Here is a 982500-nt window from a genome sequence, read left to right as displayed (position 1 = left end):
GATACGAAATCCAGCATGTCTATCTTGTTTGCTGTGTCATACAATGTCGTTGTGTCAATAATAATAATAATAATAATAATATCCCACTTTCGATGTGAAAATTTTATTACTTACTAACCTATATTCTTATTCTAACCTTAAATACAAAATTTTCAATAAAAATATTTCAAAAAATAATAATAATATAACTTTATTCTTGTATCCTGCCCCATCTCCCCAGGGGGACTCGGGGCGGCTTACATGGGGACCAAGCCCAACAATATACAATAAAATACAACAACATAAAATACATTCGGATTACAACAAATTAATACATCCGAACGATAAAATCACAACATCACACAGTAAAAGCGTGGCCAGTAGCCAAGGGCGACATAATGGCACTTCAATCTTGGGGCAGTGGAATAAAATTATAGTTGTGCAATACATTAGGAGTACTAATAACATAGGTTAGTGATAAAGTGCAGAGGCACACTGGACCAATAAATCCCTTTATATGTTTTTGAACGCGACACAAACCTTACCTGCAAGGCTTTAAGGGTTTTCAAGCATTTTAAGTGAGCTTCGTACTCTTCTGTCTTCTCAAGATTTCCTATCGTCCAAAAGAGGAGGAGGGAAAGAAGAGTGGTTATTGAACAGCTTACGGCAATGAAGCAAAAGAGTAACGGGAAAAAAAAAACACACAAGGTTTACCTTTCTGGTGACAAAGCAGGAACTTGAGGACGTCCACGAGGGTATTTTTTAAATATAGCTGCCTATTCCGCTAGAAAAGAGGAAGAGATAGGAAGAGAAAGAATGAGAAAAAATGTTAACGACAATACTCATATCAAGAGTAATGTTTTATTCCACGGCCAGAAGAGAAAGAGAGTTTAATCTATGCTGACAATCGTGCCATCACTGCCCAAGAAGGGAGCTTTGAAATGGTTGAACAGAAGATATCTGAAGCTTTAGGTGCTCTTACTGGCTATTACAGGGGAAACCAGCTGATTCCTAATCCATGTGCTTTTCACCTTAAGAACAGACAAGCATCTCGAGCTCTGAGGATGACCTGGGAAGGAATCCCATGGGCGCATTGCAGCACAAGAAACAGGTTTCTAAGATCTACAGAGATACTCGCAGAAAGACCTCAGCAAGCCAGAGTCCAAAAGTGGCAGTCTAAAATCCAGAACCTCAATCAGTGGCTGATAATGGATGAGAGACTCTCTCCTGGGCACACAGAAGACTGGGAGACTTGGAAAGCACTGAACAAACTGCGCTCTAGCACCACAAGATGCAGAGCCAATCTTAAGAAATGGGGCCACAAATGCGAGTGTGTAGACGAGCAAACCACAGACCAGTTACCACAATGGAATCTGAGCCCTGCCATATCCACAATGGAGGACCTTTTCACAGCCACACCAGAGGCACTTCAAGTGGCCAGATTCTGGTCAAAGGACATTTAGTATCATGCCAAATGTTTAACTTTGTTTTTTGAAATACATTGTAACTGTACCTCAATTCGCTTCTGACACGATACAATAAATAAAATGTTTCACTTTCAAAACTGAGAATCAAAACAAGGAGGAGGGATACTACACTGTTGCTACTTGTTTCAGAATGAAACACAATGGGTTTGATAGTTGTTACCTCTTCTTCACTGTCAAACATTTCTGCCTCCAGTTCCAGTTTTCCCCATGTCACCGTCCTTTCCGCAATCTCCACGGCTTCGGAGGGAGGAAGAGACTTCAGTAAGTCAATAACATCGTCACCCTGCAAGACATGGAAAGCAGTGTCACTCTGAATAGAGCCCATAATTTTTGGAATAAAGCCCCTGCATCCCATGCTAAAATGGGTGCCGGAGAGAGGTTTGGCTTTGCTTTGAACGACAAATAATATTATCTATCTATCTATATCCAGAATAAAAGTGAAAACCCATATGTGTGTATGTGGTACGGGTGTCTGCTCACACAGACAAGTCACTCCCTTCCACTGACATTTCGGTTACAGTGAGCTCCATGAACATGTAATTTTATTAGTATCTATTTTTATTTCTGAAATTTTCTGCTCTCGGTTTATACTTGAAAATTGGGTACCTCAGCTTATATTTGGGTCGGCTTATACTCAAGTATATACGGTAACAACTATTTCATGGGAAAATGCTTTTATAAGATTAATGGGTGTATGTATGTATGTATGTATGTATGTATGTATGTATGTATATATATATATATATATATATATATATATATATATATATATATTCTTCTTCCTGACTTGCAAGGGCTTATTTTCCTTTTCAAAACATTGTCTTGATCAAGAGCGAGGGAGGCTTTGGAAAATAAAACACACAGATAAGGGAGGGTAAGAGAGAAATATATCATATATTGCAAGCAATAGTATCTATTTTTAGTATAGTATCAATGTTTTCCCAGTTTTTTATGGTAAAATTGGGTGCCTCAGCTTATATTTGGGTCGGCTTATATTCGAGTATATACGATAACAAATATTTCATGGGGAAATGCTTTTATAAGATTAATGGGTATATGTGTGTGTGTGTGTGTGTGTGTGTGTGTATATATATTATTCTTCCTGACTTGCAAGGGCTTATTTTCCTTTTCAAAACATTCCCTTGGTTAAGAGAGAGGGAGGCTTTGGAAAATAAGACACACTGATAAGGGAGGGTAAGATGAGAGAGAAATATATCATATATTGCAAGCAATAGTATCTATTTTTATTTCTGATATTTGCCACTCTCGGCTTATACTTATTGATTCAAGTATAAGCCGTTTTCCCAGTTTTTTATGGTAAAATTGGGTGCCTCAGCTTATATTTGGGTCAGCTTATACTCGAGTCTATACGGTAACAACTATTTCATGGGAAAATGCTTTTATAAAATTAATGGGTATGTATATGTATATGTGTATGTGTGTGTATGTATGTATGTATGTATATATATATATATATATATATATATATTTTCTTCCTGACTTACAAGGGTTTATTTTCCTTTTCAAAACATTCCCTTGGTTAAGAGCGAGGTAGGCTTTGGCAAATAAAACACACTGATAAGGGAGGGTAAGAGAGAAATATATCATATATTGCAAGCAATAGAATCTATTTTTTCCTGAAATTTGCAGCTCTGGGCTTATACTTGAGTCAATGTTTTCCCAGTTTTTTATGGTAAAATTAGGTGCCTCGGCTTATATTTGGGTCAGCTTATACTCGAGTATATACGGTAACAACTATTTCATGGGGAAATGCTTTTATAAGATTAATGGGTATATGTGTATGTATGTATGTATGTATGTATGTATATATATATATATATATATATATATATATATATATTCTTCTACCTGACTTGCAAGAGTTTATTTTCCTTTTCAAAACATTCCCTTGGTTAAGAGAGAGGGAGGCTTTGGAAAATAAAACACACTGATAAGAGAGGGTAAGAGAGAAATATATCATATATTGCAAGAGTGGCCAATACTACTGAAGGCACAACCTTTCGATATTTCATCTGTAATGCACACCTTTTCTTTGTCGATGAGGTCAATAATCCTCCAAAGATAGACTTCTGAGGTGGTCAGCATGTAAGCGTTTGCAATTTTCAAAACATCCTCCAAACACGACGGACTATCTTGCTTCAGGATGTACTTTACTAGCATCTGGAAAACAGGACGGTGACTTAGATGAACACAATCAACATACAAGATAATTTGCCACCTGATATTTACAATCAGCAGAAATTAATAGGATTTTCTTTTTGTCACATAAAGGTCAATCGGGTCACTCACCCATATCATCTGCTTGTCATTTAAGAGATTGGTGTCTCGGATGCCATAGCTCCGCAAAAGTGTCTTCATTTCCATCAGTTGGTAGCCTTCCTGCACCAGCTTCACTCTGCAATACAGATGAATGGTTCAAGCAATACTTTTGGAAGTCATGCTGGTTGGGAGATTTGGGGAACTAGAGTCCAAGGAGTAATGTTTCTCAATTTTTGGTCTTCCAACTTCCAATTTAAATACAATATTTATTTATTTATGTATTTACTACATTTTGGACCTTTCATAGGCTCACTGATGATTGATTAGGATTGTTTTTATAATATTATGTTGTTTTAAACTACTGTTTGATTATTCTGTTTTATGTAATGATGTACGTGTTTCAAATTGATTATTTTATGATATTGATATAGGTTATGATATTGATTGGGCTCGTCCCCATGTAAGCCGCTCTGAGTCTCCTCGGGAAGATGGAGGCAGGATACTAAAATAAAGTTGTTAGTATTATTATTATTGTATATACTCAGGTATAAGCCGAGTTTTTCAGCCCTTTTTAGGACTGAAAAAGCCCCCCTCGGCTTATACTCAGGTGAGGGTCCTGGTTGGCTTATACTTGAGTATATATGGTACATTTATTATTTTTCTTTATTATTATTGGTATTACATTTATTATTTTACTCTATGGTTATTGTTACTATTACATTTATTTAACTCTATTTCTATTATTAATACATTTATTATTTCACTCCAAAATTATTAGTGTTATTACATTTATTATTTTAGTCTATTATTACATTTATTATTTTACTCTATGATTATTGTTACTATTACATTTATTTTACTCTATATCTATTATTATTAATACATTTATTATTTCACTCCAATATTATTAGTGTTATTGCATTTATTATTTGACTCTATTATTATTGTTACTATTACAATTATTTTGCTCTATTTTTATTATTATTAATACATTTATTATTTTACTCCAATATTATTATGGTTATTACATTTATTATTTTACTCTATTATTACATTTATTATTTTACTCTATGATTATTGTTACTATTACATTTATTTTACTCTATTATTAATAATAATACATTTATTATTTCACTCCAATATTATTGTTATTACATTTATTATTTTACTCTATTATTATTATTATTATTATTAAAGGGATACATGAGGGCATTTACATTGAAGAAGGTGAGAAGAATGATTTAATCAGAGTTGTCTTAAATTAGAGTTTTATGCAAATATTCAAAAACATTTAACCTACCGATGCCGCGATTAATGTAATTTTATTGGTATCTATTTTTATTTCAGAAATTTACCACTCTCGGCTTATACTGGAGTCAATGTTTTCCCTGTTTTCTTGTGGTGAAATTAGGTCGGCTTATACTCGAGTATATACGGTATATTTATTTTGCGCAAGTTGTCATTTAAATACAGATCTAGACACATTTCATTATTTCTGAATGTATATTTTCTGATTGTATATTAGACAGTTTGTGCCAAATAATTAATAAAAATAATTTCAAAAAAAATCCCTGGAGTCACCCAGTACAACTTAGGAACATGTCTCTGTCCTCTTACTTGGCATGATCCATGTGCAGGTATTTCTCCACCAGCAGTTTCATCCCGGAGCTCCAAGGAATCACGGCGCCATGCATGATGGCAAGCACGCCGTCAAAGATCAGCTACAAAGGAGAAGAAAAAAATGTGGCGCTAGCAAGGCTTCCGCTATTGTCGCAGATATTTCTCCTCTGGACTTTGAAGGGGATATTTGGAGGATGGAGTCCATCATACTCACGTCGATGTCCGACATGCAGCCCAAGACTGCGATGGCCTTTGCTTCCCACATCGTGTCAAAGAGAGAGGCTGACCATTTAGAGTAGCGCTGTAGCAGGTCCTAAACAGTGTTTTCAAATAAATGAATAGAAAGATTCCATAAATGAAAGTCAATCTTGAAACCGAGAACAAGAGCTTTTCTTCGGCTTTGCGATTGTCTATTATTGCATTAGTCATGTTGTACCTCGAGCGGCAAGGGGGGCGGGTAATAAAATCATCACCATCTCGCACTCAAACTTAAGATAAGACTGTCCAACTCTGATCAAATCATTATTCTCATCTTCTTCCATGTAAATGTGCTTATGTAGCCTTTTAATAATAATAGAGTAATATAATACATGTAATAATAATAAATACAGGAAAATAATACAAGTAATAAATAGAGTAAAATAATAAATGCAATAATAATAATAAGATCAGAGTGAAATAATAAATGTATTAATAATAATAATAAAAATAGAGTAAAATAAATGTAATCGTAGCAACAATAATAGAGAAAAATAATAAATGTAATAATACCAATAATAATAGAGAAAAATAATAAATGTATTGTTGTTGTATGTATTTCGGGCTGTGTGGCCATGTTCCAGAAGTATTCTCTCCTGACGTTTCGCCCACATCTATGGCAGGCATTCTCAGAGGTTGTGAGGTGTGGTGTGAGAATGCCTGCCATAGATGTGGGCGAAACGTCAAGAGAGAATACTTCTGGAACATGGCCACACAGCCCGAAAGACATACAACAACCCTGTGATCCCGGCCATGAAAGCCTTCGACAACACAATAAATGTATTAATAATAATAAAAATAGAATAAAATAAATGTAATAGTAGCAACAATAATAGAGAAAAATAAGAAATGTACCATATATTCTCGAATACAAGCTGACCCAAATACAGTAGTCTCACTTATCCAACATAAACGGGCCGGCAGAATGTTGGATAAGCGAATATGTTGGATAATAAGAAGGGATTAAGGAAAAGCCTATTAAACATCAAATTAGCTTATGAATTTACAAATTAAGCACCAAAACATCATGTTATACAACAAATTTGGCAGAAAAAGTAGTTCAATACGCAGTAATGCTATGTAGTAATTACTGTATTTACAAATTTAGCACCAAAATATCACGATGTATTGAAAACATTGACTACAAAAATTCGTTGGATAATCCAGAACGTTGGATAAGCGAGTGTTGGATAACTGAGACTCTACTGTATACTCGAGTATAAGCCAACCCGAATATAAGCCGAGGCATCTAATTTTACCACACAAAAAAACTGCGAAAACATTGACTCCAGTATAAGCCGAGATACCAATAAAATTGCATTAATTGAGGCATCGGTAGTTTAAATGTTTCTGACTCTTTACATCAAACTGTAAGTTAAGATATGACTGTTCAACTCTGATTAAATCATTATTTTCATCTTCTTCAATGTCAATGTGCTTATGTATCCTTTTAATAATAATAGAGTGAAATAATAAATGTAATAATAATAATAAACGTAGTAAAATAATAATAAAAATGGAGTAAAATAAATGTATAAGTAACAACAATAAGAGTAAAATAATAAATGTAATAATAATAATTAATAGGGTAAAATAATAAATGTAACAATACCAATAATAGAGAAAAATAATAAATATACCACATATACTTGAGTATAAGCCAACCTAAATATAAGCCCACCAGGACCTTCACCTGAGTATAAGCCGAGGAGGTTTTTTTTTCAGTCCTAAAAAAGGGCTGAAAAACTAGGCTTATACTCGAGTATATACAGTATATAATAATATATAATAATAACATATGATTGCTAACACGCCCTCTTTCCCCAGAGGGACTCAGGGAGGCTTACAAAAGACAAAAACAGAAATGTCAACCATACACTGACATCAACAATAAATATAAAACACACACATATTACAGGGTGTTGGCAAAGATAGAAATTATAATGATAAATACACACAAATGTCTATACTAGACAATGTCGAAGAGATAAACAAACACTATAAAGGTTCAAAACATAAAAAGAGTCTGGAAGATACTACTGTGGATTATAACAGTTAACTGTACTTATTATTTTCATTATTGTTGTTAACTCTCAGGTAATATTGTATGTATATGGTGCTCTGAATTACATAGTGCAACTTATGTTTTGAAACTTTATAGTATTCGCTTATCCTTTTTACATAGAAGGAAGATAGCTCTATACTCAGAAAGGCCTGACTATTTCTGTGGCCTTTGCAAGTTGCTCTAATATACACATCTCTTTTTATGTTTTGAACCTTTATAGTGTTTGTTTATCTCTTCGACAAAGATAGAAATTAATCAGGCATCACAGATGGTAACATGAATGGATCCAGATAATCAGTTCTATCCAAGAAACTTTGGAGCTGGAAAGCAACCACCTTCTCTAGAACTTCCCACTGAAGCATCCATTTGGGAGGCAGAAAGAGGAAGAAATTTATTATCCGCCTCTCTTTGTGGTTTAAGGAAGGGTGCAACGGATAAGACTATTAAAGTCTACATAACAAGATACACTTTGTTAGAATGCAGTTTTAAATTCACCAATAAAATGCAAGTTAAAATTCACAAGACATGATGACAACTGATTTAGTTAGATATTTCAAGACACAGTAAAGTTTGGCTTTGACTTGAGAAGGGGGAAAGGTACCTTTATGTACTGCAAGAGGATTTCGTCTTTTTGTAGGTGATGATGACAGATGTACGGTCCAATGTATTTCTCTAACGTGACTGGGATGAGTTCTGCTGCCGGAACTTTATCAAACATACGAAATACTATTGTATTTGCATCCCCCTAGGAGGCAGAAAACAAACAAAAAGCAATGGAAGAATGGTTGTTGCAAAAGGTAAGTCCACACAGCTTTTCCCATTCATGGAAGCCAGCATAGAGTTGGTAGTGCTTTCACACTGTGATTTCCCTCACCTTTTCAAAGTCGGAGAGGGCCAGCCGACAATTGTACTTCCGGTAGAGGTCCAGCAAGCCCTGCAGAGCAGCAACCAAGTCGGACAGGCTCTTGATCTCATCCTGTAATACAAACCAAGGAGGGCGTTTTCTTGAGCCAACAGTCTCATTCTGCACTTCGTGAACCAAGGAAAGCAAAGAGGGGAACAGGAGGGGAAGGCGAACTTCAAAGTCTGGGGATACTATAGACTTGTAACATTTCACACTCATGAAATGCGGGAAATACTAGAAATGGACAAGACATATTTTTTAGAATGGAAGCCCTTTGATCACTACATATTTGAGGGAAAGGGGAAGATTTTATGTACAGGTTTGGAACAACAACAACAACAACAGATAAAAAATCAGTACAAGAAAACCGCACTACAAACTAGAGCTGACAGCTGGCACAACAAAACATTGTATGGAAAGTTCCCTGACAAAATTGAAGGAAAAGCTGATAAGGAGAAGACCTGGCTCTGGCTCACAAATGGGACCCTGAAGAAGGAGACAGAAGGCCTGATCCTTGCAGCCCAGGAGCAAGACATCAGAACAAAGGCAATTCAGGCCAAGATCAAAAAATCAGCTGATGACCCAAAATGCAGACTGTGCAAGGAAACCGACGAAACCATTGATCATATCCTCAGCTGATGTAAGAAAATTGCACAGACAGACTACAAACAGAGGCACAACTATGTAGCCCAAATGATCCATTGGAACTTATGCCTCAAGTCCCACCTTCCAGCAGCAAAGAACTGGTGGGATCACAAACCTGCAAAAGTCTTGGAAAATGAGCTTGCAAAGATACTGTGGGACTTCCGAATCCAGACTGACAAAGTTCTGGAACACAACACACCAGACACCACAGTTGTGGAAAAGAATAAGGTTTGGATCATTGATGTCGCCATCCCAGGTGACAGTCGCATTGACGAAAAACAACAGGAAAAACTCAGCCGCTCTCAGGACCTCAAGATTGAACTTCAAAGACTCTGGCAGAAACCAGTGCAGGTGGTCCCGGTGGTGTTGGGCACACTGGGTGCTGCGCCAAAAGATCTCAGCCGGCATTTGGAAACAATAGGCATTGACAAAATCACGATCTGCCAACTGCAAAAGGCCACCCTACTGGGATCTGCACGCATCATCCGAAAATACATCCCACAGTCCTAGACACTTGGGAAGTGTTCGACTTGTGATTTTGTGATATGAAATCCAGCGTATCTATCTTGTTTGCTGTGTCATACAATAAAATAATAATAATAATAATAATAATAATAATAATAATAATAATAATAATAATAATAAAACATCACACAGTCCTAAAAGCGTGGGAAGTGTTCGACTTGTGATTTTGTGATACGAAATCCAGCATATCTATCTTGTTTGCTGTGTCATACAATAAAATAATACTGTAATAATAATAATAATAATAATAATAATAAATGTATTACCCGCCTCTCCTTGTGGCTGGAAATATGAACTGATGGGACATTTATCTGTTTATGTTGAAAAAAGCAGAAGTGTTTGTGGGACATCAGGTGGAAGAAAAAATACTAAATTATAGAGAAATCAAAAAACAAGGAAGCAAGAAATCCACGTACTTTTCTATGCCCCCGAGTGTAGCAAAATCCTTACCAAAGGGACTGAGTGCCAGGAAGATGCCAATCCAACTTCCCCTTGACTTTGGCTGGTAAAAAACACTTGTGCCACTTCAAGCCCGTTTTCTGGCCAGTTGGCCTGTTTGGGGGGGAAAAGGGACACACATATGATATTTCTGGAGAGAGAAAACTAAAAGGATATATTTTTTTCAAGAAAATGGCTCTTTTGTACCTTATCAGTTAATTCAAGGTTCCGTGCGCTTTGCTCCAGCCACTTTGCGATTCGTCTCTAGAAGGGAAGCATCAAATTAGTTTATATTTGAAACAACCATGATGCTCATTCCCAAACCAAATCACGGGAGGCAGCTGTTTGTGCTGCTGAGTCAGGAAAGTGGGCTTTGAATGTAGATACAAGGCTTGTGGGTATGATGTCTGACTCAAGGTGGCTTACCAATCTGGCAAAATTCAGTGCCAATAAACAACAATACAATCAAATAAAATATAGAGCAATTAAAACAATTAGGCATAAAACAATATAGGTAAAGGTAAAGGTTTCCCCTGACGTTAAGTCCAGTCATGTCCGATTCTGGGGGTTGGTGCTCATCTCCATTTCTAAGCCGAAGAGCCGGCGTTGTCCATAGACATCTCCAAGGTCATGTGGCCACTGGCATGACTGCATGGAGCGCCGTTACCTTCCTGCCAGAGCGATACCTATTGATCTACTCACATTTGCATGTTTTCGAATTGCTAGGTTGGCAGAAGCTGGAGCTAACAGTGGGCGCTCACTCCGCTCCCGGGATTTGAACCTGCAACCTTTCGGTCTGCAAGTTCAGCAGCTCAGTGCTTTAACACACTTTGCCACCGGGGCTCCTATGAAATAATATACAAAACGTAAAACATATAAAGTGCATAAATCAATTCATCCAAAAACCTTGCGCATAATCCATGAACCAGGCCATGTCGAAGCCGCGAAAAATTTATTTGTTGAACGCTTATGCGCATAACAAATAAATGCGCCACAGCCGGGCTGTGGTGCAGGCTGGTGAGCAGCCTGCTGCAATAAATCACTCTGACCATGAGATCATGAGTTCGAGGCCAGCCCATGGCGGGGTGAGCACCCGTCAATTAAAAAATAAAAAAGAGCCCCTGCTCGTTGCTGACCTAGCAATCTGAAAGATAGTTGCATCTATCAAGTAGGAAATAAGGTACCACTTATAAAGTGGGGAGGCAAATTTAACTAATTTACACCATTGGAATGAGGAAGTGCTGTCACAGCGGATGATGAAGCAGCTGCTCCCCCCTGTGGCCAGAATCGAACATCCCCTCAGGAGAAGGTTAAATTGCCTCTGCGTCTGTCTCGGTTCTATGTGTATATGGGCATTGAATGTTTGCCTTATATGTATATAATGTGATCCGCCCTGAGTCCCCTTCGGGGTGAGAAAGAAGGGCGGAATATAAATACTGTAAATAAATAAATAACCAGGTCTTTAGCTTCTTTCTAAAGCCAAGAAGGGATGGAGCCTGCCTGATGTCACTGGGGAGGGAGTTCCACAGCCGAGGAGCCACCACCGAGAAGGCCCCGTCTCTCGTCCCCACCAGTCACGCTTGTGAGGCAGGTGGGACCGAGAGCAGGGCCTCCCCAGACGTTCTTAAGGTTCTTGTAGGCTCATAGGAGGAGATATGTTGCCCTTCAATAACATCTGGGAACCCAAACTGGGTAAAAACTAAAGGGTACTGAGCACTATGTGAAAGAAATTACAGTTGGCCCTCTCTCTATATCCACGGATTCCCCGTCCATGGATTCAACGGCCCTTTGAAGGCACCCAGAAGACAGATGTGAACATCAATTGAAATGATTTCGACACATGTACAGACTATATCTGAATACACCTTAACATGAAAAAGAGATTCTCTCACACACATTAAGCACCCACGAGATTTTACCTCTCCTTCAGGCAAAAACCGCCTCACGAAAGGAATGACCACGTCCCCAAGCCACCGGCACAGCACTTTACGGGAAACCATAGCGGAGATGGTGCTCAGCAGTTGATCCAGCATTTTCACATCCAAGCTTTTCTCAAAGTCAGCCTGGAAAGGATGTATAAGGATGGGTAACAATAGGTGCACATGCCATCCCACTGGTTTTTGTACCCTTCCTTTCTCTCTCAAGCAACGGGAAAAAAAAGGTTTGAAAAAGAAGTGTCATGGATAAGCCAAATAGTGGGGGAATCAATAGACTTCATGGGAGCTCCATTAATGATTTCTGTATTCAAAAGCGAGAATAAGGATCTGATAAATAAAATTATTGTATTATTCATGACTCAAGACTCGAAACAAATGGTACCCAAGCTAGTTCAAAATATTTCAGAAGCAAGAAGCATCACAACAGCGCTGTTCATGGAGAAGATATCACAAAAGTGTGTTACCTGGTGTCGTAGCCAGATGTACTGCGCAGAGGAGAGGTTGCCTTCTTTTAGCTGCAGAAGGACATCCCTGAAGATGTCGTCGTTGTGCAGAAACTCCAGCCAAGCCGTTCCACTAAGAGCACAAGGGTTTGGGGTTGGGAGAAATACACCCCAGACATGAAAACAAGGCACAGAAAAGTGGGGGTCGCTTTGAAAAGCATCGACAACAAGGCTGACTTCCTGGCATTGAAATCTTTAGGTGAATCTTCACTGCTAATTGGTTAACGCATATTTATGAATCAAATGAATTTCAATGAATACAAAAGCCACATATATCCATATTGTTCTTTAAATAAACTTCACTGTCTGCACATTGATACATAGCCCAGAAAGCGCACACACCTGTCTGCAGTCGAGTACCTCCTCTAATAATAATAATAATAATAATAATAATAATAATAATAATAATAATCTCAGCCGGCATTTGGAAACAATAGACATTGACAAAATTACGATCTGCCAACTGCAAAAGGCCACCCGACTGGGATCCACGCGCATCATCCGAAAATACATCACACAGTTCTAGACACTTGGGAAGTGTTTGACTTGTGGTTTTGTGATACAAAATCCAGCATATCTATCTTGTTTGCTGTGTCATACTTATAATAATAATAATAATCATCATCATCTATATATATAAAAAGGTAATGAAATTTCAGCCTAGGAGAAAACAACAAAACTACACATCCGAGAAACATTAAACTTGGCAGCACAATCCCTCACCCATGCCTCTACGTTCATACAACAAAAAGGAAAGAAAAATAAAGTCCTAATTAGAGGGAGAGGAATAATTGTTTTTATCCAATTGCTGCCAGTTAGAAGGCTAAGCTCCGCCCACTTGGTCTCCTAGCAACCCACTCAGCCCAGGGGACAGGCTCACTTAGGCCTCTTCCACACTGCCTATAAAATACAGATTAGCTGATTTTAACTGGATTATATGGCAGTGTAGACCCAAGGCCCTTCCACACAGCTATATAACCCATTTATAATGGACTTAATGTCAGGGGAAAACCTTTACCCGTTACCTTAACTAGCACCAATTCCTCAATACTTTATTTCCCATACCACCAGACTTTGCCACAGCAACGCGTGGCCGGGCACAGCTAGTAATAATAATAATAATAATAATAATAATAATACACAGGGAACTCAGGGCGGTTTCCTACATAGGTAAATATTCAGTTACCAGCACATAAACATACAACACAACCATCATCGTCATCATCATCATCATCATCATCATCTTTTAATTACTTATTAATCGCCCTCAATCCACGATGCTCTGGGAGATTTACAAGATAAAATTGTAAAGGATAAAAATACATACATACAAATATTGATAATAAAACATCAACATAATTACTATGACACAACATACTCATAGAATTAAAGCCAGTTCAATGCTGATCCACTGGGTGAAATTCAACTACAATAGAGTCTCACTTATCCAAGCCTTGCTTATCCAAGTTTCTGGATTATCCAAGCCATTTTTGTAGTCAATGCTTTCAATATATCGTGATATTTTGGTGCTAAATTCGTAAATACAGTAATTACAACATAACATTACTGCGTATTGAACTACCTTTTCTGTCAAATTTGTTGTATAACATGATGTTTTGGTGCTTAATTTGTAAAATCATAACCTAATTTGATGTTGAATAGGCTTTTGCTTAATCTCTCCTTATTATCCAAGATATTCGCTTATCCAAGCTTCTGCCGGCCCGTTTAGCTTGGATAAGTGAGACTCTACTGTAATAACAATAAGCTAGAGTTTGAAAAAGTCATCATTTATGCATTAAAAAAGGGAAAAGGCCAACCTGAATTTCTCAGACCCAAACGCACCACAAAACGTCACCAGCTTTCTTTGTGCACGCAGTACCTACAGAAGGACATAAAAGACGTAATTTACAAGACAAATCTGTAAATGTTAAATCCAGATGAAAAGTAAATCAAGGGAAAGGCTAGACCTGAACTTTCCTTCCTCAGCCAAGTCCATAATATCAAGGTCAGCATCAGTTTAGTGTAGTTACCTCTGTGTCAAGCTGTGAATCCTTAGTCAAAAGCAGGGCAGGAGTTCCATCATCTCTCTTCAAGGTCTGAAAGGATGACATGAAATGCCACTTGAATTTGAACCCAGTTACAAAGGGGAAAAAAAGGAAAGTATCAACAGATACTATGGCAAATCCATCTATACACATAATAAATATATAAATCTATATATTAAAAATGTAATGAACCAAATCACACCAAATTTGGCCACAAAAGACATAGTCATCCAAAATAAGTCTTTCAAACAAAAAATCCAAACAAAAAAAACCAAATTAGAGGACAAGGAAAAGCCGTTTTTCCCCCTGGCTGCCAGTTAGAAGGGTAAGCTCCGCCCACTTCATCTCCTAGCAACCCAGTCAGCAACAATGGAGCTCAGAGTTTCTTCGCTCAGGTCTCTTCCACACTGGCTATAAAATACAGATTATCTGATTTGAACTGGATTATATGGCAGTGTCGACTCAAGGCCCTACCACACACACGTTTATAACCCAGAATGCCAAGGCAGGATAATCCACAGTATCTGCTTTGAACTGGATTATCTGGAGTCCACACTGCCATATAATCCAGTTCAGTGTGGATTTTATACAGCTGTGTAGATGGGGCCTCATACAATCCAGTTCTAAGCAGATAATATAATACAGTAGAGTCTCACTTATCCAATCTAAACGGGCCGGCAGAAGCTTGGATAAGCGAATATCTTGGATAATAAGGAAGGAGTAAGGAAAAGCCTATTAAACATCAAATTAGGTTATGATTTTACAAATTAAGCACCAAAACATCATGTTACACAACAAATTTGGCAAAAAAAGTAGTTCAATATGCAGTAATGCTATGTTGTTATTACTGTATTTACGAATTTAGCACCAAAATATCATGATATATTGAAAACATTGACTACAAAAATGGCTTGGATAATCCAGAAGCTTGGATAAGTGAGGCTTGGATAAGTGAGACTCTACTGTCTTATAAATCTATATATATATAAGGGTAATGGAATCACGGCACCGGACAAAACAACTAAACTAAACACCCCACAACCTCAAAAACTGACAGCACAACCTCTCTCATCCATGCCTCTACGTTCATACAACAAAAAGAAAAGAAAAATAAAGTCCTAGCCACAGCAACGCATGGCCGGGCACAGCTAGTATAATATATAAAGATTACTGTGGTATAAAACAGAACAATATAATCTCTAAAATCAGGACAGTAAATAAAGAGCAACACTCTGAAAACAGGGGAAATCCAGACAAGAAACAATCAGGCCAGCTAACACCTCCCAACAAAGAATTCCCTCAGGGAGTAAGCAGCCAGGCTTTGAAGCTGCAAGGCTATTGAATACTAATCATTCTGGCTAATTGCAGCATTCATACTTGCCTCCAACAAACAAAAAAAAAAGGAACAACCACAAATATTGTATATCCACAAGCTTTAGGGAATAACACATACTAACTACCACCAATTTCTCAATACTTTTATTTCCTATACCACCACACTTTGCCACAGTAACATGTGGCTGGGCATAGCTAGTTATATTATATAATTATAATTTATTGTGTGTATAGATAGATTTGCCATAGTATCTATTTTAATAATTATGTGATCATAATGTCTATGATCTCAAAGAATACAACATAAGCGTCTTCACTACCACGTTGTGTGAAAACTATAAACACAGATGTAGTCAAACTTGTTTAAGCTCCAAATCAGACTAAAACTTACCCTGCTTTGAGCGTAGTCCAACATTTCCTGAGCAATTTCATAGGTCGGCCACGGGGTACGGATACAGCATGCCACCACAAAGCTGCTATCCTATTCAGAGGAAAGGGAAAACGGGGGAAAATGAATGTTTAATCTTCCAAATAGGTTGGTCAGACACATAAGTCAAATAAATCCAGAGTAGATGCCTACCTTTATCTTACTAAGTGTTTCTTTAGCTTGAGCCACAAGCATCAAATAGGCCGATGCTTTGACATCCCCAGAAGATTCAATAGGTAAGCCCTCCAAAAGGGAGTTCAATTTCACTTGGTAGACAAGCTGGGTTTTTAAAAGAGACACAAAGTAATTATTTCTTATCTAAAACAAAAATTTTGCTCTAGAATAGACGGGGAGGTATCAGTGTCAATATATCAATATAATAATATATAATACTCATATCATGCTATTCTAATAATATATTGTATATACATATAATACTGATAATAATACTATAATGTAATACAATATAGTAATAATACACTATTATAATTGTATATTTATATTACATGTAATATTACTAATAATATTGCAATATAGTGGTCTAGTACAATATCGTAATATATAATGCTTATATTGTGCTATGCTAATAATATATTGTATATACATTTAATACTGATAATAACAATATAACGTAATACAACATCATAATAATACACTATTATAATTGTATATTACATGTAATATTACTAATAATATTGCAATATAGTGGTATAGTACAATATAGTTATATAGAATGCTTATATTGTGCTATGCTAACAATATAATATATTGTATATACGTATAATAATGATAATAACATTATAATGTAATACAATATAATAATAATACACTATGATAATTGTATATTTATATTACATGTAGTATTACTAATAATATTGCAATATAGGGGTATAGTACAATATAGTAATATATAATGTTTATATTGTGCTATGCGAATAATATATTGGATATACATTTAATACTAATAATATTATAATGTAATACAATATAATAATAATACACTATGATAATTGTATATTTATATTACATGTAATATTACTAATCATATTGCAGTATAGTTGTATAGTACAATATAGTAATATATAATGCATATATTGTGCTATGCTAATAATATAATATATTGTATGTAAACATAACTTGCAAGCCACCCTGAGTCCCCTGTTGCTAATAAATAAATAAATAAAATAAATAAATAATAGTCATCTTCAGAATGATGTCTGCAACATATGTGTATTTATCCCTGAACTATAGTTTAGGAGACCAAATTGGATGTCACAGAGTGGGCATAGCTATATCTGAACATTCGGTAAACTCAACCTTCTGGTCAATTTAAGATTTTGTATTTCCCCGAAAATTATCAAATTCTATTGATTTTGGCTCCAAAAGGGCTTATTTCCAGGGGATGCAGCGGGTTAAACTGCGGTTCAAATCCGCAGAAGCAAGGTGAGCTCCCATTGTCAGTCCCAGCTTCTGCCAACCTAGCAGTTCGAAAATATGCAAATATGAGTAGATCAATAGGTACTGCTCTGGTGGGAAATGTTTTAGAATTATCCATGAATGTGTTAGAATAAGCAGAGATGCAAGAAAAACACGATTGCAAACTTTGCAGTGATCTGCCAACAGAATACCTCTGTGTCCAATCCAAAATGAATGGCAAAACTTTCCGCTTCGGCAAACTTGCGCTTGTGAAGTAAACGGCTCAGTCTAAGGAAAAAGACAACAGGAAGCACAGTTACCTAATGATCTCCCATTTCGAATCTTTTCTGAATCGGTTTTAAGAGCTTTAACACTTTATTTTACAGACACACAGTACTATTGAATTGCTTTTTAATTTTTGTATTTGCTTTGTTTTAAATTGATCAAAATGTGTGGTTGGTAGTCACCTAGATTCCTCTCAGGGAGAAAGGCGGAGTTTAAATAAAGTAAATAAATAATAATAATAATGGGTTGCTGTGAGTTTTTTGGGCTGTCTGGCCGGGTTGTGGCGCAGCTGGTCAGTAGCCAGCTGCAATAAATCACCAAGAGGTCATGAGTTCGAAGCCAGCCCGTGTCGGAGTGAGCACCCGACCATTAAAAAATAGCCTTGCTCGTTGTTGACCTAAGCAACCTGAAAGACAGTTGCATCTATCAAGTAGGAAATTTAGGTACCGCTTATGTGGGGAGGCTAATTTAACTAATTTACGACACCATAAAAATCGTCCAGCAGCGTTTGGAATGAGGAAGTATCCATCAAGGACTCGGTGCCACAGTGGACGATGAAGCAACATCTCCCCTTGTGGCTGGAATCAGGCATAACCTCATGAAGCCGGAAGCTGGAAAATGTTAAATTGCCTCTGTGTCTCTATCTCTGTTCATTAAATGGCATTGAATGTTTGCAATGTATGTATACATTGTAATCCACCCTGAGTCCCCTTCGGCATGTGTGTGTGTGTGTGTGTGTGTGTGTGTGTGTATATATATATATATTGTAAATATATAAATAAATGTTACAGAAGCATTCTCTCCTGATGTTTCGCCCACATCTATGGCAGGCATCCTCAGAGGTTGTGAGCTCTCAGTATTAAAAAAACCTCTAGAATCAGGACAGTAAAAGAACAACACTCAGAAAACAAAGAATTCCAGACAGGAAACAATCAAGGACAGCTAACACCTCCCAACTAAGGATTCCCCCAGGCAGGAAGCAGCCAGGCTTTGAAGATGCAAGGCTATTCAATGCTAATGATGGTGGCCAATTTCAACATTGACACTTCTCTCCAACATACAAGATTTCTTTCTCCCACCCTGGACATCATTCCACAGGGATATTAACCCAACTTGCCTAGTATAATGATATATAATGATTATATAAATATATATAATACCATATAATGATACAGTAAAATATAGTAATTTAATGCTTATATTGTGCCATGCTAATAATATATTGTATGTTCATTTGATTTGTAAGCCGCTCTGAGTCCCCTTCGGGGTGAGAAGAGCGGGATATAAATGTAGTAAATATTTAAATAATAAATAATAATAGTTTCCAACAGACTTCACAACCTCCGAGGATGCCTGCCATAGATGTGGGCGAAACGTCAGGAGAGAATGCTTCTGGAACATGGCCAGTGTGTGTGTGGCAACCCAGTGAGATTCCAGCTACGAAAGCCTTCAACAACACAATAATAATAATAATAATAATAATAATAATAATAATAATAATAATAATAATTTTGTGATATGAAATCCAGCATGTCTATCTTGTCTGCTGTGTCATAATAAAATAATAATAATAAATATATCACACAGTCCTAAATGCTTGGGAAGTGTTCGACTTGTAGTTTTGTGATACGAAATCCAGCATATCTATCTTGTTTGCTGTGTCATAAAATAAAAATAATAATAATAATACACAAACACACTTACCTGTTCTCAGGTAAGGCTTCTGTTAAGCATCTCATCACCAGAAATGAAACGTCAGGAGACCTAAAAAGTAATTCTTGGTAAAAAAAACAGTCGGAACCACTGGAAAGAAAGCGATAAATGTTCCATTAATGTGAGTCTGAGCTTACTCTTGTTCATCTTCATGCGCTCCTTCCAAAAAATATATCGTATCCTGTAAGAGAGACAATATTTAGGGGTGGAAAGAAATCCCAAATACCGTATATACTCGAGTATAAGCCGACCCGAATATAAGCGGAGGCACCTAATTTTACCACAAAAAAACTTGGAAAACATTGACTCCAGTATAAGCCGAGGGTGGTAAATTTCAGAAATAAAAACAGATACCAATAAAATTACATTAATTGAGGCATCAGTAGATTAAATGTTGTTGAATATTTACATAAAGCTCAAATTGAAGATAAGACTGTCCAACTCTGATTAAATCATGATTCTCATCTTCTTCAATGTAAATGTGCTTATGTATCCTTTTAATAATAACAGAGTAAAATAATACATGTAATAATAATAATAATAATAAATACAGGAAAATAATACATGTAGTAATAAATAGAGTAAAATAATAAATATAATAATAAGATCAGAGTGAAATAATAAATGTATTATTAATAATAATATAAATAGAGTAAAATAAATGTATTAGTAGCAACAATAATAGAGAAAAATAATAAATGTAATAATACCAATAATAATAGAGAAAAATAATAAATGTACCATATATTCTTGAGTATAAGCTGACCCAAATATAAGCCAACCAGGACCCTCACCCGAGTATAAGCCGAGGGGGGCTTTTTCAGTCTTAAAAAAAGGGCTGAAAAACTAGGCTTATACTCGAGTATATACAGTAATTGCATCATATTTAGCTAGAAATGATGGAAGTATTACGGTTCGGGTCAGCATCACTAATAGGACTGACTCTTCCAAATACAGTAGAGTCTCACTTATCCAAGCTAAATGGGCTGGCAGAACGTTGGATAAGCGGATATGTTGGATAATAAGGAGGGATTAAGGAAAAGCCTATTAAACATCAAATTAGGTTATGGTTTTACAAATTAAGCACCAAAACATCATGTTATACAACAAATTTGACAGAAAAAGTAGTTCAATATGCAATAATGCTATGTAGTAATTACTGTATTTACAAATTTAGCACCAAAATATCACGATGTTTTGAAAACATTGACTACAAAAATGTGTTGGATAATCCAGAACGTTGGATAAGCGAGTGTTGGATAAGTGAGACTCTACTGTATTGTGTTTTGTGTCTTTTTTCTCCCCACCTTTCCTGTCTTCTCATCCCATTTACTTACAGTATTCATTCCAGTGTGAACCAGAGAAGACACATGTGACACGTTCAAAGAGTAGAGCTGGTGCAGAGTCGGCAGAGAAAAAATGACAACGCGCCTTGTCTGCAAGACAGATGTGTTTATTTATTAGTCCTCTAACCATCTCAACAGTAAAAGACAAAAGTATACAAAGACACAATAAAGACAAATCCCTGTCCTAACACTCCTGTAATAGTTAGCTAAAATACACCAGCGATGGACCTGGAACTAACTTGGCACACAGAACCCACATGACCAGCAAAAAATAATGGAGGGATTTAAAGGAGTTGTAGTTCACCTACATCGAGCTCACTATGAACCCAAACAATGGTGGATCTGGACCAAACCTGGCATGCATACCTGATATGCCCACATTTGAATACTGGTGAGTTTTGAGGGGAATTGGCCTAGACCAGTGATGGCCATCCTATGACACGCGTGTCAGCACTGATTATATTATTATATTATTATTGTAGTATATTATTATATTATTACTATTATATTATTATTATATTATTCATTATTCATGACTACATTGAAACTACAATAGAGAGAAATCAGCGTGGAAACTGCAAGAGTCGTTGTACATGGAAATAATGGTAGTAAATAGTTTTTGATTTATTAAATACAGTTATTACAATTATATATTTTTGTTATTTAAACTATATATATTGTGAAATTATGGTTTTTTTCTCAAAGTGACACATCACCCAAGTCATGCTAGGTTTTTTGGTGAATTTTGACACACCAAGTGCAAAAGGTTGCCCATCATTGGCCTAGACATTTGGGAGTTGTAGGTCCTGGGATGTATAGTTCACCTGCAATCAATGAGCACTCTGAACTCCACCAAAGATGGAATTGGACCAAACTTGGCACACAGAGCAACCAAGACCAGCAAAAAATATTGGAGGTCTTTGGGAGAAATTCACCTTGATTTGGAGGAGTTGTAGTTCACCTACATCCAGAGAGCACTGTGAATACAAACACCAATGGATCCGGACCAAACTTGGCACACAGACCTGATATGTTGAAATTTGATAACTGGAGGGGTTTGAGCGAGGGTTAGAGAACTGACCTTCCTTTCTGGGAGTTGTAGTTCACCCACAACCAGGGGAACTGTGACCCCCACCATTGACGGACCTGGTCCAAACTTGGCACACAGAACCGCCATGACTAACTTAACCTACTCGAGAAGTTGGAGGGAGCTAACTCACCATAGTGGGAGTTGTAGTTTACCTGACAGCCAGAGAGCACACTGAATTATTTTATTTATTTATTTTATTTACTACATTTATATCCCGCCCTTCTCACCCCAAAGTGGCTTACAAATAATATTGACATTTTTACGTACAATCTATATATATAAAAGAGTGATGGCATCAGGGCAGCGGACAAAACAACAAAACTACAGGCCCCCCAACCTCGAAATTTGACAACACAACCCATCATCCACGGCTCTAGGTTGATACAACAAAAAGAAAAGAAAAATAAAGTCCTAATTAGAGGGAGAGGAATAATTGTTTTTATCCAATTGCTACCAGTTAGAAGACTAAGCTCCGCCCACTTGGTCTCCTAGCAACCGACTCAGCCCAGGGGACAGGCAGAGTTAGGCTTCACTTAGGCCTCTTCCACAGATTATCTAATTTGCACTGGATTATATGGCAGTGTAGACTCAAGAATCCCACTCATAATGCATCCAGAGCAAACTTGCCCAACATAACAAACTAAGTACTGATGGAGTTTCTCGGGGGTTATGTGTAGATTTTGGGAGTGGGTGAGGGAGGGGAAGCAATTGTAAGTCCTGATGGAGTTTCAAGGGGTTAATGAAGTGAGTTGTAGTTCACCCACAACATTATGAATTTAAACAATTAAAATACTGACTTTTTTCAAATAACCCAAGCAACGCCGGGGACCCAAGCTAGTCATATAATAATATAAAGAAATTGGAGATTCTGGTAAAAGCAAAAAAGCAATACCTGTTTGACACCATCAGGTTTTGTCAATACAACCAGCTTGAGATCGGCAATCCCTTGTCTGAACAAAAAAAAGAACAATGCTGTCAACAGAAGTAGTAAGTGAGTTGTCAGAATTTAAAATGATCCCAGTGGTAGCATAATTACTGTCACTTTGAAAGATGTGCAGAGAAAAGGCCTGTATTTTCCAAAGAGCCCTGGAAGGCAGAGCTGAACTCCAACTCCTGTGTTTTGGCACCAAGGCCCTGAAATCCCGCAAGATACAGATACTTCCCCAGGGCACGCACTTGCATCGCTCTCAGAGGTTACCATTTCAATCATCCACGTTACCTCGCAACTGCTGAGACATCCGATTCTGAAGTCAGCAGGAATTCTTCAGTTTCCACCAAAAGGCCGTCCCAAATCATCGTCCAGCCAACATCCCACAATGACAGAATGTTCTACCAGGAAGAAAAAATGGAAATATCACGCTGCCCTGCATCTTAGGATAGCAAAGATCCACGAGAGGATAATCTCGTGGGTCTTTTCTATTGGTGAATCAAATAATCATTGATCAATCGCAAGTACATGTCAAACTGATTAAGGTGAGTAAGAGGAAATATTTGTCCAACTTTAAGAGAGATTGCTATATATATATATATATATATATATATATATATATATATATATATATATATACACACACACACACACACACACACACACACACACACACACACATACATATACATACACACATATATATACACACATACATACTAGCTGTGCCTGGCCACGTGTTGCTGTGGCGAAGTCTGGTGGTATGGGAAATAAAGTATTGAGGAATTGGTGGTAGTTAAGGTAAACGGTAAAGGTTTTCCCCTGACATTAAGTCCATCATAAATGGGTTATATAGCTGTGTGGAAGGGCCTTGAGTCTACACTGCCATATAATCCAGTTAAAATCAGATAATCTATTTTATAGGCAGTGTGGAAGAGGCCTAAGCGAGGCCTAACTCTGCCTGTCCCCTGGGTTGAGTGGGTTACTAGAAGACCAAGTGGGCGGAGCTTAGCCTTCTAACTGGCAGCAATTGGATAAAAACAATTATTCCTCTCCCTCTAATTAGGACTTTATTTTTCTTTTCTTTTTGTTTTATGAACGTAGAGGCATGGAGGAGGGTTAGTGTTTCTGGGATGTGTAGTTTTGTTGTTTTGTCCTAGGCCGAAATTTCATTACCCTTTTATATATATAGATATCTACCTTTTATTACCCTTTTATATATATAGATACTGCATTATATTATTATCAATATTATATGTATATGCAATGTATTATTTTAATAGTATAGCGTAATATTAGTGTTACAGTGGAATCTCACTTATCCAACACTCGCTTATCCAACGTTCTGGATTATCCAACGCATTTTTGTAGTCAATGTTTTCAATACATTGTGATATTTGGGTGCTAAATTCATAAATACAGTAATTACTACATAGAATTACTGCGTACTGAACTACTTTTTCTGTCAAATTTGTTGTATAACATGATGTTTTGGTGCTTAATTTGTAAAATCATAACCTAATTTGATGTGTAATAGGCTTTTCCTTAATCCCTTCTTATTATCCAACATATTCGCTTATCCAACGTTCTGCCGGCCCATTTATGTTGGATAAGTGAGACTCTACTGTATCAGTATTAAATGTATATACAATATATTAGCATAGCACAATATAAGCATTATATATTACTATATTGTACTATACCCCTATATTGCAATATTATTAGTAATATTACATGTAATATTAATATACAATTATAATAGTGTAATATTATTATATTGTATTACGTTATATTATTATCAGTATTATATGTATATACAATATATTATATTATTACTATAGCATTAGTAATATTACATGTAATATAAATATATAATTATAATACTGTATTATTATATTGTATTGCATTAGAATATTATTATCAATATTATATGTATATACAATGTATAGTATATTATTATTATACCGTATTGCATTATATTATCAATATTATATGTATATACAATGTATTATTTTATTAGTATAGCATAAAATTAGTGTTATATATTATTGTAATTTTATGTAAAATGAGTCTCTTCAGAACTTTATAAAGATGGCACAACAAGGAGATCGGTTTGTAGCTTTTTGGGGTTTCTAGTTGTAAATCACAGATTCCAGTTCCACACAAAATGGGGAAACGTGGTTACAAACACTGTGGATTGACCATGGCTTGTCACAAGGGGCTCTGTGCAAGTTGTACACAAAGATCTATTGAACCAATATGAGGTTAACTTTATGCCAAAGCTCTTTAGACAATTACGGTAACAAAATAAATACGGTCAAAACAGACTTGCCTCACTGTCCAAGACAAACAAGAAGCTGCCGACAACCTGTAGCCTTTTGACAGCTGCAAAACAACAATTGGTTCCAATTAAATAACATTTATTTCATTTCCTGACTAGAAAATAGCTGCTAGGAATGAAGGCTTAAGGCGCCAGGAATCTCCCATGAAGCAGGAGCAGTTCCAAGTTTCAAAACCATTTTTTTCTGGAAGTAAACACTATGAATCTCTCAAACTCAGAGGAAGGAACTGGAAACGTCACCTCAGAGCCTTCCTTGGCTAGGAAACATCCATGAAGTTCAAGGGGTCTTCATAAATGGATAGAAGAAGACCTCATGATTGGAATTATATACATTGGTTTTCAATAATAATAATAATAATAATTATTATTATTATTATTATTTGGAAGTGTCCGATGTGTGATCCAATACAACAGACAGAGTGTCTGCTGTGGACTTATCTTGTTGTGTTTCAAATTATTATTATTATTATTATTATTATTATTATTATTATTATTATTATTATTGGAAGTGTCTGACATGTGATCCAATACAACAGCCAGCAGAGTGTCTGCTATGGACTTATCTTGTTGTGTTTCAAATAATAATAACAATAATAATAATAATAATTATTATTATTATTATTATTGGGAAGTGTCCGACGTGTGATCCAATACAATAGCCAGCAGAGTGTCTGCTGTAGACTTATCATGTTGTGTTTCAAATAAATAATAATAATAATAATAATAATAATAATAATAATAATAATAACTTTATTTGTATTCCGCCCTATCTCCCCAAGGGGACTCAGGGCGGATTCCAACATACAATGGCAAACATTCAATGCCTCCGTAAACAAACAAATACTGACATAAAATCCCAGAAAAACCCTGCATATAAAAATAACATTAAAACCTAACATCAATTTAAAATCTAACATCGGTTGGATTTAACCTAACATCAATAAATTAAACTACATGTAGTCAAACAAATTATATAATAACATAAAATCTAAACATCCACATTAATTTACAACAGCTGACTAGAGTTCACTATGTGGGTTGGTTATTATTAGTATTAATAATAATAATCATAATAATTTTATTTATAACCTACACCTCTCTCTCTCTGAGGGGACTAAGGGTAGTTTCCAAATACGAAAACATAGCAAACAGGTCTTTGCAAATCCTATATACATATAGAGCCATGTACCTGTATATCTGTATCCATATATATACATTATTTAATCTATTGATGCCTCAATTAATGTAATTTTATTGGTATCTATTTTTATTTTGAAATTTACCAGTAGCTGCTTCATTTCCCACCCTCGGCTTATATTCGGGTCAATAAGTTATCCCAGTTTTTTGTGGTAAAATTAGGTGCCTCAGCTTATATTCGGATCAGCTTATACTCGAGTATATAAAGTAATAGAGTAGGGTGTCGCCTGCATAAATCTGACACTGAACTCCAAAACTCTGGATGATCTCTCCCAGCGGTTTCAAGTAAATGTTAAACAGCATGGGGGACAGAATTGAACCGCACAGGCCACAGAGTCAAACAGGAGTCCCCCCAGCACCACCTTCTTCAAAATAGGTCCCCCTCCTTTCCTGTTTTCTCCATCCTTTTTATCAAAATCAAACTCAATTCCAGGGAGTCATTCCTGTTGCATGCTTCCAGGAGAACATACCTTTAATCATGGCTGAATCGACAACATTTTCAAGGGATATCTGATTGTTTTTAGGATTCACTTCCCAGACAGACATCACATAGTCACCTGCGCCCTTTAAGAAACAAAGCGCATCAGAAACACAGAGTTGTTTCACAACAGTTACAAAGAAATCATAACTCGGACCATCTTTACAGTTCAGTGATGCTTAGGGCCTTTCCACACAGCTATATAATCCAGAATATCAAGGCAGAATAACTCACAATGTCTGCTTTGAACTGGAATCCGAGTCTACACTGCCATATATTTATTTATTTATTAGCGACATTTATATCCCGCCCTTCTCACCCCGAAGGGGATTCAGGGCTGCTTACAAGTTATATATACACACAATATATTATATTATTAGTATAGCACAATATAAGCACTATATAAGCATTATATATTATTATATTGTACTATTTATTTATTTATTAGCAACATTTATATCCTGCCCTTCTCACCCCGAAGGGGATTCAGGGCAGCTTACAAGTTATATATACATACAATATATTATATTATTAGTATAGCACAATATATAATATATATAGCAAATATATCCCAGTTCAAAGCAGATAATGTGGGATTTTATTCAGCTGAGTGGAAGGGGCCTTAGTCCCAAGTAAGTTACTCCTTGAAGTTATGATCCCCAGGATAATAAATAATAATAATAATAATAGTAATAATAATTAATATATTGCATATACATAAAATATTGTTTATAATATTATAATTTAATGCAATGAAATACTAATAATAAAACAATATAATAATATTAATTATATATTATTTATTACATGTAATATTACTGGTAATATTACAGTATAGTGGTATGGTATATAGTTTCCATCTTGTCTCCTTGCTCCATGCTTATATACATATATACAATATAATTTACAATAATATATATTATAATATATTGTATATGAATATATTAATATTATTTTGTAATACAATATAATACTAATAATACAATTCAATATTAATTATATATTATATATTATATATTACATGTAATATTATTAATAATATTACAATATATAGATATAGTACAATATGGTAATTTATTGCCAGTATTGTGCTATGCTAATAATATTGTATGTAAATTTAATTTGTAAGCCGCTCTGAGTCCCCTTCGGGGTGAGAAGGGCGGGATATAAATGTAGTAAATAAATAAATAAATTATAGTGCTAGTGTTGTGCTGTGCTAGTGATATAATACACTGTATGTAAATATTATTTGTAAGTCGCTCTGAGTCCCCTCCGGGGTGAGAAGGGCGGGATATAAAGGTAGTAAATAAATAAATAAATAAATAAAATAAGATGTTTATTTTGCTGCACTTATTGCAGTTATTACATTTCACTTTGTACATTTTCCTGGTAAGATAAAATGCAAAGCAGTATTAAAAGGAAGGTGTTTTAATAATAACAAGGCATTTCATAGTGATAAAAATGAACACGACTGCCCTCCAGTGGTGAAAACACATTTCAAATAATGGCAGATGGGTTGTTGTGAGTTTTCCGGACTGTATGGTCATGTTCCAGAAGCATTCTCTCCTGACGTTTTGCCCACATCTATGATGAGGAAGACTGGGAATCTACTACTATCAAAATCAATACTCAATACTATGACATGCGCATGGCACTGAGCAAGAATATTGATCCAAGGATTCCCTATCTACCTAGTGAAAGAAATGCAAACTCAAAAATCACATTAATTTTTTTCATTAAGTCTCATTATGGTGTTAATAATAATAATAATACTTTATTTGAACCCCGTCCTACATGCAGCGTACAAATAAAGTATTATTATAAAAATTATAAAAATATTATATGTATTATAAAAATAATGCATATAATAATACACAAGTGAACTTAAATAAACATGATATAATGAAAGAGTGATAAACATGAGCCAGCGAGAAAATTCAGAGAAGTCTCCACAAAAAAGTAAAAATAAATTTTATATCACAAATAAAAAAGTACAGTAGAGTCTCACTTATCCAAGACTCACTTATCCAAGGTTCTGGATTATCCAAGCCATTTTTGTAGTCAATGTTTTCAATATATCGTGATATTTTGGTGCTAAATTCGTAAATACAGTAATTACAACATAACATTACAGCGTATTGAACTACTTTTTCTGTCAAATTTGTTGTATAACATGATGTTTTGGTGCTTTATTTGTAAAATCATAACCTAATTTCATGTTTAATAGGCTTTTCCTTAATCCCTCCTTATTATCCAAGAAATTTGCTTATCCAAGGTTCTGCCGGCCCCTTTAGCTTGGATAAGTGAGACTCTACTGTATATCTGAATGTTATCATGATGATGAAGACATTCTAGTTATTTAAAAACTTTTTAAAATTTATTTTTGTCTCGGTGGTGGGGAGAGGGGTAGATGGATGTTGATGGTCCATGATGGATCCAATTTTTGTCTCAATGGTCCACGGTCTCTTAAAGGTTGGGAACCACTGGTCTAAGGGCAGCCATAAGTCAGAAAGGACTTGAAGGCACATAACAAAACCCTTTGGCAACACCTTAAAACCACCCTGATCAAAGGCATTCAAACGACACTCGTATTTACCCCGATTATCAGCGTGAATTTGTCCGCCACACGCATCGTCAGAGCAGTAAGGCAACCCATGGTATGATACGCTTCTGTCGGGATAAAACATGTCTCCACCTGGCCTTGGAGCTGCAAGAGAAGACATTCATTCATCCATTCATTCGTAAATTTGAGTTCTCTTTGCAGAATTTTCGGAAAAGGGGTAAAGACCAGATGATTTGCCTAGGTTTGCCTCAAGAGCAAGTGGGAAGATGGCTAATAACTTTCCTAGAGGCAGAATAATCTATATCTATATATATAAAAGGGTAATTAAATTTCGGCCTAGGACAAAACAACAAAACTACATATCTCAGAAACACTAAACTTGGCAGCACAACCCCTCACCCATGCCTCTACGTTCATACAAAAAGAAAAGAAAAATAAAGTCCTAATTAGAGGGAGAGGAATAATTGTTTTTATCCAATTGCTGCCAGTTAGAAGGCTAAGCTCTGCCCACTTGGTCTGCTAGCAACCTACTCAGCCCAGGGGACAGGCACAGTTAGGCCTCAGGCCTCTTCCACACTGCCTATAAGATACAGATTATCAGATTTTCACTGGATTATATGGCAGTGTAGACTCAAGGCCCTTCCACACAACATATAAATACTATACAATACTACACAGGGACATAGACACCCTCTACCCTCACCACTTTCACAGTACACAAACAACTAAATGCATACTAAACATAAAGACAACCATACAACAGACATTCAATACCATCACTACCTCAACAAGTTCTCACCAACACCACCAGACAACGGCACAGCAACGCGTGGCCGGGCACTGCTAGTATCTATATATAAATGTAATGTGTGTTTTTCCCATGGAGTAAACAACAAAACCACTGAACCAAATCACACCAAATTGGGCCACAAAAGACATAGTCATCCAATCTGTGTCCTTCAATTAAAAAAACCTAGAAAAATAGTCCAAATTACAGAAGACGAGGAAAAGCCTTTTCCCCCCTGGCTGCCAGTTAGAAAGGTAGGCCCTGCTGCCTTTAGGCCCCCTTCATATCCTAGCAACTCCCTCAGCCAAAATGGTACTTAGACCTCATCCACACTGTCTATAAAATACAGATTATCTGTATATAACCCAGAATGCCAAGGCACATAATCTACAGTATCTTTTTTGAACTGGATTATTGAACTGGATATTACAAAGGAAGTAGCCAGGCTTCAAAGCAGCTCTTTGATTGAGGGTGCTACTCCAGCTCGCCAAACAAGGATTCCCCTAGGTATAATACAGCCAGGCATTGAAGCTGCAAGGCTATTCAGTGCAGTTTAACCAGACCAACAAAGGATTAACCTTGGTAGAAGGCGGCCAGGCTTTGAAGCAGTGATACTACTCTGTACTATTGAAGCTGATCAACAAAAGATTCCCCTAGGTAGCAAGCAGCCAGGCTCTGAAGCAGCGAGGCTATTTATTGCAATTCTAGAACCCAAAAAACATTCCCCTAGAATGCAAGTACCCAGCCTTCCAAGCAGCAAGCCTATTCCTTTGTATTCCAGCTCACCAAAAAAAGAAAACGGCCAGGCTTTGAGGCTGCAAGGCTATTCACTGCTATTCCACCTGGTCAACAAAACAGTCCCATAAGCCACAGCAACATGTGGCCGGGCACAGCTAGTAAGATATAGATCTAGTAAATTAAAACCAGTAAAGTAGCAACAAAAAAGCACCAAAAGGATACAGGGACTCCATAGCAGACTGCATTCAAATCAAAGCGCAAACTTTAAGCCATGGAAAGAACTCGTGCTTACCTTCTTTGCCGCACTGATGTCCATCTTGCCAATTGCTGTGCAAAGTCAAAAAAAGTCATGAGAGTTTCATATCATTGTCACCAGTGTGATATTGAAAACCAATTGAACTATTAAGAGGTGGATGCAAAACAGTACAGAAAAAGTAACAGAAATTGCCTTCCCACAACGCACACAATGATCAGAGACTATGTTTTAGCTCAAAAACAATGTTATCTTACCTTCCTGGGTTTTGGCAAGTGGGAGGTGCATAACACAGAAGAACCCACTGTTTGTGAGAATAAACGCATGGTAAGTACCTATAAGAAAACAAAGCCGCAGATGTCAGCAGTCTTCCCAACAGAGGTGATTTATTATTATTATTATTATTATTATTATTATTATTATTATTATACTCTGCCTTTTCTCTGCCAATTAAGTCCTCATTTGGGCCACTCTAAAAATTAACATTGACCAATGGGAAAGAGCTTGGAAAGACATGGCGAGTTTTACGTATTCCAATGATCGCAAAGAAAATTGTTATAAAATCCGCTATCAATTATATTTGCTAATAATAATAATTTATTTCTTACCCGCCTCTCCCCATGGCTCAAGGCGGGTCATTTGACCCTACAGATACTAGCAAAAATATATAAAACCATGAAAGGCTTATGCAAGGAATGTGAGAAAGATACACTCTATCATATGTTATGGAACTGTAAAAGAGTAAAGAAATATTGGAAGAAGATACATAATGTTGTACTACAGCCCGAGACTGATGGGTTCACTGATGGTTTAGAGAGGATTGTGGGATTTCCTGTGAGATTTCGTTTACAGATTAAAGCAGAAAATTGGCAACTCCGATCAGAATGCTTACATGGGAAAAAGCTAAGGAGAGATTTCGTGGGAAAAGAAACGATTTCATGGCTGTCTATTAATTGGCAAGTTGTTGACCTAAGAGTTAGTTCAGGCAACATAGCATTCAAGGGAGAAGCTAGGCCTGAGTTCCCTGGTTCTTGTTTCAATTCAAGTCTTGGTTTTGGATTTAAGTATCCTGGAAGTTTTCTATGGTCTTGTTTTTATAGTCTTGCTCAAGAAAGAGAAGGAAGGTTCACCCTAGTCTCTGGCCAAATATACGTACTAAGGCAAAGTTCCAGGGCATTGAAACAGTCAGCAATGTCTAGCTTGTAAGACAAAAATACAGATTTGTTAGTTACTTGTAAAATAGCTCACCTCCATCAGAAACGTCTTCCTCCAGAATAAGATTGAAATAAGTCCTGCTATTTGAGGATCCTTGAACTAATACCTAAAAACAGAAGTTCACAGAAGGAGACAATAATGTTTACAAAAGAGAAATTCAATTTGAAGACATTGCACATTATTTTAACCCAAGGTTTTATAAATTCCAAGTATAAATTATATTACAGGTTGTAATATAATGTATATTATATTTATAAATTCAGCACAGCAGGTTAAACCACCAGCTGCACTAAATCGTGTCAGTTGAGAGGTGGACAGTTCGAAGCCCAAATCAGGGTGAGCTCCTGACCTTTCACCCAGCTTCCGCCTACCTAGCGGTTCGAAAGCAAAATGCGAGTAGGTAAATAGGGACCACTTAAAAGCGGGGAGGTATTTTAAGGCACCATAAGGAAATGCCGGTGATTCGATCAAAAGGAGGAAGTTACAAACAAAGCTCTTCAGCAGAGAGATGGAGCGACAGCATCCTCTCATGGCCAGAACCGAGCACTAGCCTCCAAGATGCCGAAGATGGAAAAAGCCTATATACCTCTATCTATGTCCAATTGTATGTCTTATCTGTTTATAAAAAATGGCATTGAATGTTTGCTGCATATGTATGTTCTGTGATCCGCCCTGAGTCCCGTTCGGGGTGAGAAGGGCAGAATATAAATTATAAATACCATAAAAATAAATATATACAGTATTGTTGTGTGTATGTGTCCTCAAGTCACATAAGCAAGTCAAAGGTTTTATTTAGGCAAAACATACTCAGAGGTGGTTCTGTCAGTCGCTTCCTCTGAAAGAGAACCTCCAGCCTGGTATTCACTGACAGTCTCCCATCCAAGTACTAACCAGAGCCGACCCTGCTTAGTTTCCAAGACTCAGTGGGATCTGATGCCTTTAGGAAATGTATTCTTTGTATCACTGATTCTCAACCTTCCCTTAATACAGTTCCTCATGTTGTGGTGACTCCCAACCATAACATTATTTCTGTTGCTACTTCATAACAGCAATTTTGCTACTGTTATGAGTCAGAATGTAAATATCTGACGTGAAGGATGATTTTCATTCACTGGACCAAATTTGGCGCAAATACCCGATACGCCCAAATTTGAATACTGGTGGGGTTGGGGAGATTGATTTTGTCATTTGGGAGTTGTAGTTGCTGGGATTTATAGTTCATCTAAAATCAAAGAGCATTCGGAACTCCACCAACAATGAAATTGAACCAAACTTGGCACACAGAACTCCCATGACCAACAGAAAATACTGGAAGAGTTTGATAGACAATGATCTTGAGTTTGGGAGCACTGAGTTTGGGAGCACTGTGGACTCAAACAGTGATGGATGTGGACCAAACTTGGCACGAATACTCAATATGCCCAAATGTGAACACTGGTGGAGTTTGGGAAAAATAGACCTTGACATTTGGGAGTTGTAGTTGCTGGGATTTATAATTCACCTACAATCACTCTGAAATATATGTTTTCTGATCCCCAGTTTGAGAAATGCTGCTCTATATTATATTGTATTGATTATAGTATAAAACTGACAGTAGACGTGCATTCACAAGCCATAGCTAAAGTTCAGTTCACATCTGGAGAAAAGTTACTTTCAGAGTCAAGCAACCAGAACCCCCATAAAATTGTAGTCCAAAAACAATTTTTTCTGGAATAAAAACATCAAATCCCTAAGTCCCTAAATTCAGTCCTGAGCAACAAGAAGAAAAACAGCATGAAACTCTACCAGGGAAGTTCAATTAAGCTTGATTAGTTCCCAGTCGTTTATATAACCAACCTAGTTGACATGTAACAGGAAACAATAAAGAACATCGCCATAAGGAGAGAGGAAACTGTACATTAATTGCAATTGCTTATTATCGCCCGATTCTGGACAAACCATAATTGATGTTATCAGTGTTATTGTCCACCTACAATCCCCATTTCCCTGTTATTTTTATTGGCAGTTTTAATAAAATTGAAGGCAAAAGGGAAGGGAGATGACAAAAAAAAAGTTGCCATGGCAGTTCAAGTGGCATGTTGCGCTCTAATTGTGTAACACGAAAGGTGCCCAAAGAGAACATTGTGTTTGGCTTCTAATCCCATATGGCTGCTGTTAGGACTCTGCTGGTTCCTGCATTAACAGCTGGTCATCTAATCAAAGATATTGTAAAATTCGAGCAAGATATCCTGGGTCTGGGATGCTTCCTTTATGGAAGTCCAATTGGTGCCAACACTGGTTTCATTTGGTCACCAACTCAAAACATGGCTTTCGATTGAAACTTTTGGACTCAAATCAGTTTCCCCGAAACACTGGGATGTCTGTGTGGAGGAAAAACAGAACAACTAGAATGAAATTGCCAATGATGGTGAAATTAACCCCTTATGAGAGATAGACACACACTGAAATTGTAATCATGAAATGTATTGAGGACACAACAGACCAAAATGCACTCAAGTTAGTCAAAAGAAATCAAATGATTTAAACTAACAAGGGTTCAAATAACGGACTAAAACAGGTGACTCGAAATGAAAATGGCAGTAGGATGGCAATGTCAAACTGGGAACCATCAGATCTAACCCCATATGGTATTATCCGGTATTTATTAGGTCCCTATTTTATTATCTATGCATTTTATCTCATCATTGTATTCTTGCATAGATGTTTCGGTTCCTCCACCTATGTATATGACATAATTGTATTTGATGGTTGACTGATATTATCAACTACAGTAGAGTCTCACTTATCCAAGCTAAACGGGCCGAATATCTTGGATAATAAGGAGGGATTATGGAAACGCCTATTAAACATCAAATTAGGTTACAATTTTATAAATTAAGCACCAAAACATCATGTTATACAACAAATTTGACAGAAAAAGTAGTTCAATACGCAGTAATGTTATGTTGTAACTACTGTATTTACGAATTTAGCACCAAAATATCACGATATATTGAAAACATTGACTACAAAAATGGCTTGGATAATCCAGAACCTTGGATAAGTGAGACTCTACTGTATTATAATACCTTTGTTTTATATTGTATTTTGTTTTTATCTTGTTATATTGTGAATTGTATGTATGTTGTTTTTATCTGATTATGCTGTCCGGGCTCTGCCCCATGTAAGCCGCCCCGAATCCCCTTGGGGAGATGGTGGTGGGGTATAAATAAAGTTTTATTATTATTATTATTATTATTATTATTGACACAAAGACATAGTATGACACAGCAAACAAGATAGATATGCTGGATTTCATATCACAAAATCAAAAGTCAGACACTTCCTAAGCGTCTAGGACTGTATGATGTATCTGCACGCATCATCCGAAAATACATCACACAGCCCTAGACACTTGGGAAGTGTTCAACTTGTGATTTTGTGATACGAAATCCAGCATCTAGATCTCATTTGCTGTGTCACACTATGTCTGTGTCAATAATAATAATAATAATAATAGGGTGCCGTGCCAAAAGATCTCAGCCAGCATTTGGAAACAATAGACATCGACAAAATTACGATCCGCCAACTGCAAAAGGCCACCCTACTGGGATCTGCACGCATCATCCGAAAATACATCACACAGCCCTAGACACTTGGGAAGTGTTCAACTTGTGATTTTGTGATACGAAATCCAGCATCTAGATCTCATTTGCTGTGTCACACTATGTCTGTGTCAATAATAATAATAATAATAATAGGGTGCCGTGCCAAAAGATCTCAGCCAGCATTTGGAAACAATAGACATCGACAAAATTACGATCCGCCAACTGCAAAAGGCCACCCTACTGGGATCTGCACGCATCATCTGAAAATACATCACACAGTCCTAGACACTTAGGAAGTGTTCGACTTGTGATTTTGTGATACGAAATCCAGCATCTAGATCTCATTTGCTGTGTCACACTATGTCTATGTCAATAATAATAATAATAATAATAATAATAATAATAATAATAATAATAATAATAATAGGGTGCCGTGCCAAAAGATCTCAGCCGGCATTTGGAAACAATAGACATTGACAAAATTACAATCTGCCAATTGCAAAAGGCCACCTGACTGGGATCTGAGCGCATCATCCGAAAATACATCACACAGTCCTAGACACTTGGGAAGTGTTCGACTTGTGATTTTGTGAAACGAAATCCAGCATGTCTATCTTGTTTGCTGTGTCATAAAATAAATAATAATAATAATAATAATAATAATAATAATAATAATAATAATGATAATACTTTATTCTTATATCACGCCCCATCTCCCCAAGGGGACTTGGGGTAGCTTACAAAGGGACCATGCCCAAACAATATAAAAATACAACAGTAAAAGCAAATCCAAACACAGTAATAAATACATCAAGAAAAAGTATACAACAACAATTTAAAAACAATTAAAACATGTTCAATGCCCTGGTGTTGGTACTTCTAAAGGTTGCTCCCATTGTGCTAAAACAGGCTTTACTCTTACATCCAAATGCAGCCACATTTCTGAAAAGTTCAATCTCACAAATGAGAAAAACTAAAAATTGGACATACGTTTGTTAACAGGGTTTGCTCTGATGATACGTGAATCAGATGCAGTTTGCCGCTTCTCTCCCCAATCACAAGAAACTGCCCTTCTTGACACAAGCCAACAACATCCACCTCACTCTCTGAAATGTCAAGAAAAGATAATGTAAGGACTTAAATACCACAGACTGTCTCAATGCAATGTGATGTGCATCACACTGACAGTTCTGAATTTGGGTATAATAAAGGAATCATTTAATTTTCATTTAAGTAACATGAAAAACAAACATGTAAACCAGGGACAGAGGCATCATAGTACTCCAGCTGGATTTGGACTCGCACCAGTCCCAGCCAGCATGATCAATGATACAATATATTATACTATACTAATATTATACTATATTGTATATACCGTATATACTCGAGTGTAAGCCGACCCGAATAGCCGAGGCACCTAATTTTACCACAAAAAACTGGGAAAACATTGACTCCAGTATAAGCCGAGGGTGGTAAATTTTAGAAATAAAAATAGATACCAATAAAATTACATTAATTGAGGCATCAGTAGGTTAAATGTTTTTGAATATTTACATAAAGCTCAAATTTAAGATAAGACTGTCCAACTCTGATCAAATCATTATTCTCATCTTCTTCAATGTAAATGTGCTTATGTATCCTTTTAATAATAATAGAGTAAAATAATACATGTAATAATAATAATAATAATAATAATAATAAATACAGGAAAATAATGCATGTAATAATAGAGTAAAATAATAAATGCAATAATAATAATAATAATAATAATAATAATAATAAGATCAGAGTGAAATAAATGTATTATTAATAATAATAAACATAGAGTAAAAAAATTTTTTCGTGTCAGTTGCTTCTGGAGTGAGAGAATTGGCCGCCTGCAAGGACGTTGCCCAAGAACGCCTGGATGTTTTGCTGTTTTACCATCCTTGTGGGAGGCTTCACTCATGTCCCCGCATGGAGCTGGAGCTGATAGAGGGAGCTCATCCGCGCTCTCCCTGGGTGGGATTCGAACCTGGCAGCCTTCAGGTCAGCAACCCAACCTTCAAGTCGCGAGGCTTTTATCCCCTAGGCCACCAGAGGCTCCAGTAAAATAAATGTAATAGTAGCAACAATAATAGAGAAAAATAATAAATGTAATAATACCAATAATAATAGAGAAAAATAATAAATGTACCATACATTCTCGAGTATAAGCTGACCGAAATATAAGCCAATCAGGACCCTCACCCGAGTATAAGCCGAGGGGGGTTTTTTCAGTCTTAAAAAAAGGGCTAAAAAACTAGGCTTATACTTGAGTATATACAGTACATATAATATTGATAATAGTATTATGATGTAATACAATGTAATAATAATAATACACTATTATAATTATATATTTATATTACATGTAATATTACTATAATATTGCAATATAGTCTTATAGTACAATATAATAATATATCATGCTTATATTGTGCTATACTAATAATATAATATATTGTATGTATTACTTATTTATTTATTTGCGACATTTATATACCGCCCTTCTCACCCCGAAGGGGACTCAGGGCGGTTTACAAGTATATATACATACAATATATTATATTATACAACTATATCGCAATATTTTTAGTAATATTGCATGTAATATAAATATACAATTATATTAGTGAATATATATAACTTGTAAGCCGCCCTGTGTCCCCTTCAGGGTGAGAAGGGCGGGATATAAATGTCGCTAATAAATAAATAAATAGAAATTACATTGACATCTGGAGGGCCCCAAGTCCCTTATCGCATCTGTAAACTCACCAAACTGAAGAAACAGCCGAAGAGACTGACATATATCATCAAGCAGAAGCACAGCTCTGTCGGCGACAACCAGGCAGCCATCCCTCAATTTGCAGGAATACAACTCTGGGTTAGACGAAACCTGACAAGCGACAAGACAAGGACTGGGCAACGTTCCTTTCCAAACACAATCACTAAAGAACTGATTAGAATTAAATTTGTCCTTTTTTAAATTAATTCATCAATCAAATGTATAAGTATACACTGTTTCCTCATTTTACAGTATCTTAGACATAACATATCGTATACACTCCGACAGTAAAGAAAATCAAGAACATCTTTAAGCATATTTCTTATCCGTTTTTAACTTTTCCATTACAACTTTACTACATATCTACTACACACCTTTTATCTACTTATACATGTTTTATTTTTATTATTATTGTTATTATTATTTAAATCATTAATTTATCAATCAAAATGTCTAAGTACAGTATACGTTCTTTTCTCATTTAACAATATCTTAGACATAACATATTGTATACAATACAACAGTAAATCAAAATCAAAAACATCTTTAAGCATATTTCTTATCAGTTTTTAACTTTTCCATTACAATTTTACTGCCTATCTCTCAGCTACACACTTTTCATCTACATACATCTATATACATGTTTTATTGTTACTGTTATTGTTGTTATTGTTTTATCTTTCCCCCCTTCCCCTTACTTAAAAATAGAATTAAATTTGTTTTGTAACTTACTCAACTGAGGGCCCTTCCACACAGCCATACAATCTAGAATATCAAGGCAGATAATTCACAATATCTGCTTTGAACTGGGTTATCTGAGTCCACACTACCATATAATCCAGTTCAAAACAGATAATATGGATTTTATACAGCAGTGTAGAAGGGGCCTCAATGCAACTTCTAGCAGATCTAGTTGACGGTCAGGTTCCACTTCCAAGTAACACCTTCTTGGGATGCATCTACACTGTAGATTTAATGCAATTTGACATCTCTTTAAGTATGACTGGATCTACACTGACACATAATCCAATTTCAGAATGTAGATTAACTGCATTGAACTGGATTACATGGGTCTGCACTGCCATATAATCCAGTTCAATACAGTTAATCTGCATTCTGAAACTAGATTATAAAGCAGTGTAGATCCAGCCTGCCATGGCTCAATGTTATGGAATTATTGTTGTAATTTTAATATCATTTTTCACTTCTATGCTCAAAAGTGCTCGTGCCTCACCAAACTACAATTTCCATAATTCCACAGCATTGCGCCATGGCAGTCAAAGTGGTGCCAAACTGCATTAAGTCTACAGTGTAGATCATGCATGGGCAAACTTCAGCCCTCCAGGTGTTTTGGACTTCAATTCCCAGAAATCCCAGCCATCTTACTGGCTGTTAGGAATTGTGAGAGTTGAAGTCCAAACACCTGGAGGGCTGAAGTTTGCCCATGCCTGGTGAAGATGCACCCAAGGTCTGCAAACGAAAACTCAGGTCTTTACATCCTGGGTTTTAGATAGCTTCTGAACATCTATTTTCCCCAACCCTTTGCTACAGTCAAACACAAATCCACAGTAATTTCATGCTGAAAATAGTCATGGCAGGAAAATACAGTTTACCTTCAAGAGCAGGCAACTGAACCATTCAAACGTCCTTTGATAAGAATTATTCAAAGTTAGAATAGTTGTTATATGGAACAGAACATTCTCCAATTGTTAAACTCTCACAGCACAAGCCAAGGACAATCTACCTTTTCAGATGAGGCTACTTTAAGGAGTGCATTCAGCTGATACAGACTTCCTTCTTTGGAATGAAGGTTGATTGTCCCACTTCTTGTCTCATCGCTTAGCAAAAACTCAGCTAGATCCCACATCTTGATGCCCTGGAAAAAAATCAGAAGGTGGCAAGTCAAGCAGTGTGCTGCAAAGGAATCTTTGAAATGTTGTCAAAGGCTTTCATGACCAGAATCACTAGGTTGCTGTGAGTTTTCCGGGTTGTATGGCCATGTTCCAGAAGCATTCTCTCCTGAACGTTTTGCCCACATCTATGACAAGCATCCTCAAAGGTTGTGAGGTCTGTTGGAAATTAGGCAAGTGGGGTTGGTATATCTGTGGAATGACGTCCAGGGTGGGAGAAAGAACTCTTGTCTGTTTGATGCAAGAGTGAATGTTGCAATTGGACAGCTCAATTAGCATTGAATATTCTTGCAGCTTCAAAGCCTGGCTGCTTCCTACCTGGGTGAACCCTTTGTTGGGAGGTGTTAGCAGTTACAGAATAGTCTCACTTATCCAAGCTAAACGGGCCAGCAGAACCTTGCATAAGCAAATATCTTGGATAATAAGGAGGGATTAAGGAAAAGCATATTAAATATCAAATTAGGTTATGGTTTTACAAATTAAGCACCAAAACATTATGTTATACAACAAATTTGACAGAAAAAGTAGTTCAATACGCAGTAATGTTATGTTGTAATTACTGTATTTACTAATTTAGCACCAAAATATCACGATATATTGAAAACATTGAATACAAAAATGTCTTGGATAATCCAGAACCTTGGATAAGCGAATAACACCTCCCAACAAAGGATTCCCCCAGGCAGGAAGCAGCCAGGCTCTGAAGCTGCAAGGCTATTCAATGCTAATCAAGGTGATTAGTTGCAACATTCGCACTTGTCTCAAACAGACAAGAGTTCTTTCTCCCTCCCTGGACATCATTCCACAGATATATAAACCCCACTTGCCTAGTTTTCAACAGACCTCACAAGCTCTGAGGGTGCCTGCCATAGATGTGGGCAAAATGTCAGGAGAGAATGCTTCTGGAACATGGTTAGACAGCCTGGGAAACTCGCAGCAATATAATATTTTAAGAGAATAACGCTATATACAGTAGAGTCTCACTTATCCAAGATAAATGGACCAGCAGAACATTGGATAAGCGAAAATCTTGAATAATAAGGAGGGATTAAGAAAAAACCTATTAAACATAAAATGACATTATGATTTTACAAATTAAGCACCAAAACATCATGTTTTACAAGAAATTGACAGAAAAAGCAGTTCAATACACAGTAATGTTATGTAGTAATTACTGTATTTATGAATTTAGCACCAAAACATGGCAACATTTACTACAAAAACAATGACTACTAAAAGGCAGACTGCCTTGGATAATACAGAACCTTGGATAAGTGAAGCTTGGATAGGTGAGACTTTATTTTTATTTATTTATTAGCGACATTTATATCCCGCCCTTCTCACCCCGAAGGGGACTCAGGGCGGTTTACAAGTATATATACATACAATATATTATATTATACAACTATATTGCAATATTACTAGTAATATTGCATGTAATATAAATATAAAATTATAATAGTGAATTATAATTATTATTACATTGTATTACATCATAATAATATTATTAATATTCTTAATATTAATTTATTTAATACATTTATATCCCGCCCTTCTCACCCCAAAGGGGACTCAGAGCGGTTTACAAATTAAATTTACATACAATATTATATGATTAGCATTGCACAATACTGGCAATAAATTACCATACTGTACTATATCTATATATTGTAATATTATTAATAATATTACATGTAATATATAATATATAATTAATTATATTATATTATTAGTATTATATTATATTACAACATAATATTATTAATATTATATGCATATACAATATATTCTATATTATTGTAAATTATATTGTATATATGTATATATGTTACTTTACTGTAACACAATTTGAGGGGGGGGGATCTGTTTTTGGTTTACAAAGTGTTCTTTCCTGTTTAATTCTGCAGTCCTTACATTGGAAATAGTGGTTTTACTTCAGAAACTTTGTTTTTGTGGTTGCCACAAACTGGAGGCCCTTCTAGACAGCCTTATATCCCAGAATATCAAGGCAGAAAATCCCACAAGATCTGCTTCGGACTGGGTTATCGGAGTCCACAGTGTCATATATCCCACTTCAAAGCCGATTTTGTGGGATTTTATTTATCACAAGAGCAACGTCCCCACATACAAACAACTCACCGCCTCAGAAGACAATTTTGACTAGGCGGGAACACTCTTCATCCTTTTTTAAAACGCCGGCTACGGGTCGCGATAAGGTCCCAACGTCCTCAGAGAAACAAAACGGGAAAGCACTGTACAAGGAAACGTCCCTAGAGATAGGAAAACTTAGAGCTTTTCATGTGCTATCGAAGGCTTTCATGGCTGTGAGCTTTCCGGTCTGTCTGGCCACGTTCCAGAAGCATTCTCTCCTGACGTTTCTCCCACATCTATGGCAGGCATCCTCGGAGGTTGTGAGGTCTGTTGGAAACTAGGCACGTGGGGTTTATATATGTATGGAATGATGTCCAGGGTGGGAGAAAGAACTCGTCTGTTGGAGGAAAGCGTGAATATTGCAATTGGGCACCTTGATTAGCATTGAATAGCCTTGCAGCTTGAAAGCCTGGCTGCTTCCTGCCTTTGTTGGGAGGTGTTAGCTGGCCCTGATTGTTTCCTGTCTGGAATTCCTCTGTTTTCTGAGTGTTGTTCTTTATTTATTTATTTATTTTTTAAAAAAAATACTGGTAACCAGATGTTGTTCATGGTCTCATGGTTTCTTCCTTTCTGTTGAAATTATCCACATGCATCTTGTGGATTTCAATGGCCTTTTTGATTGACATAGCAACGGCGGTTCGCAGCCTTGGCTTCCCAGGTGGACGCTCCAGCCGCACACATCCATACATATTTTCACTTTTGTTTTGTGTATAGAAGATTAGAATAATTATAATTATAAAATTATTATATTTTATTATTATTATTATTATTTTATTATTATTATTATTATTATTATTGGCGTCATATGCTCACTCCTAGATGTTACAAATGCCGTTAGCCGCTTTGAGCCCTTGAGTGGGTAAAGGCGGGATAAATAAATAAATGAATATATTGCGTTTCAGACATGCAAGTAGGAATTCGCCGGAATAAACTCGCATTTTCCGTCTAGTTGACATCCTTCTAAGTTTTTCACAGCTCTGTGTTCCGCAGTGCCTTTCGATCCCAACTGTAGCCCAAGGGCGGCGTTCAGCTCGCTCCCTCCCCCTCCCTCATCCGGGTCCTTGGTGGGCGGGGCCGAGCTGGGCGCTCGCCTCAGTGGGAGAGGGAGAGCGGCGGCGTTGCTTCTCAGTCGCTGACAAGAGCCGTAGCTGTGAGGACGCCACCGCCGCCGAAGCCTGTGCTGTTGGCGGAGGAAGGACCACGGCTCCGCCGCTCCCTTTCCCCGGCCTCGCAACTCCGACATGGCGGTGAGCGTCTCCAAAGCCTTTTAAAGCGGGAAAGGGGCGCTTTTGGGGGATTTTTTGTATCTGAAACGAACGGGGTTCGGCTGAAGGCGCGAGGCAAGATGGCGCCCGCCTCCCTTCGCCCCTCAGGCGCCATGTTGGTCCCGGCGAAGGGAAGCGGCGCCTTCTGGAAGTTTCGTAGCCCCTCTCCCGTCGATTTGCTTTTTAATTTTCTCCAAAGGGAACGTCGAGGAAAGGCTTCTGGGCCTAGTCAGCTCCCTCAGAGAAGGTGTTGTCGAGCCTTCGCAGCCCTTTTATGCCTTCCCTGGCCCCTTCCATACAACTGAAGAAAGTCTGCTTTGAACTGGAATATATGGCAGTGTGGACTCAGATAACCCAGTTCAAAGGAGATCTTGTGGGATTTTCTGCCTTGATATTATGGGTTATATATATGGCCATGTGGAAAAACCCTCAGATAACCCAGGGCCCATCCACACAGTCATATAACCCAGAATATCAAGGCAGAAATCCCACAAGATCTCCTTTGAACTGGGTTATATGGCAGTGTGTACTCGGATAACCCAATTCAAAGGAGATCTTGTGGGATTTTCTGCCTTGATATTATAGCTTATATGGCTATATGGAAGGGCCCTCAAATAACCCTGGACTCATCCACACTGCAATATAACCCAGTTCAAAGGAGATCTTGTGGGATTTTCCTCCTTGATAATTGTAGGTTATTTAAACTTTGAATATGGTAGCCCAGATCGTTGTCCTATATAGGACCTTTTAACGCCTTGGATGATTGTTTAATATTTTAATTATGTCTATTTTAAATCATGACTTGTTGATTTGTTTTTAAATGCATTCTTTGATGTCTTAACTACTGATTTTATGATATATTATTGTATGATATGTGAGCCGCTCCGAGTCCCCGTTGGGGAGTTGGAGGTGGCATACAAAAATATTATTATTATTATAGTGTGGGCTCAGAAAACCCAGTTCAAAGCAGATCTTGTGGGATTTTCTGCATTGATATTCTGGGTTATTTAAACTTTGAATATGGTAGCCCAGATTGTTGTCCTATATTGGACCTTTTAATTATGTCTATTTTACAGTTCAAAGCAGATATTGTGGGATTTTCTGCCTTGATATTCTGGGTTCTATTACTGCGTGGAAAGGCCCTCAGATAACCCAGTTCAAAGCAGATTTGGCTCCTTCCGCAAAGCTATATAAAACCCCACAATTTCTGCTTTGAGTGGACTCACACTGTCTTATACCCCAGTTCAAAGCAGATAATGTGAGATTTGGTTGATCTGTGTGGAGGGGGCCTCAGATAATCCAGTTCAAAGCAGATATTGTGGGATTTTCTGCCTTGAAAATCTGGGTTATATGGCTATGTGGAAGGGCCCCCTCTTCAGGCTGCCTTTTGAGGGGCTGATCATAGAATATCATAGCCATAGCGATACCCGCCTCTCACAACCGAACAAAGATTCAGCGGTGAAGTTCAGCAACATTTTGCAGAATTGTTCGCATGTCCTCCTTTTACTGCAAGTTTATTATTATGATGTGCTTTTCACAATGTTACGCCCCCGCCTCCAACCCTGAGGAGAGGCGGGTAAGAAATAAATTATTATTATACACGAGTGTTTTCCTCCCTTAGTTTTCCACCCCATTCTTCTCCTTTTTAAAAAAAGACTTCACTCTTGATTTTTCTACATTTTCTCAGCTCTGAATGGGGTTGGATCGAGCTTTCTTTTTCTTCAAATACCACCATGTAAACTTGGTCCCCTTCCGCACAGCTGTATAAAATTCCACATTATCTGCTTTGAGGTGGGTTATCTGAATCCACAGTGCCATATATTCCAGTTTAAAGCAGACAATGTGGAATTTTATTCAGTTGTGTGTAGGGGCCTCAGTTCAAAGTAGATACCGTGGATTATCAGCCTTGATATTCTGGGTTATATGGCTGTGTGGAAGGACTCTAGAAGGTATTTCCTCTTTGGCACCTTTTTTTCTCAATTGTAGGCCCTGAACAGTGGTTTTGAAATGGCTTTTAAAAAGCTCTTTGTCATGTAAACATGCGGTAGGTTTTCCCTCCATCCTATTTGTGATTCTTGCTAAAAATAAGTTCCCTTTTATATGTCTGTTTTTGTTTGTGAGGAATTCAACAGGGAATAGTGACTTAAAATAGTGGAATCTTCCATTGAGGTGCACGCCATGACTGTATTTAAATACTTTTTAAGTAAGGAAAAGGGAGAATCCCTTGAGGGATGGGATATAGAATATTGTGATGCTGCTGCTACTGTTTAATTCAGTCCTTCTTGCTAAGAATAAGATCCTTTTATTCGATGGGGCTTATTTGTGGGGAATTTAACTAGGGACCGTGACTTAAAATTGTGGAATCTTCCATAGACCTGCACTCCATGACTTTATTAACTAATCTAAATATGGAAAGAGGAGAGTACCTTGAGGGATCGATCTATAATATTGGGATGCCATTTAATTAAATTTAATGCCAGTGTAATTCAGTTCTTCATTCTAAGAATAATGTCCTTTTATTCACTGGGATTTCTTTGCGGGTAATTTAACGGAATTGTGTCTTTAAATTGTGGGATCTTTCCTTGATTGCATACCATAACTTTAATTAAATAATTTATAACTAAATAAGGAAAGCAGAGAATATGTTGAGGGATGGATATAGAATGTATACTGTATTTTGGAAAAATTGGAAGCCATGGGACGGAAGACCTTTTGGAAGCAGTAATGGGAATAGATGTAGCATTTGCTTCTGAGTGCTAGACTTTTGTCCTGACAAAAAACGCATGGCTTTATTTTCTATTTTAGTTTGTATAATCGTTGCCTTTGATATATTACTGTAGAGCAAGTGTCCTCATGTTGACACAAACCAGGGCTGGATAGCCTATGGGTGTTGTTGAACTGCAACTTGCAACTGCCCAAGCCACCGAAGGCAATGTTAAGGAAAGCTGAGAGGTGAAGCTCAACAACATTTTTGCACAAAAGCATAAATACCTTAAAAAGCAACCCAGTGTGATTATTAAATAGTAAACTATTTCAGTGGGGCAGTGGGTATTAACTTAAGCTTTTACAAGCAAGGGAGTATGTGCTTTTAAGAGCTCCACGGAATTTTTGTTATTATGTTTATTCATACCCCCTTTTTTTTCTATACAAGGAGACCCAAAGCAGCTAGCAGAAAATAAACCCTTTTATGCTTCTCTTGCTTCTGTCAATGCAAATGTGAGTAGATCAATAGGTACTGTTCTGGCGGGAAAGTAATGGCGCTCCATGCAGTCATGCAAGCCACATGACCTTGGAGGCGTCTATGGACAATGCCGGCTCTTCGGCTTTGAAATGGAGATGAGCACCAACCCCCAGAGTCAGACACGACTAGACTTAACGTCAGGGAAAAAAACATTTACCTTTATTTATGCTTCTTGTAGGATCACAGTGCAGGCATTTTGGATTTCTGTGATTTATAAACAACTGCAGAATTTACGGAGTTATTGTCTGATTTTGTCTTATGTAAACATTTGAATGCTGCATGCTTCTCTTGTTCTCTACAAGGGAAAATACTTCACAGGGCTTCTTTTTCAACATTCGCCTCTGAAAGAAAAGGATCTTCCTCCACTCCCATGAATGTTTCCAGTTTCAAGGGGTGGGATATTACAAATGATCATTCTAGTCTAAATTTGCATTTCTAGGTAGTTCTACGACTACTTTTCAGAAAGTCTTTTTTTTTAAATTAACTTTAGAGGAGAGGGATGAAGACAACTGTTTCAAAACATGAGAAATATACATTTCAGATCTGTATGGGTCTGATGGCGTAGTTAGTACATTCCAGTACATTCAGTGAAGTCTATTGCCAAGCTAAGCATTTGAATACTGTTACTCCATATGCTGTAAACACTCAAACTTGCTTCTGAGTAACTATTTCTGAAGTTAGCTTGTTTACAGTCAGCTTCAGAGGTGGGTCTTGAGCTGCTTCTCAAGCTTCAACCCTTCATACTAATAGTTGAGTATTGGTCTTTACAATCATGCACATTCCTTATTAGAATCATACAGTTGGAAGAGACCACAAGGGCCATCTAGTCCAACTCCTTATTCTTTGTGATTCTGTATGAAACCTTTGTTCATAACCTTACGATGGTGCATATACCATATCACTATGATACGGTTATTATATGAGTGTGGCCTCGTATGTTCAATTGATGAAGTAAATCTGGTTTCTGAAAATATTGTTAAGATAAGGTGGATGGGTGTGAATGAAGGCTAAACTGTTACTATGAATATATTACAATCCTTAATTCTCCAGTTTGAACTTTCTCACCTTGGCTGTTGTAAAAGGTGTATGATGTACTGGCAGCCTTACCAATCTGGTGTCCTCCAGATGTTTTGCCTAAAATTTTCATCATCTCCAGCAAACATGTAGTGTCTAATTGCCAGCCTGGTTGGGTATGGTAAGACCAGCACATCTGATCCCAAATTGTGGAAGGTTACATTGATACCTGCCTTTAACGGTACAGATATTTGTGTATGAAGTAAATTGGAATTTGTGGATGCAACAAGGTATTTTTCAGAATCTTGTAAGTAAAGGCACTACATCCAGACACTGAAATAGTTGCTAGTCCAACTGCTGCAGACATATTGAATCAGTTGCTGATTTAATATAAATTCCGTTGACTGAATAGATCTAGTATTGGTTAAGAGTAAAAACTGAGTTTTTATAAGTCCTCTCTTGCAATAGAAAAAGGTGTCGCAGTGTTGAAATAAGGTTATTATAGCACACTGTTTTTCTGTGGTTGTGGGCAGGGCTCACTGCTAGTGGAATAACCATTTGAATATCTGTTGTTATTGGAATATATAGTTTTAATGACCTATAAATGAACACATTTTGTTTGAAATAATTTTATAGGATATAATAATACAATACTCTCGGAATAATTGGAACACGGCAGCACTCAGAAAATCAGTAGCTGTTCTGTTACATAATGTTAAAACAGTTTTGTTTAATATAGGCTAGTGATTCGGAGCGAGAGACAGTAGCCCCTGAGAAATCATCCCCTGATAGAGAGAAGAAAAAAGAACGCTCAGATGCATCCAGTTCTCCTAGACCTTCAAAACATTATTCGAGGTCACGATCACGATCAAGAGAAAGAAAGCGGAAGTCAGGTATGGTGGTCTCTGATAGTGAATAGTTTCTTTTAAAGAGTACTGTCTTTACTGGATTGATGTTTTGTGAAGTTCAATTGTTCATGCTGTAGCCAGTTTACTTAGCAGTCAGTCTCACTATAAATCAGTATAGATCGAAATAAACAAGAGCCTTTGAATTAACTCGGAGACCTTCAGATTTGCATGTTCCAGATAACACAGCTTTTTCAAATGCAGAACCTCTCAGAAAATTAGATTTCAACATTAAGATTTGAGGAGGTGGATGGACAAATAATAGATAATGGGGAAAGATCTCAATCAGGGTGTTACAAATCATTCTTTAAGTTTAAATATAAAATTAAGTAGTTAAATAAGGAACTTATGTGAAGAAACACAAAAATAGTTTTTTGTGTAGCTCTTTCTCTGATGTTTCAATGTTTATCTCCTTAGATAACGATGGGAAAAAATACAGAAGCCGGAGCAGAAGCAAAGAGGTAATTAATACTTTGTAGTGCTTGGGTAATTGTGCAAGACATACTTTTAAATATGTCATAGCATGTATAAATCTTAATGTGTAATTATCTAAAGGGTAAGTACAAAAATTGTAAATTCAGGGGGAAAAATGTGCTTGGAGTGTGAAGCATGATTGAAGCCATCAGTATGACCAAAAGGTAATAATTGACAATTTCATTCAGAGATTAAATATGGAAACAGTCGCAGGAAACATTTCTTTGGAGAAATAGGATTGAGAGATTTGATTTTCACAGAGCTTCCGTTAACTTCTCAAGAGTTTACATACTTCCTTTTCCTATTTTACCTCAGCTTATTTAGGTGGCATTTTTCAGTTTTTTAAAAGTTTTCCTGTGGGGGATAGTGCAGGCTTCATAAGAGCGAAAGTGGTCTTAAAGCAAAGAAAGGGGAAGGAGATGAGGCGGCGGTAGTGGTAACATTGCTAGGTAAGTCAGTAGCCTTCAATATAATGGTTATGCCAGTGGACAAGCATCAGCAGAAGCCAGAAGGTCAGCCAAGTTCTGCTGGAAAGAATGCCTTAGATGAGAGAGAAATTTCTTAACTTGTGGCCAGGGTCTTTTCTTCCCCTTTCCTGATGGAAGCTCTGTTAAAAAAAATAGAGTATTTGTGAAATTGACTATATTGTTTAGATCACATGATAACATTTCTATAATAAATCATACTCAGCGTGCTAATGCGCGAAGAGACTGAACTGAAGACGCTCCAGACTCAGATAGCAAAATTATAAGCCTACTTCATGATAAGGTAACTATTAGTCCTTCAAACTCATATTTCCCTTAAAAACAAATCCGTTATGGGATGTAATGGTGGTTTTTATTACAAAGTGTATGTTTAGAAGACGTCTGCATTATTATGTTTACATAAGGGTGATTTCCACCTGAAATATAGAAGCAAGGTCTGCCTGTATATTTTAGAGTTTTAATTCACTGGGAATAACTGATGGTATTAAGTATAAATTATGGTGGAGGTTTGATCCAAAATCTTTAGTATGGATCTTTCCTATTATTAATCTGTAGCATTTAAAGAGTTTCTGTGTTTAAATGATGTATCAACTCTTGAACATTCTCCTAATTTTATAGTGCTTGAAAAGAAGAAGGGCAGGAGGATCTGGGCATTCCCCAAATGTGGAGATGGACCCACCGCAGCTATTTCATTCTTCATCTCTGCTTTGCGGGGGGTTCATTCCATGTTTGTGGATTTGTCCCATTTTGTATATGTAATGAGCAGACACTTTGCACTCTTTATTTTACAGTGTCAATCTAATAATCTTTCTCCAGTGGTTATTGAAGTGCTTGAAAAAAGTCAGAATGGATCTATTTGATGCTAGAATCTACTTGAAACTGAACTCATCCATCTAGTCTGTCTAGTGGCTCAACACTTGCTCATCTTAGTGTAGGAAAGGGACACTACCTTTGCATGCCCAGCTAGTCAGTTGTCAGGTTGTTAAATACATATAGTATTGACTTTTATTGGAAGAAATGAATAATTACATGAAACTCTGGTTTTACTTTATTTCTGCTATAGCTGGGCATTACTTTGGGATTTTGCTCCCAAGTGATTAAAGCTCCTTAAGGTTTCTAAAGTGAAATACAAGTGCTTAGTGAAGCTAGAGAAAATTTCTAATAATGTTTTCGTAAAAAAGGTAATGGCCAAAAGAAAAAAAAAAATCAAACTGCTACAGGATCCAACAAGATCTCATAAGGGATATCTGCAGTGCAAAGCTTTTGTCACTAAGCTTGAGTTAACCAAACATTAGAAAGGCCATTCTTCTCTCTAGTGCTGTAAAATTGCTTGTGGCATGAAATGTTATTACCTTGTACCAAAAAAAGTCAGCTGAATGGGGAGGGAATGGTGGGAGGAGGAATGATTGTGTGTCTCTGCAACATTGGGTAGATGGTGGTGTTAAAACCATCACAGCCGACTGGGCCACGTTTTTCTAAGGTTACTAATGTTGCATCACAACATATCATTCTTTATCTGCTGATGCCCATACTAACTCTCTTTGTTGCACTATTTTCCTGAAAGAACCAACTTCTTCTTAAAACAGGCAAGAAGACATGGGTCCAAAGAGAAGTCCAAGAAGCACAAATCAGAAGACCACGACAAAGAGCACTCTTCTGACAAAGGGCGAGAGAGCCTGAGCACTTCTGAAAATGGAGAGGATCGGCATAAGCGTAAGGAGAGGAAATCCTCAAGGGGACGGAGTCATTCAAGGTCTCGGTCTCGTGAGAGGTAGAGTATTGCAGTTTTGGAAAAAACAGTGCCACTTCCAAAAAACCATACCAATAAATAAACTCAGGATGCTCATAGTTGCTTATGCTGCTCATAAAGTATATGCACTGCAAATCTGCAAAATGTTAGAATTGGTTTTGTTTGGTACTCAGAAAATTTACTTCTTGAGTGTTTAATGCCATGCTCCTGAAAAAACTACATAAAGTTTATGGAGTTGTCATAAATGGATAGTCTTGATACACTTATTAATATTTGCTCCAGCATATCTGCTTGTAGCATCACTGCAGCAACAGAGAAATACCAACATGCTCTTCTGCATAGTTTGATGTAGCTATTCATACTTGTGAATGCTTTATCTTCTGTATTTCATCACATAATGGTCAAATGTTTTTTTTAATTGAAAAAGTGGGGTGTGACTATTACATAATGAAAAAAAATCTGCCTTTGAGTCTCCAGTTTCTGGTTTGTTTTTTAAATGAACAGCCTTACCTCTGAGATAGGAGAAGGAATGATTCAGCCCCCTTGTTTTTTGTAGACTGCCTTGCCTCCAAGAAAAGAGTAGGAAAGATCCTTCCTTCTTTCTCTGAAGGTAAGGCAGTCTACAAAATCTGATATGGAGCGAGGTACAGAAATATGCCAATTTTGCCACCCCAAAAATCAGATGTGACTATTATGCGGTGGCAACTATTATGCAATGAAATGTGGTATTTTATGTTAAATATGATCAGAGAGGCTGCACTACCATGGTACTATAACTCTCCTGTTAGACTCCTAAATTGAGAAATTGAAAATAGCGTGAAGGTTCATTCCGGAATAGCTGAAGGAGCAATCCACTATTATTGGATTTACTACCCCACATTCCAATTGGAATGGCAGGATACAAGATTCTTTTTCAGTTAAGTATTCAGCCCTGGCACCTTCTCCAACAGTCAGTGACATCTCATATGGCTCACAGGTTCTGCAGATTTCCCGTCTTCCCCAAAAAGGTCTTAGCCTTAGCTGTTCGTTGAGCAAAAGTAGGCAACTTCGGTGAGACTAGATGAAACTTCACTCCCTTGAACCTCCTATGGATGTGACTCCTTCTTTAGCTTTGTGAAAGAATATTTATTTATTTATTTATGGTGCTTTTATCCTGCTTTTCTCAACCCCGGAGGGGACTCAAGGCAGCTTCACAACATAGGCAATGCCTTTAAAAACAGAATGATAATAATAATAGTAATAATGATGATGGAGCCCTTGGTGGTGTAGTGGATTAAAGCCTTGTGACTTGAGGGTTGGGTTGCTGACTTGAAGGCTGCCAGGTTTGAATCCAACCCAGGGAGAGCGTGGATGAGCTCCCTCTGTCAGCTCCAGCTCCATGTGGGGACATGAGAGAAGCCTCCCACAAGGATGGTAAAAACATCAAAACATCCGGGTGTCCCGTGGGCAACGTCTTTGCAGACGGCCAATTCTCTCACTCCAGAAGCGACTTGGTGCAAGTCGCTCCTGACACGAATAATAATAACAGTTCTTAAATGACACAGATATAGAAAATAAAAGTAGGAATGATTTCTCAAATAGGTTGAACATGAATCCCCTGAACTCAACCTCTTGTTTTACACAACAACAGTGTTGCGTCGCATTCAGGCTGCTCATGTGTTTTCGATGAAGATAGGTTGTGTATAAGTTCAAAGCCGATCTTATAGATACTTTTACTTTCTTAAATAGTAAAAATGCATAGCTATCCTTGCATGTTACTTGATATTATATGGAGAAGCTAGGGAATAGTACCGGGAATTTGGGATGTGATTTCAGGCGTCATCGCAGCAGAAGCCGTGAGAGAAAAAAGTCTCGATCCCGGAGCAGGGAGAAAAAGCGACGCGTGAGATCGCGTTCTAGATCGAGATCTAGACACAGGCATAGAAGCCGCAGCAAGAGCAGAACACGGAGCAGAAGCAGGTATGTTCAAGCTCACTCTTTATATAAAGAATTAACAATAGGGTGAGTAAAAGCAGATAAAGTTATAAATCCTCAAGTGCATTTAAGGTCAGTTTATAATCCATAATATAATTATGTGAGAATTCTTTGGTCACTTGCAGGGAGAGGAAGAAGAGACCCGAGAAACCTCGAAGATTCAGCAGAAGTCACAGCCGAACCCCGAGCCCCCCACCTTTTAGGGGCCGAAATACAGCAATGGATGCACAGGAAGCATTGGCCAGAAGGTGCTAGACTTCTTTTTCAAGTATATAGAAGCTAAGAACTTTGAAATGCTGCATGTAGGCTTTAAAGGGAGCATAATAAATTTCCTCCCCCAACCAACTTTAATGTCTGTAAAACTTGTGAAGAGAAATTCTTGAATATAATACCTTATTGAAGTCATTCTTCTAGCAAATTGATTTGCTAGGATATGTTATTGAAATCATTCTTCTAGCAAATCCGTTTAAATTTGCACCCAGGAAGTCAAATGTACTTGTAATAATGAACACTGGAGACACCAGAAAACAAAACCCTTGGGAGGGATGCATTTTAAATCCTTCTGAGATTATGTTCTGGCTGTTTAAAATAAAAGAGGAGAAGTGAAAATCATTTTAACTCGCTCTTGTATCACTTCTAGGTTGGAAAGAGCCAAAAAACTACAAGAACAGAGAGAGAAAGAGCTGGTTGAAAAACAGAAACAACAAGAAATGGCTGCGGGTAATTCTATTTTCGTCAACTGCTGTGCCAGAATAAATAGTAACCAGAAGCTTTCATCGCTTTGAGTGTGAGACTTAAAAAAGAATATGCAAAAGCAGTGTCAGTTGTTTTCTTTTAGCTGCAACAAACTTTTAAACAGGAAAGTAGTAGAACCTTTTTTTTCTATTCTGGTTTCAAAACCTTTTTATACTGGATCCTAAAAATAGTTCCACCACCAGAGACAGGTCAATAGGGAAGAATGTAGAAGCTGTCTGATGAAATAGTTATTCCCACTGCTTAGATTTTACTCCTATTTGTGAAGAATATATTAAAGATTGTACTTGTTATGTTTATTTAGGACAGAAAAGGTCTCAACGTGTACATAATACTGGACTTTTTTTTTCAGCGGCAGCTGCCACTGGAGGCTCTGTCATCAATGTGCCGGCTCTTTTGGCCTCCGGAACCCAAGTCACTCCTCAGATCGCAATGGCAGCTCAAATGGCAGCTCTGCAAGCAAAGACCTTGGCCGAGACAGGAATAGCAGTACCCAGTTATTACAATCCGGCAGCTGTGAATCCCATGAAGTTTGCTGAACAGGAAAAGAAGCGGAAGATGCTGTGGCAAGGCAAAAAAGAAGGGGTATTTCACCATATTTGTCTCATACTTCTCTATAGATGATCTGCAAGTGCATAATTTTGAACATTAGAACTGTAAGAAGATGTGGGACTGGGTGAAGGGTTTTAACTGTTTGTTTTTAATATTAATATGCTTATTTATATCCTGCCTTTTCTCTCCACTCCAAGGAGACACTTACATTAAAAGCATTTCAATACAATGTAAAATATACAAACATTAAAAATTTTAAAAATTCAGTTAAAATCCATAAAAACACACAAAACTAAAAACCACTGACTTGCTAATTTTTATTTTATTTTAGTGTTTGTATATTCTTAGGTTTCACATTGTGTTACTGTATATACTTGAATATAAGCCCAATTTTTCAGCCCTTTTTTTAAGACTGAAAAAGCTCCCCTCGGTTTATACTCGTGAGGATCCTGGCCGGCTTATGTTCGGGTTGGCTTATACTTGAGAATATATAGTACATTTATTATTTTTCTCTATTATTGTTGCTACTATTACATTTATTTTACTCTATTTTATTATTACAGTAGAGTCTCACTTATCCAAGCTTCTGGATTATCCAAGCCATTTTTGTAGTCAATGTTTTCAATACATCGTGATATTTTGGTGCTAAATTCGTAAATACAGTAATTACTACATAGCATTAATGCATATTGAACTACTTTTCCTGTCAAATTTGTTGTATAACATGATGTTTTGGTGCTTAATTTGTAAAATCATAACCTATTTTGATGTTTAATTGGCTTTTCCTTAATCTCTCCTTATTATCCAACATATTCGCTTATCCAAGCTTCTACCGGCCCATTTAGCTTGGATTGGTGAGACTCTACTGTATTACTAATACATTTATTATTTCACTCTATTTATTATTACATGTATTATTTTCCTGTATTTATTATATAGGTAATCAGACTTAGTCTTATCTTATTAAAGTCTTATTATTATTATCATCATAAATTAATATTTTATGTAAACATTCAAAAACATATAACCTATTGATCCCTCAAATCATGTAATTTTATTAGTATCTATATTTTTATTTTTGAAATTTGCCAGTAGCTGCTGCATTTCCCACCCTCGTCTTATACTCGAGTCAATAGGTTTTCCCAGTTTTGTGATAAAATTAGGTGCCTCGGCTTATATTCAGGTTGGCTTATACTAAAGTATATACGGTATATTGGTTTTACTGCAAGCCATATTAATTAATTTATTATTTGTTTACAGTATTTATATTCATTAAGTCATATACGTTAAGTCTTTTCAGAGAGAAAAAGTGGGGTATACATAAACATAATAAAAAGTGAAATAAAGTAATAAAATTTTAGGAGAGCTGGAGCTAAATGAGCAAGATTTTGACGTCATAGAATGCATGTTTTGACATGGTTCCGCTTTTGCTGCATGCTGGTATGTTCTCTCTGTTGTCAGCAAACCTGTAGCTTGAATTTTATTATTTATGTGTTTGTATTTCTGTTTGCTTTTCATTTTCATAGGATAAATCCCAATCTGCAGAGATCTGGGAGAAGCTGAACTTTGGAAATAAGGACCAAAATGTCAAATTTAGAAAACTAATGGGGATAAAGGTATGTGAGTTTGAAGCATATATAAAGTCATGCAGAATTGGTGAATTCTGGTTAAGCAAGTTTGTAAAATAGGGGTTCAGCATGGTGGACAAGACATTGTTCACTGAGGTTGATTTCCCTGTAAATAGGACCAGGTCTTAATATTAATTTTTGCTCCAAAAGACGTGTTGGAGCTTATTTTCAGGGGATGTCTTAATTTTTTTTTTCATGTACTGTATAACAATATACATTTTTCAAATACAGTCATGTAGTTTTCTTCTAGAATGTTACAATATTACATAAATTATATATGTGTGTGTGTGTGTGGGGATATATATAATGGTAAATACTTGTCATTTCCTCCATCTGGCTGACGATCTTAACTGGGGCTTATTTTGGGGGTAGGACTTATATTTCAGGATTTTATATTCTGAAAAAGCATACTAGGGGTTATTTTCTGGTTCGATCTTTTTGGGGGGGAAACAGGTTAATGATGATTATTTTCATTTTTACATGAGAAATATTATGCCCACTTTTTCCAGTTGCTGGGTTGTGATGTTGATTGATGTTATTTTATGATGTTTTTACTTCGAGTTGAATTGTTTCAATTATATTGTTTATTTGTTATGTGTTTTTAGAATTTGTAACTTTGAATTCTCTGTTTACGCTGGGCTTGGTCCTCATGTAATCCGTCCTGAGTCCCTTTGGGGAGATGGCAGCGGGTTATAAGAATAAAGTTGTTGTTGTTGTTGTTATTATTATTATTTATTGTGTGTGTCAAGTGGCTGGCTCATGGAAATCTTGCAACTGGATTTTCCTATTCTTATGTGTGTGTTAAGTGGCTGGCTCATGGAAATCTTGGAGCTGGCTTTTTCCTATTATTATTATTATTATTATTATTATTATTATTATTATGTGTGTTAAGTGGCTGGCTCATGGAAATCTTGGAGCTGGCTTTTTCCTATTATGTGTGTTAAGTGGCTGGCTTTTTCCTATTATTATTATTATTATTATTATTATTATTATTATTATTATTATTATTATTATGGTTCTTCCTGGAACTTAATAAATGTTACACTTCATGCACCCTAATAGAGTATAAGGGAATTCTCTTTTAATTCTCTTTTTGTATGAAATGTTTTTATTCCAGAGTGAAGAGGAAGCTAGTGGCAGTAGTTCAGTTGATGAAGAAAGCTATAAGACTTTGAAGCAGCAGGAAGAAGTTTTCAGAAACCTAGATGCACAGTATGAAATGGCAAGGTCACAAACGCACACCCAAAGAGGCATGGGATTGGGCTTTACGTCTTCAATGAGAGGGATGGATGCTGTTTGAGCGATTGCGAGCTTAAATCCTGGGACTTTCTCAAACCTTCGACTCAGCTGTTGGATCCTTTGTCACCAAAAGCTAGCCGCCTAGCTTGCATGGGTGTTGCATCGACTTTAATTTATTGACATTACATTTTTTTCTTGTAAATATCAGATAAGTGATAACTGGTGTTCCGTGTTGTAATCGGGTTATACTCACGTCCATTATACTTGACAGAATTCTAGGACACGTGTCGTTCTCTGCTTTCGAGACAGAACAGGTAAGGGGTCAACTCATCCATGGATATTTTGTGTCCACCGTCTTGTGTACTTTTGTACTTTAATCCTGTACAGTTCTTTTCAACTTTTTGGAACATAAAAACACATTGTGTAAGTGTTAACTCCAGCAGACTGGGCCAAGTGAGTACATAATGCAGAGCAAACCTGGTTAATAAAAATGTTTTCTTTTCTCATAGTATCGTTTTATGTTCAGTGTCTGAAAGCATACTTTTGTAGGGCATATTAGCAAAGAATGAAATCATTCCCATCTCTGTGTTGGTGAGTTTCTGAAATTAATATCAAAGCTCCCCGCTTCTTAAATAGTCTTTTCCTCAACTCCAAAGATTCCTTTGGGAGACCTGTTTTCAGTCCTTTGAGAGAATTTGAGTTTTATAGAAATGCAGTGAGCTGAAAGGTGTCTTCTCTCTTAGCAATACTGCAATTGTGAATACTAAGCCATTAGGAGAGGTAGGTAATAATAATAATAATTATTATTTATTTACCCTATTTATACCCCGCCTTTCTCACCCCGAAAGGGACTCAAGGCGGCTTACATATGGCAACAATTCAATGCCTTAAAACACATAAAATATAAGCCTAAAATTTAAAGATGATTTTTTTAAAAAAACAGACATTTAAAACATTGCATTCAGTTAAAATAATAATAATAAATACTATAATAATAATTTGTGATTATGTGATACAAAACCCAGCATATCTAGTTTGCTGTGTCATACAATGTCATGTCAATAATAATAATAAAATTATTATTATTCGTGACATTTCTCACCCCAAAGGGGACTCCGGGCGACTTACAAGTTTTATGTACATGCAATAAATTATATTATTAGCATAGCACAATATAAGCATTATATATTACTATATTCTACTATACCACTATACAGGGTGTTTGAAAAAGAACTCTCTAGTTTTAATGTATTTACACTTAAAACTGGGAAGTTCTTTTTCAAACACCCTGTATTGCAGTATTATTAGTAATATTACATGTAATATATAATATACAATTATAATAGTGTATTACTATTATATTTTATTACATTATAATATTATATGTACAGTAGAGTCTCACTTATCCAACACTTGCTTATCCAAGCTTCTGGATTATCCAAGCCATTTTTGTAGTCAATGTTTTCAATATATCATGATATTTTGGTGCTGAATCCGTAAATACAGTAATTTCAACATAACATTACTGCGTATTGAACTACTTTTTCTGCCATTTTAGTTGTATAACATGATGTTTTGGCACTTAATTTGTAAAATCAAAAACTAATTTGATGTTTAATAGGCTTTTCCTTAATCACTCCTTATTATCCAAGATATTCACTTATCCAAGCTTCTGCCGGCCCGTTTAGCTTGGATAAGTGAGACTCTACTGTATCGTGATATTTTGGTGCTAAATCCATAAATACAGTAATTACAACATAACATTACTGTGTATTGAACTACGTTTCCTGTCAAATGTGTTGTATAACATGTTTTGGTGCTTAATTTGTAAAATCATAACTTAATTTGATGTTTAATAGGCTTTTCCTTAATCCCTCCTTATCCAAGATATTCGCTTATCCAAGGTTCTGCCGGCCCGTGTAGCTTGGATAAGTGAGACTCTACTGTATATAAAATACTAGTATAGCATAATATTATTCTAATGCTATTAGGAGCACTAGTCAAGGTTGTCACACCCAGAATTGTAGTAGGTTGCTGGGAATATGTTTATTTTAGCACCTATAGAAAGGGCTGACTGCATTTTTGCATTTAGTGTTATTTTTGAATTTTAAACAGCATTTAGAGTCTGAACCTGTTATGATTTCATTTTGGGACTGTTTCTTCCCTTAAGTTACATGCTTGAAACAGTCCATAAAATACGTTTTTCAAAACCCAATATAGAAATGTGAAAATTCTCACACAATGAAAAGCATCAGACCTAGAAATAAAGGTTTACGTTTTCAACTTTCATGTACAATTGGCCAATGGGAATGTGGAAAGGCAGGGTATGGGAAAAAAATGCAAAATGGAGAACTAAAGCCTTGATGCACCGACATTCGACATTAGCCTCTTTCCTTTCCTTGCCTCCTTTGGCTGAGGGGGGACTTTGGGCTTTCTGTGATTTGAACCCAGGTCTCTGCAAGTCCAACACTCAGACCCCGGCACCATGGATGCCTTGAGAGCAAAACGCCTCCAAAGCAAACGTCTTTATAGCTTAGATGAAGCATTCAAGTATTGGTCCTGATCAGAAATGATATAAAATATCATGTTTAATTCCTTATCTCCTTGTTTTAAGAAGATCGTGACCAATAACACCTCCCAACAAATGATTCCCCCAGGCAGGGAGCAGCCAGGCTTTGAAGCTTGCAAGGCTATTCAATGCTAATCAAAGTGGCCCAATGGCAACATTCACAGACAAAGAGTCCTTTCTCCCACCCTGGACATGATTCCACAGGGATATAAACCCCACTTGCCTAGTTTCCAACAGACCTCACAACCTCTGAGGATGCCTGCCATAAATGTGGGTGAAACATCAGGAGAGAATGCTTCTGGAACAATATTATTTATTTACTACATTTATATCCCACTCTTCTCACCCCGAAGGGGACTCAGAGCGGCTTACAATTCAAATGAACATACAATATATTATTAGCAGGACACAGTATATAAGCATTAAATTACTATATTGTACTATATCATTGTATGGCAATATTATAAGTAATATTACATTTAATATGTAATATTATATTGTATTAGTAGTATGATATTGTATTCCATTATAATATTATTATCAATATTATAAGTATATACAGTATATATTTATAAATTATATATGTATATAAAACTAGCATAGCATGTTGCTATGGCACAGGAGACAAGATGGAACTATCTTCCTGGCTCTCAGGTTGGTATGATGTTTTCTTGGCCATACAGCCCGGAAAACTCCGCGACCCAGTGATTCCGGCCATGAAAGCCTGAGTCCAATGAGAATTGGGAGTCCCCGCCTAAATGAAAGCTCTTGTTTTTTTTAAAATCTGCGCATGCGTCGGGAGAACTGAAAGCAAAGGCGCTTTGCCCCGTGGCTGCCTCTTCCGCTTCTTGGGCGGAAGGGCGGGCCTCCTCCCTCGGACTACAAGGCCCAGCTCGGAAAGGACCGCCGGCCTATGTGCGCCCGCTGAGAGCCGGCGCCGTTGCATGCTGGGAGTTGGAGTCTGTCGAAGCTGAGGGCGAGAAGGAGCGGGCGCCGCTGCCATGGCGGCCCGGGTGGACTTCGGCGACCGCGAACTCTTCCAGCAGCTTGACGCCGAGGCCGACGAGGCCGCGCTGGACACCCGCTTCGGGGAGAGCGACGGGGAGGACTGCGAAGAGCTCCGGCAGAGGCTGAGCGAGAGTCAGGAGGCGGTGCGGGCCCTGCAGGCCGAGAATATCCTCCGGGATTGAGGGAGGCCGGGAGGGCCTTTTCTCCACAGGTTCTGCGCCCACTCTCTTCTAATGGGGCCTTGTTGTGAGGCATTGGGTCCCTTGAGGCCTTGAACTGGAATGCATGGCAGTGTGGACTCAGATAACACAATTCAAAGCAGACATTGTGAGGTATTTGCCTTGATATTATATAAAGCTATGGGCCCTTCCACACAGCTCTATATCCCAGAATATCAGGACAGAAAATCCCACAATATCTGCTTTGGACTGGGATGTGTGGTAGTGTGGACTCTGATAACCCAGTTCAAAGCAGATATTGTGGGATTTTCTGGGCTATAAGGCTGTGTGGAAGCGCCCTGAGCCCACACTCCGAAAACAGAGGCTGGATGGCCATCTGTCGGGGGTGCTTTGAATGCAATTTCCTGCTTTTTGGCAGGGGGTTGGACTGGATGGCCCATGAGGTCTCTTCCAACTCTACGGTTCTAGGATTCTATGAAATGTGGGATTCTCTGCCTTAATAATCTGGGATATAAGGCTGCGCCCTGAGTCCACACTCAGAAAATGTGGGATTCTCTGCCTTAATATTCTGGGATATAAAGCTGTGCCCTGAGTCCACACTCAGAAAATGTGGGATTCTCTGCCTTAATATTCTGGGATATAAGGCTGCGCCCTGAGTCCACACTCAGAAAATGTGGGATTCTCTGCCTTAATAATCTGGGATATAAGGCTGCGCCCTGAGTCCACACTCAGAAAATGTGGGATTCTCTGCCTTAATAATCTGGGATATAAGGCTGCGCCCTGAGTCCACACTCAGAAAATGTGGGATTCTCTGCCTTAATAATCTGGGATATAAGGCTGCACCCGGAGTTATTTCCTGTTTAATTGTGCGGTCCTTACTTTGAAAGTTCTTGTTCTACTCCAGAAACCTGGTTTTTGTGGCTGCCACAAACTCTGTTGAATTGGTTGGGACTCTGAGATAATGACTGATACACTTCAATAAAAGGTGTTGCAGAATGTCCCACAAAAACAATTTTTTTTGCAGTTTCATAAACCTTTTTATTAAACCAGGACTTGAGGATAATGCAGAGCCTCTATTACTACCACTGAAGAAAGTTGCCTCATCTGCTTGCCTTATTATTATTATTATTATTATTATTATTATTGCTACCAAGGAAAACAATATGTGTGAATTTCATGCTTCCACACTGTGAGGTAGTTAGGTGCTGAGAACATGACCGACACAATTGTGGCCGAGGGCTGGTTTAGAAATGTACTTTCCTTTTGCAGTTATCCTTTCAGGGCTTGTTAACATGTGCATCTAGAACGGGTAGGAATTGTGTAGCCTTCCAGATCTTGTTGGGCTGCTGCAAATCCAAGCAATTCTAGATACATAGCCAATGGTGAGGAACTCTGGAAGTTGTAGTTTGATGACTTCTGGAGTGGCACACCCTGAAATTTAGAGCCTAGGATTAACGAAAAATAGTTACTGATTGTACACGCAGTTCAAAGCTGTGGCAATCATTCCAGGTTGATTGTTATGAATCTTTTTTATTTTTAAATTCCTTAACTAAATGATTCACATCGTGAACTTAGAAGAAAATTGAACATACTGACTCGGCCAAGGTAGGTGTGCATGGTTCCGTATATGTACATGATGATTCAGTTGCTATGATTCAGTAGCTGTGTTCCACAGGCCTATTTTTTTAAGTTTTGTTTTTCAAAAATGGTGTCTGATGTTATAAATGCATGGCATAATGGAGCTGATAGTTATACTTTGTTGCCCTTTTTACCATTCTTTAAAAAGGGGTTTGGCATGTTGCATGCACCAGAGTCCCCTTATGATGGTGAAACTTCTTGTACACGTTTGGGGATTTTGGCTGTAGCTTGGAAATTATTATTTTGTTGTCCGTTACTTAGATGGGTTGTGGTCCCAGAAGAAGACTAGCAAATCAGGTTTTCACAATTGTTACATTTCTCTTTGGGTATTAATTTGCTTTTTAGTTGTCCTTTGCATGCTGAACTGTGTTTCTATGATAGATAAAGTGGGCATAAAGCTCCCAAACCATCTCAGAGACATTCTGCAAGGTTGGCTAATTCCTACTGTAAAGACATCCTTGTGCTTCCTTCTTTAGTGGACTTACAATAGATGATGCTAAAGTTGATGGGCCTTTGCTGCAGATTTTATCCATGAACAATAATGTATCCAAGTAAGTATATTTCTCATATTGGTTTAAGTTCACTAGTCCGAATAGTTAGCTCTACAGTGCACAGTTTTAGCTGTTGGAAGCCGTTTTAGCGAAGACTGTGGGGGCGATGTTCTTTCAATGAGAACTGGAGACAGGAAGATAAAGCATACACAATTATTTTTATTTTTAAAAGTTACTGTATATACTTGAGTATAAGCCTAGTTTTTCAGCCTTTTTTAGGACTGAAAAAAACCCTCCTCGGCTTATACTTGGGTGAGGGTCCTGGTGGGCTTATATTCAGGTCGGCTTATACTCAAGTATATATATGGTATATTTATTATTTTTCTCTATTATTATTGGTATTGTTACTTTTATTATTTTGCTCTATTAATTATTATTATTACATATATTATTTTACTCTATTATTGTTATTACTTTTACATTTATTTTACTCTATTTTTATTATTAATACATTTATTATTTTACTGCATTTATTATTATTATTTCATTTATTTCGCTCTTAGTATTAAAAGGATACATAAGCACATTTACATTGAAGAATATGAAAATAATGATTTAATCAGAGCTGAACAGTTATATCTTAAATTACAGTTTGATGTAAAGATTCAAAAACATTTAAACTACTGATGCCTCAATTAATGTAATTTTATTGGTATCTCGGCTTATACTGGAGTCAATGTTTCCCCGTTTTTTTGTGGTAAAATTAGGTGCCTCGGCTTATATTCGGGTTGGCTTATAAAAAAGAGGACGAGTTTAGATGTTTAAGGAAAAAGTTGTTCAAAACTTCCCTTAGTAGCCTTGATTTCTTGAGGTTTACTAACTGTCCAAAAATTGCATGCAACATGAAAATGACTTGAATTTCTACAATGTGATCCCAGCCCTGCATAGGAACAAATGCTTCTGTGCTTTGGTTTCTTTTTTTTTTCCTCCCTAGTCCTCAATTAAGGGAACCTAGGCATGTGCTTTATCATCTTCTAAAACTGTAACACAGACAGGACAGTTTTATTTATTGTCTGTTCTGATGATCTTTTGTGTAGGCAATATCATCAAGAAATAGAGGATTTTATAGTGAGTTTGGTTCAGAGATATGAGGAGCAACAGAGGGCTGAACCTGACAAGACCTACTTCAGTCTTAAGCCACAGGTATTCATATATTACTCATATATTAATGCTCATAATACACTCATATATTAATGGAGTAAGTTTGGCATACGGGCATGTATTGGTATTGTGAGAAACCAGCTCTGGGGGCTTTTGTTGTTGAAGAAAGGCATATATGATTGATACCCCACTGAGTGGTGTCCCTTCTCTAGAGAATAATAATAAAAATAATAATAATAATAAACTTTTAAAATATTCCGCTCTATCTCCCCAGAGGGAGTCAGAGCAGATTACAGAACACCTATAAGGCAAACATTCAGTGCCTGTTACCTGTTCTCTGATCTGTCGCTGGCATGTTTTGCATATCTGTATGGGGCAACCTTTCACCTTCCCGCACGAGGCAGTACCTATTGATCTACTCGTATTGCGCACTTTCGAACTGCTATGTTGGCAGACCCTCCAATGCCAGCTTGGGGTTTTATATATAAAAGAGTTTCTCAATTCACATTTCTGGAAATGGAGGATGCAGTATCATGTTTGCAATTATTTATTATTTACTTATTACAGCATTTCTACCCCACCTTTCTCACCCAGTACGGGGACTCAGGGCGGCTTACAATATAAAACACATATACGAGGGTTATCCAAAAAGTTGCCGGTCACCCCTTTGCGCAGCTGTGCATCGTCGCCAAAACGCTGCGTTGAGGATGCAAGCGGCAGAGTTTAGTGGGGAAGGAGTTGCAAAGCTCATTCATCGCTATGATAAGTGCCTAGATTTGAATGGTTCCCCACCTTGATATGTATGTTCCAGGACTGTGTTCAAGGCCTAAAGGGTAGCTGAGGAGAATATATGGAAATCTATACTTCGCTGTTGGATGACAATAACCTTAGCCTTTTATAAACTATGTCTTGTTTTGTTTTGTTTTTGAAAAAAACACATTAGCCTTCTAGTTTTGTGTTGGAAGAAGACCCTAAAGTGACAAGCGCAAATATGTCCAAAAAAATCAAGGAAGCATTTAGCGTAAGTTACTTCTCTTAGTTTGCTTATTTGAATCCAGTACTTGCTGTTTTCCAACCATGGCACTAGGACAGAGTTGGTAAATAGCATAATTCTTATCGCCATTTATTATCTTTATTAGTAAATGTTATATCCCTTATCAATTGACTGGTTGTATGGAATATATGGTCTCATTTGCAGAGCTTAAACACGAGAGCCATTCTTTTAATGTACTTAATTATATCAGAATAGAATTTAAATGAAATATTTAAGTACATTTCTTTAAAAATGTTGTCTTATCACCTGATGAAATACTGACATTTCTGACTCTTTCTGCAGGTTATAGGAAGTGTTCTCTATTTTACCAATTTTTGTCTTGATAAACTGGGGCAACCTATATTAAATGAGAATCCTCAGCTGACAGACGGATGGGAAATACCCAAGTATCCTATTTAGTTCAACGTCATTCCCTTTTCGTGCTAACGTTGCTATTTAATACAATTAGTAGTCAAAGAGACTGAGTCGATCTGCATATTTTGAGTGGGTTAACTGTATAAAACTGGGGTCAAATGTTGGAAGGCACATTGGTTTGGTGAAGAAATAATCCCTGGCAGACAGATTCCTTTGTTGTCTCTTACTTTTGTATTTCCAGAAAGAAGAATATAAGTAGGCTTCGATTCTGCTTGAAAGAGAAGGCAAGTTTTCAACACTGACAGAACCACTCTTTCAAGCAGAATCTCACCATTTTATCAGGAATAATTCTGGTATTACTTTTAAAACAAAACAAAGTCTACAATAATATTTTGGGGTTGCAATTTGAATTACCACTGGAACAAAACAATCCATTCTGCTTCATACAATAGCAATTCCTTATTGACTTCTAAGATACCAGCAAGTTTTCACGCAGATCCTTTCACTAGATGGACAAGAGATACAAGTAAAGCCTAAAAGGTGTGTATTTCTCTGAGCCTATCGAGATTGAGCCAATTTTTGAATGATTTACTCCGGTCTGTAACTTGGTGTGCTTCTATGTGCATTAAACAAACATGTAAGGAGGTATCCCCCAAATATTTTGAATTGCAAAGCTCTGATGCTGTTGAAACATGGAAGTGTCTTTTTTGAACTGCATTAATGACCAGACCATGGTGGGATGCAATTTTATCAGAGTCCCTGCTCTTTTAGCTTGCACTGGTTTCTTCCCTCAAGTCATTGCATTCAGTCAATCATTTCCTTCCTGACTTAAACCGGAATGTGTGGTTCAAAACCGGGTTCCAATTCCAATTTTTAAAATTCTAGCAGTCACACCTGATTTTCCTCAATAGTCTTTCTTACTCCTGGACTATTACGAGCTGGATTTCATTACTGGCATTTCTTACATACAGTAGAGTCTCACTTATCCGTCATAAACTGGTGGGCAGAATGATGGATAAGCGAAACTGACGGATAACAGGGTGGGTGCTTGCTCGCCCTCCCTCCCTCACTCACTTACCAGGCCGGGTCCCTGGCGGCATTGGGGCCCAGCCTGGCGAAGGAGCGAGTGAGGGCCTTTGCCGCCCTCCTTCACTCGCCTGCTGTCCCTCAGCTCCTTCGCCACACTGGGTCCCGGCAGCACCGGGGCCCGGCCTGGCAAAGGAGTGAGCGAGCGAGGGCCTTTGCCTCCCTCCTTCACTCGCCTGCCGTCCCTCAGCTCCTTCACTAGGCCGGGCCCTGGTGCCGTCTGGGCCCGGCCTGGCGAAGGAGTGAGGGAGCGAGGGCCTTTGCCGCCATCCTTCACTCGCCCGCCTGCCGTCCCTCAGCTCCTTCACCAGGCCGGGCCCCGGTGCTGTCTGGGCCGGGCCTGGCGAAGGTGCGAGCAAGGGCCTTTGCCACCTTCTTCACTCACCCACCGCCTGTCATCCCTCAGCTCCTTTGCTATGCTGGGGCCCGGCAGCACCGGGGCCCGGCCTAGCAAAGAAGCGAGTGAGGGCCTTTGCCACCCTCCTTCACTCACCCGCCCACCATCCCTCGCTCACTCATCCGCCTGGGTTCCGGCAGCACCGGGACCCGGCGGGGTGAGTGAGTGAGAGAGAGAGAGAGCGGGGGGGACATTTGCCTCGAATAATACGGAGTGTCGGATAAGCGGAACTCGGATAAGTGGGACTCTGCTGTATTATCGAATTTTTGTTTCCAATATCTAGGTTGCTAGTACTGTAGTATTCTTAAAGTGCACGCTTTTAAATGCCATTATTCCATAGCTGTTAAGAGTGCTTCACTGCAAGCACTGCTATCACAGCTGAGTGTAGGTTTTGAATTGTAGTTAGACAAACAGATTTTCAAAAAGGCACTGTAAATGTAAGACAGGAGCGGGAATTATGACGCCCTTGAGATGTTGTTGGACTACACCTCCCAGTATTCCCAGCTTTGGCTAAGGCGGCTGGGATGTGCAGTTCTGTATCATCCAAAGGGTTGCATTATTCCTTCCCTAGTGTAAGGTGTTATTGCAATGTTGATTATTTCTATTGTAAAAATTTTACTTTTATAAAGCAGGCCCAAACCTCACTGCTTCAATTGTGGCTTGGAGGACCACCAAATGAAAGATTGTCCACAGGTAAAGATATTTCAAGCTTCTTCTACTCTGTCCCCAGAAGGATGGTGACATATTATCTGCAGTGGCATTTTAATAATTTATATAGGATTTTCATGGTGTATTTTATATTGTATTTAATAATCTGGTTTTATTATTATTGCATTTATTATTTTACTCTTATTATTACATGTATTACTTTACTGCATTTTTTATTATTATTACATTTATTATTTCACTCTATTATTATTAAAAGGATACATAAGCACATTTACATTGAAGAAGATGAAAATAAGGATTTAATCAGAGTTGGACACTCATATCTTAAATTACACTTTGATGTAAAGATTCAAAAACATTTAAACTACTGATGCCTCAATGTAATTTGATTGTTATCTCGGCTTATACTGGAGTCAATGTTTTCCCAGTTTTTTTGTGGTAAAATTAGGTGCCTCGGCTTGTTTTCGGGTCGGCTTATACTTGATTATATATGGTAATTTGCAATATATCATGTTATATAAATATAAGTTTTTACAGAAAAAGTGAATTTATTTTATATTTATGTACATTTAAATATACACACGTATATATGTTTATTTTTTCTGTAAAAATAACTCAGTAGTGCTTCATCAAAAGAGCAGAACACAGTTTATTAACAGCCTTTTCAATGCCCCTGGTAATTTGACTTTCTGGTTTTGTTTTGTTTTTCAATTGTGTTTCAGCCACGAAATGCTGCCCGTATCAGTGAAAAAAGAAAACAGTTTATGGATGCTTGTGGGGAAGCAAATAACCAAAACTTCCAGCAGCGGTACCACGCAGATGAAATCGATGAAAGATTTGGAAGGTTCAAGCCTGGCATAATTAGGTAATCCTTCCTTAGTTTTATTTATTTATCATGTCAGAAGCGAACTGAGGATACAGTTATAATGTATTTAAAAACACAAACAAAGTAAAAAACGTGGCATGATACTAAATTTCCTTTGACAAGAAGCTGGCCTCTTGGAGTGCCTCTGCTGTCACTGTGAGAAGGTCCTCCATTGTGCATGTGGCAGAGCTCAGGTTGCATTGTAGTCTGTAGTCTGTGGTTTGCTCTTCTCCATATTCGCATGTCGTGGACTCCACTTTGTGGCCCCAGAAACAGTCTGTTCAGCGCCTTCCAAGTCGACCAGTCTTCTGTGTGCCCAGTAGGGAGTTTCTCAGCCAGTCTCAGCCACTGAGTAAGGTTCTGGGTTTTAGCCTGCCACTTTTGGACTCTTGCTTGCTGATGTGTTCCTGCGAGTATCTGGATCTTAGGAAGCTGTTTCTTGATTTAAGGTGTTGGCATACCGGCTGATATCCGAACAGAGGATGGGCTGGAGATGTCACTGCCTTGGTTCTTTCATTATTGGCTTCTACTTCCCGACGGATATCAGATGGTGCAGTACTGGCTAAACAGTATAATTTCTCCAGCGGTGTAGTGTTTAGCCATCCTGTGATAATGCAGCATGTCTCATTAAGAGCCACATCCACTGTTTTAACGTAGTAATATGTATTCCACACTGAGAATGCGTATTCAGCAACAGAGTAGCCAAGCGTAAGGGTAGATGTCTTCACTGTGTCTGGTTGTGATCGTCAGCTTTCGTTTTTGTTTTGTTTTTTTAAAAAAATTATTCTTCATACAGATAACAAAACAATACACTGCATACCTTAGCCATCTAAAAGATAACATAAAAACTATTTACAATCTTTATGGCTGGGATACAGGTTCCAATTGTGATTCTCTTTACCGCATATCTTAATTTATTGCCCCTTTAAACCCCCCATCCCACCCACCCTTACCACCCTCTTCCCACCCCCAACTGGGTTGCTTGAATCAATACATTGATTTAATTGTCTGGAAGGCCTGATTTAAAGTTCTGTACCTATCTTTTCCTTCTGTTTTATCGATTAAACAAGACCATTTCCTATGCCAATCTTGTCTTAACTGAATATTCAAATATTTATTTTTCTTTTCATGAATGAAATCATTAATTAAATATTCAGAGAAATAGGACCACCAGGTTTTTAGGTCCCACCTTGTTTTATCTTTCCACCCTCTGGCAATTGTAGCATGTATAGCGGCTATCATAAATTTTAATATATCTGACCATTGGTTGTTCCCCTCCTTTACCTCTATGTTAAGAGACAAAAATCGAGCTTTATCCCAATATAGCTTTTGCTCTATTATTTCCTCTATTACTTCTCTAACTGTTATATAGTATTTTTGGATTTCAGGGCAGTCCCACCACATGTGGGAAAAAGTGCCAATCTCCCCACATTTATGCCAACATTTGTTAGAAACGTTTTTCATAATATGAGCCAGTTGATAAGGGGTCCTATACCATTTTGAAATTATTATCAGCTTTCATATAATACTATTTCTAGCGCCCACTTTTTGCTTGATATTCAAGCAGTGCTTCTTACAAGTCAGAGCGTGATCCAGAGTGACTCCCAGGTATTTTGATGTGCTGCAATGCTCCAGTGGGATTCCTTCCCAGGTCATCCTCAGAGCTCGGGTTATTTCTTCCTTAGCTAAATGGCTATGTTTTCTTGAAATCTGGCTGCTCAGTTGAAATGGCTCAAGTCGTGGTTTTCAGGTCCTTTGTATTTCTAATAAGGTTTTTTTCCCCTCTTCAAACAGTGAGGAACTTCAAGATGCCCTCGGTGTCACCGAGAAGAGTCTTCCCCCTTTCATCTATCGCATGCGGCAGCTGGGTTATCCCCCAGGTTGGCTGAAAGAGGCAGAAATGGAAAAGTCTGGACTGACATTATATGATGGAAAAGGTAAAGGAGTGCTGAGGAAGGGCTTGCCTTCTGCATTTCCCTGGCCAGAGAAAGAGAGACTGTTTGTCGATAGCCTTTTGAAAAACAAAACAAAACAGTAGTAGTAGTAGTATTTATACCCCGCATTTTCTTCGCTAAAGGAGACTCAAAGCCGCTAGCATTAAAAACTATAACAGTGTGTTTAACTGCACAGTTTCTGGTTCAATTCCACTGATTTCTAGTTAAAGTAGACAAGTTTACTATTTATTGAAAACAGTACAGATTTCAATCAGTGTATTCTGGCACTTGGTGGTTAGAAGCTACTTACTGTAAAATAGAAGGGAACAGGAAAAGAGGATCGTGGCATTATCTCATTCATTGAGTTGCCATTAGAGATGGCAAAAAAAGAAATCTTCCAGGTTTAAGACAGTGTTTTTATTACCAAAGTCCCACAGTCGACTAAATGGTAAATCCTACAATTGTATAAATAAGTATAAATGTAAACATATATACTGTATATACTCGAGTATAAGCCTAGTTTTTCAGCCATTTTTTAAGACTGAAAAAGCCCCTCTTGGCTTATTCTCGGGTGAGGGTCCTGGTTGGCTTATATTTGGGTCAGCTTATACTTGAGAATATATGGTACATTTATTATTTTTCTCTATTATTATTGGTATTATTACATTTATTATTTTCTCTGTTATTGTTGCTACTATTACATTTATTTTACTCTATTTTTATTATTATTATTAATGCATTTATTATTTCACTCTGAATTTATTTTTATTATTTATTTTACTCTATTTATTACATGTATTATTTTCCTGTATTTATTATTATTATTATTACATTTATTTTACTCTAATATTATTAAAAGGATACATAAGCACATTTACATTGAAGAAGATGAGAATAATGATTTTATCAGAGTTGGACAGTCTTTAAGATAATTTGAGCTTGATGTAAATATTCAAAAACATTTAACCTACTGATGCCTCAATTCATGTAATTTTATTGGTGTCTATTTTTATTTCTGAAATTGACCACCCTCGGCTTATACTGGAGTCAATGTTTTCCCAGTTTTTTTGTGGTAAAATTAGGTGCCTTGGCTTATATTTGGGTCTGCTTATACTCGAGTATAAGGGGCCGGGCTGTGGCGCAGCTGTTGAGCAGCTGCCTTAAATCACTCTGACCATGAGGTCATGAGTTCGAGGCCAGCCCGTGGCGGGGTGAGCACCCGTCAATTAAAAATAAAAAATAGCCCCTGCTCGTTGCTGACCTAGCAACCCGAAAGATAGTTGCATCTATCAAGTAGGAGATAAGGTACCACTAATAAAAGTGGGGAGGCAAGATTAACTAATTTACGACCTGGTATGAGGAAGTGCCGTCAGTGTGAATGATGAAGCAGCTGCTCCCCCCTGTGGCCAGAATCGAACATCCCCTCAGAAGAAAGTTAACTTGCCTCTGCGTGTGTGTCTCTCAGTCTCTGTTTGATGTGTTTATGGGCATTGAATGTTTGCCCTATGTGTGTTATAATGTGATCCGCCCTGAGTCCCCTTCGGGGTGAGAAGGGCGGAATATAAATACTGTAAATAAATAAATAAAAAATATATACGGTATATATTACTGATACATGTGCTAAGCCCTGTCTTGTTCGTGGCGTCAGTAATATGTTTGATGCTTCTATACAGCATCGCCTGGGGATGAAGCCGAGGAGGAAGATGATTACAATCTAAGTCGACGTGTCACATACGACATCTCCAAGCTGATAAATTATCCTGGTTTTAATATGTCCACTCCAAATGGAGTATCAGATGTAAGTAGCAGTGTTTACGCATTGCTTTTCTCCGTCCTCCAAGGGACTGAGGGTAGTAGACGTGGTTCTTGGGTGCATTGGCTCTCTGGGATTCCTTTGGAAGAGTGTTTTGAAGGGTTACCTGCACCCATATGCACCTGCCTGGACTTTATTTATTATTATTATTTATTTGCTACATTTATATGCCGCCCTTCTCACCCCGAAGGGGACTCAGAGCGGCTTACAAATTAAATTTACATACAATATTATATTAGCATAGTACAATACTGGTAATAAATTACTATATTGTCCTGTATCAATATATTGTAATATTATTAGTAATATTACATGTAAAATATAATATATAATTAATATTATTATATTGTATTATTAGTATTATGTCGTATTACAATATAATATTATGAATATTATATGTATATACAATATACATATAAAATATAAATACATATACATATAAAGACTTTGAGGCCAGTCTTGAAGACGCTGATCTCTGGTCTACCATTAAGAAAGATCAGATTGGCAGATACAAGGGGCAGGAGCTCTTTACCGATTGCTCCTCAACTTTTTAGAATCGCCCTCCTCTCATGGTACACGTGGCTGCATCAGTAGTTTCCAGAAGACATTTATCTCCTGCTTTGTCATTTTACTGCGGTTTCTCAAGTTGCTCCTGACATGAAAAAAAATTACTGGACCACCTGTTCTTTTAACATTCTTTAATTTATTATTTTATTTGTTTTTCTATACTGTTTCCTCATTTGTTGGGAGTTCCTCATGGGGTTTCTCTCACAACTCCACCAGATAACCATGTATTTAAAACAGTTCATTTCCCCTCTTTCTCAATTACCCCGCTCTTGCATCTTCTTAAATATCCCATTTTTCTCAATAGTCCCGTATTTCTTTTGCTGCAGGAATGGAGGTTGTTTGGTTCCGTGCCCCTTCAGCCGTCTCAGCAAAAGGACATCTTTGCTCACTATCTTTCGACATACCGCTCGGTGAATATATATTCAGTATGGGGATAAAATCCCTGCTTGGTGGCTTTCCTCTTTAACAAAAATGTTTGCCTTCTCCCGCCATCTCCCATATTGCTCCTGATTTCTCTCATTTCTTTTTGTGACCTGTCTCCAGGCTGGCTCAAAGTCCAACAGTAAAAGACTTTCGTCTCACCAGAGCTCCCATCGTTCAAAAAGACAGAAAGGAAACAATGCCGAAGTATCATCAGCGGACATGGAAATGGATTCAGGTATTCATTCCTGTATTATTAGTAGTAATAGTGTTGTTATCGTTATTATTGCAAATCATTGTAATCTTTTTTTATATTATTTTATTTATAATGTTACCTATACATAAAAAGCAAATCATTGTAATCTTTATTCATATCCTATCTTCATAAGATTCACAAGATATATCAGGGCTTCTTGAACTTTTTCTGTTCATGACCCCTTTTGGCCCAATAAAAGTTTTACATGATCCCAGGTATAAAAAGGTAAAGGTAAAGGTTTCCCCTGACGTTAAAGCCAGTCATGTCTGACTCTGGGGGTTGGTGCTCATCTCCATTTCTAAGCTGAAGAGCCGGCGTTATCTGTAGACACCTCCAAGGTCATGTGGCCACTGGCATGACTGCATGGAGCGCCGTTACCTTCCCGCCAGAGCGGTACATATTGATCTACTCACGTTGGCATGTTTTCGAACTGCTAGGTTGGCAGAAGCTGGAGCTAACAGCGGGCACTTACTCCACTCCCGGGATTTGAACCTGGGACCTTTCGGTCGGCAAGTTCAGCAGCTCAGTGTGTTAACACACTTCGCCACTGGGGTTCCGACCAGTTATATACCCCAGTCTATATACCCCAGGTATATAGACCTATAAAATATATATAATATATCTATATATATAAAAGGGTAATGAAATTTCGGCCTAGGACAAAACAACAAAACTACACATCCCAGAAACACTAAACTTGGCAGCACAACCCCTCATCCATGCCTCTACGTTCATACAACAAAAAGAAAAGAAAAATGAAGTCCTAATTAGAGGGAGAGGAATAATTGTTTTTATCCAATTGCTGCCAGTTAGAAGACTACGCTCCGCCCACTTGGTCTCCTACCAACCTACTCAGCCCAGGGGACAGGCAGAGTTAGGCCTCACTTAGGCCTCTTCCACACTCCCTATAAAATACAGATTATCTGATCTGAACTGGATTATATGTAGACTCAAGGCCCTTCCACACAGCTATATAACCCATTTATAATGGACTTAATGTCAGGGGAAAACCTTTACCCTTTACCTTAACTACCACCAATTCCTCAATACTTTATTTCCCATACCACCAGACTTCGCCACAGCAACGCGTGGCCGGGCACAGCTAGTATACATATAAAATAGGTATAAAAAGTAGACATTTGCTGATAATATATCAGTATTTACAAGGCTTGCTAAATAGGCGGTTTTTCTATTTTTGTGGAGTACAACTTTCTGCATTAGTATTGTTACTAATAGACTTGTGCAATTGATTGTATTCATTACACAATTACACATTTGTGGAGTACAACTTTCTGCATTAGTATTGTTACTAATAGACTTGTGCAATTGATTGCATTCAGAAACTTTTTACTGTTTCCAAATATTTCGTGACCACAACATAGAGCAATGGGAACCCTATTTGGGGTTTACGAAGCAGTGAAATATATAACTTATAAAAAATAAGTATATATACTCTTGTCTTCCATCCAAATCAATCTCTAGAGGGGTAGAAGACAGGGGTTTTCAAAATGTCAGTCCATCTTATTTAATAACAGCTTGATCTTAGCCCACATGTGTTAAACTCAATGCCTGCAGGCCAAATGCAACCCGCCATGTCATTTTATGTGCAACTCCTATACTCCTCATTGGACATGACTAGAGCTGATGGGAGTTGAATACAATAATATCTGGAAGACTGCAGCTTTTTCTGTGATTTTTGAATTGAGATATACAAGACTTGTGTCTAACCTTCCTCAACCTCAGAGCCACAAGAGCTGTTGGGTTGCAATTCCCATTATCCCCAGATAATAAAAAGGGATGGGAGATGTCATTCAATAACAACTGGAGACCCAAATTGGGTACTAAAGAATATTGACTGCTATGTAAAAATATATACCGTATATACTCAAGTATAAGCCGACTCAAATTTGGCAACAAAAGACATTAGTCATCCAATCAATCTGCATGCGGCAGCGTGTCAGCAAAAATGGCTAGGCGTGTCAGTGCTGACACGCGTGTCATAGGTTGGCCATCACTGGTCTATTGTTTCCAAATGCCAGCTGAGATTTTTTGGTACGACACCCAGTGTACCCATGTATCCATCACCACTGGGATTATTATTATTATTATTATGGAATTATTATTATTATTATTATGGAATGGCTCTGGAATGCACTGCCAAAAGAGATCAGGCAATCCCCTACATTATTCAATTTCCGTAAGGAACTGAAGACCTGGTGGTGTCGGCAGGTTTTTGAGTAATTACATTGGACTACCGCCGATTTCTGGGCCTGAATATATTGCACAAGATTTCCCTAGCCTAAAATGATGCATTTTAATATGTTGGGTTTATGGTTCCCGTCCCCTTGATCTGGTCATATAAGTGTTATTTATTGTTATAATTGTATTTTTTACTTTGTTTAATAATGTGTTATTATGTTGTTATGTAATGTTTGTGTTGCTTTTAAGACTGAGTCCCATCCGGGAGATAAGGCGGTATATAAATAAAGTTTTATTTTATTATTATTATTATTATTATTATTATTATTATTATATAGTTGGTCCTCCGGTATCCATGGATTCCGTGGCCCTTGAAGGCAATCATAAGGTTGATGTGGCTCTCGATGACACTGAGTTTGACAGCTCTGTCCTAACGATTGAACACGTAATAATCATAATTCAGAAATGCCCTTTCTCTTCATTCCAGACTTTGAAATGGTGCAGAATTCTCCCAATTACGATGGCTTCCAGTTCCAACCTCCCTTACCTCCAGGGTCTCCGTTGAATGCCATTCCTCCGCCCCTGCCACGAGGTACCCCTCCAGCCACGCCGCCCAACTTTACGCCTCCTCGTCCTCCAATGTCAGTATCTTCAGTGCTTCCCCGCAATGCTTCTGCTTTAGCGACTTCCAACAATTCTCCTGCCGTGCGAGCAGAGGGCTCTGCCATGGATGAAGACACTCTGACACTGGAGGAGCTGGAGGAGCAGCAGCGCCTCATTTGGGCTGCCTTGGAGCAGGCCGATGGGACCAACAGCGACTCCGATCTCCCGGGAGGGACACCTTTAACGGGCAACTCGGTGTCATCGTCCCCGTCGAGGGCTGAGCCTGAGGTTCTTTTGGAAGAAGTAACACACAAGAATGTGGAAGTGTTGGAGCCAGAGCTCTCGGACGACATGGAGCTGAAACCCAAAGTAGAAGAATCTGAGAATAAAGCAACGGTTATTGAGAAGTTGATTGATTTAACAGAAGAGCATGGCGATAACAAGCCAATCTCAGCTGAGGAACTGGTTGATTTAACCAAAGAGGAAGAGCTTGATGGCGTAGATTCTGAAAAGATGGCTGAAAACTGCCTCTCCACTTCCGTGAATGAAGTAAACCATGAGAAGGGCGGCGGTGATAATCCTGTTGCTCACGGTGCTGACATGGCCCTGAAAATCACCAGCCCCATCCCGGATATGAGCAAGTTTGCGGCAGGGATAACACCTTTTGAATTTGAGAACATGGCAGAGTCCACTGGGATTTATCTCCGAATAAGAAGTGTGCTAAAGAATTCCCCAAGGAACCAGCAAAAGAACAAGAAGTCTTCCCTTTAATCACGGGTTTACCCAAAAGAAGCCCAGCTCTCCATTGTCTTGGGACACTGTTTTGTAGATGCTTATATTTTAAGAAAACACAACACTGTTAAGGGCAGACAAGTCAAAAGCTGTTGCTTTGTTCTTCCTCAAACTGCGTGGTTTTATTTTTCAAAGTCCGACGTACAGGGCTTCCATTTTGACCTTCGAGTAACTGACAACATCAGGACAAACATTTCCACAAATATAAGAAATAGCAACTTACCGCATTTTCTTCCGTCTTCTGAAATGGTTCTCTCATTCGCAGTTGATCTTCCTGGCTGTGTTTTGATTTTGTGAATTTGCAGCGGCGGAAAACGGAATCCGTTGCTCTGTGAACGCAAAACCCTGTGCTTTCCATCTTGATCGGTTCTTCCCTTAGATAAGTTTGCCATTGGTGGTTTTTAAAAGGCTATTAACTTTTTAATGTTTTCCCTTCCTTCTGGAAAAAAAAGAGAAAATTCCAATGGGAATCATCAGGGATTATTTAGCATTTGTGGGTCCCCTTTTGAAGGGTTTTATAAGTAATTTATGTGGGTCCATCTTTTTAGTGCCACTTCTTTTTTTTTTCTTGGTAATGCTGTCAGATGTCCATTTGAACTTCCTGTACAGACGTCTTCATGCTTGTGTACAGTAGTTTAATAAACATGATTTTTGGGGAAACTTTCTTGCCTATGTAAGCTTTGGCGTCAGCACTAGAAACCCTGCTGTTAGAAAATCAAGTTTGGGAAGCCTTTTGTAGTTAAATATTATACTGTGTTGTGGGATTTTTTTCCCTTCCTGTTTTTTTAGTGAGTGTTAAAGGAAAATTTAATGTAGCTGTGGCTTTTCTTGTATGGCGGGGTTGGACTAGATGGCCCATGTGGTCTCTTCTTACTCTATGATTCTATGACCAGGAAAGTTTCCAGCATTGTCATTAGAAGACATATGCCTGTAAATAACGCAAACCAATGATACACCATCATCTTCTGCATATGTAAGGCAAGAAAGGGTAACTCAGTGCATTTATATACTCTATTTCTTTTAACAATAGAAATCAAATGGCATATTTATCTCTTATCAATTCACCAGACTTCCAGTCTTCTGCTTTCCACAAGGTATCTGCATTATTTTCTTCTAGCAAATGTCTCTCAGAGTTGGCTTCCAATTTTCATGATCTTCCCTCTACCCGTTATTCTGTTTCTCATACAAATGGGACATCTGGATGACACCTGGATGTGGTCCATGTTTTGAAAAATACTTTCACTGGTTGTTTCCATATATAGATCTTAAAGTGGGAAAACTCAACATTATTAGGACATTCCACTCAGTTATATGAATTTGTAAGGCTGTAATGTGTAGAGCTCTTAAAGGTCACTAGTCTTAGATATAGTGCATTAGATGTTGGGGACATTGGATGAGCATTTTAAGTTGAAAAAAAGTGTTAGAACTATCGGAGAAAACTAGTGTCAGGACAGATTATCATTCATGTGTCTTTGAAACAATCCTTCCCAGTGACACTCAACTAACACACAAAGCAATTAATTTGCTTTTTAATTGCTATAACAAGTGCCGAGTGTACATTGCTTGAAAATTAGTTCAAATTCTTCTGTTGATATCTTTGAACCCTCTCATGATTTAATAGGACAATAAATAAGAACATAACATGCTTCTTTGATAATCTAGCAATGTTAGGAATGAGGGAGCCTTGACTTGCCAGATGTTTGGAGAAGGCCCAACCAGTGTGGTTGAAAAAAAGTGTACAAGTAGTGGTTCAGAACATCTGAAGGGCCAAAGGTCTAGAGATCTTTGATGCGAACAGTGTGGTGTTTTGTTTCCAGCAAACAACTTTTTCGTTATACAGGGAATAATGGGAAAGACCAGTATATTCTTACTCTGGAATATCTTGTGGGGAAACTGTTGTACCGGCAGCTCTCTTAGCAGAATAAGAATGTTTGGAAATTCCTTGTCTTCCTCTTCGGGTGGGTTGCATTCAATCTATATGCCCATATTTGAGGTTCAGCAGTGGGGCTGAACCACGCAAGCCTACAGGATTGTGTGGCTTATTAGAGAAAGGGTGGAGCAGATAAACATTGTTGAAACGTGTCCACGCTCTTGATTGTTTTGGACGTCATCTGTGGAGAGCACATGCCGTACTGCCTCAACTGGGCTTGGTCTGGGTTCCTAAAATTTGGCCTAAATAGGAACTGCCAGGGCTCGGGAAATTGGATTGCAACAAAAAGGAAGTTGCCCTCCTTCTGCTGTGGGTTGCCGATACTGAGATGTGGGGCGTATTTTTTATTTTAATGTTGCATAGCTGCTGTTCTGTCATAGTGATGCTGAAGGCATCAAAGTCAACCTTGGAAACAAAGCAAAACTGTCATGATTAGAGTGTCATACCTCTTGTCTTATTTTGTGTGTCTTTGTGAGTAAGAGAGAGACTGGTGGCAGATATGGTCGGAAAATCTTAACCTGTTTAACTTTCCCATTTGCTGCTGTATTCTTTCAGGTTGGTTGCAACTTAGAGATGCCTTAAGTCAAAAGCAACCTGAAAGAATACAACAGCAAATGGGCTTTTCTTGTTTAGAAAGCCTCCTTTTGAGAGAGTGTGACTTGCTCGGTGTCCCCCTGTGAGTTTCCATTCCCAACTCTGTTCTCCAGAGCACTGGCTCTTTTAAATCTCCTTTACAGCAGTATTAAAGGTACAACATGGCCTGATTTCCCTTTTTGCCTCTTTCACCAGCATCTACTTTCCTAGGAGATTCTCTTTTCTTTTGAATGTTCATTAATGTAATCCAGATTTACAGGAAATACTGCTTTCGCTTGAAAATTAATTAAGATGTAAACTCTCAACTGATTGTGTTGGTTTTTTGTCCCAGTCTCCAGCTACACTTGATCTCTTTCAGACAGATTTCCCATTCCTGACTTCCTGACATTTTTAGCATGATTTTTGCAGGTTATTTCATTATTGATAGAAAACCGCTGAAATGTCGATGGAAGTCATGTGTGTCGCTCAATGAGATGTGTGTTAGTAAACCCTGTGTTTCTTCCAGGTCTACGCTGTTATATCTTCCAAAAGTCAGATTTGGGTTTCATGAGGTTAACCTTTTGCTGCCAATATCCAGATGTGAGTACAGTTGTTGCCTCTTGATTTGGCATACTTTCCCAATATGCTTCCCTGATATATTTCACAATTGTTCGGTTTCAGATCTTTTTAAGAGTCTTGATTTTAAAACACACTCTGTGGCAATTACCGCGGGAGTCTTTTTTTCATTGCCAGCTTCATTAAAATTATGATTTTCTTATCCTGGACTGTGTCTGTGGGTGTGTTCTGTGAGAACGGATGCGAGGTTATTAAAAGAAGTGAGCCACAATGCTTTATGTGAAAGAGAATGGGGTGAGCTGGCCTTGGTGACGTTTTCCCACTTGTCGACAGCAGTGCAATTCATTCCATGCTGCAAATGCAAGTTGGAAGTGTCTCCCGGTCATATCTAACAACACTTATTATTCCAGGATTTCAAACAGGCCCTCAATTGGGTTGCTGTGAGATTTCTAGGCTGTATGGCCATGTTCCAGAAGCATTCTCTCCTGACACTTTGCCCACATCTGTGGCAGGCATCTTCAGAGGTTGTGAGTATGCCTGACATAATAATTATAATAATGTGTCCATTTTGGCAAAAAGTTAAATAGGATCAAACAAAAAGTAGACCAGGAGATTCAAAAAAGAGTCACTGTACATTAAAAAAAATAAAACTGCAGACCTTTGGCCTTGTCCATTGGCTTTTTTGGAGGTCTTTAAAGTACTTAATGGTGTGCCAGGTAGACTTTGCTGAAGAAAACATTTCAGAGGCAGGGTGGCACCAACCAGAAAGGCTTCTCCGTTCCTAGTTTGCTTTCTCATGTCTGAAGTTAGGTTGCTTGCTGAACTGCAAAACTTGTATATCTTATTTGGCTAAGTGTATGTGTGTGATTTGTTCGAGCATTCTTCTTGGGGCCATGTTAATTGGTGTGAGGGAATCCTGGATAAAAAGACATTTCTAGCCTAAGCTCATCAGGTGAAGGTGTCCTTTAGTCCACTCGGAGCCTGTAAGTGTCTGTCCTTCCCAAACACATACACGCATTGTACAGATTCATGCGTTCTTCAGGCCATTTTGGTCTTGTTGCCACAAGAGACTTTGCCTATGCTGCATGTCGGGGAACAAAGAGCTTGCCTGTGTGGGGCTGTCAATGTAGCAGCACTTCTCACAAGTACTGCATTGACTGGGAGTGAAAGGAAACATCTGCTGAGGACCGCCGAGTGTCATTCTCTCCCCGTTGGGAAAGCTGGAGCACTGACAGCCTGGCGGATATAGCCCATCTTGAGCAAGAGAGAAAGAGTGAGATAAAAGTGCAATCCATCTTAACTGTGGTAGATGCTTAGGAGAGAAGCAAACAATTCCGTTTCTTTCTGATGCTGCTCATGAAGGTGAGCGGAGTGAGAATCTTGTGGTCCTCCAGATGTTATTGGCCTACAAGTCCTGGCCATCCTCCCAGCAGAACCAATGGGGTGAGGCATGTTGAGAGGTGCAGTTCATAAGGAGTAATGCTCATATCTAGCCAGTCTGTGTCACCCATGAGATCCTGGCCTCATTGTTGACTCCTTTCTTAGAGCAGGACACAGCATACAATTCCAGGATTATTCCTGATGGCTCCAGAAGGATGAAATGCTTTAAATGACTCCTTGAATGCCTCCCCATCTGGACAAAGCAGTCTACAAGACATTGCTCTCTACATTTGAAGACCGAGGCCAGTTATCAGTTGTGAGAGCCTCGGTTCAGTTTCCTTACTTGCTCCAGATGACATAAATGTTTCGTATTTCGAGGCAGCAAAATAGGTGGAGGTGAAGGGAAGGGCTTCCAAGTTTTCACCCTAGACTAGTGATTCCCAAAGGGGGTGCTACCGCCCCCTGGTGGGTGCTGCAGTGATCCAGGGGGGCAGTGATGGCACCTATTAGTACATGGGGTCGGGGCCAGGGGAGGGGTGGGGCTTCTTCCTGAGAGCCAGAGACAGGGCTGAGAATCTATACCTCTCCTGAGGCACTTGTTGGGACACAGAGGGCAGAGCTAGGGAAGGGGGCGGGGCCTCCTTCTAAGAGCCTGAGACAGGGCTGAGCCTCTATACCTCTCCTGAGAAGCCTTTTAGGACTAAAGGGCGGGGCTGGGGTGGGAGCGGGGCCTCTTCCCAAGAGCCCGAGACAGGGCTGAGCCTCTATACCTCTCCGGAGAGGCTTTTTAGGACTAAGAGGCTGAGGTGGGGCTAGGGCGGGGCCTCTTCCCAAGAGCGTGAGACAGGGCTGAGCCTCTATACCTCTCCTGAGAGGCCTTTTGGGACTAAAGGGCAGGGCTGGGGTGGGGGCGGGGCCTCCTTCCAAGAGCCCGAGACAGGGCTGAGCCTCTATATCTCTCCTGAAAGGCCTTTTAGGACTAAAGGGCGGGGCTGGGGCCTCTTCCAAAGAGCACGAGACAGGGCTGAGCCTCTGTAGACCTCCCCTGAGGCACTGGTTAGAACATGAGAGCGGGGTATAGAGATCCAGCCCCGTGAGGCACTTGGGAAGAGGCTCCGCCCCCTCCTCTAGCCCCGCCCCGTGTCCTGGACAGGGATAGATGCTCAGCCCTGCCTCAGAGCTCGTAACTCCACCCATCCCAGTCCTGGCTGCCCCTTTGTGGCCCTGCCCAAATCCCCATCCCAGCCCTGCATCTTGGACTAAGGGAGAGGCTCATCCCCGCCCTCTTGAGCAGGAGCCACGCCCACCCTCTCTAAGCCACGCCCCCTTTCCAGGGGCCGCTGAGTCATATTTTTTCTGGAAAGGGGGCGCAGGCCAAATAAGTTTGGGAACCACTGCTCTAGACCTAGTATTGTAACAACTACTGCTGCTGCTCCAGACTATTGGAAAAAGATGTTTGTGACCTGCATCAGAACAAAACTGAATTGGCCTGTCTTCATACCAGCTTCCATGGTGGACGCACTAGAACAGTGGTGGCCATGGGCTGTTTGAGCCAGTTTTTGACTTGCAATAGAAGGGTAAGAAAGAACAGTTGTTCCTAAGGGTTCACTTGTTGCTGACAAGTCTTCTCAACTGGAAGAGGTCTTTGCAGAGACATGCACATCCTCGCAGCCAGCTTTAACTAGGTCACAACTATGGTTGTAACGTGCAGTTGGCAGAGGCAGTATTTGGACTGGCCGTCATTACCAGCTTCTTTCAGAAAATGACAAGAGTTGGGGTGCTTGAGCAGGGAAGGATGCTTGCGCTCCTGTATAATAAACATTCTAAGTGGGATTCCACTTTCAAAGCTTCTATAGCATTTTTCTCCTGGGCCCTATAGAACTTTGACTTTGCTCTTGGTACCAGCCACAGTGCCACTTCCACAAGAGGGTGTTGTTGTCCCTCTGAATAATTTCTCTTGTGTTGCTTTGCCACTTGAGTCCTGTGCTGTGGGCAGGAAAAGTGAGTATAAACGGAATAAAATAAGCAAATACATGTGTTGGTGGTGTTGGTGGTGTTGGTGGGGGAACAGGGCGACAACAACTTTTTCCATGTACAGTAATAATCAGCCCCGGTGAACAGATGGAAAAGCAGTACATTGATTGGGGTGTTGTGTGGTCTCCAGGCTGTATGGCCAATGGGTTCTCCAGCATTTTCTCCTGATGTTTTGCCTGCATCTGTGGCTGCCATTTTCAGGTGAAGATCCTCTTTGGAAGATGCCAGCCAAAGATGCAGGCAAAACATCAGGAGGAAATGCTGCTAGAACACATTCAACCACACAACATCCCAGTGATTCTGGCCGTGAAAGCTTTCAACAATATGTACACTCGTCGTTTCTCCCAGCCACAAATGACTTCATGTTAAAGCAGATCCAAATAGTAGATTTTTCTGTCCTTTTGCAAGGTGGCTCTAAACTATTTAACTTTCCCAATTGTGAGCCAATGTCCATCCATAGTGAGTGATCTCAGACAGTCGAATGTGCTGCAGTTTTGTGTGGTTGAGGATGAACTGTTGGGACTATGGATTCAAATATATCCTTCCCCTGTTAGTAAGACATCATAGCGTTTTACTTATTATTTATTTTATTGATATAGTTGATGATTTATGGCCTGCCCAAAGCAGGACCAGGACTCAAGCTTTGTTGAGTTACAATACAGTTAAAACAATGGATGAGAAGATGACGCGCTCATATTAGAAACATGATTTAAAACAGTTTAAAAAGAGCTGTTGAAATATCATCACCATGACAGAAATATAACACTACTGATTGAAAGGCCTTCTGCAACACTCAGAGCTTGGTAAACAGAAACAAAATTTTTTGTCATGTGCCGTCAAGTTGACTTTGACTTATGGTAATCCTGTCATAGGGTTTTCTTGGCAATGTTTATCCAGAGTTGGCTTGTCATTGCCTTCTTCCGAATATAGCCTATGCCACCTGATATTCCCCAACAGTCTCCCTTCTAAATATTCACCAGGCCTGGCCCTGCTTAGCTTCTGGGATTGGCTGCCTTCAGAGTTTCAAAACTAACTGCACAGACTGTTAAATAAGTATAGTCAAAGCTGTTTTGCGGTCCTATTCAATATGTGTTTGGTGAAGATGGGACGATTCTCCCACCTTCTTCTGTAGTGAATGAACAAGTAAACATTATTTTCAAAGGAGGGTTTAGAATTGCCAGCAAACACCCTGGCTGTCACTTGAGTTTGCAGGCGGGCGACTGAATCCTCCTGACGGTTATTCATCGTGACATACCACCACTTATGTCATCATCAACCAGCTCAAGAGCCACTTTTCCCGTGGCGTTTTTTTTTCTGCAGTACTTCCTGCGCTAAGAATTCTCCCCAACAATCCTCCTGCTTCCTTCTTGAAAAATAAAAGTTTCACTCCGTAGCTGGCGGAGGCTCCCGTTTCTACAAATGTTTTCAAGCCTACCGCCCCACCCGTGTAAGCCGTGCCCTTCTCTGCCAAGAAATGTGTTTGCTTTCTGACGTGAGCTGGCGAGAGGCCGAGGGAGCAATTCCAAGGACACTGAGCCGGGGAATGTTTTGTTTTGAAGAGGGAGGAGGAACCAAGCAGAAACTGTAGCAGCCTGTTTTATTTTACTCTAATTTCATCTTTATTATTAATACATTTATTATTTCACTCTGATCTTATTATTATACATTTATTATTTTACTCTATTTATTATTACATGTATTATTTTCCTGTATTTATTATTATTATTATTACATGTATTATTTTACTCTATTATTATTAAAAAGATTCATAAGCTCATTTACATTTCTCTATTATTATTGGTATTACAGTACAGTCTCACTTATCCAAGCTAAACAGGCCGGCAGAAGCTTGGATAAGCGAATATCTTGGATAATAAGGAGGGATTAAGGAAAGGCCTGTTAAACATCAGATTAGGTTATGATTTTACAAATTAAGCACCAAAACATCATGTTATACAACAAATTTGACAGAAAACGTAGTTCAATACACAGTAATACTACGTAGTAATTACTGTATTTACGAATTTAGCACCAAAATATCACGATATATTGAAAACATTGACTACAAAAATGGCTTGGATAAGTGAGGCTTGTATAAGTGAGACTCTACTGTATTACATTTATTATTTTTCCCTATTATTGTTGCTACTATTACATTTATTTTACCCTATTTTTATTAATAATAATAATACATTTATTATTTCTCTCTGATCTTTTTATTATTATTGCATTTATTATTTTACTCCATTTATTGTTACAGTAGAGTCTCACTTATCCAGCACTCGCTTATCCAACGTTCTGGATTGTCCAATGCATTTCTGTAGTCAATGTTTTCAATTTATCACGATATTTTAGTGCGAAATTCATAAATACAGTAATTACTACGTAGTATTACTGTGTATTGAACTACTTTTTCTGCCAGATTTGTTGTCTAACATGATGTTTTGGTGCTTAATTTGTAAAATCATAACCTAATTTGATGTTTAATAGGCTTTTCCTTAATGCCTCCTTATTATCCAACATATTCGCTTATCCAACATTCTGCCAGCCCATTTATGTTGGATGAGACTCTACTGTATTACATTTATTTTACCCTATTTTTATTATTAATATTTTTTTTTTCGTGTCAGGAGCAACCGGAGTTGCTTCTGGAGTGAGAGAATTGGCCGTCTGCAAGGACGTTGCCCAGGGGACATTGCCCGGATGTTTTGATGTTTTACCATCCTTGTGGGAGGCTTCTCTCATGTCCCCGCATGGAGCTGGAGCTGATAGAGGGAGCTCATCCGCACTCTCCCCGGGTGGGATTCGAACCTGGCAGCTTTCAGGTCAGCAACCCAACCTTCAAGTTATGAGGCTTTTATCCCCTTGGCCACCGGGGGCTCCATTATTAATAATAATACATTTATTATTTCTCTCTGATCTTTTTATTATTATTGCATTTAGTATTTTACTCCATTTATTGTTACATGTATTATTTTCCTGTATTATTATTATTTATTATTATTATTATTATTATTATTATTATTATTATATGTATTACAGTAGTCTCACTTATCCAACACTCGGTTATCCAACGTTCTGGATTATCCAACACATTTTTGTAGTCAATGTTTTCAATACATCGTGATGTTTTGGTGCTAAATTCATAAATACAGTAATTACTACATAGCATTACTGCGTATTGAGCTACTTTTTCTGTCAAATTTGTTGTGTAACATGATGCTTTGATGCTTAATTTGTAAAATCATCGCCTAATTTGATGTTTAATAGGCTTTTCCTTAATCCCTCCTTATTATCCAAGATATTCACTTATCCAATGTTCTGCCGGCCCGTTAACTTGGATAAGTGAGACTCTAATGTACTGTATTTACGAATTTAGCACCAAAATATCACAATTTATTGACATTGACTACAAAAATGCGTTGGATAATCCAGAACGTTGGATAAGTAGTGTATTTACGAATTTAGCACCAAAATATCATGATATATTGAAAACATCGACTACAAAAATGCGTTGGATAATCCAGAACGTTGGATAAGCGAGACTCTACAGTACTGTATTTACGAATTTAGCACCAAAATATCACAATTTATTGACAACATTGACTACAAAAATGCGTTGGATGATCCAGAACATTGGATAAGTAGTGTATTTACGAATTTAGCACCAAAATATCATGATATATTGAAAACATCGACTACAAAAATGCGTTGGATAATCCAGAACGTTGGATAAGCGAGACTCTACAGTACTGTATTTACGAATTTAGCACCAAAATATCACAATTTATTGAAAACATCGACTACAAAAATGCGTTGGATAATCCAGAACGTTGGATAAGCGAGACTCTACAGTACTGTATTTACGAATTTAGCACCAAAATATTACAATTTATTGAAAACATTGACTATAAAAATGCCTTGGATAATCCAGAACGTTGGATAAGCGAGACTCTACTGTATGTTGTGTTGGTCATGAAGGTTTGGGCAAAAGTCCGCGACGACGGCGAGAGCCATCTTGGAAAATACAGAGATTTGTTATAACAATGAATATAAATTAGGACTAGGCCAACTTGGGCTCTCCGTGTGTTTTGGACTTCAACTCCCAGAATTCCTCACAGCCTCAGGCCCCTTCCTTTCCCCCCTCAGCCGCTTAAGCGGCTGAGGGGGGAAAGGAAAGGGCCTGAGGCTGTGAGGAATTCTGGGAGTTGAAGTCCAAAACACCTAGAGGGAGGACTAAAATTAACCCAGGCTAATAAATGTTTCCCGCCTTTTTTGTGTGACTGGAGGTGGCTATGAAGCCCTCTCTTGGGTCATGGCGACTCTCAAGGTGACTCTGTCTCAGCCTCAAGAGGCTCGAGTCTCACACTTGGAAGGACTAGGCCCAAGCCAGGCGCCTCAGAACGTTGCCCTGAGGCGATTCTGGGCGGGAAAGGACGCCTGAGGCGCGCGGCCTTTGTGACCCAAGGCGCGCGCGCGCGTCGTCGTCGTCAACGGCAGTCAAGTCAGTCAGTCAGCCAGAGAGCCAGCGGCCGGTTGGGCGGCCTAGAGGCCTCGCGCCTCTTTCCAACGGCCCCGGCTCGCCCTTTCGCCTCAGCCCCTCAGGTAGCCGGCACTTTCTAGGAGAGGACCGAGCCGGCTTCGAAGTAGGCGGGCGGGCCGCAGTCTCCGCCTCCTCGCTCGGCTTCGAGGGGCGGGGAAAGGAGGCGGAGGCTTCCGTGGAAGAAGGAAGGCGGCGCTGAGGGGAACCCGGCGGCGGTGAGGCGACTTAGGCCGCGGAGTGGGAGGAAGGAGGGAGGGAGGGAGGAGGCGATAGCGCTTCCCGGCTGAGGCGAGGGTCTTTGGCCTGTCAGTAGGCTACATTGGGTTCCATAGTGCTTTGACTGTCAAGGCTGGGCGTGAGGCGCGAGGCCAAGGCGTTGGAAAACCGTTGGAAGAAAAGGAAGGGGGGGGGGCCTCTGGCGCGAGAGCAGGAGGAGGAGGGAAGAACCGTTGGGCCACGCCCCTTGCCTCCCGCCTGTCGAGGGGGAGGAGCCTCTAAGAGGCCACGCCCCCGGCCTCCTGTAGAGCCGCTGAGGGGAGGAGCTGGGTTGCTGACTGGCCACGTCCCAGCAGCATTCTCTCCCGACGTTTCGCCCACATCTATGGCAGGCATTTTTATTTATTGGCTACACTTCTCACCCCGAAGGGGACTCAGAGCAGCTTACAAATTAAATTTACCTACAATATTATATTATTAGCATAGTGCAATACTGGCAAGAAATTACTATATTGGACTATATCTATCCATTGTAATATTATTAGTAATGTTACATGTAATATATAATATATAATTAATATCATTATATTGTATTAGTATTATTATTCATTTATTTATTTATTTAAAACTCTTATTTTTTTCATTTTTTTTTTGGGCGGTTGTTTTGCGCGGGCTCTGCTGGTTGGTCTCTCTCTTTTTTCTTTTCCCATTTATCCAGGCACCCCCCCCCTCTTACCCCCCCCTCTCTGTTTCCAATATTCAGCTGTTAATTTTATCTGAAATTCTAATAAAAATTTATTTAAAAAATAAAACAAATTAAATTTACCTACAATATTATATTATTAGCATAGTGCAATACTGGCAAGAAATTACTATATTGGACTATATCTATCCATTGTAATATTATTAGTAATGTTACATGTAATATATAATATATAATTAATATCATTATATTGTATTAGTATTATTATTTATTTATTTATTTATTTATTTGCGACATTTATATACCGCCCTTCTCCCCCCGAAGGGGACTCAGGGCGGTTTACAAGTATACAGTAGAGTCTCACTTATCCAACATAAACGGGCTGGCAGAATGTTGGATAAGCGAATATGTTGGATAATAAGGAGAGATTAAGGAGAAGCCTATTAAACATCAAATTAGGTTATGATTTTACAAATTAAGCACCAAAACATCATGTTATACAACAAATTTGACAGAAAAATTAGTTCAATATGTAGTAATGCTATGTAGTAATTACTGTATTTACGAATTTGGCACCAAAATATCACGATGTATTGAAAACATTGACTACAAAAATGCGTTGGATAATCCAGAACGTTGGATAAGCGAGTGTTGGATAAGTGAGACTCTACTGTATATACATACAATATATTATATTATACAACTATATCACAATATTATTAGTAATATTGCATGTAATATAAATATACAATTATAATAGTGAATTATAATTATTATTACATTGTATTACATCATAATATTATTAATATTACATGTATATACAATGTATTATAATATTACAATAGAGTCTCACTTACCCAACACTCGCTTATCTAATGTTCTGGATTATCCAAGCCATTTTTGTAGTCAATACAGTAGAGTCTCACTTATCCAAGCTAAACGGGCCAGCAGAAGCTTGGATAAGCGAATATCTTGGATAATAAGGAGGAGTTAAGGAAAAGCCTATTAAACATCAAATAAGTTTATGATTTTACAAATTAAGCACCAAAACATCATGTAATACAACAAATTTGACAGAAAAAGTAGTTCAATACGTAGTAATGTTATGTTGTAATTACTGTATTTATGTATTTAGCACCAAAATATCACGATATATTGAAAATATTGACTACAAAAACGGCTTGGATTATCCAGAGACTTGGATAAGCGAGGCTTGGATAAGTGAGACTCTACTGTATCATGATATTATGTTGCTAAATTCATAAATCCAGTAATTACAACATAACATTACTGAGTATTGAACTGCTTTTTCTGTCCAATTTGTTGTATAACATGATGTTTTGGTGCTTAATTTGTAAAATCATAACCTAATTTGATGTTTAATAGGCTTTTCCTTAATCCCTCCTTATTATCCAAGATATGTGCTTATCCAAGCTTCTGCCGGCCCGTTTAGCTTGGATTAGTGAGATTCTACTGTAATTTGGATGTCCGTCTACCACTCCATCGGTCTAGAAACATTTGCACTTTGCCCTTGACCCCAAAGCACTTTAGAACTATATTTTTCCACTTTAGTCAAGTGGCCCCTCCATGCTAGCCCCTCCACCAACCTGGTTGATCCATTATTCTATTTTATTTTGATTTGATTTTAATTGTTAATTGAGTTTTGATGGTCTATCGCATTGTTTGCTTAAGGTAACTGTTTGTATAATTGTTGATTTTACTGTATTTTATCATAACATGTTTTAACTGTTTTACCTACAGTAGAGTCTCACTTATCCAAGCCTCGCTTATCCAAGTTTCTGGATTATCCAAGCCATTTTTGAAGTCAATGTTTTCAATATATCGTGATATTTTGGTGCTAAATTCGTAAATGCAGTAATTACTACATAGCATTAATGTGTAATGAACTACTTTTTCTGTCAAATTTGTTGTATAACATGATGTTTTGGTGCTTAATTTGTAAAACCATAACCTATTTTAATAGGCTTTTTGTTAATCTCTCCTTATTATCCAACATATTCGCTTATCCAACGTTCTGCCGGCCCGTTTATGTTGGATAAGTGAGACTCTACTGTATTTGTATTTTTGGGCTTTTGTCCCGTGTTAGCTGCCGCGAGTCCCAGACAGGAGATGGTGGCGGGATAGACAAATAAAGTTACTTACTTCCATCGCCTGTGAGTCAGTTTTCTGGGCTGTGTGGCTATGTTCCAGAAATATTCTCTCCTGATGTTTCTCCCACATCTATAGCAGGCATCCTCAAAGGTTGTGAGATAGAGTGGAAATTAGTCAAGACGGGTTTATTTATTTATTTATTTATTTAATACATTTATATCCCGCCTTTCTCACTCCAAAGGGGACTCAAAGCGGCTTACAAATTAAATTTACATATAATATTATATTATTAGCATAGCACAATACTGGCAATATTACTATATTGTACTGTATTAATATATTGTAATATTATTAGTAATATTACATGTAATATATAATTAATATTATATTGTATTATATTATATTGTATTATATTATATTGTATTATATTATATTGTATTATTAATATTATATTGTATTACAAAATACTATTAATATGTACAATATATATATGCATGTGTGGCGAAGTGTGTTAAAGCACTGAGCTGCTGAACTTGCAGACCGAAAGGTCCCAGGTTCAAATCCCGGGAGCGGAGTGAGCGCCCGCTGTTAGCTCCAGCTTCTGCCAACCTAGCAGTTCGAAAACATGCAAATGTGAGTAGATCAATAGGTACCGCTCCGGCAGGAAGGTAACGGCGCTCCATGCAGTCATGCCCATAGCCACATGACTTTGGAGGAGTCTATGGACAACGCCGGCTCTTTGGCTTAGAAATGGAGATTAGCACCAACCCCCAGAGTCAAACATGACTGGACTTAACGTCAGGGGAAACCTTTTACTATACACGCACACACACACACACACATATATATATATACACACACATATATACATATATACTATGGAATAATGTCCAGGGTGGGAGAAAGAACTCTTGTATGAGGCAAGTGGGAATGTGCAACTAGGCAGCTTGATTATCATTGAATAGCCTTGCAGCTTCAAAGCCTGGCTGCTTCCTGCCTGGGGGAATCTTTGGTTGGGAGGTGTTCTCTGGCCCTGATTGTTTCCAGACTGGAATTCCCATTTTCTGAGCTAACGCCTCCCAACCAGGGATTTCTCTAGACCTTGAAGCTGCAAGGCTATTCAATGTTAATCAAGCTGGCCAGTGGCAACATTCACACTTGTCTCCAACAGACAAGAGTTCTTTCTCCCACCCTGGACATCATTCCACAGGTATATACAGAGTGTGTATATGTATGTATGTGTGTGTGTGTGTGTGTGTGTGTGTGTGTGTGTGTGTGTGTGTGTATATATATATATATATATATATATATATATACTTGCCTATATATATATATATATATATATATATATATATATATATATATATATGAACCCTACTTGCCTAGTTTCTAACAGACCTCACAACCTCTGAGGATGCCTGCCATAAAAGGTGGGCGAAATGTCAGGAGAGAATGCTTCTGGAACATGGCTATACAGCCCGGAAAACTCACAGCAAACCAGTGATTCTGGACATGAAAGCCTTCGACAACATAGGGGAGGAACTGTTGGGAGGCCACGCCCCTCAGCTTTCTGTCAGGCTGAGCTGGGAGGGGGAGGAGGAGCCGTTGGGAGGCTACGCCCTTCACTTCTGTCAGAAGGCTTAGCCGGGGGAGGAGCTTTTGAAGGCCCCGCCCCTTATCTCTTGTTGAGTGGCTGAGCCGAGGAGGGGGAGGAGCCATTGGGAGGCCACGTCCCTCAGTTCCTTTCTGTTGAGCTGGGGAGGGGAGGAGCCGTTGGGAGGCCACGCCCTCTTCCTGACTCCTGCGTGCCGAGAGGCAGAGCCAAGGAGGGGGAGGAGCCGTTGGGTGGCCACGCCCCCGCTTGGGTGGGAGCAGAGCGGGTGGCTGAGCCGGAGGGAGCCCAGGCCCGAGGAGGCGGGGCCCCAGCGGCGGCGCCTCTGCCTTGGGCCACGTGAACCCGGGACCCTGCCTGCCCTTTTCTTCCTCATCCGTGACGACCGGGAGGCCGTTTTACAGGTGAAGTGGGCCTGTCCCGCTTTGTCAAGGGGGATCAAGCGCTGCGTGTGAAGGGGGGGGGGGGTTGTACCGGCGTGTTCTTTTGTCAGGCAGAACCGCGATCTGTGTGTCTGAGAGGGGGAGGGGGCTTTTTTGCTTCTGCTTTTTGTGATTCAAGCTTCTCCACTCAACATTTCCTGGCTTAGAAAATTCATAGGGTCACCCTATGCCTTCAAGTCCACTTGAAGGCATACAGACACCCATCTGAGCTCCTCCAGCCCCCGTTGGAGTGGCTATCATATTCATTCCTTTATATGTGTATATATGTATAATTTTTATTTCGTTATGTTCATTATTTATGTATGCCTTGTATAATTTCCCTTGCCCTGCCTCAGTGAACAGGACCCTCTCCTGCCCAAGTGACAGCTCAAGGCTTTGGGGAAGGGCCCATGGGGCAGCTGTGTTTCCCTGACAGGCGAGATCTGGTAGACTTTGTTTAGGGGAGTCTCTCTTTCTGGGTGTGTACTTTGAACAGATTGGGGGACCTTTAAAAATACATTATTGGATGAATTTTTGTAGTGTTTTGCGCAGGCGTGGAGAAGGGGTTCTACGGGATCCAGGCGAATACGATCTCAACCTGAGTCAGGAGATGAGGTTCTCCTGGGGTCATTTGGAGTAGCCATTCCCAAGTCACCAGCCTTAATTTCGTCCCCCCCCCCCCCCCGACTTGAAGGCATGCCTCTGGGGGAGGGACACAATGGGTCTCCTCTCAAGTTCCCTCTCTCAGATTGTCATCTTGCGAGAATGAAGCGTGTGGTTGCTTTGAGTTTTCTGGGCTGTATGGCCATGTTCCAGAAGCATTATCTCCTGACGTTTCGCCCACATCTATGGCAGGCATCCTCAAAGGTTGTGAGACTTGTTGGAAACTAGACGAGCAAGGTTTATATATCTGTGCAAGGTCCAGGGTGGGAGAAAGAACTGTTGTCTGTTTGAGGCAAGTATGAATGTTGTACTGAATGGCCTTGATTAGCCTGGCTGCTTCCTAGCTGGGGGAATCCTTGTTGGGAGGGGTTAGCTGGCCATGATTGTTTCCTCTCTGGAATTCCCTTTTTTTCTCAGTATTGTTCTTTATTTACTGTCCTGAATGTAGAGTTTTAATACTGGTAACCAGATTTTGTTCATTTTCATGGTTTCCTCCTTTCTGTTGAAATTATGGATTTCAGTGGCTTCTCTGTGTAGTCTGACATAGTGGTTGTTAGAGTGGTCCAGCATTTTTGTGTTCTCCAATAATATGCTGTGTCCAGGTTGGTTCATTAAGTGCTGTGCTATGGCTGACTTCTCTCGTTGAGTTAACTTGTCTCGAAGGGATCGTTTTTGTCTTTTTCTAGAATGGTGATGTATCCGGTGGGGGGGCGGTGAATGGGAGAATCGGTCTGTTTGCTCATTGATGGGCACTCAGTCATCCAATCTGCTTTGCCTAGGGTGGCAGAGGCAGGTTTCCCTGGCAAGGTGGGCCAGGATCCCGCCTGAGAGAGAAAACAGATACCTTTGGCTTGAGGCTGCCTTGAAAAGATGTGGTCCAGGCCATGGTGTTGAGAGACAAAGGTGCTTGTGCCTAGACGGCCACCCGACACAAAAGCACTTGTGAGCGAACAGTCAGGCAGCGCCATTGGAACGGGGCGGAGAGACGCAGCAATCAACTGGTGTGCAATCTGCTGCATGACATCAGTGGTGGGGTGGGAGCACCATTGGCTACAGGGAGCCGGATCCAGGGCTACTTCCTGCCACGAGGGTTGAGAGAGTAGGGATGCCCTTGTAGAGCTGCTGAGAACCTCTGTGGTTTGATCAGGGACCTGATCCAGAGCGGCGTGTGTCTTGACTGCCACAAAGAGTCTCACTAGGCTGGTGAACGGCACCCAGGTTCTTACTCAGAGAATTCCGAGTTGTTATTAGTGACTGGTTTTTCAATGACTAGTTTCACTTTAGGCTTCTTTTGGGACATGTGTCACTCTCCATTTGCAAACATGTCACTGTCTGTTTACGGTGAAGGTGGGCAGCTGGATGGAACTGTGCGTTTTGTTTCTAGTATTTGGTCAAGTTAAATAATAATTATGCTACTTGTATATACGTACTGATATTGTATGATAGTGTCTAGAATGCTCCTTCCTCCCTCTCATGCATGCTGGAAGTAAGTTTCTTTGTGCTGTTATGCATGAGGGTGCAATGCCAAACATGTTCAGCCCAGCACAGGCTGTCATTTATGCTTTTGAGACATAGTGTTTAGATATCATTGCGCTATTTTGAAATATGGCCTCCATGTAAATCGAGCTTTTGGCAAGTAGTGAGAGAAGCCTATTAAATAGTACATGCCTAGCAAAACTATTGTGAACTGCCATTTTGTAGATGTATACAGTTTTTAGAAAGAGGTGAGTAGATTTTAAGGCTAGACAATGTGTGCGTGTGCCAGTAAGTGTGAGAACACTACGAGGACCATGTTTTGTTCCTGTTCCAGACTGAAAGGGATTTTAGATTATGTAGAACAGCAAATACATTGCATAGTGTCTGTATTATTTCCCTCTTCATAATGGAAATAGCTTAATATTTGGAACTAGGAAGTATGGAACTGCTGGCATGTCCCTTCCTGTGCAAATCTAGCAGAGCTGTGGCATGCCTGTCAGCAGAAAAGCAGGAGGGATACTTGGGGCTTCACTTTTCTAAAATGCCTCTCTTCTGGTACTGTAGGAAGGGCTTCCCTTGTTTATTAAGGGTGTACTTTACCTTCTAAAGTAATGTCAAAATGGCTGCTCATGCTGTTTATCAAAAGTGCTGTTGCCTCCCCTAGCAGCATCACATGTGTAATAGCTTTTCATTTAAAAAACAAAGAAGGATCACTTTTAGTCTCTATTGGGGTGGGAGTGGGGAGTTACTGGGTCTATTATCCAAAGCTAAAGTGTGGAAATAAGGGGATAAACGAGGTGTCAGTGAGACTATGGTGCTGGAGAATCAGGGACTAATGCCAGCCCTAGCTGGTCTCCTGATCAAGGGATGGTTTGTTTGGGCGTTGAACAGCTCAATGTCTTGCTTATAATTGGAAATGCTAGTTTATATTTTAATACTTTAGTTCAGTTCTTAAATTCCATGACTGGAAGAAATATCTATCTGAATAAAATAACTACACAGTCTTCTTATGTGTGCCGTTAATGTAGCCAATGGCACTGTAGGCTTTGTCTTTTGTATATAATTAATGTAACTAGCATTTGGGTGACTTCCCTATTGTTTTGTCTCTCAATCCACTTAGAGCAACATTGTGTTCAGAATCACTGCACAGGTCTGGTAATGACATCTTTATAAACGCCAGATTTCTAAATAAAATTAAGCCCCTGATATTACACTGAGGCAAGTTGGTTGAGGTTTGCATGGACAGAATGTTTAAAAAGTCCTTTCAAGCTGGGCATTAACACCCAGTCTAACATCTGAGCACCGCACACAGTCACAGTCCCCACCCTTCACTAATGTGGGTGAGAGACTGTTTCCCAATGAGTGGTAATGCCGGTCTTGTAATTCGTGTTGAAATCATTCTGGGGCAGGACAAGAAGGAGAGAATGGTCTTCCTGTTATATGATCCAGATTCTTGCCTTTATTGTAGTTATGCCTTGAAACAAGAAAAGTACTCGTATTACTCGAGTTTAATGTGTCATAAAATCTAATGCGCACCTCAATTTTCACAACTCTGAAACCAAAAAAAGTATTTGCTGTTGAATTTAATGTGCAGCAGCAAAAGGTGCACTCTTTGTAATATGCTCATTACAGTTGCTGCCTGCTTAGAATTCCCTCTTTAAAACAAAAGTGTTAGAGAACCAAAGCTTTCAGCAGTGGAAAAGAAAACCTTTGGGTGCATCTATGCTATAGAACAAATCCATTTTAACAGCCGTGGTTGAATGCTGTAGAGTTATGGGGGCTGTAGTTTTGCAAGGCCTTGAGCCTTCTCTGCCAGAGTGCAGATGCCTCACTAAACTACAGATCACAAGATTACATAGCATTGAGGTATGATAATTAAATGATAGATTACATTCCTCAAAAAGGAGCTCTGAGTGCTCCTGAAGCAGCTTCCCCTTTTGATTTGGCTCAGCATTAATCTAATGCACGCTGTAATTTTGGCAAGGTCATTTTGTCAAAAAAGGTGAGCGTTAGATTTGAGTAAATACTGTGTCACCTGAGTCATGTTGTTTCCTGATGTATTTGCACAAGGACAGGCTGGTTTAAGTTTTGTGGCATACTTTTTCCTGGAATTCCTGCAGCCAAGAAAATGTTCTACATTTACAGAGCAGTCGAGCCCAGGGGTCGAGACTCAGGATTATCTGCACAGTAAAAACATAGGAAGTATGTCCAGTAACTGGGTTTATGTTCTTGCAAAAATTAAAAAAAAATTCAGAAAGGCCTTGCTAGAAGATGCTAAGGCTCACCTGGTCCCACATTCTTTGCAGGAATCATGGCGACCAACAGGTGCTAGGTGCTCCATTTGTGGGCCATTGTCAGTGCTTCCACCCATCTTACTTTAGGAGGGAATTTTGGAAAAGATTTTGAATCCCTTGCCTAAACACAATTAAGTTGTTAAGAAATACAACCTTCCCGCTTTCCCATGAACAGGCACCAAAGACGCTGGGTGGGAGAAAGGTATTTGCTGGTGCAAACGTTTCTGATTCACTTGAGTTAAAGAGGGCTTGGTGTGTATGCCAAGAAATGTTTAAATGGCTAGTCTTTGGTTGAAGCATGCATGAGCTGAACACTTTGTGTCCTCTTCTGCTGCGCCTTGCTGTCCTATAAGGGAACGACTCCGGAGAATGCGTTCTCTGGGCTCCCTATCAGTAAGCATGTCAGGAGGAGTTGCACCTTCCTTTTCTCTCCTCTCTTTCTGTATACCGTTTAAAAGGCCAGGGTTAAATGTTCCTCTTTGTTGTCAGTTTCAAGATGTAAGTCTTCCAGTGCCTGGGAACTTGCTGAAGGGTGTGTGGAACTCATGAAAGCCACCTTTGTTTATACCCTTGATGTTCCTGGGGAGAATATTTGCCAAGTCTTTGAGAATGGCATGGCGTTAACATGTTTCCAGCTGCCTTAGCTGGAGGAGGGTTTTTCATATTTAAATGTACAGTGTTTATAGCATATTGATGATGATCTCTGCTACTGGGGGAATTAACCATGACTCACTTAACCAAACCACCTTGTTAACAGAAGCATAGGAACCAGTCTTCTTCTGCCTGCTGCTTCCGTATAAGTTTCAGCGCAAAGTACCTGGATGTAGATCAGGAGAAAACCTGTAGGTCAACAGAACCCTGGCTGTCTGCATTTTCCTCTTCTCCCCCCGCCCTTATTTTCTGCTTCCAGTTCTAATTAATGTAGGTGTTTGCTCTGCACTTTGAATGATTCCCAACATGTTCTGAATCTTCCATAACATTGTACAGGAATATTTAATTGGAAGCAGAAATTTGAGATACAAAGAAAGGCCTAAGAATTACAAGATGTCCCCTTTTAAGCTACATCAGTGATTCTTAAGGTATCTGATGTGGAGGGTGAGCATTTTCCTCCCCAGTCTGCCAAGAATTTGTACTATATTTGTATCCATTGCCTCATGGGTTTTTTTGGATATTTTTTAGGAGTAGCATAACCCGTTCATGAATTGAGTAGAATTGGTACGTACTGTGTTTTTATCCCACCTATCTCCTGATATGGGACCCAAGGCAGTTTACAATTAAAACCAAGTACTGCTGCAATCTTATTATATTAAAAATTAAAAACAATGAAGTAAACGAATCTTCATCGCCAATGTTGTCACTGGTCCACCTGTTCGCTGACGGTTCTGGTGCAAAAAGACAACCAAACCTTAATGGTTGATAGATACCATAAGACAGATATTTTATTAGTTTAAAATGTTGATGAAGCTGACAAATATCCTTTCACATTTTAAAATCTATTTACGTCAATGTACAAATGAATTTCTTGATTGTAATGTGCTGCCAAGGTCCATTTTTCTGCTTCCAGAAAAGGAAAGTTCTCTAAAGGCAAGCTGTATTTTGCAGGTTTGCCGTCAAGAGCAGGCTCCTGCTATATCTATCTATAGAAGCTGATGAATAAAGTTTAACTGCCCAGATACTTGTGCTGTTCTTGTGTTTGTGCGTGTGCATAGACTGTTTTGCTGCTGAAGTATGTGCGGTAGCCAGCTAGGTTTTGCCTGAAGGAAGAACTGTTATCATATTCTTGTTGCTGTGGATACAGTTGGAATAAATTTACATGCTGCTATACTTAGGGAAAGGACTAAAATGATAATGGACAGATTAGAAGGAGTTCTCGGTCAGGGGTTTTGTCCATTTATTCCAAACTTGTCTACCTTGACGGGCAGCAGCTCTCCAGGGACACAAGTGAGAGTCATTTTTCTCCTCACCTTCTACCTAATTCTTTTAACTGGAGATGCCAAGGATAACATCTTCTACATATAGAACAAGTCTCTTTCCCCCTCTCTTCCTCCTTGGGTAGTTTTGGGAAGTGCTACAACTTTATAACGTCTCCAGAATAAACAAGGCAATAATCATATGGGCCCTTCAAATAAGGGGGGCTTCCTACTCATTCCTCTCAGTGATAAATTGAGTTTGAGCAAAAACAAAGCTTTGGAATGAATGAGCCATTTGTTTCTTTAGGGTTTGCACGGGAGAAATTCTTGGTGGATTGTGCCCATACTTTACCTCTACTGTTCAGTAGTTTGCAGTGCTTATGAATGGGTGATTGTTCTACATGCAGCACTCTGAAAAACATAAGTGAATATGCTCTCTTATAGGACTTTGCATATGCTTTCCAGCATTGCATTTTCAGAGGTTTGACGTAGTCTATGCAGGGATTAAGTGTGTTGCTTTTTTACAGTAGTAGTTCTTTCCAAGGCAGGCCTGGTGTGGACTCTTTGTGGCTTTGTCTGCTCAGAAATTCCTTTGTAGGCATGGGTCATATTAAAGTAGAACTGTTTTCTTTTCCGCCTGCCCCCACTTACTATTTTTAAATATCCCATGTAAATTCTAAACTGTGGCTCAGCTTTCCTACTTCTGGATAATAGCAAAAGTTGTGCAGTAAATGGAAGCCATCTCTTCCTAGCTGACTTGCTAATTGTCTGTGATATGGCAGTGCTCCTCATCTGTCAACTTCTATCAAGGAAGGGTTCTTCAAATGTGTTGTCTTCTCTTCTACCTTGGCTTGTATTTTGGGCCCAGTGGTAGAATACATGCTCTGCATATAGAAAGTGTTAGGTGTTTAGCACCCTCCTGTTAAAGGGATCTTTGGTGGGAGGGCTAGGGAAATCATCTATCGAAGGCAGTGGTGTCAAACTTGTGGCCCTCCCAGTATTTTGGATTTTGGCTCCCAGAATTCCTGGCTATTGGACTAGCTGGCTGGGGCTTCTGGGGGCTGGAGGCCCAAACATCTGCAGGGCCACAAGTTTGACATCTCCGGTCTAAGGCCTTGTGAAGCTGCTGGTACATCAGGCGGTACTGAGTGAAGCGCATCATTGATCAGACTAGGCAGCTGCATTTATTCATATGTTAAGATGAGTGCAGTACGCAATGCAAGATCTAGCATGTTGTAACTATTTCATTTACTGTGATTGTTGCATATACTTCATGCAGATGGTTTTCATTTTTAGAAATTCTAGGAACAAAGGGTGGGAACCAACATGACAGGATTATTGGAATAAATTCTCAAAGGGATAGCGTCAATCTCTGGATCATCAGATAGCCCTTTGTTTTTAAGAAGACCTCTCTCCCAAGTTATCTTTTTAATGCTGGTTTTACTAACAATAGCAACAACAGTTTCCCACATCATGTCCAAATGAGCAGGCTGTCATGTAAAATTCACAGGAAATGTTAGTGTGTCCTAATTGTTAGCTAATGCAGGGTGCGAAATGTACTGCTTTTCTTCTTCCGGCCTGATGGTCTCCAAAAACTTCACAGTCTTTCCACATCAATTAGTCAGTCAAGAAGGTTCTGTATATTGGCCACAGAACTCCTATAACTTGCAGAGGATTTCAGGACACATCTTATGGAGGCAGCCTCATTTTCTAGGAGTGTGCTGGATTGGTCAGAACATCTTGCTTGTCCTTCCTAGAACACACTCATGGATTCATGCTGCCATGCAGTGCAGGACAGAGAAGGAGTAACGATGGAGTATTACTAGCCTCTACACCAGGGGTCCCCAAACTAAGGCCCGGGGGCCGGATGCGGCCCATCGAAGCCATTTATCCGGCCCCCACAAGGGCAGAAGGGGGTTGGGCTAAATTACCCAAGGGGCCTCTTACAACCATTATTATTATTATTATTATTATTATTACTATTAACATTGAGGCTGGGTGGACATCTGTCAGGGGCAATACTAATGGCTTTTGGTGCACAAAGGCAGAAGGGGATTGGACTAAATGGCCCAAGCAGTCTCTTCCAACCCTCTTTATTGTTGTTGTTGTTGTTGTTATTAACATTGAGGCTGGGTGGCCATCTGTCAGGGATGCTTTGCTTGTGCTTTCAGTGCACAAAGGCCGAAGGGGATTGGACTAAATGGCCCAAGGGGTTTCTTCCAACCCTCTTTATTATTATTATTATTATTATTATTATTATTATTATTATTAACATTGAGGCTGGGTGGTCATCTGTCAGGGGTGCTTTGCTTGTGCTTTAGGTGCACAAAGGCAGAAAGGGATTGAACTCTATGGCCCAAAGGGTCTCTTCCAACCCTCTTTTTATTATTATTGTTGATATTATTATTGTTGATATTATTATTATTACTACCACTATTATTAATTATTATTGCTCGGTGGTCAACTATAGTCCGGCCCTCCAACGGTCCGAAGGATCATGAACTGGCTCCCTGTTTAAAAAGTTTGGGGACCCCTGCTCTACACCATAGAATCCCAGGGCTCCTTGAAAACAGAAAGTGATACTGTTCTAGTTTAAGTATAGCCTTGGCAGAGCCATGTATCACTCACTGATAAGGTTACAGTTATGTTTGTAGCCATTGCTCTTATTACATTGTTTTTTCCTGAAGTATAAAATATGTATCAGTTAGTAATAGTTATTTGTTAGGTAACTTTTAAAATGGCTTGTTTTTGATTTCTTTCCTGTCAGCCTGGTTCCCTGGCTCTCACTCTCCCATATGTACATGTCTGGAAGTTTTTCTTCCCTGATATTAGATGTACTGAGGAATTTTTTGTGCTCTAAATGTTCTGGACTACACATATGCCCCCATGTTGGCTGAGTTGATGGGCATTGTAGACTGAAACATCTGAAGCATTAGATGTTTCCTGTCCCTGATCTTCATGTTTTTGCTTGATGAAGACGTTCTGTCTGCATTGAGTGAAAACGGAACAGAAAGGGAGAGGCATCAATTATGAAGGAAGGAAGCAAGCAAGCTGTTGTTTCATAATTTTAAGAATAAAATAGACTAGAAACATCCAAATCAGCCTGATATGCAGGAGAGACTACCATAAGTCTCAAGAACATTCCCAGATTTAATCTCTCATTTAAATCACACATTATTTTAAGAATCACAGATGTTGACAGTGTTAAATTGGGGCAATTATCCAGATCCCGAGGAGAAATCATTCCATACTAGGTGTGGGCCTACTATACTTTCTCTATTGAGCAAACTGTCTTGTCAGCAGGTAAGATGATAGTATTTTCCAAAGTTAGGATATGGACGTCAGTTGTGATGATATCTCTAAGGATGAGTTATTGAATGTTTCTTTAGTGGTCTAGTGAATGAAACTGTGGTGAAAGCATAGAGGTTGTGATGGAACAAGTTGCTTGTGGCTTGGCTTTGGGCCGCTTTTGAAGAAAAGAAATGACACAGCAGATAAATAATCTCTGATTGCAGAGAACAGTATTAATATATGAATGAGCGCCCAAAGCCAAGAAGTACAATATTAGAGCATCCGAGCTCCTTTTCTGAGGAAGCACTGTCAGCTTTTCTGCAGTTAGCTTTCAGAGCCTCTTGTGCCAAAGCCAAATATAACTGTATAGGGCTCACAGAAGTTGACTGCTTTGGACTGATGAGGAGGCAGTAGTTGGGCATTTTGATGAGCAAGGGAAAGAAGTAACTTAGCAAAGAGGGTGTCTTCTACCAGTTATCCAGTTGCCATCTTTGGGTGGCCAAAAGGGCTCCTTGCTCTAAGAAGTAGGGAGTGAGAGTCTTGCATGCCTTACCTCGAGTGAGCCCGGCTGCAGTGGCATCCCGAGAGGCACTCTTGCAGGCATTCCTGAATGCCTGCTTCTGAGGTCAGAGCCAGTGAAGTCATCCTGCAAAGGCGAGGTGGAGAGAGGCGGCCCCCACCCGGAGCGGCTTAGCGGCATTCCTCCGTGGCTAATTAAAGAGCGCAAGCTGGGGCAACCTCAGGCCACGGCACTTGAAGCTTTCCCAAGCCACTCAAGGATCTGATCCCCTGGAAGCCTCCTGAAGTATTAGCATTATGATTAACCGTTGGTGGAAAGACACGGCCTGACTCCCAGATTTGGGAGGTGGCTTTTCGGCAGCCAGATCCTCAGCTTTTCAGTTGACTTTTGGGGAGGGATTATTATTTAGTTGTACCATCGAGCAAGTATGGCATTCGCAAAATGTAGTTTTGTGGGTAGACAATCTTAGTGGCAATCCCTTTTTAGATGAATAAAAGGTGGCTGCTTATCTGTGATAAAATTGCCCGGGAGGCGAGTAGGGGGAGTAAAAAAAGAAATTATGATCAAAAGGGGCAAAAGTCAATATTTTTTTTACATTTTTTGCCTATATTTACCCATATTTTTTACATATGAAAATGTAGAAATAATTCATTAATTGCCATCAAGTTGACACTGACTTTTGGTGACCCTATGAAGAGAGACCTCCAAGTCACCCTGTCTTCAACAGCTCTGCTCAGGGCTTGCAGACTCAGGGCAGCCATGGCCTGATGCAGAACTCAATCTCTAATGTGGTCTCCTTTGTTTTTTACTTTACCAAGCATTATTGTATTTTCCAATGAGTTCTATCTTCTCTTGATATGTCCAAAATACAGCAGACTCGGTTTAGTCACCTTGGCTTCTAGGGAGCGTTCAGGGTTTATTTGCTCTATGAATAATTTGTAATTTAAATTAAAAATACAGTATTTTTAACTATAGTGGGGAAGAGGTCCTTTGTGCCTGTTAGGTCTCTTCTTAGATATCACTGTAGATCAGGAATGGATAAATATAGTTCTGTGGATGCATGTGGCTCTGAAGACTGTTTTGGTGGTCATGACCCCCTCCCACACTCTCCCAGACTACCATTTTTCTGACAAAAAGAGAGGAATTTGCCTCTCCTGGAAGTGTCCAGGAACAGCAGTTCCCTTTTTCAAAACCTAAAATAGATGTCCAGCCACTTCAAATTTATTTATATTTTTCTTTTTTTATCTTTACAAAATCATGTATGTAGTCCTTCAAACAGAAAACTGATCTGACACCCTAGCTCAGCGAGTTGTCTTTGCTCTGACGAGTTGTCTTTTAAGAACTCCCAGCAGTTCTTAAAATCAAAAACATACAGGCATTTGTTATGCTGTCATTTACAAATTTGGTGGCCTCTTGGGGAAAGCAAGACAACTTTTTCAAGATAGTGTGAGCTGGTATATTGAGTAAAGTGTTGGGATGCAGGAAGGGTGGGTGACAGGATTAGGGAAATCCTTAGTCCTGTGGTGAGGAAATTCCTTCAGAGGCCAAAGAGGCAGGAAAGACATTTCCTATCCCTGTGAAGAAAACAGCGTACTCTTGAATCTCTAAAAACAACAATTCTTCTTGTAGCCCTGATGATAGAGTGGCGTATAATGTTCAGAACCAGTATTCTAAGCAGCCCTTTTCTTTTACGTCAATTTGGGTAGACTTGTTTTTGTCATCAGAATTAAGATGTTCAAGAGTCTGGTGAAGCTGGAAGCCAAATTAAACATCAACCAACTAGAGCAGGTGGTCTGCTAATGGCACTTTAGGTTTATTTTGTTAGCTTTCCATGTTGTGGTGGAACCATAAAATGATTCAAGATCACGGAGTAGAGTCCTTTCAGAAGAGAAGTCTGAGATCAAGTTTTTGAATCAATTTATTTTATTACACTTGGCTTTCTTTGTGGAGAAAACTAGTGCTATAGGCAGATGACTGAAAGCTCCAGTGGAGTCAAGTATGATCGTGAAGAAGAGAAGGGAAGCATGGGGGAGGGGTGGTGGAAAATGAAATAGCAAGTAGACAATTTGTCTAATGATTCTCTAGGGGTTTTCAGTGTATTGCTTTGCATCTCTCTCACTTGCTTTGTCTGGCTTAACAAAACTAGTGTAAACATTGTACAGGCACCTCTGGCCTGTGGCACATGTTAACTTTTGTTTGTGCTTGTGACTTTGACATTTTGCAATCTTGATAATATGTGTTAATCTGCAAATGGTTTATGTAGGCAGGGAGAATGCAGGGCAATGCGTAGTGATTGATGTCTGAGGGCTGGCTGATAGCTGAGTCCTTTTGAAACTATTGATTCTATTATGGGTTAACAAGGATGTTCAACGTGTATTCAGAATGCCTGTAAACGTTGGTTTTCTACAAGGTGTAATCACAACATATGGACTTCTCTACCAATGCTGTTTGATTGTATCCGGAACTGGCTGTTAGGTAATAGATGAACTAGATGGGCCTTGTATTGTACATGACAATGGGGTGAAGGGTCTAAGAGTTTTCCCGACTGCCTTAGTGTCATTGCTGGGTTTTTGTAATGAGGTAACTTTTTAATGGCAAGTGGAGTAAATTGTGTTGTGTTCCCACTGAAGTGAAAGAGGAATGGGGGTTTGGAGAAAGAATTAACACTAGGAAGGGTAGGGGAGCCATAACCATCAAAGTTGATTTGAGAAAGAACATGAGTCTCTAAAGGTGTTTTCCTCTTGGTCTTGTCATTTCCTTGACAGCTGTATTCTGACATTTGTTAGCAGGTGTAATGCTACTTATATTCTTTAGTCAGCCTTGAGTACTGTAAATCTGGTTTGTTTCTTATTCCTAACTTATTCAGAGGCATGTGCCTATCCTTGTCCTCTCCAATGGTCTTTGGCCTATTTTTTAAATACTTTCAGCTTTGTTGCCCTTTCTTTATTTCCTAGTGAGCGAGCATTTAATGCTCTCCAGTCAGTCAGTGTCCTTTCACCGCATATCTTCTTCTTGTAGTTAATCAGTTGGAATAATTATTTGAAAAGTTTCAGGGGTGTTTCAGCAAAAGGATTTACACCATTGGCATTAGACTAAACGAACTGTGCCTTTTAGGTGCCTATGAAAGATCAGGGAACAGATCACACAGGAAGGTGAAGTGTCTGCATTTCCCTTCTCTTGGCACCATGACACCTGTCATTCTTTTAAAATCCTCACTGTTTGTCACCTTATGGCTCAGTTTCACCCATTTTTCTATTCCCCTCAATCCTCCTAACTTCCTACTCATCAGTATATAAGAGGTGTTCCCATATACCTCTTTATTTCTACTTCTCAAATGCCTATTTGTTATGCATAATCTTCTAAGGATTTTTGTTGCCCACCTATTTTTGAGTGCTTAAGATAATGTTTTAAATATGCATATTCAAAATATGTAGCAGACAAGGTTTCAGTTGAAGTGTTAGTTCTCACAGTTACTTCGTGATAATGACTGTGTCAGCGATGACATCTTTCCAGACTTTTTTGTGTGTGTAGGAGAGGGAGCACTGGCACTGCTATTAAGGTTTGCATAATTGGTTTCCATAATTAGTGAATGTGTACCAAGGATCATAGCATTTGGTAGAACTGTGATCATGCCACATCAGTTGTTATTGATGTGTCTTCTCCATTAATACTAAATCCCATCATCTATTTCTCCCTTGCTGAAGGAAGAAGATCTGTTGATTTCTTTCCCCATTAGTTGTACAGTAATGTCCATGTAGAAAGTATAACTTCTTTTGAAGGAGTGACTTGTTTCTTTCATAAATCATTATCAGTTCCAGAACCAAAGATAGATTGATGTTTTAGCCAGTAAGTAAGGCCTTTTTCATTAGTCTATAAGGCCACTTGAACTGTGAACTTGGGATTAGTTGTAAAGTGGATTACTTGGTGAATTGGAATCCAGTTCGATCTAGCAGGTTGAAGTTGTTTTCTGCACTGACTCCCTGATTTTGGGATCATGAGAAGACCTTTGGTCTGTAAGAACCAACCCTCTTCCATCGTTTGAACTGGGAATTCTTTGTCTTGCTAGAAAGAAAAAAGGGTATCGGATGTGATGATGAGCAAATTTTTTTTCTGTTATGTGCTCTGAGCATGTTGTGTAGCTTGTAAGGTGTTCTAAAAGGTATTATGGTTTAAAGGTTTCTTGAGAAAAAATAGCCAAGCACTTCTTTTCATCCTCCTGCACCTGAAGAGAGACATCCTGGCCTCCACCTGGCTGATGATCCTGATTCTCTGCTTTATTTGCCATAATGAGAGTGTGAAATTGGAAATCCCTCACCTCCACTACATGTTGCTTTGGTGTGGACTCTTGGTCTTTTCACATAATTGGTAAAGTTTTGCTGAACAAGCTGAGTCTCCCTCTGTTCAACAATACACTCAAAAGGAAATCCTTAGGAGATTGCCACTTTAGCCACTGCTGTTCAGCCCAGCCTTGGAAGAGTGAGGTGTGACTGATTACCTAACAGATGCACTTATATAGATGTTTGTAGTTTAGTGAAGTGACATTTTTGAAATGCTTAGGCATCTAGATCTTGACATACATCATAGCCCTGTACCTCAAAGCATTTTTAAAAGCTCCTCTGTATCATCCACATTTATGTTTATTCCTAAGATCTTGAACATACTCTGATTAATTACTAAACTTCTCTACTTTACTGAGCCAGTTTCGGTTAAATCTGAAATGTAAGTTATTATATTCTCATATTGAAAATATAAAGTAATACGCAATTGTAAGGGTGATGTCATTAGAAAAGAGATGACTGAGATTACACTCACCATGGGTTTGCATTCCTTAAATTGGGCGTCAACCCTGTTGCCCACACCCAGAACTTAGTTATCAAAACAAATAGGAGTGGCCTGCTTTGAGCCTTATTCTGATTGGATCTGAGTCATATGTACACATTCTTACAATGGCACGATTTGCTACATAAAAGTCTCAGAACAGTTTAGAGCAGAATTTCTCAGAAATTGGTCCTCTATCTGCTTTGGACTTCTGTTTCCTGAAACTCTGGCCAGTTTGGTCTTTGGTACTACTTATACCTACAGTGTTCCCTCACTTATCGCGAGGGTTAGGTTCCAGGACCACCCGCAATAAGTGAAAATCCGCAAAGTAGGGATGCTATATTTATTTTAATATTTATACATTATTTTAGTAGTTATACACTATTTTAAGTCTTTATCAACCCATCGTGTGTTGATAAATTGCCTCCTTCTCCTCCCGCTGCCGCTTGGGCTCCTTTTCTCTCCCTTTGGCTTCTCTTTCCTCCCTTCCTTAGGCTGTAAATTGTAATTTTTTATGATTTATAATAGTCTTTTAGCGTTTATTGAAAAACTGTGAAACAGCGAATCCACGAAAAGTGAACTGCGAAGTAGTGAGGGAACACTGTACTTTTATTGGTTTTAACTGTTACATTTGTTTTATTCTGGGCTTGGCCCCATATTAGCCGCCCCAAGTCCCTTTGGGGAGATGGTGGCGGGATAGAAAAATAAAATATTATTATTATTTGGTAAGGGATTCTGGGAGCTGAAGTCCAAAACATCTGGAGAACCAACGGTAGCAAAGTCCCAATTTGGAGTCTTTCTCATATCTCACACACAAACTTTAAACAGGGACATCTGTTGCAAGTTATCAGATGCTTTGGAAATGTCAGAAAGTATAGTCTGAGACTTCAGTTTTTCCTTGGAACTGTGATACATCACATTTAGTACTCTCTGGAGCTGACAGAGCTTTTTCTGTAGCTGTGCAAAGTTGTGGATCTCACATTCTATTCTGTTCTGTTTTATTTATAGGACCTAAGGTGGCTTGCAGTATAAGATCAAAACAAAATCCTGATCTGATCTCTTCTTAACTGTTGCCTTTCATAGTTGAATTGTTGTGGCATTGCAATGAAAAGGTGCTTGTTTGTTCATATGGCAGAGCATTGTGTTCTTCTTCAGAGCTTGTGTTCTGCATCAGGCCAGGCTACTGCTGGATGATCTAAATGCCACAAGTGCAGAGCCTTGCGCTGGTGCCAGGACACTGTGTAAACATAGGCCCCAAATCAACGTTCCATAATAGATGTGTCAAGTTCTAATAAAAGAGTAGAGACACAGGTTGGTTTTCTGTTACCTTTCAAAATTTTTGCAATTAAAGCAAGTCAGCCCTGATCACCAAGCAAGGGAGAGGAATAGTTGATTAAAATTGTTTAAGGCAAATGCATTGTGCTACATGGTTGCTTGGAAAGGCCAATCGTGGGCCTCTAAATCAAAGCTATTCTCTTTTCCTAGCAACTGAAGGGGAGGAGGGACTCCTTTCTGACTCTGTTTCTAAAGGAGCAGAGTTGGGGCACTGAGGGACTATATAATGGGCGAACAGTCTCGGAATCTCATGATCCTCAGCAAGGAATTCCAGAAGGGGAGAGGTGGGCGTCTGTGCATTAGCTGTCCAGGGATAAGGCTTTGCTAAATCGTCTTGAGAGGGTTTTTTGGTTCAATCTTAGAATTGCTGACCCTTCTCACCTCCCTTGCTATGCTATGTGTTTTGCTTAAAAATGTTACAGCATTTCACAAATATCTAGAATTGTCTGAATGCCTCAAATATTGAAACTTTTCTTGGTGTTTGTTGGTAATGCCGTAAAGAATTCTGTTTTCATTTCTTAAAATAGCCTTTCGTGGAAAGCTCAATGTGAAAACAGCAATCCACTTTTGTAATGCAGAAAGTATTCCATATATCCCTATTTTTTAAAGCTAGGATGTTTTTAATAGGGATTTGGTTTTTGTTTCAACTGTAGTTTAATTCAAAGAATATTCCTTTGTGTTCACAACCAGGGCTTGTGTACAGATGTTTCTTGACAAACCATCTAGGAGCCAAAACAAATATTTATGTATCTTTTCCTCTTTTGAATGTATACACAGGTTTAATCCAGAGGAAAGCAGTATAGAAACCCATATCGCATCCATGTTTAAGAAACGTTACTGCAGACAAGAACAATAAAAGAGCGAAACAGAAGATGAGTATGTTAAAACCGAGTGGGCTGAAGGCTCCAACCAAGATCAGCAAGCCTGGGAGTGTCTTATTGAAAACCGCTGCATCTACCTCCCCTGGTAAGGAAGAGTTGAACATCTTGGCAGGAGAAGCGCAATGTCCCACTCCCATTTCCCCAGTGCTGCAGACTTAATTTGTAATGGCAGAAAGGAAGAGGGGGTGTGGAGGGGGTCATTTAAATGTGTTCTTGCACTTCGTACTGTTATGGACTACCCAGAAATGCCCAGTCAACATGGCCAATGACCATACTCACTGGGGGATCCTAGAGTCATAATCCCAGGACTGGATCATTATATCTTCTGCATTCACAAATAGGGAGCCCCCTTCAGCCAATGTCATATTATAGTATCAAGTTACATAACCTGGCTTAGTTATACATGATGTTAAGAGGGCTCAAAGGGTATTTGTACGCAAGTTTAGTTCATTTGCTATTCGAAGTAAGAAAAGCAGGCAATGGCTGTCTTGTTTGACATGCAAAATGACTACAGAATAACTGTGCTTGCTTTTCTTTCTGATTTAGCTCCAGCTGCAACAGAAAAGGCAGCAGCTGCTGAGAAAGCATCTACGACCTCCCCCTCAGAAGCACAGGAAGAATTTGTGGATGACTTCAGAATTGGGGAGCGTGTTTGGGTGAATGGCAACAAGCCAGGCTTTATCCAGTTCCTAGGAGAAACCCAGTTTGCGCCAGGACAATGGGCCGGGATTGTTTTAGATGAAGCCATTGGCAAGAATGACGGCTCCGTGGCTGGAGTCCGCTACTTTCAATGTGAGGCTTTGCGGGGAATCTTCACCAGACCCTCCAAGCTGACCCGCAAAGTGGTGACAGAGGAGGAACCCAATGGTACACAGGCCGCTGCTGCTTCCCGGGCGACTTCGCCCACCTCCACATCGGCTGCTAGCCTTGCGTCTTTGCCTTCTGCAGCCGCAGCCGCTTCACCACTGCCCCCCACCAGCATTCCACACAAGACTTCCTCCCCTGTAGCAAAGGAGCACCCTGTGTCTCAAGTTAGCAATCTTTCCAGAACAGCAAGCGAATCGATATCAAATCTATCTGAAGCCGGCTCTTTAAAGAAAGGAGAAAGAGAACTCAAAATGGGGGATCGAGTTCTGGTAAGTTTCTGGCCCTTCTTTCCTCTAGCCAGTGTTTTGTACAGGCAGTCCCTGAATTACAAACATCCCACTTACAAACAACTCGTAGTTAAGAACAAGGGTGATACAACAGGAAGTGACAGAAATCTACTCCTGAAAGTTATCATGGTAGAAAGGTGTCTCCACTGAAGCTTTATCACCAGTCCTTGTTTCCACTAGCCAAAATTTTCAAAATCCAAGTATCACAGGGACAGAAAGTGAGATGAAATCTTCTGAACAGGGGCACAGGCAGCAAAACAAATACCACAGGGATGTTAACCCTTCCCTATGATATATATATATATGGCTGGAGTTACACTTTGAAATATGCCTGTTCCGACTTACAAACAAATTCAACGTAAGAACAAACAGAACCTATCTTGTTTGTAACTTCGGTATTGCCTGTACTAGTAACAGAAAATATTAATGGACTTTATTTCAGAATAGTATAGTAATATCCTTCCCCATGCCAGTCATGTTGGGTCATTTCAAAAACAAAAAAGCATTTGAAAAAGATAGAGCAGCAGGAGCAGGAACAGTTTTAGCAGATCAGAAGCTTCTTGAGCACAGCAGTGGAGCGAATGAGCTTCAGCAATTACAAGAGCAGAGTCAGGCTTTAAAAGTTACAAAAGACTTTGTTGAAAGAACTACATTTCTATGTAGGAGAGTTAGGACCTAGCTATCTAACTATCTGTCTCTGGGGACACCTTGTTGCCCTTTATGCTCACAGGAGAAGAAGAAAATTGAGGACTAACAAACAGAAATAGGAGAGAATAGAGAGACAGGCAGACACAGAGGGCAATAGGGGAAGGGCTTTTTATGTCAACTAACTCATCTGCCTATCTTTTTCCTTGATGAGGACTACAAACTTCTGCAAGGATAGGGTTGAATTCCAACATATGCCTTCCACATGCCCTTACCTTTGGATCCCAGCTTCATGTGCCACTTGCAGAGAGGGCCATTATGAAAGTTTCAGTCAGAATGGCCCAGTTCTGGGGTTCCTTCCCAGGGAGGTACACCTCGGAGATTTTTATCACTGCTAATTTTATCCGTTTTTATTGCAATGCTCTGTTTGATTGTGTTCTGTTACTAGCTACTATTAGAATATTTTATTTTATGCATTTATCGGATTAGGAATATTAATGTGTCCAGAGTGTCATCCCACTGCACTCCCCTCTCATGTTCATATATGTCAGAGATGAATTGAGTGAACTCTCATATTATAGTACATTTTAAAGAAATACTTCACAATGTTGTACTATGAAGTGGGGTGGGGTGTTATTCAGAAGAAATGGTAAACATACCTAAGTGGGAACATTATTAGTTGGAATTATTATTCAGTTTCTTTTCAGGAGTATAACTTCTGGGATGTATGAACAGAAGCAAATGAAACACATTGGGAAAACATTTCAGGAACAAGAATGCTCTTGGTACAGTAGAGTCTCACTTATCCAAGCTAAACCCGCCTGCAGAAGCTTGGATAAGTGAATATCTTGGATAATAAGGAGGGATTAAGGAAAAGCCTATTAAACATCAAATTAGGTTATGATTTTACAAATTACGCACCAAAACATCATGTTATACAACAAATTTGACAGAAAAAGTAGTTCAATATGCAGTAATATGTTGTAATTACTGTATTTACGAATTTAGCACCAAAATATCACGATATATTGAAAACATTGACTACAAAAATGGCTTGGATAATCCAGAAGCTTGGATAAGCGAGGCTTGGATAAGTGAGACTCTACTGTATTTAGTTAGGTACAATGACACCCAGCAAGGGTGGCCATCATCACATCTTGTGGCAAATTCCATCAACTGAGCAATTTTCGTAATGGAAACAGAGTTCAGAAGAAGGGGAAAACAGGTCAAAATGAAGCAGAAATAACATCACTAGACAGGTCCATCACAGGTGGTAAATAATTCCAATTTAGCTTGTGAATTTTAATGCAGTCTGCATTTATCAGTGAACTTTAACCTACTGTATCTTGTGTTTAATAGTATTTTTATCTCTTTGTTTTAACAATGTCATAGCCCACCTTGAGCCACAAGGCGAGGCAGGTCATCAATGTATTATTCTATTATATATTATTATCTTTGGTTTTAGAAACTGCTTTCTCTTAAGTTCATTTCACATTTTGCCATTAAGCAGGAAGAATCAAATGATTCTGTAGCAAAATTCTTACAAGATTTTAATCAGACTGGAAATATTAGAAAGGCTAACTCAAGAGAAAGGGACCAGCCTGGAAAACTGAGTCGCCCAGCCTCAGCCTCTTGGCTTATATAAGTATCCTTTCCTTTGCTCTCTCAGCTTTCATCCCATATCAAATGTCGCAGACCTTCTGGAAGTAGATTTGCTTGTTTGGGCTTGCGGACAGCTAAGGCCGATCAGCCCTGGCAGTTGCTAGGGAGGTCTGGTCTATCGCCTGCTGTTCTGAGCCTGAGCGCTCTTTTCTACGGCAGCCGAAATGCCTTCAGGCTGGTTTGGTTCAAAAAGAGATGCTCATTATCTTATGCATGCTGACAGCAGGAACATTACTAAAACTCTTTTTTGCTGTATGTATTGTTACTTGTTTGGACAAGTTAAGTGACTCCGTTTGGCCACTCTTCACAGCTCTGCAGGACTGGCAGTTTTCCCTGTTTCATGGGCACAGCTTAACCTCAAAGACCTGTTACAGGGAAGCTGATGTGCTCCCATTCGGATGGGGTTGATCACAATAGGAATGGCCTGGGCAGCCTCTCTAGGCCTGTCCTTTGTGAGTCACTTTTGTGATCAGAGTCATAATGGCCTTGCACTGCCAGAGACTGCAGGGAATCTATTCTGTCTGGAACTTTAGGAGACAAGCCTTTCTCTGCAGAGGTTATGGAGATGTGGCCAGATTTGAAATGGTTGGATGGGATCAAAATTAGCATTTCTGAAGTTTGCTATACCTCTAAACATAAACTGAGAAAGGAAAAAAAACCGATGGAAATAATTTTAACTCCAACCTTTTGAGCCGAGGGCTGGTTCACTTCACAGTCCCCCAGACTGCTTGGGCGGGGGGCAGGTATAGTTTGCTAAAAATATGAACAAATTGCAAAAAAGAAAAGAAAGAACAATGCAATATTTAAAATGAAGAACAATTTAACCAACATAAACTACCAGTATTTCAATTGGAAGTGTGGAACTGCTTCTGATTGATGAGAGAGTCAAGTTAATTAGGATTCTTACTGTTGTGTACCTTTAAATCGTTTTAGACTCAAGGCGACCCTAATGTCTAAAGTTTAGGGCGGGGGCCAAGTAAAGAACTTGGAGGGCTGCATCCAGACCGCGGGCCTTATTTTGGGTATCCCAGGCCTTAATCATTAACAGAAATATAAACCCTATACAGTTATGTGAGACTGCAGCTTTACGTGAAGTTTCCTCTTGCTGTTACCACTTTAGCAATTGTGTCACTCTGACCACTAAAGCTTCCTAAGTTTAAGCTACATGAGAATGTTGTTACAATATAGAGAAAGGGATTCCTTCTTTCCAAGTATAGTTCTCCAAGGCAAAAAGGAGAAAACCAGACACTGAAATAATGCCTAGAGGGAATTACATCAAAAGCAGGGGATTGCCACTCCCAAGGCGCCGTACTTGCATGCAGAACTGCTTTGCAGCATTTTGCAAACATCTGGCTGGACACTGAAGTGGCAGCTTTAGAACTCATCTGCAGAAAAGGAAAATTTTGTCAAGGATGTCAAAGCCATACAGAGCACAACCATAAACCTAGCAGGAATAAACTTGTTGACGAACAAAACCCAACAATTTCACCCACATCCAGCTAACTGTCAACAGACTGAGTTGTCCGCTTCCCCATCTAACCCCCTGCAACTGTGTTTTTTTGTCCATTTATCTCTATGAATGATTTTATTTTTCATCTTTCTCATTTTGTCTTATCTACACTTAAAGGAAGACTGGCAAAGCCCACAATAATCTTTAACAGAAAAGATAACTGGCAAGGAATTCTCATTTATGGTACTGTGCTTCAACTTGAGTATTCATGTGAGTGTGTATGCCATCTCCTTATACACACACATACTGCCCTCAGTTTTAGTAGGGTTTTTTTGCTTGAAACAGAATAGATTCTTATCTGTGAAATGTGCCATCCCCCACAACGGACCCATTTGTTTCTAAGATGTTAGCAGCACAGCCTTTTATTTTTTCCTTTCATTCAAGAATCCGTTAGGTGCAGATATATAGTGTGTGTCCTATTTTCATGAGTGGGATTATTTCCACCAGCCTTGAAACCTTCAGCAGATGTTTGTTTGCCCTGGGTGTCTGGGACTTTTCCATCCCTTTGCCTCATGGATGTAGTAACAGTACTACAACAGCTTTGCTAGGAGCCCCTGGTGGCGCAGTGGGTTAAAGCCTTGTGACTTAAAGGGTGGCTTGCTGACCTGACGGCTGCCAGGTTCGAATTCAACCCGGGGAAGGCGCGGATGAGCTCCCTCTATCAGCTCCAGCTCCATGCGGGGACATGGGAGAAGCCTCCCACAAGGATGGTAAAAACATCAAAAAAAATCTGGGCGTCCCCTGGGCAACGTCCTTGCAGACGGCCAATTCTCTCACAACAGAAGCGACTTGCAGTTTCTCAAGTTGCTCCTGACACGGGAAAAAAGAGCTTTGCTCTCACTAGGCAGTAGTCAAGAACATAAGACCCACCTTGCTGGATGAGACCAAAGACTTCTCTATTCCCGCATTCTGTTATCACAATGGCAAACTACTGTTTCTTGAAAAGTCCATAGGCAGGAGGTAAATGAAAGAAAATTCTCCTACCCATGTCCCCCAATAATTGGAATACATAGGCATTTTCTGTCTGATACGGAAGGTAACCTGGAGCCATCATGATTCATAGCAGTTGCTAGCATTATCCTTGTTGTGTCTATTATTTTATATGCCAGAAATCCACCATGTTGCCATAAATTGACAATGAATTCCTTACGTTAATTTAAAAGTATTAGTTTGCCAGTTAAGTTTAAACATTAATTAAGTCATATTTTTCTCCAAACGACATCATTTTGAAGATGTGTAGAAGTGACTTACTCCTGATGCCCTTGATTTTTAAACACGCATCCACACTCTTATCTCTTTGCACCCATCCTGTTCTTTGACAAGCCAAGGAAGTATTTGAAAATTTTCCATGGAGAGCAAGGAAACACATGCCTATTAGAAAGCATGGGGAGAGGGGAATAAATCCAAATGGAGACAGACTAATGAATGGCTGGAAGTTCAGTAAATTGTGGGCATGGATTTTTTTCCTTCTTTCCTTTTAGTCTTTGTGATTTGTTAATAATTAATCACACTGTCTCTGTTGAAATTAAAGCTTTTGTTCTCACCTTCATACAAATGCAGTTTGGTAGCCAAATGGAGATTATCCCATTTCTTTTTTTGCTAGGCGCAGGGTCAGCTCTGATTTGTATGCACTTGGATGGAAGACCAGCAACAAAGACCAGGTCCTGCAAATCATATCTCTGAGCGAGAGAAAACCACTCCAAGTCTCCCTTGCCTAAGAAAACCCTATGAAGTTTATGGGGTCACCATAAGTTGGCAGATGACTTGAAAGCACATAAACAAAGGCAGCTAGCCCAGGGTCACTCAACAAACCTTCTGTGGACTTGAGAGGGAAGGAAGGGCTGTCACCCAGGATTTTGATCCTAATGTTCACCTTTTTTGGCTAAATCCCCTCGCCCAAATTAGGATGCATATTAAATTTGTGTCATACGGTAATCTTAGTGCTGAGCCAAAGCAAAAGGAGAATCTGCTTCAGGAGCTGCACCTGGAGCTCCAATTTGAGGGGCATCATCTCTAATTTAATGGCCACGTCTCAGTGCAATGTGATCCTGAGATTTGTAGTTTGGTGAGGCATCAGCATTCTTTGGCAGAGAAGGCTCAAGATCTTGTAAAAGTACATCCCGCAGGATCCCATAGCATTGAGCCGGGTTAAAGTGGATTCATTCTACAGCATAGATGCATCTCAAGGTTTTCTTTTCCATTTCTGGAAGCTTTGATGTTCTAACACTTGTTTTTAAAGAAATAATTCTAAGCAGGCAGAAACTGTAACAACCAAATTACAAAGAGTGCACTTTTTCCTGTTCTACATTATATTTGGCAGCAAAGGCTTTTTTTGGGGGAGGGGGGGGGTTTCAGGGTTTTGAAAATTGAGATGCATGTTAGATTTGATGGTGAGTCAATACGAGTATTCCACATTGGAGTGGGGAAGGAATTGAGAGTTAGAGAGCTGCAAAGAATAAAGGACCACCTTAGCAGACAATCTATGGGGTGGTTTTTCATTCAAATTTGAAACATATTCATGGATTCCAAATGCTGCCTGTAGGTCTGTTGCCGATTTCCTTTTTGGAATGGAAGCGGTTGCTGCATCCCACACATTTGATGCTATGTTCTGCAGGACTAGAATTTGAAAGACAGCTATTTATTTGGCTGGGCTGGTTTGGGCCATCTGCTCTCATCAGGAAGCTTTTGAATGTGTGCGCTTGAGAAAAGGAAGATCAGCATCGCCCTTCACTCCACATTGTGAAAAATGTGCTTCTTTATTCAATTTCGACAACTGGCGTTTAATCAGTTGCGATTTTTAAAAACGCAGTGGAGCACCAGACTCAGCTCCCTCTCCTTTTCTCCCCACAATGTTCCACGTAAAGAAGACAAATCTCAGTGATCCCCTGACCAGCTGCTTTGGCTCTTTCCCACTTTGCATCATCCTTCCTGAATTATATGGGGTTGTCATGTTCTGCTAAAAAAAGATTTGGCAGATCTTCGCTGGACTCTTCCATTTTTTATCAGTCTGCTTCCTTCTAAGTGAAGGTCACTAGTGCAGCTATTTTAATCGTATTGTAACATTGCCCTGCTTTTGTGCAAACTTCTAAAAATTGATTTTTTAGAAAAAGGGTGGGAGACCATTCCAAACCATTGTGTTGAACTATGGGGCCTAGCGTTATGGTTTTTCCCCTTAGTACAGAGTGGCACAGCAACCAGCCATACTGGCACACTGGCAATGATATTTGGAAGCCATAGTACATTTTTCCTCAAAGTCTGCTGAGATTGACTTGTCTCTTTCTAGAATAGTTCCTATCACAATCATGGTCTTGACTATGGTGTGAGAACTGTTCAATTCTAGTAAACTTAATGGTACATACATAGTCCCTGTAGCTTTGGATGATTTTCTTCCTGGCATGCTTTGCTAGGAAATAGGAAATACTACCCTAAACTGTGTAGTTTCTGGGAGTTTTGGAGTATGAATTATCTCATTCTGTTTAGAGGAGAGAGAGAGAGAGACCAAGAGACACAACAAGAGGAGAAATAATTTAACGTATGAATAATTTGGCCCGTTTGGGCTTTTCTTTAGGCCAAAAACACAAATGCTGAAATTGAATGAAAGTTGTTTCACTTGATCATTTACAGAACGAAACAAAAAGTTGTAACTCCAGGAAAACGGGTTGTAAACCTTTGAGAAGCAACAGTTCCCACAGTAAATACACAAAGGGTTTTATAGTTCATGGTTGCCTTTTGTTTCAGAATAATGAGTTGTAGCTTAGTGACAGATGTCTTTCTCAAAAAGTTTAGATGGGCTATGGGTCCTAAGTATCCTGTAAAAATGCAGCTTGTTAGAAACCATGTGAGATATGCAAATAAATAAATATATCATAGGAAGCAGAGTAAACTGTTCTTTTGACAAGTCCAGCCTCTACTTTTGTGACTTTTTTCGTATTTTTATTCCAAAGATAAATCATGAATGCGTTAAATTGTTACTTCTTTGGAAATTAATGAAAATGTTCAATCTTTCTCACTTGTTTTCTGCTGTCCCCAAGGATCTTCATGGTTCTGAGTTACAAAATTGAATGTTAGAAGAGCCTTTATGACGACAAGGGTGGTTCAGCAGTGGGACTAGTTGCCTAGAGAAGTACTGGGGCCTCCTCCTTTGGATGTCTTCAAAAACAGTCTGGACAGCTCCTTAGTGCTGGAAATCCTGCATTGAGTAGAATGGAGTTAGACTTCATGGCCCATAGGGCCCCTCCCAACTCCACGATTCTCTGAAAAATCTTCACTTTTAAAATTTGCAGTGAAATCCCAATTGGTTGCAATGTTAAATGTAAGCCTCAACACCACATAAATTTGGGCAACGCCCTTTCAGTATTTCGGTTACTAATCTTGATCCAGGGGAAGTCAGATCCAGGGCTTCTCTGCACCAAGTCCACTTTTCATTGGTGTTATAAAAATGGTCCATTGAAATATGTCCCCTACTCCCTATGCCCATTCAGCCTGCCAGAATGGGAAAAAGGTGACCCATCTAACATCTTCTGCCAAATGGATCACAGTCAGAATTGTGGGCCATAGAATCACCACGGAGGACTTAGACATTCCTAGATAAGTGTCATCTTTAAGAATCTCTAGGTTTTCCAGTGCAACTCTGTGGTCACCTTGTGGCAGAAGTTGACCATAGATACCTCACAACCTCTGAGGATGCCTGCCATAGATGTGGACGAGACGTCAGGAGAGAATACTTCTGGAACATGGCCAAACATACAACAACCCTGTGACCATAGATCGCCTAGGAGGACCTGGAGATTCCTAGTTAGAATAATAATAATAATAATAATAATAATAATAATAATAATAATAATAATAATAACTTTATTCTTATACCCCGCCCCAATCTCCCTGGAGGGACTCGGGGCAGCTTACATGGGGCCTTGCCCAGCACAACAATGTAACAACAACAAGACAATAAAACAAATATCCCAACAATAAAACATCAGCATCAATAAAACAGTCATAAAAATCAACATACAGAATAAAATGTTAAAACATTAATGTATTAATCAAATCTGCACATCATCAAATCCACATATATTCACATCCACAAAAGTTAAACTTGCAAATGTGAAGGGCCGACTGTATTTTGAAAATATTATCTTCAAGAAAATGTTTGTATCTGTTTTAATATATATATTCAAATTAAAATGTTTATATGATATTAATATATATCCCTAGCCCACTTTCAAATACCACATATTCTCCTCTTCTTCTCTCTCTACCTCCTCCTTTTTATATCTGTATTTGAAGAATCCAATAATGTTTTGAAACATGTAAAATGTTCTACTTCTGTTTTCCTTGGCTCATAATTCAGAATCTCATCATAAATAAGTTTAATTGTTTTCTGGGTGGAGTGTGCTCTTTATATTTCTGCCGTTAAGGCAAGTGGTTTTCAGGCTTTTGGAATTAATGCTAGTAGATCAGGTTTGTCTAAAGAGCTTTTGGAGGCAGGAATAACTTTACTGGTCTGTTGAGTTGTGTGTATGTAATATTCTGAAAATGCCAATTCTGCATTTCCGTCATGTAGAAACTAGTTTCACCGCAATCTCTTAACCTTCCCAAGATTATAAATTGATAAACTGCTCCAGGTCTTATGAAGGCTCACTCCACACATTAAAAGGCTTGTACCTTTAACTAATTGATGCTCCAAAAAGAATATCTCCACAAAATGTGCTTTATTTTATTATCTGAGTTGCTATAGTTAGATGACATTTAGTGCAAATACTAGAGCACCTCCTTGGGATTTATAGTCTGAAGCACATTTAGTGAAAGATGTGTTTTCTCTTGTGGAAGATAAGTTTCAGATTACTTCACATCACGTTGTACACATTGCTGAAATTGTGAGCACAGACAACTCTTACCACCTGGACTTTAACATAAAGTAATTATTTTGGATCTTCGTATAAGAAGCTCTTCATATCACAAATATTCCCATTGCTTTGAGTAGTTTGCATTTCATGCTTCCTGTCTATGTGAAAAGAGCATGTTTCCAATCCAGTATATATTTTAGCAGTTACGACAAGGAATTTCCTTGTCTGGATAAAAAAAGAGAGAATAGAAGTTGCCCAAAATAGCTCAATGTACTAAATGCAAGGAGCCCCGGTGGCGAAGTGCGTTAAAGCGCTGAGCTGCTGAACTTGCAGACCGAAAGGTCCCAGGTTCAAATTCCGGAAGCGGCTTGAGCGCCCGCTGTTAGCTCCAGCTCCTGCCAACCTAGCAGTTCGAAAACATGCCAATGTGAGTAGATCAATAGGTACCGCTACGGCGGGAAGGTAATGGCACTCCATGCAGTCATGCCTATAGCCACATGACCTTGGCCAGCTACCTGTTTGGTTTCATTTTCCATGTACTCAGAAGTTTCATTGTTGTGATGCAGTGGCCTCTGGAGGCCAGATGATGACACTGGCTTACCAGTTAAAATATAATTACAGTTTAACTTCAGACCATAGCTTTCAAGCTCTGATCTCCTGTTCTAGCTTTTTGGCTAGTAGAAGTCCCTGTTTGGCTAGATTGGCCATCATGCCAAGTCACAATTAAGCTTTCTAGAACTTGGATTGTGTGCTGTTTTGAATTGAGCTGTTGACAGGCTTCAGAATGTGACTCAGATGCCAAAAAAAAACCCAGCAAGATGATGCAAATAAATACAGCTGAGTAACTAAGACTAAGTTACTCCCCTCCCCCTCTCACAGGGTAATATGTGGTTAAAGGTAATGATGTACTGAATGTTATATTAGATACTTGAAAAGCCAAGTTATAGTTATTTAACTATATTTATTTATTTACAGCATTTATATTCCGCCCTTCTCACCCCGAAGGGGACTCAGGGCGGATTACAATGAACACATATATGGCAAACATTCAATGCCAACAGACAAACAACATATATAGACAGACACAGAGGCATTTAACATTTTTTTCCAGCTTCACGATTCCGGCCACAGGGAGAGCTGTTGCTTCACTGTCCAGTAGTGGCTGTACTTCCTCATTCCATTCCTCGTGTTTTGCTGGCAGTTTTATGATGTTGTAAATTAGTTAAATTAGCCTCCCCGCATAAAGCGTACCTAAATTTCCCTAATTGACAGATGCAACTGTCTTTCGGGGCTGCATAGGTCAACAGCAAGCCGGGCTATTTAATGGTCTGGGGCTTAACCCAACCCGGGCTTCGAACTCATGACCACTCAGTCAGTAGTGATTTATTGCAGCTGGTTACTAGCCAGCTGCGCCACAGCCCGGCCCTATTATTTTAGTTGCAAAGGAGTTCTTCTCCTAATGTGGTACTGTATATTTTCTTTTTTATGGCAATGAAGTCTATATATATTTTTTCATTTCCTCTCTCCTTCTCTCTCTTCCATTCAGGTTGGCGGTACGAAAGCTGGCGTCGTCCGCTTCCTAGGGGAAACCGACTTTGCTAAGGGGGAATGGTGTGGAGTAGAATTAGACGAACCTTTAGGAAAGAATGATGGCGCAGTGGCTGGAACAAGGTGAGTTCATGTCCGGAAAAGCAGCACACTGCCTGAGAGTGATGCAGGTTTCATGTCTTTTCAGATAACAGTCTCTTGTACATTGTTGTGGGGATTCTATACAGCTTCTGAGTTCATTTTCTAATATAATCTCACATTCGAGCCAGGAAACTACATTGACTCTCCTCTGTGTCTTCCTTTATAGCAAGATGGGTTTGGGCTGGATGGCTCTTGTGATCTCTTCCAACTCATTGCTTCTATGATCCTCTCAGAAAGACATTAAAAAGTTTTTGTATCTGGAGTTCTGAAGAGAGTGTCTTTTGCTGAATTCTCTTCCAGTTGTGTTATTGAGACTCTTCAGCAGTGATTCTTCTTCTTTCTTTTTTTAAGTGGGGTTTTTTCTCTTTACTTGAACTTGACCATGCCGGTATTACAGCTCCCACTTCCTTTCAGTCGAGTGCTGCTGTGCTTATCTAGAAGTACAGGATGCATCCCTAAGAGGGAGGGAAAGCATTTCTCTCTCAGGGTTTTTTGTGCCTAGTTTGTGCTGCTTCTTCCGTGTTTTCTGTCAGCAGTATAGACTGATCAAGAATCAAAACTGGAATACTCTTGAGGGACCTAATACTGTAGAACTAGCCATATTTGTCCAAGCATAAGTCAAGTGATGGATTCTCCTTTGGCAGTCTTTAAACAGGGAATGAACAAATGTGCCTCATGCATACAGCTCTGAAGACACCAAAGAAAGTGTGTTCGAGTTAGTGGGAGTGAAAGAACAAGCTGGACAAACTGTTTAGGAAAATTCTGGGGAAATGCTGAGTATTTGGGTAGTAATAATTCAATAACTTTCCAGCAACATATTGCAATGTACAGTCATGAATATACATGAAAACTGTTTGATGGAATGGAAAGCATAGCCCCTGCAAACTGCTGGTATTGGCTCAAGTGTTTTGTATTGTTTTAAATCTGTATTTAACTGCTCATGTTTTTATTCTTTTGTATTGTTGTGTATTGGCATTGAACTCTGCCAGTTTTGTAAGCCACCCAGAGTCCCTTCGGGTGAGACTGGCGGGATAGAAATGATGGAAATAATAAATAATAATATTGACTTTTTGCCAGTTATGCTTGTGAAAGAGGGCATTTAAGGGCATTTGAAACAAATTATTGAATTCCTTTAATTCAAAGACTCACTTTTCCCCTAGATAAACATCTCTACAAATGGAGTGTGTCTTAGAATTGCAAGTGTATCGTGTATTTTTGTTGACCTCGGGCCATACATTATACAAAAGACACACTGGGATCCTTATATTAAAACTACATTTTTTTGGCTGGCCAGAATGCTAAAATAACATACAAAATGGCATCTATATATATAAAAGGGTAATGAAATTTCGGCCTAGGATAAAACAACAAAACTACACATCCCAGAAACACTAAACTTGACAGCACAACCCCTCATCCATGCCTCTACGTTCATACAACAAAAAGAAAAGAAAAATAAAGTCCTAATTAGAGGGAGAGGAATAATTGTTTTTATCCAATTGCTGCCAGAAGGCTAAGCTCCACCCACTTGGTCTGCTGTCAGTTAGAAGGCTAAGCTCCACCCACTTGGTCTTCTAGCAACCCACTCAGCCCAGGGCCACTTCAATCAGGCCTCTTCCACACTGCCTATAAAATACAGATTATCTGATTTCAACTGGATTATATGGCAGTGTAGACTCAAGATGAGCACCAACCCCCAGAGTCAGACACAACTGGACTTAATGTCAGGGGAAAACCTTGACCCTTTACCTTAACTACCACCAATTCCTCAATACTTTATTTCCCATACCACCATATTTCGCCACAGCAACGTGTGGCCGGGCACAGCTAGTCTTTTCTATATAAAGCAACTCAGCTGATAACTGCATATTTGGAGTTGATTGGTGTAAATTGTAGGGGTGATGCAGATATTTGATATGGTTTAGGATCTTGACCCCTTGTTGTTAACAGCTTGTTTATTTGAACTTTGGTTGTAATGTGGGTTGTATGTTGTATGTGTTAAATGTATTTGTCAAATGTTTTAATATGGCTGATAGGCTATTTATTAAAACATATTTGTATGTATTTTTGTTGATGGCCATGGTGGTACTGAAATTAGGGTGCATCTTACAATTGCAGAAATAGGGTATTTATGAATAGTGCTGAAGTGTGTATATCTGTTTAATCAATGTATCTACCTCTTGCGATATCTCAGTGATATTTTGGAGCAGGCAACATGTGCTCATAATTTTAGAATATGTGAACTGTCTAAAAGGAATATTTTTTTCTGATTTCACTTCTGGATTTGCCTGTCTCTTTCCCTGCAGGTACTTCCAGTGCCAGCCCAAATACGGTCTGTTTGCGCCAGTCCATAAAGTGACCAAGATTGGTTTCCCATCGACGACACCAGCCAAAGCCAAGACAACAGTGAGGAAGGCCATCCCAACACCCACCAGCTTGAAAAGAAGTCCAAGCGCCTCCTCCCTCAGCTCCCTTTCCTCTGTCGCCTCATCCGTTAGCAGCAAGCCAAGCCGCACAGGACTAGTAAGCCTCTTTTCTTACTCTCATCTTGTCTGCCTTTAGAGGAGAAATTGGTTTGCATTTGGCTCTTGTAAAGCAAGAGAATAGTACAGGTTTTAGGAGGTAGCATGATCCAGTTTCTTCTAATACAGGTTGACAAAGTGCAGTATGCAGGCCACAGGAGCCCACAGGAGTCTCTCATTTATCTGTCTGTTTGTCTATAATTTATCTATCTTTCTATCTATCTGTATCTTTTATCTATTTTCTACCATCTATCCTATCTATCATACCTCTTTATCTGTCTCTATCATGTATATCTGCTTATCTCCTCTATCTATCTATCTATCTATCTATCTATCTATCTATCTATCTATCTTCCTATATATATATATAGAAAACTGTCTATCATTTATCTATCTATATGCAACTTTATCTATCTATATGTAACTTTGTTTATCTTATCTATCTATACCTCTGTCTCACTATCATCTATATATCATGTATATCTATCTTTATTATCGATCATTTATCTATCTTCCTATCTATTGTCTATTTATATCATCTATCTACCTGTCTATCATTTATCTACCTTCCTATCTATATGTATCTTTTAACTTTCTACCACCTATCTATCTGTCCTATCTGTAATCTAGCTCTACCTCTCACTTATCTATGATTGATCAATCATGTATATCTATTTATCACTATCTATAATTAATCTCTCTTTCTATCTACTGTCTGCTTGCCTATCATTTACCTATCTTATCTATATGCAACTTTATGTGTCTTTCTATCATCTGCTATCTTATCTATCATTGATTGCTAACTATTTCTAACTTTTTATCATCTATCTATCCAATCATCTATCTAAATTTTTGTTGTAGATGTCCTCACATCTCTGGGGGTGTGAGGACAAATTCACTGCATGTTTGTCCTTCTCCTATTCCTTTTCGGTCAAGGCTATTTTTAAAATAGCAAGGGACTGCTTGTTTTAAACAAAACCTGTCTCAGATCTAAAATCACCCAAGGAGCCTTAAAAACGCAGTTAAAAATGCTCCATACCCCTGAAAGGCATTTGTGGGCAAAATATAATGTTTGCTTGGTAGGTCAGTCCCTCTATGCCTTTTCAGGGATTTTTGTGGCCCTCTAATCTCCAGAAATTGCCCACTCTTTTTCTAAAGTCCACTGAAAGCACACATAAACAAAATCTTCACAAATTCTATAGAATACAAGGATTGGTTTATTTTAAAACTGTTATATTTTTACACATTTAACTCAAAAATAACAATCAACACTTAAAACAAGCAGGCCCTTCGATTATAAAGTAAATTAGTTGCATGGAACACTATAACTTTTTCCCTTGCTGCTTTTGTTGTTGTTTTCGTTGTTAAAACTGGGCTGCAAGATTGAAGCTATTGATTTAAAGCAAAGTGTCATGGAAGCTTTTAAGTCACAGGCTTGGGCTGTAGTCCTGAGCACACTTGTTAGGGGATAAGCACAAATGAATACCATAAAAGTTAGTTCTAGATCAGGCCTGCACAGCATGTGGCCCGGGGGCCAGATACAGCCCTCACGAGACTTTGGTGAAGCTGTGAGAGGGCGGTCACACACAGCACTACAGCAGAGTAACAATTGGAACTTGCCATTTCCTTCAAGTATTTAATTTCCGCTTTGCTGCTTCCTCTAAAGGAAAGGCGCCGTCTCACAAACCTGGAAGGAGTCGCTAAAAACCTATCTGTCCCAAAGAGGTTTCGCCTATTCAATTTCAGCCTCTTACTACTACCAAGTTGTGCAGGCCTGTGCTAGTTAAATAAGCACGTGATTTTGTTTTTAGAACTCATTCATTTAAAGGGGAAATGAAAGGGGCTGGTATCTGGGCAATGTCAGTAAGTGTACTGTTTAAATCCAATGCGTGTGTGTGGCGAAAACCAAATCTTTCTTCAACTTGACGTCAACTTTAACGCTATCATTTTTTAGGAAGTGTGAAAATACAACATTCTTCCCTGTTGACTGGGCTAAACAACGGACCTTTCTAGTAATTTATAAGACTTTGCAGCACTAGCAGCCAGTGGTTGAGGATCAGCACCGGACCATGGACAAGCGATCTGTTCAGGGCACCCCTTAATCTCACCAGTGCCAGTTTAACCACATTTTAGGAAGACATGCATGCAGAATGACAGTGACATTAACTCACAGCTAAACAGGCAGTCAGCATATGTACTTTTGTACCTGCCAAATGGGAGCTAGGCTCTTTAAAATGAATATCTCATGCTTGAAGTTGACAGAAACATCATCACGGTATGCAAGGAAAATCTCGGGCACCACCGCTCTCCAGGAAGCCCTTAAAGAGAAGCAACAACACATAGAGCAACTTCTGGCCGAGAGGGACCTGGAGAGAGCGGAGGTTGCCAAGGCCACCAGCCATGTTGGGGAAATAGAACAGCAACTGGCACTGGCGCGAGATGGCCATGACCAGGTAGGCCTTGATGATTTTCCTGTTGAAATGCTGATTGCAGAAAGCCAATGCGCTGTCTCCTAGTGCTCAGCCCACCTTTTATCCTCCAGCTGCTTTGGATCATGCCCCCACAATTCCTTCCGGTCAGCCAGGCTGGCCAAGGGTTCTGGGAGTTGGCCCAAAACAGCTGGAGGACCACTGTGCTTGCTATTTTTTATGTATTTTATTTTTGTCCTGCTTTTCTCCTGAATGGGATTCAAAGCGGCTTGCAGCTAAAACTTAAACAGAGTAGTTAAAACAGGATAAAGTACAAAAGCTAACAAACATTAAATAGCACTTTTCATTAAAACACTATTTTTAAAACATGGACATTTAAAAACACTTAAAACACACAATGCATATTAGACATCACTCCATCCTAGTCAGCCAAGGCTGAAGGTCTGTTTAAACCCAAAAGCCTTTGCCTGTTGACCAAAAGACAAAAGAGCAGACTTCATTGCTAAGCAGATACAATAACCAGTAATTTCTTTTAAAAGTGTTCCATGTAACTAAATTATGTATAACTTACTGTCTAATCCATAGTATTTTCCTAGCTCTTAAGCTAAATGCGCCAGCTCTGTATCAGCTCAGTTCTCATAAAGCATGACGTTGCATCTGTGTTTACAGGTAAGTTTGGGGCCTTGGTGAAGAAAGCGAGACCACGCTGGTTGTCTTCGGAAGCCGAATGTCATATATGTCGCTAATTCCCTGTAGCGTGGTTTAAGTAAATGAGTGATGCATCTAATGTCCTTCTTTTAAAACTAGCGTATGCTTGAAATGGAAACTAAGATGGACCAGTTGCGAGCCTTGGTAGAAGCTGCGGACAGAGAGAAAGTTGAGCTGCTGAACCAGTTGGAGGAGGAGAGAAGGTAGACTAATTCTGCCCCAAATGAAAAAAAAGTTTTCCCCAGGCAAATTACAATTCTTTATAATTGTTTAACAGTGAAGAAAAATGAGATAAAAATGGCAATGGACTCATTTGTGGTGATGTCTGTGAGGAAGGGAAAAAAAGAATCTGATGCTTCTCCATTTTATAATGTATCAGCTTTGATACCCGGCGAGGCCCGGGTTAGGTCATTTGTAACAATATTTATTAGAAATAACCATTAGTTGGTTTTGGCTGTTATGGATGATCCCATTAAAAAAATGTATAAGGATGTGGGTAAATTACAACTCTCATCATCATCTGTCATTGCCCCCAAACTGTACCAATAGTTGAAGTTAGTCATGATGGGTATGTGTGCCAAGTTTGGTCCAGATTCATCCTTGGTTCACAGTGCTCTCTGGATGTGGGTGAGCTACAACTTTCAACATCCAGGGTCAATCTCCCCGAAACCCCACCAGTATATAATATTGGTCATGTTGGGTCTCTGTGCTAAGTGTGGTCCAAATCCATTGTTGGTGGGAGTCACAGGGCTTGTTGATTGTGGTGAGCAAAAACTCCAACATCCAGTGTTTAATTCCCCCCAAAGGCCTCCAGTATTTTCTGCTGGTCTTAGAGGGGTCTGTGTGCAAAGTTTGGTTCATACTAATTGTTGACGGGAGTCACAGTGCTCTCTGAATGTGGAGGCCATCTTGAAAATTCCATACAAACATAGGTATATCCATAGATAGGTAGGTAGGTAGGTATTTTGACTTTTATTTATATACATAGGTAGATTAAAAGAATGTAGCTGTGATGCTTGATTCCCCTTATTTAAAATGATGCATTTCGAAATGCAATCCGCCATATTTATTGTGTTTTCCCTTTTCTTCACAGGCGGGTTGAAGACCTCCAGTTCCGTGTGGAGGAGGAATCCATCACCAAAGGCGACTTAGAGGTAACATTCCTCCGGTGCTGTTAAAATGGCTCTATGGTAGGATGTTGGAAAGAAAACCATTCTAGCTTCTGCTCGTATTGCTGCTACTATCAGAATGAAAAGAAAAGGGTTTCATCCTATATAGAGGTAGTCGAGGAATATGCATAATGTGGAGATAGGATTGTCTTGTTTACTGGGATATATTCTAAAGTTTTGGAGACTTTCTTTCTAATTCTTTGTCCTGTGTGCAAACAAGTATCTTCTTTTCGTTTTGTTATAATTCCGCTCTTTTTGCTCTTAAATCCAACGTTTTGCCGACGCCGTTTCTTAAAATTCCCAACTAGAAATGCAAAACTGAAGTTATGAAACTTGCAGTGTGTTGCTTGGGCTTTCCTGAAGTAAATACTGAAGGCCAATAGAAATTATTTCTGTGGCCAGAAGTACAGTTGAGTACTGCTAATCTTAGGCTCTGTATCATCCTGTGCTTCTTACGAACAGTTTAACATTTTCAAGGATTAATTCCATTCAAGGTTTGGATCAAAAATATATACCAAGTGTTTTTCTTTATTTTATTTGCTAACATATAGGCCTTACCAGACTGTGTAGGCACATGTTATTTTGTAAATTAGAGCTAATACAAACACTGCCAGTTTTGTACACTTCACCCGTACGCTTCTTTAACATGGCCTTTTAATATGATCTCATTTAAACTCTTAAAAGCAATGTGCAGTAAATGTCTTTTCCCTTGCACCATGTGCAATGCTCAATTCCAAACTGACTTGCAGAGCTGCCAATAAGTGCTAGCCTTGTACTCAGTTCTCCATTTCACATTTAACATCTTCTTTAGTTATTCTTTTTCTTTAATCTGCCATCCATTTTATCTGGATTTGTCATGGAACACTCATTTGCCTTCTCAGCCTTTGGCCTGACATCTGTATGTGTGTGTGTGTGTGTTACCAATATGCAGGAAAACACAAATTCTTTATGATTTATTCCAACCTTTTCTTTGCTGTGAGTCTCAAAACAGCATCCCTTTGAAAAGAGTTTGTGTAATACAAGGAAGAATTGTAGGAGCTCTCCCTGTTGCTGCTCACCATCATCCCCATAGAATGATGCTCCTGAACTGCATTGTATGATGCCTTCAGCATGTTAATTTCATCTTAAAGAAGCCAGATGTCCCAGAAGGCATGTTTGCTATATGTCACTATTGACTTGGCCATTTTAGAAGACCACATCAGGCATTTAGCTGCTCTTTTGCTCTCAGAAACCCAACAAGCAGCAGAATGGTGCAGAAGTTTCCGTAGTAGAATTCCATGTATCAGTATTACAGTTTAGATAGGTTTGATTGAAGGCATTCCACATTTACATCTTAACACATCTTAACAGTGTGTTTTTGAAGCTTGAAAACTTATTGCTCTGGGCCAAAGTCTCCAGAGCCCACCAGCTAGTATAGACTCCTCTATTTCACATTAATCTTGCATTTTGGGGAGTGGGATCACTATCTAGAGTCTGGGAACGCTTGGGTATCACTACCCCATCACAGCAAAAATCCTCCTAGTTAGATTCAAATGGTAGTGGTGAGCTCTGTGTTTCAATATTTGCTAATAGCAGATGTCTGAAGACCCTGAGAATGTCAGAGGACACCTAAATGTGTGTCCCCTTCTTAACACCAATTTTTATAAATAAAACTCTTGTTGCTGAAGTCCAACAGGTGTGTAGCTTTGAGAACAATTGCAGTGCATTTTAAAGGGAGGGACTTGCCTAATGCAAATGCCCTTCCTCAAGAAACTACCAATCTTCTGTTGGGAAATCCAGGAGTGCCCACTAGTGTCCAATAGGCAGAAATTCAGAAAACTTTATTATTTCCGTCAGTGTCAAACTCATTTTCATGGAGGGCCACATCAGCTTTATGGTTACATTCAAAAGGCCGCTCAATCCATGGACAGGGAAGGGCCAACTATAATTTTTTTACATAGTAGTTGGTGCTCTAGTTTTTATCCGGTTTGTGTCCCCGGATGTTATTGAACGATGACTCCCGTCACTTTGGATTATCCGCCTTGCAGACTGGGGATAATGGCAATTGCAACCCAACAGTCTTTGTGACTCTGAGGTTGGGGAAAGGCTAATGGACATTTTGACATCAGGCATCATATCTACAAGCCTTGTATCCAAATTCAAACCCCACTCTCCTGACTCAACAGAACAAACTGCAGCCTTCCAGATGTGACTGTATCCCAACTCCCATCAACTCTAGTTATGATGTATAATGATGAGGAATAACAACCATTGTAGTCCAGCATCTGGAGAGCCACATAAAATGACATGGAGAGGCACATTTGGCTTGAATTTGACACATGTGGGAAAGGAAGAGAAATCTGTAAGAAAAGCTAATAATGCCCATCTGCTGTCTCACCTAACTGACCCAATAGCTTAGTGAAACATAGAAGGATTTTGCACACACAAAACCAAATTTTGACAAGAATGTATCTAAACAAGTAAGATTAGTTTGAATTCCTTTTTTGTTTTGTTTTTTTGGTTTCGAGAAGCTCTCGGAGACAGAGCTGGCTGCTCCCTCCTCAACTCAGATAGATGCTCTTTTTGAGCCCAATGCTTGCTTTCTACTGTATATATTTCAGTGTCCTATTGATGCAGCTGGCTGTAGTAGTTGTGATTCTCCATTCTTTCCAATCAAGCTGAGGAGGTCTTTCAGTGAAATCTGCATGTGGCCTGCCCTCCTCCCCGCTGTTAGTTTTATGAACCTGTATCTTTTCTATGCCAGGTCTCCCTGTCTTTCTTTTCCTCTAGCAGAGACTTTCCCCCTATAAAAATCACTTTCCTTTCTATATCATTGTTAAGGCATTCCTGATGATTGTTTCTGGAGCATTTACCAAACAGTTAAGTGCTGCACCCACTGCAGGTAACTCAGAATGCTCTTTTGGCCCATTAAACACAACCTGTCCCAGAAAGCAGAATATTGGATTGCCAGTTGTCTGCATGAAACCTGACTGGACCTATTTTTGTGAGCACCTTAAGAGGCCTTTTCAAGCCGTTGAAAAGGTTGCCAGCTGTATGGAAAAGCAACCATATATGTATTTTGTTTGTTTAATTGATTTATAGCCTGCCTTTCTCCCCACCTGGGACCCAAGAACAAGAAAGATAAAAATAAAGCACACATAGACACACCATAAAAAGACATGCAATTAATCACCAAATACCAATTTGAATAAAAATGTATTTGCCTGCCAGAGAGCAGAGAGGAGATCATCATAGCCTCCCATGGAAGGAAATTCCATAGTGAGATCTGTTGCAGAAGTGTGCGGTTGTTGGAAATGATTGCTGGAGGGAATTAAGCTTACTTCCACTTTAATACAATTTTGCAAATTTAATCAATGTACTCAGAATCTCAGTGTTGCCAATAGCCCTTATTAACTACCATGCCGTTCATCAGATTCTGGAGGAAAGGTGCCATTGATGTCAGAACAAACAAGAAACAAAGCAAACCATCCCATAAACCAGCTCTTTGAAAGTAAATAGAGCAGAACTATTCCACTTCCAGAACTTGTTATGCTGGAACATCTTGGGTCCAGCTTCTTATTTTCATCATGAGTAAAGCCAAAAACTTAATTGACCCAATGGCAGTTTTGGGACAGCGACACACCAAAAAGCCACCCTTTTCAGTCAGCAGAGTCAAAAAAGGGCTATGGCAGCTTATCTTTTATTGTCCTATCATTCATTCTTCAGATACATATATGGACATCTCATCATCCTCATCATCAGTCATCCTGGTCATCATCCTGCCTTCTCCGTAGCCAGGAATTCAAGGCAGCTTACAATAGTTAAAAGAAATGTAGCTAAAAAAATATGCCAAAGACCAAAGTTAAATGCATCATTAGACTAGTTCAGTGATGGGCAACCTTTTGCACTTGGTGTGTCAAAATTCACCAAAAAACCTAGCATGACTTGGGTGGTGTGTCACTTTGAGAAAAAAACCCATAATTTCATAATATATATAGTTTAAATAACAAAAATGTATAATTGTAATATGTAACTGTATTTAATAAATCAAAAACTATTTACTACCATTATTTCCATGTACAACAATCTGTGGTACCTCTTGCAATTTCCACGCTGATTTCTCTCTATTGTAGTTTCAATGTAGTCATGAATAATGAATAATAATATAATAATATACTACAATAATAATAGAATAATAATAGAATTATATATATACACACACAGTAGAGTCTCACTTATCCAAGCCTCGCTTATCCAAGCTTCTGGATTATCCAAGCCATTTTTGTAGTCAATGTTTTCAATATATCATGATATTTTGGTGCTAAATTCGTAAATACAGTAATTACAACATAATATTCCTGCGTATTGAACTACTTTTTCTGTCAAATTTGTTGTATAACATGAAGTTTTGGTGCTTAATTCGTAAAATCATAACCTAATTTGATGTTTAATAGGCTTTTCCTTAATCCCTCCTTATTATCCAACATATTCGCTTATCCAAGCTTCTGCCGACCCGCTTAGCTTGGATAAGTGAGACTCTACTGTATATATATAAATGTAATGTGCATAATTCCCATGGAGTAAACAACAAAACTACTGGACCAAATCACACCAAATTTGGCCACAAAAGACATTAGTCATCCAATCAATCTGCATGCGGCAGCGTGTCAGGAAAAATGACTAGGCGTGTCAGTGCTGACACGCGTGTCATAGGTTGGCCATCACTGGACTAGTTAGAGATTAAAACTAGTTTAAAACCATAGCTATTTCCTTACAGGAAGTAGAGCTTTCATTTGAGTGTGGGCTTGGTCTGTTGTTTTACTTCTGAATGACATGTGATTCTTAACTTTTGAGGATATAGTAGTAGAACTGTATAATAAAGTGAGATCAAGGGGGGGGGGAAGACTCACCAGCCTCTAAGGATGCTTTTAAGGCTGATGAATTGGTCCATGAGCCGAATCTAGGTGGACAGTTTACCTGCTACAGGTCAGTCAATATTTCAGGAGTCCTATATATATCAGTATTCCATTTTCACTGAAAATAAGTGAAAAATGCTAGAATTTCAGGCAGCTATTGAGGTTGTTGAGATCAACTCCTTGCTTGAAATACAGAGCTAAAGCCTCTCCAGCAGATGACTGTTGAACCAGTGTTGAAGATGTCAGGAAACACAAAGCCCACCAGCCCAAGTTAATAATCAGTTCAGTTGTTGAACTACCTTTAGTATTATGGAATCCATCCAACTAAAATCGACCCTCCTGCCCGTTAAGCTCGATAGATCTAGTCCTGCCCTTTTGGCTAGCTCAGAACCCGTCTTTGCTCTCTTCTGTGTGATAGCCCTTCGGGTATTTGAAGCCTATCTTGCAAAGCCTTAACTATTCTAATCTGTTCTGATAATTGCCACACTGATCAATAACTTTGGCTGCATGAGTTTACCTTGCCACTTTTTTTTTAATCCATGCTCCTTTGTCCGTCTCTGTGTGTGCACATCTTTTCTCTCAATGTGTCAGTCGTGTGAGACACCTCCACGTTAGTTTCTCATCTGCGGCATCCATTCCTCCTCCCTGCCTCGCCTTCTTTTGTGTTCCGTTTTGTCATCCACTCGCCTCATTTGTTGCTCATCGCCGGTCGGAGACAACTGGTGGCACATCCTGCATGTCGCTCCTCTTTCCTCTTGTGCTGGCATGTGATGGTGGCACTGTTGTGTTCTCTTCCTTTCCCTTTTTACTAACAGACGCAGACCAAACTGGAGCATGCCCGCATTAAGGAGCTTGAACAGAGCCTGCTCTTTGAAAAGACCAAAGCTGACAAACTCCAGAGGGAGTTAGAAGACACTAGGGTAATGGACTTCGCTATTTACATGAACACGGCCTTTTTATGTGTGTAAAGGGGAAGGTTCCTGGTGCTAGGCGTGAGGAGGCCTGCTGTGCCTTGGAAAAGGAAGTGCACAGCCCCCGTGTTCTGTTTCTTAAAAGGGCCTTCTTTAAGGAAATATGGGTAAGATGCTGGCAAGAAAACGATCAGGAATAATCAAAACAAGACACAACCAAGGAGACCAAGCACCTTCAAACGCCATCAGTTGACAACTACAGTTAAATCGTACTTCAGTGGATCATGAAATAATGGATTTTGATTATTCTTTTAGGTATTCTGGTTCAGCTTATTGATAGTGTTAAAGAAGAGCCTTTATGCTCCTTGGCATGTTCTGTGGTCCACCTTTTATAGAGGCATTGCAAAGAGCCTTTATGCATTTATTTCTGTCAGACTTCTACAATAGCAAAAGTCAAACATAAGCAAACCCTGGTCCTTTGAGTGGTTCTATCAAGTGTATCATTGAAGATGTTGACAAAGAAAGGCAACGTTGCTGTACTTCCCGATCATTCTTTGACTCTACAGTGTTTCAGCTGGATCTAGATTACTTCAGATATACTCACCGAAATATCTTTCCCATAAACACACATCCTTGTACTCTTGCGCAGACTGTACCACTTCTGTTGTAATATTTTGCATCAAGAAGAAGCAGTGAGTAGAACTTGAGGGATCCCTCCAATGTTGACCCGGTGCCAATTGAACATTTAGTTTCTAGTCATTAAACTTGAATGCTTTGCACCAGGCCTGGCCCGTTTATTATCTCAACTCTTAAGTTTTATTTTCCGGTGATTCAATTCACTCTCTTTTGTAGCTACAGACAATGCTTTAATTAAATAGATCCTTTTCTTCCCATTAGCTAATGTGTCAGCTTCTAATCATACGTACCTTTTTTGAGTATATGGTTGCATTTAGTACAGTTTAGAGACAGAGGGAACGTTTTATTATCTATGAGCAATACCTGTCTTTTTTAAAAAAAAACTCTTACTGGACGGCTGTAGTTTTACTTCAGTATCTCGGCAGGCACTACATGTGGAGCCCTTTATATAACAAAGTTCCTTGTAACAGATCTTTCCACTTTGGTAAAGGAAAAGTTGATTTCCTATGAAGTTAAACTTTGCTCTGTCGCCATGAATTTAACTAAAAGTCACGTGTCTCAGCAGCGATCTTGTAGTCAGCAGCCAAATTTCAGTACTGAATGATGAGGATCTACGCGATTTTCAACACTGATTTTTCCTTGAGTTGGTGTCCATTACTATTAATTTATTTATTTGAAGAAAACAGTTTAGCATCTTAACTTTCCTTGGCAAACAGTCCCAAATCTACAAGCTTAATTCTGTCCAATTCTTCTGCGCGTTTTCTTAAAAGCAGCGGATTCTGCTTGGCTAGAGAGATTCCTGTTAGTGGCCCCTATCATTTATTCAGGCCCTCGCTGTTCATACATCAGCTCTTTTCTCAATCTCAAAACAAAACCAAATTAAAGAAGTGTCTGTATTTTATGCTGAGTGTTGGTTTATGCATCTCTCCTCTCTGCTTTGTCCGACAGCACATTGATATTGTGGTTTTTAATCTTCTCTGAGAGGCCTGTGTCACACCAAATCCTTTTAAAGGTGTATGCATGAAATGTTTTACATATATTTCTTTAAAAAAAACAACAGAATAATGCTTGTCTTTTTAATATATTAGAGCCAAGGCTCACTCGGTTTACTTGGAGGCGCCGCTTTCTATTCTTCCTTCGGCCCCAGTCAAAGCACACATAGCCTTTATTGATATACAACAATAAAATCACAACACAGGTATATATACAACAAGAGGAAGTCACAGATAAAAAGAAAACATACTTAAGAGTTACTTATCTCAAGGATAAAATTTGCAATAGTCTCACAAAAGAATGCATCAGAGTTGTTCAGAAGATACGGAATTTTATAGCACTCTTGCCATTGAGAACGCTGCAAAAAATGGAATTCCTGTCAAAACAAGATCTGTGTCATGCATTGAAAAATTCTGATTAAAATAATGCAATGTGTGGGGTACTGGAGTTATAAACTTCAGTTTAAGCCTCATAAGATCTATGTCAAATACAGTTTGTCAGCTGGCATTTCCTCACAATACATCAAGCAGTGAATATTGTTAACATTCAAAATTCCTTCTGGCTGCTTTTTAAGCACTGACTTAACAGCCTGTTTGTCTCACCACTAACTTTAGTGTGATAAAAGCTTTATTTTGAGGACCATTTGCATTTGGTTTAAAGGGAAGCAAAGACACATTTTTATCATTTTTTTAAACTGATGTAGTAGTAATGTTGAAGTGAGGATTTTCAGGGTCCCTTTAGTAATTTCACCAAAGGAGAACTTCAGACTAGATCAGGGCTTCTTAAACTGTGGTTCCCAACCCCAAATGGGGGGTCCCTTTAGCTCAATGTTGGGGTCATGAAAAACTTGGCAACAGGAAGAGGTTTCTGAATGCCACCCATTCACACGGATTGGTTAGTAACAACATGTAGCGTTTATAGTGGAGTCTGCAGAAAATGCTTCAGATGTACTCCACAAAAAAGAAAACCAGCCTGTTCAGTGGGTCTTGCAAATAAAAGAATCATGGAATAATAGAGTTGGGAGAGACCCCGTGGGGCATCTAGTCCAACCCCCTGCCATGAAGGGAAAACACAATCAAAGTATCCCGGACAGATGGCCATCCAGCCTCTGTTTAAAAGCTTCCACCAGACTCAGAGGCAGAGAGTTCCATTGCTGAACAGCTCTTGCAGTCAGGAAGTTCTTCCTAATGTTCAGGTGGAATCTCCTTAGCTGATTTGTTATCAGTAAATTTGATTTTTATACCTATTTTATATACCTGCTATCTCAGGTACCTGGCGATTCCCAGGTTAGGTATTTTGTAAGGAAAATTTGAAATAATCATTGTTTGTTTTTGGATTTTATGAATGGTCCTATTAGACAATGCTTAAGGATGTGGGTAAACTACAATTCCCCCCGAGTACTTACAGTTGGTCATGATGGGTATGTGTGCCAAGTTTGGTCCAGATCCACGGTTGGGTTTGAGGTTCTCTTCACATATGGGTGAACTCTGTCATTGCCCATCAAACTGAGCCAGAATTGTAAGTTTTTCATTAGGGCGGGGGGTGGGTGTCCTGTGTGGCAAATTTGGTCCAGATCCATTGTCAGGTATGAGCCACAGGGCTCTCTGGAAGTGGCAGCCATCTTGAATAATTCATATAGACATAGGTACATACAGTAGAGTCTCACTTATCCAACACTCGCTTATCCAACGTTCTGGATTATCCAACACATTTTTGTAGTCAATGTTTTCAATATATCGTGATATTTTGGTGCTAAATTCATAAATACAGTAATTACTACATAGCATTACTGCGTATTGAACTACTTTTTTCTGCCAAATTTGTTGTCTAACATGATGCTTTGGTGCTTTATTTGTAAAATCATAACCTAATTTGATGTTTAATAGGCTTTTCCTTAATGCCTCCTTATTATCCAACATATTCGCTTATCCAACCTTCTGCCGGCCCGTTTATGTTGGATAAGTGAGACTCTACTGTACATACATACATACATACATACTTTGAGTTTTATTTATATAGATGTTATATAGTATATACCTGGGGTCATGTAAAAAACGTCTCTAGTGGAAAGGAGTTGTGAGTGGAAAACATTTAAGAAGCCCTGGACTACTTTACCAGTAGCTAGTTCCCCTTCCAGAATCCTTCCTTCGAAGCACTGGGGAAATGATATTTCTGTTCTGATCAGGCGATGAGAAAATGTCCCATAGTGACTCCAAAAGCAACCTGTTGTAATTTTTTTTTACAATGCTGTTCATTCCAGGTGGCCACTGTGTCAGAAAAATCTCGGATCATGGAACTAGAACAGGATCTACTCCTACGTGAGACAGAAGTGAAAGAGCTGCGCGCAAAACTGGAGTCCAGTAAGCCAGCAGGTGATGTTGACACGTCTCTCTCGTTGCTACAAGAAATCAGCACTTTGCAAGAGAAGATGGTGACAATGAGCAAAGAACACGAGGATGAGTTGAAGGCACTGAAGGAGAAGTTTGACACCAATGAAGAATCATTCCAGACCGAGATGAAAGCCTGGCTGGCGACCAAGGAGAATATGGCAAAAGAGAGTGAATCTCTTAAGATGAAACTGGTTGGCGCCCAGAAGGAGAATGCAGAGGTGACCAATCTATGGAAATTGAAGCTGGAATCTGCCATTGCGTCTCATCAGCAGGCAATGGAAGAACTGAAGACCTCCTTCAGCAAAGGTGCGGGAGCTCAGAGTGCCGAATACGCAGAGCTCAAGATCCAGATTGAGAAGATGAGAGCAGAGCACAAGAGTGAGATAAGCGACTTGAAAGCGCAGCAAGAAAATGAGAGATCACATTTGTCAAAAGAGGCCGATGCTCTCAAGGAAAAACTGAAGGAAGTGGCGGAAGAGAACGAGAAAAGCTTGGAGGCCTTGAAGACCAAGCTGGAGAAAGCCGAAGAGCAGCACCTTATAGAACTGGAAGACAATCTGAACAAGTTGCAGGAAGCTGAGATAAAGGTAAAGGAGCTGGAGGGGCTCCAGTCAAAGTGCACAGAACAAGCCGAGGCCATTGATAGCTTTAAAGCACAGCTCAAAGCCACCGAAGCAAAGCTCTTGGAACTCGATGCTCTTCAGATGGCCAGCTCTGAAGGTAAACTGCAGTTGGAGAGATATAGCAAGGAGCTTGAGGCAGCTGAGAAAAAGATACAGAGATTAGAGAACGAACGCAGTAGTGAAAGTAGCCAGGTTTGTACCAACATCCATCCATTTGTTTTAATTTTTCTCATTTAAAAAAATTAGTTTGTGCTGTTGTGGAGCAATCTGTGTCTGAGGCAAGCTGTCATGAAACGGTGTCTTTACATCATCTGGTGGGATTTTTAAAACACTGGTTCCGAAGTTTAAAATATTACCATTTGTCTACAAACAGGCAAATGGTAATATGACTTCATACAGTGCCAATAGTTAAAAAGCTATTACTTCATTGCTACTAGATGTGACGTTGGCCCACCAAATGGCTTCCAGAGAGTCTGTCCAGCTCTGGAGGATAAGATGGGGAAATCTTTACTTTGGACATTGTGGCAAATAAGATGCTGATGACCTCATCACACTAGAGTTTAGATCCACTTTAAAACCACTTAAAATCTACTTTAGGGAGGGGCCTTTAAACAGCTCAGCCAGACAGGTCCTGGGCCTCATCAAACTACAAATCCCAGAATTCTGCAGGAGGCAGAAACCAGATTTAAAGTGGATCTATGCTCTGCTGTTTATGAGGCAGTGAGACAGGTTTTCTATTTTGACTTGGAGAGCTGTTTAGGACTGTGTTTAGTGTTCCAGTTTGAACTATAGTGTTCTAGACTCTCTAGAGAGAAGGTCTGTTTGAACTGATTTTTAGCTTTTAGAAAGAATTGAAGAATGAGTAAGTGTAATCCATATGTCTTGCCATCCTTCTCATTGCAGGGAAGGTAATGGATACATTGGGAAATCCTTCCATTGCTATGACCCTGGGTTTATCCTGTTTTCCCAGAAGTCTGAAATGTAAAGTGTGTACAGTGGGTTTTGATTTGATCCCTCATCTGAGAAATGGATAGTAGCTATACCTGCCAGACTTCAGCATTGCTGCAGTGGCAAATATAATTAGATTTTTCATTAGGGATAAATAGTTAGATGGTTTCCTTTTTTAAAAAATATCTAAGCACTGTAATGATATCAGGAAGTGGTTTTTATTCCTAGTGTTATGAAGAGTGCATCTACACTGTTGAATTAATGCAATTTGACACCACTGTATGCTGTATACTGTATGCTGGTTTTATATCTGTAAGCCGCTCCGAGTCCCTCTGGGGAGATGGTGGCGGGGTACAAAAATAAAATTATTATAATATTATTATTATCACTGTAGCTGCCATGAGTCAATGCTATGGAAGTCTGGGAGTTGTAGTTTTGAAATTATTGCTGTGCGACAGGGCCCCAGGAGAGGATTGGACTATTTATTTATTTATCGTGTCAGTAGCAAATTGAGAATACAGCTATAATGTATTTTTTAAAAACCCACAAATGGTATTATGCTAGATTTCCTTTGAGCAGAAGCTGTCCACTTCAACTACAGTTGCTATGATTTCATCAGAATGAGCAACTGCAGTTAACGTGGTGTCAAACTGCATTAATTTGACAGTGTAGATGCACCTGAAATCTCTTCATATGATGTCTTAGATACCAGATTTCATGTAGCTACTTCAAGGCACCGATTGCATTTAAGGCTCCTGGAATATATACTTAATATAAGTAATGGAATATATTTAATATAAGTAAGGCCTTTGTTGCTAACCCAATATTCCTGACACGTTTCATAATTTCAGTTGGGAACATCAAAGTAATTAAAAGAAAGATTTGTCCATGAATTTCAATGGGATTTGCTCCCTAGTAAGAATATTTAGGATTGGAGTCTAAATTGATTATTTCTTCAATTTCACCAATTATAACAATATTCCTAAAAGGGCGTGTGATGCTGCAAATACAAATTCTGAGCACAATTTCAATTTATTTATCATCTCCCCTTCAGTGTATGTTCCATTTGTTTGTTTGTTTACCTTCTGTTTTGACATCTTTTTGTCATGTCATCAGAGTCCTTCATTTGTTCCTTTTGTAATTTTTCATTTCTGCACCACACCATCATCCTTGGCAGGCGGTTAGTCTAGTCAAAGAGCTGGAGGGGAAAGAGCAAAAACTCCTTGAACTTGAAAGTCACTTGGTTGCAGTAAATCAACATAAAGATGCTTTGGAAAAGGAACTAGAAGAGTTGGTGAGTAGATGCTGGGAAGCAAGCCGACCCAAGCCTGAGCTTTGCTTTGGGGCTTCTAGGAGGGGAAGTGTAAGAGCTCAAAATTCCCTGTGAAAATACATCTAGCTCAGATTTGGGAGTCCCCTACCCTCCGGTGGTTGTTGAACTATATCTCCCATTCTCCCTGAGCACTGACAATGGGACTGATGGATGTTGGAATCTAGCAAAATCTGGAGGTCTGCAAGTTTTTTGGCCCTATCTTAAACTGAAGATATACAGAGATGTACTGTATATACTTGAGTATAAGCCTAGTTTTTCAGCCCTTTTTTAAAGACTTATACTTGGGTGAGGATCCTGGTTGGCTTATATTTGGGTCAGCTTATACTTGAGGATATATGGTACATTTATTATTTTTCTCTATTATTATTGGTATTATTACATTTATTATTTTTCTCTATTATTGTTGCTACTATTACATTTATTTTACTCTATTTTTATCTTTATTATTAATACATTTATTATTTCACTCTGATCTTATTATTATTATTACATTTATTATTTTACTCTATTTATTATTACATGTATTATTTTCCTGTATTTATTACTATTTTTATTACATGTATTATTTTACTCTATTATTATTAAAAGGATTCATAAGCTCATTTACATTGAAGAAGATGAGAATAATGATTTAATCAGAGTTGGGCACTCTTATCTTAAATTAGAGCTTGATGTTAATATTCAAAAACATTTAACCTACTGATGCCTCAATTAATGTAATTTTATTGGTATCTGTTTTTATTTCTGAAATTTACCACTCTTGGCTTATACTGGAGTCAATGTTTTCCCAGTTTTTTGGTGGCAAAATTAGGTGCCTCGGCTTATATTCGGGTCGGCTTATACTTGAGTATATACGGTACTTGCTTCCTTCCTAGTCCTAAACTATTTAGGACATTTTAGGTAAGAAACCAGACTGTTTTTGCAGGAAATTCCCATATCAATGTGCCTATTTTAATACATTGCACATTATGGCGCTATAGTGTATATGCCATTGCCATGGGCAAACTTTGACCCTCCATGTGTTTTGGACTTCAACTCCACAATTTTTTTAAAATTAATTTTTATTAGAGTTTCGAGTGATATGTACAGCGAAAGTGTGGGAATAAAGGTGGTTATAGAAAAGAAAGGTGAGAATAATAAAAGAAAGAGAGAGAGAGAAGAAAAAAGAAATAATAGTAAAAATAATAACAAAAAATAATAATAAAATAAAATAGAATAAATATGTACATACATTGACTTCCATCTTTTACACAGTTACTTTAGTGGGTTTTTGATTGCCTTTTCTTATCTCTTTCTCTCTAGTGTCGGTATCTTCTTACACTCAATCTATAATAACTAATCTTATGCTTAAATTAACACCTTCATTTGCTCTTCTTTCAAGTAGTTTTTTATCAAGTCCCAGTTAGTTTGTTTTTTAGGTCTACCATAATAATTTTTAAATAAATACGTCAACTTGTCCATATTCATTATTTCCAACACCTTATTTATCCAGCAGCTTATCTCGGGAGTTTCTTTCTTTTTCCAATATTTGGCATATGTCATTCTTGCTGCTGTAACTCCACAATTTTTAATAGTATAAGTTGTAAGTCAGATGTTTGGAACTCGGGGACTTACAACAGGAAGTGAGAGAGATTTACTTCTCTGGAGGGAAATTCATTCCTGAAAGAGTAATCATGGGGAAAAGATGTCTCCACTGAAATTTTATCATCAGTCCTTATTTCCACAACAAGCCGTTTTTTTTTCAAAATCGAGTGATCACAGGGACAAAAAAAAAAAGTGACGTGAAACCTTCTGAAAAGGGAGGGGCACAGACAGCAAAACAAACACCATAGGGGTATTAACCTATGCTATCCAAAGCTTGAATAACTAGAATTACACTTTAAAATTGTACCTGTTCCAACTTCACTTTTTCACTTCACTTTATTTCTTAATTAGTCGCTCTCCACCAGAGTGCTCCGAGCAACTTACAATTTAAAATATCATTCCACAATATAAAAAAAACATTCAACATAAAAACATTCAACCTAAAAACATTCAACAGTGACTATTTGGCAAATTAGATCTGATTTACTTAAATGCACAACCAAACAGCCAACTGAAGAACAAATCTACACAACCTATCTTGTTTGTAACTTGGGGATTGCCTGTAATGCAGTTAATATTTAATTGTATTTTAAACAGTTAAAATCCTGTGTTGTCAAAGGCTTTCATTTCCGGGATCACAGGGTTGTTGTATGTCTTTCGGGCTGTGTGGCCATGTTCCAGAAGCATTCTCCCCTGACGTTTGGCCCACATCTATGGCAGGCATCCTCAGAGGTTGTGAGGTATATATGACCATGTTCCAGAAGCATTCTCCCCTGACGTTTGGCCCACATCTATCGCAGGCATCCTCAGAGGTTGTGAGGTATATATGACCATGTTCCAGAAGCATTCTCCCCTGACATTTTGCCCACATCTATGGCAGGCATCCTCAGAGGTTGTGAGGTATATATGACCATGTTCCAAAAGCACTCTCCCCTGACGTTTGGCCCACATCTATGGCAGGCATCCTCAGAGGTTGTGAGGTATATATGACCATGTTCCAGAAGCATTCTCCCCTGACGTTTCGCCCACATCTATGGCAGGCATCCTCAGAGGTTGTGAGGTATGGAAAAACTAAGCAAGGACTGTATAGCCTTTGTTTTAAATTGTATTGTATTGGTTTTGCTGTAAGCCACTTTGAGTCTCTTTTTTAGAGAGAAAAAGCGGGGTATAAATAACAACATCAAACAGTCCTTGCTTAGTTTTTCCATACCTCACAACCTCTGAGGATGCCTGCCATAGATGTGGGCGAAACGTCAGGAGAGAATACTTCTGGAACATGGCCACACAGCCCGAAAGACATACAACAACCCAGTTAAAATCCTTAAAATTGGTTAAAAATTGTAAAAATCCACAGTGATTGTTCTCAGTGCAAAGAAGGATGGAGCCCCGCTTCCCAATGCAAAACACACCAGGCCAGAGAATTTTTCTCCACCAAACTGTTTGTTCGCTTTGTAGATTGTCACTTGTGCATCTGTGTGCATGCACTATTCATGGGATGACTTTTTGCCTGGCTCTGCTGAGCCAGCGAGATCTGAAATCGTATCAGCGCTGGTTTTTTTCACTCTGCTTTACTGTATCTTAACACATTAAGCCGAATCATTCAATATGCTTTTCCCTTGTTTTCTTCTAGAAAGGAAAATTTTCTAAGGGTGCTGATGAGGCAGAAAGTGTACAAAAATCTATGCAAGGTAAGCTTCCTTAGATGGTCACTTAATCGTAGAATCGTAGAATAGAAAGATACCACAAATCCCCCTGCTATTTAAAATCTTGTGATTTTAAAAGGAAATAAAATGTGAGCGAGGGGAAGACAAGAATACTTTCTTGTATTTTGAATGTCTTACTGCGTAGAAGTTCTTTTTAGAAGCTGGACACACCTTTCACAGATGCTGCATTCTATTCCCGTAGAAACTGTCAAAAAACTAAGCCAAAAGGAACAGCAGTTTGCAAAAATGTCATCTGAACTCGATCTGCTGAGATCAAATTTGGCAGGTAAGAAAATGAGGGTTGCCAAGTTGAACTATTTCTTTGCATGTACAGTAGAGTTTCGCTTATCCAACGTAAATGGGCCGGCAGAACGTTGGATAAGCGAATATGTTGTATAATAAGGAGGGATTAAGGAAAAGCCTATTAAACATTAAATTAAGTTATGATTTTACAAATTAAGCACCAAACATCATGTTATACAACAAATTTGACAGAAAAAGTAGTTCAATACACAGTAATGCTATGTAGTAATTACTATATTTACAAATTTAGCACCAAAATATCACAATGTATTGAAAACATTGACTACAAAAATGTGTTGGATAATCCAGAACATTGGATAAGCGAGTGTTGGATAAGTGAGACTCTACTGTAATTTCAAAAAGGAAAAAAAAAAATTAAAATGTAAAACAGCAACAGCGGTTTTATCAGATCGGAAGCTTCTTGAGCTTTGCAGTAGGGCAAATGAGCTTCAGCAATTACAGGAACTGAGCCAAGACTTCAAAGTTATAAAAGACTTTATTGAAAGAAATAATAATAATAATAATAATAATTTTGTGATTTTGTGATACGAAATCCAGCATATCTATCTTGTTTGCTGTGTCATAATAATAATAATAATAATAATAATAATAATAATAATAATAATCTTTATTTATATCCCACCTCCTCTCCCCAAAGGGACTCAGGCAACTTACAACAAAAAAAATATACATAATAATACTCAATCAACCAAGACAACAAAATCAATCAACCAACAAATCAGCAAATCATGATACATAAACAAAAAACAGTAATAGACATATTAATTATACTACATTAGTATATAGGAAAGTCATGGCCTAGCTATCTAGCTATCCCTCTGTCTGGAGACATCTTGTCTCTTTCCATGCTCATAGGAGAAGAACAAAATAGAGGCTCAGGGGCTTGCCATGTGGCTGAGACTTTTAATAAGAGGTGTGTCCCTGAGACATATCAGAAATAGGAGAGAACAGAGAAAGAAGCAGATAAAGATGGCAATGAGGGTGCAGAATGGGTTTGAGTTCGAACAGGCCCTTCCCCTGATGTTTATACGATAGCGGAAAATCTAGCATCCTCAACGTGGCCATGATGAATAGTATGTGTGTGCATGTTCCTCTTCTGATATTTGTGCTGCTACATTTCTCCTTAAATTCTGCCTAAAAATGCAAAACAGTTTGCCTTTTAAAAAATGTACTCTTCTCTTGGCTTGCTCATCCTTATTGTCTTCCTGCAGACATGGAGAAGAAATTGAAAGACAGGGAAGACAAGGAGAAACAGCTGACTGAAGCAAAAGCCAAACTCGAAAGCGACCTTGCTGAAATAATGAAATCCTCCGGAGACAGTTCTTTGCAGCTGACGAAGATGAACGAAGACCTGCGGCAGAAAGAGAAGTAATTCCTGTCCCATATTGAATGTCTTCGGTGCACTTTCAGCTAGCTTTGCCTTACTTCCAACTGCATGTGGGCAATCTGGTTCCTTTTTTTAAAACATTTTTAATGTCGCTTTGTTTTGGAGAAATAAACCGAAGTTAATTCCACTGCATTCTGCTTAGCGGTTTCTACTAGATAGTGCTGTTATTTCCCTTGTGAGTGGCTTTGCTGCCTTTTCACCCAAGGAAGTGTGTGTCTGGGAATGTTTTGCTGCATGTCTATTTAGCTGTGTTATGATTGATTTTAGCAAAATCAAGGAGCTCCAGCTTCAGCTCAACAAGGCGACTGAGAGTGCTGCTCGGCTGAAGGAAACAGCTCGCAATGCGGAAGAGGCACAGCGGGAAGGCCAGAAGAAGCATCAGACTGAAGTGAAAGAAATGCAGGCCAAATTAGGCAACTTGGTAAGAGCAACTCTTCGCTGGTGTCCGAAGAAATGTCCCCAAAGAGGCAGCGTAGGCCAGCGTGAGCTTACACATTCTTGTTCTCATAGACTGAGAATAAATAGCCATGTTGGGAATGATAGGCAGTGTGACGTAATTTACACTTCTCACTCCATTCCTATCAATTTTTGAAAAGAAAATATAGGAAAGGAGGCTCTGTGGTGTGCTCTAGTCTTGATGTGATGATCCTTTCTGTTGACCAAGGTAACGGAGCCTTTTGCTCAGCCTTGTGACGGTTTCGTTTTTTCAGGAAAAGCAATTAACAGCCAGCCAAAATCAGTGTAAAGACCTACAGGTGACCCACGAAAAAGCCCTCTCTGGCTCGGCCACTAAGCACGACGCGGCCATCAAAAAGATTAAGCAAAAACTTCACGACACTGAGCAGCAATTGGCCAGTGCACAACAGAAGAACACCGACTTGGAAAAACAGACCAAGGAAATGAAAAAGGAAGCCAAGGACAGCAAGGTGTGTACAGACCTGAAGCATGTCTCCGCAGTGGCTTTTCTTCTGCTGGCTTGATTATCCGTCCTGTCCCCCAAATCTTCTGCTTCCTATTCAAGTCATGTAGGGGATTTTTTAAACCTTTGACACATGAGAAATCCATATCAGTTATACCTTTTTGATCAGCTAGAACAAACCTCCCTGTGCAGTTTGTTAGAGCTGCCATTAGAGGTGAACATGGAAGCTTCCGGGAAGATGTTCAAAACCCCTGTGCTGTTCAGATCAGCAGAAATGGTTTAAGTTACATTTGTTATCACAGTACAAATTACAGGTCAGAGCTGCTATTCCACAGTCTTTTGATGAGAGGGGGGAGTAAGATGCAAGTAAGAAACTTTATAACTTAATTAATGAAACAACTTTCTTAAAAGAAAGAATGTGCAAAGAAAGGAGCTTTTCTAAGACTGCCAGGAAGCTCAATATTATTGTGAAATTTTTTAGTCAAATTAGTCCTGGGAAATGTTTTTCATGTCGTCCCCAGTCCTGTGATTTCTGCCATTCAAAACTTTTATTGCTTTCTTTGCAATGCTGAGACATGCTTTTCTCCCATTTGGAGTGGCAGCACAGGTTAGAGGTGTCAGGGTTTTATGCTCCTTTCTTGCTGCTTTCTTGCAAAAGCTGTCCATGCCCTGCAATGCCCTTAGCTTGACTTGAGTGGCTTCCTTCTTTTTTTGTTGTTTTGCTCATTCCCTTGACATTGCTCCATTGCATTCGTCTCCCATTCCATGTGCTTAGAGCTTTACAGTTGATTATTCCTATAGCTGAGTAGTTGGTGTATACACTGACACACGGGCCAAAGGATGTGAACGGCAATCCACACATCATTAGGATATTTGTGTGCTTCTTTCTCAATTTTTGGGTGCTATGCAGTAAAATCAGTTACAACAATTTGAAGTATACAATAACTAAAAATTATAATAAAAGTAATATAACGTTGCGTAGTTTCAAAAGTTGATATTAAATGATTAATATAGGGTGAAATTTGTTTGACACAGAGGAGTTTAGTGTGTCAAGTGAAGGTTAGAGGGCTCTCCCCAAAAGGGGAAAAAAGCTTGAAGGCAGCTGTAAGTTCATCACATGCATCACAATGCATATGAAATTCAACTATTTTTGCTATACTGTTTCCACTTTGCTCTGCTGTGGGCGTGTTAGCATCTTCATTTATAGACTGGTGAAAATGTTTCCACAGACTTATTCTTTTGCCTAAAAGGCCAAAAGAAAAATATTTTACAATGCATTGCAAAAACTGTAAATGCAAAATACTTTTCAAGAAGACTAAGAAAGACCTATCACACTAAAAATAATGGGGGTGGGTCGGTTAAAGAGGTGCATATTAGCATTTTTGGTAAAAGCCAAGATTGTTGCTGGGCCAACTCTAGAGGGAGTGCATTACCCAATTTGGGAAATGCTCAGGAGATGGGCCCCTACAAACAATGGTTTCCTTAAAAAAAAAACCTCAATATCCAAACAGTTTCATAGCAAGTCAGATAGTTTCTTACACAGCCTAGATCTAGGGGCAAGAATTCTGAGTCCCTTCAGGGAGAGAGGGCAATCTATAAAGTTATTATTATTATTATTATTATTATTGTTGTTGTTGTTGTTGTATGACACAGCAAACAAGATAGATATGCTGGATATTATTATTATTATTATTATTATTATTATTATTATTATTATTATTATTAGTTCCTCTTATAGAAAGAGATAATTCATATTCATTGAGGAATATCCTCCAAAGCCTGCTTAGTTGACTAGATAAATGGCAACTATTGAGTTGTGAGGCCTGTGGAAAAGATATATGCAAAGCGTGCAAATGAGGTTCTCTCTTAGCATCTTTTCCATCCAGCCTGGCAACTGGGAGGGAGGAAGCTGAGTGTGCTAAGGTGGAGTCAGTCATCTTTTCCCCAATATTCCCAATGCTCCAGCCCTGTGTTTTGTTCACTCGCTGTCATGATTCGGTGTCCTGTTATTACAAGGAAGCTGAATCCTGGAGGGAGTTTCTTTAAGGGAAAAGGTTAATTCTTTGAGTAATCCAGTTAATCTGCCCCAATCCTTGGTGTCATATCTATATGTTCACAGGAACACATCTATTGACTTGGAGGTTCCTCAGCAGGCCTGTAGAAGTGTGTGTGCCAGTATATACACATTTATTCATTCATTCATTCATTTATTTAATAATAATGCTATTTGTCTTTAATCCACACTTTGTGCTAGTCTGCTTGACTTCATTTTTTTGTTTCTTGTTTCCCCCCCTTTTCCCTAATCTTTGTTTCTTTAGTCCTTAACAACTGAGGTAGAGGCAGCCAGAAAACAGATTGACGCAATGTCAGAAAAGATAAGGGCTTTGTTAGGAGACAAAGAATGCTTGGCAATGGAGGGGCATACCTTAAAATTAGAAAAAGAGTCCTTGTTCTCCAAACTTGTAGACTATGAGGCCAGGATTGATTTGTCGAATCAAGAGCGGGAAAAACTGTGGAACATGCACGAAGAGCTGAAAGGAGAGATCAGAAAAATTGCGAAACAGAAACAAAAAGCGGAAAGCAATACCCAGCAGGAAAAAGAAAGAAACGACGAGTTGATTACCGAGAAGGGAAAGCTCCTCTTGGAACTGGAGGAGGTCCAAAACGATTTTCAACGGGTAAACAAAGAGAATGAGGTCCTACGAGCCACAAAGGCCACTCTCCTCCGGCAGGTGGAGGAGCTCCAAAGCAGTAATGATTCCTTGGCCCAGGAATGCCAGAGGCACGTCCGGCAAAGGGAGGAATTTGAGGATTGTCAAAAGAAGCTTACTGATGAAAGTGCCTCTCTCCTGAGAGATAAGGATGACATTATCAAGAAGCTGCAGAGTTCCTACGAAGATATGGCTCGCGATCAAAAGGATCTTCTCCAGGAAGTCAGTGTTGTCGCTTCTGAGAGGGACTCGCTGCTGGGAAAGCACTTGGATCTTGAAAACAAGCATGAGGCTTTGAAAAGGGAGGTGGACACTCTGTTCCATACTGCCCAAGATCTAGAGTCAGACAAAGAAGCTCTCCTGAAAAGCCAGGAAGACCTGCGTAAAAACTTAGAACAGGCTCTCGAGGAAAAACAGAAGCTTGGCATGAAAAATGAAGGCCTGTTGGCTGATTTAGAAGCGGCACATAAAGAGCTTAAAAACGTCACGAAAGACAAGATGCAACTCGAGGCCTCTCATGGCAGTCTTTCCAAGCTCTTAGAAGAGGTTAAGGCTAGTAGGGAGTCAACAGAGGCTGAGCGTATTCAGTTGCTGCAAGAGAAGGAAATCTTGGCTTCATCCGAGAAGAGGCTTTTAGGAGAAAGAGAAGAACTCTGGAATGAAAACAAGGCCCTCTTGGAAAAACTGACCAAGATCACGGAAGAGACTGTCCATACTGAGAAAACATTGAACGAGACACTAAGCCAGGCCATTGCTGAAAAGGAGCAGGCCTCTCTGAAAGCCACACAGTTTAAGAAGCAGAATGACACTCTTCTCAGGGATAAAGCCGCTCTGGAAGCAAAGTGTACAGATCTCCTTGCCGAGAAGCAGAATGCAACCAAATCACTCTGCGACTTGAAGAAGAAGCACGAATTGGACATTTCTTCCAAGAGGTTGCTGTTACAAGATAAAACCAAGCTCCAGAGCAGTGTTGACTCTTTGAAGCGGGAGCTTGACCAGAAAACACAAGAAAACCAAGAGCTCACGGCCTGCAAATCTGAGCTGTCAAGATTGTTGAACGAGGCCCAGAGTGCCAAAGCAGTATTGGAGAATGAGTATTCGGCCTTGCTTCACGCCAAGCAATTGTTGGCAACTTCCTTTAAGTGCAGTTCTTCAGAAAAAGAGATCTTGAACCAAGAGAAGGCCCAGTTGCAGACTATGTGCCAGCAACTGAGCAAAGAGCTTGCAATACTCCAGGAGCAGCTCTCAGTAGAACAGGAAAGTAGGAAGATGGAGAAGGAGTCTTTTCAGACAGACAGCAAAACGTTTTATAACCACATTAGGCAGTTAGAGATGGAGAAAGAACAGTTAATGTCAGAAAATAAAGAGCTGTTGGCTGACAGCGATAAATTGAAACATGAGAAAGTCATATCTGATTCCAAACTAGAGGAAATTATGAAGGAAAAGGAGATTCTTAGTGTTGAGGCAGATGGACTTGCATCCAATATCGAAAAGCTAAAGAGAGAGTTTACAATCCTGAGTAAGTCCAAAGTGGAGCTCCAGGATCTGCACCGCGGGGTCTCCAAGATGCTAGAAGAGCTCCGTTCCCGACACGAGACATCCGAACAGGAGCGAGTTAAGCTGCTCCAGGAAAATGAGAGTCTTCTCTCTGAGCAGACGCACCTGATCACCATCAAGGAAGAAATCTTGCAGGAAAAAGAGAAGTTCTCGGAAGATTACTACAAACTCAATCAGGAGGTCTCGGTGTTAGCCAAGGCCAACACTGAGTTGTCAGCCAACCTCGCAGCCTCTCAAAGCAAAAGCCTGAACCTACAGAAAGAAAAGGAGGAGCTTGTCTTGAAATTGAAAGAAATTGAGAGTCTTCAGGCCAAGGCGGTAATGCAAAGATTTGAGGTATCAAAAAGCCGGTAAATCAGTTCAGTACAGTTACTAACACAAAGCACTAACTTCTGTTGTTTTGTTGTCTGCACTTTAATTTGCACGGTCAGGCACCGTTGCTCAGTTTGACCACCTTAATTTCCTTTCTGACCGCCAACTTACCCTATTCTCTTTGAAAAAAACTTTAACTCTTGTCATGATGTGGAGCGGGGTGGGAGAAAAGTCACATTCATCTGCAAGGGCCCAAGAGCTGTTGGACGTTGCAAGATAATTTTTTTTACATTGTGAATAAAAAGGCAGCTTTCCAGATCTGTAGGCACTGAAATGAGACAGATACATATCAGCAGAGATGTGGCCTGGTTTGAAATTGTTTAAAAGAATGCATTGAAATTGGTACGCAAAAGTGACCTAAGCCTCGGACCAAATTGTCTTTGAGCCCAGGATTGCTCGTGAAGTTAATGTTGCAAAGGATTTGGCAATGCCTGTTATCTTTTTATTCACAGCAGGAGTTGCATTCACCACCAACTGATTGGAATAATGAGCCATTGCTTCTTTGCTATCAAACACGGCGGAGGTTTTATATCAACAACCCTGTGGGTTTTGTCCCCAAACATTCAACTTCACCATACCAGAAAAATATATATTTTTGTGATTTTGCTTCATTGATTTCTAGCAAATCCAAATGCAGAGCTAATGTCCTGATTTCTGCGTATTGTAAAAGCACAGTCGGTTGGTTGTGAATACCTCTTGAATTAGCCCTTTTTTCCTTCGAAAAAGCAAAAATAGAATTTTTTCACTAGGACCACCTATCTCACTGCAAGAATGACACTGGCATGAGATTAGAAGTTAATTTCTGCATGAAGCAAGGTGGACCATAGCCTTAATTCGACTTCATGCAGTTTCAGAATGCACTCGGATCATCTGAAATGGCTTGTTTTCATGCACCATGAAGCAGCTTGCAATAAATCAAGAGATATCTATGTGCTGCTTCATCAAGGGGCCAACTATAGACTAGGTGTTTGATGGGTTTCCCAGCAAAATCCAGCACGGAGTTGACACCACTGTTTTTATCTCTCAGACGGCACAAACTGCAGAAGATGCGTTGCAAATAGTTGAGCAAGTGACCAAAGAGAAGGAAGCTCTTCAGAGAGAAAAAATGGAGACATTGGCCTCCCTTGAGGATTTGAAACGGGCCAATCAGAAGCTGCAGAAGGAAGTAAGCAAACTCGCCTTCCATATAAAATACATAATTGTAATATGCAATAGAGTCTCACTTATCCAACACTCGCTTATCCAACGTTCTGGATTATCCAACACATTTTTGTAGTCAATGTTTTCAATACATCATGATATTTTGGTGCTAAATTCGTAAATACAGTAATTACTACATAGCATTACTGCATATTGAACTACTTTTTCTGTCAAATTTATTGTTAGACATGATGTTCTGGTGCTTAATTTGTAAAATCAAGACCTAATTTGATGTTTAATAGGCTTCTCCTTAATCTCTCCTTATTATCCAACATATTCGCTTATCCAACGTTCTGCCGGCCGGTTTATGTTGGATAAGTGAGACTCTACTGTATAACTGTATTTAATAAATCAAAAACTATTTACTACCCTTATTTCCATGTACAACAATCTATGGTACCTCTTGCAATTTCCACACTGATTTCTCTCTATTGTAGTTTCAATGTAGTCATGAATAATGAATAATATAATAATAATATAATAGTAATAATAATAATAGAATGATTATATATATGTATGTATGTATGTATGTATGTAATGTGCATAATTCCCATGGAGTAAACAACAAAACCACTGGACCAAATCACACCAAATTTGGCCACAAAATACATAGTCACCCAATCAATCTGCATGCGGCAGCGTGTCAGCAAAAATGGCTAGGAGTGTCAGTGCTGACACGCGTGTCATAGGTTGGCCATCACTGTTCTAGAGCGAGATCTGTATAATGAGTGGCAAACGTTCCAAGATTTAAGTCGTCCAGATTTTTTTTAAGGAGCAGGTAGAAATGGTTAAATACTGCTTCTTGAGATGTTATAGCCACTGCCAGTCAGAACAAACCATCCTAGGTAAATGAACAAAAACTCTTGACACTTACCGTTTTCCTATTTATCAGAAGACAAATCATCAGTGCCTAAATTCTAACAGGCTTTGCTATTTACTTCCCTTATTCTTATTGCAGCTTGCCAAGCACTTTGTGTGACACCTACTAGTGGCTATACAGACTTTTTCAATCCTCCAAACATAGGAGTCTGTGAATCTCTTTTGTGCCTGAGCAGAAGATGGAGTTGTGTTTGCTCTGAGCAGCAGAGCAATTCCCTGAGTTTACAGAAAATGCCACTATAGCCAATCTCTCATGCTGTGACTCTTGCCAAAGACTAGATGATGGTTTTTGTGTCTCTTGTACTTCTACCACTGAGCAGAAATCTCTGCATAAAAACTGCCATTTTCAAAGGCAGCTACAACAGGTGTCCAGAGCACAGGCCATCTGTGACGCTGGAGGGAATTAAGGACCTAGATGTCGGTTAATGCTAGCCATTGGTTTCAAGATAGCTGGAAATCAAAACTAAAATCCAGTGTCCCTGTAATTCTTCAAGAGTGGCCAGAGATTATCCATTATGTAATAAAATACATCAGTGAGCGTTTAGGAACAGACGAGGCTTAGAAGCAGATGGGCAAAGGAAAGCATATAGTAAATAAAGAACCCTGTGTTCCATTTGGACCAGAACCATCAGACCCTTTGGAAGGATGGTATTTTTCCCAGCACCAAACTGGAACTTTGTTTTCTGCTTCTCAACGATTAAGGTATTGTTGGACCTCGTAGAGTTCTCGTCAGCTGTGAAAATGTGCATTTGTCTGTAAAATGGATTTTTTTTTCAATGGTGTGTGTATGAAAGGGGCAACGAAGAGCCTTCTGGACTTCCCTAGCAATTCTGGGTTGCTGCCAGTTGGCCTTCAGATGACATTTTATTTATTTATTTTATTTATTCGCTACATTTATATGCCACCCTTCTCACCCCGAAGGGGACTCAGAGCGGCTTACAAATTAAATTTACATACAATATTATATTAGCATAGTACAATACTGGTAATAAATTACTATATTGTACTGTATCAATATATTGTAATATTATTAGTAATATTGCATGTAAAATATAATATATAATTAATATTATTTTATTGTATTATTAGTATTATATCGTATTACAATATAATATTATGAATATTATATGTATATACAATATGTTATCATTATTATATATTATTGTAAATTTTGTTTAACTTTGACTATTAACTGTTAGGCTGTGTTCAACAACTGTACTAAAAGAAGATGTTGAAATCCATAACTGCATCTCTCTCTCTCTCTCTTTCTCGCTCTCTCGTCTTCTGCTGTCTTTTAAAATTAACCACAGGGCAAATCGTGGCAATTGTTGTTCTATTATATTTTGTTATATTGTATTGTTCTGGGCATGGCCCCATGCAAGCCGCCCCGAGTCCCCGTTGGGGAGATGGTAGCGGGGTATAAATAAAGTTTATTATTATTATTATTATTATTATTATTATTATTATTATCCCCTTTCCCCGCACCACGTTCTATGGTTGATTCCAAAATTAGCCATCCTTAGGAGAGACTGACCAAATCAATAGGACTTAAAAACGAAAAGTTTCCTGAGAATTTTTTTTTTGCATAAACAGAAGCATCAACCAATAGAGAAAATGTGTTAGTCTTATTTAAAGTGCCACAAACCTTTTTAAGTTCAGTTTGTTAATACTCGTGTCAGTTCCATTCATTTTGCTGAGTCTACTTTGTGATTGTAGGGGTTTTCATCTTTGGTAATACTGTTGGAGATCTGCTTTTTAAAAAGAAAGGGAAACAAGAGAATCTGATCACTATTCTCCTATGTCTTCAGTGTCTTATTTGGTCCTTAAGGTCACTGGAAATCTTGAGAAATCTCAAGGTAAACATGTTTTTTTCTCTTTCTCGTTCTTCTCACAAGCTGGAGAGCCTTAAAGAAAAGAACCTAAGGAGCCAAGAGGAGCTGGACACGTCTCTGAAGCTCCGCGATATGGAAAACCAAAAAATGGATGATATTAGACAAGAACTGTGAGTATTGTGCTACAAAGCTCTGCTCATGGGGGACTTGATGTTTATTCATGGGAGCCAATAAATCTTGTACAGAGCGTGTTTTCAGTTCATTAGAAAGTTAAGTCCTGGGGAATTTTGAAAACCCACAATCTCCCTTCTGTAACTGATACAGAGAAAAAGCGTCCATGGGTCACGGAAGGTTATTGTATTTTTGATATGTGGTAATTGACTTCCTAGTTCACAATATTTCCCTGATTTGAAACCAGTCGCAGACAGGGACATCCGTAACGTTTAAATACGGGCCATTCTTCTGCCGCCCTCCTCTTCCCTGGGTGCATACACACAAAGCTATTTTCTTTCTCTTTTCCATTGCTCCGCCTGTTACTAATCCCGATAATAGCATTACTGGTAAGGCCTTACAGGAGTAGCCACAGTAATTGCAGGGACACAGACACCAGAGAATATGGAATACATAATACTAATGCTAAAGAATTGACTTGCAAACGTCTTTATTTTTAATTGCTGTAGTTCGTTCATTTTAAATTTTATATTTGCTGAAAAAAATATAAAACGGATATAAAATATAAAGCAACAGGAAAAGTTTACAGGCACATCTACCCAAGGTTTGCAGATCTCTATGGAGTGAAAGATCTAAGCTTTGTTGTGTAACGGCCTGTACATTTTAAAATCAGTTCACTTAGAATGTTCCCTATTTTATCTTTATGAACAAACCCTTCCAATTCTAAGGACTTGCTTGGGGAAACCCTTCTGGTATTGTGCATACTTGTGTAGACATTTCCTTTATCGTTTCTTTATTCTCTATGCCAGTGTTACAGAGATGTTCTTTCGAGAGTGGGGTTGAACCTAGACAGTTTTTCTTCTGGGTTTTAGCATGGAAAAAAATTCATTGTAAATGTCAAGACCAACACTAAATGGAATTTGCTCTTCAAATGGTATTGAGAGGAGATGAAAGGTGGAAAATCACCGTCACTACCCTTGTGCTTTGCCCCAAAATAATATAATTTCAGAAAAGATACCAAACATATACCTTTATGACTCCTAATCCTTTTTGATATGGAACGGCTCCTTGGTTTCTGGTGATTTGAATTTCTTCTTCTTGGTAGCAAAGTGACTTGCAACGACTTTTAAAAGCCAGTTTGCATTCACTGTAGCGGAGGAGAAAGGCTGATGCTTGTTTTGAAGCTGTCCTTGATCTGTGTCCTATCTGTTCTACCTTGATCTCGCAAAGTGGACAGAAATCTGACTCAAAGGGAATATATTTTATGTGAGGGTAAATTCATGCCAACTCTTATATAAAAAGAGAAGCATTACATTATGCCATGGAGAATTGCAAGCTTTTAAAAAAATTCAGTCAGTAGAAGGCTTCTCTACAATATCCCATGCTGATTTCACTTGTAATTGAGGCATCTTCCCTTATTTGCGCATGTGGGTATTCATATGCCTCTCTTTCTTCAGACATATTGCTGCCACACAATTAAAAACTGAGCAACTAGAAATATAGGTTGGTCATAGAAGGATGAAATTTGTACAATTCAGTCAGGAAATGAACTCCAATTAGTCATTATCCTCTTTTCCCTTAAGTGCGCTATTCAAGACTCTGAAAGAGTTCTTTTGCGTCTCTTAAACCCTAATCACAATTTAATTTAGAGCACTGTAATACATACAGGAAAATTTGGATCCACGAAACAGACTGAGGGTGGCATCATGAGCCGTTTGTGAGTCATGATAATGAAGCACTTCTCCGATGGAGACTTGTTCTACTTCAGGGACCAAATTGGTGTGGTGATGAGAGGGGAAGGAAGTTGCCACTTTGGTCCAGACACAACCTGCCTTGTCTTGGGAGGCTTCGGCACAGGCCATTTCTATCAATAACAAAACTTTCCGTACATAAGGTTGACAACATCCACACAGTGTCCTGCACAAATCACTTTTGTATGGGTTGAAAACTGCAATCTCAGTGTGATGAGAAGCAGGAATTCAACAGCTTTCAGTTGCATTTTAAACCCAGCAGTTAGAGGTTATGAGAAACTTTGAAATAAGACTTTGAAAAGTGCCCATATGTGCAAAGAAAGCATGCGGTTGACTTTTTAACATCTAGTTGACTTTTGAACATCTGGCAGTTTCATCTGTGGCTCTTGCCAAATATCTGCCTCAGAAGAAGTATGCAAGCAGGACTACTTGGAAGAGGGAAATCCCTTTTCATTCGATTCAACAAATGGTTGAAATCAACTCTAAAATAGACATCCATGACATCACATTCCGGTAATCATTACTAATCTCAGTCATTCCTCCTTGCTTATTATTTTTGTTGGTTCGTTTTTGTGTTATTGTTCTTTTAGTTCCTGAGAATGGCTCCATTTCAGGAGGACAGTGGGGAAGAGAATGTGCCAATATCTGACCAGGCACACTTTCCACATAAACCATTCATCAGAGAAAGCTCTAAATATAGTTATGTGGAACCCTGCCCCTTTACAGCTCTATTTACAGTCTATTTTTTAATTGAAAAAAACAAATAAAAAAATAGAAAGGCGCAATGTCATGCCAACGTCTGCTGGTCTGCTTTCAACGATCAATATCAATGGGCAAGGAGGGCATTTGGGATATGGGCTGCCTCCTTATTAAAAATCTCATTACGCACGTGACAATTTTTTTTTGATAATCTGCAAAGCTGATTTCTCCCACCGTTTTTTCTCCCCCCTTGCCCTTCTTGTTCCTATGGAAACCATGTGTTCCTTGTCCTCCCAGGGAAGCGCTAAAGCTGGCAGAGGCTGAGAAGTCCCAGCAATTTGCAGCCTTGCAAGAGGAGAACGTTAAACTTGCCGAGGAGCTTGGCAAAGGGGAAGTCACGAGTCATCAGAAGGTACGTCCTTTCCCTTTGGTTCAACAGAGGTGGAGTTTCCACGGAGTGAGTTCTTTGGGGCCAAGATGGCAGGGAGTGGGGAGGAGAGACAGGCAGACAGATGGGGTGGCAGGAAGGAGAGGCATCACCACACATGCCTTTGGTTTAAGGGATTTCCCTTTCGGGATACACATGCTCAACAAGCAGTTAAGCTAGGAGCAAGGGGAACCACCTTGGAGTTGGATTAAGTTTTTTGGAGGCTGTCAACTTTCCTAAGTAACTGCATCTGGCCAAAGGCAACTCCTGCCACATTTAAGGCTCTTTGGTTTTGAAAGACTTGAATATCATTGACGAAGCAAGAGTTGTAAAATTTAGGGAAATCCTTGGCTAAAGAGAGTTTAGTGGAAAGAGACCTTCACTGATGTCAGTGGAAGGTCAACACATGACAGTTTAGAGAATGGTCACAGGTTTAATTCCCCCAATTTCTGACTCAGATTCCCATACAAAACTATTTGCACTTTTCTGGCCCACTACCCCTTTTAGGAGCCAACCCAGGTTTTTATCAACGTGTGCTTATTGTTTATTGGTATATGTGATTTTATTTGTTTATGATTTGTTTTTTATTGTTGAGCTTTATATTGCTTGTTGCCTGGGCTTGGCCCCATGTAAACCGCCCCGAGTCCCCTCGGGGAGATGGGGCGGGGTATAAAAATAAAATTATTATTATTATTTTATTATGGCACAGCAAACAAGATAGATATGCTGGATTTCATATCACAAAATCACAAGTCGAACACTTCCCAAGTGTCTAGGACTGTGTGATGTATTTTCGGATGATGCACGCAGATCCCAGCAGGGTGGTCTTTTGCAGTTGGCAGATCGTAATTTTGTCAATGTCTATTGTTTCCAAATGCCGGCTGAGATCTTTTGGCACGGCACTCAATGTGCCCATCACCACCGGGACCACCTGCACTGGTTTCTGCCAGAGTCTTTGAAGTTCAATCAATTATTATTATTATTATTATTATTATTATTATTATTAATAATAATATTAGAGAACAGTTCTGAAGCTACTTATTCAACATCCATACATCTAACACTCAGGTGTGTTATGCATATTTGAAAGACGGTACCGAGGAAAATTATATGTCTCAGCACTGGGGAATGATGAGAGAGATTTTGAATTGGAGTACCGTATGTCATTGTGCTTACGGTGAGGTTTATGAATTAGGAAGAGGTGTATAGTCTTTAGTAACTGAACAAAGTCTGCTGGATATTTTACAATGGTTTGAATCCAGCGTGTATTTTAAATCCCACCAAAATGATTGGGAGCTGCCCACATTCATACTTTGTGGTGACAAACTGTTAGATACGTATATCCTGGCTTAACAGTTGTGCAGATTATGGATATATTCTAAGTCTAAGGAAACTGTTTAAAACAGTTAAAATCAATGTTGTGGGCAATATTATGACTTTGATTGGTTGGCTTATACCCTGCCTTTCTCCGAATACGAGACCCGAGGCTGCTGACAATGTGAGCGAACACAAAATACAATTAAAGCGAGGGATAATATGAGGATTTTTAAAAAATCAACATATTAAAACAGTTTTGTAAAGCCCATTCAAATATAATGATGAAGACGATAGTGATAAAAGTACAATACCGGAAAAGGAAGGGAGCAGGGAAGGAATCAACCAAGTCTTATCATGGGGTTTTCTTAGCAAGATTTGTTCAGAAGGACTTTTTTGTTGACTTCCTCTGAGGCCAAGAGTGTGTACATTGCCCAAGGGTATCCAATGGGTTTCCAATGCCTGAATCCCAAGCATAGATTCAAATGCCGATCTCCAAAGCCATAATCCAAACTCAAGCCAGTACACCGTTCTGGCTCTCCAGCTTTGAGATACAGGACAGAATATAAATATTTTAGTAAAAAATGATTGTGACACCTGAGTTCGACAGCAGAGCAGCTCATGTGGAGAGGCTCTCCTGGCACTAGCAGGGTTCAAAGCTTTTGATCTGCAGGACATTTGAATCATAGGAAAATATTATTTTTGTCCAGAAAAAGTCCAGAAATGCTAAATGAAAGCTAGCCAGTCGTACCGTCCTTTTTCAGTCTTTGAGACTGAGTGCCTTTGAAGATGAGTGTGACAAGACCTCAGTTTACGTTGCAGGTATTTTTGAGCAGAATTGCCATGGTAACAATATAAATTCTGGCCAATGTGTGTTTGGGAATCTGGAGATAGGTGACACATTTTGCAAATGTCATGAGTATTGTTCCATCACTGACATTTTAAAGTTTAATGTATTTTGTGTGTGTGTGTGTGTGTGTGTGTGTGTGTGTGTGTGTGTAAACATTGCATACTTAGGAAGGGAAAGTGGCGCTTTTATCTGCATTAGCAACTTTGTAATTAATTAAGAGAATCCCAGACAATAGCTTGGGAAATTGTCTTCCTTATGGTACAGTAGAGTCTCACTTATCCAACGTTCTGGATTATCCAACGCAGTTTTGTAGTCAATGTTTTCAATACATTGTGATATTTTGGTGCTACATTCATAAATACAGTAATTACTACGTAGCATTACTGCATATTGAACTACTTTTTCTGTCAAATTTGTTGTATACATGATATTTTGGTGCTTAATTTGTAAAATCATAACCTAATGTGATGTTTAATAGGCTTCTCCTTAATTTCTCCTTGTTATCCAACGTATTCGCTTATCCAACATTCTGCCGGCCTGTTTATGTTGGATAAGTGAGACTCTACTGCAGAATTTAACTCTCATTGCAGAATTTAACTCTCTAACTTAAAAGTTCTGTTGCAATTGGGAAAAAACACCCATCCCAAAAGATTGAGTTGTTACTTTCATGTTTCCATTTCAAGCAGACAAAGAATCGGATAACAAGACTATAGAGCAGTGGTTCTCAACCTGTGGGTCCCCAGATGTTTTTGGCCTACAACTCCCAGAAATCCCAGCCAGTTTACCAGCTGTTAGGATTTCTGGGAGTTGAAGTCCAAAACATCTGGGGACCCACAGGTTGAGAACCATTGCTATAGAGTCACCGAACTTTGGAAAACATGACCCTGAAACTTTATATTTCTCCAATACATTTGAAGGTCCATGTGGCAAGACCAACACCATACCTTTCCACTGGACCATGATGGTAATTTAACAGGAATTAACTATGGTCCTGAGGGTTTCTTTTTCTTTTGGTTTTCTGTAATGCATTGCAAAGGGCGCCTTTGAACTTAGAGAGAAGGTAGCATTCAATCATGGAAAAAAAGGCAACACAGAAGCAAAAATGATTTATCAGGATGTAAATAAGAGGGCCAATCAAAATGTGCATCGAAGCGAGGTGGATCCCCTCTCTCAATGAATCAGAGCTGAAAACCCAACTGTTGCTTCCTTGCCCCTTAAGGACTTAAGGATGAATGTGTTTCCCCTCTACATTTTTTCCATTTTCGTTTCTCTGCCTGCATGGCAAACATTAAAATTGGGAACAAGAGCCAGTGCCACCATCTGTATGGGGGAGGCAGGCATGCAACTGGCCCTGTGCTCCATGCTGTCAGGGCAATAACTATTTTTGACTTCCAGCACATTTTCGGCACAATACGATGGCTGTTCTAGGCCAGACCTCCCCAGGGTTGTTTCTTGTCTCTCTATTTAATTGAATAGCAGCAGCTTCTTAGGAGCTGAATGATAGGAGCCAAGAGGAGACATGGAGGACAGGTTGGAGTGGGATCATATGAGGATACTATAATATGTACTCTGTAGCCAACCCAAATGAATTTATGGAAAGGATTGTGAGACCCACTGGTTTGCTTTTAATTATTCTAATTTTATCTGCTTGGATTTTAATGTATTTGTCCATTATTTTATTTTGTGTATTGTTGGAATGTTTTAAGTTTATGTCACAAATACGTTGTTGTTGTTTCAGGCTTGTCCCTGTTGTGAGCCGCCCCGAGTCCCTTCGGGGAGATGGGGCAGGATATAAAAATAAAGTTTATTTATTATTATTTTGGGGGGGGGGGGGGGGAGGTACAGAGGGCAGGATTCATCTGGTTCCTTTCTCAGAATATTCCTTGTTAAGAATAACCAACGTACCATATTTTAATGCTCACCTTTTTTTGGCTAAATTACATAGCCAAAAGTGAGGTGTGCATTAGATTTGATGGTGTATTCGAATCATGCATGGAAACCTGGCACATTAGAATCATGTACGGAAACCTGGCACATTAGAATCATGTATGGAAACCTGGCACATTAGAATCATACACGGAAACCTGCCTGCGCCCTTCCGTCATGGATGGAGGGGCACGGCTTTCCAGCTTAGAAGTGTGCATAACAATCGATTGTGTGTTGAATAAATACAGAAAATGAACACACTGAAAAAGTTGAAGGCTTTCTTTCCTTTTGCCTGCTGGAAAGAGGATATTTTGCCATGGTCCCTCTCCGAATTAGGCAAAAGGTTCCAATTGTAGCCGATCACTTCCATTTAAACATGGATTTCTTTTTTCTTTTTCTCTTTCAGCTGGACGAAGAAAGATCTGTCCTCAATAACCAGTTATTAGAGATGAAAAAGAGGTAAGTGTGTGTGCATGTGCGTAGTAGGGTGGGGCGTACAGGAAGATGGGGGGCAAGGAGATGAGAAAACACATCCCTGGGGACACGGTTTGGCCCCTGACACCCGCTGTCGTTGAAATAATGCTTAGGATTGCATACCTCTACCATCCAGAGTGTCTTTGCATGTGGAATACTAAATACATGCAAACGGTTGCATCTGTCTCATCACTAAACCGTGTGTGGAAATGCTTGCCCTTAAGAAGCATTGAACATTGCTGAGCCCAGCACGTGCCATCCTGTTACGCAGTTAGATGTTCCCCGCTCTTCTCCGCATTTCACACTCAGATAGCTTAGTGCCGTTTTTTTAGCTGACTCTGAAGTGTCCTCTTTGGGATCTGACAAATGCCCCCAGCCCTCCTGCAGATCCGAATGCTTCAAAATGTGGTGCTGTTAAACTTGTAAAGCTGAGGACAAGAAACATAATAATAATAATAATAATAATAATAATAATTATTATTATTATTATTATTATTATTATTTTATTTTTGTACCCCACCACCATCTCCCCAGAGGGACTCGAGGCGGCTTACAGATATAAAACCAGATATAAAAAATACTGCCTTCCCCAGTATTATAATGGCACTTTATAGCCACCATAGCTGAGTAACCTCCTTCCCTTGAGAACATGATTCATTTGCACTTTTAGCACTTTGGCCTAGATTCTTTGAACCTAATCCATGATTTTAACATTTTAACATTTTATCTTGTATGTGGTTTTTATGACTTGCTTTTATTGTTTGATTATTGGTTTTATTGTTTTGTTTTTATTGTTCTGTTCGGGCTTGGCCCCATGTAAGCCGCCCCGAGTCCCTTCGGGGAGATGGGGCGGGGTATAAGAATAAAATTATTATTATTATTATTATTATTATTATTATTATTATTATTATTATTATTATTATTATTATAAAAGCAGCATATAGTGATATCAAATATAAATATCAAATACAATATCTGTTTAACCTGTTGATGCCACCTTTTTATTCAGCCAGTCATGACATTTGTTGTATGGTAGCAAATCAGACAGTTATGCCAAACAGAGACTTGGACAAAAAGATTCCCGATGTTGTCATTCGAAGCCTAGCAAGACCTTTCCTTTTGGATCAAAAAAAGCAGGGTGGAGTGGCCAAGCTTTGAGCTGTCTTCCCTATCATTCGCCCGTAAGAACGCTTTTTATTCCTGCCCTCCCAACAGTCCTTATTACATAAAGAAGTAGGTATTAGAGAGATTCTAGTGAAAAAGGGGTCTCATTGATACTTCCGCTCATTAGACCCATTGTGGATTTGCTAACTGTCTGACTTGTCTCTGAGCCTGCGCTAATTTCTCAATACTCATTTCACTCCTCTCTCTTCCCTTTCCTACCCTTGCTTCCTTTGCTATATCTGTGTGTCTTTAATGGTAAGACTAAAGAAAGTCTATCCCCGTTACAATAAATAACTTTTTTTTTCTCCAACAAAGTGGTTGTACATATTTTTGGCTGCCTTTTGTTCCCTCCGTGTCTTGCTTTTCTTTTGGTTTCGGTTTCTTTGTTTTGTAAAATACTCAGCAGTATTTAATCTTATTTTTGACAACAACAACAGAATTCACTTCAGTGCAAATTCCGTTCTTCCTTTACTGTATTTCACCTTTCTCTTCCATGTTTCTAACATGTGGTTCTTGTTATCTTGCATTTTTAAAGCTTGCCCAGTATCACTTTAAGGTACTTGCTTCATTATTGGAATTTCTTGATTTTATTTTTGTGTGGCAAGGGAAGAATCTGGGTGGTCTTTCTAGCTGGGGACTATTGAGAGGAAGTGTTTTGATGATGACCTTTCAGTACCAGACAAGAGTACAGATCAACTCAATTTAATGGGATGTGTCCCATTCATTTCATTCTGGCTTGTGAGATAGGTTCCCAATATACTTGAGCCCCTTCCAGACTTAAATATCACATTGGATTACTATATAAAGTTCTTACAAGCAGTGTCTCACTAAAACCTATTAAAAACCACTGTTAAATAGGTTCTTTGATCCATGAAAGTCTATGTTTCAGTTTGAGAATCATGATGCGTGGTGAGATTTCCCAGTGTGACTGAGACTGAATTGCTGGAATATTGATAAAATGTATATATGCACGCATTAGTATGGTTTACCATTCTATTAACTAACTCCAGCACTAGCCTTCTCTTTTCAACCTTGAAATGGATACTGTCTGTGGTTGTTATCACAAGTGTTGTATCCCTACAGAAACTTGCAATACAGTAGAGTCTCACTTATCCAACCCTCGCTTATCCAACGTTCTGGATTATCCAATGCATTTTTGTAGTCAATGTTTTCAATATATCGTGATATATTGGTGCTAAATTTATAAATACAGTAATTACTACATAGCATTACTGCGTATTACAGTAGAATCTCACTTATCCAACATAAACAGGCCAGTAGAACGTTGGATAAGCGAATATGTTGGATAATAAGGAGGCATTAAGGAAAAGCCTATTAAACATCAAATTAGGTTATTTTTTTTTAATTTTATTTTTTTCGTGTCAGGAGCAACTGGAGTTGCTTCTGGAGTGAGAGAATTGGCCGTCTGCAAGGACGTTGCCCAGGGGACGCCTGGATGTTTTGATGTTTTACCATCCTTGTGGGAGGCTTCTCTCATGTCTCCGCATGGAGCTGGAGCTGATAGAGGGAGCTCATCCGCACTCTCCCCGGGTGGGATTCGAACCTGGCAGCTTTCAGGTCAGCAACCCAACCTTCAAGTTACGAGGCTTTTATCCCCTTGGCCACCGGGGGCTCCTAAATTAGGTTATGATTTTACAAATTAAGCACCAAAACATCATGTTATACAACAAATTTGACAGAAAAAGTAGTTCAATACGCAGTAATGCTATGTAGTAATTACTGTAATTACGAATTTAGCTCCAAAATATCATGATGTATTGAAAACATTGACTACAAAAATGTGTTGGATAATCCAGAACGTTGGATAAGTGAGACTCTACTGTACTTTTTCTGCCAAATTTGTTGTCTAACATGATGTTTTGGTGCTTAATTTGTAAAATCATAACCTAATTTGATGTTTAATAGGCTTTTCCTTAATCCCTCCTTATTATCCAAGATATTTGCTTATCCGAGGTTCTGCCGGCCCGTTTAGCTTGGATAAGTGACTTTACTGTATTAGAAAAATCTCTAGAAGCAGGACAGTAAATAAAGAACAACACTCTGAAAGCAGAGGAATTCCAGACAGGAAACAATCAGGGCCAGATAACACCTCCCAACAAAGGATTCCCCCAGGCAGGAAGCAGCGAGGCTCTGAAGCTGCAAGGCTATTCAATGCTAATTAAGGTGATTAGCTGCAACATTCTGCCGGCCCGTTTATGTTGGATAAGTGAGACTCTACTGTATTTATAAATGTAACTGGCTCATGAATGTTATTTCATTGTCTCTGCTGAGAAGAGCTGCCTCTCCATGCTTGAAGTTGGGAACGGGAGGATCATATGGGCCTGCAGATGTGATTTGGATTGCAGTTCCCAAAAAATTTCACCCTGAGCTGTTGGGAGTTGCAGTCCAAAAATACCTGGAGGGACATAGGATCCCAGCTGGTTTTGAGGAGGAGGGAGCAACTGATACCTATGGTAAAGGTTTTGTCCTGGCAGCTTTGTTTTGGAATCTTTGTGGAGCTGCGCAAGGAGAGACTTTGATGATAGAACAGGTGTGAAAGGTCTTGAAGAAAGGAGGCTGGAAATGAATATTGATCAAGGTGGCCACCCAATCAGAAACCGTGTATTTTCAAAACTCATGTTGATTAAATGTGTGCATATCAGAAATGCAGCCCTCCTTTCATTTTAGGAAGCTTCATGAAAAGTATCAGGTACCCACTTCCATCGACAGGCTTGTCCCCTTTGCTCCCAAAGAAAAAATGCCTAATTTATGAGAGCACTTGCCGTTTCTATAGCAAGATGCGGGAAATATAATCCTCTTTAGAGTAAAAACTTGTTGCTTGGCTTTAATCAGATCCGCTTTTTAAATCTGTCAGTGAGTTGTACATTTTAGCTCTAATTTTTCCTGGCCCACTAAGATCTCATCTACACTGCCACATAGTTCCGCTTCAGAATGCATTTTAACTGCATTGATTTACATTATATAATAAAATAAAATAATAATAATACTTTATTTATATACCGCCCTATCTCCCGGATGGGACTCAGGGTGGTTTACAGTCATAAAAGCAACACAAACATTACATAACAACATAATACACATTATTAAACAAAGTAAAATAATACAATTATAACAATAAATCACACTTACATGACAGTGTAAGGTAAAGGTAAAGGTTTCCCCTGACATTAAGTCCAGTCATGTCTGACTCTGGGGGTTGGTGCTCATCTCCATTTCTAAACCGAAGAGCTGGCATTGTCCATAGACACCTCCAAGGTCATGTGGCCACTGGCATGACTGCATGAAGCGCCAATGTTACCTTCCCGCCGGAGCAGTACCTATTGATCTACTCACACTCTGGGGTTTGGTGCTCATCTCCATTTCTAAGCCGAAGAGCCGGCGTTGTCCATAGACACCTCCAAGGTCATGTGGCCATTGGCATGACTGCATGGAGCGCCAATGTTACCTTCCCGACGGAGTGGTACCTATTGATCTACTCACATGGGCATATTTTCGAACTGCTAGGTTGGCAGAAGCTGGAGCTAACAGCGGGTGCTCACTCCGCTCCTGGGATTTGAACCTGGGACCTTTCAGTCTGCAAGTTCAGCAGCTCAGTGCTTTAACACACTTTGCCACCGGGGCTCCCATATGGCAGTGTAGATTCATATAATGCAGTTAAACTGCATTCTGAAATTGAATTATATGGCTGTGTAGATGGGACCCAAGTATGAGGTGTCAGAGGTGAAGGATTTTACTATAAACTGTGTATACCCCCAGAGTTGTGTGTGTGTTTTTTTCTTCTGGCATCCTAAGTACAGTATTAGCATAGCACAAGACTGGCATTAAATTACTATATTGTACTATATCGATATATTGTAATATTATTAGTAATATTACATTTAATATATAATTAATATTATTATATTGTATTAATTAGTATTATATCATATTGCAATATAATATAGGTAAAGGTAAAGGTTTCCCTTGATGTTAAGTCCAGTCGTGTCCGACTCTGGGGGTTGGTGCTCATCTCCATTTCTAAGCCAAAGAGCCGGCATTGTCTGTAGACACCTCCAAAGTCATGTGGCTGGCATGACTGCATGGAACGCCGTTACCTATTATTATATACACATTTACATATAATAATAATAAAATTAAATTTACATACAATATTACATTACAGTAGAGTCTCACTTATCCAAGCCTCGCTTATCCAAGTTTCTGGATAATCCAAGCCATTTTTGTAGTCAATGTTTTCAATATATCATGATATTTTGGGGCTAAATTTGTAAATACAGTAATTACTACGTAGCATTACTGCGTATTGAACTACTTTTTCTGTCAAATGTGTTGTATAACATGATGTTTTGGTGCTTAATTTGTAAAATCATAACCTAATTTGATGTTTAATAGGCTTTTCCTTAATCCCTCCTTATTATCCAAGATATTCACTTATCCAAGCTTCTGCCGGCCTGTTTAGCTTGGATAAGTGAGACTCTACTGTATCTCGGGTGTTTTGTTTCTTGGTAAACACGTCCCTAGTGATCCTGGTTTCTTGGAGAACTTTCTTTGCTTCTCCATGTCATCCAACATTTTCTTTCCAGAGCAAAAGGGATTCAAAACCAAATATATGAGGATACTCTCAGTCGGCGCAATTCACTTTTGTGTATGTGTGTGCCTACCCATGCTTCTCCCCTTGAGGTGACAACTCCCAGAATCCTCTAACCATATAAGGAATATTGTAGTTTTAAAAAGTTACTTCCGACAAGTTCTGCCCCTCTACTCACACAGTTATGGCGCATCTGTTAGGATCCCTGTCCTGATGTTTTCATACTCCCGTTCTTTGACCCAGTGAGGGGTTCTGTGGTTGCTTGAGCAGTTGGTGGCCAACCCTTGACACACAAGAGTCAAGTGTCAGGCTTCAATGCCATGGAGCTTTTCTGGAACCAAAAATCCTGATCTTTAGGAGAGCCACTCTAATCAACTCTCCAAAGGAGTGCCTTGATTTCCTCATGTCCTCCTCTGTCTCGGGGGGAAGAAACACATGGATCCTGTCGGAGTGTGTGCCGTGGTGGTGGTGTCCGTACATCCCAGATTCTCCACTTGCTGCTTCCATCACTAAGAACAAACATCTCCATACCTTTGCAACGTCTTCTGTGACGTCTTCCCGTTGTTGTTGTTGTTGTGTTACCATTTCTCCTGGGCTACTGCTAGGATCATCATGCTGTGCTTCACATGCTGGTTATCATGGTTCTCATTAACTCTAAATACATAACAATCTTTAGCTTGGGCCTGTTGGCAATCTCTTTCTCTGTTTTGCGTATTGCACTCTCTGGATCTGCATGACTTCTTTCTTCCCCTCCTTCCCTTCTTTTCTCTAGGTACCTTTCACTAGATTTTTGAATTCTTTGGATAACAATTGCTCTATTTGTTTCAAAGGGTCACCCACTTCCTTTGAGGCATACATACCTTTTGTCATTTGTTTTTAAAGCAAAAGAAGTTCATAGTACCACTTAGTTTTTTTTTCCAGCGATGCTCTTAGAGGATTTGTTCTTTGGAGACTGTGTCCCAAAAAACTATATTTACTGCTGCACTTGAACTATTGGTAGAGAACCACGAGCACTCTTAATGAAAACCACCACGCCTTTCTTCCACTAACGTCCCTTGTTGTTATTCTCATGAGGTTCATTGCATAGCTTCTTTAAGAGGTGGCTGTCAGGAAAACAAAGTGGGTTTTAATTATACTGGAAAGGTCCAGGCAGTGAAATACTTGTGTCAGCAGTGCTTTAAGAAACTTCAAGGGAATGTTTTAATTTTCTTGGATTTGGATAATTCTCCAGCCCTACACAGACCGCAGCACTCGTGCTGGTTTGTATATGGAGATGCGGTTTTTCAAGTAGTCTAGGCCTGAACCGTTTAGGGCTTTATAGGTAACTAGCTGTGCCCGGCCTAGCGTTGCTGTGGTGAAGTATGGTGGTATGGGAAATAAAGTATTGAGGAATTGGTGGTAGTTAAGGTAAAGGGTAAAGGTTTTCCCCTGACATTAAGTCTATTATAAACGGGTTATATAACTGTGTGGGAGGGCCTTGAGTCTACACTGCCATATAATCCAGTTAAGATCAGATAATCTGTATTTTATAGGCAGTGTGGAAGAGGCCTAAGTGAGGCCTAACTCTGCCTGTCCCCTGGGCTGAGTGGGTTGCTAGGAGACCACATGGGCGGAGCTTAGCCTTCTAACTGGCAGCAATTGGATAAAAACAATTATTCCTCTCCCTCTAATTAGGACTTTATTTTTCTTTTCTTTCTGTTGTATGAACATAGAGGCATGGATGAGGGGTTGTGCTGCCAAGTTTAGTGTTTCTGGAATGTGTAGTTTTGTTGTTTTGTCCTAGGCCGAAATTTCATTACCTTTTTATATATATAGATAACCAGCACTTTGTATTTAACCCAGAAGCAGATCGGCAGCCAGTGGAGCTGCCATAACATAGGAATTTTCATTATCAGTCTCTACAAATATGTTGCTTATTTTTTTCTAATTTTTACAAAATACTACATGGATGTTAACTTCCTTATAAAGCAAGCCTTAATCCCCAGTTGCCATGCCTTTCTTGAAGGTTGAGAGAGGTATCCGCTCCTTGTCTCCAGCACAAAATAGCCTTTTAAAATATATACAAATAGAGGTTCGATTCCAAATTTATTTATTTATTTATTTATTTCGGCATTTCTGTCCCGCCCTTCTCACCCGAAGGGACTCAGGGCGGCTTACAAAACTGGCAGAATTCGATGCCAATATACAACAATACAAAAGAATACAACATAAGCAATTAAAAACAGATTTAAAATAATACAAAATACTTGAGCCATTCATCCACAAAACCAAAAAAATCCAAAAAAATTTACAGTTGAGCAATGATGATCTGAAGATCTACTAATATGGTGTTGTCTTACAACCATCTCACTGTTTGAGAAAACAGTGGTCAGTGTTGTTGTCAAACAGTAGTAGTAGTAGTAGTAGTAGTAATACCGATTTCTCCTTTTGTCTGAATAATACTAGTGTCCAGTCTTCCCGGTTCTGTTTTTTCATATAATTCTGCTACAGACCAAGTGTTGCTCTGTTTAACTGCCCTCGGTTGCTTAATCTCAAAAATGCGCTTTCTGATGCAATGTTGACATTTGCAGACATTAGTGAGGACCACTTGATAATTCCAGCTCCATCTCTGCTTTGCATGACAGTTGTGTAACTCAGCTTTGCATGTACATTTTGTTGCTTGCTGATAACTCTTTCGAGAGGTAACAAAATCGAATGTTAGGCTCACTCTGTGCAATGCCCTTCACACACTTTTCAATTCTCTATCTCCCAGTCGTGTTAACATCTTTCCTTAAATTCAAATGGATACGATGATATGCAGATTCTGGCATGAATCCACCTAGGTAAAACTTTTCACTTTATTTCCTGTTTTGAAATCCCAAATAACTTTGGCAACAATACAAGTCTCAGTCAATCGAACTAGACCTGTTGCTTCCAGTAAGAACTATTTCTACTAATATAATCTTATTTAGCAATCAAACTCTCATTTTTAAAGTTGTGTGGTTGTAATGGATTAAATCTGCTGAAACTGTTTTGTCTCTCTCTCTCTCTTTTTTAGAGAATCTGACTTAAAAAGAGACATTGATGAAGAGAGAGCTTCCTTACAGAAATCCATCAGTATTACTAGTGCCTTGATTACAGAGAAGGATGAAGAACTGGAAAAACTCAGAAATGAGGTAAACATTTAGAGTCATATTAATTCTTCTGACTGTGTCCAATACAATACTTGCCAGGTGGCATGGAAGTGCATAGAGCAGTGATGGCCAACCTATGACACGCGTGTCAGCACTGACACGCCTAGCCATTTTTCCTGACACGCTGCCGCATGCAGATTGATTGGACTAATGCCTTTTGTGGCCAAATTTGGTGTGATTTGGTCCAGTGGTTTTGTTGTTTACTCCATGGGAATTATGCACATTACATTTATATATATATATAAACTGATCCATGAGGTCACGAAGAGTCGAAAACAACTGAACGAGTGAGACGACTCTCTCTCTCTCTCTCTCTCTCTCTCTCTCTCTCTCTCTCTCTCTCTATATATATATATATATAAAATAAGCTGTGCCCGGCCACACGTTGCTGTGGCAAAGTGATGGTGGTATTGGTTAAAAATTGTTGTGTAATTTTTATTTGACGTTATTTGTATTTTTTAAATTAATTTTATTGTAAGTTAGCTTTTTATTTATTATATTTTATTATTTTCTTGTATTATTTTTAGTTATTTTCTGTTATTATAGTATTTTATTGTATTAATTTTTTAGTGTTTTTAATTATTTTTAGTGTTTTTTTATTATTTTTTATTGGGTTGCTAGGAGACCAAGTTGGAGGAGCTTAGCCTTCTAACTGGCAGCAGTTGGATAAAAGCAATTATTCCTCTCTCTCTAATTAGGACTTTATTTTTCATTTCTTTTTGTTGTATCAACCTAGAGGCGTGGATGATGGGTTGTGTTGTCAAATTTCGAGGTTGGGGGGCCTGTAGTTTTGTTGTTTTGTGAGTCGCCGTGATGCCATCACTCATTTATTTATTTTTTTTTATATATATATATATATATATATATATATATATATATATATATACTATTATTATTGTAGTATATTGTTATATTATTACTATTATATTATTATTATATTATTCATTATTCATGACTACATTGAAACTACAATAGAGAGAAATCAGCGTGGAAACTGCAAGAGGTACCATAGATTGTCGTACATGGAAATAATTGTAGTAAATAGTCTGATTTATTAAATACAGTTATATATTACAATTATATATTTTTGTTATTTAAACTATATATATTGTGAAATTATGTTTTTTTTTCTTGAAGTGACACACCACCCAAGTTATGCTAGATTTTTTGGTGAATTTTGACACACCAAGCGCAAAAGGTTGCCCATCATTGGCATAGAGCATAATTTCTGGACTGTATGAAATGTTATGTGGTAGGCAACTTTAATATAGATGTGGGGAACATTTGGCCCTGTAGATGGTATAGATTTACACCCTGTAATCACTTCCTGTTGGACATGCAGGACAGGTCGGATGGGAATTGAAGTCCAAAATATCTGAAATACATGTGTCAAACTTCTGGTCTGGAGGCAGAATCAGGCCCGCTGTGTCATTGGCCGTCTGCAAGGATGTTGCCCAGGGGACGCCCGGATGTTTTGATGTTTTTTAATCATCCTTGTTGGGAGGCTTCTCTCATGTCTCCACATGGAGCTGGAGCTGACAGAGGGAGCTCATCCACGCTCTCGAACCTGGCAGCTTTCAGATCAGCAACCCAACCTTCAAGTCACAAGGCTTTAATCCACTATGACACTGGAGGCTCCACCAGAGGTTTTATTAAAACAAATAAAACCATGTGATCATTACAAAGGGGAAGTTTCAAGCCAAAGTCAGAGCCAGTCTGTGTTCGAATTCATATTAATCCATCAGGTCATAGCAGCTTACATCTTAGGATGGGCCAAATGCTTGATCCCACAGCCAGTCTTCAGCTGCTTCCGGAAAGACATGAGTGAGATGATTATTAGACATTAGACATTATCATGACTGGACTGGATGGGGATTGTGATACAGGAACATCTGGAAGGCTGCAGTTAGTTCTGTTTAGTCAAGAGAATGGAGTTTGGATTTAGAGACAAGGCTTGTGGATAGAATATCTGACTTTATGATGTACATTAGCCTTTCCCCAACCTCAGAGTCATAAGAGCTATTATGCTGCTATTCTCATCATCCCCAGTTCGCATGGGATGGGAGTTGTTGTTCAATAACATCCGGTGCTCCAAACTGGGTAGAAACTAAAGAGCACTGACCACTGTGTAAAAAAAATTAATTGGCTCTCTGTATCCATGGCTTCCCTGTTCATGGAGTCAACGGCCCCTTGAAGGCAACCATAAGGTTGATGTGGCCGTTGATGGAAATGAGTTTGACACCCTGGATCTAGAGAGCAAAAGGGTATTATCTGCTGCTTTAAAAATGATAGAGCAGAGTAGGACTTCTGTAGGTAAAGGTAAAGGTTTTCCCCTGACGTTAAGTCCAGTCGTGACCAACTCTGGGGGTTGGTGCTCATCTCCATTTCTAAGCCAAAGAGCCGGTGTTGTCCATAGACACCTCCAAGGTCATGTGGCCATAGGCATGACTGCATGGAGCGCCAATGTTACCTTCCCGCCGGAGCGGTACCTATTGATCTACTCACATTGGCATGTTTTCAAACTGCTAGGTTGGCAGGAGCTGGAGCTAACAGCGGGTGCTTACTCCACTCCCAGGATTTCAACCTGGGACCTTTCAGTCTGCAAGTTCAGCAGCTCAGTGTGTTAACACACTTCGCCACTGGGGCTCTGACCAGTTATATACCCCAATCTATATACCCCAGGTATATCTTCTATATATATAAAAGAGTGATGGCATCACGGCGACCCACAAAACAACAAAACTACAGGCCCCCCAACCTCGAAATTTGACAACACAACCCATCATCCACGCCTCTAGGTTGATACAACAAAAAGAAATGAAAAATAAAGTCCTAATTAGAGAGAGAGGAATAATTGCTTTTATCCAACTGCTGCCAGTTAGAAGGCTAAGCTCCTCCAACTTGGTCTCCTAGCAACCCAATAAAAAATAATAAAAAAACACTAAAAATAATTAAAAACACTAAAAAATTAATACAATAAAATACTATAATAACAGAAAATAACTAAAAATAATACAAGAAAATAATAAAGTATAATAAATAAAAAGATAACTTACAATAAAATTAATTTAAAAAATACAAATAACGTCAAATAAAAATTACACAACAATTTTTAACCAATACCACCACCACTTTGCCACAGCAACGCATGGCCGGGCACAGCTAGTAGACCTATAAAATATATATAATATATATACATATAAAATAGGTATAAAAATTAGACATTTGCTGATAATATATCAGTATTTACAAGGCTTGCTAACTAGGCGGTTTTTCTCTTTTTGTGGAGTACAACTTTCTGCATTAGTATTGTTACTAACAGACTTGTGCAATTGATTGCATTCAATTACACAATTACACATTTGTGGAGTACAACTTTCTTTATTAGTATTGTTACTAATAGACTTGTGTAATTGATTGCATTCAGAAACCTTTTACTGTTTCCAAATGTTTCATGACCACAACATAGAACAACTGTCTGTAGACACCTCCAAGGTCATGTGGCCATGGGCATGACTGCATGGAGTGCCAATGTTACCTTCCTGTCGGAGCAGTACCTATTGATCTACTCACATTGGCATGTTTTGGAACTGCTAGGTTGGCAGAAGCTGGAGCTAACAGTGGGCGCTCATTCCGCTCCCGGGAAGACTTCTGTAGCCTTCAATAAATTGTTGGATTGCAGTTCCCAATGTTCCTCATTGCTGGTTATGCCAAGCTGGAGTTGCCGGGCTGAGGTGTAGTTCAGCAACATGGTGAAAGCCACACAATTCCCAACATTTGGGTCTCCGGGTGTTTTGGGCTTCAACTCACAGAAATCCCAGCCAGTTTACCAGCTGTTAGGAAGTATGGGAGCTGAAGTCCAAAATACCTGGAGGCCCAAAGGGTGGGGAGTATATCTCTAAATACTAGATGCTGGGCATTATTAGATGAGGAGGCTTGCCATTACTTTCTCCCAAGGCTGGGAGGGAGTGGGACATGCCCAGTGTCACCCAAATCTGGGTTCTTCCAAGAGCAATAGCACACACCATGTGCAGTTAGGGCATCCCAGTGATGGAAGTGATGTGGCTGTTGGGCAGCAGAGTCCTCCCCTTTGCCTTTTAGAGGTTCTCATCCCAGACAAAGCTAGCGGAGAGGAAAGAATCCAGCTTGAAACCCTTCTGTGAGTCACAGTTGATCATACCGGAGCAGCATGGACACATGCTCTTTGGCTGTTTGTACCAAATGCTGCCGCATGAGGGCACATTGAGATCAAAAATCAACAAAGGCACAGGAGCACACAAAGCCACCTTCCAGGATCCTTCTAGCAAAGAAAAACCAAGAAGAAAGACAAACCGGGGAAACATGCACTAGAGCCCATGAGACACATCTCAAGAGACTGAAAATGAGGTTCTGTAATTAAAAGCCTGACACATGTTTGCCTGTGCCTATTTTAAGGCCCAAATCTGAGGGCTGTTAACAAACAAGATAAAAGACAAGTCTATGAATAAGTATATTAGAATGTCATAAAGTGTGAAATCATATTCAGATGTATACATTGCATATAGCCCAGGCATTCTTATTTAAAGGAGGGAAATCTAGCAGAAAGGACTCTGATATTATAGACATGGCTTTAAACTGTTTTAACTTATTTAATTATTGAATATGGTTTCCGAGTAGGGGTGGAAACGGTGTGACCCTTCAAATTATTATTGTGTTATCAAAGGCTTGGCCAGACCTCACAACCTCTGAGGAGGCCTGTCATAGATGTGGGCGAAACATCAGGAGAAAATGCTTCTGGAAGATAGCCATACAGCCCGGAAAACTCACAGCAACCTATTATTATTATTGTTACTTGTATCCTACTTTTTCCTCTCGTAAAAAGACAGTAAAAACTATACAATACAATTTAAAACCTAAATACTACTGGATCGGAACTGCTCTGGCCAACATAGTCAATGGTGAGGCATGATGGGTATTGCAGTCTAACGCCATCCAGAGGGCCACACCATTTCCACCAATTTTTAGGCTATTTAATGTATTCCTTACTCTTAAAAATATAATTCCTCTAACTTGTCTTAAATTGATTTGATTTAACAGTACTTAACACTCTAAAATCTTTTGATTACTCTATATGGACTTCATCACATTGAAGCAGGGTAGTGCTTGGGAGAGTAGGTTTATCATAGAGCTCAGTCATACTCTGAAATTAAACGAATTTCCCAACCGTCATCATACTGTTAAATCTATCAGTTGTACTCGGTATTCTTTCAGGTGATTTGCCATCACACTGTAGACACATGTTTTTCTGATAGAACCAATTAGGAAATGACATTTATAACCCAGGAATAAAAATTGTGTTACGTGGTATTATAGGATGGGATAAGACATGTGTTTCATGTTTAAAATTACCGTATATACTCGAGTATAAGCCGACCCGAATATAAGCCGAGGCACCTAATTTTACTACAAAAAAACCTAGAAAAACATTGACTCCAGTATAAGTCGAGAGCGGTAAATTTCAGAAACAAAAATAGATACCAATAAAATTATATTAATTGAGGCATCAGTAGGTTAAATGTTTTTGAATATTTACATAAAGCTCAAATTTAAGATAAGACTCTGATCAAATCATTCTCATCTTCTTCAATGTCAATGTGCTTATGTATCCTTTTAATAATAACTAGCTGTGCCCAGCCACGCGTTGCTGTGGCAAAGTGGTGGTGGTATTGGTTAAAAATTGTTGTGTAATTTTTATTTGACGTTATTTGTATTTTTTAATTAATTTTAATGTAAGTTATCTTTTTATTCATTATATTTTATTATTTTCTTGTATTATTTTTAGTTATTTTCTGTTATTATAGTATTTTATTGTATTAATTTTTTAGTGTTTTTAATTATTTTTTAGTGTTTTTTATTATTTTTGATTGGGTTGCTAGGAAACCAAGTTGGAGGAGCTTAGCCTTCTAACTGGCAGCAATTGGATAAAAGCAATTATTCCTCTCTAATTAGGACTTTATTTTTCTTTTCTTTTTGTTGTATCAACCTAGAGGCGTGGATGATGGGTTGTGTTGTCAAATTTCGAGGTTGGGGGGCCTGTAGTTTTGTAGTTTTGTCTGGTGCCGTGATTCCATCACTCTTTTATATATATAGATAGAGTAAAATAATACATGTAATAATAATTATAATAAATACAGGAAAATAATGCAAGTAATAATAAATAGAGTCAAATAATAAATGCAATAATAATAATAATCATAATAAGATCAGAGTGAAATAATAAATGTAATAATAATAATAATAATAAAGTAACCCTAATAACAGGAAAAACTCAGCCACTATCAGGATCTCAAGATTGAACTTCAGAGACTCTGGCAGAAACCAGTGCAGGTGGTCCCAGTGGTGATGGGCACACTGGGTGCCATGCCAAAAGATCTCAGCCGGCATTTGGAAACAATAGACATTGACAAAATTACGATCTGCCAACTGCAAAAGGCCACCCTACTGGGATCTGTACACATCATCCGAAAATACATCACACAGTCCTAGACACTTGGGAAGTGTTCGACTTGTGATTTTGTTATATGAAATCCAGCATGTCTATCTTGTTTGCTGTGTCATACAATAAAATAATAATAATAATAGAGTAAAATAAATGTAATAGTAGCAACAATAATGGAGAAAAATAATAAATGTAATACCAATAATAATAGAGAAAAATAATAAATGTACCATATATTCTCGAGTATAAGCTGACCCAAATATAAGCCAACCAGAACCCTCACCCGAGTATAAGCCAAGGGGGGCTTTTTCAGTCTTAAAAAAAGGGCTGAAAAAATAGGCTTATACTCAAGTATATACAGTAGTCTGCAATAGCGCTGGAGCAACAAGAAGGAGACATTGGGACAGAACGCTGTTGAATAGCCCACACTAAGTTTAATTTAAGGGGTAAATTTCTCTCACTTTCTGTTGTCTCACCCCATTCTTAACTATGAGTCGGATGTAAGTCGGATGGTTGTAACTCAGGGATTGCCTGTAGTTGGTCATTAGGTTGGATGAAATATAAGTATGGTATTGAACTTTAAAAGAAAAAGAGAAAAACTGCAGTTTCAGATGAGGATAGGAAAGGGAAGAGAAAAATAAAAAGTTCCTAGATGAGGAAACCAAATGAGCTCAATTACTGACAAGTGCGCTGTATACAGAGCCGGATATTATGAATAGAGATGGCTCAGCTGGCCCTTGAGTGATGTATCACCAAACAGGCATCTGAGCCTGTGCTGGATTTTTTCTTCTTCTTAACATTTAATGAGAGCGGTATGGCGGTACTCACATTCAAGAGCCATTGTGGTAAGACCTCAAATAATTATCTGGGAGAAGAATAAAAATGCTAGGAAAATTAAAATTCAGCAGAAAAGAAAAGCAATAGACGTATTTACCAGCCCTGTCTCCCCAGAGGGAGAAAGGGAGACTGAGTTATATAAGGGTCCATCTGAATTCCTGAAAGATATTTCTCTTTGTTGACCCTATATACTCATGTATAAGTCTGGAAATTTTAGTCAAAAACTCAACCAACAACAACAACAACAATTAATAATAATAATAATAATAATAATAATAATAATAATAATAATAATGTAATGTGCGTAATTAGGACTGAGTTAACAACAAAACCACTGGGCCAAATCACACCAAATTTGGCCACAATACTCATCACTTTCCAAGGAGTGACCATAAAAAAAAAACCCAGAAAGAAAACAGACAAGGCCAGAAAAATCCCCCAAAATAAAAAAAAACTCTCTCTGCGCATGCGCAATAAATCTCCCCTTCATACCTAGGGGACTCCATTGTTATCCAACTAGAATACCATTGAATACCCTTGCAGCTTCAAAGCCTGGTTGCTTCATACCTAGGGGACTCCATTGTTGGCCAACTTGAATACCATTGAGTAGCCTTGCACCTTCAAAGCCTGGCTGCTTCCTACCTAGAGGAATCCACAAAGAAACTCCACTTAGGACTACGCCACAGCAACGCGTGGCCGGGCACAGCTAATAAACTATAAAAATGGAGTTACTTATCCATGGATCAACGTGACTGCTGTACTTTAGCTCTTATCAAAAATATAGATTTCTTCTCTTGACTTAGCCATGGGTTCCATCAAGATCCATAATTTTGCCCCCCAAACCTGCTCTCGACTTATTTATTATTATTTATTTATTAGTGATATTTATATTCCGCCCTTTTCACCCCGAAGGGGACTCAGGGCGGTTTACAAGTATATATACATACAATATATTATATTATACGACTATATTGCAATATTATTAGTAATATTGCATGTAATATAAATATACAATTATAATAGTGACTTATAATTATTACATTGTATTGCATCATAATATTATTATTAATATTAGTATAGTATAATATTATATATTATTGTAATGAAGTATGAATTTTTGGTTTACAGATGTTATGTTTAATTGTGTGTTTGTGTTTTAAAAGGGTAAGTATTACAGTTATTGCCTCTCAGCACTCAGAGGCTGGTTGCCATGGAGAAGTAGGCGGAGCCAACTGCCGTTTTGTTGAAGAAGCGCAGAGTTTTAAAAAAAGAGAGTCAGTCTGTGCTCTGATGAGGCACAGGGAAGATTGATCCTAGGTCAATTGTTCTTTTTGAGTCGGTTTAAAATAAGTTTGGTAACTTATTTAATGTAGTCTGTGTCCTGGTAAGGAACAGAGAATCTGTGATCATGTATCACAGGGGTGACTGCGGTTTAAAAGTAGCAGAGAAAGAAGTTCTAACTACTTTAAGTAAAAGAAGTGACACCTTAGGGAGTTTGACTCATCTCATTCTAGCATTGTAACTGTTAATAAAAATACCTCCAAGTGAGAAACAACATTGTAACCACTATGCTTTGTGCCTGAATAAACTTGTTATTGTTCTTCCAACATCTAAGCCTCTGTCGCCGATCTTTTTGGTATCAGTCACTTCAGCCAGAAGAGTTTCAGAACTCTAGTCTTCATCTGTTAAACCCTGATGACATTGACTCTTATCTCTGGTTATAGTAATAAGCAGAAGTTGTTAGATTAGATAACTAAGGCAAGGCTAGAGAACAATATTGATGAGTGAGAGAAGGGAGCCAACAGAGTCACTAAAAATAATGTGGAATCCCTGGCTACCCAGCTGGCACTTGGGAATAGCCTATTATTTAGGGGATTGCTCTTCCTACCATGCAACGTGCTTGTTTCCGTCCACAAAATCACTGTGACATTCTTCTGAGATTCCTAGTACTAGAGAATATGATGCTAGTAATGAGAAAACCCCATATATCAAAGGAAATTGAGTGGATTTTAGAATGAGAAACCTTGGCATTTCAAGACTTAACAAAGCAATTTAATTTGCTCCACTCCTATTCATAGAACTAGATGCCTCCTTCTGCCTGGTTCTGTCTGCCCTGCCCTGGAATGGGATCAATTTGTTCCAACATGTACTCGCAACATACAAAGATGCCAGCCTTCTCATCTTAGGCTTTCCATCATTAGCAAATTACATTGAAATTTGTGGGATTGGAAATCTCCATAGATATTATCTAACTATAGGCTGTATACAATGTTCCAATAGAAATATTATTTCCTTATGCTTACATGTATGCTTGAGTTCTTTATAAAATTTGTATAGCCTTTCGAAGAAGACTATAAACTACTCTGCAGCTGAAGTGCATCAGCCAGGCTTTTTAATTATCAAAGCTCATTCTTCCTCATCTTGAGATGTGTCTTCTTCTTTTTCCAGAGCAGAGGAAATGAATCAACAAGACCCCCTTGTATAAATTGATGTCTGGGGGGAATTTGGGCAAGGCAATTAGATTTTCCCCACTTGTTTGTTCTCCAGCATCTGCACATTATGTTCAAACAGACATTTTTGGTTACTGTCATTAGTCTTCCTTTTATGTGTTTTACTAGGTGCCTTTTCTCCTGACATCCGTCTTTTTTTGTCTCCTCCAGGTCACAGTGCTCCGAGGAGAGAATGCCACTGCGAGGAATTTGCATTCACTAGTTCAGTCACTGGAGTCTGATAAGCTGAAACTTGAGCTAAAAGTAAAGAATTTGGAACAGAAACTCAAGGAGACCCAGAAAGCTTCTGGTTCTTCAGGTACTGTCCCGCCTGGTCTCTTCTGCTGATTGACACCAAGTAAATCACACATTGGATCCCTTCAGATGCCACACAGTGACATCAGAAATCCCAATCTGTTGCTAAAACCCTGCAACATTAGTAATTTAGTTGGGATTAGTTTGGGTACCCAGCGTCGCCTGGGTTATTTGAAAAAGTAAGTTTTTAATTGTACAAAATGCATAAGGTTGTGGACACCATGCCAGGTTAACCCCAAAAAACTCCAGCAGTACTTAAAGTTTGTTACGTTGGGCAAGTTTGCTCTGGATGCATCATTGGTGGTGTTCAGTGTGCTCTCTGGCTGCAGGGTAAACTACAACTCCCACTATGGTGAACCTGTCCCCTCAAACCTCTCCAGTAGGTTGAGTTAGTCATGTGGGTTCGGTGTGCCAAGTTTGGTCCACCAATCATCAGTGGAGGTCAGTTTCCCTGGTTGTGGGTGAACTACAACTCCCAGAAAGGAAGATCAGTTCCCCCCCCCCCCCCCCAAACCAGTAATCAAATTTCGGCATATCAGGTATGTGTGCCAAGTTTGATGCAGATCCATCGGTGTTTGGGTTCACAGTGCTCTCTGGATGTAGGTGAACTACAACTCCCACAAATCACGGTGAATTTCCCCCAAAGACCTCCAGTATTTTTTTTACTGGTCATGGAGTTTCTGTGTGCCAAGTTTGGTCCAATTCCATCTTTGGTGGAGTTCAGCGTGTTCATTGATTTCAGGTGAACTATGAATCCCAGTACCTACAACTCCAAAATGTCCTGGCCAATTCCCCTCAAAACAGACCAGTATTCAAATTTGGGCCTATTGGGTATGTATGCCAAGTGTGGTCCAGATCCATCATTGTTTGGGTTCATAGTGCGCTCTGGATGTAGGTGAACTACAACTCCTATAAAAACCCTCCAAAGACCTCCAGAAATCCCAGCCAGTTTACCAGGATTGCTGGGAGTTGAAGGCCAAAACTTCTAGGGACCCACAGATTGAGAACCACTGCAGTATAGTATATAATAATAATAATAATAATAATAATAATAATAATAATAATAATAATGCAGTGGTGATCGGCACACTGGGTGCTGTGCCAAAAGATCTCAGCCGGCATTTGGAAACAATAGACATTGACAAAATCACGATCTGCCATCTGCAAAAGGCCACCTTACTGGGATCTGCACGCATCATCTGAAAATACATCACACAGTCCTAGACACTTGGGAAGTGTTCGACTTGTGATTTTGTGATATGAAATCCAGCATGTCTATCTTGTTTGCTGTGTCATAATAAAATAATAATAGAAAAATACATCACACAGTCCTAAACGCTTGGGAAGTGTTTGACTTGTAATTTTGTGATCCAGCTTATCTATCTTGTTTGCTGTGTCATACTATGCTGTTGTGATAATAATAATAATAATAATAATAATAATAATAATAGAATAATAATAATAATAATAATAATAATAATATTGCAAGTGTGAACACACTATATGCAGTGTGAGCACACTTGTGATTTGTGGCCATTAATGCCCTGTCCTTGTACAGCTTGACCGCTTTCTGTCTCAAGTGTTACCAAAATATTCACATCAGAATAAGTTCTTGAATAAGCCGCCTGCATTTTGGACATAATTGTACCATACTTCCACAATGCCTCAGAAATTTCCCTTAGCTCCATGGAGCAATATTACAGATGACTGGCTCTCCAGGTGGATTTGCTGTTTCAAAATATAAAGCTAGGAGGAAGGATGGGCAGGTCAAAAAGCATCTTCGTGGTGCCAAAAGGACATCAGATAATCTTTTCTGACAAGAACATTCCATAGGACAAAGAAAGAGGCTCTCCTGGGTGTCTGCTGACCTGGACATGTCCAGGGTATCCTGTTAAAATCCAGATATATCGGCACATGCTTTTTGTGTTGCTCTGCAATTAGATGTCAGAGGTCTAAGCTCATGGAGAGCCGAGGCTTTCTGTTTTGGTGATGGAGACAATTTAACAACAGGGAGTCTTTTGTTTTCACACTGCATTTTTGTTTTCTTTTTCAAGATGAAGCATCTGGTGGTGCCACGCAGGATGAAACCACTCAGGAAAACCAGGTATTGCTTCTGCCCTCTTGGCTCCTCTCGCAAGAAATGACATGTTGTAAATAAATGTCCAGCATGTTAACTGCACAGACACTTAGGGGGTCCCTTCCTGGATATACCAGGAGAGTGTGTAATTGTAAGAATTGGAGTCAAGTATGTAAGCAAGGAAGAAATCAGAAGCAGAATGTCAGAGGTACCAGAGGGCGCAGAAAAAACACCTGGGAGTAGTAAGAGTGATGCTGGCGATCGAGCAAAAGGCATTTTAGAGTGTGTTTGTACATGAAATTGCATGCCAATGTTAATGTTTCATTTCTAACACTGCAGGATTGCTACCCTTGTAACTTGTAAGCTCTTTTTGGGGGCACCAGGACCCTCTAGAGAAAAAGAAAAAAAAACATTGTTTTGCTAAAAAGTCCCCTAGTCTCCGAGGAACAATTTTACTATGTTTCCAGGTCTCTGGCTATTTTAGCCCCCCAAGAAAGGCCTTTTAAAAACGTCCATTTGGCTTTCTGGTTTTGAAAAGGCCTCTCTGGGGCGTAAAATGTTTTCCAGATGTTATTTTTTCATTTCTATATATATAAAAGGGTAATGAAATTTCGGCCTAGGACAAAACAACAAAACTACACATCCCAGAAACACTAAACTTGGCAACACAACCCCTCATCCATGCCTCTACGTTCATACAACAAAAAGAAAAGAAAAATAAAGTCCTAATTAGAGGGAGAGGAATAATTGTTTTTATCCAATTGCTGCCAGTTACAAGGCTAAGCTCCGCCCACTAGGTCTCCTAACAACCCACTCAGCCCAGGGGACAGGCAGAGTTAGGCCTCACTTAGGCCTCTTCCACACTGCCTATAAAATACAGATTATCAGATTTGAACAGGATTATATGGCAGTGTAGACTCAAGGCCTTTCCACACAGCTGTATAACCCATTTATAATGGACTTGTTGGGGGAAAACCTTTACCCTTTACCTTAACTACCACCAATTCCTCAATACTTTATTTCCCATACCACCAGACTTTGCCACAGCAACGCGTAGCCAGGCACAGCTAGTGTATATATATATGTATATGTATATATATATGTATATATAATAGTTAAGTAACAACGAAAGAGTGAGAACAATGATTTTTGACAGAAAGTGAAGAAGAAAAAAGAATATATATATATATATATATATATATATATATATATATATATAGGGGGTATAATAAAAATGACTTCCATCTTCGCCTTTGCGTTTCCCAATCTATATAAACGAAAGAGGGTGATACAAAAAAAAACCAATATTGAATCAGCCTCTTTATCTGTAATAATGGGGACAAACCCTTAAAAAAAAGAGATATTGTCCTTTATTATTGGCTTAGTCATTGATTCTTTGCTTTACAAAAAACTTACGAAGAGAGGTACAAGAAGGTTTCATCCTTCTGTTCTTTATCGCTTATCCTTCAACTTTTTTTTCTTTCGAATTCTTCTACTTTAGTGTTATTTTTTCATTTTGTAAGTTTACAAAATGTTAGAGTCCTCCAAGGTCCCATGAAGGACCATTGCAGGCCCCAAACTCCAGCCATTGCCGGTCACTAAGCTTCAGGGCTAAGAAGGGAAGCGCAAGGGCAATCGTCTTCAGTCTGCTTCATGTTGCATAAAGGCTTAATAGCAAGTGGCATGCATTAATATACTAATGATTCTAATGCTTGGTTTCTTTCTGTCTCTTTCGGCTTCTCGCTGTCATCTGCTGCTGGGAAAAAAATTTCCTCCAAATCAGCATATGGTTTGTTTCCGCTTTCTCTGCTTTGTAGTTTTGTTAGCTTTCGTAAACTTTGTCTTCCTGCTCTATATTTACACCAATTTGTATAGAAACCGAGATTGATAATAGTGCTCATAGTATTCTGAAACGATGTTTTGCGTTGTATGAATTGACTCACACAAACCTGTAGGAAACTTGAGCTCCCATGAGAGCTTTTGGAGCAATGTAGGCCAGGACATAGGGCTGTTGTATTTTCAGATTGATAAGATGAAAATGGGGAGACTAACCAAAAGTATCGTGACGTTTTTCCCTTTAAAAAGAAGCTAAAACATTTGGGGCTTTCTACTTATGAGTTGATATATCACATTTATAATAAACCATAAATGCTGTGGACATATCAGACAAAGAGAGGGGTTGTTCTCCTTTATGCAGAACATTACAGTGCAGGGTCATAAATCAAATAAAAATAATTACCAGTAGATTTAGGACATTCAAAAGATACCGTATATACTCGAGTATAAGCCGACCCGAATATAAGCCGAGGCACCTAAATTTTACCACAAAAAAACTGGGAAAACATTGACTCAGAAATTTCAGAAATAAAAATCGATACCAATAAAATTACATTAATTGAGTCATCAGTAGGTTAAATGTTTTTGTATACAGTAGAGTCTCACTTATCCAAGCTAAACGGGCCAGCAGAAGCTTGGATAAGCGAAAATCTTGGATAATAAGGAGGGATTAAGGAAAAGCCTATTAAACATCAAATTAAGTTATGATTTTACAAATTAAGCACCAAAACATCATGTTATACAACAAATTTGACAGAAAAAGTAGTTCAATACGCAGTAATGTTATGTAGTAATTACTGTATTTACGAATTTAGCACCAAACTATCATGATATATTGAAAACATTGACTACAAAAATGACTTGGATAATCCAGAGGCTTGGATAAGCGAAGCTTGGATAAGTGAGACTCTACTGTATTTACATAAAGCTCAAATTTAAGATAAGACTGTCCAACTCTGATCAAATCATTCTTCTCATCTTCTTCAATGTCAATGTGCTTATGTGTCCTTTTAATAATAATAATAGAGTAAAATAAAATATGTAATAAGAATAATAAATACAGGAAAATAATACATGTAATAATAAATACAAGAAAATAATAAATGCAATAATAATAAGAAGAAGATCAGAGTTAAATAATAAATATTAATAATAATAAAAATAGAGTAAAATAAATGTAATAATAGCAACAATAATAGACAAAGACGACCCAGACTGTTATATGGATAAAGTAGGAGGATATTGGATGAACGGATTTTAAGCATATGTTTTATGTTTTATATTTTATACTATATTTAATTGGTTGTAATACATTTTTATATGTTGTTGTTTTTAATGATGTGTCGGCATCGAATTGTTGCCAATTGTACGCCGCCCTGAGTCCCTTCGGGTGAGAAGGGCAGGATAGAAATATTGGAAATAAATAAAATAAAATAATAGAGAAAAATAATAAATGTAATAATACCAATAATAATAGAGAAAAATAAGAAATGTACCATATATTCTCGAGTATAAGCTGACCCAACTATAAGCCAACCAGGACCCTCACCCGAGTATAAGCCAAGGGGGCTTTTTCAGTCTTAAAAAAAGGGCTGAAAAACCAGGCTTATACTTGAGTATATATAGTACTTAATTTTTGGGATTCACTTTCACAATATGTGGCGATGGCCACAGGATTGAGGTAAATATGCCATCCTCAGATTTGCCACCTGAGAGGAAGTTTTCAACCCCTCACATGACAAGCTATTTTGTGTGTTACTTTAGGAAGCGCTTGCATATCAAAATGAGCTTTACTAGCTTGCATGGCAATTTTCCCTGGTATAAAATGTTTACTCTTCCACATTGGTCTGTGAGATGGTGGGTTGAGGCAGTTTAGTAAGATGTTGCTGTTTAGGCATTTCATAAATAAGGTTATTTTTGTGCTATTTTTGCCCGACACCTTGCTTAGGCCGCAGGACCCATTTCTCTGCTAATGTTTTTGGCTGCTCTGAAATGTTCTGAGTTCCTAATCTTGTCTCTCTCTTTCTTCCCACTGGAAACCCTGCAGATTGATTTTCTGAATTCTGTCATTGTGGACCTTCAGAGGAAGAACGATGACCTGAAAGCAAAACTTGAAATGATGTCTGAGTCTGCTCTCAATGGCAATGAGGAAGAGGTTCCTCAATATGACAGGTGGGTTAGTGTTAGGATCAGTTGCAAATTGATACTAGCATCCATCGTGAACCTGTTGCTGAGCTGAATGAGAATGCTTTTTCCTAAAGAAAACATAGTTTGAAATGTTATGTTTGCTTGGATTGTGTTTTCCTGCATTAAAGGGGGTCGGGGGGGGGGGGGTTCCAACTATGATGCTATGCTTTCTTGCATTTGTTTTTAATTTGCATTTGCATTTTTTCAAATATTTATTTTTCTTTTCATGGATGAAATCATTAATTAAATATTCAGAGAGATATGACCACCATGTTTTTAGGTTCCACCTTGTTTTATCTTTCCACCCTCTGGCAATTGTAGCATGTATAGCGGCTATCATAAATTTTAATATATCTGACCATTGGTTGTTCCCCTCCTTTACCTCTATGTTAAGGGACAAAAATCAAGCTTTATCCCAAAATAGCTTTTGCTCTATTATTTCCTCTATTACTCCTCTAACCGTTGTATAGTATTTTTGGATTTCAGGGCAGTCCTACCACATGTGGGGAAAAGTGCCAATCTCCCCGCATTTGTGCCAACATTTGTTAGAAACATTTTTCATAATATGAGCCAGTTGATAAGGGGTCCTATACCATTTTGAAATTATTTTCTTTTGGGTTGCTAGGAGACCAAGTGGGCTGAGCTTAGCCTTCTAACTGGCAGCAATTGGATAAAAACAATTATTCCTCTCCCTCTAATTAGGACTTTATTTTTCTTTTCTTTTTGTTGTATGAACGTAGAGGCATGGAGGGGTTGTGCTGCCAAGTTTAGTGTTTCTGGGATGTGTAGTTTTGTTGTTTTGTCCTAGGCCGAAATTTCATTACCCTTTTATATATATATACTAGCTGTGCCTGGCCACGCGTTGCTGTGGCGAAGTATGGTGGTATGGGAAATAAAGTATTGAGGAACTGGTGGTAGTTAAGGTAACGGGTAAAGGTTTTACCTTACATTAAGTGCATTATAAATGGGTAATATAGCTGTGTGGAAGGGCCTTGAGTCTACACTGCCATATAATCCAGTTAAAATCTGATAATCTGTATTTTATAGGCAGTGTGGAAGAGGCCTAAGTGAGGCCTAACTCTGCCTGTCCCCTGGGCTGAGTGGGTTGCTAGGAGACCAAGTGGGCAGAGCTTAGCCTTCTAACTGGCAGCAATTGGGTCAGGCTGTGGCGCAGGCTGTTGAGTAACCAGCTGCAACAAATCACTCTGACCAAGAGGTCATGAGTTCGAGGCCACCTCGGAACCCCGCGTTTGTCTTGTCTCTGTTCTATGTTAAGGCATTGAATGTTTGCCTTATATGTGTAATGTGATCTGCCCTGAGTCCCCTTCGGGGTGAGAAGGGCGGAATATAAATACTGTAAATAAAATAAAATAAAATAAATTGGATAAAAACAATTATTCCTCTCCCTCTAATTAGGACTTTATTTTTCTTTTCTTTTTGTTGTATGAACGTAGAGGCATGGATGAGGGGTTGTGCTGCCAAGTTTAGTGTTTCTGGGATGTGTAGTTTTGTTGTTTTGTCCTAGGCCGAAATTTCATTACCCTTTTATATATATAGATAGATTATTATTATTTATTTATATTCTGGTTTTTTAAAATTTAATTACTGTTTTACCTTTTTCAATGCTTTTTCCTTTTTAAAATTGCCCAACATCCCCTCCCTGCTCATTTCTAACGACAGCTTCTAGTGCCAACATGATGACATTGGAATGTGTTTTTTTTTTGTCCCTCACAGTGAGGGAGAAAGCCAGGTCAAAAAGAAGCCCCGCCTTTTCTGTGACATTTGCGACTGTTTCGATCTCCACGACACCGAAGATTGTCCGACTCAAGAACAAGCGACGGACGAGCCTCCGCACTCGACGTACCACGGCAGCCGGAATGAAGAGCGCCCGTACTGCGACATCTGCGAGGTGTTTGGCCATTGGCCATCCAACTGCAACGACGACGAAACCTTCTGATGTCGGAGCGGACCGACCGGGGATTCAACACCTTGCTCTGTGCGTTTGCCAGGCCAAGAGCACCACCAGCATCCACCTGTGCCGAAATCTGGGGGGAAAGGGGGGTGGGAACGGGGGAAGGACTTCCGTCCTTTTGGGAAACAACCTTATTCTGCCCTTGGTCAGCTCCAACTTTTAAAAAAATACATAAATTATTGACTAGGAGTGTTGCTACCATTTTCATTTCCACCTCCTGGATTTCCATCACCTTTCACGAGAAAGGTTCCTTAATGTCAAGTTGTTTACCGACGGGAGGAAACACTAGTTCTAGTTTAGCTTCTTTCAATACTTTTGAAATTCTGCTGTTATTTTTCATATTTGCACTAAGCTCTTAAAGCTGCAGTTGTATGTTTTTAGATTTTTGTAAAGCTTTTCGACACTGGAATGGGTTAAGAGATGAGCTCCGTTATGAGTCTTTTTCGTATTCTTCCTCATCTTGGTTCTCTCTTGATCGAATACATGAGCTCTGGTGCGCTACCTAGAGATCAGTAGTGCCTTTCTTTTCAGCAGGATTTCTTAACCAGCTGCTGAGGGGCAGTTTATACCAAGGAACCTCCATGCTGCGCACGTTGAGAACATCCCTTGCCATGTTCTTTCCGCTTTCTGTAGAGTTGTACATAAGTACATATAAATATATTTAAGAAAAGATTTATATTTTGGAAAATTATCTTAACTGTTTTCAGTGTTTTTTCTTCATCTGAACTCCGCCGAGGAGCTTTGTGCACCGTGCAGTAACTTGATCAAATGACCACAACTAGCCTCGATCTTGGGAGATTTCTTTTTCAGACTAAGTTTTGTTTTTGTTTGTCCTGAAAAAAAATAATCTTCCAGCAGTTTTGTTTCCTGTAACAAGTTTTCTCTGAAGCCCTTTCGACAAAGCGAGACTTTTTTAAACAAATCAATAATTTATTTCCCTTTTGGTCTCAGTTTTGTTCCAGTTGAATGTACAACAGAAAATTCATTGTGGATTTTCTTAGAAGTAACATCTTTACAAGGAAGAACAAGGGGGTTGGGGAAGGAAAACCATCCGAACACACTGTTATAGGTGAAAACTGTCATGCTTCTTTTACTGCATGCAAAGTTCCTGATGACATGACTCTTGTCATGGAGTTGATGGTGAGTGTGCTACTTAACATAAGTCAAGGTGATAGATACCACATAAGCTGATTTTTGAATGTCTCAAACACAACATGTTTTTTTAAAAAACATCCCTGCTCTCTGTACATTATAGAGGAATTTAATTCTTGTACAAGTCTGTATATATACATATCTATATATCAGCACCTCTGATGTACTTTTCTCCAGATTACAGACAGTATTTGGCATATGAGTATGAAGTCAGTTTAATGTAATTGTTTGAAATTTGGAGTTATGAATGTATTATAGGGATAGTTGGACAACAGCAGGGAAGTCAGTATTAAACTTGAGTGTACTGTATCTTTAATAAAATGGTTATTCTCTTGTCACTCGTAGTCGCATTCCTTCATTGCCTTGAAATTGCTAAAACGATGTCGGAGAGCTGAAGCAGGAGATACAGTAGAGTCTCACTTATCCAACATAAACGGGCCGGCAGAACGTTGGATAAGCGAATGTTGGATAATAAGGAGGGATTAAGGAAAAGCCTATTACACATCAAATTAGGTTATGATTTTACAAATTAAGCACCAAAACATCATGTTATACAACACATTTGACAGAAAAAGTAGTTCAATACGCAGTAATGCTATGTAGTAATTACTGTATTTACGAATTTAGCACCAAAATATAACGAAGTATTGAAAATATTGACTACAAAAATGCGTTGGATAATCCAGAACATTGGATAAGCGAGTGTTGGATAGGTGAGACTCTACTGTATACCCTATATACTCGTGTACAAGTCTAGAGATTGTAGTCTAAAATTCAACCTCAAAATCTTGGATCCTTAGTAATGGGTCAGTGTGAGTAATGTATCATGTCACAATGTCTCATGGTGTATCCAAAGTACGATATTATACGAGGGCTAAATGAAAAGTAAGGCCTCCACCTTGGTAACTCTTCAACAGATGGCAGTCCTAGTATGGCTTGTTCAGTAGACTCTCCTCTACAGTTCCATTTGGCGGGAAGCCTTAGCATTGAACGGTTGTGTTGTTAAAGTGCGAAGTATGGGAAGTATTGATTTATTGACAGTAGAAGGTGTCACCCCAAAGGAGAGTTATCAGAGAATGCAAGCTGTTTGTAGTGATTGTGTTGATGTGAGTCCTGTGCGTCATTGGGTGAGTAAGTTTAAAGATGTTGAGGTGGGGACATCAGACTCGCGTATCAAACAAAGAAATAATAATAATAATAATAATAATAATAATAATAATAATAATACTCTTTAATACTCTTGCAGTCAAAGAAGAAGAACATGCCCTGGCAGAATATGTAAAGCAAAGTGAAGAACCTGCTTTGATTGAAGTCAAAAATCAGAAACTCCTCAAAGCACAGCAAACAAAACACCAGTACAAGAAAACCGCACTACAAACTAGAGCTGACAGCTGGCACAACAAAACACTGCATGGAAAGTTCCTTGACAAAATTGAAGGAAAAGCTGACAAGGAGAAGACCTGGCTCTGGCTCACGAATGGGACCTTGAAGAACAAAGGAGACAGAAGGCCTGGTCCTTGCAGCCCAGGAGCAAGCCATCAGAACAAATACAATTCAGGCCAAGATCGAAAAATCAGCTGATGACCCAAAATGCAGACTCTGCAAGGAAACCAACAAATACCATGGATCATATCCTCAGCTGCTGTAAGAAAATCTCACAGACAGACTACAAACAGAGGCACAACTATGTGGCCCAAATGAACTTATGCCTCAAGTACCACCTGCCAGTAGCAAAGAACTGGTGGGATCACAAACCTGCAAAAGTATTGGAAAATGCGCACACAAAGAGACTGTGGGACTTCCGAATCCAGACTGACAAAGTTCTAGAACACAACACAGCTAATTTTTTTTATCTTGGCCTGAATTGCATTTGTTCTGATGGCTTGCTCCTGGGCTACAAGGATGATGATGATGATGATGATTATTATCCTAGGTAAAGGTAAAGGTTTTCCCCTGACATTAAGTCCAGTCATGTCTGACTCTGGAGGTTGGTGCTCATCTCCATTTCTAAGCCGAAGAGCCGGCGTTCTCCATAGACACCTCCAAGGTCATGTGGCCACAGGCATGACTGCATGGAATGCCGTTACCTTCCTGCCGATGCAGTACCTATTGCTAGTTATTTGTGTGTGTATATATACACATATATATGTGTGTGCGTGTATAATTGGCATAGCATGTTACCTTCCTGCCGGAGCGGTACCTACTGATCTACTCACATTGGCATGTTTTCAAACTGCTAGGTTGGCAGGAGCTGGAGCTAACAGCGGCCGCTCACGCCACTCCCGGGGTTTGAACCTGGGACCTTTCGGTCTGCAAGTTCAGCAGCTCAGTGCTTTAACGCACTTCGCCACCGGGGCTTAATTATTATCCTACTCGGACGCAATTTTTTTTTTCCGTGTCAGGAGCAACTTGAGTTGCTTCTGGTGTGAGAGAATTGGCCGTCTGCAAGGACGTTGCCCAGGGGACATTGCCCAGATGTTTTGATGTTTTGACCATCCTTGTGGGAGGCTTCTCTCATGTCCCCGCATGGAGCTGGAGCTGAGAAAGGGAGCTCATCCGTGCTCTCCCTGGGTTGAATTCGAACCTGGCCGCCTTCAGGTCAGCCTTCAACCTTCAAGTCACTTAGGACACAATTTTTTTTTCGTGTCAGGAGCAACCAGAGTTAGGAGGCAAATGATTGCCAATGATGATGTTTTCCCTCAGAACTGCCTTTGAAGCAAGCTGAGGCTTAAGGCGGGAAGGAGGAACTAGGCCATTTGAGGCCCAGCTGGAAAAGTGGGAGGGCGGAGGAGTAATGGACGCGCGTCCTGGCCAATCAGGGCCTCGAGGTCCGCGTGAGGGAGGCAAGGGAAGGGGCTGTCCCGTCCTGGCACGTGAGGCGGGGCCCCGCCCCTCTCGCCGTCACGTGACCCGCTCGCTGAGGGAGCCGCAGTCATGGCGGCGCACCTGAGCGCGGGGCGCGTCAACTTCATGGCGCTGAGGGAGGCCGGGAGGAAGGAATTGCGCGAGTTCCTCGACAAATGCGCGGGCTCCAAGGTGAGCGCGGCGGGCCCTTTCCCCTCCTCCCTCGGGGCCTCTCCCCGCCCTGCTCCCCCTTCGTCTTCACACCACGCTTCTCCGGGCCTCACAGGCCCATAGGCCCACATTTGCCTTGACTAGTCGTCGAATTCGTTTTTTACCCGCCTCTTTTCGAGGCTTGTGTCTCAACAACATGGCCGCTGGGGGTCTCACACAGCTGTATGCCATCCCACATTATCTGCTTTGAACTGGGTCTTCTTTATTTATATATATACCACACGGTTCACAATCAAAAACTTTTACCTCACAACCTCATAGGTGTGGGCGAAACGTCAGGAGAGAATGCTTCTGGGACATGGCCAGACAGCCCGGAAAACTCACAGCAACCCAGTGAGATTCCAGCCATGAAAGCCTTCCACAACATAAAAACATTACAACTTCAAGCATGCAAATACGAGAAAAGTATGTCATTCTGTGTTATTGTATATTATCAGTCATGATAATAACAATAACTTTATTATTATCCCGCCCTATCTCCCCCAAAGAGACTCAGTGGGAATTATATTTAATATATTAGTGTTACAGTAGAGTCTCACTTATCCAACACTCACTTATCCAACGTTCTGGATTATCCAACACATTTTTGTAGTCAATGTTTTCAATACACCGTGATATTTTGGTGCTAAATTCGTAAATACAGTACAGTAGAGTCTCACTTATCCAACATAAACGGGCCGGCAGAACGTTGGATAAGCAAATATGTTGGATAATAAGGAGGGATTAAAGAAAACCTATTAAACATCAAATTAGATTATGATTTTACAAATTAAGCACCAAAACATCATTGAAAACATTGACTACAAAAATGCACTGGATAATCCAGAATGTTGGATAAGTGAGACTACTGTATACAATACTAGAATAGTATCACATGATGTTTTGGTACTTAATTTGTAAAACCATAACCTAATTTGATGTTTAATAGGCTTTTCCTTAATCCCTCCGTATTATCCAAGATATTCACTTATCCAAGCTTCTGCCGGCCCATTTAGCTTGGATAAGTGAGACTCTACTGTATTATTATTATTATTATTATTATTATTATTATTATTAGATATTGTATTGTAGTATGATATAATACTAATTTATATTATATTGTAATACGATATAATACTACAGTATGTATTTATTTATATATATATTACAAACTTTGTTGTAATATTATTATTATTATATGTAAATATGCATATAATAATAATAGGTAACGGCATTCCATTCAGTCATGCCAGCCACACGACTTTGGAGGTGTCTACGGACAACGCCGGCTCTTTGGCTTAGAAATGGAGATGAGCACCAACCCCCAGAGTCGGACACGTCTGGACTTAACGTCAGGGGAAACCTTTACCTTTACCTATATTATATTGTAATATGATATAATACTAATTAATACAATATTTATTTATTTATTTATTTGCGACATTTATATACCGCCCTTCTCAGGGCGGTTTACAAGTATATATACATACAATATATTATATTATACAACTATATCACAATATTATTAGTAATATTGCATGTAATATAAATATACAATTATAATAGTGAATTATAATAATTATTACATTAATAATATAATAATATTAATTATATATTACATGTAATATTACTAATAATAATAATAATAATAATGTAATATTATTACATTAATAATATAATAATATTAATTATATATTACATGTAATATTACTAACAATATTACAATATATCGATATAGTACAATATAGTAATTTAATGCCAGTCTTGTGCTATGCTAATAATGTAATATTGTATGTACATTTAATTTGTAAGCCGCTCTGAGTCCCCTTCGGGGTGAGAAGGGCAGGGTATAAATGCAGTAAGTAAGTAAGCAAATAAATAAATATTATGATGAGAATTATATTGTATTTCATTATAATATCAATATGATATGCCTATAAAATATATTAGGCCCGCAGTGGCGCAGTGGGTTAAACCGCTGAGCTGCTGAATTTGCTGACCGAAAGGTCGGCAGTTCAAATCTGGGAAGCAGGGTGAGCTCCCACTGTTAGCCCTAGTTTCTGCCAACCTAGCAGTTCGGAAACATGCAAATGTGAGTAGATCAATAGGTACCACTCTGGCGGGAAGGTAATGGCGCTCTATGCAGTCATGCCAATGGTCACATGACCTTGGAGGTGTCTACGGACAATGCCGGCTCTTTGGCCTAGAAATGGAGATTGGCACCAACCCCCAGAATCGGACACGACTTGACTTAATGTCAGGGGAAAACCTTTACCTTTACCTTATATAATATATTATATTATTAGCATAGCACAATATTAGAATCCTAGAGTTGGAAGAGACCTGGTGGGCCATCCAGTCCAACCCCATTCTGCCAAGAAGCAGGAGAATCGCATTCTAAGCACCCCCGACAGATGGCCATCCAGCCTCTGTTTGAAAGTCTCCAAAGAAGGAGCCTCCACAACTTGAGGCAAAGAGAGTGTTCCAATACTGAACAGCTCTCTCTCACAGTGAGAAAATTCTTCCTAATATTCATTGGAATCTCCTTTCCTGTCGTTTGAAGCCATTGCTCCATTGCGTCCTAGTCTCCAGGGCAGCAGAGAACAAGCTTGCTCCCTCTTCCTTATGACTTCCCCTCACATCTTGAGCCATGGCCCTCATCATGTCTCCTCTCAGCCTATTCTTCTGCAAGGTTAAACATGCCCAGCTCTTTAAGCCGCTCCTCATAGGGCTTGTTCTCTAGACCCTTGATCGTTTTAGTTGCCCTCTGGACACATACCAGCTTGGAGTCAATTGCGGTGCCCAGAATTGGACACAGTTGATTCCATGTGTGTTCTGACGAAGGCAGAATAAAGGGGTAGTATGACTTCCCTGGATCTAGTCACTAGGCTCCTGTTGATGCAGGCCAAAATCCCATTGGCTTTTTTAGCTGCCGCATCACATGATTGGCTCATGTTCACCTTCCTGTCCATTAGGACTCCCAAGATCTTTTTCACACGTACTGCTGTCAAGCCAGACGTCCCCTATTCTTTACCTTTGCATTTCGTTTTTTCTGCCTAAGTGGAGAATTAGTATTATATATTACTATATTGTACCATACTACTATATTGCAACATTATTAGTAACATTACATGTAATATATAATATACAATTATTATATTATATATTACACTATATTATTATAACACAATATATACTGTATATACTCGAGTATAAGCCTAGTTTTTCAGCCCTTTTTTTAGGACTAAAAAAGCCCCACTCGGCTTATACTCGGGTGAGGGTCCTGGTTGGCTTATATTTGGGTCAGCTTATACTCGAGAATATATGGTACATCTATTATTTTTCTCTATTATTATTGGTATTATTACATTTATTATTTTTCTCTATTATTGTTGCTACTATTACATTTATTTTACTCTATTTTTATTATTATTAATAATACATTTATTATTTCACTCTGATATTATTATTATTGCATTTATTATTTTACTCTATTATTATTAAAAGGATACATAAGCACATTGACATTGAAGAAGATGAGAATAATGATTTGATCAGAGTTGGACAGTCTTATCTTAAATTTGAGCTTTATGTAAATATTCAAAAACATTTAGCCTACTGATGCCTCAATTAATGTAATTGTATTGGTATCTATTTTTACTTCTGAAATTTGCCACCCTCGGCTTATACTGGAGTCAATGTTTAACCAGTTTTTTGTGGTAAAATTAGGTGCCTCAGCTTATATTCGGGTCGGCTTGTACTCGAGTATATACGGTGTGTGTATACACCACCAGTATATTCTTCTATTATTATATAATATATTGCACTATATCATAAGTTGTAGGATATATAATATATTATATTACAACATTATTAATATTATATGGCAGTTACATGGCAGTGTGGACTCATAACCCGGTTCAAAGCAGATATTGTGGGATTTTCTGCATTGATATTCTGGAGCCCTTTCTACACAGCTGTGTAAAATCCCCTTTGAACTGGATGATATGGCAGTGTGGACTCAGATATTCCAGTCCAAAGCAGCTATTGTAGATTGCTTCACTCTTAAATGGATGTGTGTCTTTGCCCTCAAAAGTACACTTAAGAAATTATTTGGTTTATTTGTAATTCTGGGGTTGGTGTTAACTCAGATACATCACTAAGGTGACACATTTTACAAATGTTACAAGCAATTAATTACAAAGTCGCCTTCTCAAAGTTACTTTATGCTCCTCTGAGGCCTCATCTGAACCTAGCATGATGATTGCCTTGATAGTTTGGCTCTAGTAGCCTTATGTGGAAAAGTTTCTTCTGGGTTATATGGCTGTGTGGAAGGGCCCATAGAGAAACACTTTGCAACACTATGGTTTGGGTTCCTGGGTGATCCATGTCATTTCCTAATTAATTCCATCATAAAAAGATGGGGAAAGTATCAAACTGCTCACGCTTAGTTTTTTTGCACGCATGTTGTGTTGGTTTTTCAAGAACTATCGATCTCAAAAGAGTATTGGCCAATTCCACATTGTTGTGGCCACAAAAACAATGTTTGTGGAGTGTGGCGACTACTTTCGAAGTCAGGACCGCACAATTAAACAGGAAATGCCACTTTCAAACCAGAAACGGAAGATTTTTCAAATGTTATATAGTGCAATAATAACAACAACATTAAAATACATAGATCAGCACAGCCCCCTTCCACACAGCTGAATAAAACCCCACATTATCTGAGTTGAAGTGGAATATATGGCAGTGTGGACTCAGGCCCCTTCCACACAGCTGTATAAAATTCATACTGAACTGGGTTATATGGCAGTGTGGACTCAGATAATCCAGTTCAAAACATTGTATTACTGTTTTTATGTTTTTATACTGTGAATTGTCTTTGTGTTGTTTTTTATTTTGTTCAATTATGTTGTTCGGGCTTTTGCTCCATGTAAGCTGCCCCGAGTCTCCATGGGGAGATGGTGGCGGGGTATAAATAAATTATTATTATTATTATTATTATTATTATTATTATTATTATTATTATTATTATTAAGCAGATAGGGATTTTCTGCCTTGATATTCTGAGTTATATGGCTTGCCTTCATTTGTTTTGGTATCACTATCCAGTCAATACAGAGTTTATGGTATAGTGAGGGGTATGGGATTAGGCCTGTTTTTCTTAGGAACTTTAAAGCAACCAAAAAATAATATTCATCAGGTATCTGCCATATAATTCAGTTTCTGAATACAGATGATTTGCTTGGATGATATGGCATCCAGTTCAAAGAACATGAAATGATATGACTCATATATTCCAGTTCAGAGCAGATTACACTCTGTTACACATTTTTGTTCCTGAGTTGTAAATGTCATTTTCTAATTAGTTCTATCGTAAAAACATGAAAAAAGTTTTATTAAACTGCAAAACTTTGCTCTAATTTTTCCATGAATATCTGACAAGCGTCTCAACCAATTCAACCTAGTTTGTGTCCACAAAAACAAAGTTTCTGGGGCATAACAACTACTTTTAAAGTGAGGACCACACAATTAAACAGGAAATAACAGAACAGAAAATATTTAAAATTTTGTTACATAGTGTAATCTGGAATAGGTACATTTTAAAAACATGCATGGGTTAGGTAATTTGGTAAGGAATCGTTGTTTTATTTTGGATTTTATGAATTGTCCCATTAGAAAATGCATACAGGTTTTAGTATTTTAACGTGGCCGGTTCCGTGTCTTCCTTGCTCGCCCTTACCTTTTTTCATGGACCTTACTCAGAGTTTTTGCACAAATTACCTTCTATACATAGCAATTAATGTCTTGGTTTTAAATCTTATCATGTTATGTCATTTTATAATTATGTTGCTATATTATGTTTTAATATCCCCCCCCCCCCGATGATTTCGACATATTTTGCACTTTTATTTACAGCATTTATATTCTGCCCTTCTCATCCCGAAGGGGACTCATTCTTTGAATTTAACCCATGATTTTATCATTTTATTTCTGTTTGTGATTTTTTATGACTGTTTTTATCGTTGCTTGATGTTTATTGTTGACTGATCTCCTTCTATTGTTCTGCTTTTATATTGTTGTGTCTGGGCTTGGCCCCATGTAAGCCGCCCCGAGTCCCTTGGCGGAGATGGGGCGGGGTATAAGAATAAAATAATAATAATAATAATAATAATAATTATTATTATTTTAAATTGTATGTTAATTTTTGTTGTGGTACTTTGTTTTGTCATGTAAGCTACCCTTCGGGGAGATGGAGGTGGGGTATAAGAATAAAGTTGTTGTTGTTATTATTATTAGGATAAGCGTGGGCTGCAAGTCCCATCATCATAATCTGTTATTGTTCCAACCATACTAGTAATCAGAGTTGGCCATTTTGGGTATGTATGCTAAGTTTGGTCCAGAACTGTCGTTGGCTGGGTTCACAGTGTTCTCTGGATGCGGGTGAACTACAACACCCAAAACTAAAGGTCAGTTCCCCCCAATCCCCACCAGTATTCAGTTGGCCATGTATGCCAAGTTTGGTCCAGATCCATTGTCAATTAGGTTCAGAGTGCTCTCTGGATGTTGGTGAACTATAATTCCCGGAATTCAGGGCCAGTCTCCCCAAAACCCTTCCAGTATGTTCTATTAGTCATGGAGGGTCTGTGTGTCAAGTGTGGTCTATATTCATTGTCGGTTGGGTTCATAGTGTTCTTTGATTGCAGGTGAACTGCAATTTCCAAAATCGTGGGTCAGTCACCTCCAAACCCCACCATTATTCATAGTTGGCCATGTTGAGTATGTCAGCCAAGTTTGGTCCACATCCATTGTCCGTTTGGTTCATGTTGTCCTCTGGATGTGGGTGAACTACAGCTCCTTAAATTCAAGTTCAGTTCCCTCCAATCCCTACGGGTATTCAAACTTGGCCATGTTGGGTTTGTGTACCAGGTTTGGTCCAGATCCATCACTACTTGGGTTCATAGTACTCTCTGGTTGTGGGTGAACTATAACTTCCAAAATTCAAGGTCAGTTGAATTGTCCCAGTGATAATATGATTTTGAAAAATGTGGCTTGTTGTGTAGACAAGGTTTGGTGATAAAGCTTCAGTTGAGACACCTTTTCCTCCTGAGGTTTTTGAACTGATGCTGGATTGCTGTCTGTTGGGAGGGTTTTGATTGTGCCTTCTTGCCTAGCTGAAAGGGGTTGGACTGGATGCCCTTTGGGTGTCTCTTTTAGTGGGGGCAGGGGAGTATGTTTCTTGAGACACACCTGTGGACTACAGGCAACATACTAGTGTGTCCCGACACACAGTGTGGAAAGCTCTGCTCTCGAGAATCCCTTCCCTGGAATTGTCCATGTAGGCTGCTTTGTGATGGTTCCATTTTCCCCCAAACCTCTTCAGTCATCAAATTCCAGCATATCAGGTCTGTGTGCCAAGTTTGGTCCAGATCCATCAGAGTTTGGGTTCACAGTGCTCTTTGGATGTAGGCAAACTACAGCTCCCGCAAATCAAGATGAATTTTCCCCAAAGACCTCCAGTATTTTTTGCTGGTCTTGGTTGCTCTGTGTGCCAAGTTTGGTCCAATTCCATCTTTGGTGGAGTTCAGAGTCCTCATTGATTGCAGGTGAACTATACATCCAAGTACCTACATCTCCAAAACGTCCAGGCCAATTCCCCTCAAAACAGACCAGTATTCAAATTTGGGCATATCGGGTATGCATGCCAAGTTTAGTCCAGATCCTTCATTGTTTTGATTCATAGTGCGCTCTGGATTTAGGTGAACTACAACTCCTATAAATCCCTCCAAAGACCTCAAGTATTTTTTGTTGGTCATGGGGATTCTTTGTGCCAAGTGGGTTCCAGATCCATTGTTGGTGGAGTTCAAAGTCCTCTTAGATTGCAGGTGTACTATACATTCCAGTCCGTATGAAAACTATAAATCATGGTGAATTCTCCCTAAACCTCTCTAGTATGTTCAGTTGCTGATCAATTCCTGTCTGCTGTATGTCATAGAAAAAAAGAGTTAAGGGAGAGGCAGTGGGTCATGCAAATTCCACAAAAATAGAGAGAGTAAGAGGCACTGGGGTGTCTGTGGTGGTGGAAAAACAAAATGTCCCTGTATTAAAGCCTTGGTATGGTATTTGTGGAAGACATTGGCAGGGCTCTTGGACATGTTTATGGCGCTCTTGATGTCATTGGACGGAGGGCCATTGGTGTCTCCAGAGTAGTGGTTGCTATAGCTGTTTGTGGAAGTTGGAGCCTGTCTAAGTGGACACCAATGGCCAGCCACACACATACATACATAATTTCACTTTTATTATGTGTATAGATTGATATAGTTTCCTTTGGGTTGTGTATAATAAGGTGTATATGAAACATCAGTGAATGCCATGTTTTGATTGGAGCCTCATCTCCCAAGATATCTCATTATGTATGTGCAAGTATTCCAAAATGCAAAATAATCCAAAATATGGGATGCTTCTGGTCCTAAAGATTTTGATTTAAAGGGCATTTAACCTGTGTATACTCATTCCCATATTCACCGATATAAGGATTTGTGTATATACCAACCCACACATATATAGTGGAGTGGTATTAACAACCTCTTTATAAATATATTAGCGACATATTTCAACTTCTGCCATTTTCTTTTCGCATAATAAGATTTTAATTTGAGTCACAGAAGAAGGCAGAAGCTGAAACATTTTTTTTGAGATACACCGTGTTCTTCTCCCCAAATGTATAAACCCTTTTACAGCCTGCTTTGATTATTATTTGAAGACTGAATAAGGGCATATCTGTTGAAGAATAAATGTCCTCGTGATGATTTAATCAGGCTTACAATTTCATCTTAAATTACAATGTTCTGTCAAGTGTTTTAAAGTGTAGTCTCAGCGCAACTTGCATCGTGAAACCTCACTTAAATTTTTCTCTTGTCACTTGGCCCTCATTTCTGTGATGGGACTCTTGTCATGTTAAAGATGTACAGTGTTCCCTCACTACTTCGCAGTTCACTTTTTGTGGATTCGCTGTTTCGTGGTTTTTCAGTAAACTCTAAAAGACTATTATAAATCATAAAAAATACAATTTACAGCCTAAGGAAGGGAGGAAGGAGAAGCCAAAGGGAGAGAAAAGGAGCCCAAGCAGCAACGGGAGGAGAAGGAGGCAATTTATCCACAGACAATTGGTTGATAAAGACTTAAAATAGCATATAACTACTAAAATAATGTATAAAAATTAAAATAAATATAGTGTCCCTACTTTGCGGATGTTCACTTATTGCGGGTGGTCATGGAACCTAATCCCTGCGATAAGTGAGTGAACACGGTATACATTTGGGGAGAAACGCTGTATACACATATACACGGTGCATTCACTATAAAGGTTTCTATGTATATAAACCCACACACATTAAAAAGGTAAAGGTAAAGGTTTCCCCTGACCTTAAGTCCAGTCGTGACCAACTCTGGGGTTGGTGCTCATCTCCATTTCTAAGCCGAAGAGCCGGCGTTTTCCATAGACATCTCCAAGGTCATGTGGCCGACATGACTGCATGAAGCACTGTTACCTTCCTGCCAGAGCAGTACCTATTGATCTACTCACATTGGCATGTTTTCGAACTGCTAGGTTGGCAGGAGCCGGGGCTAACAGCGGGCGCTCAATCCGCTCCCGGGATTTGAACCTGGGACCTTTCGGTCTGCAAGTTCAGCAGCCCAGCGCTTTAACACACTGTGCCACCAGTAAAAAAGTTAAATTTATTTAACACATTAGAGTGATTTAAAAAAAACAAAATATTTTCACTACATATTTTCTGCCCTCTTGATTGCTCAAACAAAGAGCGTTAATTAAAGCAGTTGAAAAACCACATGCATCCTGGACCCCTGCCCATCCTGGCTGATAAAGCAAGTCGGAAGGGGTTTGATGGAGTGGGTGAACGTGGTGGTTAGTGCCTCCTTACAAGAAGGCAAGATTCCAGCGGGCACTGTTGAAAAAAAACCCATCGCTGGACCCCACTTGATTAAACAACTTTCACCCAGTTTCCAATCTCCCCTTTTTGGGTAAAGTCTTGTAACGTGTGCCTCACAACTCCAGGTATTCTTGGAAGAAACAATCTGGGTCCCTTGGAGTCTGGCTTCAGATTGGATCATGGAACTGAAATAGTCTTGGTCTCCTTAGTGGATGATCTACGCAGGGAACTGGACGGGGGAGTGTGTCCCTGTTGGTTCTCTTGGACTTCTCAGTGGTCTTCGATACAGTAGTCCATGGTATCCTTCTGAGATGCCTTTCGGGAATGGGGCTTGGAGGCACTGTTCTACAGTGGCTCCAGTCCTTCTTGGAGGACCATTCCCAGAAGACGTTGAGAGACACTTGCACAATCCCACAGTGATTTGGGGGGGTCCTGTAGGGTTCAGTACTGTTCCCCATGTTGTTTAATATCTATATGAAGCTGCTGGAAGAGATCATCTGGAATTTTGGAGTTCAATGCCATCTGGTGCTTTGAATGGGATTTCCTGCTTCTTGGCAGGGGGTTGGACTGGATGGCCCATGAGGTCTCTTCCAATTCTACTATTCTGTGATTCTATGACGTTCAACTCTATTATTTATTTATTTATTTGCAGCATTTATACCCCGCCCTTCTCACCCGGGGGGACTCAGGGCGGCTTACAAAAATTGGCAAAATTTAATGCCCAAAATGCAATCATAAAAACAAAACAATATAAACAGATCCATTAATAACATTGTTAAAACACATTATAAAAACCTTTATAACCTTTCCACCTGGTACTAAGGGGCTGTTCAGGTCCTGAACTGGTGCTTGGCTTCTGTGACAGTCTAGATGAGGGTGAATAAATTGTAACTGCATCCAGACAAGACAGAGGCTCTCCTGGTCAGTCGTAAGGTCGAACACAGTATTGGGTTACAGCTGGTGTTTGGATGGGGTTACAGTCCCCCTGAAGACACAGGTTCATAGCTTGGGAGTTCTAGAATCATGGCTGAGCCTGGAACTCCAGGTGTTGGCGGTAACCAGGGGAGCATTCGCACAATTAAAACTTGTGTGTCAGTTGCACTTGTACCTTGGGAAGTCAGACTTGGCCACTGTAGTCCACGCTCTTGTTACATCTCAAATAGACTACTGCAGTGCAATTTCCTCCTGAAATATTTGTTAATCTCTCCTACAGATATATAGGCATTAACCCCCTGCATACATTTGCAGTCCCTATGTACTTCTATCTATCTATATACATTAATTTTATATATGAATTTTCCCCTCATATGTTTGCATGTCCTTGAAAATCCCATATATACATAGATCCATATACTTATATATTTGTATCTATATATATTTATACTAGCTGTGCCCAGCCACGCGTTGCTGTGGCGAGGTATGGTGGTATGGGAAATAAAGTATTGAGGAATTGGTGGTAGTTAAGGTAAAGGGTAAAGGTGTGGAGTCCAGATAATCCAGTTAAAGCAGATAATATAAGATTATATGGGTTATATAGCCGTGTGGAAGGGCCTTGAGTCTACACTGCCATCTAATTCAGTTAAAATCTGATAATTTGTATTTTATAGGCAGTGTGGAAGAGACCTAAGCGAGTCCTAACTCTGCCTGTCCCCTGGGTGAGTGGGTTGCTAGGAGATCAAGTGGGCGGAGCTTAGCCTTCTAACTGGCAGCAATTGGATAAAAACAATTATTCCTCTCCCTCTAATTAGGACTTTATTTTTTTCTTTTCTTTTTATTGTATCAACCTAGAGGCGTGGATGATGGGTTGTGTTGTCAATTTTTGAGGTTGTGGGGTGTTTAGCTTTGTTGTTTTGGTGGTCGCCAGGATTCCATCACTCATATATATATACACATATACACACACATTATTTAACGTACTGATGCCTCGATTAATGTAATTTTATTGGTATCTATTTTTATTTTGAAATTTACCAGTAGTTGCTTCATTTCCCACCCTCGGCTTATACTTGAGTCAATAAGTTATCCCAGTTTTTTGTGGTAAAATTAGGTGCCATGGCTTATATTTGGGTCGGCTAATATCGAGTATATACAGTATCTCCCTATGAACTTGTTAGAGAGTTACTGCAGGGGAGGCCCTGTTTCGGTCCCACCCCCATTGCAAGCACGACTGGTGGGGATGAGAGACGGGGCCTTTTCTGTGGTGGCCCCTTGGCCATGGAACTCCGTCCCCAGTGATATCAGACTGGCCTCTTCCCTCCTGGTGTTTAGAAAGAAAGTGAAGACCTGGCTTTGCAATCAGGCATTTGGCTAGTGCAATATAGAACCAGTGCAATGTAGCACGCAAATGATAACTTTAGGACTGGGTACTATGTTTTAATTACGTTTTTAATAGTTTGATGATATATATATGTTTTATTGTTTATTGTATTGATGTATTGCTTTTATGTTGTGGAATACGCGGCATTGAATATTGCCATTATATATGCCCCTCAGAGTCCACTGCAAGGGTGAGAAGAGCAGGATAGAAATAGAGGAAAATAAATAAAAGGCAAAGGGTGAAACATTTTTCAAGTAGATTTTTAAAGTCCTGTTAATCACACCAATACAAGTATAAATGATTCTCTGCATCCTTCTGAGATCCAGAGCAAACTTGTCCAAAGTGTAGGTTGTTTGCTTTTCAATCTGCATGTTGTTTCTGTGTGCTGTCGAGCCATTTCCAATTATGGCAACCGTAAGGCAAACAGATCATGAGTTTTCTTGGCTCAATTTGTTCAAAAAGGATTTATCCTTGCCTTCCTCTGAGACCATGTATTTTGATAATACTTGACAAATAACTTCAATGGACGGAGGTTATGGTTATCTTTAAATGGTGTTTGCTGTAAGTTTTTAAATTTGTTTTATTTGATTTGTTAATTGGGGTTTTTATATCGGGATATGATGTTTTAACTGATTATCTATTGCGGTCTGATATATTTGTTTGAATTTTATATGTTGTACGCTGCTTTGAATCCTACCCACAGGAGAAAAGCGGGATAGAAATGAATCAATAATAATAATAATAATACAGTCCTAGACATTTGGGAAGTGTTCGACTTGTGATTTTATGATACGAAATCCAGCATATCTATCTTGTTTGCTGTGTCATACAATAATAATAATAGTAATAATAATAATAATAATAATTTTTTCGTGTCAGGAGCGACTTGAGAAACGGCAAGTCGTTTCTGGTGTGAGAAAATTGGCCATCTGCAAGGACGTTGCCCAGGGGACACTGCCCAAATGTTTTGATGTTTTTACCATCCTTGTGGGAGGCTTCTTTCATGTCCTTGAATGGAGCTGGAGCTGATAGAGGGAGCTCATCCGTGCTCTCCCCGGGTTGGATTCGAACCTGGTCAGCAACCCAACCTTCAAGACACAGGCTTTAACCCACTATGCCACCGGGGGCTCCTAATAATAACAACAACAACAACAACAACTTGCCATGGCTGAACAGGGATTCAAACCCTGGTCTTCCGAGTTGTCATCCAAGGCTCAAAACCACTCTGTTTCTCAAATCACATCTACTGTAGATTGTTTTATTTTCCCTCAGCTTAGCTGTGACATACAACAGCCCTATAGATACAGATGAAGAAAAAATAAAATTGTATTTTTTTCTGTAGCCGTAAAATGAAAATTAGAGCCAACTTAGTGTAGTGAAAGGGCTCCAGGTGGTGTTTTCATCTTAATTGGGCGGCCAAAAGTGAGTGGGCTTATGTGCCGATACTGAAGCTTTCCCCTTAATTTGTTTGGGTGCGCATACATGCACATATATTGAAGGCTTTGAATTTCTTTCCCAAACTAAGAGGCTTGCGGGCCGTTATTTGTCAGAGTAAGAGCACAATGCTATGTCCACTTGCTCAGAAGTAAAATGCACTTTGTGTTGGCCAAGCTCGCTTCCAAAGAAGTGTTGTCGCTTGCCGCATACACCCTGCTACTTGGGAACATTCAAGACCTTAATCCCTTGGAGTTAAGAGGCATTCATACATACAGGTTGTGCTTTCAAAAAAATAAAGTTTGCTGAATGTGTATGGACTACAGAGTAGCATCTGTCTCTCGGGACCTTTCCACTCGGGACTTTGTCTACTTTGGTGCCGTTTTGCAAATTGTATGGCAGTGGTTATGGAGTTTTTAAGAGGCACTTTCTGAATCCACTCCTTGGCCAATTTTCTTTTATTATATCAAGTATTGTGCCCTTTGTGGTCTGGCAATGCATCCTCCAAAGCGTCTCCCCCCCTCTCTGTGCCCCCCAGTAGCCTGTGAATTAACCTCAGTGCATCATGCAACTGTTTTTTTTCTCTGCTTGTCCCTTTTGTAGGCCATTGTGTGGGATGAATACCTTACCGGGCCATTTGGATTAATTGCGCAGTACTCGCTTCTAAAGGTAAGGGAATGGACAGGGCTTTTTAATCAATTAAGGCTGTTTATTTTAAGCTGATGGCTTTTGTAAGCACTGTGTTTGACCCCGGCAAAAAAAGAAGCTATTCAGAGTGGCTTTTATGTCTCTCCTGACACAGGAGTGCTAACATGCTACCCCTTTGCCCCTTTTTTCCACTTTGCTTCGGTGTGTTGGCCAAAACGGACCTGTTGCCCAGAGTGATTGTTTTGTCTCCCACATTGTGGTTCTTCCCCTATCTACCGTGTTTCCCCGAAAATAAGACAGTGTCTTATATTATTTTTTACTCCCAAAGATGCGCTAGGTCTTATTTTCAGGGGATGTCTTATTTTTCCATGAAAAAGAATTCACATTTATTGTCGAACAAAAAAAAAAAAAAGAACATTTATTCTATACTGTACAGTAGTTGTCATCACAAATCAACATAACCAAACCAGACAAACTGTGACTTCTGTCAAGAATTTCTTGTTACTACCATTATTTCCATATACAACTGGTATGTACATTTACCAATCCTGCATGCTATGGTGTTTTGTTTGGTGGGCGCTGGGCATGCTTCCAAACAAAATCTTTGCTAGGTCTTACTTTCGAGGGAGGCCTTATATTTAGCAATTCAGCAAAACCTCTACTAGGTCTTATTTTCTGGGGATGTCTTATTTTAGGGGAAACAGGGTAGGTTTTGCCTACTGTTCAGCATATCCAATTGCTGAAAAAGCTCTTACCATCAGGAAGTTTGTTCTAAAGTTTAGGTGCCATCTCTTTTCTTGTACAGTAGAGTCTCACTTATCCAACATTCTGGATTACCCCCCCACACCCCCACCCCAATCCACAGCTGTTTCTTTAGGCCAGGGGTCCTCAAACTTCTAAAGCAGAGGGCCAGTCCACAATCCTTCAGACTGTGGAGGGGTCGAATTATCATTTGGAGGAAAAAAAACTAACAAATTCCTATGCACACTGCACATGTCTTCTTTGTAGTGCAAAACAACAACAACAATGAAAGAACAATACAATATTTAAAAATGAAAACAATTGTAACCAACATAAACCAATCAGGATTTCAATGGGAAGTGTGGGCCTGCTTCTGGCCAATGAGATAGTCAGGTTAATTAGGATTGTTGTTGTTGTTGTGTGCCTTCAAGTCATTTCAGACTTTGGGCGAGCCTAAGTCTAAAATTATTTATTTATTAATTTACTACATTTATTTATTACATTTATATCCCGCCCTTCTCACCCTGAAGGGGACTCAGAGCAGCTGTATGTACATACAATATATTATATTATTAGCATAGCACAATATTAGCATTATATATTACTATATTGAATTGAACTATACCACTATACTATAATATTATATGTAATATATAACATATAATTATTATTATTATATGGTATTGGTATTATATTGTATAACACTATAATATTATTATCAATATTATATGTATATACAATATATTCTATTATTAAAAATGATATAAAATATTATATTATAAAACTGAGGGCCAGGTAAATGACCTTAGAGGGCCGCATCCGGCCCCCGGGCCTTAGTTTGGGGATCCCTGCTCTAGGCAGCAAGGATTTAATTTTTTATGGATTTAATTTCCGACAGTGTAGCTACTGTGAGTTTATTTTATGCAATTCTGTCTTTATTTGTAGTCAATTTGATACTAGCCATTGTTTATTTCTTTATTTACATCACTTTTACCCCGCCTTTCTCCCCGAGGGGACTCAAGGCAGCTTACAGTAAATAGGCAAAAATTCAGTGCCTAAAAACAATGTACAAAACAACAATTCATATAAAAACAGATACCATTACAAAATAAAATCACATTATATAAAATTTTAAGCATGTCCAAAATTAGAATCCATTCATCCAGAATCCTCAATAAGTCTTCGTACAGGTCATGTAAAGTCCATGTTCTCATTCATTAAAAGTGTGCGTGCACAACCATGTCTTTAAGGCTTTCCTGAAGCCTAGGAGAGTTGGTATCTGCCATATGTTGCTGGGGAGGGTGTTCCATAGCCGAGGAGCCACCACCGAGAAGGCCCTGTCCCTTGTTCCCACCAGCCTTACCTGCGAGGCTTTTGTAGTCAATGTTTTTGACTATTTTTGTAGTCAATGTTTTCAATACATTGCGATGTTTTGGTTTTAATTCGTAAATACAGTAATTACTACATAACGTTACTGTGTATTGAACTGCTCTTTGTAAAACATGATGTTTTGATGCTTAATTTGTAAAATCATAACGTAATTTGACATTTAATAGGCTTTTCCTTAATTCTTCCTTATTATCCAACATTTTCGCTTATCCAACGTTCTGCTGGCTCGTTTACGTTGGATAAGTGAGACTCTACTGTAGTTTGAATCAATTTCTCCCTTGTGTCCTAGTCTTTAGATCAGCAGAAAACAACTTTCCTCTCTCCTCAATTGACGTCCTTTCAAATCTTTAAACATGGCTCTGACCCTCCTTATACCTCCACTGGGCTAAACATTTCCAGACTCCTTAAGCCTCTCGGCCATTGATCCCTTTAGTCGTCCTTCTCTGGACCTTCCATCTTGTTCATCTCCTCCTTGAATGGTGTTGCCCAGAACTGAACACAGGATTCTTCCAAGTGAGGTCTGACCAAAGCGGAAGAGAGGGAGGCTGTGAGACTGTGGCTAGATGCCAGCAGCTACCTGAAAAAGAAAGCAGGAGGATGCTCGTGGTGGTGGTGGTACTGACATTGGGGTGTGTCTTACAATCAATAGAGCTTCAGTAGAGTTTCATCCATGCTGACGATCATGCCATCACCGCTCAAGCAGGGAACTTTGAAATGGTTGAACAGGAGCTCTCTGAAACTTTAGGTGCTCTTACTGCCTATTACAGGGAGAACCATCTGATCCCTAATCCATCTAAAATGCAGATGTGTGCTTTTCATTTTAAGAGCAGACAAGCATCTTGAGCATATCACCACGATAAAACAGTGGATGTGGCTCTTAAAGAGACATGCCGCATTATCACAGGATGTCTACGCTGCTGGAGGAATTATACTGTCTAGCCGGTATTGCACCACCTGACATCCATCAGGAAGTAGCACACAGGACCAAGGCATTGACATTTCCAGCCCATCCTCTGTTCGGATATCAGCTAGCATGCCAATGCCTTAAATCAAGAAATAGCTTTTAAGATAGACAAAGATACTCGCAGGAACACTTCAGCAAACGAGAGTCCAAAAGTGGCAGGCTAGAACCCTGGGCACACAGAAAGCTGGGTGACTTGGAAGATGCCATTACACTACAGCACTTTATTATCTACCTCATCAGATTTTAATTATGCGCTCCTCATACTACCGCCCAGTCTTTTATTACAGTAGAGTCTCACTTATCCAACATAAACGGGCCGGCAGAACGTTGGATAAGTGAATATGTTGGATAATAAGGAGGGTTTAAGGAAAAGCCTATTAAACATCCAATTAGGTTATGATTTTACAAATTAAGCACCAAAACATCATGTTGTACAACAAATTTGACAGAAAAAAGTAGTTCAATACGCAGTAATGCTATGTAGTAATTACTGTGTTTACGAATTTATCACCAAAATATCACGATATATTGAAAACATCGACTACAAAAATGCGTTGGATAATCCAGAACGTTGGATAAGTGAGACTCTACTGTAATTTAAATTGTTATATGCTCTTATTTGATTGGTTTTACTTATTATTATACTGTTGTCCTAAATGGTGAAATTTTGCATAATTTTAATGTTGATGATGCCTGTTTTGCTTTGAATTACATTTTTTATCTAGTTGTATTGTGGAAATTTGGGCTTGGGCCCATGTGAGCTGCCCCAAATCCCTGTGGGGAGATGGAGGTGGGATACAAAAATAAAGTTGTTGTTATTATTATTATTATTATTATTATTATTATTATTATTATTATAAATAGACTATGCTCTGGCACTATGAGATGCAGAGCCAACCTTAAGAAATGGGGCTACATAATGCAGTCCAAGTATGGGAAGAGCAAACCACTGACCACTGACTACAATGCAACCTGAGCCCAACCTTCTCTCTGTATAACCCTGATTTTGCGTAGTGTAGTGTATATTATTATTTATTGTATTGTTCAATGTGTTATGATTTGTTGTTCTATTTATATTCTGTTATATTGTATTGTTCTGGGCATGGCCCCATGTAAGCCGCTCCGAGTCCCTGTTGGGGAGATGGTGGCGGGGTATAAATAAAGTTTATTATTATTATTTATTATTAAATGGTAGTTTTAGGCTTGCAGGATTTTTATAGGATGGCAGTATCTTGTTTGTTTCATCTGAGGCTTGGACGTTTTAATTAGCTGGGTTTTTCCCTCCATAGGTGGTTAATTTTAACTTGTTTTGAAACCAAATGCTCATCTATATGCATTCTAACCCTGTCCTTTCATTGTGCCGTGAACATGTAAGAACCCTGATGTTTCTTATTTCTCTCTCTGTTTTCCATCTGCACGTTGGTACTATATTTCTTCAATTGTAAGATGCCATCGATGGAAGACCACCATGAACAAAAATATGTCTTGGAATTGGAAAAATACAGTACATTGTGTGTCCGGTTGCATAATGAAAAAAAGTCACTCTCCATTTCTTCTCTCTTGCCTGTTGAAACCCACGGGGCTTGCAAGCCCCCAGTGTGTTATTCAACCACGGCTTTTATTGTGATTTGTTTCAACTTGCCAAATTGGGGAACCAACAGAACATTGGCTTGGGAGAGGGATGAGAGTGCAGCCTTTTTTCTGAACACTTGAAACCAATTGTTGGGCAGCTGGGTAGGCAGCAAACAGGGGAAATAATTCCTTTGTAGTCTATGTAGCAAAGTACAAGGAAGCAATCTAGCGATGACTGTCTTCCATTTGCTTTAGAAAAATAATCTTCAAATTAAATGCTCCCATTCCCTGCCTCTCTGTCCCTATGGAAACATTACAAAGCCAGAGTTCGAAGATAATGTTGTGTACAGGTGTGTTTCATATCAAAAGAAAGAAAGGTTTTTTCTGCTTTCAAGTTTTTGCCCTTCCAGGAAGGGGATCTTAAACAACATGTTTACTTAAGAGTGTATGATCTTTACATTGCCTCCATTAATATGCATTTGTGCTGGAAAAGTTATTGGAAATGGTGATCTTGCATTGGTGCATATTATCTATATCAGGGGTCCCCAAACTAAGGCCCGGGGGCCGGATGCGGCCCTCCAGGGTCATTTACCTGGCCCCCGCCCTCAGTTTTATAATATAATATTTTTATATCAGTTTTAATAATAGAATACATTGTATTTATTTATTTATTTATTTATTTATTTATTTATTTGTGACATTTAAATCCCACCCTTCTCACCCCGAAGGAGACTCAGGGCGGTTTACAAGTACAGTAGAGTCTCACTTATCCAACGTAAATGGGCCGGCAGAATGTTGGATAAGCGAATATGTTGGTTAATAAGGAGAGATTAAGGAAAAGCCTATTAAACATTAAATTAGGTTATGATTTTATAAATTAAGCACCAAAACATCATGTTATACAACAAATTTGACAGAAAAAGTAGTTCAATACACAGTAATGCTATGTAGTAATTACTGTATTTACGAATTTAGCACCAAAATATCATGATGTATTGAAAACATTGACTACAAAAATGCGTTGGATAATCCAGAACGTTGGATAAGCGAGAGTTGGATAAGTGAGACTCTACTGTATATATATATATATTATACGACTAATATTGCAATATTATTAGTAATATTGCATGTAATATAAATATACAATTATAATAGTGAATTATAATTATTACTACATTGTATTACATCATAATATTATTATTAATATTACATGTATATACAATATATTATAAGTATAGTATAATATTATTATATATTATTATATCATTAAATTGATACGGGAGACATGGTGGAAAGATGTCTTCCTGGCCCCGTCTTCTTCATTCTGGTCCAGAATGGCAGTTAGACCTTGCAGGGGGTGGGGTGGGGTAATATTATATATAATATTATAATAATATATTATAATAATATTATAGTATATTACATTACATATAATATTGATAAAAATATTATAATGTTATACAATATAATACTACTAATAATACCATATAATAATATTAATTATATGTTATATATTACATATAATATTACAGTATAGTGGTATAGTTCAATATAGTAATATATAATGCTAACATTGTGCTATGCTAATAATATAATATATTGTATGTACCTACAGCTGCTCTGAGTCCCCTTCGGGGTGAGAAGGGTGGGATATAAATGTAGTAAATAAAGGTCGTAAATAAATAAATACATAAATTTAGACTTAGGCTCTCCCAAAGTCTGAAATGACTTGAAGGCACACAACAACAACATCAACAATCCTAATTAACTTGACTATCTCATTGGCCAGTAGCAGGCCCACACTTTCCATTGAAATCCTGATAGGTTTATGTTGGTTACAATTGTTTTCATTTTTAAATTGTGTATTGTTCTTTCATTGTTATTGTTGTTTTGCACTACAAATAAGACATATGCAGTGTGCATAGGAATTTGTACGTATTTTTTTTTCAAATGATTATTCGGCCCTTCAACAGTCTGAAGGATTGTGGACCGGCCCTCTGCTTTAAAAGTTTGAGGACCCCTGATCTATATGCACCAATGCAAGATGTTGACGAACACATCTACTGTCAGCCGGATACCATCCTATCTGAGATACTTAAGGAGGACAAAATCCTCCTCCAGTACTTTCTAGTCTTTTATCAAAGAAAATTCCAAAGACTCGACTATAAGTCTGTATTGTTTTCATATTGTCTCCTTCTAGGAACATGAGGTGGAGAAAATGTTCACCCTGAAAGCAGGGCGCCTGCCAGTTGCAGATGTCAAGAATATTATTTTCTTTGTCCGGCCAAGGCTTGAGCTCATGGATATCATTGCTGAAAATGTACTCAGGTAGAGCAGGATTTTGGTTTTTATCTTCTTCCTTGGGCAGTGAGGAAATGTACGTTGGTTATTTCTGTTGAGTTGGAACTTGTATATTCCTCGTTTTGGTTTAGCTTGTGTATTAGTGAGTACCCTTGTGTATTAAACTCTTGTGCTGCTGAACTGCTGACCTGAAGGTTGGCAATTCGAATCCTCGAGTCGGGATGAGCTCCCATCTGTCAGCTCCTGCCAACATAGTAGTTCGAAAACATCCAAATTTTGTTGATGTTTTAATAGTTGGGAGCCCCTCCCCTAAGTACTAACAGCTATTGGATGACCAGCTTCATTATAATTCTATTCTGAATGTTATTAGGTTCCTTTCATCGGGGTATTTTAATCTAATGATTTTATCTTATATTGCTGCTATAGTGTCCCCCCCCCCCCCCCCCCCCACACACACACCTTTGAAGTTGACTGAATTGCATTGGTGGTCGTTTGATATTATTTTTGTTTTAACTTCTGTTTTATCATCTTCTTGTGTTTTAAACTGTATATTGTTAATGTATTTGCGCTGTTACTTTCGTAACATTGTGAGCCGCCCCGAGTCCCCACGGGGAGATGGTGGCGGGGTATAAATAAAGTTTATTATTATTATTATTATTATTATTATTATTATTATTATTATTATTATTATTACTAGTTGCCACTCTGGGGCCAGAGTGAAGAAGGGGGGCCAGGAAGACACCATTCCACCATATATCTCCTGTGTCAATATAAGAATATACAGTATATACTCGAGTATAAGCCAACCTGAATATAAGCCGAGGCTCCTAATTTTACCACAAAAAAACTCGGCAAACATTGACTCCAGTATAAGCCGAGGGTGGTAAATTTCAGAAATAAAAATAGATACCAATAAAATTACATTGATTGAGATATCAGTAGGTTAAGTGTTTTTGAATATTTACATAAAGCTCTAATTAAAGATAAGACTGTCCAACTCTGATCAAATCATTATTCTCATCTTCTTCAATGTAAATGTGCTTATTTGTCCTTTTAATAATAAATAGAGTAAAATAATTCATGTAATAATAAATAGAGTAAAATAATAAATGTAATAAGATCAGAGTGAAATAATGAATGTATTAATAATAATAGAGTAAAATAATAAATGTAATAATATCAGAGTGAAATAATAAATGTATTAATAGTAATAAAAATAGAGTAAAATAAATGTAATAGTAGCAACAATAATAGAGAAAAATAATAAATGTACCATATATTCTCGAGTATAAGCTGACCCCAAATATAAGCCAACCAGGACCCTCACCTGAGTATAAGCCAAGGGGGGCTTTTTCAGTCTTAAAAAAAGGGCTGAAAAACTAGGCTTATACTCGAGTATATACAGTAATACTAATATTATGCTATACTAATAATATAATATATCGTGTATACATATAATATTGATAATAATATTATAATGTAATACAATATAATAATACACTATTATAATTGCATATTATATATTACATGTAATATTACTAATAATATTGCAGTATAGTGGTCTAGTACAATATAGTAATATATCATGCTTAGTTTGTGCTATGCTAATAATTTAATATATTGTATGTACATATAACTTGTAAGCCGCCCTGAGTCCCCTTCGGGGTGAGAAGCGCGGAATATAAATAGTGTGTATTATTATAGTGACAGTTCCGATGAAGTGGGGCCAGACTACTGAGAGCCAGCTTATTGGTCTGACTTGTCCGTTCCTGTGTCCCCTAACACGTCTATTTCTCTCATCCCTTTTCAGTGAAGACCGGATCCGTTGCCCACAGCGAGATTTCCACATCTTGTTTGTGCCCCGTCGCAGCTTGTTATGTGAACAGCGGCTGAAAGATCAGGGTGTCCTGGGCTCCTTCATTCACAGAGAGGAGTACAGTCTGGACCTCATCCCATTTGATAGCGACCTGTTGTCCATGGAATCTGAAAGTGCCTTTAAAGTACGTGTTTATTTCTTTACAAGATACTGGTTGTCTTACTGGTTTGCTTTAGTTTGTTTTTAGGAACATAAGAAGCAGATCCATCCACTTCAGCCTTCTGTTTACAAAATGGCAGAAGAGTTGCCTGTGGTTAGCTGACCAGCAAAACATGAGGCAACCCACCCTTTCCTTGTCACAATCCGCAACATTTGATTTATAGGGACACCCTACTTTTAATATTGAGGGATATATATATATATATATATACACACACACACACACACACACACACACACACACACACTCACACACACACACATATATATATATATATACACACACACACTCACACACACACACACACACACACACACACACTAGCTGTGCCCGGCCATGCGTTGCTGTGGCGAAGTGTGGTGGTATGGGAAATAAAATACAGTAGTCTCACTTATCCAAGCTAAACGGGCTGGCAGAACCTTGGATAAGCAAATATCTTGGATAATAAGGAGGGATTAAGGAAAAAGCCTATTAAAGATCAAATTAGGTTATGATTTTACAAATTAAGCACCAAAACATCATGTTATACAACAAATTTGACCTTGCCAGTACAGTAGAGTCTCACTTATCCAACGTTCTGGATTATCCAACGCATTTCTGTAGTCAATGTTTTCAATATATCATGATATTTTGGTGCTAAATTCGTAAATACAGTAATTACTACATAGCATTAATGTGTAATGAACTACTTTTTCTTTCAAATTTGTTGTATAAAATGATATTTTGGTGCTTAATTTGTAAAATCATAACCTATTTTGATGTTTAATAGGCTTTTTCTTAATCTCTCCTTATTATCCAACAAATTCACCTATCCAACATTCTGCCGGCCCATTTATGTTGGATAAGTGAGACTGTACTGTATTTTAAGATGGCCATGATAGGTGCATGTATTGTGTATTTATATGTATATTTTTTTTATCAATGTTTAATGTATTTAATTTTAATTGATTGAATTGCCTGCAATATTTTTAGATTATATTTTATTGTTAGCTGCCCTGAGTCCCCAATGGGTGAGAAGGATGGGATATAAATATTGTAATAAATAAATAAATAAATATGTGTGCCTAGTTTGGTCCCGATCCATCATCGGTGAGCTTCACATCAGTGAGATTCAACTCCCATCATTCTTTGGCAAGCAACCAGTAGTTAAAGTTGGTCATGATGGGAATATGTACCATGTTTGGTTCTGATCCATCGCCGGTGGGGTTCACGGTGCTCTCTGGACGTGGGAGCCAGCTTGGAAAATACATACAAATTAGATAAATAGATGCAAACATATTCTGGAACCCGTCACGTGAGGTTCAGGTGTCTCCTTGAATTCTACAACAATCCTATTTGCAATGGAATGCTGACTATTGTTTATGTTCCTTACCGCCTGTGTGTCTTTCCTTTACAGGAGTGTTACTTGGAGAATGACCAGACCAGCCTTTACCACGCAGCTAAGGGACTCATGACTCTCCAGGCCCTTTATGGAACAATCCCACAGATCTTTGGGAAGGGAGAGTGCGCACGGGTAAGGAGGAACGGGATTTCTAACCTGGCTTTCCTTGGGTGCTGAGAAGTGCCAGTCATGCTGGAGTTTTCTCTTTCCTCCAAAATGTTAGTCTATAACAGTGATGGGTAACCTATGACACGCGTGTCAGCACTGACACGCCTAGCCATTTTTGCTGACACGCTGCTGCATGCAGATTGATTGGATGACTAATGTCTTTTGTGGCCAAATTGGGTGTGATTTGGTCCAGTGGTTTTGTTGTTTACTCCATGGGAATTATACACATTACATTTTTATATCTATATATATAAAAGGGTAATGAAATTTCGGCCTAGGACAAAACAACAAAACTACACAGCCCAGAAACACTAAACTTGGCAGCACAACCCCTCATCCATGCCTCTATGTTCATACAACAAAAATAAAATAAAAATAAAATCCTAATTAGAGGGAGGGGAATAATTGTTTTTTATCCAATTGCTGCCAGTTAGAAGGCTACGCTCCACCTACTTGGTCTCCTAGCAACCCACTCAGCCCAGGGGACAGGCAGAGTTAGGCTTCACTTAGGCCTCTTCCACACTCTTCCAAAATACAGATTATCTGATTTTAACTGGATTATATGGCAGTGTAGACTCAAGGCCTTTCCACACAGCTATATAACCCATTTATAATGGACTTAATGTAAGGTAAAACCTTTACCCTTTACCTTAACTACCACCAATTCCTCAATACTTTATTTCCCATACCACCATACTTCGCCACAGCAGCGCGTGGCTGGGCACAGCTAGTGTGTGTGTGTGTGTGTATGTGTGTGTGTGTGTGTGTGTATAATTTCTATTATTACTGTAGTATATTATCATATTACTATTATATTATTCATTGCTCATGACTACATTGAAACTAGAATAGTGAGAAATCAGCATGGAAACTGCAAGAGGTACCATAGATTGTTGTACATGGAAATAAGGGTAGTAAATAGTTTTTGATTTATTGAATACAGTTATATATTACAATTATGTATTTTTGTTATTGAAACTATACATATTGCGAAATTATGGTTTTTTTCTCGAAGTGACACACCAGGTTTTTTGGTGAATTTTGACACACCAAGCGCAAAAGGTTGCCCATAATTCGTCTATAACATTACTATTGGAAGGGAGACATGCATGTGAAAAACTGTCAAAGTTTAGGCTAGGAATTCATTGGCTCCTAATGGGTGGAATCCATTTGTCTCCAGCATGTAGCAAATATGATGATCAGGATGAAGCGTGAGTTCTCTGGCAGCCAGAATCCCATCTTCCCGGTCTTCGATACCCTCTTGCTTCTTGACCGCAATGTAGACTTGATCTCACCACTGGCCACCCAACTGACATACGAAGGGCTTATTGATGAGATCTATGGCATTCAGAATAGTAAGTATGATAGGAGCATGACAAAATTAAGTGTGTCTGGATGGCTTCTGGAATGTATTTTGACATTTCCTATTAGAAGTTAATCTTTTAAGACCAGATCATACAATAAATATATTCTTGTTGTTGTTGCTTTATTATTTTCAGGAAATGACTTATTTTTTCATGTACAATCTACATTGATTCATGTATGACAATCTACTTGATCCAAATCCAGTCATATTATCTTCTACCAGAACACTGTCTTAACTCTCCATCATCACTCTCCAAATATTATCCCTTAAGTACAGTAGAGTCTCACTTATCCAACATTTGCTTATCCAACGTTCTGGATTATCCAGCGCAGTCTGCCTTTTAGTAGTCAATGTTTTTGTAGTATTATTTTTCTCTATTATTTTCTCTATTATTATTGGTATTATTACATGTACAGTAGAGTCTCACTTATCCAAGACTCGTTTACCCAAGCCTCTGGATAATCCAAGCCATTTTTGTAGTCAATGTTTTCAATACATCGTGATATTTTGGTGCTAAGTTCATAAATACAATAATTACAACATAACATTACTGCGTATTGAACTACTTTTTCTGTCAAATTTGTTGTATAACATGATCCTTTGGTGCTTAATTTGTAAAATCATAACCTAATTTGATGTTTAATAGGCTTTTCCTTAATCCCTCATTATCCAACATATTCGCTTACCCAACATTCTGCGGCCCGTTTATGTTGGATAAGTGAGACTCCACTGTATTAATAATTACTGTCAATATTTATTAATATTTAAGTCTATATTTATTAATTATGTATTTATTTATTTACATTATTTATACTCCGCCCTTCCTTCTCACCCCGAAGGGAACTCAGGGCTGATCACAGAACATAATAATAATGATAATAATAATAATTATTATTATTATTTATTTATATACCGCCCTCTCTCCCTGAAGGGACTCAGGGCGGTTTACAAAAAAGATACAGACATACAATACACAACAATATAAAAACATATTATTACACGAAAATAAAATTTACATTAAAATAACGATCAGTAAAATCACAGCAGCTTCCAATTGGGGTCAATAATGTCGTAGGTAACATAGACCATGATCAGGAAAAGATGAGACTGTACAGTATATTTCACAACATACACATGCGGCAAACATTCAATGCCGTTTTTATACACAGGCAAGACAGACAATTAAACATAGCTTGAGATATATGTGTGTGTGTGTGTGTCAAGCTATGTTTAATTGTCTGTCTTGTCCGAGCACAAGCTTCCAAGAAGCCGAAGATGGGAAAAGCCTATATAGGCTTTTCCCATCTTCGGCTTCTTGGAAGCTTGTGCTCGGTTCTGGAAACAGGGGGATGCTGTCGCTCCCATCTTCCCGCCAAAGACCTTTGTTTGTAGCTTCCTCCTTTTGATCAAATGACCAGCATTTCCTTATGGGTGCCTTAATAACTCTCTGCTTTCTACAACTAGCCCATCGGTCGTATCAAAACATTTAACACATAGACATACAACTCACGGTACAACAGAAGTTAAAATAAACAAGCTTTTAAGGTCCCGATCTTGTCATATCTGCATCACCTTTACAGTTTACCCCTGCTTTCAAGTGGCCCCTATCTATTCACATTTTGTTTTCGAACCGCTAGGTAGGCTGAAGCTGGGCTAAAGGTCAGGGCTTCGAACTGTCAATAATTTGACTGACAAGATTTATTGCATCTTGTGGTTTAACCCTTTATTATTAATATTAATATTTTTATTTTACAATCCTATATTAATCCTATATTAATATTATTTCATTTTATAATTCAATACATCTGGCATGTGTTGCAATAGATTTACTACTGATAAATGTGTCCGTCTGGCTGATGATCTTGAACTGGGGCTTGGTTTTGCTTTTGTCTGATTTTTGGGGGAACATTTTGTTCCGGATCCCTCTCCGTGCCTGCTTCAAAGAGCTTAGGACAACTCTCTTTCCTTGCCACCTGTCTTTTGGCAGCTTATGTGAAACTCCCTCCTGAAAAGTTTGCTCCCAAGAAACAGGGGGAAGGGGGCAAGGACCTCCCCACGGAGCCCAAGAAGCTGCAGCTGAATTCGGCCGAGGAGCTCTATGCCGAGATCCGAGATAAGAACTTCAATGCCGTTGGCTCGGTGCTGAGTAAGCGGGCCAAAATCATCTCGGCCGCATTTGAGGTAATGGAACGTCACCGTTTTATCTAGCCATCTCAAGCATGGATCTGGAGGGGGGGAACTTTTCCTGCTTAGCCTTAGACATGTTTTAGGTTTGAGAGGTCAGAGTTTACGCTTTGTAGTTGGCCACAGGCAAAATGCCTGCAAAGGCTTCTAAGCATGGTTTGGGGTTGGCAAGTTCCCCACTTCTGCCAGGAATCCATGATTGAAGATTTAGACCAGGGGTCCCCAAACTATTGCCCGGGGGCCGGATGCGGCCCTCCGAGGTCATTTACCTGGCCCCTGCCCTCAGTTTTATAATATAATATACTGGCTGTGCCCAGCCACGCGTTGCTGTGGCGAAGTATGGTGGTATGGGAAATAAAGTATTGAGGAATTGGTGGTAGTTAAGGTAAAGGGTTCTCTGGGCTGAGTGGGTTGCTAGGAGACCAAGTGAGTGGAGCTTAGCCTTCTAACTGGCAGCAATTGGATAAAAACAATTATTCCTCTCCCTCTAATTAGGACTTTATTTTTCTTTTCTTTTTGTTGTATCAACCTAGAGGCATGGATGAGGGCTTGTGCTGTCAATTTTCAAGGTTGTGGGGTGTTTACTTTTGTTGTTTTGTCCGCTGCCGTGATGCCATCACTCTTTTATATATATAGATTGTATATACATATATTGATAATAATATTATAATGTAATACAATATAACACTAATAATAATACCATATAATAATATTAATTATATATTATATATTACATATAATATTACTAATAATATTACAGTATAGTGGTATAGTTCAATAAAGTAATATATAATGCTAATATTGTGCTATGCTAATAATATAATATATTGTATGTACATACAGCTGCTCTTAAGTCCCCTTTGGGGTGAGAAGGGTGTGATACACATGTAGTAAATAAATGCAGTAAATAAATAAATAATAAATAAATACATTTTTAGACTTAGGCTCGCCCAAAGTCTGAAATGACTTGAAGGCACACAACAACAACAACAACCCTAATTAACTTGACTATCTCATTGGCCAGAAGCAGGAGCACACTTCCCATTGAAATCCTGATAAATGTATGTTGGTTAAAATTATTTTTATTTTTAAATATTGTATTGTTCTTTCATTGTTCTTCTTGTTGTTGTTTAGCACTACAAATAAGACATATGCAGTGTGCATCAGAATTTGTTTTTTTTTTTCTTCAAATGATAATCCGGCCCCTCAACAGTCTGAAGGATTGTGGACCGGCCCTTGGCTTTAAAAGTTTGAGGACCCCTGATTTGGACTATAACATTATGCAACATGATTTTTGTTTCTGGGTTATAAATATCATTTCCTAATTGGTTCTATCATAAAAACATGGGAAAAGTTTATTATAACCGCAGAAACTTTGTTTCTGTAGTCTGCTTTCATCAAGGAAAATAACAAACTTTTCCGTTTCGGGTTATAGAAGGATTAAAAACAAAGTTCCTGGAATTGAACAACGACTTTCCAAGTAACCGCGCAATTAAACAGGATATGACACTTTCAAACCAGGAACAGAAATTTTGCAAATTTTGCTGGATAGTGTAATTTTCCTCAAAATGCAAGAGGCTATTTTGCAAATCATCAGAAACGCTTTTGATGGATATTATGACAGACAGAATGGATTGTTAAGGTTGCTGATTTTGCCCAAATTGCCAGTGAACGTAGATTCTAAAAGATAAATCAGCTGAAGATGTTTTGAAAGAATGGAAACCATTTATGGACTTTTTGAGTAATCAAGACATCTAACAATGCAATAATCTGTGGTTATGGTTACTAATAACACTTAACAACGGTCGCTAGTTTTGCTTAGCTGGGTCTCTTAGGGTTGAATAATATGTTTCTCTTTGGGTTTTTTCCCCCTTCTTTTGGAGTTTTGGTCGGCGGAGTTAGAGTTCCATTGTCTTTTCATCAGCCAGTGTTTAGTGGATTAGTTGAATTATGGTTTTAGTTTTGGGTCTTAATTTAATGTCCACGTTTTGTTAAGTGTTCTGTCCCTGCAAGGTTATTGACCCAGCCCTTGCTCTAAACTTTAGACCCAGGGTCGCCCTACACAACAGGTACACAACAACAACCACAATCCTGATCAACTTGACTCTTTCATCAGCCAAAAGCAGGCCCACAACTCCCATTGAAATACTGACAAGTTTATGTTGGTTAAAAGCGTTCTTCATTTAAATATTGTATTGTTCTTTTGTGGGTTTTCTTTTTTGCATAGGAATTTGTCCATGTTTTCTTCAGACTATAGAACGGTCCCCTAACAATGTGTTGTCAAAGGCTTCCATGGCTGGAATCACAAGGTTGTTGTCCATTTTCTGAGCCCAGAAAACGCACAACAACCCGGTCCCATAACAGTCTAGGGGAGCGTGAACAAGCCCTCGACTTAAAAAATTGGAGGACCCCTGCTTTTGACACTCGGTGCATAAAAGCTCTGGCTGCTTTATAGCCTGTTTTGCTTTATTTGACTGCACTTGTATTAACCACTTATCCCTCAAAAGTGATGTTCAAGGATTCTAATGACGGTGGTAGCGATGAGAGTAGTAATAATAATAGCAGTAATGATAATGATAATAATACAGCCGTGTCTTTCAGCGGCTTCGAAAGGCCAGGCAAAGTGCACTAGCCCATTGAGCCAGGGGGCCCACATGGAGCCAGAATATTAATGCTTTTTATGCTGGAGGGAAGGGGGAAAAAACACAAGATAGTCAAATATAATAGGCGATAATGAAACAGCCGCTTGTGGAGAGTGGTGGGCTTATTAATGGCCGACTTCATTATTGGCCTCCTGCCTGGGCTTGCCTTTCACACCGTTATACCTCAGCCAAGTTCTCCACTTTTAACCGAATGTGTTTGGGTGCGCGGGGTGCTGTGAGAGAAGCTGACTATGCCATGCAAACCTCTGGATTGTCTTTATTAATTGGTCATGACATGCCTCTGGGAGTTCGTTTGGCTCCTGAGATGGAAAGGTTCTTTATTCAAGAAGCAGATGATCCTTTCGCCTGTCGCTAGATTGGACCACTTTAGAATATTTAGGACTTGCTTGTCAATTGGCATTCTCAGAGACAGGGACAGAATTCAAAAAGGGACTATCAGGTGAAATGAAGAAAGTGGCACAAATCAGGAAAATGAGTGCTGCACAAATCTCGAGCCACTTGATCTACTAGACTTCATCAATTCTGAGATGTACTTTCCCTACTATATAAACATCTCGAAAAACGGTGTGTGTCTTAGAATTGCAGGTGTATATTATGGATGTATTTTTGTTGGTACTAGTAAAATGGTAACGGTGTTCCATGACCTCGGAGGTGTCTACGGATAATGCCAGCTCTTCAGCCTAGAAATGGAGATGAGTACCAACTCTCAAGAGTCGGACAATTTATATGAGTCAATGGGAGGAGATTTGGGTAAAGAAATTAAGAGATGCATACGCTACGGAAATTAAGGAGAATTGGTACAAAATGTTTTACATGTGGTACCTGACTCCGAACAAACTGGCAAAATATAACAAAGGGGAAATAACAAATAAGTGTTGGAAATGTGGGAAGAACAACGGCACCTTCATCCATATGTAGTGGGAGTGTAAAAGGATTTTAAAAAATTTGGAATGAGGTACAGTAGAGTCTCACTTATCCAACACTTGCTTATCCAAAGTTCTGGATTATCCAATGCATTTTTGTAGTCAATGTTCTCAATATATTGTGATATTTTGGTGCTAAATTCGTAAATACAGTAGTTACTACATAGCATTACTGCGTATTGAACTACTTTTTCTGTCAAATTTGTTGTATAACATGATGTTTTGGTGCTTAATTTGTAAAATCATAATGTAATTTGATGTTTAATAGGCTTTTCCTTAATCCCTCTATTATCCAACATAATCGCTTATCCAACGTTCTGCTGGCCCGTTTATGTTGGATAAGTGAGACTCTACTGTATATAAAGAAATGACAAAGATTTTGCAAAAACAGTTTGAATTCAAGCCAGAATGTTTTTTATTAGGAATTACTGATCCTCACATTGATACAAACACCAATAAGATAATATTCTACCTGACTACTGCGGAAAGGATAGTATTAGTGCAGAAATGGAAAGTTGAAGAAATAGCCAGCACGGAAAAATGGCTCAGTAAAGTGTTAGATCTACTTACACAAAAAATGGCTCAGGACCGAACATTACTTAACAACGAATTGGAAACCGTTGATAGAATACTTACGAAAAGAGAAAATAAATACCTATGTAAAGTTTGAATAATGAAAATTGCCAGGGCAAAGTTATAAAGTAATTGTATTGTAAACTAAACAGTTACAAAGGATAAAATACGTGGATTAAAAGGAAAAATAAAACTGAGCCACATCAGTCTCTGGAAGTATTAAAAATACTATAACAACGGTGTACATGTTTATGTTGTGTTCTGGTTTTTTGTGAGTTTTTTTTTTCCCCTTCTCTTGTAACGTGGTTTCTTGGTGGGCTCTTGACCTGGCTGGGATTTCTGGGGACCCCAGCTTGAGAACCACTGATCTACATCCTCCCAGGTCTTGGTCCACTAGATTCTCCACTGTGCCACACTTTTTTGATGAGAACATGAGTGGAAGAGGATACCATTACTGGAGGCTTTTCTAGGAAATGGTTCATAGGACCAGATTGACATCTGGTGTTTCGTTGGGTAGTTCATATATGTTGTAAAGCAAATTAGGGACATTGGGATCTTCAGTAGAGTTTAGGGCCATGTTTCATGGCAAAGAAAACTTGAGACGTTGGGTAGGGGGATGAGACTTCTCCTTGGGCCCCAGACAAAGCAGACAAAAGCAACGGAAAACGTACATCCCAGTTCTTTTTGCCTCTGCGCCCGCAGAGATCGACTTGTAACTTCTGTGGCTGTGGGGTTTGTTGTTGTAGGAAAGGCATCATGCGAAAACGGTGGGAGAAATCAAGCAGTTTGTTTCACAGCTGCCCCACATGCAGGCGGCCAGGAGCTCCTTAGCTAACCATACTTCGATTGCGGAGCTCATCAAGGATATCACAAGTGAGTCTTCCCGCTTTTCCGTTCCCCTCCTGTGATTTTGGGCCTGCTTTTCAGGGGGTTGGTTTGTTTCTGACAACGTATATTATTCCTAGAGGCATGTGGCTAGTTGTGGGCAGATTGGAGGGGCTCTGGCTGACTTAGGGGAGGCCTGGAGGGTGGCAGTCGGCACAGCCCCATTCACGGTTGTTCTTGCCTGTGTGTTTCCTTCAGCATCAGAAGATTTCTTTGATAACTTAACAGTGGAGCAAGAGTTTATGTCAGGAATAGACACTGATAAGGTAGGTAAACATTCTATGAAATTGTTCAAGTCCCACTATTCTTTGGCCTTCTTTCATATATGTTGTCGAAGGCTTTCATGGCTGGAATCACGAGGCTGCTGTGAGTTTTCTGGGCTGTATGGCACAGTGTGTTAAAGCGCTGAGCTGCTGAACTTGCGGACCAAAAGGTGCCAGGTTCAAATCCCGGGAGCGGAATGAGCGCCCGCTGTTAGCCCCAGCTCCTGCTAACCTAGCAGTTCGAAAACATGCCAATGTGAGTAGAACAATAGGTACTGCTCTGGTGGGAAGGTAACGGCGCTCCATGCAGTCATGACTTTGGAGATGTCTATGGACAACGCCGGCTCTTTGGCCTAGAAATGGAGATGAGCACCAACTCCCAGAGTCAGTCACGACTGGACTTAACATCAGGGGAAACCTTTACCTTTACCTATGGCCATGTTCCAAAAGCATTCTCTCCTGTCGTTTTGCACACATCTATGGCAGGCATCCTCAGAGGTTGTGAGGTTCCTCACAACCTCTGAATATGTCTGCCATAGATATGGGAGAAACGTCAGGAGAGAATGCTTTTGGAACATGGCCGTACAGCTCAGAAAACTCTCAGCAACCCACTTCTTTCATACATTTATTGGAAGTAGAATTTGTTTTTGGCCCATTTGAATTGGATCTGAGTAATTGGCAGTCAGTGTTTAGGATTGGGGAAAAAGCCTACAAGGAAAGCAGTACAAAAACTAGATTTCTGAGCCTGTTTTGCACCTGTTTATGCCTATTCCTACACATGAGAGGTAAATATTATGTTCTAGCTCTTTGAGACCATGGGTTTTTTTTTCTGTTTAGGTCAACACTTTCATTGAAGACTGCATTGCTCAGAAGCATCCTTTGATCAAGATTTTGAGGCTGGTTTGCCTGCAATCAGTCTGCAACAGTGGATTGAAGCAGAAGGTCCTGGATTATTATAAGAGAGAGATTCTCCAGGTTAGAGAAGCCAGGAGGGGTTTATTGGGAGAACGTCCTGCGGGGAGGTTGGTGGAGTGTCTCAGGCCCTTCATGCCGAATGCTGTGTGTTGTCTGGAGTGGGCAAGGCTCGGGAAGAAAAGCTCCCTTGGCGACTATCAAGAACCTTTATTTATTTGCAGGGGAGGGACGGGGACAGAACTAACATGCCCAAGTCCTTTTTCACTCCACTTCTTGAAACTTCCACAGCACGAGATACAAGGGATTAAATAGTTGGGCATTAGCTTTTGAGTTCTTTTGAGCATAGCAGGGGCTTGCTGCCAAGGGAACGTGGTGAGGAGCGCGTTGTTAGAGAATGTAAAAGTGGCTGGCTTTCATGGACTTTAGAATTAAACTGGCCAGTCTTGAAAAACATAATTTTCTTTCTTCAATTCTTGCAGATTAAATGAATCCAAAAACATAATTTTCCTTCTTTGCAGCTTAGATGAATCATAAACCAACTTGGTTTATATATATATATATCTCATTGGAGCTGTAGTTTAATACACACACATATGCGTCAATTAAACTACAGATCCAATGATGCTAAAATGTAATTGACACACACACATATGCGTCAATTAAACTACAGATCCAATGATTCCAAAATGTTTTTTTATTACAGACTTATGGCTATGAGCACATATTAACTCTAAACAATCTAGAAAAAGCGGGTCTTTTGAAAGCCCAGTTGTGTAGTCGAAACAACTACCCCACAATTCGGAAGACTCTCCGCTTGTGGATGGATGATGTCAATGAACAGGTAAGTGTGACCCTTGGCCTCGTAATTCTGTCGTTGCAAAGGTGCTCTTCACCGACTTCCCATTTCCTTCCGACAGAATCCCAACGACATTTCCTATGTGTACAGTGGTTACGCGCCTCTGAGTGTGCGCCTGGCGCAACTGTTGGCCCGCCCGGGATGGAGGAGCATAGAAGAGGTTCTCAAGATGCTCCCTGGCCCACACTTCGAAGAGAGGCAGCAGCTCCCGACAGGGCTTCAGAAAAAGCGTAAGTCGCCTTGATTGTGCAATTGGTATTGTACTGTTATGGATTCATCAAAACAGTTTGTGGCAAATGCCAGGATCCAGCAAACTCTGTTAACCTTAGGGTAGTGCTGTGGACATGGGCTCTGCTTAGTCGAAGACACCCTTCCATGAATGTCAAGGGTCACCTCTTGAGCCTCAATTCTACCATAAATGTCCGCGACACAGTCAAACAATGGAACTTTGCATTTGTTAAAGGCAAGAGGCCACTATAACCAGAAATGTAATCTAATAATATAAACTGTAAGACAGTATTTCCTATATATGCTATTGTCCTAGAACAATGATGGGCAACCTTTTGCGCTTGGTGTGTCAAAATTCACCAGAAAACCTAGCATGACTTGGGTGGTGTGTCACTTCGAGAAAAAAAAACCATAATTTCGCAAATAACAAAAATATATAATTGTAATATATAACTGTATTTCAAAAACTATTTAATGTGTTGTCGAAGGCAACACATTAAACAATTAAATATATTTACTACCATTATTTCCATGTACAACAATCTATGGTACTTCTTACAGTTTCCACATTGATTTCTCTCTATTCTAGTTTCAATGTAGTCATGAATAATATAATAGTAATAAAATGATAATATACTACAATAATAGAATAATAATAGAATGATATTATATATATGTGTGTGTGTAATGTGCATAATTCCCATGGAGTAAACAACAAAACCACTGGACCAAATCTCACCAAATTTGGACACAAAAGACATAGTCATCCAATCAATCTGCATGCGGCAGCGTGTCAGCAAAAATGGCTAGGCGTGTCAGTGCTGACACACGTGTCATAGGTTGGCCATCACTGTCCTAGAACATACAAACGATGATAGAGATTCAAAATATACCAAATGCTTCCAAAAATACGTCTCTAAACCAAAATAGAATCAATGTGTTACAAACACACATACATTCATCAAAAGCAGAACTCTTATATTAAGGGTATTAAGTCCAATGACAACTCTTATATATTAAGTCCAATGACAACCAGAGTTCATGTTCCACATGGAGGACTGTATAAATCACTACTTGTAAGTCCAAATCTATATGTCCCAAGTTAGTGAATCCTTTTTTAAAAAAATCCCATGTTCTTGTGTTTAAATGAGCTAACAGGATGCCAGCCGAGGTGCCGCTGCTTTCATCGCTTTTATGGATTGTAACTTTATTTTTAATATTGTTGATATTTATTTTAATGTTTGTTTTTGGGTTTTAGATGGTATTTTGTATTGGCTTTACTGTAAGCTGCTTTGAGTCTTTTTTTGGAGCGAGAAGAGTATTAATAATTATTATTATTATTTCAAAAACTTTGCCAGGTATGGGCAAAGTTGGGCCCTCGAGGTGTTTTTGGACTTCAACTCCCACCATTCCTAACCGCCTCAGGCCCTTTCCTTTTACCCCTCAGCCGCTTAAGCGGCTGAGGGGTAAAAGGAAAGGGCCTGAGGCGGTTAGGAATGGTGGGAGTTGAAGTCCAAAACACCTCGAGGGCCCAACTTTGCCCATGCCTGCCCTAGATAATTTTGGAGCCTCTTTTCTGATCCTCTCTCAGGTCAGCACGGAGAAAACCGAGTCACTCTCGTCTTCTTCTTGGGCGGTGTGACATACGCGGAAATAGCGGCCCTCCGTTTTTTGTCGCAAATGGAAGACGGGGGCACCGAATACGTGATCGCAACGACTAAACTCATCAACGGAACAAGCTGGATCAAGTCCTTGATGGAGAAGCTAGAGCCGCCACCTTTTTAGACGCAAGTCTCCAGCCTTCGACGGAGGAAGATGTCCGCTTGCGGGATGCCGGTGTTGTCTTCCAATGGAGTAGAGAACAAACGTGCTGGCTTTGGTCTTCTTGCATGAAATAGGTGTCTTTTCCCATCATCATCGATTGGGAGCCTGCCAGGAGCGGGTGCTTCCGAAAAAGAATATCCAGCCGTGGCCTGTCACATGCTGTGATGTGTCTTGGAGAAAGGCACGACACTTCCGTGGTCAGATGTCCCTTGTAACCATTGCCTTTGTATTTATTGTAGTTGGTAAACATTCCGCATTTTCTCCGGATTTCGTTCCCCTGGTATTTAACTTTCTCCCTTTTCCTTTGTCATTTGTTTTTTAAATGCTTTTCCTAGACACCCTTTGACTTCTTCGCCTTTCAACTCTGGCTGCTAATTTCACTAAAGCTGAGGTTCGTACCACTGTATTTTTTAAGTTTTTCAGTGATCTTTCGATCCCCAGAATTAGGAGCCCATCAACGGTGTGGTGGCAATAATGGTGAAAGGTAGACGAGCCTGGGACCGCTTGCCTTTTTTAGAAAGAGATGCAAAACATGGTTCTAACAAAGATGTATTCTCATACCTGGTGAGGTAACTATACTATGTGTTTCTGTGGGCAGAGCTGTAAAATAAATACTGAATCATCTAGAGCATATTTTGACTGTATTGTATTGCATTGCATAATAACATTTTTGACCCGAAAAAGGCATGCAAATATTTAACTAACTAGCCTCCCTCTCCCCATGTCTTGCTCCACTCCGTAAGCTTTTCACCAGAGCACTTTATTCATTCGCTCACAAACTTACGCGTCCACCCAGCTTCATTCATTCTTACTGTCGGGAAGTTCTTAAGGTTTAGGTGGATCTCCTTTCTTGCACTTTGATTCCAACATTAAAGCCTGGCTCTCCTGTCTCCTCCCTTCCACACCTTCCTGTTCCAGAAGCAATGCTACCAGGAGGAGTCTGTCCCCTGAAGCTCCCCTTCCTGCCCGCAAGCCCAGGCTCCAGCCCTCTTGCTCCCAGGACTGTTTCATGCAGATGCCGAAATGGAGGAGCGCGTTCACGCTTCTGGGAAAAAAGGCTCCTGGCCTCTGGGGAAGTAATTACAGCCTCACCGGCTTCCTGTGTAGCTGGATAGCTGGAGTTTCTATTGGGTTTTTTTTATAAAAGCTTTGCTGATCACAAGGCCAATAATTTGATAACAAGAGCAACTGATTAAATTTAGAGTCCATTTGAGAAGCTATAATGCATCTTAGTGGGGAAAATGCAGCAGAGATGCTTGCAGCTGAAATAGCCAGGAGGAGGCAGGCGACATGGAGCACCAAAATACACTTTTTCACAGGCTACAGACCTCTCACATATAATCCATGCTGTTGGACTGCAACTCTCATTCCACCATGTTAAGAGCAAGGCGTCTTGCAGTTTCCCACTCACAACCCCTTTAGGCTCAATAAATGTTTATGTAACCTCAGGTAGAGAAAACAGATGTAGAAACCAAAACTTTCCTGACAACGAATTGGCATTTGCAAGGTTTGCTAAACAGGCCGATGTTCCTTTTGATGAAGTACAGCTGAAGCATCTCCTGCAGACGCAAGGGGGCACATAGGCAAAGAAGGAAAAGAGCATTTCGGGGTTTTTTAAACCTATGTATCTTTGCAAGGGGGCACATAAGCAAGTTGGCAAGGAGGAATATTTCTTCTTTAATGCAGATGACGCAGGGGATAATGAGAATGGCAGTCTAGGATACCTGGAAATGGCTGGGTTGGGGAATGCTGCTCTAGACCAGGGTTTCTTAAACTTTTCCCCTTGCGACCGCTTCTGGCTGATTTCCCTTTCTGTAATCATTTTATTTCTTACCTGCCTCTCCTCGTGGCTCAAGGCAGGTTACAAAATAGCTAAACACTTGTTATACATTCTATGAAGTACAGCTGACGCTCTTTCTGCAGAGTCCGCTGTAAACACTACACAACCGATTTGAAATACAGTAGAGTCTCACTTATCCAACATAAACGGCAGAACATTGGATAAGCGAATATGTTGAATAATAAGGAGGGATTAAGGAAAAGCCTATTAACCATCAAATTAGGTTATGATTTTACAAGTTAAGCACCAAAACATTCTGTTATACAACAAATTTGACAGAAAAAGTAGTTCAATGTTATGTTGTAATTACTGTATTTACGAATTTAGCACAAAAATATCACGATGTATTGAAAATATTGACTACAAAAATGTGTTGGATAATCCAGAATGTTGGATAAGTGAGTGTTGGATAAGTGAGACTCTACTGTAGAAGTTGACTGTAGAGTTGCCCTGAAGGACCAAGGCCTTTCTAGAGGGAACATTTCAATCCATGGGTGATATAATCCACAAAAGCACTGGGCCAACTTTACTTCTGAGAAACAGCACTCTCCATGATTCCTAGGGATGGACTACAGGCTGTCCCCAAATTACAAACATCTGACTTACAAACGACTCCTAGTTAAGAATAGAGTAGGACAATAGGAAGTGAGAGATATCCACCCCTTGGAAGGGAAATTAACTCCTGGAAGAGTTATCAGGTGGAAAAGGGGTCTCCACTAAAGGTTTAGCTCTAATAATAGTAATAATAATAATAATAATAATAATAACTGATCCTTGCTTCCACAAGAAGCCACATTTTTCAAAATCCAATGATCACAGGGAGGTGAAATCTTCTGAGCCAAACAAACATCACAGTGGTGTTCCCCCTTCCCTGTGCCATCCAAAGCTACAGAATATATACATTTGGCTGGAGTTAATACTTTAAAAATGTACCTGTTCCAACTTGCATACATGGGTCCAGGGCCATGCCAGGACACTTTCCACTTCAGAAATGGACACAGGGTTTTCAAGGACTTGTGCTCATCATGTCATGTCATTTTTGTGAAGGGCAAAAGCATGATTCACTTTCAAACCATGACCTTCCCTTTGTTTCTACAGAGGCAGTTGGTTCTTTTAATAAACAAGGGATACCCTTCCATATAGAAAGAACATGGAAGGAACAAACCACAAGGGACGCTTCATGTTTTGAGTTACTGCTGGAAGAGAACGGGGATAAATGGCACAAAACACTCCAGTTCCCATTAAAAAAAAGAATCCCAGAGTTGGAAGAGACCCCCAAGGGCATCCAGTCCAACCCCTGCCCCAATGTAGAGGCAGAGCTGACCTTGTTTCTCATTACTCTAGCAGTTGTGTCACTTTTCAGATGGAATGATGTCCTCAAAAATGAGCTCAAAGTAAAGGGAAAGTAATGGCCAAGATCCTGCCTAGCATACGTCTCTATATGGGGTGTGACATGTATTGGATGCAATCCTGTGGGGACTTGCATCAAACCTAAGCAGTCTTATGCTTGCAGGAATGAGAATGTCAAACTTGTGGAACACCCCTCTGCTGTTAACAAAGCCGTAAAAGGGCCCAATGCGCATTGGTGCCTGAAGCACAATGGAATCCAACTTGGTGTGCTTCAGGACCAATGAAATATCTCCCGGGAGCATCATATTGGGTGCCAGTGCACAGCGGGCCCTCTGGCTGGTTTTCCACTCGGCATCTTCACCAATTTAGTAAAGGCATTCGTTCATGTCTCTGCTATATAGCTGAGGAAACAAAGTTATATAACTTCAGCGTTCAGAGAAGATTCTCGTAAATGGTTACAGTCTAGAGTTGTGGCAGAGGCACCAGCATGCGCATGCCAGGCTGAGCCACATCTCCATGATCCCCTTCTGCGCTTCAAGGGGAGCAGGGGCCCAGCAATGGAGTCAAGCTGCAGGACAAAAGATTCCTCTTCTGCATCCGAGAGAGCCAGTGGCAGACTGGCGGTGGCTGTCAGCTGAAGAAGTGGGTCTTCTTTAACATTAAACATTATGTTACAAATGTTAATGACCTTTTAGAAGCTTAAAAATATAATAAGATGTTCAAATATTATCACTAGGCATTACCATTTTTTAAATTTTAATTGTACCTTTTGCCACTTCTGTGTTTTATTTTAAAAAGTCATTTATTACCTAGAAAATTAACTGATAGCCTTATAGTTCTAGACGGGCCTGTGTTGTCTCCTGGCAACCATTATTTTTAGACCCAGTCTGCCACTGGGAAGAGCTGCTCAGCAGTGGAATACTGCATGGAGGAATTGCTTGCTCTGGAAATGTCTAAGCAGAGGCTGGATGGCCATCTAGGGGGAGGAATTGAATGGTGTCATCCTGCCTGGCAGAAGGAGTGGACTGGATGGCCCTTGAGGTCTCTTCCGGCTTTAGGAGCACTATGCAACCCTTGTTAAATGGCAACATTGCACAAGTTAGGCCAGCAACATACGAGCAAAGGTGAAAGACACATTAACAAGCAGTCCCCGAGTTATAAACATCTGATTTAGAAAGCATAGAATCCTAGAGTTTGAAGAGACCTGGTGGGCCACCCAGTCCAACCCCATTCTGCCAAGAACTCAAAAATCAGAACAGTAAATAAGTAAATAAGAACAGTAAATAAGACGCAACACTTTGAAAACAGAGGAGTTCCAGACATGAATCAATCAGGGGCAACTAACGACTGAACAAAGGAGGCCCCCAGGCAGGAAGAAGCCAGGAGATGAAGCTATTCAATGCTAATTAAGGCTAATTAATTACAACATTCACACTGGCCTCCAACTGACAAGAGTTTTTCTCTCACACCCTGGACTTTCCACAGATATACAGTAGAATCTCACTTATCCAAGCTTCTGGATTATCCAAGCCATTTTTGTAGTCAATGTTTTCAATATATGATGATATTTTGGTGCTAAATTCGTAAATACATTAATTACTACATAGCATTACTGTGTACTGAACTACTTTTTCTGTCATATTTGTTGTGTAACATGATGTTTTGGCGCTTAATTTGTAAAATCACCTAATTTGATGTTTAATAGGCTTTTCCTTAATCCCTCCTTATTATCCAAGATATTCGCTTATCCAAGCTTCTGCTGGCCCGTTTAGCTTGGATAAGTGAGACTCTACTGTATATAAACCTTCCTTGCTTAGTTTCTCCATACCTCACAACCTCTGAGGATGCCTGCCATAGATGTGGGCGAAACGTCAGGAGGGAATACTTCTGGAACATGGCCATACAGCCTGGAAAACATACAACCACCCAGCATGAAAATTGCATTCAAAGCACCCCCGACAGATGGCCACCCAGCCTGTTTTGAATTCTGCTCCTGTCTCCTGTCTCCCCAATTTGGTGTTGCCTGCACACTTGATGATCATGCCTTCTAACCCTTCATTCAAACCATTAACTGTTCAAGGTGTTGAACCGGACCAGGCCCAGAACCAGGCATGCTGATCAAGATTCCAGATGAGACCAAATGAGGAGGGAGAGCTAATACTCCAGAATCCAAAATGACCTTAACAGATTAGAGCGCCGATTGGGCAAACAAAATGAATTTCAACAAGGAAAATGTAGGATACTTCACATAGTCAGAAAAAAGGAAATGCAATGATACAGAATGGGTGACGCCTGGCTCCACAACACTCCATGTGAGAAAGATCTTGGAGTCTTCGTGGACAACGAATTGAACACAAGCCAACTGTTCGATGCAGCAGCTCAAAAAGCCAATGAAGTTTCGGGCTGCATCAAAAGGGGTAGAGTGTTCAGATTAAGAAAAGTCATGGTGCCTCTCTTAGGCTTTGGTCAGACCTCTTTACCTGGAACACTGTGTCCAATTCTGGGCACTACAGTTTAAGAGAAACATTGACTCTAAGCTGAAAGGTGTCCAGAGGAAAAGGGCGACTACAATTTTTAGTAAAGTTTTACATAGTAACAGAATAAAATCCTAAAGTAGGGCTAGTGTATAGGGTAGTATGGGGAGGTTTAAAAGAAAGTATGTAATGCAAGAAAATTTTGGAGAATTAGGGGAAAGAATATAGTGATGAGAGAGAAGAAAACTAAGGATGTATTTTCTGTTAGTCATGGGGGTCCTGTGTGGGAAGTTTGGCCCAATTCTATCGTTGGTGTGGTTCAAGGGACTCTTTGATTGTAGCTGAACTATTAATCCCAGGAACTACAACTCTTAAATGTCAAGGTCTATTTCCCCCAAACTCCACCAGTGTTCACATTTGGGCATATTGAGTATTCGTGCCAAGTTTGGTCCAGATCCATCATTGTTTGGAGTTCACAGGGCGCTCTGGATGTAGGTGAACTACAACTCCCAAACTCAAGGTCAATGCCCAGTTTCTGTTGGTCATGGGAGTTCTATGTGCCAAATTTGGTTCAATTCCAATTCAGAATGCTCTTTGATTGTAGGTTAACTATAAATCCCAAATGACAAAATCAATCCTCTCCCAGCCCCACTAATATTCAAATTTGGGCGTATCAGATATTTGTGCCAAATTTGGTCCAGTGAATGAAAATACATCCTGCATATCATTCGAGGGTTGAATGAAAAGTAATGCCTCCACCTTCGTAACTCCTCAACAGATGGCAATCTTGGAATGCGGCAGGTACTGGCTTGTTCAGGAGACTCTCCTCTGCAGTTCCATTTGGCAGGAAGCCTTAGCATTGAATGGTTGTGTTGTTAAAGTGCGAAGCTGATGAAGACAATCACCATAAACAGCTTGCCTTCTCTGATGAATCTCCTTTGGGATGACACCTTCTGCCGTCAAGAATTCTGTGACTGCACGTTGTTTAAGTCGCACGGACCGACCATCTGCCCAGGGTTCCATACTTCACACTTTAACAACACAACCGTTCAATGCTAAGGCTTCCTGCCAAATGGAACTGTAGAGGAAAGTCTACTGAACAAGCCAGGACCTGCCGCAGACCAGGACTGCCATCTGTTGAGGAGTTACGAAGGTGGAGGCATTACTTTTCATTCATATATATAAAACTTTATTACGGTCCATGGACCCACAGCTGTTAAGTGAATAATGTACAAGAGTTTAACTGGGGAAATTGCTAAACAAACACAAACTACACAATGTCTCCTGATCAGAGATTAGGCTCTTTCTCGGCCTTGCTGCCACTGCAAGGAACTTTGCCACTGTGAGGGTCACCTCATGGTGCTTATACTTTTCATTCAACCCTCGTATTTACATTACGAACAGTAGCAAAATTACAATTATGAAGTAGCAACGAAAATAATGTTATGGTCGGGGGTCACCACAACATGAGAAACTGTATTAAGGGAAGGTTGAGAATCCATGAATTACAGGAAAGGAGATTCTACCTCAATCTGATTGTAAGAAGAGCTGTTCAGCAGTGGAACTCTCTACCTCGGAATGTGGTGGAAGCGCCTTCCTTGAAGGCTTTTAAACAGGCTGGATGGCCATCTGTCAGGGATGCTTTGGTTGTGCGTTTTCTGCATGGCAGGGGGTTGGACAGGATGGCCCATGTGTCTCTTCCAACTCTATTATAATTTGATTCTGCGAAACGACTCATAGTTCTACAATGGGGATGAGACAACAGGAAGTTGGAAGGGAAATTCACCCCTGAAAGAGTTATTCTCATGGGGAAAAGGGGTCTCCACTGAAGCTTTATCCCCAATCCTTGTTTCCACAACAAGCCACATTTTCCAAAATCCGCTTAAGCGACTGAGGGGGGAAAGGAAGGGGCCTGAGGCTGTTAGGAATTGTGGGAGTTGAAGTCCAAAACACCTCGAGAGGTGAAGTTTGTCCATGCCTGATCTATAGATATAGCTATGGCTGGAGTTACACCTAAAAATGTTCCTGTTCTGACTGATATACATATTCAACTTCAGAACAAAGCTGCAGATCCTATGTTGTTCATAACTTGGAGACTGCCTGTGTATGCACAGCACATCCATGCACAAGGGCACCACAATATGCAACTCTGCCTCTACAGGTTTCTATTCACTTTTTTATAATCTTCCTTTTCCCAAAGCTGAGACTCAAAGGGGACTGCAAGATTATTATTATTAACAAATTTATTCATACCCCACCTTTCTCCCCATGGGGACTCAAGGCGGCTAACAATCCCACATTTAGTCAAGTTTAAAAAGGCAATATAAAGTTTAAAAAACAATTAAATAGCAACTATAAAGGTAAAGGTTTCCCCTGACTTTAAGTCCAGTCATGTCTGACTCTGGGGCTCATCTCCATTTCTAAGCCAAAGAGCCGGCGTTGTCTGTAGACACCTCCAAGGTTATGTGGCCATTGGCATGACTGCATGGAGTGCCAATGTTACCTTCCTGCCGGAGCGGTACCTACTGATTTACTCACATTGGCATGTTTTCAAACTGCTAGGTTGGCAGAAGCTGGAGCTAACAGCGGGTGCTCACTCCGCTCCCGGGATTTGAACCTGCGACCTTTCGGCCTGCAAATTCAGCAGCTCAGTGCTTTAACACACTTCGCCACCGGGGCTCCAATAGCAACCATAAAACACAATAAATACACATATAATGGACTTTAAAACTCACAGATTTGTTTTTTTTTAAATCAGATAAATGCAGCTCTCGCTCTGAGAAGTCCAGCTGTTAGGACTGGCACCAATGAGGACCCAAAAAAGTTACTTTTCAAAAATGCAGTCCCTTCTGTGAAAGTTGAATCAAAATGACGTAACAACTAAAATGATTAAAGGTCTGGAGAACAAGCCCTATAAGTTGAATCAAAATGACATAGCAACTAAAATGATCAAAGGTCTGGAGAACAAGCCCTATGAGGAGCGGTTTAAAGAACTGGGCATGTTTAGCCTGCAGAAGAGAAGGCTGAGAGGAGACATGATAGCCATGTACAAATACGTGAAGGGAGGAGGGAGCAAGCTTGTTTTCTGCTGCCCTGCAGACTAGGACATGGAACAATGGCTTCAAACTACAGGAAAGGAGATTCCACCTGAACATCAGGAAGAACTTCCTCACTGTGAGAGCTGTTCAGCAGTGGAACTCTCTGCCCCGGACTGGTGTGGAGGCTGGATGGTCATCTGTTGGGGGTGCTTTGAATGTGATTTCCTGCTTCTTGGCGGGGGGGTTGGACTGGATGGCCCATGAGGTCTCTTCCAACTCTACTATTCTATGATTCTATGATAAGTATCTTCCAGAGCTCTGTGCAAAACTAACATTAAATTATACTGCAAATACCTGTCTTTGGTGACTTTCCATGAGCAAAACTGCTAGAAATACCATTTGGTAGGGTGAGTACTCTTGTCGTTACCGATCATAAGAGTTTTCCATTTGGACTACAAAGCCCCCCCTCCTGTCAAGCAGCTGCTGTACGACAAAATTACATAAGAAGGTTTGGTTTTTTTTTGGGGGGGGGGGGGGGGGGGGAGGATGAGGACAAAAAACTATGTAAGGACGCAGCGCATTGCTTTCAAGGGGAAAACCACTCATGTACAGGCAGCCCACCCCGCAAAGTCCTTCGGCTCTTTCAAGACGAAAGCACTTATCCCGGGACAATAGTTTTGAGACCGGAATCCACTTCACCTAATGCAAAGACCGTAATTAGGTTCTAATGAGGACGGGACACTTTCTGGGCGGCATGCCTTATATACTTTGTTCGAGGCGAAACTTGTCGGCTGCCTTTGTGCCGTGAAGAAGAGCAAAGGGGCGCGCTCTGCCTCTGCGAGTCCAGCCTCAGTCCTTGGCCCCACCTATCCCATTAGGACTTGAGTAGCCTCGCGAAGACCACGTCATTAGACCTGCCTCTTCACATTAACTAGAAAAGATCCAGATGCACCACATCTTTCTCACAACCCATTCGACTGACACAGAGAGAGAGACCGAGCCCAAGAGCCGCACACCAGAAAGGAAACAGCAAGGAACTTTCCGTGCCATCTCCCACCCACAGTGAGTAACTTGGTCTTTATTAGCTCTAGTTCCTTTAGATATCAGACTGGAAATATTAGAAACTCACATGCATGTGCTCTTCTCTTTTTTAGACAGCTGTTTCTGTGTATTTTATCAATCAAATAGGGTGCTGTTGGAAGGAATGAGATAAAATAAGACTTTTTAAAAAACACAAGGCAACGGTAGCTTTGAGCAATTTTTGCAAGTGCTTGATATTACCAGAAATTCAATTCACTCCCAACAGCATCCGTATTGTTTGGAGCAATAATCTTCCTAGATTAGCTGGGGTCTGAGCCTGGCTTTATTTTCTGCTGCCGAGACAAACATGAGGTTATTTGCCATCCAACCTGTTCCACGTGTGTCTCTTTTTAAACCAAACCTCTTGTTATTTAATGCCAGGAGAAAGAGGTGATCTCTTTGAACCTTATATTGACAAAGGATCATCCCAAAAGATAAAGGCATGGGATTTCGGAATACAAGAGAGCAGCCGAGCACATGCTTTCTCAAACTTTTAAGAACTGCTGCAGCATGCGGAGCCTCAAAAGGGGTGTGTCGGGTGGACAAACTCTGGATGGGAAATCTTTTCCCACTCTCAGGGTGGCTATTTTTGCACAAGGCAAAAAAAAAGACAATATGCCAGGGAGATCATTTGTACTTAACCTTCAAATCATAAACAAAAGTTTTCTGCCAGTCTGTCCATTAGATGCAATTATAACATTAAATATTAAAGTAGGCTCCCTTTAGTGGAATCGACTGCTTTGGCAAGTGCATTTCGTGGCTATTAATGCACGGTGAGCTATAAATCTGCCCGTTTTGCCAATGGGTTGGAGGGGTGGGCTTCACTCTCGGGGGGCTAGGCACCAGGGAAAACTGTCCTGCAGGTATTATTACTAGCCTTCTTTCTTTAAAGAGTGGGAGTGTTTGGGAGTGTTTGCAAAAGTGCTTTCAGGACTGCAAAGCCTGGTAGACAGTCCCAGGTGCCCTCTCTAAAAGGCACTCCCCCCTGGGAGATGTCTATGGGGTGGCATGATGGGAAGCTCACAGCCTCGGGTGGGTTTAGGGAGGGTCTTGGGTGGTTCTCGCTGGTGCTAACGGTACCCCTTGCTTCTCCCTGTCTCTGTGCCACCCAGACCATGCCGAGGCACTCCGCTTTCTCCCGCTTCCGAGCCCGCTACATGGGGGAGTCCTTCACCCTCCGCTACCTGAAAATCCTGCGTGAGCTGCTGGCCTTCATCGTCTTCAGCTACACAGTGCTGCTGGGGGCCCTCGTCCTGGCCGCCTGGACCACCTACTTCCTGGTGGCCAAATGAGCACCCACCCGGCACTGCTTTGCCTGTCGCTTGCACACCCAGCCTAGACCCACTCGTCGTGCCTTGTCGTCGGACGCCCTAGAATGCTGCCGCTTGCCTTTCAGAAACTTCCCAACTTTCTTCTGTCGCTGCCTGCTAAGCTGCTCTTTGAACGAGGTCTTAGGAGCAAGTGCCGGGGTTTGAAAGCGAGCGATAGAAAATGCAACGGTTCTCTAAGCAACAAGGGCTCGGCCAGAGGATTAATTCGAGTGTTTGCCCTCACTTTAATTGACATCCTTCCTCTCACAGTTCCATAGAAATGTAAAACATGGAGGGACATCAGGCATGGGAAAACTTTAGCCCTCCAGGTGTCTTGGACTTCAAATCCCACAATTCTTAGCAGTCGGCAAGCTGTCTGGGATGTCTGGGAGTTGCAGTCCAAAACACCTGGAGGGAGGAGCAAAGTCTGCCCATGCCTGAGGTAGATGGTCAAGCTGTAACCTGTCTTCTTGTTGCCAGCTTTGCTAATAACAATATTATCTATGCTAGGCATTCTCTTAATAGAAACTGCTTGTTCTCAATGTTTACTGTCTCCTTATCTTTTCTCAAATTGCAAATGCCAAGCTCGCTGCAATAAGCTTCAAGCACTGTACCATTGCTCCCTTTACAAAAAGATTAATAAAGCTGGTGTTGTATCTCTCTAGCATTCAAACTGGATGTGTCTGTGTTACAATCTTTTCTCGCTAAAAGGTGGTCTTTAAAAAGCTAAGAATTAACAGGTTTACAAAACAATATATAGCAAAATTTATATATATATATATATATATATATATATATATATATATATACACACATATACATATACATACACACACACACACACACACACACACATACACACACAGTAGAGTCTCACTTATCCAAGCCTTGCTTAGCCAAGCTTCTGGATTATCCAAGCCATTTTTGTAGTCAATGTTTTCAATACAGTAGAGTCTCACTTATCCAACATAAACGGGCTGGCAGAATGTTGGATAAGCGAATATGTTGGATAATAAGGAGGCATTAAGGAAAAGCCTATTAAACATCAAATTAGGTTATGATTTTACAAATTAAGCACCAAAACATCATGTTAGACAACAAATTTGGCAGAAAAAGTAGTTCTATATGCAGTAATGCTATGTAGTAATTACTGTATTTATGAATTTAGCACCAAAATATCACTATATATTGAAAACATTGACTCCAAAAATGCGTTGGATAATCCAGAATGTTGGATAAGCGAGTGTTGGATAAGTGAGACTCTACTGTATATCATGATATTTTAATGCTAAATTCGTAAATACAGTACAGTAGAGTCTCACTTATCCAAGCCTCGCTTATCCAAGTTTCTGGATTATCCAAGCCATTTTTGTAGTCAATGTTTTCAATATATTGTGATATTTTGGTGCTAAATTCGTAAATACAGTAATTACAACATTGAACTACTTTTTCTGTCAAATTTGTTGTATAACATGATGTTTTGGCGCTTAATTTGTAAAATCATAACCTAATTTGATGTTTAATAGGCTTTTCCTTAATCCCTCCTTATTATCCAAGATATTCGCTTATCCAAGCTTCCGCCAGCCGTTTAACTTGGATAAGTGAGACTCTACTGTATATATATATATATATATATATACACACACACACACACACACACATACATATATACTGTATATGGATAGATATAGATATATATAAAAGCAAAAATTAACATGCACCACATCCCCTTTCTCTCAAATAGGAGAGAAGCAGAACAGAAATATGGGGTGTTCTGAAAAACTCCTAGGTGTTTAACATGGGTAATAGAATAATACTGAATCACCATGGTGTTGAGGATTTGATTTCATTGACTGTTTTAAATTCTCTGGCATAAAACTAATCAATCAATACATTTATTAATGCTCCAACCAATGGTCATATGCATTTACACCAACAGAAACAATATCTAACAAGCATCTATACAAAACACTGTAAAATCCAACAGTGAAAAGCAGGATGCATAAAACTAAAGAATTCACATGGTATTCCCTCCCCTTCTCCCCAAAAGCACCAGGCTTGGAAACAAGCAGGTGACCCTTTCCTATCATTGTCAATAGTTCATTATTATCAATAATGTCTGCTCAGATCTTTCCAGTCCACTCTGCTCACTATGGATGCAATAACAAAAAAATCAGTTGTTCAAGGAAGGCCCTTCTTTAAAGTCCCTCAACATTTCTGTTTCTAATCCCGAAACATTCAGGAACTTTCAACGAATTGATTATTCAAAAAGATTATTCAAAAATCTGATCTATGACATAGTCCTCCCTGCAAGCAAATGGGTTCATGTGTGCAAATCAGAGGCTACAATGCAGCCCACAGTATAACATGTACCACAAGCACTTACACTCAGAGGTAACTCTGATCCAAAAAATGAACTTTTTGTAGCTCAGTCCCCTCTACACTATACACAAAGTTTCCTGGGTGCTTTCTACTGCCAAAAAGTTTCCCAAGGGATTTCAGTGAGTTTTAAAGGAGGGAGTTGTGTGGCTCCCTAGGTTTGGTTGAACCGCACCTTCCATTGGCCCCAGTCACTAGTGAGGGATGATGGGCATTGTAGTACATCAATACCTGGAGAACCCAACACCAGCCAGCCCTCCTTCCTGTTCTGGGACTTAGGCCCCATGGACACTACCATATAGAATCATAAAATAGTAAGAGTTGGAAGAGACCAAATGGGTCATCTAGTCAAACCCCCTTCTGCCATGCAGAAAAAGCACAAAGTACTCCTGACAGATGGCCATCCGGCCTCTGTTTAAAAACCTCCACCACACTCTGAAGCAGAGAGTTCTATCTGTCATCAAAGGCTTTCATAGCTAGGTTGCTGTATGCCCATGTTCCAGAAGCATTCACTCCTGTTTGAAAGCCTCCAAGGAAGGAACTTCTATCAAGACTCCAAAGCAGAGAGTTCCACTGCTGAACATGTCTTCTTAGTCAGTAAGTTCTTCCTAACGTTCAAGTGGAATCTCCTTTCCTGCCATTTGAACCCATTCCTATTGAGTCCTAGTCTCCAGGGCAGCAGAAAGGAAGCCTGCTCCCTCTTCCTTAGGACAGCCTTTCAGATATTGAAACATGGCTCTCATGTCTCCTCTCAGCCTTTTAAAATCCAGTTCATACTGCATTATAATGGCAGTGCAGATTGGGCCTTACGTTGCCCACTTGAAAGAGCCCATGACCGCTGGGATCCTCACACCCTTGGAACTAATGGTGCACTCAGGCGCCTTTCGGTGAAGCAGATTGTTCCAGACTTTGGCTGCTCATTCTTAATGGAAGGTGACAAAATTTAGAGAAACATGTGAAATCCATGGGGTCACCATGACAGGCAACTCCAAGGCCCATATACCCACACAAACAGAGGGGAGAAATAGCGCTTTTGTATCATTGACAAAAAGGTAAAAATTGGCCCGGAGGTTAAAGGAAAGGAAGGGTGCTTTGGGTTCTCAAGTATAATGTGCACACCCTGCACCTTCCTTCTCATTATTTTCTTCACACCTATCTTCCATCTCTCCCATATCTTTTTTCAAAAATATTGTAATCTAATTTTACTTGGTTTTATTTTATCAGTACAGTCTGTCATTTTTGAGACCCCGATACATAAAATGCAATACAATCTGAAAATAAGGGCAACACAACCTTAGAACAGCACCCATTGCCCTGTCTGAAACCAGGATGGTGCTGTAATTGCTAGTCCAGATTCTTTTACTTTTAACCTAGACTCGGGGTCCCTTCATAGATAAATTGTCAGAGGAGTCATATCCATGGAAGCAAGCATGCCTCCATGGCCTCACATTTTGTCAAAGTATAGAGCTTGTTTGTTGGCATAAATGTGGGGAATGGGAGGGTTTAGTCATATGTGGTGGGACTGTGAAAAGCTAAAACATTTCTACAAAAATATTAAGGATACGATGGAAGAATTACTAAGGAAAAAAATTAATTAAACAAAAAATAATTATTTACCCGAAAAATTAAAGGTAGTGGAATGGGAAAAGTAAAAATGAGATGAATCAGTGTTTCATGGCTCCACTGAATTCAACTGGAAAAATTAAATAAAAATTGGTGGGTCCAAACAAAATACACGAATGTTCACCCAAAGGAGAACTTGGGAGTTAAAGTGGAAAAAGATTATAGTCAGAGTGAAAAGAAAAGGAAAATATAAGGATCTGAGTCGTCTTCATGATCAAACAAATAATATAAACCAATGAGTAGTTACCGTATATACTCGAGTATAAGCCAACCCGAATATAAGCCGAGGCACCTAATTTTACCACAAAAACTGGGAAAACTTATTGACTCGAGTATAAGACGAGGGTGGGAAATGCAGCAGCTACGGGTCAAATTCAAAAATAAAAATAGATATTAATAAAATTGCATTATTTGAGGCATCAGGAGGTTGAATATTTATATAAAACTGTAATTTAAGATAATAATAAGACTTTAGTAAGATAAGACTTTCCAACTCTGAATAACTATATACTCAAGTATAAGCCAACCTGAATAGAAGTTGGCCAGGACCCTCACTCGAGTATAAGCCGAGGGGAGCTTTTTCAGCCCTAAAAAGGGCTGAAAAACTAGGCTTATACTCGAGTATATAAGCATATGAGTGAGGGACAAAATGGATATGTGTAAGTGACAGATGCATTGAAGTGTAAAAGATAAAATGTAATCAATGAAATGTGTTAAATGAGGTAAATAATATATTGTTATGTATGTGCAATTGTGACAATGTTACAAATTACTTACATTTTTTAAAAAAGATCTTATAAAACTACAACTCCTAGGATTCTATAGCCTTGAGCCATGGCATTGAAAGCAGTGTTCAACTGCATCCATTCTACAGTGTATGTGAACCCTAAGTCATATTCCTCCTATAGCTGGGAAATGGGCAATAACCACACTAAAAATGAGAATAGACCCACTGAAACCAGCGGGGATTGAAACAGGAATGATGACTAACACCAGTCTCATCCAGTTCAGTGGGTCTGCTCTCAAAAAGTCTGGATTCATCGCTGTATGTTCTAACATTTCAGCATGGAAAAGTGGGACACATTCAAATTCAAGCCACAAGGAGAGGCAGGTAAGAAATAACATTATTATTATTATTATATTATTATTATTATTATTAAATAGTGTAACATGGTCAAGAACAAAAAGTATTAGTGAGGAATGCTGATATTGGAAGCTAAGGTTCTTATTTAGATGTGAAACCACCAAGAAATCTGAGGTGACATAGGCTCTTTTTCAGATAAGGAAAATAGCCAAACAACTTTGCCTAAGAAAACGCTATGAAATTTATGAAATTATCATAAATGGATGAGCAACTTGGAATAATATACTCATAGGATCTGACCTATGTCCCCTTTCCCCAAATTTTGTAGGCATAGGAAAAGGTGTCTTTTTGGACTATGACTCCCAGAATCCCCCAGTCACTTGCGAGACACGGAGGATGGGGAGAGCTTATTTATCAATGTTCTAGAGGTAGGACTGGAATAATAATAATAATAATAATTATTATTATTATTATTATTATTATTATTATTATTATTATTATTATTTTATTTTTATACCCCGCCCCATCTCCCCGAGGGGACTCGGGGCAGCTTACATGGGGCCAAGCCCAGGCAAAACAGACAATATAAAAACACAACAATAAAATAAATCAATCAACAATAAAGCAAGTCATAAAACAAATGAGGTCACATAAAACAAAATGCTTAATAAAGTCCTGGGTTGGCTCTTAAAGAACTGGGCCATAAAAGAGCTAATAATGTCAGATACAGTCGGGGAGAGGACGATACAAAACCATTGGGAATCAATGGGTTCATACGACACAAAAGAAAAGCTACACTAAATATTAAGATCTGTTCAACCGTGGCCTCAACAACCTCAGAATGTGTTGGCCTTGCCTTCGTTGGGATTTTCTGAACTAATGTTGGATGGCCATGGCAGGATACGCCAACTGTGGATTGGATTAGATGACCCCAAGGGTCCCTCCCCAATAATAATAATAATAGTAATAATAATAATAATAATAATAATAATAATAATAATAATAATAATAATAAGTAAAGGCTTTCCCCTGACATTAAGTCCAGTCGTGTCCGACTTCGGGGGATGGTGCTCATCTCCATTTCTAAGCCAGCGTTGTCCATAGACACCTCCAAGGTCATGTGGCCGGCATGACTGCATGGAGCGCCGTTACCTTCCTGCCAGAGCAGTACCTATTGATCTACCCACATTTGCATGTTTTTGAACTGCTAGGTTGGCAGAAGCTGGGGCTAACAGTGGGTGCTCACTCTGTTCCCCGGAGTTGAACCACTGACCTTTCAATCCGCAAGTTCAGCAGCTCAGCGCTTTAACACGCTGCGCCACTGCGGGCTCCAATAATAATAATAATAATAATAATAATAATATACTGCCCTATCTCCTCAAGGGACTCAGGGCAGTTTCCAACATAACAGAAAACCATACAACAACTAAACACAATACAATAATGAACCTAAGTACACAAGAAATACAAATCAATCAATCGACACAAACTTAAGAACTAATGACAGAATACTCCATCAACGAACCAAGATACAATGACCAGGGTTCAACATCAGGGACCCAACTAACTCTACAGTATGGTCAAGATAAGATATGCCCTAATTCAAACAGACATCTGATTCTGAACAACAAGGAAGTATTTCATATATACCACACAGTGATTCGACTTAGAACACATTTTTACAAGCGATATTATTTAGTAGGTTTCCAGTACCTACACAATAGAACAATGACTTACAAACGTGAAAGAATGCCTCAACCTCTGAAGCGCTGAGTCCATCTTCTCCAAATTATTTTGACACTGATTTGATTTCATGTACATTAAAGGAAGCCACCAGCTGCTATTCTTGAGTCATTCTTTTAGACCTATTGAAAGCCAAGCTGCTTCAGAGTATCTGGGTCGGGCTTAATAGCAATTGACAGACAACGGTTCACTGATACTAGTAATCACTTGGAATGTATGAACAAGTAAAAGCTAAGACACCATACATTTTAAAAATTGCTTTGTTTCCTAATTAATTGAGTATCAGGACAAACATTGTTTTTCTCTAATTGTAACAACATTGTTATGTACTATCAAGTTGGCCTTACGGATCCCTTGAATCCAAGGATGGAGAATCCATGGCATCAGAAAGAAGGACAATTATAATTTTCTCACATAGTGGACAGATGGATGGACGGATGGCCCTTGGGAGTTAAGAGTTTGAATTGTGTCTTAGGCTGGATCTACACTGCCATAGCATCTAGTTCAAAGCAGATCATCTGGGTTCAGAAATTGTGTTATATGGCAGTGTAGATGGGACTCTAGAATCCTATACCCCAAGAGTATACAGAAGAACAGAATCATAGAGTTGGAAGAGACCCCATGGGCCATCTGATCCAACCCCCTGCCATGCAGGAAAAGTACAAAGTATCCTTGACAGATGGCCATCCAGCCTCTGTTTAAAAGCTTCCAAGGACGGAGCCTCTACCAGACTCCGAGGCAGAGTTTTCCACTGCTGAACATGTCTTCTTACAGTCAGTAAATTATTCCTAATGTTCCTAATCCTTTCCTGTCATTTGAACCCATTGCTCCGTGTCCTAGTTTCCAGGGTAGTATGTGTATATGTGAGTCCCTATGGGTGAGAAGGGCGGGGTAGAAACAATGTAAATAAATAAATAAATAAATAAATAAATGTGTATGTGTATATCTGTATATATGCGTGTGTATGTCTGTATATATCTATGTGTGTGAATTTATCTGTATATATCAGTGGTTCCCAACCTGTGGGCCATGGCCCACTGGTGGGCTGCGGGACCTAAAATAAGGTCCGCAAGATATGCAGGGAAAATTGGCCCCGGGGGTATTAGCATTTTGGTACTAATGTTGGAAAGTCATCCCTGGTCAAAGTGGTCTCTGGTCAAAAAAAGGTTGGGAACCACTGGTATATATCTATGTGTGTGCATATTAGACTTGTGCACGGATTGGTTTTAGCCGTTTGCCTTTGGCTTCTTTGGCTTGTTTGGATGCCCGTAATGGCATGGGCTCCACCAACATGTTTTTTTCGATGGAGCCAAACCACATGGCTGCCAGTTGCGGCTTCATTTTGGGAACACGCAGCACATGGAGAGGCTGCTGCATGCTCGCACAGTGTTTCCCTATGAGCCCTGCCTGTTGGGCCAATAAGAATAGAAGAAAACCGTGAGGTGTCTTACTCAAGCTGTGTCTATTTATAAACTGTCCATTGTTCAGTTTATTTATTTAGTATATTTATATACCGCCTTTCTCACCCCTGGGGGGACTCAAGGCGGTTTAAAACATATTAATGGCAAGAATTCAATGGCAACATATAATAAAAAATCATAATAACTAGACATTAACATATAACTATAAAATAAAATAATTAAAACCATTAAATATAGGCATATATAACATTTGAACACTAAGACAAAGCATTAAAAACATCCTAATATAAATATTAAAATCACATGATCCAAAAATCACACCAGTTGCATTCTGGCTCAGAGAGAGGTGCTTCAGTCCGATTGCCTTGCCACTCGCTCTCAGCTTTAGCTTTTGCCTTGTCTTGGCCTCTCTCTAGCTTTGAATCTTTTTAAATTTTCCTTAATTTTCTTGATTCTTTATTTAGTGAGACTGGGAGTTGGAAAGTGTGGGTGGTTGTGCTTTTCTTTTAGGGTGGCTCTGAGCTTTGAGTCATCCTTTAGCCTCTACTAAAGCCTTTAGCTGCTTCTCTTATCTCACCTCCCTCCTATTTCAGGAAGTAGTACAGTAGAGTCTCACTTATCCAAGCTAAAGGGGCTGGCAGAACCTTGGATAAGAGAATATCTTGAATAATAAGGAGGGATTAAGGAAAAGTCTATTAAACATCAAATTAGGTTATGATTTTGCAAATTAAGCACCAAAACATCATGTTATACAACAAATTTGACGGAAAAAGTAGTTCAACACGCAGCAATGTTATGTTGTAATTACTGTATTTACGAATTTAGCACCAAAATATCACGATATATTGAAAACACTGACTACAAAAATGCCTTGGATAATCCAGAACCTTGGATAAGTGAGTGTTGGATAAGTGAGACTCTACTGTACATGTAATATTACTAGTAATTACTGTATTTACGAATTTAGCACCAAAATATCACGATATATTGAAAACATTGACTACAAAAATGGCTTGGATTATCCAGAGACTTGGATAAGTGAGACTCTATTGTACATGTAGTATTACTAGTAATTACTGTATTTGCGAATTTAGCACCAAAATATCACGGTATTTTGAAAACATTGACTACAAAAATGGCTTGGATTATCCAGAGACTTGGATAAGTGAGACTCTATTGTACATGTAATATTACTAGTAATTACTGTATTTACGAATTTAGCACCAAAATAGCACGATATATTGAAAACACTGACTACAAAAATGGCTTGGATTATCCAGAGACTTGGATACGTGAGTGTTGGATAAGTGACTCTATTGTACATGTAGTATTACTAGTAATTACTGTATTTGCGAATTTAGCACCAAAATATCATGGTATTTTGAAAACATTGACTACAAAAATGGCCTGGATTATCCATTGGCTTGGATAAGTGAGGCTTGGATTAGTGAGACTCTACTGTATTATTATCAATATTATGTGTATATACAATATATTATAGTATTAAAACTGATATAAAAATATATATCAGGGCGGGGGCCAAGTAAATGACCTTGGAGGGGCCTTAGTTTGGGGACCTCTGCCTTAAGGGAATAATTATTTATTTACAACATTTATATCCCGCCCTTCTCACCCGAAGGGACTCAGGGCGGAGTATAAATTGGCAACAATTCAATAATTAATTTTAATTTTAATCTTTTTATTCTGTATTTGCACAACTACCTAGGAGTGGGTTGGTAGGCTAGTAGGCCGGGATGCTTTGTATCTATACATGATTGTATATGGTTTTACTATATGTATGGGTAAGTGTGTACGTTTTGTATGTTTCACATGTTTTGATATGGTCAAAATTGACTAATCAATAAAGAATTGTTGTATGTCTTTCGGGCTGTGTGGCCATGTTCCAGAAGCATTCTCTCCTGACATTTCGCCCACATCTATGGCAGGCATCCTCAGAGGTTGTGAGGTATACCTCACAACCTCTGAGGATGCCTGCCATAGATGTGGGCGAAACGTCAGGAGAGAATGCTTCTGGAACATGGCCACACAGCCCGAAAGACATACAACAACCCTGTGATCCCGGCCATGAAAGCCTTCGACAACACAATAAAGAATTGTTGTTGTAAATAAATAAACTCCCAGAAGGCCTTGCCAGCTCGCCCAAGGGCCAGGAATCCTGGGAGCAAGTCCAATGCAATGGGAAGAGCCAGGCCTGGCTCCCTCAGTGTTGTAAAGGCCTTAGGCCTCTCCGCCATGTTTGTTTTCCGTCGTCTCCTCCCTCACACCTCCCCCCCCCCCCTTTCTCGTCGTCTCAGTTTCACTCACAAGCCAACACACGCCGTCGAAGAGTTTAAAAACGCGGCAAACCGAAGACCTCGCTCCGCACAGGCGCAGAAGTTTCACGTCCTTTTTGTTTGTTTGGAAACTTTTTCCCCTCACAATTTTAAGCGGGAAAGACGCGCGGCGTTCTCCGCCATTGCTCCTCCGGAGCCGCTTCCTCTAGCGGGCGAAAGGCGTCGAGAGAACGCATGCGCAGTAGACGGCCTCATAGAGTTCGGAGCGGATACACTTCCGGCTTCTTTAGCTAATATTCTGCTATGCTAATAATATAATACCTTGCCTCTGCATATCATATTGATAACCATATTATAATGTAATACAATCTAATAGCACTAATAATATCGTAATATAGTAATATCAATCTATGAAATATAATTACTACTGATCATATCTAATAAATTATAGTATTGCTAATATGCTAATAATATAATACCTTGCCTCTGCATATCATATTGATAACCATTTTATAATGTAATACAATCTAATAGCACTAATAATATCGTAATATAGTAATATCAATCTATGAAATATAATTACTACTGATCATATCTAATAAATTATAGTATTGCTAATATGCTAATAATATAATACCTTGCCTCTGCATATCATATTGATAACCATTTTATAATGTAATACAATCTAATAGCACTAATAATATCGTAATATAGTAATATCAATCTATGAAATATAATTACTACTGATCATATCTAATAAATTATAGTAGATATTATCTAATATAATATATTAGATATTACCAGTATATTATAATTATAATATATTATAATATAATATATTAGATATTATTAGTATATATTAGATATATTATAATATATTATTAGTATATATTAGATTGTATTATCTAATATATTAGATATTATCTAATACAGTAGAGTCTCACTTAGCCAAGCCTCGCTTATCCAAGCTTCTGGATTATCCAAGGCATTTTTGTAGTCAATGTTTCAATACATCGTGATATTTTGGTGCTAAATTCATAAATACAGTAATTACAACATAACATTACTGCGTATTGAACTGCTTTTTCTGTCAAATTTGTTGTATAACATGATGTTTTGGTGCTTAGTTTGTAAAATCATAACCTAATTTGATGTTTAATAGGCTTTTCCTTAATCTCTCCTTATTATCCAACATATTCGCTTATCCAACGTTCTGCCGGCCCGTTTATGTTGGATAAGTGAGACTCTATTGTAATATAATACCTTGCCTCTGCATATCATATTATAATGTAATACAATCTAATAGCAATAATAATATCGTAATATAGTAATAGTAATCGATTACATATAATTACTACTGATAATATCTAATATATTAGATAATATCTAATATATACTGATAATATCTAATATATTATAATATAATATATTATAATTATATTATAATATACTGGAAATATCTAATATATGATATTAGATAATATATTAAATATATATTATTTATATATTATATATTAAATAGATAATATATTAGATATTATCAGTAGTAATTACATGTAATAGATTACTATTACTATATTACGATATCATTATTGCTATTAGATTATATTACATTATAATATGGTTATATATAAATATATCTAATATATTATAAATACAGTATATATATTATAATATACTGATATCTAATATATTGTATTAGATAATATCTACTCTAATATATTAGATATTATCAGTAGTAATTATATTTAATAGATTACTATATTACAATATTATTATTGCTATTAGATTGTATTACATTATAATATGGTTATCAATTTATACAGATAATATCTAATATATTATAATATATATAATTATATTATAATATACTGGTAATATCAAATATATTATATTAGATAATATCTAATATAATATATAATGATATGCTGTTTCCTTATTGCATGTTTGTGTTTTTGAAGTTGTAATGTTTTTGATGTTCAGCCGCTTTGAGTCTCTGTATGGAGAGAAAAAGCGGGATATACATAAATCAATAAAAGAAATAACAAAGGGAGGAGGCCCGGAAGTGTCAATTGTATTATGGAATACAATATTATACTACTAATAGTACAAAATAATAATATTAATTATATATTATATATTAAATGTAAGATTACTAATAATATTACCATATAATGATATAGTACACTATAGTAATTTAATGCTCATATTGTGCTATGCTCATAATATATTGTATGTTCATTTGATCTGTAAGCCTTTGGGGTGAGAAGAGCGGGATATAAATGTAATGAATAAATAAATAATTGGAGTACAAACCCGGAAGTGTAACAAAACAACAAAAGGACCGCGGCCCTTTGGGGTCGAGTGCCAAACAGCGGCCTTAGAGCACCCCCTGCTGGCGACGGCGCCGAATCGAGCGCTTTTTTTTATTTTTTTGGACTTCAACTCCCAGAATTCCTGGCCGCGGGTCAAGCTGGCTGAGGCTTCTGGGAGTTGAAGTCTCAAAGGAGGAAAAAAGACCAATCTGGCGCTAGGAAGGCTGGGAACACTGCCAATCAATGATGTGAAGGTTCCGAAAGGGCACCTGCCTCAGGGCGGCCTTTCTGACGTCACTTCCGCCAGCAAAAAAAGATGGCGGCTTGGAGCGTTGGGTGGCTGCGGACTTGGTGCTTCCTGGCCAGGTAAAGTTAACGTTTTCTCCCCTTTCTAATCCCAAATTCTTTGTTTTGACCTTATTCCACATTTTGTGTTGTCGAAGACCTTAATGGCTGGAATCTCAATGGGTTGCTATGTTCCAGAAGCACTCTCTCCTGACGTTTCGCCTGCATCGATGGCAGGCAGAGGTTGTGAGGTCTCTTGGGAACTAGGCAAGCGGTGTTTCTATATCTGTGGCATCTTCAGAGTGGGAGAAAGAACTTTGGTCTCCCTGTTGCCATTGGCCACCTTGATCAGCCTTATTTATTTACCACTTCTTTACAATATTTCTATTTATTTATTTACTTACTACATTTATATCCCACTCTTCTCAGCCCAAAGGCTTACAAATCAAATGAACATACAATATATTATTAGTATAGCACAATATGAGCATTAAATTACTATATTGTACTATATCATTATATAATATTAGTAATCTTACATTTAATATATAATTAATATTATTATATTGTATTATTAATAGTATAATAATGTATTCCGTTATAATATTATCAATACTATATGTATATACAATATATTATATATTTATAATATATATATATGTATATACAGTAGAGTCTCACTTATCCAACATTCGCTTATCCAAGGTTCTGGATTATCCAGTGCATTTTTGTAGTCAGTGTTTTCAATATATCATGATATTTTGGTGCTAAATTTATAAATACAGTAATTACAACATAACATTACTGCGTATTGAACTACCTTTTCTGTCAAATTTGTATAACATGATGTTTTGGTGCTTAATTTATAACATCATAACCTAATTTGATGTTTAATAGGCTTTTCCTTAATTCCTCCTTATTATCCAAGATATTCACTTATTCAACATTCTGCTGGCCTGTTTATGTTGGATAAGTGAGACTGTACTGTATTCGCTTATCCAATGTTCTGCTGGCCCGTCTAGCTTGGATAAGTGAGACTCTAAGTAAAGTAAAGGTTTCCCCTGACGTTAAGTCCAGTCATGTCTGACTCTGGGGGTTGGTGCTCATCTCCATTTCTAAGCCAGCGTTGTCCATAGACACCTCCAAGGTCATGTGGCCACTGGCATGACTGCATGGAGCGCTGTTACCTTCCCGCTGGAGCGGTACCTATTGATCTACTCACATTGGCATGTTTTCAAACTGCTAGGTTGGCAGGAGCTGGGGCTAACAGCGGGCGCTCATTCTGCTCCTGGGATTTGAACCTGGGACCTTTCGGTCTGCAAGTTCAGCAGCTCAGCGCTTTAACACACTTTGCCCCCTGGGCTCCCAAGTGAGACTCTACTATAATAAAACTGCAAAAGGCCACCCTACTGATGGAGAGATTTGATCAAATAAATCTGTTGTGCCCAATTTCCTCAGCTCAGAGTGTCTAACTGGATAGAGACCCCAAGGGGTTTGGGGGTTGCCTTTCAAAGGGACACAGCCGTGGGTCTCAACCGCCTCCTCCGTGGTCTTTTCCAGGCAGAGCCGTCCCCTCCTGGCACCTTTGAGGACCCGCTGTGCCTCCGGACTGAGGGGACCTTGGAGCAAAGCAGCCGCCTTGGGCCTCGGAGCCACGCTCGCGGCCATCCCCATCACACAGGTAGCCAGCCCGGGCCATTGTTTTCACTTTCTGATTTGTTGCCTTTCGCCTGATGGGTTTTGATACCTTGCTAAAACATTTTCCCTTGGAAAGTCAGACAGGCCAGGTGACACAAGGGACAGGGATTTGGTTCCTCCCATTCGTGGTGGTGGTGGTAGTAGTAGTAGTAATAATATAATAATATCCTATGTATTTCATTCTAAGATGCACTCTCTCACCATATAAATATTGCTAAAAACAAAATGAGTCTTAGAATCATAGTCTTTCATCGCACAATCAGTAATAATAATAATAATAATAATGCCCTATGTATTCCATTCTAAGATGCACTCTCTCCCCATATAAACATTGCTAAAAACAAGGTGAGTCTTAGAATCAGGAGTGCTTTTATGTATCTTAAAATACTGTATTTCATTGCGTAATACTCAGCACCGCGTAATAGTCGCGCCCCATTTTCGGGGTGACAAAATTGGTATTTTCTGTTCCTCGCATAATAGTCGTAGGTGAGTCTTAGAATCAGGAGTGCTTTTACGTATCTTAAAATACTGTATTTCATTGCGTAATACTCAGCACTGCGTAATAGTCGCGCCCCATGTTCGGGGTGGCAAAATTGGTATTTTCTGTTCCTCGCATAATAGTCGTAGGTGAGTCTTAGAATCAGGAGTGCTTTTACGTATCTTAAAATACTGTATTTCATTGCGTAATACTCAGCACTGCGTAATAGTCGCGCCCCATGTTCGGGGTGGCAAAATTGGTATTTTCTGTTCCTCGCATAATAGTCGTAGAGCCGTTTGGGGCTGATCTCCCCTTCCTTCCCTCAGAGGAAGGGGAGAGTGGAGCTTCCGAGACCTTCATTTCATAGTTTTTAAACTGCCTGGCCTTTGCGGAAAGAAGGAAGAATCTGTCCCAAATGACTCAGGAGTCTAAACAAATAGAAACTGAGTTCTTTGGGGCTGGATCCTCCCTTCTCCTCCTCCCCTTTTGAAGGAAAGGCAGTTTTGTAATTTAAAAAACAAATCAAAGGCAGATTTTCCCCCTTTTCCCTTTTTTAATGGAAAAGGGCGCGACTATTATGTGAGGAAATAAAGTACGGCTTTTTTCCCTGTGGGTGCTGAAATTAGTATGCATCTTACAATCAATGAAAAATATTATTATTATTACACTTACAATGGATCTGTAGTATAAATCCTGTAGTACTATGAACATTTCCTGGCGTCGGAATGAAATTCCTTCTCCCCAGATTCTGACGGTCCACGATGCTTTGTAAGTAGCCTGACTTGAAGATAACCTTGTCTTTCAGAAACATGATCCAAGTTCTCTCAGCAATGAAGCTTTAATCCGAAGAGCTGCCTCTTTGGTAACCGATAGCACCGGTACTCTCCTCTCTCAGACCACATATGCGTTAATTGACGCACTGACAGAATATACCACGGTAAGAGATGCCTTGGTCTTTGAAGTCGCAGATTTTATGGCTGGCGGTTGAGTCAACTAGATGTGATGCTCATGAGCTCTGTCTCCCTTTGCAGGCAGTTTACACACTGGTGTCCCTGTACCAGAAGTATGCACACCTCATTGGGAAAATGAATTCTAAAGAGGAGGATGCTGTCTGGCAGGTGATCATTGGTGCTCGAGTAGAGGTACGAGACCTGTCTCATTCTGGCTTTGGATCAAACTATGTTTCAGATTCCCCCCAACAAAGTCAACTTGGGTGTCTAACGGTAATGCCTGATTTTCACTAGATGACTGAAAAGCAGCAAGAGTACTTGAAACTAGAATCCCGATGGATGACTGCGCTGCGTCTTTCGGAGATGGCGGCCGAAGCAGCCTATCAATCAGGTAGTACAAATGAAAGCGTGGATGCGGATGTGATTCGCACGTGGCTCCGTTCTTCCCGCCTCACAATCGAGGACAAGCCTGTATTTACGTGCATTGTTTCTCCCATTGGTTTGCATTCACATACCAGAGGTTTCATTTTGGTTCAGCATCCCAAATTTCTTTTTTTTTTTCAAATAATTTTTATTGAAATTTTCAGTGCTTACATAAAAGAAAAAGCATGGGTGGATATAAGTGAGGAGAGGAAATTGAAAAATAGGAAGGACAAGAAAAAGGAAAAACAGAGAGAGAAAGGAAGGAAAGAATTTTAATGGAAATTGGTTGGGGTAGGGCAGTGATGACCAACCTATGACACGCGTGTCAGTGCTGTAGCCATTTTTCTGCCACATGCAGATTGATTTGGATGATTATGTCTTTTCTGGCCAAATTTGGTGTGATTTGGTCCAGTGGTTTTGTTGTTTACTCCATGGGAATTATACACATTACATTTATATGTATATATACTAGCTTTGCCCTGCCACGTGTTGCTGTGGCTTATGGGAATCCTTTGTTGGCCAGGTGGAATAGCAGTGAATACCCTTGCAGTCTCAAAGCCTGGCTGTTTTCTGGAGTAGCTGGAGCTTTTTGTTGTATGAACGTAGAGGCATGGATGAGGGGTTGTGCTGCCAAGTTTAGTGTTTCTGAGATGTGTAGTTTTGTTGTTTTGTCCTAGGTCAAAATTTCATTACCCTTATATATATATATATATATATTATCATTCTATTATTATTCTATTATTGTAGTATATTATATTATTATATTATTCATGACTACATTGAAACTACAATAGAGAGAAATCAGTGTGGAAACTGCAAGCGGTACCATAGATTGTTGTACATGGAAATAATGGGAGTAAATAGTTTTTGATTTATTATATATTACAATTATACATTTTTGTTATTTAAACTATACATATTGCAAAATTATGGGTTTTTTTCTCAAAGTGACACACCTCCCAAGTCATGCTAGGTTTTTTGGTGAATTTTGACACACCAAGTGCAAAAGCTTGCCCATCATTGGGTAATGAGGGTAACGTTTGTTTTGGTCTTCCGTTTTCTACTTTTCCTGGTTGTATTTAGATATTTGTCTTTTCTTGTTTGTTGGTCAGCATCATAGTTTGAATTCACCGTTTTCTCCTTTATTTTTCTTTCAGTCTGTTGCTAATTTTCTATATGCTTCATATTTTTTCCAGTCAGTCAACTTTATTGGTTTGCCTCTGGTTTCTTTCATTAAATATGTAAGTCTGTCCATGTCATAGATTTCGTCTAGCTTTTCTAACCAGAGGCCTTCTATTGGTAAGTGAGCGAGAGTGGGCGAGCGAGCACCCACCCTGTTTTCCGTCAGTTTCGCTTATCGGTCTTTCTACCTGCCAATTTATGACGGATAAGTGAGACTCTACTGTATTTGCGTCCTTGGGGATATGTGCCCAAGATCCTGGTCTGGTTGTCTTTCATGGGCGAACCCACTGATGCGGTTTCAATTTTCCCTTTGCAGGGGCTGACCAGGCCTCGGTAGGCACACATAACCACATCCAGCTGGTGAGAACACAAATCCAAGAGGCCCGCCAGCTGTCGCAGAAGGCCGAGAGCAAGCTAGCCGAGGTCCAAACGGAGGAGCTCATGAAGCTGAAGGAAGAGGAGGCCTTGGCAGCTGCGAGGCGCCAGGCCAGTGTGGAGGAAGCCGAGGAGGCCTATCTCCGTGAAGACTGAAGACGGGAAGGCCACACGGATGGTAACCCTGTTCCGTTGAAAGCCTTGGGCCTGGGCAGCCCCTGAACTGGGGAGGTGTGTTTCCAGCCTGTTGGGGAAAGTTAATTCTACTTGAATGCACAGCTGTACAAATGTGAAAACAAGCACCAGAGAGGCACCTGCGTTTGTGCCTCTTGTGACCTCCGAGTGGAAAGCGAAATTATGGAGAGAAATTAAATCGCGCCTTCAACTCCCCAAAGCCTGGCGGTAACTACAGGTTCAAATCCACAAAGGGCTTTTTTCTCTCTTCTCTAAGTGTTCTAAAAATACTTGTTTGTGTTTGTGAGGAACGATGGTACCTAGTTCAAAAAATGTTTTCACGTTGTGTTCCTAACCATTCAGTTTGGAGAACGATAACTTCTGTTGTTTACTTAATTCTACAGACAGCCAGTTTTTAAAATAAAGATAAGTAAAAACGAGTGCTCTGAGTGGTAACTGAAAGGGAAAATGTTGGATGGGTGCAGCTAAGTCATCGATCCAGCGAGAGAAATGTGTATATACCATCATGTGCCCATGCAAAGCTGGGTTGTGCAACTGCTTGAATATTTTGCATATTCAAAATTGAGCATTTATTGGCCACAAAGGAGAGAGGGTGTTTAGCAATATGGAAAGATAGTATAGACAACATGGCAAAGAGATGTGATCGTGGCGAGGGGCATTTGGAGACGCGTCTTTGAAAAACCGGGTGGAGAGATGGGAATTGTGTGCCCAGATGTTGTCAGAACTGCAACTCCAAGCATTCCTCACTACTGGAAGTTGCAATTCAGCAACATCTGGGAAATATTAAAAGATGACAAAATGGTAGAAGGCTTTTTTCTCAAGAGAGAGAGCCAATGTTCACCTCTGAAAACACTCCAAGGCTTTAAGAAATAGAGAAATCACTCCCCAAATGAAAGAAAATACCGTATATACTTGATTTATAGTTAACCTACAAAATAAATAACCCCTTTTCCATGGATAGTGTGATTATTATGCAACAAAACACGGGATTTCAATCAGAGTACCATATATACTCGAGTATAAGCCGACCCGAATAGAAGCCGAGGCACCTAATTTTACCACAAAAAACTGGGAAAACATTGACTCCAGTATAAGCCGAGGGTGGTAAATTTCAGATATATAAACAGATACTAATAAAATTACATTGAGGCATCCGTAGGTTAAATGTTTATGAATATTTGCATAAAGCTCTAATTTAAGATTGTCCAACTCTGATCAAATCATTATTCTCATCTTCTTCAATGTAAATGTACTTATGTATCCTTTTAATAATAATAGAGTAAAATAATACATGTAATAATAATAGAGTAAAATAATAAATATAATAATATCAGAGTGAAATAATAAATGTATTATTTTTTTTTTCGTGTCAGGAGCAACCAGAGTTGCTTCTGGAGTGAGAGAATTGGCCGTCTGCAAGGACATTGCCCAGGGAACGCCCGGATGTTTTGATGTTTTTACCATCCTTGTGGGAGGCTTCTCTCATGTCCCCGCATGGAGCTGGAGCTGATAAAGGGAGCTCATCCACGCTCTCCCCGGGTGGGATTCGAACCTGGCTGCCTTCAGGTCAGCAACCCAACCTTCAAGTCACTTAGTTCACTACGCCATCTGGGGGCTTCAAATGTATTAATAATAAAAATAGGGTAAAATAAATGTAATAGTTGCAACAATAATAGAGAAAAATAATAAATGTAATAGTTGCAACAATAATAGAGAAAAATAATAAATGTAATAATACCAATAATAAGAGAGAAAAATAATAAATGTACCATATATTCTCGAGTATAAGCTGACCCAAATATAAGCCAACCAGGACCCTCACCCGAGTATAAGCCGAGGTGGGGTTTTTTTTCAGTCTTAAAAAAGGGCTGAAAAACTAGGCTTATACTCGAGTACATACAGTACTTTGAAAAGGCACTTGTGTTCCTTCCTAATGCATCATGCTAGCTTTTTGAATATGTCCAGAAAAAAAATAATAATACTGTGAGCATTTACAATTTCCCTTCTCGCACATCTCTTCTGTGCCACTGACACCTTAACAAAGGAAGGGAGAAGATCCAGATTCCTTCTCCACTGCTGTAAACAATCCAGATGATCTGCTTTGAACTGGATTGTATGGCAGTGTAGACTAATATGATCCAGTTCCAAGCAGATCATCTGGATTTTATGGGGCCCCAGTGGTTTCCCAGTTCACAAGGCAGGCTTGCCACCTGGGAGCTATACTTGCCATTAGTCACCAGCCAAGGGACCACTTACAAAGCGATGGCACTGATTTATTTTTCCGCCTTTCCAGCAGAATGTTTGCTTCACCACTTGTTGCGCCATTTTAGCAATTTAACATCGGTTTCGCTGCAAAGGGCAGAAAGCGAAGCAGGGTTAGTAGACCGTGTTTGAAACCTTGCGAAAAACCTGATTAGCAAAACAAAGAATTGAACATGATTTATTATAGGTACTAGATAATGGTTGGTGTGCTATCTCTTGTTACATTCCCACATAAAACATTACAGCACGGAAACAGTCTAATAGTCCATCGAGTATGCAAGTTACCAGACACAAATGACCGTACATGCTTATCTGAAGAGTCCAGTGACTTTCTCAAGACAGATTTCAGACCATGCCGTGAAGCTGACCTTTCTCCAGAGAGAAAGACTACACTTGTAGTACTCTCATGTTTATGAGGCCTACAGAAACTCTCCTGCTAGTTTTGGATAAGTAGGGAGCATTGCATATTTGTTGTCCAAGATGTTCCGGTCTCCTGACCAAAATGAATTGAGTCCAAACAAAAGCGGTGTCAAGTTTCTCCCATTTCAGGGTGACGTAACCACAAACTTCACTCAATTCAATGGCATTAAAGGGGTTCCACTTGGAAGAGGTTCTGCCCTCGTTGCAACTAGGACTACTGCACCAATTTATTTCTTAAAACTTGGTCTCAAAACTATCCAAGGTAAGCAAAACAACTGGAAGCAGATGAGCAACCTGATAGAATGGTCAATCTGTTTTCCTCCAGTAGTTAATTATGGGCCTATAGAACAGTCCACTAGCAGGGCATAAAACTCCTTCTTTGTGAAGTATACAGTTAGTAAACCTGGAGGTTCTGTGTTGTCACCACACCGTGACAAGGAAAGTTCTTTTCGGCCTTACTGGCTGCAACCTCTGGAAGCAATAATCCAAAAGAATTCACTTTTGGAAAGTCAAGTGAGCCCCCCAACCTGTTGAAAATGTCTGTAAACAATTATACGCAGAGAGGGAAGCATCAGTGCAAGCAAAGTTATCCTACTGTCAACACCCTCATGTTGAAATCAAACGGAAATGTTAAGCCCGTGCCCATCAAAGTCCACGACACGCTGTGCCAGATGCGCCCAAATCTGCCCTATAGTTTCGAGGTCCCTGACATGGCACATCTGAGGCCGTCGTCTTTCAGCAGCGTCCACATGACCCAAAGCTCCGTCGGGTTCAGTTTGTGTATGATCATCAGTTCTTTGTAGAGACAGGGATCAAACGGATTAAAGGGCCTCTGGATTCCAAAGGTCTTAAAGCCAGGGTGGTGCGTTGGGGTCAGGCCCATTTTGGCCAAGCACATCCCAACAAAGACGTCATCAATGGGGAAGAGCTCGGTGTCCTCGGCCGTGGCCTGCAGCCGTTGGGCCGTCCGCTGAGACATGACGTAGCCGCCGCCGCCAGCATAGAGGGGATAGAAGGGCGCCGGGTACATCGACTCCGGGATGAAATACTTGGCCTTGGTGTTCCTGATGGGCCGGGCTTTGCTGATGACGTCCCCGGCAAAGAGGTCCTTTCCCGAGTCCAAATCTTTCAGGAATTCGATGATGTTGTACGTGTTGACAAAGACGTCATCGTCCCCTTTGAGCACAAAGCGGGTTTGCGGGCAGTCCTCCACCAGCCACCGAAGGAAGTGCAGCTCCTTTAGCGTCAGGTTAAAGAAGTTATCCACAAAATCCCACTGCAGAATGTCGTCAAACTCTAGGCTTTCGTAGAGCAGGAGCTGCTGGAGGGAGTGAGCCTGAACCTTGACCTGAGAGCGGCCAAGTAAGAACACCAGCCGCACCAGCTTGCCGCCAATGACCCTCTCCTTCCCCCACGTGTTCCTGATGGTCACTCGGCGGTCTACATTCACCGGGGCAGACTTGATCGCCAGGACCAGGAAGGTCTCCGCCTTGCATTCGGAGGGCTTCAGCAGAGTTGAAAAGTTCCGGCAGTGTTTGGAAGTTAAAAAAACACGGTGAACTTCTGGAAGGGAAGCGGAGGCATTCGCAACCGTACGGTCTGGCAAGCAATTCGGAGACTCTGCCAGTTCAGGGACTCTGAATGTCCGCTTTGGATCTGGCCGAGGCGGTTTCCGAGTTACTGAAGGCAACTTGGGGTCCTTCCTTAAGTATACCAGACATGCCAGCAATGAGGCAAACAAGATGTAGACGGAGAATCTTCTCGCCCTGGGCTGCATGTCAAAGGCTGCAGAAGGACTGAGTGCCTGTATGGTAGAAAGCAGAGCACCATTAGCCTGACTGTCCTCACGTTTCACAACAACCACAATGTTGGGATTCAACCCCACACTGCCCAAGTCTCTAGTCCTGAATGAGGAACAAGTTAGTAAGCTTAGAATACGTTGAGGGTTTCCCTTACCCCATGTCTCCTGTATGGCAGTTGGACTGTATCTATTTCTTCTCTCTGCTTCTACTCTCAATTCTGATCGGTTGTGTAGAATGGATGCTTTTTTACTTGCAATCCTTTACTTCCTACTTTAGCTTTTTACATCTTATTTATTTATTATTTATTTACAGTATTTATATTCCGCCCTTCTCACCCTGAAGGGGACTCAGGGCGGATCACATTACATATATTTATTTATTATTTATTCACAGTATTTATATTCTGCCCTTCTCACCCCGAAGGGGACTCGGGGCAGATCACATTACACATATAAGGCAAACATTCAATGCCTTAACATAGAACAAAGACAGAGACAAACGCAGGCTCCGAGCTGGCCTCGAGCTCATGACCTCTTGGTCAGAGTGATTTGTTGCAGCTGGCTGCTCACCAGCCTGCGCCACAGCCCGGGCCATACATCTTAGTATGTATGTATGTATTTATTTATTAGCGACATTTATATCCCACCCTTCTCACCCCTAAGGGGACTCAGGGCGGCTTACAAGTCATATGTACAGTAGAGTCTCACTTAGCCAATATAAACGGGCCGGCAGAACGTTGGATAAGCAAATATGTTGGATAATAAGCAGGGATTAAAGAAAAGGCTATTAAACATCAAATGAGGTTATGATTTTACAAATTAAGCACCCAAACATGTTATACAACAAATTTGACAGAAAAAGTAGTTCAATACGCAGTAAGGCTATGTAGTAATTACTGTATTTACGAATTTAGTATCAAAATATATTGAAAACATTGACTACAAAAATGCCTTGGATAATCCAGAAACTTGGATAAGAGAATCTTGGATAAGTGGGACTCTACTGTATTGTATTTACGAATGTAGCACCAAAATATCACAATGTATTGAAAACATTGACTATAAAAACACTAACTACTAAGAGGCAGACTTCATTGGATAACCCAGAATGTTGGATAAGCAAATGTTGGATAAGTGAGCCTCCAGTGGCCTAGGGGATAAAAGCCTTGTGAGTAGAAGGTTGGGTTGCTGTCCTGAAGGCTGCCAGGTTCAAATCCCACCCGGGGAGAGCGCGGATGAGCTCCCTCTATCAGCTCCAGCTCCATGCGGGGACATGAGAGAAGCCTCCCACAAGGATGGGAAAACATCAAAATATCCGGGCATCCCCTGGGCAACGTCCTTGCAGACGGCCAATTCTCTCACACCAGAAGCAACTCCGGTTGCTCCTGACACGAGAAAAAAAGTATATTAAGAGATGATACAATGCCTCCAAGAGATGATACAATGCCTCCAAGAGATGATACAATGCCTCCAAGAGATGATACAATGCCTCCAAGAGATGATACAATCCATTCGAGAGATGATACAATCCATTCGAGAGATGATACAATCCATTCAAGAGATGATACAATGCCTTCCAGAGATGATACAATGCCTTCCAGAGATGATACAATCCATTCAAGAGATGATACAATCCATTCGAGAGATGATACAATCCATTCGAGAGATGATACAATCCATTCGAGAGATGATACAATGCCTTCGAGAGATGATACAATCCATTCAAGAGATGATACAATCCATTCAAGAGATGATACAATCCATTCGAGAGATACAATGCCTTCCAGAGATGATACAATGCCTTCCAGAGATGATACAATGCCTTCCAGAGATGATACAATGCCTTCCAGAGATGATACAATCACCTAAATAGATGATACAATGCATTCAAGAGATGATACAATCCCTTCAAGAGATGATACAATGCCTTCAAGAGATAATCTTGAAGGCATTGTATCATCTCTTGAAGGTATTGTATCATCTCTTGAATGCATTGTATCATCTCTTGAAAGGATTCTCTCACTCCAGAAGCAACTCTGGTTGCTCTGACACGAGAAAAAAAAGGGTCAAAATCATGGTTTTTCAATGGGATTTCAACACATAGCCTTTGATGCTTTTTGGCAGCCCCTTTTGGAACCCATCCTGTCAGGAGTCACCTTGAGTGCAAATCGTGGGCGAAGGACGGCAAAACGGATGATGATGATGATGATTATCACCATCGTTATTATATCCCACTTTGATCTCTTGATAGTTCGTGGACGCTAGCCCAGAAGAGAAAGCCTGGAGATAAAATACTGAGCACTAGTGCAAACACAAGAGTTTCGGATCGGAAGCTTTTCCCTCTTGCTCTGATAAACACAGATTCAAACTCACTTCGAACCCCATAAACATCCCATTGCATCCACTGCATGAAAGGCATCAGGGCTGCCCAGCAGTCTGCACATTTGCTGAAGAAATTGGGTGCAAACAGAGGGTGCAAGTGGGTGGAAAATACCCAATCGGCCCCGGTTTGACCACAGGGCAGGTGCTGAGCTTTCTGGGGGCGTAAAAATGATAATTTTGGGTAAAAACGTTGCCTTGCTTCCTCCTGCAGGCCCTGCTCAGCCCCACATGAAATGCTGCAATTCATTGGGAAGCCCCACAGTCCAGACCAAGCTAGTCAGAAAAAGTCCTAGTCTCCAGAGCAGCAGGGAAATGCCACCCAAGCCCTCCCGACAGAGGGCCAGGCAGCCATAGATAGGATAGAGTGAGAGAGAGATGATGGTCGTATCATAGAATCCTAGAGCTGGAAGGGAGTCCCAGGGACATCTACTTCAACCCCTTTCTGTCAGGCAGGGAGGCACCACCCAAGCCCTCCGGACAGAGGGCCAGCCAGCCATAGACAGGATAGAGATGGATAGAATGGAGATATATATATATATGAATGATTGATTGAGAGATGATAGGTGTATAATGGAATCCTAGGAAGGGAGCCCCAGGGCCACCCAGTCCAACCCTTTTCTGCCAGGCTGTGAGGCACCACCCAAGCCCTCCAGACAGAGGGCCAGCCAGCCATAGACAGGATAGAGATGGATAGAATGGAGATATATATATATATATATATATATATATATATATATATATATAATTGATGGAGAGATGATAGGTGTATAAATGGAATCCTAGGAAGGGAGCCCCAGGGCCACCCAGTCCAACCCTTTTCTGCCAGGCTACGAGGCACCACCCAAGCCCTCCAGACAGAGGGCCAGCCAGCCATAGATAGGATACATAGGATGGAGATAAGATAGGAGATATATATATATATATATATATATATATATATATATATATATATATCATAGAATCCTAGATTGGGAAGGGGGCCCCAGGGGCACCCAGTCCAACCCTCTTCTGCCAGGCAGAGAGGCACCACCCAAGCCCTCCAGACAGAGGGCCAGGCAGACATAGATAGCATGGAGATAAGATAGGATTGACAGAGAGAGATGATGGGTGTATCATGGAATCCTAGAGTGGGAAGGGAATCCCTGGGCCATCCAGTCCAACCTTCTTCTGCAAAGCAAGGAAACACCAGCCAATCCCTCCTGGCAGAGGGCCACTCTGCCATAGATAGAATGGAGACGAGGGGGGGGGGGCAGTGAGAGAGGGAATTCTAGAGTGGGAAGGTAGCCCCAGATCCACCCAGTCCAGCCCCCTTCTGCCAGGCAGGGAGACACCATCCGAGCCCTCCCGACAGAGAGCCAGCCAGCCATAGATAGGATAGCTAGCATGGAAAGAAAATAGGACACAGAGAGAGAGATGATAGGTGTATCATGGAATCCTATAGTTAGAAGTTAGCCCCAGGGCCACTCAATCCGAACCCCTTTCTGCCAGGCAGGGAGACACAATTCAAGCCCTCCTGACAGAGGGCTAGCCAGCCATAGATAGGATGGATATAAGATAGGACAGAGAGAGAGAGAGATGATATGTGTATCATGGAATCCTATAGTTAGAAGACAGCCCCAGGGCCTGCCAGGAGACACAATTTGAGCCCTCCTGACAGAGGGCCAGCCAGCCATAGATAGGATGGAGAGGGAGAAGATAGGTGTATCATAGAATCCTATAGTTGGAAGGGAGCCCCAGGGCCACGCAGTCCGAACCCCTTTTGCCAGGCAAGGAGACACAATTCGAGCCCTCCCAACAGAGGGCCACCCAGTCATAGATAGGATGGAGAGAGAGAGAAGATAGGTGTATCATAGAATCCTATAGCTAGGAGCCCCAGGGCCATGCAGTCTGAACCCCTTTCTGCCAGGCAGGGAGACACAATTCGAGCCCTCCCGACAGAGGGCCACCCACTCATAGATAGGATAGATAAGAGATGGATAGGACAGAGAGAGAGAGAGATGATAGCTGTATCATGGAATCCTATAGCTGGAAGAGAGCCCCAAAGCCATCCAGTCCAAACCCCTTTTGCCAGGCAAGGAGACACAATTCGAGCCCTTCCCAACAGAGGGCCATCCAGTCATAGATAGGATGGAGAGAGAGAGAAGATAGATGTATCATAGAATCCCATAGCTAGGAGCCCCAGGGCCATGCAGTCTGAACCCCTTTCTGCCAGGCAGGGAGACACAATTCGAGCCCTCCCAACAGAGTATCCATGGCAGCAGAAGAGGCATTCCCTCCTTTGTAAGAGGAAATGGGAACGCATCTTCAGTGGTGCTCGCCAAACTTCGTTTCAGACGTAGTTTCTGCCTGTAAGTAATTCCATGGGGTTGCTGTGACAATAAGGCTTGCTCACCTTCTGCAATTCTAAACACTGAACTTGGCCCCACTCAGGTTTCTCGGTCTGAGACTTAGAGCTTTCATTCCAGTCCTTCCCAGCAAACCGGAATCAAGTTACGCGTACCCAGGGCGAGAGAAGGTACGTTTGATCAGGCAAAGACAGCAGGTCCACACCTGGGGATCTTATGCGCTTGAGAGTCAACATACCACTTTTTTGTGCCACTTTTGCACCTCTGACATTCCCATGGATCCCTTTGCTGTTTACTTTTGTACTGCGCACTCGTGGCAGCTGGGCATCGCAAAGGGAAGCAAAGGAAAAGCATCCTCCTTTACAAAAGTGCCACAGATCCGTGCAAGACTGTTTGGATCCTTGTTATTTTTAAAAGGTGCGAAAATCACATTGCAAGCTGACAAAGCTCTCTTCGTCAAGCAAATCTGTTTAAAACCATAATAATGTTGGAGCCACAAGCCTGCGTATTGTCTGTAGTTAGTGAGGAAGAGCATTCAAGCTCCTGAGGCACCACTTGCTGAGACAAAAAAAAGCCATAAAATGTATTATTGTAGAACATAATCAATAAACCTGTCTCCATCTGCAGCACAGCTCTGAGTCACTTTGTTCAAAGAGAGCACTATAGGGATGAATTTAGGCTCTGGATCAGGCAAGTTTTATCTATGGAAGCCGATCTGGGCAGCGTTACCTGTTACACCTGTTGTGTAACATTTACACAAATGACTGGCCATTGAATATTCATTTAGAACACTATTTGACTATTCCAGTTCCGTTACCCTTAAGAAGAATATATACCAAGGCCAGGTTTGAACAACTCGGTATTATGATGCAAACTGGTCGCTACTGTAACATCCCAAGAAATGAGAGATTTTGTGTCTGGGGAGAACAAATAGTGGAAGATATCAAACATTTTTTGATTGACTGCCCAGCATATGCTGAACTTTGACACAGTTATTTACATCCATTACTATCTAATTTTAGGTCCCCCAACAGAAATGATCGTCTGAGGACAAGAAAGATCCACCATAATCAGAGTCAGCCTTTTTATCCTGAAAGCTATCAAGAAAAGAGCACATTTCCTGAAAGAAGAATCAGGAAAATAAGATTTTGACGGCAAACAGAAGGTCAGCTGCCTGTCCTCCCATCCTTTTTGCCTTGTTTTTATTTATGTTGTACTTTGAAATGGTCATATGACTGGTCAAACAAATATATTATTATTATTATTATTATTATTATTATTATTATTATTATTAATAGTAGTAGTAGTAGTATTAGTATTAGTATTATAATTATTAAATGACCGGCCATTGCCAGAAGGGACAGAGAGTTTCATCTATGCTGACGATCATGCCATCACTGCCCAAGCAGGGAGCTTTGAAATGGTTGAATGGAAGATATCAGAAGCTTTAGGTGCTCTTACTGCCTGTTACAGGGAAAACCAGCTAACTCCTAATCCATCTAAAATACAGATGTGTGCTTTTCATCTTAAGAACAGACAAGTATCTCAAGCTCTGAGGATGACCTGGGAAGGAATCCCACTGGAGCATTGCAGCACACCCAAACACCTGGGAGTCACTCTGGACTGTGCCCTGACTCACTGCTTGAATATCAAGCAAAAAGTGGATGCCAAAAATAATATTGTACAAAAGCTGACTGGCACAACCTGGGGATCACCACCAGACACAGTGAAGACATCTGCCCTTGCACTTGGCTACTGTTGCTGAATACACATTCTCAGTGTGGAATATATCTCACCATGTTAAAACAGCGGATGTGGCTCTTAATGAGACATGCTGCACTATCACAGGATGTCTAAACACTACACTGTTGGAGAAATTATACTGTTTAGCCAGTATTGCTCCGCCTGATATCTGTCAGGAAGTAGCAGCCTGTAATAAAAGGACATATCCAGCCCATCCTCTGTATGGATACCAGCCAGCATACCAATGCCTTAAATCAAGAAATGGCTTCCCAAGATCTACAGAGATACTCGCAGGAACACCTCAGCAAGCAAGAGTCCAAAAGTGGCAGGCTAAAACCCGGAACATCAATCTGTGGCTGATACAGGATGAGACTGGGCAACTTGGAAGGCGCTGAACAGATTACACTCTGGCACCACAAGATGCAGAGCCAATCTTAAGAAACGGAGCCACAACATGTGGGTGCGGAGAAGAGCAAACCACAGATCACCTATTACAATGCAGCCTGAGCCCTGCCACATGCACAATGGAGGACCTTCTCACAGCGACAACAGAGGCACTCCAAGTGGCCAAAGGAAATTGAGTATAATGTCAAGTTTTTAACTTTGTGATTTTTCTGTACATTATTACTGTAGCCTAAATTCGTTTCTGACATGATAAATAAATAAATACCTGTGGCTGGAGGGAAAGACCTTTGCCTGCTGATGACACCTTGGCTCAAAAGCTAACCCAGAGCTGGCATACTCTTCCTCCGATACCATTTGAAGGCAGCGTAACAGCCAGCATCTGGTTGGTGACGCACAAAGGCACGCATCCAGCTAATAAATGTGTGTATTCTTGCGGTCCGTCCAGATAGCAGGATTCAGCTCTCCCGTCCGCACTGACCCTTTAAGCTCTGATGGGCATCCCATGTTGCAAGGGCACTCCCTACTTAGTGCCACAACGCACAACAGGACTAATGCGCATTGCTCACTTGGCAGGCTCTGCTATGTAGCAACGTAACCACAGCTCTTTATTGGATGTCCATCCTGACACTCGCTTCTCATTCCTGCAGGCGGACATTCACTTGACAACCCCACAACACGGTCAACTACAAAGCTTGAAAAATAATATCATATAGTGCATAATATAATAATACAACATAATAATATATAGTGCATAATATAATATATATTTGATATTATATATTATATTTTTCCTTATTGTGTTGTATTATTATATTATAATACATATAATACAACATAATATAATAATACAACCTAATAATATATAGTGCATAATATAATATATATTTGATATTATATATTATATTTGTCTTTATTGTGTTGTATTATTATATTATACTAGCTGTGCCCGACCACACGTTGCTGTGGTGGTTAGGATCCCTGTGGTTAGGAAGCAGCCTGGCTTTGAAGCTGTAAGGCTGTTCAATGCTATTCAAGGTGGTCTACGGCGGATCCTCCTAGGTAGGAAGAAGCCACTCCAGAGTGAGAGAAAGAACTCTTGTCTATTGGAGGCAAGTGCAAATGCTACAATTAGTCCCCTCACTGCGGGGCCTACCCTTCTGACTGGCAGCCATGGGGAGAACGGCTCTTCCTCGTCCTCTGTAATTTGGACTTTATTTTTCTAGGTTTTTTTAATGGAAAGACATAGATTGAATGACTATTTCTTTTGTGGCCAAATTTGGTGTGATTTGTTTCAGTGGTTTTGTTGTTTACTCCATGGGGAAAACGCACATTACATTTTTATATATATAGATTATGTATTTTAGGTAATATTCCCTGCTTCTTTTTCTACCTATGATCTAGGATTTTTTTCTATATATGCAGTAGAGTCTCACTTGTCCAACATCAACGGGCCGGCAGAATGTTGGATAAGTGAATATATTGGATAATAAGGTGGGATCAAGGAAAAGTCCATTAAACATCAAATTAGGTTATGATTTTACAAATTAAGGATCAAAACATGTTATACAACAAATTTGACAGAAAAAGTAGTTCAATACGCAGTAATGCTATGTAGTACAGTAGAGTCTCACTTATCCAAGCTAAACGGGCCGGCAGAAGCTTGGATAAGCAAATATCTTGGATAGTAAGGAGGGATTAAGAAAAAGCCTATTAAACATCAAATTAGGTTATGATTTTACAAATTAAGCACCAAAACATCATGTTTTACAATAAATTTGACAGAAAAAGTAGTTCAATACGCAGTCATGTTATGTTGTAATTACTGTATTTACGAATTTAGTACCAAAATATCACGATATATTGCAAACATTGACTACAAAAATGCGTTGGATAATCCAGAACGTTGGATAAGTGAATGTTGGATAAGTGAGACTATTGTATTATTATTATTTTGCAGGGTCAAAATAAAATGGAGCCTCCAGTGGCCTAGGGGATGAAAGCCTTGTGACTTGAAGGTTGGGTTGCTGACCTGAAGGCTGCCAGGTTCGAATCCCACCCGGGGAGAGCGTGGATGAGCTCCCTCTATCAGCTCCAGCTCCATGCGGGGACATGAGAGAAGCCTCCCACAAGGATGGTAAAACATCAAACTATCCGGGCGTCCCCTGGGCAACGTCCTTGCAGACGGCCAATTCTCTCATTCCAGAAGCAACTCCGGTTGCTCCTGACATGAGAAAAAAAAGGTCAAAATCATGGTTTTTCAATGGGATTTCAAAACATAGCCTTTGATGCTTTTTGGCAGCCCCTTTTGGAACCCATCCTGTCAGGAGTCACCTTGAGTGCAAATCGTGGGCGAAGGACGGCAAAACGGATGATGATGATGATGATTATCACCATCGTTATTATATCCCACTTTGATCTCTTGATAGTTCGTGGACGCTAGCCCAGAAGAGAAAGCCTGGAGATAAAATACTGAGCACTAGTGCAAACACAAGAGTTTCGGATCGGAAGCTTTTCCCTCTTGCTCTGATAAACACAGATTCAAACTCACTTCGAACCCCATAAACATCCCATTGCATCCACTGCATGAAAGGCATCAGGGCTGCCCAGCAGTCTGCACATTTGCTGAAGAAATTGGGTGCAAACAGAGGGTGCAAGTGGGTGGAAAATACCCAATCGGCCCCGGTTTGACCACAGGGCAGGTGCTGAGCTTTCTGGGGGCGTAAAAATGATAATTTTGGGTAAAAACGTTGCCTTGCTTCCTCCTGCAGGCCCTGCTCAGCCCCACATGAAATGCTGCAATTCATTGGGAAGCCCCACAGTCCAGACCAAGCTAGTCAGAAAAAGTCCTAGTCTCCAGAGCAGCAGGGAAATGCCACCCAAGCCCTCCCGACAGAGGGCCAGGCAGCCATAAATAGAATCATAGAATCATAGAATAGTAGAGTTGGAAGAGACCTCATGGGCCATCCAGTCCAACCCCCTGCTAAGAAGCAGGAAATCGCATTCAAAGCACCCCCGACAGATGGCCATCCAGCCTCTGTTTAAAAGCCTCCAGATAGGATAGAGTGAGAGAGAGATGATGGTCGTATCATAGAATTCTAGAGCTGGAAGGGAGTCCCAGGGACATCTAGTTCAACCCCCTTCTGCCAGGCAGGGAGGCACCACCCAAGCCCTCCCGACAGAGGGCCAGCCAGCCATAGATAGGATGGAGATGGATAGAATGGAGATATAGATATAATATATACAGTAGAGTCTCACTTATCCAACATAAACGGGCCGGCAGAATGTTGGATAAGCGAATATGTTGGATAATAAGGAGGCATTAAGGAAAAGCCTATTAAACATCTAATTAGGTTATGATTTTACAAATTAAGCACCAAAACATCATGTTAGACAACAAATTTGGCAGTAAAAATAGTTCAATACGCAGTAATGCTATGTAGTAATTACTGTATTTATGAATTTAGCACCAAAATATCACGATATATTGAAAACATTGACTACAAAAATGCGTTGGATAATCCAGAACGTTGGATAAGCGAGTGTTGGATAAGTGAGACTCTACTGTATATATATATGAATGATTGATGGAGAGATGATAGGTGTATAATGGAATCCTAGGAAGGGAGCCCCAGGGCCACCCAGTCCAACCCTCTTCTGCTAGGCAGTGAGGCACTAACCCAAGCCCTCCCGACAGAGGGCCAGCCAGCCATAGACAGGATAGATAGAATGGAGATAAGATAGGATTGAGAGAGAGAGATATGTATATCATACAATCATAGAGTGGGAAGTGAGCCCCGGGGCCAGCCAGTCCAACCCTTTTCTGCCAGGCACCACCAAAGCCCTCCCGACAGAGGGCCAGCCAGACATAGATAGGATACACAGGATGGAGTGAAGGGGGATTGAGAGAGAGATGATGGGTGTATCATGGAATCCTAGAGTGGGAAGGGAGCCCCAGCTCTACCCAGTCCAGCCCCCTTCTGCAAAGCAAGGGGACACCACCCAAGCCCTCCTGACAGAGGGCCATCCAGCCATAGATTAGATAGGATGGATGGATATATATATATTTATATATAGAGAGAGGGGGGGGGGGGTTGATGGAGAGATGATAAATGTATCATGGAATCCTAGAGTTGGAAGGGAACCCCTGGGCCACCCAGTCCAACCTTCTTCTGCAAAGCAAGGAGACACCACCCAATCCCTCCTGGCAGAGGGCCACTCTGCCATAGATAGGATGGAGAGAGAGGAGGAGAGGATGGAGACAGGGGGAATCCTAGAGTGGGAAGAGAGCCCCAGATCCATACAGTCCAACCCCCTTCTGCAAAGCAAGGAGACACCACCCAAGCCCTCCCAACAGAGGGCCAGCCAGCCATAGATAGCACGGAAATAAGATAGGCCAGAGAGAGAGAGAGAGAGAGAGAGAGAGAGAGAGAGAGAGAGAGAGGATGGAGAGAGAAATGATGGGTATATCATAGAATCCTAGAGTGGGGAGGGAGCCCCAGGGCCATCCAGTCCAACCCCCTTCTGCCAGGCAGGGAGGCACCACTCAAACCCTCCCGACAGAGGGCCAGCCAGCCACAGATAGGATATATAGGCTGGAGAGAGAGAAAGATGATAGGCATATATTGGGATCCTAGAATTAGAAGGGAGCCCCAGGGCCATTCAGTCAAATCCCCTTCTGCTAGGCAGGGAGACACCACCTAACCCCTCCCGACAGAGAGCCAGCTAGCTATAAATAGGATGGAGAGAGAGCATTGAGAGAGATATATGAGAGGTATATTATGGAATCCCAGAGTGGGAAGGGAGTCCCAGGGCCATTCAGTCCAACCCCCTTCTGCCAGGCAGGGAGACAATCCAAGCTGTCCTGACAGAGGGCCAGCCAAGTCATAGACAGGATTGAGAGAGAGAGAGATGATAGGTGTATGATAGGATCCTCTAGTTGGAAGGGAGCCCCAGGGCCATGCAGTCTGAACCCCTTTTGCCAGGCAGTGAGACACAATCTGAGCCCTCCCAAGAGAGGGCCAGCCAGCCATAGATAGGATGGAGATAAGATAGGATGGAGAGAGAGAGAAGATAGGTGTATCACAGAATCCCATAGCTGGAAGGAAGCCCCAGGGCCAAGCAGTCTGAACCCCTTTTGCCAGGCAGGGGGACACAATCCGAGCCCTCCCGACAGAGGGCCAGCCAGCCATAGATAGGATAGACAGCAAGGAAAGAAGATAGAATAGAGAGAGAGAGGATGGAGAGAGAGAGAGATGATGGGTGTACCATAGAATCCTATAGTTGGAAGGAAGCCCCAGGGCCATGCAGTCTGAACCCCTTTTGCCAGGCAGGGGGACACAATCCGAGCCCTCCCGACAGAGGGCCAGCCAGCCATAGATAGGATAGACAGCAAGGAAAGAAGATAGAATAGAGAGAGAGAGGATGGAGAGAGAGAGAGATGATGGGTGTACCATAGAATCCTATAGTTGGAAGGAAGCCCCAGGGCCATGCAGTCTGAACCCCTTTTGCCAGGCAGGGGGACACAATCCGAGCCCTCCCGACAGAGGGCCAGCCAGCCATAGATAGGATAGACAGCAAGGAAAGAAGATAGAATAGAGAGAGAGAGGATGGAGAGAGAGAGAGATGATGGGTGTACCATAGAATCCTATAGTTGGAAGGAAGCCCCAGGGCCATGCAGTCTGAACCCCTTTTGCCAGGCAGGGAGGCACCACCCAAGCCCTCCCGACAGAGGGCCAGCCAGCCACAGATAGCATGGAAATAAGATAGGACAGGGAGAGAGAGACGATAGGTGTATCATGGAATCCTGTAGTTAGAAGGCAGCCCCAGGGCCACCCAGGCAGGGAGACACAATTCAAGCCCTCCCGACAGAGGGCCAGCCAGCCAGATAGGATAGATATGAGAGATGGGATAGGATGGAGGGAAAGAGAGGATGGGTGCATCATTGCATCCTAGAGATGGGAGACACCACCCAAGCCCGCCCTTTCTCCTTATTCTGCAGATTTCGAAGCCAAGGCTGCCTGGCCTCGAGGGCTCTCTTCCACCTCGAGGCCTGTATTTTTCTCCTCACAGAGAGGGCGTCTAAGGGTGGGCCTCTCCTCCTCACCTGAGGCGCTTCGTGGCAAGAGGCAGGCAGGCAGGCAGGCGGTTTCCCTCAGGTCCCTCGGCCAGGAGACGGAGGAGGAGTCCCGGCTGAGGAGAACATGGCCCTTCTCCCTTCGCCTCAGCTTCCAGTCACCCTGCCTTTGGCCGAATGGCCATTCAAACCTGCGGCTGGCCGGCTGGGGCGGAACTGCGCCTGCGCGCCTCTCTTCCCTTGCTGGCCACCGCTGAGGTGATTAAGCAGTGGGCGTGGCCCCTGCTGCCGCCAAAACCCGCATGCCCCGCCCACTTGGCTCACTCACTCCCAAGGGTCATCTAGTCCAACCCTATTCTGCTATATAAGAAAGGAAGGCACCATCTAAGCCCTCCCGACAGAGGACCATCCAGAGGAAGAGAGAAAGAGAGTGCAGCTCTTCAAATAATAAAATATGAGAGTTTTATGAGGCTCTCAAATGATATGTTGAAATGTGATTACTGGAGGAGTTAGGGTTAGGGAACTGACCGTCCTTTCTGGGAGTTGTAGTTCACCCACAACCAGGGGAACTGTGACCTCCACCCATGATGGATCTGGACCAAACTTGGCACACAGAACCTCCATGACTGACTCAACCTAGTGGAGGGGTTGGAGGGGACTGACTCACCCGAGTGGGAGTTGTAGTTCACCTGACACACTCAACCCGACTCATGATGTATCTAGAGCAAACTTGCCCAACATAAGAAACTTTAAGTACTGGTGGACTTTCTCAGAGTTAACCTGGCATGGTGTGAGTTGTAGTTCAAACACAAGGTGGTCTATGTAAAAATAAATACAGTAGAGTCTCACTTATCCAACACTCGCTTATCCAACGTTCTGGATTATCCAACGCATTTTTTGAGTCCATGTTTTCAATATATCGTGATATTTTGGTGCTAAATTTGTAAATACAGTAATTACTACATAGCATTACTGTGTATTGAACTACTTTTTCTGTCAAATTTGTTGTATAACATGATGTTTTGGTGCTTAATTTGTAAAATCATAACCTAATTTAACGTTTAATAGGCTTTTCCTTAATCTCTCCTTATTATCCAACATATTCGCTTATCCAACGTTCTGCCGGCCTGTTTACGTTGGATAAGCGAGACTCTACTGTATGTCCAAATAGCATATATTGTTATTAAAGTTCCCCGTACATTCATTCCGGTATACAGCAACATGACCAACCATCTGTTTACTTTGTTTGGAAGATATTTTCATTGACTATGTATCCCTGAAGCCTAGATACATTGGAACCAAATATCAGACTTGGATACTTTTGTGTTAGAGCTGTTGCTCCTTTTCATTTTGTCTGGTACTGCCAAATGGAGCTTTGTACGGGGAACTTTAATAACAATATATCCAACACTTGCTTATCCAACGTTCTGGATTATCCAACACATGTTTGTAGTCAATGTTTTCAATACATCGTAATATTTTGGTGCTAAATTCGTAAATACAGTGATTACTACGTAGCATTACTGCCTATTGAACTACTTTTTCTGTCAAATTTGTTGTATAACATGATAGTTTTGGAGCTTAATTTGTAAAATCATAACCTAATTTGATGTAACCTGTTATATTGCTTTTTTGATTTTGTGTTGTACTGCACATGAGTATTTTTTGTATTGATTAATTGTATTATGATACAGTAGAGTCTCACTTATCCAACACTCACTTATCCAACGTTCTGGATTATCCAACATACTTTTGTAGTCAATGTTTTCAATACATCGTGATATTTTGGTGCTAAATTCGTAAATACAGTAATTACTACATAGTATTACTGTGTATTGAACTACTTTTTCTGTCAAATTTGTTTTATAACATGATGTTTTGGTGCTTAATTTCTAAAATCATAACCTAATTTGATGTTTAATAGGCTTTTCCTTAATCTCTCCTTATTATCCAACATATTCGCTTATCCAACGTTCTGCCAGCCCGTTTACGTTGGATAAGCGAGACTCTACTGTATGTTGTTTTTATATTTTGCTATATTGTATTGTCCTGGGCAGGGCCCCATGTAAGCTGCCCCGAGTCCCCGTTGGGGAGATGGTGACGGGGTATAAATAAAGTTTTATTATTATTATTATTATTATTATTATTATTATTATTATTATTATAACCTAATTTAATTTATAATTTTATCTTGTAAATTGCCTAGAGCATCTTGGATGGCCGGCAATTAATAAGTAATTAAATTATGATGATGATGATGTCTAATAGGCTTCTCCTTAATCTCTCCTTATTATCCAACATATTCGCTTATCCAACGTTCTGCCGGCCCGTTTATGTTGGATAAGTGAGACTCTACTGCAGGGGTCCCCAAACTAAGGCCCGGGGGCCGGATGCGGCCCTCCAAGGCCATTGACCTGGCCCCCGCTCTCAGTTTTAGACTTAGGCTCACCCAAAGTCTGAAATGACTCAAAGGCACACAATAACAACAATCCTACTTGATTATCTCATTGGCCAGAATCAGGCCCACACTTCCCACTGAAATCTTGATACGTTTACAGTATGTTGGTTAAAATTATTTTTATTTTTTAAATATTGTATTGTTCTTTCATTTACCAATATTGTAAATGAAATATTGGAAATGAATGATATGGTAATAATATAATATATTGTGTATACATATAATATTAATAATAATATTATAATGTAATACAATATATTTATTTATTACAGTATTTCTACCCCGCCCTTCTCACCCAACAGGAGACTCAGGGCGGCTAATAATAATCATACAATATAATAATATTGTATAATATAATCATATTAATTATATATTACATATTAAATGTAATATTACTAATAATATTACGGTACAATTGTATAGTACAATATAGTAATATATAATGCTAATGTTTTGCTATGCTAATAATATAATCTATTGTATGTACAATATATTATTAGCATAGCACAATATGCTATGTGGGGTATAAATGTAGTAAATACATAAATAATTGTTGCTGGGTTTTGTTTTGTTTTTTGCACTACAAATAACACGTGTGCAGTGAGCATAGGAATTTGTTCATTTTTTTTTTCAAATGATAATTCTGCCCCTCAACAATCTGAGGGAGCATGAATCGGCCCTCCACTTAAAAAGTTTGAGGACCCCTGCTCTACTATATTTAATAAATGGGCCCCTGGTGGTGGCTCACTGTGTTAAAGTGCTGAGCTGCTGAACCTGCAGACCGAAAGGTCCCAGGTTCAAATCCCGGGAGTGGAATGAGCGCCCGCTGTTAGCCCCAGCTCCTGCCAACCTAGCAGTTCGAAAACATGAGTAGATCAATAGGTACCGCTCTGGCGGGAAGGTAACGGCGCTCCATGCAGTCATGCCAATGGCCACATGACCTTGGAGGTGTCTACGGACAACGCCGGCTCTTGGGCTTAGAAATGGAGATGAGCACCAACCCCCAGAGTCGGTCACGACTGGACTTAACGTCAGGGGAAAAACTTTACCTATTTAATAAATAAATCAACTGAAAAAGAGGCAAAAGCGGCCACACGGCAGTGAAGGTCTTGGGAAGTCTCCTCTTGTTATGCCAAAGCGAAACCCATGCTAAGACTTCATGAGGATTTGGGAATCGGCACCCCACTTCATGTGCTGCATTTGGAATTCTACGGTCAGAGGCACCGGCTGGTTCGTGGGCGTCCTCCGTTCTCCTTCGGGAGAGTCCTTCTTCTTTCCCTTCCCTGAAATTACAAGAGAGAAGAATGTTCAGGGTTGGTTCTCCCAATCCTGACTTTGAATGGCAACCCTTGCTATTGACAATGCTGTCTGGGAATGGTCGGGCCTATAGTGCAACAATAGCTATGTTGTTTACTTTGTTATTGGCAACAACTTGTACATACTTAATATCCTTTGATTTTGTTGTATCCAGCCTCAAGCCATTAGGAGAAGCAAGTAACAAATCTATTATTATTATTATTATATTATTATTCACAGAGGGGGGCCGAGCGTTGAGATGAAATTTGGTGTGATTTGGTCCAGGAATGACGCACATTACATACTGTATATATATATATGTATGTATGTGTGTATATATATATATATATACACACACACACACACATACATAACTATTATTATTATTATTTGAAACACAACAAGATGAGTCCACAGCAGACACTCTGCTGGCTGTTGTATTGGATCACACATTGGACACTCCCTATTATTATTATTATTATTATTATTATTATTATTATTATTATTCACAGAGGGGGGCCGAGCGTTGAGATGAAATCTGGTGTGATTTGGTCCAGGAATTACGCACATTACATACTGTATATATATATATATGTATGTATATATATACACACACATACATAACTATTATTATTATTATTTGAAACACAACAAGATGAGTCCACAGCAGACACTCTGCTGGCTGTTGTATTGGATCACACATTGGACACTCCCTATTATTATTATTATTATTATTATTATTATTATTATTATTATTATTATTATTGTATGACACAGCACACAAGATTTTGTATCACAAAACCACAAGTCGAACACTTCCCAAGTGTCTAGGACTGTGTGATGTATTTTCAGATGATGTGTGCAGATCCCAGCAGGGTGGCCTTTTGCAGTTGGCAGATCGTAATTTTGTCAATGTCTATTGTTTCCAAATGCCGGATGAGATCTTTTGGCATGGCACCCAGTGTGCCCATCACCACCAGGACCACCTGCACTGGTTTCTGCCAGAGTCTTTGAAATTCTATCTTGAGGTCCTGATAGCGGCTGAGTTTTTCCTGTTGTTTTTCGTCAATGCGACTGTCACCTGGGATATTATTATTATTATTATTATTATTATTATTATTATTATTATTATTTTTCACAGAGGGGGGCCGGGCGTTGAGATGAAATTTGGTGTGATTTGGTCCAGTGGTTTTGTTGTTTACTCCACGGGAATTACACACATGACATATACAGTAGAGTCTCACTTTTCCAACATAAACGGGCCGGCAGAATGTTGGATAAGCGAATATGTTGGATAACAAAGAGGGATTAAGGAAAAGCCTATTACACATCAAATTAGGTTATGATTTTACAAATTAAGCACCAAAACTTCATGTTATACAACAAGTTTGACAGAAAAAGTAGTTCAATACGCAGTCATTTTATGTTGTAATTACTGTATTTACGAATTTAGCACCAAAATATCATGATATATTGGAAACATTGACTACAAAAATGCGTTGGATAATCCAGAACGTTGGATAATCCAGAACGTTGGATAAGTGAGTGTTGGATAAGTGAGACTCTACTGTATATATATGAGGTCCTGATAGCGGCTGAGTTTTTCTTGTTGTTTTTCATCAATGCAACTGTCATATGGGATGGCGACATCAATGATCCCAACCTTTTTCCTTTCCACAACTGTGATGTCTGGTGTGTTGTGTTCCAGAACTTTGTCAGTCTGGATTCGGAAGTCCCACAGTATCTTTGCGTGCTCATTTTCCAATACTTTTGCAGGTTTGTGATCCCACCAGTTCTTTACTGCTGGAAGGTGATACTTGAGGCATAAATTCCAATGAATCATTTGGGCCACGTAGTTGTGCCTCTGTTTGTAGTCTGTCTGTGCGATTTTCTTACAGCAGCTGAGGATATGATCAATTGTTTCGTCGGTTTCCTTGCACAGTCTGCATTTTGCATTATTATTATTATTATTATTACTATTATCTGTCTTCATAGACCTGTCAGCAGCTTATGACACTAAATCATCTCCTCCTCCTGAGAAAAATGTATAGGTCTATGAAGACAGATAATAATAATAATAATAATAATAATAATAATAATAATAATAATAATAATAATAATCCTAAACGCTTGGGAAGTGTTTGACTTGTGATTTTGTGATACGAAATCCAGCATATCTATCTTGTTATATAATAATACTTATTTTTAATACATTCTCGTCATTACCTTTTGCAGGCGGTGGGGTTTTCCGTCCGACTGCCACCTCTGTCCCACTTTTCGATTTCTTGTCCTTTTTCCCACCTTTCTTACTATCCTACAGAAGGGACAAGGACGTGTCTTTTAGTGGAGCAACGAAGGTACAAAAGGCAAACGCATCGTGATTTCGGATTGTGCTCCATTGCCCGGTACCTTTTCTTTCACAGAGGGGGGCCGGGCATTGAGGTCTGTGATCAAAACGCCAAAGTTGCACACCACGTCCACCAGCGAATCTCCGGCGAGAATGGAGTCGAGGTTGACGTGGCCAGAGCCCAAGGTTTTCAAGATGGGGGGGTCGCTTCGCAGCTCCGGCGAGGGAGATTTCTTCTTCTTCTTGTTCCCACCCTATAGGAATATCAAGCATTGTAAGGGTTCATATTTTCAGTCTTAGCAATAGAAAGGATTAGTAACTCTCCCTTAACCCTTTCCTACTCAGAAGAAACAGAGGAATTGATCAGCAACTGAACCTACTAGTAACTAATCCTTTCTATCGCTATACTGCCATCCTGTGGTTGCATTTCAGAGCTGACCCCGCCCACTGCATCTCCCTTAACCCTTTCTTATTCTTTTCACACCGCAAACAGAGGAATTGATCAGCAACCAAACCTACTAGTAACTAACCCTTTCTATCGCTATACTGCCATCCTGTGGTTGCATTTCAGAGCTGACCCCGCCCACTGCATCTCCCTTAACCCTTTCCTATTCTTTTCGCACAGCAAACAGAGGAATTGATCAGCAACTGAACCTACTAGTAACTAACCCTTTCTATCGCTATACTGCCATCCTGTGGTTGCATTTCAGAGCTGACCCCGCCCACTGCATCTCCCTTAACCCTTTCCTATTCTTTTCGCACAGCAAACAGAGGAATTGATCAGCAACTGAACCTACTAGTAACTAATCCTTTCTATCGCTATACTGCCATCCTGTGGTTGCATTTCAGAGCTGACCCCGCCCACTGCATCTCCCTTAACCCTTTCCTATTGATCAGCAACTGAACCTACTAATAACTAATCCTTTCTATCGCTATACTGCCATCCTGTGGTTGCATTTCAGAGCTGAACCTGCCCACTGCATCTCCCTTAACCCTTTCCTATTGATCAGCAACTGAACCTACTAGTAACTAATCCTTTCTATCGCTATACTGCCATCCTGTGGTTGCATTTCAGAGCTGACCCCGCCCACTGCATCTCCCTTAACCCTTTCCTATTCTTTTCACACAGCAAACAGAGGAATTGATCAGCAACTGAACCTACTAGTAACTAATCCTTTCTATTGCTATACTGCCATCCTGTGGTTGCATTTCAGAGCTGACCCCGCCCACTGCATCTCCCTTAACCCTTTCCTATTCTTTTCGCACAGCAAACAGAGGAATTGATCAGCAACTGAACCTACTAGTAACTAACCCTTTCTATCGCTATACTGCCATCCTGTGGTTGCATTTCAGAGCTGACCCCGCCCACTGCATCTCCCTTAACCCTTTCCTATTCTTTTCGCACAGCAAACAGAGGAATTGATCAGCAACTGAACCTACTAGTAACTAATCCTTTCTATCGCTATACTGCCATCCTGTGGTTGCATTTCAGAGCTGACCCCGCCCACTGCATCTCCCTTAACCCTTTCCTATTGATCAGCAACTGAACCTACTAATAACTAATCCTTTCTATCGCTATACTGCCATCCTGTGGTTGCATTTCAGAGCTGAACCTGCCCACTGCATCTCCCTTAACCCTTTCCTATTGATCAGCAACTGAACCTACTAGTAACTAATCCTTTCTATCGCTATACTGCCATCCTGTGGTTGCATTTCAGAGCTGACCCCGCCCACTGCATCTCCCTTAACCCTTTCCTATTCTTTTCACACAGCAAACAGAGGAATTGATCAGCAACTGAACCTACTAGTAACTAATCCTTTCTATTGCTATACTGCCATCCTGTGGTTGCATTTCAGAGCTGACCCCGCCCACTGCATCTCCCTTAACCCTTTCCTATTGATCAGCAACTGAACCTACTAGTAACTAATCCTTTCTATCGCTATACTGCCATCCTGTGGTTGCATTTCGGAGCTGACCCCGCCCACTGTATCTCCCTTAACACTTTCCTATTCTTTTCACACTGCAAACAGGGGAATTGATCAGTAACTGAACGTACTGGAGAGGTTTGGGGAGAATTCACCATGATTTATAGGAGTTGTAGGTCCTGGGATGTGTAGTTCACCTGCAATCTAAGAGCACTTTGAGCTCCACCAATGATGGACTTGGAACGCACTTGGCAAACAGGACTCCCAATACTGGAGGGATTTATAGGAGTTGTAGTTCACCTACATCCAAGCGCACTATGGACCCAAACAATGACGGATCTGGACCAAACTTGGCATGTATACCCGATATGCCCAAGTTAGAATACTGGTGAGTTTTGAGGGGAATTGGCCTGGACATTTTGGAGTTTATAGTTCACTTGAAATCAAGGAACACTCTGAATTCCACCAAAGATGGAATTGGACCAAACTGGGCACACAAAGCAAAAAACACTGGAAGTCTCTGGGGGGAATTCATCATGATTTGGGAGAGTTGTAGTTCACCTACATCCAGAGAGCACTGTGAACTCAAACACTGATGGATCTAGGCCAAACTTGGCACACAGACCTGATATGCTGAAATGTGATTACTGGAGGGGTTTGGGTTTTGGTTAGGGAACTGACCTTCCTTTCTGGGAGTTGTAGTTCACCCACAACCAGGGGAACTGTGACCTCCACCCATGATGGATCTGGACCAAACTTGGCACACAGAACCCCCATCACTAACTCAACCTACTGGAGGGGACGGACTCACCATAGTGGGAGTTGTAGTTCACCCTACAGCCAGAAAGCACACTGAACCTCACCCATGATGCATCCAAAGCAAACTTGCTCAACATCACAAACTTTAAGTACTGATGGAATTTCAAGGGGTTAGCCTGGCATGATGGGAGTTGTAGTTCACCCACAACCTTATTCATTTTGGACAATTAAAAATTTGACTGCTGGGAGATGTCAAATTTGATCACCTTTCCAGCGTCTTTCCCTTTCCCTTTCTCCGCTTTTCCTTTCTCCTTTTTCCCTTTCTCTCCTTTGCCGGCTTTCTCTTTCTCTGCTTTCTCTTTCTCCGCTTTCTCCTTCTCCGCTTTCTTTTTCTCCGCTTTCCCCTTCCCTTTCTTGTTTTGGCTTTCGTCGGGAGTCACCACGATGGGCCAGGACACGATCTGACAAAAGAAAATAGTTAACCTACAAAATAAATAACCCCTTTTCCATGGACTATTATGCAACGAAACACAGGATTTCAATCAGAGTACCATATATACTCGAGTATAAGCCGACCTGAATATAAGCTGAGGCACCTAATTTTACCACCAAAAAACTGGGAAAACATTGACTCCAGTATAAGTCGAGGGTGGGAAATTTCAGAAATAAAAATAGATACCAATAAAATTACCTTACCGTATATACTTTAGTATAAGCCGTCCCAAATATAAGCCGAGGCACCTAATTTTACCACAAAAAAAACTGGGAAACATTGACTCCAGTATAAGCCGAGGGTGGGAAATTTCAGAAATAAAAATAGATACCAATAAAATTACTGTATATACTCGAGTATAAGCCTAATTTTTCAGCCCTTTTTTTAAGACTGAAAAAGCCCCCCTCGGCTTATACTTGGGTGAGGGTCCTGACTGGCTTATATTTGGGTCAGGTTATACTCGAGAATACATGGTACATTTATTATTTTTCTCTATTATTAATGGTATTATTACATTTCTTATTTTTCTCTATTATTGTTGCTACTATTACATTTATTTTACTCTATTTTTATTATTATTAATAATACATTTATTATTTCACTCTGATATTATTATTGTTATATTTATTTTTCTCTATTATTGTTGCTACTATTACATTTATTTTACTCTATTTTATTATTGTTGTTATTAATACATTTATTATTTCACTCTGATCTTATTATTATTGCATTTATTATTTTACTCTATTTATTATTACATGTATTATTTTCCTGTATTTGTTGTTATTATTAATATTACATGTATTATTTTACTCTATTATTATTAAAAGGATACATAAGCACATTTACGTTGAAGAAGATGAGAATAATGATTTGATCAAAGTTGGACAGTCTTATCTTAAATTTGAGCTTTATGTAAATATTCAAAAACATTTAACCTACTGATGCCTCAATTACAGTAGAGTCTCACTAATCCAAGCCTTGCTTATCTAAGTTTCTGGATTATCCAAGCCATTTTTGTAGTCAATGTTTTTAATATATCATGATATTTTGGTGCTAAATCCGTAAATACAGTAATTACAACATAACATTACTGTGTATTGAACTATTTTTTCTGTCAAATTTGTTGTATAACATGATGTTTTTGTGCTTAATTTGTAAAATCATAACCTAATTTGATGTTTAATAGGCTTTTCCTTAATGCCTCCTTATTATCCAAGATATTCGCTTATCCAATCTTCTGCCGGCCCATTCAGCTTGGATAAGTGAGACTCCACTGTATTCAAAAATATTTAACCTACGGATGCCTCAATTAATGTAATTTTATTGGTATCTATTTTTATTTCTGAAATTTACCACCCTCGACTTATACTGGAGTCAATGTTTTCCCAGTTGTTTTGTGGTAAAATTAGGTGCCTCGGCTTAATATTCAGTATATACGGTACATTAATTGAGGCATCAGTAGGTTAAATGTTTTTGAATATTTCCATAAAGCTCAAATTTAAGATAAGGCTATCCAACTCTGATCAAATCATTATTCTCATCTTCTTCAAAATGTATACTTTTAATAGTAATAATAGAGTAAGATAATACATATAATAATAATAATAATAATAATAATAATAATAATAATAAATAGAGTAAAATAATCCATGTAATAATAAATAGAGTAAAATAATCAATGCAATAATAATACACACCCCGAATAATAAAACTTTGCCTTTTCCAACCTTTTCCTCCACAATGGCCACATTGGTCCCAGTGAGAAGATAGGCCTTCAAAGCAATCAGGTCCCGGGTGACATGTTCTTTCTTGTATTCGCACTTGATAGTCTCCGCCCAGGGCTTTCGGAGGGTGCAATGAGTATTTGCTGGGGGCGGAAGAGGACAAGAAAGTGGATCTCATTCTGACACACAATCAAAGCAATCCCGACAGATGGCCTCCCAGCCTCTGTTTAAAACTTATTTGGCTTACCGCCCCCACCCATAGCAGAGTTACGAGCTCAGAGGTAGGGCTGAGCTTCTATCCCTGTCCTGCGGCGCCTGCTAGGACACAGGGGGCGGGGCTAGAGGAGGGGGCGGGGCATCTTCCCAAGTGCCTGACGGGGCTGGAACTCTATACCCCGCCCCCGTGTTCTAACAAGTGCCTCAGGGGAGATATAGAAGCTCAGCCCTGTCTCACACTCTTGGCAAGAGGCCCCTTCCCACCCCTAGCCCCACCCTGTAGTCCTAAAAGGCCTCTCAGGAGAAGTATAGAAGCTCAGCCCTGTCTCGGGCTCTTGAGAAGAGGCCCTGCCCCCTTGTCTAGCCCTGCCCTTTAGTCCTAAAAGGCCTCTCAGGAGAGGCATAGAGGCTCAGCCCTGTCTCATGCTCTTGGAAGGAGGCCCCGCCCCCACCCCTAGCCCCGCCCTTTAGTCCTAAAAGGCCTCTCAGGAGAGGTATAGAGGCTTAGCCCTGTCTTGGGCTCTTGGAAGGAGGCTCCGTCCCCTTCCCTAGCTCCGCCCTCTGTGTCCCAACAATCGCCTCAGGAGAGGTATAGATGCTCAGCCCTGTCTTGGGGTCTTGGAAGGAGGCCCCGCCCCCACCCCTAGCCCCGCCCTTTAGTCCTAAAAGGCCTCTCAGGAGAGGTATAGAGGCTTAGCCCTGTCTTGGGCTCTTGGAAGGAGGCTCCGTCCCCTTCCCTAGCTCCGCCCTCTGTGTCCCAACAATCGCCTCAGGAGAGGTATAGATGCTCAGCCCTGTCTTGGGGTCTTGGAAGGAGGCCCCGCCCCCACCCCTAGCCCCGCCCTTTAGTCCTAAAAGGCCTCTCAGGAGAGGTATAGAGGCTTAGCCCTGTCTTGGGCTCTTGGAAGGAGGCTCCGTCCCCTTCCCTAGCTCCGCCCTCTGTGTCCCAACAATCGCCTCAGGAGAGGTATAGATGCTCAGCCCTGTCTTGGGGTCTTGGAAGGAGGCCCCGCCCCCACCCCTAGCCCCGCCCTTTAGTCCTAAAAGGCCTCTCAGGAGAGGTATAGAGGCTTAGCCCTGTCTTGGGCTCTTGGAAGGAGGCTCCGTCCCCTTCCCTAGCTCCGCCCTCTGTGTCCCAACAATCGCCTCAGGAGAGGTATAGATGCTCAGCCCTGTCTTGGGGTCTTGGAAGGAGGCCCCGCCCCCACCCCTAGCCCCGCCCTTTAGTCCTAAAAGGCCTCTCAGGAGAGGTATAGAGGCTTAGCCCTGTCTTGGGCTCTTGGAAGGAGGCTCCGTCCCCTTCCCTAGCTCCGCCCTCTGTGTCCCAACAATCGCCTCACGAGAGGTATAGATGCTCAGCCCTGTCTCACACTCTTGGCAAGAGGCCCCTTCCCACCCCTAGCCCCGCCCTGTAGTCCTAAAAGGCCTCTCAGGAGAGGTATAGAGGCTTAGCCCTGTCTCGGGCTCTTGGAAGGAGGCCCCGCCCCCTTTGTAACTCCGCCCTCTATGTCCCAACAAGCACCTCAGGATTGGTATAGATGCTCAGCCCTGTCTCTGGCACTTGGGAAGAGGCCCCGCCCCTCCTCTGGCCCTGCCCCCGTGTCCTAATAGGTGCCATCACTGCCCTCCTGGATCACTCCACACCCACCGGGGGGCGGTTGCGCCCACTTTGGTTTAAAAGCTTCCACCAGACTCCGAGGCAGAGAGTTCCGCTGCTGAACAGCTCTTCTTACAGCAGTGGTTCTCAATCTTCCTAATGCCACGACCCCTTAATCTAGTCCAGCCTCACAGCGGAGACACCCAGATCCAAGCGGAGACATGCAGGCATCAAGCCCCCACCGGTTTGAGCAGGCATCTCGGTTTTCGACAGCACCTCCAGAGACTGGGGTGGCCAGCTGCTGGTCTGCTTCATCAGCGCCGGGGAGCTTTTCGTCTTCAGCGAAGCCGAGGGCGTGCGCTGGGACAACACCACCTGAGACGGAAAGGCACCGATTCAGTTATTCATCCCATGCACAGCCTGCCTGTGTCCTACCAAGGGGATATGCAAAATGTCAATTTTGATTATTTTCTAAAATGGAAAAGTAAGCGTTTGGTTAAATATATACTATAAATATGTATAAAAAACAATTCTGTTCAATGCCGATTATAGCAAGACAGATAGAGGTATATATAGGCTTTCCCATCTTTCGGCATCTTTGGAGGCTGTGCTCGGTTCTGGCCACCGGGGGGTGCTGTCGCTCCATCTCCCTGCCAAACAGCTTTCTTTGTTCGTAAACTTCCCCGCTTTAATGCAGTTCCTATTTACCTACTCACATTCGTTTTTGAACTCTTGTCTGTTGGAGGCTTGATTAGAATTGAATAGCCTTGTGGCTTCAAAGTCTGGCTGCCTCCTGCCTGGGGGAATCCCTGTCTGTCACAATAAAGGCTGCTGCGAGGTGAAGTGCGATGTTGCCGAATTGGCTGTTGCGAGGCAAAATGACCCTCTGTCCTGTTCCTGGATTGGCAGTTATGGGGGAAGTGGTCCTCTGTAATGTCACTGGGTGAAGTGGCCTTTTGGGACATCACTGGGAAAGATAGGTGATGTGTGTGGGAGGGCAGGGAAGGAAGGAAATAGAAAGAAAGAAAGAAAGAAAGAAAGAAAGAAAGAAAGAAAGAAAGAAAGAGAGAGAGAGAGGGAAGGAAGGAAGGAAGGAAGGAAGGAAAGAAAGAAGGAAAGAAAAAAGAGAAAAAGAAAAAAAGAAAGAAGGAAGGAAGGAAGGAAGGAAGGAAGGAAGGAGGGAAGGAAGGAAGGAAGGAAGGAAGGAAGGAAGGAAGGAAGGAAGGAAGGAAGGAAGGAAGGAAGGAAAGAAAGAGAAAAAGAAAAAATAAATAAATAAAGAAGGAAGGAAGGAAGGAAGGAAGGAAGGAAGGAAAGAAAAAAGAGAAAAAGAAAAAAGAAAGAAGGAAGGAAGGAAGGAAGGAAGGAAGGAAGGTAGGTAGGAAGGAAGGAAGGAAGGAAGGAAGGAAGGAAGGAAGGAAAGAAAGAAAGAAAGAAAGAAAGAAAGAAAGAAAGAAAGAAAGAAAGAAAGAGAAAAAGAAAAAAGAAAGAAGGAAGGAAGGAAGGTAGGTAGGAAGGAAGGAAGGAAGGAAGGAAGGAAGGAAGGAAAGAAAGAAAGAAAGAAAGAAAGAAAGAAAGAGAAAAAGAAAAAAGAAAGAAAGAAGGAAGGAAGGAAGGAAGGAAGGAAGGAAGGAAGGAAGGAAGGAAGGAAAGAAAGAAAGAAAGAAAGAGAAAAAGAAAAAAGAAAGAAGGAAGGAAGGAAGGAAGGAAGGAAGGAAGGAAGGAAGGAAGGAAGGAAGGAAGGAAGGAAGAGAGGAAGGAAGGAAGGAAGGAAGAGAGGAAGGAAGGAAAGAAAGAAAAAAAAGAGAAAAAAGAGAAGGAAGGAAGGAAGGAAGGAAGGAAAGAAAGAAGAAGAAAAAGCAAAAGAAAGGAATGGAGAAGGAAGAGAGGAAGGAACGAAGGGGAAGGAAAGAAAAAGGAAGGAAGAGAAAGGAAAGGGATGAGGTATGGAAACGAGAAAGAAGGAATGAACAGACAACTGTGATACAGCAGGTATCTACGCCAGCACAAAATAAAAAGAGAATAATCCAGTCTTTGAAGCTGCAAGGCCATTCCAGGGTGGGAGAAAGAACTCTTGTCTATTGGAGGCAAATGTGAACGTTGCCATTGGTCACCTTGATTGATTGCAGTCACCCAACAAAGGATTCCTCCGGGTAGGAAGCAGCCAGGCCCTGAAGCTTCAAGGCCATTCAATGCTAATCAAGGTGACCAACGGCAACATTCCCACTTGCCTTCAACAGACAAGAGTTCTTTCTTTCTCCCACCCTGGACATTAATCCAGATATATAAACCCCACTTGCAGAGTTTCCAACAGACCTCACAACCTCCGAGGATGCCTGCCATAAATGTCTTTGGCCGTGCCTCATCCGACCTGCATCCTGTGTCTTATCTTTTGTGGCTTTGGAAGAAACGGTTCAGCGAAAATGCCCTGTTGCCTAAGGCCACCTGGGAAACCCCTCTGCGCCAGGCCGTGCCCTGGACTTTCCTTTGCCGGGACAGTCCGAGGCCGGAAAAAATGTCACAACGGAGAACTGGGAGTGACCTCAGAAACCCCCGGCGTCCCTTCTGTCACGGTGAGGTCTTTGCGATGGTGACAATCTTTCAAAGACCAAAACCCAACAATCTGGTGTGATGAAAATGTCAAATGGCACCTCTATTCTGTATTCCTGCGGTGTGTCCACACTTCTCAATGAGATACACCTGCGATTCTAAGGCGCACCCCATTTTTAGAGATGTTCATCTACAGCAGTGATTCCCAAAGTGGGTGCTACCGCCCCCCAGTGGGTGCTGGAGCGATCCAGTGGGGCGGTGATGGCACTATTAGGACACGAGGTGGGGTCAGGGGAAGGGCGGGGCTTCTTCCCAAAAGCCGAGACAGGGCTGAGCCTCTATATCTCTCCTGAGGTGCTTGTTGGGTCACAAAGGGCGGGGCTAGGGAAGGGGGCGGGGCCTCCTTCCAAGAGCCTGAAACAGGGCTGAGCCTCTATATCTCTCCTGAGGCGCTTGTTGGGACACAGCGGGCTGAGCCTCTATACCTCTCCTAAAGGGCGGGGCTAGGGGTGGGGCCTCTTCCCAAGAGCCCGAGATAGGGCTGAGCCTCTATACCTCTCCTGAGAGGCCTTTTAGGACTAAAGGGCGGGGCTAGGGAAGGGGGCGGGGCCTCCCTTCCAAGAGCCCGAGACAGGGCTGAGCCTTTTAAGACTAAAGGGCAGGGCTAGGGGTGGGGCCTCTTCCTAAGAGCCTCTGTATACCTCCCCGAAGGCACTTGTTAGAAAATGGAGGCTGGGTAGAGAGGTCCAGGCCCGTCAGGCACTTGGGAAGAGGCCCCTCCCCCTCCTCTAGCCCCGTCCCCTCTGTCCTGGCAGGCGCCGCAGGGCAGGGACAGAAGCTCAGCCCTGCCTCAGAGCTCGTAACTCCGCCCATCCCAGTCCTGGCAGCCCATTTGTGGCTCCGCCCACCTCCCCTCACAGCCCTGCATCTTGGACAAGAGGAGAGGCTCAGCCCCGCCCCCTTGAGCTGGAGCCACAACTACCTCTCTAAGCCACGCCCCCTTTCCAGGGGGCACTGAGTCATATTTTTTTCTGGAAAGGGGGCAGCAGGCCAAATAAGTTTGGGAACCACTGACCTAAAGGAATTCATTTTGCATTACAGCACTAGAGCTTCCTAGCAGAGGATTGACCGATCCCAGGATCCCACAGCACAGACCAGGGAAGTAATATCAGTGATTTGCAGAGTTGTCATTGCTTTCCTCTGCGGCTGAAAGACAAGGTCTGTGGCTGAGATCCGAACCCAGGTCTTTCGGTCTCCTCTTCCGACACGCATGTTTCTCAAGCAAGGGCTTCCTCACCTTGACCGATTCCTTCTCCTGGGTCCTTTCCCCTTTGGCAAACTCGTACGTCACATAGTAGCTGTAGGTGATGATTGGCGCTTCGGGCCCGGTTTCGACTTCTTCGGAAACGACCGGGTAAGGAACGCCTCGGATTCTGCCGACAGAGACAATCATTTTCGTGTGGCGCCTCAGGAGCTCTGCAAAAGAGAGAGAGAAAGAGAAAAAAAGGTCCAATATCTACCATAAATCTAGAGTTTTATGGCTATAAAGGAACATAAAAAGATCAATAAATTAAAGCTTGAGCAAACCAAGCCTAGAAGCAAAATGATAGAAGCTATCGTACTTTGGTGGGGCCATGGTGGTGCAGCGGGTTAAATTGCTAAACTACAACTCGGTTCAAATCCGACGGGGTGAGCTCCCACTGTTAGCCCCAGCTTCTGCCAACCTAGTAGAACATGCAAATCTGAGTACATCAATAGGTACTGCTTCGTTGGGAAGGTAACGGCGCCTCATGCAGTCATGTCATCCACGTGACCTTGGAGGTGTCTACGGACATAGAGTAGAACAACTCCTTTCCAAGTAAGTATTGTACAATTAAACCGGAAATAACACTTACAAAGCAGGAACAGATTTTTTTTCTATTTTTGAGGGCTGGGCTTAGCACAGCAGGCTAAAATGCTAAGCTGCAGAAAATCCTGCTGATCAAAAGGTTGGCAGTTCAAGCCCGGGTCGGGGTGAGTACCTGCTGTTAGCCCCAGCAGAAATTACAAGTAGATAAATAGGTACTGCTTTAAGCAGGAAAATAATAAATGGTGCCCATAGGACTTTTCAAGGCAATTCAAGGATGTCTAAGAATGACAAAGCTCCTCGGCATGGAAGATAAAGTGACCTCCGCCCCCGGTGACCGGAGCCGAGCACAGCCTCCAGATGCCGGAAATGGAAAAGATGGGAAAAGCCTTTACCTGTGTTTATGTATAGTCTGTCCTTGTTAATTGTATAACGGCATTGAATGTTTACCGTATATGTGTTCTGTAATATACTGAGTCCCCTTGGGGAGATAGAGTGGAATATAAATAAAGTATATTATAGTTATTTATATTATATAATTTATATTATTATTAATATTAGTAGGCCAAATCTAAATTTATTTAATGCTTAGACCATAGGTCTTTCGCATGCAAGACAAACAAACAAATACATGAAAGCCAGACTATCAAATACAATATAAAACATGCCATTTAAAACCCTATATAAATCATTAAAACATTAAAATGCTGCAAATATCAATGTCAGGATATGCCCTTCAAATACTACATATTTCATGGATTAGCACCAACATAATTAAAAACAATTATTAATATTAGTGTAATAATAATAACAACAACAATAATAATAATAATAATAATAATAATAATAATAATAATAATAATAATATCATCTTGCTTCTTCTCTCCCAAAGGAGATTCATTGTGGCTGAATATGCTGTAATTGTGTTATGACACAGAGAGACTGGAGTCTCCTCTATCTAGCAAAAACTGTAAAGAGAATTCAACGTAAACATCCAAAATAAATAAGCACCGTCTCAACAAACCCTTCAATGTGGAAAGCTTGACCTTGCTTGCAATGCTCCTTCTAGCCTTGCTCAGTCCAAACACTTGTTGTCTTTTGCGTGTGGGATATTTCCGTTGCGGAAGCCCACCATCTCAAGGGGAGGAAGCCTCACCTGGTTCGTGCGCCAAGCCCAAGAAGTACCGCCTCTCGTCCGGGGTCACCGTCATGTCGTCCAGGGTGCAGAGCTGCGGGAGGCTGTCGATGGTGAAGCCCCGATAGACGGGGAGCAGAGAGAGCGGGTTCCCCTGCAGCACCAGGATCCGGAGCATCTCCAGCGTCATCAGCTTGGAAATGAGGCTCAGCAAGTTGTTGAAATTGTTGTAGCTCAAGTCTAGGGAGACCAAGCTCGGCCTGAAAGGAAGAAGAAGAGACGTCTTTCTGGACAAATGGACTCACATTTCCAGGGACACGCACAGTGATCCAAGGATGCCTGCAGGGGAACCCACTCTACGGGCTTTGTTCCTCTCCATTCTCATTTCATTTTGGAGATTTTCCCGACTTCTCCCTCATCCTGAAGCATTCCCGGGAAACCCCTGATATTCCCATTGACGTTTTATACCCCAGGTCAGTTGAAATTAACTCAGTATTTTCAGAAATGTATTATTAATTTATTTATTTACAGTATTTATATTCCGCCCTTCTTTCTCACCCCGAAGGGGACTCAGGGCGGATCACATTATATACATATAGGGCAAACATTCAATGCTCATAAACACATCGAACAGAGACAGAGACAGACAGACAGACAGACAGACAGACAGACGCAGAGGCAATTTAACCTTCTCCTGAGGGGATGTTCAATTCTGGCCACAGGGGGGAGCAGCTGCTTCATCATCCACTCTGATGGCACTTCCTCATTCCAACATTGTAAATTAGTTAAACTTGCCTCCCCACTTTTATAAGTGGTACCTTATTTCCTACTTGATAGATGCAACTATCTTTTGGGTTGCTAGGTCAGCAACAAGCAGGGGCTATATTTTATTTTTAATTGACGGGTGCTCATCCCGCCACGGGCTGGCCTCGAACTCATGACCTCATGGTCATGGTCAGAGTGATTTATTGCAGCAGCTGTTTACCAGCCTGCGCCACAGCCCGGCCCGAAATTGAATGTCTCCCTATTTGATCATCAAGAATCAAAACAAAACAGGAAAATCTCAATACACTTCCAGAGATCTTTTTCTGCCCCCTTGCCTTTCTGCTTACACTAAATCAGTTGTTAGAATTTAAGACACAAATTAGACTAGCAGAATGCGAATTGATATGGAATAAAAAATTAAAATATACTGTATATACTCGAGTATAAGCCTAGTTTTTCAGCCCTTTTTTAGGACTGAAAAAAAAAACCCCTCCTCAGCTTATACTCGGGTGAGGGTCCTGGTGGGCTTATATTCAGGTCAGCTTAGACTCAAGTATATATGGTATACAGTAGAGTCTCACTTATCCAACATAAACAGGCCGGCAGAATGTTGGATAAGTGAATATGTTGGATAATAAGGAGAGATTAAGAAAAAAGCCTATTAAACATCAAAATAGGTTATGATTTTACAAATTAAGCACAAAACATCATGTTATACAAGAAAATTGACAGAAAAAGTAGTTCAATATGCAGTAATGCTAGGTAGTAATTGCTGTATTTACGAATTTAGCACCAAAATATCATGATATATTGAAAACATTGACTACAAAAATGCGTTGGATAATCCAGAACGTTGGATACAGCAATTACTACATAGCATTACTGCATATTGAACTACTTTTTCTGTCAAATTTGTTGACAAATAGGTAAAAGGCGCCTCTGAAAACATGTTGGCAAATTCAACCATGGACAACAACCTCCTCGATGTGGAAAATGGAAAAAACAGCACCTCCCCATGGCCTCCAGATAGATGCCGGAGATGAAAAAGTGGGAAGCCTTGCCTCTGTTTATGTACTGTCTGTCTTGTTAATTGTGTAACGGCATTGTCATATATGCATTCTGTAATCTGCTCTGAGTCCCCTCAGGGAGCTAGAATGGAATATAAATAAAGTATATTATTATTATTATTATTATTATTATTATTATTATTATTATTATTATTATTATTACCATCATCTTCCTATGTCTATCTGCTGGAGGACCTAGAGATTCTTAGAAAAGTGTTCTTAGTCCCGTCCCCACTTTCAATGGGATTATATGCCCCAAGACCCAGTGAATGTGGTGGCCTGTCTATACATCAGGGCTATTTTTGTCTTGCGGTTACCAGAAATTGGCCGTGAGGTATCGCTCCTCGGGTGAGCCCAGCTCGCAGTTGTAGCCCAGGCCAAGGTGCTGGAGGGATGGTGGCGCATGGGCACACAAGTCCTTCAAGCTGTCCACTTTATTCCCACAAAGCTCCAGCACCTGTTAGAGGAAAAGGAAGTGGGTTAAGGGAAATATTTAAGTATTTTGCTTCTGAGTTCTACTTTTATATCTGAATATGTCCTGTGTGTTTTCAGATCTCTCTCTGCTTGTGTCAGGAGATGAGTGCTTGGAGATTTTTCCCTCTCTTTTGAACCCTAGAGAGATGAAGTTAGACAGAAGCTCAGACAGTTATTTACAATTAAGAAGTGTTATTATTTTTGTAAATAAACCCTCTGTAACTTTAAGATTGAACTCTGCATGTTTGCCTTTTAAGCTCTAAATTCTGGGGCCGGGCTGTGGCGCAGGCTGGTGAGCAGCCTGCTGCAATAAATCACTCTGACCATGAGGGCATGAGTTCGAGGCCAGCCCGTGGCGGGGTGAGCACCCGTCAATTAAAAAATAAAAAAGAGCCCCTGCCCGTTGCTGACCTAGCAACCCGAAATATAGTTGCATCTATCAAGTAGGAAATAAGGCACCACTTATAAAGTGGGGAGGCAAATTTAACTAATTTACAACGTTAGAATGAGGAAGTGCCATCAGAGTGGATGATGAAGCAGCTGCTCCCTGTGGCCGGAATTGAACATCCCCTCAGGAGAAGGTTAATTTGCCTCTGCGTCTGTCTCTGTCGGTTCTATGTGTATATGGGCATTGAATGTTTGCCCTATATGTATATAATGTGATCTGCCCTGAGTCCCCTTCGGGGTGAGAAGGGCGGAATATAAATACTGTAAATAAACAAATAAATAAATTATTTACAGCCACATCGCACTTCACACTCTGCTTGCTGTGAGCTGAATGCTCAACTATATGTATTCCATTTGCATATTTTTGGATGCTCTGCTATATTTCCCTAACAAAATCCTAACAGTCCCTATGCCGAATGCCAGCAAATGTGGATGAAAAGTCAAGGCACACACCCAGCAATCATACACTCACTGGCACCATCCGGAGGGTGCAAGTTTGTGGAAGGCAAGTCTCCTACACACACAAAGGGGATTGTTGCCTTTTAATGCTTCAGTTTACCTTCAGCGTCGGCGGGAGATTGGTGGAATCGATTCTGCTGATTTGATTTGCACTCAGGATGAGCTCTTCCAAATTTGGAAACTTTAATAAGCCCGCATCGATTTCAGTCACCTGAGAAGAGGAAGAAAACAAGTCAACGTACATCTTCAAGGAGACAAACAGAACGAACCCCTGCCTGACGATATCGACACAACTTGCACTTTTGGCCCAGTTTCTCTGGATCCAACCCAAGATTTTATCATTATATTTTTATATGTGATTTTTTATGACTTGTTTTATTGCTGATTGATTGTTTTATTGCTCTGTTTTTATATTGTTGATGTCCGGGCATGGCCCCATGTAAGCCGCCCCGAGTCCCTTCGGGGAGATGGGGTGGGGTATAAAAATAAAATAATAATAGTAATTATAATAATAATAATTATTATTATTATCATAACGAAAAGAAAATCTCAAGCCATGGTTTTATGACCAAACTTCTGTCTGGCATGAAAAGAGACCAAATTACAATCCAAACTAGAGGTGCAAAATGACACAACACATTGAAGTCCATAATCACACTTAATACAAAACGGAGTCCTGAGTCTGAACATGCTCAGTATAATTACATGTCTATAACCACCCCCACCCCCCAAACACACACACCAAAGAGGTACAGTCAAGATGGCAAATCAACATACAAATAGAATACGGGTTAGCAAATACAGTAGAGTCTCACTTATCCAACGTTCTGGATTATCCAACGCATTTTTGTAGTAGATTTTTTTTTAAAACATCGTGATATTTTGGTGCTAAATTTGTAAATATAATAATTACTACATAGCATTACTGCGTATTGAACTACTTTTTCTGTCAAATGTGTTGTATAACATGATGTTTTGGTGCTTAGTTTGTAAAATCATAATGTAATTGGATGTTTAATAGGCTTTTCCTTAATCTCTCCGTATTATCCAACATATTTAATAACTTGTTAACAAGTTGAATAACTTGTTTTATTGTTGATTAATTGTTTTACTGTTATGTTTTTATATTGTTCGTGACCTGGGCTTGGCCCCATGTAAGCCGCCCCGAGTCCCTTCGGGGAGATGGGGCGGGGTATAAAAATAAAATTATTATTATTATTATTATTTTATTATAACACAGCAAACAAGATAGATATGCTGGATTTCATATCACAAAATCACAAGTCGAACACTTCCCAAGTTAGTATTATTATTATTATTATTATTATTATTATTATTATATTATAATATTATATTATTATTATTATTATTATTATTATTATTATTATTATTATTATTATTTTATTATGACACAGCAAACAAGATAGATATGCTGGATTTCATATCACAAAATCACAAGTCGAACACTTCCCAAGCGTCTAGGACTGTGTGATGTATTTTCGGATGATGCGTGCAGATCCCAGTAGGGTGGCCTTTTGCAGTTGGCAGATCGTAATTTATTATTGTTATTGTTATTGTTATTATTATTATTATTATTTTATTATGACACAGCAAACAAGATAGACATGCTGGATTTCGTATCACAAAATCACAAGTCAAACACTTCTCAAGTGTCTAGGACTGTGTCGTGTATTTTCGGATGATGCTCGCAGATCCCAGTAGGGTGGCCTTTTGCAGTTGGCAGATTGTGATTTTGTCAATGTCCATTGATATTGTTGTTGTTGTTATTATTATTATTATTATTACTATAATGAAAAGAAAATCTCAAGACATGGTTTTATGACCAAACTTCTGCCTGGCATGAAAAGAGACCAAATTACAATCCAAACTAGAGACGCAAAATGAGTGGACTGCCCTCAACAACAACAATAATAATAATAATAATAATAATAATAATAATAATAATGTGTTGTCGAAGGCTTTAATGGCCGGGATCACAGGGTTGTTGTATGTTTTCCAGGCTGTACAGCCATGTTCCAGAAGCATTCTCTCCTGATGTTTCACCCACATCTATGGCAGGCATCTTCACAACCTCTGAGGATGCCTGCCATAGATGTGGGTGAAACGTCAGGAGAGAATGCTTCCGGAACACGGCCAGACAGCCTGGAAAACTCACAGCAACCCATCTATACATCATTGTATAAAGATTTTTTTCCCAAGTCATTTCAGTGTAAATTTCGAACTCTTTGTCTTTCCACTCACGTCTTTGTTGATGATCCGGAGGGAGCGGAAGTAGGAGAGGATGAAGCTGTCTTTAATGATGTGGGGCCAGTGCACGGCTAGCTCTCTCAGGTGCTGGTCAATGGCGCCGCAGTCGCGTGGAAGAACCCAAGGCGAGCTGGGACTTCTCAGAAACTCAATCAGCGCTTCGGTGGTCTCTTCTTCCGGCGGTGGAGGCCCACCGCGGAAGGGCGGCTTGATGGGAAGGGCGGCATGGCTGCCAAAAGCTTTGGTGGTGCTTGGTGGGAAGCGGGACTTGTTCTGCACCGGAGACAGGAAGGCCGGGATGCCAAAAGGCCTGCTTGGTGGAACACTCATTAAACACTCATTAAAAATTTCTAGAAGCAACCTACATTGAGATAAGTACGCTTTAAGTATACATTGTGACAGAAGCATCCTTCTCCATCAAGCTTGGATTTGATTAGTTTTGAGAATTTTAGAATATTATGAATGAAACGTTTTCAGCAGCAATGTTGTGTCCCTATACCTTCTGTTATGACCATTGATGTCTGTGTCCATATCTCTATATATAAAAGAGTGATGGCATCAGGGCAGCGGACAAAACAACAAAACTACAGCCCCCCAACCTCGAAATTTGACAACACAACCCATCATTCACGGCTCTAGGTTGATACAACAAAAAGAAAATAAAAATAAAGTCCTAATTACAGGGAGAGGAATAATAGTTTTTATCCAATTGCTGCCAGTTAGAAGGCTAAGCTCTGCCCACTTGGTCTCCTAGCAACCTACTCAGCCCAGGGGACAGGCACAGTTAGGCCTCACTTAGGCCTCTTCCACAGATGATCAGATTTTAACTGGATTATATGGCAGTGTAGACTCAAGGCCCTTCCACACAGCTATATCACCCATTTAGAATCTTATATTACCTGCTTTGAACTGGATTATCTTGACTCCACACTGCCATATAATCCACTTCAGTGTGCATACTAAACATAAAGACAACCATACAACAGACATTCAATACCACCACTACCTCAACAATTTCTCACCAACACGACCAGACAATGCCACAGCAACGCGTGGCCGGGCACAGCTAGTCTATATATATAAAAGAGTGATGGCATCACGGCGACCCACAAAACAACAAAACTACAGGCCCCCCAACCTCGAAATTTGACAACACAACCCATCATCCACGCCTCTAGGTTGATACAACAAAAAGAAAAGAAGAATAAAGTCCTAATTAGAGAGAGAGGAATAATTGCTTTTTTCCAATTGCCGCCAGTTAGAAGGCTAAGCTCCTCCAACTTGGTCTCCTTGCAACCCAATAAAAAATAATAAAAAACACTAAAAATTAATACAATAAAATACTATAATAACAGAAAATAACTAAAAAATAATACAAGAAAATAATAAAATATAATAAATAAAAAATATAACTTACAATAAAATTAATAAAAAATTGCAAATAACGTCAAATAAAAATTACACAACAATTTTTAACCAATACCACCACCACTTTGCCACAGCAACGTGTGGCCGGGCACAGCTAGTCTTTTATAAGGGGTTGTCTTAACCTTCCATTTGCTAGTAGAGCTGAATGACTGTGTTGCAAAATGCTGCAGTCAAAAAGGTGCTTCACCAAGATGAAATGTTCGGAAGCACTGGGATAGAGCAAGGGCAGTTCAAACGGAACCAAACTGCTCTAATTGAGCAGTACAGATACAACGCTAGCTTCGAAGTACAGATACGCCCCTAGCTCAGAAGTACGGACGCACCCCTAGCTTTGAAGTACGGTTTTCCCTCATTTATCACAGGGGTTAGGTTCCAGGACCACCCACAATAAGTGAAAATCCGCGAAGACACTATATTTACGAGGGTTATCCAGAAAGTAGATTATGTTTTGGAATTAAAAATGAACAAAGTATAGGAGAAAACATTTACCATATGCAGTTGAAAGCCACACCAAAATACCACTTCTCAACATAGTTGCCATTCAAATCTAGGCACTTATCATAGCGAGGAATGAGCTTGGAAACTCCTTCCCCACAAAGCTCTGCCGCTTGCGTCCTCAACGCAGCGTTTTGGCGACAATGCGCAGCTGCGGGAAGAGATGACCGGCTGGTTGAGGACGCAAGCATCAGAGTTTTGTGGGGAAGGAGTTTCCAAGCTCATTCCTCGCTATGATAAGTGCCTAGATTTGAATGGCAACAAATGGGCGGCCAGGACCAGGATGGGTGGTTACGAGCTCTGAGTCAGGGCTGAGCTTCTATCCCTGTCCTGCGGCAACTGCCAGGACACAGGGGGCGGGGCTAGAGGAGGGGGCGGGGCCTCTTCCCAAGTGTCTGACGGGGCTGGACCTCTATACCCCGCCCTCGTGTTCTAACAAGCGCCTCAGGGGAGGTATATAGAGGCTCAGCCCTGTCTCGTGCTCTTGGGAAGAGGCTCCGCCCCTGCCCCTAGCCCCACCCTTTAGTCCTAAAAGACCTCTCAGGAGAGGTATAGAGGCTCAGCCCTGTCTTGGGCTCTTGGAAGGAGGCCCCGCCCCCTTCCCTAGCTCCGCCCTCTGTGTCCCAACAAGTGCCTCAGGAGAGGTATAGATTCTCAGCCCTGTCTTGAGCTCTTGGGAAGAGGCCCCATCCCCACCCCAGCCCCGCCCTTTAGTCCTAAAAGGCTTCTCAGGAGAGGTATAGAGGCTCAGCCCTGTCTTGGGCTCTTGGAAGGAGGCCCCGCCCCCTTCCCTAGCTTCGCCCTCTGTGTCCCAACAAGCGCCTCAGGAGAGGTATAGATTCTCAGCCATCTTGAGCTCTTGGGAAGAGGCCCTGCCCCTAGCCCCGCCCTTTAGTCCTAAAAGGCCTCTCTGGAGAGGTATAGAGGCTCAGCCCTGTCTCGGGCTCTTGCGAAGAAGCCCCTCCCCTCCCCTGGCCCCGCCCCCATGTCCTAATAGGTGCCATCACCACGCACCTACGGGTGGTAGCGCCCACTTTGGGAATCACTGACCTATCTCCTTTTAGGGCTGGGTGTCTTTCAACATTCAAAGTCTTCAGTACTCCCAATGGATTGTGACTTTCACAGTACCTTTTTGCCTGTGGCAACATTTGTGCGCACTGTGCACCGATGCCCTTGTGCATGGATGCCCCAGTTCCAAGATTCTGTCGGGACACAACAGGGGCCGGTACAACCAAATCGTAGTGCCGGGCTGTGTGGGGCGGTAGCATTTGGACGAAGGCCACATGGGAATGCTCCAAAGTGTGTTTCCCGGGCAAAGCGCATGGGGGAAAAAAAGACAAGGAGGCTTCAAAGCGCTCCCTTTCTTACCCAGCTCCCAATCCCACAGGGGAACTGATTCAGGCACAGCTGGCGGATGTGTTTCCAAAAGGCGGCGGAGGCACCCAAGCCTTCCATGGCTCCGCTTTGGCAGTTCAAGGCAACCCATGCGTACCGGCAGAGTGCGTCCTGTGTTGCTAGGAGAGGGATTGTTGCTAGGCGACGCCAAGATGACACTCAGCAGCACATGTGAGCATCAGGATGCCTTTGGCTTCCAAAGGAATCCCATTGCAGAGGCCTTGAGGGCCCCACTCATCTCAAGGGGGTCTTGCCTCTGGAGAGGGATGCCGAGAGCTCACGCATGTACAAGACACAGATCTGGGTTTTTCCGTTATCAATAAAACTTGCCATGCCAAGTCTTGAAAGAGTCAGATCGTGTGGCGAGATAACCCAAAAAAATCCTTTGAAATGATTTCCGGGTGTAGGGGAGGGCACGGAAACTGAGATTTCGAGTTGCGCACACAGATCGTGAGCAGATACCAGATTTCTGCAAAATAATTCTCGTTTTCCCCTCCGCTCTCTTTTAGTGCCTCGCACAAATCTCAATCCATATCTCAGATTGACTGTGAGTCATTCGTTCCGACTGCAAGCGAAGTAGGATCGTTGTGAGTTTTTCCGGCTGTATGTAAGCGAAGCAATTGCATTTCTGAAATGCACTGGTATAGAGGAGTGGGATAATTACATATTGGCGCAATGGCTCCTTTTCTCAAGTGGATTCATGCTGAAACTCAGGTTTAAAAGAGACTAGTATTTAGAGTAATATAACGTGGGCGGGGCCAGAGGAGTGGGCGTGGCTTCTTCCCAAGAGCCCGAGACAGGGCTGAGCCTCTATACCTCTCCCGAGAGGCCTTTTAGGACTAAAGGGCGGGGCTAGGGGCGGGGCCTCTTCCCAAGAGCCCGAGATAGGGCTGAGAATCTATACCTCTCTTGAGGCGCTTATTGGGACACAGAGGGCGGAGCTAGGGAAGGGGGCGGGGCCTCCTTTCAAGAGCCTGAGATAGGGCTGAGCCTCTATACTTCCCCTGAGAGGCCTTTTAGGACTAAAGGGTGGGGCTGGGGTGGGGGCGGGGCCTCTTCCTAAGAGCGTGAGACAGGGCTGAGCCTCTATACTTCTCCTGAGAGGCCTTTTAGGACTAAAGGGCAGGGCTAGGGGTGGGGCCTCTTCCCAAGAGCCTCTGTATACCTCCCCTGAGGCGCTTGTTAGAACACGGGGGCAGGGTAAAGAGGCCCCGCCCCCTCCTCTAGCCCCGCCCCCTGTGTCCTGGCAGGCATCGCAGGACAGGGATAGAAGCTCAGCCCTGCCTCAGAGTTCGGAACTAAGCACATCCCAGTTCTGTGATACGAAATCCAGCATGTCTATCTTGTTCGCTGTGTCATACTATGTCGTTGTGTCAATAATAATAATAATAATAATAAGGGTTGGAAGAGACCCCTTGGGCCATTGAGTCCAACCCCCTTCTGAATTTGTGCACCAAAAGCACAAGCAAAGCACCCCTGACAGATGGCTTCCAAGCCTCAATGTTAATAATAATAATATTCGACTTGTAATAATAAGTGTTCGACTTGTGATTTTGTGATACGAAATCCAGCATGTCTATCTTGTTTGCTGTGTCATACTATGTCGTTGTGTCAATAATAATAATAATAAGGGTTGGAAGAGACCCCTTGGGCCATTGAGTCTGTCCAACCCCCTTCTGCCTTGGTGCTGTGGGGGCCGGAAAAATGGCTTCGATGGGCCGCATGTGGCCCGCGGGCAGTAGTTTGGGGACTCCTGGGCGTACCAGAACGCAAGAAGTGAGGAAGTCTAGTTTTTCAAGAACTCAGGACATTGCGAGGAGAGGGCAACACTGCAAACTGAATGCAATGAAATCTTGGAAGTTGTAGTTTGGAGAGGCATCCACACTCTTTGGCAGAGGAGGCTAAAGATATGGTAGGACAACCATGAGACCATAGCATTGAGCCATGGCAATTCAGGTGGTGTCAAACTGCATTAATCTCAGTGTAGAGACACCCAGAGAGCAGGAGGTGAGAGACACGTTGTGGGCACTGCCAAGCCAGTCACGCAATGGGGAGGTCCAGCCACTCATCGAATTCAAAGAATGCCCTGGGTTCGACTGATAAGCATCACCAAGGAGGCCAAACTGCGATTAGAGGAAATTGATCAAAATCAGTCCAACATCCCACTTGCGCATTTACCGCGGAAAAGAAGAAGCCATGCAAAGGTCACGTAGTCGGGCAGGAGAGATACAATCGAGGAGCCCGGGCCATATAAGCCGGCTTCCAGAGTCCCCAAGACAAACACAGAAGCCCAACAGGCAACGGAAAGTTGACAGTGGCTGCTTCCACCACCCCAGGCACCATGCTGGCTCTTCAGAGTAAGTACATTGCCCCCTGTATTAACTACATCTTTTAGTCTATATTATCTCAAATTATATTTTACTAGCTGTGCCCGGCCACGTGTTGCTGTGGCTTATGGGAATGCTTTGTTGGCTAGGTGGAATAGCAGTGAATAGCCTTGCAGCCTCAAAAGCCTGGACCCTGGTTGTACTCGGGATTGTGGCTGAGGGGGTTGCTGGGAGACGAAGTGGGCGGGGCCTACCCTTCTGACCAGCAGCCAGGGTTGAAAACGGCTCTTCCTCATTCTCTAATTTGGACTTTCTTTTCCAGGTTTTTTTTTAAGACATAGATTGGATGACTATGTCTTTTGTGGCCACATTTGGTGTGATTTAGTTCAGTGGTTTTGTTGTTTACTCAGTACTACAAACGTACATTACATTTATATATATATAGATATGGTCTGCGTCCAAGTCTATAATGAAAGACGGGGACGTAAGCAGATGCTATGAAGGTAGACTTTTGAGTCACTAATGCCTCTGGGTCTTGGTACCTGCTTGTAAACATGATCTTGGGATGAGATCAAGAACAGAAGTCCTCATATTTACTCCTTATTTGGGGTAGTTTTCTTGACTACTCCTGTTCTCACTAGCCCTAACCAGCTTGGTCCATGGCAAGGCATGGAGCCAAGGTTCTTCAGCATCTGGAGGCCCAATTGTTCCAGGCAAAACTTCTGGGCTGTGGCGCAGCTGGCTAGTAACCAGCTGCAAAAATCACTACTCACCGAGAGGTCATGAGTTCGAAGCCCGGGTTGGGTTAAGCCCCCGACCATTAAATAGCCAGGCTTGCTGTTGACCTATGCAGCCCCGAAAGACAGTTGCATCTGTCAAGTAGGGAAATTTAGGTACGCTTTATGCGGGAGGCTAATTTAACTAATTTACAACATCATAAAAACTGCCAGCAAAACACGAGGAAAGGAATGAGGAAGTACAGCCACTAGTGGACAGTGAAGCAACAGCTCCCCCTGTGGCCGGAATCGTGAAGCTGAAAAAAAAAAAGTTAAACGCCTCTGTGTCTGTCTATATATGTTGTTTGTCTGTTGGCATTGAATGTTTGCCATATAAGTGTTCATTGTAATCCGCCCTGAGTCCCCTTTGGGGTGAGAAGGGCGGAATATAAATACAGTCGAGTCTCATTTATCCAAGCCTCGCTTATCCAAGCTTGTGGATTATCCAAGCCGTTTTTGTAGTCAATGTTTTCAATATATCGTGATATTTTGGTGCTAAATTCGTAACTACAGTAATTACAACATATCATTACTGTGTATTGAACTACATTTTCTGTCAAATTTGTTGTATAACATGAAGTTTTGGTGCTTAATTTGTAAAATCATAACCTCATTTGATGTTTAATAGGCTTTTCCTTAATCCCTCCTTATTATCCAAGATATTCGCTTATCCAAGCTTCTGCCGTTTAGCTTGGATAAGTGAGAGTCTACTGTATCTCCAAAACAGTATGAGAAATTACTGACGCAGGGCATCAGAAAGGGAGAATGACCAAAATCCGAAGTAGATTTACATCTGTAGGAATTACAATTTAGGCCAGGATATTAACTTATTACAGAGGAACCATCAGAAGTGACCAATACAGAACATGGTACATGTTGGGCATATGAACACCAACGAGAGAGTGCTGACACACATCAGGAGTCCCATGATGCAAACCACTAAGCGTTTCTTAGCATTTCTGTTACATAGATAATGATACATACGTTGATACGATGGATGAGCCGTAGGGCTGATTTGCCTCTTTGCTCCCCAAACAGGTTTCTCCGTCTTGATCTTTGCCTTCGGCTTGGTGACAGCGGCCCCGTCGGCTCACCACAACTGCACCTCAGACTACACTGTGGAGTTAGTCAAGCTAGGAAAGGAACTTTTCGAACGCTATGTAAGTATGCTGAAAATATTTCTCCCCTTTCTATGATCCTAAGGAAATTTCAGTCAAATAAAAAAAAAATACATTCCGCTGTGGCGAAGTCTGGTGGTATGGGAAATAAACTATTGAGGAATTGGTGGTAGTTAAGGTAAAGGGTAAAAGTTTTCCCCTGACATTAAGTCCATTATAAATGGGTTATATAGCTGTGTGGAAGGGCCTTGAGTCTACACTGCCATATAATCCAGTTCAAATCAGATAATCTGTATTTTATATGCAGTGTGGAAGAGGCCTGAGGCCTAACTCTGCCTGTCCCCTGGGCTGAGTGGGTTGCTAGGAGACCAAGTGGGCGGAGCTTAGCCTTCTAACTGGCAGCAATTGGATAAAAACAATTCTTCCTCTCCCTCTAATTAGGACTTTATTTTTCTTTTCTTTTTGTTGCATGAACGTAGAGCAGGGATCCCCAAACTAAGGCCCGGGGGCTGGATGAGGCCCTCCAAGGTCATTTACCTGGCCCCCGCCCTCATTTATAATATAATATTTTTATATCAGTTTTAATAATATAATATATTATATATACATATGATATTGATAATATTATCATGTTATACAATGTAATACTAATAATAATACCATATAATAATATTAATTGCATGTTATATATTACATATAATATTATAGTATAGTGGTATAGTTCAATATAGTAATATAGAATGCTAATATTGTGCTATGCTAATAATATAATATATTGTATGTACATACAGCTGCTCTGAGTTCCCTTCAGGGTGAGAAGGGTGGGATATAAATGTAGTAAATAAATGTAGTAAATGAATAAATAAATAATTTTAGACTTAGGTTCGCCCACTTGAAGGCACACAACAACAACAACAACAACAATCCTAATTAACTTGACTATCTCATTGGCCTGATAGGTTTATGTTGGTTAAAACTGTTTTCATTTTAAAATATTTTATTGTTCTTTCATTGTTGTTGTTGTTTTGCACTACAAATAAGACATGTGCAGTGTGCATAGGGATTTGTTCGTACAGTAGAGTCTCACTTATCCAACATAAACGGGCTGGCAGAATGTTGGATAAGCGAATATGTTGGATAATAAGGAGGGATTAAGGAAAAGCCTATTAAACATCAAATTAGGTTATGATTTTACAAATTAAGCACCAAAACATCATGTTATAAAACAAATTTGACAGTGAAAGTAGTTCAATACGCAGTAATGTTATGTTGTAATTACTTTATTTATGAATTTAGCACCAAAATATCACGATATATTGAAAACATTGACTACAAAAATGCGTTGGATAATCCAGAACGTTGGATAAGCGAGTGTTGGATAAGTGAGACTCTACTGTATTTCTTTTTCAAATGATAATTTGGCCCCTCAACAGTCTGAAGAAATGTGGACCGGTCCCCTGCTTAAAAAGTTTGAGGACCCCTGACGTAGAGGCATGGATGAGGGGTTGTGCTGCCAAGTTTAGTGTTTCTGGGATGTACAGTTTTGTTGTTTTGTCCTAGGCCGAAATTTCATTACCCTTTTATATATATAGATATATATAATCATTCTATTATTATCTCTCCAAACCTCTCTAGTCTGTTCAGTTGCTAATCAATAACTCTGTTTGCTGTGTGGCATAGTAAAGAATAGGAAAGGGTTAAGGGAGAGGCAGTGGGCGGGGCCATGCAAATTCCACATCAGTAGGAGACACTGGGATGTCCGTGGTGGAGGAAAAACAGAAAATCTAGGCTGAAAATGACCTGTATGAAGCATTCACTTGGGTGGTGGGCAGTGTTGTGTTTGTGGAAGACATTGGCAGGCCTCTTGGACATGTTCACGGCGCTCACTATAACCTACAACATCATTGGTGTCTCTCATGTAGTGGAAGTGGGAGCTTGTCTATGAAAGTGGACATCCCAGCCACACACACACATACATATTTTCACTATTATGTGTACAAATCACTCAAGTTTGTGTTAACAAATGGATGTCTCCTTTCCCCCTGGACAGGCAAAGGCCACAGGCATCATTGCCAATGAAACTCATTACTACACTGCAGAAGTTCCAGGATTGCCTAACTGCACATTCTCTGGCTGCCATAAAATCTGTAAAAACCTCCAATTCTTTGAAGGAGTCTTTGAAGACTTCAACAGCTTCCTCAGCGATGACATTATGAATCAAGACCACAAAACAACCTTGGTGACCATCATCTCCAAAATCCTGGAAACTCAACATCATGACAAGCCCCTAGCTCGCCTTCCACGTCTTCCTCGCCCACCACCGGACACGTTCCCAAGGAAAATAATGTTTTACAATGCTTTCAGAAAGTATAAGAATTGTGCAGAGAAAACTAATGATCAGTGTCATAAGAAGACAACACACTTACCACGTTCCACTGAATCAGACAGGATTGGATCCGAGGAAAACATGCATTGAGAAGACAGCTCTAGGAGTCCAATGGCTATGGAATTAAATATTTATTCTATTTAATATCTATCTATCTATCTATTTAACACAATTTCATATGTGAATACAGGCATATAGAATTTTGAAATTGTATTCTTATATATTTTTGATATTCAGTATGTTTTCGTCATATTTATTTAATATTTATTCAATGTGTTCAATAGGAAATGCCATCGTATAAGAAAGGTAGAGCACCAGCAATTACAGTAGAGTCTCACTTATCCAACATAAACGTTGAATAAGCAAATATGTTGGATAATAAGGAGGGATTAAGGAAAAGCCGATTAAACATCAAATTAGGTTATGATTTTACAAATTAAGCACTAAAACATAATGTTTAACAACAAATTTGACAGAAAAAGTAGTTCAATACGCAGTAATGCTCTGTAGTAATTACAGTACAGTTGAGTCTCACTTATCCAACATATGCAGGCCAGCAGAACGTTGGATAAGCGAATATGTTGGATAATAAGGAAGAATTAAGGAAAAGCCTATTACACATCAAATTAAGTTATGATTTTACAAATTAAGCACTAAAACATAATAACAACAAACTGGACAGAAAAAGTAGTTCAATACACAGTAATGCTATGTAGTAATTACTGTATTTGCGAATTTAGCATCAAAACATCATGATGTATTGAAAACATTGACTACAAAAATGCGTTAGATAATCCAGAACCTTGGATAAGCGAGACTCTACTGTATGTACTTTGTGGATCTTAGGGACAAAGATCATACATTTTAATCTATCTATAAAATACCAAGTATTTCTTATTTTTTTAAAGTTTACTTCAACTTTTTTTGTGCGGGCGGGAGTAAATAATCATGATATAAAAAGGACGCTTAGAGTACAACTTGACATTTGGCGTCTACATATTAAAGACCAGATAAAAATAAAGTTTATGAGCATCACATTGGTGTTGGGACTTTTTTTATTCAGTGCCATTTGGGGGGGGGGGGGGGTTGGTTGTTGAAGGAATGGGTCCAACACTAGACATGTGCATTTGTATAGAATCGCTATCCGTTTCTAGTAAGTCCACATTTTAGTTTTTCGCGCGCCTTCTGAAAATGTCCAATTTTCTGAATGGGCGTTTTCGTTCTGCATCCGAAAAAATGAAAATTTTGTTTTTCCTATTTCTGTTTCCCAACCCTTCCCATAATGTTTGGCAAGGATTTGGGGGGCGGTGATGGCACCTATTAGGGCATGGGGGCGGGGCCAGGAGAGGGGCGGGGCCTCTTCCCAAGTGGCGGAGACAGGACTGAGCACCTATTGCGCCTGTTAGGACACACAGGGGGCGGAGCTAGAGGAGTGGGCGTGGCTTCTTCCCAAGAGCCCAAGACAGGGCTGAGCCTCTATACCTCTCCTGAAGTGCTTGTTAGGACACAGAGGGCGGGGCCTCTTCCCAAGAGCCCGAGACAGGGCTGAGCCTCTATACCTCTCCTGAGAGGCCTTTTAGGACTAAAGGGCGGGGCTAGGGATGGGGGCGGGGCCTCCTTCCAAGAGCCCGAGACAGGGCTGAGCCTCTATACCTCTCCTGAGAGGCCTTTTAGGACTAAAGGGTGGGCTAGGGGTGGGCGCGGGGCCTCTTCCCAAGAGCCCGAGACAGGGCTGAGCCTCTATATCTCTCCTGAGAGGCCTTTTAGGACTAAAGGGTGGGCTAGGGGTGGGCGCGGGGCCTCTTCCCAAGAGCCCGAGACAGGGCTGAGCCTCTATACCTCTCCTGAGAGGCCTTTTAGGACTAAAGGGCGGGGCTAGAGGTGGGCGTGGGGCCTCTTCCCAAGAGCCCGAGATAGGGCTGAGCCTCTATACCTCTCCTGAGAGGCCTTTTAGGACTAAAGGGCAGGGCTAGGGGTGGGCGCGGGGCCTCTTCCCAAGAGCCCGAGATAGGGCTGAGCCTCTATACCTCTCCTGAGAGGCCTTTTAGGACTAAAGGGTGGGGCTGGGGAAGAGGGCGGGGCCTCCTTCCAAGAGCCCGAGACAGGGCTGAGCATCTATACCTCTCCTGAGGCATTTGTTGGGACACAGAGGGCGGAGCTAGGGAAGGGGGCGGGGCCTCCTTCCAAGAGCCTGAGACAGGGCTGAGCCTCTATACCTCTCCTGAGAGGCCTTTTAGGACTAAAGGGCGGGGCTGGGGTGGGGGGTGGGGCCTCTTCCCAAGAGCCCGAGACAGGGCTGAGCCTCTATACCTCTCCTGAGAGGCCTTTTAGGACTAAAGGGCGGGGCTAGGGGTGGGCGCGGGGCCTCTTCCCAAGAGCCCGAGATAGGGCTGAGCCTCTATACCTCTCCTGAGAGGCCTTTTAGGACTAAAGGGCGGGGCTGGGGTGGGGGGCGGGGCCTCTTCCCAAGAGCCCAAGACAGGGCTGAGCCTCTATACCTCTCCTGAGAGGCCTTTTAGGACTAAAGGGCGGGGCTAGGGGTGGGCGCGGGGCCTCTTCCCAAGAGCCCGAGATAGGGCTGAGCCTCTATACCTCTCCTGAGAGGCCTTTTAGGACTAAAGGGCGGGGCTGGGGTGGGGGGCGGGGCCTCTTCCCAAGAGCCCAAGACAGGGCTGAGCCTCTATACCTCTCCTGAGAGGTCTTTTAGGACTAAAGGGCGGGGCTAGGGGCAGGGGCAGAGCCTCTTCCCAAGAGCATGAGACAGGGCTGAGTTTCTGTATACCTCCTGAGGCGCCTGTTAGAACACAGGGGCTGGGTATAGAGGTTCAGCCCCATCAGCCCCCGAAACAAAACAACCCTCCCAATTTTGGGAGGCTTACCAAAAATGGATCGAGCCCCGCAACAAAAGTTGGAAATGAAACGGGACAAGCTTTTACCTGAATGCACGCCACTAAACTGTACCTGCTCCCACTTTCTTTCATTCCAAGCTAATTTTAGTTGGGTGGGTGTCTCATTTCGTGCTCCTGCCCAAAACAAAAGGAATTAAAGAACAAATGAAATGGGAGAAAACGAATACCATGCACACCTCTATTCAACACATTGAAAATATTTGACAACAAATACACAGAATACACAAACATTTGCTTCCTATTTTTGAAAATAGGCCAAAATGTTCTACAGTAGAGTCTCACTTATCCAACATAAACGGGCTGGCAAAACATTGGATAAATGAATTTGTTGGATAATAAGGATTAAGGAAAAGCCGATTAAACATCAAATTAAGTTGTGATTTTACAAATTAAGCACCAAAACATCATGTTATACAACAAATTTGACAGAAAAAGTAGTTCAATACGCAGTAATGCTATGTAGAGAAAAAGTAGTTCAATACGCAGTAATGCTATGTAGTAATTACTGTATTTAATAATAATAATAAGTTTATTTATATCCCGCCTCCATCTCCCCGAAGGGGACTCGGAGCGGCTTACAGCAAAATCAAAATACAAGCAATGATAAAATATGAAACATCAAAGGACAAAAACAAAAACCAATAATAAAATATACACAATAGGTGAAAAAACACAACACAGAATTAAAACATCAAATTAAAAACAATGAGGTTGCAATAGTGGATAAGCAAGGTGCACATTATGAGTATTTACAAACTGAGCACCAAAATATCACGTTATATTGACTACAAAAATGCGTTGGATAATCCAGAACGTTGGATAAGTGAGATTCTACTGTATTTGGTTTTCCGTATTTTAGTAGCAAGCTTTGAAGGTTCAGATATGACAAGGTTCTAATGCAAGATACAAGTTCACTGAAAATGCACATGCTAGACCAGGCTCAGTTTCTGTCCGAAAATAGTATTTATTTTGGTTGCAATTGTAAAAAAAACAACAACGTGATTGCACTAATGAAAGCAATCAACTCAAGAGTGTTTTTTTATCATGCAACTGAAGTCTTTACAAAGCCGCAACAAATGTCTGTCAAGTCTCCAAATTTCCAAAACAGAAAAAAAGATGAAACAAAACCCATTTATTGTACAAGCTTCATCATTTGCAGATGGAAAAAAAATAATAATAAAGATACAAAGAAAGAGAGGAGGGGTGCACATTTGAAATTCCAATATCATTTATTGAAGGAAAATGCATATTTAAGGTTGCCGTCGAGATACACGGTGTGATCGGATGCAAAACCACTGCTGTACACGAATGGCAACGTTACAAAGCCAGACAGAATCATGCCTTTTGCTGATGATTTTCTCCATTTACTCAGCGGATAAAAAACAACAGCCGAGTTGTGAAGTACAGCTTATTATGACGAGTGTGATACAAGGTTAAAGATGCTCGCTTGTGGGAAAGGAATACATTCAATTCTCTTTGGAGATGACATAGGAGTGAACGTGGTGAGGATCGAGGTGAGCTGGGATAGTGACAAGGCAAGAGGTCTCCCAGAAATGTGTCTTCTGTGACTTAAGGAGGAGTGTAAGTCAGGACAAAGGCTATAATGTCTCGGCTGCTTGTCAACTAGGCACCTAAAAAGTGCCGCACGGAAAAACAGGTGAACAAGTACATGCCATAGAGGTATATCGTGTGTTACTGAATGCATTTGCTGTATTTTACGGAAGCATTTTCGTTCCTTTGTCAGATTTTCCCTGAAGTGAAATTCTTTCCGAGAATTGCTAGACCGAAATCTAGACCGAATTGCTAGACCGAACAGGCAGCTCCTTCTTCTGAAAATAAAGCTAACACCACGTTTTCGTAGCACCTGTAGAAAACTGCTCAGAAAGGCAGACCTCCACCTCTCTCTTGTCATCAAATGCTTGAGAGATACGGTAGTTCGGCTACAGTTCAAACACAAGGAATATTAAGCATTTTTTTAAAAAATTGGCTACTGAATGCTACGTTAACATACTGAATAGCAGTGATTCCCAAAGTGGGCGCTACCGCCCCCTGGTGGGCGCTGCAGCAATTCAGGGGGTGGTGATGGCACCTATTAGGACACAGGGGCGGAGCTAGAGGAGTGGACGTGGCTTCTTCCCAAGAGCCCGAGACAGGGCTGAGCATCTATACCTCTCCTGAGGCGCTTGTTGGGACACAGAGGGTGGAGCTAGGGAAGGGGGCGGGGCCTCATTCCAAGAGCCCGAGATAGGGCTGAGCCTCTATACTTCTCCTGAGAGGCCTTTTAGGACTAAAGGGTGGGGCTAGGGAAAGGGGCAGGGCCTCCTTACAAGAGCCCGAGATAGGGCTGAGCCTCTATACCTCTCCTGAGGCCTTTTAGGACTAAAGGGTGGGGCTAGGGAAGGGGGCGGGGCCTCCTTCCAAGAGCCTGAGATAGGGCTGTGCCTCTATACCTCTCCTGAGAGGCCTTTTAGGACTAAAAGGCAGGGCTAGGGAAGGGGGTGGGGCCTCCTTCCAAGAGCCTGAGATAGGGCTGAGCTTCTATACCTCTCCTGAGGCGCTTGTTGGGACACAGAGGGTGGAGCTAGGGAAGGGGGCGGGGCCTCATTCCAAGAGCCCGAGATAGGGCTGAGCCTCTATACTTCTCCTGAGAGGCCTTTTAGGACTAAAGGGTGGGGCTAGGGAAAGGGGCAGGGCCTCCTTACAAGAGCCCGAGATAGGGCTGAGCCTCTATACCTCTCCTGAGGCCTTTTAGGACTAAAGGGTGGGGCTAGGGAAGGGGGTGGGGCCTCCTTCCAAGAGCCTGAGATAGGGCTGAGCTTCTATACCTCTCCTGAGAGGCCTTTTAGGACTAAAGGGTGGGGCTAGGGAAGGGGGCGGGGCCTCCTTCCAAGAGCCCGAGATAGGGCTGAGCCTCTATATACCTCCCCTGCGGCGCTTGTTAGAACATGGGGGCGGGGTATAGAGGTTCAGCCCCATCAGGCACTTGGGAAAAGGCCCCGGCCCGTGTCCAGGACAGGGATAGAAGCTCAGCCCTACCTCAGAGCTCGTAACTCCGCCCATCGCAGTCCTGGCTGCCCATTTGTGAACCCGCCCACCTCCCCCTCCCAGCCCTGCATCTTGGACTAGGGGAGAGGCTCAGCCCCGCCCTCTTGAGCAGGAGCCACACCCACCCCTCTAAGCCACGCCCGCCTTTCCAGGGGGCACTGTCATCTTTTTTCTGGAAAGGGGGCGGCAGGCCAAATAGTTTGGGAACCACTGCTCTAGATGAAGCAACGACAACCCATTTGGATGGTTGTAAAGAGGGACTGAACAAGTATAAGGCTACTAGCTACACACAATGCCATTGCCTATGCATTATTTCCAGAATGAGAAGCGATCTCTGAATAGCAGTTGTTGGGCAACATGAACAAGAGTGCTGTTGAAGGACACCTAGCATGGATCCTTTTATGTTCCTAAAAATATGTCCATGCACCGAAATATTTCCCCGAGAGAAGAAAATGTTGCATTGTTATGTGCCTAGCTGTGGCTACAGAGGCAGGGTGGCTAAGATCCCTGCTCAAGGTGACCTGAGAAAGCTGGATCTCCAAAGACGGAGAACATCAGGTAGAAAGTACCAGTGTCTGTGAAACCCAGGAAGGAGCGTGGGAAGAAGGAACAGCGCAGTTTTCCAAACACAACACTCCTGGTTTGGTTTTGAAGTGAGTCTGGAACAAAAAGCAAAGCACAAAGACAACTGGAAGAATTAAAAGTTAGGAAATATGTTGGATTCACAGTATCAGGATAGTCATCTGCAGACTATTTTGAACACACTCAACGGATCAAATGGAGCTGAAAATAGGAACGGGTATAATAGCAACTACTAAGTGGAGCTGCTACGAAACTAGAAGATGTCATGTTTGATGAATTCATGGGTTAAATTAAACTGATGGAGAGAAAGCATGATTATTGAGGTGTGGGTGGGGAGCGGGAGGGATTTACATCCCTGTCAATTACATACATACAATACATATGTACAAATGTGTGAACAAACAAATGCATGCCAGCTTGTAAAAACTGTAAAAGGCAAGCGTGATCGCAGGAAGCATTTCTCCGTTCCCTCCAAGACAAAGGAGGGAATGCGGTTTCCAAAATGACGCCTGGGACATCCCTATGAAAGGAAAGCAGGAAATACCTTGGGTTGTTGTGTGTTTTCCGGGCTGTATGGCCATGTTCCAGAAGCATTCTTTCCTGACGTTTCGCCCACATCTATGGCAGGCATCCTCAGAGGTTGTGAGTGAGGATGGCTGCCATAGATGTGGGCGAAACGTCAGGAGAGAATGCTTCTGGAACATGGCCATACAGCCCGGAAAACACACAACAACCCATGAAAGCCTTCAACAAGACAGGAAATACCTTTCCTGCATTCAGGACTATTGGTTCAGTCAGGCAAATGAAGGCAACTGGCTAAACCAGTGATTCCCAAAGGGGCAAGGCCAGGGCCAGGGGAGGGGCAGGGCCTTTTCCCAAGTGCCGGAGACAGGGCTGAGCACCTGAGGCGCCTGTTAGGACACAGGGGGCGGAGCTAGAGGAGTGGACGAAGCCTCTTCCCAAGAGCATGAGATAGGACTGAGCCTCTATACCTCTCCTGGGAGTCCATTTAGGACTAAAGGGCGGGGCTAGGGGCGGGGCCTCTTCCCAAGAGCCTGAGAGAGGGCTGAGGATCTATACCTCTCCTGAGGCACTTCTTGGGACACAGAGGGTGGAGCTAGGGAAGGGGGCGGGGCCTCCTTCCAAGAGCCCAAGACAGGGCTGAGCCTCTATACCTCTCCTGGGAGGCCTTTTAGGACTAAAGGACAGGGCTAGGCCTCTTCCCAAGAGCCTCTGTATACCTCCCCTGAGGCGCTTGTTAGAGCACAGAGGTGGGTATAGAGGCCCCGCCCCCTCCTCTAGCCCCGCCCTGTGTCCTGGCAATCGCCGCAAGAGAGGGATAGAAGCTCAGCCCTGCCTCAGAGCTCGTAGCTCCGCCCATCCCAGTCCTGGCCGCCCATTTGTGGCCCCGCCCCCTCCCCCTCGCAGCCCTGCGTCTTTGACTAGGGGAGAGGCTCAGCCCCGCCCTCTTGAGCAGGAGCCACACCCACCCCTCTAAGCCACGCCCCCCCCTTTCCAGGGGGTGCTGAGTCATATTTTTTCTGGAAAGGGGGCGGCAGGCCAAATAAGTTTGGGAACCACTGGGCTAAACCAACTGAAGTTTTTCTTGACTGAGCGAAAGCCCTATTGCTAGATTCATCGAGAGCTGTGAAGTCAGCCTTGGAGAGCGAGGTGGCTCCTGAATTCCCTCCCAAAGCACTGCCTTCCCCGGCACAAATCCCTTCTCCTGCCCTTGGCTGATATTAATTCCTAACAGACATGATTTTTCCTGCTTCTTGCAGGGGGTTGGACTGGATGGCCCGTGAGGTCTCTTCCAACTCTACGATTCTATGCTCCCATGGCTTGCGGGGCATGAGGCCCAAACGGCACGGCTACCTAGATGGCTAAAACCAACCATCATTCTAGGAGGCATTTCCTAGCATGGCAAAGTCATATGAGCATCAAACAGAAAGCGTGTTAGATTTCCTCAAGTCAGGAGTGAGCTTGTGGTGTGTCTGTCCTTTGTCTACAAGCCCTTGACGTCTGAGGTTAGGTTGCCGGGGAAAAAAATCAAAACACTAGCACTGCATATTTCAAGAGGTTGCATTGATGGAGTGCTTCTATTGCTTGGTGCGGGTGGACCGCCCTGCCTGTTTACCTGAGTTGGCTTTCCCTTTTGACCCAAGCCACACCGGGTCCGTGGCCCGTCCCTCCGCTTCTCCTCTCACCCCCCTTTGCCAACCTCTCCACTCAATGCCAAGGTCCTACGCAAGAGGCACATCGCCCGCAAGGAGCTTGCCAAGTCCCGATAAGGCTCGGACATCCGAAGAGCTGATCTCCGTCACCTTGGGTTAGGTTTCCCCCGCGGTTTTGTTGGACTTGATCACGGCATCGGTGGCTTGCTCCGGCAAGCGGGAGGGCTCGGAAAGAATGGAGGTGGTAATGCTTAAGTGACGGAGCGTGCTCAGAACCACTGGAGTGACAAAAGAGGCAAAAACAACGGCACGTCAATTACTTGGGATTCTCAAAAGAAGTCACAGAAGCGCGACAGAATGCCAGCAAAGATGCCACGGAGAGAAAAATCAGATTTGGAGCTATGGGACAGATTTCAGAGGAAGTGCATCATAAGAGCATTCTGCTCAATTCTGACATTTCCAACATAAAGGAAGATACAACTAATTTTATCCATTATACAGAATGTTGTATTGGAAATAGCAACCTCCCAAGCCTTTCATTATTTATTGGTTAATGTATATAAATATCTATATATATAAAAGGGTAATGAAATTTCGGCCTAGGACAAAACAACAAAACTACACATCTCAGAAACACTAAACTTGGCACCACAACCCATCATCCATGCCTTTACGTTCATACAACAAAAAGAAAAGAAAAACAAAGTCCTAATTAGAGGGAGAGGAATAATTGTTTTTATCCAATTGCTGCCAGTTAGAAGGCTAAGCTCCGCCTAGCAACCCACTCAGCCCAGGGGACAGGCAGAGTTAGGCCTCACTTAGGCCTCTTCCACACTGCCTATAAAATACAGATTATCTGATTTTAACTGGATTATATGGCAGTGTAGACTCAAGGCCCTTCCACACAACTATATAACCCATGTATAATGGACTTAATGTCAGGGGAAAACCTTTACCCTTTACCTTAACTACCACCAATTCCTCAATAGTTTATTTCCCATAACACCATACTTCGCCACAGCAACGCGTGGCTGGGCACAGCTAGTACAATTATAATAGTGTATTATTATTACTATATTGTATTACATTATATTATTATTATATTAAATTGCCTCTGCGTCTGTCTCTGTCTCGGTTCTATGTGTATATGGGCATTGACTGTTTGCCCTATATGTATATAATGTGATCCGCCTTGAGTCCCCTTTGAGGTGAGAAAGAAGGGCGGAATATAAATACTGTAAATAAATAAGTAAATAAATATATTTGCTAACCGGTATTCTATGTGTATGTTGATTTGCCAGTTTGACTATACCTCTTTATACCTCTACATGTGATTGTACTGAGCATGTTCAGACTCAGAACTCCATTTTGTAGTCGGTCTGTCTTACACCTTATATATAATAATAATAATACAGTAGAGTCTTACTAATCCAAGCCTCGCTTATCCAAGCTTCTGGATTATCCAAGCCATTTTTGTAGTCAATGTTTTCAATATATCGTGATATTTTGGTGCTAAATTTGTAAATACAGTAATTACAACATAACATTACTGCGTATTGAACTGCTTTTCCTATCAAATTTGTTGTTAAACATGATGTTTTGGTGCTTAATTTGTACATTCATAACCTAATTTGATGTTTAATAGGCTTTTCCCTTAATCCCTCCTTATTATCCAACATATTCTCTTATCCAAGCTTCTGCCGGCCTGTTTAGCTTGGATAAGTGAGACTCTACTGTATTATTTTTGGTGGTACTGAAATTAGGGTCTGCCTTACAACCAACGACGTCTTACAATTGAAGAAATACAGCATTATTATTATTATTATTATTATTATTATTATTATTATTATTATTATTATTATTATTGTCTGGATCATCTATTACTATAACTCTCCAGAACAGCAAAGGTCAGCAGTAGAGCGTAGGTGCTTTACACATCTAACACACAGAATGGGTTCTGTCCATATGAGAGAGGAAAACAAATCCGGAAAAACGTACAGAGTATTTGCGTGCTACGATATTCCGAAAGGAAATACATGAATCCCTCTGGGATTTCGACCCCCAAGAGTGGTCTCCTACTTACTGGGCCGCAGAACAGGCAGGGAGCAGTGCTGGTCGACCCAGGCCAACGCCGTCTGGTTCAGCTCCTCTAAGCTGGTCGTGGACACCATTTCATTGAATGTTTCAAACAAGGGGTTAATGATAATGCTGAACTGCAGAGTTATTGGGTTAAGGAAGAAAACCAAACATACGGACTGACATTTCTGCATGAACGACATGACAAAACTGATCAGAACTAGAAGAAAATATTGGATGTCTTTGGAGGGATTTATAGGAATTGTAGTTCACCTACACCCAGAGCGGACCAAACTTGGCACACAGATCTGACATGCCAAAATTTGATTACTGGAGGAGTTTGGGGGAACTGATCTTCCTTTCTGGGAGTTGTAGTTCACCTGCAACCAGGGAAACTGTAACCTATACCGATGATGGACCTGGACCAAACTTGGCACCCAGGACCCCCATGACTAACTCAACCTACTGGAGGGGTTGGAGGGGACTGACTCACCAGAGTGGGAGTTGTAGTTTACCCTAGAGCACACTCAACCCCACCCATGATGCATCTAGTAGAGCAAACTTGCCCAACATCACAAACTGAGTTTCTGGAGAAAAACCTAGCATGATGTCAGTTGAAGTTCACTCACAACCTTATGCACTTTGTACCATTAAAAAACTGATTTTTTCAACTCAGACAACGCCAATATCCAAGCCAATAAATAATAAATAATCTATAACCTCCTGGGGCTGGACAGCCTCATGCCTATTTAAATTCCTAATTTTTAATTAATATTTTTTATTATTTATTTTTATTATAATATAATATAATAATATTATAATATAATATTTTTATTTATTTATTTATTTTTTAATTCATATTTTTATTTATATCCCACTTTTTCTCTCTAAAAAAATAGAGATCCAAAGTGGTTTACAGTAAAATCAATACAACACCATTTAAAGCCTGAAAATAGAATATAATAATAATAATAACTTTATTTTTATACCCCGCCTCTATCTCCCCAAAGGGCACTCAGGGCGGCTTACATGGGGCCAAGCCCAAATAAAAACAATAGCAATATAAAACACAACAATAGACAAAAGACATGCACAATTATAAAAATTTAAACATTAGCCAATAAAAACAAATGACAAGAACTAATAAAAACATGGATTAAAACGGAGAGGTTGTAAAAGTAGACTGGGTAAGGTGCACCATATAAATAGTGTAAAGACGAGGTGACTGAAGCCAGAATGATAGATGGGGAACAAAGTAGATTTTCAAAGGAGAAGACATCCTGCTTCCGAGTTTATACACAGCAGGAGAAAAAGGATACAATCCAAAACTTCCAATTCTGCAAGGTCCGGTTTCGGACGTATTCTGCAAACATATTCCGCATCTGATCAAATCTCTGCCGCGTGATGGGGACCCCTGTGACAGGCAGCTGCTGCTGACAAGAGCTGGAGGACGAGAAAAAAGCAAAAATCAACACATGTCTCAATCTTATCTTTGTTTAAGAAAGCCCTGCTGACTGCTTCCATTTTGACCTATCTAATTGATGATGATGGCAATTCCTGAAGTTGACTACAAAAATATTGACTACTAAAAGGCAAACTGCATTGGATAATACAGAATGTTGGATAAGTGAATGTTGGATAAGTGAGACTCTACTATATTTGTATATTTTGAATTGTGTGCTAATGTTTTTATGTTAAGCCCTTTTGAGTCTCTGTTGGGAGAGATAAGGCAGGGTATAAATAAATATAAAAATAACAATAACAATAGTAATCTATATACAGTAGAGTCTCACTTATCCAAGCTAAACAGGCCAGCAAAAGCTTGGATAAGCGAATATCTTGGATAATAAGGAGGGATTAAGGAAAAGCTTATTAAACATCAAATTAGGTTATGATTTTACAAATTAAGCACCAAAACATCATGTTATACAACAAATTTGACAGAAAAAGTAGTTCAATATGCAGTAATGCTACGTAGTAATTACTGTATTTACGAATTTACCACCAAAATATCACGATATATTGAAAATATTGACTACAAAAATGGCTTGGATAATCCAGAGGCTTGGATAAGTGAGACTCTACTGTATATAAAAAGGTAATGAAATTTCGGCCTAGGACAAAACAACAAAACTACACATCCCAGAAACACTAAACTTGGCAGCACAACCCCTCATCCATGCCTCTACGTTCATACAACAAAAAGAAAAGAAAAATAAATTCCTAATTAGAGGGAGAGGAAGAATTGTTTTTATCCAATTGCTGCCAGTTAGAAGGCTAAGCTCCGCCCACTTGGTCTCCTAGCAACCCACTCAGCCCAGGGGACAGGCAGAGTTAGGCCTCACTTAGGCCTCTTCCACACTGCCTATAAAATACAGATTATCTGATTTGAACTGGATTATATGGTAGTGTAGACTCAAGGCCCTTCCACACAGCTATATTACCCATTTATAATCTCATATTATCTGCTTTGAACTGGATTATCTTGACTCCACACTGCCATATAATCCACTTCAGTGTGCATTTTATACAGCATACCTAAGGGAATCCTTTCTAGGCCACCGTGAATGCCACAAAGAAAACCCCACTTAGGACTACGCCACAGCAACGCATGGCCGGGCACAGTTAGTACTTTAATAAAAATGAAAACATTCCTTCTTTGCTATGCTTGATGATTTCCTATTTACTGTTATTTCAACTATTTCTGGAAACTAGCTTCTGTTGGGTCTACAATGCTTTAGAGAGCGATAGAGGAGAGCGAGATATGTCAATGTAAAGTTGGACCCCTCACATGATGGTGGCGTTCAGCTCCTCGATTTCTTCTCGGAGACGCTTGGCCTCCTCTTGCATCTGGGACCTCTCCTGCTGCAGCTTTGCAATGTACTCCACTGTCTTCTGGAGCGTGAGGACATGGCTGATCTGCTGTAGACACACAAAGGATGCAAGTGCGCCAATGAGAAGAGCACAAGACTAGTACCAGAAGGACTTGGCTCTCAATCTGGCTTCCTGGGTGATTGAGCCACTTATTCACTCTTCCAGCCCAAGCTACTTCACAAGGTTATTGTGAAAATAAAAGGACAAAGACCCACTGAAAGAATATGTCCATATTCAGATCCACTCCCCCAAGTGTGGCTGAAAAAATATATACCGTATATACTCGAAGATAAGCTGAGTTTTTCTGCCCTTTTATGAGCTGAAAAAGCCTCCACTTGCGGAGCCTGGAGGCCATTGCTTGCAATATATGATCTATTTCTCTCTTACCCTCCCTTATCAGTGTGTTTTCTTTTCCAAAGCCTCCCTTGCTCTTAACTAAGGGAATGTTTTAAAAAGGGAAGCCCTTGCAAGTCAGGAAAAAGAATATATATATACCCATTAATCTTATATTATTTATTTTATTACAATATTTATATCCCGCCCTTCTCACCCAACAGGGGACCCAGGGCGGCTTACAATAAAACGCATATATAAAAATTGTACAGTGCCATATAAATCAGTTAAAAATTATTAACTTACATCAGTATTCATAAAACACATTATAAAATACAGGTAGGCGTGTTCAGTTAAAAAAAAACCAAAAAACAAAAAAACAGACTGGGTCTGTCAATTGAGTTCATCTCTCACCTTACCCTCCCTTATCAGTGTGTTTTCTTTTCCAAAGCCTCCCTCGCTCTTAATCAAGGGATTATTTTGAAAAGGGAAAGAAGCCCTTGCAAGTCAGGAAGAAGAATATATATATATACCCATCAATCTTATAAAAGCATTTTCCCCTGAAATATTTGTTACTCTCTGCTACAGATATATAGGCATTTCCCCCTGCAAGCCTTTGCAATCCCTATGTACCTTTATATTTGTATCTATCTACATTAATTTTATATACGAATTTCCCTCTCACATGTTTGCAAGTCTTTGCAAATCCTATATACATATAGATATCTAGAGATTTCCATGTACCTGTATATCTCTATCTATGTGTATATATTATTTTATATATGAATTTTCACCTCACAAGTTTGCACGTCTTTGCAAATCCTATATACATATAGATATCTAGAGATTTCCATGTACCTGTATATCTGTATCTATGTGTATACATTATTTTATATATGAATTTTCACCTCACATGTTTGCATGTCTTTGCAAATCCTATATACAGTAGAGTCTCACTTATCCAACGTTCTGGATTATCCAACACATTTTTGTAGTCAATGTTTTCAATGCATTGTGATATTTTGGTGTTAAATTCGTAAATACAGTAATTACTACATAGCATTACTGTGTATTGAACTCCTTTTTCTGTCAAATTTGTTGTATAACATGATGTTGTGGTGCTTAATTTGTAAAATCATAACCTAATTTGATGTTTAATAGGCTTTTCCTTAATCCCTCCTTATTATCCAACATCTTTCCTTATCCAACTTTCTGCCGGCCTGTTTACGTTGGATAAGCGAGACTCTACTGTACATATAGATATCTAGAGATTTCCATGTACCTGTATATCTGTGTATACATTATTTTATATATGAATTTCCCCCTCATATGTTTGCAAGTCTTTGCAAATCCTATATACATATAGATATCTAGAGATTTCCACGTACCTGTATATATCTGTATCTATGTGCATATATTATTTTATATATGAATTTTCACCTCACATGTTTGCAAGTCTTTGCAAATCCTATACAGATATAATTATCTATATACAGAGAGATGTCTAGATAAATAGATATGGATGCAGAGTACTGTGACCCCCCCCGCACCAGCAATGGACCTGAACCACATTTGACACAAACCCCCCATGAACAGGTTTGGGGGCAATTGACCTTGATTCATAGGAATTGTAGTTCACACCCAGAGAGCACTGTGAAACCAAAGGAACAATGAACCTGGACCAAACTTGGCATGTATACCCAATATGCCCAAATTTGAATACTGGTAGGTTTTGGGGGAAATTGCCCTTGACATTTGGGAGTTGTAGGTGCTGGGATGTATAGTTCACCTGCAATCAAAGAGCACTCTGAACCCTACCAACAATGGACCTGGACCTAACTTGGCACACAGAACCCCCATGACCAACAAAAAACACTGGAGGGCTTTGGAGAGAATTCTCCTTGATTTGGGGGAGTTGTAGTTCACCTACATCCAGAGAGCATTGGGAACTCAAATGATGATGAACATAAACCTGATACGCCCAAATTTGAATACTGGAGGGGTTTGGGAGGGATAGACCTTGATGTTGGGATTTGTAGTTCACCCTTATCCAAAGAGCACTGAACCCAGCTGATGTCGAATCTTGACCAAACCTGGCACACAGACCCAACATGGCTAACTGCGCATACAGGCAAGGTTTGGGGGTGATTGACCTTGGCATATGGGAGTTGTAGTTCACCCTTATCCAGAGAGCACTGAACCCAGCCGACAAATAATCCAACCATCAAATTCCCTTTTCAAATAACCTGAGCATTGCCGGATCCCCAAGTTAGTCTATATAAATACATTTCAATACACACACAGAGTGTGAGCCCCATATCTGCACGGGATATGTTTCCGGACTTTGTGCGGAAAGCAGCAAACCCTATTTTTTTCCAATGGAGTGAATGATAGAGATACCAAGAAGAGTGTAGCCTCTACAGCAATGATGGGCAAGCTTTTGCGCTTGGTGTGTCAAAATTCACCAAAAAACCTAGCATGACTTGGGTGGTGTGTCACTTCGAGAAAAAAACCATCATTTCGCAATATGTATAGTTTCAATAACAAAAATATATAATTGTAATATATAACTGTATTAAATAAACCCTAACTATTTACTACCATTATTTCCATGTACAACAATCTATGGTACCTCTTGCAGTTTCCATGCTGATTTCTCTCTATTCTAGTTTCAATGTAGTCATGAATAATGAATAATATAATAATAATAAAATGTAAAGGTTTCCCCTGACATTAAGTCCAGTCATGTCTGACTCTGGGGGTTGATGCTCATCTCCATTTCTAAGCTGAAGAGCCGGCGTTGTCCGTAGACACCTCCAAGGTCATGTGGCCATTGGCATGACTGCATGGAGTGCCGTTACCTTCCCACCGGATCAGTACCTATGAATCTACTCATATTTGCATGTTTTCGAACTGCTAGGTTGGCAGAAGCTGGAGCTAACAGCGGGCGCTCAAGCCGCTCCCGGTCTGCAAGTTCAGCAGCTCAGCGCTTTAACGCACTTTGCCACCAGAGCTCCTAATAATAATATAATAGTAATAATATGATAATATACTACAATAATAATAGAATAATAATAAAAGGATAAAAAAAATTCGGCCTAGGACAAAACAACAAAACTACACATCCCAGAAACACTAAACTTGGCAACACAATCCCTCATCCATGCCTCTACGTTCATACAACAAAAAGAAAAGAAAAATAAAGTCCTAATTAGAGGGAGAGAAATAATTGTTTTTTATCCAATTGCTGCCAGTTACAAGGCTAAACTCTGCCCACTTGGTCTCCTTATATCATGGAGGAGGACACAATCCAACCACTCCTGACAGATGGCCATCCAATATCTGCATAATAATAATAAACATCGAATCATAGCATCAGACAGTTAGGAGACACCCCTAAAGGCCATCCAGTCCAACCCAATTCTGCCATGCAGGGCACAATCCAAGCACTCCCAACAGATGGCCACCCAGCCTCTCAATACTAATACTAATAATAATAACAACAACAACATCATACAATCCTAAGGTTTGCAGTGGCCCCTAAGGATCATTCAGATCAACTTCCTTCTACCATGCAGGAGGACACAATCCAAGCACTCCTGACAGATGGCCATCGAGCCTCTACATAATAATGATGATGAAGATGATGAAGATGATAATAATAATAATAATAATAATAATAATAATAATAATAATAATAATAGAAGCATAGAATCCAAGAGTTTGGAGAGACCCCTAAGGGCCATCCAGCCCAACCCTTTCTACTATGCAGCAGGACACAATCCAAGCATTCACAACACATGGACAACGTATACCATACAATACTACACAGGGACATAGACCCCCTCTATCGTCACCACTTTCACAGTACACAAACAACCAAATGCATACTAAACATAAAGACAACCATACAACAGACATTCAATACCACCACTACCTCAACAAGTTCTCACCAACACCACCAGACAACGCCACAGCAAAGCGTGGCCAGGCACAGCTAGTATATATATAAATGTAATGTGCATAATTCCCATGGAGTAAACAAGAAAACCACTGGACCAAATCACACCAAATTAGGCCACAAAAGACATCCAATCAATCTGCATGCAGCAGCGTGTCAGCAAAAATGGCTAGGTGTGTCAATGCTGACACGCGTGTCATAGGTTGGCCATCACTGCTCTACAGTGAATAAGGGAAAGCGTGCAGTTGGAACAGGGAGATAATTCCTTACAAACCAACTTACCGATTTAGAGCTTGTTGACACCAAGCTGTTGAGGGTGCTAAAGCCAATCTTGATGTTGAACCTTCTCTTCTGTTCTGCTGAAATATGCTTCATCCTGCGATTCTGTGCCTGTGGAAAATAAATAGCAGGCTCGTTTTAACACTTTCTTCATTTCTACCTCACATTCAGCATCAGTAAGGTGATGGGGCTGAACGGTTATGTCATGGCAAATGACAAGAGAGGGGAGATCCAAGAACTGGCCTGGTGCTTGAGACAGCAAAGGGACAGGCCTTAAAAAAACAGACCTTAAAGACCACCACCTGAGGATCAGTTGTGGTTTTCCCTGAGCAGTTGTTCTGTGGGGACTGAGGGCTTGGGCTCTGTTCCGAAGTACACGGAGAGGCTTGTCCCGAAGGTTGACAGTCTCGACCTTTGGGAATAAAAGAGAAAAAACAATAAATTCAAGAGGGAACAAGTAAAAGGGCAAGCAGGCGATGGATTTCATATTCTGGTCTTCAAAATGTGTTTTATTAGTTTTTTCTGATCTAAGGTTCCTCAGAGGAATATAATAATAATAATAATAATAATAATAATAATAATAATAATAATAATAATATACATCACACAGTCCTAGACGCTTGGGAAGTGTTTGACTTGTGATTTTGTGATATGAAATCCAGCATGTCTATCTTGTTTGCTGTGTCATAATAAAATAATAATAATAATAATAATAATAATAATAATACATCACACAGTCCTAGACACTTGGGAAGTGTTCGACTTGTGATTTTGTGATATGAAATCCAGCATGTCTATCTTGTTTGCTGTGTCATAATAAAATAATAATAATAACAATAATAATAATACATCACACAGTCCTAGACACTTGGGAAGTGTTCAACTTGTGATTTTGTGATATGAAATCCAGCATATCTATCTTGTTTGCTGTGTCATAATAAAATAAAATAATAATAATAATACATCACACAGTCCTAGACACTTGGGAAGTGTTCAACTTGTGATTTTGTGATATGAAATCCAGCATGTCTAACTTGTTTGCTGTGTCATAATAAAATAAAATAATAATAATAATACTAATAATAATACATCACACAGTCCTAGACACTTGGGAAGTGTTCAACTTGTGATTTTGTGATATGAAATCCAGCATGTCTATCTTGTTTGCTGTGTCATAATAAAATAAAATAATAATAATAATAATAATAATAATAATAATAATAATACATCACACAGTCCTAGACACTTGGGAAGTGTTCAACTTGTGATTTTGTGATATGAAATCCAGCATATCTATCTTGTTTGCTGTGTCATAATAAAATAAAATAAAATAATAATAATAATACATCACACAGTCCTAGACACTTGGGAAGTGTTCGACTTGTGATTTTGTGATATGAAATCCAGCATATCTATCTTGTTTGCTGTGTCATAATAAAATAATAATAATAATAACAACTTTATTTTTATACCCCGCAGGGACTGGGGGCGGCTAACATGGGGCCAAGCCCAAATTTCCATAATAAACAAATTAAAAAACACATACACAATAAAAACATCATTAACATTTAACAATTACACAAGTCACGGCAACAGTTAACAGCAATATAACCGTAAGTAAAACCGCCAAATAAGAACAAGATAATAAAAGGCTGGGCAGTGGTGCAAAGTGCATGAATTAAAATAAAGGTACAGTAGAGTCTCATTTATCCAACATAAACGGGCCGGAAGAATGTTGGATAAGCAAAAATGTTGAATAAGGAGGGATTAAGGAAAAGCCTATTAAACATCAAATTATGTTATGATTTTACAAATTAAGCACCAAAAACATCATGCTTTACAACAAATTGGCAGAAAAAGTAGTCCAAAACACGGTAACGTTACGTAGTAATTACTGTATGAATTTAGCACCAAACATCGCAATACAGTAGAGTCTGTAATTATAAATTTTATATATATATATATATATATATATATATATATATATATATATGGATGACTATGTATTTTGTGGCCAAATTTAATGTGATTTGGTCCAGTGGTTTTATTGTTTACTCTATGGGAATTATGCACATTACACACACACACACACACACACACATATATATATTCTATTATTATTCTATTATTATTGTAGTATATTATTATATTATTACTATTATATTATTGTTATATTATTCATTATTCATGACTACATTGAAACTACAATAGAGAGAAATCAGCGTGGAAACTGCAAGAGGTACCATAGATTGTTGTACATGGAAATAATGGTAGTAAATAGTTTCTGATTTATTAAATACAGTTATATATTACAATTATATATTTTTGTTATTTAAACTATATAATATTGTGAAATTATGGTTTTTTTCTCGAAGCGACACACCACCCAAGTCATGTTAGGTTTTTTTGGTGAATTTTGACACACCAAGTGCAAAAGCTTGCCCATCATTGGTTTAAGAGAAAACCTTTTAAAAATGAGGGATTTTAACACATTTTACTCATTTAATGTCTCAGAAGGTAACCACATTACAAGGAGAACCCAGGGCTAACAACAAGGACTGGAAAACAGGACCAGGAGGACTTTGCATGTCCTCTGAGCCTTTGCAAAGATCAATGTCTGAATCTTAAGAGTTGGATGAGACTGCCAGAGCCATCTAGTCCAACCCCATGCCAACTCAAGCACTGCACAATGATACGGATATGCACAATGATACGTTCCAGCTGAAGCAGCCTAGCACTGTCTTGGCTTTTTGCGCTGCTGCATGACACTGTGGAATCATGTTTAGGATTAGGACCCTTCCTAGGATTGTTAAGGCCAGGGGTCCCCAAACTTTCTAAACAGGGGGCCAGTTCACGATCCTTCAGACTGTTGGAGGGCCAGACTATACTTGGCCACCTAGCAATAATAATAATTAATAATAATAAAAAGAGGGTTGGAAGAGACCCTTTGGGCCATTGAGTCCAATCCCCTTCTGCCTTTGTGCACCGAAAACACAAGCAAAGCACCCCTGACAGATGGCCACCCAGCCTCAATGTTAATAATAATAATACAGGATTTTGGAACACAAATACTCCTGACCTCACAATTGTGTTAAAAAACAAAGTATGGATTGTCAATGTTGCAATCCCAGGCGACAGCAGGATTGAGGAGAAACAACTGGAAAAGCTGACATGATATGAGGATTTAAAGATCGAATTACAAAGACGCTGCCACAAGCCGGTCAAGGTGGTCCCAGTGGTGATCGGCACACTGGGTGCAGTGCCTAAAGACCTTGGCCTGCACTTAAACACAATCAGTGCTGACAAAATCATCACCTGTCAGGTGCAAAAGGCCACCTTACTGGGATCTGCATGCATTATTTGCCGATACATTACACAGTCCTAGACACTTGGGAAGTGTCCGATGTGTGATCCAATTTAACAGCCAGCAGAGTGTCTCCTGTGGACTCATCTTGTTGTGTTTCGAATAATAATAATAATAATAATAATAATCATCATCGACGTGTGATCCAATACAACAGCCAGCAGAGTGTCTCCTGTGGACTCATCTTGTTGTGTTTCGAATAATAATAATAATAATAATAATAATAATAATAATCGGTGTGTGATCCAATACAACAGCCAGCAGAGTGTCTCCTGTGGACTCATCTTGTTGTTTCTAATAATAATAATAATAATAATAATAATAATAATAATAATAATAATAATAATAATCGGTGTGTGATCCAATACAACAGCCAGCAGAGTGTCTGCTGTGGACTCATCTTGTTGTGTTTCGAATAATAATAATAATAATAATAATAATAATAATAATAATAATCGACGTGTGATCCAATACAACAGCCAGCAGAGTGTCTGCTGTGGACTCATCTTGTTGTGTTTCGAATAATAATAATAATAATAATAATAATAATAATAATCGACGTGTGATCCAATACAACAGCCAGCAGAGTGTCTGCTGTGGACTCATCTTGTTGTGTTTCGAATAATAATAATAATAATAATAATAATAATAATAATAATAATAATCGATGTGTGATCCAATACAACAGCCAGCAGAGTGTCTGCTGTGGACTCATCTTGTTGTGTTTCGAATAATAATAATAATAATAATAATAATAATAATAATAATAATCGATGTGTGATCCAATACAACAGCCAGCAGAGTGTCTGCTGTGGACTCAACTTGTTGTGTTTCGAATAATAATAATAATAATAATAATAATAATAATGGTTGTAAGAGAAGAAGAGACCATTGGGTCATTTAGCCCAACCCCCTTCTGCCCTTGTGCCATGGGGGCCAGATAAATGGCTTCGATGGGCCGCATCCGTCCCCCGGGCCTTAGTTTGGGGACCCCTGGTCCCAACACAAACTTCCAGGAGCTACACTTGGTCCACTTACTAGGCGAGGGCACCTGGCAGCAGGTTTGGTGGGGAGGGGGCTGTTCGCCTTTCACCAGGCCTTCCTGGATTGCACTGGGAGAAAAAAGATGCGGAATGGCCGCGGAGACCGCCTGGGGACTCGGAGGCGCCTGGCCGGGGCTGAGCAGAATACCGCTGTGGAATTCTGTGGCTCGAGGCACCTGAAAGAAAAAGGCACGACGAAGTCTTGCACGATAGTCCCAGCCGCCTGCCTCTGCCCTCCCCTCGAGAGATGCCGGGCTTCTTACTCTGGGCATGACCACACCGGGCTGAGACATTCCGGGGGCCAAAACACCTTCTCTTTTCATAGCTGCAGGAGATACAATCACCGCTCGGGATGGTCCCTGAAAGGCTGCTGAAAAACAGAGCAGAAGGTGGAACCAGGAGAGGAAAGGGAACCAGAGGAGGGGGACCGAAGGAGAACGTACCCAGAAAGGGCACAAATGCTGTCAAACAAGGCTTGTGCTGGGTTGTTGTATGTCTTTCGGGCTGTGTGGCCATGTTCCAGAAGTATTCTCTCCTGACGTTTCACCCACATCTATGGCAGGCATGCTCAGAGGTTGTGAGGGATGGATAAACTAGGCAATGTACAGTAGAGTCTCACTTATCCAACATAAACGGGCCGGCAGAACGTTGGATAAGCGAATATGTTGGATAATGAGGAATTAAGGATAACCCTATTAAACATCAAATTAAGTTATGATTTTACAAATGAAGCACCAAAACATCATGTTAGACAACAAATTTGTCAGAAAAAGTAGTTCAGTACACAGTAATGCTATATAGTAATTACTGTATTTATGAATTTAGCACCAAAATATCACGATATATTGAAAGCATTGACTACAAAAATGCGTTGGATAATCCAGAACGTTGGATAAGCAAGTGTTGGATAAGTGAGACTCTACTGTATTTATTTATTTATTACATTTATATCCCGCCCTTCTGTTACACCTCAGCGGAGGTGGATACATGCTGTTGTTTTGGACTTCAGGAGAGAAGTATGACTTATGGACTTCCATGAGTACAACGCTACCTAAAAACTATGGACAATTGATTAAGAATGATATCTTGTGTACTCAATACACACAGAGAACTACATTCTATCTATAACTGAACTTTAATAAGAAATGTGCCTGTATGGTGAATTAATACAAGATGATTGTAAGTAAACAAGATATGTTATTTTTCAAAGAAGACTTTGGTTTTTTTTTTTATCTCAGAGTGCATATTTTAAATTAAGAGGTTTCAAGGGAGTGCATATCTTTGGGCAACTTCATGAAACAACTATCCTCTGCTAACCAAATATATTTTGTAGTGGTCTGTCTTTGTCCTTAGCAGTTCAAAGACATGGTTCTTCAGTTTAACAGCTGAGTTATATGTGTGCCATTACATGAATGCTTGTGACTATCACTTGTTCAAAGGGTTGACTTCTAACAAGGTCATGCTTTTCTTGACTAGTGGTTTTCAAAAGGTGGTTCATGGAGATTGACATTTGACAAACAGATATGACATAATTTTTCCTTTTCAATAAAGTTATGATTGCCATTTATTTCCAAATGGATATGTGCTCAGTTATTTCCAATACCTTTCCCTCTAGTTGGTGCCACAGAGACTACTTCAAACATTGATCAGGTCCAAGAAATTGTACAATGGTACAATTAATTCCATGTGTCCAAGGAGGCTTTAAACAGTAGTATACTCCTTTCCCATCCCCATCCTGAATGCATATAAAGCAGTGAAATATTTAGTTAGACCCCTGTGATAAGAGAAATGCCTCTTAAAGATAGCTGCAGAAGAACAACATGGCTTGAGTGCGAGCTAATGTGGATCCTGGGATACTTAGATGTAACCTATTATTTATTTATTTATTTACTTGCTGCATTTATATACTGCCCTTCTCACCCCGAAGGGGACTCAGAGCGTATTACAAATTAAATTTAAATACAATATTATATTATTAGCATAGTACAATACTGTTAATAAATTACTATATTGTACTGTATCAATATATTGTAATATTACATGTAAAATATAATATATAATTAATATTATTATATTGTATTATTAGTATTATATTGTATTACAATATATTATGAATATTATAGGTATATACAATATGTTATAATTATTATATATTATTGTAAATTATATTGTATATATGTATATATATGTATGTATATGTATATATATATATATTACCATTTGCGCCAAAAGTGCCAAATTTGAAGAGATCCTGCGGAGTGTTTATAGATGCAAATTTGGCGGTTATTATGTCCAGCACAAGCATAACGCTTGGTCAAAATGTCAAGTCCGTATCTTCGTTTGCATGGAAATTATTGCAGTCTGAATACTGATGAAAATTTGTCATGACACATTTTGATGGACACTTGGAGTCAACTTATTTGATTGGATTTTGCACCCGTAATGTTAAAATTAATTTCATCGGCATCAGCAGAAAAAAACTGTACAGGATTTCAGTTTCTGAGCCATTCTTATACACTTAGTTTCAATTTTATTAGAGCCCCACAATGACATTTTGTTAAATGACTGACTATCCTTCAGATAAGGGCGTCTAGATCAGCAACTATTGCAGTCAGAGACCTCACATTTTGGCGGAACTTAATTTAATATCTAATTTAATATTTAATTAATAATCTAATTTAATATTTAATTTAATAACTGGTGCTACAGCTAAAATTTGAACAAAATTGGAGAACATGATGGTGGGAAGGTTTAGACCACTTGGCATGGAATGACCCCTAACTTTCTTATATAGAAATGTAGTTCTTTCAAATAGTTTCTGAAACTTTTAAAGATTGACTTTTTCATATGTGGTGGACGTGAGACAAAACAGTGGAATTTTTGAAAATGATACACAAAGAAAGTCAAAAAATATTGGGTGTCAAATATGTAATGCGACCTGAAATATATTTACTGGGAATATACGAAGAGGAACTCATTTTAGATGTAAACAAAGAAAAATTACTTATTTACTTAGTGACAAGCAGCCAGAATGGTTTTCGCAAAGGAATGGAAAACAGACAGCTTACCAACTAAAAAGTCATGGCTAAATAAAGTCATGGAAATTAAGTTAACTTTTTTGCTAAAGAGGAATAATGTTAAAGGTCTAAAAATGGACACAATTTGAAAAGTATATTAAAGAGTCCTACCAAGTTTAAGATTTTGAACTAAAATTGCCAGATTTAATAAAAGGGAAAGATGGATTATAATTAATAGACTTAATACTTACCCAAGGAAAAGTAGAATAAGTGAGACTCTACTGTATCTATATTATTTTTTATTATTATTTTTCCTTTCTCTCTCTAAACACTCATTCTTTCTTTTATTATTCCCACTTTTCTTTTTTTTATAAACACCTTTATTCCCACACTTTCGCTGTATATATCACTTGAAAATAAAAATATATTAAAAAAATAAACTTTTAAAATGCTTTTTTTTTCCTCTTTTTGAAATGACCCAACACCCCATCACTACCTCTGTACAGGAGACAAATGTACAATCCCGAGCCCACCAAAACGGGATGCCCGGACGGACCACTCACCTGGGGCAATGAAGGCATTTTTCAACACCAAGGAGACAGTCTCTAGCTTTGGGGCAGGCACTATCTTTTGCGGCTTCTTGGGCCTCATCCTGGAGCCCGCGACGGGGAGGGCGAAGTTTGTGTGCGGCTGTAGAAGAGGTTGTTGTTGCGGGACCGCAGCCTGAAGGGTCAGGTTGCAAGGCACTCCTCCCGGCTGTTGCGTTGCCACGAGGCCGGCCTGGCTGTGGCTGAAGGTGGTGGCCGGGACATTCCGCGTCAGGGTGGCCGAGGCCGTGTGGGTGATCACAGAAGACTTGCAGAGCCCAAACTTGGGGGGCTCCGAAGGAGCAAAGATGGGCGTCTGGGAGGTCAAGCCAGCATTCAGAGGCAGTTGGGACGGCAGAGAAGGAACACCCGGCTGCAGGAGCGGCACGAGATCCGGAAAAGGAGGCAGGAACGGAGGTTGGTTGCTCAGCGAAGGGGTGGAGCTGAAACCGGGCGGCTCTAGGAAGGAGTCCCCACTCCTCAGGTTGAGGCACTGGTCGACACCAATGTCCACCACACCAGGAATGATGGGAGCAGGCACTGGGGTGGCAATGAGCCCTTCGCTGAGGTTGACCGGGGGAAGAGGGCTGGACAAAGAGCCCGGAGAGAGGTCCGAAGTCTGAAAAGGAATTGGGACATGCAAACATCAAGGAGGAACCTTTCCCCACATGTGGTGGATGTTGTGACTCAGCAGCAGCAGAGCCAGACTGAAGATGAGGAAGGGGATTCTGGGTTTCAGATGCAGGAGCCAGATGATGGGACGCTTTCATGATCTCCAATCTGTGACATCTCTGGTTGGCTGACAAAGAACAGATGCCAGCCATAAAACCTCAACGACCCTCTGGTATGTGAGGGCCACTATATATGTGGGCCAAAGAGAAGGTTCTGGTATTCGGTACAATAAAATCTGTTGGAATCTACCAGCGTGTCTTGGTGCTCTTTCCTTTGGAAGATTGACCCACGGCACAACTGGGAGAAGAGAACCCAACACATGCAGGATGAATTTCAGGATGATGGCATGGGGATGGGAATTATACAGGCTGGTTCAGAAGAGCAAGAGACACAGCTTGTGGATGAACTCTTGAACCAGCCTGTCATAGATAACAACCAGGGAGACATTCCCATGGGAACTAATGAGCTGGATTCGTCTCAGGCCCCTGTTCAGGTACAAGATAATGATTTAGTTGGCCTTAAGGAAGTGCCATTGCTATCTAGAGCAGATCGTTTGCAATGGAAAGGAATGCCTCTACCTCGCCGCAGCCTGAGATTAGCAGGATAGCGGGAGGCCTCTGAAGGAAAGAGAAATGCATTTTTGGGTTGCTTTTAAAACTGTGTGTTGAGAGACATATCTTTGTCAAAGCAAACTCTCGCTTCATCAGAGTGGATGTCTATGTTTTCCTGCCTTAGAGATTCTCTTGTTCCTGGATCTTTGTAACCTATGGACCTTTGTTCTTTTGGGAAATGGACTCTTGTTTTTGCCTATAGACTATTGGATTTACTGACTCTTGTTTTTGCCTATAGACTATTGGATTTACTGACTCTTGTTTTTGCCTATAGACTATTGGATTTACTGACTCTTGTTTTTGCCTATAGACTATTGGATTTACTGACTCTTGTTTTGCCTATGGACTATTGGATTTACTGACTTGTTTTTGCCTATAGACTATTGGATTTACTGACTCTTGTTTTGCCTATGGACTATTGGATTTACTGACTCTTGTTTTTGCCTATAGACTATTGGATTTACTGACTCTTGTTTTTGCCTATAGACTATTGGATTTACTGACTCTTGTTTTGCCTATGGACTATTGGATTTACTGACTCTTGTTTTTGCCTATAGACTATTGGATTTACTGACTCTTGTTTTGCCTATGGACTATTGGATTTACTGATTCTTGTTTTGCCTATGGACTATTGGATTTACTGACTCTTTTACAACTACTTTGGGAACTTTGATATGCTTTGATATATATTTGCTTTCACTCAGATTACAAAAGACTATCTTCTGTGTGTGATTTGGTGTCAACAGCAAGGTGAACTATTCTGAGGTGCGACAGTGGACTTGTAAAATAAAAGGGCTGGGTTGTGGCGGAGCTGGCTAGTAACCAGCTGCAATAAATCACTACTGACCGAGAGGTCATGAGTTCGAAGCCCGGGTCTGGTTAAGCCCCCAAACATTAAATAGCCCAGCTTGCTGTTTACCTAAGCAGCCCGAAAGAGAGTTGCATCTGTCAAGTAGGAAATTTAGGTATGCTTTATGCGGGAGGCTAATTTAACTAATTTAAGGTAAAGGTAAAGGTTTCCCCTGACGTCAAGTCCAGTCATGTTCGACTCTGGGGGTTGGAGCTCATCTTCATTTCTAAGCTGAAGAGCCGGCGTTGTCCGTAGACATCTCCAAGGTCAGGTGGCCGGCATGACTGCATGGAACACCGTTACCTTCCCGCCAGAGCGGTACCTATTGATCTACAATAATCTATTGATCTATTCTTCCCCATATGAGCTGCCTCAAGTCCCTCTGGGGAGATGAGGCAGGATACAAAAATAAAGTTGTTGTTGCCGTTGTTGTTATTATTATTATTATTATCATGAAATGATTATTTTATTTATTTTTTTATTTGCTACATTTATATGCCGCCCTTCTCACCCCGAAAGGGACTCAGAGCGGCTTACAAATTAAATTTACATACAATATTATATTATTAGCATAGTACAATACTGGCAATAAATTACTATATTGTACTATATCAATATATTGTAATATTATTAGTAATATTACATGTAAAATATAATATATAATTAATATTATATTGTATTATTAGTATTATATCGTATTATAATATAATATTATGAATATTATATATATATTTAATATGTTACAATTATTACATATTATTGTAAATTATATTGTATATATCTAAAATTATAGTGTGTGTGTGTGTGTGTGTGTGTATATATATATATATATATATAAATTACCATTTAGAAGGTTATAAAAATAATAGATTGGACTCCAATAAGAAATGAAACAAAAAAAAATTGATAATAGAAACCAATTGAAAATAATTAGAAAGGAAATTGTAGACCACAGTGGTGAAAAATATATATATATATATATATATATATATATATAGAGAGAGAGAGAGAGAGAGAGAGAGAGAGAGAGAGAGAGAGAGAGAGAGAGAGAGGACCTGCTCTGCCAACTGAAATTTCTGGATCACGTCTTTACTATCTTCCTTTAATGATGTGTTTTAATGCACATATATTAGGGTATGTTTTTTATTAATGTGATATGTTTTACCTGTGGTGTGTCCCACTTCGAGCCATGAGGAGAAGCAGCTAACAGATAAAGTGGTTGCGGTTGTTGCTGTTATTGTTCTCCCTTATTCTTACCTGCGAAGAATGAGTACAGGCATCCGCCATGGCAGAACTGGCAGTAGGAGTCATGGCACTGAAGCAGTTAATGGTACGATTTGACATGAAAAGTTCTAAAAAAAAAGACAAAGGAAATACCATATATACTCGAGTATAAGCCGACCCAAATATAAGCCGAGGCACCTAATTTTACCACAAAAAACTGTGAAAACTTATTGACTCGAGTATAAGCCAAGGGCAGGAAATGCAACATCTACCGGTCAATTTCAAAAATAAAAACAAAAACAGATAACAATAAAATAAAACTAATTGAAAACTAATTGTTTTTGAATATTGACATAAAACTGTAATTTAAGGTAAGACTATCCAATTCGGATTAAATATCATTTTAACCTCAATTGACAGACATAGTCTTTTAAACTTGAACATGCCTATCTGTATTTTATAATGCGTTTTATGAATGTCCGATGTAAGTTAATTTTTTAACTGATTTATAGTGTATTGTACAATTTTTATATATGCGTTTTATTGTAAGCCGCCCTGAGTCCCCTGTTGGGTGAGAAGGGCGGGATATAAATATTGTAATAAATAATAAATAAATAATAAACCTTCTTCAATGTAAATACGATTACGTATCCATCCAATAATAACAAATACACTAAAAGAATAAATGTAATAATAATAATAGAATAAAATAATAAATGTAATAATAAAGACAATAATAGAGAAAAAGAATAAATGTAATAGTAACAATAATAATAGAGTAAAATAATAAATGTAATAATAATAATACATAGAGTAAAATAATAACAATAATAATAGAGAAAAAATAATAGATTACGTATATACTCGAATATAAGCCGATCCAAATATAAGCCAACCAGGACCCTCACTCGAGTATAAGCCAAGCAGGGCTTTTTCAGCCCTAAAAAAGGACTGAAAAACTCAGCTTGTAGTAATAGTAACAATAATAATAGAGTAAAATAATAAATGTAATAATAATAATAATACATAGAGTAAAATAATAACAATTATAGAGAAAAAATAATAAATTACGTATATACTCGAATATAAGCCGATCCGAATATAAGCCAACCAGGAACCTCACTCGAGTATAAGCCAAGCAGGGCTTTTTCAGCCCTAAAAAAGGACTGAAAAACTCAGCTTATACTTGAGTATATATGGTATATATACTCTCACTGATTTGATAGCTTTGTTTTTGCTAAAATATACTTTTAAAAGGTGGGAAGCTTTTTCGACACACAAGGAAACTAAAAGCAGAAAGAACAGGAGCTTTTGGCACGCAAACTAAATAAGAACTAAAATAAGGGATGTGCTACTTTTACAAATGCCTCAAACTTGGACAAATACCAGAGTCAAAAGTGATAGAGCAGCTGAGTGGCTTAACAGATGTCATTCTAAACATTCTTACTGAACCTTTCCAAAGGTGCTAACATTACAGCATTCAAGCCAAAATAAGTATGATGATATAGGGATCTCTAGGCCAAAGAAAGGCCTATTTCTCCCTATGTAAAGGACTCAAAAAAATGACTTCCTGATGTCATTGCACTTTCAATTGCCACTGAGTAATCTGGGAAGCAAACAATATATCTGAACAGGAGTGAAATGTCATACTGTGGCACACAGCTGCGTAAATGCTATCCGCAGAAATTGAGGCTGGCAAATGGGATGTATTGTTTCAGTAAAAATTCTTACCTTGAAAAAGTTCAAAGGTATCCATACAGTTGGGCTGGAGAGGAGTCAGTCCTGGCTGAATCATGTCAGCATTGCCTAGGTGTGCTAGAAAAGTTCAGAGACAGAAATGAGAAATTTTGATGCCTCGAGACCAAATAAGTCTCTCCCCCACCCCCACCAGAACAGAAAACTCTTGTAGATGTGGCAAACAAGAAGAAAGGGGCTCATATAACAGTCTAAAGATGGTACAATTTAGTCTCCAAGGGATACATTTTAAGAGTAGTTGCTCCAAGCCTTTTGCACCACATGGAAACAAAAGATCCTATGTTAGTCAAAAGTCTTTAAACAATTTATTGAGGTGTTGTCGATGGATTTCGTAGCCGAAATCACTGGGTTGCTGTGAGTTTTCCAGGCTATATGACCATGTTCCAGAAGCATTCTCTCCTGACCTTTCGCCTGCATCTATGGCAGGCATCCTCAGAGACTGTGAGGTCTGTTGGAAACTAGGCAAGATGGCTTTGGAACGTTCAGGGATGGAGAAACATAAACATGGCCATACAGCCTGGAAAACTCACAGCAACCAAATTTATTGAGGCCTGAGGAAAATTTTTATTTTTTTCAACTGCATATGCCTTATGGCAATGATGGGCAACCTTTTGCACTTGGTGTCTCAAAATTCACCAAAAAACCTAGCATGACTTGGGTGGTGTGTCACTTCGAGAAAAAAAACACCCATAATTTCACAATATATATAGTTTAAATAACAAAAATATATAATTGTAATATATAACTGGCCCGGGGCTGTGGCGCAGACGGGAGAGCAAACCAGCAAACCAGCTGCAATTAGCTGCAATCAATCACTCTGACCAGGAGGTCATGAGTTCGAGGCCCGCTCGGAGCTATGTTGTTTGTCTTTGTCCTGTGTTAAAAAGGCATTGAATGTTTGCCTATACGTGTAATGCGATCTGCCCTGAGTCCCCTTCGGGGTGAGAAGAGCAGAATATAAATGCTGTAAATAAATAAATAAATAAATAAATAAAATAACTGTATTTAATAAATCAAAAACTATTTACTACCATTATTTCCATGTACAACAATCTATGGTACCTCTTGCAATTTCCACGCTGATTTCTCTCTATTGTAGTTTCAATGTAGTCATGAATAATGAATAATATAATAATAATATAATAGTAATAATATAATAACATGCTACAATAATAATAGAATGATAATGTGTGTGTGTGTGTGTTTATATATATATATCGTTGTCGTCTCACTCGTTCAGCTGTTTGACTCTTCGTGACCTCATGGATCAGTCATGATCCATTTATAAATATATAAATATATGTATTTATATATATATAAATGTAATGTGCATAATTGCCGTGGAGTAAACAACAAAACCACTGGACCAAATCACACCAAATTTGGCCACAAAAGGCATTAGTCATCCAATCAATCTGCATGCGGCAGCGTGTCAGCAAAAATGGCTAGGCGTGTCAGTGCTCACACGCATGTCATAGGTTGGCCATCACTGCCTTATGGCAACGTAAGACTCTCAGTTGTGATTCCTGAGAAAAGGTGGAATGTTGAATGTGTTTAGCAACCAATTCCAATTTTCAATTTGGAGTTCTCCCTGTAGAAAACCTTTCAAGAAATAGCATTCTCCCATCAAGGGTTTTCATGAATCATATTTGTTAGGTTTTTAAAACCCCTGAAGATACAAGAACAGTCTGACTGACTATTCGTCCTCCAGTTTCAGATGTGTCTGGGAGATACAAGCCACAAGGAGAGGTGGGTAAGAAATTAAATAATAATAATAATAATAATAATAATTAAATTTCTTACCCACCTCTCCTTGTGGCTTGTATCTCCCAGACACATCTGAAATTATTATTATTAGATGCATGGCGGTGACCAAATGTTCCAAGGCAGGGAGCCATAGCCCTTTCAAAACATGCTCACTTAGTGGTAGTGGTCAAGATGAAGCAGAAATACGAGGGTTATCCAGAAAGTAGATTACATTTTGGAATTAAAAATGAACAAAGTATAGGACAATGATGGGCAACCTTTTGCGCTTGGTGTGTCAAAATTCACCAAAAAACCTAGCATGACTTGGGTGGTGTGTCACTTCGAGAAAAAACCCCCCATAATTTCGCAATATGTATAGTTTAAAGAACAAAAATATATAATTGTAATATATAACTGTATTTAATAAATCAAAAACTATTTACTACCATTATTTCCATGTACAACAATCAATGGTACCTCTTGTAAGTTTCCACGCTGATTTCTCTCTATTCTAGTTTCAATGTAGTCATGAATAATGAATAATATAACAATAATATAATAGTAATAATATGATAATATACTACAATAATAATAGAATAATAATTATAATGTAATGTGCATAATTCCCATGGAGTAAACAACAAAAACCCTGGACCAAATCACACCAAATTTAGCCACAAAAGACATAGTCATCCAATCAATCTGCATGCGGCAGCTTGTCAGCAAAAATGGCTAGGCGTGTCAGTGCTGACACGCGTGTCATAGGTTGGCCATCACTGGTATAGGAGAAAACATTTACCATATGCACACTCCAATACCACTTCTCAACATAGTCCCCATTCAAATCTAGGCACATCATAGCGATGAATGAGCTTGGCAATTCCTTCCCCACAAAACTCTGCCACTTGCGTCCTCAACCACTTGTTTCCAACAATGGGGGTGTGGCCGGCAATGCAGCGTTTTGGTGACGCTGCACAGCTGCGGGAAGGGGTGACCGTTTGGTTGAGGATGCAAGCGGCAGAGTTTTGTGGGGAAGGAGTTGCAAAACTCATTCATCGCTATGGTAAGTGCTTAGATTTGAATGGCGACTATGTTGAGAAGTGGTATTTGGGTGTGGCTTTCAATTGCATATGGTAAATATTTTCTCCTATACAGTAGAGTTCCGGTTATTCGACATAAACGGGCGGGCCGAATGTCGAATAACTGGATCTGACGGATAATAGGGAGGCCCTATTATCCAGCAAGCCAGTTGAAGGAAGTGTCCCGTGCACGTTGCTAGGTAGATAGCAAGCTACCTAGCAACGTGCAGGAGCGCTTCTGCTCCGCCTCTTGGCAGGTGCCCATGTGCATTGCTAGGTAGATAACAAGCTACCTAACAACGCTCAGGGGTGCTTCCTAAGCCAAGTGCTCACCGCTCCGCCCCTTGGGAAGCGCCCGTGCGCGTTGCTAGGTAGCTTGCTATCTACCTAGCAACGCGCACCAGCGCCTCCCAAGGGGCAGAGCAGCGAGCACTCGGCTTAGCGAAGCGCCTGTGCGCGTTGCTAGGTAGCTTGCTATCTACCTAGCAACGCGCATGGGCGCTTCACTGCTCGCCGCCCTGCCTCTTGGGAGGTGCCTGTGCGCGTTGCTAGGTAGATAGCAAGCTACCTAGCAACGTGCATGAGCACCTCCCAAGGGGACTGGGGCGTCGGATAATACGGAGTGTCAGTTAACCGGAAGTCGGTTAACCGGAACTCTACTGTACTTCGTTCATTTTTAATTCCAAAACGTAATCTACTTTCTGGATAACTCTCGTAAAAGAGGGAAGTTCATCTGCTTTTTTAAAATGGAAGGCACAAAACGCAGCAAACCTGATCTTTAGAAATAAGTTCTCTACACAGGACACAAACAAGATTTTACCTATAATTATTTTATTTTTATACCTATCTCTCTGGGACTTGGCCAGACTGGCTGGTGAGAAGACAACGTGGAGAAGAGGGTGTCCGGCAACTCCGACATGAGCATGTCGGTGCTAAAAAGGGAGTCCAGTTCCATTGGGACCGGGGTCTCCCTGCCATAGCTCTCATTCTGCCAGAGCAGCATATCATCATCCTGCAGAAGAGGGAAAAAATAAACATTAAATGAGAGGGCCAGCAGCTGCACACAGCTAGCAATGAGTCCATAAGGCACAAAGTGTTACAATTCCTCCACATCTGAGAGAACAGTTATTGGCTAACTTTGCCCGTTGTACTATGCCACCCTTAGCATCTGAATTTTTTTTTTAGCTTTTAACCTTTGAGAAACTTTTTGTTCTTATCAATACTTGATTTTTTAAAATGTCAATGTTGGGACTTTTCCCTAAACAAATAAAACCAAGGAAAACTCAACACCTACCCGGACCAAGCTGGAAAGGTCTTCATCTTTGTGCTTCTGCAACTGGAAAAGGAAAAATAAAATATTCTAGAACAATCATCCCCAATGGCTTTCCAACATATTACAGATGTTGTTTCACAACTTCACAATTGTTGACCAGCCTTCCTGACCCTGGAGATGGAGATAAACTTTGTGTCCAATGAACATCAAGAAGGCAAGATGTTCAGGGCCCCAAACTCCCTTTTTATGAGGAATGTTTACTGAATCAAAGGATTCTGAAATCTTATTGAGCCACAGTTTTATGAGTAACATGAAAATACGCAAATGGGAAAACATTTATTTATTTACTGCAGTTATACCCTCCCCCTCTCTCAATCCGAAGGCTTACAAGTTATATTTACATACAATATATCATATTATTACCATAGCACAATATTTATTTATTTATTTAATACATTTCTATCCTGCTCTTCTGCAAGAACAGCTGCACGTAAGCATACCCTTTTCTTGAAGTACGTTCTCCACTTGTGATACTCTCGGATCACAATTTCTATACGTCGTTTCCAATATTTCCCTTCTGTCGCAATAGCCTAAAACAAATTATACAAATTGAGGGACATGATTGAAACAAAAGGGATCGAGAGCTCGCACTCGGTCTCCACAAAGCTCTCATTCATACTTGCATACACATTCACACACAGTATAATAAAAGAAGCAAAGAAACACAGGAAGCATTAAGGAAAATGGAAGCTTCTGTCTGATCTACCTCAGGACGACGGTGCTCATCTACCTCCACAGAGCCGTCCAAGGGAGTCACAAAATGGCACACAGGGTTCTTCCGCTTCTCCAGATCTACAAGAGAATTGACAGCACTCTTAGGGCATGACCAGACCCCGTCCTGGGTCTACTACTACTACTACTACTACTAATAATAATAATAATAATAATGATGATCCTTGCAGCCCAGGAGCAAGCCATCAGAACAAATGCAATTAAGGCCAAGATCGAAAAATCAGCTGATGACCCAAAATGCAGACTGTGCAAGGAAGCTGACGAAACCATGGATCATATCCTCAGCTGCTGTAAGAAAATCGCACAGACAGACTACAAACAGAGGCACAACTCTGTGGCACAAATGATTCATTGGAACTTATGCCTCAAGTACCACCTCCCAGCAGTAAAGAGCTGGTGGGATCACAAACCTGCAAAAGTATTGGAAAATGAGCATGCAAAAATACTTTGGGACTTCCGAATCCAGACTGACAAAGTTCTGGAACACAACACACCAGACATCACAGTTGTGGAAAACAAAAAGGTTTGGATCATTGATGTCGCCATCTCAGGTGACAGGCGCATTGACGAAAAACAACAGGAAAAACTCAGCCGCTATCAGGACTTCAAGATTGAACTGCAAAGATTCTGGCAGAAACAGTGCAGGTGGTCCCAGTGGTGATGGGCACACTGGGTGCCGTGCCAAAAGATCTCAGCCGGCATTTGGAAACAATAGGCATTGACAAAATTACGATCTGCCAACTGCAAAAGGCCACCTGACTGGGATCTGCACGCATCGTCCGAAAATACATCACACAGTCCTAGACACTTGGGAAGTGTTCGACTTGTGATTTTGTGATACGAAATCCAGCATATCTATCTTGTTTGCTGTGTCAGAAAATAATAATAATAATAAGAAGAAGAAGATGACGACGACGACTCTGGCAGAAACCAGTGCAGGTGGTCCTGGTGGTGATCGGCACATTGGGTGCCGTGCCAAAAGATCTCAGCCAGCATTTGGAAACAATAGACAGTGACAAAATTACGATCTGCCAACTGCAAAAGGCCACCCTACTGGGATCTGCTCGCATCATCCGAAAATACATCACACAGTCCTAAACACTTGGGAAGTGTTCGACTTGTGATTTTGTGATACGAAATCCAGCATATCTATCTTGTTTGCTGTGTCATACAACGTCATTGTGTCAATAATAATAATAATAATAATAATAATAATAATAATAATAATAGCTTTATTTTTTTATGCCAATGGGGACTCAGAGCGGCTCACACGGGGACAAGCCCAATACAAATCACTTAAAATCATAAAACCAAACAGTTAAAGCATCAAGCATCACATTTAAAAACAAATTAAACAGGTCATAGTTTAAAAAACATAATTAAGAGCAGGAAATATAAACAATCATCCACAGCATTAAAAGGTACAATATGGACATAAATGGGCTAACAATCAAACTGATAAAAAGAGTGTCGATATTAAGATAGAACATACATCAAATAGACAAAGCAGGTAGGGTAATGGAAGACTTCTGTATTTAACCAAGTTCAGACAACATGTTCCAGTAGATAACACTGGTATCTCTGCCCTCCCTGGGGATGTGATGCTATTAAGCTTTGAAATACTTCATATGTCAAAGAAATAACATGTCACCCGGGTCACAAATAGATGGATACATTTTGTCAAACACACAAAAGCAGAGCCAGAGCGCTTGCTACTTACATTGGATGTACCAGGCTCTCCAGATGGCGTTGTTGAGCCGGATTTTGTCCCGGCATTGAAGCTTGAGGCCCTTGAAATTCTTCCACTTCGGAGAGACCAATTTGCCACTGCAACAGAAACAGTAATTGTTTTAAAATAAAGATACATATGAAAGTAAGCAGCGCTGAAAGCAACCCAGCACCTTATTACACCAGAGCCTCCGCTCCCAAGCTAAGTGCGACAGCAGACAGATTGTGGTGAACTGGTCCAGAAATCTATACACACAATAAAAGTGAAAATATGTATATGTGTGTGGTTGGGGTGCCCACTTACACGGACAAGCTTGTGCCTCCACAAACAACTATAGCTCCCACTACTCAGGAGACACCAATGGCTCTACCTCCAATGACATTATAGATTATAGTGAGCACTGTGAACACATTCAAGAGCCCTGCCAATGTCATCTACAAACACCATACTGAGTCTGAGTCCCGTTGGGGAGATGGTGGCGGGGTAAAATAAAAATTATTATTATTACTAGTATTATTATTATTGCCCACCACCCAAGTGAAGACTTTCATCCAGGGACAATTTCATCCTAGATTTTATGTGTTTCCTCCACCACTGACATCCCAGTGTTACTCCCTTCATTGGTGTGGAATTTGCATAACCCTGCCCACTGCCTCTCCCATCACTCTTTCTTTTCTACGGCACACAGCAGAGGACTTGATCAGCAACTGAACACAATACAGCGGTTTGGGGAGAATTCATCATGATTTATAGGAGTTGTAGGGACTGGGATGTATAGTTCACCTGTAATCCAAGAGCATTCTGAACTCCACCAACGGTGGAACTGGAACTAACTTGGCACACAGAATCCCCATGACTAAAAAAAATACTGGAGGTCTTCGGAGAGATTTAGAGGAGTTGCAGTTCATCTACATCCAGAGTGCAATATGAACCCAAACAATGATGTTTTTGAATGAACTTGGCACATATACCCAATATAACCACATTTGAATCTTGGTGGGTTTTGGGGGGAATTGACCTGGACATTTTGGAGTTGTAGGTGCTGTGATGTATAGTTCACCTGCACTCCACCAAAGATGAGATTAGATCTAACTTGACACATGTGTCAAGTGCCCATGACCAGCAAAAAAATACTGGAGGTCTTTGGGGAAAATTCACCTTGATTTGGGGGAGTTGTAGTTCACCTACATCCAGAGAGCACTGAGAACCCAAACACCGATGGATCTGAACCAAACCTGGCACACATCCCTGATATGCCAAAATTTGATTACCGGAGCCGTTTGAGGGGAACTGACCTTCCTTTCTGGGACAACAGGGACAATTTCAGCCAATTGGCTGCATTACAGTTCCAAAATCTAGTTGTTCTATCTAAACAGGTTAAGTCCAAGATTATGGCGGGTCAGATAATAATTAATCAACAATCCCTGTTGCCATAAAACAAATGACTGGGTGGCGGTTGAGGGCCCCCAAGAAGGTTATACTAATCTGAACTACAGTAGAGTCTCACTTATCGAAAATTCACTTATCCAGCGTTCTGGATTATCCAACGCAGTCAGCTTCCTGCCCGGATCGACAGCTGTTTCTCTAGGCAGCAAGGAGTGAACTATTTACGCATTTAATTTCCAACAATGTTCTTACTATAAGTTCATTTTATGCAATTTTATCTTTATTTGTAGTCAAGTTGTTAGTTGCCAATGTTTTTGTAGCCAATGTTTTCAATACACTGCGATGTTTTGGTGCTAAATTCGTAAACACAGCAATTACTATGTAACATTACCATGTATTGAACTGTCGATTTGTTGTAAAACATGATGTTTTGGTGCCTAATTTGTAAAACCATAAGGTAATTTGACATTTAATAGGCTTTTCCTTAATCTCTCCTTATTATCCAACGTTCTGCCGGCCCGTTTATGTTGGATAAGTGATACTCTACTGTATTCAATTCCTAATTTTTCATATTAATTTTTGAATACCCGATTTCTAATATATTGCAATGTACACAATTGTTTGATTTGTTCTAGTCTGTTCACAGAAGGCAGGGACAATTCAATTCAGCACTGGAAGCAAGAAACCGCCAAAGAGGACATTTGAGAAAATCAGTGGTCTCATGAAATAAAATGAAAATCAATACTTTCCGCTGGACACATTTCCAAGTGCTAAAAGAGGAGGAACACTGTCTAAGCGACACATAATACTTCATCTGGATATTTTAAAACATGCATGTCTCAAATTCTGTGGTTCTACCACTGGCATGCAAACTTTGCTCTGAATGTGTGTACATAGGTAGCAATTGCTCTGTATTCTTCATCAAAAGTAGCAGAAACAGACTAGAAGGCACAGCAAAGACCACCACAAATGAAATACAATTTTGGGGAAAACATTTTAGAAACAGCAAAGAAAGGTTTACCCTGAGTTTTACTATATGGCCATGTTCCAGAAGCATTCTCTCCTGACGTTTCGCCCGCAACTATGGTAGGCAACCTCAGAGGTTGTGAGGTCTGTTGGAAACTAGGCAAGTTGGTTTATATATCTGTGGAATAATGTCCAGGGTGGGAGAAAGAACTCTTGTCTGTTGGAGGCAACTGTAAATGTTGTCACTGGCCAGCTTGATTAGCACTGAATAGCCTTGTAGCTTCAAAACTGGCTGCTTCCTGCCTGGGGGAATCCTTTGTTGGGAGGTGTTACCTGGCCCTGATTGTTTCCTGCTTGGAATTCCTCAGTTTTCTGAGTGTTGTTCTTTGTTTACTGCCCTGATTCTAGAGTTCTCTGAGAATACTTGCCACAGATGTGGGCAAAATGTCAGGAAAGAATGCTTCTGAAACATGGCCATAACTCATAGCAACCCAGTGATTCCGGCCATGAAACTCTTCGACAACACAGTAAAGAAAGATCAGCAAAGTCTTTTCATGCACACAACACAAAATCAAATGGTCAGGCAACAGAGGAATATAGAGGTTCAAACTACTAGCTTTGGGGAATTGTTCCTTTTGTATGAAAACACACACACACGGACAGAGAACCACTGGAAGCTTTCGTCCACTCGGTATATTAGTTTTCTCTAGGCAGGGATTTTCAATTTAAGGCCAAGCAGTATTTAAAAGTATAATAGGAAGACAGCTAGGCCATTCTGTAAAATCTATAGTTTGCATGTAAAAGATTCAGCCCAAAATTAGCTCCATTCTAACACAGAGATACGGGTAAATCCTGGCAGAAGAGGAAGGCTCTTGTGATATTCTGACTTACTCTGTTCCCGGATGGAAGCCACTCATAAACCTGAACGGATGGCACCCAGGTTGTGACCCAGACTATCCAAAGGCTCATTCTCAATACACAGCTTGAAGTAAGCAAATGCTTCTATGCCACACTCTGTGCGATCTGCACCTTGCTCCCGCCGGCCCGAATGAAAGGGCATTACATCGGTTTGGTATTACATTGGTAATTAATATTAACTGGACATACTAAAGCCAATTCAGGCAATTATTCTCCCATACCAAAGTCTAAAAGGCACTTTGAACTTTTCTGCAGATATCTTTATTTTCTTTAAAATAACCTAATCTTTTTCTGGAGCAATGGAAGTGTGAATTCATCTGTCTCCGAGCCAAAACCAACAATATTTCTTTCAACAAAGGTTCATTCAGAACGTCAGATAAGATCGCTGGCTTATTGTACTCCAGAGCAAAAAGGCAGCCGCGTAGGACAAAAACATTCCTGTATTGGGCCAATAAGAATGGTTATTTTCCTCCTGTCTGGGGAGTTTCAATGAAGTCCAAACTCTCCCACTGACATGCATTCACTTTCAAGAACGGCTGGAAAGCAAAGCTCCAACTGCAGCTGAAAAGTTCAGGCACAATCTGCTTTTCTCAGCCACCTGAAATATATGAGAAAAAGCACTGTAGCAAAAGAAGTTAGTTACATCTAGTACTGTATATACTCGAGTATAAGCCTAGTTTTTTAGCCCTTTTTTAAAGACTGAAAAAGCCCCCCTCGGCTTATACTCGGGTGAGGGTCCTGGTTGGCTTTTATTGGGTCAGCTTATACTCAAGAATATATGGTACATTTATTATTTTTCTCTTATTATTGGTATTATTACATTTATTATTTTTCTCTATTATTGTTGCTACTATTACATTTATTTTACTCTGTTTTTACTATTATTAATACATTTATTATTCCACTCTGATCATATTATTATTATTACATTTACTCTACTTACTACTAAATGTATTATTTAGCACCAAAATATCACGATCTATTAAAAACCTTGACTACAAAAATGGCTTGGATAATCCAGAAGATGGATAAGTGAGACTCTACTGTACATGTATTATTTTCCTGTATTTTTAAAATTATTATTATTATTATTATTACATGTATTATTTTACTCTATTATTATTAAAAGGATACATAAACACATTTACATTGAAGAAGATGAGAATAATGATTTGATCAGTTAGGCAATCTTACCTTAAATTTGAGCTTTATGTAAATATTCAAAAACATTTAACCTACTGATGCCTCAATTAATATAATTTTATTGGTGCAGAAGAGTCTCATTTATCCAAGCCTCGCTTATCCAAGTTTCTGGATTATCCAAGCAATTTTTGTAGTCAATGTTTCCAATATATCGTGATATTTTGGTGCTAAATTAGTAAATACAGTAATTACAACATAACATTGTTGTGTATTGAACTGCTTTTTCTGTCAAATTTGTTGTAAAACATGATGATTTTGTGCTTAATTTGTAAAATCATAACCTAATTTGATGTTTAATAGGCTTTTCCTATTAGCTGGCAGGAGAGCAAGCCAGCTGCAACCAGCTGCAATGAATCACTCTGACCAGGAGGTCATGAGTTCGAGGCCCGCTCGGAGCCTATGTTTGTCTTGTCTTTGTTCTATGTTAAAAAGGCATTGAATGTTTGCCTATATGTGTAATGTGAGTCCCCTTCGGGGTGAGAAGGGTGGAATATAAATGCTGTAAATAAATAAAATAAATTTTCCTTAATCCCTCCTTATTATCCAAGATATTCGTTTATCCAAGCTTCTGCCGGCCTGTTTAGCTTGGATAAGTGAGACTCTACTGTACCTGTTTTTATTTCTGAAATTTACCACCCTCGGCTTATACTGGAGTCAATGTTTTCCCAGTTTTTTGTGGTAAAATTAGGCGCCTCGGCTTATATTCGGGTCAGCTTATACTCGAGTATATACGGTAGTAAACACTTGGTATTAGTTCTCTCAAATGCAGCTAGCGTTGCACAACACAGAAGGCAAAACATTTCAGTCACTTGCAAATATTCTATGACAATCGTTCACTCCATCAGCACCAGATAATTATTTGGAAATCCCTCTTTAATTTGGATTCAGAATACTATGAAAGAGACAAAGACAAGGCTTTTTTAGTAAGCTGAATGCCTGTTCTCTTTACACAAAGTGTGATGCCTGACTGTCACAGAAAAATGGCAAGAACAAGAAGAGTATATAAACCAAGGAAATGGATGTTGACATATCATTGGGAGAGACAGAATACAGTTCACCAGAGGGCAAGCCAACGTAAATCCTTGCGGTAAATAACAAACATTACTCATTTTGGCATTAAAGCAGAGTGCAAAATATCCTTCGCTGTCTCTACCGCTCACTTTCTTGAGATTGTGACTGAGTAGGGACCTCAAAAAGAAATTAAGGACAACAGCTAAATGAAATTAATACATTCAAGATCTAACAACCAGAGTTTTTCATATAAGATCATAAGAAGCCAGCTATAAAAGCTCAGAAGGAAGAAGTTTTCACTTCACTTCGTGACCCAGTAACATGAAGTTTTTTCAATGAAAACTGCTTCAAAAACAATTAGCTGAACCATTCAGCCAGAGAATCATGTGAAAAATAGCCAGAATGGCCCTCTCCTTGTTGTTCTTCCGGCGCAGGCTAAAATCTATGGATGAAGTGAGAATTGTACCACAATGGCAGAGCATACAGAAGCTCTCAGGTTCAGTCCAATTTAAACAAGGGTTGGATGATGGCACATAATGGCATAAAACTGTGTCTCTGATATCCTGAGTAGACAATGCTGGGACTTAGGAACAAATAGTATCAGACAGCTTCATATTCTCCAATGCCTTTCCAGCTTGCAGCCTACACTCACAGAACAAAATGTAGCTGTGCAAAACATCCAGCTATATAATACTTAAAGCAATGCTTGAATTTAAAACAATTTGAAAATATACAATATAAATATGGGAACCACATTGAACCACATTGTTCAATGCAGCAGGGAGAGCAACTGTTTCATGCTTGTTACTTTTAGGACAATGATGGGCAAGCTTTTGCACTTGGTGTGTCAAAATTCACCAAAAAACCTAGCATGACTTGGGTGGTGTGTCACTTTGAGGAAAAAAACATAATTTCACAATATATATAGTTTAAATAACAAAAATATATAATTTATATATATATAAGGGTAATGAAATTTCGGCCTAGGACAAAACAACAAAACTACACATCCCAGAAACACTAAACTTGGCAGCACAACCCCTCATCCATGCCTCTACGTTCATACAACAAAAAGCTCCAGCTACTCCAGGAAACGGCCAGACTTTGAGACTGCAAGGCTATTCACTGCTATTCCACATGGTCAACAAAGGATTCCCATAAGCCACAGCAACGCGTGCCCGGGCAAAGCTAGTTGTAATATATAACTGTTTTGAATTAATCAAAAACTATTGACTACCATTATTTCCATGTACAACAATCTATGGTACCTCTTGCAGTTTCCATGCTGATTTCTCTCTATTCTAGTTTCAATGTAGTCATGAATAATGAATAATATAATAATAATATAATAGGAATAATACAATAATATACTACAATAATAACAGAATAATGATTTTATATATAGAGTCTCACTTATCCAACACTCGCTTATCCAACGTTCTGGATTATCCAACGCATTTTTGTAGTCAATGTTTTCAATATATCGTGATATTTTGGTGCTAAATTCGTAAATACAGTAATTACTACATAGCATTACTACGTATTGAACTACTTTTTCTGTCAAATTTGTTGTATAACATGATGTTTTGGCGCTTAATTTGTAAAATCATAACCTAATTTGATGTTTAATAGGCTTTTCCTTAATCCCTCCTTATTATCCAAGATATTCGCTTATCCAAGCTTCTGCCGGCCCGTTTAGCTTGGATAAGTGAGACTCTACTGTAATACTATAATAGTAATAATATAATAATATACTACAATAATAATAGAATAATAATAGGATGATTATATATGTGTGTGTGTGTTTTGTCGGCAAACAGATGGTCAGCTGCCTGTCCTCCCATCCTTTTTGCCTTGTTTTTATTTATGTTACGCTTTGAAATGGTCATATGTCTGGTCAAACAAATAAATTATTATTATTATTATTATTATTTTATTATCACACAGCAAACAAGATAGATATGCTGGATTTCATATCACAAAATCACAAGTCGAACACTTCCCAAGTGTCTAGGACTGTGTGATGTATTTTCGGATGATGTGTGCAGATCCCAGCCGGGTGGCCTTTTGCAGTTGGCAGATCGTAATTTTGTCAATGTCTATTGTTTCCAAATGCCGGCTGAGATCTTTTGGCACGGCACCCAATGTGCCCATCACCACCGGGACCACCTGTACTGGTTTCTGCCAGAGTCTTTGAAGTTCAATCTTGAGGTCCTGATAGCGGCTGAGTTTTTCCTGTTGTTTTTCGTCAATGCAACTGTCACCTGGGATGGCGACATATTATTATTATTATTATTATTATTATTATTATTATTATTATTATTATTATTATTATTATGTGTGTGTGTGTAATGTGCATAATTCCCATGGAGTAAACAAAACCACTGGACCAAATCACACCAAATTTGGCCACAAAAGACATTAGTCATCCAATCAATCTGCATGCGGCAGCGTGTCAGCAAAAATGGCTAGGCGTGTCAGTGCTGACACGCGTGTCATAGGTTGGCCATCACTGTTTTCCTCTCCAACTCTCAGTCTGGGAGGAGAGCAACTTTCCTTTTCCCACACCTCACTCATCACGTAAGTTATTTCCATCTCCCTTCTTGCTGGCTACCTCTAAAAATAACCACTGTAATCCCAGCACTTTTTCTTTCCATTCTCCTAATCTTGTCAGAGCTTCAGGGTGAAAAGGAGACAGGATTAGGTGAGGTAAAACCGCTGTTTTGTTAATACTGGGGTGAGACAAAGAGTTTTGGCCCTGATACAACCGGCAACAAGCTCCTGATCTAATTAAAATTTCCAGATGTTGCTATATTTGTGGCAGCTAATGAATACGGTGACTACAAGGTTTGCAGCCACGCTCTTCACAGAACGTATTGCACTTCACATTATTTAACTATATGTAAGTATACTTAACTGTGTTGCCCTGCACAACAGTTTCTAGCAAGACAAAATGAAACTAATCTGCTGGCAACAAATTGGTATGAAAGAGCAGCGAGGATGCAGGTCTTGGATTCAAAATCCCAGTTGAGCATCCAATCTCATTTCTAAAAGAGTGACTGAAATACGAGGGTTGAATGAAAAGTAATGCCTCCACCTTCGTTACTTGGGTTTGAATGGGAATATTTTCATAAATCAAACGCAGAAATAATCCTTAGAATGTGCTCTTTAACTACCACTATTCACTTTTCGACATAATCACATTTCTGCCAACGATAAACAAGTTTTCTGAAGCCGTCACGAAAGAAGTCAACACTCTGTTTCCGCAACCGGCATCTCACAGTCCCCATCGTGCAGAGATCTTCCAATAACCAAGCAAAGCAGTAATGTGACCTACACGTTCTTGTGAAATGCCGATTATTATTATTAGCCAACTCAAGTTTTAGAAACAGAGGTGCTAGGACAGTGATGGCCAACCTATGACACGCGTGTCAGCACTGACACGCCTAGCCATTTTTGCTGACACGCTGCCGCATGCAGATTGATTGAATGACTATGTCTTTTGTTGCCAAATTGGGTGTGATTTGGTCCAGTGGTTTTGTTGTTTACTCCATGGGAATAATGCACATTACATTTATATATATATATATATATATATATATATATATATAGATAGATATAGATATATAGATATATAGATATATAGATATATAGATATATATAATTGTAGTATATTATTATATTATTACTATTATATTATTATTATTCACGACTACATTGAAACTAGAATAGAGAGAAATCAGCGTGGAAACTGCAAGAGGTACCATAGATTGTTGTACATGGAAATAATGGTAGTCAATAGTTTTTGATTTATTAAATACAGTTATATATTACAGTTATATATTTTTGTTATTTAAACTATATACATTGTGAAATTATGGTTTTTTTTCTCGAAGTGACACATCACCCAAGTCATGCTAGGTTTTTTTTTTGGTGAATTTTGACACACCAAGTGCAAAAGGTTGCCCATCATTGTGCTAGGAAAATGCATCTTGTCTCCTGACTTCCTGCTGCGATGTGGGGAAGCTTCATCTGCCAGCATTCAGTCATCTATTCAACTATTCTAAGGACTTCCTCCTGTTTTTCTGAGAATGAAATCATAAAGTGATGAACTGTGGATCATGGCTAAAACCGCCGCACCAACCTCATTCCAATTATTTATTAGCTAGTTTCTGACCCTGGATGGAAAAGAGCACAAAAATTTCCTGACTTCATAGAATAGTGAGCTGTTTACCACATGCGACAGGTGGAGAAACCTGAAGCTGGGCCTTCTGTCACTGAGGATAATGTAACATTCCCCACACAACACGACAAGCCTATAAATACACCAAAGACCACAAGGATCTTATTCTAACAGCCTCATCGGGGTTCTAGAAAATCAAAAAACCAGCTCACCTCTCCCACCCTGAGTCTGTTCACAATGCAAACTGTTTTGCGCACAGAAAGGGGGAAAAAACTACAGTAGAGTCTCACTTATCCAACATTAGCTTATCCAACGTTCTGGATTATCCAACGCAGTCAGCCTTTAGTAGTCTTTGTTTTCGATACATTGTGCTAAATTCGTAAATATAGTAATTACTACGTAGCATTACTGCATATTGAACTACTTTTTCTGTCAAATTTGTTGTTTTGATGCTTAATTTGTAAAATCATAACCTAATTTGATGTTTAATAGGCTTTTCCTTAATCCCTCCTTATTATCCAACATATTCACTTATCCAACATTCTGCTGGCCCGTTTATGTTGGATAAGTGAGACTCTACTGTACTTTGGTTACTGCTCAAAGCAGCCAAAGGTTCAAGAACTTGCCTAGGAAGCACCTGCTCACAGTTACAAATACTGTAGAGTCTCACTTATCCAACATAAATGGGTGTAATATACAAGACAAATTACTATTTCAGATATAAATTGGTAAGGTCAGCAGGATTAAGATGGAAGTCGATATATATGTACACCGGGGGGGGGGGGGGGGATAAGGTGTAGGGCATGACATATATATATATATATATACACACACACACACACACACACACACACACATATATATTCACATATTGTCAATAAATGTAGTCTTGTGTTTCCATCCATTGTCTTGTTTTTCCTTATTTTTACTTCTATTTTTATTTCTTTTTCGTCCTAGGTTTTTGTTTCTTGTTTTGCTTTATATATATATATATATATATATATATATATATATATATATATATATATATATTAGAGTCTCAGTTATCCAAGCCTCGCTTATCCAAGCCTCTGGATAATCCAAGCCCTTTTTGTAGTCAATGTTTTCAATATATCATGATATTTGGTGCTACATTCGTAAATACAGTAATTACAACATAACATTACTGCGAATTGAACTTCATTTTCTGTCAAATTTGTTGTATAACAACAGCTTATCCAAGCTTCTGCTGGACTGTTTAGCTTGGATAAGTGAGACTCTACTGTATGACAAACATTAAACCCAACAGGAACCAGATTCAGCATTAGGGCATGCAAAGGCAAAAAAGTCAATCCAGAAAAAACATCAGGGATAGTTAAAAAAAAACTTCCAAAATTACAATGTGTCATTGAAAATGAACAATATCAAGCCAGCCAATGAGACACAGTGAATGTGTGACGTCGAACAGCTTTATCTGAACCGAGCTCATTAAACAAAAAAAGTAAACACTTCTCACTTGCACTAGAGCTCAGATCTACTTCACCTGAAAGAGTACTGTGCTGGCTATACAGCAGTGCTTTTATGAAATGGGAAGAAGGAATTGATGCCTTGAAATTCCTTACATACTTAAGAGCCCTTCTCCTATCATCTGCCACTTCTATGTTGGTCAACAGGGCCTGCAAAGGCCGAGGCAGACCCTGGTCATTTAAGGATAGTTTTCCACATGGAAGCTTTCGCAGGAATCGTTTCCACCATCACCTTAACTCTCATTAAGACATAAAACAGGGCTGCTTTTTAAATCAAATTATTCCGGTTGATGTCAGTTGTCAAGATAAACGTGTTGCTAATTTACAAACAAGAAAAAAAACCTTCAGATGAATGGTTACCATCCAGCAACTCTTTTAGAAGACCTTGAAAGTTAGATGTTAGAAGTAACTCGGCTAGTTGGGTTGCTGTGAGTTTTCTGGGTTGTATGGCCATGTTCCAGAAGCATTCTCTGCTGACGTTTCACCTGCATCTTTGGCAGGCATCCTCAGAGGTTGTGAGGTCTGTTAAAAACTAGGCAAGTGGGGTTTATATATCTGTGGGAGGTTGTGTCCAGGTTGGGAGAAATAATTCTTGTCTGTAAGGCTCGGGCTGTGGCGCAGGCTGGAGAGCAGCTGCAATGAATCACTGCAATGAATCACTCTGACCAGGAGGTCATGAGTTCGAGGCCGGCTCGGAGCCTATGTTTGTCTTGTCTTTGTTCTATGTTAAAAGGCATTGAATGTTTGCCTGTATGTGTAATGTGATCCGCCCTGAGTCCCCTTCGGGGTGAGAAGGGCGTAATATAGATGCTGTTAATAACAAATTTATTATTTATTTATTTATTTGCGACATTTATATCCCGCCCTTCTCACCCCGAAGGGGACTCAGGGTGGTTTAAAAGTATATATACATACAATATATTATATTATACGACTATATTGCAATATTATTAGTAATATTGCATGTAATATAAATATACAATTATAATAGTAATTTATAATTATTATTACATCATATTACATCATAATATTATTATTAATATTACATGTATATACAATATATTATAATATCAGTATAGTATAATATTATTATATATGACAGTAGAGTCTCGCTTATCCAATGTAAATGGGCTGGCAGAATGTTGAATAAGCGAATATGTTGGATAATAAGGAGAGATTAAGGAAAAGCCTATTAAACATCAAATTAGGTTATGATTTTACAAATTAAGCAGCAAAACATCATGTTATACAAATTCGTGAAGTCTGACTTGACCACGGTGGTGCATGCCTTAGTTACCTCTAGACTGGACTACTGTAATGCGCTCTACGTGGGGCTTCCCTTGAAGACAGCCCGGAAATTACAATTGGTCCAACGCTCGGCTGCCAGATTAATAACAGGGGCAAATTACAGGGAGAGATCCACTCCCTTGTTTAAGGAGCTCCACTGGCTGCCGTTCATCTTCCGGTCCCAATTCAAGGTGCAGACCATCATCTATAAAGCCCTGAACGGTTTGGGACCCACCTACCTCCGTGACCGTATCTCCTTCCATAAACCTGCCCGTTCTTTGCGATCATCCGGGGAGGCCCTGTTATCACCATTGCCTATATCCCTGGCCCGCCTTGTAAGTACAAGAGAGAGGGCCTTCTCTGCTGTGGCCCCCCGACTGTGGAACTCACTACCTACTGAAATTAGGCAAGCTCCCACTCTGTTAGCTTTTAGGAAAGAATTGAAAACATGGCTCTTCCGCTGTGCTTTCGGTGAGTAATTTCTGTTATATATCTCCGTATTACTCCCCTCCGAACATCTATCCTCTAGTTTACCCCTTCCAAATGTCCCTGCCCATAGGAGTACTCCTCGGTCCCTCTCACTCCGATTTTATCTCTGTGTTCACGCGGCCTGCCCTTGCTTTATTGTTTTTTTGATTTCTTGATGTTCTGTTTATTATTATTTATTGTATTTTAAATGGTGCTATGATATGTTGTTTTTATATTTTATTATGTTGTATTGCTCTGGGCATGGCCCCATGTTAGCCGCCCCGAGTCCCCACTGGGGAGATGGTGGCGGGGTATAAATAAAGTTTTATTATTATTATTATTATTTGACAGAAAAAGTAGTTCAATACACAGTAATGCTATGTAGTAATTACTGTATTTACGAATTTAGCACCAAAATATCACGATATATTGAAAACATCAACTACAAAAACGTGTTGAATAATCCAGAATGTTGGATAAGCGAGTGTTGGATAAGTGAGACTCTACTGTATTATTATATCATTAAATTGATACAGGAGACATGGTGGAAAGATGTCCTCCTGGCCCCGTCTTTTTCATTCTGCTCCAGAATGGCAGTTAGACCTTGGGGGGGGGGGGGGGGGGGAGTGCTCTGAATAGCCTTGATTAGCACTGAATAGCCTTGCAGCTTCAAAGCCTGGCTGCTTCCGGCCTAGGGGAATCCTTTGTTAGCTGGCCCCGACTGTTTCCTGTCTGGAATGTCCCTGTCTTCTGAGTGTTGTCCTTTATTTATTGTACTGATTTTAGAGTTTTTTAAAATACTGGCAGCCAGATTTTGTTCATTTTCTCATTATTCCTAAAACATTGGCTTGTGGGAGTTCAACTGGGACCACTTTTGTTTCAAGTACATTTTTACATTTTTCAGGTGTAAAGTAACTTGTTGTTCCTAACACACTGCTCTCTAAAAAGGAAATGCAACGAATGTACTATGCATAGAGTTTGCTTTTGATCGTAAACCATGTGCCCAGCTCCTGCCAATTCCTGACTCTTCCAGAGCACTCTCTGGTCAGGGACACCTTTGAAAAAGAGCAGCACAAATGCATTCTCACGGCGCTAGAGTAGCAACGGCCCAGGCGGCATCTGAAGCATTACACAAAGCGCCCATCCCTTGCCACTTGGACCAGTTGGACATAGTGAATTTGAACATAGTCGAAGTCAGGGGCATGCAATCTAAACATTCAATCCAGTTTCCCAAACTGGCGCCAAAGGAAATTAAATTTGAAAACAAACACCAAAAAGCAGGAGGCAAAGCTATTAGATAAGGTGGTGCTTTAGGTCTCGTATTCTGTTCCAAAACACAAACAGCCTGCATCTTAAATAGAAGTATTGTAGCTCTTGCACATGCAGAAGATTTCTAGGTTTGCCATTGCCTTCCTCTGAGGCCGAGAGTGTGATTCACCCAAGGACTCAAACTCTTCTTTCCCAGAGTATTAATACAACACTCAAACCACTACACTGGCTCTAACCATTTCATATGTACCCTTTGCCTGTTTAAAGAATGTAGGTACAGTAGTGTCTCACTTATCCAACACTCTGGATTATCCAACGCATTTTTGTAGTCAATGTTTTCAATACATCGTGATATTTTGGTGCTAAATTCGTAAATACAGTAATTACAACACAACACAACTGCATATTGAACTACTTTTTCTGTCAAATTTGTTGTTAAACATGATCTTTTGGTGCTTAATTTGTAAAATCATAACCTAATTTGATGTGTAATAGGCTTTTACTTAATCCCTCCTTATTATCCAACATATTTGCTTATCCAATGTTCTGCCGGCCTGTTTAGCTTGGATGTGAGACTCTACTGTATATCCCTTGTGATTCTACGAACATTAAACCATGGAGCAAATGCTACTTTACTTTGTATTCTGTTGTTTTAAGATGGTCTAGGGCAGGGGTCTGCAAACTTCTTAAGTGGAGGGCCGAATCACAGTTACTCAGACTGTTTGGGGGGCCAGACTATGATAAAATAGTCCAAAATTAGGATTGTTGTTTTCCTTCAAGACATTTCAGACTTAGGTCAACCCTACCTCTAAAGTTTAGGACAGGAGCCAGATCAATGACCTTGGAGGGCCATAGTTTGGGGACCCCTGATCTAGATGACCTGATAAGACTATAGGTAAGCAAAGAGACCTCCAAAGACCATCTAGATGGTCTCATAAAACCATAGGTAAGGAAAGTGGCCCTCAAAGGCCATCTAGATGATCTCATCAGGCCATCAGAAGACCATAGATAAGGAAAGAGAGCCTCAAAGGCCATCTAGATGGTCTTATAGGACCATAGGTAAGGAAAGAGACCTCCAAAGACCAGAGAGACTTAGGTCAACCTTAAGTCTAAAGTTTTGGTCAGGGGCCAGGTAAATGCCCTTGGAGGGCCGCATCCGGCCCACGGGCCTTAGTTTGGGGACTCCTGGTCTAAGGTATTCTAGAAGTATTCTCTCCTGAATGTGGGCGAAACGTCAGGAGAGAATACTTCTAGAACATGGCCATACAGCCCGGAAAACATACAACAACCCAATAAAAAGGCAGGTTGCAGGGAGAAGCAGCTTCAGGAAAGACAGCCCAAAGGCTCACTGAGATGATTTCTAGGCTGTGCAGAAATGAAGTGTGAATGCACTTTTGTCCTTCGCAATGTAAGTGGTGGCTTCAAGTGGAATGACAAGTTTGTCCTCAGAATCTCAAAACGACTCCAACCTGAAGCCGCTCTTCAGATCCTGGGACAGAAGAGAGTGATGAGAAGTCAAGCGGTGCTCCACTTAGCACATCAGAGCCATTCACCTTATCAAGTGGCACTTCATTATCCTATAAATGTGGCGAGTGCCAGTGAAAGGAAGCTGTGCAGCCAGTGCGGTGGTGCCAGAGATTGCTGGCAGCCGGCAGAGCAGCCATGGGACCGAGCGGCAAATCCCCACACCTCTGACAAACTTGACAGAAAGAGCAAAGCCATTTGCTTGTCTGCTGAGCTAAAGGCATGTAAACAGATTATGAACCCAATTTTCCCCTTGTCCTTTTGCAGAGTGGCGCAGCGCATTGTCTAAACCATCCAGGTCTGTGACTGCCTTTCGCTGGGGCACCTAGGAAGCCACCAAAAAAAGTATTCATTGCATACCAAAACAAAAATTAAGTATCAGGATGAAAAACAGTAATACGTACAATAAAACATTTGTTTTTTCCTCTTACCACAGGATAACTTGGGAGACTGAGTCAGATCTAGAACAAGAAATGCTGACAGGCAAACTATACACAAACACATACAACAGATGTATTTTAAAAAGAATATGGAGTTAGCACTCACTTGATTTACAGATTGGTTAGATCGGACTTTCTCAATCTTTTTAGCCCTTGAAATAACATTCAGTTCTTGGAGAAACATTGCATGAAAATTATATCTAAAGTTTTCTTTTTCACTCACGGAACCCTAGCAGGGAAAAAGTTTACATCCTCTGCCACACCCACAGTGTGTCCTGAAAATGCAACAAACCATGGTATTTATTTAGGAGACAGAAAATTGCTAGGTATGTTTCAGCTGTAGAGATCTGTTTATCACAGCATATTTCTGCCTTAGAGAGAAAGTTTGATCGTAACGGGAAACTTTAAGAGAGACAAAGCATATGTTATTGATTCCAACGGGTCTCCAGCATGCCCAACATCTGGACTGGCACAGATTTTATCTTTTTTATTTTATTGCTTTTATCTGATTCTGTGCCTCCGTAGCTAAAGGTCCCATCTACACTGCCATATAATCCAGTTTCAGGATGCAGATTGACTCATATAATCCAGTCCAATGCGGCTCAATCTGCATTATATGAGTCCATACTGGCCATTACTAAGTTCAAAGTGGATAATATGGCAGTGTAGATGGGGCTAAAGAAAAAGTTATTATCATGACTTTATCCTTTATCCCCTCCACTCTTTCATATTATCAACCGCCTCCTGGTTTGGCTTAACTGATCTGGTTAATTTTCTCCACAAAGCAGGTTTTCGACCAAGATTAGTCTCATCACTCAAATCAGATTCTGCTACACTGCTTATCTTCTACCCATAAGATACGTGTATAAGCAAGCTTTAATCTACCCTTAAAAATGGATTAAGGCCAGCCTCGCCCTGAACAATTATTCCCGCTCCTTTGATTGAAGGTCTGGACTGCGACTGCTATTTTAATTGAATTTGCTGTGTTTTGTTTACGATGTATTATTTGTTGTTAATTTATTGCATGTTGTTTTGTATTTATTTTCGAAACCGCCCTGAGTCCCTTTGGGGAGATAGAGTGGTATATAAATAAAGTTTTATTATTTATTATTATATAACAAGTTCCTTCCACTTGTGTTTTCTTAGAGAACAACAGTTAAAGATAAGCACCATCAGAGCAAACCGTCTGGACAAAGACCAAATTGCACTGCAAAGCTCATACAATAATTTAATCCGAGACAACTGCTTATCTTAATTACAAAGAAGGCGCAATGTTTTAATATTATTTTGTAATACAATATAATACTAATAATGCAATATAATAATATTAATTTTAAATTATATATTACATGTAATATTATTAATAATATTACAATATATAGATACAGTACAATATGGTAATTTATTGCCAGTATTGTGCTATGCTAATAATATATTGTATGTAAATTTAATTTGTAAGCCGCTCTGAGTCCCCTTCGGGGTGAGAAGAGCAGGATATAAATGTATTACATAAATAAAATGTGGTCCCACTTGAAGATATGCTGGAGGCCTTTCAGCCGGACCTGAAGCTTCTGAACTTTCCCTCTCATGTTTACTTTGGTGTGGTTGTCCAACCTAGAAGTACCGTATCGCAAAGCAACTCTTTTATTGTTGCCATATAGAAACAAAATACCATATATACTCGAGTATAAGCCGACCCGAATATAAGCCAAGGCACCCAATTTTACCACAAAAAAACTGGGAAAACATTGACTTCAGTATAAGCCAAGATACCAATAAAATTACATTAATTGAGGCCTCAGTAGTTTAAATGTTTTGGAATGACTGTTCAACTATGATTAAATCATTATCTTCATCTTCTTCAATGTAAATGTGCTTATGTGTCCTTTTAATAATAGAGTGAAATAATAAATAATAAATGTAATAATAGAGTAAAATAATAAATGTATTACTAATAATAAAAATAGAGTAAGATAAATGTAAAAGTAACAACAATAATAGAGTAAAACAATAAATGTAACTAGCTGTGCCCGGCCACGCGTTGCTGTGGCTTTTTTTAGGTGGTTCCATGTCTTAGAGGGGGGGAATCCTTTGTTGGGAGGTGTTAGGTGGCCCTGATTGTTTCCTGGATGGAATTCCTTTGTTTTCAGAGTGTTGCTCTTTATTTTGTGTTTTGAGATGAGAGAGTGATGAGTACCGAATGGGTTTGGACCTTCAAAGAATGGGTGTTTCCCTGTTTGGGGGGGGGGGGAATCCTTTGTTGAGCGTAGAGAACGTAGAGACGTGAATGGGGGGTTGTGTTGTTGATTTTCTAGGTTGGGGGGCTTTAGTTTTGTTGTTTTGCCCGGTGGAGCGATGCCATTTTATATATATAGAATGATAATAATTACGAGAGCAAAAATATCAGTAATAATAGAGAAAAAATAATAAATATACCATATATACTTGAGTATAAGCCAACCTGAATATATGCCCACCAGGACCCTCACCCGAGTATAAGCCGAGGAGGTTTTTTTCAGTCCTAAAAAAGGGCTGAAAAACTAGGCTTATACTCGAGTATATACAGTAGTTATTCCTATGCACAAGCAGGAACTTTCAGGAAGTCTGTGTGAGAATAGAAGCAATTTTCTAAAGTGGCAACTACATGCCATTTCTGTATTTATCCATGCGTTGGTTGCAGAATCTTCCTTTGAATTTTCACACTGAAGATCTGGAAGTTGTGCAATGGTGTCCAGGTGCATATGCACAATTCTACAGAGGTTTATCACAAGTTGTATCTTTAACCGTAATCACGGGGCTTCAGCATTTAGTTGGCAAGTCAAGCCATTGCTTGGAAATCATTTGATTTATAAAGTGCCTGTGGTAAACTGAGCAGCATGCAAAAACTATGGGTCACAAGCACTGTCTTAGCAGAAGCATTCTCCACTTTCTATCACACAGGAAGATAGGTATCTTTTGTGTAGTAAATACACCTGGTTCTAATAGTAATTATCTCAGTGTTTGTAGGAAGGGACGTGCCTGGATTCTGACATTACGCAAAGGCTGACTAACAGAAGGCAAAACAAAACTTTAACTGCGAAGAGCTCAGGGTAAAAAAGATTTCACAAGCAGGAAAGCCCTGAAAACACTCCTAGAAATGCAACCCAGGAAGACCAAACGCATTGCATCATACTGATATGCAAAACTATACGGCAGGCTGTTGACACACATATAGGACTTCCTGAGGGCAACAGGGTTGGCCTTTGGAGAAACAAAATACCTTCTGTTTTCATTTTTATGACGTTTTCTCCAAATGGGAGCTGTGCCGCAGGAATCACCAAGTGGGTGGGTTGCATAAAGATGACTGGAGGAAGAGAAATGACCAATAACCATGATATTCTATGGCATCAGCCTAGAACCAGAAAGCCTGGGTTCAAAGCACTACTCATCACCTGACCCTTCTTGGGTGACCACAGGCTATTTCTTAGATCAAGTTACTTCACAGGGTTGCAGTGATGACAAAATGGAAATCAGTCATACATGCAGAAGAAAGGATATGATTAAATGCAATGTCTACTAACATTCTTGCAAATCATGCAAGTAACTGTTGCAACAGTTCCCCATCTCAGAAGAGTTTGCAAAGCTTGGAAATAAGCCACACTGCATTTGATAAAGCTGATAAAAGTGTATGTGTGAAATACAACAGAATTATATTATACTATATTACAACCAGAATGCCGTTAGACTCAACGAATATGGCATTTTCTGTTCACATATTATCACCCCTTGGTCGATATGCCAGAATGACAGCAACAACGCCCTTTCCCAGTTTAGAAAACTTCCCAGACATTCCCGATTATGAAACACGTATCACAGTCAAACCACACAAAGGAATCTTCTGGCAGCTTCAAAACAGATGACTTCTGGAATGATATTTAGATCACAAGCTATGCTAGAAGCAAACTTGCCCGGGACTGTTGAGATACAACAGCTTTCATAAACAAAGTTGAGATTCTTGGGTTATGTAAGCTGCTCTTTTTCAAGTAGTCATTTCATACATAGGAAGAATACTCCTCTCCAACTTGAACTCTGCATTCCTCTAACAAGAACTAAGTGCAATTATTAGGTTGGTGTGAGTTTTCCAGGCTGTCTAGCCATGTTCCAGAAGCATTCTCTCCTGATGTTTCGCCCACATCTATTGCAGGCATTCTCAGAGGTTGTGAGGTCTGTTGGAAACTAGACAAGTGGGGTTTATATATCTGTGGAATAATGTCCAGGGTGGGAGAAATAACTCTTGTCTGTTGGAGGCAAGTGTGAATGTTGCAATTGGCCAGCCTGATTAGCATTGAATGACCTTGCAGCTTCAAAGCCTGGCTGCTTCCTGTCTGGGGGAAGCCTTTGTTGGGAGGTGTTAGATGGCCCTGATTGTTTCTTGTCTTGTTTTGTCTTGATGAATCAACCTGGACACAGTATATTACTTGAAAACAGAAATGCTGGACCACTCTAACAACCACCACTACTGAAGCCACTGAAATCCACAAGCATGTGAACAATTTCAATAAAAAGGAGGAAACCATGAAAATGAACAAAATATTTAAAAACTCTAAAATCAGGACAGTAAATAAAGAACAACACTCAGAAGACAGGGGGAATTCCAAACAGGAAACAATCAGGGCCAGCTAACACCACCTAACAAAGGATTCCCCCAGGCAGGAAGCAGCCAGTCTTTGAAGCTGCAAGGCTATGCAATGCTAATCAGGCTGGCCAATTACAAAAATCATGCTTGCCTCAGGCAGACAAAAGTTCTTTCTCCCACCCTGGACATTATTCCACAGATGTATAAACCTTACTTGCGTAATCTCCAACAAACCTCACAACCTCTGTGGATGCCTGCCATAGATGTGGAAGAAACATCAGGAGAGAATGCTTCTGGATCATGGTCATACAGCCCGGAAAACTCACAGCAACCCAGTAATTCCGGCCATGAAAGTCTTCGACAACACATTAAATGCAATTACAGTAGACTCTCACTTATCCAACATAAACGGGCCGGCAGAATGTTGGATAAGCGAATATGTTGGATAATAAGGAAGGATTAAGGAAAAGCCCATTAAACATCAAATTAGGTTATGATTTTACAAATTAAGCACTAAAACATCATGTTATATAACAAATTTGACAGAAAAAGTAGTTCAATACGCAGTAATGCTATGTAGTAATTACTGCATTTACGAATTTAGCACCAAAATATCACGATATATTGAAAACATTGACTACAAAAATGCGTTGGATAATCCAGAACGTTGGATAAGCGAGTGTTGGGTAAGTGAGACTCTACTGTAATTGCAATAGGGCTCAAATCAGAGTACAATATATAGGACTGAATACAAAGCATTGAAGAATATACAGGTTTTTAATGCCATATTCTTTACTTAACGTATAACCTGTCTTTCTCCCATTATGGGGCCTAAGGCAGTGTACAGAGCAGAATTTTTCTAGTCTTTTAACAGATGATCTTTCAGAAGCATATAAACACATTTCTCTTAATTAACTTGCCTCTTTTGGTGTTGCTTCCAATCTCTGCCCTGGTTTATCCCAGAACATCACCCCTGGCTCTGAACATCAAGAAGAAATGAAACAATGTGCCCAACCATGGAACAGACTAACACTTGAAACCATGCACTCAACTCATTCTAAGCTTAAATGATAAATGTATTCACACACTGAGAGGGACTTAAAAAGTCCTCTGATTAGTACATGCAAGTTTCTTTCTGTTCCACCAGATCGGTTACATTTCTGTATTGTTATTTCCTTTTTTAAATCTTCACAATACAAATAAAATGTTCTGCTATTCATTATTGCCTTGCGAAGAGCTCAGCTGTTATTGCTGTGTTCATTAGTGACAGATTTAGCCACGAAGGGCGAGACAGCTAATCAGTTCAGAAAACTGTCAGTCTGCTGTCTGCCTTAAGACGAAGCATTCGACAGGTTGACCCTGGCCAGAGATTGTTCATAGACACCCCCCAAGGTCATGTGGCCATTGGCATGACTGCATGGAGCGCCATTACCTTCCCGCAGAAATGGTACCTATTGATCTACTCACATTTGCGTGTTTTCAAACTGCTAGGTTTGCAGAAGCTGGGGCTAACAGCAGGAGCTCACCCTGATTCCCCGGATTCAAACCACCAATATTAGTAATAATTATCATTTAATAGTAATATAGAGTCTAATAATTAGAACAACATCTTGGAACAAAATGAAAACGTGAAATTTAATAACTTGAAAACATTGATGACCATTGGATGACCAGGCTCATTATAATTCTATTCTGAATTTTACTAGGTCCCTCTTATCTGGGTATTTTAATCTAATGATTCTAGCTTTATATTGCTGCTGCAGTCCCCCCACCTATGAAGTTTGACTGAATTGTATTGATGCTTGTTTGATATTATTACTGTTGTATTAACTTTTGTTTTATTACCTTACTAGCTGTGCCCAGCCACGCGTTGCTGTGGCTAGGACTTAATTTTTCTTTTGTTTTGTTTTATGAACGTAGAGGCGTGGATGAGAGGTTGTGCTGTCAATTTTCAAGGTTGTGGGGCGTTTAGTTTAGTTGTTTTGTCCGGTGCCGTGATTCCATTACCTTTTTATATATATAGATTGTGTTTTAATCTTTGTATATTATGCTAATGTATTTGTGTTGCTACTTTTGTAACAATGTGAGTCGCCCCGAGTCCCCGCGGGGAGATGGTGGCGGGGTATAAATAAAGTTTTATTATTATTATTGAATATCTCCTTTACTAACAAGCTGTTGATTCAATCAAAATTGTACCAAAATTTCAAAATGGTTACTGAAATTTAGACCTTCATCTAAGCTGGTCACTGTGAGGTTCTGTATATAGGGATGATAATACTAAGTCAATCATAATGGTGAAGTCAATGACAAATATGATTTTCTTTCCACAGCTATTGATTTTTGTCCCTTGCCTTTAAAAGGATGTGTTAATATTGTTTGTGATTCTGAAGGGAGCTCAGAATCTGGAGAACTGTGTCACCTATTCATGGGCAGGTTAATGCACTATCATAGAGAAACGCCTACATTGATCCAGTTGCGTGCTTTACCTCCTTAAGCAGTGTCGGCGATGCTCTTATCTGTTAAGGAGACTTTGCTTAAGATAGATGCATACCAGGTTAGTACATCAGAGGGAAGGTAAGGGGGTTAACATACGCATTAGTTAGTCTAAGCCTCTGAATCTTCTTTACTGAGGTTGCCCGAACTAGCAGATGACAAAAACCACCTATGTTAATTCTCACCTCCAAAATGAGGTGTGGACATAGTATTATGATGTATTATCTGGATACTACTTTGCTTCTAGCAATCTTCTTCTCACCCTTGGTCCTTCAACAGGAGAAAAGAAAATTATGACAAGAATTGAGTGAATCTAACATTGACAAACTTCTTTTATGAAACAGCTGGGAAGTTTTCCATCCACAGCAGGGAGACTGTTGCCACAAAGCATTCTGAGACAAAGGAAATGTAAACGTGGCCGGCCGTGTAATCTCCTCTGAACCAGCCACAGCTCAAGCTGATCTTTCAATTCATTATTGTCATACTTCAGTCTTTAGGCGGCAGATACAACAATGCTCCTAGAATCTTTGACAATCTCAAAAGAGAGATTATAAACTCCTGTAGATTGCATTGTTTCAGCAGGTGACATACAGCAGGTGCACAGCATAGGACAAACAATATGCGGGCTAGATTTGTTAATCGCCCATTTGGCCCCAGGATAATACTAGCGTGCCTTGAAAAAAGAGCCATCATCACAAACAAAAAAAACACCACAGCTTCACGATCCACGTGAAACAATGTAATTTAGCGTGACTAAACCAGGCTTTGTTTTGGAATTTGCTCCCTATAACATTTAAATAAACTTGCCTTAAATGGAAGCACAACCCTTGGGTTTAAAGATCAGACCAAAGGCCTCAAACAAATGGAAAGTCCTCAACTTTGACTAAAGGGCGGCACCACGTTCCTGTCTGCCGCCTCTAATAAATAGCTATCACGAGTAACAGTCACGAGACTTTGTATCTTCCATAAACAAGATGAATTTTCTTTTAAATCCTTCTGAATAAGTTGCCATCTACACATCGTACAGGCAGTCAATGCCACGGTGTAAGAAAAAATGCTGATTTTGGCTGCTCTGAATTTCTCGCCATTTGGCACCACTGGCTCACTCTCACTTTCTAGCATTACGAAAGAGGGGAAAAAACTTCTGATCTATGCACTTTTTCCACACTATGCAGGAATTTTAAGTGTTGCATTTCCTCATAGGAAAGGGTCTTGTCTTCCAGAGTACTAGCTCAAGTCCAGCCCAGTTCCATGAAAGAGAGGGGCTCTTGGATCATGGCAATATGATTGTTTATGGGCATTGAATGTTTGCCCTATGTGTGTATAATGTGATCCGCCCTGAGTCCCCTTCGGGGTGAGAAGGGTGGAATATAAATACTGTAAATAAATAAATAAAATATGGTGCTTGCTGATGTCCAACCAACCCAAAGGAAACAGGAAGGTGGAGTACACAAGACTCTAGTTTGATCCTGCGAGGCTGTTCATGTCTGTCATCACATCTCAGCTGACTTTTCCACAGCTCACGTTCCAGAGCTGGGATCAACAAGCTACCCAAGGAGATATTATATAGCCTGTAACTGGAATTCCCAGCCATTATGCTCACCTTGGCCCGGGATCAGCCTCTCATTCAAAAGCTTCTTTTCACACTTCGTCACATATACGTTCTCACTGTTACACAAACAAAGGAAAAGGCACGGTGCTGGGAAAATTGAAACCTATGTTTTTCTTGCAATTGGCAAGAGGACTGAGCACGCCAAAAGCAAATTGCTGGGTTGAACTAGTGAAAGATTTCTAATGGTAGAGAGCTTTCGACAAAGAGTTGCATTTAACTGTTTTGGCAAATCTGGAGGCGGATTGAAGCAAGAGCTGGCTACTTACAGGACAAAGCAGACCCTCATAACCTTTGTAAGGGCCCTTGCACACAGCCCTATATCCCAGAACATCAAGGCAGAAAATCCCACAATATCTGCTTTGAACTGGGTTATTTGAGTCCACACTGTCATATATTCCAGTTCAAAGCAGACAATGTGGGATTTTGAAGGAACCTATGAGAGACCCAACACATCTGTTAGTATTTTCTTTTGAATTATCCATTCATTATATCACACAATTCTCATCTTGCGGACTTTTAGAGCAAGGGTGAGTAATGTAAGCAGGGAAATTTTAAAGGATTTAAACTGTTCATTATTCATTAATACCTTGGATGTTTAATTCAATTTTAATGTTTGTATGTTTTTGGATTTTAAATTGTATTGAAATGCTATTAATGTGAGCAGCTTTGAGTCTCCTTTGTGGAGAGAAAAAGCGGGGTATAAATAAGCATAGCATAATAATAACAACAACTTTTATGCCTTGGGACTCTCCATGGTCCACATGGACAACTGAATTAAAACTAAAAACAGTGCCAGGAAATCCACTCCTGTTGTGAAATATACTTATTTTTGTTGATAAAATACTATCTATTGATAGGGATACTATTGTTACAACCTGGATGTTTCCACAACTTGTTTTCACCAGAAAAAAGGCCAGTCTCGGGATCCTGGGAAGCACTGAGGGCCACATAAACATCTTGGGACATAGGGCAACCTTTATTTTAAAGGATGCAAACATCCCCATGGTCTGTATTGTATGAATCCTCCTGGAATAGTCATTGCTTTCTTGTTTTCCTGATACCTTCAGGAAAACAAAGAGGAGAATTTTTGGAAACCACAAAAGACAAACAGCCAGGAAGGAAACTGAACACAAGTTCTGTTTCCTGGTTCAGTTCAGTTCCTGAAGGGCCGGGCTGGGCGAGCCAAACAGAATGCCAAAAGATAGCCCTTTGGAACTGAACCACAGCTTGGCTTTCTTTTGCAGCTTCAAGGCTCGGGAACCTTGGGTTGTTGTGAAGACAAGGGGGTGTGAGAGTTATCTAAGGAATCATAACAATTGTTCCATTTCAAAGATATGTGTCTATCTTTGTTAGGTGATAAAGACTGATAACATTCACAGTGCAACTTACTGCAAGTGCTAAGTCTTTATTGACTCTAGAAAACAACTAGACATTTCAGGAAAAAATGATTCTGATTACACTACGTGACAAAATGTGAAACCATTTTATGTTCCTTACTTTGAAAGTGTTATTTCCTGTTTAATTGTGCAGTCCTGACTGAGCAATGGGTTCAAGTTATAGGAAAGGAGATTCCACTTGAACATTAGGAAGAACTTCCTGAATGTACAAGCTGTTCAGCAGTGGAACTCTCTGCCCCGTAGTGTGGTGGAGGCTCCTTCCTTGGAAACTTTTAAGAAGAGGCTGGATGGCCATCTGTAAGGGATACTTTGTGCTTTTCCTGGACAATCAGGGGGTTTGATATGGAGCCTCTGGTGGCCTAGGGGATAAAAGCCTCATGACTTGAAGGTTGGGTTGCTGACCTGAAGGCTGCCAGGTTTGAATCCCACCCAGGGAGAGCGCAGATGAGCTCCCTCTATCAGCTCCAGCTCCATGCGGGGACATGAGAGAAGCCTCCCACAAGGATGGTAAAAACATCAAAATATTCGGGTGTCCCCTGGGCAACATCCTTGCAGACAGCCAATTCTCTCACTTCAGAAGCAACTCCGGTTGCTCCTGACACGAAAAAAATGGGAGGTTGGATTAGATGATCCCTGGGGTCTCTTCCAGCTCTACGATCCTATTATTCTATTAGTACCATAGGTAGATTTGATACAAAGCAGGATATGTAAGAGAGGTGTAAACTTGCCATATGGTTTCACTCATTGCTGAAAAGATGAGGGAAAGAGAAACTGATCTGGATCCTTCCTTTCTCTTCTTTCTTCCTGCCTTTCCTTTTCCCCCCTATGTATGCTTTGTAAATGCCTTTGGGAAGTTTCAGTAAAAACACGGCACCTCCCTCCCCCAAAACCTGTAACAGATAATTCTGTTACACAACCTCACAATTCCTCACAATTCTGGAATATCTCTTCAAACACAACCTTAATATTTAAGTACTTGATTTCAAGAGGGATCCTCTCACCTCTGCAGGAGTCGACCGTATACCATGCAGCTGTGGATAAGTCTACAGAGGGACCACCAAACGCAGCAGCATTGCCCAAACACGAATCAAGGAACACGAAAGGCACTGCAGACTAATTCAACCAGAGAAGTCAGCCATAGCAGAGCACTTGTTGAACCAACCTGGACACTGTATATTATTGGAGAACACTGAAATACTGGACCACTCTCACAACCACTATGTCAGACTACAATGAGAAGCCATTGAAATCCATAAACACGTGGACAATTTCAACAGAAAGGAGGAAACCATGAAAATGAACACAGTCTGGCTACCAGTACTAAAAACGCTAAAATCAGGACCATCAACAAAGAACATCACTCAGAAGACAGGGGAATTCCAGAAGGAAACAATCAAGGCCAGCTGACACATCCCAACGAAGGATTCCCCTGGGCAGAAAGTCGCTAGGCTTTGAACCTGCAAGGCTATTCAGTACTAATCAAGCAGGCCAATTGCAACATTCACACTTGCTTGTAATAGACATGAGTCCTTTCTCCCACCCTGGACATTATTCCTAAAATATATAAACCCCATCTGCCTTGTTTCCAACAGACCTCACATCCTCTGAGGATGCCTGCCATAGATGTGGGTGAAACATCAAGAGAGAATGCTCCTGGAACATGGCCAGACAGCCCAGAAAACACACAGCAAGCCATTTACTTAAACTGTCTTTGAAGGGGAAAGGGAGCTTATTAGTTTTATAAATACTCACAACAATTATTATTATTGTTGTTGTTGTTACTATTATTACAGTAGAGTATCACTTATCCAAGACTTGCTTATCCAATGTTCTGGATTCTCCAAAGCATTTTTGTAGTCAATGTTTTCAATACATCGTGATATTTTGTTGCTAAATTTGTAAATACAGTAATTACAACGTAACATTGCTGCGTATTGAACTGCTTTTTCTGTCAAATTTGTTGTATAACATGATGTTTTGGTGCTTAATTTGTAAAACCATAACCTAATTTGATGTTTAATAGGCTTTTCCTTAATCCCTCCTTATTATCCAAGATATTCGCTTATCCAAGGTTCTGTCGGCCTGTTTAGCTTGGATAAGTGAGACTCTACTGTATATTAATTTATACCCTTCTTTTCTCTCCAGGAAAGAATGCTTCTGGAACATGGCCAGACAGCCTGGAAAACTCACAGCAACCCAATGATTCCGGCCTTGAAAGGCTTCTATATCTCAATATTCAGGACTATTTTTTTGGACATGTCTCGCCATGGAAAAGAATGGAGACATGCTCAAAAGATTTCTTGTGGCCATGTTTTCCCCTCAGGAGACAGATATAGTCTTGATATCAAAAGATTCTGGAAGACTTTTTTATTTAAACAGAAGGGTTTTATTGTTTCTGCAGTCACTCTAGGAGACTATTATTGTACATTATTATTATGACACAGCAAACAAGATAGATATGCTGGATTTCGTATCACAAAATCACAAGTCAAACACTTATATAATTATTATTATTATTATTATGATGTGTCAAAAAGTGTCTGTCTTATAATAATAATAAATAAAAATAATAAATACAAATAAAAAGTGTCTGAGTCTTATAATAATAATAATTATTATTATTACAGTAGTGTCTCACTTATCCAACATTCGCTTATCCAATATTCTGGATTATCCAACGCATTTTTGCAGTCAATGTTTTCAATATATCATGATATTTTGGTGCTAAATTCGTAAATACAGTAATTACTACATAGAATTACTGCATATTGAACTACTTTTTCTGCCAAATTTGTTGTATAACATGTTTTGGTGCTTAATTTGGAAAATCATAACCTAATTTGATGTTTAATAGGCTTTTCCTCAATCCCTCCTTATTATCCAAGATATTTGCTTATCCAACGTTCTGCCGGCCTGTTTATGTTGGATAAGTGAGACTCTACTGTATTGTACATCATTATTTTATTATGACACAGCAAACAAAATGTATATGTTGGATTTCATATTACAAAATCACAAGTCGAACACTTCCCAAGTATCTAGGACTATTATTATTATTATTATTATTATTATAAGACTCAGACACTTTTTTGACACATTTCGCCTCAGAAAACGTATATGGAAAGATTTGGGACTCTTTTGGGGTCAAATCTGAAGGAACTTGAATGGGCCCATTTCCCCTCAGAAATGTGTCTAATGTACACTCGATATTTGAGAAGTCTAGAAGCATTTCTTCGAGGGTTTTTTTCCCTCAGAAAAGGTGGGAATGCGTTTTTTTGGGCACATTTTCCCTCAGAGAAAGGTCTCTCAAGAAGCCTGGGCCAACTTGGACCCTCGAGGGGTTTGGGACTTCAACTCCCACAATGCCTCAGGCGCTTTCCTTTTCTCCCTCAGCCGCTTAAGCGGCTGAGGGAGAAAAGGAACGCGCCTGAGGCATTGTGGGAGTTGAAGTCCCAAACCCCTCGAGGGCCCAAGTTGGCCCAGGCCTGCTCTGAAGCCTCTTTTTTCCTGAAATGGCGGGAAAACCTCGTCCTCCCTCACCTGTAGGCCAGAGTCATGCACTCGAAGAGCTTGGTGAGCGAAGCGTCGATGCTGAGTCGCCCTCCGGCTCCTCCGCCGCCTCCCGGGCCTCCTCCGCCGCCTCCCGGGCCTCCGCCGCCGGGCCCGCCTCCTCCGCCGCCCTCCTCGGCCCCCGCCGCCGCCGCCCCGAAGCGGTAGGTCTGGCAGGTCTGCTCGTTGACCGTGTCGAAGTCGTAGCCCTTCTTGGGCGGGTGCTCGCTGTGCGGCGAGGAGAGCATGAAGTGGCCCGAGTGGATGATCTGCGCCGCGCGGCCGGGCCTGCCCTCCTCGCCGCCCGGGATGCCTCGCCGCGCCCCTCCGCCGCGCCGCCCGCGCCCCGACGGGCAGCTCCCGCCCTCCTCGCCGCCGCTGCTCTCCGACGAGGACGAAGAGTCCTCCGCCGCCAGCGGCGCCCGGCGCGAGGAAGGCGCCGAGAGCAGGCGGAACCGGCCCGCCCGCGTGGACACCTCGGCAGCCATGGCAAGCGGGCAGGAAGGCAGCTGGCGACACAAGGCTCCGCTCCTCGCCGCCGCCGCCGCCTCTGTCTGGACAGCCAGGCCCGCCCCTGCCTCGCGTGGCGCCTTGGCCCCGCCCCCACGACGATCGCCCCGCCCCCAGGAAGCATAGGCCACTTCTCAGGACGCTCGCCACGCCCCCATAAAGGACGCCCCGCTTCTCAGGACGCCCGCCACGCCCCCGTGACGATGGACCCGCCCCCATAAAGGACGCCCCGCTACTCAGTGCGCACGCCCCCACGATGAAGGCCCCGCCCCCTAAAAGACACCCCGCTACTCAGGACGCTCGCCACGCCCCCATGACGAAAGCCCCGCCCCATAAAGGATAACTTCTCAGGACGCTCGCCACGCCCCTATGACGAAAGCCCCGCCCCCTAAAGGACACCTCGCTTCTCAGGACGCTTGCTCCGCCCCCCAGGATTCCCCTGCTCCTCAAGACGCTTACTCCGCCCCAGGACTCTCGCCCCGCCCTCAAGACGCTCGCTCCACCCCCAAAGCACTTGCTCCGCCCCAACAAGCACGCCCCGCTCCTCAGCCCACAAGAAACTTACCACGCTCCCATGTCGCTTGCCCCGCCTCCCAAGAAGCACGCTTCGTTCCCCAGAACGCGTCCCCGGCCACAAAACACTCGCCCCGCCTCCAAGAGTCTTGTTCCGCCCACAAAACGTGCCCCGTCCCCAGGAAACACGCCCCTCTCCTCAGGACGCACGCCCCGCCCACAAGATTCTTGCTCCGCCACCAAGCCCCTCGCCCCGCCTCCAGGCCGCCCATCCCGCCCACAGTACATTTGCTCCACCCCCAGGACGCAGGCCCCGCCCCCCAGGAAACGGACATTCGCTTCTCCCTTTGGCTCAGGAAAGGGGCGTGGCCCTGCCGCTGAGGGGAGGGGCTTGCTCCCTTCTCGGAGACCCCGCCCCTCCTTGTCCGGGTATGATGGCCTTCTAAGTTCTTGGTAGAGAGGCCTGTGCGTGAGTTTTTTTAATGTGTGCACAGCCCATGAACACAAGAGTCTTCACAGTGAGGATCCCAACCCATGGCGTGGTTAACTTCTCAAACTGTTTCCTCCACCACAGACATTCCAGTGCTCCCTACTCCCTCCATTGGTGTGAAATTTGCATGTTCCCGCCCCTTTCCTACTCAACTCTATCTGCATAACAATCTGAGCAGAACTGAGCAGCAACTAAACATACTGGAGGAGTTTTGGGCATTGACAATGGACCTGGACCACATTGGGCACCAAAAAACCCTCCTGACCAAAGAAAAATACTGGAGAGGTTTGGGAGGAATTCACCTAGATTTTATAGCCGTTGTACATACTGGGATGTATAGTTCACCTGCAATCAAAGAGCACTTTGGAGCCCATCAATGATGGCCCTGGACCTAATTTCGCACACAGAACTCCCACGACAAAAAAAGCTACTGGAAATTCATCTTGATTTATAGCTGTTATACATACTGGGATGTATAGTTCTCCTGCAATCAAAGAGCACTCTGGACCCCACCAACATTAGCCCTGGACCTAACTTGGCACACAGATCCCCCACAACCAATAAAAAATGCAGCAGGGCTTTGGGAGAAATTCACTTTGATTTATGGGAATTATAGTTCACCTACATCCAGACAGCACTGTGGACTCAAAACAATGGATCTGCATCAAATTTGGCACACATACCCAATATGCCCATATTTGAACGCTGGATGATTTAGGGTGGAATTGGCCTTTGTTATTTATAGTACTGATCGTGTTTCAGGGGGTTAACCTGGCATGATGGGAGTTGCAGTTCACCCACAACCTTATGCATTTTGTAAAATAAAACAACGACTTTTTCAAACAACCCAGCCAGGTTGGAAGCGTGATGAGGTTTTAGAGGTTCTCAGTCAGAAGCACCACACTGCGTTTCATGTTGTGGTTTTAAAAGTTTATTTTTTTTTAAATGAAACCATTGTACATTGTACAAACAATAGCTACCGATGGAATAAATAAGTGAAAAAGTATACTGCTGTACAACACACACAAAATCAGTATTAAGATGGAGAGAGAGAAAAAAAGAACGATTAGGTCTCTTTAAAAAAAAAAAAACACCACCAAATGCTTTACACCTTCTCCCAAGCCTTTTCGATATAAAGAACATTCCCAAACATCGCAATTATGAAGAAAAGGTCCCCCCCAAAAAAGCCAGTCATTTGGATGCGGATTTGTTGCTCAAGGCCAGCGCTTTCTGGAATGTTTAACAACTTTGCTCCCTTAAGCGTAAGGAAAACGGACAGTTTTGCTTTAAATCGTCTGGCTGGAAGGCCTTCATGTCTCACTTGGAAGTTTCCCTTGCTAGCCGAATGTCTAGTGATGGAAAAGCCAAACGCCCAACATGCATGTAAGGAAGCATTTTTTGGATATTTAAACTACCCGTATTTCATCGCATAATAGTCGCATAAATGGCATTTTTTATTTTCCTCACATAATAGTCGCGTGCTCCATTTCTGGGGATGCCAAAAATGGCATTTTTTAATTTCCCTCACATAATAAACGTGTGCTCCATTTTTGGGGATGCCAAAAATTGCATTTTTTATTTTCCTCACATAATAGACGCGTGCTCCATTTTTGGGGATGCCAAAATTGTGTTTTAAAAATTTTTCCTCACATAATAAACGTGTGCTCCATTTTTGGGGATGCCAAAAATGGCATTTTTTATTTTCCTCACATAATAGACCTGTGCACCATTTTTGGGGATGCCAAAAATTGCATTTTTTATTTTCCTCACATAATAGACGCGTGCACCATTTTTGGGGATGCCAAAATTGGCATTTTTTTATTTTCCTCACATAATAGACACATCCCCATTTGGGGCTGACTCTCCCTTCCTTCTCCGAAGGCAACTATAAATTGAGGTCTCTGAAGCTTCACTCTTCTCTCCTTCTTCCGAGGCCTAAACATAATAAAATGGAGGTCTCTGGAACTCGGATCTTCCCGCCTTCTTCCAAAGAGCTCCATTCCAGGATTTGTAAACTGACTTAAGGCCTTGGAAAGAGGAGGGAGGAGAGAAGAGTGGAGCTTCAGAGGCCTCTATTTTGCATTTTTTTAAAAATGTCTTGCCTTCAAGAGGAAGGAAAAAGGAAAGAAAAATCAGCCCCAAATCGCCTTGTAGTTTTAAAAATGGCTCTGTAGTTTAAAACAAACAGAAACGGAGCTGTTTGAAATTGGATCATCCTCCTCCCCTTTCGAAGGCAAGACAGTTTTTTAAAAAATCCAACAGAAACCAGAGAATCACGTAATAGTCGCACCCCTTTTCAATTAAAAAAAAATAGGAAAGTGTGGCTATTATACACTGCAATACGGTATTTCATTACAGACACCAAACGGGGCACCGTTGGCAACACACCTTTCCCAGCACACATTTTCTCGGTGCTTTCCAATATATCTTTCTCCAAGCAGGTACATACAACCAAATAGCCAAAAACCCAAGAAGCCGGATCTAGCACTGAGCCTCAAGTGATGCAAATCGGGATCTCTTTTATTGTAGTTTTCAAGTTTTTTGTTTCCCTGTCCCACGTCCAAAACAGCCTATCAGTGTTATCAGGCACTTTGAGAAAAGATTAGTAACAGTCCGTACACGATTTGTGAATTTCTACATACGGTTGGGTCAGATTCCTACCCAATCCTCGGAAACAGGTACAGACGGACACTAAGAGGGCTTCAAGAATCCAATCCCCACTCACTACACATTGCCAGTGGTTTCACAGGAAAAGGGTCCCGAGCTCAGTCATTTTGGGTCCATCTACATTGTCGAATAAATGCAGTTTGACACCACTTGAATTGCTATGGCTCAAGGCTACGGGATCCTGGGAGCTGCAGTTTGACAAGTGTTTTTATCTTCTCTGGCAGAGAGGGTTGGTGTCCCACCAAACTATGTGAGTCCTCTTGGGGAGATAGCACAGAATACAATTATTATTTATTATTATTATTATTATTAGGACCTCCCTGACGGAGGATTTTAAAGCCTTGTCCCTAAACTGCAAATCCCAGGATTCCACAGATTGAAAGTGAGATGCCTACTCTGTATCTTTTCTTTAAAGCAGAGGTGTCCAACTCATTTCCATTGAGGGTCCCATTAGCCTTATAGTCGCCTTCAAAGAGCCACTGAATCCATGGAGAATCCGTGGAAATATAGGACCAACTATAATTTCCTTACATAATGGTCTTAGTTTTTGCCCAGGTGGACCCCCAGATGTTATTGAATGACAACTCCCATCAGTTTTAATGAGCCACCATGCGGACTGGGGATAATGGCAAATGCAACCCAATGGCATTTGTAGCTCTGAGGTTGGAGAAAGGTGAAAGGACATTTAAAGTCAGATATCCTACCCACAAGCCTTGTATCCAAATTCAAGCCCCTCGAGCCGTGAGGAGCGGCAGATAAAAAATATAATAATTATTATTAACCGAACAAACTGCAACTTTCCGGAAGTGACTGTATCCCAACTCCCAACAGATCTAGTCATGATAATGTCTACAGCAGTGATTCCCAAAGTGGGTGCTACCACCCCCTGGTGGGTGTTGCAGCAATCCAGGGGGATGGTGATGGCACCTATTAGGGCAAGGGGGCGGGGCCAGGGGAGGGGTGGGGCCTCTTCCAAATGTGCTGGAGACAGGGCTGAGCACCTAAGGCGCCTGTTAGGACACGGGGGCGGAGCTAGAGTGGGCGTGGCTTCTTCCCAATAGCCCGAGACAGGGCTGAGAATCTATACCTCTCCTGAGGTGCTTGTTGGGACACAGAGGGCGGAGCTAAGGAAGGGGGCGGGGCCTCCTTCCAAGAGCCTGAGACAGGGCTGAGCCTCTATACCTCCCCTGAGAGGCCTTTTAGGACTAAAGGGCGGGGCTAAGGGCGGGGCCTCTTCCCAACTGCTGGAGACAGGGCTGAGCACCTGTGGCGCCTGTTAGGACACACAGGGGGCGGAGCTAGAGGAGTGGGCATGGCTTCTTCCCAAGAGCCCGAGACAGGGCTGAGCCTCTATATACCTCCCGAGGCGCTTGTTAGAACATGGGGGCGGGATATAGAGGTTCAGCCCCATGAGGCACTTGGGAAGAGGCCCCGCCCCCTTCTCTAGCCCCGCCTCCTGTGTCCTGGCAGGCGCCGCAGGACAGGGATAGAAGCTCAGCCCTGACTCAGAGCTTGTAACTCCGCCCATCCCAGTCCTGGTTGCTCATTTGTGGCCCCGCCCACCTCCCCCTCCCAGCCCTGCATCTTGGACTAGGGGAGAGGCTCAGCCCCGCCCTCTTGAGCAGGGGCCACGCCCACCCCAGGTCTTGAGTTTGACGCATGTGCTTTAAAGCATAGAGTGATAATGTTCTATAACTCCCAAGATTCCACAGTATTGAGCGATGACAGCTCAAATGGTGTCAAAACACATTCATTCGACAGTGTATAACCATCCTTGCAAAACAAGCATTGCTTAATACATCGATGGAGTGGATCATCAAAGCCTACTTCTACGGATCTTTTAAATGCAGGGCAACATCTGCAAATCAAGAACCCGCAGGCCCTGTCAAGACAAGAGTAATCATACAACAACAGTAGGCATTGTTGCCTCCTTGGAGGACAAAGCCACAGGAAGAATTCAGAAGCCAGGTTCATCACAAAACTGTTCCATGTCAGTAATGCCAATGCATCTCTCTCTCTCTACCTAATGAAAAAATTGAGGTATTTTAGTGCTATTTATATATCTTTTTTATTATTATTATTCATTACATACAGGATTCAGCGTTGAAATCAAAAGCCTATCTACTTCCTTGGAATTTTTATTTATTAAAAAAAAAGAAAGGAAAAGACATCACCACGAAACAGAAGCTTCTAGAGGCAGCAACAACCGGACATGACAATAGGTCAGTGATGGTTTCCGAGCCACAGACCGTTTGAGCACTGATCAATTCAAAGCTACATAATTACCTTTGTTTAAAAAATTCAAAAAAATATATTTTGTCTATTTTATAGATCAGCCATGTTTATTTTTTCCAAAATAAAAAAAAACACAACCCCTGGTTAGGAAGGTCGATATCGATTGCTATGTCACCAGTCGTCATCCTGAAGCAGATACGAAACGCAAGAAAACAAATTGCCATTCAATTCTGTGCAAATATAACGTCTTTCAGATATTCGGTTTTGCAATTTGAGCACTAAGATACTTCTGTTTGCACGAATAATTTCCAACCAAATTGAATTTTGATGAGATTCACCATGTTTATTTCGATGTCAGAAGAGAAGAGATTCTCGTGCATATGGTTAACTGTTTTTTTCATTTCCCACAAACGTTTGACGGAACGCACTTCCGTCGCTTCCACCTTTTCCCCCCATAATTCCTCGCAAATGCAACACAGTACTGAAAAAAAAAACAAAAAAACAAAAAACAACCAAGCCATTTTCACCATTGAAAAGACCAGAAAGAAAGGTTAAACAAGTGAACAGTTTGGACAGGAAGAGTAATCGACGAATTTTGAAAAGTCACCCGGCACTTCCGATACAAAAATGATCTTACCATTTCATAGGTGGCTTCCCGGCTAGGAGGCTCGTCTTTTTCCTCAAAACGCATCTGTATCTTTGTGAGTCTTTCTCATTTTCCACAGCCATTGGGGAAAACTGTATGAACGTGTGCAAAAGGAAGCATAGTCCAAGTCCCACTGAGAACGCGGGAAACCGCTACAACTAAAGGTGCCTTGATTTCAAGGAGAATCGGGTCATGATTTGGGGGGGATTCGTTCTATTCCGACAGGTATCAAAGCACCAAGTATTTACAGAGAGTTTTGACCTGCCCAACCTGTCACCCCGCAAAGCCCACAGACACGAAAAACCTCTCCGAAACATAGAACAGAATGTGGAAGTAAGAAAAGTGTATTTACAAACTCCCCTTGAAACAGAAAGAAGCTTCAAGTACAGTACAGGCTGGAAGATGCATCAGTCAAGATCTGGTTGGAGAACAGTGCAAGGAAATCCAGTTTTGCAAAAAACCAATCTATATTCAAAATGACAGTCGGCCCTTAACGCGCATGTCGATTTATAACAAACGCCTCTTCCAAATGCTCAGGTACAGATATATCAATCGTGTACTTTTTAAGAAAAGCATTGCATGTTTCAAGAATTATCCAAATCACCACCAATGAAACAAAGAGCAGAGCACAGACGTTTCAGAAAACAGCCCGACGGATGGATTTCACCACGAATTTCTCCAAAGCAAACTATCTTTTCCGTGCATTTATTTCCATGTGCAATGCACAACAGGAGAAATTCTTTGCGGCTCCCGTACAACACATTCAGATATAAATTATCCCTGTAACGTCAGGAAAAAATCCATTTGCAATCCATGACTCTAGCCTGCAACAGTGAAAATGGCTTCCTGGTTTTCTCTCTCATGTTAGAAGAATAAGCACCAAACGGCGGGAGACGGACCCCCGGCGAATTGCTTCCTATGCGGCATCAGACATCGGCCACTTTGCAAGGGAGACCGTCGCCCAAAAAACAAGCTTAAAAAAATGAGCACTGGTTTCTTTGTGTTTTGGGACACAAGGCACAAAAAAAGAAAAGAAACAAAAAGCAGACATCACATCCGAACAATGAGCTTCACATGAGGAGAGAATACCTGACCTGTACCATCCTTAAATATCTTAAAATGTTAAATAGAGAATGGAAACAAAACAAAAAAAAATACAGCAGCAACATAATGGTAAATCTGACATTAGAAACAGTGCGTCGACCCCTCCTGAGTTGTTCACTCCAACCATTTCAGAGACAGTTAACTTAAAATTCTCAACGGTTTTGCTTCACAGGAAAAGAAGTTTTCAGTGTCTGAAAAAAAGAGTTAAGCCTTTGCTTGGTTTTCTTGGATTTCCGCTGGATAAACTTGCAAAGATCCTAGGAGTTCTGTCCTCATCCAAGAGAAGATACTTAATTATAGTTGTTCTATAATTTAGCCCACCGGTGTACCTTACATAAAAACTGGCCAGGAAAAAAAAAAGAGCTAGAGTTTATATTTCGTCAACGTTTTGTTGAGAGGAAGCCTCTACTTTCATCTTTTTAGAAGGCGGCGCTCCTTCAGAGTCCTTGAAGTGAGAGAAGAAAGAAAGAAAAGGGATTAGCAAAAACGGTCCGAAAAAAAATCAAGTTTATTCTTGTATTCCAAGGATATGGCGAGCATCACCGAGGTCGCACTATGATGCCTGAAATTACTCATCTTCATAGTTGCAGATTCGCAAATGATAGCACATATTTACTGAACACAACACAAAATGTACATATTTATTGAACACAACAAATTGAAACAGGACATTGGCTTTTAACTATGAAAGGATCAGTTTTCTTATAATTCAGTTAAAATACTCTTCGGGGAGATGGTGGCGGGATAGAAAAATAAAGTATTATTATTATTATTATTATTACAGTAGAGTCTCACTTATCCAACATTCACTTATCCAACGTTCTGGATTATCCAACGCATTTTTGTAGTCAATGTTTTCAATACATCATGATATTTTGGTGCGAAATTCGTAAATACAGTAATTACTACGTAACATTACTGCGTATTGAACTACTTTTTCTGCCAGATTTGTTGTATAACATGATGTTTTGGTGCTTAATTTGTAAAATCATAACTTAATTTGATGTTTAATAGGCTTCTCCTTAATCTCTCCTTATTATCCAACATATTCGCTTATCCAATGTTCTGCTGGCCTGTTTATGTTGGATAAGTGAGACTCCACTGTATTATTATTACTGTATATACTCGAGTATAAGCTGACCCGAATATAAGCCAAGGCACCTAATTTTACCACAAAAAACTAGGAAAACATTGACTCCAGTATAAGCCGAGAGTGGTAAGTTTCAGAAATAAAAATAGATACCAATAAACTTACATTAATTGAAGAATCAGGTTAAATGTTTTTGAATATTTACATCAAGCTCAAATTTAAGATAAGACTCTGATCAAATCATTATTCTAATCTTCTTCCATGTAAATGTGCTTATGTATCCTTTTAATAATAATAGAATAAAATAATAAAGTAATACTAATAAATACAGCAAAATAATAAATGTAATAACAATAATGTCAGAGTGAAATAATACATATATTAATAATAACAATAAATAAGATAAATATAGTAGTTACAATAATAATAGAGTAAAATAATACATGTAATAATAATAATAATAATAATAATAATAATAATAATAATAATAATAATAAATATAGGAAAATAATACATGTACAGTAGAGTCTCACTTATCCAAGCCTCGCTTATCCAAGCTTCTGGATTATCCAAGCCATTTTTGTAGTCAATGTTTTCAATAGATCGTGATATTTTGGTGCTAAATTCGTAAATACAGTAATTACAAGATAACATTACTGCGTATTGAACTCCTTTTTCTGTCAAATTTGTTGTATAACATCATGTTTTGGTGCTTAATTTGTAAAATCATAACCTAATTTGATGTTTAATAGGCTTTTCCTTAATCCCTCCTTATTATCCAAGATTTTCGCTTATCCAAGCTTCTGCTGGCCCGTTTAGCTTGGATAAGTGAGACTCTACTGTAGTAATAAATAGAGTAAAATAATAAATATAATAATAATAAGATCAGAGTGAAATAATAAATGTATCAATAATAATAATAAAATAGAGTAAAATAAATGTAATAGTAACAACAATAATAGAGAAAAATAATAAAAGTAATAATGCCAATAATAACAGAGAAAAATAATAAATGTACCATATCTTATCGAGTATAAGCTAACCCAAATATAAGCCAACCGGGACCTTCACCCGAGTATAAGCCAAGAGGAGCTTTTTCATTCAGTCTTAAAAAAGGGCTCAAAAACTAGGCTTATACTCGAGTATATACATCATCATCATCATCATCATCATTATTATTATTATTATTATTATTATTATTATTATTATTATATTTGTAGTTGTTGGATTTTTTTCGCCTTAAGTTTGCCGCAATTAATGGATTCCCAATGCTCTTCATTAGGAAGACATTCTTACCAGTAAAGTAATGAATTAGAGAAACAAAGAAAATAGCGGAAGGTTTTTCAACAGGGATCAGACTACTTTAACTGCATCGCAAAGAGATAAACTAGTATAATATTGATATTCCTCTCTCCCATCATTCAAGAGACAGAAAGCATCATAAAGACCATCCTTTGGAGTGTGAGGACTGTCAAGACTACAACACAATTCCCAGACACAAAGGGGAAAATAATGTGAGCAGCAGACAACGACAAACAAATGGAATTGTGCTCAAAAACATGTCGAAAACACACACACTTCTCTCAACACTTCGGGATTTTGGTAGGAATTTAGGAGGAAGAAAACATACAGCCCCAACTTGTCACTGTTTTCTTCCCAAGATGGCACACTGATCATCTTTCTGGTTACTTAATAAATTGTTCTTTTAAGAATATATTTCATTTATGTATCCCATAGCGGTTAATGTGTATTGGCAAGTTAAGAAGCACAGCAACTCACAGGCAGTGATACTGAGTAAAACATGTTATAAAGTCTAATTCATCAACTACATCAGCTGGATTTGGATTCAGATGGCCACAAAGCTTTCAGAGAGAAAATCCACACATCGATCATGATGAGTTAGTTACCTGAGAGTTTTTAGATGCCTCTGTGGTTACGTCATTTTCCGCCGAAGGCTCCGTTTCCACTTTCTCCGAACTATTCATGGAGTTCTCCATTGAAGACTGAGAAGTTTGTTCATCCGAAGCATCTGGGGAGAAAATGGGGAAAGAGATTTATTTACAATATGCATATAACAACAACAACTCTTTATTGATTAGTCAATTTTGACCATATCAAAACATGTGAAACATACAAAACGTACACACTTACCCATACATACAGTAAACCCATATATAGATACAGGCCTAGGTAGTTGTGCAAATACAGAATAAAAAGATTAAAATTAAAATTAATTATTCCCTTAAGGTAAGGTTTAAGCGGGGGCAAGGGTAAGTAAAACTAGTGTCTTAGTAAATTTTAAATTTGGATTTTGTTATTGGCATTAATATCACAGCTCTCCGCTTCCATCTTCTCGCGGATGGTCAGCGCTTTTTGCGTAAAAAGTGTCAGTTTTAAAATAGTTTTTATCTGAACCCTGTAGAACAGGGGTCCCCAAACTTTATAAACAGGGTTCATGATCCTTTGGACCGTTGGAGGGCCGGACTATAGTTGGTCACTGAGCAATAACAACAACAACAACAACAATAATAATAATAATAAAAAAGAGGGTTGGAAGAGACCCTTTGGGCCATTGAGTCCAATCCCCTTCTGCCTTTGTGCACCAAAAGCACAAACAAAGCACCCCTGACAGATGGCCACCCAGCCTCAGTGTTTATTATTATTATTATTATTATTATTATTATTATTATTAATAATAATAATAATAAAGAGGGTTGGAAGAGAACCCTTGGGCCATTAAGTCCAATCAAAAGCACTAGCAAAGCACCCCTGACAGATGGCCACCCAGCCTCAATGTTAATAATAATAATAATAATAATAATGTGATTTTGTGATACGAAATCCAGCATATCTATCTTGTTTGCTGTGTCATACAATATAATAATAATAATAATAATAATGGTTGTGAGAGAAGAAGAGACCCCTTGGGTCATTTAGTCCAACCCCCTTCTGTCCTTGTGCCATGGGGGCCGGATAAGTAGCTTCGATGGGCCGCATCCGGCCTCCGGGCCTTAGTTTGGGGACCCCTGCTGTAGAAGGATGAATATGCATATAGAATCATAGAGCTGGAAGAGACCTTGTGGGCCATCCAGTCCAACCCCATTCTGCCAAGAAGCAGGAAAATCGCATTCAAAGCACCCCCGACAGATGGCCTATGTTTAAAACCTCCAAAGAAGGAGCCGCCACAAGATGCCAAGGCAGAGAGTTCCACTGCTGAACAGCTCTCTCACACAGTGAGGAAGTTCTTCCTCATGTTCAGGTGGAATCTCCTTTCCTGTCGTTTCTGAAGAGAGAGCTGTTGCTAGAACTACCACCAGATTAGAACAATTTTCGCGGATCAAATGAGCCTCAGTTAGTTAGTTCAAAATGCATACGAAAGATCGGCGCTGTCGTTCTTAGAAAACGGTACAGCTAAGCGGAATCTTGCGTCCTCCATTTGTTTAGAAAACAACCTTGCAGATGGCTGCATTACCTGATTAAGGACTGCTTCCTTGTTGATTAAAATGGCTTTGAAATACATTACTCTAATACAAGCTACAGCTCTACTTTATCACAGCTGTAAGTGCCTGCAGATCTCTATCCCTAGCAGGGCAAGAGGCCAAGAAAAAGCAGGCAAGAGAGATGTCCAGGAACATGGCAGACTCCAAAGACCTCCTCCTAGCCACTAGAGGGAGGCACAGCCCATAGAAATGCCAATGCCAAGCATTCGGAAGCCTTTCCAAGCCCTGTGACTAGACCCACACGATGCAGCTAGTCCATAGTCAAGAGCCAATGTGAGACTATGTTGTCGCTCCCGCCTTATACATAACAATCCCAAACTCTCAAGGTCCCTGACATCAGAGGTTAGCTTATTTAGTGCCTTTTGGAAGGATTGTCACATGGTTCAACAAAGGTTTCAATAACTGGATCTACCCAATAAAAAAACCTCTCAAACCGGCATTTCTCAGCCTCTCTTTCTTCATACTGATCCATCTGTCAAAGAAGTTTTTTTGAAATGCTTAAAAGGGTTAAACGGCCTATGACCTGCATATGGGAAAAGCAATAAGACCCACGGAGAAAACTAAGGCTTTGAGTTGCGGATCAACAGAGTAGATGATAACACAGCCAAGATCATTAGAGAAATTTTGAAATATGTTTATTTCTTCTTGTAAATTTGTTTTTACAGGTTATTGGTTTACATAATGTATACTGTTTTGTATTGTCTTTTATATAATGTTTCCGTTTCAGGAGAAAAGCGGGATATAGGCCCGGGCTGTGGCGCAGGCGGGAGAGCAAGCCAGATGCAATTTACTGCAATGAATAACTCTGACTAGGAGGTCATGAGTTCGAGGCCCGCTCGGAGCCTATGTTTGTTTGTCTTTGTTCTATGTTAAAAGGCATTGAATGTTTGCCTATATGTGTAATGTGATCCGCCCTGAGTCCCCTTCGGGGTGAGAAGGGCGAAATATAAATACTGTAAATAAATAAATAAAATAAATATAAAGAATTATATGTGGCGCAGGCTGGTTAGCAGCCAGCTGCAATAAATCACTCAGACCAAGAGGTCATGAGTTCAAGGCCAGCTCATGTCGGGGTGAGCGCCCAACAATTAAAAATAAAATATAGCCCCTGCTCGTTGGTGACCTAAGCAACCTGAAAGATACAGTAGAGTCTCACTTATCCAACACTCGCTTATCCAACGTTCTGGATTATCCAACGCATTTTTGTAGTCAATGTTTTCAATATATCATGATATTTTGGTGCTAAATTCGTAAATACAGTAATTAATACATAGCATTACTGTGCATTGAACTACTTTTTCTGTCAAATTTGTTGGATAACATGATGTTCTGGTGCTTAATTTGTAAAATCATAACCTAATTTTATGTTTGATAGGCTTTTCCTTAATCTGTACTTATTATCCAACATATTCGCTTATCCAACGTTCTGCCGGCCCGTTTATGTTGGATAAGTGAGACTCTACTGTAGTTGCATCTATCAAGTAGGAAATTTAAATACCACTTATATGTGGGGAGGTTAATTTTTATACTTGTTTTACTTACCCCTGTCCTCGTTCAAACCTTACCTTAGGAAATTACTAATTTTAACCTTTTTACTCTGTATTTGTCTAGGAGCGGGTTATTAGGCCGCAGGTCGGGATGTTTTGTATCTTTACTTGGTTTTATTGTATGTATGCGTAAGTGTGTACGTATTGTATGTTTTACATGTTTTGATATGGTCAAAAGTGACTAATCAATAAAGAATTGTATGTATATATGTGTGTGTATATATATATATACATATATATAATTTACGACACCATAAAAATCATCCAGCCGCTGTTGGAATGAGGAAGCTGCTGTTGCAGTGGATGATGAAGCAGCTGCTTCCCCTGTGGCTGGAATCAAGCATACCCTCAGGAAGCTGGAGGAGGTTTAAATTGCCTCTGCATCTGTCTCTGTTCTATGTTATATGCCATTGAATGTTTGCCTTATATGTGTACAATGTGATCCGCCCTGAGTCCCCTTCGGGTTGAGAAGGGCGGAATATAAATACTGTAAATAAATTAAAAAATATATATTATTGTTGTTGTTGTTGTTTTTAGGAGCCCCCAGTGGCGCAGTGTGTTAAAGCGCCGAGCTGCTGAACTTGCAGACCGAAAGGTCGCAGGTTCGAATCCAGGGAGCGGATTGAGCACCCGCTGTTAGCCCCAGCTTCTGCCAACCTAGCAATTTGAAAACATGCAAATGTGAGTAGATCAATAGGTACTGCTACAGCGGGAAGGTAACGGCGCTCCATGCAGACATGCCGGTGGTCACATGACCTTGGAGGTGTCTATGGACAACGCCGGCTCTTGGGCTTAGAAATGGAGATGAGCCCCAACCCTCAGAGTCGGGCATGACTTGACTTAACGTCAGGGGAAAACCTTTACCTTTACCTATTATATAAATTGCAGCTTCAAAGCAGCCAGGCCACCAAACATTGGCTCTAGTTCTCTCCCAGTGGGTCTGCTTGCCCTGACAGAACGTCCCAGGCACATGTGTATGAATTACCTTCTGAACCCGGCTCTTCTTTTGCATCTCCTTGAGTGTCATCTGACTTGGCCCCAGTGCCCTCGGCCTGCCCCGTTGAATTCTGCTCTGGAGCAGGACTCGAATTGCTGCTGTTCTCCTGCTTTATGGGTGAAGCATCCGCTATTGAACTCTGGTTGCTATTGTCATCTGGAAAGAAGAGATGAGGAGCCTCATTTTTTCCACTGAGCCAAACCTTTCATTTACATATATATTGCAGTACTCTATAAAATTACCTTGCATTCCTGCATAACTCACAATTCTATATTAAAGCGCAGTTTTGCATGGCAGAAATGTAAAAGACTACGAATGAATCATTTTAAAATCAGAGTGGTCTTTTGGCTAGAAATGCTCATTTCAGAGCCAATGGTGCATAAGGATTGCAATTTTCTTCAAATGGGTGTTTGAATGTTGGAGGCAATATGCAGACTCAGGCCCCTTCCACACAGCTAAGTAAAATCCCACATTATCTGCTTTGAACTGGAATATATGGCAGTGTGGACTCAGATAACCCGGTTCAAAGCGGATACTGTGGGATTTTCTGCCTTGATATTCTGGATTATATGGCTGTGTGGAAGGGCCCAGAGTCACAATCCAAAACCTTATCTTCTCCAAATTTATTATTTATTTATTTGCCATATTTATATTCTGCCCTTCTCACCCCAAAGTGGACTCAGAGCGGCCATACAACACATATCCAGCAAATAAACATATACAGTAGAGTCTTGCTTATCCAACATTTTGTATTACCCAACGAAGTCTGCCTTTTAGTAGTCAGTGTTTTTGTAGTCAATGTTTTCAATACATTGCGATGTTTTGGTGCTAAATTTGTAAATACAGTAGAGTCTTACTTATCCAACATAAACGGGCTGGCAGAACATTGAATAAGCAAAAATCTAGGATAATAAGGAGGAATTAACAAAAAAAGCCTATTAAACATAAAATTACATTATGATTTTACAAATGAAGCACCAAAACATCATGTTTTACAAGAAACTGACAGAAAAAGCAGTTCAATACATAGTAATGTTATGTTGTAATTACTGTATTTACAAATTTAGCACCAAAACATTGCAACATTTACTACAAAAACAATGACTACTAAAAGGCAGACTGCGTTGAATAATACAGAACATTGGATAAGTGAAGCTTGGATAAGTGAGACTCTACTGTACAGTAATTACTACATAATGTTACCATTTATTGAACTGCTTTTTCTATCTGTTTGTTGTAAAAATGATGCTTTGGTGCTTAATTTGTACAATCATAACAAAACTTGACGTATAATAGGCTTTTCCTTAATCCCTCCTTATTATCCAAAATTTTCGCTTATCCAACGTTCTGCCGGCCCATTTATGTTGGATAAGCGAGACTCTACTGTACATTAAAACAACTGCTAAAAGCATTTCAGCAATTAAAATCATTAAATCACATAATCCAATATCATATTCCAGACCGGTCCAAATTGTAATTGCACCATTTCACATTCACATATTGCACCAATATACAGTAGAGTCTCACTTATCCAAGACTCGTTTATCCAAGGTTCTGGATTATCCAAGGCATTTTTGTAGTCAATGTTTTCAATATATCGTGATATTTTGGTGCTAAATTCGTAAATACAGTAATTACAGCATAACATTACTGCGTATTGAACTATTTTTTCTGTCAAATTTGTTGTATAACATGATGTTTTGTTGCTTAATTTGTAAAATCATAACCTAATTTGATGTTTAATAGGCTTCTCCTTAATACATCCTTATTATCCAAGATATTCGCTTATCCAAGGTTCTGCCGGCCCGTTTAGCTTGGATAAGTGAGACTCTACTGTATTACAATATATTGTATATACATATAATAATGATAATAATATTATGATGTAATACAATGTAATAATAATACACTATTATAATTGTATATTTATATTACATGTAATATTACTAATAATATTGCAATATAGTCGTATAGTACAATATAATAATATTTAATGCTTATATAGTGCTTATATTGTGCTGTACTAATAATATAATATATTGTATGTATATATAACTTGTATATTGTACTATATTATTATACCACAATATATATACAGTAGAGTCTCACTTATCCAAGCCTCGCTTATCCAAGCTTCTGGATTATCCAAGCCATTTTTGTAGTCAATGTTTTCAATATATCGTGATATTTTGGTGCTAAATTCGTAATTATAGTAATTTTTTTTCATGTCAGGAGCAACTTGAGTCACTTCTGGAGTGAGAGAATTGGCCGTCTGCAAGGACGTTGCCCAGGGGACGCCCGGATGTTTTGATGTTTTTACCCGGATGTTTTGTGGGAGGCTTCTCTCATGTCCCCGCATGGAGCTGGAGCTGACAGAGGGAGCTCATCCGCACTCTCCTCGGGTGGGATTTGAACCTGGCAGCCTTCAGGTCAGCAACCCAACCTTCAAGTCACAAGGCTTTAACCCACTACTCCACCGGAGGTTCCTAATATAGTAATTACAACATAGCATTACTGCGTATTGAACTACTTTTTCTGTCAAATTTGTTGTATAACATGATGTTTTGGTGCTTAATTTGTAAAATCATAACCTAATTTTGGCTTGGTACTTTGATATGGCCTAAGGGCTAATCAATAAAATGTTCTTCTTCTTCATAACCTAATTTGATGTTTTATAGGCTTTTCCTTAATCCTTATTATCCAAGATATTCGCTTATCCAAGGTTCTGCTAGCCTGTTTAGCTTGGATAAGTGAGATTCTACTGTATTATCCAAAAGCTTGGTCCCACATCCACGTTTTCAATTCATTTTCACATCCAAAGACACTGAGGTTGGTTCCAAAAGGAAGGAACTACTGGGGGGGGGGGGAACAGAATCATCTCCCCCACCTCCAACGATTTCAATGTTACAATGAAGCACAGGAGACACATGAATCAAGAACCGTGCCTGCCTCCGTCACGCTTCCTCCCGTCTCCCTATCAAATATTTATCACCCATTCACAGGCTTTTTCCAAGCTGTGTAAATGTCTTTTGAGAGGCGGCCTGCACCTGATCCATTTTTAATGGAAGTGGAAGGGGTGTTCCAAATCTATGACAAGCGATGGCAAGTCCAGATTGCCTCGTGCAGAACACCACTGACAGATACTTATTTATACCGCAAAGAAAACAATGCCACGGCAAAGCCTCGTTCGTGTCATGCGCAGCTGTCCTTCGGCCTGGCATGGAGTGAAACAAAACCAAGAAGTGGGGAGGCAGCACAATTCCATACACCCAGGAAAGGAATACAACAAAGAAAGTCCCAGCCTACCATGGAAATAGAAAATAAAGAGTAGCTCACTTCACATAAGACCGAGAAACACCTTTGTGGCGTTTGGATAATCTTTTCACACAACGGTTGAAAGATGGCTAATAAAAGACATCCCCTCATTAAGCAATTATGGTTGGAAAATTATAGGTTCCACTAGTAGTAGCCATGGTAACACTTAATAATTAGTTTTAAGTATTAATCTAGTGATCAGATGCTTCTGGGGAGAAAATGTAACATGTTAAGGGGTTTCGAGGGACAATTTTAAGAAGGAATTGCATTTATACCAGCAATGCCAGTTTCATACCATACTCTGATACAACCGAACACTAGACCAGTGATGGCTCACCTATGACACGCATGTCAGCACTGACACGCCTAGCCATTTTTGCTGACACGCTGCCACATGCAGATTGATTGGATGACTAATGTCTTTTGTGGCCAAATTTGGTGTGATTTGGTCCAGTGGTTTTGTTGTTTACTCCATGGGAATTATGCACATTGCATTTATATCTATATATATACAGTAGAGTCTCACTTATCCAAGCTAAACGGGCCGCCAGAAGCTTGGATAAGCAAATATCTTGGATAATAAGGAGGGATTAAGGAAAAGCCTATTAAACATCAAATTAGGTTATGGTTTTACAAATTAAGCACCAAAACATCATGTTATACAACAAATTTGACAGAAAAAGTAATTCAATACGCAGTAATGCTATGTAGTAATTACTGTATTTACGAATTTAGCACCAAAATATCACGATATAATGAAAACATTGACTACAGAAATGGCTTGGATAATACAGAGGCTTGGATAAGTGAGACTCTACTGTGTATATATATATATATATATATATATATATATACTCATTCTATTATTATTCTATTTTTATTGTAGTATATTATTAAATTATTACTATTATATTATTATTACATTATTCATTATTCATGACTACATTGAAACTACAATAGAGAGAAATCAGTATGGAGACTGCAAGAAGTACCATAGATTGTTGTACATGGAAATAATGATAGTAAATAGTTTTTGATTTATTAAATACAGTTATATATTACAATTATATATTTTTGTTATTTAAACTATATATATATTGTGAAATTATGGGGTTTTTTTCTTGAAGTGACACACCACCCAAGTCATGCTAGGTTTTTTGGTGAATTTTGATACACCAAGTGCAAAAGCTTGCCCATCACTGCACTAGACATACATAGAACAGCACCAAGTCACTTCTTAACTCATATGGAAATCAACTGCAAAGATCGGAAGACTCTCTGTCATGTAGTTTTGTGTGACTTTGGCAAAGCCTGCTTGCTGTACTCACCATGCATATCCATCATCCCAGGAGAGGAGCTATTTTCTGGAGTCGTGACCTCAGAACCACACTTTTCATCTTTGCCCTTTTTCTTGTTCTTGGTTTTCTAAGGAAGGGGAAAATGAAAAGCACCAGTTCATGGAAAGGAAGCTGTATTCCAACACCAGCTAGCTCCTGATCCACAGTTAAAAACCAATAAATGTGTTCTATACCACCCTAAGTGCCACTTTGAATCTCATTTAAGACAGGAAAGCAAGGTATGTATCAATATAGCAATACATTTGTGCATTTTAACCAGAGAAAAGTATAATCCTCCACATATATAAATATCATCAGATACATTGTAATGTATGTAATGTAGCTGCTCTGAGTCTTCTGTGAAGAGGAAAAGCGGGGCATAAATAAACATAATAATAATAATAATCTTTGGACCTCAAGATTGAACTTCAAAGACTCTGGCAGAAACCAGTACAGGTGGTCCCGGTGGTGATGGGCACACTGGGTGCCGTGCCAAAAGATCTCAGCCGGCATTTGGCAACAATAGACATTGACAAAATTACGATCTGCCAACTGCAAAAGGCCACCCTATTGGGATCTGCACACATCATTTGAAAATACATCACACAGTCCTAGACACTTGGGAAGTGTTCGATTTGTAATTTTGTGATACGAAATCCAGCATATCTATCTTGTTTGCTGTGTCATACGTCCTTGTGTCAAAAATAATAATAGTCCTAGACACTTGGGAAGTGTCCAACGTGTGATCCAATACAACAGCCAGCAGTGTGTCTGCTGTGGACTCAACTTGTTGTGATAATAATAATAATAATAATAATAATAATAATAATAATAATAATGTAAAGCTAAATTTATTTATTTTTATTTACCACATTTATACCCAACCCTTCTCACCCCAAAGGGGACTCAGAGCAGCTTGCTGTGTCATAATAAAAATAATAATAAAGTAAAGCTAAATTTATTTTTATTTATTTACCACATTCATACCCCGCCCTTCTCAGAGCAGCTTGCAAAACTATGGCAAAATTCAATACCAATCATACACACAACAATAAACATACCATATTAAATTATAAAACAGTTAAAGCATATAAACAGTTAAAACATATAACTATTATATATATAATTTAAAACATACTCTCTATCCTATGGTTTCCTCTTTTCATAGGAAAACTTTTCACTCAGGTCCCTTCTACACTGCCATATAAAATTCAGCTTATCTGCTTTGAACTGGATTATATGGCAGTGTAGACTCATATAATCCAGTTCAAATCAGATAATGTGGATTATCTGTTTTGAAAATCTGGATTATATGGAAGTGTACAAGGGACCTCAATGTTTGATACTGGTTCTCAAAGGGTTACTGATTGAAATGTAAATGTAGCAAATAAATAAATAAAAGCAGTTCAATACGCAGTAATGTTATCTTGTAATTACTGTATTTACGAATTTAGCACCAAAATATCATGATATATTGAAAACATTGACTACAAAAATGCCTTGGATAATCCAGAAACTTGGATAAGCGAGGCTTGGATAAGTTGAGGCTACTGTAATTTTATTGCTATTTTATTGGTACATTTATTATTTTTCTCTATTATTGTTGCTACTATTACATTTCTTTTACTCTATTATTATTATTATTATTATTATTAATAATAATAATAATAATAAATTTACTCTGATCTTATTATTATTATTGCATTTATCATTTTACTCTATTATTACATGTATTATTTTCCTGTATTTATTATTATTATTATTACATGTATTATCTTACTCTATTATTATTCAAAGAATGCATAAGCACATTTACATTGAAGAAGATGAGAATAATGATTTGATCAGAGTTGGACAATCTTATCTTAAATTTGAGCTTTATGTAAATATTCAAAAACATTTAACCTACTGATGCCTCAATTAATGTCATTTTATTGGTATCTTTTATTGTTGTTTTTATTGTTTTTATTGTTATTTTAAAGCTAAGTGTATTGTTTTAATCTATTTCTGTAAACCGCTCCGAGCCAAACTGGGAGTAGTGGTATACAAGTCTAATAAATAAATAAATAAATAAATAAAATCTATTTTTATTTCTGAAATTTCCCACCCTCGGCTTATACTGGAGTCAATGTAATCAGAGTTGGACACTCATATCTTAAATTACAGTTTGATGTAAAGATTAATTATTATTAATACATTTATTATTTTACTCTATTTATTATTACATTTATTAGTTTACTGCATTTATTATTATTATTACATTTATTATTTCACTCTATTATTATTAAAAGGATACATAAGCATATTGACATTGAAGAAGATGAAAATAATGATTTAATCAGAGTTGGACTCTCATATCTTAAATTACAGTTTGATGTAAAGATTCCAAAACATCTAAACTACTGAGGCCTCAATTAATGTAATTTTATTGGTATCTCAGCTTATACTGGAGTTGATGTTTTCCTAGTTTTTTTGTAGTAAAATTAGGTGCCTCAGCTTATATTCGGGTCGGCTTATACTCGAGTATATACGGTCTCTGTTTTTTTTTTAAAGATCTCACTGCTACTGATCTTTCTTCAAAAATCCTCAGAAGTTTATTCTTATTTACACTTGTGGAGGCAATGATGTAATCAAATGGAAACTGCAAATTGAATTGAACATTATTTATACAAGACGATGAGCCAAACCGTTCCTCCCCAAACTCTCTTGGTGTGGTAGGGGATAAAGCGGCAAAGCAAATTACAATCACATGAATCGTGTGAAAAATCCATGAACGGAAAAGGATGCAGCATTTTCAATTAGAAGGTGACGTAATTGGTCTCCTAGGAGAAAGTGCCAGCTGCGCCGCTCTCCACAAACCCAGCGCCTGCCTGCCGAGGGAGTTTTGCACCCAGAAACATTTCATTCTGTCTCAAGTGTAGACAGACCGGGGGGGGGGGGGGGGGGGACCATGCGGCAGTCATACACATAAAGACACGTTTTAGCAAAGTCGCCGCAAAAACAGGTGGCTATAAAAAGCATTCTATGATGTAACCTGCAGCACTGAAATCCTCAAAAGGTTCTCCATGGGGAAAAACATCACTTCTGAAAAGCGGAGGAAGGACTTTCCGTGACCTTAAAACAAACCCTATTCATAGTGTCAATATACTGTAAATGGCCAACTTGTCCATTAGACGCTGATTTGGTAAAAAGCCCTCTAGCCAGCTGTTTGAATTCATTTTACAGACCAGTTATAATCACGGCAAAGCAGTCATTTTCTCTGTGGCAAGTGTTTCAAATACATACTGAAAGCATAGAACACAATCTATTGTATATACATGTAATATTAATAATAATAATATTATGATGTAATACAATGTAATAATAATTATAATTTACTATTATAATTGTATATTTATATTACATGCAATATTACTAATAATATTGCAATATAATATATTGTACTAGCTTTGCCCGGCCACGCGTTGCTGTGGCTTATGGGAATCCTTTGTCGGCCAGGTGGAATAGCAGTGAATAGCCTTGCAGTCTCAAAGCCTGGCCGTTTTCTGGAGTAGCTGGAGCTTTTTGTTGTATGAACATAGAGGCATGGATGAGGGGTTGTGCTGCCAAGTTTAGTGTTTCTGGGATGTGTAGTTTTGTTGTTTTGTCCTAGGCCAAAATTTCATTACCCTTTTATATATATAGATGTATGTATACTTGTAAACTGCCCTGAGTCCTCTTCGGGGTGAGAAGGGCGGGATATAAATGTCGCTAATAAATACAGTAGAGTCTCACTTATCCAAGCCTCGCTTATCCAAGCCTCTGGATTATCCAAGCCATTTTTGTAGTCAATGTTTTCAATACATTGTGATATTTTGGTGCTAAATTCGTAAATACAGTAATTACAACATAGCATTACTGCTTATTGCACTACTTTTTCTGTCAAATTTGTTGTATAACATGATGTTTTGGTGCTTAATTTGTAAAATCATAACCTAATTTGATGTGTAATAGGCTTTTCCTTAATCTCTCATTATCCAACATATTCGCTTATCCAACATTCTGCCGGCCCGTTTACGTTGGATAAGCGAGACTCTACTGTATTGTATATACATGTAATATTAATAATAATATTATGATGTAATACAATGTAATAATACAGTAGAGTCTCACTTATCCAACACTCGCTTATCCAACGTTCTGGATTATCCAATGCATTTTCGTAGTCAATGTTTTCAATACATTGTGATATTTTAGTGCTAAATTCGTAAATACAGTAATTACAACATATTACTGCATATTGAACTACTTTTTCTGTCAAATTTGTTGTATAACATGATGTTTTGGTGCTTGATTTGTAAAATCATAACCTAATTTGATGTTTAATAGGCTTTTCCTTAATCCCTCCTTATTATCCAAGATATTCGCTTATCCAAGCGTCTACCGGCCCATTTACGTTGGATAAGCGAGACTCTACTGTAATTATAATTTACTATTTTAATTGTATATTTATATTACATGCAATATTACTAATAATATTGCAATATAGTCGTATAATATAATATATTGTATGTATATATATTTGGAAACCGCCCTGAGTCCTCTTTCAGGTGAGAAGGGCGGGATATAAATGTCACTAATAAATAATAATAATTAATAATAATAGAACACAATGCTTTGCAGGCTTTTTTTCCAATGCCTTTGGAAAAAAATCTGTTAGCACCAGAGGAGACAGGGTCCCGGAAATAAGGGTGAAATGGATTCCCCTGTCATTTCTCCCTCCCTACCATGATATGCCCATTTGGTAGCATTTCCCTGCAACTACAAGGTGAATCAAGCTGAAGTTTTCTGAAAGCTGCTATGCAATTCCAAGGCATCTAATAAACCTCCTGCAATACTTACATCATCTACCTTGGGCTCTGTTACTGGCACCCATTTGTAAATCCTGAGAGACGTGTCACCAACTGTCACCCACTTCTTCTCCCTGGGAAAAAAAGACAAGACAAGAAATATTAATTCAAAACAGTATGCACTAAGAAGAACTGCAGTTACATGTATTATGGGTAAATAACAACAAGCCATTCAAAATGCATGCACACTCCACTGAATGGGAAAACATACCAAGACATGTACGATTATCTGTATGCAACACAAAAGACACATTATCTGTGTGAGCAGTAAGCACTTTCACCATTCTAAGGCTTCTTGTCAGCACAACCCAAGTTGGGGGTTACACAGAGGAAGAAGGCAGAAAAAAACAGAAAGAATTCTATCAATATGAAACAGTAAGATTTGTTTATGTTCTTTGTTGTTGTTTTTTTTATAAAACACAATATACTGTATATACTCGAGTATAAGCCTAGTTTTTCAGCCCTCTTTTTAAGATGGAAAAAGCCCCCCTTGGCTTATATTCAGGTGAGGGTCCTGGTTGGCTTATATTTAGATCAGCTTATACTCGAGAATATATGGTACATTTATTATTTTTCTCTATTATTATTGGCATTATCACATTCATTATTTTTCTCTATTATTGTTGCTACTATTACATTTATTTTACTCTATTTATTATTATTATTATTATTATTATTAATACATTTACTCTGATCTTATTATTACTGCATTTATTATTTTACTCTATTTATTATTACATGTATTATTTTCCTGTATTTATTATTATTATTATTATTTTACTCTATTATTATTAAAAGGATACATAAGCACATTTACATTGAAGAAGATGAGAATGATTTGATCAGAGTTGGACAGTTTTATCTTAAATTTGAGCTTGATGTAAATATTCAAAAACATTTAACCTACTGATGCCTCAATTAATGTAATTTTATTGGTATCTATTTTTATTTCTGAAATTTCCCACCCTCAGCTTATACTGGAGTCAATGTTTTCCCAGGTTTTTTGTGGTAAAATTAGGTGCCTCGGCTTATATTCGGGTTGGCTTATACTCGAGTATATACGGGTACCTAGATTTCAAAAAGAAACTTGACCACACCAATACATTTCGGAGAGTCTGAAAACCAATACTAAAAAGTGAAAGCACAACTAGTGATAGTTATGTAGTCTCTATTTCACATAAAGTCTGGTCCATTTAAGTCAAAAATTCCCAAAGAAAGGAATACTGTATTACAATCCCTTACACAAAGCTCCACTAGCCAACAGCAGGGAAACGACAATACAGTAGAGTCTCACTTATCCAAGCTAAACAGGCCGGCAGAACCTTGGATAAGCGAATATCTTGGATAATAAAGAGGGATTAAGGAAAAGCCTATTAAACATCAAATTAGGTTATGATTTTACAAATTAAGCACCAAAGGATCATGTTAGACAACAAATTTGACAGAAAAAGTAGTTCAATAAGCAGTAATGTTATGTTGTAATTACTGTATTTACTAATTTAGCACCAAAATATCACGATCTATTGAAAACATTGACTACAAAAATGCATTGGATAATCCAGAACCTCGGATAAGAATCTTGGATAAGTGAGACTCTATGGTAGGTGATGCTAAAGTACAATTTCTGTTATAGAAGACTTTGCGGATTAGGAAGCCTTGTGCTTGTTTGTCGAGCTCGTGGATGCATAACACAACCAGCTTACACAACAAATCATAACTTGCTCATTTGGACAAAACAACAGACCATGGTTTCCCCCCGACCAGGTCAGAAAGCCTGGAAACGTCTGCATGTGAGTAGAAAAGCAGTGTCTCAGCAGTGTTCATCCAAGTAACAACAAACTATTGTGTTTCTGGCAAGGCCACACACATGCATATGCATTAGCATCCTAAGGCAGATGGTAACTGGGGCCGCATGCCAATGTGAGTAGATCAATAGGTACCGCTCCGGTGGGAAGGTAACGGCGTTCCATGCAGTCATGCCAGTGGCCACATGACCTTGGAGGTGTCTACGGACAACGCCGGCTCTTTGGCTTAGAAATGGAGATGAGCACCAACCCCCAGAGTCAGACATGACTGGACTTAACGTCAGGGGAAACTTTACCTTTACTTTAGTGTAGTTATTTTTGCATTTCTTCCATACAACAAAGCTTTTTTGCTTTCACGGGGGCTCACTTGGAAGACATGCAGTGAGGCGTCTGTAGCTAGACTGCTCCCCTTTCCACTAGCTATTCATCACTGGTCCGTAGCTAACAGATATTTCTTCTCTTGGAAATAGAAACTGAGCCACTTATAATACAGTGTTAAAAATCCTAAGACATTCATCTCAGTAAGCACTCTGGCTTTGAGACACAGTGTTCAAGTTCTGAACCACCAGAATAGCTTCTGGTGTTTCATAACTTGAACTACTGAGAGCTACGACTGAGAGCAGTGGTGTATTGACTGTGCTGGTCCTGTGAGCCACTGGCTCCCATTCTGCAGAGGGTTTAGAAAAGAAAAGTACAATTGTATCCAATGGACGCAAATATGGCACTATTCCCTGGTACATTCTGTAGGGAAATACCAGTCATCCGCATCAGAAAGCCTGAAAAACACTGAGGTTGAGTTCCACTTCCCATGCTGCCATTAAACGTAGAGCCTGGAACTCATCTTTGAAAACAAAGTACAAGGCAGACTGAGTAGCTATTAAGACAATGAAAGGTTGGATGAATGAACCCCACCGCTTTCTCCTTGAACACAAGGAACTGTGGAAACGTTTTTTGCTATAAGCCCAAGGACTAAACTGTTTTGCAGTCTCCCAGACCTTTTCCTACACCAAGGCTACTTTAGAAAACCAAAAATTCTAGACATAGCGATCATCTCAGAACACACAAGTATCTTCACTAATAACACAATACAGAAGGGAAACAGACATTAAATCTCTATCGGCAAGAGTGAAAGTTGTCTTCAAAATGTTCAACTCTTGTGTGATCTGTCATAGTTTTAATTTGACAGGTTTTATTTGACTTCACTTTCCACGCATAACATTAAAATTACAATGCAGAGAATTATGGATGCTGAACTCAGACCTGTATGTGCTGTCCCATCGACTATTATAATAATTATTATGTTTATGTATACCTCACGGTTTCTTTCCACTAAGGAGACTTCAAAGGGGCAACTACTACTCCTACCTACGATGGAGACAAGAGACTGAGTTTCGCTTTTTCAAAACCCACCAGCAGCAGACCCTTTAACTGACCACTGCAGACAACAGCAATAGAAAACTAACCATGTGGCACTGGTTGCATAGCTGAGGATAATGTCTTAAGCATCTAATGTTGGATGGATCAAAGAACCTCACAACCTCTGAGGATGCCTGCCATAGATGTGGGCAAAACGTCAGGAGAGAATACTTCTGGAACATAGCCATACAGCCCGGAATATATACAACAACCCTCTGATCAAAGAACCTTCGTCCACTGAAATACATGAAGGAACATAGAACACAAACCCTGCTTGCCCCATACATATTATTCAACTATTCTAACAGCCGATATATGTCAGCGAAAAGAAAAATGTAAGGACGTTCCCAAAATTGCATCCATTAACATTTAAAGAGTTTGATCCTCCAGTTTAAAAAATATTGCTTAGATGCATTTGCCTGCACTTCAGAGAAATGTTTCTAATCAAAAAGACTCCGTTTTAATTAGACAGTTTACCTCTTTGCAAATGTCTAATATACCAAAATCCGTACGGAATATGTGGAGAAACGATTTTACTCAACATTCAATCTGTCAAATCTAGATTAATAAAACCGAAGATAAATTAACTATCTTCTCAACCATGGTTAGGCTTTTGCTCCATAGGCTTGTATAAAATCTTTCGATATTTCCTTACATTACTAAAATAAAAATACTTTATTTATATTCCGCCCTCTCTCTCCGGGGGGACTCAGGGCAGAGTAAAATACGGTGTTTCATCTTCTTTACCTACCAACAACAGTAAGTCCTTTTAAATGGTACTTTCCAATATTTTAATTGTCAATATAAGCCTGCAATTTGGCAGTCGGGCTTGTCGTTCTCAGCTTTCCACGACCCTTTCCTCTGTTGCTTTGTCAAAGGCCTATTAACAATATTACTTGAGCACAGCATTAATCACAATCCATTATCAGATCTAGGTGCACCTGGCTTCCTCTGGAATATGACTTGCTTCTTCAGATTAAATGACAGGTGCAGATGGGGCATATGAGGATAACCACAAAGAAAAACAACCATCAGTGGACATCTATTACATTATTAAAAGAAATCCCTGGCTTACAGGTTTCCATCAAGTCTCGGTTTCAGAAGACGTCTAAAAGAACATTTCATCTCCTTCGACGCTAATGACAGAGGGGCACCATCTGGAAAACAGAAGGCTGTGTCCGCATCCACAGCTCCAGTTACACACATCAAACCAACAGAAATCCATATGTTTTGGAAAAGAAAAAAAAGGGTTGCACTAAACATCAAGCCACAGATAATCAATAATAACGATGATAATAATAATGAATATATTACTCGCCTCTCCCTGTAGCTCAAGGCTGGATAAAACATCATTGAAACAAGAGATAAAACACGGTTAAGACATACCAGAAGATACACAGAGTTAAAATCCAAGTTAAAATTCACAACTTAAAATCGACCGGGTAGGCCTGCTAGAAGAGATGGGTCTTCAATTGTGTCTTAAATTCTGGCAGCTAACCTAGCTGTCAAAAGCTCTTCTGGCAGGTCTTTCCACAGTCTTCTTAGGGCAGCTGGTGAAAAGGTCCTCTGGGTGATAGTTGCCGTCTGGTTCTAGATGGTTGAGATTGGAGTCCTCCAAAGGACCTCAGTATCCTAAGGGGCAGATTGTACGTGAGAAGGCCATACTGTAGGTAACCTGGACCCAAACCATGTAGGGCTTTAAAGGTCAAAACCACTGTTGTACTTTGCCAGGAAACTAATTGGCAGCCAGTGGAGTGGCTTTAATACAGGTAGAATAGGCTCATTCCTGGATGTTCCTGTGACCAATCTGGCTGCTGTGTTTTGAACTAATTGGAGTTTCCGAACTTGATAGAGTAGCCCAATGTAAAGCGCATTGTAGAAGTCCAACTTTGAGGTTACCAGTGTGTGCCCCACCATCTTTAGGTCCTCCGATTCTAGGAAGGGGCACAGCATGCGTATCAACTGAAAGTAAGTGCGCCTGACCATTGCATCAACTTAGGCTGCCCTTTGGAGAGACAGATCCAAGAGCATTCCCAAACTTCGGACAGACTTTCAGTGGGAGTAGGGCCCCATCCAGAACTGGTTGACACACCTCCATTCCCAGATTAGGACCCTTGATGACAAACACTTGACTTGTCTGGATTCAGTTTCCAGCCCATTACTTCCTCCAGGCATTAATTCAGAGGAGACTCACTATCCTTAACTAGAGCTGTTTATTGAAGGCATGGAAAAATATATTTGGGTGTTATCAGCATACTGATAGCACCCCGCCCCATATCTCCAGATGATCTCTCCCAGGGGATTCATGGACAGTGTTCCCTCACTTATCGCTGGAGTTAGGTTCCAGGACCATCCGCAATAAGTGAAAATCTGCGAAGTAGGGACACTATATTTATTTTAATATTTATATATTATTTTAGTAGTTATTTAGTAGTTATTTTAGTTATATACTAACTACTGGTGGCGAAGTGTGTTAAAGTGCTGAGCTGCTGAACTACCAGAACAAAAGGTCCCAGGTTCAAACCCCGGGAGCGGCGGAAGCAGCCGCTGTTAACACCAGCTTCTGTCAACCTAGCAGTTCGAAAACATGGGAAATGTGAGTAGATCAATAGGTACCGCTCCGGCGGGAAGGTAACGGCGCTCCATGCAGTCATGCCGGCCACATGACCTTGGAGGTGTCTACGGACAATGCCGGCTCTTCGGCTTAGAAATGGAGATGACATGACTGGACTTATTAGGGGAAACCTTTACCTTTACTTTACACTATTTTAAGTCTTTATCAACCAATTGTGTGTTGATAAATCACCTCCTTCTCCTCCTGTTGCCACTTGGGCTCATTTTCTCTCCCTTTGGCTTCTCCTTCCTCCTTTTTATGATCTATAAGTCTTTTAGAGTTTATTGAAAAACCACGAAACAGCAAATCCACAAAAAGTGAACCGCGAAGTAGTGGGGGAACACTGTAAATGTTAAAAAGATTGGGGGTAGAATAGCACCTTTTAGGACACGACATAACAGCTCCTTTTTTGAGGAGCAGCTATCCTCAAGCACCACCATCTGGAACCTGACTGAGAGGTATGACAGAACCACTGCAGCACAATACCTCCGATTCCCAAACCCCCACAGGCATTCCAGAAAGATACCAATCAAGACTGCACAAGAAACTTTTATAGTGAAAACTGAGTTTTTAGTCCTATATAAAGAGGACCCAAAGAATCAATGACACTTCCACAGAGTTCCCACTGGTTCAATTACTCTAACTGGATTTTGGTTTGTGCAGATGCTTCCTTGGTTTAAAAAAACAACAAGTTTTACCAGAACACCCATCATCACCACTCCATCAACAATGTGGAGGACTTGTTGATCCTTCAGCAGCGAGACTCAAACAAATGACTGAGGTTGCCACTAGCGACTAAATTGTCTGGGTCTCCCACGTATGTAGGCGGTCATTAAAATGTTTGGTGGTTTAATGGTAGAACCTTTTTGTACAACAGTAATGAAGCAATTTGGCTTTCAGCAGCTTAAGAGCACTCCTGGAAAGTGAACAAGGGCTGATATGACATTTCATGTTTGAATGGAAGAAGCATTAGCCCAAATTCAGAGCATCCTGACCAGTGAAAGAAGCACTGAAAGGTACATACAAATGTATAACTAGACCTAATTTTAGTTCCAGTTAGAGCAGAGCCTTTTGAAATCAATGGGACTTACATAAATGATGACTAACAAGTCCCACTCGCTTTGATGGGCCTATTCTAGACTGGAGTTATCCCCAAGAGTCTATTCAGTACATTCAGTACTTCAGAGAATTGAAAAAGGGCAATTTTCTTCTTCAGGCCCACAGCAAGCTTCAGATTAATTCCTGCTATCCACTGTCCTACAATAATGCGACAAAGAGATGAATCACACCATATATAGCATGGGGTTAACTGAAACAGAAAAGTAGTTCAGGTTTTTATTCAAAGAAACGCTCGGCAGATGTCTGACACAATGTATGTACCATACATCTTCCTTATACACAAATACTCAATTTCTGCCCATTTCTTTGGACAATGCTAGGTTGAGGGAGGTATGGGGCTCATGTTTGCAAGGGACTCTCCATGATCTTTAGCCAAAGTCAAGCCAAATGTTACATTTAGCCCATCATTGAATCTTCAGTCATTTAACAGACAAGCTGTTGGGAACATTACAAAATGTGTTGATAGGTTTAAGTTAAAAAAAAGTTTTAAAGATTTTTATGAAGTGAGGCATGACCAATAGGGCCTTAAAGAATGTAAATGGTCGCAGTGCGTAACCTAAGGGACCAAACGTCATGCTCTGGCACTATATACAGAAACACAGGAAATGGTCAATGAAGTAAGTTATGATTTGGAGGTTCCCAAGCCTTTACTCAAGTACTGGACTATACACATTTCCCACAGAAGTCATCTGTTTTATCTCTGCCCTTGCATTTATTGCCTCTGAACCCACACTGCACCTAAATTTAAATTGGTCCCGCTGAGAATGACTAAATTATGAAACAATACTGTCATTTGGATTCTGAAGTCCAGTCCCAAAGTCTAGAACTTTGTAGATTGTCTATGGCAAGTGCCTGAACAAAGACAACACACAGCCCAATTCTCCAGATATAATGACAAATTCAATAGAATGGACTTCTGAGTAAACTGGCAACAGGGTATTTCTAAATTATAATTATTTGAACCATCAATTGATGAAAATCACTCTGATCAACTGAAGATATGACCTCAAACTTCCCAGGTTTTAAATTTGTTTCATTTGTAGTCAAACTACCAGTGTTATGTATCTAGGCAGAAAGCAACATCTCTAAAAGGGCATGCTGTGTTTCATGGAGAAGGGATCTAAACACCCCTGTATTATATTACTCAAAACACAGAGACACAAATGTATACAGATTTAATCTCCTAATACTAGTGCATTAAAACTAATTAAACTAGTGCATTAAAATGAATCCCACTCTGGGCTAAGGTGGGCTATAAATCCAATAAATAAATAAAATTGTTAAAATCAGATGTCCAAAAAGCGCCCTACTTTTAAGAGTATTTCTGTCCTGACTGACAGGGCTTCACTTCTAGGAAAAGCAGACACTGTGCCAAATGTTTAGGCAGCAGTATTATTCAACAATCTTTCACAACAAGGTGCCCAGCAAATGTTTTTGGCTATAATACTCATTGGACTCAAACACAATGGCCAGGAACGATGGAAGTTAGAGGCCACAATGTGGAAGAGGCAGTTTCAGATGTCTCTGCAGCTCCATGGTTGGCATTCAGGATGTCTTTACCTTGTCATTGAGTGACTTCAAGTTGTTCCCAACATCTGATGACCATAAAATAAAACTATCACAGGGCTTTCTTAGCAAAACTCATTCAGAAGGGGTTTCCCTCCCTGGATGCCGAGAAAGTGCCCAAGGTTACCCTGTGAATTTCCATGGCAGAAAGGGGATTTGGACCCAGAGTTATAGCGTCTTACTTTCTTTGGGCCACACTAAATGAATGTTAGAGGAGTTCTAGTGCCATAACATATAAAAACATATAAAGGAGTTTTCTATAATCATTGAAAAACCTTTAACAAAGAGAATCGAGATGCAGAAATTTGTTTCATGCCACCCATCTGTCAAGAACAGTGAATCAGAATATAGCAGGTTAGCAAAGAGTTTGCATGGGTAACAATTTTCCAACTTTTTATGAAAAAAAATGTTATTTATAAACAGAGTCATGTCTACTTTAGTGGTACGAATAATTAAGTCTTGGTCTGGTATTTCTAGAAACTGGACCACTGCCCTTTAAGACACTTTGCTGCGTCAGGACTGAAACCCACACGATTTCTACAGAATCCTCATCACTCTCTTTTTGAAGAAACAAGACAGCAGGAGCACCTGTGCAAGGGTTGCTATGACAACAGAAAATGCTGGCAAAAGTTTTGCCTAGTTTATTTGTCGAGCGAGAAGTCCCCGTGTCTCGGCCAAATGAGACAAAAGGAACGAGAGGCACGTTTGCCTTTGAAGAAAGCCCACAAACAGAGCATCAGGCACCGGTCGCGGTGATGTAAATAGGGAGTAGCACTGTCATCTCTCCCTGTCCCAGAGATGTAGGCCAGTCTGTCCAGAGCATTTTTTGCCACATTATTTCTAAAACTCTGCATTACCATTAGGACTGTTGGTGGTTTGGCTTTTCAGCACAACAGCTTGGATTTCTCTTTTGAAACCCCCTTCTCAGTCCTGTACTGGAAAGGACATTTTAGTCCTTTGTTTAATACAAGTTGAACTGGACTGCTAACAGGCCTTGTAGCTTTTAAAACAGCAACCATCCAGCATGAAAAAGCAGCATAAATCTATTTGCTGGATTCCATTCATAGACACCTAGAGATGCACAAAACCTGGCTCTGTTTTATCAGACACAAAATCTTAAGCTACATGAAATTCAAGGACGTTGGCTCTGTATGAGCTATTCACTCGCCTAACACAAAACAGGCTAAAATTACAAAAACACAATCAAGTTCACCAAAATAAGGCTCTCTAATTACATTCATATCATGTCATCTGATCCAAAAATACCAAACGGCACCATGATTGCCTATTGTGTCTCAATAACCATTTCACTGCATTGTTTTAACTATGCCACAATGACTTCCACAATAGAAACTACACAATAACCCCCCGCAGAAGAATAAAACGCTAAAACGTTGTAAAGGATGAACAAAAGGGGATGATTCTACCAGGTTACAACCTTTAATTATATAATTTCAAATAAATTCAAGCAGTAATTACCACCTCTTTCTAACTCTGAATTTAAATTGTACAAATCAAACAATACACACCAGCATACATTTGACATGCTGTATGAAATAAACCTTTAGAATAGATCCATCTGGTTGACCCGTTCCAATTAAAATATTGGGAGACGTACATATTGTGCCCTTTATACGGCATTTCAAGGCAAAATTATCCCTTTTGAAAAGTGTCTGAAACGGATTTAAGCCAGCCCTTCACACTTGAAAGTGTACAAAGGTTTTGAAGGAAAAGATGAAACGTTTCTTTCGCAGCAAAGTAAGACTGTCATATCGACGCCCATCCTATTTGCCAGTTTTGCGCCTATTTAATATCAAATCTTTCTGATTTAGCAGAGAGAGGGGGGGGAAAGAAAAATAAAGATATATAGCCCACAAAGCACATTCTCCGATCTTCCACGCCTCAAACAAAAGGCGAGGGAACCAACTGGGAGTCAAATGACACTTTAGGACTGATCAGAAAGAGGCTGCACAAAGAGAAAAGCAGCCAGAACAGCAAAAGTTCACCAGAAGGTGAGGATGAGGGATGAGCCCATGAGTGGCAAGAGTCCACTCAAAAGCAGATTGAGAAGGGTTTTTTCCTGAGAATATGAATATTCACAGAAATGAGGGAAGAGTGGCCGTGAAAAGGGAGACTTGTGAGATCCTTTGATGGGCTGTAACTCAGGTACACACTTCATCTGGAGGTCCCAGTCTGGGAAGGGGGGAAAAGAGTCAAAATAGGACAAGAAAGGCTACAAGAGTTCAGACAAAGAGTAAGGATTTGAATGTTCTGCTGGTCTGAAGATGGGTCCAGCAGAACAGCATGGGAGAGGATGAAACCACTCCAGGGGTGCATCACAGGTACCTCTATTATCTATTTATCTAATTGAGAGTGAAAATATTTTTGTGTATGTTTTTATCTATGTGTCCACGATGGCTCTCACATTGAGTCCCGTGATTCCTGCCAATGACGGATCTCGACCAAACTTGGTATGCAGATCCCAAAGGACCAACTTTCAGTCCTGGTGAGGTTGGGAAGGAATTGCCCTTGGATGTTGAGAATAAACAAAATAATCCTCTGAACCCAACTGATGATGGATCTGGACCAAACTTGGCACACAGACCAGTCATGGCAAACTTTGAATATTGACCGGGTTTGGGGGGGGGGGGGGGTTGACCCAGGACGTTGGGAACTGTCGTATCTCCTCAACCTTCGGCCTTTTTGAATGGGTCTACTTCTAAAAACCAACGCCATGCCACAACGGCTTAGAATGTGGATCCTTCTGAAATAGTGAATGCCTAGTATGAAAATCTAGGTCGATAAGAAAGAGAAGTGGGTCAGTCGGGGCCGCGCTGGGAAGGTCATGGGCAGGGAAACTATAGAGCAGGCATGGGCAAACTTCGCCCCTCCAGGTGTTTTAGACTCCAACTCCCACCATTTGTAACAGTTAGGAATTGTGAGAGTGGAAGTCCAAAACATCTGGAGGGCTGAAGTTTGCCCATGGAGCAATAGAGGGACGGGTCCCAAGGCCTTGGCCCCATAGGAGAGGGAAAACTATAGAGCAGGGGTCCTCAAACTTTTTAAGTGGAGGGCCAATTCACAGTCCCTCAGAGTGTTGGGCCTTAGTTTGGGGACCCCTGATCTAGACGATCTCATAAGACCATAGGAAAGCAAAGAGACCTCCAAAGACCAGGTAGACTTAGGTCAACCCTAAGTCTAAAGTTAGGACAGGGGCCAGGTAAATGACCCACGGGCCTTAGTTTAGGGACCCCTGCTATAGAGGGATGGGGCCCATGGCCTTGTGTAGTAAAGTTAAGAAAGAATGGGGAAGGTAGGCAAGAGACATAATGCGATGATTGAAGAGTATGAAGGAGAAAAGACAGGAACAAAGGAATGTGTGAAAGAGAGGAACTGAAGGAAAGGCAAGAATATAGTGAAACGATGAGGAGAAAATGGTCAGAAGCTCAACAGGTCAAGATGGAGGCAGAAAAGGACCAGATCATGCTACAAGCTGGGTCTCCCTATACAGTGTTCCCTCACTTATCACAGGTGTTAGGTTCCAGGACCACCCGCAATAAGTGAAAATCCGCAAAGTAGGGACACTATATTTATTTTAACATTTATACATTATTTTAGTAGTCATACACTATTTTAAGTCTTTATCAACCAATTGTGTGTTAATAAATCCCTTCCTTCTCCTCCTGTTGCTGCTTGGGCTCCTTTTCTCTCCCTTTGGCTTCTCCTTCCTCCCTTCCTTAGGCTGGAAATTGTAATTTTTTAATGATTTATAATAGTCTTTTAGAGTTTATTGAAAAACCGCAAAACAGCGAATCTGCGAAGAGTGAACCACGAAGTAGTGAGGGAACACTGTAAAGTAAAGGCAAAGGTTTTCCCCTGACATTAAGTCCAGTCGTGACCGACTCTGGGGGTTGGTGGTCATCTCCATTTCTAAGCCAAAGAGCCGGCGTTGTCCGTAGACACCTCCAAGGTCATGTGGCCACTGGCATGACTGCATGGAGCGCCGTTACCTTCCCGCCGGAGCGGTACCTATTGATCTACTCACATTGGCATGTTTTCTAACAGCTAGGTTGGCAGGAGCTGGAGCTAACAGCGGCCGCTCACACCGTTCCCGGGGTTTGAACCTGGGACCTTTCGGTCTCCAGCTCAGTGCTTTAACGCACTTTGCCACCGGGGCTCCTTGGGAACACTGTACTTGAGAACTAAAAGAACACCCACTCCGTCCAAGGTGGAGAGGACCATATATGATTTTGGATTCTATTTATTCCACTTGGCCCCAGAAGAGAGGCGGCTGGAGAAGGATAGGAGAGAAAGAGAGGAGAATGAATGGGCAGGATGGAGGGAGGGGGCACAGGACCAAGGCTAGGGCTGGGAATGGGGTGAGGGGAACCGAGTCTGGGGGGGAATGGGTGCCCTAGTCGGGGGTGGAGGGAGAACTCTTGCCTTGGGGGGGCATGGGGCGAATCCTGGCTGTCAGAAGGGGTGGTTTAAAGAAGAATGGGGCAGATTGGGAAGGGGGGAAAGCGAGGGAAGACAGGCCCAAGGGATGTGGGGCACTGGGAAGCACTGGAAAGAACTGGGAAGAGACCCAGGAGGGGGCGGGGACTGTCTGGGGAGGGGGTAAGGGAAGAGCCGGAGCAGAGGCGGGAGGGGTGGGCAAAGGAGGGAAGAGCGGGCCTATCTGCCCCAAAGGAAGCCAAGCTCTCTGAGGGGAATAAAAACTGAGGGGAATAAAAACTGAGGGGAATAAAAACGGAGGGGAATAAAAACTGAGGGGAAAGAGGCGGTTCCAAAGGCAGCCCGGCTCCCCTCATTCTCTCCAGAAAAGAACTGCCCCGTCCCCTCACCATTTGCGGACTTTCTCGATGGCGGCCATGACCCGCTTGATATCATCCTTGGCGCGGCTGCGGGTCTCGGCCCGCACCGACCGACCCGACATGCTGCTGAGGCGGCGAGGTTCTTCTGGAAGCTCGGCGGAAGGCGGGCTCCGACTGGCTGGCACGAGAGGCGGCCGAGAGGGAGAACAAGTCCGGCCTGGCTGGCCCCCTCACGCACAATGAAGGCTCCTCCCCGCCTCAGCCCGCCTCGAGGGAACAAGGAAGGAGAGGCGGCACTGCGCAGGCGCCGCCGCCGCGCACGTAGCCTTCGCCAGCCCGTTGGGGGCGGGGCCTGCGCGAGAGGCGCCCTTCCCGCCCATTTGCCTTCTGAGGGGATTGGAGTCGCCTCACGCCTCGCGCCTCAGGTGGCGCAGTGGGTTACAGCCTTGTCACCTGACCCGAAGGCTGCCAGGTTCGAATCCCACCCGGGGACTTACCTCGTCCCACCAGGTCCTTTGGACTCCTATCTTCCCTAATACTTAACAGCTAGTAGGAATTGTGGGAGTTAATAATGATATTTATTTATTTACAGTATTTATATTCCGCCCTTCTTTCTCACCACGAAGGGGACTCAGGGCGGATCACATTATATACATATAGGGCAAACATTCAATGCCCATATACACATAGAACCGAGACAGAGACAGACGCAGAGGCAATTTAACCTTCTCCTGAGGGGATGTTCAATTCTGGCCACAGGGGGGAGCAGCTGCTTCATCATCCACTCTGATGGCACTTCCTCATTCCAACGTCGTAAATTATCATAGAATCATAAAATCGTAGAGTTGGAAGAGACCTCATGGGCCATCTAGTCCAACCCCCTGCCAAGAAGCAGGAAATCACATTCAAAGCACCCCCGACAGATGGCCATCCAGCCTCTGCTTAAAAGCCTCCAAGGAAGGAGCCTCCACCACAGTCCGGGGCAGAGAGTTCCACTGCTGAACCGCCCTTCTCACAGTCAGGAAGTTCTTCCTGATGTTCAGGTGGAATCTCCTTTCCTGTAGTTTGAAGCCATTGTAAATTAGTTAAATTTGCCTCCCCACTTTATAAATGGTACCTTATTTCCTACTATCTTTCAGGTTGCTAGGTCAGCAATGAGCCTTACATTTATTATTTAAACTGTTGTTTATTCATATCATGATCTGATCACCATGCTCAATATATTGGGATAGCAATACAAAAAAGTGTCTTCAGTGTCTGGTTGTGATCCCCAGGTTGTGCCCGTCAGCTTTCATATCATATTATTTCTAGCGCCCACTTTTTGCTTGATATTCAGTGTTTCTTATAAAGTCAGAACATGGTCCAGAGTGACTCCAAGATATTTTGACATGCTGCAATGCTCCAGTGGAGTTCCTTCCCAGGTCATCCTCAGAGCTCAAGATACTTGTCTGTTCTTAAGATAAAAAGCACATGTCTGTGTTTTAGATAGATTAGGAAGCAGCCGTTTTTCCCTGTAATAGGCAGTAAGAGCACCTAAAGCAGGGCTCCCCAAACTTTTTAAACAGGGGGCCAGTTTACGATCCTTTGGACCGTTGGAGGGCCGGACTATAGTTGGCCACCGAGCAATAATAATAACAACAACAACAACAATAATAAAAAAAAAAGTTGAAAGAGACCCTTTGGGCCATTGAGTCCACCCTTCTGCCTTTGTGCAGCAAAAGCACAAGCAAAGCACCCCTGACAGATGTCCACCCAGCCTCAATGTTAATAATAATAATAATAATAATAATAATAAAGAGGGTTGGAAGAGATCCCTTGGCCATTGAGTCCAACCCCCTTCTGCCTTTGTGCACCTATTAAATTTTTCTTTAATTTGTGCGTATTGAAACCATGAGAGATTTTGGAAAGTTTTTCCCAATTCTTCTTGAGATTTTAGATTGTAAGATCCATTAGTTTTCTTCAAAATGTCTTTACATCTTGGCCATTTTTTTCCAATTTAAAATGAATCTTACATCTGCCTCCAATGGTGAAATCCATAATGGTGTCTTAGTATAGAATTTTTTAAAAATATTTCTCCTATGTTTTAATTAAATTAATTAAAATTCATGAAGAAACACAAAAAAATTAAATAAAAAATTCTCTATGAAACCCGAATCTTACTTATTAGGAACTGGCTGTGCCCGGCCATGCGTTGCTGTGGCGTTGTCTGGTGGTGTTGGTGAGAAATTGTTGAGGTAGTGGTGGTACTGAATGTCTGTTGTATGGTTGTCTTTATGTTTAGTATGCACACTGAAGTGGATTATATGGCAGTGTGGAGTCAAGATAATCCAGTTCAAAGCAGATAATATAAGATTCTAAATGGGTTATATAGCTGTGTGGAAGGGCCTTGAGTCTACACTGCCATATAATCCAGTTCAAATCTGATAATCTGTGGAAGAGGCCTAAGTGAGGCCTAACTGTGCCTGTCCCCTGGGCTGAGTAGGTTGCTAGGAGACCAAGTGGGTGGAGCTTAGCCTTCAAACTGGCAGCAATTGGATAAAAACTATTATTCCTCTCCCTGTAATTAGGACTTTATTTTTCTTTTCTTTTTGTTGTATCAACCTAGAGCCGTGAATGATGGGTTGTGTTGTCAAATTTCGAGGTTGGGGGGCCTGTAGTTTTGTTGTTTTGTCCGCTGCCCTGATGCCATCACTCTTTTATATATATAGATATTGGATGCATCTTTAAATTGGGAATTAAATGAAGATAAATTATTCACTTATTTAAGTTTGTACGTCAGCATCACTTTAATAAAAATTTTAAAAAAATACACTAGTCGTGCTTTTTGTGAATGTGATATTTTTGTTTAAATAGATATCATTTCTAGAGGGACTTATAGACAACACGGTTAGAGCGAAGGATAAAAAGGGAGCGAGAACCTCCAAAGGCGTTCTATGACAGTTCGCTGCTGATGGGAGTTTCTGACTCTCCAAGAGTGGGTTCAGGCAGCGGGAGGCCCAGAAGGTTCATGGTGAAATGCCCTGCTGTGATTTCCTCCGGAATATCTTCCTCGATAAAGACTTCAGCACCTGGAGGAAGTTGGAGGAGGAAAGCCAGGAGAAAAAAAAAATTAATTGACATTAATGGAACCCATATTCTGGAGGACTCACAGTTTGGATCAGACCATGAAATGGCCTTTGGTGGATCAAGCAAGGTCAAAAGATGAAGCTGAACTGGCAATAACTCTTGCATACTATATTGATAGTGGCCATGAATGAACTACCGTATATACTCGAGTATAAACCGACCCAAATATAAGCCGAGGCACCTTATTTGACCACCAAAAAACTGGGAAAACATTGACTCCAATATAAGCCGAGGGTGGGAAATTTCAGAAAGAAAAATAGATACCAATAAAATTACATTAATTGAGGCATCAGTAGGTTAAATGTTTTTGAATATTTACCGTATTTCAAAGAAAAAAAAATAAACTAGCTCTATAAATGGAAAAGTAGGGGCAGCAAAAACAATATGGTATCAACAATAACCTAATAATAATAATAAAAACTTGATTTGGATCCCACCCTATCTCCCCATGGGGACTCAGGCCGGCTTCCAACATAGTAACAGGCAAATATTCAATGCTTATATAAACAATGCAGAGCTAGATATAGATCTATAATTATAGATACTAATTTCACATATGCATTTCCCCCTGAAACGTTTGCAAATCCACCCCTCTCTCCGTTTGTTAGTGTGTGTGCATTTCCCCTACAATATTTTAAGCCACATATATATATACAGTAGAGTCTCACATATCCAAGCCTCTGGATTATCCAAGCCATTTTTGTAGTCAATGTTTTCAATATATCGTGATATTTTGGTGCTAAATTCGTAAATACAGTAATTACAACATAATATTACTGCGCATTGAACTACGTTTTCTGTCCAATTTGTTGTATAACATGATGTTTTGGTGCTTAATTTGTAAAATCATAAACTAATTTGATGTTTAATAGGCTTTTCCTTAATCCCTCCTTATTATCCGAGATATTCGCTTATCCAAGCTTCTGCCGGCCCATTTAGCTTGGATAAGTGAGACTCTACTGTATATAGATACACATATAAAGGTACTTAGAGATGGCAAAAGCTTGCAAAGGGTTAATGCCTATATATCTGTAGGAGAGTTTAACAAATATTTCAGGGGAAAACGCTTTCATAAGATTGATGAATATATATTTTTCTTCTTCCTGACTTGCAAGGGTGTCTCTCTTTTCAAAACATTCCCTTGATTAAGGGCAGGGAGGCTTTGCAAAAGAAAACACACTGATAAGGGAGGAGAAGAGAGAAATTTATTTATTTATTTATTTATTTACAGCATTTATATTCCGCCCTTCTCACCCCGAAGGGGACTCAGGGCGGATCACATTGTATACATATAAGGCAAACATTCAATGCCTTTTAACATAGAACAAACACAAGACAAACATGGCTCCGAGCGGGCCTCGAACTCATGACCTCCTGGTCAGAGTGATTCATTGCAGTGATTCATTGCAGCTGCTCTCCAGCCTGCGCCACAGCCTGAGCATATTGCAAGCAATAGCCTGTAGACTTGGTTACCAGCCTTGACCTTATAAGCCGAGGGAGGCTTTTTCAGCTCATAAATAAGGGCTGAAAAACTCAGCTTATCTTCGAGTATATACGGCAGGGGTCCCCAAACTAAGGCCCGGGGGCCGGATGCGGCCCTCCAAAGTAATTTACCTGGCCCCTGCCCTCGTTTATAATATAACATTTTTATATCAGTTTTAATAATATAATATATTGTATATACATATAATATTGATAATAATATTATCATTTTATACAATATAATTCTAACAATAATACCATATAATACAGTAATATTAATTATATGTTATATATTACATATAATATTACAGTATAGTGATATAGTTCAATATAGTAATATATAATGCCAATATTGTGCTATGCTAATAATATAATATATTGTATGTACATACAGCTGCTCTGAGTTCCCTTCGGGGTGAGAAGGGTGGGATATAAATGTAGTAAATAAATGTAGTAAATGAATAAATAAATAATTTTGGACTTAGACTCGCCCAGAGTCTGAAATGACTTGAAGGCACACAACAACAACAACAATCCTAATTAACCTGACTATCTCATTGGCCAGAAGCAGGCCCACACTTCCTATTGAAATCCTGATAGGTTTATGTTGGTTAAAATTATTTTCATTTTTAAATATTGTATTGTTCTTTCATTGTTATTGTTGTTGTTTTGCACTACAAATAAGACATGTGCAGTGTGCATAGAAATTTGTTCGGTTTTTCCCCCCAAATGATAATTCGGCCCCTCCACAGTCTGAAGGATTGTGGACCGGCCCTCTGCTTTAAAAGTTTGAGGACCCCTGATATACGGTATGTAGTTCTTTGAATAAAGCCTTTTATAACTTTTTAAGCACGACTCTGCTTCTGTATTAGTGAAGCTTGATAGTTCTACTGCTGCCACTCAAAGCGTCTGATCTGCTAAACTGCTGCTAATGCAGTTGTGGCTGCTTTACCATTTTTGAACGCTTTTTCCTTTTTGAAAATTAGCCCCCGCTGCCAGCAAGCTTCTGCCTACCAGGTGACAAGACTAGAACTAATTTGGCTTTGCAAATCTGTAGAAATGGGCCATGCTGACAACACACAGAACCGTTTGGTGTTGCTCGAAGCGTTGGCGTTGACCAGGGGTCCCCAAACTAAGGCCCGGGGGCCAAATGTGGCCCTCCAAGGTCATTGACCTGGCCCCTGTCCTAAACTTTAGACTTAGGGTTGACCTTGAGATCGTCTAGATGGTCTTTGGAGGTCTCTTTGCTTACTTATGGCCTTATGAGATCATCTAGATGGTCTTTGGAGGTCTCTTTGCTTACTTATGGCCTTATGAGATCGTCTAGATGGTCTTTGGAGATCTCTTTGCTTACTTATGGCCTTATGAGATCGTCTAGATGGTCTTTGGAGATCTCTTTGCTTACTTATGGCCTTATGAGATCGTCTAGATGGTCTTTGGAGATCTCTTTGCTTACTTATGGCCTTATGAGATCGTCTAGATGGTCTTTGGAGGTCTCTTTGCTTACTTATGGCCTTATGAGATCATCTAGATGGTCTTTGGAGGTCTCTTTGCTTACTTATGGCCTTATGAGATCGTCTAGATGGTCTTTGGAGATCTCTTTGCTTACTTATGGCCTTATGAGATCGTCTAGATGGTCTTTGGAGATCTCTTTGCTTACTTATGGCCTTATGAGATCGTCTAGATGGTCTTTGGAGATCTCTTTGCTTACTTATGGCCTTATGAGACCATCTAGATGGCTTTTGGCGGTCACTTTCCTTACCTATGGTCTTATGAAACCATCTAGTTGGTCTTTGAGGGTCCCTTTCCTTATCTATGGGTCTTATGAGATCGTCTAGATCAGGGGTCCCCAAACTAAGGCCCCCCAAGGTGATTTACCTGGCCTCTGTCCTAAACTTTACACTTAGGGTTGACTTAAGTCTGAAACGAAGGCACACAACAACAACAACAACAACACTCCTAATTTTGGACTATTTCATCCTAGTCCGGCCCCCCAAGAGTCTGAGGGACTGTGAATTGGCCCTCCACTTAAAAAGTTTGAGGACCCCTGGCGTTGACGTACCTGTGGGGTCGTAGGTGCCAACCTCGCCACGGCCCCCTTCCGGATTCACCCCCAGCAAAGTGGTGAGGCATTCCGCCAGCTCAGTTTCCGTGAAATGCTCTCCTGCATGAAGTCAAAGGGACACGCTGATCAGTTGCTGTTGTGGGGGAGACGCCTTGCCATCAAACCCGTTTCGGGGCCAACGCTGCCCACCTGTGTTTTGAAGCAGCAAAAGCAGGTCGTCCCTGTTGATGGTAGGCTCTCCGTCCTCGTCCTCGTAGCCCAAGATTTGGAAGGCGTGATTTATTTCGTTCCTCGACAGCCCAAACGCTGGCCGGTGATTGATGTAAAGCTTGATGAAGTCCCCCAAATTGATGCTGGTCACTTGCTTTCCAGTCTCCAGGTATTCGCTGAACTTGACTTCATTCAACATGTTTTCAATCTAAATAAAGAAGTGGGATCACAAGCAGAATTCTTTGGCAAGACCTATCTCTTCCGGCAGGTCGACCCAATCAGTTTTAACTATGAGTTTTAAAATCATGTTCTATGTATGTATTCTAACATGGGTTTCATTTTAACAACCATCTTTCATCGCATAATAGTCGCATTTCTCCCTCTTTTTTTGAAAAAAAAAATCTGCTTTTGATGAATTGGAGCTCCAAGTTGTTTGCCTTCAGATCAGTTCAGGCAACACTGAGTTAGAGTGAGAAGCTAAGCCTGACTTCTCTTGTTCCTGGTTCAAAGTTAAGCTTTGATTTTGGATTTAATATATCCAGGAAGTTTTCTATGTTCCTGTTCATGTACTCCTGCTCAAGTCTTACTAGTTCTATCTTCCTAATTATGTTTTATTTGCTTTGTATAATGAGGCATTGAATTTTTGCCTAAATGTATGTTGTAAGCCGCTCTGAGTCCCCTGCAGGCTGAGAAGAGAGGGATAGAAATGAAGTTAATAATAATAATAATAATAATAATAATAATAATAATAATGATGGTTTGGATCATTGATGTCGCTGTCCCAGGTGACAGTCGCATTGACGAAAAACAACAGGAAAAACTCAGCCGCTATCAGGACCTCAAGATTGAACTTCAAAGACTCTGGCAGAAACCAGTGCAGGTGGTCCCAGTGGTGATGGGCGTACTGGGTGCCATACCAAAAGATCTCAGCCGGCATTTGGAAACAATAGACATTGACAAAATTACAATCTGCCAACTGCAAAAGGCCACCCGACTGGGATCTGCGTGCATCATCCGAAAATACATCACACAGTCCTAGACACTTGGGAAGTGTTCGACTTGTGATTTTGTGATACGAAATCCAGCATATCTATCTTGTTTGCTGTGTCATACAATAATAATAATAATAATAATACATCACACAGTCCTAGACACTTGGGAAGTGTTCGACTTGTGATTTTGAGATAGGAAATCCAGCATATCTATCTTGTTTGCTGTGTCATACAATATAATAATAACAACAACAACAACAACAACAACAACAATAATAATAATAATACATCACACAGTCCTAGACACTTGGGAAGTGTTCGACTTGTGATTTTGAGATAGGAAATCCAGCATATCTATCTTGTTTGCTGTGTCATACAATATAATAATAATAACAACAACAACAACAACAATAATAATAATAATACATCACACAGTCCTAGACACTTGGGAAGTGTTTGACTTGTGATTTTGTGATACGAAATCCAGCATATCTATCTTGTTTGCTGTGTCATACAATAAAATAATAATAGTAATAACTGTGATTCCTGGCTGTTCCTAGACTTTGTCACCTTTGGAACTTTATGAGACCTTTTGCTAAACCTTTTTGGATTATATACCGTATATACTCGAGTATAAGCCGACCCGAATATAAGCCAAGGCACCTAAGTTTACCACAAAAAACTGGGATAACTTATTGACTCGAGTATAAGCCGAGGTTGGGAAATGCAGCTACGGGTAAATTTCAAAATAAAAATAGATACCAATAAAATTTCATTAATCGAGGCATCAGTAGGTTAAATGTTTTTGAATACTTACCGTATTTCAAAGAAAAACAATAAACTAGCTCTATAAGTGGAAAAGTAGGGGCAACAAAAACAATATGGTATCAACAATAACCTTATAATAATAATAATAATAATAATAATAATAATAATAATAATAATAATAATTCATTTGTACCCTGTCCTATTCTCTCCATGGCCGGCTTCCAACATAGTAACAGGCAAACATTCAATGCCTATATAAACAATGCAGAGTTAGATATAGATCTATAATTATAGATACTAATTTCACATATGCATTTCCCCCAAAATGTTTGCAAATCCCCCCCTCTCTATGTGTGTGTGCATTTCCCCTACAATATTTGCAAGCTATATATATATATATACACACACACACACACACACACACGTTTATATATATTTGTGTGTTCATTTCCCCCCGTAATATTTGCAAGCCCTATATATAGATAGGTAAAAATATATTCATATCTTATATCTATATAGAATTTGCAGAGACTTGCAAACATATGAGGGCAAATTCATATATTAAAAAAATGTATATGTATGGCTACAGATACACAAGTACATGGATCTATATGTATAAAGGATTTGCAAACACCTGCAAACATATGAGGGCAAATTCATATATAAAAAGAAGGTATAGGTATGGCTACAGATACACAGGTACATGGATCTATATGTATAAAGGATTTGCAAAGACCTGCAAACATATGAGGGTGAATTCATATATAAAAAGAATATATATGTATGGCTACAGATACACAGGTACATGGATCTATATGTATAAAGGATTTGCAAAGACCTGCAAACATATGAGGGCAAATTCATATGTAAAAAGAATGGCTACAGATACACAAGTACATGGATCTATATGTATAAAGGATTTGCAAACACCTGCAAACATATGAGGGCAAATTCACATATAAAAAGAAGGTATAGGTATGGCTACAGATACACAAGTACATGGATCTATATGTATAAAGGATTTGCAAAGACCTGCAAACATATGAGGGCGAATTCATATATAAAAAGAATATATATGTATGGCTACAGATACACAGGTACATGGATCTATATGTATAAAGGATTTGGGGAGAAAGCAACCATGGAACACCACAGGGAAATGGTTCAGATGGACAGCCAACCCAAAGATGGTTTGGTATGTCATCGAAACCGACACCATCCGACAAAACACATTTTGCAAAAACAGGAAAACATCGCTAAGACAAATAGATTTGTTTGTATGTCTTTTCTGGTATGCCATATTTTGATAATGCACAGAGCACATCTCTTCCCTTGTCTGCCAGCAGTATTTGTTTTTCTTCCCACCACAGCATCACAATAGAAAGGAAGAGGGTTTTTTTTTACTATGTGAGGGAGGGAAATCAGTGGTCCTTCCATATCCTCCAGCGGTTTTGTGAAAAGTGGGGCAGCTTCAGCCCTGTTCTCATTGTGTCTTGTCCTTTTCTGCTCAATGGAGGGAACTAGGCCACGAATCCACCCTGCTGCACTACAGTGCGCAGAGAACTGGGCTACATGTTCGGTCAGCCTTGAAGCGCTTTCCCCCTTCGGTCCTCCTGCATATAAACAGGCACCTTCTGCCTAGCACACTCACTTATAGCTAGAGGAGCTGGGCTGCAGGACTGGAACACAAGGCTTGTTCTGTCCAATATGCTCCTGCTTCTCTCCATTATCACGGCTATCTTCCCAAATGCTCTCTTAGAACAGAGCTTTCCAAACGTGTCAAGCTTTTAAGACATGCTTCCCATTTGCAACACAGTCATTCAGTTTTACTAACAAGACAGACGGAGGTTCAACCAACCCCTTATAAGAGCTTCCTCTATCTATATATATAAAAGGGTAATGAAATTTCAGCCTAGGACAAAACAACAAAACTACACATTCCAGAAATACTAGGCAGCACCACCCCTCATCCATGCCTCTACGTTCATACAACAAAAAGAAAAGAAAAATAAAGTCCTAATTAGAGGGAGAGGAATAATTGTTTTTAGCCAATTGCTGCCAGTTAGAAGGCTAAGCTCCGCCCACTTGGTCTCCTAGCAACCCACTCAGCCCGGGGTATGGGCAGAGTTAGGCCTCACTTAGGCCTCTTCCACCCTGCCTATAAAATACAGATTATCTGATTTTAACTGGATTATATGGCAGTGTAGACTTTTATATATATATAGATAGATTACTGCATTCACTTGAACAACACTAGCACTCCACTTCTATAGTGATTAAACCTCTCTGGAGTAGTAGTCATCTCCTTTCCTTCAACGCATTTTCAGACATTGATAGGTAACGTAAGGCCAGCAAATAGCCCTATTCAAATGGTCATGGTTGCTGAAGGACTGACCTCATCTTCAGTCGGGAAAAAGCCCATCGCTCGCATGACGAACGGAATCTGTTCCAGCGGGATGTGCGTAGACACCTTTCTGGGCTCCATGGTGTTGATCCCTTGGTGGATCAACTGAGCATAATAAAAATAATCTTCCAGTTCCTGGAAGCACATAAAAATGCACAACATGGAGTCATGGAGTTTAGAATACAAATCCAGTGACCTGCAGGATTATTAAATATGTGTGTCCCTGGTAGAAGGGGGTGGACTGGATGGCTTTGGGGGGTCTCTTCCAACACTAGAAACCCAATAATAAGGAATAATAATAGATACAAATATAATAATTCTATCTTCCTGTCTTGCAGAATGGGGTTGGACTGAATGCCCCCTTCCAACTCTAGGAATATAATAATAATAATAATAATAATAATAATAATAATAATAATAATAATAAATAATTACACAGTCCTAAACGCTTGGGAAGTGTTCAACTTGTGATTCTGTGATATGAAACCCAGCATATATATCTTGTTTGCTGTGCCATACTATGTCTTTCTGTCAATAATAATAATAATAACAATAATAATAATACATCACACAGTCCTAAACATTAGGGAAGTGTTCAACTTGTGATTCTGTGATATGAAACCCAGCATATATATCTCCTTTGCTGTGTCATACTCTGTCTTTCTGTCAATAATAATAATAATAATAATAATAATAATAATAATAATAATATAGTCTTCTTGCTTAGCAGAAAGGGGTTGGACTAATTGTCCCTTGGAGACCTCTTCCAACTTATTCTATGATTCTACGCAGAATTCCGTTGGGAAAAAACACATGGATGTCTAACTGGACCTGAAAACAGGAAACTACTTATATACTCGAGTATAAACCTAGTTTTTCAGAACTTTTTTTAAGACTGAAAAATCCCCCCTCGGCTTATACTCAGGTGAGGGTCCTGGTTGGCTTATATTTGGGTCAGCTTATACCCGAGAATATATGGTACATTTAGTATTTTTCTCTATTATTATTGGTATTATTACATTTATTATTTTTCTCTAGTATTGTTACTACTATTACATTTATTTTACTCTATTATTATTATAATTATTAATATTTATTATTTCACTCTGATCTTATTATTATTATTGCATTTATTATTTTACTCTATTTATTATTACATGTATTATTTTACTTTATTTATTATTATTATTACATGTATTATTTTACTCTATTATTTTTAAAAGGATATATAAGCACATTTACATGGAAGAAGATGAGAATAATGATTTGATCAGAGTTGGACAGTCTTATCTTAAATCTGAGCTTGATGTAAATATTCAAAAACATTTAACCTACTAATGCCTCAATGAATGTAATTTTATTGGTATCTATTTTTATTTCTGAAATTTCCCACCCTCAGCTTATACTGGAGTCAATGTTTTCCCAGTTTTTTTGTGGTAAAATTAGGTGCCTCGGCTTATATTCGGGTCGGCTTATACTCGAGTATATACGGTATGCTGAAATATGTGTGCATGAGCCTTCAAGGCACCAGTTGACTTATGAAGACCTCATGAATTCCTAGGGTTTTCTTGGGCAAGGAATCCTCGGAGATGTCTTTGCCAGGCTCTTCCTCAGAAATAGAGCCTATAGCAGCTGGTTTTCCATTGACCGTCTCCCACCCAAGTCCCAACCAGGGCTGCCCCTGCTTAGCTTGCAAGAACAGATGGGACCTAGTGCCTTTATTTAGGCCATATATTGGAAGTAGCAAATATCATACAATAGCCTTGGAGTTCAGGCAACATCCTATCACCCTCTATATGTGTGTAATACCAATAATAATTGTTGGAGGTCTCCCATTCAAGATCAGGCAGGAAGCAGCCAGGCTTTGAAGCTGCAAGGCTATTCAATGCTAATCAAGGTGGCCAATTGAAATATTCCCACTTGCCTCCAACAGACAAGAGTTCTTTCTCCCACCCTGGACATCATTCCACAGGTATATAAATACACCCCACTTGCCTAGTTTCCAACAGACCTCACGACTTCTGAGGATGCCTGCCATAGATGTGGGTGAAACATCAGGAGAGAATGCTTCTGGAGCCTGGAAAACTCACAGCAACATATTTATGATCCTCTGCATGATTTGCAAGCGGGATGTCGGTCTCCACATTGAAAACAAAGCCCATCCCTGGCTTTGTGGTGACGTGTTTTATATTGCTTTTCTCAGCCGGCCATAATTTATTCCCGCTGAAAAGCGGTGTATAAATCCTCCCAAGACAGGGGCAGTCCAACCTTTAAATTACCTTGAAAAACAGGCCTTCTCTGCCACCCTCCAGGAGATTGTAGTACGGGATTAAATCCTTCCCGCCCAGAAAAACGACGGCTTCCAGAGCGCTAGGGAAGGAACAATGCAAACGGCGTGTGAGTCGGGAGAACAATGGTGACAGCATTTAGGTCCCCGTTTCGAATGAAAAGCAGGCAATCAATCAATCAGTCGGTGGATCAATTGAGAGACGGCTCCTGGGGTGGGGGTTTCGGGAAGGAGCTAGAAGGACTTAGTAAATACCAACAGCCTTGATCTGTCACTTTACATTCAAACCGTGTCTTAATTCAGAAAATTCTGTCTAAATGCTACACTCTATTGTGTTTTCGTTGTATATTTTCAATCCCTTTTGGGCTCCAGTTCTGGGCCAAGAGTAAGAATCACAATGAATCAGTTCATAGAATGAATAACCACTAATCTGATACATGAATATGTTTGGTTTTCTATGGAGGCTCTGAATCAGGGGTCCCCAAACTAAGGACCGGGGGCCGGATGCGGCCCTCCAAGGCCATTGACCTGGCCCCCGCCTTCAGTTTTAGACTTAGGCTCGCCCAGAGTCTAAAATGACTTGAAGGCACAACAACAACAATCCTACTTGATTATCTCATTGGCCAGAAGGAGGCCCACACTTCCCACTGAAATCCTGGTAAGTATGTTGGTTAAAATTATTTTTATTTTTAAATATTGTATTGTTTTTTCATTTACCAATATTGTAAATGAAATATTGTAAATGAATGATATAGTAATAATATAATATATTATGTATACATATAATATTGATAATAAATATTATAATGTAATACAATATAATATTTATTTATTTATTTATTTATTTATTACAATATTTTTACCCCACCCTTCTCACCCAATAGGGGACTCAGTATAATAATATTGTATAATATAATAATATTAATTATATATTATATATTAAATGTAATATTACTAATAATATTACGGTATAATGGTATAGTACAATGTAGTAATATCTAATGCTAATATTGTGCTATGCTAATAATATAATATATTGTATGTACATACAACTTGTAAGCCGCTCTGAGTCCCCTTCGGGGTGAGAGAGGGTGGGGTAGAAATGTAGTAAATAAATAAATAATTGTTGCTGGGGTTGTTGACATGTGCAGTGAGCATAGGAATTTGTTCAGTTTTTTTCCCCAAATGATAATTCAACCCCTCAACAATCTGAGGGACCATGAATCGGCCCTCCACTTAAAAAGTTTGAGGACCCCTGCTCTGAATCTTGTTGCACATAGGCTATATGTGTTTATGCCACGATTGTGGCTTCCTAAATCAGATATCCTGAGAAAAACAATTCCCCAACATGCCTTGGGAAGCACACTGCCAATTCGTCAGTTCACATTTAATAATAATACATTTGTATTGGTAACACATCTCTAAGAGCAAAAAGAGGCAATGGTGGCTGACGTGGTGGCTTTTTGCCTTCCTTATTTCTCCAAAAAATTACTGTATATACTCGAGTATAAGCCTAGTTTTTCCGCCCTTTTTTAGAACTGAAAAAACCTCCTCGGCTTATGCTTGGGTGAGGGTCCTGGTGGGCTTATATTCAGGTCGGCTTATAATCAAGTATATATGGTATATTTATTATTTTTCTCTATTATTATTGGTATTGTTACATTTATTATTTTGCTCTATTAATTATTATTATTACATTTATTATTTTACTCTATTATTGTTGTTACTTTTACATTTATTTTACTCTATTTTTATTATTATTAATACATTATTCTCCCATTTATTTATTTATTCACTATATTTATATCCTGCTCTTCCCACCCCAAAGGTGAGAATATAATTCTATGTATTTGTGACATTAATATTGAAATCTGAAATATATACAGAAAGTCTTGACTAGGCCCTCTTGTCTCTATATAGAAATGTAGTTCTTTCAATAAAGTATTTCTTAGTCCTAATCTTTTTTTATACTGGTTTTGAACCACTTCATTGGATGTGTTGCAATAGCAGATTCCCAGATTAGCTTAGTGTTTACACCTTATTTTATTTTATTTTTTGGTTATTTAATATTTAATGTTTATTTTACTTAACTGAAATTATTTATTTTACTTAAGCACAAATTCTATGTAAAATCATTCTACGTATTTGTGACATTAATATTGAAATCTGAAATATATACAGAAAGTCTTGACTAGGCCCTCTTGTCTCTATATAGAAATGTAGTTCTTTCAATAAAGTATTTCTTAGTCCTAATTTTTTTTTATACTGGTTTTGAACCACTTCATTGGATGTGTTGCAATAGCAGATTCCCAGATTAGCTTAGTGTTTACACCTTATTTTATTTTATTTTTTGGTTATTTAATATTTAATGTTGATTTTACTTAAGTGAAATTATTTAACTTATTTTACTTAATCACAAATTCTATGTAAAATCATTCTACGTATTTGTGACATTAATATTGAAATCTGAAATATATACAGAAAGTCTTGACTAGGCCCTCTTGTCTCTATATAGAAATGTAGTTCTTTCAATAAAGTGTTTCTTAGTCCTAATCTTTTTTTATACTGGTTTTGAACCACTTCATTGGATGTGTTGCAATAGCAGATTCCCAGATTAGCATAGTGTTTACACCTTATTTTATTTTATTTTTTGGTTATTTAATATTTAATGTTTATTTTACTTAAGTGATATTTGTCTTTACTGTTCTAATGTATTTTAATATAATATAATTCTACGTATTTTTGACATTAATATTGAAATCTGAAATATTTCCCAAAATGAGCCCACATCTCTCATCGTCTAGGAACTCTTGCAGAATTCATCCACCCCCTCCAAGGTCGGAAAGTGACAATGCACGAATGCAGCCATTCCTGAAATATGGTAACAAGGAGGCTCTCTCTTACTTTAAATTAACATCCCATTTCATCACGGTGAAGTCATGACTCCCGGCCGTGAAGAGGTGGCACCCGTCGTAAGAGCAGGCCAAGTTGGAGGCGCCGGTAGGGTGGCAAATGACCGTGCAGGACTTGTGCGGGTTCCCATCCACGGGCAAGACCTGCAGGCCCACCTGGGAAGCAGAAGAGAGAGCCCAAGATCACTCCACCAGAAGACCTCCTGAGGCGCCTGTTAGGACACAGGGGGCGGAGCTAAAGGAGTGGGCGTGGCTTCTTCCCAAGAGCCTGAGACAGGGCTGAGCCTCTATACCTCTCCTGAGGTGCTTGTGGGGACACAGAGGGCGGGGCTAGGGATGGGGGCGGGGCCTCCTTCCAAGAGGCTGAGACAGGGCTGAGCCTCTATACCTGTCCTGAGAGGATTTTTGGGACTAAAGGGCGGGGATAGGGAAGGGGGCGGGGCCTCCTTCCAAGAGGCTGAGACAGGGCTGAGCCTCTATACCTCTCCTGAGAGGATTTTTGGGACTAAAGGGCGGGGATAGGGGTGGGGGTGGGGCCTCTTCCCAAGAGCGTGAGACAGGGTTGAGCCTCTATATTTCTCTTGAGAGGCCTTTTAGGACTAAAGGGCGGGGCGGGGGCGGGGCCTCTTTCCCAAGAGCATGAGATAGGGCTAAGCCTCTATATTTCTCTTGAAAGACCTTTTAGGACTAAAGGGTGGGGCCTCTTTCCCAAGACCATGAGATAGGGCTAAGCCTCTATATTTCTCTTGAAAGGCCTTTTAGGACTAAAGGGTGGGGCCTCTTTCCCAAGAGCATGAGATAGGGCTAAGCCTCTATATTTCTCTTGAGAGGCCTTTTAGGACTAAAGGGCGGGGCCAGGGGCGGGGCCTCTTTCCCAAGACCATGAGATAGGGCTAAGCCTCTATATTTCTCTTGAAAGGCCTTTTAGGACTAAAGGGTGGGGCCTCTTTCCCAAGAGCATGAGATAGGGCTAAGCCTCTATATTTCTCTTGAGAGGCCTTTTAGGACTAAAGGGCGGGGCCAGGGGCGGGGCCTCTTCCCAAGAGCCTCTGTATACCTCCCCTGAGGCACTTGTTAGAACACGGGGATGGGGTATAGAGGTTCAGCCCCGTCAGGCACTTGGGAAGAGGCCCCGCCCCCTCCTCTAGCCCCGCCCCCTGTGTCCTGGCAGATGTTGCAGGACAGGGATAGATGCTCAGCCCTGCCTCAGAGCTCGTAACTCCGCCCATCCCAGTCCTGGCCACCCATTTGTAGCCCTGCCCCCTCCCAGCCCTGCATCTTCGACTAGGGGAGAGGCTCAGCCCCGCCCTCTTGAGCAGGAGCCATACCCACCCCTCTAAGCCACGCCCCCCTTTCCAGGGGGCGCTGAGTCATAATTTTTTTTGAAAGGGGGCGGCAGGCCAAGTAAGTTTGGGAACCACTGAATTACATTATGATTTTACAAATTAAACACCAAAACATCATGTTATACAACAAATCAACAGTTCAGTACATAGTAACGTTAATAATTACTGTATTTATGAATTTATCACCCAAACATCGCAATGTATTGAAAACATTGAATACAGAAGCATTGACTACTAAAAGGCAGACTGTGTTGGATAATGCAGAATGCTGGATAAGCGAAGGTTGGATAAGCAAGACTCTACTGTAGTTGTTATTCTCCAGAAACCCTAACCCTAACCCTAACCTAGCCAGATGCCGGAGATGAAAAGAGAGCAGCTTTGCCTCTGTTTATGCACTGTCTGTCTCTGTTAATTGTGTAACGGCATTGAATGTTTGCCATAAATGTACCTGTAATCCACTCTGAGTCCCCTCAGGGAGATAAAGAGAAATATAAATTAAATTTTATTATGACACAGCAAACAAGATAGATATGCTGGATTTCATATCACAAAATCACAAGTCGAACACTTCCCAAGTGTCTAGGACTGTGTGATGTATTTTCGGGGAGATAAAGAGAAATATAAATAAATAAATATTATTATTATTATTAATATTATTATTATCCTCACCTTTATTTATATCCAGCATTTCCCCCTGTGAGGACTCAAGGTGGCTCTCAACCACAATTTAAAAAAGCAAATACAATTTTTTTTAAAACACACACAATTACCTAGTAGTTTGTGGATATAAAAATAAAATACAATAAATACAATGAAAAACAAAGAACCAGGAAGTTTCCTCTGGGGGTAGAAGTAACCAAAATGTCTTGGATGACTTTCACTTGCCTTATCTCTGGTAATGTAGGCCAGATACCGTTTCTGAGGGTCACGGCCTTCTTGCAGCGGAAGGACCAGGATCTTCTCAAGGGGCGAGCCGTACGTGGGTCCCAGGATAGTCTTTCTAAAACAAACCAAAGAATATTTATCACAGCTTTGCTGTCTCGCATTGACTCCAAGGGATAGGTCGAGGAGGCCTGGCTTACAGGGATAAAGGGGGTCAAAACAAACCAAGGATACCTGCACATCTTTGTGGTCACGTTGTACATCTTCATTTTATACGCATCGTTGGCCATGAGCAAAAAATGTTCCGTGGTAAGAGGCGGGTGCCAGGCGAGACACTTAGGGGTGGCCGCCTGCTCAATGCGGAGCCTTTGGTGAATGGCCAGGTTGTAGCGGGTGGTCTTTTCCAGGTCATACTCCACCTGTAAACAAAGTCACCCAGGTCAGTGCTCAACCACATCCTTGGGCCACCAATTTGGCATTTCATCCAATTAAGCCCTATTTTTATTTATTTATTTACAGTATTTATATTCCGCTCTTCTCACCCCAAAGGGGATTCAGGGCGGATCACAGAACATACATATGCGGCAAACATTCAATACCGTTTATAGACAGACAAGACAGAAAAATTGAACATAGACAGAGGTATATATTATGTACAACTTAATTTATAATATATATAATATCTAACATTGTAATGCACTCAATCATATATTTGTATGTCAGTATTTATGTATATACTATAATATAATATAATATACAATAATTTATAAATATATTATTGTATATACATATAATATTGATAATATTATAATGTATTACAATATAATACTGATAATAATACAATTTAATAATATTAATTATATATTATAGATTAAATGTAATATTACTAATAATACAGTAGAGTCTCACTTATCCAAGCTAAACAGGCCGACAGAAGCTTCGATAAGCAAATATCTTGGATAATGAGGGATTAAGGAAAAACCTATTAAACATCAAATTAGGTTATGATTTTACAAATTAAGCACCAAAACATCATGTTATACAACAAATTTGACAGAAAAAGTAGTTCAATGCGCAGTAATGTTATGTTGTAATTACTGTATTTACGAATTTAGCACCAAAACATCATGATATATTGAAAACATCGACTATAAAAATGGCTTGGATAATCCAGAAGCTTGGATAAGCGAAGCTTGCATAAGTGAGACTCTACTGTATAATAATATAATATATTATAATATACTATAATAATATAATACAATATATTGTAATATACATATAATATTGATAATATTATAATGTATTACAATATAATACTGATAATAATACAATTTAAAGTCAGATAATATGTATTTTATAGGCAGTGTGGAAGAGGCCTGAGTGAAGAGGCCCTGAGCTCCATTGTGGCTGAGTGGGTTGCTAGGAGACGTGGGCGGGGCCTACCCTTCTAACTGGCAGCTAGGGAAAAAAACGGCTTTTCCTGGTCCTCTAATTTTGACTTTATTTTTCTAGGTTTTTCTGTTTGAAAGATGTATTTTGGATGACTATCTTTTGTGGCCAAATTTGGTGTGATTTGGTTCAGTGGTTTTGTTGTTTACTCCATAGTAAAACGCACATTACATTTTTATATATAGAGAGATAGATTTTAGTAAATGTTATATATTGCTATTATATGTATGTATATTGGCAGCACTGAATTTTTGCCACGTTGTACACCGTTCAGGGTGAGAGAGAGAGCGGTATAGAAATGCAGCAAATAAATAAATAAAGGTCAGGAGCTCACCCCGACTGGGCTTCGAACTGTCAATCTCTCGGCTGACAAGATTGAATACAGCTGGTGGTTTAACTTGATGTGCTAAAGCCCGGCCCACATCCCCAAGCATAACCCAGGATGGCAACAGACAAGGAGATACCAGAAGTTTGTCTTCTCCGAGACTCAAGAGCCTGGGTTCGTCGCTGTCCAAATGCACGCCAAAGAGCAGGCTGCGGATGGGCCGGCAATGGGAATGCACCGCCGCCAGGAGGTCCCAGACTTTCTGCCCGTCTTTCATAAACTGCTTGTAGACACTCACAGAAAGTTTTTCATCCTGGAAAACAATCAACGAGAAGCGGCTCAGCAACAATAGATAGCTCTTTCGATAAATACTCTATTTAACCCATTCTTGACTGGTAAAGTCTCTGACCTTTCCAAATCTCGAGTCTTGCAGCACAGAATATGAGTAATACCAACATGCTGTAATATTATTAGTAATATTACATGTAATATATAAGATATAAGCAATATCATTATATTGTGTTATTATTAGTAGTATATTGTATTACACTATATTATTATAAATATTATATATGTATGTACAATATATTATATTATTAGCTCTGACTATGCACCTCTGGGAGAGATTTTATCACACAATAAATAGCGGCTATAGCAGTGATGGCCAACCTATGACACGCGTGTCAGCACTGACACGCCTAGCCATTTTTGCTGACACGCTGCCGCATGCGGATTGATTGGATGACTATGTCTTTTGTGGCTGAATTTGGTGTGATTTCGTCAAGTGGTTTTGTTGTTTACTCCATAGGAGTATTATTATATTTATTCATTATTCGTGACTACATTGAAACTAGAATAGAGAAAAATCAGCGTGGAAACTGCAAGAGGTACCATAGATTGCTGTACATGGAAATAATGGTAGTAAATAGTTATGGTTCATTAAATACAGTTATATATTACAACTAGCTGTGCCCGGCCACGCGTTGCTGTGGCATTGTCTGGTGGTGTTGGTGAGAACTTGTTGAGGTAGTGGTGGTATTGAATGTCTGTTATATGGTTGTCTTTATGTTTGGTATGCATTTGGTTGTTTGTGTACTGTGGAAGTGGTGAGGGTAGAGGGGGTCTATGTCCCTGTGTAGTATTGTATGGTATTTATACGTTGTCTATGTGTTGTGAATGCTTGGATTGTGTCCTGCTTCATAGTAGAAAGGGTTGGGCTGGATGGCCCTTAGCGGTCTCTCCAAACTCTTGGATTCTATGCTTCTATATTATTATTATTATTATTATTATTATTATTATTATTATTATTATTATTATTATTATTATCTTCATCATCATTATTATGTAGAGGCTGGATGGCCATCTGTCAGGAGTGCTTGGATTGTGTCCTCCTGCATGGTAGAAGGAAGTTGATCTGGATGATTCTTAGGAGTCACTCCAAACCTTAGGATTGTATGATGTTGTTGTTGTTATTATTATTATTATTAGTATTAGTATTGAGAGGCTGGGTGGCCATCTGTTGGGAGTGCTTGGATTGTGTCCTGCATGGCAGAATTGGGTTGGACTGGATGGCCTTTAGCGGTGTCTCCTAACTGTCTGATGCTATGATTCAATGTGTATTATTATTGTGCAGATATTGCAGAGTTTAGCCTTCTAACTGGCAGCAATAGGATAAAAAACAATTATTCCTCTCCCTCTAATTAGGACTTTATTTTTCTTTTCTTTTTGTTGTATGAACGTAGAGGCATGGATGAGGGGTTGTGCTGCCAAGTTTAGTGTTTCTGGGATGTGTAGTTTTGTTGTTTTGTCCTAGGCCAAAATTTCATAACCATATATATATGGTTTGTATATATATATATTTGTTATTGAAACTACATATTGCGAAATTATGGTTTTTTTCTTGAAGTGACACACCACCCAAGTCATGCTAGGTTTTTTTTTGGTGAATTTTGACACACCAAGTGCAAAAGGTTGCCCATCATTGGCCTATAGTATCAAGGCCAGACCTATGCCATAGGGCGCATAGTAGCATCAGGTTGTGGTTGGAAATACTCACCGCAGTGGCAAAATACTGGGACTTATGCGAAAAGGTCATGATAGTAATGGGGCCTTTGGAAAACTTCATGGGTTCTGGGTGGTCGTTCTCCAAAGAGATCGAGTCAAGAAGGCGAATGGCTCCACTAGCAAAGCCGACGGCCAGCAAGCAGCCTAAAAGACAGTTGGAAGCAAAGACGTCCCGTGAAATCCCCATCTCGCAAGACGGGATGCACAAAGAATGCCACCCCAAATTTCTCAATACTACAAATCAGTACCATTGTGGTTATAACAAAGGGCCTGGATACTCTCGCTCTTAAAGATCCGGCTGACCAGGTATTTGTCGAGCTTGTAATGCCACACTTTCAGAAGGCCACAGAGACTCCCCTTGGCCATGAGGGGTTTGCTCGGGTGGCAGGCAATGGCGTGGACAACGTCTTTGGGCTCCTCGAGGCATTTGCTGATTTTCAACCCCTCAGGCTTGATATGGACCACTAAGGAATTCGACGTAGAAAGAATAAAATTCCTGTGACGTGGAAAAAGAAGAAAAAGAATATCAAATTGCACAGCTCTTTTCTGCCACTCTTCTGGTTTTATCACAAATTGGCACCATGTTTACATTATACTCCCCTGAAAGACAACCCAAAGGGGCGGAAATGTATGAAAACCATCCTAATCCACCCCATTACCCATAAATTCCCGTTTCTTGGCAGGGGGTTGGACTGGATGGCCCATGAGGTCTCTTCCAACTCTACTATTCTATGATTCTAAGTACTGGGATGTATAGTTCACCTGCAATCTAAGAGCACTCTGAACTCCACCAACGATGGCACACAGAACCACCATGACCAACAAAAAAATACTGGAGATCTTTGGAGGGATTTATAGGAGTTGTAGTTCACCTACATCCAGAGCGCACTATGGACCCAAACAATGATGGATCTGGACCCAACTTGGCATGTATACCCGATATACCCACATTTGAATACTGGTGGGTTTTGAGGGAATTTGGCCTAGACATTTTGGAGTTGTAGGGACTGAGATGTATAGTTCACTTGCGATCAATGCCCACTCTGAACTCCACCAAAGATGGACTTGGACTAAACTTGATATACAGAGCAACCATGACCAACAAAAAATACTGGAGGTCTTTTAGGGAAATTCATCTTGATTTGGGGGAGTTGTAGTTCTCCTACATCCAGACAGCACTGTGAACTCAAACACTGATACATCTGGACCAAACTTGGCACACAGACCTGATATGTTGAAATTTGATTACTGGAGGGGTTTGGGTTAGGGTTAGGGAACTGACCTTCCTTTCTGGGAGTTGTAGTTCACCCACAACCAGGGAAACTGTGACCTCCACTGATGATGGACCCGGACCAAACGTGGCACACAAAACCCCTATGACTAACTCAACCTACTGGAGGGGTTTGAGAGGACTGACTCACCATAGTGGGAGTTGTAGTTCACCCTATAGCCAGAGAGCACACTCAACCCTACCTATGATGCATCCAGAGCAAACTTGTCCAACATAACACACTTTAAGTACTGATGGAGTTTCTTGGGGTTAACCTGGCATGATGTGAGTTGTAGTTCACCTACAACCTTATGCATTTTGTACAATTGAAAACTGACTTTTTCAAATAACATGGGCAACGCTGGGGACCGAAGCTAGAAGAAGAAGGAGAAGGAGCAGGAGCAGGAGCAATATATATGATGGTGGTGGTGATGGTGGTGACTATAGAATAATAATAATAATAATAATAATAATAATAATAATAATAATAATAATAATAATAATAAAAAATCAATAATCAAGTACCACCTGCCAGCAGCAAAGAACTGGTGGGATCACAAACCTGCAAAAGTATTGGAAAATGAGCACGCAAAGATACTGTGGGACTTCTGAATCCAGACTGACAAAGTTCTGGAACACAACACACCAGACATCACAGTTGTGGAAAAGAAAAAGGTTTGGATCATTGATGTCGCCATCCCAGGTGACAGTCGCATTGACGAAAAACAACAGGAAAAACTCAGCCGCTGTCAGGACCTCAAGATTGAACTTCAAAGACTCTGGCAGAAACCAGTGCAGGTGGTCCCGGTGGTGATGGGCACACTGGGTGCCGTGCCAAAAGATCTCAGCCGGCATTTGGAAACAATAGGCATTGACAAAATCACGATCTGCCAACTGCAAAAGGCCACCCTACTGGGATCTGTGCACATCATCCGAAAATACATCATACAGTCCTAGACACTTGGGAAGTGTTCGACTTGTGATTTTGTGATATGAAATCCAGCATATCTATCTTGTTTGCTGTGTCATACAATAAAATAATAATAATAATAAGTGTTCGACTTGTGATTTTGTGATACGAAATCCAGCATGTCTATCTTGTTTGCTGTGTCATACAATAAAATAATAATAATAGAGACCATATGAGTCATGATGATGGTGATGATGATGACAATAATAGTAATGATAAACAGTTGCTTCATCCTTGATCTAGACCAACATCCTCCTCCATTCAAGAAATCAAAATCTAGACCATTGCTGAATTTCAAAGACTCGTTGAGACGTGGTCAAATTCCCCATTGACCCTCACCTAAGAACGAAAGGTGCGCCCGTTAAAGTGCAAGACATGGGGTACTTGCTGACATCCACAGGGCATGGTGGGTTCCTGTTGAAGGAAATGGAGCGGATGGGCCCGACTTTCAGGTTGCTGTACCAGTGCACCAGCTGTAGATCTCCGTCGTAGAACTTCACGCGCCCCTTGGTGTCACAGGTTACAAAATTCCTGAAAAAAGAGAAGGAATATGTATCTGGCGGAAAACAAATTTGTTTTCTCTTAAAGCTGGGGTGTGGGACTTGTAGCTCTCCAAAGGTTTTGAACGTCAACTCCTACAAGGCATCAGTACCAAGGAACTGGTACGATTAACCGTTTTTGTGGGTTGCAACCTATCAGAGCTCTTACAGATGCAAAACAGGAGCTTTTTTGTTGAGTTCCAGGATCAGAGAAGCAGATAGCGAAGACAGAAGAACGGCTTCAGGGGAAGAATGCTTGCTCCGTCAATGTCTAACATTTACACAAATGATCAGCCACTGCCAGAAGAGACAGAGTTTCATCTATGCTGATGATGGTGCCATCACCGCTCAAACAGGGAGCTTTGAAATGGCTGAACAAAAGATGTCTGAAGCTTTAGGTGCTCTTACAGCCTATTACAGGGAAAACCAGCTGATTCCTAATCCATCTAAAACACAAATGTGTGCTTTGTTAGTGTGTGTTTATGTTATTAGATTGAAATGTTATATCAAGTTAAGCTGTTGGGTGTTTGCAACTGTGTCTTTTCTGGCAAAGCATTCTAGCAGCGTAAGGGTTAAGCACATGCCTGCTTGATTGACTGCCGACAGGACCTATAGGTCAGGGCTTCCGTTTTGAACTGCCTGGCCAGAACTCATGAACTCAGGAATGCGGGAGGTGTCCTTGTGTAAGCCTAGCCGAGAAGACATGCCATGTCTCCGGAGAGTTATGGTTCTGAGTATCTCTGTACATATGTAAATAAAGTATTTAGACCTGCTGGGATCAGCAGTAAATCAACGACTCAGCTGTAGTTTTGTAGGTGCCACTTTTGCTGAGATTCAACTACCTAGCCCAGCATGCACACCACCCTGACATGCTTTTCACTTTAAGAACAGACAAGCACCTCGAACTCTGAGGATGACCTAGGAAGGAATCCCACTGGAACACTGCAGCTCACCCACATACCTGGGAGTCACTCTGGACCATGCTGACTTATAAGAAGCAAAAAGTGGGTGCTAGAAATAATATCATACGAAAGCTGACTGGCACAACCTGGGGATCACAACCAGACACAGTGAAGACATCTGCCCTTGTGCTTTGCCACTCTGTTGCTGAGTATGAAAGCTCAGCGTGGAATACACCTCACCACGTTAAAACAGTGGATGTGGCTCTTAATGAGACATGCCGCATTATCACAGGATGTCAATGCCTTACACCACTGGAGAAACTATACTGTTTAGCCAGTATTGCACTACCTGATATCCATTGGGAAGTATCAGCCAGTAATGAAAGGACCAAGGCAGTGACATCTCTGGTCCGTCCTCTGTTCGAATATCAACCAGCAAGACGTTTTAAATCAAGAAATAGTTTTCTAGGATCAACAGAGATGGTCACAGGAACAACTCAGCAAGCAAGAGTCCAAAAGTGGCAGGCTAAAACCCAGAATCTCAATTGGTGGCTGATGCTGGATGAGAGACTCCCTCCTGGGCACACAGAACACTGGGTGACTTGGAAGGCGCTGAACAGACTGAGCTCTGGCACCACAAGATGCACAGCCAACCTTAAGAAATGGAGCCACAAAGTGGAGTCCACGACATACAAGTGTGGAGAAGAGCAAACCACAGACCACCTATTACAATGCAGCCTGAGCCCTGCCACGTGCACAATGGAGGATCTTCTCACAGCGACAACAGAGGCACTCCAAGTGGCCAGCTTCTGGTAAAAGGAAATTTAATATAATGCCAAGTTTTTAACTTTGCGTAATTTTTAATGCACTGTAACTGTATTCTCAATTCGCTTCTGACAGGATAAATAAGAGCTCTTACGATACACAGCACTGCTCTCTGCTGGTGAAAAATGGAGAAATTTCTCTCCTCTTTTAAGCAGATTCATGGACTGCTCCCACTTTTATTACCTTCACCAGATCTTTTTAAAGTCCCTCGTTCTCATTCTTCACCACTGAAAAATAATCTGTGGAGACTCATGTTGAAAGGTAAACCCCCTTCGAACAAATCTGAGCATTTCTGTATTTTTTTAACCATCAGCCCATCATGATATAGACAGGTAAATGTTGAAATGGCTCACGGTAGGGGTATCCTGAGTTCAAAGTGGCACAAAGCAGCACTCGAGAAACTTGGCGAGATGCTCACCCATCGGTAACGGCCAGCACCGAGATGCCTTCCCTCTGCAAGTGCACCAGCTTGATGACCTTCATGTTGTAGGGCTTGACGTTCAAAGCGGGGTCCTTGGAGGGAGGCGCGATCGGACCCCAGAGCGCCATCTTGCCTTCCATCGTGCCGGTGATGGCCTGGGGGGTGCTGAAGTGGAACAGAGACTGGCTGAACAGTCCCACGCTCCGGTCAAAGGTCTGCCCAAGAGGAAGGAAAACGATGATCAATCCCGCCAAGGACAAATAATATACTCATCATTCCTCAGTTTTTCAAAAAAATACAATTTGAAACCAGTAAAAAAAAATTTCAAGCGGTGCCAACTGGACCACATGCACACACTGAATTAAATACCCATATTTCACTGCGTAATAGTCGCACCGACATTTTTGAGTTCCCCAAAAAATTTTTTTCCTGGCAGAATTTACTGCTTTGTGTCTCCTCAAAACAGGAAAAGGTGGGGTATCCATAATAATAACAATAATTATTGTTATTAATAATAATAACAATTATTATTATAGTACAAGAAAACTGCACTACAAACTAGAGCTGACAGCTGGCACAACAAAACATTGCATAGAAAGTTCCCTGACAAAATTGAAGGAAAAGCTGATAAGGAGAAGACCTGGCTATGGCTCACGATATATTGAAAACATTGATTACAAAAATGCGTTGGATAATCCAGAATGTTGGATAAGCAAGTGTTAGATAAGTGAGACTCTACTGTAGAATATAATATCTAACATTGTAATGCACTCAGTCATATATTTGTATGTCAGTATTTATGTATATACTATAATATAATATAATATACAATAATTTATAAATATATAATATATTGTGTATACATATAATATTTATAATAATATTAAAATGTGATACAATATTTTACTAATAACAATACGATATAATAATATTAATTATATATTATATATTACATGTAGTATTACTAATAATATTACAATATAATGATACAGTACAATATAGTAATTTAATGCTTATATTGTGCTATGCTAATAATCTATTGTATGTTCATTTGATTTGTAAGCCGCTCTGAGTCCCCTTCTGGGTGAGAAGGGCGGGATATAAATGCAGTAAGTAAGTAAATAAATCTTTGAGTTGATGCATCTGCTATGAGACTCTATTTATTCATTTATTTATTTACTACTAATAATAAAAAAACATGAGAAGGGTGGGATATAAATGTAGTAAATAAATAAATAAATAAATATTATAGAGTGAAATACCGGAAATGAGGTTTGAGGGACTGAATACAAAGCCACGCTTTAACTTGGCACAGAAATGATTCCCACAATCTATTACTCTTACTAAGAAAGACCTAAAAAGGACACCCTTCTGTAGACCTCAATTCGGAGGCAGGCATATCTATAGAAGAAGTGCTCCCATGGGAACCAAAATCTCAAGCTTTGGTTCACCCAGATGGGTGTTTCGGCTCAAGGGCAAAGGAATGACTTCGGAGTCCCCCAAACGGTATATTTGTACTCACTTTCTCTGTTAGGACAGGAGCAAAGTAGTGCAAGACGTCACAATCCTAAGCAGAAGTGTGGAAAAAACAAACAGAAAGCATGCTCTCACTATATGAGAAAATCAGGGCCAGACCAAGACATTTTGCTGCCTGAGGCAAAGGACAAAACAGCAACATGGTGACCGGTCTTGGCAGCTGAGTTTTACTGTCTAAGCCCACTGGGAAGGGCAAGATCTGGCCTCCCGCTTCCCCGTATACTGAGAGTTGTGCTCCAACGTACCCATATGTAGAAGATCACTTGAGTTTCGCTGTTGCTGACCAGTTCGTTGTGATCTCTTGAACTGAATGCGACGTAATGCTGGAAGAACAACAAAGCAAGTTAAAATATTTAACGGTAATATTTTAGCTGAAAATGCTGAACATTTTGTGTCTTAATTCAAACATTCCCGTATCACTGGACACACTATCAGCATGAGTCAATGGGAGGAGTTATGGACAAAGAAATAAGGGTATGCATATTCAGTGGAGATCAAGGAGAATTGGTACAAAATGTTCTACACGTACTTAACTCCGAAGAAATTGGCATTATATAATAAAGGAAAAACGGATGAGAAGTGTTGGAAATGTGGAAAGAAGACTGGCACTTTCATCCACATGTGGTGGGAGTGCAAAAGGGTAAAAAAAAAAATCTGGTACGAAGTGTACAAAAAAAATGATGAAAATTCTACAAAAACAATTTGAATTCAAACCTGAACTTTTCTTATTGGGAATTACAGATCCACACGTACATAAAAAAACAGATAAACTTAGATTTTATTTTACGACTAGAATTAAATTGGCACAGAGATGGAAAATTGAGGAAACTCCCAATACTGAACAATGGATCTCTAAAATATTGGACAATATGAACATGGACATTCTTACACAAAAAAAGGTCCAGGATAGAATATCAATTAATAGAACGGATTGGAAAACACTGATTATTTACGAAAAGAAAAAATAAATCTATATATATAAAAGGGTAATGGAATCACGGTACCGGACAAAACAACTAAACTAAACACCCCACAACCTCGAAAATTGACAGCACAACCTCTCATCCACGCCTCTACGTTCATACAACAAAAAGAAAAGAAAAATAAAGTCCTAGCCACAGCAACACGTGGCCGGGCACAGCTAGTATGTATATAAAGTTGGATTATTGAGAATCCCAGGGCGATTCTAAAAGGCAAATGTATAGTTATCTATACAACTATAAAATAGAACGTAAAAAGTAAAAGAAGGTAGCTAAAAGAAGTGCCCATTCTATCACTCCATTAATGTGAGGTCTGTTGCAGATGTGGTTTTGAGTTATGGCAAGGACAGTATCCACTTGGTTGTGCAATGAAAGGTGGAATCTAGTTCAAATATACCAACAGGGATTCTCACTCCACTAGCAAATTGTATTTAAATGCCCAGGCACAGGATAACAGCTGAAATCTGATCCCAAAATATTTTTAACAAGAGCCATAGACAAGTGGGAGTCTCTCACTTGGAAGCTGTACTCGGGCAGGAGGTCTACACTGCAGGAAGGAGTCGTTTCCCCGGTGGTCCAGTCCCAAATACGAGTTTTCTGGTGAAATAAAAAAACAAGAATAGCAGACGTTTTAAGACCACGAAGGGGCACAGCTACCCGAACTCACTAGATCTTCCAGAGACTCCATTGTCCCATCTCCCCCTCCTTAGGTCTGTTGTGGATTGTAGATGATAAGTGGAAGCTCTTATGTGTCACCCTACAGAATAATGACGCACCACTCAGCTTTGCAGAACAAAGAACAAAATACAGAAACTTTACTAATTCCAAGCGATCAACAGAGCAATGGTATTTACAATAGTCCTTCTGATTCCTTAGAAAAAGCAGTCCTTTCTCAGTCCATAAATATGCTTCAGCAGTAAACAAGGCCTCAGAAATAGCAAGACCTCTCTGAGTAGACAGCCATCTTCTCCACGCAACTACTGTGCAAGCTCTCTCACTGAAAAGAAATCTGTTCAAATCCGGTTCCCCAGCAGCAGGACGGAAAAATGTATCAAATCAAATTCCCGGGTCCTTTGCAGGCTCAGCCAATCAGCTACATGCATTTCGTTTTTCAGTCAACACACACACAGTGCCTTTTGCAAACCGTGACAAGGTTTACCTCCCTACAGCTTGAGGCAGCCTGGAACCCACAGCCCATTTTGGGAGAAAGGCAGGATATAAATCCAATACGTCAATAATCAGATATATTTCCTGCAGCCTTCTAGCAGTTCTGGTGGAACAAATAATAATACAGTAGAGTCTCACTTATCCAAGCTAAACGGGCCGGCATAAGCTTGGATAAGCGAATATCTTGGGATAATAAGGAGGGATTAAGGAAAAGCCTATTAAACATCAAATTAGGTTATGATTTTAGAAATTAAGCACCATAACATCATGTTATACAACAAATTTGACAGAAAAAGTAGTTCAATACGCAGTAATGTTATCTTGTAATTACTGTATTTACGAATTTAGCACCAAAATATCACGATGTATTGAAAACATTGACTACAAAAATGGCTTGGATAATCCAGAAGCTTGGATAAGCGAGGCTTGGATAAGTGAGACTCTACTGTAATAAGCCAGACTGGACACATCCCCCTACAATGGCGTAACCTGGACGTATCAGAGTATTTATACTTGCTTTACCTGCACTTCCTCGGCTCCAACTGTCGCCACGAAGAGGGAATTGTGGGAAATGGCGACGGCGCTGACTCCGCCTCCTGGGTGACTATCGAATATCGTGTGCACCGGGACCCTGGACCGCAAGACACCCAACTAAGAGTCAGATCTGAAGCCGCCAAAATTGAAAATGCTCTATTCTAGCCCTTGTAAGGCAGAGAAAGTTGGGGCACTAATAATAATAATAATAATAATAATAATAATGCGTGCATTATTTGCTGATACATCACACAGTCCTAGACACTTGGGAAGTGTCCGACGTGTGATCCAATACAACAGCCAGCAGAGTGTCTGCTGTGGACTTATCTTGTTGTGTTTCAAATAATAATAATAATCAGAAGAAGAAGAAGAAGAAGAAGAGGAGGAGGAGGAGGAGGAGGAGGAGGAGGAAGAAGAAGAAGAAGAAGAAGATCATGCCCTGGCAGAATATGTAAAGCAAAGTGAAGAACCTGCTTTGATTGAAGCCAAAAATCAGAAACTCCTCAAAGCATAGCAGACAAAAAACCAGTACAAGAAAACCGCACTACAAACTAGAGCTGACAGCTGGCACAACAAAACATTGCATGGAAAGTTCCTTGACAAAATTGAAGGAAAAGCTGATAAAGAGAAGACCTGGCTCTGGCTCACAAATGGGACCCTGAAGAAGGCCTGATCCTTGCAGCCCAGGAGTAAGTCATCAGAACATGCTGTGTCATAATAATAAAATAATAATGATAATAATAATAATAATAATAATAATATCACACAGTCCTAAACACTTGGGAAGTGTTTGACTTGTGATTCTATGATACAAAATCCAGCATATAGATCTCGTTTGCTGTGTCATACTATGTCGTTGTGTCAATAATAATAATAATAATAATATTTCCGACGTGTGATCCAATACAACAGCCAGCAGAGTGTCTGCTGTGGACTCATCTTGTTGTGTTTCAAATAATAATAATAATAATAATAATAATAATAATAATAATAATAATAATATCACACAGTCCTAAACACTTGGGAAGTGTTTGACTTGTGATTTCGTGATACGAAATCCAGCATATAGATCTCGTTTGCTGTGTCATACTATGTCGTTGTGTCAATAATAATAATAATAATATGTCTGATGTGTGATCCAATACAACAGCCAGCAGAGTGTCTGCTGTGGACTCATCTTGTTGTGTTTCTAATAATAATAATAATAATAATAATAATAAGAAGAAGAAGAAGAAGAAGAAATCCAGCATATCTATCTTGTTTGCTGTGTCATAATAAAATAATAATAATAATAATAATAATAATAATAATAATAATAATATCACACAGTCCTAAACACTCGGGAAGTGTTCGATTTGTGATTTTGTGATACGAAGTCCAGCATATAGATCTCGTTTGCTGTGTCATACTATGTCGTTGTGTCAATAATACTTTATTTTTATACCCCATCTCCATCTCCCCGAAGGGACTCGGGGCAGCTTACATGGGGCCAAGCCCGGACAAAATAGAACATATAAAACATCAAAGTGCAGACAAAGCAATTAAAATCCAACACATAACAAAACATAATAATAATCATATTAAAAACATATTAAAACATAGATTTGGCACCCAAGTAAAAAGGATAAAAACAAACTGGGTAAAGTGCAATGAGTAAATATTATATCATGAGGTAGTTGAATGAATACAACCATCAAATCCTAAATGTATGGATCCTGCAAAAGCAGTCATGGGGACACCTGTGACCCACAGGTTTGATGACTGGAAAGATAAACTAATGAACTTGCTGATATTTGTGCATTCAGTTCCATCAGCAAAATTATGGATAAGGATCACATTTTCATGGCATGCATCATAAATGTATGGATTGTCCAACCTGCACAAGAAAGAAATCTCAGAAAACTGACACCCTTCTCCCAACCTGGTGTCTTCACAACTTTCCGCACCCTCAAGCATCAAACATCTGTCATCCGCTTCAATACTTACGCAGAATAGCCGTCCCAAATGATAATCAAGCTCTCCGGGCTCCGGTCGGCAGTTACTATCCATCGCTTGTCTTCACTGACACAGATGCAAGAAACACAACTCGAGTGTCCCTGAGGAGAGGCAAGAAGAGGCCCAGTCTGTGAAATGATGGTTCTCTCTCTGAGAAAACCGGCTCTGAAAGTGCAGGGCCACAAGGGCATTTAGGGTATCAGAAGTAACAACACCACATAAGGAATTGAGTGAAGAGCTGAGTGATAAGGAGGATTCTCCTGGGAACCCACCTGCAGATATGGAGATCAACAAAAGTCTTTGTTTACAAATCAGAGCTGAAAATAGATGAAGTCATTCAGAGAGATTGCATTGGGAAGCTGCTTCCTGGCGGCTGAGAACTGGGGCTAGCCCCGCCCACCGGGCTATATATACTCTGTTGGGGAGAGTGGGCGGGGCCTCCACCAAAATGTTTCAATAAGAGGTTCTAGAAGGTTCCGAAATGCTGCGCAGGCGCAGTAGAAGTTCGAGTGAGAAGCTAAGCCTGAGTTCTCTTCTTCCTGGTTCAAGTCAAGCTTGATTTTGGGTTTAATATATCTGGGAAGTTTTCTATGTTCCTGTTCATGTACTCCTGTTCAAGTCTCACCAGTTTTTTTTTTCAACAACAACTCTTTATTGATTAGTCAGTTTTGACCATATCAAAGCATGTAAGTCTCACCAGTTATATCTTCCTGATTATGGATTTATGCTGTATCTATGATTCCTGGCTGTTCCTAGTCTATGTCATCTTCGGAACTTTATGAGACATTTTGCTAACCTTTTTGGATTATATATCTTCCTTTCTTATTCCTGATTTTTTATGCTTTTTATATTTTTTTACAACCAACGATTGGCTTATATTCCTGGACACTTGTGTGGCGTTGTGGTCGTTCCTGACCTGGAATGCAACACCTAGAGCCATTCCGGATGGGATTTCAGTCTTACCTGGAGGAGGTACTGCTTGTTCCCGAAAATGTCATGGATCACGGCGGTGTGACCAGCAACATACAGAATCACCCTGCGGTCATCATCAAGCAAATTGAAAACAGGGAGCTTGTTGTCGTAGCCAAAAACCCAAGACAGACTCTGCAAGAGAAAGAATATGTGTGTGTGTGCAATTCCCCTGTAGTATTTCCAAGCTATATATATATTCATATATATATAGCTAGACATCTCTCTATATATAGATAACTAGCTGTGCCCAGCCACGCGTTGCTGTGGCGTTGTCTGGTGGTGTTGGTGAGAACTTGTTGAGTTAGTGGTGGTATTGAATGTCTGTTGTATGGTTGTCTTTATGTTAAGTATGCATTTGGTTGTTTGTGTACTGTGAAAGTGGTGAGGGTAGAGGGGGTCTATGTCCCTGTGTAGTATTGTATAGTATTTATACGTTGTCCATGTGTTGGGAATGCTTGGATTGTGTCCTGCTGCATAGTAGGAAGGGTTGGGCTGGATGGCCCTTAGGGGTCTCTCCAAATTCTTGTGCCTGTCCCCTGGGCTGAGTGCATTGCTAGGAGATCAAGTGGGTGGAGCTTAGCCCTCTAACTGGCAGCAATTGGATAAAAACAATTATTCCTCTCCCTCTAATTAGGACTTTATTTTTCTTTTCTTTTTGTTATATCAACCTAGAGCCGTGGATGATGGGTTGTGTTGTCAAATTTTGAGGTTGGGGGGCCTGTAATTTTGTTGTTTTGTCCACTGCCCTGATGCCATCACTCTTTTATATATATAGATTATATCTGTATAGGATATATACAGTTATATGGAAATCTCTAGATATCTATATGTGTATAGGATTTGCAAAGATTTGCAAACACATGAGGGGAAATTCATACAAAAAATTAATATATATATAGAGTGATACAAATATTTAGGTACATAGGGTTTGCAAAGACTTGCAAGGAGAAGTGCCTACATATCTGTAGCAGAGATTAATAAATATTTCAGGGACACATGCTTTTATAAGATTAATGGGTTCTTCTTCCTGACTTGCAAGGGCTTATTTTCCTTTTCAAAACATTCCCTTGGTTAAGAGCGAGGGAGGCTTTGGAAAAACAAACACACTGATAAGGGAGGGTAAGAGAGCAATATATAATACTAGCTGTGCCCGGCCACACATTGCTGTGGCAAAATATGGTGGTATGGGAAATAAAAGTATTGAGGAATTGGTGGTAGTTAAGGTAAAGGGTAAAGGTTTTACCTTACATTAAGTCCATTATAAATGGGTTATATAGCTGTGTGGAAGGGCCTTAAGTCTACACTGCCATATCATACAGTTAAAATCAGATAATCTGTATTTTATAGGCAGTGTGCAAGAGGCCTAAGTGAGGCCTAACTCTGCCTGTCCCCTGGGCTGAGTGGGTTGCTAGGAGACCAAGTGGGTGGAGCTTAGCCTTCTAACTGGCAGCAATTGGAATAAAAACAATTATTCCTCTCCCTCTAATTAGGACTTTATTTTTCTTTTCTTTTTATTGTATGAATGTAGAGGCATGGATGAGGGGCTGTGCTGCCAAGTTTAGTGTTTCTGGGATGTGCAGTTTTGTTGTTTTGTCCTAGGCCGAAATTTCATTACCCTTTTATATATATAGATATTGAAAGCAATGGCCCCCATTATAAGCCGAGGGAGGCTTTTTCAGGTGATAAAAAGGGTTGAAAAACTCGGCTTATCTTTGAGTATATACAGTACTGGCTTCCTCAAATTCATACATGAATAATATTGTGATCCCAGAAGCATGGGACGTATTGAGTGACCTTAGAGGACACCAGGTTAGTGAATGCTGGTCTCTTGTGCCTCCCTCAATTCTAATGGGTCATATTTCCTTTTTAAAAGCAGACTTACAAGTGGATGGTCGGCGAGCGGCCTGCTCTCGTCTTCAAACATCATGCCTGGGACGGCCGTCAACACAATGGACTTCTCCTCCTCCGCTTGAGTCAGAGAGAAATTGATTTGTCTCTTGGACGTCTTGCTGTCCTCTTGGGTTGTTTGGACGCTCGTTTCTTCACTGCTGGAGAGTGAGTCCGGGGGCCGGAGGGCGAGGCTGACCTCTTGGTTCACCTGAGGATGGCCCTGAGCGTCACTGCTGGTGGGGCTTTCCGCCAGGGAAGAAGGAGGCTCCTTTGGACTTCTGGCCTGCTCGGGACTCCTGGGACTTCGGTGGCTGGTCGCCACGAGCCCCGCTTCTTGCTTTTGCTTCTTCTCTTGGCCTTTTTCCAACCCCTGTTCTTTTTCACCCTTGACAACGCCGGGGCTGTGAGCCTTCTCTCTGCCGGCCGTGGGACCTGCGGCCTTTTCTGGAGTTTTGTGGCCCTTCTCTTTGGGGGAAGGGGAAGGAGGCTTCTCTTTGGGTGTATGGACTTCTCGGACGGTGAGCTTGGCCTTTGCCTTCTTGGAGGACATTTCCATTGCAATTGCATGAAAAGCAAAAGAGAAGCGTGGAACTCAATATGTGGAACTCAACCAGTACTTTCATAAAAATGGCAACACTAGGTGCATCTACAATATCAAATGAATGCAGTTAAACCCACTTGGGCTGCCATGGCTCAATAATAATAATATAATAATAACCAGAGGCCTATAAAGATCTGGGCATACTACAGCTGGACAATATCAAGCGTGAACATGTGAAAACTGTGGTCAGCAAAGAATACACACAAAGGGTCAGAAAATTCTCAAAAGCAAGCTCAATGGAGGCAACACCATCAAGGCCATAAACACCTGGGCCATACCTGTCATAAGATATACTGCTGGCATTATAAATTGGACACAGGTGGAACTGGACAATTTGGACAGAAAAACAAGAAAACTCATGACCATTCATCATTCACTGCACCCTCGCAGTGATGTTGACCGGTTGTATCTGCCTAGAAGATCAGGGGGCAGAGGACTCTTGCAAGTACAACAAGCAGTCAAAGAAGAAGAACATGCCCTGGCAGAAGATGTAAAGCAAAGTGAAGAACCTGCTTTGATTGAAGTCAAAAATCAGAAACTCCTCAAAGCACAGCAGACAAAACACCAGTACAAGAAAACCGCACTACAAACTAGAGCTGACAGCTGGCACAACAAAACATTGCATGGAAAGTTCCTTGACAAAATTGAAGGAAAAGCTGATAAGGAGAAGACCTGGCTGTGGCTCATGAATGGGACCCTGAAGAAGGAGACAGAACAGGCCAAGATCGAAAAATCAGCTGATGACCCAAAATGCAGACACTGCAAGGAAGCTGACAAAACCATGGATCATATCGTCAGCTGCTGTAAGAAAATTGCACAGACACACTACAAACAGAGGCACAACTCTGTGGCCCAAATGATTAACTGGAACTTATGCCTCAAGTACCACCTTCCAGCAGCAAAGAACTGGTGGGATCACAAACCTGCAAAAGTATTGGAAAATGAGCACGCAAAGAGACTGTGGGACTTCCGAATCCAGACCGACAAAGTTCTGGAACACAACACACCAGACATCACAGTTGTGGAAAAGAAAAAGGTTTGGATCATTGATGTCGCCATCCCAGGTGACAGTTGCATTGATGAAAAACAACTGGAAAAACTCAGCCGCTATCAGGACCTCAAGATTGAACTGCAAAGACTCTGGCAGAAACCAGTACAGGTGGTCCCGGTGGTGATGGGCACACTGGGTGCCGTGCCAAAAGATCTCAGCCGGCATTTGGAAACAGTAGACATTGACAAAATTACGATCTGCCAATTGCAAAAGGCCACCCTACTGGGATCTGCGAGCATCATCCGAAAATACATCACACAGTCCTAGACACTTGGGAAGTGTTCAACTTGTGATTTTGTGATATGAAATAAATAAGTTTTGTGATATAACTAAATAATAAATAAATATGAGGTTTGTAGGGGATGTTGGTGTCACTTTGGTCAACTTTGGGGTACGAGACGGAGGGGAAACCACACTGGCCTTCATCAATGCCAAGAACATATCTCAGCCCATCCTGGATCAATGACCTCAAGGTGACATATCTCTCAATGTCCTACTTACATGCTTTTCTTTGGATGTTTCTGAAAGATCTGGAGAAACGCCGGCTTGTGGAGCCTCTTCGGGAAGATCGCTCTTTTGGGGTGCTTCCAGGGATCCTGCAGAATCGGGAGTCCCTTCCGCCGGCTCTTGTGTGTCCTGGCTGAGCGAGTCGGTCATCTTTGGACTATCATCCGCCGACTCCATCTCCTCTCTTTGCCTCTCCGATGCCACCCCCGGAGGGGTTTCCGGTTTACTGGCATCTTCGTCCATCTATGCGCTGTATTAAAACAACCTCGATGACAAAGAAAGTAAGTTTAAACAACAGTTGCAATCAGCGTGTCTATGACAGTGGTCCAGTCAATCTCTGGATCGGCTACAACTCCCATCACCGTCAGCCAGCAGTCAGTGGTGGCTGGGAGCGATAGAGGTCGGAGTCCCACACATCCTGATGCTCCAATCACAAAATGATCTGGAAGGACTACAGTTCTGTAGCTGAGTGTTTCCAAAAACAACCAATGCTAGGCTCGGCCTCACCTGTCTCTTCCTAACTCACCTGCCAAGCCCTCGTGCCAAGCCGAGCAGCGGCTGCAGAAGCACGCCGACTGTTTGCATCGGATTCCCGTTCCCATGGCAACAGGCAACTGCCCCGGAGCGACAGGCCGCAAATCGACTGCCTGACTCACAATGGGTACCGTTTAAAAAATTGGGGCTGAAACTGCTTGTGTCCAGAGCTTGTTGTTTGCATTTAGCCCTCCTCTTGACCCAAGACATTTGGGTGCCCGAGACAAGCCACACATTCCACCGAATCCCCCAAATGCCTCCCTGCAAAAACCACTGAAAAATCAAACCAAGAACTATTTGCTGTCCTTTTTGCAACGTCCCTGAAAAGGCCGACAGATTGAAACTTGGAAAGGGCTTCGAAGATGGCACCTTAGTTGGCATTGTTTGTTATGCAAGCAGGTGACACGCAACGCCTCCAGAACCTCCTCCCAGCAAAGTCAGAGGTTTGTAGTTGAGGGAGAAATGATAATAATAATAATAATAAATAAATCACACAGTCCTAAACACTTGGGAAGTGTTCGATTTGTGATTTTGTGATACGAAAACCAGCATATATATCTCGTTTGCTGTGTCATACCATGTCTTTGTGTCAATAAATTATAATAATAATAATAATAATAGTCCTAAACACTTGGGAAGTGTTCAACTTGTGATTTTGTGATACAAAATCCAGCCTATAGATCTCGTTTGCTGTGTCATACCATGTCTTTGTGTCAATAATAATAATAATAATAATAATAATACATCACACGGTCCGAGACACTTGGGAAGTGTTCAACTTGTGATTTTGTGATAGGAAATCCAGCATATAGATCTCGTTTGCTGTGTCATACTATGCCTTTGTGTCAATAATAATAATAATAATAATAATAATACATCACACTGTCCTAAACACTTGAGAAGTGTTCGACGTGATTTTGTGATACGAAATCCAGCATATAGATCTCGTTTGCTGTGTCATATCATGTCTTTGTGTCAATAAATAATAATAATAATAATAGTCCTAAACACTTGGGAGGTGTTCAACTTGTGATTCTGTGATACGAAATCCAGCACATAGATCTCGTTTACTGTGTCATACTATGTCTTTATGTCAATAATAATAATTTATATCTTATAACCCGCCTCCATCTCCCCGAAGGGACTCGGGGCGGCTCACACGGGGACAGGTCCTGAAAACATCAGCTGATGTACAATCAAAATATAAAACAAATTACAGAATTAACATGATACAACAATTATTTAAAACATCTTAAAAGAACCATATCAATTAAAAAGCGAAGTGGAGGGGCAGGCTGCGCACCCTCGGGCCGAGAATTTGAAATGCTCCTCCCCAAACAAATCCCAAGATTTCACCTGCTATTAAAAGTGGAATCATAATGTTAAAACTGTGTAGTATGAAAAGTCCCCAGGAGAAAAAGTGTCTCCAGAGACGAAGCCATGTTTATAGCCCTTGTTTTGAAGTATGGGCTTGGCATACAATCCTGCCCGCTCCCGGTAACGGTGCATCTACACTGTAGAATTAATGCAGTTTGTAACCACCATGGCTCCTTGGTGTGGGATCCTGGGAGTTGTAATTTGGTGAGACACCAACACTCTCTGGCAAGAGAAGGCAAAAATAGTAACTTATCGAACGACAACTCTAATGATGTGTTGTCGAAGGCTTTCATGGCCAGAATCACAGGGTTGTTGTATGTCTTTCGGGCTGTGTGGCCATGTTCCAGAAGCATTCTCTCCTGACGTTTCGCCCACATCTATGGCAGGCATCCTCAGAGGTTGTGAGGAGAGAATGCTTCTGGAACATGGCCACACAGCCCGAAAGACATACAACAACTCTAATGATTCCAACGCATTGAGCCGTGGCAGTGGACGTAGGGCCAAACTGCAATCATTCAACAATGTAGATGCACAAATGAGATTCAAATGAGGAATATATACAAAATGCAGAGCTAAATGGAGCAATGGCAGGATCCTACACCTGGACGAGACCCCGAGGGCCATCCAGTCCAACCCTTCTGCCAAGTAAGAAGACACAATCCAAGCCTTGCCAACAGATGGCCATCCAGCCTATCAAAAAAACCTCCAAAGGAGACGCCATAGAAAGCACACATTTCCTTGTTTCACAACTTTTGCCAACTTTTCTTTTGATTTCCCTTTCGGTGCCAAAATTTACATACATACATATATGTAAACAACAGGTTTTGGGCTTACCTGTTCACCCCCTTTTTCTCTTCTGGTTTGAACACCTCTTCAGTAAAGGATTCTTGATGCATCGGCCACTGATCTTGCCAGATTGACAATTACACTCCCATTGGCTGGAGAAGCCCATTCCTACCCAGTGCCTTGTTTATTGCAAAGATGCTGCCAACACCAAAACCTGAATGTCTCCATCCCAACTGCACCCCTCTCGGCGCTGTTCCTGCTTTAAATAAATCCAAATTTCCACCTCAACAACAAAAGTGGGGCTGAGCAGAGCAAAACAAGGCAGTACAAAAGGATGTCTTTGTCAAACGCTGTGTGAAGCGAGGCATAACCTTACAGAATTTAATCAGAATTGTACGGCTGGAATGTAATGCCAACGCTGATGACAAGGCAACATCCAGCATAATTTTCCTCATAGTACGAGGACAAAACTGCAGAATGAGGTAGCTCTCTGCTTGTTGTTGGAACGCAATGCCCATCATTTCCCATTGTTCTCTTTGCTGACTAAGGCAGATGTGAGTTGTAAGCAAACAACTAGAAGCCAAAGAGCTAAACTAGTGAAGCTCCCATTAAACCAGATGGAAGTCAACCTAGCAATGGACTATAAGTAGAGTCTTGCTTATCCAACCTTTGCTCATCTAACGTTCTTTTAATAGTCAATGTTTTTGTAGTCAGTTTTCGATATAGTTATTATTTATTAGCGACATTTATATTCCATCCTTCTCACCCCGAAGGGGGACTCAGGGCGGCCTACAAGTTATATGTACATACAATATATTATATTATTCGTATAGCACAATATAAGCATTATATATTACTATATTGTAATATTATTAGTAATATTACATGTAATATAAATATACCATTATAATAGTGTATTATTATTATATTACTATATTGTAATATTATTAGTAATACTACATGTAATATAAATATACCATTATAATAGTGAATTATTGTATTACTATATTGTACTGTAACACTGTATTGTAATATTATTAGTAAGATTACATGTAATATAAATATACCATTATAATAGTGTATTATTATTATATTACTATATTGTACTGTAACGCTATATTGTAATATTATTAGTAATATTACATGTAATATAAATATACCATTATAATAGTGTATTATTATTATATTACTATATTGTAATATTATTAGTAATACTACATGTAATATAAATATACCATTATAATAGTGAATTATTGTATTACTATATTGTACTGTAACACTGTATTGTAATATTATTAGTAATATTACATGTAATATAAATAGACCATTATAATAGTGTATTATTCTTATATTACTATATTGTACTGTAACACTATATTGTAATATTATTAGTAATATTACATGTAATATAAATATACAATTATAATAGTGTATTATTATTATATTGTATTACATTATAATATTATTAATATTATATGCATATATTGCGATGTTTTGGTGCTAAATTCGTAAATACAGTCATTACTACATAACATAACTGTGTATTGAACTGCTTTTTCTGTCAATTTGTTGTAAAACATGATGTTTTGGTGCTTACTTTGTAAAATCATTACGTAATTTGACGTTTAATAGGCTTTTCCTTAATCCCTCCTTATTATCCAACATTTTTGCTTATCCAACGTTCTGCTGGCCTGTTTATGTTGGATAAGCAAGACTCTACTGTATATTGATCACACATATGTAGATCCCTATCTAGTTCCTGTCCTTTTCTGGGACATTGTTGACTAACTACATTTAATACAAACAGCCATTTCTGCTAAACAAATTGAGACTTTGCATCCCTCCCTTTTTGGAGGATCTTGTTAGATTATACATCTATGAGAATTGATGAATTTATCTTTTGAAATCTAAACAGGGAAAAACAGGCGCTTTATGGGATTGACATATATAGACCCGAGCGTCCCTTATCTGGAATTCCAAAATATTCCAAACGTTGTCCAAGGTTGCTGTGAGTTTTTCGGGCTGTCTGACCATGTTCCAGAAGCATTCTCTCCTGACGTTTTCACCCACATCTATGGCAGGCATCCTCAGAGGTTGTGAGGTCTGTTGGAAACTAGGCAAGTGGGGTTCATATATCTGTGGAACCTCCAGGGTGGAAGAAAGACTATACAGAGAAGCCACTGAAATCCACAAGCATGTGGACAATTTCAACAGAAAGGAAGAAACAATGAAAATGAACAAAATTTGGCTCCCAGTATTAAAAAAAAACTCTAAAATCAGAACAGTAAATAAAGAGCAACACTCAGAAAATGGGAAACAATCAAGGCCAGCCGACACTTCCCAACAAAGGATTCCCCCAGGCAGGAAGCAGCCAGGATTTGAAGCTGCAAGGCCATTCAATACTAATCAAGATGGCAAATTGCAGCATTCACACTTGCCTCAGGCGAACAAGAGTTCTTTCTCCCACCCTGGACATATAAACCCCACTTGCCTAGTTTCCAACAAATCTCACAACTTCGGAGGATGCCTGCCATAGATGTGGGCAAAACTTCAGGAGAGAATGCTTCTGGAACATGGCCAGAAAACTCACAGCAACACAGTGATTCCGGCCATGAAAGCCTTCGACAATACACTGTCCAAGATAGTGAGACATATTTGCTTTTGGGTGGCTCGATGTAAACCAACTTTATTTCAGGCTCAAAATGGTTTAAAATATTGAGTATGCAATGACCCCCCCAGGCTATGCACATTTAGGAGACATGAAACGTACTTGACTTTCATGTTTAGAGTTAGGTCCCATCTCCATTACACATATACAGTAGAGTCTCACTTATCCAACATAAACGGCTGGCAGAATGTTGGATAAGCGAATATGTTGGATAATAAGGAGGCATTAAGGAAAAGCCTATTAAACATCAAATTAGGTTATGATTTTACAAATTAAGCACCAAAACATCATGTTATACAACAAATTTGACAGAAAAAGTAGTTCAATGAGCAGTAATGTTATGTAGTAATTACTGTATTTACGAATTTAGCACCAAAATATCACGATGTATTGAAAACATTGACTACCAAAATGCGTTGGATAATCCAGAACCTTGGATAAGCGAGTGTTGGATAAGTGAGACTCTACTGTATATGTAAACATCTGAAAAAAAATCCCGAACATTTCTGGTCCCAAGGATTTCAGATAAGGGATACTCCACTAGTATTATTGAATCTCAAGGCAGTTTCGTTATGGTCAAGACAGAAAATTAATGACAAGGTAAGATACATTGTACCTATCTTGTAATTCTGCTAAAACATGTTTGTAAAATCTTCCAGATTAAGACCATGACATTATACATCCTTCCCTGGGGGTAAATGGGATTTACTTCAAAAGAGAGATACACACAGAGGCCCAGGACGCTAGTCACAACAAGTTGAACACACACATTTTTGAAAAGGCAGGTTTATTCAAAATGACTCGAATCAAGCAATGCAAAGTACCACACCAGTTAACCTTCTTAAAAAGTTTCAGAAACCTCTCAATGAGTATGGCTTGAAAACTGGGAAAAAAAACCCACCTTAAATGCTAAATCTTTACTGGTCAATTCAGAAACAAACAAACACGAAAGAATAAAAGGGAGGTCATAAATAACTTACCAGACTCCAAACTAAAGCGAAATGCCTGTTTTGTTTTTTTGCCTTTAATTTTGAAACAAACTGCACAGGAACAGGCCAAGCTAACCCTTCGAACACTTTCAAACTGAGTGTGCAAATAACTCTATAAACCTCTTTGGCAGGAAACACCAAAACCTCCCCAATTCATGTTCCGCATTCCAGCTTCTTCAAGTTAAAAGTGGTTGATTCCAACTGAAATGGCACCAAGTTGTTGGGAGCCTTGTCGCAGGGAATCATCTCTGCAATGGGATGATATTGCAACTGGGAACGGGAAGGAAAAAAGAGATTAGTCTGTGTGTACATATGTGCAAGTTATCCCAAACGATCAAGAGTGAACTAGGCCCGAATCAGAGTACAGTAGAGTCTCACTTATCCAACATAAATGAGCCGGCAGAACGTTGGATAAGAGAAAATGTTGGATAAAAAGAAGAATTAAGGAAAAGCCTATTATACAGTAGAGTCTCACTTATACAAGACTCGCGTCAAATTATGTTATGATTTTACAAATTAAGCACCAAAAACATGTTTTAAAGCAGTCCAAAACACAGTAACGTTATGTAGTAATTACTGTATTTATGAATTTAGCACCAAAATATCGCAATATATTGAAAACATGGACTAAAAAAAACAAGTTTTCAGTTTACCACCTTGATCGCAGAAATGACAGAAATAAGAACCCACAACTGCTCACTTCTGCAGCCGCTGAACTTATCGTCATCATAAAATGATGTTTATGGTACAGAAAAATGACATCAGTGGTACTTGAGGGAGCAAAAAAGTGATGCTGAAGCAAAGGCGAATGTGATTTTAGACTGCATTAATAAAGGCATATGTGTTGTCGAAGGCTTTCATGGCCAGAATCACTGGGTTGCTGTGAGTTTTCTGGGCTATATTTATTTATTTGTGACATTTATATCCCACCCTTCTCACCCCGAAGGGGACTCAGGGCGGCTTACATGTCATATGTACATACAATATATTATATTATTTGTATAGCACAATATAAGCATTATATATTATTATATTGTACTATAACACTATATTGTAATATTATTAGTAATATTACATGTAATATAAATATACCATTATAATAGTAGGTAAAGGTAAAGGTTTTCCCCTGACATTAAATCCAGTCATGTCTGACTCTGGGGGTTGGTGCTCATATCCATTTCTAAGCCGAAGAGCCGGCGTTGTCCGTAGATACCTCCAAGGTCATGTGGCCGGCATGACTGCGTGGAGCGCCGTTACCTTCCCGCCGGAGCGGTACCTATTGATCTACTCACATTCGCATGTTTTCTGCTAGGTTGGCAGAAGCTGGAGCTAACAGCAGGTGCTCACTCCGCTCCCATGATTTGAACCTGGGACCTTTCGGTCTGCAAGTTCAGCAGCTCAGTGCTTTAACACACTTTGCCACCGGGGCTCCAATTATAATAGTGTATTATTATATTGTACTACATTTTAACATTATTAATATTATATGTATATACAATATATTATATTATTAGTATAACATAATATAATTATTATATATTCTTATATTTTTATATTGACACAGGAGACATGGTGAAATGATGTCTTCCTGCCCCCTTCTTCATTCTGGCTCAGAATGGCAGTTATCCTAGGGGGAGGGGGAGGGCTCCTATCTGATGATATGTATGGCCATGTTCCAGTAGCATTCTCTCCTGACAAATATGTGGGCAATTTCAACAGAAAGGAGGAAACCATGAAAATGAATAAAATCTGGCTACCTGTATTAAAAAATTCTAAAATCAGGACAGTAAATAAAGAACAACCCTCAGAAACAAGGGAATTCCAGACAAGAAACAATCAGGGCCAGCGGACACCTCCCAACAAAGGATGCCCCTCAGCAGGAAGCAGCCAGGTTTTGATGCTGCAAGGCCATTCAATGCTAATCCAGGTGGCCAAATGTAACATTCACACTTGCCTCAGGCAAACAAGAGTTCTTTCTCCCATCCTGGAGATTCCACAGAGATATAAACCTCCCTTGATTAGTTTTCCAATATACCTCACAACTTCTGAGAATGCCTGCCATAGATGTGGGCAAAATGTCAGGAGAGAATGCTTCTGGAACATGGTCAGACAGCCCGGAAAACTCACAGCAACCCAATAAAGGCATAGTTTCCAATTCAGGGGATGTAATAATCTCATCATATTCTACTTTGGTCAAGACTCATGTTGGTGCCTCATTTAAGAAGAGGGTAGGTTCAGAAAATGAGATTTATTCCAGATTATTGTCTAAAGCATACAAAAAGCGGTGGCCTTCACTACCAGAGAGGTGTTTGGCATGCTTACCCCAGAAGCCCCCTGCCACTCCAGCGTTTCGGGGTGAGGCCCAGATGCATTCTTTCTCCTCCACGGATCACAGTCACACTTAATGTTTTCTACAGCCAGAGAGAAGTAACACAACACACATATGTTCAGCCTGGATTGCTGTCCAGGTTGGGCTATAGTTCTCCAGACTTAGCAACAGAGCAAGGTAAAATTAAAAACAGACGCTAACAGGGTCACGATACAAACTGAACTCCCTCTCTACCACTGGTCAACTGTTCAATTTGGCCATGAAAACTAGGACTCCCAAATCCACCTGCCTAGTAGTCAAAGTCCAAATAATAATAATAATAATAATAATAATAATAATAACAACATGACAGAAGCGAACTGAGGATGCAGTTATAATGTATTTAATAAACACATAAAGTCAAAAACTTGATAATAATTGATGATGATGATGATAATAATAATAATAGATAATATAATATTATAATGCATTTAAAAACACAAAGTCAGAAACTTGATAATAATAATATTTTTTTTCTCATGTCAGGAGCAACTTGAGTCGCTTCTGGAGTGAGAGAATTGGCCGTCTGCAAGGATGTTGCCCAGGGGACACCCGGATGTTTTGATGTTTTTACCATCCTTGTAGGAGGCTTCTCTCATGTCCCCGCATGGAGCTGGAGCTGATAGAGGGAGCTCATCCGTACTCTCCCCGGGTGGGATTCGAACCTAGCAGCTTTCAGGTCAGCAACCCAACCTTCAAGTTGCGAGGCTTTAGTCCACTACACCATTGGGGGCTACTCATAATAATAATTGATAATAATAATATAGTATAATATAATATTAAAATGTATTTTAAAAACACACAAAGTCAAAAACTGGATAATAAAAATAATAATATAATAATTATTAATAATATTATAATAATCCCTTCAGCTTACCCCTTCGCTGTGCTGCACCACGGTGGCAATGTTCTGCAGCGATTGGAAGTTGTGAGCATTCACAGAGCCAAACTCCACAATCTCGTCGCCAACTTGCAAGCCCTTCAGAGAGAAACACAGTCACGGTGATTCGCCCTTAGGTCGACGACGAGAATGAAAACTAGACTGACAGATACCAAGAGCAAAGAGCGTTAGTACTTGCCGAAAGGCTTGCAGGGGATCCTGGGGTGATGGCGTTCACCTTGGCAAATGGCTGAGGCGAGGGCAGGCCCTGGCCTCTGGCTTCAGCTAGAGCCTCCGCCTCATCCCTTGCGTGCTTCTCCTTATCCCGGGCATGAAGCTGATGGAGCGCCTCTTCCACTTGTTGCATCAAAGCCTTGTGATCATTTTGCAGACCTAGAGACAAAATAAACCCATAATCTAAGGCAGGGGTGGGAAACAGGTAAATACACTGGCATTGTTATCCACCGAAACCTCTGAAGAACCCAATCTCTAATCTTGTCCACTCTCCACCAATAATAGAGGTGGTCTATTGCAGCGAAATGATGAAAACAAATGCCCAAATTCAATGCTCAGACATCTCTTGATTCTTAACTTTACATATTTTTCCTGTTTGGATCCCCATCCCATTCTCCAAGTCAAAAAAACAAAAAACAAATCAGGCTGTAATCCTGAAGTAAGCACCACTGTAATCGATGTGAGAACTAAAAATCAATCAAATTAAGGGTTTCATACTTACAGATGATATTGTGTCTTGCTGTCCGGACTTGGTAAAGATCAATATCTGAACGTGGGTAGCCTTCAACATCCACGAGGGGCTCATGCATCCCAACACCTTGTTGCTGCAGGATAAAGGAGAACAAAGTGACTATGCAGAACTATTTTGTAGGAAATACAAAAGGAGGAGTTTGCTACGAAACACACAGCTTAACAACCTGTTCACTGAAACCGGAATCCTATATTCAACTGAGTTCAATGGGGCTTACTTCCAGGTAAAGATGTGGAAAAAAGGCAGTCAATTGAAAGTGGATTTTACACGTCTGACTTTTATTTAGTGAGCAAAACTTTTAGTGTGTTAATTTAATATGCTGTAAAGAGTACACAAGCATTGTTTTCTATACCAAAAATAGCTGAACTAAAATATCTGATTGGCAAAAAAAATACCTCTATAACTAACCACACAGTAGTCTAAAACTTCACAGTTAATCGAATTAAAAAGCATTATTTAGGCATTTTAACAACTGGAAAGTATGTAAAGCTTTAATGATGAGACAGTTCAGTAGAATATGTTTTCCTTAACATTAAATTAAAATTGAAAAAATAATAAAGACACGAGATAACCGTGAATTTTAGCATTCCTGTAGAGCTGTGTAAATAATAACATACTTCCTAGAAAGGTAAATAAGCTTGATTTTAGATTTAACTTTATGCCCGCAGCCACAGTTGAGCTTCCGTGTTGTTAATATAATTTATGGAACAAGTCTGGATTAAAAGAAATTATGGAGAAATTATGGAAAATGTTCCAGCCTACATTGCTGAAACTGGGCTGTCTATAGCTGGACCTACACTGTCATTTAAAATCCAGATTGTCTGCTTTGAACTGGATTATATGGCAGTATAGACTCATATAATCCAGTTCAAAGCAGATAATGTGGATCGTCTGCTTTAATAACACTATGAAACAACATTTGAAAAATTATTTTCCTGGTTTGAAAGTGTTGTTTCCTGTTTAATTGTGTGATACTTACTTTGAAAGTAGTTGTTCTACTCCAGAAACTTTTGTTTTTGTGGTTGCCACAAACTAGGTTGAATTGGTTGAGACTCTATGAGATATTCATTGAAAAACCAAGAGCAAAAGTGCTGGAGGATGTCCCACCCGTAACAACAAAGTTTAATAAACTTTTCCCATGTTTTTATGAGAGAGCCAATTAGGAAATTACATTTATTACCCAACAACAAAAATCGTGTTACATAGTGTAATCTGGATTAGATAGCAGTATAGATCCAGCCTCAGCCATCTTGGTATAACTTGACAAAAGTGACAAGAAGAAAAAGTCTGTTGAAAATACACCCAAATGTCTGGTTCAGAAGAAAAAGGCAGAAAGCCAGTAATAGCTGGAGCTCCGCATTTGGCCTTCTCCAGTGACTCAGCACATGAGGTCCACATGTAGTCTGACATAATGGTTGCTAGAGTGGTCTAGCATTTCTGTGTTCTCAAATAATATGCTGTGCCCAGGTTCATCAGGTGCTCTGCCAACAAAGGATTCCCCCAGGCAGGAAGCAGCCAGGCTTTGAAGCTGAATGGCCATTCAATGCTAATCAAGCTGGCAATTGCAACATTCCCACTTGCCTCAAACAGACAGGAGTTCTTTCTCCCACCCTGGACATTATTCCACAGATATATAAATCCCACTTGCCTAGTTTCCAACAGACCTCACAACCTCTGAGGATGCCTGCCATAGATGGGGGTGAAACGTCAGGAAAGAATACTTCCGGAACATGGCCAGACAGCCCAGAAAACTCACAGCGACCCAGGCTGAGCATCCTTTACCTTGGATCCCAAAACACTCCGAAACATACAACTGTCCACTGCAGCTGCTTTCAGCTGGTTCAATGTCAAACTTTGGTTACTTATCGCCAACATGTTACAAATATCATGGTCTTCAAAGCTATGTGTACAAGGCGCAGATGAAACATAAATGAGGTTGTTGTTGTTAAAGAGTCCCACGGACAAGAAATCATACCAAATCCCAAGCAATTCTGGTCCCAACATTTTGGATAAGAGATGCTCAACCTATAGTTTCAGATCAAGAAGGTACAATTTCCCCAAACCAGGTGAAAAAAAAAACAAATGAAGGCGATATTAATAATAATAGCAATATGATTTACTATTAATACGATTACTATTAACACACTGTTCTATGTTATTGTCTTGTAATGTTGTTGATTTTATTGAGGTATGTTTTAATCTATGTTTGGTTTTAATTTTTGTTGGATCAGGCTTGTCCCCATGTGAGCCGGCCAGAGTCCCTTTGGGGAGATGGAGGCAGGATATAAAAATAAAAGTTATTATTATTATTACAGCAGAGTCTCACTTATTCAACCTTCGCTTATCCAACGTTCTGGATTATCCAATCAAGTCTGCCTTTTAGTAGTCAGTGTTTTTGTAGTCAATGTTTTCAATACATTGCAATATTTTTGTGCTAAATTTGTAAATACAGTAATTACTACATAACTTTACCGTGTATTGAACTGCTTTTTCTGTAGATTTGTTGTAAAACATGTTTTGGTGCTTAATTTGTAAAATCATTTTATTATTATTGGGTTGTTGTATGTCTTTTGGGCTGTGTGGCCATGTTCATCTGGAACAGGGGTCCCCAAACTAAGGCCCGGGGGCCACACGCCGCCCATCGAAGACATTTATCCGGCCCCCACGGCACAAAAGAAGGCGGTTGGGCTAAATGACCCAAGGGTTCACATCTTCTCTTCCAATTATTATTAGTTTATTATGACACAGCAAACAAGACAGATATGCTGGATTTCTTATTATTATTTTATTGTATGACACAGCAAACAAGATAAATATGCTGGATTTCGTATCACAAAATCACAAGTTGAACACTTCCCAAGTGTCTAGGACTGTGTGATGTATTTTCAGGTGATGCGCTCAGATCCCAGTAGGGTGGCCTTCATTATTATTATTATTATTATTATTATTAACTTTGAGGCTGGGTGGCCATCTGTCAGGGGTGCTTTGCTTGTGCTTTTGGTGTCCAAAGGCAGAAGGGGGCTGGACTCAATGGCCCAAAGGGTCTCTTCCAACCCTCTTTATTATTATTATTGTTGTTGTTGTTGTTATTGCTTGGTGGCCAACTATAGTCCAGCCCTCCAATGATCCGAAGGATCGATACCATCCAATGAGCTCTAGATGGACTTGATATAGATAGACGGTCATTAAAAAGCCAGTGGAGGCAAATAAAGTCAAATAAAGTCAGTTTTTCCATACCTCACAACCTCTGAGGATGCCTGCCATAGATGTGGGCAAAACGTCAGGAGAGAATGCTTCTGGAACATGGCCATACAGCCCGAAAGACATACAACAACCCTGTGATCCCGGCCATGAAAGCCTTCGACAACACATTTTATTATTATTATTTTATTATTATTATTATTTTATTGTTATTATTATCATAGGTTCAAGAACAACAGATATTATTTTTAAAAGGCTGAGAAAAGACTTTAGGCGCTTCTATTGAAACTTGGGGACAAGCTGTGGGCTGTCCCACCAGTTTGGGACTGCAAGGCCCATTCCCAGAAGCTTCTCTGGGGATGATGGGGGTTGCAGTCCCGGCTCCGGCCTCCCCCGTCCCTCTTGCTTACGTCGTCCAGCACTTCGTAGTAGGCTTTGATCTGGGCCTCGATCTCGTCCTTCTTCCTCATGAGCTCCTGCACGTCGCTGACCGTGACGGGCTTGGCCTCCGCCCCTTCCCGCGACATCGCCGCGACTGACTGGCGCTCGGGCTTCGCGAAGAGACGAGGCAACGGACTACGGCGCGCGCCGAGGGCCAAAACAACTTGCGCTTTTGAAGCAACCGAGCCAATGAGCGCGGCGAAGAAGCGCTGGAGGCGGGGCCTCGTCGCGCGCGGGCCTTTTCCCGCTTCCCTATTGGCTGGGGCGCCTGAGGCGTCTCCACAGGCTCTTTTAATCTTTCCCTGAGGTAATTTCTGAGGTAAAATAAGGCCCCCCCAAAAAACAACAAAACAAAAGTTTCTGGAAAATTCCAAACCACGTTTTCCCATTAAAAAACATAACATGTCAAGAAAACCCAACCCAATATGAACACCTTTTCCAAAGTCATTTTTGTAATCCCATGCACCATAGGCACAACTTGGTTTGACACAATCTGAGGAGAAAATGTATCCAGTTGTGTCAAACAAACAGAAACAAAAAAAGGATACAAATTTAGGTTCGGATGGATTAATATGACATTCAAAGGAAATATTCCGTAATCTGTTTTTTTTCCCTGTGAGGACCAAATGGAAAAGACGATTTCAAATCTCTTCAAACCTAGAAATGGCCAGAAAACTCTTGAAGTAAGATGAAAGAAAAAGAAACACAATACCCCGAAGAAACTTCATTGAAGACGCTTAAACCTACAAAGAAACAAACCTGAACTAAAAAAAAAAAAAACACTTCCTAAACATACAACTACAGTAGAGTCTCGCTTATCCAACGTTCTGGATTATCCAACACATTTTCGTAGTCAATGTTTTCAATACATCGTGATATTTTGATGCTAAATTTGTAAATACAGTATTTACTACATAGCATTACTGTGTATTGAACTATTTTTTCTGTCAAATTTGTTGTATAACATGACGTTTTGGTGCTGAATTTGTAAAATCATAACCTAATTTGATGTTTAATAGGCTTCTCCTTAATCCCTCCTTATTATCCAACATATTCGCTTATCCAACGTTCTGCTGGCCCGTTTATGTTGGATAAGTGAGACTCTACCGTACTGGGACGAATCTATGAACTTGTTGGTTTTTCCTTCTTATTTTCCTATTTTTTAAGGGGGTTATTATTTATTTATTCAAATAGATATGCATTTGTGTTTGTCCCAGCTATTCGTGTTCCATAATCATTTCTCTGATAATGTATTTTCATCACAGTCTTCTATTTAAATAGTACATATAAAGGTATCATAGGCTCCAAACTAATATCAAAATTTTCCTTGTCTACCATTTTATAGGTTCCTCTACGTACATTTTATTGTGGCCCTGATGACACAGCAGCTTGAAGGGCTGAGCTGCTGAACTTGTGGACCAAAAGGTCGCTGGTTCGAATCCGGGGAGCGGAGTGAGCTCCTGCTGTCAGCCCCAGCTTTGGTCAACCTAGCCGTTCGAAAACATGCAAATGTGAGTACAAGTGTTCCCTCCCTACTTTGCGGTTCACTTTTCGTGGATTCGCTGTAGATCAATAGGTACCACTCCGGCGGGAAGGTAATGGCATTCCATGCAGTCACATGACCTTGGAGGTGTCTACGGACAACGCCGGCTCTTTGGCTTAGAAGTGGAGATAAGCACCAACCCCCAGAGTGTGAGTAGATCAATAGGTACTGCTATGGCGGGAAGGTAATGGCATTCCATACAGTCACAGGACTTTGGAGGTGTCTACAGACAACGCCGGCTCTTTGGCTTAGAAGTCTAGATGAGCACCAACCCCCAGAGTGTGAGTAGATCAATAGGTACTGCTACGGCGGAAAGGTAATAGCATTCCATACAGTCACAGGACTTTGGAGGTGTCTATGGACAACGCCGGCTCTTCGGCTTAGAAGTGGAGATGAACACCAACCCCCAGAGTGTGAGTAGATCAATAAGTACTGCTATGGCGGGAAGGTAATGGCATTCCATACAGTCACAGGACTTTGGAAGTGTCTACGGACAACGCCGGCTCTTTGGCTTAGAAGTGGAGATGAGCACCAACCCCCAGAGTGTGAGTAGATCAATAGATACTGCTACGGCGGGAAGGTAATGGCATTCCATACAGTCACAGGACTTTGGAGGTGTCTACGGACAACGCTGGCTCTTCGGCTCAGAAGTGGAGATGAGCACCAACCCCCAGAGTGTGAGTAGATCAATAGATACTGCTACGGCGGGAAGGTAATGGCATTCCATACAGTCACAGGACTTTGGAGGTGTCTACGGACAACGCTGGCTCTTCGGCTCAGAAGTGGAGATGAGCACCAACCCCCAGAGTGTGAGTAGATCAATAGATACTGCTACGGCGGGAAGGTAATGGCATTCCATACAGTCACAGGACTTTGGAGGTGTCTACGGACAACGCTGGCTCTTCGGCTCAGAAGTGGAGATGAGCACCAACCCCCAGAGTCAGACACAACTGGACTTAATGTCAGGGGAAAAACTTTACTTTTGCCTATGTACATTTTTAGATTAATTTTACATTGAGATGTTGGATCATTGGTTGCCATTCCTTAACAAAGTTCTCCTCTTAAGAGTACAGTTATTTTATCCATTATCAGCAAATCTGTAATATAAACAACTTTTAAAAGGCACCCAATGGGCCTTTTAAAGGTTGTTTCGGGCCCTGAACAACCCGAAAGAGGCCTTGAACAATTCGTAAAAGGCACCGAATGGGCAAAACTCAGGTGCGGCTGGCGGGGACGAGAGACAGGGCCTTCTCCGTGGTGGCTCCTCGGCTGTGGAACTCCCTCCCTAGTGACATCCGGCAGGCTCCATCCCTTTTGAGTTTTAGAAAGAAAGTGCTATGCGAGCAAGCGTTCAAAGAATAAGTTTTGTTGGCTTCGACTCGGTCTGGACTAAGGTTCTGTGGATGAATGGCTCAAACATTTTATATTGTTTTAAATCTGTATTTTAACTGCTTGTGTTTTTATTCTTTTGTATTGTTATGTATTGGCATCGAATTCTGACAGTTTTGTAAGCCACCCTGAGTCCCTTCGGGTGAGAAGGGTGGGATAGAAATAATGGAAATAAAGAAATAAAACTCTCAACTTCTGGAACAAATCCATCAGCGTTGATTTTGAAAAATCTCTTGGGAAGAAGACTGGTGGAGAAACTTCCTTCCCTTGAGGACATGATTTATTTGCACTTTTAGCACTTTGGCCTAGATTCTTTGACCCTAATCCATGATTTTAACATTTTATCTTGTATGTGGTTTTTATGACTTGCTTTTATTGTCTGATTATTGGTTTTATTGGTTTTATTGTTTTGTTTTTATTGTTCTGTTCGGGCTTGGCCCCATGTAAGTCGCCCCGAGTCCCTTCGGGGAGATGGGGCAGGGTATAAGAATAAAATTATTATTATTATTATTATTATTATTATTATTATTATTATTATTATTATTATTCTAGGAGGAGGAGAAGCAAAGAGTACCAGCATTGAAGCCATGATCCTCCACCATCCACTTTGTTGAACCGAATGACCTGAATACCTAAAGATCAACATCTCCCAAAGAAGTTGCTTGACTCTCAGCTCAAGAATGGAAAATGAAATGTCGGCGGACGGCAAAAGAGAGTTCAAGATGGGCTTCAAGAGAACCTTTAAACATGTGGCATCAACACCAAGAAAACTTGGAAGCCCTGGCTTTTGAGTGTCAGATGGAGGTCAGCTGTTGCCAATAATTTCATGGATTTTGAAGAGGCAGAAATAGAGGGCGAAAAGGAGGAATGTGCCAAGAAGGCGCATCAAGCAAACGCTTGTTGGGACCGCCTTCCATCTGAAAACCGATATCTTCAATGTGAAAAAAAGAACATTTGGATCCAGTGATTCACAAATCCACCGGTGAGTCTCTACCTTTGGAAAGCAACCAGACCTACCCTGTTTCCCCTAAAATAAGACATCCCCAGATAATAAGGCCTAGTAGAGGTTTTGCTGAATTGCTAAATATAAGGCCTCCCCTGAAAGCAACGTTATTGTTTGGAAGCATGCCCACCGAACAGAACACCAGAGCATGCAGGATCGGTAAATGTATGTACCATTAAGTGTTGTACATAGAAATATTGTACATAGAAATATTGGTAGTAACAATAAATTCTTGATAGGATTCAGTTTGTCTGGTTATGCTGGTTTATGATGACAACTACTATACAGTATATAATAAATGTTATTTTTTTGTTCAACAATAAATGTGAATTCTTCATGGAAAAATAAGACATCCCCTGAAAATAAGACCTAGAGCATCTTTGGGAGCAAAAATTAATATGACAATGTCTTATTTTCGGGGAAACACGGTAGTGACAAGGGATTGATGATGATGATGAGTTTGTTGTGGAACTTTGTGTTCACTCCTACAAAGCAGATCCCAACTGCCTGACTGTACATCCCTGCTTTCTGCAATACAGAATAATAACAAAATGACATTGAACTGCTCCAACTGTGCAAATCTGCCTGTAGTATGAAATGGAATACCGATTTTATAAAGAGGTTGCACCATCTACTGGTGAAAGTGAATAGTGCGGACGAGGTGGATGGAAATATTCTTCTTAAGGCTCGGTCACACAACACAATTCTAGCAACAACATGCTGGGGCTTGTATTTAGGGAGGGGTTATTGACAATGCTCTTATATTGCATCTTTTAGTAACTATGGACCTGAATGCGTATCGCTGAGATGTCGGCCTTCCAGGATGAGCCAGAATGTGAAAGGAATCAAGAATGGTTCCCAAAATCTTAACTTGGCCATGGATGTGACTCGATTGGGACTACTGAACCGATTAGAAACAGTGACCACAACTGCAGCGCTCTCAAATGCAATATATACAGTGATTGCAAAGGAAGCTGGATGCAATATGTTTGACTTGAATGGAGAAGGCTTCTCCGAAGTGACAAAATGAGTCAAAACAGAAGTCCGAAGCAATATCAAGAAGGTCAGATCACTCAGGGAAGCTTGGAGATTATTAATGGATACCACGGGTCTTGACAGGTCCTGCAAGTCCAAAGAGATGCCAGTGTGGCTAAAGAGCAACCTTGAAAGTCTTTCAAAGAACTGAGAACAAACAAAGTGTAAATTGTGTTCATTCTACGTAAATACGAAGACCTGAATTGCAGGGGAGAGTGATGCTGGATCCAACCTATGATGGAAGCGCTGCAGCGTTACCACTATGGATTTTTTTTTTCATGTTAGGAGCAACCTGAGTTGCTTCTGGAGTGAGAGAATTGGCCGTCTGCAAGGACGTTGCCCAGAGTACGCCCGGATGTTTTACCATACTTGTGGGAGGCTTCTCTCATGTCTCCGCATGGAGCTGGAGCTGAGAAAGGGAGCTCATCCACGCTCTCCCTGGGTGGGATTCGAACCTGGCAGCTTTCAGGTCAGCAACCCAACCTTCGAGTCACAAGGCTTTTATCCCCTAGGCCACCAGAGGCTCCTTACCACTATGCTCCAACCACTATGGATGAAAATCCAGTTCTTATTCTCAACTAAAATAGACTTTTTTGAATATGTGCTCTTACCCAAGTGCGGTCTTGCCAAGTTACCATTCATTTTATGGGTATGAATACTCTGCATGAGCCATTACGGAATAGTTGAGTGCTGAGTTAAGACTGAAAGAGGCAAGAGCAAACCTTCTCAGAGCACATTTCACCAAGAAAACCATAGGAAAGGTTTGTCACAATTCAGTTTCTACTTGCAACCACATCACAACAGCAACTAGTTGAAACACAGAGCTTTTTTAGCAACAATATCAACAATTGTACTTAAAGTAGCCTGCTGCTACTTTCCCGTTCAAAGTGTAGAGCAAAGGTTGAGGGACAGCGGCTTGCCAGGGTCAGGTCTGAAGTCAAACCCATCCCAGTGACTTTGCAGTCCACACTTATACAAACCCATTCCTTTCTCTTTTCTGGTAGCCAAAGAGATGAGAGCCAATAGGATGCCGAAGCTATCTTTTCGGTGAAAGTGCTTAAATTTTCCATTGGGAGGGGGAGGAGATGGGGCGGAGTCCACCCCCCTTTGGCTGTATTAAAAGATTTCGGTGCTGTCCCTGGCCCTCCTTCCCTCCTTCGCTCTCAGTGCCATCTCTTCTCCTCCCACAGACAACAGACATGGTAAGACAGGCAAGCATTTATGCTATATATATATATATATATATATATATATATATAGTTACTACTGCCCTACAGAGCAAACTTCTATACAAATTGTAACTAGGCTTTAGGACTGTTCCCTTCTTTAGGAAAGACTATCTCGTATTACACAAGTGTTTCACTCTTCAGCAACTACCGAGCACTTGTCGGGTTGAGCTACTACATTATTATTCATTCATTTTTTTACCATTTGCATCCTTATTTTATTGCCGTTCTCTAGTTTTAGTTGGGATTGAAAATGTTCATGTGTTGCATTTTTTGGGGATGGGGGGTTGCTGCAATAATGTAAATGTTCATTAACGTCTCTGTTTTATTCTCTTTGGCAGACAACTTACACCGATAAAGGACAGAAGGTAAGCTGAAGACTACATTAAATACATATTTTCATACAATTCTATTTTGAGGGGAATTACATTAGCCAGAGGTGTAACTATCAGGGGACAAAATTAGGATATTGATTCCCTTGAAAAGACATTTGTCTTTGGCCTCCAAATTCCTAACATTGCAGAGTAAGAAATTGGAAATCATTCATATGTAGAATGCTTCTGTATGCTCTGCGGACATTCCCTTGGTCCCTTTTCCTGACCCTTTCTTTGGGTGCTTAAACTCTGCTAGCATAAAAGCAACATTGATCATTTTCACATTTTTCAACAGTACACCTGTTTTCTATTTAAACCTATGTATAGGTAGTCCCTGAGTTATAAACTTACGAATAACTAATAGTTTCAAACGGGCCTCCAACCTTCCTCACTGCTATGAAATCTTAGTGCTGAGCCAAAGCGTGTCTGTATCTCTCCAACCTCTTTCCTTTTTCTTCCTATCCATCTCTCTCCAAAACCCTTTTCTTCCTATGGATCCCTCCTTCATCCTTCCTGTATCTCTGCCAGGACTTTTTCAATGCAATGCAATGCTGGAATTTGTACTTTATCGAGGCGGCAGCATTCTCTGGCAGAGAAGGCAAAAGACCTTGTAAACTACAGCTCCCAGGATCCCATAGCAATGAACCAGGCTAGTTCCAGTGCATTCATTCCACACTCCAAAGAAGTTGGGGCACGATAAACAGGAGAGGATCCTGGAGGGAAGGGTTATCTATTTCTATGGTTTTCCTTTCCATTGCTTGGAAGCTTTGGTGTTGTTTTGTAAGGGATTCAAATCATACAGGAACTATAATGTGCATTTTTTTTGGCCAAGTTATAAAGAGTACACTTTTGGCTGGACATCTTCCAACTTGCAAAAAAATTAAACTTAAGGACGAACCTACAGACCCGATCTTATTTGTAAATTGCGGAACTGAGTCCCCGCCAAAGCTTTTCCCCACATTATTCCAGACAAATGGGCACCAGCCGCAAAGTGTACACTCACCTGGACAAAGCAGGAAGTTCTGAATTCATCTATTGGGTGTGCCTTGATCAATGATGTATTTGTGCCGCTATAACAGTCTACCATTTTAGGCATGTGCTAGAAATGTCTTCGAGGTTGAAGCCCATCCATCAATTGCGTCTTTTTGCAGTTTTGCTCTGATATTGTGTTGGTTCTCCGTTGTGGCAGAGATGCCTTACTCAAAGACTAAACAACAAACAAGGCCTAATCTGGCCCATGGAAAGGCATTTCCAAGTCCCACTGAAACAAAAGTCCTTGTTGGTTGGATCCGACCCTAAAATAGCAATCCTGTGAGAACTTTGCAAAGTAATAGCAGTGCCTTTGCTAAACAAGCTGCACTGTGTCCCGATTCCTTTGAACCAAGCAAACATTGTGGGCTGCTTCCTGAGGGAAAGGGGGCTTCTGTTGAATCCAATGGGATCGCCTTCGGAAGGCGAGCCCCTTTAGTCTGGCATTGAAGCAACAGGGTATCTTGGGGACAGGGCGCAAAGGAAACAAATATCCCTTTTAAAAGATAGCATAAGGAGATAAGAGATTGCCCCTCGTCACTCCTATCATCTTTAGCTCATCCCTTCTGTCCAGCTTGGTCAATATTTTCCAGGAGAATTAATATTTAACACGGCAAGGTTATCCAAGTGCTTGTGAAAGACCTTTTCGAATGAATCCAGCGCCAAGCTTGTCAGCTGGAGACAGAGTTTGGAAACATTCAGTTCTTTGAGACTGTGGCTCAGGCATGGGCCAACTTGGGCCCTCGAGGTGTTTTGGACACCAACTCCCACAATTCCTTTCCTCCCCCCCCCCCCCCAGTTAGTGAATTTAACACCAAATGCTCTTGCACTTTGAGCTTCGTTTGCAGCAACTGAAGCAAAGGGCGAAGAGGAGTTTTTAAGACATGGGATGACAGAGGATAAATAAGAATTGCTGCTTCCAAACAGTTGGATAGCTTTCAAAAACTAGTTGGCTTTACAATGACCCCGTATATTGACATTGTCCCCCACAGTTCTAGGGCATTGGGGAACCCTTGACAGTTGCCCATAGTGTGAGGCTCAATTGTAATTTGCGTTGTAATGTATATTATCATTTATTGTATTGTTCAATGTGTTATGATTTGTTGCTCTTTTTATATTCTGTCAAATTGTACTGTTCTGGGCATGGCCCCATGTAATCCGCCCGAGTCCCCGTTGGGGAGATGGTGGCGGGGTATAAATAAAGTTTATTATTATTACAGTAGTGTCTCACTTATCCAACATAAACGGGCCAGCAGAACGTTGGATAAGTGAATATGTTGGATAATAAGGAGGGATTAAGGAAAAGTCTATTAAAAATCAAATTAGATTATGATTTTACAAATTAAGCACCAAAACATCATGTTATACAATAAATTTGACCGAAAAAGTAGTTCAATACGCAGTAATGTTATGCTGTAATTACTGTATTTATGAATTTAGCACCAAAATAACACGATATATTGAAAACATTGACTACAAAAATGCCTTGGATAATCCAGAATGTTGGATAAGCGAGTGTTGGATAAGTGAGACTCTACTGTATTATTAATTGCCAAATGGCTGGCTTCCCATACACAGGACACTTGGAGGTCCGGGAAGCATCAAAGGACAGTCGGGTGTGATTCTGAATTGGATTTTGATGCTAGGGACTGTTTCGTGGATTGCTTTCTCCTTGACTCCTCTTCCTTCGCTTTTTCAGCCGGAGAGAGGCCGGTTTCTCCACTTCCATTCCTTGACATTCTGGGTCGGAAATGCCAAGCAGGTGAGACTCAGGCTGAGAAGCCCTTGTGGTGCAGAACTTCCAAGATTCCTATACTTTGGTTCGAAACCCCAGGGTGGGTGTGTTGTGACATGGGGTGTGCACAGCGGAACCATTGGTTGCTGGGAAGGGGCATGGCACACTGGGGGGTTGGGGGAGGAGGCAGGGGAAAAGTGTTTGGCTTTGAATGAACCATTGGTGTATGGGTTGTTGGGCTGAGGGGAGTGTGTTTAACACACAAGCAAGTGGCTCTGGTTGCAGGAAACTGGTCTTTGGACTTGCCTGATGCAACTCAGAGGAGGTTGGCCCCAGTTGTTTGCTGGGAGGCTATGGGGCGTGTATGTGGGGTGGGACTGCTGAGCCAAGACGGCAGCTGCCTAGCTTCCTAAGACCCACATTGGCCTGTTGCCTTGGTGGTCAGAGTCTGGAAAGCATCCTTATTTCATTTACAGTAGAGTCTCACTTATCCAACATAAACGGGCCAGCAGAACGTTGGATAAGCAAATACTGTATATACTCGATTATAAGCCTTGTTTTTCAGCCCTTTTTTAAAGACTGAAAAAGCCCCCCTCAGCTTATACTTGGGTGAGGGTCCTGGTTGGCTTACATTTGGGTCAGCTTATACTTGAGAATATATGGTACATTTATTATTTTTCTCTATTATTATTGGTATTACAGTAGAGTCTCACTTATCCAACATAAACGGGTCAGCAGAATGTTGGATAAGTGAATATGTTGGATAATAAGGAGGTATTAAGGAAAAGCCTATTAAACATCAAATTAGGTTATGATTTTACAAATTAAGCACCAAAACATCATGTTAGACAACAAATTTGACAGAAAAAGTAGTTCAATACACAGTAATGCTATGTAGTAATTACTGTATTTACGAATTTAGTACCCAATATCATGATGTATTTAAAACATTGACTACAAAAATGCGTTGGATAATCCAGAATCCAGAAATGTATTATTATTAATAATAAAAATAGAGTAAAATAAGTGTAATAGTAGCAACAATAATAGGGAAAAATAATAAATGTAATACAGTACAGTCTCACTTATCCAACACTCGCTTATCCAACATTCTGGATTATCCAACGCATTTTTGTAGTCAATGTTTTAAATACATCATGATATTTGGGTACTAAATTCGTAAATACAGTAATTACTACATAGCATTACTGTGTATTGAACTACTTTTTCTGTCAAATTTGTTGTATAACATGATGTTTTGGTGCTTAATTTGTAAAATCATAACCTAATTTGATGTTTAATAGGCTTTTCCTTAATACCTCCTTATTATCCAACATATTCGCTTATCCAACATTCTGCTGGCCCGTTTATGTTGGATATGTGAGACTCTACTGTATATTGAATACTGAATATACTATTCAATGTTATTATTATTTAGCAACCAAATACAAGTTATAGCCAAAAGGGAAAAAATAAATCGTGATCGAACAGTACAATAAACAATTAAAAGTTTTTAGAAACGATTAAAGAACGTATCCAAACACTATGATTATAATAAACCGATACAAAACTTACCAATCATATTTTTCTGGAGGAACAATTAATCTCAGTTATTCTCCTGGGCAATTCATAGCAAATCTAGAGACATGAAACAGGCACAGGAAGCAAAGGAAAATGGGCCAATGTAGATGTTGCTTTGGGCCGTGAGAGGGTTTGGGAACATGTGAACCGAAATGACGTATTTCCGTTTGTATATTTGGAAGGCCGCCTCGTTTTATTGCAACAAAATGGGCTTTGAAGAATTTGCCTACCGAGGTCTGGAGACAGGGAACCGGGAGGTGGCATCCCATGCGATCAAGCAAGACAAGGTGAGACAGCAAGGCAAGGAAATCTGAATGTAAAATCTGCTTATCTGAATCTAAGCAGTAGAAGAGACAACAGATTGAGATTTTGAACGGGAAGAGACGGGGTTTTATATTAAGCCGCTAGTGGTGCCAACATGATATTCTTTATGATGCTAAATCAAAACGGATTTCTCAGCCCAAGTATTTTAAGTTGATTTCTAGAGCAGGGTAAGTGAGCACATTTATCTTCTCAGATGTTGTTTTTAGGCCCTAAATCCAATTGTTCGTCCCAAGCTCGCATTCATCAAATTGATCTACTCTCATTGGAGTTGGGCCATTGTTTCTGATGGCCTGTCTTTGGGTTTTGATACTTCAGTTTTGCATACTGCGTTTGGTGTTGTAAAGAGGATGGTACAACATTTTGACAACAAAAAGCAGGCAAAACAAATTGTATGTATCCAAAATGCAATGCTTTTTCGCAATTGTACACAGAATCATTGCATTTAGAAACACTTCTAACCTCTATGACCCTAAATCTATCTGATGAAGAATTTTATTAAGGGAGATAGCACTTTTATGGAGGGGAACTTTCCTCATTTTGCTACCTCTGTCATGGGATTTCGTATAGTTCCTGCACTCATGTGACTCCCACAGCTCCACTTCATTCCTGTTCTCATTTTTTCCAGATTATCTTTGTTTTCTCTTCTGCGCTAAACCCTGGAAATCAAGGTAAAATTCCAGCCTATTCAGAGTAGCTCTTTTTGTTACCAGAAGAGCTTATAGCACTTTTAACTTCCTCCATGTTTACAAGTCTCAATTAGTGCACTTTGATCAGCCCATCCTTATGTTTTTATTGATGTGTTTTAACTTTGTCTTATTAATGGTTTGAATTTTAATTGTATGTTTTAATTTTTCATTTGTGCGTTTTCGGTATTTGATGTTTTTTGTATATATACTCTTTTGCATTTGTAAGCCGCCCTGAGTCCCTGCGGGGAGATAGAGGCGGGGTACAAGAATAAAATTATTATTATTATTTTATTATGACACAGCAAACAAGATAGATATGCTGGATTTCGTATCACAAAATCACAAGTCGAACACTTCCCAAGTGTCTAGGACTGTGTGATGTATTATTATTATTATTATTTTATTATGACACAGCAAACAAGATAGATATGCTGGATTTCGTATCACAAAATCACAAGTTGAACACTTCCCAAGTGTCTAGGACTGTATGATGTATTATTATTATTATTATTATTATTATTATTATTATTATTATTATTATTATATTATGACACAGCAAACAAGATAGATATGCTGGATTTCGTATCACAAAATCACAAGTCAAACACTTCCCAATTGTCTAGGACTGTGTGATGTATTATTATTATTATTATTATTATTATTATTATTATTATTATTATTATTATATTATGACACAGCAAACAAGATAGATATGCTGGATTTCGTATCACAAAATCACAAGTCGAACACTTTCCAAGTGTCTAGGACTATGTGATGTATTATTATTATTATTATTATTATTATTATTATTATTATTATTATTATTATTATTATTATTATTACATTCCTTCTTGTTCATGCAAGAGATATTGATGCTTGATCTGTTTTATCTACCTGCTGTTCTCATCCCAGGGTTTTTTTAATGTGCTGTTTCTAATGGGACAGCTACATTTTGTTTTCACCTTCTCGCAAATCTGTCTTGTTAGTGTTGTCATAAAAATATGCAATGATTCCTACTGTTCTGATTATGACCATTGCTTTTTAATGTGGGGAACTGTAGTCTAAATAACTCACCCAGGTTTGGTTTTGGGGCAGCTCTGATGATTTTCTCCACCATGAAACTGTCTCATGTTCTTGCTTCGCTTTATGCAGACATGGGAGAACATTTAGTGAAGCATGGAGACGGAGTCAAAGACATTGCCTTTGAAGTGGAGGACTGTGATTTCATTGTGCAGGTAAACCACAGCTGAAGGATATGCCTGTGGATCTCAGAAACTTGGTACCTTTTGCTCATGCTTTGTTGAATAAATGCTTTCTCTCTCTCTCTCTCTCAATCTCTTTCTCTCTCTCTGTCTGTCTGTCTGTCTCTTTCTTTCTTCTTTCCTCAGAAAGCTAGAGAGCGTGGAGCCAAGATAGTGAAAGAACCCTGGATTGAGGAAGATAAATACGGGAAAGTGAAATATGCCATCGTTCAGACAGTAAGAAAGTTACAAGAGTTGTTCTTCTTGGTTTTGGTTCCTAAGCGGATGGGATTGGCTCACTTGCGAGGAGGGTCGTTCACACTCTGGCCTTCCCTCCTTCCTTCATCTAGTATGGAGACACCACCCACACCCTCATCGAAAAGCTGAGCTATAGAGGCCTTTTCCTGCCTGGGTTTGAGCCTCCACTTTTTAAGGACCCCCTGCTAAAAACGCTGTAAGTATTTCAAGGCTGATTCTAGTCACTCCCACTATTCTCTGCATTCAGGCAGTGAGTTCAGAGGTGTAGCCAGAATGCTTCCATCTTTGCATCAGAGGACATTTCTATCCGTCCTGGAAAAGTCCAGTACTTGCTCCTTAAGAGGAATTAACCCGAGGATTCAATGGTGTTGGGGAAAATGCTGAAGTGCAGGACTTGAGGTCTCTTTCATTTGTGCATTGGCCAGGATCCAACATGACTGCACTGTAGCCCAAATATCTGCCAGCAGAGTTGTTTTAAGCAACCCCATCATGCATATAAATGTAGCTGAGTGTATGTGGATCACTGGTCATGGCTAAGGCGACACATAGATGCGATGCACATCCATACTCTAAAGGCAGAGGACTCCTCACGGAACTTCTACTCTCACTTGCATTTCCTTTCCAGGCCACCAGCAAAGCTGAGTTTCATTGACCATGTGGTGGGCAACCAGCCTGACCAGGAGATGGTCTCCGTGGCAGACTGGTGAGTTCCATTTCCCATGAAGTGATGCAAACCACTCTGCAACCCTGAGGTTACTTTGACACTGAGAGCAGCCTTCCCTCTTCCAGGTCCTCTCAGATGATTTGGACTGAAGCTTTCCTTGTCCCCAGACAAGGGTTGGGAAAAGCTGTTGGAGAGCGGCAATCATAATGTTGCCAAGTTTTCACAATGCTAATAAGGGACAGTTGAAGTTAATTGTTTGTGTTCTGCCTAAATCCTGATTTCATGAGCTCCAGGCCCTTTTTCGTAAAAGAAGAGATTGATTTAGAGGCATCAACCTGTTGAGATAGCCAAGGTTGACTTGTGTACTACAAACTCTTTTATGCCTGTCTTTTGGATTTTTTTTTTGCACATTCATAGGTACCAGAAAAACCTCTTGTTTCACCGTTTTTGGTCTGTGGATGACAAGCAGGTTCACACGGCATTCAGTGCTCTCCGCTCTATTGTGGTGGCCAATTATGAAGAGACCATTAAGATGCCCATTAATGAGCCTGCCATGGGCAAGAAGAAATCTCAGATCCAGGTAAAAGTCTAGACTTTCTGGGTCTATAGCTAAAGCTGGCATGTGTTTTTTTTTCAGGAGGGAAGGATGGCTTTTTCTTGAAATAAAGTAGCCAGGTTTCCCATATTTCGGGAAGGGAAAGGAAATCACCACTTGAAACGAACCAGAATTGTAAATAGAGGCCTGCATGTAGAGCTAGTTTGTAGGTGAGGACATAGTTTGAGGACAGAACTGAAGTACAAGGGATTCCCCCTGGTCATGACTTTAAAAGGCAGATATATTTGTAAACCACACTTGCATGCCTTCAGATCAGTAACAGGATGCTGACCTTCATGTGTAACTCCACATATAGCAAGATTAACACAGTGTTAGGGTTGTGGCTACTATCTCTGTAGATACCCAGTGTCCTTTCTTCTATTCTGCAGGAATATGTGGACTATTACGGAGGACCTGGAGTCCAGCACATTGCACTCAATACCTCCGACATCATTACTGCGGTAAGAGCCCTCGATGTTCTGGGATCCTCCACCCCACGTGCCTACCAAAACACGGGATGCTTTTGAAATGACCTGCATGATGGCAAAAGTACCCCCTCCTTTCTTGTAGATCACCAACTTGAAAGCACGGGGCTTTGAGTTCATGTCGGTTCCATCCACTTACTACCAGCAACTCCGGGAAAAGCTCAAATCAGCCAAGATCAAGGTGAAGGAGAGCATCGCTAAACTGGAGGTCAGTTGCCTGACAGACTTCTCAGTCTCAATAAAGTTAAGTTTCTATCTGTTTGTTGCTGCTTCGTGCAAAAATGGATTTTCAGCAAATTAAGAGGGAATTATTTGGGACAGCCTGACCAGATTTTGGATGTCCGCTGATGACAGTTTGAATGGAAGTGCCGTATTTTCCAGACCTTTGGGAAGACCGGAGACCCGAGACTGAGGTGTAACTTGGAGAACATTTGTGCACTCCACGCTCTCCTCCTTCAAAGTGGTCCTTAGGAATAGTTGCTGATTGTCTTGAGCCACGTTGGGTACTACAGCCAGGAGTACATATCCTGGTGTGGCAGAAGGGTTTGCGCCATGCGAGTCTGAGCTGTGAGGAAATGCAGGAAGAAGCATATTTCCATGTACTTGTCAAGATGCTTTTGAAAATCATCACTGTGACTTCTTATAAAATGACTACCCAGTGCGCTTTTTCTTTCCCCATTTTTAAGGAACTCAAAATCTTAGTGGACTTTGACGAAAAGGGATACCTACTCCAGATCTTCACCAAGCCTGTTCAGGACAGGCCCACAGTCTTCCTGGAGGTCATACAGCGCTACAACCACCAGGTTAGTTTGGTTTCCGAGGTTTGCTCCAGGCTAGGATGAACAAAACATTTGTCGCAGGCAGAAGGAAGAGGACCTCAGGGCCCAGTTATGCCATGTTTCTACTCTCCTGTCCTATTTTATGCCCAGCTTGCATTTAATCAGGAACTAAAGGTAAAAAGGTAAAGCTTTTCCCCTGACGTTAAGTCCAGTCATGTCTGAGTCTGGGGTGTGGTGCTCATCTCCATTTCTAAGCTGAAGAGCCAGCGTTGTCCATAGACACCTCCAAGTCATGTGGCCACTGGCATGACTGCATGGAACGCCGTTACCTTCCCGCCGGAGCGGTACCTATTGATCTACTCACATTGGCATGTTTTCGAACTGCTAGGTTGGCAGGAACTAAAAGTCAACCTAAAATAAAAGCATAAATAAGGCCCTTGTTTCCACTGAAAACAGCCAGAGAGCCCCAAAATCATAGCATAATTTCACCCCTCTTACAGAATAGAGAGGATGTTTCTAGTTTTTAAAATGTCTGTAAAATATTGAGCCGGGGATAGAGCTCAAGTGGGCCTTCCCAACCCCTTTGCTTTGGATCCAGTCTTTTTTCCAGACAAGTGGGGATGCAAATGCCTGTGCCAGCACTAGAGGGAGCCATTAGCCAGGCAGGCATTGAGAAATCGGAATCTGAACAATGTTAGACTTCTCAAGGCCTTTGGATTCCACTTGTGTTCGCCTGACTTTCTCCCCTTCTTTTTAAGAGGGGTCTGGCAGAAGGGAAAGTCATGCAGCTGTAAAAATCCTGACTTTCTGAACCATAGGAGCCTACGCAGATCTATAGCTCAACCATCCAAAAGAGGGGAGAATAATCCCATTGCATTCTCTTCCTTCAGGGATTTGGTGCTGGGAACTTCAAGTCTTTATTTGAAGCAATTGAAGCAGACCAGGATGCCCGGGGAAACCTCACCATCCTGACACCCAGTGGAGATTCCACCGCCATGTGATGTCCCACAGAAGAGGGGACCCTTCAGTCCCATCATCAGAAGGCAGTAGGCAAGCAGATGGCAAAATTTATCTCACTCAAGTCTTCTGCAGCAAACATTCTGAAGTCATCTTCCCCTGGCCTGTTTTTTAATTGAATAAAAAGATTCAAAGCGCAAAGGTTTCTTTCTGTGTCCATTTGAGCAAGAAATCCTCTGAAAAGATTGGCTGGGGGAAAGCATGCCACCACCAAACGGGTCTGGTCCTGATCCAGGCATTTGGCAAAAGTGCTGAAAAGGGCCGTTTGCCTCACAAGGCTTACAGCTGCCTTTGTCAGGATGAAACTGGCATTCCCCCCTTCTCCTTCCATTCTTAGTAGTTGCAGCAATGGGATGACAGATGCAAGAGGCAGAAGGCTGGGGACATCCCTTCTCTCAACGGTGTTTCCCAACATCTGCTGGTCAGACATGTCCCATCTCTGTCTCCTGCCTAAGAGCTGAAGACAGAGAGCAGTTACAATGTTACATGAATTCTGCAGGTGGAACTACGTTAGGCACCTCCAGGACCTGCAGTTTTGCTGCAAGAGCCCCCAGTGTAGCCAAAAGACCTGTGGCAAATGCCTCCACGATTCCATGCTCCACTAGTCACAGATTGATGGAGACTATCATCTCTTTGGTCACAGAGGAGAGTGGAAGAGAAGGCCATCTCCTCTTGTTACAGCCCCAGAAGAGTTTTGGGCTCAGGGTCCCACAAGTGCTTCTAAGTTGAGCATAAATGCAACAGCCTTCCTCTCATGGTCTCTCTCCATTCTCTCAAGCAATGGCAACAGATTGGATCAATGGTTCTTGCAGTCCCTGAGTCAATGAAATACAACTCACTTCTTCAATGACTCATGAATAGTCAATGGTGGAGTCTGGACCTCATGGTCTTTTGCAGAGGTGGCTTCCCGTTCTAGGTGCCAGGTGGTCTTCCTTTATTTGCTCTCCCTTTGACTGGACTCCGACTCCAATGTTCTGCCCCAATGGGCCTCTGAGCCTTTCCCAGAGCATTTGCCCCATGGCAATCTTTGCTTCGACAAGACACATATTCACACACTTTGTCTTCCGGGCACTGAGGGATCCCTTTAAAGGTGAAGGGCAGGCTGTTCCTTCTATGCGTTTTCATGCTTAAGTCCTTACAGGAATTCTGACTGTGGCACCAATGAACCAAACAAAGGTTTTGTAAGAAAGGTCAGTATATTTATGGTTTGCTTTATAAAAGTTACTATAATACAATGGTACATAGTATTCAATTCACAAAAAATTATGAACAAATATTTACAGCATGACACACCCACAACAAAAAAGGAAAACCCACGTTTTTCAAAACAAGGTACATACGGATGACAGCGCCTAGGTGCACAGAACGGTCCTAAATTTATACAGTTGTTTAAAAGAAAAGGGAGCAGAAATTGTAAAAAATAATAAGAAGAATCCTAAATCTCAAAGGCAAGAGATTTAATTCTGGTGTTGTTTTTCAATGAACACAAAAAATCAATGCCATTTATTGCAAACCTTTTTCCTTTCCCCTTTTGAAGGAGGTTATTTTTCATACTGCGAAGTAAAAAACGGGATCTTTCCAGAAGTGATGAAACAGGAAAAGAAGGACTGAGGTTTTCCGGGCCTCAGCTTTTCCTTGGAGGAAATATCCCTTGAATTTAGTGTCTCCTTTGTTCCCCTCCCAAGTAACGTCCCACTGGATAGATGCAGAGAGTCCAGGGACACCACGGAGCGCCAGACACAGTTTCCTTGTCATTTCTACAAATACTACATCGGTAATTGAGAAGGAACATTATGAAATAAATGAAATTTGGAAAAAAAAGAATCAAAAGTTGCAGTGTTGCTTAAATACATTTTAGGTTGTCATTAATAGACTATACACATTTTTCTTGTCTGAAATAAATAGATTTCTCACGTTAAGGTATCCGAAAGGCATATAACAAAAAAAAGCCTCCGCTTGGCATTTTTAAAAAAATTCTTCAGCTTCTTAATGCTTCTAGTTTGATCTATGTATCTGACCAAAAAGAAAGTGATTTTTATACAGAATTTACATTATACATAGCTTGACACAAGCTGTAAACGGTGCCGGCGTGTTCCCTCAGTGCGTCACGCTCCCAAAGGTCCACTCTCTCCTTGAGGTCTCCGCCGGGCAATCTTTTAAAAAAGAACTCCAAACTACAATAGTCACTTTTAACAAAGTATGTACATGCTTTCGAAGTACAAAGAAAACAGCCCTCCCAACAAACAAAAGCCCAAATCAACGTGTTTCTACAAGAAACAGTGTTTGAAGAGAAGAGTTGGAACGGTTGCTTATGTACAGATGATGTGTCCATTTGAAACGTCAAAATTTCATTTTCCCTCTTTTAAAAAAAAACAACAAACAAAACATTTTATACAGAAAAGCACTGAAATGATCCCTGAATATAGGTCACAAATGACAAAACAGAACTTTCCATCAGAATTTTAAAAATGATGTAATCCTCCCCCATTGTAGAAACAAGTTGCTTTGATAATGGAAAGGTTGGTTCCGGGACTGGCTCCTTCTGAACCCTCGAATGAGGGAGAGAAATGATTGTATGCAACCAAGGAGGCTGGTCTCCTGGCTGGAGGAGGCCGGCATGAAGGACACCAAGCTGACCCCTTGCCCTCCTCCTCGGAGCCCCAAAGACAAGGCCGCTGGGTAGGTTGTCAACGCTTTGGTACTCCTCTGGGGCGGGAGGGTTGTGGCAGTGCCCAGGTCGCTTCTGCAGCTGAAGTGAATCTTGAAAGACTGGGCTGCTATTCCTTTTGGAAAGCTTGGGAAGTAGCCCCGCCCCCCGTCTGAGCTGGCAACAGAGAAGCCGACTAGATGCCCCCCGGAGTTATTGCGGGGAGTGCCCATGGACTCTGGAGTTCGGAGTCAGGATAGGCTTGTGCGTACTTAGCCAAATACGTTGGGACTCCTCTCCCAACAAAACCAGGGCCCCAAGGAGAACACTGCTTCCCTCCTGCCCTGACCACGGCCGGGCTAGTCCCTGGGGTGGCATGTCCCATGGCTGACACACACAAAATTTGTTTCAGGTTCTGTCTCAAGCTAACTCACAGAACCCAAGAGACCGCAGTAGTCCTAGTGCTGTTGCGACCACCCAAGGAAACCTGGCTTCATCCAGATGAAGCGCCCACTCGCCTGGTGCTGCTCTTGCCCAGACGCTCCCAGGCCCGCCTGCAGGAGAGAAGACACTCCACGCAGATTGCACTCGTGGGCATGAGAGAGGATGGGAAGGCCAGGTGCACGGGACGAGACAAAGCAAAAACGACTCACAACAGAAGAAGGCAGAAAATTGTACCAAAGAAACAAGACACTGGGGAGTCCAACCAGCTTCTCCCAATCGGGTCTTTCACTTCTATACTCAGGTTAACGCAGACTGAGCAAAGCCCACGGTCAAATGAAGTGCCTTGGTTAGAAAACACAAGAAGGCATCAGAATGTGCTTCTTCCTCTAGGCCCTTGAAGTCTTGCAAGGGGGAGGTCCATTCACTTTTTAATGCTATAAAGCAGGCACAGGCCACAATGAGAGGGACTTGCTAGGAATCCTACGGCCTTATGGGAAGTGCTTTGGGAAGAGAACGCAGGCCGGCCAACGCTAGCCCTGCCTGGGGAGGGAAAGAGGAGGCCAACTGGACTAAGACAGCATCGAGACAGGCTCTGTTCTTCGCTAGCAAACTCCTCCTAAATAGAACTACATTTAAAGTCCAGTTAATTCATTCCTGGAGCAAGAAACAGGCAAGTCCATTTGCTCACCTTGATACCTTCTCAACAAACCTGGACCAATTTTTAAAGGGACTGCCTTGCCCTCAGACATGATTTGTAGTTTCAAACATAAAATTTACCTGCTTGGGTTGCAATTCCATTTTTTTTTAAAAAAAACTCATTCAGCTCGACATAGTTCGCACACGGGAGACACAATTCCGAATGAAGACTTATTTTGACTATATAATTTGCTTGCTGTAGAAAGTCAGGATCGAAAAAGTATTGCTTTTTTCAGGCCATAAAAGAGCAGCTCCCCTCGCAGTGTATCACCTGAATGCTAACAATAAGCAGGGCTTTAGCCACCAAGTACGACACCTTTCAACTGGCTGAGGATGACAAAACCCGCAAGAAACCTTCTGAGTATTGAGGCACAAACCTGTGGGGATAATGCTTAAGAAGAGGACTATTCAAGGGCCACACGAGGAAGTGGGGATGGTGGAGAAGCACCAAGGGGAGAAGCGTCGCATTCGATTTGGATTTGGATCAGGCCAGTTCTGCTTAATTTGGAGCAGGGTTGTGCCGGCTTCTTCTGGAAGCCTCACAGAGACGAAGATGCCTGACCGGAGACTTCTACAGCAAAAAGCAATGCTACAGTGAAGGAAAAACAAATGCTGCTTTTCTTTTGAAAACGATCAGTTTCTCCTACTCTCTCCACAAGAGGGCAAGCAGAGCACACGGGAACACCGAGAAGGCCGAGAGAGACAACTTTCCGCTATTTGGGACCTTCCTCGGATCCAGAGACACCACAAACCCAAACCGAAATCCCCAGCCTGCCCCGGAGCCTAAGCACCTGATGTTCACTGAACAGCTATGCCAGCTAGCTTCCAATCCGTCCAGGGACACCTGACCCCCCTTTTTCACATTTTTAAAAAGCTGAATGCCTTTCTCCCACTCCCCCCACCCCAGAAACAAAATCAATGACAAAAAGGTAGCAGCGTCTTATGTAAAGAGGAACGTTTCCGAACAATGCAAAGGTACCTTACTATACCCACGAGAGCTGTGCCATTATGGAGTGAGCGAGGAGGGGAATAGTGTTTTGATTTCTGGTGCCACTGCATAATGGGAGCTATTTGCCAGGGAGGGGAGCGCTGGGTTCAAGGGGGGACAGCACCTGCAGCTGGAAGAGTCTTAGTGTGCGTCTGCAATTTGCACGTCTCTGGACCGATGGACAGTGGAGGTCTCTCCCGCCCCTTCCTTTGCTTCTCCCTCCTCCTCGTTTGGCAAAAGTGCGACCGCCTCGGTTACCACAGTCCGGACACAGCCAACGTGTGGCAAACAACCTTGGGCTTTAATTCAGGGTCCCTCTGCAGTTCTCTGAACCGCACAAACAAGGGATCTTGACATCCTCGATAGGGAATTTGTAGTCATAAGTGATTTCCTCATTCACATTGATGTACTGCTTGGAGTAAATGACAATCTTCTTTTGGGATTCCACCGTGATGACTTTAGCATAGCAATTGGGCTGAAGGAGAGAAAAATAAACAAGGCATGAAATCAAATGTGACCATTCATTTCTTCACATTTGGGGCCCACGACAACTTCAATCTCCCTTTCTGCGTAGGAACAGGTTGCTTAGCTGTAACTGTGCTTTATCCCATGGCCATCTATGAGCTCAGCAAAACAGAAAAAAGGAAAAGTATGGTATATACCAGGGGTCCCCAAACTTTTAAAGCAGAGGGCTTTAAAAGTCCTTCAGACTGTTGAGGGGCCGAATTATCATTTGAAAAAAAATACAAACAAATTCCTAGGCATACTGCACATGTCTTATTTGTAGTGCAACAACAACAACAACAAAAGAACAATACAATATTTGAAAATGAAAACAATTTTAACCAACATAAACCTATTACAATTTCAATGGAAAGTTTGGGCCTGCTACTGGCCAATGAGATAGTCAAGTTAATTAGGATTGTTGTTGTTGTTGTTGTTGTGTGCCTTCAAGTCATGTCAGACTTTGGCCGAACCTAAGTCTAAAATTAATTATTTATTTACTGCATTTATTTACTACATTTATATCCCATCCTTCTCACCCAGAAGGGGACTCAGAGCAGCTGTATGTACATACCATATATTATATTATTAGCATAACACAATATTCGCATTATATATTACTATATTGAACTATACCACTATACTGTAATATTATATGATATAATATAATATTAGTTTGGGGACCCCTGGTATATACAGTAGAGTCTCACTTATCCCACATAAACTGGCCAGCAGAATGTTGGATAAGTGAATATGTTGGATAATAAGGAGGCATTAAGGAAAAGCCTATTAAACATCAAATTAGGTTATGATTTTACAAATTAAGCACCAAAGGATCATGTTATACAACCAATTTGACAAAAAAAGTAGTTCAATATGCAGGAATGCTACGTAGTAATTACTGTATTTACGAATTTAGCACCAAAATATCACGATGTATTGAAAACATTGACTACAAAAATACGTTGGATAATCCAGAACGTTGGATAAGCAAGTGTTGGATAAGTGAGATTCTACTGTAGTTCTATACTTCTATAGTGATATAGTCACTTATATATTATGATTGTAGTATCAGTTTATATATTCCAACTGTACAGATAAGTCTCAAATTTGTCTCAAATTTGAATCGGGTTTAAATAAACCTGATGATTGACCGTAACTCCGTTCCTGTGGTTTACACAATGAATAATGGTAGACTTATGTATAGTATCAATATCAATATAACAAACCATGTATAATCCAATGTCCAATTTTAACAAATATAATTACTGATACATAAAGTAGTCTTATTAAAGTCTTGATAATATTTTCAAGGTTTGTAACACTCTTCTTCAATCATCGGGTTTATTTAAACCCTTGTAAGAGGAAATCTGACAACAGCTATGAAGCCAAGGAATACTTACATTGCAACTGTGATTGATAAATCTGGCAAAGTTTCCACACTTTGTTGCATCGATAATTGTGTCATGATCAACTCTGAACATGTAGCTGCTCCCAATGCCTTCATCCTCATATCGCTTCTCTCGCATGTCGGCAATTACCTGCAGAATAAGCCAGAAGTCAGTATGTACTCAGTGTGTATGAGATAATAATAATAATAATAATAATAATAATAATAATAATAATAATAATAATAATATTTGCATTTCTATACCACTTTTCTCACCCCTGGGGGGACTCAAAGCGGTTTACAACATAATAAATGGCAAAATTCAATGCCTTACAAATATATAAAAATATATAACATTACATTTAGGCGTGCTCTTTCTCTCACATACATGGATACGCACAACCACACACAACCACACTACGGCACTCGGTGTCTTCTTTGGACTTACCTGGCGGATGTTTTGGCCCACGTACTCTATCACCATCTCATCAGCAGCAATCGGCTCCATGGCAAAGAGTCCCCAGTCATGAATGTGACTCTTACAAAATTTTAGCTTTTTCTTTCGGAACTATATCGCAAAGAGATATGAAAAAGAAAAACGCTTACGAAGCTGTTTACATTTGGGCCACAAACCTTCCCTGACATTTCAAGCCTCTCCTTGAACCTGCAGACTTCCTTTTACAAGCCTAACAGACATCGCTGTCACCTGGTTCAAGACTCCTTTCTTGCCATGGTTTAACCAAAACATAGTCCTTTGGAAGACAAACAGTTTAGTGACCTGACCAGCAAGGGCTGTGGTCAGGGTGAGGAAGCAATACAACTTACCTTGAGTTGGTTGAATTTGAGCAAGTCGCTGTCGCAACTGCCCGTGAAGGATGACAGGAGCCTCCGTTGCTCGGACCTCCTCTCGGAGCCTGCCCGGGTGGAAACATGGATCTGGGCAGGGATACTCATGCCCTGAGAAGGAAAACAGAGCTGGGTTAGAGTTGCTCAAAAAGTTTGGTTCCAGACACATTTGGCATCAAGATTGCAGAAGGACTCTCTAGTTCAGGCTGGCTAATATCAGGTATCTGCTAGTTGGACTGTTAAGTTGTCTTGCTAATATGGGGGTTACTTAGATTGTCCTCTCTGTATCTATACAAACTCTGATTCTATCTGCAAGTGAACCAACACAATAACTGCCTACACTTCCAGAGGGCTGTTTCTCTGTCACCACTGAACTTGTTGACCACTCTCTTTCTAGTCTTGTTCTGCTCTTCTGGTTCAGCAGTACAACAGCGAAAACAGAAGAATGGCCTGCCTCAAGGGAGCATGCTTGCACCATCAATGTTCAGCATTTACACAAATGACCAGCCACTGCCAGAAGGGACAGAGAGTTTCATCTATGCTGACGATCCTGCCATCTCCGTCCAAGCAGGGAGCTTTGAAATGTTGAAACAGAAGCTCTTCAAAGCTTTAGGTGCTCTTACTGCCTATTACAGGGAAAATCACTAATTCCTAATCCATCTAAAACCCAGACGTGTGCTTCTCATCTTAAGAACCGATAAGCATCTCGAACTCTGAGGATGACCTGGGAAGGAACCCCACTAGAGCACTGCAGCACAACAAAATACCTAGGAGTTACTCTAGACCAGGGGTCCCCAAACTTTTTAAACAGGGGGCCAGTTCACAATCCTTCGGACCGTTGGAGGGCTGGACTATAGTTGGCCACCGAGCAATAATAATAATAATTAATAATAATAATAATAACAACAACAATAAAAAAGAGGGTTGGAAGAGACCCCTTGGGCCATTGAGTCCAATCCCCTTCTGCCTTTATGCACCAAAAGCACAAGCACAGCACCCCTGACAGATGGCCACCCAGCCTCAATGATGATGATAATAATAATAATAATAATAATAATAATAATAATAATAATAATAATAATACAGGGTTTTGGAACACAATACTCCTGACCTCACAATTGTGTTAAAAAACAAAGTATGGATTGTCGATACTGCAATCCCAGGTGACAGAAGGATTGAGGAGAAACAACTGGAAAAGCTGACACAATATGAGGATTTAAAGATTGAATTACAAAGACTCTGGCACAAGCCAGTCAAGGTGGTCCCAGTGGTGATCGGCACACTGGGTGCAGTGCCTCAAGACCTTGGCCTGCACTTAAACACAATCGGCGCTAACAAAATTACCATCTGCCAGCTGCAGAAGGCCACCTTACTGGGATCTGCACGCATTATTCGCCAATACACCACACAGTTCTAGACACTTGGGAAGTGTCCGACGTATGATCCAATACAACAACCAGCTGAGTGTCTGCTGTGGACTCATCTTGTTGTGTTTCTAATAAAATAATAATAATAATAATAGCTTTAAGAGAAGAAGAGGCCCTTGGGTCATTTAGCCCAACCCCCTTCTGCCCTTGTGCCGTGGGGGGCGGATAAATGGCTTCGATGGGCCGCATCCGGCCCCCAGGCCTTAGTTTGGGGACCCCTGCTCTAGACCGTGCTCTGACGTTCAAGAAACACTGCTCGATTATCAAGCAAAAAGTGGATGCCAGAAATAAACATAATACGAAACCTGGGGATTGCAACCAGACACAGTGAAGACATCCGCCCTTGCGCTTTGCTACTCTGCTGCTGAATACGCAGGCCCAGTATGGAATACATCTCACCATGTTAAAACAGTGGATATGGCTCTCAATGAGACATGCCACATTATCATAGGATGTCAAAGGAAATCTAGTATAATTTCTCACACTGGAGAAATTATATTGTTTAGCCGGCACTGCACCACCTGATGTCCGTCAGGAAGTAGCAGCCTGTAATGAAAGGATCGAGATAGCGACATCTCCAGCCCATCCTCTGTTCATATACCAGCCAGCATGCCAATGCCTTAAATCAAGAAATAGCTTTCTAAGATCTACAGAGATACTCGCAGGAACGCCTCAGAAAGTGAGAGTCCAAAAGTGGCAGGCTAAAGCCCGGATGACGCCGGATGAGAGACTCCCTCCTGGCACACAGAAAACTGGGCAACTTGGGAGGCGCTGAACAGATGCAGAGCTAAACTTAGGAAATGTGGCCACAAAGTGGAGTCTACGACAAGCAAGTGCAGAGAAGAGCAAACCACAGACCACTGACTACAATGCAACTGGAGCCCTGCCACATGCACAATGAAAGACCTTCTCACAGTGACACCAAAGGCACTCCAAGTGGCCAGCTTCTGGTCAAAGGAAATCTAGTATCATGCCAAGTTTTTGTCTTTTTTAAAATACATTATAACTGTATCCTCAAATCACTTCTGACACAATGAATAAATAGTACAACAGGAACTGAGGTCTACCCAAGAAGATCACTCCTCCCACTGCCCGCCTTGTTCTTCAGGTAGATATCACAGGCTGGGCATCTTGGGGAATTCTTAAGCTGACTAAAGCAAGGAGGGAGATGTCCCACCTGTGTATCGGCTGGAGGCTCCTCAGCAAATGCACGGCTGTTATTGAGGTATTTTAGCTTATCTTTCTTGTCGATTTTGTAGTAGCCTTCGCTTCGCGCACAGCCTGTCACATGCTCCCGCATCCCATCGTCTCGTTTCTTCTTCTTTGCAGTCGAGAAGCTGGTTGGTGGCCCGGTGTTAAGGGAAAAGCCTTTTAGGGGGCTCTTGACCCCACGATTACCTAGCAAAATGTGTGTTTTGTTGTCCCTTCAGCCTTCCTAAACCATTCTAACAGCAGCATACAACCACAGGGTTACAAGCACTCAAGACAAATTGATCCACTGGCGTAACTAAAGGTGGTAAGTGTTTTGCAAAGCTTCTGAGTGTCACAGAATTCAGTTTCGCTTCACAAATAGCTTTGGGAAACTTGAAGATTCACATGCTGCTCTACCACCTTCAACTAGTTCAATTAAAAAGTACATTGGGTCCCATTATGTTATTTAGCTCCATAGTTGAATAGCATGATATTTTAACAAACAGATAAAGGCAACCTTCAAAGAGTCCCTTTGCTATTTCAGTATCTAAACACAGAAAAGGACTTTGTGGACAATGATGCATCAAAATACCTTTCTTTGCTATCTTCATTTTCTTCTCACTTAACAATCGTTGAACTGTCCATTCACTGTGAGATCTAAATAGATATTAATGCTTTTTCTGTGTTGTCGAAGGCTTTCATGGCTGGAATCACTGGGTTGTTGTGCGTTTTCCAGGCTGTATGGCCATGTTCCAGAAGCACTCGCTCATGACATTTTGCTCACATCTATGGCAGAGGACCTCACAACCTCTGAGGATGCCTGCCATAGATGTGGGTGAAACATCAGGAGAGAATGCTTCCAGAACATGGCCATACACCCCGGAAAATTCACAGCAACCCAATGCTTTTTCTACTTTATTGTGAAGGCTTTACCTACAGCAATAGGCCCGGGATGTGGCACAGGCTGGAGAGCAGCTGCAATGAATCACTGCAATGAATCACTCTGACCAGGAGGTCATGAGTTCGAGGCCCGCTCGGAGCCTATGTTTGTCTTGTCTTTGCTCTATGTTAAAAGGCATTGAATGTTTGCCATATATGTGTTCATTGTAATCCGCCCTGAGTCCCCTTCGGGGTGAGAAGGGCGGAATATAAATGCTGTAAATAAATAAATAATAAATAAATCCGTCTCTCCTAGAGTGGCATGTTCTGAAGGAAGCTAGACTGGTAATCCAGTGGAAAAGGATATAAGGATGGTATACCCACAGGGTATCGTTGAGCCAGTCCATGCCATTGTCTTGCTGCAACAAGTGATCATACGTAATGCAAAGGAAATGGATATCTTCGTCATCGATCCCTCCATTCCAAATGTCATACAAAATGGTCATTTCCTCGAACTCTGACCGGGGCCTAAAGTGAAATCGTTGCGGGGAATACTCAGGGGAAGGAATTGTGGGGAGGTCGTCCGGCCTCTTCTTTTGCCGCCTCCACTGCCTCTTGCATTTCAGGTAAGCCTCGTCCTCTTTGAGGTCCTCATTCCACTGGTTCTCCAACTCCTTGAAGGGAAGCTTCTCAGATAAAACCTCAGGGCCCACTTTGTCGTGGAAGCAGTCGTTCCGGAAATCCAGGGTCACTGCTTCGGGGTCTTTCAGGGGATAGAAAGCCTCCGGGTGGCTACTCAGCAACTCTTTGTTCACAGCACTTTCAGTCAAGGCAACTGGGATGGGAAGGAGAGGTGGCTCGAGGGGTTTGCTGGGATAGGGCTCCAAGAGCGGGCCCAGCGGAGAGGACCGTTTGGGCCGGCCTGGCTTCCTTTTGAGGGGCAAGACAGAGGAGGGCGGGGGAGGAGGGAGGGGTGGGGAGGACCCCGTCTGTTCTGGGGCAAAGAGGGGCTGCGTGTCCATGCTGTGTTCCTCCAGAGACATCTTGGAGTCAACGAACAAGCAAGGCTGAACAGTGAGAGGTACTGGCTGGTTGGGCGGCAACTCAACGTGAGCATGGAAAGATTGGACCGGGGGGCTGGCAAAGGGGATGGGGGAGGGCACACTGTTCACCCCAGCCATGAGAGAAGCGCTCAGAGGCTCTTTAAAGACCTTCTCGTCAGGTTCATCCTCAGAGAGCTTCTTGCTGGACAAAAAGCAAGGAAGGGTAGCACCAGGCTCTGGGAAGGTGGGCGTGAAAGTGAAGTCCCTCCCCGGAGTCCGAGGAATGCCACCGCTGTTGATGCTGGGGGACTGGGAGGGGTAGGAAAAGGGGCTGCCCGGGACTTGAGGAGAACTTAAAGTCAAGCTGCTCCCCGTGAGAGGAGCGTCGCTGCCCGGTGTGGCCGGGACCGTGTCAGTGCTCTGAGACTTCGAGAGGCTGTGCGAGCACTTGGCTAAAATATCCCGGCCCGGAGTCCGAGGCAGCTCTTCCTCGAGCGGTGGTTTGGTCATCGGCAACTGACCCGGGAACTTGTCAGGAAGAAGCAACAGTTCCTCTTTGCCTGACATCCCGCAGGGGAGGGGGAGCGAACAAGATGGCACAGCATCCATGGAAAGCAGGGGAGACTCCCCGTGAGACGGCACTTCCCTCCCTGGAGTCCGAGGAAGCCGACCTTCCTCCTCAGCCGTCAAGGGCAGCTTGGGTTTCGCTTGGGCGTATAAACTGCTGTCCTCATGCTTGGAGAAAAACGAGGTCTTGCTGGGTAAGACATCTCCAAGGAGCCCCAAGGAGGTTGGCGGACGGAGGTTCTCCTCTTCCTGAGTCTCTGGCTTTGGACCGTCCAGCATTTCAGGCTCAGGCTCGATATTTGGTTCAGGTTCCTCCACAGAGACTTGAAAAAAAGAAAAAAAGAGAAATGAATCCATTGATTTGGTTGCCAATGGGCTCTCCTTTGGCACAGTGCACCGTGGTTACAAAACTGACTAAAGGCTCACAACAGGAGCCTTTATGATGCCTGGATGATGAGCAGCTTGATCATCACGCATCATCCACTACAAAAACATTCTTTTCGCTAAGTTAGAAGGCTACAGTCTAGAATCATGCAGTTGAGGTACATGGGACTTTGTCTCCGCACTTTATGCTGGACCATTCCCTGCCCCACTTCCAATCTAAACACATAAAAGTGAAAATATGTATGTGTGTATGTGGCTTGGGTGCCCACTTACACAGACAAGCTCCCACTTCCACAAACAGTTATAGCTCCTACTATTCAGGAAACACCAGTGGCTCTCCCTCTAATGACACTGCAGGTTATAGTGAGCGCCGTGAACATGCCCAAGAGCCCTGCCAATGTCCTCCACTAACACCATACTGTCCACCATCCAAGTGAAGGCTTTCATACAGGGACAACATCAGCCTAGATCAGGGGTCCCCAAACTAAGGCCCGGGGGCCGGATGCGGCCCTCCAAGGTCATTTACCTGGCCCCCACCCTCATTTATAATATAATATTTTTATATCAGTTTTAATAATATAATATATTATATATACATATGATATTGATAATATTATCATGTTATACAATGTAATACTAATACCATATAATAATATTAATTACATGTTATATATTACATATAATATTACGGTATAGTGGTATAGTTCAATATAGTAATATATAATGCTAATATTGTGCTATGCTAATAATATAATATATTGTATGTACATACAGCTGCTCTGAGTTCCCTTCGGGGTGAGAAGGGTGGGATATAAATGTAGTAAATAAATGTAGTAAATGAATAAATAAATAATTTTAGACTTAGGCTCGCCCACTTGACTTGAAGGCACACAACAACAACAACAACAACAACAACAACAATCCTAATTAACTTGACTATCTCATTGGCCTGATAGGTTTATGTTGGTTAAAATTGTTTTCATTTTAAAATATTTTATTGTTCTTTCATTGTTGTTGTTGTTTTGCTCTACAAATAAGACATGTGCAGTGTGCATAGGGATTTGTTCGTATTTCTTTTTCAAATGATAATTTGGCCCCTCAACAGTCTGAAGGATTGTGGACCGGCCCTCTGCTTAAAAAGTTTGAGGACCCCTGGCCTAGATTGTCTGTTTTTCCTCCACCACAGACACCCCAGTGTTTCTGACTCTCTCCACTGGTGTGGAATTTGCATGACCCCGCCCACTGCCTCTCCCATAACCCTTTCCTATTCTTTTCTATGGCACACAGCAAACAGAGGAATTGATCAGCGACTGAACATACTAGAAAGGATTGGGGAGAATTCACTATGATTTATAGGAGTTGTAGGGACTGGGATGTATAGTTCACCTGCAATCTAAGAACACTCTGAACTCCACCAACGATGGACTTGGAACTCACTTGGCACACAGAACCCCCATGACCAGCAAAAAATACTGGAGGTCTTTGGTGAAAATTCACCTTGATTTGGGGGAGTTGTAGTTCACCTACATCCAGAGAACATTGTGAACCCAAACACCAATGGATCTGGACCCAGCTTGGCACACAGACCTGATATGCTGAAATTTGATTACTGGAGGAGTTTGGGGGGAACTGACCTTCATTTCTGGGAGTTGTAGTTCATCCACCTCTACCGATGATGTACCCGGACCAAACTTGGCACACAGGACCCCCATGACTAACTCAACCTACTGGAGGGGTTTGAGGGGACTGACTCACCATAGCGGGAGTTGTAGTTTACCCTACAGCCAGGGAGCACACTGAACCCCACCCATGTTTCATCTGGAGCAAACTTGCCCAACGTAACATACTTTAAGTACTGATGGAGTTTCTCGGGGTTGACCTGGCATGATGTCACTTGTAGTTCATCCACAACCTTATGCATTTTGTACAATTAAAACATTGACATATTCAGATAACCCAAGCTAGTTCACAATAAATGACAGTTTAACATGATATTTTTACTGCAGCCCATGGAAGCCTGAGACTTGTTTGAGTAAATTCCAAGCCATGAGGAGGACCTCATCTCTTCTAACAAAAGTCCAATGAAGGCAGACACAAACAGAAATAGACTGATTCAGAAAGAACTTTCCCCATCAAATCTATATATATAAAAGGGTAATGAAATTTTGGCCTAGGACAAAATAACAAAACTACACATCCCAGAAACACTAAACTTGGTAGCACAACCCCTCATCCATGCCTCTACATTCATACAACAAAAAGCTCCAGCTACTCCAGAAAACAGCCAGGCTTTGAGACTGCAAGGCTATTCACTGCTATTCCACCTGGCCAACAAAGGATTCCCATAAGCTACAGCAACGCGTGGCCGGGCAAAGCTAGTATTAGTATATAGTTAGAATTAAGATTGGTAGGAAAAAGTTCCTTTACCTGGTGCACACACTGGAGACAACTGCAGTTTTTCCTCCTGGGCTCTCTCAATAACGATCAGCACTTCTGCAGCAAGAGACTCCTCAGGCACTTCCCCACTTTCCTCTTCTGGTTGCCCGGCCTCTTCCTTCTGTTCCTCTCCTTCTGGGATTGGAACTTGTCCCAGCACCAGAGGAGTCCCTCCCATGTAGTCATCCACGGCAAACAACTCCAGAATTGTCTCCTTTTCATCATCGTTTTCAGGCTCGTGAAGGAGCGACTCCTCAGCTAGCTCAGCCTCTTCTCTTTCTTGCCGTAGAGATGTCCCTTCGTTGTCTTCTACTTGCTCCTCATAGCTTTCCTCCTCCTCCGCCTCCTCCTCTTCCTCTTCTTCCTCCTCCTCCTCCTCCTCTTCATCTTCATCATCTTCGTCATCGGAGTCAGAGCTTGTCCCAAAGTCTGAGGACTCATCACTTTCATCAGATGATTCAAGCTCTGCTCTGGAGGAAACTGGGCTTCTTACATCGTCTGTTGGAAAGAGAAGGATTAAATGAGGCTTCTCTACAACCCATTTGCTCAGACCAAAGAATTCCAGTACAGTAGAGTCTCACTTATCCAACACTCGCTTATCCAACGTTCTGGATTATCCAACGCATTTTTGTAGTCAATGTTTTCAATATATCATGATATTTTGGTGCTTAATTCGTAAATACAGTAATTACTACATAGCATTACTGCATATTGAACTACTTTTTCTGCCAAATTTGTTGTCTAACATGATGTTCTGGTGCTTAATTTGTAAAATCATAACCTAATTTGATGTTTAATAGGCTTTTCCTTAATCTCTCCTTATTATCCAACATATTCGCTTATCCAACGTTCAGCCGGCCTGTTTACGTTGGATAAGTGAGACTCTACTGTAACTACAAAAAAGAAGACGAAAGATAGGTAGGGAGTGCCGATATAATCAAAAGGTGATAGATGATTACTCAACCAAAAAAAAAAAAATCCTCCAAGAAGTAGGTTCCATATTGACAGATTAAAGTTACTCAAGGATTGTGTGAGAACCACAATACATATGTATATAGAAGATGGGTGGGACACTCAGGAAAAAGACTGCTCACTATAGAATTTTCAAAAAGAAGCACGGCATGGGTGTGTGAATTACAGAAATGACCACAAAGGCAGCAGACGTTATCCAATAACCAAGACAAAACATACCTCCAAATCAAAACCTTTGCATTTACTTGGACACTCACAATTACACTCATATAATATACAACTTAATTTATAATAATATATAATAATATAATATATTGTACATACATATAATATTGATAATATTATAATGTATTACAATATAATACTGATCATAATGCAATTTAATAATATTAATTATATATTATACTAGCAGTGCCCGGCCACGCGTTGCTGTGGCGTTGTCTGGTGGTGTTGGTGAGAAATTGTTGAGGTAGTGATGGTATTGAATGTCTGTTATATGGTTCTTTATGTTTAGTACGCACACTGAAGTGGATTATATGGCAGTGTGGAGTCAAGATAATCCAGTTCAAAGCAGATAATATAAGATTATAAATGGGTTATATAACTGTGTGGAAGGGCCTTGAGTCTACACTGCCATATAATCCAGTTAAAATCTGATAATCTGTGGAAGAGATGGGCCCGGGCTGTGGCGCAGGCTGGAGAGCAAGCCAGCTGCAACCAGCTGCAATGAATCACTCTGACCAGGAGGTCATGAGTTCGAGGCCCGCTCGGAGCCTATGTTTGTCTTGTCTTTGTTCTATGTTAAAAGGCATTGAATGTTTGCCTATGTGTGTAATGTGATCCGCCCTGAGTCCCCTTCGGGGTGAGAAGGGCGGAATATAAATGCTGTAAATAAATAATAAATAAGAGGCCTAAGTGAGGCCTAACTGTGCCTGTCCGCTGGGCTGAGTAGGTTGCTAGGAGATCAAGTGGGTGAAGCTTAGCCTTCTAACTGGCAGCAATTGGATAAAAACTATTATTCCTCTCCCTGTAATTAGGACTTTATTTTTCTTTTCTTTTTGTTGTATCAACCTAGAGCCGTGAATGATGGGTTGTGTTGTCAAATTTCGAGGTTGGGGGGCCTGTAGTTTTGTTGTTTTGTCCGCTGCCCTGATGCCATCACTCTTTTATATAGATAGATATTAAAGGTAATATTACTAATAATATTACAATGTAATGATATAATACTTTAATGCTAGTATTGTACTATGCTAATAATATAATGTATTGTATGTGAATGTAATATGTAAGCCACTCTGAGTCTCCTTTGGGGTAAGAAGGGGGGCATATAAATGTAGTAAATAAATAAATAAGATCTCATACCTTCTTCAGAATCCGGATACTCTTCTTTTTCACTCATTTCTGTTTCAGCCTCTTCTTCGTCCTCCTCGTCGTCCTCCTCTTCTTCCTCTTCATTGATGTCTTCCTCTTCCTCCTCTTCCTTGAGACACAAGAAGAAAAGGGAGAAATAAGTCAGCTAGTTGCTTATATTATGGTATGACTTAACTCCAACAGAACTTCACACATTTGGTACAAGTGACTCTAACATTGTTGCTTTTCTTTTCTGGTATTTTTAAGCTTCTTTGCCTGGTTGAAAAAGCCAACGAAGCTTCAAAAACTTGAGTGATATGTTTGGTGCTTTTGAGTTGGCCTTATATGATTTTTTATATTTTTTTCTTCATTTTTAGTTCATTGTTTTATTTATTGTCATTTTGTTTATTAAGCTACATTTAGGTTCCGGTGACGAAGTGTGTTAAAGCGGTGAGCTGCTGAACTTGCAGACCGAAAGGTCCCAGGTTCAAATCCCGGGAGCGGAGTGAGCGCCCACTGTTAGCTCCAGCTTCTGCCAACCTAGCAGTTTGAAAACATGCCAATGTGAGTAGATCAATAGGTACCGCTCCGACGGGAAGGTAACGGCGCTCCATGCAGTCATGCTGGCCACATGACCTAGGAGGTGTCTATGGACAACACCGGCTCTTCAGCTTAGAAATGGAGATGAGCACCAACCCCCAGAGTCGGACCTGACTGGACTTAACATCAGGGGAAACCTTTACCTTTATCTGAGGTTGTTTATATTGTCTATGTGCCTTGTCTTGATGTATACTGTTTGTATGGTTTTTCTTTAGGCATTGAGTGGTTGCCATATGTTGGAAGCTGCCCTGAATCCCTTTGGGGAAATAGGGCGGTCTATAAACAAACTTTTATTATATTTACCGTATATACTCGAGTATAAGCCGACCTGAATATAAGCCGAGGCACCTAATTTTACCACAAAAAACTGGGAAAACATTGACTCCAGTATAAGCCGAGGGTGGTAAATTTCAGAAATAAAAATAGATACCAATAAAATTACATTAATTGAGGCATCAGTAGGTTAAATGTTTTTGAATATTTACATAAAGCTCAAATTTAAGATAAGATTGTCCAACTCTGATCAAATCATTATTCTCATCTTCTTCAATGTAAATGTGCTTATGTATCCTTTTAATAATAATAGAGTAAAATAATACATGTAATAATAAATAGAGTAAAATAATAAATGCAATAATAATAAGATCAGAATGAAATAATAAATGTATTATTATTAATAATAAAATAGAGTAAAATAACTGTAATAGTAGCAATAATAATAGAGAAAAATAATAAATGTAATAATACCAATAATAATAGAGAAAAATAATAAATGTACCATATATTCTCGAGTATAAGCTGACCCAAATTTAAGCCAACCAGGACTGTCACCCGAGTATAAGCTGAGGGGGCTTTTTCAGTCTTAAAAAAAGGGCTGAAAAACTAGGCTTATACTCGAGTATATACAGTATTCCTTATGATACCATCATTTAATATTTAGTTGTATTTTACGGGGAAAGGGGACAGTTTTCGATCAACTTTTTTTTTTAATGTTGACTATGCAATGGAAATAACAGACTTTCCCAGTTCACCAAGAGGCTTGCAGATGAGGAGAATAACCCACACTGAAAATAGAAGAATGTCAGAAAAGATAACTGAGCTCAAAGAAGGGATGTACCTTGTCAGATGCTGATTTCATCACCTCTTCCTCCTGCTCTGGCTCCTTCTCTGAAGAAGATTCTTCCTCTTCCTCCTTGGCTGAGTCTGCCTCCTCCCCTTCACTATCCAGTTCCAATGGCCTGCCCGGTCTCCTCCTGAGGCCTACAGCTTCGGCATCCTTCTTGGAAAGGTCTGATGTCGCATCAGGCAGGTCTCGATCGCGTTCAGATTCTAGAGGATGAAAGCATGTGAAAGTTGATGGTTCCAACAACGTTGTGGAAAAGTTCCACAACATTGTAGAAATGAGCAATTTGCAATCCTTATCTGGTTGGAACCTGACTGATGGCTAATTTGAATCTAACTGCTTTCAGTGGGTCCATTCTACATATGACTAAGTCTGGATTAAGCATTACCCACCTTCATCTTCATCATCTACCGACGTAGAGGGCCGCAGTCTCTTCTGGTCTCCAGCCGAGGCAGCTTCAGGTGGCTCCTTTCTCTTCACCTGCAAAAAAAGCCAAAATGAACTCATTTGGGAAGATGTCTTTGTTTGAGAGCTATACTCAACAACCCTACCATAGGAACAAAAAAACTTACAAAAGTAAGAAATTGGCCATACGACAGTATCAAAGTAGCTTTGATTTCTTCGTTCTTATTCTTGTTACGTTTCTCAATACATTTTTGTAACACTGACATCAGAACAATTCAACTAAGGGTACTTCAGTACTTTTAACTCTTCGACATAGCCACAGGGTTCACCCCAGTTTAAGGTTCTCCCCATAGCACCTTAACTTCCTTCATGTTTACAAGTTTCACCCAGTTCATTTTATGATTTCATCGCTGTGTTTTAACATGTGTCTTACAATGATTGTGATTTTATTTTATGCCTTTTAATTTTATTTGTGTGTTTTTTTGTATTTGATACCATTGTATGCTTGTTGTATATGTAAGCCGCCCCAAGTCCCTCTGGGGAGATGGTGGCGGGGTATAAAAATAAAATTATTATTATTATTATTGATGAATGAGAACAAACTGAAAGCTGTCAAGCCCCGCAAATGTTTATATTGTTCCCTACCAATGCCCAAATGCTTTAAAAGCTGGTCCAAGCAAAATCATATTCAAGTTGCTCATTCTTTCAAGGTTTCCAATGCCCTGTCTGAACTCATAGAGGTGATAGGTAACTCTTCATTCTGTCATGCCTGACCAAACGAGAGTATGGTGGTCAGTAAAAGCTTCTGTTATGTTCTAAATAGCCAACTGTGAACTAGTATACACATTATAGATCTAAAGAGCATATATGTTTTTACGAGAGAAGAGCTGGAGAGCTTTGAGCTCATAAAATGTATAAAACACCAGAGCCAGACAAAGAAATCATGCTTTTACATTCCCAAGATTTTAACTGTTGCCTCACAGTGGCAAGGTTTCTGAATGAACAACAACAACAACTTTATTTTTGTATCCCGCTCCATCTCCCTGAAGGGACTCGGGGCGGCTCACATGGGGACCAAGCCCAAATACAGCATAAAATACAATATCAAATCACATTTAAAACATATAAAAACAAAGCATATAAAATACAATAAAAACATACTCAGCCAACCAATAACCATAACATTTATAATGGTAGCATCTATAACATAGCTGCATTGGACAGGCAACCTTGGATGCATGTACACTATAGAATTAATACAATTTGACGCCACTTTAACTACTATTGCTCAATGCTATGGAACCCCGGGAATTCTAATTTGGTGAGGCATCAGCAGTCTGGAAGAAAAGGGAGAATCTATATATATAAAAGAGTGATGGAATCCTGGCGACCGACAAAACAACAAAACTACAGGCCCCCCAACCTCGAAATTTGACAATATAACCCATCATCCATGCCTCTAGGTTGATACAACAACAAAAAAAGAAAAATAAAGTCCTAATTAGAGAGAGAGGAATAATTGTTTTTATCCAATTGCTGCCAGTTAGAAGGCTAAGCTCTGCCCACTTGGTCTCCTAGCAACCCACTCAGCCCAGGGGACAGGCAAAGTGAGGCCTCACTTAGGCCTCTTCCACACTGCCTATAAAATACAGACACCACCAGACAACACCACAGCAACGCGTGGCCGGGCACAGCTAGTATCTTATAAAACGACAAGTCCCATAACTCCATAGGATTGAGCCATGACACTTAAAAGTTGTGGCAAACTGCAAATTGAATGAAGTCTGCAAATTGAATGTATGACAAACGTGAAGTTTTTCTATGGTATAATATATTCTGCATTTTACACTGCTTTGATATATATGCCAGTAAAGGCTTATTGGATTGGAGAGCTTTGAGCTCACTGAAAGAAAGATGGGTTTTAATGGAAAATGATATGAGAGATATTCAGTCTGCTACTAACGCCAGCAAAATTGTACTATATGCAAGTTTTATTCATATTGTGAATGACTAGATGCTCTTACCTTGAAAGATGGTAACCGGATGGCTCCTCGTAGCCCAATGCCTAGGCCGATACCTTCATAACCCAGACCTTCGCCTTTATGCCAGTTCTCCAGGAGACAAGACGTAATGCGATCCTTTGGTTTTGGCTTTTCCTCGTCTTTATTTTCACCAGATTTCACTGGAGTAAGTGATGCCTGCAGAAGAACATGAGAACATAACACCCCAATGCATATACCTATAATGAACACAACTGCACCATCAACTCACACACATCTTTCATTTTCCGAAACAGGCCCAGAGTTACGTTGTAGTTCAAAAGCATCAAGGGTATGCCAGAACATCTGTTTATTGCCATTTATCACACTCATCTTTAATGTCTTTCACTGCTATGTATATCGAATGACGAACTGCAAAATCTATCACCACTCTTAATTTTGGATGAGCTATTTATGGCTGCAAAAAGCACACAATTTCCCCCAATGTGTGTCATAGCCTCATCTTTGATGGGTTAGATTGAGTTGGAGGTTCGAGAATGCCAGCCATATTGCTGCAGACTCAGGTCCCTTCCACACAGCCATATAACCCAGAGTATCAAGGCAGGAAATCCCACAATATCGGCTTTGAACTGGGTTATCTGAGTCCACACTGCCATATATTCCAGATCAACAAAATTCTTTACAGTACTATATGCAAGTTTTATTCATATTGTGAATGACTAGATGCTCTTACCTTGAATGTCTGATGTAATTTAATAACTTTTCACAATGATTCACAATGTATTGTACAATTTTATATATGTGTTTTATTGTAAGCCGCCCTGAGTCCCCGATTGGGTGAGAAGGGCGGGATATAAGGGGCCGGGCTGTGGCGCAGGCTGGTGAGCAGTCTGCTGCAATAAATCACTCTGACCATGAGGTCATGAGTTCGAGGCCAGCCCGTGGCGGGGTGAGCACCCATCAATTAAAAAAAATTAAAAAATAGCCCCAGCTCGTTGCTGACCTAGCAACCCGAAAGATAGTTGCATCTATCAAGTAGGAAATAAGGTACCACTTATAAAGTGGGGAGGCAAATTTAACTAATTTACAATGTTGGAATGAGGAAGTGCAGTCACAGTGGATGATGAAGCAGCTGCTCCACCCTGTGGCCAGAATCAAACATCCCCTCAGGAGAAGGTTAAATTGCCTCTGCGTCTGTCTCTGTCTTAGTTCTATGTGTATATGGGCATTGAATGTTTGCCCTATATATATATAATATGAGTCCCCTTCGGGGTGAGAAAGGCGGAATATAAATACTGTAAATAAATAAATAAATATAAATATTGTGATAAATAAATAAATAAGGATGGCTCCAGAACACCTACCTTTGCCAAGCGCTCTTTCTTGTCCCACCAGTCATCAAATGCTCTGAAGGCCACCACCTCCACCATCTTCCGGTTCAGGTCTCTTTTCATTATTGCTTTCAGTTCCTTCACAATCACCAGGAGCACACCGTCTACAGTGGCTTTGTGTGGGTCTTCCTTCTTGGGCTCATAACCCGGGGGAGGAACAGACGGATCAAACTTGGGCAAAGGCGGCCACTGTTGCCCCCGGTTGACAGATGCCCCCATGGAGAAATGTCGGTAAGGAGGAAGGTTCACAAACTGCACCCGGTTCCCCAAGAAAGGGGGGTACTGGTACGTGTTCTGCCCTTGCATCAGGCGGCTCAACATCTGGGTTTGCATTTGAAAGGACATTGACATGCCACCCCACTGGTTGCCTAAGACACTGATCATATCCATTTGCATGACAGGGAACATTCCAGGGTGGAAATGAGGGAGTGGAGGCAAGATATGATGAGGGGGAACCCCCGGGGGTGCCGGCAGGGGTGGAGGCGGGACAGTCACTGCGGGGTGAGTCGGTGGCGGCGGCGGAGGGAGAGGGGGTGGCATTGGATAGACTGTCTGGGGTGGAGGCGGTGGAGGCAAAGGGGGAAAGCCAGGTGGTGGCATGGGGATCGAGGAACCCATCACAGCCGAGTTGCCAATGGAGGTATTCACCACAATGTTTTTGGCACATTCTGTGCTTGGAGATGAGGCCATTTCATCATCGGAGATCTCCATGTCTTCCCCTGAAGACTGATGACACTGCGAGGAAGACAGAAACATGCCGTTTAGGTGAGACCACACTCTCGCTTGTCCCCACCCACATGAGACACCTTCAAGACTTACGACTGAAGACAAACGAAATACCAGAGGTGCTTTCCTGCAAGACCCACAGTGGCTCTGGATATATTGACTTGAGGACCTACCCATATATACTTGAGTATAGGCTGACCCAAATATATGCCTAGACACCTAATTTTACCACAAAAAACTGGGAAAACTTTTTCACTCGAATATAAGCCGAGGGTGGGAAATGAAACAGCTACAATAAAAATAGATACCAATAAAATTACATTAATTGAGGCATCAGTAGGTTAAATATTTTGATTATTTATATAAAACTGTCATTTAAGACAATAATAATAATACTTTAATAAGATAAAACTGTCCAACTCTGATTACTATATACTCGAGTATAAGCTGACCCTAATATAAGACAGTCAGGACCCTCACTCAAGTATAAGGCAAGGGGGGCTTTTTCAGCCCTAAAAAAGAGCTGAAAAACTCAGCTTATACTTGAGTATACAGTAGAGTCTCACTTATCCAAGCCATTTTTGTAGTCAATGTTTTCAATATCTTGTGATATTTTGGTGCCAAATTCGTAAATACAGTAATTACAACATAACATTACTGCGTATTGAATTACTTTTTCTGTCAAATTTGTTGTATAACATGATGTTTTGGTGCTTAATTTGTAAAATCATAACGTAATTTGATGTTTAATAGGCTTTTCCTTAATCTCTCCTTATTATCCAAGATATTCGCTTATCCAAGCTTTTAACTCTAAAATGATCACTTAAGTTTCAGATTTAATATGTACTACAGGCAGTCCCCAAGTTACAAACATTCAACTTACATACGACTCTTAGTTACAAATGGGGGGTGAGAACACAGGAAGTGAGAGAAATCTACCCCTCGGAAGGGAAATTCACTCCTGAAAGAGTTATTATTAAATTCGTATTTCCACAACAAGCCACATTTTCCAAAATCCAATTATCACAGTGACAGAAAGTGAGGGGAAATTGCTGAACACTGACACAGACAGCAAAACCAACAGCACAGTTGTATTAACCCTTCCCTATGCAAGCCAAAGCTAAACATTATAAATTTTTGGGTCAAGTTAAACTTAAAAATGTACCTGTTCCAATTTCCGTACCCATTAAACTTAAGAAAAAACCTCCAGAACCTATCTTGTTTGTAACTTGGGGACCGTATGTATATAAGCACTCTGGGATTCAAGTCACGTTTAATAAATTTGCTACCACCAGAGGGCAGCTAAATCCAAAAAGTGAAAAGTAAAGTCTGCATTATGCTCTTTAGAAGGCTTTGGAAAAATGTAAAACAATGATTGAAAACAGGTAGAACAATTATATTTCACATGAACGTTTTTTCTGATATAAGCATCTGTCATTTGAAAAATGTGTTCACAGCAGAAAATCCCATTTATCGTAAGCCATGATTCATTATACGAATAACCAAGTACAGTAGAGTCTCACTTATCCAACATAAACAGGCCAGCAGAACGTTGGATAAGTGAATATGTTGGATAATAAGGAGAGATTAAGGAAAAGCCTATTACACATCAAATTAGGTTATGATTTTACAAATTGAGCACCAAAACATGTTATACAACAAATTTGACAGAAAAAGTAGTTCAATAGGCAGTAATGCTACATAGTAATTATTGTATTTACTAATTTAGCACCAAAATATCACGATGTATTGAAAACATTGACTACAAAAATGCGTTGGATAATCCAGAATGTTGGATAAGCGAGTGTTGGATAAGTGAGACTCTACTGTAGTTGAAGGAGGTGTGAAAATATAAAACTGAAACTAAGTATGGAAAAAAATCACACAAAGCAGGCCATAACTTTTTTTGTTTCAGATGGAGGAAGATCAAGACCAAACTCAATTTTCTCAAGGACTATATGATGATTTCACAGCAAAGTTTTCTTTCTCTCCTCTTTCTTCTCTGCAAAATGTGGATGTAATAGTTTACCTTTGTTTTGTTTTGTTGTCATAATCTATTATTTGAATGCAAAGCATAATGAAGATGGCACACCATCTTCAGAAATTAAAGGGACAAAACAGTGATTTTATTGTTGTTTTTATTGTTATTTTAAAGCTAAGTGTATAGTTTTAATCTATTTCTGTAAACCGCTCCGAGCCAAACTGGGAGTAGCGGTATACAAGTCTAATATATATATATATATATATATATATATATATATATATATATGTACTGATTTACAAAGAGGTGGGATCTGCACTGCATTAAAAGATGTTAATGTATTATTTCTGTTACTAACAGAAGAGATATAGGGATATAGAATATGTGAAGCATGAATCAGGGGAAACTAGACATAGCAAAACACAGTAAAACAAGAAATTTATTATGTAAGTATTGCAATGCTTGAGGAGAGCGAACTGAAGAAGACAGAAATGAGACATACTGAGTCAAACAATTACACTGTACTTTACTATGGAAATGGAAATCTAATACAAAACGAGGGAATGTTAATAGCAAGGTGTAGCAAATGGAGATGGCTATAATGTAAACCTGACGAAATAGTATCAACAGGTCTTCAGCGAAAAAAAAAACATCAATATAACCATAATTCAAATGTATGTTGCAGCTTTCAGAAGAAGAAATTGAAAGAGTCTATGTTGGAATCCAGGAAGAAACTGCTCACACCCCAAACCAAGGCTTTTGTTAATCTCTGACAACAGTGTAAAACAGCAGAATCAAAGGTTGTGGGAATATTTGGCCTAGATTCAAGAAATGAAGCAGGAGAGTGAATGATATGTGGACTGAGAGATACCAGGTGTCCATACTGGGTTCAGGAAAGGAAGAGGAACTAAGGGTCATATGACAAACATAAAATGAATAATGAAGTGCACCAAAGAATGTCCGAAGAAAACCAGCCATGGTTTATAGATGATAGCAAAGCCTTTGACTGTGTAGATGAGAACTTTCCAAACGGAGTGTCATAGAATCATAGAGTTGGAAGAGATCTTGTGGGCCATCCAGTCCAACTCTCTGCCAAGAAGCAGGAAAATCGCATTCAAAGCACCCCTGACAGATGGCCATCTAGCCTCTGATTCAAAGCCTCCAAAGGAGTCCCCACCACTCTCTGGGGCAGAGAGAGTTTCACAGCTCTCACAGTCAGGAAGTTCTTCCTCATGTTCAGGTGGAATCTCCTTTCCTATCGTTTGAAGCCATTGTTCCGCGTCTTAGTCTCCAGGGCAGCAGAAAACAAGTTTGCTCCCTCCTCCCTATGACTTCCCCTAACATCTTGATCCATGTCTCCTTTCAACCTTCTCTTCTGCGGGCTAAACATGCCCATCTCTTTAAGCTGCTCCTCATAGGGCTTGTTTTCCAGACCCTTGATCATTTTAGTCGCCCTTCTCTGGACACATTCTAGCTTGTAAACATCTCCCTTCAATTGCGGTGCCCAGAATTGGACACAGTGTGATTCCAGGTAAAGTGGTCTGACCAAGGCAGAATAGAGGCATAGCATGACTTCCCTGGATCTAGACACTAGATTCCTATTTATGCAGGTCAAAATCCCACGGGCTTTCTAAGCCACTGCAATGCATTGTTGGCTCATGTTTGATGCAACAACTAAAAAAGCCAGCGAGATACCCTGTTTCCCCTAAAATAAGACATCCCCAGAAAATAAGACCTAGTAAAGGTTTTGCTGAATTGCTAAATATAAGGCCTCCCCCGAAAGTAAGACCTAGCAAAGTTTTTGTTTGGAAGCATGCCCAACGAACAGAACACCAGAGCATGCAGGATCAGTAAATGTACGTACCATAGAGTATTGTACATGGAAATAATGGTAGTAACAAGAAATTCTTTTTAAGATTCACAGTTTGTTTGGTTATGCTGGTTTATGATGACAACTGCTGTAAAGTATATAATAAATGTTCATTTTTTTGTTCAACAATAAAAGTGAATTCTTCTTCGTGAAAAAATAAGACATCCCCTGAAAATAAGACCTAGAGCATCTTTGGGATCAAAAATTAATATAAGACACTGTCGTATTTTTGGGGAAACACGGTATCATCAACATTAAAACTTTGGAAAGCTTTGATGTAGAGCATGAGAAACTATGGATTGCTCTTAAAGAAATAGTAATGCCACAACATTTGATTGTCCTACATACAGGAAAGAGGCAGAATATGGGGAAATAGAAAGGTTTCCAAGTTTTATCACCCTATCCGTTTATTCCGAACATATCGTACATAAAGCAAGGTTAGACTTGAAGGAAGAAGGCATGAAAACGGCAGGAAGAAACATCAATACGGTAGAGTCTCGTTTATCCAACGTTCTGGATTATCCAACGTATTTTTGTAGTCAATGTTTTCAATAAATCGTTATATCTTGGTTCTAAATTCGTAAATACAGTAATTACTACATAGCATTACTGCGTATTGAACTACTTTTTCTGTCAAATTTGTTGTATGACATGATGTTTTGGTGCTCAATTTGTAAAATCAAAACCTAATTTGATGTTTAATAGGTTTTTCCTTAATCCCTCCTTATTATCCAACATTCGCTTATCCAACATTCTGCCAGCCCGTTTATGTTGGATAAATGAGACTCTACTGTAATTTAAGATATGCAGACGACACTATTGTACTAGCAGAAAATATCCAAGTGGCCAAAGTGACCAAAGAAAAAAGGGCAAAGTGACCAAGGAAATGCAAACACAGCAAACAGAAGTGTTCTAGATGTAAGCAATTTTCAATGTCTCACTCTCTGCAATGCTAGAAATCTGAGGACTGAAGCAAAGTGGGGGGAGAACCCTTATGGGTGTTGCAGTTGCCAGGCCTAGGAATTGGGCAATCTGTCCTGGCACAAGGGGAAGATGATGCCAAATCCTTATCACTGAAGGCAAAGTCGGCCGCAGAATCACACATCACTCATGACCAAGTCCAACTGGTGCAACAGCTCTGCCAGTAGCAGGACAGAACCAACCATGACGTTCATGCGCTAACAACATCCTGATTCTATGTAGGACTCCCTTTGTGCCTGGTTTGGAATCTGTAGTTGCTTCAGAACACAGCTACTGTCTTTACTAATGTGGCACAAACTATTCCCATACTACACCTGTGTTAAAAGAACAGTACTGGCTACCGGTTGGCTACTGAGCCATATCCAAAATTCTGCTGCTAACATATAAAGCCCTAAACAACTTGGGATCTGGATACATAACAGACTGTCTTCTCTTATATAAGTATCCAGTCAATCCTTCATAACAGGTCTGGTTAGATTAGATCTGAAATCAGACACCATGTGGATCTATAACATGAAAAAGTAAGATTTCTTGTTAGTGGCACCCATCTAATGTACTAGATTACATAGACACCAACTAATGTACTACAGTAGAGTCTCATTTATCCAACACTCGCTTATCCAACGTTCTGGATTATCCAACACATTTTTGTAGTCAATGTTTTCAATGCATTGTGATATTTTGGTGCTAAATTCATAAATACAGTAATTACTACATAGCATTACTGCGTATTGAACTACTTTTTCTGTCAAATTTGTTGTATGACATGATGTTTTGGTGCTTAATTTGTAAAATCAAAACCTAATTTGATGTTTAATAGGCTTTTCCTTAATCCCTCCTTATTATCCAACATTTGCTTATCCAACATTCTGCCGGCCGGTTTATGTTGAATAAGTGAGACTCTACTGTATCTTAAAAACCAACTTACACAAGTGTGCCCTGATTCAAAACCGATGATCAAATTTCCTTATATAACCAAAGAAAAATATGAACATATGTGCCCCTTATCTTTTTACATGGACAGAAATTTGAACCATGTTGACAGATAGGCAGGAAGATTCGACACTGGGGATCACGATACCATCAACTCTTTGCATTGGTGACTGGGATATTTAATTAGCATAACGAAGGGATGTAATCTAGGTTGAAGTTGAAGGGGAAATAAGACAAAACTAGAGAAAATATATTGAAAAGAAGAAGAAAGCCAACAGAGAGAAGAATATACTCAATGAAGCTGAGTTCAATTAGAATAATTTTCAGAAGGATGAATAACCTGATAAAATTTTATGAGAAATCATGGAAAATGGCAAATACAATGCATATCGCATTGTATAGGAAGAGAAAAAAAAATAGGGCTATTTGCAAGATAGGCAAAGGTAAAGGCTTTCCCCTGACATTAAGTCTTGTTGTGTCTGACTATGAAGGTTGATGTTCATCCTCATTTCTAGGCCAAAGAGCCAGCTTTGTCCGTAGACACCTCCAAGGTCATGTGGCCGCTGGCATGACTGCATGGAGCACAGTTACCTTCCCACTAGAGCAGTACCTATTGATCTACTCACATTTGCATGTTTTCAAACTGCTAGGTTAGCAGAAGCTGGGGCTAACAACGGGAGCTCACCCCATCCCACAGATTTGAACTGCTAACCTTTCGGTCAGCAAGTTCAGCAGCTCAGTGGTTTAACCCACTGTACCATCGGGGGCTCCAAGCTAAGTGGAAGTAAAAGGCAAAGTATGGTCCATTCTATGACGCTAGGTTTATTTGTCAATGGCTTTATGACATAGATTTTAAAAGAATATCTTTTTTGAGCCCGGGCTGTGGCGCAGGTGGGAGAGCAAGCCAGCTGCAATTAGCTGCAATGAATCACTCTGACCAGGAGGTCATGAGTTCGAGGCCAGCTCGGAGCCTATGTTTGTCTTGTCTTTGTTCTATGTTAAAAGGCATTGAATGTTTGCCTATATGTGTAATGTGATCCGCCCTGAGTCCCCTTTGGGGTGAGAAAGAAGGGCGGAATATAAATGCTGTAAATAAATAAATGTAAATAAATATCTAAAATCTTCACAGAGGGAGATAATGTGGCAGATGTTATACAGGGTTGTATATGGCAGAAACATTACTTGGATTCTTTTTTGATGATTCAACCAGACATAGCTTTGCTTATATGTCTAAGAACCTGCAAAACAGAGACCTCAATGGTAGGCTTAATATTTTAAAATGTTTGCACAAGCTTTAAGACATATAAGCTAAAGCAATGATTCTCAAGCTAGGTCCCCAGATGTTTTTGGCCTAAAACTCCCAGAAATCACAGCCACTTAACCAGCTGTTAGGATTTCTGGGAGCCAAAAACATCTGAGAACCACTGGGCTAAAGGAAGGGAGAACAGGAGGCAGAAGAGACCCTCAGGCTGGATCTATACTGCCATATAATCCAGTTTCTGAATCCAGATTATCTGCTTTGAACTGGATTATATGAGCCTACACTACCATGTAATCCAGTTCAAAGCAATGATCTGGATCCAGAAACTGGATTATACGGCACTGTGGATAGTGTCTTGGTGCTCACTGGTTTCAGACACTAGTGAAAAGTCTATCCACTAAGACATATTGCGTTTAAATTGACATGGAGCAAGAACTACATTCCTTCTATGGCAATTAATCTGCAAGGATCTCTTTCCTCATGCAGATCATCAGTTGATAGTATGTTCAATGCAACTGCCTATGTGAAATCAACCTCGAATGTAGGTCTCTCTCATCCAAGTCCAGCATCTGAACCATTACACTGCTCAGTTGATCAGTTCTGCAAATACAGTAGAGTCTCACTTATCCAACATAAACGGGCTGGCAGAAGGTTGGATAAGTGGATATATTGGATAATAAGGAGGGATTAAGGAAAAGCCTACTAAACATCAAATTAGGTTATGATTCTACAAATTAAACAACAAAACATCATGTTATACAACAAATTTGACAGAAAAAGTAGTTCAATATGCAGTAATGCTATGTAGTAATTACTGTACTGTATTTACGAATTTAGCACCAAAATATTTATTTATTTATTTACAGTATTTATATTCCGCCCTTCTCACCCCGAAGGGGACTCAGGGCGGATTACAATGAACACATATATGGCAAACATTCAATGCCAACAGACAAACAACATTCAGTTTTAGACAGACACAGAGGCATTTTAACATCTTTCCAGGTTCACGATTCCGGCCACAGGAGGAGCTGTTGCTTCACCGTCCATTGGTGGCTGTTCTTCCTCATTCTTTTCCTCGTGAGCAGTTTTATGGTGTTGTAGATTAGTTAAATTAGCCTCCCGCATAAAGCGTACCTAAATTTTCCCTACTTGACAGATGCAACTGTCTTTCGGGGCTGCTAAGTCAACAGCAAGCCGGGGCTATTTTATTATTATTATTATTTTTAATGGTCGGAGGCTTAACCCGACCCGGGCTTCGAACTCATGACCTCTCGGTCAGTAGTGATTTATAGCAGCTGGTTACTAGCCAGCTGTGCCACAGCCCGGCCCCTGATATATTGAAAACATTGACTACAAAAATGCGTTGGATAATCCAGAATGTTGGATAAGCGAGTGTTGGATAAGTGAGCCTCTACTGTAGTTGGCAAAATATCTAATTCAAAGTCAATGCAGCAATGAACATAAAGAACAGAGAAAACCAAGAGCTTTGTCCAGAGGAGATCTTTGAGCTCTGTCACAGCCCAGTTTGTTCTTCAGAAAGGATCCAAACACAGCCCAGCCTTTGTCTGGGGCTGCTTTCGCCTGTGCGGGGAAGCCTACCGTCCTCTTCAGCAAAAGGCCATTGTTTGACACCTGTCACCTGCTGCACACCTACTGGGCAATGCAGATGGTGCAGTGACAGCTGCAGTTCTATCCAGATGCTTGTTCACACACAAAAGGGCACCTTGCTGGGAGGAAAGAAAACTGAACAACATTTGCTTGCATTTATGCTGCTTTATTAACCACTCACAAGGGGAAAGTTAAGATGATGCTTCCCAGCACAGAGGGGCAGAGCGAGCGATTCCCCTGAAAACTGGCTTCCCTCCCCAGACTACCTGCCTTGTAAAGAAATGCGTGTTTGTGCAGCACTATGTGGCAGGCTCAGGTGCTGCTTCATAATGAGCTTCGGCCTCCCACCAACAGAAGCCGGTAAAACAAGCAAAAGAGAAAAGAGGAGTGGGTGGGGAGCCATAAGCCAGGTGATCGCAGTGGGCATCTGGAGAGGGGATTTCCAAGAGAGGCAAATGTTCATAAACAATGGCTTGTTTTGTACTGCGCAAAATGCTTAAGACTGCGATCCTGGTCCATATCCTTCCTCCACCTGTTATACTAGAGATAAGGTTCTTGCGCGCTTAAGGACAACCAGGTTTTGCAGAGCAATACTTAAGAACCTGTTATACTGGACACAGGCTCCCCTCCATTCCCTAATGCAATGCGCTCACTGGTACTTTGACACAGTTATGTGGCTGTTCAGGGACTTCACATAATGGGTGAAAATGTCATAATCACGGAGTGGCTAAGTAGGAAAATGCAAGCTTTACTGGACCCAGACCCATCTAGTTCAGAATTTCCCCCCAAAATTATGCCACTAGGCCACCACAGCCCAGTCTGGAAAGCAAAAGCTACCTCTCGCAATTGCTGCTCAGAGCTATATTGACTCCTTTGATATCCTTTGAATGCGATTTCCTGCTTCTTAGCGGGAGGTTGGACTGGATGGCCCATGAGGTCTCTTCCAACTCTACTATTCTATGATTCTATCTGTTCTTCTTAATTTCTGCTTCAAGGAGTACAATGTACTCTGAGGCAGAGCCTATTTATTTATTTAATGAATGAATAAATGAATAGTGTTCAAGTCAAAAGGAGTACATTACATTATTTTCAATTATAAAGGTTGAATTTATGGTATTGCTGCTCTAAGATTATCAGACACAGGGCAGGAGAGAAGTGTGCTAAAAATATTATCACTACCACCACCAACAGCAACCTCCCTCATTTGTATGTACAGTAGAGTCTCACTTATCCAACACTCGCTTATCCAACGTTCTGGATTATCCAACACATTTTTGTAGTCAATGTTTTCAATATATCGTGATATTTTGGTGCTAAATTGGTAAATACAGTAATTACTACATAGCATTACTGCGTATTCAACTCCTTTTTCTGCCAAATTTGTTGTCTGACATGATGTTTTGGTGCTGCATTTGTACAATCATAACCTAATTTGATGTTTAATAGGCTTTTCCTTAATCCCTCCTTATTATCCAACATATTCGCTTATCCAACATTCTGCCAGCCCGTTTATGTTGGATAAGTGAGACTCTACTGTATGTATTTTTATCCTTTACAATTTTATCTTGTAAATCGCCTAGAGCATCTTGGATGGAGGGCGATTAATAAGTAATTAAATGATGATGATTTGTAGAACTGTCTTTACCCAAAAGCATTTTTACTGAATGCTGGAAAAATAAAAAGTGGAAAGAAGATTTGCAACACACACAAGATTTATATTTATATATAAATAAAATCTTGTGTGTGTTGAAAATCTTCTTTCTACTTTCTATAATCTTGTGTGTGTTGCAAATCTTCTTTCTATATTTTCTTTCTATATATATATATTTATTGTATATAATAAACAATCATATATAATACATTGAATATACATATAATATTTATAATAATATAATCAATACAATATAATATTAATAAGATAGAATAATATTAATTATAAGGTTAAGGTAAAGGTAAAGGTTTTCCCCTGACGTTAAATCCAGTCGTGACCGACTCTGGGGGTTGGTGTCATCTCCATTTCTAAGCCGAAGAGCCGGCGTTTTCCGTAGACACCTCCAAGGTCATGTGGCCACTGGCATGACTGCATGGAACACCGTTACCTTCCCGCCGGAGCGGTACCTATTGATCTACTCACATTGGCATGTTTTCGAACTGCTAGTTTGGCAGGAGCTGGGGCTAACAGTGGGTGCTCATTCCGCTCCCGGGATTTGAACCTGGGACCTTTCGGTCTGCAAGTTGAGCAGCCCAGCGCTTTAACACACTGTGCCACCAGGGGCCCCCGTGTATATACATATAATATTGGTAATATTATAATGAATACAATATAATAATAATAATACAATATTATTGTATCCTCCTATCCTTCCGTAGGAAGGTTAAAACTTGGTTGTGGGGCCAGGCTTTTGAATAATAATTGGCAGCATTAATTATTATCATGTACACTGGAACTCAATCGACAGACCCAGTTTTTTGAACTGAACACGCCTACCTGTATTTTATGTGTTTTATGAATACTGATGTAAGTTAATAATAATTTTTTAACTGATTTATATTGCACTGTATAATTTTTATATATGCGTTTTATTGTAAGCCGCCCTGAGTCCCCTGTTGAGTGAGAAGGGCAGGATATAAATATTGTAATAAATAAATAATAAATAAATAAAATATAATAATATTAATTATATATTATATATTACATGTAATATTACTAATAATATTATTGCATAGTGATATAGTAAATTTAATGCTAATATTGTGCTATACTAATAATATCATATGTACATATAATTTGTAAGCTGCTTGAGTCCCCTTCGGGGTGAGAAGGCTGGGATATAAATGTAGTAAGTAAATAAATAAATATACCATTCTGATTGTGAAGCTACATCACAATGATCACAAGACTTTTCCTGCTAATCATCCTTCAGATAACCATGTCATTTATCTGTGGTAAGAATTTTCTATCACATCAGCCCCTTAGAGTTGCTTCTAGGGCACTAAGAATTAGGCAAGAACTATTTTACTTCACAAGCGACTGCTAAAACATTAACTTAGGATGGACTATACTAGATAGCCTGCTTTTAAGGAATGCTAACCCCCTTTTCCTAGAACTGCTTGACTGGAACAAAGGTAACCTGCTTTTCTACCACTTTGTCTCTGGATCAGAAGTTGCGGGGAGCAAGGAGCCACGGTTGAATGGGTTCTTCCAGAAACAAGTCTGTCTGCTACACAAAAAAGAAACTAATTCCTTCATCATTGTTCCATTTTAAATCATGGCTGCTCAAGTGAAAAGAACGCCCTGCTTGAATAGAAAAGCAGTTTCCTCTTACTAAGATTTTACTACATCCAAACAGAATTCAACTTTGGAAACCATCTGAATGATGTTCAACCGTGACCAAATCATGACAACGCCACCGACACCAACCATACTGACAATAGCACACACCAGGGGTCCCCAAACTAAGGCCCGGGAGCCGGATGCGGTTTAATAATATAATATACTAGCTGTGCCCGGCCACGCGTTGCTGTGGCGAAGTCTGGTGGTCTGGGAAATAAAGTATTGAGGAATTGGTGGTAGTTAAGGTCAAGGGTAAAGGTTTTCCCCAGACATTAAGTCCAGTCGTGTCTTACTCTGGAGGTTGGTGCTCATCTCCATTTCTAAGCCGAAGAGCCGGCGTTGTCCGTAGACTCCTCCAAGGTCATGTGGGATGACTACATGGAACGGCGTTACCTTCCCGCCGGAGCAGTACCTATTGATGCACTCACATTTGCATGTTTTCGAACTTCTGGGTTGGCAGAAGCTGGAGCTAACAGTGAGGGCTCTCTCCGCTCCCCCAATTCAAACCTGTGGCCTTTCAGTCCAGAAGTTCAGCAGCTCAGCGCTTTAACACGCTGTGCCATCAGGGGATATTATTTCCTAAAGGTTGTGAATATACAATATTTCTGATTGGTTTTTTTTGTTTGTTGGAGGCAAGTATGAATGCTGCAATTAGGAAAAATGATTAGGATGTAATGGCCTTGCAGCTTTAAAGCCTGGCTGTTTCCTCCCTGAGTGAATTTTTTGTTGGGAGGTGTTAGCTGGCCCTGATTGTTTCCTGTCTGGAATACCCTTGTTTTCAGAGTGATGTTGTTTGCAATATTTTATGTGCTTCTACTGTCTGTGGCCCTGAGAAAACAGGATTTGCCAGACTTTGATGATGGGAATACTTTGTTGGGAGGTGTTAGCTGGCCCTGATTGTTTCCTGTGTGGAATTCCCCTGTTTATTTATTGTCCTGGTTTTAGAGATTATATTGTTCTGCATTATTCTATCCCAGTAATTATTTCATATTAAAGAAGAATCTCACTTATCCAACATTCGCTTATCCAATGTTCTGGATTATCCAACGCAGTCTGCCTTTTCATAATCAATGCTTTTGTAGTCAGTGTTTTAAATTCATTGTGATATTTTAGTGGTAAATTTGTAAATACAGTACAGTAGAGTCTCACTTATCCAACATAAACGGGCCGGCAGAACGTTGGATAAGCGAATATGTTGGATAATGAGGAATTAAGGATAACCCTATTAAACATCAAATTAAGTTATGATTTTACAAATTAAGCACCAAAACATGTTAGACAACAAATTTGGCAGAAAAAGTAGTTCAATACACAGTAATGCTATATAGTAATTACTGTATTTATGAATTTAGCACCAAAATATCACGATATATTGAAAGCATTGACTACAAAAATGCGTTGGATAATCCAGAACGTTGGATAAGCGAGTGTTGGATAAGTGAGACTCTACTGTAAATACTACATAGCATTACTGCGCAAGGAACTACTTTTTCTGTCAAATTTGTTGTATAACATGATGTTTTGGTGCTTAATTTGTATAACGATTACCTAATTTGATGTTTAATTGGCTTTTCCTGATTCCCTTCTTATTATCCAACATATTCACTTATCCTGCCGGCCTGTTTACGTTGGATAAGTGAGACTCTACTGTATATTGATAATCTTACATTAACTGCTCAGAACTGGATTATCTGAGGCCCCTTCTTCACAGCTGTATAAAATGCACACTGAAGTGGATTATATGGTAGTGTGGAGTCAAGATAATCCAGTGCAAAGCAGATAATATAAGATTATAAATGGGTTATATAGCTGTGTGGAAGGACCTTGAGTCTACACTGCCATATAATCCAGTGCAAATTAGATAATCTGTGGAAGAAGTCTAAGTGAGGCCTAAATCGGCCTGTCCCCTAACTGAAACCTGGCTGTTCCTTGGTTGCTAGGCAACCAAGTGGGCAGAGATTAGCCCTCTAAACTGGCAGCAATTGGATAAAAAAAATTATTGCTCTCCCTCTAATTAGGACTTTATTTTTCTTTTCTTTTTGTTGTATCAACCTTGAGGCGTGGATGATGGGTTGTGTTGTCAAATTTTGAGGTTGGGGGGCCTGTACTTTTGTTGTTTTGTGAATTGCCGTGATGCCATCACTCTTTTATATATATAGATTGTATATACATATGGGGAGCCCCGGTGGCGAAGTGTGTTAAAGCACTGAGCTGCTGAACTTGCGGACCAAAAGGTCCCGGGTTCAAATCTCGGGAGCGGAATGAGCGATCGCTGTTAGCCCCAGCTCCTGCCAACCTAGCAGTTCGAAAACTTGCAAATGTGAGTAGATCAATAGGTACTGCTCCAGCGGGAAGGTAACGGTGCTCCATGCAGTCATGCTGGCCACATGACCTTGGAGGTGTCTATGGACAACACCGGCTCTTCGGCTTAGAAATGGAGATGAGCACCAGCCCCCAGAGTCGGACACGACTGGACTTAACGTCAGGGGAAAACCTTTACCTTTTACTATATACATATGATATTGGTAATAATATTATCATTTTATATAATATAATATTAATAATAATACCATATAATAATATTAATCTATATATATAAAAGAGTGATGGCATCACGGCGACCCACAAAACAACAAAACTACAGGCCCCCCAACCTCGAAATTTGACAACACAACCCATCATCCACGCCTCTAGGTTGATACAACAAAAAGAATAGAAGAATAAAGTCCTAATTAGAGAGAGAGGAATAATTGCTTTTATCCAATTGGTGCCAGTTAGAAGGCTAAGCTCCTCCAACTTGGTCTCCTAGCAACCCAATAAAAAAATAATAAAAAACACTAAAAATAATTAAAAACACTAAAAGATTAATACAATAAAATACTATAATAACAGAAAATAACTAAAAATAATACAAGAAAATAATAAAATATAATAAATAAAAAGATAACTTACAATAAAATTAATAAAAAAATACAAATAACCTCAAATAAAAATTACACAACAATTTTTAACCAATACCACCACCACTTTGCCACAGCAACGCGTGACCGGGCACAGCTAGTTATATGTTATATATTACATTTAATATTACAGTATAGTGATATAGTTCAATATAGTAATATATAATGCTAATATTGTGCTATGCTAATAATATAATATATTCTATGTACATACAGCTGCTCTGAGTTCCCTTTGGGGTGAGAAGGGTGGGATATAAATATAGTAAATAAATGTAGTAAATTAATAAATAAATAATTTTGGACTTAGGCTCGCCCAAAGTCTGAAATGACTTGAAGACACACAACAACAACAACAATCCCAATTAACCTGACTATCTCATTGGCCAGAAGCAGGCCCACACTTCCTATTGAAATCCTGATAGGTTTATGTTAGTTAAAATTATTTTCATTTTTAAATACTGTATTGGTCTTTCATTGTTATTGTTGTTATTTTGCACTACAAATAAGATATGTGCAGTGTGCATAGGAATTTGTTCGTTTTTTTTTTCCAAATGATAATTTGGCCCCTCAAAAGTTTGAGGACCCCTGGCACACACACTTCAGGACATATATAAAAACTATATGCATCCTCTCAAACATTAGCAATCAATATGTCAGGATCAGAGGATATGGCATTTCTTGTTAGAATCTGAACTCCTACCATCCAGCAAAATAAGCACATTCTGATTCTTAAACAAATTATTTTGATTTCTGTGTAACTTAGATCCAAGGTATGAGTTTAATATCGCATTCAAAACCTGTGTTAGCTGGATAGATAATTAGAAAAAACTCAATTTTTAAATACACAGCAGATGCAATTCCTGTGGTTAACTAGGGGTCGCTGCCCCCAAACTTTCCAATGCATTTTTTTAAAGTCCCTCCAAATATATTAGCCAGTTTTGGTATTCTCTAAGAAGATATGGCAACATTACTTTGTATAAATATGCAAACTCTGAAAGCCTCAAAGCCTCAATCTGATACTTGAGAGTGAAAGAAGTACTGTTGCCTTCAACCGCAACTGTCTTCCTACTTTTCTTTAACTAAATATCACCTGTCAGTTAAATTCACAAAAAATAACCTTCTTCTACTAGTTTCAGTGGGATGAAGCAACACAGCACTTCCAAGTTTGCTACATGTAGAATAACTGCAGAATGCACAAACACATAACTAACTAGCTTGCTCTTAGGGAGCTTAGTGAGAAGTCACAGCACTGTCTGTCATCTTCTTAGGATTCTGGGTCAAGATGTCATTGGGTCGCAAGAAAAACGACTCTGAACAAAAGGAGCTCTCTGCTGAACCAGAAAGCAATCGAAGTTGGGATGTGGAATTCTTCTGAAAGAAGAAAGTTAACAGCTAAGAGCCAACAACTACATAATTGTGTTGTCAAAGGCTTTCATGGACGGAAGCACTGGGTTGCTGTTGAGTTTTCCAGGCTGTTGGAGGCAAGCATGCATGTTGTAGTCGGCCACCTTGATCAGCATTGAAAAGCCTTGCAGTCTCAAAGCCTGGCTGCTTCCTGCCTTTGGGAATCCTATCTTGGGAGGTGTTAGCTGGCCCTGATTGTTTCCTGTCTGGAATTTCTGTTTTCTGAGTGTTGTTCTTTATTTAATGTTCTGATTTTAGATTTTTTAAAATTTTCATTTACATGGTTTCCTCCTTTCTGTTGAAATTGTCCACATGCTTGTGGATTTCAATGGCTTCTCTGTGTAGTCTGACATAGTGGTCTAGCATTTCTGTGTTCTCCAATAATATGTTGTGTCCAGGTTGGTTCATCAAGTGCTCTATGGAAGCAGCCAGGCTTTGAGGCTGCAAGGCTTTTCAATGCTAATCAAGGTGGCCAACTGCAACATTCACACTGGCCTCAGGCAGACAAGAGTTCTTTCCCCAACCTGGAAGCAGCCAGGCTTTGAGGCTGCAAGGCCTTTCAATGCTAATCAAGGTGGCCAACTGCAACATTCACACTGGCCTCAGGCAGACAAGAGTTCTTTCCCCAACCTGGAAGCAGCCAGGCTTTGAGGCTGCAAGGCCTTTCAATGCTAATCAAGGTGGCCAACTGCAACATTCACACTGGCCTCAGGCAGACAAGAGTTCTTTCCCCAACCTGGAAGCAGCCAGGCTTTGAGGCTGCAAGGCTTTTCAATGCTAATCAAGGTGACCAATGGCAACATTCACTCTAGCCTCAGGCAGAAAAGAGTTTTTTCTCCCAACCTGGACATCATTCCACAGACATATAAACCTCACTTGCCTAGTTTCCAGCAGACCTCACAACCTCTGAGGATGCCTCCCATAGATGTAGGCAAAACATCTGGAGAGAATGCTTCTGAAACATGGCCAGACAGCCCGGAAAACTCACAGCAACCCGACTACATAATTTCCTAGATAGATTTTTCTTACTACTGGCATGCAGTTCATCACACTTGCAAAACCATGTAAGAAGACAGACCAACAGAAGAAACCACTCAGTTATTCAAATTTTAGTTGCTATCCTTTCCAGTGAAAGGTCAAAAAAGTTTCTTCTACACTTCACACCCTTATATATCAATTCAACCAATTCGCTTCCTATACTTAATTGCATTTTACTGGCAAAACAGAAAGCAGGCCCTTGCACAACAGGAGACAGAAGAAAGGGGAGATGTAATGAATTATAGATAAAATTCTGTCTAATAATGTCTAGGTCAATAAATATAACATCCATCCTTCTGTACTAGTTTTGCATATCAGAACATAGAAATCACACAAGCTTTTGCACACTACTCATTTGTACCCCATATCGGTTTTTTAAATGTTTCAGGTGCAGCTTTGGACAAGAGCTCCCACCTTTGTCATGCAAAATCTCTCTAAATTATTTATTTATTTACTACATTTATATCCCCCTCTTCTTTCTCACCCCGGAGGGGACTCAGAGCAGCTTACAAATCAAATGTACATACAATATATTATTAGCATAGCACAATATAAGTATTAAATTACTATATTGTACTATATCATTATATGGTAATATTATTAGTAATATTACATTTAATATACAATATATAATTAATATTATTATATTATCTATATATATTAAAGGGTACTGAAATTTCGGCCTAGGACAAAACAACAAAACTACACATCCTAGAAACACTAAACTTGGCAGCACAACCCCTCATCCATGCCTCTACATTCATACAACAAAAAGAAAAGAAAAATAAAGTCCTAATTAGAGGAAGAGGAAGAATTGTTTTTATCCAATTGCTGCCAGTTAGAAGGCTAAGCTCTGCCCACTTGGTCTCCTAGCAACCCACTCAGCCCAGGGGACAGGCAGAGTTAGGCCTCACTTAGGCCTCTTCCCCACTGCCTATAAAATACAGATTGTCAGATTTTAACTGGATTATATGGCAGTGTAGACTCGTCTACGGACAACGCCAGCTCTTCGGCTTAGAAATTGAGATGAGCCCCAACCCCCAAAATCAGACATGACTAGACTTAATGTCAGGCGAAAACCTTTACTTTAACTACCACCAATTCCTCAATGCTTTATTTCCCATACCACCATACTTCGCCACAGCAACATGTGGCCGGGCACAGCTAGTATAATATTGTATTACATTATAATATTATCAACATTATAAGTATATACAATATATTATATTTATAAAATATTGCATTATATATATATATATATATATACAGTATTTATATATATACTAGCTGTGCCCAGGACTTAATTTTTCTTTTCTTTTTTGTTGTATGAACGTAGAGGCGTGGATGAGAGGTTGTGCTGTCAATTTTCAAGGTTGTGGGGCATTTCGTTTAGTTGTTTTGTCCAGTGCCGTGATTCCATTACCCTTTTATATATATAGATATAAAGTGTGTATGTGTGTAAAATTTAACAAATAATTTATTACTAAAAGAGAACGCTAAAGCCTCTAAGAAGTGCAGGTTTTTCATTTATTTATTTATTTTAAGAAGTGCAGTTTGATCCAGGAGGGGAGACCTTGGCGATGACACATCAGGTCATGCATAGTGATGTCTACTATCACCAGCCTAAACTCAGTTTGGAAAATGTATCAACATAGCATGGGAGCAGGTTGAAAGGACTTACCCTGAGGCTGAGCAACACATTTTCTATCCATTCAAGTCATGGTATGGGACACAGAAAATTATTCTTTCCACCCAGAATATAGTAACCAATGAACTAACTGACCATTTTCTGCTCTTTTATTGAACATAGAAGCAGGTTTTGAGGTGCCTCTTTCTGAATAACAAAATAATATCCCAATAAGTTCAGTGAGGCACTCCATATAGAACCATGCTGGAATCTATTACAAAGCTAAAGCAGGGGGGCTAATGGTGGGAAAGTCCCATGCATTTGAGCTCAAGAATATTGGCTTTCACAATATGTATCCTATTGTACAAATAACAGTGTGTGGTGGAGATGATCACTGGTCTTGGATGGAGGGACCTGGCTTCGGATCACTATCTGGCAGTTAGTCACACTGAGTAGGCTCAAGAATGAGAAAATTACAAACTATCTGTTAGACTAAGGCTACATAAAAATATAACAAACTACAGTAGAGTCTCACTTATCCAACACTCGCTTATCCAACGTTCTGGATTATCCAACGCATTTTTGTAGTCAATGTTTTCAATACGTCGTGATATTTTGGTGCTAAATTCATAAATACAGTAATTACTACATAGGATTACTGTGTATTGAATGACCTTTTCTGTCAAATTTATTGTATAACATGATGTTTTGTGCTTAATTTGTATAATCATTACCTAATTTGATGTTTAATAGGCTTTTCCTTAATCCCTCCTTATTATCCAACATATTCGTTTATCCAACATTCTGCCGGCCCGTTTATGTTGGATAAGTGAGACTCTACTGTATAAGTAGAAGGAAGACATATGGTAACTTTGATGTATAGTTTAGCATTTCTACCATGTTAGTGGCAACAGTTTCCTTAATGGCACAAAGCTAAGGCTCTGGAAGGTTTTGGGATGGGTCATCCATATGGAAGAGATAGAAATAAAAGGAGACCCTTCTCCACAACCTTCTGAAACCTCAGAGACAGCATACAAACTGCTGCTACTGGATGCCTTGTAATAACATTGATTTGCTAAAATTGTGTGAATCACGGGGGGAAAAAAAACACCAAGGCAACTGACAGTTTCTTTTTAAAAATGGGAGAAATCTCCTTTTGATGAACAAAAGGAGATACTGAGATCTTCTTTCTTTTTGACCAAGACACTAGAGATATATTGCAGCCTAGCTTCCGTCTTGCACAGGGCTTATCTGAAAGCCTAGACACCAACAACAGCTTCACAATAGGCTGAAACCCAACCCTCTGCTTTTCCAGCCCAGTCATAGGCTACGGCCTGGCACTCCTTTCCAACTCATTTGCAACCTGGAAAAGCTGCAGCTCATGTTTCTAAAGAGGGCTGAAATCACTATTTCAGTTTAGGCCTGATTCGCCTCTACGTGAATGCAAGCAATCAAAAAAGTAAGCCATCGAACTGAAATCAGCAGTCACTTAAAAAGAGAGGGGTCATTAAAGGAAGGTCAGGAGTCCATGTCAATGGACTAACAGATTCCAGGAGAAGGCACATACATACTCAGGCACACACAAACCCATGCAGAACAACATGCCGGGGAAATACATGCGGGGAGGGGGGCAGGGAAGGAGTTAATGGGTTCCAATCTCTGTGTTATGTTAAAGTGAACGTACAATAGAATCCTACTTTGGTTTGCTGCTTGATAGCTAAGCCACACCAAGTTCATCACACTATGCTTTTATAGTGCTATATTCTACTTTAATTGCCATGGCAGCATTTTCTGGAATTCTTGTATTTGTAATTTAGTAAGGCCCAAGTGTGGTTTGAGCACTGGTCTATAACTCTGCTCAGGTGTGGAAACCCTACTCAGCTGTCAAAATCCACTGGGTGACACACTCTCTCAGCCTCAATGGAAGGAAAATTAAACCCCTCTCTGACTAACTAAATAATGCCGAGAAAACCATGTGATAAGCTTCCCTTAAGGTTGCCATAAATTAGAAATGACCTGAAAGCACCTACAAACAACAAGGCCCAAGACCAATCTGGCTGAGAATGCTAAGAACTCTTCCACATAGCCATAATAACCCAGAATATCAAGGCAGAAAATCCCACAATATCTGCTTTGAACTGGGTTATCTGAGTCCACATTGCTATAGATTCCAGTTCAAAACAGATAATGTTGGATTTTATCCAGGGCCTAAATATCCTCTAAACATCAAGTCTTAGAATGTCATACAATGCTGGCATTACTGTTAAACTACAATATAGCATTATAACAATGTAGTCTGATAGGGTTTTTTAAATGTCAATCCACATAAACTATATGTTACTAAAGAACTGTCATGCCTAATCCTTACCAGGAAGGTGTAACAGTAAAAGTATTATCTTTTTCTAAATTAAGAATGACCTTCTAGAGGGGAGACTCCCTGCTTTTTTCCACAGAGCCCCTGAAAATACAGCAAGTCCCCTTTTCATGTGTTCTTTCAATGCAACCCCTTCCCCCTCTATTGGTTGTGACAGCTATGTATTTCAAAACAACACTCAAATCAGCTTCCAGCATAACGCTTAAACGCTTACAAAAATCTAAAGCAAACTCCGAAGAAAATAAACAGAGCAGCCGATTTTTAAAAGAGCCTGTGAACATTCACAACTTAACAAACCAGAGATGGCAGAAATTCAAGTGACAAAAGCAAGCCCAGCTAAAGATTGCTGCCCATGGGAAGTATAACAGCAGTATGGAAAACACATGGTTTCCTGGTTTCAGGAAACTCTTTCTAACAAACTGAATGGAGCTAATGTAGAGGGGGAAGTTTTCAGCACAGGGACTTCTATCTTGCATTGATTTGTACATTTTCATAGACCAGCAATTTAGTGGCACATTAATGCCTCTCAATATGGACATAGCATTGGCTTTCATCTCTGGTTTAATCTAACAGGTTCAATATGCCAAGGCTGGATTACATAGCATGCAGGTAGCTTCACAGCTCTTATTTTACCAACAGTGTGCAGCACATGAATATGAGTATGTGCACATCTGTGTATACACATACATATATTCTTGGATGCAACCCCAGTCAACATAAATACAATTCCCAGACCAAAGGTCTCAAAGAAAGCTGTGTATCCAAAATACTTACCTCTTCCATTTGTTCAGGAGTTGGACTATCATTAGAAGGCAGCATTTCTTTAGCCTCAGAGGACTCTGTTTTGGACGTCCTACTCAGCTGATCAACAGGAGTCATGCTAGCATCTGATGTGCCTCTTGCATTTTGGATGAGAGAAGCAGTTCCAAGAATCGGCTCATCGTCATCCGAATCAGGCAACGGCGTTGGGCTGATGTCTTCCAAGCCAGTGCTAGAAGGACGTGAAGACGGGGTTTGTGCTCTGTAGCTGGGCTGGGAGTTGGAACCAAAGTTTGGGATTGGAGAAAGCTGGGAAGAGGAGGAGGAGATGGGACTACCTTCCATTCGAATTTCATTGTCTGAGTCATGCTCATTGAGAAAATAGAGTTTGGATCGCTGCTCTTTTAAGAGCATCTCAATCCGTGAGTCTAAACTGTTATGTTGAACTTCAGATTCCGTGGTCGGGGTTCCTGGAGTCTCGCTCCTATCTGGAGTCTGTGCGAAGGTTGCCACTATTGTTGGTTCATTAAGACTTTTGGACTCCGGCAAAGGTGGAGGCTCCTCAGGCTTTTCCTTCACAGGCACAAAATCAACAGTGGTAGCCGAGCTACTTTCAACTACCACCTCTGCTGGTGGTGGAGGTGGCCGTCGGTACTCTACGTCCCTAGACGTTTGAGGAAGCGGTGGCTCTTCAGGAGGGGGATATGTCGCTGGGGCTTGGTATGGGGAGAAGGCTGATTTGAATGTCGAAGAACCCGAGTGGCTCAATGGAGAGGTGTGGGGGTATTGCACAGTCTCTTGCTGATGGGACTTGAATGCACTGAACTGATGTTCTGAGCTCCGAAAAGCACCCACAGAGTTATGGACATAGTGATGGCCTGGGCGTCGATTGTAGGCATCCGTAAATTTTGTTTCGTGTCTCCTGGGTTTATACCCGGAGTCCTGTCCAAAATGGTATGCCGGTGTGGTCTGGCGACTAGAGTATGCAGAGTCTTGGGAAAACGGGGTCCCCAGGCGAGGGGTGAGAGGGGTTCCTTGGGACTGAGGCGTAAACTGGCTGAAAGAGTTTGGTGTATCTTGTCGACAACTGGAAAAGGCTGTATCATGGGAAAATGGGGTGCTACTGTTGGGGGTAGCTGATGATCCCACAGAAGAAAGGCTACTGTCTTTTAGGCGTTTCAGAGTATCAGCCAACTGTAATCGAGAAATAGAAAAAATATGCAGACATTTCAGTATGGGTTTTATGATAACTACAAGATAACAGAAACCTACTATGGATGTGGTATTTTAGACATTGTCATTTTCTAGGAAGTTAAAAATATAACAGGATTGTAGATATCCCTAAGGAAAAAGATAGTTGCTCACAGGAATTTGTTTTAGCTCTCAAAGGTCTAAATATCACAATTTTGTTCAGTTAAGATGAATTAGATGGTAACATTAGTCTATGTCACCTTTCCCTAATGTAACCTCTTCTATGTGCGTTGGACTACAACTGTCCAGAATCCCAGAACTATGCAGTTGGTGGATTATCATGTCTCATGTTCAAAAGTGGCAGGCTAAAACCCAGAACCTCAATCAGTGGCTGAGACCATATGAGAAGCTCCCTCCTGGACACAGAAGACTGGTCGACTTGGAAGGCGCTGAACAGACTGTGCTCTGGTACCACGAGATGCAGAGCCAATCTTCAGAAATGTGAAGTCCACAACATGCGAGTGTGGAGAAGATCAAACCACAGACCACCCATTACAATGCAGTCTAAGCCATGCCACATGCACCATGGAGCACCTTCTTAGAGCAACACCAGAGGCACTCCAAGTGGCCAGCTACTGGTCAAAGGACATTTAGTATAATGCCAAGTTTTAAACTTTGTGTTTTTAAATACATTGCAACTGTACTCTCGGTTCGCTTCTGACAGGATAAATAAATAAAAAATGTATCTGCTTTTATTGTTTTACTGTGGCAAACTGCTAGGGGGATTTTGAAGAACCCAAAGAGAAAATGGAAACAATGTTATATATGTAATAAATAAGATGTGACAGAACTTGTTACAGTTTTTTGCTATTTTTGTGAACAGTCTCTGTCTACAATATTGATTGTTACAGTAGTGCTGCACGAAAAAAAAAGGCTAGTATCTGGCTTCAGCTTCTCTTCCTCTAATCCCTCCCATTGTAGTATCTATGTAGCATGCTGATCCTCAGCCACTCGCCACTCGTCATTTCACATACAGAAGAGAGAGAAAAAAGATAGAACAAGCATTACTGAACTAAAACGATTATGCATCAGTCTATCTTCAACTAATTCTAGAAAGAAATCAGTCAACATTTCAAGGGAAGTATTCCACACAAATCATCCCACTGTGCTGTTTTGTCACTTGCCGATGGCTTGAGCAAGGACTCAGTAAGCTCCTAGGCGAATGGGCAACTGCCAAGTGTAACTTCAGACACCAAACAACATGCACACAAACACACACCTCCAGAGCTCTTGCAGACAGACCTAAACAGTGGACCTCAATACCAGCCTTGTTGTGGCTAACAAGATTATCCACAGGACAAGACGTTCCTGAAACCACCCTTTCATCTAATCTACCAATCTTTTAAATAATTCTAATGCAGAACATGTGTGTGTGTGCGCACACATGCATGCATATACCAGCAGGTAAAGATACAACCTAGAAAAAAGGTTGTTGCTAAATAGCGGAGTCCAAAAAAGCACTATCTTTGAACACACAACAGGACAGCTGGAATGTTTCCAGCTATAGATTTTACAAGAGCCACGGGCCCAGCCAACCAAGTGCTCCCAATTAAAATTTAGTTTGAATTCCTTTTCAGCAGCTTTTCCAACTAGACCAAGACTTGAATTTCAGAACAGAACAAGAAGCTGCTGCAAAACAGAGCAGGATTGACCAGCGTGTGCCTCCAAAAAAACAAAAACAAACCACTACTCCCACTTTTCATGGGATGATCATGAGGCCAACCAGGCAGACCAAACCATGGTCAAGAAAACCAAACATCAAAGAAGCAAAATCATCAAGTAACTGGGATTCAGTATTTCCCATCATTAATCACCCTTTAAGAAGGGTGATTAATGATTACACTATGAACGTAAAGGTTGTTTTTGTTTTTAGCTAAAATTCCCTGCAATCCACTTTCTGAGGAAGTATTTTTTTAGTAATTAATTGCCACCCACACAAAAAAACTTTGTATAGAACACAGCCTGAATAAACTCTAATTCCGCAACACACTCTGATGAGTGATATCAACTTCCCTTTAGATCTATGAGTCCCGACAAATTCAAGGTTTGTTATTTATACAAATTTTCTAGTTCAAAAAAATTGGAACAATTATTGTTTTAAAGTTGTTGTTGCAGATTCAAAGAAAACGTGAGTGTCAAGAAAAAAGGTCTAAGAATGAGAGGAGCTCTGCTACACCAGACCAAAGATCCATCTAATCTAATCAAAAGAAAATAATAATAATAATAATAATAATAATAATAATAATAATAATAATAATAAAACTTTATTTATACTCTGCCACCATCTCCCCGCGGGGACTCGGGGCGGCTTACATGGAGCAGAGGCCCAAACAACACAGGACAAAATATAGGCAACATAATACAAATGAAAATAGAAAAGCCACAATAAGTGCAACCACAGTTTCTTATTCATGTTCTCCAGCTATTGAAACACAGGAGCACATTGCCTCTGAAACTGGAGCAAAGCTATATCCATCATGACTAGCAGCCACTGAAGGCATTATCTTCCACCAGTTTTTTCCAATCTCCTTTTAAAACTGGCAGCCACAGCCACTTCTTGTGGCAGTGAATTCCACAGTTTAACTAGTAGTAGTATGACAGTAGTATCAGCACACACAAATATGAAGAAAACAGCAGATCAGACACTAAGACCTGATCAGTTAGAAACAGTTCAGGACATTTTCAATCATATGTAAGCAGTATACATCTATATACAGTAGAGTCTCACTTATCCAACACTCGCTTATCCAACGTTCTGGATTATCCAACGCATTTTTGTAGTCAATGTTTTCAATATATCATGATATTTTGGTGCTTAATTCGTAAATACAGTAATTACTACATAGCATTACTGCATATTGAACTACTTTTTCTGCCAAATTTGTTGTCTAACATGATGTTCTGGTGCTTAATTTGTAAAATCATAACCTAATTTGATGTTTAATAGGCTTTTCCTTAATCTCTCCTTATTATCCAACATATTCGCTTATCCAACGTTCAGCCGGCCTGTTTACATTGGATAAGTGAGACTCTACTGTATATAAAAGAGTGATGGAATCCTGGCACCGAGCAAAACAACAAAACTAAACACCCCCCAACCTCGAAATTTCACAACACAATCCATCATCCACACCTCGAGGTTGAAACCACAAAATATCACGTCACGAACCTCCACAGGGCCTAAAAAAACCCCAAAACTAGAGCTATTCAGTGCAATTCCAATGGGCCACAGCAACACGTGGCATGGCACAGCTAGTAAGTACATAACTTTACAACTCCCCTAGGTGACAGGTCAAGCTGATATTAGTTGGACCAAGGACACCAGAAAGGGGATGACTTGACAGGACTGTGAATATGTCCTCGCAATCCTTGTGAAATGTTCTCATCACTACAGATGAGTTGCAGTCCAAATCTATGAATGTCACTCAGAAGGAAGTCCCACTAAAGTTAATGAGATTTTTCCTATGTACATACATATAACAGAAAGGTCAACATGCTATATGCACACGGCTCTTTGTGGTCATTTGAACAGCCTCCCTGCCTGAGTCTTTCCCCCTATTGCAGCTGCTGCCCAAACCCCAGTAATTCTGCTAGGAAAGGGGGTGGGGATGCTCCCTACATGCCTTCTTCAAATCAGGCTCCCAACAGGCTGTTGAACAGCTGTTTGGGAAGAGCTGTCAGAGGCATTGGGCCTACTGGGAAATATCATGTATGCGCCATGCCACACATGCTCTGCTCCCCAACAGAAACACTTGGATTTCTACAGCTCCTTCATTGGTAGCTGCAATTTTATCACCAACAGATTCTGGGCACGGGCCATATCTTCTCCCATCCCAAGGAGGTGCCCACTACTGGGGCATGGGACTACAGCCTTTGCTAAGCCATCAACAGCCTTCCAGCCCCCCAAAAATTAATTTAAATATATACACATATTAGCAATACTCAGAATAAATGCATTTTTGAGATAATGAAGATAGCATAATATAAAATATAAATATAATCTTTAATATTGTATTTTATAGCAACACACTAAAAAAAAACTTTCAAAAGCAAAATAACCATGTGTAATCTGCGGTTTATTAAAGTAACATTTACTCACTACACAAGGGGTCCTCAAACTTTTAAAGCAGAGGGCTGGTCCACAATCCTTCAGACTGTTGAGGGACCAAATTATCATTTGGGAAAAAATAACGAACAAATTGCTATGCACACTGCACATATGTTATTTGTAGTGCAAAACAACAACAATAACAATGAAAGAACAATACAATATTTAAAAATGAAAATAATTTTAACCAACATAAACCTATCAGGATTTCAATAGGAAGTGTGGGCCTGCTTCTGGCCAATGAGATAGTCAGGTAAATTAGGATTGTTGTTGTTGTGTGTCTTCAAGTCATTTCAGACTTTGGGTGAGCTTAAGTCCAAAATTATTTATTTATTCATTTACTACATTTATTTACTACATTTATATCCCACCCTTCTCACCCCGAAGGGAACTCAGAGCAGCTGTATGTACATACAGTATATTATATTATTAGCATAGCACAATATTAGCATTATATATTACTATATTGAACTATACCACTATACTGTAATATTACATGTAACATAACATATAATTAATATTATATGGTATTATTATTAGTATTATATTGTATAAAACGATAATATTATCATCAATATCATATGTATATACAATCTATATATATAAAAGAGTGATGGAATCCTGGCGACCGCCAAAACAACAAAACTAAATACCCCACAACACAACCCATCATCCACGCCTCTAGGTTGATACAACAAAAAGAAAAGAAAAATAAAGTCGAGGGAGAGGAATAATTGTTTTTATCCAACTGCTGCCAGTTAGAAGGCTAAGCTCCGCCCACTTGGTCTCCTAGCAACCCACTCACCCAGGGGACAGGCAGAGTTAGGCCTCACTTAGGCCTCTTCCCCACTGCCTATAAAATACAGATTATCAGATTTTAACTGGATTATATAGCAGTGTAGACTCAAGGCCCTTCCACACTGCTATATAACCTATTTATAATCTTATATTATCTGCTTTAACTGGATTATCTGGACTCCAAACCTTTACCCTTTACCCTAACTACCACCAATTCCTCAATACTTTATTTCCCATACCACCATACTTCGCCACAGCAACGCGTGGCGAGGCACAGCTAGTATATATTATTAAAATGGATATAAAAATATTATAAATGAGGGCGGGGGCCAGGTAAATGACCTTGGAGGGCCGAATCCGGCCCCCGGGCCTTAGTTTGGGGACCCCTGCGCTACACAGATTAAAACCTGAAGTTTTAAGAATGGGAAGTAGGACAAATTTGACCTGACTCTGCACACAAGGATGAGCCACAGGGCAGTAAAATATTCTTTCCTTGCAGCATCCAAAGTATGAATCCAACTTAGCAGGATTCTAAGTAAGAGTTCCAGATGTATCTGCAGCTTCATTGTGATTGTCCCTCATTCTAATGCATTACTCCAAAAGGGAGTTTGAAGATGACAGCTGTCTAGGCAAGAATGTTAAGAATGTGTTGCTTGAGAATGACAGGCAACTGCAGACAAACCACTATTTGTTGTAAATGAAGATCATCTTAAGATATTCCCTATTAAAAGACAGTGCATGACATGAAAACAAGACAAAGCCAAAGAGATACCTGAAGGGTTTCATTCACAGGAGAGGATGCCTCTGGCTCATTCTCCACAGGAAGGGTCTGGGGAGTGTAGAGTCCATTCACAAGGAGCTCATAAAAATGCATGCGCTTTTCACCTGGCCAAACAACAACATCATTATTATTATTAGTAGTAGTATTGTCACACTTCAACTCACAAATAGTATTGAATCGTGAAAACTATCACAGTCTAACTACAAACCACATTTGTGCAAGTCTTTGCAAACTGAGGCTGGACAGCTGCCACTCTGTTTAAAATATTCAACATCAGCCTGACAGACCAAGGGGGGCAACCAACATCTTTGCAGAAAATGCAATCAATTGTGCTGTGCTGACAATCTTTTTTAAAAAAAATCCTACCCTGACTCTGAGGACCTCTCAATTGCATATAAGATGCTCTCCTTCACTTTATCCTTCAACAATCGTATGGGGTAAATAGTAACTTGCTCAGTGTCACTCACAGAACTTCCTGACTAAGCAGAGGCTTGAATTTAGGTCTCTCCAAAGCAACACTCCAACCATTACACTGCTTCACCCTCAATGTTGTCTAAGGCAGGGGATCTAATCCCAAACGACTCACTTTGAAAAGAGCAAAGAGTAATCTCTTAGGAAAGGGAACATGTTAGAGCTAGGTTGGGAAACCTTTTGTTTCCTTGCAGATTTGGGGATACTTCATCAACAAGTGCATGTTTCCTCAACATCAAAACCAAAATTCCCTCTCTCAATTCTGACAAAATTTCTGGTGACCAATACTCTTAGAGATGGGACTCTTTTTTACAAAGCCATCGGAGTGGCTACACAATGTAAATCTTCAAACAGGACAGGTCCAGTTTTAGAAATACTGGTTAAGTTCCATTTTTTCATGATCTGATATTTAAATCACTTTTTAAAAAATCTTGCACAAATGTCTAATGGAAACAGAGTAATTTGTTTCCTACAGACTAAGGCTGCAACTGTATACACACTTGCTTCAGAACAAGTTCCTCTGAAATTGGTTAGGCTTGGTTCCTCACAGGTATAAATCAGATCAGGACATCCAGCAAAGCCTGTGGCCACAATCCATTGCCAGAGTCTAAGGGTCCCCGATTGTAACACCGAGGTCCTAGGCTCTACTGTGTGCACTGAAAAAACTGAATGAGAGCCAGTCTCATGCTCAGGCTTAAGGCCATTCACAACTATTATGCTAAATACCACTATTTCAAGGCAACTCAGTAGGGATGTTCATGGCAACACTTAGCAAGCTTTACAATCAAGCAGATGTTGGTTAGAGAAATGGATGAAAAGAACACTATCAATATCTGGGTTGCTGTGAGTTTTCTAGGCTGTATGGCTATGTTCTAGAAGCATTCTCTCCTGACGTTTCACCCACATCTATGACAGGCATCCTCAGAGGTTGTGAGGTCTTTTGGAAACTAGGCAAGTGGGGTATATATATCTGTGGAATGTCCGGCCAGCAAACCAGACCTCCCAATAAAGGATTCCCCCAGGCAGGAAGCAGCCAAGCTTTGAAGCTGCAAGGCCATTCAATGCTAATCAAAGTGGCCAGTTGCCTCAGACAGACAAGAGTTATTTCTCCCACCCTGGACATTATTCCACAGATATATAACCCCCTCTTGCCTAGTTTCCAATCTCTGTGGATGCCTGCCATAGATGTGGGTGAAACATTAGGAGACAATACTTCTGGAATATGGCTATACAGCCTGGAAAACTCATAGCAACCCAGTGATTTTGGCCATGAAAGCCTTCAACAACACTACCATCATCATTATACCTCTAGACAAATCTATGGAGTCTAGGAAAAGTGCAGAAAGGATAATCCTTACTTATTCAACTTTATTCAACTTTATTACTATCCCAGATCAGTCATAAAAAGGACCAATACAGAACATAGCAGGAAATTAAGGATATAAAAACACCCCCAAGGACAAAAAGTTTTGTATATATCCATATGTATCACCACTAAATAGCCTTCACTAGGATTTATTAGGATTTGACCACATTGTTCCTAGTGGAACAAGCTAGCATACAAAACTTTGCAATCCTCACCACAGATTCAGTATAGGAATCTGAAAGAAGCAGGAAAAATGCTATCCAATCTGTTCAGGAACATTTTCAAAACTGTATCTACAATTTGGAAACAAAATATCCTTAAAGTATAGGCTATACAGAAGAACTTGATACACCAAGTCCCAGGGGCATATAAATTATGTGTTGTGACCTGGTTGTCACTATTGGTCTCCCTTCCAAATCCTAACCAAGACTGACTGTACTTAGCTTCCAAAATCAAATGGGATCTGGGGCCTCTAGGGTATGGAGGCTTTTTTGAACATAATTATAGGATTTGGCTCAAAAGAAAAGGTTTGCCTTAGGGTCACCAGAGGTTGGAAATGACTTGAAGGTACAAAACAATACATTTGGCTATGGGAGCGATTTGGGTTTTAAAATTAGATGACAGCTAATCTACATATACATATATTATCTTGTGTACAAATTAGATGTCATGTAACTGAATAAGTCATAAACCCTGGAAGAAGGAAATGATCACAACTCTTTAAAAGGATGGCATTAGAAGCTTACAGAAAGCTTGTTCAGTACCAGCAAAATCCGAATGAAATGTAAGTGTTCCATCTTAACAAATACAGGGTTCAGATTATAAATTCTTCACAGTGCAGAGCTCAAGACACCAACTTTGGTGTAGTTCATTGATTATATCCTATGATGAGGATCACAGCTTGTGTCCCAATGCAATGGCTGCTCAGGGTAAATGCTGAGAAAACACAGGATAATACATCCATCTAATAGGCCTGCTTTGATATATTTCCTCTCAAAACATTTGTTTCCCTTGAAAGAAATTCTAAATATCCTTTTCTGGCACGTGTACATGAATACCATGACACAAATGGTCATCTTCACCTAAAGATCAAAATAGTTGCACTAGGAAAACAAACACCAAGTTTCAACAGCAGGGGAAAATGTGTTTGGGAGTTCAAAATACATGTGGTTGCAAAACTCCGGCATACACATCTTTTAGGACCAAAAAAAAAAAGGAAGTTGGCAATGTTCCTTGACATGTGACTAATGTATTAAATGTATTAATTATACATGCTTTCCAAGCATTTTACTTTACATTGAAACACGTGCAGGACTTGCTACAGTTCAGCCAGATGGATATTTCTCTTAGTTGAAGCAAATGATCAATCGGTTGTTATATGTTGAAACAGGCATGGGCCAACTTGGGTCCTCCAGGTGTTTTGGACTTCAACTCCCACCATTCCTAACAGCCTCAGGCTCTTTCCACTGAGGGGAAAAAGGAGGGGGCCTGAGGCTGTTAGGAATGGTGGGAGTTGAAGTCCAAAACACCTGGAGGGCCCAAGTTTGCCTATGCCTGTGTGAAAGTAAGAGGCTGGCCTGAACTGCATTTTAACAGTGTTTTAGTCAAAGGAAAAAGAGACTCAGAAGAAACCAAAACAATCAAAATAAACACCCAGTTGTAAAGTTTTAGGAACTACAAACATAACTGTATCCAAACCTACAATGCTAATAATGGCATTGTTTTGGTGTTTTGTTGTCAGCACTTCCAAGAACAAAAGGGTAACTGTCTCTTTAAGAGACAAAGGAAGAAAAAAGGATTTTTCAGACTCCTGTCCCTATGTAGATTGTGACTTAAAGATAGGCCAGAACACTTCTATAATCCATACGACAGAGAATACCGTGAAGATACTTTTCATGAGTTTTCAACAATTAATTTCTTAGCCTCGTGGTTGTTTGTTTGTATTTTTTTTTTTTGAAAAAAGGTTGCCAGCGAAGGGCAAAAGGCCCTTTTGGCAAAGGGGTGAAGGGAGAGCGTTTGGCAGGCCAAGTGTCAGCATGAATGAGTGAGTGAAATGGAGAGGATGGCAGCATTTTGTAAATTACAGGACTGTCTCCTAGCAACAGACAACACACTCAGCTCCACGTGACTACCGACCGACTACCACAGGCCCAGAGCAAGAGCAGGGAGTTCGAGGGGGAAGCAAGAGTGACAGGCATGGCAGATTTGGGCCTTGAAACCCTCATCCCCCACCCACGAGCCCCTCTGCAAATGCCTCTCCCTCCAGGGGACGGCCAAGGAGGCAGGGCTTCCCACCTTTGGTGTCCAGCTCCACGTGGATGATGTTGCCCATGACGGAGGTGTTGTGCAAGTGCTGGACCGCTTCCCGGGCCCCTCGGACCGTGGCAAAGACCACTTTGGCAATCCCCAGGTGCTTCTTGTTCTTGGGGTTGTAGAGGATCTCCACTTCTTCCACTTCGCCGTACTTCTTGCACATGTCGGCCAGGAAGTTTTCGCGAATGTTGTCGTTCAGCTTGGCAAAGGTGACTTGTTTGGGAGGCACGGGCCCCACGTAAAATTCGTCAATCTGGAGGGGCGTTTTGGGGGAGAGGGGAGAGGAAAGCAAGACCAGTCAGGAAAGGCATTGCTCGACACTGAAACTTCAAAGCAGCTCTCGAACTTGAGAGACCACAACATTGGTAAATATACAGAGTATCTGGACAAGAAGTGATTTACAACCCTCCCAAAAGAGACTCAAAAGTGTTCCCAAGCAAGAGCACTTTGGACTAGCAATAGGATAAACAACAGCATGCTGCTAGGATCTTATCTTCACAATATTATGCATGGTGTAGTCAAAGGCTTTCATGGCTGGAATCACTGGGTTGTTGTGCATTTTCCGGGCTGAATGGCCATGTTGCAGAAGCATTCTCTCCTGATGTTTCACCCACATCTATGGTAGGCATCCTCAGAAGTTGTGAGGCCTGATGGAAACTGGGCAAGTGGGGTTTATATATATATATATAGACGGATAGACAAATAGATAGATAGATATAGATATATCTCTCTGTGGAATGATGTCCAGATTGGGAGAAAGAACTCGTCTGCTTGTTGTACTTGTCCAGCCTGATTAGCGTCGAATGGCTTTGCAGCTTCAAAGGCTGGCTGCATTCATACTTTCCTCAAGCAGACAAGAGTTCTTTCTCCCATCCTGGACATCATTCTACAGGTACATATATATATAAACTCCACTTGCCTAGTTTCCAATAGACCTCACCACCTCTGCCATAGATGTGGGAGAAACATCAGGAGAGAGTGTTTCTGGAGCATGACTAGAAAACTCCCAGCTTGGCACTACTTGAAGAGAAGCAGACACAAAGATGCCCAGCATGTACCTTAAATTTAGGGACGGCCAGTTCCAGCTCCTTCGTTTTGGTCCAGATGCGTCCTATCCGGGGGTCTCGGACACAATCCACGGGGGCCAGGCCCGAATTCTGGGGGGGAGGAAGCGGAAGAGAGTCCTCTTAGTCCCACCACTGCCAAGGGAGGCGAGGAAGGCCCACATGTCAAAGAGGCAGGCCAGGGTGAAGGCGGCTGCAGCTTCCCACCAAATCTCTCTCTGGCAGCAGCCTTCCTTGCAGGCCCCCTCCCGCCAGGCCCCAGGGATTTTGGGAAGGCATACAAGGGGCTGACAGGAGAAGGAAGGAAGGCTTTTTTTGGGGGGGGGGGAGGGGGGAGAGAGAGAGAAAGGAGGCTTACAGGAATGCTAAAATGTTGCCCATCGTATCGATAGAGTTTGTGCTGTCCTTTCTTCAAAGCCGGGTCAATAATCAACTTGTAACTTTTCCAATGGTGGTTCTTCTTCTCGGCGGAGGTGCTGGCTTGGGCGCTGCTCTCCATTCCGTTGATCCAACCTGGGAAGGAGGAAGAAAGGGAAGGCGAGAGAGGGGCAAGTCAGCAAAGTTCCCGGCCCGGGCCCGCGTCCCCCGCCGTCCGTCCGTCCTCCCTCCCTCCCTCCCTCCCCGAGAAACGCGAGGGCCAGCGGCGGCCATGGAAGGAAGCGCCAGGGCCCTCTCTGCCTCTCTCTCACTCGGAGCCTGCTTCTTGCCATGGTCTTCTCCTCCTCCTCCGCCTCCTCCGCCTCCGCCGGGCTTGCCTTTCTCTCCTGCCTTGATCTCTTTGAACGACATGGTGCCTCCAAAGGCAGGCAGGCGGGCGGGCAGGCGGGCAGGCAGGCAGGCGTTCACATCGGGCTGCTCCTGCCTACATTACAGCGGGCTCCCAAGCCTCTCTCTTCTGCCTCCTGGTTTTTTTTTTTTTCGCGAGCCAACACATATTGTGTGTGTGCGCGCTCTCGCTCTCTCTCTCGCTCTCTCGCTGGCTTCCGAGGCATCCCACAATGCCCCGCGCTCCGGCGCTGGGGCTAATGGCTAACCGCCCTCCGCCGGCGGCACATTCCCGGCAGCTGCGGCGCCCCCCCCGCGACGCCCACCAACGCCCCGCGCGCCACGAATCTGCCGGCTACGTTTACCCAAACAAGGGGGCGGGAGGGGGCAAGGAAGGAAGGGGATAAGCCCCCCCCCCCTTAAGGAGACTTGTGTGTCACTTTCCCGTGCAGGGAGGAGGAGAAAGGAGCGCCAAGCACCTGAGGAGCCAATCAGGTCGGGCCTTCCATTGGGCCCCTTGGAAGGAGCGACTGGATGGCCGCCCCAGTATGTGTGCGTTGCCCCCCTCCCCTTTTCTCCGAGCGCGGTGAGGTCATTGGCTGGCGGCGGGCTCCGGGCGGGACGCGTCCAATCAGCGCGCGGCTCTTGGGGGGCTTGAGTTATTAGGCGCCGCTCGAGCGCCCTCCTTCCGCAGACAGCTAAGGAGAGGCCAGCACATCAGGCCGCCATTTTTCTGCAATGGAATTAAATGGCCGACCCGGCTTTCCTTTGTTCCCGCCGCGCCACGCGCCTCTGTTAACACCCCACTCACGGAAGAAGGACGACTTTGATAAAACGAGCCGGATTTTTCCCATCTTTGTGTGTGTTTCTCTCTCTCTCTCTCTCTCTCTCTTTCCTGCCATGTAACTAGGTCACGGCACGCCCTCATGTCAGGCTCCGCAGTAACCAAGCAGTCCTCCCCCCAGTCCGCCTGCCTGGATGGGCCGCCTTCGGACCGCTCCTGCCTTGAGCCCGGTTCCTCTAGTAAACACTGACCCCAGTCCTGGCCACCTCGCCCAGTTAAACCCGCCTCCTTCCGTGCTGGCGGGAGCCCTGAAGTCTGGCAAACACCAACCATTAGGATCAGGCTTTTTTTTGGTTTGTTTTTTCCTTCCCATTGTAAGTACCCGATGATCCATTCTGTCCTTTAAGTGTAGTTTTCATGTTAATGATATATATAGAGATACAGATATATATTTTCCAAACGTCATCTGCATGTCAATTTTTTTTGTCTTGTTTCTCTGAACCAATGTGTTTGCACTGCTTTGAAGCTGAACAATATGGAGTCTGATGCTGAAGCTGTTGAGAGCACATCCCGTGGGGAGGGGGGTGGCCGTGATGTCTTCTAACCTGATCTTTGTTTTTGTCAACGCCAGAGCTCTAGGCTGGAGGAGATGTTTTGCTCTGCAAACGAGCTGAGGCTTTGATAGGTCTCTTTAGAATCAGGCTTTTTTCCCCAAACAAACAAACCCAAGCCCGAGCCCCTTCCCCGACTCTGGTAAGTATTCAACCCTTTTGCCCAGAGCAAGAGCAGGCCTGGGCAGCCAAGGCGGATCTCCCAAGGATTGTATGTGTGTGTGGTTGTGGTGGTGGGGAGGGGGTCGCTAACGTTGTGGTGGCAAAGCCTCTCTCCTTGTGTTGTCGAAGGTTGTTTTCCTTGTTCCCTCTTTCTCGACCCTCCTGCCTGCCAAGCCACAATGGCAGATGCTTATTTTGCTCTCTCTCTTTCTCTCTCGGAGGGAAATCGCTCTGCCGTCTGTAGCCTGAAGTCCAAGAAGCACCGGCTGGAGGAAGAAGAAAGAAAGACGAGGCTCGGCTGCCCTGCCCTCCCTCCCTCCCTCCAAGGCTTCCTTCCCCAGGAACGAAGGCACAGAAGAGCTCCAAGATGGAGGCTTCTTTCCCAGAAGCCCAACTCCATGGCGCCGGCCTTTCTTTCTCTGCTTGGTGCTGCCCCAGTTTTGTTCTCCATCAAGGCAGAAAACAAACAAACATTTTTCTCGGGCTGTATGGCCATGCTCCAGAAGTATCCTCTCCTGACGTTTCACCCACATCTATGGCAGCCATCCTCAGAGGCTGTGTGGCATGGAGAAGCTAGGCAAGGAAAGGAAAACATTTTTCTTTCTGTTTTTCCTTCCACTGTTTTTTTTAAAGTTCTCAGACCCAGGCGAAGGCTGTCTGTCTTGCTTTCCTGCGAGACCCAAGATGGTTGCCATTGCCAGCCCTTTTTTTTCTCTCTCTCTCTCTCTTTCCTGGCGGGGCTCCAGCCTGGGCTTGTTTTTCCGCTGGGCGCGGGAAGGGGGGAGGGGAGGGCCGAGATCCCGGCTCTTAAAGGCACAGGAGCCCAAGGAAGGAAGGAAGGAGGGAGGGCAGAGACAAAGGCGGCGAGGGGCTGGCTCCCTTTGTGTGGCCCAAGAATGGCGGCAGGAGGAGCCCTGCTGCCTGCACTGCAGGGACGGGAGAGCTCGGCTGGATGGGGCTGGAGCTGGGCTTCCTGGGCCTCCCCCTCCCTCTCCACGTGCCCAACCGGTCTGCCAGCCTTGCTCATCTCCCTGGCCTCCTCCTCCCTCTCCCCCCCCCCCCCCAATGACCCCTAGGAAGGTTGGCGAGGAGGGCCGACGTGGCCTCTTGTCAGAGGCAGCGGGCTGGATGGAGACTTGGCGTGGCTTTCTGTCCTGCCTGCCTTCCTGGCCAAGGCTTCCCTTTGTCTCGGCCTCCCTTCCCCCTCGGGCGTGTGGGGGTGGGGTGTGTGTATGGGGGGGGGGAGAGAGAGAGCTTCCGCGCCTGCCTGCTTGCTTGCTTGCCTGCCTCCCTCACTCAAGAGCGGCTGCTGTGGCAAGATCTGATCTGACAAGGCTGGCAGGGGAGCCCCAGCCAAGCCTAAATTTGCTCGACAACAAAGGGGTGCTTTCTTGACACTTTCTGAAACAGCACCCCGCTTCTTTCTCCTCCAGTGCCTCTCCAGACATTACGGGCTCTTTCCTTGGGAAATTCCACTCATCTGCCTGCCTGCCTCTCTTTGTGCCCAGAAAGAACCCTTCGGCCAGCCAGGCCTCTTCCTTGCCCAGTCTTCAGGAATGGGGGGCATGGGGGTGGCTCCAATCCTTGGCTCCTGCCAAGGAGGAGGCCCAGGGTGTTGTCTCCACAGCCTTTGTGGGGAGTGAAGACATGCCAGTCTGCTTCTGTCAGGGACCAAAGATCTGCTGGAGAGGTAAAACCGGTTTGGAAGCAGCAACAAGGCAAAGGAGCAGGCTGTCTGTGCAACACCGAACAGAACGCGGTCAGGCTCCTGGTCTTTGTGGGAGGGAAGGAGATCTAAGCCATTGCTTAAGCCAAGAGGATTGCCCGTTGGGGGCAGGGAGGGAGCGAGGGCAGCGGAGGAGGAGGAGGTGACTCTCTTTCCAAAGGAGACAATCCTGTGGAGTTACACAACCGCCACTTGTTTCTCGGGTGCCATTCCAGGCTGCGTTCTTTGTTTTTTGCGATGATAGTGGGAGCGTGGCTCTCTTGCAATGACTCAACCAAATTGCTTGATGACTTGTTTTGTTCCTTGGTTCCAGATCCCTTTTAGAATGGAGGCTAGAGGAATGTGAGGATCTTCTCCTGGGATCACTGCACACATGCCTAGCCTTACTTGGAAGGGTTGCCCCATAGAAGACGGAGGGAGATTGTGTTCTGTTGCTCCCTCCCCCAGTGAATGGTTTCCAGTTACAAGAAAGGAGGTGCCGACTAAACGTTAGGAAGAGCTGCCTGCTGGTAAGAGCTGTTCAACCATGGAATGGCTTCCTTCCGAAGGTGGTGGGCTCCAGATCAGGTTTAAACAGAATTTAGACTATTATCTCAGGGTGCATTACCAGTCAGTTCCGGCTTGGCAAAAGGCTGGATTAGATGGCCTTCCAGCTGCCTTCAGAGACGTGGTCTATGGCAACGTTTTCTACCCAGTAAGTGACCAACTGGAAGGAAGTATTGATGCACACTTTTCTATAGTGATGTGACACTAATTTGGTCAATTAGTACATGTATTCTTGAGATTCCTGTGCCTGTAATTGTGAGCTACAGATCCATTAGCTGGAGTTTTTGAATTCCTTTCAAATTACTACAGAGTAGGCACGAGTGGCTGCTAGAAAATACAGGCTTGTTCCTGCCATCCTGACAATCCAGTTCATGATGTACATCCTGCCTTCCTTATGCTTTCCTCCTGCCCTCCCCTTTCTGTCAATATAATGTAGGTCACTACGTGTCTCCTACTTGTGACCAGGGGAGTTTTCTCTGTCTGCATCCCTTGTGATTGCTGCTAACATTTAGTGCTACTGAATTTCCAAGGCACTTCATGTACATGCTCAGGAATTCTTACAGCTGCTCTATACAGTTGGCTAAAATTATCACCATACTGCAGATGTGGAGCCCAGACTGAGAGATCGCATGTGGCAGGCAGACACTCAGTAACTGCAAGGTTGAGGTGAGATCTGAATTGGTGATTTGCCAGTTTGCAAATACAGCCCTGGTGAACCTGTGGCCCTCCAAAAGTTGATGACGCACTGCTGTCATCACAACTAGCCATTGGTCAGGCTAGGAGGAGCTGATGGGAACTGTAGTCCAAAAAGATGGAGGGCACAGGTTCCCCACTTCCGCAGTTTAGTGTGTGAGCTTCCTCTTGTGTTGATATGCATGGAATGAACACTGAATTATTCAAAATCTATTTTGTGCTAGGCCTAGGTAGGGAAACTAGATAACTTGCTTTCTAGCTCAGAGATGGAATTGGCTTCACATAGAATGTTTTAATATACACAAGAGAGGTTGATAAGAAATGCAATTATTATCAGAAAGACTTCAAATATTTCTAGCACAGGAACTTAAAAAAAACTAAACATAGGTATTTCTGTCTCTGAATTAATGTAACCTTTCCATATAGTTAGTTACTGTGTCTGTAGCAAATATTTTGCAAAATCAGAAACAAGTTTGCCTCCTTTTGTTTACCTTTAAAGTTTCTCTTTTACAAAAAAAAAATAGCAAACCATACACATATTTCTTTCTCACCCAGGCTGTTAATGATGTCAAACTTGGGTTTGTATATGGCATACAGATACATTCTAGCTAAAATAGATTAAGCAACTAACCTTGGGGCCATTGGCTTATTTCTCATCCTCAGCATTATTAACCGAAAGGCTTCCCTGCCTGTGAAGAAAACAACAGTTTTTTTTTTTGTTAATTGAAACTAAACTTCAATCTTGCTTCAACAAGCTGCTTATAAAACATTCTGGACCTTGTCAAAGTAGCCCTTTCTGCCACAGGAAATGTTTAGTTGGAGGATAGTATAGAAGAGTGTCCAAGAAATTCCACTTGACTGCTGTGGATGGGTGTAGTTAAGAAACAGCATGCCTTCTTAAGTAAATTGCCTGGTAGAAGCCTCTTACACACACACACATACACACACGTCTTCCTACAGTACATTGTAGAAGCTCTATTTTCTCTCTCCCTGTATTTGTTAACCTGGAAGCTTATTTTAAAAGAAGTATTGTTTTATTAAATCTCCAGATTTTCTTGAAGGATTAAATGTTATGAGCCAATTTCACTTCAACTATCTTTGTTAGATTTAAACCTTTAAGTCTTAAATTCTTTGGAACGAAATCATATACATTGCTTTCTGAAGGAAACACATGACATTTCTTACGGTTTCTGCATATCATGATCCATCCCTACACTAGCTATCCAGTTAGCGCCTGCTTGTACTTTTTCTGCAGGTAACTGCAGACTGTTTTACTGACCATGGCTGTGTAAATCTCTCTGGGTGTTGTTGTATTGCCCTCCCCTCCTTTCCTAAGACACAAGAGATTTAAGGCCACAATAAATTCATGTCGGATTTGAGCCTCGGTCAGGGTTCAACCTGCTAAGTGCAGTGTTGTTTTAGGGTAAAGCCTTTGAAACTGATTGGCTAAAGTGCTGTCAAGACTTCATGTTCAGTTACTCAAAGCAGTTTGCAAGTGAGCTTCTGTGAAGGAAAGCTATCAGTCCTTTGGGACTGCAGTCTCATTGGGAATTGGGAAGAGGTCTTGGCAGTGGGGAATTTTAAATAGCAGTTAGCTTTAAAGCAAAGTGTCTAAAGAAAGAATGCTAAGTGTTGTTGTGTGCCTTTGTGTTGTTTCTGAGTTAGAGTGAACCCCTTGTGGGGTTTTCTTGGCAAGGTTTATTCGGAGCAAGATTGCCTTTGTTTTCCTCTGAGGTTTAGAGAGTGTGTGACTGGCTTAAGGTCACCCAATGGGTTTCCATGACCAAGTGGGGATTTAAACGCTGATCTCCAGAGTGATAGTCGAATGCTTGAACCAATGTTGGATTGAGAAAGGGGCAGCTTTAAGGACAAGACAAAAGATTAAACTGGGAGTGAGGCTTGGTATCAACTTCTAGCCTCAATACTGGGTGGATACATTGGATGAGAAATGGATGCTAGGGACCCTACTTATGAAATATGATAGCTAAAAGAAGAGTTTAGTCAGTGGCTTGACAGGGAGGGAGCAGAGGAAACTGATGAAAACATTGTCTGGAGGAAGTGGAGAAAGAACTTGCTCTCTTACTAAAACCAGTTGTCTAGTAAAAACAATGTGGAGGCCATACCACAAAAACCTTCATGTACAATTTACTACAGAGTTAATAAACTTCACTGCTACAAGGTGTGGCTTAGACGGCTTTAGACACATTTCTGAAAAGTATGCCTATCAAGAGTTAATAGCTATTCTATGTTAAATAAGGTTTTGTTCAGAGGCAGTGTGCCACTGCAAATGAGTTGCTAGGAAGCAACAGATTTGCCTCAAAGGTATCGCTATAGGCTCCATTTGACACTGGCGGATACTATGAGAATCAAGATGTGCGAGCAGCTGAACCTTTTGGTTTGATCCAGCAGATCTTTATGGTTCTTAAGATGTACAAAAAAGTAAAAGTCGGGCTATGGTGCATGGAGTTGCTAGACCAGGGAACGGTGCATGCGGTTGCAGAGCCTATAGCCTGAAGAAGAGCTCTACTCTGGATGCAGTGTGTTGTGAAAAATTAGCTGAATTTTACATAATTCAGAAAAAAAACTAGCCAGATCTTTTGCTGGAGAGTATAAGTCAATTAGATTGTGTAGTATGCATGTACTCAATCATCTCTTCGCTCGTTATTCCAGAGCAAAGCAGATTTGAGAACAGTCATCATTGGGCTACACTGTCTTTGGGTAACTGCTTGCTGTTTGTAAGCCCTGTCCTTCCTTGTAAACTATTTTGGGAAATTGGATAAATATAAGGATATTGGGAGACTTTTTTTTTAAAGAACCACATATGCTTGCAAACGACCAAGTGGTAAAATAGACAGCACAATCTTGGCTTCAGAATGCCTACTTTAGAACGGTAAGTGTTTTCTTCTGACAAGTGAGAAATGGGGAAGTAATGTAATCTTAAATTGCTTAACGATAGTTGCTGCACAGGAAACCTGAGGCCCTGGCCCTACACATGTTGTGATGGAGTCCACCGCCTACTTCCTGTTTATGGTGTTGAGCACTGCCCTGGACTAATAGCTCATAGATTGCCTAGCTACGTGTGACGTGTTGTACAACCATGCAATTGTAACCTTTTCCATTGTGGGACCCACCATATGTTTTAGACAGCAACTTTCATAAGTTCTAGTCAGCATGGCGAGCAGACAGCTTTTATAGAATTTGAAGTGTTGACACAGCCAGAGTGCACTACATATAATTCCCGCCATACACTCATGTTCTCAGGGGATGTTTCCTCCAGTCAGCCAGGACTAGGTTGGAAACTCTCGCGCAGAGGACCTTTTCTTCAGCTGCCCTAGACTGTGGAATGATCTGCCAGAAGAGATTCGACAGCTGAAAATTTAAAACAGCATTCAAGACCAGTCTTTCCTAGCAGGCCTATCCAGATGGTTTTTAAATTATGAATTTTATAGTATAGACTCATTGTTTTAATATGTATTGCTCTTTATATGTTCTTTTAAACTGACATTATTTTTAAGTGGTTGTTGCATTTTTAATTTACATGTGTTATATTTTAATCCAGTATTGTTCTCTGTCTGATCCATAGGTAGCAGCGGGTAAGAAATAAAGGTTCTTTTCATCATAATGATATTTTGGGGAAAGCTGACATTGTGTAACCATGATTTTAGGGCCTGGTTTTTAAAAACCTACTTCTAAAAAGCTTAAGATCTTTGGATGTCGTGGTTCTAATGCTGACCTCATCTGTGGTGTCTAAATAGAGTCTGGTTCAATGGAAAACTGTCCATTCAAAGAGTAAATTGGTATTCATGGAGCTATTCTATCGCAGCAGTGGATGAAGTGCAAGTGCCCTGTTGTTATTGGACTGCAGCTCCCGTTAGCCCTGCCCAGCTTTGCCAGTGGTAAGGAATACTGGGAGTTGCAGTCCAACTGCATCTGTTTGCTTGCCCTTTTACCTACCCCTGCTCTACATACAGATATATGTCAGCTGTTTTCATTTGGCTGTAAACAAAATATGCATCCCAATAATACGTCTGTAGATGACAGTTACTGGCAAATAATATTGGTGGTCTGTTGAAGGTATTACCTGTGTTGTCTGAGGAGGAAGGAAAAAACCCATCTCCTGTATGGACAGTCATTAATGTGCAGACCTTTAATTTCCCAAAAAAGTATTAATGCTTGAACCTTCCCTCCTCCTTGAAAACTAACATGATTCATGGACCTGCCATGCTACTGCCCTGTAAGAAATCATCTTGGGATTTGTATGCCTTCCCCTTTTTCTTTCCTCCTTCCTTCATTTTTCTAATAAAGAATATATTCACCTTTACTGGCCTACTGTCTTCATGGAGTTGTCCCTAAAATTGTGAATTAGTCATCCTCTGGTAGCACTAACTTTTTATTTTCACAAACCACACCAAAGTGATTTGCCTTTCAGCAATAGATACATAACTGCCTTGGAATGAGAAAAAGTTGGAGTAAGTTCTCTGAATATTTGTCTCCTTACTATCAGTTTCGGATATAATTCAGCTGAGTTTGTGTCAGACCAATTGCACTAACTTCCAGTATCTTTTAATAAAATTAATAAAGTGAAAGAGTAGTGTAGGCCTAATAACTGCAGTTGTTAGAGAATGAAATTTACCCATAGATTTGGCTTTTTGATTGGTTAAAAATAGAAGTTGTATGTACTTAGGGTAAAGTTAAAGGTTTCCCCTGACATTAAGTTCAGTCGTGACCGACTGGGGGGGTTGGTGCTCATCTCCATTTCTAAGCCGAAGAGCCGGCGGCGTCCATAGACATCTCCAAGGTCATGTGGCCGGCATGACTGCATGGAGCGCCGTTACCTTCCTGCCAGAGCGGTACCTATTGATCTACTTACATTTGCATGTTTTCGAACTGCTAGGTTGGCAGGAGCTGGGGCTAACAGCGGGCGCTCATTCCGCTCCCGCGATTTGAACCTGGGACCTTTTGGTCCGCAAGTTCAGCAGCTCGGGACTTTAACACACTGTGCCAACCAGTTAAGTTGGTCTGTGCCATTATGTCCTGCATCTGCTTTGAGGATGCTAGAAGAAGAAACAAAATGATAGAAATATATTGTTTTATGCAATCCAGGTTTTCTATTAGTGCCAGTAATTATATGTTTATAAAACTATGTAACATGATTTTTGTTCCTGGGTTATACATGTCATTTCCTAGTTGGTTCTATCATAAAACGTTAGGAAAAGTTTATTAAACTGCAAATACTTTGTTTGCGCAGTCTTCACAAAACGTTAAAAATGGCATATTGAAAGGTTGAATTGAATGGCAGCCACAAAAACAAAGTTTCTGAAGCATAACCACTACTTTCAAACTAAGTACCGCACAATTAAACAAGAATAACACTTTCAAACCAAGAAGAGATTTTTTTCTCAAATTCTGTTATATAGTGTATTAGTTCATAGTTCTAGATATTTCCTCTCTGAAATGTTTCTCATTAAAAAGCCTAAGTGGTAAGTTAGAAGTTATTTCCCCCCCTCTGCTAAGACTGGCATCCAATAAGCCATGGTATTTCATTTAAAGTCAAGGGTTCTTGCATGCCAAACACATTTTGGACAAATATTGCAAGCTGATTTTGGAACTGGCAGTATCCAGAAGTCATTTGCCATGCAGCCTGTGGGGCTGTCATTCAAATGAAAAAAGATCCAAAGCCCTGTTGGATGCAGGCTATAAATATATTGTGCTTTTGGATCTTGGCCCTGTGTTCTTGCTTGGACAATTGACATATTCCTTGGCCAGCTGCCTCTTGCGTTTTGAACTGGTAGTTTCCCTTTCGGAGTTTTCCAAGGCATGCATTACTTTTGTCCAGACTTGGAAGGCCATCTAGTGGTAAAACCAAGTAATGCAAAATGTGCAGCTATGTGAACTCGGCATAAGATACTTTAAAACAGTTTTTCTCCAAACAAGATTTTGGGTCATTGATACATTTGGGTTGCAGTCCTACATCCTATAAGAATAGTTGAACTTGGGGGTTGTTGGGTTGCGTATAAACATTGCAAGCTAAGTCTTCTAACTCAGAAGCTTACCAATTTTGCGTTCTGACTTTTCACATCATTCGGAACTCCCAAACGATAAAAGACGATAAAATAGAAACATAAGCAACCAAATAAAAAGCAAAAGGAAAGGAAAGCCAGCATGCCAAAAGTTTCATATATCACAATTAGGTTGGGAGAGCCATCATGGTGTAGTGCAGAGCTTTCCAAACCGTGTGTCGTGACATGTTTGAGTGTTGGCTGCAGCCTGTAGAAACCTCTGTCTATATGAAATACTGTAAGCAATAAATCATGAATTTTAAAAAGTATAAATGAAAGGTTTTCATATTCATGAGATATATGTTCCCATACATTTCATTATTACAATTTATATGTCTTTATCACTTATAATGGGCTGGTTTAAACTCATTTGCTAATAAAACTGAATTACTGTGTCACAAAGTGATGTGTGTCTAAAAAGTGTGCCACGGACATGAAACGTTTGAAAAGCTCTGGTTTAGTGGTTTGAGTGTTGGACTAGGACTATGGGAGATCCAGGCTGTGATCCCTGTTCAGCCATGGAGGCCCACACTCAAACTTTATTCAAGCCATAATCTGTTAACCTCAGAGGGTAATTGTGCCAAGAAAATCCTTGGCTAGGGTCACCATAAACATGAGTGAACATGAAGACTTATAACAATGACCATAAAAGTCTTTAGTTGGCTACTAGTGGCCCCTGAGGGTTAAAAACTCTTCACTGGTGTAACATTTAATCCCTCATGTACCATGGTCAAGATTTGTGTCACATTCATGAACACTTCTCACCAGGAACAAAGGAATGTGCTGTTTTAGAAGTGTTTCTTACAAATCATATTAGGAATCTCAGGATTACCTAAAAGTGCTGGCCTTGGAGCAGTCAAGACTTCAATTATTGACAAATCTTGGTGCAGAACCTCAAGTCCTTTCATTCTAGACTACGTCTGAAGCTTGTAATGTGGACAAAAAGGACTGGGAAACACTATGTTGGCCTGAACAAGTTGAAGGACGGCTCCTTTTCATGAATCGGTACCTTTTAATTGGCTGAAACAGTTCTAGTTATCTAGTTAAGTTATTAGAGTTCTGAGCTACTAGAAGGCATGGGGTGGATTGGGGGAGTTAACAGCCATCTGAGATGAGACATTTGCATTTAAATTGGGTTCAGAAGAGGCTCCCCTACCTTGTAAATTCAGATTAAACATAAAAAGCTGGAAGTACAGCCTTCTTGAAAGGTCCTTCTCCTGCCTGAATTCTAGGCCCACCCCATTTATGTTAAGTGTTGACCTAATCAACACTCTCATTCAATGAGAGTTCTCTAGCCGTAATTAATAACGGGATTTGGGCTTAAACTTGGAGAAGTTTGCCCTTTTCCAATTATTATTGGCTGGTATTCAGACACATCCAGAAATGGGTTGTGTAGCAGCGGGAGGAAATTCCTCGTATTAAACTCTAGGAAGGAATCTTCTCTCCTGATGTTAAACAAGGAAAAAAGGATCAACTATTGACTCGAATCTGATCCTCACCTTTTTGAGCTAAATTATCTTGCCAAAATTAGATCTGTGTAATACGGTCATCGGAATGCTGAGCCAAAGCCAAAGAGGAAGCTGCTTCAGGAGCTCCTATTTGAGGGATGCCATCTGTAATTTAATTGTCATAATAATAATACTTTATTTGTATTGCACCCTATCTCCCTGAGGGGACCCATGGCTCAATGCTACGCAATCCTGGGATTTGTAGTTTGGAGATAGGGATGCCCGGGGTTTTTTATACCATTTTGGGGAAAAACTCCCCCTTTTCAGGTGATAAGGTGGTCAGCAGCTAATGACTCACATCTATAATATATGTAGCTAATGATCCCCGTCCCCTCGATCATTGCTTGTTGTAATTGTTATTGTTTATTTTAATTGTATAGTTGTATCTGTTTTAATACTGTATCTTATCTGCTGACTATGTAGTGCATGTTGGTTTTATGATTGGAAACTGCCCTGAGTCCCATTGGGGAGATAGAGCGGTATATAAATAAAGTTTTTTAAAATTATTATTATAAATGGCTTGCTGTATTGTGTCTTGTTATAGATGTGTCATTAGTTGTTGACCACCTTATTGTCTGAAAAAGGAGTTTTTCCCCAAAACAGGGTATAAAAAACCCAGCCATCCCTGTTGCACTGATACTGTACCTGCAACTGGACTTTTTCACTCATTGTATTGGAGGTTTTCATCCTGTTTGGACCTTGACTGACTTTATTTGCGGAGACTTTTTGTTTTGAGAGCGAGGCTCCATTCTTATCTTCTCCGTGTGACCAACCGTCTCTTCACTTTTTTACTTCTTTTGGAAGAACTTCTCCTTGAACTTGGACCCCTGAAGATTACATACATTGAGACTGATATCAGATACTTTCTATTTGAGAGCAGTTCCTCCTTTTTCATTGTATTTTCCATGCTACTGTATTGAGCTTTGTGCTGGGGATTGTGGTGTCACTATATGCTATATGGTCATTACAGTTCTCCTTCTGCATAGACTATATTGTGTTTGTTTAGATCAGGGGTCCCCAAACTAAGGCCCGGGGACCACATGCGGCCCATCGAAGCCAAGGAAGATGCTAGCATTGCGGGGTAGGAGGGAAAGGCGTTGGTGCGTACCTTCCAAAGCTTTGCTTGTTTATAATGGTATTTTAATTATTATTTAATTAATAATTAATTATTAAGGGGCGCTTTGCTAGTGCTTTTGGTGCACAAAGGCAGAAGGTTGGACTAAATGGCCCAAGGGGTCTCTTCCAACCCTTTTTATTATTTTTACTATGATATGATTATGATTCACATTGAGGCTGTATTTGTTTTTTTACTTCAAAATAAGATACAGTAGAGTCTCACTTATCCAATGTTCTGTATTATCCAAGGCAGTCTGGCTTTTAGTAATCAATGTTTTGGTAGTAAATGTTGCAATGTTTTGGTGCTAAATTCGTAAATACAGTAATTACAACATAACATTACTGTGTATTGAACTGCTTTTTCTGTCAATTTGTTGCAAAACATGATGTTTTGGTGCTTAATTTGTACAATCAAAATGTAATTTTAAGTTTAATACAGTAGAGTCTCACTTATCCAAGGTTCTGGATTATCCAAGGCATTTTTGTAGTCAGTGTTTTCAATATATGATATTTTGGTGCTAAATTCGTCAATACAGTAATTACAACATAACATTACTGCGTATTGAACTACTGTTTCTGTCAAATTTGTTGTATAACATGTTTTAATTTGTAAAATCATAACCAAATTTGATGTTTAATAGGCTTTTCCTTAATCCCTCCTTATTATGCAAGATATTCGCTTATCCAAGGTTTTGCCAGCCCGTTTATGTTGGATAAGTGAGACTCTACTGTGTGTGTGTGTGTGTATATATATATGTATATTTATATACAGCAGAGTCTCACTTGTCCAGCACTCGCTTATCCAACGTTCTGTATTATCCAACACATTTTTGTAGTCGATGTTTTCAATACATCGTGATGTTTTGGTGCTAAATTCATAAATACAGTAATTACTACATAGCATTACTGCGTATTGAACTACTTTTTCTGTCAAATTTGTTGTATAACATGATGTTTTAGTGCTTAATTTGTAAAATCATAAACTAATTTGATGTTTAATAGGCTTTTCCTTAATGCCTCCTTATTATCCAAGATATTTGCTTATCCAACATTCTGCCGGCCCGTTTATGTTGGATAAGTGACTCTACTGTATATATATAGGCATTAAAGGTCCCCTACTTATATGGTTTCCATGTTTCGGGGTGCTATGTGATTCAGTATTCCCTGTCTTAATAATAATAATACTTTATTTTTCTATGCCTCCACCGTCTCCCCGAAGGGATTGGGGCCGCTAACTTGGGGCCAAGCTGAAACAGAAACAAAATACAGTAGAGTCTCACTTATCTAATGTATTTGTCCATTATTTTATTTTGTGTATTGTTGGAATGTTTTAAGTTTATGTTAAATATGTTGTTGTTGTTCGGGCTTGTCCCTGTTGTGAGCCGCCCCGAGTCCCTTCGGGGAGATGGGGCGGGATATAAAAATAAAGTGTATTATTTATTATTTTTATTATCTAACATAAACGGGCCGGAAGAATGTTAGATAAGCAAATACATTGGATAATAAGGATGGATTAAGGAAAAGCCTATTAAATGTCAAATTAGGTTCAAAATAAGAGATGTGCAGTGTGCATAGGAATTTGTTTATAGGTTTTTTGTTCAACTATAGTCCGGCCCTACAACGGTCTGAGGGACTGTGAACTGGCCCCGCGTTTAAAAAGTTTGGGGACCCCTGCTCTACTGTATGTGAAGTGTGAACTGCATAGGAATTTGTTCATAAAAAAAAAACCATAGTCTTATGTCATTCTTTGTATATAAAAGTTCTGTTCTGCCTCTCGATAACAGTCTGGCCCTCCAACAGCCTGAGGGACCCCAGTTTAAAAAGCTTTAGATCCTATTGAGAGCCCCACTTCTGAGGGGACTCCATGGGATGTCCCTAAACGCCAGGAGCCGAGTGCCAGGCTAGCAGGGAGTGGGCTGCCTGCCATTCTCCATCCTTGGCAGGCCAGCATCTTGGAGAGCAAGCTCGGCGGCGCTTGGGACGGTTCCTTCCTCGGAAATGTCGCTTTCTTCGAAGCGGGAAGCAGCAGCAGCAGCAGCAAGCGGGCGCCCGCCCTTTTCTGTGAGGGAAACTTCGAAGGCCAGCTCCGACCGCAGCCTTCCCCCTCTTCCTCTCAGCCCGCCCTGAGTGAGGAGCTTCTTCTCTCAGTTTTTCCCCTCAGAAGCGTCTTCCCGCGCTTTCCCCCCCTCATGGCCCACGGAAAGGACGGCCGCGACCCGGCGAACCAGGGAGCGAGGAAGAAGCCCGGCCAAGAAGCCCGCCAGGTCAAAATGGTGGTGGTGGGCGACGGCGGCTGCGGGAAAACCTCGCTGCTCTTAGTCTACGCCCGAGGCGCCTTCCCTGAGGTGAGTGAGGGGAGAACGGGACCTTTCCAGACGGCTCTTGTTAACCAGCCAATCAGCGGCCGCGCTTTTCCCGCCCGCCCGCGCGCCCCCCGCCCCAATTGGCTCCTCGCCCTGGGATGCTCCAACCTCTGGGACTCCAACTCCCAGAAGCCTTCGCCAGCGTCGCCCACGGTTAGGGATTCTGGGAGTTGAAGTCCAAAACTCCTGAAGGACCTGGAGCCAGGATGGAGGGGCGCTTTGGGCCTCAGGGTTCAGGGCTGCTTGCCCAAGGCACACTCTCTCAGCCTCAGAAAAGATGTGACTCCATTATAAGGGGTTCTCTTGAAGCTGAGATCCTGTCAAGACCCAAATTGAAGGACGTCTAGAAGCGAGACAGTAGACTCTCACACACAGCCATATATCCCAGGATATCAAGGCAAATGATCCACAATATCTGCTTTGGACTGGGTTATATCTTGAGTCCACACTGCCATATATTCCAGTTCAGTGTAAATTCTACGCAGCTGTGCGGAAGAGGCCCCACACTCCATGACGATAGATGTAGTTTCCGATTGCTTGAAAGTTCCTATTCAAAATAAGTCTAATCCGATACCAATATATATACCGATCCAATGTTCTGGATTATCCAATGCAATCTGCCTTTTAGTAGTCAATGCTTTCAATACGTTGCAATATTTTGGTGCTAAATTCGTAAATACAGTACAGTAGAGTCTCACCTATCCAACGTTCTGGATTATCCAACGCATTTTTGTAGTCAATGTTTTCAATACATCGTGATATTTTGGTGCTAAATTCGTAAATACAGTAATTACTACATAGCATTACTGTGTATTGAACTATTTTTTCTGTCCAATTTGTTGTATAACATGATGTTTTGGTGCTTAATTTGTAAATTCATAACCTAATTTGATGTTTAATCTCTATTATCCAACATATTCGCTTATCCAACGTTCTGCCGGCCCGTTTACGTTGGATAAGCGAGGCTTTACTGTAATTGCTACATAACATTACCGTGTATTGAATTGCTTTTTCTGTCAATTTGTTTTAAAACATGGTGTTTTTTTGGTGCTTAATTTGTAAAATCTTAATCTAATTTGATGTTTAATAGGCTTTTCCTTCATCCCTCCTTATTATCCAGCATTTTCACTTATCCAGCGTTCTGCCGGCCCATTTATGTTGGATAAGTGAGACTCTACTGTATGTAGTTTCCAATTGCTTGAAAGTTCCTATTCAAAATAAGTCAAACTAATCTTATACCAATATATATACCGATCCAATGTTCTGGATTATCCAATGCAATTGGCCGTTTAGTAGTCAATGTTTTCAATACGTTGCAATATTTTGGTGCTAAATTCGTAAATACAGTACAGTAGAGTCTCACTTATCCAACACTCGCTTATCCAACGTTCTGGATAATCCAACTTTTTTTGTAGTCAATGTTTTCAATACATCGTGATATTTTGGTGCCAAGTTCGTAAATACAGTACAGTAGAGTCTCACTTATCCAACACTCGCTTATCCAATGTTCTGGATTATCCAACGCATTTTTGTAGTCCATGTTTTCAATACATCGTGATATTTTAGTGCCAAGTTTGTAAATACAGTAATTTCTACATAGCATTACTGTGTATTGAACTACTTTTTCTGTCCAATTTGTTGTCTAACATGATGTTTTGGTGCTTAATTTGTAAAACCATAACCTAATTTGATGTTTAATAGGCTTTTCCTTAATCCCTCCTTATTATCCAACATTTTCGCTTATCCAACATTCTGCGGGCCCGTTTATGTTGGATAAGTGAGACTCTACTGTATGTAGTTTCCGAGTGCTTGAAAGTTCCTATTCAAAATAAGTCAAACTAATCCTATACCAATATATATACCGATCCAATGTTCTGGATTATCCAATGCAATCGGCCTTTTAGTAGTCAGTGTTTTCAATACATTGCAATATTTTGGTGCTAAATTCGTAACTACAGTAATTTCTACATAGCATTACTGTGTATTGAACTGCTTTTTCTGTCAATTTGTTTTGAAACATGGTGTTTTTTTGATGCTTAATTTGTAAAATCTTAACATAATTTGATGTTTGATAGGCTTTTCCTTAATCCCTCCTTATTATCCAACATTTTTGCTTACCCAACGTTCTGCCAGCCCGTATATGTTGGATAAGTGAGACTCTACTGTAGTTGTTTTTGTGCCACAAACTATCTTGAATTGAGCCGAACTATGAGGAACTAAGAGCTGACACATTATTGCCATTAACAAAATCCAAACTTTAAATTTACTATGGACAAGACACTTGTTTTACTTACCCCTGTCCTCGTTCAAACCTTACTTTAGGATATTACTAATTTTAACCTTTTTACTCTGTATTTGTACACTTATCTAGGAGTGGATTATTAGGCCACAGGTTGGGATGTTTTGTATCTTTACATGGTTTTATTGTACGTATGCGTAAGTGTGTACGTATTGTATGTTTTACATGTTTTGATATGGTCAAAAGTGACTAATCAGTAAAGAATGCTATTATTAATTGTATTATTATACAGTAGAGTCTCACTTATCCAACACTCGCTTATCCAAGGTTCTGGATAATCCAAGCCATTTTTGTAGTCAATGTTTTCAATACATCGTGATATTTTGGTGCTAAATTCGTAAATACAGTAATTACAACATAACATGACTGCGTATTGAACTACTTTTTCTGTCAAATTTGTTGTATAACATGATGTTTTGGTGCTTAATTTGTAAAATCATAACCTAATTTGATGTTTAATAGGCTTTTCCTTAATCCCTCCTTATTATCCAAGATATTCGCTTATCCAAGCTTCTGTCGGCCCGTTTAGCTTGGATAAGTGAGACTCTACTGCAGGGGTCCTCAAACTTTTAAAACAGAGGGCTGTGGAGGGGCCGAATTATCATTTGGAAAAAAACCCGAACAAATTCCTATGCACACTGCACATGTCTTATTTGTAGTGCAAAACAACAACAACAATGAAAGAACAATACAATATTAAAAAATGAAAACAATTGTAACCAACATAAACCTATCAGGATTTCAATGGGAAGTGTGGGCCTGCTTCTGGCCAATGAGATAGTCAGGTTAATTAGGATTGTTGTTGTTGTTGTGTGCCTTCAAGTCATTTCAGACTTTGGGCGAGCCTGAGTCTAAAATTATTTATTTATTCATTTACTACATTTATTTATTACATTTATATCCCGCCCTTCTCACCCCGAAGGGGACTCAGAGCAGCTGTATGTACATACAATATATTATATTAGTAGCATAGCACAATATTAGCATTATATATTACTATATTGAACTATACCACTATACTGTAATATTATATGTAATATATATCATATAATTATTATATGATATTATTAATATTATATTGTATAACATAATATTTTATCAATATTATATGTATATATATTATATTATTTAAAATGATATAAAAATGTATTATAAAACTGAGGGCAGGGGCCAGGTAAATGACCTTGGAGGGCCGCATCCGGCCCCTGGGCCTTAGTTTGGGGACCCCTGCTCTACTGTATTGAATTGGTTGAGACTCTAGGATGAGATATTCATTGAAAAACTATTGCAACATGTGCTCTAGCAGGATGTCCCTCCCGCAAAAACAAAGTGTTTGCAGTTTAATCAACTCTTTCCATGTTTTAATGATAGAACCAATTAGGAAATGACATTTATAACCCCAAGAGAAACTTGGACCCAAACTTGCATTATCATCCACTAGCCTGGGTGTTTCAAACATTACGTAGGGAGAGGTTCATGTTGCTGGTTTTTCAATGGTTGAGCAAGGTTTTGAAACCTCGTTTCCCGGAATCGTCGCCCAAGCAACGTCACTCTCCATGCAAGGCCCATCAGCCTTATATATATATTTTCTCCAGCCCAAACGCGGGCGGAATTCACGCTTTCAGGCTTTCCGCTGGGCCACGATCTCAGGAAAACGTTTGCCCTATTAACTCGACCGCATAGCGGCAGGATGTGCCGACAATGGGTCTTCCTGTCACAGCCTGAGCTGTTAGCACATTGGAGCTGGTTGCACACTTTGGCATTTACGTGCCTGAGTATGAGAACACAGCCATTTTCAAACTAGTTTTGCAACACAAGTGTGTCCCTATTGCAAAGTTTGGTCATCACAGTGGTGGGACGAGCCCGGTCAACATCATAGAATATAATCATATTAAAATACAAAATAAAGTTGTTGTTGTTGTTGTTATTGTATTAAAAATATCTGAAATAATGTCCCACCGAAGGAGGGGACTGGGACACAACAGAGCCATGGAATCAAATGACAGGAAAAGAGATTCCACCTGAATTAGGAAAAACCCAGTGGAGTCTCCTTCCTTCCCTGAGAGTTTTTAAACAAGAGCCTAGATGGCCCTCTGTCGGGGGTGCTTTGATTGTATCTCAGTGTGGACTAACTGCTTGGTGCTTCCCTCTCCCGGCAGCAATACGCTCCTTCTGTCTTTGAGAAATACACCACCAGCGTCACTGTGGGCAAGAAAGAAGTCCTCCTCCACTTATACGACACGGCAGGTAATCTCGCTTTTTGCTCTGTTTTGTTAAACTTTTAGACTGGCTTTGGCAACACAAGCCAATCCTTGGCATGGTGGCCCTGGAGTAAGAGTTCTGTGTATTTTTCTTGCACTATTTACCACTCCACATCAAATACCCGCTGCCTGGGAGTTGTGCAATTTGCACAAATGATAGGTTTGTGCCATCCGACCTTTGTTTCCATGCTGACTAAGCAATGCAGCATGGCACGGGCAATGGGGTGAAGGGAGGAGGGCCTCAAAATGACATGTTTATTTCCCGGTGACATCACAGAGGTGTTGGATTATGGTTGTATGTGTATGAAATGCAAATCAAGTGTTTTCTGCTGTTGTGCAAGAGTGTGTGTTTCAGCAATGAAACAGTTAACAGCAGGCTAGTTTTGACTGACAGCCTGTTGTGATCGCTATGACCTATCAGGCGTTGGAGGTCAGAACTTCCTGCAGACTGAGGAATGTGCTTTCTTATCTCTGAGTGTGTTGAGCTGTGCTTGCCGAGGCGAGAGGCATAAGGGAATGCCAGCTCAGAGCGATGGCTTTTGCTGTGCTTTGTAAATATGTTTGTAGGTATTGAAAATAAGTGTTTGGACTTCAGACTACGGATGTGTTTGAGTCTGACACTGAAGAAGAATTGGTGAGGCAGACGATTGCAACCAATTCATCAGGGTGCTGGAGCAGATGATTGATGGAGTTTGAATAAACCCACACAGCATGCACCCTGACCCCACGCACGCTAACAAGAGGGTCACTAATAATAATAATAACCCAGCAACAGCTGTTTTGTCCTGTGTCCATGTTGTTGTGCCCATGTCTCCTGTGTCAATATAACAATATATAATACTCATATTATGCTATACTAATAATATAATATATTGTATATACATAATGGCGCTCCATGCAGTCATGCCAGCCACATGACCTTGGAGTTGTCTACGGACAACGCAGGCTCTTCGGCTTAGAGATGAGCACCAACCCCCAGAGTTGGACACGACTGGACTTAACGTCAGGGGAAAACCTTTACCTACCTATATACATATAATATTGATAATAATATTATAATGTAATACAATATGATAATAATACACTATTATAATTGTATATTTATATTACATGTAATATAACTAATAATATTGCAGTATAGTGGTATAGTACAATATAGTACTATATAATGCTTATATTGTGCTATACGAATAATATAATATATTTTATGTACATATAACTTGTAAGCCACCCTTTGGGGTGAGAAGGGCGGGATATAAATGTAGCAAATAAATAAATAAATTGTGGTACATGCTTTGACTTTTACCCATAGAGATAGGCCTGGTGAAGGGTTCTAGAAACTCAGAAAAGACCCAGTTCACAACTATGTTGCACAACAGACACTTTTTGATTTTTTTTTTGTTATTTGCTGTTGGCAATGGCTGCCCAATGAATGTTCTCATCTATGTGCAGCACTGCAAGGATGTGTCAAACAACATAGAAACCCTGACAGCTGCACAAAAGTAACTACAGAACTCGAAACAGATACTTTTGAGCACCTCTTTTTTCTAAAACTACAGCTAGGAGGAGCTGTCAGTCTTAGAAAAGACCACTTTCCGTTGTGTTTTGACTCCTACGGTTGTTTCGTGGAGGGGTGCAGCAGTCATGGATTTCTCACAGAGCGATGGTTTGGTGAAATCACCAAAACCTCTTACAGATCCATAACATCCGTGCAAACCAGGTTATGCTTTCAGAGCGTTTCTGTTAGTCTGTTGCAGCCATGAATTTTGTACTGCACATTTAGACAGAAACAGATGTCTACGTGGTAGCGCAATATGTTAAACCCTTGTGCCAGCTGAACTGCTGACCTGAAGGTTGGGTTGCTGACCTGAAGGTTGCCGGATCGAATCTGCGAGACGGGGTGAGCTCCTGTCTGTCAGCTCTAGCTTACAGGCACATGAGAGAAGCCTCCCAGCAGGATGGTAACACATCTGGGTGTCCCCTAGACAACGTCTTTGTAGACAGCCAATTGTCTCACACCAGAAGCAACTTGCAGTATGTTCTCAAGTCACTTCTATTTCCTCTCTGTTTTAGGGCAAGATGATTACGACCGCCTGCGACCGCTGTCCTACCAAAACACCAACGTGGTTTTAATATGTTATGACGTCATGAACCCTACTAGCTTTGAGAACGTATTGATTAAGGTAAGGCACTTTGGGCTCTAAAAATAATTCAAACAACATCTGTTGGGCCAGCAGCTCTCAACCTTGAGTTGCTTCTGATGTTGTGGACTCCTCTCACCATTTCTTTTGTTTCTTGAGACTTCTGGGAGCTCAAAACTTAGACTAACAAATGGTCTAGGTTTTCAAAGTAAGGAAGGAAAAGCCGAAAGCATGAAGCACACCAACATCTTACCTCTAGCCTTATTTCAATCCCATTTCAGGTGAAGTGGACACACTTGTCTCCTCACCAAGCCTTCCAAAGACTACTCTGCCATTTTACTACTCTGCTTCCTGAATACAAAATAAATTGTGGGAGTTATGCTTTAAAACAATATAGAGACCATATAAACATTCAGATTGCCAAAAGTATTCTCCTTTCTCATTGGGACCCTTTTCAGGAGTGCTATCACTATTGTATTTTAATATATGTATTTGGTGGCGGTGTGTTTTAATCTATGTATTTTATGGTATATATCTTATGGTGGTGTATTTTAACTGTGTTGTGCCCAGCCTCAAGCTATGAAGAGAGGCGGGTAACAAATAAATATTATTTTATTATGACACAGCAAACAAGATAGATATGCTATCTATCTAGTTTGTAGTGCGGTTTTCTTGTACTGATTCTTTGCTGTGTTTTGATGACTTTCTGATTTTTGACTTCAATCAAAGCAGGTTCTTAACTTTATTATTATTATTATTATTACCACCTAACACTAGAGGTGACGGGCTGAGTACTGGGAAGACAAAACTTCTTAGCCATCTGCTTTTCTTTCCACCTTCCCATTACAACCCTTTAATCTCTTTTCTTGCCAGTGGTCACCTGAGGTGAACCACTTCTGCCGTGGGATCCCCATCGTCCTCGTTGGCTGCAAGACGGACCTCCGGAAAGACAAAGAACATCTGCGCAAACTCCGCTCGGCTCAGCAGGAGCCCATCACTTACAGCCAGGTAGGTACGCAGCAAAGGAGTGTTGGAACTCAGCCACATCCTGCACAAGCTTGTAGTCCTCATCAAGGACTTACAATTGGCAAATGAGTTTGTCTGTCTGCCACTCTGTTCTTCCAATCACCTTTCTGGTTAGACTGATACTTCTCAGGGTGTCATGATCTCCAATCTTTGACATCTCCGGTTGGCTGACAAAGAACAGATGCCAGCCATAAAATGGGCCAGCCATGAAACCTCAATTACCCTCTGGTATGTGAGAACCCCTATATAAATGGGCCAAAGAGAAGGTTCTGGTATTCTGTACAAATTGTTGGGTTCTCTTCTCCCAGTTGTGCTGTGGGTCAGTCTTCCACCAGAAAAAGCACCAAGACACACGCTGGTAGATTCCAACAGGTTTTATTGTACAGAATACCAGAACCTTCTCTTTGGCCCATTTATACAGGGGCTCTCACATACCAGAGGGTCATTGAGGTTTTATGGCTGGCCCATTTTATGGCTGACATCTGTTCTTTGTCAGCCAACCGGAGATGTCAAAGATTGGAGATCATGACACAGGGATACTTCTCACTTTCTGAACACATGGCAAGCTCCGGAGTCCTCCATTTTGTTCTTCTCCTGTGAGCATGAAGAGAGACAAGGTGTCTGCTGTGAGTTAGTTAGATAGATAGGACCTGTGTTTACTTTCCTATTTAGGCCGGGTTTTCGCTCAGCAGGTTAAACTCAGCAGTGAATCTTATCAATTGAAAAGTTGGCAGATCAGAGTCTGGGTCAGGGTGAGCTCCACGCCTTTAGTTCAGCGTCTGCCTACCTAGTGGTTCAAAAGCAAAAATGTGAGTAGATAAATAGGTACCGCTTAAAAGTGGTATTTAAGGCACCCATAAGGAAATGCCAGAAAAATGCCGGCAATTCAATCAAGGAGGAGTTTACGAACAAAGCTTTTTAGTAAGGAGATGGAGCAAACCCCCCCCCCCCCAAAAAAGGTGGCCAGAACCAAGCACAAGCCTCCAAGATGCCAAAGATGGGAAAAGCCTATATATACCTCTATCTATGTACAATTGTCTGTCTTGCCAGAGTATAAACGGCATTGAATGTCTGCCGCATGTGTATGTTCTGTGATCCGCCCTGAGTCCCCTTTGGGGTGAGAAGTGCAGAATATAAATACTATAAATAGTTATGTCATTATTTGAATACAGTCTTTTGTAACTTTTAAGTGTGACTGTTTTGCTGAAGTTCAATTGCTCTACTGCTTTTGATCTGCTGCTACTGCTGCTGCTTTACCTTTTTTGGACTGATTTTTCCTTCTTTGGAACCAAACTCCCAGTGTCATACGCAGATTAGGATGTGTATGTGCCTTCAAGTCGACGTATGGCAACCCCGTACATTTCAGAGAGTTTTTTAGGCAGATATCCCGGCCTGACGCCTTGTCATTCTCCTCCTTTCCAGGGTGAAGATGCTGCCCGCCAGATGAACGCCCACATTTACCTGGAGTGTTCTGCCAAGTTCCGGGAAAATGTCGAGTCCATCTTCCGGGAAGCCACCAGCATTGCTCTCAATACTATGAAAAAAGCCAAAAAACAAACAAAATCCAAGCCGTGTGCCATATTATGATACTCCGGACATTACACGGACCCGGCCAAAGCATCTTGCCAGATCTCTTCAGCAATGGGCAAGCAATATCTTATTTCAAACTGTGTGTATATATATATATATATATGTAAAGACTGGATTTGAATAGGAAAGCCAACTTGTTTTCATGTAGTACTTTCTGCTTTGGGAGCTTAGGATTTGACTACTGCAAATAACAAAATGTCACAACATAGCTTTCTTTAAAATACAGTAGAGTCTCACTTATCCAACATAAACGGGCAGGCAGAATGTTGGATAAGCAAATATGTTGGATAATAAGGAGGGATTAAGGAAAAGCCTATTAAACATCAAATTAGGTTATGATTTTACAAATGAAGCACCAAAACATCATGTTACACAACAAATTTGGCAGAAAAAGTAGTTCAATACGCAGTGATGTTATGTTGTAATTACTGTATTTACAAATTTAGCACCAAAATATCACGATATATTGAAAACATTGACTCCAAAAATGTGTTGGATAATCCAGAAACTTGGATAAGCGAGTGTTGGATAAGTGAGACTCTACTGTATATATAAATGTAATGTGCATAATTCCCATGGAGTAAACAACAAAACCACTGGACCAAGTCACACCAAATTTGGCCACAAAAGACGTAGTCATCCAATCAATCTGCATGCGGTAGTGTCAGCAAAAATGCCTAGGCGTGTCCGTGCTGACACGCGTGTCATACGTTGGCCATCACTGACCTATGGGGTTATTACACCCCCTAGATGTGGGTGAAACGTCAGGAGAGAATGCTTCTGGACCATTGACATACAGCATCAAAAACTCACAGCAACCCAGTTATTCCAGCCATGAAAGCCTTCGACAACACTCAAATCTTATCTTACTTTTTTTCTTAAAAATGGAAATATGGTGTGGTCTTCTCAGCACTGTTTGCACATGACAGTATGGCAACTCCGTCATTCCTGTTTGGGGCAACATTAAAGGTAGGGTGTTATTTTAAAATAAGCTCACAATCTCTCTTCATTTGCAAGAAAGATATTTAACAAGATGCCAACCTCAAAGACCCCCTTATAATTGAGTAACAGGTTTTGTACCAAATAGCATTGGATCTGTATAAGAGACCGTTGTGATCCACCCCGAGATCTTTCCCGTCTGATTTCCACAAGAGTGTATTTAAATTAAGGGAATAAAACTGCCGTGGGAGAGAGGCATCTCTTGCTTCATCTTGCCTGCCACTCTTCCGATGCATTTCCTAACCATGTGAGCCACCCTCACAATATATACTAATATATTATTATATTATTAGGATGAGATCTGACAACAGCAAAGCCACTCCACAGTGGAGGCAGTTCTTTATTTGCCATTATTTCCTTACCCCTCTCAAGGCATAACAAGGTTTGGCCAGAGATGGAGAACATTCATTCCACTTTTGTGCCGGCAAAGTAACATATTAGCGATAGCATTCATTGTGTTTCAAGACATGATCTAGTTATTGGGTTAGAAGACGCTCAGGCCTCCCTCTCCCAAGATAAAAGAGCCTTTATATATGCTCTATATCAGTGGTTCCCAAACTTATTTCCAGAAAAAATATGATTCAGCGCTCCTTGGAAAGGGGGGCGTGGCTTAGAGGGGTGGGCGTGGCTCCTGATCAAGAGGGCGGGGCTGAGCCTCTCCCCTAGTCCAAGATGCAGGGCTGGGAGGGGGAGGTGGATGGGGACACAAATGGGCGGCCAGGACTGGGATGGGCGGAGTTACGAGCTCTGAGGCAGGGCTGAGCATCTATCCCTGTCCTGCAGCACCTGCCAGGACACGGGGCAGGGCTAGAGGAGGGGGCGGGGCCTCTTCTCAAGTGTGTGATGGGGCTGAACCTCTGTACCCCATGTTCAAACAAGCGCCTCAGGGGAGGTATACAGAGGCTCAGCCCTGTCTCAGGAGAGGTATAGAGGCTCAGCCCTGTCTCCAGAGAGGTATAGAGGCTCAGCCCTGACTCAGGAGAGGTATAGAGGCTCAGCCCTGTCTCCGGAGAGGTATAGAGGCTCAGCCCTGTCTCAGGAGAGGTACAGAGGCTCAGCCCTGTCTCAGGAGAAGTACAGAGGCTCAGCCCTGTCTCAGGAGAGGTATAGAGGCTCAGCCCTGTCTCAGGACAGGCATAGAGGCTCAGCCCTGTCTCAGGACAGGCATAGAGGCTCAGCCCTGTCTCAGGACAGGCATAGAGGCTCAGCCCTGTCTCAGGACAGGCATAGAGGCTCAGCCCTGTCTCCGTAGCGGTATAGAGGCTCAGCCCTGTCTCCGTAGCGGTATAGAGGCTCAGCCCTGTCTTGGGCTCTTGGATCCCTAGCTCCGCCCTCTGTGTCCCAACAAGAGCCTCAGGCAAGGTATAGATTCTCAGCCCTGTCTCAGGTTCTTGGGAAGAAGCCCCGCCCCTCCCCTGGCCCCACCCCCATGTCCTAATAGGTGTCATCACCGCCCCCTGGATTGCTTCAGCGCCCACTGGGGGGCGGTAGCGTCCACTTTGGGAATCACTGCTCTATATGTTGCAGGGGAAACAAGCAGCGAGGAAGAACCGTACACAGTCCTGCTCTCATATTATCCGTACAGGGGGGCCCATGTGATTCCCGAGGTCCCTCGTGAGACCAAGAGGGAACAAGCGATAGTTCTGGCCATTTTGGGTCAAACCTTTCTCAAAAGGACACGATTCAGAAGGTGACTTTGGTATCGTTTCCCGTAGAGAAAGCACTTCCCGTAAAGAGCCAGAAAGAGTCCGAGAGGTGGGACGCCAAAAGACAGCACTAAATCAAAGCTTTATTCCAGAATAAGGGTCTTTCCGTTGTCTCCGGAGAGTCTTTTTTTCCCCCTGGGAAGGCCAGAGGTTTGGGGGGGAATATAGTGTGCTATCCGTCGGCTACCGGCTGGGAGAGAGCGGCACTGGCCAGCGGAGGAGGAAGACTTCAGGGCACGGCGTGGATGGCGTTTCTCCAGGGTTGGCTGAGCGCAGGGTCAGCGTCGAAGCAGGAAGACCGTCTGGGACACGAGTCCAATCACAGTGGAGGAAAGAGCAAAAAGAACGACAGGGCCCCGGCTCCGAGCGCCTCTCGCAGTCGTCCGTTCTCACAACTTCTTGAGCTTGTTCTTCTGGAATTTGGTGTGCACCACTTTCAACGTCGTCAGGAAGTTGCCCAGGAAGAGCACCAGGAAGGTGAGAGCCAGCACAAAAACCTGGAAAGAGGAGAGGGCGGGGTGTGCAGTACAATTTAGATAAGCATCGTGCCTCCAAAGGAGAAAGAAACACCCTGAAATCTTGGTGGAATATGAGCTCCTTGTCCGGAATATTAAAAATTAACTAGGTATTATTAATTATCAGTTCCTCCACCCATGTAGATGACAGAATTGTATTTGATGGCTGATTGATATTATTAACTATTATAATACCTCTGTTTTATATTGTATTTTGTTTTTATTTTGTTTTATTGTAAATTGTATGTGTGTTGTTTTTATCTGATTATGTTGTTCGGGCTCTTGCCCCATGTAAGCCACCCCGAGTCCCCTTGGGGAGATGGTGGTGGGGTATAAATAAAGTATTATTATTAATTATTATTATTAAGAACAAAAATGTGAGTCAGGCACTGAAAGCACCTGGAAAAGAGTGAGTAGGCCGAAGCCTGTTAAGAGTTAGTGGGCCACAGCTGAGCAGTGTGAGAACGTCTCAGTGTGAGAAGTTTCAGTGAGAGAAGCCCCAGGTTAAAGGCCTTGTGTGTAAAGCTACTGTGTGAAGCTCCTGTGTAAGTTCAGTGTGAGAGGAGGCTCTGTGAGAGCGAAGCTGTTTCTCTGCATGAGAAAGAAGCCAGTGTGGAAGCAAAGTGTGTAAAGCTACTGTGTGAAGCTCCTGTTAGTTCGATGTGAGAGGAGGCTCTGTGAAGCTACTGTGTGAAGCTCCTGTGTAAGTTCAGTGTGAGAGGAGGCTCTGTGAGAGCGAAGCTGTTTATCTGCATGAGAAAGAAGCCCAGTGTGGAAGCAAAGTGTGTAAAGCTACTGTGTGAAGCTCCTGTTAGTTCGATGTGAGAGGAGGCTCTGTGAGAGCGAAGCTGTTTATCTGCATGAGAAAGAAGCCCAGTGTGGAAGCAAAGTGTGTAAAGCTACTGTGTGAAGCTCCTGTGTTAGTTCGGTGTGAGAGGAGGCTCTGTGAAACTACTGTGTGAAGCTCCTATGTAAGTTTGGTGTGAGAGGAGGCTCTGTAAGAGCGAAGCTGTTTCTCTGCATGAGAAAGAAGCCCAGCATGGAAGCAAAGTGTGTAAAGCTACTGTGTGAAGTTCTTGTGTAAGTTCGGTGTGAGAGGAGGCTCTGTGAAGCTACTGTGGGAAGCTCCAGTGTGAAGGCTGCTGCGGTGTAAACCTACTGTGTCAACCTCCAGTGTAAAGGCTGCTGTGTGTAACGCTACTGTGTGAAGCTCCTGTGTAAGTTCAGTGTGAGAGGAGGCTCTGTGAAGCTACTGTGAGAAGCTCCAGTGTGAAGGCAGCTGCTGTGTAAAGCTACTGTGTGAAGCTTCTGTGTACGTTCGGTGTGAGAGGAGGCTCTATGAGAGCGAAGCTGTTTATCTGCATGAGAAAGAAGCCCAGCGTGGAAGCAAAGAAGGAAGTATAAAGAACTTTATTTGTGTTATGGAAACCTTGTTTTTGTAAATAATGCAACCATATTATTTTGCCTCCAAAGGAAGAGGTAACATTGGTCTGTGTGTTTCTGTTGCTATTGGTGCTGGGTTAATAATAAGTTACTCTGCTACACGTTTATGGAGAGGGTCTTTTGTTAATAAGCCCACTCGCCCAACAAGCAGCTCTTAGGTTTACGTTCTATCATTAGGCCTGACTAGAACAGTCCTCTGAATCAATGGGGCTAAGCTATATGCTGAATCATTCAAGAATTGATTCAATGGGCTTCTTTCCCATGCAGATAAACAGCTTCGCTCTCACAAAGCCTCCTCTCACACCAAACTTACAGAGTTACATGTCTTGCACACAGCCTGATTTCTTGGGACAAATGAAAGCAAAAGACTTACTTGCCATTCCTTGCATTGCTTATGCCTCGACAGTTCAAACAGTGTGATAGCATTGTAGAGCTGCCAGAACTAAAGGGGAGGAAAAAGGGAGAGTCAAGAATGGGGATGGGCAGAGAAGCGAAGCATGGTGTCCTCTAACCACCCTTAAGGCATAACTGGATCTTCTCTGACCTGCCACGTAATGGCCATGGAGTGGGGAGCTGTAGCAGTTCAGCAGTGAATCCTGGGAGTGAATTCCCTCCACCACAGACACCCCAGTGTTCATTATAGAGGGAAGAAGAGAATCCTGACCTCTGCCGAGATCCAAAGGCAGCCCAGGCAGGCCTAAGTGAAGCCAACCCACACACGTTGGAACCTTGCACTGTATTGCACATAAAACCAACTACAACCTAGCCTATGTTTGTTGCAACAAGCACCACCACCGTGGCAATATTTTCCAGAAGGAAAGGCGGTGTCTGACTTACATGCCCAAAGAACAAGAAGGGAAGCAGGAAGGTCAGCCCTCGCCACATCCAAGACTGAAATCCCTCTAGAAAAGAGATCAAAATGGCACATGTTATCCATTTGTTTCCGTACACTATTGCACTTCCAGTTACACAATGCCACCATTCGACACAAGCATTGCGTGGGAGAATCAGTGGCCCACCACCAAGTGAAAGCTTCCATACGGGGACAATTTTATCCTAGATTTTCTTTTTTTTCCCCTCCACCACAGACACCCCAGTGTTCTTGACTTTCTCAATTGATGTGGAATTTGCATGACCCTGCCCACTGCCTCTCCCTTAACCCTTTCCTATTCTTTTCTATGGCACAAAGCAAACAGAGGAATTGATCAGCAACTGAACACACTAGAGTTGTAGGTATTGGGATGTATAGTTGGTGTACAATCTAAGAGCACTCTGAACTCCACCAACGATGGAACTGGAACTAACTTGGCACACAGAACCCCCATAACCAACAAAAAACATTGGAGGGATTTAGAGGAATTGTAGTTCACCTAGGTCCAGAGCACACCATGAACCCAAACAATGATGGATCTGGACCAAACTTGACATGTATACCCGATATGTCCAAATTTGAATACTGGTGAGTTTTGAGGAGAATGTGCGTGGATATTTTGGAGTTGTAGATACTGGGATGTATAGTTCAACTGCAATCAAAGAGCATTCTGAACTCCACCAAAGATGGAATTGGACCAAACTTGGCACACAGAGTCGCTATGACCGGCAAAAAATACTGGAGATCTCTGGAGAAAATTCATCTTGATTTGGGGGAGTTGTAGTTTACCTACATCCAGAGAGCACTGTGAACTCAAACACTGATGGATCTGGACCAAACTGGGCACAAAGACCTGATATGTGGAAATTTGATGACTGGAGGGGTTTGGGTTAGGGAACTGACCTTCCTTTCTGGGAGTTGTAGTTCACCCACAGCCAGGGAAACTGTGACCACCACTGATGATGGATCTGGACCAAACTTGGCACACAGAACCCTCATGACTAACTCAACCTACTGGAGGGGTTTGCGGGGATTGACCTTCCTTTCTGGGAGTTGTAGTTCACCCAGAAATAGAGAAACTGTGACCTCCACCGATGATGGACCTGTATCTAACTTGGCACACAGAACCCTCATGACTAACTCAACCTACTGGAGGGGTTTGCGGGGATTGACCTTCCTTTCTGGGAGTTGTAGTTCACCCACAACCAGGGAAACTGGGACCTCCACCAATGATGGACTTGGACCAAACTTGGCACACAGAACCCCCAGGACTAATTCAACCTAATGGAGGGGTCGGAGGGGACTGACTTGTTGGAGTATGGTTGTATTTGTATGAAATGTAAATCAAGTGTTTACTGCTGATGAGCTAGAGTGTGTATTTTCAGTAATGAAATAGTTAACAGCAGGCTAGTTTTGACTGACAGCCTGTTGTGATTGCTGTGACCTATAAGGCTTGATTTCCGGCCTTTGAGGGTTGGAGCTTCCTTCGGAACTGAGGAATGTTGTTATCTTATCTCCGGAGTTCGGCGTGAGCATTCTCTGCGGATGGACTATGAATGCTATGCTCTGAAGCCGGGAAATGTAAATATGTAAATAAAGCTTAACAACAGTTGGATTTACAACTGAACCCTTCGCCTGCTGGAATTTTGTTGGCCAGTGCTGTTTCTCCGCAAGAGAAGTCAGCCTGCGGAAGAAGGGGGCGGTGAGACCAGAATGATGAGTTTTGGAATCCACTCTGCTACCCATCATCCCCCCAAACATGACTCACCATAGTGGGAGTTGTAGTTTACCATAGAATGAGAGAGCACACTGAACCCTACCGATGATGCATCCAGAGCAAACTTGCTCAACATAACAAACTTTACGGATCGAGTTTCTGAGGGTTAACCTGGGAAGATGTGCGCTGTAGTTCACTCACAACATTATGCATTTTGGATAATTAAAAAATTGACTTTTTCAAATAACCCGGGCAACACCAAACTACTACTAGTAGTAACAGTAGTAGTAGTAGTTGTTATTATGACTGAATGGATATTTCACAGAGAGGGGAAAGCAACGTCCTCCTTTCCTCTGGAGTGACATCCGTGGCATGTGATCGCAATGTGAAATACGGTCCAAACGCACAACTCACCCACAGTGAGATCCAACTGGTTTCGTTCTCCTAACGCACGGAGTCTGTAAAGGCAGCCGCTTTGGTAGTAATATTGTAGAAACTGGACACAGCCTGGACGAAACCAAAGGAAGGTTGCCGTCATCAGGATTCATGTGAGGATTTAGGTGAAATATTAAGTCAACGCTGCACCCCGTTTCTACGACTAAAAATTCACCACGCACAACAACAGCCCGCCACGGAGAATTTGCCAAAATACTCACTCTGAAAAATGGAAAAAGCTAAAAACTGGTTGCGGAACATTTGGTACATGAGACCATCTGGCCTGCGAGGAAGAGAAAAACAACAACAACACACGATGATGCTTCCACTCCCGAGGACAGCGCCAAAAATCCCGCGTTGAGACATTCCAAAACCAAATCAACAACAACAGCGAGCCGAGCTTAGATGGCATTTCGAAAAAGTGTTCGAAGCAGCTTGTCGAGGGGACATTTAAGGATACTTGGGTTGGGAAACGGAGGGTGTCACAAACCAAAACACTGCTCCCAAAGAGAGCAGGAAAAACAATATAACAAGAACTAGAATCCGGGGAGTGGGGTGAGCTCACGCTGTTAGCCCCAGCTTCTGCCAACTTAAGTAAACGCAATATAATAATATTAATTATATATTATACTAGCTGTGCCCAGCCATGTGTTGCTGTGGCGTTGGTGAGAAATTGTTGAGGTAGTGGCGGTATTGAATGTCTGTTGAATGGTTGTCTTTATGTTTAGTATGCACACTGAAGTGGATTATATGGCAGTGTGGAGTCAAGATAATCCAGTTCAAAGCAGATAATATAAGATTCTAAATGGGTTATATAGCTGTGTGGAAGGGCCTTGAGTCTACACTGCCATATAATCCAGTTAAAATCTGATAATCTGTGGAAGAGGCCGAAGTGAGGCCTAACTGTGCCTGCAATTGGATAAAAAGTATTATTCCTCTCCCTGTAATTAGAACTTTATTTTTCTTTTCTTTTTGTTGTATCAACCTAGAGCCGTGAATGATGGGTTGTGTTGTCAAATTTCGAGGTTGGGGGGCCTGTAGTTTTGTTGTTTTGTCCGCTGCCCTGATGCCATCACTCTTTTATATATATAGATATTAAATGTAATATTACTAATCCTATTACCATATAATGATATAGTACAATATAGTAGTTTAATGCTTATATTGTGCCGTGCTAATAGTATATTGTATGTACATTTGATTTGTAAGCCGCTCTGAGTCCCCTTCGGGGTGAGAAGAGCGGGATATAAATGTAGTAAATAAATAAGTAATAAATAAAGGTTTTCCCCGGCATTAAGTCCAGTTGTGTCCGGCTCTGGGGGTTGGTGCTCATCTCCATTTCGAAGCCCAAGAGCCGGCGTTGTCCGTAGACACCTCCAAGGTCATGACTTCATGGAGTGTTGTTACCTTCCCGTCAGAGCAGTACCTATTGATCTACTCACATTTGCATGTTTTCGAACTGCTAGGTTGGCTGTTCCAGTAGCCACATGACCTTGGAGGTGTCTACGGACAACGCCGGCTCTTCAGCTTAGAAATGGAGATGAGCATCAACTCCCGGAGTTGGACACAACTGGACTTAATGTCAGGGGAAAACCTTTACCTAAGTTGGCAGAAGCTGGGGCTAACAGGGTGAGCTCACCCCAATCCCCAGATTTAATCCGCTGCACCACCGGGGGCTCCAAGATGCTCTTGATTGAAATATTAAAACAGCCTCATATGCATATGACAACTCATTGTCATTGGCCCGCATCCTAAGTCTCAACAGATGCAAAACTACAGAATCAATAGGAGGCACGTTAGTGACGACTTGTCACTCAACAGCTGATTCAGTGACTGAACTTGATCATTGATTCATTTAAAAATAATAATAAGAAGAACCCAAGTTTCCAGTGCTCGTGACACAATAAACAAAGGCATGAACTCACCATGTCAACATAACGCCTGATAAAAAAGTCGAGACGTAATGATGAGACACCCACCAGCCCTTGATCCTGAAAGACATACAAATTCAAGTTAAGAACAAACCTACAGAAGCTATCTTGCTCATATCTTGAGGACGGTTTGTAATGAATTATATGGGGCAGTGTAGACCCATATAATCCAGCTCAAAGCAGTCCAAATTGCATTACAACAACTAAAACTTGTGCAGACAGGAAAGGCTTAGCTCTGAACGGTTGTGTTGTTAAAGTGCGAAGTATGGAACTCAGCGCAGACGGGGAAGCCTTAGCAACCACTGAGTTTCACAAGCAAAACCTTGACAGATTGATTCAGGACGATTGTCGTATCACTCAGAGAGAAATTTTAAGCGTAATCGGCGTTTCACAAGAATGTGTGGGTCACATTATTGTTTTGCTTGGCTATCGGAAGATCTGTGCACAGTGGGAAACTGTGAGACGTCGGTTGCGGAAACAGAGTGTCGACTTCTTCCGTAACGGCTTCAGAAAACTTGTTCATCGTTGGCAGAAATGTGATTATGTGGGAAAGTGAATAGTGGTAGTTAAAGAGCACAATCTAAGGATTATTTCTGCGTTTGATTTATTAAAAGATTCCCAAGTAACGAAGGTGGAGGCATTACTTTTCCTTCTATTCTTCTTCTTCTTCTTCTTCTTCTTCTTCTTATTATTATTATTATTATTATTATTATTATTACATTGACCATATAATGCACTTCAAACCAAAGATGAGAGAATGCATGCTCCTTGAAAGTGTGGCGGATGTCTAAAGGAGAGGACTGAAAGGAAAAGCTCTGGCTTTGGAGAAGGAAAGTTTCATGCGTAAGACATCCAGAAGATTACGTGGTGATCTTTACCCAGGGTGTTATTCCCAACGGATGGCTTATCCGACAGAGAGGCTTAATCTACCCTTGAACTCTGCTCCGTGGAATGGAGATTCCTCGGCTCGCCGAATCAGGGACCAAAGGCTTCCAAGAGGGTTGGCATTTCACCCACGACCCCACAGTGGTTGAGACCATTGGTCTCCCAAAGTGTCATGATCTCCAATCTTTGACATCTCAGGTCGGCTGACAAAGAACAGATGCCAGCCATAAAATGGGCCAGCCATAAAACCTCAATTATCCTCTGGTATGTGAGAGCCCCTATATAAATGGGCCAAAGAGAAGGTTCTGGTATTCTGTACAATAAAACCTGTTGGAATCTACCAGCGTGTGTCTTGGTGCTTTTTCTGGTGGAAGACTGACCCACAGCACAACTGGGAGAAGAGAACCTAACAATCCATAAAACCTCAATTACCCTCTGGTATGTGAGAGCCCCTATATAAATGGGCCAAAGAGAAGGTTCTGGTATTCTGTACAATAAAACCTGTTGGAATCTACCAGCGTGTGTCTTGGTGCTTTTTCTGGTGGAAGACTGACCCACAACACAACTGGGAGAAGAGAACCCGACACAAAGGCAGCCCACACCCAGAGGGCGAGTACCTGGATCCGTTGCTGATGAGGATGCTTTCCCTTATCGTCAGCGTACAGTAATACCACACCAAGAGGAAGTTGAAGACTTCGTCTGTCACCCTGCGGGAGGAGGAAACACAACACATTAGGGACTTCAATCTGATGGAGGGACACTCCACCCCCCCCCCCCCCTTTCACTCAACACGGAAAAAGCAACTGCAATTCAAATCTATATTTAAGGAATTATTATTATGATTATTACTATTATTATTAAGAACATATTATAATTAAGAACATGCCCAGGCAGAATATGTAAAGCAAAGTGAAGAACCTGCTTTGATTGAAGTCAAAAATCAGAAACTCCTCAAAGCACAGCAGAAAAAAAACCAGTACAAGAAAACCGCACTACAAACTAGAGCTGACAGCTGGCACAACAAAACATTGCATGGAAAGTTCCTTGACAAAATTGAAGGAAAAGCCATTCCGTGCTAATCAAGGTGACTAATTACAACATTCATACCTGTCTCCACAAATAAAAACCAATTTAGGACGACGCCACAGCAACGCGTGGCCGGACACAGCTAGTAGTAGTAGTAATAATAATAATAATAATAATAATAATAACAGAAAATCAGTACAAGAAAACCACACTACAAACTAGAGCTGACAGCTGGCACAGCAAAACACTGCATGGAAAGTTCCTTGACAAAATGGAAGGAAAAGCTGATAAGGAGAAGACCTGGCTCTGGCTCACAAATGGGACCCTGAAGAAGGAGACAGAAGGCCTGATCCTTGCAGCCCAGGAGCAGGCCATCAGGACAAAGGCAATTCAGGCCAAGATTGAAAAATCAGCTGATGACCCAAAATGCAGACTCTGCAAGGAAACCGACGAAACCATTGATCATATTCTCTGCTGCTGTAAGAAAATCGCACAGACAGACTACAAACAGAGGCACAACTACGTGGCCCAAATGATTCATTGGAACTTATGTCTCAAGTACCACCTCCCAGCAGCAAAGAACTGGTGGGATCACAAACCTGCAAAAGTATTGGAAAATGAGCACGCAAAGATAGTGTTGGACTTCCGAATCCAGACTGACAAAGTTCTGGAACACAACACACCAGACATCACAGTTGTGGAAAAGAAAAAGGTTTAAATCATTGATGTCGCCATCCCAGGTGACAGTCGCATTGACGAAAAACAACAGGAAAAACTCAGCCGCTCTCAGGACCTCAAGATTGAACTTCAAAGACTCTGGCAGAAACCAGTGCAGGTGGTCCCGGTGGTGATGGGCACATTGGGTGCCGTGCCAAAAGATCTCAGCCGGCATTTGGAAACAATAGACATTGACAAAATCACGATCTGCCAACTGCAAAAGGCCACTTTACTGGGATCTGCATGCATCATCCGAAAATACATCACACAGTCCTAGACACTTGGGAAGTGTTCGACTTGTGATTTTGTGATACGAAATCCAGCATATCTATCTTGTTTGCTGTGTCATAATAAAATAATAATAATAATAATAATAATAATAATAATAATAATAATACATCACACAGTCCTAAACGCTTGGGAAGTGTTCGACTTGTGATTTTGTGATATGAAATCCAGTGTATAGATCTCGTTTGCTGTGTCATAATAAAATAATAATAATAATAATAATAATAATAATAATAATAATAATAATAATAATACATCACACAGTCCTAGACACTTGGGAAGTGTTCGACTTGTGATTTTGTGATATGAAATCCAGCATATCTATCTTGTTTGCTGTGTCATAATAATAATAATAATAATAATAATAATAATACATCACACAGTCCTAGACACTTGGGAAGTGTTCGACGTGTGATTTTGTGATACGAAATCCAGCATATCTATCTTGTTTGCTGTGTCATAATAAAATAATAATAATAATACATCACACAGTCCTAGACACTTGGGAAGTGTTCGACGTGTGATTTTGTGATACGAAATCCAGCATATCTATCTTGTTTTCTGTGATATACAACAACAACAATAATAAAACTTCATTTGTATCGCGTCTCAGGGGACTCGGAGTGGCTTACAAGAAAATAACACTGCAAACCATAAACAATCATTATTAAGATATACAACGAAATCACTGCCTCTCCCTTAACCCTTTCCTACTCTTTTCTATGACACACAGCAAACAGAGGAATTGATCAGCAACTGGACATACTAGAAAGGTTTGGGAAGAATTCACCATGATTTATAGTTGCTGTAGGGACTAGGATGTATAGTTCACCTGCAATCTAAGAGCATTCTGAACTCCACCAGTGATGGACCTGGAACTCACTTGGCACACAGAAACCCCTGATGAACAAAAAATACTGGAGGGCTTTGGAGAGATTTATGGGAGTTGTAGTTCATCTATGAACCCAAACAATGATGGATCTGGACCAAACTTGGAATGCATGCCCGATATGCCCACATTTGAATGCAGGTGGGTTTTGAGGGGAATTGGCCCGGACATTTTGGAGTTGTAGATTCTGGGATGTATAGTTCACCTGCAATCAATGAGCACTCTGAACTCCACCAAAGATGGAATCGGACCAAACTTGGCACACAGAACCCCTATGACCAGCAAAAATACTGGAGGCCTTTGGGGAAAATTCACCTTGTTTTGGGAGAGTTGTAGTTCACCTACATCCAGAGAGAACTGTGAACCCAAACACTAATGGATCTGGACCAAACTGGGCACACAGACCTGATATGCTGAAATTTGATGACTGGAGGGGTTTGGGTTTGGGTTAGGGAACTGACCTTCCTTTCTGGGAGTTGTAGTTCACCCACAACCAGGGAAGCTGTGACCTCCACCGATGATGGACCTGGACCAAACTTGGCACACAGAACCCCCAGGACTAACTCAACCTACTGGAGGGGTTTGGGGGGATTGACCTTCCTTTCTGGGAGGGGACAGGCTCACCATAGTGGGAGTGGTAGTTTACCTTATAGCTAGAGAGAACACAGAACCACACCGATGATGCATCCAGAGCAAACTTGCCCAACATCACAAATTATAAGTACTGATGAAGTTTCTTGGGGTTAACCTGGCACGATGTGAGTTGTAGTTCACCCACAACCTTATGCATTTTGCACAATTAAAACATTGATTTTTGCACATAACCCAAGTAAGCTAGTAGGGTAATAATAACCACGCTAGATCTCTCCGCAGACTTTGCGGAAAGTGTGAATGCCTCCTGGGGGAAGCAGCGTGTGATCCAATTTGCAGAGGCGCCTTGGGGCTAAGACAGTGCAGGGATCCCATTATATCTAGATCAATCCAATCAAGTGGCAAAGCCACCCTGGCAGAGGCCCAGCAACACGTTTTGAGCCGAGAAGGAGCAGGATTCTGCTCTCTCCAGTCTAACTGCAGCTACGTTTGCCGGTGTGCAACAGGCGAGGCAAACAGCAGCTGCCTCCCAAATGCCTTGCTGAGCACAAAAGCGAAGGACAGCGGATAAACCCACCTCAGCTACTCCAAATATGTTTTTGAAAAATAGAATCATAGAGTTAGAAGCTCTAGTCCAACCCCCTGCCAAGCAAATAAAATAGATCTACAACTCTGGCCAGCCAAATGGAAGTTATAGGAAGAGCAGAGTCTGACGGAAGAAGACAGTCTCTGGGTGGACTTTGGAAGAAGCCTTGATGCAATGTCTAGTCAAGGGTGCAACGTTTTCAAAGAAATACTCAGACTCAGCTGCCTTGAATCATTTATGGTCGGGAGTGAACTTTGAATTCAGAGTGGAAGCACAGCAATATGATAATACACTATTATAAGTGTATATTATATATTACATGTAATATTACTAATAATATTGCAGTATAGTACAATACAGTAATATAGAATGCTTATATTGGGCTATACTAATAATATAATATACAGTAGAGTCTCACTTATCCAACACTCGCTTATCCAACGTTCTGGATTATCCAACACATTTTTGTAGTCAATGTTTTCAATAAATCATGATATTTTGGTGTTAAATTCGTAAATACAGTAATTACTACATAGCATTACTGAGCATTGAACTACTTTTTCTGTCAAATTTGTTGTATAACATGATGTTTTGGTGCTTAATTTGTAAAATCATAACCTAATTTGATGTTTAATAGGCTTTTCCTTAATCTCTCCTTATTATCCAACATATTCACTTATCCAACATCCTGCCGGCCCGTTTACGTTGGATAAGCGAGACTCTACTGTATTGTATATACATATACTATTGATATCATAATGTAATGCGATAATAATACACTATTATAATTGTATATTATATATTACATGTAATATTACTAATAATATTGCAGTATAGTACAATATATTAAAATAGAATGCTTATATTGTGCTATACTAATAATATAATAATATATTGTATATATGTATAATATTGATAATAATATAATGAAATGCAATATGATAATAATACACTATTATAATTGTATATTATATATTACTAATAACATTGCAGTATATATATTGTGCTATGCTAATAAAATAATATATTGTATATACACACACTATTGATAATAATATTATAATGCAATGCAATGTGATAGTAATACACTATTATAATTGTATATTATATATGATATGTAATATTACTAATAATATTGCAGTATAGTACAATATAGTACTATATAATGCTTATAATGTGCTATGCCAATAATATAATATATTGTATATATGTACAATATTGATAATAATATAATGTAATGCAATATAATAATACACTATTATAATTGTATATTATATATTACTAATAATATTGCAGTCTAGTACAATATAGTACTATATAATGCTTATATTGTGCTATGCTAATAATATAATATATTGTATATATGTACAATATTGATAATAATATAATGTAATGCAATATGATAATAATACACTATTATAATTTTATATTATATATGATATGTAATATTACTAATAATATTGCAGTATAGTACAATATAGTACTATATAATGTTTATATTGTGCTATGCTAATAAAATAATATAATATATTGTATGTATATATAACTTGTAAGCTGCCCTGATATAAATGTCACTAATAAATAAATAAAATAAATAAATCGCTAAAAATGCAAACTTACCGGTAATGAAGAACTAATCGGCACGCAACTGCTCCAAGTAGCAAGATTATCGTCAAGTACAGCTTGAATTTTTCATATTCATCTTTGTAGGCAAACCTAGAACACAAATAGACCATTACAAGAACCATTATACTACACTGCCTCTTGCAGAGTTTATTGACAAGCTTTATTGTACGTTTGTAGGACTGAGTAAACAACAAAACCACTGAACCAAACCACATCAAATTTGGCCACAAAAGACATTGTCATCTACTCTATGTCTTTCAAACAAAAAACCTGGAAAATAAAGTCCAAATTAGAGAACGAGGAAGAGCCGTTTTCAACCCTGGTTGCTGGTCAGAAGGGTAGGCCCCGCCTCCTTTAGGCCCCACCCACTTCATCTCCTAGCAACCCATCGGTCACAATGGCGCCGGGGTATGGCCAGGGTTCAGGCTTTGAGGCTGCAAGGCTATTCACTGCTATTCCACCTGGCCAACCAAGCATTCCCATAATCCACAGCAACGCATGGCCGGGCACAGCTAGTATATTATATTATTAACATAGCACAATATAATAATTATATATTACTATATTGTACTATAACACTATATTGTAATATTATTAGTAATATTACATGTAATATAAATATACCATTATAATAGTGTATTATTATATTACTATATTGTACGATAACACTATATTGCAATATTATTAGCAATATTACATGTAATATAAATATACCATTATAATAGTGTATTATATTACTATATTGTGCTATAACACTATATTGTAATATTATTAGTAATATTACATGTAATATAAATATACCATTATAATAGTGTATTATTATTATATTACTATATTGTACTATAACACTATATTGCAATATTATTAGCAATATTACATGTAATATAAATATACCATTATAATAGTGTATTATTATATTACTATATTGTACTATAACACTATATTGCAATATTATTAGCAATATTACATGTAATATAAATATACCATTATAATAGTGTATTATATTACTATATTGTGCTATAACACTATATTGTAATATTATTAGTAATATTACATGTAATATAAATATACCATTATAATAGTGTATTATTATTATATTACTATATTGTACTATAACACTATATTGCAATATTATTAGCAATATTACATGTAATATAAATATACCATTATAATAGTGTATTATTATATTACTATATTGTACTATAACACTATATTGCAATATTATTAGCAATATTACATGTAATATAAATATACCATTATAATAGTGTATTATATTACTATATTGTGCTATAACACTATATTGTAATATTATTAGTAATATTACATGTAATATAAATATACCATTATAATAGTGTATTATTATTATATTACTATATTGTACTATAACACTATATTGCAATATTATTAGCAATATTACATGTAATATAAATATACCATTATAATAGTGTATTATTATATTACTATATTGTACTATAACACTATATTGCAATATTATTAGCAATATTACATGTAATATAAATATACCATTATAATAGTGTATTATATTACTATATTGTGCTATAACACTATATTGTAATATTATTAGTAATATTACATGTAATATAAATATACCATTATAATAGTGTATTATTATTATATTACTATATTGTACTATAACACTATATTGCAATATTATTAGCAATATTACATGTAATATAAATATACCATTATAATAGTGTATTATTATATTACTATATTGTGCTATAACACTATATTGCAATATTATTAGCAATATTACATGTAATATAAATATACCATTATAATAGTGTATTATATTACTATATTGTGCTATAACACTATATTGTAATATTATTAGTAATATTACATGTAATATAAATATACCATTATAATAGTGTATTATTATTATATTACTATATTGTACTATAACACTATATTGTAATATTATTAGTTATATTACATGTAATATAAATATACCATTATAATAGTGTATTATTATATTACTATATTGTACTATAACACTATATTGTAATATTATTAGTAATATTACATGTAATATAAATATGCAATTACAATAGTGTGTCATTATTATTATTATTATTATTATTATTATTATTATTATTATTACATTGTATTTAGGCTCAGAATGTATTATTTTTCAACATATTTATTTATTAATTAATTTATTATTAATATTTCTTTATTTCTTTATTTACCATATTTATATCCCGCCTTTATATTTATATCCCCAAGACACGGGAGTAGAAGCGCGACAACTTACTTGGCCTGATTGCTTAGAAGAGTTACATTCACATTCCCCAACACCAGATTTAAATACAACCTGCAAAGGAAACAACAGAGCATTGTCAGACTTCTCACACCGAAGGGGACTCAGGACTTACGCTGATAACAATAGTTACTCTGGACTGGAACCCTAAGCTGAGTCTGAGAGAGGTCTGCCTCCCCATGACAGCTGATGTGTGCCAATGGGTTTTAATAATAATATTAATAATTTTTATTCTGGGACCCTAAGCTGAGTCTGAGAGAGGTCTGCTTCCCCATGACAGCTGATGAATGCCAATGGGTGTAAATAATATTAATATTAATAATAGTTACTCTGGGACCCTAAGCTGGGTCTGGGAGAGGTCTGCTTCCGCATGACAGCTGATCTGTACCAATGGGTGTTAAAAATAATATTAATAACAATATAACACTAAGCTGAGTCTGAGAGAGGTCTGCTTCTCCATGACAGCTGATGTGTGCCAATGGGTGTGAAAAATAATATTAATAACAATATAACACTAAGCTGAGTCTGAGAGAGGTCTGCTTCTCCATGACAGCTGATGTGTGCCAATGGGTGTTAATAATAATATTAATAACAATGGTTACTCTGGGACCCTAAGCTGAGTCTGAGAGAGGTCTGCTTCCCCATGACAGCTGATGTATGCCAATGGGTGTTAAAAATAATATTAATATTAATAATAGTTACTCTGGGACCCTAAGCTGAGCCTGAGAGAGGTCTGCCTCCGCATGACAGCTGAATGCATTTTCACCAGGCTGTGCGACCTTAGGCAAACATACGCAACACGGCATTTTGCGCCAGAGGGAGGCAGGCCCCAGGGATCCCGCCGAGGGGAATCTCATAACAAGGCCACACGTATGTCTCTCGCTGAATGCCGCTCCGGTGGGAAATGTTGACGGATTCAATTACTGGCGAGAAACAGCCGACAGGCAAAGGAAACACCTACCCGTTCTTTTTCGGCAAATAGGCCTCCATATCAAAGAAGACATTCTGCCGCTCTTTGATCTGGCTGTTGATTTGCTGGATGAGTTCCGATTCCTCCGGGCTGCAGTTGTGTTTGCATCTGTGGAGCCGGGAAAAACAAATACAGTCTTTTCAGAAACGGGAACAGCGTCCTCGAGGTCTGTGCCAGTTTAAGCGACTCGGCTTACAAGTTATGGGTAGATACAGGATATTATATTATTGGTCTAGCACAATATAAGCATGATATATTACCATGCTGCAATATTATTAGTAATATTACATGTAATATTATAATTGTGTATTATTATATTGTATTACATTGTATTATTATCAATATTATATGTATATACAATATACCGTATCTACTCGAGTATAAGCCTACCCGAATATAAGCCGAGGCCCCTAATTTTACCACAAAAAAACTGGGAAAACATTGACTCCAGTATAAGCCGAGATACCAATAAAATTACATTACAGTAGAGTCTCACTTATCCAACACTCGCTTATCCAACATTCTGGATTATCCAACGCATTTCTGGAGTCAATATTTTCAATATATCGTGATATTTTGGTGCTAAATTCATAAATACAGTAATTACTACATAGCATTACTGCGTATTGAACTACTTTTTCTGCCAAATTTGTTGTCTAACATATTGTTTTGGTGCTTCATTTGTAAAATCATAACCTAATTTGATGTTTAATAGGCTTTTCCTTAATGCCTCCTTATTATCAAACATATTCGCTTATCCAACATTCTGCCAGCCCGTTTATGTTGGATAAGTGAGACTCTACTGTAATTGAGGCATCAGTAGTTTAAATGTTTTTGAATCTTTACATCAAATTGTAATTTAAGATATGACTGTTCAACTCTGATTAAATCATTATTTTCATCTTCTTCAGTGTAAATGTGCTTATTACTGTTGTATAAACCTTTGTTTTAACTTCTGTTTTATCATCTTCTTGTGTTTTAAACTGTGTATATTGTTAATGTATTTGCGCTGTTACTTTTGAAACATTGTGAGCCGCCCCGAGTCCCCACGGGGAGATGGTGGCGGGGTATAAATAAAGTTTTTTTATTATTATTATTATTATTATTATTATTATTATTATTATTATGTATCCTTTTAATAATAATAGAGTGAAATAATAAATGTAATAATAATAATAATAATAATAAATGCAGTAAAATAATAAATGTAATAATAGAGTAAAATAATAAATGTATTATTAATAATGAAAATAGAGTAAAATAAATGTAAAAGTAACAACAATAATAGAGTAAAATAATAAATGCAATAATAATAATTAATACAGTAAAATAATAAATGTAACAATACTAATAATAATAAAGGAAAAAATATACCATATATACTTGAGTATAAGCCCACCAGGACCCTCACCCGAGTATAAGCCGAGGAGGTTTTTTTTCAGTCCTAAAAAAGTGCTGAAAAACTAGGCTTATACTCGAGTATATACAGTATTATATTATTAATATAGCATAATATTAGTATTATAATATTATGATATTAAGTGACCCCTTAATACAGTTCCTCGTGTTGTAGTGATCCCTAACCATAATATTATTTTCGTTGCGACTTTGTAACTGTCATTTTGCGACTGTTATGAATCGTAATGTAAATATCTGATATCCAGGATGTATTTTCATTCACTGGACCAAATTTGGCACACATACCCGATACGCCCAAATGTAAACAACGGTGGAGTTTGGGGAAAACAGACCTTGTTATTTGGGGGTTGTAGTTGCTGGGATTTGTAGTTCAGCTACAATCAAAGAGGATTCTGAACCCCACCAATGATAGAATTGGGCCAAACTTGCCACACAGAACTCCCATGTCGAACAGAAAATACTGGAGCGATTTGGGAAGAATTGGCTGTGATTAGGGGAGATGTAGTTCACCCACCTCCAGAGAGCACTGTGAACCCAAACAGTGATGGATTTGGACCAAATTTGGCGCAAATACCTATGTGTTTTCTGATGGTCTTTGGGGACCCCTGTGACACCCTTCCGTTCCCCGTTACCTTTGAAAGCTGTGCTGCAAGTCCTTCAACCCCCGCTTTTGCTTCTGGATGGAACTGCTGAAGGTGGCCTGCAAGGTGGTCAGTTCCTCGAGCTTCTGTTTGTAGATTTTGTGAGTCTCCTACAGAAGGAAAGGAGGAATTGGGAGGCATATAAATATATTGACAAAGTAATAATAATCTATATATATAAAAATGCAATGTGTGTAATTCCGACGGAGTAAACAACAAAACCACTGGATCAAATCACACTAAGTTTGGCCACAAAAGACATAGTCATCCAATTTATGTCTTTCCATTAAAAACCCTAGAAAATTAGATCCAATTTACAGAAAAATCCCCAAAACCAAAAATTACTAACCACGCATGCGCAGAGAACCCTCTTTCCTACCTATGGAGATCCTCCGTTGCCCAACTTGAATAGCACTGAACACAGGCTACTTTCCACTACATTATTTTCCATAACAACAGACTATGCTACACCAACACATGGCCAAGCATAGCTAGACATATTCCAGACAGGAAACAACCAGAGCCAGCTAACACCTCAGAGTCATTATTATTATTATTATTATTATTATTATTATTATTATTATTATTTTATTATGACACAGCAAACATGATAGACATGCTAGATTTCGTATCACAAAATCACAAGTCGAACACTTCCCAAGTGTCTAGGACTGTGTGATATTATTATTATTATTATTATTATTATTATTATTTTATTGTATGACACAGCAAACATGATAGACATGCTAGATTTCGTATCACAAAATCACAAGTCGAACACTTCCCAAGTGTCTAGGACGGTGTGATATTATTATTATTATTATTATTATTATTATTATTATTTTATTGTATGACACAGCAAACAAGATAGTTATGCTGGATTTCGTATCACAAAATCACAAGTCGAACACTTCCCAAGTGTCTAGGACTGTGTGATATTATTATTATTATTATTATTATTATTATTTTATTGTATGACACAGCAAACAAGATAGTTATGCTGGATTTCGTATCACAAAATCACAAGTCGAACACTTCCCAAGTGTCTAGGACTGTGTGATGTATTTTCGGATGATGCGTGCAGATCCCAGCAAGGTGGCCTTTTGCAGCTGGCAGATCGTAATTTTGTCAATGTCTATTGTTTCCAAATGCCGGCTGAGATCTTTTGGCTCGGCACCCAGTGTGCCCATCACCACCGGGACCACCTGCACTGGTTTCTGCCAGAGTCTCTGAAGTTCAATCTTGAGGTCCTGATAGCGGCTGAGTTTTTCCTGTTGTTTTTCGTCAATGCGACTGTCACCTGGGATGGCGACATCAATGATCCAAACCTTGTTCTTTTCCACAACTGTGATGTCTGGTGTGTTGTGTTCCAGAACTTTATCAGTCTGGATTCGGAAGTCCCACAGTCTCTTTGCGTGCTCATTTTCCAAGACTTTTGCAGGTTTGTGATCCCACCAGTTCTTTGCTGCTGGGAGGTGGGACTTGAGGCATAAGTTCCAATGAATCATTTGGGCCACATAGTTGTGCCTCTGTTTGTAGTCTGTCTGTGCGATTTTCTTACAGCAGCTGAGGATATGATCCATGGTTTCGTCGGTTTCCTTGCACAGTCTGCATTTTGGGTCATCAGCTGATTTTTCGATCTTGGCCTGAATTGCCTTTGTCCTGATGTCTTGCTCCTGGGCTGCAAGGATCAGGCCTTCTGTCTCCTTCTTCAGGGTCCCATTCGTGAGCCAGAGCCAGGTCTTCTGTGAGTTTTTCCTAGTTTCCAACAGACCTCACAACCTCTGAGGATGCCTGCCACAGATGTGGGGAAATTTCAGGAGAGAATGCTTCTGGAATATGGCTATATAGCTCAAAAGACTCACAGCAATCCAGGATATCCATGATGTTGACAAGCAAATTCAAGTGAGGCTGTAGTCTGAGACGTCATCAACCTCTGGATTTGGATGGAAAGACACATGGATGAGGTCCAACCACCAAAGAAAACCCAGCAAGGAGACCCAAGAAGGAAAGTCGGAAGGGAGATCCTCGAATCCGGACTCCGCTTTGTCCGGCTGGCACCTCTGACCCCATTCCGGAGGTCTAATCCCGCTGCCCATCCTTTGCCATCTGTTCCTCCCGAACAGCTGGTTCCAATGGAAGAGCCCGCACAGCCTCCTTTGCAGGACAGATCAAGATATAAATAGCAAAGGAGGGCTCTCTCGGACATTCGGACGAGAGTGAGGCCACAAATTTAACAATATCTATATATATAAAAGAGTGATGGAATCCCGGCGACCAACAAAACAACAAAACTAAACACCCCACAACCTCGAAAATTGACAACATGACCCCTCATCCACGCCTCTAGGTTGATACAACAAAAAGAAAAGAAAAATAAAGTCCTAATTAGAGGGAGAGGAATAATTGTTTTTATCCAATTGCTGCCAGTTAGAAGGCTAAGCTCCGCCCACTTGGTCTCCTAGCAACCCAATCAGCCCAGGGGACAGGCAGAGTTAGGCCTCACTTAGTCCTCTTCCCCACTGCCTATAAAATACAGATTATCTGATTTGAACTGGATTATATGGCAGTGTAGACTCAAGGCCTTTCCACACAGCTATATAACCCATTTATAATCTCATATTATCTGCTTTATGAGCCCCAAACCCCAAAGTCAGACACGACTGAGCGTAATGTCAGGAGAAAACCTTTACCCTTTACCTTAACTACCACCAGTTCCTCTACTGATCTTAAGGTGCCCATGATTGTAAACACACACAATTTTAGGATTTCAAACGGGAAAAAAATGATATTTATCCATCTAAAAAGCACTTTAAGCATCTTAAGGCACATCCTAGCAACTGCCCTCAGTGGCGCAGCAGGTTAAACCTTAACCTTAACCTAACAACTTATTGAGCCAACTCCTTGCACAATGTCCATTCCTCTCCAATGGAACATATTCAACCGCTCCGGCCTCTGTTTCTTAATAAAAAGCACATTAAACATTAACCAAATCCTTTTCCCTGAAACTTCCGCAATCCCGGATTTGTTTGCAAGAGAAAGCTCACGTTCAGCAAAAGGCCGACATTCTAAGAGAGGAGATCCAACAATATATGATATCCAATAATACCGTATATACTCGAGTATAAGCCGACCCGGCTTATAAGGAACTGACTCACCATAGTGGGAGTTGTAGTTCACCCTAAAGCCAGAGAGCACACTCAACCCCACCCATGAGCAAACTTACCCAATATAACAAACTAAGTACTGATGGGGAGCCCCCAGTGGCGCAGCGTGTTAAAGCGCTGAGCTGCTGAACTTGCGGACCAAAAGGTCGCAGGTTCGAATCCAGGGAGCGGAATGAGCACCCACTGTTAGCCCCAGCTTCTGCCAACCTAGCAGTTCGAAAACATGCCAGTGTGAGTAGATCAATAGGTACCGCTCCTGCGGGAAGGTAACGGTGCTCCATACAGTCATGCCAGTTGCATGGAAAAATTCCCATTTTTCCATGGGAATTATGCACATCACACATATATATATATATATATATATATATATATATATATATTTATATAAAATTATATCATTTTATTATTATTCTATTATTATTGTAGTATATTATCATATTATTACTATTATATTATTATTATATTATTCATTATTTATGACTACATTGAAACTAGAATAGGGAGAAATCAGCGTGGAAACTTCAAGAGGTACCATAGATTGTTGTACATGGAAATAATGGTAGTAAATAGTTTTTGATTTATTAAATACAGTTATATATTACAATTATATATTTTTGTTATTGAAGCTATACCTATTGCGAAATTATGGTGTTTTTTTTTTCTTCTCAAAGTGACACACCACCCAAGTCATGCTAGGTTTTTTTTTTTTGGTGAATTTTGACACACCAAGCGCAAAAGGTTGCCCATCATTGCCTTAAGTACTGATGGAGTTTCTCAGGGTTAACCTGGCAGGATGAGAGTTGTAGTTCACCCACAACCTTTTGGACAAGTAAATTTGACTTTTTCAACTAATCTGAGCAACGCCGGTTACCCAAGCTAGTCAGCAATAAAAGACAACAATAGACGCTAATCACTATGTTAAAACTCCTGTAATAAATTTAAATTTGATTAAATAATACATGTCCTAAAATGGGATTAAATGGCTAGATGAAAGCACGGGGAGTAGAGTGACGAGTATAAAAGAGGCAGGAATTTAGATGCAGGAAACCTATGGAGATGGCGGTGAAAAATTACGGCTGAAATGAGAAGACACATTTGGGTAAACTGGCCTCGTATTCCTTTGGGTGGTGCAAAACAATCAAGAGGAAGATTCGCGGAGTGAAATTAAGTCCCTGCGGAACAATTAGGAATCCAGCCTTCTGTTTCTTCAGACAGGTTTCGTGGTGTACTTATGCTAGGGAACAATAGGATGATGTTGCCCAGTTAGACATGTTGGTTCGTATTTCTGGGGCGTTTAATTGTGTTGTTATAGTCATGATGCATTGTTGTGAATTTTGTGGGTCTGGATTGTGGTTTTGTGGTGTGATTGTGTTGTTACAACTGGGAGGAAAGCCTTTTGCGTTGTGTTGTCAAGTTTTGTATTTCTGGGGCATTCAGTTGTGTGCCAAGTTTCATATTTCTGGGGCGTTTAGTTGTGTTGTTATAGTCACAATGCTTTGTTGTGAGTTTTGTGCATCCGGATTGTGGTTTTGTGGTGTGGTTGTGTTGTTACAACCGGGAGGGAAGGCTTTTGCGTTGTGTTGCCAAGTTTCGTATTTCTGGGGTGTTTAGTTGTGTTGTTATAGTCACGATGTATTGTTGTGAGTTTTATGGGTCCGGATTGTGGTTTTGTGGTGTGGTTGTGTTGTTACAACCGGGAGGCAAGGCTTTTGCGTTGTGTTGCCAAGTTTTGTATTTCTAGGGCGTTTAGTTGTGTTGTTATAGTCATGATGTGTTGTTGTGAGTTTTGTGGGTCCGGATTGTGGTTTTGTGGTGTGGTTGTGTTGTTGTAACCGGAAGGCAAGGCTTTTGCATTGTGTTGCCAAGTTTCGTATTTGTGGGATGTTTAGTTTTGTTGTTATAGTCACTGCGCCCACAACTTTATCCTTTTATATAGATAGATAGATAGATGTTTCTTTGATGTTGATTCTGTAAATGCATATGACCATTGGTCAGAGCATTAATAAATTGATTGATTGATTAAATAATGGGACCCACACGTTCTTGTGAAATGCCGATTAAGCTTGCAATTTCTCTCTGAGTGATACGATGATTGTCCTGAATCAATCTGTCCACCTTTTGCTTGTGAAACTCGGTGGTTGCTGTCATAGGACATCTAACTCTTTGTTTGTCACGCAAGTCACATGTTCCCACCTCAACATCTTTAAATTTACTCGGTCAACAACGCACAGGACTCACAAGCTTGCATTCTCTGATGAATCTCCTTCTGCTGTCAAGAATTCAATGACTGTATGTTGCTTAAGTTGCATTGGCTGACCGTCTGTGCAGGGTTCCATACTTGGCACTTTAACAACACAACCGTTCAATGCTAAGGCTTCCCCGTCTGTGCAGGGTTCCATACTTGGCACTTTAACAACACAACCGTTCAATGCTAAGGCTTCTCCGTCTGTGCAGGGTTCCATACTTGGCACTTTAACAACACAACCCTTCAATGCTAAGGCTTCTCCGTCTGTGCAGGGTTCCATACTTGGCACTTTAACAACACAACCGTTCAATGCTAAGGCTTCTCCGTCTGTGCAGGGTTCCATACTTGGCACTTTAACAACACAACCGTTCAATGCTAAGGCTTCCCCGTCTGCGCAGGGTTCCATACTTGGCACTTTAACAACACAACCGTTCAATGCTAAGGCTTCCCCGTCTGTGCAGGGTTCCATACTTTGCACTTTAACAACACAACCCTTCAATGCTAAGGCTTCTCCGTCTGTGCAGGGTTCCATACTTTGCACTTTAACAACACAACCGTTCAATGCTAAGGCTTCCCTGAGTTATTATTATTACTACTACTACTACTATTATAACTCTATTCTCAATTCGCTTCTGACACGATAAATAAAAACAAGCAAGGGATGCTCTCTGGTTATGCAAAGAGACTCGGAGATGCTAAAAATGAAATCTTGAGCCTCCCTGATTCAAAATGCTTGGGACCAAAAGTAAATAAATCAAGTGATATCCTGGAGATGGGACCCCACGTTGAACCCCGAACAATTCCTAGACATTTCATATCCACATTATACGCAAATAGCCTGGCAATGCTTGTAATAATTCGTGCGTGAAATAAAGTTTGCATATGTGAAACTGTGCGAAAACATCTCAGCCGCCAATGTGGACATCCTTGGATTTGGGAAATGTCAAGGGATGCTCAAGATATAATAGTGCCCAAGTCGGTGTGTTTTCTATTTTTTTCCCTTAGATCCTGTTCTTTTTTTAGACCGTAAGGATGTAGGTTGAGGTTTTTTTTTCTTCTCTCCTGTCAGATCTAAATCCAAGCTGCTCTGGGAGTCTTTTTGAAGAGCGGAGAGAAGGAGGATGCTTTCAAATTAATCCATACTACAACTACAATTTTTTTAAAAAAATGACAACTCCAGGAAAAATAAATAAGGGAGAGAGATCACACAAATCTGGCCAATTTGCATGCTCTAAATAGGTCATGTATTTGTGTGAATTTTATACGCCGCACGCCGCTTTGAATCCCACCCACGGGAGAAAAGTGGGACAGAAATGAATATAATAATAATAATAATAATAATAATAATAATAAGTAAAAGGTTTTCCCCTGACTTAATGTCCAGTTGTGTCATCTCCATTTCTAAACTGAAGAGCCGGCGTTGTCCATAGACACCTCCAAGGTCATGACTGCATGGAGCACTGATACCTTTCCGATGGAGCAGTACCTATTGATCTACTCACATTTGCATGTTTTCGAACTGCTAGGTTGGCAGAAGCTGGGGCTAACAAAGGGAGCTCACCTCACTCCCTGGATTCGAACCTGCAACCTTTCAGTCTGCAAGTTCAGCGGCTCAGCGCTTTAACACGCTGCACCACCGGGGGCTCCAATAATAATAATAACTTGGGAAGTGTTCAACTTGTGATTTTGTGATACGAAATCCAGCATATATATCCCGTTTGCTGTGTCATGCTGTGTCTTTAATAATAATAATAATAATAATAATAATAACTTTATTTTAATACCCCGCCTCTATCTCCCCAAAGGGGACTCAGGGCGGCTGACATGGGGCCAAGCCCGAATAAAAACAATAGCAATATAGAACACAACAATAGACAAAAAACATGCACCATTATAAAAATTTAAACATTAGCCAATAAAAACAAATGAAAAGAACTAATAAAAACATGGATTAAAATGGAGAGGTGGTAAAAGTAGACTGGGTAAGGTATATTTGGGTCAATGCTAAGAATAATAGTAATAATCTATATATATATATAAAAGGGTAATGAAATTTCGGCCTAGGACAAAACAACAAAACTACACATTCCAGAAACACTAAACTTGGCAGCACAAACCCTCATCCATGCCTCTACGTTCATACAACAAAAAGAAAAATAAAGTCCTAATTAGAGGGAGAGGAAAAATTGTTTTTATCCAATTGCTGCCAGTTAGAAGGCTAAGCTCCACCCACTTGGTCTCCTAGCAACCCACTCAGCCCAGGGGACAGGCAGAGTTAGGCCTCACTTAGGCCTCTTCCACACTGCCTAGTAATAATAATAATATTGCCACTTTACACCAAATGCCATTGATTCAAACTCAAAAGGGAATACATTGTGGAGTTATAGGGTTCGGGTCTTTTCGCACCAGGTTTTTCCATAAGCCATTTGGTCATCACTACCTTTTCTGTTCCTTCCGACCTTTTCCGTGTCTTAATCTCCGGCCCGGTTAATAAGTAAGGAATTTATGGCCGGCTCCTCGTCTTCCCTCCTGCCACCGTGGACTCAACTCAGGGGTCACGACGTCAGCCACGGTCAAAGCTCAAGCTCAAGTCTAGGCTTTGTCTCCCAAAAGTCTCATTTCAGATCTAAGATCAACAATGAAAAGTACCTCTCTGTTCTTTTATTTTGTGGGCGGGAGGCCTGCCCTTGGAAAGAGAAGCTCGACTGAGCCCCCAAACACAATCATCAAATCATAGAGTCAATCACCTTGATTGGCATTGAATAGCCTTGCAGCACCAAAGCCTGGCTGCTTCCTGCTGTGGACAAGTCTCCATACGCAGCAATAATCTTTCTCCCACCCTGGACATTATTCTACAGATAAATATATCCAAGTTGCCTAGTTTCTAACAGACTTCACAACCTCTGAGGATGCCTGCCAGAGATGTGGGTGAAATGTCAGGAGAGAATGCTTCTGGAACATGGCCAGACAGCCCGGGAAACTCACAGCAACCCAGTGATTTCGGCCATGAAAGACTTCTACAAATATATGTATGTATAGATGTATACATACCTTGCACCTTTTCTTGGGAGAAAGGCAGGTTATATAATACATATATTACATTATATATATATATATACACACACACACACACACACACATATATATATATACATAGAGAAAGAGAGAGAATTATAATAATATGATGCAGTGTAATATATGTATACACCTTGTACCTTTTCTTGGGAGAAAGGCAGGATACATAATACATATATTACATTATACATATATATACACACATACACACACACACATATATATAGAGAGAGAATTATAATAATATGATACAATGTAATATATGCATATACCTTGCACCTATTCTTGGGAGAAAGGCAGGATACATACATTATATATATATATATATATATATATATATATATATATATATATAGGATTAGAATAATATAATTTATTGCTCTCTCTCTGTATATACTCATATATATATATATATATATATATATATATATATATATATATATATATAATGTAATATAATGTAATGTATCCTGCCTTTCTCCCAAGAAAAGATTCAAGGTATATACAAACATATATTACATTATTATATATATATATATATATGTCTAATATATTTATGTTTCCTGTGTTTCTCCCAAGATCCAAGGTATATACATACGATATACATACATACATATATATATATATACCTATATTGTATTATTATAATCCTATATATATATATAAACGTAATATATGTGTGCATGTATCCTGCCTTTCTCCCAAGAAAAGATCCAAGGTATATACAAACATGTATGACATAATATTATACATATATATATATATATGTCTACTAGAAGTATGTATCCTGCTTTTCTCCCAAGATCCAAGGTATATACATACCGTATATGCATATATATTATATTATTATATTATATGCAATATATTATATTATTACAATTATATATATATATATATATATATATATATATATATTACTGTAATGTATGTATCCTTTTTCCCAATAGGTGCAAGGTATATACATATATTACACTGCATCATTTTATTATAATTCTCTCTATGTATGTGTATATATATATATAATGTAATATATGTATTATGTATCCTGCCTTTTTCCCAAGAAAAGGTGCTAGGTATATATACATCTATACATACATGTATTTGTAGAAGTCTTCCATGGCCGAAATCACTGGGTTGCTGTGAGTTTTCTGGGCTGTCTGGCTATGTTCCAGAAGCATTGTCTCCTGATGTTTTGCCCACATCGATGGCAGGCATTCTCAGAGGTTGTGAGGCATATTGGAAACTAGGCAACCAGGGTTTATTTATCTGTAGAATAATGTCCAGGATGGGAGAAAGATTATTGCTGCGTATGGAGACTTGTCTACAGCAGGAAGCAGCCAGGCTTTGGAGCTGCAAGGCCATTCAATGCCAATCAAGGTGATTAATTGCAACAGTCAAGCAAACAAGAGTTCTTTCTCCCACAGATACATATATATATATATAAACCCCAGACATATATACAGTAGAGTCTCACTTATCCAACACTCGCTTATCCAATGTTCTGGATTATCCAACGCATTTTGTAGTCAATACATCGTGATATTTTGGTGCTAAATTCGTAAATACAGTAATTACTACATAGCATTACTGCGCATTGAACTACTTTTTCTGTCAAATTTGTTGTTTAATATGATGTTTTGGTGCTTAATTTGTAAAATCATAACCTAATTTGATGTGTAATAGGCTTTTCCTTAATCTTTCCTTATTATCCAACATATTCGCTTATCCAACATTCTGCCGGCCCGTTTATGTTGGATAAGTGAGACTCTACTGTATATATATAAACCCCAGACCTCCCAACCTCTGAGGATGCCTGCCACAGATGCAGGCGAAACGTCAGGAGAGAGTGCTTCTGGAACGTGACCAGAAAACTCTCAGCCACCCAATCGATGGGAGCTTTCTCCCAGAATCCTTTGCCAGCTCTGAGGGGACGCTGCGAAGGGCACGCTGACCCGGACACGCGTCGGCCTTTCCCACGAGACGGGGAAATGGCTTGATTCCCGAGTGCGAATCTCTCGGTCAATCGCTGCCTTGGTTTTCCCGGCCTTCTTTACCTGGAGCTGCTGGAACTCCTCCTCCAGCTCGGCCCACTCCTCGCGCCGCTTGTGGAACGGCAGGCCCATGGCGCGGAGGGGGGGCGCCGGGACGATGCACCAGCCGCCGCCAGAGCCAGAGCCAGAGCCGCCAAAGCTGGCCCCGGGACCCACGTGCGCCCCTGACGTCAGCACCGGCGGCGCCGCCCACTCCCCGCGCCCCGCCCCAAAAGCCCCTCCGACTCGGCCCCAAACCGGCCTCGGCCCCGCCCCCGCACTCCGCCCAAGCCACGCCCCTCCACAGTTGCGTCATAATCCTCCGCCTGGCTCTTCTATCACACTCTTCCTCCTCCCCAGTTTTTTCTAGGGAATCGCTTCTAATAAATACAACAAGGACCACTTTGGAGACCCTTCAGAGAAAATCTATATATATAAAAGAGTGATGGCATCACGGCAGCGGACAAAACAACAAAAGTAAACACCCCACAACCTTGAAAATTGACAGCACAACCCGTCATCCATGCCTCTAGGTTGATACAACAAAAAGAAAATAAAAATAAAGTCCTAATTAGAGGGAGAGGAATAATTGTTTTTATCCAATTGCTGCCAGTTAGAAGGCTAAGCTCCGCTCACTTGGTCTCCTAGCAACCCACTCAGCCCAGGGGACCCTTTACCTTAACTACCACCAATTCCTCAATACTTTATTTCCCATACCACCATACTTTGCCACAGCAACGCGTGGCCGGGCACAGCTAGTATATAATAATAATAATAATAATAATAATAATAATAATAATAATAATAATAATAATAACAATAACGTTATTATAGCAACGCGTGGCCGGGCACAGCTAGTATATAATAATAATAATAATAATAATAATAACAGAAGGCCTGATCCTTGCAGCCCAGGAGCAAGCCATCAGAACACAACACACCAGACATCACAGTTGTGGAAAAGAACAAGGTTTGGATCATTGATGTTGCCATCCCAGGTGACAGTCGCATTGAAGAAAAACAACAGGAAAAACTCAGCCGCTCTCAGGACCTCAAGATTGAACTTCAAAGACTCTGGCAGAAACCAGTACAGGTGGTCCCGGTGGTGATGGGCACACTGGGTGCTGTGCCAAAAGATCTCAGCCGGCATTTGGAAACAATAGACATTGACAAAATCACCATCTGCCAACTGCAAAAGGCCACCCTACTGGGATCTGCACACATCATCAGAAAATACATCACACAGTCCTAGACACTTGGGAAGTGTTCGACTTGTGGTTTTGCGAAACGAAATCCAGCATATCTATCTTGTTTGCTGTGCCATACAACGTCGTTGTGTTGATAATAATAATAATAATAATAATAATGTGCAAGGAAACCGAATTTTTAGCACTGATGTCAACATGGAGTTTGGTTTGGACAAATGTTGGACAGTAGCAATGAAGAAGGGAAAATCATTGAAAGTGAGGGCATAAATATGCCCAATGGCCAAACAATAAAGTGTCACCAGCCAGAGGCCTATAAATATCTGGGCATATTACAGCTGGACAACATCAAGCATGAACATGTGAAAACTGTGGTCAGCAAAGAATACACACAAAGGGTCAGAAAAATTCTTAAAAGCAAGCTCAATGGAGGCAACACCATCAAGGCCATAAACACCTGGGCCATACCTGTCATAAGATATACTGCTGGCATTATAAATTGGACACAGGTGGAACTGGACAATTTGGACAGAAAAACAAGAAAACTCATGACCATTCATCATTCACTGCACCCTCACAGTGATGTTGACCGGCTACATCTGCCTAGAAGATCAGGGGGCAGAGGACTCTTGCAAGTCAAACAAGCAGTCAAAGAAGAAGAACATGCCCTGGCAGAAGATGGAAAGCAAAGTGAAGAACCTGCTTTGATTGAAGTCAAAAATCAGAAACTCCTCAAAACACAGCAGACAAAATACCAGTACAAGAAAACCGCACTACAAACTAGAGCTGACAGCTGGCACAACAAAACATTGCATGGAAAGTTCCTTGACAAAATTGAAGGAAAAGCTGATAAGGAGAAGACCTGGCTGTGGCTCATGAATGGGACCCTGAAGAAGGAGACAGAAGGCCTGATCCTTGCAGCCCAGGAGCAAGCCATCAGAACAAAGGCAATTCAGGCCAAGATCGAAAAATCAGCTGATGACCCAAAATGCAGACTGTGCAAGGAAAACGACGAAACCATTGATCATATCCTCAGCTGCTGTAAGAAAATCGCACAGACAGACTACAAACAGAGGCACAACTATGTGGCCCAAATGATTCATTGGAACTTATGCCTCAAGTACCACCTGCCAGCAGTAAAGAACTGGTGGGATCACAAACCTGCAAAAGTATTGGAAAATGAGCACACAAAGATACTGTGGGACTTCCGAATCCAGACTGACAAAGTTCTGGAACACAACACACCAGACATCACAGTTGTGGAAAAGAACAAGGTTTGGATCATTGATGTCGCCATCCCAGGTGACAGTCGCATTGACGAAAAACAACAGGAAAAAATCAGCTGCTATCAGGACCTTAAGATTGAACTGCAAAGACTCTGGCAGAAACCAGTGCAGGTGGTCCCGGTGGTGATGGGCACACTGGGTGCCGTGCCAAAAGAACTCAGCCAGCATTTGGAAACAATAGACATTGACAAAATCACAATCTGCCAACTGCAAAAGGCCACCCTACTGGGATCTGCGTGCATCATCCGAAAATACATCACACAGTCCTAGACACTTGGGAAGTGTTCGACCTGTGATTTTGTGATATGAAATCCAGCATATCTATCTTGTTTGCTGTGTCATAATAAAATAATAATAATAATAATAATAATAATAATAATAATAATAATAATAATAATAATAATACATCACACAGTCCTAAACGCTTGGGAAGTGTTCGACTTGCGATTTTGTGATATGAAATCCAGCATATCTATCTTGTTTGCTGTGTCATAATATAATAATAATAATAATAATAATAATAATAATAATAATAATAATAATAATAATAATAATAATAACAATAGTAAAAACTTGATTTATATCCCGCCACCACCTCCCAGAGGACTGCGCAGGCGCGTCGGCTTGGCTCGGGCCATGGCCTCCCGCTCTCCCATTGGCCCAAAGGAAGTCTGGCTCCGCCCCGCCTCCAAATGTCCCCTCCCTCCCGCCGTCGCTTGTAGTAAACTCACAACAACCCGGTTAACTCTTGCTCTGCCGGTTGCTTTTCAATGGGACTCATCTGCAACTACATTCTAGAATGAATGCATGGCCCAAGGCAATTGCAACCTGGGAGCTGTAGTTTGCAGACCCTTTTGCAGAGGCTCAAGAAGACCTTGCAAAACTACAGCACCCAGAATCCCACAGCCTTGGGCCGGGGCAGTTCAAACGAGGCCATTCTGGTCTTTTGTAAAGCTAATGGCTCCTCATGTTCCATAAGTAAAGGTCAAGGTTTTCCCCTTGACATTAAGTCTAGTCGAGTCCGATGAGAGCGCCGTTACTATTGATCTACTCACATTTGAATGTTTTCCAACTGCTAGTTTTGGCACAAGCTGGGGCTAACAATGGGAGCTCATCCTGTCATGCGGATTCGAACTGGTGGCCTTACGGTCAGCAAGTTCTGCAGCTTAGCGGTTTAACCCGCTATGCCACCACGGCCCCCATGTTCCATAAATATAATCAGCTATCTATACACATAATAATAATATTAATAATATAAATTATAATATATTAATAATCAACATCCAGAGAAACTGTGACTCCCACCGACAATGGACTGGGACTAAACTTGGCGCAGAGAAGCCTTATGTCCAACTGAACATACTGCAGGGATTAGTGGGAATAGACCTTGATTTTGGGAGTTGTAGTTCACCTGCATACAGAAAACACTGAACCTAACCGACGTCAGATCTGGACCAAACTTGGCAGACAGACCCAACATGGCCAACTGCGAATACTGTCAGGGTTTGGGGGTGATTGCCCCGGGAATCTGGGAATTGTAGTTCACTGTTATCCAGAGAGCACTGAACCCAGCCAATGATGGATCTGGACCAAACTTGAGTGATATTACCTAACATCCCAAAACAAACAATGCCTTCCCTTTTGACCCAGGAAATCCCTTCCAGCCTTCCATTCCATTTTTCCCATGGAGTAAACAACAAAACCACTGAACCAAATCACACCAAATTTGGCCACTGAAGACATCATCATCCAATCTATGTCTTTCAATAAAAAAACTAGAAAAAGTCCAAATTACAGAGGATGAGGAAGAGCCGTTCTCCCTCTGGCTGCCAGTCAGAAGGGTAGGCCCTGCTCCCTTTGAGCTCTGCCCCCTTCATGTCATAGCACAAGGGAGAGAAGTTGTGTGTATTATCAAAGTCATGAATACTATTACAGTAGAGTCTCACTTATCCAACACTCGCTTATCCAACGTTCTGGATTATCCAACACATTTCTGTAGTCAATGTTTTCAATATATCATGATATTTTGGTGCTAAATTCGTAAATACAGTAATTACTACATAGCATTACTGCATATTGATCTACTTTTTCTGTCAAATTTGTTGTATAACATGATGTTTTGGTGCTTAATTTGTAAAATCATAACCTAATGTTTAATAGGCTTTTCCTTAATCCCTCCTTATTATCCAACATATTTGCTTATCCGACATTCTGCCGGCCCGTTTATGTTGGATAAGTGAGACTCTACTGTATTACTATTACTATTATTATCTATATATATATAAATGTAATGTGCATAATTGCCATGGAGTAAACAACAAAACCACTGAACCAAATCACACCAAATTTGGCCACAGAAGACATCGTCATCCAATCTATGTCTTTCAATAAAAAAACTAGAAAAATCAAGTCCAAATTACAGAGGAAGAGGAAGAGCCGTTCTCCCCCTGGCTGCCAGTCAGAAGGATAGGCCCCGCTCCGTTTGTGCACCGCCCCCTTCATGTCATTATTATTACTATTATTATTACTATTATTATTATTGTGTTGTTGTGAGCCATGAAAATGAACACAATCTGCTCTGAAGAGTGTTAGGAAGGAAGGGAAGAGAGCCGAGGTGTCCCGTCCCGCCTTTCGCTCCCCGCTGTCCTATCTTTGTCTAAGTTTAGCTGCGGAAAGTCATTTGATCCCGTCCGAAGCAAACCTAAGCAGATTCCAGGGCAGATTGGTTAACATTTCACCTTCCGCTGCAAAGGCCTGCTCAGATTCTCTAAGCGTCACCTTCTCTCGGAAAGTATTAATGGGGCCCGGTGAAACAGTTATCAAACACCACGACCCCCACCCCTAATAGAAAAATGATTTATAGTTAGGGATTTATAGTTTTCCAAAGGCCAAAAAACAGAATGAGATACAGCAGCGTTCTAGCTTTTGCATAAATATATAATACTCATATTATGCTATAGTAATATATATATATATATATATATATATATATATATATATGGATAAAGTTGTGGGCGCAGTGACTATAACAACAAAACTAAACATCCCAGAAATACGAAACTTGGCAATACAATGCAAAAGCCTTGCCTCCTGGTTACAACAACACAACCACACCACAAAACCACAATCCGGACCCACGAAACTCACAACAACAAATCATGACTATAACAACACAACTAAACGCCCTAGAAATACAAAACTTGGCAACACAATGCAAAAGCCTTGCCTCCCGGTTGTAACAACACAATCACACCACAAAACCACACTGGACCGACAAAACTCACAACAACGCATTGTGACTATAACAACACAACTAAACGCTCCAGAAATACGAAACTTGGCAACACAACGCAAAAGCCTTCCCTCCCAGTTGTAACAACACAACCACACCACAAAACCACAATCCGGACCCATAAAACTCACAACAATGCATCGTGACTATAACAACACAACTAAATGCCCCAGAAATACGAAACTTGGCACACAACTAAATGCCCCAGAAATACAAAACTTGACAACACAACGCAAAAGCCTTGCCTCGTGGTTGTAACAACACAAACACACCACAAAACCACAATCTGGACGCACAAAACTCACAACAATGCATCATGACTATAACAAAACAACTAAACGCCCCAGACATACGAAACTTGGCACACAACTAAATGCCCCAGAAATACAAAACTTGACAACACAATGCAAAAGCCTTGCCTCGTGGTTGTAACAACACAAACACACTACAAAACCACAATCCGGACGCACAAAACTCACAACAAAGCATCGTGACTATAAGCACACAAGTAAACGCCCCAGAAATACGAAACTTGGCAACACAACGCAAAAGCCTTCCTTCCCGGTTGTAACAACACAACCACACCACAAAACCACAATCCGGACCCATAAAACTCACAACAATGCATCATGACTATAACAAAACAACTAAACGCCCCAGAAATACGAAACTTGGCACACAACTAAATGCTCCAGAAATACAAAACTTGACAACACAACGCAAAAGCCTTTCCTCCCGGATGTAACAACACAACCACACCACAAAACCACAATCCGGATCCACAAAACTCACAACAACGCATCACCTTCATGACCACAACAACAACAATAATAATAAACACCTACACAGGCAAAACAAAAAAAAAGACTATTGTACCACAATAAGATATAAACCGCACTCAGCAGAATCAGACATCACGATTAACAACAAACCAAAGACAACAGGGATCTCAAGCAATTATCAATCAATACAAAAATTGAAGAAGGTAACAGACTTCAAATACTACGACTAATGTGAGTATAAAGAAGGGTGGAGGTCACAGCATAAATACAACCTAATGTAGACTGACCAACACCACCAGACTCAGCCACAGCAACGCGTGGCCGGGCACAGCTAGTGTGTGTATGTATGTATGTATGTATGTATGTGTATATATATATATATATATATATATATATATATATACACACACACACACACACACACACACACACACACACACACACACACTAGCTTTGCCCGGCCACGCGCTGCTGTGGCTTATGCTTTCAGAGTGTTGCTCTTTATTTACTGTCCTGATTTTAGAGATTATATTGTTCTGTATTATTATTAATCACTTTGAATGCGATTTCCTGCTTCTTGGCAGAATGGGGTTGGACTGGATGGCCCATGAGGTCTCTTCCAACTCTACTATTCTATGATTCTATATCACAGTAATTATTACATATTATATTTATAATCTTATATTATCTGCTTAGAACTGGATTATATGAGGCCCCTTCTTCACAGCTGTATAAAATGCACACTGAAGTGGATTATATGGCAGTGTGGAGTCCAGATAATCCAGTGCAAAGCAGATAATATAAGATTCTAAATGGGTTATATAGCTGTGTGGAAGGGCCTTGAGTCTACACTGCCATATAATCCAGTGCAAATTAGATAATCTGTGGAAGAAGCCTAAGTGAGGCCTAAGTCTGCCTGTCCCCTGGGCTGAGTTGGTTGCTAGGAGACCAAGTGGGCAGAGATTAGTCCTCTAACTGGCAGCAATTGGATAAAAACAATTATCGCTCTCCCTCTAATTAGGACTTTATTTTTCTTTTCTTTTTGTTGTATCAACCTAGAGGCGTGGATGATGGGTTGTGTTGACAAATTTCGAGGTTGGGGGGCCTGTAGTTTTGTTGTTTTGTTGGTCGCCGTGATGCCATCACTCATTTATATATATAGATATAAATGTATATGGAACCCTGCGCAGACAGGGAAGCCTTAGCATTGAACGGTTGTGTTGTTAAAGTGCGAAGTATGGAACCCTGCGCAGACGGCCAATGAGACTTAAGCAACGTGCAGTCATTGAATTCTTGACAGCAAAAGGTGTCACCCCAAAGGAGATTCAACAGAGAATTGAATAAACAAGCTGTTCATGGGGATTGTGTTGATGTGAGTCCTGTGTGTCGTTGGGCGAGTAAGTTTAAAGACGTTGAGGTGGGAACATTTGACTTGCGTGACAAACAAAGAATTGGACATCCATCAAGTTTCAGATTGACAGATTGATTCAGGACGATTGTCGTATCACTCAGAGAGAAATTTCCCAAGAATGTGTGGGTCACATTATTGCTTTGCTTGGCTATCAGAAGATCTCTGCACGATGGGAACTGTGAGATGTCGGTTGCGGAAACAGAGTGTCGACTTCTTCCGTGACGGCTTCAGAAATCTTGTTCATCGTTGGCAGAAATGTATCCAATTGTCTGGTGATTGTGTGGGAAAGTGAATAGTGGTAGTTGAAGAGTGCATTCTAAGGATTATTTCTGAGTTTGATTTATTAAAATATTCCCATCCAAACCGAAGTAACGAAGGCGGAGGCATTACTTTTCATTCAACTCTCGTAATTAAGTAAGCAAGCACAAGCGACCAAGGGTCATAGCCAAGCACATTCAAATGCCCAAATGTATTTGAAATGTTCTTGGGCAGGTCATGCAATTCTGATTGTGCTCAATGTGATGTTGCAAATACATACACAAAAAGATGCCTTGAGCCACCCCAGGCATCCTCTGGAGGGCAGGCCCGGATCAGATTCCACCTCCCGGCCTGTCCTCATGCAATGCTTGGCTTGCCTGGGTTGCCATGGCGACTTCTGCCACAGTCCCAGCTTCAGTGTCCGGACAGGAGCTCCGTCTCTGGATCCAAAGCTCAGGAAAAGAAATCCCATCTAAACATTAGGACAAACTTCCCGATGGTAAGAGCTGTTCAATGGTGGAATATTTGGCCTCGGAGTCCAGTGGCTGGATGGCCATCTATTAGGAGTGATTTGATTGGATTAGTTGCTTCCAATTACAGTAGAGTCTCACTTATCCAAGCTAAACGGGCCGGCAGAAGCTTGGATAAGCGAATAACTTGGATGATAAGGAGGGATTAAGGAAAAGTCTATTAAACATCAAATTAGGTTATGATTTTACAAATTAAGCACCAAAACATCATGTTATACAACAAATTTGACAGAAAAAGTAGTTCAATAGGCAGTAATGTTATGTTGTAATTACTGTATTTACGAATTTAGCACCACAATATCACGATATATTGAAAACATTGAGTACAAAAATGGCTTGGATTATCCAGAGGCTTGGATAAGCGAGGCTTGGATAAGTGAGACTCTACTGTATATGATTCTATGAAAACTTTGTTTTTTTACTAGTTTAGCTCCCCAGCATTGCATGGGTTAGTTGAAAAAAATATATCAATTTTTAACTATCCAAAATGAATAAGGTTGTGGGTGAACTACAACTCACACCATGCCAGGTTTATTTATTATTTATTTATTTGCTACATTTATATGCCGCCCTTCTCACCCCGAAGGTTAACTCCCCGAAACTCCATCAGTACTTAAAGTTTGTGATGTTGGGCAAGACTGCTCTAGATGCATCATGGGCGGAGTTCAGTGTGTTCTCTGCCTATAAGGTAAACTACAACTCCCACAATGGTGAGTCAGTCCCTTCAAACCCCTCCAGTGGGTTGACTGAGTCTTGGGGATTCTGTGTGCCAAGTTTGGTCCAGATCCATCACCGGTGGAGGTCACAATTTCTCTGGTTGTGGGTGAACTACAACTCCCAGAAAGGAAGGCCAGTTCCCTAACCCTAACCCAAACCCTTCCAATAATCAAATATTGACATATCAGGTCTGTGTGCCCAGTTTGGCCCAGATCCATTGGTGTTTGGGTTCACAGTGGATGTAGGTGAACTACAACTCCCCCAAATCAAGGTGAATTTTCCCCAAAGACCTCCAGTACTTTTTGGCGGTCATGGTTGCTCTGTGTGCCAAGTTTGGTCCAATTCCATCTTTGGTGAAGTTCAGATTGCACAGTGATTGCGGGTGAACTATACATCCCAGGACCTACAACTCCAAAATGCCCAGGAAAATTCCCTTCAAAATCCACCAGTATTCAAATGTGGGCATATCGGGAATGCATGCCAAGTTTGGTCCAGATCCTTCCTTGTTTGGGTCTGGATGTAGGCGAACTACAACTCCCATAAATCCCTCCACAGACCTCCAGTAGTTTTTATTAGTCACTAGTTGTGCCCGGCCACGCGTTGCTGTGGCGAAGTATGGTGGTATGGGAAATAAAGTATTGAGGAATTGGTGGTAGTTAAGGTAAAGGGTCCCCTGGGCTGAGTGGGTTGCTAGGAGACCAAGTGGGCGGAGCTTAGTCTTCTAACTGGCAGCAATTGGATAAAAACAATTATTCCTCTCCCTCTAATTAGGACTTTGTTTTTCTTTTCTTTTTGTTGTATCAACCTAGAGGCATGGATGAGGGGTTGTGATGTCAATTTTCGAGGTTGTGGGGTGTTTACTTTTGTTGTCTTGTCCGCTGCCGTGATGCCATCACTCTTTTATATATATAGATGGGGAATCTGTGTGCAAAGTTATTTCCAGGTCCATCATTGGTGGAGTTCAGAGTGCTTTTAGATTGCAGGCGAACTATACATCCCAGTTCCTACAACTCCTAAAAATCAGGGTAAATTCTGCCCAAAACTATATCACGTTACCTTAAATCCGAAGTCTAATCAAACAAATGAATGAGTAGATTAGAAAATCCTACTAACTCAATGGATCTACTGTAGTACTACTCAATATTCTTTGGGTCAGGTGAAGTTGTCATAATTATATTTTTATTGATATGAAAAATATTTTTCTAAGGTTAACAACAGCGGCAGACGTGACAATGTCGCCATCCTTTATGTAGTAAACTGTCCAGATGTGAAATAGGAGAATCCGGTTGAGGATATTTGATGGTGCCTGCGTTCAAGCATGGGTGAGTATTGTGAATGATCTATGCATTTAACACACCCTCCACCACAACAGACGTGGTTTTTACAATTTATTGATAAAAGATAGCAAAGTCTGAATAAAAAGTTAAGTAAGAAAGCAGTAATCCAATTGCAAAAGCAATCTGCAGAATATAGTTCAAAGTCTCTGTAGAAAATAGTTTAACGTCTCTAATATAGCAAATCAGTCCTGAAATACAAGGCAGCGTGGACTCCAAAATACAATCCAAACACAGAATCTAGGCATGACAAAACAAGAATCCGTTTCCATGAGCAGAGACAAGGCAGAAATTAAGCTTCCCAAAATCAACGTTGCTTTGTCTGAAATCTTTCCCTGTTTCACCCTATTTAACCACGCTTACAAGCTAAGAAAGCATTCCTCTGACCTTGGGTTCCCACACGTTTACTAGCGATTCTCACAGAATGCCTGGGACAAACCCTTAACCTTGTGTCTCTATCTAAGGAAGATTCCTCTGACTCACTGCCAGAGCCACCTGGACTTTGTTGATGTTCACAATCTTGTGAAAGGCCAGGCTTTGAAGCTGCAAGGCCATTCAATGCTAACCAAGAGTTCTTCCTCCCACCCTGGACATCATTCCACAGATATATCAACCCCACGTGACTAGTTTCCAACAGGGCTCACAACCTCCGAGGATGCCTGCCACAGATGTGGGTGAAACGTCAGGAGAGAATGCTTCTGGAACATGGCAATACAGCCCAGAAAACACACAGCAATACAGAAAAGATGCTGGAAACTGTAACCCCCAACCTTGGTTATCCAGAGCTTCAAAATCCCCCCCTAAAAAACAACAACATATAATGCTACGCACCAAATTGGGAGCCCTGGGAAAGGACTACAGGACCCATCTCCTGGGTGACTGGTGCCTCATAATAAACCCACCCCTGAGGTTTTCCCATGATGTCACCACCTCAAGGGACCTGGGCAAACCAGCCCAGAAATTGCTCACTTGAAGGATCCTTCAAGGAACCCATTGGAAACACACCAACCGCTTTCCTACCAAATTGATCAGGGCTGTAAGCTTGTTTTTAGAGATAAGGAATCCTCGGCCATTCGTAACCTTTCCTATTATTATTATTATTATTATTATTATTATTATTATTATGTGTGTGTCAAGTGGCTGGTTCATGGAAATCTTGGAGCTGGCTTTTTCCTATCATCATCATCATCATCATCATCATCGTCATCATCATTATTATTATGTGTGTCAAGTGGCTGGTTCATGGAAATTTTGGAACTAACTTTTCCTATTATTATTATTATTATTATTATGTGTGTCAAGTGGCTGGTTCATGGAAATTTTGGAGCTAACTTTTCCTATTATTATTATTATTATTATTATTATTATTATTATTATTATTATTATTATTATGTGTGTTAAGTGGCTGGCTCATGGAAATCTTGGAGCTGGCTTTTCCTATCATTTATTATTATTATTATTATTATTATTATTATTATTATTATTATTATTATTATGTGTGCCAAATGGCTGGTTCATGGAAATCTTGGAGTTGGCTTTTTCCTATTATTATTATTATTATTATTATTATTATTATTATTATTATTATTATTATTATGTGTGTTAAGGGGCTGGCTCGTGGAAATATTGGACTTGGCTTTTTCCTATCATCATCATCATCATCATCATCATCATCATCATCATCATCATCATGTGTGTTAAGTGGCTGGTTCATGGAAATTTTGGAGCTGGCTTTTTCCTATTATTATTATTATTATTATTATTATTATTATTATTATTATTATTATTATTATTATTATTTGAAACACAACAAGATGAGTCCACAGCAGATACTCTGCTGGCTGTGGTACTGGTTGTTATTATTATTATTATTATTATTATTATTATTGTGTGTGTTAAGCGGCTGGTTCATGGAAATCTTGGAGTTGGCTTTTTCCTATCATCATCATCATCATCATCATCATCATCATCATTATGTGTGTTAAGTAGCTGGTTCATGGAAATTTTGGAGTTGGCTTTTTCCTATTATTATTATTATCATTATTATTATCATTATTATTATTGTGTGTCAAGTGGCTGGTTCATGGAAATTTTGGAGCTGGCTTTTTCCTATTATTATTATTATTTGAAACACAACAAGATGAGTCCACAGCAGATACTCTGCTGGCTGTGGTACTGGTTATTATTATTATTATTATTATTATTATTATTATTATTATTGTGTGTGTTAAGCGGCTGGTTCATGGAAATCTTGGAGTTGGCTTTTTTCTATCATCATCATCATCATCATCATTATGTGTGTTAAGTGGCTGGTTCATGAAAATCTTGGAGTTGGCTTTTTCCTATTATTATTATTAGTATTATTAGTATTAATATTATTATTAGTATCCTGCCTTTTTTCTCTAAAGAAAAGACTCAAAGCAGCTAACAGTAAAACCAATACAATACCAATACAACAGCACATCCCAGGATTCCTTAAGAAATAGCCATGGGATTGCAGTCCTATATTGACTTGTTTCCCCCCCGATCACGTTATCGCTTATCTGACACAAAATGTTCAGTCTCTAATCTAACCGAAACCTTGAGAGTGACGAGGGAAACAGATAGGAAGCCGCAGCCCTTAATTGTCTTTGCACAATTATGTGTCTATTTTCCGGACTGTGCCCTTCCAGGCCAAACCAGCATGCCGACCCTGAAATTCCCCAAGACCACCGAACCTCTGTGGCACAAATGGGATCGGAAGGCCCAGAAATGCGGCTTGCTGAGCACGGTTCACGCCGTCAACGGAGATCAATACACGGGAGAATGGTGGGACAATCTCAAACACGGTAAGAACAAGATTTTCTTTATCGTGTCAGAAGCAAATTGAGAATACAGCTATAATGTAGACCAATGATGGGCAACCTTTTGCGCTTGGTGTGTCAAAATTCACCAAAAAACCTAGCATGACTTGGGTGGTGTGTCACTTCGAGAAAAGAACCATAATTTCACAATATGTATAGTTTAAATGACAAAAATATATAATCTATATATATAAAAGGGTAATGAAATTTCGGCCTAGGACAAAACAACAAAACGACACATCCCAGAAACACTAAACTTGGCAGCACAACCCCTCATCCATGCCTCTACGTTCATACAACAAAAAGAAAAGAAAAATAAAGTCCTAATTAGAGGGAGAGGAATAATTGTTTTTATCCCATTGCTGCCAGTTAGAAGGCTAAGCTCTGCCCAGGGGACAAGCAGAGTTAGGCCTCAGGCCTCTTCCACAGTGCCTATAAAATACAGATTATCTGATTTTAACTGGATTATATCGCAGTGTAGACCGAAAGCCCTTTCTCACAGCTATATAACCCATTTATAATGGACTTAATGTCAGGAGAAAACCTTTACCCTTTACCTTAACTACCATCAATTCCTCAATACTTTATTTCCCATACCACCAGACTTCGCCACATCAACGCGTGCCCGGGCAAAGCTAGTTGTAATATATAACTTCAATAAATCAAAAACTATTTACTACCATTATTTCCATGTACAACAATCTATGGTACCTCTTGCAGTTTCCATGCTGATTTCTCTCTATTCTAGTTTCAATGTAGTCATGAGCAATGAATAATATAATAATAATAATATATCAGTAATAATATGATAATATACTACAATAATAATAGAATAATAATAGAATATATATATAAGTTCACAGGAATTTCTCGCTAATTCATATGTGTATTTCTTAGAACCCCTTTTAGCACTTTCTGATGTGTCTCCGTTTTTCCCTCCGCCAGGCAAAGGCATCCAAAAATGGCACAAGACCGGCGCAATCTACAGCGGAGACTGGCAATTTGGGAAACGCCATGGCTATGGGATCTACGGCGTTCCTAACCCATCCGGGGTGGGTTACCGGAAAGTGTACGCGGGCTGGTGGCAGAACGACAAAATGGATGTAAGTCCCGCTTTGTCTCAGCCTAAGTTCCATCCCGGCTTGATTACTGCAACTCACTTGATGTGGGGCTGCCTTTGGAAACTGTTCGGAAACAGGAGTGTGATATCACTTCCGAATGGCATGGTTCCCATTCAACCGCTAGCGTCAGGGTTTAGCAAAAGGTAAGAACCAAATAATAATCCAAATGTCTCATAAAGTTCCAAAGGTTACAAAGTCCAGGAACAGCCAGGAATCATAGATTCATATAAATCCACAATCAGGAAGATATAACTGATAATACTTGAGCAGGAATACATGAACAAAAACATAGACAATTTCCAAGATAGATTAAATCCAAAATCAAGGCTAGACATGAACCAGGAACAAGAGAACTCAGGCCTAGCTTCTCACTCTAACACAGCGTTGCCTGAACAGACTTTAAAGTCAACAACGTGTTGTTTAATAGCCACCCATGAAAGCATTACGTCTCCCGTGAATTTTCTCCCCAACTTTCCTATGTAATCTCTCTATTTTTGGCTCTGATTTGTAAATGGAGACTTTTGTAAACGGAGACTTTTGTTGATCTCCATAGCTCCTGGTGGCTTCTCCTGGGAACCTTCCTTATCACTCAGCTCTTCACTCAAATCCTTATCTACTATTGACTCCTCAGACTGACTCCACCTTCCGAGCCAGTTTTCTCACAGAGAGCAACATCATTTCCCAGACCTGTAATCCGCTCCTTGTCCCTCCAGGGAGATAAAGCGGAATGTAAATAAAGTGTATAATAATAATAATAATAATAATAATAATAATAATAATAATAATAATTACAGTAGATACATAAAGTGTATAATTATTTTTATTATTATTACAGTAGAGTCTCGCAGAACGTTGGATAAGCGAATATGTTGGATAACAAAGAGAGATTAAGGAAAAGCCTATTACACATCAAATTAGGTTATGATTTTACAAATTAAGCACCAAAACATCATGTTATACAACAAATTTGACAGAAAAAGTAGTTCAATACACAGTAATGCTATGTAGTAATCACTTATTTATGAATTTAGCACCAAAATATCAGGATGTTTTGAAAACATTGACTACAAAAATACGTTGGATAATCCAGAACGTTGGATAAGTGAGACTCTACTGTAATTACTACATAGCATTACTGCGCATGGAACTACTTTTTCTATCAAATTTGTTGTATAACATGATGTTTTGGTGCTTAATTTGTATAACGATGACCTAATTTGATGTTTAATCGGCTTTTCCTGAATCCCTTCTTATTATCCAACATATTCACTTATCCTGCTGGCCTGTTTATGTTGGATAAGTGGGAGTCTATTGTATATTGATAATCTTATATTATCTGCTTAGAACTGGATTATATGAGGCCCCTTCTACACAGCTGTATAAAATGCACACTGAAGTGGATTATATGGCAGTGTGGACTCAAGATAATCCAGTGCCAAGCAGATAATATAAGATTATAAATGGGTTATAGAGCTGTGTGGAAGGGCCTTGAGTCTACACTGCCATATAATCCAGTGCAAATTAGATAATCTGTGGAAGAGGCCTAAGTGAGGCCTAACTCTGCCAGTCCCCTGGGCTGAGTGGGTTGCTAGGAGACCAAGTGGGCGGAGCTTAGCCTTCTAACTGGCAGCAATTGGATAAAAACAATTATTGCTCTCCCTCTAATTAGGACTTTATTCTTCTTTTCTTTTTGTTGTATCAACCTAGAGGCGTGGATGATGGGTTGTGTTGTCAAATTTCGAGGTTGGGGGTCCTGTAGTTTTGTTGTTTTGTTGGTCACCGTGATGCCATGACTCATTTATATATATAGATAGATTACTAGCTTGGGGACCCGGTGTTAATCCACTCCTTCGTCCGTTTGTAACTTTAGGGTTTTGGAGTTAAGTTTTTCTCGGAGACGGAGTATTACGAAGGGGACTGGTATGCCGGGAGGAGACAAGGCTGGGGACGGATGTACTACAAGGATGGCTCCATCTATGAAGGCCAGTGGTTCGAGGATGCGCCAAATGGGACAGGAATGCTCCGCTTTAGTAAGTACGGGCTGTCGACCATGACAATGTTGTTGTTGCAGTTTCTCATGTTGTGGTGACCCCCAACTATGTATCGTAAAGTAAATATCTGATGTATTTTCATTCACTGGACCAAATTTGGCACAAATACCCCATCCGCCCAAATTTGGGAGGAGGATTGATTTTGTCATTTGGGAGCTGTAGTTTCTGGGATTTATAATTCACCAACAATCAAAGAGCATTCTGAACTCCACCAAACTTGAACACTGATGGATCTGGACCAAGTTAAAATTTGAAGGGTTTGGTGGGCATCGACCTTGAGTTTGGGAGCCATAGTTCAACTACATCCAGACAGCACTGTGGACTCAAACAATGATGGATCTGGACCAAACTTGCCACCAATACTCAGTATGCCCAAATGTGAACGCTGGTGGAGTTTGGGGAAAATAGCCCTTGACATTATATGTTTTCTGATTATATTTGACGACCTTTCTGACACCCCTCCCGACCCCCAGGTTGAGAAAAACTGGTCTAATGGTTGAATACTCTTGCACTTTGAAGTCATTTTGCAGCAGTTGAAGTCAGTTGTGGGGGAAAAAAATGACATTTCAAAAGCAATGAAAAGGAGGGATCACAGAGAAATAATCGGGAATGGTCCTTGCCAAATCAGGACCCTTTGGGCGGTCTGAATAATATTAATAATAATAATAATAATAATAATACATCACACAGTCCTAGACACTTGGGAAGTGTTCGACTTGTGATTTTGTGATACGAAATCCAGCATATCTACCTTGTTTGCTGTGTCATACTTATAATAATAATAATAATAATAATAATAATAATAATAATAATAATAATAATAAAAAATCACACAGTCCTAGACACTTGGGAAGTGTTCGACTTGTGATTTTGTGATACGAAATCCAGCATATCTACCTTGTTTGCTGTGTCATAATAATAATAATAATAATAATAATAATAATACATCACACAGTCCTAGACACTTGGGAAGTGTTCGACTTGTGATTTTGTGATACGAAATCCAGCATATCCACCTTGTTTGCTGTGTCATACTTATAATAATAATAATAATAATAATAATAATAATAATAATAATAATAATAATAAATCACACAGTCCTAGACACTTGGGAAGTGTTCGACTTGTGATTCTGTGATACGAAATCCAGCATATCTACCTTGTTTGCTGTGTCATACTTATAATAATAATAATAATAATAATAATAATAATACATCACACAGACCCAGACACTTGGGAAGTGTTCGACTTGTGATTTTGTGATACGAAATCCAGCATATCCACCTTGTTTGCTGTGTCATACTTATAATAATAATAATAATAATAATAATAATAATAATAATAATAATAATAATAAATCACACAGTCCTAGACACTTGGGAAGTGTTTGACTTGTGATTCTGTGATACGAAATCCAGCATATCTACCTTGTTTGCTGTGTCATACTTATAATAATAATAATAATAATAATAATAATAATAATACATCACACAGACCTAGACACTTGGGAAGTGTTTGACTTGTGATTTTGTGATACGAAATCCAGCATATCGACCTTGTTTGCTGTGTTATAATAAAATAATAATAATAATAATAATAATAATAATAATAATAATACATCACACAGTCCTAGACACTTGGGAAGTGTTCGACTTGTGATTTTGTGAAATGAAATCCAGCATATCTATCTTGTTTGCTGTGTCATACAATGTCGTTGTGTCAATAATAATAATAATAATAATAATAATACATCACACAGACCTAGACACTTGGGAAGTGTTTGACTTGTGATTTTGTGATACGAAATCCAGCATATAGATCTCATTTGCTGTGTCATAATAAAATAATAATAAGCAATATAAAACTCAGCAATAAAAACAAATCATAAACCATTAAAATCACATGAAACACGCAACCCTATGAAATCCACAGGTTTCCCATTAGTCGAGAGTGGCGCTACCACTAAACCAGAGCCATGGCAACTAACATGGAATCATGGGGCGATCTTTGTGGAGCGGGAAAAGGCCCTTTTGTTGATGCCGAGGGGCCGTGCAGAGCCAAACGGTCCCTTTGTATATTCCGACGGGGTTTGATCCTGCCTTGCAGCAAATCTCTCCAAAAAAAGAACACAAATAAAGGACGTGTTAAAATAGCAGTGCTGGCGGTGGAAGAAATGCTCCCGAAGCCCTTGACACATAGAAGACAAAGAGAAAACCTAGCCAACTTCTGACCACTTTGGGAGCCAGACCAATTCTTCAAAGTATTGATTTATTTACGTCTCCGACTCTGGTGGTTGGTGCTCATCTCCATTTCTAGGACAAAGAGCCGGCGTTGTCCATAGACACCTCCAAGGTCATGTGGCCACTGGCATGACTGCATGGAGCGCCGTTTCCAACATAAGTCCAGCAACATAAGCACGGCAAAATTCAATGCCGTCACATAAAGAAAAAGAGGAAATCTGTTTCAAGTAACCCTTGCTGAAACAGTAACCAGTATTGTGAATATAACAAACTTACGTTTCATTGTATACCATTTTTTGTTGTACTTTTGACAAGTTATTGAAACAAATACAGTGGAGTCTCATTTCTCCAACATAAACAGACCAGCAGAATGTTCCTATGTCCTATGAGACCATCTAGATGGCCTTTGGAGGGTCCCTTTCCTTACCTATGGTTTATGAGATTGTCTAGATGGCCTTTGGGGGCCCTTTCCTTACCTATGGTCTTATGAGGTTGTCTAGATGGTCTTTGAAGGTCTCTTTGCTTAGCTATGGCCTCGTGAGACCATCTAGATGGCTTTTGGAGGTTACTTTTCTTACCTATGGTCCTATGAGACTGTCTAGATGGTCTTTGAGGGTCCCTTTCCTTGCCTATGGTCTTATGAGACCATCTAGATGGTCTTTGGAGGTCTCTTTGTTTACCTATGATCTTATGAGATTGTCTAGATGGTCTTTGAAGGTCTCTTTGCTTAGCTATGGTCTTATGAGAACATATAGATGGCTTTTGGAGGTTACTTTTCTTATCTAAGGTCTTATGAGATCGTCTAGATGGTCTTTGGAGGTCTCTACCTATGGTGTTATGAGACCATCTAGATGATCTTTGGAGGTCTCTTTCCTTATCTATGGTCTTATGAGATCTAGATGGTCTTTGAAGGTCTCTTTGTTTACCTATGGTCTTATGAGCCCATCTATATGGTCTTTGGAGGTCCCTTTGCTTACCTATGGTCTTATGAGATCATCTAGATGGTCTTTGGAGGTCTCTTTGCTTACCTATGGTATTATGAGATCATCTAGATGGTCTTTGGAGGTTTCTTTGTTTACCTATGGTCTTATAAGATCATCTAGATCAGGGGTCCCCAAACTGTGGCCCTCCAAGGTCATGGACCTGGCCTCTGTCCTAAACTTTAGACTTAGGGTTGACCTAACTCTGAAACGACTTGAAGGCACACAACAACAACAATCCTAATTTTGGACTATTTCATCCTAGTCCGGCCCCCCAACAGTCTGAGGGACTGTGAATCGGCCCTCCACTTAAAAGGTTTGGGGACCCCTGTCCAAGATGGTTCATAGAGGGAGATGTGTTTGGAAGCCAGCCCTTTCTAACAAGCTCTGTGTCAATTGCAGAAAACGAAAATCGGTACGAAGGCAGCTGGAAAAACGGCAAGAAACACGGGCCGGGGAAGTTCATCTACTTGGAGACAGGGCAGCTTTATGAAGGTTTCTGGGTGGCCGACGCTGCAAAGTGCGGAACTATGATTGATTTTGGCCGGGAAGAAGCTCCCCTGCCAACACGCTACCCAATCCCAAAGGTAATGTGAGGCTAATTAATATCTTACATTTTCCCCCTGGATTCTTTTCCAGGAATGTTGTGTATAATGTGTTGTCAAAGGCTTTTGCTGTGTTGCTGTGAGTTTGCCAAGCTGTATAGCTACGTCCCGGAAGCATTCTCTCCTGACGTTTCGCCCACATCCGTGGCAGGCATCCTCAGAGGTTGAGGTCTGTTGGAAACTAGGCAACCCCGCCTTTCTCGACCTCAAAGGCAGCTTACATGGAGGCAATAATTCAATGCCTTGGAAACATATAATACAGATATTAAAATTAAATTAGATTAAAAACAGACATATTAAACATTCAAAAACAGACAAGAGTTATTTCTTTCTTCAACCCTGGACATTATTCCAGATATATAAACGCCACTTGCCTCGTTTCCAACAGACCTCACAACTTCTGAGGATGCCTGCCGTAGATGTGGGCGAAATGTCAGGAGAGAATGCTTCTGGAACATTTTCCAGACTGCAACCCAATGTTGTGTATTCCTGCGTGGTGGCCCTTGCAGTCCCTTCCTATGGTTCTAAAATATTCCAATGGTTCTAAAATATAATTTTAGTATGATTTAGATACTATTTATATTTAAATATGCTTTATAGATTTGTATTTACTGGTTGTATGGTGTGTTTTCGACATTGTCTGTAACTACCTGGGCTTGGCCCCGTGTCAGCCACCCCGAGTCCCTTCGGGGAGATATAAAGCAGGGTATAAAAATAAAATAATAATAATAATAATAATAATAATAATAATAATAATAATAATTTTGTCAGTGAAAGCCATATGCAAAGAAAGAGTTCTCCATGGGCCACGTCCCATCCAGCTTTCGAAGTTTCTGGCTCCTAACACCGATCCTTCTGTATTTTTTTATTATTTCAGGGCGAACTTGCAGACCCTGAAGGTGTGTTAGATGAAGCCGTGCGTAAGTTAAAGACTACTGAAGAATACATTTCTCACTCTCAGAAAAAATGATAATTGTTTGAGACCAATGGGAAGCCAGAGACAACAGAGAGGCCTCCTTGAACTACTTCACTCCCAAATATAAACTTGGCACCACTTTCGAGTTTTTGACCTATCTTTCATTCAATCAGGCCGTTTTCTTCCTCGAGATGACGAAACCGAGGCTATCATACTTCAGATGTATCCTAAGAGGATGTGACTCACTAGAAAATACAATAATGCTTGGTAAGGTAGAAGGCAGTAGGAAAAGGAGACGAACAAATTCCAGGAGAGGTCAATTTGATGGCAGTTAACAACAAAAAAACTTACTGTATATACTCGAGTATAAGTCTAGTTGTTCAGCCCTTTTTTTAAGACTGAAAAAGTCCCCTCGGCTTATACTCGGGTGAGGGTCCTGGTTGGCTTATATTTGGGTCAGCTTATACTCAAGAATATATGCTACATTCATTATTTTTCTCTATTATTATTGGTATTATTACATTTGTTATTTTTCTCTATTATTGTTGCTACTATTACATTTATTATTTTTCTCTATTATTGTTGCTACTACAGTAGAGTCTCACTTATCCAACATAAACGGGCCGGCAGAACGTTGGATAAGTGAATATGTTGGATAATAAGGAGAGATGAAGGAGAAGCCTATTAAACATCAAATTAGGTTATGATTTTACAAATTAAGCAGCAAAACATCATGCTATACAACAAATTTGACAAAAAAGTAGTTCAATATGCAGTAATGCTACGTAGCAGTTACTGTATTTATGAATTTAGCACCAAAAATCACGATATATTGAAAACATTGACTACAAAAATGCGTTGGATAATCCAAAACGTTGGATAAGTGAATGTTGGATAAGTGAGACTCTACTGTATTACATTTATTTTACTCTATTTTTATTATGATTATTCATAAATTTATTATTTCAGACTATTTTTATTATGATTATTAATACATTTATTATTTCACTCTGATCTTATTGTTATTATTGCATTTATTATTTTACTCTATTTATTATTACTTGTATTATTTTCCTGTATTTATTATTATTATTACATGTATTATTTTTCTCTATTATTGTTGCTACTATTACATTTATTTTACTCTATTTTTATTATGATTATTAATACAGTTATTATTTCACTTGATTTTTATTATGATTATTAATACATTTATTACAGTAGAGTCTCACTTATCCAAGCTAAATGGGCCGGCAGAACGTTGGATAAGCGAATATGTTGGATAATAAGGAGAGATTAAGGAGAAGTCTATTAAACACCAAATTAGGTTATGATTTTACAAATTAAGCACCAAAACATCATGTTATACAACAAATTTGACAGAAAAAGTAGTTCAATACGCAGTAATGCTACGTAGTAATTACTATATTTACAAATTTAGCTCCAAAATATCACGATGTATTGAAAACAAAAATGCGTATTGACTACAAAAATGCGTTGGATAATCCAGAATGTTGGATAAGCGAATGTTGGATAAGTGAGACTCTACTGTACATTTATTATTTCACTCTATTTTTATTATGATTATTAATACATTTATTATTTCACTCTATTTTTATTATGATTATTAATACATTTATTATTTCACTCTGGTCTTATTATTATTGCATTTATTATTTTACTCAATTTATTATTACATGTATTATTTTCCTGTATTTATTATTATTATTACATGTATTATTTTACTTTATTATTATTAAACGGATACATAAGCACATTTACATTGAAGATGAGAATGATTTGATCAGAGTTGGAAAGTCTTATCTTAAATTTGAGCTTTATGTACTACTACTAATAATAATAATATTTATTGAGGATTCCGGATGAATGGATTCTAATCTTGGACATGCTTAAAATTTTATATAATGCGATTTTATTTTGCAATGGGATCTGTTTTATACGAATTGTTTTGTAGATTGTTTTATACGAATTGTTGTTTTGTAGATTGTTTTATATGAATGGTTGTTTTTACATTGTTTTTAGGCACTGAATTTTTGCCTATTTATTGTAAGCTGCTTTGAGTCCCCTCAGGGAGAAAGGCGGAGTAAAAGTGATGTAAACAAACAAACAAACAAACATTATTATTATTTGGATTAGGATCAGATTTGACCCCACAATCGGAGATTCCCCTCCTCCTGTGAATGCATGGAAGTAATCAGAAAAGTTTGTCCTTCTTTGTTGATCTGCAACAGGCTCATTGTTAGCAAACCAAAATACAACCCCAAAAAAACCCCAAACCCCAACAAAACAAATCCGTTTCCCGGCACCTAAGAAGAAAGCAACATCCTTTCTGAAGAAACCAAACTGTGGACAGAGTAAACTGGAAAAATAATTTTAATTTTCTAGTTTTGTTTTTAGTCATCTGAGCCATTATTTTCAAACAAGAATAGGTACAAAGTCGTCAAGAGAAATGTGATTAAAAAAATACACACACACACGCACGCACACACACACACACACAACCCAAACCAGACGGCGTGCAAAACAAAACCACATTGGGTTATTTCCGACACTTCTCCACTCAGTCCTTCCAGGATACAGAAGAAACATACCTTTTTTTTCTGGGCACAGAGAGAAGTTACCAACACAATCCTGCTTGAACTTGGACGAGAAAAAAAATACTTTGGCAGAACTATCATGTTTGTAAAAAGGATCGTGCATCACTCTCCCCTGTTATGTACGTCAGCATGCGCCCATTTCGAAGGATGCCGGGGAATAACTTAGTACAAAAAGGGCACCATTATAGTTGACTTCCAAATAAAAATGACGTAGAATCCAATTCACGTTTTGATACAACTTGATTGGTCAGTTGTATTTTATTTGCAGTGTTATCAACTGGATAGCTTCTGGAAATTTGTGTTACCAAAAAAGGTAGCTTTATATTCAGATGTCCCCAGAAAGCACACACATATATATGTGATTGAGGCAGTGTGGAAGAGGCCTGGTTGAAGTAGCCCTGGGCTGAGTGGGTTGCTAGGAGACCAAGTGGGTGGAGCTTAGCCTTCTAACTGACAGCAGACCAAGTGGGTGGCAGCAATTGGATAAAAACAATTATTCCTCTCCCTCTAATTAGGACTTTATTTTTCTTTTTGTTGCATGAACGTGGAGGCATGGATGAGGGGTTGTGCTGCCAAGTTTAGTGTTTCTGGGATGTGTAGTTTTGTTGTTTTGTCCTAGGCCGAAATTTCATTACCCTTTTATATACAGTAGAGTCTCACTAATCCAAGCCTCGCTTATCCAAGCCTCTGGATAATCCAAGCCATTTTTGTAGTCAATGTTTCCAAACTTGGCACACATATTCCCCATGACCCATTTTTAAGTTCTGGTGCGGTTTGGGGGAGGATGGACCACGGATGATGGGATTTGCAGTTCTTTCAATCACTTCGGCTTCCACAGACCACTGTGACGCCCGCCGCCTGTGACGGAACTAGCCCCACATTTTTTAAAAGGCACAGCTTTAAAGGTCTGGTCTCTAAAATGGAAAAGAGAAGGAAAACTAGAGGCTCACAAAATACAAATCAGCGTGGGATGCACTTTGGAAGACTTCAAGTGCTCACTAGAAGGTTCAAAATACTCTTCTTCCCTTATACAAAAGTTTCATTTCACAAGTGTATAATGTTAGATTTTTCTTTTTTTACAAATGCCGAAACATATCCAATTGGTCTGGGAAACAAGCCCTGTTTTTTCCATGCTATTTTTTTTGCTTCTGATACCAAATTTTCTGTTATTAGTCCTCTGAAATAAGCTGACAGATTTGGACCTCATTTTTCATGTTTTCTCCAAAACTGGCTTTCACAACAACAGCTAAAATCTCGTTTTCTTTTCTTTAAGGCATCAAAAATCATTTTTTTTTAGATGTTTCGGGAAAAGCACATAGGCAGGGAAATCGGGAAGAGAGGACATTCATTTCCACGCAGAAAAGGCAAGCAAGATGCCCTCGGAGCACACAATGCTTTCTTCCAAAACATTCCCGTAAGAGCGCAGGTACAAACACGCACGCTTCCTGAAATAACCCTCCAATTCAAAAACAGCCAGCGTTTCCAGCTTTCAATGGCAACCGCTGGGAACGCTGAATCGCAAAGGCCACAATACCTTGGCACTCGAAGGAACTCAACTCCAAAAAATACAAAACAAAAGCAAAGCAGTGAAGATGGCTTTGAACAAACAAAGCGCAGAAAACACATTCCAACACGTTTTCATAAATATTTCTACAGAGAAAAATCTTCAGTGCATCAAAGGCAAATATTTACCGATTCCAAACGTTGAACAGTCTCGAATATATCTCTCAAGCAAAAATGGAAGCTCACTTCGAAGGAACAAGACCCTCAAAACACAGGTAGTAGCTTAAGTATTCCAGTAATAGCATCTGCTTTATTCAATATGTACTTATATTTATATATATATATATAGACACACACACACACACACACACACACACACTTTAGGGAAAAAAACTAAAGTAGAGTCTCACTTATCCAACACTCACTTATCCAACGTTCTGGATTATCCAACGCATTTTTGCTCGGGCTGTGGCGCAGGCTGGAGAGCAGCTGCAATGAATCACTGCAATGAATCACTCTGACCAGGAGGTCATGAGTTCGAGGCCCGCTCGGAGCCTATGTTTGTCTGTCTTTGTTCTATGTTAAAAGGCATTGAATGTTTGCCTATATGTGTAATGTGATCCGCCCTGAGTCCCCTTCGGGGTGATAAGGGCGGAATATAAATGCTGTAAATAAAATAAAAAAAATTTGTAGTCAATGTTTTCAAAACATCGTGATATTTTGGTGCTAAATTGGTAAATACAGTGATTACTACATAGCATTACTGCGTATTGAACTACTTTTTCTGTCAAATTTGTTGTATAACATGAGGTTTTGGTGCTTAATTTGTAAAATCATAACCTAATTTGATGTTTAATAGGTTTTCCCTTAATCCTTATTATCCAACATATTCGCTTATCCAACGTTCTGCCGGCCCGTTTATGTTGGATAAGTGAGACTCTACTTTATTTATAAAATAATGGCCACTTCGGCTGGAAGGAGAAAATGAAGTTTTTTTAAAAAAAATCTGGGAATCATTTGCTTGTTTTTCTTCTGCATTTACTTCTGGAGCTCAGTTTAGAATGAGAGTGCTTCCCCAAACTACAAATCCCAAGATTCCCGAGGATGCAGCCATGGCAACTAAAGTGGAATCATAGCATTACAACGACATGGTGTGAAAGGGCTGCAACACAAGCTGTTTATGGCCCATCTCACACAGCTGAATAAAATCCCACATTACAGTAGAGTCTCACTTATCCAACGTTCTGGATTATCCAATGCATTTTTGGAGTCAATGTTTTCAATGCATTGTGATATTTTGGTGCTAAATTCGTAAATACAGTAATTACTACATAGCATTACTGCGTACTGAACTACTTTTTCTGTCAAATTTGTTGTATAACATGTTTTGGCGCTTAATTTGTAAAATCACAACCTAATTTGATGTTTAATAGGTTTTTCCTTAATCCTTATTATCCAACATATTTGCTTATCCAACGTTCTGCATCCCGTTTATGTTGGATAAGTGAGACTCTACTGTATCTGCTTTGAACTGGAATATATGGCAGTGTGGACTCAGGGCCCTTCTAGACAGACCCTATATCCCAAGATCTCATCCCAGATTTTTTGTTTATTGATTATCTGGCAGTGCGGACTCATATAATCGAATTTAAAGCAGAAAACCTGGGATCAGATCCTGGGATATAGGGCCTGTCTGGAATAATAATATTTTGTGGGATTTTCTACCTTGATATTCTGGGTTATATGGCTGTGTGGAAGGGCCCTATATCTTTCAATTCCCGAACTGACCTGCTGTTTTGGTAATAGTCAACACACCTCTTATACTGAAACCACCACTGTCCCCATTGGGCTTCTGTGATTTAGGGACCAGGAGAAGAGAAACAAAGCCAAGACATAACCACTCCATATTCCAAAAATATTAAGCAAAAGTGGAATCCAGTGAGACAATGCTCGGTTGCAGACCCGTCTATGCCATCTTTCAACTCTCCCAAACAGCAGCAAATGATCCCCAGATATTCCAGTAGTAATTTCATCACCCAACCTTTGCTGCAAAAGTGCAAATCTCAATCAAAACATAATCTGGCTGAGCAAAATAATTTTTGGGGGGACTGCACTTTAAAATACAACTCCCATTTTGGATGTGGTCCAAAATGACAACTTCCCCCACCTTCGAGAAAACAAGGGAGCCCTAAGTCAACAGAAAGGTTTGAAGAACTTGCCTCAGTTAGCATTCAACCTGCAGTCCGTCCTGTACTCTCTCTCTCTGGTGATTCCTCGGGGAGTCTTTCTTTCATGGTCTCCTTTCCTACGCTTTCCTGTCTATCTGAGGTGATAAAGCCGAAAGAAACACAGATTAAAAACGATTGCCTGTGACAATTGTCCTGCCACCAGATTCCAAGGAAGACTCCGAACACAGCGGTGGAGCACACCATTTGCCTCCAGAAAGCCTCAGGCTCAATCTCAGTTCAAAGGCTCCGCAGACCAGGAGAAATCTTCTCCCCCTGAAGACCAATGAACTGAGCCGACATTAAGAAAGCTTCCTCTGCTGTTCTTCAAACAATTATTCTATTTCTTTGACCCAAATCCCAAAGGGTTCCCTGGAGAGCTGCATTTATGGTTTATTGGGGATGAAGTGAAATCTGGCACTAGCTATACGCATATCAAACCTTGCATATGAAACCTTTATCTCACTAGGCCCTATGGTTCCTTCTCAAAACACGTTCTGCCGCCAAAGAAGAGTTGCTGTGAGTTTTCTGGGCTGTTTCTCCGTATTTCAGAAGCATTCTCACATCTATGGCAGGCATCCTCAGAGGTTGTGCGGCTTGTTGGAAACTAGGCGAGTGAGGACTCTTGTCTGTTGAAAGCAAGTGTGAATGTTGCAATTAATCACCTTGATTAGTGCTGAAAAGCCTTACGGCTTCAAAGCCTGGCTGATTCCTGACACTCTGAAAACAGGGGAATTCCAGACATGAAACAATCAGGGAAAGCTAACACCTCCCAACAAAGGATTTCCCCAGGCAGGAAGCAGCCAGGCTTTGAAGCTGCTAATCAAGGTGATTAAATGCAACATTCACACTTGCCTCCAATATACAAGAGTCCTTTCTCCCACCCTTGACATGATTCCACAGATATATAAAACTCACTCGCCTAGTTTCCAATTAATATTAATATTAATAATTATTATTAAAAAAATTATTATTGAAAAAGGTTTGGATCATTGATGTCGCCATCCCAGTCACATTGACGAAAAACAACAGGAAAAACTCAGGACCTCAAGATTGAACTTCAAAGACTCTGGCAGAAACCAGTGCAGGTGGTCCCGGTGGTGATGGGCACATTGGGTGCTGTGCCAAAAGATCACAGTCGGCATTTGGAAACAACAGACATTGACAAAATTACGATCTGCCAACTGCAAAAGGCCACCCGACTGGGATCTGCACACATCATCCGAAAATACATCACACAGTCCTAGACGCTTGGGAAGTGTTCGATTTGTGATTTTGTGATACGAAATCCAGCATATCTATCTTGTTTGCTGTGTCATAATAAAATAATAATAATAATTTATTTGTATTCCGCCCTATCTCCCCAAGGGGACTCCAACAAACCTCACAACCTTTGAGGATGCCTGCCATAGATGTGGGCGAAACGTCAGGAGAGAATGCTTCTGGAAAAATGGCCCGACAGCCCGGAAAAGACACAACAACCCAGTGATACTGGCCATGAAAGCCTTCGACAACACAAGAAAGATTTTCCATGCCGGAAAGAGACTTAACTTCACTGAGAAGTCCATTTCCCTCCAACTACTAGGTAGGGACATGGAGGTCTGGAGAAAAAAATGGGGAGGGGGCAATCTTATTAGCTACAACATCTGGGCCACATTTCTTCCATCTGGCCTTAATATCTGTAGGCCATCCCCATCTTTATGGGATTTTTTTTTTCAAACCAGGAAGCGTCTGGTCACTTCTTAATTTGCCAAAACGTTTGCAAGGGCCTACTTTCCTTATCCCAATCTAGCCTTATGGAGAGCGAAGCACTCAAAAGCTCACATGCTTTTGTGACCCAACTGTATGACCTAACTCTGACATTAAAAAAAAATTAGACAGGCCCTATATCCAGGGATCTGATCCAAGGTTTTCTGTTTATCCTAGATTATCAATGAGATCCTGGGATATTGGGCCTGTCTGGAAGGGCACTCGGTTAACTTAATGTACTTAATTTACTTTCTGGACTCTCCAGCCTCCATCTCTATATATAAAAGGGCAATGAAATTTTGGCCTAGTACAAAACAACAAAACTAGACATCCCAGAAACACTAAACTTGGCAGCACAACCCCTCATCCATGCCTCTACGTTCATACAACAAAAAGAAAAATAAAGTCCTAATTAGAGGGAGAGGAATAATTTTTTTATCCAATTGCTGCCAGTTAAAAGGCTAAGCTCTGCCCACTTAGTCTCCTAACAACCCACTCAGCCCAGGGGACAGGCAGAGTTAGGCCTCACTTAGGCCTCTTCCAGATTATCAGATTTGAACTGGATTATATGGCAGTGTAGACTCAAGGCCCTTCCACACAGCTATATAACCCATTTATAATCTTATATTATCTGCTTTGAACTGGATTATCTTGACTCCACACTGCCATATAATCCACTTCAGTGTGCAGTTGGACACAACTGGACTTAATGTCAGGAGAAAACCTTTACCCTTTACCTTAACTACCACCAATTCCTCAATACTTTATCTCCCATACCACCAGACTTCGCCACAGCAAAGCGTGGCCGGGCACAGCTAGTAGACCATATAGAATAGATTTTGTAATCCAAAATATTACATTTACATAGCTTTGCGACCTGTGAACAACATCCTTTGGCTGGATTGTCCTCTCCGGCCCAACAGAGAAAAATAATCTCTATTTTCTATATGTTCCCACCCCATGTACAGTAGAGTCTCACTTATCCAACATACGGGCCGGCAGAATGTTGGATAAGCGAATATGTTGGATAATAAGGAGGGGTTAAGGAAAAGCCTATTAAACATTAAATTAGGTTATGATTTTACAAATTAAGCACTAAAATATCATGTTTAACAAATTTGACAGAAAAAGTAGTTCAATTCACAGTAATGCTATGTAGTAATTACTGTATTTACAAATTTAGCACCAAAATATCACGATGTTTTGAAAACATTGACTACAAAAATGTATTGGATAATCCAGAATGTTGGATAAGCGAGTGTTGGATAAGTGAGACTCTACTGTATATTTATTTAGAAGTAAATCCCACTGTCTTCAATGGGCCTTACCCTTAGGCCAGGTTGTTCAGGAGTGCAGCCTTTTTACTGTCATGTGTATTTTGCATTTCTTCCTTTCTTTCTGCACCCCTCTCTCTCTATTATTATGCTTTTTCCTTAACAGAAATATTCCAAAAACGTGCAAGGGATCGTCTGCCAGCACAAAAGCCCAATTCTGCATCACTCTTGCCAACGCAAAGCCAATTTGTTCAGCGTGTCTTATTTGGCACCATGCAATTCCTCTTCTGCCAGTTATGGGAATGATTTGGGAGCATGGGAGGATTATTGTCTGCCAGTCTAGAAATCTGTGGTGTGCTTAAAAAGATACTTTTGCATCCATAAGGACTAGAAACATCCTTAAAAGGCTAAAATCTTGATTTGCTGAGAGGTGATCGGTGCTTCCCTGATATACATGCAGCTCAATATTTGTCTTATTCCTGCTCTGTTGGTGTTTTAACATTGGAAAACTTTCATTTGTGTTCAGGTTGTGGACCATAAATCTGACGTGCAAAAATGCCTCTAACTTCCTTCTTATACTATTCCACTCAGAAAGCATTCTCTAGTCCCCTGCCCCAATGAATCACCTTTTCAAAGACAACAACCTTCATGATAACTGGGAAGATTAAAGGTCTGAAGGCAACACGACACAATTCCTTCTCTTGGCATTTGTGCCGCCTTAGACTTCCAAACTGTTGCTGTTATTTTTTTAATAGCACTAAAAGCTTAAGGTACAGTACTACTAATCTCTCTTTCCAAACAGAATGCCACAGTCCAGCCAAATTCATGCACAAGGGAGTCAAGAGAACACAGTAGAAATATTTGCACTTTGTACTTGCTTTAAAAAAAAAAAAAAGAATTCTTGGCTTAGTTTTTTTTTATGCAAAATGGCTGCCTGGAGGCGGCAGGGTGTCGCCTCTGTGGTCCAGCTGATCTTGCAGGCGCGCAAACTCGGCGAGTTCGTTCAGTTCCTGGAACTGGCGGTCCGTCTTGTGCGTCACCAGCGACCGGTAGAAGTGGACCGCAAATACAATGAAAATCAACCCAAAGGGAACCATGATGGTGGTGGAAGTGATGGCCGCCGCCTCGCCGGCCGTGATGGTGGAGTTGCTCGCCCGGCTCCCGTCGCCCGTCTTCTTCTTCAGCGGGTGGAACTTCACCCAGCAGAGCAGGACCACCTCCGCCAGGAAAAGCAGAGTCCCAATGACGGTGGAGAAGGCCCAGGCCAGCTCGATGTGCCGGTGCATGCGCTCGTGGGGCGACTCCTTCACCGAATTGAGGTTGTGCACGTTGCTCACGGCCTCGATGTTGGGGAGGATGCAAGTGCTGATCATGAGGGCAAAGAGATGGACGGCCACCAGCACCGTGGTGCAGGCGCTGAACGCTATCAGAAGCCCCGGCGGGTAGTCGTGGTCGGCATCCAGCTGGACTTCCACCATTGCCACCTGGAAAGGAATAGGAGGAGAGGGAGAATTTAATTTAATTTAATATTAATAATAATATTATGTTGTAATACAATGTAATAATTATTATAATTCACTATTATAATTGTATATTTATATTACATGCAATATTACTAATAATATTGCAATATAGTTGTATAATATAATATATTGTATGTATATATACTTGTAAACCGCCCTGAGTCCCCTTCGGGGTGAGAAGGGCAGTATATAAATGTCGCAAATAAATATAAATAAATAAATAAATAATTTAAAAATTTCAGGACAGAACAATCAATCCACCATATTTTGTTTATTTATTACTAACTTGGGCACCCGGCGTTGACATCATGCCAGGTTAATCCCCTGAAACTCTATCAATACTTAAAGTTTGTCTTTTTTTTTTCTTTTTTTATTAATCATTGTAATGAAGTGTGAATTTTTTAGTTTACAGATGTCATGTTTAATTGTGTTTTAAAAGGGTCAATATTTCAGTTATGGCATCTCTGCACTCAAGAGTTGGTTGCCATGGAGAAGTGGGCGGAGCCAACTGCCGTTTTGGTGGAGAAGTGCAGGTTTGAAAAAAAAGCAGTTAGTCTGTGCCCTGATGAGGTACAGGGAAGACTGATCCTCAGTTGAAGGGATCAGGGAGACTCAAGTGCTTAATTTTGAGTCAGTTTAAAATAAGTTTGGTGACTTATTTTAAGGTAGCCCTGCAGACTAGGACGCGGAACAATGGCTTCAAACTACAGGAAAGGAGATTCCACCTGAACATCAGGAAGAACTTCCTGACGGTGAGAAGGGCTGTTCGGCAGTGGAACTCTCTGCCCTGGACTGTGGTGGAGGCTCCTTCTTTGGAGGCTTTTAAGCAGAGGCTGGATGGCCATCTGTCGGGGGTGCTTTGAATGTGATTTCCTGCTTCTTGGCAGGGGGTTGGACTGGATGGCCCATGAAGTCTCTTCCAACTCTACTATTCTATGATTCTATGATCCTGATAAGAAACAGATAATCTGTGATTGTAATTCACGGGGTGACTGCAGTTTAAAGCAGTAGAGAAAGAAGTGACATTTTAAGAAGTTTGAAACACCTCATTCTAGCTTTGCAACTGTTAATCAAAGTGCCTCTAAAGAGAAAGTTACTGTAACCATTAAGCTTTGTGCCTGAATAAACGTGTTATTGTTCTTCAAACATCTCAGCTTCTGTCACATATATTACCATCAAGAGTAAATAAGAAGAAGGAAGAAAAACAAAATTTAAAAGGTCTCCTCTCTGAGTAGCTAGTGGCTGCATCTTCTCAAGTGGTACCAAACGTTAATAATCCCCTTTACATCTGGTGGCCGCATTATAAACATCTTTACATTTGGTGGCAGCGTTTAAATAAAAACATCTTTACACTGGTGGCAGCGGTTATAATAATATAATAATATTATATATTTAAATAAATCCATTCTTCTCCACAATCATTATTATTTTAGAATACATACTGTATATACTCGAAGATAAGCCGAGTTTTTCAGCCCTTATTTATGAGCTGAAAAAGCCTCTCCCGGTTTATAATCGGGTTAAGGTCAAGGCCGGCAACAGAGCCTGCAGGCTATTGCTTGCAATATGTGATCTATTTCTCTCTTCTCCTCCCTTATCAGTGTGTTTACTTTTGCAAAGCTTCCCTCGCTCTTAATCAAGGGAATGTTTTGATAAGAGAAAGACACCCTTGCAAGTCAGGAAGAAGAAAAATATATATTCATTAATCTTATGAAAACATTTTCCCCTGAAATATTTGTTAAACCCTCCTACAGATATATAGGCATTAACCCCTTACAAGCTTTTGCCATCTCTATGTACCTTTATATGCGTATCTATCTATCTACATTAATTTTATATATGAATTTTCTCCTCGTATGTTTGCAGGTCTTTGCAAATCCTTTATACATATACCTGTGTATCTGTAGCCATACATATACAATTATTTTTATATATGAATTTATCCTCATATGTTTGCAAGTCTCCGCAAATATCTATATAAAGAGAGGTGGATTGCCATTACCATCGGAGTGGTACCTATTGATCTATTCACATTTACATGTTTTCGAACTGCTGGGTTGACAGAAGCTGGGGCTAACAGCTGGAGCTCACTCCGCTCCCTGGATTCGAACCTGCGACCTTTCAGTCTGCAAGTTCAGCAGCCCAGTGGTTTAACCCACTGCGTCACCGGGGCCCTCCAAAGCTTATATCCTTGGGTATAAATAAAATACTCTAATATAAGAAATATGACAACAATGATGTTGTGAATTTTAACTATGTTTTAATTATTGTAAGTTGCCTTGGGGAAAAGGTTGAATATAAATACATATCGCCCTCGTCCTCAAGCAGGAAAATCCGCCACCAGAACAAATTAAAAGTTTTCTTTCACGCAACCCAAAGAACAGGCAAAAATGTGTTTAAAAAGACTTTTTTGGAAAATATATGACTCTTTTGCAGTGTTTTTATTCACCGGCCCCAGGTTTTGAAAGTACAGCACCAAGCTTATTGTTATACAACTGTGTTCATGGAGGAAAGCACTATAACATATCCACAACTGAATTGGTTACTGGATCACTGTAGGAAAAGGGAATCGGAAACATTATTTCGAGGATTGAAAAAACACATTTTCAATGACTCTGCAATGTAACAATGCATGGAGAGCAAAATTTTTGTGGTAAGGTTTTGTTTTTGTCCTTTGATGTTTTATATTTTACTAGCTGTGCCCGGCCACGCGTTGCTGTGGCGAAGTATGGTGGTATGGGAAATAAAGAATTGAGGAATTGGTGGTAGTTAAGGTTTTCTCCTGACATTAAGTCCAGTTGTGTCCAACTGCACACTGAAGTGGATTATATGGCAGTGTGGAGTCAAGATAATCCGGTTCAAAGCAGATAATATAAGATTATAAATGGGTTATATAGCTGTGTGGAAGGGCCTTGAGTCTACACTGCCATATAATCCAGTTCAAATCTGATCATCTGTATTTTATAGGCAGTCTGGAAGAGGCCTGAGGCCTAACTGTGCCTGTCCCCTGGGCTGAGTGGGTTGCTAGGAGACCAAGTGGGCGGAGCTTAGCCTTCTAAGTAGCAGCAATTGGATAAAAACAATCATTCCTCGTCCTCTAATTAGGAGTTTATTTTTCTTTTCTTTTTGTTATATCAACCTAGAGCCGTGGATGATGGGTTGTGTTGTCAAATTTTGAGGTTGGGGGGCCTGTAGTTTTGTTGTTTTGTCCGCTGCCCTGATGCCATCACTCTTTTATATATATAGATCATTGCTTGTATTTTGATTTTGCTGTAAGCCGCCCCGAGTCCCCTTCGGGGGAGATGGAGGCTGGATATAAATAAACATTATTATTATTATTATTATTATTATTATTATTATTATTATTATTATTATTCCTGAACTGTAAGGAGTAGCAACTACAAATTTATTTCTGAAATGAACACATTACTTGTAAACCCCCAACTTCTCAAGCTCTGGACATGGCATTTGATTTGTAAAGGCACCCAGATTCATCATGCTGGCTTTCTTTATGATGCAATCCTCATGTCTGCAGGACTTCCAAAATCCTTTTGAAGTCCACCCTGCTGGGATTCCATGAATGGCATCTGGTTACTTTATAATGCTCCACAGATTTTGTAGAGGAGGAACGCAGCAGCGGGGAGTCAGAGCGGGCATCCTCTTATACAAAAGAACACCAGAGCTGAACATTCGGTCATCCAAAACCAAGCAAATAGCCAGAGTGTGGAAAATGTCATTTTGGCTCGCACAACTCCCAGAAAAGTTTGCTGGCCGGAGGATTCTGGAGGCTGCAGACACCCCAAAAGTCCACTTTCCATGCTCTATTAATAACCAGAGGTTAAATAGCAAACAACTTAAACAACCAATCCAGTTCACTTCCTTGCAGGACAATACAGTATTATACAATTCCACTCCACCAGGAACCAAAACAGAAAAAAAAAGTTTCCCACCAGCAACAATGATGGACTGCCGGGAAGAAAGAACGGAGGAAATTGGAACCTCCCTGAACAGGAAACAGGCAGATTGGGACATTGAAGGAGTGGCATCCATTGACAGAGGTGCCGACACACATTTGCATTTCGAAAACTACGAGCAGAGAGGAGTAAATCCAGGTCCTTAAAACCTCAAGTTAGGACGCAAGAGTTAACAGCTACCTGTCTTGGCCAATAAGCACACATTACTGTTACGCTCAATTTGCTCTATTTTATTACAATGCTTCAGTCAAAGGTTTTGTTTGGATGCAGTAAACGATTTCAAACCAGCCAAAGTTGATTTCACTAACATTTGGGTAGGCAACTTTTTGCAACCTTCTTTTAGGACACCGTCCAGCAACACCACCTCTAAGAATTCTTTGCCTAAGTTATAAGAACTTCATGGAGTCGCCATAAGTTGACAGGCAATCACACGTTTAATATAACAAAGCAAATGCAAAATAGTTGCTGTTGCTATTTTTTTCTACTTTTCCCAGTTTCACAGTGAAATTCCTCTAGTTATCCCACTATAATGTTGTTCCTTGTAAACCAACAATGGTACAAATTAAAAAATATGAACGGTTGGGTCCCCACCCTGGTCTAACTAAGAAGTGTGCTTCCTTTGAAAACAAAATAAAACATCAGGACAATAATGAGGAAAACATCTAGGCATCCCCCCATGGCATTAATTCTTCAAATAATGGTGGAAACACTAGTAGCCCGACACTAGTGCCCTTGATGGGCACAACTGGGAATAATCTCCATCACACTACAACTAAACAAGCCTTTTCTAACCTGTTGTCCTCTAGACGAAAACAATCAAGGGTCTGAAGAACAAGCTCCATGAGGAGCGGCTTAAAGAGCTAGGCATGTTTAGCCTACAGAGGAGAAGGCTGAGAGGATACATGATGGCCATGTATAAATATGTGAGGGGGAGTTTGCTAGGATTTTCTCAGTCACCCACACTTTTTCAATGAGCTGGTGGAGTTGTTGTGTCAGCTCTTTAAAGATTTCAGCGGGGATCTCATCAGGTCCGCAGGCTTTGTTATTTTTTTGTTGGCTGATGGCATTGCTGACTTCCTCCAGACTAGGCAGTGAAGAGGCACTAATGGGGGGCTTAAGGGAGAAATGTGCCAAGAGGAAGGCACGTCAAGCCAACCCTGACTCGGATCACCTTCCATCTGGAAACCAATGTCTTCACTGCGGAAGAACATGCGGGTCAAGAATAGGTCTCCACAGCCACCTGCACATCCACTATCAAGACACTACATTTGGAGGACCATCATCCTCAAGCTAAGAGAGATTGCCTAAGTAAGTAAGTAATGTGAGGGGGAGCCATAGGGAGGAGGGAGCAGGCTTGTTTATGCTGCCCTGGAGACTAGGATGCAGAACAATGGCTTCAAACTACAGGAAAGAAAGGTGATTCCTTAAGAACTTCTTAACTGAGAGCTGTTCAGCAGTGGAACTCTCTGCCCCGGAGTGTGGTGGAGGCTCCTTCTTTGGAGGCTTGTAAGCAGAGGTTGGATGGCCATCTGTCGGGGGTGCTTTGAATGCAATTTTCCTGTATCGTGGCAGGGGGTTGGACTGGATGGCCTACGAGGGCTCATCCAACTCTAGGACTCTATGATTCCAAGATGTGTGTGGGACGATGGGAGTTGTAGTTCCACACACTCAGAGGAAGAATGAGCCTGGTTTGGGCCTTCTGAGCCGAGTCTCTTCCAATTGTGGAAAGCAGATCGGGTCACAGATATAACCTGGCATCCCTTTAGACAGGAAGGAGTCATTGGTGCCTTTTGTAAGATCACAAGCTTTGGCTGTAGGTGGGGAAAGGAAGGCTTTGCCAATTGATTCCAAACACTTCTGAGTGTGCCTACGCAGAGAGCAGCCAAAGCTCTATCGGTAGGCTTTTCATACCAAAAATAATAATAATTAAAAAATCCCAGTTTTGGTTTTGGCCTGTCCAGTTCGAAACGGATTAGGAAGCAGGTGATGGAAAAAGACCTTTGTCTGAAACCCCAGAAAGCCGGGGCTGCCAATCAGAAGAAAAGAAACAAAACAAAGGCAAGAGAGACAAAAAAAAAAGCTGCCCGTGATGCAAATTTCATCAGTAGTAGGATGATGGTTTGTGCACTTTGGAAACAACTTTGAACCCAGTGTCAGCTTGGAGAGAACTACGTGAAAGACAGAGGCACCAAGATGTTATTGTCAGTGTAATTTCACTATGTCTGTGTATGGAGAGGGGGGAGGTTTTGGGTTTTCTTTTTGGAGTTTTCCAGGTGGTTTTTACAAGCCTGGCCCCAAGTAACCCTGGCCGCAACTGCATTTGTTCCTAACTAATCTGATCTGCCTCCGACAAGGGCTCTAACCCAGACTCAATCCACAGGGTTCTTTTGCCGGTGCCACCTGTATGCCCTTAAGAGCACGCTCCTTGGTAACAACGGCCCACATGTAATATATGCGCCGAGGGGCTTTTTTTTAATGGGCGCAGCTGCAAAATTAAAGCGTTTCGCTGAGGAGGAGGGGTCACGTGCCTCCCCGCAGCCCCAACCGGAACACCAGTCTCATGTCACTCAAGCAGATGTCGCCTCCCCTGAAGAGCCCCAACCTGTTTTTAGCCATTGAAGAGCAGCAAACGTTCCTCTGCCCGTCGGCCGGCTGCCACGAGGAAGAGGCCGCATTTGGAAACAGCATCCGCTTTTCTCCTGCCACAAGAGCACTGTGGTTTGTCAACAAGCCTTTAAGATTGAGAACTTGAAAAGCAGAAGCTGCCTGCGTAAAGCAAGCTCTTTATGATCGAAGGTGGAGAGAGAAAGAGAGAAAGAAAGGCACATTTCCCCCTCTGAACCTCTGGCACAGAAAGCTTTGCAAACACCCAAGGCAATTCTTTATGAGTACTGTATTTACAACCCACCCTTTTCGAGGAAAATCTCAGGCCAGCTTACAATTGAAACAATGCAAAATTGTTTTGAAAGACCAAAAAAGAGAGTACTGTATATACTCGAGTATAAGCCTAGTTTTTCAGCCCTTTTTTTTAAGATTGAAAAAGCCCCCCTCGGCTTATACTCGGGTGAGGGTCCTGGTTGGCTTATATTTGGGTCAGTTTATACTCAAGAATATATGGGACATTTATTATTTTTCTCTATTATTATTGGTATTATTACATTTATTATTTTTCTCTATTATTGTTGCTACTATTACATTTATTTTACTCTATTATTATTATTACTATTATTATTCTTAATACATTTATTATTTTACTCTGATCTTATTATTATTGTTGTTGCATTTATTATTTTACTCCATTTATTATTACTTGTATTATTTTCCTCTATTTATTATTATTATTATTATTACATGTATTATTTTACTCTATTATTATTATATAACAATAACAACAATTCTTTACTGATTAGTCACCATTTTATTGGTATCTATTTTTATTTCTGAAATTTACCACCCTCAGCTAATATTGGAGTTAATGTTTTCCCAGTTTTTTTTTTGTGGTAAAATTAGGTGCCTTGGCTTATATTCGGGTCGGCTTATACTCGAGTATATATGGTACATTATTTACCAGTCAAAACCACACAATTTAAAACCAATGAAGTTACCTTAAAACAATGCCAAACGCAGGACATGTGCACATTGATTAGGCCTTCGAGGTTTTAATCAAAAGCCATGTTTTGATCTGGCACACTTGTTACCAATTGGACTTCCAATGGTATACATTTTGCCCTGGATTGATATTAAATTCACAATCTTAGCCAAGTGTACAACAGCACTGCAAGATGGGCTGCTCTTTTCGTGATACACAATGCGACAGATGGGAAGATGCGAGAGAGAAAGCTCAGTCACTTGTGGTTGCAGTGAGATTTGAACAGCTTTTGCTTTGAGTTGCTACACCACACCAAGTTCCCAGCTGAAGGGGATTTATTTCTATACTTGCAATCCAGAAAATATACTTGTCCTTCACTTATTCGCTTGTCTACCTAAATACAACCGCTAGTACACACAGTCCTTGAGCTATAAACATCCCACTTACAAATAATAATAATAATAATAATAATAATAACAACAACAACAATAACAGTACAAGAAAACCGCACTACAAACTAGAGCTGACAGCTGGCACAACAAAACATTGCATGGAAAGTTCCTTGACAAAATTGAAGGAAAAGCTGGTAAGGAGAAGACCTGGCTCTGGCTCACAAATGGGACCCTGAAGAAGAAAGGAGACAGAAGGCCTGATCCTTGCAGCCCAGGAGCAAGCCATCATAACAAAGGCAATTAAAGCCAAGATCGAAAAATCAGCTGATGACCCAAAATGCAAACTGTGCAAGGAAACTGACGAAACCATGGATCATATCCTCAGCTGCTGTGAGAAAATTGCACAGACAGACTACAAACAGAGGCACAACTATGGCCCAAATGATCCATTGGAACTTATGCCTCAAGTACCACCTCCCAGCAGTAAAGAACTGGTGGGATCACAAACCTACAAAAGTATTGGAAAATGAGCACGCAAAGATACTGTGGGACTTCCGAATCCAGACTGACAAAGTTCTGGAACACAACACACCAGACATCACAGTTGTGGAAAAGAAAAAGGTTTGGATCATTGATGTTGCCATCCCAGGTGACAGTCGCATTGACGAAAAACAACAAGAAAAACTCAGCCGCTATCAGGATCTCAAAATGGAACTGCAAAGACTATGGCAGAAACCAGTGCAGGTGGTCCCAGTGGTGATTGGCACATTGGGTGCCGTGCCAAAAGATCTCAGCCGGCATTTGGAAACAATAGGCATTGACAAAATTATGATCTGCCGACTGCAAAAGGCCACCCTACTGGGATCTGCACACATCATCCAAAAATACATCACAGAGTCCTAGACACTGTGTTCAACTTGAGATTTTGTGAAACGAAATCCAGCATATCTATCTTGTTTGCTGTGTCATAATAATAATAATAATAATAATAATAATAATAATAATAATAATTTATTTTTCTATCCCGCCACTATCTCCCCGAAGGGACTCGGGGCGGCTAACATGGGGCCAAGTCCAAAAGAAACAAAACATAACAAGTTAAAACAAGCATCAATAATTAAAACAGTATCAACACAACAATCAAATCAAATAAACAATTAAATAACTCAATTACAAATTAAAACACAGAATATAGTATAATAAAAATGAGGTCATAAAACCAGCATCTCTACTGATGGATCAAAAGGGGGCGGTCATATAAAGGTGCATAGTTTCAATACCATTTAATAAAGTGCATGGACAAGTGTCGGAAAGTTGCCTGAGAAGATTTGGGATAAGATGGATAGGAAGGAAAATAAAGTGCAAGTAAGCATCATAACAATGATGGGGGTCAATCATGTTGTTGGTTGTTCAAATGCACACTGGCATAGCCGTAATTAAAAATGGGGCTGAGGTCCCTTCCACACAATGAATAAAATCCTACATCTGCATTGAACTGGAATATATAGCAGTGTGGACTCAGATAACCCAGTTCAAAGTAGATTTTGTGAGATTTTCTGCCTTGATATTCTGGGTTATATGGCTGTGTGGAAGGACCCTGAGACAACAGATAGTGAGAGACATTTTCCTTGAAAGGGAAATCCACTTTGGAAAGAGTTATTGTGGGGAAAAGGTGTCTCCGCTGAAGCTTTATCACTAATTCTTGTTTCCAGATCAAGCCAAAATGTTCAAAATCCAATTATCACAAGGACAGAAAGCGAGATGAAATCTTCTCAACAGGGACACAGGCAGCAAAACAAACACCACAGGGGTGTTAACCCTTCCCTATACTATCCAAAGCTGTGAGATATATATACATACAGTAGAGTCTCACTTAACCAACGTTCTGGATTATCCAACGCATTTTTGTAGTCAATGTTTTCAATACATCGTGATATTTTGGTGCTAAATTCGTAAATATTGTAATTTGTAAAATCATAACCTAATTTAATGTTTACATACAGTAGAGTCTCACTTATCCAACATAAACGGGCCGGCAGAACATTGGATAAGCAAATATGTTGGATAATAAGGAGATTAAGGAAATGCCTATTAAACATCAAATTACATTATGATTTTACAAATTAAGCACCAAAACATCATGTTTTACAACAAATTGACAGAAAAAGCAATTCAATACACAGTAATGTTACATAGTAATTACTGTATTTACGAATTTAGCACCAAAACATTTGCAACATTGACTACAAAAACATTGACTACTAAAAGGCAGACTGCGCTGGATAATACAGAACATTGGATAAGTGAAGCCTGGATAAGTGAGACTCTACTGTATATATTAAATGTAATATTACTAATAGTATTACAGTATACTGGTATAGTGCAATATGGTACTGTAGTATATAATACGGTAGAGTCTCACTTATCCAACATAAACGGGCCGGCAGAATGTTGGATAAGCGAATATGTTGAATAATAAGGAGGCATTAAGGAAAAGCCTATTAAACATCAAATTAGGTTATGATTTTACAAATGAAGCACCAAAACATCATGTTAGACAGCAAATTTGACAGAAAAAGTAGTTCAATACGCAGTAATGTTATGTTGTAATTACTGTATTTATGAATTTAGCACCAAAATATCATGTTATACAACAAATTTGGCAGAAAAAGTAGTTCAATATGCAGTAATGCTATGTAGTAATTACTGTATTTATGAATTTAGCACCAAAATATCACAATATATTGAAAACACTGACTACAAAAATGCGTTGGATAATCCAGAACGTTAGATAAGTGAGTGTTGGATAAGTGAGACTCTACTGTACTAATATTGTGCTATGCTAATGAAATACCATATATACTCGAGTATAAGCCAACCCAAATATAAGCCAATTTTACCACAAAAAAACTGGGAAAACATTGACTCCAGTATAAGCCGAGATACCAATAAAATTACATTAAAAGAGGCATCAGTAGTTTAAATGTTTTTGAATCTTTACATCAAACTGTAATTTAAGATATGACTGCTCAACTCTGATTAAATCATTAGTTTCATCTTCCTCAATGTAAATGTGCTTATGTATCCTTTTAATAATAATAGAGTGAAATAATAAATGTAATAATAATAAATGCAGTAAAATAATAAATGTAATAGAGTAAAATAATAAATGTATTAATAATAATAAAATAGTGTAAAATAAATGTAAACATAACAACAATAATAGAGTAAAATAATAAATGTAATAATAATAATTACAGTAGAGTCTCACTTATCCAAGGTTCTGGATAATCCAAGCCATTTTTGTAGTCACTGCTTTCAATATATCGTGATACTTTGGTTCTAAATTTGTAAATACAGTAATTACTAAATAGCATTACTGTGTATTGAACTACTTTTTCTGTCAAATGTGTTGTATAACATGATGTTTTGGTTCTTGATTTGTAAAATCATAACCTAATTTGATGTTTAATAGGCTTTTCCTTAATCCCTCCTTATTATCCAACATATTCGCTTATCCAAGCTTCTGCCGGCCCGTTTATGTTGGATAAGCGAGACTCTACTGTACATGTAATAATAATAATATCAGAGTGAAATAGTAAATGTATTAACAATAATAAAAAATAGAGTAAAAGAAATGTAACAGTAGCAACAATAATAGAGAAAAATAATAAATGTAATAATACCAATAATAATAGAGAAAAATAATAAATGTACCATATATTCTCGAGTATAACTATATCAATGTATGACCTCCTGACAGACCCCACCTGGACAAGGAAAGCACTTTAAATGTATATTTAAATGTATAATTATGTATATTTTACTGTATATTCTTAATTTTATTGTAATGTTTAATCTCGATGGATTTTTAAATTGGATGAAAACTGTTTTTTGATGTCTATGTTTATATTGTAAGCCGCCCTGAATCTCCTGATGGGTGAGAAGGGCGGGGTAGAAGTGATGTAATAAATAAATAAATAAATAAATAAATAAGCTGACCGAAGTATATGCCAACCAGGACCCTCACCCGAGTATAAGCCGAGGTTTTTTATCAGTCCTTAAAAAGTGCTGAAAAACTAGGCTTCTACTCGAGTATATACAGTAATGTATTGTATGTAAATATAACTTGTAAGCTGCTCTGAGAGGGCAGGGTATAAATGTAGTAAATAAATAATAAATAAATATAGTCTAGAATTCATTTGGATGAATGGCAACATTTTCACAGTTTCATTACGTTTGGGATGTCTCTCGGCTGCCCTGAATCCTTGCTTAGAAGGAAGGCGGAATGAAAATGTGGAAAATAGAATAAAAGCTGCAGGGGACAACTCGGCTCCGAAGAAAGCGTTGAGGAGGGAGAAGGGTGTGTGGCAGCTGCTCTGAAGGTTATATTTTCATTGGCAACCCGGGCGAGCTCTGTTCTAAGCTGGCGAGGTTAACAACACAGGACAGAACGGACAAACCCTGGGAGCGTTTGCCCTACAGAAGAGTGCATCTCCCGCACATGCGGCCAGAATTCAGGACTACGCAACTGGAACTCCGACACACACAAACACCCTTCCCAGTGATGCCGTGTACACAGCCTTTCGCCCAGTCATTCAAAGCAGCTTCACTTCAACTATGAAACAAATGGCCTACTGGGCATATGAAATATAATGAAGAACTAGGGAACGGGCAATATAAATGCAAAGCGGCAATTATTATAACTGTCACTATGATGTCAGTGTGTGTCAGGGGAATATGCAGAGAGGGCTACAACTCATTGACTTGCTTTAAATGAGATACAAATGTGCTAACCATGTTTTCGCAGCCCCCTCTCCTTTCTGACTTCACCACAATCTTCCCCCCCATTTATGTCATGGGCTACCACTCTTTGAACCAGCTGGGAGCACTAATCCAAATAATTCAAATAATATTCCATGCTCAACCTATATATGCATGCTTTCAGGGGCTTCTATGTTCCAAATCCCACCAACAAAAAAGTACAATTTCCATGTCCAGGTTAGAAGGGTGTGATTTTTAGCCCACTGCATCCCAGATCCTCAAGCCAGCTGAGAACTCGAGTTCAAAATGTTTTCATGCATGGCTTCCTCCACTTTTGGGCATCTCCCTCTTTCAATGACAGATAAGTTCTATGAATTCAATGAGGGGCTGGCTCTTTTCTCCGTTCTTTTTGTCTTGGGACTGCTTGCAAAAAGATCAGACTTTGGGACACATGCAAAACTCTTTTAGCTTGATCCTGTGATCTGGACCAAACGTGGCACACATTCCTGATATGCCAAAATTTGATTACTGGAGGGGTTTGGGGGGAACTGGTCTTCCTTTCTGGGAGTTATAGTTCAACCACAACCAGCGAAACTGTGACCTCTACCGATGATGGACCTGGACCAAACATGGCACACAGAACCCCCATTACCCTGTTTTCCCGAAAATAAGACAGTGTCTTATATTAATTTTTACTCCCAAAGAGACGCTAGGTCTTATTTTCAGGGGCTGTCTTGTTTTTCCACAAAGAATAATTCACATTTATGGTTGAATTTAAAAAAAAAAAAGAAAATGCATTATCTACTGTAGAGTAGTTGTCATCACAAACCAGCATAACCAAACTGTGAATCCTTTCAAGAATTTCTATATTATATTTTATTGCTATACTGTTTTTAAATTACTGTTTTAAATTTCTGTCCGTATGTAAATTTGTTATTGTTGGACTTGTCCCCGTGTAAGCTGCCCTGAGTGCCTTCTGGGAGATGGAGGTGGGATACAAGAATAAAGTTATTATTATATTATTATTATTACAGTAGAGTCTCACTTATCCAAGCTAAACGGGCCGGCAGAAGCTTGGATAAGCGAATATCTTGGATAATAAGGAAGGATTAAGGAAAAGCCTATTAAACATCAAATTAGGTTATGATTTTACAAATTAAGCACCAAAGCATCATGTTATACAACAAATTTGACAGAAAAAGTAGTTCAATACGCAGTAATGTTATGTTGTAATTACTGTATTTACGAATTTAGCACCAAAATATCATGATATATTGAAAACATTGACTACAAAAATGGCTTGGATTATCCAGAGGCTTGGATAAGTGAGGCTTGGATAAGTGAGACTCTACTGTATTTCTTGTTACTACTTTTATTTACCTGTACAACAATCTATGGTATGTACATTTACCGATCCTGCATGCTTCCAAACAAAATTTTTACTAGGTCTTACTTTCAGGGAAGCCCTTATATTTAGCAATTCAGAAAAACCTCTACTAGGTCTTATTTTCAGGGAAACAGGGTACTCACTCAATCTACTGGAGGAGTTTGAGGGGAGGGACTGACTCACCATAGTGGGAGTTGTAGTTTACCCTCCAGCCAGAGAGCACACTTGAACGGCACCGATGATGCATCCAGAGCAAACTTGCACAATATAACAAACTTTAAGTACTGATGGAGTTCCTCAGGGTTAACCTGGCATGATGCGAGTTGTAGTTCACTCACAACCTTATGCATTCTGTACAATAAAAATGGACTTTTTCAAATACTCCGGGCAACGCCGGGTACCCAAGCTAGTGTGTGTGTGAGCGCGCACACACACATATATATAGTGAGATATATAGATCTATCTATCTAGATATTATAATATATTGTATATGCATATAATATTAATAATATTATTATTTTGTAATATAATATAATACTAATAATACAATATAATAATATTAATTATATATTATATATTACATGTAATATTATTAATAATATTACAATATATAGATATAGTAAAAGGTAAAGGTTTTCCTCTGACGTTAAGTCCAGTCATGTCTGACTCTGGGGGTTGGTGCTCATCTCCATTAATAGCTGAAGAGCCGGCGTTGTCTGTAGTTATGTGGCCAGCATGACTGCATGGAGCGCCGTTACCTTCCCGCTGGAGCGGTACCTATTGATCTACTCACATTTGCATGTTTTCAAACTGCTAGGTTGGCAGGAGCTGGAGCTAACAGCGGGCGCTCAAGCCGCTCCCAGGATTTGAACCTGGGACCCTTTGGTCTGCAAGTTCAGCAGCTCAGCGCTTTAACGCACTTTGCCACTGAGGCTCCAATAGATATAGTACAATATGGTAATTTATTGCCAGTATTGTGCTATACTAATAATATAATATTGTATGTAAATTTAATTTGTAAGCCACTCTGAGTCCCCTTCGGGGTGAGAAGAGCGGGATATAAATGTATCAAATAATAAATAAATAAACAGATAGATAGTGAGAGAGATACAAATATAGTGTTATTTATGGCTCCCAGTGGCCAAAATGCACTTGGTAAACTAAAATAAAATAACCCAGATTCCAATTTTCAACCAATTCCGCTTTCTGACATTGCTCTGGTCCCTAACCCTTCAAGTAAGACACGCTGTACTTAACGCCTTCCAAGCAGCAGTTCTAAACTATGGTTCTTCTGGATGTTTTGGCTTTAGCTCCCAGAATTCCTGACCATTAGCCACGCCGGCTGGGACTTCTGGGAGCTGGAATCCCAAACTCTGGAGAAGCAAAGGTTGGGAACCGCTGGCATAGTGCTTTTGAGTGTAAGTTTAGGGGTGCATCTACACTAGGAACCCTCGACCTGTGGTCCTCCAGCTGTTTGGGCCTCCAACCCCTAGAATTTGAAGGCCCAAACTGATGGAGGGCTGCAGGTTGAGGATGCCTCATCTACACCGTCAAATTAATGCTGTTTGACATCATTTGAACTGCCATGGATGAATATTATGAAATCCTGGGATTGGTAGTTTGAGGAAGCACCAATGCTTTTGGGCAGAGTAGACGAAAGACCTAGTAAAACTAAAACTCCGAATGATTCTGTAAGCATTGTGCCACGGCAGATAAAGTGAAGCCAAACTGCATTAATTGCACAGTACAGGCATGTGTTAGTACTCCAGAAGGGCAGAGTTCAAATGAAAGCAAGAGAAGTCACACTCTCTCAGCCTCAGAGAAAGGCCAAAATGAACGCTTTCAATCAATAATACCCAACCTGGGGTCCTCCAGGCCCAGCTGGAAAGCCAAAGGGATGCATTTAGGCGGCCACACTCTCTTAGCCTCAAAAGAAGGCCAAAACAAACCCTCTCAATCAATAACACCCAACCTGGGGTCCTCCAGGCCTAGCTGGAAAGTCAGGGGTGTACTTTTAGGCTGGTCACTCTCTCTCAGCCTCAGAAGGCCAAAACAAACCTCTCAATAATACCCAACCTGGGGTCCTTTAGAGTCAGTTGGAAAGCCAAAGGGGTGCATTTAGGCGGGTCACACTCTCTCAGCCTCAGAAAAAGGCCAAAAAGAACCCTTTAAATCAATAACATCCGACCTGGAATTTTTTAGGCTCAGCTGGAAAGCCAAAGGGGGTGCCCTGAAGCGGGTCACACTCTCTCAGCCTCAGGGGAAAGCCAAAAGAAAACTCTCAATCAATAATATCTGACCTGGGATCCTCCAGGCCCGGCTAGAAAGCCCGATGCGTACTTTTAGGCAGGTCACACTCTCTCAGCCTCAGAGGAAGGCCAAAACAACCTTCTCAAACAAGAAGACTGACGTGGGGTCCTCTAGGCTCAGCTGGAGAGCCAAAAGGGTTGCCCTGAAGCAGGTCACACTCTCTCAGCCTCAGAAGATGGCCAAAACAACCCTTTCAGTCAATAATACCCAACCTGGAGTCCTTTAGGCTGGGCTGGAAAGCCAATGGGGATGCCGTGAGGGGGGTCACACTCTCTCAGCCTCAGAGGAAGGCCAAAACAAACTTCTCAAACAAGAATACTGATGTGGGGTCCTCTAGGCCCAGCTGGAGAGCCAAAAGGATGCATTTAGGTGGGTCACACTCTCTCAGCCTCAAAGGAAGGCCAAAACAACCCTTTAAATCAAGAATACCCAACCTGGATTCCTTTAGGCCAAACTGGAAAGCCAAAAGGGTTGCCCTGAAGCGGGTCACACTCTCTCAGCCTCAAAGGAAGGCCAAAACAACCCTTTAAATCAAGAATACCCAACCTGGATTCCTTTAGGCCAAACTGGAAAGCCAAAAGGGTTGCCCTGAAGCGGGTCACACTCTCTCAGCCTCAAAGGAAGGCCAAAACAACCCTTTAAATCAAGAATACCCAACCTAGATTCCTTTAGGCCAAACTGGAAAGCCAAAAGGGTTGCCCTGAAGCGGGTCACACTCTCTCAGCCTCAGAGGAAGGCCAAAACAACCCTTTCAAGTCAAGAATACCCGACCTGGAGTCCTTTAGGCTCAGGGAGTGCCTGGAGAGGGTCACATTCTCTCAGCCTCAGGGGGCCAAAACAAACCTCTCAATGGAAAATACCCAACCTGGAGTCTTTTCAGGCCAAACTGGAAAGCCAAAAGGGTTGCCCTGAGGGGGGTGACACTCTCTCAGCCTCAGAGGGAGAGCAAAACAACTCTTTCAGTGGCTCAGCCCCGACCTGGAGAGCCAAAGAGGGCGGGGGGGGGGGGGATAGAAAGGGGGTCTCACCATGGCGAAGCCGGAGAGCAGGGCCGAGGTGCGGCTGGAGGCTTTGAGCTTGGCCCGGCTGAGGTAAAGCTTCCGCCAGGACAGCGCCTGCATGGAGTGCTCGTTGAGGCTCATGGGGAGTGTGGGCTTCTCCTCCTCCTCCGCCTGCCTGCCTGCCTGCCTGCCTGCCTGCCTTCCTCCTCCTCACCGCCGCCGCCTCAGCACCCCATGAGGCCCGCTTCCCTCCGTCAGGCTCGGCTCCGGGCCCTCTCCCTCCTCGCCGCGGCGCCGCCTCCCCCTGGGGCCGGGCAAGAGCCGAGAAGGCCCGGCCCAGGCCCAGGCCGGCCTTTGGGACTTCCGCGCCCAGGATTCCCGCCCATTCCTCACCGCTGCCGAGGCTTCTGGGAGTTGAAGTCCCGAACGCATCCTGATTGCTAGCCTGCTTTCGCGCTCTTAGGCCCCGTCCACACAGCTGTATATAATCCCACTTTATCTGCTTTGAACTGGATTATATGACAGTGTGGACTCCGGCCCCTTCAACACAGCTGTATCTAATCCCACTTTATTTGCTTTGAACTGGGTTATATAATAATAATAATAATACAGTAGAGTCTCACTTATCCAACATTCTGGATTATCCAACACATTTTTGTAGTCAATGTTTTCAATGCATTGTGATATTTTGGTGCTAAATTCGTAAATACAGTAATTACTACATAGCATTAATGTGCAATTAACTACCTTTTCTGTCAAATTTGTTGTTTTGGTGCTTAATTTGTAAAATCATAACCAATTTTATTTATTTATTTATTTACAGTATTTCTATTCCGCCCTTTTGATTTTGATGTTTAATAGGCTTTTCCTTAATCTCTCCTTATTATCCAACATATTCGCTTATCCAACATTCTGCCAGCCCGTTTATGTTGGATAAGTGAGACTCTACTACAATAATTTATTTTTCTATCCCGCCACCATCTCCCCAAAGGGACTCATATAATCCAGTGTGGACTCATATAATCCAGTTCAAAGCAGATAATCCAGATTTTCATCTTTGAATCGGATTATATGACAGTGTAGACTCAAGCCCCTTCCACACAGCTCAATAAAATCCCACTTTATCTGCTTTGAACTGGGTTATATGGCAGTGTGGACTCATATAATCCAGTTCGAATCAAATAATCCAGATTTTCATCTTTGAATTGGATTATATGACAATGTAGACTTAGGCTCCTTCCATACAGCTCAATAAAATCCTACTTTATCTGCTTTGAACTGGGTTATATGGCAGTGTGGACTCATATAATCCAGTTCGAATCAAATAATCCAGATTTTCATCTTTGAATTGGATTATATGACAATGTAGACTTAGGCTCCTTCCATACAGCTCAATAAAATCCTACTTTATCTGCTTTGAACTGGGTTATATGGCAGTGTGGACTCATATAATCCAGTTCGAATCAAATAATCCAGATTTTCATCTTTGAATTGGATTATATGACAATGTAGACTTAGGCTCCTTCCATACAGCTCAATAAAATCCTACTTTATCTGCTTTGAACTGGGTTATATGGCAGTGTGGACTCATATAATCCAGTTCGAATCAAATAATCCAGATTTTCATCTTTGAATTGGAGTATATGGCAGTGTGGACTCATATAATCCAGTTCAAAGTAGATAATCCAGATTTTCATCTCTGAATTGGATTATATGACAGTGTAGACACAGGCCCCTTCCACACAGCTGTATACAATCCACATTGAACTGGAATATATGGCAGTGTGGACTCAGATAACCCAGTTCAAAGCAGATTTTGTGGATTATGATATTCTGGGATATATGGCTGTGTGGAAGGGCACGTAGACTCATATAATCCAGTTCAAAGCAAATAGTGTGGATTATATAGGTTATGAAGTCGGAAGTGACTGAAGGAAAAAACAACAAGAAGGGCCCAGAGTCCACTCTGTCATATAATCCAATTCAAAGATGAAAATCTGGATTTTTTTTTTTTGCACGGGATTATATGTGTCTACATTGCGATATAATCCAATTCAAAAATAATCTGGATTTTATATGGCAGTGCAGATGGGGCCACCGTTACTCAACGATGCTCTTTATTAGAAGCACTCCTCCTTTGAGGTTGTGTTTTATTACTGGTCCCATTTGAAAAAAGCATAAGGAAGTGGGTGAACTACAACTCTCGTGATCTCGGGTCCATTCCTTTCAAATGCCACCAGTAGTTAAAGTTGGTCATGATGGGTCTTTCTGACAAGTTTAGTCCAGAATCCATTGTCGGTGGGATTCACAGTGCTCTTGGGATGTGGGTGAACTACAACTCCCATCTTGTCAGTTTCCCTCTAAACCCCATAATCCTTAACAATTTTGTCATAGTGAGACTATATGCTATGTTTGATCCCGATACACTGTTGGCGGGGTTCGTAGTGCTGTGCGCATATGGGTGAACTACAATTCCCATCATCCTTTGTGACTTGTCACCCCGCCCGAACTACTCAAGTCCTTTAAACTGGTCATGGGGTGTGCGTGTGGCCCCTTCTACACTGCCATATAAAATCCCGATTATCTGCTTTGAACTGGATTATATGAGTCTACATTATATGGTAATGTAGACTCATATAATCCAGTTCAAAGCAGATAATGTGGATTTTTTTTAATGTCAGAAGCAACTTGAGAACATAATGTGTGGGAAAATTACCCAGAGGATGCCCAGATGTGTAACCATCCTGCTGGGAGGCTTCTCTCATGTCCCTGAAAGCTAGAGCTGACAGATGGGAGCTCACCCCATCTTGAACTGGCAACCTTCAGCTCAGCAACCCAACCTTCAGGTCAGCAGTTCAGCCGGCACAAGGGTTTAACCCATTGTGCCACTGCAAATGTGGATTATTTCCTTGGAAAATCAGAATTATATGGCAGTGTACTCATAAAATCTAGTCCAAATCAGATAATGTGGATTATTTGTTTGAAAATCTGGATTATATGGCAGAGTAGAAGGTGTCAAGTTTGATCCAGAACCATTGCTGATACAATTTCCCCGAAAATAAGACATCCCTTGAAAATAAGACCTAGTAGAGGTTTTGCTGAATTGCTAAATATAAGGCCTCCCATGAAAGTAAGACTTAGCAAAGTTTTTGTTTGGAAGCATTCCTGCCGAACAAAACACCAGAGCATGCAGGATTGGTAAATGTACATACCATAGATTGTTGTACATGAAAATAATGGTAGTAATAAGAAATTCTTGATTCACAGTTTGTCTGGTTATGCTGGTTTGTGATGACAACTATTGTACAGTATATAATACATGTTCATTTTTTTGTTCAACAATAAATGTGAATTCTTCTTTGTGGAAAAATAAAACACCCCCTGAAAATAAGACCTAGCACATCTTTGGGAGCAAAAATTAATATTTTTCCGGGAAACAGGGTAGGAGTCACAGAGCTTTCTGGATGTGGATGCCGTCTTGAATAACACATACAAATATAGGTCACACATAGATATATTGGCTTTTATTATATGCATAAAATAATGACTGTTCCATTAAGGAATCATTCCATCTCGTACGCTTTTTGGCCCCAATTTTGAGGCCTAATGAGTTTTCACAGCAAGGCGGCACCTGTCGTTTTGCCCAAAGCCCTCTTTTATTGCCAACGAGGAGAACGGATCTGCGCGAAAAAAGCCTTTGGATGCAATTTCCGCACATGGTTTTCGCGCTTTTATCAAAAGCCACCCGAGGCACCTAGGTGGAAAGGTATGCCTTTGTTCGGCGTGGTTGCTTTTCACAGATTCCCTAAGAATGAAAGCGGCGCCGACACCCGAACCGAGCGCACTCCCCGCCTCCCTCTCCCCGTTTTGTACAGTGGCCGCATTGTATAGAAAGGCGGCCTCGGGAAAACCATGGCTACGGCACACAGAACAACATTTTAATGAGCCGCGGCTCCTTCCCTGCACTAAGCCGGGAGCCGTCAAGTCCAAAGCAGCCTCCGTTTCTAACCATCGAGGCCAAGTTCAACGACAAGAGTTCAACACTGTATCATTCAATGCTTGTTTTTGTGAGGCAAGAGGCTGTGAACCAGGACGTCAAATTCATCCTACTGGCCTACTTCGCAGGGTTGTTGTAAGGCTGTAAGGAATCTATCTATATATATAAAAGGGTAATGAAATTTTGGCCTAGGACAAAACAACAAAACTACACATCCCAGAAACACTAAACTTGGCAGCACAACCCCTCATCCATGCCTCTACGTTCATACAACAAAAAGAAAAGAAAAATAAAGTCCTAATCAGTGGGAGAGGAATAATTGTTTTTATCCAATTGCTGCTAGTTAGAAGGCTAAGCTCCGCCCACTTGGTCTCCTAGCAACCCACTCAGCCCAGGGGACAGGCAGAGTTAGGCCTCACTTAGGCCTCTTCCACACTGCCTATAAAATACAGATTATCAGATTTGAACTGGATTATATGGCAGTGTAGACTCAAGGCCCTTCCACACAGCTATATAACCCATTTATAATGGACTTAATGTCAGGGGAAAACCTTTACCCTTTACCTTAACTACCACCAATTCCTCTACACTTTATTTCCCATACCACCATACTTCGCCATAGCAATGCGTGGCCGGACACAGCTAGTCTATATATATATATAAAAGGGTAATGAAATTTCGGCCTAGGACAAAACAACAAAACTACACATCCCAGAAACACTAAACTTGGCAGCACAACCCCTCACTAATGCCTCTACGTTCATACAACAAACAGCTCCAGCAACTCCAGAAAACGGCCAGGCTTTGAGACTGCAAGATTATTCACTGCTATTCCACCTGGCCAACAAAGGATTCCCATAAGCCACAGCAACGCGTGGCCGGGCAAAGCTATATATATATATATACTAGCTGTGCCCAGCCACGCGTTGCTGTGGCGAAGTATGGTGGTATGGGAAATAAAGTATTGAGGAATTGGTGGTAGTTAAGATAAATGGTAAAGGTTTTCCCCTGACATTAAGTCCAGTCGTGTCTGACTCTGGGGGTTGGTGCTCATCTTGAGTCTACACTGCCATATAATCCAGTTGAAATCAGATAATCTGTATTTTATAGGCAGTGTGGAAGAGGCCTTATTGAAGTAGCCCTGAGCTAAGTGGGTTGCTAGGAGACCAAGTGGGTGGAGCTTAGCCTTCTAGCTGGAGCTTTTTGTTGTATGAACGTAGAGGCATGGATGAGGGGTTGTGCTGCCAAGTTTAGTGTTTCTGAGATGTGTAGTTTTGTTGTTTTGTCCTGGGCTGAAATTTCATTACCCTTTTATATATACAGATAGAAGATTATACGACTATATTGCAATATTATGAGTTATTCTGGGTCCTATGGCTGTGTGGAAGGGACCTTGGAGTCTGAAGACATGGTTTTTCTAGAGCTGGAACCCGGGTCAGGGCAGAAAGGAGTGACACACGTGAGAAGCAAAGCAATGAAACAGCGTGGGGGGTATGATCCTAGATATCAACACGTGTGGGGAGAGGGGGGGACAACAGGCCTTGTAACTGGCAGCAAGTGGATAAAAACAATTCTTCCTCTCCCTCTAATTAGGGCTTTATTTTTCTTTTCTTTTTCTTGTATCAACCTAGAGGCGTGGATGAGGGGTTGTGCTGTCAATTTTCAAGGTTGGGGGGCCTTTAGTTTTGTTGTTTTGCCGGTCGCCGGGATTCCATCACTCTTTTATATATACAGAAAGATTGTATGTACAGTAGAGTCTCACTTATCCAAGCTAAACGGGCCGGCAGAAGCTTGGATAAGCGAATATCTTGGATAATAAGGAGGGATTAAGGAGTAGCCTATTAAACATCAAATTAGGCTATGATTTTACAAATTAAGCACCAAAACATCATGTTAGACAACACATTTGACAGAAAAAGTACTTCAATACACAGTAATGTTATGTTGTAATTACTGTATTTACGAATTTAGCACCAAAATATCACGATATATTGAAAACATTGACTACAAAAATGGCTTGGATTATCCAGAGGCTTGGATAAGCGAGGCTTGAATAAGTGAGACTCTACTGTACTATAAATAAATCATTTATTCGATTTGACAAGACTGAAATCAAACTAGAGACTACAACAGTTTCATGTTAAGGTTTATGTGAAGGGTTGCCTTTTTGTACATCTGCATGTTAAGAACTTTATTTAACTCGATTCAACGCTGCAATAGCAATTTTGATTGTTATTAAGTCAATAATAAGACTTTGTCTGGTTTTTATTTCTATTTGACATAACTGGCACTTAAACTATAAATAGGAATAGTTTTTCCATAATACCTTTGTAAGTGTTGCCAAGTGTATTTCTTTATGTTAAGAACTATACTAATATAGTGAATGAGAATACAAGTAGTGGATACCTTAAGTAAAGTATTCACTGCAATATATACTACAGTAGAGTCTCTCTTATCCTATGTAAACGGGCCAGCAGAATGTTGGATAAGCGAATATGTTGGATAATAAGGAGAGATTAAGGAAAAGCCTATTAAACATCAAATTAGGTTATGATTTTACCAATTAAGCACCAAAACATCATGTTTGACAACAAATTTGACAGATAAAGTAGTTCAATACGCAGTAATGCTATGCAGTAATTACTGTATTTACGAATTTAGCACCAAAATAGCATGATATATTGAAAACATTGACTACAAAAATGCGTTGGATAATCCAGAACGTTGGATAAGTGAGACTCTACTGTACTAGTAAACGTAAGAGATTCTATAGGGCTATGATCTACCACTGTTTCTAGTCCAATCCAGTTTAGATTGATGTTAATATGACACCATAATCCCCTTCTTTTGCAGCTTGTATAACAAGTGCCACTAAAAGTTGTTTATATAGAAGATAATATTACATTACCAACATAGTACTGTACATGTAATATTAATAATAATATTATAATGTAAAACAATGTAATAATAATTATAATTCACTATTATAATTGTATATTTATATTACATGCAATATTACTAATAACATTGCAATATAGTTGTATAACATAATCTATTGTATGTATATACACTTGTAAGCCGCCCTGAGTCCCCTTCGGGGTGAGAAGGGCGGGATATCAATGTCGTAAATAATACATAAATAATATAAATAATAAATCTATCAAGAAATAAACAAGGCCTTATTAGAATTAAGATCGTATATCGCACTCTGCACTTGCCGTATAAGCCTTATATATCACCTGTCACATCAGCACTTTTAATCTTGTACCCATTACTCTGGCCCGGCCCAGTTCTATTGTGTTTTAGCGTATTGTTATTGCTTGTTGTTTATACTGTTTTAATTGTTTTTAATTTGCTTTTTGTTTTGTATTGTTATATCAGGGGTCCCCAAACTAAGGCCCGGGGGCCGGATGCGGCCCATCGAAGCTATTTATCCGGCCCCCACGGCACAAGGGCAGAAAGAGGTTGGACTAAATGAACCAAGGGGTCTCTTCTTCTCTTACAACCCTTATTATTACTATTATTGTTATTATTATTAAGATTGAGGCTGGGTGGCCATCTGTCAGGGGTGCTTTGCTTGTGCTTTTGGTGCACAAAGACAGAAGGGGATTGGATTAAATGGCCCAAGGGGTTTCTTCCAACCCTCATTATTATTATTATTGTTAATAATAATAATAATTATTATTATTATTGCTCGGTGGCCAACTATAGTCCGGCCCTCCAATGGTCCGAAGTATTGTGAACTGGCCCCCTGTTTAAAAAGTTTGGGGACCCCTGTGTTATATTGTGTGTTGAGGCCTTGGCCTTTGTAAGCCGCATCGAGTCCTTCGGGTACAAATAAAGTTTAATAATAATAATAATAATAATAATAATAATAATAATAATAATAATAATCAAGGCCTTGCCTGGGCCCTTCCTAAAGGCAGGCCCTCCCTGTGGTGATCTTGACGCCAACCCTGAGAGGTGGGCCGGCCGGTGGGCCTCTCTACCTCTCTTTCATTCCCTCCCAAGGACTTCCTGGGGGGACTTCCGGCTCCTCCGCCCCTCCCGGCGGGGAAACCCACCCGCTCTTCCCGCCGCCTGCCTGCCTCCCGCCGCGCGCGGTTTCTTCCTCTTCTTCTTCCTCCTCCTCCGACTTCTGCGCCTGCGCGCTGGCCCGCCCTCGTGACCCAACCACAACACTGGCCAAGATGAGCACCCAGCCGCGGCGCAGGCGGAGGAGGAGGAAGAAGCGCCGCGCTGGTGCCCCACTCCGGGATTTCCCCCCCCGCCCGCCGGCCCCAATGTTTACGTTCCGGGCACGCCTCTGACGCCTTTTCGCCCTCCCCGAGAGCCAGAGAGACAAGCCGAGCCCAAGCCAGGGATGGGTGGGTGGATTGATGGACTGATGGAGTGACGGCTTGCCCAGGGAGCGCACCCGCCTCGGAAAAGTGCTGATCCGGGGGGCAAACTTTACTCTACCCCTGGGAGGAAGGACCGGGGCGTGGGTTCCTTGGGGGTGTTGTTGTTGTTTGAAAGACCCCCCAAGGGGAGGGGGAGCCCTCCCCCCTCCCCCCCAGCCGGAACCGGGGCACTCGGAGCGATGAAACTCCCCGGAACATGGAGACAGGGCAAGATTCGGGAAGAAGACTGGTGGGTACTCCTTTATGATTGTTTTTGAACCTCCCCAAGAATTGAGGTTGGGTTTGGTTTCACACGTGCGACCCCTGTCTGAACAAAAAATATATATATAAATAAAAACAACTCCTCCTCTTTGGGGTTGCTCGTTTCCTGAGACTCCCCTCTATCCGAAATCGAAAGGGAGGGGGGGTTCCTACGTTACGTAACGCAACGTGTTTGGATACAAACGAGAAAGGCCTCTTGTCCTCCCCCCTCCCCACACGTGTTGATATCTAGGATCATACCCCCCACGCTGGTTCATTGCTTTGCTATCACTGGGGCGCGTTCTCACGTGTGTCACAGACACGTGTCACTACAGTAGAGACCCTTCCTGCCCTGACCCGGGTTCGAGCTCTAGGAAAACCATGTGTGAAGTCTCCCAGGTCCCTTCCACACAGCCATAGAACCCAGAATAACTCATAATACTGCAATACAGTAGAGTCTCACTTATCCAACACTCGCTTATCCAACGTTCTGGACTACCCAAGGCATTTTTGTAGTCAATGTTTTCAATATATCATGATATTTTGGTGCTAAATTCATAAATACAGTAATTACTACATAGCATTACTGTGTATTGAACTATTTTTACTGTCAAATTTGTTGTCTAACATGATGTTTTGGTGCGTAATTTGTAAAATCATAACCTCATTTGATGTTTAATAGGCTTTTCCTTAATCCTTCCTTATTATCCAAGATATTCGCGTATCCAAGCTTCTGCCGGCCTGTTTGGCTTGGATAAGTGAGACTCTACTGTATAGTCGTATAATAATAATAATCTATCTATATATAAAAAGGTAATGAAATTTCAGCCTAGGACAAAACAACAAAACTGCACATCCCAGAAACACTAACCTTGGCAGCACAACCTCTCATCCATGCCTCTACGTTCATACAACAAAAAGAAAACAAAAAGAAAGTCCTAATTAGAGGGAGAGGAAGAATTGTTTTTATCCCATTGCTGCCAGTTAGAAGGCTAAGCTCCGCCCACTTGGTCTCCTAGCAACCCACTCAGCCCAGGGGACAGGCAGAGTTAGGCCTCACTTAGGCCTCTTCCACACTGCCTATAAAATACAGATTATTTTTATTTATTTATTTATTAGACTTGTATACCGCTACTCCCAGTTTGGCTCGGAGCGGTTTACAGAAATAGATTAAAACAATACAATTAGCTTTAAAATAACAATAAAAACAATAAAACAACAATAAAGACAAACATAGCCCCGACCAAAATTATCTGATTTTAACTGGATTATATGGCAGTGTAGACTCAAGGCCCTTCTACACAGCTATATAACCCATTTATAATTGACTTAATGCCAGGGGAAAACCTTTACCCTTTACCTTAACTACCACCAATTCCTCAATACTTTATTTCCCATACCACCAGACTTCGCCACAGCAACGCGTGGCCGGGCACAGCTAGTATAATATATAATACTGTACTATAATATATAATGCTCTACTGTACATATAATACAGCATTATCATGTATTGAACTACTTTTTCTGTCAAATTTGTTGTATAACATGATGTTTTGGTGCTTAATTTGTAAAATCCTAACCTAATTTGATGTTTAATAGGCTTTTCCTTAATCCCTCCTTATTATCCAAGATATTCGCTTATCCAAGCTTCTGCTGGCCCGTTTAGCTTGGATAAGTGAGACTCTACTGTATATTGTATATACATATAATATTGATAATAATATTTTTATAATGTAATACAATATAAGAATAATAATAATACAGTATTATAATTGTATATTTATATTACATGTAATATTATTAATAATATTGCAATATAGTCGTATAGTATAATATAATAATATATAATGCTTGTATAGTGCTTATATTGTGCTATACTAAGAATATAATATATTGTATGTATATATAATTTGTAAGCCACCCTGAGTCCCGTTCGGGGTGAGAAAGGCAGGATATAAATGTTGCTAATAAATAAATAAAATAAATAAATATCTAGAAGTGTCTAGGACAGTGATGGGCAATCTTTTGCGCTTGGTGTGTCAAAATTCACCAAAAAACCTAGCATGACTTGGGTGGTGTGTCACTTCGAGAAAAAAACATAATTTCACAATATATATAGTTTAAATAACAAAAATATATAATTGTAATATATAACTGTACTAGCTGTGCCCGGCCACACGTTGCTGTGGCAAAGTGGTGGTGGTATTGGTTAAAAGTTGTTGTGGAATTTTTATTTGAAGTTATTTGTATTTTTTAAATTAATTTTATTATAACTTATCTTTTTATTTATTATATGTTATTATTTTGTTGTATTGTTTTTAGTTATTGTGTTATAGTATTTTATTGTATTAATTTTTTAGTGTTTTTTATTATTTTTTATTGTATTATTTGTATTTATTTTATTTTTTATTCTTTTATTAACACTGGGCTGAGTGGGTTGCTAGGAGACCAAGTGGGCAGAGCTTAGCCTTCTAAGTGGCAGCAATTGGATAAAAACAATTATTTCTCTCCCTCTAATTAGGACTTTATTTTTCTTTGCTTTTTGTTGTATCAACCTAGAGGCGTGGATGATGGGTTGTGTTGTCAAATTTCGAGGTTGGGGGGCCTGTAGTTTTGTTGTTTTGTGGGTCGCCGTGATGCCATCACTCTTTTATATATATAGATTTAATAAATCAAAAACTATTTCCTACCATTATTTCCATGTACAACAATCTATGGTACCTCTTGCAGTTTCCACGCTAATTTCTCTCTATTCTAGTTTCAATGTAGTCATGAATAATGAATAATATAATAATAATATAATAGTAATAATATAATAATATACTACAATAATAATAGAATGATACTATCTATCTATCTATATATATATATATATATATATATATATATATATATATAAATGTAACGTGCATAATTCACATGGAGTAAACAACAAAACCACTGGACCAAATCACACCAAATTTGGCCAGAAAAGACATAATCATCCAATCAATCTGCATGCGGCAGCGTGTCAGCAAAAATGGCTAGGCGTGTTAGTGCTGACACGCGTGTGATAGGTTGGCCATCACTGGTCTAGGTTCAGTCCCCAATCACCTGTTTGATTGCCTTCCTGCCTTGATATTATCTGCCTTGATATTCTGGATTATATGGCAGTGTAGAAGGGCCCTGTCAAAGCCCTCCTGACAGATGGCCACACCGCCTTTGCAAAGGAAAAGAGAAGTAGAGTGGAATGTGTGGGGTCATTATTCTTATAGAGTTGGAAGGGACCCACATAGTCCAATCCTTCCCTAGGTTGGAAGACGCAATCAAAGCCCTCCCGACAGATGGCCATCAAAACCTCCATGAGACTCCAAGAGCTCGCTCTTCCAGACAGGCCCTATATTACAGATTTTCTGTTTGTCCCAGATTATCTGGCAGTGCGGACTCATGTAATCCATCTTAGCCTTCCGTTCCCTTTTGCAGCGATCCATCAGCCGGCGGCTCTACGACGAGAACGAGGACCTCTCCGACGTGGAGGAGATCGTCAGCGTCCGGGGCTTCAGCCTGGAGGAGAAGCTGAGGAGCCCTGGCTTCCGGGGACAGTTTGTGCGGGCCATGGAGGGCAAAGGTACCCCCTGCGAGGGCACCCCGGGGTGGGTGTAGGGCCCACTGACCTGCCGATTTCCTACCCTCCTCATAAGGGATCCCTTGGTTGGTGCATGGGAGGCTGAAGAGCTTGTCAAACTACAGCTCTTTTTATCTGTGCCATGGCAAGTCAAGTGGGGTCAATGTGCATCAATTCTGTGGTGTAGATGCACCCTTGGTTTCCTCCAGCCGGGCTGCTTTGTTGTGTTAATTTTGATTTTCTCTGCTTTTATTTCCCTGTTTTGTTTAGATTTCACTTTTGAGTATGTGCAGCGAGAGGCCCTTCGCGCCCCCCTCGTCTTCAGAAGTAAGGCTGGACTGGGAATTAAGTAAGACAGTGCTCTTTATGTCTTATACTTACAAGTATATATATATATATATATATACAATATATATATACAATATAATTTACAATAATATATAATAATATAACATATTGTATCTATCTTATATATATATAAAAAGTGATGGCATCAGGGCAGCGGACAAAACGACAAAACTACAGGCCTCCCAACCTCGAAATTTGACAACACAACCCATCATCCACGGCTCTAGGTTGATACAACAAAAAGAAAAGAAAAATAAAGTCCTAATTAGGGGGAGAGAAATAATTGTTTTTATCCAATTGCTGTCAGTTACAAGGCTAAGTTCCGCCCACTTGGTCTCCTAGCAACCCACTCAGCCAAGGGGACAGGCACAAGAGTTTCGAGAGACCTCTAAGGGCCATCCAACCCAACCCTTTCTACTATGCAGCAGGACACAATCCAAGCATTCACAACACATGGACAATGTATAAATACTATACAATACTACACAGGGACATAGACCCCCTCTATCGTCACCACTTTCACAGTACACAAACAACCAAATGCATACTAAACATAAAGACAACCATACAACAGACATCCAATACCACCACTACCTCAACAATTTCTCACCAACACCACCAGACAACGCCACAGCAACGTGTGGCCGGGCACAGCTAGTATACATATAATATTCATAATCTTATATTGTAATACAATATAATACTAATAATATAATTAATAATATTAATTATATATTATATTTTACATGTAATATTACTAATAATATTACAATATATTGATATAGTACAATTTAGTAATTTATTGCCAGCATTGTACTGTGCTAATAATATAATATTGTATGTAAATTTAATTTGTAAGCCGCTCTGAGTCCCCTTCGGGGTGAGAAGGGCGGGATATAAATGTAGTAAATAAATAAATACAGTAAATAGACAACAATTCGATGGCGCATAAACAGATATACAAATAAAATGAAGCTAAAACCAAAACGTTCAAAACATCTCAACATCTCAACCAAGCAATCCAAAAGCATAGTCCTAAATCACAACCTAATTTGATGTTTAATAGGATTTTCCTTAATCCCTCCTTATTATCCAACATATTCACTTATCCAACGTTCTGCTGGCCTGTTTATGTTGGATGATACTCTACTGTATTTACATAAAGCTCAAATTTAAGATAAGACTGTCCAACTCTGATTAGATCATTATTCTCATCTTCTTCAATGTAAATGTGCTTATGTATCCGTTTAATAATAATAGAGTAAAATAATCCATGTAATAATAAATAGAGTAAAATAATAAATCAATAATAATAAGATCTGAGTGAAATAATAAATGTATTAACAATAAAATAATAAAAATAGAGTAAAATAAATGTAATAGTAGCAACAATAATACAGAAAAATAATAAATGTACCATATATTCTCGAGTATAAGATGACCCAAATATAAGCCCACCAGGACCCTCACCTAAGCCGAGGGGGGCTTTTTCAGTCTTAAAAAAAGGGCTGAAAAACTAGGCTTATACTCGAGTATATACAGTAAGTAAAGGTTTTCCCCTGACATTAAGTCTAGTTGAGTCCGACTATGAAAGTGGTGCTCATCTCCATTTCTAAGCCAAAGAGCTGGTGTTGTCCGTAGACACCTCCAAGGTAATATGGCCGGCATGACGGCATGGAGCACCGTTACCTTCCCACCGGAGCAGTACTTATTGATCTACTCACATTGGCATGTTTTCAAACTGCTTCGAAGCTGGGGCTAACAGTGGGAGCTCACTCCGGTCCCTGGATTTGAACTGCCAACCGTTGGGTCAGCAAGTTCAGCAGCTCAGCAGTTTAACCCGCTGCACTACCGGGGGCTCCCTAAAACCCATATAAACATACATAATAACATCCTACACCCCTGGCTTGGTCATCATGACAATAACAACAACAACAATTTCTTGCCCCTTCTCTTCTTTGCATTGAAACACACTATATAATTATTATTATTACTAATAATATTACAATATATTGATATAGTACAATATAGTAATTTAGTGCCAGTATTGTGCTGTGCTAATAATATAATATTGTATGTAAATTTAATTTGTAAGCCGCTCTGAATCCCCTTCAGGGTGAGAAGGGTGGGATATAAATGTATTAAATAATATAATATAATATATTAAAAGACATAGGGTGCATTTCCACTGTAGAATTAACGCAGTTCAATACCACATTTACTGCCATGGCTCAGTGCTGTCGAATCTTTAAGATCTGTTGTTTGGTAAGACAGAGACTTTCTGGTAGAGAAGACTCAAACTTTCTAAAACTACAGCTTCCAGGATTGCATAGCCTTGAGCCGTGGCAGTTTAAGTGGGTTCAAACTCCATTTGTAGAGATGAAAAGACACGAAAACCATTCATTCCAGTAAAAATGCCCTTTAAAATTTACAGTTTAAAATGGATTGGTTAGGCTTCTGAGTGGCATTGGCATGTCCCAAGATGGCTCTTCCTATTTCCTTTCAATTGTATTCTGACTTTCTGCTGAATTTCAGCTTTTTTATATCGTGCTTACTCTAATTTTACCGATTTCAGGATGCCAGACCCGGATTTCACGGTACGGGACGTCAAGCTCCTTGTGGGTGAGTTGTTTTCAATTTTTTTTTCCCAACTGAAAAAGGTGTTCTTTGGGAATACCTTTTTTTTAAAACTCCATCTATAACTTTGGGGGCATCTATACTGTAGAATGAATGCAGTTTGACCCCACTTGAACAGCCATGGCTCAATGCTAAGAAATTGTGGGACATGTAGTGTGAGATACCAGTACTCATTTATTTATTTATCACTAGCTTTGCCCGGTGGTATGGGAAATAAGGTATTGAGGTATTGGTGGTAGTTAAGGTAAAGGGTAAAGGTTTTCCCCTGACCTTAGCCTTCTAACTGGCAGCAATTGGATAAAAACAATTCTTCCTCTCCCTCTAATTAGGACTTTGTTTTTCTTTTCTTTTTGTTGTATGAACGTAGAGGCATGGATGAGGGGTTGTGCTGCCAAGTTTAGTGTTTCTGGGATGTGCAGTTTTGTTGTTTTGTCCTAGACCAAAATTTCATTACCCTTTTATATATATAGACTAGCTTTGCCCGGCCTCGCGTTGCTGTGGCTTATGCTTTCAGAGTGTTGTTCTTTATTTACTGTCCTGATTTTAGAGATTATATTTTTCTGTATTATTATATCACAGTAATTATTACATATTATATTTATAATCTTATATTATCTGCTTAGAACTGGATTATATGGGGCCTTTTCTACACAGCTGTATAAAATGCACACTGAAGTGGATAATATGGCAGTGTGGACTCAAGATAATCCAGTTCAAAGCAGATAATATAAAATTATAAATAGGTTATATCGCTGTGTGGAAGGGCCTTGAGTATACACTGCCATATAATCCAGTTAAAATCTGAGAATCTGTATTTTATAGGCAGTGTGGAAGAGGCCTAAGTGAGGCCTAACTCTGCCTGTCCCCTGGGCTGAGTGGGTTGCTAGGAGACCAAGTGGGCGGAGCTTAGCCTTCTAACTAGCAGCAATTGGATAAAAACAATTATTCCTCTCCCTCTAATTAGGACTTTGTTTTTCTTTTCTTTTTGTTGTATGAACGTAGAGGCATGGATGAGGGGTTGTGCTGCCAAGTTTAGTGTTTCTGGGGTGTGTAGTTTTGTTGTTTTGTCCTAGGCCGAAATTTCATTACCCTTTTATATATATAGATAGAAAAACCATAAAGTTAAAAACTTGGCATTATGCTACATTTCCTTTGACCAGGAGCTGGCCACTTGGAGTGCCTTTGGTGTTGCTGTGAGAAGGTCCTCCATTGTACATGTGGCCAGGCTCAGACTGCATTATAGTCAGTGCTCTGTGGTTTGCTCTCCTCCACAATCGCATGTCGTGGACTCCACTTTGTAGCCCCAATTTATAAAGATTGGCTCTGCATCTCGTGGTGCCAGAGCGCAGCTAATTCAGCACATTCCAAGTCGCCCAGGAGGGAGTTTCTCATCTTGTATCAGCCACTGATTGAGGTTCCGGGTTTTAGCCTGCCACTTTTGGACTCTTGCTTGCTGAGATGTTTCTGTGAGGATCTCTGTAGATCTTAGGAAGCTATTTCTTGATTTAAGGCGTTGGGTGTGCTGGTTGATATCTGAACAGAGGATGGGCCGGAGATGTCACTGCCTTGGTCCTTTCATTATCGGCTGCTACTTTCCGATGGATTTCAGGTGGTGCAGTATTGGCTAAACAGTATAATTTCTCCACTGGTGTTGGGTATAGACATCCTGTAATAATGCGGCATGTCTCATTAATAGCCAAATCCATATTGGGTATGTGTACTTAGCAGCAGAGTAGCAAAGCGCAAGTGCAAGTGTCAGGTTGTGCCAGTCAGTTTTCATATGATGTTATTTCTAGCACCCACTTTTTGCCTGATGTTCAAGCAGTGCTTCTTGTAAGTCAGGGCACGGTCTAGAGTGACTCCCAGGTATTTGGGTGTGCTGCAATGTTTTAGTGGGATTCCTTCCTAGGTGATCCTCAGAGCTCAAGATGCTTGTCTCTTCTTAAGATGAAAAGCACACATCTGTAGTTTTAGATGGGTTAGGAATCAGCCCTGTAATAGGCAGTAAGAGCACCTAAAGCTTTGGAGAGCTTCTGTTCAACTATTTCAAAGCTCCCTGCTTGGGCAGTGATGGTACGATCGTCAGCATAGATGAAATTCTCTGTCTCTTCTGGCAATGGCTAATCATTTGTGTAAATGATTACACAAGCCGTTCTTCTGTTTCTCTGACCCTGTAACTCAACAAAAAAGCTCCTGTTTTGTAGCAGATTTCCTATGAAGTGGGTGAGATAGTAATCTTTTGTGATAGTATACAATTTTTTTCAATTCTCATGATTCCATAGCATTGAGCCATAGCAGTTAAAGCAGTACCAAACTGTATTCATTCTATAGTGTAAATGCAGTTCCTAACGACCTAATTCTGAAACAGTAACTTGCAGAAGTAACTTGTTTCCTTCCATTCAATCAGAAGGCACCCTGGAAACATACATATAATAATACAGTAGAGTCTTACTTATCCAACATAAACGGGCCGGCAGAATGTTGGATAAGTGAATATGTTGGATAATAAGGACGATTAAGGAAAAGCCTATTAAACATCAAATTAGGTTATGATTTTACAAATTAAGCACCAAAACATCATGTTATACAACAAATTTGACAGAAAAAGTAGTTCAATACCCTGCTATGTAGTAATTGCTGTATTTACGAATTTAGCAGCAAAATATCACGATGTATTGAAAACATTGACTACAAAAATGCATTGGATAATCCAGAACTTTGGATAAGTGAGTGTTGGATAAGTGAGACTCTACTGTAACTTCTTTCCTTCCATTCAATCAGAAGGCACCCTGGAAGCATACATATAATAATACAGTAGAGTCTCACTTATCCAACATAAACAGGCCAGCAGAACGTTGGATAAGCGAATATCTTGGATAATAAGGAGGGATTAAGGGAAAGCCTATTAAACATCAAATTAGGTTATGATTTTACAAATTAAGCACCAAAACATCATGTTATACAACAGATTTGACAGAGAAAGTAGTTCAATACGTAGTAATGCTATGTAGTAATTACTATATTTACGAATTTAGCACCAAAATATCACGATGTATTGAAAACATTGACTACAAAAATGCGTTGGATAATCCAGAACGTTGGATAAGTGAGACTCTACTGTAACTTGTTTCCTTCCATTCAATCAGAAGGCACCCTGGAAGCATACATATAATAATACAGCTATGTAGTAATTACTGTATTTACGAATTTAGCACCAAAATATCACGATGTATTGAAAACATTGACTACAAAAATGCGTTGGATAATCCAGAACGTTGGATAAGTGAGACTCTACTGTAATACTTTTTGCGCAGTTCTTTTCGGAGGAGTAGAACAAGTCTTTTGTTGCTTACAAATCTTTGATTGAAGCACGTCATCTCGAAAAGAAAGGAAAATCAAAGTGATGGCTTCACCTTCTGGCCATTATTTTTAACCCCATTTTCCTCTCATGAGCCAATAGAAATTGTTTTGTCCTTTTGCGATGTGCCTCGCGTCCCCCCCAAAAAGCTACGAAATGTCATTGGGAGTATTTTCGGAAGAGAAGCAAAGGACGGGACAAATTATCAGTCGGAATTTTCAGCAGGGAGGGAAAGAGGATGGGATGAAATACATTAGCAGGAGTTAATGGAAAGGAGGACACAAGCATATGTTAAGTGTTTTTGGAGGGGAAGAAGAGAACAAAATAACATCAGGTATTTTTGGATGGGGGAAATGGGCTCTATCTTCCGCTGAGAGAAAGAAAGAAAAGTATTGCAATAAAAAACTTATTGTAGATAATGACCGGAACGGAGGAGAAAAGAAAACCTACCTGTTGATGTTACATAACTTATGCCTGGACTTTAGTGAGGAGGGAAAAAAGGGATTTTAATTGATTAATTGGTTAATGAATTTATTTTTAAATGCCATGAGCAGCCCTTACAAAGTGTTGTCGAAGGCTTTCATAGCCGGAATCACTGGATTGTTGTACGTTTTCTGGGCTATCTGGCCATGTTCCAGAAGCATTCTCTCCTGATGTTTCGCCCACATCTATGACAAGCATCCTCAAAGGTGGTGAGGTCTGTTGGAAACTAGACAAGCGGGGCTTATATATCTGTGGAATGATGTCCAGGGTTTTCTGTTTGGGACAAGTGCGAATGTTGCCATTGGCCAGCTTGATTAGCATGGAAAAGCCTTGCAGCTTCAAAGACTGGCTGCTTCCCACCTGGGGGAATGCTTTGTTGGGAGGTGTTAGCTGACTCTGGTTGTTTCCTGTCTGGAATGTTAATGTGGGATTTGTATATTGATAGTGTTTAAATGCAGTTTGTGTCATGCTTTGAATTGCAACTGATTACATTATCCAGAGTGTACTATAGTCTGGAAAGAGTTAATTACAGTAGAGTCTCACTTATCCAACATAAATGGGCTGTCAGAATGTTGGATAAGCAAATATGTTGGATAATAAGGAGGGGTTAAGGAAAAGCCTATTAAACATCAAATTAGGTTATGATTTTACAAATTAAGCACCCAAACATCATGTTATACAACAAATTTGACAGAAAAAGTAGTTCAATACAAAATAATGCTATGTAATAATTACTGTATTTATGAATTTAGCACCAAAATATCACGATTTATTGAAAACATCGACTACAAAAATGCGTTGGATAATCCAGAACGTTGGATAAGTGAGTGTTGGATAAGTGAGACTCTACTGTACTAAGAAGCTATGATGTCCTTAATGTGTGGCTGGAACTAGGGAGTATCCAGATACAAGTTGAGTTGAGTTCTGTCTGCCTAGAGTGAGAGCCAAGTCCTGTGTCCGTCTACTGTCTTCTGCAAGTCCGTTTGTCTTGATTATTACTGCATACAGTAAAACTTTGTATATAGTTTTACTAACCTCTCTGGGTGTCACTTCGTTCTGCCTTCCACTGATTCCATCCAACTACTGCTGCGCTGCAAATTACTCTGACATGGAATCCCCCTGTTTTCTGAGTGTTGTTCTTTATTTACTCTCCTGATTGTATTGTTCATTTTCTGTGGAAATTGTCCACACGCTCATGGATTTCAGTGACTTCTCTGTGTCGTCTGGCATGGTGGTTGTGAGAGTTGTCCAGCATTTCTGTGTTCTCCAATAATACACTGTGTCCAGGTTGACTCATGAAGTGCTCTGCTATGGCTGACTTCTCTGGTTGAGTTAGTGTGCACCCTTGCCTCGTTTCCAACAGCCCTCACAACCTCTTGCCATAAATGTGGGCAAAACGTCAGGAGAGAATGCTTCTAGAACATAGCCAGACAGCCTGGAAAACTCACAGCAACCCAACCCTTGGAGTTCGTGGGATGTAGGTCTTATTTGGTGCTATAGCCTGCCCGGCTGTATCTCCACTTGCCTCCGTTCGTTGAGGTTTCTAGATTAAACCAAGGTTGTCCCTGGTCCTGGGCCACTTTAAAGCCACTTTATGACTTAAAGCCACTTTATGCTCCTCTTTGAGATTGGAACCCAGAGGTCATGCCTGTCCTTGTTTGCTTTTTTTCTCTGGGAGGAAATTGCCAGCTTGGGCAAGGCCAGCGTGCGCTGCAGCGCTCTGAAGCGGGCACCCTGGGAGGTCCCTGTTCCTTGCTTTTAGGAACTACTTTATTAGCCAGAAGCTTTTACATCTCTGACGTGCGATGGAGCACTAATGGCACCGCTGACATTTAATGGGCCCGGGCTAATCATCACTTTCCTTTGATGGCTTTCTCGCGGCATTTGAGAAAAGTGCCACTTGCCTCTCCCTTCACAGTGCCAGGCAAAAGTTCTTGGCAGGCTTTTCTTACTTTTGCAGCCTCGATATGCATGCAGGAAGTGGTTATACCGGAAGAAAGCCTTGCTGGCCTGTGGGTTTTCTGAACATTCAAAAGTGGGGTGCCTTAGTCTACACCGGGGTGTTTTAAGTGGAGGGCCGATTCACAGTCCCTCAGAGTGTTGGGCAGCCGGACTAGGATGAAATAGTTCAAAATTAGGATTGTTGTTGTTGTGTGCCTTCAAGTCGTTTCAGACTTACTTCAACCCTAAGTCTAAAGTTTAGGACAGAGGCCAGCTCCATGGCCTTGGAGGGCTGCATCCACCCCATGGGCCTTAGTTTGGGGACCCCTGATCTAGACGATCTCATAAGGCCATAGGTAAATAAAGAGACCTCCAAAAACCATCTAGATGGTCTCATAAGACCATAGGTAAGGAAAGAGGCCCTCAAAGGCCATCTAGATGATCTCATAAGACCAGCAGAAGACCATAGATAAGGAAAGGGACCCTCAAAAACCATCTAGATGGTTTCATAAGACCATAGATAAGCAAAGAGACCTCCAAAGACCATCTAGATGGTCTCATAAGACCATAGGTAAGGAAAGGGGCCCTCAAAGGCCATCCACATGATCTCATAGGACCAGCAGAAGACCATAGATAAGGAAAGGGACCCTCAAAAACCATCTAGATGGTTTCATAAGACCATAGACCATTGTGTGTTTATGTTTTTATGTTTGTGGTGGTCACTCCTTGGGTTGTTAGGCGTTTTGTGGCCAAATTTGGTGTTATTTGCTCCAGTGGTTTTGTTGTTAATTCGATCCTACAAACGGACAATACATTTTTATATAGAGAGATTATTGAGCCTTGACATAGAGGCTGGTCTAGGGCCTGGTGGCAGAATGGGGGAGTGAAACCTCATTGTGATTTAATTATTGCTACCCTTTGGTTATGTGACCATCATTTTTGCATTGCAAACCAAATTAGAATTCCTGGACTTAGAAACCTAGCACATCAAGTGGAAATGTGGAGCTAGTTTTCCACCCGCAGGGCTTTGCTTTTTGTTCTTAGTCACTTTCTGTGCAACAAAAGATTATTAGAATGGACCACAGAAACAGAGCAAATCAAAGAGTGTATGATTAAATGGGCAGCAAATATTGGACACCCAATAAAACTAGAAAAATGGGAAAAGATTTGGAATCAGAGAATCAAATACACATATGCATTCGACTTAAGAGAGAATTGGTATAAAATGATATACAGATGGTATATTACACCACAAGAAATTTCAAAACTTTACAAAAATGCCTCCAACGAATGTTGGAAATGTGAACAACAGGTAGGTACTTTTTTCATACATGGTGGACCTGCCCAAAAGCTATAAAATTTTGGAAAGATATACACGGAGAAATACAAAAAATATTAAAGACTAACATTAAAAAGGAGCCAGAATATTTCTTGCTAGGAATGTTGGATCTGGATAAAGACAAAGAGATTCTATTTAACCACCTGACAATAGCAGCCAGAATAACATATGCGAAGAAGTGGAGGTCAAAAGAAATACCAAAAAGAGAAGTGAATATCTTGGATAATAAGGAGGCATTAAGGAAAAGCCTATTAAACCTCAAATTAGGTTATGATTTTACAAGTTAAGCACCAAAACATCATGTTTTAAAACAAATTTGACAGAAAAAGTAGTTCAATACGCAGTAATGTTATGTTGTAATTACTGTATTTACTGAATTTAGCACCAAAATATCACGATATATTGAAAACATTGACTACAAAAATGGCTTGGATAATCCAGAGGCTTGGATAAGTGAGGCTTGGATTAGTGAGACTCTACTGTATTTTAATTAACTTAAAATGGAGCTTATAATTTGAAATGATAAGAACAACAAGAAATTATTAGAGACAAAGGGGAAGAAGACGGTTTGGACTATAAAATACTAAAATGCAGAAAGTCACAATACAAACACCAAGGAATAGATGGAAGTCAACCTCTCCCACACAACTTTCTTCTTCTTCTTCACCTTTCTTTCTTTCTTTCTTTCTTTCTTTCTTTCTTTCTTTCTTTCTTTCTTTCTTTCTTTCTTTCTTTCTTTCTTTTTCTCCACCCATATTGTTCTCCCACTTTCCATGTATTTTTTTATTTTTAAATTTACTATTAATAAAAATTTACGGAAAAAAAAAGAATTCCTGGAGCTAGAAACCTAGAGGGAAGGTGGAGCTAGTTTTCCACCCGCAGGGCTTTGCTTTTTGTTCTTAGTCACTTTCTGTGCAACACAAAACTTTCTGAGTCCGAGGTGATACAGTCTACCCTACCCTTTTGTCATGCGATGCAGCTGTATAGCTACACAAACTGGGCTCTTGTGTTGTCGAAGGCTTTCATGGCTTTCATCACTGGGTTGCTGTGAGTTTTCCAGGCTGTCTGGCTATGTTCCAGAAGCATTCTCTCCTGACGTTTCACCCGGCATCCTCAGAGGTTGTGAGGTCTGTTTCTCGGTGTTCTTGAGTGCCCCCTGGTGGGCACAGAGATACAGTGGAAATGCATCCCATACTTCTTTAATTTCCCCACATTTATCCCGACCGGTTGCATATATATATTTAAATGTCTTATGTGAGGTATGTCCAATCTTCCAGGGAGCCGTCGGATTGTGGACGTGATGGACGTCAACACGCAAAAAGGCACCGAGATGAGCATGTCTCAGTTTGTGCGCTACTACGAGACCCCCGAGGCCGAGCGCAAGAAGCTCTATAACGTCATCAGCCTGGAGTTCAGTCACACCAAGTTGGCCAACATTGTCAAGCGTCCCAATGTGGTGAGTGGAAACTTCATTGCATTTGTAAAAAGTTTGGCATTTGGACTCGGCTCATGGTTAGTTGCTCCAAAATACTCCAGAATGGTTGACCGTGTGTGGCTGAGACACTGACAACCTTGTTTTTTTGATGGCTCAATGTGCACACACTTTGTTTCATCCACAAAATTATTAAAAATATTATGTATAATATACAACAATTTATTGATTAGCCAGTTGGCCTTATCAAGCACAAAATACAAACACAAAATACAACATACATCTGGTTCACTTAAAATACAAATATACAGGTATTTGCCAGCTTGGTGCCAATGTAACTTAGCCATAGATGTGTGCATCAACTATCCTCATCTCCCCTACACTGCACCCCAATCTGATCTATGTACTCCAATCTCCTTTTAGCAGCTTTAAGCAAATACAGGGCCACTTTTAATGTAGAAATATTATGTAGAAAATGAAGTTTAGGCTATAAATATCTATGAAACATCAGTGAATTTAATGTGTTGTCGAAGGCTTTGATGGCCAGGATCACAGGGTTGTTGTGTGTTTTCCGGGCTGTATGGCCATGTTCCAGAAGCACTCTCTCCTGACGCTTCGCCCACATCTATGGCAGACATTCTCAGAGGTTACTTCACAACAACCCACCTCTGAGGATGCTTGCCATAGATGTGGGCGAAACATCAGGAGAGAATGCTTCTGGATAAGTGAGACTCTACTGTACTGTATTTACGAATTTAGCACCAAAATATCACGATGTATTGAAAACATTGACTACAAAAATGGCTTGGATAATCCAGAACGTTGGATAAGCGAGTGTTGGATAAGTGAGACCCCACTGTATATGTGTGTGTGTGTGTGTGTGTATATATATATATATATCATTCAATTATTCTATTATTATTCTAGTATATTATCATATTATTACTCTTATATTATTATTATATTATTCATTATTCATGACTACATTGAAACTAGAATAGAGAGAAATCAGCGTGGAAATTGCAAGAGGTACCATAGATTGTTGTAATGTAAGTGTGATTTATTGTTATAATTGTATTATTTTACTTTACTTAATAATGTGTATTATGTTGTTATGTAATGTTTTTGTTTGCTTTTATGACTGTAAACTGACCTGAGTCCCATCCGGGAGATAGGACGGTATATAAATAAAGTTTTATTATTATTGACACAACGACGTTGTATGACACAGCAAACAAGATAGATATGCTGGGTTTCGTTTCACAAAATCACAAGTCGAACACTTCCCAAGCGTTTAGGACTGTGTGATGTATTTTCGGATGATGCACGCAGATCCCAGTCGGGTGGCCTTTTGCAGTTGGCAGATCGTAATTTTGTCAATGTCTATTGTTTCCAAATGCCGGCTGAGATCTTTTGGCACGACACCCAGTGTGCCCATCACCACCGGGACCACCTGCACTGGTTTCTGCCAGAGTCTTTGAAGTTCAATCTTAAGGTCCTGATAGCGGCTGAGTTTTTCCTGTTGTTTTTCGTCAATGCGACTGTCACCTGGGATGGCGACATCAATGATCCAACCCTTGTTCTTTTCCACAACTGTGATGTCTGGTGTGTTGTGTTCCAGAACTTTGTCAGTCTGGATTCGGAAGTCCCACAGTATCTTTGCGTGCTCATTTTCCATGACCTTTGCTGGTTTGGTTTATTATTATTATTATTATTATTATTATTATTATTATTATTATTGTACATGGAAATAATGGTAGTAAATAGTTTTTGATTCATTAAATACAGTTATATATTACAATTATATATTTTTGTTATTTAAACTATATATATTGTAAAATTATGGTATGGTGTTTTCCCATGATTATTGATATCTTGCTGAGGACTTCTGCCATGAAGCTACCTTCTCCATGTAGCCCTCTATTTCGGCCTAGAATTGTTTAGCTCCTTGTTTTTAACATGTGGTGTATGTATTGATTGTATGACTGCTTTTCATGTTGATTTTACAATGTGTAATTTGTCACTGTTTTTATTATTGCTGTGAGCCGCCCCGAGTCCCTTCGGGGAGATGGGGCGGGATATAAGAATAAATTTATTATTATTATTATTATTATTCTGAAAGCGACACACCATCCAAGTCATGCTAGGTTTTTTTGGTGAATTTTGACACACCAAGTGCAAAAGGTTGCCCATCATTGCCCTAGAATTTGTGTTGACCTGGAGACCTTCGAATAGATCATGCCTTGAAGGAGAGCTATTTTTTCCCTGCAAAATAGGAGACAAGGCCACCTTCCCGAGATCCCTCTCTGTTTCTGTGCCTTTTTGTTCCAGCGTTTCCTAACTAACTGGCTTTGGACGGTCTTTCAGGTGGACTTAGTCGACTGGGTGGACAACATGTGGCCTCCTCATCTGAAGGAGAAACAGACGGATGCCACCAATGCTATTGCAGAGATGAAGTATCCCAAAGTCAAAAAGTAAGTTGGATAAAGGCTTTCGTCTTTTTGTGTTGCGTTTTTTCGAGTCTTTCTGACTTCAGACTGAGGAGCTTGGAGTTTTAGTATGCTTCTGAGAATCTTCCTGAATAGACCTTTTGTGTTCGGAGCGCTTGACAGTGGCTTTGTTTCTGCAAAGACCAAGCTGGTTTAATTCGGGCGCCATGTTTATCCGAAAAGCCCTGGTTCAATAAGTTTGTGCTAACTATCCTCTCCCCGTTTCGTGCCAGTGAGTCAATGAGCTCAAAAGAAATCATCCTGAGCTTTTGTTCAAGTTGAGGATCATGGCTAAGAGGATCCAAGCAAGACAGGCATGGGTGGCTTTGAAATCGTGGCTTCTGAGCCTGAGCCTGAATATATTGCACAAGATTTCCCTAGCCTAAAATGATGCATTTTAATATATTGGGTTTATGGTTCCCGTCCCCTTGATCTGGTCATGTAAGTGTGATTTATTGTTATAATTGTATTATTTTACTTTGTTTAATAATGTGTATTATGTTGTTATGTAATGTTTGTGTTGCTTTTATGACTGTAAACCGCCCTGAGTCCCATCCGGGAGATAGGGTGGTATATAAATAAAGTTTTATTTATTATTATTATTATTATTTGCATGCGTCGCAGAGTGAATTCAAGTCATTTTGGACTTAACGGTTTTTGTTTTCTTTAAAAAATTATCTTTATTGATTTTCCCTTTCGGCGTTGCCACTTCTGGTTCTTCTCCCGATGTGTTTCCATAGTTTAGTCTAAACATTCATTTTTCCTTGTTTGCATTGAGATATTCTTTTATTAGAGTCCAGTCTGTTTGTTTGTTTTGGGATTACCTGTGTATCTTTCACTTGATTGGTTAGAATATCCATTTTCATTATACAGTAGAGTCTCGCTTATCCAACGTAAACGGGCCAGCAGAACGTTGGATAAGGGAATATGTTGGATAATAAGGACAGATTAAGGAAAAGCATTGACTACAAAAATGTGTTGGATAATCCAGAACGTTGGATAAGTGAGTGTGAGTCACCACAACATGAGGAACTGTATTAAGGGGTATTAAGCCCAGGTTGAGAACCACTGGCGAGTGAACTAGAACTCCCAAAATCAAGGTCAATTCTCTGTGCCAAGTGAGGTCCCGGTCCATTGTCAGTGGGGAATCACAGCTTCTCTGGCTGCAGGTGAACTATAACTCCCATAAATCAAAGTCAATTTCCTCCAATTGTCTCCAGTATGTTCTGCATACTGGAGACACTTGGGGAGTCTGTGTGCCAAGTTAGGTCCAGGTTTGTCATTCGTGTGGCTCACAGTGGTCTGTGGAAGTTGGAGCTGAATTGGTTATCGGTACTGCAAATCCCATCATCCATAGTCCACCCTTCCCCAGACCGCATAGGATGTAAAGTGAGTTGTTGGGGGGGGGGGGGGGTCTGTGTGCCAAGTTTTATCCAGGTCCGTCATTCATGGGGGTCGCAGTGGTCTATTGAAGTGAGTGAAGGTACTGCAAATCCTATCATCCATGGCAAGTTTGGTCCAGATTCATTGTTGGTTGGGTTCACAGTGGTCTCTTGATGTAGGTGAACTACAACTCCTACAAATCAAGGTCTGTTACACGTTATACTGGATGTTCAAGCTAAACCAACACGGAGTGCAACAAGTTTCAGAAGGCATTGAGCTATCAGAATCAGATGTCGATTCAAAACAGTTAAAACAAAATTTAAAAACATTTAGGTAACCCTTTGAGTCACTTTAAAAAGAACTCAGTACGGTATGCCCTCTATATTTGTGAGTTTATTTTTTACGAGTTTGATTTTTTTTTTTGGTGGGTTTGATTAATGTTGTCTTTCTAGAAGTCCTTGGGCGGACTATACATGTTGCATATTAAAATCAGCACATCTTTTGTGCATCGTTCCGATCTAAGTGCTTGAGTAAGATGTTTCGAGAAAAAGGAGACTGCCGGTAAAACTCGCCTAGGCTAAGAGAGGTCACCAAGAAGGCTGTTTCCCAATTCACCAAAAGGCGGGGGCGGTAGAGACCATATGGCGAACTTTGCGCTTTCCCTCGTCTTGCTTTGCCATTTTGTGGTAATGGCTTTGCAATCCGTTTTTTTCAATCTTCTGGGAGGGAGGGAGGGAGGGAGGGAGGGAGGCGGGCATTATACTTTCCCCGCTGGCTTGTCTTTAAAAGAAAGAAATCCGGCTGAGAACAGAAAGCCATCTGCTTGGATTTGCAGGGAGCGCGATGCTCTTGCCTCCGCATGAGTGGTGGCCTCGTAATGCCAACGGGCATGGGTTAGGCTCGAAGCCCAGGCATCGGTCAGCGGGTAAGGATCGGAGTCTGCTTGTTTCTGCTACTTGCATGTCTGCTTTCTTTTCTCCGGAGAGTTTGAATGAATACATGCGGCATGCGCTCTTTTCTTTCTGTGCGAGGCATTGCCTCTCACTTTGTGCGTTTTCTGGTGGGATTGTGGCGATTGCTGTTGCGAGTCATCCTTCCTCATGGGATGGATCCTACTTAGCCCCTCCGGTCTACAAGTGTCTGATTCTCTTCTCCCAGTTGTGCTGTGGGTCAGTCTTCCAAAGGAAAGAGCACCAAGACATGCTGGGTCTGTGTGCTAAGTTTGATTCAGATCTGACGTTTGAATCAAACTTGGTTCAGTGCTTTCTGGATTCAGGTGAACTATAACTCCCACAATCAAGGTGCAATCCCACTAATGCCTGCAGTATGTTCAGTTGGTCATGGGGCTTCTCTGTACCAAGTTTGGTCCCAGTCCATTGTCAGTGGGGTTTGCGGTTATAATGTATAGAATACCTCGGAAACAGAGTTAAAATAATGGAATAGATTTTTAAAAATTGTGTCAAAAGTGACTTGAGAATATAACGTAAGTTGCTTCTGGTGTGAGAGAATTAGCTGTCTACAGAGACGTTGCCCAGGGGACGCCCGGATGTGCTACCATCCTGGGAGGCTTCTCTCATGTCCCCGCAAGCTAGAGCTGACAGACGGGAGCTCACCCTGTCTCGCAGATTCGAACCGGCAACCTTCAGGTCAGCAACCCAACCTTCAGGTCAGCAGTTCAGCTGGCACAAGGGTTTAACCCATTGTGCCACTGTGGATCCTTATGGAATAGTTACTGTGTATACCCAAGTATAAGCCTAGTTTTTCAGCTCTATTATTGTTCTTACTTTTACATTTATTTTACTCTATTTTTATTATTAATAATACATTTATTATTTTACTCTATTTATTATTTTACTGCATTTATTATTATTATTATTACATTTATTATTTCACTCTTATTATTAACATAAGCACATTGACATTGAAGAAGAGGAAAACAATGATTTAATCAGAGTTGAACAGTCATATCTTAAATTACAGTTTGATGTAAAGATTCAAAAACATTTACACTACTGATGCCTCAATTAATGTAATTTTATTGGTATCGCGGCTTATACTGGAGTCAATGTTTTCCTAGTTTTTTGTGGTAAAATTAGGTGCCTCGGCTTATATTCGGGCCGGCTTTTACTCGAGTATATACGGTAATTAAAATCTGTGAAGCACATATGGAGATGGCATTGCATTTTGGCAGATGCAATGAGTGTAAGTTCTGTGTTTGTCTCTCCTCTCGTATGCACGCAACTCATACACGCACGTGGTATTTTGAGTCATATAGGACTGTGCTTCCTTTTTAATGCGTCTCTGTCCAATCTGTGGCAAGTGAACTATGCCTGGAGGTGGACTGGGACGTGCCTTTTTCCAGCGTAGATATCTCTATAGCAAGTCCCTTTGCAAAGTTGAGCATATCTCCCAGAGGCACTGTGGTGAGGACCCTTCCCGCTGAGTATCAGATTTACCGAGGCGGTTGAAGCGGGGCTGGGAGCATGCCATGTGACTGCAGCGTTGTGTTGAAAGGAAGCCGCAGCAGAGGTCAACGCAAAGGCGTTTCGCCCGAGACTGCCTTGCGGATGGAGCTTCCCCAGATTCCTAACCCTTTCCTCAGCCGCTGCTGTTAAACAAGACACATCCTTCCTTAGATTGAGTGGGGATTCAAGGGCGGAGAAGGAGTCCTTTGCAGGTGGGAACGCAGCTGTTTCGAGAGGCCTTTTATCAAGATTTGCACCATCCCAGCATGAGCCAAAAGTCCCATTTTGAACACTTGGATGCTCAACTCCGGTGCAAAGTGGGGTGCGAATGAAACTGCGCAACTGCGGGATGAGAAAGCTCGCAAAAAAAAGTGGGAAGGAACATACTAGGCCTCCAAAAAATCCCGTGTCTGGTCTCCAGTTAAAGGGAAGCTCATGGCAAAAGGAAAGAAAACTTTGGCATCCCTGATAATCTGAGTCCGGATTGGCTTTTCAATTACAGTAGAGTCTCACTTATCTACAACAGGATTCGATCTTTCTATTTAGAGCCTCTGCTTGAGAACCACACTCATTTAGACAATAAGGTGAAACTGCACATCCTTCTACGGGGTTCAGATAAAAACTCTATTTTAAAACTGACCCTTTTTACGCAAAAAGCGCTGGCCCATCCGCGAGAAGATGGAAGCGGACAGCTGTGATATTAATGCCAATAACAAAATCCAAATTTAAAATTTACTATGGACAAGCCACTCATTTTACTTACCCTTGCCCCCGCTTAAACCTTACCTTAAGGGAATAATTAATCTTAATTTTAATCTTTTTATTCTGTACTTGCACAACTACCAAGGAGTGGGTTGGTAGGCTAGTAGGCAAGGATGCCTTGTTTTTAAATGGTTTTACTATTTTACATGATTTTACTGTATGTATGGGTAAGGGTGTACGTTTTGTATGTTTTACATGTTTTGATATGGTCAAAACTGACTAATCAATAAAGAGTTGTTGTTGTTGTTGTCTCACTTATCCAACACTCGCTCATCCAACGTTCAGGATTATCCAACGCATTTTTGTAGTCAATGTTTTCAATACATCGTGATATTTTGGTGCTAAATTCGTAAATACAGTAATTAATACATACAGTGTTTTCCCGAAAATAAGACAGTGTCTTATATTAATTTTTGCTCCCAAAGATGCTCTAGGTCTTATTTTCAGGGGATGTCTTATTTTTCCATGAAGAAGAATTCACATTTATTGTTGAACAAAAAAATGAACATTTATTATATACAGTAACTGTGATCACAAACCAGCATAACCAGACAAACTGTGAATCCTATGAAGAATTTCTTGTTACTACCACTATTTCCATGTACAACTATCTATGGTACAGTAGAGTCTCACTTATCCAAGCTAAACAGGCCGGCAGAAGCTTGGATAAGCGAATATCTTGGATAATAAGGAGGGATTAAGGAAAAGCGTATTAAACATCAAATTAGGTTATGATTTTACAAATTCAGCACCAAAACATTATACAACAAATTTGACAGAAAAGGTAGTTCAATACGCAGTAATGTTATGTTGTAATTACTGTATTTACGAATTTAGCACCAAAATATCACGATATATTGAAAACATTGACAACAAAAATGGCTTGGATTATCCAGAGGCTTGGATAAGCGAGGCTTGGATAAGTGAGACTCTACATACATTTACCGATCCTGCATGCTCTGGTGTTCTGTTCATTGGGCATGCTTCGAAACAAAAACTTTGCTAGGTCTTACTTTTGGGGGAGGCCTTCTATTTAGCAATTCAGCAAAACCTCTACTAGGTTTAATTTTTTGGGGATGTCTTATTTTAAGGGAAACAGGGTAGCATTACTGCGTATTGAACTACTTTTTCTGTCAAATTTGTTGTATAACATGACGTTTTGATGCTTAATTTGTAAAATCAGTTTTAACCTAATTTGATGTTTAATAGGCTTTTCCTTAATCCCTCCTTATTATCCAACATATTCGCTTATCCAACGTTCTGCCGGCCCGTTTAAGTTGGATAAGAGGCCGGGCTGTGGCGCAGGCTGTTGAGCAACCAGCTGCAACAAATCACTCTGACCAAGAGGTCATGAGTTCGAGGCCAGCTCGGAGCCTCGTGTTTGTATTGCCTCAGTTCTATGTTAAGGCATTGAATGTGTAATTATATTTGTAATGTGATCTGCCCTGAGTCCCCTTCGGGGTGAGAAGGGTGGAATATAAATACTGTAAATAAATAATAAATAAATAAGTGAGACTCTACTGTATGTTATATTCTTGGTAATCCTTGTGACAGTAATATCGGCGCCTGATTTTGCTCGGAAGCGACGGAAGCTTGCCGTGCGTTTCCACCGACTTCCCTGTCTTGCCTCAAACGCTACAGGAAAGGACGCCCGGTGCAGGAGAGGGAAGGACTTGTATTTTGAAAAGCAATTGAGGTCACCATCCAACCGAGTCGCGCTTGCTTGCCGCTTTCAGTTGAGCGTCAGCACGCCGGGTTCTATTCTGGATTGTAGCCTTGGGAGACTTAAGGGCTTTGGGGGGACTTGACTGTGAGGCAGATTTCTTCGTGGCGCGTTCCAAAAACGGTCCCAGGTCGCAGAAGGACCCGTTGAAATGTTAGTCATTGTCGAAAGGGAGGTTTTGTAGCATGTGCGTGCGCCTGCAAATGGAGCGTCTTCGTGACAGCGCTGCGTATCACTCTGTCAACTCGCGGCACCGGATGGGGTTGCTAGGCAGCAGCTCTTTCTGTATCCCCAAGACTTTCTGATTTGCCAGCCTTCCCAAGGCACATGGTAAGGGTCGCCCTGGCCTATCATCTACGGGGATTTTTGCATGCCGTTTGCATACAGCCGAGATCCCGTACCTGGGATGGGATGAAGTCGCGGGAATGCTGCGGCCTCTCCGAGCCTTGAGGGGAATATGAGCGGGACTAGCAGGTCCAGGGGTGGAGTCGAGAAGGCTTGGGGAAATGTGTCTCTGGGGAGCGAGTGAGAGTGCGACCCTGAACCAGCCACCGGAACAAGGAAAAGAGGTTAGTGGGTTAAGTGGCATGCCGTTTCCTGGCCTGTGGTGAGCCGGAGAATAGAGGCAGGAATTCGGTCATTTGGTACGGACGGCGTGGGTGAGCGGCTCGGTGCCTCTCTGCAGCCGCTTTCCCATAAAACTGCTCTCCAAGTCTCACAAACGGGAGGAAAGAGTCGCTTTAGTACTTTCTCAGTTCCTTCTGCAGCTTCGTTCCTGTCGTTCCCGCTCTTAACAAAACCAGGCGTATTTCTCGAACGAAGCTCTGCAAGACTGGGGGTTCATCTAGACGAGAATGAATGCTATATGTCACCCCACTTGAACTACTATCACTCAATTCTATGGAATTCTGTACTTTTACAAGCGCTCTAGCCTTCCCGGCCCAAGAGTTTTGGTGCCTCCAAATTACAACTCCTAGGATTCGATGGCAGTTCAAGTGCATTCTTTTTATAGTGTAGATAAGGTATGGACAAACTTGGGCCCTCCAGGTTTTTTGGACTTCCAGAATTCCTAACAGCTGGTAAACTGTTGTTTATTGTGTTATCTAATTGTATAGTTTTTATCTTATTTTAATATTATGTTTTTGTGGTTATGTAATGTACTTGTTGTTTTTATTATTGGAAACCGCCCTGAGTCCCTTCTGGGAGATAGGGCGGTATATAAATAAAGTTTTATTATTATTATTATTATTATTATTATTATTATTATTATTATTAACACAACAAGATGAGTCCACAGCAGACACTCTGCTGGCTGTTGTACTGGATCACACGCCGGACACTTTCCAAGTTATTATTATTATTATTATTATTATTATTAACACAACAAGATGAGTCCACAGCAGACACTCTGCTGGCTGTTGTACTGGATCACACGCCGGACACTTTCCAAGTTATTATTATTATTATTATTATTATTATTAACACAACAAGATGAGTCCACAGCAGACACTCTGCTGGCTGTTGTACTGGATCACACGCCGGACACTTTCCAAGTTGTTGTTGTTGTTATTATTATTATTATTATTAGAAACACAACAAGATGAGTCCACAGCAGACACTCTGCTGGCTGTTGTACTGGATCACACGCCGGACACTTTCCAAGTTATTATTATTATTATTATTATTATTATTATTATTAACACAACAAGATGAGTCCACAGCAGACACTCTGCTGGCTGTTGTACTGGATCACACGCCGGACACTTTCCAAGTTGTTATTATTATTATTATTATTATTAACACAACAAGATGAGTCCACAGCAGACACTCTGCTGGCTGTTGTACTGGATCACACACCGGACACTTCCCAAGTAATAATAATAATAATATAATAATAATAATTACTATTATTATTGTATGACACAGCAAACAAGATAGATATGCTGGATTTCATAGCACAAAATCACAAGTCGAACACTTATTATTATTATTTTATTATGACACAGCAAACAAGATAGATATGCTGGATTTCGTATCACAAAATCACAAGTCGAACACTTCCCAAGTGTCTAGGACTGTGTGATGTATTTTCGGATGATGCGCGCAGATCCCAGCCTTTCGCAATTGGCAGATTGTAATTTTGTCAATGTCTATTGTTTCCAAATGCCGGCTGAGATCTTTTGGCACGGCACCCAGTGTGCCCATCACCACCGGGACCACCTGCACTGGTTTTTGCCAGAGTCTTTGCAGTTCAATCTTGAGGTCCTGATAGCGGCTGAGTTTTTCCTGTTGTTTTTCGTCAATGCAACTGTCACCTGGGATGGCGACATCAATGATCCAAACCTTTTTCTTTTCCACAACTGTGATGTCTGGTGTGTTGTGTTCCAGAACTTTGTCAGTCTGGATTCGGAAGTCCCACAGTATCTTTGCGTGCTCATTTTCCAATACTTTTGCAAGTTTGTGATCCCACCAGTTCTTTGCTGCTGGGAGGTGGTACTTGAGGCATAAGTTCCAATGAATCATTTGGGCCACATAGTTGTGCCTCTGTTTGTAGTCTGTCTGTGCGATTTTCTTACAGCAGCAGAGAATATGATCAATGGTTTCGGCGGTTTCCTTGCAGAGTCTGCATTTTGGGTCATCAGCTGATTTTTCAATCTTGGCCTTAATTGCATTTGTCCTGATGGCTTGCTCCTGGGCTGCAAGGATCAGGCCTTCTGTCTCCTTCTTCAGGGTCCCATTCGTGAGCCAGAGCCAGGTCTTCTCCTTATCAGCTTTTCCTTCCATTTTGTCAAGGAACTTTCCATGCAATGTTTTGTTGTGCCAGCTGTCAGCTCTAGTTTGTAGTGCGGTTTTCTTGTACAGGTTTTTTGTCTGCTGTGCTTTGAGGAGTTTGATTTTTGGCTTCAATCAAAGCAGGTTCTTCACTTTGCTTTACATATTCTGCCAGGGCATGTTCTTCTTCTTTGACTACTTGTTTGACTTGTAAGAGTCCTCTGCCACCTGATCTTCTAGGCAGATATAGCCGGTCAACATCACTGCGAGGGTGCAGTGAATGATGAATGGTTATGAGTTTTCTTTTTTTTCTGTCCAATTTGTTTATTATTATTATTATTATTATTATTATTATTATTATTATTAGAAACACAACAAGATGAGTCCACAGCAGACACTCTGCTGGCTGTTGTACTGGATCACAGGCCGGACACTTCCCAAATAATAATAATAATAATAATAATAATAATAATAATAATAATAATAATAATTGTATGACACAGCAAACAAGATAGATATGCTGGATTTTGTATCACAAAATCACAAGTCGAACACATTATTATTATTATTATAGCTGGCTGGAATTTCTGGGAATTGAAGGGCCCAAGTTTGCCTTTGCCTGGGATCCATCCTAGGAGCGCTTGAACAGCCACGGTGATTTCAATTCCAGGAAAAACTGTGTCAAACTTTGCTCTTGGACACCCTTTGTAAGGAATGAGCTTTCTGCCTCTTGGGCATCCAAAATGAGCCTTCCCTATATTCACAGCGGACTATCAAACCAAGGACAGTGCATATCAATAACACTATATTTTATCCCCTTTGTGGGAGTGTGTGGTCTTTCTGAAAATCCAGATTTCTCAGATAAGGAGTCCCAAATTCTACAGGAAATTTTGAATGGTATTCTTCAAACAAATGGATTGTTTTGAGGCTTTGCCCTCAAAACACGAAATAAGGAAGCCGTTCGCTTCTTACGTTGCTGGAAGTCACTTTTCTTTCCTGCAGCAAAGTGGTGAGTTGTTGCACTTTTAACTGTGTTTCTTCCCTTTGCAGGTACTGTTTGATGAGCGTCAAAGGATGCTTCACTGACTTTCACATTGATTTCGGAGGCACATCAGTTTGGTATCACGTTTTCCGAGGCGGAAAAGTAAGCGAACGTCATGCAAGCTTTCTAAGATTTTTTTTATCCCTTATAGAATCTTCCTAAATGCTTACCTTTGCATTCTTAAGAAATCTGCTTGGGCAGTAGAAAAGACGAAGGTGGGCAGGATATTTTGCTGATGCTTGAAACAAAAATGGGACGTGCTTGTTGATTTATTTTTAGGTTTGCTCCCTACTTTTGGACCCTCTGGGAGGCTTGTGTTATGAATAGGCTACACTTCACTACCAACAAATTAAGTAATGTAATGATCTAATAATGAAACGATTTCTAATTCCCAACCATGCAGTAGAATAGGATGGAACTTTGAAAATGCAGAGCTACATATTTCTTTTGTTTAGTTCCAGTCTGATCCCTTTCAGGCAACTTTTTATTTATTTATCGTGTCAGAAGCGAATTGAGAATACGGTTATACTGTACAGAAAAACCACAAACAAAGTTAAAAACTTGGCATTATATGAGGGTTATCCAGAAAGTAGATTACGTTTTGGAATTAAAAATGAACAAAGTATAGGAGAAAACATTTACCATATGCAGTTGAAAGCCCCACCCAAATACCACTTCTCAACATAGTCGCCATTCAAATCTAGGCACTTATCATAGCGATGAATGAGCTTGGGAACTCCTGCCTCACAAAACTCTGCCACTTGCGTCCTCAAAAAGTATAGGAGAAAACATTTACCATATGCAGTTGAAAGCCACATCCAAATACTACTTCTCGACATAGTCACCATTCAAATCTAGGCACTTATCATAGCAATGAATGAGCTTGGCAACTCCTACCTCACAAAACTCTGCCGCTTGCGTCCTCAAAAAGTATAGGAGAAAACATTTACCATATGCAGTTGAAAGCCACACCCAAATACCACTTCTTGACATAGTCACCATTCAAATCTAGGCACTTATCATAGCGATGAATGAGCTTGGGAACTCCTTCCCCACAAAACTCTGCCGCTTGTGTCCTCAACGCAGCGTTTTGGCGACGATGCGCAGCTGCGGAAAATCGGTGACCAGCTGGTTGAGGACGCAAGCGGCAGAGTTTTGTGGGGAAGGAGATACCAAGCTCATTCATCGCTATGATAAGTGCCTAGATTTCCCCCAACTCCCTCCAGTATGTTCAGTTGCTGATCAATTCCACTCACACCTCACAACCTCAGATGTGGGCGAAACGTCAGGAGAAAAAACTTCTGGAACATGGCCATACTGCCGGAAAGACTCACAGCAACCCAGTGATTCCAGCCATGAAAGCCTTCAACAATACAATTTTACTCTGTTTGCTGTGCCCCGCAGAAAAGAGTAGGAAAGAGTTAAGGGAGAGGCAGTGGGCGGGGTTATGCAAATACCACACCAATTGAGAGAAACACAGGGATGTCTGTGGTGGAGGAAAAACAAAATCTAGGATGAAATTGTCCTCATATGAAAGGGTGGTGGGCAGTATGGTGCTTGTGGAGGACATGTCCAGGGATCTTGGACATGTTCACGGCGCTCCCTATAACCTGCAATGTCATTGGAGGGAGGGCCATTGATGTCTTATGAAAGGTGGGAGCTATAGCTACTTGTGGAAGTGGGAGTCTGTCTCTGGAAGTGGACATCCCAGTCACACACATACATACATATTGTCACTTTTATTGTGGATATAGATAGATATATATATGTGTATAGACATTGGCCACTTAAAAATGTATCTGTTCCAACTTACAAACAAATTCAACCTAAGGACAAACCAACAGAACCTATCTTGTTAGTAACTCAGGGAATGCCTGTATTTCTAGATCTTCTGGTTGATTCCTCCAACTTCACAGAACCTAGAACTCTATGAGGAATGGGTTCTCTCAGGGAAGCAGAGTGATATCTTTCTGGGCGACAGGGTGGAGCTATGCCAAAGAATTGAACTGAAGCAAGGACACACTTTCTTCATCCCTTCGGGTAAGTCTCTCTCTTCCAGAAGGGCCCCTCTTTTCCTCGGAATCGTCTGTTTTGTACGCCAGAGCTTGGAAATGTTCCAGTTAACCCCGAGAGACTCCATCAGTACTTAAAGTTTGTGATGTTGGGCAAATTTGCTCTGGATGCATCATGGGTGGGGTTCAGTGTGCTCTCTGACTGTAGGGTAAACTATAACTCCCAGTATGGTGAGTCAATCTCCTCAAACTCCTCCAGTAGTTATGGGGGTTCTGTGTGCCAAGTTTGGTCTAGATCAATGATGGGCAACCTTTTGCACTTGGTATGTCAAAATTCTCCAAAACAAACCTAGCATGACGAGTGGTGTGTCACTTCGAGAAAAAAAACCATAATTTCACAATATAGTTTAAATAACAAAAATATATAATTGTAAAATATAACTGTATTTAATAAATCAAAAACTATTTACTACCATTATTTCCATGTACAACAACTGTACAACGCTGATTTCTCTCGGTTGTAGTTTCAATGTAATCATGAATAATGAATAATATAATAATAATAATATAATAATATACTACAATAATAATAGAATAATATATATATATACAGTAGAGTCTCACTTATCCAACATAAATGGGTCGGCAGAATGTTGGATAAGCGAATATGTTGGATAATAAGGAGGGATTAAGGAAAAGCCTATTAAACATCAAATTAGGTTATGATTTTACAAATTAAGCATAATAATAATAATTATAATTATAATTAATATATTATTATTATTATTATTTTATTTTTATACCCCGCCCCATCTCCCCGGAGCGGCTTACATGGGGCCAAGCCCAGTTCACAATAAAAACAAAGCAATAAAAACAAGTCATAAAATCACATTCAAGAACAAAAGGTAAAATCTTGGATAAAATCTCAAAAAAACCTGGGTCAAAGTGCTAGTTTATCAAAATCATCAGGAGGGGAGAATTATCCAAATTGTCAACGCCTTCAAGGTGCTGGAAGAGGCGTAAATACGGGACTATTATTGGAGATGCAAGAGGTCAGACATACTGGATCAATCAGCATCATGTTATACAACAAATTTGACAGAAAAAGTATATCAATACGCAGTAATGCTATGTAGTAATTACTGTATTTACGAATTTAGCACCAAAATATCATGATGTATTGAAAACATTGACTACAAAAATGTGTTGGATAATCCAGAACGTTTGATTAGCGAGTGTTGGATAAGTGAGACTCTACTGTATATATCTATATATATAAAAGGGTAATGAAATTTCGGCCTAGGACAAAACAACAAAACTACACATCCCAGAAACACTAAACTTGGCAGCACAACCCCTCATCCATGCCTCTAGGTTGATACAACAAAAAGAAAAGAAAAAGAAAGTCCTAATTAGAGGGAGAGGAATAATTGATGGTTTCCAATTGCTGCCAGTTAGAAGGCTAAGCTCCACCCACTTTTTATTTAGTGTCAAAAGCATTGCATAAATAAATACATTTTAAAATGATGAAAAAAAGGAAATCACAAGCACCTACATAGTTTTAGCCCACTTGGTCTCCAAGCAACCCACTCAGCCCAGGGGAAGGCAGAGTTAGGCCTCACTTAGGCCTCTTCCACACTGCCTATAAAATACAGATTATCTGATTTTAACTGGATTATATGGCAGTGTAGACTCAAGGCCCTTCCACACAGCTATATAACCCATTTATAATGGACTTAATGTCAGGGGAAAACCTTTACCCTTTACCTTAACTACCACCAATTCCTCAATACTTTATTTCCCATACCACCATACTTCGCCACAGCAACGTGTGGCCAGGCACAACTAGTATGTATATGTGTGTGTGTGTGTGTGTGTGTGTGTATGTATATATATATATATATATGTAATGTGCATAATTCCCATGGAGTAAACAACAAAACCACTGGACCAAATCACACCAAATTTGGCCACAAAAGACATAGTCATTCAATCAATCTGCATGCGGCAGCGTGTCAGCAAAAATGGCTAGGCGTGTCAGTGCTGACACGCGTGTCATTGGTTGGCCATCACTGGTCTAGATCCATCGGTGTTTGGGTTCACAGTGCTCTCTGGATGCGGGTGTACTTCAAACTACATTTTCCCCAGGTACCTTTGAGTTTGGACGTGACTTTTCCAACGCGGTTTCTTCTTTCCTTGCTTCCGTAGGGTGGATCCATGCTGTTTACACGCCGGTTGATTCCCTGGTGTTTGGGGGCAACATCCTGCATAGCTTTAATGTTCCCATGCAGCTTCGCATCTACGAGATTGAGGACAGAACGAGGGTAAGGATCCTCCGATCCCTTCTGACTTTGCTCGCGCATGAAATTCCCTTTGTGGGAAAGGCAAGCTGCGGACGGTCCTAAGTGACCTGGAAAAAGACAGGTAACATTGCCGTAGGGAATCCCTGGGTGAAGCTAGGGCTCTTAAGCCGTGGATTCAGGTTGGGAAAGTGGAGCTTTGCAGGACAGGTAAGAGCCAGTTCAGTTATGTCTAGCATGTCCCAGTGATGGGAAAAATACTACTATTTCAAGGCTGGGTTTTTCTTGTGCTTGGAAAAACTTGCAGAGGATGTTTTGTGGCTTCTGTGTTGCTTCTCTTGCCCTGTTCCTTTTATCCGATTTGTTTCCCAACTCTTGAACGGTTTGTGGCACATGTATCTGTTTGTCATGGGATCTTGTCTCTTTTTCTTTCGTGGCTCACAATGCGTTGTGCTCCGAATACTTGGGGAATCATGAAGCTTTGTTGCTTCTTCCTGATTTGCAGTTCAGATGGAAACTTGGTTGGAACCCTAGTCTTGGACCTCTCCCCGTGGTTTGTTTTATCCTGTGGCTCAGTGGTTCTCAACCTGGGGTTCCAGATGTTTTTAGCCTTGAATTCCCAGAAATCCTAACAGCTGGTAAACTGGCTGGGATTTCTGGGAGTTGTAAACTAAAAACATCCCAGGTTGAGAACCACTGCTGTTGCTGATGGTTTACCGTGTTTTGAGTGCCTGATCTCGCCTCGAACCAAGTTGAGGCAGCAACTGTGATTTATAACCTGACCGCGGTGGCGCAGCTGGTTAATATTTATTTCTGTTTATTTTATTGTTTACCCCCCTCCCCCTGGACATACAATGTACACAATAAACTACAGAAATTACATTTCAAATATCAGTCTTAATCTCAATTTTTCCACACCACATCTTAATCGTTACCTCATATGGTATTATCCAGTATTTATTAGGTCCGTATTTTATTATCTACGCATTTTATCTGATCGCTGTACTCTTGCATAGATATTTTAGTTCCTCCACCTAGGTAGACGACAGAATTGTACTGATGGTTGACTGATATTATTAATTATTATAATATCTCTGTCACATTCCCATATTATGGGATCAAACACACTTCTTTGTTTAGGAGCCTACTGTGGTGCAGCGGGTTAAACCGCTGAGCTGCAGAACTTGCTGACCGAAAGGTCACCGGTTTGAATCCAAGCAGCAGAGTGAGCTCCCGCTATTAGCCCCAGCTTCTGCCAACCTAGCAGTTCGAAAACATGCAAAAGTGAGCAGATCAATAGGTACCATTCCAGCGGGAAGGTAACGACACTCCATGCCGTCATGCCAACCACATGACTTTGGAGGTGTCTTCGGACAACGCCAGCTCTTCGGCTTAGAAATGGAGATGAGCACCAACCTACAGAGTCGGATTCAACTAGGCTTAATGTCAAGGAGAAATCTTTACTTTTACAAAATATATCCCTCTGTGGTTTTATTCTAGGATGGAGAATTTAGGTTGATGTTTCCTGATTCCTGGGGGAGGCGGGAAAGCATTAGCGAGACATTGAGACAGAATGCAAGTGATCTCCAAGCCCTAGCATTCCCAGTTATGCCAGGAGTATCTAGCCAAAGTGTGCCCATATTTAACTATTTTGGGGTTGCTGCAGACAAATAGGATGGTTCATTCCCTCCATGGTTTGCTGCCAATGGAAAGAGCTTTGGGCTCATCTGGCAAGAGCAACAATCTGGATTCTGGGGGTAGGATTTCTCTTTCCATTAAATATTATCATTGTCTCACAAAGTCCTGCTCTAAACACTGAGATGTAAACACTGTTCTTCTTATGGACCAACAGAATGGTATAGTAACTGCCAACCTTTTCTTTGGAAATGCCTAGTTGTGCTCCAAGCTACAAGGACCTCATTCTCTCTCCTATTTCCTTAAGAGGTTTGAGGTGCCCTTCCTGCAAAAAGCAGGCCTTTTGTAAAAATCTCTGGGCTATCTTCATCTATTTTCCCTTTGAACTAGGAAAGCTCTCTTTCTCCGGCGAGGATCTATTTCCCCGTTTACTGTTGAGAAATAATTAGCAAAGGAAGGAAAACGTCGGTGAATGGTAAATTATTGATCACAGAACTTGCAGCTGGAAAGCATCAATTAAAAACCTCCTCTCTAAGCCTTTTCTGGCACAGGCTTTATTCCTTTAGGATATCTTGGGATCTTAAATGATGGTATTCCAGACCATTTGGGTGGGTGATTCTTTAATTTTCGAAATAATGACCTGCCATAATGCTGTTGAGCTCTCGCAAAGTATGGAAGCAAAGTACCATTACGCTACGATTTTGTCCTTATGTTCCACCTTTCTGTCATTATTCAACCCAAGATGATGAATATGGGGAGTTTTCCTGGTGGTTTCCCAGTCATAGAAGGAATCAGCTGGGGGATGGAGCTCGGATGCCAATTCACAATTGACCCTTTGACAGCACACGGGAGCACTGCATGCCTTTGACTTGCCTTGTTTTGTGCATTTCAATTTGAATATATCGAGTAAACAAACAGACGACTAAATTTGGTGACGCTCGGAAACCTGTGGGCAAAAAATGCTGAGCAAACGCTGTCTTTAATATTCCCCAGGCAATGTGGCTGAAAACCTTTTGAAGGCCGAGGGGTGGAACAGGCAGCTTCCCATTAGTAAGTCCAATTCTTTGAACATTTTGTTTCCTGCAGTGCTCTCTTAGGAAAATGAAATTGAAAGAAAAAGGAACTATAACGTGAGTTCCTTTTTTGAACATCCCTCTTTCAGCATTGCTGCCCTTATGCCTGGTCTGACTGTTGCGATGCACCATTTGAAAGCAAATTGGAAAAGCTTAGAGCAGTGGTTCCCAATCTATGGTCCATGGACCACCAGTGGTCACCAAGATCTAAAACAGGGGTCCCCAAACTAAGGCCCGGGGGCCAGATGCGGCCCTCCAAGGTCATTGACCTGGCCCCTGTCCTAAACTTTAGACTTAGGGTTGACCTACGTCTACCTGGTCTTTGGAGGTCTCTTTGCTTACCTATGGTCTTATGAGATCGTCTAGATGGTCTTTGAAGATCTCTTTGCTTAGCTACAGCCTTATGGCTGTATGGTCATCTAGACGGCTTTTGGAGGTCACTTTCCTTACCTATGGTCCCATGAGACCGTCTAGATGGCCTTTGGGGGCCCCTTTCCTTACCTATGGTCTTATGAGACCATATAGATGGTCTTTGGAGGTCTCTTTGCTTACCTATGGTCTTATGAGATCGTCTAGATGGTCTTTGAAGGTCTCCTTGCTTCGCTACGGCCTTATGAGACCATCTAGATGGCCTTTGGAGGTCACTTTCCTTACCTCTGTTCTAAACTTTAGACTTAGGGTTGACCTAAGTCTGAAATAACTTGAAGTTACACAACAACAACAATCCTAATTTTGGACTATTTCATCATAGTCCGGGACTGTGCATTGGCCCTCCACTTAAAAAGTTTGAAGACCCCTAATCTAAAATATGGTCCGTGGCTTCACAACACCGTTGCAACGAGAGCGACTGGTCTCACAAAACCCTCTTATAGGGCTGAGGCAATGGGGATGTTGGAAGGGGAGAGGCTGACGACCCACGAAAGGCGCAGCAACAAGCCTCCTGACTGCTGCTTCTCCTCCTCCCTCCCCTTGAGCAGAGCCGTTTCATGTGGTGCCTGGAAGCTGTCTTGTTTTTAGGCCTCGTCCTGGGGTTATTTGGAGTGCTGATTCAGAAATTTGCATTGAATGGGCCACATCAGCTCTAGATTATTAAATATGGTTTTCTGTGGGCGAGCAGATGGCGACTACTGGATGGCATATGTTCTGCATCATATGCTGATGTGGTCTAATGCAATTTTTCTGAATCGACATCCCAGATAACCAAACCGAATCTAAAGTTGACCAAAAACTGATTCATAACCCTTTTGGTACTAATGTTGGAATTCAACCCCATACTGCCCAAGTCTGCAGTCCTCATTGAGGAGTAGTTACTTAGAATAGGCTGAAGGAAATCCCTTCCCCTCTGATTCCTGAATGACAGTGGGAATGTATCTATTTTTTCTCATCTTTCTGTTTCTGCTCTCATTCTGATTGCTTATGTAGAATGGATATTTTGGAGGTGTATGCCTTTTGTCTTTGACTTCTACATTTATATCTTGGTGTGTGCTGTGTGTATTGAGACTTCTCTCTGCTTGTGTGTCAGGGGAGATGTAGTGTTTGGAGATTTTCCCCTCTTTTTTGAACCCTAGAGAGGTGAGGATTGGAGTAGCTCAAATCCAGTTCTTTATTATTTTGTGATTTTTAAAGATTGAACTCTGCATGTTTGCTTCCTAAGCACTAATTTTTTTACAGCCACATGGCACTTCACGCTCTGCTTGCTGTGAGCTGAATGCTCGACTATAAATATCCCACTATTTTTGGATGCTCTGTGTTTTTGGGAGTTTTCCCTAATACAAAATCCTAACAGAAACTACCCATATTTAGAAAGCTGGTTTTTTTGTTAAGCATGGCACCGCACATGTTGGTATCATTTTTTCTGACCTCCCACAGCCTTTGGTGCGAGGGACAGGGGGGTATGCTCAGGACAAGAAGGCCGCAACATCTATATATATAAAAGGGTAATGAAATTTCGGCCTAGGACAAAACAACAAAACTAAATACCCCACAACCTCGAAAACTGACAGCACAACCCTTCATCCATGCCTCTACGTTCATACAACAAAAAATAAAAAAAATAAAGTCCTAATTAGAGGAATAATTGTTTTTATCCAATTGCTGCCAGTTAGAAGGCTAAGCTCCGCCCACTTCTTCTCCTAGCAACCTACTCAGCCCAGGGGACAGGCACAGTTAGGCCTCACTTAGGCCTCTTCCACACTGCCTATAAAATACAGATTATCAGATTTGAACTGGGTTATATGGCAGTGTAGACTCAAGATTAAGGAGAAGCCTATTAAACATCAAATTAGGTTATGATTTTACAAATTAAGCACCAAAACATCATGTTATACAACAAATTGGACAGAAAAAGTATTTCAATACGCAGTAATGTTATGTTGTAATTACTATATTTACGAATTTAGCACCAAAATATCACGATATATTGAAAACATTGACTACAAAAATGCCTTGGATAATCCAGAATGTTGGATAAGCGAATGTTGGATAAGTGAGACTCTACTGTATGTGATACTGGGGGTATAAACGGTACACATAAAGGGTTCAGTTTCGATGGCGCTCATGCATTTCATGAAAGGTAAGAAGAGCCGGGCTGGAACAGAGTGAAGACCCATTTGGTCTTGTTTCCGGCAGAAGAGTTTGGTGAAATTTGCGTCTTTTCCTCCCCGAGATTCCCATTTCTGGCAGCAATTCTTGAAGGCAGTTGTCCTTTTCTTGCTCTCTGCACATGGAATTGAGAATCCCACTATTTCTGAACATGGAGGTTTTTGTGGTGGGTAACCAAACTGGTCTCCTTTATAAATGTGTCTTATTCTTTTCCGAAGTCGCCTTAAGCCCTGCGTTTGCAAGCGCCACGCATCCGATGTGCGTTCTGTGAAGCCGTTCTTTCTAATGTGCTTTTTGTCCTCCTTGGATTCGCCCTGGAGGGGTGGGGAGGCGGGCTGGGTGCAGCGATGTGAGAAATGGGATGTAACGCCCAGGTAATCGAAGAAATGCGCCGCTTTCCTTTTTAAACGGGCCTTCTCTGGAGACTCTCATCTGTCCGTGACCATGTTTATGAATATTTACGCACCAGGCTGGGAAAACTGGCTCCGGCAAGGTCTCTTCCTTGGGAGATTGAGGGAGGGAGGGAGCCATCTCGAAAATGCAGTCCTCCCTTTCCCTCGTTCCCTTTCCCTTCCCAGGAAAGTGCAAAATTGGTGAACCACAAAATGAAGCGCTCAGCTCTCTGCTCGGGGAAGGCAGGCAGGGTTGCTCATTGCGTATGCAGAAAGCATCCATCTCCCTTGGCGCCCACCTTCGCTTCCCCTCCTCCCGCTCCTGTAAAGAAGGCGGCTTGTACGCTCGATAATAAGACGATAACTGATTCAAGGAGCTGCAAACTTCCCTGCCACCCAGATGGATTGATGCGTTTTTTTTCTCTCCCCAATTTGCTCGCAGGTGCAGGCCAAGTTCCGCTACCCGTTCTACTATGAGATGTGTTGGTATGTCCTAGAGAGGTACGTCTTTTGCGTTGCCCAGCGCTCCCACCTCAGCAAAGAGTACCAGAAAGAATCCATGTTCATTGGTGAGTGGATTCGTTTGCAGTCCAGATTTGGAAGGGGCCTTTTGATTCTTACATGCTCAACTGGGGGATATTGTTTCCTAGGGGACCAGGTGTGCATGGGCACCTCAATTGCAAGTTCTCATCTGAAATCTCGTTTCTCCATTTCCTGTGGGCAAGGAGAATGGAGATTTGGTGGTGGCGGCTTAGTTGGTGGTGGGATGGAGTCACGAGCTGTAAATTCCCCTGAAGAAAAGAGGATCAATGTGATCCATGGTCTTAGTGGAACATAGGAACATAGGAATCAAGGTTCTGCACAAAGGAAATAATAATAATAATAATAATAATAATAATAATAATAATAATAATAATAACTTCAAAGACTCTGGCAGAACCCAGTGCAGGTGGTCCCGGTGGTGATCGGCACACTGGGTGCCGTGCCAAAAGATCTCAGCCGGCATTTGGAAACAATAGACATTGACAAAATTACGATCTGCCAACTGCAAAAGGCCACCCTTCTGGGATCTGCAAGGATCATCCGAAAATACATCACACAGTCCTAGAAACTTGGGAAGTGTTTGACTTGTGATTTTGTGATATGAAATCCAGCATATCTATCTTGTTTGCTGTGTCATAATAAAATAATAATAATAATAATAATAATAAATTATTATTATTACTAAAATAATAATAATAATAATAAAAAACATTGCATGGAAAGTTCCTTGACAAAATTGAAGGAAAAGCTGATGAGGAGAAGACCTGGCTCTGGCTCACGAATGGGACCCTGAAGAAGGAGACAGAAGGCCTGATCCTTGCAGCCCAGGAGCAAGACATCAGGACAAAGGCAATGAAGGCCAAGATCGAAAACTCAGCTGATGACCCAAAATGCAGACGGTGCAAGGAAACCGACGAAACCATTGATCATATCCTCAGCTGCTGTAAGAAAATTGCACAGACAGACTACAAACAGAGGCACAACTATGTGGCCCAAATGATTCATTGGAGCTTATGCCTCAAGTCCCACCTCCCAGCAGCAAAGAACTGGTGGGATCACAAACCTGCAAAAGTATTGGAAAATGAGCACGCAAAGATACTGTGGGACTTCCGAATCCAGACTGACAAAGTTCTGGAACACAACACACCAGACATCACAGTTGTGGAAAAGAAAAAGGTTTGGATCATTGATGTTGCCATCCCAGGTGACAGTCGAATTGACGAAAAACAACAGGAAAAACTCAGCCACTATCAGGACCTCAAGATGGAACTTCAAAGACTCTGGCAGAAACCAGTGCAGGTGGTCCCGGTGGTGATGGGCACACTGGGTGCCGTGCCAAAAGATCTCAGCCGGCATTTGGAAACAATAGGCATTGACAAAATCACGATCTGCCAACTGCAAAATGCCACCCTACTGGGATCTGCACGCATCATCCGAAAATACATCACACAATCCTAGACACTTGGGAAGTGTTCGACTTGTGGTTTTGTGATACAAAATCCAGCATATCTATCATGTTTGCTGTGTCATAATAAAATAATAATTTTATTTTTGTATGCCGCCTCCATCTCCCCAATGGGGACTCGGAGCAGATCACATGGGGGCAAGCCCAATACAATCCTATAATATCATAAAATCAACAGTTAAGACATCAAAGAATGCATTGAAAAAACAAATTAACAAGTCATGGTTTAAAATAGACATAATTAAAATATTAAACAATCATCCGAGGCGTTAAAAGGTCCAAAATAGGACAACAGTCTGGGTGACAGTCAAACTGATGAAGGGAGTGTCTATTACAGAATAGAACATATATCAAATAGACCCGACAAGCAGGGAAGATAAATCTGAACGGAAATCAAGACAGGGGAAGCTTCAATGTTAGCTGGGGAAGATAGGCTTCCTTATCCAAGGACAGCACTCTTGTCCCACATTATTCTATCTGACTGGCTGCATTATTGTATATTATATTACACCTCACAACATCTGAGGATGCCTGCCATAGATGTGGGCGAAATGTCAGGAGAGAATGCTTCTGGAACATGCCATACAGCCCGGAAAAACACAGCAACCATTGGATCCAGTCCCTCTAGTGGTATTCTCTGGTATGGCAGAGGCTCAGAGCTGGCCTCAAACTCATGACCTCTTGGTCAGAGTGATTTGTTGCAGCTGGCTGCTCACCAGCCTGCGCCACAGCCCGGGCGCAATATGTTATTGTATTCTAATGATGATACACTGTAATGTTGATACACTGTACACTGTGTTTTATATGTGGTGGCACTATGTGTGCTATTGTAAGCTGTCCTGAGTCCCTATGGGAGATGGTGGTAGGGTATAAATAAAAGATTATTATTATTATTATTGACACAAAGACATAGTAAGGTAAAGGTAAAGGTTTTCCCCTGACGTTAAGTCCAGTCGTGTCCGACTCTGGGGGTTGGTGCTCATCTCAATTTCTAAGCCAACGAGCTGGCATTGTCCGTAGACACCTCCAAGGTCATGTGGTTGGCATGACTGCATGGAACGCCGTTACCTTCCTGCCGGAGCAGTACCTGTTGATCTACTCACATTGGCATGTTTTCAAACTGCTAGGTTGGCAGAAGCTGGAGCTAACAGTGGCCGTCCCGCCGCTCCCGGGGTTTGAACTTGGGACCTTTCGGTCTGCAAGTTCAGCATCTCAGCGCTTTAACACACTGAGCCACCGGAGGCTCCGAAGACATAGTATGACACAGCAAATGAGATATATATGCTGGATTTTGTATATTATTATTATTATTACATTCAGATTGGATCTTGGGATGTTACCTTTTTGAAGTAGAACCCATAGAATCGGCAAGAAGCAAAGGAGCCCCAGAACCAAGACCTGGTTGGGTTGCTTTTTGCATGATAACTCACAAAATCCCCAGTGGAGGTAATACTCTAAAGAAGTAATGTGCTTAGGTTACTGGTTAGCTTTCCTTGGCTATGACGTTTGGAATGGCCAGCGTCCTTGGCAGGTGTTCCCTAGCTCTACTTTCAGAATTTTCTTCCCATTTCCCTTTCTTCTTTCCTAGATACAACAAGGAAACACAGCTTAGATAGCTTCTCCTCAGATTCCTGTGCAGACATGGATGACGAATTGTGTGATATTCACATCCAGGAGAAGGATGAGAGCCCAGAGAAAACCCCCAAGGCCTCTGCGGATGGAGCGTCTTCTCCCAACAGCACACATTCAGAAGGGAGAGAGATTCCTGGGAAGAAGCCAAAGCCCACGGCTGGTGGCCGGTGCCTCAAAAGGACTTTGTCTAATGCTTCGGATGAAAGCGTAAAGTCCACGCCGGCCGACTATCCCAAAACGCCCACCGGCTCCCCAGCAGCTGAGGTTTCGGCCAAATGGACTCACTTGACAGAGTTTGAACTGAAGGGCTTGAAAGCCCTCGTCGAAAAACTCGAATCCCTTCCAGAGAATAAGAAATGCATTCCCGAAGGCATCGAGGATCCTCAGGCTCTTTTGGAAGATATGAAGGTAGGGAGAGGGGTCACATTCCACACGAAGAACCTTATTAAGACTGAGTTTGTCTTAAAATAATACTTTATTTTTATATCCCACCACCATCTCCCTGAAGGGACTCGGGGCGGCTAACATGGGGCCAAACCCAAAAGAAGAACAAAATATGAGCAAGTTAAAACATAACAACACGAGCAGCATGACAACCATGTAAAAACACATTCAAACACAATTACCCGTATATACTTGAGTATAAGCCGACCTGAATATAAGCCGAGGCATCTAATTTTAACACAAAAACTGGGAAAACTTATTGACTTGAGTATAAGATGAGGGTGGGAAATGCAGCAGCTACAGGTCAAATTCAAAAATAAAAATAGATATTAATAAAATTGCATTATTTGAGGCATCATTAGGTTAAATGTTTTTGAATACAGTAGAGTCTCACTTATCCAACATAAACAGGCCGGCAGAACGTTGGATAAGCGAGTGTTGGATAAGTGAGACTCTACTGTATTTATGTAAAACTGTAATTTAAGATAATAATAAGACTTTAATAAGATAAGACTGTCCAACACTGAATACCTTTGTAATGTAATAATAATAGAGTAAAATAATAAATGTAATAATACCAATAATAATAGAGAAAAATAATAAATGTACCATATATTCTCGAGTATAAGCTGACCTGAATAGAAGCCAGCCAGGACCCTTACTCAAGTATAAGCCGAGGGGAGCTTTTTCAGCTCTAAAAAAAGGCTGAAAAACTAGGCTTATACTCTAGTAGGTAAAAGGTAAAGGTTTCCCCTGATGTTAAGTCCAGTCATGACTGACTCTGGGGGTTGGTGCTCATCTCCATTTCTAAGCCGAAGAGTCGGTGTTGTCCATAGACACCTCCAAGGTCATGTGGCCGGCATGACTGCATGGAGCGCCGTTATATACTCGAGTATGTAAGTATATAAATAAAACCATAAAAGCAGGATAAAAGAGAAGGTCATAAAACAACTTCTTGGGCTTGGTTTCTGGACTCCTCAGTGTCATACTTGCTTGGAAAGTCACTTCTTATTATAATGCGAGGTTTCCCAAAAAGACTTAATAGTTGGCCTTCCACATTAAGTGGAAAAAAAGTGAATGAAAAAAGCAGTTTTTTTTTTACCCAAGATAATATCTCTGTATAATAATAAATATTTATACCCTGCCACCATCTCCCCGAAGGGACTCGGGGCGGCTCACAGAGGCACTCCAAGTGCCGCACATAAGCAACAATACATAAGTATATACACAGTGACATAAAAACAACACATAGAATGCATTGCAGTGGTGTTCAGCCGCTGAGAGATCCAAGAGAACCAGCAGGGATACACTCCCCTTGTCTAGCTCTCTGCGGAGGTCATCCACCAAGGCAATCAAAGCTGTGTCAGTTCCGTGACCAGGCCTAAAACCAGACTGCAAAGAATCACAATAATCGGTTTCATCCAAGAAGTCCCTGGAGTCTCTAGCTCCTCCTGCACAACGTTAGGATCAAATTGTATCAGACATTGACCATAGTATCGCAAGGGAAGACATAAACATTCTTAGAGACGTGTTCTCGCTAGGAATCTCTAGGTCAACTTCCACTGGAGTTGTAAGTTTTAAACATATATTATTTTTATCATTGACAAAAGCTTTCTAGGTGACTTCCTTTTGGCTACAAAATGAGGATAGTAGTGTAATAATTGTTTACCTTTTGAGGCTCCACCTAGAGTGTCCTTCCCCTTCAGCAAGTTATCTTGGGTTAGGGTTTTTTTTTGCTTTCTTCTGCCTCACCAGCCTGTTTTCCTTTCAAAACAGAATATCCTGAAGGAACATGCTGACGACGATCCACATCTTGCCATTTCTGGAGTCCCGGTGGTGTCCTGGCCTAAGAAAAATGCAAAGGTAGGATTTTAGAACCAAACGTAATTGCCATTTGGGTGTTATTTTCTTTCCTCACCTTGTTGGATCCAAACAAAAGCCTGGCCAACTGATACCAGGCCTTTAAACAGAGGCTGGATGGCCATCTGTTGGGGGTCCCTTGATTGTGCTTTTCCTGCATGGCAGAATGGGGTCTCCTCCAACTCTATTACTCTATGATCAAGTGGTACCCAGAAATCCAGTCTAAACCATGGTTCTCCTTTTTATATTCTCAAAAGTTCAAACTGATGTTTGCTCTCTTTTTGCAAACTGTGAGAATTTGTCCTGGTAATTGGGTGGTGCAATGTGTAGTTTAGGAAGTCACCAGCACTTTTTGGGCAGAGAAGGTGAAAGATCTTGTAAAAACACAACTCCCAAGATTCTCTGTTGTGTGGGGTCCTGCGCTTCTAGCCTAGGCATGGGTAAACGTTCTAACTTGGGGGCTGCATGCTACCGTGTTTCCCCGAAAATAAGACAGTGTCTTATATTAATTTTTGCTCCCAAAGATGCTCTAGGTCTTATTTTCAGGGGATGTTTTATTTTTCCATGAAGAAGAATTCACATTTATTGTTGAACAAAAAAATGAACATTTATTATATACTGTACAGTAGTTGTCATCATAAACCAGCATAACCAGACAAACTGTGAATCCTATCAAGAATTTCTTGTTACTACCAATATTTCCATGTACAACACTTTATGGTACATACATTTACCGATCCTGCATGCTCTGGTGTTCTTTTCGGCGGGCATGCTTCCAAACAAAAACTTTGCTAGGTCTTACTTTCAGGGGAGGCCTTATATTTAGCAATTCAGCAAAACCTCTACTAGGTCTTATTTTCTGGGGATGTCTTATTTTAGGGGAAACAGGGTAACACACCCTGCTAGGAGGACAGGCTGGAAGGAAGGAAGGGAAGGAGGAAGGAAAGAGAGAAGGAAGGAAGGACGAAAGGGTGGAAGGGAAGGAATGGAGGGAGAAAGGGGAAGGGAGGGGAGGGAGAGAAGAGGAAAGGAAAGAAAGACAAAAGGGGTGGATGGATGGCAGGCAGGAAGGAAAAAGAGGGAGAGAGGGAAGGAAGGAGGGAAGGATGAAAGGGTAAAAGGGAAGGATGGAAGGAAGAAAGAAGGAAAGAGGGAAGGAAGGAAGGACAAAAGGGTGGAAGGGAATGGAGGGAGGGAGAAAGAGGGAGGGAAAGAGGGAAGGAATGAAAGACAAAAGGGAAGGAAGGAAGGAAGAGGGAGAGAGGGAAGGAAGGATGAAAGAGGGAAGGACGAAGGCAGAAGGGAAGGATGGATGGGAGGGAGGGAGGGAGGGAGGGAGGAAGGAAGGAAGGAAGGAAGGAAGGAAGGAAGGAAGGAAGGAAGGAAGGCGAGAAGGAAAGAAGGACGAAAGGGTGGAAGGGAATGGAGGGACGGAGAAAGAAGGAGAGAGGGAAGGAGAGAGGAAAGAGGAAAGGAAGGAAAGACAAGAAGGAAGGAAGGAAGGAAGGAAGGAAGGAAGGAAGGAAGGAAGGAAGGAAGGAAAAAGAGAAGGAAGGAAAGATGAAAGGGTGGAAGGGAATGGAGGGACGGAGAAAGAGGGAGGGAAAGAGGGAATGAATGAAAGACAAAAGGGAAGAAAGGAAAGAAGGAAGGAAGGAAGGAAGGAAGGAAGGAAGGAAGGAAGGAAGGAGAAAGAGGGAGGTAAGGGAGGGAGGAAGGAAAGTGAGAAGGAAGGAGGTATAGGATGGTGAGAGAGAGGAGGGCCTGAGAAGAGCCCAAGCGGCCCCGAGCCTGGGTTTGCCTCTACCTGCTCTAGTCCCAGTGAATGTGGAAGGGTGACTGAGGAAATCATTACCTCAAGGCAGCATGCATTGCAATTCCCCATTCTGTTCAATTCAAATCTGTGGCTTCAGCAGCTGTGCTGCACATCCTCAGTCAATCTCTTTGCATGTTATATCGTTCATGCATGTGTTTGAATGGATGGGGTTATACCACTGCACAAGGAGGACTACGTGAAAGGGGCTTGCAGGGATCTCTGTTCCCCATTAATCCCACTCCACTGGGAAACTGCAATCAATCCCGACAGATAATTCCACTGTAATATCTTTGATCAGAAATGAGATGCACCGGTTTCAAGCTTCACGTTGGTTGCAGTCTTGATCAAGTGGCTGCCAATGTTTGCTGACACTCTGTCCCTCTAAGGCCACAAAGGCCCACGTGTTTGCAGAAATCACATTGGAGGACAGAAGACATTCCTAGAGGGATATTCTTTCTTTTTTAAAAAAACCTCCAAGTCCTCCAGCATACAAGTCACACCAGAGGCCTGGAGATTTTCAGTCAGATCCACAAAGGTCAAAACCACAACTGTTAAGGGACAACTGGAATGCACTTCGATTCCATTTGAACTGCCATGACTCCTTGCTTTGGAAACTTGGGAGTTGTAGTTTGACAGGGTCTCTCGCTTTCTCTGCCAATGAGTACCAAACTACAACTGTTGCTTTCATTGATATATGTATTTTGTTGCAGGTGTCTTATTTGACTGTCATAGCCTGTCTCTAGCCATTAGAAGAGGCAGGTTTCAAATACTATCTATTATTATTATTATTGTTGTTATTGTTATCATTATTATTATAATACGCTTGAGGCATGGCAGTGCTAGCAGTGTCCAAGTGCATTAATTCACCAGTGTAGACACCTCCCAAAACTTCTATTATGTATTATTATGTATTATTATTATGTATTATTATGTATTATTATTATTATTATTATTATTATTATTATTATTATTATTATTATTATTATGAAGTATTATACCCTTGAAGCATGGCAGTGCTAGCAGCATCCAGGTGCATTCATTTGACAGTATAGACACACCTTACAATTCCTATCATTATCATCATTATTAATAATATACGCTTGAGGCATGGCAGTGCTAGCAGTGTCCAAGTACATTAATTCACCAGTGTAGACACCTCCCACAACTTCTATTACAGTTAAAATGTAATACATTTTCTACTGTACATATAATATTGATAATAATATTATGATGTAATAAGGTAAAGGTAAAGGTTTTCCCCTGACGTTAAGTCCAGTCATGTCTGACTCTGGGGGTTGGTGCTCATCTCCATTTCTAAGCCGAAGAGCCGGCGTTGTCTATAGACACCTCCAAGGTCATGTGGCTGGCATGGAGCGCCAATGTTACCTTCCCACCGGAGCGGTACCTATTGATCTACTCACATTGCCATGTTTTCGAACTGCTAGGTTGGCAGGAACTGGAGCTAACAGTGGCCGCTCCCTTTCGGTCTCCAGCTCAGTGCTTTAATGCACTTTGCCACCGGGGCTCCCCTATAATGTAATACAATGTAATAATTATAATACACTATTATAATTGTATATTTATATTACACGCAATATTACTAATAATACTGCAATACAGTCATATAGTAAAAAAAGGTAAAGGCTTCCCCTGACGCTAAGTCCAGTCGTGATCGACTCTGGGTGTTGGTGCTCATCTCCATTTCTAAGTCGAAAAGCCGGCGTTGTCCGTAGACACCTCCAAGGTCATGTTGCCGGCTTGACTGCATGTTACCTTCCCGCTGGAGTGGTACCTATTGATCTACTCACATTGGCATGTTTTTGAACTGCTAGGTTGGCAGGAGCTGGGGCTAACAGCGAGTGCTCATTCCGCTCCTGGGATTTGAACTTGGGACCTTTTGGTCCGCAAGTTCAGCAGCTCAGCGCTTTAACACACTGTGCCACCAGGGGCGTTTTATTGTAAGCTGCCCTGAGTCCCCTGTTGGGTGAGAAGGGCGGGATATAAATATTGTAATAATAAACAAATAAATAAAATAAAATAAAACAGAATGTTGGATAAGAGAAAGTTGGATAAGTGAGACTGTAATAATAACTTCAGCCCTCCAGGTGCTTTGGACTCCCAACTCCCACCATTCCTCACAGCTTAAGCGGCTGAGGGGAAAAAGGAAGGGGCCTGAGGCGGTGAGGAATGGTGGGAGTTGGAGTCCAAAGCACCTGGAGGGAGGACCAAAGTTGGCCCAGGCCTGCTCAAGACACTCCTTACATCTCCTATTATTATTAATTATTATTAATTATTATTAATTATTATACCCTGAGGCCTTCCGTGAGAGAAAGCGACAGCAGAGCCCCTCCCTTTTCGGCCCTCTTGGGGCCACTGACCAATTTACCTCAGAAGAGCCCAATTTTCCCCCCTTTTTTCCCTCGCCCCGCCCCTTTTCGCTCCTCGCCCAATCGGGGGCCGCTCTTTGTTCTCCACGAGCCCCGCCTCGCCATTGGCCGGCGCGGCCGGAGTCCCGCCTTTTCCTGGTTCGACGGCCGCCTATATAAGGCGCCGTCCCCCCGCTTCCTCCCGGAGTGTGCGTGAGTGTGCGGGGCGTGGGGCTCCGCCGTCGCCGAGCTGTGGGGGAGGCCGGCCCACCCGCCCGCCCGCTTGCCATGCGCCATGGCTATGTCCGTCAGCCCCGACGAGGAGGACTACGACTCGGAGCAGGAGCAAGAGCAGGTCCGAACGGGGTCGAAAAAGAGAGAAAGTGTGAGGGGAAAAAAAAGGCCGTGAGGGGAGGGGGGCGGCGGGCGGAGGAGACAATGTGGGAACAGCCGCTCTTCCCTTGTCTGCCACTCCTCCCTCCTCTGGAAAGAAAACCAATATTTTCCAGGAAAGCAGATTAATGGGAGTCACTTTGTGCCCTCAGGAGCTTCAGAACTTCCCCCAAGGGTCTTGATTTTCCACCAGGAAGTGGGGAAAAAGTGCAATTTGGCATTTTGGGCAATCTGGGTGGGATGCAAGTGTGGCTGGGTGATCTCTGCAGTGGGTGGATCCCAGTTGGTCTTTCCTTCTCTTTGTTTCCAGATCTCATCCTGCCAAGGGGGGTGGGGGGGGGGTGGAAAGTGGTTTCCACCTCTCCCAGGCATGGGGCACCCCGAAAGGGACCCGCAGCCCTTCTGCTGTCACGAACTTCCGCCCAGGAAGGCGTGTCCTGGCGTCTACGCTGTCAGGTTAATGCAGTTTGACACCCCTTGAGCTGCCGTAGCGAAGGACACTCCTTTCTTGAGCAAAATATGCATCAGGTTGTGGATAATATTCATAATAATTGTAATAATAATATTTGCAATAATCATAATAATCACAATAATAATATTCATAATAATCACAATAATAATCATATTCGTAATAATCATAATCATCATCATCGTCATTATCATCATGATTATCCGATATAATCATGATCATGACGATGATGATGATTATTACAGTAGGGTCTCACCTATCCCACATTCGCTTATCCAACGTTCTGGATTATCCAACGCATTTTTGTAGTCAATGTTTTCAATGCATCGTGATATTTTGGTGCTAAATTTGTAAATACAGTAATTACAACATAACATGACTGCGATTCGAACTACTTTTTCTGTCATATTTGTTGTATAACATGATGTTTTGGTGCTTAATTTGTAAAATCATAACCTAATTTGATGTTTAATAGGCTTTTCCTTAATCCCTCCTTATTATCCAACATATTCGCTTATCCAACGTTCTGCCGGCCAGTTTATGTTGGATAAGTGAGACTCTACTGTAATAATATTCATAATAATCACAATAATAATCATATTCGTAATAATCATAATCATCATCATCGTCATTATCATCATGATTATCCGATATAATCATGATCATGACGATGATGATGATTATTACAGTAGGGTCTCACCTATCCCACATTCGCTTATCCAACGTTCTGGATTATCCAACGCATTTTTGTAGTCAATGTTTTCAATGCATCGTGATATTTTGGTGCTAAATTCGTAAATACAGTAATTACTACGTAGCATTACTACATACTGAACTACTTTTTCTGTCCAATTTATTGTATAGCATGATGTTTTGGTGCTTAATTTGTAAAATCATAACCTAATTTGATGTTTAATAGGCTTCTCCTTAATCTCTCCTTATTATCCAACATATTCGCTTATCCAACGTTGTGTAGGCCCGTTTATGTTGGATAAGTGAGACTCTACTGTATGATTATTACGAATATTATCATCATCATTATCATCGTCATGATAATCATGATGATGATAATATTTGAACCGAAACTGCCAGGTTCGAATCCCACCTGGGGAGAGTGCGGGTGAGCTCCCTCTATCAGCTCCAGCTCCGTGCAGGGACATGATAGAAGCCTCCCACAGGGATGATAAAAACATCCGGGCAACGTCCTTGCAGACGGCCAATTCTCTCACTCCAGAAGCGACTCAAGTTGCTCTTGACACAAAAAAAAATCATAATAATAATGATCATCATCATAATGGAGCCCCCAGATAGCGTAGTGGACCAAGTGACTTGAAGGTTGAGTTGCTGACCTGAAAGCTGCCAGGTTCGAATCCCACCCGGGGACAGTGCGGATAAGCTCCCACTATCAGCTCCAGCTCCGTGCGGGGACATGAGAGAAGCATCCCACAAGGATGGTAAAAAAACATGAAAAACATCCAGGCAATGTCCCCTGGGCAACGTCCTTGCAGACGGCCAATTCTCTCACTCAGAAGCGACTCAAGTTGCTCTTGACATGAAAAAAAAATCATAATAATAATCATAATAATTTATTTAATAATTTAAGGGGACTCAGGGCGGCTCACAATAAAACACACATATATAAAAATGTAAAATACAATACAAATCAATTAAAATAGTTAACTAATTAATTACAGAAACGTTCATAAAATACAATACTAAATAGATCTAAAAATGCGAGTCTTCTCAAATTGAGTTCCAGCACACATTATAATACTTAACGCTGCTAGTGTTGTTCGAAGGCCTGGTCCCACAACCAGGTCTTAACTTTCCTACGAAAGGATAAGAGGGAGAGAGCCTGCCTGACTTCACTTCGGAGAGCATTCCATAGACAGGGCGACACCACTGAAAAGGCCCTGTCTCTCGTCCCCGCCAGCCGCACCTGTGAGGCTGGCGGGAGCAAGAGCAGGGCCTCACCTGAAGATCTTAAACTTTGAGGTGGGTCGTAGTGAGGGACACGTTTGGACAGATAAGCTGGACCAGAACCGTTTAGAGCTTTATAGGTTATAGGTTATTATAATCATAATAATCTGGGCCAGAGTGCAGAAGGGGGCCAGGAAGACATCATTCCACTATGTCTCCTGAGTCAATTATAACAATATCATAATACAGTAGAGTCTCACTTATCCAACATAAACGGGCCAGCAGAACATTGGATAAGCGAAAATGTTGGATAATAAGGAGTATTCAAATTTGGGCATATATCGGGTATGCATGCCAAGTTTGGTCCAGATCTATCATTGTTTGGGTTCATATTGCGCTCTGGATGTAGGTGAACTGCAACTCCTCTGGATCCCTCCAAAGATCTTCAGTATTGGGTTGTTGTGTGTTTTCCGAGCTGTCTGGCCATGTTCCAGAAGCATTATCTCCTGACGTTTCGCCCACATCTATGGCAGGCATCTTCAGGGGTTGGGAGGTGTAATATAATATACCTCACAATCTCTGAGGATGCCTGCCATAGATGTGGGCGAAACGTCAGGAGAGAATGCTTCTGGAACATGGCCAGACAGCCCAGAAAACACACAACAGCCCTGTGATTCCAGCCATGAAAGCCTTCAACAACACTTTTAGTACAGTAGAATCTCACTTATCCAACATAAACGGGCCGGCAGAACGCTGGATAAGCGAATATGTTGGATAATAAGGAGGGGTTAAGAAAAAGCCTATTAAACATCAAATGAGGTTAGGATTTTACAAATTAAACACCAAAACATCATGTTACACAACAAATTTGACAGAAAAAGTAGTTCATTACACATTAAGGCTATGTAGTAATTACTGTATTTACGAATTTAGCACCAAAATATCACAATGCATTGAAAACATTGACTACAAGAATCATAGAATGCGTTGGATAATCCAGAACGTTGGATAAGTGAGACTACTGTATTTAGTTTTGGTCATGAAGGTTCTGTGTGCCAAGTGAGTTCCAGATCCATCTTAGATTGCAAGTAAACTATGCATCCCAGAACCTACAATTGCTATAAATCATGGTGAATTCTCCCCAAACCTCTCCAGTATGTTCAGTTGTCGATTAAATCCCGTGTTTGCTGTGTGCCATAGAAAAGAATAGGAAAGGGTGAAGGGAGAGGCAGTGGGCGGGGTTATGCAAATTCCACACCAGTGGAGAGAGTCAGAAACACTGGGATGTCTGTGGCCTGCCATATGTAAGCCGCCCCGAGTCTCTTTGGGGAGATGGAGGCGGGATACAAAAATAAAGATATTATTATTATTTATATCTCGCCCCCTCTCCCTGAAGGGACTCAGGACAGCTTAAAACAAAACAATGAATAACGTAAATAGTGCAACACAAGACAATAATCACATATCAATAAATAAAAAAATAGCACAATAGTGTAAACATTAATAAATAAATAGTTTAAAAGACTATTTAGTTGTCTAAAAACAGTAGATATATCCATGCTGTTGAAAGCCAGCCAATTCCTATGAGGATGAGTCCTTGTCTCATGTCCTGTTCATTATTCAAAAGCTTGATCTCCTCCTTTTATTGAATTGTTGTGTTAGAAGAGCCCCCCCTAGGAGCTTCTGCCATAAGGGAAAATACCATCCAAGCCCTCTTGACAGATGACCATCCAGCCTATGCTTAGAAAGGAAGAAGGAAGGAGACTCCACCAAAATCGTGGGAAGAATATTCCACTATTCAGGGTGTTGTACTGTCAAAGGCTTTCATGGCCAGAATCACTAGATTGCTGTGAATTTTCCCAGCTGTTTGGCCATCTTCCAGAAGCATTCTCTCCTGACGTTTCACCTGCACCTATGGCAGGCATCCTCAGAGGTTGTGAGGTCTGTTGGAAACTAGGCAAGCGGGGTTTATATGTCTGTATAATGATGTCCAGGGTGGGAGAAAGAACTCGTCTACCTGAGGCAAGTGTGAATGTTGCCATTGGTCACCTTGATTAGCATTGAATGGCCTTGCAGCATCAAAGCCTGGCTGCTTCCTGCCTGGGGGAATCCTTTGTTGGGAGGTGTTAGCTGTCCCTGATTGTTCCCTGTCTGGAATTCCCCTATTTTCTGAATGTTCTTTATTTACTGTTCTGTTTTTAGAGTTTTTTTAAATACTGGTAGCAAGATTTTTTTGTTATATAATACCCACTTGCTTAGTTTCCAACCTCTGAGGATGCCTGCCATAGATGTGGGCGAAATGTCAGGAGAGAATGCTTATGGAATATGGCCATACAGCCCGGAAAACTGACAGCACCTTAGTGATTCCGGCCATGAAAGTTTTCAACAACACATAAAATATGCAATGCCTCTTTAGAGAAAGTCCTATATATTTTCACTCATCTATTGTATATTTTTAATTCATAATGTATTTTAATAGTTTTAACTGTTTTATGTTCTGTTTTATATTGGTTTGTATGGGCATCTAATTGTTGCCACTGTTGTAAGCCGCCCCGAGTCCCTTTGGGTGAGAAGGGCGGGATATAAATGTGAGAAATAAAATAAATAAATCTACACTTGCTACTACAAAGCTAATTTGAATTCAAGACCTTTCACTTGTTGCTTAACCTAATTTTATTTTTAATTTTTAGGTGGCTTCAACACAATGTATGGGGAAAGCAGTACAGGCAGTCCCCAAGTTATACGTATAGAAAATAGGTTCTGTAGGTTTGTTTTTAAGTTGAGCAGGTATATTTTTTAAGTGTAATTCCGGCCAAAAATAAATATTTTTTAGCTTTGGGAAGAGTTAAGACCCCTGTGGGGTTTGTTTTGCTGTCTCTGCCCCTGTTCAGAAGACTTCACGTCACTTTCTGTCTTATGTGATCATTGGATTTTGAAAAATATGGCTTGTTGTGGAAATAAGGATTGGGAATAAAGCTTCAGTGGAGACCCCTTTCCGCCATGATTACGCATTAGGAAATGCATTTCCTTTCCTTGGGGGTAGATTTATCTCCCTTCCTGTTGCCTCACCCCCATTCTTAACTATGAGTTGTTTGTAGGGTGCCTGTATTTTTTTTAAATAAATTTTTATTGCAAACATTTATTACGGTGTGGTTTATAATGTGATGACGAAGATTTGACAGTGACCAAACACATAATAACAAAAACAACAAAAGCAAAAAACAGAACAAACAAACCCAGAATCAAAAAACAATCTACTACTAAAAAACAAAACAAAAAAAACCCCATTAATCTAATCAAACAGACAATTTTACCTAGTTACATGACCAAAATACACATTTATTAAAACCGACTTCCATCTATTATGTGGTGTTCCTTAAATTCTTCCCTTGGTACCGCCGGTACCTTTATACAGTAGAGTCTCACTTATCCAACACTCACTTATCCAATGTTCTGGATTATCCAAGGCATTTTTGTACTCAATGTTTTCAATACATCGTGATATTTTGGTGCTAAATTCATAAATACAGTAATTACTACATAGTATTACTGTGTATTGAAATGCTTTTTCTGTCAAATTTGTTGTATAACATGATATTTTTGTGCTTAATTTGTAAAATCATAACCTAATTTAAGGCTTAATAGGGTTTTCCTTGATCTCTCCTTATTATCCAACATATTTGCTTATCCAACGTTCTGCCGGCCCGTTTATGTTGGATAAGTGAGACTCTACTGTATCTTCTATCTTGTTTCTGCATCTGTTTGATTATCTTTGTTCTGAGACAATTCTATTGCCCTTCTTACATATCTGATATTTCTTTATATTATAACTTTATATTTCTCATTTTTAAAATAGTTTTTATCAATTCCCAATCTGTTTAGTGTTTTTTGGTTTGCCCTGATTGTTTGATAATAAGTATGTTAATTTATCCATGTTCATAATTTCCAAAATTTTATTAAACCAAGAATTTATATCAGGTCTGTTTTTCATCCTCCATTCTCGCTTGTAGGGTGCCTGTATTAATGACTTCAGTGTGATTTCTCCATTGTTCAGCTTTGGTGCCGTTTCACGATCAGGATTTAATTCTCGGCGTTTAGTTAAAGTGTGGCGTTGTGTTTGTTTCCCCCCAGAACCGGTCCGTTGGGCGACCCAAAGGCAAACTGGGGCCCAGCTCTGCTGTCAAACTCGCCGCAAACCGGACCACGGCTGGCGCCCGCCGGAGAAGGACACGATGCCGCAAGTGCGAGGCCTGCCTGCGCACCGAGTGCGGCGAGTGCCACTTCTGCAAGGACATGAAGAAGTTTGGCGGGCCCGGCCGCATGAAGCAGTCCTGCATTATGCGGCAGTGCATTGCGGTAAGCCTCCGGTCGCCTGCGCGGCATTGTCCGGCCAGGAAAATGCTGGCGAGTCTTTCTCCGGCCCCCAAAACAAATGTGATCTCGACTTTTGTGGACGAGGGCGTAGAGCGCTGCAAAGCAAGCCAGGTCTGTGACCCGTTTTTGTCTGCTCTAACTGGCAGAAAGGGCTCCCTTTCCCCAAATGCTGGATTGGCAGAGTTTTGGAAGGGTTAGTTGAGTGGCTGAAAGTGGCTGGTCCCTTGCCACTGCTCTGGAATGGCATCTACGTCTCTATTCACTGAGTGACTTGGATGCTATACTGGGCTCTACAAACAGACGAGGGCTATCCACAAAGTAGGTTACATTTTGGATTTTAAAAAGGACGAAGTATAGGATAAATCATTTACCATATGCAGCTGAAAGACACATTCCAATACTACAATCTCATGAAATCCCCATTGAAATTTAGGCACGTTTCATATAGAGAAATGAGTTTGAAAAGTACTTCTCCAGTAAATTCCCCGCTTGTGTCCTCAGCTCTTCCCCCTTCTCCCTTCCTGCAGCGTAGCCAAAATGCTCATTGTTGGAAACGGAGGAGAGAGGCGGCAAATTTACTGGGGCAGACCTTTTCAAACTCATTTATCTATATGAAACGTGCCTAGATTTCAGTGGGGATAAATGATTTATCCTATACTTTGTCCTTTTTAAAATCCAAAACGTAACCTACTTTGTGGATAGCCCTCGTACACCAATCCCACTCCCCTCCCCGCAGCCCATGCATTTTCTGCTTGATTCTGACCTTACGGGTTCAAAATTCTGCTCACAAATTCTCAATTTGTGACTCCCCAGGTGTTTTGGCCTACAACTCCCAGAAATCTCAGCCAGTTTACCAGCTGCTTGGGAGTTGAAGACCAAAACACTTGGGGACCCACAGGTTGAGAACCACTGCTATAGGCCAAGAGGCCCTGTTATGTTGACTGAGCAAAAATCTATAATAATAACTAAACACAGCTGTCTATTCTAAACAATATCTGAAAAATATGCACCACGATAAAGGTTCAAAACATAGAACACCATATGTATATTAGAGCATCATATACATAATAATGTTAACAATAATACAAATAATAATACAACTGATAACCAAATTCTGTCAGCTGTAGTGGCACACAGTCATAACTTACAAAGATTTATAGACGGCAATCATCCAGATTTAATAATAATAATGTTAACAATAATTTGTATTATTGTTAACATTATTATGTATATGATGCTCTAATATACATATTGTGTGCTATGTTTTGAACCTTTATCGTGGTGCATATTTTTCAGATATTGAGCAAAAATCTATACCAGTAACCAGGCTTCTGACAACCAGTTCCTTTTTTTAAAATTAACGACAAGAATGGATCCTAGGAATTTTTATTCACTTTCTGATCATTATTTCTTGTTTCAGAAAAAGGCTTTTCATGGTCCTCAAATGTACCATTCCGGGGTGGTGTGTGGAGTGGCCAAACCATCACAAAGAAAGGGTTATAGGGTGCATTTCAGGGAAATAGTAATGAAAATAATATTTTGTGGGGCTGAGTTGAAAACCACGGGCATGCTGCTTTGGATGGTAGCGGGACTTGAAGCAAGAGCCCAATCACTGCTTTGCCATAATAATAATAATAATGATAATAATAATAATAATAATCTTTATTTATATCCTGCTTTTCTCCCTCACGGGACCCAAAGCAGCTTACAAGATATTCAAATCACATAAACAACCATCAGAGTACTGTGTTCCCTCACTACTTTGCGGTTCGCTTTTTGCGCCCTCGCTGTTTCGCAGGTTTTCAATAAATATTATTTATTTATTTGTTTGTTTGTTTATTAGCAACATTTATATCCCGCCCTTCTCACCCCGAAGGGGACTCACAAGTATATATACATACAATATATAATATTGATATTAATATTAATTAATTAATGTTAATGTTCCCTCACTTATTGCGGGGGTTACATCCAGGATCACCCGCAATAAGCGAAAATACACGATGTAGGGACACTATATTTTAATATTTATACATTATGTTAGTAGTTATACACTATTGTAAGTCTTTATCAACCAATCGGGTGTTGATAAATCGCCTCCTCCTCCTCCCGTTGCCGCTTGGGCTCCTTTTCTCTCCCTTTGGCTTCTCCTTCCTCCCTTCCTTAGGCTGTAAATTGTAATTTGTTATGATTTATAATAGTCTTTTAGAGTTTATTGAAAAACCACGAAACAGCGAATCCGCACAAAGGTAACCACAAAGTAGTGAGGGAACACTGTACACTATTTATTGTGATGTTTTCGCTGTTTCGAGGGTTTTGGAAGGGAGTAAAGGGAGAAATAAAGGTAGGGAAGGTTGGAAATAAAAAAGGGTTATTTAGCTTCTGTCATTCTTCTCTGCCGGTGTACTGTATATTGCAACTGCTAAAATAAAGTATAGGTTGCATTGTAGTAAGCGGTCTGTGGTTAGCTCTCCTCCACTAATAGAATAAATATAGTTTCCCTACTTTGCGGATTTTCACTTATCGCGGGTGGTCCTGGAACGTAACCCCCGTGATAAGTGAGGGAACACTGTACATCAATAATATAAGCATAATAGGACGAACAGATTAAGAAAAACAACGGACAACTGTAGGCAAAGCGGAGAGCTCTGTGCCCCCCTCCGCCCCGCCCCCCACTCCCCCCAGGCGTTGTGGGCCTTTCCACAAAGCCATGCCCAATGCCGAGAGCTCGGGGAGGGAATTCTTTGGCAGGGGCCGGCGCTGATTCATTGCTACCCGCATCCTGACCCTCTTCTCCTTTCTTCCCTTGCGGGTGTTTAGCCAGTACTGCCCCATACGGCTGTGTGCCTGGTGTGTGGGGAAGCAGGGAAGGAAGACACGGCGGAGGAGGAGGGGGGCAAGTTTAATCTCATGCTTATGGAATGTTCCATCTGCAACGAAATCATACACCCAGGATGCCTTAAGGTAAGGGCCGGTGGAAAGCAGGGGTGAGTGGCCCCCTGGGATAGGGGGAGGCGAGTGGGGAGGCGACGCCGATGTCTCTGGCTCAGTGGCGGACGGATCTCAGGCTCGTAGTGGTAGACGTTAGTGTGGCCCTCCTTCCCTCAGGCAACGCTTTAGCCCCGGTCCGGCCTCACCCGCCCAGCTCTCCCCTCATGCCCATGCTCTCTCCCCCTCTCCCTCCCAGGTGCGCGAATCGGACGGCGTGGTGAACGAGGAGCTGCCCAACTGCTGGGAATGTCCAAAGTGCAACCATGCCGGCAAAACCGGGAAAGTGAGTGTCACTAGAATGAAGTCGCACCCAGTGCTAGGCTGCTGTTTTCTTTCTTGCAAGCGTAGTCCTCCCTTTTGGTCGTACCCTATAGCTAGGTGAGCAGGTTCAATTGAGGAGCCACCCCTTCTAAGCACTCTCCCCAGGGGCTCCTTTGTTTGTGTTTTGAGACTAGAATGCAGTCTGGCATTAATCAATAATAATATTATGATGTAACTAGCTGTGCCCGGCCACGCATTGCTGTGGCAAACTATGGTGGTATGGGAGATAAAGTACAGTAGAGTCTCACTTATCCAACATAAACAGGCTGGCAGAACATTGGATAAGCGAAAATGTTGGATAATAAGGAGTATTCAAATTTGGGCATATATCGGGTATGCATGCCAAGTTTGGTCCAGATCTATCATTGTTTGGGTTCATATTTCGCTCTGGATGTAGGTGAACTGCAACTCCTCTAGATCCCTCCAAAGATCTTCAGTATTGGGTTGTTGTGTGTTTTCCGGGCTGTCTGGCCATGTTCCAGACACAATATTATTTAAGCCAACTGTTGTTGTATGTTTTCCAGACAATATGGCCATGTTCCAGAAGCATTCTCTCCTGATGTTTCGCCCACATCTATGGCAGGCATCTTCAGGGATTGTGAGGTGTAATATAATATACCCCACAACCTCTGAGGATGCCTGCCATAGATGTGGGCAAAACGTCAGAAGAGAATGCTTCTGGAACATGGCCATATTGTCTGGAAAACACACAACAGCCCTGTGATTCCAGCCATGAAAGCCTTCAATAACACTTTTAGTACAGTAGAATCTCACTTATCCAACATAAACAGGCCGGCAGAACATTGGATAAGCGAATATGTTGGATAATAAGGAAGGATTAAGGAAAAGCCTATTAAACATCAAATTAGGTTATGATTTTACAAATTAAGCACCCAAACATCATGTTATACAACAAATTTGACAGAAAAAGTAGTTCAATACAAAATAATGCTATGTAGTAATTACTGTATTTACAAATTTAGCTCCAAAATATCATGATTTATTGAAAACATTGACTACAAAAATGCATTGGATAATCCAGAACGTTGGATAAGCGAGTGTTGGATAAGTGAGACTCTACTGTATTGAGGAATTGGTGGTAGTTAAGGTAAAGGGTAAAGTTTTTCCCCTGACATTATGTCCAGTCGTGTCTGACTCTGGGGTTGGTGCTCATCTCCATTTCTAAGATGAAGAGCTGGCATTGTCCGTAGACTCCTCCAAAGTCATGTGGCTGGCATGACTGTATGGAGTGCCGTTACCTTCCCGCCAGAGTGGTACCTATTCATCTACTCTCATTTGTGAGGCCTAACTCTGCCTGTCCCCTGGGCTGAGTGGGTTGCTAGGAGACCAAGTGGGTGGAGCTTAACCTTCTAACTGGCAGCAATTGGATAAAAACAATTATTCCTCTCCCTCTAATTAGGACTTTATTTTTCTTTTTGTTGTATGAACGTAGATGCATGGATTAGGGGTTGTGCTGCCCAGTTTAGTGTTTCTGGGATGTGTAGTTTTGTTGTTTTGTCCTAGGCCGAAATTTCATTACCCTTTTATATATATAGATAACAATGTAATAATAATTATAGGTAGAGGTAAAGGTTTCCCCTGAAGTTAAATCCAGTCGTGACTGACTCTGGGGGTTGGTGCTCATCTCCATTTCTAAGCCAAAGAGCCGGCGTTGTCCATAGACATCTCCAGGTCATGTGGCCGGCATGACTGCATGGAGCACCATTACCTTCCCTATTGATCTACTCACATTGGCATGTTTTCGAACTGCTAGGTTGACAGGAGCTGGGGCTAACAGCGGGCGCTCATTCTGCTCCTGGGATTTGAACCTGGGACCTTTTGGTCCGCAAATTCAGCAGCTCAGTGCTTTAACACACTGTGCCACCATGGGCCAATAATAATAATAATATAATTATTATAATTTACTATTATAATTGTAAATTTATATTACATGCAATATTACTAATAATATTGCAATATAGTTGTATAATATAATATATATATATAATTGTATGTATATATACTTGTAAACCTCCCTGAGTCCCCTTCGGGGTGAGAAGGATGGGATATAAATGTCGCTAATAAAGAAATTGTAGAAGATTTGGGGTCTTTTCTAGCTTCCCTGCAAGGGTGAGGACTCTCTTTAAGCTCGGGGCCCAAACTAAGTCGCAGGGAAGCTCTGGGGAAGAATTTCTCTGAGGCACACACTCAGAGCTCTTTGCCAGTAGATAATGCTTGGAATTATAGATAATTAAAATAAAAGTTTTAACTGCATAAAAAGTGGGGGAACAATTGAATGAACAGAGAAGAGTAGGAAAAAAGGAAAAGAAAAAAACTGAGGAGAGAAAAAAACTACTACTAAAAGATTATTGTTCGTGACTTCCGTTCTTCTGTTTTTGTTTCTTTGATCTATTTCTCTCTCCCTTAAAAGAATTTTTTTTTTGGAGAGTATTAAGATTACCGTATATACTTGAGTATAAGCCGACCCGAATATAAGCCGAGGCACCTAATTTTACCACAAAAAACTAGGATAACTTATTGACCCGAGTATAAGCCAAGGGTGGGAAATGAAGCAGCTACTGGTAAACTGCAAAATAAAAATAGATACCAATAACATTACATAAATCGAGGCATCAGTAGGTTAAATAATGTATATCTATGGATATAGATATACAGATACATGGAACTATATGCATATAGGATTTGCAAAGACCTGCAAACATATGAGGGGAAATTTCATATATAAAATTAATGTATATAGATACATACAGATATATAAGTACAGTAGAGTCTCACTTATTTAACACTCGCTTATCCAAGTCTCTGGATAATCCAAGCCATTTTTGTAGTCAATGTTTTCAATATATCGTGATATTTTTGTGCTAAATTCGTAAATACAGTTATTAGAACATAACATGACTGCGTATCGAACTACTTTTTCTGTCAAATTTGTTGTATAACATGAAGTTTTGGTGCTTAATTTGTAAACTCATCAATTTGTGGAATCATCTTGTTGTGTTTCAAATAATAATAATTATTATTATTATTATTATAGATATGCCCAAAGTGAAAACTCTCATAGGCTCCTTGGGTAGGAAAGGGTTAAGGGAGAGGTAGTGGATGGGGTCATGAAAATTAAGGAATCCTGGGGTGTCAATAATAATAATCATCATCATCATCTGCTGTGGTCTCATCTTGTGTTTCTAATAATAATAATAATAATAATAATTATTATTATTATTATTATTATTATTATTATTATTTATTATAGGTATGCCCAAAGTGAAAACTTTCATAGGCTCCTTGTTTTTCCTATGGGGAAGGCCATTAAAGAGACTTCTATAGAATGGGGAGAGTGAAGTATTGCCAGCACTCCCGCCCTCCTTAGCTTTATTTCATGATCCTAAAAAATACCTTTCTCATCCCTGAAATAGTTGAAGTTGTCCAACCCAGTGTTGACTTTCTGATGCTGCCGAAAAGCCCCGGTAAAAAGACATAAGATATAAAGTTTGCTTGTGTGTTTTGTGTCTCTGGTGTACAAGCAAAAGCGCGGGCCCGGGTTCAAGTATGCCTCCAACCTCCCTGGCTCCCTGCTCAAAGAACAGAAGATCAACCGGGAGAACAAGGAGGTGGTCCCGGATCTGGGCAAGCGGAAAGGCGAGTGCGAGGAGCCGCCCCGGAAGAAAGTGGACGACCGCTCCCCCAAGCCCTCTCTGGTGGACCCGCTGCTGCGGAGGAAGTCGGAAGAAGCTCACTTGCGGCGGAAGAGGAAATTTGAAAAGCCTCCGGAACCGGCTCTGAGGAAGCAGGTGAGTCCTGGGAGTGCCGATTAGAACAATGACAAGACAGACAATACATAGAGGTATATATAGGCTTTCCCATCTGTAAAGAACTTAATTACGTCTAAGGTTCTTTCAGGCAGGGGGGAATCCTTTTATCCCACCGCTGCCACCAAATTGTAACGGGCTCTTAATTACGAGGAGCTGCCACCAATTTGTAATGGAGCTAATTATGACTTCCACTAATTTGGAAAGATGGAACCACCAATTGTAATGGTCTAACTACCAAAGACTCAGGGAGGAGACCTTTTACTTTTTATTCCTTTCTTCTTCTTATCCACTTAAGATGGTAGCGTGTTTGGTTCAGAATATATATATGACAGAGGCTTCGATGTTGGAAAACAAGAACAAGTTTATTCAGGCACAAAGCTTAATAGTTACAGTGATGTTTCTCACGAAGAGGTATTCTTAATAACAGTTACAATTACAGAATAAGATGAATCAACTCTCTGAAATATTACTTCTTTTACCTAAGGTAGTTAACCCTATTCATCAGCCACTTTTATACCACAGTCACCCCTGTTCCTTATCAGGACACAGATTATATCAAATAAGTCACCAAACTTATTTTAAACTGACTCAAAATGACCAATTGAGTCTCCCTGATCCCCTTAACCTAGGATCAGTCTTCCCTGTGCCTCATCAGAGCATAGACTGGCTCTCTTTTTTTAAACTCTGCACTTCTTCAGTAAAACAGCAGTTGGCTCCGCCCACTTCTCCATGGCAACCAGCCGCTGAGTGCTGAGAGGCAGCAACTGCAATACTTACCCATCTAAACACAAACACACAATTAAACATAACATTTGTAAACCAAAAATGTGTACTTCATTACACCATCTTTCGGCATCTTTGGAGGCTGTGTTCGGTTCTGCGGTTGCTCCATCTCCCTGCCAAAGAGCTTTCTTTGTTTGTAAACTTCCTCCGCCGTGCCTAAATATCTCCCTGCTTTAATGCGGCTCCTATTTATCTACTCGCATTTGTTTTTGAATTGCTAGGTAGGCAGGAGCTGGTCTAAAGGTCAGGAGCTTACCCAGACCCAGGCTTCGAACTCTCAACCTTCCAGTTGGCAAGATTTCTTGCAGCTTGGTGATTAACCTGCTGTGCTAAAGCCCAGCCCAAATTATTATTGCTATTATTTTATTTTATGACACAGCAAACAAGATGGATATGCTGGATTTCGTATCACAAAATCACAAGTCGAACACTTACCAAGTGTCTAGGACTGTGTGATGTATTTTCGGATGATGCGTGCAGATCCCAGTAGTGTGGCCTTTTGCAGATCGTAATTTTGTCAATGTCTATTGTTTCTTTTCTTTTTTTAATATATTTTTTATTGAAGTTTTACCTTATAAGATAGAGTAAATTAACATCAAAAGAATGAGAACATTTGATTGTATAGAAAGTAGGAAAACTCCGATTAAAAAAGGATCAAAAAGGGAGAGAGAGAAAAAAAACCAAAAACCAGAAACAAAGCTAAAGTATCCATCTCTCTCTCTCTCTCTCTCTCTCTCTCTCTCAACAAATGGCGATATAATAATACAAAAGTACTTGGCAAAGAAACACACCAAAAAGCAAAAATGCATTAGCACTAGCTTTAAACACTTTGAGTAAAATCGCTAGGTTAGAAGCAGCTGACACTGGTAATGAACTGACATTGGTAAGAACTGCCAAAAACTGTTAAAGTTAAATTAAACAGTCATTGTTGTTCCAGTAACACTGTTGGAAAATATAATAATAATAATAATAATAATAATAATAATAATAATAATAATAATAATAATAATAGTCAGGATTTCCAAGCAGTATGTCATCATTTGGTTAACAGAGAGATAGAGAAGGATAATATAACGTGCATTTATGATAAGTCAATAAGGCTAGTAATAAATCATGTTATTACTCCTAGAATAGTATATTTTTTGCTTTTTAGTACATTAAAAATACTTTTTAATGTATTTCCTTAGATGGTAGAATATAAATGCCTGCATTTCAGGCAGAATTATCCTATGGTCTGTTGTATCACTTTTTTATTTTAGGAATGTTCTTTTATTATATAAAATAAAGCATAATAAATTATAATATGTAGGCAGTGAGTCAGAGCATTTCTACATAGATAGTATAATTAGAACAGGATGGATTCAACATTGGTATTTTCATTAAGACATCCTAGTCTATATATTTGTAGAAATGTCTATTGTTTCCAAATGTCGGCTGAGATCTTTTGGCACGGCACCCAGTGTGCCCATCACCACCGGGACCACCTGCACTGGTTTCTGCCAGAGTCTTTGCAGTTCAGTCTCGAGGTCCTGATAGCGGCTGAGTTTTTCCTGTTGTTTTTCGTCAATGCGACTGTCACCTGGGATGGCAACACCAATGATCCAAACCTTTTTCTTTTCCACAACTGTGATGTCCAATACTTTTGCAGGCTTGTGATCCCACCAGTTCTTTGCTGCTGGGAGGTGGGACTTTAAGCATAAGTTCCAATGGATCATTTGGGCCACATAGTTGTGCCTCTGTTTGTAGTCTGTCTGTGCAATTTTCTTACAGCAGCTGACGAGATGATCCATGGTTTAGTCCGTTTCCTTGCAGAGTCTGCATTTTGGGTCATCAGCTGATTTTTCGATCTTGGCCTGAATTGCCTTTGTTCTGATGTCTTGCTCCTGGGCTGCAAGGATCAGGCCTTCTGTCTCCTCCTTCAGGATCCCGTTTGTGAGGCAGAGCCAGGTCTTCTCCTTATCAGCTTTTCCTTCAATTTTGTCAAGGAACTTTCCATGCAATGTTTTGTTGTGCCAGCTGTCAGCACTAGTTTGTAGTGCGGTTTTCTTGTACTGATTCTTTGCTGTGTTTTGAGAAGTTTCTGATTTTTGACTTCAATCAGAGCAGGTTCTTCACTTTGCTTTACATATTCTGCCAGGGCATGTTCTTCTTCTTTGACTGCTTGTTTGACTTGTAAGAGTCCTCTGCCCCCTGATCTTCTAGGCAGATATAGCCAGTCAACATCACTGTGAGGGTGCAGTGAATGATGAATGGTCATGAGTTTTCCTATTTTTATTACTATTATTATTATTATTATTTTAAGAAAAAGAAAATGGGATTGGGCTGGGGGGAAAGGAAAGTGGCGTCCTCCCATAAGGTTTTTCCTCCTCGTCCCACATTTCTGATCCTAAAGCCTGGGCTTTCTCTTTCCAGAGGCGATCCTGGAAGTCCCCCGATGACCGGAGTGGCATGGTCAAGCCCTCGCGGCGTTTCAAGCAGGAGCCCGAGGATGACCTCCCCGAGGAGCCTCCGAAAAGCAGAGACAGCGACCAGTCCCGCTCCAGCTCCCCGATGGCCGGCCCCAGTTCGGAGGGGGCCGAATCCCGCGACAAGAAGAAATTCAAGATCCGCCGGAAGACTCGCCTCCCCAACAAGGAGCTCAGCAAGGAGCTCAGCAAGGAACTCAACCAGGAGATCCAAAAGACGGAGAACAGCCTGGCCCAGGAGAACCACCAGCCCATCAAGTCGGAGCCCGAGAGCGAGAACGAGGAGCCCAAGCGCCTGCTGGGTCTGGAGCGGCCCCACCGCTTCAACAAGAGCCTCAACGGCACGCCGCGGGAGCTCCGGCACCAGCTCTCGCTCAGCCTGCGCAGCAGCAGCACGGGCACCCCCCGGGCCCTGCCCCGGCCTCCCCCGTCCCTCTCGCCCCCCAAGTGCATGCAGATGGAGCGCCACGTCATCCGCCCGCCCCCCATCAGCCCCCCGCCGGACTCTCTCCCGCTGGACGACGGGGCGGCCCACGTCATGCAGAGGGAAGTCTGGATGGCCGTCTTCCGCTACCTCAGCCACAGCGAGCTCTGCGTCTGCATGAGAGTGTGCCGGACCTGGAATCGGTGGTAAGTCCTGCATGAGGCTGGGCTCCTTCAAGGGTTCGAGGGAGGTGGGGAAAAAAATCACACCAAACCACAATTTCAAAGCTGAACATCATGGGTTGGTTTTAATAGAAAGGGGAAGTTTCCAGGGCTGCTTTGTAAGTAAGTACAGTAGAGTCTCACTTATCCAACACTCACTTATCCAACATTCTGGATTATCCAACACATTTTTGTAGTCAATGTTTTCAAAACATCGTGTTATTTTGGTGCTAAATTCGTAAATACAGTAATTACTACATAGCATTACCTTGTATTGAACTACTTTTTCTGTCAAATTTGTTGTTAAACATGATGTTTTGGTGCTTAATTTGTAAAATCCTAACCTAATTTGATGTTTAATAGGCTTTTCCTTAATCCCTTCATATTATCCAACATATTCGCTTATCCAATGTTCTGCCGGCCCATTTGTGTTGGATAAGTGAGACTCTACTGTAAGTAACTTTATTTTTCTATCCCGCCACCATCTCCTGGCAGGGACTCGAGGCAGCTAACACGGGACAGAGGCCAGAAAACAATAAACAACAATTAAAACATACAGTAGAGTCTCACATATCCAACATTCGCTTATCCAAGCTTCTAGATTATCCAAGCCATTTTTATTGTCAATGTTTTCAATACATGATGATATTTCAGTGCTAAATTCGTAAATACAGTACAGTAGAGTCTCACTTATCCAAGCCTCGCTTATCCAAGTTTCTGGATTATCCAACGCATTTTTGTAGTCAATGTTTTCAATGCATCGTGATATTTCGGTGCTGAATTCGTAAATACAGTACAGTAGAGTCTCACTTATCCAAGCCTCACTTATCCAAGTTTCTGGATTATCCAAGCCATTTTTGTAGTCAATGTTTTCAATATATCATGATATTTTGGTGCTAAATTCGTAAATACAGTAATTACTACATAGCATTACTGCGTATTGAACTACTTTTTCTGTCAAATTTGTTGTCTAACATGATGTTTTGGTGGTCAATTTGTAAAATCATAACCTAATTTGATGTTTAATAGGCTTTTTCTTAATCTCTCCTTATTATCCAAGATATTCGCTTATCCAAGCTTCTGCCGGCCCATTTAGTTTGGACATGTGAGACTCTACTGTAATTACTACGTAGCATTACTGCATATTGAACTACTTTTTCTGTCAAATGTGTTGTCTAACATGATGTTTTGGTGCTTAATTTGTAAAATCATAACCTAATTTAATGTTTAATAGGTTTTTCCTTAATCCCTCCTTATTATCCAACATATTCACTTATCTAACGTTCTGCTGTCCCATTTAGGTTTGATGAGATTTTCACTTTTATTGTATGTATAGATACGGAGTTGTTACTGGAGTGTATCTGGTTCTCTTTTTCTGGGGAACTCGTCTCTCATTGTATTGTTGAAGGCTTTCATGTCCGGAATCACTGGGTTGCTGTGAGTCTTTCGGGCTGTATGACTATGTTCCAGAAGCTTTTTCTCCTGGTGTTTCACCCACATCTGTGGCAGGCATCCTCAGAGGTTGTGAGGTAGCTCTGGAACATGGCCATACAGCCCAAAAGACTCACCGCAACCTATCTTCTCTCATTCTACATATGATGCAAATGACACATTGAACTCTTTTGGTTGTGCAGGAGCAAGGAATGAGCTGCCTCCCAGAAACCACAACCACAACCTATGTAGGATTCTACTTTCTCCTCTGGAGGGCACCAGAGAAGCATCTTGGGTCTCAGATGCCCTCCAAAAATCCGAGAGGATGATGTCTGATGCGGGTGAAAAATTGCATTCTCTCCTGGTTGCAATTTCGCCCGTTTTAATTTTCCATCTCATTCAATTGTATTGTTTGCTTCCACGCTGGGCTTCTTTCTCATGCAGATAAACAGCTTTGCTCTCACAGAGCCTCCTCTTACAATGAACTTACACAGGAGCTTCACTCATTCATGCTTTTTCTCCAAGTTGTGGTGATGTCTTCCTAGTGATGTGATTTCCTAGTGATGTAATTCGAGTAGATACCTCTTTCTGCCCACGTGCCAGGATGGATTTCTTACGAGGCCTTCTGCCTTCTCTTTGCAGGTGCTGTGATAAAAGATTGTGGACCAGAATAGACCTAAACCATTGCAAGTCCATCACTCCGCTCATGCTCAGTGGCATCATCCGGCGGCAGCCAGTCAGCCTCGATTTGAGCTGGACAAACACATCCAAGAAGCAGCTCAGCTGGCTCATCAACAGACTCCCAGGTAATGTCTCTTGAGAAGGAGGGGGTCATCATACATCTCAGACATACATGGTGAAAGTGGCCACTTGCCAGTCAGTATCCCAATATGCTTTGCCTTGTGTGGGCTCCACATTGGACTCCTCGGCCAAATGTCTGATGTTGATGCAGCAGAGAGAGGTTGGCTTTGCGCCTCTTGCATCCCAAAATTTAGGCACCAGTGCATTCAGCTGTATTTGCTTTGAGCTCTTGGTTTGGCAATGGGGTTATTAGTTAGGGTTGTTGGGCGTAAATGTACAGTGGAGTAACTTATTAGCAGCAGCAGTGTGACCCAGCACCAGTAGCTAAAAGTGATAAAAATAACAAAACATACAGACCAATGTTATTTCTTCCTTAGGAGGCGTTTGTAGCAAAATAATATGGTTGCACTATTTACAAAAATAAGGTTTCCGAAACACAAATAAAGTTCTTTCTACTTCCTTCTTTGCTTCCATGCTGGGCTTCTTTCTCATGCAGATAAACAGCTTCTAGCTTCACTCTCACAGAGCCTCCTCTCACATCAAACTTACACAGGAGCTTCACTCAGTATGTTTACACACTTCACTTCAACGCTGGGCTTCTTTCTCGTGCAGATAAACTGCTTCTAGCTTCACTCTCACAGAGCCTCCTCTCACATCAAACTTACACAGGAGCTTCACTCAGTATGATTACACACTTCGCTTCAACGCTGGGCTTCTTTCTCTTGCAGATAAACAGCTTCTAGCTTCACTCTCACAGAGCCTCCTCTCACATCAAACTTACACAGGAGCTTCACTCAGTATGTTTACACACTTCACTTCAACGCTGGGCTTCTTTCTCGTGCAGATAAACAGCTTCTAGCTTCACTCTCACAGAGCCTCCTCTCACATCAAACTTACACAGGAGCTTCACTCAGTATGATTACACACTTCGCTTCAACGCTGGGCTTCTTTCTCTTGCAGATAAACAGCTTCTAGCTTCACTCTCACAGAGCCTCCTCTCACATCAAACTTACACAGGAGCTTCACTCAGTATGTTTACACACTTCACTTCAACGCTGGGCTTCTTTCTCGTGCAGATAAACAGCTTCTAGCTTCACTCTCACAGAGCCTCCTCTCACATCAAACTTACACAGGAGCTTCACTCAGTATGATTACACACTTCGCTTCAACGCTGGGCTTCTTTCTCTTGCAGATAAACTGCTTCTAGCTTCGCTCTCACAGAGCCTCCTCTCACAGTGAACTTGCACAGGAGCTTCACACAGTAGCCTTACACACAGCAGCCTTCACACTGGAGTTTCACACATGAGGCCTTCTCACATTGAGCTTCTCTCACACTCAGGCTCCTTAGGATGACACTAGCTTTGGCCCACTAACTCTAACAGGCTTCGGCCTACTCACTCTCCTCAGGGCGAGGCTAGTTTATTTAACCCTTTCAGTGCTTCTCACATTTTTGGAATTAAAAATACCTAGTTAATTTTTAATATTTCTGACTCTCTAGGCCTCCGGGATTTGCTGTTGGCCGGCTGCTCCTGGATTGCCGTGTCCGCTCTCTGCAGCTCCAGTTGCCCACTCCTCCGAACGCTGGATGCCCAGTGGGTGGAGGGCCTTAAAGATGCCCAGATGCGAGACCTTTTGTCCCCACCAACTGACAACAGGCCCGGTACATCCTCTTCTCTGATTCTGGGGGGAGGTTGGGTCTGGTTTCTGGGGAGGAACCCTTGTGCCCAGGGCGCTCTCCTTCGAGCGTAGAATGTGGGTCAGAATTCTCAACTATTGACCACATTGGCTATTTATTTATTTATTAGCGACATTTATATCCCACCCTTCTCACCCCAAAGAGGACTCAGGGTGGCCTACATGTTATATATACATACAATATATTATATTAGTAGTATAGCACAATATAAGCACTATATAAGCATTATATATTATTGTATTGTACTATACGACTATATTGCAATATTATTAGTAATATTACATGTAATATAAATGTACAATTATAATAGTTTATTATTATTATATTGTATCATTATATATACATACAATATATTATTAGTATAGCAAAATATAAGCACTATATAAGCATTATATATTATTGTATTGTACTATATGACTATATTGCAATATTATTGGTAATATTACATGTAATATAAATGTACAATTATAATAGTTTATTATTATGTTGTATCATTATATATACATACAATATATTATTAGTATAGCAAAATATAAGCACTATATAAGCATTATATATTATTATATTGTACTATATGACTATATTGCAATATTATTAGTAATATTACATGTAATATAAATATACAATTATAATAGTGTATTATTATTATTGTATTACATTATATTATTATCAATATATAATAATAATAAGTTTATTTATACCCCACCTCCATCTCCCCAAAATGAGATATGTATATGTGTGTGTGTATATAATTAATATGTTATGTGCATTTTTCCCATGGAGTAAACAACAAAACCACTGAACCAAATCGCACCAAATTTGGCCACAAAAGACATAGCCATCCAATCTATGTCTTTCAATAAAAAAAAACCTATAAAAATAAAGTCCAAATTACAGAGGACAAAGAAGAGCCGTTCTCCCCCGGCTGCCAGTCAGAAGGGTAGGCCCCGCCCCCTCGCTCATTTCGTGTCCTAGCAACCCCCTCAGTTGTGTTTCTCAATACTGTATTTCCCATACCACCACACTTTACCACAGCAACGCGTGGCTGGGCACTGCTAGTATATTATAATATTATAATGATGTCTGGAACACTGAGGTCCGGAACCTCTGGAAGATTGAAGACCCGAGGAATGATTATTAACTTCCTCATATGGTTTGTCGCCCAGGTCAAATCGACAACCGGAGCAAGCTGCGCAATATCACGGAATTGCGCCTGTCGGGGCTGGATATCACGGATGCGTCCTTGCGCCTGATCATCCGCCACATGCCTCTCCTGTCCCGGCTCAACCTCAGCTACTGCAACCACATGACGGACCAGTCCATCAACCTGCTCACAGCGGTCGGGACCCCTACGCGGGACTCCTTGACCGAGGTCATCTTGCAAGGTACAAGGGGATTAATTATTTATGTATTTATTTATTTATTTATTTGCGACATTGATATCCCTCCCTTCTCACCCCAAAGGGGACTCAGGGCGGCTTGCAAGTTATGTATGCATACCATATATTATCAGTATAGCACTATATTAGCATTATATATTATTATATTATACTATACGACTATATTGCAATATTACTAGTAATATTACATGTAATGTATAATATTTATAATAGGATTGTGGGGCTTGGAAAACGTACCACAACCCCTTAGTCTGAACTATCGGGGACGACAGCAGAAATATAACCTTTTCAGAAGGTGAATTATGCTGTGTCAGCTCTAGTTTTTGGACAGCTTTCCCTCAAGTCTCCAGAAGCTGGAATGTCCTTGATGTCCACACACTGCTGGAGATTTTATGGTGTCGTAAATTAGTTAAATTAGCCTCTCCACATAAAGCGGTACCTAAATTTCCTACTTGGCAGATGCTGCTGACTTTCGGCTGCATAGGTCAACAGCAAGTTAGACTATTAAATGGGAGGGAGCTTACTCCGACTCAGATTGGCTTTGAACTCAGTGATTTATTGCAGCTGGCTACTAACCAGCTGCGCCACAGCCCATTCTGCCAGGCAGGAAGACACAATCAAAGCCCTCCTGACAGATTACCATGTTGCACTTGGAACTGCCTTTTCTATCGATGTGTGAGAGGGTTAATGGAGACACATTCCCCTCTCCTCTCCGTCTGCTTAGCTGCACAATCGGTCTGCAAGTTCAGCAGCTCAGTGCTTTAACACACTTTGCCACCGGGGCTCCTTAGGTAAGGAAAGGGACCCTCAAAGGCCATCTAGACGGTCCTATAGGACCATAGGTAAGCAACGAGACCTCCAAGGACCATCTAGATGGTCTCATAAGGCTGTAGATAAGCAAAGAGACCTTCAAAGACCATCTAGACAATCTCATAAGACCGTAGGTGAGCAAAGAGACCTCCAAAGACCATCTAGATGGTTTCATAAGGCCATAGCTAAGCAAAGAGACCTTCAAAGACCATCTAGACGATCTCATAAGACCGTAGGTGAGCAAAGAGACCTCCAAAGACCATCTAGATGGTTTCATAAGGCCATAGCTAAGCAAAGAGACCTTCAAAGACCATCTAGACAATCTCATAAACCATAGGTAAGGAAAGAGACCTCCAAAGACCATCTAGACAATCTCATAAGACCATAGATAAGCAAAGAGACCTCCAAAGACTATCTAGATGGCCTCATAAGACCATAGATAAGCAACGAGACCTCCAAAGACCATCTAGATGGTCTCATAATAATAATTCCCCCCCTCCTTCTCTTCCTCGACAGACTGCAACAAGGTAACGGACCAGTGTCTCTCCTACTTCAAGCGCTGCGGGAGCATTTGCCAGATCGACCTGCGGTACTGTAAGCAGGTGACCAAGGAGGGCTGCGAGCAGTTCATTGCGGAGATGTCTGTGAGCGTCCAGTTCAGCCAAGTGGAAGAGAAACTGCTCCAGAAGCTGAGTTAGTGTTTCCGGGCGGCATGGGTGCCGATAGAGGCGAAGACTGAGCTCCCCGCAGAAACTGTCGTTGCTTTGGGGCATGCGCCGAGCGCAATTCAAACTCTTTGAAACTTTTCTGTGGCATCCTGACACTCTCAGGGCCTCTGACGTACTTTTCCCAGGCCGAGGGGACGATGGGGTCTTGTCTACATGTTTTGGGAGAGACTCAAAAGCGGTGTCGATTCTCGCGTTGTGAACTTTCTTTTTCGTACAGCCTACGTTGCGTAGAACTATTTTTGTACAAATTTGTTTTTAAAAAAGAAAAGGTTATTTATGCAGCGACACTGAAGGCAGTGGCCAATGTTTTGATTTGGGTTTGAGGTTAAAAAAAAAAGACAAAAACGGTCGGGTGGGAAAGTTGGATAATTCCTTCAGTTGGGGAGGGGGAAAAAAAGCAGATTTGGATGGATATTCTGGAAACATTGTACACACTTGGGAGGCAGAAAAGACAGCCGACGGATGAACTTGGCAACATGTTTATTTTATTTAATATAAGTTTAAATAATAAATAAAATAAACATGTTGCCAAGTTTCCCCTGTATAAAAAAATTCCTCTTTTCTGATTTTTTGAAAATGTCGTTATGTTTGTGAACAGAGGGAAATGCAATATCCTTGTGGAACAAATTCGTTGATACTACAAGTTTTGTCAGCTTCTTGTTTCAAGTGTTTTCCAACTTTTGGTCCTCTCAAGTGTTTTGGACTTTGGCTAGGATTTCTGGGAGTTGGGATCCAAAATACTTGGAGATCCAAAGGTTGGGAACCACCGTTTTAAGGTGTCGCCTGCCGAATTCCCGATTGTAAAGTGAAGAGGGGAAAGAACACACACGCAAACATATATATATATATAAGTGCCATTGTTGTAAAGTGGTGTTTTTCTTCCCATAGACCTCCGTCCCTCATGCGGTTTTGCTTCTGTTGAATTTGTATAAATGATTGTTTTAAAAAAACACGTGATGCCTGTGATGCTTTTCAAGCTCTACATGAAACCACTGGGTGAGATCATCCAGAGTTTTGGAGTTCAATGTCACTCGTTTCCACCCAAATCCAAGGAAGCTTCCCTTGTCCTGGACCAGTGCCTGGCAGCTATCATGGGCTGGATTGTCAGAAATATTAAAAACTAGCTTGGGTGCCCATCAATGCCTAGGCTACTTATTTTTGGATGTTAGGTAATATCAGTTTGGTCATATGTCTCAGAAAAAAAAATCAGTATTTTTGGTTTTTATGAATGCTCCCATTAGAAAATGCATAAGGATGTAAGTGAACTACAATTCCCAAAAATCTTGAGTCAACCTTCCCAAATCTCAGTATTCCCAGTTGGCCATGTTGGGTCTGTGTGCCAAGTTTGGTCCAGATCCGTCACTTGCTGGATTCAGTATTCCCAGTTGGACATTGTAATGAGCTAGTAATGATTTCCACCACTTTGTGAAGATGCAACCACCAGACTCAGGGAGGAGACCTTTTACTTTTTTTCCCCTTCTTATTCACTTTAGATGGTAGCGTAACTTGGTTTATAATATATGCGGCAAAGGCTTAGATGTTGGAAGAACAATAACAAGTTTATTCAGGCACAAAGCTTAGTGGTTACAATGTTGTTTCTCACTTGGAGGTATTTTTATTAACAGTTACAATACTAGAATGAGATGAGTCAAACTCCCTAAAGTGTCACTTCTTAAAGTAGTTAGAACTTCTTTCTCTGCTACTTTTAAACCCCAGTCACCCCTGTGATACACGATCACAGATTCTCTGTTCCTTACCAGGACACAGACTACGTTAAATAAGTTACCAAACTTATTTTAAACCGACTCGAAATGAACAATAGAGTCCCCTTGATCCCCTCAACCTAGGACCAATCTTCCCTGTGCCTCATCAGAGCACAGACTGACTTTTTTTTAAACTCTGCACTTCTTCAACAAACCGGCAGTTGGCTCCACCTACTTCTCCATGGCAACCAGCCTCTGAGTGCTGAGAGGCAATAACTGTAATACTTAACCTTTTAAAAACATAAACACAATTAAACATAACATCTGTAAACCAAAAATTCTTACTTCATTACAGGCATGTTGGGTCTCTGTGCCATGTTTGGTCCAGGTCCGTCATCAGATGGGTTCAGTGTTCTCTGAATATGGGTGAACTATAACTCCTGGATATCAAGAGCAATCACCCCAAACCCCGCCAGTATGCAAATATGGCCATGTTGGATCTGTGTGCCAAGTTAGTTCCAAGTCCATTGCTGATGGGGTTTGGAGTGCTCTTAGATGGCAGGGGAACTATACATCCCAGGACCTACAACTCCTATAAATCATGGTGAATTCTCCCCAAACCTTTCCGGTCTGTTCAGTTGCTGATCAATTCCTTTGTTTGCTGTGTGCCACAGGAAAGGGTTAAGGGAGAGGCAGTGGGCGGGGTCATACAAAGGAACTCTGGGATGTGCTCGCTGTAACTTGTAATGACCTGGGAGGGAGTGACTTGGTGGCTGCTCAGCACTGGGAATGAGAGCCTGTTTGTAGAGGCCAGAGGTGGCATGTGTGTGCCACATATACACATGCAGATTTTATTTTTGTGTCTGGATTAACTCGTGAGGCCGGTTGGGGTATAGGGTAGCAACCTGTGCTCGATGAGGGTCACACTCCTCAGGTCCCCAGTCTGGGGGTCCTCAGATGCAAAAATCCACATTTTGGGGGGTCGAGATCCCAAAAGAAATAAATCGGTACATATGCATGCAGTGCTGAAATGCAACCACAAGAGGCCAGTATATAGACACGGAATAAATGAGCATCATGAGGACCAGCACGTTGCTATGGCAACATTCAAAGAGGCCTTTGCAAAGCAATGAGCAAGGGTGGAAACAAACTGGGAAAGGGAGAAAGGGATCCTGAAGATGACAGAGTTGGTGAGGTCTGTTGGAAAAAAGGCAAGTGGGGTTCGTATAATAATAATAACACAGTCCTAGACAATTGGGAAGTGTTCGACTTGTGATTTTGTGAAATGAAATCCAGCATATCTAAATATAATCCAGCATAAAATAATAATAATAATAATAATAATAATAATAATAATTCCCATTTGCCTCATACGGACAAGAGTGCTTGTCTCCCACCCTGGACATTATTCCACATGTATATTAACTCCACTTGCCTAGATTCCAACAGACCCCACAACCTCTGAGGATGCCTGCCATAGATGTGGGCGAAACGTCAGAAGAGAATGCTTCTGGAACATGGCCAGACAGCCTGGAAAACTCACAGCAAACCCAGTAATTCAGGCCATGAAAGCCTTCGACAACACATACTCAGAGTATTTCAGCAATGAGACACACACAACAGACAAAGCCAGTAAAGAAAACGTTTTATTGACTCCACAGCAGTCGTTCGGAACATGATGGATATGCTACATTCTCTTTAGTCTTGTCTCCCCTGAACAAGGACTTGGTGATTAATTTGCAACTTATATATTTTTTAAAATCTTCCAAAAATAAAGCCATAACATCTTGCTCCCTTCTGAAAAATAAAAGTCTAAGAACTGAAAATGGCTCTTTCCTACGGTGCCAAACTTCACACTAAATTCTAGCTGTACAGGACTAGTGCTTTGTAGTTCGTATCTCCATATAATTGCCACGCTTCTGTACTTCGATCATTTCTGTACAGCAAAGTGGCCACGAGAACCTCAAAGATCCACTTGCAGGGAAATGAACGGAATAGCATTGAAAAGGACCAAAACAAAACTCTACGCCTCAATTGCCATCCAGTGCACATTTTCAAGGAAAAACATCCTGTTCGCTGTGATCTTAGAAGTTCAAGTTCTAAAAGAGTTTTAGGACCCTTGCAATTAAACAAAAAGCTAGCGATTCAAGAGCGTGATTAAGGCGACTAACCTTTGCTGGGTAGATGTGGAATGACATTCTGGGTACTTGGCACAAGAGCCCCCCGTTCCCTGAACTTCCTGGCTCTCCGAGTCTCCCGTTCCGTCAAAAACGACGGAATGAGTTTGTCCGCAAACAAAATGCAATCCGCTCCTTCTCCTTTCTAGGAAAGCTCCGGCTCCTCGACCTGTTGTGTGCTATTCTTCAGAAGAGAGCAATGCGCAGCGCGAGATTCCCCGGCTCCGCATGTGACTCAGTGCAGTTTCTGGCCGTTCTCCGCTCCAAATGGCAAAGCGGAAGGACGTCTGTCGAGCTCCGTTCAGGATGCTATGAGTTACCGGAACTGAGGACTACCCTCCCCGGGGAAGCCTCCGGCGCTGGCCTCGGACACTCAGGACTTGAAGACGTGCACGGCCCGCACCACGTACTGGCGGCAGATGGGACACTCGCTCATGCGCTTGCCGCACTTGGTGCAGGTGACCATGTGGCCGCACTCTAAGAGGACGCAGTCAATAACCGCGTCCATGCAGATCCGGCAGAGGTTGTCCTCCTCCTCGTTCAGCGGAGGCTTCTCGCCTTCTGCCAAAGAGCAACACAGACACCATTAGCGGAGTGCCTATGTCCCTGACGACCGCAATTAAAACATCTATATATATAAAAAAGTAATGTACGTTTGTGGGACTGAGTAAACAACAAAACCACTGAACCAAATCACACCAAATTGTCCACAAAAGACATAGTGATCCGATCAATGTCTTTCAAACAAAACAAAAAAAACCCTACAAAATAGTCCAAATAACAGAGGATGAGGAAGAGCCTTTCTCCCCCTAACTGCCAGTCATAAAGGTAGGCCCCGCCGCCTTTAGGCCTCCACTGCCTTTAGGCCCCGCCCCCTTCACGTCCTAGCAACTCCCTCAGCCAAAATAGCACCCAGGGCAGAGGCAGAGTGCACTCATCCATCTATATATATAAAAGGGTAATGAAACTTCGGCCTAGGACAAAACAACAAAACTACACAGCACAACCCCTCATCCATGCATCTACGTTCGTACAACAAAAAGAAAACAAAAATAAAGTCCTAATTAGAGGGAGAGGAATAATTGTTTTTTTTCCAATTGCTGCCAGTTAGAAGGCTAAGCTCTGCCCACTTGGTCTCCTAGCAACCCACTCAGTCCAGGGGACAGGCAGAGTTAGGCCTCACTTAGGCCTCTTCTACACTGCCTATAAAACATAGATTATCTGATTTTAACGGGATTATATGGCTCAAGGCCCTTCCACACAATGTCCTTGCATTGCCCGGATGTTTTGATGTTTTTACCATCCTTTACCATCCTTATGGGAGGCTTCTCTCATGTCCCCGCATGGAGCTGGAGCTGACAGAGGGAGCTCATCCGCGTCTCCCCAGGATGGATTCGAACCTGGCAGCCTTCAGGTTAGCAACACAACCTTCAAGTCACAACGCTTTAACCCACTATGCCACTGGGGTAATAATAATAATAGTTTTATTTATCTTATTTTTAATAATAATATGTACATTATATTATTATATTATATTTATTTTATTATTTTATATTACCATATAAACTCGAGTATAAGCCCAGGGGGGCTTTTTCAGCCCTGAAAAAATGTCATAGCATAATAGTCGCTGCCCCCTTTTTTCAATAAGAAAGGGACAAAAAGTGCAACTATTATGTGATGAAATACGGTATTATTTGTAAGACAACATACGTTTCCGATTTTTTTGTCGTTTCTCGCGTTTGGAAAGCTCTGCCGTAGGCAATGGCTTAAAACAACCCTCTCTCTATCCCAATAAGCATACTTCCATTAACAATATGTTTTTAAGTGGACTTACGTGTCCGGTGATTTGTTTCGTGCTCCCTGTACAGCCGGCTCACTTTCTCCACCAGCTCCCATTTTTCACAGCATCCTGAGTAATTGACAAAGTTGCGGGCCAGGATTTCCTTCAGCTGGCGAACACTGAGTCTCTCGATGTCATCCAGGCTCGAAATGTCAGAGAGCGAGGCCCGTGTACGCTTCCGAGACTGCCCTGGGGTCTGAAATCCAGACACAGCCATATATAGAATTCTTGTAAATCATCACCTTCTCCTGAGAAAGACTTTTAATATCACAAAGGACTACCACATTTGCTTCATAGGAAATCTGCTACAAAACAGGAGTTTTTTTGTTGAGTTCCAGGGTCAGAGAAACAGAAGAACGGCCTGCTTCAGGGGAGTGTGATCAATGTTTAACATTTACACAAATTATCAGCCATTGCCAGAAGAGACAGAGAATTTCCTCTATGCTGACGATCGTGCCATCACCGCCCAAGCAGAGAGCTTTGAAATGGTTGAACAGAAGCTCTCCAAAGCTTTAGGTGCTCTTACTGACTATTACAGCTGATTTCTAATCAATCTAAAACACAGACGTGTGCTTTTCACCTTAAGGACAGACAAGCATCTTGAGCTCTGAGGATGACCTGGGAAGGAATCCCACCAGAGCATTGCAGCACAACAAAACACCTCAGAGTCACTCTAGACCAGGGGTCCTCAAACTTTTAAAGCAAAGGGCCGGTCTACAATCCTTCAGACTATGGAGGGGCCGAATTATCATTTGAAAAAAAATACGAACAAATTCCTATGCACACTGCACATGTCTTATTTGTAGTGCAAAACAACAACAACAACAACAATGAAAGAACAATACAATATTTAAAAATGAAAACAATCTTAACCAATATAAACCTATCAGGATTTCAATGGAAAGTGTGGGCCTGCTTCTGGCCAATGAGATAGTCAGTTAATTAGGATTGTTGTTGTTGTTGTTGTTGTTGTTGTTGTTGTTGTTGTTGTGTGCCTTCAAGTCATTTCAGCATTTGGGTGAGCCTAAGTCTAAAATTAATTATTTATTTACTTACTACATTTATTTACTACATTTATATCCCACCCTTCTTACCCCGAAGGGGACTCAGGGCAGCTGTATGTACATACAATATATGATATTATTAGCCTAGCAAAATATTAGCATTATACATTACTATATTGAACTATACCACTATACTGTAATACTATATGTAATATATAACATATAATTAATATTATTATATGGTATTATTATTAGTATTATATTGTATAACATTATAATATTTTTATCAATATTATATGTATATACAATCTATTATATTATAAAAATGATATAAAAATATTATATTATAAAACTGGGGGCGGGGGCCAGGTAAATGACCTTGGAGGGCCGCATCCGGCCCCCGGGCCTTAGTTTGGGGACCCCTGCTCTAGACCGTGCTCTGACTTATAAGAAGCACTGCTTGACTATCAAGCAAAAAGTGGGCGCTAGAAATAATATCATACGAAAGCTGACGGGCACAACCTGGGGATCACAACCAGACACAGTGAAGACATCTGCCCTTGCGCTTTGCTACTCTGCTGCTGAAAACGCATGACCAATGTGGAATACATCTCAGTGGACGTGGCTCTGAATGAGACATGCCGCATTATCACAGGATGTCAACGCCCAACACCGCTGGAGAAATTATACTGTCTAGCCAGCATTGCACCACCTGAAGTAGCAGCCAACAATGAAAGGACCAAGGCAGTGACATCTCCAGCCCACCTCGTTTGGGTGTCGGCCAGCACGCCATCATCAAGAAATAGTTTTCTAAAATCTACAGAGATTCTCTCAGGAACACCTCAGCAAGCAAGAGTCCAAAAGTGGCAGGCTAAAACCTGGAATCTCAATCCGTAGCTGAGACTGGATGAGACTCCCTCCTGGGAACACAGAAGACTGGGCAACTTGGAAGGCGCTGAATAGGCGGCATTCTGGGACCACAAGATGCAGAACCAACCTTAAGAAATGGGGCTATAAAGTGGAGTCCACGACATGCGAGTGCAGAGAAGAGCAAACCACAGAGCACTGACTACAATGCGGCCTGAGCCCTGCCACATGCACAATGAAAGACCTTCTCACAGCGACACCAGAAGGCACTCCAATTGGCCAGATTCTGGTCAAAGGAAATCTAGTATAATGTCAAGTTTTAAAAAAAAACTTTGTGTTTTCACTTCGCTTCACTTTATTTCTTAATTAGTCGCTCTCCACCAGAGTGCTCCGAGCGACTTACAATTTAAAATATCATTCCACAATATAAAAAACATTCATCATAAAAACATTCAACATAAAAACATTCAACATAAAAACAAATACAAATATACAGTAGTCTCACTTATCCAACATAAATGGGACAGCAGAACGTTGGATAAACAAAAATGTTGGATAATAAGGAGGGATTAAGGGAAAGCCTATTAAATGTCAATTTACATTATGATTTAACAAATTAAGCATCAAAACATCTTTTACAACAAATCAACAGAAAAGCAGTTCAATACACAGTAACATTATGTAGTAATTGTTGTATTTATGACTTCAGCAGCAAAACATCGCAATATATTGAAAACATTGACTACAACAACACTGACTACTAAAAGGCAGACAGCGTTGGATAATACAGAACGTTGGATAAGTGAGACTCTACTGTACATTACAACTTGTACCCTAGGTTCGCTTCTGACACGATAAATAAATATAAATAATTTAAAAAGAAATAAATGCTTTAATTAAAATGTTTCTTTAAATTATAGTAAGGACATTAAGAGAACTGTGTACATTGGTAACTGTTATTCCTCCTTTCCTTTAACCCCTTTCTCTCTTCTTTTGGGACATACAGTAGAGTCTCACTGATCCAACACTCACTTATCCAACGTTCTGGATTATCCAACGCATTTTTGTAGTCAATGTTTTCAATATATCGTGATATTTTGGTGCTAAATTCATAAATACAGTAAGTACTACATAGCATTACTGTGTATTGAACTACTTTTTCTGTCCAATTTGTTGTATAACATGATGCTTTGGTGCTTAATTTGTAAAATCATAACCTAATTTGATGTTTAATAGGGTTTTCCTTAATCTCTCCTTATTATCCAACATATTCGCTTATCCAACGTTCTGCCGGCCCGTTTACGTTGGATAAGCGAGACTCTACTGTATTTAATATTTAACCTACTAACAACTCCACTTCCCTCCCTCCCTTTTTTCTCTTTCCTGTTTTCCTTTTATTCTTTTGTTGTTGTATAAATTGAAGATAATAATAAATAAATAAAAAAACAAAAACAATTTGAGCTACAAAGTAATGCTACAATGCTGGGTCGATTCAGATAGCCATGACTGATGCCCGAACAAGACTGCGATCTGTTTTCCAATGTCATTTTCATTGCTCCCGGAATGGCAGATAAGGCCATTAACATCTAGATAGGATTACTGTCGACAACATGCAAGTTCGGCCTCCGTTTCAACAACCTACCTGCTCTTCAGCAATTTCGTCCTCTTCGCCAAGGTCTGCTAAGAGTCTCTCGCTTTGCCCCTAAACATCCAAAATGATAAATAATAATAATAATAATAATAATAATAAAAGTTTATTTATATACCGCCCTATCTCCTCAGGGGACTCAGGGCAGTTTTCAACATGATAAAAACAATACAATACAATACAATACATATATATATATACACACACACACACACACACACATACATATATATAAATGTAATGTAATGTTTTACTATGGAGTAAACAACAAAACCACTGAACCCAATCACACCAAATTTGGCCACAAAAGACATAGTGATCCAGTCTATGTCTTTCAGTCAAATAAACCTAGAAATATAAAGTCCAAATTATAGAGGACGACGAAGAGCCGTTCTCCCCTGGCCGCCAGTCAGAAGGGTAGGCCCCGCCCCTTTCGTATCATAGCAACCCCCTCAGCCACAATGGCGCCCGGGAGACAGGCAGGGTTCATTTAGGCCTCTTCCACACTGTCTATAAAATACAGATTATCCAATTTGAACTGGATTATATGGCAGTGTAGACTCAAGGCCGTTCCGCAAAGCTATATAACCCAGAATGCCAAATCAGTATCTGCTTTGAACTGGATTATCTTGAGTCCACACTGCCATATAATCCAGTTCAGTGTGGATTTTATACAGCTGTGTACAAGGGGCTTCATATAATCCAGTTCTAAGCAGATAATATAAGATTATAAATATACGTAATACGTAATACAGTAGAGTCTCACTTATCCAAGGTTCTGGATTATCCAAGGCATTTTTGTAGTCAATGTTTTCAATATATCATGATATTTTTGTGCTAAATTCATAAATACAGTAATTACAACATAACATTACTGCGTATTGAACTACTTTTTCTGTCAAATTTGTTGTATAACATGATGTTTTGGTGCTTAATTTGTAAAATCATAACCTAATTGGATGTTTAATAGGCTTTTCCTTAATCCCTCATTATCCAACGTATTCGCTTATCCAAGGTTCTGCCAGGCCCGTTTAGCTTGGATAAGAATCAGCAGCGCTAATTATTATTATATACGCCAGAACTCAATTGACAGACCCAGTCTTTTGAACTTGAACATGCCCATTTGTATTTTAGAATGTTTTTATGAATGTTGATGTAAGTTAATAATTTTTAATCTGATTTATAGTGTATTGTATAATTTTTATATGTGTGTTTATTGAAAGCCGCCCTGAGTCCCCTCTCGGGTGAGAATGGCGGGATATAAATGTTGTAATAAACAAACAAATAAATAAATAATAAGTGAGACTCTACTGTAATTACTGTGGTATAATAATACAGAACCATATAATCTCTAATACCAGGACAGTAAATAAAGAGCAACACTCTGAAAGCAGGGAAATTGGAAAGTCCAGAAAAGAAACAATCAGGGCAGGCTAACACCTCCCAACAAAGGATTCCCCAGACAAGAAGCAGCCAGGCTTTAAAGCTGCAAGGCCATTAAATGCTAATCAAGGTGGCTAATTGCAGCATTCATACCTGCCACACCAAGACTATTAATTGCTATTCAAACTGGCCAACCAAGGATTCCGCAAGGTAGAAAGGCCCGGGCTGTGGCGCAGGCTGGAAAGCAAGCCAGGTGCAACAAATCAACAAATCACTCTGACCAAGAGGTCATGAGTTCGAGGCCAGCCCAGTGCCTGCGTCTTGTCTCTGTTCTATGTCATGGCATTGAATGTTTGCCTTTATGTGTGCAATGTGATCCGCCCTGAGTCCCCTTTGGGGTGAGAAAGAAGGGCGGAATATAAATGCTGTAAATAAATAATAAATAAATAAATAGAAAGCAGCAAGGCTATTCAGTGCTATTCAACCTAGCCAAACAAGGATTCCCCTACAAAGGAAGTAGCCAGGCTCTTTGATTGAGGGTGCTACTCCAGCTACTCCAGAAAACGGCCAGGCTTTGAGGCTGCAAGGCTATTCACTGCTATTCCACCTGGCCAACAAATGATTCCCATAAGCCACAGCAACGCGTGGCCGGGCAATACACATAATAAAACCACCTAAGAGTCACTCCTTCATGCCATCCCGCCCTCCGACTTCTGCCCACCTGTCCCAAGACCCAGAAAGAGAAAAGAGGTTGTCCAACCCCTGCTCACCTACCTGTACCTGTATTTCGTTTCCGGTGCTCTCGTGTCTGTGTGCAAGCTCCCCTTGAGGGGACGAGACCGATTCCGACAGAGAGGCCGGATGGGTCGAAAAACTAGAAGTCTGTGAGCGCGCCGAGTACAAGCTGCTGGTCTCCGTCTCCTGCTCGGAGGCCAAGCCGTGATGGCGCAGGATAAGGTCCACCAAGTCTTCCTTTTCTCGGCATGTGTCGGTCGGGATGTTCCGAAGGAGCAGGTACTGGCGCAAATCCTTCACCTTCAGGCGCATCAGCTGGGGACGCTGGAAGGCCGTCTCCTGCAGCAAGTGGCAAGTGCAGCACCGCCGGCGGGTCTCTTGCAAGACCGAACACAAGGAGCAGAAATCTTTCTTGCACTCGCAACACACATGCTGAGGCGGCACAAAAAAAACCACACCATCCCAGTCACAAGCAGCACAACCTCCAAAATTGAGAAATACACCTAGCAGATTCTCTCAGCATACTCAGGAGGGGTTTCAGATTTAAAATTACAGACTGTTTTTGCCTTTTGATACTGGGGCAGGGGATTTTGGGAACTTATTATTAAGTTCAAAGTCAGGCTGTTTTATACTATTCAATGTGCTCTGTTTTGATATGATCTATATATATAAAAGGGTAATGAAATTTCGGCCTAGGACAAAACAACAAAACTACACATCCCTTAAACACTAAACTTGGCAGCACAACCCCTCATCCATGCCTCTACGTTCATACAACAAAAAGAAAACAAAAATAAAGTCCTAATTAGAGGGAAAGGAATAATTGTTTTTATCCAATTGCTGCCAATTAGAAGGCTAAGCTCTGCCCACTTGGTCTCCTAGCAACCCACTCAGCCCAGGGGACAGGCAGAGTTAGGCCTCATTTAGGCCTCTTCCACACTGCCTATAAAATACAGATTATCAGATTTGAACTGGATTATATGGCAGTATAGACTCAAGGCCCTTCCACACAGCTATATAACCCATTTACTGATTACTGTTAATGGTTTTAAATGTGTTGCTAATTTTATTGATTGTTTGGCATTGAATTTTGCTGGGTGTTGTAAGCCGCCTTGAGTCCCCTTGGGTAAGAAGGGCAGGGTAAAAATGTTGTAAATAAATAAACAAATAAACCTCACACTGTGCTATACCATCAACTCTGCACTGATTTGAGATTAATATCGAAACCCAGTCTGTATTAATTTAATATGAATACAGTAGAGTCTCACTTATCCAACACTCGCTTATGCAACGTTCTGGATTATCCAAAACATTTTTGTAGTTGATGTTTTCAATAAATAATAATATTTTGGTGCTAAATTCGTAAATACAGTAATTATTACATAGCATTACTGCCTATTGAACTACTTTTTCTGTCAAATTTGTTGTACAACATGATGTTTTGGTGCTTAATTTGTAAAATCATAATCTAATTTGATGTTTAATAGGCTTTTCCTTAATTCCTCCTTATTATCCAACATATTCGCTTATCCAATGTTCTGCCGGCCCGTTTATGTTGGATAAGTGAGACTCTACTGTAGATACCAAAAAATTACATTAAATGAGGCATCAGTAGGTTAAATGTAAATGTGCTTATGTAGCCTTTTAATAATAATAGAGTAAAATAATACATGTAATAATAATAATAATAATAATAATAATAATAATAATAATAAATACAGGAAAATAATACATGTAATAATAAATAGAGTAGAATAATAAATGTAATGTAATAATCATAATAAATACAGGAAAATAATACATGTAATAATAATAATAAGATCAGAGTGAAATAATAAATGTATTATTAATAATAATAAAAATAGAGTAAAATAAATGTAATAGTAGCAACAATAATAGAGAAAAAAACTAAATGCAATAATAAATGTAATAATACCAATAATAATAGAGAAAAATAAATATACCATATATTCTCGAGTATAAGCTGACCCAAATATAAGCCAACCAGGACCCTCACCCGAGTATAAGCCGAGGGGGGCTTTTTTAGTCCTAAAAAAAGGGCTGAAAAACTAGGCTTATACTCGAGTATATACAGTAATCTCTCTATATAAAAATGTAATGTGCTGTTTTACTATGGAGTAAACAACAAAACCTCTGAACCAAATCACACCAAATTTGGCCACAAAAGACATAGCCATCCAATCTATGTCTTTCAATAAAAAAACCCTAGAAAAATAAAGTCCAAATTACAGAGGATGAGGAAGAGCCGTTCTCCCCCTGGCTGCCAGTGGGAAGGGTAGGCCCCGCCCCCTTGATTTGAGATTAATATCAAAACCCAGTCTGTATTAATTTAATATGAATATTAAAATACAATTCAGACATATAAAGACAAACCTAATGTAGCATAGTTTTATAATAAAAAATTCAACTGATGTATTTCCCCCCCCCCCAATATTTTTGCCAGTTGCTTGAGAATGCTGGTTAACAGTTTGTTTCTATCATACTGACTATAGGCAGAAACTGTCTTCTCACCTCTCCGGAGCTTAAGGAAATTGTGCATGCCTCATAGGTAATAAATAATACATATAAATACATATGATGCTGAGATGGGGGGGAGGGAATAGAGTACGCACCCTTTTCCTGAAGACTGAAAAGGTGAGGCCGCACGATTTACAGACGAGATTTGCTCCCGCCGGTGCCGAAGAGGTATACACCGTGAAGTCTGTGCTCGGCGCAAACCGAAATGGGTTGGCCCCGCTCCCGAACCCCGGCTGCTGGCCACGCACCGCTCCAGTGCCCATGACTTCATTCAGCAGCCCACAGCAGGAAGCCCACATGGATGTCGCGCCCGCCTGGAAGAGAAAAGAAGCCAACCGAGGGGTCTGCTCATTTGTTCGGAAGGAACAGACGGTGCGAGATTTGTGGCGGCATCGGCGCCGACCCACAGCTCCGCAACAAAGGCAATATAAACGCTACCCTGGGACTACAACGCAGAGAACGCAGCTAGTAACAGCACCCGGGGGGTGTGGGGGGGATTCGTTTGGATAGATCCCATCTCCATAGAATGCATTCTGGAATAAGTGCTTTGTTCTATTATGGCACCAATTGTGGCAGCACTGAACACGGCACATTTCCAGAATGTGGGGAAGTCAACAATTGCCGTAACGCCTCTAGGAAAGGCCTTCAGTGCCTGAGACTGGCGGGCAACACACCGACAGGCAAATTATACAGCTATATTTGATTGATAACCCACATTTCTTGCAAGGCCTCAAGGCAAAGGTCCATACAGTCCTGTAATAGAGACTTTCAGCATTGGAGACAGAAAGGGTGGCATATAATAGTATAATCAGTTTATTTTTATATCCCACCCCATCTCCCCAAAGGGACTCGGGGCAGCTCACATGGGGCCAAGCCCAACAACATACAATAAAATACATAACAATCACAATAGTATAAAATACACAATATAAAATACATAACAATCACAGTAGATCAATAACACAGCTTCAACAGAGTAAAAACATGACATTGCACAGTGAAGAGCATTCCTGAAAAATTTGGATGGGAAAATGCTCTGGAAATCCTCCAATGCGCTAAAGCTGAGCATATTCTTCCATGTTTATTTGAATTACATTCCCCAAACAAAACGTGTCCATGGCCCAACAGCTTGTAAGTACAGTAGAGTCTCACTTATCCAACGTTCTGGATTATCCAACGAATTTTTGTAGTCAATGTTTTCAATATATCGTGATATTTTGGTGCTAAATTCGTAAATACAGTAATTACTACATAGCATTACTGCGCATTGAACTACTTTTTCTGTCAAATTTGTTGTATAACATGATGTTTTGGTGCTTAATTTGTAAAATCATAACCTAATTTGAAGTTTAATAGGCTTTTCCTTAAGCCCTCCTTATTATCCAACATATTCGCTTATCCAACGTTCTGTCGGCCCGTTTATGTTGGATAAGTGAGACTGTACTGTACTGGAAGTGAAATGCTAGACTAGAGGGGAAAGCCCACCTAATTTGGTTCAGGTTTTATAGTACAACAAATTCAATATTACGCAAGTAGATTTTAAAATTATTATTAAATATTACGTATGTAGATTTTAAAATTATTATTATTCAATATTACGTACGTAGATTTTAAAATTATTATTATTCAATATTACGTACGTAGATTTTAAAATTATTATTATTCAATATTACGTATGTAGATTTTAAAATTATTATTCAATATTACATACGTAGGAGCCCCCGGTGGTGCAGCATGTTAAAGCACTGAGATACTGAACTGCGACCGAAAGATCACAGGTTCAAATCCAGGGAGCGGAGTGAGCACCCGCTGTTAGCCCCAACTTCTGCCAACCTAGCAGTTCGAAAACATGCAAATGTGAGTAGATCAATAGGTACTGCTCCGGCAGGAAGGTAACAGTGCTCCATGCAGTCATGCCAGTGGCCACATGACCTTGGAGGTGTCTACGGACCCTGCAGGGTCTTCAGCTTAGAAATGGAGATGAGCACCAACCCTCAGAGGGTGAGTAGATCAATAGGTACTGCTCCGGCAGGAAGATAACAGCACTCCATGCAGTCATGACTATGGTCACATGACCTTGGAGGTGTCTACGGACAATGCCGGCTATTGGGCTTGGAAATGGAGATGAGCACCAACCCCCAGAGTCGGACACGGCTGGACTTAATGTCAGGGGAAAACCTTTACCTTTACCTAGATTTTAAAAATTAGAATACTTGCCTTTCAATTTGGAGAGTATTCCAATTAAAAATTAGAATACTAATTTTTAAGCATTCTAATTAAAAATTGGAGTACAGTAGAGCCTCACTTATCCAAGCTTCACTTATCCAATGTTCTGTATTATCCAAGGCAGTCTGCCTTTTAGTAGTCAATGTTTTTGTAGTAAATGTTGCAATGTTTTGGTGCTAAATTTGTAAATACAGCAATTATTACATAACATTACTGTGTACTGAGCTGCCTTTTCTATCAATTTGTTGTAAAACATGATGTTTTGGTGCTTAATTTGTAAAATCGTAATGTAATTTTATGATTAATGGGATTTTTCCTTAATCCCTCCTTATTATCCAACATATTCGCTTATCCAATGTTCTGCCGGCCCGTTTATGTTGGATAAGTGAGAGTAGACTCTACTGTACTTGCCTTTCAATTTGGAGATGGAGCTTCTGGTGACGCAGTGGGTTAAACCCTTGTGCCAGCTGGACTAATGACTTGAAAGATGCTGGTTCGAATCCAACCTAGGGAGAGTGTGGATGAGCTCCCTCTATCAGCTCCAGCTCCATAGGGGACATGAGAGAAGCCTCCCACAAGGATGGTAAAAACATCAAAACATGCGGCCAATGTCATCTGGGCAACGTCCTTGCAGACGGCCAATTCTCTCACACCAGAAGTGACTTGCAGTTTCTCAAGTCTCTCCCAACACGATGGAGATCATCACGGACTTCCTTAAAATCAAGTGTTTACATCGAAGAGAGAAATGATTCCCTTTATTAATAACTTGCCTTCCCTCCCAAAAAGTGGGACTTAAGGTGGGAATGGCACCAAAAACTGTTGACGCACTAATTTTAGCACATCAGACAAGCTGCGCACGACGTGTTTTGACTGTTTACATGTCTATTTTCAATGAAGTTTAACTCCTTTCCACTGAGGTCAGTGTGGACCTGCCACTTTCTGTGGAATCACTTCCAAAACTTAACTCCATTCCAGAACAAAATGTGAGGGCAACTCTGACCCAACTCTTTGAATCTCAGCCTCTCCCACTAAAAGTATATTTCTTGGCATTGGTTGATATAATTGATATGGCGCTTGACTACTGATTGGGATTCCTGTTTATATTTTAAGTTATTTTAACTTTTGTAAGATGTGTTATTATACTGCAATTTTATTATGTTACTGGTTTTATTGATGTAATACCGTTTTGGGCTTGTCCCAGTGTAAGCCGCCCCAAGTCCTTCGGGAGATGGAGCGGGGTATAAATAGTTTCATTATTATTATTTTATTCTTTATTATATTATATATAATATATAATTATTATATTATTATTTATTTTATTATGACACAGCAAACAAGATAGATACGCTGGATTTCATATCACAAAATCACAAGTCGAACACTTCCCAAGTGTCTAGGACTGTGTGATGTATTATTATTATTATTATTATTATTATTATTATTATTATTATTATTATCTTTGATGCCAAAAAGGGCTAGAACCCTATCTCAAGTGCCACCTACCACGGTGTTGCGACGTACCATGTTCCCTTCAGCAAAACACATTTTTCTAACATAGTCTCTATTGTTTGGTATTGAATATAACAAATGTTTGACAATAGAATAATTACAAGACCAGAATGGTTTAATAAAATACAACAACCCAGAAACCAAAACAGCCAATTTTGTCCTACTTCTTAAAAAATACTAATAATATTGTAATATAGTGGTATAGTACAATATAGAGGTATATAATGCTTATATTGTGCTATGCGAATCTATATATATAAAAATGTAATGTACGTTTGTAGGACTGAGTAAACAACAAAACCACTGAACCAAATCACACCAAATTTGGCCACAAAAGGCATAGTCATCCAAAATATGTCTTTCAGTAAAAAAAAGAAAGAAACCCTAGAAAAATAAAGTCCAAATTACAGAGGATGAGGAAGGGTCATTCTCTCCCTGGCTGCCAGTCAGAAGGGTAGCTCCCCTTTAGGCTCCGCCCCTCCCTGGCTGCAAGTCAGAAGGGTAGCTCCTCTTTAGGCTCCGGCCCTTTTATGTCACAGCAACCTCCTCAGCTACAATGGCACTAGGGGACAAGCAGAGTTCACTTAGGCCTCTTCTACACTGCTTATAAAATACAGATTATCTGATTTGAACTGGATTATATGGCAGTGTAGACTCAAGGCCCTTCCACACAGCTATATAACCCAGAATGCCAATGTATATTCACAAGCTTTAGGAAATAATATATACTAACTGCCACCAATTCCTTGATACTTTATTTCCCATACCACCATACTTCACCACAGCAACGCGTGGACGGGCACAGCTAGTAATATAATATATTGTATGTACATATAACTTATAAGTATCTTTCGGAGCCAACCCAAGATTTTATCATTATAGTTTTTTGTATGTGATTTTATGACCTGTTTTTATTGTTGTTGTTGATTCATTTGTTTTATTGCTTTGTAAGCCACACCGAGTCTCTTCGGGGAGATGGGGCGGGGTATAAAAATAATAATAATAATAATAATAATAATTATTATTATTATAAGCCGCCCTGAGTCCCCTTTGGAGTGAGAAGGGCGGGATATAAATGTCGCTAATAAATAAGTAATTAATAAATAAATACGGCAAATTCTCCCAAAGAACATGTTAAATTTATGGGGTGATTGTGGTTTCCAGTTGCCTTGCTTTCTCAAAAGCAGAATGTGCTGGAAATGCCTTTTACGAGCAACCAAGGCCTCGAGAACCACACGAAGAGAACACATCTGCTGAACAGCTTTCACAAGGAAATGTGAGCTAGGAACCTGAATACGCCCAATTTTATTGGAATTCAGACGCTAAGCAGGGTTGGGTCGGCTTAGAACTTGCCTAGGATCTCACCAGCGAGGAAATCATTCTACCAAAAGTCCTGGAAAGCCATGGATTGGCACTGCATCCATATTTAGATACGCACTTCAAATGCATAAAAAAGAGCGTCAACATAACCGTAGATGCACCAAATAAAAGCAAATCAGCCTTGTGTAGGGATTTTTGACAGGTAGGAAGAGAAGAACGACTGCAGTGTACATTTACAGAATGGGAAAGATTGCAGCGGTGTAAACATTTGCTACGTTTTCCAGCTATGGCCCGGGGATCTGCCCTGTGGGCGAAGGAGATTGAAAAGAAAGAATCCCGTTTAAGGTCGGTTTCTGCACCAAAGCCGTGGAGAAAATATTTATACAGAAGATGACTTACAGTCAAGAAGGGAATTACCGTAAATACATCTGGAGATTGGATTCCAGTACAGTCTGTGGCCCAAATGAAGTACATATTCAAACTGGACACCTGAGGGACTGGGATGTATAGTTCACCTGCAATCTAAGAACACTCTGAACTCCACCAGCAATAGACCTGGAGCTAACTTGGCACAAGAACCTCTATGAACAATAAAAAATACTGGAGGTCTTTGGAGGGATTTGCAAGAGTTGTAGTTCACCTACATTCAGAGCGCATTATGGACCAAACTTGGCATGCAGACATGGTATGCCCACATTTGAATATTGGTGGGTTTTGCGTGGAATTGGCCTTGGCATTTTGGAGTTGTAGGTACTGGGATGTATAGTTCACCCACAATCAAAGAGCACTCTGAAATCCACCAAAGATGGAATTGGACCAAACTTGACACACAGAGCCCACATGGCCAGCAAAAAATACTGGAGCTCTTTTTGGGGGAAATTCACTTTGATTTGGTAGAGGTGTAGTTCACCTACATAATAATAATAATAATAATAATAATAATAATAATAATAATTGGGTGCCGTGCCAAAAGATCTCAGCCGGCATTTGGAAACAATAGACATTGACAAAATTACGATCTGCCAACTGCAAATACATCACACAGTCCTAGACACTTGGGAAGTGTTCGACTTGTGATTTTGTGATATGAAATCCAGCATATCTAGCTTGTTTGCTGTGTCATAATAAAATAATAATAATAACAACTTTATTCTTATACCCCGCCCCATCTCCCCGGAGGGACTCGGGGCGGCTTACATGGGGCCAAGCCCGGACGTAACAATATAAAAGCGAACAATGCAATAAAACAAACAATCAACGATAAACAACAATATTGATAAAAACAGACATAAAAAGTCAGCATACAAGATAGATATTAAAAACATGAATTGAGAGAGTTTAATTTTAGATATTAAAAATATCCAGAGAGTACTGTGAACCCAAACACCGATAGATCTGGACCTAACTTGGCACACATGAGTCCCTTTGGGGAGATAGAGTGGAATACAAATAAATTATTATTATTATTATTATTATTATTATTATTATTATTATTATTATTATTTTAAACACAAGCTGAGTCCACAGCAGACACTCTGCTGGCTGTTGTACTGGATCACACGTCGGACACTTCCCTATTATTATTATTATTATTATTATTATTATTATATATCTGGTATGCCAGAATTTGATTACTGGAGAGGTTTGGGAGGAACTGACCTTCCTTTCTGGGAGTTATAGTTCACCCTCAACCAATGAAACTGTGACCTCCACTGATAATGGACCTGGACCATCCTTGGCACACAGAACCCCCATGATCAACTGAACCTACTGGAGGGGATTTGAGGGCACTGACTCACCAGTGGGAGTTGTAGTTCACCTTACAGCCACAGAGCATACTGAACCCCACCAAGGATGCATCCAAAGCAAACTTGCCCAACATAACAAACTTTAAGTACTGATGGAGTTTCTTGGACTTAACTTGGCATGATGGGAGTTGTAGTTCACCTTATGCATTTTGCACAATTTAAAAAATGACTTTTTCAAATTACCCGGGCAACACCATGTACCTAAGCTTGTGTGTGTATCTATATATATAAAAGGGTAATGAAATTTCGGCCTAGGACAAAACAACAAAACTACACATCCCAGAAACACTAAACTTGGCAGCACAACCCCTCATCCATGCCTCTACGTTCATACAACAACAAAAAAAAAGAAAAATAAAGTCCTAATTAGAGGGAGAGGAAGAATTGTTTTTATCCAATTGCTGCCAGTTCAAAGGCTAAGCTCTGCCCACGTGGTCTCCTAGCAACCCACTCAACCCAGGGGACAGGCAGAGTTAGGCCTCACTTAGGCCTCTTCCCCACTGCCTATAAAATACAGATTATCAGTTTTGAACTGGATTATATGGCAGTGCAGACTCAAGGCCCTTCCACATAGCTATATAACCCATTAATATTCTTATATTATCTGCTTTGAACTGAATTATCTTGACTCCACACTGCCATATAATCCACTTCAGTGTGCAGTCGGACACAACTGGACTTAATGTCAGGGGAAAACCTTTACCCTTTATCTTAACTACCACCAATTCCTCAATACTTTATTTCCCATACCACCAGACTTCACCACAGCAACGCGTGGCCGGGCACAGCTAGTATATATATATATATCACTGAATTTATGTAGAAATTCAATGCGAATGTCTTTCCAAGTTGCAACTTGTTCACACAACTTATTTCGGGGGGGGGGGGGGGGTGTTGTCGGCAACTACTGTGACAATAGTGAATGTATCCACCAACCCTGCATCTTTGATGGTACATGTATATTGAGGTCATTGATAAACAAACTGAAGAACACAAGCCAACAATATCCACCAACTCCTGTTTCAAGGAAGGCAGTTTCTGGATACATGGGGTAAAATCCCAATGATGGGGCTGTGATGATTCAACTCTTTCCTCAACAGTTAACCAAGGGACTCTGTGTTCTCTTGTTCTTTGGCAGCGTTAGGGAAATCTCTCCTCCCATGTGTAAAATTACAAGGAAGTAGGAGGCATGCTAATGAAGCAAGCCTTTGGGACATCCAAGACAGCAACCTTCCACTGGAGTCTACATAGGACAAATCTGGATGCTTCCCAATGATGCAAAGGTATAGGAAGACAGCTTTATAGATACTGTACACAACCCTATGTAAAAGTTTTAGAAATAATGCAGGCGTAGTAGATATAGAAATCGTTTTGAGTATTGTATTTATCATTCTAAATAAATACAATATATATTTATTACAATATATATTTATTAAATACAATAATTTCTGGAAAAAGCTTATAGGATATACAAAGTGATTTTGTTTTGTTATTGTTTTCCAGGGTCTTCACATTATTAAGTCTATGTTCCTAAGAGCAAAGTCGCCGATCGCTATCTGTTTCTTTCTTTGGAAGGGTTTATATGTTTGTTTGCATATCCTCAAATCCATCATCAAAACTGACTGGACTTCACAACGACCTTTACTCAAAAATAGCAGTAAATTCTATGGGCAAAGGTGCTTGGCTCTCCAGAATAATATGAGCAAAGGTGAATAAGTATTTATGCAATGGACCTGTAATACTTGCCACACCTAAGTTGACAGGAAATGAAGGATTCGGGTAAAGTCTGAAATAATAATAATATCATAATAAAACTATTTCTAGACTGCCCTTTCTCCCCAGAGGGACTCAGGGCGGTTAACATACATATAAGCGGCAAACATTCAATGCCACAATTTCTTCATTAATATCAAAAAATATAAAATGATAATAACATACACATCATAATAAAAATTCCACATTAGAAAGGTCTAAAGGCATGTGCAAGAGGTGAAGGGGGTGTTTTGAGAGTTGAGAAGTGTGACAATTCGCAGCATTACCTATAAGGGAGAGCAGAATAATAATAATAATAATAATAATGGCTTGATGTGAGAATTATTATTATTAATAATAATTTCATTTCTTACCCGCCTATCCACTGTTAAGAAACTCAACTGTTATTACCTCTTGTAGCCAAGCTTAACCAATACTTTCTTTCCACTCAGGAAAAGTAGTTTTCACAAAGATCTACAGCAATATTTCTCAACCTGGGGATCAGGACCCCTTGGGGGGTCGTGAGGGGGTGTCAGAGGGGTCGCCAAAGACCATCAGAAAACATATTAATTCACAGAGTTAGGTGAACTACATCTCCCCTAAAGTTTCTCCCAGTTTCTCCCAAATCCCTCCAGTATTTTCTGTTGGTCATGGGAGTACTGTGTGGAACATTTAGCCCAATTCTATTGTTGGTGTGGTTCAAGGGGCTCTTTGATTGTAAGTGAACTATAAATCCAAGCAACTACAGCTCCCAAATATCAAGGTCTATTTTCCCCAAACTCCACCAGTGTTCACATTTGGGCATGTGGAGTATTTGCACCAGATCCACCACTGTTTGAGTCCACAGTGCTTTCTGCATGTAGGTGAACTACAACTCCCAAACTCAAGGTCAATGCCCACCAACCCTTCCAGTATTTTCTGTTGGTCATGGGAGTTCTGTGTGCCAAGTTTGGTTCAAATTCCATTGTTGTTGGAGTTCAGAAAGCTCTTTGATGAACTATAAATCACAGCAACTACAACTCCCAAATGACAAAACCAATCCTCCTCCAACCCCACCAGCATTCAAATTTGGGCGTATCAGGTATTTGTGTCAAATTTGGTCCAGTGAATGAAAATACTCCTGCACATCAGATATTTACTTTACGATTCATAACAGGAGCAAAATTACAGTTATGAAGTAGCAACAAAAATAATGTTATGGTTGAGGATGAGGAACTGGATTAAGGGGTCACGGCATTAGGAAGGTTGAAAACCACTGGTCTAGATCAAGGGAAGTCATGGTGTCCTTGTATTCTGCTCTGGTTAGACCTCACCTGGAATACTGTGTTCAAATCTGGGCATCACAATTCAAAAGAGATATTTATTTACTACATTTCTATTCCGCCCTTCTCACCCCGCAGGGGACTAATATTTACATACAGTGCATTATATCACTAGCACAGCACAACTCTAGCACTATATAACAGCATATTGCACCACACCACTATATTGTAATATTACCAGTAATAATACATGTAATTAATAATATATAATTAATATTATTATATATTATTATTATTATTATTGACAAGCTGGAAGTTCTCTGCACTTCATCCACTACCCGGCCTAATGATACGCTAGTTTAAATAATAATAATAATAATAATATTTGCATTATCCCATGCTCGGCTCTTTTTTAGCCTGATCACGCATGTTGTATTACTAGCCATTGGTTTTGTTGAGTATGTTCTATTCTATAAGACACTCCCTTCATCAGTTTGACTGTCGCCCAGATTGTTGTCCTATACTGGACCTATATTGGGTGATTGTTTGATATTTTAATTACAGTAGAGTCTCACTTATCCAACACTCGCTTATCCAACGTTCTGGATTATCCAGCACATTTTTGTAGTCGATGTTTTCAATAAATCGTGATATTTTGGTGCTAAATTCGTAAATACAGTAATTATTACATAGCATTACTGCATATTGAATTACTTTTTCTGTCAAATTTGTTGTATAACATGATGTTTTGGTGCTTAATTTGTAAAATCATAACCTCATTTGATGTATAATCGGCTTTTCCTTAATCCCTGCTTCTTATCCAACATATTCGCTTATCCAACGTTCTGCGCATTTATGTTAGATAAGTGAGACTCTACTGTAAATACATTTCTGGTTCTGATTTAAATTTAATTCCTACCATTTCTTGTGTCATTTCGTGAACAGGCTTCCAAAATTCTTTAATTTTCTCACGGGACCACAATTGATGAAAAAATGTCCCAATTTTTTTTCCTTAATCCCTCCTTCTTATCCAACATATTCGCTTATCCAACGTTCTGCCGGCCCGTTTATGTTGGATAAGTGAGACTCTACTGTAAATACATTTCCGGTTCTGATTTAAATTTAATTCCTAAAAATTTCTTGTGTCATTTCGTCTTCCAAAATTCTTTAATTTTCTCACGGGACCACCATGGATGAAAAAAATGTCCCAATTTTTTCCCCCGCATTTCCAGCACATATTAGATTTCTTTTAAAAATTAAAAAAAATATTATTATTATTATTATTAGGAGGTTCTTGCCCTTCCTGTTTCGAGGCACAACAACCTTGCAAGGCAGGCCAGGCCGAGGACCAAGAACCAAGGTCACCAAGGCCTCAATCGTTTCTCCTGAGGAGTCGCTTCCAAAACCAAGAGGCTCAAAGCTCCCTGAAGCAAAGGCAACTGGCTTTTGTGGCTTGGAGCCTCGCCCTTGACAACCAGGCCCAACTGAATACACTCAATCCGAGAAGGGACGGCAGAAAAGCATTCCCTGAGGGCGGAACTCAATTCCCCCGGCCCTTTTTTTCCACAGTTGGGTCTCTGAGGGGGCGCCTTTTGTGGCTACACTCCCTCAAAGATGAAGTTTTTCGCCCCTTACGCCTTCATTATGGTTTCCTTCCGCGTCAGGGCCCGCTCCCCGCTCAGCCCGAGCTTTCCTCACCTTCATGGCCGGTCCGGGCCTTCGCCTCAGCGGGAGCCAGAGAGCGCCGGCACCCGCCGCCTTCTCCTTCCGACTCCTGTCGCCTTTTCTCGCCCTCTCCCGGCCGCGCATGCGCAGCGGGCCCCGCCTCGGCGCGCGAGGGCTCGGGGCAGCTCCGCAGCTCGCCTCCCCAACAAGCGCCACCCCGCTCTCCCATTGGCTGCTCCCTTCGCCGCGCCGCCAATCAGAGTTAAGGGGAGGAGCCAATTTTTTTTTCCTCGAGAAACAGCAGTGACGTCATCGCTTTGCAGTTGAGCCTCTCCAAAATTCTCTCGGATGTTGTGTTGTTTTTACCTCAGCTTCTCCTCACTTTCAGCCCTCAAGAGTGGTATCGTCTACATATCGAAGGTTGTGAATGTTTCTTCCAGCAAATTTAACTCCAGCCTCGGATTCATCAAGCCCCGCAGCTCGCATTGGAGCTTTTTGAATGGCCTTGCAGCTTCAAGGCCTGGCTGATTCCTGCCTGGACTCTGTAAATAAAGAACAACACTCAAAAACAAGGGAATCCCAGACAAGACAATCAGGGCCAGCTAACACCGCCCAACAAAGGATTCCTCCAGGCAAGAATGATGTATTCTTTATTTTATTTATTTACAGCACAGTAGAGTCTCCCTTATCCAACATAAATGGGCCGGCAGAACGTTGGATAAGCGAATATGTTGGATAATAAGGAGGGATTAAGGAAAAGCCCATTAAACATCAAATTAGGTTATGATTTTACAAATTAAGCACCAAAACTTCATGTTTTATAATAAATTTGACAGAAAAAACAGTTCAATACACAGCAATGTTATGTAGTAATTACAGGAGAGTCTCACTTATCCAACATAAACGGGCCGGTAGAACGTTGGATAAGCGAATATGTTGGATAATAAGGAGGGATTAAGGAAAAGCCTATTAAACATCAAATTAAACACCAAAACATCATATTATACAACAAATTTGACAGAAAAAGTAGTTTATTACATATTAATGCTATGTAGTGATTACTGTGTTTACGAATTTAGCACCAAAATACCATGATGTTTTGAAAACATTGACTACAATAATGCGTTGGATAATCCAGAATGTTGGATAAGCGAGTGTTGGATAAGTGAGACACTGTATTTATTTATTTACTACATTTATATCCCACCCTTCTCACCCCAAAGGGGACTCAGAGCGGCTCACAACAGTACAATAAAAATACTTAAACCATTCGTCCATAAAACCTTGCATGTAAACCTTATTCCAGACCGAGTTAAAGCCAACATAATTCATTCATTAAATGCTTGTTCACAAAGCCAGGTCTTCACCTGGCATAAGCAGTTATACTTGAGTATATACGGTAATCAAAACAATTACAATGAGAAAAGTAAAAACAACATAAAAATACATAATCAACCGACATCAACAACCAGTAGCCGGAAAAATGGGCATGTTCAAATTCGATAGTATGGGGCCGGGACTGGGAGCAAAGTGTTGAAAACAACCAAAACAATAACTTAGGGTTGGGCAGGGTTTTTTTTTTTTAAACTGCATTAATTCCACAGTGTAGATGCAGCCTTTCAGCAACATTCTGTAATAGAAACACACTGGAAATAATTTCTCCCATAACCACTGCGCCTTTTAAAGGGCACCTTCATTGTGCAACGGAAAGGATAATACGGACAGGCCGAGACGGAAAGCTCTTCCACTCGTTTTTCTCCCTTCAAGGCTCCCCTGCTTCTGCTTTTGCAAAGACTAACAGGATTACTTTATCAGAGGTAAACCTCTCCGGCGTGGCTATTTTTATGCTGTTCAATCTTCTTAAAATTACACCCAGGGATCTTAGTAGCCTTGTTAGGGTTCAGGGATACAAAGAAAAGAAAGCAAGTCCTTCGCCAAATAATGAAAACCCATGGAAGTCTATTAAATAGCCTTGGAGCAGTTGAAATAGAAAAAGAATAGGCTTGAGGAAATGAGACAAAGAGAGTTCGTGAGCTCTGCAAAAGTACGATTTATTTTCCGTTGGCCAACTGAAATTGGACCCTGCTGGTTATCCAGGAAACAGGGTAGCCAAGGATAGGATTGCCTGGGTTTATATATCTTTTGTAATCATATGCATGCATCATAGAAAGCATCATAATGTGCGTCACAAACTCTCCTTTTACATTGTTTTCAATAGCATATTTTTAACTTCGAAAACTTTGATTTTCCATTAGTGCCTACCCTGTTTCCCTGAAAATAAGACATCCCCAAAAAATAAGACCTAGTAGAAGTTTTGCTGAAGTGCTAAATATAAGGCCTCCCCCGAAAGTAAGACCTAGCAAAGTTTTTGTTTGGAAGCATACCTGCCAAACAGAACACCAGAGCATGTAGGATCGGGAAATGTACGTACCATAGATTGTTGTACATGGGAATAATAGTAGTAACAAGAAATTATTGATAGGATTCACAGTTTGTTTGGTTATGATGGTTTGTGATGACAACTACTGTACAGTATATAATCAATGTTCATTTTTTTGTTCAACAATAAATGTGAATTTTTCTTCATGGAAAAATAAGTCATCCCCTAAAAATAAGATCTAGCACATCTTTGGGAGCAAAAATTAATATAAGACACTGTCTTATTTTCGGGGAAACACGGTAACACTGTTGGGCTCTGAATGTTTTGAACTTCAGCTCCTAGAATTCCTAGGGCTTCTGGGACTTGTAGTCCCTGGAAGAGCAAGGTTTGGGAATCACTGCCTGGAAATATTAGGCAGGGGGAGGGAATTTCTTCTGCACTGAATTGATGCAGTTTGGCACCACTTGAGTTGCTCTGGCAGCCTGGGATTTGGTGAGGCCCAAGCCTCCTTTGGGAGAGAAACTACAGTAGAGTCTCACTTATCCAACGTTCTGGATTATCCAATGCATTTTTGTAGTCAATGTTGATATTTTGGTGCTAAATTCGTAAATACAGTAATTACTGCAATAACATGCTATGCTAGTTTTATATACAGTAGAGTCTCACTTATCCAAGCTAAACGGGCCGGCAGAAGCTTGGATAAGCGAATAGCTTGGATTATAAGGACTGATCAAGGAAAAGCCTATTAAACATCAAATTAGGTTATGATTTTACAAATTAAGCACCAAAACTTCATGTTATACAACACATTTGACAGAAAAAGTAGTTCAATACGCAGTAATGTTATGTTGTAATTACTGTATTTACGAATTTAGCACCAAAATATCACGATATTTTGGAAACATTGACTACAAAAATGGCTGGGATTATCCAGAGGCTTGGATAAGCGAGGCTTGGATTAGTGAGACTCTACTGTATATGTATATATATGTGTGTTTGTGTATATCTATATATATAAAAGGGTAATGAAATTTCGGCCTAGGACAAAACAACAAAACTAAACACCCCACAACCTCGAAAATTGACAGCACAACCCCTCATCCATGCCTCTACGTTCATACAACAAAAAGAAAAGAAAAATAAAGTCCTAATTACAGGGAGAGGAATAATTGTTTTTATCCAATTACTGCCAGTTAGAAGGCCAAGCTCTGCCCACTTGGTCTCCTAGCAACCCACTCAGCCCAGGGGACAGGCAGAGTTAGGTCTCACTTAGGCCTCTTCTCCACTGCCTATAAAATACAGATTATCAGATTTTAACTGGATTATATGGCAGTGTAGAGTCAAGGTCCTTCCACACAACTATATAACCCTTTACCCTTTACGTTAACTACCACCAATTCCTCAATACTTTATTTCCCATACCACCATACTTCGCCACAGCAATGCGTGGCTGGGCACAGATAGTATATATATATATATACACACACATATATATATGTGTGTGTGTGTGTGTGTATATATACATGTATATATACAGTAAAGTCTCACTTATCCAACATAAACGGGCCGGCAGAATGTTAGATAGGTAAATATGTTGGATAATAAGGAGGCATTAAGGAAAAGCCTATTAAACCTCAAATTAGGTTATGATTTTACAAATTAAGCAGGTATGCTTCCAAACAAAACCTCTACTAGGTCTTATTTTCTGGGGATGTCTTATTTTAGGGGAAACAGGGTATGTCAGACCTTAAAGCGGAACCTTGGACGTGGCGTGCTTTGTTTCCACCCGGGCCCAACAGCGCGCCTGACCCGAGCCGCTCTCTGATTGGCCGGTAGGGCGAGGGCGGTTTTCTGATTGGCCGGCGGAGGCGTAGGCCGGTGTGCAAGCCTTGTGGTGGTCCCCCAGTGGAAGCGGGAAGGCGCCGCCATGGCGAGCGTCCACGAGAGCCTCTACTTCAACCCCATGATGACCAACGGCGTGGTCCACGCCAACGTCTTCGGCATCAAGGACTGGGTCACGCCGTACAAGATGGCGCTGATGGTGCTTATCGAGGAGCTGAGCCAGGCCGGGACTCACCTCAGCCTCCTCGAGAGGCGACGCCTCAACCGGCTCCTCCTCCCCTTGCTGCAGGTCTCTGGCTCTTCTGGGGCTTGTTCTTCTCTTTTTTTGTTACCTCTTTCACTTCTATTGGGATCTGTACTTTGCTGTGGCGCTTGTACTGGGGAGTGAATGCATTGACCCCATTTGAACTGCCCAGGCTCCTTGTTATGGAATCCTCTGAGTTGTAATTTGAAAGGAAGGAAGAAGAAATTGATAATAATATTATGATGTAATACAATATAATAATAATAACAATACACTATTATAATTGTATGTACAGTAGAGTCTCACTTATCCAACACTCGCTTATCCAACGTTCTGGATTATCCAACGCATTTTTGTAGTCAATGTTTTCAAGACATCGTGATATTTTGGTGCTAAATTTGTAAATACAGTAATTACTACATAGCATTACTGTGTATTGAACTATTTTTTCTGTCAAAATTGTTGTATAACATGATATTTTGGTGCTTAATTTATAAAATCATAACCTAATTTAATGTTTAATAGGCTTTTCCTTAATCTCTCCTTATTAGCTAAATTCGTAAATACAGTAATTACTAGTAATATTACATGTACAGTAGAGTCTCACTTATCCAACACTCGCTTATCCAACGTTCTGGATTATCCAACGCATTTTTGTAGTCAATGTTTTCAAGACATCGTGATATTTTGGTGCTAAATTTGTAAATACAGTAATTACTACATAGCATTACTGTGTATTGAACTATTTTTTCTGTCAAAATTGTTGTATAACATGATATTTTGGTGCTTAATTTATAAAATCATAACCTAATTTAATGTTTAATAGGCTTTTCCTTAATCTCTCCTTATTAGCTAAATTCGTAAATACAGTAATTACTAGTAATATTACATGTACAGTAGAGTCTCACTTATCCAACACTCGCTTATCCAACGTTCTGGATTATTCAATGCATTTTTGTAGTCAATGTTTTCAATACGTCGTGATATTTTGGCGCTAAATTCATAAATACAGTAATTACTACAGTAGAGTCTCACTTATCCAAGCTAAACGGGCCGGCAGAAGCTTGGATAAGCGAATATCTTGGATAATAAGGAGGGATTAAGGAAAGGCCTATTAAACATCAAATTAGGTAAAATTTGTTGTCTAACATGATGTTTTGGTGCTTAATTTGTAAAATCATAACCTCATTTGATGTATAATCGGCTTTTCCTTAATCCCTCCTTATTATCCAAGATATTTGCTTATCCAAGCTTCTGCCGGTCCGTTTATGTTGGATAAGTGACACTCTATTTGTTTATTAGCGATATTTATATCCTGCCCTTCTCACCCCGAAGGGGACTCATGTCGGCTTACAAGTTTTATATACAGTAGAGGTCTCACTTATCCAAGACTTGCTTATCCAAGGTTCTGGATTATCCAAGCCATTTTTGTAGTCAATGTTTTCAATATATCGTGATATTTTGGTGCTAAATTTGTAAATACAGTAATTACTACAGAGCATTACTGCGTATTGAATTACTTTTTCTGTCAAATTTGTTGTATAACATGATGTTTTGGTGCTTAATTTGTAAAATCATAACCTAATTTGATGTTTAATGGGCTTTTCCTTAATCCCTCCTTATTATCCAAGATATTTGCTTATCCATGCTTCTACCGTCCCGTTGTTGGATAAGTGAGACTCTACTGTATATCAAAAACATTTAACCTACTGATGCCGCAATGAATATAATTTTATTGGTTATCTCGGCTTATACTGGAGTCAATGTTTTCCCAGTTTTTTTGTGGTAAAATTAGGTGCCTCGGCTTATATTCAGGTCAGCTTATACTTGAGTATATACAATATTTCTTTTTCTGCCTGCACTTTTTTTAGGGCCCTGATATGATGCTCTCGCGATTGATTAAAGCGGTCGAAGAATGCTGCCCTCAAATAGCAAGTTCTGTTCACATAAGGTAGGTTCATCTACTAGTCTTGTGCATTTGTATAGAATCACTATCTGTTCCTGTTTGTTTCCTTCCTAAGGCCTAGAAAACAGGTGCCTTTCCGAATGAGGTTATCTGTCTGAGGACTAAAAAAATTAAGATTTTTGGCCCATTGGGGGCAAAGTTCCAGGGCTTGCCAGGGCCTACATCCGAGCGCTTGGCGTTTGGTGCTCGGCGCTCGGCTGTAGGCCCTGCTAAGGTCTACATCCAAGCTCGCTGAGCTCTAGACACAGAGTAAGAGGCGTTAGGCATTAAGTAGATCAGGGGTCCCCAAACTAAGGCCCGGGGGCCAGATGCGGCCCTCCAAAGTCATTTACCTGGGCCCCGCCCTCAGTTTTATAGTCTAATGTATATACATATAATATTGATAATAATATTATTATATTATATTATAATAATATAATAATATTAATTAAATATTAAATATTAATTAAATATATATATTAAATATTTTATATTAAATATTACTATTAATATTAATATACCAGTATAGTTCAATATAGTAATATATAATGCTTATATTGTGATATGCTAATAATATAATATATTGTATGTACATATAATTTGTAAGCTGCTCTGAGTCCCCTTTGGGGTGAGAAGGGTGTGATACAAATGTAGTAAATAAATGTAGTAAATAAGTAAGTAATAAATAAATACATTTTAGACTTAGGCTCGCCCAAAGTCTGTAATGACTTGAAGGCACACAACAACAACAACGATCCTAATTCACTGGACTATCTCATTGGCCAAAAGCAGGCCCACACTTTCCATTGAAATCCTGATGAATGTATGTTGGCTAAAATTGTTTTTATTTTTCAATATTGTATTGTTCTTTCATTGTTGTTGTTGTTTTTGCACGTGCAGTGTGCATCGGAATTTGTTTGTATTTTTTTTCAAATGATAATTCGGTCCCTCAACAGTCTGAAGGATTGTGGACCGGCCCTCAGCTTAAAAAGTTTGGGGACCCCTGAAGTAGATAGTTCAACTTGGGAAGTAATATATTTTCTTGCTTCTTTCGTGTGCAGGATAAAGCTGATGGCAAGTGGGGAGCTGAAAGACATGGAGGAATTCTTTGATGAGCTTTCAGAGGCGTTCAGTGGGACAGAACCTGAAGTTCACAAGACAAGTGTTGTCGGTACTGTAGCATTTCTGATATAAACTTCCGAAACAAACCCTTACAATTGGAGAAGCTTCCAGTACCGAGGTCTCTCGTCCACACTGCCCATTTAATGCTGGGGAGGTTGTGGGTGGGATTTGGAGGGGATTGTGTCTTTTAAAATGCATTTGTTTTATTTTAACTGTATTTTGACCTAACTGACACAGTGTTATTTAATATTTTTAATTGTATCTGCTTTGTTTTAAATGGTGACCCAAGTGTGTGTTGTTAGTAGCCTTGAATCCCCACAGAGAGAAAGGCTGGGTGCAAATAAAGTAAATAAAATATACACCAAGTACTGTATATACTCGAGTATAAGCCTAGTTTTTCAGCCCTTTTTTAAGACTGAAAAAGCCCCCCTCGGCTTATACTCGGGTGAGGGTCCTGGTTGGCTTATATTTGGGTCAGCTTATACTCGAGAATATATGGTACATTTATTATTTTTCTCTATTATTATTGGCATTATTACATTTATTATTTTTCTCTATTATTATTGGCATTATTACATTTATTATTTTTCTCTATTATTGTTGCTACTATTACGTTTATTTTACTCTATTTTTATTATTATTACTACATTTATTATTTCACCCTGATCTTATTATTATTATTACATATATTATTTTCCTGTATTTATTATGATTATTACATTTATTATTTTTCTCTATTATTGTTGCTACTATTACATTTATTTTACTCTATTTTTATTATTATTACTACATTTATTATTTCACCCTGATCTTATTATTATTATTACATTTATTATTTCACCCTGATCTTATTATTATTACATGTATTATTTTCCTGTATTTATTATTATTATTACATTTATTATTTTTCTCTATTATTGTTGCTACTATTACATTTATTTTACTCTATTTTTATTATTATTATTATTATTAAAACATTTATTATTTCACTCTGATCTTATTATTATTATTGCATTTATTATTTTACTCTATTTATTATTATATGTATTATTTGCCTGTGCTTATTATTATTATTATTACATGTATTATTTTACTCTATTATTATTAAAAGGATACATCAGCACATTTACATTGAAGAAGATGAGAATAATGATTTGATCAGAGTTGGACAGTCTTATCTTAAATTTGAGCTTGATGTAAATATTCAAAAACATTTAACCTATGGATGCCTCAATTAATGTAATTTTATTGGTATCTATTTTTATTTCTGAAATTTACCACCCTTGGCTTATACTGGAGTCAATGTTTTCCCAGTTGTTGTTGTTGTTGTTGTTGTTTTGTTTTTTGTTTTTTTGGTGGTAAAATTAGGTGCCTCGGCTTATATTCGGTCGGCTTATACTCGAGTATATACAGTATATTCAAATTATGTAGAATGGCTCCCCATAGTGGTGGAAAGGGGCAACTGCAAACTGGGGACAGGATCAGAATTCAAAATGACCTTCACGGATTAGAGAGCTGGGCCAAAACTTAACAAAATGAATTTCAACAATGACAAATGTAAGATACTACACTTAGTGAGAAAAAAAATGAAATGCAAAGATACAGAATGGGTGGCACTTGGTAAGAGTAATTCAACAGTGGGACTATCTGCCTCAGAGTCTAGTATAAGCCCCTTCCTCGGAGTCTTTTAAACAGAGGCTGGATGGCCATCTGTCGGGGGTGCTTTGATTGTGCTTTTCCTGCATGGCAGGGGGTTGGACTAGATAGCACATGTGGTCTCTTCCAACTCTATTATTCTATGATTCTGTGAGTGGATGGTATAGGGTTGCTGTGAGTTTTCTGGGCTGTCTGGCCATATTCCAGAAGCATTCTCTCCTGACGTTTCACCCACATCTATGGCAGGCATCCTCAGAGGTTGTGAGGTCTGTTGGAAACTAGGCAAGTGGGGTTTATATATCTATGGAATGATATCCAGGGTGGGAGAGAGAAAGCACTCTTGTCTGTTTGACCAGTTTGATATGCATTGAAGAGCCTTGCAGCTTCAGAGCTTGGCTGTTTCCTGCTTGGAGGAATCCTTTCTTGGGCGGTGTTAGCTGGCCCTGATTGTTTCCTGTCTGGAAGTCCCCTGTTTTCAGAGTGTTGTTCTTTATTAGTAAATAAATGTAGTAAATAAATAAATGAACAATTTTAGACTCAGGCTCGCCCAAAGTCTGACATGACTTGAAGGCACACAACAACAACAACAACAATCCTAATTAACTTGACTATCTCATTGGCCAGAAGCAGGTCCACAGTTTCCATTGAAATCCTGATAGATTTATGTTGGTTAAAATTGTTCTTATATTCAAATATTGTATTGTTCTTTCGTTGTTGTTGTTTTGCACTACAAATAAGACATGTGCAGTGTGCATAGAAATTTGTTCATATTTTTTTTTCAAATGATAATTCGGCCCCTCAACAGTCTGAAGGATTGTGGACCGGCCCGCTGCTTTAAAAGTTTGAAGACCCCTGTGCTATACAAATAATATAATGTACTAGCTGTGCCCGGCCACGCGTTGCTGTGGCAAAGTGGTGGTGGTATTGGTTAAAAATTGTTGTGTAATTTTTATTTGACATTATTTGTATTTTTTAATTAATTTTATTGTAAGTTATCTTTTTATTTATTATATTTTATTATTTTCTTGTATAATTTTTAGTTATTTTTTTGTTATTATGGTATTTTATTGTATTCATTTTTTAGTGTTTTTAATTATTTTTAGTGTTTTTTATTATTTTTTATTGGGTTGCTAGGAGACCAAGTTGGAGGAGCTTAGCCTTCTAACTGGCAGCAATTGGATAAAAACAATTATTGCTCTCCCTCTAATTAGGACTTTATTTTTCTTTTCTTTTTGTTGTATCAACCTAGAGGCGTGGATGATGGGTTGTGTCGTCAAATTTCGAGGTTGGGGGGCCTGTAGTTTTGTTGTTTTGTCGGTCGCCGTGATGCCATCACTCTTTTATATATATAGATAGATTGTATGTACATATGACTTGAGTCCCCTTCGAGGTGAGAAGGGCAGGATATAAATGTTGCTTATATGCCTAGTTTCCAACAGGCCTCACAACCTCTGAGGATGCCTGCCATAGATGTGGGCGAAACGTCAGGAAAGAATGCTTCTGGAGCATGGCAAGACAGCCCAGAAAACTCACAGCAAACCCAGTGATTCCGGCCATGAAAGCCTTCGACAACACATTCTACAGGTATATATTGGCATCTATCTTGTCCTCCCGCAGGCCTCTTTCTGCGCCACATGATCCTGGCCTACAACAAGCTCTCCTTCAGCCAAGTGTACAAGCTTTACACCGCACTCCAGCAGTACTTCCAAAGCGACGAGAAGAAAAACAGACAGGAGGAGACCGAGATGGAACTGACCCACTGCGAGGAGCTGGACGGCAAGATGGAGAAGGAAGAATTCGACGAGCCTCTCAGGTGCCTTCATGGTTCCTTTGTGGACATACAATAGATTATCAGTATAGCACAATATAAGCATTAAATTGCTATATTGTACTATATCATTATACTGTAATATTATTAGTAATATTACATGTAATATATAATATATAATTAATATTAAATTGTATTAATAGTATAATATTATATTATAATATTATTAGCAATATTATATGTATATACAATCTATATATATAAAAGGGTAATGAAATTTCGGCCTAGGACAAAACAACAAAACTACCCGCCCCAGAAACACTAAACTTGGCAGCACAAGTGAGACTCCACTGTATATATATATATACTAGCTGTGCCCGGCCACGCGTTGCTGTGGCAAAGTGGTGGTGGTATTGGTTAAAAATTGTGTAATTTTTATTTGACTTTATTTGCATTTTTTTATTAATTTTATTGTAAGTTATATTTTTATTTATTATATTTTATTATTTTCTTGTATTATTTTTAGTTATTTTCTGTTATTATAGTATTTTATTGTATTAATTTTTTAGTGTTTTTATTATTTTTTATTGGGTTGCTAGGAGACCAAGTTGGAGGAGCTTAGCCTTCTAACTGGCAGCAATTGGATAAAAGCAATTATTCCTCTCTCTCTAATTAGGACTTTATTTTTCTTTTCTTTTTGTTGTATCAACCTAGAGGCGTGGATGATGGGTTGTGTTGTCAAATTTCGAGGTTGGGGGGCCTGTAGTTTTGTTGTTTTGTGGGTTGCCATGATGCCATCACTCTTTTATATATATAGATATATACACACACATACAATATAATATACAATAATTTATAAATATATAATATACTGTATATACATATAATATTGATAATAATATTATAATATAAATATATATTCTAATATAAAATTAGCATAGCATGTTGCATGTGTCTGTTCTCCTTCAGAAGTATATTTTTCTCCATGTGCAGGAGACATATTCATTTCAAGGCCACAGAAACTTAGTTGTGTGTGGAGTACCTTACATACTCATGCATGAGTCTAGAAATTATAGTCAAAAATAAATCCATTTTTAATAAATCAATTTTTCTAGTTATATATTTTCTATTTGCACTTTTAATCATATAATTTACAGTTGATGTCATCTGGTGCATATACACATTAAAAAGGCATCACATAGTCATCCTCTTGAATATATATGAAACATATATTATAAAGCATACATTTACAATTCTTGTGGCTGCACCTTTTATACATTCTATTTAATTGACTCCCCATTGTCACTTCACGATAACTAAATATAGTCTAGAAAACTATCCTCCACTATTTGCTTTGTTTTATATGACATTTCCCATTTCTATTGTTAACTTTCCAGAATAAAACAGAAATAGAAAAATGGGTTTATTTCATCTGTCAAAACCGGTTCAGACCCCATTCATTTTTTAAAAATTATTTTTTCAAATAAAATAAAAATGGCGTCCGAATTGTCTTGGATGTGTGCTCTTAGATCTTTCAATTGAATCCATTTGCGTAACCATTCACCCATTTTTTGGGCATAGAAATCCATAATTTTGACCCCCAAACTTGTCCTTGACCTAGACATGAAATCGACTTCGAGAGAAGTATATACTGTCATTAAAATGGTTTCAAAGCTTATGGGTTTTGTTTGGTCTTGTGTTTTGTTTCAAGGGAGGAAGAAATCTCTTGCAATGGGCCACTCTCCCAGAAACAAGCAGAATACTTTCTATCGCAGCAGGTATGTCAAGAATGCGTCTCCCTTGATAGAGATGCTTAATGTTATTTATGGTGGCTGTTCTTGTGCACTGAGAGTAGTGTTGTAATTGAGTCGTGTGGATAAATGCTTTTCAAATGTTTGTATGCCATATTGTTGTGGTTCAGCCTGATGATGATGAGGGCTTTGTGGTGTCAGGGCCTGGGAGACTGGAGATGCAGTTTCAGAGCCAGGGGAAATGCTGGATTCGGATACAGCCGGACAGAAGGTGCTGTTAGAGCTACCGTGTGAAAGTACTGATGTTTTGGAATCCAGCAGTCAGGGAGGTGAACTCTCACCTAGTTACTGCAACCTAGATACCATGTAAGCCGCCCCGAGTACCTTCGGGGAGATGGGGAGGGGTATAAAAATAAAATTATTATTATTATTTTATTATGACACAGCAAACAAGATAGATATGCTGGATTTCATATCACAAAATCACAAGTCGAACACTTCCCAAGTGTCTAGGACTGTGTGATGTATTTTCGGATGATGCGCGCAGATCCCAGTAGGGTGGCCTTTTGCAGTTGACCGATTGTGATTTTGTCAGTGTCTGTTGTTTCCAAATACTGGCTGAGATCTTTTGGCACGGCACCCAATGTGCCCATCACCACCGGGACCACCTGCACTGGTTTCTGCCAGAGTCTTTGAAGTTCAATCTTGAGGTCCTGAGAGCGGCTGAGTTTTTCCTGTTGTTTTTCGTCAATGCGACTGTCACCTGGGATGGCAACATCAATGATCCAAACCTTTTTCTTTTTCACAACTGTGATGTCTGGTGTGTTGTGTTCCAGAACTTTGTCAGTCTGGATTCGGAAGTCCCACAGTCTCTTTGCGTGCTCATTTTCCAATACTTTTGCAGGTTTGTGATCCCACCAGTTCTTTGCTGCCGGCAGGTGGTACTTGAGGCATAAGTTCCAATGAATCGTTTGGGCCACATAGTTGTGCCTCTGTTTGTAGTCTGTCTGTGCGATTTTCTTACAGCAGCTGAGGATAGGATCAATGGTTTCGTCGGTTTGCATTTGGGTCATCAGCTGATTTTTTGATCTTGGCCTTGATTGCCATTGTTCTGATGGCTTGCTCCTGGGCTGCAAGGATCAGGCCTTCTGTCTCCTTCTTCAGGGTCCCATTCGTGAGCCAGAGCCAGGTCTTCTCCTTATCAGCTTTTCCTTCAATTTTGTCAACTTTCCATGCAGTGTTTTGTTGTGTCAGCTGTCAGCTCTAGTTTGTAGTGCGGTTTTCTTGTACTGGTTTTTTGTCTGCTGTGCTTTGAGGAGTTTCTGATTTTTGACTTCAATCAAAGCAGGTTCTTCACTTTGCTTTACATATTCTGCCAGGGCATGTTCTTCTTCTTTATTATTATTATTATTATTAGAAAATTGATTAGGATGTCGGTAAACAATTCCCAAAATCGTGGGCCAATCACCCCCAAAGCCCACCCGTATTCACAGTTGGCCATGTTGGGTTTGTGTGCCAAGTTTGGTCCAGATTTGACGTCAGCTGCGTTCAGTGATGCGGGTGGACTACAACTCCCAAACCTAAGGGCAGTTACCCCCACACCCGGCCTGTATGCACAGGGAAGCCATATCCTGGCCTTTGTGGTTTCCTTGCATTGCCTTCAGATCGCTCTCATTAAAGCGCCATTCTTCTCTCAATCCCTTAAGCCATCTTTTCAGCTCCCTAATCAAATTAGCCCGAGCCTCTCCCTTTTGAGCATAACATTACAAAGCCTGAGCTCCATCTCTCCATGGTAATTTGTACATAGCTGGTCGCTCGCTGTTTCTGTTGCTGTGGTGATAATAACATTATTAAACCGTTTATTAAAAAAATTAATAACCCTGCAGATTTGCGCTTTCTTTTTTTTCCCGCTGTTGGCTCGAGTGACGGTTGTTTTTCTTCTATTTGAACGTAATTCCAGGCGTATTTGTTGAAAAACGACGAGACAAAAGTGCTGTCTCCGGCCTCGTTGCAGAAGGAGCTGAACAACTTGTTGAAATTTAACCCAGATTTTTCGGAAGCGGTAGGTTTGGTTTGACCTCTCCCCTCCCTCCTGCCCCACGGTCTGGTTCTGTGGGTCATGCCTCTGCCCGCCATTGGCCAAGTTGCATTGAGGTCGTAGAAAAGCAGAACTACAACTCACATCATGCCAGGTTAACCCCGAGAAACTCCATCCGTACTTAAAAGTTTGTCATGTGAAAGTACTGATGTTTTGGAATCCAGCAGTCAGGGAGGTGAACTCTCACCTAGTTACTGCAGCCGAGGGAACAGTGGATTTAGAGTTCTGTGTGCTCTTTGTCTGTATGGCAAACTACAACTCCCACCATGGTGAGTCAGTCCCCTCATATCCCTCATACTCCGCTCCCCGGATTCGAACCTGCGACCTTTTGGTCCGCAAGTTCAGCAGCTCAGTGCTTTAACATGCTGCGCCACTGGGGTCTCCCCGTCAGTACTTAGTTTGTTATATTGGGTAAGTTTGCTCTGGATGCATCATGGGTGGGGTTGAGTGTGCTGTCTGGCTGTAGGGTAAACTACAACTCCCACTATGGTGAGTCAGTCCCTTCAAACCCACTCCAGTAGGTTGAGTTAGTCATGTGGGTTTTGTGTGCCAAGTTTGGTCCAGATCCATCATTGGTGGAGGTCACAGTTTCTCTGGTTGTGGGTGAACTACAACTCCCAGAAAGGAAGGTCAGTTCCCCCCCAAACCCGTTCAGAATTACATTTCGGCCTATCAGGTATGTATGCCAAATTTAGTCCAGATCCATCAGTGTTGGGTTCACAGTGCTCTGAATGTAGGTAAACTACAACTCCCCCAAATCAAGGTGAATTTCCCCCAAAGACCTCCAGTATTTTTTTGCTGGTCATGGGGGCTTTGAGTGCCAAGTTTGGTCCAATTCCATCGTTGGTGGAATTCAGAGTGAGCTTAGATTGCAGGTGAACTATACATCCCAGGACCTACAACTCCAAAATGTCCAGGCCAATTTTTCTCAAAACTCACCAGTATTCAAATGTGGGCATATTGGGTATGTATGCCAAGTCTGGTCCAGATTCATTATTGTTTGGTTTCATAGTGCGCTCTGGATGTAGGTAAACTACAACTCCCCCAAATCAAGGTGAATTTCCCCCAAATACATCCAGTATTTTTTGCTGATCATGGCAGCTTTGAGTGCCAAGTTTGGTCCAATTCCATTGTTGGTGGAGTTCAGAGTCCTCATTGCTTGCAGGTGAACTATACATCCCAGGACCTACAACTCCAAAATGTCCAGGCCAATTTCCCTCAAAACCCATCAGTATTCATATTTGGGCATATCGGGTATGCATGGCAAGTTTGGTCCAGATCCATAACACTACAGTAGAGTCTCATTTATCCAAGCCTCGCTTATCCAAGGTTCTGGATTATCCAAGCCATTTTTGTAGTCAATGTTTTCAATACATCATGATATTTTGGTGCTAAATTCATAAATACAGTAATTACTACATAGCATTACTGTGTATGGAACTACTTTTTCTGTCAAATGTGTTGTATAACATGATGTTTTGGTGCTTAATTTGTAAAATCATAACCTAATTTGATGTTTAATAGGCTTTTCCTTAATCCCTCCTTATTATCCAACATATTCGCTTATCCAACGTTCTGCCGGCCCGTTTAGCTTGGATAAGGGAGACTCTACTGTATATTGTAATATTATTAGTAATATTGCATGTAAGATAAATATACCATTATAATAGTGTATTATTATTATTATTATTATTATTATTATTATTATTATATGCAAATACAGTAGAGTCTCACTTATCCAACACCCGCTTATCCAAGCTTCTGGATTATCCAAGCCATTTTTGTAGTCAATGTTTTCAATACATCGTGATATTTTGGTGCTAAATTTGTAAATACAGTAATTACAACATGACTGTGTATTGAACTACTTTTTCTTAAGGCTTTTCCTTAATCCCTCCTTATTATCCAAGATACTCACTTATCCAAACTTCTGCCGGCCCGTTTAGCTTGGATAAGTGAGACTCTACTGTATATTGTAATATTATTAGTAATACAGTAGAGTCTCACTTATCCAAGCTAAACGGGCCGGCAGAAGCTTGGATAAGCGAATATCTTATATAATAAGGAGGGATTAAGGAAAAGCCTATTAAACATCAAATTAGGTTATGATTTTACAAATTAAGCACCAAAACATCATGTTAGGCAACAAATTTGACAGAAAAAGTAGTTCAATACGCAGTAACGTTATGTTGTAATTACTGTATTTATGAATTTAGCACCAAAATATCATGATATATTGAAAACATTGACGACAAAAATGGCTTGGATAAGCGGGGCTTGGATTAGTGAGACTCTACTGTATTGCATGTAATGTAAATATACTATTATAATAGTGTATTATTGATGCATACATAGCAACTATGGCTAAGCTACATTGGCACCAAGCTGGCAAATACCTGTATATTTTTATTTTATTTTATTTTAAGTGTACCAGATGTATGTTGTATTTCATGTTTGTATTGTCTGTGCTTGATAAGGCCAACTGGCTAATCAATAAATTGTTGTTGTATTATTATTATTATTATTATTATTATTATTATATGCATGTACAATACATTATATTATTAGTATAGTGTAATATGATTATTATATATTGTTTTATTGGTGTATCTCCGTCCAAACCAGCTCCTAATTTGATCTTCCGTTCCTTCCAGCATTACTTAAGCTACTTGAACAGCCTCCGTGTCAAGGACGTCTTCAGTTCCACGCACAGCCTCCTCCACTACTTCGACCGCCTCATCCTGACCGGGGCGGAGAGCAAAAGCAACGGCGACGAGGGTTACGGGCGCAGCCTGCGCTATGCGGCGCTGAACCTGGCGGCTTTGCACTGTCGCTTTGGACACTAGTGAGTTCCCGCGGTGGCGGTGCTTTGCGATTGTTTGGTAGAGAAGGGGGTCGGTCGGAAAGCTACAACTCCCGGGATCCCATAGCATTGAGCGATGGTAGTTCAAGAGGTGCTGAACTGCATCCATTCGACAATGTACATGCTGTGTATTGTCAAAGGCTTACATGGCCAGAATCACTGGGTTGCTGTGAGTCTTTTGGGCTGTAAAGCTTCTGGAACATGGCCATACAGCCTGAAAGACTCACAGCAACCCAATGTCGATGCTGTTTGGAAGGTCACAAGAATTGTGCTGTTTCCTGGCAGAGCTTGGGAGATTTTGGCATATTTATCCTGCCCCTGAGATCCAAAGATCTCAGGAGAGGCAGGTAAGAAATATAATAATAATAATATTAATGATAATGATAATAATAATAACAGTAATTTTATTATTATTATTTTATTGTATGACACAGCAAACAAGATAGACATGCTGGATTTCATATCACAAAATCACAAGTCGAACACTTCCCAAGTGTCTAGGACTGTGTGATGTATTTTTGGATGATTCATGCAGATGATGATGATGATTATTATTATTATTATATTTCTTACCCACCTCACCTGAGATCTTTGGATCTCAGGGGCAGGATAAATATGCCAAAAGTATTATTATTATTATTATTATTATTATTATTATTATTATTATTATTATTATTGTGTTGTCGGAGGCTTTCATGGCCAGGATCACTGGGTTGCTGTGAGTCTTTTGGGCTGTAAAGCTTCTGGAACATGGCCATACAGCCTGAAAGACTCACAGCAACCCAATGTCGATGCTGTTTGGAAGGTCACAAGAATTCTGCTGTTTCCTGGCAGAGCTTGGGAGATTTTGGCATATTTATCATGCCCCTGAGATCCAAAGATCTCAGGAGAGGCGGGTAAGAAATATAATAATAATAATAATAATAATAATAATAATAATAATAATAATAATAATAATAATTAGCAGCAAAGAACTGGTGGGATCACAAACCTGCAAAAGTATTGGAAAATGAGCACGCAAAGATAGTGTGGGACTTCCGAATCCAGACTGACAAAGTTCTGGAACACAACACACCAGACATCACAGCTGTGGAAAAGAAGAAGGTTTGGATCATTGATGTCGCCATCCCAGGTGACAGTCGCATTGACGAAAAACAACAGGAAAAACTCAGCCGCTATCAGGACCTCGAGACTGAACTTCAAAGACTCTGGCAGAAACCAGTGCAGGTGGTCCCGGTGGTGATGGGCACATTGGGTGCCGTGCCAAAAGATCTCAGCCGGTATTTGGAAACAATAGACATTGACAAAATCACTATTTGCCAACTGCAAAAGGCCACCCTGCTGGGATCTGCACACATCATCCGAAAATACATCACACAGTCCTAGACACTTGGGAAGTGTTCGACTTGTGATTTTGTGATATGAAATCCAGCATATCTATCTTGTTTGCTGTGTCATAATAAAATAATAATAATAATAATAATAATAATTCTTACCCGCCTCTCCTGAGATCTTTGGATCTCAGGGGCAGGATAAATATGCCATAATAATAATAATAATAATAATAATAATAAGTAATAATTATTACTGGGATCTGCACGCATCATCTGAAAATACATCACACAGTCCTAGACACTTGGGAAGTGTTCGACTTGTGATTTTGTGATACGAAATCCAGCATGTCTATCTTGTTTGCTGTGTCATAATAAAATAATAATAATAATAATAATAATAATAATAATAATAATAATAATAATTGTGTTGTCGAAGGCTTTCATGGCCAGGATTACTGGGTTGCTGTGAGTCTTTCGGGCTGTAAAGCTTCTGGAACATGGTCATACAGCCCGAAAGACTCACAGCAACCCAGTGATCCCGGCCATGAAAGCCTTCGACAACACAATAATAATCATAATAATCATAATTTTGGCATATTTGTCCTGCCCCTGAGATCCAAAGATCTCAGGAAAGGCAAGTCAGAATTATTATTATTATTATTATTATTATTATTATTATTATTATTATTCTTACCCACCTCTCCTGAGATCTTTGGATCTCAGGGGCAGGATAAATATGCCAAAATTATTTATGTTATTATTATAATTATTGTGTTGTCGAAGGATTTCATGGCCGGAATCACTGGGTTGCTGCGAGTCTTTTGGGCTGTAAAGCTTCTGGAACATGGCCATAAAAGCCCGAAAGACTCACAGCAACCCAGTGATCCCGGCCATGAAAGCCAACACAATAATAATCCTAATAATAATTTTGGCATATTTATCCAAATCAAAGTCTCTGTATTCTTGGAGTAGGAACTGGCTGGGAACTGTAAACAACTACAACATTTGTTACAAACTGAAGCTACAGCCAATTGACTGCATTTACATCCTGAGGAGTCCTATAGAACTACTCCAAGACTACAGAGACTTTGATTTGTTTTGACTCCAAGCCAGGTTTGAGCCAATTGATTTGTACACTGATATATTTAGTTTTACAGCATATTACATGCCATTTTGAAGAGACTGAATGTACACATATTGTGTCGCTAACAAACTTTAGTTGGAGTCTTGTTGATATATGTCTGATATATGTTTTATACTGAAAACTGCTCTGTGTAGCAATTAAATCTGGATGATTGCAGTCTAAAAGTTACGACTGTGTGCCACTACAGCTGACAGAATTGGATCATCAGTTGTATTATTATTTGTATTATTGTTTACATTATTATGTATATGATGCTCTAATATACATATTGTATTCTATGTTTTGAACCTTTGCTGTGGTGCATATTTTTCAGATATTGCTTTTTCTTTGTAGCCAGCAGGCTGCGCTCGCCCTGCAGGAAGCCATCCGCATTGCCCAGGAGTCCAACGACCACGTCTGCCTGCAGCACTGCTTGGTAAGCACGGGGCCGGGGATGGGGGGAAGTTGTTGTGTGTCTGGAACTTGGAGGGAAAGATGGGACCAAATGCTTCCCATATCCTTATCAGATTTCCAAATGGAGTTGTGAACTCTTCCCATCGGTCACATCCCACTCAAAGAAATCACCCTTTTCCACAAAGGTGGAAAAGCCGCCCCGAGTCCCTTCGGGGGACATGGAGGCGGGGTACAAGAATAGTTATTATTATATTATTGTTATTGTTATTATTGACACAAAGACATTGTATGACACAGCAAACGAGATCTATACACTGGATTTCATATCACAAAATCACAAGTCAAACACTTCCCAAGTGTTTAGGACTATTATTATTTATTATTATTATTGTTCTTATTATTATTGGCACAAAGACATTGTATGACACAGCAAACGAGTTCAAATGCTGGATTTCGTATATAAGTAAGGTTTTATTATTTATTGTTATTATTATTATTACATGCTGTGCATAATTGTGTGTGTGTGTGTGTGTGTGTGTGTGTATATATATATATATATATACACACACACACACAATTATGCACAGCATGTAATAATAATAATAACAATAAATAATAAAACCTTACTTATATACGAAATCCAGTAGAGTCTCACTTATCCAACATAAACGGGCCGGCAGAATGTTGGATAAGCGAATATGTTGGATAATAAGGAGGGATTAAGGATAAGCCTATTAAACATCAAATTAAGTTATGATTTCACAAATTAAGGACCAAAACATCATGTTAGACAACAAATTTGGAAGAAAAAGTAGTTCAATACACAGTAATTCTATGTAGAAATTACTGGATTTATGAATTTAGCACCAAAATATCACGATATATTGAAAGCATTGACTACAAAAATGCGTTGGATAATCCAGAACGTTGGATAAGCGAGTGTTGGATAAGTGAGACTCTACTGTGTATATATATATATATATATATATATATATATATAAAAGAGTGATGGAATCCTGGCAACCTGCAAAACGACAAAACTACAGGCCCCCCAACCTCGAAATTTGACAACACAACCCATCATCCATGCCTCTAGGTTGATACAACAAAAAGAAAAGAAAAATAAAGTCCTAATTAGAGGGAGAGGAATAATTGTTTTTATCCAATTGCTGCCAGTTAGAAGGCTAAGCTCCGCCCACTTGGTCTCCTAGCAACCTACGCAGCCCAGGGGACAGGCACAGTTAGGCCTCACTTAGGCTTCTTCCACAGATTATCTAATTTGCACTGGATTATATGGCAGTGTAGACTCAAGGCCCTTCCACACAGCTATATAACCCATTTATAATCTTATATTATCTGCTTTGCACTGGATTATCTGGACTCCACACTGCCATATAATCCACTTCAGTGTGCATTTTATACAGCTGTGTAGAAGGGGCCTCATATAATCCAGTTCTAAGAAGATAATATAAGATTATCAATATACAGTAGAGTCTCACTTATCCAACGTAAACAGGCCGGGAGAATGTTGGATAAGTGAGTATGTTGGATAATAAGAAGGGATTCAGGAAAAGCCAATTAAACATCAAATTAGGTAATGAGTATACAAATTAAGCACCAAAACATCATGTTATACAACAAATTTCACAGAAAAAGGAATTCCATGCGCAGTAATGCCCTGTAGTAATTACTGTATTTACAAATTTACCACCAAAATATCACAATGAATTTAAAACACTGACCAGAAAAACATTGACTACTAAAAGGCAGACTGCGTTGGATAATTCAGACATTTGAGATTCTACTTTAATATGAAATAATTACTGTGATAGAATAATACAGAACAAAATAATCTCTAAAACCAGGACAGTAAATAAAGAGCAACACTCTGAAAGCAGGGAAATTGGAAATTCCACAAAGGAAACAATCAGGGCCAACACAGACAAAAAAATAAATAAATATTGTATTTTCACAACCTTTAGGAAATAATATCCCCTGATGGCGCAGCCTGTTAAAGCACTAAGCTGCTGAACTTCTGGACCGAAAGGTCGCAGGTTTGAATTGAGGGAGCGGAGAGAGCCCCCACTGTTAGCCCCAGCTTCTGCCAACCCTAAAGTTCAAAAACATGCAAATGAGAGTAGATGAATAAGTACTGCTCCGGCGGAAAGGTAACGGCGCTTCATGCAGTCATCCCACATGACCTTGGAGGAGTCTACGGACAACGCCGGTTCTTCGGCTTAGAAATGGAGATGAGCCCCAACCCCCAGAGTCAGACACGACTGGACTTAATGTCAGGGGAAAACCTTTACCCTTGACCTTAACTACCACCAATTCCTCAATACTTTATTTCCCAGACCACCAGACTTCGCCACAGCCACGCGTGGCCGGGCACAGCTAGTATATTATATTATTCGTATAGCACAATATAAGCATTATATATGACTATATTGTACTATAACACTATATTGTAATATTGTTAGTAATTACATGTAATATAAATATACCATTAGTGTATTATTATTATTGTATTACATGATAACATTATTAATATTATATGCATATACAATATATTGCATATAATATTAAAATAACGGCTCTCCATGCAGTCATGCCAATGGCCACATGACCTTGGAGGTGTCTACGGACAACGCCGGTTCTTCGGCTTAGAAATGGAGATGAGCCCCAACCCCCAGAGTCGGACACGACTGGACTTAATGTCAGGGGAAAACCTTGACCCTTGACCTTAACTACCACCAATTCCTCAATACTTTATTTCCCAGACCACCAGACTTCGCCACAGCAACGTGTGACCGGGCACATATATATGTTTTTTCCATTTGTCTCTTAATTCTCCAATTCTCCTCTTGCCAGAGCTGGCTGTACATCTTGGAGCAGAAAAAAGCAGACAGCGGCGTTCTCTTGGAACACTCTGTGAAGAAATCTGTCTTCTTCGGATTGCCGGTACGTCTAGTTTATCTCAGTTCCATGTGTTTGGAAGGAATTGTTATCCTTCCCCTCCGTTCAATGTTTCCAGTGCTGTTTGCAAGATAAAGAAACATTTTTTAAAAAACCAACGGGCATTGTTGGCATCCTGCAGAACTCAAAACAATACATTCAAGGCTCAACGTTTATGAGAATAGAGGTCTGTCTTGGACACCTCAAGGATTGGTTTATTTATTTACTTATTGCAGGGGTCCCCAAACTTTTTAAGCAGGGGGCCAGTTCACGGTCCCTCAGACCATTGGAGGGCCGGATTATAGTTTTTTTTAAAAAAAAGCTATGAACAAATTCCTATGCGTACTGCACATATCTTATTTTGAAGTAAAAACAAAAACAAAAAAGGAACAAATACAGTCTCAATGTTAATAATAATAATAATCATCATCATCATCATCATCAAAATAATAAAGAGGGTTGGAAGAGACCCCTTGGGACATCTACTCCCTCCCCCTTTTGCTTTTGTGCATCACATCATAATCAAAGCACCCCTGACAGATAGCCACCCAATAACAACAACAACAACAACAACACCATAATAAACATGGTTGGAAGAGACCCCTTGGGCCATAGAGTCCAACCCCTTTCTCCCTTTGTGAACCAAAACATAAAGCACCCCTGACCAACAACAACAACAACAACAACAATAATACACTAAAAATCAGGGTTGGAAGAAATGGCTAGCCTTCAAGAAAAATGAATCCACGACAGGGCTGCAAAGGAGGGAGTCTGTGTGGCAAGATAAAACGGGAGCCCTCTACCTTTTACCACAGGTGCCCCTATTGTCGTTTCGCCTCCTCCATTGCAGGAAGGCGCATACCAGGTGAGGGAGGAGGAGGAAAAGGAGTGTGCGAGGTGAGCATCTTTCCCTCCTCTCTCGTTCTGTGCAGGCCTTCCTCAGCGGTAGCGAGGAGGAAAGGAGGAAAGGCCCACGCCTTTTCCTCGCCCCGTGAGGCCCTTCCTCGACAGCGGGAAAGGTGCGTGCGTGACGAGGAAATGGCGTGCGCCTTTCTCACTTCTCTCACCCCACGCGCACCTTTCCCACTGCCTTCCTCGACGGCGGCAGCGGGAAAGCTGCCCGCGAGGTGAGGGAGGAAAGTCACATGCCTTTTCCTCGCCTCGTGCAGCTCTTCCTCGGCGGCGGCAGCAGCGGGAAAGGTGAGTGCAGGGCGAGGAAAAGCCATGCACCTTTCCTCCCTCACCCTGCGCTCACCTTTCCCGCGGCCTCCCTCAGCCGCGGCAGCGGGGGGGGAAAGGAATGCCTTTTCCTCCCCCCGTGCAGCCCTTCCTCGATGGTGGGAAAGCTGCCCCTGGGGTGAGGGAGGAAAGCCGCACACCTTTTCCTCGCCCCGTGTGGCCCTTCCTCAGCAGCGGCAGTGGGAAAAGTGCCTGTGGGGCGATGGAGATAAGAAAGGCATGTGCCTTTTCCTCCTTCTCCACACTACATGCACCTTTCTTGGCGGAGGAGGAAGGAGCCACCACCGCGGGGGCCGGATAAATGGCTCCGATGGGCCGGATGTGGCCCGCGGGCCGTACTTTGGGGACCCCTGACTTATTGTGTCAGAAGCTAACTGAGGATACAGTTACAATGTATTTAAAAATAGAAAGGAAGTTAAAATCTTGGCATCATACTAGATTTCCTTTGACCAGAAGCTGGCCACTTGGAGTGCTTCTGGTGTGAGAGAATTGGCCGTCTGCAAGGACGTTGCCCAGGGGACATTGCCCGGATGTTTTTGATGTTTTGACCATCCTTGTGGGAGGCTTTTCTCATGGAGCTGGAGCTGATAGAGGGAGCTCATCCGCGCTCTCCCCGGGTTGGATTCAAACCGGCAACCTTCAGCTCAGCAACCCAACCTTCACATACATACATGTACATCTATATATATAAAAGAGTGATGGCATCATGGCAGCGGACAAAACAACAAAAGTAAACACCCCACAACCTCGAAAATTGACAGCACAACCCCTCATCCATGCCTCTAGGTTGATACAACAAAAAGAAAAGAAAAATAAAGTCCTAATTAGAGGGAGAGGAATAATTGTTTTTATCCAATTGCTGCCAGTTAGAAGGCTAAGCTCCGCTCACTTGGTCTCCTAGCAACCCACTCAGCCCAGGGGACCCTTTACCTTAACTACCACCAATTCCTCAATACTTTATTTCCCATACCACCATACTTCACCACAGCAACGCGTGGCCGGGCACAGCTAGTACATTATATTATATTATTTATATAGCACAAATGTAAGCATTATATATTACTATATTGTACTATAACACTATATTGTAATATTATTAGTCATATTACATGTAATATAAATATTATAATAGTATATTATTATATTGTATTATATTATTATATTAATATTATATGCATATCTATATATATAAAAAGGTAATGAAATTTCGGCCTAGGACAAAACAACAAAACTACACATCCCAGAAACACAAAATAGTCCATTATTATTATTATTATTATTATTATTATTATTATTATTCTGGTTCATAAAACAGAAGGTTTCAAGTCCTGAAACGGACAAAATAGTCTATTATTATTATTATTATTATTATTATTAGTAGTAGTAGTAGTAGTAGTAGTAGTAGTAATATTCTGGTTTATAAAACAGAAGGTTTCAAGTCCTGAAACGGACAAAATTGTCTATTATTATTATTATTATTATTATTATTATTATTACTATTCTGGTTCATAAAACAGACGGTTTCAAGTCCTGAAATGGACAAAACAGTCTGTTATTATTATTAGAAACACAACAAGATGAGTCCACAGCAGACACTCTGCTGGCTGTTGTATTGGATCACATGTTGGACACTTCCCAAGTGCATTATTATCATTATTATTATTATGGTTCATAAAACAGAAGGTTTCAAGTCCTGAAACAGACAAAATAGTCTATTATTATTATTATTATTATTATTATTATTATTATTATTATTATTATTATTTAAAACACAAGATGAGTCCACAGCAGACACTCTGCTGATTGTGGTATTGGATCACACGTCGGACACTTCCAAAATGTATTATTATTATTATTATTATTATTATTATTATTATTATTATTATTATTATTATTCTGGTTCATAAAACAGAAGGTTTCAAGTCCTGAAATGGACAAAATTGTCATTATTATTATTATTATTATTCTGGTTCATAAAACAGAAGGTTTCAAGTCCTGAAATGGACAAAATTGTCATTATTATTATTATTCTGGTTCATAAAACAGAAGGTTTCAAGTCCTGAAATGGACAAAATTGTCATTATTATTATTATTATTATCATTATTATTCTGGTTCATAAAACAGCAGGTTGCAAGTCCTGAAACCGTCATTGTCTACAGCAGGGGTCCCCAAACTAAGGCCCGGGGGCCGAATGCGGCCCATCGAAGCCATTTATCCGGCCCCCACGGCACAAGGGCAGAAGGGGGTTGGACTAAATGACCCAAGGGGCCTCTTACAACCATTATTATTATTATTATTATTATTATTATTATTACTATTAACATTGAGGCTGGGTGGACATCTGTCAGGGGTAATACTAACGGCTTTTGGTGCACAAAGGCAGAAGGGGATTGGACTAAATGGCCCAAGGGGTCTCTTCCAACCCTCTTTGTTGTTGTTGTTGTTGTTGTTGTTGTTATTATTATTAACATTGAGGTTGGGTGGTCTTCTGTCAGGGGTGCTTTGCTTGTGCTTTTGGTGCACAAAGGCAGAAGGGGATTGGACTAAATGGCCCAAGGGGTTTCTTCCAACCCTCTTTTTATTATTATTATTATTATTATTATTATTATTATTATTATTATTATTAACATTGAGGCTGGGTGGTCATCTGTCAGGGGTGCTTTGCTTGTACTTTTGGTGCACAAAGGCAGAAAGAGATTGGACTGAATGGCCCAAAGGGTCTCTTCCAACCCTCTTTTTATTATTATTATTGTTGTTATTATTATTTTGTTATTATTATTACTATTATTAATTATTATTGCTCGGTGGCCAACTATAGTCCAGCCCTCCAACAGTCCGAAGGATCATAAACTGGCTCCCTCTTTAAAAAGTTTGGGGACCCCTGGTCTACAGCTTCAAAGTGGCATTGAAGCTATGGAAACCTAAAATCTTGGCTCTTGTATCTTGTACTTGGATTTCCTTTTGACTAATTCATTCTTTCTTTCTTCCCTCTTAGTATCTGGCTTCCCTGGGGATCCAGTCCATGGTTCAGCAAAGAGCTTTAGCCGGGAAGACGGCCAACAAGCTAATGGACGCCTTGAAGGACTCGGATCTCCTGCACTGGAAACACAGCTTGTCTGAACTCATCGACATCAGCATCGCCCAAAAGACGGCGATCTGGAGACTGTACGGTCGCAGGTACAAACCGGTTCCGGGAGGCAAGAAAATGCTTGTATTGTTTGCAGAGTTGGCTGTTTTCAGCCAAAATTAAAAGTTTCTGAAGTGTAAAAATATACTTGTTTCAAAGGCTTTCATGGCCAGAATCACTGGTTTGCTGTGAGTTTTCCGGGCTGTATGGCCATGTTCCAGAAGCATTCTCTCCTGACGTTTTGCCCACATCTATGGCAGGCATCCTCAAAGGTTGAGAGGTCTGTTGGAAACTAGGCACATAGGGTTTATATATCAGTGGAATGATATCCAGGGTGGGAGAGAGAAAGAACTCTTGTCTGTTGGAAGTGGGAATGTTGTATGGTTCAAACTAAGGTTTATGTACGAGGTATTTGGATGAATGGACTGAATTATTTATGTGTTTTAAACTTTGTGTAATGTTTTTATCAAGTATTTAATTGACGCAATTATGCTGTTTGATTTTATCGAATTCTGTTTTTGGGCATTGAATTTTGCCAACCCCTGTAAGCCGCCTTGAGTCCCTATGGGTGAGAAAGGCGGGGTCAAAATGTTGTAAATAATAATAATAATAATAATAATAATAATAATAATAATAATAATAACAACAACTTTATTTGTATTCTGCCCTATCTCCCCAAAGGGACTCAGGCCGGATTCCTACATACAATGGCAAACATTCAATTCAATTGAACTACTTTTTCTGTCAAATTTGTTGTATAACACGATGTTTTGTGCTTGATTTGTAAAACCATAACCTAATTTGATGTTTAATAGCTTTTCCTTAATCCGTCCTTATTATTCAAGATATTCGCTTATCCAAGCTTCTGCCGGCCCGTTTAGCTTGGATAAGTGAGACTCTACTGTATATTGTAATATTATTAGTAATATGGCATGTAATATAAATATACAGTAGAGTCTCACTTATCCAAGCTAAATGGGCCAGCAGAAGCTTGGATAAGCGAATATCTTGGATAATAAGGAGGGATTAAGGAAAAGCCTTTTAAACATCAAATTAGGTTATGGTTTTACAAATTAAGCACCAAAATATCATGTTAGACAACAAATTGGACAGAAAAAGTAGTTCAATGCGCAGTAATGTTATGTTGTAATTACTGTATTTACGAATTTAGCACCAAAATATCACGATATATTGAAAACATTGACTACAAAAATGGCTTGGATAATCCAGAAGCTTGGATAAGCGATGCTTGGATAAGTGAGACTCTACTGTACCATTATAATAGTGTATTATTATTATTATTATTATATGCATATACAATAAATTATATTATTAGTATAGTGTATGGATAAAGTGCATAATCAGATAACAGAGTTTAAAACGGAGGGCAATGTGAAATGGGGCATAATATCCTTGAGTAGAAATTAGTAATAAAGTGCAAGGAGAGGATTGTATAATCTAGTTGAAAATAAACAAAATCTGGCTCTAAAATCAGGACAGTAAATAAAGAGCAACACTCAGAAAACGGAGGAATTCCAGACAAGAAACAATCAGGGCCAGCTAACACCTCCCAACAAAGGATGCCCCCAGGCAGGCTCTGAGACTACAAGGCTGTTTGATGCTAATCAAGCTGTCCAATGGCAACACTTACATTTGTCCCAAACAGACAAGAGTTCTTTCTCCCACCCTGGACATCATTCCACAGATTTAGAAACTTAACTCTAAGCCGGTCTTCCTTTTGCCTCAGCACCATGGTGCTCCAGCAGGTCCAGATGTTGCTGAGCATGAACTCCTTGGAGGCTGTGAACGTGGGCGTCCAGCAGAACAATACCGAGTCCTTTGCCGTGGTCCTCTGCCACTTGGCCGAGCTGCACGCCGAGCAGGTGGGTGCCATGGCTTTGATCGAGGCCCATTTTCTGCCCTTTTTGGTGGGGTATAAAAATAAAATTATTATTATTATTATTATTATTATTGACACAACGACGTTGTATGACACAGCAAACAAGATAGATATGCTGGATTTCGTTTCACAAAATCACAAGTCGAACACTTCCCAAGTGTCTAGGACTGTGTGATGTATTTTCGGATGATGCGTGCAGATCCCAGTAAGGTGGCCTTTTGCAGTTGGCAGATCGTAATTTTGTCAATGTCTATTGTCTCCAAATGCCGGCTGAGATCTTTTGGCACGGCACCCAGTGTGCCCATCACCACCGGGACCACCTGCACTGGTTTCTGCCAGAGTCTTTGAAGTTCAATCTTGAGGTCCTGATAGCGGCTGAGTTTTTCCTGTTGTTTTTCTTCAATGCGACTGTCACCTGGGATGGCAACATCAATGATCCAAACCTTGTTCTTTTCCACAACTGTGAGGTCTGGTGTGTTGTGTTCCAGAACTTTGTCAGTCTGGATTCGGAAGTCCCACAGTATCTTTGCGTGTTCATTTTCCACAACCTTTGCAGGTTTGTGATCCCACCAGTTCTTAACTGCAGGGAGGTGATACTTGAGGCATAGGTTCCAATGAATCATTTGGGCCACATAGTTGTGCCTCTGTTTGTAGTCTGTCTGTGCAATTTTCTTACAGCAGCTGAGGATATGATCAATGGTTTCATCGGTTTCCTTGCACAGTCTGCACTTTGGGTCATCAGCTGATTTTTCGATCTTGGCCTTGATTGCCTTTGTCCTGATGTCTTGCTCCTGGGCTGCAAGGATCAGGCCTTCTGTCTCCTTCTTCAGGGTCCCATTCGTGAGCCACAGCCAGGTCTTCTCTTTATCAGCTTTTCCTTCAATTTTGTCAAGGAACTTTCCATGCAGTGTTTTGTTGTGCAGTGTTTTGTTATTATTTTTATTTTTGTTATTATTATTATTATTATTATTTTCCTGTGTGTGAGAAAAGCTCTCTGTTTCAAGGACGCTTTAGCCTTGATGCTGCATCACGTCCTAGGTCAGTGCAGAGTAAACTACCCAAAGTGAGAGGAAGGTTCCTGTTGACTCAGGATTCTGGGAGTTGTAGTCCAATAGAGCAGCTATAGCTGGCTGTGTCTGTGCGGCCTTTCCGGCTTCTTCACAAGATTCTTTACCATGGATGTGTTGGGTAATTTCAAAAAGGAGAAAGCATCTAAAAAATGTAGTCGAGCAACAACCGCATAATAATAATAATAATAATAATAATAATAATAATAATAATGTATTTATTTATTTATTTATTAGCAACATTTATATCCCACCCTTCTCACCCCGAAGGGGACTCAGGGCGGCTTACAAGTTATATTTACATACAATATATTATATTATTAGTATAGCACAATATAAGCACTATATAAGCATTATATATTTATTATATTGTACTATTTATTTATTAGCGGCATTTATATCCCGCCCTTCTCACCCCGAAGGGGACTCAGGGCGGCTTACAAGTTATATTTACATACAATATATTATATTGTTAGTATAGCACAATATAAGCATTATATATTTATTATATTGTACTATTTATTTATTTATTAGCGACATTTATATCCCGCCCTTCTCACCCCGAAGGGGACTCAGGGCGGCTTACAAGTTATATTTACATACAATATATTATATTATTAGTATAGCACAATATAAGCATTATATATTTATTATATTGTACTATTTATTTATTTATTAGCGACATTTATATCCCGCCCTTCTCACACCCCGAAGGGAACTCAGGGCGGCTTACAAGTTATATTTACATACAATATATTATATTATTAGTATAGCACAATATAAGCATTATATATTTATTATATTGTACTATTTATTTATTTATTAGCGACATTTATATCCCGCCCTTCTCACCCCGAAGGGAACTCGGGGCGGCTTACAAGTTATATATACATACAGTATTTTATATTATTAGTATAGCACAATATAAGCAATATATATTATTATATTGTACTATACAACTATATTGCAATGTTACTAGTAATATTACATGTAATATAAATATACAATACATACAAATTATTTTATATAATTATTTTATATATTTGTAATAAATATACAATTATAATAGTGTATTACTTTTATACTTTGAATGAAAAGAGGCATGTCCTTGAGAAGTATCAGTCTAACAAACAGGAGAGAAAGAGAGAGAGAGGCAGACAATGGCTTTCCCTGCCTTTCGATTTCCTTGATGAGGACTCTCAACTTGTGCAGGATGTGGTTGAGTTCCAACAGGACTTCATTCTCTCTGTCTCGGTTCTGTTTCAGGGGTATTTTGCTGCCGCCGCTGACATCCTAAAGCACTTAAAACAGAGGTTTCCTCCCAACAGTCAGCATGCTCAGGTGAGCTCTGGTGTGTGTGTGTGTGTGTGTATATAAGTGAACTACAACTCCCCAAACCAATGTGAATTCCCCCCAAAGTCATCCAGTATTTTTTATTGGTCATATGGGTTCTGTGTACCAAGTTAGGTCCAGATGCATCGCTGGTGGGGTTCAGAGTGCTCTTTGATTGCAGGTGAACTATACATCCCAGGACCTACAATTCCCAAATGTCAAGGCCAGTTCCCCCCAGAACTTAACAGTATTTAAATTTCAGCATATTGGGTGTATGTGATAAATTTGATCCAGACCCATCATTGTTTGGGTTCACAGTGCTTTATGGATCTGGGTGAACTACAACTCCCCCAAACCAATGTGAATTCCCCTCAAAGCCCTCCAGTATTTTTTGTTGCTCATAGGGGTTCTGTGTACCAAGTTAGATCCAGGTCCATCATTGGTGGGGTTCAGAGTGCTCTTTGTGTCATAGACAGAACGCCAGCAAGTAAAACAAAACTCAGTTTATTGAGGTTACAGAACTAAAAACGCCCGTAAGGAACAAAGAACAGGGCAAACACTTGACTTCAGTGTGCTAAATAACCAAAAAGCAGCTCAGTTTGAGCTTAAACAGTTCAAAGGGAAAAACCGGGTTAAACAGGAGTATAATCCGGATTAAATCAAAGAGCTTACTTCAGCTTGGCAAACAATGCAAACAAAAGAGAATCAACAGGAGTTAGAATGTAAACAGAAGACTGGCGGCAGATTCCTCTCTGCTACTCAGGAACAGCAGGGGAGTAAACCAGGCTTGTTTACTCCTTCCTGCAGCGAACGAGAGCGTGGTTGTAGTCAAGATTCAGGTTTAGGGTAACGGCAGTCAGCAGGGTCCCAATCCGGTCCAGAAGATCAAAAGCCAAGCGTAGTCGTCAAGGAATCCAAAGGTCACACCGATAGCCAGCAGAAGGGTTAATCCGGAATCGTAGTCAGTCAGTCCAGCGTCAATCCAGTGAAAGTAGATATTGCCCGTCAAAAAGACGACGGAGGTCCAAGCTATCAAGATTAAACACAAGTTGCACAGAGAAAAACCCCACACAGTTCCTCCCGCCGTCAATGCCCCGTCCTTGGTAAACTTACGTATCCAGTAATGAAACACACCCGTCTTCAGGAAATTCCCCAGCAAGAGCCCAAGCGTCCGTACAGATTACCTTGCCCAACGCAATTAGACATTGGTCCCAAACCCCATTTTATCCCAGTTCAAGCTCATCATCGCTGTCAGCTGCCATCCCAATTCCAGGCGCCCCAACATCATCATCCTCATCAGAGCTAAAGCACCTTTGACTACGCCCCACAGCATCCCCAGCTGTGGATCCCGCTCCATCCCTCCAGCCAGTCCATGGGTCTGATCCTGCAACCCGCCAATCACCTCCCATGCTTTCACTGCCTGTTTCCCCAACACCCAAATCCTCCCTCACACGAGTCCACTCCATATCATCCTCCTCCGAGCTGGCCATCTCTTCCTCCAAACCCTGAGAAAAACCCTCAAATGAGTCCTCATCTGTCGGCTCTGCAAACAAATCCCGGAGCCGCTTCCTTTCACGCACCTCGAGAGTGTCTGACTCTCGAGGAGTCTTACGACCCCTTCTTTCATTACCGGAGCCCGAAGGCTCAACCATAACACTTTGATTGCAGGTGAACTATACATCCCAGGACCTACAATTCCCAAATGTCAAGGCCAATTCCCCCCAGAACTTAACAGTATTTAAATTTTGGCATATTGGGTGTATGTGATAAATTTGATCCAGACCCATCATTGGAGGTTTTTAAAATGTTTTTAAAGATGTTTTTAAGATGTTTTTTAAATTGTTGATTTTAGCCAGTTCTTGTAAGCCGCTCCGAGCCCTAGGGGAGTGGCGGCATATAAGTTTGAAAAACAAATAAATAAATTGCTTGGGTTCACAGTGCTTTATGGATCTGGGTGAACTACAACTCCCCCAAATGCAGGTGAATTCCCCGCAAAGCCATCCAGTATTTTTTGTTGGTCATGGGGGATCCGTGTGCCATGTTAGGTCCAGGTCCATCATTGGTGGGAGTGAGAGTGCTCTTTGATTGCAGGTGAACTATACATCCCAGGACCTACAATAATAGAATCATAGATATCATACAATTCCCAAATGTCAAGGCCAGTTCCCCCCAGAACCTACCAGTATTTAAATTTCAGCATATTGGGTGTATGTGATAAATTTGGTCCCGACCCATCATTGTTTGGGTTCACTGTGCTTTATGGATCTGGGTGAACTACAACTCCCCCAAACCAATGTGAATTCCCCCCAAAGCCCTCCAGTATTTTTTGTTGGTCATAGGGGTTCTGTGTGCGAAGTTAGGTCCAGATGCATCGCTGGTGGGGTTCAGAGTGCTCTTTGATTGCAGGTGAACTATACATCCCAGGACCTACAATTCCCAAATGTCAAGGCCAATTCCCCCCAGAATTGTATTTAAATTTCTGCGTATTGGGTGTACGTGATAAATTTGGTCCCGACCCATCATTGTTTGGGTTCACAGTGCTTTATGGATCTGGGTGAACTACAACTCCCCCAAATCAAAACGTGACAAAGAAATGTTTAAAATACAGATGGAAAGTGACAATATAGATGCAAGCATCATACCAAATTGTCTTGTCTGTTTTCTAGCTCTGGATGCTCTTTGACCAGAAAATCCAGTTCGACCGAGCCATGAACGATGGCAAGTACCACGTGGCCGACTCCCTGGTGGCCGGAATTACGGCCCTGAACAGCGTCGAAGGGGTTTACAGGTAAGAGATCGTCGGTGTGTGAAACTTTCCTGGAAGTCCTGTTGAAATGAGCTTTGTATTTGAGCCAAATCTAATCCAGATCCATCATTGTTTGGGTTCACAATGTTCTCCGCATGTAGGTGAACTACATCTCCCCTCAATCACTATCAATTCCTCCCAAATCGCTCCAGTATTTTCTGTCGGTCATGGGAGTTCTGTGTGCCAAGTTTGATTCAATTCCATCAGTGGTGGAGTTCGGAATGCTCTTTGATTGTAGGTGAACTATAAATCCCAGAAACTACCATTCCCAAATCTCAAGGTCTAATTTCCCCAAACTCCGCCAGTGTTTACATTTGCACATATTGAGTATTCGTGCCAAGTTTGGACCAAATTCATCATTATTTGAGTCCACAGTGCTCTCTGGGTGTAGGCAAACTACAACTCCCAAACTCAAGGTCGATGCCCACCAAACCCTTGTGGTATTTTCCATTGGGAGTTCTGTGTGCCAAGTTTGGTTCAATTCCATTGTTGGTGGAGTTCAGAATGCTCTCTGATTGTAGGTGAACTATACATCCCAGCTACTACAACTCCCAAATCAATCCTTTCCCAACCCCATGAGTATTAGCATTTGGACGTATCGGGTATTGGTGCCAAATTTGGTCCAGTGAATGAAAACACGTCCTGCATATCAGATATTTTCATTACGATTAATAACAGTAGCATAATAAAATAAAAATAAAATAATAATAATAATAATAAATATTATTTATGGGCTAGACAAGGCTACTATTGGGTGGATCTGTAATTGGTTCAGTGACCAAACCCATAGGGTGCTTCTCCCCAATTGAGTCCCCTTTGGGGGAGATGATGTGGGGTAACAATAAATAAATCGCTCTCTATATAAATGTAATGTGCGTTTTACTATGGAGTAAACAACAAAACCACTGAACCCAATCACACCAAATTTGGCCACAAAAGACAGAGCCATTCAAAATATGTCTTTCAAACAAAACAAAAAAACCTAGAAAACTAAAGTCCAAATTAGAGGACCAGGAAAAGCTGTTTTTTCCCTAGCTGCCAGTTAGAAGGGTAGGCCCCGCCCACTTGGTCTCATAGCAACCCACTCAGCCCAGGGGACAGGCAGAGTTAGGCCTCACTTAGGCCTCTTCCACACTGCCTATAAAATACAGATTATCTGACTTAAACTGGATTATATGGCCGTGTAGACTCAAGGCCCTACAACACACCTATATAACCCAGAATGCCAAGGCAGGATAATCCACAGCATCTGCTTTGAACTGGATTATCTTGAGTCCACACTGCCATATAATCCAGTTCAGTGTGGATTTTATACAGCTGTGTAGAAGGGGCCTCATATAATCTAGTTCTAAGCAGGTAATATAAGATTATCAATATATCTAAAATTAGGTTAAAAGGTAAAGGTTTCCCCTGACTTTAAGTCCAGTCGTGTCCGACTCTGGGGGTTGGTGCTCATCTCCATTTCTAAGCCGAAGAGCCAGCGTTGTCCACAGGCACCTCCCAGGTCATGTGGCCACTGGCATGACTGCATGGAGCGCTGTTACCTTACTTATTGATCTACTCACATTGGCATGTTTTCGAACTGCTAGGTTGGTAGGAGCTGGAGCTAACAGCGGGTGCTCACTCCACTCCCGGGATTTGAACCTGGGACCTTTTGGTCTGCAAGTTCAGCAGCTCAGCGCTTTAACACACTGCGCCACCGGAGGCTCCATCTAAAATTACGGTGATGTAATATTACAGAAAAATAGAATCTCTGAAATCAGGAGAGTAAAGAAAGAGCAACACTCTGAAAGCAGGGGAATTCCAGAAAGGAAACAACGCCTCCCAACAAATGATTTTCCCCAGGCTTTGAAGCTGCAAGGCCATTCAATGCTAATCAAGGTGACTAATTGCAGCATTCATAGTAGTAAAATAGGAATGCAGCACAGCTAGTAAAATAATAATAATAATGGTCTCGTTTCATCCTGGAAAGAATAATAATAATAATAATAAAACTTTATTTATACCCCGCCACCATCTCCCCTATGGGGACTCGGGGCGGCTTACATGGGGCCATGCCCAGACACCATACAATATAACAAAATAAACAGCAAATCATAACACAGTATAACAGTACAAAATCATCGTATATATATTACAACCCAAATCGGAGAAAACAATGAAAACCAGGGCAGGCCACATGAACACTTAATTAAAAACTCGGGAGAGAGAGACATAGGAAAAGGGGAAACAGGGAAATAAAATGGTGGAGCAGTCTAAAGGATAAAAACCAAGGGGAATAGCCAGAGTAATATATTACATTTACTCCCCAAAGGCACATCAGGAAAGCCATGTTTTTAGATCTTTCTTAAAGGCTAACAAGGTGGGGGCTTGCCTAACCTCAGTGGGCAAAGAAGCGACTAGTGGAGTGCCATAAAGAGGATTCAGTATTTATTTATTTATTTATTTACAGTATTTATATTCCGCCCTTCTTTCTCACCCCGAAGGGGACTCAGGGCGGATTACAATGAACACATATATGGCAAACATTCAATGCCAACAGACAAACAACATTCAGTTTTAGACAGACACAGAGGCATTTTTAACATCTTTCCAGCTTCACGATTTCCGGCCACAGGGGGAGCTGTTGCTTCACCGTCCATTGGTGGCTGTTCTTCCTCTTCTTTTCTTCGTGAGCAGTTTTATGCTGTTGTAGATTAGTTAAATTAGCCTCCCGCATAAAGCGTACCTAAATTTTCCCTACTTGACAGATGCAACTGTCTTTCGGGGCTGCTAGGTCAACAGCAAGCTGGGGCTATTATTTTTTTTTAATGGTCGGAGGCTTAACCCGACCCGGTACTGTTCATCATCTTTCATCCCCAGTAATTTCAAGAGGAAAGGGACTTGCTCAGCCTGGATTGTTGTGCTTTTGCCTTCCAGAAAAGCGGTGGTACTGAAAGAGCAGAATCAAATGTCCGAGGCCCACCGACTCCTCCAGAAGCTTTTGATTCACTGCCAGAAGACCAAAAACATGGAGATGGCCATTCGGTAAGAACCCGGCTCTACCAGAGGAGTATTGGCAAGTCTCCGATCTTTGCGTTCTCCGTAATATTCCTTGTTTTCTCTCCTGGGTGCGTGGGCTGTGCTTAGGGTGCTCCTGGCCATCGCCAAGCTCTACTGGAGGTCCATGCGCCACACCACCGCCCTGCCGGTCCTGCTCCAGGCTCTTGCGCTGGCTCGGGAATACCGCCTCCAGTACCTGGCCTCGGAAACCATCCTTTGCCTGGCTTTCTCCCAGGTATGTTCAAAAAGCATTTCTCAAGTAGAGCTGTGAATTTTCCAGACTGTTTGGGCCATGTTCCAGAAGCATTCCCACCTTACGTTTAGCCCACATCTATGGCAGGCATCCTCAGACTATATTTCAATATTATTAGTAATATTACATGTAATATAAATATACAATTATCATAGTGTATTGTTATTATTATTATATTTTATGACATAATAGTATTATCAATATCATATGTATATACAACATATTATATTATTAGCATAGCACAATATAAGCATTATATATTAATACTAGCTGTGCCCGGCCACGCGTTGCTGTGGCAAAGTGGTGGTGGTATTGGTTAAAAATTGTTGTGTAATTTTTATTTGACGTTTTTTGTATTTTTTTAATTAATTTTATTGTAAGTTATCTTTTTATTTATTATATTTTATTATTTTCTTGTATTATTTTTAGTTATTTTCTGTTATTATAGTATTTTATTGTATTAATTCTTTAGTGTTTTTAATTATTTTTTAGCGTTTTTAATTATTTTTTATTGGGTTGCTAGGAGACCAAGTTGGAGGAGCTTAGCCTTCTAACTGGCAGCAATTGGATAAAAGTAATTATTCCTCTCTCTCTCTAATTAGGACTCTGTTTTTGTTTTCTTTTTGTTGTATCAACCTAGAGGCGTGGATGATGAGTTGTGTTGTCAAATTTCGAAGTTGGGGGGCCTGTAGTTTTGTTGTTTTGTGGGTCGCCGTGATGCCATCACTCTTTTATATATATAGATATTAATGTACTATACCATCATGTTACAATATTATTAGTAATATTACTATCACATGTAATATAAATATACAATTATAATAGTGTATTGTTATTATTACTGTATTATATTGTACTAGCTGTGCCCGGCCACGTGTTGCTGTGGCGAAGTCTGGTGGCATGGGAAATAAAGTATTGAGGAATTGCTGGTAGTTAAGGTAAAGGGTAAAGCAGATAATATAAGATTATAAATGGGTTATATAGCTGTGTGGAAGGGCCTTGAGTCTACACTGCCACATAATCCAGTTCAAATCTGCTAATCTGTATTTTATAGGCAGTGGGGAAGAGGTCTAAGTGAGGCCTAACTCTGCCTGTCCCCTGGGTGAGTGGGTTGCTAGGAGACCAAGTGGGCGGAGCTTAGCCTTCTAATTGGCAGCAATTGGATAAAAACAATTATTCCTCTCCCTCTAATTAGGACTTTATTTTTCTTTTCTTTTTGTTGTATGAACGTAGAGGCATGGATGAGGGGTTTTTCTGCCAAGTTTAGTGTTTCTGGGATGTGGATTATATGGCAGTGTAGACTCAAGGCCCTTCCACACAGCTATATAACCCATTTATAATGGACTTAATGTCAGGGGAAAACCTTTACCCTTGACCTTAACTACCACCAATTCCTCAATACTTTATTTCCCATACCACCAGACTTCGCCACAGCCACGCGTGGCCGGGCACAGCTAGTATATTATATTATTCGTATAGCACAATATAAGCATTATATATGACTATATTGTACTATAACACTATATTGTAATATTGTTAGTAATTACATGTAATATAAATATACCATTAGTGTATTATTATTATTGTATTACATGATAACATTATTAATATTATATGCATATACAATATATTGCATATAATATTAATATAACGGCTCTCCATGCAGTCATGCCAATGGCCACATGACCTTGGAGGTGTCTACGGACAACGCCGACTCTTGGGCTTAGAAATGGAGATGAGCACCAACCCCTAGAGTCAGACATGACAGGACTTAACGTCAGGGGAAAACCTTTACCTTTACCTATACAATATATTATATTACTAGCTGTGCCCGGCCACGCATTGCTGTGGCGAAGTATGGTGGTATGGGAAATAAAGTATTGAGGAATTGTATATTGTATATTGATAATCTTATATTATCTGCTTAGAACTGGATTATATGAGGCCCCTTCTTCACAGCTGTATAAAATGCACACTGAAGTGGATTATATGGCAGTGTGGAGTCAAGATAATCCAGTGCAAAGCAGATAATATAAGATTATAAATGGGTTATATAGTTGAGTGGAAGGGCCTTGAGTCTACACTGCCATATAATCCAGTGCAAATTAGATAATCTGTGGAAGAAGCCTAAGTGAGGCCTAACTGTGCCTGTCTCCTAACTGAACCCTGACTGTCCCTTGGCTGAGTTGGTTGCTGGGAGACCAGCAATTGGATAAAAACAATTATTGCTCTCCCTCTAATTAGGACTTTATTCTTCTTTTCTTTTTGTTGTATCAACCTAGAGGCATGGATGATGGGTTGTGTTGTCACATTTCGAGGTTGGGGGGCCTATAGTTTTGTTGTTTTGTGGGTCGCCGTGATGCCATCACTCATTTATATATATGGATTAATATTGCATAATATGATTATTATATATTACTAGCTGTGCCCGGCCACGCGTTGCTGTGGCAAAGTGGTGGTGGTATTGGTTAAAAATTGTTGTGTAATTTTTATTTGACGTTATTTGCAAAAAAATTTATTAATTTTATTGTAAGTTATATTTTTATTTATTATATTTTATTATTTTCTTGTATTATTTTTAGTTATTTTCTGTTATTATAGTATTTTATTGTGTTAATTTTTAGTGTTTTTTTATTATTTTTTATTGGGTTGCTAGTAGACCAAGTTGGAGGAGCTTAGCCTTCTAACTGGCAGCAATTGGATAAAAGCAATTACTCCTCTCTCTCTAATTAGGACTTTATTTTTCTTTTCTTTTTGTTGTATCAACCTAGAGGCGTGGATGATGGGTTGTGTTGTCAAATTTCGAGGTTGGGGGGCCTGTAGTTTTGTTGTTTTGTGGGTCGCCGCGATGCCATCACTCTTTTATATATATAGATTGTTATATTGGTACAGGAGACATGGTGGAATGATGTCCAGGGTGGGAGAAAGAACTCTTGTCTGTTGGAAGAAAGTGTGAATGTTGCCATTGACCTCCTTGATTAGCATTGAAAGGCTTTGCAGCTTCAAAGCCTGGGGGAATCCTCTGTTGGCCCTGATTGTTTCTTGTCTGGAATTCCCCTGTTTTCGTAGTCACCTTTGTCCTTGTCTTCGGTTGTAGCTCATGCTTGGGATGCCCGAGCAAGCCCTGAGCATGCTGAACACCACGATCGAGCCCACCTTGGCTCACGGCTCGGTGCTGGACAAAGGAGCGGCCATGTTTCTCGTGGCCAAGTGCCAGGTGGCCTCGGCAGCCACCTTGGTTCCTCACAAGAAGGCCGAAGGTAAGAAACGTGCCCTTCACACATTTGTCTCAGTGTCCCAAATGCCACATTTTTGATCCATTATGCCTATCATGGGTTCCCCTGCCAGTGCCGTTTGGAGCCTCATCCAAAACTGCCCCGATCGTCTTAAGCAGGGGTCCCCAAACTAAGGCCCGGGGGCCAGATGTGGCCCTCCAAGGTCATTTACCTGGCCCCCGCCCTCAGTTTTATAATATAATATATTGTATATACATATAATATTGATAATAATATTATAATGTAATACAACACTAATAATAATAATACCGTACAATAGTATTAATTATATATTATATATTACTAATAATATTACAGTATAGTGGTATAGTTCAATATAGTAATATATAATACTAATAGTGTGCTATGCTAATAATATAGCATATTGTATGTACATATAATTTGTAAGCCACTCTGAGTCCCCTTTGGGGTGAGAAGGGTGTGATACAAATGTAGTAAATAAATATAGTAAATAAATAAATAAATTTTAGACTTAGGCTCACCCAAAGTCTGAAATGACTTGAAAGCACACAACAACAACAACAACAACAACAACCCTAATTAACTTGACTATCTCATTGGCCATAAGCAGGCCCACACTTCCTACTGAAATCCTGATAAATGTATGTTGGTTAAAATTGTTTTTATTTTTAAACATTGTATTGCTCTTTCATTGTTATTTAATTGTTCTTGTTGTTGTTGTTTTTGCACTACAAATAAGACATGTGTAGTGTACGTTGGAATTTGTTTGTATTTTTTTTCAAATGATAATTTGGCCCCTCAACAGTTTGAAGGATTGTGGACTGGCCCTCTGCATATAAAGTTTGGGGACCCCTGGTCTTAAGCATAATAAATTCAACACAGTCTCCAGCTAAAGTCATGGTGATCGCCAGCTACATCCATTGTATATGGCTCCCAGGCTGTTCTGACACAAAACATAAAAATACTTGACAGAAAAAGTAGTTCAATAAGCAGTAAGGTTATGTTGTAATTACTGTATTTACGAATTTAGCACCAAAATATCACGATATATTGAAAACATTGACTACAAAAATGCGTTGGATAATCCAGAACGTTGGATAAGCGAGTGTTGGATAAGTGAGACTCTGCTGTACAAAGAGACAGAATGAGGAGGATGCCTGGCTCAATAGCAGGACATGTGAAAAGGATCTTGGAGTCCTCGTGGACAGGAAAGTGAACATGAGCCAACAATGTGATGCGGCAGCTTAAAAAGCCAATGGGTATCAATAGGAGTCTAGTGCCTAGATCAGGGGTCCCCAAACTTTTTAAACAGGGGGCCAGTTCAGGATCCTTTGGACCGTTGGAGGGCCGGACTATAGATGGCCACTGAGCAATAATAATAATAATAATAATAATAATAATAATAATAATAATAATAATAAAGATGGTTGGAAGAGACCCCTTGGGCCATTGAGTCCAACCCTCTTCTGCCTTTGTGCATCAAATGCACAAGCAAAGCACCTCTGACAGATGGCCTCACAGTCTCAATGTCAATAATAATAATAATAATGATAATAGACCCTTGGGCCATTGAGTCCAACCCCCTTCTGCCTTTGTGCACAAAAAGAACAAGCAAAGCACCCCTGACAGATGGCCTCGCAGTCTCAATGTTAATAATAATAATAATAATAATAATAATAATAGACCCTTGGGCCATCGAGTCGAATCCCCTTCTGCCTTTGTGCACCGAAAGCACAAGCAAAGCACCCCTGACAGATGGCCACCCAGCCTCAATGATGATGATGATGATGATGATGATGATAATAGAGGGTTGGAAGAGACCCCTTGGGCCATTTAGTCCAATCCCCTTCTGCCTCTGTGCACCAAAAGCACAAACAAAGCACCCCTGACAGATGGCCACCCAGCCTCGATGATGATGATGATGATGATGATGATGATGATGATGATGATGATGATGATGATGATGATGATGATGATGATGATGATAATAATAGAGGGTTGGAAGAGACCCCTTGGGCCATTTAGTCCAATCCCCTTCTGCCTCTGTGCACCAAAAGCACAAACAAAGCACCCCTGACAGATGGCCACCCAGCCTCGATGATGATGATGATGATGATGATGATGATAATAATAAGGGTTGTAAGAGAAGAAGAGACCCCTTGGGCCATTTAGTCCAATCCCCTTCTGCCTCTGTGCACCAAAAGCACAAACAAAGCACCCCTGACAGATGGCCACCCAGCCTCAATGATGATGATGATGATGATGATAATAATAATAAGGGTTGTAAGAGAAGAAGAGACCCCTTGGGCCATTTAGCCCAACCCCCTTCTGCCCTTGTGCCGTGGGGGCTGGATAAATAGTTTCGATGGGCCGCATCCGGCCCCCGGGCCTTAGTTTGGGGACCCCTGGCCTAGATCCAGGGAAGTCATGCATCTTCCCTACTTCTTGGCAGAATGGGGTTGGACTGGATGACCCACAGAGTCCCTTCCAACTGTATGATTCTGTGATGAAGTATTTTTATTTTCTCCTCTGCTCGCAGCCCTGGAGTCGGCGATCCTGAACCTGAACGAAGCCAAGACCTATTTTGCGAGGGTGGACTGCAAGGACCAGCTCCGCGATGTTTACTATTACCAAGCCAGACTCTTCCACAGCTTGGGCAAGACCCAGGAGAGGAATTATTGTGCCATGTTCTTCCGGCAGCTGGACCAAGAGCTCCCCGCCTGTGGGGTCCCCTTGATCAGTGGGTTCAAGTGACGGTCTCTCAGCCGTGGGCCGTTGAGACCCTGTTCTACTTCCAACACCTTTCTTTTGTGATTTAAAAAATAAAATGTGTTTTTCTTGCTAAGTGGAAGAAACACATTTTGCTTGCCGGGAAGTGATTCTGTGATTCTGTGATACAAAATCCAGCATATAGATCTCATTTGCTGTGTCATACTACGTCTTTGTGTCAATAATAATAATAATAATAATAATAATACATCACACAGTCCTTAACGCTTGGGAAGTGTTTGACTTGTGATTTTGTGACACTAAATCCAGCATATAAATCTCGTTTGCTGTGTCATACTACGTCTTTGTGTCAATAATGATAATAATAATAATAATACATCACACAGTCCTTAACACTTGGGAAGTGTTCGACTTGTGATTTTGTGACACTAAATCCAGCATATAGATCTCGTTTGCTGTGTCATACTACGTCTTTGTGTCAATAATAATAATAATAATAATAATAATAATAATACATCACACAGTCCTTAACGCTTGGGAAGTGTTCGACTTGTGATTTTGTGACACTAAATCCAGCATATAGATCTCGTTTGCTGTGTCATACTACGTCTTTGTGTCAATAATAATAATAATAATAATAATACATCACACAGTCCTTAACACTTGGGAAGTGTTCGACTTGTGATTTTGTGACACTAAATCCAGCATATAGATCTCGTTTGCTGTGTCATACTACGTCTTTGTGTCAATAATAATAATAATAATAATAATAATAATAATACATCACACAGTCCTTAACACTTGGGAAATGTTCGACTTGTGATTTTGTGACACTAAATCCAGCATATAGATCTCGTTTGCTGTGTCATACTACGTCTTTGTGTCAGGGCGGCTTACAAGTTATATGTAAATAAAATATATTATTTTACTAGCTGTGCCCGGCCACGCGTGGCTGTGGCTTATGGGAATGCTTTGTTGGCCAGATGGAATAGCAGTGAATAGCCTTGCAGCCTCAAGCCTGAAACCTCGCTGTACCCCGGTGCCATTGTGGCCGAGGGGGCTGCTAGGAGACAAAGTGGGCGGGGCCTAAAGGGGGCGACGCCTACTCTTCTGACCAGCAACCAGGGTTGAAAACGGCTCTTCCTCATTCTCTAATTTGGACTTTCTTTTCCAGGTTTTTTTGTTTGAAAGACATAGATTGGGTGACTATGTCTTTTGTGGCCACATTTGGTGTGATTTGGTTCCGTGGTTTTGTTGTTTACTCTGTCCTACAAACATACATTACATTTTTATATAGATAGACTAGCTGTGCCCGGCCACGTGTTGCTGTGGCGAAGTATGGTGGTATGGGAAATAAAGTATTGAGGAATTGGTGGTAGTTAAGGTAAAGGTTTTACCTTACATTAAGTCCATTATAAATGGGTTATATAGCTGTGTGGAAGGACCTTGAGTCTACACTGCCATATAATCCAGTTCAAATCAGATAATCTGTATTTTATAGGCAGTGTGCAAGAGGCCTAAGTGAGGCCTAACTCTGCCTGTCCTCTGGGCTGAGTGGGTTGCTAGGAGACCAAGCCTTCTAACTGGCAGCAATTGGATAAAAACAATTCTTCCTCTCCCTCTAATTAGGACTTTATTTTTCTTTTCTTTTTGTTGTATGAACGTAGAGGCATGGATGAGGGGTTGTGCTGCCAAGTTTAGTGTTTCTGGGATGTGTAGTTTTGTTGTTTTGTCCTAAGCCGAAATTTTATTACCCTTTTATATATATAGATAGATTATCAATATTATATGTATCAACACCAGGGTTTGGGTTGGGGAGGCGGGCTGTGTTTTCAACCCTGTCCCTCTGCCAGTGCGGCTCCCAACCCGGCATCCTTGTTGACATTGGATTGCATGTATTGGTGTTGGTGCCAAACGGCACACCTGTGTTCCAAAGTCCGTACGAGGCAAACCGGTTTCCAAAGGGGATGGGCTTCTGCCCCACTGGACGGCGGCCACTTTGGAAAACAATCCGTTCTTCTTCATCTTGCATTATTGAAAGCTCAGGCAGATGGGAAAAGCCATCCTGGCTCCAGCTAGGAACTGGGCGGGTTCGCCACGGTGCGGGCACAAACTAATGGGTGTCCAAAGGATCTGCTGTGAGTTGATGTGTCTTAAACTGATGGCACTTGAAAATATTAGTTTAGCCAGGAACCAATAATCATAATAATACACCCCTCAGTCCGTAACACTTGGGAAGAGTTCGACTTGTGATTTTGTGATACGAAATCCAGCATATAGATCTCGTTTGCTGTGTCATACTACGTCTTTGTGTCAATAATAATAATAATAATAATAATACATCACACAGTCCTTAACACTTGGGAAGTGTTCGACTTGTGATTTTGTGACACTAAATCCAGCATATAGATCTCGTTTGCTGTGTCATACTACGTCTTTGTGTCAATAATAATAATAATAATAATAATACATCACACAGTCCTTAACACTTGGGAAGTGTTCGACTTGTGATTTTGTGATACGAAATCCAGCATATAGATCTCGTTTGCTGTGTCATACTACATCTTTGTGTCAATAATAATAAAATAATAATAATAATAGTAATAATACTTCACACAGTCCTAAACACTTGGGAATTGTTCGACTTGTGATTTTGTGATATGAAATCCAGCATATCTATCTTGTCTGCTGTGTCATAATAAAATAATAATAATAATAATAATAATAATAATAATAATATATTACAGTCCTAAACGCTTGGGAAGTGTTTGACTTGTGATTTTGTGATACGAAATCCAGCATATCTATCTTGTTTGCTGTGTCATAATAAAATAATAATAATAACCTAATCATTCTGTAGTACCATATATATATATATATATATATATATATATATATATATATATATATATAAAATTATTAAATAATAGATTATTTAATCAACTGGTGTAACTGTCAAGATTTAATTTTAAATTTGAAAGAGAAATAAGTAAGAATAGTGATAGCATTGATAGAAATAAAAAATATAATATTTTGGTTTCTGGAGATATTTTGGGTGGATGGGATGCTGAGTTGGGACATAAAATAATTATAAATATACACAAATATTAAAATCAGTTATATCTACAGTAGTCAGAAAAATAAATAAGGGAAAGAGGTGAAATAATATATAATATATTCCAATGTATCCAGCATATTATATATATATTTGGTACTACAGAATGATTAGATTATTATTATTATTATTAAATAATAGATTATTTAATCAACTGGTGTAGCTGTCAAGATTTAATTTTAAATTAGAAAGAGAAATAAGTAAGAATAGTGATAGCATTGATAGGGTTAGGGTTATTATTATTATTATTATTAAATAATAGATTAATCAACTGGTGTAGCTGTCAAGATTTAATTTTAAATTAGAAAGAGAAATAAGTAAGAATAGTGATAGCATTGATAGGGTTAGGGTTATTATTATTATTATTATTAAATAATAGATTAATCAACTGGTGTAGCTGTCAAGATTTAGAAAGAGAAATAGGTAAGAATAGTGATAGCATTGATAGAAATAAAAAAAGATAATATTTTGGTTTTTGGGAATATTTTGGGTGGATGGGATGCTGAGTTGGGATGCTAAGCCCCGCCCCTCGCCTCCCATTGGTTGCTCCGGCAGCCCTTGGTTGGCATGGTGATGCAGAGGCTGCTCCCGCCTCCTCCCTCCCTCCCCCCTCCGCTGGGAAAGCAGAAAAAAAGAGGCAAACGGAGGGGAGGGGAGCGCCTGGCTACAACAGCCGCTTCACATCTGGACCAGTGAGAGGCTCCCTGGGCGGCGCGGCTGGGCCAATCCGGAGCCGAGGCGCCTCTCGCTTCCCCCCCCCCCCCGCAACCAATAGGAGAACAGCTGGGCGCATCTGGGCCGCGGAGGGCGGGTTGCGCGGCGCGGAGAAGAGCCGGCCTGAAGAGAAGAAGAAGAAGAAGCCCTGAGGGAAGAAGGAGCGCCAGGCCTGAGGAGAAGATCCCGGCCGAGAAGGCCCGCCTCGCCTTCCCGCCTTTTTTGGGCCGCCCAGGGCTTCGGAAGGGCAAGGAACGAGAGAGGGGCCCGGCTCGTTACCGTTACTCTGAGGTAAAAGTAACTGGGCGGGAAGCAAGGGATCTAGACAGGGTCACGTCAAGGGGCTCCCGCCAAAACAAACATATGTTTATACACATGTATGTGAATCTGTATATCTATCTATTACTATTTGGGGGGGGGGGGAGTCCCTTGTGATAGTTTGTGTATCTTCTATATATATAAACTAGCTGTGCCCGGCCACGCGTTGCTGTGGCCAAGTGGTGGTGGTATTGGTTAAGAATTGTTGTGTAATTTTTATTTGACGTTATTTGTATTTTTTAATTAATTTTATTGTAAGTTATCTTTTTATTTATTATATTTTATTATTTTCTTGTATAATTTTTAGTTATTTTTGTTATTATGGTCTTTTATTGTATTAATTTTTAGTGTTTTTTATTATTTTTTATTGGGTTGCTAGGAGACCAAGTTGGAGGAGCTTAGCCTTCTAACTGGCAGCAATTGGATAAAAGCAATTATTCCTCTCTCTCTAATTAGGACTTTATTTTTCTTTTCTTTTGGTTGTATCAACCTGGAGGCGTGGATGATGGGTTGTGTTGTCAAATTTCGAGGTTGGGGGGCCTGTAGTTTTGTTGTTTTGTGCATTGCCCTGATGCCATCACTCTTTTATATATATAGATGAGTGATGGCATCACGGCGACCCACAAAACTACAGGCCCCCCAACCTCGAAATTTGACAACACAACCCATCATCCATGCCTCTAGGTTGATACAACAAAAAGAATAGAATAATAAAATCCTACTTAGAGGGAGAGCAATAAATGTTTTTATCCAATTGCTGCCACTTAGAAGGCTAAGCTCCGCCCACTTGGTCTCCTAGCAACCCACTCAGCCCAGTGTTAATAAAAGAATAAAAAATAAAATAAATACAAATAATACAATAAAAATAATTTAAAAAACACTAAAAAAATTAATACAATAAAATACTATAACAAAATAACTAAAAATAGTACAACAAAACAATAAAACATAATAAAAAAAGATAAGTTACAATAAAATTAATTTTAAAAATACAAATAACGTCAAATAAAAATTCCACAACAACTTTTAACCAATACCACCACCACTTTGCCACAGCAACGCGTGGCCGGGCACAGCTAGTATATATATAAAAGAGTGATGGCATCACGGCAGCGGACAAAACAACAAAAGTAAACACCCCACAACCTCGAAAATTGACAGCACAACCCCTCATCCATGCCTCTAGGTTGATACAACAAAAAGAAAAGAAAAAAAGTCCTAATTAGAGGGAGAGGAATAATTGTTTTTATCCAATTGCTGCCAGTTAGAAGGCTAAGCTCCGCTCACTTGGTCTCCTAGCAACCCACTCAGCCCAGGACCCTTTACCTTAACTACCACCAATTCCTCAATATTTTATTTCCCATACCACCATACTTCGCCACAGCAACGCGTGGCCGGGCACAGCTAGTCTATATATATAAAAGAGTGATGGCATCAGGGCAGCGGACAAAACAACAAAACTACAGGCCCCCCAACCTCGAAATTTGACAACACAACCCATCGTTCACGGCTCTAGGTTGATACAACGAAAAGAAAAGAAAAATAAAGTCCTAATTATAGGGAGAGGAATAATCGTTTTTATCCAATTGCTGCCAGTTTGAAGGCTAAACTCCACCCACTTGGTCTCCTAGCAACCTACTCAGCCCAGGGGACAGGCACAGTTAGGCCTCACTTAGGCCTCTTCCACAGATTATCAGATTTTAACGGGATTATATGGCAATGTAGACTCAAGGCTCTTCCACACAGCTATATAACCCATTTAGAATCTTATATTATCTGCTTTAAACTGGATTATCTTGACTCCACACTGCCATATAATCCACTTCAGTATGCATACTAAACATAAAGACAACCATACAACAGACATTCAATACCACCACTACCTCACCAACACCACCAGACAATGCCACAGCAACACGTGGCCGGGGACAGCTAGTATATATATATATGTATACATGTGTGTATATATATAAATGTGTGTGTATATGTATATATGTATGCGTATGTATATGTGTCTATATGTATATGTATATGTGTGTATGAGCATATCTATCTATATGAATATATATGGGAATCCCTCCATATTTGAACTAGGAATATATGTGTGTGTGTATATATATGTATATGTGTGTGTATGAGCATATCTATCTATATGAATATATAAGATTCTCTCTCTCCGTATTTGAACTAGGAATATGTATACATATATGTAGATGTATATGTATATGTGTGTATATATGTATATATGTGTATGAGCATATCTATATGAATATATAGGAATCTCTCCATATTTGAACTAGGAATATGTATCTACATATACAGTAGAGTCTCACTTATCCAACACTCGCTTATCCAACGTTCTGGATTATCCAACGCGTTTTTGTAGTCAATGTTTTCAATACATCGTGATATTTTGGTGCTAAATTTGTAAATACAGTAATTACTACATAGCATTACTGTGTATTGAACTATTTTTTCTGTCAAAATTGTTGTATAACATGATATTTTGGTGCTTAATTTATAAAATCATAACCTAATTTAATGTTTAATAGGCTTTTCCTTAATCTCTCCTTATTATCCAACATATTCACTTATCCAACGTTCTGCCAGCCTGTTTACGTTGGATAAGCGAGACTCTGTATATGTATATGTGTGTGTGTGTATATGTATATGTGTATGAGCATATCTATCTATATAAATATATAGGAATCCCTCCATATTTGAACTAGGAATATTTGTGTGTCTATATATGTATATGTGCGTGTGTATGAGCATATCTATCTATATGAATATATAGGAATCCCTCTCTCCATATTTGAACTAGGAATATATGTGGGTGTGTGTATGAGCATGTCTATTTATATGAATATATAGGTATCTCTCCATATTTGAACTAGGAATATGTATCTACATATATATGTATATGTATATGTGTGTGTGTGTGTATGTATATGTGTATGAGCATATCTATCTATATAAATATATAGGAATCCCTCCATATTTGAACTAGGAATATGTGTGTGTATATATATGTATATGTGCGTGTGTATGAGCATATCTATATGAATATATAGGAATCCCTCTCCATATTTGAACTAGGAATATATGTGTGTGTGTATATATATGAATATGTATGTGTGTATGAGCATATCTATTTATATATAGGTATCTCTCCATATTTGAACTAGGAATATGTATCTACATATATATGTATATGTATATGTGTGTATGAGCATATTTATCTATATGAATATCTATAAGAGTGCTTGGATTGTGTCTCCTGCATGGTAGAAGGAAGTTGATCTGGATGATTCTTAGGGGTCACTCCAAACCTTAGGATTGTATGATGATGTTGTTATTATTATTAGTAGTATTAGTATTAGTATTGAGAGGCTGGGTGGCCATCTGTTGGGAGTGCTAGGATTGTGTCCTGCATGGCAGAATTGGGTTGGACTGGATGGCCTTTAGGGGTGTCTCCTAACTGTCTGATGCTATGATTCGATGTGTATTATTATTGTGCAGATATTGTAGAGCTTAGCCTTCTAACTGGCAGCAATTGGATAAAAAACAATTATTCCTCTCCCTCTAATTAGGACTTTATTTTTCTTTTCTTTTTGTTGTATGAACCTAGAGGCATGGATGAGGGGTTGTGCTGCCAAGTTTAGTGTTTCTAGGATGTGTAGTTTTGTTGTTTTGTCCTAGGCCAAAATTTCATAACCATTATATATATATAGACTAGCTGTGCCCAGCCACGCGTTGCTGTGGCGAAGTCTGGTGGTATGGGAAATAAAGTATTGAGGAATTGGTGGTGGTTAAGGTAAAGAGTAAAGGTTTTACCTTACATTAAGTCCATTATAAATGGGTTATATAGCTGTGTGGAAGGGCCTTGAGTCTACACTGCCATATAATCCAGTTCAAATCAGATAATCTGTATTTTATAGGCAGTGTGGAAGAGGCCTAAGTGAGGCCTAACTCTGCCTGCCCCCTGGGTGAGTGGGTTGCTAGGAGACCAAGTGGGCAGAGCTTAGCCTTCTAACTGGCAGCAATTGGATAAAAACAATTATTCCTCTCCCTCTAATTAGGACTTTGTTTTTCTTTTCTTTTTGTTGTATGAACGTAGAGGCATGGATGAGGGGTTGTGCTGCCAAGTTTAGTGTTTCTGGGATGTGTAGTTTTGTTGTTTTGTCCTAGGCCGAAATTTCATTACCCTTTTATATATATAGATTGTACAATTTTTATATGTGTATTTTATTGTAAGCCACCCTGAGTCCCCTGTTGGGTGAGAAGGGCGGGCTATAAATATTGTAATAAATAAATAAATAAATAAATAAGCTGCCTATTCTCACTTCTAATGACTTCTAATGAGCGACGACTATACAAGGATATCTTGAATTTGACAGGCGATATTTATTCTGTTTGGACCTATTGACTTTGCAAAGCAGCCCTCTGAGAACTCCTCGCGCAAGGAAAGGCAAGGGGAATGGAAGGAGCAGCAGCAACTCAGATGCCAAACGACCAGCTTGATAATATCGCAGGAGCCACATGGATTTCTAGCAACGGTTAAAACTACAGTCAGCCCATGGGAATGCTGAGAATCTGCAGAGATAGCGCTTAACAGCTTGGGAGGAAGAGGGGGAAAGAAAAGAAAGCGAGCAAGGACAAAAAAGGGAGAGAATCAACCAGGGAGTGAAAGCACCCGAAGTTCTATGAAAGGAATTGTTCATTTTTCCACAGGGACAACCACCGTCTTTGTTTCCCCCCGTCAGTTTATCTGTCACAATCCTCATCCTCCGCACACGCAATGTCAATGTATTCATCCGACTTCAACCTTGTTCTGGAGGATTCAAAACCAGCCATTTTGTTCAAGGCGCACATACAACACGCCCACGCACAGGCCAGGCGAGAAAATCCTTGAAAAGGCAGCTTGCGGGGTCTCTCGAAAGAGAACTGCATTATTTTACCTGTCCCACCTGTACGCAAACGCCACGCTCCTTGCGGTGGGGAGGGAACCCCAAATGCAGAGCAAAAAGCACATGGAGGCGTGGTAGATCAATGTGGATGACACAGATCTCTCGAATGATAAACTATGGAAAGAGAAGTACTTTATCTCCCTTTTGGTATATCACAAAATATAGATCTAGATATGAGACAAGGCATCAAGAGGATTAACAGCAGGTAGGGTGCAGACCATAAGGCGAACACTTCCCTCCCCAATTTGTATTTAGCCTACAGAACTCCTTGCCACAAAAGGTAGAGGAGGTGTAGCCACTCAGAGATTCAAGTGGATGGCACAACGTCACAACCTCTGAGGGTGCCTGCCATAGATGTGAGAGAAACATCAGGAGAGAATGCTTCTGGAACATGGGAAACTCACAGCAATCCAGTGATTTCGGCCATGAAAGCTTTCGACAACATATTGATACCAAACTAGCTGTAACACAGACTTGATGTGCTTTTTGTATGACATTTAGTTGGCTTTACCATTAGGCAGAATGAGGCATTTACGTCAGGCAATTGGGAGATGGTTGCAAGGTGAAAGGGGGCTAAGCAAGAAGGAGATGATGTTGCTTTACAGCCACAAAGCTGGCTTTTGGATGAGAAGGAGTACCATCTTGTTCTTAGCCTTAGGCAGCCAAATGTTTGGGATTGTCATGTTTTCAGGCATGTGCAGGCTGGATAGCTATACGAATGGAGTGATGAATGCACTTATGCAATAATTACACCATGGTGGCTGTTGAAATAATAATAATAATAATAATAATAATAATAATAATAATAAATCAAAAATCAGAAACTCCTCAAAGCACAGCAGACAAAAAACCAGTACAAGAAAACCGCACTACAAACTAGAGCTGACAGCTGGCACAACAAAACATTGCATGGAAATTTCCTTGAAAATTGAAGGAAAAGCTGATAAGGAGAAGACCTGGCTCTGGCTCATGAATGGGACCCTGAAGAAGGAGACAAAAGGCCTGATCCTTGCAGCCCAGGAGCAAGCCATCAGAACAAAGGCAATTCAGGCCAAGATGGAAAAATCGGCTGATGACCCAAAATGCAGACTGTGCAAGGAAACCGACGAAACCATGGATCATATCCTCAGCTGCTGTAAGAAAATCGCACAGACAGACTACAAACAGAGGCACAACTATGTGACCCAAATGATTCATTGGATCGTATGCCTCATGTACTACCTCCCAGCAGCAAAGAACTGGTGGGATCACAAACCTGCAAAAGTATTGGAAAATGAGCACACAAAGATACTGTGGGACTTCCGAATCCAGACTGACAAAGTTCTGGAACACAACGCACCAGACATCACAGTTGTGGAAAAGAAAAAGGTTTGGATCATTGATGTTGCCATCCCAGGTGACAGTCGCATTGACGAAAAACAACAGGAAAAACTCAGCCGCTGTCAGGACCTCAAGATTGAACTGCAAAGACTCTGGCAGAAACCAGTGCAGGTGGTCCCGGTGGTGATGGGCACACTGGGTGCCGTGCCAAAAGAACTCAGCCGGCATTTGGAAACAATAGACATTGACAAAATCACGATCTGCCAACTGCAAAAAGCCACCCTACTGGGATCTGCATGCATCGTCCGAAAATACATCACACAGTCCTCGGGAAGTGTTCGACTTGTGATTTTGGGATATGAAATCCAGCATATCTATCTTGTTTGCTATGTCATAATAATAATAATAATAATAATAATAATAATAATAATAATAATAATAATAATAATACAGTTCTAGACACTTGGGAGTGTTCAACTTGTGATTTTGTGATACGAAATCCAGCATATCTATCTTTTTTGCTGTGTCATAATAATAATAATAATAATAATAATAATAATAATAATAATAATAATAAATACATCACACAGTCCTAGACACTTGGGAAGTGTTCGACTTGTGGTTTTGCGAAACGAAATCCAGCATATCTATCTTGTTTGCTGTGCCATACAACGTCGTTGTGTTGATAATAATAATAATGATAATAATAATACAGTCCTAGACACTTGGGAGTGTTTGACTTGTGATTTTGTGATATGAAATCCAGCATATCTGTCTTGTTTGCTGTGTCATACAATGTCGTTAATAATAATAATAATTGTAATAATTTTTATTTCTACCCCACCACCATCTCCCCGGAAGGACTCAGGGCGGCAAACAAAATACAGCGAAGTGTTGCATATAGATAATACATAAATCTGAAACAATAAAAACACAGAATTACAACCACACACATACATAATGACAATGTAAAAAATTAAAATTCATAAAATACAGTCATAGCTGCATGTTACGAAGTCCTCAGCGGATTTCTTGAGTTCGGAGCTAAGTTCGGAGCTATTTTCAGATTCACATAATAAATCGGTCTCCTTGCCTTGTTGTAAAAAAAAAAAATATCAATAAAACTTCAGGAAAACTTGACAATGTCCTTCTGCCAACTCAGGCCATTTCATTGTCCGCTGTTCAATGGAGGTGGGATTAGTGATATATAAGGATTAGTGGGATTAGTTTCCCTTCAAAGGGCTTCATTTGATTGCTGTATTGTCAGTTTCAGCTCTGGGAGGAGGAGAGAAAGGTGTTAATTACGGCTCTCCCTTTTTAATTGTTTAGAGATAATACATCCGTAATAAACACCGCATCCCTAGGAGTCAATAAACAGTATTCTTCAGTGTCTCCCCAGCTTGGCTTGCCATAAAATGGCAAGAATCTTTCTGCAAACAGGAAACTTTTAACTAAAGAGTTCTGGAACACCACAATTCGACTCAACTGTGCTTCGCTTTAATGCAGTATTGGGTTGCTGTGCGTTTTCTGGACTGTCTGGCTATGTTCCAGAAGCATTCTCTTCTGACGTTTTGCCCACATGTATGGCAGGCACCTGCAGATGTTGTAAGGTCTGTTGGAAACTAGGCTAGTGGGGTTTACAGTGTTCCCTCACTCTTCACGGTTCACTTTTCGCTGATTTGCTGTTTCGCGGTTTTTCAATCTAATATATATAAAAGAGTGATGGAATCAGGGCACCGGACAAAACAACAAAACTACAGGCCCACCAACCTCGAAATTTGACAACACAACCCATCATCCACGGCTCTAGGTTGATACAACAAAAAGAAAAGAAAAATAAAGTCCTAATTAGAGGGAGAGGAATAATTGTTTTTATCCAATTGCTGCCAGTTAGAGGGCTAAGCTCCGCCCACTTAGTCTCCTAGCAACCCAATAAAAAATAATTAAAAATAATTAAAAACACTAAAAAATTAACACAATAAAATACTATCATAACAGAAAGTAACTAAAAATAATACAAGAAAGTAATAAAATATAATAAAAAGATAACTTACAATAAAATTAATTAAAAATACAAATAACATCAAATAAAAAATCCACAACAATTTTTAACCAATACCACCACCACTTTGCCACAGCAACGCGTGGCTGGGCACAGCTAGTATATATATAAAAGGGTAATGAAATTTTGGCCTAGGACAAAACAACAAAACTAAACACCCCACAACCTTGAAAACTGACAGCACAACCCCTCATCCATGCCTCTAGGTTCATACAACAAAAAGAAAAGAAAAATAAAGTCCTAATTAGAGGGAGAGGAATAATTGTTTTTATCCAATTGCTGCCAGTTAGAAGGCCAAGCTCTGCCCACTTGGTCTCCTAGCAACCCACTCAGCCCAGGGGACAGGCAGAGTTAGGCCTCACTTAGGCCTCTTCCCCACTGCCTATAAAATACAGATTATCAGATTTGAACTGGATTATATGGCAGTGTAGATTCAAGGCCCTTCCACACAGCTATATAACCCTTTACCCTTTACCTTAACTACCACCAATTCCTCAATACTTTATTTCCCATACCACCATACTTCGCCACAGCAACGCATGGCCGGGCACAGCTAGTAAACTCTAAAAGACTATTATAAATCATAAAAAACCACAATTTACAGCCTAAGGAAGGGAGGAAGTAAAAGCCTAAGGGAGAGAAATGAGCCCAAGCGGCAACGGGAGGAGAAGGAGGCGATTTATCAACACACAATTGGTTGATAAAGACTTAAAATAGTGTATAACTACTAAAAGAATGTATAAATATTGAAATAAATATAATAGTGTCCCTACTTTGCGGATTTTCACTTATTGTGGGTAGTCCTGGAACCTAACCCCAGCGATAAGTGAGGGAACACTGTATATATCTGTGGAATCATGTCCAGGGTGGGAGAAAGAACTCTTGTCTGTTGGAGGCAAGTGTGCATGTTGCAATTGGCCATCTTAATTAGCATTGAATGGCTTTGCAGCTTTGAAGTCTGGCTGCTTCTGTTGGAAACTAGGCAAGTGGCGTTTATATCCCTTTGGAATAATGTCCAGAGTTGGAGAAAGAACTCTCGTCTGTTGGAGGAAATGTTGCAATTTGGCCAGCTTGAATACCATTGAATAGCCTGGCAGCTTCAAAGCCTGGCTGCTTCCTGCCTGGGGGAATCTTTTTTTTTTTTGGAGGTGTTAGCTGGCCGTGTTATGGAGCTCCTGGTGGCGCAGTGGGTTAAAGCCTTGTAACTTGAAGGTTGTGTTGCTGACCTGAAGGCTGCCAGGTTCGAATCCAACCCTGGGAGAGCGTGGATGAGCTCCCGCTGTCAGCTCCAGCTCCATGCAGGGACATGAGAGAAGCCTCCCACAAGGATGGTAAAAACATCAAAACATCCAGGCAATATCTCCTGGGCAACGTCCTTGCAGACGACCAATTCTCTCGCACCAGAAGCGACTTGCAGTTTCTCCTGACATGAAAAAAAAAAGCTGGCCCTGTTTGGATTTCCCCTGTTTTCTGAGTGTTGTTCTTTATGTACTGTCCTGATTTTAGAGTTTTTTTTAAATACTGGTAGACATATTTTGTTCATTTTCATGGTTTCCTCCTTTCTGTTGAATTTGTCCACATGCTTGTGGATTTCAGTGGCTTCTCTGTGTCGCCTGACATAGTGGTTGATAGAGTGGTCCAGCATTTCTGTGTTCTCAAATAATATGCTGTGTCCAGGTTGGTTCATCAGGTGCTTTGCTATGGCTGACTTCTCTGGTTGAATCAGTCTGCAGTGCCTCTGGATTATCCAAGCTATTTTTGTAGTCAATGTTTTCAATATATCGTGATATTTTGGTGCTAAATTCGTAAATACAGTAATTACAGCATAACATTACTGCGTATTGAACTCCTTTTTGTGTCAAATTTGTTGTGTAACATGATGTTTTGGTGCTTAATTTGTAAAATCATAACCTAATTTGATGTTTAATAAGCTTTTCCTTAATCCCTCCTTATTATCCAAGATATTTGCTTATCCAACATTCTGCCGGCCCGTTTAGCTTGGATAAGTGAGACTCTACTGTATGTATGTATGTATGTATGTATGTATGTATATATATATGTGTGTGTGTGTGTGTGTGTGTAATGTGCATAATTCCCATGGAGTAAACAACAAAACCACTGGACCAAATCACACCAAATTTGGCCACAAAAGACATAGTCATCCAATCAATCTGCATCCAGCAGCGTGTCAGCAAAAATGGCTAGGTGTGTCAGTGCTGACACGTGTGTCATAGGTTGGCCATCACTGCATTATTTTATTTATTTATTTATTATTTAAACTTATATGCAGCCACTCCCCTAGGGCTCGGGCGGCTTACAAGAACGGCTAAAATCTAACAATTTAAAAACATCTTTAAAATATCTTTTAAAAAAAATCTTAAAAACACTCCCCCAAGGCTCGGAGTGGCTTACAAAAACACGCTAAAATCTAAGCAATTTAGGAGATAATGCTTCTGCAACATGTCCATACAGCCCGGAAAACGCAGCAACCCAGTGATTCCGGCCATCAAAGCCTTTGACAACACAACAGAACAATATTGTATAATAAATCAATTAATCACTCCAAAGCAGATTTGAAGAAAGCTCTTTAGGGTCATGCACAAAGCTTTGTGTTTGTGAGTGAAGCAAGTATTAGAGACAATAGTGAATATAGATGCTGGCTAAATTTTTCCAGGGCTTTTTGGAATCACGCCTTTATTGCTCTCACTACTTATGATTTAAATACTAAGAATGTATTTTTTTTTTCAAAGGGATGTCTGCATCCATCTGTTCTGACTGCTGGCCATCTTTCCCCTTAACCGCTTCCTTTGCTACTCTTTCCCGGCTCGACCCCTTGCTCATCTGCTTCCTTTGAGGTTTCTAAGGCCCTATGGAGGACAGCAGGGTCACGGCAGCGGCTTCGGGTGCAACCCGATGGGCATCCGTCCCAGTTAATGGGACGACTATTTATATACGCCATTTGGCAGCGCTCCTAAAACAGAGATCCGAAAAGTAAATGGAAAAACCGGCCTTCGGGCCCATCTGATCCCGCTTTCTGCACGTCTCTCCGCTAAAAGGCCTTTGTGAGCCTCGGCTTGCCGAAGAGAAGAAAGGAAAAGCTTTTTGCCCACTTTGAAAGTGGCGCCGGCTGTTGAAGCATGCCTTTGCCATCAATTTGCTGAGCCTGGCCCGTAGGTTTGTCTGCTTCTGTTCTAGGTGTTTCCTTGGGTTTCACCCGATTGTTTGCTCCCTTCCGTATCGTGCCTTACGATACGGTTGGTAAAATATCAATAACGTTTTTAAATCAGATAGTTCTGATTTAAAGCTAGAGGCGTGGATGGAGGGAGAGAGAATAAAGTCCAGATTTCAATGTGGACTCGGGCTGTGGCGCAGGCTGGAGAGCAGCTGCAATGAATCACTGCAATGAATCACTCTGACCAGGAGGTCATGAGTTCGAGGCCCGCTCGGAGCCTATGTTTGTCTTGTCTTTGTTCTATGTTAAAAGGCATTGAATGTTTGCCTATATGTGTAATGTGATCCGCCCTGAGTCCCCATCAAAGGCATCAGTTCCGATCTCCCCTCAATCATGTGCTTGGAGGGTGGCTAAAATGCGAGCCGCACCTTGCTGTATGAGTCCAAAGATCTCTTGCACCTTGCTATCTGCCCTTGGCAGCTGCCAGCCTGGTTTCCTGGTGGAACTCACTTGGGCAGCCCAGAACTGATAAGCCTCCCCCGGCTCTTTGTCCCTGGCAGCTGCGGCTCTGAGATATGCCGCCTGGGAGGGCGGAAGTTATGCGGCCTTGTTGCGATCAAATAGGCATCAATAGATCTGTCTGGCGTAAATTGGTCTGGCCGTTTGACATCACGTTGCCCGCCTGGCATTGCTGGGCTGTTCACTCCCAGCCTTCCTGGCTTTATTCTATTTAAATGTTTAAATCATCCGAAATACATCACACAGTCCTAGACACTTGGGAATGTTCGACCTGTGATTTTGTGATATGAAATCCAGCATATCTATCTTGTTTGCTGTGTCATACAAATAATAATAATAATAATAATAATAATAATAATAATAATAATAATAATAACCGTCACATTTTTAGCTAGCCATATTTAGAACAAACTGACTTTCCCTTTGCTCAGATTTCCAGGCAAATGGCACTTCATTACAAACTGCTTCTGAGCTCGAAATCATACCAAAGGACTACATCCACACTGTCGAATGCATGCAGTTTGACCCCACTTTCCCTGCCATGGGCCAATGTGATGGAATTTTCAGAGTTGTAGTTCAACAAGCCTTTTAGTGCCATCCCATTGCATTGAACCACAGCGGTGAAAGTGCTTCAAACCACACTCCTTCAACAATATAGAATCAGTGATGTCCAACCTATGACACGCGTGTCAACACTGACACGCTTAGCCATTTTTGCTGACATGCTGCCGCCTGCAGATTGATTGGATGACTATGTCTTTTGTGGCCAAATTTGGTGTGATTTGGTCCAGTGGTTTTGTTGTTTACTCCATGGGAATTATGCACATTACATACATACATATATATATATATACACACACACACACACACACACACACACACACACATACATACACACTAGCTGTGCCCGACCACGCGTAGCTGTGGCGAAGTATGAGGCCCCTTCTACACAGCTGGATAAAATGCACACTGAAGTGGATTATATGGCAGTGTGGAGTCAAGATAATCCAGTTCAAAGCAGATAATATAAGATTCTAAATGGGTGATATAGCTGTGTGGAAGGGCCTTGAGTCTACACTGCCATATAATCCAGTTAAAATCTGATAATCTGTATTTTATAGGCAGTGTGGAAGAGGCCTAAGTGAGGCCTAACTCTGCCTGTCCCCTGGGCTGAGTGGGTTGCTAGGAGACCAAGTGGGCAGAGCTTAGCCTTCTAACTGGCAGCAATGGGATAAAAACAATTCTTCCTCTCCCTTTAATTAGGACTTTATGTTTCTTTTCTTTTTGTTGTATGAACGTAGAGGCATGGATGAGGGGTTGTGCTGCCAAGTTTAGTGTTTCTGAGGTGTGTAGTTTTGTTGTTGCCGAAATGTCATTACCCTTTTATATATATAGATAATATCATTCTATTATTATTCTATTATTATTGTAGTATATTATCATATTATTACTATTATATTATTCATTATTCATGACTACACTAAAACTAGAATAGAGAGAAATCAGTGTGGAAACTGCAAGAGGTACCATAGATCGTTGTACATGGAAATAATGGTAGTAAATATTTGTTGATTTATTAAATACAGTTATATATTACAATTATACATTTTTGTTATTTAAACTATACATATTGTGAAATTATGTTGTTTTTTTTTCTCGAAGTGTCACATCACCCAAGTCATGCTAGGTTTTTTGATGAATTTTGACACACCAAGCGCAAAAGCTTGCCCATCATTGATATAGATACATCTTTGAGCCCAAAGTTGGTCTTCAGAACATTCTACTTTGTGAAATTTGGAAAGCTCTGCTTCCTGACCGCAAGGAGATTGCTCTGGAGGCCAACCCCAAACCTTTTTGGCCGGAGATCAATTTTTTAAATCAATTCCCTCCCCATTAAATGGACCTAACTGGAAGCCCTGATGTGTTCCCTTTCAATCTCGAGCCTTGCTGTTGTCTTCCCTGCAATCCCAATAACCTTTCACAAGAAAATGCCTTTCTTCTCCTGCGCTCTCAAGGCATCTATTTAATATAACAGGTTCACTTTGGCTTTAAGTGCAGGGCCTGGGCGCTGAATAAAAAAGCAAGGGGGGGGGGTCTAAGTCCATTAGCTAAATTGATGGAAAATTTGCTCCACGTTCAACCACGTCTTTTTTGTATCCCACATTTCCGAATAAAGCCAGGCAGGGAAGAGCAATTTCAGGCACGTAACAAATTGCATGTTTCACTTTCTCGACCTACAAAGAATAACGTCTGGGGAGGGAGGCTAAAGAAATGACATTATTCAAAGACACTGACATTGATTCCCTCGTGGGGTTCGTGAAATTGTTAGTCTTGTTCCACACGGTGTAATAGCTATATTTTTAAATGGATGCCTGGTCCAACATTTCCTTCTAGGTGAGAAACAAATAATCATGGGAGCGCACTATTCGTCTACAGAGCCCAGTTTGCGCCCGAGAAAGGTTGGGTTTGTCAGACCTTCGAAAGCTTTTTTTGGACAGGGAAAGTCGCTTCCTGGAATCCTGAAGCCAGCCTGCCTGCTGGGGAATTCTATTTCAGTCCCAAGCAAGCAAGCAAGCTTCCATGGTCCGAAAAGTGGCACTCGCGTGATCCAAAAAATTGTGGTACGTCTTTGTCGGGTTTTCTTCTCCCAGTTGTGCTGTGGGTCAGTCTTCCACTAGAAAAAGCACCAGGACACACGCTGGTAGATTTAAGAGATGATACAATTTAAGAGATGATACAATGCATTCCAGAGATGATCCAATCCATTTCAGAGATGATACAATCCATTTCAGAGATGATACAATCCATTTAAGAGATGATACAATGCATTTCAGAGATGATACAATCCATTTCAGAGATGATACAATCCATTTAAGAGATGATACAATCCATTTAAGAGATGATACATTCCCCTTAAGAGATGATACAATGCATTTCAGAGATGATACAATCCATTTAAGAGATGATACAATCCATTTCAGAGATGATACAATCCATTCAAGAGATTATACAATCCCCTTAAGAGATGATACAATGCATTTAAGAGATGACACAATGCATTTCAGAGATGATACAATCCATTTAAGAGATGATACAATCCCCTTAAGAGATGATACAATGCATTTCAGAGATGATACAATCCATTTAAGAGATGATACAATCCATTTAAGAGATGATACAATCCCCTTAAGAGATGATACAATGCATTTCAGAGATGATACAATGCATTTCAGAGATGATACAATCCATTCAAGAGATTATACAATCCCCTTAAGAGATGATACAATCCCCTTAAGAGATGATACAATGCATTTCAGAGATGATACAATGCATTTCAGAGATGATACAATCCATTTAAGAGATGATACAATCCCCTTAAGAGATGATACAATGCATTTCAGAGATGATACAATCCATTTAAGAGATGATACAATCCCCTTAAGAGATGATACAATCCATTTAAGAGATGATACAATCCATTTAAGAGATGATACATTCCCCTTAAGAGATGATACAATCCATTTAAGAGATGATACAATCCCCTTAAGAGATGATACAATGCATTTCAGAGATGATACAATCCATTTAAGAGATGATACAATCCCCTTAAGAGATGATACAATCCATTTAAGAGATGATACAATCCATTTAAGAGATGATACAATCCCCTTAAGAGATGATACAATCCATTTAAGAGATGATACAATCCATTTAAGAGATGATACATTCCCCTTAAGAGATGATACAATGCATTTCAGAGATGATACAATCCATTTGAGAGATGATACAACCCCCTTAAGAGATTATACAATGCATTTCAGAGATGATACAATGCATTCAAGAGATGATACAATCCCCTTAAGAGATGATACAATGCATTTCAGAGATGATACAATCCATTTAAGAGATGATACAATGCATTTAAGAGATGATACAATCCCCTTAAGAGATGATACAATCCATTTAAGAGATGATACAGTCCATTTAAGAGATGATACAATCCCCTTAAGAGATGATACAATGCATTTCAGAGATGATACAATCCATTTAAGAGATGATACAATCCATTTAAGAGATGATACAATGCATTTAAGAGATGATACAGTCCATTTGAGAGATGATACAATCCATTTAAGAGATGATACAATGCATTTAGGAGATGATACAATCCATTTAAAAGATGATACAATCCATTTAATAGATGCTACAATCCACCGAGAGATGATACAATGCATTTAAGAGATGATACAATCCATTTTAGAGATGATACAATCCATTTAAGAGATGATACATTCCCCTTAAGAGATGATACAATGCATTTCAGAGATGATACAATCCATTTGAGAGATGATACAAGAAACAATCAGGACCAGCTAAGGATTCCCCCAGGCAGGAAGCAGCCAGGCTTTAACGCCCTGAGTCCCTGAGAAGGCCGTGCTGTGGCGCAGGCTGGTGAGCAGCCAGCTGCAACAAGTCATTCTGACCAGGAGGTCATGAGTTCGAGGCCAGCTTGGAGCCTGTGTTTGTCTTTGTCTCAGTTCTATGTTAAGGCATTGAATGTTTGCCTTATATGTGTGGTGTGATCCGCCTTGAGTCCCCTTCGGGGTGAGAAGGGCGGAATATTAATACTGTAAAGAAATAAATAAAATAAATAAGGGCAGGATATAAATGTTGTAAATAAATTCAATGCTAATCAAGCTGACCAGTGGCAACATTCACACTTGAGACAAGACAAGAGTTCTTTCTTTCTCCTCCCATCCAATGGTTTTTAACTCGTTTGAATTGCCTTGTTTTCACTCGTCCACGGTTTGATTGGCTTTGTTTATGTTTTCTCCTGTTCAATACGCAGCGGTGTCATTCCGAGTCCTCCATCCACCCGCTCATCCCTTGGAAAAAAAAGAAGTTTTAAAAATGGAATGTGATGTGTATTTTCTGTTACATGGCTTCATAGTTGCAAGGCTCAAAGTACAACTTGAACAGGAATGTTCATTTTAGATGAGTCTCCTGCGTGTTGACGATGTGTTGAGAAAACGAATGAGAATAGAAACAAAAAGATGAGAATAGCGTGTGATTGTCTTTCCTATTTTTTTTTTACAGGCCGGCCCTACTCTTAGGCAGAGCAAGGCGCTTTTCAGGAAAGGCCCAAACAATGGTTAGTGATTTATTTTGTTAGGTTTTTGTAATCAATGTTTTCAATACATTGCGATGTTTTGGTGCTAAATTCGTAAATATAGTAATTACTGTATTTACTTGAGTATAAGCCTAGTTTTTCGGCCCCTTTTTTAAGGCTTATACTCGGTTGAGGGTCCTGGTTGGCTTATATTTGGGTCAGCTCATACTCGAGAATATATGGTACATTTATTATTTTTCTCTATTATTAGTAGTATTATTACATTTATTATTTTTCTCTATGATTGTTGCTACTATTACATTTATTTTACTCTATTTATTATTATTAATACATTTATTATTTCACACAGATATTATTATTATTGCATTTATTATTTTACTCTATTTATTATGACATGTATTATTTTCCTGTATTTATTATTATTATTATTACATGTATTATTTTACTCTATTATGATTAAAAGGATCCATAAGCACATTTACATTGAAGAAGATGAAAATCATGATTTAACCAGAGTTGGACAGTTAAATTTGAGCTTGATGTCAATATTCAAAAACATTTAACCTACTGATGCCTCAATTAATGTAATTTTATTGGTACAGTAGAGTCTCACTTATCCAACACTCGCTTATCCAACATTCTGGATTATCCAACGCATTTTTGTAGTCAATGTTTTCAATACATCGTGATATTTTGGTGCTAAATTTGTAAATACAGTAATTACTACGTAGCATTACTGCGTATTGAACTACTTTTTCTGTCAAATTTGTTGTATAACATGATGTTTTGGTACTTAATTTATAAAATCATAACCTAATTTGATGTTTAATAGACTTTTCCTTAATCCCTCCTTATTATCCAACATATTTGCTTATCCAATGTTCTGCCAGCCCGTTTATGTTGGATAAGTGAGACTCTACTGTATTCAAAAACATTTAACCTACTGACGCCTCAATTAATGTAATTTTATTGGTATCTATTTTTATTTCTGAAATTTTACCACTCTCGGCTTATACTTGAGTCAATGTTTTCCCAGTTTTTTTGTGTGGTAAAATTAGGTGCCTTGGCTTATATTCGGGTCGGCTTATACTTGAGTATATACGGTACTTTTTCTGTCAAATTTATTGTATAACATGATGTTTTGGTGCTTAATTTGTAAAATCATAACCTAATTTGATGTTTAATAGACTTTTCCTTAATCCCTCCTTATTATCCAAGATATTCGCTTATCCAAGTTTCTGCCAGCCCGTTTAGCTTGGATAAGTGAGACTCTACTGAATTACAATACATTTATACAGTACAATATAGTAATTTATTACCAGTATTCTACTATGCTAATATAATATTGTATGTAAATTTAATTTGTAAGCCGCTCTGAGTCCCCTTCGGGGTGAGAAGGGCGGCTTATAAATGTAGCTAATAAAATAATAAAATAAAATAAAATAAAAGATAATATTCTGGTTTCTTTGGGAAGGTTCTTTTAAATAATTTTTGTAATTCCTCATGAATTTTTGTCCAGTATTTTGTATCAATCAATTTATTAATGCTCCGACCAATGGTCATATGCATTTACAGAGACAACATCAAACAAACATCTATACAAAACACTGTAAAATCCAACACTTAAAAGTAGGATGCAAGCAGGATAAAACAGAACATGGAAACTATACATTGTGAGGTGCAGCAGCAGAAGTGCAACATGTGCTGGGAACTGCACAATTAATAATAATAATAATAATAATAATAATAATAATAATAATAATAATAATAATAACAACAACTTTATTTTTATACCCCGCCCCATCTCCCCAAAGGGACTCGGGGCGGCTTACATGGGGCCAGGCCTGATAAAACAAACAAAACAGTAACAAAGCAATAAAACAATTATCCCAGTAAAAAACATCAACATCAATAAAAACAATCATTAAAATCAACAAGCAGGATACAGTGTTAAAAACAGGAGACTAATTCGTAGATCCCAGGCCAATGTATAAGATCAGTCATTTAAAAAACATAAGAAAAAATATCAACCAAGCATCTATAGAAACCCTATAAAATTCCACAGTTAGGGTGTGGAAATACTCAGTATTTTGTAGATAGGGTTGTTGTATGTCTTTCGGGCTGTGTGGCCATGTTCCAGAAGTATTCTCTCCTGACGTTTCGCCCACATCTATGGCAGGCATCCTCAGAGGCCGAAAGACATACAACAACCATGTGATCCCGGCCATGAAAGCCTTCGACAACACATTTTGTAGATATTTTACAAGTCCACCATAAATGGAAAAAACTTCCATCATGTTCCAAACACTTCCAACAATTTGTGTCGAGGGTTGTTGTATGTCTTTCGGGCTGTGTGGCCATGTTCCAGAAGCATTCTCTCCTGACGTTTCGCCCACATCTATGGCAGGCATCCTCAGAGGTGGTGAGGTATGGAGAAAACTAAGCAAAGAGGTTAATATATATCTGTGGAAAGTCTAGGGTGAGAGAGGTCAGTGTGAATGTTGTGTAGTTAATCACTTTAATTAGCATTGAAAAGCTTATCTGCTGTCTTCTTCCTGCCTCTGGGGCATCCTTTGTTTAGAGTCGTTAACTGCCCTTGGTTGATTCATGTCTGGAAATCCTCTGTTTTCAGAGTATTGCTTTTTATTTACTGTTCTGATTTTTGAGTTTTTTAATACTGGTAGCCAGATTTTGTTCATTTTCATGGTTTCTTCCTTTCTGTTGAAGCTGTCCACATGCTTGTGGATTTCAATGGCTTCTCTGTGCAGTCTGACATGATAGTTGTTAGAATGGTCCAGCATTTTTGTGTTCTCAAATAGTATTCTGTGTCCAGGCTGGTTCATCAAATGAACAAAATCTGGCGACCAGTATTAAAAAACTCAAAAATCAGAACAGTAAATAAAAAGCAATACTCTGAAAACAGAGGATTTCCAGACATGAATCAACCAAGGGCAGAAGAAGACAGCAGATAAGCTTTTCAATGCTAATTAAAGTGATTAACTACACAACATTCACACTGACCTCTCTCACCCTAGACCAGGGGTCCTCAAACTTTTTAAGCAGAGGGCCGGTCCACAATCCTTGAGACTGTGGAGGGGCCAAATTATCATTAAAAAACAAACCGAACAAATTCCTATGCACACTGCACGTGTCTTATTTGTAGTGCAAAACAACAACAACAATGAAAGAACAATACAATATTTAAAAATGAAAACAATTGTAACCAACACAAACCTATCAGGATTTCAATGGGAAGTGTGGGCCTGCTTCTGGCCAATGAGATAGTTAGGTTAATTCGGATTGTGTGCCTTCAAGTCATTTCAGACTTTGGGTGAGCTTAAGTCTAAAATTATTTATTTATTCATTTACTACATTTATTTACTACATTTATATCCCGCCCTTCTCAACCCGAAGGGGACTCAGAGCAGCTGTATGTACATACAATATATTATATTATTAGCATTGCACAATATTAGCATTATATATTACTATATTGAACTATACCACTATACTGTAATATTATATGTAATATATAACATATAATTAATATTATTATATGGTATTATTATTAGTATTATATTGTATAACATAATATTATTATCAATATTATATGTATATACAATAAATTATATTATTTAAAATTATATAAAAATATTATATTATAAAACTGAGGGCGGGGGCCAGGTAAATGACCTTGGAGGGCCGCATCCGGCCCCCGGGCCTTAGTTTGGGGACCCCTGCCCTAGACTTTCCACAGATATATATTAACCTCTTTGCTTAGTTTTCTCCATACCTCACAACCTCTGAGGATGCCTGCCATAGATGTGGGCGAAACATCAGGAGAGAATGCTTCTGGAACATGGCCACACAGCCCGAAAGACATACAACAACCCTGTGATCCCGGCCATGAAAGCCTTCGACAACCATTTGTGTCGACATTTTTATACATTTTGGATAATTTGATTGGCGTCATCTACCATCGATGAAACATCTTAAGCCAGTTTTCTTTAAGATCAGACGCAGAAGTCTGTTCCAAATCAGTTCCCATTCATTTCAGTTGATTGGTCTCCTTATATTTTCTGCCTTGTTTTTCTTCTTAAGCATCTGCCGGCGTTGGCTGCTGCGCCACGGAGCTGGCAAGCGCATCATGACAACATGGGCCTCTGATGGGTCTGCCGCCGAGACGTTCATTTCCCGCGATGTACCATTCCACCCGAGTTTGGACTCTCCTGCTGTCCCGCTTGGCTTTTCCCTGCTGAACGTTCACTGCGCTGGGAGATGGATTCCTTTGTGGTGGTCACAGAGTACAACCCGGCCCCTGGTCCGCCGCAGAGTGATCTGGAGGATGAAGAGCCCATGGAGCCGTGCGAGGAGCAGCCGGCCCATTCCGTAGGACTAGGAGACCCTCCAAGGACCCCTTCGAGAGAGGCAAGGGAGCCCCGTGCCAAACTCAACCTCTCCAGTCGCAAGCTCTCTCTCCAGGAGCGGTCTCAGTCGGTCCAGTCGCCCGGGGGCAACGCGGGAGTCAACGGACGTTACATCTACCCGTCTCTCCCATATTCTCCCGTGACTTCGCCCCATTCTTCGCCGCGACTGCCCCGGCGGCCAACCATCGAATCGCACAGAGTTTCCATCACAGGTTTGCAGGTAAGAGAACCGAGAGGCACGTGCATGGGTTGCATCATTTTGGAAATGGGGTCGGGCTGTGGCGCAGGCTGCAATAAATCACTCATTTATTTATTTATTTACAACATTTATATCCCGCCCTTCTCACCCGAAGGGACTCAGGGCAGCGTACAAATGGGCAACAATTCAATGCCTGCACATAATTAAAACAGCAATGAAAATCCAATAAAACAATTAAAACAATATAAAGATATAAAACATAGGACTAAAATCCATTCCTCCCAAATCCTCGTGCTGTAGCCGTAAATCAGTCCGGGGTCGTCTTTTATCATTTAAGTGTTTGGAACATGGCACATAGCCATGTTTTCAGGGCTTTTCTAAAACTCAGAAGGGTTGGGGCGTGCCGTATTTCTCTGGGGAGGGTGTTCCACAGCCGGGGAGCCACCACCGAGAAGGCCCTGTCCCTCGTCCCCACCAGCCGTGCCTGTGAGGCAGGCGGGACCGAGAGCAGGGCCTCACCAGATGACCTTAGGGATCTTCCTGGCTCATAGGAGGAGATACGTTCGGACAAGTAGATTGGGCCAGAACCGTCATGAGTTTGAGGCCAGCCCGTGGCGGGGTGAGCACCCCTCAATTAAAAAATAAAAAATAGCCCCTGCTCGTTGCTGACCTAGCAAACCGAAAGATAGTTGCATCTATCAAGTAGGAAATAAGGTACCACTTATAAAAGTGGGGAGGCAAATTTAACTAATTTACGACGTTGGAATGAGGAAGTGCCTTCACAGTGGATGATGAAGCAGCTGCTCCCCCCTGTGGCCAGAATCGAACATCCCCTCAGGAGAAGGTTAAATTGCCTCTGCGTCTGTCTCTGTCTCGGTTCTATGTGTATATAGGCATTGAATTTTTGTATATAAGGTGATCTGGCCTGAGTCTCCTTTGAGGTGAGAAGGACGGAATATAAATACTGTAAATAGAATATAAATAACTGTAAATTGATCGTTCTGGGCCGGAATGGGCGTTTGCAGCCTCCCAAGGAGGACTGCAAATTGTACGTACCATCCCTCGCATTACTTGGGTCAACTAGTGTATTTTAACTGTGTATAGGCATCGAATTGTTGCCATTATTTTACGCCACCCTGAGTCCCTTTGGGTGAGAAGGGCGGGATATAAATATTGGAAATAAATAAAACAAATAAACTAGGAGAGGATGCAGAGAGCCATTGTGTCTAGCCATTGTGAATTTGTTGGAATTAATTCTTGTTTCCACAATTTTGCGAAAACCATTCTAGTTGCCGTGGCAAAAAAAAAAAGTGAACAATTTGTCTTTGTTGGGATCCTTAAAGAGCTGGAAGTCGAACATTCCTAGCAAATAGGTTTCTGGTTTCATTGGGGAGTCAATCTGCAGTATCTTTTTACATTCACTATGAACCATTTCCCAATATGTCTCTGTTTTTTCACATGTATGAAAATATGTCCCTTTTCGCTTTTGGCATTTCCAGCCATTTTTATCTACATTTTTATACATTATCCCCAATTATTTTGGGTGTAATGTTTTAGTACTGTTCAGTATCCACCGGGACTCATTCTCTAGTTCAGGGGTCCCCAAACTAATGCCCGGGGGCCAGATGCGGCCCTCCAAGGTCATTTACCTGACCCCCACCCTCATTTATAATATAATATTTTTATATCCATTTTAATAATATAATATATTGTATATACATATGATATTGATAATAATATTATCATTTTATACAATATAATAATAATGCCATATAATATTAATTATATGTTATATACTACATATAATATTACAGTATAGTGGTATAGTTCAATATCTATATATATAAAAGGCTTTTGGCATCACGGCAACTCACAAAACAACAAAACCCAACACCCCCCAAACTCTAAAATTGGCAACACAGTCCATCATCCCTGCCTCCAGTAAGATACAACACAATCACACAAAAAACAGAATCACAACACCAAAAAAAAGGCCAAACCCCACAACAGGCAATGTGCCATGCTTTCTATATTTTGTAATCTATCTATCTATATAAAAGAGTGATGGCATCACGGCAACCCACAAAACAACAAAACTACAGGCCCCCCAACCTCGAAATTTGACAACACAACCCATCATCCACGCCTCTAGGTTGATACAACAAAAAGAAAATAAAAATAAAGTCCTAATTAAAGAGAGAGGAATAATTGCTTTTATCCAATTGCTGCCAGTTAGAAGGCTAAGCTCCTCCAACTTGGTCTCCTAGCAACCCAATAAAAAATAATAAAAAACACTAAAAATAATTTAAAACACTAAAAATTAATACAATAAAATAATAAAATATAATAAATAAAAAGATAACTTACAATAAAATGAATTTAAAAAATACAAATAACGTCAAATAAAAATTACACAACAATTTTAAACCAATACCACCACCACTTTGCCACAGCAACGTGTGGCCGGGCACAGCTAGTAGTAATATATAAGGCTAATATTTTGCTATGCTAATAATATAATATTCTGTATGTACATACAGCTGCTCTGAGTTCCCTTTGGGGTGAGAAGGGCGGGATATAAATGTAATAAATAAATGTAGTAAATGAATAAATAAATAATTTTGGACTTAAGCTCGCCCAAAGTCTGAAATGACTTGAAGACACACAACAACAACAATCCTAATTAATCTGAGTCTCACTTGTCCAACATAAATGGACCGGCAGAATGTTGGATAAGCGAATATGTTGGATAATAAGGAGGCATTAAGGAAAAGCCTATTAAACATCAAATCAGGTTATGATTTTACAAATTAAGCACCAAAACATCAGGTTATACAACAAATTTGGCAGAAAAAGTAGTTCAATATGCAGTAATGTTATGTTGTAATTACTGTATTTATGAATTTAGCACCAAAATATCATGATGTATTGAAAACATTGACTACAAAAATGTGTTGGATAATCCAGAATGTTGGATAAGCGAGGCTTGGATAAGTGAGACTCTACTGTATCGTGATATTTTGGTGCTAAATTCATAAATCCAGTAATTACAACATAACATTACTGCGTATTGAACTACTTTTTCTGTCAAATTTGTTGTATAACATGATGTTTTGGTGCTTAATTTGTAAAATCACTAGCAGTGCCCGGCCACGCGTTGCTGTGGCAAAGTGGTGGTGGTATTGGTTAAAAATTGTGTAACTTTTATTTGACGTTATTTGTATTTTTAAATTATTTTTATTGTAAGTTATCTTTTTATTTATTATATTTTATTATTTTCTTGTATTATTTTTAGTTATTTTCTGTTATTATAGTATTTTATTGTATTAATTTTTTAGTGTTTTTAATTATTTTTAGTGTTTTTTATTATTTTTTATTGGGTTGCTAGGAGACCAAGTTGGAGGAGCTTAGCCTTCTAACTGGCAGCAATTGGATAAAAACAATTATTCCTCTTCTTCTAATTAGGACTTTATTTTTCTTTTCTTTTTGTTGTATCAACCTAGAGGCATGGATGATGGGTTGTGTTGTAAAATTTCAAGGTTGGGGGGGTCTGTTGTTTTGTTGGTCGCCGTGATGCCATCACTCTTTTATATATATAGATAACCTAATTTGATGTTTAATAGGCTTTTCCTTGATCCCTCCTTATTATCCAAGATATTCGCTTATCCAAGCTTCTGCCAGCCCGTTTAGCTTGGATAAGTGAGACTCTACTGTATGTCCCTTCTCGCTTTTGGCATTTCCAGCAATTTTTATCTACATTTTTATACATTATCCCCAATTTTTTGGGGTGTAATGTTTTAGTACTGTTCAGTATCCACCGGGACGCATTCTCTAGTTACATAACAGAATCTAAGTGTGTTTCTGTCTCTGCGTGGAAAGAAACAACCCTGAGATGGTTGTGATTGTTTGGTGGCGGCAGAGGCGGTCCAACCATAAGGCGAACTAGGCACTTGCCTGTGGTGCCATCGTCCCAGGGGCGCCATCGTCCTGGGAGGAGGGCACCACTCTCCATCTCCTTCTCTTTTGGGCCCTCTGGGCTGGGCTTTCCGGCTGGCGCTGGGCTTTCCGGCTGGCGCAGACCCACCTTCGCACCACAGGAGCCCACCTTTGAGGCCTTCAGAGATTGTGAGGTCTGTGGGAACTTGGAAGCTAGGTATGTGGGGTTTATATATCTGTAGAAGGTCCAGGGTGGGAGAAAGAACTCTTCTTTGAAGCAGGTGTGAATGTTGTAATTAATCACCTTGATTAGCATTTAATGGCCCTGTGGCTTCAAGGCCTGGCTTCTTCTTGCCTGGGAGAATCTTTTTTTGGGAGGTGTGAGCTGTCCCTGATTGTTTACTGTCTGGATTTCTTCTGTTTTCAGAGTGTTGTTCTTTATTTATTTTCCTGATTTTAGAGTTGTTGTTTTTTTTAATACTGAGGGCTATCTGGGTTATCTAAGTCCACACTGCCCTATATTCCTGTTCAATGTTTAGTGCTAAATTCGCAAATATAGTAATTCCTACATAACATTACCATGTATTGAACTGCTTTTTCTATTGATTTGTTGTAAAACATGATGTTTTGGTGCTTAATTTGTAAAATCATAATGGAATTTGATGTTTAATAGGCTTTTCCTTTATCTTTCCTTATCATTTTCGCTTATCCAACGCTTTTATTTTTCAGTGATTGGTTGGGGGGGGGGGGGGGGCGCCAAAATTCTGTTCGCCTACACTTGAAAAATACCTAGGGCCGGCTCTGGGTGGCGGATAAAACTCCACGAGGTGGGTGGCACGGAGGCACCCCACACCGCTTCCCCTCAATTATGCATCAGAAGGCAAGATGCACTTATGCGAATGCCGCCTGGCTCCTGGCATGGAGTCCCCACATGTCTTGCTCAGTAGAGGGGAAAGTCGAGCACGGAGGCAAGGAAAACATTGAGGTTGGGGGTGGCGGGCAAGACTTCAGCCACCCAATAATTACTGTGTGGGCAGGTAGGCTACGGTTCCTTTCAACCCCTCTTCCACTGGCATTTAGACTTGCCTTTATTTAGCTTCAGGGTGGGAGTAGCGCCGCAGAAAGAGAGCAGAGGGCATATTTGACGGGCCTCGCGGGTTGCCATGTCCCCAGGGCTATTTTTGTGCCATCTGGTCGTCAATTTCTAGAAGACACTTGGCTTCCAAATGCCTGTTAGGGGGTGAACACATCTCCATCGTGCTTGGGGGTCAATTTGTTGGAACCAAAACATCTTCTAGGGTAGGGGTCCCCAAACTTTTTAAACAGGGAGCCAATTCACGATCCTTCAGACCGTTGGAGGGCCGGACTATAATTGGCCACCGAGCAATAACAACAACAACAACAACAACAAAGAGGGTTGGAAGAGACCCTTTGGGCCATTGAGTCCAATCCCCTTCTGCCTTTGTGCACCGAAAGCAAAAGCAAAGCACCCCTGACAGATGGCCACCCAGCCTCAATGTTAATAATAATAATAATAATAATAATAATAATAATAATAATAATAATAATAATAAAGTAGATTACCATCAGACCACAGCACAGACAGCAGCAGAGACTCCAGCAACACTTGGAATGGTGGAACAGATTGAACCAGAAGAAAGTGTGGAGCTTTTGCTCAATGGAGGCAACACCATCAAGGCCATAAACACCTGGGCCATACCTGTCATAAGATATACTGCTGGCATTATAAATTGGACACAGGTGGAACTGGACAATTTGGACAGAAAAACAAGAAAACTCATGACCATTCATCATTCCCTGCACCCTCACAGTGATGTTGACCGGCTATATCTGCCTAGAAGATCAGGGGGCAGAGGACTCTTGCAAATAAAACAAGCAGTCAAAGAAGAAGAACATGCCCTGGCAGAATATGGAAAGCAAAGTGAAGAACCTGCGTTGATTGAAGTCAAAAGTCAGAAACTCCTCAAAACACAACAGACAAAAAACCAGTACAAGAAAACCGCACTACAAACTAGAGCTGACAGCTGGCACAACAAAACACGGCATGGAAAGTTCCTTGACAAAATTGAAGGAAAAGCTGATAAGGAGAAGACCTGGCTCTGGCTCACAAATGGGACCCTGAAGAAGGAGACAGAAGGCCTGATCCTTGCAGCCCAGGAGCAAGACATCAGAACAAATGCAATTAAGGCCAAGATCGAAAAATCAGCTGATGACCCAAAATGCAGACTGTGCAAGGAAACTGACGAAACCATTGATCATATCCTCAGCTGCTGTAAGAAAATCGCACAGACAGACTACAAACAGAGGCACAACTATGTGGCTCAAATGATTCATTGGAACTTATGCCTCAAGTCCCACCTCCCAGCAGCAATGATCTGGTGGGATCGCAAACCTGCAAAAGTATTGGAAAATGAGCATGCAAAGAGACTGTGGGACTTCCGAATCCAGACTGACAAAGTTCTGGAACACAACACACCAGACATCACAGTTGTGGAAAAGAAAAAGGTTTGGATCATTGATGTTGCCATCCCAGGTGACAGTCGCATTGACGAAAAACAACAGGAAAAACTCAGCCGCTCTCAGGACCTCAAGATTGAACTGCAAAGACTCTGGCAGAAACCAGTGCAGGTGGTCCCGGTGGTGATGGGCACACTGGGTGCCGTGCCAAAAGATCTCAGCCGGCATTTGGAAACAATAGACATTGACAAAATTACGATCTGCCAACTGCAAAAGGCCACCCTGCTGGGATCTGCACACATCATCCGAAAATACATCACACAGTCCTAAACGCTTGGGAAGTGTTCAACTTGTGATTTCGTGATACGAAATCCAGCATATCTATCTTGTTTGCTGTGTCATACAATAAATAATAATAATAATAATCTATATATATATATATAAGGGTATTATATTATTATATTGTATTATTATTAGTATTATATTGTGTTACATTATAATATTAGTATCAATATTACATGTATATACAATATATTATATTACTACCATAGCACAATATTGTTATCTCTCTCTCCCTCCCTCCCCCCCCTCTCTCTCTCTCTCTCTCTCTCTCTCTCTCTCTCTCTATATATATATATATATATATATATATAAGGGTAATGAAATTTCAGCCTAGGACAAAACAACAAAACTGCACATCCCAGAAACATTAAACTTGGCAGCACAACCCCTCATCCATGCCTCTAGGTTGATACAACAAAAAGAAAAGAAAAATAAAGTCCTAATTAGAGGGAGAGGAAGAATTGTTTTTATCCAATTGCTGCCAGTTAGAAGGTTAAGCTCTGCCCACTTGGTCTCCTAGCAACCCACTCAGCCCAGGGGACAGGCAGAGTTAGGCCTCACTTAGGCCTCTTCCACACTGCCTATAAAATACAGATTATCTGATTTTAATTGGATTATATGGCAGTGCAGACTCAAGCCCCTTCCACACAGCTATATAACCCATTTATAATCTTATATTATCTGCTTTGAACTGGATTATCTTGACTCCACACTGCATATGATACAGTGTGCAGTCGTACACAACTGGACATAATGTCAGGAGAAAACCTTTATCTTAACTACCACCAATTCCTCAATACTTTATTTCCCATACCACCATATTTTGCCACAGCAACACGTGGCCGGGCACAGCTAGTCTATATATATAAAAGGATAATGAAATTTCGGCCTAGGACAAAACAACAAAACTGCACATCCCAGAAACACTAAACTTGGCAGCACAACCCCTCATCCATGCCTCTAGGTTGATACAATAAAAAGAAAAGAAAAATAAAGTCCTAATTAGAGGGAGAGGAAGAATTGTTTTTATCCAATTGCTGCCAGTTAGAAGGTTAAGCTCTGCCCACTTGGTCTCCTAGCAACCCACTCAGCCCAGGGGACAGGCAGAGTTAGGCCTCACTTAGGCCTCTTCCACACTGCCTATAAAATACAGATTATCTGATTTTAACTGGATTGTATGGCAGTGTAGACACAGCCCGGCCCCAGCTAATATATTAAAACTAATGGACTCCATGTCGTTGCTCACCTCAACCTCTGGTCCTGACTCTTGAAAATCTGCCTCAAGTGCCATATTGCGGTTGGGTGGATTGCGGTTGGGTGGAAATGGCTGGCCCTCTCCCTGGGGCCTGCTTGAACCGAGGAGCTGATGGGAGTAATCCTGTTGATTAATAAGCAATCAGCCCCACGAAAGCCTGCTCAATATTTCCTTCCTCGGCAGCAATTTCCTAGCGAATCCCAAGGGAAGGGTGTCTTAAAACATTGTAATAATTCATCTTAAAATGCTTTCCACTTAGAACTGGCTGATACACACTCCTCTCGATCTGCAGAGATTTCGGGATGAGGTACACCAGAGGTCCCCAAACTAAGGCCCGGGGGCTGGATGCGGCCCTCCGAGGTCATTTACCTGGCCCCCGCCCTCAGTTTTATAACATAATATATTGTATATACATATAATATTGATAATAATATTATAATGTAATACAATATAACACTAATAATAATACCATATAATAATCTATATATATAAAAGAGTGATGGCATCACGGCAGCGGACAAAACAACAAAAGTAAACACCCCACAACCTCGAAAATTGACAGCACAACTCCTCGTCCATGCCTCTAGGTTGATACAACAAAAAGAAAAGAAAAATAAAGTCCTAATTAGAGGGAGAGGAATAATTGTTTTTATCCAATTGCTGCCAGTTAGAAGGCTAAGCTCCGCCCACTTGGTCTCTTAGCAACCCACTCGGGACAGGCAGAGTTAGGCCTCACTTAGGCCTCTTCCACACTGCCTATAAAATACTCACTTGGTCTCCTAGCAACCCACTCAGCCCAGGGGACCCTTTACCTTAACTACCACCAATTCCTCAATACTTTATTTCCCATACCACCATACTTCGCCACAGCAACGCGTGGCCGGGCACAGCTAGTATTATATATTCTATATTACATATAATATTACTAATAATATTACAGTATAGTGGTATAGTTCAATATAGTAATATATAATGCTAATATTGTGCTATGCTAATGATATAATATACTAGCTATGCCCGGCCACGCGTTGCTGTGGCATTGTCTGGTGGTGTTGGTGAGAACTTGTTGAGTTAGTGGTGGTATTGAATGTCTGTTGTATGGTTGTCCTTATGTTGAGTATGCATTTGGTTGTTTGTGTACTGTGAAAGTGGTGAGGGTAGAGGGGGGTCTATGTCCCTGTGTAGTATTGTATAGTATTTATATGTTGTCCATGTGTTGTGAATGCTTGGATTGTGTCCTGTTGGGCTGGATGGCCCTTAGGGGTCTCTCCAAACTCTTGTGCCTGTCCCCTGGGCTGAGTGGGTTGCTAGGAGACCAAGTGGGTGGAACTTAGCCTTGTAACTGGCAGCAATTGGATAAAAACAATTATTCCTCTCTCTCTAATTAGGACTTTATTTTTCTTTTCTTTTTGTTGTATCAACCTAGAGCCGTGGATGATGGGTTGTGTTGTCAAATTTCGAGGTTGGGGGCCCTGTAGTTTTGTTGTTTTGTCCGCTGCCCTGATGCCATCACTCTTTTATATATATAGATTCAGAGCCGGCCCTAGGTAATTTTCAAGTGTAGGCAAACAAAATTTTGGCGCCCCCCCCCCAACCAATCACGGAAAAATAAAAGTGTTGGATAAGCGAAAATGTTTGATAATAAGGAGGGATTAAGGAAAAGCCTATTAAACATCAAATTACATTAAGGTTTTACAAATTAAGCACTAAAACATCATGTTTTACAACAAATCAACAGAAAAAGCAGTTCAATAACTTGCGGAGGCAGGCCGCAGGAGACAGGAGTTGCCTCGATGGCGCCCCCAACAAGATGGCGCCACAGGCAACTGCCTAGTTGGCCTGGTGGTTGAACCGCCTCTGTATAGATTGTATGTTTATATAATCTGTAAGCCACTCTGAGTCCCCTTTGGGGTGAGAAGGGTGTGATACAAATGTAGTAAATAAATGCAGTAAATAAATAATAAATAAATTTTAGACTTAGGTTCACCCAAACTCTGAAATGACTTGAAGGCACACAACAACAACAACAATAACAACAACCCTAATGAACTTGACTATCTCATTGGCCAGAAGCAGGACCACACTTCCCATTGAAATCCTGATAAATGTATGTTGGTTAAAATTGTTTTTATTTTTAAATATTGTATTGTTCTTTCATTGTTGTTGTTGTTGTTGTTGTTTTTGCACTACAAATAAGACATATGCAGTGTGCATCGGAATTTGTTTGTATTTTTTTTCAAACGATAATCCGGCCCCTCAACAGTCTGAAGGATTGTGGACCGGCCCTCGGCTTAAAAAGTTTGAGGACCCCTGAGGTACACAATCTATATATATAAAAGAGTGATGGCATCACGGCGACCAACAAAACAACAAAACTACAGGCCCCCCAACCTCGAAATTTGACAACACAACCCATCATCCACGCCTCTAGGTTGATACAACAAAAAGAAAAGAAAAATAAAGTCCTAATTAGAGGGAGAGGAATAATTGCTTTTATCCAATTGCTGCCAGTTAGAAGGCTAAGCTCCTCCAACTTGGTCTCCTAGCAACCCAATAAAAAATAATAATAAACACTAAAAATTAATACAATAAAATACTATAATAACAGAAAATAACTAAAAATAATACAAGAAAATAATAAAATATAATAAATAAAAATATAACTTACAATAAAATTAATAAAAAATTGCAAATAACGTCAAATAAAAATTACACAACAATTTTCAACCAATACCACCACCACTTTGCCACAGCAACGCGTGGCCGGGCACAGCTAGTAGAATATATAGTGTTATCTCACCTATCGCGGGGGTTACGTTTCATGAAAATCCATGAAGTAGGGACACTAGGCTTCTCCTTCGGAAGAAAGTAGAAAGAGGGAGGAAGGAAACACCTTAAATGTATATTTTAATGTATAATTATGTATATTTTAATGTATATTCTTAATTTTATTGTAATTTTTAATCTTGATGGATTTTTAAATTTGATGAAAACTGTTTTTTGATGTGTATGTTTATATTGTAAGTTGCCCTGAGTCCCCTGATGGGTGAGAAGGGCGGGGTAGAAGTGATGTAATAAATAAATTAAATAAATAGGTACTGAACAAGTATAAGCTTGCGTAAACCACCTTGAGTCCCCTTCGGGGTTGAGAAAGGCGGGCTACAAATGTGGTAAATAAATAATAATAAATAATAATGAGTAGTCGCACACTGCCTCCATTAATGTTTCCATTTAGTTGCTCCTAACTGATCCTTTCCTTTCTTCTTCTAGGACTGCGTGCAGCTCAACCAGTACACCCTGAAAGACGAAATTGGAAAGGTGATTTAAAAAAGACCTTGCAAACATGGCACATGTGTATATGGAGTGGGAATTGGAATGATAAGGGCATATGCTGGGGTCAAGGAGCTGAAAGAAAAGGCAAATCGACATAGAATTGTCAAGAGGATAGTAGGTTAGATATAAGTAGTCCCAGTTTTCTTAGCTCTATATATTTGAAGCAGTGGGAGGGGCATCAGACCATGTGACTGGTTCATTGACTGCTTAGAATGCTTTTTAAAAGGATGACAGTTGAGGAATGTCAGTTGAGGCTTGGGTCTGTTTGAGTACGGAAGCCAGTGAAGGAAGTTAGAAGTCAGTTGAGGCTTGGGTCTGTTTGAGTACGGAAGCCAGTGAAGGAAGTTAGAAGTCAGTTGAGGCTTGGGTCTGTTTGAGTACGGAAGCCAGTGAAGGAAGTTAGAAGTCAGTTGAGGCTTGCGTCTGTTTGAGTACGGAAGCCAGTGAAGGAAGTTAGAAGTCAGTTGAGGCTTGGGTCTGTTTGAGTACGGAAGCCAGTGAAGGAAGTTAGAAGTCAGTTGAGGCTTGGGTCTGTTTGAGTACGGAAGCCAGTGAAGGAAGTTAGAAGTCAGTTGAGGCTTGGGTCTGTTTGAGTATGGAAGCCAGTGAAGGAAGTTAGAAGTCAGTTGAGGCTTGGGTTTGTTTCAGTATGGAAGCCAGTGAAGGAAGTTAGAAGTCAGTTGAGGCTTGGGTCTGTTTGTTTGAGTATGGAAGCCAGTGAAGGAAGTTAGAAGTCAGTTGAGGCTTGCGTCTGTTTGAGTACGGAAGCCAGTGAAGGAAGTTAGAAGTCAGTTGAGGCTTGGGTCTGTTTGAGTATGGAAGCCAGTGAAGGAAGTTAGAAGTCAGTTGAGGCTTGAGTTGCTTCGAAGTAGACTATTATTAAAGAGAGCTTTCTGCTCTGAGATCCTCAGATGTAGAGTGAGTTATACATATTTGACTGCTATTCATGATTTTCAGCGTGATGGTTCCCTTATAATATTTGGTGGGTTTTTCTCTCTCCCGTCTCGGTAGGGCTCCTATGGAGTTGTGAAGCTGGCTTACAACGAGAACGATAACACCTACTATGTGAGTAATGGCGAGCCAATGCGTGGTAAAATATGGAGAAGGGTGGAATGTTTGTATATTGGGGCTCCCAGTATCCACACGACGGAAAGTGTTTCCCTGGCTTCATTTTGAGGCTCTCCAATGGTTTCCTGACCTTGGTGCCCTTTTTTCTTGCAGGCAATGAAAGTCCTTTCCAAAAAGAAACTGATGAGACAAGCAGGGTTCCCGCGTAAGTGAGAGTCGCTGTCTTTGTTTCTTAAATCTCGCATTTCCTACTCATTCCCCGGACTCTCCGTTTACTAAAGTGAAAACAAACGTAGTTAAGGCCGGATCTACACTACCAAGTAAGGCCAATGGACATGGAAATTGAGAGGGAAGATATACAATGGGAAATAAGTAACATAGCAAAAGAAAAGTACAATGTATTAAGGGAAGCAAGAAGGAAAGTGTTACAAAAATGGTACAGAACTCCTGCACAACTTTCACGTTTTTTACCAGGGATGAAAGATAGGTGTTGGCACGGTTGTGAACAAAGAGGGGTGTTTAATCATATGATATGGGAGTGCGATCGGGTACAAGAATACTGGAGAATGATTGAAGGAGAAATCAATAGAATGCTAAATCTACAAATAGTAATAGTTAATGTCCTAGGCCGAAATTTCATTACCCTTTTATATATATAGATTATTTATCACCAGAGATGCCGAGACCCGAAATCTGCTAGATCAATAAACTATAGAGCACGAGACTCGAAATATCTGGCCCCTACTAAGACGTAACCCTCTCTGGTCTGTGTTGCCTCAAACAGGCCGCCCTCCCCCTCGCGGTGCCAAGCCACCCCTGGAAGGCTTCTGCCAACCCAAAGGGCCCATTGAGCAGGTCTACCAAGAGATTGCCATCCTGAAGAAACTCGACCATCCTAACGTCGTGAAGCTGGTGGAGGTGAGGCCTTGTTTACATCACTTGCACAGTCCTGTGATAACTGTAGTAACATCTGTCCCAAGAATGTAGGTGAATATGGTCTGTCTAACCATCTATGTCTTTCTTCTCCTTCCCGCTCTCTCTCCTCCCATTACATGGGCAGGTGCTGGATGATCCCAGTGAAGACCATCTATACATGGGTAAGAAGCCCTTGCCTCCTCCATTTTTCCATGACCCCTTTTCCCCATGAGAATGATGGTCTTCCATCAGATGTCAGATGTGAACCATGGTAGTCTCATTATTATCAAAAGCGATTAGCTTTGTTTTGGACCAGTTTGTCTCCTTACAACCCCCACTTTCTTTTGTCTTTCAGTGTTTGAGCTGGTCAAAAAAGGGTAAGCTTGTCCCTCTTCATATTAATCCATACCAGTGATTCCCAAAGTGGGTGCTGGAGCGATCCAGGGGGGCGGTGATGGCACCTATTAGAACATGGGGGCGGGGCCAGGGGAGGGGCGGGGCCTCTTCCCAAGTGCCAGAGACAAGGCTGAGCACCTGAGGGGCCCGTTAGGACACACAGGGGGCGGAGCTAGAGGAGTGGGCGTGGCTTCTTCCCAAGAGCCTGAGACAGGGCTGAGGATCTATACCTCTCCTGAGGCGCTTGTTGGGACACAGAGGGCGGAGCTAGGGAAGGGGGCAGGGCCTCCTTACAAGAGCCTGAGACAGGGCTGAGCCTCTATACCTCTCCTGAGAGGCCTTGTAGGACTAAAGGGCGGGGCTAGGGGTGGAGGCGGGGCTTCTTCCCAAGGGCCCGAGACAGGGCTGAGGATCTATACCTCTCCTGAGGCGCTTGTTGGGACACAGAGGGCGGAGCTAGGGAAGGGGGCGGGGCCTCCTTCCAAGAGCCTGAGACAGGGCTGAGCCTCTATACCTCTCCTGAGAGGCCTTGTAGGACTAAAGGGCGGGGCTGGGGTGGGGGCGGGGCCTCTTCCCATGAGCGTGAGACAGGGCTGAGCCTCTGTAGACCTCCCCTGAGGTGCTTGCTAGAACACGGGGGTGGGATATAGAGGCCCCGCCCCCTCCTCTAGCCCCGCCCCCTGTGTCCTGGCAGGCACCGCAGGACAGGGATAGAAGCTCAGCCCTGCCTCAGAGCTCGTAACTCCGCCCATCCCAGTCCTGGCTGCCCATTGGTGGCCCCGCCCACCTTCCCCTCCCAGCCCTGCATCTTGAACTAAGAGAGAGGTTCAGCCCTGCCCTCTTGAGCAGGAGCCACACCCATCCCTCTAAGCCATGCCCACATTTCCAGGTAGTATTTTTTCTGGAAAGGGGGCGGCAGGCCAAATAAGTTTGGGGGCCATATATCTCACACCTCTGAGGATACCTGCCATAGATGTGGGCAAAACGTCAGGAGGGAATGCTTCTGGAACATGGCCAGACAGCCCGGAAAACACGCAACAACCTAATAATAATAATAATAATAATACAGTGTTCCCTCACTACTTCGCGGTTCACTTTTCGCGGATTTGCTGTTTCGCGGTTTTTCAGTAAACTCTAAAAGAATATTATAAATCATAAAAAATTACAATTTACAGCCAAAGGGAGAGAAAAGGAGCCCAAGCGGCAACGGGAGGAGAAGGAGGTGATTTATCAACACACGATTGGTTGATAAAGACTTAAAATAGTGTATAACTTCTAAAATAATGTATAAATATTAAAATAAATATGGTGTCCCTACATCACAGAGTTTCACTTATTGCGGGTGGTCCTGGAACCTAAGCCCCGCAATAAGTGAGGGAACACTGTAATAATAATAGAATCAGAATAATAGAGTTGGAAGAGATCTCATTGGCCATCCCGTAATAATAATAATAATAATAATAATAATAATAATAATAATAATAATAATGATAATACACTTGGGAAGTGTTCGACTTGTGATTTTGTGATATGAAATCCAGCATATCTATCTTGTTTGCTGTGTCATAATAAAATACTAATAATAATAATAATAATTTTTCGTGTCAGGAGCAACCAGAGTTGCTTCTGGAGTGAGAGAATTGGCCGTCTGCAAGGACGTTGCCCAGGGGACATGTTTTGATGTTTTGACCATCCTTGTGGGAGGCTTCTCTCATTTCCCCGCATGGAGCTGGAGCTGACAGAGGGAGCTCACCCGCGCTCTCCCCGGGTGGGATTCAAACCTGGCAGCCTTCAGGTCAGCAACCCAACCTTCAAGTCACGAGGCTTTTATCCCCTAGGCCACCGGAGGCTCCACTAATAATAATAATAATAATAATAATAATAATAATAATAATAATAATAATAATACACTTGGGAAGTGTTCGACTTGTGATTTTGTGATACGAAATCCAGCATATCTATCTTGTTTGCTGTGTCATAATAAATTATTATTATTATTATTATTATTATTATTATTATTATTAATAATAATAATAATTTTTTGTGTCAGGAGCAACCGGAGTTGCTTCTGGAGTGAGAGAATTGGCCGTCTGCAAGGACGTTGCCCAGGGGACATTGCCCGGATGTTTTGATGTTTTTACCATCCTTGTGGGAGGCTTCTCTCATGTCCCCGCATGGAGCTGGAGCTGACAGAGGGAGCTCACCCGTGCTCTCCCTGGGTGGGATTCGAACCTGGCAGCCTTCAGGTCAGCAACCCAACCTTCAAGTCACGAGGCTTTTATCCCCTAGGCCACCGGAGGCTCCACTAATAATAATAAAAATAATAATAATAAATCCAGCATATCTATCTTGTTTGCTGTGTCATAATAAAATAATAATAATAATAATAATAATAATAATAATAATAATAATTCCAGCATGTCTATCTTGTTTGCAGATAGATGTTGTTGTGTCAATAATAATAATAATAATAATAATAAAAAAAAAATGTTTGTGCATTGGCATATCTTTGTCCCTAACAGTTCAAAGACATATTTAGATCCATTAGTTTAACATCTGTCATTGCAGGCCTGTGATGGAAGTGCCGAACCTCAAGCCTCTGACCGAAGACCAGGGCCGGTTCTACTTCCAGGACCTGATCAAAGGCATTGAATACTGTGAGTTCCCAGAACCCTCGGCACTTGGCCCTAATAGCTTGTACATGGATATAATAATAATAATAATAATAATAATAATAATAATAATAATAATAATAATAATAATAATAATAATAAATTTCCCTTCTCCTCCGCAGTGCACTATCAGAGGATCATCCATCGGGATATTAAGCCTTCCAACCTCTTAGTCGGAGAAGACGGACACATCAAAATTGCAGATTTTGGCGTGAGCAATGAGTTCAAAGGCACCGATGCCTTGTTGACCAACACGGTGGGCACGCCGGCGTTCATGGCTCCAGAAACCCTCTCGGAAACCCGGAAAATATTTTCTGGAAAGGTAAAGAGAGATATATACTATAGTTTTCTACCATTTAATACTGACTTGACAGCACTCTGCTACTATCACACAATAGCAGCTGTCAGAATTTAAGACTCATCTCTTCAGGCAGGCCTCTCCAGTCAATTATTATTATTATCCTTATTTTATTTATTTATTTATGACAATATTTATATCCCGCCCTTCTCACCCAATAGGGGACTCAGGGCGGCTTACAATAAAACACCTATTGTATATACTCAAATATAAGCCTAGTTTTTCAGACTGAAAAAGCCCCCCTCGGCTTATACTCGGGTGAGGGTCCTGGTTGGCTTATATTCGGGTCAGCTTGTACTCGAGAATATATGGTACGTTGATTATTTTTCTCTATTATTATTGGTATGATTACATTTATTTATCTATTTATTTATTTATTTGCAGTATTTATATTCCGCCCTTCTCACCCCGAAGGGGACTCAGGGCGGATTACAATGAACACATATATGGCAAACATTCAATGCCAACAGACAAACAACATTCAGTTTTTAGACAGACACAGAGGCATTTTTTTTTAAACATTTTTCCAGCTTCACGATTCCGGCCACAGGGGGAGCTGTTGCTTCACCATCCATTGGTGGCTGTTCTTCCTCATTCTTTTCCTCGTGAGCAGTTTTATGGTGTTGTAGATTAGTTAAATTAGCCTCCCGCATAAAGCGTACCTAAATTTTCCCTACTTGACAGATGCAACTGTCTTTCGGGGCTGCTAGGTCAACAGCAAGCTGGGGCTATTTTTTTTTTTTTAAAGGTCGGAGGCTTAACCCGACCCGGGCTTCGAACTCCTGACCTCTCGGTCAGTAGTGATTTATAGCAGCTGTTTACTAGCCAGCTGCGCCACAGCCCGGCCCCATTTTCTCTATTATTATTGGTATTATTACATATATTATTTTTCTCTATTATTTTTTGCTGGACACGGGGGCTTTGTGTGCCAAGTTTGATCCAATTCCATCTTTGGTGGCATTCAGAGTGCTCATGGATTGCAGGTGAACTATATATCCCAAGACCTACAATTCCAAAACGCCCAGGCCAATTCCCCTCAAAACCCAGCAGTATTCTAACTTGGGCATATTGGGTATGCATGCCACGTTTGGTCCAGATCCATCAGTGTTTTGGTTCATGGTGTGCTCTGGATGTAGGTGAACTACAACTCCTATAAATCGTGGCGAATTCTCCCCAAACCTCTCTAGTGTGTTCAGTTGCTGATCAATTCCTCTGTTTGCTGTGTGCCATAGAGGCTTGGTTCAGGGGGTGAACTGAGTATCTGAGTGGAAGAACTACTCGTGTGCTATAAATATAATAAACAGAGAATAAACAATGCTCATTCCAGTGGTATTGTCGGCATGTGGAACTCGCCGCAGTTGTGCTTTGTCTTCTCATACTTGATCCATCTCCCTGGACAATAAAGGCAAGCGGGAGCTTATGAATATGCGAGGCATGCGGGGAAGGTTTTTTATTTGTTTCCGTACTATACAACATGATCGTCCCTTCTAAGTTTGTTTTCCGAGCCTTTATTATCCCCCTGCTATTATTAAAGGCAGGATCATATCTCTCTCTAGCATTTCTCGTTGGATATTTTTAAAACATATTATCTATAATAATAATATTAATAATAATAAACATCACACAGTCCTAGACACTTGGGAAGTGTCCGACGTATGATCCAATGCAACGGACAGCAGAGTATCTGCTGTGGACTCATCTTGTTGTATTTCAAATAATAATAATAATAATAATAATAATACGAAATAATGATACGAAATCCAGCATATCTATCTTGTTTGCTGTGTCATAATAAAATAATAATAATAATAATAGAAATTGACAAAATTACGATCTGTCAACTGCAAAAGGCCACCCTACTGGGATCTGCACGCATCATCCGAAAATACATCACACAGTCCTAGACACTTGGGAAGTGTTCGACTTGTGATTTTGTGATACAAAATCCAGCATATCTGGCTTGTTTGCTGTGTCATAATAAAATAATAATAATAATAATAATAATAATAATAATAATAATAATAATAATAATTGTGCGGTTTTCTGGCATTGTGTATTTCTGCCGCTTCTGTGACTGTTCATTTGGGTTTTAATGATTCCGTAGCCCACTTGTCGATGGATGTCCAGAATCAGCAGCATCCACCGCGGTCCTTTTTATCCTGGGCGACGACCGAGCCAGTATAGACTTCGTTTGGGTTTGATTCTCCATAATGCTAATGGGTTAGGTGCTCTTGGTTGTGCTCCTCAGCTGAGGCCTCTCTGGCTTGGTTGGACCTGCCGGTAGTTACACTACCGCCAGCACAGCCCTCAGTCATCATTGGAGCAGCTAAGCCCCCCCCCCCCCCCCCCCCCCCCCCACGTCAAGGTGGCACCACTCAGCCGGCATTTGGAAACAATAGACATTGACAAAATCACGATCTGCCAACTGCAAAAGGCCACCCTACTGGGATCTGCACGCATCATCCGAAAATACATCACACAGTCCTAGACACTTGGGAAGTGTTCGACTTGTGATTTTGTGATACGAAATCCAGCATATCCATCTTGTTTGCTGTGTCATAATAATAATAATAATAATAATAATAATAATAATAATAATAATAATAATATACATTACATATCTATCTTGTTTGCTGTGTCATACAACGTTGTTGTGTCAATAATAATAATAATAATAGAAATTGACAAAATTACGATCTGCCAACTGCAAAAGGCCACCCTACTGGGATCTGCATGCATCATCCGAAAATACATCACACAGTCCTAGACACTTGGGAAGTGTTCGACTTGGGATTTTGTGATATGAAATCCAGCATGTCTATCTTGTTTGCTGCGTCATAATAAAATAATAATAATAATAATAATGCCGTGCCAAAAGATCTCAGCTGGCATTTGGAAACAATAGACATTGACAAAATTACGATCTGCCAGCTGCAAAAGGCCACCCTGCTGGGATCTGCACACATCATCCGAAAATACATCACACAGTCCTAGACACTTGGGAAGAGTTCGACTTGGGATTTTGTGATATGAAATCCAGCATATCTAGCTTGTTTGCTGTGTCATACAATAACATAATAATAATAATAATAATAATAATAATAATAATAATAATAATAATAATAATAATACATCACACAGTCCTAGACACTTGGGAAGTGTTCGACTTGTGATTTTGTGATATGAAATCCAGCATATCTATCTTGTTTGCTGTGTCATACAATAACATAATAATAATAATAATAATAATAATAATAATAATAATAATACATCACACAGTCCCAGACACTTGGGAAGTGTTCGACTTGGGATTTTGTGATACGAAACCAGCATATCTATCTTGTTTGCTGTGTCATAATAAAATAATAATAATAATAATAATAATAATAATAATAATAATAATAATAATACATCACACAGTCCCAGACACTTGGGAAGTGTTCGACTTGGGATTTTGTGATATGAAATCCAGCATATCTATCTTGTTTGCTGTGTCATAATAAAATAATAATAATAATAATAATAATAATAATAATAATAATAATAATAATACATCACACAGTCCCAGACACTTGGGAAGTGTTCGACTTGGGATTTTGTGATATGAAATCCAGCATGTCTATCTTGTTTGCTGTGTCATACAATAACATAATAATAATAATAATAATAATAATAATAATAATAATAATAATAATAATACATCACACAGTCCTAGACACTTGGGAAGTGTTCGACTTGTGATTTTGTGATACGAAACCAGCATATCTATCTTGTTTGCTGTGTCATAATAAAATAATAATAATAATAATAATAACTTTATTTGTATTCTGCCCTATCTCCCCAAGGGGACATTACAGGTTATAGAGAACAACGTAAACATTCCCAAGACCCCACAGACATGGCCACCACCCAAGGGAAGGCTTTCATCCTAGATTTTATATTTTTTCCTCCACCACAGACACCCCAGTGTTTCTGAATCTCTCAATTGGTGTGGAATTTACATGACCCTGCCCACTGTCTCTCCCTTTTTTTGTTGGTGGGGAACTGACCTTCCTTTCTGGGAATTGTAGTTCACCCACAACCAGAGAAACTGTGACCTCCACCGATGATGGATCTGGACCAAACTTGGCACACAGAACCCCCATCACTAACTCAACTTACTGGAGGGGTTTGAGGGACTTACTCACCATAGTGGGAGTTGTAGTTTACCCTACAGACAGAGAGCACACTGGACCCCACCGATGATTTATCCAGAGCAAACTTGCCCAACATCACAAACTTTAAGTACTGAAGGAGTTTTTCGGGGTTAACCTGGCATGATGTGAGTTGTAGTTCACTCACAACCTAATGCATTTTGTACAATTAAAAAATTGACTTTTTCAAATAACCTGAGCAACGTTGAGTACCCAAGCTAGTTATTCAATAATAATAATAATAATAATATTTATTATTATTATATATATAATTTATATATATATAATTTATATCTTCTATATACAGTAGAGTCTCACTTATCCAACACTCACTTATCCAACGTTCTGGATTATCCAACGCATTTTTTTAGTCAATGTTTTCAATGCATTGTGATATTTTGATGATAAATTCGTAAATACAGTAATCACTACACAGCATTAATGTGTAATGAACTAGTTTTTCTGTCAAATTTGTTGTCTTAACATGATGTTTTGGTGCTTAATTTGTAAAATCATAACCTATTTTGATGTTTAATAGGCTTTTTCTTAATCTCTCCTTATTATCCAACATATTTGCTTATCCAACGTTCTGCCGGCCCGTTTATGTTGGATAAGTGAGACTCTACTGTATATAAAAGAGTGATGGCATCAGGGCAGCGGACAAAACAATAAAACTACAGGCCCCCCAACCTCGAAATTTGACAACACAACCCATCATTCACGGCTCTAGGTTGATACAACAAAAAGAAAAGAAAAATAAAGTCCTAATTACAGGGAAAGGAATAATAGGTTTTATCCAATTGCTGCCAGTTTGAAGGCTAAGCTCCGCCCATTTGGTCTCCTAGCAACCTCCTCAGCCCAGGGGACAGGCACAGTTAGGCCTCACTTCGGCCTCTTCCACAGATTAGCAGATTTTAACTGGATTATATGGCAGTGTAGACTCAAGGCCCTTCCACACAGCTATATAACCCATTTAGAATCTTATATTATCTGCTTTGCACTGGATTATCTTGACTCCACACTGCCATATAATCCACTTCAGTGTGCATACTAAACATAAAGACTACCATACAACAGACATTCAATACCACCACTACCTCAACAATTTCTCACCAACACCACCAGACAACGCCACAGCAACACGTGGCTGGGCACAGCTAGTATATATATATAAAATAATAATAATAATAATAATAATTTTATATCCTGCCACCATCTCCCCAGAGGAACTCGGGGCGGCTAACATGGAGAATGAAAACCTGGCACTTTGGGAGATGGCGGATTCTAATAAATTTCTCCCTTCTTTCCCCTTTCCCCCCCTCAGGCTCTGGATGTTTGGGCGATGGGGATCACGCTCTACTGTTTCGTCTTTGGGCAGGTACACAAACTCTCTTCATTTTCCCAAAGTAGGGAGAGGCATGCAGATGGGTGAAGACATAAGCGGACTTTATAACACTACACAAAGTGTAGTGCAGTGGTTCCCAAACTTATTTGGCCTGCCGCCCCCTTTCCAGAAAAAATATGACTCAGCACCCCCTGGAAAGGGGGCGTGGCTTAGAGGGGTGGGCGTGGCTCCTGCTCAAGAGGGCGGGGCTGAGCCTCTCCCCTAGTCTAAGATGCATGGCTGCAAGGGGAGGTGGGTGTGGCCACAAATGGGCGGACAGGCCTGGGATGGGCAGAGTTACGAACTCTGAGGCAGGGCTGAGCTTCTATCCCTGTCCTGCGGCACCTGCCAGGACACAGGGGGCGGGGCTAGAGGAGGGGCGGGGCCTCTATACTCCACCCCCGTGTTCTAACAAGCGCCTCAGGGGAGGCTCTTGGGAAGAGGCCCCACCCCTGGCCCCGTCCTTTAGACCTAAAAGGCCTCCAGGAGAGGTATAGAGGCTCAGCCCTGTCTCAGGCTCTTGGAAGAAGGCCCCGCCCCCTTCCCTAGCTCCGCCCTCTGAGTCCCAACAAGCTCCTCAGGAGAGATATAGATGTTCAGCCCTGTCTCGGACTCTTGGGAAGAAGCCACGCCCACTCCTCTAGCTCCACCCCCTGTGTGTGCCAACAAGCGCCTCAGGAGAGGTATAGAGGCTCAGCCCTGTCTCGGGCTCTTGGGAAGAAGCCACACCCACTCCTCTAGCTCCGCCCCCTGTTTGTCCCAGCAAGCACCTCAGGAGAGGTATAGATGCTCAGCCCTGTCTCAGGCTCTTGGGAATAAGCCACACCCACTCCTCTAGCTCCGCCCCCTGTTTGTCCCAACAAGCACCTCAGGAGAGGTATAGATGCTCAGCCCTGTCTCAGGCTCTTGGGAATAAGCCACGCCCACTCCTCTAGCTCCACCCCCTGTTTGTCCCAACAAGCACCTCAGGAGAGGTATAGATGCTCAGCCCTGTCTCGGGCTCTTGGGAAGAAGCCACACCCACTCCTCTAGCTCCACCCCCTGTTTGTCCCAACAAGCACCTCAGGAGAGGTATAGATGCTCAGCCCTGTCTCGGGCTCTTGGGAAGAAGCCACACCCACTCCTCTAGCTCCACCCCCTGTTTGTCCCAACAAGCACCTCAGGAGAGGTATAGATGCTCAGCCCTGTCTCGGGCTCTTGGGAAGAAGCCACACCCACTCCTCTAGCTCCGCCCCCTGTTTGTCCCAACAAGCACCTCAGGAGAGGTATAGATGCTCAGCCCTGTCTCGGGCTCTTTGGAATAAGCCACGCCCACTCCTCTAGCTCCGCCCCCTGTTTGTCCCAACAAGCACCTCAGGAGAGGTATAGATGCTCAGCCCTGTCTCGGGCTCTTTGGAATAAGCCACGCCCACTCCTCTAGCTCCGCCCCCTGTTTGTCCCAACAAGCACCTCAGGAGAGGTATAGATGCTCAGCCCTGTCTCGGGCTCTTTGGAATAAGCCACGCCCACTCCTCTAGCTCCGCCCCTGTTTGTCCCAACAAGCACCTCAGGAGAGGTATAGATGCTCAGCCCTGTCTCAGGCTCTTGGGAATAAGCCACGCCCACTCCTCTAGCTCCGCCCCCTGTTTGTCCCAACAAGCACCTCAGGAGAGGTATAGATGCTCAGCCCTGTCTCAGGCTCTTGGGAAGAGGCCCCGCCCCCTCCTCTGGCCCCGCCCCTGTGTCCTCATAGGTGCCATCACCGTCCCCTGGATAGCTCCGGTAGCGCCCACTTTGGGAATCACTGGTGTAGTGTAACTATTATGTAAAACTTTTTCGTATCTGGCCTGATTAACCCCAATCCCACATTAATTTATAATGCTTTCTTGTTCTCCCCAGTGCCCTTTTATGGACGAGCGGATCCTCAGTTTACACAGCAAAATCAAAAGCCAGATGCTGGAGTTTCCAGACCAGTATGTATACAACAATTTATGAATATTCAAAGTCCACAGATCCACTCATCTGTTTAAAGCAGAGGTGTGCGAAACAGTTGAAATCCGATTAGAGATTCGGAGGGTCCTGTTTCGTTATCCGGGTCTCCAAAGCTTTGTAATGGTTTCGTTAAAATTTGTTCAGTGGGGAAAATTCCGAGGCCTGTTTCTCTGTCATTTTTACAACCGTCGGGATTAAACGTGGCACGCTTGTAGGCAACAGTTACAACTTGAAGCCTGCCAAGTTTCAGAACGTTTCAGTCATCCGTTGAGTTTTAGTTAGTTTACTTGTATTATTTTCCTGTATTTATTATTATTATTATATGTATTATTTTACTCTATTATTATTAAAAGGATACATAAGCACATTGACATTGAAGAAGAAGAGAATAATGATTGGATCAGAGTTGGACAGTCTTATCTTTAATTTGAGCTTTATGTAAATATTCAAAAACATTTAACCTACTGATGCCTCAATTCATGTACAGTAGAGTCTCACTTATCCAACACTCGCTTATCCAACGTTCTGGATTATCCAACACATTTTTGTAGTCAATGTTTTCAATACATAGTGATATTTTGATGCTAAATTCGTAAATACAGTAATTACTACATAGAATTACTGTATATTGAACTACTTTTTTGTCAAATTTGTTGTATAACATGATGTTTTGGTGCTTAATTTGTAAAATCATAACCTAATTTGAAGTTTAATAGGCTTTTCCTTAATCTCAATATTATCCAACATATTCACTTATCCAACGTTCTGCCGGCCCGTTTACGTTGGATAAGCGAGACTCTACTGTATTACATTTATTTTACTCTTTTTTATTATTATTAATACATTTATTATTTCACTCTGATATTATTATTATTATTATTGCATTTATTATTTTACTCTATTATTACATGTATTACTTTCCTGGATTATTATTATTAATACATTCATTATTTCACTCTGATCTTATTATTATTATTATTGCATTTATTATTTTACTCTATTTATTATTACTTATATTATTTTCCTGTATTTATTATTATTACATGTATTATTTTACTCTATTATTACTTGTATTATTTTTCTGTATTTACTATTATTACATGTATTATTTTACTCTATTATTATTAAAAGGATACATAAGCACATTTACATTGAAGAAGATGAGAATAAGGATTTGATCAGAGTTGGACAATCTTAAATTTGAGCTTGATGTAAATATTCAAAAACATTTAACCTACTGATGCCTCAATGAATGTAATTTTATTGGGATCTATTTTTATTTCTGAAATTTACCACCCTCGGCTTATTCTGGGGTCAATGTTTTCCCAGTTTTTTTGTGGTAAAATTAGGTGCCTTGGCTTATATTTGAGTCGGCTTATATAAGGGAGTGTTTAGGCTGCTCTCGGAACCCAAATTCATCTGGCGGGAATTGGAAGGAAAGTGTTGGCAAAGAGATTATAGGGAAATGTTTTTCATATCAAAAACTGGCCAAATAATTACGGGGTGTAAAAATAATCTGGCTAATGATGCATTCTCCCGCAGGCCAGACATTTCGGACGAGCTGAAGGATTTGATCACAAAAATGCTGGACAAAAACCCCGAAACCAGGATCACCGTCCCAGAAATTAAGGTATCCGATGGTTAATCCTTGACATCTTGGGGAGCCCTGGTTTCGGTTGTGACTCTGTTTTCCTTGTCTTTCTTTCACCAGGGTTACGATATGTGCTTCTTTGTGTTATGTATTTATATATATACTAGCTTGGGGACCCAGTATTGCCCGGGTTGTTTGAATATTGCAGTGCTGAGAATATTGCAATGTTGTTCTCTCTTTTGCTTGTAAGGTGCACCCCTGGGTTACCAAAAACGGAGCGGAACCCCTCCCGACCGAGGACGAGAACTGCACGCTGGTGGAGGTGACCGAGGAAGAGGTGGAGAATTCGGTCAAGCACATCCCAAGCTTGGCCACGGTGGTGAGTAGGACCCAGAAATGCGCCCATTTAGATGGCTTTTGGAGGCCACTTTCCTTACCTATGGTCCTATGAAACTGTCTAGATGGCCTTTGAGGGTCCCTTTCCTTATCTATGGTCTTCTGTGGCCTGATGAGATCATCTAGATGGCCTTTGAGGGTCCCTTTCCTTACCGATGGTCTCATGAGATTATCTAGATGATCTTTGGAGGTTTCTTTGCTTATCTATGGTCTCATGAGACCATCTAGATGATCTTTGGAGGTGTCTTTGCTTACCTATGGTCTTATGAGATCATCTAAGTGATGTTTGGAGGTTTCTTTGCTTACCTATGGTGTCATGAGACCATCTAGATGGTCTTTGGAGGTTTCTTTGCTTACCTATGGTCTTATGAGACCATCTAGATGATCTTTGGAGGTGTCTTTGCTTACCTATGGTCTTATGAGATCATCTAAATGATGTTTGGAGGTTTCTTTGCTTGCCTATGGCCTTATGAGATCGTCTAGATGGTCTTTGAAGGTCTCTTTGCTTAGCTATGGTCTTATGAGAACATCTAGAAGGCTTTTGGAGGCCACTTTCCTTATCTATGGTCTTCTGATGGCCTGATGAGGTCATCTAGATGGTCTTTGAGGGTCCCTTTCCTTACCTATGGCCTTGTGAAACCATCTAGATGGTCTTTGAGGGTCCTTTTCCTTATCTATGGTCTTCTGATGGCCTGATGAGATCATCTAGATGGCCTTTGAGGGTCCCTTTCCTTACCGATGGTCTCATGAGACCATCTAGATGATCTTTGGAGGTTTCTTTGCTTACCTATGGTCTTATGAGATCATCTAGATGGTCTTTGAAGGTCTCTTTGCTTAGCTACGGCCTTATGAGACCATCTAGATGGCTTTTGGAGGCCACTTTCCTTACCTAAGGCCTTATGAAGCCATCTAGATGGTCTCTGAGGGTCCCTTTCTTTATCTGTGGTCTTGTGATGGCCTGATGAGATCATCTAGATGGCCTTTGAGGGTCCCTTTCCTTATCTATGGTCTTCTGATGGACACAAACAATTCCACAAGGGAATTATGTTTTCATATAGACAGGGATAGAAGATTTGAGCATTAAAATGAGTAATAATACTCCTCATCGGCCTCTCTCTTTTTCAGATCCTGGTGAAATCGATGATCAGGAAAAGATCTTTTGGGAATCCGTTTGAAGGGAGCAGAAGAGAAGAGAGATCCCTGTCCGCGCCAGGCAATCTGTTGATGTAAGTGGTCCCTGGGGTGAGGAATGTTCATGTTGTTTTTGCGACAGACTTGGGATACAAGGGAGGTTCTTGGAAAACTAATCGATAAAATGAGTCGCCCAGAACAAGTGCCACAGGGCTTTCTCTTCCATACCTGCTTGGGCTAAATTTTGAAGATTCGTATCAATCGGGACTTGCGTGAATCAAGGCTTTTTCAAAATATTCAAATACAATACACTGTGCATCCCAACACAAACTAAGCCGTTTAAGAGCCAAGATCTGGGTTGCTGTGAGTTTTCTGGTCTGTATGGTCGTGTTCCAGAAGCATTCTTTCCTGAGTTTCGCCCGCATCTGTGGCAGGCATCCTCGGAGGTTGTGAGGTCCGTTGGAAACTGGGCAAGTGGGGTTTATATCCCTGTGGAATTACTGTCTGTTTGACGCAAGTGTGAATGTTGCCATTGGCCACCTTGATTAGCACTGAATGGCCTTGCAGCTTCAAAGCCTGGCTACTGCAGAGATGTGGAGATGGAGGTTGTTTTTATTAATTAATTATATTATATATAGAACTATATCCGCTGCCACCAGTTATTAAAGATGTCTTGTTTAAACACTGCCACCAGATGTTAAGGGGATTATCAACTCTTGCCACCACTATTGGAAGATTTAGCCACTGGCTACTTAGAGAGGAGACTTTTTAAATTTTGTTTTTCTTTCTTCTTGTTTATTCTTAATGTGTGTATATATGACAGAGACTGAGATGTCTGAAGGAAAAGAACAATAACACGTTTATTGAGACACAAGCTTAATAGTTACAATTCTCACTTAGAGGCACTTTCCTTAACAGTTGCAATAACAGAATGAGGTGATTCAAACTTCCTAAAATGTCACTTCTTTCTCCACTTCTTTCTATACTGCTTTAACTGCTTTCACCCTGTGAATTACAAACACAGACTATCTGTTCCTTATCTGGAAACAGACTACCTCAAAATAAGTCACCAAACTTATTTTAAAATTGACTCAAAAATCAAACATTTGAGCCACCCTGATCCCTCAACCAGAATCAGTCTCCCGGTACCTCATAAGGAACTAACCTTCCTTATGGTTCTCTGACCACAGACTGACTGAGTTTCCCTCCAAATTCTGCTCTCTCTTCAGCTAACCCAGTTGGCTCGGCCCCCTTCTCCATGGCAACCAACTCATGGTGTAGAGTAACTGAAATATTAACCCTTTTTCTTTAACACAGTTAAACATGACTTTTAAAACGCAGTTAAACATGACATCTGTAAACTAAAATTCATACTTCTTTACCGCCACCTTGATTAGCATTGAATGGCCTTGCAGCTTCAAAGCCTGGCTACTTCCTGTCTGGGGGAATCCTTTGTTGGGAGGTGTTACCTGGCCCTGATTGCTTCATGCCTGGAATTTGACTGTTTTCTGAGTGTTGTTCTTTATCGACTGTCCTGATGGCCTTGTGGCCTCAAGGCCTGTCTACTTCCTGTCTGGGGGAATCCTTTGTTGGGAGGTGTTACCTGGCCCTGATTGCTTCATGCCTGGAATTCAACTGTTTTCCGAGTGTTGCTCTTTATTGACTGTCCTGATGGCCTTGCGGCCTCAAGGCCTGGCTTCCTGCCTGGGGGAATCCTTTCTTGAGAGGTGTTACCTGGCCCTGATTGTTTCATGCCTGGAATTCCCCTGTTTTCTAAGTATTGCTCTTTATTGACTGTCCTGATTTTAGAGCTTTTTTAATACTGGGAGCCAGATTTTGTTCGTTTTCATGGTGTCCTCCTTTCTGTTGAAATTGTCCACGTGCTTGTGGATTTCAATGGCTTCTCTGTGTCGCCTGACATGGTGGTTGTTAGCGTGGTCCAGCACTTCTGTGTTCTCAATGACACCATTTGGAAAATGTAAAGATGTGGCTATGTATGAATAAGCATTATGATCTGACGTGGTCTGAACTAAGATTTCTGTACGCGGCATTTGGATGAATGGACTGAAGCATTTATGTGTTTTAAGCTTTGTATAATGTTTTTTATTAAGTATTTAATTGATGTAACTGTGTTGTTTGATTTTATTGAATTCTGTTTCGGGCACTGAATTTTGCCAACTCCTGTAAGCCGCCTTGAGTCCCTCCGGGTGAGAAAGGCGGGGTAAAAATGTTGTAAATAAACAAACAAATAAATAAATTTGGAGCCCTGGAGAAGAAGAATTAAACAAGTTCCATGAAAATGAACAAAATCTGGCTCCCAGTATTTAAAAAACTCCAAAACCAGGACAGTAAATAAAGAACAACACCCAGAAAACAGGAGAATTCTAGATAGGAAACAATCAGGGCCAGGTAACACCTCCCAACAAAGGATTTCCCAAGTCAGGAAGCAACCAGGCTTTGAAGCTGCAAGGCCATTCAATGCTTATCAAGTGCAGCATTCACACTTGCATCAGGCAGACGAGAGTTTTTTTTCTCCCACCCTGGACATCATTCCATAGGTACAGTAGAGTCTCACTTATTCAACATAAACAGGCCGGCAGAATGTTGGATAAGCAAATATGTTGGATAATAAGGAGACATTAAAGAAAAGCCTATTAAACATCAAATTAGGTTATGATTTTACAAATTAAGCACCAAAACATCATGTTATACAACAAATTTGACAGAAAAAGTAGTTCAATACACAGTAATGCTATGTAGTAATTACTGTATTTACGAATTTAGCACCAAAATATCACGATGTATTGAAAACATTGACTACAAAAAGGCGTTGGATAATCCAGAACGTTGGATAAGCGAGTGTTGGATAAGTGAGACTCTACTGTATATCTATGAACCCCACTTGCCTAGTTTCCAACACACCTCACAACTCCTGAGGATGCCTGCCATAGGTGTGGGCGAAACGTCAGGAGAGAATGCTTCTGGAACATGCGTTGTCGAAGGCTTTCATGGCCGGGATCACAGGGTTGTTATATGTTTTCCGGGCTGTATCGCCATGTTCCAGAAGCATTCTCTCCTGACGTTTTGCCCACATCTACGGCAGGCATCCTCAGAGGTTGTGAGACTCTGGAACATGTCCATACAGCCCGGAAAACTCACAGCAACTTGGGTTGACCTCCTCGTGGATCACTGTGATCAAAATCTCTAATTTAGGCTCCAAAACCGACTGTTGACTTGTCCGGGAGGTAGACTTATACATGAGTCTATATGGTAAATTAAGAAAATCGATACTGTCATCATAATAAATCAGTGTTGGATATTGAGGATATTGGGGATATTGAGCAAGTGCAGCAATGTTTCCTGAGCGCTAGAAAAGGTGTAAAGACTTTTGCATAGAGAAGTAGTTCCCGAACCTTGGGACGTGTGTTGTGTATCAAGGAGCCTTGTTTATTGTTTGCCGTTGGGTTTCTTGGAACTGTAATCGAGTGTCATAGCTGCGAATCTGCGTGATGCTGGGCGACGTTGCCCTGTTTCTTTCTCTCGCAGTGTTTTCACACCCACTTCCTCCCTCTTCCCCTCCACCTGCCCCGACTCCAGAAAACACAAAGCAGGACATGTGAAATATCACATCAGTCAAAGGTAAAGCTTGTCAATGGCCGAGCCTTGCCTTGTCTGGCCTGTCTGTCTGTCTTTCCGGGGGCGAAGGGCATGCTGCAAGGGAAGGAGGGAGAGCATGAGGACAACGTCTCCCGCCGGCGGGGCATGCTGTGTTGGGCCCGCCCGGACGCGTGTGGCATGATGGCTTTTCCGCAAGGCGGAGCTGCTTTGGTGGCCGGAGAGATGGATGTGCACGTCGCTATGGATTTTTGGGTTTCTTTGGATTGCCTCGGTCCTGGCTGCAAAGCTGCACAAGTGTACAGCCCCAAAGAACAATAGCACGTTTATTCTGGCACAAAGCTTAATGGTTACAGTAACTTTCTCTTTAGAGGCACTTTGGTTAACAGTTGCAACGCTAGAATGAGGTGCTTCAAACTTTTCAAAAATGTCACTTCTTTCTCTACTGCTCTAAACTGCAGTCACCCTGTGAATTACAATCACAGATTATCTGTTCCTCATCAGGAGACAGACTACCTTAAAATAAGTCACCAAATTTATTTTAAATTGACTCAAAAATAAACACTTGAGTCTCCCTGATCCCTTCAACTGAGGGTCAGTCTTCACTGTACCTCATCAGGGCACAGACTAACTGCTTCTTTTTCAAACCTGCACTTCTCCACCAAAACGGCAGTTGGCTCCGCCCACTTCTCCATGGCAACCAACTCATGAGTGCAGAGTAACTGAAACATTGACCCTTTTAAAACGCAATTAAACATGACATTTATTTATTTATTATTTATTTACAGTATTTATATTCCGCCCTTCTCACCCCGAAGGGGACTCAGGGCGGATCACATTACACACATAAAGTTCCTTGACATAGAACAGAGACAGAGACAAGACGCAGGCTCCGGGCTAGCCTCAAACTCATGACCTCTTGGTCAGAGTGATTTGTTGATTTGTTGCAGCTGGCTTGCTTTCCAGTTTGCGCCACAGCCTGGTCCTAGTTTACACAAAAATTCACACTTCGTTACACTGGGCTCCCAAATACTGATGGTCTCCAGTAGCCCCAGCTGAGTGTAGTAAGGGATTATGGGTGTCACTGTTCAAAGTCGAGCTACAGAACAACCTATTACCGTATATACTCAAAGATAAGCCAAGTTTTTCCAGCCCTTTTTTGACCTGAAAAAGCCTCCCTCGGCTTATAATGAGTTCAAGGGAGGCTTTGGAAATGAAAACACACTGATAAGGGAGGGGAAGAGGAGAGAGAAATACTGTATATACTTGAGTATAAGCCTAGTTTTTCTAAGACTGAAAAAGCCCCCCTCGGCTTATAATGAGTTCAAGGGAGGCTTTGTAAAATTTATTTATTTATTTATTTATTTTAATATTTATACATAATTTTAGTAGTTATACACTATTTTAAGTCTTTATCAACCAATCGTGTGTTGATAAATCGCCTCCTTCTCCTCCCGTTGCCGCTTGGGCTCCTTTTCTCTCTCTTTGGCTTCACCTTCCTCTCTCCCTTAGCCTGTAAATTGTAATTTTTTATGATTTATAATAGTCTTTTAGAGTTTATTGAAAAACCGCGAAACAGCGAATCCGCGGAAAGTGAACTGTGAAGTAGTGAGGGAACACTGTATTGCATTAGTAATATTACATTTACTAACATTATTATTATTACATTAATACTTTTTATGAATTTCCCTCTCACATGTTTCAGCTCTCATTAGCAGGTTTTAATTACAATTCAGCAGGCGGGTAGATAGTCATTGCAGGCCTTAATCTTCAGACGGGTGTCTCCAAAATGTAGCTGTCATTCATTCCTTCCTTCCATTCAGTTCATTCATACCCACACATAATATATTATACGAGGGCGATCCACAAAGTAGGTTACGTTTCGGATTTTAAAAAGGACAAAGTATAGGAGAAATAATTTACCATATGCAGCTGAAAGACACATACTAATAGTACAATCTCATTTATTCCCCATTGAAATTTAGGCACGTTTCATATAGATAAATGAGTTTGAAAAGGTCTGCCCCAGTAAATTTGCCGCCTCTCTCCTCCGTTTCCAACAATGGAATATTAATATTAATATTATGAATACTAATAATACTAATATTATTAGTATTATTAATATACTAATAATACACTAATATTATTCGTATACTAATAATAATACTAATAATATACTAATAATACAGTACGGCGTTTTGGCTACGCTGCAGGAAGGGAGAAGGGGGAAGAGCTGAGGACACAAGCGGGGAATTTACTGGAGCAGTACTTTTCAAACTCATTTATCTATATGAGACGTGCCTAAATTTCAATGGGGATTACATGAGATTGTAGTATTGGAATGTGTCTTTCAGCTGCATATGGTAAATGATTTCTCCTATACTTTGTCCTTTTTAAAATCCAGAAAGTAACCTACTTTGTGGATAGCCCTCGTATATTTCATGACATGGTCCTCTCCTTTTTCCGACTCTTCCTTGGCCCTTGTTTTCCTTTCTGAACGAGTCTTTCTTTTCGTTCCACAGCAGGAAGCAAAGCAGCGAAGACAACCTGAAGTGTATCAGCGACCTGCCAAACGTGGGCGAGGAGGAACTGCTTTCGTGAAGCGTGCCATTCCCGCCGGCGGCACGGCTGCTTGTATTTCTCCCGTGTCAACTCTTTTATAAAGAACGGGTCTGGGGAGCGAGAGCACCGTGGCGCTGCTGGGGTTTCTTCCCGGACTGGAGCGTCGCGATCGTTGTGCAGCATGCTGTACAAAGCAGACTCGGCAGAATCCGTCCCTGGAAACCGTCGCTGGAAGGCGTCCGACACCAAAAGTGGGCCTGCTCTCGGACACTATCTGGAGCGAGTGCCACTCAGGAGCCACTCCGAATGCCTGGTGCAGCTTTGGCTGGCAAAAAGGAAACCCAAGGAGGTTGTATTTGCTTCAAAAGAGTGCCACTTTTTGGCCTGCTTGCAACTTGCCAGATTGCCCTGCGTTTTTCCTCGCTTTGGTGTTTATTATGCCCTGTTCTGATTGGTTTTTTTTTTCTTATTCCCGCATGGAAACATAGCAGACAAATACGCCACATCAGGGGCTTTTTTTTGGTTCGTTTTTGGCCAACGGATATGTCGCTGCCGTGTCCGAAAACAGTCGTTGACAAAAGAAAGCTTGTCCGTAGTCGCAAGAACGATGGCGGAGTTGCCTTTAAGATTTGACGTCCTCCAGAAGCGTGGTTTCCTTTTTGTGTCACTGCAAAGGGCTCAAACGTTGTGGATGCTGGGAGGACCTGTCCCGCTCTTGAGGCACCACCTTGAAAACTTAGTTGGATTTTTTTCCTCAGTTTCTCCATCCGTCGGTCTGTACAGGGTTATTGTTTTTTCTCGTCATCATCCGACACTTACGTTTTGTAGTTTAATACATTTTGCAGAACAAGCCCTGTGTTCTCTCCGAGGGATGTGGTTGAAAGCATTGATAGGTTTTTTCCAGCTCACTACTTCGGAAGCAGAAGTCGCTCTTTCCCATTCTGCTCCTCCATCCCAGAATAACTATTAATATTAATATTATTATTAACACCCATTGGCACACAACAGCTGTCATGCGGAAGCAGACCTCTCTCAGACTCAGCTTAGGGTCCCAGAATAACGATTATTAATATTATTATTAAAACCCATTGGCACACATCGGATGTCATGAGGAGGCAGACCTCTCTCAGACTCAGCTTAGGGTCCCAGAATAACAATTATTAATATTATTAACACCCACTGGCAAACATCAGATGTCACACAGAAGCAGACCTCTCTCAGACTCAGCTTAGGGTCCCAGAATAACAATTATTAATATTATTATTAAAACCCATTGGCACACATCGGATGTCATGGGGAAGCAGCCCTCTCTCAGACTCAGCTTAGGGTCCCAGAATAACGATTATTAATATTATTATTAAAACCCATTGGCACACATCGGATGTCATGGGGAGGCAGACCTCTCTCAGACTCAGCTTAGGGTCCCAGAATAACAATTATTAATATTATTATTAAAACCCGTTGGCACACATCGGATGTCATGGGGAGGCAGACCTCTCTCAGACTCAGCTTAGGGTCCCAGAATAACTATTAATATTAATATTATTATTGACACCCATTGGCTCACATTAGCTGTCATGGGGAAGCAGCCCTCTCTCAGACCCAGCTTATTGTTACGCGTCCCAAAACGAAAGGGAAACGAAAGCAAGCACGGTGATCGTGCAGCTTTCTCTTTCGTGTCGCCTTTTGTTTTGTCTGAAAATGGCAATCTTTCGTTTTGTGCAGCCGGATGGACGATACTAAACGAAAAAACGAATGAAACGAGTGCTGTGCACAACACTACCATCCAGTATAACCTGTGATGGAATCTGCAACATTGAGAAATGATCCTCTCATCTCTTTTTAAACCCTTCTAAGGAAAGAGAATGTACTACTTTCATGCTTTTTTCTGGTCAGGGAGTTTTTCCACGAGAATAAGTCATTTGTATTGGTTAGTTTGAGTTTTTGCACAGCTTTAGTTGCTTCAAGGTGGTGCTCGTCTCTCCTTTTTCCGGGTCTTCTGACCATTTCTGAGTCTTGGCTGACTCGCCGTCATTCTTTATTGCTGGACCTGGTTATGGGTCCGTCCCAACCAGAAATCCTTTCTAGGTCTCAACCTGCGCACAGAGGCAACAGGCTCAAGGATGTCGAGATGAAAGTGACGGAAGGTGTCATGAGCGGTTTCTTGGACAGCGACATGCACTTTTTGTCCTTTCTATCAATGCCCAAAACGTTCCTTTTCATCCTCATGCGACTGCGACAGAAATCCTCCGGCGTGTTTCACCCTCTGCCCCGCGCTCTGTAATATCGCTCCTTTCTATCTTCTCCCGACGAACGGCCGAGGCTTTGTATTTCCGCACTACTTTCTCTCTACTATGCATTCTACTTGGATCAGGTGTCAAATGTATGATGTATTTAACACTCGAAATTCCCTCCCGACAAGATGCCTCTCCAGGGAGGTTCCTTGTTCCAGCTGAAATAAAGCGAGGGAATGATCACGCTCTCTCGGGTTGTTTTCCTTGGTTTGAGAGAGAAAGGCTTCATTGGTAGGCCTTTCTCGTGGCACTGGATCCACCTCTTTTGTCGTGGATGGAATATCACATCCATCAGGGCCTTTCAGAGCCTCGCCTTGGCTAGATAGGAAGAGAGAGAGAAAGAGATAGAGAAAGATTAAGAGCAAGAGAGGAAGAAAAATATAAAGAGAAAGAGGACGAGACAAAAAAAGAAAAAGTGGACAAGAGAGAGAAAGAAAAAGAAAGACAGGAAGAGAGAAAGACACAGACAGACAGAGGATGAGAAAGATAGAAAAAGAGAAAGACAAAGGAAGAGAGAAAGATATAAAGAGAGAAAGGACGAGAAAGAAAAAGAAAGACAATGTGGACAAGAGAGAAAGAAAGACAGAGGATGAGAAAGAGAAAAAGAGAAAGAGGATAAGAAAGAGAAAGATTAAGAGCAAGAGAGGAAGAGGACAAGAAAGAAAAAAGACAAAGTGGAGAAGATAGAGAAAGAAAAAGAAAGAGGAAGAGAGAAAGACACAGACAAACAGGATGAGAAAGATAGAAAAAGAGAAAGACAAAGGAAGAGAGAAAGGTATAAAGAGAGAAAGGACGAGAAAGAAAAAGAAAGACAATGTGGACAAGAGAGAAAGAAAGACAGAGGAAGAGAGAAAGACAAACAGAGGAAAAAGAGAAAGAGGATAAGAAAGAGAAAGATTAAGAGCAAGAGAGGAAGAGGACAAGAAAGAAAAAAGACAAAGTGGAGAAGAGAGAAAGACACAGACAGACAGAGGAAGAGAGAAAGACACAGACAAACAGGATGAGAAAGATAGAAAAAGAGAAAGATAAAGGAAGAGAGAAAGATATAAAGAGAGAAAGGACGAGAAAGAAAAAGAAAGACAATGTGGACAAGAGAGAAAGAAAGACAGAGGAAGAGAGAAAGACAAACAGAGGAAAAAGAGAAAGAGGATAAGAAAGAGAAAGATTAAGAGCAAGAGAGGAAGAGGACAAGAAAGAAAAAAGACAAAGTGGAGAAGAGAGAAAGACACAGACAGACAGAGGATGAGAGAGAAAGATAGAAAAAGAGAAAGACAAAGAGGATGAGAAAGATAGAAAAAGAAAGACAAAGAGGATGAGAGAAAGATGGAAAAAGAGAAAGACAGGATGAGAGAAAGTTATAAAGAGAGCGAAAGAAAAAAAATTAAGAGCAAGAGAGGAAGGGAGAAAGAGACCGAGAAAGAGATGGAAGAGAAAGACAGAGATAGGAGGAGAGAAAGATGGAAAGAGCAAAAGGAAGAGAGAATAAGAGAAAGATATAGATAGAAAAAAAGAGGAGAGAAAGATAGAAAGAGAAGGAAAAGATATAAAGTGAGAGAGAAAGAATAAGAGAAAGATATAAAGAGAAAAAGAAAGCGGTAGGAAGAGAAAGATGGAAAGAGCGAAAGGAAGAGAATAAGAAAGATATAAAGATAGAAAAAGAGGAGAGAAAGAAAAAAGATAAAGTGAGAGAAAGAATATGAGAAAAAGAAAGACAAAGGAAGAGAGAAAGAAAAAGAAAGATATAAAGAGAAAAGAAAGAATAAGAGAAAGATATAAAAAGTGAGAAAGATAGGAAGAGAGAAAGAAAAAGATAAGAAAGAGGAAAAGAGAATAAGAGATAAAGAGAAAAAGAGAAAGATATAAAGTAAGAGAAGAGAGAATAAGAAAGGAAGAGAAAAAGAGGAAGAAAGTGAATAAGATATAAAGAGGAGAAAGAAAAAGAAAGACATAAAGTGAAAAAGAAGAGAACGAGAGGAAGAGAGAGAAAAAGAAAGGAGAGAGACAGGAGACAGGAAGAAAGAAAAAGAGATACAAAGAGAAAAAGAAAGAGAGAGAAAGAGGAGATAGGAAAAAAGAAAGGAACAGAGGAAGTCCTTGCCTGCCATCTAGTGATGGTTATTATTTATTATAATTATTATTACTAATAATAATAATAATAATAATAATTATTATTATTATTATTATTATTATTATTATTATTATTATGACAGCAAACAAGATAGATATGCTGGATTTCGTATCACAAAATCACAAGTCGAACACTTCCCAAGTGTCTAGGACTGTGTGATGTATTTTCGGATCCCAGCAGGGTGGCCTTTTGCAGCTGGCAGATCGTAATTTTGTCAATGTCTATTGTTTCCAACTGCCGGCTGAGATCTTTTGGCACGGCACCCAATGTGCCCATCACCACCGGGACTACCTGCACTGGTTTCTGCCAGAATCTCTGAAGTTCAATCTTGAGGTCCTGATAGCGGCTGAGTTTTTCCTGTTGTTTTTCGTCAATGCGGTTGTCACCTGGGATGGCGACATCAATGATCCAAACCTTTTTCTTTTCCACAACTGTGATGTCTGGTGTGTTGTGTTCCAGAACTTTGTCAGTCTGGATTCGGAAGTCCCACAGTATCTTTGCATGCTCATTTTCCAATACTTTTGCAGGTTTGTGATCCCACCAGTTCTTTGCTGCTGGGAGGTGGGACTTGAGGCATAAGTTCCAATGAATCATTTGGGCCACATAGTTGTGCCTCTGTTTGTAGTCTGTCTGTGCGATTTTCTTACAGCAGCTGAGGATATGATCTATGGTTTCATCGGTTTCCTTGCACAGTCTGCATTTTGGGTCATCAGCTGATTTTTTGATCTTGGCCTTAATATTATTATTATTAATTATTCTAGAGCCATGCAAGTGAATTGCAGCACTGAATAGGATGAAGAGGAAGTCCTCGCCTGCCATCTAGTGGCCAGTTATTTAGCATTCTCATTAGGTCAAGGTTTTCCCTTGACAGTCTGGTTGTGTCCAACTCTGGGGGTTGGTGCTCATTTCCATTTCTAAGCTGAAGAGCCGGCGTTGTCCGTAGACACCTCCAAGGTCATGTGGCCACTGGAGCAGTACCTATTGATCTACTCGCATTGGCGTGTTTTCGAACTCCTAGGTTGGCAGAAGCTGGGGCTAACAGCCTGAGCTCACTCCGCTCCCCGGATTCGAACTGCCAACTTTTGGGTCAGCAAGTTCAGCAGCTCAGCAGTTCAATCTGCTGCACCACCGGGGGCTCCCAGCATTATCATTACTATTATTATTATTATTATTATGACACAGCAAACAAGATAGATATGCTGGATTTCATTATTATTATTATTATTTTATTGTATGACACAGCAAACAAGATAGATCTGCTGGATTTCATATCACAAAATCACAAGTCGAACACTTCCCAAGTGTCTAGGACTGTGTGATGTATTATTATTATTATTATTATTATTATTATTATTATTATTATTATTATTATTATTATTATTTTATTGTATGACACAGCAAACAAGATAGATATGCTGGATTTCGTATCACAAAATCACAAGTCGAACACTTCCCAAGTGTCTAGGACTGTGTGATGTATTATTATTATTATTATTATTATTATTATTATTATTATTATTATTATTATTATTTTATTGTATGACACAGCAAACAAGATAGATATGCTGGATTTCATATCACAAGTCGAACACTTCCCAAGTGTCTAGGACTGTGTGATGTATTATTATTATTATTATTATTATTATTATTTTATTGTATGACACAGCAAACAAGATAGATATGCTGGATTTCGTATCACAAAATCACAAGTCGAACACTTCCCAAGTGTCTAGGACTGTGTGATGTATTATTATTATTATTATTATTATTATTATTATTATTATTATTATTATTATTATTTTATTGTATGACACAGCAAACAAGATAGATATGCTGGATTTCATATCACAAGTCGAACACTTCCCAAGTGTCTAGGACTGTGTGATGTATTATTATTATTATTATTATTATTATTATTTTATTGTATGACACAGCAAACAAGATAGATATGCTGGATTTCGTATCACAAAATCACAAGTCGAACACTTCCCAAGTGTCTAGGGCTGTGTGATTTATTATTATTATTATTATTATTATTATTATTATTATTATTATTATTATTATTATTTTATTGTATGACACAGCAAACAAGATAGATATGCTGGATTTCATATCACAAGTCGAACACTTCCCAAGTGTCTAGGACTGTGTGATGTATTATTATTATTATTATTATTATTATTATTATTATTATTATTTTATTGTATGACACAGCAAACAAGATAGATATGCTGGATTTCATATCACAAAATCACAAGTCGAACACTTCCCAAGTGTCTAGGGCTGTGTGATGTATTTTCGGATTATTATTATTATTATTATTATTATTATTATTATTATTATTATTATTATTATTATTATTATTATTATTATATTCTAGAGCCATGCAAGTGAATTGCAGCACTGACTAGGATGAATAGGAAATCCTCGCCTGCCATCTAGTGGCCAAAAGCAAAATAGCATTGCTTGAAAAGAAGCTTTCCCTAAGTCCTGCTGCTTCTGAACTACCACTCCCGTCAGGCCTCGCTTAGAGAGCCAACGCTGAGGCATGCTGGGAGTCGTAGTCCTCCGTTTATTCCCCTTAGCAACGCCGCACACGAGTCCCCGCCCCTATTGGTCCGACGCCGGTTTGCGAGATAGACGGCGCGCTCAGCCAATGGGCTGCCACCACGCAGCTTGAGCCTCCCAAACCCGGGATCGAGGGCGGGACAGAGACGAGATGGACGCGGCTGCTTAGCGAATGGGAAGCGAGGAAGAAGAGGCACTCTTGCGTTGGAGGCGGGAGGAAGGGGATTGACGGCGGCGGGAGCCAATAGGAGCCGGGGAAAGGAAAGAGAAGCGCTTCCTTGTGGAGAGAGAAGCAGGAGCGGCGGAAAGAGCCGGAGGAAAGTAAGGAGAAGGGGATAAGGGGGAAAAAGAGGCCTTCAGTAAGGAAAGAACCCTTTCTGGCTGTGGAACTACAACTCCCAGCATGCGAAGGACCATCCAGTTCGAATTTCGTCTTCCAGGGACACCATCAAAACCTTCCTGACAGATGGCCATCCCAGCCAATGCTGAGCAGGAAGAGGCTTCGCATGGAGACTGAAGAGAGCCAAATAATAATAATAATAATAATAATAATAATAATAATAATAATAATAATAATAACAACTTTATTCCAAAGGCACAGAGAGCAGGGCTATTGGCGAAAAGCATGCTGGGAGTTGTAGTTCGACAAGGCCTGGGCCCTCCAAAACTACAACTCCCAAGGATCCCCATTGCATAGCAGCCCGGGTTGGTTCAAACAGGCAGGCTCCAGAAGCATGCTCTCCTGACGTTTCGCCCACATCTATGGCAGGCAGAGGTTGTGAGGTCTGTGGGATTTATAGATCTCCCAGGTTGGAGGCTATTGGCCACCTTGATTAGCATCGAATAGCCTCGCAGCGTCAAGGCCTGGCTGCTTCTTGCCTTTGGGAATCCTTTGTTAGGAGGTGTTAGCTGGCCCTGATTGTTTCCTGTCTGGAATTCCTCTATTTTCTCAGTGTTCTTTATTGACTGTCCTGATTTTAGAGTTTTTTTTAAAAAAATACCGGGAGCCAGAATTTGTTCATTTAATAATAATAATAATAATGAAATCCAGCATATCTATCTTGTTTGCTGTGTCATAATAAAATAATAATAATAATAATAATGTTCTCCGGGCTGTACTTCTGGAACAAGGCCATACAGCCTGGAAAACATACAACAACCCTTGAAAGCCTTCAACAACACAATAATAATAATAATTCAGAAATAATTCAGGAAACAATCAGGGCCAGCAAACACCTCCCAACAAAGGAACACTTCCCTCAGGCAGGAAGCAGCCAGGCAAGGCTATTCAATGTTGGATGACGTGTTTTAACATTGGAATGTATTTTAATCATGCTATTGCATAGGTATTAATTTGAATACAATTTTTATCTCAAGTTTACATTTCTATTTACAGTAGAGTCTCACTTAATCCAACACTCGCTTATCCAATGTATTATTATTAGTATTATATCGTATTACAATATAATATTATGAATATATGTATATACAATATGTTATAATTATTATATATTATTGTAAATTATATTGTATATATATAATTTATATATACAGTAGAATCTCATTTATCCAAGACTCGCTTATCCAACGTTCTGGATTATCCAAGGCATTTTTGTAGTCAATGTTTTCAATACATCGTGATATTTTGGTGCTAAATTCATAAATACAGTAATTACTACATAGCATTACTGCGTATTGAACTACTTTTTCTGTCAAATTTGTTGTGAAACATGATGTTTTGGTGCTTAATTTGTAAAAATCTCCTTATTATCCAACATATTCGCTTATCCAACGTTTTGCTGGCCCGTTTATGTTGGATAAGTGAGACTCTACTGTATTACAATATTATACTATACCAGTATATTGTAATATTATTAGTAATATTGCATGTAATAGACTGTATATACTCGAGCATAAGCCTAGTTTTTCATCCCTTTTTTAAAGACTGAAAAAGTCCCCTCGGCTTATACTCGGGTGAGGGTCCTGGTTGGCTTATATTTGGGTCAGCTTATACTCGAGAATATATGGTACATTTATTATTTTTCTCTATTATTGTTGCTACTATTACATTTCTTTTACTCTATTATTATTATTAATACATTTATTATTTCACTCTGATCTTCTTCGTCTTATTATTGTTATTATTATTGCTTATTATTTTACTCTATTTATTATTACTTGTATTATTTTCCTGTATTTATTATTATTATTATTATTACATAAGTTACATGCATACATATTATTATTACTGATACATTTATTATTTCACTCTGATATTATTATTGCATTTATTATTTTACTCTATTTATTATTACATGTATTATTTTCCTGTATTTATTATTATTATTATTACATGTATAATTTTACTCTATTATTATTAAAAGGATACATAAGCACATTTACATGGAAGATGAGAATAATGATTTGATCAGAGTTGGACAGTCTTATCTTAAATTTGAGCTTGATGTAAATATTCAAAAACATTCAACCTACTGATGCCTCAATTAATGTCATTTTGTTGGTATCTATTTTTATTTCTGAAATTTACCACCCTCGGCTTATACTGGAGTCAATGTTTTCCTAGTTTTTTTGTGGTAAAATTAGGTGCCTCGGCTTATATTCGGGTCGGCTTATACTCGAGTATATACGGTAATGTAATTTTATTGGTATCTATTTTTATTTCTGAAATTTACCATCCTCGGCTTATAGTGGAGTCAATGTTTTCCCAGTTTTTTTTTAAGTAAAATTAGGTGCCTCGGCTTATATTCGGGTCGGCTTATACTCGAGTATATACGGTAATGTAATTTTATTGGTATCTATTTTTATTTCTGAAATTTACCATCCTCGGCTTATACTGGAGCCAATGTTTTCCTAGTTTTTTTGTGGTAAAATTAGGTGCCTCGGCTTATATTCGGGTCGGCTTATACTCGAGTATATACGGTAATGTAATTTTATTGGTATCTATTTTTATTTCTGAAATTTATCATCCTCGGCTTATAGTGGAGTCAATGTTTTCCCAGTTTTTTTGTAGTAAAATTAGGTGCCTTGGCTTATATTCGGGTCGGCTTATACTCGAGTATATACGGTAATGTAATTTTATTGGTATCTATTTTTATTTCTGAAATTTCCCACCCTCGGCTTATAGTGGAGTCAATGTTTTCCCAGTTTATTTTTTTTTAAGAAAATTAGGTGCCTCGCCTTATATTCGGGTCGGCTTATACTCAAGTATATACGGTAATGTAATTTTATTGTTATCTATTTTTATTTCTGAAATTTACCATCCTCGGCTTATACTGGAGCCAATGTTTTCCTAGTTTTTTTGTGGTAAAATTAGGTGCCTCGGCTTATATTCGGGTCGGCTTATACTCGAGTATATACGGTAATGTAGTTTTATTGGTATCTATTTTTATTTTTGAAATTTACCACCCTCAGCTTATATTGGAGTCAATATTTTCCCAGTTTTTTTGTGGTAAAATTACGTGCCTCGGCTTATATTCGGGTTGGCTTATACTTGAGTATATACGGTAAATAAATATACAATTATAATAGAGTATTACTATTATTATTATTATATTGTTGCCTTCAGTGCCGTTTGTAAGCTGCCTCGAGTCCCCCTTGGGATAGAGAAAAGTGGGGTATAAATAAGGTAAATAAATAAATGCGAATTAAAGTGGCCAGTGGCAACATTCACACAGGCAAGAGTTCTTTCTTTCTCCCACCCTGGATATATATAAACCCCACTTGCCTCATTTCCAACAGACCTCACAACCTCCGAAGATGCCTGCCACAGATGTGGGCGAAATGTCAGGAGAGAATGCTTCTGGTACAGGGCTGAACAACGGGATCCTTTCCGGTGTTCCCGGTGGCGGTGTTGTTTGTGTCCTGAGTGTTTTTCCTCTGTCCGCAGGTGAGGCCTTGGCCTCCTCCTCCCCGCGCCGGTGCCCCGATGAACCTGGTCTCGATGGCGGCCGTGGTGATGGCGGTGGCCGAGCCGGAGCTGAAGTGGCTCTCGCTGGGGCTGCGCCTGCGCTGGGCGGCGGTGCTGGCGGCGCTGGCGGCCGGGGTGCTGGTGCTGCTGCTCCCGCTGGCCGCCGTGGAGGACCAAGGACAGGCTCTCGTCAAGGGCTTGGCCTTGCTGCGCAGCAAGCTGGGCCTGGGCCACCCCGAGCACCCCAGGCCGGCCGGGCCCAACACCGGACTCAGCGTCACCTCCGGGGAACTGCAGCTGCTGGTGCTCAAGCCCAAGGCCTCCCCAGGTAGGGGCAAACAGAGCGCCCCCAGAGGCATTGTTTGCCTGTGTTCTAGATCCAATGTCAGCTGGGTTCAACTACAATTCCCATATGCAAGGCCCATCATCCATGGTCTGAACTGCACCAGGATGTAGAGTGGGTCATGGGGGCTCTGTGTGCCAAGTTTGGTACCGATTCGTCATTGGTGGGAGTTGCAGTGGTCTCTGGACGTAAGTGAAGATACTGCAAGTCCCATCATCCATGGTCCAAACTGAACCAGGATGTAGAGTGGGTCATGGTGGCTCTGTGTGCCAAGTTTGGTACCGATTCGTCATTGGTGGGAGTCGCAGTGGTCTCTGGACGTAAGTGAAGATACTGCAAGTCCCATCATCCATGGTCCAAACTGCACCAGAATGTAAAGTGGGTCATGGGGGCTCTGTGTGCCAAGTTTGGTACCGATTCGTCATTGGTGGGAGTCGCAGTGGTCTCTGGACGTAAGTGAAGATACTGCAAGTCCCATCATCCATGGTCCAAACTGCACCAGGATGTAGAGTGGGTCATGAGGGTTCTGTGTGCCCGTTGTTGTTCCCGTGGTCTGGCCTTGGTGCTAATGCCGGTTGTTTTGTTGCAGAGGTGAGGCTGGAAGCCAAGGCGGCCCTGAACCAGGCCCTGGAGATGAAGCGCCAAGGCAAGCGGGAGAAGGCCCACAAGCTCTTCCGCCACGCCCTCAAGATGGACCCCGACTACGTGGACGCCCTGACCGAGTTTGGCCTCTTCTCCGAGGAGGAGAAGGACATCCTCCAGGCCGACTTCTTGTACTCCAAGGCCCTGACCATCGCCCCGCGCCACGAGAAGGCCCTGGTCAGCCGGGACCGGACGCTGCCGCTCGTGGAGGAGATCGACCAGCGCTACTTCAGCATCATCGACAGCAAGGTCCGGAAGGTGATGTCCATCCCCAAGGGCAACTCGGCCCTGCGGCGCGTCATGGAGGAGTCCTACTACCACCACATCTACCACACGGTGGCCATCGAGGGCAACACGCTGACGCTCTCGGAGATCCGGCACATCATCGAGACGCGCTACGCCGTGCCCGGGAAGAGCCTGGTGGAGCAGAACGAGGTCATCGGCATGCACGCCGCCATGAAGTACGTCAACGCCACCCTGGTCTCCCGCATCGGGTCGGTGACCCTCGCCGACATGTTGGAGATCCACCGGCGGGTGCTGGGCTTCGTGGACCCGGTGGAGGCCGGGCGCTTCCGGACGACCCAGGTCTTTGTGGGCCACCACATCCCCCCGCACCCGCGCGACGTGGAGAAGCAGGTGCTGGAGTTCGTCCAGTGGCTCAACTCGGAGGACGCCATGGGCCTGCACCCGGTGGAGTTTGCGGCCCTGGCCCACTACAAGCTGGTGTACATCCACCCCTTTGTGGACGGCAACGGGAGGACCTCCCGCCTCCTCATGAACCTCATCCTCATGCAGGCGGGCTACCCGCCCATCACCATCCGCAAGGAGCAGCGGGCCGAGTACTACCACGTCTTGGAGGTGGCCAACGAGGGCGACGTCCGGCCCTTCATCCGCTTCATCGCCAAGTGCACCGAGACCACCTTGGACATGCTGCTCATTGCCACCACCGAGTACTCAGTGGGCCTCCCCGAAGCCCACGCCGGCAGCCGGGACTGCAAGCAGACCATCCCCGTCCAACCCCGGACATGAGTGTCGGAGATTACACGCAGGCGGGGAACCGAACCCTCGTGGCTTCTTGTCTTTCTGGGTCTCCCCGGGTCACCTCCGTGGAAGCATTTCGTTTTATTTAAGGTTTAAGTTAAGTTTGGGCTGCAGGAATCTCTCCCCCTATTTATTACCCCCTGACGTAAATTATTTCGGGTTTCGGTCAGGATCGGTCGGTGTTAGTCATGTGAGGGTTCACAACGTTCACCTCCGGGGTCAGTGGAAAGTGTTCAACTCTCAACTCTCTCCTCAAGAGTCTACAAATCTCATCTCCAACCAGTAGTAGTTATTCCTTTAACTTATAGATCCCGCCTGCCTTCCCCGCCCCCCGAGAAGCTGGACTCGAGATGGTCCAGTGGTTCTCAACCTGCGGTCCCTTGATGTTTTTGGACTACAACTCCCAGAAATCCCAGCCAGTTTACCAGCGGTTAGGATTTCTCAGAGTTGAAGTCCAAAACAACTGGGGACCTCAGGTTGAGAACCACTGGGCTGGCAGGAAAGTCAGAATTCCTTCTGGAGATTGTCCGAATCCACTCCAAGCTGTGTTTTTGTCTCTTAATAATAATAGTAATAATAATAATAATAATAATAATAATAATAATAATAATAATAATAATAGTTTATATTCTGCTTTTCTCCCTCATGGGACCCAAAGCGGCTCACAACATTAAAATAATGTCAGCAAGAATCCAAATACGGTAGAGTCCCACTTATCCGACTTCCGCTCATCCGACACACCGTATTATCCGACACCTGGGGTCAGCCAGGTCCTGGTTCTGTGCAAGAAAGGGAGGGTGGGTGGCAAAGGTAGCCTGGCCTCCCCTTCCTGCTTCCTCCAGACCCCGCTCTCCCGGTGGCAAAGGTGGTGGCAGATGCTACTTTTGCCGTTTTCGCTTTCTCTCGCTCACCCACCAGTCTGCCGTCGCTGCCGGAACCTGGTCTGGTGAGTGAGCCGGCAAGCAAGGGAGGGGGCGGGTGGGCGGCAAAGGGGCAGCCACGGCAGAAGCTTCCTCCTTTTCCTCGATGGCCAGCCTGCCGAGGAGGAGGAGGAGGATCGGCAGCAACAGCGGAAGAGGCTTCTTCTGTCATGAATATGGATGATGGATGTGAGGCAGATATATTGAGACATTTACAGAAATCTGTCTCAATATTCCCCTCCATTCAGTAGCATGAACAAATAAGATTGTATAGCTGTCAGGGTAATGAGTAATTTACACAGCTATTTACATAGCTCCAACAGAATATTAATGGTGACTGCAAGAACTCTTATCAGTAAATAATAACTGCTCCCAAATTCTGTCCTCAGTGACATGTTTCCTTCTAGCGTTTCATTCCTTTCCCTCTAAGCAGTAAATCACTGCTCTATGCAATTAACTACTTCAGTACTAGATTGCTTACTGAAGCAAGCTTACACACCTACAATGAGTTAACCATTACCTTGACACTTGCTACCACGCTCCCTATTATCCAACAGTTTTCCTTATCCAACATTCTGCCCGCCCGTTTATGTCGGATAACAGAGACTCTACTGTACACCATTATTATTATTATTATTATTATTATTATTATTATTATTATTTTCTTCTCTCTTTGGGTCCGTTGCATTCCAAACAAGACTGCGTTGTTGTGCCAGTGCTCCTCCTCGTTTCTGAATCTCGTTGCCGTTGTATTGCCATTGTTCTCCCCAAAATCACTCCTGTGGGATGCCTCCGTCTGAGCCCAGGTCTCCTGCTGCCGCCGGATTTGATGCCTCCGTTTGAGCCCCGTTCTCCTGCTGCCGTCGTATTCGAAAAATGCACAATAAATCGGAAGTAAATTGGGATGCCAAGGTCTGTTACAGTGCAGCGCTGTCCGTGGCTCGCAGGTCTCGGCACGTGTTGTCCTCTCGGGCTCCCTCCCGGCACCACGTTGGCGTCTGAGCCCAACGATTTTAAAAAATACCACGTTTTCTTTGAAACGCACTTTACGCCACTTTGCTCGGCGAGAGCACGCCTTGTAGCAGAGGCGGCTTTCGTTCTTCCGCGGGACCCGCGACACGTCCCAAACCCGAACTCAAAGACCGACCCTTGGGATCCATTGTTGTTTTGGTGGGCCAACACTCACCAAACCCATTGGTTCTTCCTTGAACTCCATTGGGTTGTGGGCTTCAAAAGGCTCAATATATTCAGAATATGTCTGAATACGAGAAGGTGTGCTATCTGTTTGTCTTCCAAGCCCCTGCCTTGAAATCATGTCTTCTTTCTCTATCACATTTCCAAAGTGAGAGTCGGGTTCTAGATCAATAAAAGAATTTGGACCATGGCCTTCGTATTCAGATTGTGTAATGATGGCACCCAAGCTGCTTGAAATGTCTTTCAAGTGTCCTAAATTTCTATCAGCTTGGGAGATGCTGGTTTGCCTTCTTGTTTGAACATGTAATTATTATTACTATATTATTAGCTCCCTGTTTAGTCTACCAAAGTTATTATTATTATTATTATTATTATTAGCTCTCATTGCCACACATTAGTTGTAATGGGAAAGCAGCCCATTGTAAGACCCTGTTTAGTCCCCCAAAGTTGTTGTTGTTATTATTATTAGCTCCCGTTGCCACACATCAGTTGTAATGGGAAAACAGCCCTTTGTATGACCCTGTTTAGTCCCCCAAAGTTGTTGTTGTTGTTATTATTATTATTATTATTATTATTATTATTATTATTATTATTAGCTCCCGTTGCCACACATCACTTGTAAGGGGAAAGCAGCCCTTTGTAAGACCCTGTTTAGTCCTCCAAAGTAATAATCATCATAATAATAATAATTAGTAGTAGTAGTTATTATTATTATTATTATTAGCTCTCATTGCCACACATTAGTTGTAATGGGAAAGCAGCCCTTTGTAAGACCCTGTTTAGTCCACCAAAGTTATTATTATTATTATTATTATTATTAGCTCCCGTTGCCACACATCACTTGTAAGGGGAAAGCAGCCCTTTGTAAGACCCTGTTTAGACCCCACAAGTAGTAATAGTTATTATTATTATTATTACTTATTAGTATTATTATTAGCTCCCATTGCCACACATCAGTTGTAATGGGAAAGCAGCTCTTTGTATGACCCTGTGTTGTCCCCCAAATAATAATAATAATAATAATAATAATAATAATAATAATAATAATAATAATAAGTAGTAGTAATTATTATTATTATTATTAGCTCCCATAGCCACACATCAGTTGTAATGGGAAAGCAGCCCTTTGTAAGACCCTGTTTAGTTCCCCAAAGTAGTAGTAGTAGCTATTATTATTATTATTATTATTATTATTATTATTATTATTATTATTGTCACACATCAATTGTAATAGGAAAGCAGCTCTTTCTAAGACAGTTTAGTCCCCCAAAGTAATAATAATTATATTTATTAGCTTCTATTGGAGCCCCCCGTGGCGCAGTGGGGTAAACCCTTGTGCCGGCAGGACTGCTGACCTGAAGATTGCGGGTTTGAATCCAACCCGGGGAGAGCTCCCTCTGTCAGCTCCAGCTCCAAGGCTCGTCCAAACATCCAAAACAAAGCATTTGGCACCACGGGACTGACGCAACCTTTTGAGAAATGTACTTTAATGAACCCAAACAGTGCGGAGGGGGGGAAACTACGTTCACACTTCATGCTATTATGTACAGAGCTCAAAAAAAAAAAGACATCATCCCGAACTTTGCAAACAAAGAGAGAAAAAAAAAAACAAAACCAACCCAACGGGTCTTTGGCAAACACCGATGCCAAATGGTCCACGGAAGCATCATGTCCAACCGAGCTTAGAAAACAAAGAGTCCGTCGTATCATTTACAAATACACAAATAGAGATTATATATATCTATATATATATATAAAAATCAACTGGAGCCAAACTGTCAATACAGGTTCAATAGAAACTAGGGGTGTGCAAAACGACACAGAATTCCGGTCTGTTTTCAGATTTTTACGAGCCCACCGCTGTACTTTAATATTACATTATTACTAATATTATTCCAATAATAATAATAATAATAATAATAATATTCGAGTATTATTATTATTGGAATAATATTATTAATAATCTATTATTATCACATTTAAGTAAAGAATTTAAATTGTACTTTAATGTTCTGTTATTATTATTATTCAAATAATATTTTTCCTAGTCCCAGCATGGAATTATTACGTTGTGGATTTTAAATTGTACTTTAATGTGAAGATGTTATGAATATTATTCCAATAATAATAATTTTCTACAAATCCCTCCTAATCTCCCGGAACCTTCCTGAAAACAGAACGACGGGCACGCCAAATTCAGAATGAAAACGGAACGGATTTGCACATTCCTACACACCGATTTCCCCACCCACCCCGTGGACCCCGGTACGAAAAGAGGCCATTACGGTGAAGTTGCTAGTATCTGCTGCTGGACGGGAAGGTATATCCACAAATCCAAAGGGCGTTCTGCGTATCGAGGGGGGGGGTCATGCGTATCGTGTGTGTCGGGGTCGTTGTCGTGGTCCCCAAACCCATTATCCCTCAATATGAGGGAGCGTCGCGAGCCGTTTTCACCCGGTCCCCAAACGCAACCACTTTCAACATCTCGAGGCGGAAACTCGTTCCAAGGGGGTGACCCTCAACTCACTTGTTGAGCAGCAAGCGGGCAAAGTCGGCGTTGGACATCTTTTTGGCCTCCGCCGGGGCTGCCGTGGTGGGCGGGTTCTGAGCCGTGCCGTTCTCCGCCTTCGCCGGCGGGTTGCTCTGCCGCTGCAGCGCCCGCGGCACCATCGCCAGCTGGGTCCTGCCTTTGCCCCGGCTTTGGGAGAAACAGAAAGGAACAACATTAGGAGCTGGTTCATAATAATAATAATACTACAAGAAAACCGCACTACAAACTAGTGCTGACAGCTGGCACAACAAAACATTGCATGGAAAGTTCCTTGACAAAATTGAAGGAAAAGCCATTCCGTGCTAATCAAGGTGACTAATTACAACATTCATACCTGTCTCCACAAATAAAAACCAATTTAGGACGACGCCACAGCAACGCGTGGCCGGACACAGCTAGTAGTAGTAGTAGTAATAATAATAATAATAATAATAATAATAATAATAATAATAACAAAAAATCAGTACAAGAAAACCACACTACAAACTAGAGCTGACAGCTGGCACAACAAAACATTGCATGGAAAGTTCCTTGACAAAATTGAAGGAAAAGCCATTCCGTGCTAATCAAGGTGACTAATTACAACATTCATACCTGTCTCCACAAATAAAAACCAATTTAGGACGACGCCACAGCAACGCGTGGCCGGACACAGCTAGTAGTAGTAGTAGTAGTAGTAGTAATAATAATAATAATAATAATAATAATAACAAAAAATCAGTACAAGAAAACCGCACTACAAACTAGTGCTGACAGCTGGCACAACAAAACATTGCATGGAAAGTTCCTTGACAAAATTGAAGGAAAAGCTGGTAAGGAGATACCAGCCTTTGGATAACCGAGCCCATAGCTATAGTAGTCGCACAGGCCACCTCTTTGACTTGAAACACTGCACTTTATTCCTCTGCCCGAAAGCATCTTAGAATATCACATTGCATTTTAGTTCTAGTGGTCCCTCTAGGCCATCCTCTCCTCCATCCCAGTGGTCTTTTTTTTTTCCCTCTTTCTTTGCGGATTCATGTTATTTGAGTGATTATATTCCTTCTGCTTGTGTGATTGTTTTAGTCAATTGTTATGTTTTGTTTTCGTTTCTAATTCTTATAGCGTTTTATAGTGTTTTCAGTGTTTTATTGTACAATGTTTTATGCTGATTTTATATTGGAAACCGCCCTGAGTCCCTTTTGGGAGAGAGGGCGGTATACAAATAAACTTTTACTTTACTTTACTTTACTAAGGAGAAGACCTGGCTCTGGCTCACAAATGGGACTCTGAAGAAGGAGAAAGAGCTGCAAGCCCATTCAATGCTAATCAAAGTGACTAATTACAACATACATACTTGCCTCCACAGACCAAAACCCACTTAGTACAATGCCAGAGCAATGCGTGGCCGGGCACAGCTAGTAGTAATAATAATACTTTATTATTACGATTACTACTGGAGTAGTATCGGAGGAGATACTCACGCGCCATAGCTCTGCCGTGGGGGCTGCGGGGCCCTCTCGGCTGCCTCGGGCTGCTTGCGGGCGGGCGGGTTGCTGATGGCCACCTTGATGACGTAGTCGTTGACCGCCAGGCCGTCCATCTTCAGCACGGCTTGCGAGGCCTGGGCTTCGTTCTCAAACTCCACATACGCCATGCCCTGCCAGGGAGGCACAAAGAAAGGCCATGAGGACATTGTCTGAATGTCAACCATCAAATCCTAAACTTGGAAGAGACTCCATGAGCCCTCTAGTCCAGTGATTCCCAAAGTGGGTGCTACTGCCCCCCGGTGGGTGCTGGAGCAATCCAGGGGGGCGGTGATGGCACCTATTGGGACACGGAGGGCGGAGCCAGAGGAGGGGGCAGGGCCTCTTCCCAAGTGAGAAACAGAAAGGAACATACTAATAATAATACAAGAAAACCGCACTACAAACTAGAGCTGACAGCTGGCACAACAAAACATTGCATGCAGAGACAGGGCTGAGCACCTGAGGCGCCTGTTAGAACACAGGGGGCGGAGCTAGAGGAGTGGGCGTGGCTTCTTCCCAAGAGCCCGAGACAGGGCTGAGCCTCTATACCTCTCCTGAGAGGCCTTTTAGGACTAAAGGGCGGGGCTAGGGAAGGGGGCGGGGCCTCTTCCCAAGAGCCCGAGATAGGGCTGAGCCTCTATACCTCTCCTGAGAGGCCTTTTAGGACTAAAGGGCGGGGCTAGGGAAGGGGGCGTGGCTTCTTCCCAAGAGCCCGAGACAGGGCTGAGCCTCTATACTTCTCCTGAGAGGCCTTTTAGGACTAAAGGGCGGGGCTAGGGAAGGGGGCGGGGCCTCTTCCCAAGAGCCCGAGACAGGGCTGAGCCTCTATACCTCTCCTGAGAGGCCTTTTAGGACTAAAGGGCGGGGCTAGGGAAGGGGGCGGGGCCTCTTCCCAAGAGCCCGAGATAGGGCTGAGCCTCTATACCTCTCCTGAGAGGCCTTTTAGGACTAAAGGGCGGGGCTAGGGAAGGGGGCGGGGCCTCTTCCCAAGAGCCCGAGACAGGGCTGAGCCTCTATACCTCTCCTGAGAGGCCTTTTAGGACTAAAGGGCGGGGCTAGGGAAGGGGGCGGGGCCTCTTCCCAAGAGCCCGAGATAGGGCTGAGCCTCTATACCTCTCCTGAGAGGCCTTTTAGGACTAAAGGGCGGGGCTAGGGAAGGGGGCGTGGCTTCTTCCCAAGAGCCCGAGACAGGGCTGAGCCTCTATACTTCTCCTGAGAGGCCTTTTAGGACTAAAGGGCGGGGCTAGGGAAGGGGGCGGGGCCTCTTCCCAAGAGCCCGAGACAGGGCTGAGCCTCTATACCTCTCCTGAGAGGCCTTTTAGGACTAAAGGGCGGGGCTAGGGAAGGGGGCGGGGCCTCTTCCCAAGAGCCCGAGACAGGGCTGAGCCTCTATACCTCTCCTGAGAGGCCTTTTAGGACTAAAGGGCGGGGCTAGGGAAGGGGGCGGGGCCTATTCCAAGAGCCTGAGACAGGGCTGAGCCTCTATACCTCTCCTGAGAGGCCTTTTAGGACTAAAGGGCGGGGCTAGGGAAGGGGGCGTGGCTTCTTCCCAAGAGCCCGAGACAGGGCTGAGCCTCTATACTTCTCCTGAGAGGCCTTTTAGGACTAAAGGGCGGGGCTAGGGAAGGGGGCGTGGCTTCTTCCCAAGAGCCCAAGACAGGGCTGAGCCTCTATACCTCTCCTGAGAGGCCTTTTAGGACTAAAAGGCGGGGCTAGGGAAGGGGGCGGGGCCTCTTCCAAGAGCCTGAGACAGGGCTGAGCCTCTATACTTCTCCTGAGAGGCCTTTTAGGACTAAAGGGCGGGGCTAGGGAAGGGGGCGTGGCTTCTTCCCAAGAGCCCAAGACAGGGCTGAGCCTCTATACCTCTCCTGAGAGGCCTTTTAGGACTAAAAGGCGGGGCTAGGGAAGGGGGCGGGGCCTCTTCCAAGAGCCTGAGACAGGGCTGAGCCTCTATACTTCTCCTGAGAGGCCTTTTAGGACTAAAGGGCGGGGCTAGGGAAGGGGGCGTGGCTTCTTCCCAAGAGCCCAAGACAGGGCTGAGCCTCTATACCTCTCCTGAGAGGCCTTTTAGGACTAAAAGGCGGGGCTAGGGAAGGGGGCGGGGCCTCTTCCAAGAGCCTGAGACAGGGCTGAGCCTCTATACTTCTCCTGAGAGGCCTTTTAGGACTAAAGGGCGGGGCTAGGGAAGGGGGCGTGGCTTCTTCCCAAGAGCCCAAGACAGGGCTGAGCCTCTATACCTCTCCTGAGAGGCCTTGTAGGACTAAAGGGCAGGGCTAGGGGTGGGGGCGGGGCCTCTGTAGACCTCCCCTGAGGTACTTGTTAGAACACGGGGGTGGGGTAGAGAGGCCCCTCCCCCTCTTCTAGCCCCGCCCCCTGTGTCCAGGACAGGGATAGAAGCTCAGCCCTGCCTCAGAGCTCGTAACTCCACTCATCCCATCCTGGCCGCCTATTTGTGGCCCCGCCCACCTCCTCCTCCCGGCCCTGAACCTTGAACTAGGGGAGAGGCTCAGCCCCGCCCCCTTGAGCAGGAGCCACGCCCACCCCTCTAAGCCACACCCCCTTTCCAGGGGGCAATGAGTCATATTTTTTCTAGAAAGGGGGTGGCAGGCCAAATAAGTTTGGGAACCACTGATCTAGTCCAACTCTCTTCTGCCAACTCCCAACCACGGATCCCCACCAGGCCTACCTTGGATCTGCCGGCTCGGTTTGTCACCAAACGGACCTCCTTGACAGTCCCGTGGGCCTTGCACAGCTCCTCCAGCTCCTCCTTGGTGTAGGAAAAGGGCAGGCCGGCAATGAAGAGCTTGTGTTTCTCCAAAGCAGTGCTGTATTTGAAGACCTGCCGGGAAAGAGGAGGAGAAGGCCTACTATTAGTGGGTAATCCATTATTATTATTATTATTATTATTATTATTATTATTATTATTATTATTATTAATAGAGAGAATGCTTATGGTGGTGGGATAGAAAAAAAAGTATTATTATAATATTATTATTAATATTAACTTCGGACCCCAACGATGACTAAGGCCTACTATGAACTTGTTTGATTTGTGGAAAGGCGACCGGAGGGGGGGCAGGTACCTTGAACCCGGGTTGCTTGGTGAGATGGTGGCGGGATAGAAAAATAAAGTATTATTATAATATTATTATTAATATTAATTTCAGACCCCAACGACGACTAAGGCCTACTATGAACTTGTTTAACTTGTGGAAAGGTGACCGGAGGGGGGGCAGGTACCTTGAACCCGGGCTGTTTGGTGAGATGGTGGTGGGATAGAAAAATAAAATATTATTATTATATTATTATTAATATTAACCTCAGACCCCAACGACGACTAAGGCCTACTATGAACTTGTTTGATTTGTGGAAAGGCGACCGGGGGGGGGGGGGGGGGGGGGAGGTACCTTGAACCCGGGTGCTTGGTCAGATAGTGGTGGTATAAAAAAATAAATTATTATTATATTATTATTAATATTAACTTCAGACCCCAACGACGACTAAGGCCTACTATGAACTTGTTTGATTTGTGGAAAGGTGACCGGGGGGGGGGGGGGGGGGGCAGGTACCTTCAACCCGGGCTGCTTGGTGAGATGGTGGCGGGATAGAAAAATAAAGTATTATTATAATATTATTAATATTAACTTCAGACCCCAACGATGACTAAGGGCTACTATGAACTTCTTTAACTTGTGGAAAGGTGACCGGAGGGGGGACAGGTACCTTGACCCCGGGCTGCTTGGTCAGATAGTGGTGGTATAAAAAAATAAATTATTATTATTATATTATTATTAATATTAACCTCAGACCCCAACGACGACTAAGGCCTACTATGAACTTGTTTAACTTGTGGAAAGGCGACCGGAGGGGGGGGGGGCAGGTACCTTGAACCCGGGCTGCTTGGTGAGATGGTGGCGGGATAGAAAAATAAAGTATTATTATAATATTATTAATATTAACTTCAGACCCCAACGATGACTAAGGGCTACTATGAACTTCTTTAACTTGTGGAAAGGCGACCGGAGGGGGGGCAGGTACCTTGAACCCGGGCTGCTTGGTCAGATAGTGGTGGTATAAAAAAATAAATTATTATTATATTATTATTAATATTAACTTCAGACCCCAACGACAACTAAGGCCTACTATGAACTTGTTTGATTTGTGGAAAGGTGACCGGGGGGGGGGGGGGGGGGGGCAGGTACCTTCAACCCGGGTTGCTTTGTGAGATGGTGGCGGGATAGAAAAATAAAGTATTATTATAATATTATTAATATTAACTTCAGACCCCAACGACGACTAAGGCCTACTATGAACTTGTTTAACTTGTGGACAGGCGACCGGAGGGGGGGCAGGTACCTTGAACCCGGGCTGCTTGGTCAGATGGTGGTAGGATAGAAAAATAAAATATTATTATATTATTATTAATATTAACTTCAGACCCAACGACGACTAAGGCCTACTATGAACTTGTTTGATTTGTGGAAAGGTGACCGGGAGGGGGGCAGGTACCTTGAACCCGGGCTGCTTGGTGAGATGGTGGCGGGATAGAAAAATAAAGTATTATTATAATATTATTAATATTAACTTCAGACCCAACGACGACTAAGGCCTACTATGAACTTGTTTGATTTGTGGAAAGGCGACCGGAGGGGGGGGGGGCAGGTACCTTGAACCCGGGCTGGTCAGATGGTGGCGGGATAGAAAAATAAAGTATTATTATAATATTATTATTATTAATATTAACCTCAGACCCCAACGATGACTAAGGCCTAGTATGAACTTGTTTGATTTGTGGAAAGGCGACCAGGGGTGGGGGGTGGGGGGCAGGTACCTTGAACCCGGGCTGCTTGGTCTTGTCGACACAGGGCGAGACAAACATGAGCCTCCCGTTGAGGTCCTGGCGGTCCATCTTGAGGGCCTCCCGGGCGGCCGTCTCCTCCTTGAACTCCACGTAGCCGTAACCCCGGAAGCTGCCCTTGTTGCTGAAGATGGGCCGGACCTCGGCCACCTCCCCGCAGGCGGAAAAGAGGGCCCGGAGCGTGGGGCCCGGCTCGGCCAGGCTGTAGGAGAGGTTGCTGACGAAGACGGTGACGTTGTCCTTCTCGCTGTTGTGGACGACCCGGGGCAGGTCTTTCCACCGGGACGGACCCCCTTCCGTGGCCTCGGCCTCGGCTTTGGCAGAGCCCCCCCTTCCAAAGAGCCCAGCCTCCGTCTCCATGTCTTCCACTTCCTCCTCCTCCTCCGGCACTTCTTTCTCCGCCACCACGTCGCCGCCACCACTGCCGCCACCCTTGCGCCTCTTGGTGGGCTGTTTCGCTGCTCAAACAAACACAACAGGGGTAAGTAATAAAATATTACTATTAGTGTGTAATACATAAATAATAATAACAAGTATTATTACTGTTAGTGGGTAAATTATTATTACTGTATATACTCGAGTATAAGCCTAGTTTTTCAGCCCTTTTTTAAGACTGAGAAAGCCCTCCTCGGCTTATACTCGGGTGAGGGTCCTGGTTGGCTTATATTTGGGTCAGCTTATACTCGAAAATATATGGTATGTCAGCGTGGGGGTCAGGGTGCGTGCTGGGTGGGTTTCTTCAAGCTCCATCAATCATCTTCTCCAGCACGTCTGCCTCACCAATTCCTGTGTTCAATGTCAGACTCAAACACATCCGTAGTCTGAAGTCCAAACATTTATTTCAATATCTACAAACATATTTACCAAGCACAGCAAAGGCCATCGCTCTGAGCTGGCATTTCTCTTTAGCCTCTTGCCTTGGCAAGCACAGCTCAACACACAGAGATAAGAAAACACATTCCTCAGTCCGAAGGAAGTTCCGACCTCCAAAGATGGAAACCATGCCTGATAGGTCATAGCGATCACAACAGGCTGTCAGTCAAAACTAGCCTGCTGTTAACTGTTTCATTACTGAAACACACACTCTTGCACAACAGCAGAAAACACTTGATTTACATTTCATACACATACAACCATGATCAAACATGGTACATTTATTATTTTTCTCTATTATTATTGGTATTTTATACATTTATTATTTTTCTCTATTATTGTTGCTACTATTACATTTATTTTACTCTATTTTTATTATTATTAATACATTTATTATTTCACTCTGATGTTATTATTATATTTATTATTTTACTCTATTTATTACTACATGTATTATTTTCCTGTATTTATTATTATTATTATTATTACATGTATTATTTTACTCTATTATTATTAAAAGGATACATTAAGCACATTTACATTGAAGAAGACGAGAATAATGATTTGATCAGAATTGGACAGTCTTATCTTAAATTTGAGCTTTATGTAAATATTCAAAAACATTTAACCTATGGATGCCTCAATTAATGTAATTTTATTGGTATCTATTTTTATTTCTGAAATTTACCACCCTCGGTTTATACTGGAGTCAATGTTTTCCCAGTTTTTTTATGGTAAAATTAGGTGCCTCGGCTTATATTCGGGTCGGCTTATACTCGAGTATATACGATATGCAATAAATATTATTATGTGTGTAATACATAAATAATAATAATTAGCAGATAATAAAATATTATTACTGTTAGTGGGTAATAAATTATTATTAGGTAATAAAATATTACTATTAGTGTGCAATACATAAATAATAATTATTAGCAGATAATAAAGTATTATTACTATTTGTGGGTAAAAAATTATTAGGTAGTAAAATATTACTATTAGTGTGTAATACATAAATAATAATTATTAGCAGATAATAAAGTATTATTACTATTCGTGGGTAAAAAATTATTAGGTAGTAAAATATTACTATTAGTGTGTAATACATAAATAATAATAATTAGCAGATAATAAAGTATTATTACTGTTAGTGGGGAATAAATTATTATTATTATTTTATTATGACACAGCAAACAAGACAGATATGCTGGATTTCATATGACAAAATCACAAGTCGAACACTTCCCAAGTGTCTAGGACTGTGTGATGTATTTTCGGATGATGCGCGCAGATCCCAGCAGGGTGGCCTTTTGCAGCTGGCAGATCGTAATTTTGTCAATGTCTATTGTTTCCAAATGCCGGCTGAGATCTTTTGGCACGGCACCCAGTGTGCCCATCACCACCGGGACCACCTGCACTGGTTTCTGCCAGAGTCTTTGAAGTTCAATCTTATTATTATTATTATTATTATTATTATTATTATTATTATTATTATTCATTCACACAGTCGTTTCTGACTCTTTGTGACCTCATGGACCAGTCCACGCCAGAGCTCCCTGTCGGCCGTCACTGCCCCCAGTTCCTTCAAGTTCATGCCAGTCAATAAAATATTACGATTTATGTATAATACAATAATAATTATTATTGGTAGGTAATAAATGATTAGTATTACTATTAGTGGGTAAGAAATTATCATTAGGTAATACAATACTATTATTATTATTAGTGTGCAATACATCTATATATATAAAAGGGTAACGAAATTTCGGCCTAGGACAAAACAACAAAACTACACATCCCAGAAACACTAAACTTGGCAGCACAACCCCTCATCCATGCCTCTACGTTCATACAACAAAAAGAAAAGAAAAATAAAATCCTAATTAGAGGGAGAGGAAGAATTGTTTTTATCCAATTGCTGCCAATTAGAAGGCTAAGCTCCGCCCACTTGGTCTCCTAGCAACCCACTCAGCCCAGGAGACAGGCAGAGTTAGGCCTCACTTAGGCCTATAAAATACAGATTATCAGATTTGAACTGGATTATATGGCAGTGTAGACTCAAGGCCCTTCCACACAGCTATATAACCCATTTATAATCTTATATTACAGTAGAGTCTCACTTATCCAAGCTTCGCTTATCCAAGTTTCTTGATTATTTTTGTAGTCAATGTTTTCAATATATTGTGATATTTTGGTACCAAATTCGTAAATACAGTAATTACAACATAACATTACTGCGTATTGAACTGCTTTTTTGGTCCAATTTGTTGTAAAACATGATGTTTTGGTGCTTAATTTGTAAAATCATAATCTAATTTGACCAAAATATTTGCTTATCCAAGCTTCTGCCAGCCCGTTTAGCTTGGATAAGTGAGACTCTACTGTAATAATAATAATAATAATAATAATTTTATTCTTATATCCCGCCCCATCTCCCCGGAGGGACTCGGGGCGGCTTACATGGGGCCATGCCCAGACACGACAGCACAAATCAGATAAAACATTAAACTGAGCAGTAAAACTTCAACATGATTAAAAACAGTCATAAAAGTCAATATAGACAATAATATTAAAATCCCGATTTGGGTCAAAAGATCCAACATGATTAAAAACAGTCATAAAAGTCAATATAGACAATAATATTAAAATCCCGATTTGGGTCAAAAGATACTGTATCTGCTTTGAACTGGATTATCTTGACTCCACACTGCCATATAATCCACTTCAGTGTGCAGTCAGACACAACTGGACTTAATGTCATGGGAAAACCTTTACCCTTGACCTTAACTACCACCAATTCCTCAATACTTTATTTCCCAGACCACCAGACTTTGCCACAGCAACGTGTGGCTGGGCACAGCTAGTTAATAATAATAATAAGTAAGTAAATAAATCCAGAGATTCCGGCGATGAAGGCCTTTGACAACACAGCTGTTGTTTTGCCTCTGCCAGGAGTGCAAGCTTCAAGGGGAGCCCCTACCTTCCTCCTGCTGGTCCCAGTCGCCTTGGGTGTTGGCCTTGCGCTTGTCTCCCGCCTTGGGCTTCTTGGCCTTCTTGGCCGCCCGCTTCTCGGCCCGGGTTTGCTTCCGCTGCTCCGTGCCGGCAGCCTCCTTCTCGGCCGCCTGGGAAGCCAAAGCACATTGCAACATTCCCACTTGACTCCCACCCTGCACATGATTCCACAAGGATAGAGGTGAACCCCACTTTCCAAGGACAAAAGGGCCTCGGAGCCCTTACCTTGAGTCGCTGCTCATTGACGCGAGCGAGGCGGCTCTCCGTCTTCTGCACCGCCGCGTCCCAGTCTTCCAAAGTGCCTGCGAAATAAAACCAGAAATGCTGAATGCACACCCAGGGCAGAAGACACCTGGCCCTTCCCACTTTCTATCTCCATCTCACTCAAAGCAGCTCAAAACATTACAGCACATCAAATATACAATAATAGAATCATAAAATAATAGAGTTGGAAGAGTCTCAAAGGGCTATCAAGTCCAATAATAATAATAACGTGCAAGGAAACTGACGAAACCATGGATCATCTCCTCAGCTGCTGTAAGAAAATCACACAGACAGACTACAAACCAGGGGTCCCCAAACTTTTTAAGCCGAGGGCCGGTCCACAATCCTTCAGACTGTTGAGGGGCCGGATTATCATTTGAAAAAAAAAATACAAATTCCGATGCACACTGCACATGTCTTATTTGTAGTGCAAAAACAACAAGAACAATGAAAGAACAATACAATATTTAAAAATAAAAACAATTTTAACCAACATACATTGATCAGGATTTCAGTGGGAAATGCGGTCCTGCTTCTGGCCAATGAGATAGTCAAGTTAATTAGGGTTGTTGTTGTTGTTGTTGTTGTTGTGTGCCTTCAAGTCATTTCAGATTTGGGCGAGCCTAAGTCTAAAATGTATTTATTTATTTATTTACTGCACTTATTTACTACATTTGTATCACACCCTTCTCACCCCAAAGGGGACTCAGAGTGGCTTACAAATTATATGTACATACAATATATTATATTATATTATTAGCATAGCACAATATTAGCATTATATATTACTATATTGAACTATACCACTATACTGTAATATTATTAGTAATATTATATGTAATATAGAATATATAATTAATATTATTATATGGTATTATTATTAGTGTTATGTTGTATTACATTATAATATTATTATCAATATTATATGTATATACCATATATTATATTATAAAACTGAGGGCGGGGGCCAGGTAAATGACCTCGGAGGGCCGCATCCGGCCCCCGGGCCTTAGTTTGGGGACCCCTGCTACAAACAGAGGCACAACTATGTGGCCCAAATGATTCATTGGAACTTATGTCTCAAGTACCACCTCCCAGCAGCAAAGAACTGGTGGGATCACAAACCTGCAAAAGTATTGGAAAATGAGCACGCAAAGATAATGTGGGACTTCCGAATCCAGACCGACAAAGTTCTGGAACACAACACACCAGACATCACAGTTGTGGAAAAGAAAAAGGTTTGGATCATTGATGTCGCCATCCCAGGTGACAGTCGCATTGACGAAAAACAACAGGAAAAACTCAGCCCCTATCAGGACCTCAAGATTGAACTTCAAAGACTCTGGCAAAAACCAATGCAGGTGGTCCCGGTGGTGATCGGCACACTGGGTGCCATGCCAAAAGATCTCAGCCGGCATTTGGAAACAATAGACATTGACAAAATTACGATCTGCCAACTGCAAAAGGCCACCCTACTGGGATCTGCACACATCATCCGAAAATACATCACAGAGTCCTAGACACTTGGGAAGTGTTCGACTTGTGGTTTTGTGATACGAAATCCAGCATATCTATCTTATTTGCTGTGTCATAATAATAAAATAATAATAATAATAATAATAATAATAATAATAATAATAATAATAATAAATATCTCGGCTATCAAACATCTAAGAAATCTCACAAAATTTCGCATTTGATGTACATGGATGACCTGAAGCTGTATGGGAAAACAGAAACTGAAATTCAGTCTCTGACCAACACTGTCCGAATTTTTAGCACTGATATCAGCATGGAGTTTGGCTTGGACAAATGTTCAACAGTGGCACTGAAGAAGGGAAAAATCATTGAAAGTGAGGGCCCAATAATAATAATAATAATAATAATGATGATGATGATGATGATGATAGAGTTCGAAGAGACCACATAAGCCATCTAGTCCAATCCCATTCCACCATGCAGTTAAAGCACAACCAAAGCACCCCTGACAGATGGCCATCCAGCCATAATAATAATAATAATAATAATAATAATAATAATAATAATAATAATAAAGTTGGAAGAGACCACATAAGCCATTTAGATCAATCCCATAGTGTTGGAAGAGACCATATAAGCCATCTAGTCCAATCCCATTCTGCCATGCAAGAAAGACACAACCAAAGCACTCCTGACAGATGGCCATCCAGTCATAATAATAATAATAATGATGGTCAGGATAATAGAGTTGAAAGAGACAACATAGGCCATCTAGTTCAACCCTATTCTGCCATGCAAGAAAAACACAACCAAAGCACCCCCGACAGATGGCCATCCAGCCATAATAATAATAATAATAATAATGATGATGATGATAGAGTTGGAAGAGACCACATAAGCCATCTAATCCAATCCCATTCTGCCATGCAGGAAAGACACAACCAAAGCACTCCTGACAGATGGTCATACCCATTCATAATAATAATAATAATAATAATAATAATAATAATAATAATAATAATAATAATAACTGCAAAAGGCCACCCTACTGGGATCTGCACGCATCATCCAAAAATACATCACACAGTCCTAGACACTTGGGAAGTGTTCAACTTGTGATTTTATGATACGAAATCCAGCATATCTATCTTGTTTGCTGTGACATAATAATGATAACAATAATAATAATAATAATTAGAGTTGGAAGAGACTCTATTACCATTATGGCTGGATGGCCATCTGTCAAGTGTGCTTTGGTTGCTTTACAGGGATCCTCCCAACACCTCCCAAGCAGAGGGTGCCTCCAGGCAACAACAGCCAGGCTACCACTATGCAAATACCCTCACCGATTGACTTTGCAACTGCACGGCATATGGTAACCTCCTGCACAGGGGTTAAAGGGATCCTCCCAACATCGCTCAAGCAGAGGGTGCCTCCAGGCAACAACACCCAAGTGTCTTTCTCCCACCCTGGACATCATTTCACAGGGATATAGCGAAATATGCCTCACCTCCAACAGACCTCTAGAGATGCCATTAGCCACAGATGCAGGCCAAACGTCAGGAGAGAATGCTACTGGAAGCTATAAGGAAGCCCATTTACCTACCTTCAATCCTCTCCAGCGTGAGCAGCACATCGCAGACGTGCTCTGGGTAGTCGCTGGTGCACTGCACGGCCCGGTGCAAGGCCTTTCGGCAGTGGAGGGTGTCCCCGTGCGCCCTGAGAAAGACAGTGTAATAATAAATTCTAATATTAATATTAAATACATAGCTGCTCTGAGTCTCCTTTGGGAGAGATAAAGTGAGGTAAAATTAAACATAATAATAATAATAAATTCTGTGTGTTGTCGAAGGCTTTCATGGCCAGAATCACAGGGTTGTTGTATGTCTTTCGGGCTGTGTGGCCATGTTCCAGAAGCATTCTCTCCTGACGTTTCGCCCACATCTATGGCAGGCATCCTCAGAGGTTGTGAGGTATGGATAATAAATTTATAATAAATTTAGAATAATAAATTCTAATAGTAATAATAAACACATAGCCACTGAGTCTCCTTTGGGAGAGATAAAGCGGAGTATAATGAAACATAATAATAATAATAATAATAAATTATAATATTAATTATAAATACATAGCTGCTCTGAGTCTCCTTCAGGAGAGATAAACCGGAGTATAAATATGATAATAATAATAAATTCTTATATTAATAATATATACCTGGCTGCTCTGAGTTTCCTTCGGGAGAGATAAAGCAGAGTACAAGTATAATAATAAAAATAATACTACTAATAATAAATTCTAATAATTATAAATGCATAGCTGCTCTGATCCTCCTTCGGGAGAGACAAAGCAGAGTATAAATAATAATAATTAAAAATAATACTAATAATAAAAAATTCGAATACAGTAGAGTCTCACTTATCCAACATGAAGCAGAGTATAAATATAATAATAATTATTATATTATAATTATTATAATAATTATAAATACATAGCTGCTCTGCGTCTCCTTTGGGAGAGATAAATAAATATCATAATCATAATTAATTCTAATATTAATAATAAATACATAGCTGCTCTGAGTCTCCTTCGGGAGAGAGAAAGCGGGGTAGAACTAAACATAATAATAATAATAATAATAATAATAATAATAATAATAATAATAAATTTATAATATTAAGACATATGATTCCTTTGCTGTCTTTCTCCAGAACTGATGACATACTATCGATTAATCTGATTTCGAGGCCAGATGGGGTGAATTCTTAGACTGTCATTTGTCATAGCAAAAAGGAATGAAACCACTGACCGTTCCAGGTTGTAGTACTCCAGCCACATGTTGGCGTACTTGGCATTGCCCTTGGTCATGATGCTGTCCCAGAGCTCCCGCGCCTTCTGCATGTTGTGACACAGCCGGGCCTACGGAATAGAAGTCCGGGATTCAGACAACACTGTTCGGGTCGCTCCCAAACCCAGCAGGGGAATAATAATAATAATAATAATAATAATAATAATAATAATAATAATACCTCGATCCTGGCCCAGGTCTGCATGATGCTGCACGAAGGGTCTCCGCTCTCGCTGAAGCCTGTGGAAAAAAGCAAACAAAAGGCATCAGAAAGGGTCTCTAGATGACCTTTGGAGTTCCCCTTCCAACCCTACTGCATTCCAGACTTCCTTAGAAAGAAAATTCCTTCTTTGGAGGCCTTCAAAACAAGGTAGGATGGTCATCTCGAGGTCTAGATGTCTTTATAGGAGAATGCGGTCAGACTAGATGACCTTTGGGGTTCTCATTCATGGAACCAGAAGAGAAAGAAAGGATTATATGCAAGCTGTCACTTACGCTCTTCTACTTCTTGTTTGAGATACTCAACCGCCTGGGCAAAGGCCGAGCGGAGTTCTTCCAGTTCTTTGCTTGAATCTGGAAAAGAGGACAATAAATAAAGTTTATTATTGTTATTATTATTATTAAGTGCCAATGAAGAAAAACAGCTGACGTTTACATGGTCCGAGGCAATGACTCTTTCTCTTAAGGAAGTCCGAAACAATGGCTTCTTACACAATAACAATAATAATAATAATGACTTATCTATATATATAAAAATGTAAAGTTCGTTTTACTATGGAGTAAACAACAAAACCACTAAACCAAATCACACCAAATTTGGCCACAAAAGACATAGTCATCCAATCTATGTCTTTCAATTAATTATATATACGTTTTTAAGCTTTTTATAATGTGTTTTAACAATGTTATTAATTGATTTGTTTATATTGTTTTGTTTTTATGATTGCATTTTGGGCATTAAATTTTGCCAATTTTTGTAAGCCGCCCTGAGTCCCCTCGGGTGAGAAGGGCGGGGTATAAATGTTGTAAATAAATAAATAAATTTTAAAAACCCTACAAAAATAAAGCTCAAATTACAGAGGATGAGGAAGAGCCGTTCCCCCCCCCTCCCCCAGCTGCCTGTCAGAAGGGTAGGCCCCGCCCCCTTTAGGCCCTTCACATCCTAGCAACTTCCTCAGCCAAAATGGCACCCGGGGGACAGGCAGGGTTCACTTAGGCCTCTTCCACACTGCCTATAAAATACAGATTATCTGATTTGAACTGGATTATAAGGCAGTGTAGACTCAAGGCCCTTCCACACAGCAATATAACCCAGAATGCCAAGGCACATAATCCACAGTATCTTGAGTCCACACTGCCATATAACCCAGTTCAGTGTGGATTTTAAACAGTTGTGTAGAAGGGGCCTCATACAATCCACTTCTAAGCAGATAATATAAGATTATAAATATAATATGAAATAATGACTGTGGTATAATAATACAGAACAATATACATCTCTAAAAACAGGACAGTCAATAAAGAGCAACACTCTGAAAGCAGGGGAATTGGGAATTCCAGAAAGGAAACAACCAGGGCCAGCTAACACTTCCCAACAAAGGATTCCCCGAGGGAGGAAGCAGCCAGGCTTTGAAGTTGCAAGGCCTTTAAATGCTAATCAAGGTGCCTAATTGCAGCATTCATTCACTGACCTTGTCAAATAACCCGGGCAACGCAAGGCCCCCCAACTAGCTCAGCCCGGATGGAAATGAGTTCTATTGTGCTATGGTAATAATATAATACAGTAAAGTCTCACTTATCCAACATTAGCTTATCCAACGTTCTGGATTATCCAAGGCATTTTTGTAGTCAATGTTTTCAATATATCGTGATGTTTTGGTGCTAAATTCGTAAATACAGTAATGACAACATAACATTACTGCGTATTGAATTACTTTTTCTGTCAAATTTGTTGTATAACATGATGTTTTGGTGCTTAATCTATAAAATCATAACCTAATTTGATGTTTAATAGGCTTTTCCTTAATCCCTCCTTATATCCAAGATGTTCGCTTATCCAACATTCTGTCGGCCCATTTATGTTGGATAAGTGAGACTCTAATGTAATTGTTTTTATTCCAATTGCTGCCAGTTAGAAGGCTAAGCTCCGCCCACTTGGTCTCCTAGCAACCCACTCAGCCCAGGGGACAGGCAGAGTTAGGCCTCTTCCACACTGCCTATAAAATACAGATTATCTGCCTCTACGTTCATACAACAAAAAGCTCCAGCTACTCCAGGCTTTGAGACTGCAAGGCTATTCGCTGCTATTCCACCTGGCCAACAAAGGATTCCCATAAGCCACAGCAACGCGTGGCCGGGCAAAGCTAGTACAATATAATAATATTAATTGTATGCTATATATTAAAGGTAATATTACTAATAATCGGCATCACCTTTCGTGAAATCCACCCGCCGCCGCAGGTAATCCAGGTAGGCCTGCCAAATTTCCACGTAGTCCGTGGCCTGGATGAAGCCGGCGTTGAGTGCTTTCTCAAAGGTTTCTAAGAAAGACAAAGGACAGGCAGGACTCAGGAGCTTTGCACGGAGACTAATACAAGGCCATGCAGGGGTGGCATCTGAAATTTCCTTGGCCCTTCGAGGGCATCTTACCCGAGACCCGCGCATGCTCCACGTGGTGCCTCTCCAGGGCCAGCAGGTACTGGTTCCACAGCTTGACGGTCCACGGGCAGTTCCGTACGGCTCGCTCGTGTGCTGAGAGCACCAGGTCTTTCACTTTGAGCTGCCGGTCCTAGGAGACGAAGCACACAAGGCAACGTTTTGGAACGTGACTTAATAGTTTTCCAATCACAAGCTCCCTTAAACACTCCACACCGGACAGACAAACCCCACAGTAGCAGGCAAAGATAACAGAGTCTCGAAAACTATTATCAATTAATATTATTAATATTAATCAATATATCTATCTATATATATAAAAGAGTGATGGCATCAGGGCAGCGGACAAAACAACAAAACTACAGGCCCCCCAACCTTGAAATTTGACAACACAACCCATCATCCACGGCTCTAAGTTGATACAACAAAAAGAAAAGAAAAATAAAGTCCCAATTAGATTTCGGCCTAGGACAGAACAACAAAACTACACATCCCAGAAACACTAAACTTGGCAGGACAGCCCCTCACCCATGCCTCTACGTTCATACAACAAAAAGAAAAGAAAAATAAAGTCCTAATTAGAGGGAGAGGAATAATTGTTTTTATCCAATTGCTGCCAGTTAGAAGGCTAAGCTCCGCCCACTTGTTCTCCTAGCAACCTACTCAGCCCAGGGGACAGGCACAAGAGTTTGGAGAGACCCCTAAGGGCCATCCAGCCCAACCCTTTCTACTATGCAGCAGGACACAATCCAAGCATTCACAACACATGGACAACGTATAAATACTATACAATACTACACAGGGACATAGACCCCCTCTATCCTCACCACTTTCACAGTACACAAACAACCAAATGCATACTAAACATAAAGACAACCATACAACAGACATTCAATACCTCACTACCTCAACAAGTTCTCACCAACACTACCAGACAACACCACAGCAACGCGTGGCCGGGCACAGCTAATATATATATAAAAATGTAATGCGGCATTTTACTATGGAGTAAACAACAAAACCACTGAAACACAAAAGACAGAGTCACCCAAAATATGTCTTTCAATTAAAAAAAAACCCGAGAAAAATAGTCCAAATTACAGAGGATGAGGAAGAGCCGTTCTCCCCCTAACTGCCAGTTAGAAAGGTAGGCTCCGCTGCCTTTAGCCCCCCACTGCCACATGTCCATCAGAACAGTATTTTACACATGGATTAAATGCTAAGCCATTTCCATCCAACACGTTTCACCCTCCAAGTCACTCAATCTATATACAGTAGAGTCTCACTTATCCAAGCTATACGGGCCGGTAGAAACTTGGATAAGCGAATATCTTGGATAATAAGGAGGGATTAAGGAAAAGCCTATTAAACATCAAATTAGGTTATGATTTTACAAATTAAGCACCAAAACATCATGTTAGACAACAAATTTGACAGAAAAAGTAGTTCAATAGGCAGTAATGTTAAGTTGTAATTTGGTAATTACTGTATTTACGAATTTAGCATCAAAGTATCACGATATATTGAAAACATTGAAAATGGCTTGGATAATCCAGAGGCTTGGATAAACGAGGCTTGGATAAGTGAGACTCTACTGTATATATAAATGTAATGTTTGTTTTACAATGGAGTAAACAACAAAACCACTGAACCAAATCACACCAAATTTTGCCACAAAAGACAGCCCTCCAAAATATCTTTCAATCAAAAAAACCTAGAAAAACAGTCCAAATTACAGAGGATGAGGAAGAGCCTTTTTCCCCCTTACTGCCAGTTAGAAAGGTAGGCTCCGCTGCCTTTAGCCCCCCACTGTCACATGTCCATCAGAACAGTATTTTACACATGGATTAAATGCTAAACCATTTCCATCCAACACGCTTCACCTTCCAAGTCACTAAATCTAAATATATAAAAATGTAATTTTTACTATGGAGTAAACAACAAAACCACTGAACCAAATCACACCAAATTTGGCCACAAAAGACACAGTCATCCAAGGTATGTCTTTCAATAAAAAACCCGAGAAAAATAGTCCAAATTACAGAGGATGAGGAAGAGCCGTTCTCCCCCTAACTGCCAGTCAGAAAGGTAGGCTCTGCTGCCTTTAGCCCCCCCCCCCCCCCCCAATCCAAATCACTCAATATGGTATTTCTGAATCCACAGCAGAGGGGAAACATGATGTCAAAGCTACCCAGACCTTACCAGATACTGAGTGTAGCGAGCCCACAGGTCCGGCACAAGACAATTCTCGGCCAGGGCCCGTTCGTATATGAGCTGGATGCGAGCCGGATCCCCAACCTTGGTTTCAAAGTCGATATAAGCCTGGTATTCGGCCAGCTTGGGTGCCTCCGCTGTGAGCTAGAAGCAAAGCAGGAAGAAAAACGTGGTGAGACAAAGAGAACATCTTTTCCACACTATGCAGAACACGAGCTTGGACTACAGACCAGTTACGGAAGACACCCCCGAGCGACCAATTAGGACTTCTCTAGGGTGAATTGTGGTGAAAGCTACCCATATTTCGTTACGTAACAGTCACCACCAAATAATAGTCTCACTCCCATTTTTGGGATGGAAAATGAGTATTGTTGTGTTCCTTGCATAATAGTCGCAGAGCCATTTGGGTTGGGAGGAAGGAGGAATCTTCCCTCCTCCTTTCTCGGAGGCAAGGCACTTGTTTATTATTATTATTATTACTTAAAAAACCCAGAAATCAGAGAATTAGTCTGATTTTTTCATCACGTAATAGTCGCACCCTTTGTAGGTATACAAAAGGATACAGTGTGACTATTCTGCGATGAAATACGGCATATTATTATTATTACTAAAAAAACAGAAACCAGAGAATTAGTCTGATTTTTTCATCACGTAATAGTCGCATCCTTTGTAGGTATAAAAAAGGATACAGTGTGACTATTCTGCGATGAAATATGGCATATTATTATTATTACTAAAAAAAACAGAAATCAGAGAATTAGTCTGATTTTTTCATCACGTAATAGTCGCACACTTTGTACGTATACAAAAGGATACAGTGTGACTATTCTGCGATGAAATACGACATATTTTTATTATTACTAAAAAAACAGAAACCAGAGAATTAGGCTGATTTTTTATCACATATTATTCGCACCCCCTTTGTCATTATACAAAAGGATAGTGTGACTATTTTGCGATGAAATATGGCATATTATTATTATTACTATTAAAAAACCAGAAACTAGAGAATTAGGCTGATTTTTTATCACATATTAGTCACACCCTTTGTAGGTATACACAAGGATACAGTGTGACTGTTCTGCGATGAAATATGGCATATTATTATTACTATAAAAAACCAGAAACCAGAGAATTAGGTCAATTTTTTCATCACGTAATAGTCGCATCTTCCTTTGTCAGTACAGTGTGACTATTCGGCATATTATTATTATTACTATAAAAAAAACCCAGAAACCAGAGAATTAGGCTGATTTTTTTCATCACGTAATAGTTGCATCTTCCTTTGTCAGTAAGGGATACAGTGCGACTATTCTGCAATGAAATATGGCATATTATTATTATTACTAAAAAACCAGAAACCAGAGAATTAGGTTGATTTTTTCATCACGTAATAGTCGCATCTTCCTTTGTCAGTACAGTGTGACTATTCGGCATATTATTATTATTACTATAAAAAAAAACAGAAACCAAAGAATTAGGCCGATTTTTTTCATCACGTAATAGTCGCATCTTCCTTTGTCAGTAAAGGATACAGTGCGACTATTCTGCGATGAAATATGGCATTTGAAAAGAAAACAACCTACTTTTGGACCACAAATTGGTGGAGAATCAAGGTATCTCCATATGATAACTCACCAGGGCCTCTTCGTAGGGCTTGTACTTCTCCATCTGCTGCAAGGCCTTCTGGTAGTTTTTGACCACTGCTTCTGGGACGGGTTCCTCAGACCACTCCTCGTACTCGGTAAAGGTGGTTTCCATATCTGGGCGTGGAGAGGAAAGGCAGTTTTAGATGGTCAGATCAGTGGGAGCACACCCTTCGACCAACAGCCACAAATGGCCACCCATTCTTACCCATTAAAGGGATTCCCAACTGGCGCCGGAAGAGTGTGTGGATCTTCTCAAGCTGTGCGGTGAGGGCCGGCTGCTTCTCAGAGGACAACACCCCACCGGCAGGAGGCTACAGAAATAACAACATTGTAATGTAATACTGCTGGTATATTGTATGTAATATTAATAATGTTGTATATTGTATTTATTTATTAACGACATTTCTATCCCGCCCTTCCCACCCTGAAAGGGGACTCAGAGTGGCTTACAAGTTATATATACATACAATATATTATACTAGCTGTGCCCGGCCACGCGTTGCTGTGGTGAAGAATGGTGGTATATATTACAGTAGAATCTCACTTATCCAACATTTGCTTATCCAATGTTCTGGATTATCCAATGCAATCTGCCTTTTAGTAGTTTTGTAGTCAGTGTTTTAAATTCATTGTGATATGTTGTAATACAGTAATTACTACATAGCATTACTGTGCATGGAACTACTTCTTCTGTCAAATTTGTTGTATAACATCATGTTTTGGTGCTTAATTTGAATAATCATTACCTAATTTGAGGTTTAATCGTCTTTTCCTAAATCCCTTCTTATTATCCAAAGTTCTGCTGTCCTGTTTATGTTGGATAAGTGAGACTCTACTGTATATTGATAATCTTATATTATCTGCTTAGAACTGGATTATATGAGGCCCCTTCTTCACAGTTGTATAAAATGCACACTGAAGTGGATTATATGGCAGTGTGGAGTCAAAATAATCGAATTCAAAGAATATAAGATTATAAATGGGTTATATAGCTGTGTGGAAGGGCCTTGAGTCTACACTGCCATATAATCCAGTGCAAATCTGATAACCTGTATTTTATAGATGATAATGCACAAATATCTATAATAATACAGAAAAATAATGTATTTGTATACACTCTTGTACCAATCCCAAGAAATGTAATACAATTCAGGTTTCTACAACTCTATATTAAAGCAATTCGTTGTGTAATGGCGTTGCGAAGCAAACAAAGAATTCCTTTGAATATAGAAACTGTTATCTTGGACACTGAATATTTTTACTACATTTGACATTGGCCCAAGATTCTACGCAACTCCAGGAATAATATGGACTTGGTTGTCTCTTTTTGTCTGTTATTTACTTTTGATATAGTATACTTTGTGAGAGTATGGCATGGATATTGTACCTTTGTTTATGAAATCCTGAAAGCAATTTTGTTATCTATATATATAAAAGAGTGATGGAATCGCGGCACCGAGCAAAACAACAAAACTAAAGGCCATCCAACCTCAAAATTTGACAGTACAACCCATCATCCACACCTCTAGGTTGATACAACAAAAAATCCCGTCAAGAACCTCCACGGGGCCTTAAAAACCCACCCGTCCATCTGGCTGGGCCTCTGTCTCTCTTCCAGGGATTGGAAAAAGGAGCCGCCTGCCTGTACTCTCAGGCAACAAATATAATACCTAAAATTACTGTGGTGTAATAATACAAAACAATAGAATCTCTAAAATCAGGACATTACATAAAGAAAACACTCTGAAAATGGGAATACCAGACACGAAACAACCAGGGCCAGCTAACACCTCCCAACAAAGGATTCCCCTAGGCAGGAAGCAAACAGGCTTGCAAACAGCAAGGCTATTCACTGCTATTCAACCTAACCAAGGAACATTTCCCCTTGATAGTACACCCTCAGGGTTTCAAGCCATGAGGCTACTCTGTCTCATTCAGCCTGCCCAAGAAAGGATGCCCCTATGTAGAAAGCAGTCAGTCTTTGAAACACCGAGGCTATTCAGTGCAATTCAAATTGGCTAAAAAACCATTTTCCTACAACGCAACTACCCAGCCTTCCAAGCAGCAAACCTATTCCATTCTATTCCAGCTCACCAAACAAGGATTCACGTAAACAAAAAACACCCAGATTTTAACGTTGCAAGGCTATTCACTGCTATTCCACCTGGTCAACAAATGATTCCCATCAGCCACAGCAACGTGCAAAGTGGTGGTGGTATTGGTTAAAAATAGTTGTGTAATTTTTTAAAGTTGTGTAATTTTTATTTGACGTTATTTGCATTTTTTTTATTAATTGTATTGTAAGTTATATTTTTATTTATTATATTTTATTATTTTCTTGTATAATTTTTAGTTATTTTCTGTTATTATAGTATTTTATTGTATTAATTTTAGGGTTTTTTATTATTTTTTATTGGGTTGCTAGGAGACCAAGTTGGAGGAGCTTAGCCTCCTAACTGGCAGCAATTGGATAAAAGCAATTATTCCTCTCTCTCAAATTAGGACTTTATTTTTCTTTTAGTTTTGTTGTATCAACCTAGAGGCGTGGATGATGGGTTGTGTTGTCAAATTTCGAGGTTGGGGGGCCTGTAATTTTGTTGTTTTGTGGGTCGCCGTGATGCCATCACTCTTTTATATATATAGATAGTGTACTATACGACTATACTGCAATATTATTAGTAATATTACATGTAATATACACATACAATTATAATAGTGTATTATTATTATTACATTATTATTCTACCTGCAAGGTGCTCAAGATGGCATTCTCAAACTCCCGGAAGGCCTCCCAGATAGCACTCCCTTTGGTCACGTGGAGGCCGACGGCCGTGAGTGCCCTCTCAAAGACGGAGCGGACCTTCTCGATGCCTCCCTCCTGGCCGATGCCGCCAATGGAGTACTGGGCAAACTCCAGCCAGACTTCGGGACCTAAAATGAAGCAGCGACAGCTTTTATGGAGTCTAGATTGACCAAAACACCATCTTGATAGACCTTCAAAGAAGGGTTGAAAACGGCTTACAGATGTAGTCCTTCACTGCTCTCTCAAAGAGCTCATAGATCTTCTCCCGCTCGGAGTTTTCGGAAGCCACGCGGATCTCGTCCTTCAGCCAGTCGAGCCAGAGCTCTGGAAAACACAAGAGTTTGATTACTGAGAATGACAGCATGACCAGAAACTATGAGGGCTGAATGAAAAGTAATGCCTCCACCTTCGTAATTCCTCAACAGATGGCAGTACTGGTATGCGGCTTGTACTGGTAGACTCTCCTCTACAGTTATTTTATTATTGTTGTCATGATCTCCAATCTTTGACATCTCCGGTCGGCTGACAAAGAACAGATGCCAGCCATACAACCTCAATTACCCTCTGGTATGTGAGAGCCCCTATATAAATGGGCCAAAGAGAAGGTTCTGGTATTCTGTACAAATTGTCGGGTTCTCTTCTCCCAGTTGTGCCGTGGGTCAGTCTTCCACCAGAAAAAGCACCAAGACACACATTGGTAGATTCCAACAGGTTTTATTGTAATAATAACAATAAATAATAATAATAATAATAATTTAATAATAATAATTATTATTATTATAATGTTGCCATCCCAGGTGACAGTCGCATTGAAAAACTCAGCTGCTCTCAGGACCTCAAGATTGAACTTCAAAGACTCTGGCAGAAACCAGTGCAGGTGGTCCCGGTGGTGATGGGCACACTGGGTGCCGTGCCAAAAGATCTCAGCCGGCATTTGGAAACAACAGACATTGACAAAATTATGATCTGCCAACTGCAAAAGGCCACCCGACTGGGATCTGCACACATCATCAGAAAATACATCACACAGTCCTAGACACTTGGGAAGTGTTCGACTTGTGATTTTGTGATACGAAATCCAGTATATCTATCTTGTTTGCTGTGTCATAATATTATAATAATAATAATAATAATAATAATAATAATAATAATAATAATAATAATAAAAATAATAATACATCACACAATCCTAGACACTTGAGAAGTGTTTGACTTGTGATTTTGTGATACGAAATCCAGCATATAGATCTCGTTTGCTGTGTCATAAAATAATAATAATAATAATAATAATAATAATACATCACACAATCCTAGACACTTGGGAAGTGTTCGACTTGTGATTTTGTGATACGAAATCCAGCATATCTATCTTGTTTGCTGTGTCATACTAAAATAATAATAATAATAATAATAATAATAATAATAATAGATTGCAAAAGGTCACCCTCCGCATCGTCCAAAAATACATCACACAGTCCTGGACACTTGGGAAGTGTTCGACTTGTGATTTTGTGATGCGAAATCCAGCATATCTGTCTTGTTTGCTGTGTCATACAATAATAATAATAATAATAATAATAATAATAATAATAGATTGCAAAAGGTCACCCTCTGCATCATCTGAAAATACATCACACAGTCCTAGACACTTGGGAAGTGTTTGACTTGTGATTTTGTGATACAAAATACAGCATATCTATCTTGTTTGCTGTGTCATAATAAAATAATAATAATAATAATAATAATAATAATAATAGATCGCAAAAGGTCACCCTCTGCATCATCTGAAAATACATCACACAGTCCTAGACACTTGGGAAGTGTTTGACTTGTGATTTTGTGATACAAAGTCCAGCATATCTATCTTGTTTGCTGTGTCATAATAAAATAATAATAATAATAATAACTCTGGCTCACGAATGGGACCATGAAGAAGGAGACAGAAGGCCTGATCCTTGCAGCCCAGGAGCAAGCCATCAGAACAAATGCAATTAAGGCCAAGATTGAAAAATCAGCTGATGACCCAAAATGCAGACTGTGCAAGGAAACCGACGAAACCATTGATCATATCCTCAGCTGCTGTAAGAAAATCGCACAGACAGACTACAAACAGAGGCACAACTATGTGGCCCAAATGATTCATTGGAACTTATGCCTCAAGTCCCACCTCCCAGCAGCAATGATCTGGTGGGATCGCAAACCTGCAAAAGTATTGGAAAATGAGCACGCAAAGAGACTGTGGGACTTCCGAATCCAGACTGACAAAGTTCTGGAACACAACACACCAGACATCACAGTTGTGGAAAAGAACAAGGTTTGGATCATTGATGTCGCCATCCCAGGTGACAGTCGCATAGATGAAAAACAACAGGAAAAACTCAGCCGCTATCAGGACCTCAAGATTGAACTTCAAAGACTCTGGCAGAAACCAGTGCAGGTGGTCCCGGTGGTGATCGGCACACTGGGTGCCATGCCAAAAGATCTCAGCCAGCATTTGGAAACAATAGACATTGACAAAATTACGATCTGCCAACTGCAAAAGGCCACCCTACTGGGATCTGCACACATCATCCGAAAATACATCACAGAGTCCTAGACACTTGGGAAGTGTTCGACTTGTGGTTTTGTGATACGAAATCCAGCATATCTATCTTGTTTGCTGTGTCATAATAATAAAATAATAATAATAATAATAATAATAATAATAATAATAATAATAATAATAATAATAATAATAATTTTGTGTGATTGATGTGGGGCTGGCTTGTTGCAATGTTTTCGACTGGGAAACTGGATCATACGGCAGTGTCGATGGAGACACAGATTTCGTTCCAAAGCCTACCTTCGGTGAGAGGGAAAAGTTCGTTCATCTTTTGGCGGGCCCTGCGGAGACGCACCAGCTCCCCTTCCTGGTGCAACAGCTTGATCAGATCCAAGTGGCAATTGTAGTCAAAGGCATTGATCGAAAGCTGGAAAATGAGGAGAGCAAAAGAGGGTTGGACTCGTTTTTTGCATTGATCCAAGTCTAAAGCGCCATCAAATCTAATGCGCGCCTCACATTACAAAGCCTGTAGCAATTTGGAGTTGCTAAAGCATAATTAGCATTATTAATTCTTCTTATTCTATGTATTTATATATAATAATTACTAATATATTTATTTATACCCTGTTTATATTATTCATAATATATATATAATGTCGAAGGTTTTCATGGCCGGAATCACAGGGTTGTTGTGTGTTTTCCGGGCTGTATGGCCATGTTCAGAAGCATTCTCTCCTGACGTTTCGCCCACATCTATGGCAGGCATCCTCAGAGGTTGTGAGGAAAACACGCAGCTACCCTATATATATATATACATAATCTTTATTTGTATCCCACTTTTCTCCCCAAAGGGGACCCAAAGTGGCTCACAACATTTTAAAAACCATTCATATAACAGTAAAACCAACTAAAATATAAAATATTTTAAAAAATTAAATTCATTTAACAGATACAGTTGTTTCGGTAACATTTATATAGTATTATTTATATTATTTATATATATTATCATACTGCTGATATTTATAATATATATATCATTTATAGTGCAGCAGGTTAAACCGCTGAGCTTGCTGACAAAAGGTTGGCACTTCGAATCCAGGGAGCGGAGTGAGCTCCCACTGTTAGCCCCAGCTTCTGACAACCTAGCAGTTTGAAAACATGCAAATGTTAGTAGATCAATAGGTACTGCTTTGGCGGGAAGGTAACAGCGATCCATACAGTCATGCCAGTGGCCACATGACCTAGGAGGTGTCTATGGACAACACTGGCTCTTGGGCTTAGAAGTGGAGATGAGTGCCAAGAGTTGGACACAACTAGACTTAATGTCAGGGGAAACTTTTACCTTTACCTTATACATATTATTTATATATATATGTATGTATATTATTATATTATATTTATATATAATATATAGTTTATTATTTATGTATATTATTTATATTATTTACATATATCATATCGCTATTACAATAATATGATATGAATGTATGTGTTATATTATTTATATTTATACTATACATATCATTTTCATATATTATTACAGTAGAGTCTCACTTATCCAACATTCGCTTGCCCAACGTTCTGGATTATCCAACGCATTTTTGTAGTCAATGTTTTCAATATATCATGATATTTTGGTGCTAAATTGGTAAATACAGTAAATACTACATAGCATTACTGAGTATTGAACTACTTTTTCTGTCAAATGTGTTGTATAACATGATGTTTTGGTGCTTCATTTGTAAAATCATAACCTAATTTGATGTTTAATAAGCTTTTCCTTAATCCCTCCTTTATATCCAACATTTTCGCTTATCCAATGTTCTGCCGGCCCATTTATATTGGATAAGTGAGACTCTACTGTATATACAATATATTATATTATTAGCATAGCACAATATTATGATATTATATAGTACTATGTTGTTGCTGGGGGAGGGGCCCTCAACTAATGGCAAGTCTTGATAGTGTAAATTAATTTGGTGGTGTGATTATTATTATTATTATTATTATTATTATTATTATTATTATTAACTACATTTCTATGCCGCTTTTCTCACCCCTGGGGGGACTCAAAGCGGTTTACAACATAATAAATGGCAGAATTCAATGCCTCACATATGTATAAAAATATACCACATATCTAAATATATACCTGTGAAATAATAATAATAATTATTATTATTACAGCATTTCTACCAGAGTGTCCAGAGTGGGAGAAATAACTCTTGTCTGCTTGAGGCAAGTGTGAATGTTGCCACTGGCCAGCTTGATTAGCATGGAATAGCCTTGCAGCTTCAAAGCCTGGCTGCTTCCTGCTTGTCTGTTTTCTCCACAGGGATATATATACACAGTAGACTCTACTGTATTAGGTTTTTAATGCAGGGTCTTTAATGTAATTTTAATTTAAATGGATTTTTAAACATGATGTAAACTGTTTTGATGTATGTGTTTTACATTGTAAGCCGCCCTGAGTCCCCTGATGGGTGAGAAGGGCGGGGTAGAAATGATGTAATAATAAATAAATAGTGTAAATTAATTTGGTGGTGTAAATATACTGTATATCTGTGCAATAATAATAATAATCTATTATTATTATCATCACATTAAAGTAACAATTTTAAATTGTACTTTAATGTGATATTATTATTAATATTCCAATAATAATAGTGTTATTATTGGAATAATATTATTAATAAACTATTATTATTATCACCACATTTTAAATTGTGATAATAATAAAAATAACAAAATTGTAAAGATTTTAAATTGTACTTTAATGTGATATTAGTATTATTAATAATAATATTCCATAATGATAATAGTATTGCTATTGGAATATTATGAATAATCTATTATTATTATCACATTAAAGTAAAGATTTTAAATTGTACTTTAATGTGATATTATTATTAATATTCCAATAATAATAATAGTGTTATTATTGGAATAATATTACTAATAAACTATTATTATAAATCGCCTAGAGCATCTTGGACAGAGGGCGATTAATAATTAAATGATGATGATGATTATTATTATTATCACATTTTAATTGTGATAATAATAAAAATAACAAAATTGTAAAGATTTTAAATTGTACTTTAATGTGATATTAGTATTATTAATAATAATATTCCATAATGATAATAGTATTATTATTGGAATATTATGAATAATCTATTATTATTATTATCATATTAAAGTAAAGATTTTAAATTGTACTTTAATGTCATATTATTATTAATATTCCAATAATAACAGTGTTATTATTGGAATAATATTATTAATAAACTATTATTATTATAATCACATTTTAAATTGTGATAATAATAAAAATAACAAAATTGTAAAGATTTTAAATTGTACTTTAATGTGATATTAGTATTATTAATAATAATATTCCATAATGATAACAGTATTGTTATTGGAATATTATGAATAATCTATTATTATTATCACATTAAAGTAACAATTTTAAATTGTAATTTAATGTGATATTATTAATATTCCAGTAATAATAATAATAGTGTTATTATTGGAATAATATTATTAATAAACTATTATTATCATCACATTTTAAATTGTGATAATAAAAATAACAAAATTGTCAAGATTTTAAATTGTACTTTAATGTGATATTAGTATTATTAATAATAATATTCCATAATGATAATAGTATTATTATTGGAATATTATAATCTATTATTATTATCATCACATTAAACTAAAGATTTTAAATTGTTCTTTAATGTGATATTATTATTATTATTATTACAGCATTTCTACCAGGGTGTCCAGAGTGGGAGAAATAACTTGTCTGCTTGAGGCAAGTGTCAATATTGCCACTGGCCAGCTTGATTAGCATGGAATAGCCTTGCAGCTTCAAAGCCTGGCTGCTTCCTGCTTGTCTGTTTTCTCCACAGGGATATATATATACTAGCTGTGCCCGGCCACGCATTGCTGTGGCAAAGTGGTGGTGGTATTGGTTAAAAATTGTTGTGTAATTTTTATTTGACGTTATTTGCAATTTTTTATTAATTTTATTGTAAGTTATATTTTAATTTATTATATTTTTTTATTTTCTTGCATTATTTTTAGTTATTTTCTGTTATTATAGTATTTTATTGTATTAATTTTTAGTGTTTTTTATTATTTTTTATTGGGTTGCTCGGAGACCAAGTGGGAGGAGCTTAGCCTTCTAACTGGCGGCAATTGGATAAAAGCAATTATTCCTCTCTCTCTAATTAGGACTTTATTTTTCTTTTCTTTTTGTTGTATCAACCTAGAGGCGTGGGTGATGGGTTGTGTTGTCAAATTTCGAGGTTGGGGGGCCTGTAGTTTTGTTGTTTTGTGGGTCGCCGTGATGCCATCACTCTTTTATATATATAGATATACAGTAGAGTCTCACTTATCCAACATAAACGGGCCGGCAGAATGTTGGATAAGCGAATATGTTGGATAATAAGGAGGCATTAAGGTAAAGCCTATTAAACATCAAATTAGGTTATGATTTTACAAATGAAGCACCAAAACATCATGTTAGACAACAAATTTGGCAGAAAAAGTAGTTCAATGCGCAGTAATGCTATGTAGTAATTACTGTATTTACGAATTTAGCACCAAAATATCACGATATATTGAAAACACTGGCTACAAAAATGCGTTGGATAATCCAGAACGTTGGATAAGTGAGACTCTACTTTATATATATAAACCCCACTTGCCTAGTTAACAACAGATCTCACAACCTCTGAGGATGTTTGCCATAGATGGGGCGAAACGTCAGGAGAGAATGCTTCTGAAACTCACTGTAACCCAAGGCCATGCTTCCTGAGGGGGCGTGGCCTCCCGCGCGAAGCCCCGCCCCTCGCCTCCCTCAGGGTTCTCACCTGCTCCTCCAAGCGCTGGATTTCGGCCTCGTTCTCCTTCTCCTCCTCTTCTTCCCCGTCGCCCCCGGACGAGTCTTCGGACTCGAGCTCCTCGTCTCCTTCCGAGCCTCCCGCGGCCCATTCCGCCGCCTCAGCTCCGCCGCCGTCCGCCATCTTGGTCCGTCGTCGCTCTCGCGCGCCAAGAATCCGGGGCTGTCTAAGCCACTGCCTGACCGGAAACGCCGCCACTGTTTTGGTCGCCTGCGGGGTCCTTAAAGAAGGTCAAGCAGGCTGGGGCGGCCATTAAGAGTGTGGCCGGGTCCTTGTCCTGCAATGGCAACCTATGCCTGATGAGCCTTGAAAGAGTAATAATAAAAAAGATCCCAATATTATTATTCAAATAATAATAATAAGAATTCTTCCAGCTCTCAGCAACCTTTGTTCATCTTTGCATATTGTGGATTTTACATCTGATTTTAATGTGATATTATTAATAATAATATTCCAATAATAATAATAATGCTATTATTGGAATAATATTATTAATAACCTATTATTATCATCATCATCATCATCACATAAAAGTAAAGATTTTAAATGGTACTTTAATGTGATATTATTAATATTCCAATAAAAATAGTGTTATTGTTATTGGAAGAATATTATTAATAATCTATTATTATTATTATTATTATCACATTAAAGTAAAGATTTTAAATTGTATTTTAATGTGATATTATTAATATTCCAATAAAAATAGTGTTATTATTATTGGAAGAATATTATTAATAATCTATTATTTTTATTATTATTATTATTATCACATTAAAGTAAAGATTTTAAATTGTATTTTAATGTGATATTATTAATATTCCAATAAAAATAGTGTTATTATTATTGGAAGAATATTATTAATAATCTATTATTTTTATTATTATTATTATTATCACATTAAAGTAAAGATTTTAAATTGTATTTTAATGTGATATTATTAATATTCCAATAAAAATAGTGTTATTATTATTGGAAGAATATTATTAATAATCTATTATTTTTATTATTATTATTATTATCACATTAAAGTAAAGATTTTAAATTGTATTTTAATGTGATATTATTAATAATATTCCAATTTTAAATAGTACTTTAATGTGATATTATTAATATTCCAATAATAATAGTGTTATTATTATTGGAATAATAATAATCATTATTGGAATAATAATTATTCCAATAATAATAACACTATTATTATTGGAATAATAATAATCATCTGTTATTATTATTATCACATTAAAGTAAAGATTTTAAATTGTACTTTAATGTGATATTATTCATAATAATTTTAAATTGTATTTTAATGTGATATTATTCATAATAATATTCCAATTTTAAATCGTACTTTAATGTGATATTATTAATATTCCAATAATAATGGTGTTATTATTATTGGAATAATATTACTGTATTAATAATCTATTATTATTATCACATTAAAGTAAAGATTTTAAATTGTATTTTTATGTGGTATTATTAATAAATATTCCAATAATAATAGTGTTATTATTATTGGAATAATATTATTAATAATCTATTATTATTATCACACTAAAGTAAAGATTTTAAATTGTACTTTAATGTGATATTATTAATATTCCAATAATAATAGTGTTATTATTATTATTGGAATAATATTATTAATAATCTATTATTATTATTATCACATTAAAGTAAAGATTTTAAATTGTATTTTAATGTGATATTATTAATAATATTCCAATTTTAAATTGTACTTTAATGTGATATTATTTATATTCCAATAATAATATAGTGTTATTATTATTGGAATAATATTAATAATAATCTATTACTATTGTCACATTAAAGTAAAGATTTTAAATTATATTTTCATGTGATATTATTAATATTATTCCAATAATAACAATAGTAATGATAATAGTATTATTATTGGAATAATATTATTAATAGTCTATTATTATTATTATCACATTAAAGATTTTAAATTGTACTTTAATGTGATATTATTAATAATAATGTGCCAATAATAATAGCAGCATTATTGGAATATTATTCATAATAATAATCAATTATTATTATTTATATTATCACATTAAAGATTTTAAATTGTATTTTAATGTGATATTAGTATTAATAATAATAATCCAATAATAATAGTATTATTATTGGAATAATATTATTAATAATCTATTATTATCACACTATAAAGATTTTAAATTGTACTTTAATGAGATGTTATTAATAATAATATTAATAATAGTATTATTGGAATAATATTATTAGTAATCTATTGTTATTATTATCACATTAAAGTAAACATTTTAATTGTACTTTAATGTTATATTATTAATAATATTATTAATATTATTATTGGAATAATATTATTAGTAATCTTTTGTTATTATTATCACATTAAAGTAAACATTTTAATTGTACTTTAATGTTATATTATTAATAATATTATTCCAATAATAATTATAGTTTGTTTGTTTTTTTGTGTCAGGAGCAACCGGAGTGATTATAATAATTATAGTATTATTCTTGGAGTATTATTATTAATAATCTATTATCATTATTATTGTTGTTATTATTCCAATAGTAAGAAGGCCAAGTCCCAGCAATCACAGGATGGATGTTAATCAACATACAAAGATTAAAATCGATCCTGTGCTTGCTGGGATTCAGATTTACAGTATTAATATAGTATTGGAATAATATTGGAAGTTTGAGAAAAGAACCTCCGGAAGGGAAAGGGTTAACTCCTGGCCTTGTTTGAGCCTGGTGGGCGGGGCGAAGAGGGCTGACGACACAAGGGGGCGTGGCTTATGGGCCCTGGCGGTCACGACCCCTTTCCCCTCCGCTGTCGTCTTTTCAAAACATTCAAGATGGCGGCGCTTCGGGCCAACAGCGTGCGCACCGCGGCGGCAGCCCTTCTACGGCCTCGCCCGGGCCCGGCCTCCACCTCCCTGGCCGCGGGCTACCACGAGAAGGTGAGCCCGAGGCTTCCTTCGCTTCTAGGCCCGAAAGGAGGCTCGGCCTCGCTGGCTATTGGGAGCCCCTTCATGGTTTTGGGACTTCAACTCCCAGAAGCCTCGGCTGCCTTAGCTAGTGGCCGAGGATGCTGGGAGTTGGAGTCCCAAACCTTTCAGAGGCCGGGGAAACCTGTTAGGAGTCAGGAAAGGTGTCGAGTACATCTTGTAGGATGTTTGTGCGCATGCGCCACTCTGAGGAGAGCAGAAAAGGCATGATAATAATAGTAATGATAATGATAACGGTACTAATGAAGTTAATTAATGGTTAAACCGCTGAGCTGCTGAACTTGCTGACTGAAAGGTGGGGCTGTTCTAATCCAGGGAGTGGGTTGAGCTCCCACTGTTAGCCCCAGCTTCTGCCAACCTAGCAAATGTGAGTAGATCAATAGGTACCGCTCCGTGCAGTCATGTCGGCTACATGACCTTGGAGGTGTCTACGGACAACGCCGGCTCTTTGGTTTAGAAATGGAGATGAACACCAACCTCCAGACTTTATGTCAAGGGGAAACCTTTACCTTACCTTAATGGTAGTAATAGTGACAATGATAATAATAATAATAATAGAAATCCTGATGATGATAATAATAGCAATGGTACTAATATTGATGATGATAACAGTAATGGTAATAATACTGATAATAATAATAATAATACTGATAATAATTCTAATAGTGACAATGATAATAATACTGACAATATTAATAATACTGATGGTGCTTATAATAATAATAATAATAATGGTACTAATGCTGACGATGATCATAATAATGGTAGTCATCCTGATGATGATTATAATAATAATGGTTTTAACAATATTAATAGTAATGGTAATGGTACTAATACTGACGATGATCATAATAATAATAATGTACTTATGCTGACATTGATAATGGTAATAATGCTGCTGATAATAATAATAATAATACTGATGATGATAATAATGATAATGGTACTAATGCTGACGATGATCATAATAATGGTAGTAATCCTGATGATGATTATAATAATAATTATTTTAACAGTCATAATAGTAATGGTACTAATACTGACGATAATAATAATAATAATGTACTTATGCTGACGATGATAATGGTAATAATACTGATGATAATAATGGTACGAATGCTGACGATAATAATAATAAAAAGGCTGATGATGATAATGGTGATAATACTGATGATGATAATGGTACTAATGCTGACAATGATGATAATAGTAATGGTAATAATACTGATGATGATAATTGTAATAATACTGATGGTGATGACGATGATAATAATAATGGTACTAATACTGACAATGGTAATAATACTGATAATAATAGTAATACTGATGATAATAATAATAATAAAATACTGACAATTATAATAATAAAAATACTGAGGATGCTAATAATAGTGATAATGAAAATGATACGAATACTGACAAATTTTAATAATAATGGTAATAATACAGATGATGATAATTGTAATAATACTGATGATGATAATGATGATAATAATAGTAATGGTACTAATACTGACAATGGTAAAAATACCATGATGATATCAATGATGATAATAATAAAAATACTGACAGTAATAATAATAGAAATAATGATGATGCTAATAATACTGATAATGATGGTAATAATGAAAATGATACTAATACTGACAATTTTTAATAATAATGGTAATACTGATGATAATGGTACTAATACTGATGATGATGATGATGATGATGATAATAATAATAATATTGATGATGGTAATTGTAATAATGATAATGGTACCAATGCTGATGATGACAGTAATAATGGTAATAATCCTCGGAATGACTTGAGAGGTGTGGTGGGCCTTCTTGTGGTTCAACCATTGATTTTGATGCCTAACCTCTGCCCCTTGACACCCCCCCCCCCCATTGCCAGGTCGTGGACCATTACGAAAACCCCCGGAACGTGGGCTCGCTGGACAAGAGCGCCAAGAACGTGGGCACTGGCCTGGTGGGCGCCCCGGCTTGCGGCGACGTCATGAAGCTACAGGTGGGTTGAAACCTCAAGTCAACGTCAGGTTTAGAATGGTCGTCTAGTCTCTTCTGTTGTACACAAGATAACAAAATCATCATCAAAACTATGTTGGTACAAAGGCGGCGAAATGTGGTGGGACTGTGACGAGATACAAAAAAAATATAAATATATTATTATTATTATGGTCAATAATCAGCAGCAAAAAAAGAAACATCAAAAAGTCAGCATGGATTTCTTAAAAACGAGTCATGCCAGATGAATAGTATCTCTTTTTTTGATAGAGTTACAAGGTTAGTAGATGCAGGGAATGCTGTGAATGGAGCATATCTTGATCTCAGGAAGGCCTTTGACCAAGTGCCCCATGGCCACTGTTAGGTGGGTAGTGAGAAATAATAATAATAATAATAATAATAATACAAAAAAGCCTTTGACTCACTCCCACACAGCTGGATCATCAAGTGCCTGGATGCCATCGGGATTTGTAAAAATGTTGGCACCTTCGTTGAAAACATGATGGAGCACTGGAAAACTGAACTGTTGGTTGGAAATGAAAGCTATGGACTTGTCAACATCAGAAGAGGAATTTTCCAGGGAGACTTCCAGGGAGGAATTTGCCATGATCCCTCTGTCAACAATCTTACAAAAAACAAACCTCGGCTATCGAACATCTAAGAAATCTCACAAAATTTCGCATCTGATGTACATGGATGACCTGAAGCTGTGTGAGAAAACGGAAACTGAAATCCAGTCTCTGACTAACACTGTCCGAATTTTTAGCACTGATATCAGCATGGAGTTTGGCTTGGACAAATATTCAACAGTGGCATTGAAGAAGGGAAAAATCATTGAAAGTGAGGGCATAAATATGCCTAATGGCCAAACAATAAAGGGTCAACAGCCAGAGGCCTATAAATATCTGGGCATATTACAGCTGGACAACATCAAGCATGAACATGTGAAAACTGTGGTCAGCAAAGAATACACACAAAGGGTCAGAAAAATTCTCAAAAGCAAACTCAATGGAGGCAACACCATCAAGGCCATAAACACCTGGGCCATACCTGTCATAAGATATACTACTGGCATCATAAACTGGACACAGGCGGAACTGGACAATTTGGACAGAAAAACTAGAAAACTCATGACCATTCATCATTCACTGCAGTGATGTTGACCGGCTGTATCTGCCTAGAAGATCAGGGGGCAGAGGGCTCTTACAAGTCAAACAAGCAGTCGAAGAAGAAGAACATGCCCTGGCAGGATATGTAAAGCAAAGTGAAGAACCTGCTTTGATTGAAGTCAAAAATCAGAAACTCCTCAAAGCACAGCAGACAAAAAAAATCAGTACAAGAAAACCGCACTACAAACTAGAGCTGGCAGCTGGCACAACAAAACATTGCATGGAAAGTTCCTTGACAAAATGGAAGGAAAAGCTGATGAGGAGAAGACCTGGCTCTGGCTCACGAATGGGACCCTGAAGAAGGAGACAGAAGGCCTGATCCTTGCAGCCCAGGAGCAAGACATCAGAACAAAGGCAATTTAAGGCCAAGATCGAAAAATCAGCTGATGAATTTACTCCTTTTCTCATAAACAATAAATGTTCTTTAGTTCTTTGATTGTTCCACATACACAAATTGAGTAAACTTCTTATATATAATGACTAGCTGTGCCTGGCCACGTGTTGCTGTGGCCAAGTATGGTGATATGGGAAATAAAAGTATTGAAGAATTGGTGGTAGTTAAGGTAAAGGGTAAAGAGTTTACCTTACATTAAGTCCATTATAAATGGGTTATATAGCTGTGTGGAAGGGCCTTGAGTCTATATCAGGGGTCCCCAAACTTTTTAAACAGGGGGCCAGTTCACAATACTTCGGACCATTGGAGGGCCGGACTATAGTTGGCCACCGAGCAATAATAATAATTGTTATTATTATTATTATTAACAATAATAATAGTGAGGGTTGGAAGAAACCCCTTGGGCCATTTAGTCCAATCCCCTTCTGTCTTTGTGCACCAAAAGCACAAGCAAAGCACCCCTGACAGATGGCCACCCAGCCTCAATCTTAATAATAATAACAATAATAGTAATAATAAGGGTTGTAAGAGAAGAAGAGACCCCTTGGTTCATTTAGTCCAACCTCTTTCTGCCCTTGTGCCGTGGGGGCCGGATAAATAGCTTCGATGGGCCGCATCCGGCCCCCGGGCCTTAGTTTGGGGACCCCTGGTCTATATAATCCAGTTAAAATCAGATAATCTGTATTTTATAGGAAGTGGGGAAGAGGCCTAAGTCTGCCTGTCCCCTGGGCTGAGTGGGTTGCTAGGAGACCAAGTGGGCAGAGCTTAGCTTTCTAACTGGCAGCAATGGGATAAAAACAATTATTCCTCTCCCTCTAATTAGGACTTTATTTTTCTTTTCTCCCCAAGTCTAGCATTTGCCCTTTCCTTGTCGTGGCTCCTCTCCATCGTGTGCTATTTACTCACAAATGGTGTCCTGTTTCTCTCAGGTCGAGGTGGACGAAAACGGCAAAATCATCGACGCCCGCTTTAAGACGTTTGGCTGTGGGTCGGCCATTGCTTCCAGTTCTTTGGCAACCGAGTGGGTGAAGGGCAAGACGGTGAGTCAAAACGGCTTGTATTTATTGAGTAGAATATGCCATCCAATCTAATGCATGTCTCAATTTTGGCTAGGTACTAAATCTTCCCTTTGTTTCAGGTTGACGAAGCCTTGAAGATCAGGAACACAGACATTGCCAAGGAGCTCTGCCTTCCGCCGGTCAAGTTGCACTGCTCTAGTAAGTTTTGGGATATTGGCACGGAGAATGGAAAAGGATCTTAACATCTATAGAATTGGAAGAGACTCCCGAATTATTTATTAACTAGCTTTGCCCGGCCACGCATTGCTGTGGCTTATGGGAATAGCAGTGAATAGCCTTGCAGTCTCAAAGCCTGGCCGTTTTCTGGAGTAGCTGGAGCTTTTTGTGGTATGAACGTAGAGGCATGGATGAGGGGTTGTGCTGCCAAGTTTAGTGTTTCTGGGATATATAGTTTTGTTGTTTTGTCCTAGGCCGAAATTTCATTACCCCTTTATATATATAGATATTTATTAATTGATTATTTCTTATTAGGCATGTGCGATGTGTTAAAAATTGGTTCTAAACTGTGTTCGACAGTAGGGGGCGCTGGCACTTCATTTTGAAAGTTCTCCAAATTTTGGAGGTAAAAGTTTCCGAACTCTGATGAAACTTACAAACCTTTGGAAGTACAGTAGAGTCTCACTTATCCAACATTTGCTTATCCAACGTTCTGGATTGTCCAACGCAGTCTGCCTTTTAGTAGTGAATGTTTTTGTAGTCAATCTTTTCAATACATTGTGATGTTTTGATGCTAAATTCGTAAATACAGTAGAGTCTCACTTATTAGTCAGTATTTTTATTATTATTATCATCATCAGTATTATTACCATTGTCAGTATTAGTACCATTACTATTATCATCATCATCATCAGTATTACAGTAGAGTCTCACTTATCCAACACTCGCTTATCCAACATTCTGGATTATCCAACGCATTTTTGTAGTCAATCTTTTCAATACATTGTGATGTTTTGGTGCTAAATTCGTAAATACAGTAGAGTCTCACTTATTAGTCAGTATTTTTTGTTATTATTATCATCATCAGTATTATTACCATTGTCAGTATTAGTACCATTACTATCATCATCATCATCATCATCATTACAGTAGAGTCTCACTTATCCAACACTCGCTTATCCAACATTCTGGATTATCCAAAGCATTTTTGTAGTCAATCTTTTCAATACATTGTGATGTTTCGGTGCTAAATTCGTAAATACCGCAATTACAGTAGAGTCTCACCTATCCAACACTCGCTTATCCAACATTCTGGATTATCCAACACATTTTTGTAGTCAATCTTTTCAATACATTGTAATGTTTTGGTGCTAAATTTGTAAATACAGTAGAGTCTCACTTATTAGTCAGTATTTTTTATTATTATTATCATCAGTATTATTACCATTGTCAGTATTAGTACCATTACTATCATCATCATCATCATCATCATCAGTATTACAGTAGAGTCTCACTTATCCAACACTCGCTTATCCAACGTTCTGGATTATCCAATGCATTTTTGTAGTCAATCTTTTCAATACATCGTGATGTTTTGGTGCTAAATTTGTAAATACAGTAGAGTCTCACTTATCCAACACTCGTTTATCCAACATTCTGGATTATCCAACGCATTTTTGTAGTCAATCTTTTCAATACATCGTGATATTTTGGTGCTAAATTCGTAAATACCGCAATTACAGTACAGTCTCACTTATCCAACACTCGTTATCCAACGTTCTGGATTATCCAAGGCATTTTTGTAGTCAATGTTTTCAATACATTGTGATATTTTGGTGCTAAATTCGTAAATACAGTAATTACTAAATAGCATTACTGCGTTTTGAACTACTTTTTCTGTCAAATTTGTTGTATAACATGATGTTTTGGTGCTTAATGTGTAAAATCATAACATAATTTGACGTTTAATATGCTTTTCCTGAATCCCTTCTTATTATCCAGCATATTCACTTATCCAACGTTCTGCCGGCCTGTTTATGTTGGATAAGTGAGACTCTACTGTATATTTATAATCTTATATTATCTGCTTAGAACTGGATTATATGAGGCCCCTTCTACACAGCTGTATAAAATGCACACTGAAGTGGATTATATGGCAGTGTGGAGTCAAGATAATGCAGTTCAAAGCAGATAGTATAAGATTATAAATGGGTAATATAGCTGTGTGGAAGGGCCTTGAGTCTACACTGCCATATTATCCAATTAAAATCAGATAATCTGTATTTTATAGGCAGTGTGGAAGAGGCCTGAGGCCTAACTGTGCCTGTCCCCTGGGCTGAGTAGGTTGCTAGGAGACCAAGTGGGCAGAGCTTAGCCTTCTAACTGGCAGCAATTGGATAAAAACAATTCTTCCTCTCCCTCTAATTAGGACTTTATTTTTCTTTTCTTTTTGTTGTATGAACGTAGAGGCATGGATGAGGGGTTGTGTTGCCAGGTTTAGTGTTTCTGGGATGTGTAGTTTTGTTGTTTTGTCCTAGGCCGAATTGTTTTAATCCTTTTATATATATAGATTAGCTGTGCCCGGCCATGCGTTGCTGTGGCGAAGTATGAGACTCCTTCTACACAGCTGTATAAAATGCACACTGAAGTGGATTATATGGCAGTGTGGAGTCAAGATAATCCAGTTCAAAGCAGATAATATAAGATTATAAGTGGGTTATATAGCTGTGTGGAAGGGCCTTGAGTCTACACTGCCATATAATCCAGTGCAAACTAGATAATCTGTATTTTATAGGCAGTGTGGAAGAGGCCTGAGGCCTAACTGTGCCTGTCCCCTGGGCTGAGTGGGTTGCTAGGAAACCAAGTGGGCAGAACTGTGCCTGTTCCCTGGGCTGAGTGGGTTGCTAGGAGACCAAGTGGGCAGAGCTGTGCCCGGCCACGCGTTGCTGTGGCGAAGTATGAGGCCCCTTCTACACAGCTGTAGAAAATGCACACTGAAGTGGATTATATGGCAGTGTGGAGTCAAGATAATGCAGTTCAAACCAGATAATGTAAGATTATAAATGGGTGATATAGCTGTGTGGAAAGGCCTTGAGTCTACACTGCCATATAATCCAGTTAAAATCTGAGAATTTGTATTTTATAGGCAGTGTGGAAGAGGCCTGAGGCCTAACTGTGCCTGTCCCCTGGGCTGAGTGGGTTGCTAGGAAACCAAGTGGGCAGAGCTTAGCCTTGTAGCTGGCAGCAATTGGATAAAAAACAATTCTTCCTCTCCCTCTAATTAGGACTTTATTTTTCTTTTCGTTTTGTTGTATGAACGTAGAGGCATGTGTGGAAGAGGCCTAAGTGAGGCCTAACTCTGCTTGTCCCTTGGGCTGAGTGGGTTGGTGGCACCCTAGTTCTGTATTGACTTTTCAATGGGTTTCCGTCCGGGTGCTGCTCACCTTTCCTGCTCCTTCTCTCCTTTCCTCCAGTGCTGGCCGAGGACGCCATTAAGGCCGCTTTGGCCGATTACAAGCTGAAGCAAGGACCGAAAGGGCCCGAGCCGAAGCAGAACGCGGCCAACGCGTAGAAGCCTTCCTCTCCTCCCTTCCGACCCTCTTGGGATGATTCCCCCGTGCTTTCCACCGTCGGGAGCCGTGGCGTGCATTTCCGCGTCTCATTTCCGCACAACCGCGGGAGTGCGCTCCACTCATCTTGCTTCCCCTCAGTCTCATTTGCTTCCACGTTCCCCCCCCCCCTCTCCTTTCTTGGTCTCGGGATGATCTTCTCTCTCGTCTTCCGGAGCGAGGAAACGAGCGAGGCCTCGTTTTCCAAGCCTTTGGTTTCTGAACCGGGAAATGGCCAGAGGGATCTGCGGGGCTTTATTCCCTGCTGCCTTCCTCCAGGGATCTTCCCATTGCCCCGAACCAGAAGTCTCACCGTCTCTTTTCTCCCTGTCTTCCGCATTCGGACATCACAAAATAAATCCAACGCCTTGGCCACACCGTTAATGTGCATGTTCCAGACTGCTTTTTTGTGTCTATAGAAATCTCTAGCGCAGTGATTCCCAAAGTGGGCGCTACCGCCCCCTGGTGGGCGCTGGAGAGATTCAGGGGGGCAGTGATGGAACCTATTAGGACACGGGGGCGGGGCCAGAAGAGGGGCGGGGCCTCTTCTCAAGTGCTGGAGACAGGGCTGAGCACCTGAGGCGCCTGTTAGGACACAGGGGGCGGAGCTAGAGGAGTGGGCGTGGCTTCCTCCCAAGTGCCTGAGACAGGGCTGAGGATCTATACCTCTCCTGAGGCGCTTGTTGGGACAGAGGGCGGAGCTAGGGAAGGGGGCGGGTTCTCATAAGAGCGCGAGACAGGGCTGAGCCTCTATACCTCTCCTGAGAGGCCTTTTAGGACTAAAGGGTGGGGCTAGGTAAGGGGCCGGGGTCTCCTAAGAGCCTGAGACAGGGCTGAGCCTCTATATTTCTCGTGAGAGGCCTTTTAGTACTAAAGGGCGGGGCTGGGGGCGGGGCCTCTTCCCAAGAGCATGAGACAGGGCTGAGCCTCTATATTTCTCCTGAGAGGCCTTTTAGGACTAAAGGGTGGGGCTAGGTAAGGGGGCGGGGTCTCCTAAGAGCCTGAGCCAGGGCTGAGCCTCTATATTTCTCGTGAGAGGCCTTTTAGTACTAAAGGGCGGGGCTGGGGGCGGGGCCTCTTCCCAAGAGCATGAGACAGGGCTGAGCCTCTATATTTCTCCTGAGAGGCCTTTTAGGACTAAAGGGTGGGGCTAGGTAAGGGGGCGGGGTCTCCTAAGAGCCTGAGCCAGGGCTGAGCCTCTATATTTCTCGTGAGAGGCCTTTTAGTACTAAAGGGCGGGGCTGGGGGCGGGGCCTCTTCCCAAGAGCCTGAGACAGGGCTGAGCCTCTATACCTCTCCTGAGAGGCCTTTTAGGACTAAAGGGTGGGGCTAGGTAAGGGGGCGGGGTCTCCTAAGAGCCTGAGCCAGGGCTGAGCCTCTATATTTCTCGTGAGAGGCCTTTTAGTACTAAAGGGCGGGGCTGGGGGCGGGGCCTCTTCCCAAGAGCATGAGACAGGGCTGAGCCTCTATATTTCTCCTGAGAGGCCTTTTAGGACTAAAGGGTGGGGCTAGGTAAGGGGGCGGGGTCTCCTAAGAGCCTGAGACAGGGCTGAGCCTCTATATTTCTCGTGAGAGGCCTTTTAGTACTAAAGGGCGGGGCTGGGGGCGGAGCCTCTTCCCAAGAGCCTGAGACAGGGCTGAGCCTCTATATTTCTCGTGAGAGGCCTTTTAGTACTAAAGGGCGGGGCTGGGGGCGGGGCCTCTTCCCAAGAGCCTGAGACAGGGCTGAGCCTCTATATTTCTCGTGAGAGGCCTTTTAGTACTAAAGGGCGGGGCTGGGGGCGGGGCCTCTTCCCAAGAGCCTGAGACAGGGCTGAGCCTCTATATTTCTCGTGAGAGGCCTTTTAGTACTAAAGGGCGGGGCTGGGGGCGGGGCCTCTTCCCAAGAGCCTGAGACAGGGCTGAGCCTCTATATTTCTCGTGAGAGGCCTTTTAGTACTAAAGGGCGGGGCTGGGGGCGGGGCCTCTTCCCAAGAGCATGAGACAGGGCTGAGCCTCTATACCTCTCCTGAGAGGCCTTTTAGTACTAAAGGGCGGGGCTGGGGGCGGGGCCTCTTCCCAAGAGCCTGAGACAGGGCTGAGCCTCTATATTTCTCGTGAGAGGCCTTTTAGTACTAAAGGGTGGGGCTGGGGGCGGGGCCTCTTCCCAAGAGCATGAGACAGGGCTGAGCCTCTATATTTCTCGTGAGAGGCCTTTTAGTACTAAAGGGCGGGGCTGGGGGCGGGGCCTCTTCCCAAGAGCCTGAGACAGGGCTGAGCCTCTATATTTCTCGTGAGAGGCCTTTTAGTACTAAAGGGCGGGGCTGGGGGCGGGGCCTCTTCCCAAGAGCCTGAGACAGGGCTGAGCCTCTATATTTCTCGTGAGAGGCCTTTTAGTACTAAAGGGCGGGGCTGGGGGCGGGGCCTCTTCCCAAGAGCCTGAGACAGGGCTGAGCCTCTATATTTCTCGTGAGAGGCCTTTTAGTACTAAAGGGCGGGGCTGGGGGCGGGGCCTCTTCCCAAGAGCCTGAGACAGGGCTGAGCCTCTATATTTCTCCTGAGAGGCCTTTTAGGACTAAAGGGTGGGGCTAGGTAAGGGGGCGGGGTCTCCTAAGAGCCTGAGACAGGGCTGAGCCTCTATATTTCTCGTGAGAGGCCTTTTAGTACTAAAGGGTGGGGCTGGGGGCGGGGCCTCTTCCCAAGAGCATGAGACAGGGCTGAGCCTCTATATTTCTCGTGAGAGGCCTTTTAGTACTAAAGGGCGGGGCTGGGGGCGGGGCCTCTTCCCAAGAGCCTGAGACAGGGCTGAGCCTCTATATTTCTCGTGAGAGGCCTTTTAGTACTAAAGGGCGGGGCTGGGGGCGGGGCCTCTTCCCAAGAGCATGAGACAGGGCTGAGCCTCTATATTTCTCGTGAGAGGCCTTTTAGTACTAAAGGGTGGGGCTGGGGGCGGGGCCTCTTCCCAAGAGCATGAGACAGGGCTGAGCCTCTATATTTCTCGTGAGAGGCCTTTTAGTACTAAAGGGCGGGGCTGGGGGCGGGGCCTCTTCCCAAGAGCATGAGACAGGGCTGAGCCTCTATATACCTCCCGAGGCACTTGTTAGAACATGACGGCGGGGTATAGAGGTTCAGCCCTATCAGGCACTTGGGAAGAGGCCCCGCCCCCTCCTCTAGCCCCGCCCCCTGTGTCCTGGCAGGCACCACAGGACTGAGATAGAAGCTCAGCCCTGCCTCAGAGCTCGTAACTCCGCCCACCCTGGCCACCCATTTGTGGCCCCGCCCACCTCCACCTCCCTTGTTTTGCAGCATTTGAATTGCATTATGTGCGTCTACACTGGTCATGTTTCGCAGCATTGAATTGCATTATATGAGTACAATGACCCTGTTTGGCCGAATTGAATTATATTATATAAATCACCCTGTTGTGTGGCATTGAATTGCACTATACGAGGCTACAGCGACCCTATTTTGAAGCATTGAATTGCATTATATGAGTATAAGCCGACCCTGTTTTGCATCGTTGAATTGTATTATATGGGCAAACCTCACCCGGCCCGGGTATATATTTATCACTATATTATATTTAGTATATTTTTATGTTATTATTATTTAATATATTTATTATATTATTATTAACGTTTAATGTATTTAGTACATTGGGCTTTGAACGAATGCAAACTCATTATTATTATTATTATTATTATTATTATTATTATTATTATTATTATTATTATATTAGTTTGCCCGTACTTAGGTTTCACTGGCCCTGTTTTGCGGCATTGTAAATAAATAAAAAAAATATATAAATTATATAAATATTATTTTATATTATTTTTACATATTATAAAAACAATATAATTAGTTTTATAATTATATTTTATAATTATATATTTTAATTATAATGGTCTGCCCATACCTAGGTTGCACTGGCCCTGTTTTGCAGCATTGTAAATAATATATATATATATATATATATATATATATATATATATATATATAATATAAAATAAATATTATTTTATATTATTTTATATATTATAAAAATTATAATAATTATATTTTATAATTAAAATATATATTTTAATTATAATGGCCTTGGTGTGCCCATACCTAGGTTGCACTGGCCCTGTTTTGCAGCATTGTAAATAAAAATATAAATATATATAAATATATATAAATATTATTTTATATTATTTTTATATATTACAAAAATATACATATTTTTATAATTATATTTTAATTATAATATATTTTAATTATAATTTTAATTTAATTATATATTTTAATTATAATGGCCTTGGTCTGCCCATACCTAGGTTGCACTGGCCCTGTTTTGCAGCATTGTAAATAATAATAATAATAATAATAATAATTAATATATATATATATATATATATATATATATATATATATATATATATAATTTTATAATATTTTTATATATTATAAAAACAATGTAATGATTTTATAATTATATTTTATAATTAAAATATATATTTTAATTATAATGGCCTTGGTCTGCCCATACCTAGGTTGCACTTGCCCTGTTTTGCAGCATTGTAAATAATAATAATAATAATAATATATATATATATATAGATAGATAGATAGATAGATAGATAGATAGATATATAATTTTATAATATTTTTATATATTATAAAAACAATGTAATGATTTTATAATTATATTTTATAATTAAAATATATATTTTAATTATAATGGCCTTGGTCTGCCCATACCTAGGTTGCACTGGCCCTGTTTTCCAGCATTGTAAATAAAAATATAAATATATATAAATAATATAAATATTATTTTATATTATTTTTATATATTATAAAAACAATGTAATGATTTTATAATTATATTTTATAATTAAAATATATATTTTAATTATAATGGCCTTGGTCTGCCCATACCTAGGTTGCACTGGCCCTGTTTTGCAGCATTGTAAATAAAAATATAAATATATATAAATAATATAAATATTATTTTATATTATTTTTATATATTATAAAAACAATATAATTAATTATATACTAATAATGTATCCAATTCCGCTCACAACCAACAGTGGGAACAGTGAGTGAACGGATCCTGCATACAGTCGATGTTTGTGGGGTCTGCAAATGGTTTTCAAACTTGCAAGGAACATTCATAGGTTTCCAAGCTCAACTTTTCCCTCTTTTTGGGGCCTCTCAGTCCAAACACGCCGGCAATTTCCTCTTCCATCCCGGGGGAAAATGCATTTCCAAACACAGAAAGCCCCTCTCGCTGCCAAACAGACATGCCTTTCGTGGCCTTGGGGCTTATTATTATTTCAACTATTATATTAAATATATTTAGTATATTTCATTATTATTATTTAATATATTTATCACTATATTATATTTAGTATATTGGATATATTATTATTTATATTTAATATTTGAGCGGTTCCTGTCTCCTCCTCCCGCCGACCCCCTTTGTTGACATTTCTCTTCCATTGGGATTGATGGAAGACGCCAGACGTAAAATAAAATATCGAGATCTTTATTTGTAAACAACGGTTAATAATAATGACAGTGGTCCAAAGCCCAAGGCGGGGGATTCCCTTTGTCAAATTCAGGCACGGGTTGGACAACAGGGAGCATTCCCTGCAAATATATATGGTTACACTGTAGGCAGGGCCGGCCGTAGGTAATTTTCAAGTGTAAGCCAACAGCACTTTGGCTCCGCCCACTTCCCAGTTGATTCTTTCCCTTGGTTTCAATGGGATTCCTGTTCTGTTAAAGCAATGGGATCGTTCCATGGACAACGGGAGCATTCCCTGCAAATATATATGGTTACACTGTAGATGTAGGTAATTTTCAGGTGTAAGCCAACAGCACTTTGGCTCCGCCCACTTCCCAGTTGATTCTTTCCCTTGGTTTCAATGGGATTCCTGGGCCTTTCCATGAACAATGGGAGCATTCCCTGCAAATATATATGGTTACACTGTAGATGTAGGTAATTTTCAGGTGTAAGCCAACAGCACTTTGGCTCCGCCCCCTTCCCAGTTGATTCTCTCCCTTGGTTTCAATGGGATTCCTGTTCTGTTAAAGCAATGGGATCGTTCCATGGACAACAGAGAGTATTCCCTGCAAATATATATGGTTACACTGTAGGCCGTAGGTAATTTTCAGGTGTAAGCCAACAGCACTTGGGCTCCGCCCCCTTCCCAGTTGATTCTCTCCCTTGGTTTCAATGGGATTCCTGTTCTTTTAAGGCAATGAACAATGGGAGCATTCCCTGCAAATATATATGGTTACACTGTAGGCCATAGGTAATTTTCAGGTGTAAGCCAACGGCACTTTGGCTCCGCCCCTTCCCAGTTGATTCTCTCCCTTGGTTTCAATGGGATTCCTGTTCTTTTAAGGCAATGAGGCTGTTCCATGAACAATGGGAGCATTCCCTGCAAATATATATGGTTACACTGTAGGCCGTAGGTAATTTTCAGGTGTAAGCCAACAGCACTTTGGCTCCACCCCTTCCCAGTTGATTCTCTCCCTTGGTTTCAATGGGATTCCTGTTCTTTTAAGGCAATGAGGCTGTTCCATGAACAATGGGAGCATTCCCTGCAAATATATATGGTTACACTGTAGGCTGTAGGTAATTTTCAGGTGTAAGCAAGCAGCACTTTGGCTCCGCCCCCTTCCCAGTTGAGCGCTCTGAGTCCAGCGGCGACGGCCAAGCCGGGATGTTGACGGGATGCTTACCCGTCATCATCATAATAATGTTATTTCTTACCCGCCTCTCCCCATGGTGTCGAGCCACGGGAATGAAAGCGGCAGTGGGTCGTAAATATCCTTTGAAACTTAAATTCCGGCTGACCCAGGAGCATTGTCGGCATATTTGGGAGATGATTCAAGTCTTCCAAAGAGCAGCCAGTGTCTCTTGTTGGCTACCCAAAATGGTCTGGATCGAGGAAGATGTTGCCTTGGCTTCAGCATTCCAGGCCGAGTTTAGAGAGATCACTCCTACAATTACGTAAATAACGTCTAACTCACGTAAAAGTCTAACTCACATATAGGTCTAACTCATGTATAAGTAGCTCATATATAAGTCCAACTCACACATAAGACGAATGGTCCCAAATGCTCTTCCCGACTGTTGGGAAGCCTGTTGTTCAAGGAGTTGGGAAGGAGTAATATTAGTGGGGCACATGCCTTGAGTCATGTAAGTGCGTACACGCCTTCAAGTCAGCTAGTGGTGACACAAGAATGGGGCCCGTTGGGGTCAAGGAGAGCCACATTTTGTGGGTGGTGGTAGGGCTGGCACCAGGCTCAGGCTCATGTGAGGGCCAGTCCGGAAAGTAGGGTTGATGTTCATGTGAGGGCAAGTCCATGAAGTAGGGTTGATGTTCATGTGAGGGCCAGTCCATGAAGTAGGGGTGATGTTCATGTGAGGGCCACTCCGGGAAGTAGGGTTGATGTTCATGTGAGGGCCACTCCGGGAAGTAGGGTTGATGTTCATGTGAGGGCCAGTCCATGCATGTGAGGCCAGTCCATGAAGTAGGGTTGATGTTCATGTGAGGGCCAGTCCATGAAGAAGGGTTGATGTTCATGTGAGGGCCAGTCCATGCATGTGAGGCCAGTCCATGAAGTAGGGTTGATGTTCATGTGAGGACCAGTCCATGCATGTGAGGGCCAGTCCATGAAGTAGGGTTGATGTTCATGTGAGGGCCAGTCCATGAAGTAGGGTTGATGTTCATGTGAGGGCCAGTCCATGAAGAAGGGTTGATGTTCATGTGAGGCCCATTCCATGCATGTGAGGGCCAGTCCATGAAGTAGGGTTGATGTTCATGTGAGGGCCAGTCCATGCATGTGAGGGCCAGTCCATGAAGAAGGGTTGATGTTCATGTGAGGGCCACTCCGGGAAGTAGGGTTGATGTTCATGTCAGGGCCAGTCCATGAAGTAGGGTTGATGTTCATGTGAGGGCCAGTCCATGAAGTAGGGGTGATGTTCATGTGAGGGCCAGTCCATGCATGTGAGGGCCAGTCCATGAAGTAGGGTCGCTGTTCATGTGAGGCCAGTCCATGCATGTGAGGGCCAGTCCATGAAGTAGGGTTGATGTTCATGTGAGGGCCAGTCCATGCATGTGAGGGCCAGTCCATGAAGTAGGGTTGATGTTCATGTGAGGGCCAGTCCATGCATGTGAGGGCCAGTCCATGAAGTAGGGTTGATGTTCATGTCAGGGACAGTCCATCCGTGTGAGGGCCAGTCCATGAAGTAGGGTTGATGTTCATGTGAGGGCCACTCCGGGAAGTAGGATTGATGTTCATGTCAGGGCCAGTCCATGCATGTGAGGGCCAGTCCATGAAGTCGGGTTGATGTTCATGTGAGGGCCAGTCCATGCATGTGAGGGCCAGTCCATGAAGTCGGGTTGATGTTCATGTCAGGGCCAGTCCATGCGTGTGAGGGCCAGTCCATGAAGTAGGGTTGATGTTCATGTGAGGGCCACTCCGGGAAGTAGGATTGATGTTCATGTCAGGGCCAGTCCATGCATGTGAGGGCCAGTTCATGAAGTAGGGTTGATGTTCATTCGCCGGAAACGCACGTCTCAGGAGATGGTGGAGGACATCCCTCGCCTGACCCATTCTCCGTGGTCTTGGTCTCAGGTTCTTCTGGTGAAGGAGGACTTCTCTCCTCCACTTGAGGTTCTTCAACAGGAGACGGAACTTCTTCTCCTTGGGCGTCAGCATGTGAAGGCATCTCCGTAGGCTTCTTGGAGACCTCTTCTGGAGGCCCTTCTTGCTCCTCTTTCTCCGGCTTCTCCTCTCCTTTGGCGCTCTCCTTGTTGGGCGACTTCAGATTCTGGGCGGCGGCCAGGATGTCGGCCTGCAGCTGCTTGGTGGAGTCCACGGGCTCCTCCTGCCGGGTGTCGGCGGGCTTCTCGGGGACCTCGCTGAAGGCCTTGGGGCCCCCGGCCTTGTCGCTCTGGTCCACGTACTTCTTCTTGGGGAAGGAGGCCGGGTAGTAGGCCGAGGCCTTGTGCTTCTGGCGGACCACCACGGCGGCGCAGACCACGCAGAGGAAGAGGAAGACCAGAGAGCCCACCACGATGATGAGCAGCATGTACGTCTGGAAGAAGTCCACGATACCGTCCAGGAGGTTGAAGGAGGGCGACGTCCCGTTGGCCAGATCGCCGGGCGTGGGGTCCAGACCCGGAGTTACACTCGCCGGAGGGAAGATTGAAGAGCCCTCACCCTCGCCGCTGCCCACGTTCTCCTCCATCTCCTCTTTGTGGATCGACACCGTGGTGCACAACGGCAACACCAGCAGGAGCCACAGGCAGACGTCGATCGAAGCGGCCATGTTGTCGGTCAAACTCTGCCGAAAAAAACACAGACATATAAATATCACGCTGGTCGATTCCAACAGGTTTTATTGTACAGAATACCAGAATCTTCCCTTTGGCCTATTTATATAGGGGCTTGGGTACCCAAGCTAGTATATTATAACAACAACAACAACAGCAGCAACAATATTATATTATCATTATCATCATCATTATTATTAATATATTAATATTATTATTATTATTAATATTAATAATACTATTATTATAGTATTATTAATAATAATACTATTTTGTGAGAGGCACTCTTTCAATCCCTTTTTGGAACCAAACTTGGGAGCAAACGTGGCCTTGCTAATTGGAACGGCTGCCTTTCTTTGGGTCTGCATCTGCTTCAGGGCTGCTGGGACTTCTCGGGTTTACGTGCCCAGATGCTATGCGCTGAGACATTCCAGAGATCTGTGGTTAACATTGGAAACTTTGACGCACACAAAGCAGCAGTTGCTTGTTCTCGGCAGAAAAGTTTCCAGCTTTCGTTCAAGAAAACCGGTGCCGATCCTCCACGGAAGAGGAAAGAGCTGGGTGCAAATCTTGCCCTTCCAGTCCTCTAAGAGCCAGGACTCACCCTCCACTCTGCTCTTGTCAAGCTCTTCTCAAACTGCATTAATTCTACAGTAGATAGTAATAATAATATTTAATAATATATTATTATTATTATTAAATGATAATAAAATTTCATCATCATAATATTTAATAATAATAATGTAATAATAATACAATTTCATCATACTAATATACTATTATTGTAATATTAAATTATTATAATATATAATAATAATATTATGTTATTATTAAATGATAATAAAATTTCATCATCATAATATTTAATAATAATAATGTAATAATAATACAATTTCATCATACTAATATATTATACTATTATTGTAATATTAAATTATTATAATATATAATAATAATATGTTATTATTAAATGATAATAAAATTTCATCATAATAATATTTAATAGTAATAATGTAATAATACAATTTAATTATACTAATATTATAATAATAATAATAATAATAATAATAATAACTTTATTTTTATACCCCGCCTATATCTCCCCGGAGGGGACTCAGGGCGGCTTACATGGGGCCAAGCCCGAATAAAAACAGTAGCAGTATAAAACACAGCAATAGACAACACAGCAATATATTATACTATTATTGTAATATTAAATTGTTATGATATAATTATAACAACAATAACAATATAATAACAATATAATAATAATATAATAATAATAATATAATAACATTATTAAATGATAGTAAAATTTCATAATAATAATATTTGATAATAATAATGTAATAATAATACAATTTAATCATACTAATATATTATACTATTATTGTAATATTAAATTGTTATAATAAAAATAATATTATAATAATATATTATTATTAAATGATAATAAAATTTCATCATAATAATATTTAATAATAATGTAGTAATACAATTTAATTATACTAACATATTATACTATTATTGTAATATTAAATTGTTATAATAAAAATAATATTATAATAATATATTATTATTAAATGATAATAAAATTTCATCATAATATTTAATAATAATGTAGTAATACAATTTAATTATACTAATATATTATACTATTATTGTAATATTATTGTTATAATATAATAATAATATTATAATAGTATATAATAATATTAGCCCCCGGTGGTGCAATGGTTAAAACCTTGTGCCAACAGGACTGTTGGCAGTTTGAATTCTGGGAGAGCACAGGTGAGCTCCCTCCGTCAGCTCCAGCTCCCCATGCCAGGACATGCCTGGGCAATGTCCCCCAGGCTGCGTCCTTGCAAACGGCCAATTCTCTCACGCCAGAAGCGACTTGCCGTTTCTCGAGTCGCTCCTGACATGGAAAAAAAAGTCTAACAGCCGAGTACCCTGTGTGCCATTACATGAATATCATTTCCAACACAGTCGTGCTTTTCTTGCCTCGTGGTTTTCAAAAAGTGGCCTCCACATGTTCATGGAGATTCGCATTTGCCAAACATCATGTTTTCTTTTTTCAATAAGGTTACGATTGCCATTCATTCCCCAAGGGGTTATGTGCCCAGAGACTGGGTGCAGTTATTTCCAATACAGTATCTGGACGACATCCAACGCGATCGGGTTTGGGCCCGGAAACTTTGAGGCGACTTTGAGCCACTCTGCACATGCTCAGAGGGCCAGCCTGATGTGTCTCTTCAAAGCATTCTTCACCGGCCGGGTCTGTTTTTTCTATTTTTCCATCTGTGCACCACTGCAAACGCCAAGCCAGGATGTGGTTTGGCCATCTGGATTTGTCTACAGCTGGAATGGATGGGGAACAAAGGCCGGGAAGACGGGAGGGACGGCATTCCGAAAGCCCGGCTTTGCTGACTCAGGCCCAGGCATCCTGTTCCCAGATGCCACGATGCCCATACGCCGGGCACGGGTGGCAACTTGCCCGCCTGTCACTCTCACGAATACCCTCCTTGGCATTCGGACCTGACGGGCACTTCGGCATTGATCATCAGGAAACGGGGTCATTTCCCCGCCTTTATCCTGCAAAGCTATCCTGCAGAAGAGTCTCCTGAGCATGCTCAAAGTACACCCACAATTCGCCCCCCAAAGTCCGAGAAACCCAAGAGCATTGAGCTCCTGAGCATGCCCAAAGTGCACCCGATCTTTCACTTTGGGGTGCCAGTTTGCCGACTCAACAGGGCTCTTGTCGGGGGTTATAAACTTGCTTCATGTTTTGGCTTTTGGGGGAGCATTTCCGCCTCTTTGCATGCGTTCGGGGCCACAAAGTCCAAGAAACCCAAGAACATCGAGCTCCTGAGCATGCCCAAAGTGCCCCCCGGTCTTTCACTTTTGGGTGCCAGTTTGCCGACTCAACAGGACTCTTGTCAGTGACAATAACCCTTGAAAACGAGCGTCGTGAATGATGTTTTGGGGGTGCATTTCCGCCTCTTTGCATGCATTCGGGGCCACAAAGTCCGAGAAACCCAAGAGCATCGAACTCCTGAGCATGCCCAAAGTGCCCCCAGTGTTTCACTTTGGGGTGCCAGTTTGCCGACTCAACAGGACTCTTGTCAGTGACAATAACCCTTGAAAACGAGCGTCGTGAATGGTGTTTTGGGGGTGCATTTCCGCCTCTTTGCATGCGTTCGGGGCCACAAAGTCCAACAAACCCAAGAGCATCGAGCTCCTGAGCATGCCCAAAGTGCCCCCCGGTCTTTCACTTTTGGGTGCCAGTTTGCCGACTCAACAGGACTCTTGTCAGTGACAATAACCCTTGAAAACGAGCGTCGTGAATGGTGTTTTGGGGGTGCATTTCCGCCTCTTTGCATGCGGTCGGGGCCACAAAGTCCAAGAAACCCAAGAGCATCGAGCTCCTGAGCATGCCCAAAGTGCCCCCCGGTCTTTCACTTTTGGGTGCCAGTTTGCCGACTCAACAGGACTCTTGTCAGTGACAATAACCCTTGAAAACGAGCGTCGTGAATGGTGTTTTCGGGGTGCATTTCCGCCTCTTTGCATGCATTCGGGGCCACAAAGTCCGAGAAACCCAAGAACATCGAGCTCCTGAGCATGCCCAAAGTGCCCCCCGGTCTTTCACTTTTGGGTGCCAGTTTGCCGACTCAACAGGACTCTTGTCAGTGACAATAACCCTTGAAAACGAGCATCGTGAATGATGTTTTGGGGGTGCATTTCCGCCTCTTTGCATGCATTCGGGGCCACAAAGTCCGAGAAACCCAAGAGCATCGAACTCCTGAGCATGCCCAAAGTGCCCCCCGGTCTTTCACTTTTGGGTGCCAGTTTGCCAACTCAACGGGACTCTTGTCGGTGACAATAACCCTTGAAAACGAGCGTCGTGAATGGGGTTTTGGGGGTGCATTTCCGCCTCTTTGCATGCATTCGGGGCCACAAAGTCCAAGAAACCCAAGAGTATTGAGCTCCTGAGCATGCCCAAAGTGCCCCCAGTGTTTCACTTTGGGGTGCCAGTTTGCCAACTCAACGGGACTCTTGTCAGTGACAATAACCCTTGAAAACGAGCGTCGTGAATGATGTTTTGGGGGTGCATTTCCGCCTCTTTGCATGCATTCGGGGCCACAAAGTCCGAGAAACCCAAGAGCATTGAACTCCTGAGCATGCCCAAAGTGCCCCCAGTGTTTCACTTTGGGGTGCCAGTTTGCCAACTCAACGGGACTCTTGTCGGTGACAATAACCCTTGAAAACGAGCGTCGTGCATGGTGTTTTGGGGGTGCGTTTTTGCCTATTTACATGCGTTTGGGACCACGATTCGCATCAAAAGGACCACGATTGCCCTGTTTGCACTCACCCACACCTAAAGAAAGGCATGTTGATCATGTATGTTTATCAGGGCACTCATATTTCGGGTCGAGTTGAACTTAACGGTACCAAACACCCGAGGGGATCTATAACTACGGGAGACGAAAGGATTTTGTGTCCGATAACGGACCGGCTTTTGGCCTCTCAGCCTGGAATTCCCTCCCACTCCAGATGCAAACCATCTTCCCACCCCAATAGTTTCTGCCCTGCAAAAGTCTGAGGTTGTTCACGACTGATTTTCTTGGTCTGCGGTGCACGAAAGGCGCTCGGACGTGGGACGTTTACAAGGCCTCTGGGCCTGTGCAGAGTGCAGGATCCCTGGCAGCATGGAGTCCCCGCCAACGGACAATGGGAGGGGCCACAGTTCCCCCAAAATGGACTTTTCTGCTCGTCCCTTCGTGTGCCAAAGAAGTAACGGGTTTTCCATACAAAGATAATTGCATTATATTATTATAATATTAATATATTAGTAATAATAATGTATTATTATATTATGATATATTATCATATTATAGTATTATAATAATATATTATTAATAATAATGATAATATATTCTTATATTATCATTTTAATAATATATTGTACTAGCTGTGCCTGGCCACGCGTTGCTGTGGCGAAGTCTGGTGGTATGGGAAATAAAATATTGAGGAATTGGTGGTAGTTAAGGTCAAGGGTAAAGGTTTTCCCCTGACATTAAGTCCAGTCATGTCTGACTCTGGGGGTTGGGGCTCATCTCCATTTCTAAGCCAAAGAGCCGGCGTTGTCCGTAGACTCCTCCAAGGTCATGTGGCCACTGGCATGACTGCATGGAGCACCGTTACCTTCCCGCCGGAGCAGTACCTATTTATCTACTCACACTCTGGGGGTTGGGGCTCATCTCCATTTCTAAGCCAAAGAGCCGGTGTTGTCCGTAGACTCCTCCAAGGTCATGTGGCCACTGGCATGACTGCATGGAGCACCGTTACCTTCCCGCCGGAGCAGTACCTTTTTATCTACTCACACTCTGGCGGTTGGGGCTCATCTCCATTTCTAAGCCAAAGAGCCAGCGTTGTCTGTAGACTCCTCCAAGGTCATGTGGCCACTGGCATGACTGCATGGAGCACCGTTACCTTCTTGCCGGGGCAGTACCTATTCATCTACTCTCATTTGCATGTTTTCAAACTTCTGGGTTGGCAGACGCTAGGGCTTTAGATAATCTGTGGAAGAGGCCTAAGTGAAGCCTAACTGTGCCTGTCGCCTGGGCTGAGTCGGTTGCTAGGAGACCAAGTGGGTGGAGCTTAGCCTTCTAACTGGCAGCAATTGGATAAAAGCAATTATTCCTCTCTCTCTAATTAGGACTTTATTTTTCTTTTCTTTTTGTTGTATCAACCTAGAGGCGTGGATGATGGGCTGTGTTGTCAAATTTCCAGGTTGGGAGGCCTGTAGTTTTGTTGTTTTGTGAGTCGCCGTGATGCCATCACTCTTTTATATATATAAATAACAGAAAACTCCCAATTGCTTACTAAAGTGAATCCCACTGAACAGCCTTGCAGCTTCAAAGCCAGGCTGCTTCCTAACCAGAGGGATCCTAACCGCCAGACCCGGCACAGCTAGTAATTATATTAATACTAATATACCAGGGGTCCTCAAACTTTTAAAGCAGAGGGCCAGTCCGCAATCCTTCAGACTGTTGAGGGGCCGAATTATCATTTGGGGGGGGAAATGAACAAATTGCTATGCACACTGCACATATGTTATTTGTAGTGCAAAACAACAACAATAACAATGAAAGAACAATACAATATTTAAAAATGAAAATAATTTTAACCAACATAAACCTATCAGGATTTCAATAGGAAGTGTGGGCCTGCTTCTGGCCAATGAGATAGTCAGGTTAATTAGGATTGTTGTTGTTGTTGTGTGTCTTCAAGTCATTTCAGACTTTGGGTGAGCTTAAGTCCAAAATTATTTATTTATTCATTTACTACATTTATTTACTACATTTATATCCCACCCTTCTCACCCTGAAGGGAACTCAGAGCAGCTGTATGTACATACAGTATATTATATTATTAGCATAGCACAATATTAGCCTTATATATTACTATATTGAACTATACCACTATACTGTAATATTATATGTAATATATAACATATAATTAATATATGGTATTATTATTAGTAGTATTATATTGTATAAAATGATAATATTATTATCAATATCATATGTATATACAATATATTATATTATTAGAACGGATATAAAAATATTATACAGTAGAGTCTCACTTATCCAACATAAATGGGCCGGCAGAATGTTGGATAAGCGAATATGTTGGATAATAAGGAGATATTAAGAAAAAACCTATTAAACATCAAAATAGGTTATGATTTTACAAATTAAGCACCAAAACATCATGTTATACAACAAATTTGACAGAAAAAGTAGTTCAATATGCAGTAATGCTATGTAGAAATTACTGTATTTATGAATTTAGTACCAAAATATCATGATGTAATGAAAAAATTGACTACAACAATGCGTTGGATAATCCAGAACGTTGGATAAGTGAGACTCTACTGTACCACTATACTGTAATATTATATGTAATATATAACATATAATTAATATATGGTATTATTATTAGTAGTATTATATTGTATAAAATGATAATATTATTATCAATATCATATGTATATACAATATATTATATTATTAGAACGGATATAAAAATATTATATTATAAATGAGGGCGGGGGCCAGGTAAATGACCTTGGAGGGCCGCATCCGGCCCCCGGGCCTTAGTTTGGGGACCCCTGTAATATACTATTAGTATAATAATAATATACTACCTATATATATAAAAGAGTGATGGCATCACGGCGACCCACGAAACAACAAAACTACAGGCCCCCCAACCTCGAAATTTGACAACACAACCCATCATCCATGCCTCTAGGTTGATACAACAAAAAGAAAAGAAAAATAAAGTCCTACTTAGAGGGAGAGCAATAATTGCTTTTAGCCAATTGCTGCCAGTTAGAAGGCTAAGCTCCTCCAACTTGGTCTCCTAGCAACCCAATAAAAAACAATTTAAAACACTAAAAATTAATACAATAAAATACTATAATAACAGAAAATAACTAAAAATAATACAAGAAAATAATAAAATATAATTAAAAAAAAGATAACTTACAATAAAATTAATTAAAAAAATACAAATACAGTAGAGTCTCACTTATCCAACACTCGCTTATCCAACGTTCTGGATTATCCAACGCATTTTTGTAGTCAATGTTTTCAATACATCGTGATATTTTGGTGCTAAATTTGTAAATACAGTAATTACTACATTGCATTACTGCGTATTGAACTACTTTTTCTGTCAAATTTGTTGTTAAACATGATGTTTTGGTGTTTAATTTGTAAAATCATAACCTAATTTGATGTGTAATAGGCTTTTCCTTAATCCCTCCTTATTATCCAACATATTCACTTATCCAACGTTCTGCCGGCCCGTTTATGTTGGATAAGTGAGACTCTACTGTAACGTCAAATAAAAATTACACAACAATTTTTAACCAATACCACCACCACTTTGCCACAGCAACGCGTGGCCGGGCACAGCTAGTATATTATATTATTAGAACGGATATAAAAATATTATATTATAAAACTGAGGGCGGGGGCCAGGTAAATGACCTTGGAGGGCCGCATCCGGCCCCCGGGCCTTAGTTTGGGGACCCCTGTAATATACTATTAGTATAATAATAATATACTATTATATATAAATTAATATATAATATTTATACGATATAATAAACGGCCGAGTTTCCAACAGACCTCACAGCCCTCTGACATGGAAACACCAGGAGAGAATGCTTCTTCTGGGATACGGCAAGACTTTAGGAAAGTCACCGCAACCCAATGATTCCGGCCGTTTGACAGCCCAGATGCTGGGACTTGCAGTCCTTTCTGCTTCCCAAGGAAAGGAAAGAGTTGGAAGAGGACTCACCAGGGATGCTGGGACCGGGGTCAGGAGCCGAGCTGGAATGGGATCTGGTTTCCAGAGGAGGAAAAGAGGGAAGGGGAGAAGGAGGGGAGAGGCCAGGCCGGCCCCATTTGGGAGGGAAGGAGGGAAGGAGAAAGTGGGAAAGGAGGAGAGGAAAAGGAGGAGGGGATGGAGAAGAGAGGCCTCCCTTCTGTGATCGAGGTGACCACCCCCCCCCCAGGACTTTGTAAAAGATAGTTCAAAAATCAAGACTTTATGTTCTATATTCCATATATTTATAGTAGAAGGTGATTGAGACTTTTTACTGGAGTTTACTGTGGATTATCCCTGCACTCTGAGGCAAGAGATAACAACTTCATGAATTGTAAAACCATGCTGCTAAAACTCCACTTTTGTGGATTTCCACGCTGGGTTCTCCAGATGTTATGAACTTCGTTCTTATCAAATATTTTCAATTGTTTATACCATTCATGATTCCCCTTTAGGCAATGTAACTCACTTTTATGGATTCTCCCTTATTTCCATGAAATCTATCTGTCTGCCTATATGTATTTGTACTCTTTGGGATCCCCGGAAAATATGTATTTTTCCCAGCAGGGTTTATATTCCAACTTTATTTTATTTTTCATTTTATTTCATATAATTGTCAAGTCATGAAATCAAATAGGAAATATTTTGAACTCAACCTGAACCCCAGAACTTATCCCATTTCCTATGACCCAGGCTTCCTTTCCCAAAAACAAAAGGATAATCTGCCACCGCTAAATCCAATCAAATTCAAATTGCATGGACAATATAGGGCTTGAGTCGCCGAATTCGGAGTGTTGACCTAAAGGTGATTCGCCCCAAGGCAAACATTGTCATATCTCACCCAAAGAAATATCCAGGACACCTCAGGAAGGCGCCCTGCAGAGCCTGTCAATTATGGCTCATCACCACCCATCTTTACTTCCACCCCTGACACCCCAAGGCATATCTAAAATCTGTATACGTGACAGAAACCCGGACACCCTTGATTGCTGCCATTAATAAATTAAGCACCCTTTAGAAATCAGTCTAGCAGGAATTAATCCGCTAGTTCCTGTCCCGTCACCTCATTGTTTCGATAACTCCCGCCTTCTCTTTCCTGATTGGCCCGAGTAGAGACAAAAGGCAGCTTCCTATTGGGCCAACGGAGCAAGGCGGGAAACGAAAGCCCGCCTCGTTCAACCTTCTAGCCTATCAACGATCAGATGGGCGGGGAAGCAGGGCGGGAAATTCAAAGGGTTGTCAGACTGAAATTTTGTATAAATATGGCTTTATTTTGATTGTATGGTACCCTAGTAGACCGAATGATCGCTACTAGAGTCCTCTTCAGCTGAATTGCTCAATAAAGACTCCTTGGCGGATTTTCCTTCAACTTTGGCGGACCTTCTTCATTTCGGCTTCAGGTTGTATTGCGGCTCGTAATTCTCCTTTTGGCTTCGCCAAGGTCCGTTCTCTCAGGACCGGATCGGGTCTCTCCTTAAGGGCCCGATCCCCTAAAACGCGGTCGACAACACTTCCACCAGGTTCCTTATGACCTTCTGGCCGACCAACTAGTCCAATGTGGCCGAGGCAAAACTATGGTTACAACCAACCCCAATGGGCCCGGTTCTTGGTTATGGGCCCGGTTCTGTTCGACGTCTTTATGAATGCCTTAGGGCAGGGGTCCTCAAACTTTTAAAGCAGAGGGCCGGTCCACAATCCTTCAGACTGTGGAGGGGCCAAATTATCATTTGGAAAAAAAAAAAAACCCGAACAAATTCCTATGCACACTGCACATGTCTTATTTGCAGTGCAAAACAACAACAACAACGAAAGAACAGTACAATATTTAAAAATGGAAACAATTTTTTTTTCTTGAATAGTTTTTTAATTGGTTTTGCAGTTAAAATTTACAGTGAAAGTGTGCGAACAATAAATTCCAAGAAAGAAGATGAAAGCCAAAGAGCCGGCGTTGTCCGTAGACTCCTCCAAGGTCATGTGGCCACTGGCATGACTGCATGGAGCGCAGTTACCTTCCCACCGGAGCAGTACCTATTTATCTACTCACACTCTGGGGGTTGGTGCTCATCTCCATTTCTAAGCCCAAGAGCCGGCGTTGTCCGTAGACTCCTCCAAGGTCATGTGGCCACTGGCATGACTGCATGGAGCGCAGTTACCTTCCCACCGGAGCAGTACCTATTTATCTACTCACACTCTGGGGGTTGGTGCTCATCTCCATTTCTAAGCCAAAGAGCCGGCGTTGTCCGTAGACTCCTCCAAGGTCATGTGGCCACTGGCATGACTGCATGGAGCGCAGTTACCTTCCCACCGGAGCAGTACCTATTTATCTACTCACACTCTGGGGGTTGGTGCTCATCTCCATTTCTAAGCCCAAGAGCCGGCGTTGTCCGTAGACTCCTCCAAGGTCATGTGGCCACTGGCATGACTGCATGGAGCGCAGTTACCTTCCCACCGGAGCAGTACCTATTTATCTACTCACACTCTGGGGGTTGGGGCTCATCTCCATTTCTAAGCCCAAGAGCCGGCGTTGTCCGTAGACTCCTCCAAGGTCATGTGGCCACTGGCATGACTGCATGGAGCGCAGTTACCTTCCCGCCGGAGCAGTACCTATTTATCTACTCACACCAAATTTGGTACTGATCTGTTAATAATAAATAGAAATTTTTGTGGAACAAACAAATAAACAAATGCACATCGTTGCGGGTGAGGGCATGGGTGGAGGGGATGTGGTATCTCAGCGACACTTGATCCTTGTCCTGAGGAGTCTTAATCCTAAACAGAATTGAGTTTGGGCTTGAAACATGTCTCAAATTTTAAGTTAGACTGTAATTAATATATGGACCAAATTTGGTATGAATACATTAATAATAAATAGAAGTTCTTGTGGAACAAACAAATAAACAAATGCAAATCGTTGCAGGTGAGGGAGTGGGTGGAGTGGATGTGGCATCCCAGCGACACTTGATCCTTGTCCTGCTGGGGTGTGTGTTTGTGTGTGTCTTAATTCTAAATGCAATGGATCTTGGGCTTGAAAGATGCCTCAAATTTTAAGTTAGACTATAACGAACAGATGGAGGAAATATGGTGTCGATCGGTTCATGGTAAATAGGAGCTTTTGTGGAACAAACAAATAAACAAACACAGGTCACGGTATGGTCGGAGGGGACGGCGATGTGCAGGAACTCATTGGTATCATTGGGATGTGTAGTTTCCCCACAAAGACTTGATACCTGTGACATTTTCCTGCTGGTTTGTAGCCATCCGACTCCTAAATTGGGTCGTACTTTGGAAAACGACACATCCCAAGCTTCCAAAGTGAGATCAAAGCCATCCTGCAGCAAGGCTTTCAACCGCAGATTTCGAGGCTGGGCCTCTCGCTCTGTAATTGGGCTTTTGGGCTGGTAACGTGCAATTTCCCAGACGCGAGGCTTAGTCCTGCTTGTAATTTGCGTGGCCTGTGGTTCTGTTTATTTTTTTCGTTTTTTTTTTTGCCGGCTCAGCAAATCTTCCGAGAACGACGACAAAGTTTGTTACTTTGGGCAATTTCAACATATCAGGTCTGGGTGCCGAGTTTGGTCCCGATCCTACAGTCCTACAGTCTAACAGCCGAGTAACCTGTGTGCCATTACACATAGGTGAACTACAACTCCCTCAAATCAAGGTGAATCTCCCGCAAAGTCCTCCAGTGTATTTCGACCGCCATGGGGGCACTGTGTGCCAAGTTTGGTCCAGATCCTACCGTCCTATAGTCTAACAGCTGAGTAACCTGTGTGCCATTACACGGCGTTCACAATGCTATCTAGATGTAGGTGAACTACAACTCCCTCAAATCAAGGTCAATCTCCCGCAAAGACCTCCAGTGTATTTCGACCGCCATGGGAGCACTGTGTGCCAAGTTTGGTCCAGATCCTACCGTCTAACAGTTGAGTAACCTGTGTGCCATTACACGGCGTTCACAATGCTATCTAGATGTAGGTGAACTACAACTCCCTCAAATCAAGGTCAATCTCCCGCAAAGACCTCCAGTGTATTTCGACCGCCATGGGAGCACTGTGTGCCAAGTTTGGTCCAGATCCTACCGTCCTATAGTCTAACAGCCGAGTAACCTGTGTGCCATTACACATAGGTGAACTACAACTCCCTCAAATCAAGGTGAATCTCCCGCAAAGACCTCCAGTGTATTTCGACCGCCATGGGGGCACTGTGTGCCAAGTTTGGTCCAGATCCTACCGTCCTATAGTCTAACAGCCGAGTAACCTGTGTGCCATTACACGGCGTTCACAATGCTATCTAGATGTAGGTGAACTACAACTCCCTCAAATCAAGGTCAATCTCCCGCAAAGACCTCCAGTGTATTTCGCCCACCATGGGGGCACTGTGTGCTAAGTTTGGTCCAGATCCTACCGTCCTACAGTCTAACAACTGAGTAACTTGTGTGCCATTACACACAGTGCTATCTAGATGTAGGTGAACTACAACTCCCTCAAATCAAGGAGAATCTCCCACAAAGACCTCCAGTGTGTTTTGCCCGCCATGGGGCCACTGTGTGCCAAGTTTGGTCCAGGTCCTACCGTCCTACAGTCTAACAGCTGAGTAACCTGTGTGCCATTACACCAAAGACCTTGGTGATATAGTTTTAATTTAATTTAATTTAATTTAATTTTAATTTGCAAGATTCAAAGGTCCATTCGCCATGTTTGGCCTTCAAGGACAAATGATACAACAGACCGAAAGGTTGGCGGTTTTGAATCCGGGGAATGGGTTGAGCTCCTGCCGTTAACCCCAGCTTCTGCCGACGTAGCAGTTTGAAAACACGGGAATATGAGTAGAGCAATAGGTACTGCTTCTGTGGGACGGTAACGGCGTTCCATGCACATGACCTATGGACAACGGATATATTTGTATGAATTTTATATTTTGTACGCCCATGGAAGAAAAGAAATGAATAAATTATTATTATTATTATTATTATTATTATTATTATTATTATTATTATTATTATTAATAATAATAACTATAATAATAACTATAATAATAACTATAATAATAATAATAATAATAATAATAATAATAATAATAATAATAATAATAATAATAATTCAAAATGGAGATGAGCACCAACCCCCAGAGTCGGACACGGCTGGACTTAATATCAGGTGAAACCTTTACTATGATATGTTATTTTTCAAAGAAGAATTTTTTTTAATCTAAATATTTTAAACTAAAAGGTTTCAAGGGAGTGTGTATCTTCTGGGAAATGACAATTACAATGTCAACTTCAAAGCAGCAATCCGCCCCTGCGAACTCAATATATTTTTGTGGTCTTGGTCCTACAGTCTAACAGTTGAGTAACCTGGGTGCCATTACACAAAATCTCACTTGTTCAAACGGTTGACTTCAAAGGGCTCGGGGGGCGAATGCACGGCACGGCATGGTGCCAAAGCCACCGTTCGCGTGGCCACGGCCTCGCTGTCTAAGTTTGGAAAGTGGGGTGGGATTCTTGGCCCGAGTCTAAACGGGGAGCCTCGGGTGCGAGGAATGCTTCTGATGTGGGATTCTTGGCTCCCGAGGCCTTCATTGCGGCCGCCCAAAATAGCCCTGGGCTTTGTCGCCCGGCGGGTCTCACTTTACCGAGCAGCAGAAGAAACCCTGGATATTATAAATACATTCCATTTGCTACTTCTATGCAGATACCTTCACTGATTGACTTTGCAAAATTCATGGCTACTCAATGCTAATCAAGCATGCTCATCGCAACACTAACACTTGTGTCAACACACAAGGGTTCTTTCTCCCACCCTGGTCATTATTCCACAGGTATATATATATATATAACCTCTATGCAGATACCCTCACTGATTGACTTTGCAAAATTCATGGCTACTCAATGCTAATCAAGCATGCTCATCGCAACACTAACACTTGTGTCAACACACAAGGGTTCTTTCTCCCACCCTGGTCATTATTCCACAGGTATATATATATATATAACCTCTATGCAGATACCCTCACTGATTGACTTTGCAAAATTCATGGCTACTCAATGCTAATCAAGCTTGCTCATTGCAACACTAACACTTGTGTCAACACACAAGGGTTCGTTCTCCCACCCTGGACATTATTCCACAGGTATATAAATACTACCTCTATGCAGACACCCTCACTGATTGACTTTGCAAACTTCATGGCTACTCAATGCTATTTGAGCTTGCTAACTGTAACATTCACACTTGCGTCAACACACAAGGGTTCTTTTCCCACCCTGGATATTATTCCACAGTTATATATATATATATATATATATATATATATATATATATACTACCTCTATGCAGATACCCTCACTGATTGACTTTGCAAACTTCATGGCGACTCAATGCTAATCAAGCATGCTCATTGCAACACTCACACTTGCGTCAACACACACGGGTTCTTTCTCCCACCCTGGTCATTATTCCACAGGTATATATATATATAACCTCTATGCAGATACCCTCACTGATTGACTTTGCAAAATTCATGGCTACTCAATGCTAATCAAGCATGCTCATTGCAACACTAACACTTGTGTCAACACACAAGGGTTCGTTCTCCCACCCTGGACATTATTCCACAGATATATATATATATATGCTACCTCTATGCAGATACCCTCACTGATTGACTTTGCAAACTTCATGGCGACTCAATGCTAATCAAGCATGCTCATTGCAACACTAACACTTGCGTCAACACACAAGGGTTCGTTCTCCCACCCTGGACATTATTCCACAGGTATATAAATACTACCTCTATGCAGACACCCTCACTGATTGACTTTGCAAATTTCATGGCGACTCAATGCTAATCAAGCATGCTCATTGCAACATTCACACTTGCGTCAACACACAAGGGTTCTTTCTCCCACCCTGGACATTATTCCATACATATATACTACCACTATGGAGATACCCTCACTGATTGACTTTGCAAAATTCATGGCTACTCAATGCTAATCAAGCATGCTCATTGCAACACTCACACTTGCGTCAACACACAAGGGTTCTTTCTCCCACCCTGGACATTATTCCATACATATATACTACCACTATGGAGATACCCTCACTGATTGACTTTGCAAAATTCATGGCTACTCAATGCTAATCAAGCATGCTCATCGCAACACTAACACTTGTGTCAACACACAAGGGTTCTTTCTCCCACCCTGGTCATTATTCCACAGGTATATATATATATAACCTCTATGCAGATACCCTCACTGATTGACTTTGCAAAATTCATGGCTACTCAATGCTAATCAAGCATGCTCATTGCAACACTAACACTTGTGTCAACACACAAGGGTTCGTTCTCCCACCCTGGACATTATTCCACAGGTATATAAATACTACCTCTATGCAGACACCCTCACTGATTGACTTTGCAAACTTCATGGCTACTCGATGCTATTTGAGCTTGCTAACTGTAACATTCACACTTGCGTCAACACACAAGGGTTCTTTTCCCACCCTGGATATTATTCCACAGTTATTTATATATATATATATATATATATATATATATATATATATATATACACACACACACACACATACACTACCTCTATGCAGATACCCTCACTGATTGACTTTGCAAACTTCATGGCGACTCAATGCTAATCAAGCATGCTCATTGCAACACTCACACTTGCGTCAACACACACGGGTTCTTTCTCCCACCCTGGACATTATTCCATACATATATACTACCACTATGGAGATACCCTCACTGATTGACTTTGCAAATTTCATGGCGACTCAATGCTAATCAAGCATGCTCATTGCAACACTCACACTTGCGTCAACACACAAGGGTTCTTTCTCCCACCCTGGACATTATTCCATACATATATACTACCACTATGGAGATACCCTCACTGATTGACTTTGCAAACTTCATGGCGACTCAATGCTAATCAAGCATGCTCATTGCAACACTCACACTTGCGTCAACACACACGGGTTCTTTCTCCCACCCTGGACATTATTCCATATATATATATACTACCACTATGGAGATACCCTCACTGATTGACTTTGCAAAATTCATGGCTACTCAATGCTAATCAAGCATGCTCATTGCAACACTAACACTTGTGTCAACACACAAGGGTTCGTTCTCCCACCCTGGACATTATTCCACAGGTATATAAATACTACCTCTATGCAGATACCCTCACTGATTGACTTTGAAAAATTCATGGCTACTCAATGCTAATCAAGCTTGCTCATTGCAACACTAACACTTGTGTCAACACACAAGGGTTCGTTCTCCCACCCTGGACATTATTCCACAGGTATATAAATACTACCTCTATGCAGACACCCTCACTGATTGACTTTGCAAACTTCATGGCTACTCGATGCTATTTGAGCTTGCTAACTGTAACATTCACACTTGCGTCAACACACAAGGGTTCTTTTCCCACCCTGGATATTATTCCATACATATATATTACCACTATGGAGATACCCTCACTGATTGACTTTGCAAACTTCATGGCGACTCAATGCTAATCAAGCATGCTCATTGCAACACTCACACTTGCGTCAACACACACGGGTTCTTTCTCCCACCCTGGACATTATTCCATACATATATACTACCACTATGGAGATACCCTCACTGATTGACTTTGCAAACTTCATGGCGACTCAATGCTAATCAAGCATGCTCATTGCAACACTCACACTTGCGTCAACACACAAGGGTTCTTTCTCCCACCCTGGACATTATTCCATACATATATACTACCACTATGGAGATACCCTCACTGATTGACTTTGCAAATTTCATGGCGACTCAATGCTAATCAAGCATGCTCATTGCAACATTCACACTTGCGTCAACACACAAGGGTTCTTTCTCCCACCCTGGACATTATTCTACAGATATATATATATATATATACTACCTCTATTCAGATACCCTCACTGATTGACTTTGCAAACTTCATGTCTACTCAGTGCTAACTGCAACATTCACGCTTGTGTCAACACACAAGGGTTCTTTCTTGAACACTGGACATTATTTCACAGGTATATATATATACACTCCGCTTGCTACCTCTATGCAGATACCCTCACTGATTGACTTTGCAAACTTCATAGCAACTCAGTGCTGTTAAAGCTTTCCAATTGCAACATTCACACTTGATTCACACAGACAAGGGTTCTTTTCCCCTCCTTGGACATTACTCCAGAGGTATACACACTCCACATGCTTCACTACTTCTATGGAGATACCCTCTCTGATTGACTTGGCAAACTTCATCGCTACTCAGGGCTATTCAAGCTTGCCAAATTGCAACATTCTCACTTGCTTCAAACAGGCAAGGGTTCTTTCTCCCACCCTGGACACTTGCTTCACTACCTCTATGCAGAGACCCTCTCTGATTGACTTTGCAAACATCATGGCTACTCGGAGCTATTCAAGCTTTCTAAGTACAAGATCCTCACTTGCTTCACACCCTGGACATTATTTCACATGTGTGTGTGTGTATATATATATATATATACACACACACTCGCTCCCTCTATGCAGATACCCTCTCTGATTGACTTTGTAAGCTTCGTGGCAACTCAGTGCTGTTTGAGCTTGCTAAGTGCAACATCCGCACTTGCTAATAATAATAATAATAATAATAATAATAATAATAATAATAATAATAATAATGATGATATCATCATCAATACATACTGAAATAAATATTCAGCATTGCCCTTTTAAGAGCCCCCCCTCCTTCGGCTTCCAGAGGAAAACATCTGGTTTGAATTGCTGAGCAGAAAGCAAGAAAGCCCAGAAAAGTCAGGCCAAGGAGGCCTCCAAGTTGTGGCAAAGGAGGGCCGAAGAAGAGAAGAGATGCGGACTCCCATCATCCCCACCTCCTAGGGACTGCAATCCCCACCATCCCCATCCACACACGCTTTAGGAAATATCAAGGGAACCCCCCCAAAGGGATTGCAACTCCCACCATCCCCATCCACGGCAGGCATCAAGGGACCCCAAAGAATGGATTGCAAATCCCATCACCCCAGTCGCTAGCAGGTATCAAGGGACCCCCAAAGGGGACTGCAACTCCCGTCATCCCCATCCACAAGCATTAGGTGGTATCAACGGACCCCAGGTAAGGGACTGCAACTCCCATTATCCACACCCAGAGCAGACCCCAAGGGACTGCGACTCCCATCATCCATATCCACAACAGACACCAAGGGACTGCAACTCCCATCGTCCTCATCCACAGCAGACATCAAGGGACTGCGATTCCATTATCCTCATTCACGAGCATTAGGAGGTGTCAAGGGACTGCGACTCCCATCATCCACACAAACAGCAGACACCAGGGGACTGTGACTCCCATCATCCTCATTTACGAGCATTAGGAGGTATCAAGGGACTGCGACTCCCATCATTCCCACCCACAACAGACACCAAGGGACTGCAACTCCCATCATCCTCATCCACAGCAGACATCAAGGGACTGCGATTCCCATTAACCTCATTCACAAGCATTAGGAGGTGTCAAGGGACTGTGACTCCCATCATTCCCACCCACAGCAGACACCAAGGGACTGCAACTCCCATCATCCACACAAACAGCAGACACCAAGGGACTGTGACTCCCATCATCCTCATTTACGAGCATTAGGAGGTATCAAGGGACTGCGACTCCCATCATTCCCACCCACAGCAGACACCAAGGGACTGCAACTCCCATCATCCACACAAACAGCAGATACTAAGGGACTGTGACTCCCATCATCCTCATTTACGAGCATTAGGAGGTATCAAGGGACTGCGACTCCCATCATTCCCACCCACAGCAGACACCAAGGGACTGCAACTCCCATCATCCTCATCCACAGCAGACATCAAGGGACTGCGATTCCATTATCCTCATTCACGAGCATTAGGAGGTGTCAAGGGACTGCGACTCCCATCATTCCCACCCACAACAGACACCAAGGGACTGCAACTCCCATCATCCACACAAACAGCAGACACCAAGGGACTGTGACTCCCATCATCCTCATTTACGAGCATTAGGAGGTATCAAGGGAATGTGACTCCCATCATTCCCACCCACAGCAGACACCAAGGGACTGCAACTCCCATCATCCTCATTCACGAGCATTAGGACGTGTCAAAGGACTGTGACTCCCATCACTCCCACCCACAGCAGACGCCAAGGGACTGCGACTCCCATCATCCTCATTTATTGAGCATTAGGAGGTATCAAGGGACTGCGACTCCCATCATCCTCATTTATTGAGCATTAGGAGGTATCAAGGGACTGCGACTCCCATCATCCTCATTTATTGAGCATTAGGAGGTATCAAGGGACTGCGACTCCCATCATCCACACAAACAGCAGACACCAAGGGACTGCAACTCCCATTATCCTCATTTATTGAGCATTAGGAGGTATCAAGGGACTGCGACTCCCATCATCCACACAAACAGCAGACACCAAGGGACTGTGACTCCCATCATCCTCATTTACGAGCATTAGGAGGTATCAAGGGACTGCGACTCCCATCATTCCCACCCACAGCAGGCTTCAAATCCCAGCAGTTGGCTTCTCCTTTTCCAAATCCGCAGCCCGGTGGCGCCACCCAGTGGCCACAGAGGAACATTTCCCTTCTCCTCTTGCCAGGCGTGCTCCAGGATAGGCAGTCTACAGGCGCCACCAAGTGGCCACAAGGAGAATAACAGCCTATGCAAAATGTCAGGTTATTAGGCAGGATTGGCAGTCTGCAGGCGCCACCCTGTGGCCACAAGGAGAATAGCAGCCTATGCAAAATGTCAGGCTCTTAGGCAGGATTGGCAGTCTGCAGGCGCCACCCTGTGGCCAAAAGGAGAATATCAGCCTATGCAAAATGTCAGGTTATTGGGCAGGATTGGCAGGCTGCAGGCGCCACCCTGTGGCCACAAGGAGAATAACAGCCTATGCAAAATGTCAGGCTATTGGGCACAATTGGCAGTCTGCTGGTGCCACCCAGTGGCCAAAAGGAGAATAGCAGCCTATGCAAAATGTCAGGCTCTTAGGCAGGATTGGCAGGCTGCAGGCGCCACCAAGTGGCCAAAAGGAGAATAGCAGCCTATGCAAAATGTCAGGCTATTAGGCAGGATTGTCAGTCTGCAGGCGCCACCCTGTGGCCACAAGGAGAATAACAGCCTATGCAAAATGTCAGGCTATTGGGCACAATTGGCAGTCTGCTGGCGCCACTCAGTGGCCGTTGCTCCTGAGAGTGGCGCCGCCTTGTGGCCACAAGGAGCAATTCTGTTGGGAACAGTACTCCTTATGGCCACTGGAGGGCGCCACTGCATTGCAAATCCTGCCAGTGGGTTATGCTCTCTTTTAGCCACCGGGTGGCGCCACCAGCCTGGTTTGGCCTCCATTTGCAGGCTATTGGCGCCACCCAGTGGCTAAAAGGGAGCATAACCCACCAGCAGGATTTGTAATGCCGTGGCGCCCTCCAGTGGCCACAAGGCGTACTGTTCTCAACAGGTCTCGTTTGGAAAGGATTTGGAGTCCGACGGCGCCATCTGGTGGGCAAATGTAGCAAAGGCTTTGGCAGTTTTATCACAATAATAGAACATTCATGTTAATATTAATATTATTCGTAATAACATTATTGATGATATTAATATAAATCATATTATTAGAGTTAGGGTTAGGGTTATGAATAATATTAATATTAATTTTATAATGTTATTAATATAATAATAATAATAATAATAATAATATGAATAATATTGCAAAGGTAGAAGATTTTGGAGTTTAATAATAATAATAATAATAATGACTTCAATATGTTATTACCCACAGCAGGAATCAAGCCACTGCAATTCCCATCATCCGCATCCACGAGCATTAGTTCTCAAGGGGCCACCCCCCTCAAAGGGACTGCAACTCCCATCATCCCCATCCACAAGCATTAGGACTTCTCAATTGACCCCCAACATCTCCCATCATTATTATTAATTTTATTATTATTATTATTATTTTAATAATTTTAAACTGATTTATATTGCACCGTATAATTTTTATATATGCGTTTTATTGTAAGCCTCCCTGAGTCCCCTGTTGGGTGAGAAGGGTGGGATATGAATATTGTAATACATAAATAAATAAATATCATTAATATCAGTATTAATATTCATAATAATATTAACAATATTAATAATTAATATTGCCAATATTAGAGTTGGGGTTAGGGTTATTATGATAACATAACATCTTTGCTGCCCCTATCTCGAGTATGAGGGCGCCCTCATGTGGCCACAAAGAGCATCCATGAGTTTCCTTATTTGACAGGCAACTTGGAAAATTTACAGTCTTTTGTCGCCCTCTTGTGGCCACGAGAAGCATTGCTCCTTATGGAAGATTTTCCATTTTTCCAGCCATTGGGGAAAATGTGCAATACAATGTCGCCACCGAGTGGCCACAAGGGGAATAGCACCCTAGGCAAAATTTCAGACTTTTAGGTCCAATCTGTAGTCTGTAGGCGCCACCCAGTGGCCACAAGGCGAACTGCACCCCAAAAAAGTTTGTCTCCTTTGGAAGGGATTTGCAGTCCGAGGGCGCCCTCTGGTGGGCAAATGTTGCAAAGGCAGAGGATTTGGGAGTTTAATAATAATATTATTATAATATAATAATAATAATAATAATAATAATAATAATAATATTTGCCTACCACATGACGCCCTCGGACTGCAAATAATATTAATATTATTATGAATAATATGAATAATATTGCAAAGGTAGATTTTGGAGTTTAATAATAATATTATTATAAAACTCCAAAATCCGCTGCCTTTGCTACATTTGCCCACCAGATGGCGCCCTCAGACTGCAAATGATATTAATATTATTATGAATAATATGAATACTATTGCAAAGGTAGATTTTGGAGTTTAATAATAATGTTATTATAAAACTCCAAAATCCGCTGCCTTGGCTACATTTGCCCACCAGATGGCGCCCTCAGACTGCAAATGATGTTAATATTATTATGAATAATATGAATAATATTGCAAAGGTAGATTTTGGAGTTTAATAATAATAATAATAATAATAATAATGACTTCAATATGTTATTACCCACAGCAGGAATCAAGCCACTGCAACTCCCATCATCCCCATCCACAAGCATTAATTCAAGCCACTACAACTCCCATCTCCCATACCCGCAGCAGACACCAAGGGACTGCAAGTTCCATCATCCCCATCCACAAACATTAGTTCTCAAGGGGCCACCCCCTCAAAGGGATTGCAACTCCCATCATCCATACCCGATTCAGGCCTCAAGGGACTTCAACTCCCATCATCCACCTCCACAAGCATGTGGAGGCATCAAGGGACCCACAAAATGTGACTCTCATCACCCTCATCCACAAGCATTAGGAGGGATCAAGGGACTGCCACTCCCATCATCTACACCCACAGCAGACACCAAGGGACTGCAATCCCCATCATCCACACCCACAGGAGACACCAAGGAAATGTGACTCTCATCACCCTCATCCACAAGCATTAGGAGGGATCAAGGGACTGCCACTCCCATCATCCACACCCACAGCAGACACCAAGGGACTGCAATCCCCATCATCCACACCCACAGGAGACACCAAGGGAATGTGACTCTCATCACCCTCATCCACAAGCATTAGGAGGGATCAAGGGACTGCCACTCCCATCATCCACACCCACATCAGACACCAAGGGACTGCAATCCCCATCATCCGCACCCATAGGAGACACCAAGGAAATGTGACTCTCATCACCCTCATCCACAAGCATTAGGAGGGATCAAGGGACTGCCACTCCCATCATCCACACCCACAGCAGACACCAAGGGACTGCAATCCCCATCATCCGCACCCACAGGAGACACCAAGGGAATGTGACTCTCATCACCCTCATCCACAAGCATTAGGAGGGATCAAGGGACTGCCACTCCCATCTTCCATACCCAAAGCAGACACCAAGGGACTGCAAGTCCCATCATCCCCATCCACAAGCACTAGGATTTCTCAATTGACCCCCAAAAGGGACTGCAACTCCCATCTTCCATACTCACAGTAGGCACCAAAGGACTGCAAATCCCATCACCCCCAGCCACAAGCATTAGGGTGAGCGAAGGGACCTTCAAAAGGGACTGCAAGTCCCATCGCCCCAATCCTAGCTGGCATCAAGGGACTGCAACATCCATCATCCCCATCTACAAGCATCGAGATTTCTGAAGTGACCACCCCAAAGGGACTGCAACTCCCATCATCCATACACAAGCATTAAAAGGTAAGAAGGGATCCATCAAAAGGGACTGTAACTCCCATCATCCCCAGGCTCTAGCAAGCATCAAGGGACTGCAATTCCCATTATCCCCATCCACAAGCATTAGGAGGTATCAAGGGACTGCGACTCCCATTACTCCCATCCACGGCAGGCATCAAGAGACCCCAAATAAGGGATTGCAACTCCCACCATCCCCAATCCCTCAGGGGACCAGAGCGCCCATTATTCCCCCCCCCCCCCAAAAAGAATTAGGCAGTATCACACGACCCCGAAACGGACTGCAACTCCCATCATCTTCATCCACAAGCATTGGGCAGTATCAAGTGACTGCGACTCCCATCATCTGAACCATATTAATAATAGCGATGGGTGCTCTCATTATTGGCAGGATGAGGGCGACCTCCGGAGAGCAAAGATTTGGGATAATAATAATAATAATAATAATAATAATAACAACATCAATATTATTAATAACATTGCTATTAATCATAATATTAATTATATTACTTACATTAATGATAATATTATTAATAATATAATAATTATTAAATTTATAATAAATAATTTTAATAAAGCAATAATTAATATCATATGATAATATAATAATTGTATGATTATATGATATTAATTATTACTTTATTAATAATATAATTAATATTATTACTAATAAATTAATTTGGGCCTTCTGGCTATCAAACCGTGGACTACGCTTCCCATCATCCCCATGGCCCTGCACCTCACCGAAGCCTTTGCTCCCACTATCTCGAGTATGAGGGCGCCCTCATGTGGCCACAAAGAGCATCCTTGAGTTTCCTTATTTGAGCGGCAACTTGGAAAATTTACAGTCTTTTGTCGCCCTCCGGTGGCCACGAGAAGCATTGCCCCTTATGGAAGATTTTCTATTTTTCTGGCCATTGGGGAAAATGTGTAATACAAGGGCGACACCCAGTGGCCATAAGGAGAATAGCGCCCTAGGCAAAATTTCAGACCTTTAAATCCAATCTGCAGTCTGATGGCGCCACCCAGTGGCCACAAGGCGAACTGCTCCCTACAAAATTGTGTCTCCTTTGGAAGGGATTTGCAGTCCGAGGGCGCCCTCTGGTGGGAAAATGTTGCAAAGACAGAAGACAAAATCCTCTGCCTTTGCTACACTTGCCCACCAGATGGCGCCCTCGGACTGCAAATAATAGATCATTATGATGAATAATATGAATAATATTGCAAAGGTAGAAGATTTTGGAGTTTAATAATGTTATTATTAATAATAATGACTTCAATATGTTATTACCCACAGCAGGAATCAAGCCACTGCAATTCCCATTATCCCCATCCACGAGCATTAGTTCTCAAGGGGCCACCCCCGCAAAGGGACTACAACTCCCATCATCCAGACCATCATCCACACCCACAGGAGACACCAAGGGAATGTGACTCTCATCACCCTCATCCACAAGCATTAGGAGGGATCAAGGGACTGCCACTCCCATCATCCACACCCACAGCAGACACCAAGGGACTGCAATCCCCATCATCCACACCCACAGGAGACACCAAGGGAATGTGACTCTCATCACCCTCATCCACAAGCATTAGGAGGGATCAAGGGACTGCCACTCCCATCTTCCATACCCAAAGCAGACACCAAGGGACTGCAAGTCCCATCATCCCCATCCACAAGCACTAGGATTTCTCAATTGACCCCCAAAAGGGACTGCAACTCCCATCTTCCATACAGTAGGCACCAAAAGACTGCCAATCCCATCACCCCCAGCCACAAGTATTAGGGTGAGCGAAGGGACCTTCAAAAGGGACTGCAAGTCCCATCGCCCCAATCCTAGCTGGCATCAAGGGACTGCAACATCCATCATCCCCATCTACAAGCATCAAGATTTCTGAAGTGACCACCCCAAAGGGACTGCAACTCCCATCATCCATACACAAGCATTAAAAGGTAAGAAGGGATCCATCAAAAGGGACTGTAACTCCCATCATCCCCAGGCTCTAGCAAGCATCGAGGGACTGCAATTCCCATTATCCCCATCCACAAGCATTAGGAGGTATCAAGGGACTGCGACTCCCATTACTCCCATCCACGGCAGGCATCAAGAGACCCCAAATAAGGGATTGCAACTCCCACCATCCCCAATCCCTCAGGGGACCAGAGCGCCCATTATTCCCCCCCCCAAAAGCATTAGGCAGTATCACACGACCCCGAAACGGACTGCAACTCCCATCATCTGAACCATATTAATAATAGCGATGGGTGCTCTCCGGGCGACCTCCGGAGAGGAAAGATTTTGGATAATAATAATAATCACAACAACATCAATATTATTAATAACATTGCTATTATTAATAATAATAATACTTACATTATTGACAACATTATTAATAACATTACTATTAATAATATTAATAATAGTACTTACATTATGGATAATATTATTAATAATATTACTATTAATAATAATGTTAATAATATTACTTACATTATGGATAATATTATTAATAATATTACTATTAATAATAATACTTACATTATTGATAACTATTAATAACATTACTATTATTATTAATAATATTATTAATATCACTTACATTATTGATAACATTATTAATAACATTACTATTATTAATAATAATATTAATAATATTACTTACATTATGGATAATATTATTAATAATTTTACTATTAATAATAATATTAATAATATTACTTACATTATGGATAATATTATTAGTAATATTACTATTAATAATATAACATTATTGATATTATTATTATATTATGTTATATTAATTATTGTATATTATTATCATTAATAATAAATTAAATTGGGCTTTCTGGCTATCAAATGTTGGACTACGCCTCCCATCATCCCCAAGGCCCTGCGGTCCCATCTCGAGTATGAGGGCGCCCTCATGTGGCCACAAAGGGCATCCATGAGTTTCCTTATTTGAAAGGCAACTGGGAAAATTTTCAGTCTTTTGTCGCCCTCTTGTGGCCACGAGAAGCATTACTCCTTATGGAAAATTTCCAGCCAATTGGAAAAATGTGTAATACAAGGGCGACACCCAGTGGTCATAGGGAGAATAGCACCATATGCAAGATTTCAGACCTTTAATTCCAATCTGCAGTCTGAAGGCGCCACCCAGTGGCCACAAGGCGAACTGCTCCCAACACAATTTTGTCTCTTTTTGGAAGGGATTTGCAGTCCGAGGGCGCCATCTGGTGGGCAAATGTTGCAAAGGCAGAGAATTTGGGAGTTCAATAATAATATTAACATTATTAGTATTATTAATATAATATTATAATATCATTAACATTATAATATATTATTGTTATATATTATAATAATATATATTATTATATTATAATAATATTATGAATAATATGAATAATATTGCAGAGGTAGAAGATTTTGGAGTTTAATAATAATAATAATAATAATAATAATAATAATAATAATAATAATAACGTCAATAATAATAATAATAATAAATTAAACCCTGGGCAACCCCTCCCCATATTTTCATAATAATAATAATAATAATAATAATATATTAGTAACATTACAAACATGAGGAAAAGGACTGCAATTCCCATAATCCCCAGCCACAAGCATTAGTAGGTCTCAAGGGACCACCCCCAAAGAGACTGCAACTCCCATCATCCATACCCACTGCAGGCATCAAGGGACTGCAACTCCCATTGACCTCATCCACAAGCACTCGGAGGTACCAAGGGATCATCCAAAAGGGACTGTAACTCCCATCACTCCTGATCCCTAACCGATATCAAGGGACTTCAACTCCCATCATCCCCAAGCACAAGTATTAGGAAGTATCAAGGGACCCCCAAAAGGAACTGTAACCCTCATCATCCATACGCACACCAGGCATCAAGGGATTGCAGCTCCCATCATCCCTATCCACACGCCTTGGGAGGTATCGAGGAGCTCCCAAAAGAGACGGCAGATCCCATAATCCCCATCCACAAGTATCAGGAGTTCTCAAGGGACTACCCCCAAAGGGACTGCAACTCCCATCATCCATAGGCACAGTAGGCATCAAGGGACTGGACCTCCCACCATCCCCCATTCACCCCAAGGGATCCCAAAAGGCAATGCAACTCCCATCATCCCCATCAAGGGACCCCCGCCAAAAAGGGACTGCAACTCCCATCTTCCATACCCGCACTGAGGGACTGCAACTCCCATCATCCCCAGCCACAAAGCATGACGGCGTATCAAGGGAGCCCCAAAAGGGACTGCAACTCCCATCATCCCCAGCCACAAAGCATGACGGCGTATCAAGGGAGCCCCAAAAGGGACTGCAACTCCCATCATCCCCAGCCACAAAGCATGACGGCGTATCAAGGGAGCCCCAAAAGGGACTGCAACTCCCATCATCCCCAGCCACAAAGCATGACGGCGTATCAAGGGAGCCCCAAAAGGGACTGCAACTCCCATCATCCCCAGCCACAAAGCATGACGGCGTATCAAGGGAGCCCCAAAAGGGACTGCAACTCCCATCATCCCCATGCCCTATTAATATTAATAATAGTGAAGAATAGTGATCTTTGCAGGATGAGGGCGACCTCTGGTGGGCAAATGTTGGAAAGGCAGAAGATTTTGGAATTTGATATTAATATTAATAATAATATTAATACTATTAATCATATTGATAATAACATTAATAATATTATTAATAATATTATTCCTCATTCCTCGATACCTCCCAAGGCGTGTGGATAGGGATGATGGGAGCTGCAGTCCTCTGATGCTTACTGTGCGTATGGATGATGAGGGTTATGGTCCCTTTTGGGGGGTCCCTGGAGAATTCCCAATACTTGTGGTTGGGGATGATGGGAGCTGAAGTCCCTTGAGATCTGCTAGTGATTGGGGGTGATGGGAGTTGCAGTCTCTTTTGTGGGTCCCTTGACAGCTCCACATGCTTGTGGAGGGGGATGATGGGAGTTGCAGTCCCTTGATGCCTGCAGTGGGTGAGGATGATGGGAGTTGCAGTCCCTTTGAAGGGGTGGTTCCTTGCGAACTAATGCTTGTGTCTGGGGATGATGGGATCTGCAGTTCCTTGGTGTCTGCTACGGGTGTGGAAGATGGTAGTTGCAGTCCCTTGTGTGGGTCCCTTGATACCTCCACATGCTTGAGGAGGGGGATGATGGGAGTTGCAGTCCCTTGATTGCCTGCATTGGGTATGGATGATGGGAGTTACAATCCCTTTGAGGGGGTGGCCCCTTGCGAACTAATGCTTGTGGATGAGGATGATGGGAGTTGCAGTCCCTTGATTGCCTGCATTGGGTATGGATGATGGGAGTTACAATCCCTTTGAGGGGGTGGCCCCTTGCGAACTAATGCTTGTGTCTGGGGATGATGGGAGTTGCAGTCCCTTGATTGCCTGCATTGGGTAATAACATATTGAAGTCATTATTATTATTATTATTAAACTGCAAAATCTTCTACCTTTGCAATAGTATTAATATTATTCATAATAATATTAATATTATTTGCAGTCCGAGGGCGCCATCTGGTAGGCAAATATTATTAATAACATTAATATTAATATTAATAATAGTATTCACAACAACAACAATAATAAATTAAATTGGGCTTCCTGGCTATCAAACCGTGGACTATATCTCCCATCATCCCCACATCCTTGCGGCCCTGCCAAAGCCTTTTGCTGCCTATATCTTGAGCATGAAGGCGCCCTCCGGTGGCCACAAGGGGAATAGCACCCTAGGTAAGATTTCAGACCTTTAGATACAATTTGCAGTCTGAAGGCGCCACCCAGTGGCCACAAATGGAATAGCTCTCCAGGCAAGATTTCAGACTTTCAGGCCTGATTTGCAGTCTGAAGGCGCCACCCAGTGGCCACAAATGGAATAGCTCTCCAGGCAAGATTTCAGACTTTCAGGCCTGATTTGTAGTCTGAAGGCGCCACCCAGTGGCCACAAATGGAATAACTCTCCAGGCAAGATTTCAGACTTTCAGGCCTGATTTGTAGTCTGAAGGCGCCACCCAGTGGCCACAAATGGAATAACTCTCCAGGCAAGATTTCAGACTTTCAGGCCTGATTTGCAGTCTGAAGGCGCCACCCAGTGGCCACAAATGGAATAGCTCTCCAGGCAAGATTTCAGACTTTCAGGCCTGATTTGTAGTCTGAAGGCGCCACCCAGTGGCCACAAATGGAATAGCTCTCCAGGCAAGATTTCAGACTTTCAGGCCTGATTTGTAGTCTGAAGGCGCCACCCAGTGGCCACAAATGGAATAACTCTCCAGGCAAGATTTCAGACTTTCAGGCCTGATTTGTAGTCTGAAGGCGCCACCCAGTGGCCACAAATGGAATAACTCTCCAGGCAAGATTTCAGACTTTCAGGCCTGATTTGTAGTCTGAAGGCGCCACCCAGTGGCCACACATGGAATAACTCTCCAGGCAAGATTTCAGACTTTCAGGCCTGATTTGTAGTCTGAAGGCGCCACCCAGTGGCCACAAATGGAATAACTCTCCAGGCAAGATTTCAGACTTTCAGGCCTGATTTGTAGTCTGAAGGCGCCACCCAGTGGCCACAAATGGAATAACTCTCCAGGCAAGATTTCAGACTTTCAGGCCTGATTTGTAGTCTGAAGGCGCCACCCAGTGGCCACACATGGAATAACTCTCCAGGCAAGATTTCAGACTTTCAGGCCTGATTTGTAGTCTGAAGGCGCCACCCAGTGGCCACACATGGAATAGCTCTCTAGACAAGATTTCAGACTTTCAGGCCTGATTTGTAGTCTGAAGGCGCCACCCAGTGGCCACACATGGAATAGCTCTCTAGGCAAGATTTCAGACTTTCAGGCCTGATTTGTAGTCTGAAGGCGCCACCCAGTGGCCACAAATGGAATAGCTCTCTAGGCAAGATTTCAGACTTTCAGGCCTGATTTGTAGTCTGAAGGCGCCACCCAGTGGCCACAAATGGAATAGCTCTCTAGGCAAGATTTCAGACTTTCAGGCCTGATTTGTAGTCTGAAGGCGCCACCCAGTGGCCACAAATGGAATAGCTCTCTAGGCAAGATTTCAGACTTTCAGGCCTGATTTGCAGTCTGAAGGCGCCACCCAGTGGCCACAAATGGAATAGCTCTCTAGGCAAGATTTCAGACTTTCAGGCCTGATTTGTAGTCTGAAGGCGCCACCCAGTGGCCACAAATGGAATAGCTCTCTAGGCAAGATTTCAGACTTTCAGGCCTGATTTGTAGTCTGAAGGCGCCACCCAGTGGCCACAAATGGAATAGCTCTCTAGGCAAGATTTCAGACTTTCAGGCCTGATTTGTAGTCTGAAGGCGCCACCCAGTGGCCACAAATGGAATAGCTCTCTAGGCAAGATTTCAGACTTTCAGGCCTGATTTGTAGTCTGAAGGCGCCACCCAGTGGCCACAAATGGAATAGCTCTCTAGGCAAGATTTCAGACTTTCAGGCCTGATTTGCAGTCTGAAGGCGCCACCCAGTGGCCACAAATGGAATAGCTCTCTAGGCAAGATTTCAGACTTTCAGGCCTGATTTGTAGTCTGAAGGCGCCACCCAGTGGCCACAAATGGAATAGCTCTCTAGGCAAGATTTCAGACTTTCAGGCCTGATTTGCAGTCTGAAGGCGCCACCCAGTGGCCACAAATGGAATAGCTCTCTAGGCAAGATTTCAGACTTTCAGGCCTGATTTGTAGTCTGAAGGCGCCACCCAGTGGCCACAAATGGAATAGCTCTCTAGGCAAGATTTCAGACTTTCAGGCCTGATTTGTAGTCTGAAGGCGCCACCCAGTGGCCACAAATGGAATAGCTCTCTAGGCAAGATTTCAGACTTTCAGGCCTGATTTGCAGTCTGAAGGCGCCACCCAGTGGCCACAAATGGAATAGCTCTCTAGGCAAGATTTCAGACTTTCAGGCCTGATTTGTAGTCTGAAGGCGCCACCCAGTGGCCACAAATGGAATAGCTCTCTAGGCAAGATTTCAGACTTTCAGGCCTGATTTGTAGTCTGAAGGCGCCACCCAGTGGCCATAAGGAACATCACACAGGATTTATTTGATTGCAACCACTCTCCATTTGCAAGTAGAGGGCGCCACCCTGTGGACACAAGAAGGAAAAACACTCCTGGTTTTTTGTGCCTTGTCTTATGCTTGGATTTATTTAGAAAAGCTTTATGGAGTCAAATATTGGAAAACAGTGTTGTGGGTTATATACAATATAACAGTGACAATAATTAACTGTTGAACCTTTAGTAAAATTCAAGGTGTTGACATGATCAGAGACAATGGCTCTTTAAGTCCTTTATACAGATAGATCCATGTACCTGTGTATCTGTATCTATACATTAATTTTATATACGAATTTGTCCTCATATGTTCGCAGGTCTTTGCAAATCCTTTATACATATAGATCCATGTACCTGTGTATCTGTATCTATACATTAATTTTATATACGAATTTGCCCTCATATGTTCGCAGGTCTTTGCAAATCCTTTATACATATAGATCCATGTACCTGTGTATCTGTATCTATACATTAATTTTATATACGAATTTGCCCTCATATGTTTGCAGGTCTTTGCAAATCCTTTATACATATAGATCCATGTACCTGTGTATCTGTAGCCATACATACATATTATTTTTATATATGAATTTGTCCTCATATGTTTGCAGGTCTTTGCAAATCCTTTATACATATAGATCCATGTACCTGTGTATCTGTATCTATACATTAATTTTATATACGAATTTGCCCTCATATGTTTGCAGGTCTTTGCAAATCCTTTATACATATAGATCCATGTACCTGTGTATCTGTATCTATACATTAATTTTATATACGAATTTGCCCTCATATGTTTGCAGGTCTTTGCAAATCCTTTATACATATAGATCCATGTACCTGTGTATCTGTATCTATACATTAATTTTATATACGAATTTGCCCTCATATGTTTGCAGGTCTTTGCAAATCCTTTATACATATAGATCCATGTACCTGTGTATCTGTAGCCATACATATACATTAATTTTATATACGAATTTGCCCTCATATGTTTGCAGGTCTTTGCAAATCCTTTATACATATAGATCCATGTACCTGTGTATCTGTAGCCATACATATACATTAATTTTATATACGAATTTGCCCTCATATGTTTGCAGGTCTTTGCAAATCCTTTATACATATAGATCCATGTACCTGTGTATCTGTAGCCATACATATACATTAATTTTATATACGAATTTGCCCTCATATGTTTGCAGGTCTTTGCAAATCCTTTATACATATAGATCCATGTACCTGTGTATCTGTAGCCATACATACACATTATTTTTACATATGAATTTACCCTCATATGTTTGCAAGTCTCTGCAAATTTTATATAGATATAATTATCTATATAAAGAGAGATGTCTGGATAGATATGAATATATTCTTACCTACCTATATATAGGGCTTGCAAATATTACAGGGGGGAAATGAACACACAAATATATATAGACATGTCTAGATAGATAGATATATATAGGGCTTGCAAATATTGTAAGGGAAATGCACACACACACAGAAGGGATTTGCAAACGTTTCAGGGGGAAATGCATATGTGAAATTAGTATCTATAATTATAGATCTATATCTAGCTCTGCATTGTTTATATAAGCATTTAATATTTGCCTGTTACTATGTTGGAAGCCAGCCTGAGTCCCATGGGGAGATAGGGTGGGATCCGAATGAAGTTTTATTATTATTATTATTATTATTATTATTATTATTATTATTATTAGGTTATTGTTGAGACCATATCGTTTTTGTTGCCCCTACTTTTCCACTTATAGAGCTAGTTTATTGCTTTGAAATACGGTAAATATTCAAAAATGCCTCGATTAATGAAATTTTATTGGTATCTATTTTTGTTTTGAAATTGACCCGTAACAGCTGCATTTCCCACCCTCGGCTTATACTCGAGTCAATAAGTTATCCCAGTTTTTTGTGGCAAAATTAGGTGCCTTGGCTTATATTCGGGTCGGCTTATATACAGTAGTCACTGACCACGGGGAAGGCCACGCAGTCCTCGGAGCGGAAAGGGCTTCGGCGGCTTTGTTAATGATCCGGGAGGAAGCTGTTGAGCGTGAGGTTGTCCGACTCGGCCTCAGTGCCGTTCTCCCGCAGCATCCGCACCCGTTCCACCCGCGGGCGCTTCGCCCGGCCCTCCTCGGCCTCCTCGGCGGCCAGCAACGAGGAGATGCACACCATCTCGGTCTGGTTGTGCCGGTTTAGGCGGTAGGCCTGCTTCTGGCGCCAAAGAAGACACGCCAACACCGCCGCCGTGACGATGAAGATGCTGGCCACTAGTGCAAGCAGGGAGATGGCCAAGAGACACTTGCGCACTATGCTGGCGTTGCTGGCAGGAACGGGGGACGTGGTGGCTCCAAATCTGGTCCGAATCGGTCCGAGGCTCGGTCTTGTTGTTACGGCGGAGATGGTGATACCTTGTTTTCCCTTTGCTCCAAATCCAGTCCGAATTGGTCCGAGGCTCGGTCTCGTTGTTACGGCAGAGGTGGTTACACTTTGTTTCCTCTTGTCTCCAAATCCGGTCCGAATCGGTCCGAGGCTCGGTCTCGTTGTTACGGTGGAAGTGGTGATACCTTGTTTCTTCTTGTCTCCAAATCCGGTCCGAATCGGTCCGAGGCTCGGTCTCGTTGTTACGGCGGAAGTGGTGATACCTTGTTTCTTCTTGTCTCCAAATCCGGTCCGAATCGGTCCGAGGCTCGGTCTCGTTGTTACGGCGGAAGTGGTGATAATTTGTTTCTTCTTGTCTCCAAATCTGGTCCGAACCAGGTCGAGGCTCGGTCTCGTTGTTACGGCGGAGGTGTCGTCGTCGTCCATCAACATCTTCAATGGCATAGTTGTCGTGTGGTACGGGGACGGCCCGTTTTTGGATCGGGGTCTCGCCGGGTTTTGGATCCCCGTTATCCCAGCGGGCTTGGTCGATAGCCCATCGATGGTTGTCGTGAGCCTTCCTTTGGCTTTGAGGACAGGCCTGAGAGTACTGGGTTTCGTGAAGCTCTCCGTTCCCAACGTCTCCGCCGGGGCCGACGATAAGTCGTCGTGAAGCCACGACCAATGCTCCGTCGTGGTGAGGGCACCCTTGGTAGTAGGTGGCCTTTCCGAGGACGTTTTGGACACACGATAGGTCCCATCTTTGGGAAGCTTGGCTTTTTTGACAACACTGGATCTCGGAGACTGAGTCACGGTGGTAAGCTCTTGCGTTGGCTTCTTTAGAGTTGACATTTTGAAGCCGTTCTTGGGAGGTCCGTCCAGAGCTTTGGAAGCATTTCGAAGTCTGGACTCTCTCCTCCTCCGGAGCAAAAAGGAATCGTCTTGCGGGATTCCGCCGTCGGACGCCGTCCACTCCCATTGTCTTTGGAGAGCCTCCGAAATGTTCACGGAGAAGCCATCTTGGATCGGGAGCCGGCCAACGGCCGCGGCGATGATCAAAAGCAAGAGCCAGAGCGGAGCCATTCCACCTGGAAGAGGCAAACCAGAAAATGTTACAATCGGTCTACGGGTTTTGTGTCTCATCCCCGTCCAACACCCATCACATTAGCTTTCAAAACCAAGGGTTGCTTCCAAACTTGGACCTCGCACTCAACCCAAGCCGGGCTTCGTTCCCCACCCATTTCCTGTGTAGATCAAATCTACCGCCGAGCGAGCGGAAAGCCAACCAAGGAGGCATTATCTCCAGCACTCAATCCGAAAGCACGAGAGATTAGTTCTGAAAGGGGAAACCGTTAACTTTCCCACAGCAACATTCTCCCATGAGTGCCCGCTTTCAACGTCCATGCCGTGGCCTCCTTGTCAGGAGCAGCTCAGGATTTCGTGGCCTCCAGGACAACCCTGGTCCTGTCCCAAATGATATGGTTTCGAGCTCTGGATCTTAGGTTTGGGATTTAGAGTGAATGAGAAAGGAGATCCATCCCTCTCCTAAGGCTGAGACCCAGTGCTGTGATCGGTCTCTCCATTCGTGGTCGTGGAGAAGAGACCGAGAGATGAGTATGGAGTGTTTCCATCCATAGTCGGTCCCTGATTGATGTTATCAGGATCTACTGGAAGCCCAAAAGGTGATGGGATACGTTATCAAGATCTAGTGGGAGCCCAAAAGGAGATGGGATCTGTTATCAGGATCTAATGGGGTTCCATTATTAGGACCTAGCAGAATTCCAAAAGGAGGTGGGATCTGTTATCGGGATCTAATGGGGTTCCATTATTGGGACCTAGTGGAAGCCCAAAAGGAGATGGGATCTGTTATCAGGATCTAATGGGGTTCCGTTATTGGGACCTAGTGGAAGCTCAAAATGAGATGGGATCTGTTATCAGGATCTAGCAGAATCCCAAAAGGAGATGAGATCATCTAGTGGGATCTAGCAGAAGCCTAAAATAAGATGAGATCAATTACCGGGACCTAGTGGGAGCCCAAAAGGAGAAGCGATCCATTATGAGGATCTAGCAGAATCCCAAAAGGAGATGAACCTGTTGTCGAGATCTAGTGGGGTTCCATTATCAGGATCTAGTGGAAGCTCAAAAGGAGATGGAAGCCATTATCAGGACCTAGTGGAAGCCCCAAAAAGGTGGGATCTACTATGGGATCTAGTGGGAGCCCAAAAGGAGATGGGTTCCATTATTGGGACCTAGTGGGAGCCTAAAAGGAGATGGATCTGTTACTGGGGTTTAGTGAGGTTCCATTACCGGGATCTAGTGGGAGCTCAAAAGGATCTCTTATGGGATCTAGAAGCCCAAAAGGAGATGGAATATGTTATGAGATCTAGTGGGAGCCCAAAAGGAGATGGGTTCCATTATCGGGACCTAGTGGGAGCCTAAAAGGAGATGGATCTGTTACTGGGGTCTAGTGAGGTTCCATTACCGGGATCTAGTGGGAGCTCAAAAGGATCTCTTATGGGATCTAGAAGCCCAAAAGGAGATGGGGTCTGTTATGGGATCTAGTGGGAACCCAAAAGGAGATGGGTTCCATTATCGGGACCTAGTGGGAGCCCAAAATAAGATGGAATCAGTTACCGGGACCTAGTGGGAGCCCAAAAGGAGACGGGATCTGTTATCGGGATCTAGTGGGTTTCATTACCAGGATCTAGTGGGAGCTCAAAAGGAGACGGGATCTCTTATGAGATCTAATAGAAGCCCAAAAGGAGATGGGATTTGTTATGGGATCTAGTGGAAGCCCAAAAGGAGATGGTTTCCACTATCGGGCCCTAGTGGGAGACCCAAAGGAGATGGGATCCATTATAAGGATCCAGCAGAAGTCCAAAAGGAGACGGGATCTGTTCCTGAGATCTAGTTGGAGCCTAAAAGAAGATGAGATCCACTGTTAGAGAACTAACATTGCCTGTTCTTCCTGTGTTGCTTCCACCAACAGGAAGGCCTCGAACGACCACCTTATTTGAGGGGGAATGGGGGGGAACATGTCTGGGGTTGGGCAGGGGAGTCCGGTTCTGTTGCCGGAGGCCGGACCAAAAGTGGCTCAAAAGTACTCGAGACTGCACTTACCGGGCGGCAGGCGTCGGAAAGTGCACAAAAGCAGAAGGTCGGCCGGTGCTCTGGCAGGCTTTGCATGATGCAGCTTCCTTTTGTGGTGAGAGACTTGTGGGTGACTCTCCGGGAGGGAGGGGGGGAGGGGGGGAGGGGCCAAGGGCGGAAAGCGGAGGCTTTGGGGCTCCTACTCCCCGGATCCCCAAGCCGGAACGGCTTGGGGATCCGGGGAGTGGGAGCCCCAAAGTCTCCGCTTTCGATGCTAGGCTAGAAATTGACAACCCTTTTTCCTGTGGGGGGATTGAGAGACCCCAATGCATTGTTGTTTTTTTTGGATCCGTTTGGGTGAAGTCATCGGTCACAAGTGCTTTGGATAGCGAAACGTGGCCCCTTCCACCATGTATATATCTGACCCAGATCCCTTATGTCCCAAGTCCAGCCCAGGGGCCAATTGCAGCCCCTGTTCCAATTCCCACCGGCCCTCCTTCCCTTGTTTCTTGAAGACCAACAATAACAACAATCCTAGTTAACTTGACTCTCTCCTTGTGGGCCAATACTTCCCACTGAAAGACTGGCACATTTACGTTGGTTGAAATTATCTGTCGGGGGAGCTGGATCGGGTCTTCCCGCCCGGCAGAAAGGGTTGGGTGGCCTTTAGAGGCCATCGATTCTATTAAAACAAAGCGGGGGTCCAGATCTCAAGGATGCTCAGCTAGGCAACTACCCCAAGGTTGCTATCAACGCCCTGCTTTCGACAGGAAGTCAGCCTCGCCGGACTTGCAAAACTCCATTTCACAACCCCTTCGACCGGGCTTCCTCTCAGAGCCGGGAAATGGCCAGAAGGATTTGGAAAGCCGAATCGCCCAATGGCCTTCTGGAGACGTCACACTGGGACTCCCATTGTTTACAATCTGAAGGACTGTCTGGGAACATGCTTCTCAGGACATCGGAGGCCCCATCCGCACTGCCACATGCCTATATTGACTCGAGTCTAATGCAGCATCAAAGCACACCTTAATTTTGGCATGGTGATTTAGCCAAAAACAGGCATTTGAGCAGCAGGTCAGTCACCAATCTTACCAACTGGAAGGTTGAGAGTTCAAAGCCCGGGTCAGAGTGAGCTCCTGATCTTTGGCCCAGCTTCTGCCTACCTAGCAGTTCGGAAACAAATGACAGTTCGAAGCCCGGGTCAGGGTGAGCTCTTGATCTTTGGCCCAGCTTCTGTCTACCTAGCAGTTCGGAAACAAATGTGGGTAAATAGGAACCGCAGGTGAGAAGTATTTAGGAAGCTTACGAACAAAGTAAGCTTTTTGCCGGAACTGAGCACAGCCTCCCAAGATGCCGAAAGACGAGAAAGCCTATATATACCTTTATCTGTTGTCTGTCTTATTATTATAATCAGCATTGAATGTTTGCTGTATAAGTATGTTCTGTGATCCGCCCTGAGTCCCTTTTGGGGTGGGAAGAGTGGAATATAAATACTGTAAATAAATAAAAACCGTAAGTGTTAGATTTGAGTATATACAGTAATCCAATTTCTGAATCCAGAATATCTGCTATATATTCCAGTGTAGATCCAGCCAGGATTTCCCTCCCGACGGCCTTGCCTCTGCTGGCATTGATATTGCAAGGCGAGATCTTATCAGTCTCGGGTCATAGCCAGAGGGGTGTGAGGCGCTGTGCTCGTCGGGAGTTTGCCGGACTGAGAAAAAAATGGACGAGAAAACAAGACACAGAACGGTTTTGTTTTGTAACCAATCATGACTTTTAATTTCTGAAATCAGAAGCCAATCTCCGAACAGACTCCTCCGGGCGCTCTATAAGAGTGCATCCCTCCCTCGCGAGACACCGATTCCGGACGAGACTTGGTCTCAAATGGCTGAACGGGTGTCCGAAATATGGAGACAACGCGAGCAAACTCGCTCTGGTACAAGTCAATAAGGGAGGAGCATCCCCGGTTTCTTCTTCCCTTTTCCTGCCCAGACTTCGCCACATGTTCCAAATCACTCGCCCATCCCGGGCACATTCCTGCTCGCCCACCCACACCTTCCCGACCTGCATCTATCCTTTTCATACGATTCCCCACATTCCCGTGCCACCTCCGCTCTGCTCCTAGGCACAGAATCATCCCATGACGCTCTCAACATGACATAATCATAATTATAAGAAACACCACACCACCGTCAATGCTCCAGCTATTGAGCAAAACATGTCAACACATACTCCCTAGTTCGAGGACTGGTCCCTGTTGGGCATCCTTAAGGGCACCGTACTCTAAATCCCATCTCGGACATTTGGGAGGGACATCTTTGGTGATAGTTGCTCCTCCCAGATCCTTTCGCTTCCCTGCCAAACCAAGCCTGGCACAACCAACTGCCCAGAAGGATCCCAGCCAAGCGACAACCAACTGCCCAGAAGGATCTTCTGCTTCAGAAGGCCACTTCTGGCAAGGCTCCCCAGCTTCGGTCCTGGACACCGGGTTTCCTGGAGTTGAGGAACATCGCCAAGACTTGAGAAGGAAAACCATGGAGGGAGACAACACTCCACTGTGGTTGAGGGCATTTGCCATTTCGACCCCACTGCAGTCCAGGCCTCTCCAACCCATGGCCCTCCCAACTCCCAGAAGCTCTAGCCAGCTTGTCCAATGGTCAGAAAGTCTAGGAGCTGAAGTTCAAAACACCCAAAGGCCTGCAGGTTGAAGAGGCCCGATCGAAGGCCGTTGGTTGAGGACCTTCTCTAAAGTCCTAGACTTCAGAGGCTATCATCTGAAGACAGTCTCCAAAGTTAACCTTCTACAGCCATCATTTGTGGACCTTCTCCAAATTCGTAGTTTTTTGAAGCCATCATCTGAAGACAGTCTCCAAAGTTAACCTTCTACGGCCATCATTTGTGGACCTTCTCCAAATTTGTAGTTTTTTGAAGCCATCATCTGAAGACGTTCTCCATATTCCTAGCCTTCAGAGGATACCATCTGAAGACCAAGTTAACCTTCTACGGCCATCATTTGTGGACCTTCTCCAAATTCGTAGTTTTTTGAAGCCATCATCGGAAGAGGTTCTCCATATTCCTAGCCTTCAGAGGATATCATCTGAAGACGTTCTCCAAAGCCTTAACCTTCTACGGCCATCGTTTGTGGACATTCTTCAAATTCGTAGTTTTTTTGAAGCCATCATCTGAAGACGTTCTCCAAAGCCTTAACCTTCTAAAGCCATCATTTGAAGGCCTTCTCCAAAGCCCTAGATTTCAGAGCCCATCCTTTGAAGTTAATCTTCTACAGCCATTAATTGGGGAACTTCTCCAAAGCCCTAGCTTTTTGAAGCCATCATCTGAAGATGGTCTCCAAAGTTAACTTTCTACAGCTATCATTTGGGGACCTTCTCAAAGACCTTCTCCAAGAGGCCATCCTGTGAAAGTCTTCAGAGGATGAGCTCCAAAGTCTAGAGCTTTAGAGAAGATCCTTGAATGATGGCTGTAGAAATTTAACTTTGGAGAACATCTTCAGATGATGGCTTCAAAAAGCCAGGACTTTGGAGAAGGTCCCCAAATGATGGCTAGAAGGTCAAGGCTTTGGAGAACATCTTCAGATATTGGCTTCAAAAAGCTCGGGCTTTGGAGAAGGTCCCTGAATGATGGTTGTAGAAGGTTAAAGTTTTGGAGAACATCTTCAGAGGAAACCCCAAATGATTGTCAATGACTGGGACGAGTCAGTTTTGAGGACCTTCTCAAAACGGCAGGAGGAACGGACCAAACGATGGAATGAAAGCAAAGCACAACAGAGAGTTGGAATCATGGCAGTGCAGGCTGTGATACGCAGCGCAGGACAACCACACGTGTCCAACGGGGAGTGAGAAGCGGGAAGGGTCTGGTTGGGGAGCCAAGGGGGTCTAGCGGTTGGCGAGGCCACGGCTTCAATATAAAATACTGCAAAACGGTAAACAAAAAGGAAAAAAAAGTGGATTTTGGCAACTTTCGAGTTAAAACAAAAACAAAGTGTTCATCGTGGTCCGAAGTCCAACGGCTCCGCAAGAGAGTCGACACGGCGGGCCAGGCGGAGTTTCGCGCAAACGGGATCGGCATCGTCTGGATTTTCGGAGGAGATTCCCAAAGGCCGGGCCCTGCCCTGGGCCCCGGTTCGAGTCCTGCCGCCCGCCTCGCGTGGCTCCCCCAGGACCCTCAGACGGCCATCTTGGCCACTTGCTCCTCCAGCCTGGAGAGCCGCTCGTCCTGCTGGGCAATCGTGTCTTTCAGGGACTTGAGCTCTTTCAAAATCTCGTCCAATTTGGCCTCGTTTGGCTGCAACACAAGAGGAAACCGGGCCGGGGTTAGCGGACAGTCCGGGGAATTATTCTTATTATATTTATTTATACCCCGCTCTACGTCTCACAATTTCAAATATACCACTATGCAAACATTAAAACAGGGGCTATATGGGTTTGCTGTGAGTTTTTGGGGCTGTATGGCCATATTCCCGTGAGTTTTTCAGGATGTATGGTTTGCTGTGCGTTTTTGGGGATGTATAGGTTGCTGTGAGTTATTTGGACTGTTTGGGTTGCTGTGAGTTTTTTGGGCTGTATGGCCTTGTTCCCGTGAGTTTTTCAGGATGTATGGTTTGCTGTGCGTTTTTGGGGATTTATAGGTTGCTGTGAGTTATTTGGACTGTTTGGGTTGCTGTGAGTTTTTTGGGCTGTATGGCCTTGTTCCCGTGAGTTTGTCAGGCTGTTTGGGTTGCTGTGAGTTTTTTGGGCTGTATGGCCTTGTTCCCGTGAGTTTGTCAGGCTGTTTGGGTTGCTGTGAGTTTTTGGAGCTGTACAGATTGCTGTGAATTTTTTTTGGCCTGTATGGACATCTTCCTGTGAGTTTTTCAGGATGTATGGCCATGTTCCCATGAGTTTTTTGGGCTGTTTGCGTTGCTGTGAAGTTTTTGGGCTGTATGGCCTTGTTCCTGTGTGTTTTTCGGGCTGTATGGTTTGCTGTGCGTTTTGAGGGCTGTATAGGTTGCTGTGAGCTATTCAGGCTGTTTGGGTTGCTGTGAATTTTTTTGGGCTGTATGGACATCTTCCTGTGAGTTTTTCAGGATGTTTGGCCATGTTCCCGTGAGTTTTTCGGGCTGTATAGGTTGCTGTGAGTTTTTCGAGCTGTATGGTTTCCTGTGCATTTTTGGGGCTGTATAGGTTGCTGTGAGTTATTCGGGCTGTTTGGGTTGCTTTGAGTTTTTTGGGCTGTATGGTCATGTTCCTGTCAGTTTTTCAGACTGTATGGCCATGTTCCTGTGCGTTTTGGGGGCTGTATGGGTTGCTGTGAGTTATTTTGGCTGTTTGGGTTACTGTGAATTTTTTGGGCTGTATGGACATATTCCAGTGAGTTTTTGGGGCTGTATAGGTTGTAACCTGTATAACTTGTAAGCCGCCCTGAGTCCCCTTCGGGGTGGGAAGGGCGGGATATAAATGTTGCTAATAATTAATCAAACAAATAAATAAATATTTCCAGTGCTAGACTGCAACAGAAGCTTCTTTTGACTCACCGAGGAATCCGTTTTCTTTGGGGCGCTGATGAGATCGCTCTTCTTGTTGGCGGCGGGCTTATTGTCCAAGATGTTCTTCTTGACCACCTTGAGGTCCCGGTTCTTGCCGGGGATGTAGCCGTGCTTCAGGGAAATGAGGACGGGGTTGGCGTTCTTGCCCTCAAACCATTCCTCAGCTTCCAGAGCTGCTTCCGGGCCAGCCGTGTCCGGGTACAAGTCGTCTTGGAAAAGGTCGGACTGCAAGAAGGGACAAGCAAGAGAGTCGGCGTGTGCAATGGTGGAAACCACCCTTCAAGGTGTGGTCAACAGAATATTGGATTGAGCACCTGACCATTCTCCAGGCAAGATGTAATAAATAATAATAATAATAATAATAATAATAATAATAATAAAAATTTGGACAGAAAAACAAGAAAGCTCATGACCATTCATCACTCACTGCACCCTCGCAGTGATGTTGACTGGCTATATCTGCCTAGAAGATCAGGGGGCAGAGGACTCTTACAAGTCAAACAAGCAGTCAAAGAAGAAGAACATGCCCTGGCAGAAGATGGAAAGCAAAGTGAAGAACCTGCTTTGATTGAAGTCAAAAACCAGAAACTCCTCAAAGCACAGCAGACAAAAAACCAGTACAAGAAAACCGCACTACAAACTAGAGCAGAATCAGTACAAGAAAACCGCACTACAAACTAGAGCAGAATCAGTACAAGAAAACCGCACTACAAACTAGAGCAGAATCAGTACAAGAAAACCGCACTACAAACTAGAGCTGACAGCTGGCACAACAAAACACTGCATGGAAAGTTCCTTGACAAAATGGAAGGAAAAGCTGATAAGGAGAAGACCTGGCTCTGGCTCATGAATGGGACCCTGAAGAAGGAGACAGAAGGCCTGATCCTTGCAGCCCAGGAGCAAGACATCAGGACAAAGGCAATTCAGGCCAAGATCAAAAAATCAGCTGATGACCCAAAATGCAGACTGTGCAAGGAAGCTGACGAAACCATGGATCACATCCTCAGCTGCTGTAAGAAAATTGCATAGACAGACTACAAACAGAGGCACAACTATGTGGCCCAAACGATTCATTGGAACTTATGCCTCAAGTCCCACCTCCCAGCAGCAAAGAACTGGTGGGATCACAAACCTGCAAAAGTCTTGGAAAATGAGCACGCAAAGATACTGTGGGACTTCCGAATCCAGACTGACAAAGTTCTGGAACACAACACACCAGACATCACAGTTGTGGAAAAGAAAAAGGTTTGGATCATTGATGTCGCCATCCCAGGTGAAAAACAACAGGAAAAACTCAGCTGCTATCAGGACCTCAAGATTGAACTGCAAAGACTCTGGCAGAAACCAGTGCAGGTGGTCCCGGTGGTGATGGGCACACTGGGTGCAGTGCCAAAAGATCTCAGCCGGCATTTGGAAACAATAGACATTGACAAAATCACGATCTGCCAACTGCAAAAGGCCACCCTACTGGGATCTGCAGCATCATCCGAAAATACATCACACAGTCCTAGACACTTGGGAAGTGTTCGACTTGTGATTTTGTGATATGAAATCCAGCATATCTATCTTGTTTGCTGTGTCATAAAATAATAATAATAATAATAATAATAATAATAATAATAATAATAATAATACATCACACAGTCCTAGACACTTGGGAAGTGTTCAAATTGTGATTTTGTGATACGAAATCCAGCATGTCTATCTTGTTTGCTGTGACATAGTAAAATAATAATAATAATAATAATAATAATAATAATAATAATACATCACACAGTCCTAGACACTTGGGAAGTGTTCGACTTGTGATTTTGTGATACGAAATCCAGCATGTCTATCTTGTTTGCTGTGACATAATAAAATAATAATAATAATAATAATAATAATAATAATAATAATAATAATAATAATAATACATCACACAGTCCTAGACACTTGGGAAGTGTTCGACTTGTGATTTTGTGATACGAAATCCAGCATATCTATCTTGTTTGCTGTGTCATACTTATAATAATAATAATAATAATTACGGATTACAGAGGATGAGGAAGAGCTGTTGTCCCC

At 40.7% G+C, this 982500-nt stretch overlaps 28 protein-coding genes across 86 annotated transcripts in view; 14 read left to right on the top strand and 14 right to left on the bottom strand.

Moving 5' to 3' along the window:
- The window catches only part of kntc1 (kinetochore associated 1), an 84933-nt gene extending 41531 nt beyond the window's left edge, over window positions 1-43402 (bottom strand). The window contains exons 1-34 of one of the 3 annotated variants that reach the window (XM_062958636.1): window positions 43241-43402; window positions 40936-41067; window positions 39182-39302; window positions 37376-37491; window positions 32832-32904; window positions 31841-31918; window positions 31623-31657; window positions 29839-29949; window positions 27235-27328; window positions 25559-25611; window positions 23518-23627; window positions 23191-23248; window positions 21200-21298; window positions 20000-20043; window positions 19854-19913; window positions 18077-18152; window positions 16602-16727; window positions 16413-16502; window positions 14672-14737; window positions 14459-14520; window positions 12603-12714; window positions 12121-12264; window positions 10409-10465; window positions 10214-10315; window positions 10030-10074; window positions 8564-8665; window positions 8291-8434; window positions 5581-5679; window positions 5364-5467; window positions 3777-3882; window positions 3513-3647; window positions 1627-1749; window positions 694-763; window positions 525-592 (exon numbers count right to left, since the gene is read on the bottom strand). In XM_062958636.1, coding sequence (XP_062814706.1) covers window positions 525-592; window positions 694-763; window positions 1627-1749; window positions 3513-3647; window positions 3777-3882; window positions 5364-5467; window positions 5581-5679; window positions 8291-8434; window positions 8564-8665; window positions 10030-10074; window positions 10214-10315; window positions 10409-10465; window positions 12121-12264; window positions 12603-12714; window positions 14459-14520; window positions 14672-14737; window positions 16413-16502; window positions 16602-16727; window positions 18077-18152; window positions 19854-19913; window positions 20000-20043; window positions 21200-21298; window positions 23191-23248; window positions 23518-23627; window positions 25559-25611; window positions 27235-27328; window positions 29839-29949; window positions 31623-31657; window positions 31841-31918; window positions 32832-32904; window positions 37376-37491; window positions 39182-39302; window positions 40936-41058 — 3006 coding nt within the window. In that variant the 5' untranslated portion in view covers window positions 41059-41067; window positions 43241-43402. The remainder of the gene's footprint in view (window positions 1-524; window positions 593-693; window positions 764-1626; window positions 1750-3512; window positions 3648-3776; window positions 3883-5363; window positions 5468-5580; window positions 5680-8290; window positions 8435-8563; window positions 8666-10029; window positions 10075-10213; window positions 10316-10408; window positions 10466-12120; window positions 12265-12602; window positions 12715-14458; window positions 14521-14671; window positions 14738-16412; window positions 16503-16601; window positions 16728-18076; window positions 18153-19853; window positions 19914-19999; window positions 20044-21199; window positions 21299-23190; window positions 23249-23517; window positions 23628-25558; window positions 25612-27234; window positions 27329-29838; window positions 29950-31622; window positions 31658-31840; window positions 31919-32831; window positions 32905-37375; window positions 37492-39181; window positions 39303-40935; window positions 41068-43240) is intronic. The other 2 variants (XM_062958635.1, XM_008119868.3) reach the window with 2 other exon arrangements.
- Window positions 43403-44320: 918 nt separating this feature from the next.
- Window positions 44321-59040, top strand: rsrc2 (arginine and serine rich coiled-coil 2). 3 transcript variants are annotated; one of them, XM_008119866.3, is made up of 10 exons: window positions 44321-44499; window positions 49512-49665; window positions 50095-50138; window positions 52201-52407; window positions 54202-54345; window positions 54486-54608; window positions 55001-55080; window positions 55466-55698; window positions 57192-57281; window positions 58411-59040. In XM_008119866.3, exons 2-10 carry the CDS (start codon window positions 49588-49590, stop codon window positions 58591-58593), a joined length of 1182 nt encoding a protein of 393 aa, XP_008118073.1. In that variant the 5' UTR covers window positions 44321-44499; window positions 49512-49587; the 3' UTR covers window positions 58594-59040. The 3 variants fall into 3 exon arrangements, with proteins under 3 accessions (XP_008118073.1, XP_003226928.1, XP_016852599.1); XM_003226880.4 differs by having other exon boundaries at window positions 44322-44499; window positions 52223-52407; XM_016997110.2 differs by lacking the exon at window positions 44321-44499 and adding an exon at window positions 50842-50919 and having other exon boundaries at window positions 49568-49665.
- Window positions 59041-61955: 2915 nt separating this feature from the next.
- On the top strand, window positions 61956-81875 carry zcchc8 (zinc finger CCHC-type containing 8). Of its 2 annotated transcripts, none has more exons than XM_062958632.1 (14): window positions 61956-62276; window positions 63853-63893; window positions 64403-64477; window positions 65515-65620; window positions 66522-66599; window positions 66915-67018; window positions 67461-67526; window positions 69099-69162; window positions 69861-70003; window positions 71798-71940; window positions 73611-73735; window positions 74644-74727; window positions 74861-74975; window positions 77680-81875. In XM_062958632.1, the coding sequence occupies exons 1-14, from the start codon at window positions 62103-62105 to the stop codon at window positions 78564-78566; spliced, it is 2205 nt and encodes a 734-aa protein (XP_062814702.1). In that variant the 5' UTR covers window positions 61956-62102; the 3' UTR covers window positions 78567-81875. The 2 variants fall into 2 exon arrangements, with proteins under 2 accessions (XP_062814702.1, XP_062814703.1); XM_062958633.1 differs by having other exon boundaries at window positions 61957-62276; window positions 69102-69162.
- A 7704-nt stretch (window positions 81876-89579) lies between these two features.
- clip1 (CAP-Gly domain containing linker protein 1) lies at window positions 89580-194646 on the top strand. Of its 14 annotated transcripts, none has more exons than XM_062958587.1 (27): window positions 89580-89685; window positions 111773-111961; window positions 112423-113012; window positions 124240-124364; window positions 126689-126905; window positions 129160-129357; window positions 130141-130244; window positions 131135-131195; window positions 136921-137025; window positions 140906-141850; window positions 143784-143900; window positions 147154-147211; window positions 147429-147512; window positions 148762-148918; window positions 149205-149358; window positions 149648-149863; window positions 152175-154460; window positions 155524-155661; window positions 158471-158577; window positions 161326-161440; window positions 165952-166004; window positions 167719-167739; window positions 174830-174947; window positions 184941-185088; window positions 187139-187188; window positions 191045-191169; window positions 192919-194646. In XM_062958587.1, exons 2-27 carry the CDS (start codon window positions 111868-111870, stop codon window positions 193139-193141), a joined length of 6609 nt encoding a protein of 2202 aa, XP_062814657.1. In that variant the 5' UTR covers window positions 89580-89685; window positions 111773-111867; the 3' UTR covers window positions 193142-194646. The 14 variants fall into 14 exon arrangements, with proteins under 14 accessions (XP_062814657.1, XP_062814656.1, XP_062814664.1 ...); XM_062958586.1 differs by lacking the exon at window positions 89580-89685 and adding an exon at window positions 89693-89838; XM_062958592.1 differs by lacking the exon at window positions 89580-89685 and adding an exon at window positions 94507-94670 and having other exon boundaries at window positions 140906-141622.
- Window positions 194647-197187: 2541 nt separating this feature from the next.
- On the top strand, window positions 197188-235574 carry vps33a (VPS33A core subunit of CORVET and HOPS complexes). The gene is made up of 13 exons (XM_003226868.3): window positions 197188-197344; window positions 211667-211732; window positions 218578-218705; window positions 220489-220678; window positions 222111-222227; window positions 223444-223618; window positions 225617-225810; window positions 230719-230845; window positions 231056-231123; window positions 231958-232095; window positions 232739-232876; window positions 232953-233121; window positions 234711-235574. Exons 1-13 carry the CDS (start codon window positions 197243-197245, stop codon window positions 234902-234904), a joined length of 1806 nt encoding a protein of 601 aa, XP_003226916.1. The 5' UTR covers window positions 197188-197242; the 3' UTR covers window positions 234905-235574.
- A 6146-nt stretch (window positions 235575-241720) lies between these two features.
- LOC134292905 (uncharacterized) lies at window positions 241721-246708 on the top strand. The gene is made up of 2 exons (XM_062958599.1): window positions 241721-244707; window positions 245838-246708. The coding sequence occupies exon 2, from the start codon at window positions 245841-245843 to the stop codon at window positions 246015-246017; it is 177 nt and encodes a 58-aa protein (XP_062814669.1). The 5' UTR covers window positions 241721-244707; window positions 245838-245840; the 3' UTR covers window positions 246018-246708.
- Window positions 246709-259102: 12394 nt separating this feature from the next.
- On the top strand, window positions 259103-264899 carry diablo (diablo IAP-binding mitochondrial protein). The gene is made up of 6 exons (XM_008119859.2): window positions 259103-259260; window positions 260740-260860; window positions 262161-262292; window positions 262387-262497; window positions 262600-262696; window positions 264227-264899. The coding sequence occupies exons 1-6, from the start codon at window positions 259211-259213 to the stop codon at window positions 264439-264441; spliced, it is 726 nt and encodes a 241-aa protein (XP_008118066.1). The 5' UTR covers window positions 259103-259210; the 3' UTR covers window positions 264442-264899.
- Window positions 264900-266904: 2005 nt separating this feature from the next.
- b3gnt4 (UDP-GlcNAc:betaGal beta-1,3-N-acetylglucosaminyltransferase 4) lies at window positions 266905-285534 on the bottom strand. 2 transcript variants are annotated; one of them, XM_062958696.1, is made up of 2 exons: window positions 285419-285534; window positions 266905-268966 (listed from the first exon to the last, which is right to left on the bottom strand). In XM_062958696.1, exon 2 carries the CDS (start codon window positions 268937-268939, stop codon window positions 267851-267853), a length of 1089 nt encoding a protein of 362 aa, XP_062814766.1. In that variant the 5' UTR covers window positions 268940-268966; window positions 285419-285534; the 3' UTR covers window positions 266905-267850. The 2 variants fall into 2 exon arrangements, with proteins under 2 accessions (XP_062814766.1, XP_062814765.1); XM_062958695.1 differs by lacking the exon at window positions 285419-285534 and adding an exon at window positions 281942-282186.
- On the bottom strand, window positions 285471-309878 carry lrrc43 (leucine rich repeat containing 43). 9 transcript variants are annotated; one of them, XM_062958688.1, is made up of 12 exons: window positions 308793-309875; window positions 305736-306014; window positions 303574-303684; window positions 302411-302550; window positions 300283-300521; window positions 298578-298756; window positions 294973-295105; window positions 292891-293060; window positions 290964-291158; window positions 288075-288266; window positions 287892-287979; window positions 285471-285652 (listed from the first exon to the last, which is right to left on the bottom strand). In XM_062958688.1, exons 1-12 carry the CDS (start codon window positions 308985-308987, stop codon window positions 285519-285521), a joined length of 2055 nt encoding a protein of 684 aa, XP_062814758.1. In that variant the 5' UTR covers window positions 308988-309875; the 3' UTR covers window positions 285471-285518. The 9 variants fall into 9 exon arrangements, 7 of the variants coding, with proteins under 7 accessions (XP_062814758.1, XP_062814760.1, XP_062814759.1 ...); XM_062958690.1 differs by having other exon boundaries at window positions 309033-309873; XM_062958689.1 differs by having other exon boundaries at window positions 292921-293060; window positions 308793-309871.
- An 8482-nt stretch (window positions 309879-318360) lies between these two features.
- On the bottom strand, window positions 318361-384058 carry mlxip (MLX interacting protein). Of its 7 annotated transcripts, XM_062958682.1 has the most exons (18): window positions 383459-384058; window positions 353633-353739; window positions 351887-351972; window positions 351621-351710; window positions 351142-351183; window positions 350691-350859; window positions 346999-347082; window positions 345301-345395; window positions 341887-342529; window positions 338570-338676; window positions 338302-338482; window positions 334187-334311; window positions 333903-334010; window positions 329244-329374; window positions 327772-327895; window positions 326460-326589; window positions 324527-324654; window positions 318361-318689 (listed from the first exon to the last, which is right to left on the bottom strand). In XM_062958682.1, the coding sequence occupies exons 1-17, from the start codon at window positions 383953-383955 to the stop codon at window positions 324533-324535; spliced, it is 2841 nt and encodes a 946-aa protein (XP_062814752.1). In that variant the 5' UTR covers window positions 383956-384058; the 3' UTR covers window positions 318361-318689; window positions 324527-324532. The 7 variants fall into 7 exon arrangements, with proteins under 7 accessions (XP_062814752.1, XP_062814751.1, XP_062814753.1 ...); XM_062958681.1 differs by lacking the exon at window positions 318361-318689 and having other exon boundaries at window positions 319786-324654; XM_062958683.1 differs by lacking the exon at window positions 318361-318689 and having other exon boundaries at window positions 319786-324654; window positions 329244-329371.
- A 1830-nt stretch (window positions 384059-385888) lies between these two features.
- Window positions 385889-421927, bottom strand: bcl7a (BAF chromatin remodeling complex subunit BCL7A). Its single transcript, XM_062958680.1, has 6 exons — window positions 421675-421927; window positions 408300-408381; window positions 403410-403506; window positions 398755-398922; window positions 394630-394751; window positions 385889-392077 (listed from the first exon to the last, which is right to left on the bottom strand). The coding sequence occupies exons 1-6, from the start codon at window positions 421764-421766 to the stop codon at window positions 392003-392005; spliced, it is 636 nt and encodes a 211-aa protein (XP_062814750.1). The 5' UTR covers window positions 421767-421927; the 3' UTR covers window positions 385889-392002.
- An 883-nt stretch (window positions 421928-422810) lies between these two features.
- Window positions 422811-462295, bottom strand: cfap251 (cilia and flagella associated protein 251). 4 transcript variants are annotated; one of them, XM_062958405.1, is made up of 22 exons: window positions 460643-462295; window positions 460111-460381; window positions 457950-458495; window positions 456059-456199; window positions 455087-455196; window positions 453089-453197; window positions 451916-451996; window positions 450665-450742; window positions 450406-450450; window positions 448881-449098; window positions 446536-446727; window positions 444205-444452; window positions 443949-444100; window positions 442032-442205; window positions 440353-440537; window positions 440122-440236; window positions 437883-438046; window positions 434971-435061; window positions 432683-432826; window positions 428507-428735; window positions 428315-428416; window positions 422811-424712 (listed from the first exon to the last, which is right to left on the bottom strand). In XM_062958405.1, the coding sequence occupies exons 2-22, from the start codon at window positions 460357-460359 to the stop codon at window positions 424576-424578; spliced, it is 3510 nt and encodes a 1169-aa protein (XP_062814475.1). In that variant the 5' UTR covers window positions 460360-460381; window positions 460643-462295; the 3' UTR covers window positions 422811-424575. The 4 variants fall into 4 exon arrangements, with proteins under 4 accessions (XP_062814475.1, XP_062814474.1, XP_062814476.1 ...); XM_062958404.1 differs by having other exon boundaries at window positions 460111-462295; XM_062958406.1 differs by having other exon boundaries at window positions 457950-458492; window positions 460111-462295.
- A 3956-nt stretch (window positions 462296-466251) lies between these two features.
- Window positions 466252-481854, bottom strand: psmd9 (proteasome 26S subunit, non-ATPase 9). 2 transcript variants are annotated; one of them, XM_062958756.1, is made up of 6 exons: window positions 481700-481854; window positions 470455-470557; window positions 469918-470111; window positions 469716-469817; window positions 468793-468881; window positions 466252-466740 (listed from the first exon to the last, which is right to left on the bottom strand). In XM_062958756.1, exons 1-6 carry the CDS (start codon window positions 481790-481792, stop codon window positions 466713-466715), a joined length of 609 nt encoding a protein of 202 aa, XP_062814826.1. In that variant the 5' UTR covers window positions 481793-481854; the 3' UTR covers window positions 466252-466712. The 2 variants fall into 2 exon arrangements, with proteins under 2 accessions (XP_062814826.1, XP_003227973.1); XM_003227925.4 differs by lacking the exon at window positions 481700-481854 and adding an exon at window positions 474096-474267.
- hpd (4-hydroxyphenylpyruvate dioxygenase) lies at window positions 480196-491231 on the top strand. The gene is made up of 14 exons (XM_062958751.1): window positions 480196-480298; window positions 480664-480690; window positions 483425-483487; window positions 485224-485328; window positions 485991-486033; window positions 487204-487286; window positions 487440-487529; window positions 487643-487746; window positions 488176-488253; window positions 488632-488794; window positions 489199-489270; window positions 489380-489502; window positions 489981-490097; window positions 490964-491231. Exons 1-14 carry the CDS (start codon window positions 480296-480298, stop codon window positions 491072-491074), a joined length of 1182 nt encoding a protein of 393 aa, XP_062814821.1. The 5' UTR covers window positions 480196-480295; the 3' UTR covers window positions 491075-491231.
- Window positions 491232-492267: 1036 nt separating this feature from the next.
- setd1b (SET domain containing 1B, histone lysine methyltransferase) lies at window positions 492268-550824 on the bottom strand. 2 transcript variants are annotated; one of them, XM_062958740.1, is made up of 18 exons: window positions 550629-550824; window positions 549743-549897; window positions 549379-549477; window positions 548303-548573; window positions 544162-544274; window positions 537248-538426; window positions 514347-515108; window positions 513007-513180; window positions 510970-511057; window positions 510572-510783; window positions 508867-508984; window positions 506524-507030; window positions 502470-504035; window positions 501210-501376; window positions 498585-498716; window positions 498208-498327; window positions 497773-497910; window positions 492268-496340 (listed from the first exon to the last, which is right to left on the bottom strand). In XM_062958740.1, exons 2-18 carry the CDS (start codon window positions 549881-549883, stop codon window positions 496167-496169), a joined length of 5961 nt encoding a protein of 1986 aa, XP_062814810.1. In that variant the 5' UTR covers window positions 549884-549897; window positions 550629-550824; the 3' UTR covers window positions 492268-496166. The 2 variants fall into 2 exon arrangements, with proteins under 2 accessions (XP_062814810.1, XP_062814809.1); XM_062958739.1 differs by lacking the exon at window positions 550629-550824 and adding an exon at window positions 550074-550336.
- rhof (ras homolog family member F, filopodia associated) lies at window positions 550814-578614 on the top strand. The gene is made up of 5 exons (XM_003227929.4): window positions 550814-565699; window positions 570176-570263; window positions 572351-572460; window positions 573292-573426; window positions 574867-578614. The coding sequence occupies exons 1-5, from the start codon at window positions 565544-565546 to the stop codon at window positions 575029-575031; spliced, it is 654 nt and encodes a 217-aa protein (XP_003227977.1). The 5' UTR covers window positions 550814-565543; the 3' UTR covers window positions 575032-578614.
- tmem120b (transmembrane protein 120B) lies at window positions 577803-657365 on the bottom strand. Of its 5 annotated transcripts, XM_062958754.1 has the most exons (13): window positions 638085-638951; window positions 635002-635105; window positions 596565-596683; window positions 594505-594621; window positions 593538-593597; window positions 591254-591349; window positions 586154-586243; window positions 584646-584711; window positions 582942-583003; window positions 582700-582792; window positions 580535-580599; window positions 580071-580139; window positions 577803-578236 (listed from the first exon to the last, which is right to left on the bottom strand). In XM_062958754.1, the coding sequence occupies exons 2-13, from the start codon at window positions 635011-635013 to the stop codon at window positions 578129-578131; spliced, it is 957 nt and encodes a 318-aa protein (XP_062814824.1). In that variant the 5' UTR covers window positions 635014-635105; window positions 638085-638951; the 3' UTR covers window positions 577803-578128. The 5 variants fall into 5 exon arrangements, with proteins under 5 accessions (XP_062814824.1, XP_062814822.1, XP_062814823.1 ...); XM_062958752.1 differs by lacking the exons at window positions 635002-635105; window positions 638085-638951 and adding an exon at window positions 656998-657333; XM_062958753.1 differs by having other exon boundaries at window positions 635002-638951.
- On the top strand, window positions 615752-631935 carry morn3 (MORN repeat containing 3). 2 transcript variants are annotated; one of them, XM_062958757.1, is made up of 7 exons: window positions 615752-615823; window positions 617779-617893; window positions 620578-620733; window positions 621694-621851; window positions 623740-623899; window positions 627543-627727; window positions 628623-631935. In XM_062958757.1, the coding sequence occupies exons 2-7, from the start codon at window positions 617890-617892 to the stop codon at window positions 628713-628715; spliced, it is 756 nt and encodes a 251-aa protein (XP_062814827.1). In that variant the 5' UTR covers window positions 615752-615823; window positions 617779-617889; the 3' UTR covers window positions 628716-631935. The 2 variants fall into 2 exon arrangements, with proteins under 2 accessions (XP_062814827.1, XP_062814828.1); XM_062958758.1 differs by lacking the exons at window positions 615752-615823; window positions 617779-617893 and adding an exon at window positions 618858-618941.
- A 7770-nt stretch (window positions 657366-665135) lies between the features above and the next one.
- kdm2b (lysine demethylase 2B) lies at window positions 665136-739536 on the top strand. 10 transcript variants are annotated; one of them, XM_062958742.1, is made up of 21 exons: window positions 665136-665599; window positions 669073-669217; window positions 669485-669563; window positions 672138-672184; window positions 680598-680776; window positions 683120-683226; window positions 693397-693490; window positions 695275-695428; window positions 697609-697724; window positions 703844-703970; window positions 706998-707449; window positions 709262-709348; window positions 720441-720794; window positions 723504-723647; window positions 723871-723957; window positions 727538-727804; window positions 731021-731703; window positions 733792-733955; window positions 735449-735610; window positions 736813-737031; window positions 738373-739536. In XM_062958742.1, the coding sequence occupies exons 1-21, from the start codon at window positions 665567-665569 to the stop codon at window positions 738552-738554; spliced, it is 3882 nt and encodes a 1293-aa protein (XP_062814812.1). In that variant the 5' UTR covers window positions 665136-665566; the 3' UTR covers window positions 738555-739536. The 10 variants fall into 10 exon arrangements, with proteins under 10 accessions (XP_062814812.1, XP_062814811.1, XP_062814814.1 ...); XM_062958741.1 differs by having other exon boundaries at window positions 723871-723960; window positions 727532-727804; XM_062958744.1 differs by having other exon boundaries at window positions 665137-665599; window positions 720441-720665.
- A 2379-nt stretch (window positions 739537-741915) lies between these two features.
- On the bottom strand, window positions 741916-764213 carry rnf34 (ring finger protein 34). The gene is made up of 6 exons (XM_062958738.1): window positions 764055-764213; window positions 752575-752793; window positions 749981-750373; window positions 747818-747877; window positions 744299-744500; window positions 741916-743025 (listed from the first exon to the last, which is right to left on the bottom strand). Exons 1-6 carry the CDS (start codon window positions 764163-764165, stop codon window positions 742838-742840), a joined length of 1173 nt encoding a protein of 390 aa, XP_062814808.1. The 5' UTR covers window positions 764166-764213; the 3' UTR covers window positions 741916-742837.
- A 120-nt stretch (window positions 764214-764333) lies between these two features.
- anapc5 (anaphase promoting complex subunit 5) lies at window positions 764334-808385 on the top strand. Of its 2 annotated transcripts, none has more exons than XM_062958737.1 (17): window positions 764334-764653; window positions 770359-770438; window positions 771494-771603; window positions 774828-775023; window positions 776690-776756; window positions 778690-778791; window positions 781482-781672; window positions 784502-784583; window positions 787433-787522; window positions 791752-791933; window positions 793631-793766; window positions 796117-796191; window positions 798849-798970; window positions 801908-802015; window positions 802118-802265; window positions 805381-805543; window positions 808080-808385. In XM_062958737.1, the coding sequence occupies exons 2-17, from the start codon at window positions 770368-770370 to the stop codon at window positions 808292-808294; spliced, it is 2058 nt and encodes a 685-aa protein (XP_062814807.1). In that variant the 5' UTR covers window positions 764334-764653; window positions 770359-770367; the 3' UTR covers window positions 808295-808385. The 2 variants fall into 2 exon arrangements, with proteins under 2 accessions (XP_062814807.1, XP_062814805.1); XM_062958735.1 differs by lacking the exon at window positions 764334-764653 and adding an exon at window positions 768275-768532.
- Window positions 808386-811998: 3613 nt separating this feature from the next.
- On the top strand, window positions 811999-870290 carry camkk2 (calcium/calmodulin dependent protein kinase kinase 2). Of its 4 annotated transcripts, none has more exons than XM_062958732.1 (18): window positions 811999-812390; window positions 829558-829612; window positions 833693-834238; window positions 845499-845546; window positions 846573-846626; window positions 846783-846834; window positions 847414-847547; window positions 847690-847726; window positions 847900-847921; window positions 850509-850597; window positions 850735-850934; window positions 856488-856541; window positions 858426-858499; window positions 860061-860148; window positions 860360-860488; window positions 861631-861731; window positions 865234-865275; window positions 867777-870290. In XM_062958732.1, the coding sequence occupies exons 3-18, from the start codon at window positions 833870-833872 to the stop codon at window positions 867850-867852; spliced, it is 1569 nt and encodes a 522-aa protein (XP_062814802.1). In that variant the 5' UTR covers window positions 811999-812390; window positions 829558-829612; window positions 833693-833869; the 3' UTR covers window positions 867853-870290. The 4 variants fall into 4 exon arrangements, with proteins under 4 accessions (XP_062814802.1, XP_062814801.1, XP_062814804.1 ...); XM_062958731.1 differs by having other exon boundaries at window positions 812000-812390; window positions 867774-870290; XM_062958734.1 differs by lacking the exon at window positions 865234-865275 and having other exon boundaries at window positions 812000-812390.
- Window positions 870291-874899: 4609 nt separating this feature from the next.
- ficd (FIC domain protein adenylyltransferase) lies at window positions 874900-883061 on the top strand. The gene is made up of 3 exons (XM_062958730.1): window positions 874900-875124; window positions 878711-879059; window positions 879664-883061. The coding sequence occupies exons 2-3, from the start codon at window positions 878750-878752 to the stop codon at window positions 880743-880745; spliced, it is 1392 nt and encodes a 463-aa protein (XP_062814800.1). The 5' UTR covers window positions 874900-875124; window positions 878711-878749; the 3' UTR covers window positions 880746-883061.
- A 1275-nt stretch (window positions 883062-884336) lies between these two features.
- sart3 (spliceosome associated factor 3, U4/U6 recycling protein) lies at window positions 884337-917211 on the bottom strand. Its single transcript, XM_008123460.3, has 19 exons — window positions 917017-917211; window positions 912425-912551; window positions 909802-909906; window positions 909526-909710; window positions 906985-907090; window positions 906769-906893; window positions 905119-905274; window positions 902911-903049; window positions 902694-902801; window positions 900757-900834; window positions 900443-900501; window positions 900223-900332; window positions 899023-899135; window positions 895899-895975; window positions 895642-895783; window positions 891762-892246; window positions 889617-889769; window positions 886886-887061; window positions 884337-885569 (listed from the first exon to the last, which is right to left on the bottom strand). Exons 1-19 carry the CDS (start codon window positions 917167-917169, stop codon window positions 885395-885397), a joined length of 2772 nt encoding a protein of 923 aa, XP_008121667.2. The 5' UTR covers window positions 917170-917211; the 3' UTR covers window positions 884337-885394.
- Window positions 917212-919844: 2633 nt separating this feature from the next.
- iscu (iron-sulfur cluster assembly enzyme) lies at window positions 919845-928653 on the top strand. Its single transcript, XM_062958451.1, has 5 exons — window positions 919845-920024; window positions 921973-922086; window positions 924575-924685; window positions 924784-924862; window positions 928135-928653. Exons 1-5 carry the CDS (start codon window positions 919860-919862, stop codon window positions 928230-928232), a joined length of 567 nt encoding a protein of 188 aa, XP_062814521.1. The 5' UTR covers window positions 919845-919859; the 3' UTR covers window positions 928233-928653.
- Window positions 928654-933762: 5109 nt separating this feature from the next.
- Window positions 933763-946104, bottom strand: tmem119 (transmembrane protein 119). 2 transcript variants are annotated; one of them, XM_016998600.2, is made up of 2 exons: window positions 945966-946104; window positions 933763-937597 (listed from the first exon to the last, which is right to left on the bottom strand). In XM_016998600.2, the coding sequence occupies exon 2, from the start codon at window positions 937580-937582 to the stop codon at window positions 936806-936808; it is 777 nt and encodes a 258-aa protein (XP_016854089.1). In that variant the 5' UTR covers window positions 937583-937597; window positions 945966-946104; the 3' UTR covers window positions 933763-936805. The 2 variants fall into 2 exon arrangements, with proteins under 2 accessions (XP_016854089.1, XP_062814516.1); XM_062958446.1 differs by having other exon boundaries at window positions 945794-946078.
- A 23388-nt stretch (window positions 946105-969492) lies between these two features.
- Window positions 969493-975000, bottom strand: selplg (selectin P ligand). Its single transcript, XM_008123458.3, has 2 exons — window positions 974922-975000; window positions 969493-972889 (listed from the first exon to the last, which is right to left on the bottom strand). Exon 2 carries the CDS (start codon window positions 972882-972884, stop codon window positions 971463-971465), a length of 1422 nt encoding a protein of 473 aa, XP_008121665.1. The 5' UTR covers window positions 972885-972889; window positions 974922-975000; the 3' UTR covers window positions 969493-971462.
- A 1644-nt stretch (window positions 975001-976644) lies between these two features.
- coro1c (coronin 1C) overlaps window positions 976645-982500 on the bottom strand; it is a 47330-nt gene continuing 41474 nt past the window's right edge. For both annotated transcript variants that reach the window (XM_062958402.1, XM_062958403.1), the window contains exons 10-11: window positions 980425-980661; window positions 976645-979196 (exon numbers count right to left, since the gene is read on the bottom strand). In XM_062958402.1, the coding sequence (XP_062814472.1) occupies window positions 979077-979196; window positions 980425-980661 (357 nt within the window). In that variant the 3' untranslated portion in view covers window positions 976645-979076. The remainder of the gene's footprint in view (window positions 979197-980424; window positions 980662-982500) is intronic.

Source organism: Anolis carolinensis, chromosome X, assembly GCF_035594765.1.
Source record: "Anolis carolinensis isolate JA03-04 chromosome X, rAnoCar3.1.pri, whole genome shotgun sequence".
NCBI classification, from domain to species: Eukaryota; Metazoa; Chordata; class Lepidosauria; order Squamata; family Dactyloidae; genus Anolis; species Anolis carolinensis.
This window is presented reverse-complemented; position numbering and strand designations above follow the sequence as displayed.

Coding starts and splice junctions, on each gene's coding strand:
- rsrc2 (XM_003226880.4), top strand. Junction 49,666..50,094: donor AGAAAGAAAGCGGAAGTCAG/GTATGGTGGTCT, acceptor TTATCTCCTTAG/ATAACGATGGGAAAAAATAC. Junction 50,139..52,222: donor GCCGGAGCAGAAGCAAAGAG/GTAATTAATACT, acceptor TTCTTAAAACAG/GCAAGAAGACATGGGTCCAA.
- zcchc8 (XM_062958632.1), top strand. CDS start 62,103: ATGGCGGCCCGGGTGGACTTCGGCGACCGCGAACTCTTCCAGCAGCTT. Junction 64,478..65,514: donor ATGAACAATAATGTATCCAA/GTAAGTATATTT, acceptor TCTTTTGTGTAG/GCAATATCATCAAGAAATAG. Junction 66,600..66,914: donor AAATCAAGGAAGCATTTAGC/GTAAGTTACTTC, acceptor CTCTTTCTGCAG/GTTATAGGAAGTGTTCTCTA.
- clip1 (XM_062958587.1), top strand. CDS start 111,868: ATGAGTATGTTAAAACCGAGTGGGCTGAAGGCTCCAACCAAGATCAGC. Junction 147,513..148,761: donor GCTGAGATCAAATTTGGCAG/GTAAGAAAATGA, acceptor GTCTTCCTGCAG/ACATGGAGAAGAAATTGAAA. Junction 161,441..165,951: donor AAGTCACGAGTCATCAGAAG/GTACGTCCTTTC, acceptor TTTCTCTTTCAG/CTGGACGAAGAAAGATCTGT.
- vps33a (XM_003226868.3), top strand. CDS start 197,243: ATGGCGGCGCACCTGAGCGCGGGGCGCGTCAACTTCATGGCGCTGAGG. Junction 211,733..218,577: donor CGCAGTACTCGCTTCTAAAG/GTAAGGGAATGG, acceptor GTCTCCTTCTAG/GAACATGAGGTGGAGAAAAT. Junction 222,228..223,443: donor GGAAGGGAGAGTGCGCACGG/GTAAGGAGGAAC, acceptor ATTTGTCTCCAG/CATGTAGCAAATATGATGAT.
- LOC134292905 (XM_062958599.1), top strand. CDS start 245,841: ATGCCGAGGCACTCCGCTTTCTCCCGCTTCCGAGCCCGCTACATGGGG.
- diablo (XM_008119859.2), top strand. CDS start 259,211: ATGGCGGCTTGGAGCGTTGGGTGGCTGCGGACTTGGTGCTTCCTGGCC. Junction 260,861..262,160: donor CGGCCATCCCCATCACACAG/GTAGCCAGCCCG, acceptor CTTGTCTTTCAG/AAACATGATCCAAGTTCTCT. Junction 262,498..262,599: donor TCATTGGTGCTCGAGTAGAG/GTACGAGACCTG, acceptor GATTTTCACTAG/ATGACTGAAAAGCAGCAAGA.
- b3gnt4 (XM_062958696.1), bottom strand. CDS start 268,939: ATGCAGCCCAGGGCGAGAAGATTCTCCGTCTACATCTTGTTTGCCTCA.
- lrrc43 (XM_062958688.1), bottom strand. CDS start 308,987: ATGCGCTTTGCCCGGGAAACACACTTTGGAGCATTCCCATGTGGCCTT. Junction 302,551..303,573: donor ATCTCCCGCCGACGCTGAAG/GTAAACTGAAGC, acceptor TTCCTCTAACAG/GTGCTGGAGCTTTGTGGGAA. Junction 285,653..287,891: donor AACCCCACCGCCTGCAAAAG/GTAATGACGAGA, acceptor TTGTAATTTCAG/GGAAGGGAAAGAAGAAGGAC.
- mlxip (XM_062958682.1), bottom strand. CDS start 383,955: ATGGCTGCCGAGGTGTCCACGCGGGCGGGCCGGTTCCGCCTGCTCTCG. Junction 353,740..383,458: donor TGCATGACTCTGGCCTACAG/GTGAGGGAGGAC, acceptor TTTCTGTTGCAG/TGGCAAATTGGTCTCTCCGA. Junction 345,396..346,998: donor TACCTTTGAACTTTTTCAAG/GTAAGAATTTTT, acceptor CTTTTTTTTTAG/AACTTTTCATGTCAAATCGT.
- bcl7a (XM_062958680.1), bottom strand. CDS start 421,766: ATGTCGGGTCGGTCGGTGCGGGCCGAGACCCGCAGCCGCGCCAAGGAT. Junction 403,507..408,299: donor CAGAGCCCAAGGTAGATGAT/GTAAGTATTGCA, acceptor CCCCTTCCTTAG/AAAACCAAGAACAAGAAAAA. Junction 392,078..394,629: donor AGGCATCTAAAAACTCTCAG/GTAACTAACTCA, acceptor TCTCACTTCAAG/GACTCTGAAGGAGCGCCGCC.
- cfap251 (XM_062958404.1), bottom strand. CDS start 460,359: ATGGACGAAGATGCCAGTAAACCGGAAACCCCTCCGGGGGTGGCATCG. Junction 456,200..457,949: donor CGCTCGCCGACCATCCACTT/GTAAGTCTGCTT, acceptor TTTCTCTTGCAG/AGTCTGTCTTGGGTTTTTGG. Junction 446,728..448,880: donor GTGCTGGCCGTTACCGATGG/GTGAGCATCTCG, acceptor CTCTTTTTTCAG/GAATTTTGTAACCTGTGACA.
- psmd9 (XM_003227925.4), bottom strand. CDS start 474,212: ATGTCGCGGGAAGGGGCGGAGGCCAAGCCCGTCACGGTCAGCGACGTG. Junction 470,112..470,454: donor AGCAAGACACAATATCATCT/GTAAGTATGAAA, acceptor TTTTGTCTCTAG/GTCTGCAAAATGATCACAAG. Junction 466,741..468,792: donor AGTGGCAGGGGGCTTCTGGG/GTAAGCATGCCA, acceptor TCCCGTTCCCAG/TTGCAATATCATCCCATTGC.
- hpd (XM_062958751.1), top strand. Junction 486,034..487,203: donor GCTAAACCCTGGAAATCAAG/GTAAAATTCCAG, acceptor CGCTTTATGCAG/ACATGGGAGAACATTTAGTG. Junction 490,098..490,963: donor TACAGCGCTACAACCACCAG/GTTAGTTTGGTT, acceptor CTCTTCCTTCAG/GGATTTGGTGCTGGGAACTT.
- setd1b (XM_062958739.1), bottom strand. CDS start 550,173: ATGTCGTTCAAAGAGATCAAGGCAGGAGAGAAAGGCAAGCCCGGCGGA. Junction 549,898..550,073: donor TGGCAAGAAGCAGGCTCCGA/GTGAGAGAGAGG, acceptor CCTCCTTCCCAG/GTTGGATCAACGGAATGGAG. Junction 504,036..506,523: donor GTCTCCAGTGTGTGCACCAG/GTAAAGGAACTT, acceptor CTTTTTTTCAAG/TCTCTGTGGAGGAACCTGAA.
- rhof (XM_003227929.4), top strand. CDS start 565,544: ATGGCCCACGGAAAGGACGGCCGCGACCCGGCGAACCAGGGAGCGAGG. Junction 572,461..573,291: donor TTGAGAACGTATTGATTAAG/GTAAGGCACTTT, acceptor TTTTCTTGCCAG/TGGTCACCTGAGGTGAACCA. Junction 573,427..574,866: donor AGCCCATCACTTACAGCCAG/GTAGGTACGCAG, acceptor CCTCCTTTCCAG/GGTGAAGATGCTGCCCGCCA.
- morn3 (XM_062958757.1), top strand. Junction 623,900..627,542: donor GACAGGAATGCTCCGCTTTA/GTAAGTACGGGC, acceptor TGTCAATTGCAG/AAAACGAAAATCGGTACGAA. Junction 627,728..628,622: donor CACGCTACCCAATCCCAAAG/GTAATGTGAGGC, acceptor TTATTATTTCAG/GGCGAACTTGCAGACCCTGA.
- tmem120b (XM_062958752.1), bottom strand. CDS start 657,111: ATGAGCCTCAACGAGCACTCCATGCAGGCGCTGTCCTGGCGGAAGCTT. Junction 586,244..591,253: donor CGATTAGTTCTTCATTACCG/GTAAGTTTGCAT, acceptor CTCCTCCCGCAG/GGTGACAGACGAAGTCTTCA. Junction 582,793..582,941: donor AGCTTTTTCCATTTTTCAGA/GTGAGTATTTTG, acceptor GGTTTCGTCCAG/GCTGTGTCCAGTTTCTACAA.
- kdm2b (XM_062958741.1), top strand. CDS start 665,567: ATGGAGACAGGGCAAGATTCGGGAAGAAGACTG. Junction 695,429..697,608: donor CACTTTCTTCATCCCTTCGG/GTAAGTCTCTCT, acceptor TTGCTTCCGTAG/GGTGGATCCATGCTGTTTAC. Junction 737,032..738,372: donor GACCGAGGTCATCTTGCAAG/GTACAAGGGGAT, acceptor CTTCCTCGACAG/ACTGCAACAAGGTAACGGAC.
- rnf34 (XM_062958738.1), bottom strand. CDS start 764,165: ATGCGCGGCCGGGAGAGGGCGAGAAAAGGCGACAGGAGTCGGAAGGAG. Junction 752,794..764,054: donor GGCCCGGACCGGCCATGAAG/GTGAGGAAAGCT, acceptor TTTCTCTTCCAG/GCGGGCGCGACATCCATGTG. Junction 743,026..744,298: donor CGAAACAAATCACCGGACAC/GTAAGTCCACTT, acceptor GCTCTTTGGCAG/AAGGCGAGAAGCCTCCGCTG.
- anapc5 (XM_062958735.1), top strand. CDS start 768,329: ATGGCGAGCGTCCACGAGAGCCTCTACTTCAACCCCATGATGACCAAC. Junction 768,533..770,358: donor TCCTCCTCCCCTTGCTGCAG/GTCTCTGGCTCT, acceptor CACTTTTTTTAG/GGCCCTGATATGATGCTCTC. Junction 798,971..801,907: donor AGCGTCGAAGGGGTTTACAG/GTAAGAGATCGT, acceptor TTTGCCTTCCAG/AAAAGCGGTGGTACTGAAAG.
- camkk2 (XM_062958731.1), top strand. CDS start 833,870: ATGGATTCCTTTGTGGTGGTCACAGAGTACAACCCGGCCCCTGGTCCG. Junction 845,547..846,572: donor TGAAAGACGAAATTGGAAAG/GTGATTTAAAAA, acceptor CCGTCTCGGTAG/GGCTCCTATGGAGTTGTGAA. Junction 860,149..860,359: donor TCACCGTCCCAGAAATTAAG/GTATCCGATGGT, acceptor TTTGCTTGTAAG/GTGCACCCCTGGGTTACCAA.
- ficd (XM_062958730.1), top strand. CDS start 878,750: ATGAACCTGGTCTCGATGGCGGCCGTGGTGATGGCGGTGGCCGAGCCG. Junction 879,060..879,663: donor CAAGCCCAAGGCCTCCCCAG/GTAGGGGCAAAC, acceptor GTTTTGTTGCAG/AGGTGAGGCTGGAAGCCAAG.
- sart3 (XM_008123460.3), bottom strand. CDS start 917,169: ATGGCGGACGGCGGCGGAGCTGAGGCGGCGGAATGGGCCGCGGGAGGC. Junction 906,894..906,984: donor GTTGGGAATCCCTTTAATGG/GTAAGAATGGGT, acceptor CTCCACGCCCAG/ATATGGAAACCACCTTTACC. Junction 903,050..905,118: donor CTCGCTACACTCAGTATCTG/GTAAGGTCTGGG, acceptor TTCGTCTCCTAG/GACCGGCAGCTCAAAGTGAA.
- iscu (XM_062958451.1), top strand. CDS start 919,860: ATGGGCCCTGGCGGTCACGACCCCTTTCCCCTCCGCTGTCGTCTTTTC. Junction 922,087..924,574: donor GCGACGTCATGAAGCTACAG/GTGGGTTGAAAC, acceptor TGTTTCTCTCAG/GTCGAGGTGGACGAAAACGG. Junction 924,686..924,783: donor AGTGGGTGAAGGGCAAGACG/GTGAGTCAAAAC, acceptor CCTTTGTTTCAG/GTTGACGAAGCCTTGAAGAT.
- selplg (XM_008123458.3), bottom strand. CDS start 972,884: ATGGCTCCGCTCTGGCTCTTGCTTTTGATCATCGCCGCGGCCGTTGGC.